This window comes from Coturnix japonica, chromosome 1, assembly GCF_054131305.1.
Source record: "Coturnix japonica strain WE chromosome 1, WE-NBRP24, whole genome shotgun sequence".
Taxonomy (NCBI): Eukaryota; Metazoa; Chordata; class Aves; order Galliformes; family Phasianidae; genus Coturnix; species Coturnix japonica.
The window spans coordinates 59,519,783-60,520,319 of NC_140663.1; the positions used below are offsets into that span (position 1 = coordinate 59,519,783).

Consider the following 1,000,537-nt stretch of genomic DNA (forward strand, 5'->3'; position numbering starts at 1 on the left):
TCTAACTTCCTTATCCATCTTTTTTTCTTGTTTCTGATACTTAGAGTACTACATAAGTATTTAGGCACCAAGCCTCAAAAAGTCTCGGCAGAATTAGTCATGAATTTAAGCTAAGTTACATCTTTAGCAAAGGAACATTCCATTATGAACTAATTCAGACAATAAAATAGCCTGAAATCTCAACTCTGCTGAATTTAGCAAGCTACCACTAACATCAGTAGGAGCAAGAAGTCAGTTCTCTTTCCACATTTATACTTCTAATTTTGGTCAGTGATAGTCTTGTATATGTTGTTTATTTGATAGCTTTTACTCTCTTGCTTTTCCAGTCTCCAGGCAAGGCAACAGTAAGAACAGAAAAACATCTTTGAAACAGTGGATGGGTTCTTAGATTTTGGAAAACCCTTGAATCTAGAGATGATTTTTCATGCAATTTCCTGTAGCTGGTAAGATATAGATCTGGCCTCTGATTTGGTGTCACTTCCATATCTCCCCAGGGATCACTGGACCAGCATTCAGTTGCTGAGAATATGGTGGTTTGTGGTGTTCTCTTTTGGTCACCATAAAATGGTGTTGCCCATCACAGAAGGAAGATCATGAATAAAGGAGATTATTTGAGGAAGTTCAAATTCACATTTAAACTTAGAATTGAGATTTGTAATGGGAGCCCATTTATTCAGAACTAACTTTTTTTTTTCCAGAGGTAGCATTGGAATCTTTTCCATTAGCAAGCCCCAGTCAGTATTTAAAGATACAACAAAATTCCAATTTAATTGAATCATAGAATATCCTGAGTTGGAAGGGACTTACAAGGAAAATGAAATCCAACTTCCAGCTCTATACATTACCACCCAAAGATCAGACCATAATATTATCTGCTTTATTTCTTTACCTCAAACTTCTACACTGCATTCTAAAAATAACAAAAAACAAAGCCAACAAAAAATAAACTCCTAGAAATACTGATGTCTCAGTGCTTACCTTGCACTAAACATTTGTATGAATATGTGAACATTCCAATAGACTATCCTTATACCGAAATCCTTCACATCTGATTGTGAAATTGCTTTTTTCATGAAGTTTCTATGACTTCATACAAGTAATATCTGGTGTTAACAATCAGCAGGAGGCACAATAGTACACTATTGGTGCCTCTTTCAGAATTAACTATTTTTAAACTTTTGTTGTGATTTTTAAGCTTTCTGTAAAACCAATCTTAAACTACAGTGGTCAAAAGAAGGATGAAATAATAATAAGGAAATTGCTGGTCTCCTGTGCAATTCATAGGTCTGCGACTAAACCAGCTTCAGAAGAAATGCCTTGTCAGAGGTCAAGTACAAAAATTCCTCCACCAGCAATATTTGGCAACTCAGACAGCGTAACTATCCCGGTTTTCCTCCTCCATTCTTTCTCCTCTTCCATATTGCTTCTTCACTGCCCACAACACCACAGTACCCATCTGAATTCTCTTCAGGGGACAACTTCCACTCCATGGCTGTGTTTGAAGCACAGAGGAACCTTTATCCCCTTGCTAAACTCTGATGTTGGGTATGAGGGCAGGCTGCAGCAGCCAGGGGCAAAATAGAGACCATGGAATGGGGATGCTACACATGCAGAGCACATGAAACCTGTGCAGACTCTTAGCCAGTGGCATCTGAGGAAATCTAAGATTCCAAACACTAACACAGATATGGTGAACATGTGTAAATCCTGCGCACATGTGTAAATTCTTATTTTCAGAACCTAAGAATCCATCCTATTTTACATGAAAAAACAACACCTTCCTCCTCACCAGCTTATAGTTCCAGCTATAAAATCTAGGCAAGGACACCTTTTCTTCTTTCTATTTACTCTCATGATCCACATGTATTTTTTCAAAGTAAGAAAAAGAAAATATTCCCTTTGCATCTATTCCTGTCGTCAGAAGTTGAGAAAAATATCAGTTGATATTTTAAAAAGAATTATCTTAACGATGACACCTGGAAGAAACACTTCAGCAATAACATGACCCCAGCTAAGAGACATGCATGAAAAAAGGTTCTGTGGTGATAAATGTGCACAGATATCATTAACAGCAAAAATAAATAGCAATATACGGTGTCAAGTATCAAGAATTATCTTGACAAATGTAGTCAGATTTTGTCTTTTTTTTTCTTAATAAATTATAATTAGGATTTTTTTTTTTTCTGGTGATTGATATCATGTAGAGGATAATGGAAAAACACTGGGTCACATTTTCTGCTTGTGTGTTTCTGTATAAGGCAGAGTTGCACAGTGAATTTGTGTGTCTTTTTATATAAATCTTTGCCACAAGTAAAGCTTTTCACATATGCTTGTAAAATGTTAACACAGACAACAGTCCTCCAGCAATCCCCATTCTCCTAATCAACCTGTGCCCAAGAACAAGCTTTAATTTTAGCTTATTACTGTTCAGTTTCAGAAGACCCAATCCTCAAATCATTGGAAAAGAGATGATTACACGTGACTTGGAAATATCATTATTCTCCATGAATAAAGAGTAGCAATAGATGAGAAGTTAAGAGTCCTACAAAATATAGGTGGAAGTTCACCAAAGCAAACTTTAATCTGTTTCAAGTAACAAACAGTTAAAAATTCTATTTGTTTATTAATGAGTAAAGAGCAAATGTGCTAAATTCACCTGACAATATACTTTAATCATTTAGCAAGATAGCACACAAGTGCATTTCAGATACACTTCTGAGCGTGACAATTAAAAAAAGATCATAATACTGCATTCAGATGTCTCCAAAGCTTTCATAAGATGTCAGGGGATTTCCTCTCTAAAAAACTCCTGCTGATCACAGGAGTGTACACCTGACTAACAGAACACAATTCACTTACCGTCATTAAAAGATCAGATTTATCTTTGTCCTCTTTCAAGTGTCATAATCTAAATGATTGGCTAAATTCATATTCCAGGATCTTTTTAGAAAATGTGAACTTCTGGCAGCAAAACCACTGTACCTTGATTTTCAAGTTTCTTTCAAGCACAGCACTGGTAGTGATTAGGAAAATTCTCTTATTCTAATATTTAAACAGTATTGTGAGACAGGACAGTGTTCTTTTAACTTTTCACAAGTAAGTTTTGTCCTTTGATATACTGTTAAGAGGAAACTGGAGTCCAAGCAACCTGAATCTGAATGTTCACACATTTCTACTTCTCTTGGCTCTACTGAAAAGGCTGGAGGTGCTTTGAGATGTTCATCAAACTTGAAAAAGCTGTGCAGATGGCACTGTTTCAAGGAGCAGAAGGAAAATCCTACTCTGACACGAAGCTCCAAGGAGCCAGTTAATATTTGTTATTTGACCTGAATCTGGAGTCCTTCTCAGAAAAGCCTAATGATGAACAGGAGAGCCCAGGTGAAAAGCTTGTCTAAAAAACATCCTTTGGAAGAAAGCCAGTTATTTCACTTGATCCTCTACCAAACCCTTGGATTTTCTAGGGAAATTCCTTACAAGAAATTTCTTTCTATTCCCTAAAGAGAACAAAAAATCACATACCGTCTTCCCCCTTGCAGTCCCAAACAATGTCTCTCATATCTCAGGCCTAAAGGGCAGCCAGACTATATGCACACAGCAAGGTCTTCCCAGTCAAGCCGTAGCAGTAGGGGTGCGGAAAGCATGCAGCCAAGAGCTAATGTAGACACCAGTTAAAGGTTGATGCTGTTCTGTCATAGCGCTGGAGGGAAGACTGGGACAATTGCCCAGGATGGGTTAGCTACATCACAGAAGGTACCACCATCATTACCTGTGCTTCTTCAGGGCTCTGCTGAAAAGCAATGTTAACAGACACCAAAGAAAGACAAAGGCTCTCATAGTCAGATAAGTTTAAGGAGTCACTGCAAGAAGTGCAGGCAGGTAAATGACCACCTTTGAAGGACAGATGGCAGTCACACTCGCTGCTAAATGAATTGTTCAAAGATAACTTCTACAGTGATGAAGGCAGAAAAGAGGAGAGGAAGGGCAAGAACTAAGTGGCTTCTTGATTTCTTGAAAAATAAAGGAAGAACAAATTGCAGAAATATTCATAGCCAAAGGAATAATTAATACTGATCATCAAGAACACCCATCTCCAAAAGTAATTTAATTTAGATTTAGGTTTTCATCACATTATCATCAACAACCGTTGCATTTTTTAATTTAAAATTTTCATGGGTTTTACATGCTAAGGAAGCATAGAAAAAATATCTCACCAGAATCAGTAAAGATTTCCCACAGGGATCCTATTTCATTTCAAGGAAAATACTGTGTAATGTGTGATCATGCTCTTGGAAATATAATTTTATGTTTGCAGGTAAAAAGCAGTGAGTCGGAGTTCAAAGCAAATTCCAATCCACCAAATAACCTTCAAGTTTCTAATTACTGAACAAAACCTCACTTGTCATTCACACTAGGCCCCTGCACACTGCAGATGGACTGCTCTGCATCTTCTCTCTTTGCCACGGAGATATTTCTTTCAGCATTAACGGAAAGAGAGGTAGGAAGTCATACATCTTTCAAGACAAAAGAAAGATGGAAATGCAGAGGATGGTGAAGATGATTCTTCCAACAATAAAACAATTGCATTAGTGGATAGGAGGAAGAAAGTTGGTTCAACTCTGTAAAAGGTTCCCTGGTGAAGCTGTGGATGCCACCCATACCTCTGGAAGTGTTTAGGCTGGACAAGCCTTTGAGCAACCTGATCTAGTGAGAGGTGTTCCTGTTGAGAGGTGTCCCTCTTCATGGTAGGGGGCTGGAGCTAAATGATCTTTAAGGATCCCTTCCAACTCAAACCATTCAATGAGTCTATGATTTGTGAAAGAAATAAAAAACAAACTATGTCCTCTATGACATCCAAGAGATCGCTGTATTTCTTTAGACCATGTAAACAAAACCAACTGATCTTTTTGGTTGTCTCTTATAGTTACTGAATAGAAACAGAGAAAACACTAGCTGTTAGCAACTGAGCAAGCAAGCAGCAGACCAACACTTCATGCACGTGTAGACACAGGTCAGAGTTTCTTTCTTATAGTATGTCCACATTCAAAAACTACTATTGTACATATCCTACCAATGAATTATTTTTCTTTTTCAAGTCCTTCTCTTTGTATTTCAGTAGTCAAGGAAAGTTCTTAACACTTTTTCTTAAATGACCCATTTTAATTTGGAGAGTATGGTTATTTTTTTTTTTTTCCCTTTTTGGCAGGCACCTTTGGATTGTTCTTACTTAAATTCTAACTGAAAACCATTATTCCTGGTTAAAATCTTCTCCAGAGAGACCTTTTTTATTTCGGTTTCAGATTACAAGTCAAATTTGGAAGATGACAGCTACAAAATAAAATGTCTACTGAAAAAATTTCTGCTAAAATTCTTGTTTCCTGAATAGATTACACACACCTCTACTTGCAGACGGACTTCTTCCAGTGGTTTTTCCCTCATGCTAGGATACATCCCCTTTTCCTATGTGGACATCTAACACCAAGAGGCTCTGGCAGTCTCTCTCCAGGGGACACCAGGACAGCTGGAACTCCCCACTCTCATACCATTGTCACAGCTCAGCAGCCAAGAATGCTGCAACTGTGCACAAGGGTATTTCTTTTTTTGTCTGACATTGACTGAAATCGACACAGACACAAGTCCACTGTACTTTTGTCAGGAGTACGAGAAGCTCAGTTTACCAAGGCCTGTGCCCCAAAATGAGGATTCATACTCTACAACCATACTGCAGTTTTAACCAGGCCTTCACATGTGACATCCCAACTAAGCACTTCCTACTGTACATCCCCTAATAGTTATCTTAGCTGTAGCCAGAAAAATTAAAGTGTCACTGTCACGGGTTATCTTTTAGCACTAAACTGAAATTAGATGACTAAAAACACCTACAGCATAAACGGTAGTTTAATACAGATGGCATCCAAAAATTTTGGTGCCTAAGAGAATATAAATGTGCAGAATTCCTTTTTTTTTTACATTCTTCCCCAGAGCCCAATTAAAATAAGCAAAGTAAACTGCACAGAAATAAAAATACATCTTGCAAATAAGCTTCATTCTAGCTTGATCTGCACAGCAGAAATGGGAATATTATCCACAAATTAAGCTACAGATTAAGGACAGCTCAAGTTTATTGTTAATAGGTACTATATAAAATATAATGAATCACTGTGAGTCACCAATTGGAGTTTCTCTCAGAATAAATAGTCATTAAGGTCTAGATGAATAGATATTACAGCTAGAGGGGACTACTATAATCATTTTTGACCATCATTATCGTTGTTTTTCAGTGCATAAAGCAATTGTTAAAACCTTGCTCTAGACTTAATTTAATTATGAGTTACGCAACAAAACACAACAGAGGTTCACTGAAATAACATATAATTAAGTTGAGCATTTTGTTTTCCTTTCCTTCATTCCATCATCATTAAGATTCAGTCCTCCCGTACTTTGCAAAATTTTGTAGCATTTACAAGATCAAAGATCAAGAAAAAGAAATGTTTATGTAAAGAAATGGGAATGTCTTCACAGAAAGGAAAGAGCTCCTATATCAAAATAAATTTAACAAAAAATTGTGAAGTGGCACGCGATATACCAGATTCCTATTGTGAGGCACAAATTCTTCACAACACTGGGAGACATCACAGAACAAAAATACTATTAGAACTGTTTCAAAAGGAACATTTTTGGCTAGGATAGAGACTTTTGACATTATTTATTAGGTTCAAAAATGCTTAACAAAGGCCTAACAATAGGCCTGTGGAAACCACTACATCTGAGGCACTTTCTGTTGTTATGTGCTGGCATTGATTTGAAGATGGCCAGCATTAGTAGAACAATTCCCTCACAGCAGTCAATGCAAGTGAGCATTCATACACACACAAGCAAAAGCCTGTGAATGAACCATATGGAAACAGGAAAGAAAAAAAAAAAAAAAAAAAAGTAAACATTTATTAACCTCTTTGTGGGGAGATGGGTAGAAGAACAGGGCAGTACGGAAGGAGATGGTCATGCCAAATCTCTGTAAAATAAGGTGTTTGCCTGAGCATTTTTTCCACAGAATATGAAGAAGCCCAGAGAATGTCCCCAGTGCGCTGGAAACATAGGATGCTGGGGCTGCCAGCGCCACAGACACCCTTCGCCACCCAGGCACAGTCCTTATGCTGCATGGGTTGGCACAGTTGGCTGCTGCCCCTATCCCTTTCCACCTGCATCAGCTTTGGCAGATGTGGAAAAAGTTGAGTTAATCTATGGAAAATAGATGTGAGGATTTGGCTCAGTAATTGAGCCAACATATAGAGGCCCACACCAAAAGAGCCAGAAAGTTTTGCATAACATGCTCCCTGCTTGTATACAAAGATACATTGCACCATGGTGACTGGTGTAGACAAGGTTGGGAATGGCAGAAAGGGACACAGTTGTATCTGCAGGCAAGCATATTTTCCAGTTATTGAAGAGCCAATAAGTCACCACCATCCTCATTGGGATATACAGAAGTAGTAATCAGAAGCCCAGGATTTGATTTGCACCACACAAGCTCATCATACAGGCCAGCTCATAGAATCACAGAATTGCTCAGGTTGGAAAAGACCATAAAGATCATCGAGTCCAACCACAGCCTAATGATACTACCCTAATTAACATCCCGCGCTAAATCATGTCCCTGAGTACCACATCCATATGGTTTTTAAACACATTGAGGGATGGTGACTCAAGCACCTCCCTGGGGAGCCCATTCCAGTAATTAAGAACCCTTTCTGTAAAGTTTTTCCTGATATCCAGCCTAAACTTACCCTGGAGCAACTTGAGGCCATTTCCCCCTCTCCTGTCACCAGGGAGAAGAGACCAACCCCTGTCTCGCTGTAAGCACCTTTCAGATATTTGAAGAGAGCAATAAGGTCTCCCATCAGCATCCTTTTCCTCAGACTAAACAGCCCCAGTTCCTTCAGTCACTCTCATTAAGCTGAGGATCAGGCACTGCTCAGCCACAGCAACATTTCACAATTGCACTGTTTCGGGTAAAACATCATTCCTCTTCTACAATAAATTAACACAAAATTTCCTATAGAAAAAAACTTCAATTTCCTAGTGCAATCAATATTGAAATTGCTCTTTGAGTAAAGAATGCTGAGTGTTGTCCAACATCTGGTCAACCTGGGCATTGCCCCCCTTGAGGACCCCTGCTCTCGCCAAGAAGGAGCAGACCCCTGAAACCTTGCAGGTGCACCTAAAGCAGTATCTCCATCCACACCTGGGTCTGAGTTCTCTCTTTCCCTCAGTCCAGTGAGGAAGCATCCATGGGTGAGGGCAGCCTGGCAAAGCCACATTCAGGTTTGTGACGGCACAGCTGGTTTGTCCTCTCCTCAAAAATGGATTGAAGATGATGAAGAAAAAATTAAACTGTGATGCATCCGAGTAGCAGTCACCAACACCCGCCATCCTTTTCCTCAGGGCGGCTTTCATGACACTGGTTGTCCTGACACAGGCACAGGACCTTGCTCTTGGTTTTGTTGAACTTCATGAGGTTGGTACGGGTCTACCTCTCAAGCCTGTCCAGAAACCTCTGGGTGACATCTCTTCCATCTAGCATGTGAGCTACACCGCTCTGCTTGGTGTCATCTGCAAACTTGCTTAAGGTGCACTGTTCGTGTCACCTACAATGTTAAATAGCACCAGTCTCATCACATATCCCTGAGGAACACAACTCATAACTGGTCTCCACCTGGACACTGAGCCATAGAATCACTGTTGTGTTTTTGTTGTCGTAGTTGTTTTGTTTGTTTGTTTGTTTTGCATTTGATGTAATACTTGGAAATCTAATTATTAAAATGTAGTTTCATTGACTTTGATTATTACAAATTTAACACAATGTCTTATGGCTCCTGCTGTACATAATACTTTGAGTTGAGTATTAAAGCTTTTAACATTTGAGAAATTGTTTACCGTCTGTACAAATTAGTTTGAAAGCATCAAGTTATTTTACTTTCAGTAGCCCAGAGGGCTTTGACCACAAGCTGCATGTTGAAAATTTTAAAACCAGCAAGCATTTGTTATAACAGGAATAATCTAAATCAGAATCTGGAAATCAGTATGAATGTAGATTGAAAGAATATGAATTTTGGAAAGAGATCAAAGTTCTCAGCTTACGTTCAATTAATAAAGAATTCAATGCACGAGTCTTTCCAATGATCTCCTCCAGAAAACACTTCATTTTTTTTCTACTGCTTCTACTACAAACTATTGATAATAGTTCTTTTGCTGAACTTTGTTTCTGCCAGTCTCCTGGGATGTACATATCTGATTAGATATTAAAATTAAGCTGTTACCTTGCTCCATCATGTCAGGTTTAAAATACTGCTCTTAATGAGACATCACATTTATTCCTAGCAATACTTACATATAAAAAGACTACAAATCAAAAAGAAAATTGTGTGTCACAGTCAAAGAAATGCAGAAACAAAAATGAAAACAAAGAACTAGTTCTGAAGCACACGAGCGGTTAGGAGAAGGCCAGGAGCTCTGCTCAGGCTATTACTTCAGGACTGCTGTGGAAATGTATGTTTAAACTTTGCTATTGCCAGCAAGCACCTGGGAAGTGGTCAGCAAACTAAATATGACAGCCCTATTCTTGTTCCAAAATGATGCAGTATGTAAAGAGAGAAAATAACCATCTATGCTTGATTAATTAGGTTTGTAAGTATTGTTCAAGAACTATACAATATTTCTAAAGACTTCAATAGTTCAAAGATTGCCCTATGGCCGTCTGGCCAATACATCTTCTAGCACACACAATTTACAAGCATTTTTCTTCCCAATATGTTGTCTTCGTTTGGTGCGACATTGTTTGAGTGCGGGTCTATTTGGGTCAGAGTAGTTTTCTTCCCATCACAGCAGTGGTGCTGAGGACAGCACTTGGACCATACATCTTCCATGTCATTTCAGTCAAAGGCACATGATGCTTCCCGGTGTCCAATCAGGAAGGGTCCGGCACTGGACCAGGGGGGCATATTGGCAAACCAAGCTTTTTTAATGACAGCCATTGTTCAAGACAAACAAAAGCACCGTTCTGAATATTAACATGCGGCCTTGTGTAAAGGTCATCTGTATGGCACATTCATCATCGCCCCAAAACAGGGGGGCAAAATGCTTTAAAATTCTGTCAAAACTTGTTATTGTCAGAATACGCCTAGAAGCTGGCAACTGATGCAAGCATAGCAACCATTTGAGCGGTCATCCTCCTTCTCAGCAGCCTCTTTGCAAGGAGCTGAATACACAGCAGCAGCAGAGAAAGTGAACACAAGATAATAGATATATTCTTCCTAACTGCTAGTAGGGGGGCTACTTTAATTAGGCTACCCAATTAGAAAATTAATCTAATAATATGTAATAATTAGGCTGAACAGCAGTTCTTCCTATAAGGTAGAGCTCCCACTTGCTTGCTCCCTCTTGCTCTGGCTAACTAGGAACAGGCAGTCAGTGACAACATTCTAGTTTGGAGGCTCAATGGTGCACTTTTCATTTGTGACATTATTTGAAAAATCAGAATAAAAAGGATATACAGCACAGGAGGCTAAAATATTGAACAGACTTGTAACTAATGCCAGTGACGTTACCCCAATTAAATACCATTTGTATTCCTTATATCAGCAACTGCCTCTCAGGATATGACATTCACAGTCTGGCCCTTAGATGGCATGGAAGGGACAAAACCATTACAAACATTTCAGAAGTCCATGTAGTAAAATTAATAAATGACAGCAAGACTCCATTATCAGTGCTCATTCATTTAGTCAAATTAAATAGTTTGACTCCTTTGTTCACTGAACAAATACAGCCTTCCTAATCATCTTCTGCCCCACTAAACAGTTAGAAGCCAGGAAGATAGCATTTATTTATTTCTAACTTTGCTTCAGTCAGCTGTTCAACCGAACTGTACAAATACATATTTAAACCAAGAATCAGAATACAACACTTCTGTGTAGAATATTTTATTTTTAAATTGGGAAGAATGTTTACATAGCAACTCAGCATCGAAGGGGAAGGACGTGTCTTTCAGCACATTTTTACATCTTTACCCTAACATAGACCAGGAGGGATTCTTCAGCAGACACCAGGAATGACATGGCTGGATTTCCACCAGCCTCATGCCCTGCAAAGCACACTGCTGTACTTGCCCCTTGCACACTCTGAGAAAGGTGTGGGGTTGGACCATTTCCTTGTAGAGTCATAACAGCCTTATTTGCTGTGGGTTCCCTGGCATCAAAGCTGGCAGATTAACAAAATGTCAGCAACCCAGTGAATGCTAGTTTATTAAGTCTGTAACAGCTCTGGCCTAGCTACACTCTATCTGCAACACAATGGAAAGCACTGCAATGACAGCAAAGCAACAAGGTTCTAGGCTGCAGCAAGTGAGGATTTGCTCACATGCAACAGCCATAGGTACACAAAGGAAAGAAGCTGCTTACCTTCAGAAGGCCTCAGTTACACAGGGATCTCAAACAAAATAGTCTTAACTCCACTGCTAACCTTTAAATGTGTCACTGAGGTGCACTGCATGCACCTCAACTCCCCTGGGTTGGCCCTGCCTTCCCACCAAGTGCTCAATCACTGGTTCAGGCCATGACTTAGCATTTCTGCTACAATATATTACACCTCCTATTCAGAAAGAAAACTAAGAAAAATACTAAATACCTTCAGTTCAGAGCTTGGAAGACAAATTAAATGGAACTTGAAGTTTTTGGTTCAGTCAAAGCAAGACCAAATTCAACAGCAAGCTTATACGTGCTCCTAATAATCACCTTGCAAAAATTTGGGTTTGATTGATTTCTTTTCTCAGCAAGAATTAGTGTATATTGGAGTGAAATTTGGACACCACGACAGCATAAGATTACTCTGAAAGACAATTTATCTCCATAATTACAACGTGAAGATAAGGATGACACCACATTTCCCAGGAAGACAAAACAGAATGGCATCAGTCAAAACAGAACAAAATAGGAAGTCAGTTCTTGAGGGATTTTCAGGAAATACTCCTACTAGCTCTGTGATAGGCATGGCTGGGAGATTCAGCTGCTGACTCTAAAGTTCTGACTCTCCCAAAACGTGCAAACATTTCTCTGTCTGCTTGGTTGGGCATACTGCTCTGCAGGCAGTCTGGTTCAGTCCCACTGTGCCTCAGAACTGGACACCAAAAATCGTGCCTGTATTCCTATATCCTGTCTGTTGCATGTGTGTTAAGCACTCTCATGGTCAGAGGGCTGGCTGCAGGATGGCATAAGGTACAGACAACATGCATCAGCAGATCTAGGCTTTAAATCTGATTCATCTGCTGTATTTCAGCTAAGTGTCTGAAAGTACTTCTCCTGCCTGACTGCTCACAGAAATTCAATTTTGAGTCTCTGTGCTAAATAGTAATGTATCTGATTCATCCTTCTTCACTATTTAAAAAGAAACAAATTAAGATCAGTCAATCCAAATTTAGTTGAAGTTCTACCAGTGACATCCATATTCCATAGATAATGCTGGGACAAAACCAGGGATCTGCAGGAGAAATACAAACCAACACTGGAAGTGAGGTTAACAGAGACTTTGGCTCGTTCCTGGCCATACAGACTATTTGTGACAGTGAGCTGTGGCACATGCCAGGCACAGCTGGCATATGTTGTTCTTTATCATTGCTCTTCTTGTCCCTCTGGTTGTCTTCTGGAAGAAAATGGACAGTTTGATCATTAACCTCTTTAATCACATCTAGTGACAGATTGTCACAAGCTCCTTGGCACAGAATAATGATGGCATCTTTGTGTTTGCACAACACTGGGTTCCGAAGAGTCACAGTGTTGGTTGGAGTCTCTACGATTACACAAATACAGAATAATCAAGTAGATATCACAGATAATAAACTACTGCCCACTTTATTGGCTGACAGCTGCCTGCCAGTCAGCATACACCCACAAAGTCCAGAGCATGGATTTGGTTTTCACTTATATCATATTAATGAACACCCAAAAGCAAATTTAAACAACCCACGCAATAATGTTTTCATGTGTTGGAACAGGAAAATTATTATTAGAATGACAGGGTGAGCTCCCGTATTGACTGCAAAACTGCACTCATTGGAAGGTGGAGGAAGCAACCCAACAATCATGCATGGGAATTAAATGTAGGCATAGCACACTTATTTGAGCCACAGAACTGATTACATGTTCACAGCTAGAATTAGCTTTGGCAGTGGGACCTTATTTGCCAAATTAGTGAGTGTTTGAGTTTGCGTAATGTTCTCAGAACAAAAATTAGATAGAACGTAAAACACATTGACACATTCCAGACATCAAAACAAATGATTTCCTTTTTATAGCTTTTTCAGAGAAATCAATTTCTTCTAAACAAATAACCCTTTTTAAAAAAACAAAAACGAAAATGAAAACAGAAACATATATATACATATATATAAAAGTCTACTAATGTTCTCATTATTAACATGGAATAAATATTTTCTCCCTCCAAAAGCATTTGCCTAAACTTCTGCTTTTTTTCCGCAGTAGGTTTCATGCAGATGCCCTTAGTAAACAGTGGGATCCAGAAAGCATTGGGGAATGTGCAATCACATCATACAGCTCCATCAGTAAGCTTTAAACAGAAGTTTAATAGTGTCCGTACACTTATGTGTCTTTTACACACGTAAGATTACAGGGGCAAGTCCCATAAATGTTCATGAGACCTAAGATAAATGGAGAAAATACATCCTTCTTGGCTAAACTGCAATGGACACAAACTGAATATTTTTATATGTAAAATCTGCAGGGCACAAATACTTGTATTCCAATCCTCCTGTGTCAGATAAGTGCCACTATCCTTTCAGCCATGAGGTAGCTACCACCTCTGACTATATCCCCATTGCTCGTGCTTTTGTCACCTGCAATTCATTTGGCAAGTTTAGCTGCACACTAAATAAAATCAACCTACTGCAAGTATTTACTCTGTTTAATTGTGTGGATATATATAGAAAAGCTCATGTCTTTTCTGACATCCCTTACTCTTATCATAAAGCAATCTGCACTCCAGTTGCTTTGCTTATGTTTTTGCCAACTTCAAGCCAGGTTGAAGCATATTGCCAAAAGAACATACACTTGTAACTTGTTCTCATATCTGTAAAGAATTCATTGTACAATCTTAGCAAAAGGCTGAGAACATTATCGTAAGTGGAATAACATTACACACACTCTGGCAATAGAAGAAAGCCACAAGACCCGTTTACTATTGATCTTCCTGATCTTCTACCTGACAGATGATACAGAAAGCTGAGGCTGACACAGGCATCAAATGAAATATGTGCAGCAGTGGCTAGATCAAATAACCAGCAAGGCATTTTGTGGCATTAGAATGAGCGCAGGTTTATGAGGCCACAGTATGGATAGCATAGTAATAGGATTAACCTTATTTGTGTCACAAGAACCACTCCTTGTGCCAAGTCATTTCTAGCTCATCTGAAGCAACTTGCTTTAAACTCTGACTGCCCAGACACTGCTGCCTGGAATCCAAAAGTCTTCCAGGACTCCAAGCCAGACAGCTTTCCAGTATAGTCAGAAACCCACTGAACTCAGTCTTGTGCAAGGAAGGTACCTTCAAGGGAACACATTACCTGGGCAGTTGTGAAGCCCTCACCTATGGAGACTTTCACAAGACAGTGAGGCAAATGAGGGGTTTCCAAAAACCCTTAAGTTCTGTCCAACAATCAGGTTCATTTGTTACAGTCACTTTTGTTATAAATTGTCTTCTGAGAAGAATTACGGCAGTGAGGAGGTTTAGTCTTCACCATAGTCTAATTAAAAGCAAATTAAATTGCTTTCTGGACACTAGAGTTTGGCCTGAGACTCTACACCAAAAAAGGTCTAGTACACTCCCTGTTTAATGTTCCACTTAAACCATCTGCTTGAGCTTAACTGCTGGAGGATAGAAACGTATTGTGTAAGTAAAACACACAGAAGTATAGAAAAAGAAATCCAGTCTCTTTTTTTTCCTCTTTTCATTGTTCACAGCTCTGAAACTTGCTTATGCCAGACAGAAAATGACAGTGGGGTATTTCCCAAACTACACTGACTTAATGGCTCGCTTCATCAGGGTGGAGATGGTAGCAAAGCCAAAAGTTGTAAAAACATCCAGTAAACTTTTGTGATGATTCAGCAAAGAAGTCTGACATAGTGGAAACAAAACTAGTTAAAGGAGCTTTTAAGAAGTTGTTCTTGGGAAAATCCCTATATTGTGATGGGAGATTTTTTAATACTCAGTATGTGAATGGATTTAGAAAAATATACACAGCACAGTTTTAAATACACAACCTAACACTCAGAGGCACATGTAATCACTGCATATCCCTTGCTTAATCTCTCACTTAGGCCAATTCGGTTCATATAATCTACATAAGATGTGTATTAAACAAGGATGAGAGCAACGCGATTCAGCTGCTCTTAAAATAAGAGGCATTTTAGCCTAGCAACAGAACAAACAGCATATCTTATCCAAATGGATGAGAACATTAGCTCAGGAAAGGACTGTACTATGATTTAAAAGGAGTGGATAAAGTACCAAACTCCAGGCTCCTGAGTCCAGCCAGAAATGGTCATTTTATCTTTACTAATCAGTTATGGCAATTTATAGAATTTTTTCCCAGACTGGTATTCACCATTTCCTTGGATGAATGTTATGAAAGATAGTAGGTCTCGAGAGAAAACAAAGATTTTTGTTATATCTGGGGCTTCAAAGTTCTTCTCTTGATGGTCTCATGAGGGAGAGTTAAACAAGCCCTGACATCAAATCCTACAATTTGTGAAGTGTTGACACTTAGGTCAAACTAACAATTAAATGACTTATTCCTACAACAAATCTTCATTCACAAAACAGAACATTATGCTCATCTATCATCTTTTTTAAAAGCCTGAACTCTTTGGCAGCTATCAGAACTATCAAAGTACAGCAATGGATGAGTTTCCACATGCAAAGCTGTTGTATATCCCATCCCATCCATCATCCCCCACTATTTATTTATTTATTTATTTGCAACCTGAGCAGGTTCCATCTTCTAATATTCATCTTCTTCTGGACTTTTCACATGGGAAAAGAGACTATTTGTCATCACATTTTGCAGACATCCATGTTTACAAATTGCAATCACAAAAAATCCTTGCAAATCTTAATACAGTATCTGAGAGACTTTTTCCAGCCAGGTGAGGAGAGGACTCCTGGTTAGGTGCTTGGGGGCTGGAGTAGCCAAAAGACTAAAAAGCAGTGTTAGGAAAATCAAATCAATAGCTTTCCCACCCGTCTGACCCTAGAATTGCAATGAGACATGGAAATTTTGTACATCTGCTGGAGGACAACAGTCCTAATCTTCCCCTGGAATCACTTTGTGCTAAAAAATAAAATAAACCTTCCTTTTAATGTGGACAGGGAAAGCACTGAGAAGGGATGAAGCATGCACTGACTGAGCAAAAGAGATAACATGCTCCAAGGAAGTCTCAGGAGCCCAGAAGTGTAGGTCCAGCATGACAGAACTAAGGGGAACGCAGCACATCTCCACAGTTCGCTTTCTCAGATTAGTAATAGGGAAAAAGTAGATGAGAAAACTCAAAGAAAATGCATTGGTTTATTTCTATTCTAGCACTGTCAGCAGTGTTACAAGCCTGTGAAAGCTACCACAGTCAGAGTTGGTAAAATGTATTACCCTGGTGACTTAGAGAAAAGTATCAAATATTTTTCTGTGGAAGATATGGGCACCTATGATGCAACGGTTTTGCAAAAAATATAGTGGTAGAAACCAGAGCCCCAGACACAGCCATGTACTCGCTAACACTGAACATCAGCCTGCAGAGAAGTCCCCGCCACCACCACCACTTCTGAAAGCAACAAGAAGGATGGAAAGAGGGGGTTGCATTAAGAGCTGATACAAGGACATTTCAGAACACGAGGTGTTCATCTAGTGGCCTGTTCAGTGTCAAGATGCTGACTATGGCATACAGCTACAAAAATTGCAGTGTTTCCCATAAACTGCCCACAGGAACACCACAATGATAAGCCACATGCACCCCTTTAATTGTAAAAAGAAGTCCTAAAAATAGTCAATTTCTGCTATGCTAGAGACAAGCACTTCTTTCTGCTTTGGCTGTGAGGGGAAGGCTGGTACTGTATGTGTTTGGATGAAAACACAGCAGTAAGAAATATTTACTTAATGCAAATTTTGAATTAAGACCTCAAATGCCATAGTTTGTATTTTGTCTTTTGTTTTTCATGAGTTGGACCCAAATCACAAATGAATGGGTCCAGTGCAAATTTTCCTTCATGCAGAGCAACCTGATGCATGGTTACACTCTCATTTCACCTCCCCTCCTAATTACTGTGCCCAGCCCGACCAGCACCCAACACCTTTTCTGCTTGTCAACTTCTCCTCCCAGTTCTTGTGAGAAGAGACACAAGAGAATTCTGATCTGCCACAGTTTGCTGCAAGCAGTTTAAATTTAATTTGCAGATAGATCAGACTGATTCAATTTAATTTTGAATGATGCTAATACTCAGCAAATCTCAGCTTGGAAACTTCCACAGCCTTCCCCACTCAGGCACTGTCAGGACGATATGAGATCCAGAAAGCATACAAGTTGCAAATGCAGCATGCTCAAATTAATCTTACCCTCCCTTACTAGGCTCCATTGGAAAAAACACTAACTCATTTCAGGTTTGAGTATTCTGAATCTAAAACAGCTCTTATCTTAACTTGCCTATGTGAGATTTACAAATGAGAAAAGAACAAATAAGGAGTAATTTAAATTTTAATTTAAAACCCCTTCATTTTCTTATCCCTTATCGAACTGCCAGCATTTTTCCTGCTAACAATGAGCTGAGTGTCATGGGCACCGCACAGCCCCCTACCACAAACCAAGTAATCTCTTTCATCTAAAACCCTGATCCTTTTAATAAACAAAATACGAAAAGGCAGTCAAAATTACGCTCTGGCTTTATGAAAGAAGCAGGGAAATCCTCAGAGCACAATCCCCTACTTGTTATTTTCATGGCCCACGTGACCCAAAGTCATTCTGAAGGATAAAAAGACAGAGGCTGCCACCAGATCTCTGCCATGATTTTTCCACAGTTCCCAGCCTTAGCCCATCTGTTATTCAGCGGCCACATGAATGGCATGTGTCAAGAGAGTCATCACTGTGCAAACTGCCCAAAGAAATCAACCAACCAACTTCCTTTTGCTTCCATGGCTTCAGCAATTGTTGCTGAGCCGGCCACCATATGGTGAATAATTAGTTTTTCGACCCCACTCCAGAAAAATGTTCGCTCCATTGCCAGGCATTAGCAATATGTGTGTTAATGAACAGCAGATGATGAATGCCTATACATTAACAAAAGTTGAGATTTTCTGGCAGCAAGCTGCATTCAACACAAGAATCCAATGACTTGTAAGGCACCGAGTGACGGACAGCATCAAATCATGGCTGAAATGTACAATTCAAGCAAATTTCTCAAACACTACAACAACTTTGCAATAAACCATCGTGCTCTTCTCATCTCACCGCTCTCTTTTCTTAAAATGATTAATTGAACCCACATAAAGGATTGGCATCTCACAGCTCTCAGACAGACATCTTCTGTTCTCAGGCAACCGAGATGCATTGTGTACATAGGCTTGATGCAGGTTCCTCCACACTCTTCTGTCTGAGTGTTTGATGCATATGAATTTATACTGAATACCTGCAGTATGCAAACCCCTTGAGGAGTAAACCCCCAGACCTCTGAACAAACACTCACCTCCAAGGGCTGAGTCTGGTAAACACATCTGATGGTTCCACCAAATGGACTTAAAAGTTCATCAAAGACCTCCAAGCATATTTCATTCTTTTTTTCTTTTTTTTCTACTCCTCTAGTTAAAAATAGATCTTACCTGCGTTCCTCAACAGGACAAAGTAGCCCCATGTTATGCAGATATCCTGCTAACATAATGGAAAGCTGATGATTCTGGCTATAAATTTCTGACATAAATGAGGTCCCAAACGCACTCCAAATATGTTTTAAAATAAAAGCAACAATTTACAAACTGGTCTGTTAGTAATTACCTACAATTCTGGCAGATGCACAGTGTATAGTACAGAAATACACATTGTAATATGCATCATGATTATAACACATTAAGCAACAGCTTCTCTTCAAAAGATGAGAGACAGTACAGGCAGCCAAGACACCTCAGTTTCCTTCATGGAAACTTCATTTCGGTAGTGAAAGATACAGAGGGAAAGGCACAGAGCAAATCCATATCCTCAAGAAATGTTTTGATTTTGTACTAAGGGACTTGGTTTAGTGGAGAAATATTGGTGGTATGATGGATGATTTTGGAGATCTTTTTCAATCTTGCTGATTCTATGATTCTGCAGATCCAATCATGATCCCTGTCAAACCTTGCGATTCAACGTTTGGCAAGTAATTTAACTTCCCTGTCTCACATGGTCTATCTGGACCACAGAGGTCAATCAGAGAGCAAAGGTTAGCTGTGCACAGATCTGGACTCACTTTTTAGTTCCGACAAGCAGGCAGATCTTGAAACCTCTATCTGCGTATACTACCTTACCATGTATTCAACCTGCCCAAAAGGCAGGCAGTTTTTTTCCAGGACAAACTCAAACTTCATACAAAGGTGATATGCATGGGTAGTGACAATGGATTGGGGTTTTCTCACATTCTTATGAAAAGATAGAAGTTGCAGATTTAGCTCCTTTTGGTGCAGTCCCAGGCAGTGACCATTCAGTTTAATTTGTGCAAGTATTGAATGGAGAAATAGCTATCTGATAGATGGATACTCCACTAAACCTTGTTGATCAAGCAGGACTCATAGTGCTTAATTAGAATAGTGGTATTGCCTATGGAAAAAAAAACTAAAAAAAAATTGATTTCATCTGCCTAGATTAAGGCACATATTAACTATATTTTTATATTTATTTTCTGCAGCAAGACTTATAAGGTTGAAGGAGAGAGGGCTGCAGAACTATAAAAGTGATTTAACTGATGTCTTAAGCTCCTTGGTAGCACTAGAAAATACATATTTTATATTTAGGTAGTTTCTTTCAGTGTACCTGTTGAGTGTTTCCTATTCAGTGACTTAGACCTTCTGGGAAACATATTTTAATTTTGATTAATGGGTAGTAATGATATACAAAGAACACGGACAAGAATGATGTCCACACAGAGTGCCAGGATTCAGGTATGAATCTTTGGTTCAGTTTTCAGGCCAGGCTTGAAACCAGCATTGATGACTTCAGGATACTGTTTCATGGCTCAGAAACTATCAGTTTAAAGCATTCCCATCCTCTGTGCTCATTTTCACTACTGCCTTCTAAGTCTTTCCAATGCACTATCAGCTGTGCCTCGTCAGGGAAACATTCTGCATTGAAATGACTTTAAAAAGACAAAACAACTTAGAACTCCACCTCAGACAGTATTTAGCTGAAACATGAGGTGTGCTATGACAACATTCAAGAGAAAGATGAACTACCTAGACATGCCTAACAACAGCACATCTGGTCAAAGCCTTATACAAGTACTCTATTGTTTGCATTAATTGGATTTTTACCTATACAGTGAGAAAATATGTCAACAGTTATTCTTCAGTATTCCAAGTTCTGAGAGCTTGATATAGTATCTAAATAAATTTCCTCTTCTTTGTGATCAAATTGATATCATTTGCAATCAAGCCACTACATAATGCCATGTAAAATTACTTGTCTGATAAATAAATGTCCACCTCCCCAACTCTGGAGGCACTCAAGGCCAGGTTGGATGGGGCCCTGGGCAGCCTGAACTGGTGGGTGGCAGCCCTGACCATGGCAGGGGGCTGGAACTAGATGATCATTGACATCCCTTCCAACACAATCCATTCTGGGATTCTGTGAATCTAACTGACATGATTGCAATGTTCTTTCCTAGCAAGGAGCTAAGCGCAGGCAGATGTAAGTAAGCGCACACAGCAATAAATATCCTAAATATCAGGAGCTGTTACAAATGTCGGCTGCATAACTACAAGGGCAAGGGAACAGTCATTTGAAAAGTGCCTCCTTTCAGTTACTACAGTGCAAATATAGCAATATTTTTCTAAATATCAGCCTTTGAAAACACTTTAGATGCTGCAACCATGAATCTTATCAACTTACACATCAACAGTAGGAAGAAAGAAGTAAGTCAGAAATTTCATTGACAACTTTAAAATTGTATTGTCTTGAGACGGTGATTTTGGTAATACTTACAGAACTCCACTGTCCTTTAGAAAGATCAGAGACATGAGAATATCAGGTAAAAAACTGCACGCCCGTAGAAGTGGAATCACTGCTCTGCTTTTCTCTTGAAGAATTTTTACTTTTGTTAATGTTAAAACATGTAGGAGGAACACATCTTGATTATAAAAGGCCAAGAAACTACATGGCAGAGATCTGAAAAATATAAGTATTATTTGTTAACTACATTTGAAATCAGTGTTAACACAATGAACGTGGCATATTTGGTGCTCTTTTATTGCAACTCTTCAGACAGAGCTAGCATTTAAATAAAGGGTGCCTGGGAAATCTGTGAATATAATCCTGTGAGATGAAGTGAAGAAAAAGGAACTAAATACTTCTACTATATTTATAGGATAAAAATAAAGAATAAAAATCAGACTAAAAAAAAATACCACAAGCCCAGAATAAAACACATAACTGAGTATTTATTGTGACCTCATATATTAAAATATTCCCACAATAACTGTTGGAGACACACACACAAAAAAAAAACCAAATACCAAAAAAACAAGACAAAAAACACTGTTCAATCTAAAAGTTCAACTATTTTCCCAAAAATCAATGGGATGGAATTAAGATATCTTTAAAACCTGCACTGAAAATCTGTGGAATATCTTTCTCAGCTAGATGGTGGAAAAAAAAAGAAAAAAGAAAAAAGAAAAAAGGAAAAAAAAAAAAAAAGAAAAAAAAAACACCTTCCATTTCAAAAAGAATACCTTTAAAAGTCATTATGTAGTTGAATGATCTTAAAAGGCTGCACAAAGGCAGCCAAGGAAAATTCCTGACATGCATTTTAATGGAACTGATGCAGTGGCATTTCTAGCAATGTTCAGGATAAGCAACAAGAATATATACCATTATTTTAGTTATTTGTAATTCCTTTATATATTTTTAGGAATATTCTAGCAGTTAAAGAATGTATTGCTTTGGAAAGTGCAGATTTCCCTAAGTATTTGTCTTTAAAATACTGAAATATTTCACTAAAGAAGGGCTTTGAAGCAAAAGGGCTAATACCTTTGCCCAGATGAATCCAAATTTTGCCAAAGGGGGCTGTGCTGGCGACTTGCCAGGAGCTTTAAGGGCTGAGGGTAATTTGCATGAAATGGAGGAAATTGCAGCTGCCCTCAGACTTAGTATGGAGACACAGACAGCCCCAATTGAGACAGAGCATTGCACAATGGGATTTGTGAATACAAACATGCCACACTTCCTTATTTCAGATGAAAGTAGCTATTGGCAACAGAGTAAGTCCCTATGAAAGCTACTTAGATACCTTTACCCCCACCTTTCAGGTCCAATGACCTCATTTCAAATCCAGGTGGGGGCTGTCACTAGTCCACAGATAGAAACGAAAGTTGATTGCAGAAGACAACCACTTTCAGAAAAAGTGCTAGAGAATAGGATTAAATCCCATTCAGATACACTCCTGGAAGAGAATACAACTCAACACATTCTTAAAAGCACTTAAAAATTCCTGAATTGGGGCTTCAGAAAACCCAGTCATTTCTTGTTGTCACCATCAGGACCACAGGAATCACTAGAGATGGATACAGAATGCTTGCATGTCTGCTCTGAACAAGTCTTGAAAGATTGCATCAGGTTATTATTATTTTGATCACATGGACAGTGTTTCTCCCTCATCATATGAAATATCTTCTTGGTGTTATCTTCCAGATTTCCACAAGATTCCTGTTGTTTTTACATAATACTTCATTTTAATTAATTCAGTATTACTGATATGACCACAAATGGATGAAAGATATCTTGCATTATGTTTCACCGTACTCCTCATTCTATGCAGTGGTTGGCTCTCAGATCATCGTGAGACAGTAAAACAGGTTAGTTTTACCCTACTGATGATGTGTCGTTGTGCAGTGGTTGGCTCTCAGAAATACAAAAATCTACTTAGCAACTAGTGCTGGAAGAAGTACACAGACATCTACATCACGAGAAGTTAAATGAACAAAGACAGTCTCAAATAAGTCTCAAAAGTAATAGTACATGAAACTTCAGCTCCACCATTTCTTCAGAAGTTGTATCTGCTTCTTAATCAATGTGCTGTGACCTCCCTCAAAGTGCCAAATGGAGTTTCACTTGACATTTTTTTATCAGACATGTGGTATTTCACCAGATTCTGTTGCATATCTTTTCTGTAGCAAAGTGATTGTATAGTTGTTACAATTCAATAACTAAACAGATACTCTACTCCTTCAGTCAAATTTACGTATAAATATATATTTACAGACACATCCTCATACATTTGTATATTTGTATATATGGTGTATATACCATTTATTTGGTATATACATATATCAGCCTATATCCATGAGCTAAAGCGAGTGGACAAAAGCCAAAGGAAAGAGAAGGTGGGAGGACTTCCCATTTGGACTGGGACAAAATAGAAGTAGCGATGCAATGAATATAGGATTAAGAGGTACGGTGAAGAGAAAATACAAAAAGATGCTAATGGAAAGAGAAGCAGATATTGGAGCAGAGAAAGGAAGAGGAAACTGAGTTAGAAGGGCTGTGGATATCTTACTGCAGAAGGAATAATTTCCAGTGAGGCTTCTGCCAGGCTGGGACTTCAGCATCTCACTGTTCCTTCCCTTTCTTAATCTTTCTCTCACAAATTACAGCTGCTGTCAGAAGGCAGAAACAAAGTGTCCCATATATTTTAAAAATCAGCAATTTTTTGTTATGCTTTGACAAACTCTACTTTGAAAGTTGCTTGCTGAACAAAAAAAGCAGGTTTAGCGTGCTTTGAAATTGTGTCAGTGATAATCAGATATAATACTGTATTTCAAGAGCTGAAAGACTGCCTCATGTTGCAAAAGGGATTCAACTTCCTAAAAACATTAAAGAACTTTACTGTTAAAAAATACTGTGAGTCAAGGAATATGGCAAAACTTACTCAACATTTACCTTACATTTCTACAAGATAATTTGGGAGACTCATAGCCAGGGAGAATATACTACAAACTGTAAGATGTCACTCCTTTTCTTGCAGTGGGAAAAAATATGCCTTCCTTGATTTAGCAACAAGTATGTGGAATTATAGAGGCATAGAATGGTTTGGGCTGGAAGGGACCTTTAAAATCACCTAGTTCCAACCCTCCTGCTACAAGCAGGGAAATATAGCAGATGTACAGACATAACATGTTACCTTTAAACCTTTATTGATGAATTCAAGGCAGTTTTGAGAATGAATCCTTCGCATCTAAATAAGTTACAGTACCCTGTGAGAAGTGGCTCCATATTGAAATTATTAAAATCCTTTTGAGAATTGATGAAGAAGTGAGAATAATTGCAGTCACAACATTTAGAAAGTGCAAAGTGACTTGTTAAAACCTCAGTGAAATGCAGAACAATTCAGAGAATCTGAATCTTTTTAGAGAGAGACAGTGAAATAAAACACAGCCCTGCATTAAAAACACCAGTGTGAAAGTTTAGCAGTGCTGTTCTTAATGCTTGAAAAGTAAAATGAAGGTAGAAAACAGACCATTGAGATGCAAATTAATCATGAAAATCAAGCTCTGACTTCACTCATGTTCAGATATAAAAAATTAAGATTTATTAACATGAAACATTACTTCCATTCACATGAGAACATTACTTGGAAGGGCAACAGTAGGCAGGAAACAGCACTGTATTGAAACTGATATTGCATATATCCACAGGTACACAGATACAAGAACTTCCTAAGCAATACAATGTCTAATTTTTTAATATTTGCCTTGTGCATGAGAAAAACTATTCATTAATACCAAGTACAAATAGATATAGATATATACTAATTTTTTAAAGTGAAAGATTCATGTCTTTGTCTTTTAGACAAAGAAGATGTTGCATAGGCTGTAAGGAGATCATTAACATCTTGCAGAACTTCATGGAACACAGTTTTAATAGTATTCAAGAATAGGAACCATTTCACTGAAGTTGGCACTCAAATATGTCTGGCTTTAACACTGATAATCTGCAGATACTTCAGAGCAACTTACAGAATATCATGTTTCTGGAAGCATTTTTTCCTAACCCATCAAGACAGTTATATCCAGAAACACGTAAATGAACATCCTGTGTATGGTTTTATTCTAATTTATGTAACTGTAGATGCAACTATTGAAAATCTTTGTCAAGAAACATAGGGACAGCACAAGGGGTAGTAGTTTTAAACCTAAGGGTATGTTTAGATTTCATATAAGGAAATAATTATCCACATGAGGGCGGTGAGGCACTGGCACAGGCTGCCCAGAGAAGCTGTGAGTGCCTCATCCCTGGAGGTGTTCAAGACCAGGTTGGATGGGGTTTTAGGTAATGTGATCAAGAGGGAGGTGTCTCTGTCCTTGTAAGGAGAGTTGGAGCAAGGTGATCTTAAAGGTAGTTTCCAGTACAAACCATTCAGTGAGTTTCTGACAAGGCAGTCACATAGGGTCAACAGGGAGAAACATACCACTGCTTCTGAGGTTGGTATTAACACAGAGTGCAGGAATCACATGGGGGATCACTTAAGACATTCTCTTCTGTCTATAAAAAGAGTTTAAATAAATAAGTTAGTTTAAATTAATTGCCTTACATTTACATATCTGAAGTCTGGTAAGAAAAATAGTGAAAAAACAAGACTGCAACTGTTCTGCTTTTCTTGTATTTTCTGTATTTTCTTGTGGAATTCAATTTTCTCCTCAAATCCACGTACCTTTGCTGACAGACCAACATACTTAGGTGATGAAGTGAGAAGGGATACCATAATTGTGTGCTCTACAGAGAACACAGGGCGTCCATATTCTCAAAGAGGATACTGCTTAGGAAAGGACATATAGTACAAAGTTCTCCACAGTCCCTCACTCTGGGCAGACTTCTCTCTTTTCCTTACTTATCTTTCCTGTCACTTAATCTCTCTTTATTCTTGTGCAAGGGGCTCTCAATGGGAATTTTACTGAAGATTCTGCTTTGCAACCAGGATGCTTAGGATTTCTCCAGACTTACTTCTTGATCTCAGGTCTACCTGTCATCCAGTCTTCTCCTTCCTGCTCATAGAATAGATAATTTGTGCTCCAAAGAAAGTCTTACATTTGATTAGTGGGACCCAGTTGTCCTTTCAAAACCTGCTGCTGGAAGGACCAACACTATGTATCAGACCTTTTCTTGAATGATTGGTGCATTTGCTCCTCTTCTTCCTATATCTTTTCCTGATCCCAGCTGGTATTCAATATTTAAGCCACAATTATATCCATCCCATGCACTAGAAATCATATGCCTACAAAATTTCTGAAGAAGGCCAAAAGCAACAGCAATTGTACAAATCATAGAGTAATAGAGTGATAGAACATTCCAGATTGGAGGGAACTCACTAAGATGGATTCAAACTCCTGGCTCCACAGAGGACCACACATAAGTCACCATAACAATAAAAAGTGACGGCTGATTTTGTTTCTGAGCCTTTGGAGTGCATTTTCAAGATCAGTTTTGCTAAGGAGTCACAAAGGTTTTCTAAAGATTATTTTTAAGGTCATATTTAGAAAAGGAAAGCTATCCTCCTCCTATAGTCAGTTGCTCCCAAATATATGCCAAGAATTTGCCCATAGTTCTTTTAAGAAGAGTGAAAAGAACATATTACTTTATTCTTTCACTTAAAGTAAATGGAATAGCCAGAGCAAACTTTTGATTTTAATGATGGCCTTAAATAAATAAATAAATAAATAAAATCTATAGAATGTAGAACATAGATACACTTAAAATGCACAAATAATCTTCAGGTTAACTGCTCTGGATCAGCAAACAAAAGTTCTGTAGTACATAATAAAAAGAAAAAAGGGGAAAAAAGCAAGCATAAACAAAAACAGAAATTCTAAAGATAATATATCTGAGACCAAGGAAATCACTTGGAAGGCTATGACAATAGCTTAAACTGACTGCCCTTTAAAGCTTGGGTATTGAGACCAACCTCAAGCTGCCTTTGTTGCTCTTTCTGTGATTGAGTATACAAACTACTAACTTCAGGCCATGAAACCAAAGAGAAATTCTGTAAGAATGTACTGTGGCAATAATATTGCCATTGTTTCCTTTAGCTACAGTGATTTGCCAAATGAGTATTAAAAAACTGAAAAAGGGGGAAAAAAATGCTTCACCACTTCTGTCAGACCACCCAAAACATGCCTTTGATATGCTTGAATAAATTATTCTGCCTTCTTTTTATGAACTAAGTTACTGGTAAACACTCAAAAACTGTGGAACATGTTTCCAGCTGGACACAGAAGTATGAAGTTAGAACCTGACATAGACTTCAGCTGAGGACAAAAATAAGTCTTTATTTAGGCCTCAGATCTTCAGATCTTAAAGGAAGGCCTAGGTCTCCAAAACGATAAGCTCTGAATTTGCCTGATGAGAGGCAGAATGCTTCTTACTCCCTTATTGATAGGAAATGGGAAGAGAGCTGATATCACTTCTAAATGAACCTCTTTGTGATCACAAAAAGTCAAAGGTCATTTATTCTATTCCCTGCTCCAAGAAAAATCACCACAGGCATGGTGGGGATGGGCTGATGGTTACACTAGATGATCTTAGTAGTCTTTTTCAACCTTAATGATTCTATAAAAAACAAAATAAAGACACAAGAAGATTTATAGTGGACATTTAGGTTTGTATAGTTGGAATAATACAAGTACAGTTGCAAATAGATAGCCAGAGAATATCTAAGGAAAAGACTTGCCAACTCTGAGGCCTTCAGTCAGGATGGATAATGTGGACACTCACCACCAGAATTTCACAAAAGAATAATCTCCAGAAAGACTACCAGTGGTGATCAGCCTTTAAATGGGTTCTAGGAGAGGTGGAGTCAAGCTCCACCCCTTCTGGGAGCACAGCTGAATTACCTTCACCTGTGCTCCCACAGCTGACTCATCACTTGCCTCAGATGGTTAATCAGAGGTTCAGGCTGTGATCAACAGTTTCCCTTACAAGATTACACCAGTCTGAGAAACAATGAGAAATATAAGAGGAATGTAAGGAATGAGAAAATATCCATCTTTTCACGAGTATAGAAACTCACTGCTTGAGAAAAAAATGACTTTGTTGGACTGATTTGCCGTATAACATATATTCTTTGTAACAGATCTATAACCATAGAGTAGATAATTTCATGTCTGGAAGGTCTAGGACTGAGAGTAGGAGCTTATACACATGTTAAGTCATTATAACAGGCATTGCAATGTAATTTGATAGGTTCAGTGTAACTCAGAGGTCATGAAAGGTATAACTTCTAATTACTGTGGGCAAATAATAAATATGGGATCAAATACAGGGTCTCCTTGAATGTGTATAATAGCTAGGTATACAAAGTCATGAGGAGAATACTTTAGAAAGACTTTACATTATTTTTGATTTGGACTCTTTTTTTTATTACTTGCATACGCAACTCTCTGTGGGATAAAAGTAAACATAACTGCATCAGAAATACTTCAAGCACATCCTATACCTTTGAAATCAACTCCATAGCGTCATCCAGTGACCCTAATGTGACCTCTCTGCAAGGTCTGAAGCTTCAGTTTTAGCTCTGCTAAACCCTGAGATCTCAGACCTTTAACCTATTTATAATGTAAGATTGATTGCTACTCATCCTACGTCCTGCACCAATGAAAAGAAGCGAGTGCCTACAGGGGAAGGGGTCAGCCTCACATTTACAAGCCAAAAAAAAAGAAGAATGGTTTTGGAAAGCAGATGTAAAAAATAGAGAGCTGGAATCAGTGAACAGAAAGATGAACAGTCAAATGCTGGACACTGGCAGCTTATCACATGGCATCACAGAGCTAATGTTAGCATGATTTTTGCATGTGCATTTTAATGGAAGGAGAGAGTCCATACCTCCCAAATCTCCCGCATACAAAAAGCAGCTAGTTAAGGATTTCTCTGAAGCCGGCCCCTGCTCTACTTTCCAGCCTGTCACCAAAATGATACACAAAAGTGTTTGCTCCACAAAAGAAGCTGGGTGAGAGCATTCCACATGTGCCGTTAGACTCTCCCTTTGCATAGAAACACAAGGAAAGAAAAAGGCACAGGTTTTAAACTGGGCGCATTTCAGGCAGAGGGGCACACTAGTACAGAGCTTAGGACACATACAAATCACAAGTGTGTGATCCATGGGGAAAAATTCAAGCAGCATCCCTTATACAGGGAGAGGTTTATAGAATTCCCAGTGCCTATGGCACTCTTATAAATGCTCCTTCTTTTGTTCCTGCAGGGCTCCAAAGAATAATAAAAGAAAATACAAAGCGGAGGAGGCACCACTGAGCGAGTGCAACAGTGTTTTATTAATCCATGTGATTAATCCAGCATGCTGAGGAAGATTCTTTACAAAATCAAAACGTTCATGTTTTTGATCCACATGGATTAAGGGAACACTGTGGCATTCGCTCAGTGGTGCCGCCTCTGCTTTGTGTTTTGGTTTTATTCTTTGGAGTGCAGCAGCAACAAAAGAGGGAGCATTTATATGAGTACAGCAGCATGGGGACTCGGGTAACCTCCCCTCCCTCCCTGAAGGATGCTTGGTGAATGTTTCTGAGGGCTACGTCTCTTGTTTGTGTCTGCAGCTTGCCCTCGAGAAACCAAACTACTGCCAGATAATAGAAGGCTGTTACTGCTGAATCCTGAATGCCAGTCATGCTGCTGAGTGGGCATGCTATAAATCAGACACGTACCTGTGTATAATAAGCAGACAAAAAAAAAAAAATAGGAACACTGGCTACATTCAAAATTTACGTTGGAGCAGAGGTACAAAACACAATGTAGTTCAGCAGATTTTTTTTGGCAGAGCAAAGGACTGTAACATCGTACATGGAACCTGACAAAAGCCTTAAGTTTATGCTTACGGTTAAAGCCAAAGTCAGACTTAACTGGTCTGCATTTAACTTTTGGCATGCTTAAATGTTTTGTTGTACAGAGCTTGAATTTTCACTTGTTTGCACTGAGAGTGATTGCCAGAGCAAGTTTCCTGGTAACAAAACCAGAGTCAGAAGCTAGAGGTCCAGCTTTTAGCCTGTCCAACAAAAATATCAGGTTCTGTTTGCAAGTGAACTGTTCCACATATATTCAGAGGACCATCTATTTGCTAAGCACCAAAGGGGAATCACAAAAAGTGAGTTACTCTGTTTAATATCATGATATGGCAGCCCATTTTCAGTGCCAGCATCTAAACTCTGTAACCAGCCTTGCTCAAAGCTACTAGTAGGCCCCTGTAAATTTTACCTAAAGGCTTTGATCATCTCTCTTCATCCATTTGTCATTTACTTCTTAGCCACCTGTTAGACTTGGTTTCTCCCTGTTTCCTCCTCAGGATGTACTTTTCTTTAGGCAATTAGCTGACCTTTCTCTGTTTGGAACGAAGAAAAGAAACTCATGCTATGAAATAGATTTCATGTCAAAAGGACAATTTTATTCATTCAGCACTAAATAATAACAAGTAAATGACAGGCACATGTGACTACAAGAAAGGCTGCACCTTTTGGTGATACACAGTGAAAGGGAGGAAGGAACCTCAGGGCATTATCAGGACTCAGATGGTGAAGAGGAGCTGTAACACATCAGCACAGAAGATCTGTAACCTCCTGCATTGCCTTTGTAGTCAAGCAGCACCATGAGCCTCCTTTGTGTCTCACGGGCATGAGACCACCTGAACAAGTCACCCATCCCCAGGCTGTCAGCACTACACCGATGCAGCTCTGCCCAGTAGAGAGCAACTGAGAGACTCAGGGGGATGGAGCTCTTGAGGCCAGTGGAGCTTCCCAAGATTTTAGCTGCCTGATCATTCTCCAAGCACAGACTTCAGATTTTTTTTTTCTAATTAACATTCCAAATTATCTTTCATTTCAGCTGGCATGGAAGTATTTTCTTCAGAGTGTCTGGTATGATGCCATGTTCTGGTTTTAGGAGAAAAACAATGCTGATAACACATCTATAATTATAGTTGCTGCTAAGCAGTGCCACACAGAGCCAAGGCCATTAACAGTGAAGGGCTCAGGAAGCAGGGAGGGAGCAGAATTAGAACACCTGACTAAAACTGGCAAAAAGGATATTCCATACTATAGGACATCATGCAGAAATAGTTGTGGAGAAGGTGGAAGTTTGCCTTGCTCTCTTCTGCTGCTTAGGGGCTAGCTGGGCATCAGCTGAAGGGGCTGGGGGTGGAGGGGTGAGCAATTTCTTGCACATCATTCGTTGCATACATTTATTTCTACATTTATCACACTCATTATCCTTTCCTTTTCTCTATCTCAGTAAATAGTTTTCTCTCAACCCACAAATTCTACATTGTTGGGTTTTTTTCAGTTTTCTCTGCTATCCCACTGGGAAGGGAAGTGGTGAGTGAACAACAGCATGGTGCTCAGCTTAAACCACAACACAAAATCAAGGGCTTTGGCAATAGGCAAATCCTGGACAGAGGCATAAACACTGCTAGACATCTAGACACTGCTCCCAGTAAATACCAGAGCTTCTCAAGGAAACGGTCTAAATCTCTCCATGCCAGCCAAGTAAAGCTGTTTTCCTTGACACTATCCTCAGAAGAAGCATCAGTGTTGCCACTTAAACTATTAAAAACACTCTGTGTGAAGTATACAGAAAATAAGGGAAAATTAAACCTGCATCGTGAACATTTGAAAATGTGTCCTTAGTGCCTTCAATCACTGATAAGAGCGCATCACTTCAGGAGCAGACATAAGAACTCAAGACTGTCTTTTCAAACACCTATTGATAAGCATCTGAGTCAGTTCCTAAATTTGAGCTTCTTATCAAGACACTTCATGATGAATCTTTGCACTCTCTTAGTAATAATTTGAGGTAAACTGTAGCCCTCAGTCTACTGGGAGAAACTTCCAAAGTACTTGGCATTTGGCCTCACACCAATCCTCTTTTGAAGCTGAAGAAAATGTCTTACTCCCCACTGAGCAAACATTTGACCCTGTACTACTGGGAAGGAACAAACTGGACCTTCTGCTTTTCAGAGTAAGCTAAAAGGTTACACAGACCCTCCTGCTGAGTCTTAACAACTCCAGGCAATATTCTTAAGTAGGTTCTGCATGCCGAGGTGTCGTCATGGCTCTTTCCAGGACACAGAATATCGCATTCATGGAAATCAGTATGACATGTTTCTAATGCACTTCTAGCCTATCTTGAAGAAGTAGGAAAAAAAAAACAAAACAAAATAAAACAAACAAAAAAACCAAAAAAAACAATACCAGAAAGAGAAATAACATTAAATGCTTTCTCACCCTGACAGCTGCCATATGGCAGAAGAGAAAGTCTAATACTCCACTCTAGAACAAATTATTTTGAAGATGGATCAATAAATGCACAGTATTAACCAGAGGTAGAAAGATGAAGTCAAAATGTACGAGGCGCTGAGGTTAGCATAGACTGTGGGGCAATCATCTTGGAGAAGCTACAACAGCAGCTTTCGTACTCTTGAGAACTCTTCAAGTTCTTAAGCTCAGCTCCAATTCTACCACCAACGGATGACCTGTTCTAGACTACTCAAAAAACTGAAGTAGAGAATTGAAATGTTTCTTCTTGACATTAAAAAAATAAATAAATAAAAATGTACTGATAAACAAATTACAATCAACACTGTTGAAGAAGACAAGGTTAGCAAGCCAGTGATGTAATAAGCAATATATGATGCCTTCAGGCTGCTAGTAACAAGCAAAGAAGAGGAATTCATGGCCATATTATATACTTTATTCATTTGTAATTGTTGAAATTTTAAAATTTACTATGAAGAGGCCATGCGGTCTGAGTCTGCTGAAGATTTATGTCATAAGATAACGCTAACACATGAAACATAAGAATAATTTTATTGTACAAGTGTAGTTATAACAAATAACTCCTCTCCAACAGAGAGCCCTGTTAGGCACTAAACAGAGAATAGTTTTCAGTACAGTGCATGTCTGTGTGCCAACACTACCAGCACACATCTGAACTTCTTTTTGATATTCTATTTTCTCCTTCAAATAAGTAGATTGCAGCATATGCCATAGTTTTAACACTGACAACTCCAACATCATAAGCTTCACTTGACAAAAAACACAGATATAACACCAAGAATTTTCAACATTTATTCTCCTGAGAGGGTTAAGAAGAATCCCCCAAGATGTAACAAGATATAACTCCCCTTTTGAGTTGGAGTTTGGTGCTGAGTCCAAGACTACACAACTTTCTTATAGGTAATACAAGTACAGAGCCAGGAAGCCAAGTTTCCTTCTTGTGGTGTTTGCATAGTGTGAAGTGAAACATGAGTGAGATTCAAAATGTCTCTGTACATGCTGTGTCAGACACCATCCTCCTACCCCACAGCACAGTGGAGGCGCAGGGAGTACTTTCCAGCATCATATATTGTCACCTTGGTATATGCAGATGAAGAGTTTCTAAAGAGAGAAAAAAAAATAAATACATTTATCATTTTTGCTGTAGTTTGAATTTAGACAGGTGTTTCCATTCACCTTTACTTCTTGTTTTTCCTAATCATTTCCAAACAAGTGACTTAATTTCTGGTATTTAAGGTAGGCTTTCTAAGGTTAAGCAGGTAGAAACTGGGCAAGATTAGGCCAACAGGCTCCCAAAAACTACACAGCCATTAAATGGTACAGCATGATGACTATTTGGGATTTTACAGAATTAATTTTACCCAGTGGATAGTAACTCTGTATTAACTTTGCACATCAACCTTCCCATATCTGCCACAACTCTCACTGACTTCCTCCTCTGCAGCTTTGGATAAGTATTTATCACCTTGGCTTGTCTCCTGTGCGCTCCAACCCAATCCTTCATCTCCCCTTGCATTCACCTCTGTTGTTTAGCTGATCAGCTGTCAAGAAAGATATCAACAACTGGAATTCTTTGCCTATATTACACTCAGTATCTCTAAGGTATTTACCCTAGGCACTCAACCCCAATCTCCTGAATAAGCCAGCAAACACTGTGAAAAGCCAAGGGAGGAGGTTCTGGCAGCTGTTGAGGTAAGGATACTAGGATGTTAGTTGGTGAATGGGGCTCAGTGATCTTAAGAGCTGGGCTCAGAACTTGTGGTAACGCCATTCCAAGCTCCTCAGCACCATTTACTACAGATGGGAGTTCTTAGCATATAACATGTTCAAAACCATTTCCACTGTCTAGTTGCATGCAGACCACATCCTTCTCTCTGGATTTTCTAATACTTCAGTCCTGGCAAAGACAACATAAGAAAAGGGAGACAACGCTGTGAAAAGTGGCAAGACAGTTGATATAGGAACTCTTAAGCCTCCATTTTTTTATTAAACTATAAACAGCACTTGTGGTTTCTAACACATTTGAAAGCTTTCCATGGGATCAGGAGCTTTCAAAGTACAGGTTTATGCTTCTCCACAAGCAAAACCTATAAACAGAAGTTGGAGTGTGGCATCATAAACAGTATCAGTCTAAGCAATGGAAGAAGAGAGAGAAAAAAAAGCTGAACAATCAAATGAACAATAATTTCTACTCAGTGAGTACCTTTCAGGTTCACAAAATTGGCCAAAGGATTTCTTTGTTTCCCTATAGCCATATCTAGCATCTGTTTTCCTTGTTTATATTCCCTCCCACAATGAATTAAAAAATTACAGATGAAAGGTTTAGTGCAGGGAAAGCTAGCTTGAGAATTTATTGTAAGGGATTAAACTCTCTTTTCATAATGCAAAGTGAAATGAGGGGGAAAAATCAATGCAAAATGGAGATCTGAGCCTTTCCTGTAAAAATGTAATCTCAAAAAGTAAACCATTGTTACTGGGAAACTATGATGTCTGAGACTTCTTAATTGTATTATTCATTACAAACATTTCCTTGAGGGCAAAAGTTTATTTCCCTCAGTGGTGCACAGACCTGTATTTCAGCAATACTTAGTACTGCGTTCTGGATGCATTCTCTATCATCCCTTGCTATCATCCGGTGCCTGAAGGACTGTGCTGTGGCCAACAGAGATCTGAGAGCCTCCAATGATGGTAGCATGCTCACCTTTGCTGCTGGCAAATAGGCATCACTTGTACCATTGCTGTTAAGCCTAACTGTTACTCATAAGAAATACTTATCACAAAGAAAACTAATGGAAGCATTTTTCACATGTAACTGTTCAGATGATTTCAGTTTAACTTTTGCACAGTAAATGAGCAGACAAGGATTTGGAGGGTTAAATGTGACTCGTAAAGAATGTGCCCTTTTCAATAATACAGCTCTTTTGATTAACTAAAAGCGAGGCCTTATATATTATACACAATCCTCTTTTTAAACAAGGCAAACTCCCTCACTACAAAGATACTAGAACAATAAATATTGATTTTCTTGGCTGATGGTACACCTCATGCCACACAACCCACTCAAGTATCTGCTTGTTACCACAAGCTATTCCTTTTGTCGGGGAATAAAGGAAAGTGGCATTATGTGCTATCAGTTGTAGATTGCAAATATTTAAAAGAAATAAATTTCTCAGAATGAAAGGTAGCCTCTTTTGATTGAGGGAAAACAAAAAACCACAACCACCACAACTATTTACTTTAGGCCCATGTCCACTCCTAACACCTGTACTTTTCAATTGTTAGCTTGCCAGGAACACTGTGGTTTTCTTACTGACTTTTTTTCTTAAATAGTGGTTTATTATGCACAAAATATCTATTTAAGATGTACAGTATTTTACTAGAATAGGAGGATGGCCTGAAAATCCTGAAGAGAATTCTAGCTATTAACACAGGGTTTGTACATATGCTTGTATATTAATAAGTATTATATATATGCTATGAAAAAAATGCATGTACTAAAGAAAAGATTAGGATTAATTTTTATATCTTACTATCATTTAGGTATTCCTACCCTTCTGTTCCTCTGGAAGATTTAAGGTTTTGTTTCCCTAAAAGAAAACCCCAACAGTAAATAAGGATCAGGTTTGCAATTATATCAAAGTGGAGTAAGAGAGGTCAAGTAGATAAAATATCCTTTCTAGTGATTTATGGAGAATAAAAGTTATAACTGCAATTTAGAAGCTTGAATTTAGTCTAAAAATAGGAGTTTCCTGTCCTGTAGCCACAAAAAACAAACAAACAAACAAAAAACCCTACTAAAATTCTCCAGCCTTATATGTAAAATGATGAAATGTTAATCTGTTGAGTGTTCACAAAAAAGGAAAAAAAGAAGGGAAAAAAAAAAAAAAAAGATGTAAGCAAATACAGAGGAATAGGAAAAAAGGCAAATAAAACCTCAAATAATATGACATAGAAACTGGCAATTGCTAAAGGCATATTTAAAAAGTCTTATGCACAAAGAGTGAGGCTAGAGAACAATGTGCCATTGCCTGGCTTTACTATAGCATAGGGCTTCATTATGGGTATCCTCTTCTTTATTAATTGGATGAAAGAATCATAATTCAATTACTTAACGATTTATTACAAAATACTTTGCCCACACAAGATTTTTTTCAGCATGTAAACACCATACTATTAGACTATCTACTATTACAGGCCTAGCATTTCAGATTTCATTAGTAAATAAAGCCAGGTTTATTTGTAATAAAGTTAAGCCCTTCCAACTGCTGACCATGGAAACCAGATTTTGAAATAATTCAGATTTGTGTTTCTGTTCTTTCTAATTAAGGGTAATATCGGGAAGGACAGACAGTGGGTAGCATTGTTCAAGCACCATGGATTTAAGCAAGAAAATCTGATTATCAGCTCATGTCAGAAGCCAAGCGATAATGCAGCTTAGCATTCGTTTGGGCTTTTTCTTTAGCCAAAAGATAATTACTGTTCGTTAAGTCTTACGTAAGTGTATCTAATATCTATGGCCCTAAAAATTATGAATAGTAAAAGCACACAACAGGCAAAGAAGAGTTATTGTATTTATTATTTACTTGGACTGCTCCATCATGCTAATTTCATTAGCCAGGAAAGTTAAACTTAATGTCAAACTATAATTTCTTAAAGGCCAAAAAGTTAAACATAACTCTCATGCAACTGATACCAGAAGTTACATTTTTATCTGAACACAAAAGCCTCATTAAGGAGACGCCGATCCCATCCTGCAGTCTCTCCTTAAACCAAACAAGCACTGAGGCCTTCCTGGCCACACACTCCCTCCCTGCTCAGCCCAGTAAGCATGCACATGTAGAAGCCCACTGAGGAAATGGCAAGGGGATGAATTTCTACTTAACATACTCCTTTAATAAGCTGAGAGGCAGCAGAGGATAGAAAGGCCCTGGGTTCTCTGACAGAAAGCAAGCAGCAGGGTTTATATTTAGCTGCACACATTGGAAGGCTCAGCTTCCTACACTTGCTTATAAATGTAAACCAAAAGACAGACTTATCTGGAAGAGGATTCAGAGCAGGGACATGGCTAGCATGCTTGAATTTACCTCTCCCCCTGCCCATAAAGAGTCTCTTATCCAAGTAGCGTGCAGAAACAGAGAGGATATAAATACTTTTCCCTGGGCAACAGCAGTTTGTCCCCTAAAACAACCCTCAGCTGAGCCCCAAAATGATTGCTGAGCCATGCTTGGGCACAAGCCCTGGGAGCCTGAGGATCCATCATTGCACCAGAGCAGCCCCAAGGCCTACACCACAGGGAAATAACTGCCCAGGGAACTAAGCTGCCCTTCATGATGCCATACTGCCAGCAACAAGCAATACTGTTCTTGTGCTCTCCTGCCGAGTTTCAGGAGTTCAGCAGGTCTTCCCAGAACCTCAGGAGGTGCAGGAAGCACCAATCTGCCAGCCCCACACACCAGCCACCCAGTGAACTATGAGTAGGATCCATCCATTGGGTGAAGTATGTACTGCCTACCTGTATTTATCTGCAGATCCCTTCCTTAGCCCAATTAGAGGCTTCAAAAGAGCTGGCATTTGCACAGTCACCTCTGCATGCAAATTCAGTACATGCCTTATGACAGCTGAAAGAGTTGGTCAGGTGTAAAAGTCAGAAGTAGAAAGAGAGCTAACTACTCGCAGAACAAATCTACCCAGCAAAACCATTTGACACCCATGTTAATAACTAACTCATACCTAGAGTTAGTAAAATACAACTAGGCTATATTGTTAAATTTAATTCCTTTTATTTTGCACAGGGACAGATGATGGGGAGAGAATCTGTGCCATGATGACCCTAACTGAAGAATCCTACAGCCACATCCTTAGCGGGCTTGCATGGAGATCGCTGGAAGTAAAAGAGGCTAATGGCAGAGCAGAATGACACCTTTCCCAGGTTGTCTATCATGCAAACTGATAAGACAGATGAGTCTCCACAAGAAATGATAATAGATGACAGATGGCTCTGGATGGGTTTTGTCCAAGGCATGTTTTGATATCAACAGTCACATCTCCATGAAGTGGAAATCACTTCACTGTAAGCATTACCCTTGAAATTAAAAATAAATTTGCTTAATAGAAGCAAAGCTCAAGTAAGATGGAAGATTTATATTCCTTTTAAGCTAGTCAAGAACTTACTTGAAAAGGGCCATCAATGAGAAGCGGAAGAAAAATTCAGCTTATGCATCCCAGCAGGTGCAATAATTCTAAGAACCTTGTTAATGACATTTATCAGCAATTAGGAGATAAATAAATAGAGTGAAAGAAATATCAAGGTTACCCATAAAGTAAGTCACTTTAAAAAGACGTGCAAGACACACTGTGCAAGGAAAACAAAATTATCAGGCAAAGAGAAACACAGGTGTAATGATGAAGCATCAACTTTTGTTTGTTTGTTTGTTTGTTTTGTGTGTGTACACTTTATGGCTGACAGGAATCACGGTGACTTTCATCATAAGGTAGGGCATAGATTCAGCACCTTTAAAGCAAGTCGTAATGGCTATAGCACAACTGCCAATGCAAAAAAAAATAAATAAATCCACTCAGTCTGAGACAGTGTTTTGCTGATTCCTTTGGATATGATGGAGTCAGCTAAGCCTGATGTGGGGCCGGTAGGGTAGGCATCATCCCTGTGGCCACACTAACTCTCCTTATGGTCCTAGTAGCTATCTTCTAGCATTGATACCCTCCAGTGTGTGCTAGGAACTAGGAGGCATTCCACGGGTCCCCCAAGACCCAGATCATCCGATTGTGAGTAGCAATGTGATGGCCTCACCAAAGATCATCAGCCAGTTAAGAAAGCCTCACCTCAGGCACTTCCAGCATTCTTGTCACCATGCAACTTCCAGCACTGGTAAATGCTGAACATCTTGGCATGCAGATTAGTCATTTGGATCATATGGGTGGTCTCACCACTCTCAAAGACAACATTTGCATGAACCTAGTGACTCAGTGTTGGCAGGAATAGACTTCAGTGGAGAGGTCAGTACAAAAAGTCTGCCTTGGACAGACTTTTTATCAGTCATTCCTTTGGACTTAAAAAATCGCACTTTGTTTTTCAGGATCAAGATACAATTTTCATTACCCCGACACTTCAAAACATTTTACAGGTAATAGAGCCCATCTGAGGATATCAGATATCTTGCTATCTAAAATTGGAACATAACTCATTAACTTTACTATCTTTGTGTGATATACTATCATATAAAACCATACCCTTATTAATTGAAAAATGGTCACCCTGAAAATTGACTAAACATCTTTTTTCCTTCTCTTGCAAACACTTTCAGCTATATAGCAGCTCATTGTTTTCCCTCCTTGAATGGATGTCTTTAAAAACCACAAATAAAGAGAATTAAATGCTGTGTCAAACTACTGGTACTGCATGTTTAAACACCTGCTTCCCTTCATCAGTCCTTCATAACATTGTTAAACGATAATTATACATGCTGATGAGTAACGAATCAAAATACTGTAATCTATCTTGAAAAGGGCTTTGCTAATATTACACATAAGGCATTAATGGGATATTTAGACTGTTCTTGTGAGAGAAAACATACCTTTGTACACAGAGAAAGAAAAACACCGGGAGAACTTAATGCATTTTTCTCTCAACAGCTGGCTTCAAATGAAGCATAGTTTGCTACTCCATTTGCATTTTATATATCAAAAAGGAGAGTTGGTTTTTTTTTTTCCTATGTGTTGCTCTGAATATTGCAGTTAGTTTACAAATTGTCATCACTGTGTGGTGTGATGAGCACTGACACCCCCTGTGTCCTTGTCTCCTGGCACTGCCTTTACTTCCATGTGTGGTCCTTGAGGCAGCAGCCATGCCCCAGCCACATCCAAAGAGCAGCTCCCAAGAGCCGGATGGAAGAGAGCTGTTCCCACACTTCCACCCATCTGTTTATCTCATGGCCACAGTTTTTCCCCCCAAGACTGTCTGCAGAAAGAGAAACTCTTGACAGTCTGTGATAATAGGCATTTGAGATGCTTAGTATCAGAAGAGTGAATGCTTGCAGGACTAGTTAGGACCCAATGTAATTTTGACACTTTCAGCACCTCTTCCTAATTTGCTTTTGGAGCACTTCTGAAGTCATTTTTAAAGCAGCGTACACATTCACGCAGCATTCAGCAGAACTAGTGAAGTCTTTTCAAGCATTCTCCTCAGGGAATTTTCTCGCATCTAATGAGTTGAAGTCTAAGTGTAACTCTTTTTCAGTGAGTAAATAAACAGATTTTTTTTTCCACTTTAATCAGTTATTGATTTCCCAGACACTATTCAAAGTTTGACATTTTGTTACCTTATTTATATTTTTCCTGCTAACCAATGATCAGGCTTAGAATTTGGGACGCATCACGACAGAACTATTGCAAGACCAAAATGGAATTTGAAAAAAAAAATTGGAAAAAAATGAAAGCATTTACCCCTTATTTTTGTTTCTGACTCATACCTTCTACTGTTCAATGGGTCAAGTATGGTTAATGATAAAAAGAACATAAGGTTTCTACTACTTCATCTCTCTGCGATAAATAACACTGTGGAAATTGGGGTGACATCAGTTAAGAATAGAATAATATTCCTCATGAAGGAGCAAATCCACCTCTGCCCTGAGCAAGATCCTGAGCGACACTAAACATCTACAGAATACCTGCAAAAAATACCCAGGAACTAAATGTAGAACTCTGATGGATGTGAATAATCTGCAGCACCTCTATTAACTCACAACTCTATTAACTTCTCATTAACCCTCTCAGTGTTTCAAAATTACTTCCCTCCCTCTTCATTAAGTCTCTCATAGTCTTAGTGACCTTCCTTTTACAGGGTTCCTCTTCAACCCACAGGTAGGAAATATTATTTCTGTCCAACTACCTAACAGTGTGCTAAAAATGAGTGAGCCAATAGCAGGCCAACACCTGGCAAGGCTGGCTGTCTTTCAAATTGCATCTGAAATAAATGATGACCTCCAGCGCACCAACTATAAATGCAGCATCTCAGAGTACCTGCCTCTTAGGTGAATTTAAGTCACTTACACCCTGAGGGAAGATTACACAACTCTGCTGTTGCACATCTTGTTCCCTGCTGTCTATCCTTCTCACACCATATAATATATAACAGCCTCATACAATCCTAAACTGCAATTTTATATCATTTTATCTTTAGAGGTGTGATTTTCTCTTGAAAAGAAGCTTTCCACAGACAGCAAACAAACCACATGTGAACTCACTACTCAACCTGTATTCCAGCAACTTCCCATTGCCTTAACTGATGTATCTTAATCTGGTGTTATTACTTCACTATCTAGAAAGTAATCTAATGTAAACTAATGCCAAAATTGTCTGTTTTGTTATTAAATAATTTCTTTTACAGCTTTTGAGAGTGAAAGATAACCGGTAAACTGCTTGAGAAGCAAAATAGCATAGATACCTGAGATATTTTTTCCTCAAACATAACACATTCCTATTTAAAATAATAGCCCTTACATAAGTGATATATCCACAAAGGCAGAGACTAGATGGTCTTTGGTTCTTGTATACTGCCTCTTTCCTGAAGCTTTCCCATGACATTTACAGTGTCTCATAACAAAACAGCGACATCATAGTACAGTAGCATGTCCTAGCTCTGTTCATGCAATGTGCAAGATAATTATCGTGCCAGTGTAATATTGCTATAAATCTTGATAGAATGCTATGCCACTTTTTACAAACGTATGACCTAAAGAAAAAAGAAAGTTGTGTTCACTTATTTACTTATTAATTGCTGAATTTTATTATTCTTTATTTCACCAGCAGAAATTCCTGTGATCCCATTAAGTTGACAGAGAAGTGTAACAGGGAGAAACAGCACACAAATTCATTCTCACATCTGCTACCTGCAGTCATCAGTAAAACACCATGTAATAGAGAAAAAAGTCAGTGCTGACTGCTTCCATATTTTGCATTTTGCAACACATACTGGTTGTAGGTCACTATATTAGAAGTACAATTCCTGATTCCCATGTATCATAATAACACCAGCAATATAGCAAAAGATTGGTCTACACTGCACAACATTACCTGCCTAAAAGCAGTGGCTAAGAGACTCAGAAATAAATTACGTTTTCTAACCAGCACAAATACACCAGTAAAGTATTTTATATGCACAGACCTACAGCAGCTATATAGTTCTTTGACAAAGCTGTCCTGAAGTTATCATTAAGGTTTGCAAGCAACCCATGTCCTTTTGCTGGCAGACCTCATGTCTCCACTAGGGGGTATTACCAGTATATCTATGTTGCCATAGACACACCAGAAATGCCTGCTGCTCCTCTTCTACATCCAGCATCATAACTCATACCAAAACCATCAGGTTTTGCCCTTCAGAACCCAGTGGACTCCCTTCAGTTCTGCAGTCAATCTGAATGACATTCCAAAGCTACTGCATTATGGAGAAATAAAGTGAGAGCCTGCAAATTCCTGCACACCTTGACAAGCAAGACATCGTCTTGTTTTAGGTGCTGGAGTGATCCAGGACTTAGATTACCAGGGTATTCCCTAAAACCTCTGCACACGTGTTGTCTCTAGCAATGTTTTGCACATCTCAAAGCTATAAGACTGTGAACTATACTTCTGAATGCACCAACTGGAAGATAAGAAGAAAAGGCTGTGTCTTACTCTAAGAGTAATTTATTGTAGAGGAAAATGCAATGTGAGCAAACTGCCACAAACACTTGGCTTACTTGGAACAGGCTTTCCTGGGAAGCTGTGGAGTCATCATTTCTAGAAGTGTTCAATAACCACATAGATGTGGCTCTGAGGGACGAAACTAGTGGGCACGGTGGGGATGTGCTAATGGTTGGAGTAGGTGATCTTAGTGGTTGTTTCCATCTTTCATAATTCTGTGATTCTATTTGCACAACAGAGGAAAGAAAGGCATGCTGGCAGAAAGGCAGGTGGAGATTATTCCTTGTGCTGGCCAAATAAAAGTTTGAGTCCACAAACAGTGATGCTGAAGATTCATATACAGGCAAGTATTAATTACATAACTCCCTTGGCAGATCTTTATGACTCTTTATCCTTTCCTCTCCCACATGGATAGTCCTCTTTGTGACTATGAGCTGAGGGCCAAGAACTGAGATCTACTACCTGCAACACTGCACAGAAAACACGGTGGCCATTCCCACCCCAAAAACCTTGCAGTATATTTATAGAATACAGGATGAGAGAAAGGTCTGTAGCTAAGTGAAAGAAACAACAAGGCCAAGAGGCAAGGAACTGCATGAGCACCAGGGAGGTAAGATTAACAGCAACATTTGCAAAAGATAGTGGGATAGCATCCTGTGTAACGTTTTATCAGCTGTTCCACCAGCTTTATCCCCTGACTGCATCTGTCCTGCAAACCTCCAGGCTGAAGACAAGCAGGTTACCTCATTTGGGTCTGTTATGACCAAAGAGGGAGAGGATAGATAATTGGCAATAGGGACCATAGCCTTACTCCTGCCTCTTCTATCTACAGTGTTGGGAAATCTCATTGAAGAGCTTTCTGTGGCCAGCCTGATACCTCTGGGTTACACGCAGTTGAGCTGCAAGTTAAATCTGAACAATGTAAAAGCAAAAGACTGGGTCCTGCTTTCCAGCTCACACAGACTAGAATAAAAATAGATAAATAAATAGCAGCCAAGAAATTGGCTTTTAATATTAGCACTGCTATCAATTACACCATTATTCACAGCCAGTAGAAAATAAGTATTAATTACCAGCAGCAAACCAATCTTGTCTTGGCACCAATAATATTGCTTCTAAGTGTAACAACCTTAGATATTTCCAGCCACATCAAGGTCACAGTTCTCATTTCCAGGGTAAAATACTGCTCTCTTAAATTTAGAAACATAAAATGGATTTGTTTAGATTAAAGCAAATCTGCTCAACTGGTGTGTAAAAAAAAAAAAAAAAAAAAAAAAGCCCATTATTATTATTATTTTAGATTAAGAGTAAACTGGATATAAAGCATGTTTATTCACCTTACTATTTCTTTATTCATAGAGTAAGAAAAAACAAAGTAGCTGCAAAGAACACAAGGTCTGGTAGCTCCTCTGCTATGTAGTAATTCTCTGTATTCACACATCAGGAGATAGCAAGCACTTCTGCACAAGCATGGCTGACATGGACACAGAGGGGAAACATGCAGATCATGCACACCCTTCAGTAGGAGGTAGAGCAGCAGGAGACTTCATACCAAACATCTCTTTCTTCAGATCCTTGCAGAGTTTTACACATCTTTCACAACTTTCACATCAAGGAAGGCCACAATGGAGAGACACATTAAGACATACAGTGTCACCACAGTCACCCCAACACAGGCACAACAGCTGTGGGTGCAGCAGAAGCTGGAGTCACTTCTATGGTCATTGCAGGTGGAGGTTATCAGGCTATGCTGAAGCCAGTTTCTGCATAAACCTACTGTTTGTTCTAACAGCAGTAGCAAATAAAGTGCGTGTTCCTATTCAAAATACACTGGTGAATTGAAGCAAGTGCCGCTGTTCACCAACAGTTAGATAGAAAATATTTCTCAGTTCAATCACGCTAAACCACACGAGCGCTGCCACTTCTCACGGAACTGTTTTATAGGAGGTGAATATGTATGTAACTAAGAAACAGCATGTTTTCTCCCATAGATAGGCCTAGGTCAGTTAAACCCTCTTCATGCTAGAAAAAAAGCACAGACAGCGTGTGGGGCCTGAGCTTGAAGAGCATAGTGGTCACCACTGAAGTCTTATTCCCCTAACCATTTGTTGTAAATAGGAAGGAAATTAGGACAATTAGAACAGTTAAAATGTAAATGACAGAAATAGCTGAAACCCCTTTTCTTCCAGTTCCTTCTTGTTTAAACAAAAGCCTAACAAACCACAATCAGAGCAGACTGCAATGGATCCATGGCAACAAAAAGCCCTGGCCTATGGCTACCATCTTTCCCAGCACACTGACATTAATTTACTAGATACACATGCACACATTTCAGGAAAAATCACCAGGCTCAAGCTTCATTCATTGAAAAAAAAAGAGATCATTAGCAAATGAAATAATAAATATCACAGGTCAGCAATTTCCTTGATGAACTCATCTATTTATTTTTATTTGAAAGAGAAAGATGAGATTATTCTTGCAATTTTTGTGCTTTGTGCTTCTAGTGAAGGGAAAATTGCACCTATAAAGCTGATTTTGATTCTTACACAGCAGATGAATAATAAAATCAATGCTTTGACATATTCCTAAAATATTCCTCGTAGAATCATCTGAACAGCACATTAAATGCAAAAGGTGATGGTGCTAGCATTAGTTCTAAAAATTACACCAAGCAAGGCCTTATTTGTTGTTATTTTGTGATGGTTGATAATCCCTGTGTATGAAAAGAAGGAATTATTTAATCTGTCAAAAGATCAAGAGCTATCCAGCAGTATGAGTATACCAGCCTCATCCTGATCAAAGCAGAAATTACCTACAAATAAATGAGAGATAAATTATCTATTAAAATAAAAAATTAAAAAAGCATCTGCAGCACTTACAGTGGGGATTTTGGATATGCTGCATTCTACTAATGTGGCAGTAATGCTTGTCAAAAATTAGTGAACTTTGTGGGTGGAAAAAGGGTTAAGGTGTTTCCTTTTGCATATTTTCTTGCTGACAGTTTGTAGGTCTGGCTCACCCAGTTAAGAGGAGCTGTGTAATTCCATGAGTTCCCTGTGCTACATGCCAAACCCAACCCATTAGTCCAGGAACTTCAGTGTGCTCTGCTATCTCACCCTTCCCCAATCCCAGCAACCTCCTCCAGCTACCAGTAATTCCGAAGTCTGCCTGTTGTCTAGGCTTTACAGCTAGCACCTTTTGCTGTTGGACATGTTTCTCCCCCTTGCAGCAAAATGGCAGGGTCAGAAATACAAGTCATCCCTATTCCTGCGCAGTATGTTCTCCGGTGAAGAGAATTTATTATAGTAAAGTGCCAAATAACCTTCCATAAATGGAAAAATTGTGACAGTTGAGCAATAGAGTGGAGTACACAAAACAACACTGAATGGAAGACAGCAGTTTTGAGACTATACTAACAGTGCAGCAGTACACACCCTCTTCCCAAGAGATTACTCCATTCTTAGAGGTCAGTTATGCAATAAGAGTCAGACTACAATGTAGTCTTTTATTTGTATTTTATTTTTGCAGGCTGAGCACATCACTTTCAGATAAGATTTCAAAATGAAATTTCAAAGAAATAACACTTCTAAGGAGAATTTCATGTAGCACAATAGAAATATTCTCTCAGGTTGAATTTTGCCCCATACAGGTTTTCAATCTGGCTGTAATCTGTCATATTCAGACGTTTTCAGTTGGCCTTCTCTGTTAAATGTGATGTTAGTCTACAGTTTCTGAAATGAAAAACTCAACAGATAATTTCTCAGAAATTAAATCACTTAGGAATCAGCATTAAAACTAGACCGCTTGAACTGCAGTTTCCACTCCCCAAGTCAAATGGAAAGACAAAGCATGAGAAATCTCCAAGAAATATTGGCTGACTTCCTTGATCTGCCCAAAATAATCATATACACACAAATAAAATGAAATATCTAGGATGCATCTCACAAACTTATAGTACGTTAAAACACTGCATCAGAATTAATTGGTCACATTTCCCTTTTCAGGTCAAAACCAGGAACACAACATACATCTACCCTAATGCCAGCCACAAAGACTTGCATACAGATACCACAATGTTCTTCTGTGTTGCATCTAGTAATGATTTCAGTTGTCTTTGCCTAATGAGCGACCTCAGCACATGCTTACATTTTGGCACATTCACTGAAGTTCATTTGTGCAAATTACTGAGCAGACAGAGGAGACAGATGAAACCTGGGATGTCAGGAGGAATTATTCAGGAAAAAAAAAAAAAGTACACAGCATATATTTTTTTCCTTCTTATGTGATTTATATCCAAGGGAATCATTCTGAACATAAATACTTGAGTGCTGCTGCTAGATGTCAAACAATATACATGACGCACACCTAGCTGTTATATAGATACAGGACTCTACTCCTGGCCATGGTTATTACCAAAATACCAGCATTAACTGGGAGAAGATAATGGTCTCTGGTGCATCAGTGTCACTTAAATGCTTTCACTGAGTAATAAATAAAATTTGCTGACTTTCATTGCACATTTTATTATTTAGTGACTTTCACTGTACTTCTTATTTCATGTTGCAATTCGTTTGAAAGGAACATTATAAAGAGACAATTACATTTTAACTGTATTATGTTTCTTTGCTTTTTTATTGCCTGCAATGTCTGACAAACAGAAGCCCACACAGTCACTCGGGGGGCTCTTTTTCACACTGTTTATACTTACGGAAAATATGTTCTTTCTAGGTTTAGTTACCAATAAGGAGTAATTTCCTCATAACTGTGAAGAGCGATTGTGCTTGGAGTGTCCAGCAGGACTATGTTCATCTGTATTATTGTTCACTATGTCCATAAAGTCCCTTAAAGGTCTAATAAGGCAAAACAGGAAGGCTGTTGATAGATATCAATACCAACAATACAAGGTATTTTTTTCCAGAGCCCTCAGAAGAGCTGCAGTTTCAACTCAAATGCTCTTAGGATCTCCAGGCTTTGATGTTGCCATGGCAGAAGTGATAGCAAACAAAGATGAGCCAATGTTTTATAAAACAAAATATGAAATATAGCCTAGTTATAATGGACATATAACTTCAAATAGACAAAGGTTTTTGGCAGGCAGAGCCTTATAAAGCAAGACGAGATATTATTCAGTGTTACTTATCTGTAAAATATCCATGAAAAGGCACTACATGTAAATGTAAATACAAGCTTGTATTAGGAAAATCTAGTTTATCAGGATTACTGAATTATTTTAAGGCAAAATATAACACTTCCTTAGAACACTTCACTATAGTTAACATCCAAGAATTTCATCAGCTATCAAAATGCAGCAACTCCTGTGGCGGGTGATACAAACCAGCCTAAGGAACACAAATTGATCAATGCAGGTTCTTGTGTCTACTGTGATAAATTCTAACTCATGGATGTACAGAACTATGTGCAACAGTACTAGCTTGTAAAATTTAGTTAATATTAAACTTAGCACCACTTTCCCTTTGCGTGCTCACCTGCCTTGAACTTTAGTGGCCTGTAAATTGGGTGGGTGGGTAAGAGGGTGGAATCTTTTAGACCTGCACCCCACATTCCCACAAAAAGAAATACACTATTCATTGGAATTCCTATGTCTCAGCAAGAGCAGTATGTTCCCATGTACAGATATAAAGTTTGCATACTCAAATGTCTTATGATTGTAGAAAGGGATCTAGAATTGTTCTTTGTCATCCCAACCAGCCTAAAACAGTCTATATGAGTAGTCTACATTAGCAAACTGAGGATAAACTAGCGGTTACAGGTGTCTGTCAAATGTCTTTAGCATTCCACCCAAAGAGAAACCACCTGCAATATGGCTATAGGGTGTTGCAAAGGTTTGACCTAATCACATTTCAGTCAGTCTAACATACAGGTATGATTTCTTTGTAGATTAAAGAAGTATTGTAATCAACAAGAGAAAAAAAACATACTTGAAAGTAACAAGTAACACAGATATTCATTACTAGCCATTAACCTGATTTTCTAATGAATACAACATTAGGCATTCATTAACAATCATTTGTGTTTATGTGGAACAGTGGCTGTATAATGAAGGTTGATAAATGAATAGAAATGAAATGAGGGAATTTTGGACACTTGTAAAGCAATTAACTTGTTTGGCATTAATTACATATTGAAAAGCTAAATCAAGTACATTTGGAAAGCTACTAGGACAGAGACACAGACCAAGGGTAGATATAAAGACTAGATATAAAAGAAAAGCTTTATTTCTTTTAAATAAAGAAATATAGACAGAAGTATGGTATTAATGACAAACAAAGTCCAATTCAAGCAAAATGAAAGCAGATTGCAGACTGCATGTTAATAAAGAAAAAAAAAAGTTAATGAAAACTGAAACAATTAAGTAAATAAAATAACCCCTCACAGTAGACAATGAAGTGCAAACAGGTGGTGTACTAGAGGGTTAATGTTTTTGTTTCTTAAAGAAAGAGCTACACAAGTGCCCACACACTTGAATGTATGCTAATAAACAAAACCACCTAGCAAATTAGAGGCTAGAAATGAGGGAATATGGAAGCTCATTTTACAGTTACCAGGATGCATGCCCTCTAATGAGTTAGTAACCTGATCTTTCCAGGCAGTTTTGGCTGTGTCTCTTCTGCTCATTGTGGCCCCAGCCCTGCAAACAGATGCTTCCTCTGCCCTTCGCCTGCGCAGAGATGCATTAACTCTGTGAAAAGCTATGCAGCCTCAGCAAACATTGTCTGCACATCTCTTTCACAAGATCAGGGCATACAATATTAAAGATCAGGGCAAAAAATGGAAATAAAAGACTGAAGATAAAGAGAAAAAAATCATAGAATCGTAGAATATTCCAAATTGGAACAGACCAGTTAAGATCGTCAAGTCCAACTCCTGGCTTCCACATATAACCACCGAAAGACCACCCATAAGAGTGGTCTGATTTATCTTCTCAGTAGACAGAAATCATGTTTTGCTGGGATTTGCTAAGGAGGGGGGTGGTCTCTTACAGCAAAAGAAGAGGTATCCTGTGGAATATTTTATTCCTCTCCATGTTCTTTTCCCTCTCCTTGTTTCTGGTGTCAGCTGATGAGAGCTGTTTTGTTGGGATGTTGCTCCTACCAGCAGAGATCCAGACCTTTCTCCCTGCCCTAATCAGGGTGCTGCCAACACCCAACACATACCACTGAGAAAATCAAAGAACTTCCCTCTGCCTGTTGCTAGCACAGTAAGGTTTTAATTCTGTCTCATCAAAGATACAGATGCTTGCACACCTTTAATTAGATTAAGACAGTTGACAAAAATGCTTCACATTTCAAAGAGATTCAGCAAACACAAGGTACAGAACCCAGATCCATTTCCAGGAATCATTACTAGGCTTTCTCTCAAGTCAGATGTGCCGCTGCTGATTCCACTTACAAAACACCAATATGATCAAACTAAAAAAAGCATCCAGAAGATGACTTATATCCAGCTATTTCTGCAATTGAAAGAACTTAACTCATGACAGCACATACTTGACCTGACAAGTGCTATATAAATTCAACCACTGTTCTGGATATTGTAACCTATACCACCAAACCTACTTATTCTCACCTGAGATGCATGCACGTTATTACAGCACAAGAACTAAATCTCATCTTCTTGCAATTAGTCTTCATTGGGCTCACAACCAAGCCTTTGTGGATGCATGTTCCTATATCTCATAGTTAACATGAAAGATAAAAGACTGCCAAAGGTGCATCACCTTCTGTAGGGAGAATTTAATTTGATTTATTTTGGGCCAAACTGCACATGGCCCTCAAGTAAGTAGGAGTAAACTCATTTGATATTTATCAGAAGTGCTTTAGACTTTCTCAGCATATTTTTCTTCCATGTCTGTGGTGTATCAGTGTTAGCTGAGAACGCTGATGAATCTTCAGGAGGAACCAACACCACTATAGGAAACCACAAGCCCTTAACTAACATATGCTCACTTTTCTCCTAAGAACAAAAGCGGCATCTCTGTTGTGCCCTCAGTAGAAAACACCAATCATAGAAGACTCTTTTCAGGAACAAATGTTAGCCAGGAACTTCAGTTGTGTTTAATTAAGTTCTTCCAAAAGAAACTGCATGCTGTGGCACTGAAAAGGTTATCAGAGGTCAGCTGCCTGCCATGACTTTGTGACCCCCAAGAGGCAAAATAAAAGATAGCCGTATCCCTGCTGGTAAGATTGGCTTCCGCATTTGTCTCCATCCCTTTCTGCTTTAATTTAATAGCAATCAGCACAATATGGCTGCTTTTCTTCAAACAATAGGATGGGCAGAAGTTAGATTTACAGCACTGCAAGGGGGAAAGCAGGAAAGAGGGGAAGCACGCTATGGCTCTTGATCTACAATAGGAACATCACTTTGATACGCATAAATAACTTGCAAACCTACTTAAGATTCATTGCTGTCAAGAGCAGACAAATGCACACTTTTATAAAATTTAGTATTACCTTATGGAGATTCTTAAACACACAACTGTTAAATCAAGCACCTTTAGAAATAAAAGACCATTCAGGATAAATATCCATGTGGAATATGTAATGTGTTCTCAATATTTCTCCAATCCTTTCTAGAAAAGCTATCATCATAGGCATATGAATCTACATTTAATTCACTGATATGAAGAACACAGAGTAGGGTGAGAGAACCCTGGCAGGATCCTCTTCAGGTTACTTTGGTCACAGCAAACATGGGCTACAGTCTCTGCTACTACCAAAATTGCCCAAGGGAAAAGTCTGTGTAATTTCAAAGATTTTAGAACACCTGATATTACACTGCCACCCTCATAATATATTTAAAGCACTGCCATCAATGTTAATGAGATTGCCTCCCAAATTTAGTTTGTTAGGTGATGATAAGCTAAAATGGAGTTATTTAACCTTCATATTTTGCTTTGTCATTTTAGACTGCGAGAATTTTAAACACTATAAACTAGTATTTCTGGTATTGTTTGAGAAGAAGCAGAGTGATGGTTGTTTTGGGTTTTTTTGGGTTTGTTTTTTTTTTGTGGGTATTTTGTTGTTGTTGTTAAATCTTCTGGACATCTTAACCTGTTGTGCCTCATGACTTGGAGTATTCCTCTATCTCATCCTGCACAGAAAATTGCCCTCCATTAAACAATTCCATCATAGGAAACTCACCAGCAGTTTCCTTCACACCCAGCACAGGATGCCATCCATTGCCTTGCTGATACATATCCCCACTACATCCTAGCCCCATCCACGTTCATGACAAAATTCTCCTTGATTTCAGTGGGGTCAGGCCTATGCCCAGCTCTTTGCTCAAAATCGAGTTAATCCTTTCTTGTTTACCACACCCATCCATCTGCTTTCTAATGTATGAAACACATGTCTCCTCTGAGCAGAGGCAGAAAGGCTTGGAGCAGACAGGGCTAAGAGGCAACTTCAGCCCTGAGAAGGAGACTGAGACCACCATCACCATAAGCACCATGCTAGCTGCTAAATCCTATTTGTTTTTTAGCAGGTAAACCATTCATCAAAAATTAAGAGGGATGGTTCTACCCCTTTTTAGATCACTTATTAAGTTTGAGGAGAGGACAAGTAATGGGAGGGTAATTCACTGTATTGCTGTAAAACCTCCTATTGAAATCAGTATGATTTTAGTTACAATAGGAATACAGTGTATTCATACTGTGAGTACTGACTTCCCTTCTAACCTCAGTAAATATGGACAATATCTTCCATGTCATCTGCATGTCTATAGTGTAGAATCTCAGGTCATTAAGATGCTCAACAACACAGACCAGAAAGTCAGACATGGCAGTGTCTTTGTTTCTTTTCAGTAATCATTTTAATCACAAAGCATTTGAATCTCTCTTTGCAAAGTGAATTACTCTCTAGAAAACACAGTTGCTCTTCCAAAGGAGTATAATTTTAATCCATCCCAATGTGCAAACATAAAAAAATTAAAACCTCTTATCAATAACTCTACCAATTCCAGCAGCAAGACAGCTTCACTGTTCAGAAGCACTCATTTGAGCGATTCTCCATCAGAAAATCACTTGCAAGATTAAAGTCATCGTAGATAAGAAGAAACAAACTGCTGCTAGTTTTCTGCAGCAGCAATCAATCCTGTTCTTCCCTGTTCTTGAATTTTCTCCTTTGCTGAAACGCTATAGTCATGAGGCTTTAATCAATACACAAATTACTTTCGTAAAGTAAAACAATCTCAGGTCAACAAAAGATAATGGAAATCATACAGACGGTTATTTGTGTCTAAATGCCAAGCTTCTGGTTTCACTTCCAGACAAATCCAAATGACAAGGAGTACAATATTTGTTTTCCCTGGTAACGCACTGGGATACCGTGGCATATGCTTTAACTGAGTACAGTCTCCTGTGTTTGTCCTCAGCTTGTTCCCATAATTCAGTAAAATACACAGACAAGTGCCACATCTGGATTTGTTACCTAGGCAGCAAATAAACTTAGTCTGAAACCTCATAGCAAAACACACTGTTAGAAATTTTAACCAGTGCAGCAAGTGCCTCGTTTATCAAACCCACAAGGAGAAAAACAAAATTCAAGTGATCAGCAGCTTCTTGGTTATACTAATGTTGCAATGGGGATTTTCAACTTTAATTACTTTAATTTTCTAGCTCTTACTTTCGTAATACAGCTGAACATAGAAAGGAGCTCTCACATCTATCGTGCACCAACATAGCAACAAAGTCCCAGATCTATTCAGAGAACAAGCTGTAACCATCTTTGTGACTGCAATTATATTACATTAATGTCACATAATGCAAATAATATTTGCAGCTCTTCCAACTGTATTTTTTACTAGAAATACCTTTTGGAAAAAAATTCCAAACAAACACAGGTGAGGAAAAGAAAGACTTCTACACAGCTCAGCACAGAAGCTAGAAAAAAATCATATTTTCAAATGATTTAAAGATGCTTACAAATATCTTGGCCTTTAGAATACTTTGAGTCAATAAGTGCAGTCTTCAGGCTCACACCCAGCCTTTAAAATGGAGTTCTTTAGCATGAATTGCTTCCAAACACATCTCTAGAATGAATGACCAAGTTCCCATACTTAGCAGTTGGTCAGTTTAAGAATTGTCTTGCTCTAAAAAAAACTGTCATTCATCTTCCCTGCAATAGAAAGCTATTTATACCTTGCATGCCAGATCACTTGACATGGTTTGTTTGAGAAAACAAACTAGGTGTCTTTTCTGGTACTTCAGAAGTGTATCTTAGCCTTCTGAGATGCACATCAAGATATAATGTTCAAAATCTTTAGGGAGAGGCAGAGTTCAGTGGCGAAACTAACTAAATGCTAGGCTGAATATTATCCACAAGATGCTAATGGTAGACAAGTGACTTTTCTCAGGTATTTTTAAAAAGGGCATGGGCTCAATCTGTAAAAGCTAAACTGAATGAGGATCATATACAGTTGAGGCTTGACAAAAGTCAATAAACATGATTATAGGCAAAGGGATGATTGTTTAAAAAATAAACAATAGAAACTAATACACTGTAGAAGAAAAGATCAAAATCGTTCACTACTTGAAAGTTCAAAATTCCATTACTGTTTGCGGCTACTGAAAAAAGAGGAACATTTGGAAAACAGACTAAGTACTGGCCTTATTCAGACATGCCAGCAGTATATTTCTTACCACTCCTGGGCCTTTACACCATCTTTCCAAGAAGAGTTAAGCAACCAGATCTCATTGCTGAGATTATCTAGGATGAACTAAGTCTTCCCTGGAGCAGAATTCAAGAGGCTATGGGGGGAAAGAGAGTTTTATGTCTTCTTAATGAGGCAGCTGACATCATCTCAGGTCACTTTGCCAAGTGGCAAATTCAGCTATGCAAGGAAGAGATGCAATTATGGATCCACCAGCTTTGACTCTAAACTCAGAAGAGATCCAAAAGATGAGATCCTGCTGCCAAATTAACTGAGACTCAGGTTGAGCCTATGCACAGAATCTGGGTATGTATGTGTGAGACTATTTACTGCAGGAAGGAATATCAATGAGGGCTCCAGCTGTACAGATACAATAATACATCCTCAGAGGCCAAGAGGAGATACAGTAAGAGGAGTTTTCCTTCATTTCAGGTCTCAGCCACACCTTCCCTTTCCTTCTTTGGAGTAAAAGTCTTCCCAGAAGACACTAAGCCAAATCCAGAGCCCAATCCAGAGCCCTCCGTGAGCCCTCCGGGTGTGAGTGAGACAGATCAGTACCGCAGAGGTGCCAGAATGCAAACTGATCTCAGCAGGAGAGGGCAGAAGAACTGTCATCTCCCTTTGAAGATCCTTCAGGATGCAGTGTCGAATGCTGGCAGGTAAATTGGGTGTGGGATGAGACCAAGAAGTCAAACATCCAAATTTCTCCCCTTTATAAGCTGAGGGAAATTTCATCTCATCAAAAAGGTGCCAGTACAGAAGCAATGCCATACCCATCAGCTACTACATAATTCTCATCACATTATTTTTCCAATAGGTGTTACCCAAATGACAATCTCTTCTCCCAGAATGTGTTGCTTTAGCATGTCTGACTTTCCAAGCCCTAGCTAAGCAGAATACCTCCCATTCAGCAACAGGGTTAAAGAAGATTTACTGCATTTCCCACCATAGCATTTAAGATCAAAGAGCCCTGGAGCAATATCTTTCAGAATAAAACAATAAAACCTCCAAAAGTGTTTTTAAGTAATATAAACACAAATTTTAAGTGTCTCAGTATATCATGAAAAGATGGAGAGATCCTGCAGAATATTTCTTGCAATTACAATATGATGATACTTCATGCTCAGTAGCTAATAAATATGCAACTCATTGAATGTCAGGTCTTGAAATGAATGTTTTGAACTCCTCAGATGCAAGATCATTTTCACTTGCAGAAGAAGAAATAATAGTGACAGGATGTTTACTGATGTAAATCACTGCTTCTCTACCTACCTCAACAAGGCCACGCTTCTTTGAGAATCTGATTTAAAGCTTTGGTCCAATTAACACTAACACAAGTGAGTCTTAGGGAGAGAGCAGCCCCAGAGCTGTTTCAACAATGCCCTGCAATTTACTAATTGTGTTCTACACTTCAAATCCCTCCTCCATCAAAGAAGAACTTGAACCATGATGTTCTGGTTCAAGGGAAGAAAAGTTTCTTCTCCATGAGAGGAAAAAAAGTGATTTTACTATTATTATTATTATCATTTTATTTTTTTGGGTGACTATAGTCTAACTGTATTCAAAATGCAATAATGTAATCATGTTTGATTATGATGTTAAAGAGCCTGAAATTTAAAGTGTCCTCTGCTAAAGTAGTTCAATTCAAGGAATTTCTCCATTCTTTCAACTGTTACTCAGAGACCACTGCAGGGTCTTCCCAAATGCCCTGCGTTGACCTAATTCTCAATGGACTTGTATAGGATGCTCTGTAAGATACAATCAGAGGTTATTAACATGGGTAGAAAGTTTTGCCATCACTGTCTGATCCCTTCTTCTGACTGCAAGAGAACAGAATGGATGAGTGCAGCAAGATCAAGCTATATGCCTTCAACTTCACTTATTAGTTCATGAAATAAATCCTTGTCTCCCTGTCTGAATGTAAAATAGTGGTTTCACATTAAGATTGCAAGCTACAGCCAGAATGAGATACAAGAGATATAAGATCCATCCTTCCCATTAAACTGAATTGTTAATGAATTACAGAATCATAGAGTGGGTTAGGTTCTAAGGAACCTTAAAGCCCATCCAGCTCCAACAACCTGCCATGGGCAGCATTGCCAACCACTAGATCAGGAGTCCACTCAACTTGGCCTTGAACAGCTCCAGGGATGGAGCATCCACAGTTTCTCTGGGCAGCCTGTGCCAGTGCCTCACCACCCTCTGAGTGAAGAATTTTTTCCAAACATCTAGCAATGTACACTTACATATGCATACGTAGCATCTAACGTGTACGCATATCTGGGATTACCCAGTCCAAGTACAGCACCTTGCACTTGGCCTTGCTGAACCTCATTCAGTTGACATGGGTTCACTTTTCAAGTGTCTCCAGGTCCTTCTGGTTGGCATCCCTTTCCTTTAGTGTGTCAACTGCACCACTCAGCTTGGTGTCATCATGAAACTTGCTGAGGGTACATTTCATTCCACTGTCTATGCCATTGATAAAGATGTTGAAGAACACAATGATAACTGCTGTTCTCCTTCCTTCTTACCACTGCCTCCATACCCTTTGCCGTGATGAACTGCACAGGATCCATCATAGAAGCAAAAGTTTTCTATGGATGATTCTGATCTTCCTCCATAGGCAAAATCAGAAGCAAAAATCTGGAGTTGTCTCTTATCAAAATATATAACCTGTTTTTCTCATCAGCTTCTTGAATTACTACATCCTTCCTTAATATCTTGTAGCTTCTTTCCTTAGCCTTCCTCAGAGCAGACTGGAGTACAGGAAGTACGAGTAGAGGGCTCTCCCAAAAAGAATGGCAAGAAGAGCAGTCCCAGCATAGAGGCATTGAAATGATGGCTGTGTGTTACTCTCCCAAGCAACAGTGCAATTCATCAGTAAAAACAAGGAACCTCATCACAGATGAAACAGCCACAAGGCTCAGTAAGTCCAATGTGAAAACTCTACTAAGAAGAAAGATATTCTACACATAGGACAGGCTTTAAACCTGAAATGAAGGTGTACCTGAAAGTGAGAGCAATATCTAGGTATGAATTACATTCAAATTCTTACTCTGAAGCCAACTAAGTAGTGTTCAAACTTGAATGACAAAGAATAATATATGGGCATTCTAATTAGTGTTATCCACACTTCTGGGGTTGTTCTCAATTGTTTTCTTTATTTCTATGTAACTGTCAACTTCATCACAACAAATGATTTTTAAAAATGACATTTTTGATGGCATCAGCTGTTAAATCTCTCCTTTGGTTTTGCTTTTCCAACTAGTTCTATACAGCAGCCATTCCTGAACAGTATTTACAGAGCCTTTATTCACTGCCTGGTGTTGAAGAGGATGCTTTGGGTTTCTGATTTTGCAAAGTTTGTTCAGATACCCTTGAAAACTTTACACTTATCTACCAGCCAGAAAAAGATACAGCTTCAGAACACAAAATAAATAAATCCCTTTGAAATGGTAACAGAGGGAAACATTTTCTGAAATTTCAAGAGCTAATCTAATCTTTCTGAATATTCATAAAGGGTTTGCTTTAATGAAGGTATTTTAATTTGTGACATGCAATTGTCATTCAGTAAAACCAATATTACACTGCCACAGCCTTGTTCCTTGTGCTGTGAAAATAGAAACACTATTATGAGAGAGGGCTGTTTTTAGGAATACACAATGTCTTACAGGCTTGCTGAGCATGAACAAAGCACAGAGCTCCATGTAGATATCTGAAAGGTGTGGTTTTCTTCTTACAGTGACACTTCAGCTACTTTTTATTTTAAGTGTTTTTAAAACAAAACAAAACAAAAATGTCTGGCATGAGTTTGTCAGAAGCCTTGAGGAACAGGAATGAAAATGCACACAGGCAGCACAATACTCAGTATTGTACCAGGAACCACATGCGTGACTAAAAGCCTACCTAGAGCATTAAGCTGGGTCCAGTAGCAGAGAAAAGACACTATGTCCAAATATCGCTCCCCGAACTAGATTATGGATCTGGGAACATGAAGAGGGAAAAAAAAAAAAAAAAAAAAGAAAGAAAAGGAAAAAAAAAAAAAATAGGCTTCAAAAGAAAAATAAAACAATGCTACCAAAATAGGCCTGATTATGTGGGTCACTAAGTACTGTGTATTTCCCCTGTAGCATTTCATAGTAGTTACTGTTGCCAGGGGAGGCTTGATCCTCTCATTATGTATGTTTGTCTTTCACATCAGAGCTCCTCTCTTTCTTTCCATGCCCCAGCACTGTAACAGAAATAAAAATAAGGAATGAACCCCCATTATTACCCAAATACCTACAAAGCGGAGGGAGCGACCTCAGCAGGTCGGTGGGTCAGCCCCCTCATCATTGATGCACTTGCTCCAGCGGACCCCTGCCTTTTGTGGAGGGGTCAAAGCCAAGACCTCTGCTGAGTGTCCTCAGTGAAGAATTAACAAGTGTGACAATTTGCGGTCCCTCCCCCCCAGGCCCCTGGTCCTGCCCGTGTGAATGCTGTAAATAGAGACATCTGGATGGAGGCCTTTCACTGCAGTAATTGCAAATGAACATGGATCAAGTTCTCGCCTGTTGTATTCATAAATCTTCAGGCTTAATTACATTAAAGGGAAATCTAGGGCCTGGCTCTATGGAAACGGCAGATCCTATCGGGTGCTCAGATCACGAATCTTTAAGATAAGCATTTCTCCTCTCCTCAGGACAGTCGGATGAGAAACTTTGATCGGGTCTTTCTAGTGTTAGAAAATCAGCAAACAATTATAATTTCTCTCTATGTTTTCCTTTCTTTTCATACATGATGCATGTTTAACAGTTGCCAGTTGAAGGACTCAGCCATCTGAGGAACCAGGAAGCTTTTGTAACCTGCATTTATGGGACCAGTCTCAGAGGTACGCACATACACATACACACACTGCACTGGGTAAATACAGGGGAGGAAAAACACACAGCTCAGTGTCAGGGTTTGCAGACATCAGGTCCTTGGTCCCACTCCCCTGAGAAAACTGAAGCAAAGAGGGTCTGCTGCTCTGGTTGTTGCTCACTTCCACATTTTCCCAAGAAATGTAAAGGGGAATATCGAGTTCAGTAGAGATTTTCGTCATCTCCTCCTTTAAAAAAAAAAATAAATTATATATATACATATATATAGCTTTTGTTTGAGAAATGGCCAAACTTCCTATTCTGAAAAATCAAGAAGCAAACCAGCTGGTGGCAGAAGGGCAGAAACTGTGGTCTTTGAATGAAACTTTCCAATTGTTAGGAAATGGTGGTGGTTCAGTGAGAACACCGACATTTCAGACAGAATGGTCTGTCTCACTAACTAGCTCTCATCACAGCTCTGCAACCCAAAGCAAGCTTGTGCAAAGCAGGTTTCCAGTGCAGCAGAAGTTCTGATGAAAAGAACACTGAATGGAATAAAGATGTATATAATCCAAGGTATTCTATGTGAGTTAAGGAATTCCCTAGACCCTACCCCAGTGTAGACACTCCTGTGATTAAATCCTTTAGAAATTAACTTGATAGCATGTAAGCTGACTACCGTGTCCACTACCACCAAACAATGATCGTGAGCCACAATATGGCCCAGTATAACTATTCATTGCATTACCATTACTGTTAGTAAGAATATGGCACTGCAAATAACAAGATCTTGGCCTTTATATATGTTATGAATGGTGCTATTGTGTTTTTTTATCATTTTATTTGTGAGCACTTTAAATCTAAAGAAATACTATATCCATCAGGAAAGAAAAAGCTTAAAAGCAGCTCAAAAGCAGCAAGAAAGCTTGAGATGTTTTGTAAAAAGAGAAAGGGGGAAAAAATGCCTACATTCCCAACTGCAATTTTATTTCCATGAACTTTCAGCCTGAATGAACTTCTATATCATGACTGTAAATTTACAATTAATAATAGCAGAGAGATTTTCAGGCAGAAACCAAAATTAGGTGCTCAGTCCCTGCAGCTCCAGGTTCCCCCCAGTCATACCATTATCTCCACTCTTTTTCCTAAAGAGCAGGTAAGCTTTGCAGCAATAAGTGGTTGTAGCCAGCATGTAGGTCCTCCAAAACCATAGTCTGTCCTGCCTACTTGCCTAGGGGCATATTGAAATGGATAAAATATCCTGAAAAATATTTCCTGAAATGGGAGGGATAGCAACCCACCTTATTTAACAAATCTTGATTTTGTTCCAGGACTCATTCAAACAGCTGTGGCAGAAAACTATCAATAATGTTTGCACTGCAGGAGAAGAACAGGGCTACTTTCATCATTCAGAGAGGCAGGGCTCAAGATACAAGTGCTTCTGCTGCCAACATTTACCACTATATTAACAGAAAGGGATGGGCAATGGCATTGGGATGATCTGTAATAAACCCAGAGCACTATGAGGTACTGGAAGAGGAAAGACACACTGTGCAGCAACCATGTGCAAGAACTAGAAGGGGCATGCTTCCTGATGCTGGGATCTGGGGGCTGCTGCTCTGCTCCAGCACCTGAGCTCATACATATGTTTTCCAGCAAGGTCAAACTGTAACAATAGGGAGAAATAATTCATCTCAAAGTGAGACTAATCCTCCACACTATGGGGACTTTTTTATCTGACAGGTTTACTTGCATCATTTGTTATTCTCAAGGATTCTGCTTCAGGATCCCATCTTTCATTTTTACATGAATTGTAGGCATAGTTTTTGAATTGTTGTGGCACCATCCATTTTATTTCAGTCATTCTGTCATGCACCTGTGCGGAACTTCAGATTTTGGGTTCTCTTTCTACTGCCTTTACTACCAACCAAGAGGGACTACTCCAGCAGTGAGAGCATCCAAGGAACAGAACTGACCCCTGGGGAGTTCTAACTGCCTGCATTTTTAAGAGCACTTTGGAGATGCCAAGGTAGATTTTAATTGCAAACGTGTTTTGTAATTAGGAATCCTTCAAAACATGTTGGTGAGCTAGGCTAACTCTTATTGGATGCCTGTACAGCTCATCTTCTTACAAACATTGTAAGACATTGCTCCTCCTATGACAGCACTTGTTTCCCTTTCAAACCCTCCATCCCCTCTCCCATCTGCAAACTGGCATGACCCCTGACATTCCCTCTTGCATGCAGAGTGGCTCAGAATCTGGGTCCTGTGTCTCATAGCAACTTCTTCAGGCAAGTCTGGGATGGTGGTACTAAAATACGCTGTACAGCCACAGACACTTTCAAAGGAAATAAAATAATTAATGTAATATTTCTCTGCTTCCAGGAAAGGACTATGCAAAAAATACCACATTAGTGACAATAAACCAATTAAACTGATATGACGAATTCAGTCCTTCCCATAACTCATCAGTGTCTCTCTGGGCTCTTCCAGAGCCAACAGGCTTCTATCAGGTTATTTTATTGGACTTAAATGATTAAATATTGTACTATTCCTTGTGTTGATGTGCACTGTGAGATCATTAAAAAAGGTAACTTGATGTCAGGTTCTTTATTACTGCTGTTGTAGAATGTGTTAATGTGAACAGAGAAACCAAAAGACATTCTTCTTGCCTTTTATTTAAGTCCTGTGGAGACTGGCTGCCTAGCTCCCAGCAATACCACTGACAGTACCAATTTGTGTTGTCTGATTCTGCAAACAAGAAAACAATGCCCCAAAAATGTAAAATAGAATAGATTCTCTAGAAATATTGGTGGCAATACTTTAAAGTCCATTAAAAACAGTTAACTTTATAGCAGACATCCTGAATAGAAAACCCAATCACACCAGTAGAACTTGATACAACTTCTGTTTCTTTCATTCTTTATCCATCATGCATGCACAGCTGTTGATGAATCTCACCATGTATAATTCAGGTCAATATGATGGATACTAATTAAAAACATCTGTTCAATCCTGTTGTACAGATCTCAACAGCCAAAAGTCACCTCAGGAGCTGAGAATAAGATCTGTCATAAGTACAGTTTCTGCGATCTCAGATCTGCTCTCCTATGAATATCTAGTCTCATTTTTCCACGTCTCACGCTTCCAGATATATGGGCTTTTCCACTCATTTAGGCATTTTGAAAGAGGCAGTTTTTTAAGGCTATAAGGTCAGAAGTGTAACTTCTTTGCTCAAACTGAAGCCAGTTTGAGATAGATGTAGAAGTTTGGAACCACGGGCATCATCATGTTGGACACTGCTTCCCCTTGGAACTCTACAGACTCACATGCCAGACATAAAGGTAGAGATTCTTTATGATGCGGTTGTGTTGGTTCTTTAAACTATTAAAGAAGTTGAATATAAACGTTACAGAATACCTGAAAGAAATATTTTAGGGCAGCAACATAGTTTTTCCTCCTGTGATATAATTGTCTGAATTTTTATACATATATACAAATGGAGAACATACATATTTTCCAAGTAAATGTAAAGCTTCAGTAAAACATAATGCACCCCAAAACCAGACTCTCTTCCATTGAACAGAGGTCTCACAGTGTTCCTGCATATGTTGAAAAGACCCAGTGACAGCTGGCGAGGTCATTGTAAATGAGGGAAAAAGAGAGTCTTGTCTCCATTACCAAATGGCAGCCACTAATCACTGTCACATCATGATGTGGTTCTGAACTGTTCACAGGTTTATTGTGGCCATTAACCTATTCAAATATTCTACTTGAGGAGAAAAAAGTCTGGGGCCCAGTCTGGATCCCTGAGTCTTCTGAAGTCCTTTCAACTGCTACAAAGTCACCTTAAAACAGTACCAAATCAGACCACATCCACGCAAAACAAATACAGTGAGACAAACCAGAGCTTGAGTATATGGTATATCACTGTCTACAGCCTTCATGCTTGATCTTTTACCTTGTAAGACATGCAAAATATTTTTTGCAGCTTCCACTGAAAATCAAGCCCTCTAGTATTTACTGGGCAGTAAGGGGAGCTCAGCAGGGAGCGATGAAGGCTTTGCAGCCTCACACATCGTTTCACCCCATGGCAGCTTGTTCATGCCACCAGGCTTTCAGATTGATGGTACTTTATGGCCACCTTGCTATAATGCAAATAGCTGCATTGGAGCAGAGAAAGGCAAACAGACTGCAGGAAGGAGGCAGAGGAATTGCCTCTTTCCTCCTAACTTAAAGTTAATGCTCTTTGTCAAGTATTTCCGTTATTTTAACAACAGGAGGTTGACTCCCCCGCTGATTTTCTTACGGTGTCAACACTGTTGAGAATGATGCATAAGCAATAAGTAGCCTTTCTCTCTAGACTTCCCAGAACATTTTAGGTGAGTTTCATGAATTCAGGCAAGTGCTAACTTAGAGAGAGTCATCTGTTCTTGGGGCTTGAGGAGGGGAGGAGGGGCGAAGCTGGTCTTGTGGGTGTTTTGCCTGAAAGAAATGAACCATACAAATGTGAGACAAAACAATATTACATTGGGTATATGTCCACATCACATAAGCCTGACATTCTCCAGGCACTGAATGCGGCCACTGCCATACCTAGGAAGAAATTGTATCTAGTAACCAAATAGACAGCAGGATATCCTGTTAGTGAACTTTTTGCAAACCTTTGTATGCAGAAAGGTTCCTGACAGTTTATAAACAGGGCTCTGCAATGGTCAGACACAGTGGGAAGTTCATGCATCTTTGCAATTCATGGCAAAACCCAGTTTATCCTCATAGATAACATAAGAAAGGAGGGAGGCTAAGACATAAGACCGTATTTCAGAAGGCTTAAAATTGCCATAGTCAGGGCAGCCTGTGTGACCTTTGGAAATAACACAAGGTTTGACTGATGACACAGCTGCGGTTATACCCCAGTAAGCTGTGAGCACCAGTTTGGGTACTGACAAGGGGGCAGAAAGGGCAGTTTGGAAGTGTTTTTTTCACCTTCCCCCAAAGTCTGTTCTACCAAGGCAATATTAACATTACATAAGCTGCCTAATGTACAACCAGGCAGTACAAGTTCATATGATTTTCACAAGAACCATCATCTCTTGGAGACTCACCAATACCATCTACCCAAGGAACCAAATGTGAGCATCTCAGTTTGCCCTCCCACTGCTGAAGATGCAGTGTTCCTGAATCAAAACCTCAGATACTCATCTGAACTGTCTAAAACTATATTTATAGTGCACCTTCTACTGGCTAACGAGGAAAAAAATACTACTTCAGATGTCTATCTAGCTTATAAGCAATTTAAAATCTGGATGCCATTGGTTTTAAGGCATCTCATTCTGTGAAGATGTGATTTCAATTCAGCTCCCTAGGTCATGATAAAGATCTTTTGTCCTAACTAAAATAGTTATCTAATGGACAACTTCATCTTTTTGCACTCTTCTTAAATCAGTATCATAAAAATGCATTCAGCATAGAAGAAACTGACAGAAAAAATATCACTGAAAATCTTAATACTCTTTTCTTCTGAGCTGAGAAGTCAGTAAAATAGTTGAAAACAATTTAACAGAACCCACATTCGTGTGCATGGTGTGCAGGGTACTGAGGATACTTAATGCATCTGCCACTCTATAGCTGCATTTTATTTAATGCTCTGGAAGTACAAATGCTTCCCCACTAGTGAAACCACATAGTTTCTAAACGCTGTCTTCCATTGAGAGGACAATTGTTTTCTATAGAGATGAGAAACAAATACCCATGACCCACATCACCTTGCCTCAGCAGGCTTTTGCTGCAGCTTCCTCTGTGCAAATACAACAAAGTCTGGCAGCAGTCAATCCTGCCAGCCCACACTGAGCCACCACAGAGTGCATAGCTATTTACGCTTCCTATTAATCTGTCAGTGTTCTAGTCAAACATGTAAAACAATATGGTGCGTGCATATCTGGACTAGTCATTGCTAAGTTACTGAGGAGCAACATGAATGACTGGAAAACCATGCAACAAACTATAACACTAGATTTTTAAGGTATGGAATATTGGAGTTTTCAATTGTCAGTGCAAAGGAAGCAGCCATGGTGCTTGTAGCATGGTGACAATAATGTGAAAGATAAAATGTAGACCCAGTCTGCCTCTTTCATTGTACAATAAATGGTTGTTTGTTTTGCTCACATGAAGATTTAATCCCTGCTCTTTCATAGGCTCCCTGCTCTGGGCAGTGAGGAAACAATTAGGAAACTTGAGATCCTGTTCTTCAGTTTGCTCCATGCAACCAGACTGCTGTCACCATGCAGAAATCAATGACTGCAGTTACCACGGATGTGGCAGAGCCCTATTTCAAAACTGAAATACTGTTATTTTACAAACACTGACAAACAAACCTGGCTGAATCCAAAAGTCACACAGTAGATAGCTCTATCGTGTCTGCTTCAGCCCTTCTTATTCAGATAAATTCAGCTCAATCACAGCAGTTCTTGCCCAGGAAAGTATCTTTAAGACTAAATCAGCACATGCTGTCAGACTGCTGAGTCAAGCACACTGCTTGCCTTTCTCAGAGCAATAATCTTATTTGATGATGATACAAGGCTCTGCCAGAGCTAAAAATTCACATTGCCTTGCTATCTTTTTAATTTGTTTCCTTGTCAGGAACAAAAGGAAGAGCATGTGTAAAAGAAAGCAGAAATAGAGGATATACGTCAAAGGGTAGGTCTGAGTGTCAGGAAGAATTTATCTCAATCAGAATTGTCCTTCCTCAGTCAGCAAAGTCGCTGGAGCCAATGAGAGCTGCAAAAAATTATATTACAATGGACATCACCCTAAATTAAATGGCGAAGTACAAACAGTATTATTTAAGCAAGTTAAATAAAAATTAAAAATAAAATTAAAATTTCTTGAGCACAAAGCAAAGCAAAGTTCAGCATTAGAATTACTAGAAGACTGTTCAGCTGCTCTACACATATATAGATATACACATACATAAGAATACACAGGTGAATGTACATGAAATTACACTAAGGAACTGATAACAAACTAAGGCTTTACTTCTGCAACTGTTTCCATGTGCAGCTTTAGACTTCTAACAAGTCTCATTGACTTCAGTAATGCTATTTATGTATGAAAGTATGCAGATGGATGCCCCTGAGAGTTCTGGCCTTAAGATCTCACACGTGATTATATTAACAGTACTGCACAAAGAATTCTCGGATCAGGCTGCAAACTAGTAATTTATAAAGTGATAAATTGTATTAATTAATCATGTTGTAATTGTCCTAGCCAACATCCATTTGAATTTGAAGTTCATTATCTGATCTACTTCAAGCTGACCAAAATAGGCCACAGTAGACATTGCTTTGTGCTTCTGAAAGATGAGTGGCCCAGGGATGTCCAAAAAAGTGCCTGGAGCTGATCCAAAGGCAAAGAAAATATGCTAATCTCTGCTTGTGCTCAAGCAACACCTAGAAAAGCACACAGAAAGCAAATCCATGCCACATGATCAAGCTATCAGTCTCAAGGGCATTCAGGCAAAATATCACTCTTTTAGTAGTGCTCTGATGGTTCTGCTAAACTTATTTTACTTCATTATCAAAAAGGACAGGTAAGAACAGCAGCAGTTCAAGAATCATCGAACCATGGTTTCATTGGTAATGTATATGAGGTGCTAAAGACCCTGACATGGCATTGCTATTTCTTCAAACTTACAAGAAATCGCCATTTATTCACAACCCTGTTCTGGCAAAACCCACCAATACTGGGGACAGCTGTAGTTCCCCTGCGCCAACTGATGCTGCATGCTGAAGTTTTTGAGCAATAATGTTACCACTTGTGCCCCAGTGCACACACAGTCACAATCAGGTTTTTGAATGAAAAATCCTAGAGCTTGTACAAACCAATATATTTTGGCTGTGCCTTAGCGTTTAATTCAAAGTAATTGATGGTGATGCCATTTCTGAGAAAAGCATGTCTAACTTAGCACTCGCAATGGGAGAGGAAGACATTTGTTTATATTTGATTTGAGATTCACAGAAAAGCATCCCCGTATCTTGTTGACAGAGCCTGAGGTGCAACTTTTGTTTCTGAGCATCCTCCAAACCTAAATGCCTGACACTTAATAGGGACAATCAGACTTGCTGAAAGGATTGAAAATTTACAGGATTGAAGTAGCATGACCTTGCTCAGCAATTCCACTGAAGGATTATATGAACCAAAGTCCACTGAGTTCCACTGGGAAAAAAAAAAACCAACAAAAAACAAGTCTGAACTGCAGGCTTAAGAGAGCAAGACAGACCCCACAAGGTCTGATAGCAACAGTAAGTTTCCAGCACTGTATCTTCTCCCTCTGTTGAAATTCTTGTGCAAGTTTCTCCAGAGTGCTTATAGAATAGAGAAAACTCTGACATGCGTTAGAAGAAAAAGAAAGAATAAAGGTTCCTTTCCAGTAAAATACATCCAAATTGTTTGGAGAACAGAGAGGAAGATCTCATTTATTGTAACTAACTGTTACAACAAAATACATCATATTGTATGAATTCCTCGTTAACCACAATGTTCCAACTCAGTCCTATCTGTAGTCATCTGGAAAAGACTTAGGCCTCAACACAGTAATCTTAAACCACTGAGTGTTCATTTACTTTGTGGGCTCCTCAGAAATAATCCACAGACCACAAAAGGAGAAACACCAAGATTATGTCACTGTTTCAAGTGACCTAAAGACCCACTTTCCTTATTTATTGTGTATGTACCTTATCCACAGCACACCAATGGGCAGTGGAAATATCACAGAGCAGTGATGTGTACTTCTCCAACTTGCATCTGGTGAAGCAAAGGAGCATTTTTATAAGATCTCTTAATTATATGAGGTCTGCTCTGAAAGTAATATCTCCTATTTTATGATGATGGCCCATGACTTCAGAGGCAGATGTTAGTGGTATGGCAGCAGAGGCTGAACCTTCCCACCAATGGGCATTAAATAAGCCCAGACCTCAGGAGCTGGTGCCCTTGGGCTAGGTGGTATAAACCAGCCTACTCCTCTACCTTCATTGCTTTACAGGGCACTGGGATGTGGAGACTGCTTCAGAGACACACTTCAGGAGGAATAATAGTCTTAGCTTCTGCCACATCGCCTCAGAACAGTACTGATATCCTCCCAGATTACTAGGCTGATCTTTCCATTTCTCTTTTCATCTCATTTCTTTCTCTCTCCCTCAAGCTCAGCATCCTCTAAATGCTGGCATTTGTATTCAGTAATATTTCTGAGGGTTTTCTAAGTTCTATAGTCTCAGATGAGTTAAAAAAAAAAAAAACAACCACTATTGTGCACAATTGTGACATGCAGTGTAACTCGAAAACAATGTCTCGCCCCTCTATTTATATATATTTCTTGTGTGTCCCCTTTATAGCTCCCTCTTTGCAAACCACAGGTGTTTGCAGGCATAATGCCCCCGATGCTGTAAAAAAGAGTTTATTGTGAAGAGCCTTTTCTTTGCCACTTGTCCTAAACCTGTTCGCAAAGTGCTACATGCGTTCTACCGATCACCATAAAAATCAAGGAACAAGAAGTCCTCTGTAAGCCTGCCCAGCAGCGCCACTATGACATTGGTTGCGACAGCTTTGTGACCCTGCATTGTTTTCTATTCATTCACGAGCCTTTTTTTCTCTACTTTCCTTCTTTTTTTCAACTCTCTCAGGAAAATAAAAAGGGAGGGGTGAAGCCTTTATAGGCATTTTTATCTACTGTAAAAAAAAAAAAAAAAAAAAAAAAGCATGTCTGCTGGAGTAATAGATTAAAAAAAAAACACAAAAAACCTACACTGTGACAGCTACTTTAGAGAACACTGCGTGGAGTTACAGTAGTTATAGTTTCAAAAACCACCTGCAAACAAGTGCAGATACCATAGCAAACTGCCCTTACAATTTATTTCTTTTTTCTTCTTCCTCACATGCTACCTCATTTTCTTTCTTTTTTTTTTTTAAGTTCCCTCTTACCATTCTAAACTCAAAGTTGCCAATGAATTTATGTGACAGCTATGAAGCTAGTATTAAAATTGTGAATAGTGGCTGACAGTGCTCATGCCCCCAGTGTTACCATCCTCGCACAGCTGTGAATGCAGGGCTGAGCCTGCTGAGTGGGGGGAGGAAAGGGGGGTGGGCTGGGGTTTTCCCTTATTTATCTGTACACAAGCATCTGATGGAATGGAAGGGGAAGGGAGTGAGGGGGCTGAGAAGGAGAGGAAAACAGTATGTGATAGAAACAGTGAAATAGAAATAGTAGAATAGAAATGCCAGGGCTCCTTGTGCATTTGTTAGTGTATGATTAGGGAAAGGGGAAGAGAGATGAGCAAAGGGACAGTTTTTCACATTTGGAGAAGAGTGTAAACTGGGAGGGAATTTGAAAGAAGAAAACCTCTGCTTTTGATTTCACTTAAACCTGTGTTTGAGAAGACTACAGGTGTTCTGGCCAAAAGAAGGTAGAAGAGAGGACAGACATGCAAGGAAACCGAGTCAGAGGTGGCCCGGTAGCTGTCCCCTTAGGACTGGTGGGAATAAATCTGTCCTTTCCTCAGCCTGTTTCCTTACATGCATACACACAACCAAGGTTGAGGGGCAAGATGAAGAGGAACCAAGGTGCTCAGTGAGCTAGAGCAGGCTGACATGCCTTGGATGGGGCTAGCTGGGAGCTGAAGTGGGCTCCACATCTCCTCAGTCCTTGTGCTGAGGGAAAGGGCAAGATGGAGGCCCAGAGAGCAGTGCTAAAGGGTCTTGAGGGCAGGGTTGAATGGGAGGTGGATGCCCCTAAAGAAGGCAAATCATCGGCACTCTTTGACTCTTACTGCAGGCTGAGGCCTCCTAGCAGAGCTGCAGCTCGTGGACAGGTTGAGACAGGCTGTGATGGCGACAGGGAAAGTGGGGAGGGGAGAGGGGGATGTTATTAGCAGCAAAACCTCAAGACCGAAGTTGAAGCTGAAGAAGAGAAAAGGAGCAATATGATCAATATGGTTTCATTGTCGAGCCCCGCTTACCTCGGCGGGAGACCATCTGCTCCCTGTCAATGCATCACCTGCTTGTCTGGGCTGTTGGCTGGGCAACGCGCAGGCGGGGAGATTACAGGGGCTGGGGGCCCACCCGGGGGTTGTCCCAGTGCTGCCGGGCAGGGGGAGGTTGGCTGGTCTGGGTGGGAGGCCAGGCGCTCCTCGGGGCATGGCAGCTTCCAGCGGAGGGGCAGAGGAGGGCAGAAAACCACCAGGGTGCTTTGAGACAACACAGTGGTTTTGGGAAGGCGCTTCCTGCTCCTGGAAGTCGGCATTTTGCTGCACGCGCTGAATTTAGGGATGCATGAATGAGCCTGCCACAATAGCTGCTCAGGGAAGAAAGGGCAGCAGAGGGGTCCCCGCAAAGCCAGACACGTCACCGCCAGAGCCACCAAAGGAAAGCAAGGCACGGTGCTCACACATCCCCCCAGAAGGAAAGTTCAGTGCAGAGGAATACATTGAAAGAGTGCAAGAATATTGCTAAGTAATGCTAATGCTGCCACAAAATCACTGCATTTCCATAGGCTGAATGCAAGGCCTCCCACTATGCAACAGCATCAGCTGCACCAGCCCTGGTTTGATTTTGGGATAATTTTGAATGTATTTAACATTTTAAGTGCCTGCTCCTGCACTGTTCTGTGCAATATAACTTCACTGACTGGAGAGGAGGTCCTGTTTCTGTACAGAGTTTTATATACTTTGTGCATGCTTGCATACATGCACACGGTGTCACAAACAGCAACTTCCCAAAATACATTGCAGCTGCCTTTTCCCACAGTTCAGTTCCTGTACCAGGATATGTTCTCTTGTTTTACAGCTGTGGTAGGGCCATTCCAATTGTTCAGAGTAATAGTGCTAGGGCATCTGATTATAATGCCTTTCAAGCATATTCTCCCAAAAGTGAGCTGAGGTCGTAGAATGGTTTCGGTTGGAAAGGACCTTTAAGAACATGTAGTTCCAACCCCTAACCTATAGGCTGGGACACCTCCCTGTAGAGCAGGTTGCTCAAAGCCCCATCCAGCCTGGCATTGAATGCTTCTAGGTTGAATGCTTCCAAGGAGGGGGCATCCAAAACATCACTTGGCAGCCTGTTCCAGTATCTCATCACCCTCACAGTGAAGTATCTCTTCCTAATATCTAGTCTAAATCTACCGTCTTCCAGTTTAAAACTATTTCCCCTAATCCTGTCACTACATGACCTTATAAAAACTCCCTCACCAGCTTTCCTGTAGGCCCTCTTCTGGTACTGGAAGGCAGCTATAAAGTCCCCCTAAAGGCAAGGAGAAGGAGATGCATAAACAGGAGTATATGAGAAGCTGAGTTAGATTTTGACTTTTGCAAAGAACTTTCCTCCTTAGACATCACTCGTCAAGGAGAAAATTCCTTGGATGAAAAGCTATCAGCTCCATTCAATACAAACAACTGTATTTGGGTATTGTTATGCATTGCAAAGCTATAACTAAGCAGAGCCAGGCAACTATTTCCAGTTTTAGAAACATCTCCTGCCAGTGCAGTCAAGGGGCATAAGCACAGAGAAACTCTGAGGTCACAGTTGACAGTAAATCTCCTACCACAGTTTTAGTGACCACAAGTCAACAGGGTAGTGCTTAACTTAGCCTTCTAAGGCAAAGTTACACCTACTTACCTAACTCTTAAGATGCTACCTATATTTTCACTGAAAATGGCTACTTAGTGTATCTAACAATACAGTTAGGTACTGTTGCCCCTTAATGAAGTTTATTGAAGCATTGCAAAATTTTTTTTTCCAAGCAATTAAATCATGAAGACATACAACATATCAAGATGGGAAAAGGTGTTTTCTTGTTAGTTTGGAATCACTGTTGAAGTAATTTTTCATGTAATGCCACACTTGCATTTCAGAAATGTTAATGGAGTTTTCTATTGATATGCTGAACACAACAGTAAATACATGCTTTTAAGTAAGTGTCACTGCTAATTGTCCTCACTGCTTGCCTGAATCAATACGGACAAAGCAGCCTCTTAAAATGAAAGTTCTGTTACCCAGAATATTATTCCTTTATTATTTAACTTACAGAATAGAGCTGTCCCCTCAGGAGCAACACGGAATATTTGTATTCTGGGTTTACCTTGTATTTTAAACATATATTTCTAAGCCAACAGAAGGACTCTGCATCAATTATAAGGTAAATGTGGAAGGAGTCGCAAGAATCACTTCTAGGAAATCTGAAATCAATAGGCAGACAACTAATATGGAGAAACAAAGATAAAGCACATATCTCATGGCAGTGTGTAAAGTGCAGCTTCTGCTACCTTCTCTAACAACTTGTACTGGAAAGTAACTTATATCTCTAGTTTGTTTCCCTGCTGTTTTTTTCCCTGAAGAATACTTCAGTGAATTCATCACTTGCAATTCAGACTGAAAATCATTGGGAACGAAAGCTAAAGAGCTGTCCTGGTTTACATAAAGAAACTGTTTCTATTATTTCTGCACTCCCTTAGTAATAGACACCCAAAGGCATTTAGAAGACTATATCCACTAAGACAAGAGCTACTCCCAGCCTAAACCTTGGGTATCCAAATAACCAGACCTATCCTTCACAAGGAAAGCAATTAATATTTCTGTACATTTGAGAATATAACCCATTCAAGTCAATGAATATTGTAATGGAATATGCTGTTTGCTAGAGTTCCTTAGCCACTTTTTGTTGCATAGACTATGTTGATACAGTGCATTTGAATGTACACAAGAATCTATCTTAGCTAACCATAACAAACTGAGGAAAAGCAGCATAGTATGAAAAAGAATATGGCATGCACTTGATAACATAAATGCTTATTAATGGATTAAGCAGATCTGCCAGTGATGAGATGCTTTGTCAAAGCAATGAGAGACTTGCTGAGGTAACAGGGCTAGACAATCTGAAATTATTTGATCCAATCATGAAAAAACATTGTGCAGGAGACTGAACTGGGAATGTCCTATTATCCGTCTTCCAATCAGAGGAGGTGTACGTTCAGAGGTGCTGAACTTTCTTGCACGGATAAAGCCAATTCTTTTTTACCAGTATGGGCACTCTATTCAGAGAATTTCTGTGTAATGTTTATTTTCATCTCAGCAGACAGCTCCTGCAAAATCCTCTGGACATCCACAGGTAAAACTGTGTCATTATTCTCACCTTCTTTTGTTTAAAAGCTGCGAACTGGGGGAACATTGCTCCTCCCACTTTAAGTGAAGACCAGGTTCACAACATCCTGAGGAGCCTGAACACCCATAAAAGTCTGTGAGTCCCAATGAGATGCATGCCAGAGTCCTGACAGAACTGGCTGATGCAGTTGTCAAGCTACACTTAATATTTGAAAGTCATGGTGACTAGGTGAAGTTCCTTGTGACTGGAGAAAAGGCAATATTTATATTTGATGGGTGGACTGTTCAGTGGGCAAGGAAGTGGTGGTAAGATCATACCCAGATAGCGATGGTCAATGGCTCAGTGTCCAGATGGAGACTGGTGACAAGTGGTGTCCCCCAAAAGTCAGTACTGGGACCTGTGTTCTTTAATATCTTCATCAGTGACATTGACAGGGGGATCAAGTGCACCCTCAGCAAGTTTGTGGATGACACCAAGCTCTGTGGTGCAGTCAGTATGGCCAGTGAACAAGATGCCATTCAGCGAGATCTAGATAGGCTTGAGCAGTGGTCCCAGGTGAACTTCATGAGGTTCAATAAATTCAACTACAAGGTCTTGCACCCAGTTTGTGCCAATCCCTGCTATCAGTACAATATGGGAGATGTTAAGGATGGAGCACAGCTTTGCCAAAAAGGACTTGGAGGTACTGGACTATGGCAAGATGGACATAAGATATCAATATGCCTTCTCAGATCAGAAAGCCAACCATATCCCAGGCTGCGTCAAAAGAAATGTGATCAGCACAGTGAGGGAGGTGATCCTGCACCTCTTCTCTGCACTAGTGGGACCTCACCTGGAGTACTGTGTCTAGATGTAGATTCCTCAATAAATGAGAGACATGGGCCTGTTGGAGTGCATCCAGAGGAGGACGACAAAAACGATCCAAGGGATTAAACACCTCCCTTACAAGGATAGGTTGAATAAGTTGGGGCTATATGGCCTGGAGAAAAGAAGGCTCCAGGGAGACTTGAGAGCAGCCATTCAGTATTTAAAAGGAGGCTGTAAGAAAGAAAGGTACAGACTCTTTATCAGGGTCGTAGGGATAGGACAAGGAGGAAAGGTTTCAAACTAAAACAAGAAAGATTTAGATTGAATATAAGAAAGAATTTTTTTACAGTAAGGGTGATGAAGCACTGGAACAGGCTGCCCAGTAAGGTGGTGGAATTCCCATCCCTGAAGACATTCAAGGTCAGGCTGGAGGGGCTTAGAGCACCCTGATATAGCTGTAGATGTTGCTGTTCATTGCAGGGGAGTTGGACTGGATTACTTTTAAAGGTCCCTTCCAACTCAAACAATTCTATGATTCTATGATTATTCCTATCTCATCTAAGGAAAATTATGTTAGACAAATAATATTTAAATACTTATGTAAATTATCCTTGAGATGAAAAGCTATAGAACCCAGACAACTGATACAGAAAGAAAAATGGCCTTCAAAATAGTGTTTCTGTGATTGTGGGTCAAACTGGAGATGCAGGCAGCTTTCTGCAAGGTAAAAACACAACTGAAGAGAATGTACTGCTTTTACCAATGACCGATGCAAACTTAATTGTAGATGTGCCTGCATTTCAAAGTGAGAATTAGATTTGTGTCATGACTTAGTAGCTAGAAAACAACAGATTTCAAACATAAAGTCATTCTGCATTCAGAACTACAGTTTCAAAAGAGCAAATCTGCTTCCTTGTGCAGATGAGACATTAACAATAACCATCAGGCACTACAATAATGGGAAGAGAGAAGCTCACACTTTAGCCAGGAGGTTAGCTCTGGAGAAAAGAGCAAATCAAGTTTTCTGGAATGCAAAGCTACAGCTCTGTCCTATGCAAACCACACTATTTCACCTCAGCTTGGAAAACAAGATTCAAAATCCTACTAAAAGCAAGTCCTATTTCCAGATGAAGAGGACAGGCATCACTGAGGAGCTCCTAAATGCTGCATGGCTGGGGACATCAGCTCCCATAGATGTGAGTTGGCATGTTATGTCTGTAATGGTGTCTTTCTTATGTTCAGAAAAAATGTCATGTATTCCAGTTTGTACGCATTGCTACTTGTCCCGTCAACAGGATCAGCAGGACATCCTGCTGATAGCACTAGCTATCAAATAGGAACTTTCCCATGCTTCCTCTAGGAATGTATAGATGTGCTCATCCATATTTATCAGGAGTTTTACTATTTAAACTAAATTAGGGGCTCATTTAACACCAAGTCTCCCTTGGGTACTATTATCTCTGAAGAAAAAAAAAAAAAAGGACAACTTCCAGTGCAAACAAGTTTATAATGCAACAGTTTAAGTCAATGTACCTTACAAAAGGGCAAACACAAACAAGAAAGGGAAAGAGATATGGGTAACATCAGTAAGGTAGCCTAGTTGTCCAGGCCAGCTGCATACAGACTGTCATGCACGTGAATTATTTTAATAATCATTTGCTCTCAGCAAAGATTTCAATAAAGAAAAGTAAGAGGAGACCTGGGGAGGAAAAAAAAAAAAAAAAAAAAAAAAGGCAACAAACAGCAGCAGAAAAAGGATAGCTGGGGACACAAAACCCATTTGTCACAATCAGCATCACTGAATAAAATGAAGGGGACATAAGGTTTTAAATAAGCCATCAAACAGAGATGTTTCAGGGAACACAGTGAAAATAAGAGGAAAGCTACAGAAATGACACAAAGATGATGGTGATATTCTCAATGAAATCAAAAGGAAGACCTGGGCAGGTAAACTGGACAGGGCAGGCTTCACTTCCAACTCAGACAATTCTATGATACAACGATGAATATATCTTAACTCTGACATTTTTTATGAGAACAAGTAAGCTCTATTCATTACCAGTTTTGGTTTTGAGTGGGTGCATGTGCATGAATGCCTAGGATGTGTGGTGCCAAAGCTTTGGGCTCTTTAAAAAAATAATAGTAATGTAAAAGTCAGAGTGTTGCTATGGATGCACTAATGTCTTCTATATTTTCCTGAGAGAAAAGAGGCAGTGATGGGGTCCTGCCAATATACAGTGCCTACATAAGTTATCTCTAGAGATGTAGGTGCAGAGCTGATGTAAGCATATTGTTTATGTCTTATGTCCTATTTCAAAAAGCAAGTGAAGCATTCAACAAATGTAAATTTCAGTAATTTTCCTGTGATTTTGTAGCCTACATTTATAATCTGCTTTAAAAATTGCATCCACTGGAGGGAAACAAAAGCCGAAGGTGCTGTGAATGTAGTGAATGTGAGAAGAGGATGTCTCCTTCCTGCTAAGCAAGCATCAACAACCACCCACCTTCCATCTCATAGAGCAGTGTAAATGCAGGTGAGCACATAGGTGAAATTAGAACTAGAACACCTAGATTTTGATGCAAGTTCTGAAAAGCTGTGTGGACTTTTGTGGAGGAAGATGGAATTTCTTTTTTGAATTCCCTCAGATCACAGTGCTTCAGTCAAGAGCTTATCCAGCCAAGAGAAAGGGCTGTCAGGCATTGCACCAGGCACCCAGCTTCAGCAGAACGATGCTTCTTTCAATGCAGGAAAAGAACAAAACGGGATAGTAGATGACCACTCATCATTAGCCATAAGGGTGTTGGTTTTTTTTTCCCTTTTTCATATGTTTTGTTAAAAGCTGATTCTGAACAGATAAATACATGTTATTAGTGCCGTCTATTAGGATTGCTTTTGTTTTTATGTTTTCCTCTTCTTGTGGTCATTGACTCAATAATAGTGCTGAAGATTGAATAACTTTCATTTTCAATCCCCTAATAAATGATCGTATTTAAAAACAAGCTTTCCATTACATTCATCAATATCAGTGGGAAGAATAACTATGGGCCTCTTCAGGAAAGGCAAATAAAAATGGAAAAAATGACTCCAGGCAGCTCATCTTTCACAAATCCAAGTCAATTAATGTATTTGCACTTGCAGGATTTGTCTTTTGGCCCAGTTTATCTAGTGCTTAACTTTACATAGAGTCTTTCTGCCTTCCATTAATTTGTTTTCCCTACTGCTTTGCTCTTCCTTTGTACATCATTCTCTCCATGGTTTCCTGTACATATCCTTCACCTGCTCAGTGTACTTTGGACTTTTTTTTTCTTCCCTGAATCGCTTCTCCCTTTAATGGCCATGGAAGAAGCAAAAGTTCAAATGGAAGTTCTAAACCTCATCTTTGCTGTAGGAGAGCTTTAAAGCCGTGTAGAAAAATAAGCTGGCAGAAAGGGAATGTTTTATTTAAGGTGGATTTAAGGTGGAGCACTTCCTCTACAGTAGCACTGCCAAAAAGGAAACAAACAAATAAACAAACAAGGTTGTATTTTTCCATTTTTCCTATTTCATGTGTCACCAGAAATAAATTTTCTTAAACCCTGTTGCTAGAGAGATTGAGGGTTCAAAAATCAAAATAAAGCTGTCAGTAGGTACAGACTAGTGTTTACCTACCAAAATCCAGCTGTGACTTAGCAGTGCTGCACTCCCTAAACAGTTGCTTTGCATTTAAGTTGAGCATTTGCTATGAGTTGTAGAATTCTCTTTCCTATTTTCCTGCCCACCAAAAAAACTTGAGTAACTTTCTGCCAGGTTACCCCATGATTAATAATCCTTCACGAGTAGACTAAGATAAGTACTGTTATAGATTCATCAGCTGATGGATGTGTTTTTAAACATGACAGAGAAAAAAGAAAATCACATTATGCTGTCATGAGTAGTTAGAGAGCAGGAAAGTCATATGGGGAAACACCCAGCAGCTAGGCAAGCACCCATAGAAATGATTTCCTCTTTTTTTTCAGCCAACTGACAGCAGGAAAAAGGACTCAGCCCTGTTTTCAGTGTTTTCCTTCATTTAGAAGTGTGAATGTTAATCAGAAGGCTTATAGATGAATCAATAGACAATGTCTATCAAAGCCCTAATTAGCATAAATAACCCAGCAATTCTATCTTTGCAAGAAAAGCTGCTTGCTACATTATTTTGAGAGTCATGTAGCAAGGAGACTCAATGGATATTTCTAATGTGCTTCTTAGCTCTCTTTTGGGTTAGAGGGAGGTTTTAAGGATCAGAACAGAGAGAAGCATGAACAGGGAGCTTCCTTGTATCCTTGAGTAGCTTCCAACTCTGTTATCTGATCTCAACCACAAAGATCAAACCAACATCAATTTTCCCTTTGCACCAGCGGAGAATTTCTTCTTTCTCAGACCACTGATGTGTCTGGTTTGAATCCTCTCTGAGCAAAGATGAGTTCAGGGAAAGCTCTGGTTTGTCCTGTACTTCTAATGCCTTTAATTTTGTTGGCCCGAGCCCTATTGCTGGCGGCACTCTGGGTTTGGCTCTACTGTCCTTCTGCTCACCAGTGAGCAGCATGGTACCCGCTGGGAAGTGCTGGCCATAACCTTCACAGGAGCATCATAAATGGGCATCTACACCAGCATCCTCTCCCCTGGCTCAAAGACAGAGTATGGTTATGCTGTTCAGGACTGTTTCTGAACCTCTCAATGACCTGTGGTGTTCAACTTCATGCTATAGTCAGGACTTGACTCCCTGAAAACACGTTGCCTCCCACAAAGATGAACAATTTAACTTCAACTCAATCAAAATGTATCATCATTCACTTCTGTTTCTCTTATAGATGTACTGCAGTGCTCCTCAGAGAGAGTTCACACCAAGCCCACACTGCCAAGATTTAACTGAAACTAAAATACAGAACTTACTGCTGCCTATAGAAAAAAACAAGACAGTTTTACAGCCCTACTCCTCTAGAGTCACAGACTGCTTGAAAGTGTACAGCAATGCATATTTAAGGTCTCCCGTATTTCTGGAGAATTTCACCAATGATGGAGCATTTATTTGCTATTTTCTCAATTGTTTTTATTTCTGGTACAATGTTGGTTGGGGAATTCACTCTTCCTGCAGGAACTTTGCTTTATTCAGTCTACCTCTTAACATTCAGGAATATGAGCTTCATAGCACCCATACTTTTGTCCAAGAAACATCCTCAAGGGACTTTAAAATACCAGAATATGTTGTCCTCACTTACCTTAGTGTGCAGTCTGAGGTAGAGGCCATCTTTCCCTATGTACAATTCTTAAAGCAGAGAGTGGATAACTAACTTCATTATCAACATCAAGTTCAAATTCAGTGTCTGGCAATGAAGTTATCTCTACAATCAGTGGTTGCAGATCATTGTGGAGTTTGCAGCTAACTCAGATAATTCAGGTACTGGAACACACTGCACTTCAGCAGGATAAAATAAAGTGCTAATCACAAAGCTCTCTCAGAAGCAGGATAAGAAATCATTTCTTCTCTCATGCTGCAACCTAGCTGCTACAGCTGTATGCTTGCTACAGCTACACAGCAGTAGTAATCGTTACAGTTAGCTGAGAGGCATCTCATACCATTTCATAGCTGTTTAGCCATACTAAACATCATATTAGCAAGACTTCTCAGCCACCTATTTATTAAATCTCTATTTCCAATCTCTCAGAAAGAAAATCTTAAATGTATTTTTAAAAAGCTTTTTAAAATGCCCCATTGACTTTTCAGTGGGATTATGTTGCAAAACAGATTGTCATTCTTGAAATAAAAGCTCTATGATAACACATGTACTTCAGCTGGAGATTGCTGAAGGTGATTCAATTTCAGCATTCTTGACTCTTGATATATTTTTCACAATGTTAATGTTCTCAGCATAATTTGATGTGGCGTTTTAAAACAGCTTACATGAAATTAGGAACAGAATTGTAAACCCCAGAGGCAGAGGTACAATTATATGGGGAGACATATCTTTAAGACTGTATCATACACAACTTCTCCAATAAAACTTTATGAGCAAAGTGTTGAATGTGAGATAACATAGAACAGTAAATTTCCTTTCATCGCTGTCTCATATCAGTCTGGCAGCAGGACTCTACAAACCTTTGTTCACAGGGACCACATCATCCTTTGAAGTCACAAAGCCCCAACTCAAATATACAGTTCTTCCCCATTTTCTTCTTGATTCTCTCTACTCCTTACATATTCTCTGACTGCTGTCCTGCCCTGTCTCTTCTCCTGTATGCTTCTGGGACTGAGGATGGGTATCAGAGCAGGCTGGCTTGTTTCAGCATCACAGCACCTTTGGAAGAGACCTTGCAGAAATGTCACACAGCAGGAAATGAAGAAGGCAGCAAGAAGAACACAACTTCTTGGCCCCATTTTGCTCCCACTAAACTCAGTATTAAACCAAGCGACATTGGTGGCTACCCCCATAAGGCTCTAGCACATTCAATTAACTGAAATAATTCCATGATAAGAAAATTTTCTTCCTGTTTGCCTTTTGACTAGAACTTTTCCCTGTCAACTTCATGCCAGTCTTCATATTCTACCTGTTTCATATTACCCTGTTACTAACACACATTTCCTTAGACTCTTGATGATAGTCAGTGCAACATACACCTAAATGTTCTTAGTTCACTGCTGCTTGTATGTATAGTTTCATCAGCTCAAAGGTTATGAATACAAATGTAATTAATATAATTTATATTGCTTTCCAAATTTAAGTCAGATTAGACTCTATAGTAACTGCCATATTCTACACTCTGTAGTTTTCAGCCAGCAGTCCCTTCATTCATAGTGTTGTACATAAGTGGAGATAGAAGTGAGGACACAGCTTTTCCTACACTGTATTAATTTTTCTATCAGCAAAGCAAAAGCAGACATGTTCTGCATTCAGCTTGCAAGCAATAAAGGATTCCCTTTTCAAAAATGTCTCAAGACTAAGTATACACCATGTAACAGCACAACTTTTAAAAGCATTATTCAGTGAAATGCATCCAACTTGTTAAAAGAATGATTTTACAGGGTTTGCAGTTGATAAGTTATGTAGTTCACTCACAAAATTGATCTTCACATCTTTGTTAGTTACTGAAATAAAGAGAACAAAAATTTATCTAACAATGTTTCACTAATAACCTAAAACTAAGGTTTGTTTTTTCATTAATGTTTCCATCTCTAATTCGAAATTTTGCAAGAAATGGGCATACAGATGGTACTATAAACTTTCTTATGAGAAAACTATTGCTACCTTTCATAGCTTAGTTCTAGATCGTTCTTATGGATGAGAATAAAGAAAAAAAGCAAATTTCTTCTAAACAGTGGATTACCACACTTATATCTAATCCCACTCTTGTCTGCACTGAACCAGGACAATAACTATAGCCAGTAGGATGACATGGGATCAAACCTGTTTGAAATCTGAATGAAGACCACACACTTATTATCCTCTAGAAACACTTGTACCATTTTGCTGTTGTTTTATCTAATTAGGCTTCCCTTTCTGGTTTTCACATTCAAGCATAAGACTAACACACACAGATTTGTGAATTTAAGCTGGAATGAAACAAAAATAATCCCATCCAAGAGTTCCATCCAAGAGTAGGTCAGGCAAGTTATAAGCTCTCTGATGCCATTTTCTTCAAAAATATACAGTTAGTAAAATTGTAGTTTCAGTGTATAACTACTGTTATAAAAATTCCTGATCTGGTTCTTCAATCACTGCATATTAAGCCTAGAGAGCTCTCTCAGATTGATGAAGGCAAGAAAGTTCCTTCTGTCTATGGCGGCCAAATGACATAGTCATTGACTCAAAAGAAGGGATACCCTTTGAAAGCTTGTAGACCTCAAGGATACAGAGGTCACTTGGACCTGCAGCAAGTGGAAAAGGAATAGAATAATTTAAGGAATAATCCATCATCCAGAAAGGCAACAGATCCAGAAGATGAGGAAAGCGGGTCCCTATTCTGTACTCACTGAGAATTAAGGATCATCTCATAGAATAATAGAATGGCTTGTTATGGAAGAGGCCTCTGAAGCTCTGGGTAATGCTATATTTTGTAGGTACAAGGCAATTCATTAAGCAGTACATAATGTGTTTCTCTTTTTTTAACATGTTTATTCGCAGTAATTTTTGTAGCTATTGTATTCATATTTTTCATTTTGATGTTTAAATTCAGGTGAAAAATGCTAATGGGAAGCACTCCCCTATGGTCAAATGCTTTCCTGTTCATCTGAACTATCATGAAGATTATTTATATTTTTTCCTGTTTACATTTTCTGATTTTTTCTAATTAGCTTTATATTTTGTTTCACAATTATTTTCCCTTTCAAATGCTATAGCTTATATCACAGATTCCTTCTGCAGCCTCAGATGAGAGTTTATCATGTCCTTCAAATGCTCATAGTTCATTTTAAATCGTAGCATTGTCCTCTTCAGTTTGAGATAAAAAATCCTTAAAATCAAAGGCTGCTAGTTAGAAGCACATACATTTGAAGTCTTTGGATTTCCTTTCATTTCTGCAAGCCTTGGATGAGCCTGTACAGCCCCCTTTGTTCATTTATAACCACAAAGAAGAGATTCCCTTTCATTTACCAGAACCATAACCACTCATGTAAAAAAGAAAATTTTTATACGCGGTGTTAGGGCGTTACAGTTATTTAATGATCTTATAGGCTCATTATGCGCCTCCTCTGAGACCCCTGCTGAGTTATGGAGCAGGGCCGGCCTATACTCAGTAACTGGCCTGCTCCCACTAAGCTGAACCACGGCCTGCAGAAGGCGCAGCTGGGAAACACACCACCCGAGTGCTGCACAGTGCCAAGCTGAGCACGAGTCAGGGGAAAAGCTGCCAGAGCCATGGGGCTGATCAGCAGCCAGTCTGGTCCTGCCTGTGGTGGCATCCGAGCTGTCACTGCCACATGGCGCTTGGGCTGGCCTACAGGAGGCTGAGGAGGGGCATTTGGTATTCTGTGTGGAAGATGGCATTTGCCTGTGTGTGGGGAATGAAGGAGCAATGGTGTTTCTATGGGTCCTCTGAGCCTTTTATTTCATTCAGTGCTCTGCTGCCGCACAGCATGAGCTGACTGAGCCCTAGCAGAGGTTAACGAGCACGACAGCCATCATTTGTGAGGAGTGGGAAAGAGCCATGTGCTGCACCAGCTTCTTTTCAACACTCCCGATTTTTTTTTTTTTGGCTTCACACTGGCACAGGGCAAGCACACAGCGTTGTCTTGAAGTGCTTGGCAGAGTGCTACTGGCCCAGCAGATCTGATGAAGTCAAATAAAGTAATCTGTACATCGCCTATTCCTTCGCTTGGTTGACTATTGAGTTTGGAAGAAAAGGGGCTGGGGGGGAGAAAGACTTTTGGATTTGGAGCCCTGTTGCCATTCATACCATAGGCATCCTGCTTTGGACAAACTAACCTAAATTATCTATTGAAATCCCACCTGTTAAGCAGAATTTTTTTTTTTTTTTTTTTTGAGACAGCTCCCTCTCCCCCCAGCCTCCTCCCCTTTTTTGAGGCTGTCATTGCATAGATTTATTCTATTCAGCACTCACATTAGCAGATGTGAATGAGGGAATCTGACTGAGCCTGTCAAGGCAAAGAAAGCCATGAAAGAGGAGACAGAAGAAACATTACACAGCGATAATAGCAGGCACAATGGAAATATGCTGGCATGAAAACAATGCAATCAGTGCTTTAAGTTCACGGCTTACCCCAAAACCAAGTAGCCCCTAGAAGCATGAAACACTGGAAGCTTATCGCAGTGTAAGGACAAACCCTGAGCCATGGAGAAAAGTGCGAGGTGTGAGTGCATAAGGCTGCTGGAGGCAAGAAATTTAGCAAGTGGCTACTTTGCCACAAGCTGTTCTGGCTGACTCATTGTGCTGTGCCTTGACTGACCAGAGACAGATAAGGCAGTGTACTGACAGGCTTCATCTCAGTCACATCAGTCAGCCCCTGCAACAGTGTGACTAGGTGGGAGACCCATCCTGAGCAGGTTTCCTCTCCTTTGCAAATGTGAAGATCCAAAATATTTTCCTTGCCAATGGAAGGAAAAGCCAAAATCCCATAAAGGTTTGCAAATGATTAGCAGGGCTGTGTCCTCTTTTTTCTGAGAGAAAAGGCCAGCTGAAGTATTTTCTTTTGATGAGGTCAAGAGCACAAAAGCAAAATAATAATAATAATAACAATAATAATAAATTAAATTATCATTTAAAGAAGGTTGAACTGGGCAGTTCCAATAATTTGTCTTTTCCTGAAAGTAGACTTTATTGGGATTAAATCCATGAAAGAAAATGGAAAAACGAAACATATTGCAGAAGTTTCTAACTAGCCCAATAGTGGGCACAACCATCTACATATTTCAGTCTCCTCTGAAGTCACACAAGACAAGTATCACAGTGTGGCACTGTCGCAGCAGAAATGCTTCATTCCCACAGCTCACATCACTAATGACCAGTGACATCAGAGTCACGGAATCACAGAATGGTGAAGGTTGGAAAGGATCACCTGTGATCATCTAGTCCCAGCTGAAACAAAAATAAAAGGAAGCAGTGTGCAATTACTGGCTTAAATGGCAACAGGTACAAAATCAGATCAAAATTCATTACCTAATTTGGATAACTTCTCTTTCTGAGTTTAATGCATGACCTAAATAAATAAATAAATAAATAAATACATAAATGAAAAAAGAAGAGAGACAGAAGTGGAAGTTCTCCCTTTTGAAGTATTATGGTGTAGAAACAGAAAGCCCTTCTGCTGATATTAGTCATCAGATGTATGACCACCTAACCTCTAAGCATCTCCTGCAGGGCAGAGACTAGGCACACTGGGGAAAGGAGCTGACAAGACTCCCACCCAGCACTACCAGCAATTTAATCTACCCATCTCCTCAATGTCCAGGAGCACCCTGAGGTAGGCAGTGGATTTTACCCTTTGCATCAACCTGCTTTAGTGTATTTTCCACAGCCTCGAGTAACAGGGACTTTCTCTAACATGCAGCACAGTTATAGCAGCACTCCATCACAGCTGCCACCAGATCTCCCATTTGGTACGTACTTGTATGTGATTCCTCCAGAGGGCACCGAGTGAACTTAGCTGGTCCTCTTGCTTTTATTTGTTTATTTACAAAGCATCTTTTTTTATTGTCTAAAACTACATCTGCATGTATTCTCTGGTAGGTTTTTAGGTTTCTTCCTGTACTACACAGTTTTATTTGCTTTTTTTTTTTTTTTTTCTTTTTAATGCAGAAATAAAATCAAAGTTTTAAACAGAACCATGACATGCATATCTATGTCCTCACATATATAGGAAAGATCCCTCAAAACTCTAAGGAGATTCATCAAGGTCTTTTATCTCTCTTTCACTTTAAATCACCTCTTTCCTTTGTGGTTATGAATAAGGCTGCTTCTTTTTTTTTCTCCCTTCTTGTGAAGTCTAGGGTAGCCATCAGTCACTGCTGTAGGTCACAAACTTGATATGCGCTGAGGTGATACACCACTGTCAAAAGGCAGCTACTGTATCACTAAGTGGGCCTCCATCCATACTAATGTAGCAACACCTACAAAAGGATGTGAAACATCCACTTCACCTGAAAATTCTTAAAGGCAGTTATTTTCCAGAAGAGTCCCAGTAAGTCTTTTGTCCTTTGCATTACCCAGCAGAGATACTCATCTCCTGTTTTTGTCTATAGGAGCCCCAGTGCTTCAGGCCAGCCACGGCCAGCACTGTGTGTGAAGATCTTCAGGGACATCACTACTTTGCCATCCTAGGTCTGATCCAAGAAATATTCAGTGAAGAGGGATAGTGAGGTGGCAGGGGACAGAGAAAATCTACCCTTGAAGAACAAGTGCTAAACAACAGTTTTACAATTACAGAAAATGAATGTGCTGCATGTCAGTGCAAGCACTCAGGCCAAGCAAAAGCTCAGCTTATTGGAAGAAGGCTTGCTGAATGCCAAAAAATACACCAGGTACCAGATGCTGTCTCAAATTTAAGTCCAAGTGCCAGGCTTTGTACACAGTGCAACGAGTTTACCTTTCAAATTTTAATCTCAAAACAAACAAACAAACAAACAAAAAAGCAGCCTGTATATAAATCATTCCATTACCTTATTGCTGTGCATCATATGAAGTTCCTAAGGCAGTACTTAAGACATACAAAGGAGCGTATTTTCTTCACTGCTTTTTGTTTAAAATAGAGCGGGCAACATAAACAAGATGTTATAAACCCACAATGCTAATTAGATTATTATTAGAACGTGTAACTTCTCACTATTTGACAAAAAAAGCAGAGAAAATTAGGAGAGCTGCAGCAAGCCGTGGCGCTCGCCAGCTCCCTATTATGACAGGGTGTAAATAGAGGTTAGACTCATGCTTCAGCCTGCGAGGAGGTCACATCAAACTGCTCTCACCCCACAGGCAAGGTGAAAACAAGACCACACATACAAAGAGGAATTGAGCTTCAGTTGGCATGACTGGAACCAATGCCAGTCAAAGAGTTCATTGAATAGTTCAATCATTTATCTTGACAGGATATGATTCTTTTCAGACTCCTTCTAGCACTCAGGCACAGTCAGCTCCTTTAAATTCTGACACAGTATTTAATAGGTCTAATGATCCACATTAATATTTAGTCTAGAAAATTAACTTTTGATAAAAGTGGTTGATATACCTTCTTACAGCATACTGTGTTTATCAAATACTACAGTAATTGATCTCTGGGGAAAACAGAATGTTCGCGTTTAGGGACAGATTCCACTACTCCTTTTCAAATGAAAATTCTGAGAGAGATTTACAGTGGTCCATATCACAAAGATTGCCAGAGAATGAATCTGAGGTCTTTAATGCCAAAATACATACCTCTGTCACCTCTGTCACTTGTGAGGAAGTAGAAGTGCCAATGGACCTCACATAAGCATTTTTGTATGAGTTCATGTTGCTTAGTCTGAGTTCTAAGCCTGTAATTATTGTTGAATTTTCAAATTAATTAGTGACATTATTGCCCTGTTTGTATATCTCTACATAGGAAGAACTACTCATCTAACAGAGAAGATTTAGCCGTAGCTGAAATGTAACCCCAGCATGTCCTAGTTTTCACCAAGCTTTCATCCAGCTAAGCATAGATCTATGCTCAACAGTGGAATTTCCAAGTTTCAAGTCTTTCCACAAGAGGGCCATATGGAGGCAAAAGCATGAAAGTCTGTAATAGAGCTTGGGTTGCCACATGCACAGCTCCACTTCTCCCCCCACACCAATCTATCACTACCAAACCATCACACTTGCAACATATATTTTGCCTTTAAGGATCACAGAGCACTCCAATGGGATGAGGTTGCTGAGGAGAGGTACTGAATTCATTAGTGATGAACACTATCCTACACAACAGTAGGGAAAAGAAGCAGTTTTTAGAAGCTGTGCACCTTGCAGGCATGCTTAAAATGAATAAAATAAAATAAAATAAAATAAAGTAAAGTAAAATAAAATAAAATAAAATAAAATAAAATAAAATAAAGTAAAATAAAATAAAATAAAATAAAATAAAATAAAATAAAATAAAATAAAATAAAATAAAATAAAATAATAAAAGGAGGAAGAAATGTCTGGTATTCTCTGAAACTTCAAAAAATATTTTCAGACAAGCTCAGTCGGTATTTCAGACACAACAAAGGAAGGGACACAAGAACCTGATAGACCTTTGGGAAGACACAGCTCAGAGCTGCTGTGAAACAGAACCAGAAAGGGAAAGGGGAGGGGAGCAAGTGGCAGTGGCTGGAAGTGGCACTGAGGTTGGTCTATACACACATGCAGACGCAAGGATGTAAAGTGCTGCTGGGGTGAGTGCTGTGGGGGCAGAAGAACTGCAGTGACATAACTGAGCAGCAGGCTCCCTCAGATGTCCCTCAGATGTCCCTCAGCAATGCACTGTGATCACAGCACCCTCACTGCTCAGCTTTGGGTGCCCAGTCAGTCTCGTTCCTGGACTCCTGCTGAGTATGTGGATGAGGTTGGAGGTATAAGGAAGCATTTGTCTTGGGTCACTTGGCTGTGCTTTGGACTCTGCTGGCAGCGGCTCTCACTGCCCATCCCTATGGCCATTACCTGCCCTAGCCTGTCTGGGGCCCCACAGGGCACACATGCAAAAGCAGAGGTGAGCTGGATGAGGGCACATCCCCCAGGGTGGCAATGGAATTAGAAATGGATCACAGGGAGCTGCCAGGGCCAGCAACAAGCAAGGGTGTCCTCAAGTTTTGGAACAAAAAGCAGGTGCCTGCAAGAATGCATGCATGGCTTTTCTGTGGTTCTCACAGTTTCTGTTGCATGAAGGGCAAAGGAATGTGTTGTGATTCTGTGTATACGTGTCTTCTGCTTCACTCACAGTTATCAATGATACAGTATGTCCTAAGCTTTAATGAGGTAAAGAAAACAAAATCCAGTCCCCTTCTGAAGTCAGCAATAACCACAAACATAGAATATTCAGAACATCTCAACAAAGGATTCTACAAGACCAAGATCTCAGCAGATCTATCACACGAAAGGCAATTACAGACAAGCAATCCATAGCACTTGCTGACAAACAATAATTTAGGAAATGGAGAATAAAACACACCCTACCTGGTATCATAAACTGTAGTTTCACCAAGGGATTTCCATGGTGTTATTAAGTTTGAAAGACAAGCTCAAGTGGCTGAAATAATAGAAAGAATAAAATACAACTTCCACAATGTTATGTCTCAAAGCACACTTCCTTGCATGTAATATAAAGAGTAGTCTCACTCCAAATACATCTGAGGTTTTCTACTTCATGTTCTGCAGATGATATTTGCAGCTCTGTGCAGGCATCTAATTTTCATCCAATCTAAAACATTACACTGGGGGTAGCATAGGGTTATAGCAACGAGCCGGTCGAAAAACAAATGAATTCAAAGACTGCTCAAAATAATATTGTAATTCTATCTAATGTTCAATCTTTGCTTTCTAAGGATAGAGTCATATGCTGCTCCACACAGAAGTTTCTGTAGCCTTACTCAACTCTAAGGGAAAATAATATATGCTTTATTTTATCACTAACATATTAGTCTTAATTCTGCAGTCCCAAATAACTAGACACTTCTAAATTGTTTACTTTAAAGGGGAAAAATCAGTAGCATTTTGTGCAGGCTAATTCTGCACAAACACTTCGCTTTGGATAAAGAAATTATTGATGAAATACCAAGTATTTTATGGTAAGATGATGACATATCTGAGAAGCTTGGCCAAGTAACTGATATCACAGGTTCATAGAGTACTTAGAGTTGGAAGACACCTTTGAAGGTCATCTAGTCCAACTCCCCTGCACTGAATAGGTACATGCACAGGTAGATCTGTTTACCTATTTGTGCTGCCTGATCTGGCCTCACCTTGAAAGCTGCTAGGGACAGGACATCCACCACATATCTGGGCAGCCTGTTCCTTTGCCTCATCACCCTCGTTGTAAAAGACACTTTCCTCACATTCAATCACGTTCAATGGACAGAATTTTTTCAGAACAAAACTGAAACAAAAAAATACTGTTATGTAGACATACAAATCTACAAAGCACACTTGTGAATGCTGTAGGCAGCTTGGTGTGGTTCATTTCCAGAGCAAGGGATGGAGATCTCAAAAAGGCTTCAGTTCAGAAGAGGAGGAGCAACTAAATGAACTGTAAGCCCTACATCTCAAATAGAAGTAACAGAGACAGAGGGATATGATACAACTTCACAAAGTCACAAGAGTCTCCTTGCTGTTTCCCACAACCCAACAAGTAGGGACACCCAACAATGTTATGCGACAGCAACTTCGAAATTTACATAGCACACAACTGCACTGCAGAAGTCATTGCCACAGGGTGCTATAGAAACAAAAGTGAGAGTACAGCTGGTTACAAGTAAAAACAGCTGGTTACAAGTGGAAGCCAATGGAAATGTTTTAGAAATATTATTCTATATTTTGCTTGGTTTATTTATGCTTTTCCTTTAGACATCCAGCAGCAGGCACTGTCAGAAAGAGGATACCAGACTATGTGAGTCTTTGATTGTACTTGGTGCAGTTATTGCTTTGCTTCTGCATCTTCATATACATTAAGGGTTAACTGCAGAATTCTGCTCTCACTCAGTTTTGCCAAGAACAAGGATTTTGGCATTCTGTCTCCTAAGCACTGTGACAGGTATTAGTTAAATCCGACTTTGTAAGGGACACAGTGCTTAAAACTTGTACTGCTCTCTTAGTGCTGCTGTTTGCAGGTGCAGGACTATCATCAGCACAGTCTCCTTCTCCTCTGTTTTACTTGGAGTATGATAATAACTGAAGAACCTGTCTTAAAGAATTCACCCTTGCTTTTCAATCATATCTTCTCTACTTAACAGCAGACTGGAAACTTTTCTCAGTAACAGCATTCATTCTAAGTTTTCATATGGCACGTCCATCACCATATGAAAAGAGCTGCATTGTATCTATCCTGAATTAACAACAGTACGCTTAAGTGCAAACTATATCTGCTACTCTGTTTTTTGCAAGAAATTGTATTTAAAGTAACTGAAATACTAAGTAAATATAAAGGGAAAACATATACACGAAACATGAAAATTCAAGGTTGATAATACACATTGCTTTGTGGTAAGAATTTCCATTAGGAGTCAGCTTTTATGACTAGACTAAGATGCTATTTACTCACCTAAATAATTATTAGGAGGTTTTCAAAGGAGCTCAGTGCTCAGTGTACTGAAATCTTTTGAAAACCTGGTCATAATAGCCACAATGGGAACTGAGCTCTTTTGAAAAACTGCTCACAGCTGAGAGTGCCAAACCAGTGAGGGCTGGATTGCAGACAGGAAACTTGCATCATAACATCTCTTGAAATACTCAGTGGTGGCTGATGGGAGTGGACGAGCATCTAGACGCTGTCTGCACTGGATGAACAACCAGTTGTGATTTTTCCATTACAGTGATTTCCCAACCGGTATCTTGCATTCCCAAAAAGTCCTTTCCTGAGAGAAGATATTGATTTTGAAGCATCGGTTTGATTTTCCTTCAGAATATAATTCCACACTCCGCAGCTACCAGCACGTCCAGGCAGCCTGTGAATCCACAGGAACCACTAGGGAACAGAAAGGAAATCCATGAATTAAAAATCATATATCAGTAGGATCTTGTCAAGCGGGAACTTGTGAAGGAGACATCTGTGGTCATCCTATGCTCAGCCCTGAGTAGCTCCATTTTCATCTTTCCTGTTAAGAAGAGCTCCTTCCTCTCAAGGGGTTAAACCAGAATCTAAAGTTTTGCTAACTTTAACTTAGCAGTGCTATCAAAGGGAAGTTCATGAGGTGGCATCACAGTGCTCTTCTGGAATAATGTCATTTCATAGTTTCATAGTTTCATAGTTTCGTGCGGGTTGGAAGGGACCTTAGAGATCATCGAGTCCAGCCCCCGGGATTCGAGCCTCTGTGTAGCAGAGCGGCACTTCTACCACTTGCGCCACAGGGGGGATTCGAACTCCGGTTCCACCACCCGGTGCCTGAAGCATTAATGAAATAAGGCTAAAATGTAAAAATAAATATGTGAACAATAACAAAAACAAAAACAAAAAAAAAAAAAAAAAAGGAAGCTTTGGCCTACTGGCCTACAATAATATTACCTGTCATTGCATTACTTGTACACTATCAGTCATAAGAGAAATGCTCCAGCCCTTTGTGGCCCTCGTGATTACACATCCAAAAGCCAGAAAGTAGCCTTTCTATTTCTGAAATCTGAAACACACTGGACATAAGCTAATGTTCAAACATATCTGAAGACGGGGATGAGGTAAGGTGCCTGCTCATAATCTACAGGAGACGTGAAAGCATTTCTGCATTTTATTTCAACACACGCTAAGAAAACAGTGACTTTTCTGGCTTGGTTTAGTCTTCAGCATGAAGGGTGTAAAGCAGATTCTTTTAGATTGGACTTCAGTCAATACTCCTGTGCAGTTGAAATTACTACACATAGCACCTACACGCTGGGTAGGAGCCAGGGGATAGGATCAGCCACTCCAGGCTCTCAGTGCTGGAGGTGCTGCCCAGGGAGGTTGAGGATGCCCCGTCCTTGGAGGTGTTCAAGACCAGGTTGGACGGGGCCCTGGGCAACCTGATCTAGTAAAGGTGTATGTTTGGTGGCCCTGCCAGGCAGGGGGGTTGGAACTACATGATCCTTGAGGTCCCTTCCAACCCGGGTCATTCTGTGATTCTGTGATTCTGTGCGCCGTGGCCTGGGCTCTGCTGTCCCCTAGTGGCCCTGCGGGGACTCTTCCTCCATCCTCTGTCACCGAGGTGCAGCGGGCCAGGCTGAGGGGCTGCTGTGGGATCTGCTTTTTCTCAGCCCACGCAGCACATAACAGATCCCCTTAGCCTGATGTTAACCACCTCCGGTTTATATATCACAGCACGAAGGCGAGGAGAGATAACACTGTGTTATCCCATCTGTGGAAATCATGCCAGCTTGTTTTCTGCGTGATTTTCTTTCCCAAACAAATCTTAATATGTCTTTCCCCAGACAAGATGACGGGCTGAAACCAATTCATTCCAGCCATAAACACACACATTTGGATAATGCTATAAAGGCTGCATTTAAAAGAAAGGGAGGGGAAAGCTGAGCAAAGGTTGGTTGTTCCTTATCGTTATCTGCAATTCAATTATATTACAAGTAAATTATTAACTATATTAAGCTAACTTTGTCTGACTGTTCAAAACAAAGGCATTACTATGAAAGCACACAAGCCAGATGTAGGCCAAAATACTAGTGAACTCCGCATTGTCTGGAGCAAGGAAGGAAGTCAGCAGGTAATAAAACCATAGTAATAGCACAGCCTCCACTGCTTCCCCCAGCAGCACAAATTCCCTCACGCTACAGTGCTTGGGATTTCCAAACACCCTTAGTTGTAACAGCCAACTGCTAAGGTCTCAAAGTTACATGCTGTGCTCTGTCCTGCTTATCTGTTGTGTACTGGAGAAACTAGTGTACCGTCTGCCTCACCATTTGCCTGACACACACTCCATGTAGCTCTGTCCACTCCAAATTCAGGAATCTCAGGGTTTTCCTGGTATTTTGGCCTTTTTCTCATCAGCTCTAGAAGAAATACAAGACGTGTAGAAAGAGCCCTAGTCTCTCTCCTGTTTGAATGCTTAGAAATTGCAAAATAGCTTTGACTGAGATTTGCCATTAAGACCCATTTGAGCCACATTGTCGTGTTGTTTAAGCTCAGTATACATTCCCAGTTTCCAGTTTCACAGAATCATAGAATGATTTGGGTTGGAAGAAACCTTAAAGAATACTCAGCTCCAACACCCTGCCATGGGCAGTGTTGCCACCCACTAGATCAGGAGTCTGTTCAACCTAGCCTTGAACAACTCCAGGGATGGGGCATTCACAGTTTCTCTGGGCAGCCTGTGCCAGTGCCTCATCACCCTCTGAGTAAGGAATTTCTCTCTAGTGTCTAATCTAAATCTCCTCTACTTTAATTTAAAGCTATTCTCCTTTGTTCAGTCATTATCAGACCATGTAAAATCAGTCTCCCTCCTGTTTATATGCTCTCTTCAAATACTGGATGGCTGCAGTGAGATCTCCCCAGAACCTTCTTCAAGCTAAACAAGCCCAATTCACTGTCTTTCTTCATAGGAGAGGTACTTTGTGGCCCTTCTCTTAACTTGCTCCAACAGTTCTGCATCCTTCCTGTACTGCGTGCTGCAAGCCTGGACACTGTACTGTAGATGGGGTCTGATGTGGGCACAGCAGAGGGGGACAATCACTTCCCTCTCCATGCTGGTCACCTCTCTTTTGATGCAGCCCAGGCTACTCTTGGCCTTCAGTGTTGCAACTCACACTGCTGGCTCATATCAGGTTTTTCGATCACCCAGACCCCCCAAGTCTTTCTTTACAGAGCTGCTCTGAGTTCTTTTCCCAGTCTGTACACATTCCAGGGATTGCCCCGCCCCAAGTGCAACACTGTGCACTTGGCCTTGTTAAATTTCACTAGAAGGGCCCACTCCTCAAGCCTGACAAGGTCCCCTTGGAAGGCATCCCTTCCTTCTATCAACTACACCACTCAGCTTGATGTCATCATCAAGTCTGAGGGTATGTGCAATTCCACTGTCTATATCATTGACAAAGATGTTGAAGAGCATCAGTCCCAAGACAGACCCCTGGGGGATACCACTCATACCTGGACTCCTCCTGAGCATAGAGTCATGGATCACATCTTAAAACTTCTTATGTTCTTACGCTGTGCAAACAGGCAGATGTTGATTCAGTCCACAGGTTTATTTTGGTGTACTCATCCACCATCTCAGAACTGTGATTCATTTCATTCCAAGTTTCTGTGAGGAGTACGTGTTAGATTTGTAGTTCACTAAACACCAGATTTAATGATTCTGAAGAGTACTGTGTTGCCAGAAAGAGCCGTGGTGGTCAAAAAAGTCAAGATGCTTCTCCAAGGCAATGTCTTCCTCATTTGCCACGCTGTTAGCTGGCTGGGACATGGGACCATAGTCTATGCATAGCCTCCAAAGAACCACAGGGCAGAAAATGATGCTAAGCAGACAAAAGGAACACAAGGCTGGCTTCAGTAGTGCTTTACACCACCAGTACCACCATGTCTGGGTTACCAAGTCCTTCCCTTCATGCCCATGGCATTGCCACCCACGACTCCTGCAGACTCAGTTCCCTGTACATCACGGCCATATATCACACAGCTAAACATGAGCAATGCTTTCTACAACTCTGAGAGTTATTTGCACATTCTACAGGGCACAGAGTTTGACCTATGGCTAGGACTGTACTATAATTTTTCTTAAGCAACATGCTATTCAGGCACAAAAGGATAGCAGAGGTAGCTCTGAGTAGAACGAGGTTTTGTGGTCATTCCCTGAGTAGCAGGGGACTGGTTATATGCTCAGCCTAACAGCTAACCCACCTAACACCACCTTAAAATTCACAGTAAATAACATTGTCTAGGTTTGGGCCACGTATGCCGCTCTCTCAGTGTCTCCCTAGCAAAGCCCTCACTGCAATGGCCTCAGCTAGAATGCCTTTTGTTTACAATTTCACCAGCTGAAAGACTCTTTTCAGACCAAAAAAAAAAAAAAGAAAAAAAAAAAGAAAAAAGGAGGGGAGAGAAAGAAAGCTGAAGAGGCCACTATGAGGATCTAATCTATGGCTAAGACTTGACTGGCAGTCTGCATTGCCATCAGCTGTATGCATTGGGAACGCATTCGGGTTTAGATCAGCTGTCTGTGCCTTCTCCCTCATTAACATTGATAAAAGCGATGGCCTCTGCCTGCCGCACGGCATTCCTCAGCATACCAGCTGCAGTTCTATCTTAATGCATCTTTTGGGCTCGGAGAATTAATTAGTTCTGATAGTCACCATGTTTCAAAATGATGCCTGTCATAACCCTGCAGATGAAATTACACACCCCTAAAATTCTCCATATTGACTATTCAGACTCTCCATAGGCCATCATTGGCTTTCTCAGATGTACGGCACCGGCAGGATTTAACTTGCCAAACCTTTATTTATTTATTTATTAAGCTTTTTGTTGCATCCCAATTAAGGCTGTGTTAATCAAAGCAGTATTTCCCAAATATTTCTCCCTCCTTTCCCCAAGCCTCTTCCTAGGCAACTTGGTAGTTTGTGCCCTTCCTCCCACCTACAATTAGCATTCAGATGTTCCTCTGGGTCTCCCTCCCCTGAGGAAGCTTTCTTCCTCTGAGCATGCTTTATCTTTTCCTACACTCTGCAAGGTGCTTTGTCAGTTTCCAAACAAAGAGAAAAATGACTTCCCTCGGACATGTGCAGCCTCAAATCACAGCTATTCGAGCACCTTGTGGACAGTTTTGCCGTGACCAGCCTAAAACTGAGGCTATGCACTGAAAATAATGGTAGCTTGTTTATTTTCTGATGTTCACTTACAAATTAATTTTAGCTCAAAATTGCTCTCTCTCTTGGCACTGGCTCCTCAGTTCTCCCTCTAAGACCTCGGTGAAGACGTTCTCCAGGCAGAGGAGTTGGAATACACACTGACTTCCTCAGCAGAAACCATTTCTATAGGCAGGGTGGGATATACCTGGAACACAGTGCCAGCTTTTGTCACACACAGCTCATGAGTGTTCAGGCTGTACTGACTGTTCTGCTTCAAAATGGTCATACTGCTTTTTTATTTCTTCCTTTTAAATGTACTTTGTTCATATTCCAAAAAGGCTGAGTTTTGTATGAAACTCTGAGAACGCACGGTGTGTTGTTCAGCCACCTTCTGCTTCACATTCAGAAAGTTCAAAGAGTGATATACAACACAAGTCATGTAGCTACTATTCTTTCTTTTTTTTTTTAAGTGCAAGGTATGATGGAGTTGTCAAAACTGCAGAGCTGGGTGAGTGCTGCAACCCTCGTGTCTGTATCTCCATTAATTTCTACTCACTTTTAAATTAACCTCAAGCATCAGATGCCTGGCTCTGAGGAAACACCTCCTTGTGATGTGCTGAAATATTATTTTCAAAGCCATCTGCACAAATGGACTATTGCATTTTCTCTGGTTGACTGACATTCTTCACATCGGAAATAGAAGGAGCTACTTGGAGAGATACAGTAGGTGAATGCAGCCTGAAGGCTTTCCAAGGTACAAGGGTGACAAGCAGCTGAGAGGGAACATTTGAGTGGCCCTGACGTCCCCAGGACTGGGCTCCTTCAGGTCAGATTGGTCCCAGATTTCAGGTGCTTTTGTGTCACTCTTACTCCACATATTTGCTTGTTTCCCTCACCTGTACCAACCAGTATTATCTATATAAAAAAGCCAAGGGAACCAGCTCCACAAACTCACTTTTATTTTGATATCTGTAGCCTGAGGCTTCCAAAATCTTCATTTTCTTGTAGCAACCAGAAAGATCTAAGATTCTTCACTGCTCCAGCTGGACAGAAAAAGGGGCAAAGCACAGAACTAAACTAGAAATTCCCACTAAAATCAGGAAGATTGAAGACTGGGAACTATCTTCAAGAGCAGGAAGGCTCCAGCAGAGCTTTAAGAGCTGCAAGAAAATGAGAATTCAATAGTTTGCTGCTGTGACCCTGGAACATGCACCTGGGCCACCAGAGCAGCACATGAACACACCAGAGGCAGGAATGGGAGGATGATGAGGACAACAACGGCAATGCACAGGTAGATGTTGCCTCCAAGAGGTGCCTGGACCACTCAGCACTCTGGAGTCTGGGCATCTGCAGAGGAAGAGGAAGAGGAGAACATGGATTCCAGAAACCATCAGCAGAACATTGTTTCTAAAAGCAAGAGGTGAGACAGCAGGCAGTTGGCCATGCCAGCATCACAGTGACATAGACAACACCTTTGTCACCAGTCAGTCCATTGAGGTGGCTTCAAGATTGTCATCTACAGCAATGCCACAATGTACAGGTTGCTTCAGGCCTCATGCTTGCCAGGAGACATATTAACCTGTATATTTTGCTCAGAGTAGGTCAATAGCACCCACATAGTGGAGTCCAGAGCCTGACACAGTCTAATTCCTACAAATGAGGAAAATTCCCATCAGCAGTAGCAAAAAATGGTGGCCAGGCCCTCTGCAGCAGGGCAAGCTATCACCATGGGGGCTAGCAGAAACTATACTTGACATGAATGGAGAGGAAGGAAAAAGAAAAAAGGGTTGCTTCATAAAAGTGCCTACAGGGGAGGTAACAGCAGATAACAGAGTGCTGATCTGTGTTGGTTTTTATCTTGAGTTACAGCACAGGAAAAGGACATGCTTGATTTACAGCTCCTTTCACCACTGCACTGTCTAAAGTGGCAACAGGCAAGAAGCCCTGCAGCCTTCCAGCTTCTACAGAAGCTGTTGGCTCCTGAAGTGACACACACCACAATCAGGCAAATGTGCTTTGCCCAGGTCATCATCCTATCCAGGCTGGTGCAGCCTGCCCTGGCTGGGGCAAAATAGCTTTTAACTCCAAACTTCATGTTTATATCTCCTTGGAAAATGGTTTCAAGAATCAGTTCAAAAGCAGGAATAAAAGCAGGTTGTATTCCCTTTCCTATAGTAAAGAAGGGACCTGGGATCCTCCTGCAGAGGGGAAAAGCCAGTCTCTGGGTATTTTCAGTATATGGCATAAGGCATCTTCATTCCAGTGCTGAGTGCTGGAAATGTCAGGGAGATGTGCATCCCACTGCCCACGGAGCGAAGCCATGGGTTGTCAACACTTGGGAGAGGAGATCCTCCACAGTTCTGCCGTTTTGGAGAGAAACCTGAGTGAATCTTTTGATCAGGCCAGATCGTATACTGCATGCAAAACTGAAGTAAGGTTAAAGGCCTTGACCTCAAAAAAAAGGAGAGGCAATTCTCAGGGCCGTACATACTGTCGACTTACACATCACAACTGCTGGCTGCTATCTTGCCTGCACAAACAAGAAATGATTTATTTTCCTTACCTTATAGAAGAAAGGCACAGAATCTGCTGAGCATACAGGAAACATATTGCCCTGCCGACTCCTATCAGCAACTTTGCAGAACTCACACAGAGCATGTAACGTGAGTACGTGAATTTGTGTAGAATATATGTATCATCATTAAGTTCTTCAGAAAAAAAATAAATAAATAAAAAGTCCTGTTGTTCAAATAATGGGTTACAACTGCATCAGGGACTACCTTTGTGGTCTGAAGGTGAATGCAGCATCTAGCCATGACTACAAACAGAAATCTGTCAGAAAGGAAGGAGAAAGCGCTGTGCTCACAGCCACTGTACTTCTGTCAGAAACATAACCTAGCCTTGAAACACAGCTTTGTATGAAAGAGCAATTCCAAACTGATTTCAAATGACTGAAAAGTCAAATGATACACAAAACTGGTAAACGGGAGTCAGCCAAATCATCAGGAACTTGAGAAGTGAGACAGACTGCCCCTATGAGACCAGCCAGAGCAGCAGAAAAGAGCAGCACTAGAAAACATCCACAGAAGTCACTTTTGGCATTGTAAAATCTGTGTCTACTGGTCCTCCTAATAATGTACAAGCAAAACAGTTAATTTTCATCTGATTAGTTTCAGAAAATAAGTAATTTATCGAATAAGGCAAAGAATTCCCCCTTTTTTTTTTATCCAGCGTAGCAAAGCTGGAAGATGTGTCTTTGGCCTCCTGAGATTAAGTCAGAATTTCTTCCCCAACTACAGTTAGAGGCCCACCCTTGTATTATTAGAGCTGATAAGTCAACTTCCAGAGAGCTTTGCTCTGTCTAAGAACAGCTAAGTAAATGGAATGATAAGCACAGCAATTGCTCCAGTCTCTGTGCATGCCCACCTAAAAGAAGAAAACATCTTCTGTCGTAACAGATCAGTGTCCTTGATTTTGTTCTGTCAACAGCTTCAGAGAGAGGGATAAATGAACTGAGCCCTGTCAGGATATCCTGTCATTCAGTTAGGAAGGGTTTTCCAGCTTTGCAGTGAACACTTTCGACAAAGACACCACGCTTTGGAATTGTTCCTGTCTTGAGGCAAGCTTCACGTGATCTATCTTTCACTTATTTTTCATCTGGAGGACAAGTGTCCTTTTATATTATTCTCCTAAGTGTCTCAAGGAAACAGTAGTTGCTTTAGATCCTAATTTTAGTACTCATGTCTAAAGGGATCTGAAGAAAAACAATCCAGATACCTCACAATGGAAAACAATCTGTTAATTTTTTCCTTTTTGGCTTTTCTGGTTTCAATGAAGCTGCATTTGACATCACAAGTCCCAGATGAGGTAAGAAGCGGCTTTTTCTTCAAATATTGAATTGTCTGTGTCTCTTTTACCCAATGGGAGTGGCTGTACTTTCACTGATATAGGGAGAAGTGTAACAAGGTACTGTACCTTACGGAAGAAAAACTACCAGTTCAGCAGTTGCTGATATCATAAGGCATAGAATTTAAAACCAATAGCTACGTAATTCATCCCTCTGAAATAAGAGAAATGTATCTGTTTGGTCTGGCTGAGAGTTTGACTCAAAGGATGTGTCAAGTATGCTGAGAAAGTCTCTAAAAATAGCAAAACTTGCAAAGATTGTAGATGGCATCCAGCACAAGCAACAAAAGAGAACCAACTGAATTTATAAATCAGAAGGTGCGAGCAGAAATTTTGCCAGAGTGAATATTAGCCGGTCTACCAAGTACAGGGAGGAAATGCTATTTCAGATAGGTCTTAGGGAATTCAGACATTGAAAATAATTGTATAATGTTACAAATCCAAACAAAAGTTTTGTAGGCTTTTGTGGAGCTGGTGTATCTTTCACATGAATTTCAGTAAATCTGTTTTCACCACCCTTGTAGTGAGGCAGAAAGAGTTGTTCTACAAAGCCAAACCAAGTGTTTGGCAGATAATGGAGATAAATATGCACTCATTTATACTACCTCTGAAAGTGAAGCTCTAAATTATTGCATTCTGGAGAAAAAAAAACAAAAAACTTCCAGTTCCTGTAGAATTGGAAATAAAAAGATACTGAGAAACTGTGGACCAAAAAAAAAAAAAACAAAAACCCATTCAGTTTTGTTTGGTTTTTCTTTTAATGGAAAAGTACGCTGGTAGGTACAAACAAGCATGTGGGACTGTGTTGATCTTTCTCTGAGAACTGGCACATCTTTTTCCTTTCTTTTGTTTCTCATTTTCCCTATTGGCAAAAAAAAAAAAAAGAAAATGAGCAAATGTGAGAAAGTGGAAATGACACTGCTATTTTTAAATAGTTTATAGCCGATGGTAGGGAAAGGGCATAATTTATTTTTATTTAGCTGTTATCTTCTATAATGTATTTTTAATGTTCTTGTTCCAAAAATAAAATCTTTGGTGATCCCGTTTTGATGAAAACTGATGCAGTGAGATAATTGTAGGTTGTCCTTCCAATGGATTTTCGAGTCTAAACTTAATTATCTTACTAGCCCAGTAGTTCACATGGCCTCAAAGTCTTGATGGTTTCCCCCAGATACCTGGGAGGAGCCAGGCTCAAGTAGTACTTGGTGAAAGACTTGGGAAAATCATCCAAGGCTGGTTTTAGGAGGTTGCTTCAACATTAATGATATTGGTGTGACTCAGTGAAAAGGAGCTGAGGTGTCTGGATCTTGTTTTTATGTGGCACTGGTCCTTCTTCTGGTGCATGCAGAATCTGTCATTGAGGCTGGGCCATCTAATGCCTTGTGACAATCAAGGCTTTGAAAGGCTTCTGCTCAGATAATCCAGCATGGCACATCTTGCTGCTGCTTGGACAAGTGTCTCACCAAGCTGTATCTTCATTGCAGCTCAAAAATCTGGAGAAGGATCTCCTTTTTAATTCAAAGGTTCCTGAAATGCCTCTGTGCTGCACTAAGAGGTTTTGCCACCCAAGCACAATTCCACATGAAAGCTGCCCAAGTCAGATTTCAACAGTATGTTTATTAAGACTGAAAACTGACAAATAAGTAGATCTTGAAAAAAACTCACAAGTGGGGGATCGGAATCAAGCAGAGTTCCTCAAAGCTTGCATTACTAAATCTCCTTATCAGTGTCTGAGACACAACCTCACAATCTTCATTACCAAAACATGCTGCTAACACAAGGATAGGAAGGATAACCAACAAAGAATGGAAGTCTGTCAAGCGAAGACTTCATGTCAGAACACCAGGGTGTAGCACACACAGAAACCCTACCCCATGCACCAGTGTATCTGCCAAGGCCAACTGCGAGCTCCTGCAGAATCCCAGATGTGTACAGGAGGTCCCCAAGTCTGGACCTGGACAGAGTAGACTTGCATGTGCCCATTCAGTATTTGGAAATCCCTTGACAGTAATACTAGATATTATTCACGAAGCAGGGAGTGCTGTCCTTGGAAGAAATGACTTGTGATGAACCCTGGATATGAAACAACTGAAGCTCTTGCTATGTTGGTGCTTCACTAAGGGTTAACGGTCAGTCTGTTGAGGTGGGAGACAGAGAAAACCTGTCAGAGTAGTGCACAGGTCCAATTCACATGTAGTGGCATTGTCCAGGCAGGCTGGGTCTGATGCTGGAAGGTTACCATCAAACTGGGCAGGATCTGGAGGAAAGATCCTCAGGAACTTGGAAACTAGCATCATAACAGCAAATTCAAGAAATGCTATTTACCTAAATGAACGGAGAAGTTGTCATTTTATCTCAGGCTGTACATACTCATAGGAAGGGAGCAAGCTGTAAACTGGTAACAGAGCAGTTCCTAGCTGTCATGAAACCTACTAGGAGCAATGACAGTAGGCTGAAGCAAAACATTCACTGACAAATTACGACAGACATAGCATACCATGCCTGTTTCTCCACAACTGACCATTCCCAAATCAAAAATGGGCTTTCTAAGAGCTCTTGCTTGAGCAAGAGGAATTTTATGCTAGAACCTCCAGTGTCCTGTATTAATTGTACTTTTCAAGTATAATTATACTTTTCAAGTATAATTGTTCTTCTGGCTTTAAAGCCTGTGAAGCTGCTTTATAACCTTAACAGACTGCTGTTAACTTACAAAAATATTTCAGAATGAATGCTGCTGCTATAACTGGCCCCTACATGCAAACACACATGGAACCATGCATATTTGCTGTGGGCAGGTACAGTTTTACAAGATGAACATTAAGCATTTCCTTGGGTTGGTCTGGCAGCAGTTCAGACATTGTCTTAATTGACTAAGTGACTAGTTAATTGAAAACCCATTCAGAGAGCTCACTTCAATCATCCTGGATCAGGTAGGAAGTCTGTTATGGTCCGTACTGCTTCAGTGAGTTAAGACCACTTGATATCTCGAACAAGAAAGCAGAGCACTTTACAGTACTTCCTCTCCTGTAATGATAGCTTCATTTATTACTTTTTGTTGGCTCTTAAAAACTGCATTTTGTATTACCTTACTTCTCTTCACTGTGAATTATGAACTCACTTCTAGAAACACTTAACAGGAAGACAGCAGGGGAAGCTAGCATTAACTGGGGCTCTGCAAAGTCTTTTTGCTTTAAAATAGACTGACTGTTTTAGTAGCAAGAAGCAGACCTTTTCTTTTTCTTTTTTTTTTTTTTTTCCTTTTTTTTTTTTTTTGTTATATAGATGTTTTCAAAACTTTCATTTCTACAGCTACAAGACACAGCACTACCACCATAACACTGCCCTAAGACTTTTCTCCTTTTTGACATCATCTCAATTCATTTGTAAGGTTTTGCATTCCTGAAAGTCCAAGGCAAGGAGTGTGTGCCCTTGGTTTTTAAGCTAGAAGTCTGTGGCCGGGTATCCTAAGCTGGGTGGTCTGTAGTTTTCTCCAGGTAGGGGGAAAAAAGGTAAGGCTGCATTTCTCAGGGTGTTCCAGAGGGGTCAATTTGAAATTACTATCATCCCATATCATCCGGTGCAATAAAAAAGTGCTGAGAACAAGACATCTGCCTTTAAAAAGACCAAAGGCTTGTGCCATGACCAGCATGTGCAGAAGTACAAGCATTTTCCTCCACACCTCATGCTTGGTTTCACCACTGTTACAGGAGACACTTGCCAGCATGTCTACCTCTGTCCTGCTTTGGGGACTGAGGCAGTTTTGCAATTAATAATCCATAGGCTGTTGCCCTCTTTTAAGACTGCTTGACTTAGCATTGCTTGGATAAAAAGTGTTATTAATATAAATAGAGTTTATCCTGTATGAATATATTGAATATACTTCATGAAGAGAAGGCTACTGGAAAGCCTGGAAAGTGATGCTGCCTAGTTCAGCCCCAGGGCTGGGGTTTATATCTGCTGACCAGGACACAGCTTGTGGTTAAGAATAAAGCTGAGCTACATTGGTTGTTCGTCAGCAAAGCCACTGGGGGCAGAGTTACATCAACTGAGAGACCCTTTCCTTCTTTTTAATTAATCTTTTCCTGAAACAGATGAAGAAGCGATGTGATCAAAAGCTGCTCGTTCAAATGAAAACTCAGTGTACACCTTGCTCTCTAAATCTTGAAACCCAGTGCCCTACTGGCTACGTCAAAATTACCAATGGGACTGGGATACCAGACTGCAGGTATGTCTTCTGTCAGAGGTTTTTACCATGAATACAGTTCTCTGTGGATTAGAATATATTGATTTGTATTACGAACAATCTGTTCAGTATGATTTTCTTAAGGAATGTATAAGTTTATTTACAGACAGTATACACTGTCTGTATTCACATTCAGACAGAATTCAAGCATCTATGTCTAAAGTTAATCAACCAATGATATCAGAGGAAGATAAACACTGATATCAATGTCTATGGGATTTTGCTTTGAGTGGTATCATAAAATGTCTTCTTTACTTATTCTGCATACTTCAAATGAATGATAGCGTACGACAGATTTTTTAAACTGCCAGATAATGTATGGAAGTGTAGAGCAGGAAGAAGTATCTGAAAAGAAATATGATAGTCTCCTGAAGAGAAAAGTACCATTTAGGGAAGATGAAATACCTACTCTGAACTTAGCACTTAAAAGAACCTCGATATTAAAATAAAATAAAATAAAATAATAAAATAAAATAAAATATTAAATGCAGCCTCCAAGCATGTAAAATTGCTGTTTTGAGACTGTAGAATTGAATAAAATAAAAATATACTATGCAAAAGATGTAGCTGCAAGGATGTTTTCAGCCCTTGATATGCATGTATGTCTTAATGAAGGAAAAAAGTGTTACATCAATATAACTAAATTTGAAGGGCTCCTCTCTGACATTTAAAGAGAAAGAGGAGATTGGAAATTTCATTTTTCCCCACAGAAGTCTTTATGTGCTTTAGAGTTGTTGGAATTTCTTTTCCTCAGGTATTACCTAGAAATTAGATCACACAGTCTTTCTTTACCTGGATGCCGGCATTCTTGTATGAAGGAAATTCAGCAACCTGAGTGCTGCCAGGGATACTGGGGCCCAGACTGCATGGGTAAGCTCTTTTCTGATAGAATTTGATTAGAAATAAAGAAATGTTTTTTCTTGCTTTCAGAAACTATTTCCACAAGAATTATGCTTTTCAGAGTTTACTACAGGATCAGAAATAAACAGCACTGCTTATCCAAAATTTGAAGGTTTTGGAGAAAAATAACAAAACAGCACAACACACATACCCAGAGATTCATTTAGAAAGAAGAATTAATGGAACATTTCCAAAAATTCAACGATCTCCATGGATTCTGAGATATTCAAAACAAATAATTTCAGTCAATGGCTGAAAAATTACTTTTTGCATATCACACAATAGCTGAAGTTGGCAGGGACTTCTGGAGGTATCTGGTACCTGGCCCTGTTCAAGCAGGACCACCCAGAACAGGGTGCTCAGGACCATGTCTTTCGGCTTTTGAAGATCTCCAAGGAGACTCCACAACCATTCTTGACAACCTGTGCCAGTGCTCCAAAACCCATACAGTAATGAAGTCTTTCCTGATCTTCAGAGGGAACCTTCTTTGTTGCAGTCTGTGCCTACATCACTCTTGTCCAGGCACTAGGCATCAATGTACAGAGCCTAGCCCTGTCCTCTTTACATCTTTCCTTGCGGTACTTAAGTACATTGATGAGGTCCCCCTGAACCTTCTTTTTTCCAGGCTGAACAACCCTAGCCTTCTTAGCCTCTCCTCCCAGAAAAGATGCTTACATCCCTTCATCATCTATGTAGCCTTCCACTGGACTCCTTCCAGCATTCCCATTCCTCTCTTGTACTGAGGACCCAACAGTGGACCCAACACCCCACGTGGGGCTTTGCCAATGTCAATCCGCTTCAACTGAGAAAATCCCCATAATAGCTTATGAAAATTGAAGTTTTCAAACAGAAAATTTTCAAGTTTTAATGTTAAGTCAGAAATATCCCTTTCTGAATTGGAAGAATCTCAATATATTTAACTCTTTACTTCCTGACCTAGAAGAGTCTTTTCTTTGGGTTATTTTTGAACAGCCAGCCAAAGTACAAGGCCATTACTCAAGTAGCAACAATGAGGAGCGCCACTCCTCCAGCATTCCCTTCCTCAGGAAAAATCTTTCAGCATCCCCGCAAGTACTTTAAATTTCAGGCTACTGAAACAGGCACCGAGACCTGCAGAGGATGTTTCCCTGCCCACAGAGGGCATTTCCTCCTTCAGAAAAAGGAGCCAGCATCCGGTTGAATATCTGTGAATTCCTTCTGTCCACAAAAAAAGATAAATAGTCATCTTAGCATGGCCCACACTATGGTTTAAATAACAGACATTTATCTACTAAAACAAAATAATAAATAAATATAAAAATTTTAATTCCCATTAACAGCTACTTCTATAGAAATAAATAGTAGCATAGAGTGTAATGCAGTCTTTCTCTGAAGATAACCACTTGTGCAGTGATTTACCATTTTCGCAATGGAACTGGAACCTAAGTGTCCAGAAGGAGAGAACATTTGATCATCCCATACTTTAGGGTGTTGCATGAGGCCATGTGAGATGTATGGGTGCTTTTAGAATCGATGGTGAGCTCCTCTTTGCTGCAGACAGGGTACAGGAGTAGGGAGGCCACAGAGGCAAGGAGGCTCCCTCTTCCTTCAGGCAAACTTCCTGGCCCCAAAAATTAACATCTCTGAAATTTAAGGTCACAATATTGTTTCTGCCATCTTTTGGAGGAAGAAAATAGCTCTCTTTATCTCAGTTTCTCTAAGAATGTACAGCACGCCTTGAAATGTTTGGAGGAAAGCAGGTCCTTCCTGAAGCTGAAGAAAAATCCCTGACTAGGAGTTTACTTCACCTTTGACATCTGATGGCAATGACAAAATTAGCTCTTAAATAGTGCTCTGACTTCCTTAAGTGATAGCCCTTACTGCTACATATGGTATGAATGAAAGATGTTTTGTATGCTTCCCTTCCTACTGAGAACCCCAAGTAATGAGCCACCTCTCTTTTAATAGGCATCAGTAAAAAGGGATCAGTGCGGGGGAAAGGAGCGCAGACTTTTAGCACTGCCATCTTGAACCTGCCCTGCCAGAAAATAAGTGACACCACTAGGCCACAAGAATATGGCTTTGTAGAGAGAGTTGATATCTAGTGAGAGGTCCTCTCCATCTAATCCAGCCACAGAAGGTGGAGTTTTTGTGCCCGACATGAGACATAAATGGGCCTCAGTGGGAGCCATCCCTCCCCAAGCTCACATTTCCACTCTGGGCACATATTTGCATGTCTCAGTGCTGCTGTCTGTAGGAAGCGAAATGAAGACAAGTAAACCAAGAAGAGGCTGCTTTTAAAAACAGTTAGGTTGGTAGGTGAATTAAGCTCTCAGTTCACCCAAACACTGGGGCTGGGCCAAGTGAAAGTACCAGCATCACTCCCATCTGTGTCCCATGTCAGAGTCCTGGTGCTGCCTTCTGCAGTCTTGAGAGCGAGGGGAGGGGAAGTTCTTTATCTGCCTGACCAAACTTGTTGAACAATGCGGTAATTTGCTAAGCTTCTGATAAAGTCATCCCTTGGTGGTGGCAGCAAAACAGGAGACAAGATGTAGTGAAGACAAGGGGAAGTGGAATGAATACAAATAGTAAACACTGTACTGTCAGCAGTTTTGAAGTATAATTTCCTGGAATTTGTACCATAAATGTTGCTTTTTCTCTATCTTTGCACACTTAATAGAAGCATCAGAGCAGTTAAAATTGTTTTCATTCACAGCAAATGTCAAAGAGTTTGTATCCATGCATGTCCTAAGGATTGATATGCCTGTCACAAGGTACCCAGAAAACAAGGTTCACTAAAAGCCACTTTACAGATTGAAGTACGTGTACATTGTACTTATATGTAGATTAACTCATTTCTGGCTATTTCATCTAATCTCTTAATACACACTTCTATTTCAGCAAGTATAAATAAACTCAAACATCCACCTTTAAATGTGCGCATTACTCTTGAGTAGCTTAGGATTCTTCCTGGACCTTCAGAACGAACAGATCTTAGAGATTCAACATTAAGATACAAGCAGACAAAGATTAACAGATTGATACAAAGCCAAAGTCACTAAAATTTCTTGCAGACATATGCACATCCACTTAATTTTTCATCACTCCACCCAAATCAGATTTATTTTCATGTGAACTTCTGTGTCACTTAACCACCCTAAATCAAGATTGAGTTCCTCAGTGGCGTCATGAACCCACTGTGCTGCCCACTTCAGCCCACACAGAGTAAACCAGGGCTCTTCATAACCAATAAATCTACCAGAAAGGTACAGCAGAGCAACCTCAAGGGCAATGAGCGTTTGCTGCACTTAGTCAGCATCTGTATCAGGATTATGGGGCTGAATGGAACTCCAGCTACACTGACAGCTTACAGGAAGGAAGGGCTTATATAAAGTTAATAAATCGCATCCACAGAGAGGCTTCACAACTTAAAAATAAGGATATTCCTGCAGGGAAGAAAACTTGACAGAGCAACCTGAATAAAAGCAATTATTATATGCATTTTCTAATGGTAAAAACTCATTAGTTTATTTATTTTTTAAAATGTGAATATTGAAAAATCTCAGCCAAAAATTTGGTTTGGTAATGTAGTCACTCTTTCTCATCCTTTCTGTCTGGCTGGGGTTTGTGCTCAAACATCATGTCACTTGGTATACCACCACCTGTAACCATGGTTTTAGCATCTAGGGATCTGAAAAAAATAGCACATCTTCGACACTTAGGTTTTACAGTAGCCAAGGCCTGTTAGGAATGAAGCGGATCATGAGATACCCAAATCTCAGTTTCCAAGAGGATCTGAATCAAATATAATGGAATCAGATATTATGGGAGGTACCAGGGAAGTACAAGAACAAAAAATAGTTTGGGGAGACAAAAATAATGCTGCATTTTGGAATAAGACTATTTTTCATGCAATCCTCTGATTACAGGAATAAACAATTAAATAATTTTCCCATGTTAAAAAAGGATTATGGTTTCTGCTGAAACTGAGTTTTTAGTGGGTAGATTCGGGTGGATGCAAAACAGTAGCCACCATCTGTGTTCTCTGCCTGACCCAAAGCCCCTTAGAGGTCCTCATCTTTAATATGCAAGGGGAGCAGAAGAGCAGAGCAAGGTGACTGATTATTCATTGTCACTTCCAGCATGTCCAGGAGGAGCTGCGTCACCATGCAATGGGAGAGGACACTGTTCCCAGGGCTTGAACGGAAATGGAACGTGCATTTGTCAGGTACAGCCTTTCTCTTAGAGTAAAAATGTAACAGCAGCATTTAAGTACAACTAAGGAATAACGACAACTACTATTATATAAAATAATACATACTACATTGTATAGTAATTCGGAAATAACAGGGGTAGACCACATGGAGTTCATTTTGCTTAGTTTGCACTAAACTTGTTACTAAAGGCCTAGACAGGTTCAGGAGAAATTATTAAAACACTCTTCTACTTTTAGGCTTGGGGTTCTCCCCCACACACTCCTTAGCACTCTCACAATGAACTGAAAGGAGATTGTAGGAAGGCAGTGGGTGGTCTCTTCTCCCATGTTAACAATAATAGGGTAAGAGGGAATGGACTTAGGTTGCACCATAGGAAGTTCAGGTTGGATATTAGGAAACATTTCCTCTCAGAAAGAGAAGTGCTGCAGTGGTACAGGCTGCTCAGGGAGGTGATGGAATCACTGTCCCTGTAGGTGTTTCATATGGATGCGGCACTGAGAACGTGGTCAGTGGGCATAGTGGGGATGGACTGGTGGTTGGACCAGGTGATCTTAGAGGTCCTTTCCAACATTATTCTATGATTCTGTGAATCTTGAAGCATGTGGTTTGAGTTCTTCTGTTCTTTATGGTGTGCTACTACTCAGGACTTTTTGTCCTAATTAAAAAGAATGTGTTTTTGGGACTGCAGTCTCAGTATTATGTTTTTGTTGAGAGTGCAATGTGCAGTACTTAATAACTTCAGCCAAAAATATTTTAAAAGAGAAACGCACTTCACACTCTTCTACTTCACCCAATACTGATTAATCTTTCTTTTAAACTGTGAACACATCTTTGGGGGACATATGAAAAGTAGGCGGAGTGAAAAGTAGTAAGGAAATACAATTTCATAATTATAAGAATGATTTTGGCATTAAGCTTGATTATTGTTAACTCGAGCAAACAACAACAACAACAACAAAAACTAGAGAGAAAAATTATTCCAAAGACAACACTTTCTTGAACACCACAGTCAGTCAGTCCTGATTTGCTGACTGATTCATTTTCTTATTTCTTTATAGAGTTATGGATGTGGTATAGTTGTTTTTGTTGTTGCTGTTTGTTTGCTTTTTGTGGTTAAAGATGTTGCTTTCAGGCTGCTAACCATATATCTACCTGTACATAGATGAAAGGTTTTAATTTCCATTCTGTAATTCCAGAAAGGATTTGCTGGGACAGCCTGTGAAAATTGTGCTGAAGAACATTTATTTGGTCCTCACTGCACATCAGGTGAGTTTGAGCTCTCTCGATTGAAACTGTGATAAGCAGGTTATAATAAGCTGTATTCAGACTCTAAAAAATCAGAGTGAAATGTGCAGAGAGCCCAAAGTTTCCCATGAAGAGCTGCTCTCTGCTTCAGGAAACAAAACAGGGAAAGAAAATGGGCAGCTACTAAATCCTTCATTAAGCAGGGGGCTGGATTCAACTCAGAGCTGTGCAGACAGTGCTGTCAGTGTAGCACTACACCAATATCCTAATATTGTCCTTAATATCCTTGTTTTGGCCAATAGTAAAAAAAGAAATTAAGAGTTAGAACAGTTTTTGTGCTTCTGCAATAGGGCCTTCCTGTTATCCAGTCACGTGAGCAAGTTTTCATCCTAAATGATGAATTTGTATTTATTTGATCCAAATATGGGAGGTTGTTATGGCACTTAAAATTCTGGGTAGGAATATATGAAATGAATAATTTACAGTGGCTTCAGAGTTTTTGTATGACTTTTAAATACATTTACCAACTGAAACTTCTGTATCAAGGCAGGAAACACCTATGTGGCACTGAAATTAATGGTTCCCGATGGACCTCCCTCTCCAAAAATTAATTACCTTGTCACTGGATCCAATTCTGCTTTCGATCCCCACTATATTCTATACCACATAGCTCCATAATTCTTTCAAAATGTGAAAAAGCATGAGTGTATTGATTTTACAGTGCTTTTTTTTGGTTGGTTGATTGTTTCACTAGTTGGCCATATTTCTTTTAGAAGTAGTGGGACACTGAGTGAAGGATCAGAGCTATTTGGACTATTTAGTATAAAAATAGATTGCCAGCTAATACATAGTGTTCTCCTATTTTGCCTTTGTCTTTATTTTTATTTACCTTTCTCCTTTACCTGCTGAGCATTAGACGTATTCAGAACATTATCTAAAGAAAAAAAAAAAAAAGATTACTAAGAAAGGTCCCTTTTCCACATGGTAATACTTATTTAACTCTAAAATTTTCTTAAGATTTGAATTAATTATACCTAAAGAGTCATGAATAGACTCAGTTCAAATCTGTGTTGGCTCTTCTACATTAATCCTATACCTCAACTGACTCAAAGGCACTTTTGTCCACTGGATGCCAGTGTTGATACACAGAAATGCAACTAAGGCAACGTTTTCATAGAAGTATAGTACTTGAATGAATTCAGTATTGGGAATGTAATTATTTTCTGAGAAGCTACTGGAGGATTCAATGGCATATTAATTTAGGGATCATTTTACACTTCAGCTTTCAGATATTTGAGCTCATCCAAGTTTCATAAGTATTTATAAATACTGTATATTTGTGATGAACTGCTTTTCCACAACACCTTAGATGTTGCTAACTATTATAGCAGGAATAGTAAGATGAGGAAAATATTACTAATTAAGTACAGTAGGTGATTTGCAAGAGCCCAGGCTGTGTTTGTAGAGGAGGGGGGCAAAGTGTATCACTTAAAGTCACCAATACATCTTTGTACTTCTTGGTCTTTTTTGGTATAACTGTACAGGGCTTGTTTTAAAAGCACTGTAATGGTAACTGAAACAGTTATAAGGCTTTTAAGAATACATGAGGTTTCAAAAACAGCTTGTAAAAGGGCCTCACAGTCGACTGGACTCTGAATACAGAGTCATGTGTGTATATTTTCACAAGGTTTGTGATCAGAAATAACAGAGTAAAGGAACAAATAGGACCAAACTAAGTGCTTCATACCTAGTCTCACACAGTGACCAATTATCCTTTTAAGTAGATTAATACTCTTTTGGAAAAAAAAATGTCACGTAACTCATTTTCTTTTGTTTGAGAGGCAGGCAAGCAGAATTAAAGCAAAGATTAAGTATTTACTACCCACTTGATAACAGTAATAAAAATGAATTATGTTGCGTGTTATATTCAATTTGGCCTCAAGTTTAATTTTTCAAGACTTACTGTATTAGCAATGGGTCATTTTGGTGTTTCAGGTCCTATTATCAGACTGCAAAAATCAGAATCTGTTACTTGTTGATGTATGCAGCTGTAAGTACTTATTTTCTCATTAATAGAAAGCTATAAATTTAAGAACTCAAGTCAAATCTTGGTTTTGAAAATTGCACGTACTAATACTTAACAGTTGTTGACCAGGGCACTATTTGCTACAGGTAACCAATAAATATATCTTTCCAAGTACCAGGCCGAGTCAGTAAATCCAATCCATCTCTCCATTTAGTTTGCAGCTGTGTTCATGGAGTATGCAACAGTGGAATTACAGGAGATGGAAGATGCACTTGCTTGTCTGGATACCAAGGTCTCAGCTGTGATCAACGTAAGTAGCCTGTTTTCTATATCAGATATATTCAACTGCTGTAATTCATTTAGAATTGGTAAGGACAGGCAACCAAACATACAGTAAAACTCAAATCCTGCCTGTGAGCTGCCATAACCATTATCTCCCCTTCGATCACCATAAATTATTATGACAACAGCAATGGGATTGATGGTCTGCAGATCAGGAGAATTTTCGGCTAGTAAACTGGAGGATAGAGTGTCTCCTGGCACAATACACAGACACAGCTTAATCTGTCAACCTTTGTCTCTCAGCAATAGCTGAATGCAAGGCCTTGCAGTGCCCTGCAAACTCAAGATGCACTACCTCAGGTGAGGATGGCAGAAGACTGCAATGCACATGTCTACCCAACTACCACGGAGATGGTACACAATGTGAACGTGAGTAATTTTCATCTACACTAATTTTTGGAAACATCAACATTAATATTTTAGTTCATATACTGAGTACACTTTTGAAACAAATCTCATTATCATCATGACTTAACTGTTCTTCATTGCATTTCCCAAAGCAATATGAGATACACAAACCAGATTCCTTCTGGATCATAGTGAACAATAAAGTAGACTCCAGAGGCACATCAGTCCAAAAATCAGACAAAAGCCATTAATGCATAGTGCTTTGAAATGCGTATTGTGGATACTAGGTCATCAGTGCTTACAAATCCACTCCTATCACATCACTTACTGAAGTCAATTTTCTTTCATAAGAGTCAACAACATCAAGCAGGGGTCTATGCTGATTGACTACTTGTCATATATTGGCTCAGTTTTATCATTAAGTATGAACTCCATAGAAAAGCTCAGTTTAGCTTTCCTGCTTTCCATGAAACAAAGATAATGGCATCTCAGCTAGAATAAAAAATCTGCCATAAAGTTTTTTCATAGGTTCCTCAACTTGCTGCTGAATACTCAAATTAACCATATTGCAAGAACCCAGATTTTATTTCTTCTGCTTACAGTATATCTTGCAGCATCACTTCCTCCTTCTAGATAAGTTTCAGTGAAGAATCAAAGGCTGTATCTAAAGCTGGAAACACTGATTAGTAAATGTTCGCTAAAACCAGAAGTCCATCTTACTCTATCCAGGAATATTTACAGCATGAAATTAAATCGTCTTGGTCTTTAATGTGTACCACCCTCTCTGAGCCCTCTTGAATACCACGTAAGTGGAGGACTTAAGAAAGTGACTCCTCAAGGTCCTACTGACAGGCAGCATAGACAAGCGACCAGCAAGGGAAGGATGCTAGTATCCTTACCTCCCAAGTTTTGTAGTGATACAGCCCATGACAATATTGTTCTTCTGCCCAAATACCTTCAGCTACTGCGACTGTGCGAAGTCAGTGTCACACATATGACTAGCTGATAAACAGAGGACAAGCAGCTCTAGGACAACAATGTAACATAGGACAGCAGTAGCTGCTTCAGACTCAGCTTGGAAGTGGCATTGTTCCTGGACAGTTTGAAGGTATGAATGTCCACATATGTGATTTTACACTGGAACAGAAGAGAAGGTTTGACAGAATGAAGCTGAGCATTGTCAATTCTCCCAGTCCCAGCTGAGGGGAATGAAGAGGAGGACAAGAGGAAAAGACAATGAATATCACCACCTTTTTTTCACTCAGAGGCCTACCTCCTTCCAGCTTCAGTGTGTGCTGAACTGGACACAAAGGTGTGTGAAGAAGCATTACTGAATTATGAACAAGAATAAATAATGCCATTGCCTTTACAAAACTGCCTTCTGGAAATAGATAGAGAGCTCCTAGTCCAGTCCTGAATCTACAGCAGTGTGGAAGACACAAGTAAAGAACTTGCTGGCCAGTCTTCCATATAGCTGAATGGTTGACATTATATTGTTTAATTACCAGAAAGAAAACAGTGAGGGCCTATCATATTGAGAAATACTTTCCAACAGATCTATCATGCACTTAAAGCTTTTACTGACCTTATATCACCTATCTGGCCTCCAGGGAACAGGGAAATAGATGTGATATTTTAATGAGCACATTACGTGATTATATCTGCTTATAACTCGGTTTGCCATGTTAAGTGATCATTTCTGTACAAAGCAACAACAGATGGTTGCTATGTTAGTATAAACACATTCCTCTCTTCTGTCTTCACGCTGCCACAATACTTTGGACTAGGATGTTATGAGAAGTTGTCATGAGAAGTTTAGTCTACCCGGGCTTTGTTTGGCATGGGGATGTTCCAGTAAATCTTTGTATTCAATTTTTAGAATGTGGGCCTTAATTCTCTTACCTTTTTGTTTTTTTCCCTCAAGCTATCAATCCATGCTTTACAAAAGTCTGTGATCCTAATGCCAACTGCACTTACCTTGGACCAAATCGTCACAAATGCACCTGTCGAGAAGGTTATAGAGGGGATGGTCAAGTCTGCTTACCTATAGACCCTTGCCAAGCACTATATGGGAACTGCCCTGCACAGTCTACCATTTGCATATATGATGGCCCAGGAAAGGTTAGTGTTAAACTGGTGCCCCAGATGTTTCCTGCAACAGCTGCCTAGGAACAAATAACATTTCATCTCCAAAAAGGAGCCACAAGTATGCAGGTCTCAGTGAGGCCAAGGCCTATTCCTAGCTAAGGCATAAGCTCTGTAGGTGGCCAGGAGGTATCCCCTTTCCCTCTATATATAGAAGTGTGTGTCACCCTCTGAAGGTGGGGATGAAAATAGCAGTCTTTTTTGTAGAACGTTTTGGCTCAAATTTGTCTCACATGAAGTGGAGGAACTGAAATGAATCTTCTCACAGATAAATTTTCTGTGTCTGCAAGGGGCTTGTAGGACCAGTAGGGTCCTTACATAGGTACCATAGATAAATGTACCTAAAGTTAGTGTAACCTGAGTCTTTGAGGACTACTGATGAAAGGCACCACTGTATAGGCTGCACATTATTCGTACTGTCATGAACTGGCTCAGGCTTCTGTGTTGTACTTCTGCCACTGAAAAAACAAGAAGGGAAAAAGGGAGTCAGTTATCCAGGGCTGTCCTGATGCTCATGGTCAACCAAGTTTCTTCACTCAAGAGTTTCTCAACACATTACATGTGGCCAGCATGCACAGGCTGGTATGTACTGCTGATAATCACCAGTTAATAACATGCTTTAGCACTTCATTTTGAGAGAGGGCTGTGGGAACAGAGAAGAAAAACCTAACCTATCTATCTACATCAACTTGAAACGTTGTCTGTCACAGAAGTGAGCCTAAAGGCTTTACCTGAAGGAAATTTATCTGGCAGTCACTAATTTTCTGGAGTGGATAAAGCCTTGCAGGAAGTTGTATAAATATGGATAAGCTTTATACTTGCATCTGAACTCACCAGGTCATTAACTAAGGCTTTGAAATTTCCTGGTCTTTAAATCCTAGGAGCAGAAAGTACGCTGAGATCTCTATTTTCTGCATGTCTAATTTCTCTCTACCCTCTCCCATCCCTTTGATGCAGTCCCACTGTGAGTGCAAGGAGCATTATACAAACTTTGTTCCTGGGAAAGGATGCAGCATGACAGACATTTGTGAAACAAACAACACATGCCACAAAAAAGCTAAATGCTCAATGGTTGCTCCAGGACAGATTACGTGAGTATTTCTTCTTATTAAAGTTTTCACCCAGCTGCTCCTTCCTCCCTATCATAAGCAGACTTAAATCCAGTGGATGAGCACTTTCCAAAGTTATTAATAATAGTTTTGTTATCAAGGACAAAGGACAACATTTAGTGGAGCTAGGATCAACAAAATTGCACTTCAGCCCAATAGATAATGTCTACTAAATTTTGTTTTTATTAGCTCTCATTTCTACACCATTTTTTAAAAAGGATCAAGGCCTGTTTTCTGTTCCTCGGGACAAGCAGCATGGTCTGGCTTACAGCTGAAGGCTCTTCCTTTTCAAAATCACAGTAACTGCCTCTTGGCAGAGGTCCCTGGCACACGCTATCCCTTCAGCTGTCCCTGGGCATTGCCTGGGAAAGTGTTGTGTGGGCCAGAACCATGCCAGGCAGCATGCTAAAAAATAATCAGCATTAATTAGCACAGGACAGTGCCGGAGCCCTGGCTGTTTTTAGTGTACTAACCAAGGCATCTGTCCCCCATACTGTGAAAGCAACACTCGCCTCAGCAGAATCACGTGAGTAACTGCACAACTTACAGCAGAATCTCTGATTTTTTACAGAAATTTATTTTGCAGATATTATGAGGAAAGTTTGTTTCAACACAAGACTTAACAGTGCTGTATCAGTCCAAGAGCTCCAGAAGTGCTAGCATTTGGGAGCCGAGAATTAGAATGTAAAAGACAAGACAGGCCATTAGCCATAAGCTGGCTAACAAATCATTTTATAGGTTTACAGACAGAAAGTGTTTGCATGAAAGAGTACATTTATTGCCAGTTCTTGCCTCATCACCCAGCTTATTCTTACAGTGAAAAATTAAAACTGCTATTGCGTAAGCTATTGTGCATCTCCAACAAGTTTCATTTCTGGAACACGCTGTGCTACTCAAAATGCACTTTGTTGCTGCAGCGCACCAGCAGCTCCAGGTGTAAAGCTTCAAAGATTGAAGTGTATTTATATCTGAAATCAAGACCAAAATGCAAATTTTCTTGAGTTAAAAATTTTAAACAGAATTTTGCAACACATAAATCAGCACATTTCTTTCCTAGTTTATCACCACTTCACTGCTGCCATTCAGATTTTAACAGCTAGATTGGAGGAAGTATTAAGTTGTATCCCACTCCTGTCTGTTGGGCAAAAAGTGAAACCACCCTGAATACTTTCCATTCAAGGTGAAATCATTTATGAAAGAGAAACTTTGCAATGAAAATAATTGATTGGTAAATGTGGTGACAGTAAACTGTCTTTGATACACATGACAGCATTTTTGTTGCAGCCCCACACTTTAAATGCATTCAGGGCTTAGGACTAAGAATGGGCCTTATTTGGATTTCCTTTTTTGTGTTTTTTTTTTGTTGTTGTTGTTGTTGTTGTTGGGTTGTTTTTTTTTATTGTTTACTTCTGTTTTTTTTAATTTCTCCTAAAACACAGAGCTGTAACAAAGTCCACAAACCTGTGTTTCTTCCTTTCCACTTAGGTTTTTTTTTCATTAAAGACTCAGTTGCACTGCTAGCTTCCCACCTCTAATTACTTCTGCTTTCTTCAGAACCAAATGACCTGTACAGGAATAAATCTCATACACAAAGATGTAGAAAAGACAAACACCTATGGTTTGAGAATATAACAGAGCAACCCAATGGAAAATCAAGGCTGTCTACTTCCGTTCTCAAATAGATCTTTTCTGAGTGAGTGCTGACATTTTCTACAGCACTGCTTCAGCAAGCAATTACATACAGCTTTGCCCAGAAGCTATGGATCTTTGGCTGGTGCAGAATTACATTGCTTGTGAGACCATAACATCTCTGGTTTCCATGCAGAAATGGCTTTCCCTCAGCCAACTTCCATTATTTTCTATTCTAATTCCACTCTTATTTTACCTCTGACTGTTTTCAGTGTATAAATTAGTAGGTTCACATCTTATATAGAAAGCTGAGTTTCCCTTCTTCAATTCTTCAATTCTGTTTCCTGTCCTAGTTAGATTGGGGAATTGTCACATCAGCTCTTTTCCTATACTGTCTGTGCACTGTATCATGAGAACATGAAACAGGTTATAGTACACAGTGCATTTAATGCAAAACATACTCAGTCATATGAAGCATCATTTGCAAGCCAGATTCTGTATACAAACAAGATAAAACTCATCTAGTCAATCACCTGTATTATCATATCATCATAGTATCATAGTCTCGTGTGGGTCGGAAGGGAACTTAGAGATCATCGAGTCAGTATTTATAGTGTTTTTAGACTACTATTCTTAAAAAGAACCAAAAGGAACCAAAGCTGGAACCTCTTGGCCAAAATGCCATCAAAACTTCCTCTGAATCTAAATGCAACCCTACTAGACTGCAGGGACTGTGAAGATTTTAGAATCTCCATCATCATCAAGAATATAACTGTGGTAAAGATCACTTCTGTCCAGACGCATGATACCTAGATAGCAAACAAAACCTGGAATCAGGTTGATATTACTGTGGGGTGTAATTGGCAAACTGTATACGTAGCAGTCAGCACATGGAAACTATTAGGCCATTATTTATATAAAGAAGTTCTTCCTGTTGCGTAAGTTAATGTTCCTTCTTTAATTATGACTTCAGGAAGCAAAGAAAGTCCAGAAAGGTGAATCATTATTGACAGGGCTTGTATGAATGCTCAACACACTGGAGACATGATTAGGAAAGGCACTATTAAAAGCCAGTGTTTGGCAGCATGTAACATAGTTGTTTAGCTTCCTAAATATAGTTAGAATATCTTTCTGTGCATGCTGCATGTTGACAAGTGCCTGCTCTAATTTTAGCACTGAAGATGAGTAGATCACAGAGCTGAAACCTCCAGCCAGTCCCATAGGCTCAGCACTTCTGAAGAGTGCAACAGAAACTGCTGAGATTGGCATAAAACTGTAGGTGTTGTGACAGATACAAGATCAATGTACAAGCAAGTCTGAGATTCTTGTTGAAAATCAAAAGCATTTGTACTTTCCATCATCACTTAAGAGCAAACACATTTCAACCATGTTGACAATCAGCATCTTCTTCCCCACCTCTCTTGTGACACAGAGACTTTCATGTTCTTAAAGTCCAGTTTTCATTAGACAATTTTCCTCCACTTATAAGATGGAAATCATCAGGCTGGCATTTGGGGTTGTTCTTCCATGAATTCCCTCTATGCTTTGCCTTGGCTGAAACACATTTCCTTAAACACAGACCATGTCCAGGCAGCAAGGCTGCTTAGCCCATCTCAACGCAATGCTGATCACTCTTATGGGTGCCAGCACTGATGCTGCCCCAGAAGTCTGTTGTATAACACTGACACCTTCCAGAGACTGAAGTCCCCACGGGACACCAGAGCTTCTGAGGTGGCATGATCGTGACAGTGCAAAGATAGCAGCAGCACAAAGTATACATCTGAAAAGGCATGAGATTTCGTGCTGCTTCTTCATTCAGAAGAATGAGAATGCTAAAACACTAATATTTATGCCCAAAATGTCTGTGTCATTTCAAAGGCAGTTTAATAAACACAGTCACTTCACTTTATTGAAAGAACTGACAACCGTGGCTGCCTTTTCTACCAGAGGGGCACAAGCATTTATCACAAGGATCAACGAGCTGCATTAACATCCCCTATATGTGTAACTACCATTATCCTTTTGAGCCAAACATAGTGGCTGGAGGCTTTACATGACCTCCACTGTGAGGGTAGCATCCCACACAGTCATAACCTTCCCTTGTCCATGGGCAGGTGAGCTGAGACTGCTGGACTGTCATAAACAGCATGTCCAGAAACCCCAAAAGTTCCTCTACATAGCCAAGGGTGCCACACAGAAAAACCCCCATTTGTAGTGGCCCTGCAAGGTGGACACCACAAACATACTGCTACTTCCTGGTCCACTGACAAAGGGCCATCCTAACTGGCAAGTGGCCATGACATTTCCATGAGCATCTGCAAGCATAACACACCGAGATCACCAGCCAAAATTGTTTAATGAGGAGGGGTTTAAGGGTATCTTTGTTGCAATTGGATACTGTTTCACATCCAATACGATGCCTAGCTGAGGCTTATTAAAATCCATAGAAGAGGCTACAAGAACAAGGGGAGTTTACAGCTGGCAAGTGATGAAATAACAAATTAATACAGTTTTCCAAGAAATGACAAGATACATACAGCATCCTAACACCAAATGGTACTTTACCTTTGCTGAAGCAAAGATGCGAAACCAAAGCAGTGGTTCCTGAGTATGCCCTTCATAGAAGAAAACAAGATTAACATGCTTACCTAGAGCCCCACTGACTTTACAGTGCATCAACACACAGCTGAAATGGCAATCCTTTCCCAGGTGTACGTGCCAGAGGGGCTATGTGGGGAATGGGCTTGTGTGCTATGGAAACATCATGGAGCGCCTCCAAGACCTGAACACAGAAGCAGGACGGTGGCAAGGCAAGCTAACATCTGCCCTAGCACTCATGGGTAAGTGACCACATGCAGCAGTCATCTCCTGTTGTGTGATTTTGCTTGCATTCCTCAAGAAGCCGTGATCCATGATCCCTCAAAATCAGTGTTTCAAACTCAGTGCATTTATATTTTCCAGCATAAATTTGACCTGCTCCATTATCCTTGCCTTAGGATAGTATTTTAGTAACATACTATGGCATGGGAGAAGCCACTCATTGAAGCCAGTCATTGACACTTTTAGGTATATAGCTTTTGGTCTAACCCATGTTATCAAACACTATCTACTAATGAATTTACTTTCATTATGCCATATGACCTAAAGCCACCGAGACTGTTGTCATGCATGTCATCTAATTGTACAGATCACTGTAACATATCAGATAAAGACAGCAATGTTCAAGAGATGGGGGGAAAAATATCAACTTAAGTTAGATTGTAAATGTACAATCAAGGTCCAAATGCAGATCCAAGTACTTCCTGCAGCTGAATTTATTATTTAGGGCAAATACCATCCTATAATCAGATGAGCTACAAATCCCCAGTATGTATGTGGTTTGGAAATATACCAGGAGAGTACAAGGAGGAAACAGACCAGAAAGCAGTAAACAGGAAGGATGATGGCAGTGGAAAAAAACTGCTGATAGTAAGACAAACATTTTGGAAATCATGCCAGACTGCTGTGCATTTGTGCGCAGAGCTTTTCTTGGGAAATGAAAAGCAAATTATTTATGAATTCTCAAATAGAAGGGTAAAAAATATTGAGAAAAAAAATAATAAAGGCTTCTTTTATTTGGCTATCTGAGTCATTCACCTCACCACAGATTTTTGTATCTGTTTGTAATTGTGTCACACAATACAAAAAATCCTTGTGTAGAGAACATAACTGTATTCACTGTCTTCTGCTGCAGTGTCAAAAGTTTGAGAGCTGAGCAAATACTGCTGGAACAAAGATGGATGTTTGAATTCAAGCAAAAATCCTACAAAGCTGGCCAAGGGCAAAACCTGGCAATTGCCTTCATATTCAGCACTTGAAAACAGAAATCCACTGCCTCAGCACAGAGAACTAGGTTGCATTTTTTTCTGTACTTCACCATTTGTGTCAGAAAAGTGCCTGGCATTCTGGATGTCACCATTTTTCAACAACAGCAATACAAATTCTATGTTCTTTGGTTAAATTTTGAACGTGAATATGCCATATGATTTACAAACCAGACACATTAAGGACACAGTTTATTTTGCAGTACATTCTCTCTGCATCGAGGTCTTTCAAAGCTAAGAATATAGAGCAGAACAGTCCATGTTGTGTTGTAAGACAGAGTAATAACTTCAAGATATATTCTCTATTACACCTTACCCATAATGCCTATGAAGATTTTGTTCACTTCTAATTTTAATCATCTGGAAAAATATCCCATTATTAGAAATATGTAATGGCTTCAGCTACAAACTCAGTAGTCCCATCAGACTGTCTTGGAAATGGAAATACCATTTGGGTAGCAGACAAACTAATTAACTCACAGTGCATCAGCTTTCATTACCAGCTATGTGTTTGCTGTTGTTTGCAACCCCAGGAGGTTGTCAGCAGCAGCAGATCCCTCACATCACAGAGCCTGAACTGATAACAAGACAGGATGCTGTTTCCCTGCTAAGGCACAGCTCTAAAGATGTGCTGTTCTCATGGCCATCACCCTAGTTTGCATGCTGTGAGTTCCAGGGTACCAAAAACATTCTGAACATTTTGCTTCATCTTGTGTCACACACACAGTAGCATCTGGATTTCACACTCCAACTAATTCTCATCTTTCATCAACTCAGATGTTAGAATCTTAAATTAACATTTAATAATCACAGGTAATATTCTTGCTTATTCTATCCTTGCATACCCCATATTCATTTATTTTTTTTTCTTCTTTCCTCATCAGAAAATGTCTATGAGTGGCCACTGAGCAGCCTGGGACCCTTTACCGTTTTTATACCAACAAACAGAGGACTCAAAGGTACCAATGTAAGTAAAAAACAGTGAGGGTTTTGAAGGAGAGTGATTTAGCTTCTTCAGAAATCTAACTTCTTTGATTCAACAGATTCAGAAGAAATTTTTGCTTTAATCCACTTCTGGTTCACCATTCAGGTTTTAAGTCCAGAGATTGTCTTTTTCCTACTTGAAGGAAAAGTAGAATAGTTTAGTTGATTTAAGTAGAACGCAGACATGTTTTGAGTAAGAAAAAAGTAGCCTGATTTTCAAAACACTTAATCACAGAATCACAGAATCACAGAAATACCCGGGTTGGAAGGGACCTCAAGGATCATGTAGTTCCAACACCCCTGCCTAGCAGGGCCACCTTCCACTGAAGGGCAGGACAACAAAAAGTCTCAGAGACTTTTTTTGGAAGAAGACTGTATTGAAATTAATCTTTGTTTTTCTGTCTTTCTAGATAAAGGAACTTCTGAATAACAACCTGAAAGCACAGTATTTTGTGAAACTTCATATAATTGCTGGTCAGTTAAATACCACTACCTTGAATAATACTGATGTAATACATACTTTGACTGGCAAGTCAGGAGAAATATCAAGGGGAGAAAAGGTAGGTGAACTTCCAGACTAATCAGCAAGGATACTAGCTCATGTTTTTAATTCAACGAGGCATAGAAGGGCAAAATCATAGAATCAGTAGGTTTGGAATGACTAGTAAGACCATCTAGTCCAACCATTGATCCATGTCCACAACCTCTCAAATCCCACTGTTTATGCTAGAAACCTGCATGTACTACTCACACAGAGCAAGTACCAACTGCATTGCAGAGCCTACCTTCGTCTGAGTATCAGCCCAGACATCCTTTGAATTATGCAGGAAAGAGTAGCATTCAACACAAATAAAATTCACGTGGCAGTTTATCATGAAAAATATGGAGTAAAGTTCATCGCAACCCACTTCATTCAGCATCAGCAAAAACTGGGGCAATCTGATGCCACAGTTTATCTCTGTAGCTGCCATAACAAATTTAATGCTCTAGAACTATTGCTCTGAGCCCAGTGTCTTTTAATAGCTTGAGTCTCTGTGAAGACTGAAATCAAGTATTTTTCACATTCTTATAGTAAACCAGTGACACCCAAGAAAAGAGACCTATTTTATTTCTTTAATGGGTATGCATTCCATTTGTAACAGGAAAATATCATTGCTGTTTGAGGCCCATCAGCTTCCTGCAGGCTTTAGTACAACGCACCATCAGCAACATTTTGTTGTTTTAAACATACATATAATATCAGGAAATGGATTGTAGTCCCCTAAGATTACAGGGCTTGACCAATTCACTACAACCACATTCTAAATCATTTCCTGACAGACTTTTATTAGTAGCAGCCATCACAGGGCCCTTTCAGGTGTACTGCTCCCAGCTCATTCCCTTGTCCTTGCTTATGAACTTTGTTATTTTGAAACAAAATAATGTGGTCCTGATCCAAAGTCAGAGGATTTTTTTTTCCATTTCCTTGATAGGCATTGGAAGCAATCTTTAGCTTTCCCAGATTTAGATCACCCAGGTGTTGGTAATGGAACAGGATATTAGATATTATTCAACATGCATACATTCCCATTGCATAATAAAAGCTTACTACCCACTGCCTGGCTTCTTTCAGGATAATCAACTAAGAATTAGAATCCAGGGAGGAAGAAGGAAAGGAAAACTTTTGCAAGGCAATATTATTGCTTCCAATGGCATTTTGCATATTGTTGATAAAGCCATGGACAACATGGAGCCGACATTTGAAAGCAACGAAGAGGTAAGGAAGAAGCCCTATCTGTGTGATGTTGGACTTTCTTTTACAATAGTTTCTCCTCAATTTAACACAAAGAAAAATGACTGACAGCAGCTATTGAATCTCTGTTATGCCAGCACACATCAAATCAGAGAGACAACGTTCCAGGTGAAAAGTAGCAATGTCATTTCTACATCAGGCAGACCTCTTCTGCCAACGTGGATCATGGACATGGTTGTACTCAGTGCATCTGAGTTGTTCATTCACACTCCATGCATTCAGCTGAACAGAATAACTAAACTAAACAGACTAAGATGAGGAACATTTGCACAAATTCCTGGCAAAACTTGTATCCAAATCAGCAGCACCCCAAGGGCTAAAATTCAAAAACCTATCATTTTGAATGCTTGTGTTTTTTGGAGCTCTGCATAGTCTTCAGATCTCAGACAGTGCAAATGTTTTCTCTGTGTCCTTTTCAATTGGAAGTACAGAAATAATACCCTGTCAAACACACACACCTTGTTTATATGTTCTGTGAGCAGACTACTTTCAGAACAGTGACAGACACTAACTCTAAGCCAGTAGAACAATGAGGACAAGAAGACACTGTCATTTCAGCTGCTCACAGAAACCACAATCACTTAAAAATTAAAGAAACCCAAATATATTCAGATTTGTAATAACTGAGACTTTAATTCAGAAAGTAACTTATAAAGACTGGCATTCATTGTAGGTTATCTATCCAAAATATATCCTATATTCATGCTATTTCAGGAAACCATAATGTCAGTGCTTCAAGACAATGGAAGATACAGCCAATTTGCATCTTTGATAGAGGTAAGGATCAAGATAAGCAGTTCCATACAGTTATTTTATAATGATTTCCAAAACTAATATGCAAATTTCACTTTTATTTTTAAATCAAAACAGAAAACTGGCCTGGCAATCGATTTACAGCAGGAGAACAGACCTTACACAGTCTTTGTTCCAAGTAATGATGCTCTGAGTAATATGAAAGCTGAGGATCTGGATTACCTGCTTTCTGCAGAGGTACAGTCTTTCTATAGCACAAACTGTTCTCAGAGAATAGAAGTATGTGGAATGTATAGTAGATTCATAAATACATATTATTCCATCTCTAGTATTCATTTACACTAAGTTCCTATAACCAATGGTTAAGCCATCTTGAAAAAAAGATCATGAAGACAACCAGAGAGGAATAGGATTTGGGATCAAATATGAAGCAATTCTGAGGCTCCACACCACGACCCTGATCCCGTGCTTTTGCCCTGACTGGCACTTGGCAAAGTCCCAAACCCACTCCTAGGAGGTGTCATCTCATTTGGGAATGACAGATGGGAGTGGATACCACAAGAGCACTACAAACTGGGGATTAACACTTGTGGCGTCCTGTGGGGTTCTGGGATCATCATGCTCCCAGGGTACCTCCTTGCCACTGCTGATGGACTCACAAGTCTTCAGGGGCTGAAAGGTGGGTGTACCTCTGGGTATACCAGGGATTGTTTACATTACTTAAGTAATTGAGGAGCAAGGGCAAGGACCAGTAGGGCACAAGCCACAAGTTAAGCATTACCACTGATGCAGAAGTTTACAGCTCCAGTGGTGATGCAGTTCTCAGTCCCATGCTCTCACACAGACCAGGCTGAGTTTGCACTACTCACACCGGGCTAAAAAGTCCTCTCTCTTGCTCTTATAGGGCTCACTGAAACTACTGGAGCTGGTCCGACACCACACTGTTTCCAATGCTGAAGTGAGTATAAATGCTGCTTAGTTAGGGAGCTCAAGAGAAATTTTGGCAGGGGTTTTCCAAGAATGACTTCCTCACAGTGCAACCTACAGAAAGGCTTCTAAGGAGAATGGTGGTGCCTCTGCCTTTTCTAAGGGCAGACATTTCCACAGATCTCTAAGGATGCAAGCACAGAAATATTTAGAGAGAGGTGATAACTTTGCTTAAACTGTATTCTACAGAGGAGGGGATAAATTACTATCCTTCTAGTCATAGAATTATAGAATCACCAAGGTTGGAAAAGACCTCCAAGATCATCTACCGGTCCAACCCACCATCAATATTTCCCCACTAAGTCATGCCCCTTAGTACCATATCTAAATGTTTGTTGAACACCTCCAGAAGCTGACTCCGCCACCTCCCTGGGCAGTCCATTCCAGAGCCTGATCACTCTTTCAGAGAATAAATTTTTCTTAATAACCAACACGAACCTCCCATGGTGCAACTTGAGGCCACTCCCTCTCATCCTATTGCTAATTGTATGGGAGAAGAGGCTGACCCCCGCTTCGCTACCATCTCCTTTCAGGTCACTGTAAAGGACAGAAAAGTCTCCCCTGATCTTCCTCTTCTCCAGAGTAAACAACCCCAGCTCCCTCAGCTGCTCCCCATCAGACTTTTGCTCCAGACTCCTCACAGCTTCATTGCCCATCTCTGGACACTTCTCAGAGCCTGAGTGTCTTTCTTGTAGCAAAGGGCCCCAATCTAAACACAGTACTCAAGGTGCAGCCTCACCAGAGTTAAGGGTAAAATCACCTCCCTGCTCCTGCTGGCTACACTATTTCTTATACGAGACAGGATGCTATTGGCATTCTTGGCAACCTGGACACATGTTCAGCTGAGAGTTGACCAACATCCCCAAGTCCATTTCTTCTAATCCCACGCCTGTAGCATTGCCTGGGCTAGTTGTGGCCAAAGCAAAGGACCTGATACTTGGTCTTGTTGGGATTCATCCCACTGACCTCAGCCCAGCAAGCTGTTAAGATGCAGCAACCAATTAGCTTTGTTGAAGTTTAAAGTAACAGTTCTAACTTCACTATGCTAACAGGTGTGACAGTGCAATGCTACCCATGGGACTAGAGAAAACTGATAGAGTCCTTTGCTCATCCCAGAAATAAAGGTAGTCTTTTTTTGTGAAATCTGTTTGAAAAGAATAATATTACATGCATTTCAATTCACTTATATTCATTTCAGCTAGAGACTGCCAGCCTCATCTCAATTGGGCACATCCGAAGCATGGCGAAGCAGTTCCTTTATTTTAACACAACCAGCACTGTAAGTCCAAGGCAACTTTCACTGGTGGACAGCTCTCTCTAAGCTAAGATGAGGCAAATTAAGTCAGCCCACCACTTCCAGTGACTGATAAAAATTAGTACTATAAAAGATGCATAAGATAATTCTTATGTTTAGCCACAATCCAGGAATGGTCCTCATTTATGCTTTCTGTGGTTTGAGGTGGGGAAGGAGTGGAGAAGTCTATTTCAAAGATTTTAGCTCAGAACCCAAGCCTATGTCTACCAATACCAGGGGCCTAAAGCCACTAGTTGTCTTCCTATTCTGGCCAGGCATCTAGTCATCACTTCTACAGAATAACAATGCAGACTATAAGGAAAACATTATAAGCCTTTGCTGTCAAACATTATAAAGAAAATGGGCAACATGTGCGTGCTTCTTCCACAAATAAGTTTAAGAAAATCTAGAAAGCACATTAAAAATGAGAAGCATGACTAGGTTTTTTTTAAGTGGAAAGATCCCAAATTGGGAGGTTACAAGAGTTTTACTACTATTAATAATAATGTATTGTTTCACAGGGACAGGTCTTGGTGAGTGGAGAAGAAATGGAAGAAACCGATATTGTTGCAAAAAATGGTCGCATTTTTACTCTTGCAGGAGTTCTTATCCCACCCACCATTGTTCCAATTCTGCCACATCGGTGTGATGAGACCAAAAGTCAAATTGCAATGGTAAGATAAAACCAAAAAAATACAATAGCTGCAACTACTCCATGGAACACACATCAAAAAAGGGGGAAAATCTATCAATTAACTACAGCCACCTGGTTAGGAGTACAAAACATAATTTGCAAACTGGGCAGAACACTGTTCTGTATTTCAGTGGGTGGAATTTGGTATATCCTGTTCAGTTTGGCAGCAGAGCGCAGGCCTTTACACCTGGTAACACTCAGGTGCTTTTTCTGGAAAGAAGCCTGAGCATGAGGCTGATCCTTCATTTTGCAGTAAGCGTGGCTCCTGTGGGCTATTGCTGGATGGTGTTCAAGCACATACCAGGGCCAGTAAACAGTTCCGGTACAATGATGAAGAACAATTGCCAGCTGAGCTCTTACAAAAGTCCAGAACCACTGGACTCTTGAGCTGAACAGCATCAAAATTTAATGAGGAAAACAAAGAGCTGGCAGCAAGAAGCTATTACCTCTGGTAGTGACTCCAAAGTGCCAGCTGCACAGTGTGTCCGTAAATGTGACAAAGCACACCTAGGACACTGTTGTACTTGGAACTCCTTATCAGTAGCCTACTTTGAGGAAAATGATTTAAAGGAAAAATAGATCGTGTCTGGCACAAAAATGCTTCTTCAAAGTGAAGTTAAGCACTTTGTCAGCTTTGAAATCTCCATGCATAATTAAAATACAATTTAATGTTCAAGGCTTTCTAGCAGAGCACTGGTGCCAAAGAGAATACCAGAATGGAGCAATGGCCCTGCGGGTCTTAGCGGACATTTAGTATTTTCATTCTCAGAAAACAAGAACAATCTCAGCTAATAAACCCAGCTTGTGGTATCATTGAAAAGGCAAGGCTTGTCAGAACTGGAGGTTACACACACCTACAACAACCGCACTTCCCTAAATATGGAACTATTACACTAACACACACATATCCATGTAACTGTACTTGAATGCTGCTCATTACTACAAGGTTTGCAGAAAACAGATGAAGACTGAAACACTACAAAAGAGTCATAGAATCATTAAGGTTGGAAAAGACCTTCTAAGATTATCTAGTCCAACCACCAGCCCATCCTCACTGTGCCCACTAGCCATGTCCCTCAGTGCCACATTCTAGGTCACATCCTAGGTAGACAAAGGGGGAAATAGGTGACACTGGGCAGCTCTGAGCAGTGGAGAGAGTAACACTATCAGAGGAGACACTTTCCACAGTTATTAGGCAAATTTCTGAGCTGTAAAGGAGAAAAAGGGCACTTGCAGGGATTTTCAGAAGCCTAAGCAAGTAGAAGCCTAAGACAATTTCCATCATGACTACACAGCTTATCACAGGATTTTAATAATGCATTTGTGAAAATACCTTTGAACCACAAACCTTTAGAAAACAGTAGTGGCACCTGTGGTTCACAGCTATGTGACGCACAGATGCTTTCATACATCTGATCTTTTGTTCCATAATGTGCTGTATGACAGGAGAGATGACTATATCCAAACCTGTATTTGATTCTGTCTCCACAAGCACCAATGCTGGGGGGGGGGGGGGGGGGGAGGGAATGCCATAATTCGTGTTCACTTGTCCAATTATTATGAAACACAGCAAACTAACAAATTGGACACCTGCTCTAGGATTTATTCTAGTTTGGTTGAGACAAAACACATTAGCAGTCATGAGTCTCATGGCTTTGACAAACTCCATATCTATGCACTGAAAGGCTCATCCCTTTTGAGGTAATTGCACGCTGAACTTGTCTGAGGACTCACCTTTAAAATTGCCACTGTGGTTTCTATCTCCTCAGTGCTGTAATTGCCAGTCTCTGTCACCACCATCTGGTGGCTGGCTTAGCCATTGAGGAAAGACAGCTAAGAGTTGAAGACAAAAGCAGCTACATACTAATGGATCATAGCAGAGTCACAGATCTAGCAAATGGAAGCAGAGAATATATTTCCCTTCACCACCTATAAAGAAAACACATTGGCTATATACAAGACTTAACTAACCTGTGGTCTTCCTAAGAAGAAATAAAAATTATCTAAGTATAGACTGTACCAGACCTCAGATAATCTTCATTAATGCATTATATGAGGTCAAACAAGGGACACCAGATAGTTTTTTCCCATGGTTGCCTTTTGTTTAGGAAGCTGCTAGGTCTTTAGAAGGGAAAGGAGGATGGAAAATTGAAGATGAAAAAGAAGAAGGAAAAAATATCAGAGCCAATTTTACACTGCTTATCATCTAGAATTTTGTGTCTTGGTAGTTGGTATAATGCCTTTCCAAATTATAATCCTTACTGTCTCCATCTAGGGTGTCTGTACAAGTTGTTTCTCACATGCATCATCTCCTTGTCCACCGGATTCAAAACCAATTGTAAGTGATGTTTCCTGACAGATTCCCCCACAATTCAATATGTATACAAAATGTATACATCCCCATGTGTTGTTTGTTGCTCTTCCAATGCAGTGAGGAAAAAAAAAAAAAAACAAATAGTATTATAGAAAGCTGCATAGAAATATAAATGTAGGCAGTAGATTAGTTTATTTTTGGCAGCAAATAAAGAGTCGGGTAACTTTTGCATTACTTTTTTTTGCTGTAGCAAAATCCCTCACATTTCTTAGCAGTTACAACTCTTTTCTCAGGTGAAGATCTAGTTAGAATAGGGTATGGCAGGAGAGAGAGGTGAAGAATTAGAATTACTGCAATTATGCTTTGGGAGTTCATAAATGAAAAAAAGAGGAGGGATGCATGTAAATTAAATCATAGATCTGTTAAAAATTTCCTTTTGATTAAGAATCTCAGAAGTAATTACCTGCAGGAATTTTCTTCCCCATGTTATAAAAATTCACTGGTAGTTAAGTCCTATCTTCCGTATTCAGTAATAATCACAGGTAAAATTAAGAAAAATCATGACGTGAAATTCAATAACTTTTTAAAAATTGAGAATATGTGACACCACAACAAGGTGCTTTGTTACCTGATTAAATTATGTTCCAGTATTAAGACTGCACCACGGCACTGTACATTGGTCATAAATACTAATGCTTCCATTCCGTGTGTTTTTCAGCCTTTCTCAAAGCGGACGTGTATTATTGAAGGCCCAACCTTTCCAAAAACAGGCTGTACTAGATACTGCAATATAATAGTAAAGGTACACAGTTACAACTCCTTAAGGTGAAATGTACACAGGAATTTTCCAAAGGGTTGTCTTGCGCATTGTGACCTATCCTTCAAGGTTGAGATACAAATGCAGATAGATGTCTATGCACTTTCCATATCAACCCTTCTACAGGTGGATGAGAGCAAAATAGCAGGCAAATTTTGCCAGGATCCTTTCCCCTACCTGCAATAACTCTTCTCTACAACACACACATACACCAGTACTTCCAACAAGGCTTTTCAGCTGCCATATGTTATTGACAACAATGAACTTGCACTAACTGTGCTCCTTGCCTAAACATCGTGATGGCCCCTTTCAGCTACACACATGAAGAACAGCATGGTGTGGGATCCCTGGACCCAGCTGTCCCTCCCATAAGACTTCACACAATATTCAGAAATAATGAATAACAAACAATCCCAAAGCCACAGTCTACTTGCTCTGCTTGCAGTCCTCACAGAAGGCTTTGGCCACTTGGGAGGCTCTTAGACCTTTCCTGACTGCCAGAACTCTTAGTTAGGTCCTGGTGCAAGGGGCCAGTGCCTTCACCTGTACAAATCCCTGTAAATATTGGCTTACTCTGGCTCCATCTGTCTCATTCAGGTCTAACTAATTCATTCAGATGGCAGGTGAACCATGTGCTTAATTTTGCAGGAACCAAGGTGTTGCAGAGGCTTCTTTGGCCCCAACTGCAGTCCATGCCCTGGAGGTTTCTCCAAACCCTGCTCAGGAAATGGACAGGTAAGCAGAGCTTCCTACCCCATTATGCCCCTCCCTCAGTTTTGGGTCCAAAAAGCCCAAGAATCATTTCTGTATTACAGGTTTATTGGGCTTCACAAGATCTGCACAGTCCAGTGATGGCCATGAATTGAGGGTTCAGAGGAGGGGAAATGAATCTGTCTCCTCTTAAGCACTTGAACTGCAGGTCTGCCTGCTCCCAGTATAGAGGAAAAGCTGGGGTTAAATGACTCCCTCTGATGTAAAATCCTCTGCACACTGCAGGGGAGTAATAGGTCACAATTCTTATTTTAAAACTGCAAAGGAAGGTGTGGAACAGCAGCAGAGTGACTATAAGCACAATACTTCTGCATTAGAAGATATTTTTCATTAAAGATGAAGCTCTTTCTAATTGCTTCTCACAAATATGGCATGAACAGGTCTATAATCTCTTTTCAGAGGAGAAATAATGATTTATTTCCATTTATACATAAAAATCACCTTTCTCCCTTATTGCAGTGCATGGATGGATTGGATGGAAATGGGACCTGCATTTGTGCTAAGGCATTTCAAGGCTCTGTCTGCCAGTTCTGCTCAGACCCTGATAAATACGGACCTCAATGTGACAAAAGTAAGTACAGCCACACTACAGCCACACTTCCTATGCCCCAAGAATTACAGACTTGTTTGAGTTGGAAGGAACACTTAATGGCCATCTAGTCCAAATCTCCTGCAATGAACAGGGTCACTCACAGCTAGATCAGGGTGCTCAGAGCCCCTCCAGCCTGAACTTGGATATCCCCAGTGATGGGGCATCCATAGCCTCTCTGGGCAACAGGTTCTGGTGGCTCACCGTGCTTATTGTAAAAACTTCTACCTTATATCCAGTCTAAATTTCCTCTCTTGTAGTTTGCAATCATTTCCACTTATCCTAACCCAACAGACCCTGATAAGGGTTCATTTAGATACTGCCCCATTTAGATGCTGAAAGGCCACTCCCAGCTCTCCCTGGAGCCTTCTCTTCTCCAGGCTGAACAGGCCCAGCTCTCTCAGCCTGTCCATAGGGGAGGTGTTCCATCCCTTAGATCATTCTTACAGCCTTCTGGATGCACTCCAGCAGTTCCATGTCTCTCCTGTACTGGGAGAGAATGGGATTTTTCCTTTGTGCTCCAGTATACAGTCCTTTATATTCTAGTATAATCTACTGTCCACTAAGGTAGTTGTTAACTGCTACATAAAGAACCTGAATGGCAGATGAAATGGATGTCTCTGAGGCAGGCTCATTTCTTATTTCAAAGGAACAAATTTAAGCCTAGACTTAGAGAAAATCTTCTCACTGGCTTAACTGGGCTTTCTGTAAGGGTCATATCTCACTTGATACTAATTTATTGTTTCTTTCTTTTCCGCCTCCCTCACATGAGTAATTGGAACAAAAATCTTTTCTATTCATTGCTGTTCTGCTGTTGCCCACACTTAGAACAGAATCTGCCTACAATTACAAATATATGCAATCTAAGAACAACTAAATCTAAAAAGAGACTGTGCTTACATCTGCCTAATAACCATCCCCACTGAATAATTTCTGATCTATTGAATGGTTATAGCTTTAGCAGTCATCTTCAGTACACTGAAAGATTTAATGTTGCTATGTCAAACCATACTGCATTTAATAGAATCACTGAAGTTGGAAAAGAGCAAGGTCACCTGGTCCAACTGCCAGCCCATCCCCACCATGCCCACTGACCACATCCCTCAGTGCCACATCCACATGGTTCTTCAACACCTCCAGTGATGGTGACTTCACCACCTCCCTGAGCAGCCTGTGCCACTGCAGCACCACTCACTCCAAGAAGAAATTGTTCCTAATATCCAACCTGCAACTTATTTGAAAGTCTATAGAATAGGTGTCGTGAAATATAAATATATTCCTCAACTTTATAATCCTTTTCTAGTTGTTTTGCTGTGAAACAGACTGCCTTTCATCAGTCATGGCTCATTACAATTCAGAGGTACATGGGCAAAAAATGCAAGACAAATTCTGTAAGAAAAACTGATATTGCCTAAGCTCCAACCCTGGCTAAGTGTTGGCTTCACTAATTGCTACTGGTACTTTTTGGGATTGCAGAAGCTTTACCTATCAGGCTCATTGGACATAATCACAGAATCACAGAATGACCCGGGTTGGAAGGGACCTCAAGGATCATGTAGTTCCAACCCCCCTGCCTAGCAGGGCCACCAAACATACACATTTACTAGATCAGGTTGCCCAGGGCCCCGTCCAACCTGGTCTTGAACACCTCCAAGGACGGGGCATCCACAACCTCACTGGGCAGCCTGTTCCAGGACCTAACCACCCTTCTAGTAAAGAACTTTCCCCTAACATCCAACCTAAATCTTCCCTCCTTCAACTTAAAACCATTTCCCCTAGTCCTGCTATTATCAGCCCTTTCGAAGAGTTTACTCCCCTCCTGGGAGTAAGTTCCCTTCAGGTACTGAAAGGCTGCAATGAGGTCACCCCGCAACCTTCTCTTCTCCAGGCTGAACAAACCCAACTCCCTCATGAACAAACATGTGCCTCCCATCAGCACAGTGCAGTCATAGCAGTGTGGGTTGATTTGTGCTGCTGATTTGTCCACTGGCCCAGGTGATTCTAAACTGTGAAATTTGTAGGATTGCAGACACAGTATTTGAAGGCTTCCTACAACACCGAAGGAAATTGACTCAGAAGTTGTGCAAATAGAAAACCTTTGCATTAATAACCTAGGTCTCAGCACTTTGTTTCTCTCTCTGAAATACTTTAAATTTCATTGATAGATAAGTGCCCTACAATAAGTTTTAAGGAGGTGTCTGTGAAAGATACCTGAAAAGATATAGATGTAATAAACGAGTCCCTCCAATAAAAAGAGATAATACAAAAGATGAGATACAAGAATAAAAGAGCAATTGATTCATTAAAAAAAAAAAATGCTGTGCAAGGATAGATTTCTTTTGCCACTATGGAACTGCACAATGTGTTTTATTTCTGGTAGAGTGCCTCTGCATTTATGGGAAGTGTGATAACCGAATAGACAGTGATGGAATCTGTCTTCCTGGATCATGCAGAAATGGATACACTGGGAAATTCTGTGATAAGGCAGTTGTTCCCTGTGAGCCCTCTCTGCAGCTCTGCCATGAGCATGCAGACTGCCAGCTTAGTGATGGTGCAGTGAGGTAAGTCAGCAATTTCCATCTAATTAATATTCAGTATGATACAGCACTTTCCCACTTTCTTGATTGAAGCCACACCTTGTAGGAGCACACAAACATCAGCCATTGAACTACTGCTATGCAGCAAATAAGCAAAGCACATACCACATCCACTTCCATTCCCTCGTAAGAATTAAGAGCTGTAATTTCCTTATCCCATACATTATCTTAAAGACTGATCAGATAGATGTATATGGATCTGACCATTGTTAGAAGGCTGCCTTCCTTCTAACATCTACAAGAGCTCTTTATTTCTGACCTTCCCTTAGTGAACCAGCAGTTTGAGCCTTACTGAAAAACAGTGGAACTCCTATTGCAGTTTGAGGATAAGTAACTAGATCTAGTCAGCCCAGCTACAATTCAGATGCTGTAGCACTATGAGTTGAGGTCACAAAACCAGTGACCAGATAAGTAACAGCTGTCTTGTGCTTGCTCATGCTCACCTTGGCCATCACATGCATCAAGTTCACTTCTTGCTGCATTGCACTAGTAATGAGTCATTGCAGTAAGCAGAATGCTGGATACTGCATAACCATGCTTCAGAAATTCCCCTTTCTTGGAGAGGGAGGGACCAGGAAAACAAAAGATCTCTTAGTCTTGCATGCACTTCAAATAGAAGGCTATCTTCTGGGTCAATGAAAGAAAGAACATCAATTTAGAGGTATTACCTCACATTTGCCAAGATCACATTAGCACTGAATTAATATCATTCCCAATTTCATACACAGGGAACAGATCCCCAGTTTGAATTAAATCAGTCACATATTTTGTGGGGGGAGGGAAATAAAACAACATATGCACTATTTGCATCGTGAATCCAAGGTTACCAGTTTTAAGTTGCCTATAAATAACAAATTAGAGTGGAAAACATTTCCTTCATTTTACAGCTGCCCTAACACACTTAGTGATTTTCCTCTCCTCTTGTCTCTATAGCTGTGTTTGCAAGCCTGGCTATGAGGGAGATGGAATGACCTGCAGCAAAGTCAATCCCTGTGCTAGTTTAAATTCAGGTGGCTGCAATATACATGTAAGTATGGTATTTCCCTCAGAGCCTGGCAGCACAGCAAAGCAGGCAACAAGCAAAGTAATAAGCAAGGTTTGGCTGAAACATTTCCAAAATAAGCATCACAATTTTCACTGCAGTTTCAAGGTCTTTCTCTGACAGGGACACTATTATTGCTTAGACCCAAAGGTGGATGACACTTAACTGTCCTGAACAGTGTTAGGCCAGCAGAGGTCAGCAAGCTGAGCTGTTCCATATCAAGTTTGCATGCCCTTGCCTGCACAAATGGAGATTAATTTTTCTGTCCTCTGCCCCCTTCTCAGGCTGAGTGCATTCAAACAGGCCCAGGAAGGCACGTGTGTGCTTGTCAGGCAGGATGGACAGGCGATGGACGGGACTGCTCAGCCATCAACAACTGCCTACTGCCCTCCATGGGTGGATGCCACAAGAATGCTACTTGCATATACATTGGGCCTGGTCAGGTAAGGTCTCACATTCTTCTCACTTTCTGCACCAGCTCTCACCCATTTAATTCTGCTGGCATTTCCTGCCCTCATTCATCCCCAGGCTGTCCTCTCCCTCCAGGCCTCATGGTCATTTCCATACAAAGCAGCATCCCACAGCTCCTATTCCATTTTAGCTATGTGTTATTCCTCCAGGAGCAAACACTGTAAAGTAAGTACATTAGGTGTCCAGTGTCAAGGTCTACTGGAGGTATTAGTCAGTCACATTCCACTGAAGTCACTGGAGCTATGCAGGAACACAGACAGACCTATCTGCCAACGTCTAGAATATGTACACAGTTTTAATCATTGTAATATATTGCTGTGTTTTATTGAAACAACAGAATGACTGCAAGTGTAAAGATGGATTTAGGGGGAATGGAATTGAATGCACACCCATAAACTCATGCCTGGAACAAAATGGAAAATGCCATCATCTGGTGAGTAATAAGTCATTCTTTGAACAAAGTGTTCAGATACGTATCACACCTCACCTTCTGTTCACATCATAGAATTTCCTTGCCACTTCAAGCCTGCAATTTTTGCTCAAGATGAAATACAGCTTTCCAGTTCGAGCAGTGATACAGCCACCAAAAACACTATACAGTTTGCATTGGGCTGTTCCCAATTCCACCTTCATGAAGGTCTCTCTCAAGCCTGGAGTGAATGCCTACTGCTTCTCTATCAGAAACTATAGTCTGGATGCAATAGTTTTTTGCAACATTTACCTGAGACACACATCTTTAGCTGGACATCTGTTAGTTTTACAAGTAACTGCATAGTTTCAATGAGCCTGCAGGCTCTGCAGGGAGGACACTGGGAAAGTGATAAAGTAAAAAGCAGAGAGGAGCAGAGGATGGATCTACATTAATCAGATGAAGGGACAGGGCTCAGTATTTGGAGGAAGTAAGAAAGGGTTTAGACTCATAAATTTAGTACAGGCAAGGAAATTAGTGCTATCAATTGGTGGTGTTTATCTTACAGGAGGGTAAGGATGTCCATGGAAGGTGGAAGATAAATACTTCACTGAGATAATGTCTGTATATGAATGTATACTGGGAAGGGTTTACAGGCCATACTTGCTCTGGAGTAGCCTCCTGAGTATTTGACAGTCTTTCTCTCTTTCTGGTTCAAAGGCAATTTGTCAGCTTGAGCCATCTTTTGGCTGGGAGTGCGTGTGCCCCACGGGTTATGAAGGAGATGGCAGAATATGCTATGGAAATGCTGCAGATGTAAGTAAAGTGTTCACAGTCTCCAAGCACACGACCTACTGCAGAGTTCTTATACTGGATCTTAACCAGACAGCAAAGTCATTATAAACAATTAGAAAAATGTGATGCCCAACAGTGCTGACTGCAGACAGTGTTTCTGCTGGAGACTCATGTCTGATACAGAAATTATTTGTTGTGTTCAAAAACATATCTTGGAAAGAGGCCTAATGGATATAAGTGTATTTATTTAAGACAAATTATAAAGTGCCAGCCTCAGAGTCCTAACTTCATATATTCCAAGCAGTCCTAATTTCATGAATGCTAAGCACTCGTATCCCAGCTGGGACTGGCAAACTCTCAGCTCTATCAAAATTCTTCCTTGAGCTATCTCAGTAGAGATGGTCAATTTATCATATTACTTAAACCACACAGACTGACAGACAAATAAAATCCAAACAAGTAAATTGGGAAAATAATATGCATTTAACATTGTAAGAATAATGAAAGTGTCAGCTGTCCAAGCCATTGGCAGCAATCTTACATGCCTCTTGGCACTATCTGGCTTTCTTGCTTATACCATCATCTATCTCTGTTCCAAGAACCATGACAGAATAAAAGCAGTGTTGTAAAACACAGCCAAAACAAATATCTTCCTTCAATTAATTCTGCATTAAGTTAAGACTTAGGTTTAGATTCCCAGAAAATGAATCCTCAGCCTGAGGTTAGTACATGTTACACACCAAGGTCAAGTGCATCTAGTTACACCTAAGCAACAGATGGTTTGATTATCAAAAGCATTGTTAACTCACCATTCCTAGAAAACATCAGCTCTGGAAAAATATGAATGTTCTCTGTTTCCATACGTACTGAAAACCTGCCCCTCCATGTCACCTTAATCAGGCCATACACAGCTGGTCACTCCACAAGCTACAGCAAGAGTGTTTAGTATTTAGTTTGTTAGAGCTTACATAATCATTGCCCTCTCTTTCTGTTTCCTATCAGGAGTTATCTACTCTATCTGAAGCAACAACATTTAACCAGTGGGTTAATGTAAGTACACTTTATGGTTGATATTTTAGTATGTCCAAGTCTACAGAAAACCATAAGTCTTTTAGCCTTTAGAAATGAGAACCTCAAAATAATATTCTGTCATACTGCAGACTTCAGCTCTGGGCAGAAGTTGGAGTATTTCTCCCACTAGTCACCAGCTATACTGATCATCTGATTCTTGGTTTCTCTCTGAAAACCTGTTCCTTGTCCCAGATTCAATCAGCCAAGAAAGCTCCACGTATAGAAGAGTTAGTTACAAACCTGCTTTCTAAGGCAGGGTCTACCTAGCCATGACTCTCCTGGTAGCAGCAGGGTACAAGCAGAGCCTGAATATACCCCAAGGAGATCCTCTCTTCTTTCTTCATGCACTTTAATTACAAGCAAGTAGAGGGGACAGGCAGTGCCTCACTGAGCCCGGTGCCAGTAAAACATTACTGTATGGCTGATCATTGTATTGCTGCTACACCAAGCAACAAAGAAAAACTTTTGTGTCCACTCAGGCTTGACTTTGGTGCAGGAAATGAAGAAGTAGATTAATGTGTTTGGCTTTAGGTCAGGGAAAGAACATCAACTTAAGTTTTATTAAAAAGAAGTTCTAGATAGATTGATTAACACTGACTTCTTATTTCCATGTGTACCACCTATTACTAGGGCAGCAGTAGTGTTAGAGACCCTACTCCACTGGGATGAGCATTGGTACAAATAAGATCAAAAACAGTTTTTCTAGAGAGTTTAAAACATAAATATAAGAAGTGTGTAGCAAGTATAAAGACATGTGAAAGGAACAGTGTTATGTAAATGAGTGGCACAAGAAGCAGCAGTCACAGCATATTAGCTTCTTTCATGCTTTTCAACACTCAACAGTTTGGGGACCATTAAGTAATGCTATTGCAAAAGGAAGCTCAGGGAACTACTTGAAAGCAAGGCCAGTGTGGCTTATTTAAATTTGTTATCTGCCTTGCCTTGGGCTCAGACTGAAGCAGCAGCAGCTCTGAAGGGAGCAAAACTAATGAAATTAAAGAAATGAGCATGATAGAAGAGGCTGTTCACCTGCTAATGTGCTCTTATAGATAGTGAAGCAGGGTGGAAAAAAAGCATTTCTTCCCTGGAAGCAGACACCATTTACTGAAACAGAAGTGTGGAAATTTCTGCTACTCTTCAAAGAAATAGTAACCCCTAAATAACAGTAGCTAAAAACATGAGCAAGACAGGGAGGTGCATCCATCTGTGTGGTTTTTAACTTCACGCTTGAACAGGAATGTGATGTTTACCACATTTCATAACCAAAGATTTTTCTTGTTGGTCAAGAAGGTTGAGAAAGGAAGCCTGTTGCTATTTTTATATTTAAATATTTGGAAGGGGACAGTGATGATGGCTAGAAAGAAAGATGATCTTAACAGAGGCAAAATTCCCAGCTATTTAAGGGAACTGATTCCCATCTTGACTTAAAAAACCAGTACGGGTATTGAAGGACTATCAAAGATAAGCCAGGCAGCATACCAGCCACGGAAAGGTAGAATGCAAGTTCATACGACTCCCTCAAGTTTTGCAGCATCAAAAATGGCAAGCTGTGGAGCTATTGAAAAGTCTGGAGAACCAAATATTCAGCAAGATCACACTGCATTCAAGTCTTCAGCTCTCCTTTTTCTATCCCACAAAAATCAGTCAATCAATCAAACAACCAACCAATCAACCAATCTACACAAGTGAAAAAATACTCTCCAGTGAAGATTCATTTTGTCCTTAAGGTAGACATGAATATATGGGGGATGATGCATACTACAAAGCCTGCATCCCCCAGCTCAAATTGTTGCTGTCATAGCAGCAAAACTCATGGAAGTGCTGGTGTGCACTGGTGTACATCTTGAAAAATCCCAGTCATGTCAAATAGTCTTCTTCCAAATGTGCACATTGCATTACATGGATTTCTTGTTTTATGTATCATAATCCTCCTATCTATCAAGTATGGAGGAGCATTCTACAAGAGTAGGTTACTGCAGTTATAGGTGACTAGCAGAACTTAGCCCACTGCTTTTCTTTCTTAACATTAAGGAACACAAAACAGAACCCAAAAGATAGGGCAGCTTGGCTGGGAAGTGACATCACTTCCCTCACGTGTTTCATGATAAAAAAATCAGTACTGACCTAAACTTTCCTGTTGACCTTTAAATGCTGTCAGTCTTATCTTTAAAATATAGATACTCATTTACTATTTTTGTACAGCTCTAAGCATTTCTGTTCAAATCATTGCTCAGTATAATAGTTTTTCCTCCTCAGGCCAGTCACAAAGCACGTCACACACCCCACCTTGCTAATAAGTCAGTGGCTGCTATTTATAGGTCATAATCAGGATTAATTATTTTACTTTCCTTATTTTCATGCAGGATGCTCAGTTAAGCTCAGTGTTGTCCACCGCCTCAAATCTGACTGTCCTCGTGCCTTCTCTTCAAGCAATTGAAAACATGGATGAAGATGAAAAAGATTTTTGGATGTCAAAGAGTAATATCCCAACCCTGCTGAAGTACGTTAATGGTTTTGTTTTTCAGTGAATTGCTTTTCATTCCAAACAAGTCTTTGATATGAAGCCCCCACAGCAAGACAGCTCTGATATTTTTAAGGGAGGCACATAGTATTTTACTTCTAGTTGCAGTGCTATAAATCTCTGTAGCGGCTCCACTGAAAACAAAGACATTATTTGTATCATGCCAGAAATTTTTAAAGGCTAAGCTAAGATCAGAACATAGCTGAACTAGGCATCGTACAAACCATTTCTGCTTTAAACCACAGTTTTAGACACGATAAATGTATTTACTGGGGGGGTGGGGGAGAGGGAAGCAAGCAAGAAAGAAAAAACATGAGAAAATGCAAAACCTTAAAATCTAGTTAATTTCTTTTAGGTATCATCTATTGACAGGAGTTTACAGCTTTGCTGATTTCCAGAATTTATCATCTTCTGATATGCTGCCAACATCCTTACAGAGCAACTTCCTACATTTATCTAAAGAAAATGGGGTGAGATTACCTGCAGACCACTGTGGTTCCATACATAAGACCCTGACCTCTCTGCCGACAGCATGCTCATGTTAAAAACCATATAGATATTATGCACCTGTATTTTTAAAAATACTATGCCATAAAGTTAAAGGAATAGATGAATCATATGGGGCCCTCTTGGCAAAACATTAATTTGATTTTCCCCACAAATTGTCCCAGCTGAAATTCACTGACAATATTATCTATTACTAATGTCTTGTAGTAAAGCAGAAGTGCAACCAAGGTCCAGCACAGCCTGTGAACTAATTTAAGACAAAACACATCAGGGAGACCCAATACTCATTTTAGGAAACTGGAAACATAGGAAGAAGTGATGTCATGCAACTATCTGCACGTGCAACTCAGTAGTCTCAAATCACACAGAGGTATTTTTGAAGAAAAGTAGCTACCACTGAAAGCCCTTCATCCTCAGCCTTTTTATATAGCACATTTAAGTCCTGTTACAGGAGGAAAGAGTTCTCTACATTGAGGAAAAAAATATGTTGTTCTTGAGGGATGCAAAGACACAGCAGAGTGTGACAGTGGAGGTACAGAAAGGAGCTCACCCTGACTGAGATGTGACAATCCCACCTGCCCCAAATGGCCAGACCAATGTAACCATGTGGTTTTGCTAGTTGGCAGGTGGGTGCAGCACAGAGTCCCCAGGTTATGGTTTCCAGAAGAGAATTCAACATCTGGGGCAGACTGATGCAAAGCAGAGCCATAGCAGAACCTCAGGCCAGAGTCTGCAAAGCTGTGGAACCCACAGCACAAGCCAACAGGAAACTGTGGCCACCATGGTGCCAAACCCTTCCTTCTCTCCTCTTGTCCTTTCAGAACCTCACTGTCGAGGGTGCTCACATCGTGACTGGTGACATCGCATCCACAAATGGGATCATACACGTTATTGATAAGGTACATGGCCAAGGAGAGAGAGTTCATCCCTCTGTACCACAACTCAATGGAACGTAGTCAGTGGCTCTTGCAAACAAATTATTTGAGCAGAAGAACATCTGCTCCTGCATCTGCTCCTTGCAGCTGCAGCCACAGCATTTGCAAAGGTGGGGTACACGTTTGTGTTGACGTGGGGTACATCTACTCTCTTTCTAGGTTCTGACCCCCCAGCGAAGCACCATCATGCCAAGGCTACTGGCCCGTCTCGAGCAAATGCCCGACTACTCCATTTTCAGGGGCTACATTATTGTAAGCTTTCACATCTTTTTCAAGATATAAGCTTGAATTTTATCTGGCATCAGAATATCAGTGATCATCCTGTTTTGTTTTGTGTTTTTTATGTGTTTTGCAACAGCAATACAGCCTGGCAAATGAAATAGAAGCTGCAAACACATACACAGTGTTTGCCCCAAATAATGATGCCATAGAAAATTACCTGAGGGATAAAAAGGTCGCTACTCTGGTATGTATTACTCACAGGATATGTCTTAACAACTGAGGGTCTCATTTCAGTTTCAAGTGGATGGATTGAAAGGATACAAAAATAGGAAGAAGCTAGTAAGTTTGTTATTACCACCAGCAGAGATGAGGAAGGTTGGATCCATGTATTTTCCTGGCTTGCTAGAAGAACTTAACTACTTGTTCTGGGTTTTGGCCTTCTCTGGATTAAAATAACTCTATGAATATTCAAAGTATCGGACTAGACTTTCTCCAGTACCCCTGAAGGGAGATCAGAACAGAAATGACCAGGAATAACACTGAAATGGCATTCCTAGGTGAACAAGTCCTATCTCCTGCTGTCACTAGCAACCTCATCATTAATAGCACCACAAAATATTATGACTCCTTCTTACAGCTATCCAGCCATTCATCCCCTTCACTCCTGCTGGAACACCATCCCACACCACTTCCTGTAAACTGTTTCTAATGCCAGCATTCAACCACCTCTGGGCAGTCCCATGGTTTAGAAAAACACCTGAAGATTTCCTGGCTAGGAAAAATTCCTATAGCAAATATCATTACCGCTGCGCTCTGCCAGCAGCCCGGTGCCAGGCTCAGGCCCGGCCCAGCCACCAGCTCCCCACATCAACACGGATGTGGTCATCCCACCTCCTCTGGCAGCTTCAGGCCAGTTTGTATTATTTTGACAGCATACTTCTGTCTAGCTCATATCCCTTTATTCTTATGCCAGCATTATGCCGTAGTTGAAACATACTTTGATGTACTCTATCTCTGCTTCCATAGTCTCCATTTTCAGCCTGGAAGCTGAGAGGAACAACATTCAAATGACTCATCCCAAGACATTAACCACTGACCAGTTTTCCCATAACAGAGTCCTGATTGCTACCTCACCAGAAGAAATCATGCATTCTCAATGTAAATCTTCTCAAGTGACTTGAGAATATGAGACATAAAGACCAGTATAAGAGACATCGCAAATCTTGCAGCCTGGGGTTACTTCATGTTTTCACATATTTTTGAAGGAGCAGAAGAACAAAGAACAGTATGAATGTTCAGAACATGGGGACAATAGGCAATGGGATTTCCCATAGGTCTTGTTTACACTCTGAGAAAAGTTATCCCAAATAACTTTCTGTGCTTTGATACATAACCCTGAATTTAATTGTGTGTTTGCAGGATGAGGACCAAATTCGTTATCACATTTTGATAGATGAAAAGCTCCTGAAGAATGACCTGCACAATGGCATGCACAGGGAGACCATGCTTGGGTACTCCTATCATGTTGGGTTCTTCCTTCACAACAGCCAGGTACTGCTGTCCACAATTCTTCAGTTTCATGCCTTACAAGCAGCCAAAAAGAGCTGTGCAGCCCACAGTAGCTTCTGGTCTTAGCAGAACAAAATATGCCACTCAGATGGAATGCCTCTCTCAGATCTATAACTCAAAGTCACCCTTGAAGGAATCTTCAATCGGATTTGATTTCAATTATGCTTTTTACATTCAGCACTGCATTTTAAAAACCACCCTGGTAGACGTGCATCTCTAGCAGTCACAAGCTTGCATTGTAAAGTAGGCATTAATCTGACTTCCAAAGAACTATTAAAACCTACCTTCAATTATAACACATCAATTTAGGTTTCGGCAGATCTGCTCCACTTTCAGGCCTAAGGGTTTTAAGCACTTGGCAAGAAGTATCAATTGCTTTTCAGCACCACTCATAGGAAAGTCAACTGCAGAAAGATTAAGGAACCCACCTAATTCTGTGGCAAAGACAAGAAGTTCTCCTCCTTCTCTGCCCCACAGCTCCCTCTGGGCATAAGCAAAGGCAGGATGGAAAGCTCTTTACCAAAACAGTTTCAGCCCTGCTGCTTTCTCTGCAGATTCCTGGAAAAACAACTGCTTGTGGGGTGGAGGAGGGCATGAAGGGAGAGGGGTGTGTCAGTGTGATGCTGAAAGCCCACCTCGAAGGAGCAGCTGCCAAAGAGTTCTTCCCTGTCCCAGCAAGGCAGCAAACACAGCCTTTGGCTTGATTCAGTCTTCTTCTTCTTCAAAGTGTGTGCATTTTGCATCCCATGGTAGAAAAAGCAGCTCAGGTCCTGTTGCTAAGCAACTCCAACAAGTTGCATCCACCTCATGCTTTCCAGTTCAGTAAAGCTCTGAAAAGCATCAACTGAGATGCAAGAAAGTGCTTCAAAACAACTGCATCCTCCAGTTTTCCAGAAACAGGCCATGTGCACCACTGCTTCCTTCACTCACTACTGTTCAGTTACCAATGAGATAAGAGCTCTTCTGCTGCTTTATAAATGACGGCATTTCTTTTGCAGTTATTCATAAATGATGCACCTATAAGCTATGCAAATGTTGCAACAGACAAAGGAATTATTCATGGATTGGGAAAAGTCCTGGAGATCCAGAAGAACAGATGTGATACTAATCATACTGTTATCACTGTAAGTGGTTCTGTTTGTACAGATTCCCCAAGGCCCATCAGAAATATCTTTAACAAAACATGGGTAAAATGTACAGGCTAAAATGTACAGGATTGATGACACTACATGCCAGTAAGGAATGCCTGCATCTTCTGCAAAGGATATTCCTATCAAAGTTTTTTGCATCCATTAAAATTTATTTGATCCTGCAATCAGTATTCTGACAGACTGGATAAGACAATATTAGAATACCCTAGAAGGAAACTGGTTCCTAAGCTTTAATTTTCAGAAAATGATTATGCACTATTTTAATACATCTGTTCTACCAGATGATGTTTGTCAAGCAAAACAGGAAGTGGGGAGAAAAGGGGAAAAAAGATACTTCTAGTAAGGAAAAATATTTCTTTTCATTCCAGAAACAGATTGCCTCTGCCTATGCACATGATCTCCTTGTGCCCTCTGAGTAAAGCACTCTCCCCCTTCTGTTTATTTTATATGTACAATCCAAATGGTTTTATATCCCTTTAAAGAAGGATGTAACTTCCTCAGATGGGCAGAGAAATGTTATTTTGGCTCATCTCCTGAGTGGTGGAGGTAGGACAGCAAACCTGCAGAGTACTTCCCTTTTGATGGAGCCCACAGTTCACTAGATAAGGCAGACTAAGTCAGATTAGTGCTTTGGCCAAAGCAAATAGAACATACATGAACTTTTGTAGCCTAATTATATTCTTTGGGATACAACCCCATATTTGTGTATAAATCACACAAGTTTTTTCCGAGATTTGCTCAGTTAGGTGCTAAGCTTCACATAGTCCTTTGCTTTTGCTTGCAATATTATTTTCCAGTAAGTGCAGCTACACACTTTGATGTACATTTAAGACTTAATAAAGTGGCACCAAGTTGCCTTTTCCCTCATGGCACAAGCAAACTGTATCCAAGGTCAGTGTTTGCTTCATATTGTGCTTGAGTGGGGAGGTGCTCAGGAAGCATTGCTTTACAAGAGTACTGCAAAGTATCTAAATGTGCTTTCCTTCTCCTTTCATTTTGCTCAAGGAAAAGTGCAGAATTTGTTCACAGCCATCGAGTTGCCCACCAGGAACAAAAGAAATAGTAAGTCTTTTATTGTACATACTTAAGATAAATATAACAAAACTTATTATAGATACATTCAATCTCCTTTTATATGTATTTGTTCAAGGAACATTTAGACATTGTGTTGAGGAATGTGGTTTAGAATGTGAGAACTATTGGTGATTGGTGTGTGGTTGGACTGGTTGATTTTGTAGGTCTTTTCCAACCTTGGTGATTCCATGATATGATTTTATTATATAATAGTTTCAATTTTAACTGAAGTCATCATAGTTACTTTGGTATGCTACATACATTTCTTACAGTCAACAGCATAAATCCACATCTGACAGGTTTTGCACCCCATCAGGTCAAAGTAGAGAAGGGCAAAATCAACCTGGCTTTTCACTGTGTGTTACAGTCACAAAGGGACTTGGAGACTGTAAAGACTGTGGGTACCCAGTTCCCATGCATGGGAACTGTGGATATTCAGGAGGACATTATTAATCATAAGGAGATCTAAAGTCTCTTGATGTCTAAATTTTTCTGGGAAAGACCCTCTGTTGGGATTATATAAGCATTTTTTCCTCTAGAATTTTTATTTTTAATTAGACTAACTGTGTCACTAATTGGATTCTGAAAGAGATCAAGTACCATCAACTCCATTAAAATAATTGGTTGGCAAAGCCCAACTAAAGCACTCATGGGTAAAACTCAAAAGCATTAACATTTTATTGAAAACAAGCAGCTGGATGCTTATCTCAGCCTCCTAATAAGTGGATAAGACTGGCATTTCTTCTCCCAAAAGAAAAGCTTCCCAACTATGTCCAGATCTGAGAGATCATGTACCAATGGCTGTTTTTGACCTACTTTAACGTTTGGTTTTACAAGAAGAATTAGGAAGAACACAGTGTGTTGCAGAACGAAAAGTTTCTCTTCAATTATGAACAAAGACAGTATTAGATACATTTTAAGAATGCCACGGGGTGCTGAATTAATTTGGCTGCATATTCTTTAGCAGAAGTCATTTTATCTAACACATTGTTATTGCTGTATTTCCTTAGCTTCCATTACAAATGTGTGAGTCAGTGCACAGCATGTAGAAAGCTGATGTCAATCTTTTTAAAAGCATTTGAAAGCAGCTGATCGATACTGCTCAGAAATACAGCTGTTTCTCCAATGTTCACTCAGGCAGGGGAGAAAAAATACTGCATCTTCTCAGAAAACAACATGAGGCTGCACACCATCCAGATCGGATGCCAACCAAAGTGTGCAAAAACCATCATTGTGAGTACACCATTGCTGTCACAGGGAAGCTGGGAACCCCCATCTGTGATCTTCACCTTCCTTATAATTGTCACTAAACACACAGAGCTTGTCCGTGTGGTCCCTGGCAGCATTCCTACTTATATCTTGTACCCATCTAGGCTCTAGACACAGCACAGATGGGATAAAGGCTGCTGATGGCCTGAGCAGAGGAAGGGGTGGGATGCAGAAGCAGTTTGGAAAGGGTCACAATGTGCTTGTCTTTCCAGCTTTCCCATGGTGATCCATGTTGATTCTGTGAATGGGCATGGTGGGGTTGGCTTGACAATTAGACTTGGTGACCTTAAAGGTCCTTTCCAACCTTAATGATTCTAGTGTTCTATGGATCTGTGTCCCAGCAGGGACTTGGGAGAGCACAGTAAGGAGCAAGGCTGCAAACAGCAGTGCTAAAGCACTGCAAAACTCCAGACCTCTAGCTCCCTCCACCCAGCATCAGACCCAAGAGACAACTACCGGCGGCCTCCTCCTTGCTGCCGTACTTAAGGGTCCCCACTGCCCTTATCTATCCTGATCCAATTTCTCACACTGCAGACCAGGGAGTGCTGTGCTGGCTTCTTTGGACAGCAGTGCCAGCCCTGCCCCGGCAAGGCAGGTAGTGCTTGCTTTGGCAACGGCATCTGCCTGGATGGCATCAATGGCAGTGGCATCTGCCAGTGTGGAGCTGGGTTTGTCGGCACAGCCTGCGAGAGCTGCGCCGAGGGCAAATACGGCCGCAACTGTGATCAAGGTACTGAGTGGCCTGAGCTGTATCTTTATTGGCCTTCTCAGGGGGTGAAGGGGTGGAGGATGGAAGGAAAACCTTGAGGACTGCATGACACAAAGTCACTGTGATTAACTAACTACATGTCTGGTTTAAAAGTAAGCTGTTTTCCATGAGGTTTCTAGCTGATTGAAGGAAGTCTCCAAGAGAAAGGTAAAACCTCCTTAGTTCTATCTGCAACCATTCTACGCTCTTGAAAGCTACATTGCTTCTGGATTAATTGACCAGCCCTCTTTGCCTTCATCATAATTTTATCTTTACCAGTAATTGTATTTTCTCACTATCTCCTTCTTCAAAGAAGCCCCTACATAGAGACATTACCCCTACTCTGGGGCTCTGTGGGCTTCAAGCAGCATCCACCAAGAATAATCATCCTGAACACTGATTTTTCACCAATGTTTCCCATTAAAATTCATTATCAGTCTATGTATTTGGGATCAGAGGGAAGATCTGAGCAAGATCAGAGCAAGATTTGAGTTTGGATTTATTCTACACACTGTTTTCCTCCCATCTCTCCCCACAGTGTGTGCATGTGTCCATGGGAAATGCAGCAGTGGTATCGACGGGGATGGTTCCTGTGAATGCAATGTTGGCTGGAGGGGAGTAACATGTGAGAGTGGTAAGTGCCTTCCTTGTTTTCTGGGAAAGAAGTGAGCATTTTAGAAAAGGTCAGAACTACAGAAAGTGACCAGACACCAGCGTCAGGCATCCAAGTGCACTACCAGATATCCAGCAGCTTCCCACAGACCTGTGCTCAGAGGTTTAATCGCTGTACTAATAGGCAGTCAGCTGCTCATGAGACTTAAATGCCATACTTAGCTAATTCTCTAGCCCTGTCACCCTATATCTGTCCTAGAAGAACATCCCGCTTGTTAAGGCTGTGTATTTTGCAAAGCAAAGTTAGCAAGCACAATTTGGTCCTTGGATACTACTCTCAGGGATTTCAATAAGTTGATTCAGCTGTGCAACACTGGATATTAAATTATGGTCTCACTAATGCAGTAAAAACTGACTGGCAAATAAATCAGTTTGTCTTGATTTAATACAAGTCCTCTATCAAATTAAATTATATTTAGTCAGACATAATTGAAATTCATTAAATAATATATATATTAATAACTATTTCAGAACTCCTCATATCAGCATAAAATGAAGAATTGTAAAAATACATTAATAATAGCATTCAATATCTATTTTAAATTTCAGTGGAAAATAGTAATGAGGGAAAATTAACAGCTAATGTCGACAAAGTTTCCGTGAAATCTGGGCAACTTACAGTTCCTTTGGAAAACTTCTTACATAGTTAAACTGATCATGCACAAAACTCACCAGAATAAAGATAAATGACAGCAGGTGAAGCATTTTTGCTGGCAATGTGTGTGCAAACAAGCAGTTTCTTCACAGCTGAATTTAAGTGGTACTCACTGATCTGTACAGAGTCACTGAGCCGAAGGGAAGGCTAGATTCCTTGTGAGCAGCTGGTTGTCTGGCACAGGAGCCAGAGATTCCAGCTCTGCATGAGGGTCATGTAAAAGTGGGAAACTCGAAGGATATCAACCTGAAAGGCTCTGATCCCTGCTTCAATTTCCCTTGCAGAAATCAAAGATGATGCATGTAACAATACGTGCCACACCAGTGCCAAGTATGTACAAAATCTGTTGGTTTTTTTTTTGTTTGTTTGTTTGTTTGGAAGAGGGAGGAGAAAATGGGGATCTCTTACAAAACAAAAACATGGTCTATCTTGCTCTTTTTGAAGATTTCTCAGCAGTACAGATAACACACGCTTTCTACTCCAGAGATAAAGTGTTAACAATGTATTCAGTGATGAGGCTGAAGTTTTCAGAATGCACGGGTTAAAGGGGGAAACAAACGGGATTTGGGAAGAGAGGGAGGTGAGACATGTCTTACCATGTAACAGACAAAGAAATTTTAACCCACACTTGTGTACCGAAGGCGGTACCATATGAGCACAAACAAAAATTGGCGCACAGCTTTTGAGTGGGCAGGTACAAGTTTCTGAAGTTCTGCATGAGAAAACAGGACGTCTGATGGACAGAGCACTCATTTTTAATACTTGAAATGATCCATCTAAAACACATTCTGACAGCTTGGTCTGGCTGAATTTATTTCTATGGTCGTAACTATATCAAAATACATGGTTCAGCATTTCTATCTACACAAAAGGGACTTATGAAAGACCTGAATGTTTTATTCATTTATTTTAATGTCACTTGTCTCCTTTCATATCTCTAGCTGCTTTCTCCTGTCGAATGACACTGCCTATTGCGAGTGTGCGGCTGGGTTCACAGGGAATGGGACATTCTGCACAGGCAAGTGAACCTCATCTCCTCCCTGTTAAAAAGAGTGCCTGAAATGCTCTGTGATCACAGTGGAGCTGCTGAGAGAGGAGCACTCCCCTGTGCACCAGTTAAAAACAGGAACTTCTGCCAGTTTGCTGGAAATGACTGGAAGTGCAACAGGTGCAGATTCGTAGCAAACAAAGGGCTCAAAGCCTGCAAGTTGTGGGACACTGTGCTAAGGGAGACCAGATGAGAGGGAACATCCTGTGCACAACCCAGGCCCCATTGTTTGAAGGGTAATGAAACCTGGATTATGACTTTTACTCCTTTTTCCAACAAAGCTCAGCAAACAGGGATCAAATGAGGGCACAACAGCACTTCCAGCTGCTGGGAGCTGTACAGCCATGTCATTTCCTCAGCCTTCTGAACATGTACAGATTTCTGGGGTGGTAAAATTCAACTTATTTAGGGCATACAGGCCTGAGAAACCCTCCAAAAAGGGCAATAGCAGCTTATCATGTGTATGCCTCCAAGAGCCTGGAGATCCAGATTTATGGGATAGACCATTTCTGGCTGCAATTACTACAATTTTACAGTTTCTTTACCTAATCCCTAGCTGATTAAGATACTAATGTGCTTGGGAACAGAAATATATCTGTCTACTGACAATAGCTGGCAAGATCTTAATCCAAGCACTCTTAACTGCTACTATCCCAAACCCAAAACCAAAAACCATTTTAATCTCCCAGTAGGAAATACACAATTGCAAGAAGAGCTGGGGGATGTAGGTCACCCCTATTGGTTCTGAGCCCACCTTTATGCCCCTGCACAGGATTCCCAGAGAAAAACAACTATAGGAAAATAATCTCAGTCTGATTGTTAGAGCTGCTGAAACAGCAATTTGAGGTCATTTGAGGCAAAAACTAATTCGTTTGAGCTGGTTTGATCCACACGAGTTCAGAAAAAGCCCCCTCCCAGCATTCTGGGTAACCCAAGAAGGGTCAGTTTGTGATCCTCTGACTCATTCAGAGCTGCAAGAACAGCACAAACATCTGAGTAACAACTTTTCATCACAGGAGGGCTGGGTGGTAGTAGAGCCCACAAGAGACATCCATTTGACCTGTGTGCAGAAAAGGGCAAACTAAAGAAAGCCTTCATACTCTTGTTTAATCTGGAGAAGAGTACAAAGGGCCCTTTTTGGTTGGTTCGTTGGTTAGAATGTGCAGAATCAGAAAGTGGAAGTTACCAAAAGCCAAATCTGGATGAATTCTCATCTTCCAGACCAGACACATCTCCTCAAGTTTCCCACTCATAGTTAGAGGTAATATAGAGGAATAAAGAAGCGCTAATAAACGTTTGCTACGAATGACATCTATAGCCTCTTAAATGAGAAACATTCAGAAGATGTCACCAAATCCCTTTAGAAGTTTAAGACTACTTTATCTGACAAGAGAAGAGCCATGTAAGCATATTGGGTTTAATCTGGGTTGTCATCACTGTTCAGCTATTGACGCCTGTGAGACCAGCAATGGCGGCTGTTCTGCCAACGCAGAGTGTAGAAAAACAACACCTGGAAACAGAGTGTGCGTCTGCAAAGCTGGGTACACTGGAGATGGAGTAGTCTGCTTGGGTAAGCATTCTCAATGTCTCATGTATCACAGTAGGAAAATTACAGGAGTGAGCTTGCCTGTACATGGAAGATCTATCTTCTGCTGTGATCCAGAAGTGCGCTTTCTTGGCACTGGAGACCACGGTGACAAAGGCATCCCAGCAGACTTGTCTGCAGCACCACATGGTTGGTACTACTAGACAAAAAGCCCAAGCATTAGCAGGTTAGAATCATCAAATGGTTTGTGTTGGAAAGGACCATTAAGAGCCATCTCGTCCAACTCTCCTGCAATGAACAGCAACATCTACAGCTAGGTCAGGGTACTCAGAGTCCCTCTAGCCTGACCTTGAATAGTCAGTATGCTCCTGTTCCTCTGATCATAGCAGTCTTAAATACTTGAAGAGATGGTTGTGCCATACTGTCCCACAGGTATAGCTTTCAAAATGCTGATGGCAGTGTTTTAGCATTTACCACTGCAATTGCAAGACCCAAACTGAAATATCAAGCAACTAATTAGATGAGTTTCATTGATCATTAACCACTTCTGTTTGTTTCGTAAAGAAATCAACCCTTGTCTGGAGAACAATGGTGGATGTGATAAAAATGCAGAGTGCACTCAGACGGGACCCAATCAAGTGAGTACTTTGCCGGTGTCGATAAGTAACCTCCTGCCAGCTCTTTACAGTTGGAAAAGAAAGATTTCCCCATCTCAACTTTGTTTTTAAATGGAAAAGTGAGTTTCATAACAAAGACCCTGAAAAGCATATGCTTCCTTCAAAAATACATTTGAGGGGGAGTCTGAACAAACATGAAAACTTGGATTTCAGTGAAAGAAATCCAGAACTGCAGAGGAAAGTAATATTTTTGTTGTTTTCTCCCTTGGGAGTTTTTCCTGGGAAAACCTGTTATTTTCAAATCATTGACAGATTATTTTTGTTACTGTTCTAAAAACTGCCTATGGAAAAATCCCATTTCAGACTAGCTCTTCTCCCAGCTCAAATATCTTCACAAAGAAACAGAAGAGGCAGAATCATAATTCTCACTATTCTCACTAGTTACAGAATAGCAGCATCTCCTCCCATGAGAGTTCTGCAACTCCCATGCAGAAGTACAGCATGCTCTGCAAGGGAAGAAGTGTGAAAAGGCAAAGGGAAAAAGGAGGAACAAATTGCCCAGGCAATTAAGTGGCACAGATTAGCGTTTCTATTTTTGTGCCAGATCCAGGAGAAGCTAAACTCCCTGATTGCAGCACTTCTTGTCATCCATCTATAGTTTCATATTGGGTATTGGCAGGACTACAATCCTGCAGCAGGCAGTTAGAGCAAAATTTCTTCAGGAAAAGAAATGCTTCTGAAGGAGTTTCAGCCATTCAGATATCTAAAATATTGCTAATATTCTGCCTAGCAGATGTTTCTCTGCTGCAGAAAACCTCTTGAAAATTCAATCTCCTACAAATTCCTTCCTCACTCAAAACTGACAAAAACACCAAGCAGTAGAATTGGAGAGGAGAAATAATTGTGGCCATGTTGCAGTTATCACAAAGATGAAAGGCTAGGCACCAAACTGAGTAATTGTGGCACAAACACTGAATTATGTTGCCAGCAGGTGGGAAACTATCAGTAACATCAGGACACAGATCTAAAGGTGCTTTTGCAGGTACGACTTATCACTTAAAAAAGAAAAAGAAATTAAAAAAAAAAAAAAAAGAGAGAGAGAGAGAGAGAGGAGGGGAAAATAAAGAATTAACAAATTGTGCAGGTAAAATGGGAAAAACAAATTAGGGTTTTAGCATTCTTTGCTGGCAAGATGACTGTGTGCAGATATCCCAAAGCATCATTTTAAGTGATCGGAGAAGCAGAGGAGAAACAAGAGAGATGAACAGGTTGGAGGAGGGGGCAGATAGATCCTGTCAGAAACTGCTTTTCTTCAGCCTTAGTCCATGGTTGCTCCGACTGCCTAAGGAAATGCTGCAGGAGAGGTGAAGTACTTTTTGTTTACTGAGTTGTAAACCACCTTACTGGGAATTGAGATTCTGAGTTATTCCTATCTAGCATAAATGTTAACCTGAAAACCTGAAAACAAAACAAAACAAAGAAGAAAATTAGATGTAATCCCCATGTATGCGTGTTTCCTATTTTTCCTCTGTAGGCAGTCTGCAATTGCTTGAAGGGATACTCTGGAGATGGTAAAAGATGCACATACATCAGTCTATGTTCACAAGTAAGTAATGCTTGAAAGAGAGAGTTTATAAGATCTTGCTATGAGCATTACACTTCAAGGTTTGGTGTGCAGTCAGAACTACATCAGATAGGTAAACCAACCCTTTCATGCTTAGAAAGCACTTCAGTTAACTTATTTAATTGTTAAACGTGCTTACTTCACTACTTGTTTCACACTGTCACTATTTTGGAAACAAAGAATGCAGTAAAGGTTTTCCTTGGACCACAGCCTGGATATAATACAAGTGCCTGGACTCATCACTGAGTCTTAAAAACAACTTTAAATCAGATCTAGAGTCACAGATCCTAGACTGTAATGGTAACGTGTAAATCATGTCTTCTCAGTAGATGATGGAATTCCCATAAAAAGCCACTAGCTAAATTAGGGCTCATGTCTCAAACATCTAACCAATGTTTTAGCTATTATGAGGGAAAATTCAGTGTGAACTATTACAAATGACCTACAATTGAAATATATAATGGGGATGCTCAGGAGGTAGTTTATTAGTTTAGCTGTTTAGGTAGTTTAGCTGTTCCAGGAGCAAGGTGATTGAGAAGTAAAAGGAATCTATGGTAGGTCAAAACCACCATTTATTTTCAATATTCTCCAGTCACTAAACCCCACATCTGAGTGGCCTGATTGAGTGGAATAATCAAGTAACAACAAACACATACCCTTCTTGGGCTGAAGTTTCTGTAGCCAAATCAGAACATTAAGTCCTCACCATTGCTGAGTGTTTACCAGTCAAATCTATATTGGGGCAATTGGTTGCTTGGAGAACTGACTGGAGAAGTTCCCAGTACAGGTCCCAGCCTACATGCTCAGCTAGGGCAAAACTCCCATAGATCAAAGACCAGAGCCCTGCAGGCTTAAAAATAAAAATAAATAAAAAATAAATAAGAACATCTTCTCAGGGCAAACTACTTTCCCTCCTAGCCCTCACAACATGCAACCCAGGCCTTCCCATGGCATTCCCCACCCTGACCTTCACATGAGAATTAGCAGCTTACATTTCATGCAACCACTGCAAACAATATACTTGCAAGCAAAGAGGTGCTCTTCACCAGCTGCGTTGCACTGCCTCTTGGCAGGCTGCAGCAAGGACATACCCAGTCTCCCATACACATTAATTCTTTGTGCTCTGAGCATAGCGACAATAATTCTTACATTCCCTGCCTGTCCTGTCAGCAGGCTTTCTCTAACCTTGAAAGGTTGCTGAGATGAAAGAGCAAGGGCAAAGACAGAAGCTATAGGAAGAATAGCTCAAAATTATGAGTCATTGTGTCCTATGCTTTTTTCTGTGCCGCGCTCTAGCAACTTCCACATTACTAATCATGGCATTTAAAAGAAATAGCTTTGAGATTTGTTACCATCAGATCAGACACTAACCTAGGTGCAGTATGGCCAAACCCCTCTGCAGCAAGACTCCATGAGAAGCTGTGGCAAAGCCAAGGTTGCCAACAGTCTGCCTACAGCTAGGAAAATAAAAAGAGCAAGTATGTCCAGACTCACTACCTATGGCCAACCCCACTGAGATCTCCCAAAGGATGTTCTACTTTGCCCATGGCAAAGGATAAGTAGCACTGAGAAGGACAAAACAAGCACACAAAAGAAAACTAGATGGATTCATTTTTTCCTTTTTTTGCTGTCAAGTCTAGGATAAAATCTTTACTGCAACCTGAGGTAAAAAGTCAGGAACACAGACTTGCAATGGGTCAAAGCTCTGACTCATCTCAGAGTTTCCCAGAGGGTAAGCAGTGCTGGGGTGCACAGCTACTTCCAAAGCACATTATCTGGATAAATGAAGAGTTATGTGATTTCTTATGTATGTTAAGCGTTCCTTCTTGTTTGCAAGAACAAATATGTACAGTTATAAATGTCAGTAAGATCTGGTTTCTAAAAGTCGCTTTGAAATAAATTCTCCTAACCTATATGCATGAGAATGAAAATGATGAACTCGAATTGTTTTATTACACCCGGAAACAAAGGCATGCTTTCAATTTTGCTCTTACAAGAACAATGGAGGCTGCAGTGAATTTGCCATCTGTAAAGACACTGAGCTAACAGAACGGACCTGCACCTGCAAACCAAACTACATTGGTGATGGATTTCAATGCAGAGGCAACATCCACCGGGTAAAGTATTGTATATATTTGCTGTACTTTCTTGCTCTTCACATAGTTATTGAATCCAAAACTTATCTCTTGAAAACATGCCTTTATTTCTTTTTTTTCTTTTTGTAAGTAGGCAACCCTAGCCCAGAATTTGCAATTAACCTAATCCAAGAATCCAGGAGTAGGAACTGGATATCGCTAGATAACAACAAAACAATAAATGGGTATAATAAATAGTACATTCACAGCAGTGCAGCCTTCCAGTACTGACAAGCTAGTTTTAGTCTTATGAGATGTCTTTAATGATAACAGAACTTCAAGAGAAAAACACTGCGCTGATGGATGATTGTTACGAGTGTAGCACTGACACATAACCACAGGTAGTTTCAAGTTTTGAAGGAGCCTGTTATTTTATAAAACAAGGCAAGAATAGAAGAGGGGCAATGACAGCATTAACTCTAAGCTAGAAGATTCCTTATTTTCCAGTGCTGCAATCAGTTGCATTCCACACACATTGCTCCAGATTTGCAGCATTGTTACAAAGTCCTCTTATCGATTGCAGGAACTACTCAGGAACTCCAACACATCTAGGTTTTATTTTCACTTAGAGGTAAGAAAAGTGCTGGCTTTCTTTGTTTGTTTTGCCTCAGGGTGTGCAGGGGGGGAATGGGCAGGGATCTGGTCTGTACCACAGTCCTTGGCCAAAATCCTTGGATATCACTGTTACTGGGTTTGGATCACAAGCCATTAACATCAGAGATGCTCTGATTTAATCTATTAACTGATATTAAGAATCACAAGAGAATAACAAATTCCTAGAGTCCTTAGGAAATGTAAGGCCTCCTGACCAGACATAAAACTGAAACTTCCACCTGCTCAGTACAAAACTTTCCAGTACCTCTCTCACAAATTCTGCTGTGAGTGAATATCAACCTTCTACCACCACAGCTGCATTTTCATTTTCTACACTATCTCCAGGTGTCTGAAACATCACAGGATGCTGATGTGCATTAACAGTTGTCATCGCTTTCCAGTGAATGTCAAATCCAGTGAATGAGTTTGTTTACCCACAAGCTCAGGACAGCACTATGTATACTGACCAACTTGACAGACTTATATTCTAGCTTCAGTTCTGTTGCCATGGTAGATGGATGAATTCATCCCACTTCAACAGAGCTCTCTGCTTATTTTAGATTACCGGTAATCACTGCAAACTAATGACTCTGTACTGCTTTTATCCCATCCAATCTCACAGTCCTTGTCCATCAGAGATATTGCTGACCCAGGCCCTTTCACTGTATTTGTACCTCACACAACCGTATTGAACAGCGACCAGCGAGTAAGTAATAAGGCTGTGATTTTTCAGATGGAGGAATCTTGCCCAGCTGCTTCTCAGTTCCTCTGCTTTCTGTTGCAGGTGAGGGGCTGGCTTGCCAAAGGGGTGATGGCTCAAATCCTCAGGTACCACATGGTGGGCTGTGCCAGCCTGTTGTACAATGACCTGACGACGCTCACAAACGTCACTTCTCTGCACGGGGATCCCATACAGATCAGCTATGCTCAGGTAACATGGTGAAGAAGAGGTTAGAGTCTGAACAGGCTGGGTTCATTCAGCCTTTTTCCAAAATGGAATGTTTCCCTATTTCCTCTGATGCATAAGAATAAATGTAGTATTAAAAAATGAAGACAAAAAAGTGTCCATTTAGCCAAAATGTGCAGTACTTGCCTGCCATGCTGACAGTGAAGTTGTGTCAGCCTTGCTTTGAGAGCTCCTTTACCTTTCAGCTCTGGGGTTTGGTTCCATTGTTTTCTATGCTTATCATGATTGCAGTGTCAAGGGGTAATTTATTAAAACTGGAGCCACTGCATGTAAAGATGCCAAATCAAAGAAATTCAGCAGCAGCCTCACCATCCAATAAGAGCCCACAGAAACTATTTTTAATTGTCTTTTCAGAACATTCTGTATTTGAACAGTAAAGCTGAAATTATATCCAGTGACACCGTTGGTACAAATGGCGTGATTCATGTCATAAACCAAATCCTGGTCCCATCACACATTCAGGATTTCCCTCCAGGCTCTAAGAGGGTAAGTGCAGCTCATGGTCATTCTCAACTATGAAGCTTTTATATTACCTCACAGTAAATGTTGTTACTATGCAAGTCTTACATAAAGTAGTGATACTAAGAAAATCTTCCATAAGAGTTTGACAGTGCCCAAGAAGTTAAATGCTATATTTAACATTCATTCATGAAGTACATTAATGCTAAGAATAGTGTAAGAGGACTTCTGCACAGGGCTTCTTCAATGGCTTTCATAACAAACAAACAAAAAAAAAAACAATAATATTTAAAGGGAAAATCAAGAAATTAACTGTGTTTAAAATACATTTATAATCTATTTCTTAGATTAATCTACTGGCTACCGCTTTCTTTGTAGGAAAGCCTTGAAATGGTTGCAGCCAAACATGGGTATGTCCTGTTCAGCAATTTGCTAGAGGTAAGTGCACAAGAGTCAGCAGACATTAGGCACATGTTTAAAATGCTTTAAAAAAGAAAAAGGGCACAGACGTGGCACACAGCATCACTGACGGGGCGGTGCTCAACGGAGCCAAAAACTTACAGCCAGCTTTCATCTCCCAGCTCAGCTCTGTCCTACAGTAAGTCAGATCACATGAACAATGTTCAAATCAAGTATGTCTTTCAGCCCATAGCTGGGCCCACAGCCTGACTTTTGGTGGACAGCTGAAGCACTTCAGAGAATTGGGTCATATAGCTCAACTCAGGCAACTCAACAGTAGCTTTCAAAGTCACGGCACTTGCAAGCTGGTAACCACCACATCCCTAGTTATACCAGTAGTCACATTATAGGGTCAAGGTCATTTTAGAGAGAGCAATAATTACATCCACACAGAGAAGTATTTTGCATGTTGCAGAAAAACAAACTGCTTGGGCTGATCAACGATCCCATTCACAAGCCCGTGACACTCTTCTGGCCCACGGATGCAGCTATTCGCGGGCTGCCCCAGGAGCAGCAGGACTTTCTCTTCAAGAAGTCCAACACGGACAAACTGGTGCAGTATCTCAAATTCCACATTGTCCGCAATGCTGAGGTGAGACCTGTGCTTTTTTAGGGGCACTGCCTAGGTTGAAACAAGTCAGTCTGAACACACACCTCTCTTTGCTTCCTACCCAGATATTAGCCTACCAACTCCCCCGCTCCACCTTGCTGAAGACTTTGCAGGGCTCCAACCTCAGCATTAGCTGTGGGGATAACAAAGAGATTGTAAGTATTCTCCATGCCAGCACCTTCACCCCTCACCTCTGCCATGGGATCAGCTCATATAGACCCTGCTGTGCCAGCGTATAGTCCCTAGAAATGATCAGTGACACCAAAACTCAGTTGTTTGTTGTCAGTCCATGTCAACAGCCACAAAACTGGGGCATCCACCCTACTCTTTTCAGCATGCTTGTTGGTTTGCAAGAGTTTTCAAAGCTGTCATTTTCTCTCCTGTAAGATGCTATTTCTTCAAAACAGCTCTCAGTAACCTGAAAAGATAAATATTGGCACACTGACTTCTCCTAGAATGAAATGCAAACTATTAGGATGAACCTGGCTTTGGCAGAAACCTTGTAAATACCAGGGTGCAAACTCTGGTTTGTAATCACTTACAAAGACTGTAGGTAGGTATGCAACCCAATGAGTCAAAACAGCAGCATTTTTTCTCTGCAAACATATCAGTTCATGCCCACATGTTCTCTGACAAGCATCTGCCTCTGAAAATGTGCCCAAGCCACTTGAGGTGGCTTGTCCACTACAGATAGGCCAGTCCACTGTAGGAAACGAAAAGGATCTTCCCAACAGTGAGGTTTTAGCACTGTTAACCCTAGGAAAAGAAGTTCCTAAATTGGTTTTAAGAGTCTGCAACCATCAATGTTATCTACAGCACAGCTTGACACACCATTGCACATCAGGAGCATTCCTAAAGAGGATAATCCTTCCTTGTTCCTATTCAGAATCTGGATCTGGCCTGGCCGCACAGAAAGCTGCCTCACCATTTGTCACATCTTCTTCCCATCCTCTCTCTCAGGGCACCCTTTTCCTGAATGACAGACAGTGCAAGATTGTGCAGCGACAGCTGGAGTTTGACGGGGGCATTGCCTACGGCATAGACTGCCTGCTGATGGACCCCAGCCTGGGGGGCCGCTGCGACAGCTTCTTCACTGTGGACATCATGGTCAGTCCAGCTCTTTCTGTCATACTATCACACACCAAAGACACAGCCCTTGTGCCAAACCCTGCCTGCAGAAGGACATGGGTCAGTGCTCACAGCAGCATTTCTCAGAGTGGGCATTTGGTGCTAGAAGAGGATGAAGTGAAGGTGATAAAAACATGGGTTTCCTGTTAGGCTTGGGCATCTTTGCATCCACCTTTGCTCCCCAGATTGTGGTTTTGCTTCTGAGGCTCCTGTTAATTTCATTATTTCCAAAACAAAACATTTTAGGTTTAAAGACCAAATTAACTTCAGCTTAATTCAAAACATAAAAGAAAAAATCCCTTAGAAGTAAATAAAATTTCACGTAATCGTTCTCAAAACATCTTGGAATTCATATTTCAGCCAAGAAACCAACAACTTTCCATAGCCCATCTGCTTCAGTTACCTCTTGTTTCCTTATTTTGTTAATTGAAATGGATGTCATTCCCCAGAACGCCTGTGCTTCTCAAGAAGTAACCAATTATTAGTACTTCAAATCATACACCCAGATCAGGTGCACCCCATGTGAATATCTATTTAAAGAATATCCACCATCTCATTTTCTTACTTGTTTAGATCAGGAGTAGATTTCTTCTGGGACACACATTCATTTCTTGCATTTCATGGCAATAAATCAATGCAACTATTTTGTTGTTCTCTCCTTTCTCCAAAGCTATGTTCTGTTTCAAACGTGATAAACCCACATTCTTTTCTGCTCGTATTTACTGCTCACACAAAACAGACGCTTTTTGTCTACTCAAAATAGCCTTTTGTTGCCAGTATGCTTATTTTTCTTTCTATTTTGTACAACAGGGATACTGTGCTAGCTGCTTCAGCGGTGCCAAATGCCCTCCAGGGACAAAACCAAAGGTAATACATTAAAATCTTGCATTTAAGCAGCCTAACTTGCTCATCTCTGTACTTCACACACACACAAACTGGAATAAGTTGCTTGGCAAAAAGATCCCTCTCAACAGTGAAACCATAGTCTTATGTGATAACATAAGGCTGTCTGAAGGCATGCTGGGCATGGGATGACTGATGGTCTCACATGGCATCTCTTGTAGTAAGTGCTTCAGAGCAGCCGCTGGTTTCATTAGCCAAGCTTAGCAAGCTGTGTAGGAAAAATGGAGGCTTCTTATATTTTAATTCATTGCATGTCAGAAATGGTGATATATATATTATATAAATGGATATAAATAACCAAACCTTCTCATAGCATTCATCTTCCTATGTTTTCTACCTCTCTGCACTGCCATGCACGATGTCCAGGAAGGAATCTACCGGTGCACATATGATTCCTATGGGCTACGGAGGGATGGCTGCCGCAGGAACTGCTCCATGGTCATCCACACTGCCAAGTGCTGCAAGGGGTACTTTGGGCCCGACTGCCAAGGTAGGGCAGCACCCAGTGAGCAGGACAGGATGGCCAGTGCTTCTCTGGGGCAACAGTTGGAAAGAGGAGGGAACAAAAGCATCCCTGAAGCAGCAGCTGCAGTATTTTCCATGAGGAGCATTCTGTGCTCTGGAGGAATGGGCACCTGTGGCTTAACAGCTTTAGAAATGTGAACTGAGTGAGCTAAGATCATAGAATTGTTTGAGTTGGAAGAGATCTTTAAAGGCCATCTAGTCCAGCTCCCCTGCAATGAACAGGGATGTTTACAGATAGATGAGGATACCCAGAGCCCCTCCAGCCTGACCTTGGATGTCTCCAAGGACGGGGCATCTACCACTTCTCTGGGCAACATTTTCCAGTGCTTCTCAACCCTTTACATAAAAAAAAATTCTTCCTTGTGTCCAGTCTAAATCTTCCCTCTTATAGTCTGAAACCATTTCCTCTTGTTGTATCATAACAGACTGCTAAGAAGTCTGTCCCCTTTAGATAATGAAAGACCACTCTCAGGTCTCCCCAGGCCTTCTCTTCTCCAAACTGAACAGCCCCAGCTCTCTCAGCCTGTCCTAACAGGGAGGTGTTTCATCCCTTGGATCATTTTTGTGGCCCTCCCCTGCATGCTCTCCAAATGCCCACATCCATGCCTCCAGCATAAGAAGCTTGAGACCAGCTGCAAAACAAGGGAACTACTTCACAAGAACAGATGACACAAAGTATTATCACTCTTTCACTGATAATAATAATAATAATAATAATAATAATAATAATAATAATAATAATAATAATAATAATAATAATAAATTTTTTTCCCACTTGAAGCAGGTTTCAAATTCCATGCTAGCAGTGAACTCAGTGAATGCTTTGAAGAGTAGAGATTGCTCTGTTGTAGCCGTACACACACAGTCTTAATCAGACACCAGCTGAAAGTCCTGTCAACCCAAAAATAGACACGAGGTTTGTGTCAGTAGGACACAGAGCTGTCACAGCTGCTTGTACAAACCCAAACAGAGATTCATTTACGGGCATTATTTTTGTTCAAGATCTTATAAAACAATTAATAATGAACAGTGGAAATGAATAAACATGCACTTGAACTCAATATCCATTTTTTTAATTATTATTCTCTCATTCCCTTTCTTTAAACTTTCAGCTTGCCCAGGGGGTCCAGAGACACCATGCAATAGCCATGGCTACTGTGATGATGGCTACACCGGGACAGGAGAGTGCCACTGCTACAGTGGCTTCAATGGGACTTCATGTGAGCTGTGCTTGCCGGGCAGATATGGCTCCAATTGCAGGCGTAAGTCTATATTTCATTTACTGCCCATGGAGGCTGCCCAACCACCCTGGGAAGTCAAGTCCTCTGCATGACTCAACTCATGGTGAAAAACTGTGAGGTCAAACTTAGCTAAGTCAATGTAGCTAAACTGAGAATCTAAGGAAGGCTTCTCTAGGGGAATATCTTCTTCTTTCCCAGAGGCAACTCTATACATGATCTTTGTGTGTTTCTTTTGCAGCCTGTGAATGCAAAAACAACGGGCTGTGTGAGGAAGGATATTCAGGGACAGGACGATGTTTCTGTGAGACAGGATGGACTGGCCGGCTGTGTGAAAACAAGCTAGGTATCTGCTTCTGCATGCACAGTTCAACAGAGGGGTTGCATAGACGAGAGTGAAAAAGTGCTGATAATGCCAGAAGCTCTCACTGGAGACTAAGGAGTCCCAAGAGCACAGTTTCATAGATAGGAGCAGCATCTCTAACTGTGAATAAATCCCTTCACCTCCCTGTCTCCCCTCCATGAGATGGAATATGAGTGCTTCCTTCTCTGGAAGGTACTACCCAAGAGTTAATCAGTCATTAAAAATTTTTACAAGTTTTCTGTTTAGCAAGACTTGGATGAGGGTGTTCCTATCTATATGAAGTAAGAGTATTGCAATGCAAAAACCATCTACATCCCAGCTGTTTTGCTTTCCCCACAGCCTTGCCACCAGTGTGTTCTCCAAGCTGCTCTGCCAACGCCGTCTGCATGGAGAACAACACATGCCAGTGCAAGCCACTTTACAATGGGGATGGAATCACATGCACAGGTGAGCTCCCTCACCCAGTATTGCACTTACAGGATCACCTTCACTGGCTCGAGGCAAGGCAGCTCCCCAGTAGCATCACTGCAATAAGTCACTTTCAAGCCAGGTTTCTTGCATCCTCCAAATTCTCTTTGGGTAGAGCAGAGTCCCCAAAATGCAGCTCCCCTGGGCTACTAAGAGTCAAAGCAGAATCTCCGGGTGTTGGTGCTATGTCTCTTAAAGCAAGGACGTCTGCCAAAGGCCTCAGAGCCCTAAGGGATAGCCATTGTGCAACTGCAGGAGTGCCTCAGGAAACTCAAATAGTATTTTTACCCAAAGAAATGTTCTAGTATTTTTAACAAGCTTTAAAAAAAAAAAACAAACTGGAGATGGTTTGACTTTGAGAGGAGCAAACCCTTTAAAAGCAAACTTTACTCATGCATTTTCTTTTCCTTGCTCAGCTGCAGACCTTTGCAAACAAAACAACGGTGGGTGCCACAAGGCAGCCAACTGCACACAGCTCGGGGTGAAGATCTTCTGCAACTGTCAGAAGGGATACAAAGGAGATGGCTTCACATGCCTTCCTATAAATCCTTGTGCCGATGGGTTCAATGGAGGCTGCCATGAACATGCTATTTGCACTGTCATAGGGCCTGTAAGTTGAATGATCTAGGTCTCCATATGAAAGTCTGAGACACTTCTTCCCAGTGCCAACAAGTCTTCTTCCCAGCTGGATCACACCCTCTGCCTCTGAGAGCCCCCTGTTTCCCACAACAATTATTTAAATTCAAAACCAACAAACAGATGAGAACTGCCTGCAGACAGACTCCAATCTACTTTCCACATCCATTTTGGCATCCTTTCAGATGAGGGCTGAGGAAAAGGGTGCTACAGTAGATAGAATGTTTTGGCATGCATACCTTTTCTGTACTCTTTTTAGCTCTCCCTTCTTGGCTATCCCTATTTGCAATAGAAGTTTGGCAGCATGAAACTTTGTGTGTATTGGTGGCTATACGTAGGGATAGTTAGGAGAATAACATCACTTTTTGGTTCATCAGACCCTTAGATAGCTCCTGCAGTTGATTCTTGGCACGAAAGGTTAAGGCAATTGAGGAAAACTTGTGGCAGTGATTTGATCCAGCATTTGTTGTGGTACTTTTGGGATCATCTGTCTGTTCCATGTTGGTGCTTTGCCTGATGTGTCTTCCAGGAACTATCTAGAAAAGCCTCGCTGCTAATCTGTTCCAGCTGCTAACCATCACAATCCCTGGCTGTGTCAGCTTCCTCAGTTTATAGTTCCCAATTTATTATGATCAGTGGACTGCTAAATTCCTTTCATGCTTCCACGCTGTCATGTAGATATAGTTTAGATTGGTGTGTCATCCATTTGTCTTAATTGCATGTCATATAATTCCCCAACACATGCTATTAGCTTTGTGGATGGAATTATGCCTTGGCATTTATTTAGCAAAACACCTAAGTACGTGCATAAATGTTTTGCCTAAAAGAAGAAACAACAGTGTGACAGTTTGCAGTCTGTTGAATCATGGTTGTTAGTAGCAACTTTTCTGTTTGCCCATTCCTGGCTGTAACAAGTGACATTTTCCCAACAGTTCAGTATGTTGTGTGAAATACCTCTTTTATGTCAGTGAAATACTTGGCTTGGCCTTTTTTATTCTTCCCCCAACCAGGACAAACGCAAGTGTAACTGTAAAAACAACTACATCGGTGATGGGCTCAACTGCTCAGTGATGCAGCTTCCTCTCGACCGCTGCTTGCAGGACAACGGGCAGTGCCACCCTGATGCAGACTGCACTGATCTCCACTTCCAAGGTGAGGATGATACCACCATGGGACAGGGTCCTTGTCCCTGTGCCACTGCACTGATGTCAATGGGTCTGGCCTGGGTCCTTGTCTCTGTAAGTTTCCCAGTTCTTTACCTCTATCCACTGGAAACAACAAGATGTAAGCACAACTCAGCTTAGAACGTTAAATACTTTGCAATACTGGGTTTATGAAGCAACAGATGAAGTCATTATTATTATCCATGATTCCCTGTCTGTCCTAACTATATTTCATAAAAGTCGCAGATATTCCCTATTGCACAGTTGATTTTTAATCCAGAAATGGAAGCTCCACCAGGAAGATCTCGTTCCTCCCTCTCTTTGCAGACACGACAGTTGGAGTTTTCCACCTCCGGTCCCCCCTGGGGCAGTACAAAATGACTTATGAGAAGGCAAAGGAGGCCTGTGCCAATGAGTCAGCCACCGTTGCCACATACAACCAGCTGCTGTACGCACAGAAGGTGATGTAGGCTCGCTGCAGGAGGAGCCCCTGGTGTGGATATAGCCACAGAGTAAATGGAGAGGGAGGAGCAAGGGAGCTGCTGCTCAGTGTCAATAAGTTTTTTGTTCTCACCTTTCTTCCCCTCTGCCACCCCAGCATATGTTTGCCTGGGAGCAGTTTTCAGACTGGTTAGGGGCTCATGCCTGCTCATAGAGCACTGAAAACAATTCAGTTGCCAAATTCTTGCTTCCAGTTTTCCAGAGAATGAAGTCAGACTTGCATGAGAGTTGTAGTTGTCAGGTATTCTATAAGAAATGTACAAGTTAGATCTACATTTGGATTTTATTATTTTTATTAATGTAATGCTTTAAGACTACTGTTAATTTAGCAGAGCCATTTCCACTCTCCTTTTCCTTGAGTGTGCTGTAGGCAGCACATGGTTGATGTCAGTGGGATGAGCATCATCACACCTCGGGTTTGTAAAACTTGTTTTCAGTAGAGTGAGCCAAACTGTGCTGTCCTGTCTCCTTACCATCTGCAGAAGGGAGGAAGGAAGGAAGATGCTCATGGTTGAAAGACATTTTTCACAAATTACAAGGCTGGACCACAGCCAGACTCCTTCTGCAGCAACAGAAGGGCTGGGAGGGCAGGGAACAGCAAAAGCAGGGCAGGCTGCAAGGCAGGGAGTTCACTCAGATTCCCAGAAGTGGGCTGGGGGGGGTGTCAGATGCTGTCCCTGTTCGTTCCCAGCTGCTGACGACAGCAGCTCTGGCCCCAAAACCCAGCTCTCCCCATGTTCTCTCCCTCATGGCCTTGCAGGCACGGTTCCACCTGTGTGCGGCTGGCTGGCTGGATGGCCAAAGGGTGGGCTACCCTACTGCCTTCTCATCACCAAACTGCGGCGCCGGGTATGTTGGTATCGTGGACTATGGGAAAAGGGTCAACCTGAGTGAAACATGGGATGTCTTCTGCTACAGGGAGAAAGGTGAGAATGGCCATCTCAGCCTCACTGCAAGGGGGAGCAGCAGCCCTATTTCTGAGTACTTTTGGCAGCCAAGAACAAGGAGACCCAAAACCACCTAGAAAAGGGCACTGGCCCACACAGCTGTCTGTGTTTGTGTGCATTCCAGAGGTGAACTGCACCTGCAGGCCAGGCTACGTCGGGGACGGCTCCTCCTGCAGTGGGAACCTGTTGCAAGTGCTGATGTCCTTCCCCACGCTCACAAACTTCCTGGAGGTATGGCCTGCCATGGGCACAGGGATAACTGGGCTGTCCCAGCATCCAAACACTATTATAGGTTCATAGAACCACCAAGGTTGAAAAAGACCTCTTTGTTGTTACTCATATGACTTATTTTTATCTCACAATTGCCTTTCGCTAAAGCTGAATTTTGTTTCTGCCCAGAAAATCATGGCTTACTCCAACAGCTCTCGGAAGGGAAGAGCATTCCTGCGGTACCTTACTGACCTGTCAGTTCGTGCCACACTCTTCGCTCCAAATGATAGTGGACTAAGGGAAAATCAGGCAAGGGTGCTTTCTCTTTTCTTTCTTCATTTTAATAGCACTTCCTAAACAGCCACTCATGGGTTTGTCTATCTTGATGAAATCTCAATTAAAAAAACAGTCTTTGTATGGCACTATTTCTTTGTAACCCCACATAATTTGAACTGAGCTTCTGGAAGAATTAATTTCACACTCTCTGCTTTCTTTCTGTAGTCAGGAATACCACGTTACTGAAGTCTGAGTCATCCCAGAGAATTTTCCATCAGGGATTTCAGTCACCCAGCTGTTAAGGTGTCCATCTGACATGAAATCTCCTCTGGTTTCATTAAGCTCAGTTATTCAAAGCAAGCAGTACTGATGATATTTCTTGCAAATGCTTTAAAGAAGGCTGGTCCCAGCTAAATTCCTCTGCCTGTCCTTTTTTCCTTCCTTCCATCAAACGCTGCCTCCAACAGCTGAGGTGCAATCCCAGCCAAAGAGATGAGGTCAGGACTTCTCCACCTGTCCCAGAGTGATCAGCCACTCAGGAATAAGGCTGTGCACTTAATAAAAGCAGGATACAAGAGATTTCAATTCCTGTGAGTTTAAGCTCTGCCTTGCATCAGGCTATTTTGAGTATCTCCAGGGCTCATCACTTCAGGTCACAAGAGAGTAAAACCCTTTGTTCCAGCACAGCCAAGATGTAGCCTGCAGCAGCCAAAGGCCAGCAGGGTCGAAGGATCCTCCCCACTGTTCACATGCAGGTTTCCCAATAGACCCTGTCCTGTATTGCACTTGCCGAAACATTAATAGCAAAGAGGAAAAAGGCCACAGGCACTCTGGATGGGTGTAAATCCAGTGGATTAAAGGGACTGATTAACATTCCTTGTATTTCTTTCTGATTTTTAGACACTTTCCGGTCGAGACATTGAGCAACATTTATCTAATGCCAGTATTGTGTTTTATGAAGACCTGACCAATGGAACCACTCTCCTGACTCGTCTTGGGGAAAAGCTCCTGATAACAGACAACAGGGGAAAAGAATACCAAGCTCCTTCCACTGAACAGGTACATTTGTAAGAAATGGCCAGCTTTTTCCCTCTTATCCTGTACCCTCTAATCAGCTAATGTGCTGAGGTAACTGCGAGGTTACAGCCAGCAGCAATAAGAGGCTGAACTGAGAAGCCTGGTGCTCCTGGGGTAGGCAGAGCTGGGACTGGAGCATGTTCAAGGAAGGGCAATAGAGCTTTGAATGGTCTGGTACACAAGTCTTACTGGGAGCAGCTGAGGGAACTGGGATCATTCGGTCTGGAGAAGAGGAGCTCAGGGGAGACCTCATTGCTCTCTATAGTGACCTGAAAGGAGGTTGTGGTGAAGTGAGGATTGGTCTCTTCTCCCAAGTAAGAGTGATAGGACAAGAGATAATGGCCTCACATTGCTCCAGAGGTGGTTTAGGTTGGATATTAGGAAACATTTCTCCTCCAAAAGAGCGGTGCTGCAGTGGCACAGGCTGCACAGGGAGGTGGTGCAGTCACCGTCCCTGGAGGTGTTCCAGAACCGTGTGGATGTGGCAATGAGGGACGTGGTCAGTTGGCATGGTGCTGGTTGGTCAGAGTGGTCTTAAAGGTCTTCTCCAACCATAATGATTTTATGATTCCATGATTATGACAGCAGTTGGCAAACTGCAAACGTACACATCTGCAAGCAGCCACACTCCAAGATGCACAACTCAAAGGATGCAGCTCAGACAGCCTGAAGGCATTGTAGCATGGGGATAAAGCCCTGGGTCAAACCTTCTTTCAGACAGGAAGGGTTACAGGAGAGAACAGAGCAAGGGCAGGAGGGACAAGAGCAGCAGCTTATCATTAAAGAAAGACACTGTCATTCATAAAGTTTATTGGTAACTTTCCAATTGAGGGAGGAGAAAAAAGGAAAAGAAAGAAAAGCCTGCTGGCAGTATAGAGGGTAAGGATAAAGGCTATACCACATGTGAGAGAGCCATGACGATGGGATCATCCTAAGCAGGTGTCCAGCAGGGCAATGGTGTGAGCCCACCAGTGATTTCTCTCAGTGCGTCAGTATTTGACACAGTAACTGGGGAAATAAGCTCCAAAGGCAGGAGGGCTCAGATCTCATTGTTCTCTCTCCTGGTAGACTGAGACCAGATACGTGGATGGAAGCGCTATTGTTGAGTGGGATATAGTCGCTTCCAACGGGATAATCCATGTCATTTCAGAGCCTCTGAGGGCTCCACCAGCACCTGTAAGTACACAGGGACTTCTGGGGTAGTGGGAGATGGCTGTGGCTTATATCCCAAATTAATTTCTGATATTCATATATTCCCAATTTCCCTCCCATACATACAGTCTTATTTTAAAAAGTTATATGAAAAGAAATTCAGAGGGTGAGAACAAAGCGGTAGCAAAGCTTGTTCTCTTTTTTTTTCACTTCAATTCAATTCAGTCTCTTCAGCTGTTTTGTATTCACCCAAGGTTTTATAAAGATCCCTTTGAATTTTTCCAAAAGCATCTTTCAAGCTCCTGAGGAAAACTTCTGATTGTTGGTTTTTGCACTTGTTTCTTTCCAAAACAAAGTGCTTTCAAAACTCAGATTATTATTATTACTATTATTGGCATGCATAAATTCCCACCATGGTTCCAGTTACCCCATCCATAGAGGAAGAAGAGCAGCCAAACGAAACCAAATAATGCATGGCAAAGCAGTGCAGTGTAGAAAGGACTGCAGTCTGTATCAGGCCACAGGGCTGCAAAAGGCAAACCAGAAAGCCAGTTTGGGAACGTTCTTCCCATATAGGTTAAATCCAGATTACGTGCCAAATTCTTTCAACTCTTTGCCTAGGAATTCATTCAGAAGTTATGCATATGCCTAACACAGTCTATTCTGGGTATTTCAAAATGCAAACAAGCTGAAGCTGCACCACAACCATTGTCCAGTGTGCAGTACCCAAGTTCTAGTTTGCAGTTATTATCAGAAGGTCATATTCAAAGGTCTCTGGGGATCATGTAGTGGGGAGCTACACCACAAGAGCAGCTGAGTTCTTCAAGAGTAGCTCAGGGAGACGTCACAGCGCTGGGGTGCTGGCAGGCAATCAGTGCACACCCCACAGCTCACCCTGTCCATACTTCCAGGCTCATCTCCATGCCGGTACAGGGACAGGGATATTCTTTGGCATCTGCCTGGTTATTGGAGTTGTGGCCTTCATCGGATACTCGTACCTTCGATTCAGGAAGAAAAGCACAGGCTTCCAGCACTTCAAGGTAAAGCAAGCAGCCTGCACTTCCCAGACCCACTGTGCATTCCAGATCTTACAGGTTCCAATTTATCCTTACATTTTATTAAGTTAGAAACATTGCAGGTCACTTTATGCTTGAACTGCTCACACTGACACATGACACCAGTACAGTACTTCCTCTCCCAGTTCTTCACAGCGGCTTAAAAATAAGAAGGGGGGGAAATATTTCAGCTGACTTAGACGATAAGTAGATTGGGAGGTGGTTGAATCGCCATTCCTGGTTCTGTTTAAGAGCCATTTGGATGTGGTACTTAGGGATATGACTTAGTGTAGGGTTTTTAGAGTTAGGGTACTATGGTTAGGCTGCGGTTGGACTTGATGATCTTCAAGGTCTTTTCCAACCTGGGTAATTCTATGATAAAGCCAGTTAATTCACAGCACTGCACTGGTCAGTAGAGAAGGTTAAGTGCCCCACTTAATGCACCAGAGGATGAGGATGGATTTTAAGAACATCTGTGTTATTTTCTGTAGTCAAAAGATGACACTGATGTAACATCACTGGACAAGCCCCAGCCTTCAAATATCACCAACCCCTCATATGAAAGTTCTTCTGCACTGACTCCATCAGAACCTACTTACGATCTTTTCTTGGTAAGTGTTAAATTTTATTTGGGACATAACTAAGATCATAGTAAGAGGGAGTGATCATATAAAGGAAAATACCCACTTGGTCTTTTGGAAAAACATCGTTCAAATTCCTGGCTTTTCTATCTCAGCCCTGCCAGCAACAGGGTAGCCTCACTTGGAGCTAAGATGAGGCTATGTTCTATAGCTCTGTCTCAAGTAGGACAGGAGGTAACAGCCTTAAGTTGCTCCAGAGGAGGTACAGGTTGGATATTAGGAACTATTTCTTCCCAGAAATAGCGGTGCTGCAGTGGCACAGGCTGCCCAGGGAGGTGGTGCAGTCACCATCCCTGGAGGTGTTCCAGAGCCGTGTGGATGTGGCACTGAGGGCTGTGGTCAGTGGGCACAGTGGGGTTGAGTCAGGATGATCTTGGAGGTCTTTTCCAGCCCTAGTGATTCTACCATTCTAAGTAATGACTAGTCAGGCTGCAGCCGCTTTCAAAGAGAACCAAACTAAATCAGTCTTCAAATGGGGCTGTGATGTGTATACAAACATAAAAGCCTTTCAGTTTTGTCTTCTCTTCGCTGCAAATGCAGCTGAGTGTCACGCTAGCACTCTGCACAGCATCTGAGACACAGTGAGAGCGGGGTGGGAAACAAGAGAAGGAAAATCTGGGTAAGACTTAAGCACCCGGATTGCCTTAGTGGCCCAATTTAGCAAGACCCTCATGTACACACAGCAACTAAAGAGCAGAGCAGCCTTTTTGCATGCAGTAAAAAAGACTTCTTCAGTGCAAAAATGGCAGTTGCACACTTCCATCTATGTGGCCAAACCTTCCTAAAATGTGAGTTTCATATGCACGATGTCAGCCTGATTTGTTTTCCCTTCTCTTTTATAGGATTCAGATGACCAGCAGCTTGTGATGAGTGGCCCTTATGATCAGAATTAAAGACTCAGCTTGGCATTAGTCAGTTATGGAATACGTTCCTATTTACATTTACTGGGGGGGGAAGGGGAGAGAACACAGCACCTACAGCTGTCAAGGAATAAAATCTCATGATAAATAAAAAGCACAGGACTTTCAGCGGCCTCCTATCTCACTGCTTTCATTCTTCTGTGCAGGATCTTAAATTGCCTCAAACACACGAGGCTGATAACTTGACAAATATCCTAAATCTGCCACTACTCCAGCTCTGCCTTTGTTGCGGCTCTGTGGCAACCTACAACCAGTGGCTGCGAAACAGAACACACGTGTTAAATCCGTAGCTTTAAACCAAAGCAATCCCCATAGTTTTTGCTAAGATATTTCTTTTGGTGTCAGTGCTCTTTCCTGTAAGAATTGCAACATCTGCCCCTGTTGCCTGACCCAGTGTTTCCAGCTCCCCTGAGTTTGGCTTATATCTCGTGTCACTCTGCAAAGGGCAATATTAAGCACAGCTGTACTTCTTCTAAAGTTGCTATATAAAAGAGTATCAAAATAGTAACACATTTGTACTTGAGCCATTTTTGTGATAAAGTAGCCAACTAAGATGGATGTACCCTGCAACCACATTCAGATCTTCAGGTCTGACAGAAGACATCTGCTTCTTCACATATGCTGCCCTTCAGCCAACGCTGTAACAGCAGCTGCTGTTTTTACCTTACCATTACAAGTGAATCAACCCCAAGTTTGACTGACAGAAACTACAAAACAGCAAGGAAAGGAAGATGCTATTGCTCAATGGCTGCAATGCTCACCTGCAGCACATTTGCCACGTGTGGAAAGGATAAGAGGAACCTTAAACTCATTGCAGTCTTTCAGCACCCAAAGGGAACCTGTAATCAGGAGGGGAGTAAACTCTTCAAAAGGACTGATAATACCAGGACAAGGGGAAATGGATTTAAGTAGAAAGAGGGTAGATTTAGTTTGGATGTTAGGGGGAAGTTCTTTACTAGGAGAGTGGTTAGGCCCTGGAACAGGCTGCCCAGGGAGGTTGTGGATGCCCCGTCCTTGGAGGTGTTCAAGACCAGGTTGGACGGGGCCCTGGGCAACCTGATCTAGTAAATGTGTATGTTTGGTGGCCCTGCCAGGCAGGGGGGCAGGAGCTCCATGATCCCTGAGGTCCCTTCCAACCCAGGTCATTCCATGATTCTGTGAAAGACAGCACTGCAAGGACACACTCATTCCCTCTGTGAATATCCCTGAGATACCTCCTGTCAGAATAAGCCAAGGCTGATGACAGCTATCAAGGACCATCAGGGGAACCTCATGTGTAAATATATGACTGAATGAAGTCCACAGACAGCAATATAATTCATGTTCCTTCCTTCTCCCACATTACCAAGAAAATTAACACTCACAAGGACCAGAAGATAAAGTCCAAGCATTTATTTTTGTAGTCATCAAATATCTTCATCACAAAATGTCTCCACAGTTCATTAAACTCTTCTTTTACCAGACTATTGATTCTCTTCTGAGTTTCTGATAGAAGAGGAAATAAAAGAAATTCTTCTTACTTCAGTGTTCCAATGAACTGTGCTCCCAAAAATGAACAGAAACAGACATCACCCTTTCAATGCATTCAGAAAATCTCTGAAGTCAGTAACAAAGGGTTCAAATAAATAATGCAGAGAACATAGAGGTATACAGCTCCAGTTCTTTGAAATCATTATAAAAATGCAAGACATTCTTTTAAAAGACTAACACTCTAGCAGTGAAAAATCAACGCTACATTTTAGGACTCCCACTTAAACTCATATTGCATATAGCTTTAAAAGAAGATAACTCTCCCATAATTAATTTTTTTGTCATGCAGTGCTGTTTATTCCAAGAAGTCATGCAATATAGACGAGGTTTATTTCAGCCAGCTGTTGTCAGGTAGCTTTGTACAGACATTGGATGGATTTCTAAGGTGAGAGAGGGAAACAACTGTGTCAAAGCAAAACAGGCAGCATGTGACAAACATCATCCAACCGTTCCTGGCTATCATGGGAAAACTGGGCAAACAAACTGAATCCTGGCCAGATTCCAAGGAATCGACATCAGAGCTTTAACCAAAGCATCATTAAATTCAATAATGCAGAACTGAGTAACAGTACTATTTATGATGGACATACGTTTTTTGTTTTAGTTTGAACAGTGCATTGAAATCTCTAGAACAAGGAAGGTGCTATATAGAGGAACACCAAGTTCACTTCTAGCTGAGCATGATGACGAGGAACCCAAGGCAAACTGGAGATGCTTCCATCCCCAAAGCTTAACTCACAGAAAAGCTTGTATTATCAAATCGTGCTAAATCTGTTGCACAGCCCCACCAGCACCTATCCTGATAAAGCCCAACTAAACTCTGCAATATCATCTTTCCTCTTCCCCCAGAACAGCAGGACTGTCAGATGAGCTCCCTCATTCCAGGTGCACTCATCTGTTTAAACACACACACTTCAGGAGTGTTGCATGTCAAGTCTGAAACAGGAGCACAAGGAAACCACAAACAGAAAACCCACAAGCACATCTCCAGGCTTTCAGACTGATTTCAAGCGTACAGGAAAACTGCATATGAAATTGTGCAGGCTAGATTAAAATACATTCATTACTTTGCAAATACGCTTTTAAAAACATTAAAGATATCGTACCTTGAATTCAGTACAGATCCGTACACGTAAGACAGGTTAAAAACATACAGGAAAACTTTTGGTCACCAAAAGCTTGTCTACCTGACAATCACAGTAGGAACCAAACGATGTCCTAAAATGAAATATATCAAACTCTGTGTGTATTTTGTTAACTGTCATGCTTTTAACAAAGGAAACCTTAACTAAAATCTGAAAGCCATTAAATCATTTATATGCTTTTTAAGATGGCTGGAGCGGGAAGCACCACTTAAAACAAAATACTAAAAAAGAAAGCTTTCTTTTGGATGCAGAGAAAAGAAAGCATCCCAATTTAAGAACAACCACATAGCAGTTCTATAAAGTGCCTGTTTGAGGAAACGCATCAACAGATGTTTTCCTTGTGCAAAATAGAGATTTTCAGCTCAAATCTTTGGAACATTTATGCCACCCAAAGTTTTGTTTTCATGCCTTCCTTCCAATTTTAGTAATTCAATAAAAACTTCTCACCTGCACGGTCAAAATTGTTTTGCTCGATACAAATTGTCCATTACCCCCAGTTCAGCTTTGGGGGTTTCAGCTAAAAAATAATGCCACCAGTTAACTCTGGTTTTGTTTTTCTTTCTTTATATACTTCTTCACCTTTCCCCCCCCCTCCCCAAACTCATTTACCCATTGTGCGTATGTATTATTGAATGCAGAAGCCCATTTCTGAAGGCTACATGAAACACATTCTCTCCAAGGGAGCTCCTAAACCGCATCGCATGCCACTGTAAGACACTTAGAAATGTAAAAAGCAGCATTTTGGATCGACCCAAAGTCTGATGGAATTCTGCTTTCACTTTAAAATGCACCCTGCTAGACCTCCTGAAATGGCTTTATTATCAGAGAGCGGATATTTAGTTAGTTTAAAAACTAAGAAAGAAACATGTCTAAAAGCAAACAGATGGAAGCTGAAGCAGCCCAAGCTTCCCATTACTGTCAGGCTTAGGCTCAGGTCCACATAGAGCCAAGCACAGATGTACGGTCAGGTAAAGAACCCAGCCACCTGAGCAAGCCTGTATGGCAGGCACCATAATGCAGCAGAGATGCACACACACACCATGCCAGTTGCATTAGTTACAGGTAACATGCCAGCTATAGTAACACAAAGTTAAAATCCTTACACCATCTACCTAAGTCTTACCATAAACTGGCTGGTAACTGCATATCACCGCATTACTAATACTGGATTTATGCTTCTGAGTGCCAAGAGTTATTGCAGACTGCAGCTAGAATTCTGAAGGAAGAGCAAACCTCTCTCTAAAGCACACAGCTGTAGATCCAAGTTTCAAATCAACAAAGGCAAACACCCTCAAATGTCAGCCTTTCCACCCACCCAAACCACAATTATTTTGGCAGTCTAGCATATCCTCTGTGTGTAAGAACAGGTTTTACATCTCTGAGCAGGAAGAGAGAAAATAAGTACTTTTCTTATGAGCACAAGTATGAATCACATCTAATCAAGGTAATGATTTAAGTGACTTAAAATACATCTATATTCCAAAAAATAAAATAAAATAAAATAAAAAGCCAATTTTGGAGAGAACAAGGCAAGTGCTTATTTGACCTGAACTGTTTCTTGTAGGAAGGGTATTCTGAATGTACCAGTGCACAGCTGGTCTGACCAGCCAGGAAGTTCATGCTGCAAAGGAGTCCTTCTTGGATAAAACGTGTAATCAGGCTCATAGTTCAAGAGACAACTCAGCGATGCCATGTAGATATCTGCAAATCTAGAGAGACGTCTGAGGAAGTAAGTGGGATTCTCATCTGTTCTGAATAAGCTTCCGAATTGTGCGTTGAAGAAATTCCTGTTCACTTCCCTGTCCCCCAAAAGAAAAAACAAAGAATGAAGGGAACACACTTGCACACATCTCTTTACACCAACTAGTTTTCAGAATCTGAAGCAAGCAATTCCTATAATCTGCCCTCTGTGTTACTCCATTGCCATTTGGCTTCAAACCACTTAAATGCACAGCCTAAGAAGTGCTTACATCTCCTGCACATACATGGCCCAGAAACAGTAATCACAGTAGAGAATAGAATAGCTCTGACACAGAGCTTGCTGGAGTTCGAGAAGCATCTGGGCAGTGCTTTCAGATACATGGTCTGATTTTTGGGTGGGCCTCTGTGGAGCCAGGAGTTGGACTCTAACCGTGTGGGTCCCTTCCAACTCAGGATATTCTACGATTCATTATTCCCCACTAAAAGCAGTGAGAAGTTGCTTCTTCAGAAAGATGGCATCTCAAGCTTTTACTTCTAGAAGTAGTAAAATAAGACTTCAGCCTTCATCTATATCCTAATGGCAACTATTTGTCCCAGAGATAAAAGCCTAAAAAATAAAGTTTAGTTTATCATACACAAAAAACTTAAGAGGAGTTAATTTGAAGACAAGTTTAATAGTCTTCACCAAGCTTTACTTATTTCATTTACTTTCAAGTTCTAGGGAAACCTGTGGAAAACACCACATCAAACTTTGCTATCATGAAGAATAATGCAAATAGTTTAACTCCTCTTTCTTACCTCATCTCCTTTCTTTCCTTCTTCCATTCTTCTAAAATCATTTGTGAATCAGGATCACGGTGAACCTGGAATGTGATGACAGGTAACAAAGGATATCCCCATCAGTGAAGCTGTCCATTAATACATGCTTATCAGCTAATAGGTCACTATACAAAAGTTAAAATGTTTTAATCAACTGAAAGCAGGAATCAATCCAGAGCAACCAGTAGAAAAAGATGTTAATATTATGACAAAACTGTTATCATTGCAAGTAACCACATTTATCTGCAGTTGAACCATGGAACTTCAGTGAGACAGAAGGTACTAACAACATCAATATCCAGCATTTAGAAACTTGGCTGGATCCCTTAAGCTATACAGAACTGATTACACATACACAGAACAAACCTGCATGTGTTCCAGTAATCCTGTCAGAGTTTGCAGCCAGGTCATGGTTTGAATGTACTTCTCTGTGTTCATGATTTTAATCTCTGATCGTAACTCTGGGATAATCGCACCAGTGCGCCAGCCATGCTTCAGGGTCAAATCCTATTTACCGAGAGGAAATAAAGATGCAATTAGCAAGAAAGAAAAAAGAACCCACTCACATCTGCTTAAACGCTGAAGAATTTGAACATTCTTTATTCCAAAGGGTATTAATTTAAATTAATTGCTTCTTCTGCATTAAGCAGACATTAAACTGCTGAACCTAGTTGTGCCAATATGCAATAGGTTTTAATTTTAAAGTATGTTCCAAATCCCATATTTTCACAGAGAATGACCATGAGTAGCTGCACATAAACACTAATTAATTAGGTTTAAAGGAAACAGTAGGAAATTCCTCTTACAGATGAGATCTCTTTTGCTGTCAGAAGCATCAAGGGGAAACTGTATGTTTCTAGCTATTCAAGTGTCCCCTGACGATTGCAAGGTGAGACAGCTGCTACCTGGCACAATGGAAGGAGCACAAAGAGCACAGAATTCTTCTTCCTTTGACTTGGAGCTCTCAGAAACACCCAGGCTTACTTTTCTTTTTAAAAGCAGACTGGGGCAAAAATATTTACATCTTCTGCTGAAACATGCTATCACCACGTTTCTGGCACTCACACTTGTAAAGGTATTTATATACAATCAATTATAGAACAGTTAAGAGATGGTAACTTATTTTGATGTGGCATCAACAAACAGCACATTTGCTGGTAAGGTAGTAAGGCGAACAGGGCTACAAACCTCACAGGATCTTGGGAAGAACATCAGCTTACCATTAGTGACAGAAGAATTGCCACCTATCATTCAAAACAGAAGTTCATTCAGTTCTTCCTATACTTGGTAACAAGTGTCATCTAGACCAGCTACATTCTGTACTTTGAAATGTCTGTGCTTACTTTCTACTACATCTGACACCAACAGTATCTGGACCAGAAGTACAAACTCCCATCCCCTTAGTGGTAGGACAAGGAGAATGGTTTTAAGCTCAAGGAGAGAAGGTTTAAACTGGATGTCATGGGGAAGTTTTTCACAGATAGAGTAGTGAGGAGCTGGCACAGGCTGTCCAGAGCGACTGTGGATGCCCCGTCCCTGGAGGAGTTCAAGACCAGGTTGGATGGGGCCATGGGCAGCCTGGTCTATACTAGTTCTGGTGGCTCTGCCTGTTGCACGGGGGTAAGAACTTGATGATCCTTGGGGTCCCTTCTAAACCAAGCCATTCTATGATTCTGTGAATCCCTGGCTGTAAGCAAGTTAAATGCTACAAAAGTCAGATGGAAAATATCATCAGCCTTCCGTGGCACCAGTTTTTTTTAATGCAAGAAAAGCAACTCTGCTTACTACCAACTCAGATTTTGTTGCATTCAGAAACTTCTCATTAAAGAGCATTTTACTGAATAACTGTGGAAGAAGAGAGGGGCACAAACAGACTCAGCTTTCATGCTGTTTCATGAGAGTAAGCTACTTACTGCCAAGTCGCTGTAGATGTGATCGCCAAAGTAGAGCACCTTAGAGCCCCTCCAACCAGTCAGCTTCAGAAATTCGTACAAGTTGCCCTACAGAAACAGCACATACATTGTGACAGCATGCAACTTGCACTATCACAGGCAAGAGAAAGGAATTCAGCATGCACTTAATTTTTCTATACCAAGAGTCTCACCCTCAGTTTACAGATTATGAATCCCAAATTTCGCATGTCATTTCAGCAGTACTTTTACTTTTCATACGCACTTTAAGAGACAAGTATACAGCAGGGATACAATACCAACAATCAACTCACACTACTTATGTTATTAATATAACCTTAAAAACTATTTCCAATTCTTTCTGATAGCTGAAGATGTTTGGGACTCTAGGAAATTGGTATTAAATCTGAACTGAAAGTGCAGGAAGTCACTGAAAGTTTACCTGTTTGTAGATCTGGCCTTTCTGCAGTTTATGGATTTTGTCCCAAAGCAACACTCCCCTTTCATTCACCTTCCGAAACGGTCTAGAATAGAATTATACATAATTGTTACACTACTGTGAAGTGTGATAGAATTCCTACAAGACCTCCACAAGGTCTGATCCCGATATGAAAAATACTCATCTTTCAAAAGGAAAACACTTTCTAGCAACTGAATATTTTGTAAGAGGAAAAGCAAAGTTCTAAAACTTCAGCTTTAGCCAGGTAAATGTTTCTATGCAGTATACTGATGACATCTATAACGGAGTTTAAGAGCAACTATTGAACTAAGGCAGGGAATCAGCCTCCCCAGACAGAGGGGGGAAAGTGTCAGTGATCTGCTATTAAGAAAAGAATGCAAAAAAAAGAATGAAAATACTTAAAATATTGCCCAGTATCTCACTTTGTACAACTGAATGACTGAGGAAGGCAGCACTGAACTGAGGGCTGGAAGGACATTAATACTGCCTTTGAAATTAAGCAGAAAACAGAGCAAAGGAGAAAAAAAAAATCCCATTTCTATGTCATTTTTGAAGTTGTAAGTACATAGAAAGGAATAGATCTTTTTCAAGTATCAGAAGTGCTTACACATTACAAATGCATTCACTTCACAGAACAAGCAGTCCAAATATTACAGCCTGTCAGCCAGTCTGCCCTTTAACTACTACATGTGACTAAACATAACCACTAGCAATAAAAACATTTCCAAATGAAGAGTAACTTCTGAAATGTACCAACAGCTCCCAAGTTTAGAGGAACATTTAACTAAACTACGTGCTAAGGTGTTAAAAACAGCCTCTATGGCTAACTCAGTCCAGGAGATTACACCTGTGCAGCTACTGGAACTTTCTCAGGTAAGAAACATTAAAATTTGGACTTCCAAAAAAAGGGTGCTCCTATATTCTGTAATGACCTTAAAACAGAATTTCATGAAATACAATTTTATTTTACATCATACCCAAGTTAAAATACTTCATATAACAAGCTTTATAGTCTTATACTGAACAAGCTGTTTGCAACTGCCTTTACTAAATACCGACCTTCGCTTATCATTGAAGAAGTTTGGCTTATCAGCCTGTACAATGACCACATCAAAGAGATCCCTCCAGTCCTTGCCAACTATGAACCTCATGCCTTTGTCCCTAAAAAGGGCAGAAGGTTATTAACAGCCAAGTATAACAGAAGTGCAACTGCTACTAGTGCAATGTAATAAATTACACTCAATTTCACCCTCCCCATCCTTTATAAACTGATAGTCGAACAGAAAATGACTTCACTTACACAAAGCTGCTGGGACTGTTTGTGATAAGAAACATCTTCTTGCCATGATCAGCCAGCTTAGCTAACACTGCACGAGTTTGTTCAGCATAACAGATATATTTCTCTGTGAGGATTAAGGAAAAAATGTTAATCTCAGCTTTCTCAAGTGAAGTTTTCTGTGTTCAACCAAGGGTTCCAAGCTTGAGGCTACTAGAAGCACTCTAGACAAATGGTAATTCCTCTTTCAAGCTTCACAATCTAGAAATCACAATCTTAAATAATATATTGATCATTCTGGCTTCCTTATCGAGGAAGAAAAGTCTTGACAGATGATGTCATTAGTACTTACCAATATCTGCTTCAATTGCTCTATACATTATTCCTTTGATGTGGACATCCCTGATTGAATCCTGTCAGGAAATCAACAGAGCACTGAAGAACTGAAAGATCTTTTCAAGTATGAAAAACTGCATAGTAATCATTTGCTTTTATAATAATAGCATTCCCTGAATTATATTTTCAGCTTCACAGAAATGCCACGTGGTATTCATTACGCATATAACACCAGTAGACAAAGTAAGCTTGTTCTTCTAGAAAACTCCTTCATACTTTCAAGAAGCATGAGATGGGCTTGTAATAACTGTGACAGAGACCTCAGAGAGTGTTTCCCCACAGCCTCTTGTAATTCCTGCTAGCAAGAAAAGTATAGCTTCAATAATAAGCAAAAGCTTTACTGACATATGAGAGCTTCTTCACTTTCCTCTTAGACAAACACCAAACCTATAGAAAAAATAACTACCACAGAACATGACGTTTAAAACAAATTGCCAAATTACTGCTTTTTTCCCCCAAGGTTTGCTATCACTGTGCTGAAGTTTACAGTTTTACAGCAATAACTACTCCATACAAAACCTAAAGCTGAGGTACTTCACTGCAATTAATGCAGCAGGATGAGTCTATACAAAACATATAGCTTCACCTAAATCTTCAAAGTTAGTACCTTGACATCTTTATACAGATGAACAGGCTCATAATCTATGTTGTTCTTCAGAAAATATTCATTCACACAAGAAAGGAGTGTCATCTCTGGCAAGGAAAATATATCCATGAATTGCTTCATTGTATTTCCTTGTGAGCTCTACAAATGAAAAAAAAAAGAAAAATGGTCCGACACTGATTCTCAAATTGGAACACTTCCATTAATAGGGAAAAAAATAAATCAGATTAATTGAAAATACTTAGCCTTTGCTACCATTCTTCTCACTGTATGAGGGTTTCTTTTGAATAATCAGACTTTCAATAAAGTAACTCTGATGAAAGCATTGGCTTTATTCTGAAAATCTACCATGAAGAATCATTGCTCAATATTTTATCTCAGGAGCAATAAAAGAGTGTTCAGCTAAATCAAAAGAAGCATTTAGTGACCACTTTGTGGATGCCTACAATTCTACAAGCAAACAGTATTGCTATGGGGCAAGGAGGAAGGGAATGTTTGGTTTGTTTTTTTATAAAATGCTAACAAGGACTGCAAAACAATTTGCCTTCCTGAAAAGAAACTGAATGCTGTATCTACAATAACCGTAAGAACAGACATTCACTCCACAAATGTTGTAAGTATAGTTAATTTTCATCTAATTAGAGGATCTCACTGTACAGGAATAAATATTTAAGAGGGCAAAGCAACCAGGTATCTTTCTTCAAAACAGAACACTGGTCAAGACTATAGAACAGTTGAGGCTAGAATGGATCTCTGGAGGCCACCTGGTCCAACTCTCTGCCCAAGCAGGGCCTACAGCAGGTTGTCCAAGATCACAGACAAGAGGCTTTGGAATACATCCAAGGAAATGACTCCATAATCTGTCTGGGAAACCTGTATCAGTGCTGTCACGCTCACACTTAAAAGAGAAAAAGCGTTTCCTGACATTCAGAGGGAACCACTTGTGTCTAAGTTTGTCCTGTCACCCTCCTTTTCAAGATCAACAGAATAATAGCACTGAAGACCAAGGCACCCTCTAGGAAGTTCCAGGCTTATATTCAGAACTATTGCAGCTGCTCTAGAGACCACAAGTGAGAATTACGTGGGAATTTTACGTTCAGTATGAAGGTAAGGCATCAGACATGGTTCACTTCACAGCCTTTATCGGACCTGCTGTGCAAGGGAGTAAGTCACTTGACTTTTCAGTATTCTACTTCTGTATGTATGACTGAGCAAGAGAACAGTAAAAAAAAATTAATGCAAGTAAGAGAAAATGGGTATTTGTCACATCAGAGAGGAAGCTTTGTATCTAACGCCATAAGTCAACCAGTTATTGAGGAAAACATAACAGTAGGAACAAGAACAAAATGTAAACCCTATGCCACTCCACTAAAAAAAGAAAACCACAAAGATAATTCCATCTGTAAACAGCAGTTAGTATTTTTACCTTTCCATAAAAGTCACTCATTTGTTCCAAGGGAACGTGGGAACCATCATACATTGCAATGACTTCTTCATCTGGGACAACACTGAGGCCTCTGGAGAACAATAAAAGGTTCAAAAGTCACACTAAAATTCTGAAGTAAATTACTGAATTAAAATCTATCAGATTAGCACTTAAATCTGGAGCTTACTGAAATACCAACCATGACACAAGAACACATTAGTCCAAGTTAAAACAGCATCTCTCCTTACAGAAGTAATATTTTAACTGGCTGACGCATGCCAAACGCATTCCAAATTTAAGTCTCTTACTTTCTTAAAAGGAAAAAAGGCTAATTAGTCTCCATTGTAACTCTGCCTGAAGGGTTTGAAGAAAGCAGTTAGAGCTTCCAGCTTCTTAAAGTAATTCCTCACTCTGCTTTCGTTTCTTAAAGCACTGATGATTTGATAGTGTGTAAACCAGACTATTCTGCATTATGACCTTGAAGATTCCAGGAAAGAAGAACACACACAACCCGTAAGCAAGAGTTTAAGCTGTACCAACAGTTTAGTTTCCCAAAATTTAAGATTACTTGAAGGATTGTTGACAAGTAATTAAAATATAGATGTACCACAACAATATCTTGTGTTGGAGCACCTAAAATGCTGAACATGTAAGTGGAAGGGGAGGACAGAGAAGTCAGATCATTTGGCCCTCTTCTTCAAGTCTATTTATGTTTGTGGGTTGTTTTGTTACGTTTTTTCCCCTGCAGCCTTGTAAGCAAGATAGTTTATTTCAGTGCCTCCTTTTCTTGGTCTCACCCCAAAGTGTTTAAACACTGAATAAGCCAGTGTTTCCATTATTAGAGTTAATATTAGGCTTGCAGAAGAAGGGCATAACATATAAGCTGCTGTGGTAGCAGAGGTCCACATCAACCAGCTCCCATTCTGCAGTTTTCAATGCTACATTGATTTACATATAGCTTCAGGCTACTGCTGGAAGAACTACAGCATTCAAGTTAGTATTGTACAAGAGCAAAGCAGTTGTCTACATTACAATATATTTAAAAAGTTACTCAGTGTCATTCACTCCACATCAAGAAACAGAAAGACATGCAACAAAACCATGAAATGTACACCATGCAATAATATCAGAATTAAGGATTGACTTCAGTTCTATTCTGCAGACAGCTATGCCAAATAGTACTTGAGTACTGCTAAGAAATGCCCTCTTAAATAAGCAGTATTTAAGTGCAAATCAAGAGAGAATAGAAACATATGCAAAATCCAGAGAGAAGACTTTTGGTAAAGCAATACATCAGTCTAAGAGACCCAGGGTCTTGACAAAGTTCACAGTCTAGCTGTAGAACTACTAAGTTTGTTTTATTCCACTCAAAACATAGTACTAAAAGCATCATAGCTCATCTAAAGTAGTGCTTCTATTCCAGCTTTTGGAAATGCGCATTATTAAAACGGTAACACAATTGCTCAAAATCTCTCAGTGCAAGGTCTCACACTTGGGCAAGTCCTACTATTTTCAGCAGTGTAATTAGCCTACAAATACACATGTGCAAGAAAGCAAAGCACAGAGACTGCCAATGGGACTTGAACTCAGCACACTCACTGAGCATCACTGTGTGGACACGAAGCGGTTGTGATTTGACTAAATCACACTTGCACGATAATGTGTGTAAACTTGAAAGCTCAGCGCAAACACGGCAAGACCTTTCAAGCGTATCTGCAGCCACGCTAAAGACACGCTAACGGGCACTCTGCAGCAATTGTTTACATTGAAAGCACCAGTGGAGAAGTCAGGGTATTTTTAGATGTCTTTCAGCACAATTTAACAGCCGGAAACAAAGTGACTCAGCACTATGTGACCAACCAGCTTGCCAGCATTACCAGCTTTGGACTGAGAAAATTAGCTGTACCGTATTGAGTTAGTAAATGCGTGCTAGTGTCTGTGTATGTACACAGGGGTGCAAAGAAGCCCCCTCCAGTAAGACTGCAATACTCATTCATGCCTGTGTTTTTTCAGTGCACTGCTCCTGATACAGGCCAAGGTACACACTAATAAAGGCAACTACAAGATTCAAAAAAAAGAGTATATTTGGTTTCTCATTAATGCAAGCAATCATTCTACCTACCTGTAAACTGTTCCTAGCTGAATGTAATGAAAAGCATCGATCTTCATTAATAATGCCTGGCAAGAAAAAAAAAAGTCAACGTTAATTGCATGTCAACTATCTGAAACTGAACTTAACAAAGATACCTATACATACCCGATGCACATCATAATGAAGTCCTCTTATTGCAAAATTTGGATCATAATCATACTTCCTTATTTCTGCGGGATACTAAGATAAGAGAAAAGGAAATGGATTTTCAATTATTTTAAGTAGAAAATTAAAAAATAAAAAAACCTGTTTCTGCATAATTTGATAAACCTATGGTTTATCTGCTTTTTATTCCTGCTAGCCATCTGAAGTGCTTTCAAATAAGTTGATGAGATTCATAGGAACATACAAGCCAATATTTTAAACCCAAGTCAAGTACAGCACTTGAACATCCACCTTTTAATTAACTGTGAACATCAATCTCATGATCAAAGAGATTTTAATACATATACCCATAAAAGTAAACTAAATTAACATTTTAATTGCTGAATTGCCTTGTACTCTGAATTTTTCCCACAAAATCAGCTTAGAAACAAAGGTCCCTTCCAACTCAAGGTATTCTATAAGGAACACTGAGTCCAACCCCTCAGCCCACACAGACCATATGTCTGAGTGTTGTCCAGGTGCTTCCTGAGCTCTGGCAGGACAAACAGAAGACAGCTCAGTGTACAAATTCAAGCTGCTCAATCTCATCCTAACAAATATTTCTGAAGACATTTGAGATCAGCAGTTTCAAACTACGGAACTATTCTTCCCAGGCACAGGATTGGAGCGTACAATAACGTCAGACTTCCTAATATGTTTGCTGCTTGTTAAGACTACAAGGCTGTAAAAGCACATCTACAATTAGTTATGCCTTTTCACTCGCAGGGGACTTCAAAAAAGCGATGTTGGTAAGAGTGCAGACCCCAGGAATTTCACATAGCATGTGGTACTACCAAACACCGCTGATGATCATCAGGACACGGCAGGCCCATAGGCACTTTGCACCCAGTCAGTGGTTTAATAGAACGGTGCAATTCAACAAAGGCTTAAAATCACCTTCTCCAAACAATCACCATGCTACATCTTAAAACAGATACATGTGAACATCTACAGTGTTAAAACCAGACTTGCATCTGTGTACATCCCAGGATCCATCACATATCAGATCCCAAAGCAAGGATGGTGTTGAATGCCACCCAAGTGAGTCACTTTAGAAAGGCATCACAGTGTCCCAGCTGTATTACTCCTGGAGGTTGCTCCACTTCCTTACACAGCCTCCATACTTAATATGGATGGCTTACAAGCCTGAGGGGGGAAAAAAAACACAGTGCCTCAATAGAGGCACTAGCCATTTTTAAACGCAGTATAATCCTAATTTTTCCAACAAGTTCTTAGCCTGTGTAGAAGAGCACTTGCTCTGCAACTGCTGCAGATAGGCACCTGTAAAGAAAACAGTCCTGTGCTTGGTATGAGCACAATCCTTTTCTTAGCTTCTCAACTGTTATCCCTTCTATTGGTTTCAGAGAACACAGAGGAGGCTCCTGATTTCAACAAAGAACTGAAAGCCTGAAGACTGTTTCTGAAGATGTGCAGAACAGGAAACATGAAGCAAGACAAGACAAGGGGAAAAAAAAACAAAAAAAAAACCACAGGAGAGGATATGGACTGTGATCAATTAAAGACCACAGTGTACTTCACATGCCTAAAGCAGCCACATCAAGAATAAGCAAGGAAAATTGACTTATTCAAGTTTCTGCATGCTTTGCTACTCCAATTTATTCTGACTGCAGGCTGTCTTTTGCACGTGTGCCAGTACACGCAAGCAAAAGACTAAGCCCAACCTGGCATACAAATTAAAGCCTCCTTACAAGCCAAACAAAATGATGATAAAAATAGCACTGTTTACTTATTCCCTCACCACCACTTTTGGTAGTGGTAATATGTACTATATGGACTAAATGGCAGTCTGAGAAAGGTGGCACGAGGCCCATACGTTGAGGAACACACAAACCCAAGATCAAGAGCTTACATTCCACACTTGCTGCCAACTGTGAGATGAGCATTAAATTCATGTTTATTCTTTCAAGCACGCTTTGAAATTCCACGTTTCCTACCATGTATTTCACAACTTTTGAGTAATTACCTTATACTGCCATGACCAAAACTGGTCACCTTCCATGCTCTGACAATCATAATCAACAATGCTAACATTAGGAAAAACCTCCAGACAATATCAAGATGATCATTAAGGAATTTGTATTAACAAAAACTGTTGTCCATCAAACTCCAAAAGATGATGTGGACGTGGCTCTGGGCAGCCTGGTCTAGGAGCTGGCAACCCTGCACATAGCAGGGGGTTGAAACCAGGTGATCATTGAGGCCCTTTTCAACCCAGGCCATTCTGTGACTCTATGATCATACACTTCAGTAAGCTGTCTCAGAAGGTAACCGGAGTTTCACTCACTACAGCGTGAGAGATTCTTACCGAAACAACAAACAGTACTAACTTTACTATCAGAATCCTTTCAAATAATAAAAACTGAGTAATATTTTTATTGTCTCCTTCTTGCTACTGTAAACGCCCTTCCAAGAACCAAGTCACTTTACTAAAGTGCATTTATTCATTCCACAGAAATTGCTACCAAGGCATGCCAGAATTTTAGGGGGATCAAATGTGTATGCTTCAAGTGCTCGTGAAGTTTTGTTTCTTCTTGCAGGGATATTTATAGATTATTTATATATAGCTCCTAACCTTTGGATTGAAACATGAATGGGTGGTGTTATTCTACTTTCAAACTTAGTTTGTTTAAGATAGACATAGAGTTTTATTAATTTAGTCCGTAGATTTCTTCCTTTTATTTGCCTGCAATTCCTACACCGCAGTTATTTATGCTTCCTCCAGTCCACACTTGCTTTACACCTTTTCCCTCCCATACCTTCAAGTTTTCCCTGCAACCTCTCAACATCTCCTTCCTGGCTTCCTGACATACAGCAACACCTCCCATCCCCAACCCACCTCCAAGCTGCCCAGATGTTGATGGGCAACTGATAGAAACACACCACTTGGCCAGGTAGCAGATAAACACTCCCTCTTAAGGGACCACTGAGCTGAGCACTTATTCAGGTCTCTTAGATCCAACCTCTGGTTACAGTGTCACTGCACACACTGCCCCTTTAGGTATCTGGGTTGAAATGCTGAAAGCATAGAAAGGCACCACAACAGTCACAGGCTTCGTAAGAAGACGGGATGAAAATGTTCTGTATGGAAATTCATCACTGCGTTCACAGAAGTGCATAAAACAATGAAAATAACTTTAAAGTTTCTTATATTTTGGGGGTGACTCCAATAACTGATAATCAGGTAAAAACAAACAAATAAACCCTATTGCTACAACCAAGTGGAAATTTAAAAAAAAAAAAAGAAAAAAAAAATCAAAGAAAACAAAATGTTCCTTGATTGTTGCCAGATTGTGCTCTGCTCAAAACTGCAGCTGAGAATAAATCAGGACTTCTGTGGTTTGTATGTTAGCTGTTGTACGAAATGTGTTACGAAGGAGCCAAGCCAGAGCTGAGGCATGAAAAGATGTTACATCTCCCTCAACTAGAAATGACCCATTATACTCTTCAATCATAAAATTATTGTAATCCCAATGACTTTACTTACCCTGTGCTCATTAATAAGAAGGTCTCGCGCAGCATTGAAGATCAATGTGTGCAGATGCTTAGAATAAAAGACCAATGTGTAGTCGTAATCAAAGCCATAGATTTCAATGTCTGACAGGCTCATTTCATTGTTTGAAAAAATAGCATCCGGGTTCAGCATGTTACTCATAATTGAAGGAACTAATTCTGGGAACAGAGGAGAGGGGGGAGAAAAAAGTTACACCAGCTTTGCAGTTTCTATAAGAAAACCATTAGCAATTTCTAAATATAGATAAACGAAGATGGAATCTATTAAACTGATTCATACTTATACATCATCAAACCCTCAACGAAATGACACTATTGAAAACGCTATCCCTACTTTGTCATTGACTCATAGTATTTATTTGAAGGCTTTCCTCAAACAGATCAAGTGAAACAGAAGATGCGTTTCTGGATCATGCTTAACAAAGAACCCCAGAATCAACACACAATGCTTTTGCTAACTCCATTAATTCATTTTTATTTACTAACTCCCTTGGAAATTCATGTTGGAGTTTGAGGAGTGGAGGGTTGTTATCACTGTTACTCTGAGCGCTTTGTCTTCTCTCATTATTTGGTCCAGGCTCTGCCTCAAAAACAGAGCTACCACTGTTTTAACCAGATGTTGTTAAATTTTTTGCCTGACCATATGAAGAGTACCACGCAACTCAATTTCTATCCATATGGATATATAGGTTGGATGTTAGGAACAATTTCTTCTTGGAAGGAGCGGTGCAGCAGTGGCACAGGCTGCCCAGGGAGGTGGTGCAGTCACCATCCCTGGAGGTGTTCAAGAGCCATGTGGATGTGGCACCAAGGGACGTGGTCTGTGGGGATGGGCTGGCAGTTGGACCAGGTGATCTTAATGGTCATATCTAACATCAGTTATTCTATATATGTATAGTTTAAGTGAACGCCACGCTCTTAAAACAGTTTAATAAGCATAGCAATGCATGCTTACCTTCCCATCAAGCCAGAAACTGAAAATACTCTGCTTACTCTCTTCCCACATACTTGATGTGTTTAAATCGCTTCAACTTTTAAGAGTACATTTCTCTTGATGTTCAGAAGTATACTGGGAAAGAAGACCCTTTACACCAAGCCTTAACTCTAAGGCCAAAATCAAAGTCATCATTAAAAACATTTGTATTTATTGGTTTAAATTTTGTTTTAGAACTTGCAAGAACAGCTTCGGGAGATTGTTGTCTTATTAAAAGCAAGTTCTCCTTCCTGTTCTTCCTGTATACTAACTTTATAATCCAGCCTTTGCTACAAGTGGGGGGAAAAAAGGGGAGCTTTCATCATAAAGCTGCACTTGGAAGGGTGACTTGAAGGAAACATGCCTGCTTATTTTCTATGTATAGGTGTAGAAGGAGGGACACCAGCTCTGAGGACACAGGACTCATCCATCATGACAGGAAACCAAAGCAATGAGACAGGCAGACATGGGTACTGCAGATCTTTTGGAAAGACAATGCTTCCTTGTTGAAAAACCTGACCAACTCCCAGGAAGGGAAGCAGCATTTCTTCCATAAAAGCAACGTGTAAAATCACTGCACAGGTGACAGGAAGGTACTGCAAGGAATTTAGAGATGGTCGGTATTTCAGTAATCTGAAGCCATTCAGCTTCAGACACGCACACCTGCTATTCACTGAGACAGAACAGCAGTTTCATGGTGTTTCCTTCCAAGTTTCGCATGAAGTGCAGCATCTCATTCACTGAGTAAGATAGTAGGAATAGCTGAAGCTGACATGCAAAGCTACATCCTTCATAAACAATCATTGGGGGGATTTAACAAAATAAGCCTCAACCAAAACATCGCCTCCTCCTGCCTCCAGTCATCACTTGTGGAAATACAGAGGATAATTGTCACACTTAATTGAAGGGAAAAAAAACAACAAAAATCAAGTGCAGTTTGACACGCTACTACTAAAACAAACACTCTTATTCTATACAAGAAGTTATGGCTCATTTAATTCCTTGCGGTCCTAACATGAGTATTAAGTGAACTTCCAAAGTGATGTTATTTAAACTATAACATAGGAACGGGTATTGTACTTTTTCAAACACCAATTGTGGTGGCAACACATTTTGAGCAGATATTTCACATACACACACACACACACCAAAAAAAAGCCACCACGCATTAACTAGCAGCTGCCTGAAAACAGACATCACACACAGCTCCTGGATTTTCCAGCTTGCAGACAGAACCTATAAAACTTGGATCAAAAAAGTCAGGGCACGTTAGTCATCTCAGCATCCCAGTGAAACAGAACTGTCAGATACTTGAAGCCATTTGGCAGTAATAAAGTATTCTGATTCTAAAAGCACTCCTCTCCCCTGCCACTGACCCACACCCACCTTAATGGTGCCCTACACTCTGACCTCAGCTCTGAAGCATTATAGGGTGTGGGTTGAGAAATAAAGATAATTCCAAAAGCAGGAAAGGAAAAAAGAAAGACTCAAAATAAAAAAAACACATTATCTCTCCTCTTCTTTTCCCTTCTCACACTATCCCAAGACTACAGTACCTCTCAGACATCTACAACACTGGCCTTATTTCACTGGTGCAACTGCCGGGCATAACAGACACAGCATTAGCAATATACTTCACGGTGCTTTTAATGGTTCTGTAGGCAAGATGAAATAAACTCAGCTAAAACTTCGCAAGTTTCAACTTTCCTGTGAGACAAGCCCACCGCAGCAGCCACCTCACACTGCTGGACTCCCTTTCTGAAGCCACTTTCCTGCACACAGCAGCAGCCATGCTCAGAGGGCAAACCCCAGCACGACCCAGCCGCTGGGTTTCGATCGCTCCCCGCCCCGTGCCCGTCTCACCCTTGGTGACCCTCTTGGCCTCCTTGTATCGCGACCACATGTAGCTCCTCATATCAGCGGGCGGCTGGCGCCGCTCCCGCTGCGGGGCGACGGTGCAATACGGAGCGGCAGCCGCGGGCAGGCCCCGACCCCGTCGTCCGCAGCCCGCCCGCCCCGCTGCCAGCACGGACCGCGCTACCGCTGCCATGCTCCACACCCGCCGCACCGCCACCGCCGCCGCCGGCTGAAGTCACTTCCTCGAGCTCCGCCCCGGGGCTGTGCCGAGGCTGGAGGCGGTCCCGAGCCGGCGGCAGGTAGCGCCGCCCGCCCCGCAGAGCAGGAGGCGTTGTCGCCTCACGGAGGAGCTGCGGGGCGGGGGAGAGGAGCGGCCAGTCCAATTCTACTTTAAATGATTAGAGCAGCCCTGAGGACAAGGATTTGGGAGTGTCGTTGGATGATTCAACATAAGCCAGCAATGTGTGCTTGCAGCCCAGAAGGCCAACCATATCCTAGGTTATGTGTATGTTTGGTGGCCCTGCCAGGCAGGGGAGTTGGAACTACATGATCCTTGAGGTCCCTTCCAACCCGGGTCATTCTGTGATTCTAGGTTGTATCAAGGGAGTGTGACCAGCAGGTTGAGGGATGTGGGTCTGCCCTCCTGCTCCACTCCAAGTGGAGACCCCACTTGGAGTACTTGCGTCCAGTTCAGGAACCCCAAACACAAAAAGGACATGGAGCTATTGGAGTGGGTCCAGAGGAGAGCCATGAAGATGATCAGAGTGCTGGAGGCACCTATGAGGACAGGGGGAAAGACGTTGGGCTCTTCAGCCTGGAGAAGGCCCTAAGGAGACCTGATAGAGCCCTTCCAGTACCTGAAGGAAAGTCTCTGGGGAAGGACTTTAATAAGGGCGTTGTCAGGGAGTTATCTAGATCAATCTATGTCCGTGACAGGGAGGGACAGTTGGCCTGTGGGCCACCCAGCCCACAGCTATTGGAAAGGGAAAAGAGAAAGGGGTAGGGAGATGGGAGCTGGGCTCGAGGAAACAAACAGAGCAGCGGCAATGATCTAAGGAGGAAAATTCATTTTACTATGATATCAGAATGCAAGATAACACAATATAATACAATCTAATTGAAACTGAGGCTAATAAGTAAAATAAGAGAGAGAGGTTTTCCTTAGACTGAGAAGCCCACTTTGGAAATGAGGGTGACACAGCTTGGAAGCACATCCACACCTGCTGCCAGGCAGTAAGTGAGAGCCAGTATCCCTTTCATGACATATTTCCCTCTCCGACCGTGAAAAATTACAAAAACCATGACATTCCACCCCTTATTCTACATTATTTCATCATGCTTAATATATATATATACACACAAAAAAACAATAATTAAAATGCATTAAACACACAGGTCTATATACACATATACACACAGAATTAATGACTGCACTACCCCCTTGTGGCACACATTGAACATCACCATCTTTCTGCATCAACCACCAAGTGCACCCAGGTCTCTGGGCAAAAACAGTTCCATGGAGAGGTTTGCCTTTTCCAGAGGCTGGACAGACCCAAAAAGCTTTTCCCACCATATTCTTTACATGTACTACAGGGACCTTATCTCCCTCTACAGTATGTAGGGGGCTGGATTGGGTAGGACCATCCAAATGCTGGGTGGTGAGACACTGGAACAGGCTTGTAGATGCTCCCACCTTTGCATTCAAGGCCAGGCTGAATGGGACTTTGACCAACCCTTCCAACTCTAACCATACAATGATTCTATGGATGAGAGGAAGTGGAGCTGGGATTTAGGGGTAGAGGCCCAACCCCGAGGTAGGTGTGTGGCTGCCCTCCTGCATGCCAAGGAGCCACGCTGGTCCAAATCTAGATGACAATCCCGTTCATAGTTTTTTGTGCAAAGTATGTTTCTTGTATTTAAGTCTGCTAGACTGAAAGCACTGCAGATGGGAAATCAAAATGGAGGTGAAGCTGAAGTACAGTGTTCCCTGCTATCATTAATAGTCTTTCATTAAACTTGCATCCAAGGTTTCTCAAACCTTCTGGCTAATGCCATGTTTGCTTCATGCTTTGTCAGAGTGGCACCTCTGAGCTCTGACCGTCTGTCATGTGACACATTAAACAACTTTAGAGATAAACAAGGAATAACACCTAATGATAAACACACCCATCTAGTATTATTGGCAGGGATTAACCATTTATGTGAATATAAATTGTTTTTATATTTATCCTTTTTTTAATATAAATCCATGGGGGATGGCTCCATCGTCCTGACAGGAGCCAAAGTTCCCTTGGTTACCATGGGATGGACCATCCCAAGTACCCCTGGGGTTTGAATTCTCAAATTTTCTTCTAATATTACTTTGTTGGGCTTGACTGCCCGAGGAATTTTGGATATTTCTTTATTTGTATGAACCCTCCCCAGTCAGTCCCAGGCTCCCAGTATCTTACTCCTGCAAGTCATACATCCATTAACAATCCCCTTTGCTATGTTATATACCCCTATACACATATAATTATTGGCAAACTGATCCACTAAGGCCTGAGTACCCCAATGTGTTTGTTCATGGAACCTCCGTAACACCCTCATAGCTACTGATTTTGGTAAAACCACCCATCCATCACATAGTATCCATTTCCCATTTCATTTTCCCGAATCCTCATTTGTATCATCTTTTCTTTTTCCACAGTCATAAAACAAAACAGGGGAAGAGGATCTGACCCACCCTTTGCAAACATAGCCGGGCAGTCCTCCCTTTTGGTCACCTCATATACACACATAAGAGCAGCCTTTTTGGCCTCTTGGTCAGCTAGGTTATTACCTCTAATTTGAGGATCCAGTCCTCGTTGGTGACCCCTTACATGCACTACTGCAATCTCCCTTGGTTCTCTGATAGCTTTTAAAACCTGAAGGATCAATTCCTGATGAATTAACCCCTTTCCCTGTGAATTTAAGTCCTCTCTCCTTCCATCACGATAAGGACAGACTCATAGGGTGAAACAAAAAGAAATCATTCTTAGATGTATTCCTGTATTCCTTCTTTAGTGAGGAGAGGCACAGAAAATAAACACAAGGGAAACAAAGAAGCACGATCAGAGGATGCGGCCGGTTTTCTTTCTGCCATTTCCACTCCGGTTTTGCCTCTCTGTCCCCTCCTCCGTTGGTACGGACGGGGCCCGGCGCCCCCTGGTGTCCCGGGGGGTTGGCGGAGCTCAGCGCCGCGGGGCGGTGCGGCGTGGAGGCCGGGCGATCCTTGTTGGGGCGGGGCCGGCGCTCGGGCTGGAGGGCAGCGATGGGGGCGCAGCTCAGCACGGTGAGAGCCGGGGCGGTGGCGGGGTTGGCGTCGCGGGAGCTGCCCGCGTGGGGGGCTCGGGTTTTCGCTGCGGGGCGGGGGGGGGGCTCGGGTTTTCTCCTTCGCCTCCCGGTTCCCCCGAGCGGGTTTCCGGTACGGCCTGGCTGCGGGCTGCGCTCCGGGCGGGGCCGCCTTGCCTCGCCGAGGGGATGAGGCAGGGGGGGAGCACGGCCTGGCCGTGCTCAGGGAGCGGCTGTCAGCCCCGATTGTGGCCTCTGCCGTGGCCGCCTTTGTTCCGCCCCCCTCGCCTTGCTTCCATTAATAAAAATTCTGTTGCTTATCCCGTGTTAGCAGCTGTGAGTCACCAGCACTTTTCTGGTGCTGCGTGCCTTGTGGCTGAAGCTTGCCCTGCGCTTTTAGCTGTGAGAGCGATGAGGATGGCGGACGAAGCTTGTTGTAGCTCCCCAGCCCTTGGTTGCTGTCTTTGTGCCGCCCCTCAGCTGATGGTTATTTTAGTTCTTCAGCCTGTCCCGCTAAACCCCTGGGTGACAAACGTCTGTCTGCGGGGCCGTGGTTATCTGTCAGAGTTCGGCTTTATGCTGTGCGAACTGACCATGCCGTGGTGACCTGCTTCCGAAGGTGATGCTTACGAGGAAGGAGTGGCTTTCTTGTCTCTCTGAGCAGCTGTGGTCCAGAAATTATTTACAGAGATAGGAGAAAACTTGTTCCAGCACACGGGTGGAGAAACTGACTTCTGAGACAGCTCTCCCTTGTCCCCTGTTACACGCTGGTCCTGGTATTGGGACCGGGCCCAAGCGTTTTTAATTCCCGTTTTCATTTGCTAAACCACAGCTGGTCTTTGTTCATTTCGAGTAGCCGCGTGTTCAAATGAAACTAATTTATTTTAATGCATTATTGTGTTGTTTGCAGCGGCATCTCTTCCACATTCAGCTTACTGTCTCCACTAGGCCTCGCTGTTGCGGTTGCCAGAAGGAGTTATTTGCTGCTCTGTCACTCCCCATCTGTCTGTTCTGTGACTGAGTAACAAAAATCCTTAGAGCCGCAATGATCTCTCAGCTCTGCAGAAACTAATAGTGAACTTCAGCTTCTTTAGACGCAATTTTTGCAGTAAAAGTGGAAAAATGCATTGTGCATGGCATGCTTTCAAGTCACACCAGCTGCTGATAGCTCTTAGGTCTCTACAGCAGCGTTTTAGGAGCAGAGAGTTTATAGTTGTCTTAACTGGACACTTGCCACAAGAGCAGCTTGCAGCCTCCTGAATGCTGTCAGGCTGACAGCAGTGTGATTCCAAAACACTGCCCGGGTCCTTTAAAAGCAAAATGAAAGTGGAGACTTCACCCTCTTCCATGAATCAGAAGGAGCACTGCATGCAAAGTACCCCTGTGGTTTTCCCTTCTCCTGCACGTTGAACAATGAACCAGGGAGCTGAAGAGGGTCACTGTGAGAAGCTCAGCTTGCTCTCCTGCCCCGGATAGGGTGAACTTATGTCAGTGTTTGTGAGGTGCCTGAGGTCCTGTTGCACATGGGGGAGAACAGGGAGATGCTGGCAGGCAGGGGATCCCCGGTGCCAGCTTGAGGAATGAGCTGCTCTCACAGGGAGCTCTCTGCCCCACAGCTGGCCTGGCACCTGTCTGCATGTGCCTGCAGGGGCTTATGTCTAATGCTCTCTCTGTTTGTGCCACAGCTGAGTTGGGTTGTGACATACCCATTATGGCTCATCTACAGCACCGTCCGGAGGCTTTTTGGGACTCCCCGTCCTGCAATCACTCTGAAGGATCCTGAAGTGAAATATGCATTGAGGCTGATTGATAAAGAGGTATGTACGTATAGTGCTGAGCAGGACCTCTCTGTGGATGCTGTGAGATGCTGGCAGCTGCCTACATCTTGGGCAGTGTTGCAGCAGGGTTTGCTTGGGAACAGTAGATCTTTTGAAGGCTGCTGAGCTTTGTTTCTGGTAAAGTCATGCAAATATCTATATTTTAAACAAAGAACGTGCTCCTTGCCTAAGTGAGTTCCCTGGCGTACAGTCTTGTAAGTCAACTTAGAGTGGTGCGTGATGCTTTGGAAATGACCGTACTCATAGTTTCTGTCAAGTGAGCCTCATGTCATAGAGCACATCAGGAGGAATTTCTATAATTACCAGATCTTGCTGCCAGAAGTTGGTAACTCCACATGGGGAAACGGGGCCCAAACGGTTACAAGTCCAGATTTCAGCTTGGATAAGCCGATTGTCAGAGGTATGAGTCAGAAGTCTTGGCTTTCCAGTGTGCAGTCATACCTGAAGGTATTTGTAGTGTTGACTTGTCTGAAGTCAATGAGCTAACCAAAAAGTTATCAGAACATTTTGATGAAGGGGACTTTGGACTAGACCAGAGCTTTCCTCGAAGTACACAGAGTGCACTGAGAGCTTGGCTTTCGTTCATTCTTTCTGTCAAAGAAAGCAGTCATTTGATTCTGAGTCTTCGGTTTGCTGGGAAGTGAAAGCTTCCCCATGGCTTGGGCAGGGTTGCCGTGCAGCATTGATTCCCCATGCTGCAGCAACACTGTTATTATATCCTCCCTGTTTTTTCACAAGCTGTATAGCACATGGTGGCGGGTACAGGCTGCCCAACTGCAGAAAGGGGTGGAAAACGCAGAAACCTTTTAATGTCTAAAAAGGTCTTAAAGGTCCTAAGGTTGTGAAGGGAGCAGTGGCACTCAGTGTGGATGTGGAGCCTACTCAAGACATGTGGCTAGATCAGAAAGGGGATTTATTTTCCTTGGAGAGTTACCATGGCAGCTCGTGCAGCCCAACCAAAGACCCTTCTGTCTTAGAAGTGTTCGCTCTTCCCATTGCCATGTTGGTATTCGTCATTCCCTTTTTGTAACTATGAAGCTTTCAGTGATTTCACCAACACGGCATCTAAATGATTTGTGTTTAAAACAAAACAACGAACAAATGAGCTCCTTTTTGTTCCAAGAGCAGTTGGGGACTGTCTGCTCCTCCTTCTTAGATGGAGGTGTTCTGATGGTACAGTTGAGAATATGGCCTTGCAGGAAGTTTTTCTTGTGGGCTTTGCAACTCAAGCAGAGGAATGAGAAGTGTGGCTTGACTATTCAGGCTGGCAAGAGAAATGCAGAGGACAATTAGATTTTACTAATAACAAAAATGGTCCTGCGATTGCAGGGAATGCCAGCTTTACGTATGGGCTGCCCTACATCACTGCGAGTGTTTTCTGGAAGATTCCATAGAGAGAAACAGTTTGTAGGTATCTGCAGTAATGATGTTTGAAAAGCACTGGCCCAGTAGACGTGTTATGTGAAGTCTGAGCTTCTATTAGTGCAGCCTAGATCTTTGTGTTAAAGCTGGAAGCCAAACATATCACTTTGCTGAGCAGTTGGAAGGAGACTTATTTCTTTCCCCCACCTGTCAGCTGCCCTTAGGCACCTGTTGAAAGGTTGGTGTTCTCCCGGTAACATAAGGATGCCCCGCAAGTGCCGTTTGGCACTAGGAGAAGCTGGCATCACACAGTTAAGCACCAGCCTGCAAAAAACCTGTTCACCATCTCTGCATTTTCAGATGTGAGCCTGGAGAAGTCCTTGGCACCTGCAGCTTGAGACAGAAATGTGCTGGCAGCTGGAAGGCTGGGGGCTTGATTCTAGGTACTGAGGACAGTGCTGGGTAATTGCATTGGGAATGCAGGGAGGTGTCCCTGTGCTGCAAATGACCTCAGGGCTGCTGCTGATGTAGCCTTGGTTTAAGACCTTGCTGAGCAGCGTGCTTGGTGTCCTGGCCTTGCAGCAGGCATGAGGCACAGGCATGGGCGTGCTATGGCTTTCTGAGCGTTTCTCACAGTTGTCTGCTATGATGCACCAGAATAGTTGTGTTCTGGTTCCTTCGGCCCATCTTGAATGGGGCAGTTGCTGTTGAATTCCTCTGTGTTCAATGAGATCTGGCATAGCAGTTAGCTTTTGAACAAGAATTTGCATGAAAAGTTTGTTCAGTTCTGTCCCCCGCGTAGTTAATCCCTGAGCAGGCCACGCAGGTGCAGTGATTTCACAGGAGAAATGGCAATCAAGATCCCAGCAGCGTAGCTGATGGTTCTTTTTGTTTTTCAGGAAGTAAGCCATGACACGAGGAGATTTCGGTTTGCTCTCCCTTCCACGGATCACGTTCTGGGTCTGCCAATAGGTACGTTCCGCCTTTCCTTCCTGAGACTCAGAGCCACGTTAGTTGTACTGTAAAAGATCTCGTGGGGGATTTTCTCTTATGTTTTGAACTGCTGAATCTCAAACACTGCCTGTGTGGCTGGGTCCCAGTGCTGTGAGTCATGTGCAGTGCCTGAAACCCAGCGTTCTTACTGAGCGCGTACGTCCTGCTTCTTTCTGGGAAGATGGCAGAAGAAAGAAGTGTCGGTCTTTGTATTTTTCTAATCTTAACTTCCCAGTGCGTGTTACTCCCATGGCACTCAGTGTCTGTGATCCCACCCATCCCTCAAGGCAATGTTCCCAGCTGCTTCCCAGCTAAGGCATGCAGTTCACCAGCTAGTCTGCTAAGCTCTGAGTCGTGTGGAACTTGTTAGTCACCATGGAGTAGATGTTTCCTGAGGCCTTGCCATGTGGCGTATTGCCTTCCGTACTAGCTTAGTGCTGTTGTTTCTCACTGCTTATTGAAAGAGCATTTCACTGCGGCTTGTGTTGAATAAGGACTTTGGCTGTAGATGCCTCTTGGATGGTCTGTGGGTCAGGGGTGCTTGATGGCATGAGACGTGGGAAGCGAGGCAGCTGGGAGTAATGGGTGTGGCAGCCATGGGACAGACTGTGGAATGCACTGTGTTTAGTCCAACACCAGCTTTTGGCTTTTATCAGCCAGCTAGGGTGGTACAGGAAAAAACACAGCTTGCTCATGGAAAGTTGGATTCTGTGTGGCTTCATATGGAGGCTCCCCAGCAGCTGCCCATCTGTGAGGAGGAAAAGCAGGAAAGTGAATAAGGGCATAAAGTATGTTTTCCCTCAGAGAGAAGCACAATAGCCCTGTCATAGAATCACCATAGAATGGTTTGGGTTGGAAGGGACATTTAAGACCACCTAGTTCCAAGCCCCTGCTATAGGCAGGGATACCTCCCTCTAGACCAGGTTGCTCGAAGTTCCATCCAGCCTGGCCTTGAATGCCTCCAGGGATGGGGCATCCACAGCCTCCTTGGGCAACCTGTTCCAGTGCATCACCACCCTGAGTGAAAAACTTCCACCTAACATCTAACCTAAACCTCCCTGTCTCAGATTAAGACCATTTCCCCTTGTCCTGTCGCTGTCCACCCTCATAAACAGCCATTCTGTGGGCTTAATGGTGTTAAAAGAATGAAAAATTTCCCCTGGGTATTGTTCACCTGTGTCTTGTAAGGGTATTGGAAAACCTTTCCAAGGAGTTAAATTCTAGAGTGATTTTCCTTTTCACATTAAAACACTGGCACTGAGAAAAGAGTTCAGCTGATGTGTGAGAGATTGAAATGTGAGTGCTACTTTCAAGTTATAAACTGGAGAAATGGCGGAGTTAGAAGTGTGCTTTATGCCTAGGCAGCATTATTGGTGGCTGCTGGAAGGGCCTCCTGGTAGGCTGGAGTAAAACGTAGTCCAGGTGAGAATGGTTGTAACTCTGCTGTAAATGAACTGTTTATAACTAACGCGGTAAAAAGTTTCCTATGTCCATTTGACATGATGGAGGAAGATCACATGATATGCAAGATCACTTAGAGCTCTGGGGAAATATTGGTGAGCAAAAATGCCCAAACAGACATGACAGACACATAAAGTTAGCAGTGTACTGAACAATTCTGGCAAGGCATTAAGAGGAAATTAATGAGAAAGAGTGGTACCTCAATGCAAGGTACCTGGTAGAGCTTTAAGATGGCATATGCAGTAGCTGTCCTGCTTATACGTTGCTGAAAGAAGAATCCCTTGGAAGCAAACTGCTTTTCTTCCTCCCCACGTACAGGACAGCATATCTACCTGTCCGCACGGATCGATGGGGCGCTGGTTGTTAGACCTTACACTCCAATTTCCAGTGATGATGACAAGGGCTTTGTGGATCTTGTTATCAAGGTGAGAACGTCTTGTTGTTGTACAGGCTGGGCAACATCTGAATCGCCTGTACATCTGCAGCACCCTGCAGAGCCTGGTGGGCCAGGTTCTCTTCTGCTCTGTGCACTCATGGACTTCCATTCTAACAAGTAATGTGCTTCTTTTTCGTTGTCAGTCAGCTCTGTCTAGATAGTATTCCTTTATGTGGCGCAGTGGTAGGAACGCCGCTTTGCAACACCGGGACCCAGGTTCGAATCCCCCCTGTGGCGCAAGTGGTAGAAGTGCTGCTCTGCTACACAGGGGCTCGAATCCCAGGGGTTGGACTCGATGATCTCTAAGGTCCCTTCCAACCTGCACGAGACTGTGATACTGTAACTGTGTCTTGTGAATGAGGAATATGAATACGCAAATACTTGAATGGCAGAGAAAAGGACACGCTCTCATCTTTGAGCTGTGAGATTAATTATTTCATTGTTGTTTTTTAATAGGTTTACATGAAAGGGGTCCATCCGAAATTTCCTGACGGAGGGAAGATGTCTCAGTACTTAGACAACCTGAAAATAGGGGATACCATTGACTTCAGAGGACCAAGTGGCCTGCTTGTCTACAAAGGAAAAGGCAAAGCTGACTCAGAAAATACAATTGATCCAGAGCAAATGATACAGAATTTGGGCATCTGAACATCATTGGAGTTGTAGGATTTAAGCAAGTAGAAATACGAGTAACAGCTCTGTGCTGTACTCACAGAATCAGGACTAATAACCCACGTCACTGTCTGACACCGTGATCCTAAAAGACTGCCAGGCATTTTGTTGTTCTCTGTGATGTCTTCCGTTCACCTTTGTCTGTTTTCTGCCCCTGTTTTACAAAGTCAATTAATTAAAAAGTGCTGGGAAGGGATTATAGGCTCTGCTTCCTGCTGTCTTCATTGTTCTCCACCTCTCTCTCTTCCAGGTGAGTTTGCAATTCGACCTGAGAAGAAAGCCGAACCGGTTACTAAGAAAGTGAAGTATGTGGGGATGATCGCAGGTGGGACTGGTACGTGTGTGTAAAGATTCATCTTTGGCCTCTGACACATGCTAGACGTTGATACTTTCTCTCACCTGCTCATTTGCACTTGCTTCTTTACTCTCTCCCATCACTTACCAGCACTTCTCTTTCAGGGATAACACCTATGCTGCAGATCATCCGAGCAATCATGAAGGACAAGGATGACTGCACGGTTTGCCAGCTGCTGTTTGCTAATCAGGTAATTTCTGTCCTTATTTCTGTTTCTAAAGTGTTGTTTAACAAACACAGCTCCACTCAGCAAATGAAGTTCTTGCTGAGAAAGCACTGTGCGCCAATACGTGCTGCGAGGGAAGAAGTGAACAGTGTTGCTGAAAGCTTCCCATATAAAGCAGTATAATAACTTTTTCGAACATTGCTGCTGAAGTTCTGCCATCCTCACAGCTGATGCTCACTGTCCTGTATCTTATTGTTCTGTTTCTGATTCGGAATGTTTTGAAACTCTAGATTCATCTGTGCAAGTTGATCATGCTTTGGGTAGACTTTCAGTGCTGTTTTTCTAAGTGAAAACACGGAAGAGTTGGACACTGGTCTTCTTCAGCAATTGAATCTCCCCGCCCTCAGAGCAGGCTTTGTCACAGGAATCTTTTGGAGAATGCTTGATGCGAGCTAAAATTAAAGCTGGTCTCCAGCACCTTCCTTGACTATAGAGCTGGGATTCTGCCCAGCCCTTTCAGTTTTATTCCCTCCATCAGCGCTTCATGTGTTTATTCCACTCTTTGAGCTGTATCGTACTTCGCTGCTGGAAAAAGGGAAGATCCTTTTGACACGTAATGTTCTTGTGACAGAGGGATTTATTTGCTGACCAGGCAACCCGAGTGCTGGCGTACAGCTGAACTGCACATCCCTCCTTTGCCTGATGTTCTTCTGGTGCTCATCTTTTTCTTTTTAAAACTCCCTCGTTGTGAATATCTGCTCCTGGATTCTGAGAGTTCTTTTCCTGCCTGTGTTTTTTAACTTCTTCAGGCTTTCCTTCTTTGTTCCTCTCTCCTCTGGTATTCGGTGTATCCCATTTCCTGTGGACTATATCTGTATTACAGAACAAGTTTTTTTTTCTACCCAGAAGCAACGATCCAAGTGCCAACAACTGCCCTATTCTGGTGCTTTATTACAGTAATAACTCCTTAGGTGCCCTAGGAATGCCCTCTGGTGCTGGGTGATGCAGCTGCAGCATTTGATCTCTGCTGAGTGCTTGAAGCTGCCACAAAATGCAGTAGGTTTCTGGGCTGGTGGAGGGTCAGGATTTGCTGTGTGTTAATTCAGAATGACTAATGTAGAACTTGAGCTGTTCTAGCAGCCTAGAAAGCCTATTGCTTCTTGTGAGGTGGAGTTTGGGGGGTTTTTTTGTGAGAAACAGTAGCCTGTGTGTTAACAACAGGCTGCATAAACATCAGTTGTTGGCTTTAAGGAGTCTCTGTACCCAGGTACTGCACAAATATAAAGCAGATGGACTGTCATAAAAACCTACAGACTAGGCTGCGTGGTTGGTTTTTTTTTGTAATATTTAATACTATAAAGTATTTTCACACATGCTTTGCTAATCTTCTATTTTGACCCTGCTGAAGGAGCTGTGTTGGGTTAGAGATGACAGTGTACTGGGCTCATAGCAGCCCACTTGGAGCCGGTCAGACCCAGTTACAGCCCTTCTGGAAGCCGTGCAGTTGCAGGTCCAGAAATAGGAGCCTTCCTGGCAGTAGGTGTTGGCACATTCCACGTCACCCCCACAGCCCCGGACATCACCGTGTCCTCCGTGCCAAATTATGAAGGCTGTGGAGGAGGACGCCAGTTTTAGTCTCTGCCCTTTCCCTCCGTGGCCACTTTTATGGGAATAAGTTTTTCTTTTGGCTTTTGATTGTGTTCCATTAGAGAGACGCAGAACTTGCACAGCATTTGTTGTTCCACACTCAGTACCTGCTTGGTTGTTTGTTGTTCCACATCTCGTCTAAAAACAGAGCATCTCCGTATGGCAGCGCTAACGAGGTTTAAAGTGGCAGAGGTGAAAAACTGGCCTTTTATTTCCTGATTGAAAGGCCAAGTAGGGGGGGGAAATACACACGTAGCCATGGTTAGTTTTTTTTGTCATGAACATTGCTTTTGTAATGTAGGTGTTAAAGGCAGGGTTCACTCTTACAGTGCTACCCCTGTTTCCATAATGAGTGAAGGCTCTGTGTTTTGATCCAGGTGTTGTTTTGTGTTACTGTTTAGAAGGAAGGAATTATGGGGCTAGAACCTGGGGAAGTTCTGCGATGGGATCGTCATGGAAATAGCTTGTATTTGCAGACTCTCTTCAGTCTTTAAAACAGAGTTAAATGACCAGTTCCATCTCACAAGTCTACACAGAACTGTAGTGGCCATCTGAAGGCTGCATTCAAATGCAGAGCCCTAACCACTGTTTCCCTTCCCCTGCAGACTGAGAAGGACATCCTGCAACGTTCAGAGCTGGAGGAGATCCAGGTTCAGCACCCCAATCGTTTTAAGTGCTGGTATACACTGGATAAAGCGCCTGAAAGTAAGATCTGCCATGCTGTCTGTACTGAAGCTTCAGTTATGGGTACTAATGCCCATGTCTGACAGGAGGAATGCTGCACTGTGTGTATTTCTGAGCTCCTTTGTTTCTTGATGTGTCGTGTTCATGCAACACTGAATGCATCCAGCAGCTTCATTCTTTGCACGGTGACGCACAGAAGCTCTAGATGTTTTCTGGCGGTGTTTCCAGATCTATGAAGCTCACCTGAGGGGAATTATAGTGTTATGTTCATCTCATGACTACACCTGAGTATTAACCATTATCTACTGTGATCTGAGGTGACCTTCCTTTCTCTCTCTATGTCGTGCCCACCCACGTCAGATGAGAGTCACACTTCATTCACTGTGAGCTTGGAGCAGAGAGGGAAGAGCCACGTGCTTTCTCTTACCTTGTGACCATGGCACTGTGGAAGGCGTATTGTTGGTCACGGAAACCAGGCCAAGCTGTGACACACAGGATGGTGGGGAGGGTCTTAACCATCCCTGGAGTCTGGTGCTGCCATGTTGCTCCAGTTAACGTTCTCCCTGCATTTCTAAGGCAGCTTGGATAGCAGCATATTAAGGAGGATGGATGTTGCTGTTTCACAGTGCTGGAGCTCAAAAGATTCACATTCTTTGCACAGCTTTGCTTGATGTTTCCTTGGGGCTTTTAGAACTCTTTCCTAAAAGTTCACTTTTATTTTCTCCACGCATCGGTCCCATTTCAAAAGCACGAGGGGCTCATTTTCCTTTTAGCAGGAGCACGTTGAGAACACTAATGCTACAGGCTGCAATTTTACTAAAAAATACAAAGGCACATAGTTGATAATGAAGTGACCTCTGTTTCTTTTCCTCCCCTTTTCTGCCTCTCCCTACTTTCTTACTTTTTTGTTTTTGTTTTTTTTTCCCAACAGGTTGGGATTACAGCCAAGGATTTGTGAACCAAGATATGATCAGAGACCACCTGCCCCCCCCTCAGAGCGATGTGCTGATCCTCATGTGTGGACCTCCTCCCATGATCCAGTATGCCTGCATTCCCAACCTGGACAAACTGGGCTATGCCAAGGACATGAGGTTCTCCTTCTAATGAAGGCTGATACTTCAGCGGTCTTGTGAGGAATGGAAGGAAAAACAGTTAATGGGGAACAAGACTAAGTTAGAGATGGCTGATGCACAGTGCTGGGAAGCTACATTTACATTACAAATACTTCATTCTTATCTGAATCACTGGCAAGTTAGACACTTAAGCTTAACTATATCATAACCGTACCGTAGGTTACGCAGAAGCAACCTGCTGGCAGAGACGCAGCGATGCGTAGTTCTCAGCTGTATTGTACCTGCCACGTCTGTCCTGTAGAAAGGTTATATTCCATCTCGAGGCAGGGAAGAATGGCTTATTAGGGCAGCAAATACTCATTTACACTCCTCTTAGCACTGTGATCCAACGGCAGTAATATCCCACTTCCTAACACTGTGCATACTTTGTATTTTATTTGGTGTGAAGTATGAAGTACATAGAATGAGCTGGATCATTCACCCTGCTTATATCAAACTTTAAAGAGCTGTTACTGTGTGAAGACCAGGAGTGTTTTCCTGGTCTGCATAATCTTTGCACCATCAGGAGCTTGTGGGTGTTCATTTGAAGGGTGACAATTAACCATATACGACTGAAGATGTTTAAGTAAGTTGCCTTATTACAGAAGGGTAGACAGCTATATAAAATTTGTTTCCTGTGTATTTTGGAATAGCCTCTTTTACGTGGGAACACTTTGCCAGCTGCTCACAGCCCTGGGCAATGAAAGAAACTCCAGACAGCAGGAGCTTTACTCACTGCCCTGGAAGTCTTTGCCTTGTGTGTGTGTTGAATACTGAAAAAAATACTGACTTGTGTATTTGCTTTTAAATAACATAGTGCCATAGGAGTGGCTGGGTAAGCCAGGCTGGGGTTCATTGGGTGGCCCAGCTCGGCTCTGGGTGCTGGCAGATGGGATGCGCCCGCACACCTCGCTGTGGCAGAGCTCCAAAGAAGTAAGAATCACATGGGAACAGCCTTAAGCCACCCAACTGACAGCAGATTCAATGTATCTCTGAATCTAAAACTCTTACGTGCTGTTTATTATAGCTTCGACTTGTTTTTTAACATGATTTTTACAGCAGCCTTTCACCTAACCTTTAGTAAAACTTCATGCCTCCTGCATGTCATCCTTCTGCATCCACACACACCGAGGTTGGGGCTGTCCTGCAAGGAGTCCAGGAGGCAAAGTCATGGTCTGGTGATGAAACCACAGTGAGGGGAAGGACATTGGCTGGTGGGTGAAGTCATAGAATCATAGTTGGAAAAGGACCTCCAACATCCCCCAGTCCAACCATCCACCTACCCACACTATTTCCCCACTAAGCCATGCCCTGCAGTGCCACACCTGAAGGCACGTGGATGACAGATAGCTGCAGGTATTGGTGTGCCGTACGCCTCACTTATTTAAAGGTCTGGGCAGCACTTGAGGCTGAATTCTCAGCATCAGCTAAAAGGAGAAAAAGATACTGCAGTTAATGTAAGGAGCATGCAGAGAATAATACTACCAAGTTCATTTGATTTAACAGACGCCTCTGAAATCTTGAATATTTGATGTGTTTCTGAAACTCATTTTAATATTGTGTTCCTGAGGTCAGACCCCCACCCCGTGGTTTTTTTTTTGGTGAGGCAAAAAGCAGAACTGGGAGAGGAATTGAATTGTTGTGCTGCTGGTTTACATCACTGTGGAGTAAACAGGTTTTTCTTTTCGTGACTGTATTTAATGAAGCGTTCGTGTCAAAAATAACTCGCTGGTAACGCATCAGCGCTCCTTGTGTAACTGACTCTGTTTTCTAATTACTGGGTTTTTTTCACATCTCTGCAAGAAATAAACGATGCTGCAGGTGCCTCTGCTGGGTGTTACCTGTCCTACCACCTCCTGCTTCATAGGAGACGAGCTGTAACTGCAGAGCACTTAAAAATACTTAAACCCCCTCATCTGACATTTATCCAGCTGATCGGGTGGGAGGTGGCTGCAATATGCTGAGTCAAGGGTTAAACTACCGCTGTTTTCTGTCTGTCACCAAAACCTCTTCCTTTTGCCTTTATTTTGTACATCTTCCTTGCCAACGTGAAGCTCTTTTATTAAAAGGGAGATTTTTATATGGTGCCCCGATCCCTTTTGCTTGATGGTCCTGTACTGTGGCGTTTAAACAAGTAATAAAAGCTGGTTTTGCATCGTTTTTGATTCGCGGAGCCCATCCGTCTGTCTTGCTGTTGTAGTGAGGTGGGTGTCAGCCAGCTCCTCCCCTGCACTTCCATGAGCTCTGGAGCTCAGTCTCAGCGGTTCCATGCATTAACCAAGCTGATTTATTTATTACACAAATTACCTTTGGGTTAGACTGCCTGAGGTCAGCACCATACCTAGTAATAAGAGACACTGAGTTAGAACAACCTGAGGTCAGGCTGTGAGTCACTTGAGCCAAGACACCAGTTCAGCTGGGCTAAATCAATGAGCAAATAACTCAGAAACTAGACAGTAACGTATAAACAACAGTTTAGAAACTGCTTTTATTCTGCTAAAAGAAAGGAATAAAGTAATAAGAAAAACCACCACACAGGAGGTTGGTAGCACTGAAATCTTAATGTACACAGCGGTGTCAGTCCTTACACGTGGCCTACAAACACTGTGGGTTTGCCAGCCTGAAACCTGTGGAGCTCTTCCCTTCACTGTTTAACAGCAGCTGGAAGAAAGCTACTACAGCTTGTGCAACTTGAAATGCTGTCAGCTCTAACCTGAGGGAAGTCAAGTAAATCACTACAGAAACACAATGAGCTGCTAAGATACCAAAAACAAAGCAAAACATTCTTGCCTCTTACAGACTTTTGCTTGCTGCCAGGGTGGTCAGGAGCCCTTCCTTGTCTGCTGCGCTGAGAGACAAAGGCTGCCCTTGATGCCAGCTCCCCGGCCCCGTGGATTCATTTTTCCATGTCTTTTTTAACAGCTGCAGCTGGTTTTTGCCACCAGCAATAACAGGGTTTATAGCACAGCCCAACATCAGCCTGGTGCTGGTTGCCTTCCTGCGGGTTCTCATTTGGATCATTTCTATCTATCATCTCGGGACAGGGAGTTCTCCATTAGAACCAGCTCCATTCCTCCAGATCAGCATTCTGAATCCCCTGCATTATCCTCTGCTCACACCACGGCTCTGACAGCTGTCACAGCACATTCTCTCTATTACAGACTCAACATACTATTAAAAAACCAAAAGAAGCCAGCCTGCCTTTTCTATATGCACAGCACACAAAGGCCAAGCCAAGCCTAAGAACCAAGTCCTCCTGAAGGCAGCCCAGCAGGCCCCACCACTTTCACACCTACTGAACTCACCTGCTTTCACCCATCCCATCTCATTCTAGCCTGATCTTATCTTGCTCCTTCTCACTTCTAGGACTACTACAAGGAAGCCACTCCTATTGGCACTGGGTGTTACCTAGAGATGAATTCATTAACCTATTTATTTCTTTTAACCACTCAGACAGAATACTAAAAGACCTCTAAGATCATCCAGTCCAACCATCAGCCCATCCCCACCACCCACCGCTCACCATGTCCCTCAGAGCTACACCTGCACGCTTCTTCAGCACCTCCACCACCTCCCTGAGCAGCCTCTTCCAATTTCTGACCACTCTTTCTGAGAAGAAATGAGCAGTTTGAGCTGCTTCTGCTGCATCCCAGCCATAAAGTGGGGAATACAGTTGGTACTCCTACAGCTGCTGAGGGCTACAAGGGCAGGGGGAAGGATGATGACACCTGGGGCTGGAGATGTTCTCTGCAATGGGGACATACATTGCAGGTTCTATGACACCCTGAGAGGGCTCATGAGGAGGAGCAGACAAGGGGCTGGGAGACACCTTGTCACACATGCCCAATAACCCACTGTGCCCTAAATCTGGATCTCGAGAATCAGCACAAAAGACTTTGTATTTCTTGGCTGTTACCTGACTCTTCCTGCTGGCACCATCAACAGATGAGCTGGTGAATCCAGCCTGTGATTTTGTTGGCCCTCATCTTGTTTGTCTCTCATCTTTTAAGTAGAACAAAATGAGCTTCCTAGGAAGTTAAAGAAAGAGATTACAGATGCGTTACAGAAAACAAACAAGCAAACCAACAAAACTTAGCAGAAGCAGCTGGCATTTTCCACAGATCTTTATTGGATTTTACATGGCAATACACAGTAGTTACGTTGCCCTCTTCAAAAACACAAAATACCACAGTGGTATCAGCCGTGTGCACATGCGCGCATAAATCTCCCACTGTTACCAGTGCTTTCCTAACAGACCCCCACAAAACAACCGCAGTTCAGCTGACAGGCAGCTCTGAACAACAACCTGTTCTCCAACCAGGAGACCCAGAAACAGGGTGTTTGGAGCAGAACACCCGACTTCAAAAGAAATGATCGTCTGCTGCTGCTGATAGGCTTGTTAACAGCACCAGAGTGAGAAAAAAATCTGTGTTTGCTTGTACCTGTTTCAGCACACAGCACTCTGTCAATAGCCCCTTTTTTCCTGTCAAAATTCATTCCTTGCATCCACTAGTCAGCATCTCCTCAGGAGAATCTGAAGGAATACTTCTGCTCAGAGGCCTGCACCGTGTCTTCCTGTGCTTCTGCTGCATGTGGCAGAGCAGCGGTCTTGAGCCCAGCACTGCAAAGCATTCACAGAAAGCAAGCCCTGAACCCACCCCATGACGATTTGTACCTGACAGTGGCAAGCAGGCGTTATAGAACGGGGTGGTTCTGCTTGGTTGGAATAGCTCAGCCACCCCCAAGAACTGCAGAAGAAACATCAGACAGCAATTTACTTGAGGGTGCTCCTCAGTCAGGAGTTCTGAATAAAGCACCAGGTGTGATCTGTCTGTACACAAATGGAAAGCGGCACAAACTGTTTCATCAATACAATATGGCTCATTTGCCTGGCTCCAGCTACTGAAGAAAGCACGGCAGCACTTGGTATTGCATATATAACACAACTGGTCCACATCACAGTTTTCATCTTTGCACATGAAAATTAACCCAAACTGCACTTCTTTAAAAAAAAAATAATTAAAAAATAATAAAAAAGTAATTAAAAAACCCCAACCTGACTGTTAACAGCTCATAAGGCTACAACAGCAGAGTGCTGGAACACATCTCTGGTCTAACACCTGGTGCAAGGTCCATGGAATCCCTTTCCTTCCTTCCCTAGCCACAGGACCAGCACAGATCCACGATCCATTATACCCCACATCAGTGTGTCAGCCATGGTCTCACTTCCAGCACGGGCAGTGATGAAACGAGAGACAAACTCTTGTAAAAACCAAACAGAATCCACAAGGAGCACAGCTGGACTTTTTTTCCCTGTTACAAAGCAAAGAAGCTTCATGCCATTGTGCTAGAATACATGCAATGTTCAACACTGTATAAAAGACCGCTGTAATAAACAGAGTTGCTTTTTGTTTGCATTTGGCTGGGACGCCTCGCAATACAGAAAGCCTGACAAAAAAACTTCCACTGGCTAGATAATGTTTCTAAAATCTGATGACCCTCAAGGAAAAATAGTTATGCTCTAAGAAGGTAAAATGATGAGCAACGCGTTTGATATTTGGATTTTTTTAAAGGAAAAAGTTCCACCTTAGGTTTAATATAACGAAATAATATATTTCCTATACATTTCTCTATATAACTTTATTTGCTTGCAACTACACCATCCTCACATCAGTCACAGCACAGAAACATCCCTTCCACGTGCAGGGAGTACCCTCAACTCAAAGAAAAACTCTCCAGAACATTTTTAAGTCACAGAAGCGTTACTGAGTTTGAACGCTATAAAATCACTGCCGCTGGGAACAAGGAAGAAGACATCTTGAAAGCAGCAGCTTCCCAAGGAGTCACTGCTAGAGGAAACACACTTCACGGCCGCTCCACCCCAAATGGAAGATCATTTAACTGTGAACTCAGTAAAAAAGCAACGAAAGCAAACAGTTCCAAAGGTCAGCCTGCCTTTTCCAGTAACCAGCTGGTGTGCAAACTGGGATAATCTCTAACAGTTCTCTCCCCCTTCTCCTTATCTTGAAATTTCTGTTACTCTATGTCACAAAATTTATAGTTTTGCTTTTAGATGTACTTCATATACTTCTTTTTTTTTTTAATTATTTTTATTTCTTATAAAACAGTATAAAAATAAAAGCAATGGTGAAGAGCTACTGGTGAGATTATGCAGGGCACAGAGAACTAAAATCCTACGTTGGATACCAAGGGAAGGGCAGAACTAGCATTTGTGTGGGGGAAAGGACTTTGAAAAAGACAGCAGTAACATCTTCATTTCAGGGCCTACAGAAAGCCGACTGACAAGGACAAGCACGGTGCTTTTCTACCTAAAAATTTGCTTTACTTTGTAACAATACAAAGGATTATCTCAGGACACGAATAAGAAAAAGGAGCATGACTATGATACCACGTCAATTTAAATGCAACACTCTGAAACATATCACCAGTTTGTACATTAAATAGAGTAAAAACGATTTCCATTCACCAGTGTCTGGGTGTTTCTTATGGCAACTGTAGACTAGGCACCTTTTTTTTTCTTTTTTTCAGTTCTTTAAATTGTTCACCCCCCAGCATTACTTCTAACAAACAGAAGCAAGAGCGACATAATGTGTATGATCTGCTGCCCATCACATCTCGTGATGACGTTTCTTGCACATAGGAAGCAAGCCTTCAACAGTGCCTGCTGGTTGCTGTCACACATTGGAGTCTTCATCTGTTATACTGGTGCTAGGAGAGCGAGTTGCAAAGTCTTTAAACATTTCGTCCTCTTTTAACATGTGCTAGAAAGGAAATGAGGAAAGAGTCAAACTCGTTTTACAGAACCAGAATTGTTATTCTACAGATCACAGTTTTAAGCCTTACTGTCAAGTTGTTGATGCCTTCAGAAAAAGCTCCTATTTGCCTCACTGTCCCTTCTGAATCTTCCATCTGCAAAAAAAACAGATAATGGATAATGAATGAATAATGAATCCCCTGCATGCAGTGGCAATTAAGTTCAGCAAATAATGCAAATACTTTATTACAGCCCACATGCTCAGAGAGAGGGATAAGCGTGCCCTGTCAGGACAGAAGACAAGTTATGTCAGAGGCAGTCTTACAGTCTTACAGGCGCTGCATTCACAGCTTGCAGTTCTTGGGCTAAGACATGTTTGTGTTTGTGAGTAGTGCTTTGTGACTGTCAAAACTGAGGATCTTCACAAGCCAAAGGAAAGGAAAGGTTTCACTGTGAAAGAGAGGCTTCCCACCAAATCTAACAACACAGTCAAGGACTACGAACAGTTTTACCTGCTCCAGCCTGTCCAAATCATCATCATCATATACTCGGATATCCAGGCCACCCTTGAAACCTTTCTTCAGTGCACTTCCAGAGGCCCTCCCCAGCTCCATAGGGCACACGTACTCTTCCACATCATCTTGCTTCTTCTTTCTCAGGCTCCCAAAATTGCTGAAGGCAAGTTTCTTTGGCTTACAAGTGAAGAGAAAATTCACAAAAACTTAGAGTCAGTAAAGAAGTAACAGATGTCTCTGCAACCGGTGTTTCAATGTCAGCAAATGCTGAAGGGTTAAGACTACAGTGCACTGCTAACAGCTTTCTCAATAGCTGTATTTCCAGATAACCACATCCATAAGAATAAGATGCACCCCCTCATTCCATCATTACTACAAAAATAACATTTAAAGGATCCCAAATGTTATCAGAATCCCATTGCACACAGCCACAAGCATATATACAGTAAAAGAACACCTCTGTCCCAAACATGTTATCGTACAGTCAGATGGACAGCCCACAAGAGTTCTATCTCTCTTTGGCACATATGAGGAGCTGAGATGTGGTGTGCTCATAGTAGACATAAGAGTCAAACCCTTATCTGCTGAGTCCTGCTTTAATGGTTTTTTTTTTGTTTGTTTTCGCTTTAGCAGCTGACCCTGTTTCTCAAAGCTTACTGAACAGCCCTCCAAGAATGGCTAAAACTAGCACGCTGGAGATCTAAATGTCTGCCTAGCAGCTCACACACAAACCCAGAACAAGTGGCCTACCTTAACTTTGGCAGTTGCTGTTAAGAGGACATAGTCTGGGGACTCCATGGCTTCACGTTTCTGCTGCTGGGCCTCCTGCCCAATGAGGAGGTTGAAATGAGTGGCTAGGTGCCGTCGCAGCAGTGTCTTGTTTGGTGGGATGTTCAGCAGCTGGGCCATGGTTTCTACATTGAAACGTGGCTCCAAAACCTATTAACAAAACCACAGAGTCCAGCTGAAGTCAGCACTGTTTGATGAGGTCTCAAGGACATTGATGGGGATGTGTGGCTCAGCCACTTCTTAAAGTTGCTTTGGGTTTTTATTTTAGAGAAAACATGCAATGAAGATGAAGAAAAAAGTTAAAGGATTCATAAAATGCTATCTCCAGCCCTTCTTTTTTGAGTTATAAATAGAAAGAAACTGGCACATAAGGAAGAGCTAAATTCATGCTTAGATCACATGATACGGAAAAGCTCTAACAAAATGTTTATCCACCATCCTCCTCAATTCTGGAAAATGTAGTCAAAGGAATGATGGAAAATAAACAAACATAAAATGTCTGGAAAAGGAATAAAGTTTCAACCACTCTGAACTTCTACATGTGTAAGCCTAATGTCTGGAGCATCTATCTCATGCCAGAGAAATTAAAAACAATGCTGTTTTAACACTGATTTTCCTAAAGAATCAAGCCTTCCCCACAAAATAAAAGCATGTTCATGTGCAGGAAGGAAAATGGTGGTTGTGTAATAGCATGGTAGTATTGTAGGCTAGGAGGTAGAAAATGCCATTGAATTGTGAAGGGGACACAGGCAAACAAATTCACTGCTTTCCAAACAAACTTTGTCCAAGCCATTTGTGTCTTTTAAATTATTGGGTAATAAATATTGACAGCAACTTATTATTAAGAAGAGAAAGAAGTAAGTATCTGTGCAGCAAAGATTATAGAACTCATAATTCTCAGTCACAGTTTATTTTAAAGCAATAAAGTAAGCCTGTGAGCATCTTACCATCAGCCCCCCATGCACACCACTCCCCCTCAGATTAGGTGCGTACTCTGCCAGATCAACAGAGCGTAACCACTCCATCACGCGGTGATTGGTCCACTGGGTGACCTCAGAAGGTGTGACATTATTCTGTGAACAGGAGGAACAGGCAGGTAAGAAGGCTTCCCAACACAGACGTCCCAGCCCCAGTCTTTATTGAAACAAACCTCTCCTGCCCTTTATGCATATGATCCCACTTTGCTCTTGAGAGAAAGAAAAAAAAAAAAGAAAGGAAAGATTTTCACTTTCTTTGGATTGCTATCTTGCAACAATACTGAAGTGGGACTGGGTCAAAGAGTTTGGAGCAGATGTAAGTCGCATTTTCATCAGAAATCTTTTATTTCTGCACTGCATATGGCTTACAGCACGCTGAGCTCTTCACTGAGTTTCTTAAGCTGGTTCTTCACTTAGGAGTTATAATATTGACGCTAGCTGATGGTGACACTGATATGAAGCTACCTTTCTGTTACTTTCCTGTTCATTACAGGAAAAGTCTAAAGTCTTACATCAAGGCAGAAGGGTTTGAAATCAGTCAGATTCAAGTACTGTTCACTCATAACAGGGTATCTTTCTAATAATTCCAAGCCAAAAGCTTATCACAGCAGCCTAGCTTGTGTTTATCCTACTGGGAAGCAATCATCTTTCCTGCTCTGCTTGCAGGATTGTCGTGCCAAACAACATGAGCTGTGTTCCTGAGTGCAGTGAACAGGTCTGTATCGTGCTTCATGCAGTCTGAAGATCTTGCTGCACACTAGGATTAGCTGTGATTTCTACGAGTAGAGTTGAGAGCTAGCTCCATGAGCTGGCGTTATTTTGCAGATATGCATTAGAATCTAAATACAAGACTCTGAGCTGCTTTATCATCCATTCCCGTAGCTGGCATATACTCCTTCCAACACAAATCAGTGGCAGTTTCTTGTCTGATAAGACCAAACTTGTTTTACAGAGAAAATTCTGACATGGCCACACACTTCACAGTTATACCAGCCTGACAGAAGCTGTGCACCAAGTTTGGGACTATTTATTTTGAAGAAACGACATCAAAGACTAAGGACAGTTGTTATCAAGAAGGAATGTGAGATTTGGTAAGGAGACATGACCTTGGGGCTGCAGCAGGTGAAGGAAAAAAAAGTTGTTTTCCAGGTAGCCTCAGTAGGACATGAAACTTGGGAATAAAATGACAAGAAAGAAACCAAAGCTGACACAAAATAAAATAGGAAGCAGCCAATATGAGAGGAAAGGGTAGAGGAGAAATAATCAGAAACATAGGGAGAAAACCCTACAGGATTTCTTCTTCACACTTCCATCTTGAAGCAGTACCTCATCTGATGGCCTCCTGCGCAGACAGTTGGGCTCAAAGTTATTTATTCTCAGAACCTGGATGGCTCTTTTGATGCTGAGGTGGTGGAGGACGCTGACAACCTTCAAGGACAGCAAGTCATCCTGTGGAAGAGGAAGGAGGATTTAATACACACGAAAGCACTTAGCAGTGGAACCAACACACAGCTTCCTCAGCAGCTTTGGACTGTGGCTTAAAATGTCACATCTAGTATATTCTAGAATTTAAATACATGAGACAAGGGATTAATGTCAAGACATCCATCCCATGGGTGGCCTGGAGCTCACCTCTACAACAAGGCACTGTAAGGCATAACTGCACAGCCAGGTCATTTTCAGTAAGGATGAATCCCTTCTCACATATGGCTGGGCAAGAGCATTGCACAATACAACCCTGCACTCCCCCCTGTAAAGCATCAGTGATACTAACAAAAGCAGCCAGTTCTTTCTCTAAAATCTGAATCCTCCCAATAACTTTTACTTAAACATTAATCTTACAGAAGAACTCATTTTACAGCTCATACAGATCAGCTTTTCAGCTCCCACCAGCGTTCACAGAAAGAGTCAGACATCTCCTGAGGACAATTTCTGCCACATCAAGGAATGCCTCACACAGCCTGTTCTCCCTGAACCAGTCACAGCCTTTGGCTGGACCAGGAGCTTTCAGATGTTGAAAGCTGGGAAGGGCTAGTATCCCCCTTCGTGATTACAGCAGCAATTAGCAGTTTTGCTCTGGCTCCATTACACCTCCTTGGTCTCAGAGCTCCTTTAAATCACTGAGAAGTGGGAGAGAGACTTTTGGCAACCAAGACAACTTAACTCACATGGACACACATGGTGAACAACAGCAAACAAGACACTGTTTAGAAGGCTCACAGGTTACTAAATGCTGTTGGTACAACCCAACATCCTGACCTGCTGACAACTTTGCAATATGTGCAATATGGAAGATGACACATTTTGCCTCTCTTTGGTTTCACTCCAGTATCTAGCCCCAGAAGTGTAGCGTGTCAAAACCAAAACAATCAGATTCTCTCTCATTCACGGAATTCAGGCATGGGAAATGTTTACAAAGGATTATGTACCAGCCTGGCGAGACTTCCCAGATCATCCAGATCTGCAGCACCAGGAAGGGCTGCAAACAAAGAACCTGCCCTACCCTGCAGAAGTGGTCACATGCTGTGAGATCTGCATTTCTGCTAACTTCAGTTATAACTTAATCCTTATTATGTCACTAAGTGTCTCACAGTCTGGTACTTTGTTGGTGCAAGTTGGCTGACAAGTGAATGTACACATCTTCATGCTGGGGTTCATCTAGACAGCTATGTGTTAACACCACTTGTGTGCTACAAACAGCGGACTGCTTCATGATTTTGTCAGAATAAGTGAAGATTAAATTCTTTGCTTGTCCAAACAGTTCATTGCTTTTGGCTAACTTTATGATGAACTTAAGATTAGAGTTTCTATTTCATGTTATTTCATTATTTTAGTTTGAGTAAATGTGAATTACCACTCGGTTTTTAGAAGTTTTCTTTCACACTGCATACACTTGTACTTAGTTGACTATTTACACAGAATCTGCTGCTGGAACTTGATGGTTAAACACTGTCTGAAAAAATTCCTACTGACCTAATTTTAAAGGGAACTGACAGAGAGAGTTATCTAGTTCAAAGGCAAAGCTCCCACTGCCTATCCCTCTTCTGTCCACCCATCAGATTTCTTTCTCTTTTCGTAGAAAAAAAAAAGACTAATGTATAGAGTAAAAAAGAGTAACGTGAAGGTCCTTCACATTGCTGCCTGTGCTGCATTTTACCAACACTCAATGTTCACCCACTCAATACAGTGACAAAGCTTCCCAACACGAGATTAAGCTCAGCAAAACCTGCTGGCATCAGATCTCCAAGATTTAACAGAAGAAACAAGATGCTTCCTACTTTTATACTAACATGCAGATTCAATAAACTAAAGCCAACAAACATGAAAACACTATGTAAGCAACAAGTACTACGCATTTGTCTGAAATGCACTAAACAGCAAAATGACATCAGGTAGTCAATCCAATGTAAAGAATATACAAAACACAAGCAAATACGGCATAAAATAATAACTTTTATACAGCCCATGGTGTGACTGATTTCTTCTTTGTTACAAAGAAGGAAATAATATTTGCAATGTTCAGTTTTCATTTATATCTCCAGAGAAGAACTGGTTGGCTACACTTGACAGGCAGTAAAGCGAGGAACTGACAGCGTGCTGTACATTTTTAAATACATAATGCAAATGTTAATAATGAATCCTGTTTCCAAACAAGCTGGCTCTTAAAACTGCAATACTCTTCAAAGAAAGCTGCTGTGGTTTTCTTATGCTAGGCATCCACATGAATAGATAACTAAACAACCTTGGCTCATCGAGAAGAAAAACATTCCACCTACTTCCATTAACTGACAGCAATCTGAACAGTAAAAAGCTGCATGAAATGCAACCACAGCATTTGCATACTTTTGTGTGCTTACAGATGTTGCCTGAGCACGTCAGACAATGTCACACACAGCTCTTAAGCACAAGATTGCCTGCTTCTCATTTACAAGTCTGGACTTTTGCTTCCTATTTGCTCTTCTACATTAAGAGTGTCCGTAAAGATGGAAAGAATGCAGGAAATACATGCAAGTGAGTACTACTGTCAGGACTTCTGTTTACTCTGGGTTACACTCGTTTGGCACAGGACACTCACTACAGTTTCAAGTAGTCCTCTAAACACTCTGATGTAGCATGCACAAATCCAGGATCCTGAAATATCTTTTCAGCATTAAATTGTCTCAGACTTTCTCAACTCTCCTGATTTTCTCCCTGCAATTCGGCAGAGAATTTCCTTTCCCAATTTATGAACTGTGGAAGCGCTCTGAAAACAGTAGCATCTCATAAGACATGTTTAGCTGTTGGAGTGAGCTCTGTGCTTTTGGTACACATGTATGTGTAGGCTCTGCAGCACTACAAGAGTAACCTCTGACTTTAGCTTATTTTCAGATCCTGCCTATCTGGGGCAAAACTCAAACATGCATATGGTGACCACATGGCGCTTGTGTCAACTTTCTGCTCTAGGAAGCTACTAGCCAGATTGCCATGACCTGGCTCTTCACAGACAACAGACCCTGTAAGATGTCCATTTGGTTCTGCCAGCCCCAGAGGGATGTGGGAGTGGCTGTCTGCAGTGTCTGAGCTGCACTAGCAGCCCCCAATGCTCTCCAGCTCTCATACAGGGTGCTTGTGAGGTCAGCCAGGATTTGGCTGATGGATGCTCCTGCAGAAGGGCTAAGAGGAATTCACTTAAAGTGAATCTAATAACTATGCAGGAGATCTCTCCAGACTCAAATGATTTTCAGTGAGTTGCCTGAATGAATGTTAGTGTGCATTAAATGTCAGTAAAATCTAAGAACGTGCCAAAGACGCCAAGACAAAAAAAGCCATTTACTCACTACAGTCATGTAATGGAGCATCCTGCCGTCCACTTTTCCTTCATCAAACTGGGTCTTATATTGGGGGAGGCCAATGTCATCCAGCCACCCTAACAAAGAGACAGAACCAACATTAACATGGCAAAGCTCTTCTTGATTGATGGCAACCATGTCCACAACACCAGTTAGGTGTTATTCTCGTTTTTGAACCCTAAACTTGACATGATCAGGAAGCCCTAAAAAAAGCTGCTGCTTCAAAAACAGTCTTACTGGTAACCCAATGGTAATCCAGTTTTCCATGATTGTTCTCCTCTTCAGACCCAAGTGCCTGCAGAGCAAGCTGAAGCTTCTTCCGATGCAATGGGTGCTTTATCCCAAGCTCCTGTGAGAGAAAGGAAAGGAGCAAAGCTTGATACAAGACTGTATTTTATTTATTAGTCTGTTATTTAAGAAATAAGAATGGTTTCAGAGAGTCTCACTGAATCCACCTGCCAAGTCACCAGCAAGTGCTGTATGTTTGTTGAGAACCAACACCACCTCAGCACACACTCAGATCTAGGAAACACCTGCTCACTGTAGTGGATTAAGAGATGCAGGTTCTTTAAAACTGCATGAAAATATCAAACATAGTACTCTCATACCAAGTTGCATATAAAAAACAAAAAAACCCAAAAACATAATTAATTTAAAATGTGTCAATATTCAGAAAAATACTCAATAGGATTAATTTCCACTCCTATATAGGTAGGCAAGATTAAAATAATTGTTTAGCTAAAAGCATTCCTTTAAGTTGAACTGAAAGTAGTGCTTCTAGTACTTCTCACCTTTTCTAGATCCTGCTGAGAAGCCTGCAGAAGGGTTTGCCCAGATAGTATCCAGTGTCTGCCGTTACTTATGTAAGAGCCTAGCCCCTGGTCCTGGAGCCAGTTGCAAACTTGTTCCTTTGTCCACTTTGCAAATGGCATGTCCAGCTCACTACAGAAGGTTTTTTAAAAAAGAGATTTATAAATCCCATGCCTCAAATCTCCTGCTTTCACACCTAATAAAACAACCAAAATCTGAGCTATTCATTCATACGTATTTTTTGTGGGAGCTGAGATGATCTCCAGGGGAGAACATACATAACAATCATGTGAACCTTATGAGGAAGAGAGTATCTCTACCTCTAAACTGTCAGCACCATGATGCGCTGTACTGATCTCTTGCCACCACCACAATAAATACCATCTATTAATACTTCTGGCACAACCACCCTTACCGCCCAGAGTAGCTAAAACTCTAAAGAAAAACTGCAGTATTTCAGTTTTGCCTCTAATCCCAGAAATGCAGCAGGAAACACTGGATTATATCTGTCACTGCCACATGAGGGCTCACGGGCTCATGTTCCACTTTGCACAGCCTTGCAGCTGCACTAAAATATCACACGGCAGCAGGACCCTGGAATCCCACCACCAATCAGCCTCAGTGCTGCCAAAATCATCTCTCAAGAGAGGAAACAGCCTGGATCTACCTGTTTCCATTCACCAGGAGAAGAAATGTTTCATTTTGGAACTGCACTCCTCCTTTTAACCCCACACCTGACTGGAGCTGCTAGGAAGGCATGCACCAGCACACTTTGCTACCAGTTGTCTTACTTGCGAGACTGCCCCAGGTCTCTAGACCAGCCCAGCCGTGGCCCCGCTGTTGCTCTTGTCCCTCCTCTTTTGAACTCTGTTTCAGACATGTCATCTGGGTTGAAGGTGGTAGACTGACTTCTTTTAAGCCTGGATTAAAGAAAGGAAGTATATTCACACGTGGGTAAGGAAAAGGTATGCTTATACCACTGCAACCAAGACAGGCAAGATTTCCTGTGGCATTTGTAGCCCTTCCTCCACCCAACACTGACCCATCATTGGGACCCTCACACACCAGCTCCTGCTCTTGTGAAGGTCACACCAACTGTGCCCACAACCTGTCCTAGAACAAACTACAGAGCCACAAGTTTAAAGGGGGAAAAAAAAAGGAAAGATAATTTGAGAAAAAATGCATACAAGAAGATGGAAGTTGCAGCAGTGCCCCTGCAAAGCCCACCACTTTCTTCCTCCTAAAGTTCATCAGCTTGAGCAACCTCAGCACCCGGCTGAATTCCCTGCAAGCCTCAGTTCTTCAGAATGGTCATTTCACATATTTTACTTACCTTCCAAATAACTTCTTGATTCCCCTGGCCTTTTTCCTGGAATCTGGAGAAGGTGGAGTCATCTGCAAGCTCTCTGTTTCTTTGGGTCGAGGAGGCAAACCAGCTAGATCCAGGTGATCTGCAGATCCTTTTTCTGTTTCAGCTATTAGAAAACAAAGCTTTGTCAAGACTTACTTCTGCAGGACTGCACAGGCACGCTCCTGAACTCTGGAATGACTCTTGCTAAAATTACTGACAGCTTCCATGTTAGGAAAATGGGGTGAAGAGGGATGTGAAAAACCCAAAGAAACAAAATCTGTTTCTTGTTCACGGGCCTTACTGTAAACACTCCAAGGCAATGCCCTGCACTACCTGAGTGCTTTGCATCCAAAGCAGGCAACAAATACCTGGTGAACTAATCAATGATTCAAATCCCAAGCTCACTGTTTTTCAGGGATGGTCTTCCAGGAATAAATCATTGCCATGGCAGGAGGTGAACCAGGAGTCCCCAGAGCACAGAAGAATATATTATTTCCCAGTGGGCAGCCTTCCTAATTACCTCCATTACCTCCTATGCTCCCCAATGAGGAAATTCCAGCAGCAAACAATTCCCCCCACACTAGGAGCAGGAGGGCCCTTTCCCCTGCTGGTGGAAAGAAAGCTTTCTCCTTCAAGTTGTGGAGCATTTCGTTTCTCTGCAGAGAAATACCACAAAGTCTACGCTCTGTCTGAACTTCATTTTTCCTTTGAAGGGATGCATAGAGCATCTCCGTATCTACACACTACTTCCCACGTGAAAAGTTGGATCTGTAGCCCTTGTTTTCCACTGACAACAAATCTAAAGGTTCCTGTCTACAAAAGTGAAACTGTGACAAAATTGTTTAGTAAAAGCTGAAATAACAAAGCAAAAGACTACTTAAGACCATTTAAAAGGAAACAAATTGCAATATCTAGAAGACTACACAAGCAGAGGTGTGCCAGCAAAGTGCCAGATAGCTGAAGAAAGTCACCATGTGGAGCTGATGACACTCGCTGAGAAACAGCATCAGCCTGTTGAGGTGAAACAGTTGTGGCAAGGCAGCCTGCAGCCACTTTTACCACCTCTTCACATAGCTACATAATAAGATCACCATCGTGTTTTTCAAATGGACCCTCAAACTTGCAGGAGAAAACCAAATAAATCACACAAATCAAGCTAGAACATCTATTGCTGGGACACGTGGTCTCAAGAGTATCTTCCTGCAGGGCAAAGTTTTAGGTATTTCAGATGGACTATGCATGAACTTGTCCCATTTTCTTCCAGAGAAAGTGAAAACCTTGTAGTGAGGGAACAAGGCCATATGCAAGATAATTTTGGGAGCACTCTGGTTTGACTGCTATTGAACAATAAGGCAATCTTGCTGGTGAGAGAGAGCAGCATATCAAACAAAGCTTTTGCACTTGTGGATTCTGCTTTACTTGTGTAAGAAAAAGTTCTACCCTAGAAAAAACAACAACAAAAAATACATATTTAAATAGCAGTCTAAAGAGAGAATACTAAGACAAGGCTAGATACATTAGTAGCAGAGATTTGCGGGTATTGCAATGGTCGCTCCACGTACATTGCTCCCTGATGCATAACCCCAGGAGGAGCCAATCAAGGTAAACCAAGAAAGGGCCAAGAGGACTCACGTCTCTTTGTCAGCAAAGGCCACACACGACTACTGTGCCACCACATCTGCAAGCTCCCCTTGCTAATACCTGGCCCTGCTGCTCCTCTCTGCCCTTGCCAGAACCACCCAGGGAACACTCACATCATGAGGCCAGTTTTTACCATAGGAATGGCTCCATCTAAATCTGTCCCAGTTATTTCTCATTCATTTATTACACAATAAATGTAGCTATTTCTTAAAAGAGAACTTACCCTTTCACTCAGAGTTCCCCTAAATGAATTCCTGAGAAATAAGTACACTCAATGTCCTATTTTACAACCCTTCAAGCTTTCCCAGGGGGCTCTAGGATGGACACAGAGGCACCCCTGGTGTTCATACACTGTTGTTTCCCTGTTGCTGTCTTGGTCTGTAAATAACTTTGTGCTCAAAGTTACAGTAAAGGTCTCTGCAAATTAACCCGCAATCTCTCATTAGTAGCAGTTATCAAGAAATGGCACAGCTGACTTTTAGCAGAGGGCAGATGTTACATGAAAACTCCTTTTAGCAATGCACAGGTGTTTGATGCAGAGCTCTGGTGTCTAGCTTTTATTTGAAAAGTGTGTGGCTACATCCAGCCATCAGCAACAGCCACAGCACAGCGTTGCTACAGGCAGACATGCAGGATTACTGTACCTAAAGTAGGGGCGCTTGCACTTCGACTGCGATCTTCAGATATCCAAACAACGCACATAACCACACGCAGCACAAAGGGAGAGAACACGTAGAAGGACAAGGTAAAACATATTTCAAAACTTACATCAACAAAATACAAGACAACAGGAGGGAGGTAAATGAGACACATACGTCACACACAAGAATGAATCACACAGAGATTAGGATAAACAATTCACTGTTCATCTCTCTCTTAGTAAATGAATGCAGTAGAGCTCCTTGTTGGAGAGGGTAAACCAGCACCTCATTCTTTGCAGTGCAGGGAGGCCACCCACTCTGCAACTCACACGGGCTCCTGTGGGGTGGCAAGAATCTGGGCACCAACTTTATAGGTGGATGCAATGAAAGCTGGATAACAATCATTCAAATTCACAGGAGCCTGATCTAGATGGCTCATCTTCCAATCCTTTAGGACAACCACAAGACCTCCATCTTGTTAGACAAATAAATCACAGGATGAAACAGGTGATTACACACAAACACAGACAAAATAAACCAAAGCAAAGAGTCTAACCCTCAGAATAGATTGCACATCTATTCCAAGTACGCTAGAAAGTTCCCATGTCATATGACAAGGGAAAACAGGGGCAATGCATAATAAATGTGTGGGTATGTTGGTTCATTTGAAAAAAAGATCTAGAATTGTTATTGATAAGTAAAAGCAATAAATTCTTCTTCTCAACATAGAGGACATTATCTGCCTTTATGCTTCTGAAAGACAAAACCGAATTCCAAATGTTGTGCAACAGAGCCAAAAAGTGTAGATAAATGCCAATAGTTCTGATTCATGACTCACTTAATGCTTGAACTGGAACAGTGGAAAGAATCCTGCAACAAATCAGCTAAAGCAAGTTAGGTTTCAACTGCTGGTAAAAGAAAATTCTGCATTAAGCAGAACATTTTGTTCATTTCTTCACTGTGCAAATGACAAGACCAAAACAGAAAACCCTCCCACACAAGTCCAGGACTCAGAATGAGCTTGAATAACTTTACCAATATTATTCTTTTTCTCACAATCTCTTTTGCAAGGTTACATAAACACATAAAACAAAGTGGAAGACTGACTGCAGGTGCCTCATTTCTGTACATTTCTGTACATCTTATGAAAGATAAACTGGAGATGGAGCCAAGGAAAAAAAGATCCACAAATCCCAGACAGCCAGCAATTCAAAACTGTAGTAACGCATTACATGGTCTCAGAGGAGATAACACAGCAGAGGTGAAAACAAATGAACTAAGTTGTTACATCAGTGAAGTTTTCTCCGTTCTTTGGCTGTTGCTTGACTTTTTGCAACCATTTTACTGTGATAAACATCACCATGTCATAGCAAGATGAAGGCTGGCTTTTCAGCTTTTAAGGACAGTTACATCACTTAGAAAAATAATTTTTTATTAATTTATCTGTTATTGGAAACATTGTTAGATACATACATGATTTGCATTTAGGTGTACAATACCTACCTAGATTGGGGGCACTTGCAGTCCTCTTATTGTTTTTTATCTTGAAAAAGCCTCGTCCAAAGGAAGATCTGGCTTTACGGGTGCCAAAACTGTCCTCATCTCCTGTGATGCCATGAGAAGGAGATTTTGGAGGGAGAGTGGCGAAATTATTACCTTCCATGCGAGGTTTAGCCTGCTTAAGTTAGGAAAACAAACAGTCAATATCAGGGAACTGCAAAAGACCTTTGAGGAAGATGCAAAGTAATCACTGCCATATAATCTGGAGAGTCACTCGATCTCACTTGTTACTATGGGAAAACATTACAAAAACCATAAAGAACAGACAAGATCTTCAGTTGAACAAGTTCAGGACTTGAGATTACTATCACTAAATTCTAGGACTAACATGCCATTTCGAAGATGTTGCTCATTTTCTGCAAGCGCAGCTTACATGTACTAAAAAGGTAAAAATTCAACCCTATAAGGCTTTGACAGCTGTAGCAACAGAGGAAGCAAAGAAAGAGACAAGACCCTCACGCTGAATTGGATCTCTGGCAAGTTCTGGACAGCCCCTTCCAGCTGTCATCACTTTGCAATTTCAGAATGATTTAACTAATTGACTCTGCCAACTGTCCAAGCTGAGAGGAAAATAGGCAACAAAGCAAGGAGTAAAAATGACAGGAACTGAAATCTGAAACATCACATAACCAATTTAAAGTAATAGTTTCAACCTTCTTGGTTGTTTCACTGTTTCTTTAAAAAGTGAAAAATCCATTCATAATCCAAAAAAGATCCTTTGGCTTTTGCTGAATGGATAGACCATTCACCCTAGAGTGGTGTCTGATGTAGGTGTTCTCTGTTCAGATCTTCATCCATGCAATAACTGCTGCATGCAAACCATGCCATACAGTACCATAGGCTTCTGCAATGACAGTCTCTTTAAGAACACAGTTGTTACAGAAAACAATTTGGAAACCCAAGGGTTTTTAGAGATACTAATCAAAGGTAATTACAGAGTCAGTATAATAGTTAATGGCTAGCTTTGCTAATTATCAAGTGGTAGAACATGTGAGGGAAACATTAGATGTGATGGCAACCTTATGCTCAATAAAACTGAAAGATAATCCTTGTGGGAAAAGAAAGGAACGTGTGAGACACCCTAAGCCTGATTCAGAAGTGATTGCAGCAATCATTGTATACTCCTGACTGCATGTCAGCTTTTCCCCCTTTGGAACTGAATACTGCAATTTCAGATGACTGAGCCTTCCAACATCCATGCTGCCCATGCTTCTCCACATATATACACAAGTGCGTGGCCACACACACACACACACACATTACCTCTGTTGGCTTTTGTGAAGCAGAGTCTCTGTCCTGTTTGAGAAAGATTAAGAAACACATTAAAAAGTCACAGTTTATATTAAGTATTCAGTTCATTATGGTCACCCTAAGTCGAATGATTACCGAAATACCCTTCTCTGCATTCTTTTTTTCCTAAAACAAATCTCTTCAAAACTGTATTAATTCAGATTAATTCTTACTTTTTTCATGTCAGTGAGCTGACATGAAAATACAGTTGCTTTAGTTTACTTTGGAAAGCATTAGCTGTGTTTATAATTAGCCACATGCAGCCTGTCAGGCACAAACAGTCACAGTCAGCTGAGGAGACCCAAAGCTAGAATCAGGCAGGGTAATAGCCAAACATCCACAGTCTCCACTCCTTGGCTGTTTGAACAAACCAACCTCCCTATCCCAGCAACTCATGAATTCTAGCTTTTATCACCAAGTTCTGCTCACATCTTCAATCGTGTCAGCATCTTTTCTAAGTTGCAAAGTGTGGCTCAGCAACTTGGGTATCAGATATTTGAGGAGTTTTAACAGTTTAGGTTGTCACACAAAAAAAAAAACAAACATGAGAATCTCAGGTGAACACCTCCAGCCCAAGAAAACCTATTTTTTAATTTTTTTTTTATTAAATCTGCAAGATGTGACATATCTGTGATCACTGCTAATGCATGACGTGACAAGTCTTGCTGTATGGGAACTGTTCAGTCATGGCCTGAACCACTGATTGAGCACCTGGGGAATTGACCAAGTCAGACCTGGGAGCAGGGGTGAAGGCAATTCAGCTGTGTGATCGGAAGGGGTGGAGCCTGGCTGCACCACTCTTAGGCCCCATTTAAAGGCTGACTGCCATGGAGGAAGGTTCTCTGGTTGGAGATCCCTCCTTGGTGGAGCTTTCTCCTCCAAACCTGGAATCTTTTGATATGAGTGAGCAATCTTCTTCCCTTCCTTTATAGCACCTTTCTATCATTACACCTCTGGTGTAACGCCTTTCCCATCATATTGATCTGTCCAATTGCTCTGACTCTGAGGAAGGCAATATGGCATTCATAGGTTCAGAGCCCCATTGGAGATGTCATTCCCAATTCTAAGGGAGGAAGAAGTGAGAGCCCACACCAACCGTTTCAGATGTCTCCTTCTTCAAACTGCTCAGACTGCTGGACTTTTGCAGCGAGGAAGTTCTGAAACGACACAAATAAGCTGAAAAATTCCATTGATTTTTTAAAGATAAATACACTCTAGGGAGTCAGCCTTAAAAATAACAGTATGTGATGAGATATATTCAAAAAGAAAGACATTTTGAATGAATGCAATCAACGCACTAATCAGAGCCCACACAGTCTTAGGAGACATTCTACAAGTCTCCACTTCATAATTACTGATGTTAATGCTGCAGTGACATGCTGCCTACCTTGGGTATTTTGGGCTTTTTATTTAAAGTAGTATATTCAGAAGCACAAGCAGAAGTTACACAGGCAAAAGGAAGTGCTATAAACAGAAGCTATGAAAAACAGTATTATTAGCAGCAGGCTTCTGACTAATTTAATCCTTAAAGAAGCCAAGCACACTAAGTCAATCATGGTTTAGTATTTTATTTACAGTTCTATTTTCTATTTCAGACCAGATATCTGTCTGTCCTGATGGGACTCAGTCTGGAGTGCTTAAGTTTGAAGAGAGAGTTATCATTAAAGACTCCCCAGAGCCACATCTAAGTTAACTTTGTGAGATCTGGTGAAGTTACTCCCATCTATCCTTATACCAGCATAATGAAAATAGAATTTGGCTCTGGGAATATTCTCACAGCACTAAGTCACTCAAAATAAAATCAGCCACCGAGGAGTCCTATGCTGTATACCAGATAAGCCCTGTTGTCTTGTGCTCCTTGCTAACAAATTACTTTGACACACAGGCATGTTCAGAAATAGTCCCACTGATTACATGGGGGAATAAGGTTATGTGGCAGAAGCTAAAATAAAGTTTATATCATAGTCATCAGATCAGCCTTTCCATACCTGCAAAAGAACAAAAACCAAACCAGGGATACAGGTACAATAACAATTTATGACTCAATTAGATATGCTTAATAACATAAAATAAATAGCTAATACTTGTGCACAAATAAAACATTGGAAAATAACAGTCATGAGCAAAAAAATCACTGCCACTGCATACCATCTTGGCTGGAATTAGTTAACGTATTTACATGTGCCTGTAAAACATGGGTCAGGAGGTTTGAGTCAACAGTTGCATGCAAGTGTTTCCCAAATATTTTTGGTTGTGATACTTACACTGGACTATCACACAGCTGAGTTTCTGGAGAGGAACGTGTTGATCTTACTTCGCTATAAAAATGAAATACATGAAAAAAAATAAGATATTTGGACGAGATCTCCAAATATTTTGCTAATGCAGAAACACATCATGTTTTAAACCTGTTTTCATTTCAGCTGTTACTGCACTAAAACATACCAAATTTTCTCCTCTGCAGTCATAAGTCTTCCAAAAGACAAAGATGAGCTGAAGTGCACCAGGAAAGAAAATTAACACTCTTAGCATGACAATGCTGCACACAGAGCTTAAATAAATGCAGAGATTGTAGTACGCACAGAGTCTGAAGCACCAAAGTACAAAGATCACCCACTCCCTGCAGTTTAGTCACAGTGCTAGGACATTTGCTGCTGGTGCTTTGCTTGTTTTCTTTTTAAGAGTCGGGATACAAACCCCTGCCACCGATGGCTAGAGTGGCATGAGGTTCTCATCCAGCAGGCTGTGGTATGGGGTACAGGAGGTACAGCTCAGCCACAGCCCCAGAGCAGAGCCACACATCCACTGCCTCAGCTTCCTTGGGATTCTGCAGTGACATATTTAGCCTGGCCTTGGAGTACCCTATTCAGTGTTCCTATAAGAACAATCAAATCTTTGCAAATCATTGTTTCAGACTCAGTGTGATTTTTTATCTCCTTCTCTGATCTTTTCAAGCACCTCTTAGTTTCCTTCTGCATCTCTGGTAACACCTCAAGATTAGTGCTGGACAGTCTTTTTGGTGCAATTTAGATGGTACCTTACACCAACCTTTAGCAACTATGGAAAATATATGGATGCAAATTATCAGGAGCACATTTGCTAGCACAGACAACACTATCTCAGCCAGACCTACACGATGTAAAGCTAGTTAAAAATAAAAATTCTGTGTCCTTCATTACATTAGATCAGTTTTTCTCTCCTTCTGTTCATTACTTGTGAAGCAGCTGGCATAGAGTATGAGTGCTGCTACAAGCAACAACCAACATGCTAATGCTTACTTACTGAAAAAGATTTAACCAATGTATTTTATGAATATAAGCCTAGCTCACTATTGGTAGTCAAGTGAATGCTACCCTGGTTTAATGGATTTAATAACTGTACAGTATGGTAATCAGCAGATCATTACTTCCATTGAATTCCAAATACGGAACTTAGAATTGAAGAATATGTGGGGAAACAATAATACCTCAGATCACTTGTAGGATCTGGCCTAGGCTGTGTTTTCAATTTCTCTGCAGCAGTTTCTGAGCTCTTGGACACTGATGAAAAAGATGGGACTGAAATCTGCAGAATACTTTTGTGAATCTGTAAGGAATTCTTTTAAAAAAAAAAAAAAAGAAAGAAAGAAAAAAAAGAAAATCATCTGTTACATTGAAATTGAGCTCAAATGAAGCAGTCAAAAATGAAAATCGTAATAGATAAACTATGGAAAAAAGGCTCCAAAATAAAGAGAATATATATTTGCTTTCTTTCCTTTACAATAGAGAGGCGGTTTAGTACTCCAAAGGTGGCACTGAAGGATAAATTGCTGCACCGATAAGCTACAGCATGGGCAAAAATCTTAAAAGCCTCCATAGACTGCTTGCTAAACTTCTCTCCAGCAGAGCCTCCAAGAGGAGCAGTTCACTTTTTAGGTTCACTCCTGTCAGAGGATACCAAGCAGGAGCTGAATATTTAATTTAGTTAACATTTCTTTGTAGTGTGTTCAAAGTCCCTACCTTGACTCAGAGCTTGAAGAGATCTATATTTTTACTGCTGGAAAACGTGGCTGTAACAATCAGAGATTGGACCATATCCTAATCATTTCACTGAATGTAAACATGTAATGATGATTGTAACCTTTTAAATATGACAGGATATATTAAACAGGTTCCAGCATGTTTACTTCAAGTTCTTGACAAATGAAATGCGGCTCCTAAAATAGCTACGTCTAACATGAAAAATAGTTTGGACACATTCTTGTGACAAATGCAGTTATTTGTTATCTCTCGATTCCATCTGATTAAGAAAAAATATGTTAGACTGAACTCAAATCAAACTACCCAGAAGGTTTTAGAAGAAATTCACATTATCCAAAAGAATATGGATTACTAAAACTGTGTGACCCAGAAAAAATCTTGAGTCTTGGCGTTCATATCACAAGTTGAGCACAAGCAAGTTTTCAAGGAGTAATGGCACTTATAGAGGAAGAAAAAAATACACCTCTTCATGAATATTTGTGTTAAGTTCATCATGGATTGGAGACGCTGTTACTGGGGTTGGTGACGGACTTTTTTCTGGGTCAGTCAGACTTGGCGTGTCCAATAATACTGTGGAGACAGATCCTGAATTTGGGAAGTCTTCACTGTCACTATCTTTGCCTGGAGGGAAAGAAGACGGAAATTAGTTGAACTTACACAATGACCCTTGCTCCCATGCAACACAGCCGTACTTTCAGGAGAGAGTACAATAGGAGAAGGGTGCCATCAATAAACGTTGCTTCCCAATTCAACCACCACAGCATAGCAGTGTTGGAGCAGAGTGGAAATACACATCTGACAGCAAAAGCCCAACCCATCTTCAAGACATTCAGTGGGATCATTTCCAAAAAGCAGAATAAACTGGAGTAGTTATTTCCTGTCCCATGTCCCGGGATTTCATACTAAATACCTCTTCCCCTGTATTCGCTAGGGAAAGACTAGGAGGGTCAAAGTCTATGCTGGGAAAAACAACCTGTCTCTGTGTTATCTTCAAGTTACTCATAAAAAAAAAAAAAAATGCAGCCCACAGCTAAGAGCCTAAAACCAGTTTATAAGTGACTGCACTACATTTAAAGATTGCCACAAATCAAGCACGTCTCATTTAATTAACACAGGAGCCTGCATCAGCACCTGGCATCCCCTGTGCCCACTGAATGATTTGTCACTCCTGAACTGCCTCAGTACAATGTAAAGACTTGGATTTCCACACATCACAGTGTCACAGCATTAATTCCAATAGGAGTTAACTGGTTCAAGACACACAATGTTTTCTAAAAAGCAAGCAGAAGTCTAGCACTTCTTGCTAAAGATCTGGTGCAAATATAAGCCAAGGTTTGTTTACAAGATCCTTCCTTTCCCATTTGTTACCATCCGCCCTTGAGGTAGAGGCAGACTTGTGGTTTGTTTTAACATCTTCCAGTCTCTGAAGGCATGGCATTGTGTGAAAAAGCAATCCCTATTTCAAAAATGCTCCTCCCCTTCCATAACAGTAAGCACGCTGCTGTGCTCTCAGAGTTCATGCTCTCTGTGTACTTCTTTTGCTTTTCTTTACAGGGAGAAAGGAGAAAGAGAGGGTACTGAGAGCAGTTAACTGAACTAACAATGACCACTCTCAACCTTTATAACCTTAGGGGATCAGAAGCTCCTGGATCTGGAACGCTCCACCAGTATTTGAATGTATGATGCAAAACATTACATGTTACAGTGGCTGTAACACCACATGTTACATGTGCGTGTGCACAACAGAAGAGGTTACTAGCAAAGATGAGGAAAAGCCAGCCTGCCCTCCTGTAGTAAGGGAGCAGAATTATTCTGTAGCTCCTGTACTTGGCAGCTTATGAAGGTTCCATTGCATGCCAAAGACATGGTGTGTCACTGCAACAGTCTTGGCAGGATGTCCACTTTGCTACTGATATATTTTTGCAGCTCTTGGGCATTGCTATTATGGTGTGAGCAGCTGCTGGGGCAATGCTGGTTTGGCTTGAAGGAACATGCCTACTTAGTGACTGCTCTGCTCAGCTTCCAGTGCCTACCAAGGAACAGATGCAAGTGAAGGAAATAAGTGAAATTTAGCAGTTAAATTAGTACCTAGCCCAGAAAAGTATTTCAAGAGGCAATGGAATGGGAGCATGGGAATTTATCACACTCAAACTAACTTTACAGCAGTCAAATATGCAACATGACAGTAGCAATTACTGCTACCAGAGGAACCAAATGTTCAGCAGCATGGTCAGAAAAGGCAATTTACTAGTCTGCATTAGTGGAAGAACTGGCCTTTACTCTAAGAGATACCTCCAAAGGCAAGTCTAAGATTTGATGTAACGCTATCACAACGCACCTACAATTTATGTGGAAGTAGCGTTTATAACTTCATAAACTGCACAGTACCTTTTTTACCTTGAGCCAATATCACCATGTCTTGAACTTTCTTGTACCTATTCAGAGATTGTCGAAGCTCTTCTATCTTCCTATCCTAAAATATAAGAAAATCGTGATTATGCTTTTTCCTTTAGTAAATCAAAAATAATCAATACAAATACTCAATAATTGTCTGTAAAACTAAAAGTAATGGGAAGTTTGGATGGGACAGGGCCGAGAATTCTGAGAGATTTTGAAATATCAAGTACTTCTACTTAGCAGGAAAATATTGTCCCAGCCTTGGAATTGGATTTTACCTTGCTCTTCAAGTCAAAGGGGGACTATAATGCATTTCCCATGCATAGCAGTAATCAAAAGATTTAGGGCATCAGTGATCAAAAGAAAACATCCTACAAAATGCACATGTGTACAGATATGCAAAAGTATACATGAAAACAATCCATAGTTTACAGAAAGCCCTTTTAGAAAGGCAGCCTGTGTTATCTCCTGGGACTTGTGTTGGAGCTCTTCACATTTTCAGAACATGGTGTAAATTGAAGTTACAGAGAACTCTGTGACATTTATTTGCAAGGACGCTGTGTGCATGGGAATAAATGGCCAGTCATATCCTTTTAAAAGGCTCCACAATGCTTCTGACTGCAGTGATCCCCCGATTCCTACAAATTTAATTTTGTATTGAACTGTGACAAGTTCACATATGCAGGTTTTTTGTTTTTGTTTTTGTTTTTTATAGAGATGTAACTCAATCTAAAAAATTATTACTGGAAAAAAAGAGTGATTTTGTTACCTTTTCTTCATTTGCTGCCATAAGAGATTCTACCGCCTTCTTCATTTTCTGTACCTCTATATCTAAAAACACAACACAGTTACCTAAGTCAAGTTAAATGAGGCAGTGAAAGGAAATAAGAAAAAAAAAAAAAAACAGAAAACAAAAAACAAAAAACAACCCTAGAATCAACTCAGTAGTATCTGAAGGTAAATTTACACATTAAGAAAAAATATAAGCCACTTGCATTCTATGTTAGATGGAAATACATGGACTATTTTTCTCCAAAACCTTTTTTTCTGACTTTTTTTAGCGAAGGAAATGACCAAGTTCATGAAATCACCTTACCTGCCCCCTCAGTGTCAAGAAAAATGAAACTCAAGTATACAATTATTGTTTGAATATCACTCTGTCCTTCATATTATCTAATAATCACAAAACAAGAGGTCCAAAATAGAAAATACTGCAACTGGAGTGCAACAAAGTACACCCTCTTTACAACAGTCAACAAGCGCCCCAAATGACATCTCAAAAATTCACTATACAAAGCAACAGGATTAACAAATATGATGAAGAAAGCATTGTGCAGTGGTGTTTAGTCATAATTCAGCATGGATGTAGAAATGTGGATGGCAAAGAAATGATGCGAGTATTTGCTATGACAGGCAGTCATGCTGGAACACATACTGTAGTTCAGACTTGAAAAAGGTCCCTAATACAGAGATCATGGTTCCGTGTTTCATCTATAATCCTTATCTATGAGGAAACAACATAAATGTCTCCATGTATTTCTAACAGTCGATGTGGTTTGAATTTGAAGGTGTTCTGGAAAACAGAAATGTAAGAATTGAAATCATTTCAAATTTTTGCTAAAAATCTACCTCGTGTAAATGAAATAAGCTTGAAATGCCATTACAAACATTTGGAGGTGGGCAAATGCACAGGCAAGAAAGCATTTTAACTTCCTCAAATTCCTTCGGGGAAAAATAACAGTGGGAAGAACACACTCTTCCTTAATGGAAAACAAGCTGCCTTTCCAGATAAAAGCCATTTAGGCATATTGGGCAATACTGCAGCTGATACAGTTCCAATGATTTCCCCAAGTTATACTCACAGCAAATCTGGACTACTGGAATGTAATTGCATTTCACTAAGAGGCAACTGTTTTATTTGTACGTGCATTTAAGGAGAAAAATCCATGCGCTCCACTTTGAAACAAAATTTTTTGATTCTCCATGAAATCAAATCTTTGTAAGCTTTTCTTTAGAAAACTTTGCATTTCAAGTGTGATATACAGTAAAATTGGAGGATATGGACAGATACGTGTAACTAAGGGTTATAGATGACACAACCTAAGAGTGCTTGTTAAAGCAGTTTTATAATCACATGCAGAAAGCTCTTCTGGAATGCTTGTGGAAAGACATCAGAAGCCTTACTTTTATCTTTGAGCTTCTTTTTACAATTTTCATCTGTGCAGAAAAGTCCATTGGATTTGAAATTAGCATGAAGGTTATAGAAATAAATCAACTTTTAACAAAACATTGCTACTTAAGGAGCAACTATTCCTCACATACTATTGCAGAAGCAAACAGTTCATGGTTTTGCACTGCACTCTCGTTGCTGATGTTCCCAATGACTCAGATGGTCTCCCTGCTCTCATATGTCTACCTACCTTAAGGATATTTAACTATAGTTTAAAAAATAGGTGGAAACTTTATGTCTAAGAAAAAGCTTACATCAATAGTTACTCTTAAGCCAACACTATGTTAAAGCTAGAAAAGTTATAACGCACAAAAATTTGTTTGGAAAGCACAGTCCATGGTTCATCATGGCAGAAGATCCCTCTGCTGAGCTATACCGAAAACTAACTACAGGTGAGAACCAAAGGGTAATGAAAGTTCAGTGTATACAGCAGCCCCCACAAGAAAGAAAATCTCCATTTACGTAGTAATAAATGCAATAAACCAAGACCTTGTTCACGTTTAAATACTTTAAAAACAGGAATCACATTTCAATGCTGTCACTTTTAGTGCACTTACAGCGGAAATTTTAAAACAGAAAATTTTATTAAGTAAAGTTTGACAATCTACACACAGCTATTTCTGCCTCAGGTCAGAAGTGAAAAGTCAACCTCTTGAAGCTGGATTTAAAATCCAGGACAATTATTAGTGAGATAGATGCAGAAATGAGATTTCAGCAAGTCAAAAACTGGGAAAAAATTTTTGAGGCTTTAAAGAAGATTTTCCATTTTTGAATGAAGATCCTGAAACTAAGTTTCCCCCAGATAAATACTGATTGTGCTTCTTTGCAAGCAAATAAAAGAAGCATTTGTCATAAAATTTTTGAGCTACTTCATGCTTAATTAAGATTTAGAATTAACCAGCAGGCAAATCCAGAACCAATCGTCAACTTCTTAGGGCTGAGGCCACATTAAATATGTGTACATCATACTTTGCAGGATGGCTTTTCCTCTTCCATAACAGCAAGGGCTGTATAATCAAAGCCCAGATAAAAACACTCTGGAAGATATATTGAGGATGGAACTTCTTAGCATAAGCTTTCTAGAGAACTGGCTGAAATTAGTTTAAGGCTTTCTTTGCCAATATAAACTGTGTATTTTGAGGCATGATGCAAAAGCCTCATGAAGAAGTAACTAGGGATTACCAAGACAAGTTCAGTGTTGATCAAGAGCCTGTTCCAATGGTAGGTTCAGCAGTAGCACTGTGAATACTCACTAAATGTGGTAAAAGAAGTAAACCAGAAAGACAGAAACTGCATGAAAATTGAGGCATTTATCTGTTATTTGCAGTTCACTCACAGAAGCACCATGTCAGATGAAGTGACTGAGGAGGACATGATGCCTCTGCACAGCCCTAAGAGAGCCTTCCATGTTCTTACCTCTGTCCAGTATTTCAATTCCTTCTCCTTTCAGCTTGCAGACCAATTTTTCTTGCAGTCTTTTTACCTCAGCTTCCTTCTGTTCCAGTTTCTCTTTCAAAGCTGATAGTTCATCCTGTAACCGACACAAAATCACTCAGTGACAGTTTCCATGCGGAAACACTCCATGAGGTGTTTTCAAAATTCAATTGTATGAAGCACAGTGAACAGCTCCTCAGACAGTGGGAGTGACTAAGGGCCCTCTAACATTTACACTAGCTGAGGGGACACCCACCATACTCTGCCTCTGAGTATCACAACAGACCACTGAGTTCTTAAGGGGGCAGGATGGCACATTGTCCAGAGAACCAAAGGACAAAACGGACAGAAAAATTTCAAGTGATGAGGCTGACAGCTAAAACTTACAGCACTTCATTTTTATAGAGCAAATTGCAGGCTCAAAGTTGGACAATTATAGAGTTGTTCTTATGGAACAGGCTGAGGACAGTTTCAGAAACAACCACTCCTTGTATACACGAATTGACTGTAATGCCATCAAGCACATAAACACATACTGAAAAGCTGTTCAGACAAAAACATGGTACCTCTGCCACAGTTCAGGTTTACCTATCAAGCATTAGGAAAGAAGGCTTGGAGTTGAGATTCACGGGAACAAGACAGATGGTGTTTTGGGGGAGTTAGGGTATATTAGATAAATGCTGTCAAATTATAACTTATATCTAACCATCTGCACCCAACAAGTGACTGGCATGGATCCACGAACATAGTTTTTTAAAATCTGAGTCAAATCCTCTCCAGCTTAGTAAAACATTTCTCTCGTGTCCGAAGATAACTTGTGCAACAGCATCATCAAGACAGGACACCCAGAGCAAAGGTACCCAACACTGAAAATTTAACTTTCTCCATTTGAAAACATAACAAAACAAGACTCAATTTTGGCACTTATAGCTCCTATTTAAGTGTTAAATCTTTTAGGGAACAAATCAACTAGGATACTGTGGTGGCTTAGATTTTTCTTGAGCTTCGCTCAAACAATCTATTACAAATAGATATATTTGTACAAATACAAATTCTTATTACAAATAAGAATGGAAGTGATGTAACCCAAACTATGGCCCAAACAATCCTTCAGTGCTTCAAGCTGGTACTGATTTTGATGGGATTTCTGACAGCGTAAGACCCGTGCTTCTCCAAAACAAGACACTCTCTTAGTCATATGAAAGCTGTGGTAAATCCAGGAAAACTGAGTTGCATGGAGTTGTCAATGCTATGCTATCTGTCCTCAATTAGAAACATGATATGTAAACTAACATTTGGGAGAGGGGACAGTGAAAGAGAATCACTGTTTTCTAGCAAGTTTTCATGAATAAATGTTCTCTTTAAAAAAAAAAGTGAGAAAAAGTTCAGTTTGAATATTGGAGGTGAGTTACAGAAGACGCTGCTTTCCCTTGGAACAAGAATGAACTTAATCCAACCTTAATTAAACTACAAATAAACCATGCAAAATTCACAACACTAAAATCCTCTCCCATCAGATATAAAAGCTTATATCTACACTAAGAGCCTTGCAGTCTAATGAGAAAGGGAGCACCGCATTTCAACACACAGCAATCAATGAAGAACAGAGCACAACAGCACAATGCAAGACAGACCATAAAATGGTGGAACACGAAGGATTCGAAACAGGCCAAATGTTACCCATAAACTACTACACCTTTAGCATCTGGCATTTTTGCTCCATCCGCTGCTTTTCATACTGCATCTGACCCACTTTGATTTTCATGCTAGAAAGTTTGGCCATTAAAGACTGGTAACAGAGATAGAGGAGTGAGAGAAAACTAAAGACAGAAAAGAGACAAAGCTAAATGGCAAAGAAAAGTCAGAAACTTACAGGAATAAAAAAAGTGCTACAATCAGTTATGGGAATGTTTTCTCTTCTGGAGCGGCTGATTTTCAGCACATTTAGGAGAAAAGAAACACTCAGCTTTGGTCTCACCCATGGCATAAATCTTATGCACCGCAACTGGTATTAGTTTACCTAATCAAGGGTCCAACCAATAATATATTCACAGTTACTGACCAGCAGTGCAGTGAGTTATCCTCTACAAAAAACGTCTGGATCTGAAAACCACAACATGAAATTTGGAAATAATCCCTTTCTAGGTTTTGTTTTGAGTTTCAAAGTGAGCACCATGAAACTCCTGGGCCTGAGCATGCTCAGAATTGTGCAAGGTGCAGGCAGGGACTGGGAGAAAACAGAAAGAAGTTCTAGAACTTGTGACTTGCACCCATCTCTGCATCTTCCCCACAGCCTCACTTACTTTGGTTGTTTTAAGCTTTTTCTCATACTGCAGTCTTTCATTGTCCATTTCTCCTACTCTTAACCGCAATTCATTTATCTCCTGGATCAAGTCCTGAGTGAAGGAAAAAACAAGACCAGATACAAGAAGAAAAATCAGTAAACCAATTGACAGTTGACTACGCACGCCTTGGTGAGACTGTAAAAACACAACAGCAGTAAAAGAAACTCCAGACACCCAAATTTATAGTTAAGCAATTCTCAACTTTCTGGATATCAAGGGACATTATTTCTCAGTTTCCACATTACTGCACTGAATACAAGAGGGCAAAGGAAAAAGAAATCAACTGCAGTCGCATTGCCTGTGCTTTTGACAAAGAAAGGCCTCCTGCCTGCCAAGCTGCTCAACTGCCTTTTGAAAATATGAAGAGATTACAGTGTCCAAGTGAGATTACAGAATCCAAGTTTCTGTCACTCAAATGAGACTTTCTGAGCACTGAAGAAAAGTGCCATCACTGGTTTCTCTATGCTCCAAAGCACACTGTTCAAGCATCAGTGCTGCCACTATATCTGACCTTTGCAAATTCAACCTGGTTTAGAGGAAACTTGGAACCACCTCTTGGAGCCATATGAGCTCTTCATTTCAGAACTGTTCAGTGTCCTGAGCCTCCTCCTGGTGAGACCTACCAGGTTTGGACATCAACTCAGAACATTCCCTTTCTGCAGAGGTTAACTCAACCCCAAGGTTGTGTCCCATCAATGTATAAAGCCATCTATCTCCAAAATTCGCCATCCTCCAGATCAAGAAATGGAGTGGGAAGCCCATGCAACAGACAGGACAGAGTGTCCTTCCATACAAGTCACAGAATAGGAGCTACAGTTTATGGGGAAACTCACCCCCTCTGCTCTGAAGGGGAGCACATCATTACCAGAAATCTGTGCCTTTTGCACAACTTCAAGACATACAGCAAGCTTCTGTTTCACATTTATTGCACTGATCTTTCAATTATGTATTGATACCAGACAAGAGTTACGCTTGCAAGTTAAAAAATTAAAAATAAAAATCCATTCCTGAACAGCTACTGTAGTGCCTTATCACTAGGAAACTCTTCAAAAGAGAAGATCAACTCTTCGGGCACTATATAAAACAAAAGTGGACTCAAACTGATGCATAGTGGCTTTCAGACTACCAAGAGGAGTGTGGATCCCTGGTATAATACCTTCCAGCCCCACTCCTGTAGATACCTCTGGTTATACATGCATAATTAATGTGATAACAACCAAGCAGAATCTGTATTTCTTTAGCACAGTCCAAGCTCAATTACCATAACTACAATGGAAATGAAAATGTAGAACATTTAAGGATGGTAATAACTATTGATGCTGCTAATGTATGACTAATTTGGATACATCTGCAATTCCTTGATGATTCTTCAAACTACAACTTCTATAAATCACATCACTCAAGTATAAATACACACAGACGTCAGTATTAACTGAGCTATTCCTCAACAATGCCAGGTGTTGAAGGCCTCTAACAAATCTACATTTCCAGGTCTGAGAGTTAGTTTTGACACTTTGACAATTCATTTGTTTTGGACTTTCCACTTCTGCACTTTTGCTATGCTATGATCCAATCTCAAAATAGGCCACACATGGCAATAGATGCTGAAGTTGTTGCCTGTGTATTTATCATTTGAACTATGTGATTTTTAAAATACTGGAGGGGGAGAGGGAAATTCACATTATCCATATCCGATTTGTCCTGAACATATTTTCAATTACTCACCCTCATATGCAACAGGAGACATCTCCTCTGTCTTAGGTTATCTAAATCATGGTAACTATAATCACATTCTTTCTCAGCTTTTTTTAGGCAGAAAATCACAATGTGAAGATTCACCAAGCTCCACAGAGACCCTCATCAGTACAAATAAGATGGCCAGGCCTTGCATAACTACGCAGAGGAAAAAGAAAAATACTAAACAGCCTTGCCTTCCCTGCTAGTGAATCACTAAAAAGCATACACAATGGTCCTCTTCTGATCCAGAGACAGATCCCTCCGTGCAAACAAGTAATGGCTTTTCCTTGCACAGACCCACAACTGTAGCCGATGAGGCTGACGTGGACTCATGTTTCCAAAACTCTTTTCCATCCTTGATTGCATTACCTGCGCTCTCCATTGCAGGGCCAGAGAGTCACAAAAAAGCAAGGGCAATGTAAGGCTTTGAAGGTCAGAAGCTTCTCTACCAGTACTGGAAATGCAAACTATGTTCGTAATTTTCCTCCACTGAGAAATTCACCTGTGCAAAGGAGCCTGGTGGTGTTTTAAGTTATGAAGAATTCTCTATGAGTTAGCAAGTTTAACCTCTGGCTCCTGCTTCAAAGACTATGCCTGGTTATGGACACCTCCCTAAATAAACTCCCTAGTACATTTTCTTACAAAAACCAAGCCCAGCTTAGGCCATCCATGCTCATTAAGGAAAATAATCCTGGTGTCTGCTGAGAAAGTGGAAAGACTGGAATGGGTTAAAGAACAGATCAATTATAAATCTCTATTAATTATACAAGTAGCTTTGAAAAAGCTGCATATTTGAGCATCTAGACTGGAAAAGTCCTAGAGCACAAAGGAAAAAAGGCTAACAGATCTAGCAAAGCATCTTTATAGAGAAAGAATGGTGAACATGAGAAACCTACCAAGCTAGAATGGGAAGTCGAAATGAGAAACATAATTAAAAACTGGATAATATGAAGGATTTAATATGAATGATAATTGATAACTTCACTGGCTAACATGTAGGAACCTGAAAGGGAATTAAAAAACACATGTGAAGGTGTCAAGCTTTGTCCTTTGTGGTGACATTAAAGCTGCTTCTCTTGCAAAAATGAATGACATCTGGAACACCTACAATATGAACATCAGACATCTCAGCTCATTTATAAACACAGAATTTGAAATTTTCTTCCCTGGCAGGCTCCAAGGTATTTCTGACAAGGGTATGTTACCCTTGCAGTGAAGCACAGCCTAATTCTTGGAGTCTCCTGTAAAATCTAAGCTTGTCAACCTGCAGTCTCCGGGTTCCTTGCTTCAAAGACAAGTCAGCAGAACAATCCAAGGGTACAGAGGGCAAATGGACCACGAAGATTGCTTCCAAGGAATGGCCGCTCCAGGATGCAGCTCTGCCTGGCACTGCACACCTCTGGGCAGAAGCAAAGCTGAAGAGAGTATCTGCAGCCCCCTTCTGTGGAGCTGAGGTCTGAAGTGAGGCTTCAGAATGTCCTCACAGAATCACCTTATTCTTTGTTACTGAAAACAAAATGTATGCCTTTTAGCATGCCTTGTCTTTGCACATGCATGTTGGCATGTTTTCTGCCCTTGCAATGGACAATTTACCTCAAACAGACATGCTTTACTTAGAAGAAGACAGCTGCAAGCTGGGATGGAAAAGTACAATGCACTGATACAATTAGATTTAAACTCATTCTAAATGCCACCTGTCTGAAAACCTGAGGGCAAGAATCAAGAACTCTTTAGGGAAATCTTTCTTTGTTAAACACTTGGTTTACCAAGCCAAAGGGGACACTGATTTTATTTTGAGATACAGACGTTTTAACCTTAAAGATGAATACCTCCTTTGTCTGGCAAAAAAAAACACCACACTAACACAAAGCAAAACAAAAAACATTCCCATGAATGTTCTGATAATGTGAAGCACACACAGCTTTCATAACTTATTTTGCTGGTTTTCACTCACCTCTGTATCTCTGAATCTGTCCTCATAGTCCAATCTATCCTTCTCTACAGACGTAAGCTTTAGCTTCAGGTTGGAAATCTCTGCCATAAGATCCAGCTTCTGAGTTTCAAGGGATGTTCTGCTCAAAAGCTCCTGATTCAAGATAAAGAGGAACAAAGCAGAATTATTCATCCAAGGGGAAAGAAATCAGTCATTTATTTCAGCAGCTAAGGGCCTCTTTCAGGAGCAAACCGTCATACTCTCTGCACTCCCTGAAGAACTGGACACAGCAATTAACCATTTGACAGACTCTGGGCAGCCATCTAGGATGCAGCTGAGATCGCTGGATCACTATCACAGGTTGGCTGCCAGGCTGAGAAAAAAAACCTGTCTGTCATCACAGTTGCCCTGGGCAGCAGGGAGCTTTGAGGGGAATCCACCCATCCTGCCAGAGGCTTTCATCCAAGACTCTTTGAAGTTCAGCGGGGAAAGGCTCAAAGCAGAGTAGGACTGGATTCCTACAGTGTAAAATAGCATTGACATTACTAAGTACGAAGACTTGAAAGCAAATATGGTAGAAAATTGTCACTTAGTTAAGTGTCATCAAGGAATACAACACCTTGAACTGAGGCACACGGCTCTCACAAAAGCAAAATGTTGTTCCCTAAGAGCAACACAGACATATGTTTCTGAAATACCTGCTGCAGCATCTCCTCTGTGGCATTCAGCTTCTCCCTGTGCTCCTCTAGACAGAACTCCAGATCCCGAATCTTTTCTCCCTGGGCCTCCACCTGGTCTGTAAGTACACTCACCTGTGCAACAGAGATAAACTTAAATACCTTGCACTAGTACAGTATGCATCACCTGAAAAAACTTTATGGGGGTAAAAGCTCTGCCTGAAATACAGACAAAATGGGACCACGGAAGATGGCAGCACAGCAGAGCTCTGCAATGGATGCAATTCATGGCAGAGCTGATGGGGCTTTCTGCTCACACTTATGGGAACTTCAGCCAATCTCCTGGTTGACACACTGCAATTCTTCATCTCCCCTACTGACCCATCCTGACAGTTCTCGCAAGGGTGGCTTGCGAGGTTGAATTTTATGGTCAACAATTACATCTTTGTCTGTGACAACATACTGGCTTAAGTTCCTGCCTTAACAACCAAATTGCTAAGCTTCACCAAATGCCAGCTATTCTGCTTTCCAAAGTGACTGCACACAGTACAGCACAGTGTACAGTTTCTCCCTTCCACACTACACTGATTCTAAATAAATCTCTCACTTTAAAACAGGTTATTTTGAGGAAACCTGAAGTATCATTGGGAAGGATGGCAAGCTGGCTGGAGCACGCTCTGATGCTTCCATGGGCCACTTTGCATGAGAAGAGTACGTCACCTGATGTGAACAGCATGCAAACGGCCACAAAAAACAGTGATCATAAGAATACATATGTGAGCCACTAGTGGCTTTACAGACCTGCTCAGCAGACCCACAGAAAGAAAGGCATTTAGACTTTCACTACAACCTAATAACACACCTCAATCTGGCTTAACTCTCAGGTATCAGCAAGCTCTCTAATCACTGCCCAAGACAGCATAATTGCAAATATATCCTCAGACGTGTAATCACATAATACCAAAAAGTCTTATGAATGCAAGGGAAAAAAAAAATCATTTAGGTGATGACTCACTTGCAGAACAAGAGATTCCTTATCATTTTCGAGACGAGCCAGCCTTTCTTGATACACATCTCCATTCCCAGATATGTGTCCATTAGTCTGAAAAAGACAGCAAATATCGTACTGTCAGTTATCTTAAGATAAGCGGCATTCTTCTGTACAGCTTTCAAATCATTCCATGTTAGAAACTAGCCAAACACCGTGACACTTAGCGCTGCAAGGAGGATATCTAACATACAGTATTATGATCCAGACATAACTCACTGACAGCATAACTGTAAGTCAAAAGGCTTACACTGATTACCACTCTCTCGGGATCAGACAAACTATGTTTTTGTCTTGAACACATCATCAGCTTCAAATGACAACCATAAATAATTTGCAATGGCAAACACTAACAGTAACACCAATACAGACAAGCGTGATAGGCAACTGTATTATAACAATAACTTGACTTTTTCGTCTGTGGACTCTCAATGTTGATAACACTGAGATTTTCCAATTGAAAAACCTAATGTTATCTACACATTTATGGTGTACTATTAGTCTGCACCATTCAGGTTTTGATTTAGAGTATTAACTGGTCTCCAAAATGATACAAACCAAATCTACTGTCAAGAGATACGTGACCACAGTTCCAGACAAGAATCGTTCAGTGGCTTAGAGATGAGAAGGGAAGAACCTTCTGGTGACCCAGTTCTGCAGAATTCACTTACTGCACATTCAGCATTTGTTAACAAAATTTGTGCTCAGCGGCGTACCATGCCAAACAGCACTTGCAGAGACAAATACCACAAGACATTCAGTAAGTAAAAAAAAATCAACTTACAGTCCACAAAATGTGTATTATGCTTCTTGCAAGTCAAATGATTTTATTTTTCTTTTAAACATACAGTCAGAGACATCCTTTTATATCAGGCACCTTTTACTGGGTATGAGTGAACATCTGCATTCTAAATGCATCTCCTTATAAAGCTGCCTGAAGCTAAGGAGAAACAAAAATACATACTAATGCTATCAAAGTCCAGAGGAATCAGCAACTTTCTTCTTTTCTCCAGCTGGGAGAAGGATTTTCCTCTCACCATATTCAAAGCTGTCTCAAAGCCCTTTGTGATGTATGCCACAATAATGTCTCAGCTCAGGAAAGAAATTCTTGTTCCCATCATTGCATGAATGTGTGGTGCAGTCGATGCGCCTCAGGGATGCCATCCAGAGAGACCCAAACTGGCTCAAGCCATGGGCCCAAGTGAACCCCTTCAGTTTCAAGAAAGCCAAGGTCTTGCATAGCAACCTCCACTGCAAGTACAAGATAGGGGATATAAGAATGGAGCACAGCCTTGCTGAAAAGCATTGGGGGATACTGGTGGATGGCAAGCTGGGCATTAGTGAGCAATATGTCCTTGCAGCCCAGAATGCCAACCATATCCTGGGCTACATCAAAAGAAGCATGGCCAGCAGGGTGAGGGAAGTGATCCTGCCCCTCTGCTCTGTGCTGGTGAGGCCTAACCTGGAGTACTGCATCCAGAATGGAGTCCTCACTACAGGAGATTCATGGACCTGTTGGAGTGTATCCAGAGTAACACAGAAATGGTTCAAAGGACCTTAGACACATCATTATAACATATATAACACCTAAGAGGTCAGGCTGAGAGAGCTGGGGCTCTCAGGGGCTCAAGGGAGACCCAAAGGTGGTCTTTCAGTATCTAAAGGCAGGATATAACAAAGGAAGGGGACAGATTCTTTAGCAGGTCTGTTGTGATAAGAGGGAATGACTTCAAATTAAAAGAGGGGAGATTTAGATTCGATATAACAAATTAGTTTTTTTACAGTTTTATAATAAAGAGTGGTTATGCACTTGAACAGGTTGCCCAGAGAGATGGTGGATGCCCCATCCCTGGAGACATTCAAGGTCAGGCTGGATGGGGCTTTGAGCAACCTCATCTTGCTGTAGATATCCCTGTTCACTGCAAAGGAGTTGGACTAGATGACTTTTAAGGGTCCCTTCCAACTCAAGAAATTCTCTGAATCATTTAGAGGAGACTGTGAAACTGTTCAGAAATGAGACAACCATAACATCTCCCCTGAAATCATCAGAGCTACTACAGACTAATAAAGGGTGCTCCCTGAAAATTCATACCAAAACCTCAGACCATAATGATATCCTGTACCTGAATTATTTAGCAGCAACTACCAGGCCTTCTGACCATCTAGAAACTAAACCAAGGCAGAAGTTGCCTACACTTTTGAGTATGCTCTGTTTTTCCTCTGACCTCTACCAAAATTTACCTCATATCATAGGTTTTCCATTCAAGTTCTTCAGGTTTTGTTTTTTTTTAACACTTTAAATTAAGGTGAAACAGGTCAAAGAACTTCTAACATAAACTTGTTAGCAGCTCAGGTAGAAGAGTATGCTTTAAATTTTGTGACTTGACTTCCACACGTACTACAAAAAAACAGGTTTTTCTGTACTTTTGTTATTCTGCGTAGCTATCTAGTGAAGCCTTCCAGTATCAATTTCTTAGTCTGTAACACAGAGGACATTTATCAACAAAGCATGTGTCTGTGATGTAGAAAAGGGATATTCAGTCCCCATTGCAAGTAGGCAGCTGAGGTCTAAAGGTGCCCCAGTTCTGCTGGGGCTTATACCAGCATCCTCCCCAAAGCACAATGCTCAATTCCCCACCACCCAAACAACTCAGCAGTGCCCCGACCACTGAACCTCTTGCTACTTCCAGACAGTGTGACCAGACACAAGTTATTTCAGCCTGCGTGAAGAGGTTAATACTGCCTTCACAGTGCAGTGAAAATGTCTTTACAGTGCTGTGAAAACCGATGAGGTGTTAAAGCACAATGTTAGTCACTGGGCACAACATCTTGCTGAGACACCTTTGTTGTTAAACTCCATTCGCATTCCTCAAAAAACTCTTTTTTTGTTCAGCACGTTGTTCCTGATCTTAGAGTAGAAGTATCTGGAGACAGAGTTCAGGTCATGGCTGCACTTTGACAACAGAAATGAGATGAAATGATAAGAGCCCTGGAAAGAACTGGAGATTGTTCTGTCACAAAACCAAACAAGAATATGTCCTGATGTAGTAAAGCAGCAGTAGTGCACTCTGCATAAAAGACCTCCTGTAGTATACAGAAAACAAAACATTGTGTACAACTCAACATCAGGTTGTCCTTTGCCTGAAATGTGGTAACTTCTCCGTAATAGCTGGGATTGACTGTAATATCGGAGCATGTCTTAGCTATGGAAAGGCAGTCACTGTCTTCAGTCACTCTGGAGGAAAAGATGACAGCAAATGACAACACAGAGAGGCCACAACATCAGTTTTTTAAAGTAGCAGCCCCAGCCTCTTCCGTAGCAATGCAGAGACCAGGGAGCATCAGGCAATGGGCAACAGCCACCCAATGCTCTATCACATCTCTCTCCTGCTCTGTCCTCTCCCCAGGAAAAACAAAGTTGATGGCTGGTATGATTTTCCTTCCAGACAGAGAGAAAGGAAGAGAGGAGATGACAGAGCCCAGCAACCATTGCATCATGCGCCTACTCAAAAAATAAAAATAAAGTATTGGATTCAACAGCAACTGTAAAGAGTATTTGGGGCAGCTGGTAGTTCTGGACCAAATTTATATTGTCAAAGTCAATACCAGATTAACACAGTTTACAAGCTGTGGAAGACAAGCTTTTCCATTTTCCGAAGAAGGGTCTTTTTCATCAGCAATTTAGAATTTATCTTCAATTAAGAGGTTCAACTTTGCATGTGTTTTCAATTTAGGGATTAATTGCAAAGCACTGTATGGGAAGAAAATGCAGATTTACCAATACAATCCTAATCCTAAAAACAAAAGAGCAATTGTCACGATGCCACTGAGGCTTCTCAGAAGTTTGAGGTTAGGCATTTACTTAAAATGCCTTACAAGATCAGATCCAGTGCACTTAAAACTCCACAAGATCAATCCTTCGCTAATCTACTGTGTATGTGTAAGCTTTGTCCGCAGACATGCAAGTGTCAAACCCCACACTGCCCTATGGAGAATTATTCCTGTAATAAGGAGATGCACCACAAACTTTCACAGCTTATATGTCATCGGCCTTTAATCCACTATTCCTAAAAATTAAGTTAACATCCCAAGCCACAGGAAAAAAGTTTCTAACAGCTGCCTCTTTAAGCATCCTAAAACAAAAACATTTAAAGAAATCTTTCCTCTTACTTGCTGAATTCTCCTTTCAAAAACAGAACCCAGTTTTAGCTTACTGGAGCTGATTCCTCTATTATCCTTCATTTTCTTTTCTGCTTTTGAGACAGCATAAGCAGAACAAATCACACTGTTCTTGCTGCAGATGCAAGTTGATTTTTCTAAGAGGCACTGCCACTCCACAGCATTATTCCCTCATACAGCAGATTACACAGTTCTGACCACCACAGCCCAGACAACATTTGGGCAAGTGGGCTGTCCCTGACATCTCTTTCCTGACCATCTGGAGTTAAATTAGAGCTCATCAACATGCTTAAGTTGTTCAGATTGTTATAATACACATTACCTACACTTAGCTAAGCACTGCTACCATCGCTTGGTCTGTTTTCACAGTGTTGAACCAGTTTGTGTGGAAGCCCATCACTGCCCTCTGGAACCTGCACCTCCCCTGATGTTCAGCCTGTTCCACATGCTGACAGCAGGCATGCTGAGGCTTTCCCAAAGTTTACAGATAGATCCTCCCTACATGAAGAACGGTGAAAAGAAAAAAAAAACAACACATGCATTTAAAATTTCTGCATTGTGTTCTAAAGCCTTTCAAATAAGAGTGAATTCTGAAAGAAAAACAGATCAAGACAGGTTCACTATGAGGATTACCTGAAACATTTTCTAAATACAAGTAGCACAGCTGTTGAATTGCACTTGAAGATGCAATCGTCTCAGAATATTCTGTTTCTCCAGCAGCAGCTCAGCTGGTTTCTTGCACAGCAGAGACTAAATGCTAACTCCCTGACAGCGCTGCCCAGCTATGGCTCGTCACTGGGAGAAATGCAGGAGCCTGAGCAAGTGGAGATACCCTACCTTATTTAGCCAGACGCAGTGCCCGTGGATATCCCAGCTGTACTCCATGCTGCTTGCAGCTATCTTCATGCACAGAGGGATGTGAGTGGCCGTGGCAGGCAGCAGAGGTACAGAGCAGAAGGAGCAGCACCCAGCAGTGCCGTCAGGGCTCCTCCAAACCCGGGCAGGGGGTTAATCAAGGGCAGGGCTCCCCGTCTCACCAGAGCTGCAGGAGAAGGTGGCACCAGGCGGGAGATGTGGGAAGTGGAGCTCCGGCTCAGGCGGAGCAAACAGCTCCTTCAGGAATTAACACATCAAAGCCCGGGAAACTCAATCCCTCTTCTTGCCAAGAGGAGCTGGAGCCTCATAGGTCTGTAAGTAGAGCAGGGACCCTGGCATGCACACTGCTCCCTTCTCCCTGCTGCAGGACAATCGGATGAGGGCTTTCTCTTCTCTATAGACTCTTAATTGTGAGAGCAGGAAGAGCACATGTAATTCATGTGTAGGTGCCAAGAAAAAGAGGAAGGAAGCAGCAGACTAAATGGTCCCAGATGTTACCAGTGGCTTGTCCCAAGTTTATGTTGTACTCTAAATCACATAAAATGCAACAATAATAACCGGCGTTCACCCTCATGTTTCAGTCCCAATGCACCCAGTACCTTCAGCAGCACAATAAATCCCAACTATTTTTGGCCACCAGAGCCTAGCTCCGCAAGTCCCATGATTATCTAAAAAAGCACAGCTTTTAATTTGAAAAATGAACGTTTACTACTCATGTTGGTAGACTAAAAAGTCTCAAAAACAGGAATGCCGAATAATCTGGAATAAAAAATGAGAGCAGCAGAAGAAGAGCAGCTGTGCTTTTCAAGTTAAACAGAGGCATTCGGGATTCAGAATGGTGATTTTTGAGTGCCGTACCATTGCGGTTACCTTGCATTCCAGTGCAAGACTGTACAGGTTGTTCTCACCACTGATAAACTCTGCCAGGGATGACAATGCCGTGCCAAGACATGCTGATAATGAACCCACGTCATCTTCCAATATTAAAAGCAAATCAGTCTGGATGATCATTCTTATCAAGAAGCATTTCAAGAGTTTTCAGAGGTAGATCTCTCGTGATGAAAAAGTATTACCAGGAGGCAGTTTATAATGACAGACTGATGGAGAATCACAAGGCTCCTTTCATTCTGTAGCTCAAGGAGAGATCTCAGACAGGTGCTTGGCAGTAAAACCTATGTGCCACACATTACTTTCAATAGCTAAACTCAACATAAGCACAAGCTGAGCCAAATGAATGCACTGCACGCCCACACTAAGACAATCGAACAACAAACGTTGGTTTGAAGACAAGATGTTTCCATGAATAAAAAACATGAGACGACTTCTGGCTAACCAAACCACTTCCACCACTTGGGAATCACCCTGTCTTCCAGACAGGAAAGTCTATCTCTGTGAGACTACAAGCTGTGTTTATCCAACCAGGGAAACCTCCCTCTGAAATGCAATAGCCTCTGTGATTAACTCTCACTACACTCAGGAAGAAACAACTTCTGAAAGAATGTCAAAAGCTGAGGTTGGTCTGTGAGATGTCTCTCTGGCTTATACAGGTCTCTATGGAGACCACTGTCACCTTGAAGCATTCTTTGAGAAATCTTTGAAGGCCATTAAGTTTCTCTCTTTTTTTAAAATACCTGCACCATATTCAACACACAGTGCCACAGAGAGTTATAAAAGTTAAAATCACAATTGCACTTGTTGCTATGGACCATGATGAGCTTTACAGAATAAGTCATAGAATATCCGGAGTTGGAAGCGTCCCACAGGGATCACTGCGCCCAACCCTTGGCTTAACACAGGACCACCCAAAATTCAAACCCAATATCTGTGTTGTCATCGAGCTCTGGCACTTGGGGCCGTGCCCACTGCCCTGGGCAGCCTGTTCCACATGGAGACCCTGTCCCCCACCCACCCCTCCCCTGGCACAGCTCCATGCCGTTCCCTCAGGCCCTGTTGCTGTCACACAGAGCAGAGCTCAGCGCTGCCCCTCTGCTCCCTGTGAGGAGCTGCAGCCGCCATCAGGCCTCCATCAGCTCCTCTGCTCTTGGCCCAGCACATCAAGGAGCCTCAGACACTTTGGAACTGCCCATCCACATTCACCCTTCACCCCCCTTTTTAACCCAGCTTCTTTCCTCTTTCTGGGAAGGTTGATTCAATAAAACATATTTTTAAATAAATAAATAAATAAATCAGAAATAAAATTGTTGCTTACTTCAGCTGAAGAGAAAATGCAACAACTAGAAGCAATTCTTTTGAGAATTATTCTTCAAGCAACAAATAGATCAACATCCCGCTGCTGGCATTTCCAACAGCCCCAACGCATTGGCCTTAGCCTTGCGAGAAGCAGAATTTCCAATTGAGATGGTCTTGCTACTGGTGACCATGTTCCAGATTGCTCACATGTCTATATTCAAACCAGAAGCTCCATAACCAGACTAGAGCATAGGTTTTATTAAAGCACACATCAGAATATATTATGCACTTCTGTTGATTAGAAGCAATCTGAAAAGCCTCAAGACTTTGGAACAGTTGTGATCTACAAATGCATTTCACAGCTGGTCCCCAGAGCAAACATATCATCCTAGCACTTCAGAGCTTAGAAAAGGCTTCAGTTGTTTTCTAGACTTTGAACAAACAGTCTCATTTCCAGTTTAAATTGCAGCATTCACCTGCCATCCATTTGTACATGGAGACGTGCGCAGGGTTTCAGCAACACAGAGATTAGTTTTCAGCTGCAAATGGACAACTGGAAATGACATGTTGCAGTTAAACCAGCTTATTTGTGCAAGACAATGCCACGCTTACAACTTCTCTGACTCCCCAGGGGGACCATCTGATTAGTCCTCCTGGAAATGCTCCGCCAGATGTCCGGGCTCTGCACATGTGTTCTGTTGTCACGTGGCCATCTAGCATCCACTGGTTAAAGAACTCAGGATAAGGCACTGTAACTCTTTAGTCCCTTCTGAGTACTTGTCGCAGACTTCTTTACTAGAATACATGCACACTGAGAAGAGCAGAAAGGAGGAGGTCACAGAGTGGCTTTGGGACACAAGGCAGCCCATTTGGACATGGCAAAACTGAATCCTTTGCCTTATTGTACTGAAGCGATAAACTTCAGGAGACTGTGTTCAGACCCTTTTTCCAACTAGGGCATCAGCAGTTTCTCTCTGGAGGCCAGGAGAGGATTTTTCTCTTGTGACACACTGTTTGGCAGCAGTGAACACTATTTTTGTTTTCCTCTGAGACACGAGAGACGTGGTTACAGCTTTGGATGGGACGTCACGCACCAGTTCTAGCAGCTTTGAATAGCCTGGTGAATGTAACTTGTTCATGCATTGAGGATTAAACCAATTTCACACCAGGGAGGTGTTTTCCCTTCTTCTGTAAAAAATGAAAGCCTTCCTGCAGATTGCCTGGGCACTTTACTTAATACCTGCCCTGCTAAGACAGGGATGGTGACACTGTTGGCACCTATAAATCCCACAGTCTTTACCTGGAGCACAGTACAAAGCCCAGCTTTCAGTTTTTACTGCTAGGGGTTTTTAAGGATACCAGAGAGAATCAAGTAATAATTTCAGACAAACTGAGAAAAATAGCAGTAATAGTTATTTTCTGCTATCTTTTACAGAATTGTTTTTAGTACTCAGGAGGCTGTAAGCTGAATAGCACAACAGAGCCCTTCCTGTTCACAGCTGCAATGAAAACCATTACTGCCTCACCAAGATGCAGTGATCCATGTCAAATGAGTCTGAAGGATCTCATTCCAGCTCCTAGCAGCCAGGCATCCCTGAATCACACGTTTGCAGCCCCACAGGGCAATGTCTGCCCTTCACCTCAGTAATCTCAGCAGACACTGCAGCCTCGAGCTGTGCTGTTGGGCTCCTTTACTCCAGAATAACATGTGTCAGACCGGCATTGCTAAACAATGGACTACCAATAACCATGCACGCCATGGGGAGAAGTTAATTTTCTAAGACTGTTTATGTGGCACATGAGCATTTGTTTTTCAAGGCCATGCTTGCACGAAACCTGTGAAGCCTCTTTACTTCTGCTCCAGACGGAGCGCAGACTAGTTACAGCGATGTTCACTGCTGTATGTTACAGGAGAAAGAAACGCTGATGCTAGCAGGATCTCTGCATTTTTCAAAGATTTGATTGAATGTCACTTCTGCCTCCTCCTCCCCATCTTAATAATGTTGACTATGGTACTGACAGTGGGGGTGAGAGCCAAGTCCCACTGTGGAGTCAGTAGAAAAGCTCCTGCGTGTTTCAGTAAGTTTGAGGTATTTTGAAATGAGGAGTCCAAAGCAAAATAAAATCATTTCTAGAAAGAAACAGCACTCTCCCCTCAAATCTTTTCACAAGAGCTACTAAAGCTGTGTTATCCTGGTTCCCTTCTTGTCCTAGGGTGCTGCACCCATCCTACATACCGCTAGGTGGCACATCAGGTCACACCAAGCCAAGCTCACTGCATCCTAATGTCAGGTTGTGCTCTCAAGGCACAGGCTTTGCAGCAATGCCGGCGGGGCTGCTCATGGCAGAAGCGCGTTGGGCTAAGGTGTAGCATGCTCCAGCTGAGCTCAGAGATAAAACTGACAGAACAATGCATCCCATACTATCAGCCATAGCCCCATGGAGACCAAACCCTTTCTGAGAGGGGGTATCGTGTCAATCCTGGGAAGGGAAAAGGTGATTGGCAGCTTCCCATGTTGACAGCCACCAACAGTAGCAATGCATTGGGTGCAACACAGAGCCAGCACAGCTGGACAGGCCAACATCAGACCAGCATTCAACAGTTAGCAAGCTGCAAACCAGCAGCGCACACCCTCAGCTGCCATAATAGTTGCAGGCTGACTTAAACCCCGAAGCACAGCCTCCGGAAAGAAGCCTTGATTTCCACCGTGAGAGCATCTCTGAAATCTGTGCATACCTACACAACTACAGCAGAGCAAACTGCCACAGTTTGAGCACAAGGACTCTTTGGTGGCCCTGTTAGGATGTCACCAGTCACAGAGCACACAGAGGCAAAACCAGTCAGAGCTTAGACAATGACACCATGTAACTTACCCTTTGATAAACACATTTTCTTTCCCACTGCACTTTTCATGTAGCCCCCATTTTTAACTCCATTTGATTTTGGGGAAAACCAAGACATAGGGAGATAACAGCCTTACTAGATATATTTTGGTGTATTTTTAAAACATAGATGAGAGAAAGTGGTGGATTTACAAACACAGAAAACATAAATACTGTTTAGTTCCTAGGTTAAACGGATGCTGAGCTTTTACTACTCACTTCTGTTATAAATCAGGTAAAGAAACCCAGTGACACCTCCAGCCCCTGTAGAAAATACACTGCCAAAAAAGCTTTTTAGTGAAAAGTTCATATTGAGAGCAACTTTTTTTTCCATGTATGTGTCCGACTCCTATAAAAATGTCTATTCTCAATCCTCTGAAACGAAACTTCATTTACTGAAAACGTTTTGCCCACCAAAACAAGGCACAATGTACATCAAAGAAGGCATAAGTCAAGTCACTGCATGAGGCACTGGGCAGCAGCTTTTCTGAGGCCCCACGGCAACACCTCTGAAACAAAACCCTGTACATTTGCTTTTATGAAATGCACCCAAGAGCTTCCAACTGCCCTGCATAAAACATGGGTGAAAGAAAGTGAGACGGTACCATTTGACTTTGAAGCCATTCAATCAGAGCCTCTGCTGTTGAGTCTGGGACCTGGCAGCGCAGACCCTCTCTCTCATCTGCCTCCATCATCTCCAGCAAGCCTCGCAGGTCCTCCACCAGATGCAGTGCCCGCAGGCCCCCCATGAAAGGGGAAGTAGGGGACTGGCAGTCAAAAATGCCATTGGAGTATTCCAGTGCCTTCGAACCTGGGTAGAGTAAAAACACACAGTGAGGCATAGAATAAGCAGATTGGACCATGGGAGCCATGGGAGACCTGCAGTAAGGATTAGAAATGTCATGTGGCATTTGCTGATGGTGGGAACTGATCTTAACCAAATTCAGTGCAGGTGATGCATCCTGCCCCCTCCCTGCACTGTGCCCTGTATCACCTTGCAATTTGGAGAGGGGTAAGCCCTTACAGACATGTGTTTGGAGTTTCAACATCTCTGACAGTTTTAGTGGACAGAAGGAGGTGGGCTGATGAGACAGAAGACGTGTGTTACAACAGTGCCCAGGAGCTCAAAGCATAGGCTGGGCTGCTGCTCTCAAGGATATATCAGAGACTGAAAGCACTGTAGAGGGAACAGGCTTAGCTGATAATGCTTTGAGTCACCCTGCAGAGGCTGCACGACCCAAGTCAGATGCTGATGGTTTCCAGAGGAAGCTGTACTCAGTACTTTTCATGCACAAATTTGTTACGCTGCTCTAGTGCACTGCAATTTTGTTATACTTTCCCAAGAATTGAGAGACATATGAAGACAAGTGAAAAGACTAAATCACTTCAACAAGGAAAAAAAAATGAAGTTCAGCAGATAGATGTTAGCACTGATGCTCGCATGTTAATAAAGAAAATATATCTCTCATTTGCATAAACTCACAGTATTTATGTTTGACCTACATTAAAAGTTGCTGTATGTTAAGGAAGGAAGGAAACTACAAATTCAGGATTAAAGTTGATTTTAATAAACCCAGCTAATTCCAACTAGGATTTCAGCATACTGATTTGTGACCTTAATACTGTAAAGCCTCAGCACAATGAGATGTGCTCATGACAGAACACCAGCTTCTGTACTGTCAACTTTTGGAAACTACAGAGATATGCCATACATGCCCTGTCATGAACCTTCATTCATCTCATCTGGGAAGCCAAAAAAACGCAAGCATAATTCCCTTCAGAAAAAAAAATAGAGAGAAATCCTCACAAAAGCATAACAGCGGGTATCCTTTTATTGTATCATTTATTAAGTCCACTTAGATACATGGATAAATTAGGTCTGTGGCAAATTAAATACCTCAATAGCACTTTTTTTTATATACATATATATATTAAATCTTATTCTGCCATAACCAACTTAGGCTCTTGGAAACACAGATGGCGCTATCTGATCTGAATACCAGTATCTACTTGTGGAAATTTCCAAAGTCACAGCCTAAATGTATTTTTAGAGATCATTAGGATCCAACTGAATCCACTTCACACGTGTGCCTGCTATACGTGCTTAATACTTTTAAGAAAACTGCAGAGAAAAGTTGTTGTTTAAGCAAAACACACACACACTACGATTTTTTTTCCCCCTTGAGGGAAACTATTTTAGATGGAACTGCTAAAGATTTCATAAACCTTGTTGCTACCGTTACAGAATATTTTCTCATCTTGGGTAGCCGTTTGTATAGCTATGCAGGAGTAAAATTGAAATATTAACTTATTGCTGCCTTGCTGCCCTGTGTTGTGTATTTATATTATTTTCTATCTCACTATATTCAACATAAAAAGGAATCCTCGCCTGTATAAGAAATAGTGTGGCCAGCAGGAGCAAAGAAGTAATCATCCCACTGTACTCAGCTCTGGTGAGGCTGCAACTCAAGTACTGCGTTCAGTTTTGGGCTCCTCACTGCAAGAAAGACATCGAGTCCCTAGAATGTGTCCACAGAAGGGCAATGAAACTGGTGAGGGATCTGAAGCACAAATCTTATGAGCAGCTGAAGGAGATGGGATTGTTTAGCCTGGAGAAGGGGAGGCTCAGGGGAGACCTCATTGCACTTTACAACTTCCTGAGGAGGGGCTTGGCCTCTTCTCCCAGGCAACAAACAGGGCCCGAGGAAATGGCCACATCCCTGGCAGTGTTCAGCAGGCATCTGGATGAGGAGCTATGAGATATTTAGTAGTTTGCTGTAGCTACAGTAATGGAGGATGGTTGGACTAGATGATCTTGTAGGTCCTTTCCAACCTCATGATTCTATGGTTCTACGATTCTATGTGTGTTAGAGCATGCAATACACCCTCTCCATTTGCCTCCAATCTCTAAGTCACAAGGCAAGATGCCTAACAAAAACACCAGAACATTTGGACCCCAGCCTGGCACTCCACATTCTGAATATGAAAAAGGAGGACTGAAGCAGTTAAATGAACAAGCAGCTCCAAGCTTTTACCTGCTATTATGCCATCCATCTGCTCCAAAGCCGCAGCAAGCATGTCACTTGCATCACTCATCATCTTCTCTCTTCTTGGGGACAATCTCCAGCTACACCACAAGGAACAATAAAACACCAGTAGTGCAGGTTGGATCCAGAGCCTCAAGTCAGCAATTCAATCTGCAAAAGAGAATTTCACTTCACTACATGTTCTCTGAATTCAGGCACCACCATCATTAAACCAGTAACCAAACAGGATAATCAGTGCCCACAAGATGCGAGCCATTCATCATCAGAATTGAACAAGAATTCTGGAGAATCAAAGCACCAGCTTAATGACCCGGTTCCATCTTTGGCACTTCAGAGAATCTTGCACAGAAGACAAAGGCCCTTTAATGCTAATGGGACACAGCAACTCAGATTTAAATCCCGCTAAAGACATTGTTTCCAGCCTAGTGGTGATCCATGCTGTAATGCTGCACCTGCTCTCACCATGAAGCTCCTGAAAATCAGAACTGGACCTCAGAGTATTTCCAGAGATCAAGTCCAGAAAAATTGGCTCACTTAGCAGCAGTCTACTTGGAATAGAGCTGAAACCACAGTGAGCTCAAGGACAGCACTGCTGTGAGGTAAGCACACGCTCAGGTACTTGATGGAGCTGAGGCCACAGAGGCCTGAGGCGCAGCTGATCCTTGCAGCCCAGCACAACAGACACAAGCCATGGAAACAGCTCAGACTGCCACAGCTTTCATCTAGAGCAGGATAGGATAATTCTCCTATAAGCACATTCGTAGAACACAGTTAAACAAACACCAGGAAGGAAAATGCACTTTAACCTTTTGCAAACCCTGCCATTTGTTTTTTGTAGTAGGCCGCAAAGCTGCTGACATTTGACCCAACGTAAGTGATTAAGAAAGTAGGTCACAGTACCTCTGGTTTAAGTCCTGGAACAGAGTCTACTAATACCAAAACGTATCAGAAATACATGTTATAAACTACATGTTCCCTCCTACAGATCACCTTATTGGTTTGTCCCAGCTGTGAGGTAGCTGTTACCGGAGGCTGCCAGCCAGCATTGCTGAAATGACCTGAAACACCAGCAAACACTTCATTTGATGGATAACAACATGCATAAAGAAGGTCCAAACCCTACGATAACTTTTGAATGACAACACAAAGACAAATGCTCTTTTGGCAAATGCCTTGCTTTAATATTACTTAGTTGCCAGAGTTATAAAAGCCAAGAGAACTCTAGGAAAGCTTGAAAGAACTTCAAAAAGTCAAAACAGCTGGAAGACAAGGTGTTGCAAACCTTTACAAATGTAGAAGCACCACAGTTGGAGACTTCCAGCCTTCAAGGAGGTAGGGTCTGATTTTAAACACCATGTAATTAATACATTTCAAGTAGTATGACACCTGCACAATATGCAGCTCCTGCAAGATATATATAGTCCAATGCCTCTATGCCTGCTTAAAAGGTTCAAGAAACTCAGTTTTTGCAATGGTATTCACATGGACAATTCTGAAAATAGTCTCACATCCTTTCTCTTCTAGGATTTCCTGGTTCCAATATCCAGATCCTGACAAAATCTAGCAAGATTAGGCATGTACGAGCACTGAGTGCAAATGACTGACATCATTGGATTTCTCTCTGCAAACCAAGAGTACACAGCCCCAGAACTGCTGCTTTACAGACAAAATCCTGATTCCTTGTAGCTCCATGTGGAAAAGGATCACCCACAAAATTACAACAGCCAATTAATAAACAGGAAATGGGAACACCTATCTCAACAGTGTGCTTTAACACCTGATGGGAAGCAATAAAGACTACAGAGCCAGGCTCCCTGCAGCACCCTGTGACAGGACAAGAGCCAATGGGAACAAATTAAAACAAATGAAATTCCATGGAAACATTTTATCTGCAGGCTCAAAGTCTGATATAATGAAGGAGAACTCTATCCCTTACCACATCTGTTCACATTGCGCCCCTTATTTTTCACCTTATGCTTAGGAAATACATTAAGTAGAAGCAAGGAGCTGTTAATTTATACTCCCACAATACAACTACAGCAAGAGGCTCAGATAATCTCCCTTTGCACTTCATTTAGGCACAGCCCCCCCAGCCCACAGACAGTGGGAGGGCCAGCATCCAGGACGCCTCCAGTGTTCCCTTGCTATCACCTGGCCCTACCTCAAAGGCCAGCAAAATGTCAGCCTGCACACGGCTTCCTCCTCTGCTACCCCTAAAAGGAGCCATGCCACGAGGACACTTCCACCATCCGTGGAGCACCTTTTAACTGCCAGAACAAGCCTACAGCTGAGTAACTTGGAGAAGCAAAAGGAAAAAAAAAAAGCCCCTAACCAAACAGCTGGACATGATGCAATGAGATCCTGTCTGCCCAGCTATTTGGTCCTAAAAGTGGTCACTGAAAACTCGGATGGAACAGCACATCCTGCTCTGGCCACCTTCCTAGTACAGTACATCCCATCCAGCAGTCAGGAAACAAAACTGTTGCAATAAAAAACAATACTGGAAGCATTCTTCCCTTGTAATGGCATAGAATCCCTTTTATCCTTTGCACATCATCACCAGCACATAGGGAGCGGATGGGCAGGGAGGAAATCCAAGACCTCATACACCAGCAGACTAAAGAACCAAAATGCATAGAAAAAGATAAGACAACAAACAGCAGGAGGCAGAACATGGAAAGGGGAGGTGCAGGGAGGAGACAAACAAATGCAATTATTATAGAAGTCGTAAATCAGAGTCCTTTGTGGATTATAGAAAAGGACTATATTGTAACATCAGATGATTACTCACTGTGCCTACCAAAGGGCAGCGACTTCACAGAGCTTGAGAGAAGCCCGTGCCGACCACTAAACCTTTCCTGTTAAACATGCTCCTTTCTTTGCTTTGCTTTTTACAGCCCTGTTCTAATAGAAAGATAACCTGGAGAAAACTCACAGGCTTTTTTTTTTCCTTCCAGAGTCAGCTAACAAGTAAAAATCCTAAAAAAAGTTCCTTAAGAAAATCAGGAATAGGTAATATTTCAGAGGGTGTTGAGCGGTTTCAGTTTCTTTCATTCACAAGAATCAAAAAGGGAAATCTTTTTAATGCAGGCAGATCTATGACATGGTAGATGAACAAGAAACCACAGCACACACAGAGACTGGGGAGAAGGCTGAAATGCACTTCCAGCAGAACACAGCCGAGAGCACACCTGGGAGGAAGGCAGTGGCAGCACCCTGTCTGGCAGACCATTTAAACAAGCCTTCCCTTGCTTTCCAAGAGAACGACTTACCTTTCATATTCCTCCAGTGAATACACACAGTCAGTGCAAGCTGGGGCGGGGGGGTTGTTCAATTGTTTTTCATAAGAAGCAGGTCCCTCTTCTAAGAGCTCCCAGCTGAACACTGAGCTCACACTGACAGGAACAAGCACTGCTTCATCGAGACTGTATTTACAATCCACCATTTAAAAGAACTGAAAACATACACATGCCGTTATCTCCTCTATCGGCTGCAATCAATCCTGTCACCGGCTGACATCTCCGCTGCATCCCTGGCTGTTAAGAGAGATTATGCTAGTTGGCTTTACTTGCTTAATGTCCTCTCTTCTGGTCCCGACACAGCAGCCTGGTTGCTAGGGCTATGGCTATGCTGTTCACTTTTCAGTAGGTGGAGATTTTTTATTTTTATTTTTGAATGACATACAAACCCTCCGGCTACAGAGCTAGCAAAGATATATTCCAAACCATTTACAGAGGAAACACAACACTCCCCTGCAAATCAATCCAAAGAAAGCTACAAAAACAGGGGGCTTATGAGCTCTGTGAATGGGAACTGCAGTCATACAGGAAAACTGTCAGAATATAGATTTCACAATCAGACATTTAATGAAGATGGCAGACCTTAAAAATATAAATATATATATACAGTGCTCAAATGTTTTACATGCACACAGGAAATTATCTTCTCCCCACCCAGGGGCTCTCCCTTTCCTAGATCAAATAATACACCCTGAGGCAGCTAGGAACAATATCTCCAAGCCCAACGTCCTCTCTTTATTTATTTTCTGGCCTCATTCTGAACATCCACATCAGGTGGAAAATACACCTGGCTCTAAAGCACAAAGATCCACAGAGCTGAAGCAAATCAGCTGCCTCCCAGCAGCTGGAAGGACACACCATGCCCTGATTGCAGCCCAGAGAACCACAGTCTGGCCTTTTCATCCCACCTGCCTTCCTTCCCACGCACATGCTCTGCAAATGTTCGGCATTAGGAAAGAAAGCATCAGCTACAGATTATTCTTACAATGTGATGCAATAAGATGGATGGCTTGAGTTTCCCGGCTCTCCCAGTGCAACACAGAAGTCTTTAAAACAGGAAATTTTGATACACAGAAATGGAAAATCTTGACCGCTGAAAAGAATGAAAAAAGAACCCTGAAGGCCAGGCTATTGCCCTAGCAGTCTGCCACAGAAATGAAATAAAAAAGCCCACAAACTACAGTCATATTTTATGGGCAGGGTGGGGCGAGGGAAAGTGTTCCATAGCAGAAGCAAGAACCCCGCTTCACTTTGCTGTAAAAATTAATGTCACTGTACTCAGTCCTGCACTAAGAGACGACTGTTTGAGATACCCGAAGAGTCTTCTGGAGCAAATCTCACCTTGCAACACAAAAACAATACACCTTAGCAATTAATTTCTATAAGGTAAAGCTCTGTTTCAAGAAGACAAATGTCATTTCAGACACACAGTGACACCTATCTGTGCTGTTATTTGCTGACCAGAACAGAAACAGAAAGTCTTATGTGCAAAATACCTTACAATAACAATTAAAGATTACTCCAAATGAATTCCTTTTTTAATCCCTCACATCATTTCTCACGGGATGCTTCGAAGATGTTCAACTACAGTGCTACCAGTCAGCAGCATTTTATCACTTAGTAACGAATACATTCAGAAGAAAACCACATCCCATCTGCCACCTCACAGGCATGAAGTGTCAAGAAGCTTCCTGACACCTGAAGATCACCTGCCAGGAGACTGCTGGCATGGACGGTCTATGATGGGCAGCCACAGGACCAGACAATGTACTCCCACCTGGACCTGGACATGTGCTATGAAAGGTAGCTGCTCCATTTCAGGAGGATGGCTATAAGGAGAACCATCCCTAAAGAATTTATTTCCTGTGCAGGTGATGGAGCACAGGCACAAGTTGCCCAGAGAGGTTGTGGAGTCTCCTCCTTGAAGATCTCCAAAAGTCTCCTGGATGCGGCCTTGGGTACCCTGCTCTAGGTGCCCCTGCTTGAGCAAGGGCTGGAGCAGATGGACCCAGATGCCCTGTCAATCTCAGCCACTCTATGGTCCTGTGAAAGTAGAAGCCCAGTGGGGCTGTCCTCCAGCTACTACCAACCGGCAGGCTCAGCACCAGCCAAGGGCCAGACACCTGACTTTTCCAGATAACAGCTGTCCCTCACGAAGCACAGTTTTCATCATCTTCCAGTGGGCTCATCTTGGCAGGTAGGAACTGCCATACCAGTTAAAGATGCAAGACTTATCGGCACCAAGCATCTCACTTACTTTGAACTATGCAATAACTTTAGTACCAACCAGCTTAACTGCATACATTTTTCTGCACATTGCCTTAAAGTTTGTTAAACATAGGAGAAGTGGTGCAAAAGCTATGCCTTGACAAGACTAGCATCCTTCAGAAACCCTGACAGAGACACATACACAGCAAACAGCTTATCTAAACACACAAAGTCTCAAAGTTTATGGCTAACGCATAATACCCTGTTACAAAACAAGCTATTTAATCAGGTCTGCAGCATAGAAATCATTCTGGGTGCCTACCTCTGTTGTCCTACATTGTAGCAGGTCTTTGCTTGTTGTAACTGAAAGAAATTGAAAAAATTAAAGATGTGATGGGCTACTTTGTTCTGTGTTGCACAAGTTAGATCTGTGCTCTCCACGAGGGAGCGCTGCAAAGATGTGTCATATGAAAACCTGCCTGTAAACACTGTCTAAATTCATTTTAACTATTTATACACAAGCAATCCAAGGTCAAATTGAGGCTTACAGAAAAGTACAGGAACACGTCATTTAAGGCTGTTCACATTTTAATGATTAGCTATTCAGTAAATCCTTTCCACTACTCACATTAGGGCCCGAGAAATCAATGTTTTCCCATGTTTTACTTGGGTCCACTGGTTAGAAAACAATTGAGATATTCATTCCTCTCTCTGAGACTGCTATTGCAAGCAAGGAAATGCCTCACATTCCCCATCAATACGTTATTGACATGCAGTGGCCACACAAGCTATGAAACAAAGAGGCACTGTTGATCAAGAGTCTGAAAGGTAGTTCTTCAGAACAGTTTAAGAACCACTAAATGTGCTGTATAAACTTGTGTTTAGATCCAATTTCACAGCTCAGCTCACACCTCCTCCTTTTAACATGCTGAATGCAAAGACCAAATTCACAAGCCTAAAGATCTGATGGGGTTTAGATTTGGATTTTTGATCTTCAGGTCTAGATCCTGGATTGAGACCCACATCTTCAGAATCACCACAGTGCGAAGCCAAAGTAGAGTTCACCAATTATCAAAAGACCAGAAAATAAAGAAAATATGTTTTCACCAGCAAGGTGATGGGAGGCAACAGGTCGGCACAAAGGCAAAGCTGTGACCTCTGCAGGAACAGGAAAAAATCCCACCCTGGTCTTAACCCTCTTGTCTTCCTTTTCTTCTGAAGCAGAAAGAGTAAGGAAACTGGGAAGAAAGGTGGCAAAGGAAACAGTGACCTGCTTCTGCTTCCTCTCCAGCAGGAGAAAAAAACACGGAGAGTGGCTGCTTCCTTCTATCCTGAATCATGGAGAAGCTTCTGTGCATATGTAGGAGGCAGAATGTATGTAATTCTGTGCATATGTAGGAGGCAGAATGTATGTAATTCTGTGCATATGTAGGAGGCACGTGTCACCCACAGTCCCAACAGCAGGATGAGCAGTGTCAGCTTAACAACAGAGGAAGATGCAGCTCATGAGACCAAGAAGAATCTTGGCAGCCAGAAACTTAGAACATAATTGCATTGATGCATTTTTGAAGCCCAGCCAGCACAGCTCTGTAGCTGACACAAACTGATCTAGACTTCTGCAGGATGACAAGGTTACTGATGGAGTAAACCTGCAATCTGTGAGAGCCAAGGAAAAGCATCCACAGAATTTGAGAGAGATTCATCAACAAGAGAAAGAGCTGGCTGAATTTCATCAGTTAGCTTTATTGTAGAAAATGGGGCTTGAGGGGTACAGTGACCTGTTCCACGTGGGACCCATTAAAACTTCAAAATCTCACAGTATGGCTGCACATGGAGAGGAAACAAGGAAAACAGTCAAAGCATATGTACAGAGGGAAATGCCACGGCAACGGAAGGGATCATTTATTCTGTGGGAATATAACCTACATGACGTAATACGGTGAGGAGGCAGCACGCCAAGCACAGATAAGGAAGGAGGCAGTGAGCTGTTAAAGAGTGTGAAGATACTGTAATGGTAGGGCTGTCAGGCAATTGGTATAACAGAATCATAAAATGGCTTGGGTTGGAAGAGACCTTAAAGACCACTCAGTTCCAGTTTCTTCCTGTGGCAGGGCTGCCACACACCAGCTCAGGCTGCCCAGAGCTCCATCCAATCTGGCCTTGGACGTCTCCAGGGATGCAGTATCCGCAGCTTCTCTGAGCAGCCTGTATGAGCACCTCTCCATGCTTTGAGTTAAAAAAAAATAAGTAAATAATTCCTAAATCACCCCCCTCTTTTAGTTTGAAATCATTCCCCCTTGACACATCACTATCAGACAGTGTTAAAAGTCGATTCTCCTCTTGTTTCTAAGCTCCCGTTAAGTACTGGAAGGCCTCAATGTGGTCTCTCCAGAGCTTTCTTTTCTCCTGACTGAACAAGCCCAGCTCCCTCAGCGTTTCTTCTTAAGAGAAAAGTGCTCCAGCCCTCCAACAATCTTTGTGGACTCTTCTGGGCTCTCTCCAACTACCCCACATCTTTCTTGTGCTGCAGGCCCCAGACCTGGTCACATCTGGCCTCCAGGTGGGGCCTCACAAGGCAGAGAAGAGGGGGACAATCACTCCCTCACCTTGCTGGCCACCACTCTCTTGATGCAGCCCAGGATACTACTGGCCTCCTGGGCTGCAAGAGCATAATGCTGGCTCATGTCCAGCTCTTCATTCATTAGGACACCCAAGCCCTTCTTCACAGAACTGCTTTCAATGAGTTCTTACCCCAGTCAGTATACACACCTGGAAGAGCCCCGACCCATGTCCAACACCTTGCACCTGGACTTGCTGAACCTCATTACGTTAACATGAGCTCACTTTTCAGTTTGTCCAGGTCCCACTGGATGGCATCCCTTCCTTCTGTTCTATCAACTGCACCACACAGCTGGATGTCAGACTTGCTGAAGGCGCAAGGAACATGGTAGCTCACACTCCACACTGACAGCCAACAGGATGACAGCAATACCACCAACATCCATATAGAATACGGATATTCTATATGTACCAGAACTTCTTTCTGGTACACCAGCTCAATTCAGAAGGTGTTACCCTGCACCAGCTCTTCACATTCATAAAAAACATAAATTGAGAGAAAAATCCTTTATAAACATGTTTGTTTTGAAATATCTTCCAAGTTTCACTGCTCAAATGCCAAGAGACACCAGCACATCCTCCTGCCAGCTGGCTCAGAGGCACTGCAAGGAGATGAGGTAGAGACAAGGGGTAGAAGCACCACACAAACCTAGCAGAGGATAAACAAAGCCCTGGGCTATCCATGCTGCCCCCTGAAGGACCTCATGTCATTAAACTCAAGGCAGTTTACTATTTTGCTAAAGCTAGAAAGATGGAGTGCAAAACTAGTAGTATTAAGAGCCAATGATGTCCTTTATGTTGACAGTACTCCTACTGAAGCAGGCAAAGATACCAAAAAGTGGACCCACACATCACAGACTGCCACTGCAAATTTGATAATAGCTCCTATAATCATTTGTGTTAGCAATGGAATTTCGCATGAGCGCTCCAAATCAGCACATTGCCCTACATGAGGGGATGGGTCACACTGACATGAGTGGCTTGGCAAGGAAAAGCCTTGTTGGGAGGTGGACAATGCACAGCACCAGAAGCCTTTGAAGTTTCTTATCTAAAGGTTTTAAGAATTAATGTTTTCCTGATGTGATTTTAAAAAGCCTATGAGACTTGAGTTTACTTGCTACAGATCACCTGCTAAGTATGAAACAATTTTTTTTTAATTGTGTAGATAATGAAAAATGCCTGTTTTACTAGATACGGTAATACACTGAGCTTCATTACTGACTTCACTAACAACAGGCTGCCTTTAACAGACACGGCTCTAAAGCACTAAAATGGAGAACAAGATCATTTTTAACAGCAGTACAAGCCAGTTTACAACCCAGTCACAGAGCTGATGTACCTATAAACAAACTGATTCAGGTTCCCAGAGCAGACTAGGTCTTCTCAGGCAAATGGGTTAGCACATGTCACTCTATGCTGCCCAGCCAGAAGCACCACAATCCAAGTCAGCAAGTCTGAAACAAACCAAGGTGTGGTTAAAGCACACAGTAACAGTGGAGAAACATCGCCACTCACTGCTCTCCATCTTTCTGTGCCTGCAATGTGTTTGTGCCAGTTTACACCTCTGATACTCCAGCTGCATTCACAGACCGTTGGAAAGCCTGTTCTACCACCAACCTTGCAATATCTGGTTTCTCCCCAGACTCAAGATCTTACAAAGAAGTAATTTCACTAGGATCTTAGTTTTCATTAAGGAAAGGTAAAATAACAAAGCATATTAGAATCTAATGGTTGCTGAAGGAAGTTTGCTGTCATCTGAGAATATCCTGAGAGTCTGAACACAGGAAGCCCTTCATTTAAAATGCAGTACCATAAGGCATAGAAGGGCTGGGGACTGGGGGGAAGAAGGATCACCTGCTTTCTACACCGAGAAAAACCCACAATAGTATAGGCTGCTTAACTGTTTCCATGACTTATACACACCTTGGTAGCTCCTCACACACACACCCCTGGGCTCTGGGAACTGCTAGTATAACTCCTGCAATTAAAGACATCGATACCAGAATCTGTTTGCCAAAAGGGAAAACCACCACCCCCTGCTCCAGAACATGGGGCATGTTTTTACAGGAGTGAAGTAAAAACCTCAGCACAAAGATGTGAACTCTCCCAAAGTTCAAGACATTTATTAGCAATGTGCAATCCACCATCAAACTAGAGTGGCAAGCTCCACCCCATCGTCTCCCATGGACCACCCTGTCCTTTCCCTGACAGGTCAACTGAAGCCCAACAGAAGTTTTGGAGCTGAACACACTGCAGCTTTATGCAGCTGCGTCCAGTGATCTACACTGGGCATGAGGTAACAATACTTAATCTCACACTACAGCAACTTCACGCTTTGGTTTCCCTGTCAGACTTTACATAAACTTGTGAGTGATGGATGTTGCAACGCAGACAGACAATTGCTTGCCACCATGTAAAATCAAAACTAGTACAGCACGGTTCTGGGGATGCTGACTGGCTACACTCAAAATATTTTGGATGAATTAATCAGTCTTAGTATTTCCATATAAATGATCCCCTAAACGCTTATTCTCAAGATAAAACTTCAAAAACCTCTAGGGATCAGATACACTTTTAATGCTACATTTCTTTGAAGTATTTTCCCTTTGTATTTCAACGACACTTCAAAGTTTTCCCACTTACATACAAATTAAATCAGACATTTGATGCTAAAAGAAGGAGACAATAAAACTATTCCACACATTCCCAACCCTTGGTGGGGGGGGGGGGGGAAAGAAGACTCAGTCTCAGAGAAAATAATATATTAACCATACTCAGATTTTCACTACACCAGCTGCCCAAGAAGGATTTCTTCATCTATGAAAGGTCAAATGGAACCATACCACAGTACAAGTCCCAGTCCCTCCTCTGTCTGAGATCCCTGTCCCAACAAGCAGCACAGGCTTAATCTGCAGGATGCAGTCTTGCTGACATCAAGGGGGAGTTTGTAATTAAAGGCAGGGCATGGCCCATGAAGGCCACTGGAGGGAGAAAACTGTTGATGGGGAAAACAAAGGTCCACCTGCACTGTTAAAGCCCTTACAAAGTTTAACAGGCATTAAACAAAACAAAACAAATCAAAAGAGAATGCAAACAAATCATGACAGTTTCCCTTAATTCCCACAAACTAGCACGTTCCGTGGCAGCCACATGAATATCTGGGGCCAAATACTCAGTGTTCACGCATCAAGACCCAGGAGTCACCTGGAGATACATAAAACTCATTCTTAAGCACTGAATACGTTTTATAAGGTTGATGATTGCTTCATATCAAATTGATAAAAACAAGTATTGTTCCTGTATTTCCCTTTGTCAGGGCTACTACCCACCTGCCTACTGAGCCACCTGTAAGGGGACTGTTTGCAGAGGGGTTACATTTAGTTCTGAAGTTCTGAAGAACTGATGTTGTTCCCCATCTACAGGATCGGATGCTCCTCTGAACGCCTTGCCCTGATGAACACAAAGAAGGCACTTAGTCCAGGCTGGGCTTGCAAAAGATGCTGGTGATACCAAGGCCCCAACTACGATGTTCTTGCTATATGAAAAAGGAAAAGTAAACCCAACATGGTCAAAAATGTTTCCTTCAAATACACTTACACAGTTCTGAAGGACTGAAATACCCTGGAAATACAGGGCTAATGAAATAACACTATTATTACCAAGTTTCTAACAAGAAGTCCAAAAAGCAAGATCGCAGAAAGCTCCAGTAACTTCAATGCTACAACACAAAAACTATCCTAGGGCAAACTTTTAAGACCAGCCACTGCAACTGTACTCTAAAGTTCACAAAAGCTACATGCTCCTACAATTCACTGTACAATTTAACTGGTTTTCTAGAGGAAACAGTCTCGCTTGATTCCTGAAGATAAATACTGTGTATAAATAAGCTGCAAGTTCAACAGTAAATCCTGCTGAAGTTGCAGGAAATCCACCTAACTATATGGAGCTCTTGAATGATGCACCTAAGCATGATTACTGCTCTTAAAGCCTTTACAAATAGAGTTCAATAACATTATTTTTCAGTAAGAAAAAAATTCTTGTGGTGGAACATGCCTAACCTTAAAAATCTAGTGGAGATGTTCCTTCTATTTTCCTGAGATCTACTGCAATGCAATCTGAGTGGCAAATGGGCTGGATAACATGCAACTTGTTGCCTTCAATGCTTGTTGATACCAAAATACTGCTTCCAAAACAGTACAGTAACACGCTCTATGCAACTACTCCCACTGCTATTGGCCTTATCCAGCAAATCATCTTTTGATCTCCCAACTTTTCCAACACTCTTTTTTCCCCCCACCTTTTGAAGTCTTTGACAGAAGCCTGACTCCTTGACGTTAGGCCTTCCTAATGAGAGATGGAAAAAAATCTGGAAAAACTCAGAATTTGATGGAAAAAAAACAAAAACAAACAAAAAGAAGCATCGTTCACATGGCAGGTTCATGAGAAAGCTGTGTTTCCTCATTTTTTCATCAACTCTTGAGAAATATTCAGAAGATAATCCACCCGGCCATACATTTAACTATGAATGCTGGCAATCACCACTCCAGTTTATCTAAATTCCAGTTCAACATCCAAAGCCTAACCAAAGTTTCACAGATACGTACTCTAACAGGATCCGGTACCTCAGTGTGGTAATGAGCACAACTGTGGAAGTGGATGTACCTGAACCATGCAGCTGGCCTTTTGGATTTGCCTTTTGCTCTTTGATAACATTTTTTTAACAGTTCTAAATAGAAAGCTTTTGCTTCCTGTAAATGTCTCAGGGATCATAAATGCATTCGGGCCTCCAACAATATTTTAATGAAATATCAGTTCTCGCTCCTCTATTTGACTTGCAGGCAAAAAAAAACCAAACAAAAAATTGCCATTTTAAGGAGACAATCTTAAGTAGCTTTCTGAGAAATGCCAAGAATACTGAATTGTCACTTCTGTGCCCTGGTTTGTTGTGTTGTAGGGTTTTTGGTGTTTTTTTTTTCCTAGTAACTTATTTATATGTCTTTAAAAGAAAGTGTAGTGCCATACAAGACAAAGTTGCATGAAGAGACGTGTTGTATTTTAGGGATTGTAAGCAATGTCAGCTCATCAAAAATCTTCAAAAAGTAGAGTTCTAATTGCCTGCACTGCATTATTGCATCTAAAAAAAGGCACTGGGAAATAATGTGAACAAGGCAACTGCTTAAGCACCATTCCACTTTCCTAAGCCAAGGATCAGTTATCAGTGAAACAAATGCTGATAACTCGGGTGCCCTTCTAATGCTTTGGTACCCATTTTGAAGCTTCTGCAAATCTGCTTAAACGTTATTCAATGAAAAGTTGCTTGTGACTTACAAAATCTTCTTCGTTAAAGGAAAAGAAACCTCAACCTGTTGCTTGTGCACTGTGATGCCAACTTGGTATACCAAGGCTTCTGGATGCTACAGCACAGTGGTCCAAGTACAAAACTTCCAGATTAGGTGGAACAACTGAACATAATACAAACAATTTGGCAACACAAAGGGCAGATCTACAGATGAAAAACACAATGTTTTCCTAATCCCAGCTAAATAAAGAGAGCTAGCCTTGCTTAAGACAGGCATCAAAATGAAGGAAAGTGCTTAATCAAAACAAACAGCCTAGACCACCCAAAAGGGCTCAAATTAAAAGTCACCCATATCAGCTGGGAATCCTGTCATTTTGTCTGAACTGTTACTTTGATGGACTAGCCTACCTGAGTGATGCACGTGTTCATCTGCCTGTGCAGTCACCCCTTAATGAGTCATTATGGGTTGGACTAGATGACCTTACTGGTCTTTTCCAACCTTAATGATTATGATTCTTTTCTATGATTTTCTCAGCAGCAGGAAGAAAGCAGGTGCTTTCTCATCCAGCATGCACATTAAAACACAAAGGCACTAGAAAGGCATCTCCACAGTCTGTGCGTCTTGAAGGTTCTCACACAAGGACTGTGGCCCAGCCCTGCACTTCCCTGCAAGTCCTGACAAGATCCCAAGAAATTGGTGGGGCTGGCAGCAAGTAACCTGGCACCATACAGCGCTCCAAAGAGCCTTTTGCAAATACCTACAGACTGAAATAGGGCCACGTGTATTTCCTCTCCTACTGTAATGCAAGCAAGGCTCCACACTTGTTGCAGATTACACTCAAGACAGTAAGTGCTACATCTTCACTGTGTGGATCGTGGCTCTATACATATCATAACACGCTGTAAATTATACACAGCTTAACTCTTAGTAATGCAAGCCTCAGAACTGTCTCCATATTTTGTGGTTGCAGGAATTAACAGACACTGATGACTAATCTGATAGTAAGAACATTAAAAGAGACAGCTCTATCATTACTACTCCTTGTCATGTATGTACATGGTTTCTTGTCATCACAAAAGTCTGTATTAATGGTTTCTTCTCATGTAGCAATGTTGGTGGGCTTCTCTTTCCCATCCTTCCCACAGGCAGTTATTCTTAGCAGTACCATACCTACTCTTCACTGACAAAGGATTACTGCTATCTGACAATACAGAACAAGAAAGAAGAACTTTAACACCAGATCCTGGCAGCATGAAAACCCTGTGGCAAGAGGCACATGATCCCAATGAGCACTCACAGGTCCACGCAGAGCAAGTTATGCCAGTGCCTGGTGCACACCGTTGCTCCTACTTCTCTTCCCAAAGCTCTGAGGCACAGCATGAAGCCTGGTGGAGATCTTGCAAATAGGAACACAGCTGCATACCAGAACTCTTTCTTTGCACAGTGTGGGCCACACACAAGAGATAGGCTACAAAGGAGTTCAAGATGCATGCAAAGGCAAAGCTGGCTAAGATGCAAAGATCTACTCCTAAGACACAAACCATAACATATTAATATCTCAAAGTGTCAAGCCTGCAAATAGCAACCAATATTAAACTACTGTATTGACAGAGGTCAGAAGTAGAGGGAGGAAAGAAAAGGCAGCAATAACAGACATCCATGCCAAGATCTTAGACAGGAAAGCATCAAACCCACAAAGAGGCTCCTACAAGAACTTGGAAACTCACAATTGCAGACCAGCTTTGCTCTGTTGCTAGATCATTTGGGAGCTAAAATCCTGATAGTTAACAAGGTTATCTCCCACAGAGCCAGAGATGCAGCAGAATGACACCTCCCACCTGTGCTGTGAGCCTGGAGTAGATACGAAGGGCACCAGAGCAGCCATATACGTTTTGGTATTTCTTTGTTTTGTTTTGTTTTTTGCTTTCCCCACAACACCACAGCACCCAATGGGATGCTGAGCCTATTTTCCACCTGCAGGTGGACAAGAGGGGGTGGAGTGCCTGGGTGAGTGGCCCTGGCAGAATCCCTGGGGCTGCTTTACTACAGTTGTTGCCTGGTGGACTTTGGGTAGCACGACACCCACAGCACATCAAATCCAACTGCTCAGCTGCAAGCCATGCAGGTACAGCAGCCCAAATGCCCTGGCACGGAGCCTTGTCAGCATAGCTAATGCTGGTTGCCCAGTCCCAGAACAGAATTCAACTTGCAAAATATTATGGGCAGCTCCTTATCACACAAAGTGGCTTTAGACAAGCTCAACATTTTGCAGTGTTTATAATCTGTTCCCCTGAAATTAGACTGACAGCTGAACCACAGCTTGGAACAGAGATGATGATCTGCCCATCGGCACAGGATTTTTTCAGCAAAATCCATCTAGACTGAGATCAGCAAGTTGCATAAATCCACATTTGATAATAAGCACGTTCCTAATGCTACTGAAGCCAGTGGCACTGAGTACTTGCTTACCACTGAGTGCCTCTTCAACTGATTGATCAAAACAGAACCTCCAAATATAGAAGTTGGACTTGAAAATCTTTGTGGGTCCCATCTAACACGGGATATTCTATGATTTTAGATCCTGCTGGCTTTGTGCAACTTGCAGATGCTTTCAGTAACATCAGCACTCTTATAAGGTCCACAGTGAAATACCAGCTCTCCTTACCTTGAATGATTTCAGCCCAGCAGCCACCAGATGCAAGCTCCGCCACAAACTGAATGGGATCAAGTACCCACAAGCATCCTTTTAATTATGGCTGCAATCCCCCTTCTCTCTCCAATGAAAACGACTTTCTGAGCACAGCTGCTGGTGTGTGTGTGCACTGGACACAAGGGAAATGCTGAAAACTCAAATAAAGTCCGCCATACAGACACATTCAATAGCCATCTTGCTCTGGATTGCTCTAAGTGTGACATCACCACTTCATAAAAAGAGCAACCACTTCATCAGGATATCGCTAGGTAAAATGTACTTCAGTTTACATTGAACCTCTGTGACCACTTAGCTTGAGTCCATACAGAAAACACAGCAAAAATTACTCAGAGATTCAGGGTAAACAAATAATGTTCTATGATAATTTCCAGAACAGGTACAACCAGAGGCAAGATAGAGGAGAACCAGGCCCTCAGAGAAATCAATGAGAAGAGAAGAATGCAGCAACAGTTTTAATATGACAACGAAACAGAATTTTCTGGCCTACCATTATACTGAACACTCGGTGACTCAACTGAATTTGATCTCTCCTCATGAGACAAAGCTATTTGCTCTCCTACCTTCTTAAAGTAACTCAAATCTGTCTATGTCCTATTTTTAGTATCTAAATTAAGAATATCGCTCATAACCAGATTATATGGCATTTATTCTGAAGAGTAAGGGATACTGTTAGAGCTAAAAACTGAACACAAACACCCTGTGGATGTAAGCCTTGACATTTATATACTGGATTAATAAGTACTAAGAGGAATTTCTGATGTAGGGCATATGACCCTCCCTTCATTTCAAAGGCAATTATTTTAATACCATGATTTCAAAGTGTGACGAGGCCTGGAAAACACTTACAGACAGGCAGCTTTACCCAAAAAGCTCTCAGATTCCCCAAAAAACAATTTCAGGTGAATCTCTGGTTTTGAGATAAGAAAACACCTGGGAGACTGTTTGTTTCAAATAACCATTTGTGCATGTGCTGGAAGGGAGATAAGCAGACCTGCGACAAATGTCAATTTTATGCTGTATGGATCTGAGCCTCCCTGAAACAAATTGAGAAGGCTCAAGGATGGTCGATACACACATCCCGTTCAGGCACATCTCTCATTTTAAGCAGCATTACTCGCATTGCCGCAGCTGAGCCATGCCATCAGCTCCTTCCCGAGGTCTCAGCTGCAAACCACCAGTGGATTTCTGGAGCGGCCACATCCTTTGAAGCAGCCCTGGTCTTTCACACCTTGTCACCTATTCCTCAACACTCTTCAGGCACCTGAATATGGAACCTACCACCTTGGGAAGCTCAAAGGGCCTGCTTAGAGTTTGATGGCAAAGCAGAAAACAATTAAGCTCCCACTAGTCAGACCTAGCCAGTGCAACCCACCCTTCCACACCCAAGAGGTGTCTGCACACCTGCGTCAGTGCTCCCAACCCAGGGCTGCCCAGCTGATGCCACATGAAGGCCCATGCTGACAAGAGTCCCATGAACATCCCTTAGGCCACATGTGAGGTGATTTCCATAAACATCCACTCTTACCACTCTGATCCACCATAAGGATCAGGACCTGAAACAGAAATTCTAGCAGTTTCCCAGACCGACTTTGAATCATAGATATAGGTTAGCCTAGACATCCTACTCCAACAAGTACAACTGTAAGAAAGGCAGTAATGAGAAGCTAAGCTGTAATGCAGGACTTGTTCACGAGGGTGTGGGGATACAAGCAGTTGGACAAGCAATATGAAAGAAGATGCAATTTTAAACTCTTAACAGTTAAGAAAAATCCTGTGTTCACTTACATTATTTTAGAATGGAATTTCTTGGCTGTGCAAGCAAAACAGGGCAGGCAGTAATCAAGTTCACTGTGGGGAACAGCACTGGCTCAGGTACATACCACCTCCCACTTCCCAGTGGCAGTGGTTCACTACCTCCTCCAGCTCCCACTGCTTCTTTTGTTCTGTTCCATCTTGCCCATTCTTCCCCCTTTGCTTATATTTCCTTGAGTGCCAGTGATATTTGCCATCAGCCCATGATATCCCACAGCTTTTCTTTGCTGCTTGGAAACAGTTTGGAAGAAATGTGAAAAAACACAACAATAACAAAAAAAAAACAAAACAGCTCATTTTCCTGCTTGGCACAACCAAAGCCTTTTTTGTGAACTTACACTAGAGGAGTTGGGGGTGGAGAAGGAAGAAATAGCCAGAGAGTCAGGTAGCTCCCTCCCTCTTTTAATTTCAAATACCTAATTAACACATGGAGACACTGAAGTATCTCCAAGAAATTCCCTGATGGGGTTTATCAGCAAGATCCCAGTAACTTGCTCTGGACACATTCATAAAAGCATACCTCAAAAAAATTACAAAACATACACACACACAAAATTCAACCCACAAACAAAACTCCCCACACGGATGCTTCTCCTGAGCTGCCGAAATCAAAGACTAGGGAGAGAAGTGGTCATATAACTAATGAAAGGCATAAAGGCAACAACAGAAGCACACACGCTGCAAGAAGAGCATGAAAGCCTGCATACCAGCTGCTCTGCTCTTCCTGGTGCAAAATTCAGATCCCAACCCAGCCCCGCGGGCTCCCAAGCAGCATGAGGGAAAAACATCCAGAATCGGGATAAGCCATGTTCTGTTCCTCAAAAAAAACCCACAAAAAAATCAGCTGACAAGTCATCAGGAATTTGGGTATCATGTGAAACACTGAGTGAAATGAGAACCCTGCAAGCATGCCATGGCACAAGACAGCTCTTCTTAGAGCCAGAAGAAAGCACGCACAGATGAGGTAGTGGGGGTACAGGCTGGATCCAGAGCTGCCCAGGTCACCAGACCAGTTATCTTTAGGAGATGCTGCAAAGCACACTCCACCACACATGAGATTTTAGAAGCTGAAAACAAGAATTCAAACCTCCCCCCTTGCAAAGGAAAAAAAAATACTGGCTGTAGTACCTGAGTGCTGCGATCTGTTGCTGAAGATCCCATCTAAGGCATCAGGGTATCTGTCTGTCCTACTCATCCAGAAGAAAAAACAAAATACATGCTTGGAGTTAAAGATCAAGCCCCTAAAAGGGCTTGGCAATGTTTTGCATTCCCAGATAGTGCATGGCTGAAGACAGCTGCATTCCTCATCGCCTTTACTAGCAAGACATGCCTAGAATAAAGTTGCTCGAAGTCATACAAGCCTTTCACCAGAAAGTTTATCAAACAAGGCATCTGAACCCAGTCAGAAGGCGGACAGGCAGCATCTGAGAACCTGTGGAGAAGCAGCCCAATAATATTCCAAAGAAAGATGAAGAAATTCTTCATGTGATTTCTGCTCTTATGCACCACGTCACTGAATCAACAAGTAGGCTATATCTGTCCTACTCAGTGGAGCTAAACTTCTCTAATGCAGCTCAGCACTCTGAAACATCTTTTCTAGATTTCATTAAAAAAAGAAAAATATCAAGGAAATAAAGGAGTTTCAATGGAATGCAAAGCGGTAGTCATCAACATTGCTGCAATTATTTGCAGATCTGCTCTGTAACATCCCAGACACAACTTACAGCCAACAACAGGAAGGTAAAAACAAAAACCTTGCTGTGGCACATGATGGGGGTCATGAGAAGGTTTATTCCTGCGCAGTAACACAGTCCCCATTTAGGATACCTCTCTTTTCCCATCCCAGCCTCAGCTGCCAAAGAAGAAGAAAAAATACTTCTAAATATTACAGAAACAACAACAGTGTCACGTAGTTAGCAAAGGTTAGGCAAGATCATTCAAGATAAACATCTCTCCCTTTCCCTTTGTTGTTGATGGGAATCAAACACGATTTTTTCCTACTTTATTTTTCTTCATTTAAACAGGGAAGGTGTGGTGCTACTCCAGGAGCAGAGAGCCAGGATCTCAGGCTGATAATTCAACTCTTCTCACGGCCTAAGGTCCATTGACTTGTGGTTCATTCTCCCCTCTGTAAAACGGGGCAAATAATAAACTACTACACAATGATTCAGAAATTGCTTCATTCAGAGCTGTATCATTTTTTGAAGATGCAAATAAAGAGCCAAGTACTATTACCAGATGCTGCAATGATAGGTTTTCTCCCTCAAGCTACTTAAGGAAAGAAAAAAAACCAAACCCTATTTGTAATGAGATGCACTACTTAGAAAGTGGGACATCTTAAAAACAGATTGGACAATCTTCTTCCAGCTCAGAAAGATTATTCTCAACATATAAACCTCACAGGATTATGAATTTACAAAATGAAACATATCGGTTGACCAGGTTTCTGCAGACAAAATAAGCTTGCCTAAATAAACAGGGGAAATACACGTTCTTGGTCTTGAAGAAATCGAAAAGAGTTTCTCAGAGAAGCAAGGTTAGAAACGGAATTAGATTTGAAAGCTTTGTGGGGGATGAATTTTTATTTGCTGAATATAAAGCAACTGTCAGGACTGGGAAAGTCAAGTAAGGAAAAAAGGGCGGGCAGGAAAAAGCAGGGAAAGGCTCTGTGCAGCAGAGAGGTCACATGCGAGATAAACAGGGCAGTAAATGTAAACAGGGTTAATATATAGGGATGCACACAGCTCCCTTTCTCTCCGTACAGACATTTATGTGTAGTACAGAGCTGCCATCAGCACTGTGGGTGAACATAACGTGAAGCTACGTTAATGTTACCCAAACCACATTGCATAAAACATCAGAGCAAAAGCACAGGGACATGCATACTGCTTTCTGTAAGCTGCAATATTCCCTCTTGGAAGAAAGGGATGGAAAAAACCCAAACATACAAACCCTGCCCCTTTCCCCCCCACCGCATGCCAAGGGTGACACACTTCTTTCCCCTCTGGCCCAAAGTTCAATTCTCCTGCAAAGGGCTTAAAGGGTGGAGGTGTCATTCACATAAGAGAAATGTTAACTCAAAAATAAATGAGAAGATTTGTGGGCTTAACACTTCTTGTACCCAGCAGTGAATCACAGCAAAACTGACCTTCCTTCACCAGCATTCCCATGTTCTTCAAGGCCCTGGTGCTGCTTGGGCAGCACAATGGGGTTGAACAAGGCTGAATTTGAGGAGGGGGTAACTTCTTGTGCAAATCAGGAGCCTTATCTTGCATTGTACTCTTGACCACACAGTGGTCTTGGGTAACACAGTGACACACAAGTAACACCCCCACCCAAAACAATCATAAACATCCTACCTCTGTCCTTGTGTTGCGCCCTGCCCCAGTGTCTGGCCGCAATGGACCTCAAGCCCCAGGCAAGCACACCCCAACCCCTTGCCTCCCCACCCCACCCACAGGCAGTGCCGCACCTCCCATAGGCATGCAGAGGGGTCACAAGCTCCAGGAAACGCTCAGCACTATTTTGAGCATATGTGAGTTTAGCTCAACTACTAAAAGCCCAGGAGAAGCTGCACAGGGGCTGTACTCCACAGGACAAGCCACAAGCACTAATAAATGCAGTGATGAGATGTACACAGAGGGCAACGGGAAGCACTTGTGCTCATCTGCCCAACTGGGAGCAGCAGACAGCAGCTTGTAACGTAGCCTGGTGCTGAGCCAGAGGCAGGGACTTTGGGCCATCGCGCTAGGAGAGGTTTTTATTTGCTTATTTGATGGTGAAAGCAAGTAGCAGGAGAAATCACTTCCAGCCTTCCGGAAACACTGCTGAGGGAAATGGGCCTAACTTGAGCAGAAAGCCTCCAAACGACAGAGATACACTGGTACTTAGGCTGTGGGAACAGAGAGAGGACTGAGCGCCCACAGGTGCTGACTAGGAGGGATGTGAGCACACGCTTCCACCTGGAGCAATATGCAAGAAAAGGCAGATTTAGCTCCCAATGATTCTGACTATTCCTAGGGAAGGAAAACCAGCACAACATCTGGAAAGCAAGGATCCAGAGATTTCCAATGAAAGCAAGACATTCGCATAGTTGTGCCAGCAGACTGACAATCACCAAACACACATCCAGCAGAAGGTGGAGACCAGCCAACGTCAGACTTGCAATGACATTTTCATAGCCATGACCCATTCAAATCCAGCTGGAGTGCCTGGCCAGCTGGAATGTAATCCCCACAACTCCTATATGCAATAAAATTGAAAAAAATGGGACCTACATAGGAGGATAATAGGTGATAACTGCTCTTGGAGCCAGCAGACCACTGATTAAGAGCCTGGGGAATAAAAGCTTTTGGTGTCAGGCTTCAGGATTCCTGACAAAGAGCATCACTCTCTTCTTTCCAGGCCCCTGGGCAGCCTGTGGATCCCATAGAGAGTTTACACACAGTGATTTAGAGTGGGAAGGGTTGGAGGCCCAAGAAAAGGCACTGCAAGGACTGAAGCAGGGGGAAGGAGAGAAAGAGAAGGGAAATAAGGTCTTGAATAAAACACAGCCCCATCTCCAGGCAGGCCTGGTTATGAGGGATAGCACTGTGAAGCAGCAATGACCAAAGCCAGCTTTGGAGCTTGGTGATCACACCAGCAGTCCCAGGCAGCAGATGTGTACTTTCTGCTTTCCAAAGATAGAGTAAATCTCTGGGGACATGGCAAGCACATCCTTGGGGCACAGGCTGTGAAACACAGCAGTAAACAGCAGCCACCACTGACAGTCTCAACCCTGTGAGTGTGTGGCACAGCACGGCGTGCAGGTGAATGGGAGGGCTCCACAGTGACAAAAAGCAACAAAAAGCGCACACAAAAAGAGGTCCCAGAGGGAGTGGAGAGCAGCCTGATGAAGCACTTACAGTGCCAAGACAGCAGTTGTGAAGAAGCACAACAGGGCTGTGGAGAAGAAGCTGGTATAGCGATAGTAAGGGGTTGGTGCATTCCAGTTACTGTATGCAAAGCTCAGCTCTCCAAGCAAAGAGCTTGCTGGAATTTAGAAGCCTCAAGTCCTTCACATGTCAGATCGTACCGTAATATCCAAAACTAAGTAGATAGGAGATAACCATCCCCAAAACAAGACTGACAGCTCTGATATGCACTACGCTACTTGGATCAAATCCGTCTAGACCAAATGCAAAATGCCACGCCTTGAAGTCTACTAAACTGGGCCATTTCCAACAGCTAATGCAACAGATTCTGTCAAGAGTGGTTTTCACATAAACTTAAACTTGCCCCAGTGATCCGAAAGCCCTGAGCAGTTTCTCTACACGTTACCACAGACCTGCCAAGTTAGATTAACTACAGATAAACAGCACTGCCACACCATAGAGGCGTGGAAGTGCAGCAAAGCCCATCCTGAAGCACTGGCACCGCTTTTTGAGTCCACGGTGTGCCACAAGAATGGCTCCAGTGGTCATTTCATTTTTACTTCTTGGATAACCAAAATATACTCTCTTATACTGCCACAGTCCATATGTTAACTCCTAAGCCACTGTCTTTAAAATGCAGAAAGCCTCCCCAAACCTAAACAGCAGTTCAGAATGCGTAAGTGGTGGGTTCCCTTTAGAAGACATCAAATAAATGGATTTTTACACAAGCAGACACAGCATGACGTTCATCTACAACTCCTGCAGGAAGCTGCAATGCAGTGTCATTTAGCCAACATTTGAACTCAAAGCCCAAAGGAGCTGTTGTGTAAGGTATCAAGCAAAAAGCAGGAGATACGTCGACATCAATGGTGAGAAGTAAGCTGTTGGCTTAGGTTACTCACCCAAGGGAGCAAACTCAATGCTGATCTCCACCGTAACGCTTGAGCCAATCCCGCTGATCCATATAAGCTTCTGACACTGGAAAGAGAGAAATAAAGAATTTAATTAATCACTACAGAGTCTTAGCAGTGAAATCTTATAAAAGTTTATGATGAAGTGACATGGGATACAGGAAGCACAGCGGATGACGTACATAACAGCATTTAAAAACAAACCAAAAATGTGCCAAGAGATTAAAGGATGACAGTTGATGTACAAATAGGAAATGAGTTTGCTTATTCCTAACAATTCCCAGCAACATCCTCTCTCAGTATTTCTGCTTTAAATGGTCAGGTTTGTGCCTGCCCCTACATCCCAGTAGTTCACAACTGCACAACACAAAGCAAGGAAGGTGAATGACACCTTGAAATGACTCCTCACTACTGTGACCTGCAGAACTGCCAGCCCAGCACCCCACACAGCTGAACAACCAGAGTTCTGACTGCGAAGAGAAGCCAGTGAAAGTCAGAGCAGCACAGGGCACAGAAACAACCCTACAGCTCTTATCCATCATCACAGAGGATACCCCTATCCGAAGATTTCGGTCAAAATAAAAGCTATTTGGTGTAGGAAGCTTGACAAAATTGTTCTTACACAAGCCCCCCACTAAGATATAAAAATCTAACTCCCATATGAGTGCTCAGTGAAATACAGAAGGACTGAAACAAAGAGGAATGCTGCTGAAAGGTAACGTGCATCACTCTGCAGGACGGTCAGTAACCTTCCAGTTATGACCTCTGTGTACCACTGGGAGGCTGCACTGGCAGGCTGAGACACTGCTCATGGAACAACAGTTGTGCCAAGAGCAAGAGCAGATACTGGAAAGCTGAGAGAAGCTCAGACAAGCAAGCAGCATGATCAGGATGCAAACACCTGACTCAAAAATATTAAGGGCTAAAGAGAAAGTCTATCTAGTTGACCTGGGACAACAAACACTGACTGTAAATATCCAGAAGGTGTGAGCTAAAACAGAGAGAATTCAGCCCATTTATGACACATGGTTATAGGGCACAGGAAAAAAAAAGATGCAATCTTGGGTCTAAATACTAAAAATGTAGAATAGATTGCCTTGGGGCATAGAAAGGAGGCTGAGGGGAGGTGGGAGTCGGCCTCTTCTCCCATGTAACTAGCAATAGGACTAGAGGGAATGGCCTCAAGTTGCATCAGGGAAGATTCAGGCTGTATGTCAGGAAATGCTACTTCTCTGAAAGAGTGGTCAGGTGCTGGAATGGGCTGCGCAGGGAGGTGGTGCAGTCACTGACCCTGGAGGTGTTCAAGGAACATTCAAACGTTGTGTTGAGGGACATGGTTTATTTATTTAGGAAAATATTGGTGAAAGGTGAACGGCTGGACTGGATGATCTTAGAGGCCTTTTCCAGCCTTGGTCACTCTATGATTTGAAATGGCAGGTTGTTTTAAAACAGACTGGGAAAAACACCAGGAAAAAACAACAGTGTACATAGACCATGAAGGACAGAGACATATAAGTCTTACTAGCAGACTCTGTCACAGGACCAAGGTTTCAGGCTATTGCAACAGAATAATTATGCCCTGTGCAACGCAGGAAGAAAAAAAAACATCTGTCAGATGGAAAAAGAGACAAAACATGGTAGGCGGGGAAAGAAAAATATTTGAGGTTTCTATAAAGGGTACTACAGAATATTGTGTACAAGCTTACAAAGCTGGAGGAAAAAGTTATGTTAATGGTGTTACTGCAAGTCTGCTTAGAGCAATACCATGCATGAAACTAAACATCTGTCATTAAACAGAGCTTCTCTTCTTCACTCCCAATGTTCAGTTCCAGCTACGTCATGCGGGGCTCACAGATACACAGAAGCTTTGGGATTCTCAGGCTGCAAGGACCCAAAAGCAGCAGCAGAATAGAAGGGAAAGACCCAATCTCCTCCATCACAGAAGGGCTCTGAAGCACAAGGGGAGACTCAGACACCTCTCAGCCCAAAGCTCCCTTGCTGTTCTGCCAGGTCTCCCTCCCTTCAATTTTGAGCTGATCTGCTCTTCCCAGCCTGGAGTGCTGGCTCCAAGGCTTCAGCAGCTCATCCCGAACCTCATGACCACGACTATTTTGGTAAATCAAAGATGCTCTTTGTTCTTGTGGTTTGTCAGAAAGTTTTAGTCATTTCCTCCTGAGCAGAGTCAGAGTTGCACAGACCCAGCCCACACCTCTAGCAAGCAGCATGGGCGCCAGCAACCTAATGAGAAAGGGAAAACCAGGCAAGCATTTCTCTAAAGTGAATAAATCACCTTATAAACTACATGGATAACTGTTCCAGAAGGATTCATTTTGCTTCTAAGTCTACTAGGAAAAGCGATCGACACAGCACCTTTTGCAGCTTCCTTAATTTTTCAGCCTAGATTCAAATCTCAGCTCTCCCAGGCAGAGTTCACTCTAAGTTCAATTTCAGCATGAAAAACAACAGCCCAGAAAACCCCATGCATAATCAAGAGCCGATTTTTAGGAACATCATTTAATAACTGAAGGACTAGGCACAGCAGGTGAAACAAAGGTTCATCAGACGGTCACGCAGAGACCAGTGCAAAATATAGCTACCCTGGAGGAACCTTCCAGTATCGCCAAGTGACAGTATTGCGAGATAAACAAAGGCGAAAAAAAAAAGAGAGGTGCAAGATATTACATTTTTTTTTGTCCTTATCAGACAGACTGTAATCTCTTAACCAGGAAGAAAATGCAGATCGTAACCCCGCAGTCTTCCGTGTTCTGCAGTAATGTAGTAATGTTTTACCTTTCCAATCAAAGGTTTTCCCCAATACCTACACAACTGAGTGGTCAGGCACTGGAATGGCTGCCCAGGGAGGTGGTGGAGTCACCATCCTTGGCAGTGTTCAAGAGGCGTCTGGATGAGGAGCTACAAGATATGGTTTAGTGGTTTGCTGTCGGTATGGTAAAGGGAGGACGGCTGGACTAGATGATCTTATAGGTTCTTTCCAACCTTGTGATTCTATGATTCTATGATTTCTTTTTTGAATTATGGAAACAAAATCGTATGCAATTATTGGCTCTTCGGATTTGAAAGAGATGCAACCCCATTCTTAAATACATGAAATACTCACAAGTTGCAATGTATTTAGTGCTACTGCTTTTCTCTTAGCCCACGGCCCTGATTCCCTTCTTTGTACCTACTGGAGCACTGGTTCAGGAATGTTCTTTGAGGATTCCCATCAAGTGCACTCCAAGGAAATAATCTGACTTCTTTATGCTCTTTACTAAATATAAATAAAAACCAGTTTTCCCTAAACATTTCTGACCAAGAAAAGAAAGGCTTTGAGCTACCAGATCTGAAAGAGCATCTCTTTTCTACTCAAAACGCCTCTGTGACATGGGACCCAAGCAGTGACAGCACAATTCAAATTACTCTTCCTTCCCACACACTCGCTTCATGTCTGGGTGTTTGTGTATAAATTAAAAAGCCACTATGGCTTTCTTCCTACATTTTAAAGAAAACCATGTGACGTGTGTGTTCTGCAGGCAGCAGAACTGAAGGCAGCTTGCATTTCATTACTTCCCACCACCCCCTCACACCCCAAAGCGCTTCATGAGCTGAACTTCCTACACACATAAGCCTAAATTGAATGCAGGGACAAGCCTTGCTCAGGACAAGGCTCTGTGCCTGCTGGCTGTTTGGACCACTTGAGGTTGTATGTGGTCAGTACGATGCAGCAAGTTAAGTTAACTGGGCTATGGCCAAGGCTCTCTCAGAAACAAGAAATCAGACAGAAACAAAGCACACAAGTGGGATGGATTTGGCTGCTGAAGGCAGCATCAGTCAGGCCACAAAGCTTAACCTGAAGCAGGGGATGGCATAAAATCAGATGGCCAAAGTTTCACTTGCAGGAAATGTTTTTTTAAATCCACTGGGGATATTCAGACTTCCAGCCTTTTAATGGGAGAGGGCACCGCCTGTAATACACTGCACTCCCAACATGAAGCAGCACAGCTGCTTCTTCAGAAAACCTCTGACAACAGCTGAGGCTTCCCCAGCTGTGAGCAGCTCTGTGCACATCCTGACCTCATGGCTCTTCAGAGTGAGGCTGAGAAAGTTTCTCATTTCTCAAGGCAGTATGGCAGTATCACTTGGATCTCTCCAGAGGGCCAGCCCTCTCTGCAACAAGCCTACCACAAAGGAGCCGAGAAGCAGCCTCCTTGGCCCATCCTGTCTTACACACACACACCCCTGGGCAAGAAAGCTCAACTGAGTGCTCTGCTTCCTTCAGCCTGCGAGGAGAGCCTGACCATCCAGCCACAGCCAGGACATCTTCATGAGAGCCCAGAGGCACGTGCAGGAGCTTGGCCAAGCTTTAGCTCCACCTGGGCTCGCAAAGCAGCCAGCGGCTCCTGTGCAGACACAGCTCCTTCTTGTCCAGACCTGCATGAATACTCCTGCAGCCTGATTCTTTGGCTTCCAAAAGACCTGAATACATTACAGGTTACTTGTGCTGAACTTTCAGCCTTCCCTACAGTAATACCTAGCTTATACTGAATATAAAAGCTAACACCAAGAAGATTCTTTCTTGAGAAGCATGTCAGGTTCTTGTGAACTCTGTCGTTGCTCCGTGCCAACAGACCATTTTTCCTTTTCTCTCTTTAAAGAATGAATCAATAGCTGCTATGCATAACTTGACTCAAAACTTCATGAAGAAATATTAACAAATATATACATTTCTAAGGAAGTCGCCAGTGAAAGATACTTGCATCCAGTCATCTTGCCTTGCTAAGATGGGAGGGGCATCTGAAGTCATGTAGCAAAGCAATGAAGAAACAGAATGATTTGGGAACCCACTGATTTTCCAAGGTTAGTCATTGATACACTTAGTCTGTTCAACCTGGAGAAGGGGACACTGGGGGAGATCACAGCCTTCAGCTTCCTCATGAGCAGGAGCAGAGGGGCAGGAGCTACTGGTGACCAATGACAGAACACGGAAGATGACACAAAGCTCTGACAGGGGAGGTTTGGGTTGGATATTAGGAAGGGGTTCTCTACCAAGAGGGTGGTTTGGCACTGGATGGGCTCCCCAGGGAAGCAGTCACAGCAACGAGCTTGACAGAGTTCAAGGTCGTCTGGGCAATGCTCTCAAATGCATGGTCTGATTTTTGGGTTGTCCTCTGTGGAGCCAAGAGTTGGACTCAATGATCTTTATGGGTCTCTTCCAACTTCAAATATTCTATGATTTTATGTCTTTGGTACACTTGTGGTGTAGTTTTCTGTAAAATGCCCTTAAGCAAAGGCTAGTTTGAATCTGAAATGATTATTGCTACAGCTTGAATAATTCCACCCTCATTTGTATACATCACCTATTCACACCAAGTATCATCTATCAACACCCAATCTCTCTCACATTTAAATCATCCTGTCCCTGCATACATCTCTCAGCTGCTGCAGATCACATAACTGAGCTCTTATTAACGGTGAGACAGATGAGCCATACTCAAACAAAACATACAAAAGCTGTTATTTCAGCTCTTTAATTTTTGGTTTCTAGAAGGCTGAACACCTCTGGATGTGCACATAAAACACACAGCATCCACATTAACAAACCAGTCTGGTTTTGGCTATTACTTCACCCACAGCTGAAACCTGAAGCTGTATTTGTCCAGTCTGCAAGAGACAGCTTTGGGCTGAAAAACAAAGCTTCCACGCAGACCTGAGAGTTGGTGGCCCACACAGAAACCCAAAATGAATACTAAGGGACCTGAGCAAACCAACCACGTGGTTAATCCCAGTGCCCTGAGCAGATGATGGGTCTTGCAACAACATTTCCTATAGCCAAATGGTCAATCTAAACAACAAACACAAACGCCACTGACTCAACCTACCAGCACTAAAGGACACATAACACAGCCAGTTGGCACAGCAAATTAACACTTGCTGGGATCGTGATAAATAAGATTTATAATCTTCTGAGCCAGAGGAGAATATCAGATAGATAATTTAAGAAAGCGCTTGCAAGAAACAGTACAAATAATGAAATTACAGTTGCAGAAGGTTTAAACAACACCTTTAAACTCTGATAAATTAGTGATTTGAAGTGGAACTAGACGTGATCTAGGCAAGGAAGAATGTTAAGTCTATGAGTAATTTTGTATTAATCACTGACTGAGTCAATCTGTGAACAGAGCCCCACACCATGCAGGTTCTGTCAGCTCTTGGCTTGAATTCTGCAAATCAAAGCAAGGCTGCGGCCTGTGAAAACAGAGGTTCATCAGTGGGGAATATGGAAATAGCTGAAAGACATGGGAGATTATGTGATGAACTTAATCGAAGACCCCATGTGCACAGTGCCTGTCTTATGGAAGTAGTGTGATAAGACGTCTGAGCAATGAGAAACGAGATAATTCAGTTTTCCACAGGATGAATTCAGTACTAAAAAGCTGCTGCCTGGGATTCCATCTCTGTCATACTTGTGTCAAGTTTGCTAGCAGAAAGGTGACCAAACTCACTGACCTTGTAAACCACACGGCAAGCTGGCGCACACTGCCAGCTCCAGATCCCTGCCCCTGAGGCAACATCAGCTGCCTGCAGTGTCTCAGGTGGCCCTGGTGCTGGAGGCCAAAAGGCCGCAGCAGCTTTCCTAGAGATAATGGCTTCTTTTTTACGGTAAGACATAACAGCGATGGGATGTAACACCACTATCACTAAACTAACACAGATTATCAAAGGGATTCTGTCTCACACAGGCACCGGTTTGGGTTTATTTAGTTATAAAGAGCCAGGTAAAGCCTCCGCATGCCTCCAGGCTGGAAGCTCATAGAACAATTTCAGCCTTGGTTCACTCCAAGTAAAACAGGCCTTGCTCTAACAGTCGGTGGCAGTCACCCTAATCTGGCTGGTGCTGCCACACACTGATTATCAGCTTCCCTCCCAACCCTGAGAAATAAGCACAAAATACTCCCCGGACAGAAAGGGAACACGGCTCACATACAGCATTTGCAATAACATTTTCCAGAAAGATGTCTGCCCCTCAATTACCTTAGCCTAGTGATACTTTGCCATTCCCAGGTGGAACTTAGATAGCTCCAGCAACACAAACTTTTAAAACCCTCTTCATGATGGACATATCCTCAAGCTCTACATCTCCAAAGCCAAGATGTGCGGCAGAAGCTATGCAAATAGCAAAAAACCAAAGCACTTACCATGACAAAGAACAAAACGTATCCTTTGTATTTTTGTCATTGTTTTTGTTATCAAGAAGTGGCAGTCAAGTGATATGAAGGAAAAAAAGCCCTAAAAATTAAGATCAACGTAAGTAGGTGCTTTGCCAGCTACACAAACAAGTTTCATACATTTACTTTGGTATTCCTCTATACAGACATGTCAGTTGTTTCAGCCCTTTTAAGCTTTTAATATATACACAAACAGGATTCAGATTATGTGTTTCCATATGCGTTGCAAAAAACCCTCAGTTATTTCTACTAATCGCATTGTTCCACACAGTATTAAAACACATGATTGCAGAATAAAACCCTCACCACACATTTTTGGCCTGGTTTCTTAAGGAAATTGAATGTATGTGTTAGTGTTGTTTGTAAGCACTCAACCTACTAAATATTTAAGTCAGCAGTCAATTTGACCATGTTTGACAGAAGGAAAAGAGATCTAGATGTCACATTCCCACATGTTCGGGAGACATTAACACGTAGGTAGGTAGAGGACAAGCATGCAAAGCAGACTCACATAATGCTAAAATGTTACACGGTGCCATGCGTCCTGTTTGTCCCCGGGTATCCGCAGCTGGACCAGATGCCGACACAACAAGGGAGTGCATGGCAAAAGGCATTTTATTAAAACAAACAGACCCTTATATAACTTTTAGTATAGAACATGCTAGAAAGTGGGCGGGGCTAATCCCGCCCATCATGAATATTAACTAAGGAGGGACCTGTCCCGTCACATCCCGTGACCCCGCCTACCACCTAATACACTACACTAAAATCTGCTTCAGAAGATCAGCAGTGTCTGGCTTTCATTAGTCCCATTGGCCGGCCTGCTGGCACAAGGACAGGGCAGGTCCCACATCCAGCGTGCCTGCTGACAGCTGTGTGGACATCATCTAACACAGCAGAGAAACCACAGACTGAGCCAACAAGGAGGGAGGAGGGATGCTGGAGATACAAGGCAGGATAGATAGTGGCAAGAAAGATGCTGAAATTGAAGGATCATTAGTCACTGTGCTACAAACATCCACAAAGAGGGAAAAAAAACTGTCAAGAACAAGATTTTGCCAACTGTGTTGCCTAATGAATAGTTGGTAGCAGCTGTTTGCCATCTCAGCATCACAAGCCTTGGCAGATACTTGGGGGTCAAAAGTATGATGATACCGGATTTAGAAGCAGAAGAACATCCATCCCCAGTCAGGGCTCAGAACCCAGGCACTGGTAAACCAGGTTGCCCAGACACTCTCTGAGCCTGGCAGAGCGTAGCATAAATAGACAGAGGTTTTATTTGCATTAATTCCTACAAACGTTTCTTCATTGTGAAAGGAAAATGCTAATGCCTTCTTCCCACTAATGCTACCAAGCCTCTCCAGTCAAGGTTGATTTTATCCAAGAATCCTCTTCATAATCAATCTGTTAGTACACTTTATCTAAGGAGCAAGCAAGAATGCTGCTGCTGCTGGCAATTACAACATGTTATCCTCAGAGGAAAAACTTCATCAGTTATGGGTCTTTCTCCTTCCTTAGAGAGGTCAGTACTTTGAAACAACAGAACAGCTGTATTTTTACCCAGAGAAAATACCCAGGAAGCACTGACTGTACTGACGAGGAACAAAAATACCCAGGAAGTGGTGCCTGTACTTACTGGGGAAGGAAAAAGATGAGTTCCACCATTTAGTTATCATGTCTGGAAGTAGCCTGTAATTAGATCAGTAAGGATAAGAACATACTTTCAGGAGAAGGTTTTTAAAACCCTTGTGATCACGCTCAAGAAACAGATGGCTGTATGTTCCTTTTTGAACAAGAACACATTTTCAAGAGACAGAAAAGTTGCTGGCAGAGCAAAAGACTTAGGGATAAGCAACAAGATAAAAAACTGTTCTTCCCTTCTCCGTTATCATGTCAAGCCCAGAATGATTACACCCTCTCCACGGTGTTAATATGCAAACCTTGCTTGGGACGGCAGCCCACATGTCAGCATGCATTTTATCCCTGCATACACACTGGAGCTGCATATAACCACAGCCAGGAGGGCTGGATGGCTACAGCAGCCTTAGCAGCTTTGCAGCAAATGCCCCAAGTGAAAAAAGAGCAACACACATCCTCAGAGCAGTGTGAAAAAGGCACTGATCCTGTCATCAGATCTGCCCTGCGATGAGATGATCTTTCCTCAGCCATGATAGTCTGGCTCCTTTTATTAATAGCTGTATCCTGGCACCTAAAGCTCAGCCTCCGTGTCAAGCACTGCAGCGTGTCAGAGAAAGAGAACACGAAGTTTATGGCATCAAGCTAAGAAACACTGGAGCTGGGAACAAGACAGAGCTTGAGCACGGACACAAAGGCATCCAACAAACATGATGAGCCCTAAACCCCAATGAACCACAGCTGATGAACACACTTCAGCGGAGCCTGAAGCTAAGCTGGGGGGGAGCATTTAACCCCAGAAAGCAACTACCTTCATCCATGACCTCAGCCCTATTAACTCTCCCACTTCACACACAGCATTTTCACCCTGAGTAGATAAATGTTTTATAGCTGGTTAGTCGCCAACATGCAACAGCATATTTAAAATGCATTTTCTCCCCATTTCTTCATGTAAGATGGGGATCCACAGACTGAGATCAGCTACTGCAAGCTGGAATTAGCTAGACAGCTAACCTCAGCTCCTACGATGCTCATTAAACCACTGCAATTATCGTGTACTTGATGGTAATGCAGCCCCTACAAAACACCTCCCCTTCCCGCCTGCATGGTGGATTTTCACTCATGAGTGTAGCCTAATTTGCAAAACAGTAATCACTCTTCTCCTGGTAATAAAACGAGACAAAGCCATCAAGTTATTTGCTTTATTTTGCTTTTATTTATTCCATAGCCCTCCTTCCTCAAAATTTCCTTCAGCTGTTCTTTATGAAGATTGGATTGCTAGAAAAGAAGGTATCGTAGAAACACCATGTTTCAAGGCAGTCTGTGTGGAAAAGATGAGTAACTGAGGAGACTTTACATCCCTAAATTTGCCTGGAGCTTCTTGCCAAAAGAAATGCACAAACTTAATGGCATGGAGCTGTGACAGGGGAAGTTTGGTTGGATATCAGGAAAAGGATCTTCACTAAGAGAATGGCTGGGCACTGGACCATAGGCTCCCCTGTGGTCATGGCACCAAGCTGCCACAGTTCAGGAAGCGTCTGGACAAAGCTCACAGTCTTATGGTCTGATTTATGGCAGTCCTTTGTGAAGCATGGAGTTGGTTTCAGTGATCTTTGTGGGTTCCTTCCAACTTGGGATGTTCTATAATTCTGTGATTTCTTCCTTAAAGAAAGCAAGGAAAAACAGCCTACATAAAGAACTCCTTCTCCACACTAAGACTGTGGTCCTGTGCACTCAGCCCACACTTTAATAGCCAGTCTGAAAGTAGCTTTTCAGCTTTTTATTAGACACTAGATGTTCTGGGTGCCAGAAAGGTCACTACAGAAATAATCACTGTCCTACAGTGGCTACCACTCCCTAGCAGGCGGGCTAAAATAGAGATACAGATTGGCATCCAGCCTTCCCTGTAAAGTGCTCACAATGGACTGTTTAGCTTGTGGCTGAGCCCTTGTCCTTGCTGAGCCCTCAGATGTTGTGTCTGCTAAGAAGGGAAGAAGCCTGTTGCTGGCTTTCAACATCTCACTGTACGCAAACCTCTTTGCTCTACCTGCTTAAAACCAATTCAGCCCAAGCAAAGGAACAGGCTGTAGTTCCAAACCCCCACCTGCAAAAAGTAGTGCTATTTAAGATAAAAGGGAGAAGAAAACTGTTCTTTAAGAGTAGGATAATTCAGATAGCATTTGCAAAGAATCCCATTACACACTTCTATGCTTCTAAGTTTCCAAACAGCCTTTCCATGGTGCAGTGAGTTTTGTGTTATTATTAGCTAGGCACAGAGAAACTTAACTGCGCCGTATTAACAATTCCGGATTTCACTTCCCATCCAAGGGCCCTACTACTTCTAATTAAAATAGCACACTGCAGGGTTGTTAAGCCTGTGCAAATCCCACACTGTGAAGTCGGTGCTAATAAATGCACAGGTAATCTTAGAACTTCCATGCAAGGACTGTGAGACAGTTAAAAATAAGCTACGTTAGTACAGAAAGAGAAATACATAAAGGCACAAGAAATGCTTTTGAAGGCTGAGCTTTGCAAAACCCAACCTCAGAGTCTTATTATAGGGTCAGTGAGCCGCTGTGAGTCTCCCCAGCTCCCTGCTTAAGCAGGGCACTTTACCACAGTGTTCTCCATCAGATTTGCTGCAGGTTCAGGATTGCATCTGAGATTTCCTCTGTGGCAATCATACAACACAAAGAGCTGAAAACCAGGTAACACCTCATTTGAGGTCTAAATGAGGTGCAGCAAAGTCAAGAAAGGGAGAGAGAACAGATCAACAGTCTGCTAACAGCAAGCATTTTCTCTGTCTAAACTCAAAGGAGCAGGTTTTGACTCAAGGGGAATTTTGACAGGGTTGTAGTACTGACTCAATGGAGCAAATACCCATTTGCTTGAGCCAACACTGAGTTTGCCTATCCTCAAAGCACACAAGTGGGTGCTTGGGTAGGGCTAAACCAATTTGCAATGCTTCTTCAGGTTCTTTCATGTCAGATGGATTTTTTTTAACAAGAGTAGTGAAAACACAGTCTGGTCTCGAACTCCAAGGGAAGATGACCCTGACATGCATGGTACCTGCTGTCTCAACAGCCAGAGCTGTTTGCTTTCCTGAGCAGCTATAATTATGCCTCAAGTGGTTTGAAGGCCCCACCGGGGGAGGAAGACCCCTTCCAGGGTCGGGCAGAAAAGGGCCAGCAGGCCAGTGGAATGGCCAAAGGAGAGAAGGGCTGCGTGACCACTGCCCAGAGCCTCATGAAGGTCCAAGCTGGGATCCATTCCTCTTCGCTCCTGCTCCCAACTGTCTGGAGGGGAGGAAACAGGGCAAGAGCAGGCTGTGCTCCAGATGCACACAGACAGAACCCATGGGGTAGAACTTCTCAGGGTCGAGTGCAGGAGCCAGGAGCTCTGTCACATCCCTTCGCCAGCTGTCCCGCTTTGCTCAGCCTACACACAATGAGGATCATCAGTTGGGTGAGTGGCCACGTAAATACAAGCTTAGATTTCCATGTAGCATCATGGCCGCAGACACAGGGAACTGATCTTGGCTCAGCATGGGTATTTCTGGATAGCAGAGCCAGGAAAGTGACAAAGAAGAGGCCTCATGCCCATACAGTATATCTTGCTGATACTCCCAGTAGCCATTTCATTAATCAGTCTTTTCCTAACGAAGAAAGGTCAAGCTGTAATTTTCTTTATTTTAAATTTATTGTTTCCCTCCAACCAAGGGTATTTTTAATCCAGGAAAAAGCAAAAGGAGATTTATTAGTTAGTTCTACAGACACTGAAGCAAACTCAGTTCAGAAAAAAAAGAAACCATTGTTTTCCTGGTCTTTTTAAAACAGGAGAAGATAGAGAACAAGCAGCCAAGATTATTAGCAGACAGAAAACAAAGAAACAAAGCAAAAAGAGCCTTTATTCCCAAGAGCTCCTTTTAAACAACAAGGAAGAACCAAGAAATGTAGTGGTACTTCCTATGACCCATAACATTAAGCTTGGCAAAATGAGGTCACCCCATTGGAACAGCTTCTGCCACCCTCACGGTGTGAGCAGAGTGCTGAACCCAAAGGGGCTCAGATCAGCAGGAGGGCATGTAGGGTGGGGGGGTGAGCAGAAAGGGCCTGGATAGGTGACCACCCAAACATTCATCCATAATGGGAATGAGTAACTGCTTCCCACAGGATGAATGCAGAGCAAAGCCTGGGGCAGGGACAAGCGACAGGAAAGCTCTTCTACAGCACTGAGCTAAGTGAGCGCTAACTAGATAACATATACATACCACCCCTGCTCCCAGCTTCACTCATACCGGGTATATATAACAGTGGCATTACTCTGTAGTGAATTAAATTCATGATTAACCACCCTATATTGTCATGCCCTTGCTATAAAAAGAGTTTGGAAGCAGTACAAGCAGCTATACCCACAATACATTTTACAATACACACAGCCTGAGGAGCATCACTTGATGTATTATTGATAGGCAGCCACTTCTGAAACGAGACAGACTTTGAGGAGGAAAACGGCACAACAAACACACAAAACTGCTGCAGGACTTAGATAAACAGACTAATTAGCAGAGAGCTTGTCTACATTGAAACATTTAACTGAAGCGGTGCCCCTAGCTTGACCCCCCATCTGCATCTCTAATTGGAATATGGCTCTTTTAATTTGCTTTAGAGGGAGATGAAGGCAACAGCTCAACTAAGAGCATTCCAAGGACACCAAAGGGGCAGGCAGCACTTGGGTATCCTTACGTGCTGCAAGTTGGCCCCAGCGTTTTCCTCAACATGGGCACAGATGAGAAGGAACAACAACCTGATATCCTGTGGACAAACTCAGAAAGCAACTAAGCTGTTTTGTTTTTTATGAATTAATGCAGTTACACTTGTCTAAGGCAAGCAGGCATTATGTCCTGAATCTGGACCCCTCAACTCTGAACCCAGCCAGAAAGCCCAAACAATGACCTTTATGCTCACAAAATCACCACTGAATCTTGATGGTTCACGAGAAATATGGCTTCAAACTCATTTAAAAGATGATGAAATGTAATATCACCCCCCAAAAATGAAACCATTGCTTTCTCCACTCTCCTTTTGACCATTTTCCATAATTCAGTTCCTCACTAACAAAGTTTTTTTCTTTAAAATAGACCCATTTTATAGGAATGGGTTTTGGTGTGTATTTCTATGCATTCTCCCTGCTCATTATGCTATTGGAAGCCTTGGAATATTGCACATACACGGGTAAGGCAATTGTACTTCAACCCAGATTAATTGTCTGCAGCACTTCTTTCCAGTATCTAAGCTTGCGTCTTATGCAGGAAATTGAATTAACGCACAGCATCTTTTAATTTCCTAAGAGCTATCCAACAATTGAATTTGCAAAACAACACACCAGCAATCTGAACTACAGTAGGTGCTTTACAGAGTGTTTGGAGGCAAGCTCTTGTTCAAAAGCCTGTGCAGAAATCCACCACCACTGCTTACTACTCCCAGCCACACCGTCAATGAACAGAACACAACCAAGAGAGCACAGCTGAGAGCCACTCCCCCTCTGCTTGAAGTCACAGTCGATTCTCAGTCTTAAAGCCTGCTTGTCCCTGGGTACAAGCTCACACAACCCAGCTGAGCTGCAGCCAGCGCAGCCTCGTGAAGGCAAGCTAACAGTGATCAGCCTTACTCTGTTGTCTGAAAATGAAGCCAGCCCTTGGCCACCAGAGGTCCCGGCCCCTTTTGCCATACTGACCTTGTGATGGCACTGCCAGGCATGACAGCCCTAGCTCTGCCTCCTCAAAAACACACTGCTTTCATTCAGCACTTGGATATGGCAAGGTCTCTGCACAGCATGCCATCGGAAAGATGCATCAAGCAAGACTTTTTTTACTAGGAGAGTGGTTAGGCCCTGGAACAGGCTGCCCAGGGAGGTTGTGGATGCCCCGTCCTTGGAGGTGTTCAAGACCAGGTTGGACGGGGCCCTGGGCAACCTGATCTAGTAAATGTGTATGTTTGGTGGCCCTGCCAGGCAGGGGGGTTGGAACTACATGATCCTTGAGGTCCCTTCCAACCCGGGTCATTCTGTGATTCTGTGATCTGTGATTCTGTGACTTTGGGGACAGCTCCTTTTGCTGTCAAGTCCATGGCTTCAGACTATTTTTAGGAAGTTGTCATTGCAGAAGCCAAAGTAATGCCTCTCCCTCTGTATGCACACAGCTGGACATGAATCATCGCCTGCAGCACAGCATCTGCATCCACCTCAGACATGAGTTACAATAGGAAGGAAGCCCTGAGAGGCAGCCTCCTCTCTGGAAATGCACCACAAGTAGTTAATGTGCTCGTATGCTGAGCAAGCACTGAAGGGGAGGAGGGACCCCACCAGCGCATGGGACAGAGTTGGCACATCCTTCCTTGCCTTCAGCAGCATTTCCTCTGTCCTTTATTCCTAAGCAGCATGCTAGAAAAGCCAACACATGTGATTCCCACTGTGCAACAAAGAATTGTTCCTTCTCTCAACTATGAGTGCGGGATCACAGCTGCCCTCAGCCCGCACAGCCTCGTGGACTGTGTCACATTCCCCTGCTGATGTGCAGTATGAAACCATCCTGTGGCAATGCAGGGTGACCTGGATCCCATCCAGGGGAAATCCTGCTGGCCACTGAGGCTGTCCTCCCTGCTAGACGCTCCTCCACACCTTTACCCAACTGCTGGCCAACAGGCTCAGGGCCACAGGCAGCCCCAAACAGCTCCCCATGCAGCACACTTCCCTGCTCATGTGATCTGTGCCAGAACTGCTGCCAGCTCAGCCAGTGTGGAGCACAAGGATAAAGCACACCCATCCAGATGATAAGCAAGCTCCCACCAGGCAGGCTAACCAACTCCAGGATGGCCTGCAGCGTGCAACCTGGCCTTTCCCTTACGCAGAAAGGAGCACACGAGCCCACAGCCACAGCCTTGTGCTTGAACAGGTCTGTGCTCTGTTTTGCTACCTTACTTCATAACTCAGGCACCACTCCACCTCCTGGCACCTACAGTCCTCTCCTGTAAACCCCATCCAAGGATCTTCGCTTCTTCCAAACGCCCACACAGTGAACTTGAAGTGCTGGCTCGTCTCAGAGCTTCGTGAAGTCAAACAGGCACAGCCAACTGTAGAAGGAGGATTGGCTTGACATACTTCATAGTCTTAAAGCTATGCAACATGTTGAATCTCCTGTTTACCGTGGAAGGCGTAACATAGTTTCACTGGGATTAATCTCACGTATGGCTTCTATCCGGCTCTGCAGAACCTCTGGCTACCCTCACACTTCTGTGTAAACACAGGCAAGATGCAGGCAGGAAACTGCAGAGATGGGAGATGAAGCCCTTGCCTCAGGGCCCTGTCATGCAAGCTAGACAGGAAGGGTTAAAGGAAGGACTCCGAGCTGACCACAGTGTGGGATCCTATCCTTAATTTCAGGAGTAGCAAACAAAGCTGGGGACACAGGCTCAGTTCTGTTAGTGTGCAAGGGAGAGAGAAAGGCAGCCAACAAGCTGAGCATGTCTGGTACAAAAGTAGAAGGGCCTCCTTTGCTGTTTTTAATCAAGCATTAGTCTGAGCAACTGCTTCGGTCTTGGTCCCCTGACAGTATCAGGTGTTATTAGGGCATAGGACCGTCACTTTTCAGGGTAAGGCAAGGCAGGACTCCTCTCTTCCCTGCATGTGACAATGAGGCCAGGCCTGAATCCCCACAGCCATAAAAAGACGGCATATCACATTTTGTATAAAGAGGAATTAACTGCAATATCACAGTCAGATTCCAGTTTAGCAGCAGCAGTTCAGCTGGAAGCACTGTCCTAAACAACCAGTATCTGATCCTCAGTTATTGCCACACACGGCAACTTCCCTCCCTGTCCAGTCCCTCCCCTCCCAAAGGGGTGCTGCAATAAATCAGCATATTGAGGCAAGTCCCTACAGAAACATTATCTTGTTCCAACTTCTCCTGCACTTACAGATGCCTGACAGTACAATTAGCCCTGCCTAACCACGGCAGACTCTGCAGCCTGTTATTTTTGTGCCGTGCCCTGAAGTGAGCGGAGCAGCACTCAGAACAACAGCGCGCACAGTGCGACCTCACATATGCTTTGACAACTGCATTTTCCGACCAGGGCTGGATTTCACTGGGAGCAAAGTGACTTCCCAGGACAGAGCAGGACAGTTATGTCACTTGTTCTTTCTTCACCAAACAAAACGGGCCCAGGCATTTGTTGTCAGAGCACGAACACGTGCTCACCACAACTCCCGCTCGCATATCTCGGTGGTATTTTCACCGATGAATGAATAAATCATCATTACATCAAAGGCAAGGTTTCCACTTGGAAATTATTTGCTTTCCCCTCAATCGCGGCAGCTCTGGCAAGCTCACCCAAGATACAGATTATGTACAAATCAGCCAGCAAGCGCTCGCATGCTGGGAGCTGTTCAAACAGGAATAATTCAATCTTTTTGTAGCCTTACCCTAGCTAATTTGCCACAAGCTGTCTCTTTTCAGATGCTACACGGAACACGAAAGGAGGAGAAAAACTGGATTAAGCTGGAGCACTTACAATCAGCTCACCTACCAGGAGTTCAGGTCAGCTAGTTTGCTATTTAAAACAGCTCGTTTTTTCAGCCTTTCAACCTTTTCACAAGGTTAAAAGAACAGAAGTTTATTGCAGCAATCAAATGCCGGACAAGCGTGCAACAATGACTTAACTAACGCAAACAATTTTCAGTCTGCATGCAAGGAACGTAAGAGATAATTGGAGGGCACTCTCTTCCAGTTGCATTTTGCAAGTACTTTTTAGGTAGCCATGGAGACATTGCTGCCACCTTCTTCTTTCTGTCATAACTAGACAGCTATTGATTTGTTTGTAAAAACTCCTTGGAAGAGCAGGGAAAGAATCACAGAATCATAGAATCACAAGGTTGGAAAGGACCTATAAGATCATCTAGTCCAACCATCCTCCCTTTACCATACCTACAGAAAACCCCTAAACCATATCTCCTAGCTCCCTATCCAGCTGCTTCTTGAACACTGAAGGAAGGAAGAAAGAGCTTCACACAAAAGCTGAGAGCAGGAAGCTGAAGGAGGCTGAGAAGGATTTCAGATGCAGACAGCAGCATGGAAGCCCCCTGAGCTCCAGGCACTGACTCAGTGCTTCAGCAAAGCAAGGAAGGAAACATCCACCGCTACACAACGTGTGGGCAGAAGAGGGACAGCCTGCCAGCCAGGTCCAGGAGGAACAACACCTGCAGCTCTGTCTGCCACCATCCCATGGAAAAGGAGGCAGTTTCCAAGGCCTGTTGTGGTCCTGTTCTAACACAAAGCTCTCTAGAGATGCTGCGAGACTTCATCCTGGTAACATCCTCTGCACTTCACTCTTCTTTCCAACAGCAGCTCTAAGAGGTTGCCCTAAGCAATGCAAACCCTGTCCTTCAGAGGTCAGAAGGACATTGATGTCCAAAAGAACACCAAGGGAAACACTGTTTGCCATTCTGACATCAAACACTTGTGCATATGTGGATTTAAGACCACATGTTGTGACGCGCAATCCCAGACCCCAAGCAACCGAGCTGGGAAACACTGTGTCACACAGATAAGGACAGGCAAGTAATTACAGATTCAGGTCCCATTCAGAATCTCTCAATAATGAGAGCAACATATCAGGCTTGAAACAGATTTTTCCCTTTGGATAAAACAGAGAGGAAAAGCCTTTTCAGCCAAAATATTTTTCTTAAATTCACCTCAGACCCAGTTACAACAATGGAGCCTGAACCTGCAGGATTATCTCTCCCACCAAGTTACAGGAAGTTTACCAGCACCGCCCTGAAAACAAATCACAACGCTCTTATCTCCACGTTGCATTTTAAGCCTCACAGCTGTCCGCCAAAAGGATGCTCTCAGACAATGCTGCAAATGGAGGGACAGCCAGCACGACAAGCTGCTGCAGAAGCGTCCTCACCCATGAGGGATTTGCCGCTGCTCCTTGCACATGCCCATGGTGTCAAAATTCCAGGCCTAAGGATGCTCCTGAAGCCATGTTTCTGCAGCAGCGTGGTCACAGTTGCACCAGTCCAGACTGCACAGTGGGAGGAACACCAGTATAAGTTAGGAGAAGTCCAAGAGGACACTTCTGGTTAGGTCCTAACCTGTTAATAACAAGTTTCACACTCAAAAGAAGGTCAGATGAGTGTAAGCCACTGCGTGCTCTTTTTGGAAAGGAAGAAAACCACAAACAGAAAAAAATGCCCTGCCTAAGACAAGAAAATCTCCTTTGCTGAAATAAGAAAAACAGGTTCTTAGATCCATGCTTAAACCAAGAAACATAAATATGCATTTCTGAACCTTGCCCTGATGTTTCCTTTAAAAACACAGCAAATTAAAAGTGCTGTCATAAGTCAAATGAACTTTGGTTAAGAGAGAGAGAGAGGGAAAAAAAGCTGAATAGACAAACCTTTTCAGGTCTCTGCTCTCAAAACCAACTTCCCACAGTTTAGAGCGAAGAAATAACCTCCTTTAACTAATGCTGTTTTGGAAGCAGTTCAGGGGGCACTACAAGGCTACCACCTAAACCCATCAGGAGGTATCCAGCTCCCTTGTGCCTTTCCTATGGGGTTTGACTGCCCAACACATCCACCTCTGTTAATGTGTACATACATTTGGGAGAGAAAACACTAAGTCAAGACTTCAGGACAAATACCTACCTAGAATTCCTGGATTATTCTAGGTTCTCTGAATCCAAGTTGGGTGTGGGCAATCCCAGATATGCACACAAACTGGAAGAAGAACTCAACTGTGGCCCTTCACATGAGCTAGCAGTGTGGGTAGACAGGGACAAGATAAGAGGAACAGTTTTAAACTAAAAGAGGGGTGAATTAGATTAGATGTCAGGGGAAATTTTTCATTGAGAGGGTGGTGAGGAACTAAACAAGCTGCCCAGAGAGAATATAGTTACTTCATCCTGGAGGTGTTTAAGGCCAGGTTGGATGGGGCCCTGAGCTGCCTGGGTTCACAGGGCATGCCCACCACATGGAGCACATTGACAGCCACATGCACAGCTATCGTGGGATAGAAGGCATCGCCCTTCCTCAGACTCAAAACAAGATCCCTCTGCTAATTCAGTAAGTGCACGTGTGCTCCTGATTCTGCCATTCATGCAGGGAAACAATTTGACAGTGAAAGGAATGGGGGTGTGTGTGGAAGGGGGGGGAATACTTGACGGTTTGCTCTTTTACACCACATTAAAGCTATTTTTCTCTTACCAACTGAACTCCACATATGTTGCATCTCCCTTCAGTACCACTGGTCCTAGGAACTATTTGGAGCTGCATTCTACCCTCATATTTAAAATGAACATTACACCTCCCCCCTAGAGTTTTGTTTCAGAATTCATCACCTTGAGAAAAGGCACGTAGGTCCATATCATTATCATAATTTCCTCTTCCTTGGCCGTAACTGTTACAAAGCAAGAAAATAAAGTTGCTCTCCCAAACCTGCCACATTTGGAGCGATGAGAAAGCTTTGAAAATCTGATAAGCACTGCCATAAATCAGCACATTTTAAATCATCCTGAGACTTACTTAGATGGCAGCCTTTGACAACGCAAAGATTCTCCAGTTTACAGTTCAGATGCTGCAATAGTTGGCTCGACTCTCTGGCTTGAACTCTCCATTAACACTGAAGGAAAAAGTCCTTACATAAAGGTGCGAGTCTAAACCAACTTTTGGGTCAGCATACTTGATCTTGGAGCCCTTTGCTCACAAATAGCATTCAATGGGATATACTATTCATTCCAAGGGTTGCAACGCTGCACTGCACAGCCAGAGCCCCTCCACTTCTGCCTCTCCTGCAGCAAGTGAAGATGGCCAAGGAGGGCACAGGGAGAAGAAAGGTTATAGCTATGGCCAATGTCAAGACCTGTACCTAGGTATTTTTAACACTGAGGAAAGAAATCATCTCTTCTACCTAATTGGTTTATCTCGGCCTTTGTACAGAAACAGAAGCACAGCAATTGGAAAAAGCATAAAGCTTTAACACGCAGCATTTCCCTCACGTATAACAGAAGACAGACAGGAACAAAACACTCTGGAAGTTAAAGGTATCGAGAAATCATACATGCCCACAGAAGGGGCAACACAAACTGTGGGCAAGCAACAACAAACCCACTGTGATGACTGAATTATTAAGTGAAACTTCCAACCTTTACACAGGAGCGAAGTACAATCTAGGCAGCAGTGTCTGAAACATGACAGACATCCACCATCCTCAGCCCAAGCTGGACCAAAACATACACCAACGTGTGAAAAAGAGAAACGAGATGCATGCTTCCCTGCACCTTGCAGAGCGTTCATCACTGAACACCCTTGCTGGAGTCTTCAGAGCAAGGAAAAACCCACTGAGACGGCTGTTAGGACTTAACATAAACAGCAAAGGAATGAAGTTAAAGATGTAACAGCTTTGGAAAACAACCCTGCAGCAAGAGAAACACTGTTACCCATAAAGATCAAGCCTGAATTCCGGCTCTGACTTCTCAAGAACTGGGTGGGAGATGTGATCTCACAGAAGGAACATGCAGCTTTTCCTAGGACAGGCTGCAAATAGTGCTTTATACATCAGCCACCTCCAAAGAGCTACCTGAGCAGTGACAGCCACTGATTCCAGAGCCAATGATTAAATGACAACAGTGAACCTTCCAGCAACACTCCTCATTTTCCTACCATGACACAAGGGCAGGTTGATGCCCTTATCTTAATGAAGCTAGAATAGTCAGTGCAAACGCAAGGATTGGTGGGTGAAGAAGGAGAAAAAGACACGGTATTTCTGGTATTTCACCAGCTCAGCTCTGGGCATGAAAACAAAGTGATCATAGGGCAGGACAGGGTGTGAATTTATAGTACATGCTCAATAAACATTAAGTGACCGCCTGGGTACAGACACCAGCAGTAAACACAATGTAGGCGATGTAGTTTACCTCTCTTGGACTGCACCCAAGAGCACAGTTGCTAATGAGATGACTAATGGGATCTCACTATTACAACTTGGGGGGGGGGGGGGGGGAGAAGGGAGCATTGCTCAGCCTGAGTATAGAAAGGCATTAATCGGTTTTATTATTAAGGTACTAAGTGTTTTTAGTTATTCTTAATATACAGTTGTATGCAGACTCTACATAAGAGGAGTGAACACAACAAAACCTGCCTGAACCTTCCAAACAACCCACTCCTCATTTTTCAAGGCTATGGATGTAGTGAGGCCATACAAAAATGGGCCAGGACATATCTGCATAGCCTTAAAGAAGCAACTACACCAGAGTTTTGCTTTGAGGGCAGAAAATAACAAAGGTAGTACAGACAAGAAGAAGCCACCGTGGGTATGCCAACCTAATGGCCATTTGTGAGATGAGGCACAGGACCGGCACCTTGCCAAAATGCCCACAGATTCAGCAGTGGGACACAGGGGCTCTCCTCAATTCTAACACCACAAGAATTTCCAAGATACTCCACTATCTCTCTAAATCCTGGCAAATATTTGGGCTATTTCTTTCTCTACAAAGAACTACTCCAAACTAGCAGACCCTCCCTCCAAACTGGGTACTTACTTTCCTGAACTGCTCTTCCCCCACCACAGGAGTCAAGGGAATGTTTTGGACCGTCATATCAGAGCCATAGCCCAGATAACCCCATGCTCCTTCACCTATACAGAGACCTAATACGAAGCACCACAGAAGCTATCAGTTGGGTTTGCAGAACCCAGCTAAATTAGATAGCAGTGCTATCTTGCGCACCCCCAGTAAGCCAAAGGTCCATCTTGATGCCATCACATCACTCTTAAGAAAGTGACTAAGCTTTCTGTCCTCTTACTTCAGGGGAAGAACTTTCTGCTCACTGAAACCACCTTGATTCCCTGATGTGGTGAAAGATGAAAACACCATGGAAGCCCCATTTGTGCACAAGAAGACACAAAACAACCAGCAGAACGCTGGGGGTCTGCACGTCTTCACACAGATGTCTTCACACAGATGTCTTCACGCCATCCTGACCTGCCTGGTAAGCAGAAAGCAGTTTGTCCCCCATGGCACGGACAAGTGGTGGAACCAGGCTGTCAGTACCACAGCAGAACAAGTGTCAGTCTCCCAGAGTATCTGTATTTCCAGGAACACCAATTACTGCAAGAAAGGCCTCCCACGACACCTCCACAGGCCTTCTCATCAGGACAACATCGCTTCCCACAATGTGTTTTACACTGCAGCAGGCAGAACAGGCCACAGCAGAAAGAAGACTCATAGCAAAAGAAGATAACACTCAGCAGAGCCTCCTGCCTTGTGTGACACCCCCGACCTCAAGGTGCTCCACCGTGAGTGGAAGCAGAAACGTTACTCACCAATTTATCCTGCTGCAGATATGTGCACACTAGACAGGACAGCTCAAATGTTCTTCAGACAAACTGCAAAACCCAAAGCTCACCAAGAAAGCACATGAATCTGGCCCCATGTGTTTTGTCTGCCGCCCCTGCCATTATCTGTCTTCGGAAGGCCATCCCAGCAGTGGAGCACCTATCAGTGCCCCGCTCCACAGGCAGCGTGCCTCAAAACACGAGCAGTGCTGCTATAGAGACAGAGGGCTCCTCGAGGCCCAACTCTGCAGCCAGGAAAACACGTGCGACTCCTTCGTGGAGGAGAACAGCAGCAACTTTGTACTCCAGGCACAGCAGCAGCGATCTTAAAGCAGGAGCCATATGACACGCAGCGACTGTCACCCTCACGCACACACTGAATGATCCCCCTGCTGCTAGGAGCTGATCTACACCATACAGCTCTTTAAGAAACTGTGCTAAATCCTATCATCTCTGTTGGGATGGCTTCCACCCAAACTGTGCAGCGCTGTGGCTCCTCGTTTCCTACTGACATAGAGAAACCAAGAGACCAAAACACCCACTGCATTTGGAGCTGAGACCTCAAACAGACTTCAGCTCACCTGGTTTGTGGGACGTCTCTGCCACCTGTGCATGCTGCATCCATGAGATCCATGCTCAGGTTTTTATGGTAATTCTAAACCACTTTTGCCTTTCGCAAACATAAATCTGAAGCGATGGCCACTATCTTTAATGGGAGCAATAAATCTGGGTTTCGCACACCGGAACCTCTTGCTGTCAGACACACTCGATCACGGAAGCACAAAGAAGAGTCTCGCTCTGGGTGACCCATTTTTGCTGCTTCATTTTTGGAATGCAGGCACTCACGCTGCTCGGTCGTGCTGCCATTTCGATCCACACCACGCTTACACGTCCTGCTGTCGGTTCTACCCGTGTTTGGGCTGACACAACCAGCACCAGCAGGGCGGGCAGAACCTGCGTCCCAAGCACCTCTGCCCAGGAGCACACACCGAAGCGGAGCACTAACAGCACAGCTCTCCTTCCCCCTGCAAACATCTACAAAGCACCTTTTCACTACCACGGCTGCACCCAGCAGGGCGTGAGCCAGCACGGCTATTTCGGCCCGTATCAGCCGCAGACCTAAAAGAAACAGTCTCAGAAGAAATAATTACAAGACACCGGAACCCCAGGCCCTACATCCAAACGCACTCTCCCGCTCGGGACACAACTCCCGGCCGAAGTTCCCCACCACTTGTAGCCGCAGCGCCCCGCCGAATCCCGCCCATAGGGACGCAGCCCCGCACGGCTCCCCGGGCACAGTGTAACTCCCAGCGGCTCAGGGCACAGCTCGCCCCGCCGGATGCAGCGGGGCACGCTGGGCTCGGCCCGGAGCAGCCGGGATGTTGGAACCCGCGCTCCTCCACCCCATGCGGGCCCTGCGCCTCCTCAGGGCGACGGTGCGCGGCGAGACCCCCCCCGCGGTGCTGGACCGCCTCCCTCCTCCCGCCCGGTGCCCCCTTACCCGCGTCCAAACCCCGGCGGGCTCTCGCGGGTCTCCCGTTCCTCCTCCTCTGCCGGCTCCGGGCGGCCTCCGTCCCGCCCCGCCCGCACCCCGCCTGGCACACGGCGGCCGGGACCCAGCGGGGCCGCCCCGCGCCGGGCGCTCGCCTCACACCCCGCCCCGGGGCCGGGCTTCCCCGACGGGGCGGGCGGCAGCGCCGGGTCGGGTCGGAGCCGATTGGGCCCGACCGGCAGTCAGTCAGCAGGAGGAGGCGGACGGGGAAAGGAGGAGGGGGCGGTGGGACTGGGGTCCCTCCCGCCGCCTTCGCGCCTTGGGAGGATTTGGGCGTCTGACCCTCAGTGTCGAGCATCGGGCTGTGGGGTTGTGCTGAGGGACACTGCTCCTCCCGTGCCCTCCTCCGAGGACTGATGTTTTTGTATGTGGAAAAAGTGACTCGGTCGTGCTTCGCTTCTGAACACGGCTTCTTAAAAAGTTTTCTTTCTATTCTATAGTGTGGAAAGCTAGGATTTGGGGTTCTCAGCAAAACACGCAGCCTGCAGCTTGCTGTTCAAGCACAGCACACGCAGGGGGAAGCTGATCTAAAGACCTTCTTGTGGCTGGTTACCTACCTGTGGCATAGGGCGCAGAGCTGCTGCACATCACAGATTGAACAGGCTGCAAGAAAAGGAGTAAATGCAGCTGTGCGACCCTAATCCCTGGCCCTACCTGCTGGCCTTTAGCTCCCCCATCTCAATGCTTGTCAACTGCAAGTTTCAACCCTGTGACATCCATTTTGGCGATTGTTTTTTGCTCATTTTCTTGAGTCATTGTTGATTCCATCAAGGCTGGTGCTGCCCCTCATCTTGCTGTTGGCTTCAAACATGAGGCTCCCTGTCCTGCTCTCCATCCATTTCCCATCTCAGGGCTGACTGCAGCTGGATTTGCATCCTAACAAACACCTGGGACAGCTTTCAATCCCGGCTGGAGCCCAGCGTTCAGCAGCCTTTGCTTTCTGAGTCAACTGTTCATTTCTGTTAATTCCTTTTCCATTTTTATTAATCCTTTAATTCAGAAAGCAAAGATTCTTCTTACAGCACCTAATTCAGAAGGGCTTTGTTAGGATGGCATATGAGTGAGATCTACCTGAAAGCAAACTGAGCGGGCAGAGCTTTCAAACAACTGTCAGTCCAAGAAAATGCCTTTGCGTTACAGAAAATACCTCTGCAAGTTAAGGCAAATCTCTGATAAGGTTTTCTGGCCTGCTTATCTCTCATCTCCCAGAATAGCTTACCCCTTGTTGCCCCAGGCTGGTTTGCAAGGGAAGGCTGATTTTCTCTACCTTTGTGAAAACACAGTATCTGAGTTGTCCCTCCATGAGGGTCATGGGAGATGATGACAAACTGCAGCGTTTCCCAGCATTTTTCACTGCCCGAGGAGGTGGAGGGAAAGATCTTTCCCCTCTTTGCAGTCGTAACACTTACAGATCAGTAAGCGGTGGTAAGCCCAGAGTTTCAAGAGCAGCTGGAGGCATTTTGACGGTACAACAGACACTGTCTTACACTGTCTTCTGCAGGTGGTGCTTGGAGTGTTTGATATATCCACAGCGCTGTACAACACAGGACCTTGGTTTGCATGTCAGCTCCTCCAGCTCCTGTCATCACTTTATCTCCTCGTCATGTTAGAATCATAGACTAGAATCATAGGATCATTAAAGCTGGAGAAGACCACTAAGATCATCTAGTCCAACCATCAGCTCACCCCCACTAAGCCGTGTCCCACAGTGCTACAGCTGTGCTGCCAGCCCCTCCTTTGCATTGGCCTTAGTGACCAGCAGCTTCCCATTCTGCTCATCTGAATTAGTGGAAAAATGACTGTTTTCTTTCAGTGTTATTTTTCAGCTGGAATAGCCCCCCAGGACTGCTGATGCAAAGCAGCATGTAGAAGACCAGGGCTGTGCTTTCCACTCTCAGCAACTCTGAGAGCAGATTAAACCCAATGCAAAATATCAGTTATCAGCACGCTTAGTAAATCTGCGCTGGATCTTCTCAGTGTTTTTGCCTCAGCTTCACTCCTGAGTGATAAACCTATTGTTTAAAACAGTTTTAAGTGTGCTTATACTTAGCACGCCCTCACAGGCATCGCTATCATGTTTTGCACAGTTTAAGTGACCCACGGTTAACTGGGAGTGATTCACTTTTCAGTTTTGCCCTCCTCTGGTTTTCAAAGCACAGCCATCATCAGCCCCATTCCTTGATATCAATGCTGGCTTATGGGCTGGGCTCTTTAACTACAACAACAGGCAGTGCACTCTGTAGCCAGTTCTCCTTTACTTCACTTGCTTTAAAACTTCACCACCTTGTTGGGCCCCAGAAATTTTACATTTAGACCTAAATCACTTGCCAAAACACGACAGCTGGGAGTGCTGAGAGATCTCCTTCCACACAGGTGGTAATTTCACACCAATGCTGCACATGTGCTTTCATTTTAGGAGAGCTTAAAAAGTGGATTCAGCAAGCTGCTCCCCTTCTTCCCAGCCCAGCATTGACCTCGAAGCTGAGTCACAGAATCACAGAATGAGCCAGGTTGGAAGGGACCTCAAGGATCATGTAGTTCCAACCCCCCTGCCTGGCAGGGCCACCAAACATACACATTTACTAGATCAGGTTGCCCAGGGCCCCGTCCAACCTGGTCTTGAACACCTCCAAGGACGGGGCATCCACAACCTCCCTGGGCAGCCTGTTCCAGGGCCTAACCACTCTCCTAGTGAAGAACTTCCCCCTAACATCCAACCTAAATCTTCCCTCTTTCAACTTAAAACCATTTCCCCTAGTCCTGCTATTGTCAGCCCTTTCCAAGAGTTTACTCCCCTCCTGGGAGTAAGTTCCCTTCAGGTATTGAAAGGCTGCAATGAGGTCACCCTACAAGGTGTCAAGGTGTTTTGGGGCCAGGCCTCTGCTCCTGTGTCCCCTGGCACAGCAGTGTCAGCTAGGGCTGCAGTGAGAGCTGCCCTTTGGTGGCAGAGCGGCACCAGCACTCATGCAGGAGAACCGTGTTTCTATCAGGGTGGCTTATTTTGCTTGACAAAGCTGGGATTTGCTTGCTCAGCAGAAGCTCAGCTTTACATCCACTTTGGGAATGTTTGCTTTTTGAACAACCACTGTAGCTGTGCTGTCTGAGCTGCCCTCCCTTTCAGCTACCCGAGGTACCCCAACTGTTAAAGCCTCACCTATCACAGAGCCGGCTGTCTGAGCCACAACTTTGAGCTTATCTATCACATCCTAGAACAAAGCTCTGTACAAACCATTAATAGCTGTCAAATCAACAATTTAACATTCCTTCACGTGTTTAAATTCCCCTCCAATCTCTCACTAAAAATGAGAGAAAGAAAGCAGAGGAGATTAAGTGCTAAGAGCATGGACAGTGCACAGCAACCTCAGTATGTAATGCTTCAAGAACTGCCAAACTTGTGACCTTGGCCGTCCTGTCACTGCCTCTTCCTGCAGCTCAGCTTTTGAAAATGCTGTAAGAAAGCTTCTCGCATTGTATGCCCTGCTGTGCTCACAGACAGGATGCTTCCTTGGATTGGCTCTGCTGGCCAGAAAGACACGAGGAGCTCTGAGGTTTCTCTGAGTTTAAGTCTCTCAGAAGAAAGAAGGCCATGTAGGAAATGACTGATCTGCTCCTGTGCACGGGGTTGTTTAATGAGATGAGAAACATTCAACAACTTGGTGTTGTCTCAGTAGTCAGAGAGAGGCATAATAGGTAGAGCTAAATTTGACTGATAGGGTCTTGGTTGAATGTGCCAAGTAAGTACATCTCCACTTAAATACACATAGAGCTTGCACAACACTCAGCCAGCAAGGCAAACACCTGAGTCCATGCAGCATGGCACAATGTTATCTGAGAAAAGCAGGCATGGTGGACACAGCAGGATACAGCCAACAGCACTCACTTCCCTGGTGCCTACTGAAAACCCCTCAGTTTGTAGCATCTGCCTGATCTGAAGAGGCTTCACTTCTAGATACAAGCAAGACCATTTCTTATACAAGCCACAATGATATTCACATCTGGCCTCACCACTACCCTGCATCTACGCCTGGCTGGTGGTGACATCAGCTTCTGTGCCCTGACCTTTAGTACAATTCTCACTATTCACCTCCTACTAATTCTGAACTGATGTTGCTCCATTTTGCCTAGCGCTGTTTGCATGCAGACATTATCATCCATTAGTTCCTCTCATAATGACACCAGCTTCATTTTTCCCAAGGTTCCAAGGTTCCAAGGTCCTCACCGGCCAGTTTGTTACCAGCATCAATTCCTAGACTGCACCACACACACAGAAATCCAACCAACAGCAGCTGGTGCTGCTGCATGTAGTCTTCTTACAGTTCTGCTAAAATCAGGCTTATGGCTATACCACAAATCCCTTTAGCAGGGCTCTTCAGCAAGTTAAGCACTAGTACAGCAATAAAGTGTCTTTCTTAAGGGAGTCTGAAAATGCTGCACCGTACTGAGGAGAAATTATTCACTCTCTAGTGCCAAGGGAGAAAACAAGGGATAAAAAGGTGACAGATATTTCCATGCTTGCAGCATAACACCACAGAGACCTCTGAGCAAACCTCTGCATGAGGCAGTATGTTTGCACAACATGCAGGAGCCAAATATTTGTGCTCATACTGCCCAGTCCTTGCACTCACAGCAGCCAGGATGTGGAGCCAGCCCTAGCCCCGAGCAGCAGATATCTCTGCCTGGCACGCTGTAGACACAACTGTAGTGACTTGCTCAAGATCTGACAATGAGTCAGTGTCAAAGCCAGCCCACCAGCTGGCCTCGTTGCTTTCACTGCAGAGCTGGCCTTCGAAAGAGGAAAACAAGGCAGGTTCAGACATTCCTTACATTCTAGTGCCACAAGCGCCTCAGGGGAAGGCGACATATCCTGCCTCAACAAGAACAGGAACTGAGCCTGCTTCCCACTTCAAGCAGCGTGAGGTACTTGAACCATGGTGTTCCTGGACCAGTGACTCTGGAGGGACGTATTCTGGTGGTGATTCACGGGCGTGGGAAACCGTGACGGACTGTGGGACTGAGTCACCCTCGACATACAGGGCGGAAAGGGATGGCCACAGGCAGCAAGCACCACACTGATTAATCACCCCAAGTTACTAAAATCTTCTGGTCTAGAGAAACAGGTGGTACTAAGGGAAGTCTCAGGGGATGACAAGGATGGTGACCACGCTGTCTTACTGCATCAGTCAATGTGACATCTCGCTCAGTGCAGAGTGACAGGCAACTGAAACATGGGGATTATTTTAAAGAAAGAAGAGGGAAACAGGAGGTGGGGATCATCAATTCTGCTACTTTTTTTTTTGGTCTCTTTCTCTCTTTCCAGAGAGTTTTCACCTTAGGCAGACAGATCTTGTTTTTGAGAGATGCTTATTCTCCAGGTTACAAAAAAACATCAAAATGATCTTTATTCTCCGCATCACTTGAGAGCCCTGTCTTTTTGTATTAAGGGTAAGGAAAAGAAGAGACAAAGGGATTTTGTTTAAGTGGGGAAATAAGTCATATCTGAGTTAGTATGGCTGATATGAAGGATTTATAAATAGGACTTTGGAAAGCTCATTACCTTGTTTACCTAAAATGAACCATCCAGGCATCGTTCACAAGACAAGAATGGAGAGGAATTAAAACCATACTTCTGCACTCTCATCAAAGGGTGTGCAGGATGATCACAATATCAACTGTCTGCTGGTTAGCAGGAGAAATGGTGGCTTCTTCCCGTTACAGAAGTACCCTGCTGAAGTTGTTACACAACAATTTAGATGCCACGAGGCTTTTCCAGATTGCATTTATTTGGCACTGTCTTCATTAAGGCTGCTTACATGTTTTAGCATCCATCCCAGACAAAGTATTGAGCGATGCATTTGAGATAAAAATAGGAATACTGAGGATTTTCATGAAATGAAATGAAATATTCCATGAACATGAGGCAAGGAAGTTAGTATTAAAATCAGAATATAGGTGTTGAGCTATTTCCTGGGAATATGTGATTGGTTGTTCAAGTTTCAGCCCTACGAGCAGTGCTGAACAAGACAGAAAGAGAAAGCTGTGCAGCAATGAACACTCACAGGCAAGCAGAGCAACACAGAAGCTCTGCCAGGCTCCTCATTGAGCTGGGCCTTCTTTGTTCCTCTCAGGTCTGCTGCTGCAGCTTCTCCACCAGGACAAATACATGTGTGGAATTATCTTGCAGAAACAAGCAGGCTGGTGAACGATAAAAAGCTAAACTTGTACAAAAGAAAAAGTAAGGTAAATAAAACAGAGCACAAGAAAACGAAGTCTGGATAAGCCAATTGTCAATGTGCATTTCAGACAAGATTAATTACACACTCAGTCTAATCTTGCTGAAGGTGGAAGGCGCACCTCCTCTGGCAGCTTGGCTTCATGAAAATACACGTGGCTGTTGCTCCTCAATGGCCAAACGCTGTTCTACAAAGTGGTTTTGTGAGCCCTATCAGCTAATTAATGCACACTTTGCTAATGCACAGGCAGCAGGGCCGGGATTCTGCACCAGCAGCCTTGTTGTGGGGCTTTTGTCTCCCTGCCAAAAACTTCTGTTAACATCTTTAAAGAAACAGTTCCTGTTTAATTCAGGTAACGAGCACAGAACATTTGCTTCAGTGAGAATACCTACATCCATTTTCTATAATTACATCCTTAGTTCTTAAAAGAACTATTTTAAACTCACAGAAAGTTTCAAACTTACATGTTCGAAGTTATTCTTGTTTCTTCTTAACATCTGTGCCTGATTTCTGCTAATCCTGGGTTCAAGTAAGAACCATTTTAGTATTTCCAACTAACGTATCCTCCCATTCTCCCTCCTCAGATGGCTTCTTGTAAAGCTGCATACGGCACTGCTATATTCGAACATAAGCCACCCAAAAATTCAACCCAAAATGTCATTAAATTCAGATGCGAGGTCTTTGATTCATACACAAAACACATACTAGGAACATTCAAAAGAAGCTTCAGTCCATCTACGGCATTTAAAGAATGGTGTTTTCACATTTAAGATAGAGCACGAGTCAGAAGTACTCATTATCTTTTGGCAGGTAGTTTGCAAACATAAATGTTCCCTTAATCTCTAGAAACCAGGACTGCAGACTACACGGCACTGAAAAATCTTGTTTTCTTTTAAAGTATATTCGTATGCTTTTACGTATACATATGTAAACACTTGAACTGGACTTATTAGTAATTCAATATCCTACTTAGAGATAAGCCTATTTAAAATCAAGTGTGACATTCTTCCACGGGCTATTGAAACAATGTAATTTTAAAGATGAGTTTCATAAAATCTAAGGTGAAAACCATAAGCGTTTGCTGTTAAAGTTTTAAAGGAACATAAAATCTCTGAAGTGATGGAATTACCATCTGAACATCTGGAACAAGAACTGGCTGAACTGAACCAGCTTTTGATAACTGTAATTTTTCTACATGTGCAGAAAGAATATTGGAGCTGAACACATTGAATAATCTGAAATAAAAATATAGCAAAAGATTCAAAGCCAAGAAACTAACTGGGAACTAAAGCCCAAAAAAGATGTGAATGAAGAGGAGTAATGAAAGCACCACCTCTCCCAGTCCTCATGCTTTGAGGGACACTGCAGTCAGAAGTAATCACTTCGAGTTCACTAGCTGCAAATGATCTGTCTGAATGAGTCAGGTTTTATGAATAATACGCTATGAGGAGCTTTCCATTGTTTCTCTTGTCAACAGAATGTTGGTAACTGAGCGGTTGGTTGTAAATACTGAAGGAGAAAATGGTTTTTCATGTGCGTGTGCACTGAGAACCCAGTGGCGAGCTGCTGCTTCTCTTTGCAGCCCATACTTGTATTTAGTTTAAGGACCCACATGCGTGTAACAGCACCTGTGTTAAGAGAGAATGATATACGTGAAATAAATATGTGCATAAATAAGCTCTTAACGCACTATCTGCAGCAACCCTAACCCCTCAGACAGGTGTGGCAGGGGGCACATTGCACATTACACCATATGCCCCTGAGTGGGTAAAAGTGTATGTTAGAAAATTAATGAAGTACCCTGTCGGCATGTGTGGCAGCACCACAGGCCTGTGCAGCACCTCCACTTTTGCATATTCCTCAGGGGGCTTGCTGACCAACAGGCTGGCAAAAAAAAAAGCACCGAATGAACAGAACAAAACTTTCCACTCAAGTGAGCCTGAAAATTAATGTCAGGAACAGCTCATAGTTCCTGAGATTGCTTAGCCCTCAGGCAATGCTGTGAGCTGAAACAGGGCTGGGAATGGCACAACCACTCCTTGGCGCCACCAGGCCAAGGCTCAAGGACAGCATCAAAATGGCGCTCCATGGTGTGAGGCCAAGGTGGCACCCCGAGACAGAAGGCATGGCCACTTGTGGCTGGGCAGGGCCTGCCAGCTGCTAGAGTCAGTCCATGGACAAAGCCTGGCCTTGAGGCCCACCACAGGCGCTGTACCAAATGCCACTGAAGAAAAGGCACCAGAGCAGGAAGAGCACACACAGGGCAAAGCATTTGATGCCATCAGAGGTGCTTGTGACTGCCACTGTAGGTGATGAAATCCCCCAGAGGTTTCAGGAGAGACACCTTCCCTGCAGAGCCGTAGGCCCAAGTCCTGCCATGTTGGCTGTCATCCAGCCTCCTTTCTTCACCCGCCTGCTAGTGCTTCCATTCCCCCTCCCAGCAGGAACCTGCATGTCTGCTGAGGTGCCGCTAGCAGGCTGACCCTGAGCTGAATGATGCTAAGCCAGGTTTCAGTCAGTGGATGTTTGGGGGCCCAACTTCTATCTGAGCTTTACTGCAGGAGCCTGCCTGGGGGTTTGCATCATCTGGGTCACAGTGGCTGCCCCCAGCCAACCCTGCTACTACATTACTGGTAAGGCTGAGCAAAAGAGCAACTTCAGTAAGGTTTTAGTCAAGGTCAGGGATCTGCAGAAACAAGCAGCTCTGCTTACAGTCCTCCAGACCAGCACCATGTATCCTCCCCATCACGTGCTGGAAGGGCAGCATTTGGCATTTAATAAGGAGCTGCCAGTAACGTACTGATTGCAGTAAGTTGTGTCCTATTTTATCTAGCAGCTCAGGAGGCCCACATCCCCACCCAGATGACAGGAGATCATCAGGACATTTTGGTAAAGCAGAACAAAATCTGTTCTGCATTTCTTATTATAAAGAATAATGGAAAAAAACAGACTTAAAAATCATAGGGCTTTCATGTCCTCCATCATCACACAGCCCACAGGACCCCTATTGCCTACAGTGATCAGTATGGGCTGTCAGCTACCACAGCTGCATTATGTATGTAGTAGTATTTTTAAACTAAACATATCTTCTTTTACATATAGGAGAGTATTAAGGCAAGCTGCACTCCTGCTTTTCATAAAAATTATGCAGCTGATTGCTCCTGCATTAACTGGGAGATATACATCAAAGGCATGTGGGGAGACTGACATAGACCCCCGTGACTTCAACCAAGATGAGTTTCAGGCAGCTGCAGACATTTTGTCTCATCTAACCCGTAGCATAGCAATGGTGTTTCCAAAATGGGTGGTGGGAGTAAATTTGCCTTCTGCTCTGAGCTTGTGTTGCCTCCTGTGCCTTAAGTTTCAAGATTTGTTTAAGCAAGAATTTGCTTTAGGTGGGGAAGCAGCTATCCAAAGCTAGGCCAAACACATCTGCCAATACCTCTTGGAATTTCACACGTGGAAATAATCTCTGTTAACGATGACTTGAGTTTCTGGAATCAATAAAATATTATTGTGAAAACGACTGAAGAAGAGTCCAGCACCTGTTGCCACGTGGGATCACGAGGCAAGGAGATAGACTGACAGGAAATGAATAGGGAGAACAAGGCTTAGGGCACTTCCAGAGCAGGAGATGTGCTTACATGCATCTCTGAGGAATGTGTGCCATTCCTCCAACAGATGCTGTACAAAGTGTTTTCCTATGAACTTCATCATCCCTCACAAAGCATGAGCCAGCATGCAGCAATCTTCCATCAGGGCAGCACGAAAAGAAGGACCCAGGCAAGGATGGTGTTGTTTTGAACAAAAAACAGAAATTAATCCTTACCAACAGAGATGTTACCAAGAGGGGACATGAAACAGTAGAGGCAGGACACTTAGCTAACAGAACCTGGAGCAGCAACCTCTTCCAGCTGATCAAGATGTACAAGAGAAACCTGCCAATTTCACACCAGCTAATCTGACGATACAGATCACCAGGGAATGTGGTGAGCTGCTAAGTGAGGAAGGCAGGTTCAGCAGTGACATGCAGACCACCAAACCTTCCAGCTGTCTAAATCACTGACCTGTGGGTTTTGGAGTCCCAGGTGACCAAATTGCGCAGCTGGTTCTCTACAAATGAAACACCTACTGCAGCCTGATAGTTTGCCAGTGCTGCAAAGTCTGTGAGGAGAAGTGCAGCTAAGTACTCAATTATTTGGTAGGAAAGGGTAGCAGATGTCACCCAGACACAGTCTACACCCTCTGCCTCCAACATTCTGACCTATTTGCAAAATGCCAAGTCAAGCAATGGCAATCTCCAGTCTTGTCTCCCATCCCTTGCTGTAACCTGTCACAGATACTTGCTTTCTGTTGAAAACCACATAAGCATCTTGTGGAGGCAAGACCAGGACACCACAGAGCTGTGTTGTGGCGTCCTTCTAAAGTACATCCTCTGATGGAGCAGGAGGAGCAAACATATCTCTCTGACAGCTGAAATTTGCCTCCAAATTATGTTCAGTGAGGGCTGGTATCATTTATTTGTTGGTGCCCTGCAGCTCTTCTGCATATCTCTTTGAATGCTTCCACTTCATGAAAAAAGCCCCTCCGGCTTCTTAGACAAGCTCTATAGCTTGCAGGAGTGGAGGAAATGTCAAAACAGCACAGAATGACATTTAAAGCAAGTGTTAGCAGCCAAAGCAGGCAGATCTGGAGGAAACGTTTCTGAACTTAAGCTAGCACAAACTTTGTTTAGCATAACTTGTTTTGCTGCATGTACACTCACTGGGCACTCGCCTGGCTCTGTGTCTTTATCTGTCTATTAAATGACAGATCTACATGCTGATACATCAGGCCAGAAGCTAAGGAAGATGGTGTGACTGCAGTGATTGCTCGTGGCCATGCCGGCATACGCGAGCTAGGGATCAGCATTAACGTATGGTTATCTTAGATGACCCTCATACAGCAAGGAATTTGTTATGAGCAATAAATGCAGTGTGGTAGGTGGTTGTTTTTTTTTTTCCCAGCCCTGACTCATCATATCCATTTCACATAACGTTCATGTGATGAAGGAAACTATCTGCTTTCCTTGGGTCACTGATGTTTCAAAAGAAAGGTACAGCTTCTAAGCTTAGAATAACAGACAAGTAGTCCGGATGGCAGAAAATTCAGCATCCGCTTGTATAAAGCATCATTTCTGGGATGACTCAAAAGGGGGTAATTTTCTTTTGTTTCTAATTCATGTCAGAAAGACCCAGAAGAATGGAAATGAGCTGTAGCAAGAGAAGGAAGCCTGTGGCAAGTGAGCTCCTACACATCCACCCACGGTGTAAATGATCTGGATTTTGTCCAATGGCAAACTATAGTGTATTTTCTCATTGATCATAATACATCTCAGCATATCATGCTGTGCACTGTGCCCACCAAACTGTGCAGCAAGGCACTGCCAGCAAGTTAGCTGGGCTGGCTATGCCCACTGGTGGGGACAGGACTGGCCTCAGCCGTGGGAAGTGTGTCATCAGGCAGGAGTTTCCTGACATATTTGGTCTGGTATATATTTATCATAAGGACAAGACAAAGCTTGAAAACTTTCTGGTGAAATAGTAGATGGAATAACCTGGTCCTCAACAGGCATTTCTTTTGGGATGCTCACCCCTTGCTGAGAGATGCTGCTACAAAGGGAGAAGGAGGGACTTTAGATAAGGTGAGCAGTGGCAAGCCTTCCTCTTCACAGCACACTGATTTCTGACCAGAAGAGATAACCGTAGCCGGGGCTTTTAGAAAGTCAGAAATAACAAAGAACATATCTAATCTAAAAGATAAAAGGTGGGAAGCAGTGAAAGAGGCTCTGAGAAGGAGCAGATGTTGGTTGTGGGTTGCCTTCTGCTGCACCTCCTTTTCTGAGGCTGGAGCTGTCCTTGAACCAGGGCGGTTCCTTGTGAACTCCCTACCTACGTTACTTGCATAAGACAGAAAAGCAAATGAGTGAATTCTGCCATAGCTGCTCCCACAGGCTGTCTAGTAACTGGGACCAACGCTTAGCAGAATTTCAGAGAAACCGAAATGCTTGCTTCTGGCTTGATGGGAGCGCTGTCTTTGTCTTCTGAATGCTCTGAGTAACTATCAGCAACAGCACATCTCAGCTCAGCAACTGGCTTGTGCGCATCTCTGATGAATGTGAGAGACCTCTGTAGCCTTCGTTAACGTGCAGGGATAGTGAATCCACAGCTGCCATCAGCACTGTGCTGCACTGCAGAATTACGTCTTCTGTGCATCATTACTTGGGACTGAGCATGCAGCTTATACAGAAGGCAGCTGGACTATTGTGAGACAGGAAATACTATAGATAGTAGCACTGCGCTGTGATCGCTTTTAGCACGAAGCGCATCTTGACTTGTCATTTTCTCCAAACCCTTAAAAACATCAAATCACAGTTAGGCTTACTGTCAATCTGACAAGATTTAAATATAAACAGCAATTGCTGTAACAGAAGCGTACGGCTAATGTGCGCACAACTTCATATTTTCTTCAGACAACCACGGGCCAACTCCATATGCTCACTTCCTAATCAACAGCTGTGTCCCAGCTATTGATTATACTTTAATTAATCAAGCTGAAAAACTGTGTTTCTGCTTGCAAGTGCAGTTTCTGATACGCAGCTCAGGTTTGGTAAATCATCCTTATTCTGCTATCATTACAAAATTGTTACTAAGAAAATCACTAAGAATGGAGATCAGATTAGATGTCAGGAGGAAATTCTTCTCTCAGAGCAGTGAGGCCCTGGCACAGCTGCCCAGAGGAGCTGTGGATGCTCCATCCCTGGAAGTGTTCAGGGCCAGGTTGGATGGGGCTCTGGGCAGCCTGAGCTCTGGGTGGCAGCCCTGCCCACAGCACAGGGTTGGAAACAGGTAGGATTTAAGGCCCTGTCCAGCCAAACCGTTCTGTGATTCTACGATTGTATCATTACTTTAAGGCTGCAACATTCCTCATCAGGTAACAAGAACCAGCAGCTTCATCTTGAAGTCCAGACACTCCAGTGTTATCCAGTGTTCCTTTTTATGGCTTTACCACATGGTATAACACACAATTCAACTCATTAACAAATTCCCAAGAACTTTCCTCCCATCCTATCCCTGGCTATGAAACCAATTTCTTTACATTGATATGGGATTAGCTAAATACTCTCTACATTGCTCATAAATGTAGCCTCTAGCTTGACAATAATTACATTTCTGGCAATTATTAGGTCTCCATTTGTACTTCATCCCTTGGAAAACCAGCAGAGTATCCCAAATATCTAGTGCCCCTTTTCGTTTTGCATTTTATGGCTCCTTGTACCATAACAGTCAAGCAGTTACTCTCCAAAAAAGGCCTTTGAAACGTGGAGTACTTTGAGCCTTGATTTCACCAATAGCAGCAAATTCCAAAGGTCACACAGGCTGCCTGCAGCAAAGCAGCAGAAGTCTATGCATCTATCCCAGGCATTGGCTAGGTACTTAAAATGGATGTTTGCTAAATTCAGTATCCTTCTACATGCAATGTAAGGTAAGATAAAAATAGAGCGATGCAAGCACTTTCTGCTATTTTCCTCCTTTTATATGGGTTTAAAAAACTTCTGCATCAGTGCACATCTTTGAATACATTCACTTCTGTTTCTAAAGAAGCCTGCTCTGGGTCTTGTGAGGCTGAGGACAAAGAAGTAAGGGCAAATGAAGTTCTAGACACTGATGGTAAAGTGCTGGAGTTCTTGACTTTGGCTTTAGATTCCGTCTGGCTTTGAAATAAGAATTAGAGGAAACACGGTCCCAACAGTTTCCCTAGTTTCTTTGCACCTCAGCCTTGTTCCCTGCTTGCCATTATTAACCTCCCCCCCCCTCTACCTGGAGGCTGAACTAAGCATTACAAGCATCTTTCATCTGCACACCACCCTTTGACAACAAACTGAAAGCCTTCTAAATTTGCGAGGACCATAACTAGTGAATGCTGTCACCCAGCATCCGATGTGTAGATACATCCTACAAAACAAGCATGATCACAACAGGTACTAGAGCATAACCCAGGTCTGCAAGCTTCTTGGTGAAGCAACCAAAGAAACCAGGGGTGAATCTGATGCATCCTCCCTGGCTGAGGAAATCTCTCTACCTCCAAATTGAGGGGTACGGGGAAGCAGTAGAGTGGGGAAACAATCTGTAGGCTAGAAGCTTCTAGCATGGCCTTAGGACAAGGTCACTTGATGTGCAAAGCCAAGTTTCTACTTCTATGAGGTAGTATCTAAGCAAGCATGCTCAATCCGCAGCCTGGCAGAGCTTGCAGTGTGGCCACCATCTTCCCACCACCATCATGTTCCCCAGGGATTGGTCATGGGGTTTGTCCTGTTTAGTATCTTCCTTGTTGACCTGGACTAGACGACTGAGTCCAACCTCAGTAAGTTCCCAGGTGACCCCAAGATAGAAGGAGGTGTTGATCTGCCTAAGGATAAAAAGGCCCTTCAGAGGGATCTGGACAGGCTGGATAGCTGGTCATTGGGATGAAGTTCAACAAGACCAAGTGCCAGGTCCTGCACTATGTCTGCAACAACCTCTGGCAATACTACAGACCATGCAGATGAAAGGGGCCTTGGGGTGTTGGTCAGCGCTCAGCTGAACATGATCCAACAGTGTGCCCAGGTGGCCAAGAAGGCCAACAGCATCCTGGCTTGTATTAGAAATATTGTGACCAGCAGGAGCAGGGAGGTGATCATCCCCCTGTACTCAGCATTGGTGAGTCTGAACCTCAAGTATTGTACTCAGTTTTGGGCCTCTCACTACAAGAACAACATCAAGGCCCTGAAATGTGTCCAGAGAAGGGCAACAAAACTGGTGAGGGGTCTGGAGCACAAGTCTTATGGGAGCAGCTGAGGGAGCTGGGATTGTTTAGTGTGGAGGAGGCTCAGGGAAGACCTTATCACTCTGGACAACTCCCTGAAAGGAGGTTGTGCTGAGGTAGGGGTCAGCCTCTTCTCCCTTCCAACTAGTGATAGAATGAGAGAGAACATCCTCAAGTTGTGCCAGTGGAGGCTCTGGTTGGATATTAGGGAAAAATTTTCTGAAAGAGTGGTCAGGTGCTAGAATGGGCTGCCCAGTGAGGCGGTAAAATCACCACATCTGGAAGCATTCAAGAAAGCTGTGAATTTCACAAAATCCAAGGGATTGAGCCATTGCCAATTCCAACAGATCCTTAAATGTATAGATACTGACCACATGGACATCAGTTACTTTTCTGAGGCCATGACAGCTAAGTTTGAGCAAAATGCTAAAAAGATTTTATGATTTGCAAAATGAAATCAAGTTGTTTATGGAATCCAAAGGAATATTTGTGCCAGAACACAAGGATGAAAAATGGCTCACAGATTTAGCACTTATAGTGGATTTGACCAATCATTTACATGAGTTAAACAACTGTCTTCAAGGTGAAGATCAATTTATCTGTGCTGTTTCCAACCATAATGATGTTTGAAAAGCAACATAAAATATAGCAAGCTCAAGTAATGGAAGTGTTTTGATATGTTGACTAAGCACAGTCCCATGAATAGCAAAAAAAATAAATAAAAAATACACAGCCCAGCTTTTCCTTTTGATAAAGGGATTGAGGATAGATTTCGAGACTTAAAAAAATACCATTGATTTTTTTATATATTTGTGACTCCATTTGCACTGATTTTTTCCTGTTCGTTCAGTGCGGCCTAAACAGGCAAAAAGAGGCATGCAAATATATGTTTTTTACTTTACGTTGTGCCAGTCCTTGAAGCAGTGAGATTTAATTGGTACTGTTATTAATCCATATTATTTTATCATTAGTAAAGGATTATTATACGAGATATCACCTGACTTCCAAAACTATGAGTAAAGAACCCACAGTCACTGAGCTCCCCCCAGCAGCAACATCTGCGATATCCTCACAGGGTTTCAGACTTGATGTTCTAATTAGTCTTCTCAGCACTTAAACAGTGTAATTCTGCCAGAGTACTGACCAACCAAATCAGTACAAGTGGGAAACCGAACTCGCTCCTCTTTTGTACATAGGCTGAAGGAGAGAAGCACACACAGTGAAGGTGATGCAAACTGCAACTCATAATTATTCTTGATTTTCATTACAATTTAGGGGTATGTACTGATCTCATCTACCTAAAAAAGAGCAACTTCAGCACTGACTGGTCAGCCTTCACCTCAAGCTTGATTACAGGTCCTGCGGTCATGTCAGGAAACTCCCATTTGTAACAGTGAAGCAGAGAATTGTGCTCCCTTCTCCATTCCCATTTTGGCCTTATGGTTCTTTCTTCTAGCAGCATGAGTTGACTGGAAAATGTTTTCACTTCCATTTATAGGCTGTAGGAAAGAAAGTTAATTTAATTGCTAAAAATACACAGCAATAACAACTAGGACATTGAGAACTAAGAGGCAAAATTAAAACGTCTCAAAGTAGGGTTCTGAGTATACAAAAGGGAAGTCACATCTGCACGGTAAAGTTCGCAGCTATTTATGCACGGCTTTGCTTAAGCTAAACGATGGCTGAATTCACGTTTGTCCTGGTTTTGTTCTCCTGCCAAGTTTCCTATTTCCATACTGGAGGCTCTGCTCAGCCACTCATTACTGTTTGCATTTGCTCTGAAGTTTCAGCAAATGCCTTCTGAGCGGGTGTTGTCTCAGATGCACAAAGATCCTGGTCATCTGTCAGTAAGCATTATTTAAGACAAATTTAACTAAAATTTAACTAATGTTGTTGCACTGAAAGCCTAGTCAGGATTAAAATTGAGGTGCAGATCACTTCTGTCACTTTTAAACACAGTTTTACTTGCTATAACTGTGCTGGCATAAAGCTGTTAAAACTTCCACTCAGCCACCAAACAAAGATGCAATTTAATCTGTGGAGTTCTATTCTACCTTACATGCTCCACGAACAAACAGTTACATACACACATGGCAATAATTCAGAGCAGAGCTAGGCCTGTGAAGAAAGCTACTTACATAGAAATACGTTCATAGAAGATGAAGCTTCTGGGCAAGGTTTAGACTCTACTGAGTACTGGTGTGCAGCGGTGTCCAGGCTGTCTGTCCCTGGATCGAGGTGGAGGAAGACAAGCCAATAACTTCAGTCCTGTCCACTGTCGTCATAATTAGGTGACTTCTAGGATTCACTTTGCACAGTACCATACCCTGTACAACGCAGCTTTCTCAGGACCAGCACTGCAATCCCTCAAGAGAGCACAGTGCTATCACACAACTGGCAGTACTGTTGAAGCAGGGACCCTTCTGCGGGAAATAACTAAACCTTCTTAAAAACTACAAGCCAACAAACTCCCAACAGCAACAAGAGCCAGCATTTCTTTATGCTCTGCAGCTATTCCTAAAGCACTTGAACAAAAATAGGGATTACACTTTCCCTAGCTGAAAATCAAACATGCAGCCAATTTTAGGCTACCGTCCCAAACTTAAAGCTCATAAAACGAACCTCTTGTTATTTACAACCCCTGAGCAGCTACCAAGGGCAGCAGTTTTTCAGCTGATGGCTAAGTTCAACCATCCTGAGATCATGAGGGAGTGATGATAATAAACACAAAGACTGCATAACATTTTGTGCCTGAGATTTTAACAACCTCTTAATTTGAAAGCAGACAGTTGGCACTGGCATATTTTAACTCCATTTTGACCCAAACTTGCAGCAAGATACCGAAATACAATTTTAAAAGTATTCATAAAAAGACACACAACCCCAACAGAACAGAAACACACTGCATCCTCTGAAGAAATATTGAATTACTATTAAATAAGTTATGTGAATTGCGAGCTTCTTTTGTTATTTTGGCATATCCTACCTGCCTTTTGATAGAGCTTGTTCTCCATGTGATTAACAGTGGTGTTAGCTTTGAGTGTGTGACATGAACATTACTGTATATTTTCTCCCTTCTTAGCTATGAACAGCTGCACAAGGCTTCATTCTACCAACTCCTGAAATACAGCAGCATTTACAAAGTTTGCTCTCATTAAAAGATAGACCACTATAGATACAAGTGATAAAGTACAGCTACGGTGATCTCATCTGCACTATATATGAATTAAATACATAAACATCTATTTATATATCTATTTATACAAGTAAGGTCCATATGCCTATCCAACATTAAGTGCAATAAAAGGGGTCTAAGAGAGGTGCAACCAGGCTCCACCCCCTCCAGTCACACAGCTGAATTGCCTTCACTTGTGCTCCAAAGGCTGACCCGGTCCTTTCCCCAGCTGCTTAATCAGTGGTTCAGGCCATGACTGAACAGTTACCACACAGCATCTGTATTAGGAAGAAAATACAACCCCAACACCTTACAGCACGCGCACAATTCCCACAGCAGCAGCTTCATGATACACAAGCAGACTAAGCTAGCACTACCAAGACAGGTGAGAAGTTCTGTGATGATGAAAAACTCCCAGCATGAAAATCCCATTACTGGGCAATTTCAGAGACTGGAAAGTTCTATCTTCCAGAGCTCTGAACAACTGTGACTCCACATCTGTTATAGTGAAACAGTCATCAGGATTAGCAAATGTCTCAGCAAATCCCAGTTCTGTATGCCTTGTTCCTTATACCCTTGAGTTAAAGCTCTCCTAAGCAAGGCACCAGCACCAGGCTGAGGGCAGCAAGATGGGGAGTTGGAAGCGATAAATTCCCACCCCTTCAAAAAGGGTCACCTTTGTAACACTAACTTGTGCTCCTGGAGCAGTTTGTTTCAACCAGCCCAGCTCCTGGCTCTTTTCAGACTGATAAGGCTCTGTTTCTGCTATCAGATAATCCCAGAAACTTCAAATCAATAATTACAAAAATGCGACTGAGGCTGGATGAGTGGAATATGTTTGAGTACTCCGTGAAACTTAGTGCATGAAAAGGCAGTACCTGCATTTTTAAAGTTACTACCCCTTATGCTTATCAACAAAAGCTGTAACAACATTAAAGTGATTCTGATAAGAAAGCTTACCGGAATCTGTAAATAAAGGTTAAATATGGCCAACAGGGAGACAGCAGAACCAACAACCCAGCCTCCTCTGCTTTATCACAGCCATCAAGATCCCGTTGCCCAGTCTCAACCATACACGTCCCTTGCCTGCAGCATGGTAGAAAATTACATTTCAGATTATTTATGGAAGTAGCTGTCCTGTCTGCTGCTTGTTTATTTTTTCCTATGTGGAGCTTCACTTCATTTGATCTTTTTGTTTATCTACATATTCTCTCAACGTTGGACTCTTTCCCATGGCTTCCCACCAAAGCAACTGTAAGAACTCTGAAATAATGACCTCTGATTTCTGAGATACACATGTTTTTATACTGGAAACTTGATGTTCCTTCCAGAACTAGGATATAAAATGCCCCAAAGGTTATAACAAACAAAATACATGCTATTGGTTTGGCGTGCTTCTTCTTTTTTTTTTTTTCTTTTTTTTTTTTTCCAGAGACAACCCATGAACTAGCTGAAATTATTGTAATAAACCACCAGCAAAATGGCTCCAAAGAATTGTGATTTAAGATTGAAATCTGTGGGTTCATAAAGGGGTACCATCATAAAACCCTAAGAAGTCATGAGAGACCCAGCGTAGACAGGAGAGAAGACACAACTGTTTGCTGTCATTCCCAGAACAAGAGGAAGTGACCCAAAAATGAACTAGTAATCCAAAAATGAAGCTAACAAGAGCCAAACAGATATGAGCAGCTCTTCCTGCAATAGCAAGAATGTTTCCACACGCTCAGTGCAGGTAGTTCAAATAGACACACTTGAAATGCATCCCTTGGGGTTTGCTGAACAGACACCAAGAGAAGCTGAGGAAATCCCCCAAGCTTAAAGCACTTAAAGCTGTCGCCGCGCTCTTCCTATTCCTCATCTTCTTTAGGAGTCAGCTTGTGCCCATGGCTGCTTCCAGAACAGGACAGCCCTACTCACCACAGCTTCCCTCACGCCCCACGTAGGACAAAGCCCAGCCAGCCCTGTGCCCTACAGAACTCATTTCTTCAGCACAAGTGTTTAGCAAGGTGACTGTATCTTGCTAATACAATACTAAGTCCACTGGCCTGGCTTGAAGAACAAGAGATTTACCATCCCTTTAACAGTAACAACAAAAGCATTATCTGTCCCCAAGAAAGAGGTATTCTTAAAGGGCAGGCAAATCAGACGCGCTCAAAGTATGAGGGATTAAGAAACCAATTTGGTTATTATCCCATTTTGACAAAACAAAATCTAAGCACGGAACCACCCCGGTTGAAGAATTTATCAGTTCACACTGAATAACTTGTTTTTGTAACTATTAAAGCCCTAGTCTTCCACACAGTTTAGCCTCATCTGTAAGATACAAGAAAAAAGCAGTCTTTGAAATTAGTTTTGTTTAAAATCACTACAAATCTAGAATTTTTGGCATAAAAACAACTGGAGGAGGAGAAGTTGTACGTAGTAACTGCCCATACATGCAGTTGTATCCTTCAATAAATCAGACATTCCAAACTACTTCATTTCTCTTTCCCTCACTTAATAAAATAGAAGCTGACACATACATGCACCAATCTTAGGACCCTTAGATATTCTTTAAAAGAAAAAACAGTAGGCTGAAATGGCTTGGCAGCAGATCCCCGGGACCTCACATAAAAAGTGCTGTACAGATAAGAAGTGTATCAGTGAAACAGCTCTTTGCTGCTTCCAAAAGACATGAGAACTTATGCTGCACCTCAGGAAGCAGACTTCTTCCTCACAAGGAAGATGGGAAGTTTCTTAACTTAGTTATGACTGCCCTCTGCCACAGAAAAGAGGAGCTATCAAGATAAATCTTCTAGAAGACACAATGTACTGCAGCAGCACAAGCTGTCCCTCAGCAGCTCATTCACCTCCCCACTTAATTTTTCCTGGACCTATAAACAGCGCTGTTCTGAAATATGGCTTTACAGCTTTCAGCCTGCAAGAACCAATACCCACAAATACCTCCACAACCTCCATATTTGTGCAGAATACAACGATTCTCATCTTGGATGGAGAAAAAGATGGCTGCCTTCAGAGAAATGTTAAATGACGCAAAACTTTCCAGCTGATTACTTCATGGAATTCCAGGACATTCTATGGACTTACATGATATATGTCAGCATACAGAGAAGATTAAGTGAAAAAAACCAGAGGTCAGGCTTTGAGGAAAAGCAGCAAGAATATATTCTGCATTTTGGTTTAGATCACAAATAGGAACACACTCCAGTCAGCAACCAGCAAAAAAAAGACCAACTTCAGCCTTTTGTGCTTGTGAGCAAACAAAAAAATGTTACCCCTGCTACTGACTGGAGCTACCAGAAACTGTATTACTTCAAACTCCCTGGTTAGGTATTTAGGGAATGAGCCTGGAATTTCAAAGCATGACTATTTCTGTTTAAATTTGGTGAGTAGGTAGTGTTGTGAACAGACCAACAGCTGAGCGCAGAAACAGTATTTTATCAAGCTGATTTAACCACATCTTCTGATAACCTGTACCATACCAAGAAACCAGTCTTCTTACTAGGATGGTACTGTTACACAAACAGAAATAAGCATATAACTCATTTCAACTGTATTCAGAAGTGCAGATAAATTTCACCTCTTCGTACATCATGAATACTTACAAATGGCACTTTTTGTTCTAGGATTGCTTTAAACCAGAAGATTTGGAAATGGTAAAGGGAGAACCTAAAAATGAATTGCGACACACAATATTGATTACTGACTGCAAACGATTTACTTTTGTTCGTTGGTTGGTTTTTATTTGTTAGGGAAATGCAATAAGCTTCCAAAGTAGTGGGTTAACTCTGGAAGATTATATAAACCTTGTGAAAGAATTAATATGCTCCTTCAATGACAACACCTGCATCATTTTCAAACTGATCAGTTAAGAAAGAAACCACGCTGAAGAGACTCTATGCAGCTGTAAGTCATTTACTTACTTATTTCTCCGTCTCAGCCGCGGTACTTCTTGTTTTATTTAGAATTTATTTTTACCTTGATGGTCAAAATCATAAAAAAGAGAAAACATGTTTCACAATGGCAAATCAAAAAAAAAATCTTAGCTTACAATTAGTACAAATACAAGTCCAACAATTATTAGAAAATGCCTGCACTGTTCTTTTTTCCCTACTTTGCTGCATGACACAGCCCCAAATTAGTTTTTCTGTGAAGAAACAAAACAGTTTATTCCAATAAAGCTAAAGAACAGGGAATTTTGGCCCCAGGTCATAAAAAAAACTGTGAATGCAGGAAATCACATGCAGGGTCAGTGCAAAATATTTACAGACAGTAAAAAAAAACCCCAACAAACCACTCTAGAAAACACAGACAAGATGTCACCAAAAATTCAGCATGTCTGAAAGAATCCATATCTATAAGATATAAAGCTGCTCTGCCAAAGCATAGCAAGTCAGTGCTGACTAATTGTGCACTCATTCATGGAAAGGTGGCTTCTGACAGTAGAAGCATGACATCTGGCGGCTGCTTAGAGAGAAGCCATCTATTTGTTCACACTTCGTTCAGCCTTTGTAAGATATGAAAGGGCTACCTGCCTCCCACCTTCAAACTTCAAATAAATGTGACTTGTGGTGGTGCCTGTAGTTAAGTTTTCATATTTGTATTAAACAAAGATGCACAAATATCAAACGCCTTTCAGTGCTTTCCTTTCATTACATGAACTTCAACAAAAATTTAAAAAAAAAAAATCGATGTTTTTAAGATATATAATTCACACACAAACTTGTCTATACATTTAATGTCAGAAATTAAAAAAATCTTTTTTTTTTATATTTATGCTATATTGTTTTAATACAATCTATTAAATGCCACGTTCTTGAGTAATCTGCTGTAAGTAGGGTACAGGTCTTAGAAAAGCTGTCTCTCAAAAGAAGACCATTTTACATAGCACTGCATTACCCAAGTCTTGTAAAAAGTCACAGACACCAGAAACAGAAAATCACCCTAATCTTCCCAAACAGAAATACTACAAAGGATACTACAGAATTTTAACATTTGTCACTAATAGTGCTATCCTTGTTCTGGAACTAAGACAATATGTCCAAACTTCTCTAGTTAGTAAATAATCTGCCATGAAACCAAAATGCTTTATTACAGGTATAGCGTTACTTCTCTTGGGTTCTACACACTGTCCCTCTAATAATACATCAGAATACATCAGCATAACAGTTACGATTTTGTTTCTCTTTCCTCACGCCTTTACCATGTTTGTGTACTGGAGAAACGACCAAAATTATTTTTCTTAAAACCTTCTCTTCTGATTGGTACAATGATTTAATTACAATCCATGATCCCAGAAGCATATGCTTCGCTTTCACTTATGACTACAAAAACTGCACTTTTGAAAAGAGCAAGGAATCAAAAACTGCATCAGTTAGGGAATTACAATACCTGATTTTTAACTATAGCGTGTGCATATCAGAGTTACAGTGAAATTTATTAGTTATAAATATTTTTAGACTCTAAGTACACTAGGTTCTAGAGAAAGCAACATAGATATAATCAACGCTGTCCCATTTGAAGACAGAATAAATAAAAGTTTAAGTGTTAAAACTACGAAAAATATTTCTGTATATTGTACAGTACCTTTTGGTTAAAGCTTCTTAGAAAAAATATAAGCATTCCAGTTACAGATAGTTCAGTATTAAAATTTCAAAGTTCCCATCATGAAAAAAAAATATTGCATTTTGTCATGGTTGCAGCAGAAACTGTCGCTCTGTGAACAAGGCTTCAGTCTTTAAAAATATACTGATAGTACATAGGAATTCAAATGAAACATTAAAAAAAATACAGTACTGAGGATGTTCGGTTGTTGTGCATTAAGGAGTTTAAATTCAGTCAAAACTAGAGAGCCCATTGTATATCACTGAGTTCAGCTGGATCCCCAAGTCCTCCATCGGCCTCCAAGTAATTCATTAGAGCAGTCATGGCAGTGTCATCATTTTCACATATTGCAAAATCCAGCTGAGAGTTACCACCTAAAAATGATTGAAACACTTATGTATGCAGTACAAAGCATAAATAATATGGTAACTCCCCCACCAGATTCATTTTTAAACAGCATCTTTCTCTGAAGTTCAGGCAAACATGTACGGTAAATGTTAAAAAAACAAGATAATAGAAATAATGGCTGTATGCAGACAGTCAAAGGCTAGCTACTGAAACTTGTTATCCATGCAGGGAAGTTCATGCCACTGATGTAGACAGGTGTTTCCTACTATGCTGCCTTGCCTATCTTGGATGAATGCTCTTTCAAATCCTTATTTGAAGATCATAGCTCAACTGGAAGAGAGCTATAAGACAAGGCATCTCTATTAAGAGTCCCCTCATCTTAAAGATACTGACAAACTCCTTGAAATTTTATAATTTGTACATGGTTATATATCAGTGCACTAAAACAAATAGAGAATTATTATAAACATTTTCTCCTACAGCCAAAGTGAAATAAATCTTACCGAGGAGAGGCTCGTTACTGGGAAATGGAATAGCACCTTGGTTTTGTTCTGAAGTCTCCAGAACTTCTGCTTCTGAAGGACACAACTGAATCAACTCTTTATTCGGCACCTGTAAAAACAGAAGTAGTAGAATTAAATTCTAAAGTTAACCATAATTACTACATTACTGTAGCAGTAGTAACGTATTATTAAAATTAAAATAGTATTATTAATATTAAATAAGTATTATTAAAATTAATGTAAATAGCAGCCAAAGCATTAAGAACTAAATGAGTCAGTAAAAGGTAGGCATCAAGGCAGACCTATTGCATATACAAATATTTATTTTTTTTTTTTAATTTAATTTAATTTTTTAACTAGAGTACACACAGCCCCGGCCTTTGCTAAAATAAGAGGTGATACTAACATATCTGTCAAAAATACTTCACAGTTTTGGCATCTGCCCTATTGTGTGTCTAACTGAGCAATCAGTAAATAAATCCAGCACAACAAGATGCACCAGCATACAATTTCCATGTCCAATACCGTAAACTCCAAATTCCCAGTGACATCAATCTATGTCAATATTGACACATCTTGCTAAAAGATAAAAACCCATGTATTTCTATACGTTATGTGCATTATGCCATATGAATCACGAACTTGAGTATTTTCTATTATTAATTTGCATCTTGTTACCATAGGGATGGTGGAAGTCATCAAAATACAAATATACCAGCAAAAAAATATCTTTCCCTTTGCTTCATGTAGGACACGTACACAATTTAGCAGAATGGATGCCTGTCTTGTGTATAGTCTGTTAGGAAATTATAACAAAGTTGAAATGCTTTACCAAAGCCTTTTAAAACAAACAGGATACCAAAGGACAGAACAAAGGAACATCTTCAATGAATACAAGTAAGTTATCCTTATGATGAGATGCTGTATGCCAGAAAGAGTTCAGTACATGTATGTATGTCAACTAACTCTCAGGAAGACAGACCTGAAGTAGGAAAGGGGTTAACTGAGCATCACACAAAAAAAACCACCAAAAACTGGGAACACGAAGCATACATTTTTAAAGGGGTCTTCAGGAACACAAAGGTTAAAGTAGAGAAAAAATGTTTGAGAAAAAGCAAGACCTGGTGTTTAACTCAGGTTGCCAATCTGAACTCAAGCAGGTAAGAAACACTTTCACACTCTGATGACCACTTAGTAAAAGGTTTGAGGCAACACAAGGTTCAGAAGAGTCACATTTATCACATTGAGCATATCATATAATTTTAGCAAAGATCACAGTAACTGAACAGTGACTGCAGACTTGGCTTCAGAGAATGCCCCCTTGAGGCTTGAAGTGATATCCTAGTAACCGAGGTTGGCTTTTCTGCTGCTATCAAACATCTTACAAAACAAATTTTCATAGCTGCCATGATGCTGGCAGTATCTTACACATTCTCTCACAAAAACACAAGCCTGAGTAAATGTCTTAAACATGAGCTTTGAGCTATCTGACAGTAACCTCTCAGCTTTTTAAAGACGGCGATATACTTACATTGCTGCAATTTACAGTTAAAGCTGGAGACGGTGACTTTCTCAAGAGATGTGATGGACTTAATTCCCCAGGTGGTGAAGAATGCAACCTAAAATTATAGGCAGAGTTGATTTATCAATTTACCAAGTCATGCTGATTGTGAAATGAAAAACAGCCTGCTGCAGAACCCGCTAGATCCCTCCTCCCCAGTGACGAAGTATGAGCCAGTTAAACTGAGATGTTGTCCTAAATTCTCCCGAAGATTCTAAATTCTCTTGCTCTAGTTTTTATAGTGCAAAAAGAAAAAGAGATCAATAAAGTCCATCCGTCTTTTAACTACTTGAGAATGCTTTTCTTTTTCCTTCAGTCATCAACACTGACAGACCAAAGAGTACAAGGTTTCATTTATGCATACTGGAATAAATAAGTATATTTGAAACACATACCAAATACAGACAGTGAAAGCAAGTTCTGCTAAGTGGTGGTGGGAAAACTAATAACCATCTTATCAGCCTCCCTTATCAAACATGCCAGATATGAAAGTAATGTTGGGAATTTTGTACCAGGGCCTTTTGGATCTTTCTTCCCATCTCCACCTGCTCTTCCTGACTCCCAGAGGGAAAGGCTCTCCGGAGTGGGGCACTCCAAATGCTTTAGTTCACATCACATCCTCAGATGCAAAATGTGGTAAGGGAGGAAAGGCAGGAAATAAGTGAATAAATAGCCTATCTAAAGTAAGCATAGTTACTTGAACCAAATATCCATTAGTTCCCCACATTTCAAAATCCAGTATACAATTTGGTAAGCTGCACTGCTGTTTCTAAATGCTGTGACAGGAAGAACAGATTGAGTAACTTTTAGCATCGCTGTTACTGAAGTGATCATTCCTCAGATCCTAAACCAATTCAGATATGCTCATAAGTAAAGGTATAGATAAAGCTCTGACATTCTTTTAAATTTGGTGATGCTTAATGCACAGCTCTTAAGTCATCTGTGTCTCAGGGACATTAAATAACAGGAGATGATACTACATCCATTCTACTGGAATATGTCTCTGGTCACAAAATTAATTAATAAAATAGCTGGCGTTAACTTCTTTTGTCTAACTTGACTGCTACAAGAGTTCAGCAAAAGGCAGGGGATCTAAATCAAGAATATAACACCAATGTTAGAAGCTCCAGAATAAGCATCAAGATAAGCTCTATGCTTTACCATCAGAGATGAGAACTTCTGCCAACTTACTTTGGTCTTTAAAAAATTCAATAGAATGTCTCTTTCCCTTTAGAGGTAGTACTGATGGGAAGACATTACGAATGGTATTACTAAAGTGCAACATTTCCTCTTTGATGCAGATGGTATCAATAGGAATTTTTTTTGTCAGTGCTTTTCCTTGTCCTTTATGGATAATGTCAGTAACCTGTCAACATGCTGCAGATGGATTTATGTTTTTTTTAATAGCAATCCTTTCATCCTATCACTTCTGATGCACTTATTCATTTCTTCCTCTCATTCAAAAGGAACAATTCCCTGTGCAATTTGGCTATTGTGAAGAACTATGACTTCATTGCTGGAAAGGGATTCCAAACTACGGGAAACAGAGTCAGAAAGAAGAAACGCTGTGACTCATTGCATTTTTAGGCTCTGGCCATGGTTTTCACTGTTTCAGAAAATAAAATACTGTTCTGATGAAAAGACAGCTGAGAAGACAATCCTGCTATGAGAAGCATACGTAATCGTGGAATTCAGCACACAGAAGAGCTAACTACACTTAAACAACCTGACAGCCTTTTTCAGTAAGGTGACTAGCTTGGTGGAATGAAGGCGTTAGTAGTAGAAGATATGACTTCAGTGAATTTTTAACACTGCTTTCCATAACATTATCACAGACAAGCTGAGATGTTGGACATCCACCAAAGTCTAAGATTGCTTGGCTTGCTATTCCTTACACCTCTACCACTGTTTACAAAAGTGGCATACTTCTTACTGGAAGCTTTAATATTATTGCAGTCCTTAAGGTGTGATTGCAAATGTGCTGCTGGAAAAAAATTACATGGGATCTTGGAATACATTCCATCTGAAGAAATAAACAACTCCTTGGTGTTTCTTTACCTGGACCCGGAAATAAATGATCTAAAGTCAGGGGGATGGCTTCATTAGCCAAAGCTACCATTTAGATGACTGGTCCTGTCTTGATGATAGTACTATGATGCTAGATCTGACCTTAACAAAAATGATTCTAACTCCTGATGAAGCCTTGATAGTGAGTAGTGAGGAGCAATTGAACCACCCCGTTAGCTTGTGTTCAGGACAATCAGGAAGAGACAAAACAGGCTATGGAAGCACTCCACTGGGTACTGTTTCAAGGAAATCTCTGTTTGCAGAGTGAAGCTATCAGAAAAATATAAACACAATTCACAGGCAAATAATTTTCCATTCCCTAACAATTTATCTATTCATTTTAATTTCAAACAAAGGAGCTTTACAGTAGTACTTTTGAAGACATAGTTACATAATTCTTCTATTATTGCATCCCCAGAACAAAACTATCTATCAAGACCTGTGATGTGCATCACCATGTATGAGATCTACATTACTTTATAATCTGTATCATACAATGCCATTGTTCAACCAAAACATATGTAACGTATGTAATAGAAATGAAACTTGAACAGCCCCACATAATCACATATTCCCCTTCTCCATCTTTACTTAAAAGCCTAACATATTATATCAAGTGTTTATTACCTTTGTAATTCTAATATCTCATTTGCAATTTCAGTTCCTATACTTCCAGCACCAAGAACCGTTCCAGAGGACATTCCAGGTACACTCACTAAAGACTGTTTTACAGCACCTGCGGTTAACAAAATAAAATCTTTAAATAAAAGTTTGTAGCAGTTTCATTATTCAGCAAGAAGGATTCATTTTAAAGCAGTTTTTGTTCTAATCTCTTATTGTCAGAAATAAAATTCGATAAAGCCCTAACCTTATCGGAATTGTTATAAGTCTTACTCAAAATATAAAGATAAGTGAATAATGTTAATTTGAAAACTGATGATCTTCAGCAATGTAATTAGTAGCTTCAATCATTATCACCTCTATTCTCTCTCAGGCAATTAAAAAGAACGAGGAAAAAAATGTTGTATTTTCACAAACATTATACTTTAAAAGCAAGCATTAAAAGAAAAACTTTATAGCTAGATAAAAGAACCACACAGGATACCACATAAAAACAACGCAGATTTCAGAACTTATGCATAGCAGTGAATTGTTAACAATATATGTACCTATGTTACCCTTTATTCTGTAGCTAAACTCAGTGCACCAGTATTTCTGCAGAAAACCAGAAAAAGCACAAAGAGACTGTGTGATAGAAACATCATGTCCTATCAACCAAAAACCAAGTCACATCAGAAGTTACCAGAGGAAAAAGATATGCTGCAAACCTTTCTGATCACAGTTACATGCATTACCTGAGTTAGAATGTTGTAACTAAATGGAATTACTTCTAAAATGACCTCATTAGAATTACCTTTAAAATTATCTTCCCTTGCACAATAACTAAGCATTAAAAAAAAATCCTGAATTGAATAAACCAAAAGTTTCAAGGATTGATCAGGAGATACTCATGTGATAATTGTAAGAAGCAACACTTGCCTTCTGCAGGCTGGGAACCATAGGAGACCTGTTCTTCAGCAGACTCATTGTGACCTCTAAGGTTTATATAAAAAAGCAAACAAATAAACAAACCAATCAGAAACATTTTCAGTGGTAAAATCCAGTGTATTTCCATTTTATTTCAATCAGTACTTTACAAAGCAAAACTAACATGCTCAATCTAGTAATAAAACTAGGCATTCCTTGTATCTTTCAACATTCAATCCTTTCCACTTTTATTTCTAAAGCATGGAGTAAAATACTCATTTACACTTATTCCCAAAATCAATAACTAAGGCCAATATAGTCATCTGTGTTTCCTAACGAGAACAAGACTGTCGTATCTACTTATAAGAGGGAGAGCCATTAATCAGAAACAACTGCTAATAGAAAAGATCAGCAGCTACTTTTTACTAGCAGCTGCTGCCTACCTCCCCTCCTCTAGCTGCAGATGCCTGGACGTATCCGCCAATTAACCAGACCTATCCCGGGACCTCGACTGTCCGGGGGAGAGACACAAACATGGATGCCATGATGTCTTCTCTCAATTTATTGCTGCGTCACACTCCTTATATACCATCCTAAATCCCACGCAGACGTGTACACTCGCTACGCAAAACCCGATGCACGCAATTACAAGGCACAAGGAATAAAATGTAACAAAATAAGAATGAAACACACACTCCAACAGTTCAGTTGCTGTCTTGTGGGCAGCTGCCTTGCAATCAATTTAGAGAGTATCTTTTTGTTCTGCCTTATATTTCCTATGATCTATCAGTTAAACTTCTCCTTATTCTAATACATGCAGACTTAGAAGCTCTGAAGGAAAAAAACAACCAAACAAAAAAAACCATCACTTTCCATTTACTTGTGCCTTTTTTCCTAAAAGATCTTTCTTCCTGTAATAAGAAATTCTTTCATCTAATTTTCAACTAGTAAATTGCATTGTTCATAGTTAAATCCATTACCTGAGCCTGAAATCAAAATCAACTGGTGCAAATCAAATGCAATATGTTCTTCCATATTACTCAACCTCTTTATGCACTGTTGGTATTTTCTAATCATGTTCTGCTTCTTAAAGAGGTTCTTTTCTGTAATTAAGACAAAAACTAACACGGGTAATCATATAATGAATTACTTACAATACTACAGTGTTGTTTGATACAATGTACTCCAGTTCCTTGGTCCACGGATTCATGAAACTAAACCATTGACTCTTTAAAGTAATAAAACTTCCATCTTTTGCTCTAAATTTGTAGGAATTTGTGAATACTTTTTCTTTATTCTGCAACACTAGATAAGAAAGAGGAATTACAATCACTATATTCATACTTCCAAGGACAGAGTTGAGCTAAAAATATCTGTTTTGTGGTACCATAAAAACAAAATGTTTCTGATGATCAGATATTCTAATTAAGTGCCAGAAAAATATTCAAGATAAGACCTCTATGAAATTAAACTACTGTTTTAACAGTGCTACTAATCTCAAATGAGAGCCCATGCACTAAGTTTCTGCAGACAACTAACAGGGAGACTCCTGATTTGGTGAAGTTTCATCAACAGTGTCTTTTTAGGCACATTTGCTCTTCAGGACTCCTTTATTCTTATAAAGAAGAACTGAGGCACAGGGTCAAAAGAAGCATTATTGCCCAGCACTGCACCAAGATCCAAGACAACTGAAGATTGTCTTGACAAGATTCTTTACAACAAATAAGAAACTCCCTGGTTTTCTTACACACTTTACGAGGGCATGTCTTAACGCATACATAGAAAGGGACAATGCTAAGACTGTTTAACTTCATTATTTCCCAGCTTCTAATTTTATATAGCCTGGGAGAACCAATCGTTTTGTACCTTCTTTATGTTTCTCAGCTAGATGATTGTGATCATCTTGATGACAGTACTCGTAACAAGAAGTTCCTAGAAGCTCTTGTGGCAGATACCCTAAAATCGCTGTTGCACTGTTAGAAATAAAAAGATGAACTGCGGTGGATTCAGACAATTGCAAAGCTAGTTTTCTTCAGTATCAGGTGAAGCAGAAAATGAATATTTAATAAAATAGATTCTTACTTTCACATTTAAGAAAAGATACATCATTAGGATAGCTCTAAAATAATAGCAAATATAGACTACAGTTTACCTTGGATCTGTTTGCAATGTATAATACAGGATAACAAAACTGTGTAAGGGTATCAATTCAAACACAGAATAACAGTGTTTGAAAATGCAAACCATTTGTATGCACAATTTAAATGAACAAAAAGTACATATGATTATTAGCTCTTCCAATTAGGCAATCAAAGTACCAAATCCACTTAATGAGTCATTTGAAAAAAATAATAGTTAATTTTTGCTCTAAGGAATAAGTTTGAACCGACACTTTTAGATATGAGATGAGATAAAATGTATTTGCTCCAAATACTAAGATATAAATAAGCAGTCATTTTTTTGTGAAGGGCTTATTATTTTTTTTTTCTCTGTCAGCATAACTTATAAACAAATAAGTCACATGTATAGCTATGCTACTCTAATTCAAAATTTTTTATTGTGTTAATATATAGTATACAAGAGTATCCTATGATGCATTTTCATCTTGCGAACCTACACTTTCCTAAAGGACAATACACTTATTTTGCTACATAAATTATATTTTATTTTTAACAGAATGAAGTCCAAGGACTCAGATTCATGACACAGCTCTTCAGCATCCCGAAATCCTAACATGCTTAAAAAAATTGCAGTCCCTTCAGTCAGAAAAGTTCACAAGACCTAACCAAGTCATGTCATTTTCTCTTCATTAAAGAAGAAAACTTACCGCTGATCTACATAAACAAATTTTCCATCCATGGCAAATCGTGTTACAAATTCTGTTGCTTTGACTTTTATCTCTCCACTCTTTTGTGGAACAATGTAAGGGTGCAACCTCCCAATTGCAACAAGACAGTTAAAATTACTACTGTTCTTTTCTACATCATTTTCCTCTTCTACTCCCACCTCGCTAGGAGGCCAGTTCTTCATATATCCAGTACAGTGAATGGTACAATACTTTCTGTGATCTAATAAAAAGAAGTAAAATAAGCAATTATGGTTCAAAATGTAATTAAAAAAATCTTTCACCATAAGACCAACAATCCTATTTTATGCATACTTACTACAACTGTAAAAGGCTATGGATAATGTTACAATGTGCTTTTGAAGTACATTTTTACTACTTAATTTTGGCTTACCTGAAGAGAGTGCTCCTAACCCTATGTAAGACTTAGGAAGATAAATTATAGGCATTGAAAAAAAATAACAAAACCAACAACAGAACAACAGCTTAGTAACCCACTGTTTCTCCTTTACATGATTCCTTATGTGTTGTAAATCACAACAAACTAAATAAATTGATTTGGAAGCTACAGAATGTTTATCTTAAGTGAACACTATGATTCTACATATTTTTACTGCAATTACTAAAAGAATCCATGAAGAGAGCACCCCAAAATAACCCAAATTACTTTCCATTTATCTCAGACTTCTGAATTCCTCAATTTTTACAGGAACATAAATATTAAAGAACATTTAATTTAAGCATACGCTATCATCCTTTTCTATGACTGGTAGAAACTTTCTGACTTATACAATATCCCACTAACCTCAACATCCAGAGATTATGTATCCTATAGTTACTGTCTTCCCCCCAAATTGGCAAAGCAATCTTATTTTACCAAATTATGATTGACATAGATTTGACTGCATTAACTCTCAACTATGGAAAATATCGATCAACCCTGTCAAATGAAAAATTGAGTTACCCTTCTGCAACTGCCAGTTTCCCAAACTTTTAATGCGATCTCTCTGAATGCTGCTTGCCTGAAAGCACGTTTGTAAGAGATAAATTCTACTCTCACCAAGTTAGCTGACACATCAAGGGAGATAGACAGAATTCTTCTGACTTACAATGACAGACCCATTTTAGAATGTGTTCTTTTATGATGTATCTCAACAGCAGCAGGTTAAATTAAAATAAAAAAGAAGGAAGATTCCTTCAAGATCAGAAAGAAAACTTGCCAAGAATATACTGCTCTACAGGTATACCAAACTAAATTAAAACTACGGACTAAATTAAAGACATTGGAGAAACACTGATATTACACTGATAAATTAACTTTACTATTAAAAAAATGCAAAAATGGAAAGGTATAATTCGTAAGTACACACAATACAAAACGTAAATCAGATAAAGATTTTACTTGCTTTTTTTCCTCCAAAACAGCAGACTTTGCAGGCCTTATTCATATAGTTATCTTCAAGACATATGTTATTTATCTTAACTCTTCTGATCTGCTCCAGTGCTTTCAAAAATTTGACTAGAACAGACCGTGTCTCCTAAACCAACAATGCAACCCAGGTTCCTTCCTCCCTTCCTCTTCTCAGGAGTGAATAGGGAGGAGAAAAGGACAATTAGACTGTTTTTCAGAACACGCCTGCAGTACATATTTACACTTCTCTACAGCTATTACGTGAAATCAGCGATAATTACAAGGATCACACTACTGGCTTGGAACTTAAATATACTGAATTTCAAGACAGAAAGCCCCCATTTCAGCTACACTGTTTGAATACCTTTCTTCTTTGGATTGGGTAAGCACTCCTTCTCTTCTTTGACTGTGGTCCTACTACATTTTATCCGACAGAAGAAGGATCGTCGAGCACCAGAATTCAGTCGAGCTGGTCCAGCTTGAAAATCTGTATGTACTTGCAAGCCAGCTTATAAAAATTTAGTAAAGTAGTTAATGAAAACAAAAAAAATCCAAGAATAAAACTGCTGAGCCCAAGGCCTTATCTTCCGTTTCTCATATATTCTCCTTACTGTTTAGTTACCTAAATGTTGTCCTTATAATTACAAAAGAAAAAACGTCTAATAACTTTAAACAAGGCAAAGAAAATGTGGCTGCTGCACAGACTCCAAATTTAAAAAGAACTACAAAACTGAATTTAAGCTGTATTTAACATTTTGAATCATACTTTAATAAATACACTTTATCAACTTTCAACTTCTATTTGGTACATAGAGGAAGTGCAAAGATGCCTATAAAAGCCAGCTATAAGACAGTTATTAGCTGCAGAGTACAAAATGCCTTTCATATCAGAAATAACAGTAAATATATTTGGTTAAATTAGGATTGACACTTAGCATTTTCAGAGAAGACAGTGATTCTTTATATCAGGTCTTTTGTAATGACAAGACCTATAAAATACTAGAAAAAAAAGTAGTAAGCCTGGAAGGAAGAATGTCAGACTACAACTTGGTAAATGTTCAACAATGCTAAATTCAATCACACTTACTACCTACAATAAGTTTTTTTCTGTTGAACTGCAAGTGAATTTTAAGCAGCGGATAAGCACTGAAACATGTTTTTTCATGTAAATTGTATTTCAAGCTTGTACATCCATGCACACAATTATTTCCTACATAAGAACTGACTTTATTAACATATCTTAAAAAAATAAAGAAATTTGAGTGCATTCAAATATGACTTACTTTTGCCATCTACAAGCTTTTCTCTGGGAGAGACATCTGAAGATGAAAGTTGTTCCTTAACTTTGGCAACATCTTTTGGATGCAAGTAATCAAACAAACTTTGTCCAATTAAACTGGTCTATTTAAAAAAAGAAAAAAAGAACCCCACTGTTTTAGGACAGGACACTTCATATTACCGACCTCAGAAAAACAACATTCTGCACTACTGAAAAACAAAAAACACCTTGTAAAACATCACAGTTACTATGAACTTTTATAGATCAGTTTGCATTTATTTCTCCATTACTTAACATTATTTTTATCAAAAGAGGGTAGCAAAATATACAAGCTGTAACTTCCCTTTGAAAAAACAAAACTATTTAGTTGCATATTCAAGAAGATTGAGTGTTGTAAAAAAGAAAGGTGGGTTGTTTTTTTTTTTGTATGTTTACTTAACAAGATTCCTGATCCTGGAGCTTATGTGCACAGATTATTTTGGGAATGGTGTGCCAAGGGAAGAAATAGAAAGAAATTAATGCTACCTGTGACTCTGAGTTCTCATTTAGTTGGACAAAAGAGAATTGCTAATCAGGAGTTGATTGGAAGCTGCACAGAGCTTCCACCTCTGCATTTCTTAGTTGAAGATTTTTACAGGGATCTCCTCAGCTGGGATCCTTTCAACCTGCTTATTCTGCTGACCAAAGCTGGTCTGCTGCACTACAGTAAGCACTACTATCATCTTTTGAAACAGGAAGGAACTCTCAAAGAAGTGGGCAACCTTTTTTTTTTTTTTCTTTTCTTTTCGATTCCTTACCAAAAAGTAGAAAGGAGCTGAGTTAATGATCTGTATTGTAGATTGAAATTTCTACTCATTTTGGACTCTTGCTGCATACAATGTGATCACTGCATAAAAGGGGAACACCTCTCCAATAAACTAGAGTCAGAAATGGACGTACTGCAAAGCTTCTAAGAAAGCAGGATAAACATTCAGCCTTTCTCTGTTTATTTCATTTCAGCATTTCAACCCAGTCTCTGTCTAATCTTAATGCAAAGCTTGCCCTTCTCTGGACATGCTCCAGGGCCTCAATGTCTTTCTTGTAGTGAGGGGCCCAAAAGTGAACGCAGTACTCAAGGTTTGGCCTCACCAGAGCTGAGTACGGGGGACGATCACCAACCTGCTCCTGATGGCTATACTAGTTCTGATACAGACCAGGATGCCATTGGCTTTCTTGCCCACCTGGGCATGCTGCTTTATAACTAATTTTCCTCAGGCTTAAAAAAAAAAAAGAAAAAAAAAAAAGAAAAAAAGAAAATAATCATTTAAAGGAAATCTCTTAGGGATAAAATTAGGACATTTCGAATTATCCTTTTCCCTCAGACTTGCAATTCTACAGTATCATCAACTGAAATCCAGTTATTATTCAGGTCATGAACATTGATTGCACTTTAAAATTTTCATTCTGGGTAATTCAGCCTTAATCTGAAAGAGGTTAAACCAACAATATTCCAAGAAATTATACAAAAGAATACAATAAACCAACAAAACTTAAAAACTTCTAAATAAAAGAAATTGTAAGATAAACACAAAGAAACTCAATTATAACCACCTGATCATAATTAAGTATTTTGCAAACTGATTCTGAGACAAACAGAATTTTTCCTCTGTTACATCCAACCACAAACAGGAATCCATCCGCAGCCTGAAAATATAAAGACAGCATCTTTAAAAACTAACCATTAAAATATACAATTAATATTGATGAACAAAAGGAAGTACATTTGTATGCTTTTTATTAAATAAGTTAAAAGTCACAGCAAAAAGCAATTTAAAAAATTGCAAGGACCAAATCAGACCTTCAACTACAGACAGCTAGAGTTTCCTAAACATAGCTTTGGGAAAAAGAAAGCAGCTGCAAAACAGATTAACATGGAGTCATCTTACAGATCTTGCCAAATTGTGTTATTGCAGCAAAGGAAAAAGAAAATAGCTGCAAAAGAGAAAGGGTAAAGGGGTGTGGGCGTATGACTGCATGCAAAAACCAGAAGAAAGATTTTCTTTCAGGTATTATTTCTGCATCTTTTCCAAATTACATTGCTAAGATTTTAAATGCACAGCAAACAACTGTATTTATACGTAACTGAGATTATTGTATATGCTTGCATATAGATTTCAGTATCAGTATTAAAAAACAGTTTAAGCATTAAGAATGCAGAGTGTATACAGATTTATTATCCCTTGAAGGGTTGCCATCTGCTATCTTCTGTATCTCTTCATGAAAAATCTTGTTTCCTGTACAGAGGTTATAAATCAAACCAACTAAGTGCATCAAAGCACTCGTTTGAAGAAAAAAACGTAGGGGATGCAGGGGTGGGAAGCTCTCTCAAACTAAAAACCAAAGTTAACAACAAGCTTTAAAGAGGACGTAATTTCACCAAGGGTTGCCTTCTACTTACCCTGAGGATTAACTGTCTGAGCTCATCATCCTTTAAAAACGAAGGTTTATACCGGACTTCCGTGTAAGAGCTAGTGGAACCTGGAAAATAGCTTATTTGTAGACATACATAGGATGTCAAAGGATACATTAAAATTCATTTTTAACAAAATTATATTTATTATTTGGTCTTTACTTTGTAAATTCTCCTTGCAATAAAAACAGATGAATAAAAGTTTAAAGAGTTTTTGTTTTGTTTAAAAAAAAAAAAAAAGAAGAACCAACCAAAACTCTTAAACATATGTGGATACTGAATTTGGACATACCACCAGATTTTCTCATGCCTTTATTTAGCACAAAACAAGGAAACTTCTGATCAGATATCTTCAGTATACTACTAAAGAAATGGTATTATGAGATCTGCATTATTTAGAAACACTTCACATACCTGCTCCAGAATCCTTAACATTTGCTGAAGCTGAATAATTCCTATGTTATCAGTTGCCTTCTAGCATGAATAAAGCTTCACTAATGCTATAATATCTTCAGCCATCCAAACAAATCACTCCAGGTGGTTTAATTGAAAAGGTATTGTACATTTCTGCCACTAAATTTACTGTCCCAGCATCTGTAGCAAATACCCTAAAATCCTTGTTAGCCATTTTAATTTTTTTTTTTTTGTGAGCATTTGCTATAATTTCATACATTATCTTATATGGTCTCAAAGCATTTGTTTTGAAGATACATATAACAACTGCACTGGATGAAACAGAGTTTTCATAATCCACTGTTAAAATAATGCTGTTTGAGATGAAGACTTTTGTTTTCATCGTCAAGATGAAGATGCATGTTTAAACGCCATGATTAGCCCGCTAATTTGTGACATTATTTATGCAAAATTCCCAGCTTCTCGGAAAAGAAGATTTTTAGGAATTCGTAGAATCCTAAGAAGAGTTGGAGGGCGCCTTTAAAGTCCATCTAGTCCAACTCCTCTGCAATGAACAGGGACATTGACAGCTCGATCAGGTTGCTCAGAGTGCCATTCAGCCTGACCTTGAATGTCCTCGCGAACAGGGTATCCATCACCACTCTGGGCAACCTGTTTCAGCACCTCACTTCTTCCTTATATCCAACCTGAATCTCCCCTCTTTTAGTTTGAAATCACCCTGCTAAAGTGATTTCTTTAGCATCTTCATCACATAAAGGTGATGACTGAAAATTCCCTCCAACCTAAATAATTCTAAGTCCATTACTGTTAAGATAGACACATAATTCATTAAGACAAGGGAGATTCTTATTAGATATTTATCCCTAATCAAATTTTTTGCAAGGCATAGCCTTTACTTACAGTTGGCTAAATTATTCTAAAATAGTATTGCCAAAAACCCTGAAATCTTACATTTAATTTGTATTTGTATATAATGTTTCTTATGGGAGAAAGAAAACCTTCAAAGCTATTAATAACAGTAAAAGGAGATGAAAGAATATATCCTAGTTAGATCCTGATATCTACACTAGATTGTTCACTGAAATCCGTGAGTACATTGTAAGGTGACTGAGAACATAAGCATTTAATAACACTTCTTGTTTGCACTCTTTAATATTTCATAGTATTTAAGACTCAAATGTAACTGCAATCATCATCAACTATTCTTTTAAAGTTTGAAGTAACAATGTTCCTTTTGACCACAGGTAAATTTTACTTTTTTTATATCCTTTTCTTTAGTTTAATGCCTTTTTTTTGTTTGTTTTACAAAAGTACACTGGTAAACTACCCTATAAAAAAAAAAAAAAGTAACATTGCCTAAGCACCAACCTAAGCCCCCCTACCAGTGAAACTACCTAGATAAGTAGTTAGTAGTCAGGTAAGCATTAGCATGGTTTCCCATTGCTTAGAAGACATTTTTTTCTGAACCCACACTGGACAAAAAACTCATCAGAAGTATTCAGTATTTCATAAGTGACCAAGCCCTCAACTTCATGCCTTTACAGAATTTTGCTGGGTTTTTATGAAAGGTCTTTATTAATGATGTACATTTTATACTCAACTAACAAACAAGAAATTCCAATACAAAAGGCTGATGCAATCCCAAAGACTGCAGTAACAAACAGAAGTATGAAGAACATTTTCCTCTCACTAACAGTTCAGCTAGTGAAGTCAGTACAGCTGACTTCATACACCACATGTATTACTGTTGCAGAAAGTATGAAGTGGAGACATCACAAAACATTTAATTTGAGGGTTAGAAAATAATGGAAGATGAAGCTGCTTGATCTGTGTGATTTCAAAACAGAATCAAGGAGTGACCTGATTGCAAGGCATCGCCTTAGCAAACAAGATAGCCAACACTTAAGTGTTGTTTAGTATACCAGAAAGAAAAGCAAAAATGAAGCAAAATTCTAGAAACTACAAGCATATCAAATTAAATTAAAATAGACTCAGAATGGAATTCAGCAAGTAAACAGAATAGATGACCTTAGATGTATCTGCCATCAAAGAAAATATGTAGTTTAGCTCCTGACAGAATAAGGACTTTAAGTATTAGTTTCCTAAAACCTACCTTTTAAAGATTTTAAGTGTTGCACTGCCATCCGTAATACTGTAAGCTTGTCTAGTTTTCGTGCCATAGGATTGCATTGAGGTATCATAGCAGACAATTCCTCTATCAAATTATTCATTTTGTCTCTTCTTCGTTTCTCTGTTTGACTGTGAGCCTCTCTAAGAAGAAAAATTATTTTAAGAAAGATGTGAAATATACGATTTTCCCTACACTACTTATCAATTTTGCTTTGGGAATGTAACATATCACAAGAACTATTCCTGCATTTAAATTATTTTTCATACACCACCTCCATTTGACAACTGAATTGGATTCATTTGATCAAAGTAGCAATGATCACAATATTTACATGAAATACTGAGAAAAATCTATAAAGTAACAACTTGGAGTCACTGAATCATACTTCACAGCAACTTGATTATTTGTGACAGAAAAAAGACACCATGAAAAATTACAAAACTGAAATTCTTCATGTGACCCTTGAAGCCAAGCAAATACCTTGACATCTTCATCAAATCACAGAATGGCCTAAGTTGAAAAGGACCACAATGATCATCCAGTTCCAACCCCCTGCTATGTGCAGGGTCACCAACCATCAGACCAGGCTGCCCAGAGCCACATCCAACCTGGCCTTGAATGCCTCCAGGGATGGGGCATCCACAGCCTCCTTGGGCAACCTGTTCCAGTGCATCACCACCCTCTGAGTGAAAAACTTCCTCCTAATATCTAACTTAAATCTCCCCATCTCAATTTAAAACCATTCCCCCTTGTCCTATCACTATCCACCCTCATAAACAGCCACTCCCCCTCCTGTTTATATGCTCCCTTCGAGTATTGGAAGGCCCCAAATGAGGTCTTCCTCCAAGCTAATTTTTTCCTCCAAGCTAATCAAGCCCAGTTCCCTCAACCTTTCTTCACAGGAGAGGTGCTCCAGCCCCCTGATCATCTTAGTGGTCCTCCTCTGGACTCGTTCCAAGAGGTCTGCACCATTCTTGTACTGGGGGCCCCAGGTTTAATTTGTACCAGATATCTGATGTCAACAGTAATCATCGGAATACATTATCCTCTGTACAAGTAAGATGGGGTATTCATCCTACTACTTATTTATTTCTAAGTGCTCTAAGCACTTGCTGAAGTATACCTGAACTCAATATTCTGAGATAATCAATGTCTTCTTGATATTTAATTACTCTGAAAATGACTCAGATTGAATAAAGTCACAAACACAAGCACTTATTCATAGCATAGCGCAACAGACAACATACTTTCATGTGCTTATAAGAGATGCTGTGGAAACTGAAAGAGAAGGCTATACCTCACCTATTTTCAATGGAGGCACCAGAAGGCTTTCCCGTTCATCCACCTGCTACGGTGGGTAAGAGAAGGGTTAAGACTCTGCTCATACTCTGCCTCAGACTTTGATCTCTTGGCAAGCCTCAATCCAAGAATTCAAGCACAGAGAAAGAGCTTCTCTTAAGAAACATTTTGATCATAATATCCCTTCTAGTGCACATGACAGTGAATTTCACAAGCATTTACAACTCAGGTCACCTTTTCATTAATTCTTTCTAGTGAAGTATGTTGGTTTTTCTAGCTGACCTTTCTCCCCTCTAACATCCTTCAGCTGAACAAGGAAGGTTTAATTCATTCTATTCCCAGCCTACCCAAGAAGACAAGCTAGCCACTCAACTAACATGAGGATTATTTCCCTTTCTCACTAAGACCAGGCACAATGCCAGTAAATCAGACTGATCAAATCGACAACCTGTTTTGGCTAACTGATCTTCAAAACTCTTCTTTTTAGACACACTGTAACAGAAAGCATTAAAGATAATAAAGTTAACTCTCTCTGACCTGACAGAAAGAACTAAATACAATTTTAGAGATCTTATCTTGTCTACTGGTTTTTTTTTCCTTGAAAGCAGAAAAAAGAAATCCTCCTTCCCCACAAATAACTTTGGATCACTCACAGAAGCAATGTACTTTTTCCTCTAAAGCCTCTTAAAAAATTTGCATTGTCCAATTACTCTTGGCTTTACTGGTTCACACAAATTTTCTTTCATATCAAGCAGGAACAGTCAAAAAACATATTGTGGATGCTCCTTGAACTGTGAACCTTGGAGAAGTGAATACAAACATATGTGGAAACAGAACAACCTTTCACATTTCTAAGATTAAAGAAGAATATATAGATGTAGTAATGACTGGATAATTCAGAAAGCTGGCTGATATATTCCCCAGTTACAAACAGGAAGGGAAAAAAGTACAGCCCCCAGTAGACTTCAGAAAAGAAATAGTGGACAGAGATAACCATTGAGCAAACTTTCAACATGTGCTCCTACATTTATATATATATTCCTATATTTATATATATATATTCCTATATTTATATATATATATTCCTATATTTATATATATAGGAACAAATCTTGAAGGTTTGCTCAACGGTTATATATATTTTATATATAATTTCATTTGTTCTATACTTAAGTAAAAGAAATTAACAATAGAACAGGAGAATTACCAAAGCAACATACAAAACAGATTCTTGCTCAGTGATCTGGGATACTCATTAAAGAAAAAATGAAATGTTGAGTTTAATTAAAAAAAAAAAAACAACGCTGTAAATACATTTCCAAACACTTTCATTTCTTCCATTTAATTTAAATTACAACAACACTTCATAATTATTAGTTAGCATATTGTACAAATAATACTTCTGCCAAGTGCTTTCTGTGAATTTCAATTTGGATTAAGTAAGATGTGAATTCACAGTACAGCAGCAATCCTTGAATAGTTCCATATACAAGCACTTGTTCCAGAACAAGAATTCCTTGTCTTGCTTTTGCTGAATCCACTTCTACATGGGATAATTCTTAAATCACTCCGTGTGCAGACAAATCTAGTAGAAACAATTCTTAAAGTCATGCGGACTGAGGGCCAACTCCTTCATGCATGACTTGAAGGTATTACATTTGATTCTCACCTTAACAATTTTAATCTCAGGCTTTTCTTAAGTGACAGAGATTCTGCAACACAACTTTGATAAAAATTAGTAGAAAATGAGATCCCCAAGGAAGCTCTGAGAATTAATACAAAATTAGGAGGAAAAAAGGGCTAAGTTTACTGTTAGACATTTGACAGTAACCAGCAACTGCTGTGGTGAATCCTGCTATTGTTAATCCTAGTATTTACTGGCAAGACATTCTTTTCAGTACCTGAAATCTTTTATCTTAAGATGTTCTTCATCTTCATTCCTAGAGAAAACAAGACACAAACTCTTATATTGCATATTTAATATTAGGCACTTCAAGATGTAGGCAATCCTACAAATTTACTATCATTCCAACAAAACCAAAAGAATTCCTAATATGAAAATTATCCACCCTCTACAAGTAATGCATACTACAAAAATACAAAGGCATGATTTCCACTATTCATAGTTACATGAACATATTATGAGGGTATTTAATGATTACGGGTCTATTTCTACCTGAAAGAAAACAAAATTTAAAAACTTGATCTTATTTTAATTTTTCAAGTGTGATTCTCTATTCATCTTATTTTCTCTAAAATCTTATAGCCAAGAGACTAAAATACCATACCACACAGCAGCAATTGGAAAGAGAAAACTAAAAATGAAAGACAATCATAATGCTAGTATCATGACAAATATTTCAGAAGCATTTAAAAATAAGTGGATAAAGCAAAGAAAATGCTCTTTTTCCTTCTCCAAGATTACTGGAATGCCCACCACCATCTTTATGAATTTCAGAAAACAGCCTAATAGATGCCTGCCAAGTCGGTCTGTACTATTTAGTACTTGCACCAAGATTGCTCCCACACTAATATTGGCAGCTGTTTTCTTTAAAATAAATCGAACATTTTTTAAATGTTTACAGCAGTATTCAAGCTTTTTTTTCCTTTTTAAATTCAGCAGTAGAGACATCTCACACAGTTCCATTTCAGAGGTGAGGCCTGCTAGCCTTGGGATCATTTTAGAAGAGGTGTATGTTGTACCGGAAGGCTTATAAGGACAAAGGTGCATCACTCAGCATATGTTCCTTATGAGAAAACAGAAGTAGGAAGCAGAAAGACAGCTGGTGATTAGAGCTTTAGGAAAGAGTTCAAAAGCTGCTTCCACTTATAACCAAGCACCGACCCCAGGAAGAATGAAGTAGCCAGAGTCAAATTAACAAGAGATTAGAGATTTCAGCTGTTCAACTCAGGATTTTCCTAGATACCACGCATCTTCTAGGCAGTCTGATAAACCCAAATGCAGACTTAGACAAGTTAGCAATACCTAACGTTTTTTCTTTCATGTTTAAATAAACTTTTACCAGGAATGTGTATATACTACAAACCACAGTAATTAATACCGTTTTTGCTTCCGTCTTTGCTAGCAAGGTCAACTGTTTCCAGGGTACCTAGGCCCCTGAGTTGGAAAACAACAACAGGGAGTGAGGTGAAGTGCCCACAATCCTCTAGTAATCTGCAGGTAGCCTAGTACATCATTTGAATGTTCATAACTCTATTGGGCTGGATGGGATTTATCCACAGGTACTGACAGAGCTAGCAGATGTGCTTACCAAGGCACTTTCAAACAATTTACCAGCAGTCACAGCTAATTGAGGAGGTCCGAGTTCACTGGAGGTTAGCAAATGCGATTCAAATCTGCAAGAAGGGCAGGAAAGAGGATCCAGAGAATTAAGGCCTGTCAGTCTGACCACAGTACCAGGGAAGGTTATAGAGTAGATCACCTTGAACATCACCACAAAGCATACACGGGAAAATTAAGTGATCAGATGCAGCCTACACAGGTTTTTGAAAGGTGAGTCCTGTCTGACTAAACTAATCTCCTTCTAGGACGAGATGACCTGCTGAGTAGATGAGGAAGACTGTTGATGTTGTTTATCTGGATTTTAGTGAAGCATTTGACATTGCTTCTCAAAGCATTCCCCATGGAAAAAGGTCTGCTTGTGGTCTGGACAAGTGTACAGTTTGCTGGGTGAAGAGAACTGGCTGGATGATTGGGTTGAATGAATCCTAGCAAGCAGTGATCAAATCCATCTGGTAGCCAGGGAGTGATGTTCCCCAGGGCTCAGTACCGAGGCCTGTTTTGTTTAACGTGAGAAATGGATAAGAGAACTAGAGCTATTTAGTTTGGTCTGAAGAAGAGGAAGCTGAGGGGAGACTTCATTGCTCTCTAAAGGTATCTGAAGGAATGATGCTACCAGGTGGATGTCAGTCTCTTTCTCCAAATATATACCAAATGATAAGATGAAAACTTCAGCAGGGCAAGTTTTGATTGCACATGAGGAATTATTTCTTCATAGAAGGAGTTCATCATACATTGGAATGGCCTGCCCAGGAAGGTGAAGCCTTCATTCCGGGAGGTGTTTAAGAGATATGGGGATGTGATGCTACAAGTACCCAAAATAAGTGTGTGGCAAGGTGGGAGTTGGCCTCCATTCCCAGGTAACAGCTATAAGACAAGAGGAAATGGTCTCAAGTTGCTATTGCAACTTGCAGGGGAGGGATGTTAGGAAAAAATTCTCCAGAAGAGTGGTCTGGTGCTGGAATGGGCTGCTCCAGAAGATGATTGAGTCACCAACCCAGGAGGTGTTTGAGAAACATCTAGATATGATAGCAAGGAACGTGGTTTAGTGGGCAACACTGGTGAATGGTTAGACTAGGTGATCTTAGAGGACTTTTCCAACCTTGGCAAAACTGTGATTCTAAGGAACATGGAATACTGAAGGAAATCAGTAAGCCCAATTGGTGGTTGGACTTAATGTACTTGAAGGTCTCTTCCAACCACAATGACTCAATATTTTGCCTTCTCTGACCAGAAGAGGTGAAGAGACAAAGGGGGTGCAGCATGCAGCTTCTTGATTACATCTCCTCCTTCAGGACCTTCACTTGGGGAAGGAACCACAGCAACTCTGCTGCTCAAGGAGTCACATTTTTCAATGTTTTCATACAGCCTCTGTCCCAACAGCTGCGCTGTTACTGTTTAAAATAGCTAGATTAAGGCTACCTTGAAAACAGAGCGACAGTCTGCTTCGTGACTCAAAGATAGATACATTTAACTTAGAAATAACAAGAGCTGTATTATTCAGAAAAGAAGTTAAAGAATACCACCTTTTCCTATATTTTCCCCTTAATTAAGCATATACCTGTTTTCTTCTAAAAGAAAAACAGGGATATTAAACACAAAACAGGATTACCTTTACAGCTTTCCATAATAAGAACAATGGAAAAATCCACAAAGAAATGAGCTACATTCAGGAAAACATTTTATTGCTAACCACTAAGCCACACACCAAACACCGCCTAGAAGGATAAAAGAGAACAGTGAACAGCTACATACAAATATTTATCTAAGCAAGGTACTGAGGTGCAGAGAAAGAAAACACAACAAGATAATCATATAATTAGTAACTTTCCCATAATATGTACACACACCAAAGGTTTTTATTCCTTTATTTTTTCTTTTAAAGGTTGGCAGAGCCAATCTTAATTTTAGCTTGTCACTCTGTAATAACATTATTTTAACATTAGATGCCGTTCTTATGTTTTAAAAAGCAGGTTGACAAGGCTTGGGAATAAACGAAAAAAAAAAATGTTTAAATGCATCAACCCTGAAGAGTATGAGACATTTTCCTCACCTCTTTGGTCTTGTTATATGTTATTTTTCTTTCTTTCCTATTCTTACCTTAATTTCAACACAAACAGGTCTGGTGAGCTTACGAGCAAGTCAGAAAATCTTTTTGAAAGAAACAACAGAAAACTAACACTGGATGGATCTATCCACCTCACTAACTAGATACGTGTTAATTAGTTTTACTTTTTGCTGTACAAACACAAGACAGACGTTCCTTAAGGCGAACCACACACTTTAGCTATCCAATCAGAAAACTGTGACATGCTTACAGCACTGAAAATAGAAATGGGTTCATTTATAAAAAGTACCTTTTCTGAGGTTCCCCATCAACTTCAACTGTGTCCCTGTAGAAACAGGTAATGAAGTAAGCAGATGTACACTTTGAGGCAGAAAATGATGACTCAATATACCCAAAGAAAAAAAGTTGCTATAGAAGAAGTTCAGTGGAAACCCCACTTAGCAACTTATTTTCAGCAAGGACATTCATCTTTTGAAACTAGGAATTATTTTAAACTATAACTTCATCAACTGAATATTTCAACTAGATGTGATATTTATTTATTTATTTTTTTTTAATATTTAATATTTTTTAAAAATATTTAATATTTATTTATTTTTTCAGACAGAAGTTTCATTAAATGAGAGATAGACCCAAACTTCAAGGAAACTGCATTGATGAAGCAGCACTTTCATTAATCAGGTAAAATCAACTAGTGCTTCCAAGGAACATATTTTTTTAAAGTTACTGTCCTTCTGAAGTGTTCAGAGATCTAGAAGATAGACATGAAGCTGTGAATTGACAATTACATCAACATCTACAGCATGGCTATGTTCTGTGGATCAGTGAGCTACATACAGAAAGAGATAACTGCTTACATAATTACAAATGGATGTAAATTTCTTACACATACACTTTTTTTAGAGGTTGATTTTCCACACTAGTTTGGAGATACAGAAGATCTGCATGATGACTTGCGTGAACACTTCTGTCTGATAAACATAACTTAGAGCAAATTATTTAAATTAGTTATTCCAAATTACAGGAAAATACATATTTGGTCAACTGGCAGTTAGAAAGTAAGAAAATAGTTGACTGTATCATCTCCGCAATCAAGTATGACCTGCTTAAAAATGCAGAGTTCTACTGCAGGAAGATACCCATTTTTAGGTCACAGGTCCTTTTGGATATTTAAATGTCTGCCCTGGTTGCTGAAGAAGCAATTTTGATTCTACATTAAAGATTTTAGGGATTCTATTATAACAGTTCAGTAATTTGTTGCAAACAGAACATCTTTACATGCAGGAAAAGAAAAAGAGAGCCAGGACTGAAATTTTATCATGAGACAAACGCCCCAGACATTTCACTTGCAGAACCCTACATATACCTCTTTGGGTAGAAGGATGATTTTTTTCTAGTTTCTAGTGCTCAAAACAGTCAAAGAACACATTTACAAGAAAGTAAAATCAATTGTTGTGGCTTTTAAAGGAAAGGGGATTCAAAAGTCACATCATAGAAATAAAAAAGCATTTTCAGATTTTTGCAGAAACAGATAGGATCAATTTACTTACTGGTTATCAGAATCACTTCCTTTGCGCTTCCTTGGAATCTCAACCACAGAATTGTTGAAAGAAGTGGTAGCAGGCTTAGTTATTGGATTCATGAGGCTGGGGACTCCAGAAGCAACGCACGGGTTTCCATCTACTGGGAAATTATCTGCATATGAGAAAGAAGAAAAAAGAAAAAGAAGGCCATTGTATAATAAGAACATCATGCACCCATTCTGGTTTTTATCTGGAAAAAAAAAAACAACCCAAATGGGTCCCTTTCACACCTAAGACACAAAGCCCACAGAAGTTCTACTGCAAATACCTACGCACATAAAAAACCACAATGTTTGCACAGTCCTATAAAGTTCTTATCAACTCATTCAGCTCACCAAGGCAATATAAAACACACGTCTCCTTTTCTTCGCTCAGTCCTAGCAGATAATGCTTTAATCTCCCAGCACCTCCAGAATCCTGCTGCACAGTCCCAAGATGTGATCTAGCTAGTGATCCAAATACTAACTCTAGATTCAAATCTAAAAAACATACAGCAAACTGTTTTTTAAACAAGCTGAACATCCAGAAAGAAAAAACGTGCCATAGTTCTGACATAAATCTATGATTACTCGTAACATCAGCCATGTAAGTTAAGACGGCCTTGAAAGCTTGTCAAGTTCTGCCTCAGAGTTTCCTTTGAACTCTTCCTCTCAAGGCAAACTACTTTGTTTCTGGGTTGGACAAAAGAGAAGACAAAATAACCCCAGCAACCCAGCAACCTATCTGAGAAGAAAAATACTCTCAAGGAATTTAAGTACTAACCTTTTTTCTTTTTTCCCTCGTTATCAGTGTAAAACCACTGCAAAGAAATACCCAGCTTAAAAGAAACAGGACTAACTCTGAGCAAATATAGGCACTTCCATTCACCTCCTGAGCTGAGGGCAGTATCCAAAGACATACGGAGAGGGTTTTTACTGAAAGGGTTGTTAAGTGCTGGAATAGCCTCCCCAGGGTGTCACCATCCCTGGATGGGTTTAAAAACCATTTGGATGTGGTGCTCAGGGATGTGATTTAGCAGAAGGTCGTTAGTTGGGGTAGTATGGCTAGAGGGTGGTTGGACTCGATCTTAAGGTATTTTCCAACCTGAGAAATTCTATGGTTATGGTTATGACATGCATCTCAAAACAATAAAGGATTAATTCCACGAAGCAACAGAGGATGGATTAACAAAGACCTCTTAAGGAAGCGCGCATCTCCTACTTTAGCTGCAGGCAAAAACCAAGACAGGCTCTTTAAAAACTCAGCAGGAAGAAAAATGGAATATTACTGAGAGCTTCATTTTACTGTTATTATTGCTATTTTGCAACTGTGCTGCCTTGAAATGACAAATAAAAATCTGTAAAAATAATGATATGCAGTGTACACGTCTTTCCTCTTTGGTGTAAGCATATCTTACACCAGAAAAATGAACTTCATGAACTCCTAGGTTCTCTATTTCTATATTCCTACAGAAAATGTAGGAATATTACTCTGGAGAGTTCAATCAAAATAGGCTAATACTTGAGCGGCATCGTCTGGTCTGCCACTAATCCTCTTTCTACCGAGTCAGACTATCCAGAGTCAGCCCCTGTTTTATCGTAGAAACCTCTTGAACTCATTAAGCCACAGCGGAAGTTCGAAAGAAAATGAGCTAAAAACTCAGGGAATCAAAAAACATTTGTCAAATAAGTAACAGCTCCTGGGCACCTGCACTAGAAACACAGTTGTTTCAAATACATGACAGATGCTAATTAAGGTTATTAAAATGATTTCTGAAGAAATTGCATCACATCTACAAGGGCACAAACTGCAAACGTTTCAAATATCTTTCTCATCAGTTATCACTCTATAATAGTCTCATTTGATATTTCTATCACAAATTCTTGCAGTTATAAAAAGAAACAAAAACTCCAACAATCCCAAAGGAACTTCTTTCAGTAAAGAGTAATTTTAGCTTATCAAACGTCGGTAAACAATGTCACTACAGCACGTTTTTGAAACACAACCATCCTTTGTCCGTATTCAGCTAACAGTACTTACTAAATAGAAATCTAAACGTACCAAAGGCAAGAATGCTTTCAGCACAACAGCTCCTTTCAGCCTTCAATAAAGCAGGACAGAACAGACCCACTGACCTAAATACTCCTTTGCACACAGATGGCCAGCCTGCTTTCTAAACCACATCCCTTAAAGAAACAAAATGAATTGGAACGATGTATCATTTACAGCCTTTCCAACTTAGCCTTCATTTTATCAAAATATCTGACATTTTTCCCAGCGTTCTGGCAATAAACTCTGAATACCTGCACCTATTTCCTTCATGTTTCCCAATACCATCCTTTTCTTTTTTCTAAACCAAGAAAAACTTCAGTGTTTAGATCGTCAGCAACAGTGACCCATTAATAACTTGTCCATCTAAGTGTTTAGGTGATAGATTGAATCCTTGAACAACACCTCAACACCTCAAACAAACACCTTGAACACCACCTTAAATGCCATCTAACTTTAACTTAAGGAAGATAGAAAACATCAAGAATCTGTATTGATTCTCACCTTAGAAGTACCAAACTTAGTATAAAAGAAACAATTCTGAATTTAATTCTGAATTCAACAGACAAGAGCAAGCATTTTTCACACCTACTACTCACTGAACAAGAAGCAGACTGAAGCAGTTCATAAAGCGAGATCAGCTTTAAGAAGTCAGTAAGAGTGCTCTACAATAACCTCTTGGGGCTTTCTGCAATGGCTTTGGCTATGGACTGGGTGATTCCAAGGTGCTCACTCTCTCCCTGAAGAATAACTTAATCTCTTCCATACAGCAATGAAAGATTCCTTTATTTCTCTGCCTACACCACTTTAGAATGGATGGATAAAGCGATCAGAAATCATTTGGGTCAGACAGAGCATGACCTAGAATGCAGTCCAATAACCAGGAACTACTTCTATGACTGGAGATTCTCAGCTACATTCCTCTGAGCCTTTTCTTCTCCAGGCTGAACAAGCCCATCTCCTTCAGCCTTTCATTGTAGGAGAGGTGCTCCAGTCGTAGATCATCCCTGCAGCCTCCTGTGGCCCTTTTCCAACAGCTCCATGCCTTTCTTGTGCTGAGGGCCTCAGACTTGGACAGCACCCCACAAGGGCAGAATAGAGAGGGACAATCACCTTTATCTCCCTGCTGTCCACACCTCTTTTGTTGCAGCCCAGGATACCATTGTCCTTCTGTGTGTGCCCACTGTGGGCTCTCATTAAGTAAGGACTCTAAGACATTCTGCAGCGCTACTCTCAAGAAGTTCTCATCCCAGCCTGTACAAATATTTAGAATTGGCCCAACCAAAGTGCAACACCCTGCACCCGGCCTTGCTGAATCTCATTAGGTTTGCACAGGCCCGCTTTCCAAGCCTGTACAAGACCCTCCGGATGACATCTTTTCCTTTTGCTGTAACAACTGCAACACAGAGCTTGGTGTAATCAGCAGACTTGCAGGGGGTGCACTCAACCCCATCATCTATGTCACTGATAGAGATGTACCAGTCATAAGACAGATCCCTGGAGGTCACCACTCATCACCAGCTTCCACCTGGCCATTGATAAGAACCTTCTGGTTGAAACCTTCCTACTAATATCCACCAAATAGTTCACCCTTTAGATCCATTACCCTCCAATTTAGAGATGAGACCGTGGTGTGGGACCATGCCAAAGGCTTTGCACAAGTCAAAGTAGATGGCATCAGTTGCCCTTCCTTTGACCATTGATGTTGTTGGTTCCTAAACAAAGATGGTCTATGAGAAGAGTTAAGGCCAAACTCTATCAGCCATAAATAGTGAGATTCAACCGAGCAAATAATCAAGTCCACATCTGAACTAGCCATTCTAGTTTCTCTTGGAGAGTAGAAGACATTTCTAGGATGATTCATCTCAGCTTAAAATAGATTCCTACAATCAGTTTGATAAAGTACATTTCTGGGGTGATTCATCTCAATCTAAAATAAATGAGCACAGTTAGATGAAGTACAGTCCAAGAGTGCCTAACTCCTTCCCTTCAGTAACCACTCGAAGAAGAAAGTAACTAGCTGAGACACCAATGTCCATGCGCTGGGTATCTAAAGGTAAGTGAGACGAATCCCACCCAAGGTAGCCATAAAATTATCACACAATTGTTACAATATAATAGCCACAGACTGCTGCTGTTTGCCTCATATACAAGTTACAACATCTAAATCCATCTATCAGGATATCAGGATTGATACTCGGCTGAACATGAGCCAACAGTGTGCCCGGGTGGCCAAGAAGGCCAACGGCATCCTGGCTTGCATCAAAAACAGTGTTACTAGCAGGAACAGGGAGGTAATTGTCCCCCTGTACTCGGCATTGGTGAGGCCTCACCTCAAGTACTGTGTTCAGTTTTGGGCCCCTCACTGCAAGAAAGACATTGCAGCCCTGGAACATGTTCAGAGGAGGGCTACAAAGCTGGTGAGGGGTCTGGAGCACAGGCCTTATGAGGAGAGGCTGAGGGAGCTGGGATTGTTCAGCCTGGAGAAGAGGAGGCTCAGGGGAGACCTTATTGCTCTCTATAACTTCCTGAAGGAAGGTTGTAGTGAGCTGGGGGTTGGCCTCTTCTCTCATGTAAACAGTGATAGAACTAGAGGCAATGGTTCCAAGCTGTGCCAGGGGAGGTTCAGGCTGGACATTAGGAAGTATTACTTGTCGGAAAGGGTAGTCAGGCATTGGAATGCACTGCCCAGGGAGGTGGTGGAGTCACCGACCATGGGAGTGTTCAAGAAACGTTTGGATGTTGTGTTGGGGGATATGATTTAACTGGGAAGTATTGGTGATGGTTGGACTGGATGATCTTCTAGGTCTTTTCCAACCTTGATAATTCTGTGATTCTGTGAGGATACCAGGATATTACAGCAAAGCATATTCGCTGATATTTGCCACCTACCTCAGAAAACAACAGAACAAACAAAAGAACCCAAACCATGATGGGTGGCACACTGCATATTCTGAAGATCTGAAGATAAATATACACAACAGACTTTGAGAATTACTCTGTGGCAGCTTAAGTTATCGATGTGGTAACACTAACACAATCTTTCTAAGAACAAGAACACACTTACAATCCAACTTCCCATTCTGAAACACATTCTGGCCAAAGAAGAAAGAAGCTGCTTTGAATTGAAGCTTCTAAGAGCACAGATGCATTTTTCCAATCTTTTGAGAAACATTCTGTAATGAGCTTTAAATAATCAAACTATTAAAGCGTGTATTTTGCAAACGTGTGTTTTCCCTTGGCATGCACAAAAACCATTTGCAAGAAATTCAAGCTTTGGCAAGTTTAAAGAACTCAAAACTGCGCTAGAAGTGGGCGTAGTTAAGATGACACATAAGTGGTCCTTCCTCTGACTATGTAAATGACTTACTGAAACTGAAATCCATCCACAGGAGTTACTAGGCTGCATCCATGTTAGTAAAAGCTATAGTACCGTTGCAACAGGTTAATAGACAGAAGGAGGTGGTTGCAGCAGAAGTCCCTGTTTCTAGATTTTAAGTAGCCCAGTGAGCTTATGTTAAATTCCACTGTCTGGTTCAGTGGACCAAAAATCCTTACAAACCACGTGTTCTAAAGCTGTCTGAGAACCAACCCTTACCTCAGTTCCTTAAGTTTGGAGCTGGAGAACATTTGGCCTGGAGTAACACTCGCCTTCCTACAGTAAAGTTCTGGTTCCATTTCTTCTGAAGCATTTAAACTCGTTTATATATAAAAAATGCACTGCAAGCCAAACTAGTGAGCACTGAACAAGGATGGCTGATCACATCAAAATAATGCTGCTGCTTTGAATCACAACACTAACACACACACATCCTCTGAGTGCTTACTTGATATAAGGGTCTCAGCCTGAAGACCTTATGAGTGCAGTCACACAGAGAAGCAGGGGTATCCTGCCTCCCACCCAATATCTAGGTATATAATCAATCTAAACTAATAATCTCCAAATTAGAGAGATGTGGATTTGATGGGTGGATCACCCGGTTGATAAGGAATTGGATGAAAAGCTGCAGAAAGAGAGAAGCGATCTGTTCTGTGTCCAGGTGGAGGCCATTGATGAACAGTGTCCCCCAGGGGTCTGTCTGGAACCGGTGCTCTTCAACATCTTTATCAGTGATGGAATTAAGTGCACCTTCAGCAAGTTTGCTGATGATACCAAGCTGAGTGGTGCGGCTGACACAGTGGAAGGAAGGGATGCCATTCAGAGGGACCTCAGCAGACTTGAAAGGTGGGCCCAGGTGAATCTAATGAGGTTCAACACTGCAAAGTGCAAGAGTTTTGCACTTGGACTGAAGGAATCCCAGGCATATATACAGACTGGAAGGAGCAGTCCTTGAGAGCAGCCCTGCAGAGAAGAACCTGGGGTTCCTGGTGGATGAAAAACTGAACATGAACCAGCAGTGTGCTCTTGCAGCTCAGAAAGTAAACGGGATCCTGGGCTCCATCAGGAGAGGGGTGGCCAGCAGGGACAGGGAGGTGGTTGTTCCTCTCTACTCTACTCTTGTGAGGCCCCATCTGCAGTACTGTGTCCAGGTGTGGAGCCCTGAGCACAAGAAAGACATGGAGCTGTTGGAGAGGGTCCAGAGGAGGGCCACGAAGATGATCAGGGGGCTGGAGCACCTCCCCTACAGAAACAGGCTGAGGGAGCTGGGCTTGTTCAGCCTGGGGAAGAGAAAGTTGCGGGGTGACCTCATTGCAGCCTTTCAGTAGCTGAAGGGAGCCTATAAACAGGAAGAGTTTCAACTATTTGAAAGGGTGGATAACAGCAGGACAAGGGGAAATGGTTTTAAGTTGAAAGAGGGAAGATTTAGGTTGGATGTCAGGGGCAAGTTCTTTACCAAGAGAGTGGTGAGGTGCTGGAACAGGCTGCCCAGAGAGGCTGTGGATGCCCTGTACCTGGAGGTGTTCAAGGCCAGGTTGGATGGGACCCTGGGCAGCCTGGTCTAGTATTAAATGTGGAGGTTGATGGCCCTGCATGCAGAAGGGGGTTAGAGCTTGATGATCCTTGAGGTCCCTTCCAACACAAGCCATTCTATGACTCTACGATAATCTAGATTTTCTCAACTGGTTTACTACTCAAGATGCACAAGTTTTGTAACACTCAACACACACTTCTTATTTGAAGACATCAGCTGTCTCTGGCCACCTAAGCAATTAGGGATACCTACCTGTATCTATACATGCACACGCTCACACAAGACAGCTGATGATTCCAATAATTTCAAAAAGCTTAACATCACATACACTGCTTTATTTTACCATGGAACTGTTTTTCTAGAATTATTCCAATGAATTCTTACTGCAGGTTTTCATTAAAGAATGAGAAAACTACACCTATAACCAACATACATACAGTACTGCATGAAGAAGGAAATGTATAGGTTTATGCATCACTGGACAGGCCCTCAGGTCTGAACACATAGAAAACAATCAACCATATTTTCTAAATGGGAGTGAGAGTTGTATCAGAAGATATTCTTGCTTTTAAAACTTTATGAGCTAATGAAAATCACATCCAGACTATTTAAAGCTAGTTTATCATTCAGACCACACCCCACTGTATAGACTCAGATAAAGCTGGGGCAACCATTTTCAACTGGGTCAAGCAGTGAAAACAGCAGAAACGTGCTGCATAAAGCAGATGTGCTTTCTGTTGTTTGGGTTTTTTTTACAGTGCGTTTTATAAGCGTGCATGAAACAGGAGAAAGATGCAAACAGCAGCGATGAAACCATCTTAAGCACAATACTAAATAGGGAATTAACTCTTCTAGGATAGCTTAAGAACACCGGGTTGGCTTTTATTGTCACAAGTTGATTAAAAGGAAACTTTTAATATCCTAAATCATAGAATTGTAAACTGAATATCAATATGGGCAACTGACAATTTTCTGTATTTATTCTTACCATTCAGAAGAAAATAACCAGGAATCGTAACTTACTAATTAAATAACGCTTTCACTTAATAGACCTTAAAACACCAGTTGTTTGCTCAAACTTATTACTGCATTAAAAAGCATGACTGCAACTAGCTAATGTAAAGATACCCACAAGCCCTAGGAAGATTACCCTGCTTTCCTCGTCACTTCCAGGCTCAAATCAGGTCACTGACAGAAACTGAGAGTCTCATATATCTCAATTTATTACTGGAGGAGAAGGCTGAAAAACAAAAACCTAAGAAAACCAACTAACAATACAACTCTCCAATCGTATACTGCTAAAGGAATAGAGGATAGCTGTTTTCTTGCAAGTTTTTTGATTCAAACCATTGAAAGTAAAACGCTGACTTGATAAGCCTGCAGCACAACTTCCACAGTTTAAGTAAACCCCGAGGAAGGAGTTTTCAAAGCACCTCCAGTCACCCACCAGGATTTATTTCTTAGGCTGAAGTTGATTCTTAGCTGCTACCAACTGCCTGGTTTAGTTTTTAATAGCGTTCAAGTGTACTAACAATAGTGTGTGCTTCAAGTAGAACAACTTCACAGCTAGTATCAGCGTGGATCTATTCCATGCAAATGAAAATCATTTTATCTTTAAAACACTGACTAATCCAGACTCTGTTTCTTCAAAATCTGTTAGAAGAACAGGTATAAACATCGATTAACAAAAGAAACCACGGAGTTTCTTCCCCTGCAACGCATAAAAGCTTCTGGTTCACCGCTTTCTTACTAAATGGAAACGTCTGCACCGAGCTTCTTTCTTCCCCTTACAGTATGTGCATCACGAAGAATTACAGCACTACTTCAACAACCAAGCTCACACAGACAGAAAAATGCCACTTTCTCGCATCCTCCCAGAGAGCCAGGATCCCCATAAACACATTTAACCCAAAGCACATTAAAACGACACCGACTAGACCTCAAGAACCGGAGCTAAACGAGCAGAACTACAGCGACGACTTCTGCCTTCCAGAGCCCGGAGCACAACACTTCTGCCTCCTGGGATCAGCCTTCCGCCAAGAGGAAGCAACACATGGAGGCAGGAGGAGCACGGCCAGCTGCTGCTGCTTTACAGCCACCCGTGTTCAAACAACTCACCGCTCCCAGCAAGGACGGGCACAAAGCGGCCAACATCGCTACAGCTAAAGCACTAAAACACCATTACCCGCAAAAAAGGAACATTAGGAGAGCGTTGGGAACAGAATGCCACGAACTAAGCCGAGCACACAAAAACATTCAGCCCGAAACCCATCCGTGCGCTGCCACACCTGCAGCGCTAACTAACACCCACCTTCAGCGGCCCGCCGCTCCTCCTCGACCCCCTCGGCGCTCCCAACTCCTGCCTCGGCCATGGCGGGCGGCCCGAGCCCCGCTCCACAGCGCCCCCGGCCCCGGCGGCACCCCGGCTCCCATGCGGGAGGTGAACTAAGGTGAGAACGAACGGCCCGTCCTGCCAGCCCGGGGGCGGGCACTCGGGCTCCCAGCCGGACACCCCCGCCTCCCTGGCGCCGCCGTCCCCTTCTCCTCCCAGCCCGCCTCGCATATCGCGAGATTTGTGGCTGAGAGCGAGGGGGGTGAGGCGGGAAGGGCGGTTCTTCACAGCGCGAGGTGCGTTCTTTTAGCACGGGAGCCTCAAGTTGTACTTGTAAGGACTTAATGGGTTGTAGTTGTAGTGGGCAGTGGCTCCGTGACACCCCACAAGAGCTGACCTCTAAATGGTCCCATAGTGTGAGTTCTGGGACCGCTGCGATACTTGTTTTCTCTCGGCAGAACAGGTCCTGCTGTGCTGCCCCGCTCATTAGTGCTGATGCTGCCTCTTCTTGCCCAGTTCCAGCTCTAAGTGTGGTAGAACGAGCTCCTTACCTGAGCCACAGAATTACTCTGTACAGTATCACAGAATCACAGAATTATCAAGGTCCTTAGTAGTCTAAACTCCAAACTACAATCTTGACAAGTACTTGGTTACAGGCCTTTGCACTGCATGGGTACAGCATTGTGCATCTTGTACTAGTTGCTCTATGACAAGATTTGCTGCCATTTGGCTTTAATACTGTAGATGTCTGCACAATATGTTTGCTAGATGAGGCGTGTGGAAGAACAGAGAGGGTGAACTGCTCTAACAGAATATGCTTACCTGGCTGAGGAGCAGTGGCTTCCAGCTGGGGATGTTGATGAGCAAATGCAATTGCACTACTAGGACATTCTCGGTATATGATTTTTCATAAGGTACCGATTTCCCCTTTAAGTAGTACATAATCCCACAGTCACTACTGCAGTGCCGTATGTATTCCCCCATGATGGTTCAGTATGTCTTATAGAATTTGGATCTGAGAAAGCAATTACAAACCTATCCCGCATGAGAGAAAAGACAGGAGTTAGTAATGTAAGGTTGTCATCTTTCAGAAAATCAGTGCAATTTATTCATGTATTTATTCAATATACAACTGATATTGGGGGAAAAAAAAACAACTATCTAAGAATTTGTTCATGGGAAGCTTTAATTACATGTGTGGCACTGCCAAAATACGTTTGCCCCAGTTTTGAAGCTAGGAGCTTCTTCTTTCCACGTTTAATCATCAACAGACAACAAAATGTTAAGATTTCAGAAGAGTGAGTCAACCGCATTGACTGCAAATGCTTCACAGAAAATGGAAAATGGCCAGTGCTATAAAGCAAAAGGAGCTGAAGATTTAAATGGTTCCAGAAAAGTGCTCGCTTGGCTATTAAAAACAAAGTCTCTCCATATGGGAACGTTCAGTGAGGACAGTCAGAATGCAGTACGCTGTTGGGTTTTTGTTAAGTGACTCACTAGAAACAGAGCTAATGTATCTCATTTGCATGTTGTTTAGTATTTTTAGTGCAACAGCAGAAATACTTCAGTGTAATTCAATGAATGCAGAATATTATTTTTTTTTGCAGTTTATAATATCTGGGCCAGAAAATCAGAAAAATCCTTCAGCAATATTTCTGCCTTTCATGTTTTCGTAGTACCTTTATTACCTGTGTATTGTATTTCCTCTTCTTGCTCAATGTCCGATTTCCTAGCACTTAGAATGCTTTTATAAAGGTAATACGCTGCCAATTTGTTGTTACTGATTTCAAGCATCGTTTATTAGATTTGTTGCTTATTCAGAGGTGATGGGTGGGTTTCTTATTGAATATTTCATATGTTTCATACATGCCAGTAACTGATGTTTTTAGCACATAGTTAGCCTTTGGTCTTGCATGAGTAGGATCCAAGTTTATGTAAGGCCACACTTGATACGTTTGCCTCTTTTTAGGTGAGCACTTTCCCTTGAGTAGCTTTTAGCTATAGAGAACACAATGCTTTATGTAAGCAACAGATAGCCTCTTTTTTTCTAAACGGCTTATACAACTGCTAAAGGGGGTAAAAATAACTATCAAACTGTTAAATATTAGCCTGTGACAGAGCAGTTAAACAGAGGTGTCTGCAGTATCCCTCCTTTTTCATGTTCTGTAAATGGTTAATAGCATCTGAAGCATAATGTGTCTTCAAGATGTGAAGAGCATCCATCAAATCAGCATTTCTCTGAGTTATCCTCCTGAAGAGAATGCTGATTTATTTCTTGGTGGATTTGCTGGGGGCAACCTGGCTCCATGCACACTGCTCTTAAGAGACCTGTTTCAGAGGCAAGATGGAGAAAAATACTCCTCTGAGGGACCACCAAGAGCTGGGCCATGTAGCACCGCGGTGACTTAGAATGCTGCACATAAAACAACCTTAAGTGATGGCTACCTAGTTAACATTTTTTTTCCCCTCAGATTTTAAAACCAATAAGCTGAAATTACTGAAATTAAATATGAGCACAGATTTTTCACAGACTTCTCTTCTGGAACTCGGGTGCTTATGGTTTCCTCTCAGACTAGAGTACTATATGGCTCAGAGTAAAGAGCAACACTTGAGTCCTAAAACAAGCAATTTTTTAGAGCATTTGTGACCAGGACAGTTATTTAGAAGAATATGAATTAAAAGTATTTCCAAAAAACATCTTTTCTAGTCTGTGGTTTATGCCTGGAGATCATTGGTGGTCTCGGAGGTCATTGGATTACTTTCTAGGGCATCACAAGCAATTTGTTGACTTTGCCTTACATCCTATGCATTAGTAAAATGCACCATCATGTTAAAGTTCTTCCCCACAGCAGGGGAGAGTTGTGCTCTAAAAATGATGTGAATGGCATAGTCACACTGTAACCAGCCTGTTTAAGAAAATGTATTTTAAAAATGCCCTTGGAATTATTTCCACTCAGTAACTGTTAGAAAAGCCCTTCAAGGAAGCAAAAATGTAGCACAAAAGAATGCAAGCTGTGCTAACATGATATGGTGAGTGAAATATATGGTTTATGGCATGCACTATGTCAGATTCAGTTGTGATAGTGATATATTCTGGCTTTAAAGATCCGTAAATCACTGACAAATTCCCTGCATGATGAAACAAGCTTCACTTGAGAACAGCTTTCAACTCCTACTTGTGCTCTCTTGTAATCTAAGCATTGGAACAAGTAGGGTGATCAATTTACTTTGAGTTTTCCTAACAAAATTAAGTCAAAAAGACAAGCATTTCCAAAAGTGACTGTCTTATTCAGAGTCCTATCTGGCAAGGTTTGTGCCCGCAATATAATACACTTGCTTGTAAGTCTCTTGCCTCAAAGTCTCTCAACTGATGGCACCACTTTCAATTGAAAGACAAAATAAACTTCACGACTTAAAGAGTCTTTTCATTCGTGGCAGCAATTATTTTTGGAATGTCTAGCAAGAGCCTGATGTCTAATGTATCCAGAAAACAGTATTACTGTTAGAAATCTCTACACAAAGATAAATAAAGCTGCTTAGGGAACATATTGAAAATGAAATTAAAATGTGCCCATGGTGTACGAGTGGCAGCCCTGGGGCTGAGTTCTGGCTCAATAGGATCCCTGAGCTCCAGCGCTGTTTGTGCTGTGGCTAGAGGAAACAAAATCCTGCCATGAGAGCAGCACTGAGCTTGCATGCAATCAGTCTTTGAGCATGTGAGCTGCATCTCATCCATCTTTGCCTATAGAGAAGCTTCAAACAATCTATCACAGCACCGCCTGAAAGTCATCTCCTTGGTTAAAGCAGGTTTGTCATCATTCCTGTACATCCCTGTTAACATCTACAGTTAACAGCCTTCGGGGGGTCTGGAACACAAGGCTTATGAGGAATAGCTGAAGAAACTGGGATTGTTTAGTCTGGAGAAGAAGAGGCTTAGGGGACACCTTATTGTTGTCTGCAACTGGTAAGAGAGCAATGCAAATATTTGATAATGTAAGCCCTCCTAAATCTGGGCAACTGAGTCAAGAGAGAATTAACTGAAAGCAGAGCCTCTTTCTGTTGAATGCTCTTGGCCCTGTTCGTCCAGTGTTGCTGAGCTGAAGTGCACTAACTGGGTGGGACACATCCATCATTCACTGAATGAACTTGACAAACTAAGGAGTTGTGCTGAACTGCTTGCTTCCTAAGACGTGCATAGTCACTGATTAGGCTCAACCTGGGTCAAATCTGACAGTGATCCACTATGCTTCCTCAGGAGAATGCATTTAAAGAGCCTGCACATTTTGTGAAGCTTCCTTGAGGCATCAGTTTAATATTGTTGATCAAACAACATATTTTCTTCTTTAATAGTGGAAGCACCATGCAAGTCTCTCAACTTTGTCTTTGAAGCCAAAAAGCATCCTCTTGATGTACTGCTTTTCAATGGATTGAAATCTATAGAGACAAAATCTTTTTGTCTCCTTTCTAAAGAACACAAAAGCATGGCATCAGCAAACAGCTTGCTTTTGAAACCATACTTATTCACTGATTCCTCTGTGCTTTAGATAGGGATCTGTTGCTGACATCAGTGGGAACCGGTTAAGAGCTCGAAGGCAGCCTGCTGGACTGAAAACCTTGAGATGTGTTGTCTAGTTCAGTGGTGATTCACTCTGACCTGACCAAACAGTCATGGGGTGTTTTATATGATCCTTTATTATTAAGGACCAATGTCGGGTAATCAGCAAGATGAGCAGAGCAACTGCAGCCTTTGGGTAAGGCACTCGAGAAGTTATGTTCATATTGCTGTCACCGTTTCGGCCCTTGGCTTTGCAGGTGGCTGTTTGTGCGGCTGTTTCATGTAGGGGTCAGGGCAGCAGCAATGCACCTGCCTCCCCTTTGAGCTCTATGAGTCCACAGTGTGGTGCAGATTCTGCCTAAATCCCTGGAAGGAAACAACTTATTAGGCACTCTTGGTGTGTATGCAACACTTGCTGTCTGTAATTGCTGTCTCTTTTTCCCAAACATGGAAGCAGAGGTGGTGGTTACACCCTGCATTTACACAACAGCCTCAACATTACAGCTCACCTGCCACGAGTTCCCTTTTCAACATCATCTGGTTTCAGGGGAGGTGCAGAAGCAAGGGCAAAGATTTGGTCTTTGGCAGAGGGAAGGCAGAGAAAGAGATCTGGGAAGGAAGGGGCTGTTACCAGTGGAAAATGGGCTGCCTGGGGACAATGCAGATGCCACACACATATTCCTACAGGAGAACAAAACCACAGCAGATGGTGGCTTGCTAGAAACAGATAAAAGCAGCTGGTACAGAAGCAAGACGGGGCTTTGATGGTTGGTTGCAATCAGAGACAAGCTGTCCCTAGGTGAGCTGTGACTCCACTGGGAAATGAGAAACCTGGGATAATTTCCCCGAGTACAAGAAAGTTCAAACCTACGTGCCCCATTTCCCTGGAAAACAGCAACCTCTGTGCTATCAGCTCATCTGGAGAAGTGATGGGAGGAGGTGGTGAGACAAATGTAGATCCAGTTTCCCTCCAGTTTCCCTCACAGTAACTGCAGTAGCGTTCTGCACATCAAAGCATACAAATCCCAGGGCCAAGAGCAGTAGCAGCAAGTAGGAGGGAATGGGGCTGGTTGCTTCATGTTGGAGGTACTCAGCTCCAACATAGGGCTAAAGCACAAGGGAGGAGAAAATTAAATGGGTAATTTAGAATATAATGAATTCTTTAAAACCTAGTTAGACTTCAGGGCCATTACCACTGACAAAGACTGTGCTCATTCTATTCTGTTTATGTGCCCTTCTCCAGCACTGAGCTGCCATAGAAGCTGATGGAGCAGGTATGTCTCAGACACAAGCTTTTAGACAGGCTCATTCTTAGCAGAGCCCAGTACAACTGACAGTTACAGTGCACTGCCACGCATGTTTCAAACCATCTTTCATTTGTGAAGCTCAGCTGTTGGATATGCACTTTATAACCTCTGTGATAACTCAAGGTTACATTAAATAAGTACATTAAGCACTGCCTGAATAGTGAATCCTTTTGAATCCTGAGCCAGGAACCTCTGCTGCCATCACACGCCGCAGCAACGCAAACTGTCAGAATATTCCTACTTTCTTCATAGGAAGGTTGTCAGAAAGACATTTTATTGCCTGTACCATAAATGTTTTGCTTACAAGGCACACTTCATAAAAGATCAGATATTTGCAGTATTATTTTACAAACACTATGTACTGCTTTCTTAAGTAAATTTTAGAAGTGGTTTTGCTCATGTTAAAGCATAACCTTTTCATTTGTTGTTAAAGTGCTGTATTTTTCAGAAATAGTGGATTTGGTAACGCAAGAAGAGGAAGAATTCAGTGTGCAGCTCCTTAGCTCAGAGAAAGATAACAGTTAATGCAAGAAGAGCATAATCCCATTAAACACAATTTGTACGGTTCTGTTTGAATTGCATGTAGTTGCTGAGAGCAGCGTTCTTCAAGTGGAGGGCACTCACTGGAGAGCAGCAGAGAAGGCCATTCATCAGGTGCCAGCTCCGGTTTGCTTTCAGCTGTTCAGCCCCATAAGTAAGTGTTTTATGTGACCCTGGCACAACTGCACGTGCTGCCACTGCTCTAAACTCAGGAAAGAATTGGGAGGAGTAGGACAAGAATGCTTCTGTAGTACAACTGTCTGTGGAAGCCTTTCTTAGCTAAACTACAGTCTATAGGGAAGGAAATAAGAAGCCTCTGGGGAAGAACAATAACTGTTGGGGTGCTAAGTTGTCTTTGCAAGGATTTATGAGTGCATACAGTAGTTCTGAGTAGATGGAGTGTTCTAGAATAGCTGAGTTAGGCCTGTAGGTTAAGAGTTAGTGGGCGGGGGGTTTAGGTAGGTGTGTGTACAGGTTGTCTCGCGTGCATCAGGTTTTGTGTAGAGGGTGTACGTGTCTGTGCTGGATTCAGGATGGTATATAAGGAGTGTGATGCAGCAATAAATTGAGAGAAGACATCATGGCATCCATGTTTGTGTCTCTCTCCCCCGGACAGTTGAGATCCCTGGATAAGTCGGGTTAATTGGTGGATACATCAATAACCCTTTTAGAAGCAGCTTCATGTGGCTGCAGTTGGTACAATTTGGGTAATTTTTGCTGTCCGAACATCTGACTGAGAACAGTGACACGGGGTTTCCCAGCGGCATTCAAGATGAGAATACACAAAGCAGCTCCTCCACTCCTTAGAAGTCTCCTGTTCCGGAAGAGAAACAAGGCCAGCACTCTCGCGTAAAAAAACAAGAACCGCAACTCTACAAAAAGAATGCTACTTTTATTTTCAAACGCTGTAAAAAGCCTCATATAAATTTTTATAATGCTTCTATGTAACTTTCCCAACCACAACTAATGAAATAGTCTAGGAAAAATATAGCAGTTGCCATTTTGACTCCAAGAACAAGCTGCTGTAATATATCAACATTAAAATGACAAAGTACAGTATGTTACAATGCTCGTAATTGCTCGTGTTATTGAAAAAGTGAGAGCACTTCCTAAGCATTACAGTATAACTGGGCTAAACAGCAGTATTCCCTACTTGCTGTCGCAGAGGAAAGTCACCTCGTTACAGGGAGCCAACACAACGCCCTTGTACTGCTTATGCCCATTCCTCTTAGAGTGGAGAGCTTTCAGCAAGCCCCTTTGCACTTAGGTGAATTCACCCACATCATGCTGCTCTGCTATTCCGCACTGTATCCGACGACTCAGGTGTTTGACAATTGACCTATAAAAAATAACACTTACATAACTCTCCAGCAAGGCAAATTTAACAGTGCAAATGCAGTATCAACAATGTTTGATTTGTGAATGCTGGCAATTTTTTAAGAACTCCTTTTGTACACGAATCAACCCGTGCTGCCGCTCTGTACCCAAGGCCACGCGCTCATGCCGATTGGAGATGGAACAAAGTGCAAAAGCTCAGCTGTGTTTTCCAATCCAAACTTCCTCCTCTGTTTTTTGGCGTGTTCGGATCCAGAACCTGAGATTCAGGCTCACTACTTGCACTGATGCACTCGACTCTTCCCTGCTGCAGTCTCCCCAGCAAGCCTCTGATAACAACTGCAGACATACATCCACACGTCAACAAAGTTAACAACGCTCACTTGCAGAAAATAAAGTTTGACATGGTTGCAATCATCAAGCCATTTCAGGATCTTTGGTACTCCAAGAATACAAAAAATAAATGGCACGGTGACAAACATCAGCAAAGGAAGAAAATAAAAACAGCCACCCAAACAAAAAGAGTGAAGTGAGAGATATGTCGCACTTCCATTGCTTTGAAAGCCAGTGTACATTAACCTTCTGTTCTCTTCAATCTGTCACAGTTTTATCTTGGAAAAGATTCTATGTCCCTAAAAGCAGTAGTTAATATTTTGTTTAACTCGACTTATCCATTAAAATAACGCTATGTTTTCAAAAAATAAATGTAAATTCAACTACCACGCTACAGGAGTTTATGCTAAATAGGCTGTAGGCTGTTTCCCAAAGGATGCAACTCCTATGTGAGCACTGATATGATTAACCGGCCTCGATTTTAAATGCTTATTATCTTTAGTGTTACGAGTACAAGGATTGAGCTTTTTCCCAAGTTTGTAAACCAGTGAATATGTACAGACGCAGTTGTATCATAGATAGCTTTAAATTAAATGTGTTATTTATTGGCCCTCCCTCAAACCCCACAGGAAAAACAGTCACCAGTATCACCGAGCATTTGCGGCTCCCATGGAATTTATCTTGTCTTAGCAAGCTCAAGCAAAGGCTTCTTTTTATGTAACACAAACAGGGTAACTGTGGTCTTCTGAAAAGCAGTGCTCACAGGAATTCCACTTCTGGTGCATAGTGCCCCAGGAATGGGACTGGAAATGGAATGGGAGAAAAATCCTCATTTGAATAGCAGTATCCTTTGGGGCCAAGTTTGTGCCTTGTACATATTCTGCCCAAGATCCTCTTTCTTGGTAGAACAGACCAAATGTCAGGCAAATAACTTCCTTTTCTTAGATGCCTCAGAAGCTACGAGAGCACCGGCAGAACAACATCCCAAAGTACAGAGGTGGATTTAAGTGAGCTGCTGATTTTGGACAGCCTCTGCGTGGATTCATGTTGACTCTCACTACGTTAACGTGGCTAAGAACAGCACCGGAGAATTCCAGAAGGATCTTGTCCCATAAGTGATGTTAATTATTCAAAGTTTTGGGAAGAAAAGAAATGGGAGATAGCTTAAACTGAACATTTAGACAGATTTTAGCTTAGCCATAACGTAACACTATATTGTGCAAATTGAGTGGACCTTGACACACTGGGTGCTCCTCTCCAATGAACTGCAGACTGAATTTTATTGCAGAAAATCAGCGTGTCAGATGCCTGATGGGATTTAAAATACCGAAGTAAAGATCACTGAAGAGCCCTTAAAGAACTTAAGAACTGTTGGATCGGGGAAGAGTACACACAGATCAGTCAGCCACTGATGCACAGAAACCCTTCTGGTACATTGAATTTTATGCAACAGATGAGCACTTCACAGTAAGCTTTTGAAGCATACAAATAATTCAGAGCAGCTGACACCATGGTGCCTAACAGCAATAAATATTTCTGTGGTAGCTTTATAAATAGTCACTCCCATTTTGCTGTGAAAATCAGTCTGTTGGAGTTCTCCTTACCGCATGACATGCCAAAACATCCTGTGCTTCATTCTGATGGGCGCTGCGAGGCCTCCAGAGTTCTTTTCATTGCATCCAGGGGAATAATGTAGCAATAGCGACTCTGCTTGTTCAATCACTGGTCAATTGTTCATCGCTGTAAGCCTTCTGTAACCAGAAAATGACATCAAGGTCTCTACCGTATTGAGACAGATTCAAAGCACTACAAATAATATGCCAGTACAGGCAGAGATGTGAAATTTGCCTGCAACTAGATACCAGCAAGCTGATAAAGGAATGCTGTTTGGCTCTGAACGACTTCTAAGCTGATGAGCAAAATCTCATCCAGTACACATGAGGCTCTGCTTCCATTTCCTTGACTCATCTCTGCTGTCAGTTTGTCACCAGCTTGTAGACTGAGACTAATGGTAGTATATGCTCCACCTGATTCAGCCATGGTTGGTGGTGTTTTCTGGTAACTGGGCTTCAGACCCAGCTGATCCCTTGTAATCCCATGTTTCACATTAGAGAGAGACGTGAGAAGATGATGGAGCCTACAGGAATGTGAGTCCAGTGGGGCACTCCACTTCTTCTGGCTTGGCAGAAGCTGCTACAGGTATTCCAGAAAGAGAAGGGTACAACAAGATCCCTTCTGCCTGGAACTTCTTATGGAGATGAAAAAGAAAACGCGGCAATTTCATCACTTCTCTCGGATAAGTTTTTCTCAGACAGAAAAGGATGTTTAAATTCCCAGCAGCAAAAGGATGACCCGTCTCAAAAATGAGGCAAGAACACAATCCAGGAAATGGCCATATTTTCAGAACTTGGTGTACAAAAAATGATTTCCTCTGTTACGAGTCTTTATTGTTGCTCCTTTTCCCTTCTGAATTTGCCACCACGTACAATCACCATAAACAGTAACACCATCTTCAACAACAGGGCAAAGGGACCATCTCCCTGCCCACACCCCACAGAACAGGGGGATGATCTGATCATGAAACCCTCCAGCGGGGTAAAGGATCGACACCGGACAGTGTACCAGTAGGCCCCACAGGACACTGCTATATAAAACATTCCACTGCTGCCACACTCATGGGACAACTGCAGACCACAGCTGGAATACCCTCAGAGCCACTGCTCAGAGAATGCTGAAAACGTGGGCAATGGTTTCTTATACCACATACCTAAAACCCACCAGATGAGCAGTGTAACGGCAACGCTGCATAATATGATATGTTTTACTCCTGGGTGGATTAAATGGGTTACAGTACAAACAAAGCCACAGTACAGAGGCATAATTAATTGTTATACACACATAGGCAGTGCAGTTACAAAGGGATGTATGGTTCCTTTTATTCCAGTACCTTTGTATAATAAAGTTAACAAAAATATTCAAATATTAAAAAAAAAGAAAAAAGAAAAAAAAAAAAAAAAAAGAAAGCCAGCTGGCACTGCCAACTAATTCCTGTAGTAGTAGTCTTAGAAATCCTAATCCCGTAGAATTTCCTTGTGAAACTGATGCGCACCACAGTCAGTATATTGATAACTAATGCCAAGCAGGTCTGGTGATGCAGCTACCTGAGGTTTGTAATTTTTGTGTTTTTTAGTGGGTTTGTGTTTAGTTTCACAACTTCCCAGCTTTCATGTAGGTAGGGATCGAGCCACGCTGAGTGAGCCCTTCAAACCTCTTGTAGGTATAGTTGAGGAAAACCCAGTCTTTGGATTTGTAGTCAGGTTCCGTTGTGTTTGGCACTAGAATTCAGATACAAAAATAAAAACAAAACAAAATTAAGAAGTGCTGCTTCCGAGAAGCTGTAGAATCATAGAAGAAACTGCTTGGGTTGGAAGGGATCTCAAGGATCACCACGCTCCAAACCTCCTGCTGCAGCGCTGCCGCCCACTAGACCAGGCTGCCAGGGCCCCATCCAACTTGGCCTCAAACGCCTCCAGTGATGGGCATCCACAGTCTCTCCTGGCAACCTGCTCCAGCACCTCACCTCACTCAGTAAAAATCTTCCCCCGAAAACTAGTCTAAATTTCCCCTCCTTTAGTTGAAAACCATCTCCCCTCGTCCTATTACTATCTACCTGTGTAAAATGTTCATTTCCCTCCTGTTTATAATCTCCCTTTAAATACTGAAAAGTCATAATGAGCCTGCAAGCACAGCACTTCTTGCAGGTGAAGCAAGAAGGCCTCATCAACAGGCTTCCCTGTGCAGACCGAATGCAGGTACACACATAGTGTTATCTCCCCCAGAAACAGAAGAAAAAACATTACCCGAGTTCTCTCAAGAGAACAATGCACATCGAGCACATGTTCCTATTCTAGGACATCTGCCCTGCTTACAGCTCCCACAAGGTTCAGCCAGCAGGAGAGCTGGTCACGTTCTATCCGTGAGCAGCCCACACAGCTGCTGTGCTGATCACTGGCATTCACTGCAGTGGGCTCCTATATATAGCACTCAGATTGCTGCTTTTAGAGTTCTACAACAGCATGTTCAACACTGGGTGCCAAAAACGCCGATATTCGAGCGAGCATTTGGGTATCTGGATCTACAGTAACATTTCCAGTAACACAATGTGTGTGAGATGCCAAAACCAATACAGATGTACGGGGTGTTACCTAAATATGGACTTAAATAGCTAACAGGCACCGGAGATCAACTGTTTTTGCATTGAAAAGACAGATTTCTACGCCGTTTAATAAATGTCATGTCCAAAAAAAATAGCCTTCAATAATTCTTATGGATGTTAGTACATCCTCATTTACTTGACAACAATTAAAATGAACATTAACAAGAACAAATGAACTCCAGTGCATGCTGTAGAGAGAAATTTGGAACTGACAATGGTAGCCTCACCTGGCTGTAAAATATCAGATTCAGGAAATTCATCGAAGTTGGATGTATCATCAATACTTTTGATTTCTATTGGGATTGCAGCTGGTCTTTCCCTGTAAACAAACATAAACGGCAGAATAGTGAATGTTAGGAGAAATATGTGAAGTTCCAGCTTTGTTTAATTTAGATTTTTACAGTCACAACATCCTTTCAATTTACAAAGTACAAGTTCCATTGAGTCCTTGACAGATGCCTGTTTTCTGACGTCACAAGAAGGTTTACTGGTTTCCTACCATCAGCATCCTCTCGGCAAGTCTGGGGAAAACATGCTTTTCCATTAGCTGAAACTGCATTCCACCCTCATCTGCCATACAGCTATCGTCGTGATCTCTGATGTCACCAAGAACCACTGTGGTTACCTTCATTCCACAGATCCAGCCTACCCAGCTGAGCAGGATTTTACTTGCATTTGAAACCATTAGACATGTTGCTTTACAATTTCAGCCCCCACCAGCCTGGAACTCATTCAAATACCTTTCAGCTGTAGCTCTTACTTCTGATGCCAGCATCTCTCATCCAAAATGAGCTGACTGACACGCTGCTGCTTTATTAGCTTGACACTCAGTACTCTTTAAGTAGCTTTTAAAGTCACTGAAATGATCTATCCCACAAAAACATTAAAACTGGAAAACGGCACTGTGGGAGAGTAATTAATTTATAAGTGTAAACTCTTACAGCTGTAATTATTACGATTACCATTACATCTACTTCTGGGTGGAATGAGGAATCTTTTTTGCCAGATTGCCAAATGTGGCACGAACAGATACATCACTGCTTTTGCTGCTCATTAATGCCTCCCACACTGAAAAAATAAATGAAGCTTTCCACACCAGAGGAAATGAGAAGAGCTGGACAACCACATTCTCAATCTCTGGGCTGTCACGTGCAAAAACACAGTATTACTGGAAGAGCCATGCCAAGCAATCTGGCCATTTCTGAGGCTCCTCATAACAGTAAAAATACAATGAGATCTAAAAACCTTGACTGTCAGTAGGTGCAATTCAAAACAAGAGAGAAAGTGAAAAGAATTATTCTTGCCATCATCGTGCATGAAATTCTTGTTGTCATGACTTCTATGTTTTCTATAAAAGGTATACATATATTACATATATATGTGCGTACCTGATATGTCCCCAGTCCACTCCTTCAAAAAATGGATGACTTTTAATTTCCTCCACTCCATTACTACCAATTCTGTTTTCTGAATCAGTACAAAACCTGAACAGGTGGGAAAAAATCAAGAGAACATTACAATAAATGCTGACAGATGCAAAAAAAAAAAACCAAAACAAGTGCTATGGTATCATGGAGTCTTAGCAAACTGCTTAAAATTGTTGCACCTCCTGGTTAACATAAGAGCAGCCCATTGCCCCGGGACAAACTTTGCAATACCAGCCAGACTAGGTGTCAGGCTTTGTCAGAACTTACGTAGTTTGGCTTTATCTCTATCAATACAGGAATTTTGCTTTGTCTAAAACTTACTTTAGGCTCAAATAACCTCTGCCTAATGTGTCCAAGATAAACAAAGTATATACCAAGGTTTCTCACCTACTGTTTTGACCTTGTTGTAACAAACTGCCTATTAACTAAAGATGCTTTTAAACTCAGTTTTGCCTACCTTCTTGAAATTGTGTGATTTTACCTTTAATTAGCTCCTGCCATATGCAGAAAAAAAAAGCCTAAATATAAATAGTATTGACATAACTAAATCCATAAGCCAACCTGCAAGACATACTAACAGACTGCCTAAAATATCTCAAGCTGTCCTGAACACAGACAAGAACAAGGGAGAAATCCCCAGCAGTGATACTCTGCACTCTTCACAGCACAGAACTCAGGATGCTGACAGCATCAAAGACAGGTTAAGCAAAAACAACAGAGAAACACATACTAAAAACGTAATAAAATTGTTATATACAAAGTTATGAGTAAGTATCAGCAGTAATTAAATAACTTGAACTGTGTGAGTATCACTGACTGGATTAAGAATCAACCCACAGCTTCCTTGGTGCAGAACGGAGTTAACCTAATGGAAGATGATAATGTGTGATTGAGTGGTCAGAAGTGAGCTCTTGATACTGACCTTAGAATTAAATCCTTTGCTTTCTCTGAAATGGGCACCTCGGGAGGAAATACCAAAGTTTCTTTCCAGTTCATAACTTTCCTGTAAGTTTCTTGTGGTGTCTCTGAGCAGAAAGGTGGATACCCTGCAAAAATGAGACATTAAAAACAAACAAACAGGTTTATAAGTGCGTACACCTGCACTACGTGGGAGATCAGGTTGGGTGAACTAATGGGCCCAGTCACCTCTGAGCCCTCTGAATGATTCTTGTGTTGTGCTCTTTAACTTACCTATTAGCATTTCATACATAATCACTCCTAAAGACCACCAGTCACATAGTTTGTTGTACCCAGTCTGCATAAATACTTCTGGTGCAATGTAATCTGGGGTCCCAACGGTAGAATACGCCTGGAAAATAGAATAAGCTCTTTAATAAATGAATGCTATATTTTTACACTTTGCAAAAATCTCTTTCTGGGGATTCACGTGTAGTATCTTACTATGTGTATGGTCAAGAGTGCTGAACTTGACACTTCAAGTCATCTAACGTTCCAAGAGCGCTATTCTACACAAGTAAGCACAGATGCAGAGTGAATGTCGAAACTTGGAAGTAAGTAGAAGCCATCATCCTGAATACAAAGAAAAATAGGAGTTCCGAAACTTGAAAATGGAGGTTTTTGAGACTTCTGCAAACTGCTGCTCTGTAAAAATCACAAGGATGGCTGGAACCCTAAAAATCCCATGCCTGGACAGATGCTTCGGTTTGATTTAGTTAATGCTGGAACTCCCCTTATTACCTGGCCATCCTGCACTACAAACACAGGAGGCACCACTCCAGTGCTCCACTCTCCACTGTCTTTCCACAACGCTCCCTGAAATAGTCACAGCTCTGGAAACAAAGAGATGAACCAAGCCAGCTGGCGCTCATCCTACTCTTTGCTGGTCCACAAACTGAACCACTACAGCATCTTGATTTAAACTGAATTTTGAGAGCTTGAAGAGAGCTACGTCTATAAGAGATGAAGGCCTTCCTGATTCACAAAACATAAAACAGCAGAGTCAATGCCTATTTTTTATTTATTGTTTCCTATAAATAGTTTAAAACAAAAGAAAGAAAATCCATGATTTCTATGAACTCACCAGCTGTCGCCTGTTTTTCTTCCATGTTTCTGCTTTTCTCTTTGAGTTCATATTCTGAAACGCTAATATGGAAAATAGATATCAGATATTAAATACAATTGTAAAGTAAAAGGAAAGATTGACAACAGTTCTTATTTGAAAACACAATATTATCTGACTTTAGAATGCTTTTTTCTAGAATCAAAACATCATCATCGCTGGAGACAGGAAAAGAAGCACAAGTAACCACCATCCAATCTGCAGCTGAGAGTCACGTGAATAGGACACGTGAACAGAAATTCTACGTTAGCATTTGCTAAGAATTTTACAGACTGATCTGAGATCAGTGACCCTGATTGCTGCAGCTGGTAGAATGCATTCAGATGTGATAACAGAACCTGGCAACGTTCTGTAAACAACATTTTGTAGACAACAAGAGAGAATCCAAGAAGAACTGCCAAAACATCTTATGATTGTTGTCATGGCAAACAGATGAACAACTTCACTCTTCTAAGGTTTGACGTGACCATCACTGACCTCAGTAAGCCAGCACATGAAACCCACATCCAGTCTGAGTGGGTGAAAAAAGCATTACAATACCGATACATCACATTATGCCCATAAGCATCTACACACAAACATACCAAAACACATTAGCGCTGTGGAAAGCATAATTTCTTTCTTATGAAATGCTTCCCTATCCTGAGAAACATGCATTTCGAGTCTTCCAGCTCCATGCTATCAGCTTGACTAATCACACTTAACACAGCAGAAATAAAAGATGATTTGGCACATCTGCAGCTCAAAATCATTTAAACGTTTACCCAGGACACCTTATACTTACAGAAGTCACTTGGTGGGTTGTGTGTAAGGTTCCTGTAGAACTCAGTTCTATGAGCTTTCTTTAAACCCGTGCATAGCCCAAAATCAGACAGTTTTACATGACCCTAAAAAGCACCAAAGGTGATAAAAAAACAATTTAGAAAGGTAGTTCTCAAAAAGAAAAAAGAAAAAAAAAAAAAAGCCAAGCTGTTTTCATAACTGCACTTGCCTTCTTCTCAGGTAGTGTGAACAACGGACTTGTACAGTACAGCCCAAACAGAGAAATAGTGACTGAATCTTGATGCACCGAGAGAGCGTGTTTCCTCTAAAAAGAGTATAATTCCAAAGAATGATAGTATCTGCAACAGCCAAGGACAGCCGCTGTGCCTGGCTTTGCTTTGGACCAAGTGCTACAGAGACTGGGATAAAATTCTTCTGTTTTATTTTGATGACAATCTGGTTTTAAGCAGGTTTCCAGAGATCAATGCTAGATAGTCTCCAGACCCGTGTGCAATGCTCAGTGCAACCATTTCATGGCTCACTTCAGCCAGCCAAGCAGACAGACTGGTCCCACTCATGAGTGGATAATAAAACAAAGGAGACAACTGCAGGAACTTGAGTGATTATTTAGTGTTGTCTAAATGCTTTATGCTTTCATTCTTCCTGAAGCAACTAAGTATACCAGTTTTTCATGTATATGACTAGAAGCATCAGGACACCCTACCTGGGTCTTCCCACATTTAAAAGGCTTTTCAAATACAAAAACAATCAGTCAGTCAGTCAAACAAAACCAACACAAGGGTCGCTTTGCTTTGCTTAAGTTCAAGAAGAAATACACAGTGGCCATCTTCAGCCATAACTACAGGTAGTTTAAACCAGGTATGGCACTACTGGTACCCAGTGATTAGCACCACTGCACATGGCATTATCTGCAGACTGAGATGTTTAAAGCAGAGGAAATTTACATGCACGCTACATGCCTTGGCATCCAGCAGAAGGTTATCAGGTTTAATATCTCTGTGGATGAATCCCAGCTGGTGAATAGCATCTATGGCCAACACAGTTTCAGAAATGTAGAACTGTGTCTCCTCTTCTGATAAGGTGTCTTTCTTCATTAGTAAGGTCATCATGTCACCTAATCAAAGGGAAGAAAACAGTGTGTGAAGCAGAATAGTTTAATCATGAGGCTGATTCTATGTGAAACCCTGTAGATTCCAAATTTAACCTCATAATTGGCTTTACAGCTACTAATTATACAACTGTTAATGCAAGAACCTACAAACTCAACATACTTACTCAGTAAACTGGATTAGAACGGTTAGAAAACTTAAAAGGAGTTTTAATGGATAGCCTTGAAAGACCCATCAAATTTTAATGCATAATATGTGTATAACACAAAAATTGTTTAAACAAGAGCTACTTTTTACTGTTTCTAGCTTTGTCAGTAGAAAGCAGAATTACTGTTCAATCCATGCCTATCTAACAGCTTGTAACTCTTTCCCTTCCCCAACAAATCAGCAAAGGTTTCATTACTGAGACCCTGTTTAGAATAGCATTAAAATTTACATCATCACAAGTGACAGCATGCTTACTTCTACGTTTTTAGAAGGCTTGCCACAAAAGCTAAGGAAGAAGTCCTTACATCACTCTTCAGCACAGCACATAGCTTACCTCCAGGTAAGAACTCCATGATCAAGTAAAGATTTCTTTTATCCTGAAAACTGTAAAACATTTTCACTACCCATGCTCCGTCTGCTTCAACCAATATATCTCTTTCTGCTCGGATATGGGCCACCTGAAATTAAAAAGAAAACGAACTTGAATAAAACAATAATTTGAATATTTAAACACTAAATGCCACGCTATATGTATTCCCAGCCATGGAATCATAGACTGGCTTGGGACCTCAAGGATCATCAAGCTCCAATTCTCTTGCCGCAGACAGGTCTACTACTAAACATTTTCATTATCTTTAAAATATAAGTTACTTCCCATTATTTTTCATAGTTTTTGCTCATAGGAAGTCCTCACAAAATAGCAGCTTCCATAACTTCTCAGATGTAATCTCTAGAAATGCAAAGTGTAGCTTGTTGAGCAGAACTGTAAAAGAAAGACTGTCAAAACTACTGGAAAGGAACCCAAACATTTTGCCTTAAAGAATGCAAGAACTGAAAGATAAAATAGAAGATGTTTAATGATTCCTGCCAGAAGGTACCAGTTTTCTCTTATATGTATACAAAGGGTAAATAACTGTTTCTACACAGATAGCTGTCATGGTTTTGTAATTTTGTAATTTTGCTATCAGTATTCCACATCATAACATCATGTCAAGTATGGATACTTCTGTTGAATGTGCAGTCCACAGAAGAAGACTACATATCCCAGAGAACAACAGGAGTAACAATAAGTCACGGGACCAGGACTCTATATAATCTCATTCCCAGGCTGGAGTGCCCTCCTTCTTCTCTCGAACTTCTCGGAGAGTGGGAAGCGTTCCAGCCGTGTCGCCTAGAGTTCACAGTAGGCCTCTCGGTTTTTCGGAGACTCTCTCTCTCTGTTTCGTTCGATTTGTTAGCCTTAATTATATTATATTGTGTTATCTTGTATTTCGATATCATATTTAGTAAAATAAGTTTTTCCTCCTTAGATTGTCGCTGTTTTATCCCACTCCCCTTTTCCCCCTCCTTTCCGGGCCCCGGGGGGGGGGCGTGGGGTGGCTTCCCCTGTCACGGGCATAGGTAAATCTAACTAACCCGTGACAGATTTTTTGGTGGAGAATGCGGGCATAGAGCTTTTTAGCTTTTAGAACAACTCTCTCTTTGCTCTTAAAGAGCTTCGTTACGGGAGTGTTGGGAGTGTTATCTTTCCGTAGCTGCTCACGGAGAACGTGACCTTGAAATACCAGACAAATTGTCAACATTAAGGGCTGCTGTACATTCTCAGCATTGCTATCTAACTTTTGTGTAGAAAACAAAGGGATTTCTTTCTCCCTTAGAGCAAAGCTAGCTAGCTCTGACTTTTACAGAGCCTGCCAGCTATGAATCCACTCTTCATCCCAGTTGCTCTGTTTAAGGGATTGAAAGCAATTATGATCTTCTTAAAGTATTGGTCAACTATTAACACTATAATTTGGTGTTGTGGAATTGTGCAGATATATAGCCTAGTAAGGTGGATACTGATGGAGACACCTGCCTGGTACTTTTACGAGATGTGGTATGGTCAGAATTTTGGCATCTACACCCCAGATGAAATTGTGAATCTTACAAACACTTGCATCCCAGATGGAACAGGCAATTTTACAAATACTTGCATCCCAGATGGAACAGGCAATTTTACAAACACCACCATGTTTAATTCATTGTACAGGCTAAATAAACCCTTTTTATTTAGGTTGTACTCTCAGATTTCCACACGCTTTTCAATAACTGAGATAGGGTTCATACTTGCATTCATGTTATCACTATCAATGCATGCATATATGTTCCTATGCATTCGTTCTATGCGGAAGTCTCCTCCAGAACCAGAGAATGATGACTGGCAGGGAATATGGAAAGGTTTAGGAAAAGTCTTAGAAGCATGGGGACCCGCAGTGTCATGGGATTTCACTCTTGAACACCATATTAGGTCTTGAGAAACAAGTCCTGTGGCGACATGGCACCCCAGAAAGAATTGAATCTGATAATGGGACACATTTCAAAAATTCTCTTATAAATACTTGGGCCAAAGATCATGGCATTGGGTGGATTTATCATATTCCCTACCATGCACCAGCTTCTGGTAAAATTGAACGATATAATGGGTTGTTGAAAACTATGTTGAAAGCAATGGGTGGTGGAACATTTAAGCACTGGGAGAAGAATCTGGCAGAAGCCACTTGGTTGGTCAATACTAGAGGATCTGTCAATCGTGATGGTCCTAGTCAATCTAGCCCCCTACACACTGTAGAAGGAGATAAGGTCCCTGTTATACATGTAAAGAACATGTTGGGAAAAGCTGTTTGGGTCCTTCCAGCTTCTGGAAAGGGCAAACCTATCCGTGGAACTGTCTTCGCCCAGGGACCTGGGTGCACTTGGTGGGTAATGCAGAAGGATGGGGATGTTCAATGTGTGCCACAAGGGAATTTGATGCTGGGGGAGTGCAGTCAATAATTTTATGTATCTATATATATATATATATGTTTGCATGTGTAGTGTATTTTAGTTATTATAGTTGTACATTTAGTTATGTTACATGCAATTTTACTATTTAGCTATCACAATTTTACATACGTGTATATATATGTATATATATGTATATATTAACCATGATGTAATAATGTAGAATAAGGGGTGGAATGTCATGGTTTTGTAATTTTGTAATTTTGCTATCAGTATTCCACATCATAACATCATGTCAAGTATGGATACTTCTGTTGAATGTGCAGTCCACAGAAGAAGACTACATATCCCAGAGAACAACAGGAGTAACAATAAGTCACGGGACCAGGACTCTATATAATCTCATTCCCAGGCTGGAGTGCCCTCCTTCTTCTCTCGAACTTCTCGGAGAGTGGGAAGCGTTCCAGCCGTGTCGCCTAGAGTTCACAGTAGGCCTCTCGGTTTTTCGGAGACTCTCTCTCTCTGTTTCGTTCGATTTGTTAGCCTTAATTATATTATATTGTGTTATCTTGTATTTCGATATCATATTTAGTAAAATAAGTTTTTCCTCCTTAGATTGTCGCTGTTTTATCCCACTCCCCTTTTCCCCCTCCTTTCCGGGCCCCGGGGGGGGGGCGTGGGGTGGCTTCCCCTGTCACGGGCATAGGTAAATCTAACTAACCCGTGACAATAGCTCACAGTTTATACTCAGAAAGGTAAGCCTACAAAATCCATTTGCAAGAGTGATGAGTGCCTAAACTAATTACTTGTAAAACCTCCTTTCTTCATCACTGTTAAAGAAACAGCTGACACAAAGAGAACTATTTTGCAGCCCCCAAACCCACACATTATTAATTGTGTTTGAACCACTTTTCAAATGGCACAAAGAGACTGCTCCTATCTGTGTGCACGGTGAAGCTTACTCCAACTGCATGGCAAGTGCCTTTAGCCAAGGAGAAAAGGGCTGAGACGAGTCTCGGTTGATAGAGATGACTATAAGTAGCAATGAGAGCTGGATGGCCACTACTGAAGAAGGGCCTGGGCTCTTTTATCTGGGGGAAAAATTGAAGAGAAGATGGAGCCATTCCTTCAAGTGGCATATACAAAGCCGGCCCAGAATTGATACAGCCACCACTGCTGCTGTGGCAGGTCCTGGGTAAGTGACTTTGGGAATGATTGATCATACTTAGGATATTTCAGTCCCAGCTGGGTACTGGACAAACACACTGAGAGCTGCAGTCCCATGAGTTCACTGGGAACTAATAAGACCACAGAAGGACATGTGCATTACTAAAACGTACCCTCACGGCAGAGAAAAATGAAAAACATACATCCGAAAAAACATCTATTGACATAAGTGACAAGATTTTTGTATTCCATATAACAGGAAGCGGCTTCTGGAAAGAAAACAAGTACTATGTGCCACTATTCCAGTTCCAGGAGGTATCTCCAATAAGCAGCAAAAAAAGTCTTCTGCATCTTTCTCAGTTCAAATATCTTTTTGATGTGTCTTTTTCACAGGGCTGTGGGTTCCCTCTCAGTAGTAGATATTCAAATTCAATTTATCTAGCCATATCTATTCTCTATAGTCTCACTAAATAAATATATATATTTCTATCAGGCATTCTCCCATTTCTAAACATAGCTACAAGCTGTAAAATTAAGAACTTGCTTAAAAAGCAGCCAGAAAAATGTCCAAGTGACACCACTCTTGAAAGTTGTAACTTTCTTGTATTTGCATCCTGTGACACTTCCCATTGAAGAAGCCTGGCAATGAAAGTTATGGCAGATAAATACTCTGCAGAGGAGCTTGCAGCTCCAGTCTAAACACAGAGGGTGAGCTGAGCCTCTTTGCCACATCAGGTTATGAAATGGGGCAAGGTTTCAGCCAGTGGGGTGCACACATACTTGCCTCTGGGGCACACAATACTGTTTTTGTTTCCTACATTTAGAGATCAGGGTTGCAAAACAAAAACCCTGGATAAAAAAGAAGTAGAGGTACTAATACTAGTACAGGGGAATATAGTATACAAACCAATCATGGGGTTTGGACACGTAAGGAAGAATCATGGAATGGCTTAGGTTGGAAGGGACCAAAAAGATGATATGATTCCAAACCCTCCACCATGGGCAGGGCTGCCACCTAACAGCTGAGGCTGCCCAGGGCCCCATCCAACCAGTCCCTGAATGCCTCCAGTGATGGGGCATCACAGCTTCTCTGGGCAGCCTGTGTCACTGCCTCACACCACCCTCAGAATAATGAATTTCCTGCCCTGTCACTACACTCCCTGATGAATACAGTGCCTTCCCAGCTTGAGGTACTGATAGGCCACAGTGAGGTCTTTCTGGAGCCTTCTCTTCTCAAGGCTAAATAACCACAGCTTTCTCCACCTACACTTTCGCTTGAGACATCCACACTTGATTTGTTTTCTTTGTGGTGCTAAAGAGCTTGCTGTGTCCTATCAGGAATTCACAACGAATTCCTGATTAGAAAGCAAAAGCAAACAAAGCAAACAAACAAGGATCCAACTAAAAAGCAAAACAAAAGAAAAAGAAAGCCAAATAATGAACAACCCGACACCTCCTGGTATCTGAGGACCAAAAGAAAACATCGTGCATTCTCAGCTTTTACTTTGGTTTTGCAAGAAGTGTTTTCTTTGAAATGTAGTTTTACAGATTAAGTGCCACAGGGCGTGCACTGATAAAGGAGAAGACTAGAAGAAAAAAACAACATCTTGATCACTGTTCCAAGCAGTTGTAAACAAAACATTTTCAAAATGCTGTTACATGACCTTATTTCCTACCTACTACTTCATACTGAAATTGCAATTTCATAAATGCCTTGGACTGCAGTTCAATTACAGGGGCTATAGGATTGGAAAATACTACCAAGCAGAGCTCTGGAAATTTTCTAGGCCACATAACTTGGAAATCAAGGGGAATTATACAACACAAACCTGTTCTTTCTCCAGCATATCTGCTTTTCTTAGTATCTTCATTGCATAAATATGTCCTGTATCCTTCTTCTGAACAAGACGTACCTTTAATGAGAAAAACAACCCAATCAGTCTCATGTACCCCCATATGAAATATAGAAGAAGGCTCTAAACTGGGAGGCATGGAAAGGTTCTTCTGTTAAATATTGAAAAACATATGGATAAAAAAGTTATTTCTACATCATGTACAAAGCCAACATGAATGATGAACAGGTAGTTGAAGCAATTGTTGTTAGCAGGCACACTGGAGTCCAGGTAGCTGTGAGATTGTATATGCTACAGTTCAGTAACAGGCACAACCATCACGTAATACAGGGCAAGATTTTTATGGAGCAGGGCAAATCCTCCATTTTAAGAGGGCTGCCTGAGCACCATCAGCTGTGCCTAACATGAAGCTGTGGGAAGCTAAGACCCTTTCCAAAGGCCTTGATAAGTCCATGCTCATAACTCGCTGTTGGTCTTACTACACTTACACAATTACCCAAATGGAGGTTCTCCTGAAACAAAACTGTCTGACTGGAACTTTTTGTTCCATAGTTAAAATATCTTTGCTTTTAATTTTCAATCCAATTTTAATATCCCATTCAAGACAGAAAGCCACAAACCTCCCCAAATGCTCCTCTTCCTATTACTTTCAAAGACTCAAAGTCATCCAAGCCAAGTCTTGTTCTCTTCAGTCGCAGAAACTCTGTTTCTTTGCGAGCGTGCTGTGACCTGCGCAGTTTTTTCTGAGAAAATACATACAGGAGAATTCAAATCATTTAACAGAAGGTCAAGATACATAATCACTCTTTCATTACGGGTACAGGGAATATGAGAAAGAGAAAATATTTCTGAATTTCTTCAAGTGTGATGCACAAACACAGTCTTTCATAGAGAGGCCTCATGCCTAGATCTTGTTTTATTTTTGGTTGTTGCTTGGATATAGAGAAGCAGTGATAAAAATCAATGAAAAAAAAACCCATATTGGTTCAAAGTCCAGCAGTCCAAATGCCAAAGTCACCAGCTAAGGCAAGGACTCTGTTTTTGAGCAGCATAAAACATCAATAAAAGCTAAAACCTGCACCCCAACAGACACAGTGATGACAGGTAACAAGGAACCTAGGCAGGCACCAGAAAGCCAACTTATGCTATCCTACTACAAAATCTATTTATTTTACGGCAAAAAAACCCAACAACTTGCATTTGAAAGAATGATCTATCTCAGTCCTGCTGTATATTTTGTCCTATAAAAAAACATCAAAGGGATTCACCTTGGGAAAAGACGACTACCAGCCTATGCTCCCAAAGACGCCAAGATCTCAGAGGCTGTTAATGTTATTCAACAACCAGGCCTGACAGATTTTGTACAATGAAGGTGTCACTGGAAACCACGAGATGGCATCAGACACCCACGTTAGCTTTTCTCTCTTTCCAGAAGTTACATCAACCCCACAAACTTGAGAAATGACCAGAAATGACTAAGATGACACTATTTATTCCAGTATCTATTCCGGATGCAGTATAGGCAGAAATGAAACGGTCAGCCTCAGAAAAGTACTCAGACATGCCCACGTTCAAATGTAACAAGGAAGTACCTCTTTTATTGTTTAAATCAAGGGGAAAGAAAAAAAAAGCCTCAGCATTTTGCTTTCTACCCAGTTCTTCCAACTGCACCTCACCCTTTCCTTATCTGAATGCCAAATTACACGTCTCACAATTTTTAACTTTGAAAAACGCATTATAACCTTGCTGTGGTCGTATATTTCATGATGATTAAAAGCAGCACAAAGAGCACCTTAGCTATTCAAAGCCTCATATTTAAGCATATGCACAGCTTCCCCTTGTTATTTACAAAAGCAGCACTCACCAGATAAACTTAATGTGACGTCAGCTAATGTTCCCATAAACTCAAACACCAGCTTTCAGAAATGCGAACAAAAAGCAAAGCAATCTATGCAAAGGTTACTCAAGTAGTATTACCTCCTCATCTGCTAGGCCTTCTTCATCCATAGCTACTTCTAGCTTCTTCTGCCTGCAAAGGGGAAAATCAAGACATGCATTTATTTTTAATTAAAAAAAACCCAACACCCCATACCATAGCACTACGGACTACTTTACATAGTCCAGATACCAAAGGATTTGCTTCAAACAGAAGTATCAAAACTTATTGCCCTCTCCACGTATTTACTCACTTGTAAATATACTGAAAATGTATAAGTAAATTCAAGCTCTTACTTATGTGCTTGTGGGATTCCTCGCCTCCCAGCACCCTGCCTGGACTAGAGCTCACTGCTCCTGGGCTCCTGCAAATGGTGCATGGCTATGCGGGGTTGTGCCAAGTGTACAGTAAAGCCTGGGGCACCCCATAGATGGGGGTGGCAACACATGTGGCAAGGGAGCCAGCATGTCTCCTGGAGCTCCCTTTGCTCATCCCAAGATGTCTCTCTCTCTGTATAGCCCTCAAGGTGCAGTTTCATGAAGTTGGTTGTCCATTGGTAGCATGTGCAAGTTTGAACAGAGGGCGCCAGGCTTCTTATCTGCATTTCAGGAGGTGCAGCAGGATCCCCTAAATTAAAGACTCTCTGCAGACAGTCTATCTGCCTAACTAGAGGCAAACCAATTGCATGGGATAATGACTAAGTGTGATGAAGAGGGAAACCCTACTGCTTAGCTGAAAGCCCCTCAATTAAAAACATATTAGCAAGAGAATGATAATTTCACAAGGTGACGACAATTTAGAACACAACATTCATTAAAATCAAGTGTTTAGTGCTTTGACACTTAATTCAAGCAGCACTTCAGCACAGTGGAGGCAGAACTGTGCAGCAATAAGAGGAGCTAAAGCAGGGATGACTAACGTGCTCCCTTGCACAGAGCACCAGTCAGTGCCACACAGGAGAAATGTAGGGGTGGGTATTATGTCATCCCTTAAACTCTTTCTTCCCATCCATTTCTTCCTTCCCTACTTCCCACATGCTCCTTTCTGCAGACTTTATGAGTCTTAGCATGGGCAGAGCATGGAGAGACACCACAAGCCACTGCCTTACACTGAAACACGTAACTATGCATCAGCAGCTCCGCAGCATCTGCCTCTGTAGGGTTTATTCCCTATGGAACACATGAAGGGATCTGAGGTTGTCAAAACCACATGCACAAGTGAAAACCTCACACGTGCTGAAAAGTGAGACCACGTGCCTACTGGTTTCTACAGTAGTAATAATTAGAGGTGGTGGTTAATCACATGAGAATTTGAAGAGTGGAGGTCCTCAGTCATTTGGGGACTGCTCGGTGCAGTGGCAGGAGATGTTCACGGGTGATTGTCTCCTCACTACCATCAATGAAAAAAACTCCTAAGACCTGCTCTGTTCACAGTGCTGAAGGTGCCCCACCACCAACATCCAGCCAAGAAGTGCTAGGGAGAAGTGAAAGCAGAGTGGGTACCTGGTTTCCCTCTCTTCATGCTGGATAATGAGGTTGCTATAGAAGTTCTCCAGTGTGAGCTTGGCCACCGTCACTCTCTCGCGGGTGTGGTTACTCATGGGAAAGGATGTTGTGGTCCCTGCAGTCATCGCCATGGTAATACACACTGAAACAAGAGCACAGCAAATCATTACGCACTTGGAAAAACACAGACATGCACCCCTCTTTTCCACCACCCATCTCCAAATTCTTAGATGCTATAGATTTCAAGGAAAAGCACAGTTCTTTATATGTAAAAAAAGCATAAAAAATGTATTGCAAAAGTATTTTCAGCTAGCAAGACTCATTACCCACTCTCTAAAACAAATAAAGCATTGGCAAAACAAAAGGTGAATCATAGGAAAGAGCTATGCAGGCTCTGGACAGCTCATCCAGCCATAAATTAGGAAGATGTTTGTCCAGTAGGCTCGAGTGCAGCCCAGGGAAGGAAAAGGCAACAAGATAAAATGAAAAAGTAAATGAAGAAACCCCCCTTGCTTTCTACAAATCACTATGTCTAAATGAAATAATGAATCATAGAACCATTAAGTTCAGACAGACCTCTGAGACCATCAAGTTCCATTGCCAACCTATTCCCATTACGCCCGCTAACCATGACCCTCAGTGCCACGTCTACACATCTCTTGAACACCTCCAGGGACGGTGCCTCCACCAGCTCAGTGGGCAGCCTGTGCCACTGCATCACAGCTCTTTCAGAGAAGAAATTTTCCCAAATATCCAACCTGAACCTCCCCTGGTGCAACTTAAGACCATTACCACTCATCCTAGAAGAGGCCAAACCCCACCTCGCCACAGTCTCCTTTCAGGGTGTTGAAGAGAGCAGCAAGGTCTCCCCTGAGACTCCTCTTCTGCAGACTAAGGAGTCCCAGTTCCCTCAGCTGCTCCTCGTAAGACTTGTGCTCCAGATCCCTCACCAGCTTCACTGCCATTCTTTGGACATAGTCCAAGGGCTCACCTTATTTCAAATGGAAAACTTATGTTTCTTGTTTTATCTTTGAAGCAACACCAGCCAAGGAGAACAGACCCCTTTCCCCACCAGCAGTGCATGAAGTAGCCAACATTTCAGCTTAACCCTTGTGCTATGCAGACAACCCAGCAGGGGGTTCCTGCAGGGCCCATGCTTTACAGAGTTCCTGATGTATGGGCTCTCCAACTCTGGGTCAAATCTTGGAAGAGCAGACTTGAAACACAGCTGCAAATGCATAACCTCTGGAGATAAAGTACTTCTTGGTTAGGGCACATGGTTCCTAAGGCCTTAATAAGCAGGAAGAGAGAAGAAAAAAAGAAAATGTAAAGCTCGTGAAGACATCAGCCTTTCCATCTGAAATCTGAGGAGCTGAGCTGTGCCCTTGTAATACTGGACAAAGCATCCTAGGGCAGCCACAAGCCTCTTGCAGGTGAGCTAGGTTAAAAACAATGCAGTTTGTCCTAGGAGGATTGGTGCCTCACCTGGCTTTGGGCTGACACACACAAGGAGAGTTGCTGTCCCACTGCAAGGGCAGCCACAATTACCAGCACCTCAGCGTTGGTTCAATCAAGATTGGGTGGTTCTTTCTGTTTGTTTGTTTTCTAATGGAAAACTACACAGAAGTAAACACTCTTCCTTTTAGTTGTTTCTATTTTATCAGAGGATTTTGAGAAAGAGGAATCCTATATTAGGTTTATGATCTTAAGGAAGAGTTTAATACCCTTTAAGGTGAAAGAATTCAAATTTTAGTTTGGTAAAAGAAATAGATGTGTAACTTTTCATCACAACAGGAACACTGTTTAATTCTGCCTCGCTTTTCTGCTTTGTTTTGGATTTGACAGCTACTGTGAAGCCAGCATTTAAACTTGTGGATTTGTAATTGAATTTGGTGTGACAATAAGATATTTGTTGCCAGACATGCAGCTGTTGTGTCACACATAAAGGCTTTTTATAACATTAGATGGACATTATTTTAGCTGGGTATTTCAGTGTGAGAGACTTCAGAGCTTGGAGAATGAGAACGTATCTCTACATAAACGTACAAAGAGGTTTTAATAGCATTACAACTGCAGATCTTTCTTTTTTTAATCATTATTTTGTCCCCTGCAGTTTCCTACTAAAGAAAGATGAGAGCTGTCAGCTGTCAGTAATCTGCACTAAAAGTGCAGGGGTTATATTTTCCACACGAGCACATACCCCATTCTGGACACTATTCCAAAAGTCAGAGAACTTTGTAGTAGCCTTACTTCTTCCTTGATAGGTGGGGAAAGATAAACATAAAGCAGGTATTGAAGAGCAGGTTGATAACACCCAATCGAACACAACAACTGCTGAACACACATTGGCATCTGTGTGTGTTCAAAAAGTGATCCGATAGAGAAAAATCTCACCTCCTGATTGCTTTAGAGCATCCGGGTTAGCGTAGCATCAACCCAAGCTTGGAACAGATTAACCTTTCCTTAAGGTAAAGCAGGCCCTATCACCAGGCAACATGCTATTTACCACTCGCACGGCTTCTATTCCTGGTAGGATAAAATAACACTGCAATTTTGTTTCCTGTTAATTTGTTTTCCCCATGCTCCTATACTCACAAATGCAGACGTTACCAAATAGCAAACCTAAGTCACTTGATTTTATTAAGCCTGTAAAAAGGAGATAACAATTCTGGCACTAGCACACCCTGCTATATATAGCAGGGCTGAACTCCACTGTGGTCCTAGAGCAGGAAAATATAGAAGACAGCCCAACCAGTAACTTGGGGAGCTCAGAAAAAGCTATTTAACAGATCAGTACCTCATATCAAGCTCAGTGCCACGCCACGCTGCATGCCCACATGCCCAGGAGGACTACACGAGGAAGAACCAAGCAGACTTCTGCTCACTTTGCAGTTGGTGCCTTTACCCAAGTGGCCACCAATCTGCTCCAACGCTATGGGGAAAAAAACCTTTGTAAAAGCAGAAAGTGCCTTGAGCTCTCTGGGTTTCCCAAACTAAATGGGAAGGAGTGCAGAGGCAGTGGGAGACCCAAGGTACTACGCATAATCCACTGTCAGCTCACAGCAGAGAACATCCATTCATCCTTTTTCCTCCTACCTTTGTACTTCCACTAACAAACCCCAAAACAAAGCAATCAAGTAAAATCCCTAAAAATACGGGCTTTATGAAACAGAGGATACCTGAGTGGATAGAGGCAGAAAGAAGCAGCTTCAAAATGGAACCTTTTACTAACCTCACCAGATGAATGGGAACATTTTGAAACTCATAGTTCTTGGAAATGCCCTCAAAAAAAAAAAAAAAATGACAAATTCAACCACAGAATCACAGAATGACCCAGGTTGGAAGGGACCTCAAGGATCATGTAGTTCCAACCCCCCTGCCTGGCAGGGCCACCAAACATACACCAAGTTCATGCTATCTGCATAAGGGCAGTATTGTCCTCCTGCTGCATTGCCCAGCATCACAGTAGACTCCCTGCACCACGAGAAGGTCATGTTAACCACCCTGCATTTGGCTGAAGACTTCTCTTTCCAAAGGGCCCGTTGCTTTGGAAAACAAAAAATGACACACCACAGGCTCTGGCTGAGACGTCAAAAAAAACCCTAATGGGAAGGAGACAGTGTGCAGCTCCTGGGACAAGGCCCCTGAGCTGCCAAAAGTAGAGAAATCATCTGTAGTGTTTGGCCTAGAATCCATGCTCACACCTCTCTGATGGACAGCTAAATTCCCAGCACAAGGCCAAGCCTGCTCATCTATGGTACCTACAGCATGGGCACATAGGAAAGACGGGTGAAGTGCTGCAGGACTGAGACAATGAGTGGACATCTGACCCCAGGATGCAGGTGCAGCAGCATGGAGGGTCCAGTCTTTGCTCCAATCTATCACGGCAGCTCTAAGTCAAAGCCTCAATGGACTCTTCTAGCAGTGCTTCTGCCACTGAAAATTCCATGCCCAGCTCTTGCTGCACAACTGGTGGCTCAAAACTCATGAGCACACCAGGATACTTCTTGGCAGCTCCCACAGCCCATCATTAGTGGTTTCATATTAGACTTGTAGATTGAGGCTCTAGTTAATCAAAGCAAAATAATGGATGCAAACAATCCCACTTAGCACAGAAAATAAAAGATGGAAGAAATGGAGGCACCTGGAGATCTAGTCTCCCCAAAAAGAAACACTTAACCCTTTAATGTGGTCACCTTCTAATCAGGAAGGACAAGAACACAAAGTCCAAGTCTCTTGCACATAACCTCTAGCTTTCTCAGTCAACCTTGGGCATGCAGAGGTGGGGGAAGGCATAAAGGTATCACCTGCCAGGAAGGAAGCACATGCGTTATCACCCTTTGGGAATTTCAGAGCATATTTTTACTTACCCAGATGTGTTACAAGATGTCAAGAAATGCACTTTATTACCTTATGCCATACTTTCCATCCAGAAGGACAGGTATGTGCAGTAGACAGCAAAACCTTAGCACTTTACATCACCAAATACTGAACCGTGAATGGTGAACAAGCCAACATCTCAATAAGAAAGGTGACCCTCCTTCCAATAAGACAAAAATCCATTATTTCAGATCCTTCTGACACTTTTCTGACCTTCCACATACATTTTTAGCGACTTCTCATTTCAAAGAGAGGAAGAATACGTGACAGCATGCTACATGCAGAGAAAACTACAGCCAAATGTTTCATAAAGAACACTGCCTTTCTTAACACAAGGTTTCACATTTCTCAGAATACTACATTAACCAATGTGATCAGCTCTCGCTCTCTTACACAAACTATTAGAAGAAAAAGCAAGTTTGTGCAAGCTGGACAGTGGCAGCATGACAACTGGGCTACTCTTCAGAGCCAGGCTAACTCTGAAGGTGCCAGCCTCCTTACAGGCAGGTCTCCTGCACACTTGGTTAACATCATATAGCTTGGTCTATCTATCTATATCTGTGTAAGCCCAGACTTGGTATGTAATCTGGACCTGAGTTCTAAAAGGAGAATAGTCTTATCCTTGAAACCATGCAAGTCCTAGAGTAAGCTTACTCTGGGCTCATTACTAAATGCATATTTAAGTTAAGGAGCAAAAAGCACAATTCTTTCAGAGACAAAAGCAAGCCTTCCTCTATGTGACAGAACTGTGGTGCCTTCCTCATGCTTCTGGATCTCTGACACCAATTTTACACGAAAAGCTACATATATGTAAGCAGACAGTGAACATCAATCCTTCCTCTCAAAAAGGCTATGTCACTCCACAGTAAAGCCAATAGTTGTTTTCATTTATATACTCAAGCACATGCCTAGACCCTAGCAACTATGGAGCCAGTTCCCTACTGCAATACAAGGAATAAAACTGCAAAGTTTAGAAAAATTTCCATTTACAATGAAATTTTGGCTCTTGAGTGGAAAACTTTTGGTGAGGAAGATGCTGAAACATATTTCTGCTTTTGAAAAGACTTAATTTTCTTAGCAAAATGCAGTTCATCATTCAACTTTCTCCTGAAACAAAGCAAGCAAATGGCATTTTCAAGAATCAGAAATTAAAAGAGAGAGATCCACATTTGGTGTCAGACCTGTTCTAAAGTAAACACGCACAGCACAATACAGTGGTTACCTTTAGAAATGCCAGAGATCAACACTGCACGTAGCACTGGAACTCTTCTGGGTGAGAAGCCAGAGTACGCTTAGTAATGCTGTGTGGCTCTGGACAGATAACACAGCCAGGCAACCAGTAAAACCGGGCACAAAAAGCAGTGGTGACCAGGGTTGCATCTAAGGAATAAGGTGGTGTCTGGGGAAGAATATGGATACAGCAAGGCTGGATGTCTGAGCACTAGCCCTGCTGGCTCCAAATTGTTTGGATTCCCTTAAAAAGAGAGGCAGGATATATATATATACACACACGCATATGAGAAAAACAACCCACCACACACAAATAACTGCATGATTCACACCAAAAAACAGTGGGCAGGGACAGATAAATGGAATAAGCAACTAAAGGCTCGTCAGGATAGGGTGGTGTGACACAGCAGCAAGAGGGGAGGAGCAGCAGCTGGAGCAGAGCTGCCCAGGTTCTGCAGGCAGGTTGGAGCACACAGCTGGGCACATGGTGAGCTGATATGTGAACGTGTGGCACAGACAGATGTGCTATGGAACAGCTGGCAGCTCCAGGGATGAAACAGAAGAAGAACTAGGCTACCAACCTCAAAGGCAAAGGACTTTCTGCACTGCCATCTCTGCTAGCACAAACTTGGCACTTGCACTGTGCATGCTTTCACCGTCCAGTTGTTTAGACTGAGTCTCTTCCCAAAGAGGTTCTCTGCCTTCTTTTTCTGCTACCCGTTTCAAGTCCACTTTCAAGGCTTTTGAGAATCCACCGGGAACACACAAAACACTCCAGAATCTTGCATTCCCAGGACAGCAAGAAAACAAGAAAAACCTGACCATCCCCTCAGTTATGGGCCAGTATTTTTCAACTCTCTTAATGCTCACTTTATTACTAGATACAGATTCTCATGTACAAAATGGAGCCCTGTCTGAAGTTTTAGTTATTTGTTTATTTGTTAATTTTTTATTGACAGAAATGAACTTCAGTTTGGTACGTTTTAATGCCATGTTCTCATTCTGGCACCCAGTTGATCCTAACTCCACTACTGCCATTGCTGAAGCTCACAGTTATCAGATGGGAGTGTTTGCCACGCACTGCTCTGTGAGATGTTTCAGAAAGAAAAATAAATACCATGTTCCTAAATAATTCATGTTTTCAGTAGTAACACCATTCAAAAATCCCGATTTTATTTCATATATCACCTGGAGGAAGAAACGTTCCCTGCCAAACACAACAAAACAGGTACTTCACACATAGATTTTTTTTCCTCTGTGTTATTGCCCTAAACCAGATCTCTCTGACATCCTCCAGCTTTTAGTGCAGCCCCCTTATGAGGGGGGAAATGAAATTCAAAGCTGCAACAAGCTGTCACTAACATGTTAGCGTCTCATTTACCTCACTTATGTACTTCATTGCCTTTCATTTGTTATTCATTCCCCAACTTATGTACTCATAAGTTTTGCTCCTTTACAGTTAGAGAATGAATTACAGTTGTTCTATTTAAAGCAGCACCAAGAAACAGAGTAAAATTAGCCCTGTAGACACAGGCTCTGCTATTTAAGAACGAGAGATGTTGGAATGTTTTAGCCATTTTAAGTCATTCTTGCTTTCCCCTGGAAGGCCCACACGAGCTGCCTGTTAAGGGCAGAGCTAAAAGCAGGAGCCTGGCCTGGCCCCAGCTCCCACACCGAAAAGAGCAAAGGCTGCCCAGGCCTGACCTCGCTGCCGTGAGAAAGCTGCAAGGAGATGTTCACATCGATGCACAGCACAGGGCTGTATTGCAGCAGGCACTGCCCTTTGGGAACGATGGCACTGGGAAAGCCCAGGGGATGGTCTGGGATGACCCCGAAGTGTAAAGGAGGGGCTCTGGGGAGGCAAAAAAGCCTTTCAAAACAACATCAGCAAAGGCCACAGTTGTACGTATACTCCAAGCAGGCACCAGCTGATGCTGGTTCTGAACGAAGCTGTCCCACCTCCCACCCAACCATCTGCTTGTTTCACTGCCACTTGACGCCTTGTGCCAGCGCAAGGAGCTGCACAACCCAGACAGAGCGACTATACTGGGCAAAATCCTCTTCCTTTAAGGTGTTTTAGGGAGGCCAGCTCTGCCTGCATTGGTCACAAAGAGAACAAAGGGAGCAAGAGCTCATCAACTGGGCCTCGTTCTCTTCCATTTGGCTCACAGAAATTAACCGTAAATCGTCACAACACACCCGCAGTAATAATAAGGAAATATTTCCTAATAAGGAATAAAAACTGAATATTGGAGTTGTTCTGCACTCCAGGATTTCCTGCCATTCAAGGAGGGCAGCAGCAGGCTCCCAGAGCACCAGGCTGAGATTCAGCCCCGCTCTGCTTCCAGCAAGCACCACGGCCGGCAAGTGGAAATGCCTTTCCCTGACAGGAAACAATAGAGGGCGGGTAAAACTGTGCATGCATACACATAGCTAGATACATATATGACACCTGTAGATGACCGTCTACATAAGCTATGCATAAACATAAATATATATGCACGCTTAAAACAGTTACTTCTAACTTTCGCTTTAAATAACGTTAGGACAACAGCTATTAAAGTCTAAGATCACTAGTAACAAATCACTTCCATTTTAGCTGCATGTTAGTCAACTTTTAAGAACACGTTTACTTTATTGATTGCTCTGTCCTGCAGTTAGGAGCACAATTTGAAGACATCCTGTGCTTAGAACATTCACTTAGTGTTGAACAACTTGTAGGGACATACAATACAAATAAATATCATGAGCTCAGCTCTTGCAAATAACCCATTTTATTTTATTTGCAGAAAGGCTTTTGCAGACATCCCATCACTTGGGTTTCAATACCCATTAAAATTATTATGTGGGCGGCTGTAAGACAGACAAACACACAGATCCCATTAATCTCACGTGGAGAGAGGGGGAAAAGTAAAGAAGCTGTACGTCAGCTCAGTCAAGCAGGCTGGAGGGTAGTGCTGATGCTGAGGACAGGAGCATGTAAACAAGACGGAGAATGGCTTTTTACACAGCCTGACAGTGATACAACAAGGGGGAATAGTTTTAAACTAAAAGAGGAGAAATTCAGATTAGTTGTTAGGAGGAAGTTTTATACTCATAGGGCAGTGAGGCCCTGGCACAGCTGCCCAGACATGGATGCTCCATCCCTGGAGGGTCTCAAGGCCAGGTTGGATTGGGCAGCCTGAGCTGTTGGTTAACATCCCTGCCCGCAGCACAGGGTTGGAGCTGAGTGGGTTTTAAGGCCCCTACCAACCCAAACCATTCTGTGATTCTACCCACATGCTGTGATGCCTTCCAGGCAGTGCTCCAAATGGAGGTCAGCTTTGTCAGCACCTTGAGGGCTCAAAGCGTAACACGTGCTAGACAAACTCAACTAGCAGCTCCACACAGCCTACTCATTCTTAAGGTCTACCTAAACTGATGAATTTCACTTTACTAGCAAAAAGAGAAAGGAATAGCTTGCTGAAAAGCTAACAGTGCTGTGCAGTGAAATGACATTTCAAAGTTTGCTTTAGCTTACTTCCATCTTTTCTTTCGTTTGACCTTCCCTAAGTCTCATGGCCATGCAAATCACTGTCCTCTTGAAGGAGTTTCTTGGTTTTAGATGCTTCTACCTCCTGAAGTAAATGCATTCACATTCACCTAAGCATTTTCTCAGCCTTTAGTTGGCACTTCTATCCAGATGGATTCAAGAAAACACTGTTTTAAGACCTGCTAAATCAACTTGCACATAGAAGCCCAAGCGCAACATTTTGCTGCAATGTTTTGGATCATTAAATAACTGTGGACAGAGCAAGATCAACATTTCAGAGGTCACCAAACAAAAAAATTTGTTTATTTGTAAAAACCAGTAAGTAACAAAGGAGGAATATTATACTCGGGTGTAACAAAACATGTCCCATTTCAAAACACAGAAATCTGTCAGAAGGTATAATCTAATCACAGATGGTATCTCCAAGTCTGGCTCTTTGGTGGCCAAGAGATACAACTTAAAGTAGCAAAGAACAGGAGGAGTACGTTAGGGAAAAGACTTTGCATTTTCTAAGGAGCTTTGGGAGAGAGAAGCAGAGAGACTTCACCTTGGAGAACGTGGAGGGATTTTTATACTGAATTGTACAGCAAGATAAAGGCTACCAAGTTTATTTTCTTTTTTGCTTGGTGTATGCACAAAACCCTGACTTTTGCAAGGCTCTTTTTCGGTCACATCAATCAAATTAAATATAGTAATTAGACATGATCAGCCTGAGCCAGCAAAGGAACTGGCTGCTAAATGAGATGCAGAACATCAATGACCGGTGATGGCCTGCACAAAGCCTGCAGCCAAGGTTAATGAGCACAACAGATCCCTCTGGCCTTCAAAGCTACAAATGCAGGTAACGAATCTTGTTAGTACATGCAATCCTGGAGGGCAGATGTTTGCCTGTTTGAATCCCACTACAACAGTTAATTTCTCTAACTGTGGCTTTTGGAGAAGGAGACGGCTGTTGGCACATAAAGCAGATGATCACGATGATGCTCAGAATACAGAAAAAAATGTGAATGGTCTTCCTGTATCCAGCTCCTTAAGCAACCTAGACTGCTGTCTGAAAGGTCTCTCTATTTGCTACTCCATTGGTGTCCACTCATCACACACGGCACTGAACAGGTATTTCAGTTCAGACTTCCCAACTGCTTCCTTACCTCCATCCTCCTTCCCACAAGCCCCATTGCTTAATGCCACATCTGCTCATCTCTAGGGCTGAGGTGTATCCAGGAGTGCTTTGTTACAGATGTGTACATATACATAACCCCTCCTATCTCCTACACACACATATACACCCTTCCAGGAAGATACGGGATAGGAATAAAGAAAAAAGATAAATGAAAAGAGGATTTGTAGCTAGGTGAAAGACTACAAGGTTTGTGATAAGCATTAGGTTCTGTGGAAGGTCATTCTCCTGTCACCGACAGGAAAAGCTCATTCCAAATGTGTGGTATTTTCCATTAATCAGCCTTAAAGATGTGATTCAATTATCATGTTTCTTAGTTAAAGGAAAAGAGAAGTAAAAGCAGGGTGTGAGCAAAAGCTCTGGCCATATCCAGCTGCAAGAAAAAGTGAAAGGGAAAAGGGTTTAAGATATATGCTTATTTGCCTAAGGTTATAAAAGATACAGAGGCTTTGGCATATCTATGCCAAAGTAAAACAAGCTAAAATGGGCAAATTAAGAGATTTAAAAAATTAAAAGCTTGGAGAACATGATTTCATATGTTTTCAAGACTAAACTAATTATGACAATAATAAGAGAGCAAAATAACAGACTCTCTAGAAACAAGCCTTTCCTATCAATAACACCTTCAGAAAGGTCTTGCAACATGTGCTGAGGGCTAAGCATGCTCTCAGGAGCTGAGAAAAGGAGCAAGACTCATCAGTAAGGAACACTCTTCATGCAACATAGGTCACTTAAGATGCAAAGGTGCAGCCTTTATAAGAAGGCAGAAAAAAATCCAACATCTGAGTTCCTGCAGAACAGCTCTCAGTGTTGCTAGTGTCGTTATGACTTCATACTACAAGCAGAGCAGAGGACAAGTGGAGTTACCTGCAGGAGGCCTAAATGGAAGAACCAATTCAGTACCAACAGTGTAAAGACGGAAATCAATGGAGAGACAAATAAAGAGGCCTTTCAGGCAGTGATGTCAATTGCTTGGGAAGTTGGATATAAGCAGCTATTTCCCATAAATAGTAACCAAGAAAGAAAACCCAAATAAGCTGTAGGAAGAATGAGATCATTTCTACTTTTGAAATATTTAACATGAATATTCCTTAGAGGAATGAGTTCTGGGCACAAGGCACTTGCACAGAAAGGACAGAAATCACTGCCAAAATGTTGGAGTGTCAATGCAGGTATCTGAATTGCTTCTTAGAGAGAAAACAAAAGAGGACCCTCCATGTCTCTCCCTCCACTTCTTTGTTGATGCTTCCCCTCCTGGCCATGTACTCCTACTATTTTCCTGACACTGCAGCAGTCTGCAGTGATGCAGCCAAAAGGTGAGTCAGACAAATGCAGCTGTCTGACAAAGCTCTGTCTGTGTTCTGGAAAAAAGGAGACTGCTCCTTCCTAAAACCAGTGAGTTGCAGGCACCAGTTCCAAAGACATGACTAACTTAAAAATGTAGTGAAAGGGGAGTGATGGAGCATGCGGATCAAGGAGGAATGGCTCTGCCTCTTTGGCAGGCACCTGGATTTGGATCCCATTCAAGAAAGACCTGGATACACTTGCTTTGATGGGAGGACAGGATTGTCCTTTTTCCCAGTGGCCAGGCACATCAGGTGAGCTGTGAGTTCTACGTCATACCCTAACTCTGACAACTGGTAAGCAAATATTAACTCTCATCAATGAGACACATTCTTCTTGCACTAGCTTTTGCTGGCTCCATTTGGAAGAGGGCTGATAGAGGGGACAGCTCTACGCTGAAAAACTCTCACGTCCCCTTTACTTGAAGCTGCATCAAAACATAACACAATCATTTGAGTTTGATGAAAATGGTTATGGTGAGGCATATCATAATGACCAGCTGAACACCTATCCCCTAGGTGATGTCTCAGATCTGCTCTCCTCACAAATAACCTTACTTACATTCACAAAGATCAGGAAAGGTTTGCAGTATGCGCTGCTTCAGCTTGCACCAAAAGCCATGCCAGGTGCTCCTCCTGGGTGCTATTTGGTTTTGGTAGCATGTCAAACATCAGTGTGGAGAGGCAAGTTCAAACAGCAGTATTAACATGGATCACAGGTCTACGCCATGCAGGAGGCTTAACGAGTTCATACACACAAAGAACTTGGGATCTTCAGAAGAGAAAAGCTGAAGGAGAGTTAAAAAACTATTTATGAAAGGACTCATTTCAGCTGGCCCCAAAACCTTTAACGTGCACGGCCCCTTCCTTGTCACTCCACTTCTTTGAGCCATCCACCTCATCAGACAGGAGAAAGAGTTAACTTCTGCAGCCAACTGCAGAATGGCAGTGATCTGTGTATCACAGTTGAGAGGGTGTGCAGCAAGATAAGCAAGGCAGATGTTTTTCAGCGCTCCAAGGACAGAGCTGAAATCTCATTCTGACTTCAGAAAACGCATGGGAAAAGGAAATAGAGAGAGGACAATACTAACATACCATAAGCTGCCAGGTTTTGTGATTGCATTTCCAAGCTGGGCTACACTCACCCTTGGCTTAATGTTGCAGCAGTGAATCCAACTGAAAGTATTCATTTGAATGAGTCCCCAGTCCATGTTTACACATTCTGTTGCTCACATGCAAATAACATTAATCAGCTGTCTTTTAAAGAAAGATAAACGCACAACAGTTGGGAAGTTCTACCAGTTTCCTGGTAAAGCACCAGGAATACACATAATATAAGGGATGTAGTTTGTCATGTTGATTTAGAGCAGGGGAAGGCAGAGGGCCTCTTAATTTCATGAATCGCTAGAAAGTAGCTACATTCTCTTCACCTGAAAATATAAAGGGCAATAAAAAATACAACCACTAGCGTAGCAATGTAGCATTAGTACATAACCAAAATCATTTAAATTTGTGATTCCTCAGATGATTAATTAATGCTTCAATTGAGTCTTAAGACACATTTCACCTGCAGTTACATACGAAAATATAAAACCAAATAAAATGCTTTACTTTAGAAGTAGCCCTGGCACTCTGAAAAGGTCTGGGCAAAAGGCAGCACTTTCTGTTCCACACATCACTCCTCAGCTGATACTGAGCTGTGCCTAGGGCATATATAAATAATAAAAGTGTCATCGCCCTCCCCAGGTCTAAGATGATAACAGTGGGATGGGAGTAGGATCTGGAAGCTAGTCTCTTTTTTAGTTTTTCTTTAATTTCCTTGAGTAAAATCTTATGAAATAAATCAGTAATAAAATAAACTACAGAAAATTCAGCAGATCCTGCTAGCACACGGCAACCACAGGGAATAACGGCAGTCTCCAGGAGGGAAGGGGCCCTTTCCTTGCTTGTCCAAATCTGCAGAGGTCTCTTGGGGTTGTTACCAAGCCTCAAGCTACTTTCCTTTCCTTCAGGATATTTCTCCTGCTAATAATACCAGAATGCATCTCCCAATGAATTAGAGCCGCAAGCTTTATTCTGTTCCCAGTGTGATATAGCTGCCTCCTGGCTTTCAAGCAAATTGTTTCACTCCTTTATATAATTTTCGATCAAACTCCTGAGGTACTTTACAAAAGTAAGAAATCAAAGCACACCGTTTTGTAAAGCAAGTCATCAGCAACATCATCACTGATTGTGAAGGAAAGTAATTGAAACCAGGCTCGATCCCGGGAAGACTTTGAGATGTAAGAGAAAGGAAAAATTTATCCAGAGAATCCTGCCTTGTAATAGTGCCTACAGCAGACTCGGGAACAGATTCCTTCCTACTCCAACCATTTATAGTAGTATTAAATAATAATGCTAATGTATCCAAGGTAAGCTTTAGGCTTACAAAGCACTCCTCATATGTAGCTTGCAAAATATCAGGGCAATATCAATCTGATTTTTAAAATGAGGAGACAAAAATCAGAGTATATAAAAAATATATATATATCTCATAGCTAAGTTCAGTGTTCCTCAACACTCATTTCAATCATTCTCTTGTCTGATGTACACACAAGTATTACTGCCTACAATCCCTTCTGCTTTTCACATCTAGAGAATCATCAGTTTCACAGGATCGTTAAGGTTGGAAAGACCACGAAGATCTACAAATACCACAGATTTTTCAGTGCTGTGAGCACAGCAGCAAACACCCCTATGACCATCTTAAGATTTAAAGAACAAAAAGAAAAAAAAAAAAATACCACAACCAATTACACAGCACCACAGCAGAATCTAAAGTACAATGTGCAGCTTATGTAACCTAAAGGATGAGCTGAGAAATGGAATCATTGCATCAGTTCTGACTCTTGTCTTCCGTTTAGTGTTACAGTCAGATCAGGTCAGCACTGAGGAAAGGCAAGCTGTTTCTCTGGCAAGCCTTCACACAGGTGCATGATTGTAAAATACTGTTGGTGCACTTAAGAAAGATGTTTTATGGAGCTGCTTTTAAGCAAACACTAAATGGCATAATGAACTACGGGAAAAACTAGAATTACACAAGGAAATGGTGGGGGGGAAGCCAAGAACAAAGCTCAGATGACCTGAGCCCTGGGCTCTTCAGAGGCACGCCTGCCTGCTTATGCTTGTGTTTACACTGCACCCTGGCACTCCTGCAGCTGTGATTGAGGGAGCATAGTCTCATGTTCTTCCAGGAAAAAAATACATATACACATATTGTATACACATACACACTCCAGCTACACTGCTGACAAAACAAGAAGTCTGTGAATTCACTTGTTTTTGCATGTACCTGCAGGGATATTTTACCATGGTGAGGCCAGTGGATTTTATTATTGAAAGTTCATCTGCCATAGGAAACCACTCAGAAGACACACTCACACAGCAGACAGGAGCAGCTACAGGCAACCAGGCCTGCACAACTGAAGGGCCACAGGGGCCTTGCTTGCTGCTGTCTTCTCCCGAAAAACAAGCCAGCCTTTGTTCTGTTGCAGTGGCACGGTGCTAAGAACTCACCCTTGTGAGGTAGAAGCAAACATCTCCTCCTATGGCACCTCAGAGTGCACCTCCTATGGCACCTCACTTTCTTACCCCTGTTGACTACAGAAGTAGGTTCTGATGACTAACTGCCTTGTATATGCAGCTTTTAAACTTTCAAATGAGGACAGATGAATCCTGCCTGGCAGCTGATACAATTCCAGCCCTCAGCATGATGATCGTACCTGGAATTCATCTTCAGATTTAGCAATTTGCTTCTCCCGATCTTGTCAAAAACCCATAACCATTGGCCAAGTCAACAGCATGCTTCTCAAACACTTCTTGAAACCAAACAGCAGTCCTACGGCATGGATTTCAATTCCAGTTAAATATGTTTTAAGTGTCAAATAAAGCCAACAGATTTGGTGGCATTTGGGTGCTGCCCAACAGAGCAGCAGAGGAGAACTGGAAAATAGTCTCTAACACGGATACACCCAACTCCCAAAAGCCTCCAGTGAATTGGAACCTGACTGAGGTTTGAGCATCTTGTCATTTCTACATCCTTTAACTCTGGGCATCTCACAGACAGTAAAAATATCTTTCACAAAGAAAGAACGAAAGATTTGAAGCTCCCTATATAGCGTTCACTAAAAATACTTTTTTGGAGACATCCTTTGCCAAGTAAGTGCCAAAAGAACAAAGGCAGAATTATAATGTTGAAATATTTGTAATGTGTGTTTGTTGTGTTTCTTGTGAAACGTGGCTGGCAGTTGGAGATGGCGTCTTTCAGCTCAATGGTCTGGTCCAAGCACTGACTGGAAGCAGCTCCTTGGTGGCTTATGTGAAATGAGTCAATGGATCTCCATCCAGCCCTCAATAAATTAGGAACCACAAAAGCATCTGCAATAGTCACTTCCTTTGTTCATACCATTTGAAAGGCCAAGGACTGCATAAAGGTGGGAAAAAATGAATAATCCTCCCTCAAAATAGCGTGTTTCTTCAAAACATGGATTGTTTTTACCAAGCATCTTTTGTGAAAGCGTCCCAGTGCCTTTTATAGAAATACGTAACTCAGTTGAGACTGTAAAAAAAAATACATAGGTCGCTTCAAAAGTAATGCCTCCAATTTATTTTCACAGAAACAACAACAGATACAAACAGCCCTCATACATGTAATTCCACACTTTCTCAGTAGGAAAAAACAAGACCTGCTGGCCTTCCACATGCCACAGCCGTGCAAAAAGAAGGCCAGTCAACAGGAACATTCTCTTCTCACATGCTAACTGCATGTCTGCTTTCCAGAGCCAGGAAAAGCTTAACAGTTCAGTATTTTTCCTTAAGGAAGTTTAGCATACAAATATAGACTCTCTTTGAGCAAACCACTCATATATATATCATCATGAATTTTGGCCTAATCTCTTGCCAAAAAAAGAGGCACGAAGCAAGTAACTGAAACTTAGAACACTAAGAGAAAAATAACAGCATCTTAAATTTCTAAAAGGAGTCATTTTAAGAGGATACAAATAGCATAGGATCAAATGCTTTGATCACAAACTTCATTTCTCATAACAAAACCTCACGCCCCCTGAAAAATCACCAAAAATTTCCACAAATTAACCTGCTTGGAATTCAGAGCAGACGTTTTGAGGCGGGGGGGGGGGGGGGGGGAAGAAAAAGAAAAAAAGGAAAAGGGAAAGGGTAAAGGAAAAGGTAAAAAGGAAAAAAAAGGAGAAACCAAAACACCAACACCTATTTGGTGGTATTAACTAATCTGAACTCTCTTACATCTGGATGACACAACTGAACATAGACAGAGTTAATATTAGGAAACTGGTGCTGCTTCACAAATTTAGGAATGCCAGCTGAACGAAAAGAATGCATTTCATTCAGAAAAGATGAAAGCCTACTAAATTTTGGTACTTCAGAAACAGCTGCTGAACCAATTGAATGATGCCTGTGAAGCATGCAGGGTCAAACGTGGCCAGAACCTCAAAGAGCACAGGCTCTTTCAGTGTTGAAAAAGGACTTACAAAGAGACCTTGGTACATTCCTGTACTCTTTTCTCTGCCTGCCACTTCCAAAAACACCCTCAACACCTAGAACAGAGGCTGGATTATCCTTTGTCAGCCCACTCTCTTGAAATAGATGAGAATTATGCCACCATATCCAATATGGGAAATGGTTTTTGCCTGACATCAATAAGGGAGGGTTCTTGCTTAGAAGCAGCATTAAGATATCATAGAAAGTCAAGAATTGCAAAGATGCTCATGTCTATTCATGCAATTGTCACTAGCAAACATTGATTTAGATACCATTAATCTGGAAAGCCATTAGAATGCATTTAGTGCAGTCCTTGTGAGAAACAGAGATAGCTATTTTTTACTTCAGTTAGAAGTCCTGCACTCTTCATCAAGCACAAGCTACGTTCCTGACCGAGGCAAAGAAAAGAGAAAAAAGCATAAGCAGGCGCAGCACTTGCCACACCATGAGCAAAATATCCCCTATTTTGCTCCCTGGATGTCCACATACAACAGGAGCCTACTCCTCTAAGTGACTTCATCTTGTAAATCCAACGCTTTGTTGACTAGATGATCACCACCCTTGAATAGAAGGAAGCTGCACCCTAAGCACATATTCAGATGTTCCAGACAGAAGTCTGGTATTCCAGCTAAGGCAAATGTGGGATTTACTCTGCACTGGTCTTACTGTGGTTTATTTGCAATATCTGTAGGAGATTTACTTGAGAATTCAAAGAAAAGGGGGATGGGTGGCCCTTAACTTCTTCGCAGTAAAATGCAGCCTTACTTTGGCAGCCAAGCGAGGGAGAGGAAGCACTTAGATTCCAAAAGAACAGAAGAAAATCTCATCAAGCGACTGCAGTCTTCAGCTGCATGCAGTGCACATTCACGTCTGCTCTCATATGCCTTTAGATAAGCTTACACTCTTAGTAGATATGGAGTCACTGATCATTCACGATGACACAACTGCTTTAAAGCATTTTGGCAAAAGGACCAAGAAAAGACATTTAGTTGTGTTTCTCAGACTGAGGAAATTACAGTCAAACGGAAATACAAAAGACACTGTCAAGTAAGACTAGCCTCAAAAATGTGCTTCTACATTAAAAATAAATACAGAGAACACTAACAGGTTTCAGTTACATTTTAAAAAAAAAGAATATAATCTAATGGAAGCTGTTGTATGAGTTCTTCTCTTGTAGCCTTGACTCCCCCACAAAGGCTCAGCCCACATCTGGGGGGTCCAAACCTGAGACTGAGATGGGATGGTAAAACATTAAGCTATCTCTCTCCATTTTGGTCTGATAAAAAGGGCAGGAAGAGGTGAGCTAAAATTACTCATCTTTATCACAATATAACTATTTCCATTCCAATCGCCTTATGGTTGTTTTTTGTTTTCTTGACTTTATTATTTCAATGCTTTCAAATATAACCATCTACAATATGCATTAAAATGGATGTGCATCTACTTAGTTTTTATCTTTTTCCTAAAGCAGAAGGAACTGCGAGCAGCAGTTGAAGTCAGTGGCGTAGGTCAGGGTATGTTAAGACATGGTATATTCTCTCACATCTGGTCTGGATCACCTGTTTTTCCTAAACACAGAAATTAATTTGTTGCTGTGCTTTTTCCCCCCTTTGCTGACATATCATTGTCATAGATGTCAGTGAACAAAAGTAAAGAATTAACATTAATATGGTGCCCCGTGTTATTAAATAGGGCTCAGTGGTATCCAAGTGGAGCCAAAAACTCTGTGGAGTCATGAGTGAACAGCAGACAATGCTTTCAGCACAGACTTGGACACATTAAGTCAACCTGAATGTCCAGTCTGAGACTCACAGCACCATCAGGGGGATTGAATATATCAGTACGGTACTCATTTCCACTTCTCATGGTGACACAGCCCAGAGCAGTAAGTCTTGGAAGATAAAGAGGAAATATCACTGCAGGCATTTTTGATGTAAGCTCACTTGCATGTAAATTACATCCCAGGTGCACTAATCAGCCCTCTGGAAACACAGAGATTTACATGCTCATACTGATTAGCCAGTAAACACATTTAAATCCTCACCTGGACAGCTCCTTTCTTTTCATATTACCTCCATGCCAACACAGCTGAAAGCCAAATTTTAATCCCACAGCTTCATTCTTTTGTAACACTATTTTACTTACGTGGCCTCAAACTTGGGAAAGTTTTGCATTTCCTTGTGCACCTGGGGCACACAGTGACTTCACTGTGTTCCTTCCTGTGGGAGGGATGGACTGCTAACTACTGAGAATGAGCCTGTCAAGAAACGGTGCATGCTACAACACTGGAAAGAAGCAAAAAGAACATTTTCAGCACCTGTGAAGGTTTGCCAGCAAAGCTTGAAAATCTAAAGCATTACACTGCTTTTTTCTTCTCCCTCCAACTTTATCCTTGGCTCATGAAAAAAAGAAAAGAAACGAAAGAAAGAAAGAAAGGAGAAGGCTTAAAAGGAGAAGTAAGGAAACTTTACTATTCACCCTTCAGCTTCCTACCCAAACTGACTGGTTTTGTGTTTCCAGATCTTTCTCTCTCCCCCCAATCAAATTACCCTTTTATTTTTGTTTTAAATGAACTATCTCTAACTATGATGCCATCACTTGCCCTCAAGAACTCACGTTAAAGTACATGTTCTACAGGAGTATAAGGAACAAAAGAGAACACAGAACCTCTCAAGTGCGGCCAGTCTACTAGATAATTATACTTACGACTGTTTATCACAGAATCATGGAACGGCCTGGGTTGAAAAGGACCACAATGATCAAGTTTCAACCCCCCTGCTATGTGCAGGTCACCAGCCACCAGACCAGGATGCCCAGAGCCACATCCAGCCAGCTTTGGATGCCTCCCTCCTGTACCATAACTCTGACATTTCTAAACTGCGGTCCACATTTACCGTCAGCAGCACGTGGACGGTCAGTGGGACAGGAACTTGGGGTTTTATTTATTTTTTTATTTAAATCAAAGGCACACGATGGCCTCAGAGCATATTGTGGGCTCCCAACAGACTGTTGCTCACTGAACTTGAGAACCGCAGCCTCAACTCCTGTTGCTGTGTAACCACACCATGACTTGCACAGCTCAACCGCAGCAACAGCCGTCGCAGTCAGATTCATCTGAAGAAAACCATGGGCACCTTCAGTTGACGTCAGTTTCACACACATCTCTTCTAAACAGAAACTAAAGGTCGATCATACTCATGTTTTACACTACATACATGTTTTTATTTTGTCCGTGGAGATTTCCATACTGTCTCATCACTATATCTGTTTGATGTCACAGCCATATTTTGCACTCTGTGCTTTTCAAATACTTCAAAGAAATACTATCCACTCCATAGATTTTTGTTCATCTTTGTTTTTTCTCTGACTTCAGACTCAGTTACCATCAGGAATAATTCAAAGCATAAGCAATTTACAGGACACAATTCCAAGTGTTCTTAAATAATTATCTTTAAAATAAAATTAATAATTACTTTTTTAAAGCTTTAATTGCTGCTTTTACAACTGAGCAGCAAAGTCACCAAACCAGCACACAAACAAGTCAAGATGCTCATATAACACGTATTTTATATAAACTCTCCTCTCCCATTAAATGAGAAGATAAACAGGCCAAGATAGGGTAACAGTGTCCATAGAAAAGTTAACCAGAGAACCTACCCGAAGCATTTCAATATAAAATGGTCATCTACATTCCTCGCTCTTGATGTACCTAAGAGTTGAATTCATGAAGAACTGTTATAATAAACCTTGCACCTCTGCCACTTCTATAATACGATGCCCCTGTTAAGACTGGGGCAGAACTAAACTGCAAGACTTTACCAGAAGCTTTATTTACAATATATTCAAGTTTTATTCCTTCTATAAACTTGAACGTTTCCAACCCTATATTTAAAGAATAAAAACCTTCACGTCTTTCCTACAGGGTTTGCAGAAATGAAGATCCATGCTGTTACATCAATAAATAAAGGAAATAAATTATTTGAAACCATAAGCAGATGGCAAAATTAAGCAAGAAAATTTTTCTTCAGCACAGCAAAGCTTTCAATTTACAGAAGTGAAATTTGGAAAGCTGGTCATGAAGAATATCAGCCTGCTGATCCCAGAGTACCTCACCACTGCATTGGACTAACCAAGCACCAACAAATCCAGCCACAAAGATGCACATTAATCCCACCAGCAGCGATAAAACCCCTTTCTCTCAACTAATTCTGGAAGTCAGATTTCACCCTCATGCCTTCCAAAAGACACCATGTTACAAGCCTCACCATAAGGACAATTTACTTAGTACCTAATTCTCAGTAACTGTGTTTGCTCCTGTTAACCAAGTGCCATTACTCCACTAAATAGGAACGCCCTTCAGCAGTTGGCTGCTTCATGTTTGGAACAGCCATCTCTTTCATGGCTATAAGACTGCCTAGCATCCTACAGTGAAGCTCTAAAACAGAACAAAATTCCCCTACGGTTCCAGATGTTAGGACCTGTTAAATCATAATTTTAATCACTGTTAAACACTGACTTTGTTCTCTGGATTCAATTTTTGTACTTTGTAAAAACAGGTATGCCCATTAAATTTGTATCTTGTGATTGGATTTGTTCTCCTTTCCTGCTCTGCCAAGTGCTAAACAGCACAAAACAGAAGAATCTCTTTAACTTCAAGAAACAACAGCTGCCTTAAAACAATACAGTACAATGCTTTTATCTGTGGAATTATAATGTAAGCTGTCCCCTCCACATAGGACTCAGCACGCTAAACATTAATGACATTTTAAGTGGAACAATCCTTTCATCATCAGGCTGATATTTGGCTGGTGTTCCAGTTACCTCCCTTGTAAGGCACCAGTGAGAGCAAAGGACAGGGACCACATTACGCAACCATCGCTTGTTAAGAAAGAAAGAAAGAAAACAAATTTTGAGAAACTCCTGTGATAAACTTTTTTTCCATCATAGAAAGCAACACAGAAGGAGCCTGATGCTATTGGACTACAGGCTGCTATTTCTACCTGGCTAATGTGGCAAACAGCCACACGTGAGGGCAGTTCCTACATCCTCCACATTTTGGTTCAGATCTAGTCAGTTAGCCACAAATAGTTTTTCACTGGGAATTGGAGACATGAGGCCATGTCTGTGTCCTGTCAACCTCTCCTGTGCCCTCAGTTGTGATCCATGGAAACCTAGGTGGTTCATCATCAATTCAGCTCCAAACAATAGTGAAGTGTTTCTGGGGGAATGTAATCTGCATGCTGGCAAGCTGGTAGAAAAAGAAAAATAATGATCTCTCCTGTAGACAACAAAATACCTTTTGGAATTTAACTACCTGTTCAGCTCTAAGCAAGTTCATCCTTTACCAGTATGCTCATAACACCAAGACTTTCTATCAGGAGAAGCTATAGGTGTTTCGTCATCACACAGCAGGCGTGTCGGGCCTCTCACAACATCAGATTCAGCTCTATTCATCCTGAGAAGGAACAAACCACCAAGCAGTAGAAAAGAATGATCTTTGGGAATGTCTTCTTTATCCAGCAATCCCCACTACAAGCATGGACTCATTATTAGTAACGCCAGCAAACTCTAAGCTTGCATACACGACAGAAGCAATCTACCTTGGCAATGAATCCTTTTCCTACAGAGCAGACTTGAGTTCCCAAAGACGGCAGTCAGGCAGGACGAGGACACCCTTGTTCTCACTGGCATTCCCAGCACAAACGTGCTACATATGTTGCTCATCTGTTGCACTGGGGACAGGGAGACGGGACACACACCTGGCATACCCAGAAGAGCGCATCTAAACATGCTCAGCTCCCCACTTGTGCCAGCCATCTTTCTTTTGCTGGTCCTTCGTGCCTCCCTTCACAGTTAAGTTTTAGGATACTTGTTGATACTATGGAGAAGCTCAACCTGTTTGTACCAGACTATTACTTAATACTGCCAGTTCTTTGGTACTGAAAGGTGAATAGTCATCTCTGGTTTTACTTCCTTAGGAGATTTTACAAGGGTGGACGGTGATAGGACAAGGGGGAATGGTCTTAAACTGAAACGGGGAGGTTTAGGTTAGATATTAGGAGGAAGTTTTTCCACTCAGCAGGTGGTGACGCACTGGAACAGGTTGCCCAAGGAGGCTGTGGATGCCCCATCCCTGCAGGCATTCAAGGCCAGGCTGGATGTGGCTCTGGGCAGCCTGGTCTGGTGGTTGGTGACTGCACATAGCAGGGGGTTGGAACTGGATGATCATTGTGGTCCTTTTCAACCCAGGCCACTCCATGATTTTTGCTGTTATGAAATCCCATTTGCTACTATTTTACATCAGCCACTGTTCCCTTTTACTAGTAAAAATACAGAAGACAACTAACCCTCTGATGGCGACAATCTCATATAAACAATCTCCCAGTTATTACACTGAAGTTCCAGGTATCTGATTTTGCAGTCATATTCTACTCAGCTACAATTCACACTAAAATGTATTTCATCTAAAAAACTGCAAGCTTGTTTGTAACTATACCAGCCATATACATCGGAAACTAAGTTATAAATTCACCACTCAAACCAGAATGCAAAAATTAAGCAACAAAATTACCAAGAAATCAGAAGATTAACACATAGATTAATACTTCCCTAATTTGGTGTTTTATTTACTTTTTTTTTTCTTTAAAAAACCTGTACACAAAAGTATTAGGTGAAATGTTAATGCAAGCTTCACAAAGCGACCCAATTTCACAAGCAGAAGACAGTACTTACTAAGAGAATTGCCTATCTCAGTGATCTCCGTGCTGATCAAATTACCTGTGACAAGGAAAGTAAGTTCTTCCCAATAAATTCATTCGTCCTTTTAGTCCCTGTTTTGGTTTCACTGTTGTCAAAGAAAAACAAACTGTTCTGTTGTTTCCTCACGCAGACGCAGGAGCAGCAACACTGCCAAAAGTTCCTCTGTAGTATCAGACTACAGAGCTGCAGGACTTTTTGTACCAATCAAACAATCCAGCCTGCTCTCCTGCATTTGGATAGAACTACCTTTTTATCCTTCTGGAAGAGATCCCCTCACCTCGCATGCACTTTACCATAACTGATTCACACTATGCACAAAGTAACTCCTCCCTGAATTCACACCCCGCAGGGTGAGATTTGATTACCCTCACTGTTTATACAACAAAAAGAAGTGTTTGCGATCGTTATTTCATCGCTGGACTTCAAACAAAATCCTGTATCAACCTACCCAAGGAATTAAGACTCAGTTACTTACCAAAGCCACATGTTCGTGCTACAGCAATGTAATCACTAATGCTGGCCTGTCTGCCCTAAGTGCAGCTATATGTTGAAACGAGCTGGGAACAACAGAAGATTACATGATTATGTGGACAATACTACGCTTGATTTATGTCCACAGTCATTATCTAAGACACATAAAGCCTCTTTCTGGGGGACTAAAAGCAAACCATTTGTCATATAATATTAGCTTAGTCTTTGTGCTGATGAATACCGTATTTGGAGAAGCAATTCCTTTCATTGTAATTTACAAGCCTGCCACGCAGCTCTTCTGACAATACAGAGTTTATCAATTGACCACATTTTAGCTAAACCCCTGCTCTGTCCTGTTGGTGGCAGGGGATTTTTATTAGAATAAATGGGGGCTAAGTGAAAATTGAGTTTAGAGGGAAAAAACAAGGTTTAAAAACATTACCAACCCACCGCCTGCTCAGGGACAGTAGGCAAAGACAATGCTCCTCAAACAGTGACTAAGCTTCTTGTGGTCACTAAAGAACTCAGGAGAGATCCTGAGCCACAGAAGGTAGTTTAAATGATAAAAAGAAAAGTAAAATAAAGTTATCCAGCATTCAATTACACTGATTATATACTAGGGACAGTGATGGCAAGGCCAGGTTGGATGGGACCCTGGGCAGACTGATACACCGAGTGACAGCCCTGCCCATGGTGGGGGTGTTACTGGGTGGGCTTTAAGGTTCCTTCCAACCCAAACCATTCTGCAACCACGTAACTCATCTATAGAGGGTGATCACAGCCTGTCTGTCACCTGGAGAACTCCCAGCACATTGGGTTTGTTTGGTAGCACTGCAGCTAACCCTTCCAAGTAACATTCAGACTGATACTGTTTCACCCGAACTCCTAAAGAGCAAGCAATTGAGTGAAACCAATTTTCAAGACTTCTGTTTGTTTTTCAGTGCACAACGCGGTAAGGCTTATTAGCATTATATCCCCTCGTAAATAAGAGTTCTCTACTTCGAGCAACTACAGACAACTCAGCAAACACCAAGTGGGTGTACACGGCACAGGCCCACACCGGTGGCACTCAGAGCAAGCTTCAATGTTCTACAGCAACTCAGAGGCAAACAACACGAACATACCCCAACAGTTATGAGGAGAAACGCGTTCTGCCTTTCTTCCAAGCCAGCCTCAAGCACTGATGCTCACCCAGGGGTTGTTGTATCAAGGCTCTTTATACCTGCTCGGGATTTTGCTTAACATCTCCGTGCTTAACTTTTACCTAAGTCAGCGCACAGCGTCCCGGCACACGTCACAGGCCCCATTCAAAACTCCTACAGCTCAGGCAGGGGTTACAGAACCGGGCTGTGGATTCATTCACCGGAGAGAGAGAGCAAAACTACTCGGGGCTTGTTATTATTACCCTGTAAGCGTATTACAGAGACAAACGCATCGCTTCATTTATCTGCCCTTTGCTAAAGAGGGCAAAGCACCGTCCCTTCCGAAAGCGGTCGCCAGCCCCACGGCCCGGCCCCACACCGCCGGCTCCGAGGGCGACAGGCGGCACGGAGCTGCCTCCTCCGCCACGGAGCCGTCCTCTCTCTCCCCGGCGTTACGGCGATGGCTGCCTCGCGGCGGGGGGAGGAAGCGGCGGATTTCCAGTCGCCGCTGTCAGGGTCTCACCTCCCTCCGCTCCGCTCCCCAGGGCCGAGCGGAGCCCCGAGGCGCGGTGCTACCCGCGGCACTCACCTCCGCGCTCAGCTCGCTGCTGGCTGGGCTGCCCGACTGCTCGCTCGCCGCCGGCGCTGTGCGGGCACGGCCCCCTCCTCCGCGCTAATGGCAAGAGGAGGAGGGCGGCGGGAGGGCCAAGGCGGAGGGATGGATGTTTACTCGGCGGCTCTCGCGAGAGCCCGGAGCCGCCGAACCGAGTTGCGATTGGCCGCGGCCCCGAGGCCCCACACGGCCGCAGGCAGGTGCTGCGCTCCCGTCCCTCCTCCGTCGTGGCAGCGCGGCACAGCGGCCCCGTTTCTGCCCCCGGCTCCTTGCTTCGGGCTGCGCTCCTGTGAGGGTGAGCGTGAGTCCAGAGGAGGGCCACGAAGATGATCAGGGTGCTGGAGCACCTCCCCTATGAGGACAGGCTGAGGGAGTTGGGTTTGTTCAGCCTGGAGAAGAGAAGGTTGCGGGGTGACCTCATTGCAGCCTTTCAATACCTGAAGGGAACTTACTCCCAGGAGGGGAGTAAACTCTTCGAAAGGGCTGACAATAGTAGGACTAAGGGAAATGGTTTTAAGTTAAAAGAGGGAAGATTTAGGTTGGATGTTAGGGGGAAGTTCTTCACTAGGAGAGTGGTTAGGCCCTGGAACAGGCTGCCCAGGGAGGTTGTGGATGCCCCGTCCTTGGAGGTGTTCAAGGCCAGGTTGGACGGGGCCCTGGGCAACCTGATCTAGTAAAGGTGTGTGTTTGGTGGCCCTGCCAGGCAGGGGGGTTGGAACTACATGATCCTTGAGGTCCCTTCCAACCCGGGTCATTCTGTGATTCTGTGTTAGTAAGGCGCTGGTCACCTTGTGGGGCAGTGCTTTAGCACAGAGGATTGGCTGGAGATGCAGTACGCTCACTGCTCCTTTGCTTTTGTTGGCTTCTGTCCCACCGTCAAGGTGCGAGGGTATGGATGGCACCATAGCTGGAACTTCATTAAGCACTGCTTTGGGTTTATTCTGAGCGAGTAGTAAAACAGAGCAACAGCAGCAGCAATCATGAGGTTTTAAACTGTTACCCTGTGCTGTAGGTGGCTTATAAAACCAGCTGTGTGTAAGGCAAATCTCAGCTCAGCTAAGAAGAATGTCAATCAAAACACAGCTTCTCTCACAGCGTGTGGGTGCTAGTAATGTCCCAGTGTCACACAGAAGCACAGAATGACCCGGGTTGGAAGGGACCTCAAAGATCATGTAGTTCCAACCCCCCTGCCTAGCAGGGCCACCAAACAATGTGTCATCATTTGAGAACGGCTGCACGTGAAATAGACTTATTTGGCAGCCGCGTTTAATTTATTTCATCTCATTAGTCTTTAAATAGAGACAGCAAGACTTTAGCTCTGTGTGCTAAAGCAAACTGCTTGCTCAGACACCTCAGCAGCTCAGGAACACGGTCCTGTGAGTGGATCTGTGCATTCCCTCTGCCTTCAGGCTGAGCTGGGAAATTCGCTACAGGCCCTACCTGAGCACTGTGGGCCTGCTGCTGGGATCAGTTTCCAGAAGCATTCAATTTGGTAGGTTTGAAATAACAGAAGCCTAAAATTATCACATTTTAATTCAGCTGCAATGCAGGAGTGCTTTCTGGAGGGACTGCCCGTTGTGATAGCCAGTCTCCACTTCCACATTTAGAGACTGTGGTAGTGAAGTTTTGTGCTCCCATTTACCATGTTGCAGGGTTGAAAGCATAGACGTACAGCACAGAAAAAGAATTAGCAAGAGTGGAAAAAAACACTATCTATTAGCGTATGGAAATTGAAAACAGACTAGTTACTGATCTAGAAAAGGTGTACTTGTCTATAACACTACTCAGAGCAAAAGTCTTTACAAATCTTTATAAATAAGAGCAGTAAAAGGAGGTGGCAGAACTATCACAATGCCAGCAGGAATAAGGATCAATTTCAAGTGGGAACTGTGGTGTTTGGGAGTTTTGATTTCAGTATTTCACTGCTGCCTGCTCCCTTCTTCTAAAGCAGTCAAAGGGGAGCAGTGGGGGGGGGGGGGGGCAGGAACGGACCAATGCAAGGTCAGTCCTAGAGGCAATAAGGAGCAGCTGTGACAATGAAAATGGCATGAATATTCACAGGGTGACGTTACAGTTCCTGACTCGATGCTGCTGCTCCTCCTGTGGGTCCTGCCAGCTCAGCAGATGGCAGACACTGAGGGACTGTTGTGCCAGTGGAAAATTACTGAGTTTTGCTGGTCCTGCATATGGGTTTGTGAGGGGGAAAGTGGGGCAAGCTTCTGTTTGTTTAAATATTTTCAAGAGGGGAAAGGAAAATAAATGGTTCCTAGAACTATAGAAATTACTGGCACGTAAAAACTGGTCAGTTATTTTAGCCAAATGAGACGTGCCTATTTACAAAATTAGTTTTCCTGGTTATCCCTTTATAACTTTCCTCATAAGTCAGCATTGTGAGTTTTCCTAAATAGCAGAGCAATTAAAACGAGAAGCAGCATTGTAGCAATAGCACTCCTTGCTATTAAGAGACTGATGGAAAAACAAAGTATTTCATGTTTCTATTTTTACCTATCTGAAATTATTTTTGTTAGTGGATTTTCCATTGCAAAACAGACAAGGTTTATTTTAATTTTCTAATTTTGTTCTGTTTTGTTTTACATAGCTATCCATGTGGAAGTTTCTTTCACATCCAATGGGATCACCTCTGCTGTGGCTGAAGTCAAAGGGTACCTAACATGAATAGTTGGGCATACCCACAGTCTCTGAAGGTCTGCACTCTTGAGGAAAGCAACAACCAAATACTCATCACGAGGTGCACCGTGGCAGAATCAGAATGCAAACAACTGTGCATTTCTTCTGCAAATGAATGGAGCACAGTTAATAGAAATACAGAAAGTTTTCACCAAAGCTGTGATGCAACCCAGCTGTTATAAACAACAGTGCTTACAAAATAACTTATGTTTGTGTATATTAGCCCTTCATTTAGAGATATAAGAACCTATTCACTATGTGGAAGAATATCTCTAAAAGTTGCTGGGTCATGGATTTAGTAAGCATTTTGAAACAAAATCTTTGCTCCGTGCACTTCTCAGTCCAGCACGCCACAACAAGCAGTGTAAGATTCTGTGCCCTCTGCTCAGCTGACTCTGGCTGCAGTATGAAGGTACACCCCGGTGTGCAGCAATTAAAGGCAAACACAAAAGCCTAAATGCCACTTGTCAAGTTCCACAGAGTCTCTGAAGCCTTAACCCCACCTCTGCCCCCAGTAAATAGATAAATAAATAAAAAATCTTGGGACGGTCTGTAGCAAACCCAAACAATATAATGCTCTAATTATTGCAATTCAAAAGAGGATATAATGTCCATGAATGGACATTTATGTGAGATTTGACATAAATTCCTGTTTTCTGCAATCAATTGGTGTGTAACAAATACCAGTTGCTATGTTAGTCATGCTGCGGATGTCTCTTGGAAGGAAAGTTTATCCTTTTCTTCACTAGGAAAAATCCTTCTCAGCATCAGAAATACCCTGTGCATGTTTAATTTACAGGAGACATTACACTTAGTTTGCAACTAGCCAATCAACGCAGCATTTAGGAATCAATTCTGATTTTCCTTTCTTTTTCTCTTACTATTTTTTTCTGTACAATAGAAACCAGCTGTATTTCTTCAAAAGAAGCAAAAAAATACTAAAGATTGTGAGACTGATCAAGAAATAATGCAGAACTAGCTAAACATAATGAAGATCATAGAAGCACCAAGGTTGGAAAAGACCTACAGGATCACCCAGTCCAATCATCCACCCATCCCCAGTGATTCTCACTAAACCACATCCCTCAACACAACATCCAATCATTCCTTGAACACCTCCAGTGTCGGTGACTCCACCACCTTCCTGGGCAACCCATGCCACTGCCTGACCACTCTTTCAGTTTAGTATTTCCTAATGTCCAGCCTGAACCTTCCCAGGCGCAGCTTGAAGCCATTCCATCCAGTCCTATCACTGGTTACAGAAGAGGCTGACCCCCCCCCCAGCTCACCACAACCTCCCTTCAGGTAGTTATGGAGAGGAATAAGGTCTCCCCTGAGCCTCCTCTTCTCCAGACTGGACAAGCCAAGCTCCTTCAGCCGCTCCTCACAAGGCCTGTGCTCCAGACCCCTCACCAGCTTTGTAGCCCTTCTTTGAACACGTTCCAGGGCCTCAATGTCTTTCTTGCAGTGAAGGGGCCCAAAACTGAACAGTACTTGAGGTGCGGCCACACCAGTGCTGAGTACAGGGGGACAATCACCTCTCTGCTCCTGCTAGTAACACTGTTTTTGATGCAAGCCAGGATGCCCTTGGCCTTCTTGGCCACCTGGGCACAGTGTCGGCTCATGTTCAACCAAACATCAATCAATACCCCCAGGTCCATTTCCTCTACACAGTCTTCCAGCAACTCTGGCCCAAGCCTGTAGCATTGCCTGGCATTGTTGTGGCCAAAGTGCAGGATTCGGCATTTGGTCTTGTTGCAGCTCATCCCATTGGCTTCAGCCCAGCTCTCCAGCCTATCCAGATCCCTCCGTAGGGCCTCGCTACCCCCAGGCAGATAAACACTTCCTGCCAACTTGGTGTCATCTGCAAACTTACTGAGGGTGCACTCAGTGCCCTCATCAAGGTCAGCAATAAAGATATTGAAGATAAGGCAGATCTTGCAGAAACATTCAGGAGACCTTAATGCTTTCTTTAACTACCTGAAGTGAGGTAGTGGCAAGGTGGATGTCAGCCTCTTCTCCCTTGAATGTAGTGATGGGACTAGAGGAAAAGGCTTCAAGTTGCACTAGGGGAGATTCAGCTTGGATATTAAGAAAAATTTCTTCTCTGAAAGAGTGGTCAGGCACTGGAACAGGCTGCCCAGGGAGGTGGTGAAGTCACTGTCCCTGGAAGTGTTCAAGAAGTTTTTAGATGTGGTACTAAGGGATGTGGATTAAGAAATATTGGGAGAAATATTCGTGTTAGGTGGACAGTTGGACTGGATGAACTTCAAGATCTTTTCCAGCCTTGGTGATTCCATGATTCTATCCTCTTTGACTATCCTGAACCATTTCCTAATCAAATGTATTATGGGAAAATGAAAAAAACCAGCATTGTATGTGTGAACCATGAACTTATGCATAGGCACAAATTTCTTACCTTCCATCTTAATTTGAAGGCAGAATGCATTCTTTGCTAAGTCTATTAAAACTAGTAACAGACGTTATGTTTTTGGTGAAATACTTTTTAGAGGCATTTGTGACAATCCAGCACTGTTCAATACAACCTAATACAGACTGTTTCTGTCTCCACTCACTTTCTTAGAAAATTCTAATTTCTACTTCCCTGAAAGCCCAGATAATTTTCTTTATATTATTAACATCTATGTCACTGAGAAACTATTTGTGTTTCCACGTGTGTAGTCTAAGGAACAAAGCAATTCATTGAGCTGGACAAAATCAAGGAAATCACTGTAGTCCCCTCACAGACTTTCAGTCTGTATCCTGAATGTCTGAGTGAATTATAACTATACTTTCAAAAACAGTATTTTGCCTATTTTCCACGTTGTTTATATGATTTATGTGCTATGTAAGTATTAGTATTTTTTCTAGCTTAGCCTTCTGGCATGGCTTTGACTTGGTACATGCTACTTCCTAGCACAGAGGTACCAAATTTCCATTCAAGAGTTAAATATATGACAGATTTGATTGGCTTTGTAAGGAATTTAAATATTCATGTCCAAGTTCACTTAAACAACGTCATCTCTTAAAATGTCTTTTTCTCCTCGATTGTCTCTGCAGAAAAGCCTTGTGGATTTGCTACAGACATATTTAATACACGATGTTTTCCCATAAACAAACACTTAAAGTCTGGCACAAAAAAGAAGTTAGCAAAGATACTCATTAATAATTACAATTCTTAATTATTAAAGAAGCTTGATATTCTTCCTCACTTAGTGTGGTCGGCATTGTCCTTCCTTTAAATATTAGAGAAAAATAAAGTTGACAGTTTTTCGTATTTGACCCTTGAATACAAAATAATAGATTTAACAAAAACCCCCCTATTCTTTAGATAATTTATTCTTAGTTAATGTCCTTGATCTTTTCTTACATTGTTTTGGGAATTAGCATATGCTTTTTCTGCTTTGATAAGACTCTACATAGAATCTTTTCTCACTATCCTGGTACTTGGAAGACCACTTGTGTACTGCAAACTTACCTTGCGGTCTGTTTTCTTACTTAACCTTTGTTTTCTGCTTGCCTTTGCTGTATAGCTGTCTAGATCAGCTTCTGTGTCTGACGTAAAGCTCTTAAAATAAGTTGAGAAAAAACTGGAACAAGATGTAAATGAAATGATGCAACTCTCTGTAACATTCTGTTCCCTGCTTTTCAACCCTAGTGTGTCTATTTTAGGGCCTGATGGTGAAGTCTCTAGACTTGCAGGAGCTATCTCAATGAACACGGGATTCTGGAGCAGCCTACAGAGGGGAGATTCTTGCTTGTAAAGGATGGCTGTCACCACAGTCATAGGAGAATCAAGGACAAGAAAACAGGCACAGAAGGCATGGAGACTAACGTGACTGCAGTTGAACAAGCCACATTCCTTCTACTGTAACTTGAAACACCACACTTCAGGTCACTGCAAATGCTGAAGAGCTCAAAAATTTGAAGTCATCTTTTCCCTCCCAAACAATGGCAAAACTGAGTCAGAAAAAGAAGGAGAGAATGGTGATGAAATCTTGAGGTTTGATCAAGTGCTTTAATTATTTAACTTCCTCTTCCTCCTCCTCCTCCAGTACCCTACATGGAATAATTGAAAGCCTGAAAACTCCACCCTAAATATACACTCAGAGATGCAATCCATTTCCTTCCCGGTTCCATAAGTCCCCTTGGCAGTACCTGATTGTGACTGCATATTGTTGGTAGATTTCCCCTGTATTCATTCCTGTTTGATAACATGAGAAGTTTTCCCCGAGTTTGTGACAGCAACCTGGTCCTCTCTTGAAGGAGCTGCCTCTCAGCCAGCACTGAAGCTGAAGGTTCCCAAACTAACTGCTAACTATTATGAACATTGCAGTAATAATTTTCAAAATTTGCTAAGGAGACCAACTGAGAACTTAAATTATATAACTAACCTTTTCACTTTTTATGTACCACAAACCCACGCTGAAATAAAACGGTCTAAGCACAATCTTCAACTGCAGGAGAGAAGAAAAAAGCAAACAAAATAGTTAAAAACTTAATGCAGCCTCACACTTGCCTGAACTTCCAATGAAAGAGGGGCAGAGAAAAGAAAACAATTCAGTTCCATTCCAGTTATCTTGTGAGCTTAGATCTTTAAGTGAAAACAATCCAATTAATTGTCACAGCATGAAGAAAACTACTGGGTCTGATAAAGACAAGGCAGAACACTAAAGAAAAAATAAATGCTTAAGGCCTTACTGTAAGCCAACGAAAGATCTCATGGTTTCCGTGCAGTTATTACAGAGCATTCTTTGCCTTTTCTCTGAAAAACTATGGTGTCAGTGAGAGGTAGAGCAGCCCAGGCACATTCAGCAGGACAGGACCATCTGATGTTCTATCTCTGTGACTGCCTTCACAACTGGTGGAATTTTTCTGCAGTACTCAGGAGTGCAGAGCCCTGTACAGAGGCTGCTGCAAAGGTAACGGAGAGATTAATCCTGCAGTGCTTGAGTCTGCTAAGGAGAAAGGCCATGGGGGACCCAATGAGGAAATACATTTTAAGGAAGCATCAAGCATTGGATCTCCAGAACTCTGTCCTCACCTCCCCAGTCCACAGTCGAAGATTAGCCATGTTTTTCAAAAATGATTGCAATTCAGAAAACACGGGCAATAAACTGCCAGTGGGGTGTCAGTAAATCTGGAGCTGCCAAAGTAATTTCCTAGTTTCTCCAAAGGGAGCAGAATGCTAATCAGTATACTTATTTTTTCTCCTTCCGCTGTAATTAGTAATGCACGGCCACAACTTGACCACCTGAATTCACTCAAAAGTCTTGGAAAAAAAAAAAATAAATGCTGCACTTGGAAGGATTACTGACAAAAAAAGTAGGTTTAGAAAGATGACCAAAGGTCAAATAACTGGCCTAGATTTCTGAGTGTCCAATAAAGAGAGCAGCCTGGCAATGGGGAGTGCATACAAAAAAGAGTAAGCGTGGATGAAAATGCTCTTGGATTTCTTATGATTTTAAGCAGTATCTCCTGTCTCTCTGGGACACTAGAGTTTCTTAGTAAAAACAATAGTTCCAGGGCTGCTTCCAGGACTGCATACATTAGGGTTGTTTCGCTAGCTGGAAGCTTTTCATCAGCTGAAATAACTGAGAATCCCAATTCTTTAATGTGGATCCTGTCCCTTTTTTTTTTTTTTTTTTTTTTAGGTAGTGGATGTGACATGACCTACAGAGCTACTCAAAACTTAAAATCAGGACTGAAGCCTTTATTTCTGCTCCATAAGTATTATATGCTAGGAACACATTGTGGCTGTATATGCAGAAAGGAAAGGCATGAGAAAAGCAAACACCAACCAAATAATTCAGAGAACCTAGAGAAACAGTCCCTACACCATGGAAGCAATTCAGACATGAGTAAGATGGAATCAGCATGTTTGTTTTCCTAATCTAAATGGCAGAGATCAAGTGCAGAGCTGTTGCAGATACCTCCAATCCTGGTTACATTGTTTTCTTTACTTCATATTCCCCTTTTGCCCCCCAAGGTCCTTCCCTCCCACTCCATCCCTCCCAGATAAGCAGCCCACACGGGTTAACTGCTGTCCCATCAGCCCTCATGTTATTGTCATGCTGTGGTTGTCATGATACCCTTTCTAGTGCTTGTGATACAGCTGCATTGCTAATTTCTATGGAAGTCATCATTTCCATTTTGTCAGAACCCCTCTTCTGTTCCTTATGTATGTTTCTCATTTCTGCTATTTTTCATGTTATTATCTTGTTAGTGTAGCCACAGGTCAGGGATTGCCAGCTGCACATGCATTACTCCCTCTTTGCTATCTCTAACTCCCTGTAGTTTTTCATGTAGCTATCTTGCTTATGAATGACTTTCTGCATATTTCAGTAACTCATATCAGCTAATAAATAAAGTCAGAACACTTCACTCACAACAACATTAACCAAAACTCTGATTTTTTTTCAGTTGTGGGAACTAGACAGTTCACTGGAGTTCCATTTCCTGGTTGAAGACAGACTTGTGAGATGTTAGTGGCCTTTCCCACTTGACATTCTTATTGTCTGCTGCAGAGAACTGAACAGAAATGCTTACGTTCAAAAGTGCTTGGTTTGTGTCTGTTTTGTTTGTTTGTTTTTTGAGGCTTCTTTGTCTGAACCTGACCTATTCAATCTTCTGCCACCCCAAGCCTGAGCTGGAGCCCACTTCCACTATTTCTGGATAGCTGTTCAAGTAGATGTGGAGATGTTTCCTCATCATATTCTGTTCCCTGTCCCAGGTCCTGCTCTTGCTTAGGAGTGAACATACACTCAAGAAAATATCTGTTTCAAGCACTTTTTATTCTACTACTGTCCTGGCTTGTCAGACTAAGCCACACCAGTAGTTTTAGCCAAACTAAGCACTATACTTGTGCTTTGTTCATCTTTCTTTCTTTTTTATATACCTGTTCTTCATCTGATTTCAAGTTTGCATGCTGTATTTTAAGCATGAAGTTCTTGTTTTACTGGGTACATGGATAGAACCAATCTTGTCAAAGAACTGTCAACTACCTTACAAGTAATTGCAGTCTAGTGCAGGATTTCTGTATTATTTCTGACTAGATGAAAGAAAGGTAAAAATCTACTTCTGTTTCCAGTAAGTCACATTTCACGAGCTAAACTTTGAAGGGTATAATGATGCAGCAAAACTAAATCCAAGAAGGCAGGATTTATGCCACTGTGCCATTATGCTGCCAACAAACCAGTCTGAAGGGAACAGAATTGCAAAAGAAAACTTCAGAGCTCTCTCAAAAAGAAGACATTCATCAAGCAATAATTCTTGAAAAGCCCATTGGCAAAACCCATTGGTATAACATCACTCCATCTGGTCCAGTGATTTTGACCTGTTTACAGGTGGAATTTTCTGATTTTGTTTTAACCTGTCCTAATTTCCTCCCTTCATGCCTAACACACCATTCAGTGCCTTATTCAAGTCAGAGCAAGTAGTTAAATGTGCCATTTGACTACAAAATGCTGATAAATTTCCTATTACACAGCCACTTTGTAGCTGCACGTCCACTCTGGCAATGGATATTCCTTGTGAAGCATAGGGAAGAAGGGGCAAATAGTCTGAGATCTACACGATTAGCATGCTGATCATAAAACCCATCAGCTAAAACCAGGCTGGATTCCCAGGAAGTGGGTGGCTGCATGGGTACATTGGCATAGAGCAGCTGACAAATTTCTCTTGCTCTCACCTGTAATAATGATCTTCCTAGGTATGCAGTAACATCAGCGAGGCAATCAGAAATAAAAGCAACAAAAGGATCTCACTTAGGTATATTATAAGTTGCACAAGGCTACACCCATGTGTTTGTGAAATTTTCATCACAGCCTTCCAAATGTGACACACCTGAACTGGTTTTGAGGAAAGGATGTAATTAGGGAGAGAGTTTCTGAAATGTGAAACCAATTTACAAGTCCTCGAGCAGCTGTATTATCTAAAACTGGCACTCAGTGTAATTTCTTCAGCTTTCTTAAAAAGCATTCAGAAGCACTTCTCATTATTGCAAAAAAAGAAGTCTTTTTCAGGTAATGAATTAAGAGAGGTGAGCACCATCCAGGCCATCTCCAATGAAGGAATGTGGCAGTGCTAACCTATTCACAGCTTACAGCTGGAGTTCAGTCCAGGTTATGCTGCACGGTTACTTGTACAACCAGTGTTTACCTCTGTCTTCCTATTCCTGTCCACTTACACATTCTGTGAGACGCAGAGCCCACATCTTCTGTGCACACATGAACTTAGGGCTTTAGTGATGGGGCTGAAGGCCCCATTCTATTTTCTTTCTTGTTTTATTACCATGATATCTACTCTACAAAGTTATTATTTAGAGAGGAAAGAATGTTCTCTATGCCTTTCATGTCTCTTGTTCTCTGCGCATCCTAATGATGATATTTTAATTAAAAAACAAGGAAGGAACTGTGTTGTAAAGAAAGTCACTAATAGAACTTCCATAAAAAGTGATGGAAAGAGCAAGGCAAGTTGCAGGTCTTGTTGGGCTAAGGCACTTGAAATGAAAGTAACTTAGAAATGAAATAAGTTGTTGGCGATTTTTACTTTCTGAAAGGTTGTCTAATGAAAGCTTAAAGCAAATCTGGTCATGCAAGCCTATGCTGGTCAACAGGGTAATACTTAATTAAAGTTAAGAGAATTTCTTTTTCGTATTGTGTCCTAAATGTAGGGCAAAACATTAACAGTGTGTTGAACTATTTGAAAAACCTTGTCTCTGTATGTAAGGTACTAAGGAAACTAATTAGGTTGAGCATATATTCACCTTTTTATGACCATTTAGCTCAATACTGAGGTAGAAATCAATTCATAATACAGTGGGCTGCATCTAAGTATTCCTGTTTTTACTGGGGAACTGCTGACTTGAGCACTCAGTGTCATTGTTGTTGTCTGAAGGGAAAGATCTGCTAGAGAAGAATGACTCCTCTCTTAGGAATGGGTTTTCTTCCCTAAGTGGTGCTGGGAACAAGCAGAAGAACTCTGTAGATTTAGCTAGTTTTAGAAGGAAAGTAGAGGAAGCAGGTCATGGAGCAGCGGCCTCCTGCAGCAACTGACAGAATGAGGAAGGCAACTCAGTGACAAATATTACTGACCACTTTTTCATTATTCATTCCCTCTCCCACTTCTGTCTTCTTGAAGACAACACAGTGTAGGTACTGCCTTGAATTAACAATTATTTATTGACCAGCCGATGAAAAGACCCTTCCAGCTCAAAGTTCAGGATAAATGTTAGGTGGAGGAAACCAACAGTGAGGAATTTGCATTGTACTGGATGCCAGTCCTATGAACACCCTCACAACAGGTGCCAATTAAGATGTTCCCGATGTTGGGAAGAAGTACGATCAGCACTAAGGAAGTTAGCATGTGTTTTCAGAAGGTCTACTAAAGGACAGCCTCCTTGTTGCAGAGTGCTAGAGCAATCTATTTTCCTGCAAGTGAATGGGTTTCCCTGTAGCGTACCTACCTCTGGGCTTGTTCCAGCAGCACCTGACTCCTGACAGATGCTGCCTGCATGGCTATTGGGCTACAGTGGGGGCTGACTCCAGGCTGGTGGAGGATGGAGCACACAGCTGGGTTTCCAGGTTGGCTGATGTAAGCTCTGATGCTGATAACTGATCAACACAGCCACTGGTACTCACTCACTTTTTACCATATGTATGACCTCCCAGTGAGTTAATAATGGAAAAAAGTAGTTGTCTCTGTTGCAGATCCCAGAAGCCCTCTCCTGTTTATCCAAAAGAAGGATAGATTTGGCATTAAAATTTATATATATCTTTCTGGTTACGTTTGCAGAAGGCATCCTCCGAGGACCATATAATATTTTTAGTGGTCTTTAAGAATGGGCAAAGAGAGTTAAATCTTGGATCAGCAGCATCCCAGTCCTTGGAGGGAAGCATCCTACACATATTTCAGGGGAAGCAAAAGGGGAACACTGCTTCTTAGCTAATCCCATCACTACATATAATTTTATGGAAATCAGCAAGCAAGAAATGAAAGATTCCAGTAAATCTAATTTGCACAGGGAACTAGGGATCATCTTATTGAACTATGAACTTCTTACAGTAATTCATCATAGAGTGTTTTATTGATGCCTTACTATCAGCAGTGTGTTGGTCCAATTTCCTCAGCTGTGCCAGTTGGAGATAGGCAGGGGAGGAGGGGGAGAGGGTTGAAGAATAATATGTAATTTTCACCCTACATCTGCTTTGTCCTAATGGTGAAGTGCACTGCCCTGCCAAACAGGCAGTTTTCCAAGATGATTTACCTGCATCACTTTACTTGGCTTCTTGCAGCAAGGCATTTATGTGAAGACAGAATAACTTAGCTAGATTGACTGCTGCCTCGGCAATATGAGGCAGAGGTAAGCTATTGTGTTTGCTTCTCAGTGCTACAGAGGTGAGAGTCAAAAAATGCAGGGACAGAATCCAGTTGTTATCTGAACCTAAAGGCCCAGTGTTTTTGGCTCTGTTGTTTCTGCTTGATCATCTCTTTCTTTGAGATTACTCAATGATGAGCACTGAGAAAAAGGAAGCTACCCTACATTAATCTGTATGCTTTTAATAAAGAAGAGTGAAACCTAAAAAGGACAGTTGTTTGTTTTCAGAAAGTCAGAGCTGCAAAGCAGTGATTGCAGAAAATTGGACATAAAGGCTTGAAGAGTCTATTCCTGGGTAGCCAAAGGAAAGATGCTTCATGCTGCCTTTGGTTAAAATACAGATACTACTTTTCAGGATGAGTACATTCAAATTAAAGCTTTTTATCAAACAACTGTAAACCAGGTATGCCTGGGACAGTTTTCATGAATTACAAGTGGTGCACAGACAGAAGTAAATTGCAGTGTTTGTGTGTGTGTGTGTGTGTGTGTGTGTGTGCATTTATATTTGGAGGGATAAGACTTTATCACAAAAGTTTCTGCAACAAAACGGCAATATTGGTCAAATAACGCTTGTTTCAAAGTCCTTTAGAGAGGTAGAATGTGTGGATTCAGATCTGCCTCTTTGACTTACATCTTTCTTCACTTGGACACTTTGTATGAGTCACAAAGCTACCTAAAAATTTGCAGATGGGAAGGGTTAAGAACCAGCCATACCAACTAAAGGGAAGCATTTACCATCCGAGTCAGGACACTGCAATTAAAACACATCTAACCTTTTTGCTAGAAGTGATTAATAGTAAAGGAAAAAACATTCCATGCATTTCCCTATTCAATTGGAGAATACAGACTGTTCTAGGAATCATAAAGAAATGTTAAGTTGCTTGTAGAAAGCTCAGATTACTACATCACCCCTCTGGACAGAGATTTATTACTGCCAAAATTATGTGCTGCAGAAACACAGACCCAATAAATCATCATTTTACCTTGTCAATAGGTTTAAAAAGAGAAAGAACATGCTGGAAATGTTCCTGGCCTCAACAGTAATGCAAAAGAAGTTGTGAGGAAGTGGGTGAGGGCCACAGGCAGAGCTCATTGCATTGTCAGGAATCTCCAGCTTGTAAAAGAGAGCAAAGGAGTTGGGAACATGTCCTCAGTTAGATAATACTCCAAAGCGTTTGGAGGGGATAGAACTGTATAAATGCTAAATGCTGTCATTTAACTGGGCTGAGCTCTTTTCAGGATTGAGCAACTGTATTTTATAATGTGGTCTGTGTTTACTTGGAGGGATTTAAAATGATTTCCCAATCCTCGCCTTGTGTAAATATTCTGTGTTAAGACAGACACTGTAAAATTCTGTGAAAGAAGAGGGCTGTAGTACCGAGGTAACAGAGGTGGGAGATTATAGGACTGAGGCAGTAGCAACATTCCTGTGGTCTCATGCATAATCTCCATTTCTCAATTTTCTACTATCTCTTGACCTTTTTTTGCCATCTTTTTGAATATTACCTCACTGACTGAGGATTTTAGTCCATAGTTTCATTGCTTTATGTAATTACAAAGACTGATCAGCCAGCCAGTAGTGTTGGTTGTTTCTCTTTAAAGTGATCTTTCTACTTGTTATTCTTCCTAAAAAGCATCCTGCATTAATCCTATATTTTGCTTTAATTAATATTTTCCCACTACTCTTCATTTTGCACTTGTCCTTCTCTACAGGTTACATTTCTCATTCTTTATCCTTTGAGTATTTAGCAACCAGCAACCCAAGTCACATTTCCCTTAGCTTCATCCCAAGAAGGCTTAAAATCCCCTGCAAAAAGCAGTGGAATTTTTCTCAGAAGAAATCTCCACTAAGGAAATGGAAGTAAGTCCTGGTATTTGTTAATGTGATGTCAAACTATTTCCCAACTGCTTTTATGCCAGGAGAGATGTAAGGAAGTAACAGCCCTGTATCTTTTTCCTTCTCAAGTTGCCTTGAGGTAGGAGCCCAAAGCTGGAACAAGTGGAGTGGATATGTATTTACTGATTTATTTTTAGCTGCCACTCATCGCGTACCAAAGCTCTCAGCGTATCAGAGTGAAAAGATGCAAAGCTGTGTAATTTTACAGCAGGAAGATGGCACTGGCTGAACCACAGGAACTGCTTCGTGAAGTGTCAGCATCAGTGCAGATGCCACGTTAATAAGCCATCAGCTCCCCATGCTTCCTGCTCTATCAGTGCTGAGGAGTGGAAGTGGCATGACTGAGGATTTACAACAATCCTGTGGTGACTACAGTATGAAAGCTGAAGAAGGAATTTACACTGCCTGTTCATTGTCATAGACTCTCCGTTCGTCATTCTGTTTCAGGTGTTACAAAAGATGAAGCCATGAATGTGGGGTTGATGAAGTTTTCTTTTCTGCCTTACAAACCCTGTGGGATGGCAAGCCATAAAAGGGTTTTAGCATTGCAGTACACAACCCTTTGCTATCACACTGTCTAGTGTAATTAGCTCCAAGTGAGACACAGAGGTGCCCTATCTGGGTGTCCTTGTAGAATATGATGTTGGAAAACGAGATTCAGAGAAAGCAGTGAGTTGAGCAAGAAACTCCCTAAGCCAGCCAGAAGGTTAATGCCCAGTGTTAATCCCCAGAGTCTGTGGAGAGCTAGAAGCAGATGATTCTCTTTGTTCTTCTCTTTCTGCATGAACTCACTCTTTGAATTTGTGCCTAATCCCAGTGAACCACTGCCTTGCTAAGGAAAAGGGAAAAACCCAGAAACAAGGGGAAACCACATCATATTTCAGCTAAAACTTCAGACAGCTGTGTGAGATACTTTAAAAGTGCAAGTTTCCCCATTTGTGGTTAAAATAAGCCCCCGAGTGCCAGGCTTGCGTGTTTTATCCTGAGCCTCTCTTGGTTTTCTCTTGCTGTGGTTGCTCCCATTTAAACCCCATATAAGAAGGCAGTGGAGTGAGGAGCTACCAGGGATGGAGAGAGCAGCAGAGCAAGGAGGCCTCCCAGAGCCTGCCCTTCCACACGTGGCAGATTTTTGGTGATCAAATATTTAATAAAGGCAGGTAAAACACATCTTTCATCATCCTGTGGGTAATTCAAAATTGTTTTTCTGCAATCCGAACTGAGCAAGCCAGAGCCAGTTTTGTCTTGCAGATGCCTTGGAGCTAATGTGCAGCTTAACCACTCCTGTATTTCTGTACTATAACAGGTAAGTACGGGTGTCTCAGGAATTTACCAGTGCAGAAGCAAGTAGCCTTGGCCCCTGCAAGAAGCCTTGAGGAAGCTTTGCTCCTGTTGGGTAATACTGTTTAAGGTTCATTCGTAGTTCAGAAGGCATTTCATGGGAGGAGTTTCATGGATGGGCACTAGTTCCAGTTCTGATTCCAGCAGCTTTGACAAACTAATTAATATCTGTCCTGCAAGGGTACGACTTCCCAGAAGATGCTTTTATTTGTTTTACTCTGGTTTATAGAGTGCTATTGATCACCAGCACAGATCTTCCATGCACTCAGTTCTTCTTGGTAGAAATTTCAGGGTGACCAAGTACTCTACAAAGCTGTAAGTCTCCTGATGATCTCAACATTTAAGCACTGATCAGTTGTAAATTTGTCCAAAGCATGATGAGATGCACTGATTGGTGATGGACACCTGGAAGCTGTATGCCATTGCGAGAGCCTGAGCTTTTGACAATCTCCGTGTGCCTGGGACCAGAAGAAGCAACCTTACCTAAGTCAGAAGCTCAGCATACGCAGTGCACACCTAAAAGATGCCAGCATCTCTCCACTTTTCTTACATGTTTAGGTTTTCTCCACATTCTTCCCCCAACCTTTGTAGTTTTCTGCTGACGCAGCTCTTATGTCTGGTTTTTGTACAACCAGCAAGATTTTCTGCCCTAGTACATGAGTCAGTTTGTTTATATGGGTCATTGTGGATACATGATATCTGTGAGAAGAGCTGAATACAGGTAAGACTTCAGCCTCCAGAGAAAGCGATGACTTCAAGGCAAAAAGGAGTCAACTGGGGACAGCACCATGCTGTTCCTTGAAGATGTCTTCAATTCTACTGACTGCAGCGTAAATACACTCTCCTGGTGAAAACAATACATTGAACACTGTGTGACCCTTCAGGTGATAAAGAGGTGACGAAAGTCACAAGAAATACCAGGAAGAGCAGGTGAGTAGAATGCCTGAGAGCCAAGTAGAGCAGCTGCTGACATGTGTTTGGTGAGAAGCAAATGGTTTGTGGTGCCATGGGCTTGGCTTCTCTTGGGGACAAGACATCTCAGTTGTCAAAGGCAAGCTACAGAGAAGCAGATCAGGAAAGGGCACCTAAGCACTGTGTAAATTAGCCTGGCAGGCAGGCCTCCCCCATAGGCATCCTGGGCCCCCTAGGAAACTCACTCACACTGACAGATTCCTGCAGAGCGTGTCAGGCTACCAGGCAGGGTCTCCTGCCTATGAGCTGTCTGAAAACGTGACCAGCTTTTGCAACACTGGGATGACGGCAGCCCTGGCACCTTTGGGCTGCTTGGACCGCCCAGTCTGAGCAGCAGCTGAAAAAAGACAGGAAATGGGGAGGGCTTGCTGTGGTGGAAAGGTCAGCTGTTCAGGTCTGCAAATACAAATCTATTTTGCTTACCCACTTGATAATTAATGGTGTTTGCCTGCTTGTCTCACTAGGCTGAATATTAGTTTTATCCTGTCTGTAAATAAGACAATCTGTGGTTAGAGTAGAACAGAATCCCTCACTGTGAGTTTGTCAAATAAATGCAGATTGTGAAATACAAACATTTATTCTGCCCTGTGCGCAAAAGCCTGCATCGTAATACTGCAAAGGGTAGTCTGGCTGAGTAATAAACCTCCTGTGAACTGCACAGGCTCCAGAAGCAGGAGATGATAGTGAGACTGAAATGCGTAAGTAGTTTTGGACTTTGCTAAACCCATGTGGTCTGTGTTACTGAAAGCATCAGTGCTTTCACATCATGGGAAGAACAGGCAGTTTTTGACAGCTACATGCAGTTGCCAAATAAATGCCAGGTGAGGTTTTGTTTGAGAGGGCAGCAGCTCCTGCACGCTGCAGACCGGTGTATTTTATGCCATAGATACAGTGCGGAGTAAATTTGGCTTTGCAGTGAGAATAAGGATGGCAACAGTGGAATAAAGTTGCTACCAGAAAACTATGCCAACTTAGTCTTTATGATGACATGCTGTCTCTGCATGTAGTTCTTGCCAGCCTAGATGACTGCAAAGGTAGGGGAGGAATTTGCTTGCTCTTCTTCACTCGGTGTTCACTCTTATGCCATTTTTTAAAGTTTAATATGGTTGGGCAATGGCTTCAATCAACCCACCAACCTGAAAGGCGGGCAGCAGCAGCCCAAACACCTGCGTTTCAGACAGGATAATCATGTGAGGTAAATCTCACTCTCATGTGACAACAACAAAGGTAGCAATCTTAAGTTATGTGTAAAAGGCCAGTGACTGGCAGTCATATTATGTTCAAAGGGAACCTCAGGAAGCACGTGGAGCAGGTTCATATTTCACTCTGGGATTTTTTTGGTCTGCTTATCTGTACTGGATATATTGCACAGTGTGGAGCACAGCTAATATCTGATTGCAGCCTGCTCTCTAGCCATATAGTACACAACATCCTCAACTAATAAAAACACAAGAACAAGACAACAGGGTAAGCTGCTAATGTTAATGAATATCTCACAAGCATTTCTCTTTTAATCAGTGACTAAACAACACTGAAGATGTGTCAGCATACGCAAACAGCTTCACTTGGCATGACTGTGTATGTTATTAACTAAACCCCTCTCGAGGAAGTGATTCATTGTTTTCAGTTTGCTTTTTTAATTTTTGTTGTTGTTTTTTTAGTTTTTTATTACTGTTTTTATTTTTAAGCTTATACACACTAAGCTTAGAGATGCACTTATGTTTGTAGATGGCACTGAAATAAAACCAGCCCCACACAAGCTGTGGGCATCATTGGTTAAGTAATTCATGTCTGCCTTTATCCCTATATACGGATGTCAGACAAGCACCATCACCACCGTGCAGTAATTATGTTCCATTGCCCCCTCATGTGAGTCAGATCATTTTGGTGGAGGAAATCTTCAGTGAATTTGTTCTCTTTGAGCATCACCAAGTAGTTGAGAGCCCTAGGACACCTTGCCAGCTGTGTCTATTCTGAAGCACTTGGACCTATTTTATCCTAGTGCTGCTCTCTCTAATTTGTTAATGGAGAATTGATTTCCTGGGAAAGGAAAGTTTCCTCCTCATAATCAACTTTACAGTATTGCCTGCCTGGATATACAGTATGCCAAGATACTGGCTTGCGGGATCATGTTTCTGATCTTCCACCTACTTCCAGCACATATCTGATGTCCTGGCTTACCAGGTGTCCTTGCCAACAATTAGACCTAGGCAAATTAATGCAGAGCTGTTATCTCAGGGTACAGCTTATCAGGTACAGATTATTATTGCAGCTCTGCTGGGTTCTGGGACAGGCAGTCTCTTCAGACACAGAGTTAGGGCCAAGCTTTGTGCATGAGGACCAACCAAACACTAGGAGAAGAAAGCTGGTTTAAGTGGCTTTTTGTTTGTTTTTCCCCACTAGCTCAGAACTAGCAGCTATGAATTTAATGCATTTTTTACGTGAGGATTCCCGTGCAGTCTTGGACAAATGATGAGTCGAATGTCCTGTTATTTGTAAAGAATTAATGGCTTGCTACCATTTGTGCCCTTGAAAATTTGCCTTCCGTTCATTTACCCTCCGTAATCATTTGCAAATTATTTGAGTTTATCGGTGTAGAACACGTGTAAGAAATCCTGTCTGCTTAAGAACAGGAAGCATTTTGGCACTCATAAAAGACAGCAAATACTGAACAAAAGTAATTTGAAAATCATTGCTTTCATTATCAAACTACTGTGCTGGTAAATAATTTGCATGCAATTTCCACATTTTATTACAGTATCCAGAATTTGAAGTGCTGCATCTTCTCTTGTTTCTGTAGCTGAGCACTGAGAGAAGACCAAGATTTGCTATTTGTAAAAACCAACACGGGCAATTGTACCAACATGCTGCCACCTGGGGTAGGAAGGGCTTCTCTTTCTGCCGCCTCGGTGTCCAGTTCATATCTCACTGGATCCTAGCACCAAATTCAGTCTGAATTTTACTGTTATTGCCAGCAGCTCCTTAAGTCTTCAGAGAAGATTGTATCTGGAAGGCAAGAGCTAGGGCTGCGCATTGCTGTGGCTGGGTGACTTAGTCTACATGGCTGGAAGGTCCTGCTGCCCCACCAGCCCTGTGCCTGCTGACTCCCCAGCAAGCAGGTCGGTGGTACAGTGCACGATTTCCCTGCTTAGCACAAAGGCAGGCATACATGGGACGTGCAGACTGGGTTTTCCTTTCACTCAGTGAAATGAGGCAAAACCTACAGAGCTCCCATGGCCCCACGCTGCCATTGTCAGCTCACAGAGGGGATGCAGAGTAACGGCAGGCACCGCACTGGCCATATGGCCAGCAGCTGGCAAGCCCGGCCCAGCTGCTGCTCTTTGTGGCACAGCTGAAAGCAGTGTGTGGCTGGCTGCTCGCTTGCCCCCAGACAAGCTGTTCTGAGGCCAACTCAATCCGCGTCACTACATGCCATCAATTTAACACTTGGTTGGCCTAAAATGCTGTAGCAGCTGTTTGGGGCTGACATGTTCCAGTTACCCACTTGAAACAGCCTCTGAGGACCCACCACCAAGTTCTGTGTCTGACTGTGGGTGGTTTCATGGGAACAAGCAGATAAGATTGTTTTGCCCCCATCCAGACCATGATTATTCCTCACAGGCTGGGGCTGCTGGCTTGGGTTTGCAAGAATGTGAGCTTAATGGTGCTCCTCTGGCTGCCCACCAGTGCTGGCTTGCCACCAGGCCTTGGATCTGGTGACTGCCCAGAGCATTACGTTATCATCAGCGTGCAGTTAGGTTGCTTAGCATTTTCCCCTGATTATTACAGGCAACCTCTGCTTTAATACCTTGTGCTGTTTATGTCTCAGGAACACTAGGATTTGTTACAGTATATTACTGTAACCTCATTAGGACCCTACTGCAAGAGTTGCATGCAATAGCAGTTACCTTGGGAGCAGGTTACTTAGTAGATAGACCAGGCAGGGGGCAATAGGGATGCCAAGGGCAATGGGTGAGTGGCTCACTATGCTCTTAACACCATATATACCCCTTTGTGCTGAGCTGGCTGGCTTCCTAGCCCAGCAGCAAAAGCTACCACAGCTGTGCAAGTGCTCATCAACAGTGAAGTCCTTCTCTTGCCTCTGTCCCTCACTTTGAACTTGGCAAGTACTCATGGCTTCCTTGGCATGTTTCAGTTCAGCAAGCTCAGTTTAAATACAAACATAGAACAGGGTTGGACTGGGCTTTTCAACAGGGTTTACAAGCATCTGAGTCCCTCTAACACTGTGTGCTTGCTTTCCTTCCTCATTACCAAGGGCTCTTTTTAAGATGCTAGGAACTTAAAAGATGAGCGGAGCCACCTGGTTTGGATGTTACAGAGCTTTCTTTATGCTTTCCTTCATGTGAAGAATTTCTCTTTTTCAACATGTTGTTTTTTTTTCCTTAATTTGGGTTTGGTTCATGCATGCTATTAGCCCCACTTCATCTGTCAGCGCTCCTATCGTGTTGGGCAGCAAGTGCTTCACGTGGCCTCTTTCCAGGTTTGTTCCAGCCCTACCTTTTGCAATATTCTGTGGAACACAGGCTTTCTGCATTGTGCACAAAGACTTAATGCCTTGAAAGCTGGTGTCTGTGAGCTCTTTGTTCCAGCTGTAAAGACAACCTCTCTTTATCATCAGACGTAGGTGTGGCTCGTGCTCTCAACTTCCAGCTTCTACTCTCTGTAACCAAAGGAACGAAACAAAAGGCTTTCTGTTCTCATATGGGTTAAGAACAAGGTGAAGTACTATCTTCCTCACAGCCACATCATTTAGAGTGATTTTGCCCTTGAGGACAGCATTACCTCACACACATAAAGAGAATGTCTGTGTGCTTGAATGTCAGGCCTCATGAGGCAAGCACTGCTCCTCTGTAATTGCTTGTGTAGCTTTCCACAGTTCTCTCTGATCTTTTATTGGTTCTAGTGTAGAGTGATGGATCACACTTGCATAGAATTCCTTAACACTGTGGACAGTTTCTATTTAACACAATGCAGGGATCTGTCACAGCAAGGGAGAAGATGAGTGCAACCAGGTAACAGCTCTTAAAAGCCAGCACTATTCTGCAAAGCAGCGTGTTTGCAAGAGTCTTGTCTCCCACTAGGCATATTCTCATTTAACAAACATCTTAATCTCTATGGCTCTGTTTCACCTCTTCCTCCTCTGTGTTGTCTTTCCCTGAGCAGGTTTGCAAACTCAGCCACTGTTTTCCAGCCTGCACATCCTCTCACCTCTCTCTCACCCAGAGGCTCCTGCAGTTACACAGCTAACTGCCCAACAGGAGCATCATTCCTTCAGGCCAGTGCTAGAGAATAGAGGCGCAGCTGACACCTGACTCCAGTTAATCCATTGGCCCCTTGCTAATTACTTTTACACAGCAGGCTGCACAGCTTAAGTGCAGAAAAAAAGCTTGTACAGCTCCAGAGAACAGCTAATGAGAATAATCAGCCATTAACATATCAAATAAGATAATAAATGCTGGAGAGTGCATCTGAAGGCTCAGGGTCTCTTGTAATACTGTGGAGATTTTATTAGACAGCCTAGCATAACAGCAGCCACTTCTGTACAGCTCAGCTTCATAGGAAACAGCTTTTATTAGGGTTGTAGATCAAATCAAAACATATTCTGAGGTATAACAGCTGGGATTAAAATTCTAGCGTTACCCATTCAAAATGCCTTCCACCAAGGCAGTATTTTACACTGCTGGTCCTGGTGAGAGCAGAGTTCTCCAGATCCAAACAGTTTTACCAACAGAGTCTAGGGCTGGGACAGGGACAAAAGGGACAGAAAGCAGGTTAGTGATGTGTGCCTTGGAGGTCCTTACATGCAGTTTTAGCCAGACCAAATTCACACCAGCATTACAATTCCTGCATGTGGAGATTGTTTAGCATTAGTCCTTACTAGAGCAAGCACAGAAATGAAATAAATATGTTCAGAGTTAAACTATCTTGGATGAGAAACATGGAACCAACAACCAGAGGAGTTTTTTGAACCTCATATGGATATTTTGCTTGAGGGTCTTAAGTCTCTTTCCAATTACTGAGTGAATGTATGTCGCACTTCTCTACAGCAGAAATTGGAAGCTAATGAAAAGCGTTTCTCTTTGCTATGGAACATAACAGAAAATTAGCAGCTTGTAACAGTTCTTCTCAGGACAGTGTAAATGGGAAGGTAAGGACTGTTAGACACCTTGGAAACTGAGCAGAGTGACAAGAAAGGATACTGCACTGCTATGGTGGCCATCAGCTTGAATTCCATGTTTCTCTTCTATCTGAAGTTAGCAGGAGGTCTTTCATGTCCAGTTCCCATCACCAAATGAGCAGGACTTTTTGGCATCTGTCTTTGTTCAAGGAGGAGTGCTGCAGCAGTGCAGGGGTGCAGGACACAGTCAGAGCATTTATCTCAGTATATATTTGGAAGGGAAGAGAGCCAGCTAAGGAGCTACCCAGCTGCTTAGCCCAGTGTACATCTGTTTTCCTGGCACTTGTCTCCTCAACACAGCTGACCTCATCCTGTGCCATGATTTCCTCAGATAAGACACTGGGACCCCGGCCATTCTCCTGCCTCTGGGCTTCTCATAGAATGAAGCATTTCTGCTGTTGAATGTCCAGAACTATTTTGATGAGCTTGATGCAAAGCTATACGAACTGCTTGGGAAATGTTGTGTTACCTTCTGTTTGCTTGTATCTAGGCACACAAGAATGTGCCATCCTTGCTAGCAGGAGATACATCAGGCTTTGTTCCGCTTCAGCTGAATTAGAAAAGAGTGAAGGCAGAGAAGGGAGATATTTTCTCTCCTACCAGGATACTTTTTGAAATAGTGTTACATTTATAAAGCCTCCTTCACTGCATGGAAAGGGAGCAAGGATCCTTTCTGGGGAGTAGCTTTGTGGGTGAAAACCCTGCTGATGAGAGTTTCAGTTATCACTAAAGTGAAAAAATACCACCTGTCATATAATAGTTGTTCATGCTTTTGCCAAGATCTGATCCCAAAGTGAAAAATAACAGATCAAGAAAAACTCCTTATGAAAATTTCAGGAAAAGACTGTTTCATTAATTCTGACACCTTCGATTGATCAGGTCTTCAAGGAGCAGAGAATATCAATGAACAAAGAGAACATTTCTTTCTCTTTCTTCTAAGTTATGTTTTTAAATCTCCTAGAGACATTTCCAGACAACTTAGATTCCACCCAGATGTCTGTGCCTGGAATGAGTTTAGTGCCTCTGGAGAGCAAAGAAGAAAGTCTTGAGCGGAGTGTGGCATAAGAACAGCCCGAGTCAGACAGCAGGGAGCACTTGGTTGTATTTATGCCAGCTGAATACTCCCATTTTCTTCTGTTTGTTTTTGGTATTGATATCAGCTGGTATCTTTAAATATTTATTTCTATCCCTTCTTTTTTAGAGGGTTGTCTGTGTAGAATGAGAAAATAACCCTTTGGCTTACAAGGAACATAAGGTTCAAAAATACCCCCTGTTCCACAGGGTGCTTTGGTTCCTTCCTGAAGGAAGATCTCATGTCTGTTGTCCATGCACTTTGTGGGTTCACACCATATCTCTCAAGGAAATGGGACTTCTTGTAAGTTACTACAATAACAGCAATTGAGAAACAGTCACCCATTTCAGCTGCATGTTTTATGTGTTAATCAATAATTACACAGTAATCAGAGTCTCAAATAAAGTGAGTGTAGATGTACAAAGTTCTAATTTGCAGTCAGGAGAAAAGGCAGTTAGAGCATATTTGGATACTCTACTTTGGGTCTGGGTGTCTGCGTCCTTTGAGCAATGCCGTGGTCTGTTGGCATGCTGGGATCTTGTGTGCTTGCATGGCTTTTTGGAAGGGTGATACCTTTCAGTACAGGTGGATTGTACTTCCCGTGCTCACACCAGAACTTCTCGAGGGTAAACCAATGGAAAGAGTGGGCATAAAGCACATCATACATAAAGCCAATGCAAACCTTCCATTGAAAGTGTCTCCTCTTAGATCATAAGAAATTACTAGCAAAGTCACTGGAGTCCTGGAGCTCTAAAGACTTGATATTTTAGAAAAGCCCTCTTTTAGTCATCAAACAGTAACAGTCATTCTTGTTTCTACTGGGAATTAGCAACAAGGCACGTCGGGATGCCAGGCTATGTGGGAGCCTCTCCCTGGAATCTGAGGCCTTCCAGCACGCTGGTGGGAGTGGGGAAAGAAAGACAGAGAAAAGTCAAGTGGTTTTCTTTTTGGAGGGTTTTATCTTGCTTACAGAATAGACACAGCCATCCTCTACTGCATTAAAAAAGACAGACTTTGCTATTATCTTTCAAATAAAGATATCCTATAGGAATGTGTGCTGTGAGGACTGGTAGCTCTCTTCTTGCCCATTTCTTTTTTCAGCTCCAAATCCTGCACTCTTTCCCCATCTCCAAGGCAGCTGTCCTGGAATAGAAACTGGAGCTCATTCCTTTCCATCTTTGCTATCTATCCAACCATCTTTGCTATTCCTTTCTGTCTTTGTCTCTTTTCACTGCAGTATCTAAACAACTTCAATTCTTTCTCTTCCTGCTGCTGCACTAAAATAGGGAAGTTCTGTGGCCTTGAATTTACAAATGAGCAATTTAAGGCATGGAAACTCTTTAAGTCCTATATCAGAAATGGCATTTAGTCTCTGCATCTGTGGAGCTTGTCCTAAGTGATCTTTGCTGGATCACACACCAAGTGTGTGAAAGGAAAAGGAACTTGGTCAGCATCTTCCAGGAATTAAACCAGCATTTAGGCCAGTGCTTTTCTTCCATTACTGACTTCATTTCAATAGGACAGATCAGCAACCCATGCAATCCTGGCTCTCTGTCTTTGGAGCTTACCATTATCTCTAAGCATTGTTTATTGCAGTACTTGCAGAAAGGATCAGGTGGGAACAGGCTTCATCTCTACCCCCATAATTTTCAAATTGCTGTGTTTTGTAAAAAGAAACAACACTGAAAGTGATTTTCATTCTTCGCCAAATGAAACAGCTCACTGTGCTGTATTCCAGACTTGTGATATCTGGTGTACAAATGTCCAAGTAAATTAACACTTAACAAAATTAAGCTTTTGGGGATGTAGGGGATCACTTATTTTCTTTTTGGGAGAGGGGATCTGAACTTTCCAAGCTTTTGGGGTTATCACACATTAATTGTTCAAGCCGGAAGCTAGAATAACTGGCAGAGGTTAGTATTCCATGCAAAGAGTAGGTTTTTCCTGGTTTCATGATTATAAACACACCACGACCTTTAGACAGAATATTACAATGTATAATTATATGGGAAAAAAAGGAATGGAGAGGAGAGGAGAGGAGAGGAGAGGAGAGGAGAGGAGAGGAGAGGAGAGGAGAGGAGAGGAGAGGAGAGGAGAGGAGAGGAGAGGAGAGGAGAGGAGAGGAGAGGAGAGGAGAGGAGAGGAGAGGAGAGGAGAGGAGAGGAGAGGAGAGGAGAGGAGAGGAGAGGAGAGGAGAGGAGAGAGAAGTTTTGCTACTTCACAGCTAGTTTTCTGTTGCATTTATGTTTCCCAGCCTTGCGAAGAGCCTTTGCAAGATGTTTTCTTGACTAATGCTCCTGCAGTACCTCTCCCTTGAGTTTCTCTCTGCCAGCCAAAGCACTCCAGGTAAGGTTTATTTCACGTACCTGACTTCTCAAGCATCTGCTTGCTGCTCTGCCTGCAAACCTGTGAATGAAAGAGTGGCAACTACAATGCATTTCAGATACATTCACCTAAGACATAGGGTCATTTCCATCTTGTACAAGTATCAAGTAGCTTATGAGTGCAATGGTACTTTCAGTGCATTTTTTCTGGTGATTATTTGTCTACACAACAGCCTTTGGCCATGTTAGAGAGTTCAAAAACGTGAATACAACTACACGGATCCTTGCCTTAAAAACACCCCTCTGCTGAGTGGAGTAAGAAAACAGATGCAGTCACTGACAAAGTTTGTAGGCAAACAAACACAGTTACTTATTTTCTGTTCATACACCTTTCATATAATGACTCTAAATTCTCTTTCAGCCTCACAGTCCAGTATATCATGTTTTTGTTTTGTTTTGTTTTGAAAAAGGGATTCTTCATTTCACGTGTAGTTCTGTAAGGCAATCTATATTTTAATAAGATCTTCCTGGAAGAGTATATGCTGTATGGGAACTAACTTCAGTAACTGCTCATTAGTGACACTATACCCCCCTAACACTTCAAATCAATGAAGTGAATCATGAAACAAGGTGCTTCTTCTATGTGAAACCTCATCTCCCTTCGACCTTCACCAATATTTCAGCTATAGACCCCTGAGAAATACTTCTGACTTGGAGTTAAGATTACATAGGTGAACACTAACTGAGACCAGAAGGAGAGGAGAGCACTGTTTTAGTTATTCAAATATAAGACTTGCTTGGTTTCATTTCTGAAGTTTGAGCTTGGAAACAAAAAAATGAATTCTGTTCCCTCACAGGATTTTGGTGATTTGGCTTAGAAAAATTCTGGCATCACTGTGTGATCTGGGGCTGGCTCTACTCATTTGGTGTAAAACTCCTTTCTGCATAAATTAACATCAGACACAACCCCTAGAGGCTAATGGTTGTCAAATGCTCTGCAGTGCTTAATGATGACTCTGGAAATGTCGCTTTTGCTAAGCTTGAGCCTCTTTCCAAGTTGCCTATTTGATGGTGGAACCTGAAGTTTTGTGCAAAGAGTCCTCTGCCTCATCTGGTAGCAGGTAGAGTGGAGGGAAAAGCATGCAAAAGCAACAAGTGGATGAGAGGCACAGAAAATGTAACACATGAGAAGGAAGGTGAAGGCATAGGATCAAAAAGAGAAGGCTGAGAGGCACTGTAGCTTAGAAAGGATTGGAACTGATGGGGGAACACCTGTATAATAACTTGTATGTCCATTTAGGGAAGGGCAGGAAAGACTCAGTTCCATCTGCAGCTTAAAAAATTTAGGTAGGATACTAGGTAAGTCTTTTTATTTGAAAGGGTGGCAAAGCATTAGGACTTTCTAGCCTGTGGTATTGATTTCTTAATGAAATTTCTTAATGGAAGATGAAAGTGTCAGGGATGGCATCCAGATACTTTTAGCCCATCTGAGCACAGGATGCTGGAGGAGGTGGTCTCCTGAGACCCATCTTACCCTTCCAGATCTGTGAATTTATCTTTGGGAAATGTCTGTTTTGGCATGCAGACAGTGCACAGGAGAACTCAGCCATATTAATGTGCCTGGAAACATCACTGACTTTGATAATAAGAGCATGCACAAACAACCACCCAAACCCAAAAAACTCAGATATATTTCAATGTGACACCATCAAGTAGATCTATGGACATTGTTACTTGTGTATTGGTTTTGTAATGCATACCCTTCCAGATTCCTATTTGCTTACAAGGATCAGGACCACATAACTAGCAGTGACTGTGTCCAGCTCTTACTTATGTTTTGTTAAGTCTTCTAAATTTTGGAGGATGTCTCTTGTGAAGCACTGCGTGGTCCAAAATATGCTGTGCTTTTAGGACATGAATCACACAAAGACTGCTTTTAGTCTGCCAATGTGATAAAAAGCCCATTGGATGCTGATTCCTTGGTCGCAGTCAAATATATTTCTGGAAATTCTCATCCTGCAGATTTATTTCCAATCTGCTAAAATCAACTGGTAAGGGCTAGGACTGTTGCCAGAACGTTAACATCGAAAGTCTTCTCTTTTCCATTCCTCTTCCATAAGTATCTGCTTAATTGGAGCTGTAGAAAAAGTATCTGCTGCTTTCCCTCTGTTTGGTGTTGAAAGGAAAATGCTTTTGATATAATGGAAATATTTTTCCAGAAATGATTTGACTGTTAGATGGACTATCAGCCTGTGAATGTGAACTCAGTAACGATGCTGTGTTTCATATGTTTCTAGATAGACATCCAAGTGATGTAGACATATTCTGTGCTGTACATAAGCCAAATAAATTTCCACTTTATCTGTATTACTGTTCAATTTGAGAGATAAACCTGTTACTGACCTTCTATTTTACCATAATACCTGAGAAGGTCATTTTCGGAAAGAAAACTGATTTCATGCTGAATTACTGGACTTGCTGGCAGGCAGAAACAGTGACCCTTGCCTTCCCATTCCTTATCAGAAAACTTGTTGAGAAAACAGCTGTAACTGCGATGCGGCTGCACTGATGTTGGAAGAGTCATAGTGACTCAGGGATACACGTGCATGCTGCTAAGTGCAGTGTCACATGACATAAAGATAAAAAACATCATAAGAAACACGTTAGCCAAAATATCAACCTTTTGTAAGTTAAAGAGGTCACCTTTAAACTGGAAATTCTTCCATTAACTGGCCTTATAAACATGCTTTTCAAAGCAGACATCCAGGAGCTACTGTTGCTGTAGATGCACTGTATTTCTTATTCAACTTTGAGGACACAGAAATGGCTTGCCTTGCCTCTACTGACCTAAGAGTAACTCCTTGCTGTTCCTATCCATTAATCTCTTGGGCTATGATGCCTCTCCAGTGTCTCTGAGGGGAGGCATCTTCTGGATCATTGTTTCCAGTCTTGTCAAGTTATCTTCCATGCTTTGTGTTTCCCACCCACAGCAGGAGAACTGCTGACCATCTCCATCCTGCCACAAACGCAGCATGAGACAGGAGAAGTTCTTGGAGAGGGTGATGTCAACAATGTAGGTCATCCATGCAGGCCTTGTAGGGTGGAGACATGGGAATGAGCATTTTGCCCCCATCTTCCAAGCCAGCAAAGCAGAGTGGCCATCTCTGAATGTCTAATTGCTCTAGCTAATGGAGTTAGAACAGCAGAATAAGCAAGAAAATAAAACTATTGGAAGGGAAATTAAAAGCATATGGATGGCACTTATCAGGAACATTTTAAATATGTGTAAATATGGAAAGCTGTGTCATATTCCTTAATCAGCAACTACAGATCTGAAATACCTATCAGAGCTTGATGGATGTTGTGCCTTAGAGAAGACTGCAGAACCTCTTTAATGCATGGTCTGACCCTCTACAATCACAGCGAGTTTATTTGAGACACTTCTAAAAGATTGCCCATCTGGAGGCTTCTTTCCCCTCTTCCCCTTTTCCCAAACTTCCTCTGTACTTCTGGGACATACAAAGTGTCTTCCTACTTCTGTAATCAAATCTTATTAGATGCCACTGTGTATGACTGAACGAGAGCTCATCCATCACACTGTAGAGGAAGGCATAAACCAAACTGATTGGTTGGTGCATAAAGCCAGAAAAATCAAAGTACGTCTTTGAGTACCATTACAAATTGGAATAGACTTACACAGGAAACAGCAAATTCTTTTCTCTGGAAGTTTTTAAATCAAGCCTTGACCCTTACATGGAAATGGACTTTTACCAAGAAGTGAAGTATCAAAGGAAAATGGATGTTCAATTGCCTCCATTACAAAGAGGGTCAGATAAGATGATACTAGTGGTTGTTTCCATCTTTAGAACTGCTGAATGTTTTGTTTAATGAGCTAAAGAGTGACTTTTAAGTACTCGGTTATTTTAAATGGAAATTCCCTTGCATAATGTGGCACTGTATTTTCTCCTGTGGTACATGGTGAAATTGTTCATTCCCAAAGATAAATAAGGAAGCGTGTCAGTTTCCCACCCACTCTTTGAAACAAGTAATGCACCACTTAAAAAGGTCTTTTGTCTGTTTATTTCTGGCAGTGAACAGGACCTCTTCAGATATTTATATAAAAATCACTTTTCTTTGATTTGCTGACAGAAGGATTTAAGTATAGATGCAAACTGATACTAATTACCTTGTATCTATGTATTTCAGTAACATTTTGAAAGTTTAGCTTCTGCTATGGGAGAAGAGAAATAGCATTAGATTAATCTTTCATTTCAGTGAAGAACCAGACATTTAAAGGTCTATAGAGAATGGATGGCAGTCACAGATACAGCTGCTAGACAGTTGAGAAGGTGTTTTCATGTTCCTACCCACACCTCTGAAGCAACCTGAGTGGGGATTCAGTATCAGGCCTACTGTTTTGGGGGCAAGGAAACCCTGAGAGGCGTACTGAGGTGCTGTGCTGCTCAGTGTACTTGGGGCTATACAAACACCTTTCCCATCACCTTCTCTGGATGAATAACTGAGGCACAGTGTTATTCAGAGCAGTGCCCCAAAAATCTGTGCAGTAGTAGGAGGAGAAGCTGTGGTAGAGAGCACCAGGTATTGCCCCAGCACACAGCTGTTTTTGCACACTCTGCTGTTGGCTCTTTCTTCGTGTCTATCTGAAAAGGTGCCATGTATCAGCACCATGCTACTAACATTGCATCCATCAGCCATTCCTGCACTGCTTTTAGGGACTTACTTCTCTGTCATTATAAATTTCCTTTTATATTCCCTTATGAAATTCTTCTTTTTGATACAGTTCCCCTTTCTGACGCTGAGTGTATTTACAGTGGATGTTTGGCCTCTGTCAAGATCAAGGGGCCGCATTTCTCCAAGGAGCTCCTCCATGCAGTGGAGGTGTCCAACTCTCACAACCCTAGTGTGACATCCCAAAACAACCCTTACCCACAGGATGCAAGGTAACTGAAGGCCCTATCCCATTGCTGGTGCCTTCGGAGTCAGGCAGCGAAGCTATGCTCAGCAGGCTGAGCCTCCTGCATCATACAAGGATGTGGATGCTGTGACTTGTTAAAAAGGGGAATTCGGGTTAAAGACCAGAGCTGAGGCTTTTATTCTGATACAGAGATCCAGCCAGCCTACATTTAGTAGTTGGTATCAGCCAGTGTGTTTCAGAAGTAGTCGGCAAGATGACTCAGAGCCCTGTTTGTCCTGGTGAACCAAGGTCACCGCTTGTGCACTGCAAACAGGGAAACAGAAACAGGAGCATGTCCTGTCATCACACTGAAATGTGCTGGACTAGAAAGGCCACCTTGAGGGGACAGCTTAGTTAAGTGATAAGCTGATATTTTCTGGAAAATCAGAGGTGAACCCTTCTCACAGGTACAACCACAGCTCAGAACGCAGCTGAGATAATGCAGGTGTGAGAAAGCCAGTTCATGCTGTTATCACCCAGTGAAAGTAAAGTGAAAAACGTGACCTTTTTTGTGTTTTTACAGCTTCCCTGAAGCCCGGGAGCAGGTTGCAGAGTGATGGGAAGGGCATGTTCCTATCAGAAAGGGTGACTGTGTGCTTACCTGACAGGAGGCCAACTGAGAGCACAGCCAAACCCACTTTCCTTCTGCTTCTATTACCTAAAGGCAGAAGGAAGTGTTTAGATGCAGTCTCATATTAAGATAACAGAAAATTATGTCAGATTTTGGTCTTCTACCTAAAATTTCAGACCAAGATCAAAAGCCCAAAACTCAGGTGTTGGAGCACCCGTTTTGTGTGAGAGGACTGTCTGGAAATGTACTTGGAGTCCTGCATTAGACAAGTCTGTACTCAAATACCCAAGTAACCCAGAATAGCTTTTGGGTGGCAATGACTTCACATGTACTTAAATACAAATGTTAAATACTTAAATAAATAAAGAGATCAAAACCTCACAGGTTCCACGTGAGGCTGGGAAGGGTTCTCTGTGGTGCTGCTATGATGTGAAGAGATTTCCAAGGCTTCTTGACTCCGACACTGGACAAGCAAATTGAGGAATGTGGATGTCAAGCTGAAGAACTGAGCGAGTGCAGCCACCTGTCAAACACTTGCCTGTGGTCTTCTACTACCAGTACAATACTTCAGTTACCTTTCTGGCAATGTCCTCCTGACTTCAATGAATTCTCTCACTGGGCAATAATAATGCCTCTTCATTAGTAGCCACGTCATTAGCTAATTCTGCCCAAAGCTGGGATGTGCAGAGCAGTGGCTGAACCAGTATGGAAAAGCTCAAGGCATGGGAAGGGGTCATGTGGAGATAACTGTTTTATGGATGCTTGTTTGGGAAACATCAGTAACTCTTGGGACAGATGGACAATGACTTTAGAAAAGGAGAATGAAAATAGATTTATTACTGGTAAACAAAGAGACTGTTTAAAGCCGGATAGGGTTTTACCCACAAGGACTGCAAGAAGCAAAATCATGAGGTCAAGTAGCAGCTTGACCCCATTTGATCTCCCAGACAGTGACAAATAGCGGCTGGAAGGAAAATTGCTTCAGACACATGCAGTCATTTCCACAGCTAATCTGAAATTCTGCATTTCACTGGTTTTGAAGCATGAGGAATGAAAACAGTGTAAAGAACAGTAATACGTACTTCAGTGACTTTCTTGTAGCACAGCAATAACAAATAGGTAATAAAAGTGCCATGGACATTGACAAAATACAGACTATCCTGTTCCTTTGTTTTGTCTTTGTCCCTAAATATAACTCAATATTGTGACCGTGAACTTCGCTTAATTGTGACTTTCAAGCTTAAAAACAAATCAGCCCTGTTGCTATCTACACACACACGTAGAAAGGCGCTCTTCTTTCTAAGAGTAAGCCTAGTAGAGGTAGAAACCCATTATTTTTTTTTTCCCATAGGCCTTCTTGTTCAGAAATAAAAGGAATATAAAAATCACACATTTTGGCTTTCTTGATACATTTCCGTGAAGTGTCAGAAATACCGAGTCTCCCTCAAGGAGATAAGGAATTGGATCTTTAACACAGACAGCTTTACTTGCAGGCAGCCGCTTCCCCAGCTATTCGCTTTCTGTTTGTTCTCAGTTATTGCTTTTTTTCAGTGTAAACCACAGCACTTAGTCTGAGCTAAGCTGTCTTTTCTCTTCCACTGTAGCCTGCCTAGCTGATGTATGGCAGAAAATTGGAATTCTCGGATCTTTGAAACCCACTGTCTCTCAGACCCTTTTAATTTTCCTTCCTGCCACTGCTCTTCTCCTTCCCAGCCTCCCTTTCTCTATGCTTTAAGCCATTTAAGGGTACAAGCAATGATCAGTGTCACGGAGCAGAGAAACCTTTAGTGCTTTGACACTGAGTAATGCTGAAGAGGTCTTCATTTCAAAGGTTTGAAGCATAACAGAAACTAAAGCTAAAAAAGGACTGGGGTTTGCCAATCAGGTGACTCTCCTTCCTCCCGTGGGGGAAAAAAAAAGAAATTCTGCACAGACTTTTCCAAGGTTTTTGTTTGTAAAATGATTTTGTACCAGAAAAAGAACTGATACAGTTAACCTCTAAAAAAGAAGATCAAAGATTTATTGAAGAACCTCTTCTCTGAGGCCAACAGTGGTCCTTGGTGTAGGTACTGGCATGATGAGTGCAGGATCAATGGTGCTTTTAACCTTCAACATCCTGGAGGCTGGAATTTATCCCTGAAGGAAAGGGAAGGGATGTGCTAAACTTTTGTGTTGTGCTGCAAGAGCTTCTCTGAATGGCAGCACCAGGCAGGACAAGGCACAGGTTGGATTCTGCTCACTCCCTCTTCAACCCTCTGCTACCATGGCCAGTGCTTGCAGCAGAAGTTCTAGGGGCCTGGCAGCATTCTGCAGAAGCTGAAACAAAGCTGTCACCATCAGTTACAGCAGACACTGCTTTAAAAAGCAAAGCGCTCCAGGCTGTGCACGTGAGCGAGCAGACAGCAGCAAGAGGAGACTCCTAAAGGGCAGCTCCATAAAAAGACTTTCTTTCTTTCCAAAACTGCCAGGCACAAGCTTGACAGCAGCATTTTCAGATGCTGCTGAGCCCTCCTTCCAGTGACTGCTTGGCATCACTGGCACTACCTCCTTGCTCCACCCCTCCCAGCTCAGCTAACTCCAGCTGGACTTGCAGGAATCCTGAGGTTATCTCCAAGGGAACAACTTATTAGAGCACAAAAACTCTTAGGAGCAACTGTGTTTTCTGACACAGTTTTTCTGAGCTGTGTCATCACCTCACCTGTTTTTGAGAAGCTAGTTCCTGGCTTCACAAGACAAATATATCAGTGGTATATGTTTCTTCCAGACAACACATTCTTAAGCTGATCTTACATTGAAGCTGCTGTTTCATTGCTATGCTCTTAGTAGTGACCTGTGACTTCATCAAGTCGGATATAAGCTTTATTTGGACAGCAGATGATGTGTAACATTTGTACTGCTTCTTTTTCCAAGACCACTGATAACTCTACTGGTTTTCCTTTGGCACTGTAGGAGGATGGTGGCTGCATCCTTGTTTGTGTTCGAACCCCCAACCCAAAATTATCATCGCCTTCATACCAGCTCCACTACTCAGAAGGGGCCATAAGGCTCAGAGAGGTTCATAACTCAAGAGGAAGTTGTGAGTAACTACGTGAAGATGCCGTTAAATGACCTGTAACGCTAAGTTCACTCTGTGGGGCTTTAAAATCCGCCCTGTGTAGATACCACAGAGATTCAGGTTCAGGTGAGTACTTGGATAGGTTCCTTGGAAGCTCTAAGGACCACAAGTGGAGGGACTATTCAAATCCAACAGTCAGATTTCACCTTACTTCTAATTCTGATAACATGCTTGTTTTTGTAAATGCAAACTTTGTGCCCTCTGAACTTAAGCAGAATTTTTTACCTTTAGAAAACAGCTAAACAATTTCCTGGTCAACATAGTGTAGGTAAAATAAGAACCGATAAGAAACCTCAAAGTAAACACAAGATCATGCTCCTTTTCCACCAAATCATATAACATATTTAATGACATCAGTTTCTAAAGGTTTCTGTATAACTTAATTCTTCAGAAACAAAAGTACTTCATGAAACAAGGACTTCGGTGTTTCTTCTCACCTGATAGAACACATGGAATGCAAGAAATTTCACAGGGTCGCTCTCCCAGAGCTCATTCCTACTGTAGGGCAGGCATGCAAATATTTGTGTGATTCTGCAGAATGTGTGCTTTGGGGACCTGTGATCCCATGTGGAGGAAGTGAGTAACTCAGTTTGACTTTGGAGGCTGTTACTCATATCCTGTGAGGAGATAAGTGGGAAAAAAACACAAGAAGAGAAGAATCCAAGAAAAGAAACAGACAGGGGTGGGAGGCAGATGAGCAGGCAGTGAATGGAATGCCTGTGACCAGGGATCCTCACCCGTTCTGTCCTTTGCTGGCACAGCCCAGAGAAATTTGTGATGACTGCGAGAATGCGAGTGATGGAGCACCAGATCCCTGAATGCATCTTTCAGCATCTTATCTTTCAGTAACACTCAGGGTAATACGGAAATGTTAAATACTAATTCAATCTGTGTTCACAGACAAATGTGGTGTGTAAGTATGTATGTATTTGTATATGTATTTATATGCACAGAGCTGTAGGAGAAATTAGGATATCATAGAATCCTCCATGTTGGAAGGGATACCAAAGACCATCTAGTCCAACTCCCCTGCAATGGTCAGGGACAACTACAGCTTGATCAGGTTGCTCAGAGCCCCATCCAGCCCGACCTTGAATGTCTCCAAGGATGGGGATCCACCACTTTTCTTGGCAGCCTATTCCAGTGCTTTACTATCCCTATTGTAAAAAGCCTCTCCCTTACACTGATTTCCTCATCTCCATACATGGATATTTATATATTTAGGGATAAAGCTGAAAAACATGCTTAAGACTGAACTAATTTCTTCATGCACTACTTCAAGTTTAAACCCAGGCCTACCTGTTTCTTTTTGGATGAATTCCAGTAACACCTGTGCGTAACAGTGGTTTCACTCCTTCTGGCCCTAAGTATTTTAATGCATGAAGCACCTGAGCCAACAAACCAATGTGACTGTGGCAGCTCCAGTTGATGCTGGCATTCTCCAAAGAAGCCCACAGCTTGGGTTGATTGGGTTTGATCGATTCAGCCCTTCCCTTGGATGAAACAAAACAAGTCTGGGGGCAGACAGGGCAAAATGAGATGCTGACCCATTGTTTCTCAGCAGAGGCACTGCAGAACTTGGAGCAAGGGTGGTGTGGTTGTGCATTGAGTTGTGCCCATGCATAAATGCTGCATTAGGGCCATAAAGAACACTAAGTATAATGCACTGCACTCAAAATGCTTCCTGAAAGATATTAGAAACTTCCAGCATCAACTGAGATAGTGTTCTTAAGAAATGAGTTCAGATAAGGTCAAGGTAGACAAGATTTTGTACAGTGGAATCACCAGAGGTGCTTTAAAACACTCAGCAAAGCACTTAACCAATGTGGTCTGGGTGTCCTGATCTCCCTACCTAGAAAATCTGGTTGCGTAGTTTAGGGCAGAAAGGAGTAGGTGGTCAAAGACATGAGACACAGAAAGAGCAGGCTAGAAAAAAAACTGGGTAATATCTACAATATTTTATTTCATTTGTTATTATTCAGTAACTCTCCCTCTTTTTTTCCCTTCCATCTTCTGGCACTCAGAATCATTTTACTTCAATCACACACTGCAGTTTAGAACCATAACTTTCTTTCTCAGCGGTTGGAGACCACTTAGAAACATCTGAACCTGTATTTCCAGTGAGTCAATAATCAGCTCTATAACCCACCACGGTGTGGCCTGGTGGTAGCAGAGAAGGCTGGAGCCCCTTGATTCTTTGGCAGCAAACAGCAGCAGCAGATATAGGGAAGTTCTTTATGGGACAGTATGGTGACCTCAGTACTCAGCAAAAAATGCTGCACATAACAGGGAAGAATTTGCCTTTTGTCTTCTATTGATTCTCATTATTTATTTGCATGATGTTTTATTATTATTTATCTTGCTTGCTGTTTCTAATGGCTTCCTGTTAAACTCTATTACACAGGCATTTAGGTCAAGCCAGCCTACCCTTAAAAAAGAAGTGGCCTGAGATAAGGGCCCATGCCAACCTCATGGAGTTCAACAAGGCCAAGTGCGAGTCCTGCACATGGGTCGGGGCAATCCAAAGCACAGATGCAAGCTGGGCAGAACAGCTCTGAGAGGAAGGATTTGGGGGTGTCAGTTGATGAAAGATTCAACATGGGTTGCAATGAGTATTTGCAGCCCAGGAGGCCAACCATACCCTGGGTTGCATCGAGAGAAGTGTGACTGGTAGATCAAGGGAGGGGATTCTGCCCCTCCACTCTGCTCTCATGAGACCCCACCTGAAGTACTATATCCACTTCTGGAGCCCCCAACACAAGAATGACATGGATCTCTTAGAGCAGATCCAGAGGAGGGCCACAAAGATGATCAGAGGGCTGGAGCACCTCCTCTATGAGGACAGACCAAGAGAGCTGGAGCTTGGAGAAGAGAAGGCTGCAAGGAGATCTTACAGACTTCCAGTACCTGAAGGGGGCCTACAGGGAAGCTGGGGAGGGACTTCTTATAAGAAGTTGCATATAGAGACAGGATGAGGCTTTAAACTGGAAGAGGGTAGATTTAGACTAGATATGAGGAAGAAATTCTTTAAGGGTGGTGAGACACTGAAACAGGATGTGCAGTGAGGCTGTGGATGCCTACTCCCTGAAGACATTCAAGGCCAGGCTGGACAGGGCTTTGAGCAATCTGGTCTAGAGGGAGGTGTCCCTGCCTATAGCAGGGTCTTAAAAGTCCCTTCCAACCCAAGCCATTCTATGACTCTAAGAGAAGAATGGTATCTATCTAAAAGTCTGTGGAGTGAAACAGAGCTCCATGAAGTCTTTTGAATGTGGTTATTCATCTCCCTGCTTTGCAGCTGGAGCTATTTTTAGTTCTGATATGTCAAAGTATATATCTAAAAACCCATGTGGTGAGTAAAAATGCAGGCTTGGAAATGATGTTAAGTCTCCTCAAGACCCTGTCCCGTCTCATCTCCAAAAAGACATTTAAGGAAAACATGATCTGGGAGAAACATCAAGCCAGCTTAACCATTAACGTGGGTTGAACTATTCAACCTACTTAATAAAGGCAAACTTCTGGGCAGCTCTGGTGAGTGACATTCTCCCTGGGTGACATCATTCTGCAATAATGGCTTGAAATACTGTGATGAAACTTGCATCGAGACGAGTATTCTGGCCTCTCCAGACACCTGTGAGTCACTCCAGACTGTTTTTTCCCTGTCTAAATAGACAATAATTTCAGAGTTCATTTTCTGAAATCTCTAGCAGTGATGGAGGAACTAACACACTGTGCAATTAAAACATGTTGTTGATATATACTGGCTCTCTCAACTTTGCGATCACTCAAGATTTTTTTAACCTATTCTTATTCCACAAGGCTTATTATTTTATAACTCTCAATCATCAGCAATACCAAGCATGAAGGTTTTGAAACTGTGATTAAATTGTTTCACTGCATGAGGAGTATTACTGTGCTGTCTATGAGCTGGCAGCACCTCACTGACTGAGCTGGGGGCACTTAGCATCAGACAGGAGGCTCTTTCAGGCTCCCAATTCTGTACCCTTCTCCAAGGTCCAAAGAACACCATAGCTTTGGTAGATTTGTGCCCACCCACATCCATGGTGGCAAAAGGGTACGTCCACCTTACTGGACCCACATTGCTCCTTTCATCCTGCCATGCTCCTGTGATGGCTGTTGCATGCTTCAGTTGTCTGCACTGGGAGAACGCAACTGACATATTGCAAGATGGGACTGTGCCGTCCTTCAGCATGACACACACTTGCTAGCCTCCACAGTAATAAGGACCAGTTTCACCCAGAGCTGGCAAAGCTTCCTGTGTATCTGACAGCCTGTACAAGATGAAGTGGTAGCATGGTTCACTGGGTAGGTCTGCTTAAAGCCCATGTAACAAAGGATACAAGGGAAAACCTGGAGGAAAAAATGCTGTTTGAATGGACAAAGAGCAGCACCTGCTCCTCCAGATGGGGTGACTGTGCCAGAACAAAGCTCTTCCCCCTGACGGATAATTGTTTACCATTGACTTTCCATTAGATACATCACAAACAAAATCAGATTACAGATTACCAAATTAAGGTAATACCAAATTTTACCATTTTCATCAGGTAAACCACATGCACCTGTTAAACACAGTCAAACTAACCTCACCCCAAGATCTGTATAGGACCCTGGATACTTACTCCATCACCACTCACCCAGGTCTTTGGATTTCATATTCATTGAATCATAGAATCACAAAGGTTGAAAAGACCTTTAAGGTCATCTCTTCCCAACCATCAACCCAACCCCACCATACCTACTAACTACATCCCTCAGTGCAACGTCCATATATTTCTTGAGAACCCCCAGGGATGGTGATTCCACCACTCCTATGGGCAGCCTGTGCCAATCCATCATTACACTTGCTGAGAGTACATTTTTCCTAACATCCAACCTGATTTGCCAGAGAATAATGAGATGAAGTCAACAGGACAATTGCTTCTATGGAAACCTCTTTTCAGAGAAAAAGCAGGTGAAAGGACAGCAAAGGAAGTGGCAGAGTCAGGACCCACAGATGGGCTGAATGAGTTATTCAAGAGAAGGAACTGCTAGATCACCGTTATCTTATTTTGCTGGCCTTTCCATCCCACACAGTAATCCTTTTCTTGCATCTCCAAAGGTCCTGCCTAGTCCTAAAGCTCAGTATTTACTATATGGGACACAAGGAGATCTATTTTGACTGATCTGTGGGATCTGAACATAGACTTTAGGGTTAGAGGCTTCTCTGGAGCAGTAAAACATTGCATCCCTCATTGTGCTGGAGCACTCCCTATCCACTTCATGAAAGGATTTCTACCTGTGCCCTTCCTCTCCCTCAAGGATATTTATGGATCCATACTGGAACACAAACCACACCTGTGTGGTCTCAATCTGTCTTTCCAGATTAGTGACAATTTGATTGTTTCCATGGAAGGTGGAACATTTTGGGGGGGGAAAAAAAGCCTGTGATGGGCCCCACAAGGGTGTCTTATTGACTGCAATGTGGTTGCAGTGAGGAGGGCAGCCCCCTTACAACCAAGTGTGGCCCACTCCTCTCCTCAGTGTGTGTTTCTGATGGCTTAAAATGCCAGGACAATGCATTTCTGCAAGTGCAACAGCTGGCTCTGCTGTGCCTGGTATAGGAGTCCCTACGTGTATCAGCATTATGAATCACAAGAGATAATTAGCAGTTCTGCAGTGCAGTGTCTCCTTGTAAGTACCCCAAACCAGCTTGCAATTCCATTTCCAAGAACGATCTGGAAATCTTCTCTTGACCTCTATGGAATTCTGTAATGGGTCTCTATAGCAGAAAAGGCGCCAAAGACTTTGGGCTTTAGCTATAGTTCAGTTTACAAGTCATAGAACCGTAGAATAATTAGAGTTGGAAGAGACATTTAAAGATCATCTAATCCAACTCGCCTGCAGTGAACAGGGACACTGACAGCTAGATCAGGTTGCTCAGAGCCTGGTTCAGCTTGACATTGAATGCCTCCAGGGATGGGGATCATCCATCACATCAGTGGGCAATCTGCCCCAGTGCTTCACCATCTTCTGTAAAATAAAATCCTTATATCCAATCCAAATCTCCTCTTTTTTGATTGGAAACTATTTCCCCTTGTCTTGTCACAACAGACCTAATTCTAAGGCTGATGTCTTCCTGAATTCAGATGTCACCAGCAGTTGAACCCAGGCCCTGTGGTTCAGACGCAGCCCTGCAGCACCTGGGGGTGCCTTTGAAGAGAGCTGCAGCCTTGTGAACCCCACCCAGCAACAGTTGCACTCATGGATAGTCCAGATTAACCACTGCTCTTCTGAAAGCCACAAATCGCAATGTGATTTGCTGCTGAAGAAAGTCTGGAAAACGTACAGTTAACTGCTGAAGCTTGCTTACCACACCTCAGTGTGAGATGTTATCAACAGAAAGCAACCGCAAGTTCCCCTTACAAAGCAAGGGCTACAGTCTGTTTACAGTTTAACTTCATTATTTGTTCTTAGAAAAAGAGAAGTTATGTTACTGCATTTTTATTCTGGCAGCAATCATGCATCAAGAGTGTACAGGGCATAAGTATAATCCTTCTTACTGTGGTAAACATTTCACTTAATTACCCTAAACAGCCAGACTCATTTCTAGTGCTGCTCCATAGGATTCTTCCTGATACAATGCCCCTGCAATAACTGCCTTTTTCACAATTCAGCCTGACGATTTATGATCCATTCTTAAAGCCCAACAAAGCCCGGACTTCCGATGGGGCTGGTATCCAGTGTTGCACAACAGACGATTACATATGACCTAGCCATAAATAACAAGCGACACAGTAAAGGAACACTGGCACCTACAGATCCTAAAGATACAACTTCTGAGAAGGCTTCTCCCTTGCTCCCTGTGTCAGGCTCAGAACTGTGCCTTTTGGCTACATTGGATACACAGGATGTTATTCTTCACAGCTCGGTGAAGGGCCGGGTGGGAGGAACTGGGCTGCACACCCATCCACCTGCAGATGCGAGAGGGGGAAGCAGTTAAATGCAATAATTCGCAGATATGAAATATGAATGCTCTGAGCAGAATTACACTTTGCATGCTTGAGCACACAGCAAAACAAGTCAGAGCTTCTCATTCTGCTTTGTTAGAGACTGCATGCCATCCAAGCACTCCTCCACAGCTTGCTGGAAGCTGGTGGGGGATTCCCGCTGTTGATAGGCCTCCAACAGGGGCAGCCCCACTTGCCTGCAGCACAGGGACATCATGGTTGTCCATCTGTCTATCTGACTCACTGAAAATCTCAGTGTTTTGGTGTTGCCTGGGAACTCCAGCTCTCCTTTGCCAGCAGGGACTTCTAACACAGTTGTTTGGGCTGCTGAATGCCTGAAGCGAGTTGGAACACATCACCCAGACCAGCCATACACACCTTTCCATAGCTGGCTCTCAAAATGCATATTAAACCATACTGATTTTAATTAGTTATATGATTTTACTTTCATAATCAGTGGCTTCTGGGGAAGGGTGGCCATGCTGTACAGCCTGGAGACATTCAAGGTCAAGATGGACAAGGCTCTGAGCAACCTGATGCTGCAGATGTCCGTGTTCATTGCGGGGGAGTTGGACTAGATGGTCTTTAAATGTCCCTTCCAAAGCAAATGATTCTGTGATTATGTGCCCACTTGCCGCCCCTGGAGCGGACCAAGATGACTCTTCTTGCTCACTGCAGTGGCTTGATGGAATCATAGAATCACAGAGTTTCTTGAGTTGGAAGGGACCCACAAAGGCACGTTGAGTCCAACTCCTGGCTGCATACAGGACCACTCAAAAACCAAATCCTGTCTGAGATGCTTTCATCACTTGAGGAAGCATGTTTGATGGCATCATCATTTTGATTCTGTGTCTTTCTCTTTGCAAACCATACAGTAAATGTGCAGAGGAACTCCCTCTGGAGAATCTAAGCTAGTTAGAAAGCTTCCTTGGCATTACACATGCGTAGTCCCACTGAAACAAAGAGTCTGCTGCCCTTTGGAAGTGGCTGATTGATTCTGCTGGCTTTTTCACAGTGAAAGCTGGATAAATTATTGTCCCCTCATTGCATCACTGTATCAGAGAAACCTTCCTGGCATTAACTCATTGCAATTTTTGAAACAGCACCAACTGAAATGGGCTGCATAGAAAGAAACCTCATTTGCCAAAGCTGCCCTTCCAGCCCCAGGTTCACCAAACAGACGGCACTCCCAGTTGCGTGCAGAGAGGTTTGTCTAAGCACAGATCTGCAAGCTGTTCAGCTACCAAAAATAATGCCTATTGTATTGAGTGTTCGTTGAAATGAGCATTCAGAATGAAATGGCAGAACTGGAAGCAAAACCCACCCTTTCTCTGATGCCTTCTGAAAAGGAAGCAAAGAGGGGAGCTCTGTTATTCTTGTTTCAGAAAGGCACGCTTCGACAGTTTGTGCACAATTGTGCAAGATCCCTCTTCCTTTGAGGGTGTTCTTTATATGAATATGGCTTCTCTCACTTGGATCAATTATAATTCTCCTCTAGCACTTGTGGAAAGTTGATGTGGAGTCAATTGCTCTCCCACACAGCCATAGAGTGAAGTACATCGTTTCCTGAAAGAGAGCTTCTATTTCAATCTTTTCTTTTTAAGTGGGCAGGGAGGAGAAAGGATGTTTTGCAGTCAAATTGCACGGTTCCTACTCAGCTACAAATTTCTGTGTCTCAGGACTAATTCATTTAGGCCTCCAGTGAAGTGCATAAGGCTAAAGAAGATCAGTACAGCAGCCTTCTGCAGGAGTCTGGTAATATTCATAGTGATCAAATATCAAATTAAAAGAGTTGGGGAGAAGGTCTGTTTATACTACTGCACTATGCTACATGAACGTTGGCTATAAACAATTAAGGGGGAACATGGTGAGACATATTCGGAGCATGAAAAATCACCTCACTGGCAAGCTGTCTTCTGTGCCCTTTGATGCTGGAACTTAGACTTAGGATTTCAGGTATAAAGGTCCTGTTCATCAAAAAATGATTTATTCGTCAGTCAATAAAATCCAGTTACCTTTTCTTCCATAGGTTTGAAAGAAAAGTCTAGAAAAACCCTGCTCTAGCCTCAGGTCTGGTGCCTGAGAATAAGGCTTTCATTATTTCTTACGTAAGGCTACTTAACAAGCTATCTAAAACACAATTTCTTTCTTTAGAGAAGCCTGCTTCTGTCTAATAATGAGTCAGCATCATCTGACAGATCAGTTATCTTTAAGCGTAGGATGTGGATTTTGCATATCACTCTCTCCAAGGGCACCCAATGGAAACTTGGGTCACTACAGCATGGAATTTCACACCATGCCTCAGACCCACTCAGTGGCCTTCCAGCACACAAAGTCTCATCAATAGGAATGAGGCTGATACCAGATACTCCCAAGTTTTGTGCCCTCCAGTCCTGCCTTTTTAAAGATGGGAAAAGGCAAGAGCATTCCTTGCTAGTTTCTTGGTGCTTTCTGAAATCATGAATATACTTGGCAACCATGGGACCATTAAGGTCAGACAAGACCTCAGGAAGCCTCTAACCCAACCTTTCACTCAAAGATTGGTCACTGCAAGGCCACATCAAGTTGTGCAGAGCTTTACTCAGCCAGGTTTGAAAAGCTCCAAGAAATTCCAGCTTCTTTGGGGACTATGCTCCAAAACTGGACTGTCCCAGTGACGAAAAAGCTTTTGTTTGCAACTGGTCTGAACCTCCCATCTGTTACTGCAGCTTCTACACTCTGTTTATCATTCCCCTGCCAGAAGAGCTCGGCCTTGCCTTCTCCATGAGTTGCCCACAGGTGTAGGCAGGCTGTTGCTAGGTCCCTCTGTGCCATCCCTTCCCCAGCTGAGTAGGACCAGCTGCTTCAGCCTCCCCTCGTGGGAGCGGTGCTCCATCCACACCCTTCCAGAGGCTTTCTGATGAACTCACTGTAATTTATTACCATCTTTTTCATGTTGGGGGCCTCCGAACCACAATGTTCCAGATGCAGTCCAACCAGTGCTAGGCAGAGGGAAGTAATCACTTTCCTCTGTCTACCAGCAGTGTTCTCAACTAACACAGCCCAGGATGTCAAAGGACTTGCTTTTATTGCCAGGTCCAGCTGCTGGCTCATGCTCTGTTTGCTGCCTGCCAAGACCACTAGGCCCTTTGGAACAGAGCTGCCAGCCAGGCAGTCCCTGGCCTCTTTTGTTGCAGACTCCCAAAATCTCATGGTATTAACTCATCAGGATGGTTGGGACACCCTCCCATTACCAATCCCAAACACTCAGAAGTTCCCAGAATGCCAACGTCATCTGCAGTAATGTCAGGACTGTTTTCAGAGGCATTAAGTTAAAGTGAATTCCTTCATATGCTTGTAACTGAAAATGAGAACAGCTGCTGTGAGGTATTCCTCTCCTCCAAGCAAGGTTGTTTATAGTAAAGAATACCAGGCTTTGATCATCTGCTCATATTTACTAAATTGATTCCAGTGTCTTTGCCAGTGGGCTGTATGGATTCTCAACATGAGACGCTCCTGCTCATTTGAAGTGGCTGAAATTGTTTTTCAATGGAATTTTCCATTGTGCTCAGTGCTATCTTCCTTCAAAGCACAATTTGTTCTCTGGGCAGTACTCCTTGTCCAACACAGCCATTTTATACCTTGCTCAATACTTTTGTTTTCTTCCCATGATGCGTTACCTCCCATCTCAACCCAAGTTTTCTTTTACAGCTCACTTGCATGTAACCTGATATGTTTGTTAGCAGATGTTATACAGGGTTCCTCCTTCTCCTGCCTCCTCAATAGAGAAACAGGAGGCAGTCATGGCTTCTCAAGGAGGAAGCAATGCCTCTTCCAAAGATCTGTGGTTTCCCCCCCTCTTTCTCCTCCTTGATATTCAGGGTGTTAGAAGGTACAGACACAATAATCCTGCACACCCTACCATCCATGAATGAGCATAGCAAACAATTTCAAGGCAGCCTCCTGTGTAGATCATAGACATTGTGGGGTCATTTTTCTAAACAGATGTTTACTCCGCAGGGGCAGGGAGCAGACAAATCATCACAACCATACTGGCCTATTGAGAGCTTGCTCCTCTGTTAAAGTTTACTTTTAAATGTGATTAATTAGCGTTCAACAAGGCTAGCATACTCACACAAGGGAAAAACTTGTAGATTTAAACAATATTAAGCTGCAGTAATACAACAGTTTCCAAGTACAAAACCCAAAAAGATGTGAAATAAAAACAGCTGCATTGTTACTGAAGCTGTACGCTGTCTCTCAGAGCTGAAGCTTCACAGGGAAAAAGGCTGATAATCAGATGTACAAGGGAACCTGCCATGAGAACCCAATCCCTTTCCCAGCAATGCAGATTAAGTTGTGCCATAGCCTGCCTACCTCCTCAGTTGTTCTGCCTCCTGAGGAAACTGGGTGGTACAAAAGCCTCACAAGAGCAGATTAGATTTATGACCACAGATTTGCAAGTTTGACTAAATATTAAATAAAATACAAACCTGACTAACTGTTACAGGTAGAAACAGCTTTGCATTTTCTTAATCCTCCAAACTGGAGGCTGCTATGTGTACCATCCTCTGCCATGTTATACTCAGTTTCATTGGTGCAGTCCTCTAAGCAGAAGTATCCAATTCCCTGCAGATCTGTTGCTAAAAACATACCAGAACTACTCTTATCCAATTAAACACATTAGCAATGCATGTGACTTCACCTGATGTATGCCCAGTATACATCAGTGTCTTGATCAGCAATTGAGCAGACATTAAGTAAGTATAATCAAAAACCATCCTACAATAACGTAAGACAGTGAATTCAAAAATACAGAAAGCGACTAATGGTTCAACTCCCAAGTTCAAGCACTAGATCTCAAATTATCTGGTTGTACGGTGGAAATAATACAAGTATAACATACAGATGGAATAATACAAATATAGTGGAAATAAATAGTCAGAGGATAACTAAGGAAAAGGACTCACCAACTCTGAGGCCTTCAAGATAGGTGCTCACCAATGTCAAGGCTCACTGCAAGAACTCCACAAAGGAGCAATCTCCAGAAAGAGACACTACCTTAGCGATGGTCAGCCCTTAAATGGGATCTAGGAGAAGGAGTCAAGCTCCACCCCTTCTGGGAGCACAGCTGAATTACCTTCACCTGTGCTCCCACAGCTGACTCGCTGCTTTCCTCAGATGGTTAATCAGAGGTTCAGGCTGTGATCAACTGTTTCCCCTACAGAGGTTCTTTGGCTTCTTTATTTTCTCTCAAATGGAAGAAAAGGTGTTGGTGTTTCTGGAGTCCTAGGATGAGGGACAGAAATTTATTCAGTGTGTGAAGATGAGAAGAAAAACCTCTTAAGGGATGCTGGAGATCACAGGCCTTTTGCTGCTAATGATCATTCATTCATGTGGCAGTTTACTGCTTGCACTGAAAAGCAATATTACATCAGTCATGTTTAGCTTTCTCACTGCCCTCCTCACTACCATCTGCTTTAGAGGCACTCACCAGTTGCTGTGAGAAGGCAGAGCAGTAGCAGAAGCAGGTAAACGTGTATCTGTGATCACAAGGGAGTCAAAGACCAACTCCTGAATTACAAACAATAAAAAATGCCAACACCAGATATTTGCAGATTTATTTATTTTTAAATGAGATGCCAATAGCAAGAACACTTACCCCGCAAACTTCAAAGTGTACTTACCCCTTTACTTGCTCTGTAAAAGATAAGCTAAGTAGTAGTACAAATGTTTAATTACCATTTCCATTAATTAGAACAGATGGCCACCACTGTATTCACATCATTGTCTAGCACTGTCTCCATGGAACTCTAGCAAATTAAACAGTGTGTCCATGTTTGTGTTTCACAGGGAAAAAAAGTACACTAAGAACATAACAAAATTGAAGACAGATGAGTAAATCACATAGATATTCTTAAGGTACTTCTGTTTCCTTTAGACACTAAGGCCTGTATAAAAAAAGATAAGACTGAAGTCAGACATACCTATGACAAAACCTAAGAAATTAATATTTTAAGTCCAAGAATTATACATTAAGAAGTGGAAGTTGAGAACAAAACCACTGATTCTACATTGTGTTTCTCATACAAAGCCTGTAGTTTGAGCTTTGATAAAAGGTGTTTACCGACGATCAGGGCACCTGGAAGCCCCACGGGATCAGGGCTGGCTGCTGCAGCTCCCGATAGGCACAGAGTTGGGTTTCACACCAGACGGCTTGCCGCAGTTCAGTTATGTAGCGGAGTGCTGCCCCCTGGTGCTACGAGTCCGGAAGGGGCTGGCTGTGCGTGCCACTCCTGGTCTTCAGTTGAGACTGGGCAATATCTGCCAGAGCACTTTGTATCTTTTCCAGCAGCATATCCCCACGATAAACTACCTCTTCTAGACGGGCAGCTGCTTCGTGATTCTCTTCTTCTAACCGATGCAGACTGGCAGCCTTTAAAATAAAATGGGGGAAAAGTAAGGATCTTCAGATAGAACCCAAACTTGACTGCTACTGACGGGAGGTGATCTAATAGTTAATGGTCCCTAGAAGGCCCTGAATTCCATACTTGTAATTTCTGAGCAACTCATTACAGTCTAAAACACAGTGCATATCCATATGGAGTAAACACCCCCTCCCCCCGCACACTATGTAGAGATATTAGCTTTTTCCACATTTTATCTTTTAGCTCAGTATAGGGTTTCCTGAAAAGAAATGAATATTTATCCCCTTCCCCACACAGTTACTGAAAGGTCCCTATAGGATGTTAGGATAGTTTATTCAGACCTTCCCATAAAATAGCATATCTCACATGAAAATCTTATTTAGCTGTGTTTCGTTTCCATAATTTGTTTCTGAACCAAAATGTCCACGCTAACTTATCTCAAACCCAAAGCGATCATAAATTCTTCTGAAACTAAATCCTGCATTAACAAACAAGAAGCTGTTAGAATATCAACTCCAAGGAAAGCATGCCCCTGCTGGGCTCTCTACTCTGGCTTCCTTGCATCAGCTGTCACTACAATCAAACACAGCTCAGTCACAGAACAAGCATACTGCTTGGCTACAGTAGAGGAGAGGTCTTTGTCTATGAAGTACACACACTGACATGGTATTAGACTGGTGTTTACATTCCCGGTTAGTACACTCAGTGATTGTTGTTACTAACAATGTTTCTATATCTTCCTCCTCTCCTCTGTTTAAAATCAAAATGCAACGTTGGTGTCACGTTATTTGGTTGAACGGGCACATCAATTGTCTTTTGTGAAATGCTTTCAAATAGTTGCAGATTATCAACCCTGGTGTTAAACCTTCAGGAGATCTTAAGGCAGCTCCAGGTTCCTCAAAGAAACAGAGTTATTTGCATCCTTGTTGCATTCTAAAAAGAAAACACTTGATCTAAATGCAGAGCCAGAGTCCATGGAGAAGATCTGTTTACTAGATAAGATCTTTACAAAAAGCAGAATAAGCCAGTAGCATTCTTAGAACTGGGGGTGGGAAGCATTTTTTTGGAAGTGAGAAGCAGATATCTGAGCGTTGCAAATGGGTTCAGAAGCTGTTCACAGCAGTTCAGGCCCTGTAAGGCAGCAGGGCATTGGAACTGTTTGAGTAGGAAGGGACCCTTAAAGATCATCTAGTCCAACTCCTCAGCAATGAACAGGGAGACACACAGCTAGATCAGGTTGCTCAGAGCCCCATCCAGCCTGACTTTGAATGTCTGCAGGGATGGGGATCCACCACTTGTCTGGGCAATCTGTTCCAGTGTCTCGTCACACTTTTCCTAAAAAAATTCTTCCTTACAGCCAATTTAAATGTTCCCTCCTTTGGTTTGAAAACATTTCCCCTTTTCCTATCATAACAGACCCTGTTAAAGAGTCTGTCCCCTTCTTAGAGCTCCCCTTTAGATAAGGTAGGACCACTTGTAGGTCTCCTCAAAGTCCAGACAGATGACATCAATGGCTCTTCCCCTATCCACTGACACACTTACACCATCATAAAAAGCCACTAGGCTGGTCAAGCGGATCCTTGGTGAAGCCATGCTGGTTATCTCATATCACCTCAATCTCTTCTATGCACCTTAGCTTCTAGGAGGATCTGCTCCACAATTTTCCTCAGAACAGAGGTGAGGCTGCCAGGCTGGTAATTCTCTGGGTCATCCCCTTCTTAAAAGAGGTGTGATGTTGCCTTTTTTCCAGTCTCTAGGGACTTCATCTGATAGCCATGATTTCTCAAACAACACCGAGAGTGGCTTGGTGACTACTTAAGACAATTCCTTCAGGACTCTGGGATGAATCCCAGCAGGATTTATAGGCTTAGGGATGTTCAGGTTCCTCATGTGGTCACAAACATGACCTTCTTTTATAGCAAGAGGAGCATTGCTCCCCCAGTCCCTACTGTCTGACTCATCTACTCAAGGGGTGTGTGAAAAGCACCTGCCAATGAAGACTGAGGCAAAAAAGTCATTGAGTATCTCAGTTTTCTTTTAGTCCTTTGTTACCAGCCTGCCGTACTGTACTGCTCACCATCAGGGGCAACACCTTTTTTGGATGCTCCTTTTCTGACCGATGTACCGGTAGGAGCCTTTCTTGTTCTGGTTTACATCACTTACTAAGTCCAGTTCCAGCTGGGCCTAGGTCGTCCTGACCCTGTCCCTACATAGCCCAGCAGCAGACCGTACATCTCCCAGGGTACCTGTCCCTGCTTCCACTGCTTGTGTATTTTTTCTTGCCCTCCAGTTTGACCATCAAGTCCTGGTCAAGCCATGCTGGTCTCTTGCTTTCCCTTTCAGACTTCCAGCACCTGGGGTTAGACAGCTCTAAAAGGTCGGCCAGTGCTGCACTGCTCCCTTGTCCTTTTAGTCAGTTTCCTAGGGGGTTTTGATAACAGATTCCCTGAAGAGCTGAAAGCTAGTTTTCCTAAAATTTAGCATCCTGATTTTACTCTTTGTCCAATATCTCTCAGGAGTGAGAACTTTACCACTGCATGGTCACTACAGCCTAGGCGGCTTCCAATCCTGATGTAACCAATCAGTTCACTTGCATTGGTGAGTGCATTGGTCCAGTACTGTATCTCCCCTGCTGAAGCTGTCTATTACTAGGCTCCAAAAGTTACCCTCAAAGCATTCATTCCAGGAGCCTTCTGGATTGCCTACAGCTTGCCGTGCTACCTTTCCAGTACACAATAGCTACATCTGCTAATAACTGCCTTGGCCAGTAGCTGCCTCCTGTTCTCAAGCACTTCCTAGAGCATCTCCAGTCTAAGGAAAGGAGCAAGAAAAAAACAACACAAAGACTGTCTGACTGGTCCAAAGAAAGACATTCTATTATTGAAAAGACAAGGAACTATTTTGTGACAGAGATGGAGAATTTAAGATATACTGCAAAGCTTTTAATAAACAGTATCATTTTAGAACTAAAGGCTTCATTAAAGCATTGGCTCTGCAGCTACAAAATGAAACACAGCTCTAATGAGCAAGAGAATATGAAAGAATGAAAGATAAGCAAAGAGAAAACCAAAAGCTACAATGCATCAGGTCTGTTGCATCAGTATTAGAATAGCTTAAAAACAAGAAGCAGCTGTAATATATTCTAGGACTGATAAAATAAATTCTTGTGCTGCTATCGTTGTGGGTTTTTTCTTAACATTCTAGCAAAAAAAACCCCACCAAAACAAGTTTAAACAATGCTCACTTTGTAGAATCTCCTCAGAAACAGACACAGTTTTTCCAATAAGCCTATAAAGTACCTGCATGAAAAATCCAGGCTTCTATTATTATAAAATTATATTATTTAGGTAGACATAAGTCTGTCTACCTAAAATACCCTCTGCTATTTTAACTAAGAGCACTCTTACCTGCAAAGCTGCTGTTGATTCCTCACTAGGCAGGGAATCTATCAGAACATCAATATCTTTTGCAGTTCGTGCAATCAGTGCTGCAAACAGTTGGGCATATTCTTTGAAAGAATAATAAAAAAAAAGTCAGCTTTCTCAATGCATTGCTAGAAATAAGCACAGCTCTGCATTTATGGCATGGAAAAATCTGAAGACCTCAGGTATACACATGTTACAGTTTCTCCTATATGAAGGATATAACAATATTACAACTGACAAGAAAGGGATGCTATTAGTAGATAATGGTTGATTCCAACCCCAGATTAAACAGAATAACTCATCATACAAAGTTATGGGTTAGGGTTTGTATAATTGAGAAAATAGCTAGAACTCCATCGTGATTAGCCTGTTAAGAAATTACTAAGACTATTCAGTATCCTAGTTTCTGTAATAAGTATTGGAAGTAAGTAGGTTGCTCTGAAAGTAACGCTTCCTATTTATTTCCACAGAAACTACAACAGCTACAAAGAGCACAATAACACCATTTAACAGAGCATACTCTCAGCTTCAAAACACAGGGTCACTCTCATCAGTTGTGCATTTTCACCAGGGAAAAGCCTGCAGGCCATCCTGTCAAATCTGCATCGCCATCCAGAGTGTGGTTTGTTTTTCACCACCCACTGCCTCACCGTGATAATACCCACTGTTTGGTCTCCATAAATATTCAACTGGTTGTTTTGTGATTTCTCATTAACATTGTGAAGCTGGCTGTATGATTTTAGTGAACTCACTACATTCAGAGTTTAGGAACAAACAAAAGATTCCCTGATTAATTACATAAGCAAGCAACGTATGCAGAGAAACAGACTTACAAACAGGTAAGACAGAGAGCTTTAAACTCACGTATAATTCCATAAAACAAACACTTATTTGCATTCAAAAAATAAAGAAATAGTGGGAAGCTCGCTAACAATCTCCCACGGCAGTCTTCTTACACAAGTTTATATCTGAAGGGCTACTGTATCTATGCAAATAAACCATCACAAGCAATACATTTCAGTGCTCAGTTACAACTCAAAATGACGTTGCCAAGGTCACAGTTTCATAAGGAAGCGCAGCCTGACATCAATTTGTGACTTCACTGACAGTTACTAGCAGAACTGCTCACTTAGCATGCAATGCAATTCAGTGCAATAACTGAATGCCAACGTGCCACAAGGGAACCCGAGCGACTTGCCTTCTGTGGGATTAGCCGGCTGGTCCTTGTTGATTGCTGTCTGAATGTTGCTGAAGGAAGCTGGGGGGCCGCACTGCTGCAGCACTCCGATGGCATTACAGAACTGGTCAGCGAGCTGCAGGGTGTAACGACAATTCGTTTATTGAATATCTAAAGCCATTTATTTCTACTTTATTTTGCCCCCCGCCCGCCAGAGCTGTGCGCAAAGCACCACAGCCAACTACAAGCAGCGGGGCCCCTTGGCTAGGATCGCACCCTGGGTGAGGGAAGCAACTCAGAGCCCAAGAAAAGCACAAGGCCAGGCCAAGATTCCTCTAAGAAGAACAGTTGTCGGGGAAAAGGCAGCGGCCGCCTCACCGAGTTCACCGCATCCTGCAGCTGCGTGAGCCGGTCCGCCATGGCTGACAGCAGCCGGACGGGGCGGGGCGGGACGGGAGGCTTCTTCCTGTAGGCGGAGCGTGGCGTTGAGCGCCCCCTGCCGGCCGGGAGGAGGCAGCGCTGTGCGGGGCGGCGGCCAGAGGGAGACTTGGTGCATTAAGAGCTGTTGTGTTTGTGGGGCCGGGTATTACACAGAATGACCCGGGTTGGAAGGGACCTCAAAGATCATGTAGTTCCAACCCCCCTGCCTGGCAGGGCCACCAAACATACACCTTTACTAGATCAGGTTGCCCAGGGCCCCGTCCAACCTGGTCTTGAACACCTCCAAGGACGGGGCATCCACAACCTCCCTGGGCAGCCTGTTCCAGGACCTAACCACTCTCCTAGTGAAGAACTTCCCCCTAACATCCAACCTAAATCTTCCCTCTTTTAACTTAAAACCATTTCCCCTTCTCCTGCTATTGTCAGCCCTTTCAAAGAGTTTACTCCCCTCCTGGGAGAAGTTCCCTTCAGGTATTGAAAGGCTGCAATGAGGTCACCCCGCAACCTTCTCTTCTCCAGGCTGAACAAACCCAACTCCCTCAGCCTGTCCTCATAGGGGAGGTGCTCCAGCCCCCTGATCATCTTCGTGGCCCTCCTCTGGACCCTTTCCAAAATCTCCATGTCTTTTTTGTACTGAGGGCTCCACACCTGGACACAGTACTCCAGATGGGGCCTCACAAGAGCCGAGTAGAGAGGGACAATCACCTCCCTATCCCTGCTGACCACCCCTCTCCTGATGGAGCCCAGGATCCCATTTGCTTTCCGGGCTGCCAGAGCGCACTGCTGGCTCATGTTCAGTTTCTCATCTATCAGGACCCCCAGGTCTTTCTCTGCCGAGCTGCTCTCAAGGACCACTCCTCCCAGCCTGTACAGGTGCCTGGGGTTCTTCCGGCCCAAGTGCAAAACCTTGCACTTTGCCGTGTTGAACCTCATTAGGTCCAGCCTGTATTGAGAGAAAAGGGAGGAAAGCGCCGTAACAAAAACACCATCGGCCAGCTACGTGTCCTGGCTGAGAAAGGCAGCCCTCCTGAGCGCCGCACCAGAGCGGGGAGAAGAAAGAGCAGCTGCTCATGTGGAATAACCGCGGTGTGAAACACGGGGCAGCCTGCAGAGGCAGATACACGGAGCTGAAGTGCCTCCCAGCGCCGTTACCCTCAGCCCCTCGGTGGGTGGGTGCGGAGGGAAGCGGTTGGGCGGGGCCTGCGTGTCCTCAGGGTGTTCCTCCTCCTCACAGGCCCCGCCCGTCTTCTCTTCTGCTTCTCGGCCCTCTCTCAGCTGCTTTCCCTTCCCTCCGCAGCGCCATGCGGTTCCCTCCTCCCGGTGCCGTGCTGCTCCTGGGGCTCCTCGGGGCGCTGCGCAATGGCGGCGCCTCAGGTGAGTGCGGTGTCGGGGGGCTGCGGGCCATAAGGGGCGGTGCGGGCACGGCCGTATCCCGCAGCCTCCCTTCGGCGTTTCCTTAGCTCAAGGCCGGCTTTGCGGCTCGTTATCTGTTGTTCTACCTCCTGTGTGGCTCTGCTGGGCTACAACAGTGCTGTTGTGGCATGGGCTGATGGGTTTGGTGTGGAGAAATAAGAAGGGGGTGTAAGAACTTGGAACAGGCTGCCCAGGGAGGTTGTGGATGCCCCGTCCTTGGAGGTGGACCAGGTTGGACGGGGCCCTGGGCAACCTGATCTAATAAAGGTGTATGTTTGGTGGCCCTGCTAGGCAAGGGGGTTGGAACTACATGATCCTTGAGGTCCCTTCCAACCCGGGTCATTCTGTGATTCTGTGAACTTACCTAAGGGAGGGAAGGGGGTTAATTGCTTCTGACGAGAGGTTCTGGCTTTCCAGCGCCTCGCAGGTCTCAGTCCGCAAACCGTCCCTTTAAAATCGAGGGCACGAGCAGCAGCCCCGAAAGCTCGGAACTCGGGTTCTGACATGAGTTGTTGGCCGTGCTGGTGTAATCTGACTTTACTGAGCCTGGCCTTCTTTTTCTAATTCCTTTGTGCTTGTGCCTGGGACTAAAGTGGGCCTCCCGAGCTCAGTGCTCTCTAATGATTGTATCTTGCAGAGACTTAACAGATGCTCTACTTGCTAACGCTTTTCCTGCTCGTGAGAAGTTTCTTCCGAGATAAGCAAGCGACCTCTGATAGTAGGGCTGATATAAGTCTCTTTCAGGTTTTCTTTACTTTTAAACTAGCGTGTAATGAAGTTTAATTCTCCAAAAGGTGTTATCTGCCCTTGGGGTATGTTGCAGGGCCTCGGGGCGCTATTTGGAATCGATCTCAAGTGTGCAAGTCTTCCTTCCCTAATCTCATGCCTATATCTTATCTATATCTGTGCAGGCGCAGAAGACTTCTGCTTAGTGCTTGATAACGTTGAGCAGGTTTGAGAATGAAATCTCAGATGTCTCCCAGACTTGGTTTAAAATGGTGTTGTAGGTTTTTTGTTTGCTTTCTAAACACAGAATTGAAGCCAGACAGCAGCTGCTTCGTTTTGGAGGAGGCTGTTGCTGTATCTCCTTGCAGAACTAAGAGTGGAAGGGAAGAACATCACTTTCCTCATGAGAAGTTAATGAGCTGTGTAATTTGTGTTCCAAGACCTCACTGATTATTAGGCCCTTTAAACGAGGACACCTACTTAATGGTTCACTGATTTAAAATTGTCCTGTGGCTGTTCAGTTCAGGTTTGCAGGTTTGATTTCTGCTGTCTCCTAGTACTGAAAGATCCCACCGCAGTTTTTAAGCGCTGCCCATGATAGGCTGTATTGCCTTTCTGGGGTTCTGATAGGCAGCAGCTCTTTAAACTTAGCTTTTATACTAAAGAAGCAATCTGCATTATGTTTAAAACACTTAGGGAGCTCCACCTTCCTGAAATAGGAGTGCAGTTTGCCTTGTTTGTTAATTCCAAACCAGTTTTTTCAGTGATGCAAAAAACAAAAGTGAGTTTGATGTTTAATTAGGTTTGAGCAGGGCCCTGTGGTAAAGTTCCAGGTGGATCAAGACCATCCTTCAGTTAAGATGCAGCAATGCTAAAATCATGCAAAAATTGCAAAGCAGTTGAATGGTTGTTCTGCTTCAGCTTATCTGGATGTACTTATTTTGTGCTAGTTGTTTAGTCTACGCAGAGACAGACTGAAGTTCCCACAAGGCTACCGTGGTCCCTGAATGCATTATGCAGCTGTTTGCTTGCACATCTGGGTAATGATGCCTCCTTCTTGTGGATAAGAAGCAAGTGATATCCTAATCAACAGTACCAGCAATGGACTTGAAGCCAGAGCTTGCATATTTTGGCTGTGGATCAGTGGATTGGTAAATGTGAGCAGGTGATACGAGAACTTTTCTCTGTCCCTTTTCAGACTGCAGAAGTCCTAATGAACTCTACAACTTGGTGGACAGTTCAGTCTTCTGGGATGGGAGTGTTGCAGCTGTGTTACTGTCTGCATTGAGCATCGAGCCATGCACTGAATCTCAATCACCTCAGTTTGAAGTTTAGGAACTCTCATAGATTTCCTTCTTTCTTTTGGCAGGAGTGCCTTTATTTGGGGTTGTACTAGTGTGAAAAGACTGAGGGTTCTGATGTACATCTGTGTACAGCCCTGAAAGGTCTGATGTAACGCGATAGTTTAATAAAGTGTGCTCAGTTTTCTCTGCTCAAAATGTCTACATCTTACTGTTGATGTTCCTTATGCACTGAAGGGCTCTTATTGCCTCTAAAGGCTCATAGAAGGTGACTTAGTGTATCTGTAAGCTAGTTGGTACTGAAATTCATTTTCTCTTACTAGAGATAAGTGTACTGATTGAGTATAGCCATGTAGGTGCAAAGGCTGTTTCTGCATATGCAACGATGGTTTCTTCAATTAGTTTCTTAATGGGAATTGAATAGTACAGTGTCACCAGGAACCTTATGTTTTTAGCTATGGCAATTGGGGTCAGAAATGTGGCTGAAGTACCAAATGAACTGGGGGTTTGCTGCTGAATCAACGGAACGGAAATGATTCAAGTTGGCCATTGCTTGTTGGAGAGGCTGCAGATCTTAGGGGAAGCTGGGTATCTCAGTTCTTAGAGCTAGGAGTAAGGAGTTGCCATCTGTACAGAGCTCTGGGAGGCTGAGCTTCTGTGCTGTCTCTGCTGGCTTTGCTTCTTATGCAGGAGAAGAAATGCAGTGTGGGATGTCAGCAGATTTTTCCATCTCTGCTTCTATCTTAGTATTGGTGGTACTAGTAAACTGAATAGTGTACGCTAAGCACTCCAACTTTTGCTTTTGCTCAGTTTCAAGAATGCTGGCTTCCTATATGTTTTCATTTGACAGTTTCTGTAATATCAAGGATTCTCCTCTTGTATCTTACCTAAAACGATTCTGACATATAGTACCTTGAGATTTCTTCTTCCTCCTGTAGAGAAGAGGACGTAGCTTGGTATTTACCAGCAGTTTTCTGATCTTCACCCTTTGAAGGAAAGGGAAGCAAGGGAGGGGAGGAGGATAAGCTGGGTTCTTTTTGGGAAACCTGGGTCTTGTTTGGTGAACTACTTCACTGCTGTGATAGCGTGATTGTGGTAGTCCTGTTTGGCATGCTGTGCTATGTGGGATCTAACTTGATAAAAGAAGCCTATCTAATGTGGTCAAGATACCTTGGCAACACTGAGCTCCATTATGAATTACGTTGAGTTCAGGCAATTTAATGACTGTCTGAAAACATGATATTGACGGGCCTGCTGAATTGTGAGTAGATTGGTGTGTCTTGCTTGCCATGCTCCTGTCTGCTTAGGAGCACTACCAATATCTTCAAGTGATGGAAATGGAGAAAACAGGAAGGTTTTAGGCATTGTAGTTTGGCAATGTAGTAATTATTCTTCCAGCAAATAACTTAAAAAGTTCTGCTGCTCTGCAGTGCTTGCAAACTCTCCTTAGTAATCTTTCCAGCCTGACTTGAAGGGCAGTTCAAGGAGCTCGTAGACAACCATCTGAAAAGTACTAGCCTCATGGATGTAGCCATTCTTGATCTTAACTCTGCATCTATGCTCTTCTGTCCAGACTTTGGCTTAAAATATGTCACATGCACCGTCTAGGAGCAGTTATGCAAACAGTAATGTAATGTAGAACACCATTCCTTAGTTTACCACACTAATTAAATTTGAGAGAGCGCCTCTGACATTTAGAGTCTCATGATCTTATTGAGGTAGTGGCTCATGCTTTGCTGACAGATCTGACCTTACATATGCAGAGGCCTCAGGGTGTAAGAACAGAGCAGAGGTGAGAAACAAGACAGAGCAATGCTGTTTTCCCCCTCGCTGTAGAGAACAGAGAACACGGTTTCAGTTTTTCTTTCTTTAAAGTAACATTTGTGGAGTGAACACCCTGCGGTTCAGGAAGCCACTTGTAAAGTTCAGGGATATCTTCTCCTGTTCTGTGCTGCTGCAAGTTTGAGTGCATAGAAAGTCAGCGTTCTGGTATAACTTCAAGTGGCAAGAGGACAGAGATTTTGTGGAAGGGGCAGCTATATGGATGCTGTGCAGGGGACACTCAGAAATTGAAAATTACTCCAAAATACTTGAAAACTTTAACATAAACTGAAGATTATTTTTCCATATAGCCATAGCAGTATTTCTCCTGGATGATCTGTGGTCGCTGTGTTTCAGCAAGGGGCTTGTTGGTGATCTGGTACTGCTAATCATCAAACTTTAGGGGCAAATATAGGACTGAAGTAAGGATTGAAGTTAGCAAGATTTTCCTCTGCTGTGAGAAGAATGGAAGGTACACGAGGTTAGGTCACCTATTTTTGCATGTTAGAAGGCCAAGAAACCTGCCAAAGAGGGGATAATGAAAAGTGACAGGAAAGAACTAAAAGGGGAACTGAGTTCTGTGGATGGAGTTCTGAATGAGAAGACTCTTGTTTTAAAAAGGAAAACACCTGACCCATCGAGTGTGAATGGGATGATTGTTCTCCAATAAAAGCACAGAGTAACATGTCAATATCAACCTTCCTACTAGGAGAGGCAACTTTGCAGAAGTAGTGTATTTGTTTTTAAGCTTGGTAAGTTTTAGGTCAGCTGGATTTGTGTTTGTGCCCACGCAGGGGAATTCTTATGAGGCATCATAGTGCAATGCTTAAAGGCACTGTTCAAGCTACAAGCTCTATAGTCTCTACCTTTTGACAAAAGAGAATCTCATGGTTTCTGTACAGCTGCTTCTCTTCCCTCTCCTGAGATTCTGTTTCCCAAGAGCACAGCGTAGGGAGAAACCAGGCTTTCTTGCAGGACTTGAACAACAAGCTAAAGTTGATTCTCAGAGAATCTTATATTCTGTGTCATGTGTTACTCTTTAAATTGAAATGACAGCAGATGATAGAGCTGTGCTCGTCCTGGGGGGAAAAAAGAGGTATTGATCGTGTCTAGGAAAAGAAACAGCTTAGGATACAGCAGTCCTAATAATTAAGAATAGTCTGTGATCAAATCCCTTGTGAAATAATTAAAATAGTTAAGTATATGTATGTAAACAGCAAGTTTGCTCTTGTAGACCTCGATGCAATTCCCATCACTGAAAAGGTTGCTCAAGAAATCCAGCAGATTTTGTGCATGTTGGCTGGCTAATATGAGCTTACTCTCTTCTATCTGCAGAAAAGCAAGTAGCTCTCACTGTCATATTTACTGAAGGGTACTTGCCTTTGGTTGCACTGGTCTGCATCATCTGCAGCAGGTGTTTGTTGCTTATGAGCTCAGCTGTGCAGGAGGTGGACTGAGTTCATGGCAGGAAGTCTTGTCCAGAGAGCTTGTGGAGTCTCCTATGGAGATATTGAAGACCCGTCTGAATGTCTACTTATGTGACCTATTGTAGGGTACCTGCTTTAGCCACGGGGGTTGGACTTGATCTTTTGAGGTCTCTTCCAACCCCTGCTATTCTGTGATGTCCCATATGCTTAGGTGAAAGCCAGGCTGCACGGTAGTTTTCCCAGCTTATCCCTTCTTGTAGGCATAGCTTTGTGTATAGCAGCCCCTGGAGCCTGAGCTTGTTGAGTGAAAGCAGCATAAAATGTCTTGCAGTGTTCCCAGCAGACTAATATTGTGCTGGCCCTCCTTCCAGTCCCTCAATAACTGCTTCCCATGTGAATGAAAAACCAAGTGATTTTCCTTTTTTTTTGGAATGCAGGTCTTCTTGAGCTCTCCTTGGGAAAATTCAGAAATGTGCTACTTAATCAGACCAATGCAGTGGAAGCAGTCATCAGGAACATTGCGAGCAACGTGACAGTCATCGTTTTTCAAGTACATGCACAGCAAAGTGATGTGGTGATATCCTTTGATAAGGTATGGGAAGAGCGTCATTTCTATTCTTGAGTACTACTTTTCTTTCACTAAAGGAAAAGTAGGTGTTGGCCATCCCACATGTAGGGCACAAAATTAAAGCTATGTAAGTATTACATAAAAGCCATGCAGTTAATGTTTAACCTAATGCTCTTAAGGTTTCTGAAACTAGAATAATGCTTTCTCATGCTCTTTTGTTGTGGTAGCTATTTTAGAGGACTGAATAGCAAAGGAGTTTTGGAACTAGCTTGAAAACTTTCTTTTCCAATTTTCTTTACCCTTGTTGAGGATGTTTTGATATGTGGCTGCTGACCGCTGTCCATCAGTGTGTCACATTAAAAACAGACTCCTGACAAACAGTCTCCAGATGCCTTGTTACGCTAAGCACGATCACTTCTTGATGTTTAGCTGTCTGCAGTTCATGTTGTTTGTGTACAACTCCTGTAGGTGTGGTGTCTCATTATCCCAACTGCCTCTCTGGAGTTAATTCTTATTTGGTGGCAGATGGAGAGATTCTTCCACAGTATTCTAGTGAGAGCTGCTACACCTAGCTGGCAATACAAGTGTTCTTACTGCTGTATGTTGGCCTCATTTTTGTCCTGTCATTACTTGACGTAATCTAAAATACTGATTTTATGGTACTCTGAGGCAGTTAGTGGTATTTGAGCAGAACGTAAGCTAAGCTGGAGGTAGTAGGTAACAACATGACAGCAGCCATCCAGTTCCTGTATTCCATTAGTGTATTTCAAATGAGAATATATTGTGTGCCAAGGACTATGCTGGGAAGCTTAGAAGGTGAATAACCTGTAACACAAATAACCCGGCTCAGTCATCTTTGTATTGTTTAAATACGCAGGATTCCAGAGTGGAGGTGTTACTGCTGTGCTTATTCAGCCATTGATCAGCAGCCATAGTGCTTTCTGCTGTGTCAGTTCAGGCTCTACTTGCATGCATGGGGTTTACCAGGCCAAGGGTAGTGCCACGTGAATGTGGTTGTACTGTTTTTAGGGTTGGTCTGCCTCTGAAGATATGAAATTGAGCCAGACCTTAAGACCCGCCAGGTGTAAAGTGCCCCCTTATGGTGTTGCCTTGGGTAGCTATTGTGGTCTTGGACAAAAGGCTTTTTCCATGCTGAAGATTTGACTGCATGTCAAATCTTGGTTGTTCCAGCCACGAGTGATGTGGTTGTTGCTATCTGACATTCCCTCAAAGCTCTTGGTTCTGAAAGGAGTGTTGATGGTGAGGATTAGACCAGTGGTGATCTGGCATGATTGATGTGAAAGCCAGCTGTTATAAAGTAAGCTCCATTTTGGTGGAGATAATGAGGTGTTTTGGCACTCTTGTTCTCAGGATGCTCATCAGTTCTTTTGCACCTTTTTGTAAGAGGCATTCTAATCTCTTTATACCTTTACTAATTACTCCATATCTGTACATCAGTAGACTTGGCTAGCTAGGAATCTCTGTGATTTGCTTTTGATGTTACTTCTTCAATAGTCCAGTCTTCCAGGTTTCCTTTCTTTTGAGCCTGAACTAGCCAACGTGTGGTGGCGAAGGCTATTTATTCCTTTTGTTTCCAGAGCTCTGAGCTCCTGCTAGTTAAGCTGAATGCCTCATTTGTGGCAACTGGCACTTGAATGTGTGTCCTACAGGTCTGTGGCTGGAACGTGGCTGCTGTGCAATATGTCTAGCTGTGGTAAAACATGATCACGATTAATTACTTGTTTATATAATGTGTTTCTGTCCAGAATCCATCTACAAACAGCTCAGGAATTGGAGTAGACAGAGGACTCATTTCCATCCTTCGACCTCAACAGACTGTGTGTACGTGGTACCTTCGATCTCTGGATGCTAACCAGGTGCTAAGCACAGCTCTCTCTATTCCCTATATGGAGAAAGGTATGTTGTCATTCTCTTTTTTGGTTAAGGGGTGCCAGCTCTGCTTACTATTAGCAAACTGTGGAATGAAGTGATTTGTGCATAAGATGTGTTGTATGGTCTTGTCATGACTTCAGCCTCAGAGTAGAAAAATGCTGTGCATGTGTATTAGAGTCTGTTATAGTGACTGTAGTGGCGTTACTTGTATTGTCTGCAGGACTAGAGCCTAAGAATTCTGGATACTCAGCATCAGACTGTGCCTGCAAGTGCGTGCATTGCTGAAGTCTTGAACTTTTTATTCATATTGTGTAAGAAAGAAGAACTACATCTATTTGTTGTTGTTTTGTTTTCCAGATCCTATACCTGGAGGCTGCAATCTAGAGTTTGACTTGGAAGTGGATCCCAACATTTATTTAGACTACACACTGGTTGATGTGCGCATAAAGTTTGCCCCTGCGAACTTGGGATATACGAGGTGTGTAGTTTAAAAAATAAATAAAAGCAAATGGGAGCTTCAGTGCTCTGACTAGACCCTATGTTGGTGTTTCCTTTCCCTATACTTGACTAGAGTGATAATACAAGATTTAACAGAAAGGTTGAACATCTAACTACTGGTAGAAATATTGTTTGCTGCAACTAGTAATCTAAGAAGTAAGCGAGGAAAAGAAAGGGGGAAGAGGTACTGTAAGAAATGGAAGTTGCATCCTGTGGGAGAGATTATGCGTATGAGGGCTTTGTTCTAAGCATGTTGCCGACCTCTTTTTAATTGCAGAGGGGCAAACCCGCCATCCTGTGATTCAGGGACTGGTCAGAACTCCAGATGGCGGCTGCGCTATGATGTCTACCAGTACTTCTTACCAGAGAACAATCTTTCTGAGATGGTGCTCATGAGCCACATACGGAAGATGTCTGAGGTGCAAAGTATCAAAGCTAATGGTGTTAAAGTAAGTGTGAAGCCTCAGTCTGTGAGGCACTTGGCAGTGCACTGTGTGAATTTTTTTTTCTTTCCCTGTTCTTCTCTTCCTTGAGTTGAACTGGACTAGAAACTGACCCCAGTTTGAAGTGACCTGAAGAGCAAACAATTCTGGCATGTTTGTCTACTCCCAGTAAAGAGATTGGAAGGGACAGAGGGTGAAAATGTCAGCGGCCATGACCTATCTGGTCTTGTTAGGGAATAGAATGGCAGACTCCCTGCTTCAGAGGGCAGACTTGAGCTAGAAGACTGATACAAAAAAATGGACTATGCCCTCATATGGGGAGGAACAAAACATGGGTAGGAAAATCTAGTGTGCTGTCAGAAAGCACTGTTTTATATTGAGGGAATTGGAGTCAGTTCTGTAAGCCTTTAACAGTTCAGTTACTGTGAAGGTTCAGAATAGCAGGGCTCACATTTCAGTTCTTGCTGATCTTCCTTGAGCTGCTGAGTACTGCTTTAGCTGTGTGTGTATATTGGCATGGCATTAGAAAAGGTGACAAGCAGGTCTCTGCAATTAAAAATATTCTTTACTGTTCCAGATGCTTACAGTGACAAGTGATGATAAGACGGATGTGTACTTCTCCTCGCTCCCTGGGCAAGGTGTGATCTACAATGTCATAGTATGGGATCCTCTTTGGAATACTTCTGCTGCATACATACCTGTGCACACATATGCCTGCAGCTTTGTTGACCTAGTGGATAACTGCTCCTCTCTTAGTAAGTTGGGATTTGCTAGAGTACAATTCAAGCTTGTACTCCAATGTGCTGAATGGTGGGGTTTTTTGTGAGCTTTTTATCTGTGTAGATGGGTACTCTTGATACATTTTTGTTGCTTTGAATCTACTTCTTGATTGAGTGGAAATTCTAGAATTATAAGGATTAGTATATGGAGAGCTATTACTGATTGATGGTCTCCCTCCAGCTTTTTCCATTTGAACTGGGTATGTAGTTTTAAATTACTTTGTGGGTGATGTATGTGAAACTAAGCTGATAAAACATGGTCTGGGTTAGAGTCCAGCTCTGATTCTTGAATTGTGCTGGTGCTAATAGCAATCAGTAATTTTCAAATATTTTGAAATGGGATAGTCACCTAAAAACAAGCACAGATATAATACCAGCAGTAGAAATCTAATTACTAGGTCACTACTTTCTATGAGGTTATGTAACTATAGAATATGAGTGCAAGAAGAGCAAACTGAAGGAACAAGAATAATGGATAGAATGTGGTTCATAAAGCAAGATTTGTCCTCATTTGGTTAATTATTACTCAGGTGACTTATCAAATTCTAGGTCTTATAGCCTCATAAGAGGCATCTGGGCTTAAAAGCCTGTCCTCTAATTCAGAAAACTAGAGAAATGTAGCCTAAATATTAGTAAGAATTCTTTCTAGGAGACAGAGGTGAGCTGTACTGGGGTGGCGATGGTCCTTTCTGTTGCATGAAAAGTATATTTATTGTAGATAAAGATGAAGGCTGCGAAGATAAAGACTAACTGCTGTGGTACTGACTATTTTAAAGCTGAGTAGAGAATTTCAGATAACACTCTAATAGCAGTACTGCAAACAGTGAGTTACAACTGCCTGACTAATGGTTACAGAAACTATAGTCCCTTGAGTAAGTAGAAGCTTTTGACTGCAGCTTAAACCAGAGCTACTTAAATATTCTGTTGCAGATCCTAAAGATATTTGTTAGGTCAGATGCTGCAGATTTGTTCTCACTGTGAGTCTGAAGGAGCAGTAGTTATGTTGTTGACAGACTAAGCGATGACAACCCGTGCTTGTTAATGTCGCTATTGGGACTACTAGAAGAGAATGCCCTAATATCACTTTGTTTCTCCCTGTAGGCAAACTCTCTACCAAGATATTCTTCACTGTTCTTGCTCTTCTTGGTCTATTCACTTGCTTTTTTGGACACAGATTCTGGAAAACAGGTATGGAATGGTTTTTCTTCTCGTAACTCCTGTTAGAATTTCATAAGTGTAACTTGCTGTGACTTGCTAAGAATCAGCTGGTAGTGATTATATGTTGGTTAAATCCACAGCTTTGCTTTAACAGAGCCAGATCTCTTTAGCTCAAAACAAGAAGTTTCTGGTATTCCAAGAACAGGAACCCAGAACCAGGGTTCATGCTGGGGAGCATGAATAGAAATGTTTGATTTTTAGCTTATTTTGAAATACTCTGGAACTGCCCTTTCCAGAGCAAAGTGTTGGCTGTCTCCTTGTGCTTAACAACTAGTGAGCTGAGATTTCCCTTCCTAGTAGTAAAACAGAAGGACATGAAGATCTACTGAAGTAGATTTGATATCATGTGATATGGTAGCATACTAAATCCCTTTTCTCTTATCTCTAGACTTATTCTTCATGGGATTCATATTGACGGGATTCTTCTTCTTTGTATTCATCACTAGGGTAACTGGCCTTGGTTATGATGGTGAGTAGATGTCAGGATTGTCTGCTTCCCAAAACATTATTGCTATGTGTCTCTTAAGTTGTGCTTGCAGCTGGCTAGCCTTGGGAAAGATTAAAAACAAAGATGTGAGTACTTGACCTGAGTTCTGATTGCCCTAACAGCCAAATAAACAACAGAGCAGTTATTGCTTTCAACCTCAGTCAATAAAGTGGAAATTAATAGCTGCAACTATGAAAGACAAATTTGCATATCTATCCAGGGGAGGTGTAGATTTAGAAACTGTCTGGAATTTGCAATGTACTTCCATCCTGCCTCTTCTGTAATGGGTAGACCTGAATTTCAGATCACTGCGGATTCTAAATGTAAAACGGAATAAGCAGTTGCAGCCTGTCTGTTGCACTGGCAAGAGTTGGTTCCTTTGTCTTTATTACATCCTACCTCGTGGAGGTGCTTTTCTGATAATTCAATATCTCATAGTCTCATAGTCTCGTGTGGGTTGGAAGGCACCTTAGAGATCATCGAGTCCAACCCCCGGGATTCGAGCCTCTGTGTAGCAGAGCGGCACTTCTACCACTTGCACCACAGGGGCATTCGAACCCGGGCCTGGTGTTGCAACGCGGCATTCCTACCACTGCGCCACCGGGGCACACAATATCTGTTGCAATGTAACTTCTTTGAGAACTCAAAGTACTCTTTTACATAGTAGCAATACCTTCGCTACAGTCCTATGTCACTCTCTCAGTAGCATACTCTCAAGTTACTGATTGGAGTTGGTGAAATACATGAAGCACAAATATGGGCTTTTTTCAGAAAGTTTGTAGGAGGCTTTCATTAGGTAACGATGAAGCATGCAAGCAAAGCTGTTGAGTATGTTATTGTAAAAACTGAAATTTTCAGGATGCTGCCACAGTTCTTAGCTTAGAATTTCCTGTTTTATTTTTCAGTGCGTCTTATTTTGACAGCAGTAGCTGGGATTATTGGAGGGATTCTCCTGGTTGCAAGCTGGTGGAGATTTGGCTCTGTTCTACTCTGTATGTTGATTATTGGACTTGTGCTGGGATTTCTCTTCTCATCAATGGTCTTCTTCACCCCAGTAGGTATGTACTGAAATATTCTGCTGTGAACTGACTATTGAGTGATCCTCCCCTTCTGTATTTCAGGGACTCCAAGGCTCTAGGACATATGTCCTATCTGGTGTATCTTAGTGTAATTTGTCTTTACTTTTTCCCTTTCTGGTCTTGGAAGTATTAGAGATGTGTCTCTGAGGCTTTCTTTCAGGTGTGCTGCAATTAAAGCTCCCTGAGGAATCAGCACTGGTGGGAAAAGGAAACGGCTTAATCTTCCTACCCAAGCTGCTTGCATTTCAGTAATCTAATACCATCTCTGCTCCAGGCAGGCATTTACTGTCAGTCTTGCTCTCTGATCCAAAGCAAAATACAGTAGAAAATCAGTGATCTGACTCTGAGGCTTCAGGCATGAAGGCATCATGGATTAAGAGGAGCTCTTGCTGTTACCTTTTACCATAGTGCAGTGAAATGCTGTGGTAGCACTTTGCTGTAACACTCAAACTTGTATTTGCAGCTGAACTGATATCACGGGTGTTTTTAGAATTACTCCCTTAAGAAGAACAACGGGCAAATTGCAGCAAAGCAAGAAGGGCTGCTGAGATGAAATCCCTCAGGGACATCAAGGCATCGTCTGCACTGCTTTCTTTGCTGTATCTTTAAATCTCATAAATGCATTCCTTTCTGGCTTTCCTACTTAAGATCTCCTGGTGGAGCAGTTTTTCCTTCTGAAGATTCTGTTTTACTCAGTCTGTGATTGTGTAATAATCCATGCATTCCCTGGTTGTTTTTTATGAGAGTAAAACAGTGAGTGAATTAGAGTCAGCCAGTCTCCTGCTTAGATGACAGGCCTTTGAAAGCAGGGGGAGCAAAGTACCATTTAATCAAGTAACTTGATTATTCTTCCTAAAGCTGGAAGAGCTTCTTGCCATATATTGTGGTGGTTACACTTGCACCAGGTCCTATAATAAAACCTATGTGGATACAGACAGGTCTATAAACTGTAAAACTATATAGGCAATAAAATGGTTTCTTATTAGGTGGAAGTACTCTGCTTTTCACTCTTACCAGATAAGTAGTGCATACTTCACCAGAAAACTTGCTTGATGATCAAGATCTGCTTCCCAATTTAGGACTTGTGCTAAACTGGAACAATCTTTCTGTTCTCCTTAAAAGTGCACTTTAGCTTTTGAGCTCAAATGCCAATTAAATTTTTCCATGTTGTACTCCAGGTATTTCTAAAGTTTCTGAATGTACAGAATCTTCAGAGAAGAGCGTACCACTGCAACCACATAGGGAAAAGAAGTGATTGTTTTAATTATGCTAGAAAAGCTATTTCTGAAATATGGTGTCTTTTCAGGAGACTACAGGGTGTTCCACGATGATGTTGTGTTCTGGGTGACCTTTTCTTCTGTGGCTTTGATGATTCCAGTGCTTTTTGTTGGCTGTCCAAGAATTGTAAGTAATTTGTTCTTCCCCTCTGGGAATAGGGGGGGGAAAGGGTTTCAGAGCATTATCCAAACTGCAGTCCTGTGGGATGTGTAGAAGATCAACACAGCTTCATGAAGCTCAGCTCTGAGTTCCTGTTTGCTGCTACTTGTACTGAGTAGTCCATGAGCACAGGAATGATATTTTTGCAGCTTTGCACACAACAACCAGTAACACTTTTATTGGCCTACCTATGCTGTCTTAATAGGATGTATGGATAACTGGGTGTGGGGAGCCAGATTCTTTTGGTAGAACTGATAAAATGTTGCATTGAAAAGGTGGGGGAGTACAGTGTTAGTCAGTTTTCTCAAGTTCTGTTTTTCTTCCCCCTTCCAGCTGAACATACTGGCCTGTGGAATAGTAGGCTCTTACTCAGTGGTCCTGGCTATTGCATGTTATGTCTACACGAGTCTCGCTTACATTGCCTTAGACTTGCTCAGAAGGCTCCTCAATGATTACTTCAACAGAGCTTACACCAATGTGCCTTTTCAAACAAATGGTGAGTGCTGTTCTTACGCTTACTTTAAAAGAAAAAGTTGGAAATATTTACTTGAGAACTGCACCGTTGCCTTTGTAAACAGTAAATGTTGAGGCGATGAAAAGATAACATAAGGAGTATGGTGTGAGATTTTAACACCCGAATGGTGAATTTCAGTCCTCCAGAAGTAACACTGAGCTGACTCACACATGAACCCTCCAGCAGATGTTGCCTAACAAGGCACTTACCCGAGGTGCTTTTCAGGCTTGGGCTGCTATTTTTGCAGACTGTCAGTCTAAGGGACGGTGACTGAACGTGCTTGTTCTTGCCTTTGCTTGATTATTCTCTCTGCCTGTGAGGATGCAGAAGCAACATGTCATTCCTTCCTGTTTCTGTATGTGTCAGTGTTTGTACTTGGGAATGATAGGATGGTTTGGGATGGAGGGGACCTTAAAGGTCATCCAGTTGTGAGCTCTCTGCTGTGAGTAGACCAGGTTGCCCAAAGCCCCAATCCATCTTAGTCTTAAACGTGTGCATGAACTTCACAGACTTCACGCTTCCTTTTAAGTTTTATGGGAATCAGTGTGTTTTTTTCTTTTCTTTTAGACTTTATTGTCCTGGCAGTGTGGATAATGCTGGCCCTTAGTGGAATCACTGTGCAGCTTCGCCGAGAGAGAAGTGAAGTGCCCTTCCCACCACACCCTTACCTCACCTGGAAACGGGAAAGGGAGCGCAGAAGCACAAATGTCTTAGACCCCAGCCATCATATCCCTCCCTTAAGAGAGAGGTTCCACAGCAAGCTGCTACAGATTAAAGAGCTTTTTCAGAAAGAGCAGCCAGCTGGGGAAAGAACTCCACTGCTTCTATAATAGCTCAATAACTGGTAGGAAAAGAGAGGAAGAATCTAAGGATGACAAGATAAGTTATCACCAGCAGACCAGTCAGTGGTGCAGGCTTATACTGCTGTCAACTTGTCTTGTGTTATAAGAGGCTGTTTTTTCAACTTGAAGGAAAAATTATCTGTCCTGTCCACTACATGCTGTTTTGTGACATGCCTCAGTGGCCCACTCAGGCTGCTGTTACATGCATGTGTCTGGCTGCAGAGATCTCATATTAAGGATCAAGTACAGGTATTTGTCTTGTAGTGAGCTAGTTTGACGTCCAGGTATGTGAAGTATAAAACAGTCCTTAGAAAACAACCTGTACAACGCTGGTTCTTCCCTCATGGTGTCAAAGTTGCTGCCAAAATATTGCCTGACTTGTTCTTGGAGGTGAGCAGTCTGCCATTTTGCAAGGGAAGAAAGACAAGGGTCATACATAGGAGTTCTTCTAGCAGGAACTGAAGTATCTTGTTGTAGGTACAAAATGTATGGCTGCAGACACAGTTGCATCCAAGAAGTATTACTGAACCTTGCAAGCTAAATTAAGTGACTCGAATGCACTGAATTAACTGTTGTGAGCACACTGGGGCTCAGAAAGTGGAGCTGATCTGAGACAAGACTCTCCCTCTTTTGCTTGGTTCTGTAGCAGGCTGGTCATCTGGTCTTTGTACAGAGATGACTGCTAAGAGAACACAAGTGGCTTGCCTCCTCATTTGCTTTCTGAATAGCCCGTGACATGCTTTGTCTCTGGCATCATCTCTTTTGATGAGGTGCTGTGGAAGAGAGTAACTGGAATAAGCACTTTACAGCCAATGTCAGTCTTTCCTGGAATTAGTTGAAACACTAACTATTGTGGGTGGTTGTTGGGTTTTGTTTTTCCTTCTTTAATCAATAAGTCTCCTAATTTTTGCCTCTAACAGTGAGAGCAGCGTGCTGCGGGCAAAGTGCTGACCAAGATCCTTGCTGACTCAGAATGTTCCTTACCAACTTTGATTGCATTTGCCCAAAGTAGAATGTAGTGTAAAACAGATAAAGGACCGCTCTTGTGTTCAGTGGGAAACTGCATCTTTTTTGGTGGTATTATTCACTTCCTTAAATAAAACAAGTAGCCGTTTTCAAAATGCAGACTGGAGCATCGTGGGTTTGGCCTCACATTAATGTACTGACCTGAGGCTGTCCTTGGGTTCTACTGCCCACCCCCTGCTCGGTCCTGGTCTGTATCCTCAGTGTTTACATTGTGGTCTGTCTTATATTAAATAGCAGTGAAAATAATGCATTACATTGATTCTTCATACAGGTTTTGGTGGCTCTTTCTGACTTTTGTTTTTAAACTTTAATTTCCTCTTCCGATCTTTATACGTTTAGTGTGGGCAGCAGAGTAAGTTGTCCTTCCTGTCCGGAGGTGAATGGCTGTTCTGCTGCTTGAATGGAGCCACTGCTAGTGAATAACCTGCTGATAAAGCTTCAGTTCACAGCCACTACTTTAAATTCTTGGTGATAAGTGTCAAACCTTTCTCTAAGGAAAGTGGCCATACTACTCTGAGAACTTAGTTGAAGGCTTGAACATCCCAGCAGGAGAAAGGAATCAATGACTTCCAAATAACTCAATTTTACAGCCACTTCTCAGCTTTTTAAGGAGTGAAACTTTATAGTGTGGTACGGCCACTGAGCTGATCCGATCTGGTGTTTAGAGACAAATCCCATGACTGCTTTGAGCTGGTACATTTACTTCCAACAGAGCAAGGCTGGAATCTTGCAGTTAGGGCCTTGCTTCACTCTGCTGTTATGTGTGGCAGATGGGAGTAAATGAGGAGCTCTTCCCTTGGTCCCTGATGGACTGATGTTCACTGACTGCCCTTACTGCACTGATACTGAGCTTGTCTTTGTGGATTTGACTAAGTAGCCAACACTTATTTGGTATACAAATGCTCTTAAATGTGTTTACCTTGTTTGGTTTTTTTTTAACTGTTGTGACTAGCATTCTGAGAGAAACAAGTTGAACTCTAATTTTCTATATCTTTTTATAATAAAGACGTCTTTTGAAATAATATTGTGACTGGAGGGATGTCTTCATGCTGAGTTCAGTGTCACTTTTACAGTCACAAATGCTGGTGGGAGTTGTAGTGGTTGGCTGTTCTGAAATGCGGTAGGGGAAGCCCAGCTGATCTGTCTTAAGGACTGACTGCAGTCACAGTGACACCCTGAGCTCCAGGCTGAGACCAGGCACGTTCCGTGTGAGTGCAGGACCTGATGAGGTGTCTGTAGCTTCATTGGGCAAAGTCCTGAAGGACAAAGGACAGTGTGTCAAGCTCTCGACTGGAAACAAGGCTGCCAGATCCTGTAGGAAGGCTGGGGCGGAACTTGGAACTCTTCTGAGATCATCAACTGGAGATGGTAGGGCTTCTTTTCCAATTAAAGACTGTGTGTGGTTTATTTTCGTGTTCCATAAGCCACAGTGCTTAATAGTGACTGTTGTAAAAATATACTGACTGATTCACTGCAGCAAGGGGGATTTTTTTAAGGCTCTTGTGTACCATTTGTGGCAGCTGCAAGAGACTGGATTCCAGCTTGCTATGCATTTCTGTACTGTGCAAGCATGGGAAAGTGCTCACTGCAGCATCTCTCACTGGAAGCACTTACTGTGCAGTTGTGCTAGCTTAAACTGATGCTATTTAATGCTTCTTGGGAAGTTCTGGATGCCGATAGCTCTATAAAATCAGGTGCGTTGATTGCAAATTGCCTCCTGCATTATGGTGATCTGCCTCTCTCTGCCCTAGAGATCCCACCTGCTGTCACCGCTTTGGTGCATTTCTGCAGTCCTCACTGCACTGTAACAGTGCTGCGATTACTTCATGGCGTTTGTCCTCATTGCTCCTACAGCTTTTCTAGGACTGAAGCACATGCAAAATCTCAGATGTTATAAACAGGGCTCATTTGGGATCCAGGGCCTTGCTTTAATCACACAGACATCCCTATTTTCAGTCAACTTTATTGATAAAATAAGTTTACTGTACAGTACACAATTCTAGCCATAAATTCTTTTCAAGCTATCCGCATTACAAAAATAACAGGTATGCAATGAAAAATAGTCACTCCACACAACGTGAAGGCTCTTTAAAGTCCTAAAGTGATCGGGTCAGGGGAACAGAAGGGGAGACGTATCAAATGTGAAGACTAAGAGTAGATAAATTAAGTCACATTTCTTAATTTACAAAAATAAACACTAATCAAGCATTATTTCATAATAGAGCAACCTTAAAGAACTGCCACAGTCTAACAACCCTTCTCTGCTACACCCTCTGCAGACTGTATTTGAGACAGCGCAGGTCAGCCGTGGAGCTGCATTCAGTATCAAACGGATGCGAATGTCTCTGATACCAGCCAACAGCTGAAAAGACACTTGGAGAAAAACCTGAAGCCAGAATTTCTTCCCAGCTGGCAGTGCCAAAACACACTGCGGTACAATAGACGTCGCTGCTGCTCAGTCACCGGCTTGCAGGCTACAGCAGAAATGCAAAAAGCTGTTATGTAAGCATGGGTAACGTTTAGATCACAGCAGGTGTCATTTGGGCTTGAGATCACATTAAGCTCCCTGTAAGTCGGCCCATCCACTGGGAATGTTAAGTTCCATTGTAGACCTTTTGTTGCACGTACCTTTTAGTCTATGGAGGTTTTACTTAACGTTGTTTTTAAAACAGCCGCATTTGATAGCGCTTAATGCTCCATCCCGCCTGCATTGTTGCAACTGAAAATGAAACTTGTTTAAATGATAACTGATTGCAGAGTACTTCAACTCATTGTGCGAGGTCAGTAAGTTACTAAACAGCCCCGATACCGGTTGTACATCTGCAGCCTTCTGTGACTGAGAGCTTTTACTGTACTTCAAGTGTGCGTTCCAAGTAAAGACTATAGTAACACGCTGAACAAAATGTGGTAACTCGCTTAGCAGCAGCCTTAGCGCTCTGAACAATGAGCAGAAGCGGTCTGACAAAAGCCAGCTGTCAATCATTGCAGCGCCTCTTTCATGGCAAACACATCTTACGAAGCACTTCTGGTGTACAGGCAAACTGCGCAAGCTACTTCTTGTTGTAGAAGCGCTAATTCATTTTCACCTCTGCAGCTTTTTCACTAATAAAAGTGAGCAGTCTTGTCAGTGTGATGTATTGAGAGCTCCCAGTGAAAATACACAAAACTCCTTGACTAAATAGTACTTAAAGAAGGAAAATAATGGTTACAGGTGCGCAGGCTGCTAACTTTGCCATAGAATTTCTCACCTCTTTCTCCCAATTATCTTTCCCTCAGTACAGTCTGAGTGCTTTCAAATTGCTGTTTCTAGCTTTGGGCAGCCAATCCCCAAAGAAAGAGATGAGACTACAACAGCCTGCCACCCACAGAGAACTGAGCTTCATTTTCTCTCATAAGGTAAAAACAACTGCAAAAGTATTGCCTATGTTTGAGCAACTGGCCTTACATTGCAACAGGGCAGCCTGCAGCTAACAGGAGCCCGTCGGCTTTCTGCTGGCTCTTTCCATTAAAGAGGCTTGTTGCTAAATGCTGAATTTCACAAACCTTAGTAACTAAAAGGACAAATGAACTATGGATCATGCACAAAGTGTAGTCAGCCGCTATCTTTTAGCCAGAGATCAGACTACTTTAAATCTTGCATTTATTGTATAATAGGTGCACTGAAGTTTTGTCCGAGCAATAAATTATATAAATTAAGTGAAATTATGTCTTTTATTTGTAAAATGACTTCATATAAAAATAATTCCCAATTCCATAAGTGCACTAACCCATTTCCTACTGAAGTTAGACCTATGGCAATTAATCTGTCACTACGGTATTCAGAGAGTACCGACTGGAGTTTATTTTACACGGTATAAAAGCCACTAAACCGAAGTTCAAGATGCATAAGCCTGCTGGTGCCCTATTCAGTAACAAGTGCTTGACAAGTGACCCCTGATATTCCATTTGTAAAGTGTGCAATTAAAGCTGGTTGGCTTCCACAGTCTTCAGCTCTTCCTCAGGCTCAAATCACTGCTTGTTACTAACCCTGAAAGGGATGTACTCTCTGACGCATCTTCTTTCTTAAGGTTCAGGAATGATTCTCTGGTTATCTGAAGAATTTCTCTCAAGCCTTTGTTTTCTTGCTATAACCGAGGGATAAGAAAAGGCATTTAATAGATCTCCAGAAAGTCAGATAACTACATGAAGGATCTCTCCTTCCCTTTACTACAAACACACTTACAAAAGACATGCAACAAACTAGCAGTACTAGTGAATGATATAGTAACTCAAGAAAGAGACAGTAAATCAGTAACTCTGATAAGGTTAACTTCCTTGCTAAGGGCTGAGTTCTAGAAATAACTGAAGCACTGGGAACAACCGAACCTAAGGCATTTTACACACAACAAACTATACCAGAAGGTAAGTGCACAAAGCGGCATTTGTTTTACGTGCCGGATTACCAAAGAGTTACAAACAGAAAGGATCCCTTTACTGAAGAGTTTACTGACTTTAAAAACTGTTGTTAGGGTTGGTAGCAGCATTGGAAATAATTAAGCATTGCACCCAGTTCCTCACTCGTTAATAACGTGTGACTTGGTTCCACAACGTCTTATAAGAAAGCAGCCAAATTGGTAGCGCACTGGGAAAACCTTTGTCAAAGGAAATGATTTAATACTGAGGGAGACTGGAAAACCAAGCAGGTGACCAAAGCAAAAGTCTAAATCAGCATCTCAGGATTTGTGGCAATTTCAGCAAATCTACTGCAAGAATACAGAACATGATTTGCTCCCAAGTTCTGGAAAGATGGCACTGCAGCAGAGACCAATCTCATGTCAGCTACAGCCCCCTCAGCTCCTTGATACAACACCAAACTAATTCTCCTAAGTAAACTAATTATCTGAAACAGTCCAGCTCCATGAAGATAGCACGCAGCTATCTTATTGCTGGCTTTGAGTACTGGCAGCAGATGCACGGGAAGCTGGCTATTGCTAAACCCTAAAGTACCAAAAGACTGTAAAAGAAAGGTAGAACTGTAGGGTCAGAACAAGATATTTTGTTTAGAGACGTGGAGCACAATTTAAAGCTTGTGTGAACGTATTTGGGTAGCGGTAACCTGCTCCCCCAACTCCCCAAATAAGTGGCAGAGAGTTTCCCTGTTCTGACAGACAGACTCTGATCTGTGTGTAATCACAACTTCTTGTCTCACAGTCAGTTCTGAGCATTTCATACTGGGAGGGTAGAGGAAGACAGATCCCTATTTGTGCCATCACTGGCACAAATCTCAAAAAAAGATCTCATACTTACTTCAAGCTGAATGATACGTTCCTGCTCTTTACAGCCATGCTTGTCATCAATTTCAATGGCTTTCCTCATTACCGCTGCCATTTCTGTAATTTGGTCCACGTGCACTTGTAGTTCCTACACCATATAGATAAAACAGTACTTTTAGTAATAAGCTTTCTTCATTACTAAAAATAAAGTATTACATGTGCATTTAAACTGCCGTGTCATGCAATAAAAATGCGAACACAGACCTAAACAAAGAAGCGCTAACTCTACAGCATGAGCAGCCATTGCAGTTCTGTTCATTTAAATCAATCTGGTTTGCCACACGGTTCCCTTTTAGGAGTTTTACAGAAGAAAACATGCCCAAATGACTGTGCCTTTGACAGCTTCCATGTCTCCCAGATGGCTGTTAGACAGCCACATGTTTGCTGTGGCAAGAACTTCCTGTACTGCAGGAGCTGATGTATGCGTCCTTCTGGATGTGCAGAAAGGCCAACTTCATCTGAGCACAGCAGCATATTGGACCTGTTTGAAAGCTGGTCGCAAGTCTGGTACAGGCAGTACTCGCCCGTGGGTGGGCAATTCTCTGTTAGAAAGAGCAGGCAAAGCTGTCATCCTGACTATGACATAAGTTGGAAAACTCTGAGTCCTTTTTGCGGTACCGCTGCTCAAATCCACTTCCCATTTCAGCTTATCTGGGATCTGGTCTCTAGAGGTCCTTGTCCTTGTTGAACTCTAGAAACACCCTCGTGTCCTGCCTGACCTCCACTAATTAATACCAATAGGGTACTTCCCTATTATAAATAATTACTGCATCTCACTGAAATATTCATGGAGGAGAAAAAAACCAAGTGCAGTAGTTGTCTTTGCTCATCTTGTTCCACTGCCAGGAGAGTGATGATAGGAGACATTAACACAGGCATAACAGCCTTTGCAGGGAAGTTAGATTTTGAATAATCTCCCCTGTTTGCAAATAAGTGATATCTTACTTGGCCCTTGTTGGCTTGGATGATGTTTTACTTTCTCACTGGCCAGCATATCAGCAAGAAGCACTTATAGAGCCTCTCTTATTTCTCCTGAAAAATGTAGATGAAGAGCCTAAGTGCTTTTGGCATTCACTGCTGCAGAGTTAAGCCAAATACTTTAATGTATTTACAGACGCTTTTAATTTGTCCAGTCTTTCAACCTGTTTCTTATTCCAAATCCACTAACAGACCTGCCTCTCCATGCCTGGCCTGACCTTTGGGCAAAATTCACAACATTTATTAAATATTACTAGAAAAAGAATAGTAGGACTGAAATCTGCTATGTACAGTGAGGAACAGCATAAATTAAATACCATCTTTAAATGACAAACTTGATTAGAAGTCCACACATCTAGCAGATCATCACCTTGCCCTTGAACTCTCAGAAACAATTAAACTATCGTAAAAAAAAAATTCCTCTGCTTGGAATCACAGTCTGACCAACCATTAAAAATGAACATCAGCCCTTCCCATCCTTCTCTGCTGTTTCAGTTGCCAAAGCTGTGGTTTAGCTGTTTACTCATTAAGTGTTCGTTTGCAGCATGGAAGTGAGGGAAAGGAGTGGGGAGGAGAAAAAGAGCTTACTGTAAATAAGCTTGTAAATTCTTCTCAATTTCCATTGAGAGTGGGTGCATTGAGCATTTTTCCTTCACTGAAAGTTGTTTTTCAAGAGTTTCTTAAAAGAATAAATATGGCTTGAAAGGAAGCTGTGATCAATGGTAAAAGAATGAGCAGGCTAGGATGTATCCTGGAGAAGGACTGGGAAGGAATTAGTGGCTTTTAGATACACAGCTGTCTCATTTGGCAAGCTTATGTGGCATCTCGATCAATATGATCTAGAGCCTGTTACAAGGTCACTAACAGGAGATCAGACAGCATGCTTAGGCTCATTACAAGCAATTCTCATGCACACAAGAATGCTAAGAGAAACTGCTGTTCTGTTAAAGGCAGGTGCTTGTTGAGCTGCAGAAATTAATGAGTTAAATAATATTTTGCAAATAGTCACTGATGTTGACAGTTGCCACTTAAGAAAGCAGTGATTACTGGTAACGTTGAGATTAGCTCGTTAGGTATTATGGAATTTGTTGTTAATGTGCTAAGAACTATTTAAATACTGCTTCAAGATTGTTCGGTCTTACTGGAGGCGAGGACTGACCAGAGGGATAAATAACAAAATGCCAGAAATCTAAGAGTCAGGAAAGGGTAATAAATCCTCTTTATCAAGTATATTTGTGAGGTCCAACTTAATAAAAATGCCAAAGCCTAAATCTCCTGTTTAAGTAACACTATTTTCCATTATTATTGTTTTGTTGTCTCAAGCTTGTAATTGAGAAAAGTGTTTCTAAATGAAATTTTGAAGTCCATTTCAGGACTGATGTTTTACTTTCTTGCCTTGGTTCCAAAGGATTGACCCGGGTACCAAAGGTATCAAATACACAAGAGATAAAGCTAACTTACAGTGCTAATACCAAATAAAACGTTTTGGTACTGCTTTGCTAAATGTTTGGCTTACTCCTTCCACCCTTTCCAGTAAGCACAGATTAACTAATTATTTGTTGGAGTCACAAGCATAAGTTAAAGACAGCAATCTGAGGCATTTAGACTGAGATCTATGCATACCTGGAACTACAACTGAGCAGTTGCTTTAAAGACCTAAGCAAAGCAAAAGTAAATTAAGTAGATACGGTAATGACTACTTGATAAAAGCTTAAATATATCAGCAGCTGGGGTAAGGTTGACCTACTAGATGGATCAAGTTTCCCATTTGTGTTTCATTAGAACTAGTTCATACAATAGTATAAGAACTGAGATGATGCAAGTTTTGTGTTGGTTCATTATAAACTAACTTACATGTTAGTGGGAAAACAACAACAAAAAAAACCCTTAAAGCCAATAAACCAAAATAATTACCTTGGAATGTTGCTCTTTTAATTTCATTATTATACTTGGATCATCCTTCTTGCTTGCCATAAGCAACCTAAACATCTGTTCTCTGTACTTGCTCATTATGAGTTCCAAAGCAGACTGATGTTCTTCAAGAGATGTTCGCAGTTCTACCAATAAAATGTGATATTCAGTTAAACTTTATCAGAGAAGAACTGAAACACACTGCAAAAATGCTACCGCCTGAGAAAACTGAACTAAACCCGTAAGTAAGCATGCCCCCAACTTCCACCATCAAGTCTTGGCTGCGTCTGCAAATATTTCAGTTGTAACTGCCCAAGAATCTTCTTGCTCAGCCAGAAACAGATTCTGCTGTTCATTTGTTAATTCCTAGTGTATGGAATTTCAGAAGGAATTGTACTACTATACTTACACATCAAGTTTTCCTGACGTCAGTTATTTTAAAGAAATGGGAAAATATATCTTCATATATATACTTACATTGTAGAAGCAGTACTTACGTCTCCTCACTTATACCAAACACAAAGTATGGACTGAATCAGTTGTTCTGTACAGCTCTTTTTGTTAATCATGGTTCTGGTGCTGAGCCATTTAGGCTTTGCATTAGCTGATATTGTGATCAGTTAAACTGATAGGTTTTGCTTACAAGAAAACTTCTATAAAATATTCTTTGGGACTTGGGTCAGCTAGGAAAGTATCACTGGTTGGAGTGATGCAGGCTAAAACCTGAATATGAGAGAATGTTAATCTTACCTTTATTCTCCTGCTGTAACTCCCTGATCTGTCTGTTTTCCTGTTGGATACCCATCACTAATGTAGAGCGAGGACGATGTCTTGCTACTTCATTAAGCTCCTGAATTTCCTCTTGGTACTAGTTATTAAAAAAAGAAAAAAAAAAAAAAAGAAAAAAAAAACCAAACCCCCCATATTTCAGTAACCAACGGCAAATGTTACTCAGCAAGTCACTAAGAACCAGTTCTAATGTCAGTCAAAGTCTGTAACCAGCGAGATAAATGTTTCATTTTAATTAATTATATAACCAAACCCACATCTGGAGGTGTTGTCAACTTACTGCCCTATAGAGACGCTCATTTTAAACCAAGTTTGATACCTCAGGTCTCCGTAGTGGGCGTGGTTTAACCTTCAGCTGGTGCAGGTCAAAATCACCATCAGATCATTACAGCTGACAAACACGTGGTAAAGAATAGCCATGAGGTACTAACACCTCTGTGGCTTCCTGATGCCTTAAAGCACGTGTATGAGTACAAATCACATGGACCTAAATGCATGAGTCCTGGCTCTCAACAAGTCGCGAAATGTGATGCTATTGATCTAAGGTTACAAAGCCTCTGCGTGACTAGTTTCACAAGGATGAAGTATACAGAATAGAATATTACAATAGTTTGGGTTGGAAGGGACTTCAAAGATCATCTAGTACCAACCTCAATATGCAGGATTTTGTTACTTTACAGGCTCATTAACATGTATTAAAACAGAAATGACAGGATGAACTTTCAAGTGGAAAGACAGCAGACACCTTTATGTTTTACAGAAGTTCTCTAGTGAAAGTCACACTCAACCTAATGATATGCCTTGGACAGCTTAACATCAGAATGGAAATAATAGTGAGTGAATAAGCCTAAAAGGCTACCTGGAAAGAAAAGGAGACAGTGAAAAGATAAAGTGTTCTAAACAGAAAACACTAAAGAGGGAAGATTTAGGTTGGATGTTAGGGGGAAGTTCTTCACTAGGAGAGTGGTTAGGCCCTGGAACAGGCTGCTCAGGGAGGTTGTGGATGCCCCGTCCTTGGAGGTGTTCAAGACCAGGTTGGACGGGGCCCTGGGCAACCTGATCTAGTAAATGTGTATGTTTGGTGGCCCTGCCAGGCAGGGGGGTGGGAACTACATGATCCTTGAGGTCCCTTCCAACCCGGGTCATTCTGTGATTCTGTGTGACCTCTGTATGACTAAATCTGCTCATTTGAATCACAAAACGAGTAGTATTTGACAGAAGAACAAAACACAAGGCAGCACAGAATGCTTAGCAGGACACTAACCCCATTTGTACCTGTGCTCTTAACACAAACGCCAACTTTCAATGTTTAAGCTACAACAGCAGGCAACAGTTCTTCGCAGGGTCAAACTAAATTATAAACAACCTAATTTTAGATGACAGCCACACCCACAAGAAGAATACTTTGTATGGCATTAAAGGATTAGCCAAATAACACGCTGATTCTACATTGCTTAACACACCACAGAAATGACTTTAAATGATGTGTTTCCAAGTTCTACTCCGGATGGAGTAAACAAAGTTGAAAAACAAACCTGCTTCATCGCTTCAACCCGTTTATTAAGAGCTGTAGTCTGTTCAATAAGAGCTTCTGCAGCGTTGTCGTGTTCCCGCAGCCGTTCCACCAGTGCTTTGGCATCTGCTAAGGCTTTCTCAATTGTGCAACTCATTTCTAAAGATAAGAAATGTATTAATTTTTCACAGCAGCACCCGTTTGCTATAGACAGAACCACTATCTCTGTAACACACACACAAATATGAACTTTTCCTAAGTATGAAGCAGCTGACTACAACATTCTCCTCATCCCCATAACAATGAGAGCTGACATTTTAGACCCACGCTGTCTTTTAGAGTAGAAAATAATTCATATGACTTAAAAATACTGCAAGGCTGGCTTTCCATTTCCTGCTTTTTGCTTGCTGTTGAGATCACGGATAACAGCAAAGGAACGAAAATAAACCGTGTTGTGATGAGAGCATTTGATATTCTCTTGCCACCTGAGAGGTATAAATTCAAGACAAAAGAGAACACCGAAAAGGATACAGAGGGCTTGAAGATTTTGACTAATTAAATCAGTAGAGAAAGAAGAACTAAAAGTGGCAGTGTAGAGGAAAATTACTTAGGGAAAAGTCTGAAAGCCAAAGGCCTGTGTTATCTTCATGTCTATAAACAAACACAAGCATCACAGTCTGAAATGAAACTGTGAAATGTGCTGTTTTCAACAGGATAGAGCAATACTGCCATTTAAGCTAAGACAAAGAACTGACCGCATAGTTAAAATACCAGCCTTCTAATTGCAGGAGCTCTAAGTAGAAATTACCTCAACTTTGCTGAAGGAGAGATTTTCGTAAATATGATGTATTTACGTATTTGGGTTCTTCAGTAGATTAGTGTTACCAGAGGCGGTTCACTTACACACAGTGGTTTAGCAGCTGGAGCTCTTTTGAATATTACATAGAAAGGAACCAAAGAATATCCCAAATAGGAAGGGACCCATAAGGATCACCAGGCTCAGTTCCTGGCTCCACACTGGACAACCCAAAACTCAGACCATATTTCTAAGGGTATTGTCCAGATGCTGCTAGAACTCTGGATAACATTTCAGGTGGTGACAACATATTGCGATGCTTTTAAGGATCTGCTTTACTCGTGTGCTACTCCTCCTTCCAAATCCGGTCTCACATTCTCACTGGTCTACAAAATGGTTACAGACCAAACACGAACCCCCATGACAGATGACCGAACTGCTACAGAAGTTGATTTAATTAGCTCAGTGTTTCAGGAGAATTCGAAGAGCAGACATTAACTGAATTCCCAGGCCACGAATTCTCCAGCCACTGCAAAACAAGCCTCTCAGGCCTCCCCACGAGCACAAAATACGTTTTGCATTCAGACTACAACGCAGTTAACACCTCTGATAATTTGCATCAACACCACATTTGAAACACAGCACACATTCATCCTTCCGTGCACTATCATTTTGATGGCATGAGACAAAAAGCGACTCCTTCCTGGCATAGAACTGACTTGATTTTTCACGGTGACTGAGCTGGGGCACCTTGTGCAGGAAGAAGGCAGCCCTGAATCAGGCAGCAGCCCCAAACCCACATCATGGAGTGGGAGATCTGACAAGCCTGAAGCCACAGCCTGTTTTTCATCCCGCACAGTCCCCCAGGAGGAGGATTGCTGTTTGTATCATGAGATCCAAAGAGCCAAATCTTGACTAGGATTCCTTCTGGCACAGCAGCAGCCTCACTCTTGGCATTTACAGTACTTTCTACTTTCTCAGCTGGCTGCCTGTTAAGCACAAAAGCGTTGCCTTGCCATAAAACAGAACTGTGAGTTAACCCGAACATTCAGAAAGAAAAAAACAAAGATCAATGAATCAACGATACCAGTCTCAAACCGACCCTCAATGTGCAAGCACAAGGACTACAACAGCACACCTCAGTGCCCTCTGCCCCAGCTCCATACACAGCTATCACCCCACAGCTGCTCCAGGCCAACAGGTAGCAATGGGAGCAGCAACTCCAGCAGCACAACAACGCTGCTGCCCCACACTCATTTCCTGCCGCCTCCTGCCATTGACTAATTGCTTTCATTACCTCATTGGGCTGCACTTTACCAAACAAAAAACAAAGGCTCCGCCAGCACCGCAGCCTCCCTCTGCTATTGCGTCTGCTTTCCTCAGTATAGAAAACCACCTTATAATGTAGCCTAATTCTTCCTTTTCTCTCTCACACTACGCAGCCCCACAGTTTAGAGGAGTGCGCTATCTGCCCTTCCCTCAGTCACGCCAGGCCTATCGCGACTCAGGCCACCTGTCGCGACACAGCGGGCAGGTTGAGGCTGACAGCAGCTCCCACCAACCTCTTCAGTCCCACCACCCCTCCCCACACCAGCCTCCCACCGAGCCCCGGCTCCCTCACTCACTCATGACCGGCGGTGCCGGCTGAGTCCCGGCTGCCCGCCCCGCTGTCAAATGGCGGCGGGGGTGGAGCGAGGGCGGCCGCGCTGCGCCTCAGCCATCAAGTCTCGCGAGGCCTCACCTCACGGCCTACCCTTCCTCGTACCTCCCCCGTTAGTCTCGCGGGATCTCGCGTAGTGTGTCCCGCTGCGGGGCGGGCGGGCGGCGGGGCCATGGCGGCTGCGTGATCCCGGCTCGCCGCCGGGGCCCTGCTGGCTGGCGGGGCCGGCGGGGAGTGGAGGGCTGAGGGGAGGTGAGGGGAGAGGCGCTCCCCCTGCCAGCGCTGGGGGAGCCGTTACTCCAGCGGCGTAAGTGGCCGCGCGGGGGTCTCGCGGCCTCAGGGGTGGGCGGAGCGGGGGGGGCTGCGGCCGCTTCTCCCACCCCCGCGGGCGTCGGGCGCGGAGACCGGAGCCGGGCCCCGCGCTCCCCGCCGAGCCGGCCGAGGAAGCGAGCGGAGGGGCATGGAGGACGCCCGGCCGAAGGCGACCGCGCCCGGCCCTCTCTAGGGCGCCCCGCGGGGCCTACCCCTCCTCACCGGAGCGAGCCCGCGGCAGGGCACGGGCACGGCGCGGAGGAGGCCCGGGACTGCTGCAGCAACGCAGGAGCCGGCCCAAGTAAGAGACGCCGCCCGCGCCCCCCATCCCCCTGTGCCCTCATCGTCTTTCTCGTGTGCTTCTCCTTTCCTTTATTCTGACTGAGAAGTGTAAAGCAAAGGCTGGAAGTTGACCTGAGAGCCTCAATACTGTCACAGCCCGTGTGGTCTAATCGTGTGTGTCTTTTTCATGTTACTTTTAGTAGGGAAGCTCTAGCTAGCAGTACGAGTTTTGCTTAAACGGAGCTTTTAATCACAGGAGGGAGGAAGGTAATGCAGTGTGTTATTAATTCTCAACTGTATGTGTTCGTTTTTTCTGTATCTTTTCTCCTAGGGGACAAAGAAATGATTATGCATCTAGAAAGCTAAATATAAGGGCCAAGATATTTTTCTCTTTATGCGAATAGTCTTTGTAGTGCGTCCTGAAGCCTAATAGGATGTTACTACACCTATTGGATACAATGTATAATCTAAATAGTGTGAGATAACCCCTTCAGAACTCAAGTGTTCTAGTCAAATGTTTTAGTGCTCTATGAACCCTGCAGTAATTCAGTGATATGTTTGTTTCCTACGTCGTTTTTTTTTCTAACTGTAATATCTGTTTTAGGAAGAAAATGAAAATCTTCTCTGAGTCTCATAAAACTGTTTTTGTTGTGGATCACTGCCCGTATATGGCAGAATCCTGCAGACAGCATGTTGAATTTGACATGTTAGTGAAGAATCGGACCCAAGGAATCATACCTCTAGCACCTATATCGAAGTCACTATGGACCTGTTCAGTGGAATCATCTATGGAGTACTGCAGAATAATGTATGACATTTTTCCTTTCAAGAAACTGGTAAGTTTTTCGACAAATTCTACATGATACGTAATGGGTACATTGATGTTTTTATAAAGCTTTTAATGCTGCTTGCTGTTGTTATAAGGCTAAGTCTGATTTATTATATGAGCATATTAATATTGTTGATACAGTGAGTTTGTAAAATTTCTTTAAATAGCGTCAGAGTCCCATTAGATGTTGATTTTGGGGGCCTTTGTTTTGTGCAGAACGTGAGACGTGCTTTAAGGTAACACGCTCACAAAACTTGAGGGGGGACTTGCTGCATATCATACTCTGGTTCTAAATATGTAGACATGGCAGCACTTCAGGGTGTTCAATGCCAACTCCAAAGGAATTGGATGGGAATAGGAATAGGTGGGCTGTCTCTCTAAGGGCAGGTTTGAATAGGTGGGATATCTGTCTAAGGGCAGGTCTGAAAAGGTAAGAGGGTTCAGAGCTGCTCTTTAGAAGCAGAAATACCTGGTGGCTCTGTCACTAACCTCTGGTTCTTGATGCTGTCATATTATTGGGTAAACTCTTAGGACATTTCCTGGGGCTGATCACCGTAAGAAATGTGGGGAAAAAAAAGTTGTGACGGTGATATTACTGCAAAGTAATGGCAACCAACAGCCCGTTTCAGAAAGCAGCAGGGTTTTGCTTGACACTAACCAATGCTGCTGGAAGTTCAGTGCTTTGATATGTCAGCCTCACTGCTTTGGTGGATTGCGTGTCCTGGCTCTTGGGCAGCATATGCTTAAGTTAAACTGAAGTCTTGTCTCACCGTGGGATTGCATCAAGTATATTCTCTGTTGGTGTATATCATTTAACTAATCTGAAGCCTGTGTGCAGTAAGATCCAGAAACTGAGATGGAAGATGTGCTTCCTCTTGACTGTTCTTGCTGACTTTACAATGTATTTTGCTGTCTGACATGGAGTAGATCTTGCTGGGTATTTACCTTGTAATCTATTGTGACATCTGGAGAACAGCTTGCTCTACTGCAGTATTTGGGCTTTGCGGTAAATTTTTCTACTGAAAATATTACCTATTTATTAAAACTTCATAATATTGTGAAATACTAACTCAGTATCAAGTTTGATTTGATGGCTTAAAAGCAAATGTTTGAATAAGAAGTTGCTAATCATGTACTCTCTAAGTAATGTAAATGTGGCAGGACCGAGTGCTTTTTGCTTTTGTCTTATTTTTAGTTTGGCTTGTAATTGCAAACATCTGCTGGGTATCAGTCTGAAGGAGGAGGTGTAGTCCTTGTCAGTATAGAGCTGGAGATGTAACCATAATCCATGGTCTTAACTATTATCTAACGTGAACTTTTAATATACTTTTAGGTAAATTTCATTGTGAGTGATTCTGGAGCTCATGTTTTGAATTCTTGGACCCAAGAAGACCAGAACTTGCAAGAGGTATTTGTTGTATATGTGTGTGTATATATATATATATATATGATGTATTATTAGTTGCTCCAAGGTTGGGTGGAGACAGGGTGGGGTCTTCACCCACTCTTCAGGTCCTGCAAATGGGGAGTCCCCAGGGTGAGATGAGAACAGGCAGGGGCTGCCAGCTTGTGTGGGAGACGCTGAGGGGCAGGGCTGGGAGCAGCAATGGGCGCCCTCCATAGGTACCAAGATAGCTGCCCAGGGTTTTGGTTGTGGGAAGCTCCTGCATCCCCCAAGGGACTGAGGGTTGGGGGGTTCTCAGTATGCCCAGCTCAATGAACTACTCAATCAGGTGTCTAGATTGAATGAGGAAAATCATCAGGCAGTGCAATATCCAGAAATATGAGAGAGGGTGATGTCGTCCTGTGCAGTGTTGCAGGCAGACTGACAGCGCTGTCTTAAGTCCCTGTGAGGGAAAGAAACTAACCTGGCTTTCAGCCTTGAGGAGATAGATTCCAATAAAATGCAAGATAGTGGATACAGCAGCCTCTTCTCTGCTTGGAGCAAGAGAAGTCTGCCTTTCGCTTTTGAAATCTACCTGCGTAACAGACATGCAGCTCTGGGGCTGAAGATAAGAGTGGATGTGGGTAACAATCAAGGCACAGGAAGGGACAATCACATTAAGTTGGTCTTTATTATACCTGTGCCACCAAAAAAAAGGTGAAGGGTGTAAGTAACTGGGACTTCTTGTTGAGAAGCACCGAGGCACCTGTTTGTCACTCAGTAGAGAAGTGAGCCTCACTTGTGTGTGTGGAAAGATCGTGGAGCAGCCCGTTCTGGAAGCTGTATTAAGGCACAAGGCTTAAAAAGGCCAAATGCAAGTGTTGCACCTGAACTGGAGCTGTCCCAGGCATGAGTACAAACTGGGAGAAGAATTCTCTTGGGAGGAGGACTTGAGGTCATGGTGGACAAAAAAGATGGGTGGGGGCCAGCAGTGCGTGCTTGCAGCTAGGAAGGCCAACAACTGTATCCTGCCCCTCACCAAAAGTGATATGGCCAGCAGAGCAAAGGAGGTGATGGCTCCATTCTGCTCTGCCCTCCTGAGGTCTCAACTGCATCCAGGCCTGGGGACCCCAGCATAAGCAAAGATGTGTATCTGGTGGGTGGCAACCCTTCCTGTGGCAGGGTGGTTACAACTTCGTGGTCTTTAAAGTCTCTTCTAACCCAAGCCATTCAGTGATTCTATATTCAGTATTTATGTTATGAATTAAAATGCTAGTGGATCAACGTGGTCTGAAAACATTACATGGTACCATTATAAGTAGTAGCCTGGGAGGCTGGGTGATCTGTATAGGCAGTAATGTTCAGAAATACAAGCAGCTTTCAGGATCAAATTATATTAAAATAAATGGTATGAAGAAATTAGTTGGGTATGCATTTCATCTGTGGATTAGTGATACTTCTTGAATTTTGCACTTGTTTGTGCAAATCGTAAAAGATATAAACAGTATTTGTATTTTCTATTCTCACTTTCACTCATATCTAATGGGCTCTGAAGAACTTACTTTAGGAAGCAACTAGGTTTCCAAATTTTTAGAATATGAAAGGGAATTGCAGTAGATAAAGTAAGAATTTCTTATAGGTGTTGGATATAATTTGCAATTATGGCTATGTATTCTCTCTATGAGAAAGGATATTGTACGGGCTTGTTAACACATAGTAAATCAACTGCATGGGGTAACCTGGGGTCAGTGTTTTTCCAAAGTGTGGGAGCATATATAGGTCTTCTATTGCTCTGCTTTTCTCCCGACAATGTGAAGTAACGTAAAATTAGTGACGATGGTAACTTTTCTCATAACTGGAAACTTTACCAGATGCCTTAAAAATAACTTTCAGTGATTCCTTTATCCAGTTGATGGCAGCCTTAGCAGCCGTGGGGCCACCTAATCCTCGTGCGGATCCAGAATGCTGCAGCATACTTCATGGGCTGGTTGCTGCAGTTGAAGCACTTTGCAAAATAACAGAATACCAACATGAGGCTCGAACCATGCTCATGGAGAATGCGGAACGTGTTGGAAATAGAGGAAGAATAATCTGTATTACTAATGCAAAAAGGTATGTATTATTGTTTGCTTCTGCCAGCAAGAAATAATGGGATTTTATACATTTTTAGAAGTATTTGATTGATTGCCATAAGTTAATACTCTAAGTAGGTATATTAGTGTAAAGTATTTCTTGCCTTATTAATGCTTTTGTTTATGGATATGTACTACAGTAACCAATGGAGGAAACTAACTTTGAATAGAAAAGCACATAGTGGCTTGTTGCTCTGATCAAGAGGATTTGTAATATTGCATAAAATTTGGTTTCTTTCCAGTGACAGTCACGTTCGGATGCTTGAGGATTACGTTCAGGAAACCATTCATGAACATAACAAACTTGCAGCTAATTCAGATCAGTGAGTACACCTTCAACAGTTTGTTTTTCCCTATGTGTGCCCGGTATGTTCCCTAAGAAACACAAATGTAAATTCTGAAACCTTTTTCTGATGAGTGGTTTGAATGCTGCTGTGAAATAGAGGGTTCTCAGCTGATGTATCGTTCTTTATTCTCATAGGACAATATTTTGTCAGGTTGCTATCTTTTATCTTTATCTAAAACACGAGATGTTATAGTCCTGTAACAAGGCACAGTTACCAGTTGTGCATCTGCATTCTTGCTTGGTAGCAGCAAATTAGTTTCACTTTGCTTTTTCTTAGACTGAAATAGCTGAGGGGCTTGAAAGTAGTGTTTAATTTCTGAATTAGTATTGCTTGACATGTTCCTTTGGGATAAAGGTATCTCTTGATCTCCTTCCTTATGCCACTTTTCTACTGTGTGCTTTGTCTAATTAAACAGTGAACTGCTTGGTGCAGGAATTGTGTGTTACCTTGCAAAGTATATAGTAGCGTGAGATTCTGTCCTTCATTTCTCCATAGGCACTTATATAGCAGAAGCTATGTTTAGCTGCTGCAAATGCGGTTTTGTGTATGTATGAAGGACACTAGTGCCAGGAAATCAGACGCTAAGTCCGTTGTAAAGGGTGACCTATCATAAAATGGTTTGGGGATGGAAAGGACATTGATGACAGTCTGGTTCCAATCCCCTGCTATAGGCAGGGACACCTCTCTCTAAACCAGGTTGCTCAGAGCCCCATCCAGCCTGGCCTTGAGTGCTTCCAGGAAGGGGGCATTCAGAACCTTGCTAAGCAACCTGCTCCATACATTGCTGTAGCAACGGATGCAAGAGAGTGTCTCAATCTTTCCAGGTTTCCAGCTGTGTTAGGAGATAGACATGATATTGGCATAGCCCCGTGTTCACCAGAATTCCTGTTAACACTTGCGGGCACGCTTGCTGAGACAAATCCTCTGTAGTGTCCATTTTCAGATGATGAAAGTAAATAGTACACAAGTTGAGGATCTGATTTATTTTATTTAGCTGTAAAAATGTAGCACAGTACTACTGCAACTGAAGGGTTAGAAATGATGCACAAGTGCTTATTCTGATGGTTTACTTTGAAGGATGCTTTTGAATATATTTTATGGAACTTTGTTTCTGAGAGCATCTTCTAGAAACTGTATATTGTGCCATCTGGGATTGTGTTCTTTTGGTCAGATGAGTCTCCAGAGATCATGTAGTTTCTATGAGGTACTTTTTAAATAATTTTTGCTGCTCTGTAGGTTAAAATAGAATGTTTTCTTTTCAAGTCTGATGCAGATCCAGAAATGTGAATTGGTCTTAATCCACACGTACCCGGTTGGTGAAGACAGCCTTGTTTCAGATCGTCCTAAGAAAGAGGTAAAGGTCTTAAAATGAGAAAATGTAGCCCGGCATTAGGAACAATGTCAGACTCCAATAGGCAATTCAAATTAAGCCTCCATAAAGTTTTGGGCCCCTGATAAGGGAATGTAAAAAATACAGGTGGCAGTTCTTTGAGAAGCTGACAGCTTGCATATTGCCATCTGAAGTGCATGTTTTCTTTTACAGTGTGCAAGCATATATGGCATCATATTTTTAATTTCTTACGTTTCTTGCAGTAGTAATTCATGCTTTTTTTGTGTGCATGTGTGAAATAAATGATGTAGTATGAGAGAATGTTTGCTTTGATTTCTCTTTTGAGAAGGAATTGAATGGAAAGCCACCAACTATTTGTATGTGGGATGGATGAGTAGAATAACTGTTCTGTAGTTGGCCTGTTTGACTTGCTAGCCAGCAGCAAGCATAGTTTAACATGTTAAATTACAGTGGTATTGCTCAGCACAGTGTTCCACATTATTCAAGCTGATGCATTCTGATTTTTAACTGTTGAATTATTTTTTTCATGACACTGAAATGATGCTTTGATGTGTGTGGTCAAGTGCTAGCCAACAGAATGCCTTTATGGTGAAAAGCCTTAGAAAGCATGTCTGCTTCCAAAGGAAGGGGTAATATGTCATAGGAATACAGAATGTTTGAAGGTCATCGCATCTTTAAAGTACACTACGGAAACATGAAAAATCATAACATAAAAAGATAGAATCATTTCTTATATGCATCATTTTATGTGAACGTTTCAGTTGTAGCAAAAATGTGTGCTGTATGAACTTGTATGCAAACACATGCAAATGATTTTGTAGTGTATTGTGCTGATATTCAGGCTGCTCTGCTAAGAATAATGTACTGATATAGGAAAAGAGTGCAAGGAAGATGCCTTGGCCTTAACACAAAGGGCATCTCGTCTTACATCCTACTTCACAAGTGAAAAGGAATGCAGCTACTGTTCTGAGATATTGTGCAGAAATACTCACTAGTTTTGCTTTATCTTCTTAAAGCATGACTGTATAAATGATTATGTCCTTCCTTTATGAGACAATCATTGGTTTTAGGCTTAAAAATGAGCAGAGTCATTATTTGGAAAATCAAATACAACTTAGAGCTTGTTTTGTTTAATGTGCAGATAGTTAGAAAGAGCTTTGCACCTGTTACTCAGTGGGTAAAAGAGGGCAACGCTAGACCTGAGAAGAGGGTTCTTTTCCTATGTCCCGGTATTCTCCCTGTTAACAATTAATGCGTCAGTGTTCATAGCATGCTTTTAACTTCAGGACATGTGGCAGAAACTGCAACTGTAGCGACTGACACAATCTGCAGAATTCTGAAAAAGAAGCAATTTTTCCCTTTGTAACTTTCCTTGATGGTTTTCTTTCCGATTGAATTTAATAGTATAAATGTTATAATATAAAATATAAAATAGTATAAATGTGTTTTATATTATTCTGTGATGCTGGAGTCCAATCCGTTAACACTGTGTTTTTTAACACTGTGTGTTTTCTGTCAATTTATTTTAGCTTTCACCTGTTTTAACCAGTGAAGTGCACAGTGTCCGTGCAGGGCGCCATTTAGCTACAAAACTGAATGTTTTGGTACAACAACACTTTGATCTGGCTTCAACCACAATAACCAACATTCCTATGAAGGTAATATTGTCTGTTGCTTTGTTAGCTAGCTGTATTGCTTCTAAATTTATTTTCTTTTTTTCTTTTTTTTTTTATTTAAATGATTTTTTTTACATTGTTTTTCTCTTCATATCATTTTTGTTTCTTTTTTTTTTTTTTTTATTAGCCCACATTTAATGTTTGTGACCAGGTTAGTAAAAGTGAAGTAAGGGAAGAGTGTAAAGAAGGATCACAGAACAAAATGTATTGCTGGATCTCTATTGTTGATGTAGCAATACAAGTGTTGTTTCAGTTCTGTCTGTATTATGTCATATAAATATAATCTTACTTGCCTTAAATTACTTTGTGATTCTCTTGTCTTTTTCTAGTTGTGTTATTAGAGATTCTTGACCCTCATGCATTTTAGTGGCATAGTAACTCTTTCCTATGTCTCGTCGTCCCACTCAAAATAAAGGTGTTTGTAACTAACAGCTGGTTTTTGACTCGAGGTTTTCCATTCTGAATGTCTATAAAACAGAAAAACAAGGATGGGATATAATCTATTTGAGGAAGCTATTAAATTTAATGATCTGGACTAAGTTGTTTATGTTCCTGTTTATTTCTTATCACTGCAGGGAGGGAAATCAGAACAATTAAGTATTTAATAATTAAGTTTAGAGTAATTTTCAATTCTTTCTGCCTGATCCGAAGTATTTGAAGGATAAGGGCAGATGAACTTTTTTATTTTTAAAAACAATTGAAGGCTGTAATATTGTTAATTCTTACTGCGTTCTTTGAAAAACAGCCATTTTCTATGAATGTCTTTCAAAAATAGCAATTTGATATGGATCTAATAAGTTAAAACATGGATGTCTCGTGACATTTAATTCCATTTTTAATAAACTTTGACTTAGATCCTCATATGAACGTGACTTCCAGGCTTGCAAATACCTTGTCTGTAGTCTGACCTGTGTGCTGCTGGTATGCCTCTCCCTTCTATCTTTGTCCTTATAGTAATAGACTATGTTGAGTTCCTTGTTTGTGTTTTTTAACTTGGAATAAATTAGTGGGATTACTCTTCCATTTTTGCTGATCTGTTGCTGCTGTTTAAAGATGCAGTGATCATCAACTTGAAGTTGAAAGTACTGTTTTCCATGCATCTGAAGTGTAAGAAAATGATGATACATTCAAAGTCTTTTTTTGGTCTAGATTCTTGTGAGGCTTCCTAAGTGTTATTAGTTTAAGCAAACTTAGTTACAGCTATTTTAAGTCTACAACTTCCACTATGTACACTGTCGTGACACTTATGTTAAGAAAGTTTAGTCCTTTTTCAAACCCTGTAAGGAAAGAGAAGGCTGCATCTTTAAATAGATCAGAGAACAGTTTCCTCAATATTTCAATCCCATTGTTGTCTGATGCATTTGGGAGACTTGTTTTCCTGTGATGTAAGAGCTAAATGTCAAATCATCAAAATAATTTATAAATAAACATAGTCATTGCTGCTTGGAAATAATTGTATACATTGTTTTTACCTGTCTCTTTTAAAGGAAGAACAACATGCTAACACATCAGCCAACTATGATGTGGAGCTTCTTCATCACAAAGAAGCACATGTTGACTTTTTAAAGAGTGGTAAGTAGAAATAATTCGAAATGTTGTTGATTCAATCATTAGCATGCTAGAAGGAGTAAACTCTTTGAAAGGGCTGATAATAGCAGGACTAGGGGAAATGGTTTTAAGTTAAAAGAGGGAAGATTTAGGTTGGATGTTAGGGGGAAGTTCTTCACTAAGAGAGTGGTTAGGCCCTGGAACAGGCTGCCCAGGGAGGTTGTGGATGCCCCGTCCTTGGAGGTGTTCAAGACCAGGTTGGACGGGGCCCTGGGCAACCTGATCTAGTAAAGGTGTATGTTTGGTGGCCCTGCCAGGCAGGGGGGTTGGAACTGCATGATCCTTGAGGTCCCTTCCAACCCGGGTCATTCTGTGATTCCGTGTGATTCTGTGATTAACAAGCAGGGGTTATGAGCTTCGAACTGATGCAAGTTTCAGACCTTGAAATTATTGGAGTTAAGAAGATACTTTATTTGTAAATGTGGAGGATAGGGGGGACAATTTTGCGGAAGGTGGTTGATAGTACGTTTTGTTAAAGTATAAAGTGAGGTAAAATGTTTCTGTATTGGTGGTACTTAAAGGCTAAAGCAAGCAACTGAAAATGCCCTGTCTACCAGTGTTTGGTGGAATACTTATTACGTGCCTCTTCTGAAATGCTAAAGTCTCATTTGAAGTTTTTTTAGGCTTTGTTTTCTCATTTCTCAGCATAGTTCGTAACTTCTTTTAATTGGCACTGAGTCACAAGAAATCTTAGCCTGACTTGTATGTATAAAATACATGTATTTAGTTACTGATTATAGATGTTTCTTACTATTCAGTTATATGGCTTTGAAGCATACTAAGAAGGTGATGGCTTAATGTCTTAGAAGTATATTATTTCAACAGGTGAATTATCTGCTTGTTATTTAAGAAACAGTGGGTATTTCTCTTCTTAAATTTGAAAACATTTGGTGTGTAAGTAGCTGCTTTGGGGAACTTCTCTTTCCCCTCTGCTCTTAGGAGGACTACCATTGCCTACAGAACAGAATGCATCTCATTTATAATTACTGTTATTTTTGTTTCTTTTAGTTAAGTTTATGATTAAAGACTTGGGGGAGGGGAAGAGAAGGAATTGGATGTTACAATACTGAATTCTGGTTGACTTGAACTTACTATGCATGTTGAAAGTACAGAGCTTTAAGGCTGAGGCTCAGGAATGCTTATGTGAAACGTCGCGGCTCAGGGAATAAGCCTGCTAGTGGAAGCCAAAACCAGACTCCTGGTGCAATGCACTTTCCGTTTGCTTTCATCAGATCTTGTCAGTTTTTGTTCTTTTATTTATTTGTTTATTTTAAAATCCATCTTCTAACAGTACTAAGTACTAGGAATGGGGCAATTTGGTTATTTAATTAGATATTATTTCTTATCAAAGTTGCTAGGAAATTGGTGTCGAGGCAAAACTTAATCTATGAGAGATCTTTCTAAAAGAATTCCAATTATTTTTAGTGGAACTCTTAGACATTTAAAAAGCCTCTTCTGCAACTGATTAGTATGCAGATCAAAGAAAGATTCTGTGAGGAAATCTTTATGATATGAAATCAGAGGGAAGTTCCTATGTAGATCTTAGACTAAATCCTAACATACTGCGTAGAATGTGGATGTATGTATCCAATTCTTTTCAGATTATTTTGGATTCAAGCGTGATATTTTGGCTGTTTATCAATACCTAGAACAATAAATTACGTAGTATCTGCTTTAATGCCTTCAGATGCTGTCTACCAGACCAGTTGTCAGTGTGATGTTATACAAAAATATTTGTAGTGATAAAACACCTGTGGCCTGTAGTAAATAAATAATAAAACCATTACATTTGACATAGCCAAGATGCTGGATAATGAGACTGAATTTTATTTTCCCTCAAAAGCCCAAATCGTCAAATGTGCCTTGAGATTGGTTTCATTTTAGGCTGAGATATGGTATGTACATAAGCTTGGGGGTTGGCCTCTTCTCTCAGGGGTTGGCCTCTTCTCTCGTGTAATCAGTGATAGAACTAGAGGGAATGGTTTTAAGCTGCGTCAGGGGAGATTCAGGCTGGACATTAGGAAGTATTACTTCTCGGAAAGGGTAGTCAGGCATTGGAATGCACTGCCCAGGGAGGTGGTGGAGTCACCGACCATGAGAGTGTTCAAGAAAGGCTTGGATGTGGTGATGAGGAATATGATTTAGCCTGGAAGTATTGGTGATGGTTGGACTAGATGATTTAGGTCTTTTCCAACCTTGATAATTCGATGATTCCGTAATCATCCTTAAGGAAGGGCTGTCAATGCTTGCTAAGGGGTTCATCTGTGGAAAAACAGGCATGCTTTTGAAGTCTTAGGCTTTTTTTTTTGCTTTTTTTTTTTTTTTTTTTTTTTTAAGAAAAAGAGGCTGTTTACGTTTTGTTCTACTCTGTATCTGTAATTTTCTAAGTGTTGAACTGAATATTTGGAACATACTCTGGATCTACGCTGTTTTGTTTGCTTGCATTTCCTTTTTACAACCACTCAATAGCTGTTGATTTTTCTTTTTAGAAGCTTAAGTACTGTGATTGATGCAGTAGGGATTTCTTTTGCTTGTTAAATATCTAGCTTAATTAGATTACTTCTGGTATGCGATCACGTTATTAAATATTTTGTACCTTGAATTTGGAAGCGTGAAGTATTACTGCAAAAAGAAAACCACAACTCAAGAAATACTTGCTGAGTTTTTGTGAGGCAAAGACAATGTTTGATCATGTTATGATGCACGTTCTTCTGACTCGATGTTGCAGGTGATAATCACGTCGGTGGCAACAGCAGAGAAGGCGCATTTAAAGAAACTGTGACATTAAAATGGTGCACTCCTCGAACAAATAGTGTAGGTAGGTAACATGGGATCTTACAAAGCTGCTATTCTAACTTGTGTTGGATGCTGTTCTCATGTACTGATAAGAATTAAGCTAGGAAGTACTTGTTGATGTTTTTACCTTCTACTCTGCCTACGTCACTGTTGATTGCAGCTTGTTTTAATAGTGGTGAAACTATGCCAGCCTCAACCTCTTCTTTGATTACGTGAGATGTTTTTTGTTTTTTCTGTGTGGAAGTGGGTTCAACTTCTGTTCTTTCATTTTTCAGAATTACACTACTGCACTGGAGCGTACAGAATTTCACCAGTAGATGTAAATAGCAGACCGTCTTCATGCCTTACAAACTTTCTCCTTAATGGTAAGTTTGTGTCCTCGGCTAATTATTTTCAAGTTGTTAATATTAGAAATGGAACGCTGTGGTGGCTTTGCACTGGTAGGAATCTTTGCTCCATTATGCTGCTCTTTCAGTTCCCCTCAACAGAATGGTGGGAAAGTCAGATGAGAAAAGACTCATGGGTTGAGACAATTGAAGTTATCTTCGCACCCTTATTTTAAGAGGCAAAACAGACTCCTCATAGGTAGATAAATGTAATTTATTGCTTTTGTCTAACAGACTAGAGCAGTGAGAACTAAAAGCGCCTACTTCCTTACACCTTCTTTTGCCTTCTCTCCCTGACTAATACAGGGGGTGGAGGTTGAAGATTTAGGTTGGATGTTAGGGGGAAGTTCTTCACTAGGAGAGTGGTTAGGTCCTGGAACAGGCTGCCCAGGGAGGTTGTGGATGCCCCGTCCTTGGAGGTGTTCAAGACCAGGTTGGACGGGGCTCTGGGCATCCTGATCTAGTAAATGTGTATGTTTGGTGGCCCTGCCAGGCAGGGGGGTTGGAACTACATGATCCTTGAGGTCCCTTCCAACCCGGCTCATTCTGTGATTCTTTGATTCTGTGATTCTGGAGGTTGCAGTCAGCCCATAATGCTTAGTCTTGGCTGCTCCTTTATGATCACTCTTAACCCTGCTCCAGCACAGGGAACGTGCATGGGCTCTCCATGAGTTGCAACTCTTCAAGCATTGTTCATGTGGCTTCTGTACCATGGGACCCACGCTTCAGGGCTGCACTGGTCCCCACTATGGCCTCCTGCTCCACTAGGAGCTCTTTTCCACAGGCCCTAGCTCCTGCTCAGGGTCTGCTCTTGTGGGGACCCTCCACAGGCCGCAGCATCCTTCAGACCACATTCACCTCCAGCAATTTGGGGTCCTCTGTGGGCTGCATGGTGCCCGTGAGCTGCAGAAGGACCGTCTAAGCACCATGGGCTTCTCATGGGCAGGGAACTTCTCTGCACCTGGAGCACCTCCTGCCCTCTTTCTGTACTGACCTCAGGGCCTGCAGTATACCCTGAAAATGCTGAATATGTTAACATGTCATATGAATAACTGGAAATGATAGGAAGGAGATAGAGAGCAGATATTGAATTCGGAAAGTCCTTTACTGAATCCAAATGTAGAATATGTTATATTATATTTAGTAGGAAATGTTTGTTTCAGTAGGCGATTATGCCTTCATCATAATGCCAGAGGTATGTAGTCAGCTCTAATTGTATGCGTTTCTTTACAGTAAGCAAAAAAAGGCTGCATTACAAACATCCTTTTAACGGGATGTTGTTGTGTTGTTTTCTTTTTTCCCAGGGAAGTTATTCTGTGTATTTTTTTCTAAAGATTCTGTACTGGAAAACTACTTTGTTTAATAAGAATGGTTAGAACTCAAACTGATAGTATATTTTAAATAACTACTCCCTTCTGGTCTTCTGTTCCTGCTTCCTTGTAACAAGCTGTTTGGAGGTTACACCTCTTTGTTTAATGTATTATAATGAAAGTAAGTCAGACAGCTTTGTATGTTTGGGAAGTTGTGCCTGTTTTAAGTACTAAAAATAGTGTAAGTGGTTACCTCTTGAGTGGGTTATGCTGCTTCTTTGTAGAAGGTGCTATTAATGAGTTTCTGCCTAGAGCAAGATAATGGTTAAGTATACAGCATCATCTTTGCGTATGAATGGCTTGTTATTTTTAAGTCAGCGTACCATATGAATGTCTAAATGCTTATTTTTCCTAGGAATAATGTCCTGCATATGAAGCAGTAATGTGTTCCCAAGAGGGGGGGCGGGGGGGGGTTTCAGCTGTTCTGTGTAAGATTTAAAAGCTTAGTGTATTGTTTAGGGAAATAGAGTAAACAACTGATCTCGCTTCCAACAGGTCGTTCTGTTTTGTTGGAACAGCCACGCAAGTCTGGCTCTAAAGTAATCAGTCACATGCTCAGCAGCCATGGAGGAGAAATTTTTCTGCACGTATTAAGCAGCTCACGATCAATTCTAGAAGATCCCCCATCAATTAGTGAAGGCTGCGGTGGGAGAGTTACTGACTACCGGATTACAGTAAGACTTTTATGTTTTAGTTCATTTTCACATTGATAACAAGAGATGTAGTGCAATGGGTGTTGTGTATCGGAAATTCCAGTGCGTGTTTTGGAGATTTGGGGTGGTTTACATGACATCATAGTCTGATTTTCTTTGTATACATTGATGTATATTTAGTACAAAGTAGAACATCTGTTTATTGTCATGTGTGCTTCATAGAACCCTTTCCATGCTGAGGAAACACTTGCTGCCTTATGCGCTATCCATATCTAATCTTAGTTTTAATTCTGAAATGGCGTTTTCCTGGCAAGGTTTTAGTATGGGCTGGGTACATGTAGAACTGTATCATGGTCATTGTTGGAAGGCTTGATTGTGCGTGAATGCATTGTGAAATAGGTAGGAAAGATGAAGTTGTCAGCTTTGAACTCTGGTTATAGAACAGACAGTGAGCTGGCTTTTTTTTTTTTAACACTTCCTTTGCACCTACTGTATGTAAGCAGGAGTTACTTCCAGCCACCATAGTAAAGCTGCTTACCACACACAAAATACCTTCTAAGTCCAGAAGATGTTCTCATTTAAAACTTCATGTTGGTTTTTAACCCCTGTTATTATGAATTTCTATATTTGCCTCAAAGAATGTTGCAAATTTGAAAGCTAGAAACAGGGCTCTGGGTGTTGGAGTCAGGTTTAATGATGGTGGTGTGTAGTTAATGATAGGCAAGACTATGCTGTTTCACCCATTCAGTGAAAGTTACTTTGTTAGAGAAATTCCTAACTTTATTTTGTTTGGTTATCATTAGGATTTTGGTGAATTTATGAGGGAAAACCGATTAACTCCTTTTCTAGAACCCAGATATAAGATCGATGGAAGTCTAGAAATTCCATTGGAACGTGCAAAAGATCAATTAGAGAAACATACTCGTTACTGGCCTATGATTATTTCTCAGACTACCATCTTCAATATGCAAGCTGTAAGTAATCTTGGGTGTGTAACCTTTTCTTCTGCTCTAGAGTAAGTCTGAATTTGCTACTTGATGGAAGTGCTAACTGCATGATAAGTCATTTGTCACAAAATGAGTTTACTTCAATATTTGATTTTAAACTTCAGTAATTAACGTCAGTAGATTGTAACTGTTTAATCTAAATTGAGTGTCGTACTTGAAACTGACTTAGCTATGGGGCTGCTGAGTTGTTATGGGTGAAGACAGCATAGCATGCACGTGGTTATAACTGAGTGTTACTATTAAATTCAGGAGAGAATGTAGTATTTTTGTTGTGTGTTGTTCCGTGGTTACTCAGACTTCTTTTTCCTCTTCCTGCTAGTTTCCTGCAATATGTTGACTTCCCATTCTTAACTTATGTTTTGTATTGCAGGTAGTGCCATTAGCCAGTGTGATTGTGAAAGAAGCAATGACAGATGAGGATGTATTGAATTGTCAAAAAACAATATACAATTTGGTAGATATGGAGAGGAAAAATGATCCACTGCCAATTTCAACAGTTGGTACCAGAGGAAAGGGCCCTAAGAGGTTAAATACCAGTATTTTTGTTGTTGTTGCATGTTTCTCAGTAATATATCATTTATATTGTTTTCCTACATCTTTTTTAAGAAAGTGTGGCCAAAGGTAATATAGAGTATAGAAATTGATATGCAAATGCTGCAGATGCTTTGCTAACACCATTTAGGGGCAGTGATTGTGCTGAATGTTAGAAAACAGAAGTTATTTTATTGCTGAAAGTTTGTATGTTAAATGTGAATCTGAAAGTAACCATTGAAAAAGGTGATGCAAGCTATGGGAGAAAAAGATAATGCCAAGTGATTAAAAATGGGAACTTAATATTGTAAGCAAACAGCAGTATAAAATTGAATTATTAAAATACTCAAATAGCCTTGAAACGATTACTTAAAATATAGGATGCTCCTTTTAAAATCTGCATAGGGTATCCATTTATCTGTTGTTCCAACGTTGACAATACAGATGTGTTGTCTTTCCAAGAATTAACTGGAAAGAAATTAATCTACAACAGTTTCCCAGGCATCTGGAAATTATTTACAGCCAACCAATATAAGACTCCTAATTTTTGTTTTTATGCAAAGATTTAAATAAATCATAGGCGTTTCAGTACTTGAGTGGCCTTCAGCATATCATAATATTACTCAACTTGCTGGCTAGCAAACAATTGATGGAATTATGAGATCTTGTGGAAGTTAAGAATTTGCTACTGTGACATCAGTATTTATGCTTCAACTTAAACTGATTTCTGAATGTTAATTGAGAGGGTTCATGTGATGTGATTCTGTGAATTTCAAGGATGGAACAATTTAAGGTGTGGATAGACCTTCAAATGAAGGAGAGAGCTCGGGGGATAAACAAAAAAAATATATCAAAATGTGACACAGAAATAAAGATATTTAGTTTAGCTATTCAGTAGGTTAATGATTTAGATCATCCTGCATACAGTTCTGCTTTTCCTACCGTTGCTTAGGGATGAACAGTATCGGATTATGTGGAATGAACTGGAGACGCTTGTACGAGCGCACATTGGTAACTCTGATAAGCACCAGCGGGTCTTAGAGTGTTTGATGGCTTGCAGAAGCAAACCCCCAGAAGAAGAAGAACGCAAGAAACGAGGCAGAAAGAGAGAAGATAAAGAAGACAAGTCAGAGAAGTCAGGAAAGGACTATGAACCAGATAAGCCATGGCAAGAATCAGAAAGGTACATTTTCTGAAGTAATATAAGACTATTATGTAATGACTCTTATAATTATTGTCTTCAAGAGAACTGCTGTAAAATGGTTTTAATTTAATTTGTTGGTAAGCCACAGTTAAAAGCATGAGCAGTGATTGTAGATCACTATTTTTTTTTTTGTCATTTGCCATTAATAACCTGGAAAAACATTTATGTTATTAATAGTGCCTGCTTATCAGATGTGCTAAGTAAAAATATTTTACAAATATGATTCTTGGACAAGTTGCTGACAATTTAGCAGGGCTTTACACTACTTTATAACTACAACACTTTGTGTACTGTAGGAATATTAGAACATGAAATCAACTGTCTAGTCACATTTTTTCAGTCAGTTGAACTGTAATTATTTGGGTATATCCAAGTTATTTTGGCTGGTCTCTTTGGTTGAACATCAAGGACGAGTGTCCTTGCACCTACAGTTTATAATTCATGTTAATTATCCTAACTTCTGTAGCAGGTTAAGGATCTGGTTTTCTTCTTTCAAACTACTTATGCTACAGAGGTCCAAAACACCTTGCATTACTCAGCTTTTTTAAATACGTAGTTTTGTACATGCTAGGATTGCTTAGGAGGGTGGACGCTTTGACCTGTGTTATTGCCACCATGTTGATCGTCTTGCCTTCTTGCATACAATCAAATCCATTTCTACAGCTACTTTTGCTTTGACAGGTGAAACAAAGCAAGGGCTGAGATTAAAGCAATTTGATATAGAATATAAACCTGGATCATATTAAAAAAAAAAAGTATGGCATTCTGTATATTTTAAAGGCTACCTCAGTGAGTATGATGTAAATGTTTAAAAGGAAATGAAAATATATGTTAAGGTCTTGAAGTCTTCCAGAGGATTATTTGGCTGGATTTCCCAAGTTTCTCAGTTTGACGAGTGGCCAGAAGAAACATCATTCTCATGATGTGGGTTGTGGGTCACTCGAAGAGTACAGAAATGTCAGGAAATAATAGGTGCTGTTGTAGTGTATCTTCCTTCATTGTTTTCCTTCCTTCTCAAAAAGGTTAAAAGGTCTTTTGGATCGTGAAAAAGAAGAACTAGCGGAAGCAGAAGTTATAAAAGATTCCCCTGATTCTCCTGAGCCCCCCAACAAAAAGCCTCTTATAACAATGGATGAAATGCCTGTAGTGGAAAAGGCAAAAGGTAAAACAGAAGGATCGTGACAGATTTTCTCACTTGAAAATTTGTACATCAGTGTGGTTTTGGTTTGTTTGGTTTTTTTTCCTTGAAGTAATAAGGCAGATCTTGGGGTAAAAGCTGAATTAGTGTGAAGAGAATTTTCTAATTAATGCTGAGAAGCTCTTGGTAAATATGTGTTAACCTTAACAAGACAGTGTCAAAAGAAAGACACCGAGACACTGGGTCAACCTACAGATAGGCAATTGGATTGACAAGAGACAAGGACGGTTTTCTGCTGGTGCTAGCTGAGCTACTCTGACAGAAACGTTATTTAAGAGTGGGTATCAGTATCAGCTGTCTCTTGCTGACTAGTGGATGTAGACATCCTGAACAGTCTGGTTGTTAAAAGGGACGTTTTTCACTGGCTTCTTTCCCTTGTTGAGCTGCTGATGTCTGTCATAATGGCTGACTTGGTGTTATGATTTTGCTTGTGAACAACCTCCTATAAAGCAGCAACTCAACTGCTGTAACTCTATTTATGTTGTACTTATGTAGTCTATATTACAAGTGTAAGAGGCCAATGAGGCTTTATAATATTAGTGCTGTACTACCGTGTCTGTAATTTCTTCTAAAACTTTATAATGTTTTAGGAATACAGAAATAAATCACTTTGTTATAAGTCATTTAATTACAGATTTTGCCTGTTTTTGCATGCAATTTTAGGGCCAATGTCCTTGCTGTCTTTATGGAGCAACAGGATTAATACCGCCAATTCTAGGAAACACCAAGAATTTATTGGTCGTTTGAACTCTGTCAACAATAAAGCTGAGCTGTATCAACATCTGAAAGAAGAAAATGGGTTTGTATCAATAAATGTATCACTACTACTCAAGCAATAGTCAAATGCAATATAGATTAATGGCTTATTTGCATTAGAAGGACTGATTGCACTTCTGAGGATTAAAATATGCGAAATTTACAAAACCAAAATTGCAAATCAAAAACTTACTTTCATTTCTTTCTTGGTCTGTCGATTGTATTAACAACATTGATTCTTACCAATTGTCTTCTGCCATTTCAGAATGGAAACAACAGAGAATGGAAAAACTGGACGGCAGTGATTTTCTTCAAACAGAATTTGGCCAAATTGCACAGGGGGGAAATAAAAAACAGAGCACCGTGATGATGGAGTTGAAATTGGTACCGTTTAGTACAGTTGTTTAATTCTGATTTGTTTTCAGTTTTTTGTATTTCTATTTTTCTATGAACTGTAAAATCCACGTATCACACTGAATGGTGTGCAAATAGAGCCTGTCCTGAAGTACTGTACAGTCGACTTTTAGAATGAAGAAAACCTCTGCTGCCAAGGACTAAATGAAATTGTCAAACATGTTGGTCTGAATTTGAAGTCTTTTTCCATCAGTATTTAATACAGCAATGACTGACCGTTTGAAGAGCTTCAGTTTCAATTGATAAATAACAGATACTGTTAATTTCAGTTCATTAATGGTTTTATTTATAGGAAACTTCTCAGGCATCCAGAGTTATTGAAAAGACCGCACACTGAATACCTTGTCAATGTGTCAGTCTTGGTTTTCATGCAAGTGGTGGGGTGGGGGGCGTGAGTGCTTTTAAAGACAAAGTGTTGGCTTAAGAACTTTTTAAAATTTGTTAGGAGTGAACTTTAGAAAGCAAAACCTTTCAGGTTGTTGTGCTGGAATTAAGTGTTTTTAAACAAAATTGAAATAAAATTTTTGCTAACCATTAAATGTTTTTTTTGACGGAATGTAACCTCCAAACTACCAGTGGCTTTAGGCCACCTTAGGCCCTGATACTTATAAAGGGGAGGCTTATTCTGAATATCTGAATATTGCTGTGAAATGACAAATCTAACGACCAGACTTCCTTTCTCCCCCCCCCCATTAGAATCTCTGCTAATATCTCCAAGTAGCTGATCCCTTCAACGTGCCAGTCACAGAAGAACAGGGCATGAAGCTATAGAGATACAAAAATAAAACCTCATTCAGAAACTAGTTCCCAGTTTTTCTGTGCTTTCAGTTGAGTTTAGCTGAGTTCTATCAGTTTTCCTCTGATCTACTCCCATTGCTTTATTTTAGCTTGTACAAGCAACTGAAGGTCCTGCAGCTTTGATGTATTAGTTTGTCAATATAAAAAAGCTCAGAAAGAGGCCTTAAAACTAAATCAATATATTTCTTCATCTGAAACACCATAATTCATGATGACTAATTCAGGATACAAATATGCAGGTAAATTTACATTGGTAGCCACAGTTATGCAGTAAGTGTGATTTGTTAAATGATGGTAGGACCCACATTGCACCTTTTTACCTTAAAAACATCTGTTCACTACACTAAACTTTTCTTTTTAAAAAAAAAAATCAATAACAGGACAAAAGTAATGCAAAAATATCATAAATTTGGCAGGGTCATCTTAAATCTGTCTTAAAAACCAATGGCAGAATCTCGAATCAGCCTGGCTTTGTGCAGATTGAATATGCTGCGCCTCAAGGTAACTTATTTAACTTACCAACTCTATGTATAGACTCCTGGCTACAGGAAATTACTGCTGGTTTGACTTCTGCATCAAAAACGAGGCCTGGCTTACAGCTGAATGTCTTTTGCAAACTTGAAGTTGTCAGCTGGAAGGTTTTGTACTTATTCAAAAAGTTAATCAAAGCTGCAGACATAGACAGATGCTACTGGCCTGTGCAAGAGGTAAATCCTTTTGCTGCTGTTACATTTGTGAGGCAAGTACTGTTCCTTCAAAAAAGATCTTAATGGGTCAGCAGCGCTTTCATACTTGTGGTTTAATAGTCACGGTTCATCTCCCTGTCTGCCTTCTGCTTCACTAGGTCTGGTTCTGCTCACTTCCCTGACAGTAGGAGCATGCACTTATGTCTTAGGCTATTTAGCCTGCACAAACTATCTGTTGGCTGTCTGCTTCTCAGTGGCTGTTTGCTGTGTCAGAGCAGTGTTGGTGGTTGTTGGACTGCCCTGTGTGCAGCATGGCTTCTCTGCGTACTGTTTAAAAAAGAAATATATGGATATAATTATGGGATAACAGGGACTCAGGGCTTGTAGGGCCTTCAAATTTCAGTGAAAACATTGGCTTTTGTTATGGTTCTCCTGACAGTTCTGCTGTTTCTTCACAAAACTAATGGAGTCATAATGAAATTGGCTTTACTCAACTCTGGCTCATTCCTACTAGCATCAGTCTGGTGTACATTTTCTGACTGAGTGGTGCAGACCCGTTGGTCTGTCCACCTTATCTGTAGATAACTTTACCTTATGCATTTGGCATTTTGTTCTTAGTTTCAGGATTCTGATTCTTCTTATGCTTCTTCATTAGGCATAGCTTATGTAACATATGTCCTACCTGAAATTGAAAAATTAACTACTTAGCCTTATGCTCCATTTTCTTTTCTGGTGCAATAAGGAAAGTACTTCCTAGCATACAAATGTTCTATTTGTGTATTTGCTTTGCTATCATTTAGAAGATGTCATCTTAAATCTACAGATATTACCCTGGTCACGTTGGGTAGTTGTACCCTCTCGATAATGGGGTGGGAGTTGATATTTTGGTGGCTGGGAAGATGGTGTGATGTGAGACAACCTTACTGACCTGGAATACTGCTCTGGGGAGGTAAGTGATAACAAAGGTGGCAGCCATAATGAATGTGATGGTGATCCCCCACACTCATGTACAGGTATTTTGCGAGGCTGCAGAACATCCATTGCCACATCAGCATGGCTTAGCTGGGAGTTGCTCTGAAATGTCATAAACTTGGATATAGGAATCTTACTGTAATACTTGCAAGAACAGTAAATTAATGTGAGCAGAACCAGCCCAACAGTGACACAAAGGCTGCTTAGTAAGGCTGTTGTGGGCTTTATGATATTGGAGTCACCCCAGCCTTGAAGTGCAGGCACAGTACTGTTGAAAGATCCACCAAATGGCTTTGTAGTGGGAAAGCAGTTATCACTGTATGAAATATTGAAGATGGCATCAATCTTGTATTCTGGTAACATTGCTTGGATGAAATGCGGACTGACGTATCCATCTGGCACTCGTAGTTTGTTTAGTGCTTCCTGGATTTCCTCTTTTTTGCACCAGCTGAAGGGTCTGTTGACACTTGTACACAGGGAACTGTTGTACCATGAGATCAGCGTGGATCCAGGTTTGAGAGTGGTCACCATAATGTCTTTGGGGCTGGTGGAGTTCAAATACAAGGAGAGCTTCTCTAGAAATAAACTAATCCTTTTCCTCTCTCTCAAGAAGGAATAGTAGCTGTTTTTGGTTCTGATGGTGTAAAGGTGGCATGGTACGTGTGTGGGCTTCAGAAGCTCAATGGTAAAGGATTGCCAGACAGTCAGTCCCCCCGAATCTGTGGCAGACAGCATGAACTCTTGAGGTGAATACTGGAAATCAATAGCAAGGGGATAGCCATGCATGATCTGCTGAGTCACATTAAACTGAAGCCAGCTTTCTGATCCCCCTGGAGAGCCATCAGCTGGAATTAACTGCAAAGATAACTGAGTTGAATTGCCATCTTCCTCATCATAAAATGTGTCGGCAGATACAGGAAAAGAGAACAGGCATCCGATAGTTGCTGTTACAAATTGGATTGAATGAACGACCTTTGGAGAAGTGTTTGTTTGACCTTTAGAGAGGGATGAGGAAAGGAAAAGGGTTATGAGGAAAAAATAGCTATCTGATAAGCTTATAATGACAAGCTTTTAATGATACTGTAAAGCATTGCTCCTGATTACATCTTAATGACAATTTCATGTGCTTTTGGGTGTAAATTTTACACTTGACTTTACAATTCTCTGGTTACAATGAAGCATATTTAGCGGTGATGTGTTCATTGAAACAAATACAAAGACACTTCTATTTAATATATTAGCAAAGTCTTTTCCACAAAAGTATATCTTAATCTAACTCATAGAAATACCACAGCATGCTTCTCAGATTATGGATATACTTCATGCTGGCAGTCAAGTATGTCCCATTTCTGACGCTTTAAGTATCAAGGAGTAAGTGCAGTGTTCCTTCCTATTGCAACATTCTTTTAATTCTTTTTTTTCATTTTGAGTTATGGAAAGTTTATGTAACCATAAAGGTCCTTCCTTGTACGGTTGGATAGTGTATTGAAATCAGTGGGGATTACAGTCTGAAGCTACCCAGCAGGAAAGGAAACTTCATAGTACTCTGATACCTTCAATATTGAAGGCTTTGGCACAGGTATCTCATTAGCAGGGTTCTCCTCAGATGGTATACATTCATTCCCAAATTAAATTCACAGGAGCCCCTGGCAGTGTGCTTGCACAAGCTGAGACCCCCACTGCAGAAAAATATACAGTTTCTGAGTAAGATGTTCTCTTTGGAAACAGAAGCGAATCTTGAAGAAATAACACTTAGCGCTGTAAGGAACTGGTACAGCTCTGGTTGTGAGTGTTCCATTAGATTCAGAACATGAGTTCATGTATGAGGTAGATCTTAACACCTGTTATTGTTTTGTTTTCTATTGACAACACCAAGCATGGATTTCTTGTCGGGGAATTTTATGAGAATGTTTGCGTTTTCTTTGCACTCTATTGAGCCACACCTATTATTGAGAATAGTTTCAGGTTAATCAGGCAAACGCTGGGTGCCAGCACTGTCCCCCCACTTCTGGAGATGGCAGATACACTGCCTGGGGCAGCATTTGCCTTGGCAGCAACACATCTGCCCAATTAGTAGAGCACTTACGAATGACTATATGGGCCGACACCAAGTGAGCCGTGAGGAAGATAAAATGTGGTGATGAATTTGAAAAGGAAAAATGACTATTTGGTCAAGCTTGCTGGCAGGCTCAGAGTAAGGGCGAAGATGAGAACTCATAGGATTCCCACAGTCTGTGACAGAGATGTTCATTTCTTCCTGCTAGTTTTCACGTATCTCATTTATGTGTGTTTTCAACACCAGGACAGGGAACGCTTTGCAGGATCTATTAAAGTGACACTCTAAGCTCATCCTCAGGTACTACTTACCTAATTAAAAAGAGGATTCATTCAAAGAGCACAAAGTTTAGGTCACGATGCTTTGAATGTTATGACCCCATACTACATGAATTCTGGTATCAGAGAGCAGCAATACCTTGCAAAGATCACTGAGGATGATGATGACTTCAATGCTTTTTTTTTTTACCTGGGGTTTCATTCTGAAGCTCTTGTGAAGTAGAAGATGGAGGGAGAATCCCTATACTTTCTGTAGACTGTAGTGTTTCATCAGTAGGCAATTGCGAGATGCTTGCATCCTGGTGTGATGGTGGTGGTGTCTGAAGCAGCTCTGTGAAAACAAGGTATTATTTATTGTAGTGTTTGGTAGAAGATTGCTTAAATGTATGTAAAAAAAAATCTTGATTTAATAATTTGCTATACAGTTGGGAATATATTTTCAAGGCTTTTATGGCATGTCTTTAAAAATTCTTTGCCAGCATCTGCCAGCAAGGTTAGAGCCATGGAAAGGAAGCTAGAGAAGAAAGCAGTGTAGATCTGAGTTTCTGCTGTTAGACTCTTATCTCATGTCTGTAAACTGAGCTGGCTTCTGATCTTGTCTCTGGAACTGATTTGCTGTGTAGGCATTGAATACATCAGCATCTCTCTTCAGTAGGATTATCACAGTGTGATTGCTCTGTCCTGCAGTGGGCTTTGGCATATTGTCTTAATTTCTCAGCCATTACCACACAGATCGCTGGAATGAAAAATACTGTAATAATGTTGTAAAATACTTGCAATACCTTACACACCTGATGCGCTAGGCATTTATTTCAATAACTTGTAAATCACCATTCAAGGTTTTGGTCATTGGGTGAAAACGGTGTTGGAAAATGTAGCATCTGAGTGAATAAAAGGATTATATTAACTGGCTGGGTAATACTCAGCCTCTCCTTTGGAATAGCAACAGAGCCTTTCCTCAGGCAGTTTCTCTTAGCAGAGCAGAGAGTTTTGAATATCTCTCTATGGTCTGCATTTGCCAGTGTTAAGAGCAGCATCATGTTACTGTTGTTGTGTCATCTATCTGGGCTTTCACAGCTGGTTGCATAGGCACCTGATTACAAACCTGAACATTTCAAGCTGCAGTTTTTCACTGTGGGTGCACGGATAAGGTAGGTCTAGAAGAGCTTTAGAAAGAAAATATTTCAGAAGGACACTTGCTGGGTCAATTCTATAAAAATAGGGGCAGTGACTTTGCTTGAGAACGAAGGAAGGGTTTGGCTCTGAATGCCTGAACTGACTCAGTATTTAAGCTCTATCATGTACCTTTTCAGAGGTATAATGGAAGCAGATGCAGACACAATCCTTCAGACCTACCCAACTGGTCTTATAAACATGCTACCTCTTGAAGTCTAGCTTGTGCTTAAGCCTGACTCTGATTCATGCACTTGGAGGAGGACTCTAAAGGATGTAGCTACATTTATGTCATTTCTGATAAACATTTGTTGCTGTGTTCTTAACGACAACCACAGTGTTCCGCAAGCAGTCTTATCTAGTGTCTTATTATCCTTGCTCTGAGAAAGTTTATCTAGTGCTTAACTTACATCAGCTTCAGTGTAATATAGAGTCATTAGTGCTGCTTTTGTTCCCACGGGATGTGGAGAACAGTTCTTACATCTTTTCAGCAAGCTGTAACATAAACTTGCATCTTTCCTCAGTTCTCTAGATTAATTATTTCCATTTATGTCATGTTTTCTAGTCTTCTGACCGTCATTGTGTTCCTTTGGATCTTTTTCAATGGGTCCATATCTTTCCTGAGATAGGACTGCCAGATCTGGGTCTGCTTGTCATTAGGGGAAATGTATGAAGTTGAGAGAGAAAATTACTTTCCCTTACAAGGAACTCTGTTGCTGAGGTATCCAAAGTGCAGCATGGTCGTGCTGATGCAGAGTAAATTATATCGATCTATTTTATTAGGACTCTCGCAGAAGGAAATAAAATGAAGGGGAAGTTAAATGTTGTAACGTACCTGACACACTGTTGAACAGATGAGACGTGGCAGTAAATAAAGTCAGCAGGGGTAGTTCTATGGCATCAACTATGACATCTGAGATTTTGGGTGACTCCAGGGTAGGCTCAGTGATGATTGGCAAAATCATTCCTGTTCCCAGATCTCTGCCTGAGTGCAGCTCCTTTGTGGGTAAAATACTTGGAGACTGTATCTGTGTTTTGAGCATGCTGCCACAAATAGAATGTATAATTGGTGGTGTAAGAGTAAGAACTGGAGTGCTATCAGAATGGGCCGGAAATGGCAGACTTGATTCATAAGATGTTTTAGCTTCACCAGGGAAAGGGCTGTACAAGGAGCTGGAAAAGCAGGCTGAGATTTCAGAATGTAAATTGAGTTTGGGATAGAGGGTCTGGGCTTCTGATTGGATTGCAGAAGAAACTGTCCCTTCAATAAATGCAGACCTATACGATGACGGCATAGTTGTGGAAGACTTAGATAATAGTTCATGGCTATGAGCTAACTCCTGGCTTGGGCTACTACTTGCTGGTGAAGGTGGAAACATATAATTGATGGGAAATGTGAAATCAGATGAAGCTGTGGCTGTTAGCAAAGTGCTTGGGGATAGAGACAGAAGCCTCTCCAGAGACAGGGATGCACTAGAAAGCATTTCAGATTTTGGAAAGTGGCTTCTTTCCTTATCACTGTAATCTGGTATTTCTGATGTTGACGTTTCTTGTAGCAAAATTACATGACGTTCTGTCTCTGAAGAAAGTGCCTCTGTCAAGGTATGGGGCCATTCATGAAGGGTGTTCATCATCAGAGTGTACATGGGTCTGGGAAACAGGTCTTTATTTGAGGTGATGTCCTGTAGGAGATGAGATCCATATACTTCTGTTTTACTAGAATGGAAATATAAGTCTGTCTGAAGCAGGTGAGGCTCAGGTTGCTGTAGCAGCAAGGACACTTCAGGAGCACTGGTGGGCAGCACTTCCAGCTCAGTGAAGAGAAGCATTGATTTAGGAACCAGTGAAGGTGAAAGATCTGAGGAACTAGTGTCTCCAAACATAACAACTACTGTTGGATTATTAGTTGGCATGTCCCACGCTGAATCCATTTTTAAGGTGACTAAACTTCCTTGACTTACAGAATGGATGTTATTCTGCAACTCAACACTTGCTGCTGTTATACTTTCCCTATATAAATTCTGGGTAGCTGATACAGTAAGTTGTAAGAGTAAACGACTTGGCACAGCAGAGAACAAAGGATGGGGAGCAACAGCAGCTGGTCTCTGAGTAATTCTAATTACTTTCAATGTCGGTGTTGGTGTGATCATTAATGGCCTGTGCTGTTGTCTCGGAGACTTTCTTTTGTTACTCCCTGTCCTAAGTATTCTCCAGCCTGAAATTTCATATCCTAGGAGTTGTGAGAGATGATGGGAATCAATATTGCGTTGCAGGACTTGGATGAATTCGCGGGGCACAGCGAGCTCTCCACACTTGACAAGCCAGGAGAGTCCTACATAGCGGTTCACTGTGAAGTCAATGTGCAAAGTGTCTCTGGCCAGCACAGTCACGTTCTGCAAGTTTCTGTGTACCACGTCTGTGTACTGGAACAGGGTTACCAGGGAGGAATCCAGATGGAGATATTCAGCGATTGTGTACACGATGTAGAGGCGTTCCTGTGCTTCCAGGGTTTTGGCTCCAATGGAGAGAATGACTTCAGCAGAAGTGATGGGAACTTCCTTCCCACACCTATGAGGATTGGCATTAAAGTCCAAAATTGGATTGATTAAGTTGTTAATCTGCCCCTCCCCCACTTTTTTTTGGTGAAGGTACTTGTTTGAATTCAATCCATTTTCCTATGAACATACATCACTCAACCTCACCTCTTCATCCAAAATTTCCTCCTACTGGATGTATGAACGTTCTACACTTGTTTATCTTCAGCAAGAGCTGTGTTTAACCCCACTGCTAATCTAGAGCACAGCAGCATGATTTGGATTTATCAAATACTACCATCGTGATGCTGACTTCAAAGTAATTCAGTTAAAAGATTTACATTTGATGTCAACTAGACTGGGAATACTTATATATAGGAAAGAGACCCAGTATCATCAGTGGAAGTGGGTAGTGTATTGCAGAGACAATTGATGGCCTTGCCTCTCTCCCCACAAAGGAAGAGCTCCAGTTCCCAGCTGGGCCAGGGAGGCTGGATGCTGCCTTGTCAGCAGCCACCTGGAAAATCAGCATCCCACCGCATTTCTTCTTTTCCATTTTCATTTTTTTTTAAAACTCAGATTTGGGCAAAGGCCCTCAGCATCTGACAGTACTCACTGGTGCCTGTTTGGTATGTGGTTGAAGCTGTTCTCCATGTCCAGAAATGAAATGCTGTCCTGAACATGGATGGTGAACGTCACAGCAGCTCTCTGGGCACATGTTCTTCCAGGGGCAGTTATGCTTAGCAAATACGCTCCACTCTCCCCAGTCATTGGCAGCCCCTGCAGCATGTTTGTGTTGGGATTGAAGTCCAACCAGCTTGGCAAATTTGCACCACTGGCCAAAGTGACCTGCTCCATAAAAGAACAGAAGATGAACAGAATTAAAGGCAGGAAGTAGGTGTTCCTATTCGACATAGATCACCGTGAAAGTAATGCTTCCTATTTATTTTCATGGAAACTACAATAGAGATGAAGAACACAATAATGCTATTGGATAGAGCAAATTCTCAGCTGCCAACACTATTTTTCAGCATAGTCGCTACCATTAAGCTAGGTACTTGCACCAGTGATGGACAAGAGCCTGCGTGCCTCACTCATAAACGTGCCCATTGGGAACATGGCTTATCTTTCACATTGCTGTTATCACTGCTAAAATGCACCACCTCGTGGTGCTCACATCTACCGTTTGGTCTCCATAAACGTTCACCGAACATGGATGGATGCCAATGCATGCCATTGTTTTCTCACGTGAAGTAATTCAATGACACGTCTTTCTTAATCCATGCTTCCATGTCAGACGCCATTTTGTCAGACTGCCCCTCTGCTGCCATCTGTCACAAAGCAACAAGATGCAATGGAATATTGGTGAGAAGGTTCAACTTCTACTGCCATTCCACCAACATCTGCCTCTGATATTGTGGGCCGACATCATAAAATAAGAGGTGCTGCTTTTGGAGCGGCCCCTGTAGTTTTACAGGTAGCATGCTCTAAATAGGAAAAACAGAAGTCCAGGAAAAGCTGCAAATGAACTGTTGTTTTAGAGGTGGTGCACCTCAGTCTTTCTGTAGTGCTTGTTTTGTTCTTTTAAACGTAGTGACAACTCTGTACACTTCAAAGACCTCTCATTCTTCATGCTGCAGGTGTATGAAATACACATTGTGCGTGGGTTTTCTCTGATTAAGCCGTAGTTGTTACATTGGAAAAGAGCAGCAGTTACCTTCTTACCATCATTTCTAATTCTTCTGAGTGCATCTCTGAAGAGACTTTCATTGAGTTAATTTTAAAAATAAAGTGAATGCTCATTTGTTGAAGGATTATACCAAGAAGTGCATTTAACAGCATTACCTTGTACTGAGTTATCGTTCCCTGAAAGGCAAATACTGGCATGGGATAACAGAATATCTTTCCCACGAGGGCTGTTGCATCTGGGATTCCTTTCAGGACCTTTGTTTCTTCACACGTGTTATCTGACTCCTTGACAACTGTAGCAGACGTGTTTACACCGACATGCCAGTGCAAAGAGAAGGTAGAGTTCAGGTGAAACTTGCATTGCAGGAGGGAGCAGGACCCTGCGGCAGGACACCTACTGTCAGTGCCAGCAGGGCTCCTGTGGGCATCTGTCATCCAGTAGCAGCTGTGTGGGGCTGCCCGTGTGCACCCTGCTACCAGGTAAATGCTGCTACTTCATTGCACTTTCAATCTGTAAGGGAAAAGGGAGAAAAAAGAAAACCAAACCACACGTATATGCACTTTAGATCAGTCTACTTCATCTTGTGAGGAAGCAGAAAAGTGTAAAATGAAGGAAGGCTTTAAGCAGCATCTGTTAGAAGCCCTCCGATCTGTTTGTTACAGCCCACAGCTGGATCTTTAGTGGGCTGTAGACTTTATAAAAGCCTCTGTACTCACCACCACTGCTCTGTTCAGCTAAAGACCTCTCATGGGAAAGTACCTTGTAGCACAGAGCCAACTCATAACGCTTTTCAGCTGCTGTTGCTCCCATTGCTGTTCCTGTCCCAATGAAAGACCACTTGGTCTCCAGGAGCTGAAATGTTACACGAGGGCCTCCTCAGGGGGGCCTTCAACATATGGCTTAGAAGAGCCAGATAACAGAGCAGTAACCCGACCTGACAGGGTTTGTGGTATAGCGGTAGCAAAAGGAAAACCAGGTGTGGCATACAGCAAACAAACTGAAAGCAAAGGCACGGTCAGTATCCATGTCTCTGGAGTATCATGGGCCAGACTCCCGCTGCTTTGGCTTGCTGCAGTTTTTCAGAGGAGATAAAAGCAATAATAAGTAGTGAAATGGTATCTGCAGGTGCAGGGCTCTCACAGATCTGTAAGCTGCTTCCAAATGCAACACCTTTTGCATGAGTGGGGCCTGCAGTACGCTTCATCTGTCCTGCTGAGGGTAGATTTATTTCAAAGCATGCAGGAGAAAAATAGTTACAGGCAGAAAGTACAATGTTTCCTAAACCAATTGATACAGCTGGGAATGCCTGAACAATACTTTGGGCCCAGAAGATTGAAGAAGCAATGCTTTTTGTTACAGATCTTACAGCTGGACATCTTGAAAGCCACAGCCCTCTCTGCGCAGAGACAGCCATGGGTCTGGGAATGAGTCTTGCTCTGGTTTATTCCTCCTGTTTGTGTGCACCATGCTTTGTAGTAGCTGCCAGCCATTCTGTCATGCCGTGTTGCCCAGATCTCTTCCATTTGGGTGGAATTATTCTTTGGATAGAGTGAGAAATTGTAACCAATGCGGTAATCAACGCCCCCAAGTATTCATGTGTACAGGCAAAAACACCCACCCCGTGTGACATCTCCTGAACCACAAAGTGGTTACCTGGAGGCTGTGTGTGTCCTACTGGAGGGATATGGCACTCTGAACAACCAAAAGGAGTTTCTCTGCAGAGCTCAGTGCACACGCTTGAGGTGGCTACTGTGCTTGGGTGGAGATGAAGCAGCATCCTCTTTTCCTCACAGGCAGAATTGGCTCTGAATGAATCAGAGGTTGTGTGACGATGCTCAGTTATGGTGAGAAAAGTTGCTGCAGACAAATGTTCATTTTTCACTGTCAGTTCCTCCTGTGTTACTTTCCTCTGCAATCTGAGAAAACACACCGGCATGCCCTAACTCAGCCATTACAGCATTATGAAATGAGCGAGTAGGTGGTGGGGTGGAAGTTCCTGTTACAGATGAGAACTTTTATTTAGAGAACAGAACTCTTATACGAGGGAATGGGCTCTTGACAGCTGACTAATCTCTGCTAATGGATTTGCCTCCTGAGAGCTTAGTAAATATTGCCGTGTAACCATGCATGAATCATCATTTTGGAGCACCCGGATGGCAATGTTCCAAGAACTCATCTCGCTGCGATCTGAAAGAGGTCCTAACTACCACCCAAAGGTGCAGTATCCGCCCCAGTCCCTGGTCCCTGCTGCAACTCAGGGGATGGAAAACACCACGCCCCAGGCGTTTCACCTGTTTGCATCCTTCTGAATTAACTCTGGACCTTTTGAGAAACATGATGCATTTGCTTTGCCGAGCCAAGTGCGGCAAAAGCACATTCTGTGCTATATTGACTCTCCAGTTATAAGCTAAAGCTCCATATAAAGATGCTATAGATGCATAATATTATAATATATTTGAAAATATTCTGGCTTCCTGTAATTCTCACTACAGCGCAATTATTGAGCTCAGAATTCATTTTTTAGGCAAATTGAAACATGTGGTCAAATATGATGTGAAATACCTTTTGATAAAAACAGAGATGATCAAACATACCTTATTTCTTTTTGGTCTAAATGCAGAAAAACTTCTTCATAAACGTAGCTCATTCAGAAGCAAGGACTCCTGACTGAAAGTATTGCTGTCTCAATGAGAAGTAATTTGGCTTTCTGTCTACTCTCTGTCTCCTCTCTGGCTTCTTTGTGGTTTCTTTGGTGTCTCTGGCTCTTCTCTTGTTCCTCTGGCTCTCTATCTTCTATTGCTTCACAGGCACCTTTGCCTCCTATCTCCTCTCAGGCACCATTTTGGCACCTCTTGTCTCTCAGTCATCTTTCTTGCTTCTCTAGGTTTTCTGTCTCCTCTCTGGTTTCATGTTGGTTGCACTGAGAGACCTGGGACTCTTCAGCCTGGAGAAGGTTCGGAGGGGATCTCATCACTGTCTAAAGTGCAAGAGTCAAATCGATGGCAGTGGATTCTTTTGGTGCTGAGCAGCAATAGAACAAGAGGCAACGGGCAGAAACTGGAGCATGGGAAGTTCCAAAGAAGCAAAGGAAAACTTCTTTACTGTCAGAGTGGCAGAGCACAAGAACAGGTGACACAGAGAGGTGGTGGAATCTCCTCTGGAGATATTCAAGATCTGCTCACACCCCTGTGCAACCTGCCGTAGAGGATCAGCTTTAGCAGAGTGGTTGGACTTGATCTCCAGAGGTCCCTTCCAACCCCTACCATTCTGTCATTCGATCTACTCTCTTGTTTCCCTGGCTTCTCTGTTTCCGCTCTGTTCCCCCTCTGGCACTTCTCTGACTCTTCTCTATCACCTCTTTTGCTCCTCTCTGCTCTCCAGCCTTTCTTTAGCTTCTCTGTCACCTCTGCTTCCTCTGTGGCTCCCTTATGGATCTTCTGTGCATTCCATGGCTCGTCTCTGACTTCTCTGAATCCTCTTTCTGTTCTGTTCTCTCTGGCTTCTCTTGCTCCTTTCTGTCTCCTCTCTGGCTTCTCTGTCTCTGCTCTTGCTCTCTATTTCTGTTTCACCTCTGTTGTCTTAGTCTCAGTGGGGATGGAATTGTCTATTTCTGGAAGACAGAAAGTTGGTATTTGGGTGTTAGAGAAGATACAAATGCACAAATGGAGCCTGTACACACGAGATATTCCTACATGTTCATGGTACTGGGCCTTGTGTGACAGACCCGGCAGCCCTTGTTGTGGTCATGGTAACACACACCTTCTATCCAGGGAAAAAGACCATTAGGGCACAAGGCACTGATTTCTAAGAGGTGTTTATTTTACCTGGCCTTTTTGAAACAGGCAGAGCCCACCATATTCCTCTGTTCAGAGGCACAACGTCAAAGGTGTTTGGTATAGAACACATCTTGTGCTGTCACCAAGGGGCTGCGTACCCGTCTGAGTGTTCAGTGGGACCAAATGGCAAATGTCCAGTGTGACTCAATGCATGCAATGGAGAAAGTCACATTTTGATATCTGTAGTGGAAATTACAGGTCTTTTCTTCAAAATTCAAAACAAAACAGCAACAACAAAATAAAAATGAAAAACAAACAAAATAACAACGTGTAATTTTTAAACACACCAGTGTTCATCTATGGGTTTCTGCCTCCATCCATTTCTTCTTATTGCAAAGTGAATGGGGGAAAGAGTGGAAAAGATAAAGGAAAGTGACATCTGATGGAACACTTCCCAGTCCTTGTCCTTACTTGCTTCTGGTTCCCGTTCTGCCTTGCACTGGGAAAGTATCTTCATTTCCCACCTCACTTCCCTCCCACCCCCCATGTTTCCTCTGAGAAACTGTCTCTGTGGGAAAGTCTAGACATGAAAGCCAGGGCATGAATGTGTTCTGGTGTTAAATTTGGTTTTAACGACCCACATGAATGCCCTTGTTTTGCTACAAGCGTTTTTCTTTTCTTTATAAATTATGGTTTTCTTCTTTAAAGCCCAGCTTATAATCTTGAAAACTGTTTAGCTGAGCTGGAAGAGGCTGCAGTAGAAAGGCTCAGGCACTGACATGGTTACAGCTGTGTATTGAGTAGATAAAATGCTTCCTGCTCATACAAGCCCTCACCAATTCATCTTAGATTTTTTATTTTTTATTTTTTTTTCCCTGGGGAGAGTTTAAAAGCTGAGAAGAAAGAATTTACTTCAGTGGCTTCATTCTACAGAGTGTCATTCATTCATTTATTTATTCATTCATTTCATTTCAAATTCTTTGAAAATGGAAAAAAAAAATAATTGCAAAGCTTCCATTTTTAGGGTGAACCACTGTCTTTTCGTAAACTTTGGAAAGATATGTCCTCCTTAGGCAGAGCAGCAGAAAGAGCTGCCCATAACTCAGGACTTTAGGCCTTCCCCCTCTGTTCCATTCATTGTGAGGCCTGGAAGTCAGTGAAGCTTTGCATCTCGCTCTGGCTGCTGATAACAAGCATGGGCCAGCACTTCAAAAGGGATTTCAGAAGTTGCATCATCTGGTGTTTTTCTAACCATCCTTAGTGGCAAATGGAGCTGAAACCTTTTGGCTAATTACTGCTCTTTTGTGTTTTTTTTTCCCCCCTCTGCCCTTCTCCTGTCAGTTGCAGGAGTGTGAGCAGAGCTGAGGTTTGCACAAACACTGCAGCAGGATGGGAGCTGGCCCGCCAAGTTCCAGCCCTCTGGTTATGTTTTATTTTTTTAAAGGGAATGGATTATGTCCCAAACAACGAACGCGAGGTTCATCATGGACATGAGGACAAAACCTTATTTATGTTGCCTGACACCGCTCCTGGGCTCGGGTTTTGTATTCATCTGGCGTTGCTGGCTTCCCGCTGCACATTTTCAAACAAGTTGTTGTAATAACCTCATAATGTTTTCGTCGTGCTCAATGGGCTCTATTTAGCCTTACTCTCAGCAGATGTAACAGTCTGGGACAGAGCTCCCTTCCCCTGGCACCAGCCCCGAATTTGGCTTAAAATGCTATTAATTCTAGCACTGCCCCTCTATTGTCCTCCAGAAATGCAGATGCTGTTGCCATTACTTGTTGTTTTTTTTTTACATTTGATGGTTCCTATCTGCTTTCTGGAAAGGAGGAAAATCTAATTCTCTTATGATCAGAGGTGGGTCTTTCTCATAGGATCTGTTAATTTAGCCCCTCTGGGAAGTTATGAGAAAGACACAGAGTAAACAGCAGCGGTGCCAGTGCCAGTCTGATGCTCGTGCCAGTGCTGGGTTTACAGGCCATGTCGCACCATTTTAACCCTTAGGTTGTTTCAAAAAAACATGCAATTAGTCTATTTGCTCTCCTCCTCTCCCTCCGTGTCTGTTGTTTAAATTGAGTCCCAAAGCTATTAGAGAAACCCTAAAGCAACCTCCCTCCCCCCCCCCCCCCCCCCCCTTTCTGCCTTTCTTGCATTGCAGATAGCAAGAGGTTGTTGACTGATGGGGAATAGGAAGCAAATGTACAGCCAGATCATTCCCACCAAGTTATCCTCCCAGATGTTTTTCTTTCTCTGTTTGTTTTACTTTGCAATTACCTAAACAAATTGCTCTGTGAACAGTGGAACAAATGGAATCTGGCTTCTCTCAGGTTTTTCTTTACTTCCCTTTCTTCTCTGTCAATGATCTCAGCTTCATCTTTTGCCACACCTTCTGTGCGGACAGGCAGCAAGGAGACAGATGGAACTGAATGTGGCTGCCTTTTCTTTCAGTTATAGCAGAGACAGTATTTGTCTTCATTCTTGATTTGATGGCAATACTGACAGCTTTCTTTCAATTGGGTTGGCCCAGAGCTATCTACAGGATTCGGTTTCTGCCTCTCCCCCTTTCTCTGCTTCACTTCTTTGATTTACTCCTGTTTTTTCCTTGTTGTAGATTAAATTAAGAATTGCCCGGAGAACCACAAGTCAGGAAAAGTGTCATCTGGTACATGATTGCACCAATAATTGCAGAGCTATTGAGACTTCTATAAAGCCAGCCAGCCAGGAGTCTGCTTCCTTATCTTTGAAGAATCATATGACTTATCAAAAGTTCTGGTTTCATAACTAATAGGGGATTGAATATGATCCCTACATACTAAATATACCACGGATTAAAGAAAAACAAGTTACTACATTGTAGTGTGGGTTGAGACTTGCTACAAGACCCAGCAAAGTATGTTCATGACTCATGTTGAGGTATGCAAGGGTCTTTATTGAAGCTCTTGAGGTTTGGGGTGAATTTAATTCTAAGGAAAGTGTGGGTGCTGGAGCTCAATATGCTGGGGGAAGGAAAGGATTGTGCATGCTCCTGGATTACAGGTCTGTCAATGCAGTGCAGTATTACATAACATCTCTGACACGTTCTTCACTCTCCTGTAAGGATCTCTGTTTCTCAGGTACCTCCAGGGATGGTGATTCCACCACCTCCCTGGGCAGCCTGTTTGACTGTTTTTCTTCTAGTGAGGAGCCTAAAGCTGAATGCAGTACTTGAGGTGTGGCCAGGCCACTCCAGAGCTGAGTACAGAGGGACAATCACTTCCCTGATCCTGCTGGCTGCTCTGTTTCTGATACAAGCCAGGTTTCCATTGGCCTTCTTGGCCACTCGGGCACACTGCTGGCTCATATTCAGCCAGCTGTAAATTGACACACCCAAATCCTTTTCTGTTGCACAGATTTCCAGCCAGTCTGCCCCAAGCCTGTAACAATGCACGGAGCTGTTTGTGGCCAAAGTGTAGTACCTTGCACTAGGTTTACTTTCATTACCATTGTGCTGGTTTATTTGTTTGTTCGATTTTTCCCTCTGGGCTGTTGTGCCTGGATACTTGAATTTGCACACATGATGTTTGTTACTCCAACAGTTACCCTTTTTTGTTACCACAGTAACTGAGATGATGTTTCCTGCTGAAAGCAGAGTGAGAATGAGCAACGGAAGAACTACACTGCTTTCCTGGCTGTGTTTTGGATCTGTGGCTACCAGAGCCAGGCTGTAATTCTTTTTCCACCGCAGGCCTTCTTTGTCAGGCAAAAATTCTTGCCCTGGCATGAAAGGACAAAATATATCATTAATTTTTGGGTGGCTTTGGGGTGATCATCTAGATTCAGCCGATCAGTCTGGGTCTTTCTGGCAGCCCTCAGCATCCAAAATGGAGGCCTCCTTCCACCTATGGGCTTCCCTCACATCTTGCTGATTGCCTTGGCCTGCTCTGTGTGGACCACCCTACTCACATGCCAACCTGCCCTTCAGACGCCACTGCTTCCTCAAATTTCTGAACTCCTTTTTATCTCCTGCCATTTACTTCTTGGTGTCTCTGTTTCCCTTCTGATTCCATGCCTGTCCTATGACCTACACAGTGCTCCTTGACTTTGCTTGTTTGCCTGTAATCAAGCAGCAGGCTGATGGGTAGATGCTGATGTTCCTTTCCGCATACACTTACATCTGAAAAAGTCCAGGTACAATGCTTTTGTTACTGAAGCTCATGGATGTTTTCTTTGCTATTTTGTTTCTACCCAACTACCTACTCCTTGAATATGCCCAGACATGTCAAAACAATGACTATCAGCTTGCATTAAATAAATTAACTTCATATTTATCTTCAATCTTCAGCTCATCCGCTGAAAGCACTGAAAGAAGGGCAGTGCTCTCAGTCTCTCATATAAGCTCACCCTGCAGATCAGTGGGAGGGCAGCAACACATGCAGGTCTCCTCAACTCCCTCTGGTCTCTCCACTGAGGGATCTGCTTCATTGCTCTGGCACCAGGTCTGTGAGAGGCTGAATCTGTGGGATTAGGCTGTCAAAAAAGCCTGTGATACAAATAGTATATCAAACCCTGCTTCTGTGTGCCAAGTGATAATTAGAGAGGGAAAAGCCCAGCCCTCACGATACCCATTTGGTACATGACTGACAGATTTATGATAGGATGTCGTTTCCTCTGTTTGTCTCACAGAGAGTGACTGGGCCATGCGATTACGTGGCCGCCTTCTTGCTAGCAAGTGCTTCCAGCTGGATTCAGAGGACAGGAAATGATTTAGCTAAAGGCTTTTGGTGACAATTAACAGAATTCCTGCTGATAACTTTTTTTGTCCTCTCCCTCGGAGTATTTTTGTAGCAAACTCGAAGGTGCTGTAAAGTGGCATTGGATGTGGGTGGTTACAAGTATTTGATGTGCATGTCACGGAATGTCTTTCTGAAAAAAGAATTATTATTATTTTCTTTAAGCTTCATCTCTTTAATATTCTACTTGGTGATGAAATAAACATGAACATTTATTCTTTCTACCAGGTGGTCATATCCTAAAACCAGCCCAATATGGCCACAAACAAAGGAGAAGTACCATCAGAATAATCTATGGAAGAAGTAAGATTGTCCAATAGTCTCCTGGTATGAGGACTGGGGAAGCAGTTTATGCTCCTGTTTGGAATGGTCTATCTGCACTGTGAATATCTCCTCTTTTTTTCTCCAGTAACAGCACAAAATCAGATTATGCCCCGAGATCACAACAGTAGTGTGGAAGTAGCTCTGGAACATATATTTTAAACAATAAAAAAATATGCAGTGCACTCATGTGTAAAGAATCCCTCTCCCACAAAAATGGAAAACCAAATATCAATGTCACTCTCACATAGGATTACCCTTGGCAAAGAAAGAAGATTGCAAGGCATTGGATACCCTCCCTCGAAAAAAATGAGTTGACTTAGATGCCGTGTTGAAAATGAAGCATCTTTCCTTAGTGCTAGGTGGTCTTCAGACCTTCTCACCTTAGTGAAGAACAGTGTCTGAGTACTGATATTAATACAAAGAGGATATAATGTTATTTTCTTTTTAACTGATACAGATGAGAATTAAACAGCTCTGTTTATAGTAGGTAAATTACAGCTCAGGAAGTTAAACAAGTGAGATGATATTTATCCTTGGGTGTCTGACACCTGTAAACAAAGAACTTTATTTTGAGAGCTTAGGGAGCCGCTCTCACCTTTGTGCCAGTTTTATGCTTGTGGACTTTTTTCTATCAGTGTTTATGGGACTGTAGCATCCAAACTGGGATTTACTAGAAAAGAGTGAAAAGTAGGGTATTTAGCTTTTTAAGATGAACCTTTTTTTTTTTCTCCTGGGTTGTTAATGTTGTCAGAGACTCTTGTGATGATGTGGGAAAACGGCCTTTCATTGTTTGTATAATTAGCAGAGCAGAGAAAAAATTGCTTTCACCTATGTTGAGGTCAGTTTGAATATTGACGGGTCTGATCTTTTGGTCTGCATTACTCCAGTTGGTGGTCTTTCCTGTGCTGGAGCAAGCTCAGGACCAGGAGCAGAGCATGGAGAAGGAAAGCTCCAAGGGTCACACCAGATAGAAGTCACATTCAGAAAGCCTAGGGATAGTGGGTAAGGATGTGCATAGCAGTTTTGCCTCACAACATAAAGCAGAATGTGAGCATGTGAGAGACAGAGAAAATTCCCCCTCCTCTTGCATTCAGGCATGGTGGATGCGAGATCTGCCCAGGACTTAAGCAGCTCAATCCAGAGATGGAAGAGCTAATGGAAGGCTGGAGTGGGTCAAGCACATGTACAAAGCAAGAAGCAGCACCATTCCCCTTTCTCCTCAGCCTTTAGCACATCTGGAGGATTTCCAAAGATCCCGCAAGCAATCTTTAGATGTTTTTTTATTAAAACAAAAAGTGGATTTTCTCCTTTGAGGTGGCTGGGATGTAAATCTCGAGTGCTTTCACTGGGCCAGACTGCTGCTGGGCAGGTGCCTTGAATTGTGAACATGTGCCATCTCAAACCAAAACTGGAGGTTCAGTGATCGTCTTGGGATAGCTGGAAGTAAAGTAGTTGTGCAAACAACTGTGCGCAGCTCAGCTAATCCAAATGCTGCAGATAGATGAGAAAATGACTCTGAGAATGATGCAGCAGTTGCTTGAAACGCCCCAGACCTGTCTATGCACATCCTTGCTCCCAAATACCTATGGCCAGAATACTGAAAAAAAAACTTTTTGTTTGTAATCTCTTCATCTTTCCTCTGTGTATGTGTTTTTGCCAGTACAGGTAAAATAGAGGTGCACTCCATGCTCCGCATGCAGGGGTGGGACATCACTGGAGTTTCAACCAAAGTAAACAAAAGATGTTCCTAGGTAATTACAGAGAACATCTTGTCTCTACAGCTAGTTCCTGTGTCATAGCACACAGGGCAGGGAAACTTGCCCTGCCAGGATATCAGCAGTGTTTCTCTTTATTCAAACAACAAGAAATTAGGTACTTCAATCTTTGCTCCAGCCAAATTCCAACTCAAGCGTGAAGGAAAGTGTTGTCTGACTGCGATTTCCAAGGGATGGTGGTGGTGGGACTGGATCAATTGTTGTGCTTTCTGTGATTTAAAATTCATAAGGCAGTTCTTCCTATACCACATCTGAGGTTTTAGGTTTGGTCCAGTATCTGTTGGACTGCAGCCTTTGGTACCACTTTATTTCTTATTTGTGGTGTTATAGGAATGATGAGACTACTCCAGCATTTGCTTGGGTCCAGTCCTTGGGATAGGACAACACCTTGCATAAGATGAGAGATGTCCCCTGGGAGTCTATCTTAGGACTCTTTAACATCTTTATCAGTGACCTAGACTGTGGGATTGAGTGCAGCCTCAGCAAGTCTGTGGGCAACAACAAGCTGAGTGGTGCGGTTGGTACAATAAAAGGAAGAGATGCCATCCAAAGAGACGTAGACTAGCTGGAGAAGTAGTCCCATGTGAACCTAATGCAGTCCAACAAGTCTAAGTGCAAAGTGCAGTACTTGAGACAGAGTAGTACCAGGTATAAATACAGAATGGAAGAAGAACTGCTTGAGAGCAGCCCTCTAGACAGGGACGTGATGGCTCTGGTGGATGAAAAGATAGAGATGAGCCAGCAATGTGCAGTCCAGAAAGCCACCTGTGTCCTGGCCTCTGTAAAAACAGATCTGGAAAACAGGGTGAGGGAGGTGATAGCTGCCATCTTCTCTGCCCTTGAGAGGACCCATCTGCAATACTGCATCCAGACCTGGGGCCCCCAGCACAAGAAAGATGTAGAGCTGTTGGAGTGAGTCTTACCTTAAGCAAGCTTGGGTGAAAGCCCAGAGGCAAGTCCTTTGTGGCCATGGAAATGGCATTGCCAGATGTAGTACTGTGGAACTATGCAGCAGAGCTGGGATGCAAGTGCTGACGTCAGTGGTGTGGTTGTCAGCAGCATGTTTGTTATAGCTCACTGTGAAGGCCAAGCAGTGAGGATTTAGGTGACAACGTTATGCTTCTTGCTTTATCTGCCCCCTGGTATCTGTAGTAGCGGATTGCAAATGATTGTGTGCACACTGTCTTTGGAGAAAAAAATAAATATTTTAGATCAGTAAACTCAAAATACTATGGAAAAGGCTAGGAAGCTAAATTTACACCTGTTTTGGAGACTTAGGATCTTCTGGGATCTCAACAGCCCTCAGGGGTTGATACTAAAAAATAAATTAGTAACGTCATTTTGCAGCAATTACCAATTCTGGCTTTGTTTGCAAGGGGAATTTTGGTTCAAGCCCTACACAGTGGTGTTATAATGCATAATTATAGGACTTGAGGTGCAGTTACATTGATGCAAATCATCTGGGCGTGTTATCTCTCCATTTAATCAGTGATTTGTTTGCCATTTGAGTAAAGAAAATACTTTGCTTAAAAATGAGTTGAATATACTTCCAGTAGGAACACCAGCAGGAAATAATGAAATGTAGCTGATTTACTACTAGTTAAAAGTACCCAAGAGCTCCTCAAGTGTAGCTCATTTTACCCGCAGAGTTTTACGTAACACACAGTCAGCTAATTTCACACATAATACAAATCATGCATGATTCCTTATGTTCTCTGTTTATGGTCTTTCCCATTAATCTTTAACTTAAAAAAAACACCACATAAGCTGGTTCATTTACTTGGTGTTCCCCTTAATTTGAATCCTACTTTTCATTTTTGGGGATATCTTTTGATGTTTACATTACTGTATATTACTAATCATAGAATGGTTTGGGCTGGGAGAAACTTTAAGATCACAAAGTTCCTACCCCCTGCAATGGGGGGTTGGAACCCACTAGATCAAGCTGCTCAGGGCCCCATCGGACCTGTGCTTGAATGCCTTCAGGGATGAGGCATCCACAGCATCTCTGGGCAGCCTGTGCCAGGGCCTCACCACCTTCTAAGTAAGAAAAAAATTCTCCATAACATCTTACCTGAATCTCCCTTCTTTCAGAATAAAACCATTCCCCTTGTCCAGTCACCACAACCCTGATGCATAGTCCTTCTCCAGCTTTCTTGTAAGCTCACATGAGTTACTGGAAGGCTGCAATGAGGTCTTCCCAGAGCCTTCGCTTCTCCAGGATGAACAAGCCCAAAACCCTCAATCTTTCTTCACATGAGAGGTTCCCCAACCCTCTGAGTATCCATGCTTCCCCCTTCTGGACTCACTCCAACAGCTCCACATCTTTCTTGTGATGGAGGCCCCAGGTCTGGATGCAGTACAGCAGTTGAGTCCTCACAAAGGCAGAGAAGATATCCATTATATCACCTCCATTGCCTTGCTGGCCACCCATCTTTTTGTACACCCATTTTTTTGTACTTACTCACGGGATCAGGGTCATTTTCTAGATAATTTAATCAATCTAAATAAAATTCTTCATAATCTATGATTTTTGCTTCCTGACCCATTCCTGAGGCACCTCAGGTATTTTATGTTTTAAGAGATAGTTGAGGAGAAGTTATTTATTTGATTAAATTTTAGCTCTTCCTCATTTCCCTAGATTGCTTCTCTGCTGTGCCTACTACCTACAGCCTGATGACTTGAATGGGCTTTTCTTATCTTCTATTTTCAGTATATTTTGTTGATTTGATTCCTTCTGGAGTGAAGGCCTAGGCCTAGAGTACAATTGAGGAAGGATAAGTGTCATTAAGATTATATGGCCAAAAGGAAGGATATGAATTTTCTTCCCTGTCAATTTTTTCACATGGTCAATGCAGATAAATAAATTGGTGGCAGAGCCCTAAGTTTACTGTGTAAGGAGTAATATGCCAGCTATGCTAGTGAAAGGAGGCATTTCTTGCAAAGGAGTAGTATTTATTTGTAAATAAAAACACAGCCGATACAGAAAACAACACCACAAATTTTCAATAGAATAAAAGACTGGAAAAAAGCCATGAAATCTTAAGGTGGCTTTCTAAGCAGTCTTAAATTATGAAACTTCAATAGGTTTGGAATATCTTTCCTCATGCTTTGCATAATAAAAAAGAAAGGAAGGGGGTGGTTTTCCTCAGATACATGATTTACTTGCTGCTCTGTTGTGGTCACAGAGATCTTCCTCTATTTTATGTGCTGTATAAGATAGCCATATTTTCCAGGAATACAAATTATTGCCACTTTATTCAGCTTGTGAACATAACTGCATCTTTAGGATTCTTATTAGAGCTGTTATTTTTCTAAAGGTATTTTTTTGTTTGTGGAAATCTTGGTGAAGTTTAACTTTTTTTCTCCCAAAATAAAGATACTGAGTTTCAGTGGGAAAAGTCAATCAAGATACTTAAATAATTATTTAATGAAAATGTTGACTAGTATTCTGCTATATCCGCCTTGTAATAGGGTTGGCCTTTCAGCTTGTAATTCAGTATTAAAGATGGCTCTGCAATTAGACACTGTGCTCTGCAGGTGCGCTGATTCTGCTGTTGGAGAAGTCATAGTTGGGAGTGGGATAGGGCTGAAGAAAAAAAGCAGAAGAAGCAGCTGAAAATGAGGCCATTTATTATACCAAACAAGGTATGTTTATCTCTCTGCTTTGTAGAGCAAGGCTTTGCTTTCAGGCAGCCAAGCAGAAAAGAAACCCCAGGAGACAGTGCACAATTAACAAGTCTCCAGGGGCTGGCAGTGAGTTCTGCAAGGCTGAAAGCAAACTTGGTGTAACTGTTGGCACTCAATCCACACGGGAATAGTAAGTTCATTTTTGTGTGCTTCCTGATGCTTGCTTTGTGGCTGTGAGGTGATAGAAGGCAACGTTTCAACTTCCTGAACTCTCCAAATAAAGCATCCATTCTGGATAGAAGTTTTCAAAGAAAGAAACACTGTACTTTCTGCCTCGGTCAAGCTTTCATATTTGGCCCTGTGAATGAACAACTTTGGTTGTTAAACTATCAAAAACTTATTTCAAAAGGCTTGAATGTATCACAAGTAAAATTATTTTCAAGTGAATGGCTTGGAGCGGCTCTCAGGAATTTATTTACATAGCTGTTGTACTGCGCCACAGTCTGAAGGGCATTCAGGCTTCCTCTTTAAACTTTTTACTTAAATAATTAATTCACAAGTAACTTTAGTTTTCATTATTTCTGAGTTTCATTCAAGAGATTATTATGGCAAGCCAGCAATTATTTAAATTCTCAAATTAACACATATATTAGCTCTTACAGAGTGAGCTGTATGAAATGGCAAGTGAGCCCTGTTCCTGCATATACATCACAGTGCATATGTGTGTGCACAAATAGTGAACATACAGAGTTCATCCCTGTGCTCAGAGGTGAGAGATGTGAGAGATGTTTGTTTCCAGGACCACCTCTAATGACAGGAAAAATCTTTGCCTCCAGTGGAAAGACATATGTAAAACTAGGTGTTAGGAATTTAGCCACGGTTCCATGGTTGTACTCTAACAGGTTGAATAAACTGGGCAGAGCAGCAGTGAGTGCTCTGTGTTCTGTTTTTCACAGTCTTGGTCAAATACAGTACATTTACATGATTCACGAGACTCTTCTTGTTACCAAATCACATTTCTCTTTGTCAGGCCTTTTTCCCCCTTGGGTATTTTTCTTCTTTGGTTTTCACCAGATGCACATGATATTTTGTATGGCACTGACACCAATGGATTGTTTCAAACAATGGCATAAAGAGTTAACTCCCACAATGGGGAAAAAAGGCAGAAAGAGTGCAGGCAGCTAGCTAACTATCAAGAAATCATCTAGTACTTGGCGTTTGCTATAAGCAAAGTAAAACAAAGCGCTAGCAGCAATAAATCAATTCTTGTGTGCGGGTGTTGTCAAAATAGGCTGTTCTGGCTCTCTCTAATCAGCTCTTAGGCCAATAAATGCTCTCTTTTATACTTCCAAAGGTTTTGAAATGCCTCTGTGCTCAAGGAAGATCTAAGCTGTCTTAAATACAACCATCCACAAGGTAATGGGGTGTCTCCAGTTGGTGTGAGAAACTTCATCAGGTGCCTTGAAAGCCAAGCATTCCTCAAGTATGCCGTAATTATACGTTGCTTGTGATTAGAGTGTAAAAAGTACTCCAGTTACTGCTGGGCTCTAAGATCAGAGCTGGGTTTTAAACGCTGAAATGTCTGCAATGGGATAATCTTTGTTCTTTTTCTTTTTTTCTTCTTTGCATTAGAAAAATGAGAAACAAAATCAAGGCTTTGGATCCAAAGATAATGCATTTTGGCCTAATTCCACCTATAGTTATTGTACTGAAACAGTTCAAGGCATTCCTCTCTTCCCACTGCTCCCTTGCAGCTGGAAAGTACTGTGTGCTGCTTTCATGAAAAGAAACATCAATGCCACTAGTTGCATATGCCTCCCCTTGGTCCAGTTTGCTCTCACTGAAGCGGCCTATACATATGTAACTTCTGCAACCCTTCTACAAGAGGGAGGTTGTACAGGAGAGAGATCAAAGCCCTTCCACTCAGGTAGTGCTCAAATCCATAAGATATTTGGTCAGTGTCAGGAGATCCCCTGTTCATATAAGATTAACAGGAAATTCAGACGTCTTCATATTTTTATTTATTTTCCACCTTTCATGTCTTAACATGTCAGCCTATCTAAATGACGATTTACTTCTTTGAGTTAAAAGTAATTTCAATATGGTGCATTCTCACATCTAAAGCAGATATTCAAATGCAGCAGTGGGCGCTTTTATTGACTTTTCTATGGATAAACTGCTGCTCTTCTGTGCCTCAGCAATGACATGAACAGCAGAAATCAAGGATGCAGAGATCATGATAAATCTTCCCTTTAAAGAAGTCAAGTATTTACAAACATAGGGATTTAATTTGAGAGTGTTGCTTCAAAAGTCACTAAAAATAGATGAATCCCTGAAAATAAGTAATAAGCTTCAAATGAAAGTTGAATAAGGAAGATTTCTTCGTTTCCATGATGGAGAGCAGAGTTTGCACTGAGGCAGTACATCAGCACCAGACAGTGATTTCTGAAGCTGGGTCCTGTTGAATGGAGAAGCCTGTATGCACAGCTTGAGACAAAAAGTTACTGGAGATAACCATCAGAAAGCATATACCATTTCACAGAATGGCTTGGTTTAGAAGGGACTTTGAAGACAACCCAGTTCACCCTGCCTTGCCATAAATGGGAGTACCCTAGGGCTCCATCCACTTGGGCTTTGGTTTCCTCCAGGGAATGGGCATCCACAGCTTCTCTGGGCAGCCTGTGTCAGTGCCTCACTACACTCTGTGTAAAGAATTATCTCTTAATTTCTAATCTGGATCCTCCCTTCTTTTGCTCTACAACCATTCCCCTCTGTCCTTTTGCTCTGTAAAATGTTGGTCTTACTCTTGATTGTAAGCTCCTTTTAAGTACTAGAAGGTTGCAATGAAGTCTCCCCAGGGCTTTCTCTTCTTCAGGATGAACAGGCCCAACTCCCTCAATCTTTCCTCATGGGTTGGTACCTCCTTGTGGCCTTCTCTAGACACATTTCAATAGTTTCTTGGGAAAGACCTTAAAGATCATCAAATCCAAATGCTACCTCATCCACCTGGACATAGATCCATTGACCACAGTCGTCTGGCTGTGATCATCCAGCTTATTCTTTATCCATACCTCTGATTTGGAGATAAGGATGTGGTGTGGGACTATGTCAAAGGCCTTGAAAAATTCCATGCAGCTATTAATCCCACTAGTCCAATTTAATGACTAAAGAGTCTCACCTTTGCTCTGCATCTAGCTGCAAGTTTAAAAACAGAAGTAAAAATATTTAAACCAATTTGGTTTATTTCTGCTCCAGACAAATTTAGCAATGTTCTATTTACAATCTCTGACCACACCATTTTTTTTTCTATGTATACTTTGTTATGACAAAATCTCTTTCATCTTAATAAAATGTTTCCAGATATTATCTTCATAAAACTAACACTCAGTGAGACACGAACATTACTTTAAATAAAATAGGCTTAATGGTTGTTGAAAATGCTGGAGAAGCATTTGTCAAGCTGAAGTTTCCTGTCTGCAAGGAGAGGATCAGCAAGGGCTCCTTTGCAGACCAGTTTTAGACCTAGTTGAGAAAAGCAGGAAAGTGCTTGCTTATTTTCAATATACAAATCTAGTAACTTCATTGAGATTGTTGGACTGTTTCAATGATACAGATTTAAAATGAAGTATTTGCTCAAATGCTCGACTGCCTTTTGAATCTGATTTTTTTTTTCTTCCCCACAAAGAGGAAAAAGCCTGCTGTTTTCAGACAGATCGTTTCTAGCTAATAGCCATCATTGCTCAAAACTGGATTAAGATTTATCACTAGAGGGCTAGGAGGTGGTAACAGCTTTTGGTGGTAAGTGCATTCCATTTGAGTAAGGACAAATGGATGGAGGGATGCAACAGAATGCAGCCTGGCCCCGGCTTACCAGGAAGAAAAGAGGCAGAGAAGATGAGGAGTTACAGGGCTCCTGTCCATGCTTTGCCATGGAAATTACACACTAAACATTTCCTAAAATGAATCTTTTGTAATGTTAGAACTCAGCTGTCCTACACACAGGTGCAGATGTTGGGGCACAGTATACTATACCAAGCCCTACTGACAACCTGTGTGTATCAGCTACCAGTGGACATTTACATGGGTGGTGTGATTCTGGCCTCTCCTGTGTCACCCCATCTGGGCAGCAGCCCTCAGAGAATCATAGAATGGCCTGGGTTGAAAAGGACCATAATGATCCAGGGATGTGGTGGCCACAGCCTCCTTGGGCATCCTGTTCCAATGCGTCACAACCCTCTGAATGGAAAAACTTCCTCCTAATATCTAACTTAAGCCTCTTAGTTTAAAACCATTCCCCTTTGTCCAATTGCCATTCCCACATAAACAGTCGTTCCCCCTCCTGTTTATATGCTCCCTTCAAGTATTGGAAGGCCACAATAAGGTCTCCCTGGAGCCTTCTTGTGTCACCACTGTGGCTCCCATTTTGTTCCTATGTGACCTCTGCTGATGTCAGTGGGCTGGCACCTACTGCTCAGGTTATTATCCCCAAAGCCTGAATCTGTCACCCTTTCATACTGCTCTGCCACCACTCTCAAGCTCAAGGATCTCCTTGGCCCCTTCTGTCTCATGCGACCCCAGCCAACTGCTTGGCTTGTGTAGAGCACTTCACCTGGTATCCTAAAGATCAGAAGTTCTGTTTCATTCATAGAAACACTAAAATGGCATGACAGGCTTTTCTGGGCAGGCTAGATAGTAATTTCTTCCTAACATTAATGTTGAGATTCAGCATTTCTGATGTTTGCTCGGAGTAGAAGTGAGATAAAGCTGGAATCTGTGAGTGTGGGACATGTAATGCAAGTGTCACGCTTTCAGCTTATTCCTCATTTGCAGCAACCTGCTTGTTCCTGCCACCAGATTTATACTCCTAGCATTCAAGCATAGTATTTGACCACGGTAAATTATTGTTTCTTCACAACCCCCAGCTAGCTGCTGGAAAAAACACTAGGAGAGTGGTTAGGCCCTGGAACAGGCTGCCCAGGGAGGTTGTGGATGCCCCGTCCTTGGAGGTGTTCAAGACCAGGTTGGACGGGGCCCTGGGCAACCTGATCTAGTAAAGGTGTATGTTTGGTGGCCCTGCTAGGCAGGGGGGTTGGAACTACATGATCCTTGAGGTCCCTTCCAACCCGGCTCATTCTGTGAATCTGTGATAAAGCAGTGACTAACTGGTGCTGCGGGTATGCAAGTCAGCGATTAGAGCTGTAGAGAAAACATGGGTGAAAGAAGTCGGGTTCCTAAAGTTTGAGCCAGGGGAGTACACACGCCACCGAGCTCCAGCGGCAACGCGCCGGGGCAGCCTTGCAGCTCGGGCCAGGCGGGCGGCCATGTGGCGAGGCCGGGGCGGGCCGCCGCGAGGGGCGGGAGGCGGGCGGGAGGCGGCGCGGGGCGAGGCGGGCTAAGGGCTGCGGGGGGCAGCGACGCCGCGCTCCTGTCAGCGCCGCAGGAGCCGCGGCCGGGCCCGCGCTCGCCGCCGTTCCGCCGCGCTGCTCCGGACTCACCCGGTGTTGTCTGGCTTCGAGGAGGGCGGAGTTGAACGGAGATGAACGGAGAATGAGGCAAAATGTCTGAGAAAATGTCCAGCTTTCTGTACATCGGGGACATCGTGTCCCTTTACGCCGAGGGTTCCGTCAATGGTTTCATCAGCACCCTGGGGTGAGTGCGGGGCGGGCGGCGGCACAGGAAGCGGCCGGCGGAGCGAGCTGCCAGCCCGGCTCGGCGCTCGGCGGAGCGGGGAAAGTAGGAAGTGCGGAGGAGGACGAGAGGGGCAGCGGGGAGACACAGCAGCCCGGCCCGGCCCGGCTCGGTTCTGTCCGGCGCAGCCTACCCGGAGTGCCCCGTGTGCGCCGTGTACCTGGCTTGAAAGCTTTTAATTTATTTATGTATTTACTTCGAACTATTATTCTTATTTTTAATTTTGGCTGTGTGTGTGTGATTCACTGCAAAGGTGTGAAAGGGCAAAAAACTTTCCTCGTTCGTGTTCTCCTCTCCTCGCCTCTCCTCGTTCGTGTTCCGGTGGGGTCTTCCCTGCGGTGGGCAATAAGCAGCTCTTCATAACCAAATACTCCGTTCCGTGGGGATGCTTCTTTCACGAGCTGTGTTTCCTCTGTGCTGGATGGAAAGGCGCAGTGCAACCGTGGCTGCCCCTCTCCTGTTTGCCTGGGGTTCCCTGTGTGATTCTGATTGCCCCTTGGGATCCCACACACCCACCGGGGCAGCCTCCAGGAGCACACCCGTTGTGTTCTTTACCTATGGCACAGCGTGGCTGCAGCAGCAGCCCTCACGGTTCCACTGATGCAGAATCCCAATGCCTGGGTGCTATGATTAAGGTGAGCATGTCCCTGAGCGTGCCTGAACTGCGTGCTGGTGGGGTGAATCGTTGCCATTCAGTCCATGAGACAGCTCAAGCCCAGGTTAAACAACAGCTTTTGCTTCTCAGGCATCAGCTGTACCTTCAGAGCTACAGTTAAGGAAATGTACTTCATGCTGAAGTCAACCCTTAGTTTGTGAGGTGTGCAGGGCTCCTGTCACTGAGCTGCTGGTGCCCTTGAGGCCCAACAGTGAGGCTATGAGTAAGGGCAGTCAGTGTTAGGATAGCAGCAATGACTGTGTGGGTACCTGCTGCCGTACACTTACTGGAAGGAAGCTGGAGCTTGTCGTCCTCTATATTTTTTTCTATGTTATGATTACTTCCTATTCTTGTGTGCAATCATTTCACGTTAACAAATATTTTTTCCATGGTTTGTTCCTCTATTTGTTAATTTCGTGCCTTTTCCATCTGTGACTGCCGCGTCTCACATCTCCTTTTATTTTGCTGACTCTTTGTGATCTTAAATGCTGTCTGAAAATGTTTGCTTTGTGCAGCTGTTAACCATTGGCTATTGTTTCTTATTCCTGTAGCCCCCACATGTTTTCTGTGTCAGGAGAGTTTGTTTTGGAGTTGCTGGGCTCTGTTACACTGTTGCATTTGGTTACCTGGTGGCTACTGAACTTCTTTTCCCCAGGAGCAAGAGCAGAGCATTTATCCCAGCTTTACACACAGGAAGCCGAGGCTGCAGTGTGCCTATGGCACAGGGGATCTCTTCTGCAGAAGTCACTGAGCCTAAGCTAACACCCTTACTAACATCACTCCAGTCTTTCCTGTAGTAAAAGCAAGCTAATCAGCTGGAGGACACCTCCAGGATGAGGCAGGATATCTGCTTGTGTCTCTCCTTCAGGGCTTCAGGAACACAAGGCAGCTCTGGCAGCTCCTCAGCATCCTGTGCTCCCCATCGTCCAAAGACAGCTGTGGATTGGAGCTGAGGAGCTTGAAGGCTCCAAAGGAAAATTGAAGCTGCCAGTGAAATACTCCCATGCCCTCTAAGTGGGAGCACTGACCCTCTGATGGTGGTGCAGGAGTTGGGCAGACATTGAAGGTCGTGCTGCCAGGTGGTGTTACCTGTGCCAGGCAGCACAGTCACTGCCTTTGGGTTGGCTGCAGCCAGGCAAGAGACAAACACCATTATGTCCAAGGAAGAAAACACCAGTAAGTCCAGGAGAGAGCTTTGCCTAGCTGCACATTTGCTGTGCATCTGCAGCCGGTCTGCCTGCTACAGGTCCTCTGCTTTGCCAGTGCCTGTGTGGAAGTGTCCCGTCTTGCCAAGGTCAGGGAAAGGAGAGCAAACCAGCTTGTGGCTCGCAGTCTGTTGGTCCATCAATCTCATGTAGCTGCAAGAACTTTAAACCCAGCTTGCATCTAGTGGCTCTGTAGCAGAGAGAGAGTGCTGTTTATTTTAAGCTGTCAAAGGCTAATTGTTTCTTAAACAAAGCGTGAGTGAGGCCACACTATAAACAAGGTAAAAAGGCGTGCACAGTACCTCTTCAGGCTGGGGAGACCCATGCGTAAGTGGCCTTATTCCAACAGATTAGTGCTGATGTGATCCATGCGAAAGCTGGGTTTCGTGCATTTTTTGCTTGCTTGCTGATGCAGAAATGTTCATGCGCTCGGTTTTCTTCATCAAACTTAAATCCAAAAGAAAGATGAAGCTGAGCTGTGTAGATTGAGCTTAGGCCCTTCTTAATACCTGCTGGAGCCTGAGCATGGGAACCTTCCTGCTGAGCAGGGAGCAGGACTGGTGCTCCTCCCTTGTTCAGCATTTGGGGACCAGGCATCCTTGCCCCGTGTCCAGATGATTATGCCTGGGAGTGCTGTGAAGGCAGCAACGCCTCTTTACACCTCTGGCTGTAAAAAGGTTTTGGGAGTTGCTGGGGCAGTGAGGTACTGGGAGTGGGACCTAAAAGGCTGGGCACTTCTCTGGGCCAAGAGAAACCTGCCTTCCTGTCCCTGGTGCAGGGCTTTTGTTCTGTTTACTATAAACAGCTGTTGGGTGAAACACAGCGCAAGGGCTCTGCTGGTAGATGTGATCCCACAGTCAGAAGAGGAAACTGAGTGTCTCTTCCGCATCTCGAGTCAGCTCTGGCTGGGGGCAGGGGCAGAGAAGTGAGGCAGCCTGCTCCTAACTCTTCCTCTTTTTTCCATCTGTAGAATGGGGCTGTGGTGAGGTTTTGAAGAAGAGGCAGAAATGCCCGTCTTCAGAAGGATGTTGCAGGCTGTGGATCCAGGTGGACAGCAGCACCTCTGGGACTTCTTAGAGAGGGTTTCAAAGCTCAGCACTCTCTGTTGGATGCTGCAGGCTTCAGATGCGTGAGGTACAGAGGTCCAAGCACTTGCCTGCATTTATTTTTGTTTGTTTGAGTTTGGGTTTATTCTGAATCTGGGCTCTGCTCTGTGGTGCTGATGACGTGTCATCTGACTTTCCTGATCCCAAAGGTTTGAGCTGTTTCTTTTTCTCTGCTTCTGTTTTTAAAAAAGAAGAATGTTTCTGTGTATACAAACTGTTCAGCCTGAGAAGTGCTTGGGAAAAGGAATTTGTACCCATGGGTAATTTTTCAGCCATTTCAAAATCAGTTTTGTACTGGGTTACTGAATAACGCTCATTTTTAAACTCTAAGAGTGTCTCAGCTCGTGCACAGCATGAGGCTTTATGTCCTAGAGGCAGAATGTGGCAGAGCAGGCGATGGATCCGGGTATCACAGGTTGTCTTACAGTGGTGCCTGAGCCTTGGGACCACCTTCCCAGTGCTTTGACAGTAAGTGTGGGCACTGATATGTGCTGGGAATTGGAGGTACCGCTAATCACCTTTCTGTACAATGAGAGGAAAATATTTTCTCAACTGGGGAGGCGGAAAAGCAGTAAATATCCACAAGAGCCAGCATCAGCTGCTGGGAAGTCTGACAATGGGGATACCGGTCACTGTGGGTAGCTGCGTTCCTGGCTCACCTCTGCTGCGGTGCGGGGCCACAGAATCCTCATTGAGTGTGGTTAATGGGGGACATGGTGGGGGCTACCTGCAGGATACTGATGATGCTACAACACGTCAGTGTAGTATTTTCATAAGTGCACCTTTTTTTCCATCCTTCTCTTATACTGCCTGAAACTGTAAGCTATGTTTGAGGAGAACTGTACATGTCCTTTAATTAATGGCAATTTTTTTTTTCTTTCTTTTGCCAGCTGACAAAGGGTAATTAGTCAGGAGAGAATAAAAAGCTTGAAGAAAGTGAAAGTGGCGTAACTGGAATCAGCATAATTCAATTCTGATACATACAGAACAGTAATATGTGGAGCAGGGAGGAAAGATGAATTTCCTCTTTCCTGTGGCCAGAAGCGCTGCTGTGTTTTGTTACAGAGGTGCCTTATCCTCCTGATGAAACTTGTCAGTTTGATTCTGTCTTAATATCTTTTCTGCTTTGAAGGCATACCTTCTCTTTGTTATCAATGTAGTGCAAAAGCACCAGCCTGAATTCTACAGCTACTTTCTGTGTCTGCTGATGTACCTGAGAGCACAAATTGGCTGGTTATGGGCCACTTTGCAGCTATACTATGTATTTCTTTTCTGTGATAACTTTTTAAAGCGTGAACTATGTTGTATGCATTAAATACCTTCATTGACTATATAATGCTTACCACATAGGCAAAAATATATAAATACAAGCCTGTGTCTCGCCTGCCTTGCATTTCAATGCATGTATTAAAGGTTATCTCCTCTGCAATTATCCCCTCGCATTAACAACTGGGCTCTGTTCCAACTTTGCTGCTTGTAATGAACTTATTTTGATGCTCATCCCAAACAACAGTGCCGCCTTTAAATAAACAATGGCACGGGGCTTCCCACAAAGAACTCTTGTGGGAATGCAGCAAGTAAGGAGCCCGAGGGGTCGGCTTCTTCCAGGCATTCTGCCTGCACACAGAGCACAGCTTGAATGTGAAGGAGTGCAGAAGTAGCCTTAATTACAGCCTTACGATTAATAAGGCTATATGCTGAAACGTAATATCCCTAGTTCAAAGTGTTCATTATCAAAGGACAAACAAGTGGAGAGTGAAGTGGGTGTAGGAAAAGAACCAATTGATTCAAAGTAAAAGTGAGTTTACCCCTAAGCTGCGTGTGCTGATTGAAATAAAAGGAGACTTAATTTTAAGTGGAGACGGCTGGTGTGGCTGTTACAGCTTCTGCTGTTCTCGACAGGGCTGTGTGGGAAGCAGTCAGTATAGAGTGAAGATTGTTTAGCAACTTGTATGACTTTAAGCTGTATTGAGCTGCCTTCTGCATAACGAGAGGCTTAGGTCAGCAGTCCCTTATGTGGTCTGCAGATGCTAATCAGGGGCACCCTATATTTTGGACATGCCCCAGAAGGCAGGGTGGGCTCCATCTGCAATTGCTCCGGTGAGAGGCACTCGTGCCTGTGGGCAGCTGGTGTTGCACTGGGCCTCACGCTCTGCAGTGCCAATGGCACGGGTGCTGCTGAGCTATGTGGTGAGTCATGGGCCCACAGATGCTGGGTTTGCCCTGGTGCATGTGGGGGTCTGGTGTCTGCTTGTGCTGAAGGGTCTGTTCCTTCTTGTGCCAAGAGAGGAGCAGCAGATTTCAGGTGTCACTGTGTTGCACTTAAAAAATGAGGGAAAGAAATTGATCGTTCAGGATTTTGCTTTGTTTCCTCATTGGTGTTTTATTTTGCCACTTGTTTCAAGATGAATATTTTAGCCTTTCGCAGCGTCCTTATGACTGATTTTTCATGCCTTCACTTATGTTATATTAAATTTGATTCCTTCTAAGTACTGAACAGCCAGTTCCACAGGTACATTCACGTGCAGACTTTGCCCATCGTATGCCCTGGATCCCACTGTTTGCTGTGGTGCTGTGCCTTGACTTCTTCTACTGAGGGAGGTGTGCCCAGGGATGATCTTTTTTGTGTGGAAGTGGCAGTGCAGCCATAAGGCCTGCTCTTCCTCCTGCATGGCGGACTCCTCTTCCTCTGCTCCTTTTAATGTTGGCCTGGCTTTTTCAGGCACTGTGATGGAGAATGATCTTACTGGGACTGCTGTGACACTGTGGGTTGTGTTGGAAGCTGCCCCTGGCCATTATCCCATTGTAATGGCTTTGGAGTTAGTAGCTCCTGCACTGCTGGTTCTGAGCAGCTTTGCTCTTTGGCCTAGGGTTAGGTGGTAGGGAAGTCAGAAGGGCAAGATCCAGGCACCCTGTGTGCATGGGCAGTTAGGTGTGTATGGTACAACAGGCAGAACCTATTGGAAAGAAAGTGTAAGTGAATAGAAGCACAAGAAGGACAGTTGCTGAGGGATCTGCAGTCCCCCACTGTCAGAAAATAGCTTTGAAAGTTGCTGGCAAATTGTCTTATTTATTTTCAGATTATTCCACATAGAAGCAAGCAGCCTGATGCTGCTGCTGCTTGGTTTGCTGTTTCAAATGGTGAGTCTGGTCTGGTCTCGGTCAAATGAATATTTGGCATTGCTTGGGAAAATGCATAACAGTACTGTCTTCCCTAAGAGAATGACTGAGTTACAAAATCAATCCCTCCGAATAAGAAATAGTAGGAATAGTTTTAAGATTGCCTATGCTACCTTATGCAATTCTCTTTAAAAGCACAAAGCAGCCCTTTCTGACACAGTCCTGTTCCATATTTGCAGAGTATGGCAGAATCATTACCAAAGCATTGGACATCATGTGCACCTAGCAACTAAGGCTATACGTAATGAATTCCTGTAATCTTATAGATAACAAGTTTAAGACAGTTCATTTGACATGTCCCTTTAGGTTGATTGCAGCCATGTGACAGAAGGCACGGGGTTGAAATCCGTTTGAAATTACCTGGCAGAAGAAGGCTAGGAAAGCATATGGAGGTGTGGCTGTTGTTGTTTGACACTGCAAATTGAACTTACTGCAGGAGCCAACGTTAAAACAGTAACCAAGCTTTTCTTCTTCGACCTCTGGCAGATAAAAATCAATGTCATTTAAAAGAAAAACAAACCCTGAAACTGGAGCTTTTCATATGAATCACAAAATACAGAAGCTTGTTATGATCCAACGCTTGGACTTGTTATCTTGATTTTCTTTTAGAGGCTTGTTTGAATTTCAAACAGGGTTTTTTTTTTGTTTTTTTTTTTTCTCTGCACCTGACATATGTAAGTTAATGAGTGTTGCAGAGGCAGCTGAAAGAAAGCATGCAGTTGCAGAATAAGGAAACAGCTGCTGAAACTCACAGTAAGCTCCAGACTTTTACACCGAAGTGCCCACAGTTAACAGACAGAAACTCAGCTCATGAACTTCTCTTCTCTTTGCTTGTGATATCATTCCTTCCTGCCTCTTTGCCTAGCCTGAGGTTCGAGCTGGAGCCCAGTAGGCACAAAGCACCAAGGAACCCTGCAGGACATGTCTTGTTTTGCTGTGGGGAGTTTCGCCTGGCTCCAGAGCACATTTGCAGTCTAATACCTGTGAAATGTTAGGTAGTTTTTCAATCTTGAGCTATGCAATTTGGAGTTTAACTTGTCAGCTTTAGGGGGCAGCTGTACAGAACATGGCAAGTATAGTTTTATCCTTATTATCAAATAATCTGGGATTATTTGAGAAGTCCCAGCTCCTGGGACTCTATGAATTTAGAGTGTTCTAAACTTCCATTTAAGCAGAAGTAAATTGGGTGGATGTGGAGGTAAGCTTGAAAACATCGCGTGCGTGATGTATAAGAAGTGCCTTGAGTTTAGTAGTAATTTCCTTCTTCTGTCTTTGTATCAGGGCACATGTTTTGCAGGTGGGGTCTCACGACTGGTACAAGAGTGCCTGAGACTGGAGCACTGCTTTTGGCATGACCTTGTTGATCTCACTTAAAGTTGAATGATCTCGGAGATCTGTCAGGCTCTGCAGTTGTTCCAGATAACCAAATTGGTGTGCTTGGCTAAGGTATTCTCAGTCACCTTTTACGCCTGGTTAATATTTTCTTAGTGTTCAGAAACAATGAAAAAAAGCTGTAAGCAAAACTAATGGATTGAGTTAAGACTATCGGTTTTGAAAACACCAGGAGCAGATCTTTCTAGTTGTGACTGGTGAAAAATGTAAAAATACATCACTAAGCAAGCTCCATTTTTTTTCTGATCAAAGAATAAAAGTTGTAAAGCTACTCGGTAAGCTAACTTTTTTTTCCTTCACTTGACTCTGCAGACAGCTGGAAAGCTGAAGTTAAATGAAGAATTCTGTGAAATTTCGTGGCTTTACAGTTGGTATATAGAAGAAGAAATCAGATTTGCTGATGTAAAAATCAGGTCGGGCGATGCCTGTAGTGCTTCTCAGACTGAAGGCAGAACTTAGTAAATGGAGCTTTGACGTTAAACAGGCATTGCAAGTATTGAGCTGCTGCAAGAAATATTTTGGATTTTCTTATTAATGTCACAGCGGGAAAGGTTAAATTTCAAATGAAATTTTCAAGTATCTTTGTAGATAGGATTACATGTCATTGCTGTCCTAACATGCTGCTTATGAAGTAGCCTTTAAATGATAAAAGTACGAAACATACAGAATTTAGTGGCTATTGATTTTTATTTTTAAGTGAGCAGGTAATAATTCATTTCCATAAGTGTAGTTGACAGTTAGTTATGATAATGTATACACTTTTGCTAAGAAAAAGTAACCGACAAAGTAGCAGCCAAGATCCCTGACAGTAGGTCCTACACCTGAACATCTGTAGGCTTAAAAAAGGCAAATGCGTTACAAAGTAATTAATAACAGGATCCCAATTGAACAATATCCAAGTTCAGGTTACTGCTTCCCTGGCAAGCTCTCTAGATTACTTGAGGAGAAATGAGGATTTGGCCACTAAGTCATTCAGCAGCACTGCTATGCAACCTGGACAACTGCAGGATTCAGGTTAGAGGTGAGCTTGGTTGATGGTAGCGATGGCATTGCTTGCGAAAAAAACAAGGTCAGGACCTGGCAGGCATCAAGTCCTGTCTGTATTAACTTTTGTAGCTGAACAGGTTTTTCTGCCAGTGAATTTAAAGACCAATTATTGCATGATTTATTTATTTTTTCCTATCTAGTAGTACACAGGACATAGTGAAACTGCTACACGTGAAGCTCTGTTACAGCACTTCACTGGAAGCAGTGTTGTGCATTGGGGTGGTGGAATCAAACTCCTGGCCTTGGGACCATTTCACCTGTCTCCTGTCTGTGGCAGACTCAACTGTTCACTGTGATTAAGCTCTGCCTGGCACAGTTGTTATAATTCAGTAGGGCTGGAGGAGAGAGTGCTGGTCTGGATTTTCCCCTGTAGATCTGCAGTGTTTTTAAAGGGAATTGTTGTAATAAGAGATGGGACTCAAGCAGAGGAGTGACTTGCACAAGGTTGCTAACAAGTTGTCATATATAACATAAGACTTCAAGTTCTGGGTTGCCGCTCTGTTTTATAAATGTTGATCTGGTAAGATAGTCAATGCTAAATTGCTTTTTTTAATGTTTACTTATCTCGTGGTAAACCTTGGAGAAAGCCAGCTGTGACAAAACTGATTGGTTCCTTACTGTGTCAAACCTTTTAAAGTATATATCTAAAAACTCAGAATAAGTTTTATCACGTGAAAAAAATATGAATTGAAAAAAGTTTTACACTTGCTGGCATTGTTGTTGTGCCTCATATGTTGGGTGCATCCTCACTGAAACTAGTGAATTTAATTACTGCTCTTCATTTGTCATTGAATTATGACATAAAATCCTCCTCCTTTATGGAACGACATAGCTGAAGCAATAGTAGTCATCACCCAAAGCACAGATATCCAGTAATGGCTGAGTAAAAGCTGAGTTGTGTGACCCAAGAGGCTGGGTCAGTGCTTTTCTTAGAAAGAAATTCATCATTGACAGGGCAAACTGTGTATGCCCAAATACACAGAACTGCAAAGAGCAAAAACAAAACTTCAGTCATAGGCAAAGAATGGCTGCTACATTGACCCAAGGAAAATAAAAATGAGATAATGCAATTGAGCTCTGTCCTCTCTGAAAACTGTCATCAAAGAAATGTCTACTGTTTGATTTCTTCATCCAAGAAAACAAGGATTTGTTAAAAAATAAATAAATGAATAAATGGTAGTGAATAAATGATCAAGAAAGTACTTGACAGCATCTCAGACTTTTCCTTAGAGTTCGGTAGTCATTAAGTCTTCAGAACTTGCATTATCACTTGTGGCTGTTCATAACTGGTATCACATGGTAGATGAGTGTTCTTGTGGAGCTGCGGTATGAGAAGCAGTCACAGAGAAAAGTGCACCATTTAAAGAGAGCATATAGAACTGATACGACCTCCAGTATTAGAACTGAAAGCTTATGGGTTTAAAATAAAAATAAATCCGTCAGAAGAAAAAAAAAGAGTTGAGCAAATCAGAAGGAATCAAATATCTGATGAGGCTACTTAATGAACGCTTTGAGTGGTGACTTGCAGATGAAAGTGAAACCTTTTATGCGGTTGCAATAAATTCCACTATCTGGAAGCGAGCAGGCAATACAGCCGCTCTCAGAGAGCAAAGGGAGTCAACTGGATGGTCAAAAATGCAATTACAGTTATCTTGATCTGGTTTTCCACAAAATGTAGTTGAGGAAAGCTTTGGATTGTTTTGTGTTTGAGCCTCTGCAAAGACTTGTGGACATTAGAAGTGATCTTGCAGATCACTTTTGGTTACTGTAGTAATCCTGTTTCCAAGTTGGCATGAGATGATGTGCCTCATCCAAATGAACTCTTTGGAGGCTAGCTGCAGATACTGCCTTAGGCAGAAGATCAAAGGATTGGTTATTTCAAGGAATGAGATTGCTGAGAAAGAAATTACCCTCCCACAATTTGCAAAACCTTCTGAATAAGATGCAAAACTCCCTGAATCATCCACCTGAAGAATGTGTTTGGCTTCCTGGAATGGACTTCAGAGCAGCCAGAAGCTTCTCAAGGAGAATTTGGGGATGTAATTGACTCCTGCAATTGTCTTAATGTGTAGCTTCCTCTCGGAGTGGCAAGATCAAATTTTCTGGTCTCATCAGGCAAGTGCAGAGTTTAGAAGTGAGACAGTACATAGGAGGTGGGGGAAAATGAATAACTGGTACCATTGTTGCATGGTTGCGTTATTTCAGACATTGTACCGTGTCCTTGGAAGTGCTGGAGCTGGGGGGCTGCAGAAGTCAAAGCTGATGTGAAAGAAATGTATGATTTGGTGATGTGTAAGCAGGATGTGGAAAATGGTGCAGGAAATGTGATGTTTGCGTGACAGATAAGAGAGAGCCCTGGTGCCAACAGTATCTTGTTGTGGCATAGATGGAGTGTGTTGATGAAGAGCCTAGCTTTCTTTCTGCCAGGGAGTTGAGAGTTGGCTTTAGCGTGCTAGTTACAATCGGTGCAGTCATGACTTATTTCAGGAAGTGGCCTGACAGTTGCACCAAAGAAAACTGGAAATAGAAGAAACCTTTCCAAATGATTTTTGCAGTCAAGAGTAAGCCGCCTATAGATCAAAGGAACATTTAAAATTCAAAGTATTTCAATAAGTCTTTGAGATTGTAGGCTTGCATGAAACATGCCCAGCAGAGGATGAGAACACTGAATTGTACTTCAAAAGTTTTATTTCAACATAAGGCAAATCTCTTTAAAATAAAGAAATTTTGGGGCAGTGATGACTGTGCGTAGAGCCAGACAGTGAATTGGAAACATTAAAGCCTGATTGGTAATGTAAACATCTCCTGGATGCATGTTCACATGAAAATATACTGAGGCTGAGAAGTGTCTGGAGATTAGTGAGACGATCTAGGGAGAATTCAGTCTTGGTTGCACTTTGTGCCTCATTTTTGTACGTAGTTAAGATATAGTGTGTGATAATGGTCTAACTTGTAGTGACAAGTGCATGAACTAAAGCAACCAAGCTCGTGTTCAGACATAAGAAAGATTTCCAGTAAGCTGGTGTGAAAAAAAAACATTTTTCAGTAGCTATTTTTCATCTTACTATCCCAGTTTAGGAGAGGACGTACAAGATCTAGAGGTGTTTTATCACTTTAGTGAATAATGACTGAAAATGTCTGGATAGCTCTTCTTTCCAAACATTTCAGTCCTCTCACTACACTGAAACAAATAGAATCTCAAACTTGCTTGGGTGGTGAAATGTCTTTAGGTATCAGCCATTGGAGTGGCCCCTGAATTTTTGCTTTGGGAATCTGGGCTGGTGCTTGGTGTTACCTAAGAGAGCGCTCTGAATTTCTTCATTCTGCCTATTTTTGCTCAAGAATGGGGTGTATTAGTTTGATGGATCTGGTCCGAGTGCTTGATTTTAAGGATTTAACAAAGGCATTCATTATTTCTATGGGAAAATAAAAAAAAAAAAAAAATAAAATCAAGTACGGTTTTTTTCCCCCCTCATTTTTGCATCCAGAAAGAATATCGAAGTGCTTCATAGGCTGAGCCACAAATATCTTCCATGAGTTTTTGATCCTTCTCATTATGAAGTGGAACAGAATTCACCTGTCAGAGATGCATTCAGTGCCCTGTGCTGGTAGCTCTTTTTAAGCGGTGCTTTCTCCTTCTCTCAGGGCTGTGCAGTCTGAGGTGGTTTGCTGCAGTTCCCCATTCCCAGCACTTAATCTGCTGTGTCAGTTGTGGAAGAACAGGAAGTTCATTTTGTCCCCGTTACCAAGCTCAGGAGCCCTGAAAGAGCAATGTGTGCTGGCAAGAACACACTTCAGAGTATCTTTTGCACCACTGACACTGCTCTGACTTTCAGCCAAAGTGCTTGCAGTTTGTGTGGCTGGAGGAAGTGCGTCAAAGGGGAAATTTGCGTGGTGGGGGTCCACACAACTCAGAACAGTTGAGAGCAAATGATCATCTGCTATCACCGAGTAATCAGTCTGATTATGCTTGTTTGCTGCTTCTCAGCTGGCTTGAAAAATTAGGAGTCTGAATCTCAGAATGCTGATGAACTTTGTTTTCCTGCTAGTATGCAGGAGATGCCCTGAGCTTAGCCCACATCAGGTGTTTATCTCAAGGGGCTGATGAATTCTCCACTACTCAGCTGCTAGACTGAAGGTGGGACCTTCTGGGTAGATTGGTGGTGATGGGACTGAAGATTGCTTGGAAGAAGCTGTCAGGTTCTTTGTATCTGTGTAGAATTAAGTGGCCAAAAGGCTTCTGCAGAACCTGAGCTCTCCAAGGAGAGTCAATGGGCAATGCCCTATTGCTGCTCTGAATGAGTAGCAGCTGTTTGTGCTATGGGGCTGGTGTTCGCACCTGAAATGGGCACAAGTGACCAGATGAAATTCTGGTTTATATTAGTCCTAATACCAAAGCAATCGCTTTCAAATGGTCTTGGCCAGAAGGGATTGCTGGGGATCACTGAGAAGTCTTACTTTAGTTCTGCCATATTTGTATGTTGAGAACAGTGGGAATTTGTGTCAGTTGATCTGATCTATTCCAGGTGATGAGCATCAGCTGCTGTCTGCTGCTTTGCATTGCTGAGGAGATCAGAAGCAAATCTGACCCAAATGCCAGTTGAAAGTTCATCCCACAACTCTGACAAAGTCTGTGTAAAGTTAGTTGGTAGCTAGCTTAACTTTAATAAGTACTGTGATACCTTTTCCTGATTTCAGGACAACAAATTAGATGTAGACTTTTATATTAACACACAGCTTTATGTACAAACAAATAGCTGTTCTCAGCTCTCACTTCTTAGATAAAAAAAAAAAAAATAAACTTGAAAGATAAAAATAAACAAAAATACACTCTAAGACCTCTTCAGAATGAGGATTAGAGGAAAAGAAACAGCAGAGGTTCAAGCTTGTTTCCAGTTCCCAGAATTGCTAATGCAAAGCTGCAGCCCAGCGCAGTAAACTGCATGCTATGAGGTGCAGGAGCAATTTGCACTCCTTTTAAGTTGCCAAAGTAGCAAGCAACAGCATATGTTCAGAGGAATAATCCTTATTGCCACTTCCATTTCTTTAGGAAAGATTATTCATTTAGGTTTGACTAATATCTGTTTATACGTAGAGCTGACAGCTCTTTTAACTCTGATGTCTTATTTATGGTGTTGTACCAGCGGAAGGATTTGTGTGTGAATAAACTGTGATATCGGAGACCATCTCGGCTGCTTGGGGAACAGTTTTTCAAACCACCGAGGCTGTGGATATGCTTTTATTCTGCAAGCTATTTTTTAACGGTGGCAACATGTTACTGTTCACCGTCATAACAGTTTATGTGAGTGCTTCTTAGCTCTCTCCAAGCAATATGAGTTCATATACTTAAACAATTTAGTGGATGATTTGTACTAACTGAGTCGACTGTTGCTTGGAGACCGTCAGCCTCTGAAAGGTTGTAACCTGAAATGAATGAGCAAGCCTGGTGTTTACTTTTGCCCTTTCCTGCATTTGGGTCAGCTTTTATTGAACGTTGTGATGTATGAGTATCACTCAAAAAAGTGTCAGCCATCACCTAAGCCAATGCCATTTTATTTCTGTGTGTCAAATTGGAAAATAATAGAACTCTGCTTCAGAGAGGGGCATGGGGCAAGGCTGGCAGCTGCATTTCCCAGTCAGAGAAATAAGTCTGTTGTAGCAGAAGGCCAGACTTTGTGCTTTGAAGCATCTCAATATCCTCATATAAGGAAGCGTTAATCAAAATATAGCAGACAAGTTGTTTATGTGAATGGCTGAGATTATCCCAGACAGTGCAGCACTGTTTGACTTGGAGAAAGAACTGTATAACCATACACAGAGCTGCGCTGTAGAGATAGTTGCTCAGCTTTGTGATTGTGTAATGAAATCTGGAAAGGTGTTAAAAATGGAGCTGATTCGGGGTGGGGTGATGTACTATCTCTTCAGATCAGTTTATAGCTGAGTATTTGATATTTATTATACACAAATGAATAGAGAATTGTAGCTAGGGCAGCGAGCTGGTTTTTAATCTTAATGTGCCAGGCAGCGGGTTAACCTGTGATAATGTGTAGCAGTCCAGGAGGCTTGTGGAGAGATAAGGAAAAGGTTAGAATGGTTTTTCTCTGCTGAATATCATTGCACAATGCTAGATTGACTTTAGCAGGGCCTTTTAAACAGGGGTTGTGTACACCAATTAGTTTGTATAACTTGAAACCAGATTTGAACTTTGGTATGCTCTTTTGTCCAGGTTACCCTTGCAGGGAAAGTGTCCAGCAGCAGGGCAACATTGCTGCTACTATTCAGAGTCATTGTTGGAGCCAGGACAGCATGGATTGCACCATTTTTAAGGTTGTCATTAAGGGGGTCTTCGGCTTGTCTGCAATTACCAGTAACACTGTCCACCTATAGGAAGAGATTGAATACACAACATGTCCTGAAAGGTGCAACAAGTTCCTCCGAGAATGGCCACTAAAATGTATCACACTTACTTGTTTTTTCCATTGAAAAATAGTAAAGAGTGGCACAAGATAACTGACATAATTGAAGAGGCAAGTGCATAGGATTCTAGTGCATGCCTCCATGGTCCCTATCATGCCCAGTGAGGGTCCCTATAGTCATAGAATAGCCTTATTTGGAGGGGTCTTGGACAGATCATCAGGGTCCAACTGTTTATGGGAGGAGGGAGCTTGGATGAAATTATCTTGCAACAGTTTGTTGAGTTTGAGTGCTGACAGTACAGAAGCCAGTGATAATGGCCACTTACTGTCACCCATTTTTTTTCTGACCTTATTTCACTTCCCTATGGGTGCTGTGTAGTCTTTGGCAAATCAATTTATTCCCTTTCTTCTCCCACCACTGTTAATATTATTTACGTCCTTTCCCATCACTGCAGAAGGTGATGGACTTGTTTAGCAGGGCCAGCCAAGAAATCTACCATGCTTTCCTGCAGGTTACAGCTCCGGACTCTTCCCTGGGGTGCTGTCAAGCTTGTCCTGGCTTCCATCCTCTGCCATGCCTCCTGCTGGCTGGGCTCACACAACCGCTGCCTGCCTGCTGTTGTGACAGGTTACGATGGTGAATGGAGAAAGGGAAATGTTTTTTTTTTTCCACGTATACAATGAAAGGAAGCACTGCAGTAAACCAAGTGATGTAAAAAAACCCTTCCCAGTATGTACTTTGTAGCACTTTTTCATCCTGTTCCACTGTTCCAGGCCCTCAGTGGTCCGGAGGGGACTGGCAGGCCAAGCTTGGTCCTCTGACAGGCTGCACATGCCGCTGCCGGTTGCACAGGCTCCCTCGGGCAGTCAGATGAGGCAGATCGCTGTTGGGCAGTACCACCGAGGTGGTACCTCCCTGCTACTCCTCTAGGTACTGTGGTTGCAGCAGGGCGAAGCGTGGTGGAGCTCTTGGGCTTTCTCATCTGTCACTGTGGAAGGCACAAAGTGGCCTTGATTCACCATGCCATGAAGAGGAAGGGCACCTCTGCCCCAGGTTTGGGCAGGAGAAGGGAAGCTCTTGCATGCCTGGGTACTGTGGAGAGCAGTGCCGTTTCATTGCCGACCTGATGAAAGGGATAGTAAAGTATCCTGAAGTGAGGTAAAAGACAAGGCTGGTGGCGGGGTGGAGAGAGGAAACACTTGGAGATGTCTGCAGTGTTTCCTGTTTGTTTCTGACAATTATGAGTCAGATCCCCCACAAACTGAAGAGATGTGTTTGAAAAATCATGAGATTTAAAAGCAATTGTGTGGATTTGTTCTCTTGGTATTCTGGCTTTGAACTTGAATATCTGAAGGCCATTCTACATATTTCTCAGCACAGCAGTGACAGCAAGGGACAGTTTCACTTCAATGAAAGCAGGTTTATATATGTGCGTGTGTGTGTATATTCATGCAGCATCAAGATATATACCATTAGAAGTGATAAAGAGACCAAGGCTTGGAATAAAATGCGTGCTATCTTGTTAGTATCAGTTGCCATTGACCTTAAAAACATTCATAACATGACTTAGTTGTAACTCTACAGCTAAATTCTCTTTGGTTTCCAATGTATATATTTTGGCATAGGAGTGAGAAGATGCATCATTGCATGCCTGGGTTGTTCCTGACAATAACAGTGCTTTGAGGTTTGTTCCAAAATGAAACATGTTCCTTGTCCTGGAGCTTCCCCAGCTAAAATGTGGCTTGTACTGTTAAAAATATGGATTTTGTAGGATCATAATGTAAGTGTTAAGAAGTGTTTGCACAGCAGTAATAAAAGGCAAAATAAAGTGGATTCCATTCTTCCACTGGCTGTACCAACAAAATCTAAGCTTTTCTAGAAGATGTGGTTTATTTGCCTGCCACTCAATTCCTGGTTATTGTGTGTAAGCCATCCAGAACTGCAGTTCTCCGAGCAGAAAATGATTACTTGCAGGCATTTTTCCTCTGTTACGGTGTCAGAATAAACTGTATGAAGAGACCTTGAAACGCTTTGGTTCAGCTGAAAAGAATGCTGCAAAACTGGAGGGCCTTCAAGTAAAAGGCCAAACTCACTTCTTTGTAACAAAGCTTGTTGTTAAGACACACCTCAGGAGGTGATATAACGTTTGGACACCTGACAGCACAGCCTGCGAGTCAGCGTTGTTCAGCACTCAGCAGTGGCTGCTTTGACGTTTATGTGCTGATAAAAATGCTGTCCCTGTTCAGTGAAATATTGTTGGCTCTGAGAGCACAAGTGAAAACTCTGGGTCAAGAATGAGACCATTTTCCAAAAACCTTCCTGCTGCACCAGTATTAATATATTAACACGAGTTTATAGGTATCTGTAGCAGTGACCTGCCAGCAAGGCTCATGGCATGATCTTGGCACTCGTGCTTATGCTATCACCAAGACTGTATGGGAGTAAGGGTTGGAAGGCTTCTGAAAGCTTGTGAAGAGTGTGACCACCCCACCCATGAGATCCTGCTGGTATAGCTGTGTGCTTTCCCATGCCACTTAGCCTCAGAGCCTGAGAATGTTCTTGGGCACGTTTGATTTGCTATTGTAAGGATGGCCTCAATGTGTTGAAGCCAAGATGGATGCCTGCTCACATTGAGGTCAATTTGAGAAAGGGCCGAAGCGTTTCCGAGGTAGGAATCTGCTTATTCTGGCATTTTTTTCCATATTAAAATACTAGTTATGAAAGATTCTCGTGACCAGCACTGCAGTGCACTAGGTTCTTTTACACCTTTGCCTTCAATACCTGCATATGTCCACAGAAGTTGTTGTCTTACCGTCTTATTTATGGCTGTTGTTTCTGAACTCTCCCACTTCTCAGCTGCTTCACCATATGGAAGGAGCATATCTTGCCACTTCCTCTAAGGGTTGCTACTCTGCGCTGCCGCCTGTAACTTCTCTTAAGCGAGCAGGTACAGGTTGGGTGTAGGTGTGGCAAAATGCTTCGAGAGCTGCTCCCAGCTACTGGGAAAGCAGCTCTGAAATAATCTGGAGCAGCTCCCAAAATGATCTGTCCCAGTGGGAAACTGGCTTCACTTAGTTTAAAAAACAAGTAAAAGTAACTGTAATTTTCCAGCTGTTTTTTTTTGTTTTTAAGTCTTGTTTGGTTGGTTGGTTGGTTTGTGCCAAAGAAACAGAAAAGCAAAGAGAAATCTACAGGAGTACCTGGCCCAACTGCAAAGATTTGTAAACATTTATCATTGCAAAATGAAAATTAAAAAAAAACACCCTTTTGTTTAGAAAATTGGAACACGTGTTGATGTAAAGTGTTCTCTTATGCTTTAATAGCTTTGCATAATTCTAATTAACATCAATGAGAGCTGGATACATATTAAAGAACGAACAGACCTCATTCAGACAGATCTACTGAGCCAAGTCCTCATCCCTGCAGGCAGAAGTCAGTTCTGAAACCAACTACAGGATTCTGGGAGCTGAATTACCTTCTGGGTACAGCCTCGTGGCTCTAACATTTCAACTGTGAGCTGTGTTCTTTTGTCTGAAAGAACACTGGTCTATGGTGTGCTTCCAGTGCACTGTGTTCACCAGTAAGGTTGGGACTAGACATGGTTTGTGTCCTGGTGTCAAGCTCTGATTTGTTCCCAAAAGTAATGGCATGAGTCCTAGGATATGACGGTGGTAGCACAATAGTGCTCATCTGAACTGGAGAGAGGCCTTGGGACAGCTGAGCCATGACACACCAAAGAACAAATATTAAAAGCACAGGAACAGGCGCCTTGTTGCTATCAAGTAGTGCTGCTTGACTGACTTCTGTGGAATGACTGGACTTGTCACTGTCTGAAGGCCTCAGAAATCAAATAGATCCTTCTTTGGTTCCTGATGTGTAACCAGGTCTGGAAAATGGAGCTTTGGTCAACATTTTGATAAAGAAATGTTTTACACACACAGTTTTATGCAATGATGGGGTTACTACTCTTATGCTACGAGATGAAAAAAGCACGATTTGATGTCTAGGACCTAGATTCCAGGTTGTATTTACATTTGTATGTTCTATTTATTTACATATATAGACAAAAAACTTAAATGCATATATTATTGTCACAAAAACTGCTGAGCTGCTTGGCATTTGAGAACAGCTTCTCTAGTTAAACGGTGATACTTTTACATCATAGTATTTCAGCTAAATATGAGTGTCCTTATTCTCTCCCTTTGCTTATTCATCCTTTATATAATGAGTTGCCTTTCTGATGTGTAGGTGTGAATGCCTTAATTACCATTTTCAGTGTTATTTTTTTTGATCGCTTGACTGATGTTGGCACTTCTCAACAGTAATTTTCTGAGTAAAACTTCATATTTCATTAAATAGTGTTAACCGTGGCAAATTCAACCTTCCCTCTTCCATTCATTAGCACGTGGTTCTTCAAAACAGACCTTTCAAGTGGATGTAGTGCAATGTTTCATTGCAGCTGTAGACAGTGCTGAATAAAAACCATGAGTTCTTCTGGTAGGAGTTGAATGCAGAATTTCTGTTGATTATGATTTTCTTCTTTTTTCTTTTAATTTACTTTTGCTTTGCTGCCTGAGGGGAATAACTACCACGCAACAAGTTCTGCATGCCTGCCTGCTTTTGAGACCAGATATACCGCTAATAGGAGCTCTTTCTGAAATCACTTACGTACTGTAGAATTGTAAGTTACTTGGCCTGCCAAGGACTAATTTGTGAATTACATGCCTAAAATTGACGTAAAGACGTAAGTTTGCCTATTTCTGAAAATCCTGTTAGTAATTAGTGATCATCACAGTGTCGGTGCTTCTAATGCGTGCTTTGTCAACACACGTCATGCTTATGCTTCAACCATGCTTTTTTACATTGAGAGGGCTGAGTTGCAGACGTGTTTTGGGTAATTATAATGTGTAAACAAGCAGAGTTAAAACCATTTGTTTGAGTAGCTCCTAAGCTGCTTAACATAGCACCCTGTTTGTGTTGGGCCAAATCCTGGACTCATTACAGTTTTTGCACTCAGTCTGTTGCTAGTACGAGTGAAGATTAAGTAGAAGAGCCACCAAAGTTTGATCAAATTTAAAAACTTTGGTGAAGGATGTTTTGGATGCTCCTAAAAGAAGTAAAGGGAATATTTGGAGGTGATCATGGACATCTGTGGTATGTGGCCTCTACCCTGAATAATAATGACTCAGTTTGGGCTGTATACGTGTACTTCATGTGGGATAATACCTCAGACATGCTGTAGTACAGCAGATGAGCAGAAGGTGACCTTTTTGGATTTGCTTGTATAATGTTCCACTTTCTAAAGCCTTTTCTTGAAATTATCAGATTTCCAGTGTTAGCAAAACTTTGTTTGTGCAGCTCTCTTTACCTTCTTTATTTTGCGTGTAATTAACTCAGATGGTTCCTCACAAATGTCTTAGCTGAACAAGCTTAACTGAAAGATTTTTCTCTTTTGTTCCCACCACACCTTGGTGATTGGAATCTTTAGAAACTGTATCACAAGCAGCAAATAGGCAAGGGGGAGAGAGAGTCTGTGTCCAGAAGGTGTCCTGTTCTGCATATCCATCCTAGAAAAGGTTGATATTGCCCTCTGGAGGTGCCTGTCTTCTCCTCCTCCCCTTGCTGGTTCTGAGGCCTCATTTTGACAACAGTAAATTAGGATGCTTTGTTCTGCTAAAAAATGCAAATGCTTAGTTCCTTGGCAAAGTAAGTATGGCCCAGTTAAGTTCAGTTCCATTTTCCTTGTGCTTAAATGACTTGCCTATTATGCTGGCTAAATAAATGGCAGAATCAAGTCTAAAATCTAGGAATCGTGTTTCCTCCCCTGCATTGCAACCTCCAAGTAGCACTGTGGTCTATTGTTACCAATTCTTTTAACTCTACTGTTATTTATTTTAATTTACACAATGTTTTAAAAATAAATTTAGCCATAAAATGGACAAACAAATTCTACTGAACAGGTTTCTGAAGCTTTTACAATCTAAGAGCACGACTGGATATAATACAGTACAAAAGAATAACAAAGTGACATTCAGGATTTATAGCTGCAGTACTTAATTGAACAGGCAAAACTTTTTTCCCCTCTGACATGTAAGCCTGCAGGTACAGTTACGCGGATATATCAGATAAGGAAAAAAACTTTAGGGCTGTTTGTTAGTGCAATTGTTAATGCAACTTTGGCACTGCCTGCATGCAAGCTGTTGTTCCATTTCCCAGTATGTTCTTGGTACCGTTCCTTGTGCCCTCTGTCTCCTTGGTGTTTGGTAGTACAACTCCGAGTAACCAACACAAGCATTTTCCAGCATGGTAGGAATGGCTGAGTGGTTCCATTCTGTGCAACTGGCATAAAATGTGCCCATATTCTTGTTCTACTCTAAGGATGGTTTGTGATGAAGTTTATTCACTGCGTAAGGGAGATAGAATCATAGAATGGTTTGGGTTGGAAGGGACTTCAGAGATCATCAAGTTCCAAATCCCCTGCTACAGGCAGGGCCACCAACCTCCAGGTCTGATGCTAGACGAGGATACTTTTTGCTTTTCTGTGCCAGTTGGGGTTAATGTAGGAGAACCTGAAAGACTGCAGATACAAAAAGAAGAGGACGAAAAACCAAGCTTTGATGAGGAAGGAGACAGGAAAAAGGACAAATTTCATACAGTTGAGCTAAATCATAAAGCTGTAAATTGTTTGAATCAGGATTGGTCGTCAAAAAGTAGTATGAACTAACGTCTTGGGAAGGGTGAGGTATAATAACTGCAGAGTTTTGGCAGGGGACTGCTTGAGGCAAGCAAGAAGTGGGCTGACCCAGATGCCTGATAAGAGAAGAAATGAAATGAAATGAAAAGTGGGTGGACCTGGCAAAGAACTGGGTGGACCTGATTGTTTTGGCACTTGGGTATTTGATGCTTGATTTCCAGGGCAGCAAAATTTTAATAACCTATTGTTTGTTATTGGTTGGGTCCTTAGTAGTGTGACTAGCACCTCTCTTCCTGAGTGGGTACTGCATGCTGGGGTGTGAGGAGAGCGGGAGAGGCTTTGTGGGTGAGAGCTTCAGTTAGGAAGGGGAGAATTGCTTTGTGTGGGAGGTGTTCCAGAGCAATATTTCTGGTGAGAAGGTAGTGTGTGTAAAGGGATGGCTGTGGAACAAAGGAAGGGGAAGCTCTGAGGGCTGCTTCTTTGCTCGTGAAAGGTTGTTGAGATCAAATCTTTGGGACATAGCCTTGGCATGATTTGTGAGCTGATGCTGGACAAAGGTTGGCCTTGGCTCCACTGGCAATTAAAATCTCCAGCTCCACTAGCAATTAAAATGTCCAGCTTCTCTTGCTGACGTCTGTTGTCAGTGTTGTCCCCTGTTCCTGCTGCTGAGAAAATCAGTGAAATGATAATGTAACAGGAACTGTGAGAGTAAAAGCTGAGCAACCAGAGAGGAAGTGCTTTCAGTCTAACATACTCTGGCTTTTTTTTGTTAGAGGGATAGAATACTGTATGTATGTAAAGCACCACACTTAGTTCTGCACATCCCTGTGTTAACAATAATTAGACATCAGTATTTCTCTTGTGATTTTAACAAGTTAGGCACACAAACCTAGGGTAATTGTATGTATGAGAGTGTATAGGGTAGTGTTTTTTGTCCTCTCTTGCGTGTTATTTTCTGTTACTAAGTACTTAGTAATAGTAGCCCTGAAACATGAAGGTCTCTCTGTTGGTTGAAAGAGACAAAATAACTTTGAAGCACAGGAAGAGTGAACCTTCATCAGAAACCTTGAGAACTCACTGAGTATTGCAACCACTGCCATTGGACCAGCCTGATGCCTCGGTTTCATGAAAACAAGGTCACATATCCCTCTAGTTGTATGGTTTTTTTCCTCTTTTTTTTAACGTTTTAATAAAAATATTAAAAATTGAAATGTTTTGTTACTTCCATATTAATGGTATTTTATATTTTACAAGGGCATTTCCAAAACTAAAGCCTTCTGTTTTATGATGTTGGTCCACAATGTCAGAGGTGGATGTTGGTAGTATGACGGTAGAGGCTGAGCCTTCCCATCAATATTCCATTACATTTTGTTGCCGTGTGACAGATGGCAGCATAGGGGCAGTCTGACAAAAGGGCATCTGATATGGAAGTGTGCATGAAGCAAAGGGGTGTAATTCAGTTCCTCTTTGTGGGAAACATAGCACCCGCTGGCATTCATTGATGCTTGCTGAACACTAATGGAGACCAGCAGTGGCTGTGAGCACAGCGAGGCAGTGGGTCACCTCCACTGGTGCAGATCTTTATGAGTGTGACACGCAGCTCTTGTTCATTGCTGGTGAAAACACATAGCTAATGCTGGTGAATGTGTTGAAAAAGAGTTGTATCATGACTGAGAATGTGCTCAAATAGTGTGATTGTGCTCTTCGTATCTGGTGTAGTTTCCATGGAAATAAATAGGAGGCATTCATTTCAGAGTAACTCTAGACAATTCCTCTTCACTCTGTGGCTCAGGCAATTCAACAGGTTGAACAGCCATGCTATAAACACATCTATCAATATTTTCTGACAACATACCTGCCTTATCAGTGAATTCTTCCTCCTCTTTCCCTGAATACACATTGCAACCCACTGGTTGTGCACATACCTTCTGCTTTTTTCTTTCAATGAAAATCCCTAGAAAGATTGCTGCTGTTCCCAGCAGTGGGAATTACCCCAAGTTGTTTCCCTGTTTCCCAGCAGTGCCCAGGGAGTGGAGCAATCATAGAAGCTATATGAGAAGTTTGAAGCTGGTTTTAGGCAAGTTCTGAATGCAGATAATGAAGAGCATTAGGAGAAGTGGATCCTGTCCTCTTATTGCCAAAACACTACCAAACAGGAGAGATGGTATGTTTAAAACTGCTTGTAAATGTTTGCAGACAGGTGTCACCTTAGAGGTGGAGTTCATTGCTGCAAGATATTGTTAAATTGAATGCATCTAAATGTGTTTGGGTTTATGTGTGGAGAGATGGGGCAGATTTAACCCCACCAGATGTAGGAAGAGGAACATGTCTGTAGAACTCCATACAGATTGGAGCTTTGCTTCACACTGTACAGTGTGCTTCCCTTGGCTTATTCTAGCAGGGGGTTGTAAGCTGCTTCTTCTCCACTGAGAAACAGGCCTTACCTCCTGGACATAATTTAGATAGCTTTAGTATTTTTTTCAGTGTGGCTTTGTACATGCTAGTGTGAGGTTGTGCATGAAGCAGTTAATTGTTGTATTCAAAGAAGAACTTGCACAAATAAGGATTGTTCTATACATGTGTAATGAACTTGTTTGTTGCTTATATGCAGCTGATATGAAAAACTGAAATGTGGTCATGCTATTTCTGGCAGGTACTAAGTGACAACAGGAGGCACAAAGTAGTCTGGATCAATGATTAAACAATTAAACCCCCTGAAGTCTACCAAAGCTTTTTGATAGCACAATGACTTGAGTATTTGCTTAATAGTTTAGATCAGTATTTAAGTAGTGAGCACATTTGCTTGTATAACATAGTAAATTCTTCCTTTATTACCAAAGTGCTCATTTGCGCTCTTCAGTCTCCTATGCAAAACAGTGAGCAACACTGGAAGGTGCTTTGTTCTGGTCTGATGGAAACTGATGATGCCCAGGACCTTGTGTGGTCAAGCCTGTTGTTTGATTTTACCCCTTGGTTTGTTTGCTTGTTGTGTAGGTCATTAACTAGTTGTTCAGTGCATCCACCAGTGCATCTTCAGCTGCTGTCTACCCCTCCTTAAGAAGTGAGATTTGGGTATATTGAGAAGTGCACTCAGGGAAAGTACTCTGTGTTTGAGGGACCTTTTTGGCCCCAGCCTGTAGGAGGGGCTGAGGCCCCCACTTTGTGAGCTGCAGGAAACTCAGCTATAACTATGGCATGCAAGAAGTGCCTCTGAGTACTCCCAAACTCTTCAAAATGCAAACTCATGAAGTACATTCATTGTATGAAAATACTGGTGATTAAATTGCAGAATGACTGCTGTACAAATAAAGCAATACTTTAGTTTTTTGTCCTGTGTTATAAGGGACTTAGTAAGAAGCAAAGGTGCCAGAAGTTGAACAAGGTTTCAGGAGATGTTTCAGTTCTGTTGCGTGGCTGTTCTGCTTCACATCAATTAATCTCTCTGAGCTGTCACTTCCTGCACATAGGATGGGAGCAGTAGCCATTCCATTCTGCTTTGTCTGCCTTGTCTGATGTCTTTGGTCCCTGACGACCGCAGAACTCATTTATGGTCCTTTGTGCCTTTAGACAATGCTTAAATGAAGATGATGAATAAGTATTTAATATCTGTGTTCTGAGCCTAGGAAGTTCAGCATGCATTTGAATGGTGCAGCTCCCCATCTCAGAGGGTGTGCAGGATTCTGTTTGTTTTTCTCAGCACTGACATGATGTTTTGTACATGGCTTTTGTTGCAGCAGTGGGGTGCCTAGGAGCATTTTGCATTTTATCGACAGTTGGAGTTGTCACTAGGGTATGCAAGATGTCACCAAGAAGCACAGGATGTGCCTTGTGAGTCACGCCACTTCCCACATACCATCCTCCATCCTGCCTGTGTTTAAGGGTTAAACCTCACGGGTTCATTCAGACAGCCTTGGAGGGATTTTGTAGAGCAGCGAGTACTTGACATTAAAATCCCTCGGTGAGGCATTTTAACATTTATTCTTTTTGAGTTTCTTGCTTTCAAAAAGTCACTGCAGTTGGTGAAATTTGAAATGTAGCTAGACATCTGCATTATTTGCTTTGCAAGACTGACGGTGGCAGACAGTGACTAAGACTGAAGCCAGAAGGCAGGAGAGCAGCCAGGCCTTGGCCTCTCCTTCCACTGCCCCACTTGTCACTCACCCTTACAGACACCTCTCACATGGCAGACACTAGTCGTTATCACAGCAGTGTTTGCTGGTAACTGCTATTGAAGTATTGAAGCAGTATGGAATCGTGTGTCTCTGAATTGAAGCGGATAATTTTCTGCAGATTTTAGGAGCTGCTTATAGAATGCTTTGCCACTTTAGTTCATAGACAAAAGGCATCTTGCAGGACTGACTCTTCCTAAATCCTGCTATACAGGCCTTGCTTTGATTTTGCTAAGCCCCGTGATATAAACCTGTGCAAAAAGCACACCTCCACAAGGCCATGGCTCCTGTAGCTGCCCCTTTGCTTCTCTATCCTCACAGATACCTCAGATTTGCCGCCAAATATGTTATGGTAACTGAGCTACTGGCTTCCAAAATTCTTACGATCATATTTGAGGTGCAAAATCCTTGTTTATATTGGGGAGTCGGTCTTATGGTATAAACCCTTCAACTTGAGTAAAAGTTGAATGCATCTGCATCGTAACTGAGATGAACCCAAATTGTGCATTTTCTGTCAGTTTCCCACAGTAGATGCTGTTACAACTTGCGTTGCTGAGTGGCAGGGCCGTTCTGTGCCCTTAACCGTGAGTAGCTGTTTGAAACAGGCAGTTTGTTTACAAGATGCTTCCTGAAGGGAACCTAAATTTATGCTTAGGAAGTTCTGTGATAAGATAAGCGACTTTTCGTCTTCTAAGTGGGGTTTATAATCTTTTCAAATTGCGTTGTTTATTTAGCTGTTAAAATATTGTGAGAAATATGTTTAGTTTGTTATTTATATTTTCAGCTGCTGGTTACATAAACACTTATTCATTGTAGCAAAGGAAAATGTGCTCCTGTGAGTTTTGATCAGAGCTGAGTCTTGATTTTACATGCCTCTTCTAGAGGAAAAAAACTGGAAATTGTGAAGAAGAATGATTGAGAACTAAAATCTGAGGTGCTTGGTCAGATTCTGTATTCAAAATCTAGCTAAGTGTGGTGAAAACAGGGAGCCATTGGCAAGCTCTCCTTTAAGTCCTGGTTGTGTTAACACAGGTTAACATATACTTCTGTACCTGAGTGATGGCTGCTGGCTCTGCCTGCTTTTGAAAGGCCTCAGAGCAGATGCAAGAACCTGCAAATGGGGCTAGGGCCAAGCTAACCTGCTGGACTTTAAACATCCTTTCTCGTATCTGATACAAACACGGCTTCCATTTTTTTGGGCTTAAATTGGAAAAATATATAAACTTCTGTAGTGAAGGTATGACTTGTGTGTTGGGATTTATGTATACTGCTCTCAAACATGTTTTAGTGAGTAATAACTTTTGTATTTTTAGGTTGGTGGATGACAGATGCGTGGTTCAGCCAGATGCAGGTGACCTTGCCAACCCTCCCAAGAAGTTTAGAGGTCAGTAAATGAGAATAATTGTTGGTTTTTTTGTGTTTTTTGTTTGTTTGTTTGTTTGTTTGTTTAATTAATGCATGTTCCGACTTTTTGAGCAAAGACGTACCTTACTGGAGAGGTGACTTCCCAGAAGTCTTGATGAACACATTGCTGAAGTTTCAAGCTGGAATGTGAAAGGCCAGTTTTGTGAAAGAAATTCCAAGTCAACAAAGGCATTGGAGCAGATGGAGAACAGAAGGAAAGGGACTAACCTGCTTGTGGTCAAAGAACTGATTATTCACTTTGTCTAATGAGCACAAATCCCTCACTTTGGGAGCAGCTCCTTGCTCCAGCTCTGCTCTTAGTGTAGATGGGAAATAATCTCATGAGGTTCACAACTACTGGAGCTGCTGATGTATTTATTTTTTAGAAGATAACCCGACATTTTAAGGATTACCCCAAATATTTGGTCAGTTTTTTACCTTTCTTTTCTTTTAACCGGGTCTCATTTTTCTTAGCTTTTTTAGATATGAGCTTATAGTTGTGGATAATTCATTCCACTTTTTTACTTGGTGGAAAAAATAACAAAGCACTGACAACATGCAGTTTGTACTTCTTGAATGCCAAAAATACTCTTGTGGTATTAGAAGCTGTGTTTACGTTTAGAGAAGGAAATACAAGTTTTCAGGGTCTTGTTCTTAATTTAAGTGATAAGATCTAGCTGCACCAAACTGGAGCCTTACTAGCCTGATCCAGGCTTTTGTTGGCTTAAATAGGCCTTGGTTCACACCTGTCACAAGGACAGTTTTGACTTGCCTGGCTTACAGCAAGTGAAATAAATGTAATGTCTCAGACTGTTGTTGATTCTGTCCATTTCAAGAAGTTGCGCAGAGATGTTTAACCTTACTTCATTTCTACTATTTATTATACTGTAGATGTATATCCTATTGTTGCAGAAGTGTTGCATTTAAAATATTGAGATACTAAAGCTCTTCTTTCCCAGAGTAAAGGTTTATTTTCCATCATATATTCAGGAAATGTCACCAGCTAGTTATGATTCCAGCTGTGAGATTCAGCACATCTGCAGATCTTGGAAACTGGAAATTGAAGAAATGAGAACATGTACTTAGAAACCATTAGAAATACATTTCAGTAACTCATAAAATATCGTGGGATAACTTTACAGCAGAAATGGAGATGGCATTTAGTTCTCCAATGTGACTTTCAAGCTACCTAGCTGTGATTTCATCTTTATCATATAGGCTTGGGGTGGAGTGGCTGGAGGATTGTGTGGAGGAAACGGACCTGGGGGTACTGATTGATGCTCGGCTGGACATGAGCCAACAGTGTGCCCGGGTGGCCAAGAAGGCCAACAGCACACTGTCCTGCATCAAAAACAGTGTTACTAGCAGGAACAGGGAAGTAATTGTCCCCCTGTACTCGGCATTGGTGCGGCTGCACCTCGAGTACTGTGTTCGATTTTGGGCCCCTCACTGCAAGAAAGCTATTGAGGCCCTGGAGCGCGTTCAAAGGAGGACTACGAAGCTGGTGAGGAGTCTGGAGCACAGGCCTTATGAGGAGCGGCTGAGAGAGCTGGGATTGTTCAGCCTGGAGAAGAGGAGGCTCAGGGGAGACCTTATAGCTCTCTATAACTTCCTGAAGGGAGGTTGTGGTGAGCTGGGGGTTGGCCTCTTCTCTCGTGTAATCAGTGATAGAACTAGAGGGAATGGTTTTAAGCTGCACCAGGGCAGATTCAGGCTGGACATTAGGAAATGTAACTTCTTGGAAAGGGTAGTCAGGCATTGGAATGCACTGCCCAGGGAGGTGGTGGAGTCACCGACCATGGGAGTGTTCAAGAAATGTTTGGATGTGGTGTTGGGGGATATGATTTAACTGAGAATTATTGGTAATGGCTGGACTAGATGATCGTCTAGGTCTTTTCCAACCTTGATAATTCTGTGATTCTGTAATTCACAGCTTGAATCCTGCACAGATTTCAGATGGGGATTCTGTGGATAGCAGTTCTTCTGCTTCACCATCTTGGTTTATACCAAAGCAGAACATATACGGGTTTCTAGATGAGACAGGAATCACTGGAAAAGATTTGCATGTGACAGTGCAATTGCATAATGTGTTGAAATGCTTACAATTGAAGACATGAACAGAGGCTGAAAGGACAACCTTCAATTTTTCACTGTCTAACTGGGTGCTTGATTTTTATAACATTTGTAGAGTTCTGCAGTTGTAATTTTGTTTCCTTGCTTGAAATGACAAAGAAGGAAAAAGATGATAGTGTTGAGTTTTTCCAAAAAACTTGATTTCAACATCAAGAAAGTCTGGGCACTTTGATCCAGGGTGCAGGGTTTTGAGTTCACAGCCCTACTGGCATGCCACTAATGGTGATACATACATGTATATGTATGTAGGTCGGACGTCAGAATGTGATGAAACACAGAAAACATACAGCTGGTTTCTGATGTTAGGGGAATGCAATGACTATTCTCCTGAGTTCCATTCCAGCTTCTTGCAGGAGAATGTTTTCTGTTAGTTGTAAACAGTTCTGGCTCTGTTCCTGTGGCAACCTCTTTCTGTTGCTTTTGTAAAACATTCCCCTGTCTCTAGCTTCCCTTATTCTTTCTTCTCCCCACCATCCAAGCTTTCATTTCTTCTAACTCGGCTTTCCTCTTCTGAGGACCTCCCTCTTCCCTTTTGCTCCTGCTTCAAATCTTGTTACTAGCTACTTCTGTCCTCCCCCTCATTGCTGCCTCTTAGCTCTCTTTGGCTCCAGCAGCCTCTTTTTGAGTCAGTTCTTATCTTCTTCCACTATAGGACATGCCCACACCTGACAGTTCTGAGCTGTTGTTGGCATTGTGATTGCATGCAAGACTGGATGAACTGCAGTGCCATCAGGAGTAGCTGAATTAGTGCAAAAGTGAGTTTTATTGCCTTGATAGATGCAACCCACCACGCCATAACATCATGGGTATATTTTTAAAGGCCTCATCAAGCATTTAGTAGCATTTTCATGCATGACATATGGTGGTCATGAGAGGGGCTGCAGCAAAGATAAAACCATGGTTGGTTGCCTTCTCCTTTGTTCTGTAGGTCAAATCGTAATGAACTTGAGTTGTGCATAGAACACAGTAGAAACTTGATGCCTAATTGGAATTTAGTGCCTGGTACCAAGAACCGCACCTCAAGACTTTTATTCTGACCAAACTTCCTGGGGATAGATGGTACTCAGCAGTGAGGGTGGCATATCTTCAACAGCCTAGATGGGATAGGCTGAGATTGCAGCATGTGATGAACATATACAGACCTCCCAAGAGAATGACCTAGTATGACCCAAGAGTATGACCAGTCAGTAATAGGACCAATGCTCTTTAACATCTTTGTCACTGACGTTGACAATGGGATTGACTACACCCTCACCAAGTTTGCAGGTGACACCAAGCTGTGTGGTGCAGTTGATACACTCAAAGGATGAGATACCATTCAGAGAGATCTAGACAGGCTTGAGCAGTTGGCTCAGGTGAACCTCTTGAGGTTCAGTAAATTCAAGTGCAAGGCGTTGCATCTGTGTCATGGCAGTCCCCACTGTCAGAACTAGCTGGAGGAGATAAGGATGGAGCATAGCCCTGCTGAGAAGGACTTAGGGATTTGGTGGATGGCAAGCTCAACATGATCTAGCAATGTGCCCTCACATCCCTGAAAGCCATCCTGAAAAGCATGGCCAGCAGGGTGAGGGAGGTGATCCTACGTTTCTACTGCATGCTAGTGAGACCTCACATGGAGTACTGTGTCCAGATGTGGAGTCCTCAGTACAGAGGGACATGGACCTGTTGGAGTGTGTGCAGAGTATTGCCACAAAAATGATACAGGAGATGGAACACGTTTCCTATGAGGATGGCCTTAGAGACCTGGGACTGTTCAGCTTGGAGAACAGAAGGCTCTGAGGAGACCTGAGAGCGGCCTTTCAGTCTCTGAAGGGGGAATATAATTAAGAAGGGGACAGATGCTTTCGCAGGGTCTGTTGTGATAGGACAAGGGGAAATGGTTTCAAACTAAAAGAGAGGAGATTTAGGTTGTCTGTAAAATGTTTTTTTATAGTAAGGGTAGTGAGGTACTGGAGCAGGTTTCCCAGAGTGGTGGTGGAAGCCCTGTCCCTGGAGTCTTTCAAGCTCAGGCTGGATCAGGGACTGAGCAACCTGATTGAGCTGTAGATGTCCCTGTTCATTGCTGAGGAGTTGGACTAGATGACCTTTAAAGGTCCTTTCCAACTCAAAAGACTGTGATTCTATGATTCCGTGATTCTGTGTCAGAGCTGTATCCTAATGATTACCTGGCACAGCCAGACCAAAATTTTCTGAGAACTTTGAACACTGTGGCACTTGGCTGTTTGTGTTATGAGGGAAACCAAAAGCGCAGCTCTGCCACAGTTTGTTACATTTCTTAGTTCTGCTCAAAAACACAGAGGCAAAAGAACTGCTCAAAGTCATCTGTGCAACCAAGATATGTAAGAAAAATATGTGTTTTTTTTTCCCTCAAAATCTCTCCGGAAGTGGATTCAATTAAAATCTGAAAATCTGTAAAACAAACAAGGAATACTTTAAGTAGGTTCTTGACATGAAAAGATGATTTAGGCATGAATGATTAGTTGAATGATTAGACATACACAACTAAAAATAGTGCCTAACAGCAGGAAGAGTAGGGCCTCTTTAGTAACAGAAAGTGCTGTCTGCATGGTTTATACTGTTTTTATCACTCACAGCTGAAACTGGCGTTGATGTGAGGTTAGAGCATGACCTGCAAGTCAAAGGAGTCTGAGAAAGGCATGTTTCTAACAAGATATTTGGATTCCAGGGTCTGACTTTGAAAATGAACATTAGAGGACTATGTTTACTTTTTTTTCCAGTCATATTTTAACAATTCAGCCTTTTTTTCCCTGTCCTCCTCTTAAAATAATAATAATAATAAAGTTTAAAAAAAAAAGAAAAAGAAAAAAAAAAGGAAAAAAGCTGTGTTTTCTAACTACTTGTACCCTTCGTACAGAGTTCACTCAGAGATCAAACGTAGGTACTGAGCTGTTGGCTTGAACTGAAAACCAGAGTAAAGAGATGTCTCAAAATAGCAGTTTCATTTTTGTTATGTGTTTACTTTCCTCTTTTTTTTTTTTTTTTTTGTTCTTTTTGAGTGGGTGGTAGCTATTCTAGTTGTTTTAGGGCATCCTACAAAACAAGAGTATTGTTAAACTGAGGAAAGCTATGGTTCCTTTTAATTTTGTGTCCATATAAAGAAGCTGTGTTTCAGATTTCCCCTTCAGTCGCTCTGTAGTTGCTCTTTGTTCATCAGTGTACGCATCCAGATTTGCATCACTGTAAAAGAGGGGGCAGAATTGGTCCCACACGTGTTTCCTGATGTCTGCTGAAAACAAGAAACATTTACTGTTTTGTGGTTAAATTTAAGGGACTGATGAAGCCAGGTGCTTCTTGTCCTAACACTGAAATGTCCTAAGTGACATTAATGAGTTTAAAGGCGTAAGTTCTCTAGTTCTTCAAATCACTGAAGTCTTCCATGGTGAATAAAAGCAGAATTTCTGGCATTTAAATTAAAAGGAAAAGAAAAAAGGGAGGGAGGAAGAAAAAAACAATGACAAATATTGTTCTAAGACATCTTTACCCAATATCAATAAATACGTAAGAGACGCGAGAAGTGTTATTTTCCTTTGCAGACTTCCTGAGCGTCGTTGCTTTTTGGTCAGAGGGTGTGCTGTATGTGTTATGTGTTTGTTCTACCCACTATCCCCTTATTCAAAATGGTAATATAGAAAGAGATTTTGTGCATTTTTGCAGGCTCAGACATGTGGGCACATTGGAGATGTCAGAGGAGACGGTCTGTCTGTCGTGTCAGTGGGTTACTGGAGTGGCCTTCAGGAGGGCAAAGCTCTGGATCTACTGTGTGCACTGGAGAGTTGCTTTGTAATCTTTTATGTCTCAGTTTTTCTTTTCCTGATCATTTAAACTATAGCTTCTTCAGGGTAGGAATTGTTGTGCTTTTTTGTTGTTTTTTTTCCCCTGTTGTCTAGGACCGCAAAGGACAGCATTCTACTATTACTCTCATAAAAGCAACTATAAAAGGTCAGGTGAACTGGTTTTAACTTACCTGGAATCTTAAAAAGAGGGGGAAATCCACCTGCCTTTGGGAGGCGTACAGCTGCAGTAATGATGGTGTGTTCATGCACATCTTGCATTTCTGTGCAATGCAGTGGGGTTGCCCTGGGCTGTGAGACTCTCCTTGGAGAAGAGAAGCTGATGTTTGTTAACTAAAGTTGCAGGTTGTGTGAGGAGTAACAGCAATGAAGACTGGCCCTATAAAAAGTGGGTATTTTTACTTGAGACAAGTATGTGTTTCAGGTGTTCTAAGATGACACATTAATTATAGATTAACAGAAAATAATAGGTAACTTTTTGTCTTGTGAGCTGAAATTCCCATATTCAAACTAAAATCTCCTTCAAAATATGTTACGATTTAACAATCTGGACCTTTTTGTAATATTTTACTCTTTGTATCTGATCGTAGTATTGTAAAAGTTACCACAGACTTATAACATACTCTGGGCTGTATAGTATGGCTCTCATTGTGAATGCTCCCCACTGAAAGTAAAGATCTCTGCAAAGTTGCAGGGTTTGCCTTGGTAATGTACACTTTCTTGTCAGAAAAGCGAGCAGCTCAGAGATGTGATTAGGGAGCAAACCAGTCAGGGCTGTGGGTAAGTGCCAAGAAAAATTTGGCTGCTGATGGCCTTTCTTTGGACAGGTTTTCCTCCTACTAATATGGGAGGAAGACCCATTATTGCTATGAAGGGAGGAGGCAATGCAGTTGATGTTGTAGTGTTACAGTGTGCAATACCTGATGTTTTGGCCAGTATCTGAGAGACCAAATGGCAAGTTGAAGAACTGAAAGCATTGCAGCTTAGTTTGTGGCTCGAGAGCCAGCACTATAACAAATAGCTCTGGGGGATGCAGGTGCACAGTCTTAGTAATCTTTTTGGCATCATCAGCAGTAGGTAGCTATGCTTAACTGGGCCTGATTATGCCTGAGAATGCTGCCTGTTTTATTTTGTTAAGCAATGGCAGCTCGTTCTTTGTACTTAGGAAGGACTTGGCCAGTCTTTACAGAAGATTTCCTTCTCCTGTGTTTCAAGAGGTCTCGTTACTATTTTGGTAACTCCTCACAAAGAGAGATAGGGTGGATATTTTCAGCTGAGTCTTGCTTTGTTCCTTTCTGCACTAAAGAGAAATTCTATTGAATTGACAGTTTTGAAAATGAGAATAAGATCTGCCTTTGTGTCTAGCATCTTCTGTAGAGAAGTTAGGAGTTTGATACTTGAATTTCCATTGATAAATATGGAAAAGATTTAGGAAACTTTTCTTGTCATGTGATGCGTGAGACTTCCCACCTGCTGCTGTGGGTGGAAAGGCTGGAACTCACCCTAGGCTGTTAGCAGCTGCAGATGTAAACTCAGTCTTGGTATAAGATGGTGACTAAACAGCACCGTCGAACAGAAGCTGTCTTCTGCTGGCCTGATTTACTGATTAAAAAGCCAGGCTGTGACATCTGGTTAGCTTTCCATAGCTTTCTCTGCTGATGTTTTTGTGATAGTAGTGAGGGAATGACTGGGTTCCACTGTGTTTAAAAATTACCTGCAAGGTTGGTATGTTCAGCAGGGTCACTTAAACATTCATCCAGTGTTTCTCCTGTGACCTGGCCTTAGCTGGTGGGTTAGTCCCCAGAGAGTGCTTGACAGTCTGTGACAGTTAAATGTAGAAGGCTGATAATTTAGCATCTTCGACATCTGTAAATCACAATTTGTGTCAGGGAAGAGTTTTATATTATAATGCACGTACAAACCTGTATGTTCTTGTTAATCTCATCATGAGATCCTGATTGCTAATTAATAGTTTTCCCCTCCCTTCCTCTGGAATGTGAAATGAAAATTAAAATTTGCTAAGGAAAATGTATTTCAAATCTAGCTTTTAGAGGAGAAGCTGATCAGGACCATGCAAGGCTATGTGTCTTTTATCACTTTAAAAGAAGTCAGATTTGGATGCGTAAGTTCAGTTGGAGCTTCTCAAGCCTCTGTAGGGCTGTCATGGACCCCAAAATCCTGAAAGTCTTGAGTGAACAAATTTCATGAAATACAGTTTGTTGCTAATTAATAATTGAACAGAGAGTTTAAGAAGCACCCCTTGGTTCTCTTTTTGCCCAGTCTCTTGGATGGCAGAGTGTCTGGGGACAGCGATTGTAGTGTATTAGGTGGTAGGTGGGGTCAGGGGATGTGATGGGACAGGTCCCTCCTCCTTAGTTAATATTCATGATGGGCGGGATTAGCCCCGCCCACTTTCTAGCATGTTCTATACCAAAAGTTATATAAGGGTCTGTTTGTTTTAATAAAATGCCTTTTGCCACGCACTCCCTTGTTGTGTTGGCATCTGGTCCAGCCGCGGATACCCGGGCACGAACAGGACGCATGGCACCGTGTAACAACCGATTACTTCTGTTCATGCTGCCTCAGCCCCAGCTTTCTTTTCATGAGCTCAGATGGAGCTGCAGGACCTGTAAGTTGAGACAGTGCCTGGGAGGAGAGGTGGGCCCACCTTGGCAATAGCCAGGCCAGGATCAAGGGCCTATGCTAGCATCCATGGGTTCCCTGTGCCACTTCCATCTGTCTTTTTAAAAAGTTATATGTTCTGTTTTGTTTGGTAGTGTGATGGTGAGCATCGTTAATGACAGTAGGCTGTGTTGGGACCTCACTGACCCAAAAGCTGTGGGACTGTGTTATTATTTGTGCCACTGTGCTCTTATTATTGCATTATACTGGCTGCTAGTATGGGAATGTGTTCTGCAGCCATCTTACTTATTTTGTCATTGAATGTGAGAATTATGACAGGAAATGAAGCAAAAGTAATTAAAGTGCCTGCAGTGAGCATAGAGCAGCATGGTGACAACCTACATGGCAGAGGCATCCGGGCAGCAGACAGGCAGAAGAGGGTCTGCAGGCCCATGCTCTGCACTGGCAGTGAAAACATCTGCTCTCATATGCAGTAGCAGAGCTGCAGCAAGTTGTTTTTGGAAGAGCGGTCGGTCAAAACCTTGCAAGGGACACTGCTGCTGTGAGGCAGTCAGGAGCTGCCAGTGCTGAGCGGTGGTGAGCTGCCTCCTGGGGAGGTGAAGGTGGAGTTCACTTTCTGGGACAATGTTTTTGCTGCTGTTTTTTTTTAAGATCAATCTTAGAGAAGGCACATGCAGAAGTGAATGCTGTGTTAGCCTCTGTGATAGCTTGTGGCTGGATATCAGTGTTATCTATTGTGTTAACTACGCCAGAAGGAGCAGGGTAGCAATATATATGACATACAGGACACAAAACAGTTTTTTTTCAAGGTTTCCAAAGCCACATGCCTTCAGACAATAAATCTGTAAAGTTGTGCCACAGCAACGAGTACTAACAAAGCCGGAGGGAGTCCAGCACATGGCAAGATCCCAGCCACACAGGAGTTGCAGAGAGGTTTCTCAGAATGGGAGTGGTTGACTCAGATATTCTGCCACCCTGTTTATGGCAACGTTACCATCAAACTGTTCTCAAACTGTGTGTGAACATTGTATTCAGGCCATTTCTGTAAAAGAAAACCATCCAAAACATACTTACAAATGAAGGAAATGTCTTTCAACATTATTTGTGAGTATTTCTTTCATTCTTCTACAGACTGCCTTTTCAAGGTGTGTCCTATGAACCGATATTCAGCCCAGAAGCAGTACTGGAAAGCCAAACAAGCCAAACAAGGAAACCATACAGAAGCAGCACTGCTGAAGAAACTTCAAGTAAGAGGCATCTGTGTTTGCAATCTTATCTCAATCTGCAGGCTGTAGTGTAACAATAGAATGAAAAAGAACAATAACAAATCCCTCATGAACCATCATGATAGGTATTACGCCACTGTAGCAGCCTTAGAATCGTAAAATTATAGAATGGTTTGGATTGGAAAGGACCTTTAAGATCATCTAGTTCCAGCCTCCCTGATATAGGCAGGGACACCTTCCACTAGACTAGGCTGCACAAAGCTCTATCCAGCTTGGCCTTGAACACCTTCAGGGAGGGAGAATCCACAACCTCTCTGGGCAGTTTGACCCAACCTTATATGCTAATTTCTTAGCTCTCCCTTATCCTGTCTGGCTTTTGTTGCCCTTGCCCTGTTTTTCATCGTGCATTAGGCTGTAGTTCAGTTGAGCTGAGGGCTGTGCCTTTCTGCTATCAAACTTCTGAAAGCAATACTTGCTTATAAATTACAAACACAAAGTTAATAGAATCAAGAGTGAACCTTGATTTAAATGGTGTGATTATTTTGGAACTCCTTTCCAGGAGCTCTGCAGAGAGATGGACAAAGAGGTTCTTTTCATGCTTTAATCTGGAAATTTCTCAGAGTTGCAATTTGGGCAGACTGAATGTCCCCGAAAAAGTGCTGGCCTGATGTTATAATTGAACACATAAGACTAAGTGAAACACGGTGTTTTCAAACATGGTGGCTACAGTTTAGTGTCCAGTAGAGAGGCTGTCAGTGCTTCCTGTTAAAAACAGCAATGAGGACGCAAGATATGTGGCTACAGCTTGCTATGTAGCAATTAAAGAAGCTGGAATTTGTTCTGTGGTTGTGTTTGACCCTTAGTCTTGTAGTACGTGACCGAGTAGTGTTGTTTTATTATACATAAAGTCAGTATACTTGTATGTAATTAAGAGATGAGCAAAAAGAATGGTGACCAGAAGATAGATAGCCATAAGCCCTTCCTTTTCCTCCTCTGGGATGAAATAAAGCACATGGAGTTATCTTCCTTGTTTAAAAAAAGTTAAAATAACATTCTGGGCTGTGTTAGCATTAATTTCAGGCGTGATCCATAAATTGTGAATGAGTTTCTATTCTAGGTAATGAAAATCTGGATTATTTCAGTTGATTATTGACATGCTAACTTTTTCAATGCAGAAACGGAAGCAATTTTAATATAGCGCCATTTCTTTTTTCACTGTCTGTTCTGGAAGCTGAATCCAGATATTAAATTCAAACATGTAAAGAAATGATCATTCTTTTGCAGCATGCAGCAGAACTGGAACAAAAGCAGAATGAAAGTGAGAACAGAAAGCTGTTGGGCGAGATCGTAAAATACAGCAATGTCATACAGGTAAACCTACTAACGTACATTGACCTTCTGTAATCAGCACTGTGATCTGGGTTGGCAGTGGTCAGGTAAACAGAAGTTGGTGGAGTTTACAATAATGTGTCTTTCTGTCTCATTTAAAGACTACCAGAAGTACTTTATATTTGTGTTTAAATAATGTACCATTATATACATTTTATGGGTAATTTTTTGTTGTTTCAGTCTGGAATCTGAATGTCAATACATAAGTTATGCATTCAAGATTCATTTTGAAATCATACTTTAGAAGTGCTTTGTAGTTCTGTTTAAAGCACTGAAGTCATTTGTACTTTATGACATATTAATGAGACAGAAGTTATGTCCTTAAGTGCAGTACGACTTCCCTGTCATGGATGAGGTTCCTGAAGATAACACCATTATTGACCGTTGCCCTGTCTGTGTACTGTGTGCTGTGAAAAGGATGATGGATCTAATTATCTCATTTTGATATACAGCATTTGTTTTCTTAACCCGCAGTGTACTTACTTCGGTAACTCTCTTATAGTTTTATTTTGTCTTTGCTTATTTATGTTATGAAAAATCACTGTTATGTGAAATCCTGTGCCTGCTCTTTGACTGAGGGAGGAAATGCAAAATCTATACTAATTTTTAAACTTGTTGTTTACAGCTACTGCACATAAAAAGCAACAAATACCTTACAGTCAATAAGAGATTACCAGCTCTGCTAGAGAAGAATGCTATGCGAGTGTCTCTGGATGCTGCAGGGAATGAGGGATCCTGGTTTTATATACAGCCATTCTGGAAACTAAGGAGCGAAGGTGACAATGTACGTGGAAATACTGAATGTGTAAGAGGGAGAAGGCAGAACAAAAGATACACAATTTCTTTGCTACTGTCATAAAGTGTTCAGAAAAGTAAAACATTAAAACAGTGCTTTCAACCGTTATATGGTCAGGAATCTGAAATGTTGCTGCATGTGTGCAAGCCTCTACTTAGCTGCACTGGGACATTTTGCATAGACAATCTATTATATTCTGGTTTATGTTAGAAGAAAAGTGTTTTGGCTTTTTTTGGTTTGTTTGTTTGTTTTTAGAGCCCTTGGAGTCTATTTAAACTCAAATTCTTGATAAAGTTCTGTGAAAAAGTCAGCAGAGCATGTCTCTTGAAAGTCCACATGTGCCACATGTCCACATGTGAATATCCCCTCTCCGCACAAGAGTGGCTTCTATGACTGATACTGGGTTTGATGGTCTGGTGGTTTTTTTTTGGGTGGGATACTGCATATTGGTAAGAGGAAGAATACATAGGGGAGCTCTTTGCTGTAGACCTGAGATCCTGAGATCCATACCTTGATGCCAGAACTTCATTCTTCATTCACTCAGCTGTGGCCTGACTGAGTGCCCGTTGTGGAAAATTCAGATCCACCTCTGAGAAGGCCACATAATAGACTTGTATGGTTCTAATCTATGGACCTGGCTGGAAATGTTTGTCCACTCTCCCTTGTGAAATAGCGTTTACAGGCTTTTTTCACAGACAGGAGTGCTTGTTTTCTCGTGTATTTTCTCTCATTAACTTTATAGTTATCTAGCTCTTGGGATGCTATCCAAGATGAGGGTGGTTGCTTGCAGTTCCTTTTGGCAGTATGTTGTGGGGAGGGGAAGGATTGTATTCCTAGCTCATGATCAGAAGCCGCTAAAGTCATAGTCTTCCTACATTATATATTCAAAAGAAAAGGATCAGGCATGGGTAATCCTGTGGGGCACCTCTTCATGTTTTTTCAGCTTGGCAAAAGAAGTGTTGTGGATCAAAACTTAAGCTGATATTCCTTTCCTTCTTAAAAAAGGAAAAAGTGACTTATTGTTTTAAGGTTTTGGGCTTAATTTCTTAGAATAACATTAATTCAGCATCTTCTTGATTTCTTATGTCTGGGAAGTAAAGTGTGAAATGCTTTCCATACTGAAGACTCAGGGTTCCCATCAGGTGATCTGCAAAGCAATCATGAGCCCTTACACTTATAACAGAATGCTATTAAGCCTTAAAAGTCATCCTGACTGTTAGAGTTTTTGATGTGATTTGACACAGTTGTAAGCACATGAGAAATATGAGGTTTTGAATCAATTTTGCTTTTCTGAAAACTGAGTGTATCACTACCGTGATCACTGTGGCAGCACATTCCACAGATGGATCTCTGCAGATCTCCTTCCTGCTGTTTCCTGTGGGTATTTGTCAAAGTCTGTACTAAAAACATAGTGTGGGAAATTGTCAGGTTTTCTCATACATTAATGGTCTTTTTTGGACCTGCCTGCTGCTCTTTTTCTGTCACTAGGAATTATTCTCTTTCTGAGCTGTGAGCTCTCCGTTATATTTTACAGAAGGAAGTCCCAAGACCCAGGTTTTTCTTCCTTCTTCTAGGCATATATAGATGTTGATAATTTTCTTCGCAAAATTCCAATGCTGAGCACCAGTCCTCTAGTTGAAATGTTTCTACCTTTTCATCAGACACAGAAGCCGAGCAGGACTCAAGGTTTATTTTACATTCAGAAGCTGAATTCTTATTGGCTTCAGTATGAATTTCATCGTTCTCTGGATGCTTATTATCTAGGCCAGAAAGAATAAGAGTTCTGTCAAAGGAACTGGGTATTAGATCCTCAAAAGCTACGTGTCACATGCAGATTTAAGGATTTCATTTGTATGTGTGAGGAAAGAGTCTCTGTGACCTGTCAGACTATTTGCTGGCAACTGATTTGCAGTGCAGTGTGGCTGGCTGTGCTCATACATACCTAGTGAAAAGAAGAATGCTATTAATTGTAAATTTGCAGAGGAAAAACTTGGGAATGCATTGCTTTCTCTTCTGTAATGTCTGTATTGAACAATTCTGCAGACAGAATTATGGGCCTATGGGCAAGTGTGCAGATGAACATGTACTGCCTCCATTGCTGTCGGTGTACAGGAGCATTACTTGGTACCAGAAATGAACTGGGCAGGAGATATGAGCATGGGCAGGGAATAGGAGGAAATCAAAAGAGCAGAATTGCAGCTTGCTGGAAGCCACTGTATGTAAGAAAACAGAATTCTCTCTTTGCTTTCGTGTTTTGTATCACTGGTGGAGAATGTATAGGGAACAAGCAGTGTTAAATTACCTCTGTACCTTCCTTCCCAGCCTTTTTTGGATGCTGGAAGCTAGGAGAAAAAGGAGGTAGAAGAACAGAGGTTATTATATTCCTTCTGTGTCAGCTGATGTAGCTGGCCAGCACCAAGGGCAATTACTGATATTGATTTGGAGCAGGATAGAAGACTGAGACAGAAATCATGACCCCATGTAATGGTTCCTTCTCAGATGTGTGTCTAGAGCAGAGTAGCTGTGTACTTCTTCTTTCCCCTGGTTGCTTCCATGAAAATCAAGGAATGCATTCTAAGATACCTTTCTCCTGATGCCTTTTTAATGTTGTTTTTTTTTTTGAATGGAGTACTCAACGATGTGTTCTCTCACCGTTGTTATAGCCCAGGTTTGCTTTCTGTAATTTTGAAGTCCTGATTCCACTTTGCAGGTTGCAAGCCTGATGGTTTTTTCATTAATGAATTGTCTGGTCTTAACTTCTTAAAATGGTCTGTAAGTAATGACTGTGTGAAGCATGGCATGCAGAAATGTATTGCATAAGTAAGGTACTGTAAAGGCACCTTGTCACCATTATTTGATTCTGTCAGTGGACTTTTTCTCATTACTTGGGTCAAATAGAATTATTACCTGTAGCCTGAGCATGATGACGCTGCCTTTTGCTACTCTTTATTTTATCTGCGTTGATAAAAAAAAACGAACAACCTTCTTTTTCACCCCTGCAGTAAGTGGGCCAAATTCATCTGCACTGGAGTCATACAGGGCTGAATCAGGCTCTTGTAGGAAGTGTGTTCTGCATTGATCAGCACATTTTTGTTTGTATTTCTAAAAAGCATGGCTATTACAGCTTTTCATATATCAAAATCACCTTTAGCCACTTCTTGTCTTCGTGTGTGTGTGCTTAAAATTGCTGGGAACAATATAAACAAACCAGAACACTAGTGCCAGTCAACCTCTGTGTATTGATTTTTTGCCCTTCTCAGGTATGAACTGAATTCTCCATATGCACATTTCAAACACTTTTTAGGTCAGAGCCAGTTTCATATATCGTTGCCCATTTCAATATAATTAAAGAATACCAAGGGCATGGGACTTTGCTTGCAAGGAGTCAGCTAGGGATTTGTCTTGTAGAGATAAGACTGCTTAGCTGATGTACCCGGTGCCTGTGCTGAGCATCATAGAATCACAGAATCACAGAACTGTCAAGGTTGGAAAAGACCTAGAAGATCATCTAGTCCAACCATCACAAATACTTCCCAGTTAAATCATATCCCTCCACACAACATCCAAACGTTTCTTGAACACTCCCATGGTCGGTGACTCCACCACCTCCCTGGGCAGTGCATTCCAGTGCCTGACCACCCTTTCCAAGAAGTAACATTTCCTAATGTCCAGACTGAATCTCCCCTGGCGCAGCTTGGAACCATTGCCTCTAGTTCTATCACTGTCTACATGAGAGAAAAGGCCGACCCCTAGCTCACTATAACATCCATCCAGGAAGTTATAGAGAGCAATAAGGTCTCCCCTGAGCCTCCTCTTCTCCAGGCTGAACAATCCCAGCTCCCTCAGTCGCTCCTCATAAGTCCTGTGCTCCAGACCCCTCACCAGCTTCATAGCCCTCCTCTGAACATGTTCCAGGGCCAAACTTCATTTAGGGACTCAAACATCAAACGTCATTTAGGGAGTAACAGGAAAGAGGATGGAGTGAGTTCACCTTTCTGAATTTCCAGTTGTTTATGTTCCTTCCCAGGTTGCAGTGATGCAGTCTGAATCAGAGAACTTGTGAGCCTGTCCTGATGTTTGCAAGAAGATGGCATACAGAGTGAGAAGTCACTGGGCTAAGAAGTCTCATTAGTGTCATGTTTTGAACCCAAGCAATTGCAGAGGCACATGAGAACAGAACTGGCCAAAAAATTCTATTGGTGTGTGAATTATGTGCAAATAAATTCACCAGTTGCTATTTCTAAAGCATGCATTTGAGTCATTTTTGAAAAATACAACATAACTTCATTTTATTGGGTAATTACATAGGTCTAAATTACATTTTCTTTCTGACTTCCAGGTTGTTGTTGGAGATAAAGTTGTACTGATGCCAGTCAATGCAGGGCAGCCACTGCATGCTAGCAACATTGAACTTCTAGATAATCCTGGCTGCAAAGAGGTGAGTTCAACAGAGGAGAGATAATTGTCAATCTGAGATGCATTATATTGTGTTCTTTACTGGTAGCCAGAGTGCCATAAGCCTGATGTCAGTATTAAACACTGGTTCCAGCTTGGCCTCAGAAAACCAAGATGAAATGTGTTTGTTGTTGGCACAATTCTTCCTGGCAGTGAGAACTTCATGAACCTTGCTTGAGTTTCTAAAACCTTCACTGATGTAAGAGTAATTTCTCTTCCGTAAGCTATTTAGGTCTTTGTTTGTCTGTAAGCAGACAGAATACCCACTTAGTCTTATCCAACATCATCATCATTCTGAACCCTAAATAACATCAGGACACATGTTAAGTACTGCACATACCTGGAACTATGCCATATTTTCTGCAACCCTTAATGTGGTGTGTTTTTATAGATGAATAGAATGTTTCATGAAAAAAAAAAAAAAAAGGAAGAACAACCTTTAAGCCTTTAAGACTCCCATTATGGCTTTTTTTTTCCTCCCCAGGTAAATGCTGTCAACTGTAACACAAGCTGGAAGATAACTTTGTTCATGAAATTCAGTAGTTACCGAGATGATGTACTTAAAGGAGTAAGTATGATATATATGTGTGTATGTATATATATGCACATATATATTTTAAATTTGAGTAATTGTGCCTTATTTGACTGTAGAGAAATACTAAATGGTGGAAAAAAAGAAAAAAATTAGGACTTCATGGAGTCATTGGGGGTCCTTCCCTGCTGTCCTGCCCCAGCTAGTGTGATTTTTTTTGGTGTGTGTTATCTTATTAAGTGAAATTGTCTGGATGGTACTTGTTTCCAGTCTCTTCACTCTACCATGACAAGAGGATCCTGGAGAAAAGATGAAGTTTAAGCCTAGAATGGAGAGTGCTTTATACAAAATTGCTATGATGTTTCAGTTTAGGCCAAGGTACCAAAGGATATCTAACAAGCTAGAGAAGGGAGTGAAGCATAGAAGATCACAATACCTGTTGTAAGAGAGGTGATGGTTTGCTCAGCTTTGTGTGCCTACAGGTCACTTGTATTTTCATAAATATGAATATATTTATAAGTTTAAATATTTTCATAAATAAGCACATTTCATTTGTTCTTACTTATGTCTTACTAAGTCATTATAAACAGGATATTTCTTCTTAGGTTTTGAGGTAGGTATCGAGCTTTGGGGAGAGACAGAAGGAAGCAAAAATGATGCTACTGGAAGAAATATAGAAGAAGTTTTGGTTCAGAGAAGAAGGGATAAGATTGTTATATCAGAGAACAACAAAATAACAGTAGTTTTATAGATAGCAAATGAGATTGAGGGGTACTTGTAAGTACATTTCCTGTGTTGGAAAGGAGGGACAAGGTGAGGGGCAAGGCAAAGCGAAAAGTTCCTGTTGTATTTATTGAGAAGTTGTGACTATGATGTGGGGTGGATTTGAGAGAAACTGGGTGAATGGGACAGAGAGAGAGAGGAATGTTTGGAAGTAAGAATCTGAGTTGTGACAAGAAAGCTTAAGAAAAGACTGGAGCTGGGGAATGACTCACATAGAAAGTCACCTTTGGATTAAGTGTTCATTGCAGTGCTCTGAATGAAATTTTATTTTCACAGGAGGACGTGGATGTCATGCAGGAGTGAATTATTGCATTCTATACACAATTTCCAGATGCATTACAAAGATTGTGTGTTCTGAACTTAGTACTTGCTCTAGCACCTGGCAACTAATAAATATTTTCTTTGCATCAACTATGATGACATCACTGAAGCTAGAACAGACACTGAGTCTAGCAACTTTGCCTTCCACTTAATAATGTTTTTCTTTCATATTACTTTAGGGAGATGTTGTTAGGTTGTTTCATGCAGAGCAAGAGAAGTTTCTGACCTGTGACGAATATGAAAAGAAACAGCATATTTTCCTTCGTACTACATTGCGTCAGTCAGCCACCTCTGCAACGAGTTCTAAGGCACTGTGGGAGATAGAGGTATTTTTTCCCTTTTCATATATTTTTTAGTACCTGAAGGGCAGAGTTCAGTATAAATACTTTACCACGATATGAATCATTCATAGCCTCTTGGTATCATTATATACCTCCTCATAACTATTATTATTTTTTGAAGCAGTTTGTGTAGGATGAATGCTGAAGAGATGCTTTATTGCTGTAAGCATGTGGGGAGAGGATGTTTTTCAAGTGTATTTGGCTGCACTGAAATAATGAAAGGTCAAATTTAGACTTGACGCAAATGGTGCAATTTTATCAAAGCTAGTAGAGTGACACTTGTATTGTGAGTTGTGAGTGCTTAAATTGGACTTTTTGTGCAATATAGAATATTGAAATTGACAATGACTGACAACAAATCTCATGAAAGGGAATGAGTATTTTTCTGCAGCAAGGAACATCACATCTGCTTAAAATTGGGCCAATTAAGCTAATTGTTGAATGGAATTAGCAAGAACATTAGTGTTAACTAAAGAACACTGGAAACAGGAATACTTCATGCTCTTGCCATTATAATAACGTAACTCCCATGTCTAAACGTCCTTAGATGTTGAACTAACTTGTGCTTTTAATACAAAGTGCTTCTCACTTGGAAAGTAATATGAGACATATTTTCTGTCACCCAGTGAAAAAAAACACCGTGTAATTAGTGGTTATCTATGGTGGCCTTAGTGTGAACACAGAACACCTCTGTGTGTTAAACTGTTTGTAACGGTGTAGTTTACATGCTTTTATTTCAGATGCATTGTAAGAAATGACAGTGATCTGAGTGTGCTTTTGAGAAGCAGTAGTAAAAATCTGTACATCTTCTTACAGGTTGTCCATCATGACCCTTGCCGGGGAGGGGCAGGACAGTGGAATAGTTTGTTTAGATTTAAGCACTTGGCAACTGGAAACTACTTAGCTGCAGAGGTAAGAATGTCAATTAAATACAAGGTTGTGTACTGCCTAACCAATTACAATATGTGTCCTGCTAATTCAGAGCCGTTGTAGTTGGTAGATCTGTGAAAAGATCCCACATCAGGTCCGAATGGGGAAAACGGAATATGTGCTGCTGTGTCACATTGTATGACTGTCAGTTTTCTGAAATACAGTACACTGGTAGATGAGTTCAAGACCAAGTCTAACCTTAATTTTTACTGTGCTGTTGAATTTTGAATCTGCTGTTAGTCATATCCAGTGAGTGGTCCATCCATCAAATCCATTTTTCTTCAATTTGTCAACCAGGATGTCATGTAGGACAGTATCAAATGCTTTGCACAAGTCCATGTAGCTGATGTCAGTTGCTCTTCCTTTATCCACTGACACTGTAGCTTCATCATAAAAGGCCACTGTGTTTGTCAGGCATGACTTGCCCTTGGTGAAGCCACGTTGGTTACCACCAATCACCTTGTCTTTATTTTCCATGTGCCTTAGCAGGGTCTTCAGAAGGATCTTCTGCATGATCTTGCCAGGCACAGAAGTGAAGCTGACTGGCCTGTAGTTACCTGAATCTTCTTATTTTCCCTTCTTGAAAGTTGGGATTGTGTTTCCCGTTTTCCAATCAGTGGGAACTTCACCAGACTGCCATGACCTTTCCAAGTATGATGGATAGCAACTTGGCAACTTCATCTGCCAGTTCCCTCTGAACCCATGGATGGATTCTGTGGGGGCCCATGGACTTGGCACCTTCAGGTTCTTTAGAACATCTCAAACCTAATCTTCACGTGCAGCAGGCAGATCTATGTTCTCCAAGATCTCACCATTGCTTTCTGTAACATGGGCACTGTGGCTAGAGCACTTGCTAGTGAAGACTGATACAAAAAAGTCATTGAGCACCTCAGCTTTCTCCTCATCCCTTGTGACCAGGTCTCCAGTTTCTTTTCAGAGAGGGCCCACATCTTTCCTGGCCTTTTTTTTTCATCACTAGTATACCTGTAGAATTTCTTCTTGTTCTCATTGATGTTCCTGGATAGATTTAATTCTGTCTGGGTTTTAGCTTTCCTAACCTGATCCCTGGCTGATTAGACAACTTTTTTGTAGTCCTCCCAGGTTCCTGCTTCTGCTCCCTATAGACTTTCTTTTAGAGCTAAACTAAGTCCAGGAGCTCAGTGTTGATCCAAGGAGGCCTCCTGGCATTCTTGCCTGCCTTCCTTTTTTCTCAGGATGTACTGCTTCTGGACTTGGAGGAGATGGTCCGTAAGTACTGACTAGTGTTATTGGGCCCCTCTTCCCTCCAGGGCTTTCTCTCTTGTAGATATGTAAAAGTAACCATATTTGTATTTTAAATCCTTAGATTTGCTTACCTTTCTGCTCTTGTTTACCATTGATTCTTGTGCTGCGATTAGTCAAATATTCTTCTTTTCTGGCTCAGCCAGCCATATAGTGATTAAAGTTTTTATAGTGGAACTGAATGTAAGAGTTGAACTTGAGCAGAGCATTCTATGTGCAGACATTAGAATAGATGCTCAAGACTGCTCTAATTCAGCAATTGCCATTCCTTTTTTTTTTTCTTGGAGGCTCTAGAGATTGTTTCTACAATACTGATGTCTCTGTGTTGATCTCTTCATGGCCCAGGGCATCTTTATGTTCTCAAGAGACTTAGGAAGGATAAACTTGTCATGTGTTGGTGTAGTGGCTTTTGATGTCATGCTTGTGCACCGTGATTGTAGCAGGTTTCTCTGGTTGCACAGTTGTCTTTTGACTAAAAATTGGAATAAAAACGGGTTTGAAGAAATCCTTACCCCTTTTAGTAGAATAGGAAGTTCAGGAGGAAGAGAAAGAAAATCTTAGACTTTGTCTGATTATTGTCTGGTATTTAATGTAAAGGCAAAATAGTGCTGTGACTTCACAAAAGAACGTTTTAATATCTTTTAAGATGCATCATTCTCCTTAAAAATAAAGTGGGTCTCTTGACAAGCCAGAGGAGAGGAAAAGGTGCAAACTTTATGGAATAGGAGAGCCTTAGATTTTTGCCTGGTTGTGAGAAGTTGTGAACTTTTAAAATTGTATCTATTCTGTATTAGATCTGGTCTGTGTTCAAGATATGTCAATGAGATGAAAAATAGATTTTCCCACTGATTTAGTTAAGTTTGTGTAGGGTTATCTTTTCGACTTATACTTGCAAGCACAAGTGTGAAAATTTACAAAAGCCAGTTGTAGTCACTGAGAACCCCTGAAAGAAGTCTTTCTCTGAGTTGAGTTAAATTTGCAACAGTGCAACTTCTGTGTGTAGACAAGTCCTTTAAACTCTCACGGTCCTGCTTTCACTTTTTACTTCTGTTACAGCCTACTGAGTAAGAGTAAACAAACACATTCATACTTTTAAGTATTTCTTATTATTTCAAAACCACTGTCAAAACAAGCATTTGCATTATTTTCCATGTAAGACTGAATGTAATTTGGATCTTTTCATTGAAACTCATAGTGCAATTTAAAAATCTGATAGTGGTGAAATCTCTGTGTGAGAGAGTGAAGAGCATCATCTCTTTAAAGGCAGTAGGCCAGCATTCCGTTACTAATATTCTCTGCACTACTGCTTCCATGTTGCAGCAACATTCTGGATTGCCTGAAACCAGCTTGCTTTATTGTGTATTTAATACTGGTTAATAATAGCTAATTTTCAAATGGCAACCAGTACTCCCAGTTCCAATGTTTTTTAGAGAAAGGAAGAGATGCTTCTGCTAGAAAAGCTTTATTCAGACAAGCTAGACTGATGGAATCAGAAAAAGTACTTTTTTTTCTCCACCATGCCCTCTCAGCACTGAAGCTTGCTGACTGACAGATGAGTTTTCTTATCCTGTACTTAACCAGCCTGGTAAATCTCCAGGTGAAGAGGAGTCACACTTCACTGAATGCAGAACCTGATCTTATGGCCTTCTACTTCTGGAAGGGAAATCCCCATCAGGAAGACTTGTAGTTGAGAGTGAGAGCTGGAAAAGCATTTGGGCTAAGCAGAAATGGTATACTATGATTGGAGAGGCGCATTAGCCACTGTATCTATGAAGTCTGAAATATGCACTGGTGAAGATGTTAAAGGTTATGCTGTAATAAAAACTTGTGAACTGTATTTTACCCAGTTCAGGTGTCTGGCCCAACACACCACCCAGACATCCACATCAAAGAATTATGAACAGGGAAGCAGAAACCAAATGTGCATGAGTTAACTTCAAATCAGTTGGGCAAAGCTTACCAAACTTTTATCTTTACTATTGTAGCACAGGAAGATGACTCATAGTGTGAATTATAAACAGCATCACATGTTGCTTTGACTCGATTTTGATTAAACTGCCATGATAAAGATATCTGGAGTGGAATAAGTACAAACAAGTAAATGAAATTCATGAAGTATTCTGTGGCTAATGATACAATTTATGTTACAGTCTGAGCAATTGTAAATCAGGATTTATCACTTTTTTACAACCATGATTTCCTTACTTCATCTTTATTTAAGTCAAGGTGATGTTTAGTACTGAGAATTTTGCAGGGGAATTTTGAGTAGGTGAAATCTCACACAGTGAGCAGAAGTATCCTTCACCAGAGCGTTCCCTTTTGCTCCTCTGCAGTTAGGTTTCTATGACGTAGTAATGCTGTGCCTTCTCTTCTTCTCTCAGGCTTTTGGTGCCAGATGTAAATAACTGATCAGCCTAATTTGTGACTAAATGGTTCTGACCTACGTAATAAAAGGATGTTACTGCAGCTTATTAAGTCCAGGGGATGGTCTGGGGACTAAGGAGGTTCAAGCCACTTACTGCAAGCAATTCAGAAATTTTCAATTAATAAACTTAAAGATGTGTCAATGTTACAGTAAGTAGTTTAAAAAAATAAAATTGAAGCACTACTGTTATTCAGTGAATAAAACATGCAAGCGATTAAATCTAATTCTTATAAACTTGAAAGAAATGGGAATATGTAAATCTTACATTACAGGTTCTGAAGAATCTGAAAAATTAAGGGTTCTCTGATACCTGAATTCTGATTCAGTTTCAATTGTACTCTTTCCTTTAATCCCCTTTTCACATGGTATAACTTAAGCTGATTTTCGTCAGTATGCTTTGAAGTTTCATCAGACCTATTGATACCATAGACCATACTACTCTGGCTGAAACTGAGTCATTCTGAAGGACCCTTGCTAAAAAGGATACTAACTGGTAGGCATTTGCTAATTGCACATTGTTGCACTGTCATTCCCCTGTGAGTATGCTTTGTTGCGTCAGATGCAGGTATGCTCTCAGCCCGTTACTTAAGACATGAGATGACTATGCTGAAGAGTGTTTCATGTTTTGTGGTAAGGTCGGGACATCTGGAATCTGGTGGTAGTGTCTCTTCTGTGTCTGATGTTTGGAAATCTGAGCCACTGGATCAGACATTCCAAAAACATTGAAATCATTAAGAGGTGAAACCAAGCATTCAGCTGAGAAATTCTTCTCTGCTTGTTCTTTGCAGACTGTGGGAGTTCTGCTGTTAATGTCAAAAGCACGTGATATTGTTGAGTGTTGAGACAGATCTGTAGCAGGAGATTTAGACGCTAAGCCACCAGCTAAGATCCAGACTGCTGAGCTTTATTTTTATCTTCACAAAGTCAGCAGTCTTTTAGAAAAAAGTTCTGCAGAAGATTCTTTTTTTAGCCTTGGTTGCAGCAAAATGATCCCACTTATTTTAAAGTTTTGTATTTTTGAAGAGGATCCGTACTGTTAGGCAAAAATGGAATGCTTCAAAATAACAAAGACTTTTCCAGCATTTTTAAAGTCTCTTTAGTTCATGTACCACATGCAGAATACACCCACATCTGTCCCCGTGTGTGTGTGAATGAGCTGCTATTTGCTTGAACAGCCTTTCAAGTGCTGTAGGTTGGGACCACACAGTTGTGCCTTTCTCATCACCACACCTAACCTTTTCAATATTCTCATCACCCGGGTTGTTCAAAGTCTCTTTGAACTGAGTGTCAACTTGTTGATTGTACTCAAACAGAGCATGTACCTTTAATATTGTTCTGCATGTGCATAACAGCTCCCAGTTCTGTGATTTCCGACTGGGTAAGCTATACTTTATCTAGTAACACTTGCTGCATGAAGATTCTAAACAGAAATGTGTGTGTCCATGTGTACATGTATGCACACACAAAAAAGCAAGGTAAATATCATTTCATGTTCAGCTTCTCTGGTTAGATGGATACAGCTAAAATAGTCATGAGATACATGTGCAAGCATCAAATCACATGCTAATCTTAGATATTCCAGTAGACAGCAGATAAACCAGAGTACAGTTCCTGTGGAATGTTGGGTTTTGTTATAGACCACCTGACCAGGATGAAAAGGTGGATGAGTTGTTCTCCGAGAAGCTGGCAGAAGTTGCACAGTTGCCAGCCCTTGTTTTCATGGGGGATTTCAACTTCCCAGATATATACTGGAAATACAATACAATGCTGAAGAAGCAGTCTGGAGGGTTTAGAGTGTGTGTAAGATAACTTCCTGATGCAACTGGCATTTCTAGTGGGAAATGCCCCACTAGACCTGCTGTTCACAAACAGGGTAGGACTGGGAGTTGTGGAGGTCTTGGGCAGAGCGACCACAAAATGGTAGAGTTCTTGGTGAATTCAGAAAAGGGGCCAGCAAAACTGCTACCAAGAACTTCTGGAAGGTGGACTTTGAACTGTTTAGGACCCTGGTAGCACAGTTTCCTTGGGATTCAGTAAAGAAGTCCAGGAAGGCTGGACTGTCAACAGTTTACAGGCTGATTTGTCCCAGTTCCATGACTAGTGGGGTGGAAGGATTTTGAAAAATCTGCACTTCTGGAAAAGCGAAACAGGGGACCTGAAAATAATTAAAAACAGTGGCAATGATCTGAGCAGAAACAAACTAATTTTACTAAATATGGTATTGGAATGCAAGATAACACGCTATAATACAATATAATCAGAATTGAAGCTCATAAATCAAATATAATAAGAGAGTATCTGAAAACTGTAGGCCTTACTGTAATAATGAAGTGATGCGCGCAGTCAGGATGGGCAGCAGCGAGGAGAGGCAAAGGAAAAAAGCGCAGGGAACCAAAGAGCCTGATCAGATGATCTTGCCAGGAGTTCTTTCTCTGCTCTGACCACAAAGCCCCCCTAAGCAGTTCTTCTCTTCCGGGCAGGTACCAGGAACTGGAGCATTAATGCTTTAACTCCCAGTGCACTACATAATGTTGCGATGTGGAATACCAGTAACCAAAGGTCATAAAACCTCTTATTCTACATCACTACATCTTGCTTAATATGTACAAACAAACCATAATTAACTAGGATTAAACATACGCACACATGAACCTATAATATATACATGCAGTTATTGCATGTACAACGTCAAATTCCCTTGTGGTACACACTGAATATTCCCATTTTTCTGCATCACCGACCACGTGCACCCAGGTCTCTGGGCAAAAACAGTGCCATGGAGCGGTTTGCCCTTTCCAGAGTCTGGAAAGACCCAAAATGCTTTTCCCAACATGTTCTTTACATTTACTACAGGGACCTTATCTCCCTTGACAGTATGTAGGGAGCTGGCAGGATTGACAGATCCTCGGGTGTTGACCAACCAGGTGGCTTCTGCCAAATGCTTCTTCCAGCACTGAAATGTTCTGCCACCCATTGTTTTCAACATAGTTTTCAACAACCCATTGTATTGTTCAGTTTTACCAGAAGCTGGTGCATGGTAGGAGATATGATAAATACACTCAATGCCATGATCTTTGTCCCAAGTATTTATAAGAGAATTTTTGAAATTAGTGTCATTATCTGACTCTGTTCTTTCTGGAGTGCCATGTCGCCACTGGACTTGTTTCTCAAGACCCAATATGGCGTTTTGAGTGGTAGCATGGGGTACTGCATATGTTTCAAGCCACCCAGTGGTTGCATCCATCATGGTAAGCACATAACTCTTTCCATTGTGAGACTGTGACAAAGTGATATAATCAACCTGTCACACCTCCCCTTTTGCCATCACCCTTCCTCCCAGAGAGTTTTCATCCTCTTGGCTTGTTTAATTATGGCACATGTTTCACAGTCATGAATAACCTGTGCAATAGCATCCATAGTTAACTCCACCCCTCAGTCTCTAGCCCATTTGTAAGTTGCATCTCTTCCTTGATGGCCCGAAGTCTCATGGGCCATCGAGCTAGAAATAATTCACTCTTGTGTTGCCAGTCCAAATCTATTTGAGCCACCTGAATTTTGGCAGCTCGATCTACCTGGTGGTTGCTTTGTTCCTCAGTCACCCGACTCTTGGGTGTGTGAGCATCCACATGGCGCACCTTTACAGCCATATGCTTTATTTGGGCAGCAATGTCTTTCCACAGTTCAGCAGCCCAAATAGGTTTAACCCTCCTCTGCCAGTTATTTTGCTCCCACTGCTGTAACCACCCCCATAAGGCATTTGCCACTGTCCATGAGTCAGTATAAAGATAAAGCATTGGCCATCTCTCCCATTCAGCAACATTTAAGGCCAGCTGGATAGCCTTTACCTCTGCAAACTGACTTGATTCTCCTTTTCCTTCACTGGCCTCTGCAGCTTCTCATATGGGGCTCCACACAGCAGCTTTCCATCTGCAATGCTTCCCCACAATACAACACAGTCCGTCAGTGAACAGGGCATATTTCTTTTCATTTTCTGGTAGTTCATTAGCATGTGACACTTTTTCTGCTGGTGGTGTTCCAAACTTTTTACCTTCAGGCCTTTTTCATACTGTTTTTGGAGCCTGGATAACTGGGAGAGATCCTATGTGTTCAGGAAGCAAAAAAGGCTTCTCTATGGTACTTTTTAGGGTAGCAAAGAAACAAACCTTTGCAGAAAAAATGTACTTCTCTTGTTACACAGCTAAAATGGAGGAACTGAATTCTGTGTGTTTCCATCTGTCTTTAGAAACAGTAAGAAAAATAACTGTATAAAAACAGAGTTTAACTGAGATGATGTGCAGGTACTGTTTGCTCAAGGATAACATTACATAAACTGTAGAAGGTACCAGGAGATGGCAGCATCCACCAAGGCTTTTGCATCTGCTCACACATTTAGCTTGTTGTTACTGTGGGACCTCTTTACCTGAAGATTGCTTCAAAATCTTCCATTTGAGCCGTTTTTTCCCTCGTGTTTTTGTTAAATGTTAATACAGCATTCTGATCTTTTCAGACCGTTGTGCTCAGGAGTTAAAGGATCTTGTAAGAAAAAGGCATGCCAAAGTGACAGAGTGAACTTAGCGCTGTGTGCTCTATTTACATTTTTTCACTATCTCATAGGAGGCTTGTAGTTTTGTTTTAAAGCTCTGTAAGGACTGCAGAATAATTTACAGTTATGTGTGAAGAGATGGAAGAGATCCAGAGACTGAGGAGGAGAATGGATTACTGATTTACAGAGCCAGTTTGACCTGTTGCACAGGTTTGGATGTGACTTCTGAAAGCCACAGTTCCTGTAGCAAAACCAGGGCCAGGTTTACAAAGGATTTTGAGGACCTTGGGAGTGCAGCTCAGTTTCTTGGCCTGACCAAGGAACAACATTTGTGTGTGTCAGTGTGCTCATACCTTCAAAAACCTGGATCTTTGGGAATAGCTTTTTCTCTCAGCAAGCTGGTGTTGCAGTGGTGATCTATGAGCTGGTATTCAGCTAGGACTTTTCCATCCTGCCTGAAGTTGGCTGCATTTGAGAAGTGTTTGTATGTGTATGAGCTTTACGAGGCAAGGAAGTGTGAAGACATAAACACAATGTTTATGGTCATTTAGTCATTATACGGGGTGCTTCGGTTATTAAAAACACAACAACTGGTATTATTGCATTTTGATGTGTTCCAAAATGGCAAACGTGGTCGGTTCTGTGTTGCATTTTATTTCTTATTGCTTCAAGATAATTTGAGAAGCTTTTAGTAAACTATATTTATACCACTTTTATTTTTAATGTTTGATGAAGGTTTAGAAAGTTTCATTTATTTATTTATTTATTAAACTGTAAAAATGTCAATGATATCTAGTTCAGCCAGCCGTAGTTATTTCTGGGAGGGCTGCTGAAAGTCATAGGGGTTATTAATGTTCAGAATGCCTTTTCATGTGGCACATGTTGACATAAACACTCCTAGTGAGGCCCAGTATTCAGGTTAGACCAAAGGATCTTTTACATCCTTTTCTTCCTTTTTAATTCCTTTGCTGAGTGGGGTATTGCTACATGGGGCTCAACATCAGGTTCTCTACCCTTAATCTTGGTAGAAGCGAAGGGATTTCCCAGCCAGTAATCTCTCCTGGCCTAAAGTAGAATGACATTCCTAGACAGCTCTAGTTTTTGCCACCAGCGTGTGACCTTTAAATCAGTTGTGAATTAGGCATACTGTAAGCATTGGCCTGCCATTGCTACAGCACTAAAAATGCCTTCAAGATGACCTATCCTTTCTTCTTACAAGGGTGAACAGTTGGGCCAGGAAGGTGTCAGAGCTGGTTCGCTTTCCTGTTTTTGACTAGCAGACAGTTCTCCCTCACAGCGGGTTCCCAGCACTGTCTGTGGCCACTTAATTTGGCTTGTGCCTGAAGCCAATGGAAAGATTCAGCTCTCTAAGTGCTGCCTGGAAACTAGTCTGATCTGCTAAGGCTGGGCTTGTAAGCAAAAGAGCAGCAAAACACAATCCTGAAATAAATGTCCTTTTCAGGTTTTAAACTTTCCTCACATGATGATTATCAGGAGCCTTGCTCCAGATGCTGTGGCTGTTCTGGATAGATAATCTAAGTAGAGTTGTAGCCACTCTTTCTCCAGCAAGTTAATAAGATGGCAAGAGTTCTTTGAATACCACTGAAGTCTTTGAAATTGTCCAAAAATTCCTTGGATTTATTGAAAGCTAATCAGTATGACGTAACAAAGAACCAAGTCAGTCTAATGAAGAAGAAGGACATGAGAAGTTGATTTTTGTTTTTTCTTTTGTGGTGGCTTTTTTGCCCTCAAACCACTTAACCTCATTGATTGAGTAACAGGCTCTGTGTTAATGGGCTAGTTATCAAATGGAATGGAAACTGTTTTTATGTGTTGAATTGGAACCTTTTATTCTTTGACTAATCCTGGTTTTAATCAAGTAATTAAAATACTCTTTTAGCTTGACAGTCTGATTCTTTCCTTGATGAGTTATTTTTAATATCTTTTACCTAGTCAACAAAATGTGATTAAAATAAGCATGAGTGTTTTTCTCCAAACTTTCCTCTCTTAATTAAACAAGTGTCTGAAAATAGCCTTTTGAGGTACTTCCTATGCATTCCTCTGCCTAAGGAGATAGCATCCTGTGTAAAAGCAAAATTCTAAATTGTTTGCCTACAGTATGGACTGTGATTTGTGACTGTGATTGTATATGCAAACCAAACCACCCACCAACCAACCAATCAACCAAAAAGCAACAACAAAAAAAGAAGAATAGCATATTTAATGAGAAGTTGTTCTACTCAGTAGTGGAATCTCAGGAGTATTGAAAAACTTAAGGTATAAATTTGACCATCTTTAATGATTGGTGGAATTAACAAAGCCTGGGACTTGTGGCACTCGATCTAACAGGATACTTCTCAGGATTAGCTGGGGACTTGCATTGACTGAGCAGTCACTACCGGTAGTAAGAAACAAACACATACAGTTGAAAGTTGCATCTTAGTCATAGAATCACTGAATCACCAAGGTTGGAAAAGACCCACAGGATCACCCAGTCCAACCATCCACCCACTGCCAATAGTTCTCATTAAACCACATCCCGCAACACAGTGTCCAAACATTCCTTGAACACCTCCAGGGTTGGTGACTCTACCACCTCCCTGGGCAGCCCATGCCACTGCCTGACCACTCTTTCATCCTATGTAGACTTTGCAGGATGATGATTCTGTTTAAAAATGCCGAAGTAGTCAATGATTTTAGTGCTTGAAATTTGATGTTGCGTGGTTGTGGGAACCTTCTCAGGGTATTGACTGTCCTTCTTTGCTGATGAGTTTGCTAGGCCACTTCCAAGCTCTCTTCCCCAGTAGAGTCAGTCTAAACCAAATTTAGTTCCCAGATGTTTCCTGTATGCTATACAGTGCAAACTGCATTCACAGTTACTTACCATAACTACTGTTAGTAGGGCCTCATCATAAGAAAAACCTTGTGTAGTACTTAAGACAGTGTTTACTGATGGTCCATGTATGTTAAACCATTAAAGATAATGTGGTAACCCCATTTTCTGGAGTTTAGGGGATTTTGTGTGGTCTGGAGGGTTTGTAGAGATTGATCTCTGTTCGTACTTATAAGCAAGTGAAAAAAAACAAATATCTATGGTGTTGTGAATCATCGTCATTTGAACTGTGACGGCTGGTTATATTAGAATTGCCCAATTGTAAAATCCATGTAATAGGGCTTGCCTTTTACATGGCAGTGGGGTGAATGACAGGTGAAAGTACAATCACTTACCTTGACCCAGTTATTCAGGAGTAATATTTAAGCTGCACTGTTTCCATTGCTTTTTGTCATGCAGTCATTACATTTCTTCAGTAATGTGAATTTTCCTTTGTTCTTCCCTAGTTACACTCTACTAGTGCAATCTGCTTTACTTGATGCATACTGCACTCTCCTTACCACCATATAGCCATTGATGTTTTCTCATTTACTGGCTTTGCCTTACATAATCACTGAACATAGTGAGTCCCATGAGCTTACCATAATACAAGACGAGTTTCTAGATCCTTGATATTGGCTTTTTTTTGTCAGCAATGGTGAAGCTGAACTCTTGTTTGTGATTCTTTTTCTTTTTTCTGACCAAGTGAAGGTGAAAAAACAGCTATTTTGAGATTTATTGAAAAAGATGCCTTGGATTATTAGAATTTCTGAATTATTGTACATCACAAAAAAAGCTAACTATGCCCTTAAAATAGTTTAAAAATTGATCTATTACTACAGTGATTTATATAATTATACTTTCTTGAGCTCTGCAGTTTACGATGTGTCATGTTCTTTATATTTACTGACTGAAGTATACAGTATTTTGGGTACAATTTGGGAACACTGGAAATTCAATAAATTCAGTGACCTCAAAAAGCTTGAATACTGATAAGCTTAGATGAGATCCGTTTTAGCATGGCATTCTTATTTACTTTCTTAATATCTTAGGAATATTGCTTGATTTCATTAGCAACAAGGAACAAATTTATTTTCTTTTGTTGGAACAAATGTTAATGTTGTTATTTTCAAGGATTCTTTTGTTAAGAGACTCATTGAAGAGTATCAGAAAAAGTGGAGAGCTAGGGCCATTGCTGTGTCTTCATTCTGTTGTATCTGGACTTTGGAAAGGACTCAGTATATAACATTACTTAAAACACTACATGATTTACACCTCTCTATAAGTATAAATATAGAAATATATGATAGAAGCTAATAGTCTGATTTTTGCAGATGCTTGACACCAGCAGCCTCAGCTGAAATGAAAATGACAGCAGCAGACCTGAAAAGGGGGGGCATTAATGTCAGCTCTAAAACTTCATTCTGTCCTGTTTACTGCTTAACCTGTTTAACATCAGCATCTCAAACTTTCTCTTAACAGCATCTTTAGTTTTTTTGTTTCTGTTTCAGTGGGGGAAGAAAAGCCATCATTAGGGATATACTTCTTTTTTTAACTTGAGCGTTATGTTTTCCTCTGTCCAGAAGTGAACTATTTTGAAAATCTGAATGCAATCTGCTTGGTCATTTTTAAAGTAGGCTAGAAGAAGTGTTGGAGTGAGATTTTCCAAAGTTTCTCCTGTTCTTGATATATATATTTTTTCTAAAGCACAACTATATTAAGAGAAAACAGTTGAAGAATAGCAAGGCTTAGGGCTCAATTCATACTGTGTAGACAACTATAGTCATTCGAGTCCTTTAATGAAGCATCATAGATTTATTCCAACTAAAGATCAAGTCCTCAGTGCATAGCTTTCCATGCTGAGTTTAGTGACAAAACTAAGATAACCTAGAATTTCTGTAGCTTGCTTACAGCCAGCAGAATCTGAAGGCAGGATTCAATTTAACCTTGCTTTTCCTTCTCTGCACCTGTGTTGAAAGGCCACTGTATGTGGCCTTAAGTGATTGAGAAGCAGTGCCTGATAATTTTCTCTGCTCTTGATGGAGGCCCAGAGGTACAGAGTTTGACTGTCTAAATGGGCAACTCAAATTATTTTAAGATGCTGGGTAAACAAAAGTAATGCCGAAAGAAGTGTGAGAAAATTAGTGAAGAAACCAAAACTATAGGAAGGCAGTTTTATATATACATATATATACATATGTGTACATATACATGTAACTTGTTGCTTTATAATAGAACTAGATGGGAGCTAAGAGATTGTGTGGGAATGTTATGAAGGTGCGAAACAAAAGACTGGGGATAGATGTTAATGCAAGGAGGAAAGCAGGCTCTGTAACATCGACTTGTGAGGGTGATGCAGTGGATAATGTGAATAATGAAATGAAGGTAGGAGAACATAGCTTTGTCCATTGATGTGTTAACACATCAAGTCATGATAGAAAGCAAAGAGATTTTCAGCAATTTTAGGATTGTCTAAAAGTTTTCCTCTTTTCTTATGAAGTGGAGAGATGTCTTTTTGTTTGTTTGTTTGTTTGTTTGTTTGTTTGTTGTTGTTGTTAAAGAGACACGAACAGCAGAGTAATAATAAAACCCCTCCAGACTTGATAAAAAGAAAACAAAAACACAACAGTTTTCCATGTAACGTTAAACGTATGACGATAATGTAATATTAAAAAGTATGACTGGAATTCATTCAGCTTGCCCTGTGCAATTCACTTCTTGCTCTTCCGCACTGTTAATGCCAAATTCATGCCAGGAAAATGACTGTACTTACCTGTAAGATGTACATGCATAACCATTTGTAAGTAATAATTTTGGTTCCACATTTTCAACCTGTTGAAGGCATACATGAATGTGTCAGGGACTGTGGCAAATATTGAGGTAGAAGCGTTTCATTATGTAAATCAAATCAGGAAACATTTTGTGTGCAGCCAGTATGTGGGTGTATGTGTGTTTGTTTATCTGAGTATATGTCTTCCTACATAATCCCTCATCTTCTAGTCTACATATTTTCTCTGTCAAAAGTAAAATCATACTAAACACTGTTAAATAGCAATGTTTTATAGTAGTATTTTTTCATCCAAGCATCTCATGCTACCTTAGTTATTAATTAACACTTACTAATCCTGGTATGACATAGGAAATACTTTAATAATGGTTAAACAGAATCACAGAGTAATTAAACACTTGTCTGTCATGACATTGCCATTTCTGTTTTGAAGAGGTGTTGATTCTGAGCTAACTGTTCTGTAAAATCTTAGTAGATGTGAAACGTGTTAATTTTTATCTCAATACATCGGCTCAAGGTCAGTCCTATAAGTGTTTGTGTGTTGGTAGGGGTGACCGTAATTTGCTATATTTAGAATAGTAACTGTGCTTTCTCTCCATCATTTTTTTTTTTTTAAATTATTATTTGAAAGCCTTCTCCTAACAAGCTTGATTGTAAGATTCACTTTTCTGAAGTGAGGACACAGCCAGTAAGTCAACCAGAAATTAAATTGCTAATTTTCATACTCTAATTGCAATACTAGTTCTAAATACTCCATAATTCTGTTGCAGGATGAATAATACATAATAAAGAACTGAACCAGTCCCTCTCCCAAAGTTCTGAAATGTATGTGAGATGTCAAGATAGTTTTTAACTTCTTTTCTTTTCCAGCTTAACCCACACTATCCAGAAGGGAATAATGAAGGAAAAGCTTTGGTAAGTGGAATTTGTATGTTGCATGTAACCTGGGAAATACTATATCGTTAGCATAATTAAGCCCAACAAATGGAAGTCCTTTGTAGCTTTGTAGTAAAGTGTCACAACCACTGAGGTCATCTTTTGTGTAATGTGTAAGCTAGGGTGTAATTCAGTACAATCATTACAGAGAGTTTGCCCTTTCTTTAAAGGAAATGTCAGGCAGCCTTTTCCAATTCTGCATCAAATTGGCAGTAGTTTGAAGCCAGTTCTGCTTAGTGACTACATACATGAAATTATTAACACATATCAAATTAGAGATACTTCCTCATGGCAAAAACTTCACTCTCTTTAGCAAGAAAACCAGGGACAAGTGAGTCTGGTTATTTATGTACCAAAACTAATTAAGAGGCTCTGCTAGTGGAGATGAGCTTCTTTGGGACATGTTTGTCAGTCAGGTATGGCTCTAAATCTAAGAATATGCTGAGACTCTTTCCATTATCTCTATTGAATACATGCGAGAAGATATTCAGGTTTAGACTGAGGCCTGCTGCACTTCAGGCAACTCTAATACCACACTTCCACGAGGAGCTAAGTTGTCTTTGTTGCAGTACAAGTGGGTTAGAGAAGAAGACAGATGCTTCCAGGCATTCTGGAGCTGTTACAGGCAAAGGACTTTATCTTGTACAGTGCTAAGAGCGTGCCAGCTAATTTTAACTAACAAAGCGAGACCAGAGGTGTTGTGGTTTTTAATGTGTGATGGACCTATATATAAAATTGTGAGGGAATCTTATTCTTAAACAAATAATCCAAAAAGAATAATTCCTCCATCACATTCATGAGATTGCCTTGACACAGTTGAGATCTTAGGATAAATAAACTTAATTTCTTTCTATTGGCCTTCTGGCTTTTGTTCTTTTAAAGGACACATTTTCAAGTTTTTCTCTGCAAGAGGAAGAATTTTTTGTTCTACATTTTTAAATTTTTTTTTTAAATGAAAACCAAGATTCTTACATAATCATATGCCTCCAGCACTGCAATTTAAAAAGGAATGGAGACTGTTGTAGGAGTTGGTAACACTGGTTTTCCATCTTCCCTGGTATTTGGTATAAATAGTAATATAGCAGTAAGAGCTGAGTTGGCCAGAGAAATGGAAGTTCTCTCTTGTGAAAATATAGGAGCTCCAACAGTTGTTTCTCTTTTGTTTTGGAATCACATATGAAGTCCCTGAAGCTTTCTGACAGAAACTGAGATAACTTCTAGAATATCCTCTTGAATAGGGTGCTTGCCTGGAAATGCTTGGGTTCATGCTTTTGCTCTGAGAACAGTATAGCTGGGCTCACATTCAGCTCAGTTGCATTAACACTTCAGTTCACAGCATCCTTCATCAAATCTCCTAGTTATTCCCTATTTAAGGCACCCCAATTCACTTTGCAGAGCAATCTCAGTGTGCAAACTTGTATTCTGTTGAATCAAAAAAGATACACTTCTGGAGTATAGGTACTGTGTTTTAGCCTCATGTGGGTGCCCAGCCCAGAAAACTAGAATAGAGCTAGTCTGAATTCAAACTTGTGAAAATGTGTATAGGGTTGATGTTAGTCCTCATCACAAAGGGTTCATATGTATTGGGCCGTGTAATACTAATTTATTTGTAGTATCGGGTGTCCAGCTGTCGCAATTTCATCTAAATACACTGGCCATTCCAAAAGTGATGCCTCCTATTTATTTCCATGGAAACCACAACGGGTATAAAAAGAACAAGCGCACTATTGGATAGAACAAATTCTGAGCTGCAAAACACTGTTTTTCAACATAGCTGCTTCCATTAGCTATGCATTTTCACCAGCGATGTTCAGTCTGTACTTCCATACCATCCATATCCATGTCTGACATTGTGGACCAATGTAACAAAATAGGAGCAGCTCTTGTAGCTGAACATTCTGTGGACTGGACAGTGAAGAGCACAAACAACCTGAACATGAATGCTAAAGGTGACTTCTCTAACAGTTAGGCTTAATCCTCCTGGGCATTGGTTTCAACTGAGATTCAAGTCAGGAGCAATAAGATTGGACAAATGTTTCCATTGAAAATTTAATCAAGACTGGTTGATGATCAAAAGTGTTTCTCTCACTTTACACAGTCAGCACTTTCACATGAAGATATTTAGTGAAAGAAATCCTGATATGGCTTGATAACACTGTATGAATCCAAGCCTTTTTTCTTTCTTTCTTTTTTTTCTTTTTTCTTTTTTTTTTTTTTTTTTAATGCCTTTAAGATGCCTTTGTGAGAGCACAAGAATTCTCCATCCCTCTGAATAAGAAAGCAGGCAGAGGATGTAGGAAACCAGCATGGCTTAGGTATATTGGCAAAAGAGGCAGGCCAAAGGGAACAAACAACGTCCTTTGGTAAATGAGAAAGGAGAAGCAGCTATGGAGAGGTGCTAAATCATTTTTTGCCTCAGTCTACACAGATAGCCAGGATTCTTGTAATTCTCACATCTCACATTTCATTAGGAACTGGGGGAGTAAATCCCCCTTTTGCTCCACTACATGAGCATAGTAAGTCTAAGACCGCCTCTTGAGACCAAATGTATACAAGTGTATGGGACCAGACAGCGTTCATCCCAGGGTCCTAAAGGAGCTGGCTGATGTGGTTGCTGAGTTACTCTCTGTCATATTTGAAAAGTCATGGCTGTCAAGTGAAGTCCCTGGGGGAGTGGAAAGATGGAAACTTCACTCTCATGTACGAGAAAGGGATGAAGAATGACCCAAGGAACTACAGACCAGTGAGCTTCACCTCTGTGCCTGGAAGATCTTGGTTAAGTCACATGAGAGATAAGTGGGTGATCGAAGAAAGCCAGCACAGGTTTATCAAGAGAAGTCATGCCTGACCAGTCTGGTGGCCTTCTATGTTGGAGTGATGACATTACTGGACAAAGGAAAGGTGACCAATGCCATCTACCTGGACTTATTCAAGGCCTTTGACATCTAAATTGGATTGATATGGATTGTAGGGGTGGAAAAGTTGGTGAATAAGGTTAGAAGACCATAGATTGAGGGTTGTGGTGGATGGCAATATGTCCAGGTGGAGGCCATTGATGCGCAGTGTCACAGAGGGGTCTGTCTTTGGACTGGTGCTCTTCAACATCTTCATCAGTGACATCAATGATGGGCTTGAGTTGCACCTTCAGCAAGTTTGCTGATAGATGACACCAAGATTAGTAGTAGATTGACACAATGGAAGGAAGGGATGCCATTCAGAGGGACCTCAGCAGGCTTGAAAGGTGAACCTCACTAGTGAGGTTCAACATAGTAAAATGCAAGAGTTTTGCACTTGGGTCAAGGTAATGCTAGATATGTATACAGACTGGGAGAAGAACTGCATGAGAGCAGCCCTGCAGAGAAAGACTGGGGGTCCTGGTGGATGAAAAACTGAACATGAGCCAACAGTGTGCTCTTAGAGCTCAGAAGGCCAATTGTATCCTGGGCTCTGTCAGAAGAGGGGTGGCCAGCAGAGATAGGGAGGTGATTGATTGTCTCTACTCTGCCCACTTGAGGCCCCATCTGGAGTCTTGCAACCATGTCTGGAGCCCCCAGTGCGGTAAGGATGTAGAGAGGGTCCAGAGGAAGGCCACAAAGATGATCAGAGACCTTGAGCACTTCTGCTATGAAGACAGGTTAAGGGAGAAGAGTTCAGCCTGGAGCAGAGAAGGCTGTGGGCAGACCTCATTGCAGCCTTCCAAGGGATTATAAACAGGAGGAGAATCAACTTCATACAAGGATAGTCTGCGGTAGGACAAAAGGGAATGGTTTTAAGCTCAGGGGGGGAAGGCTTAGATTGGATGTCAGGGGGAAGTTCTTCAGAGAGATTGTGGTGAGGTGCTGGCACAGGCTGCCCAGAGAGGTTGTAGATTCTCCGTCCCTGGAGGTGTTCAAGGCCAGGTTGGATGAGGCCCTGCACAACCTGGTTTAGTATTAGATCTGGAGTTTGGTTGTCCTGCCTGCACCAGGGGGGTCGGAACTTTGATGATCTTTGGGGTCCCTTCCAACCCAAGCCATTCTGTAATTCTGTGATACTCTTTTAGCATGATAGGCATACCTTTGGATCATTCATCTCTTTTTAGTTTTGTTAAAAACACCACGAGTTAGTACTGTTTATTTTAAGTTTTCATTATACCCCTCAGCAACTGAGTAGAAAAACTTTGCAGGGATTTCTTTTATGCTACAATGATGCAGTGTTTAATTGTTTTTCAAAAGTAAAAGAATCTTCAAATGTTTTGAGTTCTTGAAGGGCCAGCTGCACCAATCTTGTATCCAGTACACTGATGACATGGAACACACAAGCTCTCCTTGCACTGTATTTTTCATGTGGTGCTTCTTCTGCCAGGTGACTACCTCGCTGACTCACTGCAAAGGCATCTTCATTTTCATCTTTTGAACCAATTAATTGTGAAATGTTGCCTGCAAAGTAAGTCTGCTGCTGTAGAGGAGGAGGTGGAAGTGGACCTACACCAGCATAATTTGAAGGCTGAGGAGTAGGGAAGTAGAAGAGGCATACTTGAATCTTTTCAGCTGAAGGAACAAGCTGAGACTGCAGCCTGTGTTTTGCATTTCACTGCTGGGATAAAAGGGTTCCAGCTCTTTCTCTGTCATCTAGGTTTCAAAGAAGACACAACCATCTGTATGTTTTGTGCCAACCCTCAACTATAAATGTGTGATAGGGCTTCTTGTGCATGTTCTCTGCCTGGTTTACAAGTCTTGATCACAGTTGCTTAGGCAACTGTCAATTTTAGGAAGCAGAAATGGAGAAGGATTTTTTGTGGTGCAGTAGTGGGTACAGCCACCTAGATGCTTCCGAAGTCCATCTTTTTGCCTCAAGTGACTCAAAAAAAATGAAAGAATTTTGGCAACTGAGATCATAAATATTGCCAGAAGTCACTAGAGCTTTTGTTCCCAAGCTGTGTTTGGGCTGCCTTCCTCGCTCATTTATTGGCTGTTTCGTGAGATTCCAGCCTAATTCTCTAGTGAAACATGGCTTTGATTTCTGGTAAAATTTAGCCTTACATTGAGTCGATTAATATTCTTTGTGTGTGCTTTTCCCACATCTAAATTCTGGATTTTTATTTTATTTATTTATTTATTTTTACATGAGACCTTTCTCTGATTTAAAGGCCTTTTAAATAAATAAATAAATAAATAAATAAATAAGGCTTTTCCAGTTCTTGAAGTCTAAGAGTTTGCAACTTCTAGTGCATTGAAATGCAGTGTTCTGTTACAGCTCCCATTAAATCCCAAATTGGTGTAGTTTATGCTGCAAAGTAGTCCATTATTTCCAATCACAGAAACATACAGCACCTAGAGGAACACCATAAACATTGGGGAAATGTCAAGAGCAGCTGGAAATGTGGCATTTGTTAGTGCCTTAGTATTAAAAGGCTGTCTTTGGATAGCTACCTTACCTCCATTTGTCTGCATTTTCATGAAAGGGTTCATCCTAAGCGGCTCCAAACTGAGTTTTATTATTCGGATTTCTCTTGAAATTGAGACTGGTACGAATTTACATGTCTTTTAAAGAAGCTGGACAGTTCTGCTATGGACTTCGTGGTGCAATTCGATGTACCTCCTTTGGCTTATTTGCTCTGTTTATGGATGCCAAAAAGCAATGCAATTCAAAGCTTACTTTCTTGCTTCCATCCCACCTGATTTTTTTCCTGATAAACACTATTTTTCCCCCTCTTTATTGGTTTTATTTTTTAATTACCTTCCAGCAATTAAGTTTTTAATTAAATTTCATAATGCCTGACACAGGTAATGTGGTTAAAACAATTAGAGAAGGTTTGGGGATTTTTTTTTTCTTCAAGGCTGAGGCTGTAAACAATCTGAAAAATATATTAAAAAAAAATAAATAAAAATGCTCAGTTTTAGAATGACAGTGTCTCTGCTTATATAAAGCCAGCAGTCAGACCACTTGAGGCTCTGCAGTTACTGGGGAAGAAGGGGAGACACAGATGCTGGCACACTATTATTATTCTGCTGCTGCACACAGGTCTGAATCAGCTCTGGAAACGCATACATTGTTTCTTACAGAATGTCTCTGGCTCCTAACAACAGAATTGCAACGTGATGTCTCTGCTAAGAATGCGATGACTCACAAATGAGTCAACAGCAAAGGTGTTATAGGAGGCTAACTGCTGTGCTGTCTGCCAGGGCTTCCTCGCATACAGAAGCAAGGCTGGCCATTAATTTCCTTGGCTTTATTTTCATATAGAATTTTTAAAATCATCTAATGTATGGAGTTGTTCTTGTATTACTACTATAAGTAAATTCTGGTTTCTAAGAGCTTCCTAAACGGGGTTAACATATTGAGATACCACATTGTACTGGCTTTAGCAGGCATTTTCAGAACTCTGACTGTTTTTAAATTTAGTTTCTGCTGAAATCTGTAGTGCAGCTTAATGCATTCATTCAGGAGCAGGGCATTATCCTTGTCTGTCTCTGTGCCACAAGAGGTGTCCTCACCAGACAGAATTGTAGATTGGATTTACATTCTAGAAGGAAAGATATTCCAGGCCTGGCTTTTTTATAATGAGTTTTTTTTCTTTTTCCCCCTAAGAGTTTTATTTATTTATTTATTGCAGATAAGGCCCCTTCCTAAACAAAACTCCTTGTTAATCTCCTGAATTTCTGGTATGATACCCAATAGAGATAAAGCACACGGAGTAGTTCACAATTTCTAGCAGATTATATGAAGATCTGTGAAGAAGAGTCATCTGCTGGGCTACAAGTTCCAAGAAAGATGAATCTAATTATCTCCAATTACAATGCAGATGTTTTCACTAATTACAGTGTATCTGCCCTTCAAGTTACAAACATTGTACATCTTCATTGGATTTGTATATATGTTAAACTTCTTTTTAAATTGTTGTGATGCGCTGCAAGTCAGTGGTGGAAGCCCGGGAGTTACGGTATTTGCTGTTAGCATGGATCTTCAACAGAAGGGCTGGTTCTTTTCACTGTGACTCCTTTGTTGGACTTTCAGCCTTTACTTTCCCGCATGAGTTCGTTCTGGAAAAATGCCATGACCATTGGCTGCATAGAATCATAGACTCAGAATCATTTGGGTTGGAAAGGACCTTTAAAGATCATCTAGTCCAACTCTGCTGCAATGAACAGGGATACCTACAGCCACATCAGGTTGCTCAGAGCCCCATCTAACCTGATCTTGAATGTCTCCAGGGGCAAGGCACCCATCACCTTGCTGAGAAACCTGTTGCAGTGCTTCACTACCTTTATTTAAAAAACTTCTTCCTAACGTCCAATCTAAATCTCTCCTCTTTTAGTTTGAAACAGTTTGCCCTTTTCCTGTCACAACAGACCCTGCTGATGAGTCTGTCCCCTTCTTTCTTATATCCCTCCTTTAGATACTAAAAGGCTCCTCTTAGGTCTCTCCAGCGCCTTCTCTTCTCCATGCTGAACAGCCCCAGCTCTCTCAGCCTGTCACAGGAGAGGCGTTCCATCACTTCCATCATTTTTGTGGCCCTCCAGGGACTCCAACAGATGATGTATTTACTGTACTGAGGACTCCACATCTGGACGCAGTTCTCCATGTGAGGTTGCACCAGTACAGAGGGGCAGGGTCACCTTCCTTGCCCTTCTGGTTGCACTTCTGGTGCAGCCCAGGATATGGTTTGGTTTCAGGGATGCAAGGACACATTGCTGGCTCATGTCCAGCTTCCCATCCACCTGTACCTCCAAGTAATTTTTATCAGAGCTGCGCTCAGTCCTTTTGTCCACTAGCTTGTAATGGTGGTGGAGGTTGCCACAAACCAGATGCAAGGTCTTGCACTTGAATATATTGAATCTCATGGAGTTCTCTTGGGCTCGCTGCTTGACCCTGTCTAGGTCTGTCTGAATGTCTTTCCATCCTTCAGGCATGTCGACCACACCACACAGCTTTTTGTCATTTGCAAACTTGTTAAGGGTTTCTGTCAATGTAATTGATGAAGATGTGGAAGAGCATTGGTCCCAGTACAGTCACCAGAACAGTCACCTGTTGGACACCACTGGTCACTGATCTCCATCCAAACACTGAACCACTGACCACACCACACTCTGCATATAGTCTTGCAACCAGTTCTTCCTCCATCAGTCTACTTATCAAATCTATATCTTTCAATCTGGAGAGAAGGATGTTAGTGGGGACTGTGTCAGAGGTCTTACTGAAATCCAGATAGATGACATCTGTAGCTCTTGACCCTTGTCCACTGATGCAATTATGCCATTGTAGAAAATTACTCTTTTGGAAGGTGTAGGCCCAAATTCTGCCACACAGAGAAGGAACTGAATCTACATTGCCTGCATCTTTACAAGTGATTTAACCGTGATTCCATTTTCTTTACCATATATATATATCTAATTTGGATTGCTATGGCTTGTGACTAACTTACCAACAGTTTAGGACAATCAAAACTATTTTTTTTCTTAGTGAATTTGCCATTTGCTTGAATTACTTTACCCACATTTTTTTGCAGTTTGTTTTTTCTCTCTACTCCTAGCATGCAATTCACCTGCTTTTTCTGAAAGAAGTTTTCACAGAATCATAGAATCATAGAATGTCTTGAGTTGGAAGGGACTTAAAGATCTTCTAGCTCCAACCTCCCTGCTGCAGGCAGGGCCACTAACCTCCATATCTAATACTAGACCAGTCTTGGGAGTTCTTTCTTTGGCTGCCACTGACCCTATCGCTGCCAGCTCTGAAACTCTTCATTTGCTTCTTCTTTTCATGCTGCTTTGACTTGAATTTTCTTGTCTCTATATTTGAATCCCATTTCCTGTTTATTCATCCCTTCTTTCAGTTGAATCAGTTTTTTGCTGGCTGTATACCTGTTACTTACTGTGCAAATATCATTGTTTTATTCTACTTAGGAATGCTGTGTTTTTTATGTACCGATCATATTGCCTGATTAATGTGAAGCACTCTAATACTTTCCCCTTCTTTCAGCTTCCTTGTATGGACTCAGCACATTTAATGATGGCTAGATTAAGTGCAGATTCTGATGACAGTTTATTAAATTTGATTAACCATAAGAAACGTTCTGTGTGCAAATGTGTATGCTCTCTCTTGCAGAATTCCATGCATGCAGTCAGGTGTAAATTCAAACATAAATATCAATATTATATAATATTATATAATACTGTAGTCTGTTTTTCTATGTGATGACTGTATCTCTCTATCTGTGAGCGCCCTATATGTAAGTTCTTTTCAGAGCTCTCAAGGTCAGGGCCACTTTTTGCTATTTTTTTATTCCAAAGGATATTACATAAAATTAATAGTCATGTTTGGGTTGCGAGGCGTGTCCGAGATCATTAAATTAAAAGTATGAGAAGAGTTCTGAAGCTACTGCTGCAGTTCAGTCTGGAACTATTGCACAACTATTGTGCAGGCCAGATTTCCTTCAACTAAGCTTTGCATTGCAGCTAGCAGCATTATAGACACTGTCTTCCATTCTGATGAGATGGGCTTTTTATTTTTGAGACTAGAAACCAGCTCTTGCTTGTATGGCAGGTCTGATTTGACAGATGTTAAGCCTGGCTTGCAGGGTAAAGGCCCAATACGCTAACTCCATTGTTTAGTAGCAATTGCTGGGGAAACTTGTGAGCAAGTGAAGTCAACCCCAAATTTCAGGAGGAACTTCCCCACTGAGGTAGTGGTTAGCATGAACTACTGAAGCACTGGAGACCTGCCTTTCACTTTACCTCCTTGTCACAGAAGCTTGCACATGTGTATATGCTCATTTTTAATGACCTGTGGGAGATGCTCAGACATTGTGCAGTGACAGAGTATAAAAATACTTCTTAACAGAGAGCAGAATATGTTTTCATATTTTGGTGTCTGTTTTTCCTGGAGCCCTATGTAAAAACTATATGATTATGAAATGTCCCACCTTTTTGTATACCAGCCTTTTCAGTTTGGAAATGATAGCAGAGTGGATCAGTTCTGGGAAAACATGATTAGATTTGGATGTAACTTATGGAAAATATAAAAAGAAGTCTGGATGCTGTTCTAAACTATCTTGTACTCTTCACCCTTTCACTGAACTATTGAATTTTGAACTGATAATCAGATTTTTCCAGTTTGCTTGAAAATTTACCTGCTTTTCCAGTTGGAGTCTTATCCTGAGTTTGTAAAGGAGAATGTGTATGGAAGTCACAGATATATATTTTTGCTCTTTTCTCAAACCTTGCATGCAGGTTAAGTTTCCACGTGTGATTTTGTTTTCTTTCCAGTGCTGAATAGATTTTAGAAATACAATATAATATAATATAATATAATATAATATAATATAATATAATATAATATAATATAATATAATACAATATAATACATATCAAAATATAATATTATAAACAGGAGGGGGAACATCTATTTACAAGGGTGGACAGTGATACGACAAGGGGGAATGGTTTTAAACTGAGACAGGAGGTTTAGATTAGTTATTAGGAGGAAGTATTTCACTCAGGGGGTGGTGACGCATTGGAACAGGTTGCTCAAGGAGGCTGTGGACGCCCCATCCCTGGAGGCATTCAAGGCCAGGCTGGATGTGGCTCTTGGCAGCTTGGTCTGGTGGTTGGCAACCCTGCACATAGCAGGGGGGCTGAAACTACATGATCATTGTGGTCCTTTTCAACCCAGTCCATTCTATTATTCTATGATTAATGGGACAGATACTCTGCCTCTTCCTATTTGGAAGGTGTGCTGCTGTGATTCAGAATGTATGGGAATGGAAAAAAATTGAAACTTAAAACAACTGTGGAACGTGGCCAGTTTTTCATTTTTTTTACTCCCCGCCTCCATTTTAAAGATCCAATTTTCATTAATGCTCTTCTTTTAACTTTGGCCTTTTCCAAGCTAGCACTGTGCAGTTACATCTGTAGGGAGTGAAGGGTCTGCAATTGGCACAGGTTTTTGAAGTTGTGGATGTCAAATAGTAATGTATGCAGTACTACAGTCTCTCTGTAGCTGGTGACCTGCTGTTGTTATAATGACTGTCTGAGACCCTGTGTGCCTGGGGCAAAGTGCATTCTTTGTGTTATGCACTCCAAAGCTAGTCATGGTACATTTTTAGTAGAATGTACACAAAAAAATAATACAATTTAGATGTATTACTTGTCCACAAGGTAATTGGAGAATTTATAATGGGCCCTGATGCAAGTAAATAACCCTTGTGCCTAACCAGCAGAGAGATGGCGACCTTCCTGCTTCAAAGAAGAAACGCCAGGCAGGGGAGAAGATTATGTATACTTTGGTCTCTGTGCCACATGGAAATGACATCGCATCTCTCTTTGAACTGGATGCCACCACTCTTCAGAGAGCTGATTGCCTGGTTCCAAGGTAAAAAAAAAAGTTGTGGGATTGACGTTTCTTCCTAGCATTATGCCTGTGAGTAAAGCAGAAAAAATCAAACATAAGCAAGTATTATCCTTCAGTTAAAATTCGAAGAGTTTTCACAGATAAACAAGAGATGTATAAAACATGATACTGCTGCTGTGACTGGATAAAATAATTATAAGGATAAAACAAGTGACGCTTAAAGAGAATCTGTGAAGAGAAAAATAACAAGCTAAATGTTGCACAGATATATATGAAGACAGAATTGAGCTACGTGCACTGTCTGAAAAAAAATGTGCTGCTAGTAGATCTAACTGAATTGTTCCCAGCCAAAGAATGTGTATGGTGATCCATTTTTCTGTTTCTGAACATGTCTGTTATTCACATTAAGTCAGTAGTTGGTTCATAGGTTTTACTTGCAAATGTTTGAAACTTCAGTTGTTACTTTAGCTGGGACTGACTAGTTAAGTCACATGGTGTTGGTTTTGGCTGAATGGGCATGAAGACACTTGGGGCTAGTAGTAGATCCCAGGGTGGAGTTTAAAGCTAGATCCCTACAAATAGTGATGTATGCAATTGGAAGTATTTGCTCTACAGAGTTTTGCTGGATAATTTTCTTACTTGAATACTCAAAGTTCATCAGCATGAAAGGGAGTTTCTTAATAGAGACCATGGTGAATATATTTACTGAGTGCAATTCAGAATAAAAATTGTAATTGATTTATCAGCTCTGCTTTTTAATAATGCCAGAAATTATCAAATTGAGAGAATTTAGATGAATCTCATACTTGCTTTTTGTTTACTTGATTTCCAGTTTAGAACTGATAGTGTAAATGCTCACTCCCTGGAACAAGGTTTTGCATGACATAGTTGTGAAACCATGAAACTATGATCATTTCTACATTTGCACTTTTGTTCCATGACAGGTTGAATGGGCTCATTACTCTGCAGAAACAGATGTTTTTATCCATGGCGTGGTTTTCAATTCATATAGGAGTTTAAAATCCATGGCGTGTTTTCCAGTTCAGATAGGAGTTTAAAATACCTTCTAATTTTTATTTTATCTTTTTTCCTCTCCATAAGGAGTACTTTACTCCTAGGCTTATCTGAATGTTTAAAAACAGCATTCTGCAAAATCCCAAGATGCTGTCCTACTTAACTGCTCTATGTTGGATCAGAAAGAAAAGAGACACAAGGCGAAAAGTTGCCACAGTACCTTCTAAGCCTCCCTTGCCTTTTTTTTATGAGTGGCTGGTGTGACTCATGCTCTCTCCTCTCATGGCTGTGTGTTAAATCATGCCTCACCTTGCCCAGTTTAGCTCAAAAAGGAACCATTTAACTCACTGTTTGCTTTTTCTCCTTTAGGAATTCCTATGTCCGACTGAGGCATTTATGCACCAATACTTGGGTTACTAGTACTAGCATCCCAATAGACACCAATGAAGAAAGGCCTGTAATGTTAAAGGTAAATGCTAATTTCTCAGGGTTGGAATCCCAGCATAATTCCTACAGTTTCCTACTGGTGAACTTGACATATAGAATATGTATAATTGGGCAAAGGTGAGAGACCAAAATGGTTTCCCTAATTAAACTAAAAACTATTGCAGATTGGGACGTGCCAAACAAAAGAGGACAAGGAAGCTTTTGCCATCGTATCAGTTCCTCTATCTGAGGTCAGAGACTTGGACTTTGCCAATGATGCGAACAAGGTCTTAGCATCAACTGTTAAAAAGCTGGAGAATGGAACAATAACCCAGAATGAAAGGAGGTTAGTGAGCTTTTCTTGTTAAATTAGTGTTACTCCTTGCATCATGGTATCATCACAGTAATGGACAGGAGTAATTTGTTGTACTTTGTGTTCATGCTGATAGGGCAGTAGAAGCAATACTTACAGTGACTGAGACTGCTGTGATTGTCCCTTTCCTTTCTTTCTTCTGAGAGGCACTGATCTCATCTTCCTGATGACTGCAGCAGGACCTGAGAAAATGGCATGGAGGTGCATGGCAAGGGTCAGGTTGGGGATTAGGGAAAGCCCTGGAACAGGCTCCCCAGAACAGTGATCATGGCACCGTGCTTGTGTTCAAGGAGTGTTTGAACAATGTTTGCAGATATAGGGTTTGGATTTTTGGTGGTCCTGTGTGGAGCCAAGTGGTGGACTTGATTATTTCTGTGGGTGCATTCCAGCTCAGGATATTCTGTGATTCTGTGATTTTGTTTTTCTTGTTTACTTTCCTTTTTTACATTTTCTGTTGTCTTCAGTGTTTACTTTTTATATCCATACATGCTTCAATTCAGAGAATTTCTGTTCTTTACACCCACTTCTGAATTAAGGGATTTTACTGTACACTACAGCTACATATTTCCCACTGCAAGTGATTTGGTTGGCTATTTGCTTAGAGTTGTCTAGTATAACTGAATGCTAGATAGCATCTCTTACAGAGTTATTTTTTAAGTTGTATTCTACTATGCATCTTACAGAGCTTTTTGCTGGAAATGTTAATTTTTGGTGACAAAACAATTTATGCTGTTAAGTCCACAAATCTTTTGTCAGTGATAACTAGCACAGATGGTTTAGTATTAGCTGAAGAATTTATCTTAGCGGGCAGATCTCTAACAGCCAAAGTATTAGTACACAACCTTGGAAAGCCATTTCATTCATTGTTGTGTCGAATCAGGTGGGGATACAATATAATGAATGTGTAACATCCCTGTATTAGCCTTGCACTGCTGTGTCACTGCAATCCAGTACTGTCACGTTCTGATGTTGATGTACTGGTACAACACACACGTGGAACAATTGAGAACGGAAGTTGGGCAGAGACGGCAGATCTTTAAGGAAGCTTTCAGCAAAAGAGCACAAGAGCTGTCCATCCCCAGGTGCTGGAAGTCAGGAAAGGAAAGCAAGAGACCAGCATGGCTGAACTGGGACCTGCACCTGGAGAGTAGGAACAAAATATGCAGACAGTAGAAGTAAAGACAGGTACTCCGGGAAAAATATAGGGAGGCTGCTAGGCTGTGTAGAGGTTAGGTCAGGAAGGCCAAGGCCCTGCTGGAGCTGAACTCATCAAAGGGTACAAAGAAGAATAAGAAAAACTCCAAGCAGCCTGGTCTAGCTGTAGATGTCCCTTTTCATTGCATGGGTTTTGAACTACATGCCCTTCAAAGGCCTCTTCCAACACAGATGATTCTGTGATTCTGTGATTTCATGATCTTGCTGTTATTTGTTTGTTACTTTGATTTCCTTTACAAAACAACAACAACAACAAAGAACAACAACAACAACAAAGAACAAAACTCCCACTCTTCTTGTTTCCCTGTCTTATTACCTTCCTGCTTGGGTAAGTAGGGATTCCAGGAGCTCGCTCCTACTTGATCCACCCTACATTTACCTTTCTTGTTTTTTCTGTGAGTGAGGTGCCTTGTTGCCTTGAGTGAGGTGGCAATGGCCTACATTGCTTGGAGATGGAAGGACTTGCCACTGCCTTGGTCCTGTTTTAGCATTTACTTCTGCCAAATCTTTTTTTTTTTGTGTAGGAAAGAATGGGTGAAATAAAAGTGTTTTTTTTTTTTCCAAGTCATTTTTCAATAGTTTTTTGTGTCAGTAGGGAAATAGCGTTGTGGCAAACTGTTTTTATTCCTCCAGTGAGAGCACAATCTTGCATTATGGGCCAGTGTTACTAACTTACCAGTGTAAATCACTGCTAGGCTGTGTAAGAGCGTCTGTCTACTGGTTTTGGACCTTGCAATCAGCTGGTAGAGATTTTGGATTTCTAAACACTCTGCATCTATTCTACATCAATTTTGCATCCTCCCTTTTTCCCTCTGGTTGCTGTTTAATGTCTTAGAAAACATCACTGTAGTGCATTCAAACCCAAACCTGGAAGCCTTAGGTACATGTCAAACCTAGCTTTGCAGTGATTGAAGTTCTGATGTGCTACATAAAGCTTGTTCTAAAATGTGATTTTCTTTCTTAATGAATCCTAGCAAGTATTGAATGACTGTGTATAATAAGGATCTGTCTATTCATTCTAGATTTGTGACCAAGTTACTAGAAGATCTGATTTTTTTTGTGTCTGATGTGCCTAACAATGGGCAGGAAGTCTTGGACGTGGTCATTACTAAGCCAAACCGAGAACGACAAAAATTAATGCGGGAACAAAATATATTGGCTCAGGTATATTCTCTATGTTCAAGTATGAATAACTTGATTGTACTTCCAAACAGATTGTAGGAGAGAAGGAATTGATAAAATGTTGGTTTCAGGTCAGTTGGCTTATGCTATCTTGGGTTTTATCTAACTGGATGGGTTAGATATGAAACTCATTAATCAAGACTCATGTCACAAGGCCTTGTGTTTGGTGTCTGTTAGTCTCACATAATTCTGATGACTTCTAAAATTTTGAAGACTATACTTACTAGTAAACTGTTGAACAAATTTGAAGCAAATCTGTTACATGGTCCTGATCCTGCATGTGTTTTCCTTGAAGGAAAACTTATAGTGCCATTATGGATCCCTGACTTTATTTGAGGACTGACTTGCGTGTAAACCAGAATTAATATTCTTTTTAAGTATCTTACTAAATAGTAAGCAAATAATAAAGTGAAAAGAGTTAAACCAGATAGCAGCCAATATGAGCTTTTTCATCCTTTAATTTATCTAAAATTAAGGCACTTAACTGACAATGTTTTAAACTAGGGATAGTAGTCAAGGAGAACTATTGTCAATCAAGTTGGTGAGGAAATGTAAAGCTAAACACTTATATTGTAATGTCTGAGATTATCCTTGTCCCCCTGCCCCTTTTATATTCACTGATTTGTCGATTGTACTTGAAGTGATTGAATTCTGACTTGAGCCTATAGATGCTTTGTTCTGACCCTGTCAGAGGAAATTGACAGGTATAGGTTAAGGAAAAATCTTGGCTTGATTTTCATCCTCAGTGATTTTGATTTTGAACAGATATTCGGGATCCTCAAAGCTCCTTTTAAGGATAAAGGTGAAGGATCAATGCTGAGACTTGAAGACCTAGGTGACCAGAGATATGCCCCATACAAATACATGTTAAGGTTATGTTACAGAGTTCTCAGACATTCTCAGCAGGACTATAGGAAGAACCAGGTCAGTGGTATTCAAGAATTTTTCCCATAAATTCTGTTATTATATATCCCGTGTTTGATCTTGCACTCTGCATTTACAGGTGTGATCCTCTGGTAATCTTATCTTAGGGGAGAATGAAAAGACTGGGTTTTGTGTCAGTTAATAGTAAGTAGAAAAGCGCTTACACAGTCTCCTGCTGTGAAATAGTGTTTTTGTTGTATAGGCATTTTTATATGAATGGAGTGATTAGCGATGAATGTCATAGGTTTGTTTTCCAGGCAGGCTTCCTTGTACCTTCACAGGCTCTGGCTGAGATTATTGTCCACTGCTTCCTTCATATGCTCCAGGGCATCAGTGGTGAAGGCAAAATTCTCCGTGATTATGTTCTGTAAATATTTGTGTTGTGATAGCAGTGAGTCAAATCAGAGGCTGTTCTGTCAGATAGCTTGATTTTCCTCTGCTGGAGACTCCCCATGAACATGATATCGAGTGCTTTGTATCTTGCAGAACAGATAATAGATTACTAACCTTATAGGGTTAAAGAAGCTGAAGATAAAAATTGAAGTGTTATGTGTGATGTCTTTGTTTTCTTTCTAGCACTTAAGAAATATTTTTGTCTTGGAGGAAAGAGAAAGGAAGAAGAGAACAAGAAAGTTTCCTAAAATTATATAAAATCTTGGTTTTCCTTTTTTAAAAAAGAAATTGTTTGCTGTTTCTTGAATTTTACGTGTATTTTTATGTATTTCTTTCTTTGATTTATGAAGGAATAACAAGAGTTGGTCAATCCTAATATTCTGTCTTCCTCTTGGAGTACATATTCTAGGTGTTCAGATGTACCTTGTTCAGGCCAGTTTAGTAAGAAAAGTTTTGAGGATGATTTTTATTGTTAATGGAGCTGGATATTTGCAATTCTAAAAGAGAAACATTACTGCTTAACAGATCATCACAGGGATTTTCATTTTTTCAGGAATATATTGCTAAGAACTTCTGCGTCATGCAGTCCCAGATTGGTTATGATATTTTGGCAGAAGACACCATCACAGCCTTGCTGCACAACAACAGAAAACTGCTAGAGAAACACATCACGGCTAAAGAAATAGAGACCTTTGTTAATTTACTCAGGAGAAATCGAGAGCCAAGGTTTGAAGTAGTCCATATAACATTATATTTGTAGCAGCAATGAATCTCCCTCCCATTTGCTACAATGTTATTGCTTTCTTCCAGCTAATTTTTTTTTACCTCATGGGCAGAAAGAAATATGCGAACACCACCATGCTAGAAAATATCAGAAATACCATACTTCTGGAGAGTTGATATCTGCGTTTCAGATCTAAATCTTAGTGAAATGTGAGGTTTTTGTAGAATGCTTCTGGAAGTTTGGCTTTGTTTCAAATTCATTGAGGCAACTGAACAGAAATTTTAGTTTTTTTGTAACTCTGCTGCTTTTCTGTGAAAATGCCATTTGTGCTGGTTTTCCTGCTGACAACCTTGGTGTAAACGACATTGATGTTAGCTTAACTAAGGTTTTATTAATAAGTTTTCCTGCAGGTCCTGATTGCAAGTCAGAACTAAAAGGATGGCAAGTCAGGTATAGGATGACAAAGATCCTGGTGAACATGTGCTCTAGACCAGATTTTCTTTCAAGTGAAGAAATTCAAGCCTTTTTTTAATCAGCATTAGGCTGTATAAATGTATTTTTTTAATGGAAAATCAATTTATTATTTTTTTCACTAGACTTTCAGTTGTAGAAGTACCGAAGTAATACAAATATAAGAAATTAAGAAACAGAAGTCTGGATAATGTCCACAGTAATTGTGAATATTGTTTTTCTGTTAGCAGTTCAGGATTTCTAAGGAAACTGTATATATGCTCTGTGTGTGTGTTCCACCTTTTCTCTGTTCCCTCACGGCTCTTGAGGCCATGCCTACTTTTAGCCACATTTGCTAGAGGTTTGAAGGATAATCAATTCCTAAAACTGTTGTAAAAAGAAGAGGATACATGGAAGGAAGAAGCACTTTTTATATTCCTGTGAGGGAAAGGCTGCAGTGTGAAGTAATACAAACAGAGGAATTCATAAAAGAGGGTCTAGAAGCTGATATTTTATCAGTGTCCCGAGAGTAACGAAAGCCTCTGTGTGAACCTTATTAAACATCAGAAGACCTAAATTTGAGATGCGAATTTATAGAAAACTGTTTACATGTAATAGTTTTAGTTCCGCTTTTCATTGAATGACTGCTTTGAATACAGATCTTGCCAGGTCTCTTTCAACTGATCATTGGCTGTGTCATTTTCAAGACTCAAAAGAAAGCTTTAAAAGCTGTAGATGTGAACTCCTCCAGTGCAGTGGAGTTCCTCAGAGGGCCCATGGCTGTCTCCAGTGCAAGTAATATCTCCTTGCTGCTTGCGTTAGGGAGTCATCCATTACTTGGATGGATAAGATGGATAAGAATGATAAGAATGTGTGTTCTTGCTTTCGGTTCCTGATTAAGATGAAGGGTAGATAAGCTTAAGACATAATTAGGCTGCTTATGTTCTGCCACAACTCTTTCTTCTTTCATTTCCTGAGTAGTGTCTTACCTGGGGTCTTTTTCTTTCTCTCCTTGAGTTAAGGATAGTTCAGGGTTTCTCTTAGAGCTGTTGTTCATCTTTACCTTTTGGGAGTTCCAATAGTTTAAATGAAGAAAGTCTGTTCTGAAAAATCTCACAATTTACGCTCTCTTTTGTATATCAGTGACATACTAGAGAATTTTAGAGTGATGTTTCTATGCAGTAATTAAAGTCATTTGTTCTGTTGCATGTGTGTGTTTTTCTTCTTTTGACTGCACAGGTTCCTGGATTATTTATCAGACCTGTGTGTATCTAACACCACAGCAATACCAGTAACGCAGGAACTTATCTGCAAGTTTATGCTGAGCCCAGGAAATGCTGACATTCTCATTCAGACAAAGTGAGCATCCATAATCAGAACATACCTTTTTGTTATTTACTCTGTTGTTAAATTTGTAACAGTTTATTAGTGGCTCCCTTGTCAATGGTTTATACTTGCAGGCTGATTTCAACACAAATGGACAATCCCTTAGAATGCCCAGTCATCTCAGATGACATTGATGAAGAGGAAGTGTGGCTTTACTGGATTGACAGTAACAAGGAACCTCATGGCAAAGCCATCAGACACCTGGCTCAGGAGGCAAAGGAGGGCACAAAAGTTGATTTAGAAGTTCTTACCTACTACAGGTAAAACTGCTTATGCATATAGATGAAAATGTAGACTCTTCCTGGAACCTGGCACAGTTCTTATCCACTCCAATTGCCAGTATTGCAAAAGGAAAGCAAATCGTACCAGAAACAGGGATTAAAAGTTTGTTTCAGATTTTTCCTTTAGGAAGCATCACAATCTTTGTTATCTGTTCCAGACATACACTGAGTTTTCTTTGTTTGTGACAGCTTTTTGTGTCTCTCTAATTTTCCCCTTACCTTTTATTCATGAAGCTTTTTTTTTTTAATGCTGTACTGTTCTGGGAAGCAAGATATACACTGAAGAAGGAGTGTTCACAACTTCCTAGAGTATAGAATGGAGATGGAATCATGGAACAGTGTTTTATACTGATTGAAAACAAACTGTTTAAATGCTTCAGCCTTCCATTGAACAGTGCTTTGAGTTTCAAAGGGAGCCCAGTCTTAATGGGGATTGGAGCCTGACATTAAAATATTTAACAGCAACTTTGTCCCTTGGTTATCAAAACCACTCTTAATCATTCTTACTGTTTACAACAGAAGCGCTGACATCATGATTGTAAAGTGAGATTCTGAGGTTCATTGTTTCATAGTATTCAAGTGAGTCAGTTGGAAATGTGCTATTATTCTTATTTAAGGTACCAATTGAACCTCTTTGCAAGAATGTGCCTGGACCGCCAGTATTTAGCCATCAACCAAATTTCTGCACAACTATCAGTAGACTTGATCCTGCGATGTATGTCTGATGAAAGCCTTCCTTATGACCTCCGGGCTTCTTTTTGCCGCTTGATGCTACACATGCATGTGGACAGAGATCCTCAGGAATCAGTGGTACCTGTCAGATATGCCAGATTGTGGACTGAAATTCCTACCAAGATCACAATTCATGAGTGAGTTGAAAATGCTGCAAAATATGGTACAAAGTTATTTTATTGGGGTTACTCTTAGAACAAAATGGTTGTAGCTGTCTAATGTCAACACATGCATGTAAAAAGATATTTAGATATAGAACAATAAGCAATTAGTTATTGTTAACCTTGGAAGCTTTCTTGGGTAGCTTTACTTGGAAATAGAAACACAGAATCATCCAGGTTGGAAATGATCTTCAGGATCTGAGCTGAAGTTCCAACCATCAACCTGACCTCCTGAGTCCCATCACTAAATAGTGCCTACATCTTCCATTTTACTTCACTTTATTGCTCACTTTATTTCTCTTATACAGAACAAACAAGATAAAATGGAATGGCCTTTCCTCAGAACAGCAGAACTTGAAGTAATCAAATTGTGCCTAACATCAGACATATACCACATTGGAATTTAGTATTAAATTTCTTCCTCAACTGAAAGTTAAAGTTGGAAAACCAAAATGTACAGCTAAATGCAGTTATTGCCCCAGAAAGAGTTCACTAAAGCTTTGGTCTCCATTCAGCAAAGTGCTTAAGCACGTGTTAAATTTAAGTGTGGAAGAAGGGCCGGTTGACTTCAGTGGAAGCCTTCTTTGGCTTAAATGATTTAATGGAGCAGCACTGCTGGGCTAGACCTAGACATGGAATATCTAGCTGAAGAGATGAAGAGGATGAAGCGTAGCAATGCGGCAGGCAGAATTGCTTCTGCTACTGATTCAAGGGAGTGTTTTGACTTAGGACAACAGAGTCTAATTGGTGGTGGAAGCTGATTGTCCTGAGCTGCTTGCCTGGTCTGCTGTCTTTCTTCTAGTGATAGTAAAGGAGAACGGAAGGCTAAGAGGAAACCTCATTTCATGTCTGTGTAGAATTAGTTGACCTCTACCCCTTCACCTCGCCAAGAACTGATAGTGATTTTAATGCATTATTGCTTGTTTGTTTATTCTTTAGTGCCAACTGATCCCTTCCTTCTGTGTCTTGCATTGTAGGTATGATTCTTTCACAGATTCTTCAAGAAATGAAATGAAGAGGAAATTTGCACTAACTATGGAATTTGTGGAAGAGTACTTGAAAGAAGTTGTAAATCAGCCTTTTCCCTTTGGTGACAAAGAGAAAAATAAACTTACATTTGAGGTACTTCTCAGCTATCTCCATCCTAATTTATGATATTCCTAGATGAACACTTGAACTTTCAAAATAAAGGCACCTTCAGAATAAATGTCCCAGTGAAACCCCGATTTCTAATTCTGGTGTTCTTGTTGATAACTATTACTACAGAGAATAATATTACTGTCTTCTGTCAAACAGCTCTATTATTCCCTTCTTCTCCTAAGACTGTTGTATTTCAGAGGCAGGAGAAGGGATGTGTGTGGAGGGAGTGTGAATGATGATGCATTCTTTCTCTCCACGTTAGTGAATCAGCATGCAGGAATTTTTCAGTGTAAGCGAGTACTATTCTCTGTGTAGGACAGGACATGGAAAGAAATTCTCAGAATAATCTTGCATTCCAAATATTGTTTGAAATTCCTGACAGAAACTTCAGATAGACCTAAATAATATATATTCAAATAAAGTTGAATAAGGGGGATGTGCTTATATCTTTTCCAATTCTCGCTTCAATCTACCTCCAGAACTTTTTTGCTCCTACCTCTGGTCATCTTAAATCACCTTCATTCAAACTTTCCACAGTCAAAGATTATTCTTTTCCATCTCCTGTACAACTACTGCCCTTTTAAACAGTTTCCTGGATTTTTTCTTCTTAGTCTTACTTGTTTTCTCAGATGCAATTCTATATTTTCAGTCCATCTTAAACCTCAGGTTATTTTCAATCTTTTTGTCTGACTGAAAAACATTTGATGTCTGTGGCCTTGGTCCAAAGCCAATTTAAATAGTGGAAACACTTGTACTAATGTGAATGCACTCTAGATCTCGATTGCTGTGCGAGATGCTGTGTAAAATGTGATTTTATCTAATGTAATAACCCAAAGATTAACAATACTTCCTTCACTTTTATTTTTGTCACAGGTGGTACATCTAGCTCGAAACCTCATATACTTTGGCTTTTATAGTTTTAGTGAGCTTCTCAGACTGACTCGGACACTTCTGGCAATTCTAGATATTGTTCAAGTTCCTATGTCATCATACTTTGAAAGACTGAGCAAGTTTCAGGATGGAGGTAAGAAACACAACAAAATTCGAGTGTGTAACTTGCTATATTGGAGAACTGTTTGGAATATCTCACTGATTTTCCAAGTTATTTATCCACACATAAAGTCACCAACAGGGCGTATCACAGGTCACATTAAGATGCTCATCTAAAAAGGAACCTTTCTGAACAGAGCTGCAGACTTCATGATTTGTGGTTACTGTATTGATGCTAGTGCTCCTTTGCTTGTTTAGAACTGAGCTTTCAAATCTGGATCCAGGCTTTGGCATCCTTTGGATTAACCATCCTCAGAAAATACAAAGGTAGCATTTGTCTGGGCACAACAATTATGATGTCTCATATATGGCACAGGAATTTGTCAGTCTCCTCTGCACATATAGTGTAACTTTTCCAAGAACTGCAGAAGCACCAGATGATGGAAATCTAGATGAGGCCATCCTGTACACCTGTTTGTCAGTTTAGAATATTCTTTTAACCAGATTAGAGTGCTTAGTTGACAAACTGGGGCTTTAAAGTAGCGCTGGGTTTTTGACGTAGGGAGACAAGTGTTCTTAATGTTAAAATCACTGTAAGATTTGCTAAAGAGGCCTTCTACAGTTTTTTATAAAAGATCTCCATCTTCAGATGGTTATATGTTGTCTTCAGCCTCCCTCTGCTTTTCCGTTTGGCAGGTTGTAAAACTTAAGCTGTATAATTTATCCTTGCAATCGATACTCAGAATGATCATCAGCATCTACTATGCCCAAGCATCTTACTAGTGCTCTTTCATCCTCTGAAAGGGCAGGCCTAGGACAGCATTAGGCTATGAAGACGCAAATGGCACAAAGATACGTAATTTAGAAGCAGTATCATACCACCTATTCAGTAATTTTGATCACGTAACTTGTAGAATTTCATTCTTGGAGAGTATATTTCATGTCTGAAAAACACACTACTCAAGCAAAACAGAGTAGTGCTTTTCATTAAGAAAAGACATACAAAAAAAACCCACACAAACAAACCAAACCAAACCAAACCAACCAACCAACCAAACAAACAAAACAAAAAAAAAAACAACAAGAAAACTTAACCACCAAAAAGCAACCACTCAACATTTAGTGGCAAATTAAGATTAGAGAAGGGGTTCAAGAGGAAATCACCAGGTACTATACTTTCAGTATGAGGGATTTGAAGATTCTTAAGTCATCACGATCTGCTTTCCATCCCGTCAGAGGTCCAGCAGTGATGTAACTTTCGTCTCAGTATCCAGATGGGAACTGAAAAAAAATTTTAATCAGATTGAGGATAGTCATTGGACTGATAGTAAGTAGTAGCCCTTTTAAACCAGTCCTGTAGCTATCATCCATCCACATCCTTGATTTCGTCTTTGCTACTAGGTAATGAGAAAACTTGAAATAAGCTCTAGACACACAGAGCATTTAACCTGCTTGTGTAGTCTCTGCATCACTAGGTATCACTTAGTGGTATCAGTGGTGTGATTTGTCCACACTGAGCTAGGAAGAATTGAGCTAATTGAATGTGCTGACATGTGCTGTAGTGTGGTTGGGTGCTTCTGTGTCTGGCCTTTTCAGACGCGATGAAGTGGTTTTTGAGCCCACAGAAAGGTAAAAAAGGTGTTTGTGTTTTCTGTCTTGGAGTGGTGGTGGATTTGTGGTAGACAAGACCTTCTGTGCCTCAGTGTATGTTAAATTGCAAGCAGTGCTGAGGCTGAGGGAGTCATGGCTTGAGACTGTGCTTTGATCTGTGTTTGACTGATTCCTTGCTGAATTAGGGTTGCTGGAACAGACCTGTGTGTGATATAATCACATGGCTGAGTGATGTTCTTTTAGTTTTTTTGCATTCTGATTTCATAGTGCTTTGCTTCTTGTGCACTCTTGTGCTTCTTGCGCACTTTAAACATTTATATTGACACTGCCTTTGAAGGCAAAGTATTGCAATTAAGTGTCCCTACAAATGCTCTAGGGATATGCAGGTATGCAGGTATGCACAGCTTCCTTCATACAGAAAGTCAGCTGCTACAACTTGCAAAATTCATTATGTTTATCTAAAGAAATAATGAGGTAGGTAAGATTGTATGTGTTCTGAAGCTGATGAATTAATTGTGTAAATAAATATGTTCAACTTTTATCAAACACCAGGGATTTAATCCTGTGATTCTGTTGAGGAAAGGGCTATAGAAAAGCAGCTTGGGCTCTGTTTCATTACCCTATCTTGTTGTAAATTTATTGGATTGATATTAAGTAGGTACTTTGAAGCAGTATTTTGAGAATAATTATGCCTCAGAAATTCAGTTGATTTACAAGTTCTAGAATAAGTGACCTGTGAAGAGGTATGAATAAATGGAAAAGTCGTGTAACTCCTATTCTGCAGCACTGGTAGATCCTATGGGGTAGCACTATGTAAATTAAAAAATTGGGGTTGAATCTGTTTATTTTACATGATAAGTCTTGCATTTTAGTTTTGTTAAAAAATATGGATTTTTAATGGAAACTCAGTGCTGAAAAAATTTGGGGACAGATCATATATTCTGCCTTTCCATTATTGACATTGATTTGTTCCAGACCAATAACAACAAAATCTTTCCGCTTCTGATTCCCATAATGTGGAGTTGTACAAAACTGATGAGCTTGACTCTTCCCCAATTTGACCACTGCTCTACAACATGAGATATACGGTCAGGATTTTAAGAATGAATATAATTGTAAGGGTAGGGAAGAATGAGATGGATGTTGATGGTGGGAAGTCTCTTGAAAATGTAGGCTCCAAAATTAAAATGACCAAATTCACAACGAGCGCTCCAAATTCATTTTCCCTGTTTATTAATTATTCCTTATACTTCTTGCTTATTTTAGTAAAATTACTTGCCAAGTAAAGAAGTACATATATCAAGGACTGACTTGTTGAAGAAAATCTTCAAAATGGGATGCATTTTTAGTCTTAGTGGAAGTTACACCAAGACTTATTTGACCTTTTATGTCAAGATATTCCTTTCCATCCTTCTCTTAAATTCTGAGTCACAGGGATGGCTGAGGTAGCCCTTGATGTTCTGTGCAAGTTTCTCTATATTGGTTCTGCACAGTAACTAAAAAGATCCTTACGTTATTGTTTATGTTGTGCCTTACTGCCGTAAAAAATCTTGATTTAAATGCCAGCATCAGTTACCTTACTCAGAATTAAATCGATATGTATGTAGTTTTCAGGTGTGACCTTATTTGTTGGAGGTAGATTAGGGAAAATTGGCTATAAACATTTGTGAGATAGGACAGTGGGAAAAAAAAAAAAAAAAAAAAGAAAAAAAAAAAAAAGTTGGTTTTTTTTGGAAAACTTCTTACTTAGATTGCATCCTAAAAATGAATTGAGTTGGAAATGCTGCTTCCGGCTTCTGTTTTCAGTCCAAATATAATAATTTGGAATGATTTTTTTTAATTATTGGATCATTTTTTTCTGTTTCATTTTTCCCTTTTAGATTCTAAAAGATAGGGGGTTTAAAATTAAACTGTCTGTATCTTAATGAGGCATTTTTTGTTACAGTGACAACTTATTAATAGTGCTCATTCTGGCATCTTTCAAGAACATTACAATTTCTTACAGTTTTAATTAAAAGGTTAAGTCATTGCTTTTCTAGTAAGTGTACCCTGCTGTATAATTCCAAAGTCAGGAGCCAATCTGCATTGTCCAATATTGGTTATTTATCTTTTGAGAACTAAAATGCACATTTTCTTTGTACGTGATGGATCTTTCAAATAGCTGATTTTAGTCAAACCATGCAGCTGCAGCATATGTCAGATCTGGAAGGCGAAACAACATGATAATATTAGCAGGCAAGCTACATGTTTGCCATGCAGCTCAGCATTATTTAGTTAATTTGGAAATGAGAATAACGACATACAAGAAATAGAATCATGGAATCACCAAGCTTGGAAAAGACCTAATAGATCATCCAATTCAACCGTCCACCCATCACCAATATTTCCCACTAAACCACGTCCCTCAACACAATGTCTAAATGTTCCTTGTACACCTCCAGGGTTGGTGACTCCACCACCTCCCTGGGCAGTCCATTCCAGCACCAGACTACTCTTTCAGAGAAGTGGTATTTCCTGACATCCAACCTGAATCTCTCCTGGTGCAACTTGAGGCCATTCCCTCTAATGCTATCACTAGTTGCATGAGAGAAGAGGTCGACCTCCAGCTCACCATAACCTTCTTTCAGGTAGTTATAGAGAGCAAATGGCAATGATAGTATTTACCTTCTGTAGACTGAAGGGAGTAAAGGGTAAAGATGTGTTCACAAACATCCCAGGATCTTGGAACACCTCCTAGAATCATATCAGGAAAAGTCTGACCCCTGTGTCATGCTGTAGGCTTTGCTGCTTCATTGTGATTCACTTTGATTTACCTGTGATTCACCACCTCAAGGATTCCACCTTGGCAGGGCTGGGATGGGGAAGTCCTCTCTGTCTCATGCAGAGTTCAGTAGCAGCGAGCTGCCATTTCTATATCTGCATATCAGGGAACTGCTGTCGAGTCTTCTACTAGAAAAGCATTGAGAATGAGGTTGGACCTGCCCTTTCTACTGTGTCTCTGGGTCCTCTGTATCAAGAAGGACCAGATTTCATCCAGGACTACTAGAAAAGTTTATGTTGTTTCTCAGCTTTGAGTTTGTGTGTGCTAACTGTTCTTTTATCTGGTTAACAATTGGAAGTATCTACTCAAAGCACATTTTGATTAACAAAGCTAATGAGGCAGTGGCTGACTGGAGTAATAACTTATGCCAGCAGTCTCAAAAAAAAAAAAAAAAAAAAAGAAAAAAGAGAGTTAGATGGTAAAAGATTTAACCCTTAGGAAAGTGTGGAGATTATTGTGGAAAGTATTGTGGAAAGAAAGGTTAATGTGATTCCAGAGACCATTGCTCTTCTAGGAATCAATATCTGTTTCATAGCTGTAACTCAGCTAGAAGACTTGATTCCCCTGGTGCTTTTTACCATCAGGGTGAGCATGCTGATGTATGTAGTTTTTTTCTATCTTTCCTTCCCCTAATATTCATGATAGGAAGGCTTTATTTTTCACATTGCTTACTGGTTTTTGGGGTAGGCAGTGTCAGGAGAGGGTGAAGTTTGGAGGATATTCACCATGACCAGGCAGTGGTTAAGTTCGCTTGCTAAAAGTAAAGGCTGGTGGATATGCAGTAATTAAGACTGAGGTGGCCATATTCATTCAGGGGTTGGATAGCAAATGTATGCACATTGCATATTGGTACTTTTTTTGGTAGTGTTTTGGGTTTTTTTCCCCCCTCAGTTCTGAGGGCTGTATAGACTGTAGAAGTGTCCTCACCTGCTGCCCTTAATGTAATGCATTAGGTTTTCTGTGAGGCTCACCCGAGGTCAGCTAGCTTTTGAGCGATGAAAAATGGCATAATGAAGAAATAAAGTGTGATTCCTGGCCTCTTTATGATAGGCTCTGCAGTCTTTATGGGCATATGCTGTAGAAAACCTGTAAAAATTAATACCTCTTTCACAAACAGAGCTGTAAGGCTTAATGCTTCTGGCAAATAATATATAGCTCTAAAGGGTTTGAAATAAAATGTGGTCCTTTAGGTACTGAAGTGTTGCTATTATACGTCTTAAAAATGGCCATAACTTTTCACAACAAAAAATTAAATTGCATGAAGCAATGTAGACTAATCAACAAAGGCAAAGAAAGGTAGAGCCACGGCTCTACTGGGTATTTAATTTAGCTCTTGATAACCAGACAGTGCTGTATATACAGTTCTCTACCAGAGGATCTGCACAGTCTGGCATTGCTGCATGCTTTAACATGGCACTGAAACTTCTGAAAAGCTGATGGTGGATAAGCAGTGTGGGTCTTAGTGAAACTGACAGTCAAGGCCATTTGGAGTCAGGGCTCCTATGACAGCAGTCACTTGGAAAGCTGTTACAAGTATTGTCTTAAAAACTGGTTGAGTGTGCTGACACTGAGGAGGCACAGCTTGATACAAGGTCAACTGCACTGAGAACTGACTTTAATGACAGTAAAGGTTTTGGACTTTTAACAACCTGCCAGATGTTGCCTAATGTAGCAGTGAGCTTTAGGGGATTGCAAATGGAGGAGGAGGCCTCAGAGGCTGTAATGGAAGAAGTGGGCCTGGCTGGAGGGGTCTTAAGTATGCAGGTGTCTGTGGGGAAACAGGACCGGTGTGGTCAGTCTGGCAAGTGTGGACTTTGGGTGGTGGTAGGTGCTAATAGACTTCAGACTGTAAGTAGTGAGGGGTATCTGAGTGCACCCCTCTGATGCTGCTGACTTTCCCATCTTTCCTCTCTTTCCTCTTAAGCAACATTGAAGGCAGAGCAAACTGACTGAGGGGAAGGCCAGGTCTCTTTGTATTGATGTACAAGGCTTGACTGAATCACCTCTGAATGAATAGTGTGCTGTGAATGATACAAGATCATGGTATCACCAAGGTTGGAAAAGACCTACAAGATTATCCAGTCCAGTAGGGGATAGGGGCTTTTATTGCAGAAAGATGGTGGTAGATAATAGCTGATGTAGATAACGGAGCTTTTAAGTCATATCAGGTATAACTTAGCCATATCCTCTGTCTAGGTCTTTCTTAGAACCCAGCAACAACTTTTCTTGATCAAGATAGAGAGGTAAGGCTCTTCTCACACTAAATGAGGTTCTTGGAAGGGACACTCAAAGACTGCGTAGGATTTTTTCTGACCTGTCGCATTTTTTGGCAAGTGGGAGGAGGTTTATGCTTCGGGAAAGTAGAACAGGAAAACCGCTAATAAAATAGTTCTTGCAGCTGCCAATGCATTGTACAGATGGGACTGATGTTGTTTTGTATCTAGGGATTCAAGCTGCAGCTGAACATTAGCCAAAAGCTTCCTTTGGGAATGATGAGGAAAGCAGAAGGAACTAAAGATGGGCCATCTGCTCAGTTTGTTAAGGAAAAATGGCTTTCAAAGTCTATTGAGTCTCTTGATTTCTTTTCTATTGGAAGCTTACATATCCTGTGGGATTACTTTGGTCTAGAAGCCATCCCCAAGTTCAGAAGAGAAGTAGTTTCCAAGCAGTATGTGAAAACATTTGGGGTCATAGCACAACTTATTATTCACTGCAGCCTTTCGGCCTCTGTGTTTGGTTGTTTGAGGAGTTAATGGCTTTTGTAGTAGCACATGCTCTCTGATTTGTGCCCTGATAAAATGGAACTTAAGTGTTTTCTAGGAGGTATTTGTAAGAAGTTGAAATATCTGGTCATTCATCGGTCTTCCTAAGGTCAAGCTCAGGTTTGCTGAGATCAGGGAGTTGTCTTTCTAACTTTGTAATTGCAGAGAAGATAGGAAAAAATGCCACATTTATTGCAAAGCATTTGACTTGTCTCTTTTTTCCCCCCCATATTTATGTATGCAAGACTGAACCATGTGTTGGTTGGGTTAATGAAATGTAGTTGGAGCATTAGACCCATGTATATTTATCTGGCCATTAAGTACTAGATTTCCTGAAGAACCCATTGTATGTCAGCTCCTATTTCATTACTTAGTTTCTAGAAGTATTAAATATGCAGCTTCTCCAGTCCCTAATGAGAGCTGTCAGGTGTTAGAATGCTTTTGAAAAGGCAGGTGCCTTTCATAGGGATATGTGCATGCTGGAAAAATGTTTCAGCTGGAAGAGGCTGAGCAGTTCTGCACATTGAGTCATAGGAATCTATCTTTTCTACATCTATAGGAGAGGAAGACTGAACAATGTTAGTAAGAGTAGATTGACCCTCTGTGGCAACTAAGGACCAGATCAGGTGTGTACAGTTAATTTTTAAACAAATAAGGCTGCACATCAGTTCAGTGATGTATTGGGAACATCTGTGAAATAGGGCACGACTCACTCTAAGAATATTTGCCAGCCTTTGAAGCAGTTCATTGTTTATTCACATTCATCTGCCACTCGCTTCTCTTTGCTATTTGTAGTACTCAAAATGCAGTGGATACTTGTCCACTGAGAACAAGTTGAGGCTGCCATGTAGTGACTTGCTAGAAACAATCAAAAGAAAAGGCAGCAGAATTGTCAGTAAACTGGCTCTGACAGTTATTTTTCTGAGTATGGTATTTTGTCTCTCACCATCTATACTGTATTATATCACAAATTGGTGTTTACTTTTATATTTTGTTTGTAGAATTTTTGCAACCAGTAAGTGACTTATCAAGAAAGTATGTTTACGTAGAAAATGAAGTGTCAAATTATCCACTATTTCCATTACTTGGGTGGTTGTTATATTTTTTTTCCATAATTGACTCCTGTGAAAAGTCTTTTTTTACTCAGAGAGGCCGCTGCGTTGTCAGTTGTGCTAAATTGTATGAGATTATGTGCTACAGTTTTGTGACAGAAACTGATATTCATTAGGAAGTTGTGATCACTGTAATAAAAAGTAATGAAAAGGAGATGCATGGTTGTCTTTTCAGAACATGACAGGCATTCTCTTCTTTCCTCTTGCTTCATTGTCAGTCTGCAGCTCCTTTAAATTACCACTTGTGCATACAGTCATTTCACTCATTCATTGACAAGCCTTGTGGGACTGTAAATTCAAAGAAGGCATTCCTGATTTGTTCCACTGCTTATGGAAAGTTCATGAGATTGGACTTATCTTGTCAGAAGGAGAAGCAGAGAAGAAGAAAAAAAGATTCATGGGGATTGCATGGAGCTCTCTTCCACTGTTGGTCAACCACAGCTCTGAATATTTTTGCTGATAAGAGTTGTGGCTGCTTTTTCAGACTAGCATGTTACAGTGTTTCCGTGCGCATTCTCTTCTTGCCACCCTTCTCAAACATGTTGGAATGCCTGTACCTTATGCTCAGAGAAATCAACAAATGAGGGAGATCAGTAGGATAAGTGTGGCAGTATGATAGGAAAGCGCAGCTCAGACTTGTTTTCGTTTCAGCTTTGGCAAAGTACATGCAAAAGTAATCAGAGTTCACATATATTTCTTTCTGTTTCTCCAGTTTTTGCTCCTCTCATTGTTGAGACCCAGTCAGCTGCTTCCTATCCGTGTGTAGATCTGCTGGCTGTTTGCTGTCTACTGTAAGAGATGGCTACATTTCATCAGAACGTTACAAAACATAGCAGTTGAAATAGATCGACTGAAAAGTATGCTGAATTGCTCTGGTTGCTTTACTATTTTCACTCTGAGAATGTTCTCCTTAGATTTACTCTCAGTTAAATAAAAATAGTATTTGTCAATATCATACAGTTACTAGAAAATTTACCAAAATGAGTTTAGCCATTATATCCTTATTCACTGATGTTACTGAGAGAAATAAAGCAACCTGGAGTCACTACCCACTTCAGCTGTAAATACTAAACTAGCTTAAGTAGACATTTCTGTTACTAATGACCTTTCCTCCACACTAATGAAATACAACTTGAAATGACAATATAGATAAGTTCTACAGTAACCCTTTACTTTTCTGTCTCCATCTCTTTACATCAGCCATGTGAAGTCAATAGTCAAGGTGTGTTGTGGACAGAGGTTTTATCCTTGTTAAAGATTCTATTGGGAAGCTGCCTCATAGCTACCACTCACTGGTTTGTACCATCTTTTACCACTGATGACGTTCTGTTGTTGAGGAGAAAGGGCAGGAGTCATCTCATCTGTTTTTACTTCCGATTGCTTTTTTAGACTCCGTTGTCATATTAGCTGAGTCTTTCCCAGTCCTTACTATATCAAACCTCTTGGTGTTCATTTTAGAGATGGGGAGGGTATTCTCAGTTTTCTCCTCATTTATGGAAGTGGTCCTGAAATGCAGGGAAACTGACTAAATCCACAGTCACACAGGAATACAAATCCCTTGACAGGATTTCTCATCCCCTGTGTTGCCTATTCAGCAACCCAGCAAGGACAGTCAAATAAGCAGGATGAATGCTCCAGGCAAAATCCCAGCTTGTTTTCTTCAAAAACATGAGTTGTATCTAAAACATTAAGCAGAGAGTTGATTACTTCCTGACCTACAGTGGTAGAGAGACCAGGGCTGTGATGTCTGTTAATAAATGTGATGACTGGGGCTTGGGGCTATTCTTGAACATAATTTGTGGGAGAATAAGTATCTATGCCTATCACGAGTGTTACCTGTAATTGTTTTCCAAGAGTCAGATTTTTCTGACTCCTTATACAAAAACTTGTCTTGACTACCTTTTTTGCTAATTGTACACTATTAGATTTTACTCTTGAAGGGTGTGTAGGAACTTTTTAAGATAAAGCAAAACTCTTCTACCTTATTTAGAACAAACAACAGTTTGTCTACTCTACCCTAGAAGAGTATCTTTTGGACTGTTTTTAGAACTAAGTGGTTTAATTGTCAATTGGTAAACCCTACTGACACAAGTTATTTTTTGTAAAGAATTCCTGAGCTTTCCAGATAGCAGTGCCTCTATTTATATTCAACTCTGTACAACTGCTGTGGAAGAGATTTTTAGATCTCTGTTGTGAATGAGAGGATGATGTCTTCCCAAGTGAGATTTAGAGCCAAGAATATCACAGACTATGAAGGAAATGCATAACCTATACATCTTTTTGTATTCAAATGAACTTATCAGTTAGCATTAAGGACAGGATGATTTGAATATAATCATTTGTATCACAGTTTGGAGATGAAGAGGGTACAAAAAGTCAATTTAACTAAAGCCCTTTTAAGGATTAAAGGTTCTTTATTTAGTGATCTAGCTTTACATGTGTGTAAATAATACAGTGAAAATTAATGTTTAGACTAGTGATAGAAAGGGGATGGAGAGAGAGAGGGAGGGAAAAACACACGTACAATTTATTCCCCTTTTTCTTTTTTATTATTTTTATTTGAAAGGTAAATGGGCAATTTTTATTTTGCATCAGGGATGCTATTTGGAGTCACTTTTATTTGCTTTATGCAGTTCTAGTCAGTTAGAGGAACTTCGTGCCTTCCTACTGTGAGAATTCAGCCATTTCTTTAACATCAAACTTTTTTTCTTAACATCCTGCAATGTCAGAAATACATTTTTCCCCCTTTGTAGAGACTTGATGTATCATTTTCAAAAGACCAATTCACATTGATTGCACACCAGACTCGATGCCAAATGAGACCTCAAACGTGACACTGATATACCTCATTGACTTTGAAGGAGCAAATTCTTTGAGTGTTTCCTTTTAAAGTCAGAGTTAAAGGCATCTCCTTTTCCTGCATGCAGTACTTAAGCTCTGTTAATTGAAGAAAGAAGGACAGAAGAAGAGGATATTACAAACAAAATAAAATATAGCTTTGACTTTTTACAGCATATATCTAGAAAGAGAGTATCAACACTGTGAGTAGAACTTGTCAAATTGTGGTGAATAAAAGGTACAGAAGGCATATGAAAACTACAGGTTTACCTCAGCAGAGCTACATCTCCATTTGTTTGCTTTTGGTGTAGTCTATGCCCTATTTCTGCAAAGAGATGCTATTGTTCACTTCCTTTCTTCCATTCGTTCAGACCTGAATGAAAACTAATTAATGCAGCTCGGTAACATATTCTCATTCTTACTTCTCTCTGCCTTTGCAAGAAGGTAGTCATTGATTCCCTGAGATGCATTTCCAATTGGAATTCACTGTAGGAAAAGACAAGTACAATATATGGGAACAAACAGTATCTCTTGATAAATGGAGTTTGTTGAACTGGCATCAGTGATAGGTACCATTGCAACTAGTGTGGACTAATTTGTTTTTTGCCAAATTAGTGTAAAATTCATTTTTTTCCCAGGTACTAATTACAAAGGGCACTGTGATTGCAGATACTAGTTTAACTTTTAGGACAACCTTTGGCCCTGACCTTCTCTTGGGACGTTTTTGAATGGGGTCATTTATATAAGTTAGAGTGAATGGGAAAGGTAAACCATTGCTTAGCTTTTCCCAGATGAGTTCCTGTAAACTGAGGGAACGACTGTTCTGGGAGCCAAAGAATGATTTCCTTTGCTTTTACACAATTATTAAAATAAAAATAAAAATAAAAATACAAGCACAAGCAAAACCAAAAATGAAGAATAATAAAAAAAAACAACCAACAAATAATCAGAAACTAACTGCATGCACATAAGTGTGTAGAGACTCGAAAACACATATGCAAAAGTGAATGTATGCAGATTTTCAAGCTGTCCAGGTCATCATCATGTGTAATGGGACTGATCATATTTATCATGAGGTTTAGCAAGCTGAAGCATCCATAAGCGTGTCTTACTGTCTAGAGACAGTACTTGCATACCCAGAAGCAGCTGCAGACTAGGCTGAGATGCTTCTACTGTATTCATTACATTAGTTTTCTTGCTGGTATGTGAGTTGTTGGAAGTGTGTCCTGTTACCTGGACCACAGAGAGATCTGCACCAAACAGTGCTTGATCAGACATTCACATCCTCAATTCTCTACTCTGTTAGTGTGACATATAAGAAATTCAAGCTTCTCGAGTACCAAACGCATCTTTACCATCAAGCTTTTGTGTTATGAGCAGTCATCAAAGTGAAGGCATTGGTGGGAGTAGGCATGGCAAATAACTTCTCCACTGTGTCTGCAGAGCAAGAGCATAAATTGCAGCAATGGAAGACATAAATAAACTATCAATAAATGTTTTCTAACAGTAAATGTTGTCAAATACTGGAATTGCTTGCATAAGGATGCTTTAAAATGCGAGATATGTATCATCCAAATATTCTCGCAGATAGGTAACCTCTAAAACCTCTTTCAGGAATGGTTTTAGACATAGATAGTGTGCCTCCTCTACTTTTTATGATTTATTGAACACACTAACAGGGCTGTAGAAAGCTTTTACATCTTTTCCATCTGTTGATGTGCCAGCAATGATCCCCCAGAAAATCTATGAAGAAAATTATCCCAAAGCCATTAACTAATTTGGATGAATTAATGCTTCTAATTTGTTTTTCATTAGGCCAATTAAGAATGTAAAAGAGTTTAACAGCATGGGTCTGTGTGTCATATATATCTCTGTAAGCATGCTTCACTGATGGCAAATATATATGTGTATGTGTTTAATGCATAGGAAACAATGTTATGAGAACCATCCATGGTGTAGGAGAGATGATGACCCAAATGGTACTAAGCAGAGGATCTATATTTCCCATCAGTGTCCCTGATGTACAGCCAAGCATTCACCCAAGCAAGCAAGCTGCCACCTCAGAGAATGAAGATGTGATTGTAATGGACACCAAATTGAAAATCATTGAGATTTTACAGGTAATAAAGATCGATGTAATGTTAAATGCCAATCATTTTACATTTATTAATTTACTTACATAATGGAAGGCTCTAATACCTGCATTCTTACTATTCACTGAGCTGTTCATTATGCGAACAACATTTTGATATGAGGAGGAACAATACTTTGTGTGAACAGTTGTGGTCTTCACTGTATTATACTTCCAAAGGAACTAGGTGCTATGGAAACTCTGTCACTGTAACTGTGATAAGACATAACTTGTATGTTAAACTACGTCACTAATGTTTTCTGAAGACAATGTATGTGTTTCCAGTTTCATTAGCACTCATTTTACACTGATATAGCTTATTTATTTGACTTTAGTATTTGAGTGGACATAGGTCCACGGAGGTCAAGCAAGGTCATACAATTTTGAAGTTGTTTTCAGATTTCCACTGTTAGCTGCCCACAGACTATTCTCAATTATGATTGTTTTTCCAGCTGAACTGACAAGTCGTATGACACTAGCATGCCTCCTGAGATACAATTTTCATCTTGTGCTAATGATGAGTAAAGTGGCACACATTTGTTCTGCATATCAAATCCCAGTTCTTGCAATACTCGGCACAGAAGGAGTTTTTCAGTATTTTCTGTAAATCCTGCTGATCTGTTGGTACCATTGTCATTTTTGAAGGATTCCATTCCTTCCGAAGGCTTATAAATGATTTAATTACCTGAATTACTTGTCATCTGAAAGGTTACCAGTTATTAGGTCTTCAATACTGCATATGTTAATTTCAGGTGTGCTTTAGCTTAAGTCTCACAGAGTGTTATAAAAGTGGGATGTTAAGGCTTATGAGAGTGCTATCAAGTGATACCTCCCAAAGAATACATTCACATGTCCTATTTGCCATTTTCCTTTGATTTTCTGACTGTGTAAGTTTCCTTCCATGTGTCTTGCTGTACTGGTTGATGCATGGAAGAATGATTCCAGGGCACCAGCCTCTTCCTGTTGGTTCCCTGTCTACTCACAGGAAAAAGAATCACAATTTTGTCTCAACCTTTCCTCTTCCACAGCTTATCTAGTGCAAGATGACCCAAGACTGGAGACAGTTTAATCCTATGCTGTTACTTGATCTGTGGCTTAGTTATGTTTTAGCTATGTGGACAGGTTACTGCAAATTAGCATGTTGTCATGTTGGGTGAACCACAACCAATGTGTGTATATAAAACCTTAGTTCATAAAGAATACAGAGTAGTTCAGTTTCATTTAAAACATGATGAAGAAGGATTAAGTTAAATCAGTTAAATCACGTTACCTTCTGTTATTGGGCTATTAACCTAAAATGCAAGAATATTTTAGATTTATTGTATTGTTATGCATAGCTTGTACAATGATGATTAAGGCTATTCTATTTTAAGAAATATTAAGCTTATAGTAACCGTTCCTCTTATTTTAAGTAAGAGCATATTTTTACTTAACAATTTCTGTGCTACCATCAACCAGAATTATACAGGTGGCCTGATAGACATAGGTGACACGTGGACTGTGGAAATGTGTAGTTGTAAAAATCCTGCTTTTATAACAACAGGGTAACTTGATCATGGAACCACATGTAAAACTACCTATTCTCTATTTTCTATTAGAAGATTTTAATGAAAAGATATTGTTTCTTTAACGAACATTTTATTTGCTCTGAGATGGCATAGATGGCGCTAGTTACATTACTGAAATCCTATTATAAAGCACTGGGTCTGGGAAGCTTTTAAGACTTTAGTTACAGATCAAAGAAACAAGTTTGCTAAGTCATCACCTGTCACCTGAGTCTTAGTAACTTTATATATAAACTTTTATCCCCATGGAGATGTTAAGTAATTGTAAACCTTTTGTACTGTGTGCTTATATTTACTGTGGGATAGGAGCATACGTGTGGGAAGCACTACAACTCAGCTGATGAGCAGTCAGTTGTTGAAATGTAGAAATCTGTCAGTCCTTCAAGTGGTGCTTATGTCTCCAGCCAACTTATTTTTCTCACTTTTCCATTTTAAAGGCAGCACTTACAGGTTTGATTTAGAATTTTTCCTGTTTGAGTTTCAGTTTTCACTGCTGAAGGCACCAACAATTAAAAGAAAACATCTGCCAGGCATCTGAGTGAGTGAGCCTTGAGCCTGTCATCTTTACGCTTAGCCCCACTCCACTTCTTATCTCCATGAGGCCTCAAATGTCTGACTGAAATATAATCAGTTTCAACCTGGGTTTGGATGTGTTGATCTGGCTTGTAGGCAGTGAGGACAAGGCAGCATGTTGGTGCCCGTAGACAATCTGTTTCTTAGTATTCATCGGTAGACAGGACAATGTTTGATACATCTTGGGATGGTAGAGGTGGGAGGGAGAAGTCACGGCAAACTGAAATAAATACAACAAATTCATTTTGCATAGTGAATGTATTTATTATAATGATAACCTTTGTATCCTTGTACACACACACAACCCTAAACCTGTGCTATTAAAAAAAAAAGTCTGATTTTAAACTTCTTTTTGTAGTTTATTCTCAGTGTTAGACTGGACTATAGAATATCCTATATGCTGTCTATCTATAAGAGAGAGTTTGGGGAAAACAATGAGAACGTCGATAGCTCTACAACCTCCCCCCCTGACACATCTGGGATTCCCTCAGGTAAATATTGCTGCTGTATTGCAATGTAAAATAATTCTATGCAAACTTTATTGTTCCAAATATTTCCTGTTATGGCAATTTATTCTCTTATTTGTACACTCCCCAAAACACTGGAAGATGAAAAGTGTAACAGAGCATGCAGCTTTTGAAAACATGTTTGAGAGAGGATGAGGACAGCTTAAGTGTGGTGAATGTAGCATGGGAATTGAGTGGCTTGAGTACAGAGGTACTTAAAAGGCTGACAGCTGTATGTGTGATGAGCTACAGGAGAGAATTTAATTGGAGGTGCTGTGCAACACAGGTGTGGCTAAGAAATACTAGAGTCTTAACTAGGTATAGTTAAGTTATTAAAATAATTCTAAAGAAGAATAATTGTGTGGTAAATAATTTGGTTTATGATAAATATTGTAAAGGTCATGTGTCTCATTTTACTGCTTTATAGAAGTTGGCTGATCTAACCAAAAATGTAGAATTTTCACATTCTGTGTCATTTCTGACACAGTGCCACTTCAATCCAGTCTATCAGTAGAATTTGTCCCTTCCAAAGTAGTAGTAAAACATAATTAACTGCTGTGTGTTCTAGTTCTTTCCTACTGTTCTTCCCCTTTCATTTTCCCATTAAGTACAAGGAATTTTACCTAGCTGAAAGATGCAGTTAGACCTTAAGTTGATAACATCCAGATTTAAAGGTAGAAATCTTTTTCCCTTGCAGGTTAAACAAACATCAATGTTCTTTACACATTTCTATTTTGATTGTTTTCCAGCAATTGTTCCAGATATAGATGAAATTGCAGCTCAGGCTGAAACCATGTTTGCTGGCAGGTATAATCTCTGAAGTTTTACCTGTCTATAGTAATCCTTTTACTCACACTGATATTTATTATGGACAATTTCTCTTGATTCTGTATGCATTTTCATACCCCATTCTGCTCACTTGGCTAATTCTTTTTATATAACCTACACATGGAGAGAAAAGTGCCAGAAAAAACCTGGATTTTGAACAGACTGGCCAGTGGGTGGGCCTTGTTGAGGGACTGGGGTGACAACCCTCTTGATCATCTGTAGTTGTAAGAGATCTGGTAGAAAATTTGTTCCCAAAGACAGATGGAGAATGGTGTACAAGTGTGCTTGGCTTAACCACGCTATTCTTTTCCTCTCTATAATATGCTTTTAGAGATAGACCCTTTTCTAGTACATTTTATGGCTGTCGACCCAAATTTCTTGGATCAGTAGGTTACTGTTGCATTGTGTCTTGAAATTACTAACAAACTTATACAGAAAATGATCTATTTCATGTGGCTCCACAGATTAGCTGTGGAGCTAATGATCTTCATTAGCCATGATCTCTGGACCACCAGAGGCCTGTAGATCACAAATGGTGCTTGCAAAGTTTTGGAAGTGTTTCCATCTATGCTGTGAAAAACAATAAGAAAAAACAAGCGCAGAAAATATCCACACTGGAGAATTATTACCCTTATTACTATCCTGGTTTATCTTTTCTGGAACAATTATAATTATACTAGTAAAAATGTTTTCCATTTAGACAAGGCCTCAGACTTGAAAGATTTTCTTGGAGCTAGGGACAGAGATCCTCAGGATGGGATTTCTCATCTTTCCTCTCTGTCCCTAATGTGCTTTCAGTCCTTACCAGTGAGAGCAATATCTCCTTTCCTCTCCCTGAACTCTCATAATATAAAATAACACATAGCCCTTGGCATCTGCATCTTCAAAATGAACAGAGAGACTGAATAGTTTCTTGGAAACATTATTTCTGCTTTGATATATTAAACATAAATTTGATTTCTGTTGCTTTAAATTGTAAATATGATTCCAGAAATACGATGCTTTTTTCAATTCCCACAATTTTTGAGCTTGTTTTTTCTTGAATTTTAATGTCAGCTGAAAAGGGAAGGATTAAAAAGTATAGGGCCCAATTAATCTCTGATAAAATGCCATTGACTTCAATTTGTTCGAACTGTGAATGAACTTGGTGCAGTTTATCTAAAATGTAAATGAATGTTTTTGCAATTTGGATTTTAATCACAATATTTGACACATTTCACACATACTTATTTCACTCTGTAGTATCTCTTCTGCTACAAGATTGCCAAAATGGCATATTACTGTGGGATTTAAATACTTACAATGTTAAAAGGGCATTTATAATTTATATCCCACAGCATATTAGGTTTGGTTGTAAGAGCTGTATTGAATTAAGATTGTACATTTATTGTGTATTTCTGTCAAAAGATTTTATTATTTTACTTTATTTGGTCTTTTTCCTCTCCCATATCTGTTAAAGAAAAGAAAAGAATGCAGTTCAACTTGATGATGAAGGGGGCAGAACCTTTTTACGAGTCCTCATTCACCTCATCATGCATGACTACCCTCCTTTGCTCTCGGGTGCTCTTCATCTACTATTTAAGCACTTCAGCCAGCGAGCAGAAGTTCTGCAAGCATTTAAACAGGTATCAGTGGGCATTATAATTATTGTAGGCAACTGTGGGGAAAGTCCTTCCAAAGACTGATTTTTATATATTTTTTTTACCTGCTTTGCTGTTTGTACGTAGGTTGCTCTGAAAGTAATACCTCCTATTTGTTTCTGTGGAAAATACACACTACTTGACAGATCAGAGTCTCACTAAAAAACTCAGTTTTTCAACATAGTCACCACCATTAGCTGTGCATTTTTGTCACTGAGAAACAATAGCTGGCATGCCATTCATAAAAATATGCACTAGCTGAATTGCCATTTGGAACATGGCTTGCCTTTCAAGTTGTTCTCACCATTGCTAAAACGCATCACCCACCACCTCACTGTGCTCACATACACTGTTTGGTCTCCATAAACATTCAGCAAGTGTTGATGAATGCCAATGGGTATCATTTTTTTTCTGCATGGAGGAATTCAGTGCTATACCTTTGCTTTATACAAGCTTCTATGTCAGATACCATTTTGTCAGATTCCCCCTCTGCTGCCAGCTGTCATGTGGCAACAAAACATAATGGAATATTGCTGGGAAGGTTCAATCTTTATTGCCGTCATACCAACATCTGTTTCTGATGTTGTGGGCCAGCATAATAAAATAGGAAGCATTACTTCTGGAGCAATCCCTCAAGGTTTGACAATGCTTAAGGGACTTTTCTTAAGGGTCCCAAATCAACAGAGAGATTGCTATTGTTTTTATTGGAGGTGAACATGCGTGCTAGTGCATGTTCTAGTAGTGTATCTGTAACTGAAAAATCTATGTCCATGGTGACAGCTGGGACACAGATATCTCACAGTGAGACTTGATGTAGTGATCCCTCAGAGATGGAGCTAGTATCTTATGTTCTGCAAGCAGTTCACTTGTGTCAGCAATAAGACTTTCCTGTCTCCGGGATTACCTAGGCTGGATGTGAAGCAGTACTGCTATAAATGCGATGTTTTCAGTTCTAGCTGTGATTCAGGTGTCCTTGCATGGAGTCCTTGCATCCACTGCATGAAACAGATATGCCAAAACAACAGAAAACCAATAAAATGGCCAAATCTGTCTTCAGCTTTTACTCTTTTGTCCTGATAGCACTGCATGTGCATGCTCCATGTGTCAGGGGATTAGCATTGGGAAATCTGATGTCATGGGGCTAGATAACAGACACATCTCTGTTACGTAACCCTATAGCATATGTTGTTAAGACCATCTGATGTTTATTTCAGGAGATTGCTAGCATATTGTCTCATTATTATGTAAGATGTGGAGGCTTCTCTTGTTTAAAAACAGATGAATGATAAAGACCTGGAAAGCTTTTGTTTAATGTTTTTTGCAGTGTAGCATAACGGCCTCCCACCAGGATGTTAATGTTAGGCCTTGCAGATTAGGTGCATAAATAGCTATTATTACCAGGTTAGCAAGGATTTGAGTAGCTTAACATGTTTTCATAAACGAAGGAGAAGGTTAATTGGTAAATTCACAAAAAAGAGTATAGAGACTCTGGAATATGAGTATCTGTGGGTGAGCAACGTTCATAAATTCTGCTAAGTAACAAGGTTTTACTAAGCTACTAGAAGAAGATGAAAATTTTGTATTATAAGGTAGTGAATATTTTCCTACGAGTAATTATTTCTTTTTGATGTTCCTATCAGTTTTCCTATCCTATTCCTATTCTTTTAAATGAGTAAGATTTCTTAATGGTGCCTATTGATTTACTGCGAAGATTATTGTATTTTTTGGTGTATCATCTTCATTAACCATCTTGGGAGAGCAAAGAGCATTACAAGGAAAGGAAAAGTGTAAATCATGGTTAATAAATAAACTAGAAATAGCAGTGAAAAGCAGGAACAGACAATTTGAGTGGTTCAAGAAAACCAAAATGTGATCAATCTTAGTAAGATGCAACTGCTCAGAAAGTGGAACTATGCAAACCTCAACAGTTCATGAGCTATTCAAACACGTTTTGTTTGTGGGTTTTTTTCTTAGCTGGACTAATGGTGTTAAAGATCCAGTATTTTGCACTGTTTGGTTGTGATGATGACCATGAAGTTGCTGGCCATTCTGACCATTTCTTTGGATCTCCCGATTCCTTGACATATCATTATTTTTCTTTTTTGTTTTCTTCTTTGTTTTCTTTTTTCTTAGTGCTCTGTTGGTAGATTAAGCTGTTTCAAATTATATTGCTGTAGTATCAGGAGGATCATCTTCGTGGCATGAGAGCTTACCCTGTTGAGAGCTCAAGGCCCTGTGAATATGTACTTACACTGAAAATGTTTTGCAGTGTATTAAGGAAGGAGGGAGAATGATGTGAATATTGTAGCTATCCTGCTTTGGGCTACCAGAGGTCTGCTATAGGTTTTAATGAATGAATGCTAAAAGCACCACATATGCTGTATTTTAGTTTCACAGGGAGGATTACAGAAAACATCTGAAATCAAGGTTCTAGACTTTAAACTGGTGAATAAGCTTCCCAGATTAAGTGCTAGTGCTGTAATAGCCTTATGATTTACTGTATTTATAGGTTCAATTGCTGGTGTCTAATCAAGATGTTGATAACTACAAGCAAATCAAGGCTGATCTTGATCAACTGCGTCTGACTGTAGAAAAATCAGAGCTGTGGGTTGAAAAAAACAGTAATTATGAGAGTGGAGAAGGGGGTGATAATCAAAACAAAGGAGGAGAAGAGCCACTAGAGGTGAGTTTAATGCCTTTGCTGCTAGAATTATTTCAGTATGGATGTGTAGTTTGATGAGTAACTGCAAACTAATGATCTTGTAAATCAAAATGGCAAAGCAAGAGTGACCAATATTCTGTCAGGGCTTTAGGATTAGACAGAATAGAAGTTAAAACTTTTTAAAATCAATGTGTTGAATCACATTATCAATGTGTTCACTTCTGCTTTTTCAGTAACTGCATTCTTACTTCACAGACCTGCCTTTCTGTGTGTCCAGCAAGCACAACATAATGGAAGTCATGTAGGAATCACATCTTGGGAGCTGTGTTGACTTGCTAGGAGGAGCAGGCAATATCTGTTCTTGAAGCTAGGAGGGAGGAGCACAATTGAGTGCACATTTTCAAACACCCTTAGCAAGCCTACACTCAACCAAGCAGAAGATCTGCTTAAGAAAATCAAGATTTTTGAAGTGAACAGCTTTGTTTTTTCTTTTCTTAACCTTTGATTTTCCAGATTCTGGGGAATTTTGTGTTTTGAGACTCTTGGGCTTGAACCTGGAACCATTAGTACCTGATTTTGTTTGTTTGCTTATTTTAATATTTTATTTCTGTGAGAGCTGAAGTCCTTAAATAATTGTCCAGCTGCACTGTGAGTTTGTAAGAAAATTTTAAGTTTTACAACATTTGCTCTGGTTGAGGTTTCTGGCATAATAGTAGACAGAGCAGGCTTTCCCCCCAGTATTTATTTCTAATCCATTGTTTTAATCAGTGTGATTTTCTAACACATCGCTTTCCTTATTTTCTTCCCTAGTGGATTCTCCTCCACTGGCAAAAATGTTGGAAGCCAAGTGTAGATTATACAGTATTGTGAAGCCTGAAAGAGTAGGAGCCATTGAGAAGACGGTGAATAGTTATAGATACCTAGAAGACACTCTAGGCTTGTCAGATGGGAAAGAAGATTTTATGTGGCTTCAGAAGGGGGGAAATCCAATCTTTCAAGGGCTAATCCTGATATCTTGCGGCAGTGTAGGTCCTAGTCTTTCTCTGATAGAAAGTAACTGAATTTAATTGTCTCAGAACTGGGGAGGAATAAAGACTTTATGAACTTAAGTGGGTGCAATTTCCTACATTTTTTCTTCAAGGTTAGCTCCAGTAGGAAAGAAAATGGTCCTTTATGTATTTAATGAATGGAAAAATGTTGGGTCATTTTTTTCAGCCTCTTCTTGTTAATAACTTTAGGTTAGAGGTGTTTGTTTTGTTTGTTTGTTTGTTTGTTTTACATGTAATCATGACTCCAGAAACAGAAGTTTTGAGAGTACCCCTGTTTTTCTGAGCAAAGTATCCAGAGTTCTCTGCAACGGAACAATAATAATCATCTTGATAGGAAACAGAGCTCAGAATATAAGGAGAGTATTTGGAGTTAAGTCAGACATGAATTAGGCATCACATAGTACTAGGAATGCTGAAACTGATCTCATGTAACTGAGCCTTACTTAGGAAAAGTGGATAAAGGCTCTTAGTTGTCTCTAGCTAGGGTGGACTATGGATTAGTGCGGACTATGAAAAGCGTGTCTTTATTGTCTTCTCACTTGAGGATGCTTTGATGATGTAGCACCAGAAATACGCATCTGAGAAGGGGAAATATACAGTCTCAGTAAAAGGACTCAATAAAAGGTGAAAGTGGAATTCAGCACAGTAGAACTTAAAGAATTTCTTATCTTCGCAACTTCTGAGAGGTTTCAAGTGGGATAAACTTTGAGTGCTCTAAAGCGCTTAGTATTTCCTTGCTCTCCTATTCTGGTCTTTGGTAGTTTGCTTTTGTTGTGGAAATGTTGAAATCCCATATCCGAAGTGGGGAGAAATGCTCAGGGAGAACCTTTCTCAGTGCAAGCTCTATGACTTCCCATCCCTTATGGAAAAGCGTGACAGAGAATGTCTATCATGGGGCATAACAAGGCAAGATATGCAGCTGAGTGTCTGTGGTATCCCAGTGGTGTGATTAGCTCTTGATAACTACATCTGTGGAATACTCTTATGGGTTCAATAAACAGGTTTTTATTTTGTTAGGAGATAGGGATAGATTCTGCAGTTTAATGCTGATCAGCATTTCCAGATAAGATGTATGGTTCACATGGATTATAAAACTACTTTGATTGAGGAAGAAGTCTGATAAAAGGAACAGGTAGATTAATCTTGGTTAACCCACAGTCCCAGAACAGGGGAGAGTGTTTAATTATAGCAAAGAGCCTGAAATATCTTCCAAAGTATTGATTCAAACAGGCAGAGAGAAGGCAGCATGCATACTAACAAACCTAAACAAATAAAAATCCACTGTTGTTGCATAGATCAACATGACCATGCTTGAACAGCAGCGCTGACACTGTTATAAACAGCTTTCATGGCCAAGTGGTTCAGCTGTTCTTGTCCTGCTGGAAATTAAGACCAGATGGAATTTATAGAACTTCCAATCTTCACAAGCAGCTAAGGAAGTTCAGAGAGAGTTTTCAGGTACCATAAACAGTCCAATTGGTGTACACGTCTGTTTTAGCCCAATTCTCTTTCCTAAGACATTAGGAAAATTTGAAGGCAAAATGAAACTTGGAAATGTGCTACTGGTAAGGTCTTTATTCTCATAGTGCCTGAGTTCCTAGTTGATTCTTTCCCGTATCTAATAAATGTTTTGAAGGTATGCTGTTTTTTAGGTGGATCAGAAACATGAGGACAGAATAATTGTCTCAAATCATGTTGGAAATTTGAAATAACGGAGGGATGTGAATGTGAAACTTATAAATCACTGGACAGTAACATATGGATGGTTACTGTAGGATCTTTATTATCTATGTTAAGTCTCTACCCCATGAGGTGCTATAATGCTGTTTGTCCACATGTTGCCTTTCATAATTAGTTGATATTGAGGAAAATGCAGTAGATCTATTCTTGTTATATGTTCTTTATTACAGGAGCCAAATATTTTGAGTCCAATACAGGATGGAACAAAAAAACCCCAGATAGACAGCAATAAAAGCAATAACTACAACATTGTTAAAGAGGTTGGTGCATCTGTCAAGAAACTTGCTCAAAATGCTTGTGTGATAAATTGATTTAGTAATTATTTTTAAATACTCTATTTATGTTTTTGTTTAATGTTTTATTTTACTTCATTGCCTACATGTTTGTTCATTTGTTTACAGATTTTGGTTCGACTCAGTAAACTTTGTGTTCAAAACAAAAAGTGTCGAAATCAGCAGCAGCGATTGCTGAAGAATATGGGTGCCCACTTGGTAGTCTTGGACCTTCTGCAGATACCCTATGAAAAGGTTAGTTTGATAATTTTGATGGTAAAGGACATGAACTCAACAAAAAGATCGCAAAAGATCCAAGAATCAGTTTGAAAAATTCTCCATGCTAAATTCTGTGAGCTGCAGTACAAATATAAGATAATGATGGATTTCTCTGCATACTGATGAGATCAGGATCAAGTCTAAGTATGACTGTCTACACAAAACATGTTTTATTAGGAGTTAATATAGACTTCTTTAGGTTCCTGTATATCACTGTGCTGTCATCCCATTCCTAAAATGAGTAAACCTTAGAATTGCAGACACACTGTGCATTTATAAATGATGATTCAGTGGAGCTTTTGGCAAAGTATCTAAATTCCTCTATTAGGTCCTGATATGAGTGCTATTGTAGATACATACGGTGGACAAACAAGCTTTTAGGGACCAATTCTGGAATCATTTCAATATTTCTGAGATGGCAACCCTCTAACTTAGGTCCACTTGTAGGTTTTCCATAAAATAATGTGATTTGTATTGATTTAGTGACTGTGAGCATATAAGTGAATGATTTAGATGAGCTTTTAAATAGAGTATCTTTTTAGATCTTACATGAAGCACTGAAGAGATAAAACCTCTGGGCTGCATTTTCCTGAGTGTAATACATAAATGTTATGATAGAGACACTGGATTCAGCTCTCTTCAATATATTAATTAGTGCTTGTTCATATAGGTGGTTCATTACATCGTAATTTGAGTATTATACAAAAAAAATATAAAATCTGAGTGAGTTTAGAGGTATATATTTTTGTAGGTTATTTGTTTGATCATTTATGTGATTGACACAGACATGCACACATATTTTATATATAACTATATAACAGCCAAAGCTTTTCAGAAGTTGGAATTATTACAGACTAGTGAGTGCTTTTGAATATCAATCCACTTAGCACTTTCTTTGTAAACTAGGGAATGATAAACCTGCACTAGGAAACCATTCTTTGAGTTCAGTATTTATTGTCTTGCAATTATTACTATATTTTTAGTAGTAGAACCACAAAAAAAACCCCACAGTTCCTTCAGAACTTCATAAGAGAACTGTAACTGCAGACTAAGCCATGAGACCTGAGGCTAAGAAAGCTGGATGGAACAAATTAGAAACTTTAGTGTCTGTGCTGTTACCTGTGTCTCCATATGGTCAAGTAGCTTCACAGTAAGGTACAGTGTTAATGGACTCTAAAGGAAACTGGATAAGTTGCTTCTGCCAGAGGGAGATTTCTTACCTTATAAAGGCTCAGGTTTGTTCCATCCTGAACTCATATAGTGCAGATATATCAAGTGTGTTTAGGTATGTCCAGCTGAAGTATTCATCAATTCTTTCTGCAGAGCGATGAAAAGATGAATGAAGTTATGAATCTAGCCCACACTTTTCTTCAGAATTTCTGCCGAGGAAATCCTCAGAATCAAGTTCTTCTCCATAAAAATCTCAATTTATTCCTAACTCCGGGGGTAAGTATGTCATTTTAAATAAAATATAGAATCACTGGAAGATGACAGTGCTAAGTAAATAATCTCATTTAATTATACTTTCTCTGCTTTCTCTTTTCTTTCTTTTCTCCTTTATCATTGCCCTTTATGTCATTGCTTTTAATGTTGCTGTTTTTAAAGTATAAGACAGTATTACCTATGGGATTTATTGGTAGTATCTGTTAACATGGGTCACATCATCACATCTCGTGTAGCCTGACTATGATAATTCATGGGGATGAGTTAAAATCCATTCATCCTAACTCACTCACATCTGGATTGTAAGTCAGGGAAGAAAATGCTGTGATTATGCTTTCATGAAGCTTGTATGATAGCAAAACTTGGCACATTTTTGTCAGTGGTGTTTCCATTTGACTCAACTAATATAATTTTTTTTTCCTTTGCTAATCACTGTCTTTGCATTAGACCTCTTTGTCACAGTCCAACTCTTTAAATATTTCTGTTTACAACTATGGTGTATAAAACGACACCATGGTAAAGCAGATGAATAGCTTATGTTTGTTTTTTTTTATAAAGAGGGTGAATATTAGTACTGAAGATCTCTGGTGTCTCTACATTACTGAAGGAAGTGTTTATTTATTTATTTCCTTATGAAGTTAGTGAAGGGTGCAAACTTTTCCATGGGGGGCACTGGATCTCAGATTTCATCCTGTCCAACATTTACATTTAGTTCAAGTGCCAACTATGGAGCCTATTTGCTCTTACACATTTTTTCTTTTGAAGCTGATCTTCCAGTCAGCTCAGTTACTGTGCTTTTGTTCATATTGTGGCACAAACTTCCTTTCAAATGATGCTAAACATAGAAGTGTGCTCCAGGGGCACACTTGAGTTTGAAGGAGAAGCTCCTGGAATGTATACAGTCTGGCTACTGTGTTCTTAGCAGTATCTCTTACTTAATAGTGATCTGCTCCTATTGAAGAATTCTATTCACCGATACGAGAATAAGCTTGAGGTCCCTCCGTAATTAATGTGGAAAGAGATATGCTGTCAGAGAGGGATCAGGCTACGTATACGTATGCTAGAAATGCAGTTCTCTCTATCAACCATAGAGGGTTCCAGAAGTAGGTAAGCATCTTTCTGGAGGATCTCTATGCCAAGTTTAATGGTGAATAGTATCGATGTGGTCTCGGTTGTCTTTAATACCAAACTCCCTATGGAGTGCTTTGGCATGTACAATGTGTTGTGAGTATGTGAGTACCTTCCACATGAGCATAGATTTTGTTTATGTCTACTTTAGGACCATTTTGTAGTCCTAGGAAAAGGTAGAGAAATGTCATCATTAAATCCAGAAATTGAAGTAACCCTAAGGTTACTTGTTAATCTCTGGGCACTGAATTCTTCCAGTCATCATTTAGTGGTGTGCCTTTCTCTAGACTACAGTCTTGTGAATCTTTCAATCTCAAAATAAATCTGCTATTTTTATTTTTATATGTTCTTTAGCTTCTGGAAGCTGAAACCATGCGCCATATCTTCATGAATAATTACCTTCTTTGTAATGAAATTAGTGAGAGAGTGGTACAGCACTTTGTACACTGCATTGAGACCCATGGCCGTCATGTGGAATACCTGCGTTTCCTTCAGACCATCGTAAAAGCAGATGGCAAATATGTGAAAAAATGCCAGGACATGGTAATGACAGAGGTGAGTTAATGGTTTGTATGTTAGTGTTCAGAGATTGCTTTTCTCCACTCTTGTTACCAATAGGATACAATAGCCTTGTAGCTTTCGAATGTTAAATAGTGTCATAAGTAATATTTTAGCAATTTAGTCTTTTAGGGAATGTAGTCTAATTTTATAGGGCCGTCTGCGTTAGCTACTAGAAAGAAAACGTGGGTGTTATCATATTGATAACAAGATGTCTGTATGTAAAAGATGTAATATAAATCTGGGTAACATAAACCTTTGTTTTCCTGCGGTGTACCTTAGGATCCTGTGTACAAATCCATCTTGCATATTCTGGTATGGTTTTGCCACATAGTACACTCTTATCCCAGTGGATTTATCTATGTAGTGTTGTAGACCACTTTTTTTTTAACTATGTAACCATGTAAAGATCCTTCCTCCTACTTTCTGCTTTTGTTTACAGTGCTGTAATTCTGGAGCATTTCTGCTGGAGTTTGTAGAGCTACCCTAATTAGATAAACATGGAGTTTGACCTGGTAAATTCCACAGAGTAGTTTGCGGGCATATTTTTATGCCAATAATGTTACTAATACAACACTTAATTGACTTTTATGCAAGTAGAATTACATGTATAGTGTGCTTGATAAATGAGGTCTTTGACTTGCAGACATCCATGCATTTAATTGTAATTATTTTAAAGTCTCAATGAGATTAGTGGGTAAAATAGAACATAGCCAAAAGCCCAGGTAAGATCCTACTAACATTTTTCTTTACTTTCATGTTCATTTGTGTTTTTGAAGTGAATCTTCAGAAAGAAAACTGAAATAAGCTGTAGCTGTGGTATGAACAGAACTAAAACCTGGAGAAATTTCATTCTGCAGCAACAAAGAGGAAAAACTTCTAATTGAGAAAATAAAACTTTGGCTTACATGGATAACCTTTAATGAAATCTACCTCAACCTTTTCAGTTTGACTGAAGTGTTTTAAAATGTGAAATCATTTACAAGCCTTTGATTTACATAATTCAAATCATTCTTTTGTCTTAATGCTTTTAGATATTTCCTCATCCACCTCAGCTTCTTATGGATTTTTACTTTCTGATCAAACACAGTTTTGAGACTTTCCTCAATTTAAATACATTTTGTTACTGATATATAAGATCAGAAACTTAAATTGTTATATTTTCAAATTGACTGCATGATGAAAAAGGAAATGAACTTGGGTACAACATTTAAATCATGTTTTCTGCAAGAATCTGAGACAGGAAACATTCTTATTTTTACTGAAGAGAGTAAAATCACCGAATCACAGAATGGTAGGTGTTGGAAGGGACCTCTGGAGATCAAGTCCAAGCCCCAGCTAAAGGTTTCCTGCGGTAGTTTACACAGGAAAATGTACAGGCAGGTTCTAAGTAGAGAAGTCTCCAGAGAAGGAGACTGCACAACCTTTCTGGGCAGCCTGTTCCAGTGCTCTGTCATCCTCACAGTAAACAAGTTCCTCCTCGTGTTGCAATTTTTGTCATTTACTCCTTGTTCTGTTGCTGTACACCACAGAAGAGAGCCTGGCTCCATCCATTTAGCTTCTCCAACTTACATGCTTATGAACAGTGATGAGATCCCCCCTCTGTCTTTTCTTCTTCATCCTGAACTGTCCTAGGTCTCTCAGCCTTTCCTCAGAAGGGAGATGCTCCATGCTCCTAATAATTTTTATGGCTTCCTGCTAAACTCTCTCTAGGAAATCTCTTTCTTTTTTGAACCAAGGATCCCAGACCTTTACACAGTTCTTCAGATGCAGACTGACCATGGCAGAATAGAGGGGTGGATCAACTCCCTCGACTTGGTGCTCACACTTTTTTTAATGCACTCTAGGATCCCTTTGGCCTTCTTGGCCACCAAGGCACACTGCTGGCTAAGGCCAACCTGTCATCCAGGAAGACACCCAGGTCCTTCTCTGCAGAGCCCCATTCCAGAAGATCAGCTCCCAACCTGTACTGGTGTATTCCTGCAATTACTCCCGTGTTTTCTTTTACCCCCAGGAATTATATCTTATTCCTGTTTAATGCAAGTAAGGGATAAACAAATCATATTTACATGTTTTAGCACATGCACACAGGTCTTTAGAAAGAGTACTTTTCAATATAAGACACATTGAACATTCCCAATCTGGTTTATTCGCGTGTTCTCATATCTTGGTCCCTATTTCCACAGAGTGCTTCTGAACTCTACCTACATGTGTCCCATAGGGCACTTTTTCTTGTTGCAAGCATGTTTGAGGTTCCTGGAAGAACAAGTGTCTGCCAGTGCAAAGATTATTACAGAAAGGAAAGTAGAGTTTGCTTTTGAACCAAATCAATGTGGTAGCAGAATTTTCTATTGTCTTTAGTATTTCGGAGATACATTGCAGAGCTTCAGCAGCTCCTTTGATACTGTCACCATTCATTTTACTTTAATAGAATTTTTAACTCCTGTAAAATATAGTTTAGTGGAAGAAAATGCGTTTTTACTACTTTGTTTTGTTTGTTTTTGCCCAACATCACTGAGTTCACTGAACTCAGCAAGAACTTTATCCGGTTAGCGCCAGATAGTTCTCTTCCTTTTCTGTTTTTAGTGAAATCATCTTCTCTGTATAGGTCAATGGATTTCCTTTGCAAGTCACAATTAGAAATGGATAAGTTGGGGAAATACACTAGTATCTTCTTGCCTTGCACTTACTTCGTCCCCTTAGCTCTTCCCATGCTTATGCAATGTTATCTGCCTTGATTTGTGGTTCATCACAGTCAGCATGTAGCAAACATGACATACAGAATCACTTTTCACAAATCCAATACCTTGTGGTATTTCTTCTCATTTATCAGTGATAGGTACATAAAGGGACAAGGGGTCCATTTGACTTGCCCTTTTATCAGCAGTACTGGAACAGATTTGTCTGGATTTGGTGTAAGATTGTAACTGAGGAAATCTAGGAAAAAAAAAAAAAATCCAGTCATTCATCTTTGCAAAACATTCATAAGAGGAAAATAATTATGGGACTGTAGTTGTCAACCTAATGGGGAATTACAGAGTACATACCTTCTCAGAAGGCTAGGGGTGGATTTTTGTATTATTTTCTATTTGAGGTATCTTAAGAGCATAGTATTCCAGATATCAGCATTAAAAATGTCAGCTTCCCAACATTCTGAATACTCATATTCTCCCTATTTTCCTTTTTGTCATTGAGAGTAGTGAAATGTCTGACTTTTGAATTGCCATGTTGTCTCATTCTTCCCTTGCAAGCATTTTTCCGTTTAAACATTTCCTTTGTTCAGTGTCCAGAAAATATCTATTTTGAAAAGTTTGAGTGGAAACGTTTTAAAAACCAAGGAGTAAAAAGGAGGAATAGAAAATAAAGGAGTGACTGAATTCAAAATTCAATCTACACGGTTGTCAAAGGAAAAGTAATCAAGCTGAGAGGAAATCACAGTTTGAAACACTGGAAAAGTGTAATGAAAATTTTCCTGAATTCTGTTCCTTCTCATCTCCTATGGGAGACAGTCTTTCATTCTTTCTCTTGCTGCTTTCATATTTCTTTACAGCTCCACCAGCCTTTACTTCTACTCCTGAATTCAGTAAGCTGTGATTTCATGTCACATGCAGACTATGTTACATGCCTTATTCACAAAATACATATGGCTGTAGTGCTCCAAGTTGTGTTCTGGACTAGAAGGGGTTTATAGGAACTTACTTTCACTTCCATTAAGAGTGCACTATGCTTGAAGTGAAAGTGATGAAGACAGGTCTGCTGTCTTGCCCAAGCTCACAGAGCAGCACTGGCAGTAGGTATATTCTATGTATATGTCTGGGGGAGATGAGATGTTCAAAACCATATCAGGACAAAACTTCTCCATGACATCAGCTGAGGTAGAGCTGCCGGTATCCATCTCTGTTCTGGATCATCTTGAGATGAGCAATTTACTTGTAGTAAAATGAAATATTTTTCACGTACACCAGTTCTCTGGTAAATGGAAGTGCTGGCATGACAGCGACAGTGTCAAGACCCATCTGCCACATTTCCACAGGTTAGGAAGACATGTCTTTTGTTTCAGATTCTGAGCAGGGGTGCAGAAGAGTTTAGGGTCTCTAAAATTCTGGGAGAGCCACAGGCTTTTTTTGTAAGATAGTACCTAAAATTTAATATCTGTGTACCTCAGGTACCTATCTGTAGAACAGGGATGATAATGCATCCTCGCCTTACAGTAGGATGTAAGAGCGATTAACTTTAAGTAGACATTGAGATGGTGGGAATAACAAGGATAGCATTATGTCTTGGGTAAGCACATAGCTACACTGAGATTAAACTTGAAGTTCACTTTGCATGAGCTCATTCCTTGGTGAGTTATTTCAGATTTACACTTATGTAGATAAGAGCAGTTTACCTTGGCTGTTGTTTTTACATGTGCATTTGGTAAGCATCAGACTAATATATATATATTTTTTTTTTGAGGGGCTTTCTAGCTAAGGAATCTTTGTGTACTTAAAGGTAAAACAAAATAATTAAGAAAATGATCACAGTATGGATTCTTAAAGTGTTGTCATATCTTTTTTAGCTGATAAATGGGGGTGAAGACGTGCTGATATTCTACAATGATAGAGCATCATTTCCAGTTCTACTCCAAATGATGTGTTCAGAGCGAGATCGAGCAGATGAGAGTGGACCCTTAGCGTATCACGTCACTCTAGTGGAATTGCTAGCAGCTTGTACGGAGGGAAAGAATGTATATACAGAGATCAAGTGCAATTCACTCCTGCCACTGGATGATATAGTGAGAGTGGTGACCCATGATGACTGCATACCTGAGGTAAGACTCGCTGAATGATGAAGCAGAAAAGTTAAGTGTTTACACAGAAAAGTGGCTGGAAACAGATGTTGCTTGTGGAGGTAAATAAATGCGAAAGGATTGTTAATATGTTTTTTTAAATAGAAAACCATCCCTTTTGCTGCCTGTTGATAGATGGGTTTTGGGATCAGGGGAATTTTTTGTTGTTGTTTTTCTGGGTTGGTCCAGCTACTGTCAGCATAGTCCTCTGCCGAACTTCTGGCTGTTAGCTGCAAAGAGGAAGCTAAGTGATATGTCAGGCTGATATTTTTCCTCTGCTTTGAACTGTTGGAAGTTCTAGAGTAACGTTCTACCCATGTTGAAGTCACTGGGAATTTTGGGTGAAGTCTTGTTTTATTAAATTCAGTTGCAGTCTGGCAAATACTCTTTTTCTCTGCATATGGAGGCCTAATTCTGCAGATACTACCAGTCATGGCTCAGTAGAACTGTGATACTTCAGGCTGATGAGAATAGAAATGCTTGCACCAAATTTGATGCGCTCAAAATAAATCTTCTTACGGTCTCTGCAGGAGCTTGTTCTGGCCCTGTATACTGGTCAGAAGGATTTCTACAGGCTGTCTGTTGGAAGCTCGGGTTTTGTATCAACACAGCTAGACCTCGCTGAAGTACATAATTCCTCTGTCCCATGAGAAAGTCAACTTGTGATCAACTGATTCTTTTCTCATGAAGCAGAATGTTTGCTTTGCCTCTAATAGTTCATCCTAACATTGATGTTAACTGCTGCTAATTAAAAAAGCCCAAACAAATGAAACCTAAAAGTCTGTCACATCTAAGAATTTTCTCCCGACTTCTTTAAACTGCGACCATCTCTTCTCCTTTGACCATGACAAAGTTTGTATTTAATACATACATTTCAGTCACTGGATATCCATTTTTATAATGCACTGGTGCAAGTTTTTAATACAGGAGTGAAAATGCAATCCTCTTGTTAAGTCCTGCACTGCTGTGGCTGTAGTTACAGCGCTGCAAAAGCCTTCTCCTCCATTTAAGTCTGAGTTATACCTACTCTGAATATCAGCACTGCATAGGGCTGTCATAAAATAAGGATTGCATTCTCATCTCTGTAAAAGACCGTTTTTGGTATTTGGCAGTCCTGTCACAAGGCATCAGCCCTCAAGGATCAGCTGATTAATACATGGGTGTCTTCCATTTTGACAGTTACTGATTTTTTAGCCAGGCCTTTGTAGTCTGAATTTCATTTTAATATCAGTTATTAACTATTAAATTAATAATTTTATTATTGCTTTATGGGGGATTGGTATTAGAGTTTTTGCAGAACATCCCTATTTTTCTTAACGTGGTCTTTCAGTAAGGACATTAATGTGTTTGTTGCCACACTTATCTCTTAAATCTTTAGAAGCAAACATGCAATATTATTGTTATTGCTATTTCTTAGAATTGGAAGGATGGTCTCATTCCTTCAGTATTCTTACATATAGAAAACAGAATGTTCATGGCTTCTGTTGTTCAGTTTCATATTGTTTCTGTATTTGCTCATCCTGCAGGTGAAAATTGCCTATGTTAATTTTGTTAACCACTGTTACGTGGACACTGAGGTGGAAATGAAAGAAATCTATGCCAGTAACCACATTTGGAAGTTATTTGAGAACTTCCTTGTTGATATGGCAAGGGTAAGTTTCATGAGGTATCAAATACTGCAGTATAGTCAGGGGTAACAACTGAACTTTTTGTGAATTTCATTTATTTTATCCAGTGTTTTTTCAAAGTTGAATATAAATATCTTTAACAGATCATCATTTCGATTGTATTTTGTTTATCATCATTTAACCTGCTAATTGCTAATAGTCTTCTTTGTCTAAAAGGGCACCTTGGAACCCATGTCCCTTTCTCTTTACTTCCAGAAAAATAAACTGGATGTGTGGGTTTGACACACAAGAAACAGGGTTGAAAACGTTCTGTCCTTCTACTGGGAGTGTGCATTAATTGTCATTAATTGTCATTATGGTGGTAATTAGAACAAACAAACAAACAAACAAACAGCCACTTCTGTAATCTCCTTGGTTTGCTGTTGGTGCAGTGAGGATCAAGGATTAATAAATTCTTTGTCTCCTCTTATTTGACCTTGACCTTTTTTTTTGGTCTTTTATTCTGCTGTCACTACATTCTCACTGCTGCAAAAGGCAGGTGTAGAGCTCTACTTTTTCAGAATACCAATTAGTGTATAAGCTATCAACTTCAAGGTGATGGGACTTAGTTGGTAGTGTAGGCGTTCCATTCTCTAGAATCACAGCATAGTATAATATCCAAAGTCCAACTCCAGGCTCCACACAGGACTACACAAAAATCAAGCAATACATATACTTTTTCAAGCAGGTAATTTTTCTTGCAAGAGCCTGATATCCATGTCTGTTAGCAGAGTTGCTCTTTTTCAAGAAGTAGAAACAGGGTTTTTTTTTTGTGTGTGCTGCTGGCCAGTATTTGACTGCCAGACAGTATTTTGGAAGTATTATAGAGCATGTTGTCATAGTGCATGTCTATCCTTTCCCTGTCTGTGGTCCATTACATTTCATAATCCATCAGGTTCTCAGTTCTTGCATCCTTCATTTTGTTGAAATTAGAGAAGAAAAGGAAAAAGAATCTCAATTAGGTCCTGCAGCAAACATTTACACCAAAGTAATAGTGTGCCATAAAATCATTTCTTTGAAACCTATTGGGAGAAAATACCATACTCTCATAGTCACAATGATTTATGGCCAAAGGAAGAATGAGTGCAGAGACTAGTGCTGTGATAGGCACAGGGACCTGTTCATTTTTCTGTGAAACAGAAAACTTACAAATGTTTTTGGTTTTGCCTTTTTCGGGGCATGGGTTAACATAGGAATATTTGTGCTCTTTTTTGATGGTAGATGTTTTCAGCAGTAGTGAGACCTCTACAAATTCAGTTTTCTTGCCGTTAGCCTTGTTGCTTGGCTGAAAAGCCCTTCTGGACATACCAGCTTCATTTGAAAATTAAGATCGGGAACCTTCTTGGAGGGCAATTCTGTTTTTAACCTTGCTGTTTTCCCCCCAAGAAGTACTTTCTCTTGCTTAAATCCTTTTCTGGGTTGCTCTTACCTGATATATCAGGGTACTTACCTTCTGAGCAGACTCTCCTCCCCAGCTGTTTGGCATGATCAGTTTTCCTTGCTCATTGGCTTAAAGCTGGTGTATTCAGAAAGGGGACTCTGCCCACTGTTCTCTTTGTGAGCCTAGAGACATGCTGCCAGGTGATTTGAAATTATCCTGATGCTAGTAAGCCTTGAGCTTGTTTTCACATATTCTGCTAATAGGACAAACTTGACACCAGTTCTTCAGAGGTGAAAATTGAGTGTATTATTAATGCTGTATTTTGTGCGTGTGCTGTTTTCTCCAAATGGCAAAATACAGTTTTATTTTGCTCTCCTGCAAAGTCCTTAGGCCAAGTGCCTAATTAGTCCTTTTTATTAAGGTTATCAGCTAAAAGAAGTAAAAGAACATTTCCAAAGTGCTCTGGCATGTTCTGCTCTTCTGCCAGACCCCATGGGTAGCTGTATCTTCTATGTTATCGAGTGTATTTGGTTTTCTGGGTCCCAGGCAGAGCCTCTGAGTTATAAATACATCAGCTTTATGTAGCTATCAGGACTGTTAGAATGCTGTCAGCTTCATGAAAGATGTTACAATACCTTTCAAAGCATTTAGAAAAAGAGCCCTTTGATCCTCTGTGTTGCAGTGAGCTGAAAGAGATGCTTTTGCGTGGGGGAAGGGGAAATGCTTTCCTTTTAGCTGCTACAAATGGCTGTCAGTGGGTGAGTTTGTGAGCTTTGAGTCTGAGTCTGTCATTAGAGAGCACTAAGGTGAAAGATGGAGAGTGTTATCCTCAGGTTGAATTCCTTCAACCTGAAAAATAGGAAAAAGAAAAAAAACAAACCATTTTTTGTATCTGTTGCTAGACCAAAGAAGGAAATATTTAGTCCTCAACTGTCATTCTTTTTCAGCACTGTGATACCTTGCAAAACAGGCAGTCGGCAGATGCGTGTATTAAATTCCATTTGCCAAAAGCAATTGCTCTTTCAAAGACACCTTTTTCTGCAGTTTCTGCCAACCTACTTTCTCCTGTGTATGACTGAGAGCGCATCACTGAGCGGGTGGGTGCAGCTCCAGGAAAGGCTTCCCTTTTCCACAGGTGGCTCTTTCTGTAAGTCAGCAGCTGTATTCTGAGCAGGATTAAAATCAGAGTTGAGATCTGACAGCTGTGAAGTCATCGTGACTTTCTTTTGCAGAATTTTTGAAATATTGTTCATGTGAGTTTTGGTCCCAAAGTCTCTTAAGAGGCTTTTAAACACCGCTTTCTCAATCTTCATCTCCATTTCATGCATTTCAGGTTTCTTCTTCCACTGGGAAATGTCTTTTGGTCCCCAAAAGGGCAGAGGGATAAGAGCAGATGAGAGGATTTCCAAAGTCCTTCCGAGAGGGGAATTTTTCAGACCTGTGTCGAAGCAGAGCGGTATCCCCGCATATGGTTCTGCCACACTTATTCACTTCTAGACAAGGGAAAATCTAACAGCATTTAGGAATTTAGGTTTGGTGATTTCTAAATTTGTCGTGCTGGTGCTGCACAGCTCACTGTCTTCCCAGTGGGGTAACAATTTCTCAGCCTCAGAGCTGCTGGTTCCAGTCAGAACTGCCATGCAGATTAATTAAAAGCAGAATATCATCAAGAAGTTTTCAGTTCTACGATATATATATTTATTTTTTCCCAACTAAGTTTTGATTATGTATCTCAATATGATATCTCCATAAGGACCATGGAAGAGGAGGTATCATACTCTTCCCAAATTGGGGGGCTGAAATGCTTGCTGTTCCATTTTAGCCACTGTTGGTTCTCTGACCAAAATCTTTCCTTTCTTGAAGGGATAAGATTGCACTACATGGAGGCATGACTTGTTTTTCTGACACGTTTTAGAAAAGCAGACAAGCAAAGCTCCTCCAGGTGCCTAATTCTTGCAGCTCTCAAGTTCTCTTTGGTTATTTCTCTGCCTGTCGTATGACACTGCTTTTGTGTTCCCATAAGCCGTATCTTGCACTGAACATGGGTGCTTTCAGATGTCATGTCAGTAACCTTCCTTAAAGTGCTGCTGGTGAAATTGCTGTCCTATAGTGTCCAAGTGTCACGGTGGCACAGCGTAATTAGAGGGCGTATTTGCCCTGTGTGAGATTCAGGTGCTGCGTATTATGTCTGTAGTTCTGCCACCCACTTTTCTCTGTGACCTTAAGCAATTCACTCCTCTTCTCTGGACTTCGGTTCCCCATCCATAAGGTGATGTAATGATAAGTATGTACTGTGCAGATTCATGATTATGTGTTAAAAGCTCAGGTGGTAGTTTGAAGGTTACCCAGATGTCTGTAAACACAATAAATTCTGTTCATGCATAGATTCTCTAGAACATTATGGAAGTCTGTGGCTTGCATAAGTGAAAAAGAACAATTTTGCCTTTCATTTATTTTTTAACTTGACTAGAACTGTTTATTTGAAGGCTAATGAAGAGGTTGGATGAGTATGATCTATATGCCTTGTTTGTCCAGTCCTGCCTTTCGCACTCCAACTTGTAGACTCCTTTTAAGACTCCTTTTAGTACAGTTTCCACTGACATATGCAAAGTATAATTAACCTTGTATAGATGTTTACAAATGTTGAGGGGGAAAAAAAAACAACAAGCAGAAGAAATACTTAAGCGTGTATATACCATCCCAGCAATGTTTTCCTTTCTTTAAACTTGACCTCTTTATGCAGCAGCAAACTTTTAATATTGTACCAAAGAGTGTCTTTAAGAATCACTTCTACAAATCTGCCCATATCCTCCTACTATTTAATCATCTTTCTGTTCTCCAAAATTGTCTCAGTGCTATCCATTCTCTTCTTCCATTGTTTTTTGCTTGTCTTTTCTATTTTCCTCTTGTGGCTTTCTTAATTAATGTTGTCTGCTTAAGATTTGGAAGGCTGTGTATTGTGTGTGCTATTTTCTTTCCCTCTTTTTTAAACATTTATTTTCTACATATGAGCTTCACCTTTGCCACTCATTTGTATTGAATGTGGCAAGAAGATAAGCATTACATGAAATCTATCCAATGTAGTGTGTTTGTTTCATCTGTCTCTGAAGCCTCTTCCAACTTACCTCCATGACAGAAGGCACTCTTCATTTTCTTCTTGAATCTGTCTAAATATGTAGGTGGTGTGCAGTGTGCTGATTTAGGGGAATCTTTTTTTTCATAGAAAGAACAGACAGCCAACCAGAAATAACTAGTTCAGAAGAGAATGAGATTTAAAGTACAGTGAGTACAGTGTGATCTTCGAGAAGAGAGATAAGCTATAATGAATACATCTCAAACTCATAAGATACTTATCTCTGATCGATTTTCTATAAAATCTGTACTAAGAATAAATATTATTACATGGGTTGTAATAAATACTAAGCAACATAGTTTGCTTAGTTAAAGTTCTAAATCTCATTGTTTCCTCCTCCTGTCCTGTAGGTTTGTAACACAACCACGGATCGTAAACACGCAGACACATCTCTGGAGAAATATGTCACTGAGCCTGTAATGAGCATTGTGAGTGGCTTCTTCAATTCTCCGTTTTCAGATAACAGCACCAGCCTCCAGGTATGAAAAAGAGAGACAGACCAATATGTAATTTAGTCCATTAATGAGATTCCTTCTGTAACTTTGTATCCTCCTCTAACTTCTCTGACTCTTCTCATGTCACTGGCTAGCAGCTTAGTTTTTTAAATACTTTAAATACTTACTTTTCATTTTTACCCCTTACACCTCTGACAAGCAGACAACTCAATGCTGGCTCTTTTGGATTCAGTGGATGATGTATCTTTGCAGAAGAAAGGTTGCTTATATGAGAAAAATGCTATGTCCTGGGACATAAGGAACGTATACCAGAGAGCCAGGAAGACTCCTCAATCCTTCTGCTTCTGCTTGATATCAGTGGTGATCTGATAGCAAATTACATGCTTTGGCCTTTTGTAGGGGTGCACAATTGGTTTGCATTCCCTCCTGTCCTGAGGAAGAAAGCAAATGTAATTGGTCCGTAGGTGAATTGTAAAAGCTAAGAAGCCCATGTGTGAGATTTATATTGTGTCAAACCTTAGGACAGTCGTGAGGACATTCTAAAGTATAAACTTCCATGTTTATCTTTTTGTTTTTAGACACATCAGCCTGTTTTTATTCAGCTACTGCAGTCTGCTTTTAGAATTTACAACTGTACCTGGCCAAACCCAACTCAGAAAGCCTCAGTGGAGTCATGTATCAAAACTTTGGCTGAAGTGGGTAGGTGCCAAGTTCTGCCTTCATTGTTGTTCTCTGTGTTTTAAGATCTGACTTACTTGAGGTTGAATGTTTGTGTTTCTGTTTTACTTCTTTGTTATAGCATCGTGTAGTTGGCTAAATGTTACAGTTGATGCAACTTTTAAGAAGTTTTAATAAATAATGATAAAGCAATGTGGAAGGGTCCCATGACCATCTGCATCATCTGTGGCATTGCAATGATCAACTCTAAATTTAGATTTTAAGATAGGGGCATTATTTAACATTTTAGTCAAAATACCTCATTAACTTTTTGCCTGAGTGAGAACAGCAGTTACCTAAAAACTTAGCAACCTTCTGTTGTTTCGTTTGTCATGAAAATGATTTGATTATGGATCTATCTGGCAAGAGAACTTGGAAAACTGGAGACATTTTATTTCCTTTATCTCATAGCTACCACAGTTAAAGGTAAAGCTCTAGCCTTTGTGTGTTTAACACTCGCTTCTTTGCTCTCCTCTGGCAGTTCTGGGAGGAGTCATCAGTAAATTAGTGTCTTTGGGAGTCTGAGAAAAGAGGGAAGAAAGTAAGACAGACAAGAGTTTTTGAGACCAGCTATACCCTATGGATGCTTGTAGACAGCTCCATGTCTACGTTTCTGTGGAACTAAACCTTAAATACAAATTTTAGCTCAGAGAGGTCACAGACAAAAGGGTACATAGAGGCACCTGAGCCTAGTGCTGAAACAGCCAACCTGAATTTGTACCCATATCATCCAGATGGGGGAAAAATGTGAATCACCTTGACGGAAGTGGTCTACGATTGGGTTGGTTGGTTGGTTGGTTGGTTTGCTCTTGTTTATGGCCTTTGTGCCGTCCAGCCTTCATGCTTCTCTGTCTTCATGCTCAAGGGATCCCTCCTATGTCTTGGGCGTTCTCAGATGTGGAAGTACAGCTGAGCTACCACTGAAGGGCCTCACCTTATGTCCTCCTCTATGAGTTTCATGCTACCAGCAGCAGCAGCAGTAGGACTGGGATCCTGTGAGTGACATTGGTGTGCCATAGGTCTGGCAGCCATGGAGCTGGCCCCCGAAAGCACACTATAGTGTGCAGTTTGTTGATTTCCTTGTCTGTATTATAACCACTTTGGGATTCATTACTGATACCAATAGTGAACACTGTACGATTGTATCTTATTAGCAAATTACCACAATTTTCTTTTTATTTGGCATTTTATTATGTCACTATTGAAAGGCAGTAGAAAGCAGCTGTTGAGGGGAATTTCCCAAAAGAGCAAGGTAGAGGCAAAGTAGAAAATGGAGTATTTTAACAAGCACACTTCTATAAAAGTTTTGCTAGCTAGATGAGATTTTAGCCTTGTGTGATACTCAGCATTTTCAGGCACAGTGCCAAACACGGCGTGCCTTTTCTAATCGAGTAGGCCTGTTCAGCTCTACTGAAAGTTTTGGAAAAACTACCTCAGTTGGTGGTACTGAAGGCTTTTAAAATCAAGGCCCTTGTAATTACTCTGTGTACTGAGTTTTCTCATCTAGAGTGTTCACCTAGCACAAAAATGGAGCTTTTTGAGAAGGCGTAGGTTTCTTCCAGAATAAAAATAAGCGAGCCTTTCCCTTTATTTTTTTCTGCTGTGTATTTGGACTAGGTTTGGATTTTGAAACTTTGGCTACGCACACTCAAGCACTCTTCTGCTTCTTTTCATTCTTTTTCTTTTCCTTTCTTTCTTTCCTTCTTTCTTTTTTTCTTTTCTTTTTAAACTTGAGAGTCTGACAGCTTTAATGTCAGGGCCTTCATGTTTCACAGCAGGGTTTAAAAAAAACACTCTAGAAAGATTTTTTCCCATTTCAGAGAGATAGAGTACTGGACAGATTTACAGCAGAGACCAAAGACTTTTGATGGACAATAAATGCAGTATAGAGTTGAAAGAACAAACATGATTTAAAATTTTTTTTTCGGTAGTAGCCCTGGATTTAGAAATGAATCTCAGCAGGAGGAGAGATCATACATAGATTTCCCAAGATATCAAAGATCCATATAATAATGCACTTTTAAAAGACCCATTTCAGAGCAAGTTTAAGCAATGTACATTCTGCTCAGTGCTTACTAGTTACATTGCTGGCAGGTAGATATAAATACTGCCTTAGGAGTTTAAGATCTGTCTTCTTCGGAGCACTGTAAGAGTGTACATTATCTTTCAGGTCAAGAAGAGGATATGTTGCAGAAGCTAATTTCTTATAACCTTGGTACTTCTACTCCACCTAACCACTAGGGAAAAACTTCATAAGCTTTTCAAGCTTCACTTGCATATTTGTTTCCAGGCAGTTCCCTGCCTCCTGTTCAGCAGGAGGTATACAGGCTTGCTTGCGTTTTTCAGCAGACCCTCCTGTTGACTCCAAGGGATTTGGAATGCAAAGATACCAATACACTTGAATTTTTATTGCATAGAAAACAGTTGCTTACACTGGCATGAGTTAAAATAATTGCAAAATAATATGTAGTAATAGTTCTTGTTCATGTGAATTTCTGAAGCTGATAATCACTTTAACAAAATTAATACTTTATAAATTAATCACTTCTGCATTTTTATGTTGTCACAAAGCACTGATCTTTTGCTTGAAAATACAGTCGAAAAATGAATGATTTAAAATGGCTGTTTTGACAACAAGGTGAAGCTATGAATGAAAATTGTTCAGAAGGTCCCCGATCCTTGTGAGAACAGAGGAGCTAAGAAGACCAACAGTTTATTTTGTTTCAAGTGAATTCATTATCAAAGGACTTTTACTTCCTAAATATTATAAACTTTTCAAGACTGAGGCCAAAAGGATTGCTGTTTCCAGATGGTAATACCAAGGAATATCACCTGTCTTCACTACTAAAAATCTTGACTATATCTTAAACAGTATGGGAGCAGGTTCTTTCTTCCAGGGCTGACCAGTCTTTCAGGCCCTCCGGCTGCCCTTGCCTCTTCATTAAGTAGTGACTCTTAGACCTTCGTCCTTGTTTATGTGTTTTTACAAGGTTGAAGCACCTCAGTGTATTGAGCTACATGCTGTGTTGTACTCTTGTAGTGTTCATCCTTTATCCTTTTTTTTTTTCTCCAAATTGCATCTTCCCTTTGACACTGCATGCATGTAAAGGATATTTTAAGTAGCATTTGCATGACTGCTATATTACCACCAATAATGAAATAATTAGAATTTCTGGGTGACTAAACAGTAGCAGACAGTAACTCACATTTTGTCTGGCTATTTCTCTTGGCAGACCTTTTAAAAAATCTATTAGCAAGCCAAATCACATGACTCACTATCAGGTCATAACTCCAGGATTTTGTGCTGGAAAAGCAAATGGAAAATCCTACAAAACAGGAGGCAGATTTTGTAAGAATACTTTTTCAGAAGTTCAGAACTCTGACAGGTACAGATACAGGACATTATTGTGATAAGCAGGGCAATGGAGAACTGTGTGACAAGAGGAGACTTTATGAGAGTTCCGTGTATTTTCCCTTGCAAAATAAAGGCTTGTATTGTTAGTACTTAGGAAGATCAGCAGTGGTAAAGAAGAGACAATTAAGCTAAAGGACAGTGCTGATACGAAACTGATGGGATTTAAAATATGTGAAGCTGTAAGTAACCTAAATTAAGTTAGATGATAGGTGAGAGGTTTGGAACTAACTTTGGAAGGTTGTGTGTGAAAATGTGTGAAAACAAGAGAAAATAGGAGGAGAGATGGCATAAAATGCAGCTTTGTTTTATATGGAGCTTATTACATTTTGAAAAGAGATTAAAAACATGAGTTGTCTTTAACAAGAGAACAAATGGTCTGAAGGACTGCTTAAGTTCTTTCTAGTTAACGTTTATTCTCCATTTTCAGTTCTCTGTTACCCCATTAAGGATGGGGTAAAAAAAAATTAACTTGCTGTGATGCTTCTTGACCATGCTTATATGTGCTCTAACAACCCTTCCAATTTCCCTGTCGGATCACAGATAGGAAACACTACACATAAAATCTAGAATATGGTTTCTTGCTTCTGAGAAATTTCTGCACCTGATTTAATGTCCATGCCGATGAACTTCCCTTAAACAGTTTTTTTAGCCTTGAAAATACTTCGTTCTTCTTCCTATTTCAGTTTTCCATTTTATAAAAGCTAGACCTTCACTTTCAGTTTTTAGTTCAAATAAGATAATTATCCCGTTGTTACTTTTTTGACAGCAAGAAGAGTACGTTTCAGAAGAAACACATATTTTATTCTATTTTAACTGTTTGTGTTTCCCTAATTGCAAGAAAAATTCAATGATGATCTTTTTACAGGCTGATAAATATTTTAATGTAGATGGGTGCAAGACTGACAGGTTTGTGTCTTGTCTACACAAAGCTTTTATTTTCCTTACAAAGTCACACTGTTGCTAGCATTAGTGTCTCTCCATCCAAATGCATTTGTTAAGCAGTCAGTAAATGATTAAGGAGCTGCAGGGACTGATTTATGGAGCCACATTAATTGAACTAAATATGCATCTCTCTGTTAAGTGACAACTGGGGAAGATGGCAGAACATGAGATAGCTGTCTGCAAGTACAATAGGGGTGTAAGATGCAAGGAGAGTAAGGGACTCACAGCTAGGAACAGCCGTGGTGGTTTTGTGACCCAGATTCTATGTCCCACTCCTCCTTGAGGAATTCTAAGGCAGTGAAACCCTGGTGAGTGAGTCCCAAAACCCGCATTAGGGATTGCTTTACCTAGCACAATGTGCACTAAATACTGAGGAGCTATTAAATACTGTATTATTTTGTAATACTTTCAAAGCTAATGGAGCAAAATCTAAAATTTGAAAGCAGAAGGTGGGAATATCAAGGAAAATTAGAAGCCTCTATATGGCAAGATATATTACTCTGAAGAATAGTTTTCCAAAGAAAATTTCAGGTTAGGAATACTTCCTGGAAATCCTTAGTATTAAATATTAGTATTAAATAGTATTCAGTCAATCCTCTCAGGCAGACAGCATAGTGAAAAGATAGCAGTAAGGATTCCATGTTTTGTGATTCTGTGAAGACATGTACGTGCAGGTACCTTAGCAAAATACGTCGTGTTCAGCCTATTTCAGCCCTTCTCTCAGCCGCTGGAGTATGCTGTTGGGAATTCTGTGAATCCCAGCTTGCTTGTAGAGAGAGTACTGAATTAAGCTGCTGGATTCTCATCATCAGTGTTCCCTTTTTCTTTTGGGTCCCCATCTCACACTACTTTGAAAAAAGTTAGTTAAAACAGGAAAGGAGAGGCAAAGCTGATGGGGCACTGAATATGCCCACAACCACCCAGCATGGAACAGAACATATTGCTATGGCCTAGGTGAATTTGGAATGCTGCTACTTATCATTTCTGCAGGTGCCATTTGTTCTCTGTGTTGGCTCAAGTGCAGTTATTGTCACTAGTCTTGGGAGCGACTGTCAGCAAATCACAGCTATTCTGGCATTGGTAAAACAGCATAGTATATTCAAGAGTGTGACTAGCCCTGTGTAGAGTGCCCTAGCTGGGACTGATGTAGTATGTAAGCAGGCACTCTGACCTACACTGCAAGGCAGATTTTTGCCCGAGCTGAAGATACGTGCTAGTCCAACATGGTAAGTATCCTGCTAGATACATATGGTACCAGTTTACATACGGATAAGAAGCATGCTTTTTTCCTAACTTCAACAGTCAAATGAAGGACAGAATTTTACCCCCTCCTCATTCCTTTTTCTACCATCTCTAACCCTACTTTGCAAGTTTGAGTGCTGTCCAAAAGTATTTCTAAGTGGAACAAAAATAAACATGCTTTTAAATATTTTATGTTCATGCTTTAAGGGAGATTGACACATTTTGAAGAGGAAAGCAGCCTACAACACCTAAATTAAAAATAAATATTTATGCTCACATTTGTTCATCAGCTTTCCAAAATGTAAAAATATGTTTCATGTTGTTTTAAATAATGAAATGTGAAACAAATGAAAGATAAACTTTCTACAAGCTGCAAAGAAATAAGAAGACAAAGGCTTTGTTTACAGCTTAGACTTCAACGATGCCCTTTGACAACTAATACAGATCTTAATTACAAATGGAATTATACATATGAGAACTGTTTGAAACAAAGGAATTTTTTTTCTCTCTCTCTGGTTTTCTTTGTGATACTTTTAATTAGCTGCAACACTTTGAACAGTTGTAGTCCTTGACTGCAGCTCAGACAGTGATGGAAGCTGTTAACTTCAAATGGCATCTGTAGGACTGCAGAAGTCTGGGTATTCCTCTGAACAGTGCGCTCCCCATTGCTAAATTTATTCTTGTATGTATCAGAATTCTGCATACATATTGCTTAACTGAGAAGTGTGCATTGTCCGATAACATTCTAGTGATTGACATTAGGACACAATAAATTGGATTAATAGGCAACAGCACCCTAACCACGCAGGCAGAACTGTAATGGACTTCTTTAATAACGTAAGCGGCAACAGGACAAATGTGTTTTGAAAAATAACCCATGCAAGTAACATGGAAAAACAGTCATTAGAAGTAATGACCAGCCATACGTAGCATTTTCCTCATGGTAATCAAGAACCTTGCCTTCAAAACAAATGGACAGTGGGAATGAAAAGTCAATAGCCGATGTTGAAACTGCCGTACTTCTGGTGATGATGATTTGCATATGGCTATTGGGAAATGTCTTCCTATCTTGACCTAAGCAAAAATTCATTTAATTTCCTACTGCAGACTATTTATATAGTTAAATATATACATATATATATAGCCTAATTAGCAGGTAGAGGCCCTGGTCCTACCACAGAATTACACCCTTTTGGAAGCCAAGGGAAAGAGAGTAGGGTGCGCTGATAAGAGGGAATGAGGATGCACGTGACAGCACATTTGCTATAGTCACTGAAGCTGAGGGTTGAGGTGTTACATCCACTTTTAGGTTTATTATAAATGCTGCCATTACAGTATAATGTTTAGAGGAAGAGAAAGTTTTTGCCTGGGATCCGTGACTCACTGCGCTTGGCAAGACACGAGCCTTCATTCATCAGAGCTCTGTGCATAACTTTGTGCTTTCAAGTACTCCTGTTGGGTTAGATGTACAGTCTGTGTAGGAAAGAAGGGCATCTGCTGACATCACAAGTTCAGGACCTGAAGTTGTATATGTCTTAGGAAATGGGAGGGAGAGGTGGGATGTTTTTGATGCCTTCCTCTTCTGTGCAAAGCATGCGTGTTAGTGCAGAAGGGGGGAAATGCCTCAGAGAAATGACATGTTGTACAGAACTTTAATGTGGGCCAATGCTTTAAAAAACCCACCTCATTTTAATAAGGGAGAAAATAAATTAGTTGCTGCCAGCTTATGGTAAAGAACCACAAATGGGCTGGGACTATTTCTCAGTTTTTAGTAAGCATAAACTGTGCCATGGAAATTAAATGAAATGACATAGAATATAAAACCTAATGATTTAAATGTGACCTAATCTTTCAAACTGAAGTATAGCTGCATCAATCGCTTGTTTGTTTGTTGAATTTCAGACGACTCACGCCGAGCCTTAGAAGAACATCAGTCTGATCTCTAGTGAAATAAAGAGATACAGCTAATGCAAACATATTCAGAAAGGATAGGGAGCTACCTCCTAGCATTGTCTTTTGGACTGCCTTTTCAAATGACAGCTCATATGCAGTGGGATTTCAACAGTGGATGCTCTGTAAAAATTGAAGCAAGGTTTCCCCCAGTTGTTTTTTTTCACCCTGGTTATTCTCTCCTTTATCACTTCCCACCTTACACCAAAGCCTAAAAAAATAAATCAAATTATTGATCTGCATTTGCCAATTGTGTCTGCTTATCAGTTATATTGCAGTGGTGTCCACCAATCTCATGACTTAACAACTCTGTTCGTATAGGAAATTGAATGAAGAGAAAAGAAGAGCAGGTCTTTCAAATTTAATTTGTATACACTTGGTTTCTCAAGGTCTTTGAAAAAAAAAAGTAGTCAGGAAAGCAACAAACAGCAGTTGGGATAAATTAGCAAGCTGGTGTGGATGTCTGCTGGAAAGAAACCTCTTGAATATACTCGTGAATACAGAAAAAAATAGCTTTGCTGTGTGTTCTTTTTGTTACTCTTATTAGTATCTCTGGATCTGATTTGTGGGTTGTTTTTTTTTTGAGTTGGTAAAAAAAAATAAAATCTCTTTATACTGGAAACCATTTGCAGCTTATTTTAAGTGGTTCAGCTCTTTGTCTTTAACTAGATAGCAGCTGATTTCTACCAGCTTTGGTTCTGATCCTTATTTTTAAAACTTACTGAAGTGAATTCCCACTCTCAGCAACTCCCAGCTTCTAGACTATCAGGATTTTGCATGCCATGGTTTGCAGGAAACGGTGAATTTTTTTTTCACTCTGGATTTCTTCTTTCTTTCTCTTACAGCTAAGAACCGTGGCATTGCGATTCCAGTGGATTTGGACAGCCAGGTCAACACCTTGTTCATGAAGAGTCACTCTAACATGGTGCAGAGGGCAGCCATGGGGTGGAGAATGTCAGCCCGCAGCGGACCACGTTTTAAAGAAGCTCTTGGTGGGCCTGCCTGGGATTACAGGAACATAATAGAAAAACTACAGGTACAAAATAGCAAATGGTCATAGCTGTGCATTTATCTGTGATGTGTCAGCTGTAGAAAACACCACAGAGAGACTCATTGCCATTTTAGTGTTGTTGGAATACAGTAAACCTTTAACGTCTTGGTTGTGGAAGTAGAGGGCTCAGCTCCTGCTTGGTTCCTGTTCAAAGTATAGTCAACACTGAGGGATTTTGATCCCTGGTCTGAATTCAGCTCATACAAAAGTCAGTCAAGAGGGATTGGAGGTTTGTTTTTGTTCCCTAAAGTGATCCACAGAGAAGGATCTCCTTTATGCCCTGGTGACAGTCGCATGTTCTTTTGGGGATATGGAGGGAGGTCCTCTGGTTTATAGGAGCCATTATGTCAGGTTTCTTTCACTAGAGATTACTTAAAACATGGAGATCATCTTGTGCACGTAGTGGTTAAATGGCATCAGGTGTTTACGAAAACCAGCAGGACTCAAATAAATAGAGGGGACCTACATACTCAGGAAGCAACATTTTAGGTGATATGCTTACATCATGCATACAGAATGCAGTGCATTTCCAGCACACCATCATAGAAACAATCATAGAGCAGTTTGGGTTGAAAGGAAGGTTTAAGTTCACCTAGTTCTAACCCCCTGCTATAGGCAGTGACACCTCGCTCTGGACCAGCTTGCTTAAAGCTCCATCCAGCCTGGACTTGAATGCTTTCAGGGAGGAGGCATCCACAGCCTCCCTGAGCAACCTGTTCCAGTGTCTCACCAACCTTAAAGAATTTCTTCCTCATATCTAGTCTAAATCAACCCTCTTCCAGTTTAAAGCCATTTTGATTCATCCTGTCACTATAAAAATATATTCCTTATATATATGTCCCTTTATATTCCTTAAAAAAAGTCCTACCTCAGCTTTCCTGTAGGTCCCCTTTAGGTACTGGGAGGCGGCTGTAGGGGCCCCCTGGAGCCTTCTGTTCTCCAGACTGAACAGCCTCAGTTCTCTCAGCCTGTTCCTTAGGGGAGGTGCTCCAGCTCTCTGATCATCTTCATGGCCCTTCTCTCATTCTGAATGTCCCTGAGTGTTTTGGAGCCATTATTGCAGTGGAGAAATAGAAAAGAGTAAAATGGATAGTAATGGGCACCTTCCCCTGCTCATCCAGCTTGAGGAGCAGCCATGGAGAAGGAGATTGCTTTTCTGTAGCATGGCTTAAGAAGTGCTGGGTCAAATAGCCCATAATATTGTGCAGCTCCACAGCAATGTTCTTCTAGTTTTCTTGGCTGGCTTTAGTTGTAAATTATACTAATCTTTATTTCCTAGGATGTAGTGTCCTCCTTGGAGCAGCAGTTCACCCCCATGATGCAGGCTGAATTCTCGGTGCTGGTTGATGTGCTGCACAGTCCAGAGCTTCTTTTTCCTGAAGGGAGCGATGCCAGAATAAGATGCGGTGCTTTCATGTCCAAGTAAGTGGTATAAGGAGAGGCCTATTTGCTTCTTTGGAAAAGATGACAGGAAGTTAAACTTTTCAACTGCACTCCCCTCTAATTTTCAGTAGTGACTTAAGCATGTAGGAGTCTGAGTTCAAATCGAAAGCTTAAATTGAGGTCTTTTGCTGCATGTTTTATGTTTTTCAGAGATTTAGAAGTATGGAGAGGTGCAGAGAGAGAGCATTGCTTGCCTTGTCTGCCTAGAAATTGAATGTTAGTAGCTTGTTAAAATTCTGACAGGAACAACCTACTTCTGTTTTCTTAATGGACTACTTTTGCTATTAAGTTTCTCCAAACTGTCAGCAGAAACTTAGACTTTCCATGGTAGAATTGCAGGATTTCATAATGGAGAAGTCTATTTTTTGTTTTGATTTTTTTATGAAGCAAATAAATCATTTGCTTTTCATTTTAAACTGCAGTGGCTCTTTTTAAGATACATTTCACTGGCACCCCACCTGATCCTGAATTATGAGATGCTGTATTTGCAGTTTGTGCATTGGAATAGAGTTGTTTGATACTTTTCATTAATCCTCGAGTGAGTTGCCCTCACTACCCTTGAGAAACTTTAATTTCAACTGACTTAATGTGGGGGAAATTGACGCATTTGGAAGCTCTCCTGGTTCTTTGGCTTTTTGCATATTCTGCCAAGGTAGCACTGTAACAATATACTTCATATGTTTGGAAAAGTGAAGTCAATTTGGAGCTTGTTCCATCTCATTCCCTGTGCTCAAATTCCTGTTCAAAGTCAGTATCAAATCGAGTTCTGCTGAGTGTGGCCCATATAATGCAATAAGCGTGTTTCTGTTTGTTGTATTTAATTAACTTGCGCAGCAAGGGATGTTTTGCAGAGCAATGTAAGAGCCCTGATGTAAATATGTAACTTCAAAAAACATTGTTAGTACCACAGACCTGAAATCTGTATATTTTTGTACTCATAATTCATTAATTTGATTAACATGACAATGGGAAAGTCTGCATGGTGTTTCTATTGAGTCCAAGATGCGTTTAGCACACAAAGTTAGCAGTGCTTTAAATATAATCAGTTACACTGTGTTACAAGATAGAGATTTAGATGATGCCATTTTGTCCCTCTCAACCCTATTTTGGGTGACTGCTTGTGCTTTATGACCAGTAATGTGTCTATGTGAATTGGTGGCCACGGTGCCTTTGCTGTGTGTTCATCGTACACTTTCATTCAAATGCTGTTCTATTAACCATAAGCCAACACTGGTATTGAAGAAAAGAAACCTGTCCATGGCCTTTAGATTTCCTCCTTTCTTCTGTTTTCACAGCAGCTATGCAAAGTCTTGCGCTGTGCAGGCATAAAAAGGCTTCTTCTGGCATCGGCTTAAGGATACTAAAACCCAAACTCTTGACACAATTTTAGCTAGAGGCAAACATGCACCTTGCTTTCTGACTTCAGACAGTCTCATGAAGTTGTGTGAGTGCAAACAATGGCTGTGCTTCCAGCCAAATAACTACATTTTTTAATGTTTCCATGTGAAGTTTTTAGGAGTGCTTTGGAGATCCTTTTGGAACCCGTTTGGCTCATTGTAAAATAAATTTGCTCACTGTATAATTTACGATAGCCACTATTAAGGTTGGAAGGTGTACAAAGGTTGTAGCTTTAAAAGTTTGTAAGAAGCACAATGTTCATCTGGAAGCATTCAGAAAAAGTAGGTGTAGAATTCTGCCTCTGTATGGGCAAGAAGATGCACAACTTGTAATAAAAAACTCACAGTACCTTGAAAACCCCATTTCCTTTTTAATTATGATTTCTTTTTGCCTACTTTTATTTCCTTTCCTCAAGGAAAAATATAATGATGAGTAGTTTTTGCATGAAGAAATTTTAGCCTGGCTTAGTAACAACGTGCGATGCTCTTTAAGGTTTAATATTTTACTTTAAGGTTGATTAATCACACGAAGAAGCTGATGGAGAAAGAAGAAAAGCTCTGCATTAAAATCCTTCAGACATTACGAGAAATGCTTGACAAGAAAACTAACTTTGCTGAAGAGGTACTGCTACCATTTCATTATTAAATATAGAACTACCAGAGTGGTATTTAAAACGTGGGTTCTAGAACATTAACAGAGTATGTCATGATTTCGATTTCTCATGTATTTTAAAGATGATGTGGTTTTTCAGAAACAACGTGGCATGACAGAAAGTAAGGTTTAAACAAAGGAAACTACTTGCCTTACATAGTTCTGCATCAGGGACTTTACAGGAGTCAAAGCAAGAAGGACTAAATAAATTTGCACTAACTAGTGTTGCTACATTTAATTCTTATATTGGAGGTACGTGTTTCTAGAAACTAGACCTTGGGTCTGACATCTGACTTTATCCAGCAGACAATCAATTAGAAACATCGGGTTTTTTAATTGCTGTTGTACAGTTTTCTCTGCTGCCTGTGGTGCCAGACTTTTGTACTCCATAAACACTGTAATGCTTATAAGTGTGTGACAGGAATATATAATCTTTAAGCAGAGTTGCCTGTTTTGTGGAGAAGTGACACAGTCTGCAGAATGTCTTAATTTTTCTTGAACCCGTTAGCATTTGTTCTGTCTCTCCTTCCCCTTATTGCCCAGTTTTTTCTCAAAACAGCAAAAACTTTTCCAAATGTCAGGTTTATTTTACTTGCAACTTTGGGTGTTGGTAGCTAGATTCCAACTTGCATCTCAGCCTTCCCTTCCTAAAGGTTATAAGCCTTTTGTGTACCTTTTCTGTGTTTCCTTATCCGTATTTCTGAGTATTCCCCGAATTCTTTCAGTATTATTCACTCTTAAAGATGAATCACACAGCTATTATCTAATCTTTCACTGCCATTATTTTCATTTGATCACAGCTGACGTTTAGTCAAGTGTGTTCATTGGTTTCACTTCACTTGGAGAAAAGTCACACCATTTCACCGTCTTAGGCTTTTACACCCAAATATTCTCACGTGTCAAGCTAACAGCGCTCATTCATCTTACTGTACCTGGCAGACTCATCCACCATTCGGATATGATAGCTATGAGATTCAGTCTTATTCCTAATCTAACCTTAGGACAGGTGTTTTGGTAACAAAGATATGCGTGCCTATTTCTGAATGTTTGAGACTTTAGTTTTACAGTTAAGTGTTTTTGTACTGTCAAACAATGTGATAAGGCAGAAACTCTTTTATGATAAATGAGCCATATATTACAAATGGGGAATATTCACAGTGTCTTTGTTTTGACTGTATACACTTTATTTTGATTTCAACATATGAATATGGGAGCATGTTGCCTAAGCTTCTAAGCAATCTGCTGCGACAGGATTAAAAAACTCTCAGTGCAGAACAGTGAAATGAAGACAAGGGAAGCAATAGTAAAACATCAGCCTTTCTGTATACAGAAACAACCAAACCAGTGCAAGCAGAGCTAATCAATCTCCTCTTTCACCTCCTGTAAAGCATCTAGCTAAAAGAAGAATGTGGTTAGGCCAGAGCAGTTGTTTTTTTCCATGTTCTAACAAGTTTGACACGTGAAGCAAGTATTATTCTTAATTACTGTCCTTACTTTCTTAACTTTCTGGGTCCATAATCCTGCTGCATCACATGGAAAACCTTCTTTCCTTCCTTTTCTAACTGCATGTTACTCAGAAATCAGCTAGACTTCTCCAAATTAGTTAGACTGACCCACCAAAAGTTAACATAATCTTAGATGGAGAAAAACAATGCCTCACTGCACAGTATTCCAAACAAACCAAAAAACCTTGTCTGCTTAATTGCTCTTGGTGCCTTTGCACGGATGCTGATAAATCAAGACTGAGTGAAGCCACCAGAGGGAGCGTACTCCATTGGTTTGTAGGGGCTCTGAACCCTGCCAGCCCAGCCTCTGGTCCTCAGCAGTAGACGTCAAGGGGTGTAAGCCCAGATCACTCTCGCAAAGGCACATCAAGGGGAAGAGATTTTCAGGAAACAGAATTTCTCCTTCATTCTTTCTCTTAAATCCCGTAGATTTTACACGTGAGAAACATGATGAATCAGTGCAAGCAAATAAATGAATAAACAAGCCTGTATGAATTGCATGTACATATCTGGCTTTATATTCTTAGGAGTCATTTTTTGTACCAAAGACTTCAGAATAGTACAAATAGAGCAATGAATGGCCTGTTGTGGATTTTCTCAACTTCTAGCGAATGGTTTTGTCACTGTCTGAAATGTTATCCGGAGTTCAAGAAGCGTCTGGACAACGATCTCATACATATGGTCAGATTTTTGGGTGGTCCTGTGTGGAGCCAGAAGTCCAAACTCCATGATCCTTATGGGTCCTTTCCAACTTGGGATATTCTATGTCTAATATCCCCTTAATTCTGTCTCTTGCTAATATTATGGGATGTTGGCATTCTGCTATTTAGCAGTAACATGAGTGCATGACATTCTGACAGAAAGCCTCAGTTTCTTAATCTTTTTTTTTTTTTTTTTTTTTTTTTTTTTTGTGATACAATTGACGGAAATGTTAAACTTCCACTTTCTGCAGACTTTATTACAGTAAGAAACCAGAAAAGAAAACGATACCAAATATCATCCTCTCTCTTCCATCCCACAGTTAAGATCCAGGTATGTGACCTGGGCATTCTGTTGTCTTTTCTTTCATTTGATTGCTGTAAAGTGGTCTGTATTGATGAAGCAACAGGAGGAAAAGATAGCTGTAGGAGCGTATTTCAGTGTATTCATGACTTTTTCCAGTCTGCCCCTTATCCATTGCCTGGAGTCAGCTCTAATGTTGAGCCTCCTCTCATTGCATGTTTCTGGTCTGTGCTGCTCGTGCTCTCCTGGTTTCATTCTCACTTGCGCTTGCAGCCTGCCTTTGAGGCAGTGCTTGCTTGTGCATTGTTTTGCTTAGTGCTGCAACATCTAATTGTGTTAGGAATCAAAGTTTAATTTCAGAAGTTTGATTTAAGGTATATAAATGACACATAAAACCTCCTGGTCATTGATTGGCTTTCATAAGTAATTGCAGGTGATTATCACAATCTCCCTGGAGTTCTGTGTTAAGTCTTAGTCCTATTTGTATTGATTAGGTAACTAACTGGAATGAAACTTGATCTACAGCCCCTCTCCTACAGAAAGATCTTTCAGAACAGCATTAAGGCACTTGGGTGAAGCAGTGCCCAGACAATTACCGTGGTATAGATAAAAGCACACTTTATATTGACTGTTTAAAAAGAGGAACAGAAGAGAGCGAAAGGGCTGCCCTTGGACTAGGTCTGCCCCAGCTGTGTTTGTTTGTTATTGCTGGTGGTTTTCATACCACCATTCGGTCTAATATTTCTAAAGTTTTTATTCAAGTCTTCTAGCTGTTCTTTGCCATAGTGCTTGATTTCAGTTTAATTCCTTGTGAATGCTGACTCCAGACATACTCATGTGTCACAGAATATGGAGAACATATTCAAAAGCACCTGAGAGATGCAGGCCATTGCCAGCAGTGCCCTTTGCAAATGACTGGAGCTAAATGAGATCTTAAAATTGCCTTGCTGCCCTTGTGAAAGCAACTGTCCATGCAACAGAGTAGGTGAGCCCCGAGGGGTGAGTGCTTGCAGCTGCTTCAAAGGAAGGTCAGAAGCTAAACTTAAGCCCACCCTCAGCAAATTGGATGAAGTTGCTGGATTCTGTTGGATTGTGCTCATATGGCAACATTTCAACCCACTTTGGCTGCTGACCTGTCAGTGCCTTGAGCATGTACAGCCTTCATATTTACCAGTTGTTCTTAATGAGGTCAACATCTCTCAGAAAAACGTAGTTTTATACATGATAACATGTATATTTGACAAGTTTACTGTAACATTATTGGCTGGACAGAGTGCTAATGAATCACGTTGTATTACAAGAATATGGTAGAGTCCAGGACCGCAAATCCTGCCAAATGGTAGTTTCTAGAAAAAGCACAATTGGCTGAACACTTCAGCAAGGGTTATTTGTGCTGCGGCACAGACTTTATACTTACTTTCTGTGCTAGGTGTTGAATTGCAGTATAAATAATTAAAAACATTGAATATTTTTTAAGTGTCAGCAGAACAAAGGCTGCGTAAGCTGCTTAATTGTCAGAAGGATGTATTTGTGCTTTTCACCGTTATTTTGAAAAAGCTCCTGAAAGATATTGTCTTTCTCTTCATACTTTTGCACTAACTTCACCATTCAAAACGGTAGAGGTAGCTTTGTTCTTTGTAGCCTTCCATTTTGGAGTGTTAGTATTTTTGTATTCCGCTTTAGTTATGAAATGTAAGCTGTCCTCTCCTTGCTGTTTTCAGCACCGACACCAAAATGCGTGTGAAATCTGATGCAGCTTTTTTCTTACTGCAAACATCCGTGATAGAGCCACTGTTGGCTGTTGGTCATTTTATCCCAGAAAACCCAAGACTTTTCACATGCAGCTGTTGAGAAAAGTCAAATGACTTTCTCTAAAGGAACTGTCCCAGTTTGTAAATATATTGATCTACCAGTCAAGCTGAAAACAGTGGAACTGCAGGTCTCTTTGAGCAGGGAAAAATGATCTCAGTGTGCCTTGGAAGCTGGGTGATGTTGCTGGGAGCCACTGCAATGTCCTGGTGTTGCAGCTTTTGTAATGGAAGGTGTAGTTATTGCCTTCTATTTTACATGTCAAGATTACTTTCTTTTCACTGCATCTCTGAATTAGGCAGTATGCAGATAAATAACATATATAGTTATGTTATAGTTAACATATATAGTAAGTGGAGGAGAAAGGGAATAATTCTGAACACGTGGGGAATTTCTGAACGTATTATACTTTAAGAGGACATTTGTTTAGTGTCAGAGAAAGAACGTGAAATTCCTTTATTTCTGTTACATTTTGGATTAGTGACACTGCAGGCATTCCGAAGAATCAGATTTACTTTTTCAACAGTTTTGCTGTCTGCTTTATTTCTGTTCATAGGGAAAAATGACTATGCACCAGGCTGCTTTTTTTCCTACTGTCAATAGGTTGATCTCACTAAGCTCAGTGAGTTTGTAGAGTAACGTGAGGTTCAAAATACTATAGGAGAATGTTTAAGCTCAATGCTGTTTATGTTGATGATGATTATTCTTTTTAATCACCCATCAATTTCAGATGGTAAAGGAGATTTTTGGCAATATCCTGCATTAAAACACTTACCGTAGGAAGATAAGTGCGGTCTGGGAGGAACCAAGGATTTGCGAAAGAAGAATGTTTAATTGCCTTTAGCAGTGCCAATCTGGTTGCTGCAATCAGCACATTGGTATGGGCAGGAAAGCAGCATTATGAATTGGTCACAACAGTCGAGTGACCAGGCATGGCAGGAAGTTCAGGCACTGCTGGGACAACGTCTCCATCAGTATGAGGGTTTTCATGCAGGTGCTGGTGTGCGCCACTGATTCATTGGAGTAGAGTATTCAAGCTTTGCTACTGCTGTGAATTCTCTCAGCTGGTAATTGCAGCAGGAGGAGAGTCAGAGCACTCAGATACGCAAGACTAAACCCTAAATGTGGTCAGACCCTTAAAATGTGCTAATTTCTCATTATACACATATGCTGACATTTTACAAGCCAAAACAATAAAACCTACAATGAAACAAACCAATGCAGTTTCACTTTCCCCTCCTTCTCAGCTTCAAGCTGGAATAATTAAGCACGAGGATATCACAGAGCACATGATACCACTGTTTGTACCAGCCAGGGATTATTAGCTGTGGTGTTCAGCACCTCGGGCCATCAGCCACTAAGGCATGTTGTTGCTGCTGCATGTTTCCGGTGCTTTGACACACAACATGAAATAGACTGTTCTGAAGTAACTTCCGTGATCTTTGTAGTACCCCTTCTGCAATGTGCATTGCTTTGGACTGTTCCCAGATATTCTGCTGAGTTTCCAATCACTTCATAGAGAGATTTATTGTGCTTCTATTGCAAAAACCTGCAACTGCAGCTACTCGGTCTGTGAAAAGTGTGGCTTCTTTTTAAGGGGAAACATTTTTTCTTTTTAAGTCACAGGCTCCAAACATTTGATACAGACTTTTAGTATGATCTACTTGTGTTTGGAGGGATGTTCAAAGTCCCTTGGCCTGGGCCAGTTGTGAGGCACTTGTTGTGGTCTTTGTCAGGCATAGTCTGAGGCAGAGCTTGTGGCTCTTGGTCACCTGGACGGGATCATCTGTCAAACACAGGTTGAAGACAGCATTTCTGACCCCTGCTGAGAAGTAAAGGCCTGATTCAGTGAAAGATGAGCTCTTAAGTATGCTGTGAAGGGAGTGAAGCATATCCCTAACTGTTTTACAGGACTGGGTGCTTTCATGACGTTCCCCTCTGTTTAATATGTAATTGTTAACTGTCACCATCATCCAAATGTGTTATCTCTGGGGACTTAAAGGTGCCTTTAACTCAGCTCACTGGCACTTATTTCTCTTCATTTCATATATTTCTATTTATTCTTCTCCAAGTCATAAACAAATCCAGTAGCAGATACCAAGGCTGAGAAAACACAGTTGTAAATACATTTCTTTCTAAAGATCTCAGGCTCTCATAGCGCACATTATTTTTCATTTTCTCAGAATATGATATGTTGTTCTCCAGATTTGTTTCAGAAATATTAAGCCCCACATCCTGACTGATAAATTGTTTTGGATCTTGTATCATCTGTCCTTTTTGCATATAATATATTTCCTCTAAAGGAGCATCTGATACCATACAATATTTTCTTTTCTGTAGATACGGCAACAAGCAAAACAATAACAAACCTTGCTCTGAACTTCAGATGCCCAACTTCTGCTCTGTAATTTCCTGTCTATGTAGTGCTTGTGACAAAAGGATACTCCTTGTTTTCTCCTTCTTTTTTTCATATGAATTCTTTTCTATGGGTCTGATCTGAAGAACAGCAAAACCAACAAGGAGATCCTAACCAACTGCGAACTGTTCGCCATCCTTTTCTATTAGTACTGGTTTTAGTTAAAATCACACAGAAAAGAGTGCAAGGGAAGGAAGCTTCTGACAAATGAAACCTTCACAGACCTCTGAATGTGATTCATGTCACCTTACTCAGGCATGAAAGTGCTGAAACTTATCAGGATCCTGTATGTAAAGAAGCAGTATAGATTTTTTTATTGTGGGATTGTCACGGGTTACTTAGATTTACCTATGCCCGTGACAGGGGAAGCCACCCCGTGGGCCCCCCTCCCGGGGCCCGGAAAGGAGGGGGAAAAAGGGAGTGGGATAAAACAGCGACAATCTAAGGAGGAAAAACTTATTTTACTAAATATGATACCGAAATACAAGATAACACAATATAATATAATTGAGGCTAACAAATTGAACGAAACAGAGAGAGAGAGTCCCCGAAAACCGAGAGGCCTACTGTGAACTTTAGGCGACACGGCTGGAACGCTTCCCACTCTCCGAGAAGTTCGAGAGAAGAAGGAGGGCACTCCAGCCTGGGAACGAGATTATACAGCGTCCTGGTCCCGTGACTTATCATTAACCCTGTTGTTCTCTGGGATATGTAGTCTTCTTCTGTGGACTGCACATTCAATAGAAGTATCCATACTTTACATGATGTTATGATGTGGAATACTGATACTGATAGCAAAATTACAAAACCATGACAGGGATGGATTTCACTAAAGATTTCTCTGTATGTATTTGAATCAAATTCTACATCATGAAGGCATCAGAATCAAGGTTGTATTTCTGTATTTACTCTGGTTTTATTTATGTATTATAAATCATGACTAGAGATTTTTAGGAATTTAATACAAGTTTCTGTCAGATCCGAGATTGGCAAGGGGGTAGATAAATGACCAAAGGTATGTTGTAGATTAATAAATGAACTGAGTCAGCAGTTTTATCATATGGTTCTCATCGTCAGATTTGTGGAGTTTTGTTTGAGAATATGTCCCTATGCATAAATATAAATAGTTACTTTAGATGATTTATTCCTGTGGCGTCTTATTTCGCAATGAGCAGTATATTACCTCTGTGGTGGAGTCCCGTTAGAAGATAAATATCTGAATGTGCATTCCATGTCCTACCGCATTGCTTTGTTTTTAAAGGAATATAGAGTGTCTGATATGCCCTCACAGCCCAGAAAGCCAACTGTGTCCTGGGCTGCATCAAAAGAAGCAAGGCTAGGTCATGATCCTGCCCCTTTACTCTGCTGATGAGGCCTCACCCAGGGTACAGCATCCAGATGTGGAGTCCTCAGTACAGGAGAGATGTGGATCAGTTGGAGCACATCCAGCAGAGGGTCATAAAAATGATCCAAGGGATGGAACACCTCTCCTACAAGGACAGGCTGAGAGAGCTGGGGCTGTTTGGCCTGGAGAAGAGAAGGCTGCGAGTTACAGGAAAGAAAGGGACTCTTTAGCAGAGTCTGTAGTGATAATACAAGAGTAAATGGCTTCAAGCTCAAAGAGCAAAGATTGAGGTTAGATATAAGGAAAAAGTATTTTACAGTGAGGGTGGTGAGGCACTGGAACAGGTTACCCAGAGATGTGTTGGATGCCCCGTCTGTGGAGACTTTAAAGTTGAGGCTGGGTAAGGTCCCAGGCAACCTGATCTAGCTGTGGTGTTACCGTTTGTTGCAGGGGAGTTGGACTCAGTGGCCTTCAGTGGTCCCTTCCAACTATAAGGGTTCTATGATTCTACATTTCTATACGCATTAATGATCTGTTAGTTGCTTAACATGAGGAGAAATGTAATTCCCACAGCCAACCAAATTTTAGCAATTGGTGATTGTTTAAAATGACCAGATGACACCCCAAGAAGCCTGTGTCTGTGTTTATTCATAGAGCAGGAGCAAAGCACACTGGCACAACTCGTGCATAATGCAGAGAGAGCTGCACTGCAGTGAGGAGTTCCATGGGATGTGGGAGTGATGAGTATGGGAGGAGAGACAAACTGCAGCATCCTGAAGTTTGGGATATCTGCAGTTGTTCTTGGGCATTATAAAAAAATAATGTGTAAAACTGACTGAGTTATGGGATGTTTCCATCCCCGCCCCCATTAACCAGTATTTAAAAGTATTAGCTGCTATGCATCAAGTCCACATTTCTGAGCAGTTTGTATATCTCTGCCGGGGAACGTTTTTTGTTTATCCTGATGAACACAGCGTAATGCTGCATTATCACAGAGACCACTGTGTGGCAACTGTGGACTTCTCAAAAATGCCTCCTGTCTGTGGGAGCAGGTCAGCTGCTGCTGCTGCACAGACAACCTCCCACAGCAGTCAAATGTCTGCAGTCATGGAGGGGGCGAGAGAAAATGTCTCCTTCAGCCTTGAATTTCCTTGGAAGAGGGAAAGGTTGTTTTGTTTTGTGGTGGGTTTTTGTTGTTGTTGTTGACTGTCAGAAATTTGCCATTGCTTTATTTAATATGTTTGTGCAACAACCCTGTTTGTAGTTTGCAATTGCACCAGTGATAACAGTGAGCAGAATTCAATGCATTGTATTAAGGATGGCCAATGAATATTTATGATAGACCCAGGGAGCCAGTAATAAAAATGAAATCGGCACGATGCCACTAGATCCGAATCTTTGATCTCTGTTGTAAGAAAAAATACAATAAAGCAGGGGATAATGGACTCATTATAATGGAATGGTTAGTTAAGGTTAGTTAGGGCAGTGTGAATAGATGGTGTTACATAAATGCTTTAGTCAAAGATTTACGGCTCAGTAAAGTGTTTCTGGAGCTGAGTTTCTATAGAAAAACTCTGTTTATGGTATTATTTGGTTTTGTCAGTCAAAACACGAAGAACTAAGGACACATTTCTTTCAGATATGTTCTTGTCTTTCTAGGGGAATCAAAAGCAGTGAGAACCAGAAAGGCTCTTCTTCGTAGCCTCTCACTGCACTTGCCCTCTTTTTGTTTCACCCATGAGCAGGTGGGGAGGACTGAGTGCTACTAGAAGGTGGGCATTTGAGTCCCATTATGGTCCAGACCCTCTTGTCTGATACCAGCTTGGTGGGGATGCTTGGGGGTTATTGGCTCAGGGTTACACATCACTCAGGAAGGTGCAAGGGCCATGGCTGGAGACATGCCCCATCTGGAGCCTCCCACCTCTATCTGGAGTAGGGCGAAGATGAGTGCAATGTACTGAAATGGCTCTGGGGAAGCCTAATGAAGGAGTCAGTATTTGACAGGGATGGGGAGCGGGAGTGATCGAGCTATTTTTATTTAATGATAGCAATTACTTGCTTAACACCCCTGCCACACTAAGCAAGAAGTACAGGAGGGCTGATTCCAAACTATAGATGAAAGCTGATCTTGAAGTCTCTGTCTAGCCAGACGTGAGGAGGAAATGGAAACTCACTGTTTTCTGATTTGTTTCATACTGATATAATTTGTAAGGGACTTCATCACTAATGACATCTGGCAAGGGATTTGTCGATACTGTGGCCCAACTCTTCCCTTCCACTCCCTTCATCCTTTCAAGGAAAAGAAAATGTATGCTATATTGAACTTAAGAAAACAGCTATTAAGCAACAACAGTAACTGCTTCTGATACGTTTTTGTTTTTTTGTTTTTTTGTCTGATGAGGATTTTATCCAGCGTGTTTGGCCTTGGAGGAGTGCCTGGATGGTATTGCCAGCTGGAATTGTCAGAGCTGCTTTGTCTTCTGTCCCAGGAAAACAGAAGCCTGGCGGGTAGTCACTCTCGCTCTTATTTCATATCCCTGCTTAGTCAGAGTTGCCAACTCTAAGCACTGAAAACCCTGAGTCAGGCTGCAAACAAATCACGAGATCTGGCTTGAAAATCACGAGATTTTTTAATTACAAGTGGTTAATTTGGGATTTCTTTGAGCCTCTAGAGTATCTGTTCTTCAAGTTTTGATTCTACAAATCCCAGAGCTTAAAATATGCTTTACTGAATTATGCATGTGTTTGTTTACTTAAATGAAAGCCGGGTTCATTTTTGGTTACCTGACCTTTGGAGTTCCCAGGGAAAAGACAAGAATATCTAAATGATCTGTGTTGACCAGGCTGTTCAATAGGGACCTGTTTTGGAGTTGGTGATTACCTTGAGGATTATGAGCTTAATTATCTTGGTGTCACTTTGACCCCCAGGCTTTTTGCAGAGAGCTTTTTTTGTTGGACAAAGCCTGAAAGTGTTCTTTCAGTCTGTGGCAATGAATGCTCTCTCTAGGCTGTGCCTTGTTTTCCTTGTTTACTGCGCAGCAGCTTTCCACGGGCAGCACATGACACCTTGACAGTGAAGTCTGATTAATCCCTTTTCTTCTCACTGCAGTTTTGCCATCACTCAGGTCTCACTCGGAGGGTGCACGTGTGAATGCCTTCTGCTGTGAACAGTCACAAGCATAATGTGCTGACGCTGTGTGGATGCCAGGGAGAGGCTGTACTGGTTCTCTGGCTGAGCCGTGAGACAAGGAGACTGTCTGTTAATGTTTGGGCTAGTATTGATAACTCCAGATGCAGAGCTGTCACTTGAGGTGGGGGTGAGGACCTTACCACATGAGAAATCCCACTTGACAGAGTTGCCCAAATCATTTTATATCTAAGTATTGAGGAGTTAAACTTGAGTGATGTCTCCTTATATTCCCTTCTCCCACAAGACTTTTATCCATATCCCTCCCTTTTGTTTTTGCTACCTTTCTCTTCTTTCTTGCAGAAAACTTCAAGTTGATTTTTGGACTCTTTGGCTGTATATAGTAGCAGTTTGTGTCCCCACGTCCAGTAGAACTTAGTGCCAGTCAGTCTCAAGTGCCAAAGAAATGTGTATAACCTTGAGTTCTAAGGTTGTCTGGTATGAAGGTATCTTACTGACACTAGTGAAGCAACTTGGAGTTGGAGGCAAGACAGAGGAGAAATACTTGTTGCCAATCTCAACCATGCAGAAAGTGCAGAAAAACCAAGCAGAAAAGGGACTTGAGGGACCCTGATCATGCATAGTGTTCCTAGCTGAACCCTAAGAAAGCATAAGGTCTAAACCTTGCTTGAAATACAAATTTTCTCAGCTACAACAAACGAGAAGTTCTCAGCTGTAGGGTTTCTCAAGGCCACTCCTGTGGGTTCAGTTTAACCTTTCTGAAAATCAAACTGTTTTAAATATACAAAGTTTGACTGTGGCTCTCTAAAAATGAAATTCTTTGCATTTAAACAAATGCTAGACATACTTGTGAAATTCTTCCTCTTTTATTAGTCAGAGCAGGCTTTTCAAAGCGGCTGCAAATGTTGCTGAGGAACAGAGAATATGCAGCCTGGGTTTCCTAGATTTTTGTGAAGAAACCCTTATTAATTAGGTTGCTTTTGTGAGGCAGAAGAAATAACAGCAGTAATTCCCTGCTGGCAGTGAAGTGGGCAATGGTCAGTAAATTTTACTCAGTGCAGCACAGAGGATTGTTGTGGTTATGTCGCAGTCTTTATTAAATTTGTCCTGCCTCTTGCATTTTGGTCAAGTAGTAATTTTAACTCTGAAAATAAGACTGACCGTAAGGACTCGGTCAGCCCTTTAAACAAAAAAAAGATGTGATTTGAGCAGTTTAAGCTATGTATTTGCCTGCTCTTTCTTCATGTTAAAGTATTCTTACATTGAAAAAGGTTACACATGGGAAAAACTCAGGTTTCGTTATTTGGGTTTAGATTTTTGTTCTGCTGCTGTGTGTGGAAATGGCTGTGTGGAAGGAGAAGAAAAAAAGCCAAAAGCAGCAACAGCCAGAGTAACAAGTTTAAGAGATTACTTTGGTCTGTGATGTGATTAGTCAGAAACAAGTAATTTGTATTGCAGAAGTCTGGGCAGAGTTCTACCCATTTCTGCTTGTGTGTGCAAATAACCTGCTATGCCACACAGCCAGGGGAAAGGGAGTCAAATGAGAGCAGTGCTGGCTGCATTTTAGCGTGCATAGCACACATGTTGAACTAGGATTAGGAGGGCATGGATGAACTGGCTCTTTCTGGGGTCTTACCTCATGCACTGGGAGGTTTTTGGTTAGAAGGGCTGGCTCTGGAGAGTGTGGTCTTCAGATAGGCATCTGAATATAATGAAGATGTTTATTTATATATAAGTAGATATTTTTTTTTCCAATACTGAAAGAGCTTGTTTTATCTCAGTAACAAATTCTAGAGCAGCAGGTAATCTAAAAACAGGGAGTTTGACTTCCTGTTTGAAAAATAAAAAGTAAACTTATCAAAGTAGTGAAGTATATGAAATATACTTTGAATTACATATACGTTGAATTAAGTTCAGCGTGTATTTAAACCACTTTTAAAACTCTAAATAGTTTGAGACTGGAAAAAAAATAGTTCTCTAGATTTCTTAAACCATCTCTATCTTTCCCATTTTTACACACGCTTCTTCCTTTTCTCTGTTTCATTCTGATTTTTAGCTGAAGACAGACTTTATTTGAGAGCAGGAAAGGAAGCGTTGTTGGGATAATGCTTTCTTTTGAACTAGCCAACAGTTTATGGCTTCTGTGTCTTGAGTTCAGCACTTTGATCACTATCTGTCTGTTTTGCTGCTGTGCCCTGTTGCAATGTGATTTTACTATTCAGCCAGCTGGGGCATTGCCCCACTTGAAAACTGTGAGGGTAACTTAAATGTGTTTTCTCTGCACAATCCTGAACTGTTAATTTCATGCTGCAGCTTTGCCAGATGAAAAGGAGCTGCTTTATTGCCCCGGACTGCACGGTGCACGTACATCTCCATCTTCCAGTAGGGGCCTCCAAAGCCACAGGAGGTGGCAAACCAGCCGCTGGGCAGCTGCAGCTGTGCACAAAGGGGCTCTTTCAGACACGTTCTTGCTAGAAAAGCACATGTGCAGCTACAACAAGTTACAGTGCCCATCTGACTCGAGCATGAGCCACCCTGGGGAAACTGCCTTATTTTTTTTTTTCTGAAATTGGTGATTATATATATTGCATTTATGCCTGCTTCTCACTTGGTAGATGCTGTGTGTTTGGGTCTAGGACTGACTTCAGTCTAGATTTTTATGCTGTGAGATGGGATACTGAAGGACAATGTGAGGGAACTGATCTACTCTCTGATGCGCTACTTGAATATGGCATTGCTTTTTATGCTGAGCCACTGCCTGGCCCATGCACTCCTCACGTTGTCTCAATGCAGTGGAATGTGTCAGGGCACCAGAGGGTACTTTGAAGTTATCGCAGGCTATCTGCTGTTCTGGGCTTCTCTCCAGAGGACCAAATGACTCACCTCCAAAGGGCTCTCTGAAAGTATAACCTGGACTTTCTGTATGACGGTGCAGAACACAGCAATTGTTTTGGTGCCCGTTTTTTCTCCTCCTTAAATCAAGCAGACAACATGCTCCTGGGCTTTGTGAATGAAAGATTTGTTGAACAAATGTCTTAACAAACACTGATTTAGTAAGCTTGGCTCTGAATTATCTGCATAAATTCTTGTTCTGAAGTTGGCTTCTACTGGGAAAAGGCATGCCTTTTTTATTTGCTGAAATGTTGGCATACATGAAAAGAGTCACTGCTTGTGTCGTACGGATTTCAAAGCCCCATCCTGCTGTGCTGGCTAGCTGCAGTTTGCAGTGCCTCTTCTCCTATAGAAAGAATTCTGGGTCAAGGTGGCTCTAAAAACTTGCAGTCCAAGGGTAGACAAGGCACAGGGACTACAGTAGGGGTAGACAAAGCACCATCCCTCACAGACCACCCTGTGGTGTCAAGGCATCACCGATGTTTAAGATGCAGGTGGGTGGGATGGTCAGGAGCTTCCAGCTCAGTAAGCTGGATGTCGACATGGAGCTGGGATGTGTGCTAACCCCGTGCTCCTCCAGCCCTCAGCTGTGATCTGCAGCTCTTATATTTGGCACCGCAGATCTGCAGATGGTGAAACTGGTCGGAGTCCCATTGCTTGAAGTGCGTGTAGCCCGCGTCTCTGATGTGGGACCAACACCGAGGCCACGTCCTGGGTGGCACCCCTATTAGAGAAGGGCACTCGTCTCCTGCAGCTTCCCCGTCACGAGGCGGCAGGGAGCCAGGTGCTCTCTTGGATGCCGCACATCTCTTCACCCACTCTAATCTCCTTTGCCGATTTAACGAACAGTTTGGACTGACCGGGGGTGGGGGGGGGAGCGGTCCCCTTCCAAAACATGTGACCGTCCATGTGAGCGGTGTGTGCGGGCTGGGGCTGCGGGGCATGAGCGAGGAGAGGCCGCCCTCCAAGGCGATGAGGCGAGGGAGCACGGCCCTCCCCGGGTGATTATGTAACGCCTGCAGTGTCTGGCACCGCTCGGTTGGCCGTCACGTGGAGTGCAACGCTCCTGGCCCTGAAATTCAATTAGACTGCGCCGAACGATCGTGAGTCTGCATGAGATAAGCTGTCGCTGTTACACACTAGAAAGCAAATGGGTTGATTAGCCGCACATGAATTGATAAATCGCTCCTGTAATTCCAGCGAGGATATTTTGCATCGCGTATACATCATCGTGCCGCCGAAAAGAGCCTGAAATTAAGCGTTATGTAACCTGGCTCCCGCAGCAACAACAACAGCAACAGCAGCAACGCGAGGAAACAAACAGCGATCTCTCCTCGCTTTCCCCCGCCCTCCCATTGCCGAAAGATCACAGGAAAAGGTTTTGTTGCTGTTTTGCGGAGGGCTTTGCTCCTCTTCTCGCCTGCCCCCGCGAGCAGCCTCGCAGCGGCAGAGCTGACTCGTCAGCTTTCGTTGTGACTGACAGGTCGGTCGTGGAAAGGCTGACAGCTCTGGCAGAGGCTGCAGCTTTGCAGGCGCTGAAGTTGGTGCATGCAGGTGGCCTCTGCGTTCTTCTCATACATTATTTTCTATGAGAGGCTCCCCAGAGGCATTACATAGGGGTGTCTGTAGGAAGCTGCGCATGTTCCTGCCATAAACCTCCTGCCTTTTAATTCAGACCTCTGCAAAAAGAAGGTCCTGTGACTGCAAGGAGTTGGGGGGGGAGGGAAGCCTGGGAGCAGCTTAACATTTAAGCGATAGTTTTCATTAATAAGCAGTTGAAGAACAAATCTCAAAACAGAACCGAAGGGCAAAGAAGTGACACACACACCCCACACCCCCCCTCCCTCCCCCATCCCCAGCCTGTGGGCTTCACCCCATCTCTTCTCCCCAAAATACCTTCAGAAATTTCTTTGTTCCCCTCCACTAGAACCTACTGCTGGTTGTCTTACCTCCGACAGCAATAACATTGTTGCCCAGGAACTGGTAAGAAGACAAACCCTCTGAAACAGTCAGCTGCCTTAAATCTTCTCTGCTTTCTGAGGGCAGCGATACACTGTTCGCAGGCAGCCTGATTGCGTGGCAGTCAAAACATTTTCTTCTTAAACATTTCCCCTGCCAACAGTATAGTAAGAAAATAAGTCGTTCTATAGAGCTGTGCTTGCAACAGAATTCAATGCCGCTTGATAAGATCAGGTACATTGGTTGTACATTTGGGGAATATTCAGCTAATAATACCACTTTATATGACACATGCTCCATTTTCCTATATTTATTATATTTCCAAGAGGAAATTATTGTCAAAGTCATGTTTTTAATAGTAAGCATCACAATTTTTTCTCTCCTGGTGTTTAGTGCTGATTTCTTTCTCCTCCTTTCTATTTGACTTTCTCTGTTCTTCCCCCTCATCTCTATATACACAGTTAACATACTGATGTTTAAATATACATTGTGATGTGAAGTTACATAACCCTGCCCTGCAACGAGGTGAACTTTATCTTTCGGCTCTTCTTCTAAAACTAACAGTTTTTCTGAATAATCTACAGCTATGAGAAGACAGAGGGAGTCATGCTGCATCCAGATAATGATCATTTCACACAAATGGGAAGAAAATAGTACAAATTATACTGCAACAAATATCATATGCTACGTTCTTGATAGCCAGCGAGTCTTAAATCCAGGCTGCACAAATGTGTTTGCTAACGAGTGGATACTGAATTGATTTAATGAGTTGGTGGTGCAGTCGGTGTCTGCTCATTATCATCACAGAATTTAACTTGCTGCAGCAACTCAGAAAATAAATGAGTGTAGCTCAGACTGGTGTGTGCTGTGATTGAATTGAGAACTCCTCTGCATCTCTAGTAGTAGCTCATCGTACTCCACAGCAGCCTTTCCAAGCTGCATTTAGGATCTTTTTCCCATTCATCACTAATCCACCCAAGAAAGGCTAAGGAAGTGGTCCTAGACCCTACATCATCACCTGCTTGCTGGGCTAAGGAGCTGAGGCAGTGCTCAGGAAGGTGAGCAGAGACAGAAGTCTTTAACTGCCAATGCTGACAACATTCTCTCTCTCAGAAATGATGGCAGCTGTTCTTGAAAGCTGTGCGAGAATGCTGGGGCTCCAGTTATCGTTTAACAGGCACTATAGCAGGTAGAGGAGCTCTAAAGATGCAGAAAGCTCTAAAGGCAACTCGAACAGGTTAGAGTGCTTGCAGACAAAAGCACGTCAGAAGACCTGGTTAGCTCTGCCTGTGGCTTTGTATGACATCAGACTGGTCGAGTGAAAACATGTCCTTCAGATACCACTTATGGAAAGAACATAAAGAGATTCTTCACATCTTGATGGTTTGTAGGATTTCATTCCTTGGATATCAATATGCCCTGAAAGCCATGGGCTAGTAGATAGATACTGCTGAAACACGGCATATCTGTAACAGCAGTGGACTTTGGTTTGTTTTTGAGCTGATAGAAAATCAGTGTCACTCTGGAGTAGACTGTAAGTACAGTGTGAGAGGTTTATGTGTACGCACTGTAGAACAAAAGCTCTTTACCCTTACGGTATATAATTAAAGGTAAGAACTGATTCATTCTCTCCCTCCCTAGTGCAGAGTTTTAAAGTCAGGCTCTTGACAACTCGTGCGTTGCTGCTCTCACAGGATTTTACGTGGTGCTGGAACTCATAGACGTATGTAATGAAACTTTAAAATTGTGTCGAGTTTTGGAAATGTTCACCTGTGGGGGGAAAAAAAGAAAGTGAAAAAGCCAACCTACAGAGAATTTTAAAAATAGACCAAGTCCTCCTGGAATTCAATTACAGATGCCTGCCAGCTGCTTTCTCTGCCTGGGACCTGCATTTCTAGCTTCTCTGTTCCTCTGGATGTTCCTTGCAGGGGAACAGCTCGTGCGACACGACTGATGAACAGATGCATTGGCTAGAGAGCTGTTCAGGTATGGGCTCCCCTGCCATCCCCCCATCCCACCTGCTGCTCAGGCCGTCCTTTCATAGTCACGATTTGAGCTGTGCAATTGTTGTGCGATGTGGATACCGGCTGTGCAGCTACTGCTGGGACTAGCACTTTATTCTTGTGCTATGTGCAATGACTTTTCGAAAAGCTTTTTATTTAGGCCCTGTAGCACTGCATCTTACAAAAAAAAAAAAAAAAAAAAAAGAGAGAAAACAACAACAAAGAAACCCCTACCAGTAAAAGAATCCTGTCGTCTTGGATCTGCATTCAGGCCGAGTTTGCAGGCACGCATTACACCCCTCATTTGCTAAAACACTGAAATACGGACACTGAGCAAAACTGCAGGCTTCATTTCCCCAGCAAATACAAGCAGATTGTAATGTATTCACCCAAAAGTGCGTACACTGGGTTCTCCCATAACACAGACCCTACCCTTAAGGGATGGCTTCCAAACTCACAGTGCAGGGTCAGGAAAAAAAAAAGTCTGTGCTTGCTTATTAAATTACATGTACTGCCTTTTGTTGTGTTTCGTCCTTTTTCGTCTGGTTGCAAATGATTCAGCTGTCCAGTTCCAGGGGAACATTTTCCAGCAATGTCATTTGGATGCAATACCCTTTTCTGGTATTGTCCTGTTTTACCCCCATAGGCTTTCTGTGTGCCCATCTGTGTGTGGCAGTGGCAGGAGCTTTCCATCCAGTCTAGCTGTCTGCAGGATCTCACTGGTTCTGTGCTGCCTCGCTCTCTTGGGTATCGTTTTACTCTTTGATTGGGAAGAATATGGTTTGAGGGCTTGTGGCAGAAATTCATTTACTAATTCATAGAGGAGGAAAGTGGGGGATGGGAGGGGAGGGAAAGAGAATAATTCTTTGGTACAGAACAACAATCCTCCAAGGACGTAGTTACAGCATTTTTTGTTAAAGTACAACATGTTTGTTTTCAAATGGTGTAGAAAATGCAGTGATTCTGTGGCTTGGGCTATTGCTTTCTTAAGATGCAGCTATGGTGCTGGAGCAGATGCAGCTGCTCTGGGCTGAGCAGTTCTCTACTGGATGTCTGGTCCCACTGATTTCAGGGGCAACTACCAATGCGTGGGTCTTCATGGAACGTGGGATTACTACCTGACAATTGGTGACATGGAGCTGAATGCTTGCCTTGATTTGGGATTTCTCAGTGATTTTTTAATGTTGGTGCAGGGATTCCAACAGAACTGCATTAGACGAGAATCTGATCCATAGCTTTTAGGTTTAACTATGAGATGTGCCTGTTTACAATGTGCAGTCACATTAATTCACTAGCTAATTTCCCTAGCAGTGCTGTATAGTTTCCTTTTCTGGTGCTGTTTTGTCTCATGTTTACTGATGTTCATGTCCATAGCATTGCATGGCTATGCCACAGACTGCCATGAACTGAGTTCAGATTTGGTCTTAAAGCCAAGCAGTTGTTTACTGTTTGGCATGTATCTGTATGATTTTTTCTACATAAGATATTAAATTGAGTTAAAGATTAAAGCTTCCAAATTATTTTAAAGCGAGTCCAGTACCTCTGTGTGAATGTGATAAAGCTGATGTCAGAGAAGCGTGAGAGCCATAGCAAGTCACTGGAGCTGACAGATTTCAAAGAGCTTTAGCTGGTTGTGTAAGACACTAGCGATGGTTTGATGTAATACTGTTTCCAGACAGTGTGGGGATTGCGTGTGCCAGTGCTGCACGTTGCCAGACAGAAACCACAGCAATTCACCCTCAACATAATTACCACCTACAGCAAAGCTAGCAGCTTTTAAATGAGGAGGAGTGGGATTCTTTCTCTAAGAAAACACTGAGTTTAAGTCTTTCTGTAAATCAACCTAATCTCTTCATTAGAAGGGGAAGGAATAGCAACAAACCTCAGCCAACGCTGCACATAATGAAATATTTTTAAATGCTCTCTTTGATGCTGAACTGTAGCACAGGCAGAAATCCAGAAAATCAGGTGGTGCTTCTTAGAACTCGCACGGCGTTGTGTGATGGATTTAGACGTGCAGCATATTCTGTGTTACAAGCAAAGCTTTAATGTGCATTTTCATTACCTTGCTTTCCCTCTCTTTGGATGCTAAGATTATTATTACTATAATTATAACCGTAGTTACTTACAGGCTTTTATTTGAATGTTTACTTCAAATAGCAAGGAACATTGTTAGAGGGGAAAACACCAAGTTTAAAATGTAAGTTTTAAATTCCCCATTTATTTTTCCTGCCCACCTGTCTAATTCCTCTGATTACTATATTAATCGTGGTTGCTTTTATGTGGATTTGAGGGGTTTTTTTGTCCTTCATGGAGTGCAAATGCTCAGAAACAGACAGTCGGGGTTAGATTGGAACAGACCAGGGAACTACAAGGTTTTTGCTCCTGATCTGGATCCCCTTGAAGCCAGTGAAAAGATTTCTCATGAAATCAGAGCAAAATGGGGATCATTCTGGCCATGCTTTCCTCTCATCCTTGCTGCTCAAACTGCCTTCTCAGTGTTCGCTTTAGGCCGATGACTGGATTCTCCTCTTTTGTGCTAACTGAGCTGCGTAAGAAAGATTACTTGTAACCAACTAGGAAGTTTTCGATGCCTGTGAATGGAAAAACTGGTTGTTTTTATTGGTTTAGGGGTTTCTCGGTCATTGCAACTGCTCCTCGCTGCTACAAAACAAAGGTTGTTGTAGTAGAATGGTGGATGAGGAGAGCTCAGATCAAAACCAAGGATTCCTTTTGCTAGTACCTCTGAGTGTGGGGACCGAAGCATCCACGTTCCCTTCAGATAAGCTAAGTGGATCTGTGGTGCTGTGCTTCTCTCACATCTGCCTGCTTAGTTTGCATATAGGATCAGTTACTTTGGTATTTATGAGATCTGTATTATTCCTTCTTGTAATTATGAAGATGCAGAGAGTTGGATATTAAAAAAGTGATTTCTTGTGAGGCAGATACAGAGTATCAGTCATTTGGATGAAGAGAGTTTAGCTTTGCTCATGAACCTTTTGTGTTTGTACAGTATGTGCCACTGAGGCTGAAAGATGATTCTGCCTTAGCACAACCTTAGGGTGCCTTCAGTGAAAAATGTATTAAAGTATTGAAACTCACTGACTGCCAAATATACTGTACAAAATATGGAAGGAGTCCACTTTCCCCTGCTAGAGAGGAATGCAAAAAGTGGGAGGAATGCATATTATCTGATTATGAAACATTCTAGCGGTGTACATCTGTATTTAATCAGATCTTTTGAGCTGAATGTACCTGACAGGTACACCTGTCTGCATATGAAATCAGCTCAAACTTCTCTGTGTTCTTCTTAGCTTGTAACTTGCAACTGCTCCAGCACATTGGCTTTTAGTAGCCTAAAGTGTTCAGCTATTTATTAGTTTTGCAATAAATCAATCCGTAATCTTGTTGGAGCAGCATCTTAATTAGTGATGTAAGTAACAACTATGAAAGCTGCATTCAGTCCATGTGAGCTCCTAGCTGGGGCATAGTTTATATCAGGCATGTCCAACCCACAGCCTTGCAGGGCTGACTCCACCTCTTGCGCCTGCCACACACACTCAGTCAAACCGAAACCTGTGTGTATAGCACGTGGCATGCACATGTTCTGCTTGGTGAGCAGAGCTGGTGGTGAGTTTATTAAGCAATATATGGAAAGCTGATTGCGCCCTGGTGATGGTTGGTAAAAAACAGGGACTTAAAAAATTAATCGAAGATGAGGCAATTGCCGGTGGCAACTCATATTTGGTGAATTATCACTGCATCGTAAATCAAGAAAACTCAGGTAAGAAAGCATTAAAAATGCCTAATGTGCAAATTATCATCAAAGCTGTGAATTTCATAAAGTCCAAGGGTTTTTATCATCACCAGTTCCAGGAAGGAGTTCCTTAAAAGTATGAAGAATGGCTGCTGATTAGGGGAGCATCATTTATTTTTTTGAAGGAAGGTGGCTAAGTTGGGATAAAAAGATTTTATGATCTGCAAAATGAAATCAAGTCATCTATGGAATCAAAGGGAAAAATTTGTGCTGCAACACGAAGATGAAAAATGCCTCACAGATTTAGCATTTTTGATGGATTTGACCACATATTTTAATAAGTTAGACATGCTCCTTCTAGGTGAAAATCTACTTACCTGTGTTATGTTTCAAACAGTAACAGCATTCAAAATGAAACTTAAATTATGGCAAGTTCAAGTTATGGCAAAAAACTTTATTCATTTTGATGTGTTGGCTAAACACAGCCCTGTGAACAGTGAAAAATACACAGCTTTGCTTTCCATTTTGATAAGAGGATTTGTGAATATATCTGAAGATTGACAAAAAAATCATTAATTTGTAACTCCTTTTTCAGTCCACGTAAACACGTTACCTGTGAATTTTCAAATGGATTGTATAGAGTTGCAATCAGATGTTCAACTCAGTAAGTCTCTTTACTAGACTTACATAAGGCCTCTCTTAGCAGAGAAACTTCACTGTCACACCTTATTCATGTCAGCACTTTTCAGCAATATGTACATTTGTGAACAGCTATTTTTGAGGATGAATCACAGGAAAAGTAAAATTTCTTCAAAAATCTCCAACGAACACCTTAAGAACTCAGTAAGAATTGCAACCACTGCCACTGAACCAGACTGATGCATTAGTTTCACAAAAGCAAGGTCAAATATCCCACTAATGTTATATTTTTGTTGTTCTCATTTCTTAGGGTCTTAATAAAAAGTAATAAAATCAATTATTACTCATATGAATGAACTACCTTATATATTTCATATGCAACTCAAGACAGTTCCTCTTCATGCAGTGTGGCCCAGGCAAGCCAAAAGGTTGGACATGCATGGTTTACATTATCATAAATCTCCTTAAGATGAATTTTTCATCACCTGAAACATTACACTGGCCTCACTTGTTCCTGAACTGTTTTTATCTACAATTTTATGCCAAAAGTAGAGAAAAGTTTCACAAGTGATTTCTTGTGAATATTTTATCTAGGAGTGAGAGGAATCTGATGCATTCACCATCTTGAAATCGGTTGGCTGTTGGATCATTAGGTCAGGTAGTTGGGTGGACAGGTGAGGCCATCCTTCGCAACCATTAAACATAGAAGTAAGATGCAAATTTTCTTTCCTATTGAGAGCGGCTCTCTACAAGTTGGAGTGATATTTAGTCTGAGGGATGGACTTAGAATGGTGAAGCCTTAAATGTCCAGCTATGAAATCCCCAGCATTTCTATATTCCCAAAGGCATTCAATAGGCACGCGACCTGCTGCCCACCAGGCACACTTAGCATCTCCCCAAAAAGACACAGTTTAAGACACTGTTTAAGGTGTAGGAATACATTATAACATTTAATGTGAAATAAGTGTCCTTTAATTTACTCAACAAGTGTAAACCTCATAAAACCAAACCATACCATAAACGTCGTGGTAGTTATTTACGGAGTACCATGCTCCCAGAGAAAGCTTTTTCTAATCGATAATTGAGTTGTTCTAACTCCTTCTGCTTATGCTGTGTAATTTGAGTAAAACTTGAGGTGGGATGACATTATTTGGAGGCAAGTTGCTTATATGCAGTCCTTCTATTGTCACACTTGCCTGCAGTTCCTTTTTTGTCAGTGTGACTCAGGACTGTAGCATCTCTCAGGATTAAGGCCACCAGGAGCCAGCAATTTCCTCCCAGTTCTGGTTCTGGCTTTTATATTATGATATAAAATTTTATTCACGTATCAAGAAGCAGATGATGGTGTTGAACTCGGAATTCATTGTTATCTTGCAGTGTTTTTATGAGGCCGGTAGCCTAATGCTGCAAAGTTGTTTGCAATGTTTAGCTCCTACACCTAAAGCAGTGAGGTAGCCATGGTAACTGACTGGCCTATACACAGGGCCCCAGCCTGCCTTCGTGGGTGGGTCAGAGCATGCACCTTCCCAGATCCTGCCTCAGTTCAGTGTTCCTTAAACATCTGGTGTTTTTAAAGAGACACTGGCTCAGGCTTTTTTTGTGTTTTTTTTTTTTTTTTAAATAGAATTTCATATTAAATTAGCAATGTGAGCCTCTTTGTCCTGCTAATGGAAACAATGTATAAAGCTTTTATCACTGTATGTAAGTCCATTGCCCAGACTTAAAAGTCTTGCACTAAAAATGTTAAGGGCTTCTCTACAAGGAAATTCCGTATTAAAATTTCTACTTTACCACTGAAGAATTGTCAAAGTGTAAAGCTCAAAACAGCACCATTCCATCTTGGTCCACTGTCAGATACTCAGTGTATCAGCTTCCTTTGGCTTTCACTGCAGTTGAAGGCTATCCTTTTCCTTGTTTCCTTCTTGTTGATTTGCAAAAATACACGTTCATCGAGAAATCTTTGTAAGATGCATCTTCACTGATGATTTGTTCTTCTTCTAATCAATAATGAATTGTTGCAGTTGGCAGAGGTACTTAACTATATCTAAGAAAACATGAGCAAAATCCTTGGTAAACTGTTTCACCTGCCATCTTGAGCTTGTCCCATCTTTTTTTTTTTTTTTTGACACCATTTTGCTTCATCTTTGTCTGTCCTGCCAGTTCCAATGTCTGCTATAATGAATCATCGAGTGTGTTTCTTCTTATTGTTCTGGTTAGTGATTTGAATGTGAAGGTGGAAGAACAGGTCCAACTAATATCCAGAAGCCCTTTTCCAATCTCCTGCAGAGCTTTTTTTGAAACAGGGAGACATGAGTACCAGTTACTGAGGGGGAGAAGCTACACATCAAGGGTCACATATGTGGCATTATAACGTTGTTGGTTTAGCCAGCAGGCAGGGAGGAAAAAAGCAAATGCAGAGAGACAAGAAGGAAGAAAAAAAGATGGAAGACAGCAAAGCAGGAGAGACAAAATCCAGACCCTCTCTCAGTCTTGTACATCGTGCCTTTTGCACCACATAAATCTGTCAAGCTTTTGGCTGCATTTTGGCAGCTCTGGGTGCCACAGTTTGAATACTAATACTTCTTCCTACGTATATTGAATTTTATGTCAGAGAAGAGCATTAGGTATGTAGGCAGAGGCATCTGCATAGGTGACACTTGATCCTTAGCAGCCAAAAAGCCATTTCATCTTCAGTTGGAGTCACAGAGAGTCAGAAAGGCGCTTAGTATGTATAGGAAACCAATTTACGCAACAAAGTTGTTGCAAAGTTGTAATTAATCAAAGGAACTAAATAATGGTGACATTCTGGGCAATGTTATTTAGGGCTAAATGAGGGATCTGGTGTTCATAGGCTGTCATCAGAACTGAGAAGTCTGATGCTGTGAGTGTCTCTGACATGGAAAGGCATTCTTTAGTGTTTAAGAGGATGAAGTATTTTGGACTTTGTTAGTAAAAGAACAGAAAAATGAGCAGTGAGAGGTAGGAGGACAACTTTGGAGAGCTACCCAGCTGAGCAAATGAAGTCAGGTACCCAGGTCAACACCAGCAGAGTGTCTCCCTGAATAGCAAAGCCTGGAGCTTCCCTCTAAGAATCTGCCTTTTGTTCAAACACTGAAGTGGTTTCTACCTGCTATCATTTTTATACACAACTGTATTATCTTCCTAAGCAAAGATAAAGACAGATCGACAAAATGCAGACCTTGTACATGTGAGGACTTCATTGACATACTTCCAATGCATGGCAATTCTGTGTTGCTTTTTTTCCGTGTGCAATGTAGAATTCCAGCTGATATTTTGAGTGACTGTAATGCTCAGCTCTGGGTGTATCCTCATTGGAGATTTAATAAAAACAATTCTTCTCTTGAATCTAGGTTGCACTGCACTGGTTTTTGGATGTAGTACAGATAGACTTGTTATACTTCATGTTCTCTTTTAAACACATGAGGATTGCCAAAGAGGATCAGACCAGAGGATTAGAGTGCTGTCTCTCTGTGTGGCCATCACCAGATGCTTCAGAAGAAAGTCTAAGAATCCCCACTGTAGGCAGAATTGAAGTTTTCTATTCTTCCTGATGTCTTGGGATAATCCTTAACAGTAAGATCATAAATCTGTGGCCCCTAAAGCATGAGATTTTGTCTTCTTTCCCATAGTTGTTTTTTTAACATTTGCTATTGTAGCTGTTTTTTCTTGTTGTCTATAGAAATGCACAAATTCTCTTTGAGTCTTGCTGAATTCTTGGCCTCTGTGACTTTCCACGGTAAGGCGTTCTACCATCTAATTATGTGTGGGTTAAAATGTGTTTCTGTATCACTTTTTTATTGGCCCTCTCTAGATTCCATTAAAGACACCTTGTTGTTTAAGAGAGGAAATAGTACAGTTTACCTTCTGTCTCCTTACCATTCATATTATTCTGTTCTGCTGACTCATCTTTATTCCAAGGTGAGCGATATCAGTCTTTAGTATGACATGTTTTCCACAACTCTTATGTACTTGTAGTACTCCTCTGATCATGGTGGGAAGCTGCAACTCCTTGTGGACTCAGAACTTCAGATAAAATTGTACCACTGACGTAATTTAGAGCAGTAACTTTACCTGTGCTGTTTCCTATCCCATTCGAGCTTTATCAAGGTTTTCACAGAGATATGCTAATTAAGTGGAACAGTAATGCTGCATTCAGAATAGGGATTTTTTACTAATAGTTATAATAGACTGAGCTGCAAATTATGTAGCTCCTAGGATTGTTGGGTTTGCACTCACAGGTTGACATGCATGTGTAGATGAATTTCCACTTATTGCAACTGTAAAGTTCATCTAGGTTTTCATAACTCAATTGAGTCCTAGTTTTGGGATGCTGGCATGCTGTTTATCTAAGAGATGTTATTAGTGAGGATATCATCATTCTTGAAACACAGCAGAAAAATTGTAGTGAGTTGTAGGATTTCCTGAGAAGGTTTTCTGCAGGCACACCATCAGTGTGCACGATCCTTAACAGCTCTAAAGATGCACATGACTTTGTATTACCATAGTTACATGCTATGCATGTAGGAACATTTCAGTGATAATATATTTCTCCGTAGAAGCAATAGAAATGTAGGCATTATGACAACAGCTTCATAATAAATGTGTACTAAAATGTATTATGATGAAACAGCCTCTGCACATGTGCAGCAATCTAATCTCTGTCATAAATAACTCAGCAATTTTGGCAAATATTAAATATAAAGGGGAAATGTAATATTATGAGTGAACAGCTTGCATATTAAATTTTATATAAACATGAATCTGTCTTTTACTAGTGGGAATGTGGTACGCTGAGGCGGTCTCTTGAAAATGTGTCTCTGTCTCTCCTTTGTCTCTGACTTGGAACAGCTGATTTAACATCAGGAAAGTTTTGGTCATTTTTTCAACCAATTCTAGAGCTGCTTGACTGTGTGGTGGTGGTGATGTATTTTTTCTGTTCAAACCAGAAGAGAGCTTTTTCCCTGGTTTTGTGAAACTTAGCATTTAGAAATGACTGTTGCTCCTAAAATACAGAGACAGCTAAGAAACTACTGAGCTCTGGTTTGACAGCTAATACACCTCTGAAAGTTATTAAAAACAAAATGCTACTCAACAATGTTTCAGTTTCATTCAACAGCTTTGGCTAAAAGAAAAGGTTTATGAAACTTCTTCTGCAGTGTTAACGCAAAATCAGAGTCATTTCACAGCACTCTTCAAAGGACATTATTGGGTTTATTTGTTTGAACTGATGAAATCTTAGGCTCCAAGAGTAGAAAGCTAGTATCGGCTTCTAATTTAAAAGGGAAGATTGAGAACTGCTTTGAAAATTGAGAGCTTTTCCTAGTAAGAGAGGCCTTCAAAATTCAGAATGTCTGTCATTTGGAAGGCAAGTTTTGTTACAGAAACTTCAGACATGTCAAAAAAGACCAACTTCAAGGTCCAGTCACCTCAGTTTTGTGAATCCATAGTCAAAGCCAGGATATATCCTGATTGCCTCTGGATAGGTGCTTATCTTGTTAATGACATTAATGGAAATTGAAGTAGGTTGGCATTATATAGTGTCTGAACCAAGATGAACAACTGATTCCTCTTTCTTGGAGAATGAACTTGCCAAATGCTTTTTTCCAGCCTCCCAAGGAATTCGGTGTTCAGGTCATCCTAGAGCCCAAATCTTCCTTGCTAGAAAAGCAACAGATCTTAATGAAGTTTATTTTAGCTGTGAAATTACCATTTCTCATACTTCTGGATGGGATCCTTTTCTTTTGGGGTGGCCTTATCTTGTAATCCTGGATCTTTACTAATGCCTATTTACTTGTGCTCCTTTGCTGCCAATGGATATGCTGGTTTGCTGATCTGTTCTGTGAGGAAGAAGATAACTGGGTGCTTTGCAACTACAGCCAAGCGTCAGCAAACTGTATTTGCTATCAGTAGCAAGAATCTGAGTCCCTCCATACACACAGAATCAAAACTGCCAAACAAGGTTGTTTAAAATGTTTACTTGGTATTTACAACCTCTGGCGGTCAAAGTCATCAGACTCCTAAAGATGATGAAACTACTTTGGTTTGGTTTCTTAATGATCAAAAACCCAGCAGCATATTTTGGTTGGTTTTTTTTTAGTTCTTGTTCTTTTGGGCCTTCTGTCTCTGACCACACAGATTTCACATTTTCAAGTACTTTTTCTGGGACCTGGAGCAATAGAAATTTCATGATGTGTGGGTGGTTTTGTTTTATGTGTGGGTTTCTTTTTTTATAAGATGAGAATGGGAATTCTCATAGAAGCATAGGAATCCAGGTGCAGAACTTAAAGTACCAACCATAATGAAAATGATATCACAGTTGAGAGAGTTAACAATTATGGATAATTCCCAATTAAGTTTACTGGAAAACTGTTCAAACTGCTGTAGTTTTGTTTTGTTTTAATTCAGGGAACTTTAATTATAGGTATTTCTAAATCATACATGTCAAAATGGATAGTTAGTAATGACCACGCACTAGGTTTGTTGTATTCTCTATTGCAGCTCTGCTTTTCTGTTGGTCTGAAGTGCCTCCTGTTGTCAGAGAGACAGTGCAGTCAGTGCAGGAGCTGTCTTTACTCCAGGTGGAAATTGTTCTCCTCTGTATGGAAACGGAGGAAGATGTTTTGTTTTCTTTGCAATGCTGAGCAGTGTAGCAAAGGAAGAATCTGCCTATTACTGCAAAAAACACGAGGCCATCTCGTAGTGTATCTTGACCCCATCCAAACTATTCTTTTGATCTGATGTGTGTTCATTTTCCATCTAGGTAAGTGCTAAGATGGTGTTTCTTTGTACCATTGAAAATGCTGGCTATTTAAATGTTGCTGCTGATTTCCTTTAGCGGCTCCAGTTTTGCTGATTGGGTAGGAGCTGCGTAGATCTCCTTTGACCAGCTGTTTTCAGTGACCACAGTCTGTGCCAGACTGTAAGACTGTGAACTCCCTTGGCCCAATTTTGTATGTTGGCCTTTACAGTAGCCAGTTCAGACTGTTTCCTTTGGGTTGTTAAAGACCAGAATTTATGCAGACTTTAGGCACCTAAAAATGCAAGTATACTTGGAAATAGATGTGCATGCTCACACACAATTCCCTTTCCATGGGCCCTGTTGCTGTCACACAGAGCAGAGCTCAGCGCTGCCCTTCCACTCCCTGTGAGGAGCTGCAGCCACCATCAGGCCTTCACTCAGCACCTCTGCTCTGCACTGAGCACACTGAGGGACCTCAGTTGCTCCTCACATGTCTTGCCCTCTAGGCCCTTCCCCATCTTAGCAGCCCTCCTTTGGATGCTTTCCAATAGTTCTGTCTTTTATTGTCACACCAAAACTGTTCACACAACTTGAAATGTGAGTGCAGAGAAGAGCAGGAGCTTGCGGAAAGTAATAAATTAATGCTGAGACTTGCTTCCTTTTAATATCGTGGTCTTAAAAAAAACCCAACCAGTAGGTATAAAAAGCAGCTCTCACTAAGTAGCTCACACTAACAGGGAACACCTTTTTGAGAAGGTGGTAGATATCATGGTTTAATGGCATATCCATGGTAAAACAAGAAGTTGTTATTTGTTATTTATTTGACCCAGAACCTGTGGCAAATCTTCTGAAAGATTTCCTGATTTTTGCTAATCTGAATTAGAACATAATGTGTTTTAGCAAATGTGTAGGTTCCTTCATACAATGTAAGTGACTATTTGGAATGCCTTAGCACAAATTCTGCCTATATTTCTGAAGCTTCTTCATCAATCTTAGCTAGTAGAAAAGGATGAAATTGAGAAATCAGTGGAGCTGGTGATTGGTAAAGATGAGTAGGTGAAAACTGAAATCCTGAAGTGCCTCCTGAGCCACTTTGCAAATCCTAAATCAACAGTGAAGAACCTAGCGTATCTAATTCAAAATAGTATAAGCGCTACCTCCTCAATACATCTTTTATCTAGTAAATCTGGTATCTGTAGTGCTCAGGCTTTGAAGTTTAACCCAACAGCAAGACAGTGACACAAAGCAATGTAATGAAAATACTATTTGGCTACTTTTATTATTTTTCTCTAGCTACCTGTTTCAGATTGCTCTTAAAATGTCAACACATGGTGGTACTCATAAGTACACATCTAGAAATGGTCTATTTTTGTAAATTTTCACATTGGAACATTTAGGGGTAAATTTTCCTTGGTCAAAGATTACATCGTCTTCCTTCAGTGGTAGTGAACTTGGATTATTGTGCATCTCTGAGCTTTACCTTGTACAAGACAAAATTGCAAAGAAAAAATTACATAGATGCAAAAATAAAAATAAAAAATCAGTCTGTGAGTGTTATGAGCAAAGGTGTAAACCACGTAACTAAGCTTAGCAACAGGAAAAGCGAGAGATTTTAACAGTAATATTTGCCATCACAAAGACCTGTGGTATGTATACAAATGTTATGACTGTAGATGTTCTGTATTTGGACAAGAAAAAAAAAAAGAAAAAAGAATGGACCTTTGACTAATATTTTATGGCTGGGAAGGGAAGGGAAGGGAAGGGAAGGAAAGGGAAGGGAAGGGAAGGGAAGGGAAGGGAAGGGAAGGGAAGGGAAGGGAAGGGAAGGGAAGGGAAGGGAAGGGAAGGGAAGGGAAGGGAAGGGAAGGGAAGGGAAGGGAAGGGAAGGGAAGGGAAGGGAAGGGGAAACAAACTTTTAGTATGATATTTTCCTGAGCTTCTTCAGGGTGGAAAATTGGACAGTTACCAGGCAAAATCTGTTTTTCTTGCAGTGTCCACTGTTACTTTCCCTATCAATATTGAAAGTAGGCTGGTAATAGTAGCAGTATTTTGGTGCTTTAGCTTGAAGCTTTATGTGAAACCTGGATGTGTAAAGGAAAGAATTAAGAGATGTTAAGAAGTTAGCTACTTTTTCCAACCATTGTTATTTGGTTTTAGAGAGGGGTCATGCTTGCCATTCTTTTTTGTCTATAGCTGTTAATGAGTCTCTGCAGAAGTCACAACCTCAGGTTTATCAGTTAGCATTGGTGATTTAGGCAAGCTGTATTAAGACAAGTGGGATTAATACCAGATTTGTGTAGAATTAAACAATGGCACATTTAAAATGTGAGGCGTCTCTGCCTAATGAGAGACAGCTGAGAGGTGTGGGTGGCCAGTTTTGCTCTCCTAGGAGGACTGTGTCATGAAGTCTGGTACATATTTTGTTGTGGGCTTCTTTTTTTTTTCTTTTTTTTTTTTCTTTTTTTTTTTTTTTTTTCTTTTTAGAATTGTATTAAAACTTTTGCCAGGCAAAGTACATGTCTGCTCCTTCTCCTCAAGCTGCTGGCAAGGCTCCCATTGATTTTAGTGAAAGCAGAGCTGGACAACAGCTGGACCTAACTTCATTTTTATAAGTACTTTTTTGTAGGAGTGAATAAATGCCCCGGTGTGCTAATAACTTTGTTCTTGGATGTCACATTTTACTGGTCAAAATTTATCAGTGTCAACTATTAGTTGGCTATTGTAACATCTTGTTGTAAAAGATCAAAATTGGGAAAATTCTTGTTCTGTGTAGAAATAAACAAACATCACCCCAAAGCAGACAACCTCAGCCTCCAAGCTCCCTGGAATTTGCTGGCAGCATGAGGACAGCATTCTTCAGTAGGAGTCAGGGCTCAGAAGATCTGTTCCAAGCTTCTCCTAGTGCAACTCTGTGCACCTGGTAGATGCATGCCTCAGTTAATCCACTATGGAGATCAGACTAATACCGATGCCATCTTCCATTTCGTGATCAGGTTGGACCATAAATTAATGAGGGACTGTACAACTTTTATACTTGGTAGCTTCACCGGGTAGCCCTGCTTCACCAAAGGAAATCAAAGAACAAAGTAGTGTAAAAACAGGTGGAAAACAACAACTTTTTCTGCATGGAGGAATTCAGTGTCACACCACTGCTTCATACATACTTCTGTGTCAGATCCCGTTTTGTCAGACTGTCCCACTGCTGCCATCTGTCACAGGGCAACAAAATACAGCGGCATGTTAGCAGTAAGGTTTAACCACTACTTCAATACCACTGACATCTGCTTTTGCCAGCATGGGGCATTATAATAAAATAGGAGGCATTAGCTTTGGAGCAACCCTCACATATTAGCGGGGGCAAAAGGCGAAATCATAAACCACAAATGAAAAAACTCAACCCCTTCTATCCCTTTCCTAGCTAAGTTTGTCTTCAGCATCTAAGCATTGTGTCTTACATCTTTATCTTGCAGGCTGAAGTCATCCATTATGAGATTTCTCATGCAGATAGTCAGAAACAGAGTTCGTATCTTTCATGTTTAGACTGGTAAGCTCAGTAGATTGAAAACCTTGAATTTCTGATGAGATGGCGTGTTTTATTTTCTAATCACTCTTATAGAACTTCTCCAAATCCAAATAATTTATCAGAATTCTTCTTGAATTGTGGACACCAGCTTTAGATGCAGCATTCCTTCAGAAACATGCCTCTACACATAGATAAGTACGATAGTTCTATGAATCCTACTGTGTAGCTCTGGCTATAATTTCCAGAATGGTGTGATTTTTCAAAATGTCATTCCACTGATTTTTGTCCAAGACCTTCAGATCTTCTCTAGAATGGAGGCCTTCATTTTATGGTCTTATTTACTGTTATTACATCTCTTAACTCAACGTGGAAGTATCTGGACATAGTGAGACACAAATTGTTTGGTTCTTCTCAGTTGAATAAATGATCCTAAGCTGTTATAAATGTTCTGACCTCATCCTGTTTTCTTTGTATGTCTTTTATAAATTATCTTATTCTTCTGTGTTTTTCCATTTGCTTGAAAAAAAATATCGGGCAGACAATAGGTATTTCCTGAGGATCCCTATTAGAAGCCTGTGCGCTCATTTATAATTTCTTGGTCTAAGTTTCAGATGGAATTCTGTCTTTGCTGCTAAGCCATTTAGCAAGTATCATTGTGGGGTTATGGCACAGTAGGTTTTCAATCACAATTTTTACCACTTTATCAGACTTTACCAGACTAATATTTTCATCATGAGTGAGACCAGAGAAGATAATCAGAAGCTAGAGAAGGTCTATTTTATTAAATCCCATATTGAGACAATTATTACGACATGATGCTAATACTATATCTACTGCTGATTTATAGTAGCTTCCTTTAATTTTGCATTAATGGGACTCAAAGTCATCCCTTACTTTATTTTGCCCAGAACCGACATAAAACTCACAGTTTATATTTTATCAGTCATCATATTTACGTTTTTGACAGTGTCACTGCACATTAGATTTCTCGTAGTTCTCTGGGATTTTGTTTCCATTTCAACCTGCCAAAAACGTATATTAGTTGAGCAGATGTCCCCGTCAGCTCCTCTGTAATATATAGGTGGAAGTTACTGAAATATAACATTCATACATCCACCTGGATTAGTATGGGGCTATAGCTGCATCATCCACTGTATATGAGAAATATTTGTTGGACACGACTGCCTTTCCTGTGTTATCACTGATAATTTGGACATTTCTACCGCATTGTTTTACAACCAGATCCACCATTTCAAACTTTGGAACACCATCAACTCTAAAATATTCAAATTCCTTATGCAGTGTGTAAAGTTATGTGAGACAGTATAAATAGTTTTTGGTGCTCTTGCACAGGGAGCTCATGCTGAAGCAAGTACCCATGATAAACCTTTCAAATGTTCTCAGGCATTTCTCCTCATGGAACATCCTATCCCAGCGTGGAACCAGCGTGATGTAGTCTCAAAGAAAGAAAGTGAATATACCATTTTATTAAGGCATTTAAATCAAGTTAAAAGACCAACTAGTATAATGAAATACTGAGAAAATCGTAATTTGTTTGTGTCTACATGTTCCTGTTGGAATAATTCTTCCCCATTGGAAACTTCTGTCTGTCAATCTCAAGCTATTTAAAACTGCAAGAACAATAACCGGTTGTTGCTTTCTTGTGTCCTCAGTCTTTATCCTAGCTTTTGTTAGACACAATGCAGTGGTATTCATGGGTAACAATAAGACTATTATGTTTCATTGTGGGCTTTTTTTTTCAGGGCTATACAATGTTCTAGCCATTATAGAAGGATTACAGTCAGCTGACTGATGTTTACATACCATTTCCATACCCTAATAAGAGGTATAAGGGAAAGTTTATTGTAGCCAGCAGGGGAGAGAATTGGCTTGGAAGGCTGGGATTTTGGCTGCATGAAGAAACATAGTCAAAGGAAGACAACACTCTACTGCCTAGTGTGCTTTTATTTTTGGCCTCCGCTTCAGCAGTATGAGTGTCAGTAATGGTTGCTGCAAACTACTTATTCATACCACTGCTGTGCTCATTTGCTTTTGGGCAATATTAATTTTGTGACTGTGCTAAGTTGGGAAATCGTTCACAAGGACACCAATGGCAAGACTGTCTTGCTTGCCCTGGCAGCGGATTGTCTCGTCCAGATGATGGGACAGTTCTTGACTTAGTTTTTTTTTTTTGGCATTCCTGCAAAAACAGATGCAGGCACGCCAGCAGGATCAGCACTTCTTTTTCTGGGAGCAGGGTCTTTTTAGCGTTCTTTTGTATGATACCTCACACAGTCATGCACTGGAGGTGACAGGAATTTCTGATAACATTGCATAAGCATCTGTGCATTCCTCAGCTCCAGTATGTGCTGCTGGGCTGCAGAGAGCAGTTTCTTCTCTTTGTAGTGGCTGCTAATTTCACAAGAAACTAAATGACCTGGGTAAGTCACATGGCTTCCCAGGGTCATCACAAAGAGGCTGAAGATCCCAAGCTTGCCTCATGTGGGGCTGAATCTGAGGGCACGTTTTTGATACAACTCTTTGGCAAAGGTTGCACTGTGCTCCTGCTTTTCAAACACGATGCTCTTGACTTTTGGCAATTGGGCTTCTAAGAACTGTGTGTGTCTGTATTCATGAGAGGTTAAGGGAGGGAGGGAAGGAGAGCAAAAATCTTAATAATGAAGACACTCTGTGGGGGCAAGAGGTAATATCTGTGTCTTAGTTTGCATACAGTGAGGGAAAGTTTCCTCATTCTATAGCCAGTTGGAGAAGCACATTTGTATCACTGCTCTTCCTGTTGTCTTTTGAAGGTAACAAGGCAGGAAAAATGATCTGAGATTTACAAGCAGTTCATTTTTTTTTACAGACAACAAGCCCGAGTGCTAAATTGTTCAGGTTATTAGTCAAATGCTATTTCATGGTCCCCAGTGTTCTTCCTGATAAATAAAGGCTGTTTTGATTGAACAATAAAACTTGTGACTGTGGGTATTATTTTTAACTACATATAGATGCCTTTTGGTGTTTCTTCCCGTGACTGCACTGTGACTGTTTATGTAATTTACCATAGCACTCTGTTCATCATCAGCAGACTGCACAGATAGCCAGTTAAGGATGTTCCCCCAAGCTTTGTGGTTAATCAAATGGTATGGCAAATGCCAGGCTTTCTTATTAAAAGCATGTCTTGATGCAGCTCTCATTCTGGGCTGGGTCCTAGTCAGGTGATAGGAAGCAGTTCTTCTCTGTGATCCTATTTGTGTGACAGAGCTCTATGATTCTGTGACATATATGACTTTAAGAGACTTTATTCTGTTCTTAGTCCATGTTTCTTAATTCTTTGGTGATATGTTTGGCTTCTTCATGAGATGTGGAGATGAGGCTCACTTTCTTCTGGAGCTTGCTCACTACTAGTGGCAGGATGCTGAGCAGGAGGAGCTGGTGCACTTAGCAATCTTAAAATTTCTTATGAGCTGTATCTTGTCTGTGCATGCAGGATTAATCTCCACTGCAAACAAGCTGGGATAGAGTCTGCCTCCATGTGTGGTTCAGAGATTGATGGTTCTTGGTCTTTTGTAGTGTAGACCACAGCTGGCTTAAGTCCACCGGGAAAATTCATGTGATAAATTCCTTGGCACTGCAGATGTGTAGGTGATGCGTTTGTTTTTCTTGCAGCCATTGCGTTTATGGATTTTGATATTCTAGTATAGATATTGCAATTTTCTTGGCTAATTGAGTGAACTCTGTAGATTGTGTAGACTCTACGAAAACGTCAGAATACAAGAAGTAGGAAGGAACTTCTGTTTTGCATTGTCAGCCTACATACACAGCTTACTGCATTCTGACCCTTGTTTGAGATGGATGAACCCATTGCTTTTTGAGATGCATGAAGCAATGAAACCCCGTGTGGGCCTTTGGTTGCTTTTGGAAATATTGCTAAGTTAACAGAGACATATGAGTGTGGATAGTGCCTGAGATATTTTGGGGTCTTGCTTCCTCTCTTGTTGCTGCCTCTGGTGGTTGCCGAGATATATAGACTGAAAAGCGTATGGCTAGACTAACATGCAGGTGCTGGTGACGTGTACATTCCCTGTAAGTACAAAGAATGCTTCTGGTACACATATTTTTAAGACCTGTTTTTCATTAAAACCAGTAGACGAGTAAATGCAAAGAAGAAATCATGTTGTTTTACTGCCTAAATGTTGAAATGAATATTTTTTGTCTTTCTGTGATCAGCACAGGGAGCCTCACCATACTTATTTCCAAATAAAATCTTGAGTATTTTATATTTATACCTGCAGTCATTGTCACCTGCTGCTTCTGTAAAGATGAGTATTGACTGCAGGTGTTCCCAAGAGACCAAAGGCAACAGGAAAATGCCAAGTGATTGGTAGCCCACTCTTAATTCAGTGCATCTTGTTTTGCAGAACACATGCAAAATGAAAGGGAAGCTCTTCAGAGAGCTGCATGCAAATATTGACTGGGTTTGGTTTTGGAAGTAAAGGAACAAGGAGATACAGAGAATGCTTTTTAAGCTCTTCTATCAAATGTCATCTCTCTGTTTTAATATTTCATGTGATGTGGCTTCTTTCAGATGATCAGTTGAATTATCTGAGAACAGAGAAAAGGGAGTGATACTACTCAGATGCAGAAAATGGGAAGAAAATACTGCCATGGCAGGGTAGGGCACGCGCACAGACTGCAGTGCATTGGCTTGTTGTAAAACTTGTTTCAAAATACACGTCTTCCAGGTAGTCAGTGGAAATGGTTGAGGTAGAGATATTTGATTTATCATCAGTAAGTTTAAAATAATAATCTTTGGAGAAAGCTTGTACAACAGTATTTTAGAATTCTTGCCACAAAATGTGTTAGATAAGACCATTAGATGCTTGTTTTGTGGACAACTTTTCTATTTGTATGCTTACTGATTATAAAGGAAAGACCTAATAAATTGCGTAACTATGATTAACAGCTTGCTTTTCAAACAAAGGAAATCGGCAACTACTGAAGTTTTCTTATGGTATTTTTGTATTTCTCTTGAAGGGCAACACTTTAAGGAAAATACTCCTGTATCGCTACTTTAAAGGAGAATATGGAAGTGGTATGAATGGGCCTCTGTCTACCAGCTACAGCAAAACTGCACAAGTGGGAGGTAAATCAACACACATCGTTTAAGGAAAACAAAAGTAGCAGCACCGTTTTTTATAAAAAAGCATGTTAAATGTGCTCCAGGGACTTCATTGGTAAATAAATGGAAAAAGTTCTGTAATCAGCTAGAAGTTGTGTGCACCTGTCTCAGATGGCTGGTGTGCATTAGCCAGCACTAAAAATGCAAATCTTTCCATGCCCCCAAGTCAGCCCTTCAGTTCAATTTTGATTGGTAACACCATTTGCTAACAAATCCACATCCAGGAATGCAGCAAAGCATGCAGCGTTTGAACAAAGCCACTGCTGTTTCTGGAAACCAAACAACTTTTTAAAATTCCAGATCCTTTGCTAACACATTAAAAAGAAATAGGATATAAGGAAAAGCTTTTCACAGATATATCAGTTAAGCGAGGAAATAAATTTCCCAGAGAGGCTGTATAATGTCAGTTCAGAGATATGATTTAGCAGAGGGTTGTTAGAGTTAGGGTACTGTGGTTAGGCTGTTGTTGGACTTGATGATCTTTGAGGTCTTTTCCAACCTGTGTAATTCTGTGATTCTATGATTCTTTCAAAACAAGGCTGTGAGGACCCTATGTAACTACTGTGAGTGAGAGGTTTGAGTGGGTGTTTCTTATAACCTCATTTTTATAGGATTCTCTCATAGAAGCCAAGGTAGATTACAATAAATTGCTTTCTAATAAAGCCAATAATAATGTATGTCATAGGAAATATGGCAGAATTAAGCATGGAGCTACATCATAATAGAGCTGGCCATTGCATTATCAGCATATATTAAAGGCATGTCCAGATTTCTGGGCTTTTCCAGATGTCATTTGACATTTTGTTTAAAAGCTCTTTCAGACCTCTGGCCATGCAAATTTGTTAGTATATGAAGTAATGGAATTAAAAATGGGGTTCTGTGGACAAATCAGTTTCACTTTGATCTTGGGGACCAGCATTGCACTTTCACACAAACATCTTGTTTGTTTCAAGAGGAATTCTGCCTCAAACAAAATTTCAAGATTAAATGAATTACATTGCTACCGGATGCAAAAGACTTGTTTTACTAATGGATTTGTTTCAGTATACATACATGTATTTCTCTGACTTGCAGGTGGATTTGTAGGACAAGACTCAGATAAGTCTGGAGTGTCCATGTTTGATATTCAGTGCCTTCTGGATAAAGAAGGTGCATCAGAACTTGTCATAGATGTTATAGTCAGCACCAAAAATGACAGAATTTTCTCAGAAGGCATTTTGCTTGGTATTGCATTGCTTGAAGGTGGAAATGCACAAACACAGGTACTTATTTCGTTTATTTATTTGCATATTGCTTTTCAAATGTTCAATACTACTGCATGTAGTCTGGAGTCAAATAAAAAGAACCTTTTTGCAGTGAGGTCTGTAGAATGGTTATCACTACAGTATGTCTCCCTAAAAAACAATTGTGAATATTCCATGTTATTATGCAGTACCTCATACAGTAAAGTCTTCGATGAGAGAAAACATTTTTCTGCTGTCCCTCTCACTGTTGTATAGTTGTTCTGTGCCAGCTGAGCATTATCTCCAGTTATTTCACTCTTCTCCTTGTAAATGTAATGATTACGATGCTTTCAAGTTTATAATTGCAAAATAAATAAACAGATATATCTGTTCCAAAGGAAGTAAATGCTTTAAACTATGGTCTTTTCACAAAGACTAGGGGTATCGTTCTCAGCCAGCATTAGCCAAATAAGATAGTTGTTTGTTCTTACTCTGTGATCAGCAGAGAGGAGAGATGGCGTAAACCAGTCCCAGCTTTTCCCCATATGTCATCATTGTCTTTGACAGGAACCTGAATAACCAACATATGCTTCATTTCAAGGCTGTAAGAGTTAAATGAGAGTAATCCAGTCCTGTATCTTTATTCTGTTAAAAAGATAATGCAACCTGTCATGCTTAGACAGTGTCTAGAAAGTATTAAATAAGTGAGGTACTGCTGCAGCTTTCTAAAATGAATTAGAAAGGGTTTGTATAAGGACTTCACTTCTGGGACAGTTTTTAAACTGTTGAAAATGTTACTCAGCCTACTTGACAGTAGTGCTAGAGGACTGTATTTAACAACCTCAAATATTAATTCCAATTCTGGAGTTATAAAGAACCAAGAACGTGTATAGGCTAAGCTACAACACGAAATATAAATTTGGAAGTTTCCTGTTTCCTGTTGTAGCCACATAATAACAATTACTTTCATTATTACCTTCAGATTGAATACTGTATCTCTCTAATACCTGGAGAAAAATGGGGAGCATCACAAAATAATGTAACTTAATTTGGTAACTTTCTGACATATGAAAGACTGCGGGTAGCGTTGTTTACCATTTTATCCCATTTTAAAAACAATGATCAATATTTGTTACCCATCTTCTATATCACTTTGTAAAATAATTGGTTGTGCAGCAGTCATCGTTTTTTTTCTGTGATTATCTTTTTTTCTGTTTCTGTATTTTTTCTTCCTTACAAGACTGATAGCTAATGACTATCCTTTTATTTTTCCTTGCAGTTTTCAACTTACCAGCAACTGAAGGAGCAAAAAAAGTCAGAAAAATTCTTTAAAGTCCTGTATGATCGTATGAAAGCTGCTCAGCAAGAGATACGATCAACAGTGACAGTGAACACTATTGATTTGGGGAGCAAAAAGAAAGATGATGATAGTGACCTAACCATATCTGTACCCAAAAAGAGAGGTAAGGAGGCACTCACGTAATGCACCCATAGTGCATTATGTTCAAGTTGTGTGTATTGCACCACTGATTCTATGCTGCATTGATTGATAAGTTTTAATATTAACCATTGCTGCAGTGCCTTATTTGTCTGTTTTTCCCTGAATTACAGACCATAACTTAAGTCATTGAAGCTATGCTGGCACCAATAGAAGATATAGACCCATGTTTTTAGAAAAGCTGAAATACAAACTGCTGCTAGTGGGGCTATTTCACATGAGCAAGCACAGGAAAGAATGCCCACCCTGTGGTCCTTCCATTGTTCTCGTCATTTATTGTATATAGAAGAGAATGAGTAGGGCTTTTTGTTTTAATGTTCTGCTTTGCTCTGGTTTGTGGTTAATTTGGAACATGCTATCCCTGCATGAATGTTGCTTTGATATTCTTTGTAAGTTGCCTAGAGGTCTTTGAAAAGTTAGGCAGCAAAAAAGAAAAAGTTGCATTCATTGTTGTTGTTTTCTTATTGTTTAATTAAACAAGCAAAAACTGTTCCAAAAATTAAGGAAAATTATCTTCTTTTCAGTGAAGGATTCAACGCTGCATCTGAAAGAGGGTATGAAAGTTCAGTTAACAGAAGCATCTTCTGCAACATCCAAGGCTTACTCTGTGTATAGAAGAGAAATGGACCCAGAAATAGATCTTATGGGCGCAGGAACAGATGCTGCTAATGCAGAAGAAAAGTCCACAGAAGAAGCAGTAATGAGTCCCGCTATTGCAATCATGCAGCCAATACTGAGATTTCTCCAGCTTCTGTGTGAGAACCACAACCGAGAGCTCCAGGTAAAGTGTTTTTGAGCCAGGCTTCAAAGGAAGTATTACAAGAGCTGGAACTTCATGAAGGAGGAAGAACATGCCTGTGCTTGGCTTCTGTTACTGAATAAGGGTGTCTAAAATGTTGTTATTCTTTTTGGCCCATGTGATAAAATAACCCTTTTCAATAACTACCTGCACGCTCAGTTTAAGTTCATGTTTATGCCCTAAGAGTGGTGCGGGAACCACAGCATAGCCCTATGGAATTGAGAATTTCCTAAATGTTCCAGTTAGTGTAATTTCTATACACTGATAGCGGATCAATTACCATAAGTTTAAAAACCATGAGAGACTTCTGGACAAAGTTTTGGTACTGCTCTTTTCACTAGGTGTTATGATTGAAGGCTGTAAGATACAGTGTGTCTCTGCTATCAGTTCCTCTGGTAGATATTACTACCACCACAGAAGCTTATGCAAAATGAGTTTTCTGCAAATATGCTTCAGTGCGGTGACCAGTAGCCTCCTTGAAAGCAGGGTTGGGGGTAGCTTGAACTAAGATGCTGTTGTGCATTGACACTTCCGTGGAGCAGTCTAACAATGCAGCTATACCTGTTCATCTGTGGGACAAGACCCTCCAACTAAAGGACCATAATAAACAGATGGAGTAGGACATCTGTAGGACAGAAGTTTGCAGATGTTTGCAAAGCTCGTGTTTCTAAGCCCTCCTTTCCCTAAAGGTTTAATCAAATAATAGTCCTCCACTACTGCACTAAGACAATTTATTTTCTACAGTGTAGTGTACTCCAGTAACTGAGGTAGGGCAATCAAGTGGTCGTAAATTGAACCTGTCAGTAGTTTTATGAAAAAGATTGTGTTCAACATGATTCTAACTCTCTCATTCTCCCTATGTTTTTTGTTCCTTTTCTCCATCCACCAGAATTTTTTAAGGCATCAGAACAATAAAACGAATTACAACCTTGTTTGTGAGACACTTCAGTTTTTGGACTGTATCTGTGGAAGCACAACAGGTGGACTGGGCTTACTGGGGCTTTACATCAATGAGAGAAATGTAGCCCTGGTGAACCAGACATTGGAAAGCTTGACTGAGTATTGCCAAGGTCCATGCCATGAAAATCAGGTAGGGCTTGAATAGATGCAGAACAATCTACCTGAATGTATGGTATCTTTGTGCTTATCATAAACTCTTTAGTGTTGTTAATAACGTAAGACCATGTGCGATTACTGTAATTAAGCTGAACACATGCCACACCTGCATAAGGCCTGGAAAATCCTTTCAAGCCAGAACAGAAAACAGACTCTTCCTTTAGCCTGTCACTTTACATACGAGGCTTCCAGTCCTCTTGGAGAGAGTTTAATGTCATATAATTGGGTCTGTAGTTTGAACCTCACTTCATGAAACTTCGGATTTCAAGTCACAACTGTGGAATTACATTACCTCTATAATAGTGTTGTTCATTGTTTTTTTCCCCCATTTTCATGTATTTTACCTTTTTATGTTTTTATTTAGGATGCTCATTTTTACTTTCCCAATTTAACCTAACAGCCACAAAATTTAACTTACCGTTCTGCTGCACTACCTGTAGACATCTTTAATGAGGATATCAATAGGAAAATAAGTGAGGGTAAAGACCATGCTTCTAATCAAATACATGGCTCTGAGCCTTCACTGAAGCAGCCTTTTGAGTTGTGGCTGTTAGTGGCTGTCTCTTCAGTGCTATTCTGAGGCAAAATAGAAATGCGGAGTGTATTTACGTGCTGCTGTATTTGATCTAAAGAGAACTGTAGTAAGGTTGTCACTGTGGATGAAATTTCAGGATTTTCAGTATGGATTAATGATGGGAAAATATCAGTGGGCAAAATTACAAAGACACAATCTATTCTTGATACTAAGGACAGCTGAAGAAATGCATACAGTATTAATGTTCCTTCATTAACATACATAAATGAAGTGCAAAGTGCTTCTATTACTGTTGTTGGTTATCAATTGACATTAAAACTTTAAAAACAAGCAAACAAAAATCCTTTAGTAGGCAAATTTTTAAAACAGTCATGTTCGATCCATTAATGAATGGAAAAACGTGTAAAAAATAATAATTTCAATGGAAATTAAAGAAAAATCTATGTTTTCAGGTTAACTTGTTCCCTAACTTTACTGGTAATGGAAGGGAATGATTATTAATGCTTAATTACTTGGCTTACCTGCTGGAAAGTCACTCGGGTTTAGAGTTATACTTATTGAAACCATCTGCAAATCTGATGCAGTGAGTTTTGGAGTCAAATGCACCACACTGTCATTTTCATCTATTTGTTTTGTGCTTGTTTGTTTTACCCCTCTGTCTTTCTTGAAAACTTTTCATATTGTCCAATAAATCTATTTGAAACAAACAAACAAACAAACAAATGCCATAGACTTATACAACTGTCATTGATTTTGCATACATTCCAGTATGACTTTTAAGCTTCTGTGTCTGTGTGTTCAGCCGAATCTGGCCGTGCTCCTGAGCACTGTTGCCTGTAGCATGCACCACACTGTGCCTAATCCTACTTGTTTCACTGCAAGCAAATTTTAGCTTGCACTGCTTTTTCCTCACTTGTATACTTCACTATTGACAATGTTGGGATTAGCTCTGTACTACATATTTCCCCAACACCATTTGTAGCGCGTTTTTATGCTTTGACTATTGTAAGGTTGTCCAAGTTCTGGACCCTTTCTTTGGAAATTTGCTGCTTATTCTCTCTCTTCTCCCCCACCCCTCTCCCAAATCTCAGTCTTTTTGTTTTCCTCCCTTCCCTCTCTTCTGACTCTCTTCTCTTATTTTCTAGACCTGCATAGCTACCCACGAATCAAATGGGATTGATATTATAATTGCGCTCATCTTGAATGACATAAACCCTCTCGGCAAATACTGCATGGACTTGGTGCTTCAGCTAAAGGTACAGTAAATGTAAATTTGTTTATTTAAATTTGAGTAATGGTACAAGACATACCTATGCAAGAGCTCCAGGCAGCCTGACGTTTACTTAGTCCTGCCATGTGCAATATACTCGGCAGCCCTGGAAGACAAAGGGCGCGCATGAATTCAGCTCAGCTTAATCTGCATAAGATCCTCCACCACGGGCCTTTTGACCCACTGTCATGTTTGGGAGTATACCCACAGCTTTTTTTAAAGAATCCTATCAAATAGATACAATATAGCTAGCATGAAGAGTTTACAAGTGGACATAAAAGTCTCTAACAAATAGCTATCCTGTTAAGGGGAAGGAACATTCATTCTCTGTATATACAGAATTCTGTGATTCTGTGAACTTTAAAAAATATTTGACAAGGATATGTTGTGAAAAAGAGTAATATAACAGATGACCTGCAATTAAAATGTCAAATAAATCTGGCAATGCAGTTAAAGTGTGTTTTATTACCGTTTGCAGAATCCTCTGAAGAGAAAGGTGAAGTGTAGAGTGGGGAGGCCTGTATTTTGTTTTGTATTCTCTGGAGAGTTAGATAAGTTTGTCTGGTCTGTGTGCCATTGCATGCTAAGAGGAGCTTTGCAGCTCTACTCTCTGACAAGTAGGGTAGAATATGTCTAGGAGGAGCCATGATTTAATGTTGTTTCTTGCCTTCTGGACGAAGAATTTCCATTGCAGATGGTTCATTTCCTCCCCCCAAACCAGCAAATACTTTGTGGTAGCTGCATTGCATCATACTGGCAATATTATGAACATCTAATAAAATAATTAATACAGCCGTATATCATGTAAAACGAAACATTGAATCAACAGTGTTTTACAGATGATTTTAATCATTGTAATTACATGATTGAATGGCAGTATAATTCAGGCCCCCCTCAAGAAAAACACTTAAGCAGACATTTAACTTGGAACTCACCGACAGTTCTTTCAAGTCCAAATTTCAATCCTTGTAAAGACTAGTGCCATTTTAATTTGCTGTTGTTGTGAAGCTAGAAAATGTTTGTTAAACATCTTTGCTATGCAGTTGCCACTAATGGACTTTACTGGCATTACTGCAAGGACCAGTTTGGCCATATTCACAGGACACAGTATGTCACACTGTTACTTAAATAGCAAAAGTTGTAATGAACGGTACCAACGGGTCAAACTGTGGAAGTGATATTAATTTGACAGAATCAGGGCCATTTAGATTAGAAGGTACATATGGAAGTCACACAATCCAGCACCAAGAAAGGTCAGCTAGAGCAGGTGGCCATTTGGAGATGTCACAAACTGTATGGGCAAACTTCCGGTACTTGCCTGATCTCAGAGGAAAAAAGTATTTTCTTTCATTAGATAGAACTTCATGTGTATTTTAATTTGTACCCATTACCTCCTGTCTCTCTCATCAAGTATTTAAACACACTGATAGGATTCTGATGAGCCTTCTCTTCTCTAGGCCAAGCAGTCCCAGCTCTTTCAGCTACTTCTAATGAAAAATGCTCCATTCACTTATTGGTGTGTCCATATGCTGGACAGTATATCCATATTATTCTGGACAGAACTGGACACAGTACTGAGCCGGATGTGATATTAAGAATTAGATTATTAATGTTTAACATTGACAGTCTGTCTGTGCTTATAGGCAACTCTGAAGTTGCAAATATGTAAGTTTTACAGTGAAAATACAAAAGTTTAAGTATAAAGGCTCACACACTTGCATATACAAATAAACTCAGACAGTGTTTTCAGAGAACATTGTATGCTGAGCGCGCACCCCATTACCAAAGCAAAGCCCATGAAGAATTATATTTTCCCATACCGTATTAATTTGGCTTGTTTTGCATATACTTTGTGATGTGGTATTTAATTACATCTTCATGTATTATATTTTCCATTGGATTCCTGAATCATTTGGTGAGCAGGATAGACAATGTTCACTGAGTGAACAGATGGACAATGTTCTGTTCTGTCTTTTATTATTTTCAATATGGCACCCCAGCCTTCCTTAGTGACTAGTATTAAGTCCTGGCACAGAGTATGACCTCAATGTCTGTCACTGTATGTAGTGGAAGGATGAAGAGATGTTGTCCTTCTAGTAACACATGTAATTCACTAGAAAAGGGTGGAGAGAGTAATATGGGTGGTTGCTTTTTTGTTGTTTTTTACATAGTATTGTGTGAGATGAGAACCCAGGAAAAGAGAAATGAAGGCCAAAAGCATTTGGGATATTCATTTTATAACACCTAGGGACTGATTTTTCACAAAACTAATGTGTTACAAAGAACTTTAAACTGTATTTTCAAAGTATTTGGCCTCTTTTCATTGATTTCTGGGAATTGAAATCATGATGTCAGAATCTCAAAGCATACAGAATATGAGGAGCAAGGAGTTAGATTAGCATCCAAACTCAGGTGTAAGGGATCGGATAGGGAAGGAGAAGGAGAAAGTGACATATGAGTCAGAAATTTCCTTCTTTGGGCCAAAAAATGAAAGAGTGTGCCTGCTTGCTGAACTTCTAGGCACACCACTTTTTCTAAGTCAGTAGCAAGAAGCTGGCTGTTAACAATAAGTCCTATCCACCCTCTATCTTTCTTTACTACTACAAGCTACAGTAGGCTTCTCTACTCCTAGGATTGCACTTGTAACAGCTCCAAAGCCCTTATCAGACCTGAGTGAGTAGACTGGGGTTTTCCTCTACTGTTTCCACTTCTACTTTCTCAAGCTACCTGACAGTCTATCTTATCCCCTTCTCTACTCATTTTGAGATCCTACCAATGCTACCACACCTGGTTTGCTTGCATTGTAAGGGAACTCTTCAGCAGAAGTAGAACCATGCAGTTCTTCACAACAGCACTCTGTCCCAGCATCTGATCTCATTCACTGTGCACAGTCAGCTTTTGCGATGTAAGTTGGCTAGAGTGAGTGGTCCTAATTTTATTTCAGAAAGAAAAGAGCGACTGTAGAAAAATACATATGGAATCTTGTTCACCTTCAGTGATCCCAATCTGATCTTCTCATCCGTTGTTCTTGGTCCTCATCTCATCATTGTATTGGCAAATCCACTCTCCTCTTTTCTGACTTCTCACTTCTCACTTCCAGTCTCCTCTCCCAAAAGGTCCTAGTTCTCCAGTCATGTATGAATCTTCCTTCTTTCCACCTTTCCCTTCCTTCTCCTTCTGACTTTTAATCCTACAGTCCCCCAGTTCTCAATCCATGTCTTAATATAATTGTTTCGAGTTCTCTGTGTGCATTTTCAAATCTTTATTTCATTTCCACGTGTTTTCTGAGTTTCAATAGCAAATGTTTCTATTTCCACATCCTATGAGGTACTCCATACATATCTCAATTGCACATAAAAGCACCATTTGAATTGCCTATGTACATCTTGCCTCTCTTCCGGGTGTTGCTCCAGTAGAGTAGGGGAAACCCACCCTATTTTGGAGGCCCACGTAGGGCTTGGAGCTGTAACATAGGACTTAGGAAATAGTTCCTAATTCTGTTTGGCTCTCTGGCTTTGGGTCTTTTCCTTGCTAGTCCTAACTTCGTCCTCACCCTTGCTGCTTTCATTTTGTGTTTTCCTACCATAAGCTTAAGTCCCTTTTCAGTCTCCCTTTTGACCAAGTTCCTCTTTTAGTCCCTTTCAAAGTAGGCAGTCCTTCCCTCTATGTTGCACAAGCCTAGGCAAATACCTAAGAGCAAGCATAGATTGCAAATTGCGTGAATGTGTTTGTTGTTCCCTGTGCTGGAGCATAGTGTTCAGAGATACCTTGGCAGTCTGGAGAAATACTCTGACAAGAACTCAAGAACTGGAAAAAAGGAAAGTCCTGCATCTGGGGTGGATTAACCAGTGCAGTAGTACAGGCTGGGTACTGACTAATTGAGAAGTAGCTTTGTAGAAGGAGGTGGCTGTCCTGGTAGGGAAGTTGAACATCAGTAAGCAGTACCCTCTCACAGCAGAGAAGCACAACCATGTCTTGAACTGTATTAGGAAGAGTGTAGATAGTAGGTTTAGCAAAGCAATCTTTCCCATCTGTTTGACACTTGCTAGTCTGCATCTGGAGTATCTTGCCCATTTTGGAGCTCTCTGGAGCAGGAAAGGCATTGATGTACTGGAATGACTCCAGTGGAGAGCTATTAAAATGATGCATGGTGTGAGGTTCAGCTTGCACAAGAGTTAGCTTCAAGGAGCTCTTTTGCTGTCTGCAATGACCCCAGGAGAAGATGGAGCCAGCATTCTCTTGGAGTTGCATAGTGGAAAGATAAGGAACAGTAAATACAAGCTGGAGTATGGGAAATTCTGGTTAGATACAATGAAAATTTATTTTTCTGTGCAGATCAATGAAGCTGGGAACTGGTGACTGAGAAGCTTGTGGGCTTCATTGTGGCCTTCCTGTACTTGAAGGGAGCATATCAACAGGAGGGGGGAATGTCTGTTTACAAGGGTGGACAGTGATGGGACAAGGGGGAATGGTTTTAAACTGAGACAGGGGAAGTTTAGGTTAGATATTAGGAGGAAGTTTTTCACTCAGAGGGTGGTGATGCACTGGAACAGGTTGCCCAGGGAGGCTGTGGATGCCCCATCCCGGGAGGCATTCAAGGCCAGGCTGGATGTGGCTCTGGGCAGCCTGGTCTGGTGGTTGGCAACCCTGCACATAGCAAGTGGGTTGAAATTAGTGATTATTGTGGTCCTTTTCAACCCAGGCCATTCTATGATTCTATGATTCTATGATCTTTGGACCACAGCTTGACCAAGCTTTGAGCAGAGACTGGGACTGCTGAAAGATCAGTGCAGAGAAGAGCCTTGAATGCATGACTTCATTGTACAACCTATATGATTTTGTGATTCTGTGCCAAATGAGAAGAAAACCTGTGGGCTTTTAGCTGTGAAACTGGCAAGTTTCTGCAGTACAGTCGAATCATATTTTCAAAAATACTTAAGAATTGTACAAATTTGGCTGGGTTGCCCTACATTATTTTCCTTTCTTGGCATCTGATGTTCTACATTTTCAGCTCTGCTAACAAAACTTGGGTATACAAATCCTGCTTAAAGCTGAGGTAGTTAGGAAGCCCCAGTGAACAGGTGAGTGTGGGCATGGTGTCTCCTCAATTTATGAGTTCTATCAGACTTATAGCTGTTGTACTGCCACCTCCACCAAGATGTTGAGTTACAGAGAAGTGAAACAAACTTACCCAGAATCACACAGGAAGCTTCTGGCAGAGCTAGGAACTGAACAGTTGTGCACTGAGGCCTGTTAAGGTTAAGGTGCTTAAATGTCTCTACTCTTTCTTTCTTTCCTGTTCATAATTGATATAACTGGAAGTGAGTCAGGTCTTCAAAGTCTAGGATGCTACAGAGTTATGTCTGCTGAAGTTTGTAGTGTTTAATTGGTGGGAGAGATCTCAGACAGGAGTGGATGGTTGACAGTGCAAAGGGTATCTTTATATATTCCCCCTGGAATATGTGATAGTGAAACAAAGTCTCAGGCATGTGTGAAAACAGTTTGTTTTAGAGTCTTTTAATAATAATCAATTAGCATTTATAAAAAACAGAGGGGAAGGAAAACTGCCTGAATGATGAAGCCTTTTGTGTAATGCATTTTGTAATTACTTCTGCTGAGCTTTGCTTTAACAGAATGCCATAGTAAAAATCGCTGGGTGAGCAAAAAAGAGAGGGAAATGGGATTTCATTTCTAGTTCTTTACAACAAAGTTCTATATTTTCTTTAGTCGGGATTGAGTCGGGATTTTTCAATATTTTAAATGCTTCTTCCCACATAGCATGCAGGGTTTGTTAGCCTTACAGTACGCTGACATTAAAATGGGAGGACAGCCATATTAAATATGCCAGTAAAATAAAAGATGCAAGTAGTTCAGAATCGTATCCTCTAAAAGAAGTGGTCCTAGTAATTTCAATTAAAACAAATGCAAGGATGGCTATTCCATGAAATAGATTCTAAATTTGCATTAACTTGGTTTTGTGTCCCTAGAACAATGCCTCCAAGCTTTTGCTGGCTATTATGGAAAGCAGGCAAGACAGTGAGAACGCGGAAAGAATCCTTTTCAACATGAGACCAAAGGAACTGGTGAGAAAACTTGTGAATATTCATAAATCTTCTGGCTGAAAAGAAGTCCGTCATTAAAACATTTTAGAATGGTCTGCATCTTAAACTGAAGAGTGTTGGCAGCACGCAGTGACACAATGTATCAAGATAGTACTAATTCACAGGAAAGTGCTTTGAAAGGATCAAGCACGCATGATTTCAGCCTTTACGACTTCATTATTTTTCTCCATTCCAAGCACTTTTCTGTAATTGTTTCCTAACTAAATTATCCTACCCTGGTAGACTGTCTTCAACTACACTTTGTCAGGGGCAGGGAAATTAAGCTTGAGCAGTTTGTGAAACAGTGCTAACAGAAATGCATGTGTGTGTCTGTGTCTGTCTGTGTATTTACACGTCTCACGAACAAACAAACAAACAAGTTACCAACAGTTGTTGCTGTGTTATGGAACAAGCACGGTACTTGTTTGGGTATCCAGGAATTTTGAATCAATTAGAAGTTTGGAGAAATTGTTTCTAGTCAAAGAGTGACTGGAAAACCTGTTTTGTAAGGAAATATGTAGGTCCCTGAACTAAGACAGAGCCCAGGGATCTGCTGGCTCCTGGTTGTCAGCGCTGCAGTGGCGTGTCAGCACACTGAGGTCATCCCTAATGTACAACTGCAAAATCAGACCCTGCATGGGCAACTGAGGACTTTTGTCTTTTTGTCCTGCGAGAGACTTCTGTGTATTTTGGAATTACACTAGTACACTGCCCAGATCTCTGCCTCGCTTTTCTTTATGGTTTTTCTTTTCTGTTACGCTATATGGAGAGCTCTGAGTTATAGTGCAGCCTGCTGTAGCCAGACAAGGATTGTGTCTGCGCTGTAAGTGCCTAAAGAAACTGCCTGTGATATCTGTTGATCTGTCTTTAGGAGCGTTTGTGAGAATACCTGCTCACAAAGACAGCGTTCTTGTTCCTTTCTCATGGTTAAAGTTTTGCTGACAAGAAGTATAGCACTTTGGAGCTTCATAAATACTTCAAGCTCTTCTTTATTCAAAAAGTGTACCTCAGACTGCTTGCTGTTCTCTTAGAACTACAGGGCACCCATCCAAGCTTGGGCTGAACAAAGTGAATATATTCGAACATCGTGTGCTTTTTTCCCTGAGAATGTCAGTTATTTCATCTCGATTTGGTTTGTGTTGCAGGTGGATGTGATGAAGAATGCATATAACCAAGGCCTAGAATGTGACCATGAGGAGGAAAATGGAGATGATGGCATCTCCCCAAAAGATGTTGGCCATAATATTTACATTTTGGCGCATCAGGTATTCCGTATCTCCTGTACAATTGCTTCCATAAAAGCATTGCATGCTTAAACTTCAGTCAAAACCTGTCTGATCCAATATCCCTTCTTACGATTTCTGTCTTACATTTGTGTACAACACAACCTTAATTGGAGTGCTGCTGATAGCAGGACAAGTAAGCAGCATCAGTGGAGGCACTCTGAGTAATTTTGTGTGCACTGTTTATGTGAAATAACAATGTAGAGCAAAGTAATTAATGTACACTTAGTTTTGTCTTTCTTTAACATTAACATCGCATTTATATAAATCAAGTTATTATTTCTACATTTTAATTAGTAGCTTCAGTTAGGATATCAGGTGAACTTGAATTGAAAATATTCAGATTATTTTAGATGTGTTCTTTACTCAGCTAATAAGAATAGTTAAGCCTTTTTACTCTTTTCTCCTTTGCTATTAAATTTACTTTAATTTCCATTTGTGTTAAGAATATTGAAAAAATATGAAAACCACATGAATTTTATTGTATCATAAATTGTAGCATTTTTTGTTTCAGAATTTAAAAATGATTTTACTAAGAGACAGATTCTTATCTATCTCTTAAGGGATATCTATCTCTTCTTTATTCATTATAGTTGTTAAGTGTAAAGATTTAAATGCTCAACAAAAGAAGAAAAATCTTTAGTTACACTGGTATTATGCAATTTTTTTTCAAGCAAGAAATGGAAAAGCAGGTAGTGAATTGTGTTCATATACTTGCAGCATATTTAAGTAAGTCTTGTTATTATGTTGTTATGGATGACCACATTGTACTCTTGTGCTTATGTAGGACTGTACACAAGATACTTGTCAAAGACTGGACAGTTTTTGAAAGGAAATTTAGCTTCTTACCTTGTGTTACTATTTACTCCTAGTATCAAAACTTGTAATGAAGATTTACAAATCTGACAAATCAAAATGTTGGCATTTTATGTCAGCCCATGTTAAATGACCTAACAGTGTTCATGACAATGGGAAGTAACCTTTTTGGAGTAGAAGATAGGTCTAAAACTATGTCTGTAGTAACTGCTGGGATCATTATAGCAGAGGGATCACTCTGAAGAGTACATGAGTTAGCTGATGTGTAGAATAAATTCTGCCCCTACTCATGTGCTGGGGAGGCTCACAAAATCCCTCTTTGGCTGTTCCAAATGCATCACCTGTTTTGGATATTTTGGCCACATAAGGCTTATGGCAGCAATTTATTGTACTCCATCCAACTGTATAGAATGAAATGACACGACTGGCTCTGTACACCGTAAAAACAACAATCTTGTCACAGAAGTGACTGCTGTAATCTTCTCACATTTCTGAAACTATGCACGTGTCTGTTTACAGTAGCTTTGCAGCCATGTCAAGCCCACTATCAAAACAGAGCAATGAAAGGGCAGGCAGTTTGGGACCTTTCCTTCTCCTCTGCTGATGAAAAGCTATGATTCTTGGCACAGGACTGCTGATTCTTGACCCCAAACTCTTTCACTTTGTGCCCTTTCACTTACTCTGGGATGGGCAGGATATGAACTTGGTCCTTCCTCAGTCAAGCCATTGTTGCAGGGTTCCTTTTCTGGCTCCATTCTAAATACCCATTTTTACTTTGCTGTGTCTAAGGTGCTTATTGGCAGCTGGGCCTTCCACTTGGCTTAGCCAACCTAATTTACATGGTGTTACATTGCTGTACTCCTTACAGTTTCAAAGTCCACCTGATGTTGTTCTTTTCCTACAGCCAGCATGTCTCATCCATCACTCTCCTGACACTTGCATGTGACTACTTGCTTTAGTTGGTGCCTCTGTAATAGCAGAATCAAGACCAAGAGTTCCTCTTTTTGCTGTTAGAGCCTTCAAACAGAGACAGTTTATTTTGGGGAGCCCAGACTTTCAGTTTTTGTCGTTGCACTTTTCAGGACTCTGATGGGTTCTGCATTTTGCCATCCTTACATCCTTCCTTGCCCTTCCTGTGGCTGATTTTACCAGAAGCAAAAGGCATTCTTGTAAATGCTTCACCTGCAGTGCATAGAAACTTTTAAATATGTTGCAAGCAAAGCTGAGATTTCTGTTATTAAATCACCCAGCTCCTACCTCAAATGCACATGCAGGCACGCACATGCGTGTGCACGCACACACACACAAAAAAACATACAGAGAGCCTGGGACATGGTGGTAAGATATTGGCTGTTAAATATGCCGTGTCATGGCAGTTACCACTTGACTTCCTTGTGTTTCTCTGTCTTCGTTTCTTCCCTTTACATCTTTATCCTCGTCCAGCCTGCCATGTGCAGTAGTTGTGCTGCATCCCCTGCATTGGCTTCAGAGCAGTCTGGACACTGCTACTTTCTACTTTTTCTGTCCAACATATTATGAGCAGAGGGGAGAATGGAGCACTACTGAGAGAAAACAGAGCTGAATTAGCCGTGAGGAGCTACCCTGATTTGCACTCATACTCCACAGCCTGGCTTTGGGATAGGAACTCATTCCAGATGTACCTCTTCTGCAGCTGGTTGTGGATGAGACACAAACTGGTGCTTGAGGTTACATCCTTTAAAAATAAGCCTATTATTCCTGGATGAAGACAGGTCACAATTATCTTGAAAATCCACGGAGAAGATTCTTTTTCTCTGTGTCTTGTTCCAATGTCATGTTCAGAGCAAAGCCTTGAACTTGACAGTGCTAATTTCTTACAATAGTGTCTCGGGTGAATACCAGTGGTGTGCTACAGATAGTTCCATTGGTTCTTTTCAAGCTTCAGTAAAAAAGATTGGTGTGGTGTTTTTATTACTGTCCTTTTTAAAAGATCCTGTTAAAGCAGGTTATACTTTGTTTTGCAAAGCTAGTAAGGCCATCCTCAAAGAGACTTCATCTTTATGTGATATCTCTGTAGAGTTTACAAAAGCTTTTTGACATGGTAGTGCACAGTGGTTCAATACTTACACTAATGCCTCTGCAACTGAGAGGTGAATAGGAGAATTAAGTTTTTATATGGCTACAAAAAAAAAAAAAAGAAATCATAAAAGGACAAAAAAATCTCTCATTTTCTGGTGACTGCCTGAGCTTCCTAGCTTTTAGTTATAGAAAAGTATTTCAGTAGTTTGTAAACTAAAAGTGCTCCATTAAAGTTAACAGTATTTCTATGAAGTTCGTGACCCCTCTACATTTACTCTAAAATAAGAAAATGCACTGGTTATAACCACAGGTTTCAGTAGTTTGCATGCATGTATTTATGTACTTCTGTTAACTGCAAATACTTTGGAGTGCTGCTCTGTGTTTTTCAGCTAGTTGCAAACTCACAAAGCCCTAGCAAATACACTGTGCCTTTCAGAACAAGTTTATTCATGAGACTCAGTGAATATGATATATATTTACATAGCTTCTAGTCAGCTTGCAAAGAATGCACTGTCATCTACTGTAGAACTGTGTAGACACATCCTCGAACTGAAAGGATGTGAGTGGGAAGGAGGTAAGGAAGCAAACTGTAGTACTAAAACAAAATTTTCAGTGCCTTGTGACTCCTTCCATCTTGTTCCCAAAGCTTTTGCAGGAGTATGGAGGTAGTGACCTAGTGTGGCATCCCTTTCATGATGCATGTTCTGAGGCTCTCAGACAAGCAAAATATTACTTAATTTTAAGCACATATGTTAGTGTCTTGCTGAAGAAGGAGCATAGGTCTTGAAATTGCACCTTAGTCCCTTGGTAACCTCTGGGTGAGTAGGTGGGATATCTATGAGATTAAGCTAAAGTTTTATTTAAATCCCAAGGGAGTACTGAAACTATGATAAATATGATAATTTCCTAATGGCACTGAAACTTAGTGAAAAACCGTTTCCTCCTACCTGTAAGGTTAGAAGAAGTTAACACTGCTTTTATCAACATGGTTATACAGAATAAATGAACGTCACCTCGATGGATCCTATATTCTGGTTGACTAGTGTAGTTAGAAGTTCTCTTTCATCAATAAATTCTTAAAATAAATGTAAAAGAAGCAGGATTTGGCTGTGGATTGTAAGGTTTTTGCTACATGTACTACTAAGCAGACTGTAGCAGCTAGAGGTTGTAAGTTATACACCTTTCCTTGCAGGGGCTAATTTTAAATGAACTGAGTAAAATAAGTCATTCAGCCAAACAAATTTGTCGGTATAAAGAACATTAATAACATAATCAGTAGTTCTTTATCAAATATTGCAGACTTTATCAGAATAATCTTACTGCCATGTTTACTTCATGTAGTATACTGCATATTGGTGTAGGCACAAGAGGAATCTTTACTGACTAGGCTTTTCGTAATAGGTGATGTTATTGATAACAATGGTGACATCAATGTCCAGCTCAGGACTAGGGGTGCACTGCAGGCTATTTTTTTTACAAGTTGGTATTTTTGACACCTGAAATCATTTGATATTGAGGCCTGGATGTAGCACAGTCACATAGGAGAAACTTGAGGCAATTTTTTTTTTAAATGTTGCCATCCAGATATGTAAAATTCTCAAAAGCACGAAGCCTTTGTTTCTGTGGTTTTCTGTTTATCACACCGTGTGTCTTCCACTTTATTTTCTACATCAGTATTGTGCCTGGATCCACATAGTTCAGGCGCTTTCTACAACAGAACAGAGAAATTACAGTAATAATAGTAATTCTGGAAGAATTAGCTTTGCCTTTCACAGATTTTGGAGCAGTTAAAAGCTTTAGTTAATTTTGTTTCCCCCTTTCATAGTGTAGGTAGTATTATCCAGTCTTACAGATAAAGACACCAAGCCAGAAGCAGCTGTAGACAGCAAGTCATTAACCGTCATGGGTAGAGAAGACAGCTTGCTTGATCCCCAGTGCCTTGCTTTAACTGTTACACTGGGTTTCCTCTTATGCTCACTTGATCCCAGCTATGTTACTAATGAGCAAAATTGGCATTTAATAGCTAGTACAGCTGACAGTTGAGAAGTGCATAATCACTGAGCACATTAATACTCCAAGAGTCTTTGAAAGAAATCACTGTAAAATATATTTTTCAAATAAACTTTTATGTGCTGCTAATATTATGGATTGTTAAGGCAGGAAGAGTTTTCACAGTACAACATATATAAGTGTGAGAGGGGCTGAGGGATACCGGATGTCTTCTGTTTTTTTTGTGAGTAGTTATTTTTGATGTTGTAGCATGGAGCAGCTGCTGGCTTTCCTTCAGTGGGCTGTGTTTTAACATTTAGGCAGATGACCTTAGACCCTTGTTCCTCCTTTTCTCTTTTGTGTCAGTGTATGTGTGCACATAGAATAGAATACATTTGCTAAAGTATATGCTATTAGATAAATGTAAATTCTCATACACATCCATTTGTCTTGATTGGTATGCGATTCAAGTCAGGACAAAAGATTCCTTTGCAAGAAGTTGGTTAAAATGATGTGAGCAGATTTTCCATGGTTCCCATCTAGGGAACATGAGAAGTATCACTGTGAATGTGTTCCTCCAGATATGAGATAGCATCACTGCCTGTAGCTCGTCTTTTGGTGTGAGACTCCAAAGCTTTCTGAATTGACAGGATTGTCCCAAGCTGAAAAACAGTATTCTGCATGAAGGAAATCTGGCTGCAGTCAGGGATAAATTTTAGGTGACATTTGACTATTCAAAAAGAATGAATGATGAAGAAAGCAGAAACAAATTACTTAATAGTGTGCATTTACTAGCATCTTCCATAAGCAAAAAGCGAAGAAACAGCTGGAAGGCTGTTCAGGATAGAGAATGGCTGGAAGTAGTTACAACCCCAGTAGTCCACAGCGGGCATTAGATGACTAAATAACATTATTGTTATACCTTGCAAAATATATGATTAGGAGCCAAGTACAAAAGTCTTGCATGAACAGTCTTTCCCCTTTCCCCTGTGTGTCTGCATGTTCATTTGCAGCCTGTAACATTTATCTAGAAGAGATCTCTCCTTCCTCATTAGAGCTGTGAGTGCTCAGAGCACTTCACTCTGAAAAGAAGTTGGGAAGCAGCTTTCAGCTCCAGCAAAGATCCTCCAGAAGACCTGAGATCTTATGCCTGCACTATTATGTGAATTTTTAGACCTGCTGACTAACAGTGCTTCTTTCTGCCAATACTGTGGTAGACACCTCGCTCAAAAATGTGGCCCATTAACCCCATAAGGTTCTGTCTTAGAACATTAGGCTCTGCTGACAGACATTTTAAGTTAATTCTGTTCCATGAACATTATGGATTAATTCATATGGATTTATATAAACTTCTCATTGGTGAACTCTAAAACAATGGTGTCTTCAGTAAGTGGGATAAGGATTTTGGAAAAAAAGACCCAAATGCAAAAAAGTCTGAGTTTGTCTGGTATAAATGGATGTGCTGTACCAGTATTGCTGGTTATTTTGAGTGAAAGTATAGATCCAGTCCCATTTTATATCACAGTGACCATTTCCAAACTTTGTAGCTGATACGAATGATGTTTGCAGCAGCAGTTTTCAAACATTCGTAGAGATAATCTTCCCAAGCACTTGATGGCACCCGATGAAAAATACTAGATGTACCTAACTGAATAGGGCTGCCTTTTGAGGTCAGGGAGTGATCAAACCTATTCCTCACGATAAACCTATCTTTCAGAATAAGCAGGCCTGAGTTTGTGCAATAAGGATACTCACTTTCACAGGACAGGTGAAATTTTTGGAGCTCAAGGATGCTTTTTTATTATTTTTTATTTTTTAAGCCCTTGCTGAGATCTGCAGCTTTTTTGTTTTCTTTTTGTTGTTGTTTTGTTTTTTTTTCTTTTAACAACGAAACTCTTACTGATAGCAGTGCCAAAACAAAGAGCTAATGGGGACCAGTCCCAGGAATCGTGACTGTCAGGGGACTTGTATCCTTGGCTGCCAGACCTGAAACTTCTCATAGAACTTCTATGCTCCACATGTTGTTTTGTAGTTATCATCGTGATGAGACAGGCTATGGCATCAAAATGACACTGGCTAATTAAATGTCAGCAGAATCAGAATCTGTTGCAGGGCTTTTACACTTAGATTGCCAAGATTGAAACAGAAACCAATGACGCACATCACCTTCCTTGCGGCTCATTAGGATGGTATATAACTCTACCTTTAGCCAGCTGCAATATAGAGAGACAATATGGAGGCTGCTGCAGGGGCTTGACACTAATGAGCAACTGAAACATTAAACAAATGTCTGAGGCTGTTGTTATGTCTCAGGTTAAAACCTTGGCAACTTGTCCTTCGTTGTTAGGTCTCAGGCTAAAGCCGTGGCAACTTGTCCTTCGATATTTTCTTTTTCTTCCCTTCTCCTTGGAAGCGCTTTCCTCAGAGCACTGCCATGACTTTGACAGAGATCTACACAGGGACCTCTGTTTCCCACTGGAGTTCTGTTGACTTGGGTTGCAAGGAGCTGCTGGGATTCAGGCTAGAGCTTTTTACTGCAGGCTGGCCATTAGCTTTATTTCTACAGCTCTAGAGCAAGATCGAGTGAATATTATACATATATGTGCGTTTTACTATGTGTAACATCAATGAGGGATGTATCCTGTTTGGCTGTGGTGGCTGAACGTTTCGCTAAAACACAGGTGGTCCTAATATTTATGTTTTGTGGGTTTCTTCTTCTATCTTTAACTTCTGTAATCCTGTGTCCTTGTGCTTTGTGGTTTACAACATTTTTTTGTCATTGGGAAATATGCTGTATTGGTGTTGGGGACCAAACGTTAGACCAGAAGAAATATCTTTTCTTTGTCAAATGTCTGCATTGTGAAATCTTCACATTAGTCTGTGGTTTTACCCTGAAAATTGGCTGTGGGAGAATGACGTAGTCTTATTTAAGATATTTTCTGTTCTCAGGCTCCATTTACAATCCTGCATTAGTAATAAACATACTATCTTTTTATTACTCCCTGAAACAGCATGGACTGGAGAGAATGACTTTAATTCTCCCTTGGTTCTTTATCACCAGCAGGACAGTTACTTAGCTTCCAATTTTAAGGAGTCTTCGTTTAGCTTTATCCTCAGCTGGTCTGTGTGGGAATATCTCCACTGAAGGTAGGCAAATAATGCTCATTTACACTGGTAGAGAACTTAACTTTACATCTAGGTTTCAAGCTCCCCGCTTTGCATCTTGTATACACTGTCTTCATTATAGTGATGATATGTGGGCCAAAAAAAAAAAAAGCATAGCTTGACTTAAAGCTTCTCAATTGAGTTTACATACAGGAGAATTATGCTGAAATAAAAGTCATTTAATTTGTAAAGAGTAAACTCAATCCAGAAGCCATTGAGAGACGATGAATGTGGAGCCACACAGTGCCATCTTTACAAAATCACTCTTCAAAGTGAACTGCACTTTCAGTTGCCCTCAGCTGCAATGCTTACATGTTGTCTGCTCAGAAATGTATGTAATAGAGCTACTTTCTTTGTTCCGATTGCAGCAAACACCCCTTATTAAGAAAGCTGTTGTACAAAGTGTTGAATTGTAGTCATGTACTGCAGGTGAAGGCTTACTCTGGGCACAGAACTGGGACTTTTCCATTAGAGGTGACCTTCAAATGAACCAAAGTGCTCTTTTTCTAATACATAAAGCACAGCTAAAGCATTTTTCTCAGAGCAAAGAGGAACTTGCTTTGTTTGTTTTGAAGGGAAGTGAGGGTAGCCTTGGAAATATCATGAAAGTGAAGTCTGTTCTTACTTAATATTATCAGAGTAGTTTTAATAAACCTCAGATATCTGCATGGTGAAATCCTACACCTTAATTAAAAACAGAGGGAGTTGTCTTCTCTGAGAAAGACATACATTTTTACCCCTGTAAACTGTTTGATAGTCTCTGACATAATTATGGGTTAACAAAAATAAAGAGCATTAATCAGAATATCAAGATATGTCTGCTCCTCACAGTTGCTTAGTCTTAATTCTCATCTCCTCTGATGTCATAATTTAATTAGATATCTCTGTCATCATAGAGTTTTCCAGAGTAGACAAGATCTGAATTTGCTACCTTAGTTGCCTTCCTCTTTGTTCTGCTTCTTTAACACATAAAGCATAAAAATGAGGTCCACTTTGCACTATTTCTGGAGCAACAGTAGGAGTTACTGATTAGAAGGGTCCAGAAACAAAACAGATTCCCTGCTATGTTATGTATGGGCAATGAGTTTCAACATTTGTTTTATGAATGGTTTGTGGTAGCCTTAAATGAACTTGGACGTTTCTTTCTGTGAGCTTTCCTGCAGAGCACCATTTAGCTGCTAGTTGGTTGGGCAGTCCAACATTTGTGAGCTTTTCATGAGGACTGAGGTAGATTTTTTCCCTATTTTTGATCTCCCACCTTGATCTATTGTTTCATGAGTACCAGGTGAAACTGTTCTCCTGAGAATAGTAGCCACAATACAGAGCTGGAAAAAGGACTTTGCTATTTTAATTTCTCTTCTCTCTATTCCTATGCCCTAAATTATTTTTAAAGACATTTTTCCCTGCTAATTGGAGGATTGGGCAAATGTTCAACAGCATGATTGGAAAACCTGGAAAATCTCACCACTGTAATTATATGAAGGGAGACATCTCTCATTCCTAGTCTATCTCCATGCTTGGCAACTGTCCTGTTTCATACCCGAGAAGGTATGAAGACCACTGTAAAGGCTGGGAAATGCATGTCTTTTGTGAATTAGAGTGCTTGTAGCTTCAGCTGCTTACATGCTACTTTAGTCTGATATGGTTTTGACCCTGAATGACAAGGTTATAGTTTTCTCTGTGTTATGGAAATACCTGTCCAAGAGAGGGATACTAACAGGATTGTCTATGAACGGACTTACTACTTCACTATAGACACAACAAGTATGAGGGCCACATAATGAACATCTCTCAAATGCTTTAATTGTGGAGGCTGACCGAAGACTCATGCTTCTTTTCTGAGCTGCCTTGAAGATTGGTAGCTGACTTATCTGAGCTTGTAGAACTGCTTGTACACGTACAGTGCCACTCTTTCAAGATGTAAGAGCATGAAACAGAGCTGGCCAGTATGCCACAGACTGGGCCAATGAGCTGCATCCAGATCAGGAAGTTGCAATATACAAAGTACACAATGGAACTGTTCTGCAAGTGCATGATATTGAAGCTTAAGTGGGAAAACATGAGGAGGGACCTGGAGATGGTGCAGGTCTCATGCTTGAAGTCAAAGGCTGATTAGTTTGGTTAGACTCTGAAGAAAGAGCCCATTTTGAGAGTATTAAACCGCGAGTTACTTTCTTCTCCACACTTGGTGCCAGAGGAAGGGAAGCTGTCTGGCATGACTGAAATAAGGAAATATTGTCATTTCTAGGGCTTAGAGACATCCATCATAGGCCGTTTCTCCTTTTGCTTGTGTGGATAGCTAGCCTTCCTTTCTTTAGAAGCTATGTGTTAGCGGTAGATGGATATTTTGCAGAAAATCACTGTTCTGACTGAGAATCTGGAAATTGAGTGCTTGAGAGCAAGCAAAAAGGATTTTTGAGAGTTCCTCAAAGGCCATGTCATTCAGAGCACTCTTATCTCAAGTTTATGTATTTATTTTGTATGTGTGTGGAGCATTGGTGCAGAGGTGAGCAGTTCTCTTGCTATATGGGTTTGGATCCATACACTTGCTTCTTTGTCCTTGTTCTAGGTCTTTGTTAGACTGAGTTTGTACCATGCTGATGAGCATATTAATAAGGTCTTATTTTGTGTGCAGTGTTGTCAGCCTTTCATACAGTTTGCATGTAGCTGCAGTCTTGTTTTTTCATTATGAGTTAAAGCTCTATTTTTCTTCCTTTTCCATTCAACTGTCTTGTTATCTTCCGATAATTACGTGTGACACATCCATTATCTCCATATGCCCTTCCTTCCTGTATTCCCAAAATGTTGCTTACCATATTTGCAGAAGGCTATCTACAAGTAGAGTTGTCTAATCCTGTTGGAACACTGAATCATGCACTTCTGTCCACATCTTATGTTCAGTACAATCAGCACGCACTAATAAACAGATGTGGCCCATGTATGCATTGAGCCAATTTGGCTCATTTTGACACTGCTGTCCATGACAGTCCACCTGTATCTTTAAGAAGAGTTGCACGCCTCGTCCTCCCCCAGGTTAATTTTGTTTTGTTTCAACATATTTTGTCATCAGATCTGACCTTTCCCCACATGCATAGTTCATTCTTTCTCTCTCTTTCTCTATTTTTCCTTTTTCTGCAAGTAAGCTTTGCCTTTGAAAGAAGCTGTAAAGAAGACAAATGGAAGTAAAGCTCGTTGAGATTTTTGCAAGTCATTTTGTCTTCTGTTTACTTTCATCAAGGATAAAAGAACAGCAAAACCACATCAGAAATAGCAATAAAATTACTGTGGGGGCTGCAAACGTAATAGTGATAGCGATCACTTAACCATGATGGTTTCTCTTACACGATAATGTCAAGGTGTTTTATTTCTTCTTGCCCTGTGAGGTAGCTCACTGTTATCCACAAATTTTAGTGCATGCCACATGGAGGCCAGCAAGAAGAGGTGATGCCTTGGAAGTTACACAAGGCTGTGGAAGACCCAGCAACAGAATCCAGAGTCTGGACCACCCAGGGCCCTATTCATGTACCGCAAGCCATCAGGGGAAGATTAACTTGAAACCCTTTTGGTTGCTCTGTACAGTATAATCATCTAAATGAAATCAATGAATACTTGATTTGAGAGTCTCCCGTTGCTCCATCCCTGCTGTTCCTAATGTTTGTTAACAGATTGCTTTGTGGTAGAGTGCAAAGGTGCCGCTCTATAAAACCGTAATGACTTCTGGAAAGGAAGTTGCCCTGTGTATTGCAGAAAGCACCGTTCAATTTTGATTGGAACATGGGGAGTTGAGAAGTTGTTACTACTGTTAGAACAACCAGCTGGAATAAAAATTTCTGCTCAGCTATAGTTAAAATGACATTTCCTTTTTCTTTGCTTTCTCTCTCTCTCCTTGTTTACCGCTGGAATATGAGCATTTTCATTTGCCCTGGGCAGGGAGCTGGAGTGCGGTAAGGCCTTGACACTCAGAGGAAGAGTATCTCATTTTCTATCTCCTGTCCAGTTGTGGGTTTCATCCATTCTGTTTGCTGCTCCCTTGACTCTCTCTTTGCGCTGTTTCTCAGTCCTCAAGGGTTTTCTTGTCAGTCCTCAGGGAGATTTTTAACCTTTCTTTCTCTCTAAGTAGATGATGAAGCGTTCAGTGAGTTGGCTGGGGTTTCTCCTGCTGAGGGGGTTTGATGGTGCCAGATCTCACACTGCCGGGCTCTGGGAGCCAAGGGACTCAGGGAAAAGAGGAAGGGACTTCAGTTGTAAATGAGCACAAGTCAGTGCACAGCAAGGTGAAACCAGTCTGAATAGATAAGATATTCTGCTCTTGCTGCAAGTTAAATTCTGTCTATTTTCTCCCTCGTGAAAGACCTGTGGCTTTTAGGCCTGTGAATTCTGCTACAGTATGTCTCATTACTGAATAGGTATGAAGATAATTTACAACAAATCTATGTGATCTCATTCATTGCATATCAGGTCTTTGCAAACAGCTTTTGCTTCATTTTCCCTAAGGTCTACAGGTCATGAACTTCCAGGACTGTCCAGTGGTCTCTCTGCGCACTGGCATGCCAGGCAAGGCCGACTGGCCCAGACAGCGAGTTGAAGTTGGAGCCTGGGGTGAGGGAAGGGAGGGCACTGTGGTGTGCTGCAGCTTGCAAGCCTGACCAGTTCCCTTGCGTCTGTGAGCCCCAGCAGTCAGCAATCTCTCCAGCTTCTGCCCTGCCCTTCCAGACCTGCCTGAGTGCCAGGAGTGTCCCCAGTAGAGTGCAGGTAGCGCTGCTGCCTTCACGGGTATGAGTAGAAATTCAGGAGAGATAGTAGCAAGCGTAATATGTACAGAGGTGAATTTTTCTTCTCTAGTTTTAAGATTTTTGTAATACTTCTGAAGAGGACTGCTTTAATTATGAAGTGTTTCATGACACAGAAACTATTTGTGCCTTCCTCTGTGTTTCTCAGGTAGTTATCCAGAGCTTATAGTAATACTTATTAGTCCTTTTCTAGAGATGGAATGTCACACTTAACCAGTAAACTGATTCTTCCACGAAAATGATACCTGTTTACAAGAGAGCTTCACCCATTTACATCTCTTTGTGCTGTTCTAGTCATAAATATCATCTTTATTCCACACACTTGGTAGTCTCAAAGTGGTAGAGAGTGAAATTGATACAAACAGATCTCACAGTTTTCAGCTCTCTGTTTCTTGCTCATATTTATAGGGCTCCTGTCCTTTTGGGGGCCCAAACCAAACCTGCTGAAACTGGCAGGGGTTTTGGCAGTTCTCTCAGCCGCGTACTGGGTCAGCCTCCAGTGCAGACTATGCTACAGCATTTGAGTAAGAACCCGGGACTGACCTGTCCGCATACAAATACAGGAGGGGTCTGTGTTTTAAAGAGATAATGAAAAATTGAATGTTACTTTGTCTTTTCCCAGCAATTTTTCTACAGACACATACATATGTACCTACATATTTTGGCACACCGATGTAGTAGCCAAGTCAGCGAGAGCCTGATGACATGAAAGTTCATGGCTTTAAATCACTTTTTCATTGAGAACATTAAAATAACTGCATTTATATTTCAGGAAATCTTTCAAATAAAATGCTTGCAATAAACGCGTATATTGTTGATGGCAAAAAATGTCTGCTGTCTTTTTCCATGCTGCTGATCATATGTGTGATCCCAAATGACCATCTGATGTGATTTTATGATCGTTTTGTATGAGGAGTTCAGACTGAGCATTACTTGTAATTCTGTCATTCCTCTCTGGTCTTTCTTTATTAATGACGCCAGTGTTCTTGATCTGTTCTAAGTCTTTCGCATTTTGTTCTGATGTTTATTACAGTATTTTCCAAATTTTTGAAGCAAAGGTCTTTCTAGATGAAGAACAGTTCTTCCCTGGGAACTGACTGGGAAGCCAAATGATCTTTATTGATATAGATATTGCCTTACATTTCCCCTCTTTGGAAATCACTGCTCCATTATATGTTATTGCTTCCTCTTCCTTAAATGCCTTTGTGAGTAGTAAAGTACAGCGTTGACATTTAAAATATCATCACTGGCATGGTTGATAGATGAGTGAATGACAGAGAGTTCCCTCCTCAGAGGTGATTTTTTTTGGGCTCTCTGCAGATTCAGGCTCTAGCAAAGGTTATGTTTTACATCAGTTATGCTCGATGCATGCTTTTTTAGCTTCTTTTGCTTTGCATACCTGAATGGGGCTGTATTTTTTCCTGCAGTCACTATAGTCCATGCCCATCTAGTGCCTTGTCCGTTAGCTGCTCCAAAAGGCTTGTGCAGCACTTCAGGAGCAACACAACCACATCACAGGGGTTAAATGTGAAACAATATCAGTCAGAGCTTGCGCAGTCTTTATGTGCCAGTCACAGGCTGTCACCTTGAGCATACTACCAGCCTGGATAAGCTGTTCATGTTTTACATTACAGTTTGTCACTACATTGCTGTTTTCACTGCTGTTTCTTTGATCTGAGAAGTTCTGCAGTGGTCAGGAAGTCTGCTGACACTGTCCTATTTGCCCATGTCTGCCTTTGAGTTCATTACAAGATGAAGGAAATATGTGAAATTACCACTTTAGAAAGCAGTGTAGTTCCCAAATAATAGAGCATTTATTAAGCAGTTCTGTGTCTTACTGTGGGCCTCTGCTTTATGTCTGAGTTTTCAAATGTTGCTATTCACACCATTCTTTCATTGATGTTTGACAATTCACAAATATTATCAACACTTATTATTGTGGCAACATGGAAGAATCCATCGCACATTAGAACTGCAACACAAGAAGAAAATAGAGAACTACCCTTGGCCCTGAGTCTACTCTCTGAAGGTATAGGTAGACTGCAGGAGGTCAGTGGATACAAAGAGATGGGAAGTGGAGGATTGGCTGACACACCTGAAGGCTGTGCTGCCATTCAGTGAGACCTGGACAGGCTGGAGAGCTGGGCAGTAAGAAACCGGATGAGGTTTAACAAAAGCAAGTGTAGAGACTTGCACCTGGGTAGAAGTAATTGCATGCACCAGTACAGGCTGGGGGAAGACCTGCTGGAGAGGATCATTTTGTCTAATGCTAGTGTCAGGAAGCTCCAGCTATATATGGTGCTAAACTCTGTGCACACATCAGCTCAGGACAGTCCCATGGTTTTTAAATACATAGCTATTGTTCACCTAAAACTTGAGAGTGAAATATGTACTGCATCAGTTCTGTTTCAGATCACCAGCAATCTGTTAAGTCAATGTGCTGTACTGGTCAGTCCCATTATGTCACAAGAGGGCTGAGATGATTTTCCCTTCTACCACATGTGGTAAGGGAACTTCTGTTACTGACATTTTTAAAGGCATACTTTTACGTTAAGAATTATAGACAGTTAAAAGCAGGTGAAGGATTAGTATCTTAAGATTTCTTATGTCTTATAAGTGATATTTCCAATTCTTTGTATGTATTAAAATATATTTAGAAATGAAGAGTTTTGTAGTACTAATATGAATTTGTGTCCCTTTCTCCAAACTGGTAGTCTTTTTAATATGAGAAATATTGATACATCCTTAATTTACCATTTATTAGAAAGCTCATAATCTAAATGGTTGACATTAGAGATAAGGGATCAACATGCAAGCAAAATTCCTCGTTGCAGTATGTGAAAAATAAAATAAGGGTATATATATGCTTCTATTTATGCTAATTCTTTGCTGCAAGCATGGTGTGACTGCATTCTGTCTAGTCCATTCTTTTTTTTTTCATATCTTAGGAATTATAGCCAAAGTAAATGGCATTTGGAGATGGACAATTAAGGTAATTGAGTAACGGAGAGTCTTCTGTTTGAGAAAGGATGTAAAGGAAAGGGTTTTTTTTAATTTAAGGAAGGCACAAGTAAGAGAGGACATGACATTAGCATACAGAATGATGAATGATACAGAGAATGTGAATGGGTGCTCTTGCTTGCCCTTTCTTCAGTGCAGAAGCGGAGGGACGTTCAATAAAGCTGAAAGGCAAAAAGTAGTAGCACTATTTAAGGGCAGTTTTTAAGCAGTAATTTGTTTTCACAGGATCATCTTGTTTCTTCATGATGCCAGTGCATGTATTGAGGGGAATGCAAGATGCCTGTAAAAAATTAATTCAGGTTTTCCTTCTAAACAGTTTTGGACATATTACAAAGATTAGTTCAGTCTATATGCCTGATTCCTTTTAGCCTTTAAAAGAAGTGGAAGATGTGTAAGACAAAGTACAGGTAATGAGACTATCTATATATTTACTACATAAAGCAAAAAGTAGCTATTTAAAACATCTGTTGGTGATGGAAAGAACATTGCTCTACAGTTGTCCTCCCTGTGATTTTTACACGTGTCCCTGAAGTATCTCCTCGTAACCCTTTTTAAAAGACTGATATTACGCCACATTGGCTCAGTGCTTTACTGGAATGTCCAAGCAGATTTCTGTCCACGAGTAATTGGTAGCAAATATATTTATACTTCCAGATCATTCTTTTCAGGTATTCTCTTTCTTACGGACATTTCATTTGATATATCAAATATATCAGTTTATATCAAAATTCAGAAGACAATGTATTTTGTCCAGTTTTATTAAATAGAATAAATTGTGTGTGTGCCTCACTCCCACCATTCTTGGGTAAAAAGAGGATAGCAAGACTTGCAAATGGCTTAGGAACAAGTCTGATCATATTTTGGTTAAATTATTATGACAGTTGTTTAGCTCCATTGTTACTTTCAGACCTGATCTCTGACACTCTTCTTATAGATTTATAATTACTTTTTAATTCCTCAGCAAACTGCTTTATTTCACATACTACAGTTCTTAGCCACATGTGGTGTTCATCAGACTAAACCCTTGTTCCTGCAGTCATTTCCACTGTCCATGTCTAGTCTGTTGTACTAATGTTTGTGTTATGCTTATGACCCATATCATGGCTGTAAGACTTTTCACGTCTCCATTTCCCCCATCTTAAAGTTGGAAATCACATAATCTGGGCAAAACATTTAAGAGTTTCAATGTGAAATCAGCTTTCCCATGTAGAGAAAACTGCATGTTTAGGACATTTCCTTGTGCCTCCTGATTAAGTCTTTGTTTCTTGCTGACCTAAGAGACATCATGAGTGCATTTGCTGATACTGTCAGTATTAAACTTTATGCAATTTAGAGTATTATAAATATTTGCGATTCAACAAGATTGGGTATATTTTATGAATCATATAATGTATCAAATTTGTAAAAGTTTTTATGAAGAGTTGCCTATTTATGTGTGTATGTGTGCTAAATATATGAGCTGTACACTAAGAATATATCTGCCTGCTATTGAAGTCCAGCTGCCTCTGAAATAGTTACGTGTGTTTTCATGGCAGCCCTGAAATGCTGTGCCAGAACATGGTGAAGACTAGCTTAGCCACATGAAATAACAGAAAAAAAAATTAGTTGTATGTGTAATTACCTATTTGGAAGAGTGCAAATTTTATGTCTGAACTTAAGTCGTATTTCAAAAGAAATATTCAGTCTAGTTTTTTTATTTGTCAGACACCCTCCAAAACCCATCTAGGCTGCTGGCAAAACTGCCACCTATAAATCTCAGCCAAAGACTTGCTGCTAAGTTTTTCAGACTAAATTATTTCTATTGTTCTCAAATGATTACATTTTTTGTTGCTATCTGGTGATAGTGCCCCACTGGGTTGTGTATATAAGTACATGGGAATGGGGGGAGGAGGATTTGTGTTAGTTAAGTGGAGATGATAAAGCTGAAAACATAGCAGCAGGACATAAATCAGATTTTTATTCTTTTTCTAGTTGGCTCGTCACAATAAAACATTGCAACAGATGCTGAAGCCAGGGTCAGATCCAGACGAAGGAGATGAAGCCTTGAGCTATTACGCCAATCATACAGCACAGATAGAGGTAAAGAATTGCTGTCTAGAAGACTGAGTATGAAACAAGTTTGCATCTTGTACAACTCTCCTGTCATGTCAACTCTCCTCAGACTTCTGAAAAGCAAGGCTTAATCAAATATATAGATTATTTATGAGAAGAAGAAAGTTAAGTGCTGTTCTTTTGGCTATGGGAGAAAAAGAAATGTACCTATACTAGAAGTAGATCCAAGTAATCATTTTACAAAAGCTTTCTTTTGTGTTATCGAACATGTTTTATTAGGGGAATAATGACTGTGGATAGTACATGTGTCATGAAGTCAAGAGTAATCTTGTACGGTACATCACTCAAATAAATAATCATGAGTTCTAAGACAGTGATGCTAAGTGATCAAATTAAAAGCTTGGCTGCAGTACAAAGAGGTTTTGAAGCGATGTAGATATTCAGTATGGCCTTTGTTTAAAAGAGCATGGTTCTGTCTGATGCCAGCACCTTAAGTCCATATTGTCCTGGCTGCCATTGAAGTATGCTACTGCTGACGTCCTTATCTGTAATAGCCACCAATCTTTTTGCTGCTCTCATCACAGAATCACCAAGGCTGGAAAAGATCTCTAAGATCATCTAGTCCCATCGTCTGCTTACCACCTATATTGCCCAATAAACCATGTTCCTGGATATCACATCTACACATTTCTTGAACATCTCCAGGGATGGTGACACAGTAGGTGGAAGCAACATGGCTGGCTCTGTGGCTGTGGTGGTTGTTCAGAGGGCAGTGAAGTGCTCCTTTTAACATGTTCTAATGTTTTAGAGGCTCTTAAGTTATTACTTAGCAAGTATCAGGTGAGTAAGTTGTCTGGGTAGACTGCAGATGTGGTGTCAAAAGAAGCGCTGTGATCTGCTTCTACCTGGCCAGTGGATTCTTACAAGTGTAATTTCTAAGATTTTTTAAAATATCATGACCATTTTAACTGACAAAACCCATTTTTCTGGCAAAGGCTCTGTTTTGTAGGCCTCTACTACCTGGGAAGCTTTTTAAATGTGGAGCAGCATATGCAGCCTACTTCTTCATTTGAGTTCCTGACCAAACTGAAGATGTGCTGTCAGGGTCTTTGACTTGCCACACAGTCCCAAAGCGCAACCACTGGCCTGAGAAGTAACTGCTTACCTAGGATACTTCAAAGTAGCCCGTTCAGTTTCACATGATGCGCTTGCCCTTGGGCAGATGTATAATTATCCTTCATCTCCAATGCAAATTATGCTTGAATATGTTATGCTTAAAAATGGCTTAGGATGAGTTTGACTCAGACTCCATGATCAGAAAAGGAAAGCTATTTGGATAACGGTGTAATGAGATGGAATAAAGTCTAACTTGCTCACTGATAGCTCAGTAGACTCTGAAATACAAATAATGTAAGTTTTCTTGCCAAGTAAACAGAGAAAGACTGACAAGATATGGGTCCTCTCTGGGTAACAAGGTGCTTTATTTGCAAGTTCACCTTTGCAACTTCTGTCATCACAGAAATAAATTCAAGGTGAGAGTTCCATAATCCATCAGAAAGCTTCTGAACTTCTGCACTGTTTAGTCTGAGGAGTTGCATTTCAATCCACTGAAAAACTGAAGCATTCTAAACTGGAATATTTTTTATGTTTGGGGGAGATTTGAGCCTAGGTCTCAGTTGAGATATATAACTTGTCACTGTATATTTAAGCAGATTTTTGAAGAGAAATGTGGTTTTACTTTATGTTTTAGGATTAATGGACTCACTTTTTGGTAATGTTCAAATAATTTATGCGTTCACTTATGAGTTATAAGGAAGCTGTGAGCAAAAAGAGCTGTGACAAAATGGTTGAAAAGTCACTGATCCTGAGGAAAAATATGTATACATTTTATTTATAGATTGTTCGTCATGATAGAACAATGGAACAGATTGTCTTCCCTGTCCCCAATATTTGTGAATTTCTCACTCGGGAATCCAAAAGTCGGGTGTTCAATACAACAGAGAGAGATGAACAAGGGAGCAAAGTCAATGACTTTTTCCAACAGACTGAAGATCTGTACAATGAGATGAAATGGCAAAAGAAAATCAGGAGTAAGTATTGCTATTCTGAAAAATACCTCAATTATGTTAAAACCTCACTTTTAAGTCTTCAAATATTTTCAGTTTTACTAATACACTTCTTACTGTTCACCCTGATATTGCAGCAGGCAAAGCTTCTCAGAACTCGAGAGAACTTGTAGGTCAGCTGAGACACATGTGTGCCACCATAAAAGAGTCATAATATGGAGCATCTACTAATGTGAATAATGTGTTCAAGATGCTGTTCTGGACTGCAAAAGTTAAATGGAAGAATGGACGAACAAGGTGTAGCTCCACTAAACTCGGTGGAGTGGCACCTAATTAAGCCAAGACTTATAATATTAAACAAAAACACATATAGCTGCAGATTTGAGGTTTGCAGATTCCTACAAGACCATTACAATTTTGTTAATGTCACTTAAAAACATCTCTCAGCAGAACTTCAGCTGCTTTAAATCTGCATGACTCCCATGGAGTCCGTTCCCCTTTGCCAGTTCACCTCATCCTTGCTTGACTAGGCTGCAGTACATCCCCATCTGTGAGCCCAACCTGGTATATGTACTGTGGTAGTGGGAGAGGCATATGTACTTAAGCTGCAAGGGAGACCAAGCCAGGTAACAGGAGTTTCTCCTTTTGTTCACTGGTGGGCATTACAGCTGCTGGCCCTCACCAGAAATGGGGCCACTGCTCCTCCTGCCAGTGTCCCAGGGATGGGGAGCTCTTGCCAGCTCAGCAACTGTCAGCTGAGCCCTAAATATGTATATAAATACATATGGTGTATCACTTTGCTCACTGCTAAAATGCAGATGCTGCTGGGGTGGCAGATATCAGCTGTTTAGCAGCTCACAGCTGCATTATGCAATTGATTAGGAAGGAAGAGAAGAGCAGGATCTGTGGTCAAAGCAGCAGGGAGTTTGGATACTTAAAGCAATGTGCCTTAATGCAACCTCCTTAATGTGAAAGAAACGAGAGTGTCGGATACAGTTTCTTACAATGTCAATTCTCAAGCTTTAATTTTCAGGAGCAGTTGAAAGTTTTCTGTGTGAATCCTACTGGCCCAGATCCACTTTCCTTGGTGGTGCTGGGAAAAGTTGTCTGTTCTGACAGTCTGACCAGAGTAAAGTTGTAACATAGATGATTCCAGAATAACTCCCTAACTCTGTTTGAGAATAAAATTCATCACGTTGTAGAAAAATTACTCCGCTGACAAAAGTGCGTCTTGCTTGAGAAACACAAATGTAAAAAGCCCGACCTTGTACTTAAATAAACCAGAACTGCCTGATGGTATAAGCAAAGAAAACCGGTTTATTTTTATTCAGAACAGAAGTTTCTCAGTTCCTTTCTTCAGTGGAACAGCCCATAAGGATCCATGTTGTTTTTTTGTTGTTGTTTGAAAAGCTAATGAAAGTTTAGGTTTGGTTCATTGTTTAGCTGTGTCTGTTACCAGCCAGTCTCTATTGCTGTAATTGACAGATGTCATTTGCAGTGGCTCCAAATGCTTAAATCCCATCAGTGAACAGCACAAGGTTATCACCTAATCACATTTAACCTAATTATTCACCTAATGACTATTAGAATTTATTTAGACTGAGACAGTCCTTTTCAATTGAAGGAGTCTATATGAGAAGTTAGCTGGGTGCAGGCAAATCAAGACTATGCTTTTCATACTTGCAAAGAGACTCTTAGTACTTTAAAATCTAATTGATATGAATATGTCATCTTCAAATAGCTGAACTTCTCTGACTAAGGGTTTTCTCAGACCACTGCATGCATTAAATGTTCATTTAGACATACAATAGTTCAGTCTCAAATATAAAGTGTTTGTCTGGGTCTTAGTACCCTCTGATCCTGTTCCTGGGTTTTTTTCAGGATCATTTATGTGACTCTGTACACAAATTCTTAACCCTTTTTTCTTTACTTCTCTATTTTGCTTATTCTAACTTGCTTATAAGTCCTTTGGAATATAGTCTGTTTCTTTGTGTTCACACGGTACTTCACATTTGAAGGTCCTGGGTTCCTTTTAAAGCTTCAAATAACTTTGATAGTACAGAGCTGTTGCTTGCAGGGTGCCTGAAATCTAGCTGTTCACTGGACTCCATATTTCCACACCCAGAGGCTGCAGTTTCAGAGCAAGGTGAAAAGAATCCTTCACATGAGGTCCAGTTGTAAAACCTCAGCTGAGGCAAAACTTTCTTATATAATGAACCCTATGGAGATTTTGGATGAAAAATCCTGCTTGAAAACAATGTTTTATGGTTAGCCTATGTTTATTTTAATCATTTTAATTGTTTATTTATGTTAATTTTAAAGTTCTGCCTGTTTGTTTTGTTTACCTCAGTTTTCTTCATTAATTTGTACTGTTTAAGTCCCCCGAGGCCATTACTGACTGGATTGATGCCTGCTTTCTTCCCATTCTTTGCTTTTTTTCTCCCCTTTCTAGATAATCCACTCCTATTTTGGTTCTCAAGACACATCTCTCTCTGGGGAAGCATTTCCTTCAACCTTGCTGTATTCATCAACTTAGCAGTTGCTCTGTTCTATCCCTTTGGAGATGATGGAGATGAAGGCAAGTGGAATTTGGTTTTATTTTTCCCTTTGATTTTAGATGCTTTTCATAATAAGGTGACATGGTTATGTAAAACTGCATCTTCAGGTGTTTCTGCAGAAGCCATGTTGTGTCTCCTAGATAGGAACCAGATGTTGTCTGAGATGTACTAGTTGATCTTCAGTGTGTCATGTCCTATGTGACATGAAACAGAATAGACAGACCACGGGAGCTAGTCTGAAGATCATGTAGATTATATGAGCTCATTCTTCTTTGCTTAATTTTTGTCAGATTGCAGTGTATTAATGCACACATTCAGTTACAGTTTCTGAGCTGAGGAAGGGTACCTGGCAGAAGAGGGACTGTGATTCCTTGAAACTGACCAATTTGAGTGACTTGCAGGGTTAAAAAGTGTGGGATGTTTTGATATGAAAACTAGCTTATTGACATTTGATGATTTTATTGGGATAAAAGAGCCACTGATGCAGAGGACAAAGGCATTATATAAAAATATGCTTAAAATTTGTGATTCTGTCTCTGCTTCATCCCATGTCACAGAAATACAGCAAATAATAAATAATTTCATTAAATAAATGCAGCAGAGCAGCAGGTGGCCTTTTGGAATCCCAAACAAGCTTAATTGGGATAAAGGAGACTGGTAATGGGAGTAGATCCATTCACCTCTGGGTCTTTGATTCATGTCCAGTCCAGCCAGCAACGCGACTGAAAGTCACTTCTGTCTGATGGCATGTGAACTGCACTGCTGGAAACGGACCAGCTTCTAGTAGATACATGTGTTTTTCACAAACACCAGAATTGGCACCATCCTACATTCCTGTTGGCTGGCTAAACAGAAAGCAGCAGATTAAAGTATATTGGCATGGAGACCACATTGCACTTTCACCCTGCAGGGTGGGCTTTGCAGGTCACAGCCTTGTTTCTACAGGGTTCAGCTGTGGAAATGGGAAGCATTTGTATGTAGTGCTTTCCTGCCTGTAAGCTGAAGAGTCACTCAGAGTGCACACATGCCAGAGTGTAAAAGAAGAAATAAAAGAGTTAAAAATAAACCTTTTAAGCTACTGAATTTTTAGCTAATTTATACTCGAGGAAATCCTCTGGTCTGCAGTCAGTAGGCATTAGTACTTGGAACTGCAGATTTATATGGTATTAGTTTAAAGTGGCCTCAGTAATCCAGTGATTTCAGTGATAGTGCATTTCAGGATTCTAGTTCCTTGTGCTTGCATCAGTAGAAGAGATTTCTGAACAATAAACAGTAGGTGTGGCCCAATGGGATAAGCACGGTCACGAGGCAGACTCCTTACTTCCATTCTCCACCGAAAACTGATCTCTGAGCTGGAGTCTGTCTCCCATTTTCCCCCTTCACCTTGTGCAAATCCATACTCACATGTCCGAGGTGCTTGGGCTGATCTAATCATCTCAGGAATGCTGCTGCCTTCTGATGGATTTCTGGACTTCTAACATCATATGGCATAAGCGAAATTGCACTCCAGATGAGGTTTCTTTGCCTTGTGCACATCTGCATGTGTTACATGACACAAAATCATTTGACCTGCAGTAGGGAAGAAGGGAAAATTTATTAAAGAAACACCAAGTGCTTCGCCCCTACCTTTCAGTTCCACTTTCAAGCTATTTTTTAGGATCCATTAAAAATTTCCAGATCTTGTTGGCAAAGAAACTATGCAGCAGTGCTGCCCTTGAATCTCTTGCCAAGGGTATAAACACTCTTGAACTTTGGAAAAGTTTGGATACCATCTGAATTTTGAGGATGAGGCCTCACCTTATTGTTATCTAATCCCACTGATGCTGCTTAGCTGTGTATCTGCTACCAAAGAGATACCGTTATTCCTATTGTGATGCTGGCTAAATTCTCTATTCTGTTCTCCCCTGCCACTGACATCTCAGTTTATTAGATAACAGCAGAAGTCAGTGTGTGAGTATGATGGCACCACAAGATCTGAATGTGCTTTTTGCATCGGAGCGACATGGTGTGTTTCCAGGGCTTTAAGTGTAGGAGAAAGGGAAAGCATGGGCTTTGCTCAAATCTCATGGAGAGTCTGGGAGCCATCACCTTGCCCAGCCTGACTCTGAAGGTTTATGCGCCTGCAGGAGCTTAGCGAGAGCAGGGACCTGCCACCCACTGGGAGCAAGGCGCAGTGGTTTGGCAGCTCTTGGCAGTGCAGATGCTGCTGCTTCTTCCTAAGTCCCAATGGCCACCCCCTACTGTGACAAGCGACTGGTTTTTGTGCAGATGCAGAGCTGCCTCCTGCTGAATGTCTGCAGCCCTTGGGCAGAAAGCTGCTTCTCTAAAAGCAGGGCACTTCTATGCCCTTTGGGTGGGAATGAGATGCTGGGGCATGGTGCCACTGATGTGCTGCCCCAAGGACCGAACAGTCACCGAATTAGACCGAAGGAGCCCCAATGATCCCTGCAAAAGGGAGATGATTGCCTGCTCCAGGAACAGGGTAAACATTTCATCTCTGAGCACTATACAGATTTTAATGGAAATTTCATTAGCTGCTCTGATTATATTACCTGTGCAAATCAACAATACTATGATAATAATGCAGTTAGTGTAAGCTGTGGTCAGCGGTTGAGATGCATGAGTCACACTTTGTCTTAGCTATATGGGCCAAGAAATTATCTTCTGGGTCTGTTTCATGGTGAAAAACTGAGTCTCCAAAGATGCATTTCTCACCTCTCCCATTCTCCTCCCCATACAGGCACGCTTCCTCCATTGATTTCGGTCCTTCTCTGGATAGCTGTGGCACTTTGTACAGCAATGCTGTTTTTCATCTCCAAGCCTGTTGGTATTCGACCTTTTCTGGTGTCTGTTATTCTCAGGTCTATATATACAATAGGGCTCGGTCCTACCTTGATACTTCTTGGTGCTGCTAATGTAAGTACTTAAAAAGCAAGAAATTCCCCTTCCAGCACAGGCAGAGATATGAAGGTCCTCGATTAGAACTGTGCAAAGTACTTCTTTTTCAGGCTCACTGGTTAAGGCATACAAAAAAAAGTAATTTCCAGTCATCCCGAAACAGTGATGTCAGCAAACAGAAAAGCTGAGAAAAAAAAAAAAAAGGGAGGTTTGGTTTTGTTCACATGCAAATATTTTTAACAATAAAAGCAACGTGAAATTTCAAGGAAATATTGCGTAATAAAAGGAATCAAATTTACATCTCCTTGTGTTAAGAGAAAAATTTTCTCTACAGATAGGCTCAGCAGAATTGGCATGAATTTGTCAGGTGTTTCCATGAGCCTAAACCTATATTTTTGAGAAGGGTTTTCAAGTTAAAAATTCTCTCAGCCCCTTCCTAGGTCTCTTAATTTATTCATAGCTGTGTTTGCATGTTTACTGAGTGTTGTTGGATAGGCAGTCACGCTCCTAAGTCATCAGTTTAGATTTCTGCCTGAGTGCCACAGCCCTAATTCAGCTTAGCACCAGACAGCAAAGTATCAGCTTATTAGAATCTATGAACATTTTGTATGTTCAAAGATAACCCAGGCATGTAGTCTGAGGTAAAGGCAAGCAGCAGTGCTTGTCCGTGTCAAATCAGTGAAAGAAGAAAGACGCTGAGTCCGTATTGCTTGTCCTGGACTACCAAACACCCCTTCCTTACATACTTCTGTAGTGCTTCTCACATGCAGGCAAAGCTCAGGAGCAATGGCAAATCTGTTGCTGGTGCTTCAGAAATGTCATGAGTACTCTTAAAAGGGATTTTATTCTGAAAAAATACGATCTGAAGGAAATGGGAGATCTTCCCACCTCCACACATGCTGTTGTGTTACTATTGTTCTCTTTGCAATTGCATTTATACCTGCTCCTGAATGGTCTTAGGTCTGAACTCAGAATTGTTAGGAATTTACTCCCCAGTTGTTGTTTAATGCCTTATGATGTTAATCCCACCCTGCCTTCTCATGTAGAGATCTATCCCACTGTAATGACACCCAGTGCACTGGTGAAGGGGTGATACACTTCCAGCTACCCTGATGGACTCACACCCAGTGTGTCTCAGAGTTGGATTTGTGTCATTTGAACTTCAGCCATCTAGAAGTTGAGCATTTGTTCAAAGTAGCCTATCCGGAATTTTTCATTCTACAGCAATGCGAGCAATAAATAACAGCATTTTTTTCTGACAGAGTAAGCCTGGCCTTTCTTTACCCCCCACAGCTTTGCAACAAAATAGTGTTTCTGGTGAGCTTTGTTGGAAACCGGGGAACTTTTACTCGTGGCTACAGAGCGGTTGTCATGGACATGGCTTTTCTCTATCACGTGGCGTATGTCCTGGTCTGTATGCTGGGCCTCTGTGTGCACGAATTCTTCTACAGTTTCCTGGTAAGTGTGTGCTTCTGTGGAGGGGAAAACTTTGCAAAAATAGAAAATACCGTTACACATATGCAGCTGTCTTCAATTTCTTCCTGACAGACAAGCCAAATCATGTGTATTTTTAGCATGCCGTTGTGTTGCTGCCCCATAGGAGCTGCTGTTTTCACTAGAACCTGCTTCTGTTAGGAGTTACTTTATCTGTTTTAAAGGTGACAGTTTTATGTTTCTTTCCATAAAGTCATCATACAGTCCACTTCTTTCTTCTGTCCTTCCCCAGCATACCTTTATTCAGTGCGTGTTGTTCCTGTATCTCATGTCACTTGTGTCTTCAGGCTGTGATTTGTCTGGGGCAGGAATTGGCTGCTGGTATTATGCTGAATATCCCACCCTTCTGTACTTATTGCAGTCCAATAAACAAAAAAACTACTTGGGGAATAGGTATGGCATGCCTCTGGGGTAGCAGGAAGATTCATCACATTAAATGTATGCCACTTCAATTTTCTTTTGTTGCCATTACCCGGATAGAATGCCTTTTTATAATATGATACAGGTGCAGTGAAAATGAATCATACAGAATTATGCTAAACTCAGCTAACTGCTCCCTTCATACTGAATGGCAGTAAAAGGGGTTTCGCTGCTCTTGTTTTCTCATCCTTTTGCTCTATGCTGAAACGTGAAACTTTTAGGGAGACAGAATAAATTGTGGTCATTTATATGTATTCACTATCCCACTGTTATATTTTTCTCAGCTTCCTGAGAAACATCTCACAGGACTGTGTTAAGCACTCCAGAATTAGGGGTTCAACCCTTACTCTCTCATGCTGGAGTCACTTTCCAGGTCAATATCTTGAAATTAAAGTCAGCTTCAGGACTGGACAGACTTCAAAGTACTCAAGATTTTGAGGCTTTAGCTGTAGGGCCCTTCTGAACCGTATACATCTCTCCTGCTAATTAATGCCTGCCTTCAAAACTGCACAGCAAATCATGTTACTGCTTCAGTGAGTAAGGGATTCTCTATTGTGAAGTACTGATGTGCCATATAGTTTAGGAAGCATTTTATATACTTACTTTTTACGGCGACGTCTGTGAACAAATGTTCATGATTCGTGGATGATTATCCACATTCCCAAATGACTTACAGATATTCACTCTGTAGTGGAAATATTCCAAACTCTGGTGTTTGTTCTCATCTTAAGTCTTGTCTTGTATGGAATGAATGATAAATGTCTTTCCTCTTTCTTCTTTTATTATTTATTATTACAAATCTGTGAATTTCAGGTCCTGTGAATTGTGACTAATACCTTCTTCTGTGGACCGTTTTGATCTATCACAGTGTCACTTTTTATCTGTAATCAATGTGATTGGAAGTGGAAATACATATATTATAGATAAGGTCCAAAGAACACTATAACAAATGAATAGAATTGTAAGAGAGGAAAAAGCTGTAGGTTCTTGAAAAGCACTTATCACATTTAATTGCTATTTTTGTGCCTTTGACATTTAAAACGATGTTATCTTCATGTATACTTTTCTTTAAATACCAGGAAAGCCCACAGTGCAGGGTAAAAAAAGAATGGACGTTTGGGCTTTTGTACAAACAGTGCAATGAATTTAAGTTTGTCCTAAAAAGAGATGTCCCAAATCCTTGCACACGTGAGTCATTTTTAAATGATCCCATGAGCGCAAAGAAACAGCTTATAGACGTGTAATTACTTGCTTGCACAAATAAGTTTTTGAGATGCAGCCCATGTGTGTTCATCAGATGGGACATAACATGAAAAATAAATTTGTGGATGTAGATCGATAGTATGGAGACACTGTTATTGAATTTTAATCTACCCTGGTTTTGAATATGAGTAAACAATGGCTCTTTTTTGTAACCACTACGTGAGTCTGAATCAGGCTCCTATATAAAGTGTACCTTTTAGCTTTCAATTTTGCTATGATCTATCTTAACATTTGAGTTTTTGCACTTGATTCTCTCCTCCTGTGTATGCATCCCCAGCTCCCATTGAAATCAAGGTGGGTTGTGTGTTTATGAAGTTAAGACTTCAGAACACGGGTAGATGTTATGTTTCAGCAGTTCAAATTGTGTTCCTATACAGGATTTATATGTACTCTGTATGTCGCCTCATTTGTATTCATTTTTTTCCTCTACATTATTATATTTCCAGCTGTTTGATCTAGTGTACAGAGAGGAGACTTTGCTAAATGTGATAAAAAGTGTTACCCGGAATGGTCGTTCCATCATCCTCACTGCAGTGCTAGCACTCATCCTGGTTTATCTCTTCTCCATCATTGGATTCCTCTTCCTGAAGGATGACTTCATCATGGAGGTCGACAGGTTGAAAATCAGGACCCCTGTTGCAGGTATTGCTTTTTATATTGAAATTTGCTTCCAAAATACACCACTCGGTCTGACTAACTTAACTTTGCTCAAAGGAAATTTTAACGGTATGTTTGTGTCTTGTGGAAGCCAAACTCCATATATCTTCGTACTAAATTAAGACTCTAGGTAAAATTTCATGCTTAGTTGTTTTTGAGGTTTTCCTGTTGAAATACTAAAATCTAACAGTCATGGCTGATTTGCTGCGTTTTCTTTTCTAACTACTGCTAACATTAAAAAGATAGACATCTACACTTCACAAGTATTATGAAGAGCAACTCAAAGTGGGTTCTGTTGGTTCTCATTCCACCTCAAAAGCAGTGCTTATTTTTTTCCCTGTACTGCATGAGGCATGTAATCTTAGCATGTTCAGTAAGTGTGTTCCCCTGATTACTATTTAAGCTTCATCCAGCAAAAATTTATTACAAAATGTACGTTTCTGCTGATAGATTTCCTGAGAGCATCTTGTAAATTCAACATGTATTTTAGAAAATACACACTTAGTGTATAATCTTGGTTTCAGTAAAATAATCAGAAGGTTTTTAGCCAGTTTTTAAAGCACCAGGATTTCAGCTTCTTAAGATGAGAGATTTTAGCAGCATGGACAGAGAGATGCAAGTTCAGTTTGCTGGAAAAAAAAGCTTGGTCTGGTGCACTGAGATCTGTGTATGTGCTACCAACCAGCCTACTGGGAGCAAGGGCAGAGAGGTAACTGTCTGCATAGAAATACCCGAGAATAACTTTTGGTTAAACTCCTACAGGAATGTTTTTCCCAGTGCTGAGCTCTCCAGACATGTAGGTAAGCACAGGACAATTAGTAGGAGCCAGCCCAGATTGTGTGCACTCTTCTTTTTCCAGCCTTCTCCTAACTCATACTTCAGGACCTGCTGTACACAAATGAGGCATAGCTCATTCGTGACTTGTGGGCATAGGGGAGTATGATGTACTCATGTATATAATTGGTACCATGTAAGAAAAGGAACTTGACAAATTTCTTTAACAGACCTTTCTTTTTGTCACTGATCATCATCAAAGGGCTAATATGACTTATATGATTTAGCTGGGAAGTATTGGTAATGGTTGGACTAGATGATCTTCTAGGTCTTTTCCAACCTTGATAATTCTGTGATTCTGTGATTTGATTTACCATTCACTGGGGGTCGGAACTTGTAATCTGAAGGTTCATTAAGAAAAATAATTACAGCTACCTTAGAAGAAAGGAGGCTAGGTTACACGGGACACTGGTCAGATCCAGTGCAGAAGTTACTGTGTGATTATGTTTCTTCAGTTGGGTTCTTAGCAGGTTTTAGTGGTACATGTGTGTATTCTTTTTGGCTAAATGCATTGCTATTTCTGATCAAAAACAGATCAAGCAAATATGATGATGGTATACTGATAGAACATCTTGCATCCCAAGAAAAGTGCTTTAAACTTTTTCCTTCTAAAGTAACACAGAGTCAGAGTGGATGTGTTTTCTGTGTTACAGAGATTTTCTTAGATTTCTACCTTGGTTGCATCATTTTGCCTTCATTTTCTCTCTGTAAACCTTTTTGTACCTCTGATTTGAAATGCAGAAAATTGTTGAAGATGCACAAGACAAAACTGATTTGATAAAATCAAGTGAATGTACACGTTTACCTACTTTGGGAATGTTAAATTAGTGTTTTACTCAAACCCATGTGTATTTACAAATGAGTACCAAACTGTGTTATAATCCTTGGAAACTCTTAAATATTCTACGCTCAGGATAACTGAGCATCAGCCTGGTGTCCTTCTTGTCAGCTTTTGTGAATAATTTATCTAATGGTTTTAAAACTGATATTATTTTTATATCTGACAGTTGTTCCTTGCTTTGAATATATTTTGTTTTAACCAGAAGAAGCAGCATTTGATGTAGATTCATTAATTTCAGGAGATGAAATAGGAATAGCTGTGGTACACAGTAAATATAAAACTGTGGGTTTTGTTCTTTGTGATTGCTTTGAGCTGTCGATGTGGAATGTTTGAGGAGGGAGTAACTGGTGGTATAATTTGTTCTGCTTTTTCTTCTCAACTTTTCAAACTGGTGACTCGCTTCTAGAAAAGTATTGATTTAAGTCTTTCTATCAGTGCAGTATCTGTCTTTTTGTCAATATTCTGCTATTTCCTCAGGTATTGGTGAAGTCCCAACTACAACCCTCACATCAATGATGGGGGCCTGCGCAAAAGAGAATTGTTCCGAGAGCATCCCTATTATTAACTCAGGTTAGTACAGAAGTTTCTCAAAATTGATGATCAACTGGAACAGAGAAGTCTGTGTGTTATTATTACGGAGACTGTGTGTGAAAAGTGATTATCGTTGTAAGTCAGAAGCACTCAGCTTCTGGAATGCTCAGAGCTTAGCTGGCAACTCACCTGTAATTGACGTGCTTCCCACACCTGATTACAATTGCAACAGCATGAGTTTTGTTATTAAAATAGCATGCTGAATCGTTATGCATCAACATACAGGTTTCTTTTCTTTTTTGTTCTGGCGTTGCTGAGAAAAAAAGCTTGCTGCTTACTTGCAGCATTCTCACTTGCACAGAGTGAGCCACAATTCAATCCATTTAGGGCTGCTTGAGTTTATTTTAATGGTGTAGCATTTGATGGCAAGGTTTTGTTTCTGCTTTTCCCATGTGTCTAGGCTGAGGTTGTAATGTAGGCAGAAAATCTAAGAGCTCAGATCCATTACAAGGTATGCCTTAATGAGTTACCATGGCTCAGTTTAGCATGGGTAGCAGTCCATCTATGTGTTCTCAGCTTGTGGAAAATGCAAGGAAATGCAGCTGCTATGGGCAAGTTCTGTTTCTTTATGTTTGTGGCAAGTGAAAAACTTAATTGCTGTAGTTCAGCAGGTGAGTCAGTCTGGCCTTTACTTCGATACCTGCATTATGAAGCTGATTTGTACATAGAAGGACCCTGTCAGCTGTAAGTATGCTCAGTTAAAATAAAAGGTCTGTACGCTGTGTGCTACTGGGTCAAGCCAATTACCAGACATTGGGTGGAGAAGGAATTTGCTGTAGATCAAGCTGACAACATGCTCTGCCCTCTTTTATTGTTTGAGGCAACAGAATCACTCAGGACTTCTTAACATTGGTGCTAGTCCATCTCTCCTACTCTCTTCCCCTGGCACAGAGTAATTGTGGCACTTGGTCTTGCACTGCAATTGTTGCATTTGTTTTAGTGCGAGTGTGGCCTTTGCAGTGTGAGTGTGCATTGGATGGTCTATATGGGTGTCCAGCCTTTTGACTTGCCTGTGCTGCACAGAGTGAAAAGGAATTGTCTTGGGCCAATGTTTTGAATCCATATAATGGTCTGGGTTGAAAAGGACCACAATGATCGTCGAGTTTCAACCCCTCTGCTTGAGGGTTGAAACCGTGTGCAGGGTCACCAAGCACCAGACCAGGCTGCCCAGAGCCACATCCAGCCCGGCCTTGAATGCCTCCAGAGATGGGACATCTGCAACATCCTTGGGCAACCTGTTCCAGTGCGTCACCACCCTCTGGGTGAACAGTTTTTGTTGTTGCTGAGTAGTAGCTGAATGCCTGGAGCCAGGCTGGGCCAACTGGTGATGGAACAGTGACAGGCAGCAGGCCACGTTACAAGCTGTCCCAGACTGCATGTGGCCCATGAGTTGGACATGCCTGGTCTACAGGCTTAAACCTTTCCCTGCTGCATTTGCCCATGGTTGTTGGGGACTGAAGCTAAGGACTTGAATGCTCCCTTCCTATCCTGTGTTCCAGTATAACAGTTTTACATGCTTCGTTCTTCCCCTACTGATTTTGAACTTTTTGTTTGTTTATTTATTTATTTATTCATGAGGGTGAAGAGTGTTCGGGAGAGGGCTATAAAAGCAGGCACTTTCTCCCCAGTAAATTTATAAACAAGTGTGTAAACAGGCCTCATAAACAAAATGGGAAGCTGTCTGACTAGGTAGAGAAAATAGTCTAAGAGCTATTGCCAAGGCTGCTACATTCAAAAAGTTATCAATCAGTCAAAAGTGATGCAGCTTAGCTTTTGTCAAGTTCTTTAAAGGGCAGAAATCTCACATTTCTTACTCTTTGACTACTGTTTCTTTAAAAATTAAACAATGATGGAAGAGGGCTATACAAAACATCTAACTACGCTCTCACTTAATCTTGAACTACTTTTATTCATTCAATGATATTAAAGACAACATTCAGGAAGAGCCATTTTGCTCATTTTGGCCAATGGATAAGCTCAGAAGTAGTGTGAGTTTACTGGGAATCTACCTTCTGTCCTTTCCTGGGACAGTTCTGCCTTCTGGCAAAGTCTGAATGCAGTAGAATGCAAAGGCAAGTCAGCCTGGGAGTTGGAGAGATTCGTGGTGTAGCAGCATAAAGAAGTTCACTTCTGTCCTTAGGATACATGAATTGTTTTCAGTGACATTTCAGGTCCACAGTGACATATAGACACATAGATACATTGCTTTTTAAAGCAGACCACAGCAAGCCATGCCTCTACCTTAAGTTTCACCAGCTAAGCCTGAGCTCAATCGTTGCTTATTTTGGTGATGGAGTTAACTGAGAGCCAGTCGTCTCTGTTCAGGGAGCATCCCCTCTCTACAGCCTGCTTCCTCCACACTGCATTGAGCTGTCAGCCTAAAAATATTTTGACTCATTCTCATATGGAGTCTCCCACTCTTTATTCCAAAGGCACTCCCATATCACTTAAGTCTTTACATGGGTGAAGTGCTTAATCCACATAGTCCAAATGGTCCATAACACCATTTCAAGCTCCAGATCCACTCCTGTTGGTAACGTGGGCATAGTCTGTGTGTACATGTGTAGACAGGAGCTGTATCTGAGCTGTGAGCACTGCTGAGCACTAGGGCAAGCCAGGTGGATCCGGACATGTGGCAGCAGGGTTACCCAGCTCTCACATCTGCTGTTTCCAGCACCTGACCCTAGTTTTGTGAGAAGCAAAAATCTTGTTCTCTAGGCACATAAAGGAAATAGAATATAAAATAGCTTTTATAAAGTATCTGGGTGTTGTTCTCGTTGTTTTCTATTTCCCTTGTGAATAGTCATCTTCTCAAGCACAGAGTTTAGTTCCCAAAACACCCACAGAGTAACATTTGGAAAAAGGAAATTGGGACAGGATGCGAAAGTAGAGGAGACGAGTTGATATGACTGAGGTCACGGCGTGAGTAAAAATTATCCAGATGCAAAAGAGAGGAAAAAAAAGGTTTCAGTGTTTCAATCCTTTTGATTCCAATATTTGAGCAGTTTTCTGGGAGTTTTTCTTTGTTTCTGTTTTTTTACATCTGACATCCTTAGTGGTAGCAGTGTTTGGAGTGATTATATAGATCAACAAGGAAGTCTGTACCAGTATCTGCTTTTGATTTTCTTTTTTGCCCAGTGTCCCTTCAATTAGGAATTCTTTTCCACTGAATTTGCTTGAGTATAAAAAGCAGAGAATGCCATCTCTGTTTCTGTATCTTTCACAAAAACCACAATTGAGGAACCCAGGTTTTAGATCCAAATTGCTTGTCTGTAATGTGAATGCTTTCAGTCAGTTTGGTGTATCAAAGTCTATCTCGGTGCCTCACATGTGGTGGTTTGGGGGCTGTTAAATATGCTTTTTCTGTTAACTATCCCAGCAGGCTGTTGTTATTTATTAAATTGTATTACAGTAAGTGTGTGAGGCAAACCAAGTGAAAATTGCTGCCTTCACCGCTTAATCAAATGTATCCCTAAAGAGAAAGGGAGGGAGAGGCAGGATAAGCAGCAGTTATAGCCCTGACTGTTCAGCACAAACTAGCAAGAAGCAGGAAAAAGCTCAAGCAGGGCTCTTCAAAAGGAGGCTGCTGATGCAGCCACAGCTTGAGAATGCATGGTGGGAGGAATTCTGGCCAGGGCAGAGCGAGTCCCTCTGGGACTTGTGTTCCAGCCCAGCTCCTCTGCACGTTCAAATACCTCCTGCACAACAGTATCCTCTGTGGCTCAGCCAAAACCATGCGGCAGCTCAGCAGCGGCGATAAGAATAGAATCCAAGTTTTCAGGCTGAGGTCAGTGAGAGCCTTTCATTTAATGTATATCAGACCTGCGCTGAGGCACGTGCACTGGTGCGCCAGGGGAAGATCACGGACAGATTTACTGGTACAAAAGCCAGTACCTCCTGAACAATTTGAAATGCTAACATGACTTGGCTTGTACATAAGTAGGTAGAGGAATGATTTCACAGGAAGACAATGCTTCTGTAAATGTGCTTCTAATTCTGTGTTTATGTTGCTTCTCTTTTGCACGTCAGCTGTGCAGTTTGGAGGCCTGCTGAAAAAGCAGTCATACTGAAACCAGTGGGAGTATTTGTAAGGGAAGGGATGCTCCCATGACTAGAGATGACAACTCTGGTCATTAACAGTTACTGCTTGGGATTTTTGCTGTCTCTCTTCAGGGTAAATGTGGATGCGGCACCTAAGAATGTCACCAGCAGTGACATGCAAATGGATAGGGATGGTCATTGAAATTGCAGCTAGAGGATACAAAAGGCAGATGTATTGCAGTTACTTTCTCTCATTGAGAACTGCAGCTTTATTTGATGAGTGATCATTTGATATTCTGATTCATAAAGGTGCTCTTCTCCTGTTTATAGGTGAAGAAGAGGAGGATGGAATTGAAAGGACCTGTGACACCCTGCTCATGTGCATTGTGACAGTATTAAACCAAGGCCTGCGAAATGGTGGTGGCGTGGGAGACGTGCTCAGAAAGCCTTCCAAAGATGTAAGTGTTTTGGCTGAAGAGATGCATTACTCCCTGTGCATCTCATGAATGCCAAAGTCAATTTTGGAGGTTATAGACTGTATTTTTATCTGGCCTGCTCTAATGTCACACAGTTGATTTATCCATGTAATTTTTACATCTCAGATGGAATACTTAATGGGAAGGGCTAAGCTTGTCGTGATGATGTTACTTGACGAAAGGAACCCTAGGCAGTCATTTATCTCTTCTGGAAAACTGGAACCTTTCAAGCACTGCTCAGAAGTGTTGCTGGATTGGATCAGTTTACTGTTGCATTAGGAATTATAAATGCAAACTTTTGAAAAGGATTGACTGATAAGTTCATGTCAAGACTCCATTCTAGTACATAAGGTATACACAAGGCCAGATCCTTACTTATAGGGTAGGAGGTTCTGCAGGCACCACAGCCCATCCACACAAAGTCTGTGGATGCTTAGAAACTGAACTTAGAAATGACCATCGCAACCTAGCAGTAGTGTGGTGCTAACTAACAGCATTAAAGCATGTCATACAAGTTACAAAGTTATCCAAATGAATGCATGGGAAACTGAGAAGATCAGTGGCTTCCAAGACAGTGTCATGGTGAACAGGATCTGGATTTTGTGTTTCTCCTTCTTACGCTGAGTGTTGTCTTCCGTTTGCCACAGAACAACTTAGCTGTTTTATTAGAAATGTTAATGAGAGTGCAGTCCAGACTTTGCAAGAAGGAAAATAACAAAGACACAAATAATATAAAACTGTGATGAAACAGGGGATATGAGAACTTCAGAGCAATGTGTGTGCATGTACATGTTCTACTCCAGAAAGACTCAAGCTTGGTCTGCCCACTCTGAGCCAGCTTTTAGCCAGGTGACTGGTTTAGTATGGTGTTGAAGCCATTAATACACCATGTTTGGGCTGAGCATGGTAGGCTACTTCAACCTTGGCATCACATGAGCATGCTCTTCTTGTTTCCAGTTGTGTAGTGTACAAATTTGGCAACAGTCTGGAAAATTCCACAAGGATATTCCATTAGCATGTTTTCTTGAGCGTGTACCTATATGCCACGATGTAGCATTAAGGGTTATTGTAGATCTCAATTGGTACTAGAAAGTGCTTATCACTTAGTATTCTGGCCAGGTAATTGCTTCATTAGAGCACTAGAGTAAGGCATCTACACTGCACCCGGAATACAAGCCAGACTCTCCTTGATTTGGGACCTGCATAAAGGACAACAGGAGTCCCAAAGAGACAGGAGTACATGCAGCCAAATCTTTGCTTACTCATATAGCTAGTCCCTCTCTATGCAAGTAAGACTAGCAGAATTTGGCATATGAGAAGAAAGATGCATAGCTTTGCTCAAGTTAATGTGAAAATGTTGTTTAATATTTAAGATGTTTGCTATTTTTGTATCTTATTACAACCTTATTATTGTTGCAGGAGCCCTTATTTGCTGCTCGAGTTGTTTATGATCTTCTGTTTTATTTCATTGTTATAATTATTGTTCTGAACCTAATCTTTGGAGTCATCATTGATACATTTGCTGATCTCAGAAGCGAAAAGCAGAAAAAGGAGGAAATACTGAAAACGACGTGTTTCATCTGTGGTAAGCTTCGGAGCTATTGAGACATTTTATGGTTAAAGGTGTTAAAATAAGTATTTGTCAGTTAATAAAGAGTGAAATAAGGGGTGGTTATCTTCTGAGAGGAAGGCCTGTAAAGATGTCGGAATTTGGTTCCAAATTTGTTTGCTCTCAGCAGGAAACAGATTTGGTTTAGGAGTCAAAAGCTTTGCCAAGAGGTGGCTTCACAGTCTCCACTTGGGGTTTGAGAGAGAACCGTGTTTCACGCTCACATTGTCACTACTGATGGAGGTGGTGCAGCTGCTGAGTTTATTTCACATGTAGCGTGATGCAGATGAAAGTACAGCTTGCTATTTCACAGCACAGTGGATTCCAGAAGGGTAACAACAGGAAAATCTGCCTTTTTCAGAAGATGACTTGAAACAGGGAACCAAAAAATTAAATGAAAATCATCCTCACAAAGACCATGGGTGAATTGCACTTATTTTGAGGTGCAGTCACAAAGAGGGGCAGACCTTCACTCCCCCAGGGACGTTAGAAATACCTTCTTTTTGGTAAGCTGGGAGTTGTTTCCATGGTTGTACTGACAAGGATGAGCACTGTGCAGAGTTTTAGTGTCAGTAGGAGCCCCTACAAGAGATCCAAGGAGGAAAGCTGTAACATGAAGAAAAATGTTGGCGAATCCTCTCCTTTCTTACTATGGCATTCTTCTTCAGAGATCTGAGCAGATTTAACAAAAAATAGAATGAAATTCTTACAACCACATCTCTGTAGAGACTATATTTTTGCAGAGCTGCAGACTCACCTTCCCTGCTAGGTTTAAGTGCACAGCAATCCCACTGCAGCTTTAGTGGGACTACTCATATGCTTGGTGCTAAGTACGTGTGTAAATCTTTGCAAGATCAGGACTGCGATTGCATGCTGTGTGCTAACCAGTATACATTTAGAAAGGATCAGAATCAACACTTGTAAAGCACTTTATAGCCTTCAGCACAGAAGGCACTGTAAAAACTGTAACTTATTTATTATCCTGTTATTGTTATTAAGGGGAAATATCACAAAAGAGAATAAACGTTGTGCTGAAAGAATTCTGTCAGGAATGCCTTCTGGCCTGGTATTTCTTGCCTGGCAGTTGCTGTATGTGGTTATAGCTTTTAAATTAAGATCCTTCAAATTTATAATCCTTTAAATTAAGTTAGGTTCCTTTCTCTAACATATTTAGCCAGTATTTTTATATATATTTTTTTTTTTTTAACTATGTTCATGTCTTTTGCAGGACTGGAGAGAGACAAATTTGATAACAAGACAGTTTCATTTGAGGAGCATATAAAGGCAGAACACAACATGTGGCATTATTTGTACTTTATAGTTCTTGTCAAAGTGAAAGATCCAACAGAATACACTGGTCCAGAGAGCTATGTGGCACAAATGATTGTGGTAAGTCAATTTGGGCACGTGCTTTATGCAATGGCTGAATGTTCCTTGCAGCACGAGCAGAGCATATCTGTCTTTTTCCCTCTGCCTGAACAATGGGAGGCATCGATCTGTGTTTTTAAAGATCTTTTCACGTGTCTTAGACAGTCTGCAACAAAGCCCAGTCTTAAACATAATGAAAAAGATGAAAGCGGAGGCCACAGTCTCTAGTTTGGCTTTTGTGCTCTCATGCTCTGTGGTTTCCACTCCCTCATTAGCCAAACCAGAGGCAGAGGAGCATGCATCATAACATCTGCTACTGCTTTGTCCAGGATCTCTGGGCTGCTGTCCAGAAAAATAATGTCTCCTGCTGAACAGCAGAGCACGGGGTCAGTGTTGAGGGCTAGCATTTTCTCCTACGGCTGCTCTGAACAAGCTATTGAAAAGACCAAGATGAGCTTCTGCAGGGATTTTAAGAGCTGCGGAAACTGCATCATGGTGCAGTGAGTATGACTTGGATTCAGAGAGAGAAATTTGATGACATGGGAGCACATAGATGTTCAATTACATTTCATTTCTAGCTTGCTGCCAAAGAGGGTGCATTCCTGTGAGAGAGAGGGCTTGTACCAGTGTTTGCACTTCATTTTTCAGTAACTTCCACAACATCCCCATAAAGAGCAGTATTCAGGTGGCCTTCTTAGTTGTTGTGATATTCTGGTGCACCATTTTGTTCCTGTGGATTTCCTGGCAGTTATTGCACTGCCAAGGGCTCTTGCCAGGATCTGTGGTTGCAGAGCTGGCATATGTCTGAATCTCTGAGGGGAGTGTAAAGAAATACACATCGGGCTACTGTTTATGCATTTCTGTGGCTACATTTCTTATTGAGAGTATCTACTCTGTTATCTTTCATTGAGCCTTTGATTATACATGATGCCCAACCTCACAAGTGAAATTGTGGGTGCTCATACAGTCCTCAGCCCAGCCAAGGGGAGGAGAGATGAATATCCTTTAATTTCAACTGTCTGAAAATCAGGCACCTGGCTTAAATTGGTGCCAGCTCCCTGCCCTGTCAGTGAAGAAAGCTGGATCATTTTACTCTGCCTTAAGATAGGTGTTCAGGATGGTGGTGGTGACATACCATGGCAATGCCTTTCTCACTCCACAGAGGGTCTAAATGATCAGTTTAGACAAGGTGCCGAACTGGGAGTTGGCTGAAGCTAGAAGAGAGGACTCACACGACACACTTCTGTGAGTGCTGTTACTGCTACATGGAAGGCAGTGTGGAGGGTCATGGGAATTCAGTGTTCAGGTACAGAGGAATGGCCTGTATCCATGGAACTTGGAACTGCCAATCCTGTTGACCAGCTCAGTGCATTTATGCTGTTAGGCAGTAATGGATCTCTTGCTGTGTAATGGGTGAAATAGAAAAGCTAAAACAAAAGCTTGCACCCTATGTTCCATTGCAGGAAATTATTCGTGGTGTCAAGTTGTCCTCTAATACCTGAAAACATTTCTAACTTATCTCAGAAATGCTCTTTAATTCACAGAACATTTCCAGACTCTAGAGCCCGTCTCCTTTGTCTGGTCCTTCCTTACTCTCCTCTTCTTCCCTCTCGCTGAGTTGTTTATATGGTTTTAAACTTTGAAAATGTGTATGTTAAGTATTAATGTTTAATTCCAAGGGGTGCATTAATATTCATAGTAAGTGTATTCATCCTGTGGCAGCAGTGTTTTGAATTTTCTGATGCAATTCACTAATGTATTTTACGTTTGCATTAATGGTCGGAACTCCTGTTTGAATATCTAAAATATTATCAGAAAAGCACCAAAACGTGTGTGGCCTCAAGCACTGAACCTACTTCTCAAAGCTCCTCTGGGGCAGAATGCTGATAGTTTGAGTGGTTAACAGTCATCAAGAGCTTGGAATTATTAAACCCTCTGAGCAAGGACTTGGTGGGTTTTTTTTTCCATGTGTATCTATGAGAGAGTCGCGTATGGGCCTAGAAATGTAACATAATGCTTACAAGGAATGGAAGGAAGGAATGTAGGAATGGAAAGAAAGAGAGAAAAACAAATGTTTGAACAAACTGTCTGTGGCTGTTGTGGGATTAGTATTTGTGCCTTTGTGTAGTTAAAATTCCCCGGTACAAAATTTGGGAAGGTGTGCAGCAGAAATGCTGGTTGTGTGAAGTAGAAGAAATTGTAGCTGATTAAGTGAATAAAAGGGGTCTCGTTCTCTTGGAGCCAGAGATTACTTGACACCACATGGTAGAAGGGTTATTAAGAAACGAAAGAAAATAATCTGAATGGAAGAGTGGAGTGTTCCATAAGTATGATATTCAACTGGAAGAAGTTAAGAGACAGAACTTTGCTTATGACCAAAAGTGTCAGGAGCCATTGGTGCTGATGGAGGTTATGTATTTTGTGTGTTTCAAACCCAGCATGATACCAATGGAATAATATCGCATGTATGTAGGATGTACTACCTCACATGCAGAAATTCAGTGTGAGATAATTTATCGTTTTTACCTGAAGAAAGGGAGAAAAACTGATTAAGACTTTTTGGGTAACTGGAAGCTGAGCAACCACTCTTGCAGTTCTGGGACAGGTAATGAATTCCCTGATGAGGGGGCTTAGATTCTGGTTAAAATCTGGCATAAGAGAGGCAGATTTTAAATGAACCTTTCACAAGGGAACTGAGGCTTGCCAATGAAACAAGAATCATTACCAAATGAGACTTATGGGGAGTGTATGGAGATGTGACACTGTAGTTCGAATGGGAATCCAAAATACGCGAAGAGGCTCAAGGCAGAAGGGAATGCAGCATTCAAAGTCAAAAGTTAGAAAAGAATATGCAGTTTCCTTTTTTAAATGAACCTGAAGAAGATAATTTTTAGCATATCAGAAAAGATGCAAGAAATACAGTGGATTACAGTATCTGATAAGGAAAAGCACAAAATTGGCGAAGGGGATGATGGCAGCATTCTTGTTCAAAAAGCTTTTTCACCGAACTGTGGATAGCACTGTGGCCATGGACTGTCCATCAAGCTGGAAATGAGAAGTTGTTATTTTTAATGTGGGTGCTGCTTGTTAAGGCGGAACAGTGTGGCTAGCACTGCAGGCAGTGGGAGATAAACCTGGTAGATGTCTGATTTTACCATAGAACATGCCAACAGGATACAGTTAATACATTGGAGATGGTAAAGGCTAGTTTCAAGAGCAGGGAATTCTCAGGACTTTTTTGAAGGGGACAAAGAGGAATGATATTCAGTGTTTTGGGTGATATGGAATGTGGAAGAACTCTATGAATAGTACTCCTGGAAAAGCTTTCCTAACTTTACTAGTTTTTATTACAATTTGGTAGAACTCTGTGTCTGTTTCTGTAGCTTTAATGAGTCAAACCCAAATTCTGTGTTTTCACAACCAGAATACTTAAGAATACTTGAATTTTTAGTCAAATCTAAGCTTCAAGGCTCAGGCCAAAACTTAAATAAAGGTAAGTCAAATTTTGGAGTATTCTTTAGTAACTTCTTTAAATAGAAAGTGGAGTTTAGCTCCACGTATCATCCTCACTACCCCTACAACTATGGTTAACCTATTGTTAATTGTACTTCTATACTACTGTACTGCAAAACAAAACAAAACAAAACCAGCATTGGCATGGTTTACAGTATAGATAAGCACCAGGGAAAATGTCTGCATTTTCTGCTATTCTCTTTCTCCATTGCCCATCAGGACCCCAAAATATGACTGACTATGATACAACACTGTCTTGGTCATGATTAGTATGTTCATCAAAAAGTGAAGTATGTGGTTTGAAGGTATAGTGATAGCATAACTGGAAGAAACTGGAATGCTCTGATTTTCTTGTTCTCATCATAGAATCACAGCATGTCTTGGGTTGGAAGGGACCCTGAAGACCATCCAGTTCCCACCTCCTGCTGTGGGCAGGGCTGCCACTCACAAGATCAGGCTGCCCAGGGTCCCATTCTCTGGACAGCCTGTTCAGTGCCTCGCTGCCTTCCAAGTAAAGAATTTTCTCCTAACAGCTAACCTACACCTACCCTTTTTTAGTCTAAAACCGTTCCTGTAGTCCTGTCACTATAAGACCGTGTCTAGTCTGATAGCCGATTTCCCTCCTGCTTGTAAGCTCCTTTTAAGTACTGTCAGGCCACAGTGAGGTCTCCCCAGAGCCTTCTCGTCTCCAAGCTAAATAAGCCCAGCTCCCTCAACCTCACTTCATAGGAAAGGTGCTTCAGCTCTCTGAGCATCTTTGTGGTCTCCTCTGGACCCATCCCAGCAGCTCTGAATTTTTCCTTATGCTGTTTTGTAATACTTCTTGAAAGACAACAAAATCTGTCAGAAGGGACAGAAATTACTTCCCCATTTAACTTCACTTTCTCGATTTTCGAAGTTTGAAAAAGAAACTTGCAGGTAGTCTTTCTACACACTTCTCATTCAAGGGCAGTACTTTGCAAGTCTCCACTTATTTCACTTGTATTTCTATCACAGGCATGGCTTGTTTCAAGGCATTTGTAATAGCTTGCAATCTGTTAAGTCTCTAGCCTCAAAAGTCCTTAAGGCTGAGTCTTCTTTTGCTTTCTTCCTCTGGACCACAGACATAGGCTGCAAGTTCCTGGGACTTTGGTTTTCCCAGCAGCTCTGTATTTGCTTGAGCACTTAGCACTGAGCAGTGGCTGAAGTAATCAGTAGCTATAGAAGGGACTGGAAAACAACACATAGTTTGTATGCTTCTGAGCTTTCAGTCAGTGACTGGGTGGTGATGCTGTGGGAGTAAAGTGCTTCAGATCTTTTGGTGATGCCCATTCTACTTGCACAGTATCATATATCAGTTCTTGCGTGAAACGCTGATGAATATTAAATCAAGGCGGTAGGTTTTATTATCTGTTGATTATCCAGCCCTCTTTTATGAAGTCAGATATAATTATTCCATATCCAAGAAGACAGAAACTTTGAAAAGCTGGATACGTGGCTTGTATTTTCACCAAGAAACTGCATGAATTATTCCCCCATTGAATTTTCTCTCCTAATGAAAAACTTCATATCTAACTCATATGACCAGAAATTCCATCCCTTGCAAACCCACAAAGATGCACATAACTTGTATTGCATCAGTACAGCAGTATTTGAATGTTCTTGTGTCCATTTGTTGGAGGAGGCAGTTTAATGTAATAACTGGAACAGTGGAGGTTAACATCCAAAGTTTTTGATTCTCTTTTCAGCGATGCAATTTATACATTAAGATTTCTATTTGCAGTTTTGGTAGCTGCAGATAGATAAATGGAGGCAAAAATGTTGTTGATTAATTACTACATTTTTTTGCAGCAACTCAGAGGGAGAAATGAATTAGCCTATGGTTTGTTCCTCCGTTCATTTGCAAACATAAAAGGCTACGGGCATGGTAATTGAATTAATTATTTCACCCACTGGAAGAATGACAGACTCTAGCAAACAAAGCCCTAAAAGTTTTGTTTTCACATGCCCTGTCCACAGTTCTTAGCAAGCTTCATAATGGATTTTATCAGCATTAGTGCTACCTGTCATAACTACATAATTACAACACCTAATTATATTATTACTTATTTACTCTAATTATGTAATTGGATGTAATTGGTGCTATTACATAGCTCCTCAACCAGCTGAAAACTGCTCTAAAACCTGCCTATGTTCATAAGAGTAAAGGATTCTGTGATGCATTTGGCCATGTCCCTAAAGTAAGGCAATCTTCAGTAGGAAATTAATGGTTCTGCCCTCTTGCTGTGAAGATCACTGGGATATTGAGCCTTTTATATTGTGATAGTATCTTAAAAGTATTAGTTAACATTTTGTTTCATCTGTAAATATATCGTCCCCAAATGGCAAGTTCCTAATCTTAAGCATCTGTTCAGGCTACACTTCAGGAAACCCAGTATTCCCACTGAAATCCACAGCAAAATCCCCATCAGTGTTATAAGCATTAGGCAGAAGAGACATTGATAATGTAGCAAAATATTTTAGCTACTTCATTCTAAACGTTGAGAAGGTGTCAGCTTAGTTTCACTAACATTATTAAATAAAATAAGTATTTGGCAAAATGTCTTGGCAATTTCCATGTCACAAGGAAAAAATTCTAGTTCTTTGGGCGGTGTTTGAGGTGATTTAAGTGCTGAAGTTTGAAAATTGAGCTGAACTTAATTCTCCCATGAGCTGGTGCTGCTCTATCTTTTCTTGCTCCCTCCAGTCTCATCCTTTTGCCTTCTTTTCCTGTTAGATACCCAGAAGTGGGTATTACATTCAAAAGCAGCACTGGGAATAATGCCAAGTGAGCCATCTAGGATCCTCATGATAGCTGTCATTCTGCCCTCACTGTGTGCCATTTTCTGTTGGTTTCCTACCCTCTGCTGCCTTGATACTGTCCAGGCTCAGATCTTGGCTGCAATCACTGTGAGGTCTTGCCCAGAAGTGAGCCTCTGAGGCTCATGGGCAACTGTGACCCGAGTGGAGCTGTTGGGTATCACAGTGAAATCTCAGCCTTTGGCATCATGAGGCCGTGAGCCTGACATCCAGCCTGCTCAGTGGCCATCCCTAAGCAAATCAGGGATCTCCAGATCTGGAGGAGGCAGGTCTAAAGGAAAAGAAGCAGGTGAGGTGAAGGCATTGAAAAAGCACAAAGGAAGGAGAAGAGTATCCTGACAGTGGGCCAGCGAGCAGAAGCAAGGTTTGTAGAACAAGCTGTTCTTTTCTGCTGTCAATGTTTTTCAAAGAATGTAATAAAATCATATGTACTAAAAGGGCTGTTGACCTCAGGTCTTAAAATATAACTTTTTGTAGAAGGAAAAAAAAAAAAAAAAAAAAAAAAAAAAAGTTCTGGCATCCAGGATTTTTTCTATTCTGTTATCCTTTGTTTTATGAATTTTGGAGGCAAAAATTTTCCCCACTGATTTTTCTCTCTGGTCTGTAAATGCTCTGATTCTGTGACACTCTTATTACAGACAAAGATTGCTGTTGAGGTAGTGCCTAAGAATGGCCTAAGCCATAGAATTGTCAATGTAAGGTAGCATTAATACTGCAGAAGGGACACTCTGGTTGACAAGAAGATGCACTGTGTGTTTCTCACTTGCACTCCGGTGATGCGTGCTAGGCAGTTTGAGAAGTTTCTTCATCCAGATGTCCAACACACCCTTCTGTTGCAATTTACCAGAACAATAGCAGAGGGGGCAGAATCATAGAATTACAGAATGACTTGGGTTGGAAGGGACCCCAAGGATCATTGTGTTCCAACCCCCCCGTCCCGCCAGATGCAGGGCCACCAACCTCCAGATCTGGTACTAGGGCAGGCTACCCAGGGGCCCATCCAACCTGGCCTTGAACACCTCCAGGTATGGGGCATCCACAGCCTCTCTGGCAGGACAAGCAATGTGTTTGCTTACACCTGAGCTTCTGCAGTTCACAGCCCTGTGTTCCAATGTACTGATGGCTATTTAAGACACACCAGTCTGAACTGCACGTGTGGAGGAGAGAACATGCCACTAATTCTGCTGCTTCTCTGTAGATAGGAAAATAGTCAGCAGGGAGAAAGGGCACATAGCTGATAGGGGTGACCCTGTCAACTGCTACAGCTAAATCTGCCAGGGACTGTGAGCTGTGGTTCTCAAACTGGCTCGCTATAAATAAACCTGCATTTTTAAGGTTTCTTCATTATCATAAATTCTAGTTCAACACTAAGTTTCTGATCTGGCAACTCATAGACTTCAGAATGCTCTCAGGACTTGTGCATCCAAATGCTCCACTGGAGTGGGGCATAGACTTTATAACTTTCGGGAAGCTAATAATGCTCCCATTGTTAGGACTGATTTATTTTGCTGTTAAAAACTGGCCTTCCTCCAAGAAGGAGCAGATGTTATCAAAGCAAAGCTTGCAAGGATGAGATGTATGTACATAGCATTAAGCTATGCAACTTTTCCTTAATTACTTTTAAAAGACTGATACAATGCATGTCACATTATGAGTAATTACTTACTGTGGCAGTTAGACCAATAGCACAAAAGCTAGATGCTAAATAAGATCTGAGGTCTCACTGACAGGCTAATTTCCTAGGAAATACAATGTCGGTTTTGTCTGTAGTTGTATTTTCATAAAAGAAGCAAATTAAAGAAGTATGCCTAAGTAGATGATTTACTGCTCCCATTTTTGTTATGCTCAATATAGGGGAGAGGAAGAGTGTGAGCAGTCTGCTCTCCATGTCCTTCTACATGGAAGCAGGCATTCAGATTAGGTGCGCCAAGTCCCAGAAACAGTCATTTCTGTGCATCAAGACCTTAATAAAATTAACAGAGCATCTCAGAGCTGTTGAGGAATGATAAGAAATCATTGAACAAAGCTGGAAATATACTTAGTACAGGTTCAACCACTGCTTTTGACCCTCTCCCTCATATACATGAGCATGACTCAGTTTTACCTTTAAAGAGCAGACTGGGGTGTTGTTGCTTTTCTTTTTGTTAGGTATTGCATTATTTTTCTATTGTTGCTTTTCCTATTGCTCAAAAATGATGTTCAAGTCTTTAGGTAATCCATTACTGTTTTTCTTCTCCATATAATTTTGCCTCTATATTATTATCTCACAAGAGTGCTGAACACCTCCCTCTCCACTTCATAAAATAAGCAATTACAGTAACATGCCTAATTAGCTGATTTCCTTCCCATTTGTGAGTTCCTCAGAGCGTGAAAAGTCAGTATCACATGAGGGTTTTGCATCTCTGTATGAAGCTCCTGTTCTACAAGAGAGCAGGGCGTCTTCACTTCAAGAGCTGTACCTCTTTCAGATATGGGCTCTTTCTGGTCCACCATAAATAATTTGGTTCGCCTTCTTGGCTAGGTGATGTGTGAGGTAGGGGGAAATAAAAGGAAAGGTGAGCTTCATTTGGGACCTCATTTAAAAGCTTGAGGTTTTAGTGGCTTAAGCTTATATACATTCTTTCAAAGACAAGAAAAATTACTTCTACTGCTGCTGTTTGAACAGGAAACCACAGATCTGATCCTGCTTCCTTAGAAATGATGCCATTAGCTGGAGTAAGAGAAAGATCAGCATCAACCACAGATGCTACAACACAGGCAGTTTTGGTGCTTGCAGTGAGGGCATGGAGATAAGCTTCATCCCTCCAGCTGACGCAGTGAGGGGACAGCCATGCAACCGTCCAGTTGCCACAGGCCCCAACACCGGCACAATCCTGGATGGTTTTGGTTTTTTTCCTCTCCTTTGAAATTACTTTTGAATGAAAAGCTGTAATGTAATTGAAGGCTACATAGTAAAACCTAAAACTCTTCAAGAGTACAATCACCCTGAGATTTGGGGTTTTTTTCCCCTGAAGCCTGGGAGCAGTGAGTTGATAATACCTAGCACTGCTCCTCTTGGATCTTGTGGTGGTGTAGCTGTGTTGTAAGCTCTGTTTAGTTCCCTCTGCATTTGAAGGATTTGTCTACTGGACAATATTTAGGCTTTGATGACTGATTTTATTATAAAGCTGTGTTCTGCCTTGATAGTACAGTGTAGTCACAGTCTCCTTGTCCTTCTTCCAACTCCAGTTCATTCAATTTGCTAATTAAAATAAATGAGCTGAGTTGGATTCCTGTTTCTTTGTTTGCTGCTGGCCTTAAAATCTCAAGGAGGGGTCTGGACACAAGGCAGTGTTCCTTGAAACTTGCACATCCCCACGAACATCCAGGGGAGGTGTTCCAGCTGGAGCGCCCTGGAGCTGAGCAGCGCTGCTGGCAGGACACGGGCTGCGGTTCCCTGCTGGAATACACTCCCGCCTCGACCTGCCAGAGACTGGAGCTGTTAACTTTCCAGGCAGCTTGCAAAACCACCTTTTATCCCTTTGTTAAGAAGCATGTGGCTGAGATGGATCTGTGTGTGGGCAGACCTTTATTCTGTGATTTCAAATGATGGAAAGGCTGTCTGAGGCACTGGATAGGCACCTACTTGTGCTTGAAAGCCTGGCAGGAGCAGAGGCTCGATTCTCCCTGGAATCGAAGCACGTGTCTTTGCCCAGTGAGACCTGAACCTTAACTGCAGTCCCGGATACTGATAAGGTCATTCCCAAAGGGATAATATCATGTTCAGATCCCAAAGCTTATAAACTGAATTCATTTGATTTTGCACTCTAGGAGAAGCAACAAACACAGGAAGTCTTCAGTGTTACTTGAGAATATTATTGCAACATTTGAAAACCATTATTGTTCTTTGTATTACAGTGTTACTAAGCTTCTGGCTTCTTGAATGAGGAAGACACTCCAAAACTGTCCACAGCTAAGACAGATAGCTGCAGATGCTGAGGAAAAGAAGGACTGTGGGTTTCCCAAAGCCAGAAGAGCAATTAGTAAAAGAACAGGGAGATGGGTCTGAGGCAGTTGTCTTACCAAGGATACCATTTCAAAGTTGAACTCAAGTCACTGGGATGACGTTCTGCAAAAAGTAAAACAGGGGAAAGATGTAATATAGTGCTGCTTCTGAGTTCCCACATTTGAGAGACAGCGAGAGCTGTGAGGATTGCATGCACCAGTAGCATGAGCTCGTTTTACAAGGTGTTATGGACGTGATGAAGTTGCTTGTTTTCTGTATCTGTTGTGGGAAGAAAAATGTGCAGGTCTGTATTGTTCCGTATGGATAAGTCTCTGATTTTGTATAACTTGGGTTCCATTGTGCCACTTATCTTTTGGGATCTGTTTTATGAGATTTGTTTTTGGGTATTTCAAGTCTCGTTCCTAGAATATTCTCTCTTTTTAGTTCTGTGGTTGTGTGTATGATAAAAAGCAAAGATTGCATCATCTTTAATAAAGGAGAAAATATATAGCCTGGAGGAATCAGATTAGTTATAGAGAAAGAAATCAATCAGGTTGGCAAATTGTATCTGTGGGACAGTGTGCAAAATGTTTGTTTCATACAGTATTTATTGAGCAAATCTGTTGAGAAGATGGTTAAAAGTGCTATGCGGAGAAAAAATAAAAACAAAGCAGGACCCATTTTGTTCAGTTTAAATGACATTGATGTATTCTTTACATCATGAAATCTTGCAATATTACCAACAACAATCCCTGATAAAGTACTTTACACAATTGCCTCACAGGGCATTTTGAGATAAAAGTGTGTATGGGAGATTGTAAATTGGCTGCATCCAATTTATCTATAATGGAACCCACTACAGCCATCCTACAAAATTCAATAGATCAGGAATCACATTACAGTTCTTTGGGTTTGGGGTAGTAGTAGCCTCAAAGAGTCTCCAAAACAAACAGGCGAGTTTAAATCATGTTTAATGAAGACTGTGTATTTTATACACATGTGATTAAAATGTTTTGTCTCTGTTTTTCATTTTGCCGGGTGCTGCTGAAGGAAAATTGTAACTCTGGGTTTGTGAAACTGATCATCTGCTTGTTCTCAACAGAAAATGCATTTTAATTGAACAGAACAAACCATATTTAAATGCTAGGCTGAAAAAAAAAATATGTAAAAAGGAAGGAAAATAAAACAAACAAAACAGGAAAAAGCAGATGTGCACAGAGGATCCGTTTCAATATTTTCCTAGCAATGCGAGCGAGAGAGCTAAATGAAAATGTAGTTCAGGCAGATAGAGGTTCACATTGTAGCAAGACACTTTTTTCCTTTATCGATCTGTGCCTGCAGCCTCTGAAAGCAGTGTGCAGTAGCCGTGAACCTAAGGAGCAGATGTTGCACTTTGCAGGCCCGGTTTTGCTGTTTTCCATCTCTTCCCTGATGGCCCTGGGAACAAAAGTGCCCTGTGCTTCCCAGTGGGGTTTGTGAGGCCTGGTGGGGTGCAGCCATGGTTAGAGCCACCCAGGGAGCCTCTTGGGTGTGTGCTCTGTTACCTCGATCTGGTAACCTGGAAAGTCAAGTCCCTTTGTGAATGTGTATCGACGGCCCCGACCAAGTCACAGCTGTTTGTTACACCATTATGGTGAGCTGTAAAATGGCGTTTATTGGAATGTGAGGGTCCCTTATATAGGTATCCAGTTTCATCCTTACCTTTTTTACATATGCATGACCCAGCAGGGGAGGGCCTATCACGTTACATCCCGAGGGTCCGATTTCGCCTAATACAACAGTGCTCAGGTGAGGAGCTGGGCTCGAAGAGCAGAGGAATGTGCAGAAGGCCTGGGCGAGCAGTTGAACAGAGTGAGTGGTCTGCAAACAGCTTGGAGAGCTTGTTGGTGGTGCTCAGGCCCATATGGCTAAAAGGTGGCAGTGGCCTCATGTTGTTTTGTCAGGAGACACTTCAAAGAGAAAGCAGTAGCTCTTTCTTCTCTGACTGGTGCTCGAGTGTGTGCATTTACACAAATGCATGGTATATGAGCAGTCACATCTTATTTTACGTGGGCAGTTGTTCCCTATAGCCCATTAGGGACAGGCAATAATTCTAATTACTTTAAAAGAAAATGTACTTTAAGTTGTCCTTTCATATTGCACTGTGTGCAGAATACATGAGAGTCAGAATGGGCCCAAAGCAGACCGTTCCGATCAGGATTCAGGGAGTATCCTAAACCAGAACAATCGCACTGCAATCAGTGAAGCTATGCCTGTGCAAAGCTGAGAACAAGGTCAAGTCCCGAGCCATTGAAAAATGAGTCTCCAGCTGAGTCTTTGTATTTCCCAAAGATTCTGTTACGCCAAATTGAAGCTAAAGCTAGAAAACGGACAGTGCTTGCAAAAAGCAAGGTGACAGGGCCAGAGAATTAAATCTAAATGTCAAAGAAAGCATGCATTTCAACAAGCACACGCCTGAATCCCATGCTACAAAAGGTATGAAGCAAAGGTCATGGCTGGGAGGTTAACAAGGGGGTTAGACCCTGATCCACTGTGTCAAACCAGCTCGTATGTTGCCAAAAACAGGTCAGAATGTATGAGGACACTGGCTGAACAGCAGGTTCTAAGGAGTAGACAACCTGCCTGTCCCTAGCAGCGGTGTAGTACTGTAGGGCATATTTATGCTGCAGTGGTGGTAGTGGCACGGGCTTGTGTCTGGAGTTAGTTAGTGCCTGGAGTGCTCCCGCCAGCATGCCTTGCAAAAGGAAATCAATGCTAGAAGAGGATCAGAAGAATGGAGACTTCAGGCTGGTTGGTGGTGCATGGGTAGGAATGACGTGGAGCTGGATAAGCACCTGTATTCTGTTCACTTTAAGTGCAGTCAACAGAACTATTGTTGGAAGACACAACCATTGAGCCACACATGAGCCAGCACAGCAAACGAGCAGTGAGTTTGCTGAAATGATGTTGGGAGCAGCTGGGGAAGGAGAGGGAGAGCAGAGCTGGGGCTGGAGGCACTCTGGCAGTAGCGGTGGAGCTTGTGGGCCGCTCAGACCCTCTCCTGCCACTGGGTGCCCCATGCAGTGTGCCAGGCAAGGTGCCACCTGGCAGCAGGGTGCCTGTGCAGCTCAATGATAGCAGCACCACAATGAGCTGTGGAGGAGATGGAGAGCAGCCAGATGCCTCTGTGTGAGGATGGCCATACGGCCATTGCTTTACACTGTTCTTCCCCTACAGAGACAGCTGGAACTAAAGTAGAGCCTCTCATGCTGCCATTAAAAGGTTCTTTTTTTAAGGACATGTGCACTTAATGTCAGAATATTGAAACCATACCCACGTGAATAAAGTTAGCAAGCCAGTGATTCATTGCTGTTTCAAATCTCTATCTAGCCACAGTAAATTTCTGCTCAGTAGTGACAGTCTGTGTCCACATGCAAGCCATGATTTACAGTTCTGTGCTTTGTATCAACAACATCTGTTTAACAAAAGGAAGAAAAAAAAAAAGCCAAGAACATTTATTTTCTAATCTCTGTACCAGATGTTGTTTCTTTATGCACAAGATCCAGGGATTATATCAGAAATAACTTAATTATTTTAAACGAATAATCTGAAGTGTTTTTCCTAAAGTTCGTCCTGTAACCACTAACAACATCAAAACATAGGAATGTGGAAAAGTAAATTCATGTTTTGCACATATCTGTAATTATATCAGTTTTAAAGGCACAAATATAAAGAAGGAAATCCTAGCTCGTGATGCTAGTTTGGGATTCTTGAGGATTTGCACAGAAAAATATCAGTTCTCAGAGTTACGATAGAGATAAGGTGGCACAGAATGACTGAGGCAGCATCAAAAAGCAGCAGCTGAGAAATGGACACTTGCCACAGGCAGAGGAAAGCATGGAAAGGCATCAGAGCTTCAGAGGTGTGCTGGGCTGAGGTAGAAGCTCAGGCCCTCCTCCCTCAGGGCAGGAAAATAGTCACTGTGCGTATCACAGCTTGAGTCTGTGGAATAATTCAGGTTGTGGGAGACCTCCAGAGACCCCCCCCCCCAGTTCAAACCCCTGCTCAGAGCAAGTCCAGATGAAGCAGTTTGCTGAGGACCACAACCATTTGTGTGGTTATCCAGCACTTACCTAAACCAAAGGCCTGGTGTCAGACCTGGTGCACCAGATGCAGCTTTACGCATGCCAGTGGGAGGGCAAGAATTGCTTCCCTCTGTGTGCTGGCTGCACTCTGGCTAATGCAGCCTGGGGCATGCTTGGCCTTTTTCACACTAAAGGCACCCTGCTGCCTCTTGTGCTTAGCACTTACATATGGGCTTGCCCACAGAAGTGGTGTGAGATCACACTCAAACTTATGGGCAGGACTGTGAAAGTGTATTTTTGTGACTGTTTTCATCTCTTGGAGCTAAATGCCAGGCCCATGTCTTCTCTCCCCCAGGAACTCTGGGGGGCTCTTCCCTGGAAAAACAAGATCCTTCTTTACACTCTCAAGCTGAGTACCAAAACTGCCACACACAGCACTAGCTGGAGGTTTGACATTTATTATCATTCCTCCCCATAGCTTTTTGGGGGATTTCACAAGCTGGAACACCAATAATGAAGCGCAGCAAGACACTCATGAGTGACTGGCCTAGATATCGGAGCTCACAGTTATGTGGAATTAAGGTGATAGATTCTTTTGCAAACGACTCAAAAAACATTCAGTCAAATTAAAGTGAAAGGAAATGCACGAGTGGTGCTGCTAAAGCAGACTGTATTACACTTCCAACCTTCTTTTAGTGGGAAACAGATACTTGCACTTTCCAGTGCACCGTAGAAGTTGCAGAACGTTTCAGTCTAGTATGGGCCCAGTAGGATATATTAATTTTCTCATTGCATAAAGATTTATCTGTAATTGCCAAGGTTTATTTTTATTTTCCTTGAATTACTGTTGTGGTTGCATATGGCTGCATAACAATTCCTAATTTCCCGCCTTATATTCTTGTACAGCACAGATTGCTTATCAAATACAGTCTTAACGTTAAAGTGTCAAACAGGATTTGTAGAAAGCTATTTGGATTTGTAGTTTGGGATGAACGTTTATCAAATTGTGGATTAGCTGAATCATGCACTGAACCAAATTATTATTGTCTGTGATTAAATCACAAAGTGGTTATTGCCCCGTGTCATACAAAGCACAAGATAGTTTAAATCTTCAAAATCCCTTTTTTAAGGTGGCTGTAGGAGCTGTATCGATGCAGACTTTTATGACCAGACTGCATCCCCAGGCAGAAAAAAAATCCAGCTTTCAGAAGGTAGCTTAGTCTGATCGCTCTCTGCTTATATGGGCAGCTAATCTGGGAAAGAAATGGATGGACTTATTTACACCTCAGACATGCAGAATCATTTTTTAGTAAATAGACCTCTCTGTACCTGGAGCTGAAGTATTTTTTCAAGGTGCTGGCTCAGGAAGGAGGAGTGAATGGCCCTGCTGGTTCTTGTGCCTGAAAGGACATGAGCAGTGACATCTGCAGTTTATTAGCTTCACGTGGAAGCACAAGTCTTAGGGCACAATGGAGTCAGAGGGGCTGAGTGGTGGCACTTATTAGACTTGGAGGCTACTGGGTGACCAGCAGTGGCTACCTTGGATGTCCCCAGATTGGGCCTTACCACCCGCATATGCACTTCTCACCTCTCTAAAGCTGTAGGAGGCTTTTCCAGGCTGCCATCACAGTTCCCATCCAGCACACGCCAGCGCTGAGTCACCAAGGGGTGAGTGGCTTGTGCCGGACATGGGAGTGGTGGGCTGGAGAAGGCGGGGGAAGCTGAGAGGTCACGGAGCAGTCATACCTCCTCTTCTTTTTGAGTAGGTGGGAGGGAAGTCCCCAGACTGCTTGTTTTCATGTTGCAACAGGGGGTCACGGGGTAGCAAGGGCTGAGTGTCGCCACACTGGGCAGTGCCTGCTAAGGAAATGAAAGGTCTGTATAGCTGGCAGCAGCATGGCTTCAGACTGAGCCTGTGGGGATGGCACTGGCAAAAAGTCTGCATTAGGCTGCCTTTGCTCCTCTACCTCATCCCCCTTGTCCTACTCTTTGACCTATTTTCTCTCATTGTTATCTAGTAATCTGTTTTTTAAAAGGCTCAGCCCAGCCTCTCCCGCTGGTTGCAGCTGATCCATCTCTTTGCTGCCTCTGTAACCCACACCTCCTGAAGAAGCATCCCCTGCCAATTACTCTGAAGACATGGATTCAGCTCAGCGTGAGAGTTCAATTGAAGCCAGTTGGCCATGCCAACAGGACAGGGACGGCTCAAGAAAGACTTTTTACAAAGTACAGAAACTCCAAACAAAATTTTTCACTCTTTCCTCCCTCCAAGCTCAGACAGATCTATCAGAGTCAGAAAAAATTGAAGTATTTGACTGAAGGGAGTGCATAGCTCTTAGCTCTGCCCTGCCCCGGAAAGCCTGCGGGAAGAAAGGAAAAAGTCGCTTAGAGGCAAATGCAGGCTCTTGCTTTAAGCATTCCTCTCTGAGAAGGCTCTGAGGTTTCTCAGCAAATGCAAGCAGCAAATCCCCTAAGCCCTGCGACTGCTCAGCGTGTGCCCTGCCATCGGCACCTGGCACTGTGCACATGCAGGGGACCTCACGGGGAAGTGCGTGCCCTCCCGGGCCTCACTGCTGCTGGGGTCCTGCCAGTGGGATTTGCTGCCAGTGAGGCAGGCGGGAGCGAGCATGCTGGATCACCGCACGAAATGTCTGCTCAGCTCGTGTGCAGTCTCTTTGGCCCGCAGCCTTTTGGCTAGCCCCACCTGCCCTTTTATTTTTTTCCGTCCAGCTGAGCTGGCAGAGAGGAGGCTGCGGCTCCCTTCTGTCCCTGCAGCCTTCCTGTCTGGCTGACTCTCTGCCCTAGACACAGACATATGCTTAAATATGAATTCTGCGAGGCACACATCATGCTCGAGGAGGGAGGGTGCAGCGAGTAGGTCCTGTGATCCATAGGTGGGCTGCTGCGGTTGGGCTGAGGATAGCTGCTGTCTGATGCAAGAATGAAGTAACAGTAACAACACACCACACTCAGCCCCAGCTGTTCAGAAAGAAGGTTTCTGTACGTTTTTGCCATTCATTTTGTGTTTGCTTTGTTTTACAGTGCTGTGACTACATAGCTCACCCTCTGTGCGTTCATTTGTGCTTGAGCTATGTCACCTTGCGCTAACCTGGTTGCTGCTTATAGGCTGTGACAGCTGCTGGCAGAGGTTTGCCCTGCTCCCTACCAACAGCCCGCCTCGTTCATGCAGGTTGTTGGCTCAAAATGTCTGCCTAAACCCTGAGAATACAGCTGGATTTCTAAGAAGAATGGCTAAGGCATGGCAGATGACACACTCCCAGGTCCCATCCCTACAGTGGCCAGTACCTGCAGCATGACCGAAGCACACTGCAGCTTTAACATGTGTGAGCTGGTCAAGGTGAACCCTGGGCTGAGCCCATAAACGTTTTAAGTCCCAGAACAAATGTTTGGTGTTGTACAAACACGTTGGCTACCTCAAGTTAATTGGCAAGCAATTCCCTTGAAGTAAAAATAGCTTTCCTGCGGCTGAGCAGTCACAGAGTGCCTGTCCCCCCATGAACACTTCCAGTTCACTAAAACATTCTGCTGAAGAACCTTTTCTGATCTGTGTTGTGGAACCTCACAGATCTGTGATTGAAAGGTTTCATCCCCAGAGGCAATCGCAAATTGCCTGAGGTACAGAGTCGGCAAACAGGTCTGTGTGACGGAGCTCATTTTCATGCTGCCCTTTAATTTTATTAGAGTTCTGCAGTTCACAATACTTGGGGGAAAAAAGATGGTACTGACTGGCAAATGCATGCCATTCAGCAAGAGAATATAACTAGCACGTATGTTATAGTGGCACTACTGATGAAGGCCAGATAAATATTTTTAACCTAAAGACAGGTTGGCTGGTGTTTTGTGTGACATAATCACACAGTTGGATTGGGTTTCTGTATGTATGTGCTGTCAAGAACCAAGAAGCAAAGTGCTGCCAGTACCCACCGTAGCACTTGGGACTACCAAGTGAGAGCCTTGCAGTCAGCTGTTAGTCCAGGCTATAAAAGTCAGTTGCTTCTTTTCTTTTGATGAGATCTTCCATCCGTGCAGTCCCATCAGCTTTTCTTAGAACTTGGCTCAAGCCCTTGATCCTCCACAACCTTCTGGTGAAATAATGCCAGAAAAACCACAGCCAGGTTTCTTCCTTGGGACTGATTACCACAGCAGTTCTGGGAAGCAGAGTTGGGCACATGTGGATGTGAGAGTGACGGAGCTCTGGGGTTGTGGTGGCCAAGATGGGCTGGCACATGGTGCAGAGCTGTCCCAGCCAAACAGCTGTGTGTTGTATGGCAGCAGTGAGGTGCTGTGTGCTTTGTCCCTGTCCTCACCCACTCCTGGCCACCGAGAAGGTTTAACCTTGTGCAGAGGAGAGGGCAGCAGGTGATGCTGGAAGCCTTGGGGCAGGCCAACTGCAGTGGACTGCCCACTTGGGTACATGTTGCATTGCTCCAGGTGCCTCAGCGTGGTGGAGGGTCAACCTGCAAAGCCCTTCCCAGGCAGCTGGCAGTCTCTGCCTCACGTCCTGGAGAAGTGAGGGAGTGGCAGATGGAAAACAAAACTAGCAAAGTGCACTTCACAGTCTTGGCAGCAGTGCCCGGCAAACATGAGAACTGCAGTGATGGAATCTCAGATTGCTCTCCCTCTGCAACCTGGCACTGGAAGCTTCAGCATTGCAGCAAGCCTTTCCAAGAGGTGCTCCCAGCCCTCAGTTGGATCCCGCAGCAACGTGTCCTTGAGGCGGGTACATCCAGGTGTGTCAAGCAAGAGAAGCTGTGATGGGTGCAGACACCAGAGCTTTCCAGGAAATATTCAGATACAACTGCAGCTCTGTTCACTGTAGCTCCCTTGAATTCACTTTCTGTGACCATAGTGGCAGATAAATTTGCTGGCAAACATTTTGCAAGTGAAAAGAAAGAAGGAAAAAAAAAAAAAGCCTTGAGCCAGCAAAGTGCTGTGCACAAACTAAGCTTAGTGTTGATGGCTACACCTGCGCTTAATGCTAGGCACGTGATAAATGCTCTGCTAGATCCTAGCCAAAATAAATCTAAAATAAATACCAGAGCGTGCTCGTGGAAAATGAATGCAGGTCTTGTAAGCGTACCTGGTTGCAGCTGAAATCAGAGCCTACAGCTGCATGTGTCTGTGGGGATATCCAGCAGGGAGGGGGCACACGTGATATCCACCAGCAGAGCTGGTGAAAACAGGTTTTGATTTGAATGAGTTATGACCCATTGAAAATGGCATCATGCGTAACCACAGTAAATTGTCGTAATGAGATCACGAGGCTCGAAGAAGTGGGCAGAGAGGAAAGGCTTCATTCCACCAGTGCACACGGCTGACCGAGCTGTGGGCTGCAGAACACAGCAAAGGGACGCACCGTCTTATTCCCTGGGCATCCTGTCATTGCAGTGACAGCACCCGTGGTTGCACAGTAGGACAAAAACTCATTAGAAGTGTTGAGTTAAAAAGAAGGAAACAACCCAGCACTCTTGTGGCTTTGCATTTAGTCTTGTACAGGGTAACAGGGGATCGGGCTAACCCAAGCAATGGTAAAATATAAACACCGTAAGTGCTTCCAGTCTCATGGCAGCTTTCTGAGTTAGCTTGGTGGTTTCGAAACATGTTCCTGTCAGAGGGCTTGATGGTCAGGGTAGAGCACGACATAGCTGAAAGTAGTCATCTCCCTCTGGTAGCACAATAAAATTGTATTCGCAGGCTCATAAACTCAGACACAAGCCAGCCCATGTGGATCTGCTCACATAAGGCCGCCACTGGATGCTCAGCTACAAATAATGCAGAACCAGCTCTGACTTCTGTATTTTTGTCTGCAAACAAAAAAGCCGAAAGGCAAACTCTGAGACTGCAGCAGGGGTAATGCACTTGAGACTTTACCAGATACTAAATCCAGACAACGCAAGTAGCACAGCTGTTGGCTGCCTGAAATTTTGTAGGTGGAATTCCAGAAAGTACTTCTGTTTGGTGGAGCTGGAGGGAAAGTGATATTTGTTCAGAGCCATCCACCGTAGAATTGTATAAGTATTAAGGTTGGAAAAGACCTTTAGGATCGTGAAGTCCAGTCATCTACCCACCACCACCATGCCCTCTAAGCCACATCCCTCAGTGCCACATCTACTCATTTCTTGAACACCTTGAGGGATGGTGACTCTGGGCAGCCTGTGCCAATAATTGATCACTCTTGAGAAGAAATTTTTCCTGCTATCCAACCTGAACCTCCCCTGGTACAGCTTGAGGCCTTCCCCTCTAGTCCTATCATGAGTTATGCAGGAGAAGAAGCCAGTCCCCACGTAGCCACTACATCCTTTCAGAGAGTTGTGGGGAGCAACACGGTCTCCCCTGAGCCTCCTCCAGACTAAACAATCCCAGCTCCCTCAGCCGCTCCTCATAAGATTTGTGCTCCAGAGCCCCCACAAGTTCTGTTGTCCTTCTCTGGACATGTTTCAGGTCCTCTCTGTTTTTCTTGTAGTGAGCAACCCAAAACTGATCGTGGAACTCAAGATGCAGCCTCACCAGTGCCAAGTACAGAGGGGTGATCACCTCCCTAATCCTGTGAATTGCACTATTTCTGATATAAGCCAGAATGCCATTGGCCTTTTTGGCCACTTGGGCACACTGATGATTCTTGTTCAATTAATGGTCAACTAGCACCCTCAGAGCCTTTTCCTCTGTGCATCTTTCCAGCCCCTCTGCCCCAAGCCTGCAGGGATGCATGGGCTTGTTGTGACTGAAATATAGGACTTTGCACTTGGTCTTCTTGAAGCTCGTGCAGTTGGCCTCAGCCCATCAGTCCAGTTTATCCAGAGCCCTCTGTAGGGCCTTCCTACCCTCCAGCATATCAGCACTTCCTCCAAACTTGGTGTCATCTGAAAACTTACTGAAAGTGCACTCAGTCATGCAAGGGACTGGAAGAAACACCCTCCAGCTCATGCTGTTTCTTTTTTAAAGTTATCAAGGGCACGTGTCTGTGGAGGCCTGTTGCAAAACACTGTATGTATGATTAACCACATCCTCCAACTCCCCCAGGGTGGGAAGGCAGAGGTGCGTTGATGTCATGCATCACTGGATGCAGGACCTACTTCCTTTGTCTCATGCATTAGGGCAAGTCGCATCACTTGCCACATGGTTGGCACTCTTCCCAGTCTTGCACCCTCCACCCTGTTACAGGTTACGAACAAATATCTGTGCCCCTGGGTCAGGGAGGAGATGGAGCCTCATGGTGCCACACTGCATTCCCAATTTGTATCAGCTGTCTGCAGTACTTCCGTTATGACCAGATTCATAGCCTGAGAACATGAATATCCTTGCAGTGCCCAGTCCTTCACCAGTCGGCCTTATGCCATGGGGCTATGCTGAGATACACAGTTTGAACTGCATGCCCAAGCCATTTCTGAGACCCCAAATCTTCCACTGTGGGCAACTGAGCTTGCCCCAAGACCACTACTTCTGCAGCAGGCATGCTGCATGCCAGCCTGGCAAGGGCTGTGGCTTGCCTTGTCTTCCTGTTGGTTTGCTGGTACTCCTACAGGGACAGTGAAACAGGCAGAGGCCTGGCAGCTGAGGGGGCAGCAGAGAGTGTGTCCCTGTGAGTGCTTCAAAGCAAAGCCCAGGAGCACATGAGGTCCCAGAGAGGCATCCTTGTGTGTGTCTCTTCACACCATGTCTGCAGATGGGATAGGAGCAACTGTGAGATACAAGGATTTTGCACTCAATGCTGGCTGCGTAGACAGAGAAAGGCCTATGTAAAATGTCTGCTCCATACAGTGACTGTGAAGCTCTCTTGCTGAGTGTCATCTACTGAGAAGTACCTGAGCCTACATTCTTTGGTCTCAACTAGTGGCATTGCAGAAACTCCCTACTAATGTTGCTGTTTTTCTGATACCTGTGCAGGAGAAGAATTTGGACTGGTTCCCTCGGATGAGAGCCATGTCTCTGGTCAGCAATGAAGGCGACAGCGAGCAAAATGAAATCAGGAACCTGCAGGAGAGGTTGGAGTCAACCATGAGCCTTGTGAAGCAGCTCTCCAGCCAGCTGGCTGAGCTGAAGGAGCAGGTGGGTGTCCTACCCCGGCTGCAACCTGAACATGTGCAGTGGGCACACTCGCTCCCCTCGGGTCACAGTCAGGACAGTGTAACAAAAGAGACTTTTGTCCGAGAAAGGTTTCATCTTTCTTCCAGTAAGCTTTCTGAGTAGATGCAGTGATAGGGGTTTGCGATGAAATTGTACCCTGTTAGCAGCAGCAGAGTATGGGTAAGGGAAGTGAGTTATGATATCCCCCTGTGGGTGCATGAGGACAGAGGTGGTCTTTGCACAGGCAGGCATTGCACAGCCTGGCAGCTGGGCTGTGGCAGCATCAGACATAGCTGCCTACTCATGGAAGTCAGCAGGAAAGCTTTCTCAATCTGACACACAGGAGTTCCCCTCACTGAGAATACCAGCAGCACTGTGCTGAAAACAGTTTCCTGAGCCTGTCGCTCTGCCTGTGTCTCCTTGTGCCTCTCAGCCCCTGGCATATGGGCACCAGGTACCACCTCTCTCCCAGCCTTGCTTCTGCCTCGCCTCCTCCTCACTTCAGGACCACAAGCTCAGCTCCCTTGTAACATAAGATACCCATCACCTTAGGTTTGTTTGTTACAGCCTCAGGAGAGTGTTCTGTTTTCTGTATGGAATGCCCTTCCAGTGGTATCGGCCATTATCCTATCATCCCCCTTCAAATCCTTCCTTAAAACCCTTTCTCCCTGAGAAAAACTGGATAGAGGTTTAGGCTGGATGTGTTGCTCCCATTGCGATTATCCACACTGCCCTGGATGGTTTTACATCTCCCTGTGACTGACCTTGCCTTCTCCTGGCTCAAATTTAAATTCTTTGGGGCTGGGACAACCCTTTAATTCTGTCATTGTACAGCACCAGGTGTGGATGCTGACCCTCTGCAGGGCTGCAAAGAAAAGGATGCGCTGTAAAACCTGCCACTGGAGAAGAATCATGCACAAATGAGAATCAAATGTCCATACTTTGCAGGAGACAGATCTCCCACTTCAAAGGCATCTCTTACTTGTAATCTTTAATGCTGAAGAATAGAATTTCACTCCCTGTTGTTTTGCTTATATGTATCTTGTTCTGTGACTGCTAAATAATAGTAAAAAGCAAAAAATAAATCTCATCTCTCTCTGCCTTTCCACCTTAGATGACAGAACAAAGGAAGAATAAGCAGAGGCTGGGCTTTCTTGGATCAAACACACCCCATGTGAATCATCACATGCCACCACCCTGATACCATGGGGAGAAGCCGTGACTGGCCTTTCATCAGTATTCCTGCTTTATTACCGAATAAAAAACTGAGATTGAGAGGAGTGAACAGTGCCTATTGTTACGAAGTTAAAAACAACCAAGTGCCAAGATGTTAAGTGGTTTAGCTCTGGGAACAATTTGTAGCTGTTTTTCATGGTTGAAAGGGACCTAGAACACAAGTGATACAAGGCAGTCCGTTTGTATTCATTCAGGGGGCCCGACTCGCTGCGTCTGTGCTCTGCGACTCAGTGGCTTCTGCAGTAGCTGCTGCCTGAGAGGGAATCAGGGCAGCGCCCGGCCGCGTCCTTTGTGCTGCCTTCAGCTTTCTCCTTAAAGCACCAACAGAATCGAGGCAGGAGAGAGGTGTGTGAGCACAAATGCAATACAGCCTGGTTCAGAATCAATAGAAGCCGCTCCTTGTCTTATTTGTCAGATAGCAACATTAGTCATTTTTGCTTGGCGTCTACTATTTTTTAATTACGGTAAATATGTCGGTTGGGTAAGCAAGATTGTTGCTTCAAGTAACTTCTGCGAGGAGGGAAAGGGGAGAAACCTCAAAAGACTGGAAGAAAACAAGGAAGAAAAAAGAGGAAAGAAAAAAAAAAAAGTTGCAAAGAGAAACATTAATGCTTTTGAATTTTAGCTGTCACCATGCAATTTCTTATTTATAACATGGAGCACAATGGATCTACAGCCATGGGAATGTTACGCACATACCACTGACAACGTAACTGGAAGTGAGTTCTTTCTCCTGGATTCACATGTTCTCGATTAATGTGGCCGTGAGACTTCACATACCGAGGAGTTAAAACTGTGCTTACGATTCAAATTCCAATGGAGGATTCAGGAACAACGTGAGATCTGTAGTTTGAAGTGTGCCTGTGTGTATTTTATATTTTTATCTTTTAAGCTTAAAAATGCCTTTCTACTCTGAGTCCTGGTCATTACAAACACCATCAGCAAGAGGTGACCTTAATAAATCAGTGCCATATTCTGCCAGCGTTCTTCTGAGCAGAGGAGCGTGGGCTTAACCTTCCTCCGTCAGCCCTTCCTTGCTGAAGGGGCTTGCAGGACAAGCACAGGTGATGGGGCACAGCAGCGATGCCACAGGAGCACAGGATTGGATGGGGCACAGCGATGATGCTGGAGGAGCTCCCTTCTCTTCCAGATCTAGGCTCTAGGAAGGGCAGCAGACAAACTACAAGTTTCTGATGTATTCTCAGTTTCCTGAGATGGTTTTAGAAGACAAGTTGCTGGGTATCCGCAGAGCCCAGCAGGCTTTTAGATGAAGATTTTCAGGGTACAGATGGGAGCTGTGGTATCAGGTCACTTTCATCTTCAGAGGATTTTGGATCCCTAGCTGTTCTTGGTTGCATTGGAAAACATCTCCATTAAAGTGGAGCCACTTTGTAAACTAAAATACATTTATGATAATTTCCCCCTGTAATATTTCCATTGTTACAGAAGCCATTTTGATCAAGGGTAGAAATACTGTTGACTCCAGCATTTTTAGCATCTCCCTGAAAAAATGCTGTCTTGTTATTAAGACACAATTCAAACCAGCAGGCCCAGAATAAAAGGAAGGGAGGAGCATTTCCCTCCCTTCATCCCAAATCCAAGCCTGTTCTTGAAACCTCTCTCTTTTTTTATGTCCATGAGGTGAGTGGGATAAAAATAATGTACTTTAGGGTCTGATCTTTCTACTGCCAGCACATTTCACTCTGGCTTCTGTTGGGTCCCAGAAATTTTGACCCAGCCAGCACTCTGCCCTCCTGTGCTGAGATGAGGAGCGCATGGTGGTTATCACAACCAGGACCGGGACAGAAAGAGCAGAGAGTGAGAAACTAAACCCTCGACATCTCATGATCTTTTAGGAATAAGTCACAGAGTGTGCCTCCGTGTGACTGAGGCCTTGCTGCTGCTGCCGCTGGGCTGTGCTGGTGAAACCCCTCAGTGTGGCTGGCTGGCCGTGGGGATGGGCTCCATGCAGCAATTAGCATCCAGCACTAAGTGGCTTACAGTGACTTTATTCTGAGAGCTTGCATCAGCCACATGCCGTGCAGTAACCAACTCCTGTGTAAAGTAAGGCCAGGTTGGCCTCTCTGACTGGGCCTATTGTAAAGCACCGAGCCAAAGGAGTTGTGCGCAAACGTCAGCTCAGTGGTGAGGTTGTGGAGAATCAGACCCAGCAGCCGTATTGATTCAAATTAGTTTGTGCAGTTCATCTGTTTGTCACAGCCTGTGTTCCAATAGTCATTTTCTTCATCCCCACACACATGTACCGACGTTGTAGGTGTAGAGCATGGCTGATTGGAACAAAGATGAATTATTTGCTACTTACTGGGCAGTTGGCTACAGCTGGACGTAGTTGACACTTCTTTTGTTTTTTGCTTGGAAAAGCAACTGAACCACTGTGCATCACAGGAGGTTTGTGCTGCTTGAGCTGCAACTCAACACGCCCATGCCCTGAGCTCATGCCTGCAGTGGCACATGGGCAATGGTCTGCCCTGCACTGTGACCGACTTCCCCAAATCCAGAGCCTGAAGAAGAGCAAACCCTTCAAAATCTAGAAACTAATAGATGCCAATTAGCCTTTGCCACAGTGCCTGTCCTCTCTATTTAGCTTCAGAGAGAGACTTCTCTAAGTGATGCAAGTAAGTGATGGTGCTTGCACAGACGGTAAATATATTTCACTGAACATTTTGATGTTCTTGCTGATTGTGCCAAAGCTTATGCCTGTCCTGCAGCTCTCATCCATATGAGCAATCTACCTAAACAAGAGGCTTCTTATGTGAATAGCGGTTGCAGAGCCAGAGCTCAAGCCTTAGGAATTGTGAAATATCCCCCATCAGAGAGTTTATAACAAGGGAAAAATTTAATGTTTTATACATATATTTATATGTATATCTTTGTTTAGTGCAGCAGGGGTATCCTCTTAGGCAAGCATCATCACTTGCGTATCCTATTTATATGAAATGATTGCCAAGAAATTAAAACATCTAAGAGCTTTTAATGCCTTAGAGGGATTTATAATTATAAGCTCTTTGACAGTTAAAATCTTAAGTAAACGTGTCCATTGATGCTGAATGTAACTTTTAATAAAGTGTGTCATTTTACATATGTTTGCCTCACTTCTTCTTGGTGCAAAGATGTGGGGAAAGAGTTGCTGCTGAATTTGGAGGTTGGATGGGGACACATGCAGCCTGATTTGGTGGGTGGTAGCCCTGCCCACGGCAGGGGATTGGAACTGAATAGGCTTTAAGGTCCCTTCCAGTCAAACTCATTCTGTGATCTTATAACTCTATGATTCTATCAATCAAAGACTTCTTTGGAAACCCAGGGCCTGCACAGGAAACCAAGTTGTTGCAATAAATGTGTCCTCTGTATGTATCAGGTTTTTTCTGAGTGACAAATTGAGTACAGCGGTTCGATCTTGGATGGAGAGGCCCAGTCCAGCAATAGACGTGAGGATTTATTTTACTTCAGGCACAGCTTATTCCTCTCAGGAGAAGGGGATGGACTGCCAAAGGCCTGGTGGCAGACAGGTGTGTGACTGGCTGGGTGTTTTTTGCTCAGTCCCTAGGAGGGGGGTTGATAGCAGTCACGGTGATGGATGCAAGTGCCACTGACATGCTAAACACCTCAGAGTACCACACTGCACATGGCCTTGGCTCATGGGGAAGCTCTGCCTGCCCACTTGGGCCTGGCTTGAGCAGGCAGCACAGTGAGGCTTCGAGCACCAGCAGGACCAGGGTGAGACCATGTCCTTGTGCCCCTAATGAGGGCAATCCCATGGGATCACCATCCGTCACCACTTGCGGCGCATGATGGGCACCTCCTGCACACCTCATGTAGGCCATCCCAGCAGCCATTGTCCCTTCAGGGCAGGGTTCCAGTGGTGCTGAGGAGCCCATCAATGTTGTTTTGCGTTGTCCTGCCAATTCCATCTGCTCATTTTGGAAATTCAGACCTCAAGTAATGAATGGCAGCGCACAGGTTAAAGGCTTAAAGGCTCTCTGTGACTTCTGCTAGGGCGGGGCTTTTGTGCGTGTGATGCTTTGGTGGTTTGGTGGGGGTTTTTCTTATGTTTTCAGTGTAACTGCTTCAGATAGGATGTCCAGAGAGAGTCTGGGGGGTTTCCCTTCACTTCTAGGTGGAAGGAGTGAGAAAGGCAAAGAGCCAAAGGCCATCACCTCTCTGAACCCCGGCTTCTCAGGCTGAGGAAATCCGTGGTCTTGTAAAAAAAGGAAGTGCCCTACAAACTTGGGACAGGAGAACAAATACAGCACAGAAGCATTATTTTACCAGTGATGTTTATTACAGAGTCAGTATTTATTAGTAAGAGAACGAGGTCTCGGAGAGAAAAATAAGGCTGCTAATGAGGGAAATCCCATTAAACAGCATTTCTGTGCACTCACGATCCCAACCTGCTGAGTTTTTGAATGGGAGCGACTTCCTTTACCATTCTGCGCTATGACTGCAATGTTAAATCGAAGGAGCTTGTTTACTGCAAGGCTTCTAAGATCGCTCTGCAAAAAGGATGTCCTGAGAGAAAATGCACTTTCATACAGTCAGCTTTCAACCAAAGATTACAAAGATTCTTTTGGCATACCAAAAGAAAAGCGCCCAACCTGGAATTAAGCACCTCTGCTGAAGTGGCAGCCATTTCACACACAGATCTCAGAACTGATGGCTGAGGCTTCTGTTTTTCGGCACCTTCCTGGTTCAAAAAGGCTTTGCAGGGAGCAGGCGGCTCCCTCAGCAGCAGCACGCAGCTCAGTGGATGCACACCGGTGTGCCCCGAGAGCGAATCAGGCTCATTAGCTTCCACAGTCACTGCTGTTGTGACAAAAGCATCTGCAGGCAAGGATGTTTGCTTTGGAATGAGCCTGCTTGTTTTCTGGGGATGGCTGCCAAGTTTATTTTTAAGCTGAGAAAGCTGAGATTTCAGTCTGCTAACCTTGCTCCTGTCCCGGGATGCCCACCAGCACAGCCAGCATTATGGCTCCTGTTTGGAGGCGCTCGGACTGAACTGTCCCTATTGGCACAAAATTGTCCCAAACAGGCCTGAAGTGCTGAAAAAAGGAATCTGAGCTCCAGGAATTTAAAATGCAATGCATATTGCAATCATCAGTTCACACTTGCCTGCTCTATTTATATGCTCTACTTTTTAGAGTGAAGCAGGAAGTTGCGAGGCACAAGACAAATAACCTTTAGAACCTGGCTATTTTAAAGCACTTCTGTTGCTGCAAACAGACAGCAATTACCTCTATTTTTTTTATTATTGTTATTTTTGCACAGTGAATTTCTTACCTCTCATCTCCCACCTTTATGTCATCATATCTGCACCGTGTCCCTGTGCTACTGCGCTGAGGGTAAGACCTGGTCATATCCTGCACATCCTAGCAGGGCTGGAAGCCAGGCCGTGAAGCTCAGCCTGTGGGAGCACGACTGAGCTGACAGTGTATGTATGCCCTTACTGCTCTAATGACTTCATTTAAATGTTGTAGATTGTCAACTAGCATGTTATTTAACTTGGTACAAGTGCTATTTTTTTAACAGAACTTATTGTGGCAAATTATTGCACAAGCTTTGACCAACTCACCCATCACTTCACCGACTGTGGGTCATCCAAAGAGATGAACGCCTTCTGCTCCACCTCTTAACCTCATCTATGGGCAAAATGTGTGCCACCACTGGGACCCAGATCAGATCCATTGCCCAGATCCATCTCAGCTTCAGTCCAGCTGTGGCTTGTGGTAGCGAGGGATGAGGATATTGTCACAGCAGGGCTGCTGCCACCACCACCCTCATTCAAAAGCCTGTGAATTCACCCAGATGGGAGTAGTGGTTTTGGGGACAGCTACAGCGTGGAGGCTCCAAATCCCTTTACAAAATCCTCCCTCCTGGCTCCTGGAGTTTGCAGTGTGCTGCGTGGGCTGTGTTCCGCGTGACACCAAGCTGCCATGTGAACCATGGACTCTCTGTCACCTCATCATAACTCAGTGCAATGGCCTTCAACTGTGATATGGCAACCTGCATTTTGCAATCCCCTGTGAGAAACATTTGCCCTCTCCCTACAACTGTAAGGGTGCATTTGCTGCCCTCCCTTCCCTGCTGCATCAGTGTTATAGTGTGGGATGTCTGGGAGCCGCATTAGCATTCAGCCCAGCACAGGGTGATTTTGCTACAGGGTTCAGAAACATTTTTAGTCCTCGGTCAGTCTTGGATGCTGGCAGCTGGCTGAGAGCTTGTATTTTTTCAGGTCAGCTTCTGCTAGGTTTTGAGGGTGGCTCTGGCCCATTTGCAGCCCACCAGGGAGCCATGTCAGTGGCTTTTTCTGGCTTTGAAGCGTTCACCCTAATTTGATAAAGACAGCAGAATTCGTGGTGCCTCCAAAAAACCCTTCCAAGCCTTCATCTCTGTGTTTTAAAAGGGAGGCTGTATGCGTTGTGTGTGATCGTGTGTGGTTTGCACACACACAACGCCATTTGAGGGTATTTGGGAACACTGGCACGCAGAAACAAGGGTGGGCTGGCTGCAGACCTAAACAAGCAGTGCAGCTGGTGCTGTGAGCACTGCCTTCCCATGGGAGATGCAGATTTTTGTGCCTGTGGCAGGACTTTGCTGCTAAAGGAGAAGGAGTCATGAGAGGAGAGCAAGGTCCCTGGAGCCATCCTGCCCTTCCTATGCCAGCACAAACATCTGCCTGGGTCCACAGCTGCTCTGCACGGGGGTGGGGAGATGCTGGGAGAACTGTAACTGTGCTGTGCTGCAGGTATAACATCACGCAGGGCAGAAAAGGAAAGGAATGAGAGTTCAAGGGAAGGTCCCTAGGGTACAGGGAAATGTTGGCAGGAATGGTGGTTAAACTGGTTGGCATTATGAGGAGGCTGATATATATATATATATTTATATAGTGGATATATAGTGGAGAGCTGATGTTATCAGGTGATGGACTTCTCACTGTAAATCTCAGTTGCCTTTCCAAATGACAGGCTGTATCCAGCACCTTGCAGTCCAATGAAAGGACTGTTGCGCAGGGCTCTTCGTCTACAAAGTCTGTTCTTTCAGAAGTTTGCCCACAGCACCTCACTTGGGATGAGTGCTCTTTTACATGGTTAGCACAAATCCAAATAAATACAGAAATATAAACTGAGCTGGAAATTTACTGAGTACAAGCTGTCTTGCAAAATTGTCTGTGTTTCCTGGCTCTGGATGGGATGGAAATACCACAAAGCTCGCTTCTCTCATAGTAACGTGATACTTCTGCTTCCGGGCTCAGCTGAAAGAGGTGGAGGCATGTAGAAGGGCAGGAAAAAATGAAAAGCAAAAGCAAACAATGATCAAGCTTTATTTATTTATTTATTTGTTTGTTTGTTTGTTTATATGTGGAAAATATGTAACTGGTAATCAGACAGATCAAAGTAGTCACTGTGAGCATCTACATCTACCTGCATGCCTTGCCTCACATAGGCCTTAGAAGTTTTTTCCTAAGAGATGGGGCACAGTGCTGGAAAGGTAGCTAACCTGTTAGGAGGCCTTCAGGTGAGTAGGACATGGAGCTTGGTGCTTGCTGGTCTTGGTTAAGTGAAGATGTTCCCCTTTTCCCTGCTTCCTCCCTGCTTTCCAAGAGAGGGGAACCCCCCTCAGTCCTGCGGCCTTCCCTTGGCCCGAGGTCCTCAGCCGTGCTTTCCCTTCTGTAATGTGACTGGTTCTTGTACGTGTTCCCTGCTATTTTTCCAGTCTGGCCAAATGTCTTGGGGACAGAAGTTACGTCAGCGAAGATGGCAGGGAAGGGAACAAAGTGCTTTCCCTGCTGGTGGTAGGAGTTCATGGCCATAACACCCGTGGTGCAGCAGCCACATCCCTAGCTAAAGATGGCTGGGAAGTCAGGACACTGCATGGCCTGCATTCTAGCACAGCAGTTCATCTTCCTCATGGTGCCACAGGGCCATATGTCAAATCTACCCTCACCATTTCTCAGCAACCATCCTTGGAAGCCGCCTTCAAGAGAAGAGCCACCAGCTGTGTCCTGGGGCAGCCCGAGTTCCTCCTGCATCTGCCAGCAAATGGCATTTTAACGGCATCTTCTGAGAGGGGACTGAGACCACACATATCCTTTCAACCAGGCTGTCAGATAAGTCTGCCCAGGGCTGTTGTGGATCTGGTGATCTGTGTTTAGAAATAGTCTTGGTATTTTTAAATGCTGCCTGGAGCCATCTGGTCCCCTCTTCGTTTTATGTTTTAATTGTCATTTATAACTTATTATACAAGCTATTCAAAAGCCAGACAGAGGCTGGAGAGAAGCAGGCATGTCCCCGTCTGAAGCTCATGAAAACCCCTACAGCCTGTCCCTGCCCTTCAAAGAGGCTGGGGACCATGGCTCAGGCCCCATGACAAGCAGGCTGTGCATTGCAAACTGTAGCCAAGCTGCAGCACAGGGCTCGCCCCTGGCAGAGGGAAGAGGGGTCCATCAGGGCAGGTAACTAAAGGAATTTACCTTTTTGAAGACGCCTCTTTTAGTTTCCAGAGAAGGGCTGACATGCCTTCACCTGCAGTGAGAACGGTGAGCACGGAGGGCTGCAGACTGTCCAGTCAGGCTGCTGTCTACTCAGCTCCTTCACATTACAGAGACATACCACTGCACAACTCCATCTAAATAATAATCTCTTACATTTCAAACACATGAAGCAGGGCACTGAACATCTAGCTGTCTGAATAAGGATTTAATTAATTAATTTATTTACTTATTTAAGAAAACCCTTCGAAATCATAGAATCATAGAATAATTAAGATTCAACCAGTCCAACCACTGACTCATTTCCACCATGCCCACTAACTGTGTCCCTCAGTGCCACACATGTTTCTTAACACCTTCAGACACAGTGACTCCACCACCCCCCTGGGCAGCCTGTGCCAATAATTGATCACTCTTGAGAAGAAATTTTTCCTACTATCCAACCTGAACCTCCCCTGGTGCAGCTTGAGGCCTTCCCCTCTAGTCCTGTCATGAGTTATGTGGGAGAAGAGGCCAATCCCCATGTAGACACTACACCCTTTCAGAGAGTCGTAGAGTGCAATGAGGTCTCCCCTGAGCCTCCTCCAGACTCAGCAATCCCAGCTCCCTCAGCTGCTCCTCATAGGACTTGTGCTCCAGACCCCTCACCAGTTTTGTTGCCCTTCTCTGGGCATGCTCCAGGGCTTCGACGTCTTTCTTGTAGTGAGGTGCCCAAAACTGAACACAGAACTTGAACTGTGTTCTCAACCAGTGCCAAATACATAATAAAGGATACAATTATATATGTATATATATATACACATGTACATATCCTAATTGTTTCCATGCAACAACTGCTTCTTTCCAGAGGTGTGCTGAGCAGGTGCTGATTTCAGTTCATTTACAAACCAGAGCCTGAACGTTGTTACTCCCAGATGCCCTGGACAACAGTGAGTGGACTGAGGTCATCAAATGCTGCAGCTCTAGAGGGGCTGAGGCAGAGGACCAGCTCGACGTGCACTCTCAGCTCTGCCACAAGCCGCTGCACAGCTGGCACTCATTGGCACTTGGCAACTGATCAAGTGCAGGCAGACAATGGGGCCTGGGTTCACCCCCCATGCCTGGAGGTGATGCCCAGCACCACCATGCTGCAGCACCCACCACTTAAAGGGAAAAAGGATTTCAGAGTGTAAACTCACATCTGTAGCATCTGGGCTGTGTCCATATGACTGAAAAGATGGCATTATACCAAAGAAGAGTTTTGTTGTTTTTTTTTTTGTGAGTGAGCAGTAATAAATTATTCCTGCAGTACCAGCTTGTTTGGTGTGAAGTCTGCCTACTGCCACCAAGGGGGTTATAAAATTATCTGCATCAGACCCTTCATGGCTGCCTTGCTCAGGGTGTGGGAAGGAAAAGACAGAGTGAGAAGCTTTCACCTTGAAGCAATCACTTTCCACCAGAATGGGGACAGCTTGAAGGACCTGTGGTAACTTAACATCCATCTGACCTCGGTGTGGGAGTACCCCACATGTTGCAACCATGAGTACAGGACCTGGCCCTTCTGCATCCAGATTTACAGCATGATAGTAAAGGCTCAATGTGAGCACTCTTCCACCTCTCAGCCTTGACATCTCTGGGGATTTTCCTGTAATAATCAAGTCCACACTATTGACTTATAGAATAGTAACTGAGCTTCATATTTAATTAGAGTATGGGAATGTGCTGTCACTTGATTAAGGATGCTTCCTTGGCTATTTACCGCAATAGTCTTACCAACTGCAATTTTAAATGAAAGGACTAGACACTGGGATCCCTTTTTACGGCCGTATTTTTATGTCCTTTCTGCAAGACACAGCATTTCAGTGAAATACCAAGCCTTACTTTCCAAAACACTCTTCTTTTGTTAAAACCCTGGAGACTTCTTCACCCTTTGCCTCATATAGCCATAAAGAACAGCAGTGCTCAGGGCCTGTAAATGCTCAGGTGCTTTATGCAGGTTTGCATTGTATGGGTCTGCCAAGTAGAGGGACACAGGCTGAAAAACACCTGCAGTTGTTGTACCTCACAGCCGAAGGGCACCACAGCTCATCAAGGTGTGGTCTTGGCCTCCATCTCCCTGCTGAATCCTGCAGCACTTTCCCAGTTCTGCCAAGTTGAGGGCCCGAGGGGATCTGGACCCCCGCTGGGGTTGTGCATCCTGGGGCTGGAGCAGGAGCAGAGCCCCATAGGAGCTGGCACTAGCGTGGTGGGAGCAAGGTGCCTTTGTAACCCAGAGGCCATGTGCCAATGGGAGCGATGTGTCTCTGCTGGAGCACTTCTGTGAAGTGTGGCTATTTATGTAGGCTCCTTCCTTCAGTGATAATAAGGCACTCAAATTACCCTCTAATGTTGGTTATTTGGAAACAACACGAAGGCAGTATTTCCACTTGTGACAGAGCATATGGAAATGTGAGTTTCAGCAGCAGTGTACTGCACCTTGCTGCCTGCCCACAGCTGCAGAAACATCGATGTTCATGCTCATTAGCCAGGGAATAGAAAATGAAACCCTCAAAAACAATTTGATCCGAATTCTTTTTCTTGCAGCCAGCTTTATACCCAAATGAGAGGAAGTGTTCTCCCAATACTGCATACTGTTTAGAGCTTTGCAGATCCCTCTGACCCAGGAAGTGGCCATTGCCCCCTACCCTTTATTTCAGGCCCTTCCTAATGTCCATGCAACCCAACCTCTGCCGCATTCCCCAAGAGGGGAATTTCCAAGGGGAAGACGAGGCAGAATTAGCTACTGCTGTTATGAGAATGATTCTGATACACAAAGCAGGTACTGTCCTGGCAAACCCAATTGCTGGATACCAAGGTTGAGGACACTCTGGGGTCTGCCCAGGATTAAGGAGATTTGTCTCCTTCTCCAAGAAGTGCTGAGCATCATCATTTATACCAGAACCACTTGCCCACTGATTCCTCATGAGGCTAGGCCATTTCTAATAAGTCTCTCATTCCTTCCAGCCTCTGCAGTTATCCTTTGTAATACTCTAAATCTTGGGCACTTACTTTTAGAAAAACAGATTTTGAGAGCAGAATACTTTCCCGCTGTGCCTTGGTGTTTGTCTCCACGATTTCATTGTCCAAAATTCATCCCTTGCCAAGCCTGCTCAAACTCCAAAGTTGTGTGATCCAGAAGCAGATACCCAAATGCATCCAGACCTACAGAAAGTTGAGTTCTGAGCTCAAAACACTGTGACAGTTCTCACCTGCCCAGAGGGTGAGATGAGTGGTCCAGACTGCCTCAGACTGGGGAAACTTTGGCTTCCTCCAACACACATAGCTGAGGCCAGGTTTTGCTTACTTACAGTTTGCTCTGGTTGCTTCCAACCAGGAAGCTTTGGTTCATGGGTAGAGTCAACAACTTCAAAGCTGGTGTTTGTTTTATAATCCAGTCTAGTATCAGCTTTGTTGCAGGTAAACCATGTGTCTCTTCTGACTCCACATCAGCTGACTGTCCCATCCAACATTTAGAGAAGAGCCCAGTATGTGAAGTGAACGGCCTGGCAGTGACCATGGACCATGGCACAGCTCCTACCAACCAGAGCACAGGGACACAGGAATCAAGCTGCCGATGTCCTGCGGTGTGATCCCACCCCTGTCCTGTTCACATGCCAAGCTGACACTGAGCTGATTGCGCCCTATGATGGCTTTTCTCCAGGTGACTCCAAGTGCTTTCTTATTTTCTTTCAATCCTGTTCAAAGAACATCCACTCCTTTCCTTTCAAGGGGTCAAACCTGTCTAAGGCTGATGCAGGTGAAGTCATCTTGATGAATAAACAAAGGCAAAGAGACAAACCTTGTGAACACCAGCCAGGAAGGTTTCTGACCCATTAGTGGAATTTATGAAAACTGAATACGCTTTTAGGAAAAAAAAATATGTTTTTACTTAGATGATGGACGTCTGTTGAATATTAATCTTTGCAGGGTACATTGCTGGCCTGCTTAAAGAAAGCCTAAATTATTCAGGAGCATTACCATGCTGAGATGCAGCAAATTTACAGGCAGTACAAATCAGATTTTTCCATCTTAAAATTAAAGGAAACCAAGTACCAAATCAGGCTTCATAATAATTCATTGGGCATCCCCCTGCTAAATAAAACAATTAAGCTGCTCATTAAAATTCATCTAGATCATTACAAAGCAATGGCTGCTCTTAATCCTTATAGACCTTACAAGCAAAATAACCATGATACAGCGCAAATTCCTATTTTGAGCTGGCTATTCATTTTACCTCCTGCCTTTGTCGTAGGTCAGCAGCGCAAGTGAGTTCCCAGTGATGCTCCGATGCTGCAGCCTCTGCCCCAGATGTGACAGCCTCTGATGGCCACTGTGGCAAAGGAGGCTGGTGAGGCCATTGCAGCTGCCAAGGAAGCATCGGGCTCCTTTATGTAACAGCTGCTGCTTTTTGGTGCTGTCACTCACACATATACCGGAAAACACAGTGCCTGAAGAGCTGCTATGCTAGTACAGCATATGCTGGAGGCAAACCTACATAGATATATATTTATTTTTTTTAAAAGTGACCCCTTTGAAAAAAGAATTAGAGCAGGAGTTATCACACAGCTTTCTGTCCACAGACCAGCATGTGCAATGCTACACTGAGGCCACCTTTCAGAAACATTTCCTCCATTAAAAGCCCTTGCTGCTGGCACAGGTTTTGTTTTATTTGTCCCACCAGTAACCTAAGACACCTTTGCAAGTAAACCGAATTTCTACTCATGAGCAGCTGTGGGTTGCACAGGGGACAGGGTGATGTCAGTGGCCTGGACTCTCTGTCCAGGGAAAAACCAGGTGTACCTGCACAAGTTCTGCGTGCATGCGATGCAAGGTTGAAAAGCAACACTGCATCCTGAGTGGAGATGTCAACCCTGATTTTCATCAAAAGCCTGCTTATGTAATTACGGACCTCAGTCCCAAACTGAAGCTGCTGCTGGGGATGGTCCCTTGGAGAGAGCAGTGTCCTCAGTGTGCATGGCTCAAGAGTGTTTCAGTGATGCCAGCTCACAGTCAGAGCTCACCCACTGGATTTCCATTGTTTGTTGTTAAAAACAGATGTCTATTTCAAGGTTATTTAAATCAAGATGTGTATTTAATACATGTATACAAGGAACATGTTTTTTACAATAAGAGTGGTGAGGCACTGGAACAGGTTTCCTGGAGAGGTGGTGGATCCCCATCCCTGGAGATATTCAAAGTCAGGTTGGATGGGGCTCTGAGCAGCCTGATCGTTCTGTAGGTGTCCCTGTTCATTGCACAGGAGTTGGACTAGATGACCTTTAAGGGATCCTTTCAACTCAAACAACGCTATGATTCTCTGTATCTATTTAGTCACCTTTTCCCCTATCCCCTAATTTACAGAGGTGAATGTGTGGGGGCCCTATGCCTGCTGTAGCCAGTGGAAACCTGCCTACAGGCTCCAACAGATTTGGCCAACAAATGTAGGACAACAGGAAGTTGTACTACACGTTCTGAAGACCACCCCATATTTCCTACCACTGGCTTTCCTTTGTCTTCACCATCCTGCACAATCAGTAGCAGCCTGTAAGCACTTAGGTTATGGAATCCCTGGGAAAGACATCTGGGCAGAGCTCTTGCATGGCTTCAGTGGACAGATAAATTCCTGACGGTCTCCTGTGTGCACTGGTGATGGCCACCTTTTCTCTCACGTGTGCCCATCTGTAGGGAGATGAGAAGACAGAGAGTGCTGTGGCACTGCGCGAGATGTCAATTTGCTGCGTCCTATTTCTTGCCTGGCTCATGGGAGCAAGAATCCAACACTGTTCCCACCTAATGAAACAACACAGCTATTGCAAGAAGCAAGCAGCACCAGCACCTTGGCCCCAGATCTCTCCTGTACACTTCAGTCCCATCCAGCTCGTCAGCCAGTGTAAATCAGGGTGGCTCTTTTGAAATCAGTGTGATAACTCGATAGCAGTTGTAAATTTGGTGCAATGCACTGCCTGGCAGCTCACCCAGCTGTTTGATTTACATCTGGATCCACTTGGAAGCTCAGGCCAAACACCTTGCCATAGTTAGAAAAGGGTATAAGAGGAGCAGGGGGAAGGCTTGCAAAATGCCCTCTGCTGGAAGAAGCCAAGCCCCACAGAAAGCACGCACGATTCAGGCACTGATTTCCTCCCTCCTTGCCTGACGATGTCAGACTTCCTGTGATTACTGACTGTGGTGATGATGATGTTTCTGGTGTATATGTGTTTGTGCACACGTGCACACTGGCTTCTTGCTAAACCTGATTCAATTGGACGTAGCCAGATGGTACAAAAGCTTACCGGAATTTCATTTTCAAATAAACCACAGACTTGGATGAGCTAATGTTGTTCCACATAAAAAGCCACAAAATTCAACAAAGTGATGTTGTTTCAAGTAGAGGAGATGTCAAGTGAGAGAACCATCCGGTCTGCTCTGAAAGAGCTACACACTCCCACTCATGCTTTTAGAAAGTGTTTACGTACAAACTCCGGGAATACGGTGCTGCAGCGGGCTTGAAACATTTCCCCACAGCTGATGTCTGGAGAGCAGAGCATTGGCAGAAGCAGCACAGGAACCGCATCTGCTTGTGAGCCTTCCTGCTTTCTTTTCAAGGCTCCTGAAATGCTGACAGCCCCAGAGGTGCCACAGCCTCCATCGGGCAGATAGTCCAGGACCATGCGGAGATGAGGCTCCATGTGCACATCCTTGACTTGCTGGACCTCCAGACATACAAGAGGTCTCCTACCCTTTAATATGTGTAGGGTGGAAGCTGTAAGACTGGCAGATGAGGCTTAGCAAGTATGCAGAGCAGCTGGTGGGAGCAAGGCCAGTGCTACAGCTGCACAGGGGCTTCGTGAGGGCTGTGGTGGGGCACACAGCTCCCAGGCCTGCAGGAGGCCATCCTGTAGCTGGGGTCTGACAAGCCACTGCAGTGCTGCTGCTTAGAGGAGACTCATCAGCAGTGGTAGCACGTCACCATGTCCCAGCACTGCAAGGAGTACCACCAAGCACATTGCTGACAGTTACAGCCTGCTATTGATGTCTCACTGTGCACTATGGAACAAGCACCAGCTCAGGATGCTGCACCCTGTGCCTCTCTGCCTTGGGCCAAGGGTCTCTTTCTCTGGTGGCTTTTCATTCATATTTTCAAGTGTTGCCATGCTGGATATTTATTTCAGCCTAGGGAAGCTCAAGAGACACTGTTGTTAAGCACCATGGCTCTACCACCTTGCAGGCCTCTCCTTTACAACTCTCACCCCAGTAACAATCCTGCCACTACTCAGCCTTCTGCCTGCCCTGTCCCCTGGTTGCATTCCCTGTGTGCCAAGCTCCAGGACTGCATAAGGCTCCTCCTGTACCCCACTGTGATGGAAAAGGCATGGGGTAGCCATTTTTTCTGTCTAGGAATGGTGGGAGGAGGAAAAGTAGCCTTCTGGGAATGTGCTCTGAAGCTTCAACAGAAAGCAGCTAACAAAAAAAGAGGGGAAATTAAACAAGCATGAAAATAACTCAACCTGAAGCTTCAGAAGAAGCAGCCTCTCAGAAGCTCTGAGATGACCCGCTCGGCCTGGGGAATGGGCAGCAGGGCTGGCTCCAACCACCCCAATCCTCTGTGCCCCAGCACTCCATGAGGATGCAGTGCAGGCAGTGCTCAGGGAGGTGGCCTTCTGCCACCAAAGCTCATCAAGCATTCAAAGTCAGCAATGAACTCTGCAAAGAAATAACAACTAAGGCCTTCCTTTTTTTTCCAACTTAAACTCTCAGTCCTGCAGGATGGATTTTGTTTCAATTACATCTTTATAAATAACTTTCTATTTTGCACTCACCTGTTCATTCTCTGTCCTAGTTAGAATCAATATCACTGATAATTATCTGTCAGAACATTTATACATCACTGGAAGGTGACTAACAACCAAAAGACTTTTTAGTTATATATATTTTTTTCAGAGCGCTTTAAGTGAATTAACCAGCAACAAGAGATGGCAGATTGATGGTGGCTGGAGACTAGATACTGATTTTTACCCACAAATAAGAATGTTCTCGCAAGCGGAGGCAATCGACATCTTCTCGACAGCTCTGGCATCAGAGTCACCCCTGTAGGGCTGTGACCTCTCTCCTTGAGCCATCCTCCCCATGGCTCACATCAGGTACTAGGGGCCGCCTGAAGGGATCCATCGTACATCACCAGGTGCCTAGAGCCACCATCCACAGCAGAGATCTTATCACCCCGTGTTTCAAATATTAATATGGGCAGAAGGCTTTTTGCCTCCAGCTTACTCCCTGCATTGCCCCACAGTATCTTCCTGGTACTCCATTTGGTCCCAGCTCCAAAGTGGCCACAGAGTATTCCTGACCTCTTTTGCCTAGCACAAATAAAGAGGCTTCATGGTAGCTGGCAGTGAATAAATCAGTAATTCCACTGATGAGGAACTGCTCCCACTCCCTTCTTTGCAGAGCTGCTGGGACACCATCCAGCATAACAACAACATTTTTTCAAGCAGAGGCAGTAATTTATGCTGGTGTAAATCAGAAATGTTGCTCTGACTCCAGTGGGTTTACACCATATGATTCATACTCTTGCTTGCAAGCAGGAAAACTGAATCCCTGCTTGCAGCCTCAGCAGTGAGGTGGCTGGAAGCAGGACCCAGGGCCATACGGCAAGTCAGTAGCAGAGTGTGGGAAGGAAGCCAAGGGGCTGTTTCCTGCTACCGGCAAACACCATTGCTCTTCTGGTTCCTGAGTGACCCAGATGATAGAAACTGGTCTCAAGCTGAGCAAGCCTGCTCTGGGCCTGGATCCCAGCAGGCAGCTGTTGGTTCTGGGTGCTTGGCTGAGGGAATCCCTCTATCACATGGTGGCCTTCCATATGATAGAGAAGGATAACAGAGTGAGTGAATTCCCCCCTTTCTTCTCTCTCCTCTCTCACAAAGTGCCTTGGGAACTGTTTTTTTCTAAGTGAGTTTTGCCTTCCATGGTGTTCAGGGCCATTTGTTCTACACATGGAAACAGTCACCACAGGAGCAAATAGCCACCAGCAGCAATTCTCCCCTTCTCTTATCAGTGTGTATGAACACATGAGGGAAGGGTGCAAAGAAGGCAGACTTTCCAGTGATGCTCAGTGCCAGAACCAGAGACAACGGGAATAAACTGGAGCGCAGGATGTTCCTTCCAAACACCAGGAAGTACTTCTCTGCTGCGCAGGTAACAGAGCCCTGGCACAGGTTGCCAGAGAAGTGATGGAGTCTCCAACCTGGAGAAGCCCAGGAGAAAGACAAGGAGATTAGGGCCATCCTGATCCTTGCAGACAGGTGACATGGCCACCTCTAGTCTCCTGCCAGTGGCTTGAGCTACTTGTTCAGTAGCTGAACTCATCCTGCACAGGATGAGTATGGTCTGATGCTTGTAGAGGCAGGGAGCACACACTTCTGTGTTGTGCTCTTATACTTCTCTCTGGAGGAGATAGATTTGCTCGTGTGATGCCCTGCACTGCTGCAAATGCCACTTGCACAACATCCCAGCGGTGTCTTCATTTGGTTGGGACTCAGCTCCCTGAGAGCAGCATTGCATAAAGGCTGGGCATCTGTAGCACATACACTCATATCCTCATGCAGTGGAGCCCAAAGCCTCCAGAGGTGACGAAGGGGCCACCCCCATGCACCACACTCACAGAAAGCCACCCTGCTGACCCGGGCACACATATTGTGAGTTAAGGCAGGAGGGGATGATTCATTATTTCCAACTGTGCTTTAGCACTGGTGCAATGTGGGCAGTCTGTTTTGGCTTGTAACTCTCTCTGGCCATCAGGACTCAGCAGGCACCATCACTGAGGGCATCTCTGGGAGGACAAGGTGGTGAGGACGGGGATGGGGTCTTGCACAGGGATGGCTGCTTCTGGGAAGATAAGGGACAGCATCATATTCTGCATCCCAGCCAGCCAATCTTCCATCACAGGTTGAGGCACCTGGCAGCTGTGCCCTCCTACACTATCTAGCTGTTTCCAATAGTGAGTGTTCATCCTACCACTGAGCCAGATGGGCAGCTTTCTTTTTTGGTTTACTGTGTGGCGTCTATTTTGGCAAGCAGCTGCTCTTGCGAGGTTCTGCTCATGGAAACACCTGACTGATATGAGCACTCCCCACGGGCTTGGTGGCACCATGCCCTGTCCAGCAGAGCAGGTGCCCATCCATTCTGCCCACAGCCTTTGGTCTGTGGCTAAATTTGTCCTGCCTCAAAACTGGGACTTCCTCTGTCACTGCGTAGATTCATCTGGACCCTCTGCTCTGTTACTGTTGTTGTTGTTTTAATGATCATTTCAACCAAAAATGGTTAAATTAGGTTTGGGATTTGTGTCCCTCTGCCTGACTTGAGTTGCATTAGAGCTGTTAGGAAAAAGGTCCACCACAAAGTGACCTTTGAGATAGACATGTAAAGAGAAATAGCAACACAGCTGCTGAAGCAACAACCATGCTGTAGGGAAAGTTGTTCCCTCTTCGGAAACATTCACTTCCAGCCTATTCTGTACATCACAGTTTTTAATTGCAGTCACTAACCTACACAGCATCAGGCCATCAGCTTAGTGGATGCCCATATAATACCCAGAGCTGCAAGCCCTCCATCAGCCCTCATCCAGGTAAGTAAAGAGTACCAGAAATTAATGGTCTGTTATACTTTCATTTAAAAAATAGATCAGCAACAATAGCTGCCTTCGTTTTAGGGTGTTCATCCCAGGATAGCTTAAAAAGTGCTGCTTTTCAGGGGCTCTGCTTTTCTGTTGCTGAAAAATGCAGTCCAGGAATGAAGGGGTGCATGATAACCAGTGATGATCCCTGGTGCAGCTGACCCCTTCCCTGAGCTCACCATAGCTGGATGGCTCCTCTGACAAGCAGTGGCAGGACACAACATTTATGTGCCATGACTGTCCCCACTATATGCAGGATGTGTTTGGTCTGACGCTGGGATCACAAAACCTGCTCCAGTGAGGCCAGCCAGCTGCAAACTGCCGCCTCCCTCTATCCCATGGGATCCATGTATGGATGGCTCAGCACAAGCAGTGCTTTCCTTCTGCCAAGGAAATCATGCACAAACCCCAAGTCCCAGCCCCTGGCTCTGCAGAGGATGACTTTTTTTCCAGACCACAACACGCTCATGGGCAGAGTTTCCCTGCCTGGGTTGTCAATAAGTCAGAGACCTGATGTATTTCCAAAAAGAAAAAAAAAAGCTAAGCCACCCATTTCCTGCTAAGCTGCCTGCTTTGGCTTGGTCAAGCCAAAATGGGTGCATCACTTGTTGTCTGCACACAAGGGGCACCCTGAAGCATAGGAAATTCTGGACACCAAAGTGGCTGGACACCACTGGGGCCATGAGCCCCAATTAAGGTTCTAAGTACAGAGACCTCAATCTCCACTGAGGTCTCCATCACATAGCAGCTCCACCACCACCATGAAGCCTGGGAGATGCTCATAGCGAGTGGCATGCTCCCTTCCACATCTGGAAGGGATGCTGTGGGCAATGACTGAGAGGAATACACACTGAGTGGAACTCTGCAGGGCTGTAGCGTGCCTTCTGTCACCTCTCTCCCTCCCAGGCCAAGCTGTTTGCTCCCACTGAAGCAGCCAGCTGTGGGACAGGCAGGCCAGCCAGCTGCCAATTGACGTCAAAGGGATGCTGGTGGTTTGTACAAGCTGAGGGACTGATTCTAGTCAAGGTGGGTTTCAAACACCACAGAGAAATGTTTAAATACCCTCCACTTCCCCTCCCTCTGCTCCAGGAAACAAGCGCCTTATTTCACTCATTGGCTCTTTTGGTTATGGCAATAATCCTGCCCATATTTTGGCTACTTGGGTGTTTGCTGAGGACTGAGCAGCTCAGATAATACTAGCATGGAGCACTGGAGTAAAAAGGCAGGAGAAAGGCATGGGGAAGCCAGGTTTAAACTCTTCTGACCCAGCTTGCACCACACATGTACTGATGGGACAAAAGCCACTTATTTTTTCATCTCATATTGCCTGAAATATGTTCCTGATATCCTTCTTCTCTTCCTCTTAAAATCACAACTTGCACTATGAAATTCATTTGGGCAAAGGGAGCTCATTATAAATGGGTGCATTTTCCCTTGACTGTTCAGTTATCCTTGAGCCATCTGATTTTCATTTGGTGTTATGCCTATTAGCTTCAGCCCCTGTGTTTTCACTTGTCTCACTGACAATGTCAGTATATTTTTCCCAAAGTAATCACTACAATACATGGTTAATCTCCAGCCCAAACCAATGCACTGAGCTGCAACATCTTCTAAACTCGGTGATTCCTATGGGGAAGTCCTGGAGGAGTCGATGCACTGATTTCAATAGACTTCAAATCAGGTTTGTTCTCTTGAGTTTGTTCATATCCATTGCTGCCAATACTAGAGGCTGTGTTATTTAAGATTGTCCAAAATCAACATGCTTCAGTTGAGACCATCATGTGGAAAGATTTGTGGTAAACAACTGCTTGTGTTTTTACCCCTTAATCAACCCACTTTCTCCAACAGCTAGTGTTGCCTCCAGTGTGATACAGAAAGTCTATTAATGCTTTGTATTAAGCAGTGGAAATACTGCTTAGCCCACAGCTAGAAGCATGTGAGAATGAATTCCCTACATACTGGTTCAAGGCCATTGAAACCTTTTTTAAATTCCAAGTGAACATGTTACTTTTGGTAGGAAAAAATACATAAAACTAAAGGGCATTGCTTGCACCTGCCCCCAGGGAACCTTAGCCCATAACTGTGGGCTCCATGTTGTTCTCCTGGGCACACTCATGGAAAAAGGTAGTGAGGCACCAAGGCACATTATAGCCATCTCTTCCCCACTAACTGTGTTGGAATCATAAAATCACAGATTCATGGAATATCCTGAGGTGGAAGGTACCCACAGAGGTCATTCAGTCCAATTCTTGGCTCCACACAGAACAACCTAAAATTGAAACCCTATGTCTGAGAGCACTATTCAGATGTTCTTTGAACTCCTGCAGCTTGGGGCCATGATCACTGCCCTGGGCAGCCTGAAGTATGCTGCAGAGTGCAAGCCCCATGGGATGGATACCTCTTGATGCTCTTGGATCTTCCCTTATTCAGGAGGAACTCCAAGGATTTGGGTGGTAGGACATGCAGGGCTGGAGCCTGTCCACTCACACAACCAAGTGGCACACGCTGTTTTGGTTAATGAAGTACCATTGGACAATCAGCTCAGAAGGCCCGTTTGACGTTCAAGCACTAGCTTTCTGCAGTTTTTGACGATTTGCTTCAAACAATCGTGTGATCAATGACTCAAGCACACTTTCAGGAAAGTTCAGGAGTAATCTCCGAGGCCATTTTGCAATCTGCGGGGCAAAAAGTGGGGGTTGCTCACACTTGTCCTGGGTGCCTTTTCGAGCCACTGATGATGTGGGGTGAAAGGGCCAGTGGAGGATGTGGAACAAAACACTCATCCACAAGGGAAACATGGAGATCCAAGTGCACCAAGTGAGATAAGTTTTATTAGAAACAAACTGAAGGTGAGACTCCCAGTGATTCAGAAGCAGATCATTTTGCCAGCATCTCCTCCAGTACACGAGGAAAATATCGAATCTATAAACAGGGATATGTGGGCACAACTCATAAGCTGCCACTCTTCCTGGTCAAGATTACAAATTTCAATTCCTGTGTCAGCAGTGAAGAATATCAAGTGAGAAGCCTGGCTGTCTGGGTCCCTGCCATATGCAGCACTGGGGTGCTTATGTGACTCCCACTAGCAGGACGGACCCAGAACAAATTCACTCTTGCCTCTATTTCTGACTCCTTTACCAGTAATACTTTGTTTTCTGCACTGTTTTGTTGTTCCTCAGCAATCTGGCAGGCTCAGACAGTGAAACCAGACGGGAAGCTTTCGCTTTTCCGTCGGCTCCCCACAGTTCCCCATGTGCACATGCTGCTCCTCACCCTGGGTTCACAGAGTGGAAGGGAAAGTGTAGAAGCCTGCTCTGAATTATTTTCATCACAGTTGTTCCCCAAACCACCCTGCCTAATCCCTGGTGACCAACATGGTATGAATGAGTGTAGCTTCAGGGATGGAGCACATGATGGCCCTGAGTCACCAGCTGCTCAATCGCCTGGGCCATATCCCTGTAATACTGACACCTACCAGGCTTAATACAATGTCCCAAAAAAGACATGAGGGTGGCAACCGTACCCCTCTGTGTGTGTGTGTGTGGTTTCAGCCCCAAGAGTGATGCTCCCAGCCAGCCTGATGCATGATGGATCAAGTAAAGGCTTCATCTCATCATAGTTTTGGTGAAAGAGAAATGCTACACTGAACTAAGAAGAAATCCTTATTCAGTCAGCTGTGGACAGTATAAAAACAGAGCTTTCCCTACCCAGATGCAGAGATTGAAATGTAGTTAAAAACCCACCTTGTTCAAATGAATTTCAACAAGATCAAGTGTAAGGTGCACCTGGGTAAAGGCAATCCCAAACGTGAAGTCAAGCTGGGCAGTGAAAGAACTGAGAGCATTCCCAAGGAGAAAGGCTTAGGGGTTCTGGTGGATTAGAAATTCAACAGAAGCCAGCAGTGTGCACTTGCAGCCCCGAAGACTGACAGTATCCTGAGCTGCATCAAGAAAGGGGTGACCAGCAGGGAGAGGAAGGTGATTTGTCGCTCTCTGCTCTGACATCATGAGGCCCCAGCTGCAATGCTCCATCAAGGCCTGGGGCCCCCCATGCAAGACAGATATGAAGCTGTTGGAGCAGGCCCAGAGGAGGCCACAAGGATGCACAGAGGGCTGGAGCACCTCTCATACAAAGAAAGATTAAGGGAACTGGGCTTGATCAGCCTGGAGAAGATGAGGCTCTGAAGATATCTTGTAGTGTCCTTCCTTACTTAAAGGGGGCCTACAGAAAAGGGGAAGAGGGACTCCTATCAGAGAGCGTAGGGTAGAGCACAGAGTGTAGGGACAAAGGGGGATGGTTTTAAACTAAAAGAGGGGAGATTTAGATTAAGTATGAGGAAGAAATTCTTTGATTCTGTGAAATTCTGCACTCAAAGGGTGGTGAGACACTGGCATAGGCTGCCCAGAGAAGCTGTGGGTGCTGCATCCCTGGAGGTGCTCAAGGCCAGGGCTGCCTCAGCCAGTGTCACTCTGCATCTCCAGTCACTTGAGGTCAGCCCAGTGGTTGCCAGTTGCAGTGCATCTGACTGCAGGATGAGTGTGTGCTCAAATCATCTGCTGCAGACTGCCTTCCTGGCTTGGCTTCAGCTTGTTTGCAGAGCGTGCGAGGTGTGGCCCTGCAGCTGGCAGCAGAAGCACCCAAGCCCTGGTGAGCAGCTTACCCCGCTAGCCAGGGCTGGTTTGTGGAGAGAGGAGCAGCTGGGGATGGATCTTGCTCCCTCCTGTGCCTGCAGTCAGCCGCTGTGAGCACGCCTCAGGAGCTACACTGTAATGCAGAGCTGGCTTTGTGGAAGGTGACAGAGTATGGTAGCAAGTGAAACATGCATTGCCCACAGCTGTTGGGGAAAAAAAGAAAAAAAATCTCCTCTCATCAAGCCTGAAGTTTAGATGAGTCTTCTGACCATTTCCTTAGACAAAGGCATGGAAATTGAGAAGAAAAAAGAAAAAAAGAATAAAAATGTGCCTTAGCCTTTGTGGATGCTATCATTCCTTATAATGCTCAGTTACAGAACCAGTCTGAGGATGAACACTACAGATTAGAGATTGCAGGAGGCAGCAGGGTAGCAAAAAAGCAATAAATAGATAAATAAATTGCTATTAGGGTAGCTGTGTGAGCAAAGCAGCCCCAGAATTCACCTTCTGTGAGGCCTTGCTGGAGGTGCCGCAGCAGCCGGCCTGTGTGTGTGTGCAGTTGCACCAGATGGAGGTGGGGAGAAGCAGCCAGCTGCGTGCTCAGCACTACCTGGCATAGCGCTTCTGGGGGGCTTCTGTGAGCCCCAAAACCTGGGGCTGCTTCAGGAGCTGTGCCACAGTCTGGGACCCTCAAACAACTCCCATCTCCATGCCCAGGGAGCCAGGGCCCCACATCCTTACTGAGGCCCCGTGCTCGCCGCTGTTGTTGCTCTGCACCTCCCTTGAATCCCCCTAAGCCAACACCCCATGCTAATATCGACAAACATTTCCAGGCACAAGCACGAGTATGTGTGTGGGTGGGTGGGGTGCAGGGGACTATGAAAATTTCAAGGGGAGGTACGACATCCTGGCTTTCTAAATATAGACTACGTGAGCCGTGGCTCCTCTCACACGCTAGCGGCGTGTTTTCTGTTTCAAAAGGCCCCCAGAGGAAGCATTGCACTGGCTGGTATTGCGAGCAAAAATAAATAAATAAATAAATAAAAGGGGAAAAGAAAAAAAATATTGTCCTGCGAGTTGCTGACGGTTTCCAGCCTCTGAGCACAGCGCTGGCTTACAGGCAGGGCTCCAAGAAATGCCCACGCAGGGCTGGCCCTAAGCAGATGGGGACCACGTGAAGGCACGGCGGGAGGTGGCTGAGAGCTTCGCTTCCCCTTCATGCCGGGCCAAAGAGAGGAGGAGGAGGAGGAGAAGGAAGAGGAAGAACGCAGCCCTCCGCACCCCTGCCACCGTGGCACCCTCTCGGGCCTCCAGTGCGCCATGTCAGCTCGGCGCTGTGTCTCGGTTCCCTTTTCGTTGCCGTTCTGGTCGCTCCGGTATTTGCATAGAGCTGCACCGAGTGCCTCAGAGCTGGAGCAGGGCAGCGGCCGCCGCTTCTTCTTTCACACACGGCAGCGTTGTGTGCAGCAGCGGCGGAGAGCCGTGTCAGCGGGGCTTACAGCCTGTGGAAGAGTTCTGCGGAACGGAATTTAATCGAGAGCGATGCTCCCTAAAGCTGGGCTATAAAATTCAACGGAGAGTTATACCCCATTAATAGACCCTATCGGAGGGTCTCGCTCTGCCTATGGAGAAGAGCTCCTCTCCATTAAGTCGTGTAGGGCTCGAGTTCTCATTTACACAAAGGGCCCTTTTAGCCGTGTAAAATGGCCATAAAATAGGTGTAAAAATGATCGATGCCGTCTTTACAGCCCCTTTATGCTGTGAAAACAGCATAAAGTGGCCAGGGTGCAAATGAGAATCACACCTGGGTTTTGCGAGCAAATTACATAGGGCCCCTCACAATTTGTGCGTGTCAGAGTGGTCCGCTCCTGCCCCATCTTGTGCAATTCACTGAGAGAAAACATTTCCAGGAATAATAATTTTTAAGAAGTCCTATTCTTCAACACCCCTGTCCTCTCCGCGCCTGCAAATCCCACCGTGCCTCCTGGTGCACTCCAGACACGTTTCCCCAGCGCTGAGAAAGGCTGGGAGCTGTCTGACTGTTCTGAGCTAGGTGCTAATCCTATAATTAACGCTTTCTGAGATTCCTAATGAGGCTAAAATGCATTGTAAAACTATATCCGGAAGAAAAATGTTTCCACATGCTACTGTGTCTGTTTCCTGGTCTCTCTGTTTTCATTTTATGCTCTTGAGCTATATAAAGAGGAAATACGGAAGTTATTCTTTGCTAGATCAAAATGCTCCATATTTATTCATAAAACATTAGAATACCAATAGAGCATACAACAGATATTGTTTTCTTTCTAGAGTGAAGGGTTACATACACTGTGATGCACCAGAGAGTGAACTAAATTTGGCAGCGGTGGCTCAAAGCAGGGAGTGTGCTGTGATTAAAATGTTGTTATTAAAGTGGCTTCCTAAGCAGAGCAGGCTCTCTTCCCTTCCCTGTCACTTGTATCCCTTCCCCCCATTCCCCCAGTTGGCATCTCAAAATCCCCCGGAGCCGCCCCAGAAGATATGGCAGGTACCCAGGCCATTTAGAAAGGGGCTCTGCCAGCAGAGCCTTCCTCTGGCTTCATCAGCCGTTGGCATGCAGAGACTGATGGCAAGGGCAGGAGGAAGCCCCCAGACCTATGTATCTGTCTTACATGGGATGCAGTCCACCAGTGCTGATTGCAGAATGTTCCACCGAAGTCAAGAGGAGACGGGCTGCTTCCTCCACTGCCACACCAAGTCCCACCTCACTGGGCCACTGAGTGCTGTTGCTGAGTATGCTTGAGAGTCCAATCTGGGACTTAGGTTGGGTGGCAATGTGTGGACAACCAGCAACAGTGCTTGCAAACATCCCCTTACTGCCACACTTGCTAGCGTCACTTGTTTTTTGGTACAAAAAGAATGGCTGTTTGGGAGCTGGTCTTGAAACTTTCATTTTCAAAAGGTCCCAGCTTCACATCTAGCAGAGAGCACCTTGGTGACTGATGGTATGTCTGTGCAAGAAGTTTCTGTGACAGAAACATGAGCACTTTCTCTAGGTGGACTTCAGGAGAGTGAACCACACTGTGGTTCTCTGACGTCGGCATCATGCTGGTCTAGCCTGGGGTGATGTGTGCTCACTGCGTGATTGCTGCATGGAAGGCACTCTTTGGGTAGGATTAGAGCTGCTTATACAACAAGCTTTTTGCCAGCCCAGCTTTTTGACTCAGTGGTGGCTTTTTTCTTTTTCTTTTTTTTCTTTTTTTAAGCAGAAACAGAAAGTTTTGCTTGTTTAAAGCCTTGTAGAAATTCTGCTTGCTTCCTCCTTGCTGATAACGATGGTGGTGTGATTCTTCTGGCACGTGGTTTTTCACCTCCACCTCAGAGATACCCCGGCTCTGGCAGGGACCAGGAAATCCCAAACGATGACAGCGTGTGAGTGCCAGCTGCATTGACCTGCAGTCAATACTGGGCAGCAGTGCCCAGTGCTGCTGATAAGAGCTGCTGCTGTCAATGGAGAGCACACGCTGGGCTGGTGGAGAGGCAAGCCAGCATGCTTGTCCTGGTATAAGGCTAATAATGTGTAAAGCACTTTCAGAGTCATGCATTCAGGGTGAAAGAGCACTGAACACGGATTGTTATTCTATGCTGCTTTTAAAGAAATTGTTATTCTCTTGCCCTCATTATTTACAATTGATGTCTTCAGTAGGCTGGCAGTCTCTTCTTGCTTCTTTCCCTCTATCCCACTTTAAAAACATGGATTGTTGCAGGGATGTTATCCTTCAGGGCTGTTGGCCCACATCCACAGCTGGTGTGTAAGGCTGATTGTCTTCAGAGGTGTTACACCAAAAATGCATTCGGCACAGAGAATATAATTGGTAGAACTGGTCTGATGCTGGGTTTGGAAGCATGCGATTACAGCAGGGCATTCAATGTGACTAGTGATTTAGGGACTTCCATCCTAGGAGCTCAGCTCAAGGTTCCTTTTAATTCATCTTTTCTTGCAAAGCACTGAGCTCTCATTTGTAATGTATCTGGGGTCTGAGGCATTGCCCACCCCATCACCATCAGCAAACCCACTGAAACTGGTGTTTGTTCGTAACTGGGTTGGGTAGCTGCCATCACCAGTCACCCTGAAACATCTTTTATATGGTAGTCATCAACGTAGTCACTTCTGCTGATCCCAGCCTGTATTTGGAAAGTTCTTGACCTCTTTTCTTCCTTTTCCATACAGTAAATTCCCATTGGTACATCCAAAACACAATATATTCCCTAAGCATTATCAGCATAATTATAATAAAGCAGTTTGGGTGAGATCTTCATCTGGTAGAAAGTGGTGTATCTTCTCTGAAGGCAAGAATGAATATCTACCAGAGAGGGAAATAGGCCCCATATCTAAACAGTTACAGCCCTTCAGAAGAGTTCTCAGCGATTTTTTAAGCTGTCATATTGTTTATGGCGGCTGAAGATGCTCTTTGGTGAGTATTACTGCAGTTTTACCTTCAGAATGCTAGGTGACCCCTATATAGTCTCACTAGGGGCTTTTTTGCAAGAGTTGACATACAAAACAATTGAAAAATATATTCATTAAACATGTGAATGTTTTCCCTTGTCAAAAACCTTATAAAACATTGATCCATGTGTGGCATCTATGGTGGCAGAATGCTGACAATTTCCATTCCCTGGCTACAGGCCCTGCCAACACAAACCCTACACTTTCTGTTGCTGGCACTCAGTAGTAGTTAAAGGGTAGAACCGAGCACCCACGTAGAAGACCTGATATCTGTGTTTCCACATAACGAAGCACGCCAGCAGACACACCAGAGCTGCAAGCAGGTTGAGCACCATCTGCAGAATCAGGTAGAGGCCGAGCATGCTGGTGACACTGCTGCAGTCAGCTGCATCCTGGTAGACAAAGGTCCTGCTGAGGGGGTCTGCGGTGTCCAGTTTGCATTGGCAGGACTCGAGGACGGTATCACAAGTAAATTTTGTCATCTGTAGATAATGGTGGGCCGCAAAAGCCGCTGCCACGACACAGAGAACCAGAGCCAGGGCACTCAGCAGAAAATACATCAGCTGAAATAAAGCAAAAATTAAAATAAAACAAAATGAACTCCTTAATTCTCCAGTTAGACAGAGAATGAGGAACACAGAAGGAATACGTGAACGTGTATTTCACAGGAAGTGCATGCATTCAGTGTACTGTCCAGACACCATGGACTTCTAATGTTGCAAAGCAGGTACTGCTCCCTGCTTATACATAGTTCATCTCAAGAGCTAACAATTTTGCCTTGCATGTCTTACATGAGCATTGCCCTACAATTTTGAGACTCAGTAAGATCACCAAAATGTATTCCAACTCTGTAGAGAGGAAAGGAGCATCTTTCCCTACTGTCCCTGCATTGGATAGACTTAGAATCATCAGCTGAGATAAGTTAGTGCAGTTGTCCTGAAGCAGAGCTAAGCAAACTGAGGTTTGGGCTGACATACTAACCCAGGCTGTGCTCAGAGCTAGGTGGTTTTGAGAGTTTGCTCATGTGTCACTCCTATCTTTTTCATGCTTTGCATGCCCAAACAAACCTGATTTACACTTGCAAATTGGGCAGTGATGTGTCAGATGTGCTACTTACAGCCTTGCAAAGGCAGCCAGCCTTTCTACTGCCTGATCCCGATGCATCTCCACAAGGGAGTGCATGTCATGCCAACCTCTATTAGAAGACTTCCACATCAGTGTGAAGAAGAAGCCTTTCAAAGGTGTCAAAATGCAGTGAGAACCTGTGCCAGTGCTGCCCCAGGTATGGCATGAGAAGGACAAGGGCCTGTTGGTCACCCTCCTTCTCCTTACATCTGTGGCAGCTTTGACATAGGGGTAGCCTTCATCATGGGCATCCGTGCGGAGCCCAGCCCCGTGTGCCATCTGGAGCTGTTGCTGATCAGTGCTAACACCTGAGACCTTTGGGTACCCAAGCATATGGATTTTCCTCCCTGCTGATGGTAGGAGCTGGCAATTGCTGTGCTGTTCACACAAAATATGTGTGAATGTACATTAAAATCATATGCTGTGTTTAGCCAAAATACTATTTTGGTTCTGTTCAGCACTGCAAAAACATTTATTCTTCTTGGCATCTTATCTGTCAGACACATGGTGTGGTTGGGAATATGTTATTTTAAACAGCAGCTTCTCTTCCTATCTCTTAACCTCAATACCACAAGCAAACTATCAATATAAAGCATTTTTTTATGACCTTGAAACTCCAAGTATGTGTGCCTTGATAAAATTCACACTTCTGGTGTATTTGTCTTAAATCTGTGGTGTGAATAAATCTTCCTATTTGGCTGTCAGCTAGAAAAAAAAAGAAAAGTAGATACTCTTAATGCTGGTCTTCAAGCTCTGTGTGCATTTTCTCCCTCAAAGAACTCAATTCTTACAGCAAGATCTTCCTTTCTGCTATTAATGACTTCCCCTGCAGCCTTAAACCAAGGGCAGCTTCAAAATGAGGGTGGTTCTTTAACACAAATCCTTTAGCCCCTCAACTTTCAAGATAAGGGTGCATGGGAAGGGTGAAGCTGGGAAATGGGGACACCTCTGCATATGAAGCACACAGAAAAGGGAGCACTGCTGGCTAGTAGAGCCCCTGCTAAGGAAGGCATGCTGGGCTTACAGCACTGCTTTAAAAAGTGGAGGAAGTGGAAAATGAACAAACACTGATGAACGTTTCCCTTCTGTGAGGGATGGGGCTTGTTCTGTGGTGCAGCTGTCACCCCAGGGGATAGGCTGTATGTCCCTGGATTCAGGCCAGTGGGGGACAGAGTCAGGCCTCCCTAATAAATGAGATGTTAAGCTGAGACCATGTGCTGAGCCTGCTTCTCCCTTGGCAGGTATTTCGTTTAGCTGCCAACTTCTAAGATGAGCACAAACTGGCATGAAATCCAAAACCATAAGCATCCTCCAGGTACTGTGAGCCTGTTTTGTGTCTAAAGGGAAGGAAATCTCAGAGAGACTTCGGTATGCATAGAACACACAGGCAGCTCTTATGGCAGGTCTCAGAGGTGAACACAGATGCGTGGAGATGTAGGGCAATTTCCAAACAGTGTATTATTCTCACAAGATGTTTGCAGAGGAATCTCTTAGCAGGCCACTGAAAATGAACACATTTCCAAATATCAGAGGTGAAGCAGATGCAAATAGTGCCTGTTAGAGAGCACCAGACAGCAAGTGCTGGATCCCATCAGCAGATTAATCACATGCCAGAGCTGGAGGCAGCCTCAACACTGCAAACACAACTACGCCGTGAGCTCTGCTCAGGAACCAGAACTTGCCACTGGAAAAACGTTTTTTGCGGCCTCATAGAGATAGACCCAGTGATTGCTGTTTAAGTAGAAGGAAAAAAAGGAAGTGGGAAGAAACAGCATGCAATGAGGTCAGAGCTTAGCAGCTCATTGTCCCTTGGGTTCCTTATACAAGGGAGAAATATTTCATCCGTATTTACTGGTGATAGTTTTGCTCTGAAAAAATATATATAAATAATAAAGCATCTAAGATGGATTGAATTGATCATTGAAAAGATTTTTCATGCTTATCAGAGATGAAACCAGCAGGTTTTGCAGACATGGATCTGGGGAGTTCCTCTGAAGGCTGTGGAGGCTTAGGCTCAAAGCAGGGTGACCCAGGGGATGGGCTAAAATCACCCAGGGCTAAATGTGTGTGATCACAGGAATTGCAAGGTTTGGAGGAACCTCTAGAGATCACCCAGTCCTATCCCCTATCCTAGAGCAGGCTTCCTACAGCAGGTCACACAGGAAGATGGCCAGGCTGCTTCTGATTATCTCCAAGGAAGGAAACTCCACAGCCTCTCTGGGCAACCTGTTCCAGTGCTCCATCACCCTTGCTGTAAAGAAGTTTTCCCTCACATTCAGATGGAACTTCTTACATTCCAGGTCGTGCCCGTTGCCCCTTGTCCTGTTGGCTGGGCACCATTGAAGAGAACCTTGGCCCATCCACTTGACTCTCACCCTTTACATATTTTTAAGCACTGATAAGATACCTCCCTCAGCTTTCTCTTCTCCAGGCTGAACAGTACCTGGCTTTTCTTCATAAGGGGGGTGCTCCGGGCCCCTCATCATCTTTGTGTTCCTCCACTGGACTCTCTGCAGAGGTTCCCTGTCTTTCTTGAACCGGGGAGCTTAGACCTAGACACAGTATTTCTCTGCCTCGCCAGGGAAAAGGAGATTGGGAGGATCACCACCCACAGCCTACTGGCCATGCTCTTTTAATACACCCTAGGATTCCATTGGCCTCCTTGGCCACAAAGGCACACTGTTGGCTCATGGCCAACCTGTTGTCCATCAGTTCACCCAGGTCCTTCTCAGAGCCCCTTTCCTGCAAGTCAGCCCCTAACCTGTACTGATGCTTGCAGTTATCCCTCCCCAGGTGTAGGACTGTCCACTTTCCCATGCTGAATCTCATTAGGTTCCTCTCCACCCTACTCTACAGAATGTCCAGGTCTCACTGAACAGCAGCACAGCCCTCTGGTGCATCAGCCGCTCTTCCCACATTCATATTGTTAGCAAACTTGCTGAGGGTGCTCTCTATGCCACCATCCAGGTCATAGTTGAAGACATTGAACAAGACTGGTCCCAATACCAACTCAAACAATCCTTCTCCCCATGTGAACCTTGGGCTTCATGTGGCATCTTGGCATGCTTCCTGCCCAAGATTTTCTAGCAGAAGGGTGCTCAGATCCCTAGAGGCACCAGCTAACAGTGTTACTGCAAGGCTAGGGCTGTCCTAACAAGGTGGCCCATGCTCCTCACTGGCCATGTCAGATGTGCTGTCTCAGAAAGTTCTGAGGCACCCTGACCAACGCACTATCCCTCTACCAGAGATGGATTTCTCCTTCCTGTGTAAGTGCCAAGTTCAGTGTAATGCTGCTGGAAAAGCAGTGCAAAGCGTGGTGTGGCAGCTCTCTGGGCAGTCATCATGCTTGCTTATGGCGTGGAGGTTAGAGAACAAGAGCATGAAGGCTATCAAAGCAAGGAAACTGTTGTTCTTCTCCCTTCCTTTCTGCAAGTACAAGAAAAGCTTTAGAGAGGCACAAAAGACACTCCAGAGCCTCATTTCTCAGGGAAGATGAATGCCAGGTTCCTTGTGTTTGATTTCCTTCTACCTTTCTTGGTTAATAATCACTGTTATTTTGTACTGTTTGTGTTGGTATTTTTTCCTGGTTTTTATGTGTCTGCAAAATATTAAGAGCCCTCAAAATTGTAATAACAAGGAAAAACAGCCCAAGTAAATGGTGTTAGAAAGTTCCCATTTGGAACAAGCATTCTAAGCGTTTCTTTTCTTAGTTATTGGCATCAACAAAGCATGGTTTTGGAAACTGAAGCGGGATGGACATGGTGCTCAGCTCATGTACCTCTCTTGTGATCATAGAATTGTGGAATCATAGAATGGCTTGGGTTGAAAAGGACCACAATGATCATGTAGTTTCAACCTCCCTGCCAACCAGCAGACCAGGCTGCCCAGAGCCACAAATGTTCAGATGGGATTTTTCTTCATGGAAGAATGGTTGTTCCTGCAGCTTGCTAACGCTTTCCCATGTTTGTCACTGCCTGACCCTGCACAAGGAGCTGTACTCTGAGGCAAGGACCTCTCCCCAGACAGGAAGATGAGCAGGCAGAGGATTCCAGCTGCACTTTTTACTGCATCTGTGCTCATTCGATTTCTTATTTGATGGTTAGGAGCAAAATGGGAAGATGCTGAGATGCTTCTGAGACTGCAGTAAAAATTGAGATTTAACGTAATTGGACCTGTTCTACCCCACGCTAATTCTTACCTGGCTCACTCTGAATGCCTCTATTTAATCAGCAATGCCCATCTTTCAGCGAACAATTCCCAAAATATTTCAGCTTTGTTGATCTGAATCTCCTTGATATACTTAAAATATGGCAAGTTATAAAAAGGTATCTTGCTGTGTTTTCAAATATTTGTTACAGAGTTTCCCTTTTATAGACTGCAGTTTCTTCCTTATCTGCCTGGAAAATACCAGAAAACCATTCTTGCATTTCAGGTGTATTTTCACTTCTTTTAATGTGGTCTTAAAAATATCCCCGGAACCAACTTTTCTGATTATATTTAATGACATGGGAGGAAAAAGAAATAACAGAAACTCAAGGTACCTTTACTGTGAACTGCACGCACGTCTTTTCATCGGGTTGGTATGAAATGCAAAGCATAACAAATCCCACTAAGGACACCACACAGACCTGTGAGGGAAAAGATTGAGAATGCGTCAAAAAGTATAAAAAGCAATAATAATAACAGTGATAATAATAGCGTTTTTCAAGTCCGGAGATCTTTCTTTGTTAGCAGGACTGTAACTCAAGGATCAGTATGTAAGTCAAATGGTTTGCGAAGGGGCTACAGCTGTATCTGCAAGAGCCTCATTCATGTGGACTGTGAGGATGGAAGAGCTTTAACCTCTACTTCATGAACTCCAAGGCACAAAAAGCCATACCCAGAGAGGCTTTGTGAATCAGACCTACTAAGTCACAGCTTGGCAACATCCTGCAGGATCTTTGAGTTTTTGTCCATGTAACTCTCTATCAAAAAGAAGCAGAAGATGTATGAGTTAGGCTTGTAAGCCCAAAGGGCACTATCCTATGTACCACTGGGTGCTAACAGGGTTTTTATGTCACCAGTGTGAGTTGTGTGGCTGTAAATCAGTAACCAGTGCTGCCTCTGGATAAGAAGCAGCCCAGGTTATAGCAGGGTCTTTCAACCTCTCCTCCAGTGGACACCCTACCAATCAGGACATCTTCCCTACAGCCTGAGACTGTGTTTTAGCCCTGCAGCAGTAACTTACGATGGTTAACAGTGATAGAAAAGTATTTGTGCACTTTAGTATTCGTTTAGCTGCCTTTATTATTAACTCTAAAGATTTAGACTTATTGGAGGAGTCCGACATTAACTGGTAGGCATTTTCCAGCCCTATAAAGAGGGATGCTCCTGCTCTGAGGAATGCATAAAATAGCCTGATAAATGCAGCTTCCTTTTTTAAGCAGTGCTTTTCAGGCCCCTATAGTGTCAGACACTCCAGTCAAGAGTGTTCTGCAGTTACGGGGAATCTGTAAGCAAACCTCACTGGAGTTCACAAGACCTTTAGACCTAAATGTCACACTCACTTGCCTTGTCCCCCTTGTCCCTCGTTTGGGTGGGCAGCATGCAGCAACCCCATGGCTCACCACTGCTTATAAACACTGTTGGAGAACCACTGAACCAGGCAGTCCCACATGGACCATATTTCCTCCTTGGCCAAGTGCTGAGGAACCCAACTGGAGGCTTTATGAATTTCACTGGGCCTTTCACTTGCTGCGGGCAGTTCCCAGTTGGCTGATTCATTTTCATAAACAGACTTCCTTTAACTTCTACCTTATAAAATCAAGGTTGAAATCAGCCTGCCTGGAATACGTGAATGACCATTTAACATTGATTTATGACATTTCTGCTCTGTCCTTTGGCATCTGGCAACAATATAAATCTGACCACTTACTCCCTTAAACTCCCAAAGAGTTTCTGACAGAGTTTTGCTGGGTCCCAGCCATGCCCTTGCCTTTTGGAAAGTAGAAATATGCAGGGCATGCAGATGGTGAGTTCAGCTGTGCTAGCTGTGCTATTCTTTCAGAGAAACCCTGGTGATGGTGAACTGATCCCCGTGCCTGCAGACACGTGGTATTTTAGGATGAATGCCAGAACCACCACACTGCAACAAGACCGCATCTTTGTGGCAGCTCCCACGACCAGACACAAGTTGCAGCATGGACATCAGTGCTAGAGCTGGTCCTAGGTGCCACCACAGGGCTGCTGGTGCTGGATCAGGGCATCCTGGCTGCACCCACAGCGGGAGAGGATGTTGTAGGCAATGGGTGGTGTTGTAGACTGGAGCTACATGCGGTAGAAATGCTGCACAATGGGGCTGCCTTGGAAAAGCAGATGAGCCGATGGCACATGTGCTTGTTATCATGCCTGAAGGTAGGATTTTGGGTGCAGTTAGCCTTAGTGAGGACCTCAGCAGAGATCAGCCAGCTAAAGCTTGTCCTAACACACGACCAGGAGCAAGCCTTGTCCTCTTTACTAGTAGCAACTTGGTTACAAATGATAACTATTAAATTCCAATGACTGGAATAAGAACCTATTTTTTTTCTCCATTTTACTGTGAAAGTTTTGAAGAGCTGCCATTAAGTTAAGGATTTCTCTTTCCCCTGAGTAATGCCATTTGCCTTCTTCAGGCAAAACCTGGGTGCCTTTGCTCAGGGACAGGACCACGAGCTTGGGATCCTACATCATCTCCCCTTCTTTTACAATCTGATGAATAAAATTCCAGGTTTCTTTATATCCATACTGTTGATGTAGGGTACCAGCCAGTAGCCCTGTAAAGGAAGAGTGCCTTTGAATACACAGGTAGTCACGTCTCTCAAGAAGTGGTGTGATTAATAACACTTTCTCCCATAAAGTTTTATTTCGTGTCATTTCAGTAAGACATGAATAGGAAGTATTGCCTGAGAACATTTCCAAAGAAAGCGTCAGTATTATTTACTCCTCTTCATGTCATGTGTATTTATATCCTGGTCCTATGACTTACGCATGGCCTTCAATTTATTTGTTTTCTTCTTTTTATTGTTGACAGCAATAGCTGACAGGGTTGTCAGGGAAAAAAAAAAAACAACCTTTCTTGTCAAAGGTCCTTCAGTGCTGGTATTTTTCCCCCCTATAGTGCTTCTGTGTGACACAAGCATGTTTTATTTCTCAGGATTAATCACCCGTGTCCTTGGTCCCTTGCACTGAATATTAATCTTTTAATTCAATTAGCATCCCCATAAAACTTAAATCTTAAGGAGATCGCATCTCTAGCACTGTCCAAACAATAAACTCCCCACTTGCAGCAGCAGCAAAGGAAGGAACTTGCAGCGAGCGCTAGAAAACGCGTACCTACACGTGCTTAACCTTATGTGCCCAGACTCATGTGAAACCCAAGGGGCTGTTCCCCTCAAAGCCGGGCCTAAACTTTTTAGGTATCTGCTGCTAAAAGGATCTCATTATGAGCAATAAATTACATCTGCTTTGCTGGTGGGCATTTACACTGGCGTGAACCCAGGGCCAGGCTGGCCATCGGGTGACTACAGCAACATCACGGGACTGTGCCCCCACTGCGTTCCCAGCAGGAACGTGGCCCAGGATCAGGCACTCACGACAGCGTTTCCTCCCACTAGCCTGGATTTATTTTTTCCCCTACCAAATTAGGGGCCTTGTACAACTCCTGCAAAAACCCCACAGGCTTTCAGCACTGCAGGATCAGGCTTCCCTCTTCAGAAAGCTCCCGTACAAAAGGCTGTTGCTGAAAGGGATTTCCATTCCTGCCTGTGCTTTCTGAAGTTCCTCTGGGATTTAAATAATATACTGAGATACTCGGAGAGGTGCTTTTATAGAGGGGTATTTATAGAAGATTACACTGGGTCGGGATTCCAGCAAGGCTTGGCCAGGATAATACAGAAGGCTTAAGTATTTCTTTTATAACAATATGCTTACATATATATTTTTTTCAGACCAGAGGTGTGCATTTTTTGTGAGTGATGGCAAAAAGCAACATTGCTGAGGATTATGGCCCTCACATGTTTTACATTTCTGCTCTCTAAAGGTAAATTCACTCACTGGAGCAAACCAAAGCAAGGAACATTTATACAGAAAACAGCTTTATGCTTCTATTTTATACATTAATAATAGATCCGTTTTGAATTATGCCTGTGAAGTGCAATAGAATAACCATAAAAATCCTTCAGTAAATATTTGGCAGGACCCACTAAGTGACTAAGACCGTTTCCTTGCAGCAGGCACGTTACAGCTGTGGTCGATGCTGTCTGGGAAGGTGCAGGAGTTAATCCTGCATCCCTTCACTCCAATAGCCCTCACAATATCCCAGTGTGAAGCAGACGCTTCCTCTGCCCTATTGACTAAGCACACAACATAAAATGCAATTGAACTCGCTTTAGCACTTGCTTGCCATCAATCGATGCACATTTGTTATACAAATAAGATAGATTCTGTAAGAGCTACAGAACAGCAGTTAATTAGATCAGCTCTTGTAGCTGTTATCTGGAAACCTAGAAATATGCATTTCTATGCTGAGTAAATCTCAGCTCGAGTTTATTTCAAGATCCTATTTCAAAGATTTCCAGACAAACACACCCTTTGCTGAATAGGTAGTGACATGGAAGGTTATCCAAGGAAAGCACTTAAATATAGAAGAGTGCTGTCTAGAAAAAGACCTGAATGTGATACAGATGCATTCACGAAGAGTACAGATTTAATTATGGTTATGGTACACCACGTGAAATCTCACAGTTCACAATCCAGAGAAAATGGCTATACTATAATTGGCTGGGAAAAAAAATAAATCAGTATTTTGCTCTTGAAAAGCACCAGTGCTATTCATTTTCATTGGAACATTCTTCCCATTAGACAGAAACATCCCAGAGCTAAAAAGCTTAATGAAAATATGACTAAACATTTTCTGGACATCTAGAACCTGCTGCCATGAGAACTTAATCAAGCGCTACCAGGTTTCAACAGGAAATAGGGTCTGATCCTGAAGGTACTTAGGAGTGAGTCCTCCAGCTTAAGTGCCTGGCAGGATCCTTGCACCTACTAGGACATAAGGGTAGAGTCCTTAGATTTTCAAGGCTTTGGCAAACAAACTGTGCCTGCACACTGACGAGCACCAGCTCCTCTTAAAAGCTGCACAAGTGAGGAAAACAGGCTCATCATCATCTGACAGGGACAAACATGGGTGGCAACGCAGAGCAGCATGGGACAAGGCCAGCAGGCATTGCTACCCTACCCTCACCTCCCCGCACCTCTCACGTCTGATCACATAAGTACTGTCACAAGGTGTATGGGAGGTGCAAGGGCACCTCACAGCCGTGATGGAGATGGTTGTGTAACGAACAAAACTGAGGGAAATAGACATGTATGGCACCAATTTCCACTGTGGTTTACGTTCAGTATCTTTGCACACTGGCATATTAATGTGGTTTGCTTTATTTTGACAAATTTCAAAACCACAGATTGCTCTTCTATCTCTCCATTATATATTCGTGAAACTGCTTTTTCTCATTGTTGCTACAATTTTAGCCCAAGTGTTGCTATATACTAGGTAGCTTTCTACAGCAGAGGGCCTCTGACCCAGAGCATCTTGGAAACCTGGGCACATGTGGCTGGTAAAACAGGAAAGTCAGAAGCATCCACCAAGAATTAAAGGGAGGATGGAGGCAAAAGCCTGGTGCAAAGATGCACTTTGGGCCTATGCCACAGCACCTGATAAATGTTGCAAGCACTCACACAGTCAGGCTGTCACCCATCTGCTCTTTGCGTTGGGGCTGGTGAGCAAGAGCCTCCTACAACATTCAGAACAACATCCACATACACTGGAAAACAACACCTCTCCAATACAAGTAGTGTAACACCACGCAGCACTGTTGGGACCCACAACACCCTAGGTGGATTCTTCCTTGGTAGCAGGAATGTAAACTCTCCAACTTCAGGGGAAGAGCTGTTATTAACAGAACTGGGAGGAAATTTTCATTATAGACAAGTTGTTTGATAGTTACTCCCTTCAAGCCATTCTGGGCTGTTTTGTTTTTAGCGTTAAGGGTAAAGAAGTTGTATCTTTTAGCTGTCTCTGAAGTTTCTGGCTCACCTTTGGAGATTCTTGCCCTTGATGGATCACCAGCCTTATCAGTTATGGCAAGGCTTAGCTCCTGTCCTTGCATTCGGAAAGCCACACTATCCAATGAACTTAACAACCCCACTAGACTTTGATGCAAAAAGGAAAACATACCTGTTGACTTTGCCATTATGAAACAGGATTATCTCCAACATCAGACATCCATACAGTGTGTTACAGACAGTGACACTGATGCTTATTTGCTTTATGAGGTTTGAGGAAACTACAGTGAGAGCAGGTACTATGAGGAGCTTTAACTGTTCACTTTAATTAGCTTTGGGTCAGCCTGGGTCTCCCTGCCACGTGCAAAGAAAGTCAGTCTGCCAAACAGAAGTACTGCTCCTGAGTGGTATTTCCTCTTATAGATTTCTCATTAGAATTAAGGACAGTCTTGCATGTAGATTACTTCCAGAAATAATAACTCTAATGAGAATGATGAGCACATGTATTGCGGTTGCAGGCAAAGGTCATCATCAGCTAGGAAATATTTTTCTCAACCTCTGTAAAAACTAATGACACCAGACTATCCCTGCCCCACTACAAACTAAAATAATGGTGTCTTCACTACAGGTCCCTTCCAGCCCTGCAAGAATACAACACGGTAGTCACGAGACTTTCTTTTAAATCCTGGAAGGTAATCAAAGGAATCAAACCCTTGCAAGAATGTGCACAATCAAACAAAGCCATATTTTTCTGTAATGATCTCTGCTATTTATGCTGGTTGCTCAGCAGGGACGAGAGTCACTTGTCCCAGGGTGAGACTTAGTTTTCCATGGTAAAGCAGCATGCAGGCTTCCATAGCTAACGAAGCCAGGAGCTGCAGCAGCAGTCTGGTATCGCTGTTAAGTCAGAAATACCCTGCTGGCAATCCAGTGCCTGAGGGAACCAAACAGAAAAAAAATTAGAAGTTCCAGAGCCAGCAGTGATTTGCAATGGGAGGAGCATAGCATGGCTGAAAGTGCTGTGCAAATAAGACTTGCTGTTTGGAATGTGACCACGATTGTGAAGCTATAGAAATCCATATCTCTGTAAAGTCAAAAGGTTACCTAGGCCAAAGAAAGCTGCCTGGACAGCCCTGGATGGGTTCTTTGAACAGACACAACTGGAGAAGCAGTTCTGATGTCCTCCCTCCTTCCCCCTGAAGCTGCAGGAGGACCAGGGGCAGAAGCACAGCGGTGTCCTGTGTCAGTTCAGTGCCTGTCCACAGACCTACCCTGGGACCACATGGGCCTGGGGTGCATGGACCCCTGACATGGGGACCCTGAGGCATTCCTCCCCATCAACTATTTCCAGTCTTTGACTTGTCCAAATATAGCATGAATTTCATTTAATGAGACAGCAGTGCGTGGTTAGTCTCAGAAACTGATGAGATTTAAGGTCAGAGGGCTGTGAAGAGAACAGCTCTGGTGCATTACAATTATATGGCTATAAACAAGCACTAGAAACCTCACCAGAGCCTATTTCCTGCAGTGTAACTCGTTGCATCCTATCTGGAGTTTCAGGCAGTTGGGAGAAGGCTCAATTAAACACCTGAACTTGGAGACAGTCCTCCCTCCAACCTTTTGATGTTTGCCCATGGCCAATTGAAGCTGGCTTGTGTAAAAAAAGTTGCCTGCGCGGCTATCTTTTCCGTTTGCTGCTTTGATGGCACCAGTTTTTAGGCATCCTCTTTTATTAAAAATTGAAATTGGTTTCTTTCATAACAAGTGAACATTAAAAACCCAGCAAGGCTATACAGGAAGCAAAGCCTGACTGAAAGCCACCTCCACAATTGCTGCAGGAAGAGGTGTCAAAAGCAATAACAGAGAAAAAGTCAGCACGGGGCCAGGGCTAACAAGAAAGTGTCTCTTTCCTTTCAGACTTTGAAAGAGAGCACATTCCAGAGGTTTTAAATAGTCAGCCATTCCCATATCAACGTAAATGGGGATCGGTTGCTGCCTGCTCTGGCTGGGGATGTTTCCCAATTATTGACCCACCCCAAGAAGACAAGATGGCTGCTGATGCTTGAGATGGCAGCCTGGTGTTGGGCAGGGCTGGCACTCTACAGTCAGAGGGTTACTGGTATAGATTTGCCGTGTTACATCACATGAAATGCTCTTGGAGAAAACATCTACAGAGTCTCACATGCCTGGGGCAATGCCAGGGAGAGGGTGGCCCTTGAGGTGCTTCATGGCACTGAGCTGGGCAACAGTTTACATGGTGGGAGCAGCTGCAGGTGCAGCAAACCCAGCCTAGGCCTCGAGCAGGTAGCCACACTGAACACCAGCTTCTCAGTGATGTCACTTGTCACGACACTGTCCTCTTTCCACAAACACCTATATGCAGTACTCCATCCTTTTAGCACGTCTCACAAGTGTTCTCAAAGCTTTTCCTGAACAATTATAAACCCTGCCAGTGCTGAACTAGGGTGAAAATCTCAACCCCTGTCCTCTTATGATATCCTCTTCTGCTGTTTCAAAATCCACTTTCACTTTCGTGGCTCTGCTGGGAACTGAAGGTGATGGAGTGGCATGCAGAAAGCTGTACAAGACACTGAGGCTGCTGGGTGCAGAGAGCCTGTAACATCACCCACCCTCCCTCCAGGCCCCACCATGACACTAACCCTAAAAACAAGAAGAGTTGAGGCTGTTGCAGGCAGCACTATTGATTTTGGCACCCAGGCTCCTCAGCTCACGAGCACGTGTTGAGCAGGCCCTGCCACCTGAGTCACTCACACGCAGGAGTACATCAATTAAACAAACATCTCAGTTATCAGCACTGATAGGACACACAGCTGTGGGAGATGGTCCCATGTGGCACTACGCATCGGAAGATATTGGAGGCAGGAAAGCCAACCAGTCCTCAGCCAGCCCTGTCACACAGCCTCGTTCCACCAGGTCCAAGAAGTCTCAGTGGATTTTAAATAACCTCCTGACAGAAATAATAAACACTTCAGATAATCTTTTCTGACAAGTATTTCCTTAACTTCCTCAACTGCCCAAGTCTGCAAAATGGGGCTGAAAGGGAGTGTGCCTGTGAGATTTCTGGTAGCTTCTGCTTTAGATCACAGTGGAAATAATCTGAGAGCAAGTTTTCAAGGAGAAAGGCATCATTTCTTCTTCTGGATGTCAAAAGGCCACAAGCTAATGAAAAAGAATGAAAAGGGCACCATTAATATATACTGCTTCTGCAACACTTTTCATCCAAGGATCTCAAAGCAAGGGTGACAGGTGGCCATCATTAACCCCACTTTGCAGGGGAAATAACAAAGCCTTGGCAAGGTTAAGTAACTCGCTCAGAACTACATGCCAAGTCAGTGGCAAGACACAGAAGAAATGGAAAAAAACCCAGCAGTCCTGGCTGCAGCTGTGAAGTTTGCCTCCAGAACAGAATAAAAAAGGAGAGTATTGGCAGTGTGGTCCAGGCTGTGATTTTGGGTGCTCAGGATAGGTGTCATGAAGCTGTAGACCATGGTGTTTTGGTGTAGGTCTGGACACCTCTGCTGCAAATGATTCCATGTTGGTGAAGTGAATTCCAACCTCACCGTTTTTGCAAGTCCCCAGCAGCATAACGGAGACATTAAAGCAGAAGTGGTAAATCACACAGGCTCCGTGGTTTCTGTCGATAAACCTTTCCTTTGGTTTCTGAGTAATGGCCCAAGGATTTCGGATGAAATGCACACGAAACTGGTAGGTTTTGACTAGGTTTCACAGTGATCTGCTTCTTATGTGATGCGAGATCTCTGCATTGTTCCCTCCTGCAGCAGTCATTCCACACCAAAGGCTGGAGCATCATGGGGACACAGTGCCCTGGGCCTGCTAGATTGCCATTGGCAGAATACGTGTTCATCACCAACAGGATGGTGGGCCTGCCTGTGCCATGGCCTGTGCTATTGGGGCACTCAGCTTTTGAGTCAGTTTGATCCAGACTACCCTGCACAGTTTGGTTTGCCTCAGGAGGATTCATTCAAGGAGCTTCTCTAAAACAGTTCCTTTTCGTTCATGCTGAGACACTAGAGCACTTGGTTTTCAGCAGGGAACAGTGTTACCATTTTGACACTAATAGGGAAGAAAAAAATTCTTCCATCAATCAGGGACTATTTAACACATTAGCAATTTTCCTTCCTTTTTCTGCCATCCTGCATTAACAGCTGTAGGATCAGATCCGGCACTGGTGTAATTCCATTGGAGTAACACTAGGAATGTGCTTCACCCATTATCTCTAATGTTGCTAAAAAGGTCTCAATAATAGATTTTTAAGTTCTTGATTCTGAATACTAATCAAGTCCTTTAAAAAGAGCACTTGAGTGGGATGCTACTAAAACAAATATGCTCTGATACTTTACACCTCATCTTTCTGTTCTGTTGCTCTTCTCTGTGCAAGTAGATGAGTTCTGGGAAGTCACTTTCTGTTGTGCAAGCAGCACACGTGTCATCTGTCCTCTACCCACCTGCCCTCCCAGCAGCCCCAGAGGAGCCCATAGGACATCTGTCCCATGAAGGAGGTCTGAGCTGAGGGCCTTCCTTTATCAGCCTGTTCCTTTCCCAGCTCTGCAGAGGCTAGACTTCATGAGCTCCCCACTGCTGTCCATCAGCAGCACCCCAACAACCACGTACCCAGAAGTTCCAGGTCAGCAGCTCCTGGCCAGCTCCAGCCCATCAGTGTGTCAGTGAGCACCAAGCACACCCACAGGGACATCACAGCACAAGAACAAGGTAAATGCAGCGCCACTTCTTAACTCCTGCTTTTTGACCCTTTGAAATATGCTCAGTATTTTTGTCATTGTACATTGAACACGACATGTTCTTCACGTGTGCTCTTGCTGAGAGGCTCAGGGGCAGCACCTCTCCTTCCTAACACTGGGTTCCCTTTCACACTGCTGGCATCCACCCCCTGGTCAGAGTCAGCTCCTCCTTGCTTTCTGCTGGGCATGCTGGAAGACTTTCTGACCACACCTGCCCAGCACACAGTCCCTAACAACACTATGAGGATGAGCAGTACCAAAAGCAACAAGTTCCTTTGAGCTGAGGAGTAATCAATCCACTTCTGGACATGCCAATGGCACCACTGTAGGTGGATATTGCTAAAACTGCTGGGGGATGCAGTTCAGCCTTCAGAAAGCAGAGACACTGGTGGAGGCCTCAGGTATCCCTGAGAGTGTGAACATCTATGGATGTCCCAGATTGACACAGTTCTGACACTGGTAACATTCACAGGGCTAAGGACTTTTCTCATACCCTTGGCCATGTGCTACCTCAGCCAAATTCAGTCTTTCCCCAGCTTTCATGGGTCAGATTAAAACTCTTCACTGTCTCCTCCATCACAAGAGAAATGAGAAGGATGTGATGAGCAAGTGGAGCTTCTGCTCTGCTTGGGAGCAAAGGTCTTGCTGCTTGTCCCCAGCAGCTGGGGTGGTCAGAGAATCCTCTGACCTGCAAGGAGCTATGTTTGCATGAAGTGCTACCAGTGCTGCTTACTGCACCAGGAAATCTTGCATGTACCTAAACACAAAATCATTTGCTGGAAGTTCTTTCAGTCTAACAACACCCAAAGCAGTGCTAACACACTGGTATACATTTCCCTGAAGCCTGATGCTTCCAGAAAAAAACTTGTATCATGGAATGCAGAGTGGAATCATGAGTCAGAGAGCAGAATCGTTAATCAACTCAAATTGTGGACTTATAGAGTATCCCAAGTTGGAGGGACCCATGAGGATCCCAAAGTCCAACTCCTGGCTGCATGCACAAACACCCGTTGCAGATCCTAGCCTGCCAGTGTCCTCGAGCACATGGCCAACTGGGGACAACCAGACACTCCCCCCGTGTCCCTGTACACGCCTGGTGGGACCTGGCCTTGTCCCCATCACTGCATGTATCACCCCTGCTCCCCATGGCCACACGTTGTCTCATCCCTGCTGAGGACCAGGGGGATAAAAGCCTCCATGCCACAAGGGTTCTGAAGGACTGCTATTTGTCCTCCTTCACTCCCATCATCACACCACGCTAAAAGGTGAGAGTTCTGCTCCCACACCTCAACCCAGCTGTCATGGCTCAGTGGGGAAATGGGGGGACACTGTAATAATCAGCATTTATTTCAGCATCACCAGGTACGAGCCCTCTGCAAAGCAAAAGCTAATCCATACATCTAGCACACAGCTAGCTGAGTTTTATTTAAGGTCTACTGGCGAATTGTAGGGGGAGTACTAAAGGTCCTGTTATCCTGCAGCTTCTCTGGGAGAGCACATTCAGCCATTAAACCTCAGGAGCAGTCGTATTAGCGTAACTCGCCCGGCATGGTGCATGCAGTTGGTTAGTCTGAAGTGCAGCAGCATGCAGCTTGTATTAATGCTGGCACAGGCGCCTTATGCACAAACAGGCTTTTATGCTTACAATGATCCCAGCCCAATACGGAGTGTCTCTGACCGGCAGGGAGGAGCTGATGCCTGCCATGAGGAAGCCCAGCACCGTTACAGCGACGCCGAATGCCAGCTGCAACAAAGCACACAGCAGTGGGAAACGGCACCAACAACATGTGTGAGATTCCTCGTCCCGGCCAGCTTTGGCTTCTCCCTTGCTCTTCTTCTTCTTCTTCTTCTTCATCGCTGGCTCCTGTGTGTGGCCAGAGTCTGTGCCCTGCTCCCCGCTGTGGGCTGCGTTGTGCTGGGCTTTCTTCTCCTTCTTCCCCATGCTGCTCCTCACGTGCGTGTGTGTGTGCCAGGGCTCCTTGCCCCCCAAACTGTGCTCTGTGCCGCCCCAGTCCTCCCCGGTATTTGAACCGAGGAGGAGGCTGAACAAATATGGAAAACATTCGGAGAGGCCGTCAGGGCTTGGAAATGCCACATATAGCCTGGAGAAGAGGGGGATTCAAGGGGGGTAGCCAACTGCCAACGCGCCGGCGCTGCAGAGGATGGTGAGCATGGGGTCGGGGGCACACATGCATGGGATGGGAGCTGTGACATGGGAGCCGGGTCCTGGTCCTGTCCCTGCAGAGCTGGGAAGGAAGGGAGCTGCAGCACAAGAAGCGCAGAGCCCATCCATGTGTGCAGTGCTGGAGGGGGTGACGGTAGGTGCAGGGGTCATTGGGGAGCAGTCTGCCCCGTGGGGAGGCCAGGCACCCTCTCAAGGGAAGACCGTGGGAAGCACGAGGCGGCCGTGCTTAGCTCACGCCAGAGGAATTACACCAAAGCTTAGGGGTAAGCAGGTGCTTAAATGCTTTGCTGGAGCAGGGCCCAGGGGTGTGCAGCCTGCTGCGTGGAGCCAGCCGCTGCACGTGATGCAGACCAGCCTGTGCTGCCCATGCGGGGCCTCTGCCTGGAAGGCAGTGCGGGGACAACAACAGGGACAACAAGGCAGGGACAACATGGCTCCTACTGCTGCCCCATCAAAAACACCAGGAGTGTTGCGGCAGGGCAGCCTGCACTGGCAGGAGAAAGGCACAGGGATGGGAGAAATGGCCAGCAAAGGTGCTTTGGAGTGGCTCAGGAGAGTAACCAAAATATGAGGAGAGGATCTTTGGCACGCCAAGAGCATCAAGGAAGCCTTTTCTTTGACATATTGGCAATGCCTTCTGAGAAACTGCTCTATTTCCAGCTCTTTATGGCATTTAACAGCAATGAACTGCGCCTTCTGTATTAATAAATTATGATGTCACTTTGTTTTATGGGTTAAGCGATATCCTCTGCAGTTATTTATCCTACTGAACGTATGAAAGAAAAGTAGAAACAAAGTGATTCCAGGCACTTCTCGCACACATAACTCTCACCCTACATCCAGAGAGCTAGATTAAGATTCATTGTTCAAAAAAGCAAAATGAAAAGAAAGCAGGGGTGGAAAAAAAAAAAAAAAAAAAAGGAGAAAACCCTCCTCCTTAGTAGTGTTGTGTACTGTACTCTGTATTCATAGCCCCTGACCAAGACATTTTGTCACCATCATCGGTGTGATAAAACATGCTCATGGTAGCTCGCACTTGCTGGTACACCTTGTCCCTACACAGAATCCACTCATAAGTGTACTTAAGCACATCTTTGAGTGGGGTGAGCTGTGTGAGGAACATCACTGGGGGAAGAGAGAAGTGGTGCAGAGGAGAACACACATTCCCGATGCCCAGCTTAATGCACTCTCGCCCTCCCCCCTTTTTTAACTATTAGAATTAAATTAAGTTAAATTTTCCCTTTCTTCTGAAGGCCTCCATTCCCCTAGTCCTATGCTCCAGGTCTTTACCAAGTTTTTTGCTCCAGGAAAGCCTAAGCACTGCTTCTAGCATCTGGCTTTGTACTGGCAACTAGATTTATGATTGTTGTCTTCCAAAAGGGACCAAATTCCAGCCTCCCAAGCCCCTTTCAGAACCCCAAGATACAGTGGTGTCCAAAGTCCTTCACCAGTAGAAGCCAAGACCACTCTGGTAGATCAGCTTCTTTAGGACAGCTCTGGGACTCTGATGGATGCTAATTAGCTGCTAATAAAGGCAGTCACTTGATATTGTAAAGGAAAAAAATACATGTAGCATGCTTAAAACTGTAAATGCCATACCTAATCTCTGTAGCAATTACATATTACATAGAGAAAAATTTGGGAACAAACACACTGGAAAACACTGGGGATGGAGATGGTGTTTTGAAATGGTTAAACTGTGCATACAAGAGGGAATAAAGGTCCTTTTACCATAGCTGGCCTTCCCTGCAGAGCCAAGCGTGCATATCTTACATGCTGGGAAGTTTAATGGGGATGGAGGGAAGCGGCGGATGCAGGATTGATCTTCCATAATTATGATCTGAACCAGATTACATTTTCTGATTCCACTTGGCATTAACAATCGAGGATAAAACAGCTGTGAAGGAATTCACAGCACCAGATAGCAATGAGAAATTAAAAGAATTACTTTTTCAGAAACTGAAAGATGAAATGAGGACACTGGAATAACACTAAATTTTCCAGAGTAATATATCTTCCGGATGTCACTTGGATTTTCTCGGCAACACGAGAATAATCATTACCCTTTTATGCCCGAAGGCCCTGATTAAGTATGTTCTTAAATTAAGCACATGCTTGAATACCCTTCCTGGATGAGGATGTTTTCTGATTCCAGCTCAGCCACCATCTCTCATGTGGCACGCAGTTGTAATTTCGGTGTCCTTTACTCAAAATGAGTCATCTGGCGTAGCTTTTCCACAGCCAGGCACGATCTGTTGTGAAGCACCGCCTGCTCCTGCTCTCTCCTCTGCCTAACGGCAGGACACACCGGGTGACACTGACAAGTCCGACAGCGCACACAATGTCAGGCACAGAAATGGCAGGACCTGGCCACGGCTTCATGATGACACAGTCTTTCCTATTCCTTCTCCCGCCCGCGAGCCCACGCAGCACTGCATGGGGCACCGCGAGCCTTGGAGTTTGCTCTGCTGTGATTTTTACATGGGAAACAGGGGGAGGTGGTGAGGCTCGGGCCATACAGACACACACACACACACACTCTCCTGTGTGGCATTTGTGCCGCTATCTCCTCAAGGAGGAGTGCCAGTCAGTGCTGCAGCATGCACACCAGGAGCAGCATCGTTTGGGAGATGGAAGGCATTGCGCTGGCCATGTTGCCCCAGGACTAAGGGCCTTGCCCAGAGAGCAGCCCTGCAGCACAGCGCCTAGCTGAGCTGACATGCCATCGGGCACCCAGAGCCCAGCACGGCCGCTGTCTGCTAAGTAGCAGGGAAACAGAGGGTTCCCTGTCTCAAATAAATGATGAAAGGTCCTTCCTAAAAGCAGACACATAAAGTCAGCCACTGTGCTTTCCAAAAGCCAGTGCCCATTGACAGCAGGTAATAATAATATCTGGCTCTTGAAAGCGCAATTACATAAAAGACACCGCCAATTAGAAACGGGTCTGACACACGCAATTCAGTCTAGCTTCTGACATGGACATTTTTAAAGTTCAGGGTCAGCCGGAGGTGAGGCTTGTTTTCAGCACGCTCCTTTGAGGCCGGTTCTCGTCTCTTCTTGTCTCCGCTGGCTCAGCCGCGAGTGCTGGGTTGGACCAGGTGACCTCCTGAGGTCTAAGCCAACTAAATTATTCTTCACGTGTGCTCTATGTGCCCTTCTGGCATCACTAGGAGTTTGACTGGCGCGTGAAGCACTCCAGATTCACAGGACAAACAGATGGATATGAAAAGTGGTAGAGGAGATGTTTCATGTGAGGTTACTCCACACGGCGGCCATGTATTTAACAGCCTTGCAGGCCCCAGCCACCACACGTGACCACCAGGTAAACCTGTGTGTACAGAAGAAATCAGTCCTCACAGATGGCAGATAAATCATGCCCTGCAGCCCCCACAGAGGCTGTGCCACACCAATTTAACTTCCTCCATTTTTGCTTTTGCCGAAGCTCCCTCAGGTGCCCTGTGCCTGCAGCTCCTCATCTCCAGCTGAGCCCCTCCAGTGCCCCTGGCATCTACAGGGGTCTCCCATAGAAAACATTCCAGTAGCTACACTTTCTATAATAACCTCACTGTTTCTGTTTCACCGCCTACTCTTGCTGTAGTTCCTTTGGAGTGGAAGTCATGTTTATTATGTTTCTGAATGAGGCTTGCAGTGGGGTCCTCGAGAGCTGAAGCTGCCAGTCGCTAAGAATCAGGATGGAGAAATAAGAGGCAAGAAATGGCAATACAACAAGACATCGGGTTAAGCCAGCCGCTGCAGCTCAGCAGATATATATTTCCTTGCTTCAGCAAGCATTTATACCAACCTGGAGTCCTTCTCATCTTCCTGAGCAGAGCAAAGGGGGTTGAAGATGAGGTAAAGTGAGTTTGTAAACACTGTGCCCTCTCCAAAGCTGGTCTTTCGTCAAAGTGTATTCATAGAGGCTATTGTCTGTCAAAACACATTAATGAGATGTAACGGTCATTAGTCCTTCTCACCGGGTGTTGATTATTACTTGCTTAAAGGGAGGCAAATCCTCTTATTCATGCTCCGGCCATGGATAATGATTAGGTCTGCTCCTGGAAGTGCTCACGGGGATGCACACACACATACACGCAACCAGGCTCAGGCGTGACGTGGGGTGGTGGGGGAAGGATAGGGGCTCCTGCTCACACTTCTTATTAACAGGGAGGATTAAATAGTGATGCTTGACCCTGCAGGAGAGAAAAAGAAGCTTCTGCAGCAGGACCATGCTTGTCACTTGAAGCCAAGGGCCACCCAGCCCCTTCCACGTCCCAAGGAGGCTGGTGCTGTCACAAGGATGGCCAGAAGCCCTGTGATGGCATCACCTCTGGGATGGGGCAACCTACAGTGCTGCTGGCTCAGCCTTCCCATGGCATCTCCTGCTATTCTCTTCTGCCAACAGAGAGCTTCGGTGTTTCAGTACCTCTGGTTTATTTTATAGCCATACAAATTTGGGTTTTTATTCTTAAGCCTGGTGACTTATATAATGCTGCAACTGCAGGAATAGGAGCTTTGGGTGTAGGACTGAATGTGTCTCTGTTCAGGGACAAGATGAACTGAAAAAGAAAGGCAAAATACAGCTCTCTGCATTCAGATCTCTGGTCTGGCACCTTAGAGCTGGGAGTCCACAGACAGAAAGGACAGCAAGAAAACCTTCCCATTGCAACAATGATATTTAAAATCAAGCCGATACTCAACTCTGGCTTTGCTCATTCTGACAGCGTGGGTGGGACGCACAGCCGGGATAGAGGGATCAGTCGGTGTGGGAGACTGGGAGTTCCTCTGCATGGCAGGGGGTGCCAAGCGTGCTCAGCTTGTCCCATGCAGTCAGTGCTTTGTAGTCAAACTAGAAAGTCCTTTTTTCAAGAGGCACATGAAAAATAAAGTGCTTCTGAATTGGTGTTACACTACAGGCAGCTGTAACAAGGTGCTCTCTCCACAGATCTGGGACAAACTTTGTGGCGCATATGCATATGTATCTCATTTTTCAGACGTTCTGGCACTCACAGACACTCAGGGCTCTGTTTCTGCAGCTGGCTCAAGGTCCCACGCTGGCACTTGGGCAGTCTCACTGAGTTATTCATTGCTCCAACTGTACTTCAAGGTTTGACGTGCTCAAAGACACTGCAAGTTGTCTGGAACAGATATTTACATCTTACAGAAGGCATAGTCTGACCGAGGGACCCAGCCTGTGTTCCCAGATAGTTTGCTGACAAGGTCTCTGTCTTCTAGAAGCAAATGGCTGTGATCTTCCTCCAGCCAAACCCTGTGCTAAGGTCTGTCTTTCCTCAGAGTCAATTTTGGAGCCATGAATCATAGAATCATAAAATGGTTTGGGTTGGAAGCAACCTTTAAGATCATCTGGTTCCAACCCCCTGCTATATGCAGGGACACCTCCCTCTAGATTGGGTTGCTCAAAGCCCCATCCAGCCTGGCCTCAAATGCTTCCAGGGAGGGGTCATCTACAACCTCACACTGGGCAATCTGTTCCAGTGTCTCACCACCCTTGCAGTAAAGAACTTCTTCCTAATCTCTAGTCTAACTCTACACTCCTGAAGAACCTTCACACTGAAGTTGACATCTTCAGTCCAACCAAAATTAGTGACACCAGTGTGGGCAAGATTTCCGCCTAGCTCATGGCTGGTTGTAAAATGGAGACTGTGATCTTACCTGGAGACTGGAGAACATAATATATCAGTCTCCTCCTGAGTTTATCCTACAAACTATGGCGTGCTATAGACTTCTGCCTCACAACATGCTGGAGGGACTCTCATCTGTATCCATTTTCTTTCTGCACTGCTGCATTGATGCAAACCATCTATAAATCACCTCTACTAAAAAGTCAAATTTTTCCACTCTTTTTTGTAGGTAACAGAAGATTATGGACTCAATGTCTGCCCATCTCTCCCCCGAAGCAGTCGCCTACACTTGTTCCACTCTCCACCTTTCCTCAGGCTGGGTTTTCCTCCAAACAGCAATAACAGCACAGTCTGGTGTACTCAGACCGGTGATCCTCTATGTGAAAGGTTTTATGAGGACATCATAGGTCTTCCAGAATGACTGCTTGTGCTCCACCAGATGCTGAAGAATATTCCCTCCCATCCAAAGTGACTCTGAGCCTCATATTTCCTTGGCTTAGCATTGTTATGAAATGTCAGGGCTTCACAACTATTTTGACTCTCTTTTGCAATGTGCCCAAGGGAACTCAACCTCTGTTAAAGCACTGATTCTGTCCAGCAGGCCCTACAGACTTGCATCACTTCTCATTCTGGAAGAAACTCAGCCATCACTGCAGGGTAGCTGAGACATAGAAATGTGAGGGCTGAAAGCGAGATGTGCTGTTTCTGGAGGGCAGTTGCTAGTGGAACTATATGAGGCCAACTTGGGGACTCTTCTCAGTCAGTATTTGTCTGTCACACAAAAGAGGGAGGGGTGCATCATGAAATTTCCTGGTGGCACACAAATGTGAGCACTTGTCAATACACAAGAGGCTCCAGCCTATCAAGCAGGAAGAACTGCCTGACCTTGAGGATGGGAACAATGAGAATAGGACAAAACCCAGTTGTGCCAAATGTAAGGTTTGGCACGAAAGGTTCAAGTGTTGGAATTTCTCTGGGAAAATAAGATGTCAGTGACAGACTCAAGCACATCGACTGATCACAGAATTAATATGAAACAGCAAAGTGACACAGCCGTGAAAAGGTACATATAATACAGGCTGCACTGCAGACTTCCAACAGAGCTTGAAATGGATTAATGACAGGGAGCAAGTTCTGGTGGACCTTGTAAGGAGGCTATGTACGGTTTTCTTCACCTCTGCTTGAGAAAGATGAATTGTGGATGCAGTAAGCATAACCAGCTGTTGGTGGGCTGCTTGGTGGGGGGCTAGAGACCCTACTTAACAGTGGAAAATTAGACAGGATTGGTTCATTCAACCTGACAAAATTAGAGGTTAGAGAGGACACGCTAGGTCTATAAATACCTTGTGTTAAACTTAAAACAATGTTGGCAGGAGGACAAATGGATACAAATTGGCCATGAGTGTGTTTAGCTTGGAAATCAGAAGATCTCTAACCATTGGAGCAGCGAGGTTGGAGAGCAGCATGAGACATAAAACTTGCTTGGAGGCAGGGCAGTATCAGTTGTTGAATTACACCATTTGACATGGCTGCCCGAGATGATCTGCTGATCCAGGAAGGGCCTTCCCTTCCAAATTCTGGTTGCAGGCAGGCTTTCTGCTCCTGATCGCTCATGCGGAAGCCCTAAATCAGCCACATGAGCACGCAAGGCTCTCAGTCCCCTGCAAAGCTCTTGTAAGGTCTTGGCTTAATCTAACTCGTTATTTGTTAGTGGCAATTATTTAGATTTCATGCATTTCTTACAGAATAAACTGGAGGGTTACATCAGTAACCAGGTCTGTGTGTTTGCTTTTATTTGTTTATTTATTTTTTTAGTTAATACTTTGTACTTATATAGCATCTTTCATCTTTCAAAGTGCTTTACATACATTAATTATTTAACTCTCGCCGTACCCTCTTTGATCATGGCAAGTATTATGATGCTCAGTTTACAAGTGGGGAAAGCAAATGCAAAAGAACAAATTCTTGCTGCTGGGCTCATCCCACCAAGATAGATGAGGATTCATTGCTCTAATGGGTGGATGGTCTCAGGCAAGGAAAGGTTATGAGGTGTGCACAGGGTCAGCAGGCAGTGCAACAGTGGGGACAGGGCCATGATTGGTGTCCCTGTTTGTTGCAGGGGAGTTGGACTCAGTGGCCTTCAGTGGTCCCTTCCAACTGTAAGGGTTCTATGATTCTACGATGTAAGCCTTCCTGATACGCTGGTTGCAAAGAGGTGACAGAGTGGGGATGTAAGGGAGGACTTTGTATGGGGCTGGATGTGGGATGCTGGACAAACTACAGAGGACCAGAAAGAGCTGAGTATAGACAACCTAGGAAACATGGTTAGTGGGCACGGTGGGGATGGGCTGGCAGTTGGACTTCATGATCTTAGAGGTCTTTTCCAACCTTAACAATTCTATAATTCTATGATTCTAAGGCATCTCGAACAAAGCAAGGTGGATAAGACCCAAATAAGAGGAATAAACTCAAATGCTTAAAAGTAGTGAATGAATTAAAGCTGACATTGATCTGTGCAGACAAGCGTTCACTGAAGGGATTTGTGTACTCCCTTTCAGTTAAAATAATAATAATAATAATAAATAAATATATATATATATTGAATGTTTATGGAGGTTTTCAGGGTAACAGTTGGAGTCCAATTTGAAGATTCTATTGATAAATAACTAAACATTTCATATTGCAAATTCATGTATTGATGATACTTATCTGTTTAGATTGCTGTGATGATTACCTTGGGAGTGCTGCAGGTGCACTCTGCCTTGCTCCAAACTGAAGCCGCATGTTCCTGCCACCTTTTTCACAACCTGTAAAGGACACTGCTGTCTTATGGAGTGGTCTGCTAGGCAGAGCAGGAGCCTGGGAAACAGCACACTTGGGATCAAGCATTCATTCTACCAGTGGTTTGGTGTCTGACGTCGCACAGGCATAGCAGCTCAGCTCCAGCAGCCAGTGCCAAGAATGGGAGTAAAAAGACTGAGATACTGATTTCAGCAGATATTGACTCATTTTATGGCCAAGAAAATGCTTTTTAGTGCTACCTCTCTGCCCAGCTTTATAGGACATCCCAGCTTGTGGCTCGAGCTGCCCCTGTGCTCCCCTATGTCAGATAGAATTGTAGCACAGCTGCTTTTGGGTGAGGGAAAAGGGTGAAAGGGCTTGAATTTGGTCACATTTTTGCTTTACCAAATATTTTTCCTGTTACTGCCAGCATGAATTCCTGGAGAAGAAAAATGACTAAGGTTTTCCAATTTCATGGTCATTTTGATATGCTAAATGGTGCCAAGAGAGTTAGTGGGAAATTAGCAGAGTTCAAATCCCCACAGAACGTGGAAATTGCAGCTAAAATAGTGCTGCTAAATATTAGTAATTAGGAAAAGTGATTTTGAAGTGTAGCATTTTAATTAGCTGCAAACTCTGCTCACTTTGCATCAGTGTTACCCACAGAATTGACTACACCTAAGACAGTTAAGCTTCTCAGCTGCACAAATCCCTTGGGCATCCATGGGTAATAATCATGAGACACAGGGGGATGCACACTAAATAAAATGAAAGCTGCTTTAATGAAACAAGACTGAAATCTTCTAATAAGCATGGAAGATTCAAAGATATGGTGGCCGCAACTCTCTTGTGCTGTCACTTGCTCCCTCCTGCCTTCGTTGCTCTGCATTTCTTAGTGTTAATTTTTTCATCATCCATTCCTTAATGGGCTTATTTGTGTTAAATCAGGGCCCTTTCTGACCCCACTCCCTCACCCTGGTGAGTTGGATCAAGGTCTGTCCAAGGCCACGTGGGCCATTTGTGACTCATGCTACCTGAGTCCAGGTGAGCACCCTTACAGTAAGGTCATTCATTCCTGTGTGTGCACATCCTTCACATGTGGAGGAATTAATAACATTAGAAGTAGTATACAGTGGGAACTTTGGTTGCCCGCTCACGTAGCACTGTTACTGTTAAAACTCTTGGATGTATTTACTTTATAAATATCGGTAGACAGGGGTGTTGGTATAGGCAATGATGACAGAGAGACTGGCACATTAAATGCTTGCCATGGGGTGAGTGTATGTGATATGATGCTGAGCATCCCTGTGCCACCCCATGGTTCACACAGCACAGAGTTGGGCCCCTTCTGCTCAAGCTTGCAAGTTCACAGACATCCACATAAAAGCCAGGAGCTAATGGCAAATGTTGGGCCTCAGTCCTAAACATTTCTTTCATGCCGCTGCTGCACAAGCAACAAGAGTATTGCTCTTAGGATCTGCATCGACAGTAAGATTTGTAACATTTTAACTGATTTCAAACGCTTCCAGTTCAAGTTCAATATTGAAAAAAGTAACAAAAGATATCAATACGCTGTAACCAAGACGATGTGAAACTTCAGATGGGAAGGCCAGCTTCATCCCTGTGTGGGATGAAGAAAGTAGCGATAGATGTATATCTCTTAAATGTCATTCAGAAAGTGGATTGAAATTGCGCAGGTCAGTTCAATCCTAGCACCTCTAAACCTCCCAGTATTTAACTGTACAGATACGATCATCTCTAACCTAACTTTCTAGGTGCAGTGTTTCAAAATCCCACCATATTATACTGTATTGACAGCCCTGTTGCTAATTGGCGGGGCAGTAAAACCCTGCTAACCCAACATCATCATGCAGCAAGCTAGAGATGCCTCGTCTGCCTTTTCCCTCTCTGCATTTAAGTCAGGCTGGTCTCGCTCTTGCTGTGCAAATCCAGGGTGGCCAAAGGACTGCTTCACTCAGTGCCAGCCTGCGCTGAGCCACAGCTGCCACCAATGGCCACTAGGACCTTTGCCCATCATTTGGCCAAGTGGCCTCCTTGGCATGGTGGATACACAGCCTGGTGACCACAGGCAAGCTGTGGCTTCTTTACCTTTCCTTCAGGATTTATAATGTGACAGAGTGGAGCAAATTTGCCCATGGAAAATGAAAAGCAAATGCCTGACACAAAATCTGGCCCTCTTGCACAGCAGGGGTGTGCTGGAACTGTTCAGAGAAAAGGTCACCAGAAACACTGAGCATTTGGCATGGTGTGAAACAGCTTCTCCTGCCCCTGCCTCTTGCACATGGTGCCAGGAGTTGGCCAAACCAGACTGCTTGAATTTTTCCCTCAAAAAAGTCAGCCAGAGGCAGACATCTAGCATGGAAAACATCACCTCTAAACAATTGGCAAAGTTATAGTTGACTGAAAGTGGGGTCTTTTAATGGGATGTGTAGAATAACTAACTTGAGAAGAAAGCATCCCCACCACAGCTGCCTATCCTGTCTTTGTAGCTGACTGTAAAGGGTGTACAAATGCTGCCCATTTTTAGTGCTTTTTCAGCTGCAGTATATTCACCCAGCCTTAAAATGATGTCAGTGGTATCTCTGACTGTCTGTCACCCGCCTCCTGCCAGCACAGGCCATCTCACATAGGCACAGGCATGGGTAGTCATGTCCTTGGACATTCAGTGCATCAAACCATGAGCTACAACTACAATGTAAAAGGAAAAACAATCTTTTATCTCACGAATCCCTAAGTAGCACAGATTTGCTGCACAGGGGTGTCCTCTGCAGCAGCAGCAGTGTTTTTGGCAGCTCCCTGCTAGCTTCACATGATCACAAGGACCCAGGAGATCACCTCTGGGCAGGTACAGTGAGTCCACAGCTGTGTTGGGAACTCTTGCACGACTGACTTTTACTCTCACTGACACCTTCAAAGTTATGCTGTCAACTGAGCCCTCGCTCCCATTGCTCTTCAAGTGGCATAACACCAGATCTGTGATAGATTTTGTCTCTCTGATCATTTTAATTGCTCTCTCAGTTGCTCTTCTACACCAGCTCCTCCTTTTGCATTCATTCTGCCAGCCAGCACTGTAAGAGTAGACCCACCTCCATCTGCTTTATGGATCACAAATGGGGCTCCTGAGGTACATTTTTCAACTGCAAAATAAGGTTTCTGGTGCAAGTACAACTGTTTAAAATTAAGTTAGCCATCCTGGCACTTACAGGTCAATGGCCTTAGTGGGGCAAGAAGCCTACTGGGAGGCATGGGAGTGGTGAGTGGGGAGGTCTGGCCTTGTGAGAAAACAAGATGGTAGAAAGAGTGGCCAGAACCTGGCTGAGGACCCCACCGTAAGTCTTGGCCCAGATCACAGTAATGATTTCGAGTCTTATTAGTATCACAGCTGAAACGGCTCCTTATGTATGGTGCTGTCTATAGTGTGACTCTCTTTGCATAGATCTCAAAATAACTAATCCTACATCTGCAGTCCTGGTGAGCTAACAGTATGGATACCCAGGAGGACAGAACATTCTGTCAATCCTGCTCAAGATGATGGGAAAGCTCTTGTACAATAATGGACGGGGATATTAGAAAAGTCGGTGTTGACTGACCAATATGGAGAGGAGACAGCAAAGCCCAAGGGAAGGAGGCTCAAGAAAGTCCAAATTATTGCTCAGTAGAAGGGAAAGAGGATGTTTGATTTGATTTTAAGAAATGAGCATTGAATGGCTGGAGGAATGGGGATGCGTTCAGCAGCATATCACAAGACTGGGACTCACTGCTGTAGGAGACTGCTGAAATGTTCAGGTGATCTGAAACAATGTGTAGACATTTATATGGGCAGTGAGCATGGCTTATCTCTCTTGAGGTAATAATGCAGAAGGGGTGGGAAATACACCAGAGTTCTTCAGGTGACATTCCAAGTGATAAATGCCTAAGTCTAGGAATATTTTTTTTCCTATAAGCAAGTTACAACTGGCCATTGTGTCTTCCCTGTTCTGATTTTGGGGCACTCGGCAGTTGGGTACCTTCAGAGACAAGACAAGGGAGCAAAAGAACTGTGAGCCTGGATCCAAGGCAGCAATCCCTGCACTCCTGTGTCCTGCTGTGTGAGAAAGCATGTGAGGAATGATAATTCCCTTTGGAAGTGTGACCCAGATTGTGGCAGGCATTTGCTTTCCTGGTTCCTGCATCCACTTCACCTCTCCTGCTTACACACAGAAACACCTGCAAGCAAGCAGGTTTATTATCCTCACTGAGAGCCTGAGCTCTGCAATACTTTTGGAAGTATCCACAAAGGAAACCGAAAAGTAAAAAGGAGGAAAAAACGCATCGATGTGATATGTCAGCTTATCCGTACCAAACAAACTTGCTGAAAGAAAAATCAACTGTCACTATAAAATCTGACATTAAGTTCCTCAAATCACAGCCCTTAATCAGGAAGCAATACTTGAAGAGGAACAAAGAGAATCTATGATGAAAAATCAGGACAGTTGAGCGCTAGGCTCAGCGGGACTAACTGCATGACAATATGGATAAGAATGATAATTGCATTATCTTAGCCTGAAATGGATAGCCAGAGCTGAGTTTTTTTGGTCAGCTGGATTTTTGTAATGTCTTCGTTTGCTTTCTAAGCAAACTTGGAAGGAGAATTAAAACTGTATTAGGGCACATCCGTCTATTCTCTTAAAGGGATAGGACACTGAAGAAGTTCGTCCTAGAACTGCTTAGAGGTTTTGAAGTGAACGGGCTCAGGTTGGTGAAACCATGGGTCCCTTCCTGGTCCTTTCAAGGTAAAATGAACAGGAGGAGGTGATGGTAACTCAAGGATGCAGAATGACCCCACTCCAGCATCCCACTGCCGACCCCACACAGCCAGGACCTCCTGTGGCACCTGGTGGGAATTGATGGGGGCTGTGGGGTACTCCACACAGATGGGGTACTCATCTGGGGGCTCCAGATGAGGGAAACAGCACCAGTTGCATTCGGGACATGAGTCTCACTAGTGAACCCTGCTTTGTTGGAGCAGAAATATGCCCTCAGCTGAAGCCCAGAGCAGGGACACAAGTGATGCAAGAGAAATGTGAACACCAGAGGAATAGTTTGCAAACCTGGTGCTGCCCTACATGCAGAATCCACTGTATGTGGACAGTGTTATGTGTCTTGGTGGGGCCAGAAAGTCTGCAAGACAGTGCTTCTCAGGGCAGGAGCAGTGAGCCACATAGCGTGGTCAGCACTAGAAGCTGGCAGAAGAAGCAAGGGCTTCTTCATCCTCAAGTGCAAACCTGATGTCTCTGTGCAAAGGGGAACAACTTGCTTTTACCTGTCCTACCCAAAACAAGCAGGACATAAATCCCTACAGCAGTAGACCAGGCAGCCTCACAGCCGCCCTCCAGCCCTCAAAGCAGTGCCATTGAGCCCCTGTTGCTAGCTTGATATGAGGTCAGTATACCAGCTTTGAACACCTTGACTCTGGTGAAAAAGTGTTGGAAAGGCATTTTCAGCCTCCGACCGCTTGCGACACCAACCACCATTGCCTTTCAGTGGCTGCTTTTATTCGCCTTCCTCCCAGCTTAAATAAACAAGAAGCAGGTTAAAAACAAACTCCTGGCCCCGTCCCCTTCCTGAGCTGGCTGTTCCATCGCCGCTTCCTGCCCTGTGCGCAAGCTTCCTCCTCCCAAGGAAAGAGGCACTGGCCAGAGCTGCCTGCGGTGGGGCTACGCGGCCTACCTGGCTCTGACACCCGCGCCCAGCCCACCCCCATCGCCTTGCTGGGAGCTCACAGGCATGGCCACCCCAGCTGTCCCAGGGCACAGGGACAGCTGTTGACACTGGCTGCATGTTCTGGGGCTTCTCCATCTCCACTATGCTGGGCAAAAGTGTTGCTCACTCCTTACTCACCTTCTCCAGGGGGAGATTTTGTTTCACTTGCAACCCATCAGGAGCACAGAAACATTGCGCTATGGGCTGCTGGCTCAAGAGATTTTGCTTTTGGGAGCTGTCATGTGTCCCATGCTCCCTCATCCCTGCAATGAGGGGCACCAGCTCACCCTGGCCTGAGGTCACCCTGTAGCAGCGGGCTCCTGGGGATGTCGAAATGTTTCACATGGATGATTTTGCCTCACAGCACCCCTTGTGATTGGTGTTCTCCACTCCTGCCATTTGAAATGCTCAGAAACAGATAAAAAGGTGCCAAGCTGTGCAGTGAGAGGCTGCACTAGGCAGCTCCTCCTGCCCCTGGCTCCACGCTTTTTTGGCTAGGCCCAGGTGTTTTTCTCATCGGAGCATCTGATATTTGGTTTTCTGTGCACACTAAGGAGCTTTATGTCCATCACAGTGCTGCTAAAACATGCCACTGTCTGGTGTTGGCAACAGCATTCTGACTGGGGCTTTAAAGCACTACAGATAAGTTATGTGTCATTTTCCTTTTAAATTAAAATGGATCACACAGAACTCAAGTAAAACTGATAGCAGCACTTTCATTTTATTTCATCCTATTTCCCCTTTATGACCAATTTTACCCTAATAATCAAAGCGTTGATTGCAGATCCCTAAGGCACACAGGACCAAGCTGGAAGGGGTCACTAGCTTCTGCATTGCCTGCATTTCATCTGCCAAACAGAGGCACAAGTTGGGTAATGAATGGTAACAAATAATCCAGACCAGTATTCCCTCTCTGTGCTGAGAAAGCCTCCACTTCCTAGTATGCCTGAACTCTACAGGCATGGAGATTTGAAACATGATGGGTTCTGGCACCCACTGATGATGCCAGTGTTACAGGGTGGTCAAAACCCAGAGGAGCATTGGTTTGGGCTATACTGAACAAAGATGCTTAAAACACAACAACAACAAAAGAACATGGAATATCATATTAATTCACATAAAAGGGCAAGTAGTAAAAATATAAGCTCATTCTGCAGGATGGGAAGCAAGAGAAAACTTACATGGGGCTGACTGGGAAAACCTGTATGAAAACCCTCGTCCCACAAAATAGGCACAGTAAATACTCTGGCTTTAACCAAAATGATGAGAGTGGGCTATGCATTCATCCCAAGGCTTTGAAAGGACTGGGATACGCTGGGTCTTACCACTTGATGTAGTAGAGAAGCCCTGTCAACTGTAAGTCTGCAAAAAGCATCCCACCAACCCCAACCCTTCAGGCTGCAGTCACATGGAGATGTTTCAGGGATCTCGGCCGCCTCACAGATCTGCTGCATTGTTCTGGATTCAGTGTTTCTCCCTTGGGCCTTATGCAATCCTCCCATACCTCCTAGGACTTGGAGGGAGATGTCTTTCACTTGGACATCTGGCACTGGTGCCCTATTAGACAAGCTTTGGGGCATTTTGTGAAATAGTCTGCAGCTCCCAGAAGCTGCTTCAGTCAGAAACACAAAAACATCAGGCAATGCAGACCATTAATGAAATGACTGTCAGACATTACTTCATGGTGTCTCACCATGTTTCTGTGGGACCATTATTTGTTAGAGGCACTAATCTCCTGCATGTTATTTTCTACAGCCTTCGTTGATCTTGCCAATAGGATCTTTCCCATAGCTTAGCTAAGGTTTGGTTTTTTGTTTTTTTTTTTTTTTTGAAATGTATGGACTCCAGGTACAATCCAGAATATCTGTCCATTTTAAAATACTAAAAACCATTATTTTCCCACTCTGGGCATCACTTAACAAGGTTCTCCACTGGTTGTTTGCATGCGCTGTGACTTCTAGGCAGGAATTCATCTTTAGCTCCTAATTGACTCACCATGATCAGAGTGCCTTTCTCTTGGTGCTTGAAAGATACACATCGTTGTACTCCAGAGGTATATCTTGTTGGAGGGCAATTTCCCAGCTCACTTTACAGCTACTGAGATACTTTCTGGGAAGCATCCTCCAGCACTGCATGGCTGTAAGAGAGCAAACAAGCATCTCCTACTCTGTGTCCATCCTCTCGAAGAATCAACTCTTCCATTATTTCCCACCCACGATATCACTTGCATTTAGCCCTGGATCATCTCCCTGTAAGTATCACCACTACTCCTTTTGTGCCCAGATGTGTAGTTCAGTGTGTGGCTGCAAAGCTGCCCTTTTACTTAATGCTTGAACAAATTCCATTTGGGATGCACAGTCTGCCCTTACTATAGTGTTTCTCCTGTGCAGCCACCAACAGAACTTACATGCAAGCTGAACCAAGAAGTGCACTGCTTGAAACTGCTAAAACTCATTGAGTTGGCCACTGAAATGCTTTCCCTCTGTCACACTTCCTGTACAAGGGTTTTGCAATGTTAACAAATCTACAAACAAACCTTCCATAACATAAGCAGAGTCCTACCAACCCATACCTCCGCGAGTGGCAGGGGAGTGGGCCAGCTCCACAAAGTCTCAGGGCTTTTATTTTTGTTTCAGTGGAAATTCCCCATCACCAGCTGTCTAACAGAGGTAACTGGCGGTCTTTTGGAACAGCTCCCTTTCCTTTGGGACCAGTTACAGGCTGCCAGCCTTGAGCTTATCTCCAGCCATGTGTAACTGCACTTACCACTTCTCGTTCAAAGGTCTCAGTGTGCACCCATAATTAGCCCAAGCGCAGTGGGCCTCCTGAAAGGCTGAGGCCACTCAAGGCCTCCTGATGGCGTGCCGTGCCATCCCTTCATCACAGCAGCCAAGCTGGCGCTTTATGTAAGCCCCCAGCATCACTGAATCACCAGCTGATCAGGCTGTGCTGAGGAAGCAATTTTCCCTGACCTCCAGCTCCGCTTCTGCCTGCCAATACACAGCGTTGTGCTGCTTTGGGAATGCCCAAGCCGAACCCAGCAGCAGAATCTAAGATCTCATCATTCACAAACACAGCTTCTCTGCAGTGAATTCGAAGGGTGGCTGTTTCACTTGTTCCTTGTTACTGCTCCTGTAAAGCACCCAGCAGGCAGGCGGGATCATTTATATTTCACGCCCACAGGATTCTTGAGGTTTCAGATCTCTCACAGCTGGGCTGGAAGCAGCCCCGCGCTGTGACCACCTTTAATTGTACTGTCCCAGGAAGCAGGACAGCTTTTCACTGCAGACCAGCTACCTGCAGATAGGTTGCCCAGTCAAGGCACAACTCTAAGGAGAATTTCCAAAGTGACTGGCACAAGGCCCAGCTCCTGGTGTTTATGGTGCAGTGAGGTACCCCCCACCACACGTTACGGGGTACCCCTGAGGTAGGTAGGTGGTAGCATCCCACTTACCTTCACATCTGACTTTTTGCTCCAGTGCCTGTTTACAGGCTGACTTCCCCAGGACTGGATATGCCCCTGCTCTCCTGTCACCACCAGCCACCTTGAGCTGACCGGCTCAACCAGCATTAGCCCAATTGCTGCTCTGGTTTGCCTAGCCTGGTGGGGTTTGGGCCATTTCTGCTAATATCACCCATTGCACATGGCCTAGGAGTGCCTCTGTGATCAGCCTCTCCCTTTTTTAAAACATTTTGTCCAATCATGGATCCAGATCTTTGCTCTCCTAGGCTGGACCCAGCCCCATTTCTGCAGCCACTTGGGGGCCTTCATCTACTGCTGCACATCGTGTCTTCACTCCCTGCCACTTTCCCACATCAGGTTTATGTCTGCCTCAGAATTCAGCTGTGTGTTTGCATGGCTGCTCTCTCCCTCATTTTACAGACATCAGGTATGTGTGTGGCACTGAAATGAAAGGTCTCTTCTCTGTGTGAGCCACAGGGCAGCACTGACAGGATAAACCATCTCACCAGCCCCATGCTCTACTGCAACCAGAGATGTAAGCACCTTGTGAAGTGCTACTGCCTCTCACAGCATCTTTGGTTTCCCATTAAATACAGATATTGCCTCTGGTTCAGGAAGCTTCTGCACCAAAACCTGTTGGGCTGGAGAGCTTTCATTACATGCACGCCCTGCTCCCCAGGGCTCTCCTACCAGGCTCCAGGGCAGCCAGACCATCTTCTGACCCACCTCAGGTTTTTATGTGTTCTCATGTCATTTTTTCCCCCAGTCTCATTCTGGTTATCCCATGATTGAAAATCTATGAGTAGGCTGACATCCAATGTACAGTGGCAGTCTTTATTACTACCTTGTTACTCAAGCAAAGTGCTGCAGATCCTCTCCAGGTTCAGTTAGAATCTCGTTTTGCCTTGTTTTGTAGCACGTGGTAGACCAGCTCTCTAATTCCACGGCTGTTTCCATGTCACACACCCAGTCTAGACAACTCCATCTCCTTTTTCCCTTTCTTCCCTGAAGGCAAGCATCCAGTGCCACAGGAGCTGGAGCAACCAAGCTGGCCCCTAGGCACTGCACCTCATGCTGTGGTTATGGACTGCACTGAGCACACCTCCCAAGCTATTCCCCAAGAGATGGCATTCACACAGAGCCAGCAGGGACGGGCAGTCTGATTCCTTCTTCCCAGACTGCAAATGGTGGTGAACACTTGGCGTTAGGTGATGTTCTGGCCAGCCCTTGTCTCCAGCAGGAGGCTGTTTTTTCCTGTGGTGACCTACAAGCCTTTGATTTCCTTTTCTGAGTGATTTTTCAGTGTCTTAACTCTTTGCTGTGGTTTGCTCTGGCTCAGAAGTTGGCCAAAGCTTTTCTTGTGCTTCTTATTTTCTGGAAAGCAGTTTCTTTCCACGCTGGTCATGCTGCTGATCACCTCTTTGATCCATCTTGCCATTTTAAACTGGGAACCTTCCAGGAGGATTTCACACTCTCTGGACACTGGAGCCTTTTATCCTTGTCTGCAGGTGACCTCTTATAAACCTCTCTTAGAAGTTTCCAGATGTTGCTTGAACTCCTTGAGCAGACCCTCCAGCTGTCTCAGATCACGGTTTGCATCTTTTTGATCATTTTCGATGTCTGTTCCCGCCGGGTTTCAGAGGAATCCCACACGCAGGATTTCTCCTCTTGCAACCTACGTCTCGCTCCGAACATTGTTTCCTCAGTTTGAAGGTTTGCAGGTTGTCCCAGGAGGAACAAAGCTGGCGAAGATGCTGTGGAGATGCTCCAGGTGCTGCACAACGACGTGCTCCAGAATCATCCTCCCGCTCTCCACTCCCACCTATGAGTTACAGAGAGCATGCAGAGCCATTCCCTTGCCCACAGGAGGGCTCCTGGAGGCAGCTATCTTTTCATTCACAGTTCTGCCTCCCCTTGAGCCAGCGCTCCCCAAAACTTTTCCACGGGCTTTCACTCAGGGCTGAGCTCCATCTTGCATCTGAGCTGCACCTGAGGTTTCCTCGATGCTTTCCAGCCAGGAGGAGAGGACTTGCTTTCTCCTGTAGCTCCACCTCGAGTGCCCAAACGGGTGCTTGCCTCGGGACAAGCGATCCCACGCGGTATGGCTGAGCGCTGCCGGCGATGCCCGAGCTCCGCCGGTCCCGTCCGTTCTCCCAGGGGAGCAGCCCCGCATCCCGCTCATCCGCTGCCGTTCCTCTCTGCCGTCGCTCTCCCGGCCGCCCAACGGGAGCCCGCGAACCTCTCCCCTGGGCATTCCCAAATATAACCTACAACACGGGAACACGGCTCACGCAGCCCCAGTTTATTTTTAGCTCCCCCCCTTTCGTTGCTCCGACAGTGTGAAAATGTCACCGGGTTAACGGGGCTGAAGGTGCCCTCGGTGCCGCCCGCACCCTGCCCGGCAGCGGGAGCCTCTCGAACCTCCTCGGTCTCCCGCACTCAGCCGCCGCTCGCCCGGCTCCCTTGGGAGCGGGTCCGGTCTCCCACCTCCCTGGGGGCTGTTGCGGGGCAGAGCCCGGGCCGGCCAGTGAGGAGCACGTTGCCGGCCCTGTGCCGCCCCGGGAGGGGAGGGGGAGAGAGCCGAGGTGCCGCCGCGGGGGGCGGATGCCCGGAGCCGGCGCCGCCTGCACGTGCGGGGCTGCGTGCGGGACGCGACCACAAGCGGTCATGGCTCGGCTCAGCACCTGCGGGGGGTGTGAGCCAACGGGGGGGGGAAGGGGGGGCGTACGGGGACGTGCAGCGTCCGGCAGGGGGAGGCGGGGGTTCCCCATAGGGGAGCAGCTGTGCCTTACGGGGAGGGTGGTCGGCCACCCGAGTGGAGACAAGAGCGGAGATTAAAGGACGTGGAGACTGAAGTCAATTTAAGAATAAAAACAAACAAAACGTTTAAAAAGACAGAAATCGGGAAAAGCACGAGAGCGTTACGTGAATAGAAGTGGAAATAAACACACCGCTAGAATCCAGCACACATCCAGCAGCGCCGGCAGCCGCCCGGGATCGCCGCTCTCCGGCAGGGCGGCCCGGGGACCCCCCCACCCCGCCGCCCTCCGAGGGCTCCCCGCGGGTCCCGCCCCCCGTCCCGCCCCCTCTCTCCCTCCCTCCCTCCCGGCGCGCTCCGCACGTGAGCCGGGTGCGGGGCGGGCCGGCGGCGCGCGTGCCCCGCGGGCAGCCGAACGCGGCGGTGCTGCGGGAGCGAGGCGGGCAGGGGGAGCGGCGGGGGCGGGGGGCCGAACCGCCGCACGCTTTCGCCACTGCACGGGAGAAGGGGCCGGAGGCTGCATGTGCGCAGCTCCGCCCGCGGATCCCCGAAGCCCGCTCGCAGCATCCCGCGGATCCCGGCCAGCGCAGCGAGGGAACGCCGCCCGCCGCCCGCCATGGACGAGGGCATCTCCCGCCTGCCCGAGCGGCAGCTGCTGGAGCACCGCGATTTCATAGGGTAAGCGTCCCCAACGCGCCCCGGCTCCGCTCTCTCGCCCCGGGGAGGTGGCTCCGCCGCCCCGCCGGCCGTTCGGGGGCGTCGGGCTTCGCTCCGGGCCGGGATGCAGCTCCGCGTCCCCGCAGGCTGGACTACCCGGCGCTCTACATGTGCAAACCCAAGCGCGGCGTGAAGCGGGACGAGAGCAAGGTAAGGGTGGGTAAGGGTGGGTAAGGGTGGGCTGCGGCGCTCCGGCACCGCGCTCCGAACTTGCCCGGTGCGGGGTGTGCGGGGTGTGCGGGGCTCCGGGGCCGTGCGTGACGCCGGGCGCCTCCGTGCCAGGAGACGTACAAACTGCCTCACCGGCTGATCGAGAAGAAGCGCCGGGACAGGATCAACGAGTGCATCGCGCAGCTGAAGGACCTGCTGCCCGAGCACCTCAAGCTCACGGTAAGCCCTGGGGGGAGCCTCGGCTCCCGGCGGCGCAGCCGGGAGGAGGCCGAGCGCCCGCCGCCTGCCTTGCAGACGCTGGGGCACCTGGAGAAGGCGGTGGTGCTGGAGCTGACGCTGAAGCACCTGAAGGCGCTGACGGCGCTGACGGAGCAGCAGCACCAGAAGATCGTGGCTCTGCAGAGCGGTACGCGGGCCCGGGGGCGGGCGCGGTGCGGAGCGGGGCAGCGCTCGGCGGCGGCGGCGGGCGAACGCTGTCCCCCCCGGCACCGGGGGGCTTTCCCGCAGGGGAGCGCTCCGTCAAGTCACCGGTGCAGGCCGACCTGGACGCTTTCCACTCGGGCTTTCAGACGTGCGCTAAGGAGGTGCTGCAGTTCCTGTCCCGCTCCGAGAGCTGGACCCCCCGCGAGCAGCGCTGCGCCCAGCTCCTCGGCCACCTGCACGCCGTCTCCTCGCAGTTCCTGCCCGGCCCGCGGCTCCTCTCGCCGCCGCCGGGCCCGCTCGCCAAGGGACCCTCCTCTTCCTCCCCGCCCGCCCCTCTCCGCGCGCCGGCCCGCAAGCCGGAGGGCCAGGCGCACTGCGTGCCCGTCATCCAGCGGACTCACGCCGCCGAGCCGGGCGCCGAGACCGACACGGACACGGACAGCGGCTACGGCGGCGAGGCCGAGGCGCGACCGGCGGGGCCGCTCCCCGCGCTGCCCGTCAAGCAGGAGCCGGCGGGGGACGAGGCGCCGCCCGCGCCCAAGCGGCCGAGGCTGGAGAGGGGCGGCAGCCCCCCGCCCGGCGCCGCCCTGCCCGGCGCTGCCCGCGGCGCCGACGCCGCGCTGCTCGGCTCGCTGATGGCGCTGGGCGCGGGCGGCGGCGCGGCGCCCTTCGGACAGCCCGCGGCCCCCTTCTGCCTGCCCTTCTACTTCATCTCCCCCTCGGCGGCCGCCGCCTACGTGCAGCCCTTCCTGGATAAGGGCGGCCTGGAGAAGTACCTCTACCCCGCCGCTCCCATCCCGCTGCTCTACCCCGGCATCCCGGCTCAGGCGGCCGCAGCCGCCGCCGCAGCCGCCGCGGCCGCCGCCTCGTTCCCCTGCCTGTCGTCCGTGCTGGGCCCCGCCGAAAAGGCGGCCGGGCTGTCGCCGGCGCCCCACCTGCCGCCCCCCTTCGCCGCCGCCGAGCCCGGCGAAGAAGCGGAGCCCGCGGCCGCCGAGGAGCCCGGAGCCGAGGGGCCGTGAGCGCTGAGGCGGTGCCGGAGGGACCCGCCGAGCCCCCCGCGCCGCTACCCCGCAGAGGACCGTCCGGGACGCAATTTACTACTCAGTATTTCTTTTTTTTAATGTTTGGCTTTATAAGTGCATACATATGTTAAGGAAAAAAAGAAAGAAAAAGAAGGAGGAAAGGAAGAGAAATAGTAAGGATACTTTTTTTTTTTTTTTTTTTTTCCCTCTCTCTAAGGTAACTTCAATGTCGCACCTTATTGTGATGGGTTTGTAGTGTCCCTGGGTCCCGCCGAGATGCTCGCACCGCGCCGGGCGGGCTCAGGTTGGGGCGGAGGGGCGGCGGAGCCCCGCTCCTGTGCCAGCACTTTATGGGCGGCCGCAGTGCCTTGGGCACCCCGGGGCGCCGCCGGCTTCGGGAGTGCGGGGAAGGAGGGCAGAGCCGTTATGTAACCCCGCGTTCGGCTGCTCTGTTTTCGGCTCTGTACGGCTGCGTCTGTGCTCACCCCTCTCTATTTAATTCAGCGTGTTCCCCGGAGATTCCCCCCCCCCCGAACTGTGCTGTGTAAAATGAATGTTTCTGCACTGAACTACGGAAAGAAAACCCCTCTCTCTCCCCCTCCCTCCCCTCCCTTAGAAAGCGGAGAGCGGCCGGTCAGCCCGAGCTCGTTTGAGCCTAAGTTCTGACTGCCACAAACCGGAGGAAACCCCCCTCCCCGCTTTGCAATCGGACGCCGAGACCTTTGGGGCGACTTTCCCGGTAGGGTTCTCCCCTCATCCCATTCCCGAGCATCGCGATTTCCCTTTCTGGAGCCGAACCAGACGCCAGATAATCACACAGATAAAGCTTTTATAATAAGGCTTAAACCGAGACCTTGCCTGGATATTTTTAGTTTGTTGCCAAGGTAGCACTGTGAGAAATCTCACTTGAATGTTATGTAAGAGGTGAGACACAACAGTCTGACTCGTACCCGGCTCTGCCCGGCGCTTCGGTGCATTGCTGCTGCTGTTGCTGCTGTTCGCCTCAAACGCTGTGTTTAAACAACGTTCCAGACCTTAGCGGCCTACTGAGCGGCTGTATGTACATAGTTGTTAATACATCCGATTAATGATGTCTGACATGCTATTTTTGTAGGGAGAAAAAAAAAACAACTACGTGTTAATGATGATATTTTGAGTTTAAATACCTTTTGGGAGGATTTGCTGAACAAGTTGCACTTTTGTTACGATGCTTACGCTTGATACAAGCTTACGCTGTCTTAAATTATTAAAAGAAAATAAATCCTGTCTGCAAGAAACCAGCTGGTTTAGAACAGATTAGTATGTGATATATTAGAGACCGGTCTTTATATATTCCGTATTTTCCAGCACTCCGTGAATTCTATTATCTAAATATTTCCACACTATTTTGTGATTCAAAAGAAATTCTTACTAAGGAATAAAAACTTTAATACGCAAAACGGGGTTGTCTACTACTTAAGATAGTTATTACTTAAGGTAATAACGGTAGGTGGATGCAGGGTCCCAAGGGGTGATGCTGCAGCTGACGGTGATGGAAACGTCACGTTTTGAAGCTGGGTTTCAATGTGCTCCGTTTCCCTTGAGTCCCTTTGGCCAGCTCTGGTGTGAGAGATGCGTGTGGCACAAAGCAGCGTGTGTTCCATAAAGCAGCGCGTAAAGCGCGCGTGGAACAGACGTGCCCCCACCTGATGCTGACCTTTTCCCTCTTCTTCCTGCAAAATAACCGGTTTTGTCTTTTGAAATGAATCCAGCATCTCTGCTGCTGGATTATCTGCTGTCTTTGTTCACCGTGAGCAAACGTGATGAGCTGCGTGACGGTCAGTTCCAAGAGTACCTGAACTCCAAAGTTGTTGTCCCGGCTGGAAATCAGCTGGGGAAGCTGAACCTTTGGGGCAGGGGGAGGGCAGAGCAGTGGGAGCAGGTGGGTAACGCACAGCATGGAAATACGCTGCCCTAAAGACCTGCGCAGCTTGAATATCTGAGCCGCTCATCACCTTTTCTTCCCCAAATTCTTCCTGTTCCAGGGAAATAAAATTAAGGAAGCCCTCCAACAGCAGCCTGCGTTTATGTAAGAGAGAAATAGAGAGTGCTTCTTGCTCCCTCTTCTGGCTCCTCAGCACCAGTACTCGGCTACCCTGACGGAATGAAGTTGGAGTGCAGATATCACAGCAAACTTGTGCTGACTGCAGTGGGCCTTTGGGATACAAGAGGACGTACAAATCGGGTGAAAAATGAGTTCTGTTCTTAAACTGTTCAAACACGATTGTTAGGAAGCAGGTGTGTGTCTCTTTATAGGGAAACTATAGTAACGTTAATTTCTGCTAGAAAAAGATACCATAGAAAGATCCCAATCTGTGATGTTTCCCATCCAGTCTCAGGGCTGCTATTTCACTCCCCTGTACCTGTGGAGATCGGTTGCTGTGGGCTGAAAGCAAAGTGTAGTGAAGGCACTGTTAAGAACTGCTGCTGGCCATGGATGCTGCTGTTCCACGTATGGGGCTGTCACAGGGATGAAAGGGAGCTGGGTGCAGCCCTTCTGCCCTGCAGCACAGCAGCCTCATTGCTTTGAGCTGCATGCCTAAACAGCTACACCAGGCTGGCCGTGCTCCTGCACCCTCTCACCAGGGAGGGAATGGGCCTTACTGTACGTGAAGCCCTTCGTGCCAGTTTATGCCATGCACAGAAATGGCAAAGCCATGAGCACTTCTGAAAAAGCCCGTCGCTACCCCTCCTACACAACTTGGGTGGTGTGAAACCCTAGTGAGGACCAGCCTCCGTGTCTTTGTCACATTTCCAGCTTTTGGGAATACGGATCAGCTTAGATTTTATTGGGCTATAAACCAAGATCCTGACAGGGTTTTACCAATCGCAGTGTTTACCATGTGCAATAACGGGACGGCTTATTTTTATTAGCCCTTGAATCAAGCGTGCCAAATGATTTCATGCCAAGTTACAGCGTCAATGGAGTCTTATTAATTTATTACATAAAACATAAAGGCAAAATATGTGTGTTCATATAATACTGCTGCCTAACAAAAGCAACCAGTTTTCAAAGAAGCTTGTAATTGGGGCTGATAACCCACTGCTGCTGCAGGCAAAAAGCAAATGCCAGGAGGGACCCGCAGAGTCAGCTCTTCAGGTTTCCATTCAATTCCAGGCTTCCTCAGATCCCTTTGGAGCCTGAGCCAAACTGTATGTTTGACATTTTCTCAAAGTTAAATAGATGCATATAAACAGCAGACAACAGGCTGGCAGGCTTAAATATATATTGACTTACATGCAAATATCAGTGCTTGTTATTCCTACCTACTTTCTGTAACTCTGTAATACATGGTGCAACTCTTACCTGCGCTTCCCTGGTGTTAAGAGTGCAGGACTGGGTGCTGTACGTATGGCATACGCTGGGATAGATGCTGTATTTCTCATAAACCACGAGACACAACATAAAGGGGGTAAATGTATTTTCTTAAGCAATAAAGTCTGAAAACAGGTCTTACTTACCCACTATATTATGACAGCACGGAAGGTTCCAAGGTTCCACAGCGTGCCAAATGCACATTGTTAAGCCAGTGGAAGGTAATATCATCTAACTCCCACTTAAGGCAATGAAAGTTTTATGTTTGGAAAGATTACAGTCACAGAACTCAAACTGACTACTGACTCTGTTTAAGAATGGCCCGACCTACCAATTAAGTCAGTGTGAGTCTGTTTCTTGAGTGTAATTGGTTTTGAAGTAGGTCCTAAGTCTAAGTTTCGGGGCTTTTTGGCTTGTTGGCTTGGTGTTATTTTTACTGCTAGTTGGGGCAGACTGACTGTGTTCAGTACTCAGCAAGCCTGGGGACTGCGTGCACTGCAGTGTTTCAGCAAAGGCAAATTCATAGTCTGCAGGTCCCACAATGTGTTTCCTCTTTGAACATCAGCTCCTGAAGTCATGTGATCTTTGCCTTCACTTGAGAAGTTTCCTGCCTGTGAGCTGCAGAAATGTACTTAAAACATGACCTTAAAGAAAACAAGAAACAGAAATGCCTGATTTCCTCTTGTCATTTTTAGAACCAGCTTCACTCAAGAAAGTCTCAGTTTCTCTTCACTGTTGCTGGCTATGCTGCAGAACAGCTCAGAGAAACTAGTGGCTCACCTGCCAGTAGCAGCAGCTATGCAAGTCCCAAACAGATCCAGGCAGAGCAAGCTGCTGCTGCTGCCGCTTGTCTCTGGGTGCCTTGTGCAGTCACAGGACACACAAACCTCACCATTGCCTCCATCACCCAGGCCCAGGTCAAGCAGCATGGCTCTCCCTTCCTGGGGCACCAGCATGCTTCCTCCTGCCTGGCAGTGCCTGGAGGAGGCAGGTCATGCATGGCACGGGTGGCAGGCCATGGCCTTGTGCTTCTCAGGAAGCTGGAACCATGGTTTAAGGCAGCTCTGTAAGGCCCAGGGCCTGGGGACAGCTTTCTCCAGCACCCATAAAGACCTTCTGTTGTTGTTTTCTTCCCTTGTCTGAGCGCTCTGTGAGCTGGGTCCCTCCATCCTCTGGTACCAGCAGATCCCCAAATACAGGCATTGCTGTCTGTGTGACTGCAACCCAGGGAAGCACCTCCAAGCTGCGCCCCTGCTCATCCCCCTTAGAGCTGAAGTGAGCCAGGTCTGTGTGATCCATCTCCATCCAGACCAAAGCCAGAGAACCAGATACCAAAACTGAAAAGCTTGCGGTCACGGCACTCTCACAAGTGAGCCATTTCTGAAGAGCAGCCTCAGGAAAAGAGCTACGTAAATGCAGCACGCTCTTACTCAGCAGAATAGGGCTGTACGAGTGCATTCAGAGCCCTATGCTCTGCACTATGGAGCCCACTGTGCTGATGGATGCTGAAGGAGACTCGATGCTCCCTGCACTTTATAGACACAGTTGCCAAGGCTTCATGCCCACAGCTGGCAGCAGGCAGCACCAAGCTTTGCTGACACACAGCGCTGCTTGCAAAGCATCTCTCCACAGGAGCAGCCGTTCATCCGCTCATCCCTTGGCACGGCTCTGAGCTAAACATTGGGCCGCAGCCCTCCGAGCCGCCTCCGGGGCTGCCGTCCCAGGGCAGTGACCCTTCCGATGGCCCCGCTCCGCGTTCCCCGGCCAAGCCGGCTCTAGGATGCCGTCTTGCAGCGTTAATGCCGTCGGCTCGGTTTGAAACAAGCCGCCCGTGCCCTGTGAGGGCGCAGGGGCCGCCTCAGCTCTGCTGCTCGCCACAGCGCCAGGCACCAGCCGCCGTCACGCGTTCGCCCAGCTGACCGGCCGCACGCTGCCCGGCATGTGCTGAGCCGCCATGAAGGGGGGAGGAGTGAGAGCGAGGAGATAACGTGGTCATCTGAGAGAACGAACCTGGATTCCAGCCCTGCTTTGCAGCGTAATGATGCATTTTATGTTACACACAAATACGGGTGTGCGCGGGAGCCGGCGTTGCAGCTGGCACTCTAGTTAACTCTTACCTCATATTAAGACCCTAATATCAAAGCATTGCACAGCAAGCGAGTGCCTAACTCGCTCCTAACTAACTCTCCTGTGCAGACTGCAATGAGATCCCCAAGGGACAGCGTGCGTCTCCGAACGCAGCTCTTATCCAGAGCCTCCCGCAGCAGTGGGAGGTGCAGGGCTGAGCCTGCTGGGGGGAGAAATGCATCCGATCCAAACCACCTACAGGAGGGAAACGTTCTGCTTAGCAAACTTGTGCATGGATACAAAGCCGCTCCTCTTCCAGCTGCAGCTTTCTGAGTGAGGAGTGGTGCCCTCTGTTGTTGTAGAGAGAAGTCTTCAGCATTTCCTTACACCTGAGAGAGGAGTTAGTGATGTCTAAGGGGATGCTGTCATCAGGCAGTGTTTGTGCGCACTCCTAGTCCATCCATAGAGAAAAATGCCTGTGTAAACTTGGGGCTGCAGCTTGTTCTACAGGACAGAGAAACGAGTAAAGTGAAGATCCATCCACCTGCCTGCAGAACATGACGCAGCGATACAAAATGCCTAAAAGCTGGTCACAGGGGCAAGTTCCTGTGCTGTACATTACAGGGTAAGTACAGTTATTTCAAATGACCTCAGTGAGCGATCTGTACGCCATGCCCCAGCAGCTGTCTCTGGGATGTGTGCTGCCATCGGTGTCTTGCCAGGCCTAGAAGGCATTTCCAAGAGCCCAGCTGTTTCCTGCAACCTGTGCTAGAACTGCTTTAAAAATATGCAGTAATATTAGGGGTTTGCTTGGGTTTAGTAGGTCTGTACATTCAAAGGGGCAGAGGGCAATTGAGTTGTCTGTCAAACTCAGTGACAAGGTGCTGCGTGTCCCTTATTTTTGTTTCTCAGATCACCTGTATCTTTTCCAAGAAAAAAAAAAGAAGAAGCTGCCCGGTCAGAAACATCATGCTTGTAGTTTAGGGTACCCTAACCTTTTCCCTAGTGGGTACAGTCACATCATTTGCATCTGTACAAGCCTGTAAAGAGGGGATCCCTTTCATTCTCACAGACGTGGCCTGTGAGTCTACTCAACATGATGTTGCCATCAAGAGAATGCTTCTTTGAAGACACTTCTGCATTGTGAGATGAGCTCCTGGCTGAGCCAGAAGGAGGTAGGTGAAGCTGCAGTTCAGCCGTGCAACCATGAATAATAGCAGAAGCAACACTGTGAGTTGCCCACTTTTTTGACGCTTTGTTTCAAAGCACTGTAGATTCTGATGTATCTTCAAATCAAAACATACCATGCGTGGTTACTGCTTCCGCCACTGGAACTAAATCTGGCTATAATCAAAGTTCACTTTGGTTTTGTTTTGCTGCTTTCCTAGCTAAAAAGGCAAATTGTATTTACTGGCGTAAGTACCAGTTAGCTAAGTACAGTTACCTTAAGAAGAAATTGTAATAAACTCAATTTTTTATCTGCAGATACAGCCATCCTGAAACTGCATAGTTCAGACTGAGTTCCTTTGGTTAATATCCTTCAGTTACATTTTCACCTTCTGGCTTTAATCAGACACAGATGCCATGAAATGCCATGCACCTGTCTGTATGCATCAGAGAATGTATGCATTTCTACATCCAGAATGAGACAGAACAATGCCAGGAGGATTACCCCTACTGTTAGGTCAGGCTCTAGGAGTATTTTTACTTCTTGAAGCTGATAAACTGGTGAAGGTAACCAGAGTCTTGATGATCTGCACTGTAAGAAAACAAACCTGATGGTTCATCATACAACAGCGTGTTATTGTTGTTAATTCCAGCTTTCCCACTTTGCAGTCCCCTCCGATGAACTTAAATTGGCTTACACCTGCGAGGAGCCAAACTCCTCCTGCATTTCTGAAACCACTGTGCTAAAATCAATGGTGGATGAAAACGTTCATTTTGCAGGATAAAACTTCAAGTTTAAAACAAACTAATTAGATTTCATAGGTAAAATCATTGTGGCTTTATCGATTGAACTGGCCCAACGCTTGCAAATGGAGATATTATTATTATTTTGAAGTGCTTCCATTGCTTAATTTGAAAAGCAGATAAATCTTTTGCTATCAGGATAGGATTAATCCTCTTATTGAAGGGTTAGGAGCAGCTTCCTTTGTGTAGGATATTTTGGTAGCCCCAGACCCCAGTAGTGCTTACTACTGAGCTCTATTCATTTACCTCTTGCTCAGGAGCTAAAGACCAGATACTAAGCCAGATGGCCCTCCAGCCTGAGCAAAACACTGTTGGAGAACTCTGCATTTTCTGTGAGATCAGAATGGACATTTTAGTAAAGGATTCGCATTCAGAAGTAGGTACATAGAGATGGTGAGTATTCTGTGGAGGTGCTTCGCCTCCCTGGACCTTCGTTTTCCAACTCAACAAAAGCAATAGTAGTATTGCCCTGACTAAATGCAGATATGTGTGTGTTCATATGCAACAGATCTTCCTTCTTGAGAACTTTAGGCTGTGTTCCAACAATGTCAAACAGGCCATTTCACCAAGTACTCACACTTCTCAGGCTGCTAGGCCTGGTTTTGCATATAAGTGGTTGTCCTGTCTTATTGCATGCCTGGGATGGGCTAAGTCCATTTTTCCTACTGAAACAGGTGCCAGAAGCACCCAGAAGCAGGTGCTTCCAGCTGAACAGTTCCCCAGATAACTGTGGACAAAGGTAGCAGTGAGAATTCAATGGAGCAGGACTTGAGGTAAGATGCCATCAGCTGATTATTCACTGCTTTGTCAAATACCAGTAGCTGTGCTAATTACTATGTAAATGGCAATGCCTTAAAATTATATTTCATCTCAGAACTGAGCAGAAGAGTTGAAGTCTTTGTGCTCAGCCTCACTGAGGGGCGCTCCTTCTGTACGAGGCTGCAGAGTCAGAAAACAGCTGCAGAAAGGCAGCCTGCTTCTATAGCTTAACTATTGTGCACTTTCTCTCTTCTCTAAGGGTTTCTACAGACAACCCTGAAATGGCAACATTTCACAGCAGATTACTAGGTGCTCACATGTTGTTAGGACATCAGCAGACCTGTGGAAATACTGGAACGCTTAGGACCACTGAGCACATTCAGTGTTCTCAGTCAATCATTTGTACTGATCAGCTACAACACGCTCCACATATCACTTGGGAAAGGACCTAGGCTGCCTCTTACAATAGCATCACTTTGAAAGAAGTGGTTGAACTGAAGTTGAAATAAGAGGGTTTTTATTCCTTTACTTGACTTTCCTTTTTATCCCTTTATAGAAAAAGCAGTTTAAAGCTGAACAAGAATTCACCTTCAGAAACCTCCATCTTCCCCTATCAGGTCTGCATGTTGCTCTCACTTACAGTAATGGTAACTCAGAGTGACTTCATGTCATCCTCTTGGTACCATGAAAAGATAGAATTTATTGCAATAGTATCTAGATGGCACAGCCAAGATCAGGACCAGAGTGGGCTAAGTACTATTTACGAAACAAATAGCAAATGAGGCATGGTTCCACACAGGGCTTGCAGTATATGGACAAAGTCAAAGGGGATGAACCAGCATTATCTCAAGCTTACAGCAAGGGGACTCCAATCCAGGGGGATTATATTAGCTCACCCAGGGTCACACACAGGAAATTGGTGGCAGAGCTGTAAAATAAATGAACTTCTCAGTCCAAGGGAAATACACCAGGCACAGTGGAATGTTTCAACTCACATAGGTTTTAGAAAGCTACCAGGCCTGGGAACTGCATCAGTTGTGCCTCAACCACACTCGCTGCTACAAGGACACAGCTCTTTGTAAGCATTACTGCGTCCGTTCAGAAATAAAACATGTGAAGATGGAATGTTGTGTATTTACGTGATTCTCTCTCATGTGCTGTGTGCCCAGACAATCTGCTTTCCAGTTTGCTGTGCAACTGCTGCTCCAGGCATGTAGGCATGTACTGCTGCCCTCTCGTGTAGACCTCGTTGTAATTGCAGTGATTTGATAGAGGCAAAGGGGCAAGATTACCCAGTGCCCCGCATCTAGTGAAACCTTACACACCAGCACTCAGCTAATGGACATCCTTACCTTTCTCATTTAGCTGTGTCTCTGTCTCATCCACGCTCATTTTGATCATGAGACAATCAACAGACAGTGGAGAATCCAGGTCATAGTTGTGGTAACCACGATGCAGATTTTTTAGGTCAAGGTAACTGTTAAGACAACGCTACAGCAGCGGTGCTGTAGTTAAATGATGGCTGGTGTTCTTGGATTTTATATCAGCTTCCCAGAAAGGCAGTTCTACCTCACTGATCAAAGTTCACCTCAGGTTAATTCTGACTGAGAAAGTCAAATAATCTTTTCTCACACACAGCATTTGATCAGAAGCAGTTTGGTGAATCTAGTCCAAGGGATATATTATTGCAGCCTGTGACACATGCAACTATATTTGTTATTAAGACATTCCAGTTATTCCCCATTTGAAGGCTGGCCTGCATTTTATTTTCACAACAGCTGCTGATGGTACCCAGTGGTACTTTGTCATTGCCTCTAAAGCTGAATGGTTCTCTTCACCCTCCATCACACATGTTGTGAAAGAAGCTGAAGGGCAAATAATCAAGTCACAGATGTTGGTGCACTTCTTCTCCCCTTCCCCCCTCCAGACTCTGGAGACTTTCAAGGCAAGGTTGGATAAGGCCCTGAGCAACCTGATCTAGCCATGGTGATCCTGTTCATTGCAGGGGAGTTGAACTACATGGCCTTCAGAGGTCTCTACTCAGCTCTAAGGATTCTATGATTCTATGAAAGCTTTATTCCTTCCACCTTGGATCAGGATTAAGTATTACGTCTTTTATATTGCATTTTCTCAGTAGATCTCCCTATTATTTACCACTTTATTTATTTATTTATTTATTTATTTTTCCTGCTGCAAGGAGGTAAAGCAAGGCAAAGTGCATAGCTGGAATAACAAGCACAAAATAGGGTGTGCAAAAATATGCACAGAAAGGGAAAACATAGCTGAAACAGCAGCATCAGCTCTGTATTTTGGGGGAAAAGTACAAATGAAAGCATGCTGCTGGGGAACAAGCCAACGTGTATTTAGTTAATGAATGAACTGAATTATGAGAGAGGTGCTATAAAAAAGCCTATATGTGTTGCAGGCCAAATACCCTTCACTAACGTGTTATTGCACAGGAATCTGTCCTGTTGACTAGACTTCACGTTTGTTTTGTAACCCTCCTTTTCCTCAACAACTGTGACTCAGAGGACTGGAAAGTGAAATCAAAGTAATATATAATTAACTCACGTGGACCAAAGCAAATACCAGAGACTGACATCCAGCTGTCAGCTCTTTCAGTTGAGAATTCCTTCTGCTGTGTAGCTGTTACACCATGTTAAGCTCCTGGATGACTAAATAAAAAGGATTACCCTAATGATACTCCCTCACTGCAGACTCCTGCATAGGAGGATAGTCAGGGATTCAGATATGAAAAGCATCTCTAGAAAATAAAACAATCAAAAAAGGATGGTTATTTTAGCCAGGAGTTGCTGCAGAGCAAATCACATGCATGGGAGAGAAACACCAGGGATGTCTACAGGACACCAAGGAAGTTTCCTGCCCAGGGACACACAGACACACCAGAAGCAGCATGTGGGCACAATCAATGGCTGAGCCAATGAGACAAGTGGGGAGGGTGCTCAGGTATGTTTATAATCTCTTTGTATCAAGTTTCTTCTTGCATTATTAGCACATGACAAAGAGGCTCCCTGCAATATCTGAAGTACTGCATCCAGGCCTGGAGACTTCAGTACAAGAAAGATGCAGAGCTCTTGGAATGAATCCAGACAAGCGCTAATGAGATGATCAGAGGGCTGGAGCACCTCTCCTGTGAAGGAAGGTCGAAGGAACTGGGCTTGTTTAGCTTGCAGAAGAGAAGGCTCCAAGGAGAACTTGTGACCTTCCCGTACTTGAAGGCAGCGTATAAACAGGAGGGGGAGCAGGAGGGTGGACAGGACAATGGGGAATGGTTTTAAGCTGAGACAGGGGAGGTGCAGGTTAGATGTTAGGAGGAAGTTCTTCATTAAGAGGGAGGTGATGCACTGGAACAGGTTGCCTATGGAGGTTGTGGATGCCCCATCCCTGGAGGAATTCAAAGCCAGGCTGGATGTGGCTCTGGGCAGCCTGGTCTGATGACCCTGCACATAGCAGAGGAATTGAAATTACACTATCATTGTGGTCCTTTTCAGCCCAGGACATTCTATGATTCTATGAAGTCACCCACCAAACAGTAGCTTATGCTTAGCAACTCAAAGCCATAGTTTGGTGACATGACAGCATACAGAACAGAGAACTCGCTGCAAGGAAAGGGACAAAGTACACAGTTGGAAAAGAAGAAGAAACCAGACCAGCTGAGATTATCTCCATCCAATATTTCTGGAGAAAATTAATGATGAAACAGTGGCTGACCTAGTCAGTGTTCACTCATTGACACTAGCTACATTACCAAAGCTGGCAAATATATCATTTTCAAGAAAGACAATAACGGACAGTCACTTACTGTGTCCCACATCAGACACTAAAGAACTTAGTTGAAACAATCATTAAAAATTGGGACTACAAAGAAATATCACCTAGCTGACAAGGGTGTGACAGACAGAAGAACTCAGAATAGCTTCTAAACATAACAGACCATTGATCTGCTTTGGTTTTGCAACTCATTAGTGGTCCAGCTACACGGAGCTAGTTAATGCTACAGCACTGCTTTGTTCTTTAAAAGCAAAGCAAAAGATCAGAACCATTAGCTGTGCCACTGGCTCTACTGGAGCACACTGGGAAGCTTTAGTTACCACAAGAAGCAGCTAGGTGACTTGCACAGAAGCAGAAAACGGCATCTTTCAGGAGCAGAGGTCCTCTACAAACTTACACGGTCCTGCCAGTTATGAATGCCGCTAGCAAGGGCTTCAGTGAAGCTCATGACCTCCTCTGTCTGTCAACAGCACTACTACGGTTAGCTCGTTTATCTTCACAACTAACAGGACTAAGCTTCAGTTGGTTTAGGAAAAGAGATTTGTTAGGACATTAGCCTAAGGACTGTATTTTGATAGCTGAAATCACTGTTCCCTGGCTGTGGCAAGTTCACCTGATCAACAACAACGAACTCAAGTGATCTTCATGTGCCCCGCTGTCTTCAGCACAGGAATTAAACCTGAATCAAGCCTTCAGCTTTCTGTTCAAAGCTCTATTTCCTCCTGCTGAAGCATATGCATCTTGTGTGTTTTTCTTTGAAGGTTCTGTATATTCAGTTCCCCTCACTGATCATCTAACAACCCCTGCCTCCCTGCTTTACAAGTTACATTTTCTCTGAGTTGCAGACCCTTCCTGTTACCGGGGGATCAATATGAATCTTAGTGGCAGTTCTTCAGGTACAAACAAGCTCCATCATCCCTTCAATTTCTTGGCTGTATTTGTATTGAAAATACTGTATGTGCACACTTTCTGGTAGAGGCCCACACTGACCAGGCACGTGTCCCCTGCCCCCAGGTAAACTGTCATTTGGGAGCAGCCAGTGTCACGCTCAACACAAGGCCATTTCTGAAAGCATTTGAGCTCCAGACACACAGAAGACCGTGTTCTCTGATGGACAGAGTTCAGCTGTAGATGAGATGTATGCAAAAGGTACAGTGCAATTCCAGCAAACCATGAACGGTAAAGACCCAAAGTTTCAGAGGGGAATTTATTGTATGGGAGCATATCCAATATCTCTTGTCAACCATTCATGAGAATAATCAAAAAATAGAAGCATTTTAAATGACAAAATATAGTTACATATAGTACAGATTTTTATCTTGCATTGAAGCAGAGCAGTAAGAAAATGCTCGTTTGTGTTTTCACAGTTAGTTGGCATTGCTTCTCAATGTTAAAGCTTCAGCAACTCTCATCTTCCAGTCTGAGCCCCCAGTGAGTAGTTTCACCAGGTGGCCGTATTCACAAGCGTGCATGTCCTCTGCATTTTGATACCCTTTGCACTAGATGTAGTGGACGTGCTTGATCCATCTGGGAACCGCTTGCATTTTCAGAGGTACCGAACACGCTTGAAATGAAGCATCCTTGCTGCAACGGAAAAGACTTCTCTACCAGAACATGATTTTAGGCCCAATTCAGAAACACATCTGTGCTTAAACCCTATTTGGTCCAAAGGACTCTGAATTTATCCTTTAAGACCACCTCTACTCATTCTGTCCCTCCTAAGCATTGCACAATGGTACGAAGTGTTAAAACAGTATTTGGTCGCACCTGGAAGTTGCTCGCAACACTGCAAAGGATTTGAACATTCTTCAGCAGTCCATTTACTCAAAGCATTCACTGCATGCACGTATTCCCGTATATACTGCACACATACACCCAGCCACCCCACAAGATTATTGCAATAATTCCTTGCTGGTAGAACAGCTCATATACCAAGTTTCAGTTCTTTAGCTTTCTATAAACATGAAAAACAAAAGAAATCAACAAAAAAAAAAAAAAAACCCAGCTGAAGAGCGAGCTCAAACAGCTTTCAATCAGTCACTATATTGGCATTGAAAGCTTTATTTTGAAAACTTTAAGCAGCAATACTGAATAAATAGAGTGATTGTTTTGTCATCTCCATACAACTGATGGCCTTCATCCAAAACATTAAAATACTGTAGCAAACAAACATGCATGTTTCAATGTTCAGTAAAAAAAAAAAAAGAGAAGTGTAATATAAAGTAACACTTTGACACTTATCAATTTTGATACAGTACAGACCACTAAGGATTTTTTCCTGGAAAAAAATATCTGAATACAGTTTTGGTATTTACACGGATCATTAAGGCCCAATTCACTCAAGTTAATGCACATCAGGAATTTATATGCTTCAAGATAACCCACTAAAAATTATGAGATCTGTTTTTTGTTCATACTCATATGATCCCAGTTCACTAAAATATACTCTTCAAGCTAAAAAGAAGGCAATTATTGCCCCAAGAGGAGACTAACTTCACTAAAAGATCTTTTCCCTCTTACCTCACATTGAAAGCACGTTTGCATATTGCTAATGCTAGTGGTAGTTCTCTTGCTGAAGAACTTCCTTCCAGCTTGCTAGGGTTTATAAAAACAAGTAATCACAAAGCTAACATAGCATTTTCAGAAGCAATTCAGGCACTTGGGAACCTAAGTCCCACGGAAGTATAATGGGAGGCAGGTTCCTAGCTCACTTTTCAAAGTGGGATTTGCATTTCTCCGTTGCTTGGGCACCCAGAACGTTTACCTCGGCATTTACCCTACTGGCTCGTCAGTCAGTCACTCCCCCTTCCCCCAACAACATAGCATCGCCACCAAAAATAAACTGTGTCCTCGTGGATTGCAGAGGTAACAGTTGATTTCCATTAGTAATAAACTTCAGGAGTTCTCCATATAAATTCCCTGTGCACTGGAACAGTGCTTGCGTATTCAACTATTTAACGCAAACAAAACTAATTATCATGCTGGCCAGTACATAATCTGGCACTCGTTAGAATGAGTATGTGTAACTACTCTTCTGCTAATGCCCCATGAGGAGGTTTGAAACACTTCTGGAAATGAATTTTTCTACATTTCTGAAAAAAGAGTGAGGTTCTGTAATCGACCACAAGCAAAACTCTCAGCGCCGTAACGTGAGGCAATTTTATAACCGTAACACATTGTTCGATTCACATTTGATGTGATGGCATGCCGTTCCTTTTTGGTTTATTTACAGACAGGGTGAAAGTGCTACAAAACTTTAACCTGGCTGAAATTCAATAAGCAACAGGAATACGGAGGGAGGGAGCTGCAGATTTGTCGCCGTCTCACAAATGGCAGGTTCAGACACAAAAGCCTCTCCTTTGCACAGCTGTAAACATTTTCTAGACCACCCCAACATACGCTAAAGCCCTGAAAAGGAGGGTCCCCGTGGTGATGCTGCGGCTATCTTGGAGACAGCTCTAGGCTGGCACTCCAGTCAAACAGCTGATGCAATCAGCTGATGCCTTTCTTTTATTTTTTACTTTTTAACTTAAATGGGAAAACCCTTCCTTGGTTCTGTGAGGAAACCATAACTCAAGCCCTCCAAAGCTGCTCTTCCTCTTCTTCTCAATCCCTTTCCTCCTCCCTCTAACTTCAGGAATAACCTCACAGAGAAAGAGGGTGATTTTTATGCCCCAAGAGCTCAGTTCAGCTCAAACTGGTATCTGTGGGGGATGGGCCAGTCACCTGAAGTCTGACAAAAAACATGAAGTAAGTCATATGTATGCTCATCTACCTTAAACTTCCTCATCTCAGTATGAGGCTAAGATTGCAACAGGCTTTTCCTTGTGTTTCCCCCCGTTCCTATGCAGCATAATTTGGGCCAGACTTTGCAAGGTGCTGAGTGCCTCAGCTCTCTAGTGTCAAGAGGAGGTGCTGAAGATGCAAGATATTCACTGGAGAAGGACTTTTTCCTGTAAATTGAACCCAGAATGTAAGGCATATATGCTCAAGTACCTTGGACAGATATTGTCCTGAAACTATGTATATTTTACTTTTTTTTTAATATATATATCTATATATCTATATACACATTCTCTTTTCAATACAAAGTTATGGGCACAGTAAACATGAGCACAGAATTGTGATAAACTAACAGTAAAATTGTGAGCACTGCGAAGGTTCCTTGGGTAGGAACATCTCATTTTCCAGCTCACTCACAAGGGAAAAAGAAGACCTGATAATTTAAACAGTAAAAATTCAGAGTCCATTTGGAAAGGTTCTTTAGATGTTCACAGCCTCATCTGTTGCTGTTAGTCTAAGTACAGCAGCGTTTTTAGAATATATGATGCCATTAATAAGTGGAAAATAAAAAATGCATTGACCACTCAAGAGTCCTTCATCCTCTACTATATCTGATAAAGCTCCTGTTTGTCGGTAAGACCAGGAAGCTCCTTTTCTTTAAAAAAAAAAAGAAAGAAAAAAAAGAAAAAAGGGAAAAAAAAAGGGAAATTGAAATTAACATTTATCTGCACACCAGCAAATCAACACAAGAGGATGCTAGGAGTTCAACATTTTCAATGGCTAAAAAGCTTGGAGCTTCCTACCAGTGGTAAAATCCTGACCCTACCAAAGATACTGGGAGTTTTGTCATTTTGCCACTGACTGAACTCTATGGTTCCTCTTTGTTTTTGTGCTCTGGGGACCTAAATATTAACTACACCTGTGACAGCACTGTGACACCCTCTCACTCACGTCACGGTGACCTCAAATGTGTGGATGATGGTTTGAGCTGCTGTTAGAACAGGAAATCCAAATGCAACCGGGTAAGGCCCATCCATTCTCCATCTCATCCATGAGGCTGTAGCCTCCTAATGTATATCAGGTGTCCCACCAATGCCAATAACTTACTCTACAAACTTGGTATGCATGCTGTCAATCCAATTTCAAGACCCACACCCAACATGCTACTTGGTGGCCATTTTGTCTAAACCTCACTTTGACTGCGTTACATTAACATGTTACTTCTCTGTTAGTTTGGTGTTTGTTTCGTTTTTGTAAAAAAAAAACAAAACAAAAAAAAACAACACCTACCAGATGTTTTAATTTTCTGTTTGCAATACTTCATGTTCTGTAAATGACTGAGCAGAAGTATGTTTTCAGAGGGGTTGGAGTCTACCATCTTACAGGGTGGACCTGGGGGACCTGGTATGAAATTGGCCTAGCTCCACTCCAGTCAGCAGAAGTTCTGCTATCAACCTCACAGGACTCTGCCAGGCCTCTTCCCTCCACAAAACCTGGGTGAACTCTGGAAGGCTGGGAGAGGGTGCTCATTTGTGTTGTTTTGTTTTGTTCCCCTCCTACAGCATGATTACTGCAAAACAAGAACACTGTAATGGCTATTGGCAGAAATAAAGTACAAAATCACACACAGTGAAAGCCTCTTACTCTCTTTTGGTAAGATATACGAAGACAACTTCTTACATTGTTCTTTTCTCAAAAGGCATATACAATGTGGCAAAATATTTCAAATATACATTCTATATAATAAAATATCATCTAACTAGTGCATCCTCAATCGTATACTGGAAATATTCTTACCAAGCTAAGGTTTAAATTCCATCAGTCTTTTGAACACTAGGTGCTTTGCTCAAGGCAGATTCAACAGCAAGTAAATCCCACAAACTCACTTTTCCAACTTTAAAAGGTAGCAACCGATGGAACATGACAAATGACCCACAACAGAAACGAACCAAGTCAGTGGTGAGAAACCATTTTAGAGGTTCAGCACACAACTCCCCGCATTGCAAGTTGTTGCACTCGATCAAATGGTGGATGTCTGAACATGCACGTTAAAGTCACCTTGTCAGACTGATGTACAACCAGACATGATTATTCACAAGTTAAAAAATAAAAAATATAAAAGGTCAACATTCACACGTCCATTGATTAAAAGGAATAAATTAAACCTCAGATCAGTTGCATACATGGTTTCCTTCACCCTCAGTCTTTTATTTATGCCTATACATGGAATAATACTTTCCCAAATGCTTCTGAAGTGGCAAAAAACCTCCATTTGGTTTTGCGCTCTAGGTGTGTGACAGCAACTGCACCACTGCCAATTCTGAATCGAGACAGTCCCTCTGTCTCTTCAGCTTCAGTGCACAAGGTATGGCTCCAAGTAGTGTGGTGGAGGAAGAAGACAAAAAATAGGGTGGCTTAACAAAAGAAAAAGAAAAAACTTTTTCCGTTGATCATTGGCAGAACAAAAGAGAAGTGTATCTTGTCCAGGGTACCTTGCTAGGTCCTCTCCTAGAGGTATACAGTGTCATACATAAATGCCCTCCGGGTTAAAACCAGACGACAGGGGATTCTGCAGAATCCGAAGGTTACTGGGGAGCTGCCTCGATGATGCAGGGCGCTTCAGTGACCCCGACTGAAATGTCGGCTCTGCACAAGAAAGAGGGCAGTTAGAAAAGTCATCACCAAAGGTAATGTCACAGAACACCTCCCTTCCTGCTCACTGGCAGAGTTAGTGCAGCTTAGAAGAACAAAAATAGTTCTACATACAAGAAATAATTCAAATGCCTCAATTGGAAGCGATGAGATCTGAGATGCACACTCCCTGCTCATTTCAAAACAGAGAGCTACTCAGGATCATTACTCTCCCACGAGGAACACACGCATAGAGACATGCAATGCGTTCATGCAGTAGTGTGCAGAAAGAACTTGTACCTATATATAACTCCAAGCTTTCTGCCCACTGAAATGACAAACTTCACACTCTTCAAATACTGATGTTTAAGGCCTGGTTACCCTGTCTTCCCTCCCCACCTCCCTACCCTATGCATTTGGTTTGAAAGTTGATGGCTGAAAAAAATGCTGCAACAAAGGTGTCCATGCAAGTAGATCAGGGAATAAAATGTAACCATGGAACAAAACATAACACAGCAGAGGCTGAGGGACAGCAACGAAGTTTCTGCTTGTGCCACAGTGAGAGAGAAGTTACTAATACACTGCTTTATTTATAGCCTGCTAACCCGTTGGGATTAAGAGAAATATTTGACACCATACTCTCAGTATTTCGCTAGCTTCTTCGCTAGCACAGCATTCACTTGATGTGCAAATGCTGGTGTTAATGCAGCGGGTACACATACTGCTATCCCCTCCTCCCTCCCACGCAAACCATTCTGGGTACTGCACCTCTCTCGAGCTCCACAGGTGGGGCCTCCACTTCAACAGGGTCTGCTGGCAGCACTGTGACCTTCGTTCCTGTTTGCTGGATGAACTGTTGGAGGTTGACCTGTCGCAGCTCCTTTGTCAGTTGCTCTAGTTCTTGTTCCCTGTCCTGCAAGGAAAGAGAAAACATCTGCTGAGCAGAAGCAGGCATAAAACAGCACTTAAGGACTCTATTTGGAACTGGGCAAAATGCTGCTCCCCCTTTCAATGAGGAAATGTCTTATTTTTTAAATCAAATGCAAACGAAAGAGTTGAAAGGTATTTTACTCTTGTAATTTAGAAGGCAAGTCATCACTCACTATTAGTAAGTTACTGGTGGTCTATTTTCACTGACTTTGGAATGAGCAGTTCTACCTCCGCCAGAAGTGTCAGGCATGACTTGGGCAGCTCATTTAGTTCTTCTGTTCCCAAAAGAGTATTTCCTTTCGCTTCCTGTTATTTGCATTTTCTACCTAGAGTCTAAATTCTTATGGATAGAGCTGTCCCACTCTGCATGTGTTTTGTATGCTGAGGTGCAATGCAGGCTAGTTCACCAACCCTCCACAAGTACAAAAGATGAACATTTAGGAGCCTTCTCCATGTTCTGTGACTCTGACATGAATACAGTACCTACAGCTCCAACAGATGATAGAATGACAGCCTTGGAATATCATTTTTCTCCACCTCCTCAGCTGTCTGCCAGCAAGGCTCCTCAACAGACAGGAGGGGCTCTGCCTATTTGGCCCCACAAGCAATGGGTGAGCTACCCAGGCAGCACATCCATGGGCACTTCCATTTTGTGAGTGTCCCTACGTTCTCGTTTTGGTGAGACATGGAGGGTGAGTCAACCTTCCCCTCCTTAATTATCTTGCATAAGCGGAGGTTGATGCGAACTCACAAGAACAGGGGAGGCACAGTTCTGTGGATCTTTTGTATGAACAGTCCCAGATAGCACACCTCTTATTCATACGAGAAACTATTCCTCTGTTCTCAACTCTATCACATCATTTTGGGAGCTATTTTATTTTGAAGCTGATCTTCCAGACCACTGCACTTTCAGCTCTAGAACAAGTCTGAAAGACCTGAACTTGCAGAAACCTGCCTGAGAAAGTAAAACCCTCATCTGTGGAAAAAAAAAATGAAGCAAGAGTTTGAACTTAAGCACAGCCTCAGTAGGAGTTACTGAGGATGTCTATTGGATGGGCAGTGCCTAGTCCTACCCTGCACAGTGAAGTGAAATCCAGGGTTAAACCGGATCCCCAAAGTCACAGTTTCTCCCTCACCTCTCCGCTAGCAGCTGGATCTCCATTTATATTTATTACTTCATGCTCTATTCAGTTGCAAGAGACATGGTTAACTTTTGCAAGGAAGCAGAGACTGGATTCTCTTGTGTGACATGCCGCAGCTGCTTGAGGCAGAGAGAAAATGAAATCCTGACTACCAGCAAGTCAGACAGGAGAAGGGAGATGCTGTTCTTTAAAACAACAGCCCTGACAGGCAGCAGCTATCTTAACTCTACATCCATTTACCCAGATGCTGCTTTTAAACTGTTCTTTTTAATTCACTACCTTTGGAAGCAGAAAGACCCAGAAAGAATCAAAACTGCAGTCCCAGAAGAGGTGTGATGGTGCTGATTCCCCTGAAATTTAACTGTACGAGGCACCCAGCTGCCAAGAGCCAGGACCTAAATCCTTAAGACATCTGACCCCAGACCAACAGCTGTTGAAGACAAATGTGAGTTTGGCTGAGAGCGCTAGGGTCCTGCTTAGCATCTGCAGTACAACCTTCCTCTGCCAGCCCTGCATGTGCTATTGTTAGTGCAGCAGATATTTTTGAGCATTAAATCCCAGACCCGTGGCAGAGCAGCACTCCCTCTACGCAGGGCAAAGGGCCAGATGTACTGCCACGGATGTGACCACGCTGCCCTCAGTGAGCCCAACTGATATTAGCACTGGTGTTTCTCCGTCACGCTCTGCTGCACGGCAGAGATATACTCTGAATGATATCTCAGAAATCAGCGGGCAGCCAGCGAGTGGTGGCAAACTAAAGCTGTAACTGATGGGAAAGAAATGGAGCCTGCACAGGAATACGGAGAGGCTGCGTGCAATAGGTGCAATTCTAATTACCTGCTCTTCGAGAGAAATCTGAAGAGCAATCTGAAAGTGGGAGGAACATTTTCTTCCTTTTATTCAAGTTCACCACTGTGAGTTTCTTATACTTTTTTGGTCACCTCCAAACTTCATTACAATTACATCTTTGACTGTTCTTTAACTATGTTTAATAAGGTTGCTCTTACCTGTAACCGCTTGGTAGCTTGGCCCAGAGATCTCTCCACAGCTTTGATGCCATTTTCCAACCTCAGACTCTGCTGGCCCTGAATATCGATTTCACCTTTCACCTTCTCGATCTTTTCTTTGACCTCTTCCTCGTTGACTTGGGATTCCTGCACCTCCCGGTGCAACTTCTCTGCCTCGAGGCCACTCTCCATGTTGTGGATCTGGGACATGTAGTCCTTCAGCTTGCCCTCGCACTCCAGGATGCGCTGCCTCATCTCCTGCAGCTGCTCCTTCAGCTGCTTCTCATTCTCCTGCTCGATCTGCAGCTCGTTTTCCCAGAACTCCTCCTCTTCGATCTCCACTTCATTTCTCTTGATCTTCTGCTCCAGCTTGAGGATCTCCTCCTCCAGGCTGGCGTTGTACTTCTGCTCCCAGTACCGGATCTCGGCCTCGTTGGACTCCAGCTGCTTCTCAATGCACTGCAGCTTCTCCGTCTGGAGGTGAATCAGTTTCTTCAGCTCGTCCGCCGTGGTTTTGCAGTTGTTGAGCACCTTCTGCTTGAACTCGGACTCCTTACTTTTCCCAAAGATGTCCATCAGCCCTTTGGCCCCTCCGGTGAAGGTCAGGGACTTCCTCTTGGGTTCCCTCCTCTTCATGGCCTTGTCGTTCTGTGGCCGCAGCTTGGCCAGTGGCGGCAGGCTCTGCCGGTACAACGTCCTCTCGGGGATGCGAGCCACGCTGTCCGAGGTGGGTCGCTCGCTCAGGGAAGGCCCGGTTCGGCGCAGGATGAGCTGCACGTCGCTGGCGTATTGCCCCCACTTGTTGAGCGACACGATGGGGTTCTCGTGCGGTGCCAGGTGCCGCTCGGTGTCCCGCCACTTCTCGATCAGCGTGTAGCGCCCGGTGCGCCCTAAGGGACAAAAAAACAGCCGTCACCGAGCGCCAGGGGGCGCCGCTGGATAAGGCCGAGCCCCGGCCTTATCCAGAGCTCGGATAAGGCAAGAAAAGCCAACCGGTTTTAAAGCCTGCGTTATCCCGATAGACTTCTCAGCGGTTCCGCCATTACCACGAACCTTAAAAACATCGGTATCTATTTTAATGCTATACATACGTCCGCTTCCGTGACTCATCACTATTTAAGTGGTAATTTACATCAGCAAATAAGCCCTTAAAATGAGAGTCATTTGTGCAGCTGTGAGGTGGGGGAGATGGGCTGCTTCGGCTGCTGGGCGTGCAGGAGACCTCAGCGGCTGAATCCACCCACTTAGGAGTGAGGGCTTCAAGAGTGCATGAAGGTTTAACAGATAGAAGTCAGCAAAACACAGCAAGCAGCAGAAAAACTGCATCCAACCCCATAGCGCCTTATAAACACACGATCCCAAGTAAGTAATGGGGAAAATCAAAGTTGTTCAGCATAGTAACGCACTTGACCAACGCTCAGGAATAGGCTGAAAAGTTGACTGCAATAGTGTACTTCAAAAACAAGTTCACTATGCCAGGATACAAACTCAAGAGATTTTTGCTGGCCCACAGCACTGTTCATTGATCCACGAAGACTTACAGTGTGCAGCAGGCAGCGGTGTTGTTAGAAGAAGAACAAAGGCAGTGCTGCTCACCACAGCACGCTAACAATAAAATCCAGGAGAAGAAAAACGAAGTAAAAGCACACTACGGAACCCAGGACAAAGGTTGTTATTTTACCACTCTATTTTGTTAAGCTTAAAAGCTTTCAGCTTTCATCTTGTAATGATGGTAATGCTACTAATGCTGCTGTGTCAGAGGCAGCCAGGTTCAAAGAAGTCTTAAAATTGTAAACAGGAGTACCACTCATGGAGTGATCAGCATGCGAGCTCTATTCACTGTGCTATTAAATGCATTACTTAAAAGAAACAGGAGGAAAAAAGAGAAGGGGGAAGGGAATAAAGCTAACAATTTCAGCCTGAAATGAAATAAAGAATTAAGCAAAGCGCTTGCCAAGAACTTTCCAATTTAGATTAAGGTTCCAAATCAACATGCGGTCCTAAATAATGAACTCGGTGCTCAAGAGCCACATAAAGGAAAGTATTTTGTACAAATAATATTTACGCAGTTCAGCAGCCACACCTGGAGTGCAGCACCAGTCTAAAACAAAGCTGTCCTGGGCTGAGATCATTACCTAAGATTACTGCATCCAGGCTATTTATGACGCGGCTCAACAATACCTGCACACCCACAGCTGTGACGTTCGCTTGCATTAGAGGAGATTCATTCACAAATTAAAGGGCGAGTGAGCTGATTCAAAACTAATGACAGCACATTTAATAGCACAGACATCCTTATAACAAACTGCTGTTTGTGATGTGCTACCACTGACAAGGAGAGTGCAGGCTGCTCTGATGGCTGGCAAAGAACAGCTCAATGCCCACGTGTTGCTGCTTCTCATTTGTTGTCCAAACACCCTCTGAACTAACTTGTGCTTATCCAGCACCCTGCAGAACTCAGTCCTTCACTCACACAGATCTTACATTAAAAAATGAACTTGTTTTATACGAGCAATCTCTGAAGTCCATTGAAGCTGTATATTTAACACATTTTATTCCATGCGGTTCATGAAATATCTTCAGGTACAGTTAGATAAGCAGTGAAACAATCAATTCAAGGAGCTGCCAAAGCACTAAGTACGTGCCTCATTAGTGGATCTTTCACTTTAGAAAACACTTTTTTTTCCTTCACCAGAACAACAGATTATTTCAAGCCATTGTACCAATGAGGATGGTACAGAAAACTCAGCCCAGTCAGCTGTATTTTGTGCTTTCCTCCATTCGTTAGCCCCTTCATTCGGCCAGCTCCTTCTCCTGAATGTCCTGAGCCACTCCGCTGAGCCTGCCATGAACTATATAGCATTAACACCTCAATAAAAGCATCAAGAATTCATGTCTGCTATGCAATACTGTGGCTTGCAAGCTATAACTTTAATATGTCTATACATACATTCAGCACCCTGCATCTGCACACAGGTTTAGTTAACAGGTTACGTTTACGCCTAAAGCGACTCAAATCACACACTCCTACCTCAGGTTAATACAGAAATACCTTCAAAACAACCTTTTTATTTCAAAAGGGAGAAAGAGGTCAAAAGAGGAAATGTGGAGTCTGGAACTCTGAGTGATCCTGTGCACAGTGGTTTGAATGCAGCTCTTCCCAGTGCTAATGGCCATCACTTGCTCAGTGAGACATCCAAGAGCCCCCTGCAGCCAGGATCCTGGGTCAGCCGCTGCTCCTTTGCAGTCAAACATTGAGGATCTGAACGCTCACCATGAGCCCAAGAGATGCAGTCTTACTTTGGGATGGAGCTAATTTGGTAATTTAAACACAGTTTCCATTAAAATGAACTGTGATTAAGGTAATGAAATACAGGAAAAATGTAATTGAGCAATTTTTTTTTTCTTTAGACTCTCAAGGGGTAGACATTTTAATTACACACCATAAAGATAGTAGGACACATAACTATTATTCACTTAAGGCATCTCTATAGACTTTGGTATTTTGCAGCTGTAAGAGTACACGAGTGATCTTTCTGCTGCCAAAAATCAAAATGAAATTAAAAGGGAAGTAGCGGTTGCAGTATTTCTCATGCACCACTTCTGGCAGGACTCTAACTTGAGTGGCCATCAATACTGCTTTTCAGGACAGAAATGATTCATCCCTTTTCTTTGTCCCATAGTGCACGATGCTCTGCACGCAAAGCATTTCAGGGACAGGCACTATACTGTTAAATACAATCACAGAATCATTAGGGTTGGAAAATACCACTAAGATCATGAAGTCCAACCATCAATCCATAACCACTGTCCTCACTAAGCCACATCCCTCAGTGCCACATCCACACATTTCCTGAACACCTCCAGAGATGGTGACTTCTCCACATCCACGGGCAGCCTGCTCTAATGCCTCACCACTCTTTCTGAGAAGAAATTAGTCCTTATGTCCAACCTAGATGTCTGGCACAACTTAACGCCATTACCTCTTATCCTATTACTGTTACCAAGGAGGAGAGACTGGCCCCAACCTCACCACAACCTCCTTAGACGGAGCTGCAGAGATCTCTGCTCAGCCTCCTCCTCTGCACACCCTTTACCAGTTCCCAGTTCCCAGTTCCCTCCAGATCCCTCACCAGTTTCACTGCCCTTCTCTGGACACATTCCAGGGCCTCAATGTCTTTCTTGCAGTGAGGAGCCCAAAACTGAACACAGTACTTGAGATGTGACCTCACCAGAGCTGAGTACAGGGGGACGATCACCTCCCTGCTCCTGCTGGCTGTACTACTTCTGATACAGGCCAGGATGCTGCTGGCCTTCTTAGCCACCTGGGCACACTGCTGGCTCACGTTCAGCTGGTGTTTGTACGCAGGTAGCACTGTACACCACACATAGAGTTGTGAGAGTTTTTCAGTTGGGCCATAAGAGTTTATTTCAAGCACTAAGTTCTTTACATTTTTCATTTCTGGTTTCATGGCCAAGACTTAGAGCACTGAACCAGGTGAATCTCTTTGTTGGTGCAAGAAAGGTGGTGAGATGAGCAGCTATCTAGATGGGGGAAGCCCTCCTTCCTACGGCATGGGCCGGAGTGGGCCTAGGAATGGCTCTGCTCTCAAAGGCCCTGCAGCTACTCCCAACCAGGCACCGTGATGCCAGAAGGAGCTCTACCAGACATACTCCTGGCTGCCAGCTTCTTGGGGGTCACACCCACAGGTAGCCCCTGCCCCAGGCAGGATGCTGTCTTCCTAAACAAGGTAATGTACAGAAAGAAAAATTGTTCATAGGTAAAATCTTGTAAGCGCTCTTAACATGTGAAACACTTACGAGGAAATGCTCTGCCTTACCAAAGATGAGGAAATGCTCTGCCTTACCAAAGGGGCAAAAGCTCCTGAATCTTTAACAGTGCCAATAGAAAAGTAATTGCTGTCAATTTTAGTAAACTCAACACGATTTCAGCTCAGCATCTCTCAGATATGAAACTGACATTTCATTCATTATTGTTCCCTCAGAACTCATAAATACCCAAGTATGATTAAAATGGAGATTGCAGAGTTTGCGTTACTCCCATTTCTTAACTCATATCATATTTTGCATTTATAGCTATCCATACCTTGGAAGCCAATGAAAATCAAAGCAGTGCCAGAAAAAACATACCCACAGGAAGAGATAGGCTCAAATCTAATGACTGCAAGGGCGGTCTGTTTGGTTCACCCAGGCCAGCTGTGCTGGCAATGTGTTTACATGTCCTTATCAGGCCTGAAGCCATGGGTTTTTTTTACTATTAACCTTCCTCTTCAAAGAGATATACCAGCTTTGATTGCAACCTGAGAAAACAAAGCACTTGCAGTGCATCCTTTCAGCTGCCTTTCATCCAAACAGTCTGCAGTAATACCCCCACATCAGACTCATTGCCTAAATAGGTAAAGCAATTCAGGGCCGAGCTGGGGAAGCAGCCCAGCAGCAAGACACAGCAAGGCAGATAAAGCAGTCCAGGTCTCAGCCAGGCATGTCGCTTTCCACAGACAGACCCCATCAACAGAGGTGGCAGAAAAACATCCCACCGAGCCACCCAGCCTTTGGGCACTGCTATTTTAACTAGAAAACCCTAAGGTTTCTATGATTGAACCATGAGATCCCTGCTGCATGCAGCTATTTAGTGTTTCCTATTACCCCTCTATCACTACTTGAAACAGCAGAGAATGAAATGCTGGGGTCCAAAATAACCCACGTTTATTCTCATGATTAGTCTGATGTTTGAAAACTTTAATGCGCACACAATAAATACTGTCCCCATTTTCAAATCCACCTCAGCCTCACTGCTGTAAATCAGTTTAACCTCAGATTCTCTTCTCTCCAAGTGTCTGACAGCCAATGCTGGCACCTGCTGGAGCAGAAATTATTTGGAAGAAGGGATGAATGTGAAAGCAGACGACACTGCAGCAGCGTGACTTTTCCAGACGCAGCTCTGGCTGAGCCCTACACTGCCGTAACGCACATCGAACACAGCATGAACTAATCTGCACTCTATTTTCAACAACTCACGCCATTCATCTTTGAGGGAAAACACTCAACTGCACCAAAACCCCAAAAGCTGCCAGCTGCATTTGTTTAGTTTTGAGGAGAGACATATGTACTTCTTGTTCAGTGAAGCTCTGCTCTTATTCTCCTGATATTGTGTGATAGCCTGAAAACCAAAACCCACAGTGCTACTCAAAGCAACTCTGCCATCTTTTTTTAAATTATTTTGCACTGAAAATTATGAGGACAGAAAACAAAACTGCTCTCCGGTTAGATATTCAAGCTTCACTCCTCCATTCTTTCTAGGGACCAAACATCATTTTGGCTACAGGAGGCACACTCCAGTCTCCCAGGGAGAAGGAAATGATAAGAAACACCATAAGAAAGCATCACAGAACTGGAACTGGAAGATCACTGCTCCTGAAGAAAAAGAACACGTGCATTTGTGACTATTTATCATCCCACTCCTTCGGGACATTTTTATTACTAAGATCTGAACCAGCAAAAGCTGCTGCTGTTAAACTATGTTTGCTTACATCACCAGCCAACACTAGCTCACAGTTTCACTGGAAGCACAGGAAAAACAGGCAGAGTTTGCTATCAAATGCATGTTTTTACAGTAGATAGTGGTGGATATGATAAGAAAGTACCTAGCTCATCTCTCCTGGCAAAAGTACTTCTTAAACAAAACTCATGACTCTCCATTTTGTGTGCTGTGGTACATACACTTCTATATTCTGGAGAGGGCTTTGTTCCTCACGGGGGAATGATCTTTCCTCTTGTTTTATAAGGTCAAATTTTCATCTCACTTCATAATTTGAAAGCAATTTAACTTTAAAAAAATACAGCGGTCCTGGATAAAAGTCATGAAGGTTAATACTGAGTGAGTGCTCTTTGAGATAGCACTGGGAGGTGATTTCATTCTCTGGAAACTCGAAACTTTACAGTCCTATGTCTTGCTTGAACAGAATTCCAGAGCACCTCCCTTCAGCCAAGGCATTTCTAGTACCTACATTTGAGACACTGTAGTATCCAAAACTACATCTGATTGCTGTTATTCTCTTCTTCATTAAAATATATATGAAATAGATACACAGCTTTGCTGAGATCACAAAGAGACAGTTCTCTCTGATAAATTTTTTGTTAGAGTTTTGTTATTTTGTTAGAGTTAGGGTACTGTGGTTAGGCTGCTGTTGGAGTCAATGATCTTTGAGGTCTTTTCCAACCTAAGTGATTCTATGATTCTTTGATAATTTTTTATTTTATTTTTTTTTAATTAAAATGAGATTTAACCTTTAGCTTCAAGAAAAATGGAAATTCAAAAACTAATTTGTACAGAGATTTGGAGTAAAATTATTTGCTGTTCTTCAGTGATAAAGAGAAGGACAGACGGGAAAGAAGATTGTAACACAGGAAGCAGCAACATGAACTGTATCCATCAACCTCAACGAAGAAGCATACAGCATTTCCACTGAAAAAAAATAATAGAGACAGATACCAATTTGTAAGGAAAAGGTCAAGGAGCACTACACAGGCAAATTAAGTGACCGAACTCCTATAAGCTGCCAAAGGATTAGGCTACACTTTGGCTAAGGGACAGGATCTCGTACAAGGGGGCACAGCTCTGCATGAGTTGCTACATTTGTTCATCTAAAACGTCCTGTATTTGCATCCCCCCATAACCTCTCTGCCAAAAAAAAAAAAAAAAAAAAAAAAAAAAAAGCAATCAAGCAAACAAAAACTCTCTTACTATGAGGGAAATCCAAAGCCAGGCACTGTTTCCCGGAGAGGTAGTGGAATTGCCATTTGCCATCCTTGGCCATACTCAAAACACAACTGTACAGGATCCTGGGCAACCCGCTCTGCGTGACCCTGCTTTGGGCAGTGGGAAGGACCAGACGATCAGAGGTATCTTTATAACACTAATCATTCTGTGATACACGTTTTTTCCATTTCCCTATTTTTAAAATACATTGTAAAGGTTTATTTTTCTAATTTCTAGAATGGAGCCAGATTTAGTTTGTCCACAAGAAGCAGCTGTTTTCAAAGAGTACTGACAAGTACCTCTGTTTTGTTCTTTATTCAGTGGGTATGGCTGTAAAATAAGCTAATTTGTAGATATTTCTAATCTGCACTTCAACACAAATAACGTAACTCTTATAGTTCATATTCCAGGTTCAGTGGAGAAGGCTGTACTTCTGGAGGGGTGGCGGGGGGCTGTATTGTTTAATCAAGAACTTAGGAAAATCTTGTAAGAAAGCAAAAGGAGCATCTGAAAAACTCTGCAGACAGACCAACAGACAAAATAATACTGGGACTTACTGAGCTATGCGACTGATGAAGGAGCCAGACTGCAAAGTGGAAAATAAGATCAGAGCCAACCAAGGAGGAAGCCAACTGAGGCTGGCTACTTTCCACCATCAAATGTCAGGTGGGAGCTAACAGGATACATTTTAATAGCTTCCCATCCAAATCTGAGTGACAATTATTCCTGGTAAGCTGGTACGTAAAGCCAAGTCAAAGGAGCAGACATATGGTTGCTTTTCTGATGAATGGCCTGACAGGAGGGTTGGGAAAACCCTATCTGCCAAAGACACAGAGGTGTAATTTATATCGGTGTTTAACGTCCAAGCAGCCCCACTGAGAAGCTGGAGCACAGTCACTCTAGGTGTTTTCTAGAGAGGATATTTGTCTCATAAAAGAGTTTCCAAGTTGTATGACCTTGGATTGTCTTAATTTGGCACTGGCTGAAATTGAATTTTATCTCCACACACAGAGTCGCGTGCCCCAAGTGACATGTTACAGGAAAGGAAGTCTGCTGAATTGACAAAAACTGTGTCAGTTTCCAAGATGGATGGAGTCTTTTCAGAATTCAGGCCAATAACTTAAGATGGAGAAGAAAAACAAAGAAGTAACATGGGGAAGCATGAGAGAACAGTCTAGAATTGGAAGGCTGACATTCTTCATTCTGGGGGAGGAGGAAAAGGAAACGGGATGGAAGAGGTACAGAAAAAAAGTCAAAGAACTGGAAAGACAAAAGTCTGCCACAAGCACAGCTTTCATTTTTAAAAATAAATAGTACTTCTTAATCATCAATACAAAATAATCACGCATAACTGTCATTAAAAAGGCAGAAAATAAGACATGGAAAGAAGCAATTCGTAAACCTACTGGCATCAAATGAAAGTCTGCAACTAATACAAACAGTAAAAGCATTCTTAAAGCTTCCATTGGATACATGATTTTGGAGACATTGCACCTCTTGACACGTTTTAAGTAAAACTTTTAAAGATATTTGCTACATTCAGATACGCAGGCTAGCATTGCGTTCAATCTCCGCAAGATACAAAATACACAAAGGTGAGTCTTCTGTTGTATCAGATCAAAATATATGAAAACGATGATCAGAAGTACGCATCTAAGTAAGCAAACATCACAGAAATTCAGACAAACCGACTTCATGCTTATAAGTAGAATAGCTAGTTGATATTCATGGCTCTAAGTTGTTTTTCTTAGGTAATTATTTAGCAACTGAGTCAGACTGCTAATATCACCTTGAAACAATCTCTGGAGTACTGAAAAATGTGAAGGGTAGCCCTTGAATTACTGATTTAATTTTAGGTAACATGTAGGTTTTATGAGTAACTTGAAATAGTACGTAAAGCTGATGACAAAATTCTAGCAAAGCATGAGATCCAGCACAGGAAACATGGAAGGAATGAGGCTGATGCTTATTCAACATGCTCTCAGCCACCAATAAAGATCTGAGAAGACTGAAGACAGAACTAACAAATCTCTTCTTTCTCACACTGGAGCTTGAAAGATGGTTGTTTCATTGTTTTTGTACAAACTCTTCAGTAAATAGCTAACACTGAACAGACCTCACCTTACCCTTTCATTAGGAGGGAGTCACATGGAGTATGGTACAAAGGGGATGAATCTATTGAAGCACATATTTTACTCATCTATGCTATGCCCAATATAGCTACGAATCCCTTACAAAGAGCATAATTTCAATTAACATCACTAGCTTGTGAAAGAACTAATTGTTCTGCACTGCTTTTTATATCCTTGGTATTCAAAACACTGACAGTTCAGCACTTTCCTTAGTCCAGGCTATATTTACAATGACAAACAGCAGCATGTAATAATTCACAGAACAAACATGTGCTGTAAGGAAGTGCATGGCTTTCAAGGCATTTCTTTTCTTTTTTCTAACCTCTCCAGTGGGTTAAATATTAAAAATAAAAAGCTGCAAGTTTATGGTGCCTTCTAAGACACTATGAGGTTATCCCACTGTGCTCTGCAATTTCATGCTCCTCTGGGACTCAGTGCACCCCCACCTGCCCTCAGATCAGCTTCATAAAAAAGCTTCAGTCAAACCTGAGGTATCCAGCTGACAGAGGTACTTACCAATAGCCTGGGCAAGGGCTATTACAACTTCCTGACATGTTGTGACTTCGGTGACTCCACAGACAATTCTCTGCACTCCATCCACCCATACTTTGAGCTCCATGGTTCACCAGATCATCCAAGAGCCATGAATGCAACCCAGTCAAGTCATGCTTGCAGCTACAGCACCGATAATGCAGCGGTCTTTTCTCAGGAGCTAGAAGAGAGGGAAAAAAAACAAGCAAACTGATGCTTATCAAGAGGCAATACTAGCTTATAAAGTGAATAAATTCACGTTAGCATCTATTGGGTAGAAGAGGAACACAGTCTCTAATCTCATTTCCTTAACCTAGTAACAGAGAACCAGCATCTCATGCTTTGGTGATCTCTACCCATGATGTTCTGTTAGGCTAATCAGAAGTTTAATCACAGTTTGTTTCCTAAGATTTTAAATTACTACAAAAGGAGCACCAATGGAAAGAGCATCAAATGAACATCTCCAAAGTAAACCCATCACAGTGTCCAGTAAACAGTGCCCCCATCCTTTCTATATTGCCTTGATGCCTCACAGGACCAGTTAGAGATGCCTTCAGTGCCAGGGTGCAATTCCTAGCAGGTGGTGGCACAGCAAAACACAGGGGAAACATTTTTAATTACAGCTGTCCTTGAGAGTCCAACCTTGCTCTCCATACAGAAGCAGCTGAAATTTTCTGGCACCAGCATGCAGCACCAATGCAGGAAATTCAGGAAGGAAAGCAAGAAGAAAAGGATCGCTTCTTTCTCTCTCCAGAACAAGGAAGTACAGTGGGAAAAACGTTGCCTAAGTGCTTCCACCTCTGCCAGCCTGGTGCTGGTTCTGTTAAGATAGACAGTGGCTCAAACGTTATCCTAGGTTTTCCTTCTGCTTTTCTTCTACATTAACAGATCCACAGGATCATGGCTCACAGCAGTTTCTAGCTAGAACCACTGAGTTTCAAAACTTTCAGAGTAACAACTCCAAGTAGGACGATCTGCTAAAAATAAACAAAACCCTCCCAAATGAAAAATAGCAATTAAAATAAATAAAAAGACATCAACACCAGTGACGTTTTAAAGAAAACTAAAGAGATTGCTGGGTTATTTAAGCAGGTGGAGTAAAAATAAGCAATGATAATGAAGAAAAGGATGCTCATGCAATCAGGTCATCCCCCACATGGATAAAATGAAATGAAGATAAATAATATTTTTGAAGAGTTAGGTACCAGAGAAATGGACTACACAGGAATAGAATACAAGAAATTGGAAAGTTGTTTGCAGGCCATTAATGAAAATGAGCACGCAAGGGTTACACAGTGAAAATGGAATCTGATGATGCTGATGGATTTAACAGGGTCGCACCTGGAGGCAAACACTTAACCCAGGTCATTCTGCAGTCTAATCAGAACTGCTTTCTCCTGATGAAGTCGACATCTCTTTCTGCATGAAAACGATGCGCTGTGCAGCCCCCCAAGCCACAACAGGAAGCTTATTTCCCTTCTACAGCCACCCCCTGCTCTCAGCTGCTGGCCACATTGTTGCATTGTCCAGAAGCCCTCCTGATCGTCCTCTGACAAGCTGTGACATTCAGCAGCCACACACCTCAAAGCACGACAAGTTTTAGTGCAGAAGCACTAAACTGTGCTGTAAAGCAGATCCAGCAGCGCACCAAAATCCCTGTCCAGAATTACTCAGAAAACAAAAGAAACAGAAGTCTAAGTGTTTAGGCCAGATTTCAAAGATGATTGTGTAATTCATCAATGAAAATGTGATAACTTTTAAGACTAGCAGTGCATACAGAAGTTCATTCTTCTGAGATCTTGGTAAGCACCTGAAAAAACCCAAACGGGTCAAGAGTTTAAATAAACATTTTCCCACCCAGAGTGGCGTACTTCAAAGAAAACTCCAGTCCACACAAGCACTACCAGAGTCCACAGAAACACAGGATCTCTTCAGGCAGGTAAAGCCAACTAAATGCCCCAATAAACGTGCGGAACAAAGTCTTTAATCTGCCAGCAATACAGCAGTGACTGAGAAAACACCTAGGAGGCCCCACTAAGGACCTGCGTTGTTTATTCCTGGTTAAGCTGTATTCACAAATAAACAGCCCTCACATTCCAAAGCCCAACTGTAAGGAACTTTATTAATTAACTTCGTATCTTGCTGAGAGTTGACCGGTTCAGATTTACTGGCACCAAACAAGCCGTCTCCCCGTGTGACAACGCACACGTCAGCAAAGAATCTGACAGCTCTAATTGTTTTTCTGCCCGTCACCATGCAGAGCATTATCTCAATTTAGCAAGCCAGCAAGAGCTTTCCCCCCCAGTCAGCACACAGAGCACAGCCTGGCATTCAGCGCACATCGGTTTTAGTCATCTGTTTTCCTAATGTCCACCTTTAAAAAAGAAACTGAGGAGAGTCATCATTTAATAATGAAATATCTGCTGATGCTTCCCAATTTGACAACAGCGCTCAGCAAAGCAGCAAGTGGTCTGAACAAAGCATCTCTGACATGGGCCAGGCTTAGGGGAAACATTCCCCTTATTCTCCTTAAAGGGCAAACCGTTTAAATGGACTAAATGGCAATGGTGAAACACCAACAGCTGCCTGCTGTGTCAGCTTCTGTAGCAAAGATGATGGGTGTGTAGGACTGAAGAGCTGCATGCCCCACTGGCACCAGTAGGATCCTCTCCCAGATCTCTCAGTCACTAAAGCTGAAAACATGCAGACTTTAGAAACATAAGATTTGCATGTTGGAATCACTGTCTCCTTCAGGTTTCTAAACATGGCCCATTAATGGTATAGTAACAACAAGCCAGAGTTAGTCTGGTTATCAGGACTGTGCAGTAAGCTTACGTAAGCCAGAAAGACATAAGCTTTGGCTGTACACCTCCCTCTGCTTCCCAATCATAACTAACTCCATAAATCCTTTCTACTAGCATTTGTTTTTCCTTTGCCCGTCTCTTGTTCTTTATTTGCGGACAGTTAACTCGTGTACCATTAACAGCTTCTTTACTTTTGCACTGCGGTCTCTTCTGACAGCCCCAAATAAGCTGCTCAACCCAAAGCTGATGTCCAAAATGTACATCATCTTTCTGCAATAGAGAAGGCAGAATAATCCTCACCTCCAATAGCAAATGAACTTCTCACTAAAGCCAAAGGAAAGGGTGGGGAGAAGAAACTCACTTGAGGTTTCACAATCCCTTAAGTTCAAAACGAGTTCATCTTACACATAATATCTTATTTTAGCAGTGACGGGCAATAGGAATGGAAAGCTAATTTACTGAGGAGAGGCACAAAGCCAAAGCCTGTCCCTTGAGTTCAGCTTTCACCTCTCCTTCTGTCTTTTAGTCACCAGCTTCCAGTGACAGGTATTTCTGGTTGGAACCAAGCATCTGAAACTGGACAGCCCACAGCTGCAGCCCCTGGCTCTCCCCCCCACACTTTTTGTTCTGTCACCTTGCCTGCAGCCCCTCAGCTATGCTTTTTGCTGTGCATTTAGCTAAGTTCCCTACATTCCCCCCTGTCCTACTTGGCTCAGATCTTGCTCTTTCAGACATTTTTTCAGTTTTTGAAGGGAAACAAAACATTCTATACATACGTATATGTATCACACACACATCCTGGCTATGCCTTCACAGCTAGCTCACAAAGGCTGCTCCTTCCACTGAAGACAGGAGAACTGACAAACTCCAATTGGCTTTTCCTCTTAAAAACACACAGTCCAAGCAGGTACTTGCAAATCTACCCTTGTCACAAGCGTCAAGTCATGAAAAACCCTTAGAGCAAAGATAAATATGTTCATTTCACACCAGTTCTGATTTTTACAAGGTTCACGGCATCTGAAAGTTGCATGCTAATCGGATCAAGGCTAGAATTCTGCTTCAACTGTAATGCACTGCAGAATTTTGACCAAAGCACTCCAGCAGCTTTCTGGTTCCCACAGCAAACAACTGGCATGCTATTCAATATACCCTCATTCACAAAGATCTGTCATCAAAATTGTTCAGAGTTTGCTGTTTTTGCCTCTGCTTCTCGTTCTATGCATCATGGCCAAGTTGTGCTCCTTGCCCTTCCCTATTACAGTCCCACCTGGGGCTCTGGTCAGATGGACGGCTTGTTAGTTGGATGCTGTTCATAACAACAGTTAGTGCAAGCAAAGGTCAGCTTAGAGGAAAAGAAAAAATCAATTAAGTACAAACAAGTCAGTTCAGATACTCTCAAATAACTTTATAAACATCTAGAAGAGCACAGCCTTACCCTGGGGTGACAGGGAGACATCTGACAGATGTACCCACCCATATCTGGTATAGAACAATAAAGTAACATCTTCCAGCTGAATATGACTGCAAATAGAGTTGGCTACAGGAAACAAGCTAAGTAGCATTTACTGAAAGCTTCTTCCCTGGGACTGATGAACAAGACTCACAGCTTCCCACCAATAAACAGGAGACCCCCACCCATGACAGGTTCAAAACTAAATACCACACGCAAACAATATTTTATTAGAAGGGAACACCTTGTGGTTTAGAAATCGGTGCACAACTTCCTTGAAAATGTTTATAGAGAAGCAGCATCCTATTCTTTCAGTGGGACTGAGCTATTCCCTCTTGAGGAGTACTGTTCTTTGGATACACCAAGAGTGCTCAGAGATAATAAGCACTGCTTAGAACAAACAAACCAAAGGCCCCACAACTATGAAGATGACAGCGTTGCATACAAGCTGAAGAGAGAGTGTAAGCAGCAAGGAATTTGCCTCATGTGAGACTGGCAGAAAGATGGTCTAACACATGACTGTGCAGAGCAGACCAACCCTGATGTCTCCCTCACAGCGCATGCACAAAGCAAAACTGGAAGGGCCTCTTCTCTTTATATTCTTGAGAACCAGCCAGAAAGAATTAAGTTGTTCTCCTAGAAAAAGTAAGAGTGAGGGAATAGAAGTAGACAGTGATAAGAGAAAGTAAAGAATTCACCCACATATTTTGCCATCTTATTTTAAAGATTATATTTGTCAGTGGCAAGATTATCAAGTGAATTATTTAGTTGAAATAATTCCTTCACATCGAGAAATTATAATTTAATTCCCAGTTTCAATCAACTTTGAGAAACATTCATTTTGAGGGTGTCTTCTTCCTGTGTACCAGGGAATCCCAGATTACACGTCCCACATGCAATTTGTGTTCCCTTTTCAACTACATACAAACAACTGTCTCACCATCCCAAAGGCTTCAGCACAGCTCCTCTGTTCCTTGTTTCTCCCTCCGGTCAATGAAAAAGAATGGAGCCTGAGCCCAAGTCTTTACTACCCGCTGATCTTTAATGACTAAATGCTACACCACTATAGCAAGATCATTCTCAAATTCATTAACAGGCTTTCAGTGTTCTTTCTACAATATCCTCAGCTAGCTTCATTAACCAGCCTCAAGACTACAAGTAATGAACTGAAGAAGCCTGAAATACCATTCAGCAATGATTTAACTGCAGCAGGGAGCAAGATCCACCAGTCTGAAAGCCATGGTACAGGAGATGAGGTAGCCTGAAAGCTTCATGAACACAGATTGCATCTATAAATCACGTACCTTCACAGAAAAACAACTTTTAACCCACCGTCACCAATATATTTTGAGGAATGGAGCAGTAATGCTTTCAAAAACATCATACCACCTATCTTTACCTATTATTTTGGAGCAACAAGGTGTTCGACCTAATTGCATTTGTGGACATTTTCAGACCGTCGCAAAATGAAATATACAGAGCAGCAGGTGAGCTAATTAAACAGATAGCTTATTAAAGGGTTTTTTATTTGGCTACCATTAAGAACAAAACACTGAATTTTTAACAGCATGTTTCACACACTCACACTTGAATTAACTCCACAGGAACAACACTGAAAGTAATGCTTTCCTTTCCCTAAGATTAGAGACAAAAAGAATCTGCGCTCCATATAGACCTGAGGTACAAGAACCCACAGGGCAAATTTTGGTTACAGTTTCAAAGCAGAAGTCTAGAACCTGAGTGTAAAGCATCATAGTTAGTCCACGCGCCAGCAAATCAAAACTATCTGATGCAATGCTTGCTTGCAGCTCTTGAAATTGATAGGATTCATTTTGATACAACTCAATCATGTTATAACATTATGAATCACTAAATCACAACTTTGAATGCGTTTTGGTATTAGACTGAAGTATCATCTGCAAGCGGTTTTGCATGAAGCACTTCTTTTCCTCACTCCATCAAAACTATAGCATGAAATAGCACAGACCTACTAGACAATGAAGGTCTGAATGGACATGTCCTGAGAAGCCTCAGTTCTCACCACAAGTTTTAGGAAGGGTGACTTTCAGTAGCATCATTGCAGAAGTGAGGACAGCTAGGAGCAGGGATGCATTTTATTCTGTGGTAGAAGATATCCTTTTCCAGGTATGTCAGCAAAGGAGACTGTACTGCACAGAGATTGTGACAAACAGCTCAGAGAAGCTGCATGCATTAAATAAGTATCTTGTGATTCATCGTCTCAACTTCAACAGGTATACATTTACCACGCTGACTTCCAAAGCTGTGTTTGTCCTTCATTAGCATCAATTATACAGCACATTTGACAAAATGACAACCGCAGCTTTATTAATAGCAGCAATATTAAGTGGAAGTCACGTTTAGCCAACTTTTCTATGGTCTAATTACTGTGTGGGAGTGAAAGAAAACAAAATAAGCCATTTCATTGCGGCACAGATATTTAAATGAAAGCTACAACGCATACAGAACACTTTAAAGTTGGCTTATACCTCTGGGTGCCCCAGCTTCAAAGAACAGAAAATAGGTCATGCTCTCCAGTTGTTTTCAAGGAAGACACGGTCCCACCCATCCACACTTCCCTCTGCTCCTTTACCATTCATCTGCGAGCCAGCTGAGGGCTGGCTTGAAGATACTTGCGTGTAACTGCCGATATTTACAACTGAAGGCAATGAGGTAATGTGCTCCATTTGGCAAGTTTTCGTAATGCTAAATCTGTTTGTTACATTTCAGACTAGCATACATGCAATGCTTGTTGTGGTTCATCATTTGACTACAGCTACCCTGAGTCGCAGCTGTCAAAATGAGGTGCTCCTTTGACTCCAGATGTGAACTGAGGGCAAATTTCACAAATATCAGAATAAAACAAAAACATGACTACACTTCCCACATTTCACAAGTCATTAAAAAGGTAACACTGTCCTCAGTCACATTTTTGTTACATTGCCTGCAAATGAGCTATTTCTCCACTTCAGTGCTTGCCCTGAAGAACAAAAGGAAAAACATATTCTACAATTGAAGTATCTATTTAAATGTGAATTAGCTTAAGTTTAACAAGGCAATTAAAGATATGGCTTAAAAGTCACTGTACAACATGACTACTGTAAAGAAATCTTGCTGTAATTAAATGAAAAATAAGGTGTGGCCTTTACAACTTAATCAACAAGACAGGAAAAGATGGAAATCTCAAGGCTTTATTGAGAGAGGTTACATTATCATTAACCATTGCCTAAAAACATTTTCACATCATTCCCCTAGCAACCCCGAACCCAAACTGCAAGATAGAGATAGAACATACTTCTACAAAGTCTTTATGTAGATAGGACAATTAAGAGAAAGAGGGGGAGCTTCCTTCTAATATTAATACTTGGCTATGCTTACTTCTGTGTTTTCCCAAACACAAGAAGTTATTCGCTTCTTCTGTTCTCTGTTTATAGTACTCAGCTTATCACTTACACATCTCCCCTCTCCAGACAATTGTGAGTTTGGGTAATTTGATTTATTAAACAAAATCTGAGCATAATCTAGCATACAGCTATAGTTTGTGGACTCAAGTACTTCAACTGCATTGACTGAGTTTCCTGAGTTCTGCTTTTGGTGCTGTTTCCATCGCTTTGTCTACCTGGCCATGCAAAATAGCTATAGAACTACAATATTACCTCAGGACACGAGTACACTTACATCTCTGTTCTCTACCCAAATGATAATTTTAGTAAAATTGTTATGAGCTTCATACCTTCTAAACAACTAATTCCCTTTAAGTTTGGCTAAAACCAACTTAAGATGCCCAAAGCTTACTGGGAAGGGCCAGAAGCATAGAGACGAGTAACAACACAACATAGGCTTCTTTTTGAGAAGCAGTCTTACAAAGACCGTATATGCCTTTCATAGGATGACCAAGGAAACAGCTGTTCATGAAAAACAAGATTTTATGCGAAAAAAAAATCATAGCAACTAAACAAAAGCGCCAGCCCATAATACCAAAGGAAAATGAATGAAATATAGCACAATGACAATATAGCAAGAAAGTGGTATTTTCACATTCCTTTTCTTACCTTCTTTCTCTGTGGCAACAATCTGTACATCAGCATCACACCACTCTCATTTCACTGCCATATTTTCAAACAGTATCTACATTTTGTGCCTTCTGTCTAAGATACAGCCTTGCATTACAGGCCATGCAGCTACAGGTTTTCCCCTTGTGCTCTAATGACTGCGTATTCCTCCTCATTGCATCCTCAGAAAACTCACCCTGCCCATTCACTTGTTTGTCCAGACGGTTTCTGAAGCCAGCAAACTTGGCAAAAGCAGGGTGTGTGAAGTAGCTCTCCTCTTTCTCTAGTACTGTGATCTACATATTTTCATTCAGGAAACCCTGCCAAACTTAGCTCCGCCCTTCTTGTTTCTCATGCATTTTTCCAAGTGAACTATGAAGCAAAGTATGCTTCATTTGCAAGAGACGTCTTAAGCACTCACATAAAAGAAACTCAATCAAATGACTGGCTAAATCTCATTATCCTCCTTCAAGTTCTCCCTCATCCTACTTCTCCATCGTACCTGCCAAAACATAAAGGATAAGCAGGTAGCACACTGTGACTCCACTACTTTTATAGAATAACTTCTCCTTTCACTATTTTATTAGAATAACTTGTGCTGTTCTACACACCTCCATGGATGCCTGATGTGCCTACATACACCCTGGGTAAGCTGTAACTTTCTTTTTGGGAAGCCAAGCAAACACTGATCCTGCTTTAAGAGCCTCTCAGGAATACAGGTGTCCCACTAGATGGAATTTCAGTATCATTTCTCCTGTTATGGTGCATCTCTACCACGTGTTCTGAGTTTAATTACAAGATGCCTGGGATGGCAGGCCTTGGGACTGAAGAACATCCAGAATTCAACAAACAACAGTCCAAGTTAAACAAAAGAGCAGCTCAGCTGTTCTGTAACGCTGTAACCTAGGCTGAAGTTCCTATAAACTCTCTGGGCTCCATAAGCCCAGTTTATAAAGCACAAAGTCCATTTGATTTTTATTTTTATTTTTTTCATTTTTAAAACAAACAAGTAAAGAGAAGATCCAATTAAGCTATCGTTGTTTCCACTGCTCCTTACCAAACCTCAACGACTGAACCCACTTCCATAGACAGCTCTTCTCCATAGAAACACAGAGGACAGGCTGTATATTCTGGAGAGCTATTTGCTGTTGGAGTTAGGGAGGGTTAAGGATTTAAAAGTTTCTGGCAGATCTTACTAAAAAGAGCCTGGTGGTTGACGGCATTTCTAATATTTATTGATATGTAGCTGCGGCAGTGTACAGCACCAGGTAACATTAAGAAGCCAAAACGGCTTATTAAGCACAATTACTCAGCAAGCATTCTAAATCTTGGACAGAACTCAATGTTTCTGCTAACTGATAAGATAATAAGCAAATAATGACCTAGAATTACCCAAAACATACAGCATTAATGAGTTCAAACACCCAAAACACAGCATTCAAACAATAATAATAATAAAAAAGAGATCAGTAAAAAGAAAAGGAAATGAGAAGTGGTTGTTGTTTTTTTTTTCCAATTGTGCAAGTTGAAAAATCACATTAAACAATGGTGTCCAAATTACCAACATTGTTTCTCAGCATCTTTATCAAGAAGAAATCCATTCCTCTAAAGAAGATGTAGGATTTTAGCAATTTTGGGGATTCACCATTCTGTGGTTTAGACATCTTTACCACAGTTGTATATAAAGTCTTCTTTATATAAGAATAAGCAAAACCCAGTTTCGCATTATGTGCATATAATGCACATCAGCTTACACAGCAGCGCAAGTCCCGGGGATGTATGTATTACTGAAAAGGTAACAATACAGTCATATTCAATGGGAACTAATTTAACATTCTTTAAAGCGACATATGTTTGTCTGTTTTCTGTGTTCAAGGGGCTTTAATCTCCTGGCATTGCTTAGTCCTCAGCCTTGCCTGAGACTGATGTACTCTACTGACAAGAAATTTTGACCCCATTTGCTAAGTTCTCTATCCTTCTGTTTTCATTTTGCTTTAGAGTTTCACAACACACTTTCATTCCAACAGCAAAGCAATCTTTTTGTTAATTATTTAATACAAATAAACATCAAGTTTTCTAAGAACCTCCCTTCATTTCAGTCATCTAAAAAGCCCTATTCCTGCATTTTCACATCTCAATTACAGAAACAACTTCCAGTCTCACCGTACCTTTCACTAGGTGACTGCATATTAGCCTCTGTCACAATACAGTGAAGAAGGTTCCAGAACCAACACACAATCTCCCTTTTCCCGCATCTTCTCCCTTTCTTCTTTTATTGTATAAACAGCTCAGCCAGTGGCACAGACAGAGGTAAACACAATAGTAGAATAAAATAATACAAGGCCTGAAAATATATCCTGCAACTTCAGAGAGAAAATTAATGGGGTCATTATGCTTAACTTCAGTGTAGAGTCTACTGAATACTTCATGGGGAATCTATTGGGAAGGTTACAACAATTATAATTGATAGGACCTGGGGGAATGGTTTTAAACTAATGGAGGGAAGATTTAGGTCAGATGTTGGGGGAAGTTTTTCACTGAGAGGTTGGTGAGATGCTGGAACAGGTTTTCTAGAAAGGTTGTGGATGCCCCATCTGTGGAGGTGCTTAAGGCCAGGTTGGATGGGGCCCTGGACAGCCTGATCTAGTGTTTGATGTACCAGTTAGCAGCCCTGCCTGTGGCAGGGGGTTGTTGGAACTAGATGATCTTTGAGGTCTCTTCCAACCCAAGCCATTCTATGATTCCATAATGGTTATCTGGTGGGGGAAATAAGTATGGTAAAATGGGCAAAGGGACAAAACTCACAAGGGCAGTTCTCTGAACTGCACAGTCCCGCCCCTCAACATATCTGTATCCACTCAAAACCAGAACTTGACTGATCAAATCTTTATCAGTTTAGAGTGGAATGTTCTTGTGTAAGTACACATAAAGGCACCCCACAATCAGTCCCCTGAAAAGGCACTGCCTTTCAGAACCAGTTGTGTTCTGCAGAGACGCAGCTGCATGTCTCTGAAGGGTGGGGACAGGGAGTGGAAGGATTGCAAGGCAGATCCCAGGCTGTACCTGAATCCCTAGAAGACACTGTCAATTCTGCAGTCTACAGTTTGCATATTGATACTGGCAAGAGAATAACAGATTACCCGACCTAAAGATCACAGTAAAATCACCTTCAGTGCTTTTGTATCATGACTTAAATTGAAGTGCAGTTTCCCCCCAGCCCCAGCACACTGATCAGCTTAAACTTTGTCCTGGCACAGTTGCTATCACTGCCTGAAATCTCAAGCACTTCATCTGTGTGTACACAATGAGCATAATCAACATTAGTAGTGGTCTGGATTTTTCTGTAAAATGACATTTTGCTGCACGTGGATTACAAGAAGAAAATCACAAATCAACATTTTCAGCTCCTATTTCCATCCCCAGCCAAGCTCTGCTTGGAGTGGAAGCAGTTGCTTTCACTGCAATACCCACATCCTTTGTAGGTGGTCGAGTCTGTTGCCCCTTATGTCCTCCCAAGGGAATGAGGAAAAAAATCTGTGCATGGAAAGATATGAGTTTCCAGCCCTCTAAGTGGGAGTAGTCCATGGAAGAGAAAGCTTTTAATTAAAAACAACTTTGAAGCCAAAGCCCTGCTTGTTCAATTATTCACAGTCCTTGCACTTATAAAAGCTCACTGGGATCCTAGATATGGTAAAAGTTGAAACATTTAGGCTGAAATAACAAAATCTGAGAGCTTTCAACGTTAGTAATACCTTGTATTAAAGCAATATTAAAGCAAGAAAATGCATATCCAGAGACTACAATACTTCCAAGCTATTACTGAAATATGCATTTTCACAAGGTTAATGCACATTCAACTATGACATAAAGCTGAACTGCAATCTCGTCCCTCTTACCAGAGAACAGCATCGCTTTGTCTGAATTCCACAGCTAGGCCTGGGGTCATACCGCTTCCATGTGCAAACACCATGTGGCATATCCTGCGCTTTGCTGACAAGAAGCAATCTAATACTATGCTTCTGAATCCTAAACAAACAATATTGTAATCTACTGTCAGCTGCACAGTAACTGCTGTGCTCTGTCAAAACATACTTCTAGGATATACATGCTAAGAAAACCTGCAGGACAAAAGATCAGTTACCAGCCGTGCTGGAGTTCTCCTGCTTTCTTCCACATCCCTCAAACATCGTGTTATAAATACAAAAGCACACAGCGACAGTTCTTAACTCTGAAACAGAACATAAATGCATTGCTACATGATCAGTTTTAAAAATATGACTTAAAATAACAGTGTTGTTAACATATCTGAGCAACACAGTTTCAGGCTTGAAACTCAACTGCAGCTGAGAATACTTCAACTGCCAGAAGTGACAGGAAAGCTTCATAAAGCAGTATTTCAGACAGCTACGAATGACAAAGCAGGAAGCAGCTATGTAGGGCTATATCCTCTGGTAAGACAGACAAGGAGCAAGACTTCTTACAGGCACATTAGACACTGCTACATTATTCCTGGCCCCCTGGAACAGATTCCATAAGAAGCAGTGCACCAGAGCTCCCTGCTGAGTGCCGCAAAAGGAGGAAGTAGTTATTCAGGGATAAGCACTGATTATCAGTGCAACACACTCAGGGAGGGATGTGGCCACAAGCCTCTCCTGCATTTAAGCTCTTAGATGAGAGAGCAGCTCTGAAAACTGTCCCAGCTCCAAGTCCTTCTCAAAGACCCCAGTATCTTCTTATGGACTGTAGATTTGAATAGTGGACCAAAGGATGATGAAGAATAACTCAGTGAAGATTCTACACTTTCCTTTGTTCAAATAGCCTCAAACTCCATCTTTTACTTAAGATAAGTATCTGTGTGAGATGAAGGCAGGGCTCCTTTCTTCTGCTGAGGTGTTAGGAGGCCAAGGAAACAGTGTACCTGAACTGACAGAGGAAACAAAGCAGATTTTAATTCTATAAGCCTGATAATTAAAAGCACTGTCATAGGATGAAATAATCTTCAGTTCTTAATACTGCTTACACAGTTTGAATTTTAAAAATCCTTTCAAAAATTCATTCACTATCTTGGCAACAAAGATCACAAGTCAGGAAGCCAACAACATACATATGGCAAAGCACAGGGAGAAACGTGTACACTGGGGTCTCAAATACAGCATCACTAGGCAAAGAAAATACAGCAGAAATCAGTTCTTAACACACTCTATTAAGACCAACAGTGAATAAAATGGGAGCAGATGTACATCCCTACATCAGCTACTCAGAAAAAGAAAAAAAAAAGAGAAAGCTTTAAGCTAACTTTTGCAAAAAAAGCTAAAACCAAATAAAAAAATCCATCCATTTCCCATTCCCAAAAGCACTAACCCAAGGGAAGAAAGGAAGCCTAAAGACAGATGCATCAACACATTAAAACAGAAAAACCAATTCACTGGTAATATTTTATACATTCAGTATTTCAGTATACTTCAGGGACAGCAAGTTCTGAAGAAATCATATTCTAAAGCAAAACAGTGCACCAACTTTGGCTTAGGATACACTTTTGAGAAGTACTGGATCATCTAGTCCAGTTCCAGAAGTTTCTCTATCCTAAATTGCTCTCCTTTTTACTTGCTGGTCAATATGTAGGGACAAGTTAATATAAACACATCCAATGTCAGTCTGAAGCAAAGAAACAAAGCCATGCTATAGTTGAACTGTTACTGTTTTTTACCTGAAGCAACTTCTAAGCCATGAATCTAGCAGGACTGAACGCTGCTATGAATTATCACCAGGAATGGTTATTAAATTCTGATTTCTGCATCCAAGGAGCAGTCAGGACAGATGAACAGTCAGTCCTGTTACGCCAACAGAAAAGCCTTAAGATTTCTTGCCTCTGCTGACACTTCTGATATTGTGGGATGAGAGGAGATGCAGGACAATAGAACAGTGGCATTCAGAGACTGGCTTTTCTTATTTTTCCCTCTTTTAAATGGCTTGCAGAGGTCAAGCTGCTCTTTATAAAACAGGACTTTTGCCTTGAAGCCCAACTGTAGTTATCTAATCTATGGTTAGTTTTAGCCTTGAAGTTGTCTCTGTCAGACCAAAGTGCCAAGGAAGTTGCCTTGGCCCACACACAGCGGTAGAAAGTCCTCATTGTCTCAAAGGGTGGAGCCCACCACAGAACAGCATTATTTCCACACTCCCTGAAAGACAAATGGATTCACACTACCCCTTTTGAAATAGCACAACATGAAGAAATTTCTGTAAGGCAGAGCTGATGTGATCTATGCAGAACTTCCTTAGCCTGGTTATGTGCTGTGGCACTAGTGCCAGCTCACCTGGTGTGGGAAGAGGCTGCAGCCACAGCAGGGAAGTTCACCCGAATGCCATGCACAGAGATCCTGAAACTGGACTCAGACCTGTGCACAGACAACAGCAAATCTATTGCAGTAGTCAGACTACAGTCTTAATACTTAGCTAGTGTTGGAGCACCAAAGACTACAGTCTCCAAATCCCCCGCATGACTTCTGAAAGAACACAAAGATGGCTAACAGGCTGTAGTAACTGATTATGCACAGGTATTTGCTCAGTGCAGCAAGAGAAGATAAACACAAAGTGAAGCACTAAAGCACAAGGTAAAGCTTAATTAAACATAGGAAATCCTAATTCAATTAAAATCCAGTTTGGCATAAATCACTGCCCATGGAGCTGATCGTTTAAGCTGCTGAACAAGCACAGCCCTCCTCTCACTTAATAGAGGAATCGGTCCAAGTAGGCCAAAAGTCAGCAAGTGCAGAGTGCAGGATGAAGCACTGGGAGACATGCAAGTTTTGTTAAATACTGAAATGAATGTCATGAAAGCCAAATAGAGCTGCTATGGGAGCACTGCAGCACTCAGATCCTAGCTTGGAACTAGAGAATTCTGCATCGGAACCTCTGGCCCAAGTGCATCAAGACATATTGACAGCTATAGATAACAGCTGAGCCTACAGCGTATCTCTGTGGTTTTGTCAAGGTGTAGGTTTGTAGGTGCCAGTTTTATAACATATTTTAGTTAAAATACAACCTTGTACATCCATGGTCAGGCAGGAAGGGGCTTTGAGCAACCTGATCTAGCTGTAAGTGCCCATGTTCATTGCAGGGGAGTTGGATTAGACAACCTCTAAAGGCCCCTTCCAACTCAAATGATTCTATGATTCCCACTAACTTTCAATTTAATTTTAGAAGCTCTGTTTGTCTTTCCCTGCGTTTACACAAACCAGGCAATCAGCAACAGCCTTTACACAAACACTGGGAATTCTCAGTGCATCAGGGGCTGCTTCCTGCCCCTCTGCTCATGCAGAACCTGTGTGCTTCCCAATGTTTACTGAATAATCTATCTAATTTTCCACTAACAAACTAGGCCCCAAGCCTAAGGAGGCTTCAACACGTGCTAAGCCTGGAACACGCTAGCAGATTCATAGGAAAATAAAAACATACACATAACGCCTCTCGAGATCAAGTATTTGACTGCAAACATCTTTAAACAAGCATCTTTAAAATCCAATCTTTTTCCAAACTGGGACAGAACTGAATCAAAATTACAAGCCTCTGAAAATACATTCTGAGGTCACATCTGCAACAGGTGTAAGAAACCTTCCTAAAGAAGCTTTAAGACATCAATTCAGCCCCACCTCAGCCAGGGTCACCATCTTCCACATTTAATACAAGACCAGGTTGCCCAGGGCCCCATCCAACCTGGCCTTGAACACCTCCAGGGATGGGGCATCCACAGCCTCTCTGGGCAGCCTGTGCCAGCACCACTCTCATAGTAAGGAACTTCCCCCTGACATCCAACCTAAATCTTTCCTCTTTCAACTTAAAACCGTTTCTCCTTGTCCTGCTATTGTCTGCCCTTCCGAAAAGTTGAATGAAATGTCTTCTCAGACTTAGGAAAGGTTAATAAAATGAAAAATTACATTAATTTCAGAAGAAGAGAGGTAGGCTAAAGAGTGAAGTGAAAAAGGCATTTGTGTTTCTCTTCCTATTTAGTGATGAATTATTTGATTCACTTGAAGATCTTAGTGTCATTTTTGCAGATAAATAATGGGATAGATTTTGACCCCATTCAATGGCTATTTTTATTTCCTCAATATATTAATTACCAAAACCTGTTTCCTTCACAAGTAAAATTAAAGATAAACGTTGTTTCTCGAAAGCCTACCGTTCTCAATGCTAAACGTTCTGAAGCTATCCTCTGTAGGAAGTAATGCACAGAATTGCTGAAACGTAATGGAAAAGGAGAAAGAGGATCGTAACAGAACTACATACCTCTAAAAGCAGTGCTGCCTTCTTGCCATACTATGTTTGTATTTTGCCGGCTGATAAAACACCATTTTCAGTAGAAATTCCTCAGCTGTTGTTATCTCCAAGTTTTAAAAGTAATATACGCATATTTTTTTCCTTCAAACATGTAATGACCGCTTATGCAATGCTCACCGCAAGAGCTCTATGTCTTGCTACTCTGAATATTAGTATACTGCGGAATTCTATAGAGACCAGTCTGTCAATTAAAAAGACCAACTGTGATCTCAAAAAGATTTTGAAAACTTTAAATGAAATCCATAATCCCATTCGCTTTCCCCATTCTACAGAAAAAAACCTCATCAGCATGTGGAACAGTGAGAGGATGCAAACTGAGCCAAAGCTCAGCTAAATCATGAACAGAAATATGAAATAGTTTGCCTGCAACACTAAGGGCTTGCACTCAGCAACCTATGTCCCAAATGATAAAGAAAGAAGCGAACATTTTTGAAGCATAAAGAGTGGCTTTCATGTCTCAGCATGCACATAGCATTTCCACACTGAACCCTCCCCATCATTTATCACCAATAGTTCTGCCTTTATCTCCGAGCGTATTCTCCCCACTTACATCTGATTTCCAGTTTGCCCAGGGTTAGCAAGAAAATGCAGAATCCTAATTCTGGAAAAGTCGAGAAAAGATGTGCATTTTTAAACATAAAACCAGTGTTTCCTCAGAATCTGTCTAAAGAAACAGAAATAGAATGGCATTCAACTTGAAATGCATTCGTGACGTTTTCTCTACAGATGCTACAATTGTGAATTCATTTAAATCTGGATACAAGATCTGAGTTTTACATAATGACAGATTTACATAAAACAATAAAAGAAAAAATCACCATTAAGTGAAACAGTAAGAAGTTACAAATGATAAAAATGTGAATGAGTCATGAAAAGGGAGGAAACAGATGCACACACCATAATATCTTCAATTTCAGCTATGGTATCTCACCGGTAGGAGCAAGTACAAGGTCATTATAAAGCTGCAACAGTTAAGAAGGGAACAAGAGGTACATTGTGCGGTGTTCAGCTCCGGAGTGGGGAGGAGGGGGTACAGAGGTTGAAGAGATGAAAAACGTTTTTTGTAATCCAAAGAATGCAGCAAAATTCAAGGATCCCAGTGATAACTCCGTCATCATATTTTTTTTTCCCTGTATGGACGCAATCCAAAGACAGGATGAAAGGCGTACGCACAGTAACTCGAAACACATGAGCAAAGCAATGAAAATGAGAGATGCAACACATCTCATTTGAAATTATTTCTCCCCTCAATGAGAACTTCCCCAAAAGTCAGAGAAAAAGCACTCCAAACCAGAGCTCCTTTTAGACAGTATCTAGGAACTTGTTCCACCTCCTCATTCTTTCCAGTAGATAGTAGCTGCACAGATTGGAACAGAGAAAAAAGAACACTAAAAGAGATCAATGGACAAGATATTCTCTGATTCATGACCCACGACTTTGAGATGGAAACAAAATTCCACCCTGATTTACATGGCAGGAAAGTAGATCAGGGAGGGGTACTTCATCCTCAGTTTTTGAGTGAAGATAGTAGAAGCACCTCCTAGGAGGGTTAAAGACTTCTGCTCTGTGTAATTCTGCATAATGCAAGCCACAAATCACGTAGGAGTTACTCGGATTTGCAGGACACAAGTGAGGCCTGAATGCTTAAACACTAAGAAAACGTGATGCTGATGCTTATTAAGGACAAGAAATTGAGCTGTCTGGCATGACATGCACAATGAAATACAGAGTGAGAAACTAATTCCTTTGGAAGAACACACATCTCTCATCGTCCTTACCATCCTCCTTCAAAAATCTACCACTTCTATTACATTCTGAGATGAGGGAAACAGACCACAGGGATGATCCAAAATGAGTGAACTACAGATTTATATAGGGGTATAAAGTTTTTCTTCTAACCTTTTATTTATATTTGACTGACATTGGACAAAAGTGATGATCATCCAGTTTCAACCCCCTGCTATGTGCAGGGTCACCAACCACCAGACCAGGCTGCCCAGAGCCACATCCAGCCTGGCCTTGAAAGCCTCCAGGGATGGGGCATCCACAGCCTCTATGGGCAACCTGTTCCAGTACGTCACCACTCTCCGTGTGAAAAACCTTCTCCTAATATCTAACCTAAACCTCCCATGTCTCAGTTTCAAACCATTCCTCCTTGTCCTATCACTGTCCACCCTTGTAAACAGCCGTTCCTTCTCCTGTTTATACTCTCCTTTCAAGTACTGGAAGGCCACAATGAGGTCTCCCCAGAGCCTTCTCATTTCCAAGCTAAACAATCCCAGTTCCCTCAACCTTTCCTCACAGGAGAGGTGCTCCAGCCCTCTGATCATCTTAGTGGCCCTCCTCTGGATCCGCTCCAAGAGCTCCACATCCTTCCTGTACTGTTCCTTTGTATTACACCCTAAAACAGACAGCAAAGTGAAATAACATAAAAGCAGCTAATTATTGCAGTGATGTTTATGAGGAAAAACTACTGGTTTACTCCAAAGAAGTAAGGTACACAAGTAAGTTTCCCCATGTGACAACGGGCAAGCATCATCTTGATGAAATTTTTGTGTGCACATATATCCTGTTGTGGTACAACAGTGGAATTCAAAGAGTACAATTTGCATATCTCATTACAAAGTGACAGATAAGGAGTGACACTCTAGTCACCTGGCGACCAGCCAGGGACTTGCTGCACTGAAAGGAATTTACTCAGTAGCACTCACAACAAATGCATAGATAAATTTAACTATGTTCCATTCACAGACTGCAGAACACACTGTAGTAGTGAGTTTCCTATACTTGCTTCACCATCTTAATTTACACCACAGAACAGAGGACTCAAACCAACGTGAGTAATTACTGCCAGTGCATAATCTGACAGTATATATTTGTATGGTTTTTAATTCAAAGTTCTGATGTTTCTACTATGTCAAGAATTAATTACACTGTCATAAAAGTCATTATCTGATACTGCTTCCTTTTCTGGTCATCTCTTCTGGATATTTAGCAGTGTTACAATTGCCAAATTGGGGATATCTCCTTACATGCAGCATTATGTTTTCAACGTGCACAGACATCACTTGTACAAAGAGGCAGCTGCAGCCTGCTGTCCCAAAACCCACACAGCCAGAGTTGACTGATGGCAGGTCACCAATGAACTATTGCTGGCATAGAGCTGTCCTAGAAGGTCTGACAACTAGGAGCCAGTGACAAAAGTCTCCTCTTATTCAGGACATTCTCCTCAGAGGCAGGATGGTCTCATGTCTTTTCCATGCACAGGTGGAGAGGAGATGCATATGGGAATCAGATCATCATATGAATGGTAAACTTGGCAGGACCATGACAGGCCTGCTCCAGAACACAACTATCTTGGGAAAGCTAATGTTGCACAGAACAGGGTAGCTGGGATCTTGCTCAGAGGAAGTGATATCAGAATATCCACACACACTTAGGAAACTCTTTAAGCTCTAGGGTTCTTGGTGTGCTTCACGTACAAACACTTTCAGGAAGGAGAAGGAAAACTCTTATTTGACGTTTGTCATAACTTCTTACCCTCAAGTGAAGACAGGTTATGCAGAGGGCTCAGTGCAATCTGCTGCTCCAGGCATAAGGGCCAGCTCTGCTGACAAGGTCACTTGCTGGAAAAAGAAAAAGAAACGTTATAAAATAGTAAAACTATCTCAAGAGTGAGGCTACAGTTCCCCCCTCTTCCCTTCAATGCTTTTGAAAACAAGTGCTTCTCTAGCCTGGGTAGGCAGACTAAGAAAAACGTAGTGTAACAGTCAGCTACACAAAACTAGAATATCTTTCTTCCAACAGTTCCAAAGGAACACAGAGTATTGTACTTCATTTGCTGCATTTCTTTTTAACCAGGTGTGACATCTTCCTGCTATAAATAGCTAAATGTGGTAAACAGCATTTCATCAGCTCTCCAGAACGTTATGAAATATTGGACATTACACTAGGTAGTCATGAGCATCTGCCACTGCTATACTGTAAATATAAGAGCTTGTGAAATAATCTTCTTTCCTCATTTTCTTCTTAATGAAAATAATCCTTAAACTGGAAGTCTACCAAATACAAAAACCCCCATGTGCATACAGACTGTATGAACTGCATACACTGACTCCCTTGTAGTGGTAAATCTCAGTTAACGTACACATACATACGGAAAAGTAGGCAAAAGGTAACAAATCCTGAACAGCTGACTAAGACTAATATTAATCAGCTTGCAAGGGCTGCTTACTACAATTATGCTTAACAGCGTGATGGTGCCAGGCCTACAAACATTGCCTAATACTATGTCATAGTCAGGGAGAACATGTGAAAAGTCATTTTTAAACACCTGTAGAAGAGTTTCTGAATAATACTTCAATTGTCATATTTGTTATATTGAATGCTAATTAGAAACTTCACTTCGACAGCAGAGTATACTAGCTCTGAAACAAGCAAGCTTCCCTTGCATCTTTTAGCTTGTCCTCTTCCACTGCTGTGAGGCACTGAATATTGCCAATGCAAACTGCTTTTCCCCTAGTATTTGCCATAGATTCAACAACCAACAACTCCAGCACAGCATGTTCTAAGTAGACAGAAAACAACAGCAAGAAACCTCTTAAAGATCTAGAGAGGAAAGACTGGTATATTGTAACACTAGACCACAAGCGCCATGCAGTGAAGACTTCCAGGTGACCGTAAGTGCTTTTTGGTGACTTTATGCCTCTCAGCAGAGAGACTATACTTTCACACAAGGAAGCACTAACATCCTTAGCATAGTTGCTAGCACTTACGTTCCAGAACATTGCTTTGAATCTTCCATTCAGGTTTTTTCACCAAGTAGTCATAACTAGAATCAAACTGTCACAGATAAAGCTGAACATTCATCTGACCCATCACGTCACGTTGTATCACAGGTGTCTAAGCTTCAGTTACTTACTGAACTCCATACACACATTAGATTATAATAAACTTGACTGTAGGACACAGACATACTTGCTTGAATTTTGATGAGGAAGGGAAGAGCAAAGAGTAGAGAAAGGAGTAGGAAGAAAAGGAACAGCACCTCATCCTGAACAGAGAGGCCAGCTTCGAGGTGGTTGTCCTCACCAGTGCCAACTGATCAGCCGCCAAGATACCAGAAGCAAGCACTTCAATTGCCATTCCTTGCAAGCTATTCCACAATATCTTAAACAAAAGGATAAGAGCAGTGGGTTTTTGCCCTGAGAGTTGAGCCACTATGATGCAGATCCGGCAGTAGCGTCTGATATTCCACTCAAACAGAGACCTATTATCTTTAGCTCTGCTGCAGCACTGAAGCTCTTCTTAGAGCACTTTACAAACCCAGTGCAAAGGAGTAAGGATAAGAGCCACATTGTGTCCTTAGGGACCCCTAGTAAATCAGATTCTCAACATCAGCCACTTCCTCCTTGTTTTCCTCAAGCCATATGGCTTCCTGACAAAATCTCTGCAAACAATAAATCCATTAATCAAGCCACTGTTGGAGGAAAAGATTTTTCTATTCCCTTCATCAATCCAGACATCTTAGCAGAGAAGTTTTATGTATTTTAGTCAGAAAAAAAAAAAAAAAAAGAGGTCCTATTGATGTCCCAGGGAAAATACTAGAAGTATTCTTGTGCTCACACTGCAGACTTGTAGTTCGGAGCCTTAAATCAAGTACTTACTTGTAACAGACCCTGACTTGTTAAAAGATGTAAAAAGATGCAGGGGGGAAAAAAGAAATTAATAATAAAAATGCACGTCAGTTGAACTAACAAGAAAAGCATCCAGTCCCATTAAATGTAAGAGCAGGGATCCAATATGAGCCACTGACTAGGTTCCCTAGCGTACAGGGTCAAAAAACAACCTATTTCTTTTCAATCAGCAGAAGTTGATAGGCATTAAAAGTCATATTTTATTCCTACTATGTGCTAAGTAGACGTATGTGTGCAAATGCCAGAAGTAGCCTACAGGAGTCTAACAGAAACACCTACCAATGAAAGATGCTACAACACAGGACTTTGCAAGAGGTCAGCTTATTTATCAAGGTGAACCATGATGGCCAATTCCAACAGGATACATAAAATAACTCCAGATTGGTAAAATCACATGGATGATAATTTTATTCTCAGATCAAGAGAAGAACACACACTGCACCTACAAGGATCTCAATGGTAGGGTGAAAGCATAAAACCACTAAGATTTCTAGCTCTTTTAAGCAGGAAAACTCTCTTTCTTGCAGGTGGGACGTTCTCCCTCTCAGGAGAAACTGGGGAGATGAATTGAAAAACAACATAAACAAACAAAGAAAACTAAGCATGATCACTGCTTCACAAAACTGAATAAACTTAGACTCTGGTTCAGTTTGGGGATGAGAAGTATGCAAGCCTAAAGCTGCTGCGGGATGAAATTCTGTTTTATACACACACACACACATATGTATACGCGTATATATCTGTAAACACTGTTGGGTAAGGGCTGCTCTCATGATAATGCCTGCTACTTTATGATGCAGGCTCACAATGTCAGAAGTGGATGTTACTGGCACGACAGTAGAGGCTGTACCTTCCCAATGATATCCCATCACATTTTGCTGCCACATGACAGATGGCAGCAGAGGGGCAGTCTGAGAACATGGCATTTGATATGGAAGTGCGGATGAAGCAACTGCATGGAGTTGAATGAATTTAATTCCTCCACACAGAAAAATTGTAATTATCAACATTCATTAACACCTGCTGAACATTTATGGAGACCAAACAGTGTGTGTGAGCACAGTGAGGTGGTGGGTTGAGTTTTCCAGCAGTGGTGACAGTGGGTGACAGCTACTGGTGCAGACTTTGCTAAGCGCAGCATGCATGTTCCTGTTCATCTCTGGAAAAATTGCATAGGTAATGGCAGTTTTTTCAACTACCAATTGCTGAAAAACAGCATTTTGTAGCTGAGAATCTGCACTATCAAACAGTGCTATTATGCTTTTTGTCAGAGTTTCCATGGAAATAATAGGTCACACTGATAGTAACACTTCCTATGTGTATAATGTAAATATACAGTAAAACATACCCTTTCCTCCTACTCAATGGGCTCAAAGAGGGTAAGAAACTGAGAATTCAAAAGCATACGAGAGATGACAGAGGAAATAAAGACCTAACTTTCTTTACTTGTAATAGCAACTTTTGAGTAGAGCATTCTTGAATTCTCAGACGTCACTGAGACACATGTGGACTCTCTTCTCCCTGGCGACCCCAAGCAACTATTTGCATTGCACCTTGGAGCCTACCCAGCAAGAAGAGAAGAGAGATCCTAATGATGACAGAGGAAGAGAGAAACAAATACGTCATCTGAGTATATGACTGCATGCATGAGCAAGAAGCTCATGGAAGAAGACAGTCTACAAAACGTGAAAAAGGAGTATAGTTGCATGTGAGAAATATAGGAACCCTGTCAGATCATGCAGGGACACAACAAGGAAGGCTAAGGCGCTTTTGGAGTTAAATCTGATGGAGGTCAAGGACAAGAAAGACTTCTTTAAGCATGTCTATAGCAAAAGGAAGATTAGGGAATGCTGGACTAGCTGAGTGCCCAGGTAATGAAGGACACCGAAAAGGCAGAGTTAATGAATGCTTCCTTTGCTTCAGTCTTTACTTCTAGGACTGCCTCTTAAGAATCCCAGATCTTGGAGATAAGAGAGAGTCTGAAAAAAATGAAGATTTCCCCTTGGTGAAGGACAATTGGTCAGGTATCGTTTAGGCAAACTCTATGCGAACAAATCCATGGGCCCTAATGGGATGCACCCACAGGACTGAGAGAGCTGGCAGAAGTGACTGTCAAGCCTCTATCATCTTTAAGAGATCATGGAGAACAGGAGAGGTGCCTGAAGACTGGAAAAAAGCTGACATTGTTCCATCTTCAGAAAGTTACAAGAAGGAGGATCCAGAAAACTACAAGCCACTCAGCCTCACCTCTGTTCCTAGGAAGGCAACGGAGTAAACTTATTCTGGATGTCATCTCTCAGCAAACGGAGGGGAAAGTCATCAGGATGCATTCATCAATGGGAAATCATGCTTATCCAACCAAGTAGCCTTGTATGATATCATGGCAAGCTGGTTAGATAAGGGGAGAGCAGTGAATATAGTCTACCTTGACTTCAGCAAGGTTTCCGATACTGTATTCCATAACATCCTCGTAGGTAAGCTTTGGAAGTATGGGATAGATAAGTACACAGCAAGGTGGATTGAGAACAAGCAGGGCTCAGAGGGTTATGATCAGTGGTGCAGTGTAATTGGAAGCCTGTAGCTAGTGGTATTCCCCAAAGATTGGTACTGGGTCTGGTTTTGTTCAACAAATTCATCAGTGATCTGAATGAGTGGATAGAGAGCACCCTCAGCAAATTTCCTGATAATACAAAGCTGGTAGGAGTGGCTGACACACCAGAAGGCTGTGCTGCCATTCAACGAGATCTGAATGGGCTGGAGAGTGGACCAAAAGGAATTTAATGAAGTTCAGCAAGGATAAGAGAAAGGTACAGCTGCACACATTGCTACAAGTTAGGAGCTGACCTGATGGAAAAGAGCTCTGTGGAGAAGGACATATGGTTGACCACAAGTCTGAAGAGTGCCCTTGTGGCTACAAAGGCCAATATAATTTCAGAGTGTATTAAAAAGAACATGGCCAGCAGGTCAAGGCAGGTGATCCTCTCCCCCTGCTCAAATAAGGCTACATTTAGAACATGCGCTTCCCTGTTAAAGAAAACAGGGATCTTATTGAGAGAGTCCAGCAGAGGGCCACAAAGATGACAAGGGACCTGATCTCCCTTACAAGGAAAGGGTGAGACCTGTGGCCAGTCAGCATAAAGAGTAGACCCCAGGAGGAATCTTCTCAGTGCTTACAAATATCTAATGGACAGGAGTCAAGTAGATGGCATTAGACTCTTTCTAATGATGTCCACTGACAGAACAAGGGCCAATGGGCGCAAACTGGAACAGAACAAGTTACATCTGAACATGAGGAAAAGCTTCTTTATTTTAAGGGTAGCAGAGTACTGGAACAGGCTGTCCATTGAGGCTGCGGAGTCTCTTCTAAAGATATCTAGAACTCACCTGAATGCTTTCCTGTGTAACCTGCTATAAGGAACCTGCCTTAGGAAAGAGGAGGTTAGATTAGATGACCTCCAGAGGCCAACTCCAATCCCTGCAGTTCTGTGATTGTCAAAAAAAAAAAAAAAAAAAAAAAAAAAAAAAGAAGAAGAAGAGGCACCTGCAAATTGAATGCCATGGTTTTGTAATTTTTGCTATTGGTATTCCACACCATTACATCATGCAGAGCACAGAGAAGAAGAACTACACATACTAGAGGACCTGTCCTAGAGCACCTCACAGTCAGAGAGGGAAATAAATCACGGAAGAGATGCTCACTCTCTCTCACTGCCTGGCAGCAGGTGTGGGTGTGCTTCCAAGCTGTGGCACCTTCCATTTCAAAGTAGGCTTCTCAGTCTTCAGAAAACTCTGTTATTTTACTTGATTTATTAGCCTCAATTTCAATTTGATTGTATTACAGTGTGTTATCTTGTATTCCAATATCATCGTTAGTAAAATAAGTTTTCTTCCTTAGATCATAGCTGCTGTTCTGTTTGTTTCTTTGAGCCCAGCTCCCATCTCCTGACCCCTTCCCATTTTTTGGGGGGCCAGGGGGCCCATGGGCCTACCGCCCCCATCACAGACATGGACTGATTTAGATAACTCCATGACACTGAACAAGTGTTGGCCACCTCTTCAGAGAATATGAAACTCCAGAATGGCTGTTTTGACTATCTGTTCCCACTGATGTTTTTTCCATAACTTCCTGGACTAAACTTTCATTACTCAACAGCCTGCAGTGGGGAAGGAGTATTAGTAAGAAAAAATTACTTTCAGACTCAGGTGGCCTCTTCCATTTGCACATTTCTAAAGGAACCATGAAACGTCCACTCATTGAACGGAAAACAGGATTGATATGGCAACAATTCTTTCTAAACTTAGAACTTGTATTTCACCTCCATCCCCTAACAGCTGTTCTTTGGTTTACCAAATGACAGTCTCTGTCTCCCAACTCAAGAGAAAAAAAGGAATCCCCAGCTGAAAGCATATTTAAGAGAAACAAGAAGCAGTTTACAATGATGAAAAAGACCTTACTGAGAAATAGCACTACAAAAGGAAGCAAGCTGACTTTTCAAAAGTCTTTTACATTTAAATACAGGAAAGCAGTAATCCTTGACTACAAGCAGGAAATCTTTAAAATGAAAGCCATTTCTGTCTTTGTTGAAGTTGAGTAGTAATTAGCCATAAAGTAGAAGCATATGGAAACAGGAATCTCAAAACTGAATCATTATCAGCAAGTAAACATCTGTACTTTTAGCAGGGTCAGAACATTTTGGTCAGTTCTATGGAGTAATGGGAGAACCATGAAGTCAACTTATATCTCCATCAAGGTAATGATGAGTCTGAAATGCTGCAGACATCATATGGAACCTACAGCTACAAATTATTAACCTGAAGGTCACAATTTAAGAAGATACACTACTGTATCCAAAGTACAAATAGATCTGTTAATACCTTGAGGCTGTGATGAAAGGTAAGTACTGGAGAGAGCAGCAAGGAAGATTGGACGCTGCAAGCTAAGGAGGTCTTTGCTACATCTGGGTCCTATAGTCTCAATTATCTTCTCATCACAATTAATCAAAAATTATCCATCAGCAACTATATAATGACCTACATAAAAATAAATCTGAGATTGCTGCATAGCTCCATTACATGACCCTAAGACCTTCTCTCCTTTCGTGCAATTCAAATTGGAAGAATATCACCATAATAGCACAGAAATCAGCAATTCTTTTACATGCCAGCATATTTCTTTTCTTAAGACAGCATGAACTGCAGCATTACACTTACAGATAGGAGACCTGCTTTTGATTGTTTCCTGCAGGAAAAATTTACTTTTTTATTGACTTTTTCCAAGTGGGTCCATGAAAACCTAATGAGGTTCAACAACACCAAGTGCAAGGTGCTACACTTGGGTTGGGGTAATCCCAGGTATTTATACAAACTAAGGGAAGATCTCCTTGAGAGCAGCCCCACAGAGAAGGACTTGGGGGTCATGGTGGAAGAGTAGCTGGACATGAGCCAGCAGTGTGTGCTTGCAGCATGGAAGGCCAACTGTGTTCTGGGCTGCATTAAGAAAGGGGTGGCCAGCAGGGAGAGGGAGGCGATTGTCCCCCTCTACTCAGCTCCTGTGACACCCTATCTGGAATACTGTGTCCAGGCCTGGGGCCTTCAGTACGGGAAGGATGTGAAGCTCTTGGAGCAGGTCCAGAGGAGGACCACTAAGACAATCAGAGGGCTGGGCTTGGTTAGCTTGGAAAAGAAAAGGCTCTGGGGAAACCTCATTGTGGCCTTCCAGTACTTGAAGGGAGTGTATAAACAGGAGGGGGAATGGCTGTTTACAATGGTAGACAGCAACAGGACAAGGGGAAATGGTTTTAAACTGAGACAGGGGAGGGGTTCAGGTTCGATATTAGGAGGAAGTTTTTCCATTCAGAAGGTGGTGACGCACTGGAACAGGCTGCCCAAGGAGGTTGTGGATGCCCCATGCCTGGAGGCATTCAAGGCCAGGCTGGATGTGGCTTTGCAAATCAGGGACACTCTTTTCTGCTTCCACGGCATCATTCTGTATTTGTCTTGTTTTTATAGGAACAGTGAAGTCAAGTGGTTCCCAAAATCCACATCAGAAAGATGGAAGATATCACAGCAGTCACTACAAATTATTTGTAAACTTAAATCAGATTGGTTTAGGAATTAACCAAAGCCAACTAAAAAAAATCTAGTTTGACATCATTTCCGTCTCCAACACAGGCAGGAATACTATGTCACTGTATTTTTTTCTTTCAAAAGCATTAACTGGAAACGTTATCATGCAAAAAAGTGATTTCTCACAGGGTTTAAGGGTTACCTTAAGCTAACTTTTAAATGCAGTTCTACCTTACTCCCAGTAATTCCCAGATTCCCATCTTTTTTTAATTACATAGGGAAAAACTGAAACACAGAAGACTGTGTAAGTAGCAGCAAAACTGCCAGCAGATAGAAAAACTGCTTGTTTTCTAAGGGCCTAGAACAGTTCATTTTGTGATTTCCATCTTGCATGCAGTGCATTTCAATCTCCGTATGTGATTCAAATGCATATAGTTCCATAAACACTCTGAAGTAGAAGTGAGTTCTGCAGTCAAAAATTGTACTTTCCATCTCTTCTTAACTGATGTGGCCGCCCTCAATTTATAGCGAGCTGAGTCAGAAATCAAATCCAGACTTAAAAGAATCAAAACCTTACATACTAATAGCGCAGCATAACACATGCACCAATGAAACTATAGCGCAAGCAGTTTCATACGGCTCACTAGAGCTAAAACGGTATAAAGGATCGGTGAATTCCTCCCTGCACACATCAACGCTTGTCTACAAAGAAAGGATTACACACTGAGACAAAATTTCCAGTCATACAGGACACCAGAAAGCCTGCCCCTTGTTCGCTTTTCTGCAGGTAAGGCCAAGTTACAGTGCAGAAGGGTCAAAGAGACTTGGCACACTTTCACCAGCACATTATAGGTCATTATTTCAAGTATTGGAAAAAAAAAAAAAAAGCACCTCACTAATTTAGATTTTATAGTGATGCATAAAAGGAAGTAGAAGGCAACAGTCTGAGAACACTTGTGCTCGCAAATAGCCATCTTCTATTAAATGAACTTCAGATATCTATAATTGAAAGCACACACTGAATAATAAAAGGTGAAAGTACTGAAATACAGCTGTTAGGCATTTCATTGGTTATAAAACCAGTCACAGATGGCAGCTGCAAAGAGGAACACTGGGCCTGAAATCTTGTAGATTTGTAGCTGTTTGTAAGCACTTGTTCTTGTTGATAAGGAGCGCCCTCCATCAGACCTTCAGCTAACCTCTGCTCTCCCTCCCCTTCAAGTATTTGAAGAAATGTTAGTGAGATCATTATGTTTAATTGTCATAATCCAATAAACATTACATAGTAGCAGTAGCTGCTAATATCAGATGTTTGTTTCATTCTTTGGAGCATTCATTTCTTACTTCATTACGCAGTCAGCAAAAAGCATCGACTACAACTTTTCCTTACCTTGCAATTAGCAATGAGGTGATGGAAGAAACACAAAGTTGACTTTTCCTGGTTTTGCTGCACTCCTCAGCAAGAATTTTTAATCAATTGTCTGGAAGTAATCTTTTCAGTGGAATGAATTTCATGGATGTTTGGACCTTGCATAAGGTGTATGTGTAAGACAGATGCAGGAGATGTAGAAAAAATTCTCTTTATATCACAAGCCATTACCTCCACCTCAAACAGCAGTAAGCAAAGCTATAGCATTTGTCTCAGCAAAGAGATTTACTTAAGAAAAACCGTGTAGAAAGCAATTAGACTCCCACGGTTTCAGAAGTAATAATGATCTCCTGTTAGACATTGACTAGTAGTTAATTATCATCTAGTAGAACTAAGACCAGCTTTAAAGAAATGGCCAATCAATGGACTACACCACTGAAGACTTGGAAATTTACAGTTTATTTGATAGCATACAAGTGTTTGCTTTACCAACTACAGAACTTAATTTGTATCAATGGCAACATAATTCTATATTTAAAAGGATGCTACATGTTTCCTGATAAGTATAACATGCCTGAAAAATAAAACCAAACCAGGCTGGTTGGTTTACAAGTGACAGCAGCAGCCTGCACCATCATCAAAACTGCAGAATTCTCACTCTCACAGAAGATCAGGAACAGGGATCTGGTCAGTCTCTTCACATCTCAAACCACCATGGTTGTTAAATGAAAATAATTCCAGCTATAAAAAAAATAACACCAATGCACTGCCCAGGGAGGTGGTGGAGTCACTGACCATGGGAGTGTTCAAGAAACGCTTGGATGTGGTGTTGAGGAATATGATTTAGCCAGGAAGTATTGGTAATGGTTGGACTAGATGATCTTCTAGGTCTTTTCCAACCTTGATAATTCTGTGATTCTGTGATACTTTTATCTGTTATTTCAGCTTGTTTTGCTAATTGCAACAGGATCTGAATCCTGCTTTTGAACTCTGAAGGGACACTTTCACTTGGCTTATGTTGGGCACTTAAAATTAAGTAATGTTTGTCTCCTACGGAAGTAAATAAATTATTGTTCAGTGAAGGAAAGGCATTTGGAATCTAGGTGGTGACTTCTATTTTGGCCTGACTGGAGGCAATGTGAGGACTACATATGACAACTAGAACCTCACTGTGTACCCCTTTCTGCTTCCCCATCGAAGAATGTTTCTTGGCTTGAAATGCTGATGAAGACAAGGCCTTGGAGTTAAGAAGGCAGCTGTCTCTCCTTCTGGAGTTCTAATTTTTGAGAAGACTATTCTAAGCTTTTTTTAATCTTTATTTTAATTTGGGTACATATTTCTCAATATTTCTCTACTGCTTTAGAAAGAAGGCAGAAAGAATGTGTGTGTGCACAGTCACTACTGCACACAAGATGCTGGTCTTAAAATAATTTAACTGAGGTCACAAGCAGTAATTTCTGACAAAGTTAATTTGCAACAGATAATAGCAATGGCATTTCAGTCATTTCAACTCTCCCCGGCCTAAAGTTTCCAAAACAAAACAAGGAAGGAGCTCTACTTTAAACATCTACTGCTTACATATGATCGTATATTCAACTACCTTAGTATCCCACCTCAGTCAATAGCCAGAGTAAAGCTCCCAGGTTTACTTAAGCACTGTGAAAGGAGTTCAACCACAAGCAATTTTACAATGGAAGCACAGTTTGAACTCCATAAACACTGGACAAGATTTCTTTGGACATCTTTCACTAAAAAGGCAGATTAGGAGTTACAAGCTCACATTCAAAGACTTAAGACACCTGAAAACTTGAGGTGTTTTAACTCACTACGCATCACAACAAACACCAAGCTTAAGGCAGCACAGCATTAACGAGCTTGGATTTACCAGTCTTGGCCCATTAGTTTAAAACTCAAGTGAAGACACTTCCACTGAAGCATTTTAATATGAATGGAGAATTGGTAAGAGGTGGTACAAAGTTACCACAGCTGAGCAGCTGCACCTTAGTTTGTTACTGTAACTCAGCGTCACAGTCCTCTCAGTCTCCTGAGCCTCTTCAGATGCTATGGAGAACGCAGTAAGACAGCTACTCCACTCCGGCACTCCAAGAAGGTAACATCTCTGGTTGAAGGCTATTTTACTACCTCTGCTACATTCTCCTATACTGCTGTTGTTCCCCCTGCTCCAAGCAGGCTTTTGTACATCACTCAGATTCCCTTCTTCCAAAGTGAAAGCAGTTTCTATTGCTGTAAAAGATACAAGAAGCAGTACTGACAGCATTTCCAAGAATACCTATAGTTCCCCACATTACTGATGTACCATGGTCTAACTGGAAATTGCTTTTATTTCACATCTTCACTTATTTTCATCATCATTTGCACACATGAATTAATCATAAAGTTTTGCTGTACTTTTACAGTCCCCCTGATTTTAGATTAAGGATCTCCAGTAGCTGTGATGAAAAGAAAGAAGGTTTTTACATTTACTCAGACACTGGACATCAGCTTGCTCAGTTCCTTCTTTCCTTCTGTCTCCCACTAATTCCCATGGTGACATAAGAGAATTCCACCCTCAAAAAAGAGACCAGCACAAAGCACTAATTATCACTTTTATAGCATTCACTCCCAAATCAAGCAGGAAGCTCTAACTCCCACAAGGAACCTCAATAACGCCCTTATAAGATGCAACTTTTCACATACTAGGTCCTTATGGAGATGCTACACAGACACATACAGTTCTACAGGGAAGAACATAGAGTAAAAATTGATACCGCTTCCTTTTGAAATAAACATTCTATGAAAAAACACAACTACAGTTATGCCATTAATATTAACTATTATGTGAAGAATATATATTAGACTCAATTTAAAACTAAGCTAAATAAGTATACAATGTAAAATGTAAGGTGGATTTCCGCAATGGCACCAACAGCATGCATTAAAACTTCCCTATTTTTAGCATCAGAGTCCTAGTGAAACTATTGCTGAATACATCAGTTTTAGAGCCATGTTCCAGAGATCAGCTACAAGGGCAGCAACACTACTCAGTAATCTTAATTTCTAAGCAGACACCCTGTGCTAAAGGAAATGGATTCAAAGCGTTCAGTAAGAGAAGTATTTATGGGAAATATTCAGAACTTAAACTGGGGGGAAAACAAGCAAAGTTAAAGACCACCAGCTTTCAAACACACGCCACACAGAATTTAAGTGCTACTGCATTCACTGCTTAAAGCACAGCTTCTTAGCAGCATTTTGATAAGGGAGCTGATATAATTAAGCTGATATACAGTTTCTGTAAAACTGCACTTTAACAGCTGAGGTATCTCCTCACACAACTGATGTTGGTGCGAAGTGCAGACAACAGAAGCCAGCTTTTCCTCAGACTGGTGCTCAGCAGGCAGGTGCAAGAGCCAAGTGCCAACAGGCTCTGCCTGTGACAACTTTCCTGCTCTAGCCAGGAATGCATAACTGAAATAGCAAAGCATTACAAATCTGGAACAGTTTTCCCAGTAGGAAAAAGAGCTGCTTCTGACATTTAGGTCTTCAACAGGCATCAAGAGCCTAATTTCCCTAAGCACTGAATGCATGCTCACACTTACCATGCCTTATTCACCAGAAGGGGCTGTGTGCAACCAGCCCAGCCAATAGCACCAAGAAACATAATATTTCTGGTTTAAACAGAAACATTATCAGAGGAGCAAAGAGAGTTTAAGTAGTCCATGTCTTTAGAGGAGATAGCTAAATGGACAAAGACAAGGCGCCACAAGAGTTACTTATACATGCACAACTGAGAAAGAAACATCTACCATCACACCCTCATTAGCCACTCTAATTTTTCTCAGATGTGTGTTAATCAGATGATCCTTTTGTAGTTGTTTTTTGTTTTTTCATTTTATAAATCTCATTTCTCTACTCCAATTATCCATCCTTCTTGCAAGAAATCTACCTGAGACTAACCTGGAAAAAGCTAAGAAAGCACGTACCTTGCATTAGACCTAATTCCCCATATGAGAGTCATTAATACATTTTGTAAATAATTGCTTGATGATCCTTAACTTTACTGACACAAAACATTTTTAGGATGAAAGACAAACCATTGGTTCAGTCACCCCTAGAATAACTCCTCATAAAGGATTAACAGTATAGGTAATATATGTGCACTGATTTATGTTCACACACACAAAGGAAAAAGCCACTACATATATTCTTAGTGCTTGATTCTGGGAATAAAAACTGACAAATACATTTTGAAAGTGAAGTCTCCCAAGTAAACAAAGCTGCAGTGTTAAGTAGTTCTTAATGCTACGTAACTGTTAATAAACTAGTTTAAACACAATGAAATCAGAATCAGCATTCTCCTGGCAGTTTGCCTTTAACATGTCAACAATTATTTCATTACTGCACTAGTAGTCAGCGACTGCAAGCTCATAACAATCCAGCCAAAAGTTTACTCTCTTTCAGATTTGATTCTTGCCCAACATTTATTGAAATTGGCTTATGCTACTTGACTTCTAACACGATAAAAGTATGGCTGCAATCACTCGTCTCTAAGAGTACGTCATCCATTGGATGTTACTGCGTAACTGAACTATACATCTCATTTTGTGTGCACAAGCACTCTGCAACATTCAGTACTGTAGCATCTATATTCTACAAGAGCTCTTCATCACAACAGCAAGTTAGCATAGATTAAATATAAAGCGTAGACAGCAGCCTCACAGGAAAACCTCAAAGACGAGGCATACCCACACTATCACTCCCACTTGCAAATACTTGCTTTCACACCATCATCTAGAATTAATTCATCAAAATGAAACGGTGTATTCAGAAGAGAAATCTCATGAGCATATTTTAATGTAATAACAAACTCCAAAATCAGTGTGAACACAGAGTTCTAAGAGTTTCCTCACACGTAGAGATGAGCATTTTAAAAATGCTCTCTTTTAAAAATGCAGCAAAAATACATACCTACAAAGCACCACTGGAAAATAATCTGAGAACCCTGCAATGCTCTGGAGGAAGTCCTATAAAGTTGGAAAATACAAGGAAGTGCTGCTATAACTGGGGAGTTGAATATGAACCAATCTGGAGAATGCAACTTAAGCATTCATCACAACATGTGTCAGTTCTGGTGTTTTCAAGTGTCTTGACACAGATCCCCATGAATAACAAAACTGCAGAGCGTTTCATTCTTAACTCTGAGTTGCCTTTCACAGGGTAGCAAGGCACAGTGATTCATCAAGCCCATACAAAAGAGCTGTCTTTGACATGCATACATATCACTCCCCATAGATATCCTCCATTCTGGAATGCCTTTTACAAAACAAATTATTAAATCCAAGCTGCATTCAAAAAGCTGTGCTGCATGTAGATGTACAGTTTGTCACTCTGACACGTTTGATAAATACTGGTCATGGCACAAATATTAAAGGTGCATCTACTGGTATCCTGTAGTCAAAACAACTCATTGAATAAACTACAAATTAGGAGCACAGCATGGTGAGATTAAATTTTAAAGGCAATTTTACATTTTGATTACAAAGCCAAGATTTGGTCATTATCATTTACCCAGGTTTAAAGCCTTACTTTTGCTTTAGGATGTGAGGATAGATAAAATATCTTAATTCCATTTGCAGCAAAAAGAAATAATCCACACGCAGTTCACTGCTTACATCAGAGACACAAAAAAATGAGTCTTCCCTTGGAAGTACAGAACCGATTCTTGCTGGTCCTTGTTGTACTGCACCAAATGAAAGTGAATGCAGATCACGACACAAAGCTAGTTGCAATACAGATACAGAGAGAAAAATCTCAGAAACACAACTTGGGGCATGTAGGATGATAACCTTAGCCAGCCATGTGGACTATGTACACATTACCTAAAATATATCTGCCACAGAGAAGTAATATTTTGTCTGCAAGGAATGGGTGGGAAACCCATCAGGTTATTGATCCTGTTCATAAGCCAATCATAATTACTGTTCTAAGGCCTTCAGAATTAGCATCTTACATGTATTAGTAGATAAACTAGCCAAAAGATATTTCCACTCGAAGGTTTTATCATTTGCTTACATTTAAAACATAAGATTTAGAGCTAAGTCACTAAAAAAGAAAGAGTTGTGTTTGTGTTCTTTTTTTTTTTTTTTTTTTTTAAACCAATGCATGGATACTTTAGTGTTATCATCTTCATGAAGGACATTTTCATGTGTCCAAGAGAAACAAGACATGAAAGGGGTTTTTAATTTCATCCACTTTCACTGATAGCATAGCATACGAGGTCTTCATACAAAGCAGCATCAGTTCTAGTCAACTTTGCATTTACATTAAAGATAGGATGGCCAAATATGAAAGGCCCAGAGCAGCTTGAGTGCTTTCCTTTGCATTCAGCTGTGTAACAGCACAAGACTATGGACTGCTGCTATTTGTTTCTGAACAAATTTTCTGGTTTCTGGTTCATGAAGGGCAGGTCCTGTTTGACCAACCTTATCTTCTTTTATGATCTAGTGACCCATCTGCTGGATGAGGGAAAGATTGTTGATGTGGTCTACCTAGACTTCAGCAAAACCTTCGACACTGTCTCCCACAGTATTCTATTCTCACGCAGAAGCTGGCAGCCCACGGATTGGATGGGAACACTCTTGGCTGGATAAGGAGCTGGCTGGAGGGCTGGGCTCAGAGAGTGGTGGTAAATGGAGTTAAATCCAGCTGGTGACCGGTCACGAGTGGTGTTCCCCAGAGGTCGGTGCTGGGGCCTGTCCTCTTCAGTATCTTTACTTTTTGGAATGCCCTGGATGAGGGCATTTGAGTGCACCCTCAGTAAGTTTGCAGATGACACCAAATTGGCAGGGAGTGCGGATCTGCCTGAGAGTAGAGAGGCCCTTCAGAGGGATCTGGATAGGCTGGAGAGCTGGGCTGAAGTCAATGGGATGAGGTTCAACAAGACCAAATGCCGAGTCCTGCACTTTGGCCACAACAACCCCAGGCAGCGCTACAGGCTTGGGGTGGAGTGGCTGGAGGACTTTGTGGAAGAAACGGACCTGGGGATACAGATTGATGCTTGGCTGAACATGAGCCGACAGTGTGCCTGGGTAGCCAAGAAGGCCAATGGCATACTGGCCTGCATCAAAAACAGTGTTACTAGCAGGAACAGGGAGGCCGCACCTCAAGTACTGTGTTCAGTTTTGGGCCCCTCACTGCAAGAAAGACATTGAGGCCCTGGAATGCGTTCAGAGGAGGGCTACAAAGCTGGTGAGGGGTCTGGAGCACAGGACTTATGAGGAACAGCTGAGGGAGCTGGGATTGTTCAGCCTGGAGAAGAGGAGGCTCAGGGGAGACCTTATTGCTCTCTATAACTTCCTGAAGGGAGGTTGTAGTGAGCTGGGGGTTGGCCTTTTCTCTCATGTAAACACTGATAGAACTAGAGGCAATGGTTCCAAGCTACACCAGGGAAGATTCAGGCTGGACATTAGGAAGTATTACTTCTCGGAAAGGGCAGTCAGGCATTGGAATGCACTGCCCAGGGAGGTGGTGGAGTCACTGACCATGGGAGCGTTCAAGAAACATTTGGATGTTATGTTGGGGGATATGATTTAACTGGGAACTGTTGGTGATGGTTGGACTGGATGACCTTCTAGGTCTTTTCCAACCTTGATAATTCTGTGATTCTGCACTTGTAGTTCTTGACAAATACTACATCTGGGGAAAATACATATATTCCTAGAACCAATTAGGTTATCTCTTAATGCAATTAAAAGCCATTTGACCAGGACTGCGAACATACTGGATAATGCATCAGGCCACTCTTCACAGTAATGCAATTACAATACAACTCCTTAAGCCTTCTAAAAATAAGTAGCATAATTCAAGTAGAGTGACTATTGGTAAGCAAATTATATCCAATAATGACATGGATGAGAATCATAGGTTTTAGATTCTGAGTGGAAAAGACAGCTATTTGCAGGCACCAAAAAGTGACTAACAGCATCAGAAACCTTATTACAGTGCCTAAGACATACTACACAGGCATAGAATAAAAGAGATTCGGCATTTCTGTATTTCAGAAGTTGTTCACCTGCATCTTTTCCAAACACATCTGCTTTCCAAACACTGAGAACATATAAATAACAATCTCACATTTACACCACCTGTTCTGCTCGCACTGTGTGATCATTGTTTACTGGTCCATTTTCAGTGAGAAGCATGTAAGATTATTGCTATTTGTGACAGAAACATCGCAAGATTTTCCATCAGTTACAATACATTTCCATCACACAAGGCTTCTATGCACTTGCACTCTTCCATTGTTACTGTATTTATTTATTTGTTCTTCAATCTGTAATCTACTGTAAGTGAAAATATTTAAAGTCAACACAAAAGAACTGAATGCCACAGGGATAATACAAGCAGATGAACAACAATTCCGTAGCTGAGTAACTGTCTGACACGGCACACATCCTGACTTGTCCCAGTAAATAGCTGCTAAACAGGAAGATAAGTTATGTTTAAGCCTTCTTAAGTTTTCACACCTCAAGATCCATTTGAATTCATTCAGAGCAAGAGCAGGAGCTGTGTCCTACAGCATTTTAAGGATTAAAGGATTACCTACTGTTTTGGCATTTAATTGCAGATAGTTAGAGAACACATTTGTCAAAAGAAAATGTACCTTGTATATGTTCCTCAAAGTTTGTAAAGCTTTTAGACTTACTGACTGCTAGAACAGAAAAGTCATCATTACATTATTTGATTTCATTTGTGAAAGACGCTGAAGCTACTGACATGTTTCTACTTGCTACAATCTACAGGCAAGATTTCCTGGCTACATTAGTGACATAATTATTCATTTATGGTCATTTTTGGCTCTTTCTTCCCCAACTCTTTGCTTAAGTTTTAAGAGAAATGAACACCACCAGTCCTGCTACCAGGTCCCGTTCAGAGTTTAGATCTACTTTGGCAAATTCCAACTGAAATTCAGCCAGTGCAGAGAAAGAAAACTCAATATTCCAGAGTAATTTTGGACCCCTCTACCTCAAGCAACAACAGACAAGATCCTCACAGCTGTTAAGTTCCACGTTCCCAAGACAGCTCGCCTTAAGCCCATTATACTACACCTAAATAAACATGCTGAAAACTAGAATCAAAAAGGTATCAAGGCAGGGAGACACCTTTCCAGAAGACTTCAGATCATACGAGAAGACTATCTCCAGATCAGCTGGTTCTCCATTTACACTGCTTGTAAGATTTAGTTTATTGACCTCATGCTTATAGAGGAAAACAAGAATGAACTGATACTTTCATTGGATGAGAGAAATCCTGAAGTGTACGAAGCTGATCTATGTTCTTGGTTGCAAACAGCTTAAATATTTAAGACACCTCTGCTAAGATCCCAGGTACTGTTTCAGAACCACTTTGTGTGCAAGTTTTTGCTTTTTTTTTTTTTTTTTTGAGATAAAGATGACATCATGCTACAGATGACTTACAAAGCTGTCAACTATATATATATATATATGTATATATATATATATTTACAGTAGGGCTATTTACCCATCAAAACAATCTTATATTCTTTTCAAGCCTCCCTCAACAATCTGAGGTTCTTTGCAGAACCTTGCTTCTACTCAGCCATCCAGCACAGCCTGCACTACAGCTGTGCTCAAAGAAGACATCACCTGCACAGAAGGCCATCTATGCTGAACAACTGGTGGCAGGATATTTAAGCCTGAATTAACTGCCCACATGATCTGAACAGCTAAAGAGTTAACAGAAGCAGGGATTATTTTCTTTGTGTCTCATTTGTGTTTGTGGGTTTATGTTAACACCACTGTTCTACAAAAGAAAGAATAAGCCACCACACTTCTGGCTGTAGGTCTCTGGTATAACGCTGTTTCTACACACACTCAATATGCTTTTACTGTGTTGAGCTCTTGTACAATAAAGTGAATGGTACAAGTTACAGAAATACAGAAGTGTTTTCACTTGAATAGTAATTCCAGCAATTTTACTGCTGCCAAAAGCAGCTCCGAGCAGAACACTGATAAAGCATGTATAAATCATTGGGGGGGGGGGGGGGGGGGGGAAGTCATTTAACCTGTAAAACCTTCCAGATGAGAAACTCTAACTCCTCAAAACATACAACACTTAGCCAAGGGACTGCAAGCTTCTCCTATCAGCACTCATCTTCAATGAAGAATAGTAGTACATACTCTGTGTTCCCCATAATCTTCTCAATAACCTCCACTCCATTTCAAAACCTGAAAAGCCATCAGTTTCTTCAAGATTTCTTCCAGAAAGTCAGACCTCTGCCTGTTTTCCTCCAGGTCTGACACAGTCATTCTGCTTGTACAAACACCACACAGACCATACCTGGAAGTGTCACACTGCAGGCAAAAGCACAACCCAAACTCAGATACCTACTGTACAGAGGCAATGCAGAACACGGTGTTGCTGCAGTTAAGTCCCAGGTTCACTCAGACTGCAGACTCCCGATGTCTTCAGGGATAAGCTGCTGCTGGAGCCAATATATTCTAGGGCTGGTGCAAAGCATGGAAAGAAACCTGTGTTACTGCAGGCAGCTGACAGAAGAACTGAAGGGAAGGCAGGCAGAGGACAGATTTGATCCTTCTAGATATACAAAGGGCTGGATTTGCTTCACAACATGTAAAAACTACATCATAATGAAGACCACTCCTCCTATCCTCCAATATCAGGGGGATCTTGTATTACATTAACACTAAGTACATCGTGACAAATCCAAAGTTAGGTAACTTGGCACAAACTCTGAACACTCAGATATTTGACCTATAAGCAGTTAATGTCTCTCCCAGAAACAAAATGCATGAAAGAACTGCCATCATTATTTGCCTCCATAAAAAAAAAAAGAAAAATGCACTGTTAATACACTAGCACAACTCCTGATTTTGAAAGGGTTAGCATAAGGGAACAATTTACTCTCCCCAAAGCCAAGAGGCAGCTGAACTTGACAAATGAGAGCACTAGACTTCCTGTTTCCATGGAAATGGAGCTTGGATCAGTACAAACAGATTTCAGAACTTAAAACCAAACCTCTCTCCGTCTTACAGGCTCTGCTTCAACATTTGTTCTCCCAATGAATTAATTAAAAAGACATCTGCCATACAGTGCAATCATGAAGTAAGGCATCCTGCCTTATGACCGCTACTTCTCATTTCCAGGTGGACAGCCCCTTACAAATCACACACCTCAGTGGTCAACTTTGTGGCAACTATCCCGATACATGGTATAAACAGGACAACACTTCAAAACTGCATTTTAGAGGACAGACAGGTCAATAGCTACACAGTATTAACAAGTACAGAATAATAGCTTTGCAGTCCAGTTCTGAACCACACTAAAATATGAAACAACATAACCACAAGAGAATCGCTGAAAAATTCATTATTACTGTTAAATGCCCCACTAGAGAACCAGAAGAGCACAGCAACACAGGTAGGAGATTATTATTTTAACTGTAAGAATTCCATGTCATTAAGCAAAAACTCAAACGGGGTTATTTTATCGCCACTAATTAAGTGTTTCTGCAACAACCACTGCGTAGCACTGCAAGGAATAATTCCAACTTGTTGATTAGAGCTGCAAGATGCTCGCTGGCAGCTAAAACAATTTACCAGTGATACTTATAGCTCCTGTTCCCTGTGTTTGGCAAGAGCATATGAAGAGCCATTTTTGTGTGTGTGCAATATTGACATTGATTTTGCAACTGATGACAACACTCCATCTGCTCTCAGACACTCTGGTGCCTCTGCCAATTTCTTCCCTAACATATTGGTTTCCCCAGGCTTTCCCAAGGTTGCTCTAGTTTGGATTTCTTTTCCCCCCTTTTACCAGGTTTGAAGGAGCTATTTCCAGCTGTGGACTTGTGGTATGAACATCTAACCCCATGTCATAATCATAGGGATCAGCAGAAATGTAGGTAGTTATTTCAAATGATGCCTCCTTTAAAGATCATGTCCAGAAGTCTGAGTGTATGGTTAATAGCTTCAGAGACATTGATTTCTAAAAGAAAAAGGGGGTTGAGGCCAATTAAGAGATGCAGAATTAAAAGAACCAAATAACTTATTCTTCCAAGAGAAGCCAAATATATATATATATATATATATATATATATATATATATATATATATATATATATATATATAGCATTTAGAAGGAAGTGGATTCCTCTCAGACTTCCTTCTATGGGAAATGGCGGGCTACCCTACTAAAATTTGAGATCTTACATTCTCACCCAGCAAGCTCAATTCTACAGCAAAACTTGCCGAATAGACTTGATTGAAGGACTCCGTCTCCACTTGTTTGCCTGACAGCTTAAATATACAGGATTAAACATCAGAAGAGTTAACAAAAGTACCAAATTTCAACTCTTCAAATCTTTACCTTAAAAGCATTTACCAAGCCAGAAGCTCACACAAACAGTTTTACTGCTTTGTTCAGCTTTTATACAATAACCAAGCTATCTTTATGTCATGCATAGGTATTGATAGTACCATATTTTGGCAGACAGAAATATGACAGTTTATTTATTTAGTTGTATGATGTTATAAGATAATCTCCAAAAATTAACGTACAAAATTTTACAGATTTAATATTCAATCCACCATAGAAAAATGGATTGCGAGTTCAGAGCTTCCTGAGAATTGCTAAGTAGACAGACCTCCTAGCAGCTCATGGAGGAACCATAAGTATTTAAAACCCCAGGGTTGAGATAAGCAGCACTGGTCCGCTCACCCCAGTGTTTCATTTCAAAGTAGGCAAGTAGGTTAGTGTGAAATGGTGTCCCCAACAAATAATCCCAACAGGATGAATACATAAAATAAATTAATCCCTTTCATATCAGTACAGATGTATGTGGATTTATTTACTGTTTGGCTCTGCCCAGAGATAACGTGCATTTGTGGTATGCAGGTTGGATTAGACGATCTAAAGGCTTCCTTGGCTTAATGCTTGTCTCAGATTACTTATCCTATTTGTTGACAACAAAACCTATTTTGTATGAAAAGAAATTGCCTGTAAACATTTAAAAAAAACAAACAACAAAAAAAAAAAACGTCTTCTAACAGTTCGCTTTTTTCCTTCGCATTTCATTGACTACAGAAATAAAAGAATAAAAGCAAATCACGGCAGAACAATCAGCTGCCAGCCTTACCCTACTCTGGCCATTTATCCTTCTTATTTTTAAAATTCAGGACCACGGTGACAAGAAAAGCGATGGATTTGGAACAAGCCTTTTCCTTCACAGAGCCCTACAAAATGTAGGCAACTGATTGTTTCAAGTTGCAGGTTCCGAGAGGATCAAAAAGCTGAAAATTCTTGAAACCACCACCAGCCTCTTTTCTCTGAGGCATTAAACTTAGATTCACCTTCGTATGAGGGGAAAAAAGACCAATTCAGCAACTACATCAAATACAGCAGCTTGTTTTGGCAACCTCATTTTTTTTAGGAGATCAGATTTAGCTACTCAGCTTTAATACTCTTGTTTTTTGAATTAACCATCTGTTCTGCAACATCCAGAGACAGACAGACCTAGTAAAGCAGGATGTCAATCTCAGGTCTTGAGGGATAAAACACTTCTGCATACACCACCACCAAGCAAACAGATCTCAATACAATACACAACCTTACCAGCAGGGATCTTACATTGCTGAGTTTTGTACCTAGACCGCAACTTCATTTTATCCAACCAGCAAGAGCGAGTCAGCCAACACAATATACATTTTAATCAACTGACCCTAAATGGAAACAACTTGGAAAGGATTCATGACAAAAAGAGCTCCATTTTAGCTCACAGATCCTAATCTAAGAAGATTAGCAAAAAATAATGCGTGCTGTTCCACTGGCACATGCCAATTGTTACTGTAAAGGAAGTGACAAATTCTTAAGAGAAAAAGCACAGAAGACACTTCATGTACAACGATAGATACTTTCAATGCACAGTACCTGTGACAGCATAGAAGCCTCCTCAGCTGCATGCCTTCAAATACAGAAGCACACAAATGCTGTTATGTCAAGCTACATTAAAAGACAACAGGATTTAATAGGTGTTGCTTGACTAGTGAACTTTAACAAGCACTTAAATCAAGTTGATCCCTCTAAGGGAAGTACACCATCAAAAAGCTATTTCTTTCAGACTACCAACAAGAGCGGTTAAGAGACTGCCAGAATAGGCCAGTACAGAAACATTTGACTTGTTCAGAGTTCCCAGATTCTTAAATACTCTTTTCCAACAAAACTTGTTATTCCAACAATACATTTCATGCACATTTTCTCCAATATAAAAACACCACATTTGGCAACTGATGTCACTACAGCACGTTCTCCAGAAACTAGCCTGTCCCTCCCTCTGCCACAGTATGATCACAAAGACTTATGGCCCCAGACACTTAACCCTGACCTGCTAGACCTTCTTACAAGAGCCTACACAACTTCCTATAAGACAGCTTTGGTGATGAGCCTGCATATTATTCTGAAGCAAGTACTACCAGTGTACATATTTCAATCCCAAATGAATGCACTGGAACAACACAACCCTATGGTCCCTGGCCACGCTACAATTAATTCTTCTTCACTCATTTATTTTCAACAGGAAAATCTCAATCAAATTTGGCAACACATTGATATAGAACTCCTGTGTTCTCCCATTCCTGCACACAATAACCTATGCTCACTGTATGTCTGCTTCCACAGCACTGATTACTGTATTAGGGAGAAAAAAAATCCCTGGTAGCGACACAGTTCCACTGCAGCACACCTCAGCCAGCAATGACCACTGACTTTGGCATGAGCATAAAGTCTATGTATGAATTCCATGCTCAGAATTCAACCACTTCACTTTAGGTGACAGGTTGGTTAGTGAATAAACCAAGAAGCTACCAGTTAAATAAGTCTTTTTATTCTTTCTCACTGCGTGATTTTGGTAAATTACTCAAGAAATCATCTGACACTCTGCAGTGACTTCAAATCACCATCTCATTCCAGCTCATACAATAGAAAAGTTATTACCAGGACTGAGAAACATCAATGCATACGACCAAACAATCAGCAATAGATACCAGAATATACTGCTATCTAAAATTTCATTTCATGTTGCCCATGTTCAGTATGGGTTCCAATAAATTAATGTTTCATTCACTGATTTGATTAAGAAACACAGGACTTTAAAACTCAGGTGCCTACACATAATTAAACACTAGCTGCTCATATTTACAGCATCAACCCTTAGTCTTGCAGCTGCTGAGCATTTTTAAGTACAAGAACATTCTGTGAAGTTCTTTTGTATCCTTAGTCCTGATATTTTCCCCCTCTACTTCATCTACTGCTCTTAACTTGTACATTTACTTAATCTGTAAACCAGTATAGTGAAATTGTGAATAATTAACTCACCACCATCACCTGCCTCTCTAGAACTGTACTAACCAGAAAATGGTAATTGAAAGGAAAGTTTCCATCTGAAAGGTACCACCTATTCCACACATCTTACATGAGCTGTGTAAGACTTGTGCATCAATACTGGAATCAAAGGCCTTCCCCCTTCCCCCACACATACACTAATCAAGGGCAGACACAGCATTTGAGACTGATTTTGTTCCTTTCTTACAGATAAATCTGTATTCAGTTCCTTATTATACCTCTCATCATATGAATGTACAAGCCAAATTTTGCTAAATCTTTTGTTCGGGGCAAGGTACTTTCTCTTCAAAAATTAATGCATCTTCAATTACGACCTCTCATGTTTGCTAAGTTTATTGCCCTTTTTTAAACTAAAAAAAAAAAAAATAAAAATCATATGAGGCTTCACCATATTGTACCACCTATGCTAAACTCCCTTAAAGGGCACTCTGAGTTGGTTTATTTTTTTTGTTTCTTAAACCTGCTACATTATAGCACAGAAACATTCGATTCTCTAAGAAATCTCAGCCTCCAGAAAGGTGGGAATTGACCTAAGATTTAGAGAAAGGCCTCATCAATTTGCCCCACTCCAGCTTCTTAAATAATCATTCTGCAGTGGCTAGGAAAAAGACATGAAGAACGTCTAGGCTTTGCTCTTCATTAATGCAGAAGAAATGCTGTAAAGGGGGGAAAAATGTTACTAAGGGCCACCTAGGAGCAAGGATGCATAGTGGTCATATAGTACAATTACCTACTTAAAAAAAAAAAAAAAAAGAAAGAAAATTAAGGACAACACATCAGGTTGAAAGAACATGTTATGTACTCTGCTTCAGACTTTCAAAGCTTTCAGACTCTCAAAGCAATGCCAGCACTCAGCTCAGATCAGATGGCTTTCACCAGCTTGGTCTTGAAAACTGACTCAAGAGATTAAGATGCTTCTCTAGAAAGAAATGCATAGGGTTCCTTAGAACTCTGTCTTCCAGAGATTGCTCTCTCAGCCTAGTCCCAAGCCAGTGACAAATCCTGATCTTTCTCTTTATTAAATGCTTTTATTTACACTACACTTCTAGTGAAGTTCAGTGTCATTTAATTACTTTAGTTTTCAGAACATTTAAAGGATTTCCTTAAAGCACAAGAAATACACCATTATTAACACTTAATGCATTTTAAATCAAGTTACATTCACTTAGAAATTAGTCACTTGTAAATCTATACAAGCGGACGTGAAATCTAGTCTGAGATGACAACTACTGTTCCGATTCAGTTTGATAAAGCTACTGGGTTTCTTACAGCCAGGTGCCAGCAAGTAGAAAAAAATCAACTTCAATTTCACTTCATTACATGTAAGTTTATACTTCCCACCCCCCACCCCCGAGGTGTGAATTGTCACAAATTGCTTTCCCCAATTTGAGAGAGAATTCTAATCTGTTACCACAGAGAAAAGCAAACAAACACACCAAAGCAAACTTGCACAAGTAGTTATTTGTGCCATAATATTTGCTTGTGGATAATGGCATGAACACCTACACCAAGTCACTGTTCACCTCATTCCCTAACACCTGCATTTCTGATGCTGCAAAGGCACTAAGACAATTAAGGCTGGCACTTAAAAGTTATCTCATGTGAAGACCAAAATTTCCACTCTCTGGTAAAGTTTCATTTCTTTTTTAATATATAGAATAAGCTGAGAAAGTAACATTTTTACATGCCTAAATAGATCCATGCTTTACGTACATCTGTTTAGTGCAGATAATTTCATATATGTATCCTAGATTTAAGAAACAAAGAAAACAAGTGACCTGAGATTTCTGGGATCTTCAATGATCATTGAGCAAAACCTAGCAAATAAAAAGTAAAATAAAAAAGAAAGAAAATAACCAGCATCGTATCCATCTTCTAATGTTAAGCCATGACCACAAGTTCACAGGTCCTTTTTCCAGCCTGCTCTTCAGGACAAGCCAGAAAAGGAGAAGGCAAGCTGGTACCACACACACAGTTCAACAGCAGCACAGGCAGTCAGAAATGGAATGACAGTCAGCATGGAAAGATAGGCTTCTTTCCTAAAGGTTTCCTGCAGCACAGGGGACTGCAACGACATCCTCATGCTCCCATCAATTGATACTAACAAGCTCCAGTAAACAAATCCTATTTAGGCAGAGAAAAACGTTTTACTCACTTCACACAGATGATTTGTCCTCAAAAAATCTTCCAAGCAACTCATTCTGCAGAAGCTTATGAAGAAATTCACCATCTACCTTCACAGCTCTCAAAGGTACAGTTGCTCTGAAGCATACAAGTACCAAGACTGCTCTACATACACAGCACAACTGCTAGAATCAACAGGAGAAGCTAACAATTCACTAATACATGAAACCAATTAACAAGCTCGTAATGTAAATACGCTCTTCTAGTTAGCAGTTGTGACAAGTTGTGTCCACTTCCAGGCAAACCTTTAACAAAACCTGTTCCTTAACAGGCCATTCACAAAGCGTTGTTGTAAAACATACCATAAGAACATTAAACAGCCCATTTCCCACTGAGATTCTCACCTGCAGAGAAGCTGTAGTTCAACTCTATGCACACAGCAATCCCAGTCAAGGTGTTAGGTAAGTCACATTAGCTTATCGCTTTTGACAGAAGCACCCCTTGGCATCATCCAACAGCCACAGCACATAGGCACTGTTACTAAGCTACCATGGCTCAGCTCAATGGCTGCATCTCATTCAATCATTATAACATCACATCCACAACTTTAAGGCTTCAGAAGAGCATCCTGAAGTTACGCACTTCAGAACGCTGACAGAAGCGTGTGGTTGTGTTGACCTACAAAGTTAAGCGCTTGTTAGCAGAGCGAAACTTCATTACAGTGAAATCTCTCAGGGACTGCCAACAGCTTCCCTCATCTCAGGAAGAGACATGAACATCAGCCATTTGCTTAAGGTCTAATTAGTCACCTAGTAGCTATACTGACCTTCTTCCACATTTTCATGAAGGAAAAAAAAAGCCAGAGAAATAGCGGTTAGACATCCAAAGGTGGCTTGTCTTGTAATTTTGTACTAAGGTTTGCTTTATCAATGAATCACCTCAGATAGCTCCTTGATACCAAGATCTAATCACAGATATTCTAATCTGCCTACAGCCCTTGCAATTCCAGCAGGTAAGAGAAGGCTTGGTGGTACCACTGAATATGGCAACTTCACACATGAGACAGCCAAACAATGCCATTCCTTGCTTCTAAAAAGCAGGCGGGTGGAGGGGTGGGGGGAGTTGTTTTTTTTAAGTGAGATCTCAGTTTTAACTTATGTTGGTTTCATTTTATAACTGAGGTGCTTGGAAGCCATCACTTCCTTGCAAGCACCAGACCTGAAACAGAAGTTTTTGGGGGCTTGGGCCTCTGTAAGGTATCACAGCCCATAGCTGGAAAGAATGTGGTCTATTTACAGAACGACCCACGTTGCCTATGTTGAGCAATAACAACCATTCTCAAGACCTGGGGAATGAGATATACTGTATCTGAGGGCAAGCTGGAAAGCCATTACTCACCGTTTTTCCCCCCACCTACATCAGAGAAGTGCAAAACCCTCTCTGGAATGTAGGGAGGACATTTCAGCTATTACAGCTCAGTCTTCCCTAGTTTAATTTCACACTCCATTATAACAGAACTGTCTTCTGCTTACCACATGCAGATAGTTGTTATAATGGTGCATGAGAAAGAAGAGGACTTAAAAATAGCACACACCTTGAATACTTTCCTCATCTGTATAACAAGATAAACATCATGGAGCTTAATTTGAAGTTGTATTCCAAAGAAATACAGTTTGCCTTGACATCATTCCAGACTATGAAAGTAAATCATGGTCAGAAAGCACACATGCAGGCTGCTTCAAAAGTAATACCTCCTATTGCCACAGAAACTACAACAAACATTAACAACGCTATTTGACAGAGCAAAGTCTGTTACAAAACACCCTTTTTCAACATAGTTACCACCATTAGCAATGCATTTTCACCAGAGGTGAACAAGAGCTACATGTCACACTTGTAAAAATCTCCATGTCTCTCTGGAATATGGCTTGTCTTTCATATCATTGTCACTGCTGTCAAAACACCACCACCCACCACCTTACTGTGCTCTGCTGGTCTCCATAAGCATTCACCAAGTGTTGATGAATGTCAATGGATGCCATTTTTCTTCTCTGTATGGCAGAATTCAATGATACACTTTTGCTTCCTACACACTACCATGTCAGATGCTATTTTGTCAGACCGCCCCTCTACTGCTATCTGTCATACAGCAACAAGTAAGGGGATACAGCTGGGAACGTTCAGCCTCTACTGCCATAACACCAGCATGTACCTTTGACATTCTGGGCCAGTGTAATAAAATAGGAGGCATTACTTTCTGAGCAGCCCTCATATACAGCTAATCACTTATGCTTATGAAGAAGTATCTAGAATGACAAGAGTAGCAGTACAGAATAGGGAAAACACAGCCTTTGTGAACATATTTAAGTTAATCCAGTCATCTTCTCTGCTACTCATAGAATAAAAGCAAATACTTTCTCAGAAAATTTGGGTCTTTCAGAAAAGAATAATGTTTAGAAGCGACAGAATTTCTCAAGCAACCAGGAAGCCATAAGCGTAAGAAAGCTTCCATATATTGCCTTCTATCCATATTACATTTTATCTTATAATTCATTAGAAAAATCAAACGATAGTTTAAGTCCTCCATTTCCATCCAAAACTCAATTTAAATTGGCATGATGTTACTGCAGCAGTAGTTTATGCTCGGGGAGAGAGAATTAGGGCTCTTATAAAAAGTAACACAGAAATATTATGATACAGACATCACTGCAGAGACTTACCCTTCTCACCGAGGACAAATATTTTTGCTGTGACAAGTAATATACAGAAAAGACATTTACCTGCCATAAGCATTTTAGTATAAGTTTCAAGCTTAAAAAAAAAACTTGAGGAACTTGGCTATATTTGGCTACTGTATACATCTGTCACGGTTAATGTTTCTAAGCAGCTCACTGCAGGAAAAGTAATCAAAGGTGAAGAGTGAAAGGGAAAAGCAGCAGCGATGAAACTAAGCATCTTGTCAGGAAAGATAGCAATGTGGCTAGAGGTCAGTGAAAGACAAGGAGAAGGAGGGGAAGAATTCTGGAAGATTCCTAGCTTGACTTTCCTATAAGGATAAGTTTAAAGAAACAAGCACTACCTTCTGAGGGGCAGAGGGAACACATACTGACAGGATGTCAGCATCACAAGAGGACAGGTGTTTGGTGTAACTTAAACCCAGCTCCAGGGAGAGGGAATGGCAAAGCAAGCATCCCCCACCAGGCCCCAAACTGCTTGGCGGTGAAGGACTTAAAGTTATGTCTCTGTCTGCAGCTGTGAGACTTGAAGGAAAGAGCATTCTGGCATCTTGTCTTCCCATAGAAAAGCAAATGCTATACCACAACCAAAGAAACACCTGGAAAGCCAGTGGCTCATGAACAAGTATTTAGGAAGACCCACAGCAGAAGAGGAAGAAATGGCAGTGCTTTCAGACATGCAGCATTAAGACTAATTAGAAGCATTAAAAGAACAGCAGCAAGCAAGTGCAGCAGAAAACTAACAACACAGGGTTTAGGAAGGCACATTTTCAAAAGGCACATTGCAAATTTAGTTCTGACAAGGAGCAGAGAATTTGGGCCAACAAACTGTCTATAGCAGCTGATGCAGGAAGGTGGCTGTGATGGGCTATGAACTGGACATAGGGCAGGGAGACAGCAGGCAGCACTGTGCCTTCAGCCCAACTCCAGCTGTGCCATGAGAATGGATCACAGCCGCGCTTAGCACCCTCACATTCCCACCCCGATGGAAGCAGAGAGCTCATGTCTCACTGAGCACCTGCACAGGTGACGATCTCATGCCAGGCCTCCACATACTACTGCGATACACCATTGCTGACCATTTGTTCCGCAGCACACTGGAACAGAAGGCTGGCAAGTCCTAGGAAACCAAACACCCAGAAAAGTTTGTCTTGCTAAAAGCTTAAGTAAACCAAAAACACCACTAGAATACCTTATAAAGTGTGGTTCTTAGCTGAGAGCTCTGTGATCTTATCTAGGAAGAATGAGCTTCTTCCCTTAGCTTCTGATACAAAACATGACCCCTCCTGCACAGAGCTTCAGTTACTGACAGCAGACACAATCAAGCCTTCCTTCTCCTACAGCACATTCCACCTCTTCAAGGTACTCTTATCTTCCAGCCTTGCCTGCAGAGACAGCAAGTTTCACTGCTTCAGAAAATAAGTCAAAGGTAAGGTGGCCAGTTATTTTCCCTCCATTGGTAAGTCACAGGCCTAGGGAAAAATGCTATTTTCATTCTAGAATTACATGGACGGTCTGAGCTTTCTTGCACCAGATGACCCTTGAAGACATCCATCCTACTTGTATTAAACGGCCTCTAAAGGAAATTTTCCAAGAATCTCATATAGCATAGTTTAATCCCATGGACTGCTGCTGTCTTTTATATTAGGTCAGTTGTTTTCTGGTCTGTTCCCAGGAAACAAGGAAAGGTCACATACCACAGATAAACCTTCCACATATCAGTTCATTTTGTTGCCTTCTTAAGTCCTTCAAACTTGGAAGAAGCAAAGCCCAAATACTTTATTTTCTGTTGTTGTTTTTTTAATTTATGCTGTACCTCATTTTGAAACAAAAGCTAAATTCATAGGCTATGAGCGAACAAGTAAATTGATATATAAATACATGAACTGCAGTGCAACAACATTGGAAATAAGAAGAAATTACTCCCCCATTCAGATAATTTCATAAATTCACGTTAATTCAGTCTTTTTCTGACAGATCTCATTCACTGGAACAAGTTCCAATCAAAGATTTTACTAAGCTATTGCCCAACTCCTTCAGAATCAATGTTGCCCTGTATGATAAATAGCCTTTGTTATCTGTTTGGAGTATCAGGTTACCAATTCCAATCCCATTAAGAGCATGAAAGGACTGTGTTGTATTCAGTGACGTTCATTACTCCTGCTGCTCATCTGTGCCAGTTCCACTACTTGAAATACATAGCATCAAACGTGCAGCTATTCATTAAAGGTTTCTGTCCTCATTCCCAATGAAACCAGCGTAAAGGTTTTGACTGATGTGGAACGTTGGATGAAACCCAAAGCGCACACACCACACAGAGGGAAAAATTCTGATGAGTGAGGATGTGTTTAAAAGAGCCACACAATCACTTTCTGATGGGCAATGACAAGGGCATTCCACTACTGCCATATGTTTTTCTTTCCATGTCAGTTATTCCAAGCAGAAAGCCTAATTAGTATTGTTAGCCATTCCGTTTCAAAGGCACAATTAAGCAACTGGTACATTGGTTCCCAGTATCATCCTTTATATATTAGTAGATCTGGCATATTCCTACTTTATTCTCCACGAGGACTTTAACATGCATGGACATCCAAGTTCATTATTTTTCCTTTCTTTCATGTATCAGAGAGAAGCAGGAGAAGCAGGGACAAGCATCTCTAAAGATCTCACAAGTCTGGTACACGCACTGATCTGGAGACCAGGCACATCTAGTGTGAAACAGATGTGAGGTACTATAAGCATTCTCCCCTCTATTTTCATTGATAATTGCTTTCCTTATTTCCATCTCCACCCCTCCCCTAACACACCACCACGCTAATCACTGTTGGAATTCATCTACTAGAGAACAACTATACATTCACTAACTGCCAAATTACATGTGGCTTTTCTATAGCTTTAATGTAAACAGGAAATACAAGCTGAAATATCTATCTACTTTTCAAAAAGCAACAAAGAACACTTAGCTCTCAATCTCGGTTTATTTAGGAGGTGGTCCCAATCAGCGCAGGCACAGCAGGAATGAGAGGGAGAAGGAAAAGCTGGTGCCATTTGTTGAAGATTCCCAAACAGGCTAGTGACAAGAACAACTGACAGACTCTGTGACTGCTAAAGACACACTGTCTGCCCACTTTGGCATAAACTGCATAACATCTGGCTGCCCAGCTGAGAGGAGTTGCAGCCTTTCCTTATTCACACTCACAGAACTGCTGACCAATGATAAAACACAAAGTTTCAGAAGGCTGATCCAAAAACTCCAAGCTTCCATTGAACGATGGCTTGAAAATGTTGTCAGACACTTCAGGAGTCCAAAAGTCTTCTAGCATAAAACTTTCCATTCAGTTGAAACAAGAGAAAGTCACAGATCCCAAGACTAGAAGGAAACTTACAATAAAGAAAGCACCAACATCACCTCACCATTTTAAAACCTAGAGACGCAGAGAAGTGCATGCTTGAAATACATCAGGTACTGTGGCAGTAAGGGGAATGAGACAAGGTTACACCTAGTACAGCCTTCAAAGGCAGTAAATGAATTCAAACTACAACCTCAGCCCCGGAGCAAGGGCAAAAGCTGGATGGAAGTCAGTTACATTACAGATGTCTAAAACTTCTCTCCCCGTTCCTCTCAAAGAGGTAGTAAGGCATTAAAACTTGACATCTCAACGCACCAAAAAAAAAAGCACAACTGCCTACACTGGGAGAAGAACAATCCTCTCCAAAGCAGAAGTATTACATAACAGTACAAAGGAGCAACACTACAGCAGGACATTAATTGAGCTTACCTTTAGAGTCATGCCATTTGCTTGCTGACAAAAAACAACTACTAAAGTATCTCACGTTTTTCCCAATACAAGTGTCCTCTTAGTGCATCTGTATGACCACTTCCCATCCAGTACAAAGGAAAATCCTCTTTATTGTAATTCATAGTACTGTTGATGCAGTAATAGCCCCAGCCCCTAAAATGAATGCCAGCCCCACAAAGAAAAATGCCAAGGATATTCAAAAGTTCACGATCGTAGAATCACAGAACAGCTCAGGTTGGAAATGACCTCAATGATCATCAAGCCCAAACACAACCTAACCATACTACCCTAATAACAACCCTCTGCGAAACTGTGTTCTCACAACCCCTCTGGTAAGACTCCCTTCAATTCCACTGTCTGAGACTACTGAAAACACGGGGCATGATTTTAAGATCTGGTTAGCAACTACAAGCCGAGATCCATCTTGCACAGTGGACACCAACATAAGAATTTAAGTAAAATCAATTACAACACTTGGCATTCATAGCATACTACTGCATCATAATAAACATGCCTGTGTACACAATTCATCTTTTTATTACTATTACCTGCTACCATAGGTTGAACTATGGAGTGCTTCCCAAACTCAACCTGACACAGTTCACTGTAATTAACTCCAATATGAAGACAGGTGACTTCACCAGTAATGATTTTCAACTAAAACTAATTCAGCAATTAATACTGCTAACTCTGCAAACACCTGCATATTCTGTTAAACATCCCACACATTTCAGCAATAAAGGAACTTGCTAATATAACCTGTATTTACTCAAATTACAGACCTGGTTCGCTACATTCAAAAGGAAACCGCAGAGATGACCTTCTGTCCTCATTACTATTCTTGTGCTAAAGATAGCAGAGAGAGTAAAAATAAACAAATCCCAACAGCATTAGGAGTTAGACAATGTCATGTTGAAAGATTCCCTAAACGATGAGCCTTATCCGCTCCTGCCAGCTGGGATGGCGGGGGGGGGGTTAGAGGGGAAGGTGGCATTTAAGTGCTCTTTAGGTGATCTCTTCATAGCAGGCTCCATTTCCAGCTGTAATCACTCTCTGGCCTTCACTGGATGCCTGAACGCTCTGGAATAGCTCCACTAAGTATTTAAGCGGACGGATGGTACAGGTCACTGGAACAAAACTCATTTTTTCTCTTGGCCACGGCTCTCTTTCAGCGCATTCTTTTGAAGTCTGTGCCACTGAGGAATCAACAACAGCTGAGAAACATGTGTTATCATACAACACTGAGCACAGCAGCAATATTGCACAGCAAGACACTTTTGTTCAATAATCCTGGACTATTGGAAAGCATTACAATGTCCTTTGTTGTCTGTAAGCCCTTTCTCCGAGCACGGTAGGAAAGAAAACAGATTCCTCCCCCCTTTAAGTAGTAACTCCAAGTAAAAAGGTAAATGAAGTGGGTTTCTTAAGCGCCTCTCAGTTCCAAAGGCTTACAGCACAAATTTCCTCATCTCCTCTCAGATACATTCTCCTATCTCCATATTTAAGTTATCACAAAGACAACTCGACGCTTGTTGAGACTGAGCAAAAGTAACAGCAAGAGGGATCTGGCCTGCAATCCCTCTGACAAGGCACTGTAAGGTACAGATCAAAACCATCTTCCTTCTTGTGGCAGCTTAAGGGCTCAATCTGAACCAGACAGGTAAGAAATTGGAGCAAGCAGAAGTACTGCTCAGCTTGGTACACACAGGCAATTCTCTCCCCTCCCCATGTTGTATCAGTACAGAGAAAGGTGCCATACAAACACAACAACTGCAGGAGAAAATATCGTGAATACAGAAAGCAATGCGAGTATGCTGTAATTGGCCAGCAAAACTACTCTTGTTGGAGCTGAGATCAGTACATACTTTGAAGGATAGAAAGCAATCAAGTATTTGCAAAACTGAATTTGAAGACAGACTGCCTGCCTAGATGGTGACAGAAAGGGGCTCATAGAGGCAGAGGCAAGAAGACAGAAACTTGTACCTACAGCTGCATAACAGCAAGTTTCTACTGAGAAGTCTCTCATTCACAGCAGAGAAACACTTCCAACAGGATCGAGCCCATTGTTTACAAAGGCTACAAACCTCAAACAGCACAGGAAGGCGAGCACTGAGATCATAGTATGTCAATGTTAGGCTGTATGGTCCTGGCTTGAGAGTTGTAAAATCCAACATTTCAAGAAAGCCCCAGAAAACCACACAGCATTTACATTTAATTTCAAGATAGAGATCTTAAAGACTTAAGAATCTCGGCAAAGACCTAAAATTAGAAAGCAAACAAAAAACCCACGTACTAAGCCAATCTCTTAATTACAGAGCTCAAGAAACAGCCAAGAGCTGCACACATCCCACTGAGGGGGGTCCCCGGCCCATTCTCCAACCTGCAATTAAAGCTCATTGGGTTTCTTTTTGGAGAGCCTGAGCAGTAATGAGCAAATTCACACCCCGACAAGGTATCAGAGATGAAGCATGCAACATTCTCCAAGTATACAAGTGATAAATAGAACTTGAGGCTCCAAACTGTGACAGCAATGCAAAAATCTGGTGCACTGTCATTCAAAATAAACACCGATCAAGAGTTCTGCTTTACAGCTTCCTAAGAACAAATATTAGCACAAGAATAACCGCCACCTGACCAGCATTCCAAATCACAACCAAACACAGCGATGCATATGGATAAAATTATCCCTAAAAATCACGTGTAAGAGTACTACAGTTATTCTGAAAGCCTCCACGTCCTATAAGGCACAGCTAAGACACGACAGCTTCAGTAAAGGTCACACTGCCATTCCATGGCAAAGGCAGGAACAGGACCCATGGTCCTTGGCTCTCAGCACAGCTTTATAAGATTCCGACTTCTTGCTAACCATATTTGGTTAATTTATCCCCATCTATTTCCCCCGATTACAAAGTTTCTCATCTCCAGGAGAGAGCAAGAAAAAAAAAAGCAAATCACACAACTGCGGTCAGGTCCCGTTAGGCTTGTGGGGGTGGGAAGGACAGAAGTTACACGGGTGTAAAAAGCAAATCTGAACCTCAGTGCCGTTGTAAAGGGCGCACAGCTGAACAGCGCAGTGACAAGCAGTCATTTCCGCTAACCCAGAGCCAAAAAGTCATCGGATACACAAGGAATCGCCAACATAAAAATAAATGCTTCCGGTTCAATCCCCAGCCTATTTTATTATCAGCTATAATTAAACAAAGTTTGGAAAGAAACTGTAGTTTCTCCTTTCTTTAAAGGAAGAGAGACAAATAGGGCTTCATCTGCACTTGAACCAGGTAACCCTGTGGCCTTAAGGAAGAGAATAAAGAGGTAATAACACAGCCATGAGCCACAGTGCTCCATTCGGACCTAAGGAGCTGACCTCACCTTTCCAAACTACACATTGTCTACAGAACCAACAAGTCAGGCTTCACTTCCACAGCACCTAACACACCCGCACCACCACCCAGCCCACTACTTGTGAGCACCCAACCCCTGCAAGCAGGTGTCTTGGGAAGCACAGCTGAAGCACATGCTACAGCACCAACAGGGCTCCACACAGTCCCAACTAAGGTGTTAATCTGTCAAGCTCTGACACATCCACAGTTTCTGGATGCGAGGGGTGACAGGTGTCATTCCAGAGGGGCTGTTGGAACCCATTGCATTCCCTCTGCTCTCATCTCCTGCACCAACGAAGCCCACCAGCCGCGTTGAGCTGCGTGAGCCCAATGCGCTGCTGCCATAAGGATTGCAGCCCCTCGCTGAGCAGGGACAGGCCACCCCAGCCCAGCCATGTCCTGGATGACCACAGCCACGCTTCAGGGCTGCGCAGACCACGAAGCTGGATCCATCTTCTGCCCTGCAAAGTTCTGTCTCCCATTGCACCGCTCCTGCCCCAGCTTTTCTCAGCGTCCCCCCCCGGCTCTCACCCCCCACCAACAGAACGGAACCTCACACGCTCCCGCTGGCGCAGCAGCTTTTCTTTTTAATCTTTTGCTCACTGTGGGGAGTGAAAGAAAGGAGGAGAGGTCGGGACGGGAATAAGTGATTAATCACGAAACGAGTCGTCACCGCCTGGAGAGGAAGGGAGGAAGAGATCGAAACCGAACGGTCCACGTCGCAAAGATGCAGAGAGGAAAAGTGAGACCCTCCCGCTGGGCACAGCACGGGAAAGGACGAGAGAAATAGGGGTGCGAGGAAAGTCGGTGCTCGAGTCTCTTCCCAAGGACGCACAAAACAGCCCGTACCTCTCAACGCGGCGCTCGAAGGAAAGCAAAGCGCCAGCAAAGGGCAGGGAACGGACGAGGAGAGAAGGAAAGAACCGAGAGACGGAGGGAGCGTGACGGGAAGGAGGCACGGCACAGTGCGAAGAGCAACCGAAGCGGAGAAAAAGCGAGGGGAGCGAGCGACGACAGCGGGAAAGTTGGCGGCAGAGGGGCGGACAGGGCGGCGGGATGGGGACCGAGGAGAGCCCGAGGAGCGGCACGACCACACTTACCGCTCCGGCTGCGGGCACACCAACGGCTCCGGCGGCCGCCGGCTCCGCCTCACTCCCGTGCCCCGCGGGGGGCGCAGAGCCCGAGGGCTGGGCTGGGCTCCACTCGGCTCCGCTCCTCCCCCGGGCCCGCCGAGCGCGTAGGTGGGCGCGGGGCTGTCCCCCGCCTCCTTCCTGCCTCTGCCTCGCTCCCCTTCACCGGGAGAGACATGTAACGGAACTGGGACGCCAGCACGGCATTGTGGGAGCTCTTAAAGCCGCAGCCGCCCGCTGCCCCCCGCCGCCGACGCTCCCGGCCCGGGGGCGGGCAGGCACCGCAGCCTGGTAAGGAGAGAGGCGCTGCAGCCCCGCCGAACGGCACGGCCCGGCAGCACAGCACAGCACAGCACAGCGCAGCACAGCACAGCACAGCACAGCACAGCACAGCACAGCACAGCACAGCACAGCACCGGCGGCCTTCTGAATCCAGACCTACTCCTTCTCTCTCCCTCTTATTTTTCTTTAATCGCCGAGATTTTCCTATTGTTTCTGGAACAATGTTGCTTGTTTTTAACTGAAAGCCGGCAGGCAGTGTTTGCTATTGTTTCTGCCTTGTGCTTTTGATGATGGAAAATTCCCCGGAAAAATAATAATAATAATAATAAAATAACAACCCAGAGCAGCGAAGAGTCTTATGCAGGAGGCTGTTTTTGGCACCAGGAACTTTTAATCAGTTGTGTGTTTGTACAGCTTGGAATCGGAAGATGACTGTTTCTAAGACAAAAAGGAAACAAAATGATTCACAAGCATTTTCTGCTGTCTGCATGTGCTTGTACAGGGCCTGGCAGTGTCTCTCCAGCAGCACTGCTGCCCAACTTTGGCCAGGGCCAGGCCTTTGCCCTATGGCACATCAGGCTGATGGTTTGCAATGGAATCTCTTGGAACTCTCAGCTGTTTTGACTACCACTATCTTAGTGATGCTTGTCCACACGTGGATCTTGGGTTATGATCACATCGTTATACGGCTGAGCATATTTGTTGTAAGCGTTCCTGGCAAGACAAAAAGTTCCTGCTGAGAAAGTTTTCGGGGCACTTCTATGTAACTTCTATGCCTGACGTGCCTCTGAGCCTTCTTCTGCTATCTGAGACAGCAGGAGCTGCCAGCTAGTTATTGTAGAAGGCCATAGACACATGTGATGAGTTATAAGTAAGAAGAAATAGCAGAAATAAGGTGAATCAGTCCAGGCACTGGTGGTCTGCATGGTCAGCTGTGTACACCTTGTAACATAGAATGTCCCAAGTGTGAAGGGACCCACAAAGGTCACTGAGTCCAACTCTTCACTTGACAAAGGACCATGCAAACATTAAACCCTGTGGCTGAAAGCGGTGTCCAAACACACCTTGAACTCCAGCACTTGTGGCCGTGCCCACTGCCCTGTGCAGCCCATTCCATGCCCCCCGTCCTGTGGTGCAGACCCTGTCCCTCACCCCCAGCTGCCCCTCCCCTGGCACAGCTCCACACCGTTCCCTCCCACCCTGTTGCTGACCCCCAAAAGAAGAGGGCAGCACTGTCAATCTTATGAAACAGGGAAAATGTGACATGGCAGGGATGCCTCCAGCAATGGCCTGGGTGACCAGCTTTCCTGCAGTCTACAAGATGAGATTAGTTCGCACTAAGCATTTCTAGCCATTACTTTCAAGGGTATTAATAAAGATTGTTGCCAGATAATTTACTAGCAGGAAAAAAAGAGCTGCATTTTCCAGACAGACTGCTTGTTGCAAATGTTTAGCCAAATATTCCTGTAAAGCTCCTGAGAAGTGCTGTGCTCATAATGCTGCCACTTCCTTTCTTTTCTTTAAGCCAGTAAACACAATAGAAGCCGTAAAACTCCTGTAAGATCCTTTCTCAAAATCCAGCCTCCTCTGGAGCTCATATGAAGGAGGGGTAGCGATCTGAGAAACCAATTATTGTTGGAAGGAAAAAAAAGCCTTTTTCAAGAAGTTAATGGTTTACTGAAAACAAGTACCTGATAAGTCATTGGGACTGTATTGTTTACCACTCCAGGTGTTCGCAGAACATCAAACACCCAATTTTATATAGAGAGGGAGCTTTCTGATCAGCTTCTCAACCCTTCGGTTTTCGTTCACTCACTATCTTATTTCCTGTCAGGAAGTCTGAATTTAAGGGAGAATATCACCCTGATATAGAGGATGATTAAGAGGCTTTTGGTGAAGGTGTTCGGAGCATATATAAAGGGGTATAAAAAATGTTTCTGCTCGGTATTGGCTGGGTGTTTCACTTGCTGGTTGTGGCAGTTTTTGTAGCTAGAAAGAGCGCTGACATTTCAAATACTCTTATGTCTTCATTTCCCTCTTTCCCTCATGTAATTTAGGTTTTAAAGGCACTAAAGATAACACATTTCTGCTTCTTCAATATAGCGTACATGAAATTTTCAGGGCACTTTTTGCACAGGTTGCTGAACCAGTATGTCCAGGGAGGACATCAAATACAATTTCATGAGTGATTTTTCACATTAAAAATTGAACTCTTTGGAAAGGTGAGGTGGTGTAAAAATAGAGAAACTTGGCTGTATGGTTGGGATTGTGTAAACATGTAGCATTTGATCAAGGCCAGCTCCAACTGTGAAGATGACAATGGCCATTAAAAAGGGGAAAAAAAGGGTGTTGAGGGGGAGAGGGAGTTGGCCTCAAATCCAGCCATAAAATAAGGCTGGATTGTATAAATTCCTTCACTGTGTAACATAGCAGCCTAGTTGCTCTCTGAGACACACTGAAAGAATGAGAGGTTTTTTCCCTAGAAATTGTGTGAGGAAGGTATGGTCGAGGGATGCTAAACTAAACCGTCTGAGGGCAAGACTTTGTGCTGTTGTGGGATGTCTCTGCTGGGGCAGTTGGTTCCTGGGACCCAGCACCTTCCCCAATCTCCTCCTAACTTAATTACATTATATATAATCCTCAGTAAGCTGTGTTTTATTCACCTTGAGTCACTCCTTCCTTTGCGTGTGGCTGGAGAAGGGTATGGGCTCTTAATCCAGTAAAACACTCAGGCACATCCTTACCTTCTGTGGAAATGCCATGGACCTAACCAGAGATGTTTCTTTTTATGATCTATATAACTGCTTGGTGTATTTGGAGACAGATTTCTCATACAGATCCTACTACCTGTTAACTGAAGAGTAATTAAAGTATCCTGGGCAGTCAGGAAAAGGCTCTCTCAATGATGGCACCGAGTGTCACACACCGAACTCCTTGTACTACACAAGCATGCACACACAGAGTCTTGCACATATGTTCTTAACTATGACAAAAGGGAGAAAACAGGCCCACATGCTTTTTGGTTATGTAAGCTTTCCAAGAATTACGTCTTTTTGACCAAAACCAGGAAGAGAATGTACCTGAGGTTCCTTAATTTCCCCTCTTCTTGATCTGATCTTCTGTTAGCAGTGCCCTTTCCACTGTCATTTCACCTTGAGAAATCCAATTTCTCATTGGGCTCTTTAAATTTAATCCTGAGTATAAATCAAGCTCATTCTGAACAGAAACAGCTCTGTATGAGCAGCTACAAGCAATCAGCACAGCTTTCAGTACCACGTATTTGCAGTAAACTCCTCATGGTCAGAATAAAACAACCCTGTCTCTGCAAATGCTTTCTTGAGAAGAAATAAAGTAGGTCTGGATTCAGCAAACTATTTAACTGTGTCCATATATTTAAGGATGTGAATGCTCTCAATGGGACTGCTTGCATGATCAAAGCTAGGCATGCTCCTAAGTATTTTGTTGAATTGGTTCCATAGCAAATAAATCTGAAATGATACTCAACAAGCAGAAAAACAAGCTAATTTGGGGGAGTGGGGTTAATTTATGTCCTGCAGTGTATTTGCTTTCCTTTAAAATGAACATTTCAAGAGGCTTTTTTTTTTTTTTTTCTTTGTTAAGATAAATCTGCTGTCTGAAATTAAGGGGAAGCAAACAGTCATCAAATTAGAATTTAGGTTAAGTGCATTCTTCAAGCTCTTTCTTATTACTTCTGTTATTCTCTTCAGTTAGTACTTATTTCTTGGAGCCTGAAGAGCAATAAGTCCTCATTTCTCTTCCAGGTTTCTGGATCCTGTTATTGGCTGTTTGTAGAGTATTGGTGACATTTGGTGTTAGATATAAATGAAAAAGCTTGAAATCCAAAAGTCTGATATTCCAAGATGCAAAATATATTCAATTTTCTTTTTATATGGTAGATTTTGAATGCTTTGAGAGACTTGTAGGTTTCAGGACTCAATGTTATATAATTAATCCAAATCAGTTCAAACAAAATAAGAAAATCCAGACCAAATTCCTCTCTCCTGACCTGGCCACATATGTTAACTCACATGAATTGGGGAACTAGCTTTGAGTAAGTAAGTAGAGCAATCTTACATTCTTGTTTTTGCTGTCATTAGCAGCAGCAACTCTCTAGTAACTATCTAGTGTCTCTCCCAGGTAATGGTTTGTCTAAGCACAGTGTAAATGTATTTGGGGATAGTTTTAAAAAGTTGATGTCCAGTGGTAGAATATGGAGTACTTTAGGAGTGAATGACAATGAGTTACATCCTATGCAAAAATATAGAAGGAACTTCTTAAAAATGGGCATTAAAAGAGGAGAAGCATACTTGAAAGGGAAGGATTCACACAGAAAACCATTAAAGATGAGGGTTTGGAGCCTATTGTCTATCCTGGAATAGATGGTGTGAGTTATCCTTTGGTGTATCCTATCAGCAATGAAAACATTCTGCCTTCATCATAAGCACATATGCCTCCTGCTTCCTCCACCCTGGAAAAGCCAAGTAAAACCTTTATGTAGTTTCTTCCAACTTCCCTGCAGTCACACTGTGTTTGCAATTGGTGTGTCCTTCAGAGAGGTGCAAAAGCATCACACAACTTTCTTCACCCTTAGCTGTTACAGGTCCATCAGCCAAGATGCCCCAGAGGCATTCAAGGCCAGGCTGGATGTGGCTCTGGGCAGCCTGGTCTGGTGGTTGGCGACCCTGCACATAGCAGAGGGGTTGAAACTGGATGATCACTGTGGTCCTTTTCAACCCAGGCCATTCTATGATTCTATGATATATATTATTCTGATTATTGCACAGGAAAGGTAGTTTTTGTTCTACCTGTCATTAATCAATGAATAACTTTTATTCTCTGTTTTTCCTTGAGTTATATACAATCATTTTCCTCCTTCAGAGAGGGATTATGAAGCTCCATTCAATCCAGTTGGAGGACTATGCTGAAATCTATGGTGTGCATATGTGTGCGAGTGAAACGCTGGAAAAGGCGGGCCCCACCCCTGTGCATTAGCTGTAAGATTATAAGGGCTGGATGAATACCTGTGAATCAGGTTTTACAGTTTCCCCTGGCCTGTTTAAATCAATCTGGCATGGTCAGCAGCAGACCATAAATTGTAAAGCATTTTCCTTTAAGTTCTGTCTTTGGTAGATCACTGCACAAGAATCTCAGCTTTCTTTGGGGGGGGGGGGGGAGCTGGAGGGGGGATGACTGGGGGAAAGATTTGTAGTTGTCCTGGTTACAAAGAAACACAAGAAAGGCCTGAACCTTGACAGTTCCAAAACCAAAATGCAAATAAGAAATCTAAATGTCATGTAACTCAGAGGGAGAAATAATCTATATTAGCCTTCAGATATTTAGTTTTAATTCGAATCACAAAGAAACACTTTGACTATTAAGTTTTATGCAAGTATTTTGCATGGTATTTTTTTCCAAATCCTGGAAAGAAGGCGTCAGTATAAATCTCAAGCACTGTAGAAGGCTGAAAATGGATTGCTGTAGCTGTGATAAAGTATGGGCAGATATCAGCTAAAACAAATAAACATCTCTGTGGGAACTCCCATCATTCTTCCCTAGAGAAGCTGATTGTTGGCAGTAATGCAACTCAGAAGACCAAGGAAACATCTGAAGATCAAGCTACCTAAAACTATTCTTCTGTTGAATATCTGGTTTAGGATAGGAAAAAACCTCTCTCTTGAAAGGAAAAAATGACAAGAAAAACAATTGTTGTTTTCAAGTAGAAGTGAATGTCAGGAAAAAGATTTTAAGTTGGAAATACACAGTTCCAGGAGGTATGATATTTAACATAGGATTTAATTTGCCTGATGCCTGAAACTCCATGCCATTCTCTATCAGGAAGATTCAGACAAGAATATGCTTCTGTAAAATGCAGAAACATTGTGAAATCTTTGAACTCAGCCCTGGTGAGGCCGCATCTCAAGTACTGTGTTCAGTTTTGGGCTCCTCACTAAAAGAATGACATTGAGGCCCTGGAACGTGTCCAGAGAAGGGCAATGAAACTGGTGAGGGGTCTGGAGCACAAATCTTATGAGGAGCGGCTGAGGGAGCTGGGATGGTTTGGCCTGGAGGAGGCTCAGGGGAGACCTCATTGCACTCTACAACTTCCTGAAGGGAGGTTGTGATGAGGAGGGGCTTGGCCTCTTCTCCCAGGCAACAAACAGGACCCGAGGAAATGGCCACAAGTTGTACCAGAAGAGGTTTATATTAGACATAAGAAAGAACTTTTTTTTCTCAGAGAGTGGTCAGGCACTGGAATGGCTGCCCAGGGAGATGGTGGAGTCGCCGTCCCTGGCAGTGTTCAGCAGGCATCTGGATGAGGAGCTACGAGATATGGTTTAGTGGTTTGCTGCAGCTGTGGTAACGGGAGGGCAGTTGGACTAGATGATCTTGTAGGTCCTTTCCAACCTTGTGATTCTATGATTCTATGATCTTTGTGATTCCAACAATGTTTTCATGCTCTGATTTGTTGGCTTTCTTTTTCTCTTTTCTTTTTTTCTTTTTTTTTTTTAAGCAACGTGCTTTTTGCCATAGCTGAAGCTCCTTTCTCAAGGTGTGACATAAAAATTTAAGACAGTAAGGTGTCCCTCCATAAAGCTCATAAACCAGCAATATTTGAAGGACCTATCATGGTACTGTTGCACATGATTTATTACGATTATCATTTCCAGTGCAATATATTGTTTTCATGAGCAATGTATTTAATCACCTTCAGTTTATAAATCAATTCCTCATTCACCTGTAAAACTAACAAAAGTGCACCGAAGTGCATACCTACTATTTTATTATCAACATATTTCTATCATCCCTTTCATATTTTGCCCTTGCTGATAACTTCTAAAAGCTCAATTTTTTCCTACTGTACAGTACTTCATCTCCATTAAAAATGGTGGGATGGTGGGGATTACCTGTCCCCCGAAGCATCAGAATCAAGTCTAATATATTTTAAAATACAGTGAGTGTAGAATTTCAAAAACGCTTCAGTAATTCCAGAGCTTAAGACCCATTTTCATAAGTAAGCCAGGGCCAGATTTCCAAAGTTTCTGGAAAATGCAAATAGATGCCTGGAGGGCTTTCAAACACACATCAAAATGGATCTGGGGGGGGGGGAGATTAAAAACAAAGCAAAACAGAACAAAAAGACAGAATAGATTGTTGTTGCTGAGGTTTCCATATGAAGAAGTTTGCATGGGAAAAAATATATATGTATTTTAGTTCACATAGATTTTTGGAAAAGCTTGGAAATAAGCACCCTACAACAGATATGTAGGTGTTCTAAGTCCTTCTAAAAGCCTGTCAGTGCAAAATATCTGTAATTAACAGGAATTTGGTAGGTTAATTCCTTTGTTTTCTAAAGACTTTTCTCACTCTCATTCCTTACTTTTGTGATCCATCATCTGGGAAGCGTGAAAGGGCAAGATACCTGTTCTCAGCAAAGAACCATTTCCCAATCCTTTGGACTTGAGCACACTAACCTTCCCCTGAGAGAAACAAATTGGATGACTCTTTTAGGATAACTGGGCAGCTCCATGCCTTACAAGTTGCTGGAAATAAGAGCTGTGAAAAGCCCTTTCCCAGCTTTACCCGTTGCTGCCTCTTATTGAGCACTTTCTCTTTGAGAGGTTTCATTATATATATATATATATTTTTACTACTTCACACACATGTAACTGAAAAAAAAAGTTTACAGTATCTTTTCAAGTCCAAATTCTTCAAAAGAGGTGTGTGCCTCTGTGATACTCCCTCCACTAGCATACGTGTATTTACAGACCTATACACATCCTCACTGAATTAGGATTTTCTAAATTGAACTTTTAAGGGCTTGTATCTTGGTTTCTTGCATTTCTTGAAAGTACCTACTTTACTGGGTCCATGTCTGAGGCTGGATGTGGCTCTGGGCAGCCCTGTCTGGTCATTAGCAACCCTACCCATGGCAGGGGGATGAAACTAGGTGATCTTTGAGGGCCTTTTTGACATAGGCCAGTCTGTGTTTCTATGATTCTTTGATACTGGTGTAACATCTAATTCCCATTTAATAATTGTTTTGTTTCCAAGGTGAGAAGTCCTCACTATGGGTTCACACTTTGTCTTTTCCAACTCCTAAATCACACAGATTTGTAGTTAACCACTTGTTATCCTTCCTTGTTATCCTCAGGACACCATACTGTGGGAACAGCAATGGGTCTGATCAGCCACTCAGTTGTTTGTGAACTCTCAGCATAGGAGAGAGGTTGTGCCAGGTCTAGGTGCTTCCCTACACTGTCACTGAGGGGCTCCAATGGCAGGTTTCTCCATGGGAGCCTCTCTTGCAGAGGCTGACTGGGTGTCCTGATCCAGCTGCCATCTTGTTCTTTCACATTATCCACATCTAGGCTCATATTTACCTGGCACAGCAGAGAAAGGAGAACTCTACTGATAGCTATCAAATGGGCTGTCAGGGATAAGGAAGCCTAAATCAGTTTTAGCAACTTTAACTTGAGCAGACCTAATGGTTTTGGAGACTTTAAATGAAATCAGGCCTTTATACTGCTCTGAGGTTCCTAATAGTTTTATGAATGGATGGGAAAAGAGCACAGGCTGGGTTTCTTAAAGAACAAGTGTTTGAAGGTATCATTGAACATTGTTTAAAAACCACTCAGCTCATCAGCAACAGTTGGGAAGCCAAGCTTGAGGCCTTAAAATTACAAGTTTTCACTGCTGTGCAGCTCTGAGCTGCCCAGTAATCAGAGGAGCCCTACAGCCAAAGCTGCAGTTCTAGACACAACCCAAAGACAATGTCCAACACAGCTGTGCTCTGATGTAAAGAAGTGCCTCTCAAGAAGCAACTGGACACCACTTTTCTTGGGTTATTCTCTGTGCAGCCAGAGTTCAGTCCCATAAGAGCGTGAGAAAGGTGTATCCTGGTGCAAGGAAGAAAACCTCACCCAGTCTAGCTGAAGGGTAGGGTATGACTGTGCTGTTCTTGCCTGTGTGACTGAAGCACAGTCAAGACCTACCTACCCAAGCCATTACAGAATAGCTGTTACAGCTGTTAATGGTGGTGTTGTGAGGTCAGATCTGGGCTGATCAGAGAAAGCTATTTCACCTTTCTGGGAAATAAGCTGAACACAATGTACCTCTTTCTATACCAGGGAAGTGTTTCAGTGCAGTTATTTGAAACTGAAACTCTGTTTCCGAATAGGAAGCCCATTGTGGCCAAGCCAGTTCCCCTGTTGTGGCTCCACAAAGCCACATCATTTCCTGACTGTGAAGGACTTGGGAGCTGCACAGACCAACTCAGAAGGGGATTGCTGCTACTTATGTCCTGCTATGGGGTAGTTACCTAAAACACCAGCCTGCTGTCTGTTTGCTGTAGGAGTAAGGTGATGTAACACAAGAGCACATGCCATCTTCTCCTGGCAATAATGCTTAAAAAAATCTCAGATTGTTTTTATTTATTTATTTATTTTCTCCAAGAGAATGTCATACTCCTATATGAAAATTTACCTATAAAAGCTCTGATGATAATGTTAATGCATATAATTACAACCTCTGGAGAAGACTTGTTTTAATTTTGGGTCCAGGGCCATATTCTCAGAAGGTATATATCAGGATCAATCATAGAATCACAGAATGGCCTGGGTTGAAAAGGACCACAATGAGCATCCAGTTTCAACCCCCCAGTTATGTGCAGGGTCACCAACCACCAGACCAGACTGCCCAGAGCCACATCCAGCCTGGCCTTGAATGCTTCCAGGGATGGGGCATCCACAACTTCTCTGGGCAACCTGTTCCGGTGCATCACCATTCTCTGTGTGGAAAAACTTCCTCCAAACATCTAATTAGAGACTGGATGAGGATTCAGTCTCCAATATTCTGCACTGAGGAAAAAATGAGTGCTGCTTCTGCTTTCTGTTATTATTATTATTTTCTACCATTCCATATAGCTTTAAGCACAACTCTCCAGTGGACAGAATGATGAATATTCCAATGTCCTGAACATGATGGATTTTAATTTCTTATTAAAGCAAACAGAGGAATAGGAAAAAATAATAGCTTCAGAGAGAATGGCTCTGTTTGTATTTTTAAGTACTTACATTAGCCTGGCAGTTTGTTCATTAACTGAATTTCCTTGATTATTGATATACCTTCTTTATTATACCTTTGATGTCAGACAGCCCACCAGTGTAGTTCAAGAGAGGATGAATGATGTGCTAAAGCAGAAAACGAGCTGAAATCCTAAATGGAAGGAAGAAAATTATTATAAAGTATGGGTGGTCAAAAAAAAAAGGGGGGGGGGGGGGGGGGGGGGGGAGAATTTGTGTTTAAGTAATGCTGTTTTTCTGAATAACTCATCTGTAAAATGAATTTGTTACGTGACATGGTAGAAATTCTAGGTAGAAATTTCTGTCATAAAAACATCCATGTCATTTGAGCACTGAAATTTTCTACTGAAATATAAACACAGGAGATGTAAGTAATGCAAGTGCAGCCCTCTGAAATTGCTGGATCAATACTGCAAGTATTCTCCTTTCCTGTAAAATCAGAGCTCAAAGCTGCTTTCAAGTATCTGGTGAGTAAAGAAAGGTAAACTGTGTGCCAAGCAGGAAAGTGGTAAACACACAATAAATTGATTTAGGCCAATTTTTATTCTTTCAAGCAATTGCATGTAACCTCTAAGTTCTGTTTTTACAACCTGTTCCTGACTTCTGTTTGTTTACTGTTTTTTTTTTTGTTTACTTTTTCATGTCTGTTAGTTAGTGTCATGCTTAAATATAAAGATGGAATGATCTTTTGTGCTTGGTAGCTTTAAATTTCTACAAGATCTGTAGTTACAGATGGCAGAGTTATAATGACCATACTTCTACGGAAAGTGGAAAAAATCGAAGTTCTTCAATAAGACTGACTTACTTTTAGGTGCAGCAGAAAAGGGTTTCTCAATTAATTAGCTGTCCTTTCTGTCAAGGAAAGAAAGAAAGAGTCAATCTGTTTTAAGATAATCATTTTGTTTATCTGTGCTGTTCAAACACTGCTCGTAAAGAAGCAAAGTCCTTTGCACTTAGACAATGATATTCATCCAAGTATCTCTCTCAGCTGCTGTACAGATCTCCTAAGATTTGAAAGGGGCTCTTCACACAGATTCAGGTGGGAAATGGTTTCCCAAATGGTCCACTGAATATTTCAGAAATGTCAGTCCATTTCTTCCAGAGTTTAGGGAAAGGGTAACATCTGTATAGTAGGGTGTGCATCTCACTCCTCCAAAAGGGGTGAGAGAAATGCAGATAAGAACTCATCATCCTCCTTGTTTCAGAGCAGAGACCTCACCTGAGTGTTTTTTTGCCTCTGCCTATTCTTGTCTTCCAGGAGTGCTGCTAATTCCCTCACCTCAGCCTAGCTCCACTTCCTTGCCAAGCAGGCTGGCTGGTCTGCTTCAGTGAGTGGGACACATGGATGACAAGGGAGCCAATGATCCTTTTCTGAGCTTTGATGAGAAAGGACTGTTCATCTTTCATCTGAATCCCCCAGTATCTTGGAATCTTCACAGTTCTCTGATTTTAAACATACCACGCCTGAGGAGCACTCCTGACAGAAGTTATGTCAAAATACACATTTTTAGATTCACTAATAGACATTTGCTAACATTTCCTCCCCACCAGTGTTTTCCCTACTAATCAATAACTTGCTGTCTCTGTTTACAGGAGCTGGGGTCTCAGAATCACTGAATAGCCTGGGTTGGAAGGGACCTGAAGGATCACGAATCTCCAACCATCCCCTCCCCTGCTACAGGCAGGTCTGCCAGTTTCCACATTTAATACTAGATCAGGCTGCCCAGGGCCCCATCCAACCCAGCCTTAGATCTCCATCTTAGCTTCCCTTACACAGGTTAGAAGCACTTTGGGCACAAAGGAATAGTTCCCATAGGATATAAAAGGAAACAAGAATAACAGGGCCTTCTTACTTCCAACACATAAAGCCAGACAATCTGACTAAGGAAATCTGTTTAGACAGTTTTGTTTCGTAGTAGTGAGAGGGTTACAAAGATTATCTTGTTACTTATTTGCCCGCCATGGCCTGCTGTGAAACTATTTTTGTTTTCTGAAGGCTTTTTTCCCATCCAAGGCAAGCTTTCTAAAACAATATTCCCAAGCCTGTTTCACACCAGAGTTTTTGGGAAAAATTGGCAAAATCATACACCTTTTTATGCTTAGCACTGTGTGAATGTTTCCTCCTTCACAAGCTGTGCCAAAGAGATTCATCCTGAAAACAACAAAGATCTGAATACTTCAGGGACAAATTATGGGTAGTTTTCTATCTTCCAGTGTTCAGTGTTAGTAAACTTCAAAGGAGTAATAACCTCGAAAGAGATTAGAAAACATTGCTTTGAAAAATCAATGCTTTATTTCAGAAATGCCACAATGAAACATCTACAGTGGTTTGGGTTGGGATTTTGTTTGTTTGTTTGGTTGTTTTTTTCTTACCTTCTTTTCATTCTTATTTTCGTTTGTGGGGGTTTTGTTTTGTTTCTTTTGAGCACAAACAGTTTGTACTCAGAAGCCCTGGTGTTCTTGGGACTCACTTTGCATCTCTTCCTTGAAAAATAAGTGTAGTAAAGAGCTCTCAGAAGAGCCTTCCTTCATGATGCAGTAATGTGTTCCTCACTGACAAAAAGGCGAGGCTGCATATTTGATCAAATATTCCTTTCTAATTTGTTTTCTCACAATCAGTGTTTGCTTTCCAAGTGGGTGAAAGAGTGCTGCTATCAATCATACCCTGGGAGCAGCCTGTGGGACAAAGGAGCCTTAGGACAGCACTGGTGGACCTGTGAGGCCTTGGTAGGTGCCCCAGGCTTCCCTCTGTGTCATGGCCCTTTGGAGCAACTGCAGGCAGCCCATTCAAAGCACACATCAGAATCAACAATTTTTCCTGACACGGCCTGGGGAGTCCCAAAACAGGAGGGAAGCCAAGGAGCTATGTTGGAAGTGTGTGGGAGATGAGCCAAGGGGCTAAAAGTAGTTGCCAGTTCTAGGAATCCCATGTGGACAAGGGAGATTTGATGGTCATCCTTATCTGAGGGTTACGATGTGTACGCTTACCACACTCAGCCTTCAGGAAAGGATGGGGCAAATTTCACCTTCTCTTCTATTTCTTTATGGATTGGCTGTAGTTTCAGAGTACACAGTGGTACGGTTTGTTACATGGTGGGTAAATACTGGGCACCTGGGGTGTCAAGGAGGTGTTTTTCACTTAGTGCCATGAAAACTGGAAACTCCTGGAGTGTAAGAAAAATCCTGTGCTTTCTGCTGAGTGAATTTTTTTGTTTCCACCTTCTTAATTCATAAAGACAGAGAAATCTCCCAGACCAGCATTAGTCTTCAAAACCTTTCTGTGAAAACATATCTTCTCCTCTGCTAGTGGCCAAGTCTGCTGGTATATCTGCCACCCTTCATATCTGCCTCATGCATGCACCCTTTGCAACCCTGCCTCCACATAACTTGAGGAAATACCCCTGTGTCATGAATATGACAAGGGAAACTAGCATGAGTGTCAGACAGCTCTGGGCAAATGATTTCTGACTGCAGTCCCCCAAGAAACCTCTACACATCTGTAATATATTTATGGCTCTGCTTACTCATGATTTCTCCTCCCTGTGGTCCTTTTTAATGAAGGGTATGAAAAATTAAACTCTTTCATAGATTCCAGTAAACCAAGAAGACCTCCTAACAGATGAACAGCGTGTTTCTTGAACGCCATTATACCTGTTACTGGTTGACAAATTTACATCCATATGTGTAATGGAATCTGTTACAAGTTTTTCTGCAACCCGTAACACACTAAGGCCAAACTCTGCCAGAAGCAGGACTCATGTGAGTCCCATGCTATGACCGAGAGCAGTTTTATGGCCTTTAAATGGGAAGCACTGTTTGTGTAGCAGTAAGAATAACTATGTGAATGTGGAGTGCATAACTCCAAAATTGCATTTTTTAAACTGTGTAGCAGCAAAATAGCCCATAGAGAATATATGAACCCGAGCGCCCTTTCTGGTGTACGAGGCGATGAAAAGGGAAGGTTGGAGCTCTTGTTCCGTATACTGTGCCTTTAAGAAAAGCAAATCTCCTGTAAGCTGGAGGCAGATCATTCAGTCATTTCAAGGAAGATATTACTGTTACACACTCTGCAATTTGCATAAGACATATCTCGGGTTAAATTCTTTAAAAAGGATACCATCAGTTTCAAACATTACATTTTCCTGGGTCATTAAGGTTAGGCACATACTGATTTATTAACAGGTAATGTATTATACCTGGGAAGAGATAATATCTGCCAGAAATTCCAGGGAGGTTTTGGAGGTCTTGCTGTGATGCGTCAAGCTGATAACAGCATACAGTGAGACAGCTGCATTATCAGAGCTGCCTATGCACAAAGGCAAGGGGTGCAGTGCAGTGGCAATAATCATTTGGGAAAGCAGCATGGAAAGACACAGCAGTGAAGACTACTCAGAAAAACAGAATAAATCAAACCTTATTTACCAGCTAACATTGCAACAGATCACAGAGGTGCCTGCTAACTTCACTAAGCGTGTACAAGGTACTATCCAACCACCGGCAAATAGAATGCTCCTACACAGAACAGCTTTCACAATGTGCAAAAAGCCAATGCAGATGCTCCAACAAGTAACTAGCACGGGAGAGATCTGAGGAAGGCTTGTGATGCAAATAACCCTTTCCTAAGCTATCTCTCAGTAGATCTTTGCAATTGAAATGATGCTGTGGTAATACTAGCTTGTCCAGATCATAGTAACTCACTCCAGTGGTGGAGGGAGTGTGGCAGTGTCCCCAGTCTGTGTAATAGCAGCACAGGAAAAACAAAAGCAGCAATTTCAGCAGTCAAACCTGAAGGCTACACAAACTGCACCAGCAAGGAGATGAACTACTGAGCCTAATAACTTGGCTGGGGAGTGAGCTGCTTCAGTGTAATGAGCCTTGGAGGACTAACACACTGGCAAGCAGCCACATCAGCAAAGCAGCATGGTGCCAGAGGCAGGGTGGAGGAAGGATGCTCTAGCCTATATGGCTGCCTGGGGTCATCCCTGCAGGTCCACTGCTTCAGCCAGGAGATTCTAGGTAGGAATACCAGAAAGGATAGATGGCCTCAGCCCCATTGCTGTAAGGGTTGGAGGTAAAAGCACTGCAGCTATCCCACAGCTCTCAGAGCTTTTAAGTAGAAAGAAGGTAGAAGAATAAATCCCTGTCCAAATCAATGCTGAACTGCAGAGGTTGCTGCACAAGGTGTGAAGGGCCTGGATAAAGATAATGATGACAGAAAATCTATGGCTGAGAGTAAGAAGGAAAGAGCAATGTCTGGTGATAGCAGGCAGCAGCGTGACACAGTCTGGAAGCTGGCTGGGACTTGCTCCTGGCAGCTGTGCCAGACAGGCTGTGGTTTCCCTTCCGGACAGGTGGTCTGTACAGTGACTTCTCTTATGTGAATGCCAAACTAGGTGAGAGGGAAAGGGTATATGAAGAAAACTTGCTTTATGATGAAATTACTTAGTTAGTTGCTGCAGTTCTAAGTCAGTCCTAAGAATATTAAAATAACACCCGTAATGTTCATCACTAATCATCCAGCCGGATACCTACCATTTCAAGACCACAACTCATCTCCAGATATTTAGCTTCTAATAGGCACCACCAACACAAGCCCACACCCCAAACTTCTCTTAATCCCCTGTGAAGGTTTGGGAAGCTCTGATATTATCTGCTTCTCCTGAACCCATCACTGCATACAGAATGACATGAAATAGGAAACATATTTTTTTCCTGCAAAATAGACTCTAGGTTCCATCAATCCACACTACGAGTAACAGTCTTTGCAGCACAGCCTTGGAGCAGGAGGAGCAGCAAGGCAGGATTCAGGCAGCTAGTGAGTTGAGTCCCAGGGACTGACTTTGACTCAGAGTTTGAGCAACATTATCCTTCCTGTGGATGATTCCCTGAAAGGATTGATTTGGCCTTAGGCATAGGAGCTGGAGAGAAACATCAGGAAATCATATGTCGTTGGGAATTGCTTGCTTTCATTTTGCACGATATAATATTTTTGTTTGTTTGTTCTTTTAACTACAAGCCTAATTGTTCCACATGCTCATCTCCTGGTATTTGGTGACTTTTAACGTGAGAAAGACACATGAGAAAAATTAATACTCATAGTTTTTGACTTGGAAAACAATTACAGAATAACTGCACGGTTTTTAGTATCACTGCCAAGAAATCGTGAGAGTTTTGGAGCTAAAATCTTCAACTTCACCCCTTCTTTAGTTTTCCCATCTGTGAATTACTGTATTTCTTCCAGCAGAGGTTTATAAACATCCAAGCAAAAAGGTCTTGGAGAAGCACACTGTGATACAACTGCTAATCATTACTATTCTTCTATTATATTTCATGACGTAAGAAAGTTCTCACCAGATGCCTTAAAATCTGAGGAAATGTCTGCAAGGCATCTTTGTGGTAACACATGGGTGCAGATTCCATTCATCATTTACTTGACAGTTTAACTAACTACTCCCAAGCCAAAATGATCACTAAAATCCCTTTTCAGAAATATTAGCTGAGGAACAGGAGCAAGCCACTAAAAGCTCAGGCAGCCTCTGTAATTGAAAATGCCAAGACTCATGGAATATTAGTAAGGGGTCTGCAGAAGGTATAAAAGAATGTTAGCTTGCTATGCATAGGCTTAACTTCTACATGCAGGGATTTACACCTCCACTGGAAGAAAAAAAAAAAAAAAAGAAAAGAAAAAGAAAAAGAAATTAAAACAAACAAAACCCAACAAGCTCTGCATATTATATGCAGTTGAAACCACTCATCCAGAAATTCTGGTTTGAACTTTCCAAAGCACCCATGGGATTTAGAACAAATCCCAGTTAACCTCAGTAGAACTGGGGCCCTCGCATTGCTTAAACAGTTCAAAGTTCAACTCAGAATCTCCTGAAACATATTTTGCAACCTTTTACAATTTGCAGCACCTTAAAGCATTTTCCAGTGGAAGTGTCAGTTCCTGCATAGTGATTTAATGCTAAAGAAAATAGGTTTGCTTTTCTTAGTTACCCTCTGCAGACCCTTTAAACATACACCAAACACACAGATTGCAGGTTAAAAACTGTAACTTTGTCACATCATACAATATTTATTGTTTTCTAAAGTCCTTTATGCTAGCATCGCTCAAACACTATACAATAGGCAGTGTCTAGTCCTTGTATTCAGAAAAAGCTGAAGACAACTTCAAATGTTTAGTATTTAAACACTGTATTTAAAGCCAATTTCATGATTATTAATCTCTACATCACAATTTTTGAATGCTTTATATTGGTAATAGTGTATTCCTGAATTTTTTGCTGATATACACACTCTATGTCGGTCCTCTATGCACCATAAACTCAATATTAGAAAAAAGCATAGAGAATAATAAAGTGATAAAATTATTAAGTTTGGAAAAGACCTCTAAAGACCTCTAGGATCATCTCCACCCATCAGTGCATCACCACCACGCCCTTTGTCTCTCAGTGCCACATCTACACATTCTTGAAGACCTCCTGAGACAGTGACTCCACCACTTCCCTGGGCTTGACTATTCTTTCTGAGAATAATTTCACCTAATATCCAACTTGAACCTCCCCTGGCATAACTTAAGTCCATTACTTCTCCTCCTATTGCCCTACTCCAGTCTTGCTACAACCAAGTTTCAGGGGGATGCTGAGAGCTATAAGGTCTTCCCTGAGCCTCATATTGAAGTTTGTTTGATTCTCCCCTACCTTGATCTCTGCTGGATACATTAGAAAACCTGGGAAGCAGTTTATCCAGGACCATCAAAATATAATATTATAAAACTAGATAGCAACACATGCAAATTTTAGATGTAGATCTGTGTTTGTTTCTGGGACATACAGTGTTCTAGCAAATTTAACTTGCCTTTACTCTCTATAGAAACCCACAGGAATGACAAGCTGAGGATACCAACAGAGAGCCAGAAAAAGGCAATCAAACACAATAAGAATTGCATTTCTCTTGGTACCAGAATGAAAAATGACCATAAACAATTTGCTTTGTAAAAACTATAAAATTTTTACCTTGGTATATTGTTCGTATTTATAATAAACTTCTGGACTCATGAATCAACCATTCAGAGGAGCTTTCTGGAGAAAAGACAAATGCATCCAGCCTTTAAATTATGCAGTGAAACACTACTCTGCATATTACAGCTACAACATGATATATTAGCTAATAAAACACTACACACACCAAAAAAAGAAAGGCTTTGGATGGCACACTGAGCAGTCAACAGACTGTGCAGAGGTAGGGGAAAGAAAGATTTTGGGACAAATATGATGAAGGATGTGGTCTAGGGTGAAGGATGAAGGTGTAGGCCTTGGTGAGGCCTAGGAGGTCTGACAGGGGAATGATGAAAGGTAGAAATGGGTGCTTGAAATGGTTTCAGGAGAAATAATCTTTGAAGGACCATAAAGAGCAGCAGAATGAAAATGGTAATGATCCAATTGATGCAAAGAGACAGAAAAAAAATCTGAAAAATCACAAGTAAAGATCTATCTTTGCCGTACAAATAGCATGACCAGAACAGGGCTACTGTTGCATCCCTACAGACTACAATAACAAGAGATACCCAGACAATAATGTGATTTCAGGGACCTGAGAAAGCAATACAGCCTTCTCTGAAACAGGATGGCACTTTGGGGCTCAGAAGACGTGATTTAGGTGTTTAATTTCAACTACATACAGGCTGGAGAGAGTACTCAAATAAACTGGAAGTTCTTTTGTGTACTGGAACAGCTTTGTCCCTCAGCCCCAAACTTACCAAATACTGGTAATGCCTGAAATGAAGAACCTGACTTGGCTGATCTTCTATGGGTTTGGACTGCTCTGTTTCTTCTGGTTTGGTTCCTCTAGATAAAATCTTAACTAAACATTAAAGTGGCTGTAATAATCCTTATCAGGTATGGTGGGCAGAAGGACAATCCTGTTGTTAATTGGATTAATCCTATTTTAGTCTGGAAAAACAGATTTCTCCAAGGCTGAATATCCAAGGCTATGAATATTACAAAACATAGACTTCAAATTCTGAATCTCAGATTAAACCTAGCTTGAAACGAGGAATAATCAAAAGTCTCTACTTCCTGAAAACTACTTGTTAGCCTACGTGAAGTTGATGTAGCATCCTCACCATCTCCCTTTCCTTCACTCTTGTATCCCTTGGACCTACCACTGGTCACTGGCAGAAAGCTAATCCAGCCACTTTCTATGGGATCAGTGGGCTGAATTGAGGAGATCACGGAGGGGCCTGGAGAGTGTTAAAACTGACACATGGAGGGGACTAAGACAGCATGGCTGGGAGGGGATGAGGGCAAGTTGTTGTCCCTGTTTTGTTAGCCCAGAAGCTAATAGCTGTTCAGAGATATGGCCACAGGTCTTGTCAGATGGTGCCACTTGTATATTTTCAAAGCCTTCTCATGTGGTCAAACTGGGCAGGCTCTCACAAAAGCAAATTTTGTGTTCCTTTTCAAAGGGCAGGGACATAAAAGCCTCTCTGAGAAACATTACCAGAATATTTTGGCAAGGCAAAACATCGGCCTGGTCCTGACCTTAGAGATAACAGAAAATTCTGATAAAGAGTTTGTCATGGAATTCAGGTTTAGGTAAGGTATTTGGAGTGGAAATTATGGCTAAAATAGATAATGTTTGGTAAATGTGCTTTAAAATGGAGCTGCCAGCCCCACCCACAAGAAGCAGTTTGCACCTCGTGGGCAGAAGGATCTGAGATTGAATGGGGATAAGCAAAGCCAGGAAAATGATGTTATTCACAGTTTCCCAACGAGTCATCAACAGGTTTTTGAAAACTGTAAAGATAACATTATTTTTTTTAGAACACACGAGATGCTTTTCTTCAAAAAGTAGCATTAGGATGAAGGATGAGTGGAAACGCATGTGCTTCTCATCTACACAGAATACAAAGAGACTATGTAATGTAAAGCAGACCTTTATGGAGACAAATAAGCATGTTAAAGAAAAATGCTGGTTAAATAAATCTGGAGGAAAACGTTTCAAGTACACAGTGAAATCCTTTCATACCATCTGAAATGCATGAAGTAGGCAGAGAAAACTACTCCGCAAGTCACGGAAGGGCTGACAGACAGACTCACACACCCAGCGCTGATAAGAAGTTCTGTGCAAATCTCTTTCATACTTTGCTTTTCCTCTGATCAATATTTTAAAAGAGATTTGTCTTACTGTAGTGCGAGAAAGTGAAAAGAGCAGGGATTGTGTATTCCTGCATTAGAGATTTACTAATTTAGTTTTACTTTTCTTGCTATTTTTTAAATGGAGTGTGCTACCAGCATTAGCTACAAACTCCTAGGTACAGTCTTTGCCACCTTACGCTGCTGTGGTTCCAAGCCATTCACGTGTACAAGTTTGAAGGAACAGAGCAAGTACCTCTGTGGTGTTCCAGTGTCTGCTTTTCTCCTGCTGTCTGCCCTGGAAACAGGACAGCCCAGGCCTCACCCTGCTGGTGGAAAGTTCATGGAAACCATCAATCAGCACCAGTTGTCTTTAGCAACCACCAACAAATCTGCCCATGTTGGCCACAGAGATGGAGAGTACGTGGTTATTACTGCATTGATGTTCAGCCGAGGAGTGCTGGCATCGGGAAGACTCCACCTGTAGGAACTTCCAGACAGCACGTAAGTCATGTCTGCAGAGAAAAGAGAGAGCACGGAATGCCAGGGTACGAGAGAAACCTCTTCCAGCTTGGTTGCACCCAGTCACTGCTGCTTCCACCAGGAAGAGATGCTAGGCAAGTTTGAAAAACAGTTCCCAAGGGTCTCCTCTTCTGAGGCATCTGTCTCAGGCAGGGAAAGGCACACTAAAGCTGCCATGGGACAGCTTCTCATGCAGCCCTCAGCAAGGTTTCTTCTGGTTGAATATATGCAGGACTGGAACTGTCACAGCCTGCCTTTAAATAGCCTGAATTAAGTGGCATATATTAATCTATTATTATTATAGCTAACTTGTTACATAAAACCTTAATCACTCTGAAAGGGATATACATATACAGGTTATATGTGTGTGTGTTTGATACATGTATAGTCATATTGAGAAACTATCTGACTCTCAAAACCTGTGTCAGGTGGTCCTTAATGTGCATGCAATACTTTCCAGTCGCACTGAGGAACATTTACCCCTTCACACTGCACTGCGGTGAGACAGCACAGGCTGCAAGGCTATGGAGCCCAGCAATGTGCATAGAATTACATTCATCTGCAAGCCTTTATCTGCAGACCCATTATCTGTCTCCCACTGAGAGGGTCTAGAAAAAGTGCAGCAGTCTCTGTGGCTGCTGTTGACAGAGGGATTATGGATTATGACCCTCCCAACCCCAAATGTTTTCCTAGACCAGCGACGTGTGAGTCTCAGCAGCTGCCCCTGAGCTAACACCTTTGCCTTTGGGACCAGGAGGCAGAGAAGGGAAAACATGGACACATACTTCAAAGTCAGCTCAAGTTTCAAGGGACAAGAAGCTGAAGAGGATGATTTTTGCTCATTCCTTTCCTCCCCTGAGCATCAAATGTTGGGAAAGAGCCTGTTGTGGTGGTGGAGAGAGTCAGAACTATTGTTACACTGCTCCCGGCATCTCTGTTCGGTACAACTCATCCTGCCTTTAGGGAAGTTCAGCAATTTCAACACTCTTTGGGATTTTCCAGAGGTTAGAGTCTACCAGTTATTCATTCAGCCTGCTCTCAGAGTGCTCTTTTGAAAGAATCATGGCATTTTCCAAGAAGGCAGAGGTCATTGCTGGCTTGGCTTGACATTTACATTTATTTTTATCAAGAGATAGAGGAATGGCATTCAGTGCTGGTACACCCAAAAGCAGTGGAATTTTTTTCCCCTCAAGCGTTTAGAGCTCATTCTCACTCTTGTTCACAATCCAAAAATAATTCTCTCATTAGTTCGTTAGCAAATTCACATTGCAGTACACTGCACCTTGTTATTGACATTCTTAGCAATACATACACCACTGCAGAATAACTGCCAGACCACTTCTGCCAGAAAGGAAAATACCAGAGGATACTTTCATTCAATTGGCAGAGGAATTAACTTTTAACTGTTTTTCCCCCTTTTTACCCCTCCCAAAGATATGGGAATGACTGAAGCCAAAGCCAAAGGAACTGAGCAGATCCTGTTACGTGAGGATCTGGCTGTTGGTAGATCTGAACCTTCTGGTACGTCTGTGCACCAGCATCTTCCCTGATCATAGCTGCAGAGACAAAGGTGGAAGCAGAGAAGCCAAAAAGAAAAATACCCAGTTTCACTTTCTTTGGGCTTCCTGGTGATAAGATGGAGAATTTTTGTTGCTATTTAATTTCACTAATAAGTTTATACAGCAGGTTACCCCGCAGATAGAGGGAGGAATGTTAAATAATGTTTAATAATTAATGAAAACTGGGTGAACATTACGAGGACTCCATCAAGATCAGAATCCCACTGTGCAGAGCTAGGTGAGAAGTCACTCCCTGCTTTGAAAAACTTAAAACCTGAATAGACCAGTGAGTCACTGGAATTGGGCACGGCCTTCTTTAACACTGAGAAACCAGAGCTGCAGTAGCCCTGTGTCCTTCCCCACAAGACTGACCCTTTTTCCAGTGTTTCTTTCAATAATAGGACAAACTTAGCTTATTAGCAGTACTGTGTACATGATCTGTTCCTTGGCAAGTACCTTCCTTAACATGCCAAATAAAATAATTCAGTTGCCTTTGTCTCCCTCTCTTTATTTAGAGAACTCAAAGTACATCAGCATACTTGCAGTAATAACAGATAAGGGTATGAAGATATAAACAATCCTAATTTGTGTTATGCTGGGTACATCAAAAAGCTACTTTTCCATAATCCGCTTATTCCCTTTGTAATCCATATACAAGGACTCTGAAAATCTCCCTGGAGCTTAAAGATAACAAAGAGAGAGGGGAAAAGGGAAACATATTTAATAATTGAGGAAAATCTCACTTCAGAATGGCTAATTTTTGAGTACGTGAAGCACTGTATAGTTCTATATAAAGGCTCCAAGTATGGTTGGGATGGAGAAAAACAGTCGTGCCTAGCAGATTTAGATCATAAGTCTAGCAGCTATACCTGGATCGATAGATACTGTGACTGCAGGGAAACCTTGGGCCCACAACTGAGAAACTCTCCTGAGGCAAAAAGTGCCCAAGGAAGCTAACGGAGCACTAACTCCTCTATACAATTCTGCAAAAATCCAATTCCCACCTGGTCTCCTTGCTATTGAGAACTTCTCTGTTTCTAGTGGGAGTGAAGAAAGCTTTGCTTCATGTGGGGAAACCTTGTCCCCATTGTATAAAGCCCTGGGCATGCCTTGAAAACTTGGAAAATTCCATTATCTCAGCCCTACTTTTACCATGTATTTGAGTCAAAAGGGAAGAGGACTCCACAGATCTCTGTGAATTGAAGCTGAATTGAAAGTTTAACTTTATTTTGGGGTTCCCATACTGTTTTCTGTTATTTTTGGAATAAATATGCATTAGTAGACATTTATACTGGCCTGCACAGTTGCAGAGAGTCCACTGCATTAAGGAGATGCGAAATAAACTGCTCATGCATTGCATAGGGAATCTGTGCGTGCAGTAATTCTGATGCAATCTGCATGTGTAGGATCCACTAGAGTTAAATTCTAGGTTGCATCTGTGTGAGCATTGTGGCCATCTATGTAGCATAGTCAAGTGTTAGACTGCCTGGACAGAAATGCTAATCTGACTCAGTTGCCAGAGACATACAAAGGTCCTAGTACTATGTCTGAAGTCCCCTTGTAATCTCAGAGAGAAATATTTTTCTTGCTAGAAATCTGGCCACAACCAGAAAATGTAGTTTTATATATGGTAGTCCATCTAAATCAAATACTTAGTTACCATGGTAGGAAACCAATGCAAATAAGAAGGGTTCAGGTTAATGTGTATCTGTGTGCGCAGACATGCACAACACAATTGAAAGCTCAGCTCCATTCCTAGCTCGATGCTTTTGCCCTCTGTAGTAACAAATCCTCACCCAGCAGGGCTGCAAGAATGAAAACCAGCCACAAGAGACAAAGAGGCACAGAAGTGATTGAAGCCAGCCTAGGCAGAAGCAAGTTCTGGGAAGTGTGATGCTCCTGGGCAGGCTCAGGGCCAGCGTGGCCACTGCTGCCTGGACTGATCCTGTAGCAGATCTCCGAGGGTAGTGCTGGTGTTGCTCTTGCTTCCCTCTCCTTGCAAGAGTTTGCAAATAAAGGCCATGCAATGAAGATGGCCTCTTTTTTATTTATTTATTTTTTTTCTGTGGTCTCTCTGAAAGAACGATTTCTTCATCTTTGTAATTCAGAAATATTTTTATATTTGTTCTTCGGGCTGTGAAATGACCATAAATAGTTTTCTGCAAGAATTTGCTGCTTGGACTGTGGAATTTATTAGAGACAAGTCAGATAAAATGCCTTAGGCTAAACTGCAGCCCTTTGGTCTCTGTTCATAACAGAAAGGAGACTGGGAGGTCCTGGGGGAACTCTCCCACCAGAAAACACATCTCAGACTTTCCACACTGCTTTCTCATCACATCATCAGCAAGAGAGGGAATGACTTGGGCACTCTACAACATGGAAGCCTGTACCCTAGGAAACCTGATAGCAGCCAGATTGGATGTGCCAGAAATCAGGACTGCTTCTTGGATGCACAGAGAGATCTGCACAAGCCTCTCTACTCTGGACAGTGGAAAATAGAGTCAGTACTTCCCTTGTCCTCTCCCACATTGCTGGCCACTGTTCCTAGTTTAAAGAGCAGAGTGCAGAGTACTGCCCACATTATATTATGCCATTCTTCAGACAGCACCGGCATAGCCCAGCATAATACTGCCAGGGGTGGGGGACAAGGACTGATGCCTGAAATGGGGTCATGTTCTGTGGCAGGGTGGCAGAGCATCAAGGAAGGCTGGGCAGGGTGGTCAGGGTTGGTGGTACTCTTGATGCAGGGAAGGCCCAAATCTTTCGGTATGCATTGATTGTTGATGAACTTACATACCAAAACAAAGATTCTGTGGTGGATCATTATGGACAAGCCTCAGTGACTTAGGAGCGTGCGTGCTTATGGAGCTCAGCAAACTCTGAATAAATGCACAAGGAAATCACGGTCACTGCTTCAAGTGTCTCTATTTACAGACACCTAAAAATAGCAGTGACTAAAGCAAGGTACCTCAAGTTAACGCAGTGCCCTGTGTTGTCATGCACACATCATGGTTAAAACAGCTCTCAGCTCTTAAAGTAAATGCTCAGAAACTTCTTTAGAACATTTTAAAGTTAATAACATTCTTTACCCTCAAAGCAGGCATACTTAACTGTGAGCTGATTTTGCTGCACAGTCATTTTGACACCTACATTTAGTTAACACTTCTTTATCCAGCCCCACCAGTGAGTCCTGTAGAGTGGCAACACTCCTTGATTACTGACACGACTGCCTGAGCTTTAATGTGGTCTAAGTGTCACCACCTTTCACATGGAGACAGGCACAAGTCCCACTATCAATCAAAGCAACTCTGAATGGAGTTTCCTATGTACTTTATTAGCTGAAAATATTACAGTCAACATAGCCCCCTGTATAGAACAGTTCTTGGGGAGGCAGAGCCGTCCAAGAGTCAATTCATCAGTGACAATTTTTCTACTTGGAGAAAATATATAACAGTGATTATCAGTGGAATTGTCTACTGCTTATTTAAAATAAATCTCATTCTGCCTTTCTGTCCCATCCAAGAACTTTCTAAAATTCTTTTACTACATAAGGGGAACTGATGTGGGATCCAGAATGTTCCTATTCTTATTTTTTTTTAGCTATAATTGCCAATGTTTGAAGTGTGTTGACATGAACCAGAAACAGCTGGAGCTTCAGTCAGCAAAATGGGAAACATAGGTGGTACATAATCATTGAATTAAGAAGCCTCACTGCTGCCCAGAATCACTGATTGGATATTATCTAATGGCAGAAAAAGAGATATTGTTAACATCTGATGGTTTCAATTTCAAGTATTTTTAGGAGATGCATCAATCGAAGCAGTGATTATACAAAAGTGGACCACAACCATCAGCTGATTGCTTTTAAACATTACAATCTCATTTAAAAATGAAAGGAAAAAAAGTCTGTAACTTTACTCAGCTGTAATTTCAGCCTGCTCAAATATTATGAACTTGCTCTCTTTTGCAAACATCAAAGGGAACAGATTTATGTAAAATGGCCAACACTCCTTTCTCCTCCACATGAATAATTCCTGTAGCTGATTTCTACCGGGAAAGAGAAATACCTTTTATTTCTGTTGTGTACCCAGACACAATTTAGAGCAATTAGCTGCACTTAGGATACTTCAGATTATTGTCCACTCTTCTGACAGTTCAAGGAAAGTGGTCCAATGAGATCTGTTTTGAAAGAGGTATTATGAATATATCCAAAGTGGTGTACACAGCTGGGTTCAAGTGCTTCATTTCCAATGTCTTTGTCTTGGTAGGAAATGATGATTGAGTCCGATGCTTGTACGCACTCATTAAAATTGGTATTTTCTGGACTGCCTATTAAAATGGTGCCTCTGACACTCTTTCTGGTTAGCATTTCCAAGGCTCACAGCAGATGACTTTTTGATGGGTTCTCATCTCCACTGTTATTTGGGAAGTCTATTTGGAAATAATGGCTTTAGAATAAAATATAAGCAGAGGCAACATTATCAGAATCATTTATCATAGGCAATCCAAATGAAGTTCCTGGAGGAAAGATGATCCAACATACATCCGTAGCAACTATGAAACAGAAGCTGTGAAATAAAAGAGTTGGTATTCTGGAGTTCCTTTAGTTGTCTCACCTTCCCAACTCAGTAAACAAGTTTTCAGTGCTTCTGACTGTCTGAACATATAGACTCTGTATGCTCTTAATGTCACGTAGTCATAGACATTGCTATGATTTCTTCAGTTTGGCTGCTTTTCTGTGTTGGAGTAGGAAAGCAGATTAAAACATAACTATGTCTGTCTGCTTTTCACGGTCTATTAAGACATTAAGTCCGGTGTTTCTCTCTCTTTTCAGAGCTATCACTGTGCCAGATACTGAAGCCAGCAGTGACTGTATTTAAACAAGGATTTAATACACAGTGGTCTAGCATGGTTTCCTTAACCATCATGGATAAGACGTTTCAGGTTCCATCGACCCTCCATTTTATTTAATGTGTGAGTCGGTGACTCAATCAAAATAGTGATTTAACCTTGACACAGATCAGTTTAATTCTGTCTGCTTAAGTGGGAGCAAAATTCTTCAGCAGGGGATTTTAATGTGCTTTCAACATAGTTTGACTTTTACTCCACCTGTGTGACCAGCATGACCTGTGGATGTCAGGATGCTGTCAGCTGGAATATAATTTGAGCATAGATGTACTATCAAAAGAGAGTTGTTCTGTAATGCTATTTGGCTCTTTTGCAATGCTTTTCAGCCAAACAGTTTTTCTATAATGAGTTAGATTCATTAGAGCTAGCTAAAGATTTACTTGATCACTGTTGTTATTTTTTCACAGAACTAAAATAAAGTTAGAAGAAAGTGTTTTTTCCCCTTGGACTTCATTGAAAAGCTTTGAATTTTCTTTGCCAAAAATTATATATATATATATATATAATAAGGTGTACCTGTTTTTTATTACAAACAGCCAAACTTTAATATAAAAAAATAGGAATTTCCTTTCAAGCAGAATCCTTTCTACCCAAGGCTTCTTTCTGGCTTCATAAGCTATCGGTCAGCTCTAATTCTTTTCCTCGTCATATAGTTAAAGCATCTGATAAAGCAAAATGAAGTGGTTTGCCCCATGTGCCCCAGTAGGCTGGTGACAGAGCCCAGAAGAGTCCAGTTCCCTGACATCCACTTTCCTGCTGGAGCCTGTTCTCCATTCACACCCCTCCACAAGAAGAGACATTCATCAGTGCCCCCCAAACAGCTCCAATATTGTGATCTTCATTCTCAGAACAGAGAACTGGCCCGATAACAATGTATCTACTGATAAAAGCTGACATTATTTGGAATTAAATATCCTCTGGAAAGATTCTGCTGCAGACAGACATTTGCAACTGCAAGGAATATTATTTAGCATTGTATCTTTCTCTGGCTACTGATTATTGAGCACTTCCTTTAAGAAATGATAAAAAAGAGAGAAAATGTAAATGATGGCACTGAAGTCAACACATTCTCCTGCCAGATAAAATGGCACTTAGCAATAAGAGTAAGTCTTAGCTACATTAACAGCACTGGACATATAAAGAAGTGATTGGGCTTAATTTGAATACATCATGTTTTCATGATCTATGTAAATATTATCTCTGTATTGCATATCTTTCTGATTTAAGGGCATCAGAAAGGATATATTTTATATATATAGAGATTTTTTTTTCTGCTGCTTCTTTACCTACTACTCTAGATTTTCCACAAGACTGTACTGTGTTCTCTGAGATGATTTATTACTGTGACTTCCTCAGTCTTATTTGAATTGGGATTTAAAAAATTGGATTTCCAGTGTTTTCTTCCTATTATGTGCAAGAAGCTTTTATAGGAGACGGAGCCTGATATAGCCAGAAAAGAATTCATTTTGAATGTGATGATCTCCAATTTAGCTAATAGTGCTAATTATCTAGGATTGTATTTTTTGGATTGCCTCTGGTTAGTGAATGAATCCCTGTAAAGATGAGTGCTGCAATAAAACTAGACAGTAGTTCTTCATTTATATGTTCTTTGTGTTTCTTGTCAACAAACTGTGTCAGGTCCTTACTGTATGCAGTACATGAGGGTAACATATATATTTTTAATGCTTTTCCTTCAGGACTATTGACTAAAGACTTCTCTTTGACTGATCAGTATATATATTTTTTTTTCTTCCAGATTACAAAGCTTGTTACTTCCATGTCTTCATGGTTTACTGAAGAAGAAAACCAAGTAAAGCTTCAAGCGCCTGCATCATGTTCAAATGTCATGGATGAACTTCATTAATGACTGCAAGAAGGACTTTAATTTGGCATTGTTCTGATTAGTGGGGAACTAGGTACAATAGCAGAAAATGTGTTGCATGTGTGCATGGAGTATATGGGCTTATTCTCTTTTCTCTTAGAAAATGTCTTTAAAGGTATTCCCAAACTTCATCACCTTTCTGTGCTTTCAGAGCCTTTTTAAAGTGTTTGGAGAAGGGAAGAACAAAAGTCAGCAACCCAGTAATCATGGAGGTGTACTGAGAGACTGTAATCCAGACCCTGTCTGTAATCTCTCTGTAATTCGTCTTCCCTGCACTCCTTGGCAATACGCTGTTGAATTATCACACTCAATGTACACAGTGTGTATAATAACAAATAATGAGGTCTCATGTGGAATTCATGAACTATCACAGAGATGCCTCCAGGTTGTTTCCAGTATCAAGATGAATTACTTTAGCTAATGTTATGTAGCGTGATCGTACATCACAGGCCTTCCCCATAGACCATATTGCCTAGCTCTACTTAGTTTTCTTTAAAAATAGATGCTATAGATTTATATTCCTGCAGCATAAGAGATGCTTGTCCTTGGGCCTTGTAAATGCAAGAGCTGGAAATGAATACTAGTGTATGAGATATAGAATCATAGAATTGTTTGAGCTGGAAAGAACCCTTAAAACTCATTTAGTCCAATTCCCTTGCAGTGAGCAGGGACACCTACAGCTAGATCAAGTTTCTCAGAGCCCCAGCCAGCCTGACCATTAATGTCTCCAGTTATGGGGGTGGCATTCACCACATCTCTGGGCAATCTGTTCCAGTGCCTCGCCATCTTTATTGTAAATATCTTGTTCCTTATATCCAATCTAAATCTCTCCTCTTTTAGTTTGAAACCATTACTCCTAGTTCTACCCTGCTAAAGAAATCTCTTCCCTTCCTTATTATCACCCCCCTTTAGATACTGAAAGGCTGCCATCAGATCTCCCCAGAACCTTCTCCAGGCTGAAATTTAAACAGTGTTTTTCCTCTCCTCTTGGCTCTCCCTGTCCCAGTGGGTACATCTTAGGCTTCATCTGGACATCTCTGCAGTGCCTTTCCCTGAGGATATGGGAACTTGCCATAAGGGAACCCCAGGGTAGTGCAGCGGATCATGAGAGCTCATGTATCCTTCATCACTGAGTACCAACCCTCACTGGCTCAGAGAGGAGGGGCTGGGCAAGAGCACGTCATGTGGACTATGACCTTCAAGCAAGACCCACTGTATTCTCAAATTAGGTGTGGTTGTAGGCACAGTCTGCTAACTACACTGACATATGGACATGGCATGAAAGAGAGATTTGAGAGATTTAGTACAAACGGCTTTATACTATCTCACTAACCAGCTAGTCTAAATACATTACAGCTTCAAAAGTGTCTTTAATTTGTACAGGGCCTACCACTGTGACAAGCTCTTTTAGATGAGAATACCAGGAGAGCCTTGGTAAAAGTATGATTGGGATTTTTTAATGGTTTTTTTTTCCTATTTCTTTTTTTTTCCTTTTCTCTTTTTCTTTCTTTCTTTCCTTTTTTCATTTTCTCTCTATGTTTAATGATGATAGATTGTGTAATCAATCTGGTCACCTCTTTCGGAAGGCATTTATAATGATCAGTGTCAATATTTATGAGGAAATAAAGCACTCTAAAAATTATTCATAGTTACTGAGAGTATTTTTCACTTAACATTAATGCACTGAGTGCAGGTTTCTTGATACAGTCAGATACACTAGCCAAGAATAAGCTCAGGCCCCAGTGTACAGCTAAGGATGTTTAATGTATCTTGACAGTCATTAAGTAGTTGGTAAAGGACTGGCAACGAATTCATTACTCTCCTTATGAATCAATCCTATTTATAGCAAACTATCAAAAAATTCACATTATAATATGGAGATTGAAATGGTTATATATAATGGTCCTTTCACCAGAAGCAGCCATGAAAGAACTGGTGAGACTAGAACAAATTACAGTTAATGACAGACTCTTTCTGAGAGCATTAAATACTTTAATTGGTCAATCAGGTTGGGCATTTGAGAAAGAAAGAGTTGTAATCATGTGAAAACCTGCCTACTGTACTTTGGCAGCTTTATGGGCCTCTGGCAATTTTTCATCAGCATTTAGATTTGTCATCGTGTTCTAATGCTCACCTAGCCAAGAATATGAGCTACTTCTTGACCTCCTATGTTTAGGGGTTCCTTGGAATGAAATAAGATCAGGATCATGGTACTGATATACTGTTGTCCTTGAGAGCAACATTGTTTGAAGACATAGAGCCCCATTACTTACATTACCTACTTTCCTGTGGAAATCGCTTCTTCACTCTGCCTCAGTAGCTTTCCAGTTAAACACCAGAACTCCCCATTTTGTCTACTTTGCAAACTTAGTTTGTCATTCATTCAGGGAAGAGTTTATCTCTTGTGTGTTTTACCATTCTGCTTACCACATTGCTCTGGTTCCTGGTAGAAGCTTTGAGATGCTAATGTAATGTTGTGGCTGCTTTTAACATTCTGTGTTATAGCATCTGTAACAAAGCACCATTGTGTTGGTTTTTGGGTGTCCCACATGAATCAGTGAGTTGAAACAGATGTTCTACATCAGAAAAACTTCTCCCTTCTCTCTTCCACAGTTTTGTATTAGAAGTGAAGTAGGATTCTGGTCAAAGTGAAACAGGACTCTGCCCCACAGCAGAGAACTGTTCTTGCTTGATGATTGCGAGGAACATGAGGTGCCTTAGCTGTGGCTACTGACTGCATGAAATTATTGCTCTGCATTAGGGAAAGTTCATAGTGAAGTCTTTGTGCTGTGCTTATTCAATGAGCTTAATAAATGAGGTTATGAAATAAGGTTTTGAAGTGCTTGTGAGAGCAAGCCTTTCCCCGTGTGAAAAGAAAGAGAAAGAATAGTTTGCTTCAGGAATACTATGAAAGTGCCTGTGAGCTGGGCTGAGAGGTCTATTGTGCTGAACTGGGATTTTAGACTGGTCTGCAGTCTCACATCAGGAGGAGTATGACTGTTTTGTCCCAAGCATATGAAGGCTGCAGCAGTGACCTGCAAGAGAAGGAAAAACTTTACTATTTGAATAGTTAAGAAGCCAGAAGAGAAAGGGGAGCTAGATCTTACATCACACCAGTCAGAGACTTACTGTTGCAGGACCAGGTCAGACACACTGTGAAAGCCATGGCTGATAACCTCTGTAGCTGAGCTTGGCTATTCTTTAGGATGGATGAATGTTCAAACATCCTAGGTTTCCCCAGGTAGACGAATCCTCCACCTCATGCTCACCAGTGAGAAGATCAGATAGTTGCCATTGCTGACAAATAGCAGCTACGTGTGCCTCGGCAGCTTCTGGAGAAGAGCAGCAGCGGCAAGATAAAATAAAATAAGGTGATTAGCAGCAATAGCAAAACCCCAGAGGAATCATGTACCAAAACCGGTTTGTTCTCTGCTGCTTTGACAGAGGAAAAGTCACTTTTCCAAAGGAAAGCCATTTTGTTTCTTTACCCCCAAAGGAAAAGTCACTTTTGTTAGGTAAGCAGAGCAATAGTGTGGATCTGCTGTTTTATGGGTAAATAAAAATAGAGGTATTTGGAGGCTGATGGCTGGAGGGGGGTCCCATGCAGCTGCATTTTGCCAGGAAAGAGCTTGCACAGCTAAAAACACACATCATGGTGTCTTGGAGAAGGTAAGGAGCAAAACTGGGTTTTCAGGAAACAGTACAGTGTTTTCTCACATCTGACTATTTCTGGGGTGTTAACAAAAAATGTCACCTTTGATCTTCTGCTAATAGGCAACATGCCATGAAGTGCTGGATGTACAGCTTCCTCTTGTGTGTGCTTGGCACATCCCAGATTTAGTACAGTTTTTGGCATGAATTACTGCTCACCCCTCTCGGGAGTAGGCTGGTCAGTGTCCAGCAACACAGTGGTGTATTCCAGGTCTTGAGCTGTATCCCTGGCTGTGAGTGAGGGTGGCTCCCACACCACTTAGGGACATGCAGTCACTTTTCTGCAACTGATGCTTGCAGGAGAAACAGAACATGCTTTGGAGCTGACCACGATCTCAGTCACAGGCTCTTCAGCACTGAAGTGAGAGAAGACACACTGGCTAGGTACAGAGCCCTATTTCTGTCCTTGCTCCAGACCCAGCCATGCTGCTCCTTGCAGTTAAAATCAGTTTTCTGGCTGACAGGATGACAGCAGAGACCTAGAGCAACCACAGCCTATGCCTGCTGCAATGGTGATATTGGGGCGAAACTACTTGTATTGCTATGCGAACAGTACCTATGTCAGTGTGAGTGTTCGACCTTCAGAATGACTTCATTGTGTTTGGCAACAGCAGAGTCAGCTCTGGCACTACAGGTACAGATGTCTTCTGTTGCCCCAGTGATGAGAGGCAATGGTGTGGTAATGAGGTGAATAGAGCATCTGCAGGGTATGGGCAGATGGGAACTGCAAAGAGAAGTCACTGAAAGCCGGCCTTGCTTTTCCTTAAGTCCCTAGGAGAGTGAGAGTATGGCTACTTCCCCTGAAGAGGGAATTCATCTTACTCTTCCTAGACAGCAGTTAGAGCTACCTCACATACTTGGAACTCTCTTTTGTTGGAGGCTGCAGCCCACACCAGCCTGGTGCTGCAAGTAGATGGTGGGCAGCAGGACTGAGGTACTGCCCCCAGCAGTCTGCTACTCCATGTAAGTATCTGCATTGCTGAGGCCTTTAATTCACATCATCAGTCCTTTAGGGAGCTCAGGTTTACCTAGGCATAAGAATGTTAAAATTCACTGCAGCTTATGCATTGAATGCATTACAAATATTATTAAATTAACTGTTAATGCTTTTGAAATGCAAATACTAGCCGGGGGTTTTCTCCGCTTTGCTGCTAAGGCTCACAAGACTGGGGAGCTGACTCTTGGCAGGGTTCTCTGGGGTCTCCGAGCTTTTAGTGTTTTGGCATTTACTACCCATAAATACACTTTTCATATTTAGATGACAAATTGGCACTGTAACAAGGGAGCCCATGTTTATTCAAAATATCCCAGCCTTCCTCATGCTTAGGACAAATCCAAACTCAAGGCTTCCTGCCAGCTTGAAAGTCTGGATCCTGATCAGCAAACTTTGACGAAAATCAATTCAATATAACTTGCTACATTAGCAGTTGACGTGAGAATGAGCTGAGGGAGATGAAAAGCCAGCACAGCTTCTGTTAACAGTTAGACAAAACTGCTGCATTTATGTGTGCATTTGCAAGAGAAATAGCTTTTTGATGCACTGGGCTTTCAACTTCTGTCCTTCCTCTATAAAGAGAGACAGACACATGACCTGGCACATCTGACCATTCAGCTTATGAGGTGTTTGATAAGTCTATATTTTTCCTTTAAAACATGAATACTTCTGTGGGCTTCAAAAACCATAATTTGTTTAACTGGCTGATGTCTTCAGAAAGTACAGGAAAATCTACAAAAACATGCTGGTATCATGCAATCCTTGTACCACATTAGAAAATGAAAAGGTATCCAAGCAATTTGTTTTTACAGATACCATTTGTTTTGAACTTGCCATCCTCTCTGTACTTGTCTCTTCTCATCCCTTTTCTCTGTTTTTCACCGTTCTTCCTGTCCGGTAGGGAGCAGTTCCCCACAGATGTCACTTAGTGGCCCTGATAAATAAATGTTTATTCCCTTCTTTTTCTCTGCTGTGGCAGGCAGGAAGTTTAGCAGATGATGTTTCCTGTCAGGAAGTCAGTGCAGGGCATAGGAATCTCTGGTGTACATAAAAACTCTCCAGCCAATATAATTAACAATGAAACTTCTCTGGTATGGATTA

The 1,000,537-nt window shown here is 41.9% G+C and overlaps 15 protein-coding genes and 6 long non-coding RNA genes across 98 annotated transcripts in view; 8 read left to right on the plus strand and 13 right to left on the minus strand.

The window, feature by feature from the left end:
• Positions 1-100,267: 100,267 nt before the first annotated feature.
• STAB2 (stabilin 2) lies at positions 100,268-174,724 on the plus strand. 2 transcript variants are annotated; one of them, XM_015867626.3, is made up of 69 exons: positions 100,268-100,565; positions 104,696-104,829; positions 105,602-105,717; positions 109,869-109,954; positions 111,140-111,209; positions 113,429-113,524; positions 113,800-113,925; positions 115,829-116,025; positions 117,007-117,140; positions 121,497-121,627; positions 123,535-123,617; positions 124,045-124,194; positions 125,247-125,390; positions 126,141-126,203; positions 126,297-126,416; positions 127,084-127,137; positions 128,365-128,445; positions 128,982-129,134; positions 131,430-131,492; positions 132,187-132,270; positions 132,934-133,020; positions 133,516-133,627; positions 136,026-136,206; positions 137,176-137,269; positions 137,569-137,727; positions 138,093-138,188; positions 138,885-138,980; positions 139,962-140,009; positions 142,394-142,530; positions 142,907-143,021; positions 143,880-143,957; positions 144,153-144,245; positions 144,352-144,459; positions 145,635-145,766; positions 146,783-146,908; positions 147,941-147,997; positions 149,147-149,242; positions 149,813-150,008; positions 150,565-150,660; positions 151,638-151,683; positions 152,295-152,371; positions 153,846-153,971; positions 154,512-154,585; positions 156,099-156,170; positions 158,186-158,305; positions 158,847-158,894; positions 159,540-159,623; positions 159,702-159,848; positions 160,239-160,370; positions 160,722-160,781; positions 161,218-161,394; positions 161,478-161,567; positions 162,373-162,519; positions 163,351-163,407; positions 163,810-163,933; positions 165,081-165,230; positions 165,448-165,552; positions 165,910-166,017; positions 166,455-166,648; positions 167,685-167,826; positions 168,165-168,298; positions 169,099-169,264; positions 169,410-169,516; positions 169,685-169,804; positions 170,672-170,830; positions 171,917-172,024; positions 172,912-173,040; positions 173,547-173,666; positions 174,539-174,724. In XM_015867626.3, exons 1-69 carry the CDS (start codon positions 100,482-100,484, stop codon positions 174,587-174,589), a joined length of 7,650 nt encoding a protein of 2,549 aa, XP_015723112.2. In that variant the 5' UTR covers positions 100,268-100,481; the 3' UTR covers positions 174,590-174,724. The 2 variants fall into 2 exon arrangements, 1 of the variants encoding a protein (XP_015723112.2); XR_014943912.1 differs by lacking the exons at positions 149,813-150,008; positions 153,846-153,971; positions 154,512-154,585; ... (24 more) ...; positions 173,547-173,666; positions 174,539-174,724.
• A 1,269-nt stretch (positions 174,725-175,993) lies between these two features.
• On the minus strand, positions 175,994-194,749 carry NT5DC3 (5'-nucleotidase domain containing 3). 2 transcript variants are annotated; one of them, XM_015867652.2, is made up of 14 exons: positions 194,547-194,749; positions 191,685-191,869; positions 188,141-188,215; positions 188,006-188,061; positions 185,884-185,974; positions 184,461-184,598; positions 183,810-183,870; positions 183,482-183,584; positions 183,241-183,342; positions 182,164-182,245; positions 181,725-181,811; positions 180,178-180,318; positions 179,791-179,855; positions 175,994-179,090 (listed from the first exon to the last, which is right to left on the minus strand). In XM_015867652.2, the coding sequence occupies exons 1-14, from the start codon at positions 194,731-194,733 to the stop codon at positions 178,829-178,831; spliced, it is 1,635 nt and encodes a 544-aa protein (XP_015723138.2). In that variant the 5' UTR covers positions 194,734-194,749; the 3' UTR covers positions 175,994-178,828. The 2 variants fall into 2 exon arrangements, with proteins under 2 accessions (XP_015723138.2, XP_085397423.1); XM_085541297.1 differs by lacking the exon at positions 188,141-188,215.
• A 3,066-nt stretch (positions 194,750-197,815) lies between these two features.
• Positions 197,816-210,741, plus strand: LOC107316845 (NADH-cytochrome b5 reductase 3). Its single transcript, XM_085541523.1, has 9 exons — positions 197,816-197,856; positions 199,541-199,672; positions 201,955-202,027; positions 203,828-203,934; positions 204,402-204,531; positions 204,868-204,951; positions 205,077-205,162; positions 207,391-207,490; positions 208,401-210,741. Exons 1-9 carry the CDS (start codon positions 197,836-197,838, stop codon positions 208,571-208,573), a joined length of 906 nt encoding a protein of 301 aa, XP_085397649.1. The 5' UTR covers positions 197,816-197,835; the 3' UTR covers positions 208,574-210,741.
• A 1,946-nt stretch (positions 210,742-212,687) lies between these two features.
• PPFIBP1 (PPFIB scaffold protein 1) lies at positions 212,688-309,409 on the minus strand. Of its 50 annotated transcripts, XM_085541315.1 has the most exons (32): positions 309,284-309,409; positions 284,521-284,596; positions 266,584-266,624; positions 260,743-260,904; positions 258,313-258,518; positions 247,547-247,633; positions 246,553-246,666; positions 245,876-246,007; positions 242,143-242,235; positions 241,536-241,628; positions 239,822-239,936; positions 238,360-238,392; positions 236,945-237,006; positions 236,167-236,251; positions 234,242-234,399; positions 233,226-233,356; positions 232,024-232,077; positions 230,856-230,916; positions 229,733-229,765; positions 228,413-228,587; positions 226,913-226,945; positions 224,610-224,751; positions 224,068-224,196; positions 223,258-223,408; positions 222,704-222,815; positions 222,455-222,543; positions 218,964-219,086; positions 217,608-217,733; positions 216,622-216,810; positions 215,869-216,048; positions 215,446-215,511; positions 212,688-215,363 (listed from the first exon to the last, which is right to left on the minus strand). In XM_085541315.1, the coding sequence occupies exons 4-32, from the start codon at positions 260,804-260,806 to the stop codon at positions 215,277-215,279; spliced, it is 3,123 nt and encodes a 1,040-aa protein (XP_085397441.1). In that variant the 5' UTR covers positions 260,807-260,904; positions 266,584-266,624; positions 284,521-284,596; positions 309,284-309,409; the 3' UTR covers positions 212,688-215,276. The 50 variants fall into 50 exon arrangements, with proteins under 50 accessions (XP_085397441.1, XP_015724179.1, XP_085397466.1 ...); XM_015868693.3 differs by lacking the exon at positions 266,584-266,624 and having other exon boundaries at positions 236,176-236,251; XM_085541340.1 differs by lacking the exon at positions 266,584-266,624 and having other exon boundaries at positions 228,413-228,584; positions 233,226-233,344.
• A 21,890-nt stretch (positions 309,410-331,299) lies between these two features.
• BMAL2 (basic helix-loop-helix ARNT like 2) lies at positions 331,300-367,489 on the minus strand. Of its 12 annotated transcripts, none has more exons than XM_085541673.1 (17): positions 358,309-358,510; positions 357,941-358,085; positions 356,680-356,715; positions 352,923-352,961; positions 349,705-349,862; positions 347,166-347,245; positions 346,319-346,411; positions 344,733-344,850; positions 343,814-343,945; positions 342,021-342,261; positions 341,060-341,166; positions 340,348-340,498; positions 339,206-339,261; positions 338,294-338,402; positions 335,570-335,657; positions 334,039-334,147; positions 331,300-333,561 (listed from the first exon to the last, which is right to left on the minus strand). In XM_085541673.1, the coding sequence occupies exons 1-17, from the start codon at positions 358,493-358,495 to the stop codon at positions 333,428-333,430; spliced, it is 1,983 nt and encodes a 660-aa protein (XP_085397799.1). In that variant the 5' UTR covers positions 358,496-358,510; the 3' UTR covers positions 331,300-333,427. The 12 variants fall into 12 exon arrangements, with proteins under 12 accessions (XP_085397799.1, XP_085397793.1, XP_085397805.1 ...); XM_085541667.1 differs by having other exon boundaries at positions 343,814-343,957; XM_015868838.3 differs by lacking the exon at positions 358,309-358,510 and adding an exon at positions 367,226-367,489 and having other exon boundaries at positions 331,483-333,561; positions 343,814-343,957.
• Positions 352,271-352,785, minus strand: LOC146762444 (uncharacterized). The gene is made up of 2 exons (XR_014944087.1): positions 352,691-352,785; positions 352,271-352,606 (listed from the first exon to the last, which is right to left on the minus strand). It is a non-coding gene; the product is annotated as an uncharacterized LOC146762444 (long non-coding RNA).
• Positions 367,490-374,519: 7,030 nt separating the features above from the next.
• On the minus strand, positions 374,520-420,647 carry STK38L (serine/threonine kinase 38 like). The gene is made up of 14 exons (XM_015868874.3): positions 420,539-420,647; positions 394,357-394,501; positions 392,896-392,947; positions 391,539-391,661; positions 390,895-390,978; positions 385,473-385,596; positions 384,782-384,936; positions 383,824-383,926; positions 383,001-383,062; positions 382,151-382,268; positions 381,882-382,005; positions 380,921-381,016; positions 379,760-379,851; positions 374,520-378,651 (listed from the first exon to the last, which is right to left on the minus strand). The coding sequence occupies exons 2-14, from the start codon at positions 394,488-394,490 to the stop codon at positions 378,524-378,526; spliced, it is 1,395 nt and encodes a 464-aa protein (XP_015724360.1). The 5' UTR covers positions 394,491-394,501; positions 420,539-420,647; the 3' UTR covers positions 374,520-378,523.
• An 81-nt stretch (positions 420,648-420,728) lies between these two features.
• LOC146762445 (uncharacterized) lies at positions 420,729-423,453 on the plus strand. The gene is made up of 2 exons (XR_014944041.1): positions 420,729-420,857; positions 423,162-423,453. It is a non-coding gene; the product is annotated as an uncharacterized LOC146762445 (long non-coding RNA).
• A 45,230-nt stretch (positions 423,454-468,683) lies between these two features.
• MED21 (mediator complex subunit 21) lies at positions 468,684-474,547 on the minus strand. Of its 3 annotated transcripts, none has more exons than XM_085541588.1 (5): positions 474,483-474,547; positions 474,126-474,240; positions 472,910-473,010; positions 472,747-472,801; positions 468,684-469,510 (listed from the first exon to the last, which is right to left on the minus strand). In XM_085541588.1, the coding sequence occupies exons 1-5, from the start codon at positions 474,522-474,524 to the stop codon at positions 469,302-469,304; spliced, it is 522 nt and encodes a 173-aa protein (XP_085397714.1). In that variant the 5' UTR covers positions 474,525-474,547; the 3' UTR covers positions 468,684-469,301. The 3 variants fall into 3 exon arrangements, with proteins under 3 accessions (XP_085397714.1, XP_085397722.1, XP_085397731.1); XM_085541605.1 differs by lacking the exon at positions 468,684-469,510 and adding an exon at positions 470,235-470,435; XM_085541596.1 differs by lacking the exon at positions 472,747-472,801.
• Positions 474,548-475,735: 1,188 nt separating this feature from the next.
• Positions 475,736-493,039, plus strand: TM7SF3 (transmembrane 7 superfamily member 3). The gene is made up of 12 exons (XM_015868910.3): positions 475,736-475,919; positions 481,671-481,825; positions 483,568-483,718; positions 484,052-484,172; positions 484,470-484,641; positions 485,213-485,390; positions 486,516-486,602; positions 487,021-487,101; positions 488,025-488,177; positions 489,505-489,602; positions 489,969-490,131; positions 490,717-493,039. Exons 1-12 carry the CDS (start codon positions 475,847-475,849, stop codon positions 490,977-490,979), a joined length of 1,695 nt encoding a protein of 564 aa, XP_015724396.3. The 5' UTR covers positions 475,736-475,846; the 3' UTR covers positions 490,980-493,039.
• On the minus strand, positions 477,421-504,988 carry FGFR1OP2 (FGFR1 oncogene partner 2). Of its 5 annotated transcripts, none has more exons than XM_085541572.1 (7): positions 504,942-504,988; positions 502,543-502,679; positions 500,969-501,086; positions 500,222-500,364; positions 497,304-497,417; positions 490,359-490,462; positions 477,421-478,971 (listed from the first exon to the last, which is right to left on the minus strand). In XM_085541572.1, exons 1-6 carry the CDS (start codon positions 504,943-504,945, stop codon positions 490,406-490,408), a joined length of 573 nt encoding a protein of 190 aa, XP_085397698.1. In that variant the 5' UTR covers positions 504,946-504,988; the 3' UTR covers positions 477,421-478,971; positions 490,359-490,405. The 5 variants fall into 5 exon arrangements, with proteins under 5 accessions (XP_085397698.1, XP_085397700.1, XP_015724442.1 ...); XM_085541574.1 differs by lacking the exon at positions 477,421-478,971 and adding an exon at positions 489,438-489,674; XM_015868956.3 differs by lacking the exons at positions 477,421-478,971; positions 490,359-490,462 and adding an exon at positions 492,988-493,273.
• A 58-nt stretch (positions 504,989-505,046) lies between these two features.
• On the plus strand, positions 505,047-525,751 carry INTS13 (integrator complex subunit 13). Of its 3 annotated transcripts, none has more exons than XM_015868904.3 (17): positions 505,047-505,589; positions 506,175-506,406; positions 507,733-507,807; positions 509,693-509,895; positions 510,158-510,238; positions 511,526-511,616; positions 513,143-513,271; positions 514,777-514,861; positions 517,626-517,715; positions 517,969-518,058; positions 519,945-520,123; positions 520,906-521,076; positions 521,480-521,634; positions 522,593-522,823; positions 523,867-524,006; positions 524,706-524,841; positions 525,064-525,751. In XM_015868904.3, exons 2-17 carry the CDS (start codon positions 506,182-506,184, stop codon positions 525,101-525,103), a joined length of 2,121 nt encoding a protein of 706 aa, XP_015724390.1. In that variant the 5' UTR covers positions 505,047-505,589; positions 506,175-506,181; the 3' UTR covers positions 525,104-525,751. The 3 variants fall into 3 exon arrangements, 1 of the variants encoding a protein (XP_015724390.1); XR_014944017.1 differs by having other exon boundaries at positions 505,129-505,589; positions 520,952-521,076; XR_014944018.1 differs by lacking the exons at positions 519,945-520,123; positions 520,906-521,076; positions 521,480-521,634; ... (2 more) ...; positions 524,706-524,841; positions 525,064-525,751 and adding an exon at positions 518,656-518,704 and having other exon boundaries at positions 505,129-505,589; positions 517,969-518,394.
• A 1,153-nt stretch (positions 525,752-526,904) lies between these two features.
• Positions 526,905-535,917, minus strand: LOC107316774 (uncharacterized). The gene is made up of 5 exons (XM_032446242.2): positions 535,555-535,917; positions 534,326-534,558; positions 532,011-533,743; positions 530,193-530,333; positions 526,905-528,663 (listed from the first exon to the last, which is right to left on the minus strand). Exons 1-5 carry the CDS (start codon positions 535,831-535,833, stop codon positions 527,489-527,491), a joined length of 3,561 nt encoding a protein of 1,186 aa, XP_032302133.2. The 5' UTR covers positions 535,834-535,917; the 3' UTR covers positions 526,905-527,488.
• A 19,143-nt stretch (positions 535,918-555,060) lies between these two features.
• On the plus strand, positions 555,061-808,947 carry ITPR2 (inositol 1,4,5-trisphosphate receptor type 2). 6 transcript variants are annotated; one of them, XM_032446237.2, is made up of 57 exons: positions 555,061-555,325; positions 582,543-582,613; positions 592,353-592,468; positions 593,732-593,818; positions 594,462-594,620; positions 598,972-599,070; positions 599,572-599,655; positions 600,903-601,049; positions 601,881-601,976; positions 616,774-616,818; positions 628,034-628,188; positions 629,551-629,650; positions 629,793-629,953; positions 632,218-632,359; positions 633,143-633,301; positions 634,248-634,420; positions 636,108-636,227; positions 636,329-636,514; positions 637,153-637,404; positions 638,406-638,550; positions 639,442-639,592; positions 652,629-652,822; positions 655,330-655,462; positions 656,227-656,284; positions 657,765-657,930; positions 660,455-660,628; positions 663,567-663,656; positions 663,798-663,923; positions 665,271-665,393; positions 666,873-667,073; positions 671,638-671,889; positions 673,434-673,559; positions 678,439-678,567; positions 679,122-679,242; positions 687,655-687,845; positions 689,140-689,282; positions 691,214-691,322; positions 729,148-729,256; positions 730,367-730,554; positions 731,795-731,978; positions 732,538-732,794; positions 733,702-733,902; positions 735,609-735,719; positions 741,721-741,816; positions 742,980-743,099; positions 760,928-761,035; positions 762,906-763,098; positions 765,527-765,652; positions 768,373-768,548; positions 769,824-769,988; positions 772,154-772,349; positions 774,517-774,609; positions 779,002-779,129; positions 780,567-780,732; positions 781,985-782,145; positions 804,430-804,591; positions 805,724-808,947. In XM_032446237.2, exons 1-57 carry the CDS (start codon positions 555,234-555,236, stop codon positions 805,808-805,810), a joined length of 8,103 nt encoding a protein of 2,700 aa, XP_032302128.2. In that variant the 5' UTR covers positions 555,061-555,233; the 3' UTR covers positions 805,811-808,947. The 6 variants fall into 6 exon arrangements, with proteins under 6 accessions (XP_032302128.2, XP_085397752.1, XP_085397757.1 ...); XM_085541626.1 differs by having other exon boundaries at positions 628,037-628,188; XM_085541631.1 differs by lacking the exon at positions 616,774-616,818.
• On the minus strand, positions 706,539-707,496 carry LOC146762447 (uncharacterized). The gene is made up of 2 exons (XR_014944049.1): positions 707,419-707,496; positions 706,539-707,148 (listed from the first exon to the last, which is right to left on the minus strand). It is a non-coding gene; the product is annotated as an uncharacterized LOC146762447 (long non-coding RNA).
• A 22,936-nt stretch (positions 808,948-831,883) lies between the features above and the next one.
• SSPN (sarcospan) lies at positions 831,884-852,140 on the minus strand. Its single transcript, XM_015869005.3, has 3 exons — positions 851,787-852,140; positions 839,819-839,905; positions 831,884-834,715 (listed from the first exon to the last, which is right to left on the minus strand). The coding sequence occupies exons 1-3, from the start codon at positions 852,081-852,083 to the stop codon at positions 834,350-834,352; spliced, it is 750 nt and encodes a 249-aa protein (XP_015724491.2). The 5' UTR covers positions 852,084-852,140; the 3' UTR covers positions 831,884-834,349.
• A 38-nt stretch (positions 852,141-852,178) lies between these two features.
• LOC146762448 (uncharacterized) lies at positions 852,179-859,736 on the plus strand. The gene is made up of 2 exons (XR_014944094.1): positions 852,179-852,306; positions 858,195-859,736. It is a non-coding gene; the product is annotated as an uncharacterized LOC146762448 (long non-coding RNA).
• A 7,472-nt stretch (positions 859,737-867,208) lies between these two features.
• On the minus strand, positions 867,209-873,012 carry LOC146762449 (uncharacterized). Its single transcript, XR_014944097.1, has 3 exons — positions 872,924-873,012; positions 868,505-868,646; positions 867,209-867,357 (listed from the first exon to the last, which is right to left on the minus strand). It is a non-coding gene; the product is annotated as an uncharacterized LOC146762449 (long non-coding RNA).
• A 94-nt stretch (positions 873,013-873,106) lies between these two features.
• On the plus strand, positions 873,107-876,502 carry BHLHE41 (basic helix-loop-helix family member e41). The gene is made up of 5 exons (XM_015869020.3): positions 873,107-873,408; positions 873,534-873,597; positions 873,730-873,837; positions 873,913-874,024; positions 874,126-876,502. The coding sequence occupies exons 1-5, from the start codon at positions 873,347-873,349 to the stop codon at positions 875,058-875,060; spliced, it is 1,281 nt and encodes a 426-aa protein (XP_015724506.2). The 5' UTR covers positions 873,107-873,346; the 3' UTR covers positions 875,061-876,502.
• Positions 876,503-888,200: 11,698 nt separating this feature from the next.
• On the minus strand, positions 888,201-965,360 carry RASSF8 (Ras association domain family member 8). 3 transcript variants are annotated; one of them, XM_015869044.3, is made up of 7 exons: positions 965,310-965,360; positions 947,143-947,258; positions 927,145-927,230; positions 906,929-907,124; positions 896,501-897,390; positions 894,190-894,334; positions 888,201-893,436 (listed from the first exon to the last, which is right to left on the minus strand). In XM_015869044.3, exons 4-7 carry the CDS (start codon positions 907,029-907,031, stop codon positions 893,315-893,317), a joined length of 1,260 nt encoding a protein of 419 aa, XP_015724530.1. In that variant the 5' UTR covers positions 907,032-907,124; positions 927,145-927,230; positions 947,143-947,258; positions 965,310-965,360; the 3' UTR covers positions 888,201-893,314. The 3 variants fall into 3 exon arrangements, with proteins under 3 accessions (XP_015724530.1, XP_015724521.1, XP_085397890.1); XM_015869035.3 differs by lacking the exon at positions 947,143-947,258; XM_085541764.1 differs by lacking the exons at positions 927,145-927,230; positions 947,143-947,258.
• Positions 965,361-996,707: 31,347 nt separating this feature from the next.
• LOC107316952 (uncharacterized) overlaps positions 996,708-1,000,537 on the minus strand; it is a 4,886-nt gene continuing 1,056 nt past the window's right edge. Inside the window, exons 2-3 of the long non-coding RNA XR_001556648.3 lie at positions 997,861-998,063; positions 996,708-997,766 (exon numbers count right to left, since the gene is read on the minus strand). This is a non-coding gene — a long non-coding RNA (uncharacterized LOC107316952). The remainder of the gene's footprint in view (positions 997,767-997,860; positions 998,064-1,000,537) is intronic.

Bases quoted from the DNA above. Each gene is read 5' to 3' on its own strand.
- STK38L (XM_015868874.3), bottom strand. From the start codon at position 394,490: ATGGCGATGACTGCAGGGACCACAACATCCTTTCCCATGAGTAACCAC. The intron at 383,063-383,823 runs GTAAGTATAAGG...TTTCCATATTAG, and splicing joins CAACCCACCAAGTGACTTCT to CGTTTCAGAATATGAACTCA. The intron at 381,017-381,881 runs GTCAGTATCAAG...CCACCTGTTCAG, and splicing joins GCAAAGGATTTAATTCTAAG to GTTTTGTACTGATTCAGAAA.
- ITPR2 (XM_032446237.2), top strand. From the start codon at position 555,234: ATGTCTGAGAAAATGTCCAGCTTTCTGTACATCGGGGACATCGTGTCC. The intron at 741,817-742,979 runs GTGAGAAAACTT...TTTGTGTTGCAG, and splicing joins ACATGAGACCAAAGGAACTG to GTGGATGTGATGAAGAATGC. The intron at 772,350-774,516 runs GTATTGCTTTTT...CTATTTCCTCAG, and splicing joins AATCAGGACCCCTGTTGCAG to GTATTGGTGAAGTCCCAACT.
- INTS13 (XM_015868904.3), top strand. From the start codon at position 506,182: ATGAAAATCTTCTCTGAGTCTCATAAAACTGTTTTTGTTGTGGATCAC. The intron at 517,716-517,968 runs GTAGGTAACATG...TTCATTTTTCAG, and splicing joins TCCTCGAACAAATAGTGTAG to AATTACACTACTGCACTGGA. The intron at 524,842-525,063 runs GTTTGTATCAAT...CTGCCATTTCAG, and splicing joins CATCTGAAAGAAGAAAATGG to AATGGAAACAACAGAGAATG.
- PPFIBP1 (XM_015868665.3), bottom strand. From the start codon at position 260,806: ATGATGAGTGATGCAAGTGACATGCTTGCTGCGGCTTTGGAGCAGATG. The intron at 232,078-233,225 runs GTATTATTGTTT...TCATTTTTATAG, and splicing joins GATCCTACAAGTGATCTGAG to CGAAGTAAGATCAACACGTT. The intron at 226,946-228,412 runs GTAGGTATTGTA...GGATATCTGAAG, and splicing joins TGCAAGTGCCCCCAATCTAG to ATCGCAGTCGAAGTGCAAGC.
- MED21 (XM_085541588.1), bottom strand. From the start codon at position 474,524: ATGGCGGACCGGCTCACGCAGCTGCAGGATGCGGTGAACTCG. The intron at 474,241-474,482 runs GTGAGGCGGCCG...TACACCCTGCAG, and splicing joins TGCAGGATGCGGTGAACTCG to CTCGCTGACCAGTTCTGTAA. The intron at 469,511-472,746 runs GTGAGCATTGTT...TTTATTTTAAAG, and splicing joins TTCTGAGGAGATTCTACAAA to GCTGCCAGTCTGCATCGGTT.
- LOC107316845 (XM_085541523.1), top strand. From the start codon at position 197,836: ATGGGGGCGCAGCTCAGCACG. The intron at 204,952-205,076 runs GTACGTGTGTGT...CTTCTCTTTCAG, and splicing joins GATGATCGCAGGTGGGACTG to GGATAACACCTATGCTGCAG. The intron at 205,163-207,390 runs GTAATTTCTGTC...CTTCCCCTGCAG, and splicing joins AGCTGCTGTTTGCTAATCAG to ACTGAGAAGGACATCCTGCA.
- NT5DC3 (XM_015867652.2), bottom strand. From the start codon at position 194,733: ATGGCAGCGGTAGCGCGGTCCGTGCTGGCAGCGGGGCGGGCGGGCTGC. The intron at 183,585-183,809 runs GTAAGTACTAAT...TAATCCTCACAG, and splicing joins AGCAATTGAAGCAGATATTG to AGAAATATATCTGTTATGCT. The intron at 179,856-180,177 runs GTTTGTTCTGTG...ATCACATTCCAG, and splicing joins GATTACTGGAACACATGCAG to GTTCACCGTGATCCTGATTC.
- BHLHE41 (XM_015869020.3), top strand. From the start codon at position 873,347: ATGGACGAGGGCATCTCCCGCCTGCCCGAGCGGCAGCTGCTGGAGCAC. The intron at 873,598-873,729 runs GTAAGGGTGGGT...CCTCCGTGCCAG, and splicing joins TGAAGCGGGACGAGAGCAAG to GAGACGTACAAACTGCCTCA. The intron at 874,025-874,125 runs GTACGCGGGCCC...GCTTTCCCGCAG, and splicing joins GATCGTGGCTCTGCAGAGCG to GGGAGCGCTCCGTCAAGTCA.
- FGFR1OP2 (XM_015868945.2), bottom strand. The intron at 500,365-500,968 runs GTAAGATTAACA...TTTTATTGGTAG, and splicing joins GTTACAGCAGGAGAATAAAG to AACTGCGAACATCTCTTGAA. The intron at 497,418-500,221 runs GTAATTATTTTG...TATATGGTGTAG, and splicing joins TAAAAGAGCAACATTCCAAG to GAACTACAAGTGCACGTGGA.
- RASSF8 (XM_085541764.1), bottom strand. From the start codon at position 907,031: ATGGAGCTCAAAGTATGGGTGGATGGAGTGCAGAGAATTGTCTGTGGA. The intron at 897,391-906,928 runs GTAAGTACCTCT...TTTGTCCCTTAG, and splicing joins AGCCCTTGCCCAGGCTATTG to GGCGCACCGGGCGCTACACG. The intron at 893,437-894,189 runs GTGCAGTACCCA...TTTCTTGTGCAG, and splicing joins ACCTGTGGAGCTCGAGAGAG to AGCCGACATTTCAGTCGGGG.
- BMAL2 (XM_085541667.1), bottom strand. From the start codon at position 358,495: ATGTTCAGCTTGTTTAAAAAACAGTTTGCTGTATGTTTTTTAGATTTG. The intron at 352,962-356,679 runs GTACTTTTTATA...TGTTTTCTCTAG, and splicing joins GATGGGGAACCTCAGAAAAG to GAATGAAGATGAAGAACATC. The intron at 334,148-335,569 runs GTAAGTATATCG...CTGTTTTTACAG, and splicing joins TAACTGTAAATTGCAGCAAT to GTGCCGAATAAAGAGTTGAT.
- STAB2 (XM_015867626.3), top strand. From the start codon at position 100,482: ATGGAAAACAATCTGTTAATTTTTTCCTTTTTGGCTTTTCTGGTTTCA. The intron at 156,171-158,185 runs GTAAGTAATGCT...TGCTCTTACAAG, and splicing joins ACATCAGTCTATGTTCACAA to AACAATGGAGGCTGCAGTGA. The intron at 172,025-172,911 runs GTAAGTACACAG...CCATACTTCCAG, and splicing joins TGAGGGCTCCACCAGCACCT to GCTCATCTCCATGCCGGTAC.
- LOC107316774 (XM_032446242.2), bottom strand. From the start codon at position 535,833: ATGACAGATGCCCACAGGAGCCCTGCTGGCACTGACAGTAGGTGTCCT. The intron at 533,744-534,325 runs GTGAGTACTGTC...CAATCCTCATAG, and splicing joins CACATACCAAACAGGCACCA to GTGTGGGAAGGAAGTTCCCA. The intron at 530,334-532,010 runs GTACGTTACAAC...TTGTTTTCACAG, and splicing joins TCTGTTCAACAGTGTGTCAG to AGCTGCTTCAGACACCACCA.
- TM7SF3 (XM_015868910.3), top strand. From the start codon at position 475,847: ATGCGGTTCCCTCCTCCCGGTGCCGTGCTGCTCCTGGGGCTCCTCGGG. The intron at 483,719-484,051 runs GTATGTTGTCAT...TTTGTTTTCCAG, and splicing joins TATTCCCTATATGGAGAAAG to ATCCTATACCTGGAGGCTGC. The intron at 486,603-487,020 runs GTATGGAATGGT...TCTTATCTCTAG, and splicing joins ACACAGATTCTGGAAAACAG to ACTTATTCTTCATGGGATTC.
- SSPN (XM_015869005.3), bottom strand. From the start codon at position 852,083: ATGGGGAAGAAGGAGAAGAAAGCCCAGCACAACGCAGCCCACAGCGGG. The intron at 839,906-851,786 runs GTAAGCATAAAA...TTTCCCTCACAG, and splicing joins CGTATTGGGCTGGGATCATT to GTCTGTGTGGTGTCCTTAGT. The intron at 834,716-839,818 runs GTACCTTGAGTT...GCTTTATTTCAG, and splicing joins GCGTGCAGTTCACAGTAAAG to CTGATGTATTTTCTGCTGAG.